We start from the raw sequence: 1,108,272 nt of genomic DNA on the forward strand, positions 1-1,108,272 counted from the left end.
CTTAGTTATTGTTTCTAAGGGTGTAAAAGAGCGGGTAACCTCCTATTCTGCCATTTTGTTAATATCACTTTCTTAAAGTTTAAATAACATGAGAAAATACTAAATTTATACAAAGTTAAATTAAAAAAAGAATTGTAGTTACAAATATGTTCTTAAAAAACATGAAAAATGGTTTGAGAAGATGGCGGAGAAGTAGCAGGCTGAGACTACTTCAGGTAGTGGGAGATCAGCTAAATAGCTTATCTAAAGATTGTAAACACCTATAAATCCAACGGGAGATTGAAGAGAAGAAGAACAGCAATTCCAGAAACAGAAAATCAACCACTTTCTGCAAGGTAGGACTGGCGGAGAAGTGAATCCAAAGCGACTAGAGATAGACCGCGGGGGGAGGGACCGGCTCCTGGCGAGCGGCGGAGCAACGGAGCACAAAATCAGGACTTTTAAAAGTCTGTTCCACTGAGGGACATCGCTCCAGAAGCTTAACTGGGGTGAAGCCCAGGCGGGGTCAGTGCGGCCTCAGGTCCCACAGGGTCACAGAAGGATCGGGGGTGTCTGAGTGTCGCAGAGCTTACCGGTATTAGAACAGGGAAGCCGGCTACAGAGACAGAGCCAAGGAGTGAGCTCTAAACACGGGGTTACCTTGAACCGGTCGCAGGATCGGTCAGCTCGGAGCGCGGCCGGAGGCCAGGGTGACGGGAGTCATTGGGCGCTGTTTTCTGAGGGCGCACTGAGGAGTGGGGCCCCGGGTTCTCGGGTCCTCTGGGCCGGAGACCGGGAGGCCGCATTCTTCACTCCCGTCTTCCGGAACTCTACGGAAAGTGCTCAGGGAACAAAAGCTCCCGAAAGCAAACCCAGCAAACCCGAGCGGATTACTCAGCCCGGCCCCGGGTAAGGGCGGTGCAACTCCGCCTGGGGCAAAGACGCTTGAGAATCACTACAACAGGCCCCTCCCCCAGAAGATCAACGAGAAACCCAGCCAGGACCAAGTTCACCTACGAAGGAGTGCAGTTTCAATACCAAGGAGAGCGGCGGAATTCCAGAGGAGAAGAAAGCAAAGCATGGAACTCATGGCTTTCTCCCCATGATTCTTTAGCCTTGCAGTTAATTTAATTTTTTTTTCTCTTTTTCAATTTTTTTTCTCTTCTTCTGCTAAATTTTTTTAACTTTTACTGTTTTCTTTTTTTAACGTTTTTTAAATAGTTTAATATATATATATTTTTTTCCTGTTAATATTTTTTATCGGCTTTCTTTTTTTAATAGTTTCTTTTTTTTTTCTTCTGAACCCCTTTTTATCCCCTTTCTCCCACCTTACGATTTGGGATCTCTTCTGATTTGGCTAAAGCATATTTTCCTGGGGTTGTTGCCACCCTTTTAGTATTTTACTTGCTCCTTCATATACTCTTATCTGGACAAAATGACAAGGCAGAAAAATTCACAACAACAAAAAAAAAAAGAACAAGAAGCAGTACCAAAGGCTAGGGACCTAATCAATACAGACATTGGTAATATGTCAGATATAGAGTTCAGAATGATGATTCTCAAGGTTCTAGCCAGGCTTGAAAAAGGCATGGAAGATATTAAAGCAACCCTCTTGGGAGATATAAAAGCCCTTTCTGGAGAAATAAAAGAACTAAAATCTAACCAAGTTGAAATCAAAAAAGCTATTAATGAGGTGCAATAAAAAATGGAGGCTCTCACTGCTAGGATAAATGAGGCAGAAGAAAGAATTAGCGATATAGAAGACCAAATGACAGAGAATAAAGAAGCTGAGCAAAAGAGGGACAAACAGCTACTGGACCACGAGGGGAGAATTCGAGAGATAAGTGACACCATAAGACGAAACAACATTAGAATAATTGGGATTCCAGAAGAAGAGGAAACAGAGAGGGGAGCAGAAGGTATATTGGAGAGAATTATTAGAGAGAATTTCCCCAATATGGCAAAGGGAACAAGCATCAAAATCCAGGAGGTTCAGAGAACCCCCCTCAAAATCAATAAGAATAGGTCCACACCCCGTCACCTAATAGTAAAATTTACAAGTCTTAGTGACAAAGAAAAGATCCTGAAAGCAGCCCGGGAAAAGAAGTCTGTAACGTACAATGGTAAAAATATTAGATTGGCAGCAGACTTATCCACAGAGACCTGGCAGGCCAGAAAGAGCTGGCATGATATATTCAGAGTACTAAATGAGAAAAACATGCAGCCAAGAATACTATATCCAGCTAGGCTATCATTGAAAATAGACGGAGAGATTAAAAGCTTCCAGGACAAACAAAAACTGAAAGAATTTGCAAACACCAAACCAGCTCTACAGGTAATATTGAAAGGGGCCCTCTAAGCAAAGAGAGACCCTCAAAGTAGTAGATCAGAAAGAAACAGAGACAATATACAATAACAGTCACCTTACAGACAATACAATGGCACTAAATTCATATTTCTCAATACTTACCCTGAATGTTAATGGGCTAAATGCCCCAATCAAAAGACACAGGGTATCAGAATGGATAAAAAAACAAAACCCGGGGCGCCTGGGTGGCTCAGTGGGTTAAGCCGCTGCCTTCGGCTCAGGTCATGATCTTAGAGTCCTGGGATCGAGCCCCGCATCGGGCTCTCTGCTTGGCAGGGAGCCTGCTTCCTCCTCTCTCTCTGCCTGCCTCTCTGCCTACTTGTGATCTCTCTGTCAAATAAATAAATAAAAATATTTAAAAAAAAAAAACCCATCTATATGTTGCCTACAAGAAACTCATCTTAAACCCAAACACCTCCAGGTTTAAAGTGAGGGGGTGGAAAAGAATTTACCATGCTAATGGGCATCAGAAGAAAGCAGGAGTGGCAATCCTTATATCAGATCAATTAGATTTTAAGCCAAAGACTATAATAAGAGATGAGGAAGGACACTATATCATACTCAAAGGAACTGTCCAACAAGAAGATCTAACAATTTTAAATATCTATGCCCCTAACGTGGGAGCAGCCAACTATATAAACCAATTAATAACAAAATCAAAGAAACACATCAACAAGAATACAATAATAGTAGGGGATTTTAACACTCCCCTCACTGAAATGGACAGATCATCCAAGCAAAAGATCAACAAGGAAATCAAGGCCTTAAATGACACACTGGACCAGATGGACATCACAGATATATGCAGAACATTTCATCCCAAAGCAACAGAATACACATTCTTCTCTAGTGCACATGGAACATTCTCCAGAATAGATCACATCCTGGGTCATAAATCAGGTCTCAACCGGTATCAAAAGATTGGGATCATTCCCTGCATATTTTCAGACCACAATGCTCTAAAGCTAGAACTCAATCACAAGAGGAAATTTGGAAAGAACCCAAATACATGGAGACTAAACAGCATCCTTCTAAAGAATGAATGGGTCAATCAGGAAATTAAAGAAGAATTGAAAAAATTTATGGAAACAAATGATAATGAAAACACAACGGTTCAGAATCTGTGGGACACAACAAAGGCAGTCCTGAGAGGAAAATATATAGCGGTACAAGCCTTTCTCAAGAAACAAGAAAGGTCTCAGGTACACAACCTAACCCTACACCTAAAGGAGCTGGAGAAAGAACAAGAAAGAAACCCTAAACCCAGCAGGAGAAGAGAAATCATAAAGATCAGAGCAGAAATCAAAGAAATAGAAACCAAAAAAACAATAGAACAAATCAACGAAACTAGGAGCTGGTTCTTTGAAAGAATTAATAAGATTGATAAACCCCTGGCCAGACTTATCAAAAAGAAAAGAGAAAGGACCCAAATAAATAAAATCATGAATGAAAGAGGAGAGATCACAACGAACACCAAAGAAATACAGACAATTATAAGAACATACTATGAGCAACTCTACACCAACAAATTTGACAATCTGGAAGAAATGGATGCATTCCTAGAGACATATAAACTACCACAACTGAACCAGGAAGAAATGGAAAGCCTGAACAGACCCATAACCAGTAAGGAGATTGAAACAGTCATCAAAAATCTCCAAACAAACAAAAGCCCAGGGCCAGATGGCTTCCCGGGGGAATTCTACCAAACATTTAAAGAAGAACTAATTCCTATTCTCCTGAAACTGTTCCAAAAAATAGAAATGGAAGGAAAACTTCCAAACTCATTTTATGAGGCCAGCATCACCTTGATCCCAAAACCAGACAAAGATCCCATCAAAAAAGAGAACTACAGACCAACATCCTTGATGAACACAGATGCAAAATTTCTCGCCAAAATCCTAGCCAATAGGATTCAACAGTACATTAAAAGGATTATTCACCACGACCAAGTGGGATTTATTCCAGGGCTGCAAGGTTGGTTCAACATCTGCAAATCAATCAATGTGATACAACACATTAATAAAAGAAAGAACAAGAATCATATGATACTCTCCATAGATGCTGAAAAAGCATTTGACAAAGTACAGCATCCCTTCCTGATCAAAACTCTTCAAAGTGTAGGGATAGACGGCACATACCTCAATATTATCAAAGCCATCTATGAAAAACCCACCGCAAATATCATTCTCAATGGAGAAAAACTGAAAGCTTTTCCGCTAAAGTCAGGAACACAGCAGGGATGTCCGTTATCACCACTGTTATTCAACATAGTACTAGAAGTCCTAGCCTCAGCAATCAGACAACAAAAGGAAATTAAAGGCATCCAAATCGGCAAAGAAGAAGTCAAACTATCACTGTTTGCAGATGACATGATACTACATGTGGAAAACCCAAAAGACTCCACTCCAAAACTGCTAGAACTTGTACAGGAATTCAGTAAAGTGTCAGGATATAAAATCAATGCACAGAAATCAGTTGCATTTCTCTACACCAACAACAAGACAGAAGAAAGAGAAATTAAGGAGTCCATCCCATTTACAATTGCACCCAAAACTATAAGATACCTAGGAATAAACCTAACCAAAGAGACTAAGAATCTATACACAGAAAACTATAAAATACTCATGAAAGAAATTGAGGAAGACACAAAGAAATGGAAAAATGTTCCATGCTCCTGGATTGGAAGAATAAATATTGTGAAAATGTCTATGCTACCTAAAGCAATCCACACATTTAATGCAATTCCTATCAAAGTACCATCCATTTTTTTTTCAAAGAAATGGAACAAATAATCCTAAAATTCATATGGAACCAGAAAAGACCTCGAATACCCAAAGGAATATTGAAAAAGAAAGCCAAAGTTGGTGGCATCACAATTCCGGACTTCAGACTCTATTACAAAGCTGTCATCATCAAGACAGCATGGTACTGGCACAAAAACAGACACATAGATCAATGGAACAGAATAGAGAGCCCAGAAATAGACCCTCAACTCTATGGTCAACTCATCTTCAACAAAGCAGGAAAGAATGTCCAATGGAAAAAAGACAGCCTCTTCAATAAATGGTGCTGGGAAAATTGGACAGCCACATGCAGAAAAATGAAATTGGATCATTTCCTTACACCACACACGAAAATAGACTCAAAATGGATGAAGGATCTCAATGTGAGAAAGGAATCCATCAAAATCCTTGAGGAGAACACAGGCAGCAACCTCGTTGACGTCAGCCGCAGCAACATCTTCCTAGGAACATCACCAAAGGCAAGGGAAGCAAGGGCAAAAATGAACTTTTGGGATTTTATCAAGATCAAAAGCTTTTGCACAGCAAAGGAAACAGTTAACAAAACCAAAAGACAACTGACAGAATGGGAGAAGATATTTGCAAAGGACATATCAGATAAAGGGCTAGTGTCCAAAATCTATAAAGAACTTAGCAAACTCAACTCAACACCCAAAGAACAAATAATCCAATCAAGAAATGGGCAGAGGACATGAACAGACATTTCTGCAAAGAAGACATCCAGATGGCCAACAGACACATGAAAAAGTGCTCCATATCACTCGGCATCAGGGAAATACAAATCAAAACCACCATGAGATATCACCTCACACCAGTCAGAATGGCTAAAATTAACAAGTCAGGAAATGACAGATGCTGGCGAGGATGCGGAGAAAGGGGAACCCTCCTACACTGTTGGTGGGAATGCAAGCTGGTGCAACCACTCTGGAAAACAGCATGGAGGTTCCTCAAAATGTTGAAAATAGAACTACCCTATGACCCAGCAATTGCACTGCTGGGTATTTACCCTAAAGATACAAACGTAGTGATCTGAAGGGGCACATGCACCCGAATGTTTATAGCAGCAATGTCTACAATAGCCAAACTATGGAAAGAACCTAGATGTCCATCTACAGACGAATGGATAAAGAAGAAGTGGTATATATACACAATGGAATACTATGCAGCCATCAAAAGAAATGAAATCTTGCCATTTGCGATGACGTGGATGGAACTAGAGGGTATCATGCTTAGCGAAATAAGTCAATCGGAGAAAGACAACTATCATATGATCTCCCTGATATGAGGGAGAGGAGATGCAACATGGGGGGTTGAGGGGGTAGGAGAAGAGTAAATGAAACAAGATGGGATTGGGAGGGAGACAAACCATAAGTGACTCTTAATCTCACAAAACAAACTGAGGGTTGATGGCGGGAGGGGGTTGGGAGAGGGGGTGGGGTTATGGATATTGGGGTGGGTATGTGCTATGGTGAGTGCTGTGAAGTGTGTAAACCTGGCGATTCACAGACCTGTACCCCTGGGGATAAAAATATATGTTTATAAAAAATAAAATTAAAAAAAAACATGAAAAATTTTGAATTTCTTATTTGTTGTTTTCAATGGGGATATATTAACAATATAATATGGGGATATATTACCGATATAATATGTTTAAGTTATGAACATAGAAAAAGAGCATTTCCTTATAAAGTTTTACAGCACACAAAATAAAGTCCTAATGATAGAGGGCTTCCAAGCAAAGGTGGGAATTAAATGCATACATTTATTTTTCTCCTTCCCCAAATCCCAGCAAAGCAAGTAAGGGGAACTGTATAAAGGCATAAACCTACAGAGACAAAAAAGATGTTGGAAGGGGAGATACAAAGTGGTAACTGCCAACTGTGAGGAAAGACCTCTCTCCCAACTCAGGACATTGGAAGCCAGGCCTAGGCCTCCCAGACAAGAAATTGAAAAATTCACTTAGATGAAGGAAACTTGCTACCAGTCCCAGAATACCTTTCAGAATCCCTTCCAATGTCTACCTGCTCCTTCATCACCTAGAAGTAAACACTATGTTGATTTTTAAGGTAAGCATTTCCTTGATTTTCTTCCTAGTTTTACTACCTCAGCATGCATCTCTAAACATTACTGTATAGTTTTGCCTGATTTTTTTTAGATTTTATATAAATAAAATCATATAGTATATACAACATACAGCTTCTTATACTCAAAATCATATTTGTGGAACTCATCCACATTTTTGCATTTTGCTATGGTTCATTTATTTTTGTTATAGAACAGTAGTTCTCCAACTTGATAGTATATTAGAATCACCCCAAGGTTTGTTAAAACACAGATTTATAGGCCCATATCCCCATGGTTTGTGATTTGGTAGGTCTAAGATGAGGTTTAAGAATTTGAATTTCTAACTGCTTTCCAGATGTGGCTGAGGCTGCTGGTCCAGAAACCCCACTTTTAGAATAATTACTGTATAATATTCTAGTTATGACTTTGTTATGATTTAATTATTCATTCTACTATTAATAGATATTTGGCTTTTTTCCAATTTGGAACTATTTAGATAATACTGCTATAAATAGTCTTGTGTATTTCTTCATGCACATATGCATACATATCTACTAGGTAAATACTTTTGCTAGTTGTAGAGTAAGGATATTTTTTAGTTAATGGATAGAGCCAAATAGTTTTGCAAAGTGGTTGTACCAATATATACTTCCCTTAGCACTGAGAGTTTTGGTTGGTCCATACTCTTGCCAAGACTTGGTATGATTCATTTTATTTGATCAAATATATTATCACATGGTGGTTTTCAGTTACTTTTTCCACATAACTAAGGAGACTGAGCAACTTTTCATATGTTTATTCATCATTTGGATGTCCTCTTTTTGGAAGTGCATGTTCATGCTCATTTTTCTATAGATTTGTAGGCATTCTGGTTACGGGTTCTTTGTCAAATAGATATTTAGCAAATGTGTTCTATAGCATCACTTTTCCCTTTCTGGACACTTTGCTGAATAGATGTTCTGAATTTTATGTTATCAATTTTTTTTCCTTTTAGTACTTTTCTTAATCATGTTTAAGAAATATTTCCCTACTCTAAGATCACAAAAATATTTTCTTATATTATCTTCAAGCTCTATTACTTTGCCTTTCACATGTAGACCTGTACCCCTGGTGAAATTAATTTTTTATGTAAGGTATAAAATAAGAATAAAATTTCATTTTTTCTTCTAAATTGTCATCTAATTGTCCTTGAGCTATTTATTGAAATAAAAGCCCTTAACTCTACAAATATTACTTCCATCCTATTCTCTCTTTCATTCTGAAATTGCAGTTACATATGTTGGAACTTCTCCATGCATTCTCTATGGTTACATGCTCATTGCTATTTACCTTTTGCTCATACTTCATTCTGGCTATTTTCTTCTAACCTTTCAGTTCACCAAATTACTCTTCTGTTAGGTTTAGCCTGATGTTAAAACACATCCACCATTTTTTTAAAAGATTTATTTATTTATTTACTTATTTAAGAGAGTGAGAACTCAGTGGTGGCAGGGCAAAGGGAGAGAATCTTTTTTTTTTAAGATTTTATTTATTTATTTGACACACAGAGATCACAAGTAGGCAGAGAGGCAGTCCGAGAGAGAGAGGGAAGCAGGCTCCCTGCTGAGCAGAGAGCCCAATGCAGGGCTTGATCTCAGGACCCTGGGATCATGACCCGAGCCGAAGGCAGAGGCTTAACCCACTAAGCCACCCAGGCACCCCGACTTATTTGTTTTATAACTGGAAGTTTGTACCTCTTAATTCTCTTTACCTATTTCACCATTTCTCCACCCTTTTCCCCTATAGCAACCACCAGTTTGTTCTATTTGTGAGTCTGTCTCTGTTTTTTGTTTGTTTATCCATTTGTTTTGGTTTTTAGATTCCACATATAAGTGAAATTACATGGTTTCTATCTTTCTCTGGTCGACTTATTTCACTTAGCATAATACCCTCTAAGTCTATCCATGTTGTTACAAATGGGAAGATCTCATTCTTTTTCACGCATAATATGCATACATACCATATTTTCTTTATACATTCATCTATTGATGGACACTTAAGCTGCTGTGATATCTTGGCAATTGTAAATAATGTTGCAATATTCACATTTTTTGTCTTGTGATTTTAGTGTATATTTTAAATTATTTAGTGTATATTAAATTATAGTGTATATTAAATTATTAGTGTATATTTTAATTATAAGTGTTTATAGAAATAATTTGAAATTTAGAATGATATTATCTTCAGAGAAAATTTACACTAACTTCTGCCAAGCACCTATGGAAAATAACAATATGGAATCACTATATTATCATTTCAGGGACTTGAAGATATGATTTGAAGATGAGCTCTAATCCCTGTCAAAGTTAATCTTGTTTAAGGTTACCCTTACTTCTATGGTAGAGCCTCATACACAAAACATGGAATTACCCATGCCTTCTGCCTCTTAGCAGGCTTTGAATTCTTTTTCCCCTCTAGACTTTGTATCTTTGCCATGTCTTGTGGAATTGGCAACATCCAAGGGGAACGGCAACCCCAAACAGCAGCTTGTATTTCTGGATTTCTATCTTTTTCTATCTAATTCCAGTGTTTCTTCACCATCTTTTTTATTCTCTAGTCCACTGATGATTTTAGGAAATGCCTTTTTTTGTGGTTGCTCTCAGTGAAAGAATTAATCTAATTTACCAAATCTGTAATTACAAGAAGTAGAAGTCCCAATCAGCCTTTTAGTTCCACAACGTTTAAAATGAGCCAACAACCAATAATAACCTGATAACCTTTTTTTATGAAGTCAGCAACCAAAAGAAATAGAAGAGATCAACTTGGAATAAACAGACTATGCAGTGTATTAGATAAACTATAGATTCAACTTCATGTAAATAATGTGTTACCTTCCTCTCCCTACCCCACCCTCAAAGCAACAAAATGGTGGAATGGAGACAAGATAAAATACAATAAAACTTCCACTGAAGCAAAATAAGAATGAAAACATGTGGTAATCACTGCCCAGTAGCATTTATCAAATTCTGGTAAGCATGATTGAGATGATTCCCTCCCTACCTTAGAAGTTAAGGAGTTTACCCTTTGGAAGTCTCTAGTTCTGCTCTATGGTGACAATTCTCTTATCTATTTCCCTCATATTCCCCTGGCCTGTACTCTCATGATTCTTCCTTGCCTATTTTCTTCTATGGGTATATAGGAGGGTCTTAGATAAATAGTATGCTCTTCTTTGGCAGCTGGGAGAACAATGGGAGTGCAGGAGTGAGGCTAAAGAGTTAAATACAGGATACTTTTAGCTTCATTTCTCCCTGACATTTTTTATTGTGGAATAGTTTACAAACAGTAGAATTTACTCATTTTGTTGAACACTTATATATGGTTTTAAAAATGCATGCAGCTGTGTAACCACTACCACAATCTAGTCTTATGGTGTTCTTCTGTAGTAAGACCCTCTCTCCAATCCCAGACCCTGAAAACTCCTGATTTGTTACCTGACCTTAATGCTTTGCCCTTTCCAGGATTCATATCAGTGGAATTATGCTATATGTAGACTTTGAGTCTGGTTTTGTTCACTTAGCATAGTGAATTCATGCTCTTATTTACATCAACAATTCATTTTCTCTTACTGTTGAGCTATTTTCTATTGTATAGATAAAGCAATGGGTTTTTTTCCCTTTACTCACCAATTTAAGGACATTTGTATTTTTCCAGTTTGGGGTAATCATGAAAAATAAACTGCTATGAACATTCACATGCAAATTTTTGTGTGAACGTAAGTTTTAATTCCTGCATCAAAATACGTATGAGTGGACAGAAATCAGTTGCATTTCTTTACACCAATAAGAAGACAGAAGAAAGAGAAATTAAGGAGTCAATCCCATTTATAATTGCACCAAAACCATAAGATACCTAGGAATAAATCTAACCAAAGAGGTAAAAGATCTGTACTCTGAAAACTATAAAACACTGATGAAAAACATTGAAGATGACACAAAGAAATCCAAAAACATTCCATGTTCATGGATTGGGAGAACAAATATTGTTTAAATGTGTATATTACCTAAGGCATTTTCCACATTTAATGCAGTCACTATCAAAATACCACCAGCATTTTTCACAGAGATAGAACAAACAATCCTAAAATTTGTATGGAGCCTCAAAAAACCCTGAATAGCTAGAGAAATGATGAAAAAGAAAACCAAAGCTAGTGACATCACAATGCCAGACTTCAAGTTATATTACAAAGCTGTAATCATCAAGACAGTATGGTACTGGCACAAAAACAGACACAGAGATTAATGGAACAGAACAGAAAACCCAGAAATGGGCCTACAACTATATAGTCAACTAAACTAACTATATAGTCAACTAATCTTTGATAAAACAGGAAAGAATATCCAGTGGAAAAAAGACAGTCTCTTCAACAAATGGTGTTGGGAAAACTGGAGAGCAACATGCAAAAGAATGAAACTGGGCCACTTTCTTACATCACAGACAAAATTAAATTCAAGAAGAATTGAAGACCTAAATGTGAGACAGGAAACCATTAAAATCCTCGAGAACACTGGCAGTGATCTCTTTGACATTGGCCATAGCAACTTCTTACTACAAGGGAAACAAAAGCAAAAATAAACTATTGGGACTTCATCAAAATGAAAAGCTTCTACACAGTGAAGGAAACAATCAACAAAACTAAAAAAGCAATCTATGGAATAGGAGAAGATATTTGCAAATGTCATAACTGATAAAGGGTTAGCAGCCAAAATACATAAAGAATTTACCAAACTCGACACCCAAATAACAAGTAATCCAGTTAAATGGGCAGATGACGTGGATAAACATTTTTCCAAAGAAGACACACAAATGGCTAAAAGACACATGAAAAGATGCACAACATCACTCATCAAGAAAATACAAATCAAAACTACAATGACATATCACCAGTCAGAATGGCTAAAATTAACAACAATGAAACAACAGGTGTTGATGAGGATGCCAAGAAAGAGGACTCCTCTTACACTTTTGGTAGGATTGCAAACTGGTGCAGCCACTCCAGAAAATAGTATGGAGACTCCTCAAAGAGTTAAAAATATAAGTAGCCTATGATACAGCAAGGAATATAAAAATACTAATTCAAAGTGATATATGCACCCCAATATTTATAGCATCATTATCTACAATAGCCAGATTATGGAAATAGCCCAAATGTCCATTGACTGATGAGTGGGTAAAGAAGATGTTACACACACACACACACACACACATGAAATCTTGCCTTTTACAATGATTTAGATGGAACTAGAGAGTATTATGCTAAGTGAAATAAGTCGGTCAGAGAAAGGCAAAAACCATATAATTTCACACATATGTGGAATATAAGAAACAAAATATAAGAACATAGGGGCAAAGTAAAGAGAGAAAGAGAGAGAGAGAGAAACCAAGAAACACACTTCTAACCACAGAGAATAAACTGATGGTTACCAGAGGGAAGGAGTGTGGGGGAGTGTTAAATAGTTGATGGGTATTAAGGTGATGGGTATTAAGGAGGGCACTTGTTGTGATGAGCACCAGGTGTTGTATGTAAGTGATGAATCACTAAATACTATACCTGAAACTAATATTACACTGCATGTTAACTGGAAGTCAAATAAAAACTTGGATAAAAAACATAAAAGTACAATTAGATTTTGGACCAAAAAAACCCAATAAGGAACAATTCAATATCTATATAAAGAGTATTTAGAGAGCCAAATCCCCTCTTTGCTTCAGCTCAGTAGATGGCTGCCATGCCTATGCTCACCCTGCAGAAGGCTGGGGTTTAATTTTCTTGAGAGTTTTCTAAAATGCATAACACCAGGCACATACCATAACCCTAACCTAACACTAAACTAAACTGTAACCTGTAACCCTTAACATCTAACCCCTAACTTCTACCCCAACATTAACCCTAAGCCTAACACTCTGGGGAAGTTTCTGAACTGCAGGATACCAAGCACATATCCTCACCCTGGTCCTAAATGTAACCTTCCCTTGTCCCTAACCTAACACTGGCCCTGATCCACCCTAACCCTAGATGTGAGAAAAAAAGGAAGAGGTGATATAAATAAATAAATAAATAAATAAAGGACTATTATATTGGAATATATATATAATATATATATATATAATGGAGTATTATAATGGAATATATATATTATATATAATATATGTATAATGGAATATTACCCAGCCATAAAAAATATGAAATCTTGCTATTTGCAATGACATATGGAGCTAGAGAGTATTGTGCTAGGTGAAATAGTCCAGAGAAGGACAAATACCATATGATTGCACTCATATACAGAAATTAAGAAACAAGTGAACAAAGGGACAAAAAAGAAAGCTAGGCAAACCATGAAATACACTCTTAATGGTAAAGAACAACCTGACAATTACCAGAGGGGAGGGGTGTGGGAGGATGGGTGAACTAGGTGATGGGGATTAAGGAGAGCACTTGTGGTGATGAGCACTGGGTGATGTATGGAACTGCTGAATCACTATATTGTATATCTGAAACTAATATTACACTGTATGTTAACTAGAATTTGAATAAAACCTCAAAAAAATACCTGTGAGTGGGATCACTGGGTTGTATAGTTAGTGTATGCTTAACTTTGTAAGAAATTTAAAAAGCTGTTTCCAAATTGCCTATGCGATTTTGCATTTTACAGACAATGCATGAGTTTTCCAGCTGCACTTCATCTTCGCCAGCACATTGTATGCCAGTATTTTATTTTAGCCAATATGACAAGTGTGCAATGGTATCTCACTGTGGTTTAAAACTGTATTTCACTAATGACTAAGATGCTGAGCAGTTTTTCATGTGTTTTTTTGTCATTTGTTTATCTTCTTTGGTGAAGTATCTGTCCAAATTTTTTACCTCATTTATATTTGAATTGTTTTTTACTGAGTTTTGAGAATTTTTTAGACATTCTGGACACAGGTGCTTGATCAAGCATAAGCTTTCAAATATTTTCTCCCATTCTGTAGCTTGCCATTTTGTTAATGAAGTCAGATTTATCGCATTTTCCTTTACCAATTGTGTACATGGCATCATATCTAAGAAATTTTTGTCTAACTGAAGGTTAACAGATTTTCTTCTATGTTTTCTTTTAGAAATCTTACAGTTTTCAGTTTTACATTTAGATCATAGATCCATTTTGAGTTAATTTTATATAGAATGCAAGGTATGGGTCGAGGGTCATAGCTTTTTTTTTCCTTTTCTTTTTTTGCACATGGACATCCAGTATTTCCAGCACCATTTGTTGAAAGGGTTATACTCTTTCTCCTTTGCACCTCTGTCTTTGATCCCATTAATCCATAGTCTGTCTTTTCAGAAAAACCACACTGCCTTGATTTCTGTACCTTTATAGTAAATTCTGAATTTAGGATGTGTGAGTACTCCTACTTTATGTTTTTCAAACTTTTTTGGCTATTCTAATTCTTTTGCTATATAAATTCCAGAATTGGCTTACTGATAAGTACAAAAAAGTCCTGCTTGGATTTTAACTGAGATTGCACTGAATCTAAGGATCAGTTTAGGGAGTATTGACATATTAAGAATATTGAGTCTTACATGAAAAATTGCTCAACATCACTCAGCGTCAGGGAAATACAAATCAAAACCACAGTGAGATACCACCTCACACCTGTCAGAACAGCTAAAATTTTTTTTTTAAAGATTTTATTTATTTGACAGAGAGAAATCACAAGTAAGCAGAGAGGCAGGCAGAGAGAGAGGAGGAAGCAGGCTCCCCGCCGAGCAGAAAGCCCGATGCAGGGCTCGAACCCAGGACCTGGGATCATGACCTGAGCCGAAGGCAGCAGCTTAACCCACTGAGCCACCCAGGCGCCCCAGAACAGCTAAAATTAACCAGTCAGGAAATGACAGATGCTGGCGAGGATGCGGAGAAAGGGGAACCTTCCTACACTGTTGCTGGGAATGCAAGCTGGTGTAGGAGAAACAGTAAACAGATTGGAGGTTTGGAAAACAGTATGGAGGTTCCTCAAAAAGTTGAAAATAGAGCTACTCTACAACCCGGCAATCGCACTACTGGGTATTTACCCTAAAGTAACAAATGTAGTGGTCCGAAGGGGCACGTGCACCAGAATCTTTATACCAGCAATGTCCACAATAGCCAAACTATGGAAAGAACCTAGATGTCCATCAACAGATGAATGGATAAGGAAGATGTGGTATGTATATACAATGGAATACTACGCAGCCATCGAAAAAAAGAAATCTTACCATTTGCAATGACATGGATGGAACTAGAGGGTATTATGCTAAGCAACATAAGTCAGTCAGAGAAATAAAATTATCATATGATCTCTCTGATATGAGGAATTTGAGACAAAACGGGGGCTTATGGGGGGAAGAGAGGGGAAAAATGAAACAAGATGGGACCAGGAAGGGAGAAAAACTATAAGAGACTCTTACTCTCAGGAAACAAACTGAAGGCTGCTGGAGGCAGGGTGGTTAGGGTGGTTGGGTGATGGACACTGGGGAGGGTATGTGCTATGGTGAGTGCTGTGAGTTCTGTAATACTGATGATTCACAGACCTGTACCCCGAAACAAATAATATATGTTAATAAAAAAATTTTTTAAAAATAAAGAGCAGTTTCACAGCAAAAAAATAAAAAAGACTACTGAGTCTTCCAATCTATGAATACAGCATATTTCTTCATTTAAGTCTTTATCATTTTTGTGGTTTTTAAGATACAGATTCTGAACATATTTTATTAAATTTATAACTAGTATTGCATGGTGTTTTTTGTATCACATGCTTCTGAAGCCTTGGTTTGTTGGGTTGTTTTGTTTTGTTATTGTTGTTTTTCAATTCACTACCATCAAAAACTTACAAGCTTTTACAGAAATAAACTGCCACATACACAGTCAATTAATATTTGACAAGGGAGCCAAGAATGCACAAGAATACACAATAAAAGGTGTTGGGAAAACTGGATAAACACATGCAGAAAAATGAAATTGGATTCCTATCTTACACTGCTCACAAAAATTAACTAGAAATGGATTAAAGATTTAAACATAAGTCCTGAAACCATAAAACTATTAGAGAAAACATAGGGAAAAATACTCTGTGACATTGGTCTTGGGTGACTCTAAAAATACAACAAAAGCAAAAAAATAAAATCAGTAAGTGGGACTATATCAAACTAAAAGCTTCTGAACAGCAAAAAAAGAAAATCAACAAAATGAAATGACAACTTAACAGAATGGGAGAAAATATGGGGTTTTGCAAATCACATATCTGCGAAGGGGTTAATATACAAAGAACACAAGAAACTCATAGATCTTAATAAAAAAAAAAACAGGGGCGCCTGGGTGGCTCAGTGGGTTAAGCCGCTGCCTTCGGCTCAGGTCATGATCTCAGGGTCCTGGGATCGAGTCCCACATCGGGCTCTCTGCTCAGCAGGGAGCCTGCTTCCCTCTCTCTCTCTCTCTGCCTGCCTCTCCATCTACTTGTGATCTCTCTCTGTCAAATAAATAAATAAAATCTTTTAAAAAAATAAAATAAAATAAAAATAAAAATAAAAATAAAAAACAATCTGATTTTTAAAATAGAGGAATTGAGTGGACAATTTTTCCCAAAAAAGCCCATACAAATGGACACCAGTTACATGAAACATGCTTGACATCACTAATTATCAGGTTGTTGCAAATTAAAACCACAATGACAGGATCGCACCCCTCTCAAGAGCAATATGAGAGACCTAATACTGCAGAGAGGGAAACAAAATAGACTTCACTAATATATTTCAACTGATTACTAAGCAAATAAGCAAATAAGAAACAAAAATAGGTCCAGAAAGGGTGGGGGGTGGGGGCAGGATAGTACTTAGAGCTGATTATTATCTACAATGCCTAGTTTCTAGAAAAATGTTACAAGAAAAGTAAAACCAGGTAGTTGTGACCCACCCATGCTAAAAAAAAAACCAAAAACAGGTAAAATAAACTGGGAATAAAAGCAGTCAATATTAGATTAGACAAAGAATTTAATGTAGAAATAACAGCTACTTGTTTATTTTTATTTTTTTTCTTAACACATTTTTTTATTAACATATAATGTATTATTAGCCCCAGGGGTACAGGTCTGTGAATCACCAGATTTACACACTTCACAGCATTCACCATAGCACATACCCTCCCCAGTGTCCCTAACCCCACCACCATCTCCCTACCCCCCTTCCCCTGGCAACCCTCAGTTTGTTTTGTGAGATTAAGAGTTTCTTATGGTTTGTCTTCCTCCCAATCCCATCTTGTTTCATTTATTCTTTTCCTACCCCTTAAGTCCCCCACGTTTCATCTCCACTTCCTCATATCAGGGAGATCATATGATAGTTGTCTTTCTCTGATTGACTTATTTCGCTAAGCATAATACCCTCTAGTTCCATCCACATCATCGCAAATGGCAAGATTTCATTTCTTTTGATGGCTGCATAGTATTCCATTGTATATATACCACATCTTCTTTACCACATTGTATATACACCACATCTTCTTTAATAACAGCTACTTTTTAAAAGTAGAAGAAATTATGATTAAATAAGCAAAGGGAGGATGACAATGTCATATCAAATAGAGACCATTAATACAAATATAGAAATTATTTTAAGAAGAACCTATAGGAAATTCTGGAATAAAAATGTACAACTAAAAAAAATATTTAATAAAGAAGCTCAACACTTAAAAAAATTTTAAAAATAATAAAACCACAATGAGCTATCACCTCAAACTTGTTAGAATCACTGTCATCAAAAAGACAAGAGCTAAATGTTGGTGAGGATGTAAAGAAAAAGGAACGCTTGTGTACTGTTGATGAGAATGTAAATTCTTACAGCCATTATGGAAAATAGTGTGACAGTTACTTGAAAAATTAAAAATAGACTTACCATATGATTCATCAATCCCACTTCTGGATGTATGTCCAGAATATATAAATGCATTTTTAATGTAGAAATTATTATGTATTTTATATATATTATTATTATATACATTATATATATCAACAAAATGTAAATGAAAACAGGATGGAGAAGAGATGCATGCATTCCCACGTTCACTGCAGCATCAAAATAGCCAACATATGGAAACAACATGAGTATCCATCAACAGATGAATAGACAAAGATGTCTATATAAATATATATACATTCAATAGAGTATTATTCAGCTTTGAGAAAGAAGGAAATTCTGCCATTTGAGACAACACAAATGGACCTTGAGGGCATGTGCTTAGTGAAATAAGTCAGGCAAAGAAAGACAAACACTGTACAATCTCACTCATACAAGAAATCTATAAAAACCAAACTCACAGAAACAGAATAGAGTGGTGGTTACCAGGGACTGGGGGAGATGGTGTTAGTCAAATGGTACAAAATTCCAGTTGGGAGATGAGTAAGTTCTGGGGTCTAATATACAGCAGATGAATATAGTTAACAATACTGTATTATATAAGAAAAGCTGGTAAGAGAGTAGATCTTAAGTGTTCTCACCACGAAAAAGAAATGGAATTATGTAACTCTAAAGGAGGTGAAAGCTACCACCACTGTGGTAATCCTATTGCAAAATGTAAATGTATCAAATCAACACATTTCACACTTTATATGTACACAGTGTTATATGTCAACTGTTTCTCCATAAAACTGGAATACAAGTAAACATCAACAATAAAAAACTTCTAGGCTTCTCTCATTACTTCCAGTCAGTTCCATGAGGGAGTAAGGACATACAAAGATCTTTTGTAGACTTAGTTTTTAATCCTGTCCTTGATATTTTATTTATTGGCCTCTGTTTTTTTGGCTTGACCCTATCACAATCCAATGGTAGACACCTGGAGGTTATTTAAAAATAGTCTTGAGTGGGAAGGAAATTCCCTTACTTCAATTTTTGTTGGAGTCCATTGGGAGGAAGAAAAAGTCTTAAACAGAGCCTCCTGAAAAATACTTGGAGGCAAAATTTTATCTCCTGCTAATCCTTTCTTATTGATTACCACTACTTTCTCTGGAATATTCATAGTGGCTGGCTTTTTTCAACCCTGAGAGTTCTGCAAATTATAGGCATCTTAGAAAAATTAGATTATAAACCACAAGCATAGCATGCCTCCCTTTGGCTATCTCTGGACAGCATTGTCTCCCTTGTAAAGCATATCAGTAGCTAAAAGCACAAAGCAAAAGACAAACCAATGTCCTGAATTTTTAAGACCATTTCCTGTAACATTGCAGTTTCAGTCAGTTGCAATTTGTCTGACTTCCACATATCTTAGGTGACTGTTTCACCTTAACAGAAGTCCACCAGCTTTCTAGTCTGGAAAATCTTCCCTTGCCACCTGCTGCCTAACCATTTCTATTTTTTGAAGATATTAGGAGGCAATGAATTTTCTCTGCACATGCAGAGTGAATGATTGTAACTACAATCAATATTCCCAGACACATTAGAGAAGACATCACAACTATGAAATAATATTAGGATGTTATTTTATTTTTTAATTTTTTTTTATTTTTTAATTTTTTAATAAACATATAATGTGTTTTTATCCCCAAGGGTACATGTCTATGACTCGCCAGGTTTACACATTTCACAGCACTCATCATAGCACATACCCTCCCCAGTGTCCATATCCCCACCACCCTCTCCCGTTCCCACTCCCCCCAGCAACCCTCAGTCTGTTTTTTGAGATTGAGTCATTTATGGTTTGTCTCCCTCCTGATCCCATCTTGTTTCATTTATTCTTCTCCTACCCCCCAAACCCCCCACGTTGCATCTCCACTTCCTCATATCAGGGAGATCATATGATAGTTGTCTTTCTCCGATTGACTTATTTCACTAAACATAATACCCTCTAGTTCCATCCACGTCGTCGCAAATGGCAAGATTTCATTTCTTTTGATGGCTGCATAGTATTCCATTGTATATATATACCACATCTTCTTTATCCATTCATCTGTTGATGGACATCTAGGTTTTTCCATAGTTTGGCTATTGTGGACATTGCTGCCATAAACATTCGGGTGCACGTGCCCCTTTGCAGCACCACGTTTGTATCTTTATGATATATACCCAGTAGTGCAATCGCTGGGTCACAGGGTAGCTCCATTTTCAGTTTTTTGAGGAACCTCCACGCTGTTTTCCAGAGTGGTTGCACCAGCTTGCACTCCTACCAACAGTGTAGGAGGGTTCCCCTTTCTCCGCATCCTTGCAACATCTGTTTCCTGACTGGTTAATTTTAGCCATTCTGACTGGTGTAAGGTGATATCTCATTGTGGTTTTGATTTTTATTTCCCTGATGCCTAGTGATGTGGAGCATTTTTTTCATGTGTCTGTTGGCCACCTGGATGTCTTCTTTGCAGAAAGGTCTGTTCATGTCCTCTGTCCATTTCTTGATTGGATTATTTGTTCTTTGGGTGTTGAGTTTGCTAAACTCTTTTAAAGATTTTGGATACTAGCCCTTTATCTGATATGTCCTTTGCAAATATCTTCTCCCATTCTGTCAGTTGTCTTTTAGTTTTGTTAACTGTTTCCTTTGCTGTGCAAAAGCTTATGATCTTGATGAAATCCCAATAGTTCATTTTTTCCCTTGCTTCCCTTGCCTTTGGCGATTTTCCTAGGAAGAAGGTGCTGTGGCTGAGGTAACGAAGAGGTTGCTGCGTGTGTTCTCCTCAAGAATTTTGATGGATTCCTTTCTCACATAGAGGTCCTTCATCCATTTTGAGTCTATTTTCATGTGTGGTGTAAGGAAATGGTCCAATTTCATTTTTCTGCATGTGGCTGTCCAATTTTCCCAATACCATTTGTTGAAGAGGCTGTCTTTTTTCCATTGGACATTCTTTCCTGCTTTGTCGAAGATGAGTTGACCATAGAGTTGAGGGTCTATTTCTGGGCTCTCTATTTTGTTCCATTGATCTATGTGTCTGTTTTTGTGCCAGTACCATGCTGTCTTGATGATGACAGCTTTGTAATAGAGCTTGAAGCCTGCAATTGTGGTGTCACCAATTTTGGCTTTCTTTTTCAATATTCCTTTGGGTATTCGAGGTCTTTTCTGGTTCCATATAAATTTTAAGATTATTTGTTCTATTTCTTTGAAAAAATAATGGGTGGGATTTTGGTAGGGATTGCATTAAATGTGTAGATTGCTTTAGGTAGCTTAGACATTTTCACAATATTTGTTCTTCCAAACCAGGAGCATGGAATATTTTCCCATTTCTTTGTGTCTTCCTCAATTTCTTTCATGAGTACTTTATAGTTTTCTGAGTACAGGCTCTTTGCCTCTTTCGTTAGATTTATTCCTAGGTATCTTATGGTTTTGGGTGCAATTGTGAAAGGGATTGACTCCTTAATTTCTCTTTCTTCTGTCTTGTTGTTGGTGTAGAGAAATGCAACTGATTTCTGTGCATTGACTTTATATCCTGACACTTTACTGAATTCCTGTACAAGTTCTAGCAGTTTTGGAGTGGAGTCTTTTGGGTTTTCCACATGTAGTATCATGTCATCTGCAAACAGTGATAGTTTGACTTCTTCTTTGCCGATTTGGATGCCTTTAATTTCCTTTTGTTGTCTGATTGCTGAGGCTAGGACTTCTAGTACTATGTTGAATAGCAGTGGTGATAACGGACATCCCTGCTGTGTTCCTGACCTTAGCGGAAAAGCTTTCAGTTTTTCTCCATTGAGAATGATATTTGCGGTGGGTTTTTCATAGATGGCTTTGATAATATTGAGGTATGTGCCCTCTATCCCTACACTTTGAAGAGTTTTAATCAAGAAGCGATGCTGCCCTTTGTCAAATGCTTTTTCAGCATCTATTGAGAGTATCATATGGTTCTTGTTCTATCTTTTATTAATGTATTGTATCACATTGATTGGTTTGCAGATGTTGAACCAACCTTGCAGCCCTGGGATAAATCCCACTTGGTCGTGGTGAATAATCCTTTTAATGTACTGTTGAATCCTATTGGCTAGGATTTTGGCGAGAAATTTTGCATCTGTGTTCATCAAGGATATTGGTCTGTAGTTCTCTTTTTTGGTGGGATCCTTGTCTGGTTTTGGGATCAAGGTGATGCTGGCCTCATAAAATGAGTTTGGAAGTTTTCCTTCCATTTCTATTTTTTGGAACAGTTTCAGGAGAATAGGAATTAATTCTTCTTTAAATGTTTGGTAGAATTCCCCTGGGAAGTCGTCTGGCCCTGGGCTTTTGTTTGTTTGGAGAGTTTTGATGACTGTTTCAATCTCCTTACTGGTTATGGGTCTGTTCGGGTTTTCTATTTCTTTCTGGTTCAGTTGTGGTAGTTGATATGTTTCTAGAAATGTATTCATTTCTTCCAGATTGTCGAATTTGTTGGCTTAGAGTTGCTCATAGTATGTTCTTACAATTGTTTGTATTTCTTTGGTGTTGGTTGTGATCTCTCCTCTTTCCTTCATGATTTTATTTATTTGGGTCCTTCCTCTTTTCTTTTTGATAAGTCTGGCCAGGGGTTTATCAATCTTATTAATTCTTTCAAAGAACAGCTCCTAGTTTCGTTGATTTGTTCTATTGTTTTTTGTTTGTTTGTTTGTTTGTTTTGGTTTCTATTTCATTGATTTGTGCTCTGATCTTTATGATTTCTCTTCTCCTGCTGGGTTTAGGCTTTCTTTGTTGTTCTTTCTCTAGCTCTTTTAGGTGTAGGGTTAGGTTGTGTATTTGAGACCTTTCTTGGTTCTTGAGAAAGGCTTGTATCGCTATATATTTTCCTCTCAGGACTGCTTTTGCAGTGTTCCACAGATTTTGAACCATTGTGTTTTCATTATCATTTGTTTCCATGAATTTTTTCAATTCTTCTTTAATTTCCTGGTTGACCCATTCATTCTTTAGAAGGATGTTGTTTAGTCTCCATGTATTTGGGTTCTTTCCAAATTTCCTCTTGTGATTGAGTTCTAGCTTCAGAGCATTGTGGTCTGAAAATATGCAGGGAATGATCCCAATCTTTTGATACTGGTTGAGACCTGATTTATGACCCAGGATGTGATCTATTCTGCAGAATGTTCCATGTGCACTAGAGAAGAATGTGTATTCTGTTGCTTTGGGATGGATTGTTCTGAATATATCTGTGATGCCCATCTGGTCTGTTGTGTCATTTAAGGCCTTGATTTCCTTGTTGATCTTTTGCTTGGATGATCTGTCCATTTCAGTGAGGGGAGTGTTAAAGTCCCCTACTATTATTGTATTCTTGTCGATGTGTTTCTTTGATTTTGTTATTAATTGGTTTATATAGTTGGCTGCTCCCATGTTAGGGGCATAGATATTTAAAATTGTTAGATCTTCTTGTTGGACAGACCCTTTGAATATGATATAGTGTCCTTCCTCATCTCTTATTGTAGTCTTTGGCTTAAAATCTAATTGATCTGATATAAGGATTGCCACCCCAGCTTTCCTTTGTTGTCCATTAGCATGGCACATCGTTTTCCACCCCCTCACTTTAAATCTGGGGGTGTCCTCGGGTCTAAAATGAGTTTCTTATAGGCAGCACATTGATGGGTTTTGTTTTTTTATCTAATCTGATACCCTGTGTCTTTTGATTGGGGCGTTTAGCCCATTAACATTCAGGGTAACTATTGAGAGAGATGAATTTAGTGCCATTGTATTGCCTGTAAGGTGACTGTTACTGTATATTGTCTCTGTTCCTTTCTGATCTACTACTTTTAGGCTCTCTCTTTGCTTAGAGGACCCTTTCAATATTTCCTGGAGAGCTGGTTTGGTGTTTGCAAATTCTTTCAGTTTTTGTTTGTCCTGGAAGCTTTTCATCTCTCTTTCTATTTTCAATGATAGCCTAGCTGGATATAGTATTCTTGGCTGCATGTTTTTCTCATTTAGTGCTCTGAATATATCATGCCAGCTCTTTCTGGCCTGCCAGGTCTCTGTGGATAAGTCTGCTGGCAATCTAATATTTTTACCCGTGTATGTTAAGACTTCTTTTCCTGGGCTGCTTTCAGGATTTTCTCTTTGTCGCTAATACTTGTAAATTTTACTATCAGGTGATGGGGTGTGGACCTATTTTTATTGATTTTGAGGGGCGTTCTTTGCATCTCCTGGATTTTGATGTTTGTTCCCTTTGCCATATTAGGGAAATTCTCTACAATAATTCTCTCCAATATACCTTCTGCTCCCCTCTCTCTTTCTTCGTCTTCTGGAATCCCAATTATTCTAATGTTGTGTTGTCTTTTGGTGTCACTTATCTCTCGAATTCTCTCCTCGTGGTCCAGTATTTGTTTGTCTCTCTTTTGCTCAGCTTCTTTATTCTCTGTCATTTGGTCTTCTATGTCACTAATTCTTTTTCTGCCTCATTTATACAAGCAGTAAGAGCCTCCATTTTTTATTGCACCTCATTAATAGCTTTTTTGATTTCAACTTCTTTTATTTCTCCAGAAAGGGCATTTATCTCTCCTGAAAGTGTTTCTCTAATATCTTCCATGGCTTTTTCGAGCCCAGCTAGAACCTTGAGAATCGTCATTCTGAACTCTAGATCTGTCATATTACCAATGCCCGTATTGATTAGGTCCCTAGCCTTTGGTACTGCCTCTTGTTCTTATTTTTGTGGTGAGTTTTTCTGCCTTGTCATTTTGTCCAAATAAGAATATATAAAGGAGCAAATAAAATGTTAAAAGGGTGGCAAAGACACCAGGTAAATGTGCTTTAACCAAATCAGAAGAGACCCCAAATTGTGGGAGGGAGAAAGGGGATAAACAAGAAAAGAAAAAAAAGAAAGAAAGAAAAGAAAAGAAAGGAAAACAAATAAGGAAAAAATATTTTAAAAAAGAAAATATATGCATATACAAAAATATAGTTAGATACAATGGAGGATAAAATATGACTATAATAATGAAAGTTCAAAAAAAGATTATTTTATATATACATATATATTTTTGTAAGGTATTAAGATAAACTAGTTTAAAAAAATTTAAAAGATGAAAGGGTAAAAGTTAAAAAAAGAATTTAGCAGAAGAAGAAAGAAAAAAAATATTAACTGCAAGACTAAAGAATCATGGGGAGAAAGCCATGAATTCCTTGCTTTGCTTTCTCCTCCTCTGGAATTCCGCTGTTCTCCTCGGTAAGTGAAGTTGGTCTTGGCTGGATTTCTTGTTGATCTTCTGGGGGAGGGGTCTGTTGTAGTGATTCTCAAGTGTCTTTGCCCGAGGTGGAATTGCCCCGCCCTTATCAGGAGCCTTGCTAAGTAATTCGCTCGGGTTCGCTTTTGGGAGCTTTTGTTCCCTGAACGCTTTCTATAGAGTTCCGGAGGGTGGGAATGATAATGGCGGCCTCCCAATCTCCGGGCCCAGAGGAGCCAAGAGCTCGGGGCCCCGCTCCTCAGTGCGCCCTCAGAGAAAAGCACCCAATTGCTCCTGTCTCCCTGGCTTCTGGTCACGTTTGGAGAAAAGTGCCCGGTCACTCGTGCTTGGAGAAAAATGCCCAGTCGCTTCTGTCTCCTTGGCCTCCAGCCACAGGCTTGGAGAAAAGTGCTCAATCACTCTCATCTCCCAGGCAGTGCTCTGAGCTCACCCAGCCTGTGCCCTGTTCAAGGTAACCCCGAGCTGAGAGCTCACTCTTTGACTTTGTCACTGTAGCGGGCTTCCCCGCTCTATTACCTGTGAGCTCTGCGACACTCAGACACCCCCAGTCCTTCCGTGACCCCGCAGGACCTGGGGTTATGCTGACCCCGCATGGGCTTCACCCCGATTTAGCCTCTGGAGCGAGGTCCCTCAGCTGAACAGACTTTTTAAAGTTCAGATTTTGTGCTCCGTTGCTCCACTGCTTGCAGGGAGCCGGCCCCTCCCCCCGCAGTCTATCTTCCCGTCGCTTTGGACTCACTTCTCCGCAGGTCCTACCTTTCAGAAAGTGATCAATTTCCTGTTTCTAGAATTGTTGCTCTTTTCTTCAATTTCCCATTGGATTTGTAGGTGTTTGCAATGTTTAGATAAGCTATCTAGCTGATCTCCTGCTATCTGATGTCGTCTCAGCCTGCTACTTCTCCGCCATCTTGACTCCTCTAAATTTTTATTTTTAATTGAAGTATAGCTTACATATATTAGTTTCAGGTGTACAACATTGTGTTTCAACAATTAAACTCTATGAAATTCTCACCATGACAAGTGTGATTAGGATGGTATTTTAGAAGGAACATTTAAGGAATGAAAAAAGAGCTCCTGGAAAAAAAAAATTTAACGAAAGGAGAAACAGAAAATTCAATAATACCAAAGAGTAAAAAATACGGAAAATGGGACAGTGAAGAAAATGCAAGGATTTCCTGTATCCAAATGAATTAAAAGCATATTTAGAAACTAGGTGGAAAATGTACGAATGAGCTTTTTTTTTTAGCTCATTGAATTTATTCATAAACTCATCATTGGCACTATATTACATCCAGGAGACATTAGCACATTCACCAGAAACCAATCAAAAAGAAAAAAAAAAGGCAATGGGAGAGAAAATGCCAATAACAGTCTGCTAATAACATGGAGAATTCAACAACAGAAACAATTACTAATTCCAAGGAAAGTACAAAGTTGTAGAAGATACTGAAAGTATTATACTAGCTGATTCACCTGTTAATTGCATTTACATAGTCAAAACACTGTAAACACAGTATACTTATAATGGGAAAATGAAGGAGTAGGAAGAGTGCATTGTGTGGTATGAGTACAAGTGTGTATGTGAAGAAAAGCAAAATCCTCATATGCCATGGTGAGAAGTCAACAGATGTCTAAAACTGAAAAAACAAGACTTAGCAATAGAGACATCTAGTTCCAAAACAAAGAGATAAGTATCAAAAGATAAAGATATAGGGATGGCTCAGTCCATCAGGCACCTTTTGATTTCAGCTCAGGTCATGATTTCAAGGTAATGAAATTGAATCCCATGTCAGACTCCAAGCTGGGCATGGAGCCTGCTTAAGATTCTCTCTCTCCCTCTGCCCCTCCTCCCACTTGCCACAACTATTCACCTGCATGCTGTCTCTCTCTATCTTGAAAGAAAGAAAGAAAGAAGAAAAAAAGAAAGAAAGAAAATGACACAAAGGTCAAATATGTTTACCTCTGGTGAGGAGTAAATGGGTGAAGAGGACTGCTGTGTTTCTAACAAGGTTTGTAGGGATATTTAAGTTTTTTAAACAACGTGCCCAAATGCAATGGTAGCAAGAACATACAGATAATCCTGCCAGGAGTCTATAACCTAAGAATAGTTTCAGATTAAACAGAAGCACTAGAATCTGGCCCTCCATCTTTTTCATGACTATCAATCACAGACCGCTATGGAGTGCCCGAAAGCCTTTTGGACTTTTTCATCAGTGCCTTCTATGAGTCCCACTTAACTTTAAATGACAAGATAAAATCTTGGCAAAGTAAATGAGGAGGATGGATGAAAGCAGACATAGTGATCTTCAGAGAGGAAATAATAAACCAAGAGAACAGAAGAAGCATTGCAAGGGCATTCTGAATTTAAGAAAAAAAATACACATACAATGTAGCATTCTTTGTTCAGCTGAAAAATAGCAGCAAAAGGCACATCAGTTTGGTTTATGGAACTATCAGAGAGTGAATGACTGGTTGCAGGATAACATCACTATACTCTGAAAAAAAATAGTTACCATAAAGCTGTCAACCATCTTCATATGTATACTGGATTTGTGCAACAGAGCCTTATAGTTTTAGCCAAACATGAAGGCAGCTACAGTTAATTCATATTAGGTGTGACAGCATTAGTCATAAAATGGCTTAATACTACATTTAAAACTAAATAGGACAAAACTTCCTCAATGCTTTCAGGTCTTCCATTATTAAAAATTAAAAATAAAAATAAAGCATTTATAATCAAATGATGTGGTTAGTTACCATGTAGGTAAAGGTGCCTAATAAATACTTGATAAAGGTGAAAAATGGGGCAAGCAATATAATATTGGTCCCCAAATTAATGTGGCAGTGTTTTTAAAAAAATCAATTTTAAGATTGGGGTGATAATAGGAATAATAACAGAGGAATGAAGAAGAATGATACAGTCTTGCTGAAAATGGTGAGGATTGAGGATTGTAGATTATGTTGATATATAGATGTATTTGTCTGAAATAATATTAATTTAAAAATAGCATCAAACAGGGGTCCATGAGTGGCTCAGTTGGTTGAGTGTCTGACTCTTGACTTTGGCTTGGGTCATGATCTCAGGGTCATGAGCTTGAGGTCATTGTCAGTCTCCACGCGGAGCATGGAGCATGCTTAAGATTCTCTCTCCCTCTGCCCCTCTGCCCTCTTTCTCTTTCCCTCTGCCCCTTCCCCCTTCTCTCCCTCTCTAAAAAATATAATCATAATAGCAAACAGTTCAAACATTCTGCTTCACTGATTATAGTTATACAAAATCATATAAGCCTATATTAAAAGATGGGAAAAGAAATGAAGTCATGTAGAGTTTAATGTTAAATGGGTTCTATTTTCTGTAAAAAATACTCGTCTATAACTCCACGAAGCTTATTCATGCCAACCATCCAGGAGTTATCTTTGATTCATCTCTGCCCCTCACACCCTAAATTCAATCCTGCAGCTTCTGTAGACTTTACCTCCAAATGATATTCCAACTTTGTCCTTGTATCTCCTATTCCACTGCTATCACTGGTGTCTAAGCCACCTTTATCTGGAGCACTAAAATATTCTCCTAGCTGTTCTCTCAGCTTCTACTTTTGGTCACCATCAATCCAAGTAACAGGGGAGTGTCCCCTTTAAAATGTAAACTGGATCATCTCTCTCTCCAGCTTAAACCTCTCCAATGGCTGTCCACTGCATCTAGAATAAACTCCACACTCCTTATGTTGACCTATAAACCCCTCCCTGATTGGCCCTTGACTCTCTGACCCCGCTATGCTCCAATATATTGCCTTCTTGTACTGTTCCTCCAACACTCCCAGCTCATGCCTGTTTTTATGCCTTGTACTTTCTGTCCCTCTACATGGCCTTCCTTCCTTTGATCTTTGCATGGTTACTACATCCTTGGTATTTGCATTTCAGCACAAATGTCCTCTCCTTTGAGAGCGACCTTCTCAGACCACCCAACACACATATTCTCTGTATCACTGAATTTCATTTTTTAAAACTAGATTTTCCACTACCTGATATTTTCTTATGCCTTTACTTATTTGGCTCCCCTCTACTAGAATGTAAACTCCACGAAAGTAAAGATATCATGTGTCCTATTCACTGTCATAGCTGCAGTACCAAAATCACTATCTGGAATATATCTGATTTGTGATAAATATTTTTTAAACATATAAATAAAAAAGGGAGAGTACCTGAGTGGCTCAGTCAGTTAAGCGTCTTCCTTTGGCTCAGATCATGATCTCAGGGTCCTGGAACCCAACCTCTTATAGGGCTCCCTGCTCAGAGGGGAATCCACTTCTCCCTCTCCCTCTACCCCTCTCTCTACTCATGCTCTCTCTTTTTCTCTCTCAAATAAATAAATAATCTTTAAAAAACCTAATATATGTGTGTATATATATATATATATATATATATATATATATGAATAAAAAAAGGGATGAAGGGGCACCTGGCTGGCTGTCAAAAGAGCATGGAACTCTTGATTTCAGAGTTGTGCGTTTGAGCCTCCCACCTTGGGTGTAGAGATTACATATATATATATATATATATATATATATATATATATATATATGCATACATACATAAATTTTTTTAAAGACTTCATTTATTTGACAGATCACAAGTAGGCAGAGAGGCAGGCAGAGAGAGAGGGGAAGCAGGCTCCCTGCTGAGCAGAGAGCCCTATGTGGGGCTCGATCCCAGGACCCTGAGATCATGACCTGAGCAGAAGGCAGAGGCTTTAACCCACTGAGCCACCCAGGGGCCCCACATAGAAATTTTTTTAAAGGGGGGATGAAAATAAATTTGTGTTTAATAATTTAAGGAGATGTTCAATTGCCAAGACATTTGTTCCAAAGGCACAATAGAGCTTTCTCTCTGTATATGGTTCAAAATAAGGTACAATCTGAGTATATAGAAACTGGAAGGTATATATTTGTTCTCTTTCTCCCTGTTTTAAAAACATTAGAAAACACTTGTCTGTAACCTCTCAGTTTTTTTTTAAGATTTTATTTATTTATTTGACAGAGAGAGAGATCACAAGTAGGCAGAGAGGCAGGCAGAGAGAGGGGGAAGCAGGCTCCCTGCTGAGCAGAGAGCCCGATGAGGGGCTCGATCCCAGGACCCTGAGATCATGACCTGAGCCGAAGTCAGAGGCTTAACCCACTGAGCCACCCAGGCGCCCCAACCTCTCAGTTTTTAAAAGGGTAAACAAAGATAGATAGGATTAAATAATCAGACAGGCCATAAGTGGCAGAAATGGGACTAGAACCCACCTCTCTGGAGTTCCAGTATGGTATTCTTTCCGTGCTTCTCCTACTACTAAAAATCAACATTTTGTTCATTATCAAATATTGGTTCTATTATGGCATAAAACAACTTAAAAGGCAATACTAATTATTGAGGAGGGTTGATGAATTAAAGAACGTTTTACTTCTGAGTATGTGGTTTGCTATGGGGGATTATTTGAAAATGTAAAACAAAGATAAATCACGGGGCGCCTGGGTGGCTCAGTGGGTTAAAGCCTCTGCCTTCGGCTCAGGTCATGGTTCCAGGGTTCTGGGATCGGCAGGCATCAGGCTCTCTGCTCAGCAGGGAGCCTGCTCCCGCCTCTCTCTGCCTGCCTCCTCTGCCTACTTGTGATCTCTGTCTGTCCAATAAATAAATAAAATCTTTTTTTAAAAAAAGATAAATCACATACATACAATTCTCATGAACTCCTAACAATGAACAGAAGCTGAATGGTGACATCTAGAAGTTAGAGGTGTATTGCAATACAGTTGCTAAAAATAATTTGTAACATTGCAAAATGTCACAGATGATGGTTAAATTTTAACATATTAGACTTCCAATTCACAGAAAGATTGTGTAGAGTAAAGCAGTATCAACTTCAAGTAACAGAAATTTAAAGAACCATTTCTCAACTATGGGGTCATGTTTTTGTTTCAGGCATAAACCTGTAGATCTAGTGAGTTGATAGAGCTTTTTTAAAAATTATTATTATGTTCAATTAGCCAACATATAGTACATCATTTGTTTTTGATGTAGTGTTCAACAATTCATTAGTTGCGTTTAACACTCAGTGCTCATCACAACACATGCCCTCCTTAATACACATAATCTGCTTTTTTTTTAAACTTACGATCACAATACCAAAAAGTCAAATTAACCTGGTGTCAGAAAACTTTTAAAATTTCTTTGTAGAATTAACAATATGCTAAAAGATTTTCAGACCACACCATGCCTTCACATTTATACTTCCGTCATTTCAATTTCACAAACACCTCAAAACTCACAACCAATAGTTATAATCGCCATTGCAATGCCTCCAGATCATACACACTACAAGAGAGAAGACCGTGAGCCTTAATATTCTCCAGCTTTCTTTTGGGTATAAAATAGATGAGACAAAGGAGTCACAAGCTATCAGAATGTGACATGTATGCATTTGCAAATCAAGCGAAAGTATTAGGTGACTAACACAGAGGAGGCCATGCAGGGAACATGAAAGACAACAGATTATCCCTGGCCTCGAGAAATTAACAATCTGGTTGATGAGAAACAAATTTACATGAAAAACCACAACTCTGGTACACACATACACACAGAAGGTGAAATTGTAGAAAACAGACTTATAGAGAAAAGTTAAGTCTTCCCTGTAAAGCAGTTTGTACTAATAGGTACTGTGAATAGAGTTTCTCAGCTTACAGGACTCACTTTTTGGAGTGCTCTTAGCTTTGATTCTCTAACACCTCAAAGATTCCAGAGAACTACTGAACCATGTGACAAAAGTCTTCAGGTGAACCTGGAAGCAATCTTTAAAGAAATCTCTTGAGGTAGGCAAAACATTTTCTTTTGCTTGGTTTTTGTTTTTTTAATTCTGAAAGCACCAATTTTATTTTCCAAGGGACACCTCTTTTCAGATGCAAATGTAACTGTTTCTTAAACACTCTATTCAAATGTTAACATTATTCCTTTCTGAATGCTAATTAACAAAAGGAAGGAATGATTTATATTTACTTGGTTCTAGATTTTGAATCAATGTGAAATACTGGTATGTTTCCCTCCTGGACATTTTTCTGTAAGGTATCTTTTATTGGCTTGGAAAATACATCAAATATCCAGATGAGTGTATAAAATACCTATGTGCAGTTTAAATAATAACTACGTACTGAACGCCCATGTAACATTCACTCAGGTTAAGAAATCAGATCCCAGGTGTTTTCAATGCATTATTACAGAAGGAGGGAGGAGTTTACTACTATGAGGCATGGTCTAAGTTTTCTTGTTTATTGATCAGAAATGAATGTTTTTCCTCTTCATTTCTCTTTCGACTCCTTGGTGATGAATTTGGAAAAGATCCCGAGGTAAATAAGCACAAACACCTTCCTTCCTCACTCCTAAACTCAAATTATTTGCATCATAGTTCATAATTCTCCCTGATGATGTATTTAGGAAGAGGGAACATGTAATTAATGAGAATAAAGTATTTTAAGCCTCTGCTGCTTCTTTTATAATTATGGTGTGCTGTCCTGGATTGTTGCTATTCTTAATAAACCCCCATGTGAAAGTTTGGCAGGAAGGAGTGATTACCAAGCCTAAACAAAATGTGGTTTCTAACAGGACTCTCAAGTGCAGTGGCCCTAAATACTGAAGAGTGCATTCAGTGACTGATGTCTCATCTTTTGCAAAATGTCATACATTGTCTTCTGGGCTTATCACCTTATGTAGTATTTTGCATTTAGGTAAAATCCTTCATTCAACAAGTAGCGCCTGGGTACAATGCAGTACTAGGCACCATGAAGGGATGAACAAAAGTGGAAAAACATAATCCCTGCCTTCAGGGGGGCTTACAAAACACTGGGGAAGATAAAGCAGCCACTAATGAGGCAACTGAAAAGTACTTACAATCCATAAACAATTGTCTGACAGTAAAGCACAGACTGAATGCAGAAACTCCCGAAACTAAAATGGCTCTATTTCAAAAGCAGTTTGGAAGGCGGCTGTTCTGAACTTTGAACACATTTTACCCACAGAAGCGCTGTTAAACAAATGTTGGCTGGATTTATAAGTTTGCCCAAAGAAACTCATTTAATAACTCATGACATATGGAAATTCTGTCTGTATATTGGCTATGGAAATAGAGTAGAAAGCAAAAGTGTTGTCTTACTAACCGTTAGATAAAAATTAGAAAATAAAAATAATTACAAAACAGGTTTATAAAACATATCAAGACATAGTTTGCAGGCTGATGCATAAGAAAGAACATGGCTAATTAAAGCAGGTAGATGCATAAACAATGAATTTTGGAACACTGAAAAAAGTTAAATTGAAAAAAATAAAGAAAGTAGATGAAGACTCCTTAGAGATTCTGAAAAGGATCCCTGCTGAGAGCATTTGTGGTCCCTGAGGTATCTTCCTTTTAATGTCAAAACATATTATTTTTCATCTTTATTCCCTCATTCAGGTATTTATTGAGGATATTTACTATGTGTTAGTCACTGTTCTAAGCACAGGGAATACGTGGAGAACACACAGGAACCCACGGAGCTGACATTCTAGTGTGGGGGGTAGTGGAGAAACATAATGGTGTCAAGAAATGGAAAGTGCTTTCCCTTGAGAGAGGTTTTATGATCACTAAGACTCTATGTTTATGACCAGCATTAATTGTATATACATCACCATACGTGATCGGGTGATATCTTTGTTCCCAACTGGAACTTAAAAAGGCGGGGTAGGGGGGATAGCATACAGACATTTTCTGAGGTTTCTGACAACCACTGCAAGATGGGGGAGGGATATGCATGGGGAAAAAATAGCTCAGCTATCATAAATGAGAGGGAAAAATGGGCATGATTCCTTTGAGGAGGAAGAGGTGTTACACCAGGTAGAAGCCACCAAGCCTTGCCATCATTAACTGAGAGCTTGGGTGCTGTTAGAGAAAAACAAAAACAAACAAAAAAAAAAAACAAGAAATGATAAATGTTGGCATGGACATGGAGAACAAGGAACTCTTGTGCCCTGCTAGTGGGAATGTAAATTGGTGCAGCCACTGTGAAAACAGTATGAAGATTCCTCAAAAAACTAAACATGGAAATACCACATGATCCAATAATTCCACTATTGGGTATTTACCCAAAGAAAACGAAAACATCAACTCGAAAAGACATATGCACCCCTATGTTCACTGCAGCATTAATTACAATAGCCAAGATATGAAGCAACCCAAGGGTCCATCAACAGATGAGTGGGTTAATAAGATGTGAGGTATATAACAGAATATTATGCAGCCATAGAAAGGGATGAGATCTTGCCATTTGTGAAAACATGGATGGACCTAAAGAGTAGTATGCTAAGTAAAATAGGTCAGACAAAGAAAGACAAATGTCATATTAGTTCACTTTATGTGGAATCTGAAAAACAAATGAATAAACAAATAAGAAGCAGAATCAGACTTATAGATACAGAGAACAAACTGATGGTTGCTAGAGGGGAGGGTGCAGGATGGGCAAAATGGGTAAAGGGGAGTTGGGGCATACAGTCTTTCAGTTACAGAATGAATGAGTCATCGGGATGAAAGACACGGCATGGGGAATATAGTCAATATAGCACTGTGTGGTGACAGATGGTAGCTGCACCTGTGAGCACAGCATAATGCATAGAGTTGTTGAATCACTATGTTGTACACCTGAAACTAATGTACCATTGTGTGTCAAATTTAAAAAACATCATCTGAAGGAGGAAGTAGTCTGCATTGGCCATGTAAAGCTATCTTAGACATCTCTCCTTTCCCTCCCTTCCTCCTTCCCTTCCACCATGCCTTCCTCCCCTCTCCTCCTTCTTCCCTTCCCTTCTTCTTTCCTTCCTTCTTTCCCTCCATCCCTTCCTCCTTCCTTTTATTCCTTTTCCTACTCTGGCTCTTTCCTTGAGGCAAACATCTATTGGTAATTTCCAGGCACCACACTAAGCATTAGGGATACAAAGATGAATATGGCACAGTCCCTGTCCTGGTCCTCAAGGAGTTTATTATAGTCTACAACAGTGTTCCTAAGTCAGGGATTAGTCATACCATGGAGGTAGTACTTTTAACTACTTAAGAGCCTGTGTATCATAAGCCTACCAATCAGAATGTCTGTCAGTCAAGGTTCTAGAGTAGGGTCCTGGGAATCCACTGTTGTACCAGTAGTTAACTGTGTAGTGGCTAGATACTGGAGACATGGGAATTCCTGAACGAAGGGCTGAAGGAGCCAGGACAATGGGCAGGTAAGAGCCCTTGGGGAGCAGAGGTAGTTCCGAGGGGAGCAGCTATGTACCAAGTCGGAGAAAATTATTAGTCATTGTAACAGTGACTGCCATTTACCAATGATATGACTCTATCAACAATACTAATGAAAACCTTAGCTCTACTCGATATCCGATGCTTAGGAAAATTGGGCACTGATTGTAGTAAAACTATGTGAGTGAGCGAAGCTTTCCTGAGTGAGTCTTGAGCTTAGTCTTGAGGAACGTGACTGGCATTCATTGGTAATTAGGAAGGGCAGGACATTAAGACATGAGAGATATCCTAACAGTGGAAAAGGATAAATCATATAAGGAATGCCATAAAGAGACCACCCTAACTGGTGGTGTGGGCAGTGAAAACATACTGTAGTAGGATGAGGAGTGACTTTGGAAGAATGGGTCACGTGGCCAAGGGACAAGATAGGGGGTCGGCTGTGGTGTCAGTTGGAAAGAGGGAAACTTTAGGTTAGGAGTTCAATTCTGACACAGCATAAGGAAAAAGGGGGGGGGTGTGCTATGTATACCCTTAAGCAAGGAATGGCGTGATGAAAGTGATGTATGATGGAAAATACTCTGTTGAGCATCTGGAGACTGAAGAAGGGTGAAGCTAGTTTAAGAAGAGGCTTCAGCAGTACCGGTAGAGTTGATTAGGGCCTGGACCAGGTCGCTGACTATGGAAACAAAAGGAAGGGTTCCATCTGGTAGATACTAAAGGCGCATGTGAGGAGTGGAGAAAGCAGAATCAAGGATGAGCATAATACATATGACATCTTAAATCAGACAAAAGTGGACAGGTAAACATCCAGAGGAAAAGGCAGGTCTCTAACACTAAGTCTTTTCAAAGAGCAAATTTAGCCAGGTGACAGTGCTCTTTAATTTATAAAATGAAGAACCTAACTTCTGAAGACCAGGCAGTATGAACAGACGATCTTGCTGACGCTAAGAACAAGGTTGCCGTAGGCTACCAAGGAGGGATAGCATTAAGTAAAATGTTTTATTGTCCATTTAGAGTTACATCAAAAGAAATGTATGTGGCGCGAAATAGTTGAAAGGTATGTGAAACGCCTGCTAGATTTCATGGTTCTGATGTTTATTTATTAAAAGTCATTTCCAAATGTGTTTTATCTTTCGAAGGTGGAGAGAACCGCTTGATTTTTAACTGCGTTAATATTCAGTTGACTCTTAAGATAACAGGGAGGCTTTAGGAGCCTAATTAACCATGTATTTGCTCTAATTACTTTAGCTGCAGAGCATGAGGAAACAAAAGCAGCGAACAGACCTGTACTGTGTGCAGCAGTCAGGCATTTGACAGTTGTTTGCTCCAGCAGATGTTCTGAATAGCATAGAAGTAAAGAAGCTGAAACCAAAGCCATCATCTGCAAGCGGTGGCCACAGCCGCAAATCAGGGGGCAGCCCTTCTCCCTGCGTAGTATAGAAAGCATCATTCATTGTGCATGGCTTCATTTATGTCCAAACACAGAGAAAGCAATCATCATCGCTAGCACCAGTTTTTAATAGCAAGGGTGGCCCCACATTTTTATCAACATAATTGGACATTAGCTCACAAAGACTTTGGAGTTAATACTTAGAGGAAAAAAAAATATATACATATATAGTGGGCAAGAATAATAGTGCTCTTATACTGGTTACTTTTTTCTCTTAGGCTTTCTTCTCTTGAACAGTGACCATATTTAATGCAACAGTTTAATTTTTAAGCTAAGTAAGTCCACATTTCTATTATCCATTTTGATTTTAGCACAAGTGGAGTTTAGAACACTGATGATCATGTATGTGAGGAAAAAGGCTGATGAGTTTTTATTGTAGCGATTACTCGATTCAAACCACTGCTTTTTAAAAACGGGTTTCACAGGAAATTTCTCCTAAAGGCAAACCCCATGAAAGGCATATTTCTTCATTAGAAACTGGTTTTAAAGGTACCATGGCTGTGTTTATCCATGTACCTTCCTATCTAGGTGTAAAATGCCTGCTGAAATGCTTGTGTTTCCCCGTCCCTCAGCTCAACTAGCAAACAAGAAATATTGGAGATTTTATTCCATCTTAATCTGTTGTTTAAAAAATCTACGTTTGAGGCTCTTGTTTCAGAGTCCAGCCTTTACAGAAACTGTACCTGGATATGGAAAACGATTTCTCTCTGGGGTAATTCATCATGCATATACAAAAAAATGCAACAACAACAAAGGAGAGACAGGAATATATTCCCAAAGAAGAGTGGAACATTAAAGCCACCCTCTGGTGAGTTCAAGCTGAATACAAGGTCCCTACTTTTTGCCTGAACCATCTAGATGTCTGTACCACCCCTCTGCTTTATTTTACCTATGGAAACCTGACCTAAACAACTATCCTGTATCATTAAGTTGTCCAGGAAGATGAAAGTTTAAATACATGTCAGACAAGCAGCAGCATCTGGTGCGATTCAGTAATGATAGTCTCCCCCAGAGAGCTTCAGTATTGGAACAACTTTTAGAACTGAGGAGATCTGGTTGACTTATGTAAAGAAAATAATGTTCTAGCCACACATTCTCCCTGTTCACAAGTACTAACATTTGCCCCATCTTCTCCCACTGTAGGAAACAGACAAAGTAAAATCCCTACCTGCAACATCTCGCTATATCTGTAATCACATTTGATGCAGCCAAATAATTGACTTTGGATACAAATGATCAGCCTTGGTAATCTTGCACTGTAATTGTTTTAAAAATGTTTTTCCATACTTCTTTCTAAATACATTGATTATTAGTCCTAGGGGTTTCCCCCAGAGAATAATGCCTGATAAAGAATTGTTTAAGAGGACCACATAAAATTTAACAAGTTTAGATGCTTTCCCCTACAGACTGTTAAGAGAACATATAAGCTTAGATAGATGAGATCATTTAAAAGAAGGAATGATCATGGTGATATTTGTGCGTGAATTGCTGTCTCCTACGCTGCACTACAAACGTCACTGTACCAAATTTACACACCACTCAACATAGAATAGAAATCAAGTTTAAATGCAATGTTTTTCATTAATAGACTGGGGGAAAAACTTGCAACAAATATGATGAAGTTTTAATATCTTTATTACGTAAACAAGTGGCGCAAGATAAATAAAAAATACTAAGAATCCAAGAGATAAAGCAAAGGGCATAAAAGGCACTTTACAGAAGATAATCTATTGTCAGCAAATACATGTAAAAGGGTTTTTTTTATCTCATTGGTAAATAAAAATGCAAATTACAGGCCAGTCCAATACCATTTCACCCATTTATCAGTGATTTTAAAAAATAAGAATGCCCAATTCTGCCAATTAGTATGGTGACATGATAAACTGATAAAATATTTTTGAAAAATAAAGCATTGCATGTTCATACCTTTCACCCAGTAATTCTACTCCTTGGTTTCCACCCTAAGGGACTGATTCTAAGCATTAAAAAAAAAAAAAGCTATAGGAACAAGATGTTTGTTGCAGCACTACCTATAATATTACAAAATAAAAACAGCCTAAACAGCCCAAAGCAGAGGGATTCTTAAGTACAGTAATACACAGCTGCCTAGAACCGTTTGCAGTTTTTTAAATGACGTTTAGGCTGATCCATAAGAATACAGGAACATGTTACTTTGTAGCGCTGAAAAGGACACGATACAAAATGATAAACACTATAAGCCTACTATTCTATGACAAAACCCTGTAACGACACGAGGAATTAAAAATCTCTTATTTTCAGCACTTTCCAGATTTTATTCAGGATGTCATTTAATGTTTTTCAATACATTTTAATATGTCATCCTTTTACTAGCACTTCCAAATGCATTGCCTTGTTTTCAAAACATTTCTGTCTAAAGCAAAACCCTATGTTTGCAAAGACTCATGAAACATCATAATACCTATCACGAAAATCTCAAATTATTTTATTCATCATCATTTGCGTTTGAGTATAGAAAATCTTCTATGTATGTGACCAGCCAGCTGAAACATGTAGGGAGCCCCTCCAGTCAGGGCTCTCTGAGCATCCACACTCATTCTGCTTCTGAGAGTCCTTTTCAGAAACGACGGCTGTGCCGAGCACCTGTTAATATGCTGTGCTTACAAGCCCGCGGCAGCAGAGGGAATGTTAATGTTTCTAATATTTTGGAGAGAACCAAAACCAATTTCTTTTTCCCCCAAGTGGGAGTGTCAAGAAGGAGCCCTTCACCCAAATATGATTATTCTGCTCCTAAGAGAGAACATATTCTTAAAAGGGCGGGGATGGTGTTTATTTTTATGATGTATACATTGCCTCCTTTACTGTTAGATTTTATAAATAATACCCTTTGCAGCATCCACCGCAGGGCAAAGGTGAACGACATTCCATTCTTTCAGAGAGAAATATCATTTGTCTCCCCCTACTTTTGCCCCCCAAATCCCTCTTTGCACTTGTGGTCACTCCTTTGACATTTGAATGTAATACTGACCCATCTCCACACTTAGGAAGCTGAAATCCTAGTAAAAGACTAACTGCGAAAGAGACGGAGAGAAGGGGGGAGAGAGAGGGGAGAGGGAGACTTAAAGCGGTTGCACTTACACTCCAGCAGTTTTTCCAGAAACAAGGGAGGCAGTAGTTCTTATGTTTGTGATGTCAAATTGCAGAATGAAATTCAGCAAAAACCTTTCCTTGACGCGAGAGATGTGAACTATATTCTAGGATATGTATTCGGTGTGATCCTTTGTTCTAGGTACCAGCATTTCTTTTTCTAAAATTTTTCGATCTCGCTCAAGAAAACGGAAACAATATTATTTTGAAAGTCCCTTAACGGCGCCTTCCGAAACATCTCTCTCGGGAAAATATCACGACAGCTCATCTCTGGCGTACTTCAGTTAAGAACCGAGTCCGAGTTGTTTCAACATGGCTGTATACTTTGCAGGCACCCAAATTCGTGCTTTCACAGACATCACTAATCAAATAGCCAGGAACCGTATCTTTAGCCAACCTGCGTTTCGTGGGCTAGAAATGCGCTCTTGTCAGAGATCGTGTTATTTTAAAGGCAGAGCTGTTATTCGGGGGGCCTGAGAGAGTCGCGGGCTTTTGTCAGGGCTGAAGCGGGCTCGGGAATGCCTGCAGCGCGGTGGAAGGCAGGTTTGAGGGCCCTGGTCGTTAACATGTTTCCAGGGGGTGCTCACACTTTCTCGCGGCGCCCGGCGGGAGCAAGGGGATCCGCCTGTGACAGGAATAGAGAATTTCTGTGAGGGACAGGAAGGGGGAAAAAAAAAAAAAGAGGGTGCCTGCCGCCAGTCCCCGGGTCACCGCGGCTCAGGGATCCGCACGAGTTTTAGCACTCCTATTAACAGCTACTTGCGGAGGGTTGTTTACCGCCCGCGAGCGCGACAAGCACAGAGCCGAGCCCACTCCCAGACCAAAGCCCCGCCCCCTCCCCTGACTCCCCTTTTGCCCCCCAAACTCATTAATTCAAAGCTGCCTCCCTGCCAGACACTCCCATTGGCTCCCAACCCGACCAATGAGAACCTTGCAACAGTTTCACCTGGTTCCCGCTTCCTAAATAAACAAACAAACCGTCCCGCGGCCGTGCTAGCTCTCCACCCCGGCACCGCCCAGGACACGCTGCGCTCCGCCCTCGCCACCACCTCTCGCCCCCTCCGGCCAGTGGGGCCAGGGCTGGGGCGCCCCCGCCCAAACCCAGATCGCGGGCCGCGCTCTCTTCCGCTCCTCCCCGCCTCCTCCCGCCCCCTCGTGCCTTCGTGGACTCCTCGGTAGGAACAGCGTGGCCGGGCAGCCCCGCCTCCTCCCGTTGATCCTCCAGAGGTTCGCCGAACTTCTAGGCCCGGAAGGAGGCGGGCCCGCTGCCCCCTCCCCTGCACACCTTGGCTGGAGGGGGCTCGCTCCCCTCCGCTGCACGGGTAGCTGGAGCCGCAGCGCCCGCCGCGTGAGGCAGCGGTCACGTGTTGTTTTGCCCGCCGCCGCGCGCTTTGAGTGGAGTGGGCGGGGGCGGGGCCGAGGCGGGAGGGGGCTAGGGCGGGCGTACCGGGGTAGACGGCCTCTTCCCCCAGCCCTCCCTTCCCCGAGCCCCCCCGCCTCCCCCTCGCTCCTTTTAAAACCACCGTGCATCACCATGGCGAGTGGCTCCTTCGCTCGCGACCAAGCGACAAGGAGACTGAGGGCTGCAGCAGCGGCAACGGCGGCGGCTCTCTCTGCGGTGGCGACCACCCCGCTCTCCTCGGGCACCCCTACCGCACTCATTGGGACCGGGTCGTCTTGTCCGGGAGCCATGTGGCCCTCCACGGCCACCAGCTCCCGGTCAGACTCGGAGTCCGATGAGGAGGACCTCCCCGTCGGGGACGAGGTCTGCAAACGCGGCTACCTTCGGAAGCAGAAGCACGGCCACAGGCGCTACTTCGTGCTCAAACTCGAGACAGCCGACGCCCCGGCTCGGCTGGAATACTATGAAAACGCCAGGAAGTTCCGGCACAGTGTCCGCGCCGCGGCGGCGGCGGCGGCGGCTGCCTCTGGCGCCGCGGTCCCCGCGCTCATCCCGCCGCGGCGTGTGATCATCCTGTATCAGTGCTTCTCCGTGAGCCAGCGAGCCGACGCCAAATACCGACACCTCATCGCCCTCTTCACCCAGGACGAGTACTTCGCCATGGTGGCCGAGAACGAGTCGGAGCAGGAGAGCTGGTACTTGCTGCTCAGCCGCCTCATCCTCGAGAGTAAGCGCCGCCGCTGCGGCACGCCGGGCGCGCTGCCGGATGGGGAGCCAGCCGGGCCGGCGGCTGCAGCGGCGGCGGCCGAGCCACCCTTCTACAAGGATGTGTGGCAGGTAATAGTCAAACCCAGGGGGCTGGGGCACAGAAAAGAGCTGAGCGGCGTGTTCCGGCTCTGTCTTACCGACGAAGAGGTGGTGTTCGTGAGGCTGAACACCGAAGTGGCCAGCGTGGTCGTCCAGCTCTTGAGCATCCGTCGCTGCGGGCACTCGGAGCAGTATTTCTTCTTGGAAGTCGGCAGATCCACGGTCATCGGCCCCGGGGAGCTCTGGATGCAGGTCGATGACTGTGTGGTGGCCCAAAACATGCACGAGCTGTTTCTGGAGAAGATGAGAGCCCTGTGTGCAGATGAGTACCGAGCCCGCTGCCGCAGCTACAGCATCAGCATCGGCGCCCACCTGTTAACCCTGCTGTCCGCTAGGAGGCACCTGGACACGCTGCCACGCGAGCCCGGCGGCTGGCTGAGAAGGTCCCGCTTTGAGCAGTTTTACCACCTCAGGGCCATTGGCGACGGGGAAGACAAGATGCCCCTCACCAGGCGCTACCTGACACCCAGCGAACCCGTGCCCACCTCCAGGCGAGCAAGGCTGCACCTGCCTAGAGCGCGCAGGTCCAGGAGAGCGATTTCAGCGCCTGCCGGCTATTTTCGCCGCCTCCCAACCAGCCCGGTACGTGTCCCACATCCTGCAGAAGTCCCGAACCACAGAGCTGGCCTGTCTCCTGAAGCCTCTGGATCTGGCAACTCTGGGGAAGAAGACAGTCCCCAAGGCCAAGAGACTCAGGAAGGAAACGGAGGTGACTACATGCCCATGAACAGATGGGGCTCAGGCAACGGCCGGGGTTCCGGAAGTGGCCAGGGCTCAAGTGGCCAAGGCTCCAGTAGCCAGGGTTCACGAGGTAGCCAGTGCTCCGGCGGGGGGCAGGGCTCCAGTGGTGGCCAGGGCTCCAGTGGTGGCCAGGGCTCCAGTGGTGGCCAGGGTGCAGGAGGAAACCAGCGGTCAGGAGATGGCCAGGGCACTGCAGGTGGGCAAGGCTCGGGCAGTGGCCAGGGAGCCAGCGGCGGTGGACATGGCTCTGGCGGTGGGCGGGCACCCGGAGATGGCCATGGCTCAGGCGGGGGTAAAAGCCATGGAGGGGGCAAAGGCTCAGGAAGTGGGAAAACCTCGGAGGGCAATGGTGAGCATGGAAAATCTCTGAAGAAAAGGTCCTACTTTGGCAAATTAACTCAAAGCAAGCAGCACGTGCCACCCCCTCCACCTCCACCCCCACCAGCTGGAGCAACTGGTGGCAAAGGGAAGTCTGGGGGAAGGTTCCGACTTTACTTTTGCGCTGACAGGGGAACCCCAAAAGAACGCAAAGAGGCCAAGGAGGTCAAAGACTTAGAGACACTGGAAGGTATAGCTCAGGGGCCCCACAGAGCCAGAGCTTTTGACGAAGATGAGGATGACCCTTACGTGCCAATGAGGCCGGGGGTGGCTGCCCCTCTCCCAAGCTCCAGTGATTATATGCCAATGGCTCCTCAAAACTTCGCTCCTTCAAAAATGCACCACTCTCGATCACCTTTTGAAGATTCAAGAGGGTACATGATGATGTTTCCCAGAGTGAGCTCACCACCTGCCCCAAGTCCCCCGAAAGAGGCAGATCCTGAAAAGGAGGATGAGTCAAAGGACAATGACAGTGAGAGTGACTATATGTTTATGGCTCCTGGAGCTGGTGCAATTCCAAAAAACCCCCCAAATCCTCAGGGTGGCTCTTCCTCTAAAAACTGGAGCTCTTACGTTTCCCTGCCAAACCCTTTTCAGGGCTCCGCATTGGGACAGAGTGACCACAGTGAGTATGTACCAATGTTACCTGGAAAGTTCCCAGGGAAGGGCCTAGACAAGGAAGCCTCATCCAGCGGGGGCCCCAAAGATGCAGTTTCAAAGCCTTCAGCTGAGGGGTCATTCTCAAAGCGTGGAGATGGGGCGTCACTGACAAAGCCTTCAGATGATGGCCCCCCCGAGAACAAGGCTAAGAGACCTAACAGCCTCTCTTTCATCACAAGAGGAAATAAAATCAAGCCAAAATCACAAAAACCCACTCGTGAGCAGAGAGGAGCTGACAGCTCTCACGACTACGTCAACATTGACTTCACTAAGAGAGAGAGCAATGTGCCTGCCCCCTTTATTCACGGACTGCCAGGTTCGTGGGGCATCATTGCTGGCCCCAGACCCTCAGCCTTTTCTAACTATGTGAACATTGAGTTCGGACTGCCATTTCCAAACCCAGCACACAGGCTCTCGAATCTTTTAAGAGCCATTCCAGGTGCCAACCCCCTTTATCTGGAAGGTGCTAGGTGGCCACTTGTGCCTCTTCCTCCCAACACTGCAGGTGGCAGTGCGAATGAGGAAGAGGGTGACTACATTGAAGTGATTTTCAATCCAGCAATGACACCGGCCTTGCCTTTTGGTGACAGGGCCATTCGCTATGATGCCGAAACAGGTCGCATCTATGTGGTCGACCCATTTTCAGAGTGCTGTATGGACATTTCGCTCTCCCCTGGCCGCTGTTCCGAGCCACCACCTGTAGCCAGGCTGCTGCAGGAAGAACAACAGCCAGAGCGAAGACGCCCGCAAAGCCGTTCGCAAAGTTTCTTTGGGTCGGCCAGGGCCGCGGTCTCGGCTTTCTCAACCGACAGCCTCGAGAGAGACCTCTCGAGCCCCTTGGCCGCGGCCGCTGCTGCTTCGGCAGCTGCACCCGCCTTAGCCTTGAGCCAGGCGTTTGCCGCCGCCTCTGCCCTCGTAGTGGCCCCGGGCATCGGGGCAGCCGCCAGGGGCTTGGAGGCCGCCGCAGGCTTTAACTCCGCCTCCGCCCGCTGGTTCCAACCTGTTGCTGGCGCCGCGGCCGCTGCCGAAGCGGTCAGGGGAGCCCCAAACGTGGCCGGTGGCTCGAACCTGGGAGCCCCCAACCCATCTGCAGACCCAGCTGGCGGTGAGAACGGGGCCGCAGCGGCCGCCCCCCGACCGCCGCCGCGCCGCCCGGTGCCGAGACCCCCGGGGCGAGAGGATCCTTACGACGACGACGACGACGACGACGACGACGACATCTACGTGAGAATGGACTTTGCCAGACCTGACAACAAGAAGTTCGACTCTCCCCGCAGAGGTGGGTAATTTGGGAATTCATTTCCCGAAGTTCATGGTTATTGCTTAGTGAATCGATGTCTACGGCATTAGGAAAAAGTGAGTTAATATTCCATTAACTGGTGCCTATTTAGCAAAAAAAAAGTAGAATTCAGTTTTCATTATGTGCAATACCTTGTGATCTTTGCAAAAACTTAAGTTTGGATCCAATCATACATTTATCTGGAAAAAAAACACGCTTATCATTTAAACATTGGTTCTACTTTTTAGGAGTAAAGTTTAAGAATGTATATATCTATCATGAGGATGCTTTCAAACATCCTTCCCTAACACTTAATGCCTTATGCAAACAGGACACCATAAATTGGATCCTATCAACTCCTTTTTAAATCAACAGGTAAAAGCTACTTTGCTACAAATACTCATATTTGGTTACAAGAATTTTAATAAGAGCACAGAATATTAAGCTGTAATCACGGACTGTAACTTTTGGGGGAGGTACACTTTCTCCTTCAAAAGTTACTTTTTAAAAAAAGCAGTCATTGTTAATTTTTAAAAAGCAGTCCATTGTTATGCTGGTTTGCTGGTGATTTATCAAGAAGGTTAAATCTCCATTGTTAGCCTGAATGTCTGGAGGGCACAAAACATAATCTGAAACAACAGGTGATTAAAAGAAGAGCATGTTTCCCTCCGAATGTGTTGTTGTGTTGATTTGTTTTGTTTTACACAGGATATGTTGCCAGAAACCTTGAGTGTTCCTTTCCTGTCACTAGTAGTGAAAGGGAGGTCACCTTCGCTGTGCCTCATTTTCTTCCTAAAACTCCCCCCAAAGAGGGAATGGTGACAACTTGATAATGGGTATGAATATTGTTTGAAAGGTTTAAAAAGCATTGAAAAGCATCTAATTGGTGTGTCTTCTGGGAAATCCAGTAAAGCAAGATAATATGGCTAGGGGAAGACCTGACCCCAGGGACAGCCTACCCTGGAACAGTGGAAGTGTTTTAAAGGGTTACTTTTCCAAAGGAAGAAATAAGGAAGAGTAGGAGCTGTCAGAATTGAAATGAGGACTTTGAGTAATTCTCTGTACTTTCTGCAATGTTATCAGTGCGTCTGCAGACATTCTCAAGAAATGATTTCTGAAGATGATGTCTCCGTAGTCTCTGCCTTCCCTCGTCAGTAAGAATGTGCTGCTCTCCCAGTGCAGGGAAGGGATGGACCCCAGGAGTTTTCATTCCAGTAGTCAGTTTAGTGAAGATTTTTGCTTTGCTTGCTTTGTGGAATGCTTTTGTGATTGGATCTCTGCCCACTGTGCTTGATCAGGCAGAACAAGTCGGGGACTGATCACAACAGTCACCTAACAAGCTCCCTATTTAGTGCAGGTGTAGCCTCCTCCCCTGCCCCCCTTCCCCGCTTTAGAAAACTTGCCATACAAAAACTCACATTTGCAGCACGGACACGTTAAAGAGCGATCATTAAGACGACAAAAGGCTGCTTTGGCTTGCCAGGGGATTCAATTCCGATCTCCTTTAAATTTTGAACCCCCCCATCCCCCGCCCAAAATACACGCACGTGCATGCACGCGCGTGCGTGCACACACACGATCACCACCACTGCCAGACCCATGTATTTAAAATATGTAATTCTGCTTTCAAGAAACTAACTCACAACCAGCTTTTCAGGAACAGATCTGTTTTAGTCTGTAAAGTACATTGAAAATTGGTCTCAAGCTTTTGCTCGAATCCAACTGCTGAAGTTACCATTTGTGATATTGATGTATGCGTGCCAAAGCTGCCTGTTTCCCTGTGGTTCTTTGTAAAGGACATGTTTTCCGGGACGTTTGTCTCTACTTTTCAATACTTTTTGTTTAAGCAGAGATTGCAATTAGCGAAATCTTGGTCCTGCAATAAATCCTGACTTCCCAAGGATTATCTAGATCCAATTATCATTATTTTAGCCTAAATTGCTGACTTATAAATAGCTTCAGATGACGTAGCTATTTGGGAGGTTTGGTGTTATCGAAATGTATTGCTCATTGAGGAAATTCCTGGCTTTATTGAGTAACTAGAGCAAGGAGGCTGCATCTGACAGGCAGGAAGGTGCTTAGGTTAAAATAAGAGAGTAAGTGTGAAAGCATTTGGGGACTTGAAAGCACTTTACAAAGATCTTTTTAATTTTGATTGGATTAACACCAAAGCGAAGAAGTTTCCACAGTTTAAATTGATGGTGGTTTAGTTTCTTGCAAAAGTGATTGGTCCTGAGGGTGACTCAGACACATAATTTGCTGAGCTATATATAAAGGAAAGATACCTAGAAAGAACCTATTGCGGGGAAATGGCATTTGTTTCCATTTTAATGTAAATTGATATAGTAGAATGTTGTCTGTGAAGTGCTAAGAACAGGACAGATAATTCTGATTAGTTTTTTTTTTTAACGATAAAGCTATAGAATAATTTTCACCCATTTTTGATCTCTCTTCACCTTCATATCCACATCAAATATGTGTGTATATATTTATCATATATGTGTCATGTTAGAAGAGAAAAAAATATGCTTTCACAGAGGAACAATGGCATAGCCTTTTTTTGGGAGTTATGTATCTCCAAGGGTAATTTTTTTTTTTAAGATTTTATTTATTTATGCGACAGAGATCACAAGTAGGCAGAGAGGCAGGCAGAGAGAGAGGAGGAAGTAGGCTCCCCGCTGAGCAGAGAGCCCGATGCGTGGGGGGGGGGGCTCGATCCCAGGACCCTGGGATCATGACCTTCCTGGGATCATGACCTGAGCTGAAGGCAGAGGCTTTAACCCACTGAGCCACCCAGGCGCCCCTCCAAGGGTAATTTTTATTTATGGCCAGCACTTAGAACAGTGCCTAGCACCTAGTAAGTGTTGTATAAAAATTATATAACCACCAATGTCATTGATGTTACTGTTATCATTACCTGTAGAGACACGAAATTCTCTGTCCTCAAATCCCACTTCTCAGTCTTTACTTTCATTTAAAATGGTTTACGTGGTTATTCAGGGTGGGGGTCTTTATAGTTGGGATCTGCTTAAAACGAGTAACATGAAGTGTGACTACAAAGCAGCAAGACGGCTTTGTTCATGTAACAAAAAATTAATAATAATCTCATTTACCTGCAATTACATTTCACATAAGTAAGTACTTAAGAGGCATTTGTTCAAGGCAATTCGAAACACCCAGAAATATAACCTGGACTTTACTTTTTTAATGTATTACATAATTTTTAAAGGGCAGAATCCACATTTTAAACACATGGGCTGTAAGCAGTAGCATTTAGGAGGAGAATGTAGTTTCCTATTTGGTTTAGTCTGACTCCTGACTCATGTATGCATTTTTGCCTCTTCTCCTGGGTTGGAGGTAGAATTCATAGTTTGAAGGGACTTAAAGTGAAAAATTCAGATTTTTCCATTCCAGAGATAGGAGGATAAGGACAGCTTCAGAAGGGACAAGAGAATTGATCAGCCAAAATTAGTCATATTGTGATAGCACTTGGTATTAGAAAGAAAAAAAAAATCCATAGTGACCACCTTTTGAAATGTTCAATACTGTTATTAACATGAAGACATGTAAGCTTCTTTTCAGTGTGCGACTGCCAAATCCTTTTGCTATAAATCACAGGGGCTAAAAGCAAATTGCTTTTGTTGTACTGGACTTAGTTATTATAAATTAATAGAATAAAATCTTCATATAGCAGAGATTTTTCCATCACCATTGATGGAACACTTATTTTAAGCAACATTTACCACCATCCCTGAAAAGAAAAGTTAGACAGTCATTTGGAGTAGAGGTAAGTGACCTCTAACAATTAAAGAGGACTTCATTCGATTAAAGTTAACTAAAGTCCTTGGCAGTCACTATGCATTTACATTCATCCTAACAGTGATGCTTCCAGGGCAAAAATCTCGGCCACTAGCAAAACGTTTTAAACAAGGACTAGGACTTTAACTGAGCATAGCAGAGTATCACACATGCATGAAGACACAAACAAGATGGCTTGCTTTCCCATTCTCTCCCAGATCACCAAAAATGAACCAAAATACTCTAGAGTCACTGGAAGGCAGCTGTTTAGGGGAACAAACTCGGGCTTCTTTAGAATGATACAAAAACCTTCATGTTGGAATAGGTGAGAGTAATCAGTACAGCGAGAAATCAATATTGTGTATGATTTGAAAAGGACTGTTGTTGAATTGTTAACTTGTTGCCTGAGGAAATGTTTAACAGTTGCATACTGCTGTGTAATCTGCAAAACACATTCACATTCATTATTTTACTGGGGGACAGTAGGTCCTGGAACTGAAGCTGCTGTTAAGAACTTTCCCATGGTCAAAGAGGTAAGTGACAGAGCTGAAAATCAAACCCATACATCTGATCTTGAGTCCAGCGCTCTTCCCAGCCCATCACACCGTCTCTCATCGGATGTTCAATCTGTTATTTTCCTATTGATAAAAGGTTATTATGTAGGCAAGGTTTGAAAAAAATTACAAGTTTTCTTGAATTTAATAGTAGCAATTGGGGGGCAGGTAGTAATTCATTCAGAGTGTTACAGCTGTGAACCATCTGCCAGAGCGTGGGTAATTTTCATCATGTTGAACTGTTTGCCATGGCTCCCAGATAAAAGAATTTGACCTGGACTGAAATTGAATGTTTTAAATCTGGTTTGGGGAGGAGTTTCCTGATCTTTACCTCTTCAACACAAATGGCATGTGTTGCTATTTGGGTCCCCCCGGAAACACTGCAAGGAATGGAAAGTGAGATGGAGGTGCCTTCCCTAAACTTCCATTAATGGTCATTTCCTTAACTGAAGTCAGAGAGCTTTGGTTTTCCTAATAATCCATTGCCATTTGCCGGCTACAGCCAAAAGTCTCTTAATTTCATTTTTCCATGTGTATCAAATCTGATATTCTAATTTAAAACATCACAGTGGGCACAACAGGATAGAGTGAGACAGGTGGAAGCCAAAGGGTGCTAGAAATAGATGCTCCTCATTTGTTTAAAAATCAAAGTTGCTCTTGGCAGTCAGGCAAATAGATTTTAGAAGCCTTGAAAATCAAATCCTCGGGACATAAAAATCCTTGTTTAAAAATAAATTCATTTTCTTTAGCACCTTTTTTTAAAATGTTTTAAGACTATGTAAAAATAGCCCAGACGTTTTATTGCCACTATTGGAAAAATCAGTTTTGTAAAATGCTTAATTAAAGCCTGCAGTATGGTTTGTCTAAGATGCCAGGCTCTCAGATGTTTAGAATCATTCACTGAAAAACGTTGCTTGGTCCTGAGTAAGAAATGAGAAATTAAAAGTGCTACCTTTTATAATAATGAAATGAATACATTGCAACACATTCAGTTTCTACCACGACTATCAGCTTGCTAATTTTAGAGCTATTGATAATATTGCCAAGATACTGTGCTTGCCATATGAACTTAAAATACATGCTCTAGCAATTCTGCCTTGGCTATTGGTCATATAGCATCAGGTCCTACATTTCCATATTCTTTTAGAAAAACAGAGTCGTCTTTTGAAAATGTGGGCTGAATGCTGGAGAAATAGGATCTTTTAAAGAGTTTTTTAAATGTAGACATCTATCCTGTTACAGGTGCGCATTCTTTTCCAGGACACCTTATAATTTCTTTTCCAGGACACCTAATAATTCATTTTTTAAAAATTTTGTTTATTTGAGAGAGAGAGAGAATCAGCATGGGGAGGGGGAGGGGCAGTGGGAGAAGCAGATTCCTCCAGCTGAGCGGGAAGCCCAAGGTGAGATTCCATCCCAGGACCCCCAGATCATGACCAGAGCTGAAAGCAGGCACAAAACCGACGGAGCCACCCGGGCGCTTCAAAAGGGTCCCATAAAATTTTCTGGTTGATTCCTTTTAGAACTAATGGAAAACATCTACTTAAATAGTTATTTAGTGAAACAAGAAAGTTACTCTTTCTCACTAGCTTCATAATACCCCTTCCTCATGGGCTAGGGTTGTACTGGTTATACCATGTGAGTCTTGCCCTCATGTGCCTTTTGCCAAAGGTGTGTCCCTGATTATAGGAAACCATATCTAATCTCCTGGTCTCTCCCTGGCTGAAACGGCGAGGACTGCTCTGGGAGGCGTGCGGGGCCCATGGAGGACTCATCCCCCAAAACTGCATGTTGCTTGTTCCTACACCACTGCCTGTAGGGGCTTAGCTTGTAGGAACAACCTTCCTTGAAGAGCTCCTTGTTTTGCAGGTCCCAGGCATGGCTGCCTGCTCTACTCTCACTTTTTGGCACAGAGGCTGCTGGGCCAGTGTTTAAAGCTATTTTCATGGTTGGATTGACCACAATATGTCTGATGCTAGCCAGACCTTCTGGATTTACTGAATATCCAATTCCCCCCTAAATTGTAGTGACTTTAGCTAGTTTTCATAATTTATATTAGCTGCCTATCTATAATTACTATAAGCCTGAACCTTAGGGAGACTATCAATGAAATCTACCTCTGAATGCATCTTGAATGTTATTCACACGTGTACCCATGGTGCCCTGGAAAGTTGGACCAATAAATGTTGTGCCTCCAGCCTCCCAGGCTTGCCAACACTGTCTTCCCCCTCTGAGCCACTTGGGGCTTAGGGGGACACTCTTCCTCTTGCCACAGTTTAAAAATATTTTCCTGGAGTCTTAAATTGAAGCTTCAAATACATCCTTCCACAGAAATGAGGTGTTGTAAGTGATGGTTGGGTATGGTCAAAGTAGCTCCTCTGTTTGTTTAAGAACTGCATAGGTTAATGTAGGCATGTGTTAGGTGAACCTATGAACCTATCCACCTTTTATTTATAACATTGCTTCTGCGGGATAATTTATTCCGAGTTTCAACCAAACAATGAGCCTGGGAATATGTCTCTTTTGTAAATTAGAGACCGCCTCTATGAGAATTCTAGTCACTTGCATTCTTTAAGTCCACAGTAACTAGGCAGCAAAGTGAAGTGGCCCAAGTGTGTGTTGGGAGGTAGTAGAGAAGTTGACCCCAAGATAAAAATCCCAGAGTAGTTTGTATCCAGATAATCAAGACTGGAATGAACATGCCTCTGTGCTCCAGGGCCCGCTAGTGAAGGGCAGGTGTATGACAATTGAAACTGTCCTTTGAGGAGATGGAGGTTTACAAGTGTCATCCATTTTCCTTAGAGATCCTTTTGACTATTCTGTAACACACCCGTTACCCCCATGGGGAGAAGCATCTACTCTTCTGGTCCGGGAAGGAGACAATAGTCTGGTATGATTGATGTAAAGACTAGCAACAGTTAGTGTCAGTTTCCACCCTTGAGGGACAGCACTTCGATTTTTTATCAGTTCCTAGAGAATCACCCTCCTGTATGTTCACAGGACACAGAAAGGTGTGATGATCCATTCTTATTGGGAAAAAGAGAGAGAGAGAGAGAGAACTATATTCTCTCTAAATAATATAGTTGTGTTATGGTACATTCATCTTTGGGGTCTCTGCTTCCATTCCTCTTCATTTCCTTTCATTTGTTTTTCTTTGATACTTTGCTTGGCTGCCCCCATTTGTGTGATCACCCGTTGATTTCAGGGAGACGGTGTTGACGAGTAAGTGTAATGAGGAATGTTCAGAAGAACTTGAGAAATAGTGTTGTGAGTTCTAGGCAAATAGGACTTGAAGAGATAACTAAGGCACTGAGATGGGAGAGAGTGGAAAGAGAAAGAATAACTGGATTCATTGTTATCATTTTGGCTCTCTCTGGGCAAGGGAACCATTGCAGCTTTGGCCTTCAAACTGTAATAGAGGCATGTTTATGATTCGTGTAAAGAGGTCTGGAATGCCCCGGAGGAACAGCTTTCTTGGCTCACCCTACAAATTTCCAGGGATATTGAAGTCGTGTGTGCTTTATTAGTATATTAAAGATTAATGCTGAGGTTTATAACATTATACAAATTGAAACAGAAAAGTTTACTTCACTTGTTTTTGAGAAGACAATAATACTTGCCAGGTTTGGGGGGCAGGAGTCAGAAAATGTGCTGACCCGTTGGAGTCCAATGAGATTTTTTTTCTCCCTTCCAGAGAAAAATTGCTTGGAGAATACAGCTCCCATTAAAAGGGGTGGAACTAACTCATCCTTAAAAATAAGAATATCCAATAAGGTCATCATTTGTAACCTGTCAGTATCGAGTGGCACGGCACAGCAAAAACATGCCACATTATTCAAAATGTCACCGTTTACTTTTCTGGTGGTGAAATGACCTCAAAATGAACAAGAGACAAAACAAAACAATGAACAAGAGATGGAACTAATATGTGATTATCAGCCCTTTGATACTCATTTAGCAGGGCATTTCTGGTGGAGTTTTAATCCTGAATTGCTTTCCTTTGCCACCCAGCAAGCTTCTGAGTTACTTCCTTCAGCTCTTCTTTGGAATGTGCTCAGGGAATGTAAACTCATTTTAATATTGGCCTCAGTGAAACAGGATTACCAAGGTAAATCTGTGACTCGAGTTCCCATAGTGCGTTTTGAAAGCAAATTAAATTATTTTTTGATTATCTTGTATAGGATAGCATTATTCATTTCTACTAGCATAGTTAATCAAGAGCTGACAAATATATTTCATAATGTAAACTTGAAGTCACACCATTATTTTCTCAGTTTTCAGTGTGTTATGAAACATTCAGTCAGCATTGGCAGAGGTGGTATTGGAAAGCAACTGAAATATGAATCAGTTTTTCAGTAAAGTCTCATTTAAACAAGAGTAAAGAAGAAAGTAAAACAACTCAAGTGGTAACAAATACCCTTAATTTAGGCTCAGCATAATTGTTGATGTGGTCGTCATATGAGGCTTAATTTGTATGTTTCTAGAAAAGATATGAAATGTGGGGCGCCTGGGTGGCTCAGTGGGTTAAGCCGCTGCCTTCGGCTCAGGTCATGATCTCAGGGTCCTGGGATCGAGTCCCGCATCGGGCTCTCTGCTCAGCAGGAAGCCTGCTTCCCTCTCTCTCTCTCTCTGCCTGCTTCTCTGACTACTTGTGATCTCTGTCTGTCAAATAAATAAATAAAATCTTTAAAAAAAAAAAGAAAAGATATGAAATGTGATGTGTAGGTCAGTCAGAAATCCCTTTTAAAGTACATTCAGTGTGCTATATAGGAACATGTTTTTATATCAAAACAAAGTAGCAAATGAAATTAGCTGAGGTAGCTTTCTAGCCTTAAATTTCTGTTAAAAGTATCTAGCTGAGAGTTTGTGCAAAAGTCAATGATGCTCATTTTGTAACAGGTAATCGCATTGCTCAGATGCACTCTTGTGGTGAACTCTTGGATACTTTTCATCCTGTGTAAACTTGATAGATCCACGGAACCTGAAATTCTCTAAACCCCACTGCTGACAGGAAAACTTAATATCTTTACTAATCTAGGGTGTTTTTTCTTTTAATGTGATGGAACCCCCCTATATAATGAGACTAATAGCCTCAAGTAGGTGGAAAGGGTGATGGACACATTTGATGACTTCATCCACCTGCAAGTTTGTTACATTTTTTAAAACCTCCAGTGCAAGAACAAAGTTGTAATGTATACTGCTGCTTTAAGACAAGATCTTGTACTTGAAGCCTCCTAGGGGCGGGGGAGGCTTTCCATGGATTTTTTGAGATTGATTGTAATGAGACAGAGTACGTGGTACTTTGATGGGACCTGATCTTAAAGGAACACTAGCATCCCATAATCCATTTACTAACCATTTATCCCCATCCATCCCCTCTCCAGCCCAGTGCCTTCTCCAATGTACAAGACCCCCATTCCTCTTGTCCCACTCCCTGTTATGCACCCTCTCAATAAGCAGAAGGCCAAGAGAATAATACCAGAGCTGCTTTTTATTAGACAGATGAGGATGTCAACCAAATCTCCTTTACAGGTATGACTTTGCTCTTTTAGAATAAATTCAGTGACCAAGGCTGGACTCTCTCGCCAAGGCTGTGCTCAGATCCTTTGACTCTGTGCCACAGAATCTGGTGAGGGCATAGTCAAGCGTGTAGGAGAAGACAGAAATTCTCTTTGTCTGCCCAATGCTTGGCTCACTTGGTGGCCCCACTCACTGGGAGGAAGTAGAACAGTGCATGCTCAAATGAAGTTGCCTTCCACCGGACATGTCAGAGTGACAGTCAGGGGGGCAAAAGAAGGAACTGCCCTTGAATTTTTGCCGGGCTGGTGCTAGTGTTTGTCACAGGTGGCTGACACATTTAGGCATGTCCACGCCAAGTCAGACTCCTCCGTATGGTTCTAAAAACCACTAGTTTGATTTCCTTTCATTTTAGAGGTGGGAGTTGGGGGATGGGGGTAGGGGGGAAGCACCTCGCACTTTAATTCCGAAAGTAACTTTTTGTTCTGTCGTCTTTTTTTTTTTCCTAGAGTGATTTCATTGCCACAAAAACACACTTTAGAAGACAAGTGATGCTTATGAAGTTTCATCTTTGTCCACTCCAGATCTGCCTAAAAGAAAGAAAATTCAGAGGCTTCTGAATAGAAAACAGCCTGAATTTCTAGAAGCTGAAAAACGGATGCTGGCAGGTGAATGATCCTAACATAGATCATTCGTCCTGCTGCTTTATGGATCAAGTAATTTTGAGTGGAGAAATTCACTCTGTACTTTGTTTTTATTTTCTGGTTCCCCCCCCCCCCCAAATCTCTTTGAAAGGAAACAAATATTACAAAAGCAAGGCTCTCATAACTCCTTTCTCCCTTTAAAAAAATGTTGTTTACATATGTATAAATGTGGCCAACACCAATTTCACTGATGTTTAACACTTAGATTTAGTTTTGAAGTTGAAAATCCTTTACACAAGAGCAGAAAAAGAAAAAAAAAGTTACGTTCATGAGAAGGTAGGTATAATCTGGAATCTTTTTCTTCTGAGTACATAAAACATACATAATACATTTCTTGATCAAGGTATTAAATGTCAACTAGACTTGATGGGACATATTCAGTATCTTAAAGACAGGACCAAAGGACAGACTACCGCAGTTTTTCCTCATTAACTGCAACATTCTGTCCACATTAAATGTCAACTGAACTTCTATCTTGAATGAGCACTTTCAACATTTTAAAGGCAGATCAGAGGAACAGATTATTTGTTCATATTCTGCGATGTTCTGCCTGCAAATCAATTGAGCATTTCCAAACCATTTTTTTTTTATTTTGAAACCTACATTTTCCCCTTTAAAGAAACAAAGTTATTCAAAGTCTCCTCACAGAGCCCCTCTCTGCCTCTCTGGGCCTGCCCCCGCCAACCCCCCATTCTCCCCCCCCCCCTCTGGCTCTCTGCTGGACACACACTTTCCCTCCCATGCCCAGGGCTCCTATTAAGAGATCAGTTTCCCGTATTCAAGAAATTGCTGTTGTATGCATCAATCAATATTCTGAAACTTAAGCCAAAAGGAACCTCTTATAAGGCCTGTTTTCCTTAAGGATAATGAGCCTGTATAAGATGTATCAAATTAAAAAATCAGAGCAAGCATCCTCCTCCTGTTTTTGCTTGCCTCTGATGGAAACTGAATTAAGATTTTAGGAACCTGGACCTTTGAGACATGACACTAACAGGTGGTGATCACAGAGGATAGGTACAAAGGTCTTGAAGCTTGCTTAGAGCTTTGTTTCGTGGCGGCACACAAATTAGAACTTGTGCCATCACTGGCAAACCTCATCGTATCACAGATGGGTGTGAGTGTCTGTGTAACTGTGAGTGCTAGTGTGTGTGCGTGCACACATATTTGTGTGTATGTACACCTTTGTGTACCTGTGTTCACGTGATTGTGGGTGTACCTATTGTGGAAACTCTGTTAAAAAAAAATTGCTTCGCATTTAACGTGCAACTTTGAAGTAGTGTACTATTTACCTGAAGTTTTTTGCCACTCGGTTTTGATGTCTTTGAACGTGTACTTCTATCTTCAAGCAGGCTTTCTAGTACATGTTGCTAAACTAACTTTTCCGAAGAGCCGAGTTGACTTTTGTTGTTTTTCCTTGCCTACCAACCAAAGGGATGGAGGGGGCTCTTTTTTTTTTTTCCCTCGTGAACGGGGTGGGGAGAGGATGTAACCGCAGTCCTAGTCACTCCTTCAGTGCCTGGTGATCGTGAGGGCAGTAGGTTTCGTCAGTTCCTTTAGACTCTTCTCTTTTCCCAACCTAATCAAATTGTGTGTTGTGGCTTTTGTTCAGTATGGTAACAGTGCACTCTCTAGGCAGCCTTTCTTTTTTAAGCCTTCTGTCACCATTTTTATTTTCAACTAAGTTTTAAGTCACAATCGTTCAGAATTGTGGAAAGCAAAGATGATTTGGGGGAAAATGCTCTGTTGCTTTATTTGTATATTAGGTTCAGGGGGCTGCTGGCAGACAGGGTAGAGCATTGAGTGTAACACTTACTGAATAAATAGATGGGAAACCCCATACACAATAGTACCTACAAACAGTCACAGATACAAGTAGTCACAGGTACGTAAAGTCACGGGTAGAGCATAACAAATATGCAGTCTTTCTGACACTACTTCTTACTTTACAGACACAACTGGTTTATTCAGTATTGTGCTGGAAGAATCCTTTTAGAATATGTGTGCCAGGATATCACTTACTTTCCAGCTACTGGTTTATGCTGCTGTTAAGAAAAAAACAGTGATGGAACGATTATTATTATTATTATTTAATTTTATTTTTGTTTTTTATTTTATTTTATTTTTTCTTGGTTTTGTGACCTCTACATTTAATTTGGTATCAGACACAGTCACTTGGTCAGTAAAAACTAAAACTTTACAGTTCCAGTGGTTCATCACATTTGCTCTTTCTGCTTCACAGATCTGCTTTGAGTTGCTCTGGCTTTGTCTTCCTTTGTAAATACTCTTGTTTCTTTGAAAACATCTCATTTGCTGTTTGGGGAGACAACCTTGCAACTTTGTATAGTGTTTATATATATATCTGACTTGCCTTTCCATAGAGCTACTCGCAATAAATGTGTTCACGAAAGTTCTTATGTGTGGAGACTCATTTTTCTTAATAGCGTCGTCCCTACTCCATTGTAAATATAGATACTTTTTCCGGCTCTGTGGAAGCACTTGACTGCATTTTTCAGAAAGAGCCGTTGGGATGAGTTAGGATTTGGGTAAAGTTTACTATGCTTAGAAACACAGGGCTTCTCAGTGCTGTTAATACGTTAACCCCCTAGTCTCCAAATGTGGAGCTGGTGCTAGTGTAGAGCTTTGCTGAGTTTCCTTGCAGGACTGTGATGTATGAATATATATAGAATCGACCACTCGGTGAGGGTAAGGTAATCATTTACAGTTTTCTTTCATCTCCCTCTTTTGCCACGTACTCTTGCCCTTTAATTGACTTCCTTTTCATTCACAGTTGACCCTTGAACAACACAGGGCTTACGGGCCCTGACCCCCGCATGGTCTGAAATCCACGTCTAACTTTTGATTTCCCGAAAGCTAACAACTAATAGCCCATTGCTGACTGGAAGCCTTACTGATAACAGAAACAGTCCATTAGCACATATTTCATGTGTTATTATGTATTACATACTGTATTCTTAAAAAAGAAAACATTAAGAAAATTGTGAAGAAGAGAAATTACATTTATGGTACTGTAGTGTATTTATTTTTTCAAAGAATCCATGTCTAAGTGGACCTGCACAGTTCAAACCTATGTTGTTCAAGGGTCAAATATGCTTATTTTCAACCACGGGGAAGGCAAATAGGAGTACATAGAAAATACACTGATGAACAGACAGAAAACAGTTCTGCATTGACGGAATATAGAAGGATGGATGCGTCAAATACCAAGAACATACTAGTAAATTATATTGCTAGACTTATGAAAAACCAAAGATTTAAAGGAACACTAGAAAAATAATTGTCTCCCTGACTCTTTCCTTTAACAAATGATCCTTGCCACACCAAAGGGCATTGAAAGTAAATAAGATTTGGGGACCAATGCTTGACCAAGGCTCAATGGGTGATGGGGGGGACCTGTAGAGTTAAATGGGGAACAGGGTAGGGAGTCGGTTCCCACATTATGTGCGTAATCCATAAGCTACATTGTATATTTGCAGACAATTGAGCTCATTGTGCAACTTGACCTTACTGATGTACTTGAGTTGTGCATAAAGAACATCACAATGGGAGGGTGTAATTAGACTGTCTTTGTTATCAGAAATTATCCACAACAGAGACCATCTTTAGAAACAGGTTATATATTGGGGTGCCTGGGTGGCTCAGTTGGTTGAGCATCAGACACTTGGTTTCAGCTCAGCTCAGCTCATGATCTCATGGGTGTGAGATCGAGCCTCCCAACAACATCATCAGGCTCTGTGATCAGCGGGGAGTCAGCTTGAAGATTCTCTTCCTCTGCCCGTCCCTGCCATACATGTGTGTGCATGTGCACACTCTCTCAAATAAAGAGATAAACCTAAAAAACATATGAATATATATTTATTCATCACACAATTTAATGTCACAGATTATATATGAACTTTAGCCCTAGTCCTCACTTTGAGAGAGGCAATCTATATCTGTCAGGACACAGCCCAAATGTATGTTATTCATCCCAAACAGACCCACAAAGACATGGGCACATCTGTGCTTACCAAGATCACACGATCTCTGTGTACTCATTTGGTGATTCACATCTTAATGGGACTAGAATTCCCAGAACAGTAGACATAGTGTGGCTGGCTTCAACAATCAGCAGAACTCATTAGCTGGAAAGATCTATATTGTATAGTGCCCGAACAGAACTTCAGCTGCTCCAGTCCCCTGGTTTCATACATAGTAACCACATGCTCACTATAGAATGTGAAGTGGTACTGTTTCTTTAAAGCATAAAATCTATTCAGAAGACTTATCAGGTAAAACATGCCTAAGTACACACTAGTTAAGCACCTCCAGTGACTGCTTTGAAAAATATTACTAGGTGCTAATTGAACCCAAAAGGCATCTTGGAAATGCACCTAAATGCTCTTTTTAATGTTTTGAAAGCAAAACTGCCCAAAGGCAGAACCTGGAAAATGTGAGTATGAGAATTTGTGTGGGTAAGCCAAATCAGGACTCCTAATTTATAAAATGTGCAAAAGAGAAATTATGCAAAATCAATGCACAGAACGAGGTTGAACTGTATTCTGTTTGAGAAAAACCAATTCATTTTCCCTCTAAGGCATGCATGTTAATGGTGCTGGTTTTCAGGCAGCTACCTTAAGTCCCAGTTTGCTGCTTAAGTGTACTTCAGAGATAAGAAATGCAACCGAGCTGTACGAAATGAGACAACTTTCCTCCTGTCTCTTGTGCATGATAAATGCTAAAGCAATTAGGAACCACTGTTGCATGTTACATTGGAATCTGTCAGTAACATCAGTGGTGTGCTATATAAATGGAAGAAACTTATTTAGAATAAAGTCCCCAGAACCAAAGAGGATACTACTGGTTTAACTTCATATTAAACATTTTGGTCTATAGAATTGAACTAAAAGCAATGCCTTCCTTAATTTTTCAATCTCAGAATATCCATTACAGTGTCTTCTATATGGCAATCATCTGAATTAGCATTTCAATAACAAAAGGAGCAAAGAAATATTGAAATGGAAAGTGGAATCTTAAATGTCTACAGAAAATGTAAGACTTACAGTTCATTCTGTAACTCCAAGAAGCTTTTCAACATTTTTGCACTTTCTGCATCATTTTCAGGGAATTGAATACATGTAGGTCGATATTCTTGCTCATATTTTTGTTAGTTTTATTTAACTTTCTCAGAAGCAGTTTAGGAACCATCTGTCTGACCTTGCCTTCTTATTTTTTTTTTCTTCTTCATGTTAGGATTCTGCTCATTCTAGAAAGACATGCAATATTGGTAGTGGTGTTTAGTGCTTAGAATTATAGTTAAATATAACACATTAATTACACAGTAGATATAATCTATGTAAGATGTCAATACTGCAAAAAAAATCTCTTTTGCAAGACTACTGTCTTTTTGTGAGGTTGTGACAATGATACTTGGTCAACATTGGAGTTGTCAGGTGCTCTAATCTGTTTCCTTAGCACCTTAGAAAACCATAGTTGACTCTTGGTTAGTATAGAGTTGACATTCCGGAATTAGGTTTAGAACTACAAGGGGTCTTAGACACGGTATAGACCAAGCCCTACCATCCTTTCAACTATTTATCTATTCACCCACTTCTCTCTTGGAGAAATTATTTTAATCACACTTCCTATCTATCAAAGTCCTGATAAGAAGTCTGGTTGGAGGATAGAATAAAATGAATGGAAATAATATCTAGTGTAGAGTTTATGACCCATGATTCTCCATGGAAAATGAGAGTTTGCCGCATCAGATTGGAAAAGAGGATTTTCTCTTCTCCCTTCCTGTCCAACTCTGCTAAGAAATTCTCATTACACCAAAGGTGCTCATAATATTTCACTTTGTGGATTCAGAAACTTAAACCAATTTTTCACTTTCCCCACTTATGATCCAGTAAAACTTTATCTTGGCAGAATTAATGAGAAAAAATCTTATCTGAAACTCCAATGGCTAAATCACAACTGAGGCAAAAAACCAGCCTATCCTAATACAAATAGTCATATTACAAAGGGCATTGAAATCCCTATGTACCACAGAATAAACAAAATCTTCTAGACTGATTTTGATGTCTTATTGTAATGAATTTATACCCTGAGCTAGCAACAAATCACTGAGAGAGAAGACTTCCGCATCTGGCCAAGATAGACCAGATTTATTCTCCCACCTGAACAAACACAAAATAAAAACCCTTCAAAATATGAAACAAGGGCATTCAAGACACCAAACATTAACTAATAAGGTCAGTGATACCTCAGAGGTAAGAAGCAAATTTGGTGGGCCCTACAACTGCCCTGTCTTACTAACTTGAGAGTAGTTTTAGACCATGGTGCAGGGGTAGGAAATCTAAGCCAACTCCTTGAATTGAAGAGATGGACCTCTAAGCACAAGGAGGCCGTTATGGCTAGAATTCATGAGATACAGTCCCATAGAGGAAGGATCTTCACAGAGAACTCCAGAGATGTGTAGAGGGTCCTCCTTGAATATTCAGCAGAATACTGATCACACTAGGCATGGGAGGAAATTATTTAAGGCCAGAGAAAGAATCACCTGAAAGGATTAGAGGTAATAGCGCTTGGTACACACCCAGGCATAGAAGTAGAACATGTCCTTATCAACCAGAATGGAAAAACCTCAAGACTTATGGGATATCGGTTAGAATACTCAGAAGGGTCTTTCCTCAGTATTGGGGAAAATTAGCCCTAAACTGAACAATGCTCCAGACTTACCTAGGGAATCTTACAAATAAGAACTGAAAGGAACAGCTTTTGAATAATTTAACTGTGTTCCAGGGAAAAAAGAACTAAAGAATATTTATAAGGTTATAAAATCCAACATTCAACAAGATATGGTCACAATGTCTGGTACCAAATAAAAAAATTAGTGGGCATGCAAAAACACAAAGAGAAATATGACCCATAATGAAGAGTAAAATTAATGGGAACCTATCCAGAAATGACACAGGTGATAGAATTAGTAGACATGGCCATTAAACGGTTTTTTATAACATATATTAAAACATTAACTAGCAAAAGGGAAGATATATAAATGACACAAATGGAACTGCTAAGGATAAAAACTATAATTTTGGAGACGAAAAAATAAACTAGATGGGATGAATGGCAAATAAGATATTGTAGAAGATTTTTCACTTGAAGTCATAGCCATAAAGTCAATTCAATATAAAATTCAAATCAATATAAAACGAAGAAAAAAGAGAAGTAATAAAAAAAAATTAACAGGGCATTAGTGAACTGGGACAATTCAAATGTGCTAGTATATGTGAGTGAATTCCAGGCAGGAGGAGGTGTTGGGGGGAGACCAGAAAAATATTTTAAGTAATAAGGGACAAAAATTTTTCCAAATTTGATAAAAACTATAAATTCATGGGTCTAAGATACATAATAAAAACATAACACAAGAAACACAAAGAAACTACACCCAAACACATTGTGATCACATTATGTGCTGAGGAACAAAGATAAAGATGAGAGCAACTTTCTCATTAGAAATTACACAAGTGAGAAGACACTAGAGCAACATCTTTAAAGTTCTGATAGGATTTTTTTAAAAGTCTACCTAGAATTCTATACCCGGTGAAAAGAGCTTTCAAACTCCATGGTGAAATAAAGACTTTTTTGGATATATAAAAGCTGAAGGAATCTGGCACCAGCAGACTGCTCTTAAAAGAAAGGAAGCTTCTAATGCTTGGAAAATTAAACAAGATGGAAATAGAGATCTTCACCAAAGAATGAAGTGACCGAAAATGGAAACTATATGGGTAAATTTATAAACTATTTTTCTTATTATTTAAATGTATTTAAAGGATGCTTGAGGACAATAGTGGGAAAATAAGGACCTCTGAAAATACTTCCCCAATAAAACCAAGGAGAAGACTGGCAAAAATTGTCAGAATCAACTTTTTTAGAACTCTGGAAGTTAACCAAAGACTTGCAGCAATCCAGGAACAGTTTACTCAAAAAACAAAACAAAACAAACGCCACAAAAACCAGTTGAATCTTAGTAAAAACACTGACCTTTGCGGCGTTTTCTCTTGCCCTATTCCCATCTCCCTATGCTCAGCTATGTGGTAGCCTAGAATACTAATAGCCCTCAAATCATTGTGAAAACCAACCACTTGGCAGCTACTGGAAGCGCAGAAAAGGGTAGGAGCTCCTTCAAAGCCTCATACCCAAACGACTGCCATTACTGACCTGTTTGGTAGTTCCCAGGATGAATGCATTCACGAAGCTTGTCCATATATGACCTAACACAGAGGTGTGCCAGTGCCAACGAACTTTTCCCTGGGAGCATCAGTATTAGCTGTTTAATATTGCAACTGCCTCAGACTATAGATAACAGTTGAGATAAACAGTAAGTTTACTACAAGTCTTAAAAGGAAAATCTTTGGAAAAGAACAGGTACTAAAGGGAGCATGCCCAGGGCTGTGTACATGCTCATGAGAGACCTGAGAAGACAAAAGCCTCACCACTGCCTAACCTGTAGAATTCTTTTTTTTTTTTAAGTTTTTATTTATTTGACACACAGAGAGAGAGCCCAAGTAGGTGGAGAGGCAGGCAGAGAGAGGGGGGGGAAGCAGGCTCCCTGCTGAGCAGAGAGCCTGATGTGGGGCTCAATCCTAACACCCTGAGATCATGACCTGAGCCAAAGGCAGAGGCTTAACCCACTGAGCCACCCAGGCACCCCTAACCTGTAGAATTCTATACCAGCAGGAAGAGAAGGCTAAAAGAGGATTGTGAACCGCCTGGCTGAGAGTTGAAGCTGTGCTCCAGTGAGCTCAGTCACTTGGCAATGGCTGGGAGATCATTGGTTCCAGGCATTTAAGGAAATCTCTGTAATTATCTGGATGCTAACCTAAGCGAGCAGAGACTTTAGTGGCCACACATGATAAACAAAAAACAAACAAAAAAATACAAACTTTGACAGAATTAGTACAGAAATGTCATTAAACAAACAAATAAGCAACAATGACAAATAGTTATACCAACAAAACTTTGAGGGGCATTTGATATGCAAAGTCCTCACATTATTATTATTTTAAATTTCCAATTTTCAAGAAAAAATTATAAGACATGCAAAAAGCTAAAAAGTATGGCTCATATATAGGCAAAGAAGTAGTTAACAGAAGCAATTCCTTGAGGAAGACTTGACTTTGGACTTAATTAGACAATCACTTTAAATCAGCAATATCAGTTTTTTTTAGAAGTAAAGGAAACCATGAGAATATGAGAACATGTCTCACTAAATAATGAATGTTAATACAAAGAGAGCAATTAGTTAAAAAGAACCAATAAGTGTGCTCACTTTGGTAGCACATATACCAAAATTGGAACAATACAGAGAAGATAAGCACGGCCCCTGTACAAGGATGACATGCAAATTCATAAGGAATTCCATATTTTTAACTTGAATTTAAATAAAACAAGAAAAAAGTAAATAAATACTTTAAAAATGAAAGAAGAACCAATAAGAAATTCTGGAGTTGAAAAGTACAAAAACTGAAATGAAAAATTCACTAGTGGGGCTCAACAGTATATCTGAACTTGCAGAAGAAAGAAGCTTTTGGCACACTTGAAGACTGGTCAAATGATATTATCCATTCTGAGGAATAGAAAGAAAAAAGAATGAAGAAAACAGAATAGAACCATCTGAGAACTATGGAGCACTGTCAAGTGAATCAACACCCCTAATAACAGGAGTCCTAGAGGGAAAAGGAAGAGACACAAGGGCAGAAAGAATATTTGAAGAAATGGTAACCAAAAGCTACCAAAATTTGATGAAATACATTAATCTGCACATCTAAAGAGTTCAATGAACTCCAAATAGAAATAGCTCAAAGAGAATCTCACCAAGATACATTAGAATCAAACTGTCAAAAGTCAAAGACAAAGAACCTTCAAAGCAGCATTGCAGAAGCAATTCATCATGTACAAGGGATCCTTCATAATATTACTAGGGAATTTCTCATCAGAAACCAAGGAGGCTAGAATTATTGGGACAGTATATTCAAAGTGTTAAAAGAAAAAAAACTATCAACAAAATATCCTATTATCATAGAACTATCCTTCAAAAATGAATGAGAGTGTAAGACATATTCAGATCAACAATCACTGAGAGAGTTCACCATACAGAAATAGAAAAAATATTTGTTTATATTTTATATTATATTTATATATATGAATATAAAAAATATAAGAAACAATAAAAGGTATATTTTTGGCTAAAATGAAAGGACACTAGACAGTAACTAGAATCCACATGGATTCTTATCTGTACTAGAATACTAGTACAGGTAACTGTATAGGTAAATACAAAAAAAAGAGGGGATATCTGGGTGGCTCAGTTGGTAAAGTGTCTATCTTCAGCTCATGTCATGACCCCAGGGTCCTGGGATCCAGTCCCACATCAGCTTTCCTGCTGAGCTTCTCCCTCTGCCAGGTGCTCCCCCAGCTTGTGCTTTCTCTCCCTCTCTCTGTGTGTATGTGTGTGTCTCATTCTGACAAATAAATTTAAAAATCTTTTAAAAAGAGTATATATGTATATTTTATTTTTAACTCTTTTTTCTCTGAATGTAAAGGACAGTTGCATAAAGCAATAATTATAAATCTGTACTGATGGGCATGCAATGTATAAAGATGTAATTTTTATTAAAATAAAAGCACAAAGAAGGACAGATAATGAAGCTATATGAAAGAAAACTTTTTATATACTATTGAAATTAAGTTGCCATTTAACTGAACTGGATGGTTATAACTTAAGATGTTAATTGTAATCCACACAGCAAACAAGAAGAAAATAACTCCAAATAAATAAAATTTAAAAAATGACAAGGGAATGAAAATGCTTTTTAATACAAAAGAAGGAAGTTATGGAGAAATGTAGAAACAAAAAATATATAGGATATAAAAAACAAGGAGCAACATAGCAGTCATAAGCCCTACGTTATCATTACTTACATTAAATGTGAATGGATTAAAGGACACCCAGGCAGCTCAGTTGGTTAAGCATCCAACTCTTGATTTTGGCTCAGGTCATGATCTCAGGGTCATGAGATCCAGCCCCACATCAGGTTCCATCCCAGGAGTGGAGCCTGCTTGGGATTCTCTCCCTCCCTCTCCGTCTGCCCCTACTTCAACTCTCTCCCTTTCAAAAAAAGGTGAATAGATTAAACAATACAACCAAAATAAAGAGATTGGCAGAATGGATATAAAAATCATGGTCTATCTTTGTGCTGACCACAAGAGACACACTTTAGATTCAAAGACACAAATAGATTGAAAGTAAAGGGATAGAAAAAAATACACCATGCCATGAGTAACAAAAAGAGATATGCACTGGCTATACTAATATCAAATAAAATAAACTTTTAAGAGAAAAGTTGTTACTAGAGAAAGACATTTTATAAAAATAAAAAGACATAAGAGTATATGGAAAATATCTATGTATCTCTATACCTGTATCTATATCTAGATATCTCAGAACAGAGTCCCAAAATATAGGAAGCAAAATCTGACAGAAATGATGAATAGACAATCTAACAATAATATTTGGATACTTGAATACCCTAATATCAATAATGGATAGAACAACGAGGCATAAGATCACCAATAAAATAGCAACTTTGAACAACACTATAAATCAACTACATCTAATAAACTTCTGTAGAATACTCCACCCAACACAGAATACACACTGTCTATAGAGCACATGGAACTTTATCCAGGATAGACCATATGTTAACTCATAAAAATGTCTTGATAAATTTTAAAGGACTGAAGTCATACAAAGTCTGTTCTCTGACAACATCAGAATGAAATTAGCTGTAGGAAATTGGGAAATTCACAAATATGTGGAATTAAATAACACATCCTTAAATACCTAATGGTTAAATGAAGACATAACAAAGTAAATTAGAAAATACTTGAAGTTGAATGAAAACGAAACTAAAACACTTTAAAACCTATGCGGTATGACTAAAGTGGTGATTAGAGAACAATTTATTACTGTAAATGCTTATATTTTAAAAAGACCCAAAAGATCTCAATTAATACCTGACCTACTACCTTGAAAGGTTACAGAAAGGGGTGCCTGGCTGGCCCAGTGGGCAGAGCATGTGACTCTTGGTCTCCAGGTCATGAGTTCAAGCCCCACCCTGGGTGTAGAGATTACTTAAAAAAAAAGTCTACACAAAGAATAAACTAAGTCAAAAGCAAGCAGAAGGAAAGAAACAGTAAATATTAGAATGGAAATCAATGAAGTTGAGAGTAGAAGAGCAATAGAAAAAAATCAACAAAACCAAAAGTTGCTTCATTGAGAAAAATTAATAAAATTGACAAACTTTTAGCTAAACAGACCAAGACAAAAAGAGAGAAGTCTCAAATTATTAAGATCAGGTATGAGAGAAGGAACATTACTACTGACATTACAGAAATAAAAATAACTATAAAAGAATACTATAACTATATAAAGAATAAAAATAACTGACATTACAGAATAAAATAACTATAAAATAATAAATAACTGTATGTAGACAAATTAGACACACTAGATAGAATAGACAAATCTCTAGAAGGACACAAACTACCAAAACTGACAAGAAGAAATGGAAAATCTGAAGAGATATAACAAATAAAGAGATTAAATAATTTAATTTCCCCACAAATAAAAGCCTAGGATCAGATAACTGATGAATTTTAGCAAGTGTTTAAAGAAGAACTAACACTAATTATTCACAAAATTTTCCAAAAAATGGAAGAGGAGGCAAAACTTCCCAACTCATTCAATGAGGCCAATACTTCATGGATACCAAAATCTTGTTACCAAAACCAGAGAAAGGCATTACAAGAAAAGTAAACTGCAGACCAGTATTCCTTACAAATATAGATGTAAAATCTTTAAAAAAAAAAAAAAAAACATAACAAATCACTAGCAAATCCAATTAAGCAAGTTATAAAAAGCACAGGACCAGATATCTTCACTGGTGAATTCTACCAAACATTTAAAGAAGAGTGAACATCAATACTGCTCAAACTCTTCCAAACAATCGAAGAGAAAGGAACACGTCCCAAGTCATTTTATGATGCCAGTGATATGCAGATAATAAAGTCAGACAAAGACACTATGAGAAAACTCCAGATCTGTATCTTCTATGAATATTGATGCAAAATATCCTCAACAAAATACTAGCAAAACACATTAAAAGGATTATATACCGAAATTAAGTGGGATTTATACCAGAATATGAGGTTCATTCAACATATTAAAATCAATCAGTGTAATACACCTAATTAATAGAATAAAGAAAAAATACCCATATGATTATCTTGATGCATTAAAAGAATCTGACAATACCCAACAATCCTCCATGATAAAAACACTCAACAACTAGCAGTAGAAGGAAAATGCCTCCATCTGATAAAGGGCAATTATGAAAAAACAAACAAACAAACAAACAAACAGCTAACATCATACTTATGGAGGAAAACATGAAACCTTACCCCTTGGATTAGAAACAAGAAAAAGATATCCATTCTCACCATTTCTATTAAATATTTAGCTAGGGTTTCTGTCCTGATCAATTAGGCAAATAAAAAAAGCATAAAGATTGGAAAGAATTAAAAGTATTTCTATTTGCAGATGACATGACTTTATATACAGAAAATCATAAGAATCCACTAGAAATTATTAGAGCTGACAAATGCATTCAGCATAGTTTTTTTATTATTCTATTCTTTTATAATATCTTGAAATGTTATACATTTCTACAATATCTATTTTATTTTATTATTTTTTAATTTAATTTTTTCAGTGTTCCAAGATTCATTGTTTATGGACTACACCCAGTGCTCCATGCAATACGTGCCCTCCTTAATACCCACCACTGGGCTCACCCAACCCCCCACCCTCCTCCCCTCCAAAACCCCAAGTTTGTTTCTCAGAGTCCACAGTCTCTCATGTTGATCTTATATCTTATAACTATGCATTCAGCATAGTTATAACATATATGTTATATTGCTATGAATTCAGCATAGTTATAACATATAAGATCAACATCCAAAAAATTATATTTGTATACATTAGCAATAAACAATTTGAAACAAGAATTAAGGTAATACTTCCATTTACAGTAGTATTAGAAAGAATGGAATACTTAGGAATAAATTAAACAAAAGAAGTACAAGACTTGTACACTGAAAACTATAACACAACAATGAAAAAATAAAAGAGACCTACATAAATGGAAAGACATCTAGTATTTATGGTTTGGAAGGCTTAATATTGTTAAAATACAATATTCCCCATGTGGTGCACAGATTCAATGCAATCTATCAAAGTCCCAGCTGACTACTTCTTTTTTTTTTTGAAGTAAGTGGCAACTGATCCTAAAATTCATATGGAATCAAAGAACCCTGAATAGCCAATCCCGGAAAAGAAGGACAAAGCTCAGAGACTCACTCTTGATGATTTCAAAACTTACAAAATGTTACAGTATTCAAGACTGTGTGGCACTGTCATAAAGACTGACATATAAATCAGTGGAATGGAATTTAGAGTCCAGAAATAAGTCTATACATCTATGGTCAATTGATTTTTCAAAGGATGCCAAGATATCAGTGGGGTGAAAGAATGGTCTTTTCAACAAATGGTTCTGGAACAATTGGACAGCCACATGCAAAAGAATGAAGTTGGACCCTTACCTTACACCATGTATAAAAATTAATTTGACTGAATTAAAGAATTAATTATAGAGCTACAACTATAAAGCTCTTAGAAGAAAACAGGGGCAAATCTTCATGAACTTGGTTGAGGCAATGGTTTCTTAGATATGATAGCAACAGCGAGAACAGTGAAAGGAAAAAGAGATAAATGGAATTCCACCAGAATTTAAAATCTTTTGTCCTTTAAAGGACACCATCAAGAAATTAATAAGACAACCCTCAGAATGGGAGAACATGTTTGGAAATCATATATCTGATAAGGGACTAATATTCAGAATATTTAAAGTACACTTACAGTTCAAAAATAAAGTGAAAAAATAACCCAGTTTAAAAATTGGCAAAATATCTGAATAGACATTTCTCTAAAGAAGATATATGAGTGACCAGCAAGCTCACAAAAAGATATTCAACATCATTAGTCATTAGGGAAATTAAAATCAAAACCACAATGAGACCACTTCACACACACTGGGTGGTTATAATTTAAAATTGGAAAAATACATTTTGGAAGGGATGTGGAAAAATTAGAACATCTGTACATTGCTGGTGAAAATGTAAATCGTGCATCTGCTATTAGAAAATAGTCTGATAAATTCTTCAAGAAATTAAACATAGACTTACTATATGACCAAGCAAATCTACTCCTTGGTACATACTCAAAAGAATTAAAAGCAGGTATTCAAACAAATACTTGAACATGAATATTCATAACAGCATGATTCACAATCACCAAAAGATAAAAACAACCCAAATGTCAATGTAGTAATAGATAAACAGAACATGCTATATTCATGAAATAAATTATTATTAAACATAAAAAAGACTGAAGTTCTCATATGGGGTATAATGTGGTTGAATCTTAAAAACACAGTGTCAAATGAAAGAAACCAAACCAAAAATGCCATACATATTGTATGATTCCATTTACATGAACATTCAGAATAAGAAAATCCATTGAGACAGAAAGTGGATTAGCGGCTGCCAGGGGCTTTGGGGAGTGGGAATTGACTGCTCGATGGTTATGAGGCTATCTTTGGGATGATGAACATGTTTTGGAACCAGATAGATGTGGTGGTTGCATACATTGTGAATGTATTAAATGCCACTTTGTTTGCTTTAAAATTATTAGCTTTATGTTATGTGAATTTCACCTCAACTAAAAAAAAAAAATGAAGGAATGAAGTATTGACGCAGGCTACAACATGAATGAGCTTTCAAAACATTATGGTAAGTGAAAAAAATCGGCACAAAAGGGCCATATATTACATGACTACATTTATATGAAATGTCCAAAGTAGGTAAATCTTTTATTTTACTTGCACTGAAGTGTAGTTGACATGCAACATTACATTAGTTTCAGGCAGACAACATAGTGACTCAACAACTCTGTATGTCACACTATGCTCACCACAAATGTGGCTACCATCTGTCACCACACAATGCTATTATAATACTATTGACTATATTCCCATGTTGTACCTTTTACTCCCATGACTTACTCATTCCATAACTGGAAGCCTGTACCTCCCACTCTTTTTCACCCATTTTCCTTTTCTCCCTCACCCCCTCCCTTCTGGCAACCACCAGTTTGTTCAGAGTAAGCAAATCCCTAGAGAGAGAAAGAAGACTGGTGGTTGCCTGGGGATAGAGAAGGAGGGAGAAATGGAGGTGGGGGGAGAATAGGGAGTCACTGCTAATGGGTATGGGTTTTTTTTTTCTTGAGGTGATGAAAATGTTCTGGAATTAGTGATGATTGCCCAGCTTTGTGAATATACTAAAAACTATTTAGTTATATACTTTAAGAGAGTGAATTTCATGGTATGTAAGTTATATCAAATAAAAAAGAGAACGAACTGTTTAAACAAAAATAATAAGGATGTAGTATGGGGTTTATAACATTCAAACTACCTTGTATGAAAATAATAGCACAAAGCTCAGGAGGGGAGAATTGAAAGTATACTATTGTAACATTCTTAAAGCATGTGTAAGGTGGTATTATATAACTGCCATGTAGATTGTGATAAGCAGTCAGTAAATTGAACAGAATGTTATAGTTAATATACCACAAAGAAGATAAAATGAAATCAGAAATAAACATTTCACTCATCCAAAACCAGGCATTAAAAAGTGAACAAAATACAAATGATACAAATAGAAAACAAATAGCAAGATGATGGATTTAAACCTAACCATTTCAATAACCACATTAAATGTGGTCTACTAAAGAACAAAGATTATTCGATGTATAAAAAAGCAAGATCCAACTATTAATTTGCTGCCTAAAAGAAATGTCCTTCAAATATATAGAGAGGGGAATGCCTGGGTGGCTCAGTCTGTTAAGTGGCTGCCTTGGGCTCAAGTCATGATCCCACAGTCCTGGGATGGAGTCCCACATCGGGCTCCTTGCTCAGTGGGAAGTCTGCTTCTTCCTCTACCTCTGCCTGCTCCTCCATTGCTTGAATTCTCTCTCTCTCTCCAACAAATAAATAAGTAAAATCTTTAAGAACATATATATATATAGAGAGAGAGAGAGAAAGAGAGAGAGAACAAGATTAAAAGTAAAGTGACTGGAAAAAGATAGACCATGCTAACACTAACACAAAGAAAGCTGGATGGCTACATTGTTATCAATGTAGATTTCAGAGCAAAGAGTATTAAGAGTATTATTTTCTTTACCATATTACCATTATCAAAATGATAAAGGGATCATTTCATCAACAGGATGAAACAATCATAAATATTTATGCACCTAGTAACAGATCTTCAAAATAGATGAAGCAAAATGACAGTCTTAAGGAAAAAAGGCATAACACATTGTCTTGTGCCCATGGCTGCTTCTGCTAGCTCAGAGAGGTCAGAAAAAATACACTGGTTTCTCAGACCAAAAGAAGGATGCGTTTATGAGAATGGCTTTAGGCTCTTATCTCTTTCCACTCCGTGGGGGGGAGTTCTGTGTGCTTCTACTGGCCTTAAGATGGGCAACAGTTGCACATCTGAAAGTACACAGTGAACTTTAAGAACATATTCAAACCTAGTAATCTCAAAGTCTGCCTTGCTACTCTACTGATTACTATAAACTAAGTAGGACCCTATTTTAGTCTAGATGTTTTCCAGCTTGTCTTTAACATTTGCCGCCTAATATGATAAATAACTACATACTGCTTGGCCCACTTGTCTCGATGTTTGTTCATCTGATTCCTAGCCTAAATTTCTGCTGAAGGGAGCCAAATAAGGAAAGCTACTACACATGAAACATGACCAATGGAGGTTATAGTTAGTGAACGCAAGTTGCTTCTCTGTGTGTTTAGTGTACATTAATGTAAATGAAAAATGACAAACTTTCCTGTTGGAACTATAAAGAAATTTTCCCCTCCACGGAGTGTGTTGTGCATTGTCTATAATAGAAGATAGATGGTATCTGCATAGTCTGAGGTCTACATAACAATCAAGACACATTGGTTCCTACTTGAATAGAAATAGTGCTGGGGAGTTCTCAGACTAGGGCATTCAAATTCCAGGAGTTTGTCTGGATTCAAGAGTCCCGAAGAAGCTCAAGTGAGGTAGGCACCAGGCCAGACTCACAAGGTTTTCTTTAGCTGCAGAGGCTTAGACCAGACCGACAAGAGTATCCTAAAATACAGTGAATTCACTGTAAGTCCCTTGTGTCCCAGGGCTAATTCTAAGGGACCTCAGTTGCTGTGAAAAACACTCATCCGTAACTGGGAACAGGTTCCCAAAGCATGTCGTTCATTACTTCTCATGCAACAGAGACCCCTGTAGTGCCAAGAGTCTCCATCACACAGGATTCTGATTTTTTTGATACAGGCATTTTCAGGACTAGAAGGTGATGATCAGGTTTTGAGTGAAAAAGAACTTAACTTGTTTGGTAACCTTGGGATAGTCACGTAACCTTTGTAAGGCTTGGCTTCTGCATCCGTAGATGGAGACTAATCCTTGCACTGTTTGAATACATCAGGGTTGCTGAGGCTCAGATGACATAATGTGTGGTGAATTACATTTTAATGAGAACTTATAAATGTAAGGTATTACTTATGTTGCTACTGAGGCATCAGGTATAGTCTTCCTTAGAGCCCAAGCAAGGGTCAAATTATTGTGTCAGAGAGGGACAAAGATCTGACAACTGGTTTACTGTTGTGGCTTGTGATAAACCAGCAATAGCAAGCACTTTACTGGCTTTGAGGAATCAACCAGAAAGCAATTTTACTTCAAAATTAAGTATGGTCTTTAAAAAGTCACCTCTTGGGGCGCCTGGGTGGCTCAGTGGGTTGAAGCCTCTGCCTTCGGCTCAGGTCATGATCCCAGGGTCCTGGGATCGAGCCCCGCATCGGGCTCTCTGCTCCGCGAAGAGCCTGCTTCCTCCTCTCTCTCTGCCTGCCTCCCTGCATACTTGTGATCTCAGTCTGTCAAATAAATACATAAAAATTTTAAAAAAAATCTTTAAAAAAAATAAAAAGTCACCTCTTGGTAGGCTCCATCTGGACCTGGTTGAAATTAGTGAGTAATCTGACTGCCTTTGGCTTTAGAGTTGGTCCCATCTTCTGTAATCTCCAGTCTAAGCATTCCTTCTTGTACACTTGATGAACAGAAGGGAAGTAGATCTGAAGTGCTTCTGTGGGCTCACCTGTCATAGAGGTTCTTGAGGCTAGAAACCACTTATTTTAGGTGGTTTAAATTGTTTATTTCTTGGCCTAGTAACACTTAGGGTTGCTTTTATTGACTGCAGACATGTAAAACTGGCTTGGCAAATTTCTCTGGTGGACATAGCACCACCAGGAATTTTCTTTTCTTTTTTTTTTTTTTTAAAGATTTTATTTATTTATTTGACAGAGAGAGATCACAAGTAGACGGAGAGGCAGGCAGAGAGAGAGGGAAGCAGGCTCCCCGCTGAGCAGAGAGCCCGATGCGGGACTCGATCCCAGGACCCTGAGATCATGACCTGAGCCGAAGGCAGCGGCTTAACCCACTGAGCCACCCAGGCGCCCCACCACCAGGAATTTTCTTTCTGGAGCTTTCAAAGATCAGTTAACAGTGCTTAGGATCTTGTCTGCCAGTTGGGCAACTAAGATTCTTCATATTGGAGTAGGATGGAGCAAGGCAAATAACCACCTAGGGGGAAGTTAAAATGTATGTTTTTTTTTTTAGAGATTCAGTGGATCAATATTTAGAAAAGTAACTAAATAATTTAGGGTCATAATGAACATATTTTGTCTCATTTCACCCTAATAACCTTGGAATGCAGCTTCCAATAAAGCTTGGTAAGCTAGGTCTTAGATTAAGTAATGTTAATTCACATTTCTGTTGGTCTATCTCTCAGTTCAAAGTGGAAGATGCTACTCATGCATGCCAGTTTTACCAATCCATCCTCATTTTCCCACATATAGAATAAAGCACCTCCACCAGATTTTAGAGAGTAGAAGCAGTTGTGCATTTGTCAGAGTATCAATAGCGAAAAGACAAGGCACTAAATTAGGATAATCTGAGGAGAGTTTAATTAGAAAGATACAGGTGAAAAAAAAAAGAAAGATAGAGGTGGTGTGTAGGAGAACCACAAAAGGTAATGCAGGAATCCAGGACTAGCAGCATAGCAGCCACAGACTTATCATAAATAGACCTGAAGAAATGAGAAGAAATTGGTGACTGGAACCAGAATGGTAAATAATTTCGAAGAGCAGATCATCTTGAGAGGAGCAGGGACATTCAACTGAAGAGCACAAGCCGACCTGAGGTCACTACATGTGCCCCATGAAAATAAATACCTAACATCAGTCTTGTCCTTTGCTCTTCTATCCTGCAGGGTATCCCATTGGTTGAACTCAACCAAAAGCTAGAGGGCACAGGAACCCTCTGGGCACAGAAAGTAGGGCAAAGAATGCCATGAGAATCTGGAAAAGGAAAACAAAAGAGAAAATGCCATAATGTCAACAATTTGTCATCTCATTAGATCATACGCTGGGCACACAATTCACTACATAGAGAAATAGAGTCAAGGTTACATACCTGTGATCTTAGCTTGTCCACGTGTTAGGGAATGGCTTGGTGAGCCAGCTTCCTCAGGATAGCTAGTGCTGGCAAAATGCCTTATGATCTATTCCAGTCTACCTTGGAATTAGTAAGATTTGGTAGTCAGATGGAAAAGCATACCTCTTCTTAGGAGTATATATTACAATGACTATCCTTCTGGTTGAGTTGATTTTGGATTGTTATCTGTCATGGTGCTATACAGCTAATAAATATCTAATGAACGTTTGTTGTCGTCGAACGTGGAAGACAGACCTATCTGGATTTATTATTTCAGTGTCCCAACTTATGAGTACTTCCACCACAGAAACCTTCCAAACATCCTGAATGTACTCCAGAAACCACTGCTTTAAAATAAATGATGTATGATTTATAAATATTATTCAGTTGATTTTGGAGCTGCCTAGGGATGAGGGTGCTTGTATAGTGCAGCATGAGAACAGAACTTCTCTGCTAAAGAAGCCAACTGAAGTGTTGGCCAAAAAAAGTGATTGCACTTTGCTTCTGTGTTGAGAGGTATGGGACGTACTACCAGAGCCAATTCCTAATCAGGCTCTTAAGAAAATCTTTCATAGCAAAGCTGTCCCTTCTTTTGGATGCAGACATTGGGAAACTGGGCCACCTCTTAAAATACTTGTTGATCTTTATAAGGAAGAAAGAATACATGAAGCTTAAAACAAGAATCTGGAGGGAGAGCTTCAAAGGACTTCACCATCACCATCAACAATGAGCTCAACAAATCATTACACTTTTTATAGGCAATAGTGCCCTCTTGTGATTAGCATATGAATAAACCTTCTGATGGCTTGGTCTAACCAGTGAGTTTTCAATTAACCATGCCAATTGAGGCAAAGAACTTAATAGACACAAGAAATAAAGGGTTCTTCAAATTTGGCCAAATGAGAAAATACACTGTACAATCACAGAATGTCCAATGGTACCTGTTTGGAAGCTTGGAAGTGATGAGTGTAACACCAACCATATGTGTATCACTCGGTTTGTAGATGTAGTAACTACTTGCATCTGGTTAAGGAAGAACAGCTTATCCGTTGCCTGCATATGTGGGAAAACCATTAGGCATGTACGACTATAAAAGTCACTATAGGTAACTACTAGAGCAGTTACATCAGAATGATCTTTCATTATTCAGTGGCAAGGGTCAACGATATTAAGGTCCTGGAATGGATTGAATTCATGTACTTTAAACAACAAAGCAGGACTGGGGATAGCTGGGGGGTTAAGAAACACATAGACTACATCACATGCAACCATTAAAATGGTAGGTTCTTTCTGAGGCAACGTTTTCAACCTGATAAAAATGAGAGGGAAAGCAACAAACAGCAAAAACTCTGAAATTAGTGCTTGCAACTGTAACCCAAGGAACAACCTTTAGGTGTATGCAATATCATGTTTTCATTTTAAATTACCCATTATTGTTTTCATTCACATGGTTATATGGAAAAATAAAGCTAGAATTTACATGTGGCTAGCCTTGAAATCAACAGTATTATTAAGTAGTTCCCATTCTTTAGAATCTAACTTCTATAACTATGGACTCTAAGCTTTAGCTTTTGCATGGGTTCATATTAGTGTCTCAAATTCTCAAAATTGTTTTGGTTGTTTCATATTTTAATTGAAATACAAATTTTATTATAGAGGCTTTTAATGCCTCTTACTTTTAGCAAGTTCTCAACTATAGAGCTACATGTGTACATTCTTATTCGTCAGCAATATTAACTCACTAATCTATTTTTAAACATAATTAATGAATTCTTCCCTAAATAGAAAGTAGTTCTTCCTTTCTCAGCCATCGCCATCAATATAATATTGTTAATACATTTTTATTGTAAAAGTACTTTCCAATAGGTTGTTATGTTTATTAGAAAAAGTTTACATTACTCCATGTCTTCTATCAGCTATGAGTGATCAAAATCTGCAGAAATCTCTTTGGAATTGCTCTAAATGATTTTCTGAGAAGGAATTATTTGTTGATGTGAAGATGTGTAATCCACCTGTAAATGAGCAGATTTTTACACATAGTCTGAAGAGATACACAACAATCCATTCTTACAACATAGGATATCTTTAATTAAATTGATATTGGTGAGTTAAAAAACATGAAGTGAAAAGAGGACAACTAGGGAAATAAGGTATTCTATGGCTATTTATAATAAAATGTTTTAAAATTTAAAAAGAGGAAGAAACATTAATTGGCTTTGTAACTGAAGAGAGAAGACTAACCAAGAGATCACAGGAAAATAGTTCTTACAGAAGAAGCACAGGGAACAAATCATCATATTTTGCATATTTTTGTTTCTCAAAATTATTTGGCAGGACTTTGCCTAATTAGGGATGAGCAAAAACAAGATGTAAGAGACATTTAAAAAGAGGGCATCTAGTATTAAGAATCTTGAAGAATACAGCAAAAGAGAAAATGTTCTATTAGATATTATAATTTGGTATGTAACATGAACATTTAAAATTCTGATTAAAGTGACTAAAATGACCTATATATATTTTTTAAGTCAAATAAGAATTTAGGGGATAGAACTCAAAATAAATTTACTCTCAGTAGTAATTTGATGTAAGAATATAAATTCTTTCAGTTTGGTAAACATGGATACAAAATCTTGTTGTCTGTATTCTACATTTGCATAGGTTGTCTATAAAGAGTGATACATGTCAGGTCACATCGAAATGAGTCAACACTTTGAGCTAAAAGGCTGTTTATACAATATACACATTCTTTACTTACAGAGCAAAATAAGCTTAACACTTTTATATTAAAAACCTGGGATACAGTAAGATTAGTAGCACCATGAAAAATAATTCTTCCCCCAAACTGCAGTCTTTTATTTTACTCAGTGTGATTCTTCTCTTTATTTAACTTTTAACATACTGTTTTAAGTTACTGGGCAAAATATATAATCTTCATCTTACAATCCTGGGGAAAGTCATTCTGGACCCAAGAAGTAAATTCCTTATTTCAGTCATAGAAAACTAATAGAGACCTTGCTCTGGCACATTGTTGAGGTACATCTGTATCTTCATGGTTACTAGTCAGCATGTTCTCTTGGTCATATATAGTAGCACCATTGGTGGCAGCAGTGGTAAAGTTGGGAGGAGTGAGACGTTGCATCCTGGGAATTTTATATATATATATATATATATATATATCACATTTAAAAACACACAAGGAATTCTTCAAAATGTTATGTCCTCTTCATGCACACTTGACATCGGCTAATACGTGTCCTCAAGTCTCCTGCTTTCAGTGTTTCTGACTGAGGTTTGCTAGGAGATAAGAAACAAGACAATCAAATTAGCCTTTTCTAGTTTTTCAATTCTATTATTGGTTCAGATTCATACCCAAACATCCTATTTTTGCTTAAGTAGCTCTCCTATGACTTAATCACTAACTTTTGAGCAATGTGATCTAGTGCAGTAACTGGTATGGCCGAGGAGCCATTAGTGGTCATAGTTATTTTTGTGACTCTTCTCTCTACCACTATTTCCTCTATTTTTCTCTCCCTCTTTATCTCTTATACATTTTTCTAAAAGTCCTAGAATGAGGGAGATCTGAGCAACTGATGATCAATAAATGATAAAACATATGCATATGAAATGCAAAAAGATAATTATAAGAAAAATATCAACTAATGATAACTCAAAAGAAGCGATATATAAAAATTAATTTAAATGAAAAAAAAATCTAATTTATAGGACCTACCAAGACTGAAGTATCCTGAAGTACATATACTATATGTGGTCTTACTCATTCAGACACTTGGATGAGAGCACTGAAAACATCCTGGGAAAGGGGCGCCTTCAGGACTCAGTTGGTTAAATGTCCAACTCTTGATTTCAGCTCAGGTCATGATTTTAAGGTTGTGAGATCAAGTCTTCATCAGGCTCCATGCTGGGCACGGAGCCTGCCTAAGATTCTCTCTCTCTCTCTCCCCCTTCTCCTCCCCACTCCTGTCTCATGCTCTCTCTCTCTCTCTCTATCTCTCAGAAGAAAAGAAAAGAATAGAATAGAAGAGAAAGGAAGAGAAAAGAATAGAAAAGAAAAGGAGAGAAGAGAAAAGATAAGATCCTGGGCAAAGAGATCACTGGACTGAGGCAGGGATCATAGATCATAGCTTCAATCTTCAATTCCTGGGTAGCTTCTGTCTAGTTGAGCAGCTCAATTATTGTTGAGCAGGTTTGAAAGGTTATAACCTTTCCTTGCTTTGTGTGTTTGCTATTGAAGGATTACTACTACCAAGCCATCTGAAAGCACACATACCTAACATTAGCCAAGTCTGTTTTTCTGTCCTGAGTCAGGTATATGAAAAGAACAAGCACAAATGAAAAACACAGTCCACTAAATCTTCAACATGTGTTGGTTATAAACAATCCATGAATTGCTTCTCTCTTCCCTAGTACTTTTGAAGGAAGTGCCTTACCTGAACATGTCTGACACATCTACAGTTGCTAGCCAAAAGCTGTAGGAATTGGCATAGTAGTTGCAGGTACCCCGCCCATGACATTCAATGAAGGGAGCTGAACGAAACTCTTCCAAGCAGGAACCGGGGGAGGCCAAGGCTTGACCTGAGCCCTCTGCTCCTGCGCTTGTGTGCTAGAAAAGATAAGGAAAAATGTGCCACTCATACCTTAGTGAATACCTAATGATATGTGCTAAATATGATCCCAAATTCAATTCCAGCGAAGGATCTAGGGCAAGAAATAATAGAATGGTATCGACACCAAAGGTACTCTACAGAAGCAACAGGCAGATTATGAAAATATATTCTAGAAAATATGTGAAGGGAAACACAATATTTGGACAGAAGTTATTTGAAGTTCAAGCTCTTTACTATGCAAATGGCAGGGATTCACTGTATTAGGAAGATAGATATGGTGGGCAGTTAGGTACAATGACAAAGGCAAGGAAGAGTATTCCATACCATCATGAAGGAGTAGCCAATCCAGAGAGAATCCCATCCCTGAGGACAATGGGGAATCTGGATGGTCTGACTGTGAACTGCAATCACCACGGCTGGAGCTTCACATACTGCACATCTGGTAAGGGAAAGGGAGGGGAACACAATCTGCACAGTAAGTATGTGGGAACTAGCAATCCCTTTCAAAGCTTTCTTGGTATAGATGCCCATTAAGGTGTCTTCTGTGCTCACAAAAGCAGGAGAAAAATGCACTTCAAGAGTTGCTTTTTCATAAGCCCTGTCTCCCAATATACTGAATAAATTTATAAATGATAACTGTAAGCCTTAATTAAAGAAACTCCACAACCACTGCTATAGCATTTGCATTTTCCATTCTGCCTTAAATTTGTATTCATACTTGCTATAGTCAATGTCATAATCGCTGTAAGAGTTTGGCTTCATGTACTGCACATACTACTTGCTGTCAAAATGCCTAACTGGATGGTAGACATTTAGTAATGCTGAAACTGTGGTAAGAACAATGTCTGGTGAACTGGAAAAGACAAGAAACAGACACTTTCTCAAACCCCACCCATTATTTTTGCTCCAAAGGATATTTATTAACCATTTGTCTATGTCTAGAGAAATACAGCATTTCCATAATGCTGGGCAGCTACCCAGGCACATGGAGATGCGGCTTAAATCTATAAAATTAAGTAAGGCAGCAACACAGTAAATATGTTGCCAAGTCTACCAAATCTTTAATAAATATCATGAAGGGACTTTCTGACATATGACTGAACCAATTTGGTGAGTTTTTCTACAAAAGAAAAATAATAAATAAAATATAAAATATAAAAATAAAATAATACCTTTAAAGGACCATTTACTCCCAAGAGTTAGGACTGACAAAAATCACAAAAAATAAATTCCCTCCAAATCTGGGCAAATGTACTAAAAAGGGCACCATGAATTTCCTACTAAGAGATACTGAACTAGGTTTAACCTTTATATTCAATGTCAAATAAACTAGACTTTCCAATGATTCATCCTTTATGGTTAGTAGACTCCTAAATCAATTGGGCCATGATCAGAATGAAAATGACAGTATCTCAAAGGCCTAGGAGATTGAGTTAGACTGGAGTTCTAATGTGGCAAAACTCTAGGAAGTCTATACTAATGGTACCTCTCTCCTGTTAGTTACTCATGCTCCAAACTTCAGCTATCACTCCCTCTGTCCCATAACTTATCAACAACCAAATCCTATCTATTGTATTAAAGTGATACATGTCCCCCACTGACAGTTCCAATCCATTCCTATCAGGACTACAGCAATACCTTCAATCTAACTGGTCTCTCTATTTTAGGACCATTTCCTCTATAATCTATGTTACATGTTGATGGTTCTGTAATTTTCCCTTAAGTAGAGCTCAAGCACTTTTCAAAGCTCACCATTATAAACCAGATTAATTCCAAAATAAAACCTTACACTGAAAGCCTTCTACAAACTGGGTCCAAGATAACTTTCTAAACTCTTCCCCCTATGCAACCTTTACAAGTTACATTCTAGACATATCAATCTACTACCCATTCCCATGTTCTCTGCCTAGTATGCCCTTCCCCTTTATAAGCACCTGTATCTCAAGTCCTTCCCATCCTTTAAGTACTAATCAGGTCAAAATACATTTCTTCCATATAGTTATCTCAAATTTATCCAATTAAAATTAAACATTCTTTTCCTCATGCTTTTATAACATTTTATTAGATCTATTGTAACATTTAGCCAAGAGTGATATATATTATATTAATTTACATATATTTGCATAATTATTCATCTGATTTCTTTGTACATTATACTAAGTCTATCACGGGGTCTGGTTAAAAGCAAATTCCCAACTAATATGGCTTAAACTAAATACTTTAGTTAAATACTAAACTTAAACTAAATACTTAACTGGATATTATAAAGTCACCTCTGTCCTACCTAACCTGAGAAGAACATGATCAAATTATTAGCTTTAGACTCCTTTCTGACTAGCTAAACTAATTGGGGATTGGTAAAAGTCAAAGCTAAACCAGTGTCTCACCGACTAATAAATGGCTGGATGTTCTGGCCCTTCAGGGGCTCCATGCTCATTGGCATGGGCTCTGGGGTGGACAGCCAGTAAGAATAGTCATTTCTTGAAGCAAAGTTGCAAACATTATTGATGTTGCAGAACATGAAAGGCATGGTACTGAAGCGACGAAGGCAGCTGCCAGCCGTCCCTAGGAAGAATTGGGGAGAAAAGGATGAAGGACTATATACGATGATGATACTTTAGTTTCTTTTGAAACCCTAACAAACAACCTGTCAAGGAGAAATTTACCCATGTTTCTTAGATAATAAATATACTTTGTTTTAGGTCTTCACTTATAAGATGCATGTTTACTTATTTTTTTAACATTTCTAAAATTGGGAAATATCTTGTAATTTATATAGACATTTATTGTTGCAGTTCATTATATATTCTCCAACATTGTTTTTACACTGGTGATGTACTTATAAATAATGGTGTCTTATGGAGAATATTGAGCAATTTATTATGAAAAAGTGAAGAACACACACAGAACTCTTATAATGTCTTGTTAGTACTTCCTTTCCAGGCTATCCTCTCTTCTTCTAAGACATCCTTAGTATGTATCTTGTTTGTTTTTGCAATCTCTTTAGGTCTAGGGACAATGGTAGGGCTGACCATAATGCACAGGAACCACGAACAGTTTTGGCCGTGAATAATAAAAAGGGAAAAAAAAAAACTAAGAGAGAAAGGAAGGATGCAAGGGGAAAAAAATTCAGAACTGGTAAGAGCAATAGAGGTTATCTATATCTCTACATATAACTCTAAAAGTTATCTCTTTTATTCTTTTTCTTTAAAGATTTTATTTATTTGACAGAGAGAGATCACAAGCAGGCAGAGAAAGAGGGGGAAGCAGGCTCCCTGCTGAGCAGAGAGCCTGATGTGGGGCTCGATCCCAGGACCCTGAGATCATGACCTGAGCCGAAGGCAGCAGCTTAACCCACTGAGCCACCCAGGCGCCCCCATCTCTTTTATTTTTATTCATTAAAGAATGATGAACAATGGTGTACCCCCTCACACATTTTTAAGTTTAGGTGTAAAACTTTTCATCAGAATTTCAAATTGATACTATGCCAGTTATTAAGGTATTGGTTATTGTCTCTTGGCTCCAAAGCTACCTTTCTATATTCCACTTTGTGATACTGGAGCCTGGGACTTTGCAAACTACATTTCAAATGTTACCAGCAGTCATGTCTAGTGTTTTGTGAATATATTTTATTTATTTATTTATTTATTTATTTATTTATTTATTTATTTATTTATTTTTATAGTATTAGAAGTCCTAGCAACAGCAATCAGACAACAAAGAGAAATAAAAGGTATCCAAATTGGCAATGAAGAAGTCAAACTCTCTCTCTTCGCAGATGACATGATTCTTTATATGGAAAACCCCAAGGACTCCACCCCCAAACTATTAGAACTCATACAGCAATTCAGCAACGTGGCAGGATACAAAGTCAATGTACAGAAGTCAGCGGCCTTCTTATACACTAACAATGAAAATACAGAAAGGGAAATTAGAGAATCAATTCCATTTACTATAGAACCAAGAACCATAAGATACCTGGGAATAAACCTAACCAAAGAGGTAAAGGATCTGTACTCGAGGAACTATAGAACACTCATGAAAGAAATATATTATATTTAAAAACAAACTTTCTCTCTCTCTTTTAAATATATCCAACATAATGATTTGAAACCTAACAATAAACATTTTTTAAGGTACATAAACTCATCTTTAACAAGTGGAAGTCATTCAATGCCCTTTGCATCTGGAAATTATGTCAATTCCACTGTTCTCACACAGTTTTTCCTAGTGTGTTTTTAAAGTTTTTTTCTTGATTATCCTATCATATTTCTCTTTGAAAAAACAATCTATAATAACATCAAAAAACTTTCTATGATCATAAGATTTTACATGTTAAATATTTTTTAAATTGTCATCATTATATTGGGAATTTATAAAAAATACAGGTATTATAAATTTTGATAATTACTAAACACAAAAAGTAAACTTGTTGGGAAATGCATTTTCTAATGAGATGGATTAGAGGGAATTATAGAGCCTCAGTTAATGGAGACTTTAATGGAACCATTATTTTGAGTTGTCCCTTTGAATTTGTCCCCAGAGGTTTTCACACTTCACGGCAATAGGCAATAGTATGATTCTTTCATAAAGTGGGAGATGGGTGATAGTGAAAGGGGATGTGGGAAACAGGATTATCCAAAGCATATACATAGGCAGTTCAACTTCAGGAGAAAGTACGTATGAAAGTTGAGGATTTGAAACTTGATTCCTTTAAAATTATGCCTAATTAGTTCTTGGAAATTCCTTATGTTTCCAAAGGAATATGTTTATCTCAGACTGAAGATGACTGATAGAAGACCAACAGTTCTTAAACCTAATGGGTCATCATCATCATTGGGAATTTTTATATAAGAGGTTTGGGATGTGTCTAGGAATCTTTTCAAAACTTATCCAGGTTGAAAATCATTGATTTAGCATAATTAATTCTTTTTTCAGAGGAAAAAACGTGGCTCAGAGAAAGGTGACTAACTCAAGGTCATGTGAGAGTGAATGACAAATTGGAATAACTGAAAATGGATGGATTTACTAGTGCAGCGACTCTGGAAAACAGCATGGAGTTTCCTCAAAAAGTTGAAAATAGAGCTACCCTATGACCCAGCAATTACACTACCAGGTATTTACCCTAAAGATATAAATGAAGTAATTCAAAGGGGCATGCGCGCCCCAATGTTTATAGAAGCAATGTCCACAATAGCCAAACTATGAAAAGAACCTAGATGTCCATCAACAGATGAATGGATAAAGAAGATCTAATATATAAATACAATGGAATACTATGCAGCCACCAAAACCCCAAAATCTTGCCAAATCTTGCAACAATGTGGATGGAACTAGAGGGTATTATGCTAAGTGAAATAAGTCAGTCAGAGAAAGACAATTATCATATGATCTCACTGATATGAGGAATTTGAGAAATAGGACAGAGGATCATAGGAGGGAAAAATGAAACAAGACAAAAACCAGAGAAGGAGACAAACCATAAGAGACTCAATCTCAGGAAACAAACTGAAGGTTGCTGGGGGAGTGTGTGGAGGGAAGGGATAGGGTGGTTGGGTGATGGACACTGGGGAGGGTATGTGCTATGGTGAGTGTTGTGAATTGTGTAAGACTGATGAATCACAGACCTGTACCCCTGAAACAAATAATACATTATATGTTAATAAAAAAAAAAGAGGGTGGCGGTAACAAATGGAATGCTAAAACTGTTCTGTATAGGCGCAAAAAAATATATTAAGAATCATTAGTGTATTAAAGCCTTATAGTTTTAGAAAATGAAAGGCATTGAGAATTCATGAGATTTTTCTTCAAAATTTTCTCTGAAAATTTGGAGACTATTCAGAATTCTGCTTCATTGTGTGCAACCTAAAGCATAGATGCAATCAAACACCCATCTTCTCATCATTATGGGCCTTCCATTTATGTACCTTTTCCTTTTCTTTCTGAGACCAAGGATATCTCCAGCCCTGTCCCCAATTAAGCAGTAATGTTTTATTTTTAATTTACTTTATAAATAAAAAGTACTTTGATTTCCATTCTCCAATTTGATTTCACACCTATGATCAAGAAAGATACAGGACCAATATTTTCTTATATTTTATACACAAAAAAGTGGCTAAGAGGTAGTGACTAACTCAAACCTGTGCATTCAGTGATGGAGATAAGAACTGAATCCAACACCTACCAGTGCTAAATCCATCCATTTTCTTTTTTTTAAATTAACACGTAATGCATTATTTGTTTCGGGGTACAGTTCTGTGATCCATCAGCCTTACACAATTCATAGCACTCACCATAGCACATACTCTCCCCAAGGTCCATCACCCCACCACTCCATCCCTCCCACCCCGCTCCACTCCAGCAACCCTCAGTTTGTTTCCTGAGATTGAGTCTCTTATGGTTTGTCTCCTTCTCTGGTTTTTGTCTTGTTTCATTTTTCCCTCCTATGATCCTCTGTCCTATTTCTCAAATTCCTCATATCAGTGAGATCATATGATAATTGTCTTTCTCTGACTGACTTATTTCACTTAGCATAATACCCTCTAGTTCCATCCACATTGTTGCAAGATTTGACAAGATTTTGGGGGTTTTGATGGCTGCATAGTATTCCATTGTATGTAGATATATATACCACAACTTTTTTTTTTAACTCTTTTCACATTTGAATTTTTAAAATTGTTTTTATTAACATATAATGTATTATTTGCCCCAGGGGTGCAGGTCTGTGAATCATCAGGCTTACACATTTCACAACACTCACTGTAGCACATACCCTCCCCAATGTCCATAATCCAACCACCCTATCCCTACGTCCCCACCCCCCAGGAACCCTCAGTTTGTTTTGTGAGATTTAGAGTCTCTTATGGTTTGTCTCCCTCCTGATCCCATCTTGTTTCATTTTTTCCTTCCCTACTCCCCACAACCCCCTGTCCTGCATCTCAAATTCCTCATATCAGAGAGATCATATGATAATTGCCTTTCTCTGATTGACTTATCTCGCTTAGCATAATACCCTCTAGTTCCATCCACGTTGTTGCAAATGACAAGATTTCATTTCTTTTGATGGCTGCATAGTATTCCACTGTATTTATATACCAGATCTTTTTTTATCCATTCATCTGTTGATGGACATCTAGGTTCTTTCCATAATTTGGCTATTGTGGACATTGCTGCTATAAACATATGGGTGCATGTGCCCCTTCGGATCACTACATTTGTATTTTTAGGTAGTGCCATTGCTGGGTTGTAGGGTAGCTCTATTTTCAACTTTCTGAGGAACCTCCATACTGTTTTCCAGAGTGGCTGCACCAGCTTGCATTCCCACCAACAGTGCAGAATGGTTCCCCTTTCTCTGTATCCTTGCCAACCCATCGTTTCCTGACTTGTTAATTTTAGCCATTCTGACTGGTGTGAGGTGGTATCTCACTATGGTTTTGATTTGTATTTCCCTGATGCTGACTGCTGTTGAGCACTTTTTCATGTGTCTGTTGGCCATCTGGATGTCTTCTTTGCAGAAATGTCTGTTCATGTCTTCTGCCCCTTTCTCAATTGGATTATTTGTTCTTTGGGTGTTGAGTTTGATAAGTTCTTTATAGATTTTAGATACTAGTCCTTTATCTGTTGTCATTTGCAAATATCTTCTCCCATTCTTTCAGTTGTCTTTGGTTTTGTTTTACACACCATAATCCTTCCAGTAATCCAACATAGACTGTATTTATTTGATCAGGTGATTGTTTCTTTAACATAAAAGTTATAGCTGTCTGTATTCTTTGCTTGGCCATCAAGCTCTCTCCAATTTGATCCCTGTGTGAGCCATAGGAGAGACTCTGCAACCTGGGATCACTCCTGGGATCTTAGGCCCCATATCATGGCCTTCCCATGTTTGAGGCCTATACTGTACCTGAATCAGGGCCAGTTTGTAGCCTCCAAATCTGAATGCATAGTATGACAGCCCTTGTTTGACCAAATACATGCATTTTGACAACTTACAGTGAGATACTGGATAGCAGATTCCATTTTCTCTTTGAATTAAATTTTTAAATTTTACGGTGCTCAAAAACTTCTAATGGTTCCCTAACTATTAAGTCAGGGATTTGAAGTTTATAAGCTTGATTATAGGTACAAGTTAAGATTCTGATAGTGAAGACAGAATGGTCTAAAAGGAGAAGAGTTTTATGGGAGGAAGACTAGAGGGATTTACGTAAAAGATAAGAATATTTTCACCGTGAAAATTTGTCAATTATAAAATTAGAAAAAGAAGATGCCACCTATGGAAAGTAAATGTGGGAAGGAAAAATAGCAGAGGAAAGATGAAAAAGAGACAAAGAAAAGCAGAAGTGGGAGAAGAAAGTTGGTGGGCAAACTCCTCCTTTATCTGACTTCATAAAATGACCCATGACTCTTGGCTTCCATGTTGGTGGAGATGCGTACTCCAGTAGGGCAGCACTCCCTGGCAGGTGTGGCCACATAACCGGAGAATAGAGTGAGCAGAGAAGACCTCTGGAGGTCTCTGTTGCTGAAGTATTTTCACAAAATAGCCTAGCTTAAAGAGACCTCAGGAGGCCTCTTACTATGGAGACCCCAGAAACTGGGAGCCCAGACTATCTTCTCAATTATTTTTATGGAGACAAAGGAGATAATGCTCCCTAAAATTGGCAGCCACAGGTCAATGGGGCTTTGAAATCCTAAGTCAAAAATTCCAGAAAAGGGGACGCCTGGGTGGCTCAGTTGGTTAAGCAGCTGCCTTCGGCTCAGGTCATGATCCCAGCGTCCTGGGATCGAGTCCCACATCGGGCTCCTTGCTTGGCGGGGAGCCTGCTTCTCCCTCTGCCTCTGCCTGCCATTCTGTCTGCCTGTGCTCGCTCGCTCTCCTCTCTCTCTCTGACAAATAAATAAAATCTTTAAAAAAAAAATTCCAGAAAAGGAAATGTTGAGCGTCATCCAGTCCAGTTTCATCCCATCAACAAATCTGCCCATCACAGTATAGAGATGACACACAGGAACACATTAAATGAAGTGTATTTTATACAGAAATATGGTGCTTTACATAGTTTTAATCTACTCTGTTAATACTTTATAAAGCTATGACACTTATTTTAGGAAATATAAACTAGCATAATTAAGAAATGACCCTAATTTCTTCGATTTAGAAATCAAGATTCTCTTCGGAACGTACCTTTCGACTTGATGAAGACCAGTGTCAGAGAAGAAAAAAACGATCTCCTATGAAAAAACACTGCCCACTCAAGCAACTATTATACCTACCATAGAGAGCCCAGGAATCTATTTTCTTAATAACTAAGCTAACATGTGGCCTTCCCCCAAATGTGCTGCTTCAGGCCAAGAATTGTATCTCACACTAGCTAACTAGTGCTTTTAGAGTAATGTATTACTTATTTAAAACTTATAGTGAATATATTTGGCTGCCCTTGACATAATCTGCAATTTGGAAGCCCCCCCAAATTAGGGAGATACACTTGTCCAAGGCTACTCCAGAACCCAACAGAATTTTCAAAACAAAATGAAACACATAAAAAAAGTAAGATGCCAGTTATCTCACCCAAGTCTTGACCATGAGCTCTTTTATTTCCTTGAACATACAGGAGAGAAAAGCCTTCATAAATCTGGACAGTTCCATGTGGGCATTGTGGTGCATCTGTTGTCTGGCTGTGACGTGTGATGAGGAATCCATGGGCGAAAGAAGAAGTTCCTGGAGGACCTGGGGGACCTTGCATACCATCTGGTCCAGGGGGACCATCCAAACCACGGGTACCTATTTCCATGGAATCATCAGTATACAAAATTTAAGTGAGCCCTGATCCTATATTTATGGCTACTGACAAAACATTATGATCTCATTTGATTTGTTAATTTAGTCAATATTTATAGAGTGCCTATTAAGGTATTGTCAGATATCACAGATTTAGAGATAAATAAAATATGGTTCCTGCCCTCAAAGAGATTTAAATATATATATTTTTTCTGATGGAATTGGTTGTCAACATTAGGCACTATATAATGAGTACTGGGTGATGGAACATTAGATGGGAAGAAATGATGCTTATTTGGGAAGTCTGTGTGTTATCTAGTCTCTTGCTCTATTAAAGGAGCCCAAAGCCCACGACGAAATTTCAGTCTGCTGTTTTGTTCATCAAGAAAGGAAGAGTCTGCCAGTTTCAGTGCTGAAAAACATTTTCCTTTGAATCTGTCTGGGGAATTATTCTCAGGTATACCTTTTTGTTTAGAGAATAGGCAGGGCACTACTAAAGCAGCCTTTTCAAAATGTCTATTTTCAATTTACCACCAGTTCCATTTCTCTGTTTAGTCCTTGATTTGAGCCTATTTTAAAATTATCTTTATATACACAGGCCTTTTGCCACTGTGTATATGTATTTTCACTTTGGGTAAACTTCACAGCAAAGCTCATATGTGATGAAGATGACACTAACTTGTTTTTTCTCTGATATACAGTTAATGAAGTGGCAGGGTATCAGTTCCAGGAAGGCCATAGGTATTACTAGTCTGCCTTGTTGCCACTGATATTTTTTGCCAATAAAAATTCTTTATGTTTATATTATTTAGAGTTATATTTATATTGTCTAGTGTTGCTAACACGTATTAAAAATCTAATGAGTTTATGATCTTTTATTTCTGCTAGCAATCTTACTTCAGTGTGTTTTTAAATTTTTAACTTTTATTTTGTTTATTGAAGTATAGTTAACAAACAGTATTATATTCATTTCAGTTATATGATACAGTGATTCGACAATCCTATACATTACTCAGTGCTCATTATGATAAATGAGTACTCTTAATTCCCTTTATCTATTTCATGCACCCCCACCACACCTCCCCCCTCTGGCACCCACCAGTTTGTTCTCTGTATTTAAGAGTCTGTTTTTTTATTTGTCTCTTTTTTCCTTTGTTTGTTTGTTTCTTAAATTCCACATATGAGTAAACTCATATGGTACTTAGCTTTCTCTCTCTGATTAATTTCACTTAGCATTATACCTTCTACATCCATCTATGTTGTTGTAAATGACAAGATCTCATTCTTTTTTATGGCTAAGTAATATTCGTGTGTGTGTGTGTGTTCCTTTTTTTCCACGTTCTTACCAACACTTATTTCTTTTTAATTCTAGCCATACTGATGTATATAAGGTGATATCCCATTGTTGTTTTGATTTGTATTTCTCCGATCGTTAGTGATGCTGGGCATCTTTTCATATGTCTGTTGCCATCTGTATGTCTTCTTTGGAAAATGTCTATTAAGCTCCTGTTATTTTTTATTGCAAGGTGATTCAAACTCTCTTTGGAAGTAGCTTTAGAACATACTGGAAATCTAGTGGATACCAGATTCAATATTATCAGGAGTACCTACTAATGAATGAACTAAAAACCTGAAAATCAATTTGTCATCTCAGTATAAGATACCACTCTGACTCTCAAAGCCCTATGGGGAACACTTAAAACTTTATAAACCTTACAACTATATTACTGAATTTTATGGGGGAAATAACACTCTGTTGTCATATTTTAAAATGTAGAAAGATTCGCAATAGTTTCAAGTTGGTCATGGGATTTAAATCAACATATTGAAAATTATCAGAACAGGTAAGTATAGTGAATACCTAGAAAAACCTCATTTTGAGGAAAAACTGTTTCTCAGTATTCTAAATACATAAATAAAAACAAGCTTTCTATGCTTTTCTAATACTGGGAATTTTCCTTGGATTTGCTGTCCTATTTTCCCCCAGCAACAGATTCACCAGCTAGCTATACTCCCCCAAGAAAAAACTCTCACAGCTCTAAGTGGACGTCTAGAGGTCTCTCAGACGAGACTACTATCAAAGGCAGTGTTTTACTTGTCTCACCTGGCTGGCCTGGCAGACCTGGATCTCCTTTGCGCCCTCCTGCACCATCAAAGCCAGGGAGTCCATTGTGTCCCGGATCTCCTGGAGGGCCAATTGGACCTATAGGGAAAAAAATAGGATCTTCAAATATGGGTATAATAATTCCATAACCAGACAGATCTAGGAAACCTAAGGTTGTTTAGTGTCACTAAATTCATAGTCCAGTCTTGTCTTTAATCCAGATACCCAAAGGAATATCTCAAGCCTGGGACAAAAGAAGCAGACAAGTATTTAGCTTCAGTTTTAAATAATAGATTTGTCTCTGCAGAGATTACCATAATATGGCACTTGTGTTCTCTTTGCCTCAGAACAAAATCGGAGTATAAGGCCCAACTTTTGTTATCTGTCCCACCATAGGTAAGGCTGTTACTGCCTGGTACACTTAGTTTATGGAAAGACTAACAACCTTAATAAGTGAGAAAGACTGAACTTAGTTTCTAGCTTTCTTATATAATCAAAATTGGCTACAAGCATAGAGTCAAATGGCCAACTAGACGGGAGTTAGTTTGAAAATCATGAGGCCTCACAGTGGGGAGCTGATGGCTGATCAAATTAGCTTCTATCCTTCTGGTGGTTGGGATAGAGAAAGCACCAGATCTTAAATGCGTATTAATTTCATTACAAAGTTTTTAATAACATTAACCTAGTCATTCAAGTTAGAATAGCTAGCGGAATTGGCTAGAAGAGATTAGACTGGGCTTAAAGGAAATTAGGACTTGAGAAATTAACACTTCAAAGAAAAAAGAAAATAGGATCTGTGGTGGTCTGGTATTCTACTAGTTGTTGAGACTCCTCTTCTCAAAGACAAACCATGACAAGTGAAAGGAGAACTAGTGAAATGCTCCCAAATAGATAAGGCTTAGAAAGATGATCTGCAAAGGTACCTGGTAGGCCTTGAGGTCCTGGTAGTCCAGGCAGACCTTTTAATCCAGGCTGGCCTGGGATCCCTGGTGGACCAACATCTCCTTTGATTATAATACTCTGTCCTGAAGGACCAGGTAATCCAGGGGGACCTAAGAGGCAAAACATACAAATTGGAAGGTAGGAAAGAGAAAGGCCAGAAGTGTCCTAAGATCAGAATAAAAATTGGTGCAAAAGAAACAAGTTAAATTTGTTGAAATGTGGCCATGTCCAATAGAAATCTGTTTAGGAAAGCCATCATCTTACCCAGAAGACTAAAAAAATAATTTCCTTTGAGTCAGTGGAAAAATTAGGCTTATTGTCCCTACTTTCAAGACTTGAAGCATGACTTGGTTACTAGAAAGTCTAATCCATTACAAATCTGTGAACACTGATGTCAGGGGAAGATAATTCTATTTCCTGAGAAGTCCATTCTGATTCTAACATCAGTTGCAGTTCTTGTTGTTATGCTTATCAAGTGTCCCACTGAACTAGTAAGGGAATTTAGCAGATGTCCTATTTCAGTTTATAGGAAACTTCTGTAAGTCTCCAGCAAAAAGAACTATTTTCATATTAAAAATATTTTCAATTAAAAATGACTTGCTCTTATAATCTGTTCAACCGAATATGGGAAAGTTAGTATAAAATCTAATAAAAATCTTAATAAGCATTCTTGTTAGTCCTGCATCCATCTTAAACTTAAAAGAACTGATCTCAGTATTTCCTTAGTAAAACAGAGAGGTTGAGAGACCAGTAAATAGAGGGAGAGTTTTGCCCACTTGCTCTCAGTTGTTGGGGATTGAGACTCTAAGAGTTTAGGTCAAAGACAGAATGCAAACTTTCAAGTTCTTCAATGTGTCCAAGAATCAGGTATAACTAGCTCCTGGAGTAATTCTTACCTGGGGGGCCAACAAGTCCTGGATCCCCCTCAGGGCCAGTTGAACCAGGTACTCCACTGGGTCCCTTCATGCCTGAAAAGAAGGTACATACAATGGCACTGCAAAGCAACAGGGCCATAGCATTTTCCCAGTCAAATCAGAAAATGGGTATCTTATCCCAAAGGAGTTTAATATAAAAACATCCCTTCAAATACCTGGAAATCCTGGAACACCAGGGAGACCAGGATCTCCTTTCATTCCATTGAGACCTGGTCGGCCAGGATTACCCTGAATAAATAAAATCATTAATTTTAGAAAAGAACTGAAGGGGGAGGGAGTGAGGTTATACAGTATTCATATTCACTGATAGTACTTGCTCTACGGTCAAACTTCTAGGATTCAAATCCCAGTTTTGCCCCTTACTAGCTTGTGTGACCTTGAGTTGATTATTTATCTTTGATATATAGTTTTCTCGCCTCTAGCATTAAGAAAATAATAGTATCTACGTCATGGTTTTTTTGTGTGAGATTAAATGAGTTAGCTCATATAAAGTACTTAAAAAACTGATTGGCATTTAGTGTGTACATAATAAATGGCAGCTATTATTTTATTATCATGAACAAAGGCACTTTTTTAAGTGTAGCACTAAAGTTATAAATGCTTGGGTGAGAATCACATATACAGGAATGATAAAGTCTGCGAGGCTTAGCAAAAAATATAGCAGGGCCTATTAATTAATTGGGTTTGAGGGCCAGGGAAACTATGGGAAAAAGAAGAGTTGAGAATAAGTCTAGAATGTACCTAAAGGAAGAATAAATGAGGGACAATGAAATTTTTATCAGCAGGACTGAAAAAGCGGCAAACCCGGAACATATTCCAACATGTAAGAAATGGCTAAAAAAGGAGGGCATGTTAGAAAGACCGGATCCAGCTTGAAGAAGTTTCCAAATCCATGATAATTAGAGCATCGGAATAGATGACAGTTTAAAAAATTATAAAGTCATTTAAAAAAGAGAATCTGAGTCCATACTAATAATAAATAGATAATACACAGAAGAGAAGGGAGGCTTTGCTTACCAAAGGGCTAACTGGCAAATGTGAACATAGTGCGAGAGTTCGAAAATCATCATTTGCCACTGTTCACTATATTCAACCATTATATTGATTGGCTGAGGCAAAAATCATAAATAGATATTAAATATATGGGGAAATCTTGATGAGTAGTATATTTGCATGATCTTAATGTGCCTTTCCATAGCTTTGCTTATTAGTTACAAGGGGGAAGAATAGTAACCATGCAGTGGAGAAACCAGGTAACAACTTGTTGGAATGATCAAAATTAAGATCACCAATGAGGGGCAGATGAACACTGTAGGCCTAAACATCTGATGGAGGACACAATATCATTCATATAGTGTGGGGATGCATAATTAGAATGAAGAAATAGCAGACAAAAGAAGGAACATTCTGTCTTAAAAAATGGTAGGCTAGGGCACCCAGGTGGCTCAGTCTGTTAAGCACCCAACTCTTGATTTTGGCTCAGATCATGATGTCAGGGTTGTGAGATGAATCCCATGTCAGGCTCCACACTCAACACAGAGTCTTCTTGGGATTCTCTCTCTCCCTTTGCCCCTCCCCCACCAAATAAATACATAAATCTTAAAAAAATAAAAATAAAATAAAAATGGGAAGGGGCTACATTTCTTCAACTATGTCAAGATTATGAAATTTAAAAAATTGCTTAGTAACTGATTCAGACTGAGAGAGCATAAAGAGCATAAATATGACAGTTAACTGCAATGCATAATTTGGTCTACACTGGAGGAAAACAATACTATCAAGGACAATTACTAGGTTAACCAATGCAATTAGAATATGGAAAGTAGAAATAGAAGTTTATGTTAATGTTCAGTTTCCTGAAGTTGATAACTGTTGTGTTATTATATAAAAGAATATCTTTAATTTTAGGAAATCTCATGCAGTGAAGTACTTAGTGCTAAAAAGGCATAATAGTTACAACTTATTCTTAAATGTTTCATATATATATTTTATATATATATATAATTATATATACACACATAACATATGGGGCAAAACATTAACAACTAGCCCATCTGGGTAAATGATACATGAAAGGTTTTGGGCTTTTTTTTTTTTTTTTACATTCTTGGAATTTTTCTATGTTTGTTATTTCCATTAAAAATGTGCAAATGTAAGAACTAACTTGCACAAAAGGAAATGAACAGAACTTGATAATACTAGATTTGCAAAATATTGCTATCAGGCAGTAGTCTTGAATCAGGCATAGAGACATATGAACTGGAAGCACCTGGGAAATGAATGAGGAGGGAGTAAATAGAGAATGAATAAAGAGAAGACTCGAATTTTAAGAGTATGTGTCTAGAATAATGATGACATGAGGAAAAAAAAGTTAGTTGTTGGAAAGCTTTAAGGACTACTGTTTTAGGTTTTTTTTTTCTTTTTTTTCTGCAATAAAGCAGTCATCAGAGTTAAAAGATTGAGACCAGGTTGTGTTGGTTGCAATATCTAACAACAATCTTCCTGAATGAATACAAGAAGTGTTAATGATCTATAAAGAAGCATGGGACTTTCTGGGTCACTCAAACCAATGTGGAAAGTACATGAATACAAATGTGGGGATACGTTATTCCATTTTTACAGGTGAAGACAGAAACCTAAACTGTCTATCTGTGTTCCTCATAGACACAAAAGTAGAAGTGTGCAGGGGAGCTGAAATTTGACCCTAACTCTATCTAATTTCAAAGTCTAAAACATCCCCACTCAACTATAATTACTTCCCTATGGTCTCATCCACATGTAATGTTCTGATATATGCATCTTCTTTTATGAATTTGCTTTCACTGAAATGAAGGGTTCTCAAACCTAAGTAACATACATATCAATGACTCCAGGTAAAATATCTTCTGAGGAACCCTTTAACTATAAAGCAGCTAAGTCCCTTCAGTTGAAAGAAGATAGAAAATTTGCCTTTCTTTTATTTTGTAATTCACTAGGAGGCATGCATAGAGCCTTGACCAGTAAATACTAATAAAAATAATGTAGCTTAGAATTCTCATTTTGAATGAAAATGCCCACACTCCTTTCTCATCAAATTTCTACTCCCATTTCCTACCTGGAGTCCTGGTGGTCCTTGGTCTCCTTTCAAACCAGGCAAACCAGGTTGCCCAGGTTGGCCTGGGTTTCCTCTCTCTCCCTTAATACCTCCATTTCCAGGGAGACCCCGGGGACCTTCTGGACCTGGTAGACCTTGACAGTGCACAACAAATGGCCATATTTCAGTATAGCATAAGAGTAGTATAAAAACCCTGGCTTCTAAAATATCAGTCTTCTAAATCCTATTAGTTTACAGGATAAAATCCAGAGTATATCAAAACATACAGACCTATTTTGACTCTCTAATATAAATTGCGATAGGTTCTTTTTGTTATCAACACTGGTCTGTAGTCCCTTTTAGTTTACATTTTATTATACATTAAATTGAATAAGCTCATATTTAAAGACAGAACTCAGGACATTAAAATAAAGACTGCTTCTGTGATCCCTAAAGGGTTTCGGTTACGTGAAAAGAAACAAACACTATACATAGGGCACTGTTCTCAAACTGATCAAAATCCCCCGGAGAGTTTGTTAAAACAGACTCCTGGGCTTACCCAGGAATTCTGGATTCAGAAAGGCTGGGAGGGGCCCACAAAAGTGCATTCTAATAAGTGCCCTGTAACTAAAGCTGCTGGTTCCAGATCACACCTTAAGAATCACTACTGTAGGGCAATCAGGGATTCAAGTCATTTGTCACACTGTGATTAACAGTAGATTGCTTTACTTATAAGTAATTATTTTGTAAGTAGTATTTGTAAGTAGTTTCATTCAGCTTTTATTACTACGCAATTAAGACAGTTACTTAAGCAAGCTGTTTAATTTCATTTTAGTGACATGCTTACTAATATATGGTAACATTTTAGTGTCAGAAATTTATTAATTCAATATAGTACTTTTGAATTTATTTTAAACATGTTTTCATATTCTTTGCATTTTAAATATTTCTGAAGAAAAATTCTGCATATGTCTTGGGAATAAATGAAATTATTTAAAATTGGTTTTGCTAAGCTCTTTTCCTTATACTGTTTTAACTTTTCATTCTAAATAAAGATATCAGGTCTATTAAATAACCAAAAAGATCTTATCAGTGGCCACATCTTTTGTCGCTAGGTGGGAAATAGCTGTTATTTGCTTGCTAAGCAGTAACTGAAGTTAAGACCAACTAGTTCTGCCTTAAGAAACTAAGTATGAAGCACTAAATGATGAACAGGCAACACTTAGCACCTATACATTTTCTTCTTTGGTAATCTTAGTTTTTTATTGGTTTCAACAAAAAAGGGAAGGTATGTAGTGATTACTTTTGAAGGAAATATCATAGGCAAATGAATTTAGAATACTTGAGTTCATGCTTACCTACGGACAGAGGGTCATTTTTCTGATCTGATAAAATTCAGACTTTAGTTCCCTTCCAATACTCTTAAGACTTGAATCAATGACTAATGCTAACAAGGCAGCATGGCATATGGATTAAGAATGCTGGACTCTGGAGCTGGAATGTTGGGTTAGAATCCCAGCTTCTATAATTATTAGTTGTTAGACCTAAGGAAGTTTAATAATCTCCTTGGCCTCAATTTCCTCTTCTTTAAAATGGAAATAAGAGGGGTGCCTGGGTGGCTCAGTCATTACACATGCATCTGCTTTGGTTCAGGTCATGATCCCAGAGTCCTGGGATAGAGCCCCACATCAGGCTCCCTGCTCTGCGGGAAGCCTTCTTCTCCCTCTCCCACTCCCCCTACTTGTGTCCCCTCTCTCGCTCTCTTTCTCTCTCTCTATATCAAATAAACAAATAAAATCTTTAAAAAAATAAAATGGAGATAAGAGTAGTACCTACTTCATCAGGTTGATCCAAGGATTAAATAAGATAGTATGTATAAATTACTTAAAATGGTGCCTGGTACACAGTAAGAATTATGTAAGAGGTTTTTACAAATTATTATTCCTACTATTACCTTCATTACTAGTAAAACTGAAAGTAAGAACATATCTTTAAAATATGAGCCCATTTTAAAACTTTCAGCTATTTCTATGTGATTTCATAATATAACACTATTCATCTGGCATATGAGAAAGAGGAAGCAGGTCCACAACAATACAACAATTGTTTTATCTTTAAACAGTTTAAATTATATAGCCACCCAGGGCCAGCAACCAGGCAGAAACACTTAGAAATTCCCTTTCCAATCACGAAGGGTTGGAGTACTTTGCACTAAAATAAACAAAGAAGAGCAACTGCTGGGTTCACACCCTCAGACAGGGTTTTCTAAGCAAAGTTATTAGTTTCATCGATAATGTATAATTTGGACTCAAAACCCGGTAGTAAACTGTCTTTCTGGGAAAAAAATTTAAACTACCTCTTAAGCAGCCTAACAATGAGGAAGTAGGATTAAGATCGGGGAAAAAGGAAATCTTTTATGATCCTCTTCCCCAGTCTGAAAAGTTATCAGAATATTTGAAAAACAAAAACAAAAACAAAAAACAATTAGGCATGTTATGGTCATTGCTCTTTCTGCAATTAAAAGAAAATACTGGATAATTTACATGTTATTAATTCAGACCTGCCATTCTGGAGTCCCTCAAATTTAATGTTTGTTAATTATATAAGGGACATATATATTTTATTTTTAATAGTACTCAATAGTAACCCTCTTTCATTTTTTAAAAGAGCCACATAGACACGTATCAGGAGCAACGTCATGCGACAAAAATCAGTATGTAGAGGTTACAGATACACCAGATGCCTGTCTAAAAATCTTAATGCAGTCTTAAAGATAATATAACTATTTAAAATTCACCATGTTTTCACATATGGATTACTGATTATAAAAAATTCAAACTACAAAGACCTAGTGTCATTTCAAACTTGATTATAAACAAGTCACATTACCTTCACCAATATGTTAAATACCAGAGCAGGTAGTATTTGAGGATAACAGCCCTCTTCAATGACTTCTGAGTTACAGCAAAAAAAAGTGCATTTCTCTTATCATACATATAAAACATTAAAAAAAAAAGAATTGACCAGTGAAGAGTCTAACCTTGAAAACCTGGGAAGATCAGAGTTCACCAAAGCCCAAAGATCGATGTTAGCAGTATCAGACATCACACAGTACAAAATAAGATTATGAGTTAGAAGTGGTTCACATTATAGCACAAGTTAAACAATAATCCTCTTTGCCAGCATTTCTCATACCTACAGCGTAATCAGTATGCAAACAGAACCATACAGAAGTATAGAGAGTCCAACATTTTCAAATAGAGCTTATTACAGGAAATAATCCAAAAAATGGAAAACACTACTAAAGATATCATGTTAACCCTGCTACTGTGGCTTTCCAAAAGTTAGCATTGCAAGCATTAAAGCTGGTAAGACAGTACCATTTCGCTGATTGCCTTCCATTCCCTTCACAAAGGGATAATTTTGGATAAATGCTTACATTTATCTTGGCCTCTGTCCTCCTTTAGTAAAAACCCAAGGTATAAATTTCTTGGTATGTTCAGACTGCCTCAAAAAGGTACACTTAACTTTAAAGGACTCGTTAGACAAAAATACAAAGATCACAGGTGACTAAATAGAGAAATTAAAATAAAAGTACGCAATGGCCATTACCAACTGTACTTTTATTTGCCTTCTTTAAAAATCATTCTATGAAGCCACATTCTGATTTTTTTTCATAATTCATCAAGAAGTTTTATTCTGTGAATTACTACTTACAACAAGTTATTTAAAGAGAAAGAGCCAATATGTATTCGTTCACCACTGAATGTTAAAATAAAGAGCCAAATTTTCCAAAATTGTGAAGACCATCAGTGAATGGGTACATTAAAAATATTTTGACATGCAATATCCTACCCCAAACCACAGAAAATATCACATTTACCTTATTCAATGCCCATATTAAATCAGGCTATTAACTATTAAAAGAAGGATCATTAAATAAAAAGATAAAAAGCCTATAAATAGGACAACTCTTGGTTAATGTTAATTAACTATAAACACAATTTCCTTTCCTTAGAAGTCTTGCTATGATTTATAAACACCGAGCTTAGCAGAGAGAATAAACTGTGCTAGAGCATTGAATCCTAGGAATTAGAAAACCTAGGGTCTGTTCTTGATTCTACTATTTACGTCTATGGGACTGAAGACAATACAGTCTCTCTGAGCTTGTTTTCTCACCCACATAATGGGAACAGTGTTATCTGCCATAACCTCCCTCACAGAGTTGTTTTAAAGATCAAATTCCATTTAAAAAATAAAGACCTGATATCGGCCATGTGCAAGGTGCTACAGGGAACACAAAGATTAGCTACACCCTAACTCTGCCTTCAAAGAGCTTTTAATAAAAGTACATTGTATGATGTAAATGGTGGCACATTACATAAATATAAAAGATTATTATCACTGCCAGGTAATAAAACTTTTACAGCATTTGATAATTTGAAATTCAGAAGGCTAAAAATCGGGTTCTGTTTGTTTAAATGGTTTCTAAACCACCTACAGCAAACTGACTCAAGACCACAGTTTGAGAGTCTGGCCACATAATTAAATAAAACAGAATTCCTACCTAAGATAATTCTGAATTTGATTAGACATTTTATATATGTATTTGCTATAGAAGGACCAATAACAAGAATGCTTAGAAAAATGTCACTGAAATATGTATTTTGGTCTGAGTAAGTAACAAAGAAAACTTCCGATCACATCATAGCAAAACTTCTAAGATCTTAATTTCTAAGAGATAAAATTTTAATGAGTTATATGCCAAGTCAATTTTGTACATGAAGCTCTTGATCTATTATTTCTCAAATGACCTAACAGAGTTTAACTGAAAAAAAAAAAAACCTAGTCTTATTCTTAAGTGGTAATAAATAAGATAAGCTGATGAACTGATCGGCAAATTTTATTTTATTAACTTACTTTTATTTAAATTCAATTAGTCAGCATATAGTACCATCATTAGTTTCCAATGTAGTGTTAAATGATTCATCATTTGTGTATAACACACAGAGCTCATCAATTTTAATTTTATTTTTTATAAACATATATTTTTATCCCCAGGGGTACAGGTCTGTGAATCGCCAGGTTTACACACTTCACAGCACTCACCATAGCACATACCCTCCCCAATATCCATAACCCCACCCCCCCTCTCCCAACCCCCTCCCCCCATCAACCCTCAGTTTGTTTTGTGAGATTAAGAGTCACTTATGGTTTGTCTCCCTCCCAATCCCATCTTGTTTCATTTACTCTTCTCCTACCCCCTTAACCCCCCATGTTGCATCTCCTCTACCTCATATCAGGGAGATCATATGATAGTTGTCTTTCTCCGATTGACTTATTTCGCTAAGCATGATACCCTCTAGTTCCATCAGAGCTCATCAATTTTAAATCCAGTTTCCACTGTTGTAAAGAGAACACTGTAGATACCAGTTTCCAATAACTATGTAATTTACAGTACATCTGGTAAATAAGAGGTCAAGTTGGTTTTAAAGTGATATGGCTACTTCCCTGTTTCTTCTTTGAATATATTCTAGTGCCTCAGAAGAAAGCAATCTTCTAGCCAACACTAAAATCTGGAAGTGATCAAAAGCAGACAACTTCTATGCAAGTCAGTCAGGGGAGTACTCAAAATTACTTCAATGTATGCCCTAAGTTTTCTTTTTATCATGGTGATAGTTAAATAGTATGCACTTGTCTTAATCTTTTTGATGACATCCATTTCGGAAAAACACAAGAAGCAGTTAATAGGGATTGATAGAACTTATGCGGTAACAGAAAACAAGAGTGGAGGCAAAGTCCAGTCTGCTATAACTAAGAATCTAATAAAATGGCAAAAGGAGCTCTGCTTCATCACTTATTATATTTATAACTAGAGTAAGAAGCCAGATCATAAGCATTGAGCCATACAACTGCCTTTGTTGGAGGATGATATATGCTACTAGCAAAACAGACATTTAACAGAGCACTGGCAAGCCCTAAGTCAGATTCCCAGCTATGCCAGTGACAAACAGTATGACCTTGGGCAAGCTTCTTAACATCTTTGGGCCTCAGTTTTCTCATATGCGATGCAGATTCTCTCCTTGACTAAACTTTAGGCAGGCTCTTCTGAGCCTTATTCTCAACCTTATTCTCCTCTGAGCCTTATTCTCATCCTTGGGCCCTATTACTTGGTATGCTGAAGTCTACTTTTAGCGAGAATCCTTTAGCAAGTCAGTTTATGGATAATCCCCCCCACTGCTGATACCTGATGAAGTCCCTTATCCCCCAATCTTGATGTCTAAGTCTTTGGCCTGACTTTAGCAAGAATTCTATTAGGCCAGTTTAGCAAGAACCTACCTACCCTTAACGTTTCATGTTAATAACTTTTGATCCCCTGACTCCCTCACTCTGCTGGTTGACTATAAATCCCCATTTATCCTTGTTTTATTCAGTTGAGCTCAGTTTCTTTTGCAACTGTCTCTCCCCTACTACAATAGTCTTAAATAAAACCTGTCTTGCCATCTTTAACAAGTGTCTGGTGAGTAATATATCTTAAGTATAAAACTTGGGTCTCTTCTAGATCAGATACTCTATGGCTCTATGAAATTATGCATTTGTGGAAGGATTGAAGTAGTAAGTAGGAGTAAGTAACTAGTGAATCTGTTCAGATAGAGATAGATGGCTTCCTAAAAAGAATCTTTAAAAATCATGAGCTTTAATTCATAAAAGAATATTTCCTGCCATTCTCTACAGTCAGAACTCAAGAATATACCTTTTTGCCATTTTAGTTCCTCCTTAGAAATTTGAAAAGATCTATTTATCTTGAAGTAATAAACACATTCAACTATTTGTGGTTCCCTTTACTCCTAATTAAGTTAACATCTTTCACTGTGAATCAGCAATTTTCCATTGGACAGCTCCTGGTAACTGTTCTTTGGTGTGTAATGTTTATATGCATACGATTCAAACAAGAGTAAAAGGCTTCTAATCTGTGTTGGTTGTATGGAATTTTTTTTTACTGTACCTATTACTTCATTTTCATAGCAGGGGAATTTAGAACTTTGTGACAACCCAAAATATGAAGATGGGATGGTCTGAAAAATTATAAGAGTTGTGGCAAGTCAAGAATTGCATATTTACAGGGTCTGATAATAGATATTATTATTTAAAAAAGAATGCCTTTTCAAGGATATTGAGAAAGGGGAACCCTCTCACACTGTTGGTGGGAATGCAAACTGGTGCAACCATTGTGGAAAAAAAACAGTACAGAGGTTCCTCAAAAATTAAAACTAGAACTATCCTATGATTCAGCAATTGCACTACTAGGTATTTACCTAAAGAATACAAAAATACTAATTCAAAGGAATACATGCACCTTGATGTTTATAGGAGCATTATCTACAGTAGCCAGATTATGGATAGAGCCCAAATGTCCACAGACTGATGTGTGGATAAAGAAGAGTAGTACACACACACACACACACACACACACACACACACACAATTACTGAGCCAAAGAAAAGAAGGAAATCTTGCCATTTGCAATGGTATGGATGGAACTACAGAGTATTATGCTAAGTGAAATAAGTCAGTGAGAGAAAGACAAATACCATATGACCTCTCTCGTATGTGGAATTTAAGAAACAAAACAAATGAGCACAGGGAAAAAAAGAGAGACAAACCAAGAGACAGACTCTTAATTATAGAGAACAAACTGATGTTTTGTGAAACAGTAGATAGGGATTAAAGAGTACACTTCTTGTGATTAGCACTGGCTATTATTTGTTAAGTGCTGAATCACTAAATTATAATTGAAACTAATTTACACTCTATGTTAACTAACTAGAATTTAAAGAAAAAGTTAAAAAAAGATTGCCTTTTTGAAGGATAGTTTGATTTCTTTTTTTTTTAGGATAGTTTGATTTCATTTACATTAATAGATATAAAACAAAAATAAGAAATATACTATACTCTGAAGGCAAAGCTAAAATATACAATACACTTTTGGGTACTATAAGTGTTTGACTAAAAATGACAAAAAATATGAATTTTAAAATGTTAAATTAGTTTTCCTAACTAGGTAATTTGGGGTTATTCCAATAGAAATATTGGGCTCTACAGTTTTTTCAACTTTCAGAGATAGACCAACATGTAAGAACTGAACTGGCATATATGCTCTTAAAATACAGGCAAGCACTTGAAAATATTGGTAGATATATATATATATGGAGAGAGAGAGGAATTACATACTGAATTACATACATATACCACATATACATATATGTATACATATCTATGTATATATGTATAACTATATATACACACATATACATACATATGTGTGTGTGTGTGTGTGTGTGTGTGTATACGTACATATATTTAAGAAAAGTTTTAAAGTTCATGCAGTTACTACTTTGGAGTTAAGGAGCTAACCTGGAGGACCTGGATAAGGGATCAAAGTTCACCAAGGCCCAATGTCATCATTAACAAAAAGGAAAAATATCAAAATTGTTAGCAATATCAAGAAACTAAAGCATTACTCTAACTTCTTTCAAGTTAAACTTTAATTCAATAAAAGAATACTCTGGAAGTTCACATTCATGCACCTGTAGATAAACCAAATTATTACCACTTAGCATCAGCACTAAAATAAAGATAGCACATGTGACATATTTGAAAGGCAAAAAAAAAAAAAGTTTTATAATAATCATTACCATGAGCTCAAAAATAATTAACTCTAAGATCAACTTGGTTTAAAACTACATTTTAATTTGTAGTTTATGAACAAACTGAGAAGTCACAAACTACTCATCAGGTAGATGTTCTTCTTCCTGCTATTTAGAAACAGTAAATTTTTTAAAAGCACCTTTGTGACTAATGACTTTATGTTGACAAATTTCACAAAAATGTTCTACAGTGAGCTCCATTACCAGTAAAGGACAAATAATCAGAGTGCCAAGTATAAAAAATGATAACAGTTTGGTTTATTTTGTAATTATTGCATGCATAACATTGCAAGCATAACATGCATAACAAATTATGTTTGCACGCATGCAAACATAACATGCATAACAAGCAAGACATTGGTGTCAATTCTTGACATGCAAGGGTTAATACGGCTGAGGTGGTTTTCACTGGTTTTCTTCAATAGTAAAACAAGGTAAAACTATGAACACCCTCTATAAACAGCCAACTCAGATAGGATAAAATCTGGTTTTGAAAATGATCCTCTGAACAAAGTATGTTATCCCATTTTATTTATGTTTTCAGAGCATATCTTATTAAAATTAACTCCAATCACTTCAGAGTTTATGGTAATTTAAATGGAGATTTTTATTTTTAAATACATTTTAAAAATGAGTCAGAGACTTTCAAAGGCTAAAAGGGTAAATGTTTTGTTTCTTTTTAAGTTTAGATTTCTCTTATTATTTTAAGTCAATGAGGGCCAAGTTTTTAATTTCTCAAAATATAAAAACTGAATATTAAGTCCCAAAAGTCTGTTAATAATCTGTCACCAGTGCTGGGCTCAGCAACATTAATCCCTGATGAAAACAAGCATTTCCAAACAGCAAAATGAAGTGACAAAGCACATACACAAAATGAAAAGTGAACACTGGATGCAAAATTGAGACTAAAAGAGCCGTTAACACAAGACAAATGAGGTAGAGACATGAAGCTGGTATGAAGAGATCGCTATTCAATTTAATCATGCTGTGATGTTGAAGATAAATTTGATTGCCTAGTTCCCAGAGAAGATAAAATTTTTTTTATTGTGTTTGGTGACATTTGCTGATCATATGACAGAACCATAGCAATACTTTTGGTATGGACCACAAGCATCTATGGGGTGATCACTAAAATGATTTCTGTGATGACATGCTGGGAAGCTCACATTAAAAATGCAGATGGCATTTTGCTGCCAGGTTATCAGTATAGTTTAATGTTTAATAAAAAGACTAATAAATCCACTATTTCCTTTTTTCCTCCAAGTGGTTTGTTTTAGCAACTTTAAGTAAATGATGAAATACATTACTGGAAAGAATTATTAGATGCCACAGAAATGGATGGAGCTAGGTATAAAATAAGTTATTTGTTAGTAAGGAGTTCTTATAGAGTCTAAAGTCCTAAAGACTGAATAACCTGCCAGCAAAATGAAATAAATTAACGAATATACAGACCATTACCCTACCACTCATGTACATACCTGGTCTCCCAGGAGGACCCTGGGGCCCAGAGTTGCCTTTAGGGCCTTCCAGAGCTGGACCTGGAGAACCAGGAGGGCCTGGGGGACCCTGCACACCAGGGAAACCCTGAAAGCCTGGTTCTCCCTTTGGACCAGGAAGGCCAGGGTTTCCTGGAATGCCAGGTAATCCTCCATCACCCTTTTGACCTATGAAAGCAAAGTGACATTAAGAAACACATTAAATGATACTGCCTGTAATAGGCTTGCCTGTGAGGCTAAATCTATTCATTCTTATTAGAACAAGTGATGGGATTTGCCAGGATCAGTTCTATCTCCCACCAAATCCCTCACCCGTCCAAAAAACCCATTTCTTTTATGAAATATATTCAACTGTTATCAGAAATATTTATTAGAGTATGTACAGAAATATAAAAACAATAATAGCTTGGATTCTGAAAGATATCCTTTGTATTAGGACACAGAGCAATGATCATGTGACTGATAGCTGCAAGAAAATAAAAAACAAAAAAATAGAAAGGTTTAAAGTATTGGCATGAACAGGTTAGAGATGGCTGGAGGAAATTCCTTAAACATATGTTTTGAGGCTAACTTTGAGACTAATGAAGATATGGATCTTCAATGGTTACTGTGTGTCCCTGAAGACAATTGTATTCAAGATTCAGAATCCTAACCCAAACTATTCTCAACATTTTTTCTATACCACCAACATGCCTGAAAGCAATGTAACAGTAGCACATTAAAGTAATGATTTTGACATTGGGATCTTGGGAAGGATATAGGAATTTCTAGGCAATATGTTTGTAGTTTGAAAAAAAACTTCCATAGAGTAGCTAATGGGCATTCCAGAACATAAACAAGCATATCTGTACACACATTTAGTCATTCAATTAATGCTCTGGTGCTTACAACGAAAGTTAGAACAAGAGATTGAACAAAGATGTGTATGAGCATATACCCACCCAAAACACAAGATGCATATTAATACAAAGTTTTCCATTTTTATTACTGGTACAGATTTCTATAGTGTTTCCTAGTATTACCTTGGTTTTGTTTCCATGAGGAGAAAAGAGTGTTTTGTTTTGTTTTGATTTGTTTTGTTTTCTGGCTGAAAGACTTAAAAACAATTAGTGAAATCTACAACTTTCTACAAATTTGCTTTCTTTATCATTTCCTCAGCATTTACTTATGAAATCAACGAAGGGACATTTATATGTAAATTTATTTAAGAATGCATTTTTATATAGCACAACTCTTTCTATTAAATTGTTAATTAAGAACTGCTTTAAGCTATAACTTTAGCTTTGAGTTTTCTGGGTTGTATGTGCATTTTGTAACAGTAAATGGTGGAGATGGAAAAATAAATGTACTGGAACACATACTCGTTATATGGACTGATCTAGTATGTTTTATTAAAGTTTACCAGAAAGTCCTGGGAGTCCAGGGGGTCCTGGGATTCCAAAGCCCGGCTGACCTGTCAGAGCATAAACCAAAAATCTCAAATAGATAATAATAAATGAAACAAGGACAAATTATTTTGGATCATTCAGTTGTTTACTGAGTGTTACAATGTTATACAAAAGATGCAGGAGATTTGTTTCCAACATGGAACCATAATTCTATCATGAGAAAACTATAAAAACATATTCTACTTGTGATAAGCATTAAATACATCTTTGTATAAATGGAATATAGATTTCATAGTGAAACAAAGTCATGTAGAAAAGATAAAAGCAGCTGGGTAACTTCACATGAAAAACTGGGCAAGAAAGGATATAGAGTTTTCTATAAGAAAGAGGTATCCTGATTGATAAACGTGAAGTAATATTCTTAGTATAGATTGCAAGAAGATACATAGGAAGGGAAAAGTGTGTAGTAGCTTAGAGGTTAAGAAGATGTAATTTCATTGTGGGTAAAAAAGGGCAAAAGTTAAAGAAGACAAGGAAGAAATTAGAAAATTAGGAACAATAAAAAAATAGAGCACCTGGTTCGCCCTTCTGTCCAGCTGGTCCAGGAATACCATCTTGACCTGGGTTGCCTTTTTCACCTGGAGGACCTGGTGGCCCAGGACGACCTCCACCACCTAAAAGCACAGGGTATAGAAGGTTATACCTATCCTCCCAATTCCCTTTCCTTCTATATTCCCCATTCTTTCCACACTAGCCTCAAATAGTTCTGTTCAAATGACACAAAGTACCTCTGAGACACCCCTTTAAATCACAAAATGAATGCTGAACACTGAAAAGAAATAAAATAAAATAAAATGGAAAAAATAAAACACAAAATCTTTTGAAAAAGAAGCACATAAGAAATAAAGGCTGATAAGAATAAGGAAGAAATTTATTATAAACTCAGTATCCAAAAACTTTCAGTTTCTCATTTTAATCTAGCTTTAGAGTATGAAGGACTGTAAGATGTGGAGGTGGAATGGGGTGCTATTACAGGCCTCATATATGGGGCCAGAGAAGTGACTTGCTTTAGAATTCAGTGAATTACTTTGCTATACTTTGCTATTCTGAAAAACACCAGACCTTCCACTAATTGCAGGATACTTGAAATAACTCTCCCTGGGAGGAACCCCCAAATAAGGCTCCAAAGTAATAATTTTAAGTAACTTTTATTAAGAGTTGTTCACTTCAGAGGCGCCTGGGTGGCTCAGTCGGTTGGGCATTTGTCTTCAGCTCAGGTCATGATCCCAGGGTGCTGGGGTTGAGCCCCATGTCAGTGGGCCCCTGCTCAGTGGAGAGTCTGCTTCTCCCTCTCCCACTCCCCCTGCTTGTGTTCTTGCTCTCACTATCTCTCTCTGTGTCAAATAAGTAAATAAAATCTTAAGGAAAAAAAAAAGAGTTGCTCACTTTGTACATAACAAGTAGAACTAAGTGAATGATCATCATGTTTCCTTGTCTTAAAAATGTTCACGGCTCCCAGAAATGATTTGACTTTCCCAAACTGAGTATGAGCCTTAGTTTTACAACTAATCCTTAGGTTTTATACTTACCTACAGGACCAGGTTCTCCTGGAAGGCCAGGGTTCCCAGGAGGACCATTAATACCTTTTGCTCCAGGAAGTCCTGGGGTTCCTAGAATAAAGAGTTCAATTTAATAATGAAATAAAAACTGCACTGTTTTAAGAATTACAACTCAAAATTACAATTTATAGTGTTAGCACAGAAACGGTGAAGAATGGGGGAAAAAGCAAGGAAGATACTGGTATTTGCTGAACATTTTTAAGGGTAATTTTAAGTTTAAAAGTGATTTATCCACAGGCTGGCATTATGATATATTCATAATAAAAATAATCACCACAATACTACACTGGTAGAACTGGTAGGATTCCATTGTGTGGATATACCAAGTTTTTAATTCATTCATCTATTGTCAGACATTTGAGTCACTGTCAGGTTTTAGATATTGTAAATATCTATTCTATTTATGGAAACCTGTTCTATTTTCAGTTTTTAGCTATTATGAGTAATGCTGTTATGAATATTTCTGCACCAGTATTTTTGTGGATATATGTATTAATTTATTCTGGATAAATACCTAGATAGGAATGGAACTGCTGAGACAGAATAGGCATATGGCGCACCTCATTAAAAAAAAAAAGTTGCCAAACCATTTGACATTCACAACAGTATTTAAGAATTCCATTTGCTCCAGATCCTTGTACAACATATGGTGATATCAGTTGTTTTAATAGTAACCATTCTGGTAGGAATATAGTGCTACTTCACTGTGGTTTTAATTTGTATTTCTCTGATAGCTAATAATATTGATCACCTTTTTATGTGCTTATTAGCCATCCATATATCTTCTTTTGTGAAATATCTGTTCAAAGTTTTCCCCACTTAAAAAAAGTGGATTGTATATCTTGTTATTATTGAATTGTAGAAGCTCTTTACATATCCCAGATATCAGTCATTTGTCAGATATATGTTTTGTAAGTATTTTCTCCTAGTCTGTGTCTTCCCTATTTATTTCCTTAACGGTGTCTTTTGATGAGCAGAAGAACAGAAGATCTCAGTTTCTTTAAAAGAAAAAAAAAAAAACAGTGTGGAGCAATTGAATATCTGTATTTAAAAAATGAACCTTGACCCCTAGTTCACACCATAAAAATATTTTTATTTGAACAAATCATAAACCTAAATATAAAAGCTTAAATATTAAATGTTACAGAAAAAATAGAAGAATATTTCCATAAACTTGAATAGGCAAATATTTTGTAATAGGAGACAAAAAGCACTATGAAAGAAAAGTAATAAACTGAACTTTATTAAAATTAACTTTTGAAAAAAATAACTTTTTTTTAAAAGATTTTATTTATTTATTTGACAGAGAGATCATGAGTAGGCAGAGAGGCAGGCAGAGAGAGAGGAGGAGGCAGGCAGAGAGAGAGGAGGAAGCAGGCTCCCCGCCGAGCCGAGAGCCCGACGCGGGGCTTGATCCCAGGACCCTGAGATCATGACCTGAGCGGAAGGCAGAGGCCCAACCTACTGAGCCACCCATGTGCCCCGAAAAAAATAACTTTTGATCGTCACACAACAGTATTAAGAAAATATCACACAACAGCATTAGGAATGAAAGGCAAATTTGAGACAGAAAGAATGTATTTGTAATACGTGTATCTGACAAGGGCTCATATTCAGAATATATAAAGAACTGTCCTATGTCAATAAGAAAAAAGGGTAAACAATCCAATAAATGTAAGAAAACATGGAGCAGGCATTTCAAAAAGATGCTATCCAAATGGCCAATAAGTATATGGAAAGGTGTTTAATATTGTCATTCATTTAAAAACGTAAAATAAAACTTCAGTATGACACTTCTATGTACCCACCAGAACAGCTAAAATTAAAAAGACTGACGATACCAAATGAGGTGAGGACATGGGAAACCGGACAACATTTCACAATACAAAGTACTAACCACAATATAATCACGACAAGACACCAGGAGCCACCCAGGAACATTTCATACATTGCATGTGAGACTGTAACTTATAAAATCACTTTGGAAAACCGGCACCATCTACTAAAGTTAAATGTATACCTACTCTATGATTCAGTAATAATACTATGAAGTTATTGTCTAAGAGAAATGAGTATGTATGTCCACAAAAAGACATGTTAAAGAATGTTAACAGCATCTTTTTTAATAATCTCAAACTAGAAACAACCCAGAAGTCCATCAACAGGTGAATGGGTAATTGATTTTATGTATTTCTTCAATGGAATATTATAGAGTAATTATAAAAAAAACCCAACCTACCGACACATGCAACAAGATAAATTAATCTCACAGACATGAGTGAAAGAAGCCAGACGGAAGGATATAACCTGTATGATTCCATTTATATTAATTTCAAAAATAGGTAAAATTACTTGATGATAATAGAAATCACAGTAGTGGTTACCTTGGGAGGTGGTTTCACTGTGAAGGGGCCTGGGTAAAACTTTATGAGGCAAAGGAACTATTTTATATCTTGATATGTGTGGTGGGTACACGAATATATATATGGGTGGAAACTCATCTATAGTCTTGTACATTTTACTCTACATTATACTTCAGTAAAATGTTAAGGAAAAGATAACCAAAGGCTCACTCTATCCATGCCACTGTGCAATCCAAAAGACAAACAAACAAATGAAATGCAAGCATAACCAGAGCAGATAGTATAGCAAGGTAGTTCAGGCTACCTACTTGACTATAATGCTAAGTCCCTTTGCTTGCATGACTCAGTTCTTATCATATAAATGAGCTGAAGAGTTGTCCTACCAACAGCCACCCCACTGTGTGCCTGAGCACAACTCTCTAAGAGAATCAGCGGCAGGCTAAAGCTTGGTAGTGTATGTTATCACCTACAAAAATAGTAAGGCCTCTTCATTGACTGGTGGCTAGCAGCAAAAGATTGAAAAATGCTCTACCAAATAGTTTTTGCCCACAGGATATTGTCCTGCTGAGCTGGTAATACTCATTCTCATTTTATACAGAAAGAAATTTGGGCAAAGAAAAGTTAAAAGAGCTGGTTCAAGATTATGTTGCTAGTCAGTATCTCATTGGGAAAGAGAACAGCAGTCTGCCAAATAAGAAGTTGCTCTGTGGCATGGGTTAGAATAGATAGGGAGGAGAGAAGGAAACATTTAAGAAAAGGAATATTACCAGGGAATCCAGGAAGGCCTGGTTGTCCTTTTGCTCCAGGGGTCCCTGGTAATCCAGGCAAACCAGTATCTCCCCTAGAACCTTTGATTCCAGGGTTTCCTGGGTATCCAGGCAGACCAGGTTCACCCTAAAATCATGAATAAGAAGATAAAACTACATGTTGTAGATTGTATAACAACATAACATTATTTATAGAGCTTTTATTTTATGTCAGGCACTCTGCTAAGTGTTGTACATAAAATGCTTTGTTTAATCACTTGCAGAAAATTAACTTGAAAATGCTTTGTTTAATCATCACAATAACTCTTTGAGTTAGGCTTTATCATCTCTACTTATCTCTACTTATAAATGAAAAAACTGAATCTTGGAGAATTCAAGTGCCTAATGGCACTAGCAAGTGGCAGAATTAGAATTTGAACCAAGGTCTGTCAGACTCCAGAGTTCACACTACTTCTACAATATGTAGATATATTACTCATTAGTCTTTAACACTTTAGTAAGAAACACACTATCCCATTTTAAAGTGTTGCAACTAATAAGTTATGGAGTCTGCATTTGGATCCAGATAGTCTGATTTGAACCTGTGATTGTTATCCCTAGTATGCTATAATGAAATTCAATGCTTACAATAATTATGTCAAATATTATTGACAAATTATGTCAAATAGTTACAGTAGGTTCTACTGTAAAAAGTAAATTTAATCTTAACATGTAGTGCTTATGCTTGTCTAGGTGAATAAGACCATCTACTTGTGACTTAAATGATTCTGCATTATGGCAAAAGCCTTTTCAACTAATTCCTTTTCTCCTTACATCCCACTGGGCTGGGAATATATGTATTTTGATCTGAACCCTTATAAATCAAACATCTAGCACATTTTTATACACATAATAGGTATACAGTTAAATTTTGGATTGAACTGGTTCCATCTTAGATATTTAAACAGAAAAGCTTTGAATAAACTATCATAATTCTTCTTATTATTCATGAACCAATGACATTTATATATCAAAATGAAAAACAAGAAGAAATTCCAATAGTCTGCTAATGGTAAATCTGAAAGGCAATAAACAAGCTCCTGGTGACTTATGATAAAGTATGTTAAGTTCTATAAACAACCACAATCTGTTAATTTCAACTAGCACTCAGTTCCCCACTACATTTCTCACCACTCTATGACCCTATTCTAAATTGCATAAAGAAAGTAAATATTTCACCAGGGCTTCTGAAAAGGACTAAAATTTGCTAGTTTAAGTTTTATCTAAGTTTTTATCATTCATACACTTTCAGAGAAAACAATGCACTTCCAAAAAGGTAAGCAAGAAGAAATTTTAAAGAAGAAGAAGAGGAGGAGGAGCATACTCAGAACATCGACAAACTGGCCAGAAATCTTATAAATCACTCTGAGAAAGGACAGTTCTATTTACAAAGCAAAAGCTTGACATGACCTGAATAGACTTAAGAAACAAATATCTACATTTCTTCAAATGTCATCCTTTGATAGAATTTTATTTAGATAACATTGACATATAACATTAGTTTCAGGTGTACAACACAATTTGATATTTGTATATACTGTAAAATGATCACACAATAAATCTAGTTAACATCCATCATCATATATAGTTACAAAATTTTTGGTTCTTGTGATAAAAACTTTCAGGATTTACTCTCTTAGCAACTTTCAATATACGATAGAGTATTAACTACAGTCACCATGCTGTACATTACATCCTGATCACTTTAGTTTATAGCTAAGTCTATACTTTTTAAACCTCTTCACCCATTTCACCCACCTTCCAATATTCCACCCCCATCTCTGGCAACCACAACTTTGTTCTCTGTATCTATTAGCTCATTCTTTAAATGTTTTTGTCTATTTATTTTTAGATTCCACATATAAATTAGATCATATGGTACTGGTCTTTATTTCACTTAGCATAATGCCCTCAAGGTCCATCCATGTTGTCACAAATGGCAAGATTTCATTCTTTTATATGGCTCAGTAATATCCCCCTGTATACATATCCCATATTTTCTTTATCTATTCATATACCAACAAACACTTAGGTTGCTTCCACATCTTGACTATTGTAAATAATGCTACAATATATATGGGGACGGGTATATCTTTTCAAGTTAGTGTTTTCATTTTCTTTAGTTAAATATCCAGAAGTGGAATTGATAGATCATATAACAGTTCTTTTTTTTAAAATTTTACTTAATTTTATTTTTTTCAGTGTTCCAAAATTCATTGTTTATGCACCACACCCAGTGTTCCATGCAATATGTGCCCTCCATAATACCCACCACCAGGTTCACCCAACCCTCCACCCTCCTCCCCTCCAAAACCCTCAGTTTGTTTCTCAGAGTCCACAGTCTCTCATGGTTAGTCTCCCCCTCCAATTTCCCCCAACTCACTTCTCCTCTCCATCTCCCAATGTCCTCCATGTTATTCCTTATGCTTCACATGTAACTGAAACCATATGATAATTGACTCTCTCTGCTTGACTTATTTCACTCAGCATAATCACTTCCAGTCCCATCCATGTTGATACAAAAGTTGGGTATTCATCCTTTCTGATGGAGGATATATATACTCCATTGTATATATGGACCATATCTTCTTTATCCATTCATCCAAGGAATCTAGAGAGACCTCGAGGTACTTGATTGTAAGACTGATGAATCATAAGTTTAGACAAGAGCTTTTGAGAGCAGCTAGAGGGAAGAGATTCCTTACGTACAGAGGAAGGTCCATCAAAATAATGTCAGACCTGTCCACAGAAACCTGGCAAGCCAGAAAGGGCTGGCAAGACATATTCAGGGCACTAAATGAAAAGAACATGCAGCCAAGAATACTTTATACAGCAAGACTGACATCCAAAATGCATGGAGAAATAAAGAGCTTCCAAGACTGGCAAGGTTTAAAAGAGTATGTGACCACCAAGACAGCACTATAAGAAATATTAAGGGGGATTCTATAAAAGAAGAAAGAACCCAGGAGTGTCATAAAACAGAAATTTACAGAGACAATCTATAGAAACAAGGACTTCACAGGCAACATGTCAATAAAAACATATATTTCAATAATCACTGTCAATGTTAATGGCCTAAATGCTCCCATAAAATGGCACAGAGTTGAAGACTGGATAAAACAACAGAACCGGTCCATATGTTGTCTACAAGAGACCCATTCTGAACCTAAGGATACATCTAGACTGAAAGTGAAGGGATGGAGAAGCATCTTTCATGTCAATGGGCCTGGGGTAGTGATTCTCATATCAGATAAATTAGATTTTAAACTAAAGACTGTAGTTAGAGATAAAGAAGGACACTACATCATTCTTAAAGGGTCTATCCACCAAGAAGATCTAACAAATGTAAATATTTATGCCCCCAATACGGGAGCAGCCAACTACATAAGACAACTGTTAATCAAGATAAACAGTCATATTGATATGAATACATTAACAGTAGGGGATCTTAACACGCCACTGTCAGTAATAGATCATTCAAGTAGAAAATCAATATGGAAATAAGAGCATTGATTGACACATTGGACCAGATGGACCTCATAGATATATACAGAACATTCCACCCTAAAACAACAGAATACTCATTCTTCTTGAGCGCACATGGAATTTTCTCCAGAATATTTTTATTTTTCTGAGGACCCTCCATGCTATTTTTCACAGTGGCTGTATTAATTTACATTCTCACCAACAGTGCACAAGGGTTTCCATTTCTCCCCATCTTTGCTAACACTTGCTAAAACTTCTTGTTTTGATAACAGCCATTTTAACAGGTGTGAAGTGATATCTCATTGTGTTTTTGATTTGCATTTCCCTGTCGATGAGTTGTCAAGTACCTTTTCATATACCTGTTGACCGTCAGTCAGTATGCATTCTTTGGAAAAATGTCTATTCAGTTGCTCTAGCCCATTTTTAATTAGATTCTTTATTTCATTTTTAATGGTTGTATAAGTTCTTTGCATATTTTGGATATCAAGTCCTTATCAGCATATGATTTGCCAATACTTTCTTACATTCAGTAGGTTGCCTTTTCACTTGGTAAATTCTCTGGCTGTGCAGATTAGTTTGGTGTAGTCTCTCTTGATTATTATGCTTTTATTGCCTTTGTTTCTGGAGACACATCCAGAAAAACATTGCCAAGATCAATGTCAAGGAGATTTCTGCCTGTTTTCTTCTAGGAGTTTTATGGTTTCAGGACTTACATTTAAATCTTTAATCCATTTTGAGTTAATTTTTGTGTTTAGTATAAGACAGTAGTCTAGTTTTATTCTTTTGTCTATGGCTGTAACTTTTCCCAATACCATTTATTAAAGCAACTGTGCTTTCCCCATTGTATATTCTTGCTTTGTCATAAATTAATTGACTATATTTGTGTGGGTTCATTCTGGGCTCTGTATTCTATTGCATCGATCTGCATGTTTGTTTTAATGCCAATACCATATTAGTTTGGTTACTATGGATAGCTAAGTAATACAGTTTGAAATACTGTATTATCTCCAGCTTTGTTTTTCTTTCTCAAGCTTGTTTTGGCTATTCAGTATCTTTTGTGGTTCCATAAAATTTTAGGGTTGTTTGGTTTATTTCTTTGAAAGGTACCATTAGGATTTTGATGAGGATTGCAGTGAATCAGTATATTGCTTTGGGTAATATGGACATTTTAACAATATTAATTCTTCCAATCCATGAGTATCTTCACACTTGTCTCTTCAATCTCTTTCGTCAGTATCATAGTTTTCTGAGTATAGGTCTTCCATCTCCTCAGTTAAATTTATTCCTAAGTATTTTATTCATTTTGATCCAATTGTAAATGGGAGTGTTTCTTTAATTTCTCTGATAGTTGGTATTATATAGTATATAGAATATATAGAAATGCAACAGATTTCTGAATGTTGATTATATACCCAGTGATTTTCCTGAATTTATTTATTAGCTCTAACAGTTTTTGGTGGAGCCTTTAGGGCTTTTTACAAATATAAGTATAGAGTATAAATATACATACACACATATACATATATTTATCTGCAAATAGTGACAGTTTTTACTCTTTCCTTTGCAATTTGGATGCCTTTCACTTCTTTTTCTTGCCTAATTGCTCTAGCTAGGATTTCCAATGCTATGTTGAATAAAAGTTGTAAAAACTGGCATCCTTGTTTTGTTTCTAATCTTAGAGGAAGAACTTTGAGCTTTTCACAACTGAGTATGATGTTAGCTGTGGGCTTCTCATATACGACCTTTATAATGTTGCAATATACTCCCTCTATACTCATTTTGTTGAGAGTTTTTATCCTTTATTTTATTAATGTGATGTATCATATTGATTGATTTGTAGATGTAGACCATTCATGCATCTCTGGAATAAATTTCATTTAATTGTGGCATATGATCCTTTTAGTTGTTACATTGTTTAATTTGGTTTCCTAATATTTTGTTGAGGATTTTGGCATCTATGTTCATTAGGGATACTGGACTGTAATTTTCTTTTTTTTTTTTTCCCCTGTGGTGTCCTTGACGTTTTGGTATCAGTGTAATGCTGGCCTCATAAAATGAGTTCAAAAGTGTTCTCTCATCTTCAGTGTTTTGGAAAAGTTTGAGAAGCATACATATTAAATCTTTAAATGTGTGGTAGAATTCACCAGTGAAGTCATCTAGGTCTAGACTTTTGTTCCTTGGGAGGTTTTCTGGATTACTGATTCAATCTGGATTGCTGTACTAGTAATCAGTCTATTCAGATTTTGTATTCCTTCATGATTCAGTCTTGGAAGGTTGTATGTTTCTAGGAATCTATTCATTGCTTCTTGGCTCTCCAATTTGTTGGCATATAATTATTTATAATAGCCTTTTATGATCTTTTATATTTCTGTGGTGTCAGCTGTAAATCCTTCCTTCATTTCTGATTTAATTTTTTATTTGAGACCTCTCTTGGTGAGTCTAGTTAAAGGTTTGTCAATTTTGCTTATCTTTTCAAAGAACCAGCTCTTAGTTTCACTGATCTTTTCTAATTTAAGTTGATAGCAACTTAAGTCTGAATACATTTGAAAACTACGTTTTTATTCCCCCCTCATTTTATGTTTTTTTTTTTTTTAAGATTTTATTTATTTATTTGACAGAGAGAGATCACAAGCAGGCAGAGAGGCAGGCAGAGAGACAGGAGGAAGCAGGCTCCCTGCTGAGCAGAGAGCCCGATGCGGGACTCGATCCCAGGACTCCGAGATCATGACCTGAGCCGAAGGCAGCGGCTTAACCCACTGAGCCACCCAGGTGCCCCAATCATTTTATGTTTTTGATGTCACATATTACATCTTCTCATTTTGTGCATCCCTTAGCTGATTATTGTACTTAGAGTTACTTTTACTTCTTTTGTCTCTTAATTTTCATACTAGATTTATAAGTGATTAATCCATTTTACTATATATTTTACTATATATTTACTTTTACCTTTGAGATTTATATATTCATATATTTTCTTGTCACTAATGCACTTTTCTTTTCAACTTAAAGAAGTCCCTTTTTAATATTTCCTGTAAGACCAGTTTAATGGTGATGAGCTCTTTTAGCTTTTGATTGATTGGAAATATCTTTATCTCTCTGTTAACTCTGAATGACAACTATGCTGGGGAGAGTATTCTTGTTTGGAAGTTTCTTCCTTTTAGGATTTTGAATATACTGTCCTATTCCTGTTTGGCCTACAAAATTTCTGCTGAAAAATCTGCTTATAGTCTTATTGGGGTTCCTTTGTACCTAACAAGGGGTTTTCCTCTTGCTGCTTTTGAGATTCTCTCTTTAACTTTTGACAGTTTACTTATAATGTGTCTTACTGTTGATCTTTTTGGGTTCATCTTACTCAGGTCTCTATGGTCTTCTTGATCTGAATGTTTCCTTCCTCAGATTAGGGAGGTTTTCAGCCATTATTTAAATAAATTTCCTTCTCCTTTATCTCTCTCTTCTCTTCCTGGGACCCCTTATAATGCAAATGTTATTGAGATTTAAGTTGTCTCACAGGTCCCTTAAGCTATCTTTACTTTTTACGTTTTTTTTTTTTTTCCTTTTTGATGTTCTATTTGGGTTTCATACTTGTCTTCTAGAGCACTTTCTTCTGCTTCATATAGTCTCTTTTTCAACACTCTCATGTACTTTTCAATTCAGTTATTGTATTCTTCAGCAAAACAGCTATTTCCCCCAGTCTTGAAGGAGTAGCCTTGTGTAAAAGATACAACTTATCCATCAACTTTAGACCTAAGTTCCTTGTTGTCTCTCAAACCTCTGTAATTGTCAAAGCAGCATAATTCATTCTTGATGTGTCCCAGTTGTTGAGGGTGTGCCAAGACCTGCCAGTGTTCTAAAGGGGGGACTCACAGTTAGCACCTAGTTTCAGGCTGATTGGAAGCTAGGTCCTCAGATAGCAATTTAAAGTATGCAATATATATGGTCCTGTGGTACCATAATAGTAAATCTTGCTGGCCTGCAAAGTAGATGGATCTGGAGGTGCTGGTAAAGTCAGGGCTTCAGACAAATTTATCAAATCCTTTCTGGGAGGTACCAGCAAGCTGTAGCAAGGCTGAGGAAGGATGCAAAGATGGAATCCTCCAGCCTACATTCCCTGAGAGCACCCCTGTAGCCTCTAGATGTATGCCAAACTTTAAGTCTGCCCCTCAGGCTGAAGCTCCAAGACACATAAATAGGCCTTTTTCACAGACAGACTGGGTATTTGTTTCAGTGCACTGTGTAGTGCTCTGGGTGGGGGGCGCTGAGCAGGTGGTAGCATGCCAATAACTGTCTCTCTAATTGTTATAGTCCTATGGGATTCAGGAATGCAAGCTCCTGGCCACCAGAGCCAGATGATTAAGGAGTGACTCCAGTATGGACTGCATACATCTGCTGGCTTTTGTGGGGGCCACTGAAGAGCACAGAACTGGTATGTGGCTCTTTTGCAGGGCCACAGGAGAATCCAGGGCTGGTGCTTGCCTGCCATCTTTAGTGGGGCAATGGGAGAGTGCAGGGCTGGCTACACTTGCCAGTACTATCAAGGTAAAGGGAGAGTACAAAAATGGTGCCTGCCAGCACTTACAACCACAAAGAGAGTTCCAACATACTCCTGCCTCTCTGGCAGATGGTTTAATATTAGCAAATGAATCTCCTTCATATATAGTACAGGCACTTTTCACACTGCTGCTTTTGCACTGGTTCCTGAGGTGGGTAAGTCTGCATGCAAGCCCTTTAAGAAATGCATCTCAGTTCCCCTATAGCCCTTTGGATATAAGCCCCTTTGGTTTTCAAAGTCAGATGTTTTGGAGAAAGGTCTCTCTGTTACAGGTCCCAGGGGTTAGGGTGCTTGATGTGGGGCATGAAACCCTAACTCCTCAGGGAGGCAGTCCAGATTTGTAAAATCCCTTCTGATTGTGGATCACCTTAGTGGGGGTAGGGTTTGGATGAGACCGTATCTCTGCCTCTGTTACCCATTGATGTGACACTTTTATTATTTGTTGTAAAGGAAGCTGTTCAGTTAGTTTTCAGTTCTTTTTCAGAGAGAATTAATTGTTCCCTATGTAGCTACAGATTTGCTGTGTCCATGGGAAGAGGTATATTCAGTACCTTCTTAGGCCACCCTCTTGTACTGCCCTACCAGTATCCTTGTTTTTAACAACTAATTATAGAATTTTTTCTTATGCTTGACATCCTCCAATCATACTATTGTGTCTCCTGAAACTTTAATTCTACTCTCTTTATAATATAGGCAGTCTCACTTTGCACAATAGTATGGAACTATTAAAATGAAGATGCAAGCTAAAACCATGTAAAAAAATATCTTAATAATGAGAAAAATATGATTGTTCCATGACCTTTAAAAGTTTTTTCCACAACTTTTTTATTTGAGATTATTTATTTATTTATTTATTTATTTGACAGACAGAGATCACAAGTAGTCAGAGAGGTAGGCAGAGAGAGAGAGGAGGAAGCGGGCTCCCCGCTGAACAGAGAACCCAATGCGGGGCTCGATCCCAGGACCCTGGGATCATGACCTGAGCCGAAAGCAGAGGCTTTAACGCACTGAGCCACCCCGGCGCCCCTTCCCACAACTTTAAAATCTCCCTTCACGTAAGTTACACATGTATAGAGGAAAGTCATATATTGCTAAGTTTGTTTTCACTAACTTCCTTGTCTGCATCTCTAAAGTCTCTCAATGGTGGCAGTGTCAACATTCCTATGGTTGGTTATTTTTCTGTAACCCTATTTATATTAGCTTTAAATGTCACTTCCAGTGTTATCACTTCCCATTTTTTCTGCACTTTCATCTTCATTGGTTAATTTACTCTTTTGAGTATCCATACTTTTAAAATTCCACATTGGCTTATCAATGAGAGACAAAGAGGCAACAAAACTACATGCTTTGTTATTAGGGCATTAAGCGAATAACATTTTCACAATGACTAATCACTGACAGAATCTGAAAGAAATGAAATAACCGTTCACTGAACATGATACACAAGTTATGTATATAGTGACTTATGGATTGAAGAGCTAACAGACCATGGTAACATAAGTTTGAACTATGTTGTTGTGGACTGATGTTATTTAACTATATTGTGTTAACAAATTTGTGCATATCAGAACTGTGCAAAGTAAGAACTGCACTATAAAATCTTATTTCTCTCAATGTGTCACCATTATATGATAAAACAATACCATCTGAAAGAAACAACAGACTATTTCAAATACAGGATTTCTTTGCTTTATCAACTCTGCAAGTATCTAAGTTTAGTGTGGACTTTGCTTACTGAAATATACGTGAAGGGTGCATAAAGAAAGAAACGAAGTTAACCTGTTGCTTAAAGAGTTGAATATACTGTGGATATTTGCCAATTGAAACATTTTTCTTTCTGCTGACATTCATTATAAATTCAGATATGAGTTATAGAATTTAGTTCCATTATATAAATGTTAACATTTGCTCAGCCCAGAAAAAAATATTTATGAAAAATTTAGAAAAAAATTTAAATGGAATTTCAAATCAATGAGTAAAGAATGGAGTCTATAACAGATGGGATTAGTTTATCTGGATATTTATTTTGAAAACATGAAGTTACTTCCTCACCTCACACAACATAGAGAAAGAAGCTCGTGGATTAAAGATGTGAATATAAAGAACAAAACATACAAGTGCTGGAAGAAAAGATATAGGTCTATTTTATAATATTATTTAAAAAACAGAAGTTTGTATAACAATCAGAAAATTATGCTTCTGATCTTTCCCACCAACTCTGCTTCCCCAAATCTCTCCTATCTCATTCTCATACTTGTTCAGGATAAAAACTTAGAGTCATCCTTATCTTTCCTCTCAGAGTCCATGATATCTCTCCTCTAATATTCCATAAAGTAAATCTTTCTGTCTTGACCTGGAAAATAATATTCAGATTCTGAATGTTTCCTATCATTTCCACTGCTACCACCCTATTCCACACTATCAAGATCTCTGGTCTGTATTATTTAAATAGTGTCATAAGCAGTCTCACTGTTTTCATCCTTATTTCTCTATGATCTAGTTCCAAAATAGGAGCTATGATATATTCCCAAATTCAAGTATAATCATTTTACTCCTTGCAGTCACTCCCCATTTCACTCAGGAGTAAAATCCCTTTCTATGATCTATAAGGCTCTAGATAATCTATCTCCCATTACTAACCTGATCTCATCTCTTACTTTGTTTCACCTAATTCTGCTTAATCCACACTAGCCACCTTTATGTTCTTCAGACATGTCAGGTATGCTCTCCCACCTCAGGGTGCTTGAATGACTCATTTCCTCACTGCATGTCACTAGATCAACTGTGTTCAGAACAGCTTTCTCTTACTACTCTATTTTAAAATTTAACAATTCTCAGCAATTCCTATCCCCAAGCCTCACTTAACTTTTGCCATACCTTCTAACACACTATAAACATATTTATTTTATTGACTAGATGCAAGCTCTGCACAGGCAGTAAGTTGGTTTCATTCATTTTCTATTTCTAGCACCTAAAACAGTACCTGGCACCTCACCTCACACACTTATTAGGTACACTTTGAATGAATGAATATGTAAAAATGTAAAAATTGCCCATGTAAAAATTTTGTACGCTACATGATAAGTGCACAGTAAACAGGGTTATAAGACAAACAAATGACTGACTGGGAGAAAACAACAGATATAATAGACAATAGATACATCTTTGTGAAGTACTTCTATAAATCGATAGGAAATACACTGGGTGTGGTCCATAAACAATGAATCTTGGAACACTAAAAAAATAAAATAAAATTGAGAAAGGAAAAAATAAAAAATTAAAAAAAAATTTTTAAAAATGATCAAAATGTAAGGTCTGATCCTACTAAGTTTTAACTGAGTAAACTTAGGCAAATTATTCAACTCTCTTTAAAAAAATTGGAAATACACAACCAAATCCCCTCCTAAAAATGAGGCAAGAGACTACTGGGTATTTACCCTAAAGATACAAACGTAGTGATCCGAAGGGGCACGTGCACCCAAATGTTTATAGCAGCAATGTCTACAATAGCCAAACTATGGAAAGAACCTAGATGTCCATCAACAGATGAATGGATAAAGAAGATGTGGTATATATACACAATGGAATACTATGCAGCCATCAAAAGAAATGAAATCTTGCCATTTGCGACGATGTGGATGGAACTAGAGGGTATCATGCTTAGTGAAATAAGTAAATTGGAGAAAGACAACTATCACATGATCTCCCTGATATGAGGAAGTAGAGATGCAACATGGTGGGGTTTGGGCCGTAGGAGAAGAATAAATGAAACAAGATGGGATCAGGAGGGAGACAAACCATAAGTGACTCTTAATCTCAGAAAACAAACTGAGGGTTGCTGGGGAGCGGGGGGGAGGGAGAGGGGGGTGGGGTTATCGACATTGGGGATGGTATGTGCTATGGTGAGTGCTGTGAAGTGTGTAAACCTGGCGATTCACAGACCTGTACCCCTGGGGATAAAAATACATTATATGTTTATAAAAAAATAATAATAAATAAATTTTTTTAAAAATGAGGCAAGAGTATAAACAGACAATTTGTAGAGGAGATATAAGCATAAGAAATCTCATTCTCAGGTTAGGAAATTACATTTAAACAATGATACTCTACTTTTTACCCATTAGACTGACAAAATTTGAATGGTTAATAATATCCAATATTTGTAAAATGAGGACAAAATAGAAAATTTCTAATACTGATCAAGATATTATGAAGCAGCAGAGATATTTAAGAGAAAAATTAGTAATTATCAATATTAAAAAGGTATATATATATACCAGGTTCCAGCAACTCTACTTAGAATTTATTCTATGGCAATATTAATATTAATAATCTTAAGATATGTATGTAAGATATGGGTAAGAATCTTCAGAGCAACATATGTTTGTAATCATGCAAATACAGAAACAACTCAGTGTTCATAATAGGTTAAACTATTTATGGTCAATCCATATACAAAATACTATATAATTATGAAAACGAATGAGGACTTAATTAATGTGCTGATAAAGAAAGTTTGCTAGGACTTCCTAAGTTATGATAGCTGGGTCCAGACCAGATATGTAGTATGATTTTTATGTGTAAATAAAAATATAAGATACCTACATTTGGTAGATGCAGCATCATTTTGTGAATTAGTAACTGAGGAAAAATGCTTCCATAGTTGTAAGATGCTTTCCATTCTAAGATGCACCTCAATATCAGAGATTTTGCATATAAAAAAACCTGAGTCTTAAAACTGATGAAATATCTAAAATATATTCATGTTTAAATACACATAAAATATCTTCTGTGGACAACTACTAAAAGTGGTTAGGGAAGAACTATGAATTTAAGGTATGTAAATGTGTGGAGAGAAGACTTCTCATTTTACCTTGTTTCATACTGATTTTTAAAACCAAGTTTATTGGTTACTATTAATATAAAAACTTTAAAAGACAAAAACCTAAATGAACTTACCTTTTGAGCTGGATATTTCACTTTTAGGAATCTATACAGAATAAATAATTATACATGTGTCCACAGATATGTCTAAGAATATTCATTATGATATTAATTACAACAGAATATCATGCAACTATTAAAAATAATGTACAGTGTTGTGATGAGCACTGGGTGTTATACCCAACTAATGAACTGTTGAGCACTACATCAAAAACTAACAGTGTACTATATGCTGGCTAACTGAACATAATAAAAAAAGTACAGTGACAAAGAAAATTGTCTAAGACATAGTAAAAAAGAAAGGTCAAAAAATATAAGCGATAAAGCAAATACAGAATAGTGTGTATTCTATGACTATACATATATAATACATGTAGAAAACCCAAAATTTTGTATATATACATTAAAATATGTATGGCAAGGGATTCAAATCTACACACTATTATCAGTGGATCTCTACAGGTAAGGGAATGGAATAAAGAAGATATGTTATTAAAGGGATTTTCACTTTTACCCTTGATATGTCTGTATTATCATTTTTTAATGTAGTCATGTACTACCGGTAAAATTTAAATAGAAGAAAAAATATTCAGCATCATTTCAATAGACTTTACACTGTTAATTTGCAGTTAATATGCAGAAATTTCTCTTGATTATCTCCTACTATAAGTTGATTGACTATGCAATCAAACTAAAATTTTTTGTATACTATTAAAAAGAAATTATCTTTAAGACATTCAAATTTCATGAGTTAAATCATTGAGCAACAACAAAAAAGATAGACAAAGCAAGAAAGAGACTCTTAACTATAGAGAACAACCTGATGGTTACCAGAGGAAAGGTGGGTGGAGGGATGGGTTAAATAGGTGATGGGGATCAAGGAGGGCACTTGCTGTGATGAGCAGCAGGTGGTATATGGAAGCACTGAATCACTAAATTGTACACCTGAAACTAATATAACATTATGTGTTAATTATACTGGAATTAACATTAGAATTTTTTTAAAAAAATTAAAAAGTTAAAAGGACAGGTTAAAAGGAAAAAAAACACATTATTCAGTACATTCTTATCTCAGTAGGAATTTTCATTAATTCCATGGAAGGCTAGTAACACCATTCTTTTTGTAATATTTCCTAGCTTTGTGGTCTGCCTGAATGATTAAATAGTATTGTGAGACAAATGATTAACCAGGAGAAAATATTTGTGATAAATATAACAGACAATGAATGAATCTTCGCTAAAGAGTACTTCCACAAATCAGTAGGAATTATTACCTTTTTACATTGAATTAAGGAGCTATCAAATATTCATTGAGTCTAATGATTCTAAGATATGTTCTAAATTTGATTGAGAAACACTACCAAAGTGTTCACGCTGACTAGGTGCGTGGAGGGACATGTAAAACTGTTTTAAGTGCACCTCTCATATGCCATTAGGAATACTACTGCATTTCATTAATTGCATGAGTTACTTTGTCTATAAGTTTCTTCATATTAGTTAATAATAATATTAGGATATAGATCAACATTTCCCCACTAAGATGGGAAAAGAAAACCAAAGCTAGTCAGGAATAAACCTTTGGTTTACCAAATTACATTCAGAGATTAAGATAGAGGGAAAACAAAGAAATCTTCCCCCACACACCTTTTTGGATTGGCTACAAACTCTAAAACATAACTTCTTACAATGTAAGAGAAAGCAGGAGGAATGAATTTTCAGAATATACCATGTCAACTGTGTAGTTTGTTTAATGAAGAATTAGGAATGAACACAGTATTTTTTAAAAAATAATATCTGCTCAGGTATATGCCTAGAGTAGAATTACCTTTGGGCCGGGAAGACCAGGAAGACCAATGCCTGAAACACCAGGATCACCTTTTTCTCCTTTCTGTCCAGGTAATCCTGGAGAGCCAGGTTGTCCAGGAACTCCAGGAAGTCCAGGAGACCCTTTCACACCCTGAGGGCCTGTTGAAAATATGTAATAAGCATCTTTTTTTTTTTACAAAATATGCTTTATTCATGGCATATCTATGACACTTATGACTAAGGGAAAAGTTTTTTTAAAAAGAACTCTGCAAATTCTGAATTATAAAATAATCTTTTACAACCAGGATTATTTAAAAGCCTATTTTTCAAGGAAGTTTAAGAGAAAGGGGTATAGTGAGAGAAAATACACATATTTGTGGATCCTTACTCTTAAGGTTTCTAAAACTCTGTCCCTTAAACCACATTTCAAATATTTGTGTGATGAGAAAACTCTATCCACTGATTATGTCTATTACTGTCTCAGTTTGATTCTATCAACACCAGTCTCTATTTTAATAACAAAGAGAATGAACCATCTGCCATTAATGGAATTAAATATTTGGGAGACTTTCATCACTCACCTGGAAAACCCATATCACCTATGCTTCCTTTAAGTCCAGGAGGTCCTGTAAGTCCTGGATTCCCAGGAAGACCAGGGTTACCTTTGGGACCTAGAAAAGTTAAATTGACTAAATTAAGACAAGTCAGCAATATTGAGGTTGCCTGGTTTCTTGGAGTGGGTTGTAATTATAATGTAAGCCTGGGATTAGATGGATGAAACCTTAATAAATGATTAAGTTCCACAGATCTAACTCAGCATAAAACAGGCAAGAGGTACTTAAGAAATCTCCTTAGGGACATATTACAATATAAACATAGTAACAGAGGTCTCCTAATACAAATCAGTTTTTAAAATGTGAAAATTTTACCAGGACACCTTGTTTCTTGCCCTAAAACAATTCCAATCACCTGAAGTCCTATTTGTATTATGTGCATACTACCCTTACTGTATTTACCACAGATAAATCCAATATAATGAGTCAGCTTTTAAAAGATTGAGAAGTGGCTTTCCCACATACGTCTGATTATGTGAAAGTGGTAAATGGAAAGTGGTATCCTATTATGATATACTCCCAGTACATTAGGCCAGGGATAGATAAAGGTTGATGGAGAGGTACTAACTCCCAACAGTCATGGCGGCTGTGTTCATACATTCTTCCTTGAGCTCAGGTGCCTGAGCTGCGGTGTCACATAGGGATTTTCTAAGGACCACAATGTTGCCTTAAACATTTTTTCTTTTATTTTTTCTTTCATACTGACTTTCAACTTGGGGAAGAGAATGCAGAAGATGTGAAGGATAGAAAGGAACTTATATATCAAGGCGATGTAGTACAGTCTAGAGCAGAATAACTGATCTGAAGGACTCCTATGAGGATGGAGACCAGCTGCTCTTTATTCCTTTGGGGCCCAACTAAAAGAAAATGGCTCAAGAAGCAGCAAGAGTTTTACTAGAAATAAGAAAAAAGTCCATGTTGACTCAAAGGGTGATTAATGCTGAAAAAGACTACCAAGGTATGTTGTGAAATTTTTGTCCCGAGAAACTTTAAAAAATATAATCAGCAGCCATCTTTACATGGTTTAGTGACTGACTTGTCTGAAGGCAGTAACTAAAAAAAGGTAAATTTTTTAGCACCTGCCAGATAACTGCCTCACTGATACATGTTGCTGTGTATATAAATAAACTACACCACCTTATTTGGATGTACTTCTCATTCGGTATACATCCTCACTGACCACAAAAAGAAGAAACTGAGCAAAGCAAAATATCTTACAAACTTTGTCAGTTGACACATGGGCCAAATGGCAACATTTTTGCTAAAAAAAGAGCTCCACATCTCAGTAGCTACTCAAGCATATTGTCATGATCCGATCCAAAACATCATCACACATGATAAATACATAATTACTTTCCTAGGATTTAGTTTTAAGCCATTCAATTGCTACAGGTGGTCTGTCATCCTTACCTGATGGTCCTGGCAATCCAGGTTGTCCACTCAGTCCAGGTTGCCCTGGGTCTCCAGGCAAACCCTGGTAACCTTTTGGCCCTGGAACTCCAGGAATACCTTCCAATGATGAATATAAGGAACACAAGTTAGGTTGATATCATTAATCCACTAAAAATAATTTGGGAAAGCAAGCAACCCAAATTCTGAACTATGAATGAAATACAGGAACCCATGATATTCTGACAGAGTAGGAGCCAATAGCACTGGACACATTAAACTCCTCCACTTCTTATTTAGCTACGATTAAGAAACTCAAATCACTCAGTAACTAAGTCATATTCCTCTTTGGGCCTCAGTTTTTTACACTGTAAAATGAAGGAACTGGGGCAGATTATCTTTAGGCTATCTTTTAGATTCTACAACTATCTTTAATAATCTTATTATAATATAGATTACTGCCTCTATTTTACAGAAGGCATAATTGAAAGAAAACACTTGTAAGGAATAATTCGAGAAAGATATCTCATTTTAACAATAATAATAAATTAGGTGGCCCTACCTCTTTTGTGATGACATACAAAACCACAGTCTTAAAGTCTTAAACTCTTTTTTGAGGAAAAATCCCACCAAATTCTGCTCATAGGTAAACATAGTATCTGTGTACACACATACACCCACAGATACTCACATGCACACATGAGCTGACAAAAAGAGCCACAAACTTTACTGTAAGCTGCAAATAAACATGGCTAATTTTAAAGTTCTATGTTGTCTGAAAGGCTATTCTATATAGACTGGATTGTAAGCACTTTATTTATTAATTTGTGCTTACCTACATTTTTGATGCCTTGTTATGTTATACTTTTATAAAAGAAAAAAGAATTTTTTTAATTTAAAAAGTCAGTGTAATACTCCATATCTTATTTGTTTCTAATAAAATAACTATAGTAACACAGTTGCTCCCTAAACCTACTTTCAGCAACCTCCCCCATGGCTGAGTTGGCCCAGCTGTTCTTAGTCCAATACTTGTTTATTCTGCCAAGGCAAATAACAATGAACTGGATTTAAAAGCCAAGTATGATACGTATATCAAAACACTGCAAGGCAACAATGTACTATTCATCCCCATCTGGTCTCAAGGGAAAAAAAAATTAAGGGACCAGCAGATTTCCCAAACATTGAAATCAATTTTTCAAGTGATTCTGGCTAAAGCCTGAAGGTGACTGCCTTAAGTCTATTTTAAGAATTCATAGTTTGTGACAAATTAAACTACAAAGAAAACACTTAAATAAAAGTTGATCACTGAAACAATACAAATCAGGTGAAAATTTTCATTACCAAAAATTTGATGTGCCTTTTGTTAGTGACTTCTACACTATAAATCACTTTTCGTGCTATTTAAAATGAAACTTGAGACATACCAGTAAATACATTCACAAATAAATGTATTACTCACCTGGTAAGCCAGGGTCCCCCTTCTCTCCTTTTGAGCCCAATAGATCTGGATCCACTGGTCCAGGAGGGCCTGGAAGGCCAGGCTCTCCTTTACCACCTTTTTCTCCTACAGGGCCAGGAGGTCCTGGCTGACCCTGCAAACCATCATCACCTAAAACCAACATGTGCGGAGAGGACACAACAGATTAGATTCGTCCTTCCAGGATTTATGCCTATAAAGATTATTATAATATTCTATATCTATCTATATCTATCTATCTATCTATCTATCTAATCTATAAAGATTATTCATATATTCTGTAATTTAGTAAGGCACTGACAATCCAAAACACTTATGCACTATGGTTATTGTCTGAGTAACTTGAACTCACATCACATTTTTCCACTCAAATAACACTCCCTCTATTGTCTGGGGTTCTTTGACAATAATAGAAACTGTAAAAAAATCAAAATTCAATCCCTATATTTTGTTATTTTGAGCTAAGCATTTGCAACGTTTCATGGTATCCAAACTGTGCATGCCACCAAATCGAAAATACAATGTACTTAAATGCCATGTCACATAAGTGATGAATCACTGAATTCTACTCCTGAAACCAATATTACACTCTATGTTAACTAACTAGAATTTAAATAAAAGCTTTTAGAAAATATCATGTCACAAAGAAACAAAATAAAAGTTAGCATTGCTCATTTTAAAGCACTCAAAAATATTCTATATTGACACAAAACAACGTTTAATTTTCTCTCTCACATGCATCTACCAGCCAATTCTGAATATTACCTTTGAGACCAGGAACACCACTCCTGCCAGGAATTCCCAAAGGTCCTGGTGGGCCTGGAGGTCCCATCATACCCATTTCACCTTTGGTACCTTTGAAGAATATCAAATAATTAACTTTTACCTTTCCTTGACCTTGGAAAAATAAAAGATAACTTTTAATATGTCAACTGGAAGACTACTGAGTGTTACTGGGCATTAAGTTTTACCCGTTTTCAACTGCTGTAACTTTAGCAACTACTACTGCTGATATGAATGAATAAAAAGACTCTGGGGCACCTGGGTGGCTCAGTCAGTTAAGCACCCGATTGTTGATTTCGGCTTAGGTCATCTCAGGATCCTGAGATTGAGCCCACAGTGGGCTCTGCACTGGGCGTGGAGCTTGCTTAAGATTCTCGTTCCCTCCTCTTCTGCCCCTCCCCAGTCCTGGGCTCACACTCTCTCTCTCAAAAAATAAAAATAAAAAGACTCATTGTGGTAGCTAATCTCCAAAGATTGCCTCACAATGCACCACACTTCCCAGTATACACAACCTTGTGTAGCCTTCTGTCCTTGAATTTGGGCTGACTCTGTGCCTTGCCCTTGACTAAGTGACACTGTATGACTCCCAAGGCTAGATCATAGGAAGCCTTGCAGCCTTCACCTGGGACTCTTAGAACATTTGCTTTTGGGTTTAGGGTTTCTCTCTTTTGGGAAGCCAGCTGCCTCTAGAAGGGGAGCAACTACCCTGAATTTACCAGAATGTAAGGATCCCAAGACATGTGAAGGAACATTATGGATAATGAGAGACCATTTGAAGAGGCCAAGGAACATGCAGTTGTCAGAGAAGTTCCATCCTGGAAGTAGATCCTTCATCCCAACCACTCCAGTTGGTGCCATGTAGATCAGAGATAAATGACCCTACCAAATCACGACTTAACTCCTGACCCACAAAATCTTGAACAAATAAAAAGGTTGAATTAAATCATTAAATTGTGGGATCATTTTTTATACAGCAATATGTGACCAGAAATCTCAGCCAAAAAATGTAATGAAAATAGCAAACTGAGTTTCCTGCAAAGACATTTAACACTTTTCCTTAAGGGACAGTGTCAATCCAGAAAAGTACAAGAGAATAATATATCAGAATCATATTAAATATGTTTTTTTTTTAAAGATTTTATTTATTTATTTGACAGAGAGGTCACAAGCAGGCAGAGAGGCAGGCAGAGAGAGAGGAGGAAGCAGGCTCCCTGCTGAGCAGAGAGCCCGATGCGGGGCTCGATCCCAGGACTCTGAGATCATGACCTGAGCCGAAGGCAGCGGCTTAACCCACTGAGCCACCCAGGCGCCCCCATATTAAATATGTTTTAACTTCCTGAATCCAAAACCAGAGAAAACTTTAAATGAAGTACCTGGAAATCCAGAGGCACCTGCTTTTCCTGGAAGCCCTGGTGCTCCTGGGGGTCCCATAGGACCAGGTGCTCCAGGAATTCCTGGACTGCCTCTCTCTCCAGGGGGTCCTGGAACATCAAACCCAGGAGGCCCTGGGTCTCCCTTCTCTCCTGGTATTCCATGCAGGCCTAGTTAATACAACACCAATATTAACAAGTTTTGAAGCAGTTTTAAGAGCTGTATCTGATTATTTTTCTAGCAAACAAGTGATAAGACTCCTGTGTATAACAAACCTAACAGTGATTCAGAGATACTTTTGGTTTCACACATATAAAATGACCTAACAATCAAACTTTAGGATTTTCAAGCATATTTCTCCATGAAAGTGCTTCTCAAATTATTTCCAGTGAAAAACCAACATTTTCTTAATTCCTGGTCCACCATGGACAAATATTTTCATAAAACACAATAAAAATTACTAAAAAATACTAAAATAAAAAGCCAAAGTCATACATGACTATCTTTTGGTTAGATACAAATACAATTACACTGTCAAATTACCATATAAGTTTCTAAATGCTTACTCTCAATTTCTTCTAATTCCAATGCAGACTGGTAACAAGCATTTTGTGATTTGACATTGGTCCATTGACTGCATTTGGATTTGCACACTCTAAGGTACTATGGATTATTGGGATATATTTCTATAATCCATAAAAATGATTCATTACTGAATAAGCCCATTACATGGACATTTTCAACTTTATTTTTGTTTCATTTTACATGTTATCTTGATAATACATTACACCATCAGTTTTTGTTGTTAAATTTTGTTTCTCAGTATTTCAACCAGGTTTCACAGAAAAAATATGACACTGCAAAAATATTTAACCTTAGTAAGTTTTGCAAGACTGAACTACTCCAAGAGACAAGATGATTAAAATTGATTATATATGCAGGGAAAAGAATTACTCTACCAACGTAAGACAAGTTTCCACTCCAGTTCCTATCAGGTATGTGACTTAGTGAGTCACATCGATAGGTGACTCACTATTGTTGACCTACAATATTGTTGACCTACAACTGTTAAATGGGGATACAACTGACTGGAAGCTGGAGGCTGAGCCAGGTGACCATTCCAAAGTGTCCCTTCAACAATAAGACCTAATTTTATTGTTGAAGATTCAGAGGTGATTATTTTTATAATAGAACAAGATGCTGGGATTTTATGATCTGTTTGATGTCATATACCAGCATGTCCTTAAACCAATAAAAATGACTTTGAAGATTAGAGAATTCCATTCAGTTTGCATATCATAATGGTTCCAATTCTGTCATTTCATTGAAAATACTACAGAAAGGGGAGAGATATTTTACATTACTATATTTGTGACATATGATGAGATACCTAATAATGAACGCTATTAGAACTCTATCTGAATCACTGCCTACTGTTATAGCCCAACTACTTTTTGAGAGCTGAGTTTTCAAGATAACTCATTTGTCCTTTGAAATATGCTCCACAAAGTAATGGAAAAAAACCAAAGACTTAAGCCTGGACAAATCTTGTTTGTTTCTCATGTTTAAAAAGCTTCACTTTAAGATGCAGCTTTTGAGAAAGAACTACAGTACCTGGTAGACCTGAAGTTCAAGAGGCAGGAGTTACAGTTCAGCAGCAAGATGAACCAGCCAAGCAGAAGCAAGTTGCAAAAAGATTGATTAGGTTAAGAAAAAAACTAAGCATGTAAAGATGAGAACAAAAAAGTCTACAAATAGAAGTTATTAGATACCGATTCACAACTACCATGTATTAGTAATAATGAGTAAAGAACTTATTTTAGGCATTCATTCAGATGCCCATATAGCAATATTCTATAAATGAAATATATATGTATATACATATATATATGTATATACATATAAAGAGACACAGTAAAATATTGACATTCACAAAAAGTAATGCTTTTTGATAAAGATCAGCTTTACACTCTTGTCCCTGATTCTTATATTGCTTTGAATAATCCTTTTGGAACGTAAGCTCCTAAAGATAAGTTAGAATTTAAAGCTAAATTTGATTTTATACTATAACAGCTTTGGTACAGAAAACTCAATAATTATTAGCAGATGAGTATGATTAAACAAACTGCATTACTAGCAAAGATTTTTGTTATTTGTAGAGTAACAGCTATTATGCTGTACTTCTCACAGCATAGATCTTTTCCATGAATACTGTCAGAAGTAGGCATCCTGTTAAGATCAAGAATGAAGACAGTCAACATAAATTCAAAATCTCTGCTGAATCTCCATATATAATAACAGGAATTATATGGCTATATATAGAGAAAGTAAGTACATTAGGGGCGTATAGATGCTCTACATTTATTGGCAGCCAAATGGGACCAGTTCGTGAAAAAAGGGGAAAATTCCAAAAACACATCTGTGAGAATTTTGCTTGTGTGTGCGCGTGAGCGCGTGTGCACGCACACTCCCCTACCCCCACTCCCCACCCCAAGGGCTTGATAGCTGAAAAAAGTTAGAAAACTTCATAGATGAAATGGGTTAGGAAACTTCCTCTATGAGATGACATGACTAATTCCTTGTTTCTTTGTTTTCACATTAGTGGGGATGAGGTTGAACTGATTGCACTTTTTCCTGAGACTGGGCAAGCATTACAATACATTTGGCTCAGGTTAAGATATGATCTGTGGACATGGAATTGAGTATATTTAACTGACCTCTTAGAGATTCACTAAAGCAGCAATCTTCTAGCTAATAGCCAGATCAAATAGCAAGAATCAACAATTTCCATTTCTGCCTGGATTAGTAGAGCATGGAATGAAAAGCATTTTGCTTCTTATCCTTTGGCATTTTTTCTTTTATTTCCCTGCTGTCAAATGAGGACCTGATATTCAACAGTTCCTTAATTTATAAACATGCATTAAACTGTGTATCTTGCCTTGGAAAAGAGAATGACAAATAGTAAAGCTTGATTAAGTTACAGCAGAAAACTGGAGCCAAAAAAGCTTGAAAAACATAATGCAAACATTTTATACTGGAGAGATGACAATACAGGATACTTTGCATTAAGTTTTCTATTGCAAAATGAAACACAACAAGTATATTGAACAAGCATATTAAAAAAAAATTGGTAGTTAGAATTTTAGCCATGCAGTCCAAGTCAGGTGTATCAAGGTATTAGTAACAGTCTTGCTGATCACCCTTTCATTGAGATGTATGAACAGAAATCACAATGTTTTTGAAATAGGCTAAGATAATATTCTGCTTTGGTGATATAAATAAATTTATATACAAAGTGAGTATATGTGGCTAGTATTAAATATAAAATGTGATCTATCCTGTAGTAAAAAAATTGTGATTTGATAACATATCTATCTATATTAATAAACATGCATTCACTACATTTTCATGCCAATTCCATGCCATATTAGTTAAGATAGTGAATTTTATGGCAAAATATATATTTACAGAAGAAAGAAATAAGATTAAATTCAACACCATTACTTTCCCCCTGTCCATCCTATCTAGACTTTATAAATTTATATACCTATATATCCATCAGTTAAAAAGACAGAGAATGTTAGATGAATGAAATATTTAGAGTATTAGCTAAATTTGAAAAAGCATAAAGTACAAATAAATGTATCCTTATTTTGTTCAGATTGGTGTTAACAGTAGTTTCTTTTCATTCCTTCTTAGCTATAATTTAAGAATTCAAAATGCTTCCAAAACCTCATGCAATTTTGGGAAATAAAAGAAATGACAAAACATAACAGGAATGATAAATTCATTTTAGCCATCTTTGTGGAACAGCAGGCCAGGACTATAATGACCAAACCTAAAAATTGTTTTTTCTCAAGATCTCTTTGCTATGCCAGTTGACCAGAATGGTTTTTTCATGAGTGTTGATGCAGCTACTTTTTAACAGCCTGGTTCAAAGCAACACATAAGTTTTCTCATTTTTAAATCAGTAGTGACATGTTAGGGGCCTTAAAGAAAAAAAGAACAATGGGCCATAACACAAAATTTTAAAGAACAACATAAGCAAAAATAACGTTTACTTTCCAGGCTTTTTATATTGTTAACGGATGTTTCCAGATTTTTAGCATAATAACTAACAAAATATTTATTGCTATTTAAGGTCAGAAAATATATTTCTACTGCTTCAAAATCAATGTATGTACATCTGAACTGTGTGTTTAAGTCATCTGACATATCCAGGTAAATTAAGGAATGATTAAGTTTTCCATATTTGTTTTAACTTTATGAATTATTACATTGCTTTGCAATAACACACTGGCCCAAGAGTGGCCCTTAGTGAGCATCACCAGATGGCTCAGAATCCACAAAACTCAATGAAGCTCCCAGACAAATGTAGAAAAATCATATGATTCTCTATAGGCCACAAGCTGACTAAACTTGTTTTGCATATCTTTTGCTTGTTTGTTTGCTTGTTTTTGTTTTGTATCGGTATAAAAAAGTTTAGAGTGTTTATGAATTGCAAAGTGACTGCTGACTTAAGGGTGAAAGAGGAGAAAATTCAACTTACTTGTTTTAGTAAAAAAAAAAAAAAAAAAGAAATGAGAATGCCTAAAATATACTTTTGACATAATGTTTTTAAGTCTAGTTCTCATGTGCCAAGAAATGTTAAGAGGTTTCAGAATGATGTCTATTAATTCTGTACAGCTACTCAGGTCTGAAATAATCAGCACTGGAAGTTCTTAGCTTTGTGATTCCAAGACTGTGACTAGCTCAATGATCATATGCTGAGGCAACATACTGCAATTATGAAATTGCATTATTTGTTAATAGATCAATTTTAAATGAACAGGGAGAGAAACTATCTGAGATTAAGTTAGTTCTTTTTTTATTAAGTTAGCTCTTACACCATGATCTGTATTTTTTCAGTTTTCAAAATTATACAAGGAGACATATTACCTCTCAAATCTGTTTTCTGGAAAACTGTTACATAGGTTGTAATGTACTAATGAACTAGCCAACTTTTATATAATGAATGCTACAAAAATGCACATTTATTCACTCCAATCTTACCAGGTTGGCCTACTGGTCCAGGAATCCCTGGTGGCCCTGGTGGTCCCTGAACACCTATTCCTGGAAGCCCAGGAGGTCCCATTGGCCCAGGTTGTCCATTTGGCCCAACATCACCTTTAAGAAATAAATATAGTTTAGATATTAAAAAACATAGCTGAGTCACTAGTCATTAGGAACCACAATACTTATGTGAAAAGGCACATAAAATTAAGCAGGGATCTTGAAAAACTATCTAATCACTGAGCAAGAGAAGTTATGCATAAGTACCCAGAACAGATTCAGGAAATGCATTAAAAGTTATAGAAAGTTATAGACTTTCTATAAAGTCTATGCTGAGCACTCAACTTCAGTACTTAAATCAAACTCACAAAATAGTATACAAGATTACAAACCACACATTTCATATACCTGCAAATCATCTTGGACAGTATCTCTCAGTTTAAAATATATTTTCAAAAAAAAAAGTAGATAACCTTTAATATCTTCCTATTTACTAACTTGGGCCCATGTCCTATAAACATGCTAAAGCCTCTCCTACCATCAGTAAAATGCCTTTTTGATCATAGAAACTTCACTGTCCCTCGATCTTTTATCTCTTATTTAAAAAATGTTTAAAAAATGTTAAAAAATTCTTTTTCTAATGTACTTTGATGAGTTTTGACAAATGCATATAGTCATATAATCACCACCAAATCAAGATATGTAAGATACATATATAGTTCAATCAAACCAAAAGGCTTCTTGCACCTGGTTGTAGTCAACCCCTTTCCAGACCCTAATTCCTTGTCAACTGCTTGATCTGTTTTATCCTACAGTTCTTCCTTTTCCAGAATGGCATATAAATACAATTATACAGTACATAGCCTTTTGAGTATGTCTCCTTTCCCCTAACATAATGCATTCAGATTCATCCAAGTTGCTGTAACACATATCAGTAGTTTGTTACTTTTTATTGATGAACAGTATTCCATTATACAAACATGTCATAATTTGTTCATCTATTCACCAGCTGAAGGACAAATGGACTATTTCCAATTCTTGGTGATTATGAACAAAGCTGCTATGAACATCGATCTACAGGTTTTTGTGTGAAGTTTCGTATTTTTCTTGGATAAGTAACTAGGGTCATGTGGTAAGGGTATGTTTCTAAGAAATTACCAAACTGTTTCTCTTTTGTTTTAAAGTCTTTATTTAAATTCCAGCTGGTTAACATACAGTGTAATATCAGTTTTGGGTGAGAATACAGCCATTCAACACTTCCATACAACATTTGGTTGAGCACTCCTTAAACCTAATCCCCTATTTCACCCATTCCCCTCATCCACCTGCCCTCCGGTAACCAGCAGTTTGTTCTCTATAGCTAAGAATTTGTTTCTTGATTTGCCTCTCTTTTTAATCCCCACTATGTTCCTTCGCTTTATTTCTTAAAGTCCACATATTAGTGGTAGTTGTCTTTCCCTGACAGACATATTTTGCTTAGCATAATACTCTCTAACTCCATCTATGCCATTGCAAATGGCAAGATTTCATTCTTTTTGATCGTTGAGTAATATTCCATCACATATATACCCCCCTTCTTTATCTATTCATCAGTCACTGGACACTTGGGCTGTTTCCATAATTTGGCTATTGTAGATAATGCTTCTATAAACATCAGGGTGCATGTATCACTTGGAATTAGTTATTTTTGTATTGTTTGGGTAAATACCTAGTATTGCAATTGCTGGATCATAGGGTAGTTCTATTATTAACCTTTTGAGGGACCTCCATACTGTTTTCCACAGTGGCTACACCAGTCTGCATTCCCATCAATACCTCTGTTGTTCCCTTTCTCCACATCCTTACCAATACCTGTTGTTTCCTGTATTATTGATTTTTGCCATTCCAACAGGTGTAAAGGTGATATATAGGTCATTGTAGTCTTGATCTGTACTTCCCTGATGATGAGTGATGTTGAGGACTTTTTCATGTGCTTGTTGGCCATGTACATGTCTTCTTTGGAAAAATGTGTCTATTTGTGTCTTCAGCCGAATTCTTAATTGGATCATTTATTTTTTGGGGTGTTGAGTTGTGTAAGTTCTTTATATATTTTGGATACTAACCTTTTATCAAATATGCCATTTGCAAACATTTTCTCCCAAACGCTTTTTCAAAGTGGCTCTACCATTTGAATACTAACGAGTAATATCTGAGAGTTCTGGTCACTCTGCATCTTTGGCAGCACTTGGTATTGCTCGTTTTCCTTCTTTTTCGAAGCCTATTCTGACAGGATAAGACATGCCATCTCATAGCTTTGACTTACATTTCCTAATGACTGATTATATTGAGAATCTTTACATGGACTTACTAGCTATTCAGGTATCTTCTCTGGTAAAGTATCTGTTCAGATCTTTTCCCTGTATTTCCAAATTTAAATCTGGTTGTTTCCTTCTTATTGACTTTTGAGAATTCTTTTTTGTTTTTTTTTTGAAGATCTTATTTATTTATTTGAGAGAGAGAGTGAGAGATTGGGAGAGGGAAAGAGAGAGGGAGAAGCAGGCTCTCCACTGAGCAGGGAACCTGATGCAGGGGCTTTATCCTAGGACCCTGAGATCATGACCTGAGCCCAAGGCAGACACTTAAATAACTAAGCCACCCAGGTGCCCCAAATTTTGAGAAGTCTTTACGTATTCTGACTATAAGTCCTTTTTGCCAGATAAATAATATGGAAGTAAGTTTCATGTTAATGAAGTCCAATTTATCAATTTTTAAATGTATTTTGCTATGGAGTTTTAAAGATTTTTTATTTTATTTATTTATTTGACAGAGAGATCACAAGCAGGCAGAGAGGCAGGCAGAGAGAGGAGGAAGCAGGCTCCCTGCTGAGCAGAGAGCCCGATGCGGGGCTCGATCCCAGGACTCTGAGATCATGACCTGAGCCGAGGGCAGCGGCTTAACCCACTGAGCCACCCAGGCGCCCCAACTATGGAGTTTTATATAACAACTCTGCCCAACCTACTATCACAAAGACTCTTCTATGCTTTCATCGAAAACAAGGGATAATTAAAGTACTACCCACAGGCTAAATCTGGACTACAGGCATGTTTTTGAGCTGCCTGTGAGCCAAGAATGGTTTCTATATTATTAAAGGTTATTAAGAAGAGAAAAAAAAAAGATTATATGACAGAAACCATAGCTGGCCCATAAAAACGAAAATATTTACTATTGGGCCCTTTATAGAACATGTTTGCTAGCCTCTGTTCCAAAACCTTATTTATTTTATCATTTTAGGTTATACATTTAGGTCTATGATGCATTCTAAGTTAATTTCTGTACAAGGTGTGAAGCTTGGTTTGGGGCTTGTCTTCTGTTTTATTTTACACACGGATGATCAACTAACTGTTTTAGTACCATTTGGTGAAAAGACTTATTCTTCTGTTGAAATTGCCTTTGCAACTTGGTCAAAAGTCAAATTGTATAGGTTTATTCTTGGGCTCCCTATTATGTTCCACTGATCTATATGTATCTATCACTCCATATATACCACACTATTTTTATCACTGTGGCTTTACATTACATTTGGAAATTAAGTACTATGAATCCTCCAACACTGTACACTTCCTCAGATTATTTTTGCTATTCTAGGTCCTTTCCCTTTCTAAATAAACTTTTGAATAAGAAAATACTGCAGAGTTTTGCTAGGGAACATGTTCAATCTATGAATAAACCTAGAGAAAACAGTTATCTTAACAATACTGAGCCTTCCAACTTATGATCACAAAATATCTTCCCATTTGTTTGGATGTTTGATTTCTGCATAAGGGTTTTATAGTTTTCCACATACAGATCCTGCACATATTTTGTTAGAACTATACCTAAGTACTTCATGTTATTTGATGCTATTTCAAATAATACTGTTTCTGTCTAATTTTCATTTCTAGTTGTTCACTGCTATCATATAGAAATACAATTTATTCTTGTATTTTTGCCTTGTATCCTATGACCCTACTAAATTCAATTCTTTGTTCTAGTTGTTCTTTTGCAGGTTTTTGATTTTCTATGTAGAAAATCAAGTCACCTATGCAGACAGTTTTATTTCTTCCTCTCCAATCTGTATGCCTTTCATTTCTTTTTTTTTGGGGGGGTAGGTATTTTCTGATGAGCTTTTTTTTATTTGAACACAGTCGACACACAATGTTATATTAGTTTCAGGTATACAACACAGTGATACAATTTCTCTATATGTTATGCTATGTTCACCACAAGTGCAGATACCATCTGTCATCGTATTATTTCTACTTCTTGCTTTACAGCATTTCATTGTTTAATACGACTTACAGTATGAAATGAAAAGCAATGGTAAGAAAAGAAATCTTTGTACTGTTTCATATATTCAGGGAACAGCAGTCAGTCTTTCAACACTAAATATAATGGATCAAGTTTTTTGTAAATGTTCTTTATCATGCTAGGGAAGTTCCCTTTTATTCCTAATTTTGTGAGAGCACTTTTTCAGAATAAATGTTGAATTCTGACAAATAATTCTCAGCATCTATTAAGATGTTAATAGTTTTTTTTTTCTTCAGACTGTTGATAAAGCAAATTACACTGATTTTCAAATCAGCCTTATAGTCTGAGGATAACCCCTGCTTGGTATAGCATATAACTTTTTTCCTATATTATTGGATTTGATTTGCTAATATTTTCTTGAGACTTTATTTATATATGTCCCTGAGAGTTACTGGTCTATAACTTTCTTTTGTTATAATGTCATTGCTTATTTTTTGTTTTGGCCTCATACAATTGTTGGGAAACAATCTATCCACTTCTGCTTTCAGAGAGAGATTGTGTGGGAATCTTGTTATGGCTTCTTTAAATGTTTGTTTGAATTTACCAATGATGCCATCTGACTCTGTAGTTTTTTGTTGTTGTTGTTGTTGTTTTTTGGTAGGATTTTAACTACATACTAAATTTCTTTTTTTTTTTAAGATTTTATTTATTTATTTGACAGGGAGATCACAAGTAGGCAGAGAGGCAGGCAGAGAGAGAGAGGGAAGCAGGCTCCCTGCTGAGCAGGGAGCCGGATGTGGGGCTCAATTCCAGGACCCTGAGATCATGACCTGAGCTGAAGGCAGAGGCTTAACCCACTGAGCCACCCAGGTGCCCCTACATACTAAATTTCTTTAATAAATACTGGATTATCTATTTCTTCTTCCATGAGCTTCAGTAGTTTCTATCTTTTTAGAAACTCATCCATTTCATCTAAGCTGTCAAATTTACAGGCATACAGCTGTTTGCATACTCCTTTGTTACTCTTTTAACATCTGTAGGATTTGTAATGATGGCCCCCCTTTCATTACTAATAACGGTAACATAGGTCTCTTCCCTTTTCTTGGCTGGCCTGGCTAGAGGTATAGCCATTTCACCAATCTTTTCAAAGAACTTCATTTGGTCTCATAAAATTTTTCCATTGATTTTCAGTTTTCAATATCATCGATATCTGGTCTTATTGTTATTTTCCTCTATCTTCTGATTGTCTTTTAATTTTACTTTCCTTGTCTAATTTCTTAAGGTGAAAAGTTAGATAATTGATTGTAATTGTTCTTTTTTTCTAATAAAGGCTTTTCACATATGAATTTTCTTCTAATCACTTCTTTATCTGCATTCTACAAATTTGATATGTTTTGTTTTCATTTTTATTAAATTCAAAATACTTTCTAGTTTTCCTGGTGATTTCCCTTTTGATTCATGGGTTATTTAAAGTATTTTGGTTATTTTCTGAATATGTCAGGATTTTCCCAGATAGTTTTCGATTACCAATTTCTTGTTAAATCCAGTATGGTAAAAGAATCTACTGTAGGATTTTAATATTTTTAATTTGCCAAAGTTTGTTTTAGGGCCTAGATTATGGTCTATCATGATGAATGTTCCATGTGTGCTTTATTTATTTTTTTTTAAAGATTTTATTTATTTATTTGACAGATCACAAGTAGGCAGAGAGGCAGGCAGAGAGAAAGGAAGGGAAGCAGGCTCCCCGCGGAGCAGAGAGCCCAATGTGGGGCTCGATCCTAGGACCCTGGGATCATGACCTGAGCCGAAGGCAGCGGCTTTAACCCACTGAGCCACCCAGGTGCCCCTCCATGTGTGCTTTAAAAGAATGTGTTTTCTGCTCTTATTTGGTGGAATGTTCTATAAATGTCAATATTGAGGAGTTATGTTAAAAAGAAACTCCTAACACTGCCTTGCTAGAACACTGTACATCCTATCCTTATTTATCCTATCCTTGTATCCTTCTACATGAAGCCAATGCAAAGTATGGCCCATGGTCATTGAGTGAGCATGACAAATCTAGCTGAACTGAAGACTACCTGTGTTGGGCATTACAGTATCTCAAATTCTATTTGGAATTTTTGTATTCTCTTTATTAAAGAAGCCTGCCAAAACTGTATAATCTTAAGGTGCTACAAAAATCTCTCTCTGTCTTCCACATCTTCTTGTAATATATATTTTTTAATTTTGACATTTTAAAAAAAGATTTCATTCATTTATTTGATAGAGAGAGAGAAAACACAAGCAGGAGTGATCAACAGAGGGAGAGGGAGAAGCAGGCTCTCCACTGAGAAGGGAGCCCAATGAGGGGCTGGATCCCAGAACCCTGAGATCATGACCTGAGCTGAAGGCAGTTGCTTAACTGACTGAGTCCCCCAGGCACCCTAAAATTTTACTTTTCATATTTATGATTTTAATTCCTTTTTAAAAAATACCATGCACCACAATGCTGTAATTACAAAGATACTGAAATATATTTTAGTGTATGTTTGGTAAATGTTAAGTTTCAGAATCAGTTGTGTCAAGTGCTTCCAAAAAACTACTTGAATTCTCATTGAAAATGCATTGTATTTAGGCAAGTTTGGAAAGAGCTGACATCATTCAGCCTTCCCATGTACACATATGATTGATCAACCAATTAATTTTACCTTTTTTCAATTGTTAATAATCAAGTTTCAATTTTTTCCACAAATACACTAGGCACAACTTTATTAATTTCTAGATAAAATAGATTTTTTGCAAATTATACTTTTTATTTCTTTCAATATTCCATTTCTGCTCCATTCTATGTGTCACAATACTTTTGCATGTTATTCCTGATTCCTGGAACATCCTTCTACAAAGATACAGCTCAAATGTCACCTCCTATATGAAACCTCCCAAGATACCTTAGATGAGGCCCTGAACAAAAGTGTGAGGCAAACTGAATGTTTCTGGTCACCTTTTTTCTTTTTTGTTTAATGTGATTCTAACATTGAGTCTTAAGCACATCTTCATCCTTATATCATTCTTTTCTGATGGGTATTGGCCTAATTAATTTATTATTGGTCACTATTTTGCTTTGAAAGTGCTCTATCAATCTCTCCTATTAGGAAAGATTACTACGTTCTAATGCCCAGCCACTGGTATAAGTGTGTCTGGTAGGTGAACTTTTATTGTGAGCTGTTTACTGAGTTCTGACTGTGGTGTAGTGACCCAAAAATGTTAGTGATACATTTTCATAAGAGTTCCAGGTGAAATAACCACTATCATAGAGAACAGACTCTATGCCTTTGTGTTCCTAGTGACTAAAACCGTACCTGGTACAGAATAAGAACATAATGTTTGAGGAATGAAGGAATTACATGCCAGGATATCCCAAGTTCTTTCCCTCCTACCACCTTAGGAACTGTACTGGGGCTTTAATATTTGAGAATGATTCTTACTAGGATATGGGGATCCTATACTTCCTTTCAAAGATTAGGAAAATAAATGCCTATTAAGACACTGATACTTAAAATAGGCTTCAGTGACACCTGGTAGCTCAGTTGGTTAGGTGTCTGCCTTTGGCTCAGGTTGTGATCCCCAGGGTCTGGGATCAAGTCCCTCATCAGACTCCTTGTTCAGCAGGGAGCCTGCTTCTCCTTCTGCCTGTGGCTCTCCCTGCTTGTATTGTACTCTCTCTGTCTCTCTCTCTCACTCCCTCTCTCTGACAAATAAATAAATAAAATATTTTACAAAATAAAATAGGCTTCAACCCATTTCTTCCTAACCCATATCAAGCACATTTTATTTTATTTTTTTAAAAGATTTTATTTATTTATTTAACAGAGAGAGAGGTCACAAGTAGGCAGAGAAGCAGGCAGAGAGAGAGGGGGAAGCAGGCTCCCTGCTGAGCAGAGAGCCCAATGTGGGGCTTGATCCCAGGACCCTGAGATCATGACCTGAGCCGGAGGCAGAGGCTTAACCCACTGAGGAACCCAGGCGCCCCTCAAGGACATTTTAATAAAGTATCATGAGTGAGCAATTTCCATATGGAGACCGTTTGCCACATAGCTTATCATGTGGAATGTCTCTATATGCAATTTTGGGGGGTCACATGTCTAAGCTGGGGTAGATCATTGGTGGAAAACACAATGTGTAACTTTTGAGTGTTACAGTTTACAGTGGGCCAGAACTGTTTACTTGAAGACAGATAAGTATTTTTAAAAGAGCTTATCTAAGAATTTGTATTGGGCTAGTTTGGGGCTTTTACTGGCAGACTCTAGGCTGGCTAAATTGGGCTATGATGTCATATTGCTTTAATGGGAATCCATCCTACATGCTTTAGTAGTAGAGAGCTTTTCAAATTCCTCTCTGGGGGTCAAAATATTGACCGGGAGAGTCCCATTCCTTACAAAGAAGTAAGGAAAAAACAATTGCCAAACCAGCTAAGCTAATTCTATTCCTATTTATAATTAGGGGGATCAGAATTAAGGAGGTAGAAGAAACCAATGGAGAAATGAGCAAAGGACATGAGCAGTTCACAAGAAAAATATGTCCCTTAAGCATAGAAAAAGTTCAATTTTATTCATAATAATGGAAATACAAATCTAAACTACCCTGAGAATAAAGGGATATAGGATATATCCTATATATAGGATATATATAGGATATATCTATATATATATAGATATAGGATATATATAGGGTATAGGATATTCAAAGAATTTTTTTTAAAAAGAACAAACTTGGAGGACTTACATTACCTGACATCAAGTCTTATTATAAAGCTACAGTAATAGAAACAGTTGGTACTGCCTTAAGGACAGTAAAATAGAGAAGTAGAATTGATAGCACAAAACAGACCTATACATATATAGCCATCTGATCTTTGACACAGATGCCAAAGTAATTCAATGGGGAGGGAACTATTTTGAACAAATAATGTTTAATAAAATTATTTGCAATGGATGATAGCTTTAAACATAAATGCTAAAATTATAAAATTTATGAAATAAAACAGAATATCTTTAGAACTTTGGGAAAGGTTTTTTATACATAACACAGAAAATAATTATATAAAGAACAGATAAATGAAACATCAATAACTAAAACTTTTATTCATTAAAATACACTGATAAAAAAGGTGAACAAGATAGGGATAAAATACTCATAAACATGTATTTCACAAAATACCAGTATGCAGAATATATAAAGATCACTTCCAGCTTAACAATTAAAACAGAAACAAACCCATATTTTAAAATGGGAAAAATATTCAAATGTGTAAATAATCCACTAGTACATGTAAAAGAGCTCAACATCATTAGTCATCAGGGAAATTAAAACTAAGACCAAAACATGTTAACAACACACCTACCAAAACTCAAAAATGAAAAGACTGATTAACACCAAGTGTTGGAGGGAATGTGGAACAACTGAAACTTTCATACCATACTGGTGTGAGTTTAAAATGGTATAACCAGTTTGGAAAAAGTTCTAGTAGCTTCTCATATAACTAGCATATACCTACTTTATGACTCAAGAATTCTACTCTTAAGTATTTCACCAAGCAAAATGAAAGCACATGTCCACAAAAAGATTTATAAAAGAATGTTCTTAACAGCTTCACTCATAATAGCCAAAAACTCAACATCGTTCAGGTGTCCATCAACAGAGAATGGATAAACAAACGTTGCTATATCTATACAATGAAATAATAATAAAAAAATAAAAACTCTTAATAAACACAACAACATTAATGGACCTCAGAAACATCCTGGATGAAAGAAGTCTTACAAAGAATGTGCCCACTGTGTGATTCCATGTGGAGTTTTAGAACAGGTAGAATGAATTTACAAGGAAATATCATAACTGTACAGTTGCCACTGTGGATGTCGTTATAGGGACTGAGAAAAGGGGCAAAAGGGAAATTTCTGGGATTATATCTTGATAGGGGTTTAGTTACACCAGTGCCTGCATTTGTCAAAATCAAGCAAATGTCTCTGTAAGATATGTGCATCTCGCTTAATATGAATTTTATGTCAAAAGGAAAAAAAAAAGCAGAGAATTATAGTTATAATATGCATGCTAATGTATTTAGGGAGAAGTGTACTGCTGTTACAATTTACTGTGAAATGTATCAAAATAAGTCAATTTTTTACAGAAAGGTATGAACTCATATGTGACAAATCATGTATAGTAAAATGTTGATAATAATAGAATATCAATAATAGGTATACAGCAGTCACTGAAAATTCTTTCTACTTTGCTGTTTATATGAAATGTAAAAAAAAACATTGGCAGAGGTAAAATGTTAATTGTGGAATCTTGATGGTAGATATAGAAATGTTCACTGCACAGTTTTTAATTTTCTGTGCATTTGAAAATTTTCACAATAAAATATTTAAAAAACTATACTGATACCTACTTCTATCAGATTGGCAAAAATTAAAGAGTTCGTCAACATACACACTTAGCAAGGCTGTAGAGAAACAAGTACACTGATTCATTGCTGGGGACTGTATGGTGCAAACAGAGGAATCTGACAATATCTAGAGAAGCATTTAGCCTTGAATTCAGAAAAAATCTATTTTCATTATTCTACTATTATATTCTACTATTATATACATATGAAATAACAGGCATGCAAGACAATTCAGTGTGACATCATTTCTAATAGGAAAAGATTGTCAAAAACCCAACAGAGCAACTAGCAGCTAGTAGAATAAGCTATGGTAAACCCAAGCAATTTAGTACTAGGTAGCTATTTTTTAAAAATCGAGATTTTGATGTACTGACATAAGGTGATCTCTAGGATATAAAATTAAGTAAAATAATGTGCAAAGAGTCAAAAGGTAGTATTGTATCTTTTCAGAAAGTTAGGAAATACAAATATATATATATTTTTTTAATTTTATTTTTTATAAACATATATTTTTATCCCCAGGGGTACAGGTCTGTGAATCACCAGGTTTACACACTTCACAGCACTCACCATAGCACATACCCTCCCCAATGTCCATAATCCCACCCCCCCTCCCAACTCCCCTCCCCCAATCAACCCTCAGTTTGTTTTGTGAGATTAAGAGTCACTTATGGTTTGTCTCCCTCCCAATCAAATATATATTCTTATTGGCTTATGTTTGTATGAAGGAATACTAGAAGGATAAATAACTCAAAAATTGGCTACATATGGGATGGAGAAAACAGAAGATGGAAGGGGGTAAAAGGAAGACTTCTCAGTGCTACTCTCTCTCTCTCTCTATATATATATATATACATACACATATATATATGAGATTGAATCATCTATTCAATGAAATAAAATATAAAAATATATCAATGGAAGATAAAAAAAAGTGACAGAGTAGGAGCATAGGCTTTCAGTTAATTGGACTTATCACCCATAAACTTTCTCAACAGTTTCAATTTTTATAAAAGTTATATTCAATTTTTATAAAAGCAAATTGAGAAGTATCAATAATTTCTATACCTTTTGGTCCAGGGAGCCCATCCAAGCCAGCGCGTCCTGGAAGACCTGGAGGTCCTGGGAAACCACGATCCCCTTTGGGACCAAGTGTTCCTTTGAAACCTGGGAGTCCTGGGGGTCCAGGTGGCCCAGGTAGCCCAAGTCCTGGTTCTCCCTTAAGCATACACATGAGAAAACACAACAAAACCTCCCATGATTTTCTTGGTGTTTATTGTTTATCATGGAGAATTTAAAGCAGAAATTACAAGGTAATACCTTTTTTCCCCTATGGGGGAAGGAATAGGATAACTAAATGAAAAATAATTGGCATACTGGAGAGAACATCTGGAAGGATGAGAAACAAATTAAAGGATTTGGTTTCAGCACAAGAAAGAGATAACTGAGAGAATATGAGATTAAAGAACCCAAGTGAGGAAATATGATTACAGACTGAGTATTAGATAATTATTTTAAATTTGATTAAATGTGATAATGACAATTTTTTTCTTGTATGAAATGTCCATTTACTTAGAGATTAACACTGAAGTACTTATAGGTGAAATAATATGATTTTGAGACCTGAGTTAAGATACTTTGGCAAAGAAAAAAGGAATAGATGAAGTAAATATGATGAAATCTTGATCATTTGGAATCTGAGTAATGGATATATGAAACTTCATTACATTATTCTTTTTACTTTTGTGTTCATTTGAAAGGTTCATAATAAAATAAGAACAATTAGACAATACAGAAGTGGTTTCTCATGAGAGCTGGGGTCATGGTCAATTGTTCTTCCCATGGAAGAAATAGCAATGATGAAAACACAAAAAAGTTTAAATTAATTAAATACAGAGAAAATACAGAAACAGGATAATTATACACAACTGTTTGCTGAAGGTTATTAAGGAAAATTTAAGATTAGCTAAGATATAATAAAAAGAGTGGAAAGTAACTCAAACATAGTATTTACTATTATTATTATTATTATTATTATTATTATATTACTGTTATTACTAAGTAACAGTGGCTTGCATTATATACGTAGGATGGAATTGGGACTGGAAAACAGTATGGGAAGTTCTTGACATGCTATCTACCAATCATCACACAGGCACGGACAGAGGTTAAAAGGTATGCTGATACTACAGAGAAGTACGGGGGAGCTGATGATTGTATTTTCTCATCTAATCTCATCTCATCAGATAAACTTTGACTCTAAAACAGTTCCAGAAACTTTGTTTGCTTCAAATATGACCTCTTGACAATGAAAGACTGTTTGGGGTTATACATGGGGCTTGAACTCATGATCTGAGATCAAGACCTGAGCTGAGATAAAGAGTTGGACGTTTAACTGACTGAGCCACCCAGGTGCCCCAGGTTAAATATTTTTAAGTGAAAATATAATAAGCGAACTTTATTTATAGAGTGAAGACTTGAGATAATAATGTCTACATCAAAGAAGAGAGCTAAGGGAATAGGAGAAATAGGAAAAGGGGAAAGAATAAAGTAAAATATCTCAGACCTTAGGTCCGGGAAAGCCTGGTGGCCCAGGAGGACCTTCTAGACCAATTCTTCCAGGTGTCCCAGGTGCTCCTGGAGGTCCTGGATTTCCAGGGAAACCTGTGCAGTGATTAGTCATTTTTAATCTCCAAAGGGAAGACACATTAAGAAAGATACCCAAACTCCCAAACTCACATTTTTACCCTGTCCAACCATGCTTAGTGACTACAGTGAGATGTGAAAAGTACACTGATATTTTAGCTGACTACTCAGGATCAACCCTTACAAATACCTGATATTCCCTCTCAATCATGTATGGTCCTGTCATTTTCATATAGAGTTAATGTGTGTGGAAGATATACTCTTCTAAAGGAAAATGAAAGTTATTACTAATGAGATAGAACTAAATATTAGGAATGACTCCCACACAAACATGCAGAAAATTTCTATTCTGCTTATATCTGGATATCGTATGATAAAAGGTCTACCATATAATTCTGGAAGTGAGCTAAAAACAACTGTAAATATTATTCACAAACATACACATAAAGTCAAATTTTACTCTTTGAAGTCATTTAGTATGAGTAAGGCCATTTTAACTACTGTTCTCAGACCAATGTGCATGCTTGCCATTCATGAAAATAAATTCTTGAGAAAAAAAGCAGAACTGAAGCAACAGCCCTATAAATCAAGAGAATATGATTTAGGATAAAACATTACTTGGATACATATGTGTAATAAATATGTTTTCTGCTTAATACAATCCATTCATTCAACAAGTATCTATTGAGTGCTTACTCTGTGCCAGGAACTTTTCTAAGCCCTGAAAATATAATGGTGAACACAAAAGACAATAATTCTGTAATTTTAAAAGCTTATACATCACTTTTGCATAACTAGAATTTAGATATTTTCTTGTCTGGACTGCTTCAGATAAAGACAGTAAATTTATAGTGTATACATATTGTGACTTTTCACTTACATTATCTACGGTACCGAGAAAAGAGGCACAGTTACCATATTTTATTTGTTGAGGGAACTATATCAAAGAATAATGTCATACTAACTAGTTAAACTAGCCTGCCTGCTGCCCAGTCCTACATACCTTTGGGACCAGGCGGTCCGGGAAGCCCAATTCCAGGGATACCTGGTTCTCCTTTACTACCGGGTATTCCTGGCAAGCCTGGCTGTCCGGGAAGTCCAGGATCACCTATGGAGATACACAGGTTTTTTTTTTTTTTTGAAAGGGATACTTTCAGAGAGAGAAGTCAGTAAGTGTTAAAGACATGGCCAAAAAAAATTCCTCACATACCTGGAAGACCTACTTCACCATCTCTGCCTGGGTTACCAGGCAGGCCAGGCTTCCCTGGCTGGGTTATGGTCTGACCTGGATCACCTTTAGGACCTACGAACAAGAGGGAATAAACAGTGAATGAGAAGTGTTCACTTGACTACAGATGTCTTTTTAATTAAAAGCAAAACAAGAAAGTATCTATAATCTTTTGAAAATGCACACGAACAAGAACCCACAAGAAAAATACCCCCGTATTATTTATCCAAGAAATATACCAAACAGAAGGATAAACTTTCAAAAAGAAAAAGTAGATGACAGTTCTAAGAGCTTCCAGGATTGAAGAGGCCATCTATAAAAATATTTTTAAATGTAGGTCAAAAGAGCCTAACAAAACTCAAACTGCAGTAAACAAGAAATATTTTTTTTGGTTAACTAATGGCACCTTAAGGTTTCATATATGCAAAGTCCAGATACACCTACTTCTCATTAATTGAAATAAGAACCTGAAATAGGCTCAGGACAAAAGTGGATCTCTAAAACCTGATATAAAAAAGCACTAACCACAAGAGAAAAGATTAATACATGTGACTACATTCAAATTAATTTCTGTTGATTAAAGACACCATATAGAGAATGAAAATGGCAAGCTGTAGTGAGTGAAAATTTTGCAGAATAGATAACAAACAATACACAGAATATATATATTTTAAAAATCCTAAATCAATAAGAAAAAGAAACAATCCCATAGAAAAATGGTCCAAAAAACCACTTGAATGGGAATTTCAGAATGGAAATCGAAACAGTCAACAAACATATGAAAAGGTGCTTCACTTTAATGTAATCAGGGGAATATAATAAAACTGTCATGAGTTACATCACACTCAGCAAACTGACAAGGATGTAAAAAGTCTGACAGTACAAAATGTTTATGAGGATGAAGAACAACAAGAAATCTCCAATACTGCTGATGAAACTGGTACAATTGCTTTGAACATTATCTAGTAAAGCTGAAGATGCATTTATTCTATGCTTTGGAATGCGCATCTTAAATATATACTCAGTCTGGAGATTGGCAAAGTTTTTCTGAGAAGGACCAGACAGTAAATACTTCAGGCTTTGTGGGCCATAAGGTCTCAGTAGCAAGTACTCAGGTCTACAAAATGTTGAGACTATGTGTAGGAGTGCAAAGGCAACCATAGACAATAGTAAATAAGTGCAGATGTGTTTAAACAAGTTTCATTTATGACAGTAAGTAGCAGGCCAGATTTGAATGCTGTGCTGTAGTTTGCTGATGTTTCCTCAGAAAAGTATGTACACATATACACCAGGATATATATATACGATGATGTACACAGAAGCATTATTCGTAATACACCTGAACTATAAATGACCCAATTGTCCATCAACAACAGAATGGATAAATCAAATGTCACACACACATGCACGCGTGCACACGTACACACACAATGGGATACTATACAGCAATGAAAATGAATGTACTATAGCTATACACAAAGTTAACATAAAGAATACTTACCCTATGATTCCATTATTATGAAGTTCAAAAAGAAGCATAATTAAAGTACTTTGTTTAGGGATCCATATTTAGGTGATAAAACTAGGGGGCAAATGGAAGGAAATTATGCAAAAGTCAGGACAGTGGTTACCTCTGGAGAAATGGAAGGGGATCATGATCAGAAAAGGACACAGAGAGGAAGATGGGGGTTTCTAGGACGATGGCAATCTTCCGTTTTTTGACATGTGTGGTAGGTACATGTGTGTTTCCATTATAGTTGTTAAACTTTATGTACCATGTACTTAAAAATAACAAACAACAAAAACAATGAAGACAATCAGAAGAAATTTAAAGAGGGAACCTCCCCCGCTTTAGAGAAAACACATACACTATGCTCCCTTGCTAAGGAGCTCTGAAAAGCCCAAATATAAATGGCCAGGGAAACATATCTCTCATGAAAAGAAGCCAAGAATTGCCAGAAGATAATACATTTCTACTTTCAAGCGCCAAATTAAAAACAAAACAATCATAGTAAACTCACCTGGTATTCCTGGCTGGCCTGGATTTCCTGCCACACCTTGTATGCCTTTTTCACCTACAGGGCCTGGAGGGCCAAAACCCACAGGGCCCATAGGCCCCCTATTCCCTGGGAGACCTGGAAGGCCTGGATTCCCAGGGGGACCTCTTTCACCCTTAAAAGCAATTCCACCCTGAAAACGGAAAAATTTAACGCAGAAACATATAGATATAAGTTGGTATATTGGTATTACTGAATATAACTAAAGAAATGATACACCTATAAATATTTTTTCTTAAAAGCTGTATTAGTGTATGTTATTTAGGATGGGATGTGTGATCATTCCATTTATTCATTAATTCCTTCAACAAATATTTTTTAGTTCCTATTATGGGTCAGGCGCTGATGATACAGCAAAGAACAAAAATAGGCAAAAATCTCTGCCTTCATAAAGCTTACACACTAGCAGTAAGTCAAGAAGTTTGTAGCTAACACATGGCCATCTACTCACACTAACCTCTAAGCTTACTATATATAGAACCAAATTAGACTTCTGTTCTCAGGTCCAAATAAACCCAAAGATATGTAGTATAAGAGAAGGGGAACCTCACACTGACCCATAAGCATCTTAACTTCCTGCCCACCTATTCCCAACCAATATTACTCAAATAGTAACAGGTTAAGAAGATAAAACAACTGAGAGAAAAAGGAGGTACAGAAACCCAACATAGTCAATAACAATGTATCATTACTACCTACAGTTACATTCTTTTAAGTACTAATTGGGCATTCATTATAGTACCAGACTCATCCTAGGAAATATCCCTAAGTAACAATTTGACATCACAAAACCAAGAATATCAAACCAACTCACAGGTTCTCCTTTGGGGCCAGGAAGCCCTGGCAATCCATCCTGTCCAGGGGTACCAGGTAAACCAGGAAGCCCAGGGGCTCCCGGGGAACCCAATTCTCCTTTGTCACCCTTCATTCCTGGCAAAGTGAGGATATCACCAGGTTCACCTTTAGATCCAGGAAAGCCTGGAGGACCTGGAGCTCCTGGTATGCCCTGAGGGAAGAAAAAGAAAGAAGGGAAAAAGAAGAAAAGAAAAAAATCAGTTTCTTTTTTTTCCAACATATTTTTCTCTCCAGTTTATCCTATCCACCCACCCAATGACATTTAGTGTACAAAGCTAAGAACAAAGTGAGGCATGTGAGTCAGGGAGAGTCAAGGAATCAAAAAGAACACAAATTAACAGAAGAACTAAATTTTTTTATTATATATATCCACAAGAGAAAACCAAAGGGTAAATGGATTTCTTCTAGGTTTTTGTGTGTGTGTGTGTGTGTGTGTGTGTGTGTGTGTGTGTGTGTGTGTGTTCTATAATATACTCAAAACTTACTGTTAATCCTTTGGGACCGGTTAGACCAGCATGTCCTTTTTCTCCCTTCTGTCCAGGGAAACCAAGAGATCCTAATACATGCACATACACACACACACACACACACACACACACACACAATAATGTGAACTTTGACCCTGAGCCCCTGACAAAGCTCATATAAAAATCATCACGTCAGGAAGTCAAGTTTTCAAATAAGAATCCCATTCTCAATAACATATAACAAGTCACATTTTTATTTTCCTATTTTATACTCTCAAAATGAGCAAATCATCCTTTCTTTTAGGTGAATCTCTACGATAGTGTATCCTTAAATGTTTCCAACTACAAAGCCTCTCAGAGCTCACAGCTACCAATTGCCAGGCACAGAGGTGTTAAGGTTCCTATACCCACCCTATTGCCAAGTGGAGAAAGATAAGGACACAGTTTGGAAATCTTTCTTCGTTCTGACCTAAACAAATTTCCCAAATCCCTACGAGTCCTTTCTTTGGTTCACCACTTCATAAAATTTGGTTTATGAGAAATATTTGGGGCTCAAAGACTAGAGGAAATATTACTAAAGAAGTGGTTTTCAAAATGGGTCCCTCCATCAGCTGTATCAGCATTACCTGGGTACTGGTTAGAAGGTTAGAAATGCTAATTCTTGGGCCCCCACCCCAGGTCTACTGAATCAGAAACTTTGGGGGTGGCACCACCAATATGGGTTTTTAACTAGTCTTCCAGGTAACTCTAATGTACTCCCAAGTTTGAAAACCACTAGACTGGAGGTACAAAGCTAGATTGTTAACTTCCAGTGGCAGCTATAAGACCATCCAAAAATGTATTTCCAAGTGCTAAATGAATTGGTTTCTTTGGCAGACATACTAGACAGAAAGGTAAGAGATATCCCTGACACAAACATAAAGTGTGATTTCAAGAGAATATAATATTGGGATATCCCAGAGGCAGTTGAGAGAGAGCTGTGGGTCTGATGGATATCAAATATAATTTTGATTGGAAACAGGGAAGGAGGAGTTATGTATAGAAAGAGAAATATGGGCAGTTGGTTGCCAAACTACAGTAGAAGCCCTGTCCCTTAATGACATGTGATACATCCCCAAAGACTAGAAGCTCTGCCACTGGAAACTACACTCAGGGGCCAGACATTATGAGCTTTTTCCCCAGCTTTTTGGAAGAAGTTTCACTCTATATAAGTTATTTTCCTCACCATATGGAAAACAGGGAAGATATTTTTCTTGGAATAGTATTGTCAAAAGACTTTAAGAGAAAATATTGGTAGCTTCAGGTATTAGAAACAAGAGCATAATCTATTTTGTAGCAGATAGAGGCATTTCATATTTAATTATTTATGAATATGAGAAACTGGCATCATTATAAAACTGAGCTCACTAATATTTAGCCAAGAAATATTTTTAAAAGGTTGCCCTGAGGCAGGATGTTTTACCTGGAGGACCTGGAAGACCTGGTAGACCAGGTTGACCTGGAGGCCCTGAAACACCAGTTCCAATACAGTTGAAGCAGGTGTCACCCTTGTCACCTAGAGAAAAGCATATTGAGAAACAAATTTTACTCAAAGGGGTATGTCTATCTCCTTTAGGTAGCTTCTAAAGAAGTTAGCATCAAGGAACAACATTCCAACCCAATAGTGTAGTATAGAGAAGCCTATATTAGAATCAATTCATTTGATAAATATTTGCCAAGTGTCTATTATTTGCCAAGTACTGGTTCCAGGTGTCTATGATATACTGGTAAACAAAACAGACAAAACAAAACAGGCAAAACAAACAAAACAGGCAAAAATCCATGCCTTCATGGTGTTTGCATCCTACCAGTGGAAAGGAATAATAAACAATGAAGGTAACAAATTATTAACATATATATATATCAAATATAATATATATGTATAATATAGATATAGATATAAATATATCAAAAGGTGTTATGTTTATAGAAAAAATACACCTGGGTAAATGTGATTGAACATGCTAGGGATGGGTGGCAGGTTACAATTTTAATAATATGGTGAAATGAGATGATGATATATGATAAAACAACTTAAAGGATATGACATGTGCCTAATGAATGTAGAGGTACTCTAGGAAGAAAGAATAGCCATGTTTGGCCTTTTCAAGAAACATCAAGGAGACCAGACTGCTGGAGTAGAGAGAGGCAAGGGAAGCACGTCAGACAGTTCACAGGTTATAATGAGTGGTATATCATAACACATTACATAGGCCACCATAAAGCCTCGCTTTTACAATGAGTGAAATGAGAATCCAGTAAAAAAGTGTAAACAGAAAGCAAGAAGATATGACTTAAGTTTAAAAGGATGTCTCTAGCTACTATATTGAGAACAGAAAGGATGTGCAATGATGGAAATAGGGTAACCATTTAAGTGGCTATTGCTGAAGTAATCTAGGAGAGATGAGGGCTCATCCCAGAGTGACAGCAATGAAGATGAGGAGAACCAGTTAGATTCTGGGTATATCTGAAAATAGAGCTCATGGGATTTTCTCATGGATCATACATGGAATACAAAAGAAGAGAATCAAAGATGACTCCAAGGTTTTTAGCCCAAGCAACCAAAAGGCTAGGGTGGCCTGCATTTTTTTTTTAATTTTATTTTTTATAAACATATATTTTTATCCCCAGGGGTACAGGTCTGCGAATCGCCAGGTTTACACACTTCACAGCACTCACCATAGCACATACCCTCCCCAATATCCATAACCCCACCCCCCCAACCCCCTCCCCCCATCAACCCTCAGTTTGTTTTGTGAGATTAAGAGTCACTTATGGTTTGTCTCCCTCCCAATCCCATCGTGCATTTTAAAAAGGGAAGATATAAGTGGTAAAATTATGAGGGAAGAGGCAACAGAGATCAGGACTTTAACTTGGTCAAATGTCAAGTTCAAAATGTTAAGTAGACAGCTGGATATACTAATCTAGAGGAAAAAAGTTATCTCTGGACAAGAGATATAAAATTCAAAGTCACTGGCAAATATGTAGTATTTAAAGTCAGGAGAGTGACTGAATGGGTTCAAATACAGAAGAGGGAAAAGGACTAAAATATTTGGGGCATTCCAAAATTATACATTGGATAGATAAATTTAAAATACATGCCAAAATGCAAATTAAGCCAAAACTTACTATAAAGCTACAATAATTTAGATAGTCTAGCATTGGTGGAAGGAGAAACAAATAGAACAATGAACAAAACAGAGAGGTCAGAAACAGACTCATACATATGGTATCATTAAGATTTACATTAAAAGTGCCAATGTGATTCATTGGAGAAATGATGGTCATTTGTACTACAATATTGAGCCAATTCAATATCCATATGGAAAAAGTACTTTGATGCCTGCTTCAAACACAAACATTACTTGAAGACAGATAAAAGATCAAAATGTAAAAGTCAAAATGATAAAGCTTTTAGAAGAAAACACATAGAAATATCACCTTGGGATAATATCTTGGGATAAGCAAAGATTTCTAAAATAGAACATAAACAACACTAACCATAAAAGAAGACATTAATGATTGGATTTCTTCTAATTAATAACTTATGCTAAAAAAAACCCAGGAGTAAAAAACCAAGTCACAGAATAGAAGAAGATAGTTGTGATACATATATCTAACAACCCAATTAAAAATAGGAAAAAGGCACTTGACAAAGAGAATATACGAACTATAAGAAAAGAGGTTTGGCATCAATAAGTCATCAGGTAACTAGAAACTAAAACCACTTTGGAAAAATGGTTTGGTGTTATCTATGGAATTCCATTCTCAGGTATATACACAATTCCAGCAATATACACAATTCTCAGCAATTCCATTCTCAGGTATATACACAAAAGAAATGAATGCTTATGTCGTACAAAATATATGTGTAAGAATGTTCATAGCAGCTTTACTTATAATAGCCCTAGACCAAATGTATGTTAACATTAGAATGAATATTCAGGTATATTCATACAAAGAACACCAAAGAGAAGTGAAAAATATTGCTAGAAACAAAAATATAGGTATCCTACAGACATAATATTGGACAAAAGAATCAGACACAAAAGAGCCCATATTGTATGAGTCCATTTATACAAAGTTCAAGATTAGGCAAACTAATGTATGATAGAAGATAAGCTAGTGGTTACCTTTGAGAGTGCTGACTAGGGGGCACAAGAGTCTTCTAGAGTCCTGGAAAAGTTCTGTATTTTTCATGGGAGATTATATAGATACACTGATATACATATAAAGAGATTGAGATAGACAACTATACAGAAAGGGATATATATAGACATATCTATCTCTATCACTACCTCTATATCTAATATATTAATAATCCAAGGAGGTATGAAGAAAATCAGGACAAGTGAGGAAAGTGTTTAGAAATGGAAAAAGAGTAAAAAAAGATATTTGGATTAGCGGGGTATAGGCTGCTGGTGACTTTGACAAAAACAGCATCTATGGAGTGGTGGATTAGGGGAGTAAAAACTTGATTGGAGTAAGAGTATCCAGAGATGGTAAGTAGAAAATTCTGGAGGAGTTTTGCTGCAATGGGAGCAAGGGAATAGAGCAGGATCTGGCAGGGAAAGTGGGATAAGGTATTTTTTAGTTGGGTGAAAAAAGGTATATTTCTATGCCGCCAGGAATGATCCAGTAAAAGGGAAAAACTGACAATGTGGGAGAGGCAGGAATTTCTGGAATGAAATCCTTGGGAACACAAGAGGGAATGGAATCTACTATACAAATAGAAGAACTGGCTTTAGATAAGAGCAGTGATAGTAATAGGCTGGAGTGCAGAATATATGTGCACAGATTCAAGTAGGTAGGTAAATGTGATAGTGGTAATCTGTGAAAATTCTCTTACTGCTTCAGTTGGTCAGTGGAAGTGGAAGTAGGTCAGAATCTTAACATGAGAATGGAAGAGGAAGTGTTAAAAATTTGAGGAGGGAAGAGAAGGTCTAGGCTCAGAAGATGTGATCATTTGGAATTACCAAAACTAGGCTTTTGTTCTAAGTGAGTTCATACAACCAAGTGAGAGAAGAGTGAAGGAGGCAAGGGTTTATACATGGGATTGTTTACAATGATTGATCCTGACATTTATAGGTTATGAGGGAAGAAAGAATATCAAAAGGTTGAGGGAAAGTCAAAATTGGTAGGTATCAGTGAGGCTGAAGTAATCTTGGAGTCAGGTTATTATAGGTAGTGAGGTAGAAAGGATACAGTGGTCAGAAAATGGAATTCATGAAATCAAGATTATGTAAGTGTGCACTACTGGTGATGAGATGGTCTTGGGAGTAAGACCATAACAGTGAGTGACTAAGGTAGAGTGGAGGATATAGGGCATTTGGCTGAAGATCTGAAAGAATGAAGGAATGACTATGGGGGTCAAACCTTTCACTCCTTGTTCTCCTTGGAGTCCTCTATCACCTGGCAATCCCGGAGGGCCTGGAGGGCCTGCTTCACATATCTCATCACCTGAGACAAGATAAAGGATAGCAAACTAATTGTTGCGAAATATCCAGAAGACTAAACAAAAAGAAAGCAGACTAGAAAAAAAAGATCTATTTTCAGTTACTTCTCTGCAGTAATATAACTACCTATAAGCAAAAGGAAGATATAATATTGGTGATAATTTCAAGAGAAAATTTAAACATCAAAGAATCACCAAAAATCAAAAGTAGAAAAAGCAGTAGAATAGTGCAAACCTTCAGCTGGATTCACCTACGAATGAAAACAAAACAAAACCCACAGAATTTAGGAGAAAAGTATAGCTTACTAGGAGGAATGTGAGGGCCAGGAGGGCCAGGAGGCCCTGGAAGTCCAGGAGCCCCAGGCTGTCCATCAAGTCCAGGAGATCCAGGAACAGAAATTCCAGGTGGACCTTCATCACCTTTCTGGCCCCTTTCTCCAGGAAAGCCGGGGGGGCCAGGAGGACCGGTAACTGCAGTCCCTAAGATTAAAAAAATAAAGTGATCGAAATAATCTTATTTTAGAGATACTACTTTAGTTCTCAATGAGAGGTAAATAATGATAAGATCTTCCTTTAATGTATAATGCCAGTTATGTTCTTATTTTTTTCTATAAGAATTGACATCTGGAAAAGCATGAAAAGTTTTAAATAATGTAACTACCAGTTTGAGTGTAAGAAAGAATAATTTAAGGTAGCTTTACTACTTTGGGAAATGTACTAACAACCCTCTATTTGCTCTTCTTCAATGCTACGATCTTTTAATCTAAGAAATACTAGAAAATATTAGGAAGAGAAAAAGAAGCATCTCAAAGTTTTCATGCAAACATGGCTCTATTTCTGGACATTCTTCTGCACTACCTATTCCTGTAACATGAACGCATCTTTTTATAATAATAAAAATAATCATTATAATTATAAATGATTTGAATAACGTTTTCAAAACTGCTAAGGAAAATATACACATCTTTGTTCTTTTTCAAAACCATCTTTATAATGATATACTATAAGTGGGCTAATTGAATTTAAATTAAAAAAAGAAAATGCTTTGGGAAAAATTCAGAAATAAAGTATTAATAGGATTAAAAAAAAGAAAATGATTCTATTTTCATGAAAGAAGATGTTAGCTGAAAAATGAATAAAAACCATCTTTACTAGACTTACAAATTTATCTTCTAAGTGCATTTTAAAATCAGTTTGTTAGTTTCATTTAAAAAATACTGGAATTTTAAATGAGATTTATTTGAATTTAAATATTAAATTTTGAGAGAATCATCTGTTTATAATATTGAGTTCTCATATCAAGAAATTAGGTCTCTCCATTATTTATTAATTTATATTATTTAATGATATCTTATAGAACTCTGAAAAAAGGTCTTTTGTTTGGTTTATTCATGGGTTAATTTGATTACTACTGTGAATTTTATTGCTATTACTATTGTTAACTGGATTGTTTTTCTTATACGTTTTAGTTTTTTACTGCTGGTAAAAAGAAAGACAAATTATTTAAGTATGCAACTATCATATCTGTCCACCTTGCAAACATACGAAGTTCTGGTAATGTGTCATTTGATTCTTTTAGGCCTTCTAGGTAGATGATAATAGGGCTTGTGAATAACTCAAATTTGGGGTTTTGTTCCATCCTTACACCTCTTTTTTCTCTACCCACTGAGCCACCCAGACGTCCCTAAACCTAGTCTGATAACGCTTTTACCTTTCAAAAATTGAATGAGCATTGAATTTTACTCTTTTCTTAGCAAATATTGGCCCATTCTCTTTTAATGTGTCAATATAGTCAATTACAATAATGTTGAACCATCCTTGAAATCTTAGGGTAAAATCTAGTTGGTCATATCATCATATTATTTCATGTTTTTCTGGATTTGCAAATATTTTATTTAGGATTGTTGTTTTTATATTCATAAATGAGAGTGAATTATAATTATTTCTAGTGCTATCTCCTTGGTGGTTTGGTGTCAATGTTATAAAATTAAATGTCCTTTTTAAAAAAAAGTTCTGAAAAAGTTTGTAAAATATCAGAATTACTCACCCAACAACTTAGTAGAATTTATCCACAAAACTATATAACCACCTATAAAATGTTTTTTTTATAGAAATCCTTAACATTTCTAAATCTTCCATGGTAATTAATCTACTAAGGTTTTTTTACTTTCTCAGGAAAATTTTAGTAATTTGTGTTTTTTGTTTCATGAGGAATGGATATTTCATTTAGAATTTCCAATATATTGATGGAGTTTTACAGTTTTCTTGTAATTTAAAAAAATTTAATTGTATTTATGGTAATAATACTTTATTGATATTATTTGTGCCTTCTCTTGTTTTTCTCTTGATCATATTTTTTTCTTATTTTTACCTTTATCAAGTTTTTCCTTCTATTTTGTTTATGCTTATTTCAGATCTTATTATTTTTTCAAATTAGTTCATTTATGTTTAGTATCATTAATTTTGTGATACATTAAGGTCACCACTTTGGCTATGTTTAATAAGTTTTGATATAAGGTTGTTTAGCATTTAGTCATTTCCCTTTATTTCTTGCTTACCTCCAAAGTTATTTACATATGTTCATTTTAATATACAAATGTAAAGATATTTGGTGCTTTCTGCTGTTAATTTCTAACTTCATTTCACTGTGGTCACAGAGCATAGCCTACAAAGAATTTTTTTAATTTTTTGAGAGGATTTAATCACCTTAATAACTATACACAGAGTAGCATAATAAGCCTGTTTTACAGATGAAGAAACTGAAACTCAGAGAGTGAATAACTTGGCTAAGATCTCCATGACAGGAAGTGGTTAAATCCAGGATATGAATGGAGATCAAGATCATGTAATTCCAGAGTCTTGGACCAAATGCTACGCCAGCTGGCCTTAGTACTAACCAGAAAAAAAATTCTGGATCAAGCTGATTGGATTTGCATGTTGACGCATGGCATACATACCAAAAAGTGTAAGGGTATACGGTTTAATACATTATCCAAAAGGAACACATCTGGTAACCAGTACCCCCAAGAACTAGAACATCACCAACTCTCCAGGAGCCCTTTCATCTACCCATCCCAAGTCACTGCCCTCTCTTTCCCAAGGATAACAAATATTCTAACTTCTGAATTAGTTTTGCTTGTTTTTGAACTTCATTGCAATGAAATCATACAGAATGTACTCCTTTATGTCAGGCTTCTTTCATTATGTTTGTAAAGTTCCAATATTTTTGAATGTGGCTATAAGTTCATTTTTATTTCTGTATAGCATCCCATTATTTAAAAATAATTTTAAAAGATTTTTTTCAGGAGGCACCTGTTTGGCTCAATCAGTTAAGTGTCCCACGCTTGGTTTTGGCTCAGGTTGTAATCTCATGGGTGGTGGGATCCAGGCACACACTGGGCTCAAGTTCAGTGGCACTTGCTCCAGTCTGCTCTAAGATTCTCTCCTGCCCCTCCCCAAACTTGCACCCCTGTGTGTCTGTGTGTGTGCAAACGTACACCTGCTCTCTCAATAATAAATAGATAAATCTTTTTAAAAATGAAAGATTTTTTCTGATCTAGGAGAGTAGATTTTTGTAAATGTTTCACATAAGTTTGAAAAGAATGTATATACTTTGCTGCACACAGCTTTTCTTTCTCCCACATATGCAGCTTGACAGTGTTGCTCAAATCATTTATATCCTGATTTATTTTTCACCTCCTTAATATGTTATCACTTGTAGTTTTTCAGTTTTTACTTTATATATTCAAAGCTGTATTTTTAGATGTATAAAGTTTCATGACATTTACATCATCGTGGTATAATCTGTCTATATCTATCCATATGAAATATCTCTCTTTTTAATGTACTTCTTGATTTGAATTCTATTTCATACTGTATTAGAATTGTTAAACCAGCTTTCTTTTAGATAGCACTTGCCTAATACCTTTCAACAGCTTTATTTTTAAAAATTATGTCCTTTTAACTTAAATGGGCCTATTATGCACAGTATATATTCGTATTTCAATTTTATTTTAGTTTTTGTCTTTTAATCAATGTTTAGTCCTTTCAAATTTATTGGAGTTGCTGATTTGTTTTTGACTTCTCGTCATCTTATATTTTATTTTCTATTTACCAACGTTTGTCTGTGTCTGTTTTGTCCCAATTCTAAATTATATTATGTAAATCCAGATTTTTGGTTATTCTCTTTTCTCAAAGGATGTATAAGTCATGCATTTTACTTATAGTCTTCTCTAGTGGTTACTACTAAAATTCTGACCTATGTACTTAAACTTACATTTTTCTAAAAACTGAGAATTAATAATATTAGTATTCTCTCTTGCTAATAAGACAAAAAAATCTTATGATTGATTTCCCCCTCTTCTCTCTGCATCACCTCATCCTATGGTAACAATGTGTATAATTATAGTTCCACAAAATATCTTTCCTAACCATTCATTCTTATATTTCACCCATTCCCACCCCCAAGTTCATCCTGAATTCATTTCCCTCTTCTTAGACTAAACCCTCCAGTAACTACTTTAGAGATGTTCTGGAGGTGGGAAATTTTCTAAGTATCCTATCTTCACACTACAATAACAGTTTGATGTAATAAAGAATCCCAAATTCATAATTATTTTTCTTTATTACTCTGAAAATGCTCCAATATCTTCCTCTGACTCTCATTGCTTTGTAGGTGGTCTGCCTTTTCCCTCAGAGAGTTTTTAAGAGTTTCTTTTTATCTTTAAATTCTAAAATGTCCCTACAATATGTCATTATGTATTTGTGTATTATTATCTTACTCTTGCTTGGTAATTCATACACTTTCATAGGGACTCGTGTTTTCTTTCAATAAATAGAAGTTCTCAGTCATTAATTTTGCAAATATTGTCTGTTGTCCCATTCTCTCCTCGTTGAACTCCTGCATGGTAAATTTTAGAACTTCTAGGTTTATCCCTTGTCTCTTAATTTTTCTTTCATATGACCTAATCCTATAACTTTTTTGTTGCATCCTGGAAGAATTCCTTATCTGAATTTTCTAGACATAGTATGTGTTTAGTCTGCTACCTTGAAATTAGAAATTCAAAGTGTATCCTTAGAAAGAAAAGAACCCACATTTATTCTTTCTCCTTGGGGGGATCACTGAGTATCACTCATCTCATCATGTTATTAATTCATTAGTCAAATTTTTGAAGGGTAGGAAACAATAATTTATTAAACATATATGTTTGCCAGGTGCTATGCCAGATGACTTTTCATATTTTACATAAATCCATATTATCTCTTCATTTTAGAGAACATCCAAATACATATGCTGGACAAGGGTGCTACTCAGTCTACGGCCAAATTAGAAATGCTCTACTGTATTATCTATCTCCAATAAGGGAATGATATAACACTCAGTGCTGAGCCCCCAAATTTTATTGCAGAGCAAAATCACTATAAGGATTTCTACATAGATATATTTTTGGAATTCTAAGTGGATAGTGTCAATTACAATTTTAATACAGGAAATATTATAAAACTAGGCATTATTAGAATAGCATTCCCTTCCATAGCAGAATGAAAAACGTAATGATTCATTTTGGATCACAGAAACACTGGGAGCAATTTATTAATAAAAGGTAGAAATTGTATTTTTGGGGTAAAAGGGAACTATCCAATGGATTTTTTTTTTAAGTACAGGTGAGAAATTTGGTGAGAAAGGCTATAGTACGAGTTGAGAAGTATCCGTCAATTAAAAAATACGCATGTCTTCTACTGCCCTGCTCATCCTGGAACTAGTATGATAATACCAGACATGTGGATTAGGAAAGATGCTACAAACACAAGAACATTAAGTACAGTCTCTTTTACCTGGAGGTCCAGGAAGGCCAGGCGGACCCTGTATTCCAGGAAGTCCTCGCTCTCCTTTTTCTCCAGGCAAGCCGGGTAATCCAATGTTTCCTTTTTCTCCTACAGTTACACCAGTCCCAGGCCTAGGAATTACCTTTATTATGAAAGAAAAAAATAAAGGAACTCAAAGGGGAAGTGATTTGTTCTAAAAATAACCTATCAGCTACACACAATTACAGTGTCATCATTTTCACAAAGCTCTGCATGCAATTATCATCAAGACAAGTACACATATTATGAGCCACATTCCATATCACTCCTATCCTGCAACTGATTAGAAACTGTTAAATACCAGTAATAATATTACCACCCTCAGAGCCCTAGGCTTTTGAGCTAGAACTTTTTTTTTGATGTCTCTTATCACATTCAGTTCATTCCAGTTACCTAAGCCTGATAATTCTTTACTGAAAATGTCTAATTCACCTCCTTCTTTCCTGTTGCTACAGCCACTATGCCCATCTTACACTTGGACTAACAGAAGCACCTCAGAGCTTCTTCCTTTCAATCCAATCTACTGCTAGGATATACTTCCTTAAAAATCAATTTCTCTGTGTTAGCTATCCTATTTAAGGACTCAAAATTGCTCACCACTTCTTACTATGTCTGATGCTACTTTTCACCATGGACTCTGTCAAATCTCTTCTCCTTTCCATACCTCTCTCACCTATTTCATCTCCTGTTATTTCTAGCAGTGAAGTTTTAGGAGAGTGAGGTCTATCTGGTTATAACCACTTCATGGATCTTGCACATTCCTGCCCTTTGCTTTGAATATGCCATTTCAAATATCTATAATGCCTTCTCCCAATCTTTCTCTTTATCAACCCACATTTCTTTCTTCCTCTAAAACAAAACGAAACAAACTCATCTCTTTTAGGAGGGATTTATTGATTAGAATCAACTGACTGATCACTCCTTTTCTCTTGGTCTTATTAGAATCTCACGGTCTAAAGAATTTCATGTTAAATAACTGAAATATAAAGAAATTAATCTCATAGAGCTATAATAATAATTAAGCTTTAGATTTAAGCAAAGGTTGAGCTGGCATACAAATCAACACCTATTGCCAAAGTACAATATTTCATCCTGATTCTATTGGATAGAACTATTCAGACAAAAAGAGACTGGAAGTTGTGCGACCTGGAATGGAGATGATAGTTCAAAAGGGAAAGTGAGCTGCTGGATAGGAATGTATTCACAGAATTTCCATTTTTGGGACAGCTGGGTGGCTCAGTTCGTTAAGCAGCTGCCTTCGGCTCAGGTTGTGACCCCAGGGTCCTGGGATCAAGTCCTACATCGGGCTCCTGGCTCAGCGGAGAGCCTGCTTCTCCCTCTCACTCTGCCTGCTGCTCTCCCTGCTTGTACTCTCCCTCTCTGCTAAATGAATAAATAAAATCTTTTTAAAAATTTCCATTTCTTCTGATATTTATCAAAATGTTATTATCTCAGGGGCACTTGGGGGGCTCAGTCAGATAAAGGCGTTGGCCTTTAGCTCAGGTCATGATCTCAGGGTTCTGCGACTGAGTCCCGCATTGGGCTTCCTGTTCAGCAGGGAGTCTGCTTCTCCCTCTTCCTCTGTCTCCCTTTCTCTCTCCGTCCCTCATGAATAAATAAGTAAAATCTTTAAAAATGTTATTATCTAATTTTATAAAGGAACTATTTCTCAGAGAACTAAAATTCTGATTTTAAAATGAAAGTGAATAAAAACTGTCTAAGATCTTTAAGTATATCCTCATTAGATTTGTTAAGTACTAAGTATCAATATCTGAGACTGACTATGGACAGCAAGAATTAATGTTACTCAAACATCTGAATATATAGATGTTATGACACCTGCACCTTTACAGATTCAAGGCAGTATAAAACCAAGAGTCTTACCAAATTTTAACCAAACGAAAGCCAATATGTCAAACTGTAGTAATGATAGTTTATTCATAATAAGATTGGAAATATATTTGACTTAAATTTCATGGTGAATGCAAACATGACAAAATCTGCAAACCCCCTAATTATTCTTTCATAGAGCAGTTTCCTACATATGATTAAGAGCCCCCAGAAAGCACATACCCAAGGAAGAAAGATGTGTGAATCAGTCAATCACTAACTGAGAAAACCTATTAAGACCAAATCCATCTTTCCAGAGCTCTGCAGGCAAAAGGGCCAATCCCTAGTTTCCCAAGTATCTTTTATTGAACCTTTATAAGCAACACTTGCACCACCTGCTGGTTACTTGAGAAATAATTTGGCATTCATGATGCAAAACAACCCAGTGCCATAATTTTGAACCTTTACTATGGAGAAGTAACATATAGGAAGAACAATACAAAGTCTTTGAGGTTAACATTACTGAAGTTTTTAGATGTAGACTTTTAAGCCAGTAGAAGTTACCAATGACTTGGAATTTTGTGTTCTATGAGGAAAAGGATAGGAATACTAAGGCACAAAAATAAGAATGCATTCATATAAATTTGCTAAATGAAGACTAAAAACAAAAACAAAAACAAAAAAAACACAAAACTTACAAGTCCAGGAGGCCCAGTTGGGCCAATGTCACCCTTTTGGCCCTGTTTAATATAAGTGTAAAGTAGATTAGTAAAAAAAAATCACATGAAAACACCAATTTCCTTAAAAACATAGCAGATAACTAAGTTTCAGAAAGACCCAGGAATCCATAACAAAATATCTCCAAGAGAAACACAACTTAAGGCAATGAGACAGTATTAAAATAAGTCTGGGAAGACCCATGATGTTGTCTCAGATATTTCAATTAGTGACAGATACTTTAGAGCTGATGGACTTAACTGTAATCAGCAACAACTAATTAATTATAATTGCTTTGTGAGTTTCCTCTTAGAAACTAATGAAAGACAAATTCAGAGACAAAACAGTTACTATAAACTAGTAGGTACAACAGCACGAAAAACACAGCATGCAACTGTTATTCTACTGGCTAAGACCCAAGGATAGATGTCTTTTCTCAACCCTGTTTTTGTTCTAGACTTGTTCATAGGAACTCTTCATCTATCTAAAAGCTTCATTTATTTAATTTAAAGAGTTATTCGGTCCTATCACTTTACTTACTACTTGAAAAAAAAATCTTGTTGTCTGAGTATTTATTATGTTCCTTTATTCTGGCTGTGCCTCCTAGTCCAACCTTGAAGTTGATCTAGTTTAGAGATAAATCACCATTAAAACATGCGCCCTCTGGGTACATTCAAGTTTGTAACACCTTTTATTCCTTGCTTGCAAAAAAATGCTTTTCAATATTGGTTTTCATATAAGGCAATTAGAGACCACAGATATTAGAAAACTTATATTTTGTGGTCTGCTATAAATAAGGGAAATGTGTGCTTTGTACATTTTTTCAAAGTCACTTTTAAAATAGATAACTAAATAAATGACTTCCAGTCAGGCTGTATAGCCAAATGAAAAAAAAAAAGTGACAAAGAATTAGCCACAGACTTTCAGACAATGACTGCAAAGAGAATGGAAATGTTTAGTGGAGACATTCTAAATTCACAGCTACAAGCCTTTTTAGTATGAGGACCTCACTAATACAGAGCTGAATCCACTTTCTAAAAAACAAAAGTTTTGCCGATTCATGCTCAAAATGAAGGCACCAACTTTTCACAATGGAAATGCTAAAGTTAAACAATTCTTCATGTATTCCATCACATGGATTGTGATTTAGGACAATGAATGAAAGTTTAGAGGAAATGATACAAAACACCAAAAAATGAATAAAGAAGGTATGTTTTGAATACAAAAGCTAGTTATTAAGAAATTTTTCATTTAGAACTCAACCTTGGGAGCACCTGGGTGGCTCAGTTGGTTAAGCAACTGCCTTCGGCTCCTTGAGTCACAGGATCGGATTGAGTCCCACATCAGGCTCCCTGCTCAGTGGGGAGTCTGCTTTTCCCTCTGACCACTACCCTCTCGTGCCCTCTCTCTCTCTCAAATAAATAAAATAAAATAAATCTTTAAAAAAAACCTTGGGGGGCGACTTGGTGGCTCAGTGGGTTAAGCCTCTGCCTTCGGCTCAGGTTGTGATCTCGGGGTCATGGGATCAAGCCCCCCATTGGGCTCTCTGCTCGGCAGGGAGCCTGCTTCCCCCTCTCTCTCTGCCTGACTCTCTGCCTACTTGTGATCTCTGTCTGTCAAATAAATACATAAAATCTTAAAAAAATTAAAAAATTAAAAAACCTTGGAAGAGAAAAGGATTATGTTAAGTAGAATAAAACCAGTCACTTCAAAGTATTAAAATTCTTACCTTTTCTCCATGCTTTCCTGGTTTACCGGGGTAACCAGGATCACCAGGCAAACCCTTTAAAATATAGAGATCAGGGTGACATCAGCAAAAATGGTAGAGTAAGCGCAATGATGGGTATTTAGGAGAGCATGTATTGTGTGGAGCACTGGGTGTTATATGCAAACAATGAATCATGAAACACTACATCAAAAATAATTGACGACTGTATGGTGACTAACATAACATAATAAAAAAAAAATGGTAGAGTCAAGATGTCCAAACGCCCTCTTCTCCATAAAAGCAACAAAGAACACTGGCAAAAAATGGTCAGAGTCAACTTTTTTAGAACACTAGAAATTAACCAAAGGCTTATAGCAATCCAGGAAGTATTTGTTGGGGAAAACAAAATGACTTAATCTTGGTAAGATCACAGAGCTTTGTGACATTTTAACTTGCTCTAGTTCCAACACCCTTACTCAGCCCCATGGTATCCTTGAAAACCAACAGCTCACAATCAAGGTGAAAACCAGCAGCGTAGCAGCAAATGGAAGGGAAAGAACTAGGATGGAGCTTCTTCAAGTACCTATTCCCAAAGAGTTGTCATTTTTTGACCTGTCTGGTGACTATCTTTATTTGACCTAACTTGAGTTTTCCCAGTGAAAACAGAGAACAGTCTTTTTCCTGAAGATATCTGTCAAAACCAATCAGAGGTAATTATTGATTATCATGGCAGCCTAAACCATGAAACAAAGACCAATCTGTCAGGAGCTAAGGCCCTGAATTTGCCTCCCCTTAAACCATTTTATGTTAAAGTAATTTGTGATTATAGAGTTTACAAATTGAGGACTGCCTATTTAGCAAAATCATCTGGAAACCAATTTATCTTATTTTAAGACTTCCAACTTCTAATCTTGTTAAGAATTACTGCTTTCCTTCAGAATGGTCTCCAAAATTTCATCAAATTTTCTGTTCTTGAAACCTTTTTTTTTATTATGTTATGTTAGTCACCGCAGAAAACCTCTTTTAACATCTATTGTGCATACTCTTGATACTAAGGCTGCTTGAAATAATATTCCTAGACTTGCATGTTTTTATTTTCTACTTTATTTTGTAGTAATTATCTGTCAAAACTTTTATTGAAAAAAAAACTTATGTTCATACAAAATACTGTATGTGAATGTTTTGAGCAGTTTCATTCATAATGGCCCAAACTGGAAACAACCAAAATATCCTCCCCTGGACAAATGGATAAACAAATCTTGATACATCCCTACAAACAAATACTTCTCAGCGATAAAAGGAATGAACTATTGATAAAGAGTACAATGTATTATGCTATGTGAAAGAATCCTGATTCAGAAAGCTATATACAATATGACTACACTTAAATGACAATCTGGAATAAGGAATATCATAGGGATAGAAAATACATCAAATGCTGCCAGGGGCTTTGGGTGGTAAGGGAGAAGATGACTACAAAAGAATGTTGGGGGAACTTTTGAAGGTTATGGAACTGTTTTTGATTTTAAAGCTGATTATACAACTGTATGTGTTTGCCAAAATACACAGAACTGTACACTGAAAATGGCTCATTTTACTGTATACATGCTATATCTCAATAAATCTGACTTAAAAATCTGAACTTCGTTTTTTAACAAAGAAATTTTAAGTTTGTATTCAAAAGAGAAGGTATAATTTTCAGTCATAATAACTATTTCCAAACCCAAGCCTGTTTGCCATCCTGCGTCTCTAGAACCACATACAAATGTTATTTTGGGGGGTGAGGTGAAGGGGACAGGCTTTATCTACTCACTGGAATTCCTGGTTGGCCATTCTCTCCATCTTTGCCGGGTTTACCCTATAAGATTAAAAGAAATGCAAGAATATAAATTTGTTATTTAGGAAGTATGAGATTAAAGAACATAACAAACTTTATCCCTGCCTTGGACTATTAAGTAAACTTTTCAGACTTTGCTATTACAATAAATAAATGAATATGATATTCTGAGACAAAGAAAATAGGAATTAAGAGGAAAGAATAAAATTACACACACACAAACACATATTTAAAATTTTTTCCATAGAGAATTAGTGGTCATAGTACTTACTCTTTTGCCAGGCTCTCCTTGCTCACCCTTCTCACCTTTCACACCACCTGGAGGCCCCTGTACACACAAAAGCGGTTTAACACTGGTTCATGGAGTGCTATGTATCAGTACCAATTTACATTAAATGACATTAAAGAATTTTAGGTGACTTACTGGAGGACCACGTATCCCTGGAGGTCCAGGAAGCCCTCGGTCACCAGGAAGTCCCTACGCAGTAGTAGGGGAAAGGAAAGCAACGTTAATATTAGAGCTAGCTAAGAATACTTTTAACAAACTGAACTATAGGCTCATGTAGTATAACCAAAGATAATAGGATGTTTCTAATTCAAAGTTGAAATCTGCTAGGCAAAAGAACCAAGAGCCATCTCTGGTTAATTCAGTTCATTTCTAATGTATGTACAAGCTGAGTTTGGAGGTAAATAAAAAGACAACACTTGAAATGAAATTATTAATGATACATTTTATGAAAAGCAAGAATACCTAAAACTAGGAGATATAGGGTCTATATAACACACATACATTTTGGCAGAGAATTAAATGACCCAATCCATATTGATGGTAGAGTTTCAGTACAATTTGTCCTTAATTCTTAACTTTATTATTAGCATTTAAGTGAAACAACAATGTACACACTTTGTTCAAGGGTGGGTCACTGTGCTATAAAAGATATGTATGATCTCATCTATTCTATAGAAGCAAGGTATCAGATAATTATTTCTAAACATGACAATGGTTTATAATAGCATCTTTCTCTTTGTATATCAGTGAAATATAGAGAAGATAGTCATCTAAGACAATGACCATCGACCTTACCATGACCTAATTTTGTACCTAATTTTGTACATGCATTATTCATAATAGCCAAAAATGCAAACAATACAAATGTTCATCAACTGATAAAGGGATAAATAATATGTGGAATAGTCACACAAGGGAACATTATTCAGCCATAAAAAGAAATGAAGTACTGATACATGCTACAATATGGAAGAACGTGAAAACATACTAAGTAGAAGAAGCCAGACACAGAAGACCATATACTGTATGATTCTATTTATGTGAAGTGATCAGAGTCAAGAAATCTACAGAGCCAAAAAGTAGATTAGTGGTTGCCTAGGGCTGAGAGTTTGGGGAGAAATGAAGAGTAACAACAAATATGTATGGGGTTTGGAGGGTGGCTGATGAGAATGTTCTAAAATTAGATTGTAGTCATGGTTTCACTACCCTGTGAATACACAAAAAAGAATGGAATTGTACACTTTAAATGGGTGAACTGTATGGTATGTAAATTATATTTCAATAAAGCTCTTTAAAAATTTAATTATCTCAAACTCTTGTTATTTTTAAAGTACCTTCCATATAATTATGTTCCAGCTTATAATGCATTTTAATGGAATGCTGCTTTTATAGCAAAATGTTCATTGATTTCCTCTCTACATACTCACCTGATCTCCTTTCTGAAACTCTACATCAGTTGGTCTTTTCTGCTCACTGATCTGCCCAGGTGGCCCAGGGGGGCCCTGAAGACCTTGCTCACCCTGTTTGTAAGATTTAATAAGAAAGTAATATTTCGTAATTTACACAGACAATAATATAAAATGTAAGCTAAGTCAATTGCAAAAAGACAAGCTCAAATCATGAGGAAAGGATAAAACTGAGGGCTGCATAATCAACATTTTTCTATACTCACCTTTTCACCCTTGGGTCCCTGGAAATTTAAGCCCATATTCCCCTGAAGAGAGAGGTTTTAGTTTAAAATCTCATTGACACTAACAGAAAGAATTCACACCAAATAAAATGCACATAAAAGAAAATTACCTTTGGTCCTGGAAGTCCTGGTGGACCAGGAGGGCCCTAAGAAGAGAAGACACAGGGGAAAAAGGGATATATTAATAAGTTTATTAAAAAAAAGTATTCAGTTTCAAAATCATTATTTGGTTTCATAAAAAAATGAGGACTGAAAAAGTCCTTCAAAATAATATTTTCCTGTTTTTTTCTCAGATTTAAATTGATTTTAACAAGCCAAATGAATGTGGAGACTTCCTGTGACAGCATACAAGTGGGTAAGGGAAGAAATACAAGGATATATAGAGGCAGGGAGGTAACACAAGTGCCAAAAATTAATACAAAAGTTAACTGCAACAAACATATCAAATTTCTCATATCAGAATTACAGGTAAATAAATTTGGTGTCTTAAGGAAATTAAATCTCTAGTTCTAAAAGCATCCATTTACTTTTTTAGTTCAGTTTTAATTTTATGTGGCCTTTGAAATGTTTCAAGGCTTGAAAAGTTAAACAGGCATTTGTTTGCCCTAGTATATCACCTCTTTGATCTCAATGGACCTATTCATTTACATACTGTACTCTGGTGGCATTTCTAAGACTTTGCTTCACCTGTTGAATCAGGGTTAATTGAAGGAACATTCAGGAATGCAGAGTGAATCAGTTATATAGCCACAAGAGTTGAGGAAATTCAAGATGTAACAACACACCCAGGGTATACTGATGTTGTAACAACAGAGTTAGGAAAAAGTGCCATAGTCCAGAGTCTCATGCTTTGCAAGATGTCTACCACCAAAACAGACTAAACAAAGGGGTTTTCTAATCCTCTCATAGATATTTCCAGGAAAGCAGAAATCAGTCTTTCTGGTAGATTCTTTTAGTATTTACCAAATGTTATTTCCTTCATTCAAGAATAGAGAACCAATTATCACAAGCAAAACTGTGCAATCTATAAAGGTATAATGAAAACTGTCACTTAAATATATGGTAGATGAGAGATGGAGTGGCACATGAAAAATTACTTTGACTGAAGTCCAATTTTCTTGCCCTTTTAAGAAGCAAAGTTCTAAGTCCAAAACATGACTTGAATGAAATCAAAGTATTTCAGGGGCAAAAATACTCAGAATTTAATTACAGTAGAAAGTATGAGTGACCACAGAAGTAGTAAAGAAAACTAGCTGCGTAGTCAAGCTCTTTAGACGTTTTTGCTTTTTTTCTAGAATACACAAATCCTTATCCCATTGCAGAGTGACTCATTACCCTCACCAATCCGACTGTTTTGTCACAGGCCCCTCAGAAATGAGAGCCAACTTTTTTTCCTGAATACCCATTTTTGTTCCTCTTAAACAGAAAACAGCAGTTTGAAGAAACACATTTCATCAAGTGACTAGAGAACTGCCCTAGAAGACTTAATGCAATGGCTAGAATCAGCTTCAACACTGACACATCAAGAGGTAACCAATGAAATATTTTATTTAAAATCTTTCCTTTTATGTACCTCATTTTTCCACATCTATAAAATGAAGCTATAACTTAGCATGTATATCGTTTACCATAGCATTTTAAAATATCCTATAAATTAAAAAAAGAAATGTTTAGTGGCACCTGGGTGGCTCAGTCCATTAAGCAACTGCCTTCGGCTCTAGTCATGATCTTGGACTCCCAGGATCGAGCCCCTTGTCGGCTCCCTGCTCAGGGGGAGGTTTGCTTCTCCTTCTGCCTCTCCCCCAGCTTGTGCGCTCTCTCTCTCTCTCTCTCTCAAGTAAATAAGTAATATTTAAAAATAAAAATAGGGTGTCTGGGTGGCTCAGTTGGTTAAATGTCTGCCTTTGGCTCAGGTCATGATCCCAGAGTTCTGGGATCAAGCCCCTCATCAGGCTTTCTGCCCAGTGGGGAGCCTGCTTCTCCCTCTCTCTCTGCCTGCTGCTCTTCCTACTTGTGCTCTCTTTCTATGTCAAATGGGTGAATAAAATCTTTAAGAAATAAAATAAAAAATATAGATTGTAAACATTGAAAATACATTATACTTTCAAGTAGTAGAAATAATATTACTATTCCTGAGAGAAATTTTTTTTAAAGTAGGAGAAATGAAATTACAGAAGCAAGCTTACCATCAAACCTGGTGGTCCTGGGGGACCAATTGGCCCTGGTAAACCAATGGGACCAGCTGGGCCCTGTTATAAAGGAAGTAAAGAAAAGGATGAAAAAAAAACCCTCTCACTGTATCAAGCAAAGAACTAAATGAATGAAATTTTAACTTAAGTAATTGTCAGAATTTGGTTATACAATTCTACAATTCTGCAGTATTATAAGCAGAATTTTAAAATGTATAAGAATAAAAGGATTAAGTAACTATAAAGAATTTCAACTAAAAAGAATGGCTACAGCTTTTACAAAAAGTTTTAGAAAACTTTTTACTTTTACAGTGGCAGATAACAAACAGAGGACAAACACATATAAGGAAGTTTTATAAAATAAAGTGATAAAGATGGGTGTTTAGTGGGCTTTTATGCCAGAAATGGGAAGAGAAGGACTACCAGTTTCCAGGTGGCTTTTCTATTTTAAAGTAAAAAATAACTATGTATTTACCCAAAGAAAATGAAAACACTAATTTGAAAATGTATATGCACCCCTATGTTTATTGCAGCATTATTTATAATAGCCAAGATATGGAAGTAACTCAAGTGTCCAACCATAGCTGAATGGATAAAGATGTGTTGTGTGCATCCATGCACACACGTGCGCACACACACTAGATTACTCAGGCATAAAAAAGAATGAAATCTTGCCATTTGCTGTAACAACATGGATAGATCTAGAGGGTATAGTGCTAAGTAAAATGAGTTAGAGAAAGATAAATACTACAGGATTTCAGTCATTATGTGGAATTCAAATTGAGAATTTAATCAAACAGAAAAATTAAAGAGACAATAAAAAAAGAACAGATTCTTAAAGAGAACAAACTGATGGTGCCAGAGAGGACACAGATGAGGGACTGGGTGAAATAAGTGAAACAGATGAAGAGTACACTTATTGTGATAAATACAGAATTGTGGAATCATTATATTGTACACCTGCAATGAATATAACATTGTATGTTAATAATACTAGAATAAAACTTTTTTTTAAATTTCAAAGGATGTAAAAAATTAATGAAATTAAATAAAAAATAAATAAGATTAAAGACAAGGAAGTGAGAATAACTGAGACAACAAATAAGGGAATGATGTAACTCTTGTGGAACACAATTTGGCGTCTTAAAAAGCTGAAAATTTGACTTCAGTGAAATCCAGCAATTCCATATCTAGATATAAATCCTGGATTATTTTGTAATTTTAAAAAATTCCTGAACAACCAAATATTTAATAATAGATCAGAGAAACAAACTGTAGTATGTTCACACAATGTTATGTCATATGGAAGTGAAACTGAAATAACTACAGTCACATACAATAATATGGATATATCTTAATATATCAGATTGGAGGGGGAGACGAACCATGAGAGACTATGGACTCTGGGAAACAAACTGAGGGTTTTGGAGGGGTGGGGGGTGGGGGATAGGTGAGCCTGGTGGTGGTTATTAAGGAGGGCACATATTTCATGGAGCACTGGGTATGGTGCATAAACAATGAATTCTGGAATACTGAAAAAATAAAGTTAAAAATATTTATATCAAATAGAAAAAGTTACAGAAAACTATATAAATTTTTATGTTATTTTAAAAGGAAAATCAAACACTCTAGAGATACATGTATTTATGACAAAACTATCTTTAAGAAACAACAGAAAACTCAAAATGGTACTTCTATCTTGGTAGAATGCAAAAGGCTGTGACTGTCAAGGAAACCCCAGGTTGATTCAAAATTATTTGAAATGTTCTCATTCTTAAATGTTATTTTGGATTCATAGATGTTCATTTGGCAGCTATGCTTCATAACATACATATATTTTGTATGTATTCTGCTACATTTTCAAATATTACATAACTAAAAATTATAAGGGATAAAGGGCAAGATTGAGACTACTTACGAGCACATGGATGGGTTTTGTCAAGCATGGAATGAGTTGGTAGTTAATGAAAAAATTCCCCAACACTGTATCTCACTAATCAAATATTAGAAAGTACTGATATTTTTTGGCAAAGGGATCAATCTTTGTGAAATATAAACCTCAAGAAAGTGACTACCTGATCTATAAATACTCAAAAGATGTTGCTCTCTTTATGCATGTTATCTATAGACTAACATAACTTTTTTTCTTAAGATTATACTTGATGGGGGTGCCTGGGTGGTTCAGTCGCTGAGCATCTGCCTTCAGCTCAGGTCATGATCCCAGTGTCCTGGGATCAAGCCGCAGGTCGGGCTCCCTGCTCCAGGGGAAGCTTGCTTCTCTCTCTCCTACTCCCCCTACTTCTGTTCCCTCTCTTGCTGTGTCTCTTTCTGTCAAATAAATAAATAAAATCTTTAAATAAAAGATTATACTTGATGTTCAGCATACATAAATTTTATTCCTTCAGCCTTCAAAATATGTTCATATGTTATACATAACTGTGTTACAAATGATGTCTTCTAATATCTTAAATGAGAGTCCTACAATTTTTATTTTTAATCAGACCATTTACAGTTATCAGGACTACTCCTACCACCTACTGATCCTCAGAGCAGAAGAAAAAGAATACGGAAGTGTCTTTCTGCTGCCAAACCCCAAAACAAAAATTTCCATGGAAACTGGATAGAAAGATAAAAGAACAAAGCAGTCCTTTATAAAATTCTCCCTGGTCCAGATTACTTTTATTTTCAGGTATGAGGTACATGCAATGTCTATCAAACTTCAGATAATTTCCGTAACTAAAATAGAGGGAACTAAAGACTGAAGGAAAAAAATGATACTGTGATCTGATTTAATTAATAAAGAAAAGAAGAAAATCACTGGATACTTACTTGTATTCCAGGAGGGCCTGGATATCCCGGATTACCCTTTGGTCCTGGCAGTGATGACATAATTATACTGCCTGGTTCTCCCTGAAAGAAATCATCAGTGGAAGTTGTAACAGTTATGACACATGAAAACGGGCAAGAGCACAAAAAAAAAATCTGAAAATTAAATCTGTCATATAAATGTTCTGAAGATTAGGCTATCTCAGTAATTAACATGAATAAATTTACCTTTTAAAGGGAAATGGGGAAGTGGCCAGAATACACTGAAGTATAACCGATTTATTAAAAAAGCCTGTGGTACCTTCAGTTACTCATTCATTAAAAAACATTTATTAATTATTACTATTTTCCAAGAACTGTTAGGCTCTGAATATTCAGTAGTGAAGGAGATAAACAAGACCTCTGTCCTCATGGTGATATCAATGTACTGGCTTTGAGATGCAGATCATAACATGTAAACAAGACGACAAAAGGTTCAGTTAAAGGCTATGGAGAAAAATAACATGGTACATGATAAAGAAATTGGAGAACTGAAAAGAAGTGATAATTATGTGACATGATAGAGGCACTAATTATTGTTATAATGGCAACCATAATATATAAATGTATCAAATTAACATGTTACATACCTTAAATTTATACAGTGTTACACATTAAATATATTTCATTTAAAAAAAGATATAGTGGAAAAATAAGTTTGGGTAGTCGAAAAAGGGCAATCCATGAAGGCAACATGGAGGCTGAGAACTAAAGGATAATCAGGAGTCAGCCAGGTAAAAATGGGTTAAGAGTATTAGATAGTTGAAGTAGCAACTACAAAGGTCCCAAAAAATGAAGAGCTTGGTACATTCAAATGACTTCATGCAGACCAGTGTGATCAGTGAGCCAAGGGAAAAGTGGTTTAAAGAGAAGTCTGGAAATGTAAGCAGGGTCCAGAACATGCAGGTCTTACAGGCCTTGAAAAAGAATATGGACTGTATCTCAGATGCAGTGGGAAGCCCTTGAAAGTTTATATGCAGTGAGATTAAATTACTGGTTTATGTTTTTAAAAGGTCATTCTTGAGTATTTAATCTAGAATAAGTCAAGCTGTGAGGTGAGGGATAGTAGTGGGAAAAAAAAAGACTAATTAAGAAGAAGCTATTATAATAGTCCAGATGAGACAATATGGTTAGTGTGGTGGCACTGGAGATGGAGACAAGTAGATGAATTTAAGATACATTTTATAGGCAAAATTAACAGTATTTAGTGATAGAATGGAATGAGGAGGTGTGTGAAGGAGTAGAAGATGTAAATACTAACTTTCAGGTTTCGGGGGTCTGGGTTAACTTTGAACATGTTAATTTGAATGTCTCAGAGATATCTGAGTAGAGACGTCAGGGAGGCAGTTTAATACATGCATCTAATGCATAAGAAAAGTCTAGAGATATAAATGTAGGTATTCAGTAGCTAGAGAGTAAACAATACCATGAGTTTTAACAATATTGCTAGGCAGAGAAGAGAAAAAGGGGTCAGAACTGTGTCCTGATACCTGCTACATAGAATAGAATGAGCTCCTATAGCAGACTGTGATGAACAAAGAGATACAGGAGAAAAATCATGAAAGGGTAGTGTCACAGAAGTCAGGGAAAAAGAGCATTTCTAGAGGGAGCAGATGGTCAACTGCACCAAAATGTGATAGGAACTGAAAGTATCAGAGAAGAAACTTGAGGGGCGCCTGGCTGGCTCAGTCAGTTAAGTGTCTGCCTTCAGCTCAGGTCATGATCCCAGGGTACTATGATCAAGCCTGGTGTCGGGCTCCCCGCTCAGGGGGGAGTCTGCTTTTCCCTTTCCCTCTGCCCCTACCCCCGCTCATGCTCCTTCTCTCTCTCAAATAAAATCTTTAAAAAAAAAGAAAAAGAAAAGAAGAAAAGAAAATTAAGTCTGATATACACATTTACAAGTGTATCAGCACACAGAAGATACTTCCATGGAACAAAGGAGATTACTTAAGGAGGGCTTATAGGTAACCACACAATTTGTAGAAACATCTATTTTAAGGCAAAAGTCAAGAGACATTATCTGATTGAAGCTGCAAGCTTTCTGAATATCTTATTCAAAATGTTACTTTCCTAGTATGAGATGCTTACCTTCATACCTGGGATCCCAGGAGGTCCCTATTATTAAAAAGAAAAGGATTATTTTATATATATGAGAGGGGTGCGAGCAAAAGAACACACTGCTTTCCAAATAGAGTCAATTAAATAGATTACTGTAGGGTCATTCTAAGTAAACAGTATCTTAGGATACATAAAGATGACATTTATATTAAATACAACAGAATCCTTGCTTTTATCCAGCACAGAGCTGTATTACCAACTTCTTTTAAAAAGAATCTTTTTATATTTTTCTAGTTTTCAATATACTACTTTGCTCCACACAAATGGACTGAGCTCACTTTCTACACTTCTGCTTCAGTCAATTCCTGTGTTCATTATAATCTCAAATTGTATAACTTACTGGAGGACCCTGTAAACCAGGAAAACCGGGACTGCCTGGAAATCCACGTTCTCCCTAGGAGTTAAAAATAAAAGAGTATGCAAGAACAAGAAACAAAGCATAACTATGCCAACAAACAATAAGTTGTTGAAAAGATTCCTGTAAGTCATTCTGAAACATGCCAGGTTGCCAAAAACTCATTATCCTTCCCTTTCCAATTACTTCAATATCAACTGTCCATATCAGTTCAGCTTTCTAAGATACTTTTATCCCTACTCATCAATCCTAATCAGAAATAAAGAAAAAATCTTCTACCCCAGTCATTTTCTTCTGACAAATCCATTTTGAGATGATCACACCAAAGACTCCTGGCCATCATCACATTTAATAGTTAATGATTTATCTCAATTTCCTGCCCATGCATTATATAGATTCTTATTTTAACTGCCCTATCGCATTTTTCTTTTATTGTAAGCTATTTCAAATTATTTTTGTAAAGAGGAAAAGATGGTAAGAAAGAATGCCATTAGTATCACCAAAAGGACAATAACAGCAATAGTTCTGGCAATTGCAGGTCATTATGTTTTCTAGGCACCCGATTTTTCTCACTCACTATTGTAAAGTACTAATATGGACACTTGGTTTAGAAAACAAAAGTAAAATTGCTGTAGAAGAACCCCAATGCAATCTCATTTCTAATGTCTACATGCTATAGTAATCCTAGACACATCCTTCTCAAAGGCTTAAAAGAGTAAGATTATTACAGCTGTGGGCCTTTGAATTACTTTGTCCAGTACTCCTCTCTCCATCACTTTTTACATATGTAAAAAACTGGCCCAGACACCTGTACATCAAGTTTAGAAGACAGAAAACAAAAGAACCCATGTATTCTGATTCCATCTCTAGGGCTCATTCTATTAGTTTCATAGTAAGAAATATTAAAAAATATTAATCTGAAAGTATACTTAATAAATTCCATTTAAAAATTTGTTGCTCACATAATGGGGGGCCTCACACATAAACTAATCATGAGATCTGCTAAGGTGCTGCTTTATAAAAAGAAAGAAAAGATCCCTTTCATCATATAGCAGACTATATGCATTGTGGATACATTGGTCTTCAAATTTAAAATTTTGGCTAGTGGTCTTTTTGTTGCTCAAGGCCTGCTGGCAAATAAACAAATAACCAGAATAGGCACAAGAATGTAGCCCACTTTAAAAGCAATGTTCCATGCAAACTACTCCACGTTAGTCCTGTCACTGTAAGGCTGCCCCAGCTGAAATGAAGAACTCATGTAAGCCTCACAAATCCCCATCCCCCAAAAATGTTGTTGTTGGCAAAGGTCACAGTGACCTGGAGCAATACTGGAGGTAAAAATAATTTTATTGCCTTCACGTATATATTGCAACAATTATCACAAAATACAGTCTTCATAATACAAAATAGTTTGTTCAAGTTATTTTAAATATGTACCCTAATACAACATCTGACACATGCCATTAAGTTAGAAGGATCAAAGATATTTCATGAACAATTCCACAGAATATCATGTGCAGAATGGAAAATGCCAAAAGGATATATAGAAAATAAAAACATTGCATTAATAGACAGGAAAATGAAAAAAGTGAGGGAATAAGAACAGAGGCTATAATAAACAATCTGTCAAAAAAGCAAATTTTTCTCATTTTTTATCCTTGCTATCATCTTATAATAAATTCAAACAGTTGAAAGGTAAGAAAAGTGGGTTGGAAAAATGTTTTTTCATATGTAAGGTTTTATTTTTCTTTTTAAATACTAAATTCTTCATTTTAGCTGATGGAGAAGAGTTTCCATTTTCATACTAATAGTTTATAGTAAAAGTTAATGTCCTGTATTACAGGTAGATTTTTAGGATTTTTCTTAAGTTATTAGGCAAGGTAAAAAAATTCAAAAACACGAATTTTTGAAATCTTACATTGTACCTAGTTTTAAAAAAGGCAAAGGTAATGAATGACATTCATTAAGTATTACTCTTAACAACTAACATAATATTTGAAACTTATATACCCTAATTCCTTTTTAACTCTCATCCTACTTTACACTAAAGTCAAAATAGGATTCAGTAAATAATCTTCAATCTAATGCAATATCTCAGCTGACTATCCATGTCTAAAGAATTATTGATCTTTCAATATATTGAAATTTTTTTTTTATTTATTTTTTATTTTTTTTTAAGATTTTTTATTTATTTATTTATTTGACAGAGAGAGATCACAAGTAGACGGAGAGGCAGGCAGAGAGAGAGAGAGAGGGAAGCAGGCTTCTTGCTGAGCAGAGAGCCCGATGTGGGACTCGATCCCAGGACCCTGAGATCATGACCTGAGCCGAAGGCAGCGGCTTAACCCACTGAGCCACCCAGGCGCCCTCAATATATTGAAAATTTTAACACAAAACATATCTTATATATGTCTTAGACGCAAAGCTAAAATATCTCTAATATTCTTCATACTGATTTCCTTAAACATTAAAATCTATTATTATCAAGCATATTGCCCAAGATTAAGGTGAAAAAAAAATCTCACCTTGGTTCCATTGCATCCAGGGATACCTTGAGGTCCTGGGGCCCCATCATGGCCTGGCATTCCCTTTGAAAAGGGTTATAACACATATATAATATTTCTTAGAATACTTTTGAAGGAATTTTCAATTAAAAAGCCAAATTCTACTTACAGGAAGACCTGGTGTCCCTGGAAATCCAGGAAGTCCAGGAGGACCCTATAATAAGAAAGAAATTCCTTGAACCAAACAACAATCAGTAAGAATAAAATTATATCCTACCTAAGGAAGTTACAAAAAGTACATTTAGAATAGCAATGGACAAATGTGTCTCATTGATAATTACCATTCGCTTTCTATAAAGAAAAAAAACCCTCCTACATGTATTTAAAAGTCTCTTCCTTGGAAACTATCGAAAAAACTCCTATTTGAGGGAGCACTGTCTTCATTGCACTTACTTAGCAGGAGTGGGCAAATTCATGGAATAAATGTCTTTCCTAAAAGATAAAGTGGTTGTCCCAGGTTTGTGATGAATACTGAATTTAGCAGGGGATGGGTAAGTGGCAAATATATCTGCTCCTGTGAACGTCAGTGTGATTGCTCCAAAAATTCTTCAAATTTCCCTGTCAGAATTGGCAAAAATACAAGTTTGACAATATTCTCTGTAGGTGAGACTCTGTGAAAGAGGTACTCTTACACACAGCTAATGGGATTCAAATATCATGGAGAGAAATTTGAAGTAGCTAGCAAAATTACACGGTTTTACCTTTTGAAGCAACCCACTTCTAAGAACCTATCCCAAAGCTACACTAGAAATTATGAAACAAAATCTGAATTTCAAGGTTACTGATTACAGAATTGTTACAACTAAAGTTTAGAAATACCACATAGGGGTGCCTGGGTGGCTCATTAGGTTGGGCATTTGCCTTTAGCTCAGGACATGATCCTCAAGTCCTGGGATTGAGCCCCACGTTGGGCTCCCTGCTCATTGGGGAGTCTGCTTCTCCTTCCCCCTGCTCATGGATGCACTCTCTGTCCCTCTTAGTCTCTCTCCCTCCCTCTCAAATAAATAAATAAATAAATCACATCTTAAAAAAAAAAAGAGAGAGAGAAATGGCTATGGTGAGTGTTGTGAAATGTATAAGCCTGATGATTCACAGACCTGTACCCCTGATGTACACAGCCTGTAACATATAATACATTATACATTAATAAAAATAATTAAAAGAAATCACCATATAACCATAATTATTGCTAAACACTAGAAACAATAGGGGCATGACTAAATAAATTATGGCACATCCACATAATGTAAACCTATACAGCCCTTAAAAAGAATGAGAAAGATTTCTGTGCACTGAAATATGTAGTAATCTCCAGGACACAATGTTAAGTAAAAGAAAGTGTAAGTAGCATATATAATATGCAATACTTTTATAAGAAGGGTGAAGACACTAAACAGTGAAAAGATAAACAAAAAATAATAAAAATAACCACATCTATCTTTGGGGTAAATACCCAATAGTGCAATGGCAGGGTCATAGGGAAGCTCTATTTTTAATTTCTTAAGGAATCTCCACACTGTTTTCCAAAGTGGCTGCACCAACTTGCATTCCCACCAACAGTGTAAGAGGGTTACCCTTTCTCCACATCCCCTCCAACACACGTAGTTTACTGTCTCCTTAATTTTGGCCATTCTAACTGGTGTAAAGTGGTATCTCAATGTGGTTTTGATTTGAATCTCCCTGATGGCTAGTGATGATGAACATTTTTTCATGTGTCTGATAGCCATCTGTATGTCTTTGGAGAAGTGTCTGTTCATGTCAAAGATACAGATGTAGTGAAAAGAAGGGCCATCTATACCCCAATGTTCATAGCAGCAATGGCCACGGTCACCAAACTGTGGAAAGAACCAAGATGCCCTTCAACAGATGAATGGATACGGAAGATGTGGTCCATATACACTATGGAGTATTATGCCTCTATCAGAAAGGATGAATACCTAACTTTTATATCAACATGGATGGGACTGGAAGAGATTATGCTGAGTGAAATAAGTCAAGCAGAGAAAGTCAATTAGCATATGGTTTCACTTATTTCTGGAGCATAAAAAATAACACGGAGGACATGGGGAGATGGAGAGGAGAAGGGAGTTGAGGGAAATTGGCGGGGAGATGAACCATGAGAGACTAACGGACTCTGAAAAATAATATGAGGGTTTTGAAGGGGGTGGGAAGGTAGGTAAGCCTGGTGTTGGGTATTATGGAGGGCACATATTGCATGGAGCACTGGGTGTGGTGCATAAACCATGAATTCTGTTACACTGAAAAGAAATTAAAAAAATAAAAAATTAAAAAAAATTACGTCTAATGAGAAAAAGGTAGAGGCAAGAGGAAAAACAATGGGGGAATGGCAAGAATGGGTAGGAAGCATCTCTGACTATACCATTATTAGAAAACAATGTAAATATTTTAAATAATTAAAACTAACAAGTAAGAAGAGGCAAAAAGAGAAAACTGTTAAAAATTGAAAACAAACTGGAACCAATGAACTTAATATATATCTGGTTGTTGACATAAACCATGCAAAGAAAAAAATTACTTCAAGTACCTTTAAAACAGATATTTCACCTGTACTTTATTAGTGAAACCAGTCAATTCAAAGAGGAAAAAAAGAACAGCAAAGAAATAATGGCACTTAAGAATTCTATCATTACTACTAAAATTGAAATCGTTATTTTGTTCACTTGCAAATTGTTATTTTGAAGCTATCATAGGTATATTGTAGGATAAAGAAAATAATAAATTATATTAATGTTATTAGGAATTGAGATTTTCACCAAAGGGAGGGGAAGGTGGCAGGGGAAAGAGAAAGTATACGAACTCTTTTCACTTTAAGTTTCAATTGGAAGTAATAATATAAACTCATGATATTTTTTCCCTTTAGAAAATACCTTTTTCTTAATTCTGTCAACTGAAAAGACACCAAAATAATTGACTACCAGTAGCAAAGAAAACCCCTAACATTAGATTATGGTATCTAAATCGTATTTTTTACTAAAAAGAGCCTAGAATCAGATACATGGCCAATTTCAGATCTGGAGAGGAAATGTACAAAATGAGCCTGAGGAGTCCTCTATCAAAACGCAAGGAAGTTATCAAAGATCAATATAGTTTTTTCAAAAAGACACAGGACAGGGGCCAACTTAAAGGGATTCCCACAAGCCAAAGATAGGATAATTTTGGCTTCAAAAAGAATAATGAGGGGCACCTGGGTGGCTCAGTGGGTTAAAGCCTCTGCCTTCGGCTCAGGTCATGGTCCCAGTGTCCTGGGATCGAGCCCCACATCGGGCTCTGTGCTCTGCAGGGAGCCTGCTTCCCCCTCTCTCTCTATCTGTCTGCCTCTGCCTACTTGTGATCTCTGTCTGTCAAATAAATAAATAAAATCTTTGAAAAAAAAAGAATAATGAGTATAAGTGACTGGTCCCATAAATTTCATGTGTTTATAATGATAACAAATTCTTAAAACCTTCCTGACCATCACTCAAAGTTGCTGGTGTATTATCTCACTTCCCTATTAGAATTCCAGCTGATAAATTAGAATTCTAGCTAATAAATAATTTATAGAATTTTAAAAATCACCATTCTGCAACTCTGAACAAAACATGGATCTAGGCAATGATCACCAATGAATACTAAACCATTAGATGAAAGTTGATGGGGAAATTCTGATGGCAAAATCAGGCTCATATACCTGAGACAACTGATCAAGCCTAACATCAAAAAAGTGGGATAACAGATGTTTGTACCATAAGATGTAATTCAATAGTAAGTATGCAGCACTATGTATATAGTATTCTTTTTCTATTTTCTTTCATATTTTGCAGTATAATTTATGTATAATATAATACACAAATCTTAAGTACACAGATCTTTCTATATCCCCAGAAAGTTCTCTAGTGCCTCTTATAAGGTAACCTCCAGTCTGCATGAAATATGGGGACAGACGAACAATTAAAATGACATCATGGGGGTGCCTGGGTGGCTCAGCCAGTTGCGCATCTGCCTTCGGCTCAAGTCATTATCCCAAAGTCCTGGAATCAAATCCAGCCTCCCCTTCCCTGCTCAGTGGGGAGTCTGCTTCTCCCTCTCCCTTTGCCCCTCCCCCACTCATGCACATGCGCTCTCTCTCTCTCACTCACTCTCAAATCTCTCAAATAAATACAATCTTAAAAATATATAAAAAGAAATAAATGACATCATGAAGAAACAGTCTTATCCAGAATGTAGAATGAAGTAAATACAAATGACCCAGTTTCTCCAATAACATAATAAAAGAGGCTTAAGAAACACAGCAACCAAATGCAATATGTGGAACTTGATTGGATCCTTGTTTGAACAAACCTACTATTAAAGGACATCTACCATAGAAATCTTAATAAGGACTGCGTTTTAAAGTATATTTGAAAAATTATTGCTACTTTTTTGAGGTGTCATAATTGTATACTGGTCATGTGGCTATCAGTAGACATCTTGAAGTATTCATTGGTGGAATGAATGATATGTGGGATTTACCTAAAAATACTCCCCCAAAATAGTGGTGGGGTATAGATGAAACAAACTTGTCAAAATGTTGCTAACTTTTAAAGCTGACTGATGGGCACATGGGGTTCACTGTACTATATTCTCTGTACATTTGGGTATGCTTAAAATTTTCCATAACAAGTCTTTTAAAATTTGGATGTCAAGATTGCCTATGGGCTGAGAGGCAAGGATGAGGAACTATCAGGCTACCTATTCCTATGTACTTCTGAAGTTCTAGTTGAAGGACATAGACTACTCAGGTACTTTCAAATAGGAATTGAAAGAATGGACAAGGTTTTGAGTTTCTTTCCTGTTTATCCAGTTCCCTAAAAAAAACCAGGCATGAGAAGTACAACAAACTATATGTTGTCAAGAAGTATACAGCAAACAGAATGTTTTTAATGTTTATGTAAAATTTGTACAGCTACTAAATTTCTGGAGATCAAGGGATCAGAATGTTTAACTGTCTTTGTCACATAAATAAATATGTTATGTCATCACCCATGTACTTTATACTTGTATTAAAGGGCTTTGTCAATCTATGAACACAGAATTTTGGAGCTAAAAAGCACCTTGGAGATTGTATTGTTTAACTCTCTAATTTAACAAATGAAGAAACTGAAGCTCAGAAGAGTTAAATACGATTTTCCAAAAGCCAGGACTATTTTTAAACTAGTTTCCCCCAATTCTGAAACACACTGAAAGATATATGTCAACCTAAAAGCTTTTCAGAAAAATTACTCTAAATATGCACTTCCATTTTGAGACAAATCCTGGCTTTCAGAACATTAACACGAAAAATTATACATCTTAGAATTGAGAAAATGTTGTGTACTTCCAAAGTAGTTACTTTTTAACACAGTGGTTTAAATTAGTGCTTCCCAAACTGACTCTCTTCAAGATAACAAAGAAAATTATAATATTTGTATATGGTACACGAGGAAGGGTACACAACCTGAGGTGATTGCCCCTCTGAACCCAGAGGACTAAGATCACATGGTTGGGAAGTTCTGGTTTAATGTATGATACATGTTTTTAATAAATTGATAAACTATTAGAATTTATCACTTTTGTATTTCTTATCAATAAACTAATTTAAAATCTTACATTAGTTTAAGCAGACATCTGGATACATAGCTAACTACCAAAATACTAAAGAAAGGTTAATTGTAGACATATACCAACTCTTACATTTAACTTTTTAAAGACTATATTTCTCTTTTTGCATTTTAATATGAGTCTTTTTCGGTTGTCTCACAATACTTCATTTGCTTTTTCTCTGTTTTGACCAACAAAACTTTTGATATACAGCAAATATCACTTACTCTGATTCCTTTTGGTCCCGGTGGCCCTGGAATTCCATCATCACCCTGAAAAACACAATATATTTAGTTCTTGTTCCTCCAAAAATAGCCCTCAAAAAACTAATTTTACATTATAACAATAAGAGACTTAAATTTTTGTGAATCTTTGTGAAAGTGAGAAACTTACATACCTAAGAAAGAAGCATTTATCATTGATACTGAAAGCACTGAGGTAAGTTATAAAAAAAAAAAAGAAGAAGAAGAAAGGTCTTCACTTTTTGAGAAGAAAACTGCTGACATGTAGCAGAAACTTTGTATCTGTAAAGTGAACCCTGAAAATCATACAAAACGAAGATGAAATAGTGGTACGGATACTCCTCAAATCATTCATGCATAACCCAAATACAAGCTGAAAATCTGGGCAGTTTCTATATTGTGTCGATCTGCTTGCCATGCTGGTAATAAAGAGTATCATTTCTTTTCTTTTTAAGTTTTTATTTATTTCCTTGACAGAGAGAGCACACACACAGCAGGGGGAGCACAGGCAGAGGGAGCGGAAGATGGAGAAGCAAGCTTGCGGAAGAGGGAGCCTGATGTGGGGCTTGATGCTAGGCTCAATCCCAGGACCCTGGGATCATGACCTGAGCCGAAGGCAGACACTTCATGACTGAGGCACCCAGGTGCCCCAAATAGCATCATTTCTGAGCTCAAATATGTGCTGCTCTTGAGTCTGCCGTTTTAAACCTTTGCTTTGTTTTATAAGGTACTTTCTACTGGCAGAGCTCAGGAAAGAAAGAACCATAGACTTTCTAAATTTCTTCTGTAGACTCCATGAAAAAGAGGTCTGCCCACCTCTGTGTTAATCTATGTACCCATTTCTAAATTACAATTGCATTGCTGAGAATTTTAAGTTTTGCCTCATTAAGTTTTTATTAACTAGTTTTTTTAATGGAATAAAGAAAACCTAATTCTACTCCAAAAGATGAAAATTTCAGTGGAGTATACAGCTAGTAGGCCACCACCTGAGGCTTTAGATAGGTTTTATTAACCTGGGACATCTTGCTTTACACAAGTGGTTTCTGAATTACACAACTCATAACCTTAGAGGTTCCACTGGAGGTTCCTTTAAGCCTATGTCACGGACCTCCTTCCAACAGTGCAGCTCTATTTCTATGTTTTATGTGGGGCTTCCATAAAAATTTTCATTTAGAACAAAGGTTATCTAGTGTTTTAGTTTCTTATGCTACTGTTATAAATTACTACAAACTTAGTGGCTTAAAACAATACAATCTTAGAGTTCTGGAAGTCAGAAGTATGGCAGTGGTCTCTGTGGCAGAACCCTGTTGTTTTTTGGAGGTTTTAGGAGGAGAATACATTTCCTTTTTTCCAGCTTCTAGAGCAGCCAGCATTCCTCAACTCATGGCCCTCTTCAATCTTCAAAGTCAGCAATGGTTGAATGAATCTTTCTAACATTGTATCAATCTGACACCGACTCTTCTGCCTCCCTCTTCCACATTTAAAGGACCCTTGTGATTATAGTGGCCCTACCTAGATAATCCAGAATAATCTCTTTACTTTAAGACCAGCTGAATAGGAAGTTTAATTCCATCTGCAATCTTAATTTTGCTTGTCTCTATAACCTAACATATTCACAAGTCCTGGGGATTACATCATGGACATCATTAGGGGGTAGATATTATTCTGCCTACTATACCTTGCTTTTTAGAAAGTTTAGTAATCAACTCTTTCCACAACAGATGTATCTCTAAGGAGATTAAAGTAAATCTAATTCTATTTTAAAACAACCAGAAGGCTGTTTGCTTAATGAATCTTTTTGCGTCTTTCCACTAAGGGCAGAAATAAGACAAGGATTCCTTAATACTGTGCTGGTTGTCCTAACCAACATGGTTAAATAAGAGGAAAACAGAGGTATAAAAATTGGAAAGGATGAGGCAAAACTACCACTATTTGCAAATAATATGATTGCATGCAAGGAAAGCAAAGAAAATTACATGAAAAACTACTATAATCAGTAAGGTAATTCAGAAAGATAACTGTGTAACTATATATAAAATTAATATGAGAAAACAAATAGCTTTCTTAAATATTAACTACCAGTTAGAAAACATAATGGAAGAAAATATGCAATTTACAATAGCAAAAAGAGGTAAAATATTTAGGAACAAACTTAATAAGAAATGTATAAGATTCACAAGAGGAAAAGCTTAAAGCATTTCTGAAGTTCAAAAAGGAAGATGAAAATAAATGGAAAGACATTCCATGTTCTTGGATAATAGGAGTCAACATTAAAAAATGGTCAATTCTCAACAAATTTAGTTAAAATTTGACACAATAAAAATAGAAATAACATGAGTTTTTTTTCAAACTGAATAAGGCAACTCTAAAGTTTATATGGAAAAATAAACAAGCAAGGACACTGAGGAACATTCTGGAAAAAAGAAAAAAACGAACAGTAAGGGGAAACTGGCCTTGTCAGATACAAAAATACAGCATAATACATCAATAATTAAAATAGTTTTGTTCTGATATTTGAAAAAGCATATCATTGAAAGAGTATGGAAGGTCTAAAAACAAGTCCATATATTCATGTGAATTTGGTTTATACTGAAAGCCACACGGCAAATCAATGGGGAAATTTACACTGAGATACATTTGTGAGGACATCTGGAAAAAAAATATAGGTGGAACCTATATAACAAACCACACACAAGAATGAATTAGAAATAGATATTTACATGAAGAAATGAAACTATTAAAATACTAGAAGAAAAAATGGGAAAATTATTTTATAATCTTTCAGTGGGAAAGGCATTTCCTACTCAAATCCAAAAGCCACAAAGGACCCCTGAGAAATGCACAGACACACATAAATACACACACACACATGCACAAACACGGGCACATACTCAGCAAAGATATGACAAAGTAGGGGAAATAACTGTAACTCACAACACAGACAAAAGGTAATCACCCTAGTATATAAATAGCTCATTAACACATAAATCCCCCAAGAATGCTATAGAAAAATGGGCAAATGAAAGTTCATAGAAGACAGTTCACAGAAAACACAACTGATTATTTGACCTATGAATAAAGCTTAATCTCACTTTTAATAAGAGAAATGCAAAAGCATTAAGAGACCATTCATTTTTAATCTGATTGACAAAAAGCTGAATTTCATGATACAGGTGGGTATAAGGTATAAGGTATAAGGAAATTGCTCTTCTTGTATATTGCTGAACCAAGGATAAATCCTACAACTTCTTGTGGGGCAATTTGGCAGTATCCATAAAAATACATAAAAACAAGTACCCTCTGAGCTAGCAATATAATTTCTAGTAAAGAGATAATCCCTCATGGGGGAAAGAAGTCTATTAAAATTGTACATCTTAGTAGCACTGTTTGTAGAAGAAAATACCTGAAAATTATGTAACTGATCATAAATAGCAGACTGGCTTAAAAAATTATGGTTTATATACACAACGGAATATAATGCAGTTATAAAAGATAATGGGAAGGTTCTGTGTATACTGATATGAGGTATCTACAATGTGTTTTACATGAAAAACAAAGGTCAAACATGTTGACTATGCTACCACTTTATAAACAAAGGGAGGTAAAAGTGTGTCTGTGTGTATATGAGCATGTGTGTGCATGTATATATTTGTATCTGTATGCATATCCATAAAAACCACTGAATATATTCACAAGAAAGTATTAGAAATTGGTACCTATTAGGGATATGTAAAACTCAGTGGCTAATGTTCATAGGTGGAAAAGAAATATTTTTCACTATGTACCTTCTTATATTATGTTAATTTATTTTCAATAAACTGAATATATTATCTATCAAAAATTAATTAAATTTTATTTTTAAGAATACAGAAATCCTTTGGAAAATTATATCTATACATTCCTATTTATGTATTTGTTTAATGTATCTTTACTTTCATATATAAGAATATAAAGATTAAAGAACAATCCTATGAAATTTTTGACTGGGCATATATGTTAATATATATATGCACATACTAGAACACTGAATCACATAACAAGTATAAATTCAGCTATGCTGGGAAGCATGAAGTCATAGTGGTGGTAGAGTCACAAAGTGTTTCAAATTTAGAATCCCAAAAGTTGGGGCGCCTGGATGGCTCAGTGGGTTAAGCCTCTGCATTCAGCTCAGGTCATGATCCCAGGGTCCTGGGATCGAGCCCCGCATCAGGCTCTCTGCACAGTGGGGAGCCTGCTTCCCTTCCTCTCTCTCTGCCTGCCTCTCTGCCTACTTGTGATCTCTCTGTCAAATAAATAAATACAATCTTTAAAAAAAAAAAGAATCCCAAAAGTTTAGAAAGCAGTATAGCCTTCTCATTATACAGATATTAAAATGGAATCACAGCAAAATATTGGGCTACTTTCTAAATCTAAAATGCATACCACCACACCTTTAAAAAATTATTGTACTATTGTACAATAGTTCTAGTTAATGCTACACTATTTCAAAGGGATTCGGATGTAGTTAACTTTTTTTAAGCTGCCACAAATCTTTATTAAAAGTGCTACCTCTCAATAAGCATGGTACACAAGAAACTTAGCCCCTATTCCTGGGCAAACTCAGGTGCAAGAAAAGTCACTTCATTTTCCTATGGTTCAGCTTAATTTCTATTTCAAAGCATGCACTTCACTAACATGACTGAAATTTAACCTCAGTTGATTGAAGTCCCCACCTCATTTTCGTAATGCTGTGCCTAAATTATGGAGAATGTAGGGAGCTCCAAGTTGTTGAAGGGTGGGACAATCCCCATCCAAGCTGGAATTACTGAGATGTCCCACACAGTAGTATGTATGGATTACTGCTGACTTGGTGCTCAGTTCCAACCACTTGACTCTTTCAGTTCTCTCTGCTATTTCTGTGCCACTCCTGGGTACACAGGAAACATTCTGCTGTTTTTACACTTCATTAGCCCTAAGAAATTCTGTTAAGTGTTCCATCTACTTAACTTCTATGCAGTCATTTAGAGTCTTGCTTTTTCCTTCACATACATAAAGTTCCACTCAGGAAATTCAGCACTGGTCCCTTCTGCTCTTGAATCTAACAAAACTACCATGATGTACTGTCACCTCCTCAGAGGTCATGCCCAAGCACACACCCCCAATCTACGCTCTGATATAGTTAAGTGTTTAAAAGTACTTATGGGGGCGCCTGGGTGGCTCAGTGGGTTAAGCCGCTGCCTTCGGCTCAGGTCATGATCTCAGAGTCCTGGGATTGAGCCCCGCATCGGGCTCTCTGCTCAGCAGGGAGCCTGCTTCCTCCTCTCTCTCTGCCTGCCTCTCTGCCTGCTTGTGATCTCTCTGTCAAATAAATAAATAAAATCTTTAAAAAAAAAAAAAGTACTTATGTATTTAAATTAATTTCCTCCTTTATTGGAAAGACTACCTGATGAGTATCCATTTCATCTCAATACTCTAGTAACATAATGTACCACTATTACGTGAAATAAGATTAGGGAAAAAAAAAGGCTTTTAGACTACTTTTCCTTTCTAGGCAAATGAACAGAACTGGCCCTTTCATTGTCAGTTCACCAGTGTACCTAATACAGAAGGTAAAGGAAAATCAACCGAAAGAAGTATTTTTAGAAAACCCAGGAACTTCTCCGAATCTTAATATTCACTATGCTCTCTTCCCATTCCCTATCTTAACATGCACATAAGATGCTATCCTCACTAATGGTAGAGGAGCGACTACCTGTGTTGCAGTCAGTGTGGATAGGACAACGGCACCTTTGGATCCATGAGCCTGGGTACAGGACAGAAAGGCTATATGGATCTATCCTCATATCTTTCTCTCCCACGGAATAGCCTATGTGACTTGTACCTCACCAAATTCACTGCTATACCTGTCCCAGGAAACTGCCACCAGTCTGAATTTGATAAACTGCTGAGTATGTCACCCACCATTCAATTCCATAGATAAATACCTTACTGCCGTGCCACTGAATATAACAAATGGACATTTCTCTCAACACTGAACTTTTTAGCACATCAGATACCCCAACCTTATTACACTGGACCTGATGTTCCCACAGTTGGACTCTGAGAGTACAGAAACAAAATGCCTCCTCACAAGTAATATTGCTGCTTTCTGAGATGGGATTCACTGAAGCATCTGGGAAAAAGGAAGAGGGATGTGCCGCTGGGCCTATTTTGACCTCAGTAGTGGCGGCCTCCTACTCCCCATAACTGTGCTCACCCTACACAAATTTTTCCAATTCTACTCAAGTACTCTACACACCAGAAGGGACTTCTGGCTCACTGACCCCTACTACCAAGCACTGTATATGTGTCTCCCCTGGGGTATTATTTCTTTTCTAAAAGTCAGGCCTTCAACATTCCTACCAATATAACATGTACACATGGGGCATTGGTAAGAGACTGTCACATATTCAAGACAGCCCCTCCTACTGAGCATATCAAACTAAAGAGAGAAAGAGGAGAATTCCAAAACCAGGTACTCTGGTTCCTGAGAACTGACATGTTGTATTAGCGATTATGCTCATGTGTCTTCTCCAGGCAACTTTTCCCACTCAGGATCATTCAATTCCAAAAATGTGTGTGCAACCTGTCTTTGACCTTTACTTAACTCATTAATGAAACTACTTCAGTTTTAGCAGCAGAACGGACTAGCCTCAATTCCTTGGCCCAAACGGTGTTAGATAACAGCACAGCCCTTAACTTCCTGCTGGCCAACAAAGACGAGGTCCTCACTGGTACTGTTTCAAGGGGAAAAATGGAACAGTGGGGAAGCTGGCGCTTTTGCTGGTTAAACATTTTGCTTATTACACTGCCACAGTAAAAGGCTTGATGGTTTCTTTCATTTTGGCTTGATTTCTTAATCAGCTACTCTGACACCTGGCAGTTTAGCTCTCCAAGTAAGCTGAGCTCCTGACAAAACTTAATTTTTGTTAAGGATCTCAATAACCACATCCAATTAACAGCATCTTCCAAAAACATCTGAATATGGCAGTAATATTCAGGTTTTTTAAACCAACAATAAAATACAGACTCTTAGTTATTCTATTGTTTTATTTAGACACTAATTTCTGGCTAAAATCCAGTAAGTTCTTAGTTGATTTGACACCTAGTCCCACATTAAAGGTGGCTTCATGCCTCTAGTATTACTGGTTGGCAACCTGACACATACCTTTTGTCCCCGAGGCCCTGGAGGCCCTTCAGGACCTGGAAATCCAGGCAAACCTGGATGGCCTTCCAAACCTGGAAATCCTCTCTCCCCCTGCAAATGAACAAAGTGAATATTATTTGTGATGAAGTTATTTGTGAATTTTCAAGCATGAGTATGGTTGAGATTAAAAAGAACCAAAAGACTAGAGAATGTTAATTTAATGATACTAAAATCATAATATCTACTAACATGGGAAAACCTACAAGATGTAAGTGGAAAACCATAAACCATTCTGAATTTATATCATATATTGTAATGTAGTCTCTTGCTTTCTTATAAAACTAAAAAGCATATCAGAGATGAGGTAAAGTTTAAATATATTGACATCAAGAGTTTAACAAGGAAGATAGCAATAAATCCAGGAAACTGGTCTGTAGGGGATTCATAAAATAAGTATGGTACAGGGATGAAGAAGTGTAAAAAAAAAAAACCATCTGAAAAGTTTTCAGATTTATTCCAGAGTAGGGCAGTTGCAGGATTATCCAGAATAGAAATTCATTAGCTGATGAGATAAATTAGTCAGAAAAGGGCTCTAGAACATTAAAAATTTTATATTTCTTCTAGTTGTAAAATTAATACAAAAAGGAATACATGGTCATTATAGAAGAACAAAAAACATATACCTGTTTTCCTCTACTCAGAATTACTAATTGAACTGAACTCAAGTCTCAGTTCTGACCACAGCACTTATCAACACCAGCACAGAAGGGCTCCCAACCTACTAGTGAGGTTTCCTACATTTGATCAGCATCTATACAGTGTTGCCTGATATGCATATCTGCACAGACAGGTAGGCATATAGAGCTGCCATCTATACTAATATATCATTATATCAACATATTACAGTTAGTTAACTTGCATATAGCCAATTATGGAAAGAGTGTGAGCCCTGAAACCCCTAGGAGATCCAACCATAGAAAGCAAACTCGTCACTATTAAGTTTAAGAACCCTGAGGGCTCACAGCTCCAAGGCTTGTGCTCCCAACTGCAGAGCTGCAAATAGTTCCTCTACTTTTCTAAGGCTTGAAGGCTGAGTCTCTGGCCAGGGGCTCTGGACCTCATTCTAGGAACCCTTTCACCAGATCCTATCCACAGTGACAGCCTAGACAGCTGTCTGAGAAAGAGAAAGCATCCATAAGGCAACTGACTAATGGACCATTGGAGGCACATACTCCTAGAGGTTAAGGTAGGGTAGATTTTTATTACACCCTCAGTGTGTGTGTGTGGGAGGGAATGTGTGTGTGGTAAGTACTAAGTTTAGTCTAGATAACTTAGATAATTTTGTATTAAATAGTTCTTTGTTATGCTGACTCACAATAAATATAAGTACTATGAAGAGGCTATTCTGGTCAGTTTCCACTCCCAGTGACAAAGGCAATGAAGCAAATGTTAGCCAATTAATGGTAGGTCTAAACATTCCTATAGTTTTGGCAATACTTACTATTGACATGTTAACATGTTTTCTCTCTCTTTATTTTCTATAAATATATTTGTTATTTTAATTAGCCATATAATTATGATAATTTAGTATTAATCAACCTCATCAATTATTTTGAGGGAAATAGAGCAAAAGGGAAAAAAAATAAAAGGTTCAAAATTTCTAGAGCTGGATTGTCTCAAATTGTTACATAGTCCATCTTTGGGAGAGTTGGTAGTAGAAATGCGATTGCAAGTGCAAGTCAGAAAGGAAGCTAAAAGGGAAAAAAAATCTAGTTCAAGTAGATTTCTGTAAGTGGAAAACATAGCTACATTCTGGGATCTCCACTAGTATTTAAAACATCTCTCTGCCAAAACTTGAGGATAATGCTTGAAGAGAGCTATTTTTTAAGAAGCAAAACTGCTATTTGGGCTATACACAAGAGAGGAATAAACCAGAAATTGAAAGTGGAGAGTGCTAAAAAGCTTGTGTGTGTATTAACATAACTATATACCCAAAATCTCCTGATACTACAGTTAAATAATGTTGTGTTCCTATCTAGCTGACTGAGCAGTATTATACCAAGGAAGAGAGAAGGGCACCTAATGTACAGTAGCAAAAAGAATTTCAAGAACAATCCCCAGCCTTAAAAAGGTAGAAAGTTTCCGGCAATAGAAGCTACAGAAGCCTGCCATGAGGTGGGGTGAGGGAGGGTCTTCTATCTAATTCCCACAGATGGTATGAAAGGTTCACATTTGCTATTTGCCTGCCTTTGCTACTGGTGGCAAGGCAATCATTCAGTCCTTAAAACTAATCTACAGTTTACTATAATTTGCTAACATTCACATAGAAAATGGCAATAGTACGTCTATTTGTGAAGGCCAAGCTTCTTTTAAAAAAAAAATTAGCTTATGCTGCCTGCCCATATTTAAATTAAAAACTACTCTTACTTTTCATTGTGGAGTAATCTCTCTCTGCCTATCCCTTATATATTGCTACTACTCTGGATTCCCTTTTTGACCCTTCTCTCTCTTTCCCCAGGAGATCTCAAATATCCACACATTTTTTTTCCCCTAAAAGTTAAGCTCACAGGGCCAACTGTTTTAAATATCTCCACTTGAATATCTCACAGGGACATAAAACTCAACAATAATGATAACAACATGTATCGAGCTATTCTAAAGTGTTCCCAGGTTTTATTTATTTAATTCTCCCAGTGAAAACATGAGGTAAATACCACCATTATTTCAATTCTACAGATGAAGAATTGGGACACAGAAAAATTGTGTAATTTTCCCAAGAGCAAATTTAATATAAAAAACACTGAGTTCATTATCTTTCTACCATCTTCCCTGTTCCAGGAAATAGCACAATGTTGACCACTAATTTGTAATAATCTTGACTCTACTCTTTCCATTACCCCTTCATCTAATTGATCATGCTATTTCCATCACTGCATTCTTTTTTTTTTTAAAGGATTATTTATTTATTTATTCGACAGACAGAGGTCACAAGTAGGCAAAGAGACAGGCAGAAAGAGAGGAGGAAGCAGGATATCTGCTGAGCAGAGAGCCCGATGCAGGGCTCTATCCCAGGACCCCCTGGGATCATGACCTGAGCCAAAGGCAGAGGCTTTAACCCACTGAGCCACCCAGGCGCCCCCCATCACTGCATTCTTAGTAACCAATAGAACAAATATCCAGAAAATATCCATTCTATGAATGAATTTCCTTAATGGATTATATAACACTTATGGGCAATGTTTTTGCCCCAAATACAGAAAAAGTATAAGCTAGGGTTAGGGGAAATTATACAAAGGATAACTTTTTGTGCTAAAGCTCTTTTATATACCACAAGCTAGTATTAAGAAGAATAACAAGCTGATTTACTTAGAAAGAAAATGTACTTTGTCAGTCAAAGGTGCCCATAAAAGTGTTTCAGTTTTACAGGAAGGGCACTTTATAATCACAATAAGAAATTTACCTGATCATGGAAATGAAAAAATATTTTTAAGAATGGTTTCTCAAGAAACATACAAAATTAACAGGAAAAACACTGGATTTCTGAAGATAGAAAAAATAAACAGGGGGACAAACTGCTATAATGACCATTGAAATTAAAATTGTTTTTGGATTATAATATTGCAAAATTGTAATACAAACATATGGGCAAGGCAATACCATTAATGGACAAATGAAAACAATTATTAACTAAAAAATGCAATTATGGGCCATTTTGTCTTCTTTTTGAGTAATTTCTATGTTTTTGTAATTATATAGTACAAAGAAATATTTGATGTATATAATCAGGAGAACAAGAATATTGACCTTTGACAAGTGCTAAATGATGATAATTTAGGTCAGATGATCTCAAACTTCAGCTTGCATCAAAACTGCTTGATCAACTCATTAAAACACAGATTACCTGGTTAGAGGTAGATTCAGTAGGTCTCCTATGGAGCCTAGGAAACCTGCATTTCTAACAAGCTCCCAATAGATGCTAATGCCACTGGTAGAGGAGAACACCTTGTTTAGGTAATGTTTGAGTGTGACATGAATTGTATTTTACTTCATAATTTCTATTGAAGTATAGTTGACATACAATGTTATACCATTTTCAGGTGTGCACAGTGATTTGACATTCTATACATTAAGCTATGTTCACCATGATAAGCATAGTTACTATCTATGTAACAGGAATTTTATAAGTTGTCAGCTGGTTATTTTCTTTTTTTAAATTTTTATTTAAATTCAATTAGCCAAAATATAGTGTGTCATTAGTTTCAAATGCAGTGTTCAGTAATTCACCAGTTGCATGTAACACCTGGTGCTCATAGTGTGGGTGTACATCACATGCCCTCTTTAACCCCCTCACCCAATTACCCCATCCCCCACCCACCTCCCCTCCAGCAACCCTCAGTTTGTTTCCTAGAGTTAAGAATATTTTGTGGTTTGTCTCCCTCTCTGAAGACTTTGCATTCAGTTTTTCCTCCCTTCCCCATGACCCTCTGCCCTGTTTCTTATATTCCACATGAGTGAAACCAAACCATATGATAATTGCCTTTCAATAATTGACTTTTCACTCAGCATAATACCCTCCAGTTCCATCCATGTCAATGGTAAGTATTCATCCTTTCTGATGGCTGAGTAATATTCCATTGTGTGTATATGTATATGAATGTGTGTGTGTGTGTGTGTGTGTGTGTGTGTGTCCCATCTTCTTTATTCATTCATCTGTTGATGGAAATCTAGGCTCTTTCCATAGTTTGGCTACTGTGGACATTGCTGCTATAAACATTGGGTTGCAGGTGCCCCTTTGGATCACTACATTCATATTATTGGGGTAAATAGCAGTGCAATTGTTGGGTCATAGGGTAGCTCAATTTTTAACTTCTTGAGGAATCTCCATACTGTTTTCCAGAGTGGCTGTACCCGCGTACATTCCCACCAACAGTGTAAGAGGGTTCCCTTTTCTCCACATCCTTGCCAAGGTTTGTTTCTTCCTGAGTTGTGAATTTTAGCCATTCTGACTGGTGTGAGGTGTGAGGTGCCATCTCATTGTGGTTCTGATTTGTACATCCCTGATGCTGAGTGATGTAGAGCATCTTTTCATGCATTGGTTGGCCATTTGGATGTCTTCTTTGGAAAAAAGTCTATTCATGTCTTCTGCCCATTTTCGTGACTGGATTATTTGTTTTTTGGGGGTGTTGAGTTTGAGAAGTTCTTTACAGATCTTGGATACTAGCCCTTTATCTGATATGTTTCTTGTCATCAGGAGTGTAGCAAGTTTTGTTTTTAGCAGTATGCACTTGGACACATTTCTTTGGCAGAATTGATATATTTTACTATTTGTATGTTAAACTTACTGTTCCAAAACAGTTTTATTGAGGTATAATTAACATACAATAAATATGACATATTTAAAGTATACAATTTGAAATTATTTTCACATATGTAACAATCAAAATAATGAACATATCCATCACTCACAAAAATTCCCTTATCTTTCCAACAAATGTTGCTCAACTAGACATCTATATGTTAAAAAAAAAAAGAATCTAGACAGAGACCTCACACTTCTCCTAAAAATCAACTCAAAATGGATCATAGACCTAAATACAAAACTATAAAACTCCTAGAAGACAGCACAGGAGAAAATTTAGATGACCTTGGGTATGGTGATAATTTTTCAGATACAGCAAAGACATAATCTATGAAAGAAATAACTGATTAAGTTGGACTTCATTAAAAGTAAAAACTTTTGCTCTGTTAAAGTGTAATTGGAATGAGGAGACAAGCTACAGACTGGGAGAAAATATTTGCAAAAGACACATCTGGTAAAGAACTATTATCTGAAATATACAAGGAACTCTTAAAACTCAACAATAAGAAAACAAACAACCTGATTTAAAAATGGGCCAAAGACTTTAACAGATACCTCACCAAAGAAGATATACAGATGGCAAATAAGCATATGAAAAGATGTTCCATCTAATATGTCATCAGGGAAATGCAAATTAAAACAATTACATACCACTACACATCCATTAGAATGGCCAAAATTTAAAACTCTGACAACACCAAATATAGGGCCAAAGATGTGGAGCAACAGGGACCCTCCTCGTTCATTGCCAGTAGGAAGGCAAAATGATACAGCTACTTTGGAAGACAATTTGGCGGTTTCTTACAAAACTAAATATACTCATATGATCCACCAATGTTTCTTGGTATTTACCCAAAGGAGTTTCAAACATATTCTCTCTCTCTCTCTCTGTCTCTCTCTCTCTCTCTCACACACACCCCACAAATGCATGCTTATAGCAGCTTTATTCAACATTACCAAAACTTGGAAGCAACTAACATGTCTTTTAGTAGATGAACAAGCAAACAAACTGGTACATCCAGACAATGGAATATCACTCAGCACTAAAAAGAAATGAACAATTAAGTAATGAAAAGACATGGAGGAACTTCAAATACATATTAGTAAGTGAAAAAAAATTCCATCTGAAAGGACTGCACACTCCAACTATATGATATTCTGGAAAAGACAAAATTTTGGAGACTGTAAAAAGATCAGTGGTTGCCAGGGATGAGAGTGACAGATGAACAGGTAGAGGACAAAAGATTTTTAGGGCAATGAAAATACTCATATGATAATATAATGATGAATACATGTCATTCATTATACATTTGCCAAAATCCACAGAATGTTCAACACCAAGAGTGAACTCTAAGCCAAATTACAAACTTTGGGTGATAATGATGCATCAATGTAGGTTCATCAATTGCAACAAACGTACCACTCTGGTGGGGATGTCGATAGTCAGGGAAGCTATGCATGTATGCATGTGTGGGGCTCGAGGTATATGCAAAATCTCTATATATTTCTTTCAACTTTGCTCTGAACCTAAAACCACTCTAAAAAATTAAGTCTTTAATTAAATATAATATTGAAATGAACATGAATATATATAAAATATTTAAAAAAATTTGTGTTCCCTTTTATAATATTTTCTTCATGCCTCCACTCATTCCCCCCAGGTGATGACTGACTTACTTTCTGTCACTATAAGTTAATTTTCTTTTTCTAGAATTTCATATACATGGACTTATATAGAATGTACTCTTCTAACTTTTCATTCAGCATAATTATTTCAGATTTAGACATGTTATGGTATATGTCAATAGCGCTTTCCTTTTTATTGCTGAGTAGTATTCACTGTATAAATGTATTATGATTTGTTGATTCACCCGCCTGTTAATAGTAATTGGGTTGTTTCCTGTTTCTGGTTATTACAAATAAAGCTACCATGAACTCATGTACTACTCATACACAGACATATGCTTTTAATTCTCATAGGTAAATGTCTAGGAAAGGACAGTCATCTGATAGGTTTACACTTACCTTTTAAAGAAACTGTCAAACTTTTCCTAAGGGTTTGCTTCATCTTCTATTTGCACCAGCAATCTATAAGAGTTCCAGTTGCTCACCATCCTCATCTATGCTTAGTATGGATATATTTTAATATTTAGCCATTCTAGTAGGTTTATAGCGGTATATTATTATGGTTTTATTATGCATTTCCCTAATTAATAATGCTGAGTAACTTTTCATGCATTTATTTGCCATCTACATATCTTAGTTTATGAAGTAACTTAAAATCTTTTGCTACTTTGTTTCTAATTTAATTTTATTTTGGGGGTTGTTTTATTAATGAGTTTTGAAATTCCTTTACATAATCTATATATAAGACTCTTTATGCGATATGTGATTTGCAAATATTTTTTTCCTAGACTGTGGGTTGTCTTTTCATTCTCTGAACAATGTCTTCAAAAAAGAATAATTTCTTAATTTTGATGAAATACAATTTACCAACTGTTTCTTTTTTTTTTTTAATTTTACTTTATCTTTTCAGTGTTCCAAGATATCAACCTTTTCCTTGATGGATTATGTTTTTGGTATCCTAAGAAATATCTGCCTAACCCAGATCATAAGGATTTTCTCCTATGTTTTCTTCTAAAATATGTCTAGATTTAGGAGTTTTGTTTTGTATTGTTTTGTTTAAAGATTTTATTTATTTATTTGACAGAGAGAGACACAGCGAGAGGGGAAACACAAGCAGGGGGAGTGGGAGAGGGAGAATCAGGCTTCCCACAGAGCAGAGAGCCCAATGTGGGGCTGGATCCCAGAACCCTGGGATCATGACGTGAGCCGAAGGCAGCTGCTTAATGACTGAGCCACCCAGGCACCCCCAGATTTAAGTTTTTCTACAATCCACTGTGAGTTAATTTTTATATATCGTGCAAGCAATGAGCCAAAGTCCATTTTTGTGCATATGCACGTCTAATTATTCCAGTACTATTTGTTGAAAGACTATCTTTTCTCTACCTAACTGCCTTTGCACTTTTGTAAAAAAAAAAAAAAAAAAAAAAAATCAATTCATTACATATCTGTGGGTCTATTTATGGAATTTTATTCTGTTCCATTCATCTATATGTCTCTTTCTTTGCTATTAACACACAATTATGTTTACTATAGTTTTATACTGTCTTAGAATTGTGTACTCTATTGTGTATTTCCTTCTTTTCCCTATTTTAAATTTGATTTACTTGTCCTTTTCCAGGTTCTTAAGTGGAAAATGTAGGTCAGTAATTTTAAAGCTTTCTTCTTTTCTAACATAGGTATTTAAAGTTATTTCCCACTAAGTCCTGCTTTAACTCCATCCTACAATTCTTAACACTGCAGTTTAATCATTATGCAACTTGATATATTTTCTAATTTTCCTTGTGATTTCTTCTTTGGTCTATCAGTTACTTAGAATAGTGTTTGCTAACTTCCAAATAGTAGGGAATTTTCTACGTATCTTATTATTATTGATTTCATATTCATTCCATGTAGTCAGAGAATATATACTTATGTTTTCAATCTTTTGGAATTAATAGGGCCTCATTTTATGGCACATCATATGGCCTATCATGGAGAAATTCCATCTGCCTTTGGGGAAAAAAAAAACATTCTATAATTGGATGTAGGACTTCATATATGTCAATTAGTTCTAGGTTGTTAATAATGGAATTCAAGTCGTCTATGCCTTTACTGATTTTTTTTCCTAGTTGTTCTGTCAATGACTAAGATAGGTGTATTAGGATCTATCAACTATGATTGTGGATTTGTCTATTTGTCCCTTTAATTCTGTCACTTTTGCTTCATGTATTTTGAAGCTCTCATGCTATGCTTTCGACAATCTTCTATCCATCACACAAGAGCCCAAATAGCCAAAGTAATCTTGAAAAAGAAAAAGCTGGAGGCATCACAATTCCAGACTTCAAATTATATTACAAAGCTACGTAGTCAAAACAGTACGATATTGGCACAAAAATAGACACATAAATCAATAGCACAGAACAGAAAACTCATAAATAAACCCACAACTATATGGCCAGTTAATCTTTAACAAAACAGTAAAGAATATCCAATTGGAAAAAGTCAATCTCTTCAACAAGTGGTGTTGGGGAAACGACAATGATGTGATGAAACTAGACCATTTTCTTATACCCTACACAAAAATAAATTCAAAATGGATGAAAGACCTAAATGTAAGAGAGGAAACCATCAAAATCGTAGAGGAAAAAACAGGCAGCAACTCTTTGACCATGGCTGCAGCAACATCTTACTAGGCACATCTCCAGAGGCAAGGGAAACAAAAGTGAAAATGAACTACTGGGATTTCATCAAGATAAAAAGCTTCTGTACATTGAAGGAAACAATCAATAAAACTAAAAGATAACTGGTGGATGGGAGAAGGTATGTGCAAATGACATGCAGGATAAAGGGCTAGAATCTAGAATCTGTAAAGAACACATCAAAATCAACATCCAAAAAATAAATAATACAGTTAAGAAATGGGCAGAAGACATGGATAGACATTTCTCCAAATATGACATACAAATTGCTAACAGACACATGTAAAAATGCTCAATATCACTCATCATCAGGGAAATACAAATCAAAACCACAATGACCGTCAGAATGGCTAAAATTAACAACTCAGGAAGCAACAGATGTTGGCAAGTATGCAGAGAAAGGGGAACCCTCTTACAATGTGGTGGGAACACAAGCTGGTGCAGCTACTCTGGAAAACAGTATGGAGGTTCCTCAAGAAGTTAAAAATAGAGCTACTCTATGACCCTGCAATTGCACTACTGGGTATTTACAGAAAGATACAAAAGTGCTGATTCGAAGGGGGCACACACCCCCCAATGTTTATAGCAATACTATCAACAACAGCAAAATTATGGAAAGAGCACAAATGTCCATCAACTGACGAATGGACAAAGAAGATGTGGCATATATACCATGGGATATCACTCAACCATCAAAAAGAATGAAATCTTGCTATTTGTAACAACCATGGATGGAACTAGAGAGTATAATGCCAAGTGAGGTAAGTCAGAGAAAGACAAATAAATATATTATTTCACTCATATGTGGAATTTAAGAAACAAAAGAGATGAATAGGGGAAGGGAAGGAAAAATAAAATGAGGAAAAAAAAACAGAGAGGGAGGCAAACCATAGGGACTGTACAGTTAAGAGAACAAACGAGAGTTGCTGGTGATAGGTATTAAAAAGGACTCTTGTGGGGATGAAAAAAATAAGATAAATAAAATTAGCTGATTTTTTTTAAATGGTTAGAAGACATGAACAGACTCTTCTCCAAAGACATCCAGATGGCCAAAAGACACATGAAAATATGTTCATCATTACTTACCATTGGAGAAATGCAAATCAAAACTACAATGAGCTATCATCTCACACCTATCAGAATGGTTAAAATCAACAGCACATGAAACAACAGGTATTGGCAAAGATGTGGAGAAAAAGGAACCCTCTTGCATTATTGGTGGGAATGTAAACTGGTGCAGCCACTCTGGAAAACAGTATGGAGGTTCCTCAAAAAGTTAAATATAGAGCTACCCTATGATCCAGCAATCACACTACTGAGTATTTACCAAAGGAATACAAAAATACTAATTCAAAGGGATACATGTACCCCTATGTTTATAGCAGCATAATTTACAATAGCTAAGATATGGAAGCAGCCCATGTGTCTACTTGTTGATGAATGAATAAAGAGGTGGTGTATGTATATATATAATAGAATATTACTCAGCCATGAAAAGAATGAAATCTTGCCATTTGCAATGACACAGATGATGCTGAATAGTATAATGCTAAGTGAAATAAGTCAGGGAAAGACAAATACCATGATTTCACTCATATGTCAACTTTAAGAAAAAAGACAAATGAACACAACGGAGAAAGAGAAAGAGAGAGAAATCAAGAAACAGACTCTTAACTACAGAGAACAAACTGACGGTTACCAGAAGGGAGGTATGTGGGGGGATGGGGTGAAATAGGTGATGGGGATTAAGGACTACAATCATCATGATGAGCACTGTGTGATGTATGGACATGTTATACACCAGAAACTAATATAACACTGTATGTTAACTAAATGGAATTAAAATAAAAACTTAAAAAATGAAATAAAATATTCAGTACAATTACTAAAAAAATTAAATGAATAGTCTTGTGTCTTGTAAATAAATTTAGAGAGGGGAAAAAGATATCATTTTTTATATTTACCCATATATACACCATTTCTAGTGCTTTCAATTCCTTCCCGGAAATCCACATTTCCCTTTAGCCTGAAGAAATTTCTTTATATTCGTTTAATGCAGATATGCTGATGAAGAATTACCTCATTTTATTAATGTCTTAAATTTGACTTTATTTTATTTTTAAAAATTATTATTGAAGTATAGTTGACATGCAATGCTATAGTAGTTTCAAATGTACAATATATTGATTCCACTATTCTACACGTTACTCGGTGTTCACCCTAAATGTATTCACCACCTGTCACCATGTAAGTTTATTACATTATTGTTGACTATGTTTCCTGTGCTGTACTTTTCATCTCCATGACTTGTTTATTTTATAACTGGAGATTTATACATCTTTACCTCCTTCACTTATTTAACCCATCCCCCAAAACCTCCCCTCTGGCACCCACCAGTTTGTTCTCTGTATTTAAGAGTCTGGTTTTTTGTTTGTCTTTATTTCTATTTTCATTGTATATAACAACTGTGTTTGCAGATTTTTCAACTCTCTATTGTTTTTATGTTATTGTACAGAATCCATTCTCTCAGATGAGAAGTCTGGCATCATTCATATCATAGTGCTCCTGTATGTAATGTGTATTTTTTCTCTAGCATCTTTCAAGATTTTCTTTAAATCTGTTTTTTCAGTTGATTCATTATGATGTGCCTAGGTATAGCTTCATTTTTATTGGGCTTGTGGTGTGCTAAATTTCTTATATCTATAAATTTATATTTTTTACCAAGTGTGAGAAATTCTTGTCATTACTACTGCCCCTTTAATTATTATTCCTTTTTCTCCCCTATTTTCTTCTCTCCCATTGTTACAGGACTCCATTTACATTTTGCATTAAACCCTGTAATACTGTCCCACAGGTCAGTGAGACCCTATGCTTTTGTTTTCTTTTTATTCTCTTTTTTCTTCAGATTATATCTTTCCTCAGATTCATCTTTAAATTTACTGACCCTTTCTTTCATCATCATGATTCTGCTGTTAAAAGTCTAACTGGTGAATTGTTCTTTCTCATATTTTGCTTTTCAAATCTAGAGTTCCCATTTTTTTAAGTTTCCAGTGCTCTGTTGTGACTCTCTATTTGTTCACTCATAGGAGCACATTTCCCTTTACATCAACAAATATATTTATCCTATTGGTTTAAATATCTGTCTATAAATTCTAACATCTGTGTTATTTCAGAGTTAGTTTTCATTCATGAGTCTTCTTCTTGACTATGGATCACTTTTACCTGTTACTTCTTAAACCTAGTAAGTTTTTTTTTTTTTAAAGATTTTATTTATTTGTCAGAGAGAGAATGAGCACAGGCAGACAGAATGGCAGGCAGAGGCTGAGGGAGAAGCAGGCTCCCCGCTGAGCAAGGAGCCCGATGTGGGACTCGATCCCAGGGCGCCGGGATCATGACCTGAGCTGAAGGCAGTTGCTTAACCAACTGAGCCACCCAGGCGTCCCTTAAACCTAGTAAGTTTTAATAGCAAATTAGACATTGTATATTATAGTCATCCTAGATTCTTTATCTTCCTCTGAAGTGTACTGAACTTATGTTTTTGGAAATAGTTAACTGATAAAACATTCAATGGACAGCAGTTAAATCTATGTTCAGTTATTGAAGACTTCCAGCTATTGTTTTTGGTGGGTTGAATGAATCCTCCCCTATACATACAAAGTTCAGGATTCAACCAAGAATTTTGGTGGAATTTACAGGTAAATTTTTGGGCTGTGCTCTCTGTGCCTCCTTCTATTGCAGCATATCTCTCATCACTTTACAGTCATTCTGGCATCCTCAACTCTGTCTTCTTAACTTCTTAAGCCAGTAAGACTGTGGCTTTTTGTCTGGGTTCTAGCCATCCTCTGCCATGCAGACTGAAGGATGCACTCAGGAGAAAAGTCCATAAATGCAAACTTGCCCAGTGGACTTCCTTTCTTTCTAGGGTAGAATCCTCTCTACTTTTTTCCCGCTTTTGGTCACTCTCCTGTGCCATTACATAGGTGTCAGTTTCATCTGCTTCTCCCTCTCCCTAACCCCCAACCCCTGGCTCATGCTAGCACGTGTGTTCTCTCTCTCTCTCACATGAATAAATAAAATCTTTTTTAAAGTTGCTCTACCAATATCAGAAATGAATCTCGTTTCGTCTTTTTACCACTACAGAAAACACACACTTACTATAAAACTACTCCCCTCAAACTAATGTCACTTAAATAGGTGTCCTATTTAACACTGGTCAATTATTATTAACAGGAGCTCTGTTAGGAAGAAGTGAGTCAAATGGAGCTTGGAAATACAGCACTGGAGAACAAATAGGTTTCTTTACTCTAGGACTTTTAAACATTTTTAATGTTAGTAGACCTTCTGTATCCGTAAATGGAATATGCTCTTGAAATACTATCCTAAACTTTATCATATAGAATTAGTAATATTCACTGATTCGTTCAAAAACATTTGAGCCCCAGAGAGTGGAGACTAGAGTACGAACCTCTTTCTCCTAGCACAATTCTCTGTAGGCCACAATTCGTTATACCTTCTTAATCTTTTAACTTCACTGTCAGTCACTGACTCAGAGTGGCTGGGTTTATGCTATTTAATTCTCACCAATACTTACTTTGTACTTACCACATGTACACAATAAGGGTGCTGATATGGAAAAAGTGTGATAAAAATAGAGATTCACCAATCATTAACTTACATGAACCAAATAAAAATATATGAAATTGTCTAGCATGATACCCAACACAGATTAGTAGCCTGATGCTAGGTTCCTTCTTAAGTGTTTTTCCCTTCTTCTGCATCTTAAGTCAGTGAGTTCAACAAGATTGATCATAGATAGGCAGACTGCAGCTCTCAGACCAAATGCAGTAAGAAGTCTGTTCTGTATAATCCAAGAACTAAGAAATTTTTTAACACCCTTAAGGGCTATTTTTAAAAATGAGAGAAAAATGTGTGACAGAAACCTTATGTGGCCCACAAAGCCTAAAATATTTACTCTGTGGTCTTTTACAGAAACTGTTTGCTAACCCCTGAGATATAATCTAATCCTTACAGCTATCTAAAATAAGCAGTATGGTAGAATTCATTTAATTTACTTAGATGCTGAGGTAGAGCCCTGTTTTCTTTTTTAAAAACACATTAAAACACTATTTTACTGGTTTTACTGAGTTTTCAAAGGTTCATTTCAAATCTTACCTTTTCTCCTTTTACACCACTACAGTCACATTTTGATCCTGGAGAACACCCATAGCAAACCTGTAAGGAAGAAAAAAAGGAATGAAAATTATTTAATATGAATCTGAAAACGAGTCTCTGACTTATCCCTCAACTAAATTTAGCAATCCAAACTTACAAACCAAATGGCAGAAAAATATCTGGAAGAATACATACCAAACTGCAAATAATGGTTTACCTCTGGGGAAGCTTTCACCTTTTATGGTACACACTTCCATTTGAATTTTCCACAATGACCATATGTTATAATTTTAAAGTGAAAAATATCTTGTTTAAAAGATATTAAAAATTAAAAAGAATTCAAACAACTTCACCTGTAATACGACTTGCCACTTGTCCAAGCTCTTAGGAACTCCTTGTTTTGTCCTAACATCACACAGAAGACATGACCTCTCAATCTATATTAGCAATGACCTTGGCAACTAGCCAAAGATGTCTGCTGGTTGAAGTTGCATGTATCTTGGCATTTATGAGCCATCGCAGAGCCTAAAATACATAATGCTATCTCTTACCAACTTTTTAAAATTTGCTCCCTCAGTCTCATCACTAGTAGCTCAGTCAAAATGACTCCAACAGTTTTACCACCAATGTTGCCACAGTCTAGATATTCTAAAGAGTCACTACTAGTAAGTTCATTAACTCATATTAAGAACTGAGTTCTTGAAGCCAGAAAAATATCCTCCTCTAAAATAAGAACCGGTAAGAGGGGTACCTGGCTGGCTCAGTTAGTTAGTAGAGCGACTCTTGATCTTGAGATTGTGAGTTTGAGCCCTACATTGGATGGAAGACAATAATCTTTAAAAAATAAAATAAAATATGGGTGCTTGGGTAGCTTAGTCATTAAGAATCTGCCTTTGGCTCAGGTCAAGGTCCCAGGGTCACGGGATCAAAGCCCAGCATTAGGCTCCTTGCTTGGCAGGAGGCCTGCTTTGCTCTCTCCCACTCCTTCTGCTTGTGTTCCCTCTCTCACTATATCTCTGTCTGTCAAATAAAATAAAAATAATAAATAAATAAAATAAAATAAGAACCCATAATAGAACAAGACAGTAGATGACTTCTGCCATCCAGATCTACCCTATACCCTGGCATAAAGCTGAACTTCCTAAATCATAATTAGTTAACATATGTAGATAGCTCACCATTTATGTACAATACAGTGGTATGCTTCTCATTAAATAACAGAAACTTTTATGTGATGTAAATACCAAGTAATGTGTATCAATGCTTAGTCTTGAAAGACCATGACTTAAAAATACCTTAGCCTCCTTCCTAACATTCCCTGTGTTCCTTTACTCCAACCACTACAAGCATATTTTCCCATTTCCTTATCAAACTACTGACCTCATCCTTCTACTCATAACTCCTAACCCACTCACACTCAGCTGTAATTAGAAGCCAGCCACACGTTCGAACTTCTTTTCCTGATAAAAGCAAACAACAATGGCTTGAGGTTGGGAATTAATCTCTTACACTGCAAGATGCTGTTCCAGTAAAAAATGCTCCTGACAGCTCTAATCTAAAGTCTGTTATGCAGCTATTATTTGTGATATATATGTGGTTAGGTTATACACTGGTTTTAGTATTATACATCAATGACATCACAAGGTAAATGGACTTATACAAACTTACTCATCAAACATGAATTGGGCATGATTAGAGGCCAGAAAACTTGTTAGGCACTGAAGACAGATAAGACACAGCTCCTTCCAACATATAAAACTAACTCAACAAATACTTGTTGATCACCCACTATGTTATGTTAGGTGCAGGTGGAAGATGCAAAGACAGTACATATTGCTCTCTGAATTCCATACAGAAAAATTACATTATAGCGTGTCAGGAATGGAGGTTAATTTAAGATATTTACTAGTTTTGGGCAAGCATGAATTCTAGATTTCAAAGTACAAACATACAAATTTTAGAAACTACTGATTCACAAGATAAAGACTGCCAATGGTCTCATATTCACTGAATTAGATTGTGCATATTATCAATACTCAGTGACATGCATTAATGGAGGAGTAAATGATAATCTAAAATGGTTATACATCTAAAAATAAGATTTGACTTTGGAATGTATGTCTCTACTCTAAATGTAAATATGTGATCATCATTTTCTGGTGTTACAAGTAAAAGACGGTGTAACTTTCTATTTTCATCTTTCACTAAAAAATCTTTCTTTTTAAAATATAAATTAAGCTCCTGAGAACAATGCAAAGCAATAGACAGAGGATTTTGTTAATATGGAGAAGATACTACGTGAATTTTCTTTACAATTGTATTTCTGGCTTCTCAATATCCTACAAAATCCTACAAATCCTAATATAATCTGTAAACAACCAATATAACTTTAAATATGTGTGCATGTTATTTTGGAAGTAATTTTATACAGTATATTTTTAAAAATTAATAATTTCATCTTTTTTCACTTCTTTATTGCTTAACATGTAGCTATACTTTAGAGAGGTCACTACTTAAAACATTTTATATTGGTTTGAATTCAATTTAAAAATTTATCTTATATTCTATCTATTCTACCTACATCATGATGAGACCGGAGCTGGGGGGCCAGGGGGTGGTGTGTTTAAAGGCATTGTAATACACACACCAACCACTAGATGCCACTTTCCATACAGTTTATAGCAGTGATGGCCACAAGGAACTAGCCCCAATCTGACGTGTGGTTAATGGAGCAACTTGTTTTTTACCAACAGCCGCTAATATTTACTAGGTATCCAATAAGTACAAAGCACAATTTTAGGGCTATTAGTGATACCAAAAAATGTGTAGACATGAACGCTGCCTTTAAGAAACTTCCAATCTAGTAAAACAAACAAACAAACAAACAAACACCTATGCCTACATAAATAAAAATTTAAATACAATGGAATAATGATGTAGGAGACAATGGTAATAGAATGAGTTCTAAAATATAAGAAATACATTCTGAGTTTACCTCAACAATTGAATCATTAGGAGACTATAAACAAGTCAATTCCCATACTCTAGAACTCAGTTTTTTCTCTTTGGTAAAATGACAAAGATGGATAATACAATCTCTTTCAGAAGCTTCCAGCTTTTACAGCCTGTGATTCAGTATGATTTACCAAGTAAAAATGAGTGGTATAGTCAATAATTGCTGTCAAAATTAAGAAAGGAAGTTCCCTTGAGCTTAGGAGTATTCGTAACAGCTCCTCAAAGAAAGAAAGTAAATAACTTGACTTCAATTTTGAAGGATGGACAGAAAGATATCTAGAGCAAAAATGGCCATGGCAAGTACTAAGATTAAAACACAAAATTTTTGTGGGCAAAGAGCCAGGTAAAATAAACATTAAATACCTTAGTCTAAGGACTTCTTAAATCCATATGAAAAAAGTATAGGAGGAGATAAGGCCAAAAAAAGAAAGTTCTTTTAAAAACTGGAAAAACTATTTAATTCTGCAGTCATTGAACATTCTTAAAGCAAGAACATAATGCGACTATAATAATGTTTTAAATGTTTTAAGGAGAAAATAATAAAAAGTGTGGAGGATTTTTTATTATCACATAGTAAAACACATCATGAAACTATAATAATTAAAACAGCATGGTATCATTCAAAGAATGGGCAGCTTGATGAGTCATAATACAAAGGCCAGAAACACACATACACACACACACATTTACTATATGATAAAAGTTGGCATATCAAATAAATGTGAAAATAATGGTTTGATGAACATATGGTGCTAGGACAAGTATAGAAAACAATAAATTCAGATCTCAGGCTCCTAGTAAAAAAATATATATATGAGAATTAAAAGTATGAATAAAAGTAAACTTCTATATGCATTATAATCACTTAAAGAACCTCACAAAAATTCAGGTACTAGGACCCCATCTTAGAGATGCTATTTCAATTAGTTTGAAATTGGCTACCAGATTCTGAAAGTTTAGTAAACATCTCTAGGTAATTCTGATTCAGTGATTCAAAATATATATATTACAAAATAATGGCATAGAAAAATAAGAAATATTCCAAGATGTGGCTAAGTATCCCGACTGATATGACTGCTTGAAAAAAAAAAAAAACTAAAAATGCTTTTAAAATGTAAAAATTTCTTAAAGCACCAAAAAGAAGCACAATAGGATTTATCAGGCCAAAATCTAGAGGAAAAAAAAAAAAACAGTAAATGAGCAATGAAACTACTTTTGCCCTGAGGGCATTGACCAAACTTGTGAGAATTTGAGATCCTTGTTTCACAACTTCTTCAGTAAAGGTGTTTCATACATTAAAAAAAAAAAAAAGTACCCCACAACTGCTTCCCCAGGAACTTTTAAGAAAGATATCTTGGCACTCAGCAGTGAGTACCGGAGGTTGGGGGGGACATATCTCTGAGAAAATATAACCACAAACTGGCCTACATACAGATTTACAATCCAAATTAGCATTTAGCTGGGTGGCCCAGTAACCTCCAACTGTGAAGGTGCTTAGAGCAGCCTCTAATTGCTTTGACCTCCCAGAGCCTGGGCAGAAATACACACAAAGCCTGTGTAGAAAAACATACCTTCAGAGTAAACTTCAAAGAATTCTAAAAAAAACTTTTTGAAAGGAAAATAAGATATCCTACTCAAAAATCATTAAGCATACAAGGAAGCAAAATATCATAAGCAAAACCAGGAGAAACTTCTGACAGCAGAAACTACTTGGCAAAAATGTCAGATATTAGAATTACTAGACATGAAATATGTAACTGTTTACAATTATGAAAGGTAGTCTTAAAATTGGAAAATAACAAATGAACCAAGAAATTGTAAACAAAAAAAGGTAACGTAACTGAATTGAAATAAAATACAAATTTTGTGAGTAAAAATTATGAAATTTAAAACTTAGTGGATGACCTTCAAAGCAGACTATATATAGCTAAAGAGAGTAAAATTTAAAACATGACAAAGTTAACACAAATTGTCTGTAATATATTACAGAGATAAAACATGGAAACTGTGAAATAATAGTTAAGCATGGAAGAAAAAGTGAAGAAGTGTATAGCATACAGGTAATTAGGTTTACAGAAGAAAAGGTGAAAGAGGGAACGTGGCAGGAACAACAGAGATAATGGCAAAGAGTTTTAAAAAAATAATGAGATCTGCAATTGAAGAAGTCTAGCAGATTCAATGGAAGAAAAATCAAACCCCAAAATAGACACAAAATAGTATAACCTCACAACATAAAAACAAAGACATGACCTTAAAAGTATCAAGAAAGACAAAAGAGATTGCCCTCAAAGGAGTGACAATTAATTTACAGATTAGTTCTCAGAAGTACAAAAGCCAGACTAGAATGACATTTTTAACACACTGAGAGAAAACTGTCAACTTATATTTTTTACCCAGTAAAAATACCTTTCAACAACAAGGTAAAAATACATTTTTAGACAAATAAAAACTGAGAAAGTATGTCCACAACAGGATGACACAATAAGAAATTCAAACCTTTTGAATATCTTCTGCCTTTATATGAAAGGAAATAAAATTGAAATGGAAGGTCTAAAATACAAAAACTAATGGAGAAAAAAAATGTGGTAAATTTGTGGGTGAATTTAAACAAATAGTAACTGTAAAACACAATTATAAAAAGAGATGCAGGGTTCAAAAATACAGAACTAAAAAGAAAAACAGTGATAATACAATGTAAGTCAGGGGAGGATGAGTGAAGTTAAAGTATTCTAAGGTCATTGTAATTGTGTGGAAAACAGGCATGGATGGGTATTGATTACTTTAGACTTTGATAAGGTAAGCATACAACTTAGGTATTCTAATTCCTAGGGTAAACCTTAAAAGAAGGTAAGCGAGGTGTTAATTCCAAAGGAGTGGAAGGGGACAATACTCAATAAATCCATAAAAAGGCAAAAGAGAGGAAGAAAGTGTTATCATAGAATAGAAAGGAAAAATAGAAATATAACAATAATTATGTCAATATAAGTACGTGTAAATGACATGATATAAGGAAATAATCAGACAAATGTGGAATGTGGTATATATGAAGGACAACTACCACAGACTCTCCAAAAAGTCAATGCCATGCCAGGCTTTGTGAATGACAGCTCGAGGACCTCTGAGGATCATCTCCCTTGCAAAACAATAGCTGGTGAAACCAAAACAAACAAACAAACAAAATTTATGTCTCTGGATATTGCCCTAAGAAGCTACATCAAATGAAGAAACGCCATTCAACAAAATTTACTAAATCTCAGTATGAACAGCAAGAATCTATGGCATTTTCTTTTCCTCTCTCCCTTTCCTGCTCAGCTTAACAAAAGCTCCAAAAGAGGTGGAAGTAGATATGAACCCAGAGCTCCTTCTCCCTCCAGCTTCCAGCTGAGCACTACAGCATCTCAATTCAACAGGTCATCGGAATTTCTCACTCTCCGCCTGCTCAGTTCCAAGTTGCACAAGCTCTATTCCAACCTAAAACAGCTGAGAATTCTAAGGCTTTTGTTTTCTACACAGCCTCAACTCATACACAAAAGCTCTATACTCCATGCATTGGCAGACTGACAGTACTGTACTCAACTGCCCCAACGACAGCTCATCCACAGAGTATAGGGTTGATGCTAGCAGAAGCAAGATGAGAAGACCAAATGGTCCTTCCCTGTACCCCCCTGCTCATAAAGCAGAGTGTCACTTCAAGAGAAGCAGGTCTCTCTTCCTGCCCCCCCCCCCCCAACTCTGGAACACTGCCATAGAAGTTTTCCCTGGGTGGTGGTGGATTGGGGAACCAAAGAGCTCTGAAGCTCTCCCTAAAGGAACAGAGTTTACTAGGGAAGTTCTAATTATAACAATGTATTTCTGAGTTGTAACATATATAGATGTAAGATGTATAACAATAACAACATAAAAAGGAGAGAAAGGGAATAGAGCTTCATAGGAGCAATATTTATCTTATTGGAATTACGTTGCTATAAATCTTCAGTAGATTCTGACAGATTATTTGTCCATGGTAAGTACTAGAGCAAACACTAGAAAACAACTCAAAAAATAGTGGAGGAAAATCATTAAAGGAATTACAATATTTAACTAGAAAATATTCACCTAAGAAAAAAGGAGACTGTCGAGGAGGAACAGAAGAAAAAAGAAAGCACAAGAAATACAGTAAACAAAAAAGGCAGACAGAAATCTAATGATATCAATCACAACAATATGACTGCATTAAACAAGCCAATCAAAATTCAGAAGTTCTCAGACTATATAAAAAAGCAAGATCAAATGATGTCTACAAGAAAACCCAATAGTTTAAATATACAAAAGCTTGAAAATAAATAAAGAATGGAAATAATACAATAGAATAAATAGACTAAATGTGGGATGCATAAGTATCCCTTACAGGAAATTTATAGTAGTAAATGTCTATGTTTAAAAAAGATGACAAGTCAATAACTAAACTTTTGGGGCACCTGGGAGGCTCAGTCTTAAGCATCTGCCTTCAGCTCAGGTCATGATCCCAGGGTCCTGGGATGGAGCCCCACATTAAGCTCCCTGCTCTATGGGAAGCCTGCTTTTCCCTCTCCCACTCTTCTGCTTGTGTTCCCTCTCTTGCTGTCTCTCTCTCTGTCAAATAAATAAATAAATCTTCAAAGAATAAACTAAACTTTAAACTTTAGACATTAGGAAAAAGAGACCAAACTAACCTAAAGCAAGTAGAAGGGAGAAAATAATACATATGTGGGTTGAAATTAGTTAAGTGGAGAATAGAAAAATAGAAAAAAAAATCAAAGAAACCAGAAGTTGCTTCTTTGAAAAGATTGACAAAATTGACAAGCCAACAAGAAAGAGACACTCAAGTAATGAGTTTTGTTGAAAGATTTTTTTTTAAAGATTTTATTTATTTATTTGACAGAGAGAGATCACAAGTAGGCAGAGAGGCAGGCAGAGAGAGAGGGAAGCAGGCTCCCCGCAGAGCAGAGAGCCTGATGCAGGGCTCGATCCCAGGACCCTGAGATCATGACCTGAGCCGAAGGCAGAGGCTTTAACCCACTGAGCCCCCAGGCGCCCCTGTTGAAAGATTTTTTGATTGAAAGACTCAAATTATTAAAATCAGGAATGAAAGAGGGGACATTACCACAAATATAGGTAGGAACAGCAGGGAACTTCCTCAGGCTAATAAAGGCATCTACAAAAAACCCTTGGTGAACATCATAATTACTGGTAAAAGACTAAATCCTTTCCCTACATATCAGGACAAGACAAGGATGTCTAGTCTGTTACTTCCTTTCAACATCATCCTACAGGTTCTAACCAGGGTAATTAGACGAGAAATGAGCCATTCATATTACAAAGGAAGAAGTAAAGCTATCTCTATCACATATAACACAGTTTATATAGAGAAAATCCTATTAAAGCTAATAAATAAGTTCACAATATGACAAGGCACAAAATCAATATACCAAAAAAACCCCTGTATTTCCATATACTAGCATGAAATTAAGTAAAAATCCATTTACAATGGTGTGAAGAAGAATACTCAGGAATATAAAGATAATTAAATATATATAAAATTGATATGGAATTTATATGAAATTGCAAGGTACCTCAAAAGTCAAAACAGATTTGAAAAAGAAAGTTGGAGAACTCAAACTTATCATTTTCTAAACTTACTACAAATCTACAGTAATCAAATTGTATCAGGACAGACCTACAAATCAATAGAATAGACATGAGACTCCAAAAATAAACCCATGCATCCATGATGCATTTGTTTTTATAAGGGGTCAAGAACATTTACTAAAGGAAAATAAGGTTTTTTCAGCAAATAGGGCTGAGACAATTGAATATACACATGCAAACCAATGAACGTGCATGTTCAGGTTCCTCACACCATACATAAAAATTAAATCAAAATGGATCATAAATTAATGCAAGAGATAAAACTATAAAAACCCTTAAATGAAAATGTAACTAAATCGGCAGTCCCGAGAGGAAAATATATGCGATACAAGCCTTTCTCAAGAAATGAGAAAGGTCTCAAATACACAACCTAACCCTACACCTAAGGAGCTAGAGAAAGAACAACAAAGAAAGCCTAAACCCAGCAGGAGAAGAGAAATAATAAATATCAGAGCAGAAATCAATGAAATAGAAACCAAAAAAACAACAGAACAAATCAACGAACTAGGAGCTGGTTCTCTGAAAGAATTAATAAGATTGAATAAACCACTGGCCAGACTATCAAAAGAAAAGAGAAAAGACCCAAATAAATAAAATCATGAATGAAAGAGGAGAGATCACAACCAACACCAAAGAAATACAAACAATTATAAGAACATATTATGAGCAACTCTACGCCAACAAATTTGACAATCTGGAAGAAATGGAGGCATTCCTAGAGACATAGAAACTACCACAACTGAACCAGGAAGAAATAGAAAACCTGAACAGACCCATAACAGTAAGGAGATTGAAACAGTCATCAAAATCTCCAAACAAACAAAGCCCAGGGCCCAGACGGCTTCCCGGGGCAATTCTACCAAACATTTAAAGAAGAACTAATTCCTATTCCCCCTGAAACTGTTCAAAAAAATTAGAATGGAAGGAAAACTTCCAAACTCATTTTATGGGTGCCAGCATCACCTTGATCCCAAAACCAGACAAGGATCCCACCAAAAAAGAGAATTCCAGACCAATATCCTTGATGAACACAGATATGAAAATTCTCACCAAAATACTAGCCAATAAGATCCAACAGTACATTAAAAGGATTATTCACCATGACCAAGTGGGCTTTATTCCAGGGCTGCAAGGTTGGTTCAACAGCCACAAATAAATGTGATACAACACATAACAAAAGAAAGAACAAGAACCATATGATACTCTCAATAGATGCTGAAACAGCTTTTGACAAAGTACAGCATCCCTTCCTGATCAAAACTCTTCAAAGTGTAGGGATAGAGGGCACATACCTCAATATTATCAAAGCCATCTATGAAAAACCCACCGCAATATCATTCTCAATGGAGAAAACTGAAAGCTTTTCCGCTAAGGTCAGGAACGTGGCAGGGATGTCCGTTATCACCACTGCTATTCAACATAGTACTAGAAGTCCTAGCCTCAGCAATCAGACAACAAAAGGAAATTAAGGCATCCAAATCGGCAAAGAAGAAGTCAAACTATCACTGTTTGCAGATGACATGATACTACATGTGGAAAACCCAAAGACTTCCCACTCCAAAACTGCTAGAACTTGTACAGGAATTCAGTAAAGTGTCCAGGATATAAGTCAATGCACAGAAATCAGTTGCATTTCTTTACACCAACAACAAGACAGAAGAAAGAGAATGAAGGAGTCAATTCTACTTACAATTGCACCCAAAACCGTAAGATACCTAGGAATAAACCTAACCAAAGAGGCAAAGAATCTATACTCAGAAAACTATAAAGTACTCATGAAAGAAATTGAGGAAGACACAAAGAAATGGAAAAATGTTCCATGCTCCTGGATTGGAAGAACAAATATTGTGAAAATGTCTAAGCTACCTAATGTAATCTACACATTTAATGCAATTCCTATCAAAATCCCATCCATTTTTTTTCAAAGAAATGGAACAAATAATCCTAAAATTTATATGGAACCAGAAAAGACCTTGAATAGCCAAAGGAATATTGAAAAAGAAAGTCAATGTTGGTGGCATCACAATTCCAGACTTCAAGCTCTATTACAAAGCTGTCATCATCAAGACAGTATGGTACTGGCACAAAAACAGGACACATAGATCAATGGAACAAAATAGAGAGCCCAGAATAGACCCTCAACTCTATGGTCAACTAATCTTTGACAAAGCAGGAAAGAATGTCCAATCTTCAACAAATGGTGTTGGGAAAATTGGACAGCCACATGCAGAAAAATGAAATTGGATCAATTTCCTTACACCACACATGAAAACAGACTCAAAACGGATGAATGACCTCAATGTGAGAAAGGAATCCATCAAAATCCTGGAGGAGAACACAGGCAGCAACCTCTTCAACCTTAGCCGCAGCAACTTCTTCCTGGGAACATCGCCAAAGGCAAGGGAAGCAAGGGCAAAAATGAACTATTGGAATTTCATCAAGATCAAAAGCTTCTGCCACAGCAAAGGAAACAGTTAACAAAACCAAAAGACAACTGACAGAATGGGAGAAGATATTTGCAAACGACATATCAGATAAGGGCTAGTATCCAAAACTATAAAGAGCTTAGCAAACTCAACACCCAAAGAACAAATAATCCAATCAAGAAATGGCAGAGGACATGAACAGACATTTCTGCAAAGAAGACATCTAGATGGCCAACAGACACATGAAAGAATGCTCCACATCACTCAGCATCAGGGAAATACAAATCAAAACCACAACGAGATATCACCTCACACAAGTCAGAATGGCTAAAATTAACAAGTCAGGAAATGACAGATGCTGGCGAGGATGCGGAGAAAGGGGAACCCTCCTACACTGTTGGTGGGAATGCAAGCTGGTGCAATCACTCTGGAAAATAGCATGGAGCTACTCTATGAAAATAGAGCTACTCTATGACCCTGCAATTGCACTACTGGGTATTTACCCTAAAGATACAAACGTAGTGGGGCACCTGGGTGGCTCAGTGGTTAAGCCTCTGCCTTCGGCTCAGGTCATGATCTCAGGGTCCTGGGATCGAGTCCCGCATCGGGCTTTCCCCTCTGCAGGGAGCCTGCTTCTTCCCCTCTCTCTCTCTGCTTGCCTCTCTGCCCGCTTGTGATCTCTCTCTGTCAAATAAATAAAATCTTAAAAAAAAAAAAAAAGATACAAACGTAGTGATCCGAAGGGGCACGTGCACCCGAATGTTTATAGCAGTAATGTCCACAAAAGCCAAACTATGGAAAGACCATAGATGTCCATCAACAGATGAATGGATAAAGAAGATGTGGTATATACGCAATGGAATACTATGCAGCCATCAAAAGAATGAAATCTTGCCATTTGCGACAACATGGATGGAACTAGAGGGTATTATGCTTAGCGAAATAAGTCAATCGGAGAAAGACAACTATCACATGATCTCCCTGATATGAGGAAGTGGAGATGCAACATGGGGGGTTGGGGGGGTAGGAGAAGAATAAATGAAACAAGATGGGATCAGGAGGGAGACAAACCACAAGAGACTCTTAATCTCACAGAACAAACTGAGGGTTGCTGGGGGGAGGGGGGGAAGGGAGGAAAAGTGGTGGGGTTATGGAAATTGGGGGCAGTGTGTGCTGTGGGTGAGTGCTGTGAGGTGTGTAAACCTGGTGATTCACAGACCTCCTGGGGCTAATAAAACACATTATATGTTTATAAAAAAATTGAAAAAATTAAAAAAGAAAATGTAACTAAATCTTCTGACCTTTGGTTAGTCAAAGCCTTTTTAACATATGTTATCAAAAGCAACAAACGATAAAAGAAAAAAGTAGGTATGTTTTAAATCTCATAAATATTTATTTTTTAAAATTTTAATCAAATTTTAATATTGTGCTTCAAAGAACACTATAAGGATAGTGAAAGACAACCTATGACGTGGAAAAAATGTTTGTAACTCATGTACATGATAAGGGGACTAATCCAGAATATTAAAGAACATTTATTAACTTACTAACAAATAACCCAATTTAAAAATGGGCAAAGGAAGCAACCAAAGAGCCCATCAATAGATGAATGGAAAAAGATGTAATATACACACAATGGAGTATGACCTCCACCATAAAAAAGAATGAGATCTGGCCATCTGCAATGACATGGATGGGCCTAGAGGGTATAATGCTAAGTCAAATAAATCAGAGAAAGGCAAACACTATATGATTTCACTCATATGGGGAATTTAAGAAACAAAACAAATGCACAAACAAAATACCAATAAATAAATAAATAAATCCCAGACTCTTAAATATGGAAACAAACAGGTGGTTGACAGAGGGAGATGGTTTGGGGCTTGTAAAATAGATAAAAGGGGATAAGAGGTACAAACTTTCAGTTACAAAATAAATAAGTCACAGAGATGAAAAGTACAGGCATAGTGAATATAGTCAATAATATTATATAACATTGTTTGGTGACAGATGTGACGACTCTAATGTGGGGAATACTATGCAATGTACAGAATTATTGAATCATTTCATTGTACACCTGAAATTGATACAACACTGTGTTAATTATACTTCTACCTAAACTAATAAACAGAGAGAACAGAAAAAATGAAAAAATAAAAAATGTTTGGAACTTACTGATAATTAAATCAATTCAATTTGAACTATTCTTAAGCAAATAAAGATGGCAAGATGAAAAAAACTAGTTATAGGGTACGAAAGACCAAGGCAATGTCATATGCTTGTCTTAGGAAAATGGATTTGTATATCTTTACGTGCAAAATATGGAACTATTTTAGTACTTATATCCAGCGAGGAGATTAATTAAGAAACTGGTAAAAAGTAGTGATGTGATGAAGAAGGTTTTTTTTACTGATAACAAGACAAATAAAGACAAAATCTTCAGAAAAAAATCTATATAAAAAGGTCATCGTCCAAATTGGAAACAAACCAAATGAATCTATAAGACTACATTTGACTATAATTCAAGATTCTTTTTTGAGCTCCACAGGTTTTGTGGCTTATAATTATAAATTTTTGTCTCTGCATCCAATCAAAATATCAAGTTCTAACTGTGACTGTACTTAGATAATTATATTAGTATCCATTTTTATCAAATTTTAGATTAACTCTGAAGGCAAATCCTAGGAGAATTAATTATCATGATATAACAGCACATAAGAGTTATACTCTCTGATAGCAAAATAATTACACAGCTGAGAGAATCTGGCAGAAGGAGAATGCAGGAGAGTAATACAGGAACCCTTTTACTATAAAAAATAAAATAAAAACGAAAATGGGCAAAGGAATATGAATTGACATTTCTCCAAAAAAGAAATCAAAGTGTCCATTAAACAATAAAAAGATGCTCAAGATCATTCAGCAATCAGGAAAATGCAGATCAAAACTACAATGAGCTATAACTTCACACACAGTAGGATAGCTATAATAAAAAATAGACAATATCAAGTGTTAACAAGGATACCAAAGCAATTAGAATCCTCATATATTGCTGATGAGGATGCAAATGGTACAACTGCTTTAGAAAATAATTTAGTAGTTTCTCAAGAATATGACCCAGCAACTCTACAATTCATACCTAATTATATATACATAAGCAAAACATAACATATATCCACACAAAAACATACACAGATGTTCAGAGTATTATCCAGAGTAGTCTAAAAAATATAAAACAACCCAAATGTCCAACAACTGATGGGCTGACAAACAAAATGTAGTATATGTATGCAATGAATATTATTCACCAATAAAGAGGAATGAAGTACTGATCACACTTATACCATGGATGAACCTTGAAAACATTATGCTAAGTGCTAAAAGCCCAGACATAAAATACAGGTTGAATGATTCCATTTACATGAATGTTTAGAATAGTCAAACTTATAGAGAAAGCAACTAGATTGGTGGTTGCCTAGGGCTAGGGTGTTGGGTAGACATAGGGAGTGACAGCTAAGGATTTCTTTTGGGGGTTAATTATAATGTTCAAAAATTGATATTGGTGATGGTCTCACAACTCCGCAAATAATCTAGAAAGTACTGAATTGTGAACTTCAAGTGGGTGAATTTTATGTAAATTATACTTTAATGAAGCTGTTTAAAAAATCAGTGTCATGAAAAAATGTGGGAAGACCATCCTGTCGAGAACATTCAGGGTTCTGAGATTTTTCCCTAGTTGGAAGCTAACAAGTTAGCCTGCCATAGTTTCATGGATGCTGGCAGAAAATACAAGATGTTTTGACCAGATAATAATTTATTATTCACAGCAATAGCCCTGGCTTCTCTGATCCAGTTTCCACAGGGTGACATGAAGCAGACAAGGTAATGCCTTCACATATACATTGTTGTTACAGTAGATAAACTAAATGTTTAGAAAACCCATATATTTTATAATGGGCAGTAAGCTTGCTTGACCTTTGCTCTGAGATGTTATCTTTATTATACTGGACAGTAAACAAACCTGGTTTTTCCTCTTTTCAAGCTGTTCACTACACAAATACCCTTTAAAAGATAGTCCGGACCAAAAGCCAGCTCCACTCCTCTCAAGATATACAGCAACATGAGAGACCTATAGTAAATTTTCTTCCAACACATTCCAGATTTTTAAAAATTCAAGGAAGCAAAACAAATGTAGTATATGAACAGCTATAAAAGACTTTTAAGGACCATTAGGGACATCTGAATATGACTTGAATATTAGATTATACCTTAAAATCATTGTTGTGGTGCTTGGGTGGCTCAATCAGTTAAGTGTCTGCCTTTAGGACCTAGGTCATGATCCTAGGGTACTGGGATCAAGCCCAGTTTTGGACTCCCCACTCAGCGGGGAGCCAGCTTCTCCCTCTCCTTCTGCCGCTCTCCCCACTTGTGTTTATTCATTGTTAATTTTTTCAAGTGTGATAATGATATGTTTACATAGTATAATGTCCTTTTCTTTTGGTGAGGCATGAAGCATCCTGAGGTATTTAGACATGTAACATACATGATGTTTGCAAATTTTAAATGGCCTTAGCAAAAAAGACAGAGTATATACACACACACAACATACTTACATAATCATTAAACTTGCACATACACAGACACTGGAGAGCAAAACACATAAAAATATAAAGCAAATATGGTAAAATGCAGCAAGTGTTGAATCCAGAGGGACAATACGTGGTATTCGTGATATCTTCTTTCAATTTTTTGAAATATTGTCACCAAAAAGTTAGGTGGTTAAGTACATTGATGAAAGTGTTTAAGAAGCAAATATCCTCAGACTGCAAAAAAAGGGTAAATTGCAACACGTCTGTTATTTACCAGAGACATCAAAAATAAAAGGTTACATGCAAAGGTTCAAATGAATGATGAAAACCGTTGTATCATACATGTAATAGAGAAAAACTGGTATCACTATATTAATTTAGATAAACAGACTTCAAGGCAAAAGCATCATGAAAGAAAATAGGGTCACTTCAAAATGATAAAAGGTTTGGTTCACAAGAAATACACTTTTTTTAAAAAGGTTCTATTTATTTGAGAGAGAGAGAGAGCGAGAGACAGAAATTGAACAGGGGCAGGGGCAGAAAGAGAGGGAGAAGCAGACTCCCCACTGAGCAGGGTAGCCTGAATGGGGCTCTATACTGGGACTCCAGGATCATGACCTGAGCCAAGGCAGACACTTAACCAACTCAGCCACCCAGGCACCCCAAGAAATACACCTTAAAACACCTAAATTTGGGACGCCTGGGTGGCTCAGTGGGTTAAAGCCTCTGCCTTTGGCCAGGTCATGATCTCGTCAGGGTCCTGGATCGAGCCCCTCATCAGGCTCCCTGCTCAGCGGGGAGCCTGCTTCCCCCTCTCTCTCTGCCTGCCTCTCTGCCTACTTGTGATCTCTCTCTGTGTGTCAAATAAATGAATAAAATCTTAAAAAATAAAAATAAGATAAATTTAAAAAACAAAGTGTATGAGAAATGCATGTTAAGAATAGGTGAAATGTAATTAGGGACTCTGGGGAAAGATCAACACCAAAAAAAAAAAAAAAAGAAAGAAAAGAATGTAATCATAGAGCTTTTATCTGGCTCTACAATCAGCAACATATCCATAATATTCACATTTTCCAAATACTATAAACATTGCTTACTGATTTAACTGAAAACAGCATGACATACTAAGAGAGGTAGGAGAGATAAGGGTGGTAGCAGGAAGAGCACTTCATCTGTCCTAACACAAAGTAAGCAGATCTTCTGTTGATAAGAAAAACTTATTTGCAAGTTTTGTTTTTTAAGAAACTGACCTAGGAAGTCAAAATGGATGAGGAAAGCAACAGTTTTTAACTATGAGCTGTACTTTTTAAACCATATGCACACATATAATACTATGTCATATTATTACACAACAGCTACTCTCATGAGTCTCATAAACCTCGGAAGATACTAATTTAAATTTACATTTCAAAACAGAAGTCATCTTTAACCTGCTAGCTCTTAACACAGAACCTCTGTTTGGAGGGCATGAATTCACCATCCTTAGTAGTCGAAGTCCAAAAATTTACATATCTTTTGCTTCATCCCTTTATTTGATATCCTACAACAATCCATAAACAGATATGCTCTCTCTTCCTAAAAAGTGCTAACAATAAAAGAATGTTAGCAGAGTTGAAAGAGGTCTTAGAAATTATCTATTGATTCCCTCATTTTAAACAAGAAATAGAGGCCAGTTGATGACAGAGCCAGAGCCAGAATGAGTTTCATGACTTTTCCAATACTTTAAACTAATTCCTGTTCACTTTCCAAATCTGAGCAAAAGCCAAGATATTTGCCAGATTCCTATGAGGAGAAAACATTTTCTTCTATCATAAAAGTATTTCTTAAAAAATCAAATTATAGAAGAATACATTAATCAGTACGAAAGCCTTGTAACCAAAGAAGTAGCTGCCACATTCTATAAACCCAGAACTTAAAATATGAGGAGACTCAATAAAATATGATGACTATAACATGTTATTATTTGCCAGTACTAACACTTAATGATTTTCCTTGATTAAAAACATAACAGTTATTAAAACAACTAAAGAATAAAGATACACTCATTTAGTTTTCAAGAACCCATTTTTTTTTCCAGTGGGGATAGTAGAAGGTTGGGGAAAGGAGGTGACAGATGTATGCTGGACTGTGAGTTCATGCTTATAAACTAACATTGCTCAAAATGAGCGCAAAGATTTAAAGTCATCAGTTATCAGACACTGGTATCTAATCTGTACAAATTACCAAACATGTCATTATCAGAAGTACTGTAACCTTAAAAATCCATAAAAATTAACTTAGATTAGCCCTAGTGATTTTACATTTAGGATAAGGAAGCAATGCTTATTTTGGGTAAATTCTTTATTTCTGAGTACTTTTGGATACCATTTGAAAATAAGTGAAATGGAGAGTTTTTAAATAATTGGTTTACTAGATGTTTTTGGCATTTGTGTAAATGGGATTTTTACATTAGAAAGTCACCCTAAGTCAGAATGGCATTTTTTAAGAGTAGTTTGTATGACTGGCAGATAAGAAGGAAACCAAGTATAAGCTACTCTAATTAGGAGAGATTTTTCCCCAATTTTAGGTGCCAGTAACTAAAAATTAAATTTGAGAAGTTTTTATTGAGTCTGGCTCTGTACATATGGAGGTTATTAAATTCTTATCTCCCTGAAAAATTTTATAACCTAAAAAGGGGAACTAGAGAACTAAGCAAATATTATTATTAGAAAAAATGAGATAAATGACATAAGAGGAACACAAAGTATTCAAAAGAGAAAGAAAATGTTTAAAAACTGGTAACAAACACAAAATGCATTTTTCACATGATACTCCATTAGATTATCCCTAGCAAGAATTCCCAAGGTTTTTAAGTAGAATAAGCAATATTTGAAGGAAACAAGTATATATACACATTAGTTATCTAAATTTGAAAATAAACGCAAGTAAGGATCACAATGTAGCAGAATAAGCTTTCCAGTTCTCAGCTCTACATGATCTATGTTATCTACTTAAGACATTTCTAGCAATCTAGTTTTACCTACTTTACACCTCTAGTGACGATGAACTCAAACAGCAGCCCCCGGTACTAAGATTTAAGACACTTTTGCAGTAAGAGTCAACTTGCTTATGTTCCTTACAAAGAAAATTCAACAATGGGAACTCAAGCAAGTAACAGATTGAAATCATCTTAAAAGGAGATCAACCCAATAAATCACTTAATATTGTTTCTTAGAAGATATAATATAACCAGCAGAAGAAACGTTTAATTTCTGTTAAATTGAAGGTAGTTATTTGCTTTGGGAGTATAGGGAGATGAGGGCTTTATACATAAATGGTTTCTGCGGTAATGATAGTTGTTTTTAATATGAACCTTTGGTAAGAAAATCTGGTGATACATACATTTTCATCTATAAAATTAATATACATTCCTAGGTGATACCATGATATCTATATCTAACCTGTGACTAAGGGATTATGTGTATGCCATAGATGTATTAAAGATTTGGGGTGAAAGGGCTGCAAAACAAGAAAAATGATGAATAGCATTTGTAGCTCTTTACAATTTACAAATGATAACATATATCATATTTGGTCCTCTCAGTAATAATTCTGTGATGTATGCAGGTATATTTAGAAACTGAGTTTTAGAGAGTTTAAATGATTTGAATTAGGACCACATAGTAAGCTAACACTTGAACTCAGATTTTTGTCTTTTGCCTCTAAATGCCATTCTTTCCACTACTAACTCCAGATGAAAAGCATACAAAACTTCCAACCAAAAATTAGTGGTTGAGAAAATGATGGGATAATAAACATGAGAAACGCAATAAAATCATTGGATTTCAAGTTATAATTTACTTCTGGTATTATGAAAACTTCCAATACCATTTAAAATGATTTATTTTTGGTCAAATGAGTTAACCATAGCTGTGGCTTCTCTGAGAAAAGAAAACTGAGAAGTAAGATAAACCTTGATTTTGTGGCAAGAAGGTGTTTACGGACTGGCTACTAACAGCACTTTGGCTTTCCATTCTACCAGGCCTGTACAGACATATCCTGAATTTCAACATCTTTCTTAGGATTACAGTAAAGCAGTTCCATAAATGTAAAGAGATTAGCACAAGTTGAACTTACCTGTAGTTATTTGTTTTAACTTGACCTTGGAAAAGTACTAACGTCACAGATAAAAGAAACAACAAAGAGACCATAGTACCATGATAGTAAGAATAAAAACTTAGAGTTGTGCTGAACATAATATGTCTGGAATGACTCCTTTATAAGCAGTCAAAACCTGTGTTCTAAGTGCATTTAAGACTCAGTGAGTTCACTCCAGGGCTTTGTGCCAGTGCAAAAAATGCACTAACATGCCCTAGGTCTCCCTGCTGCCTGCTGGCAGGAAGGTAAGAAGAAAAAAATTGTTTTTTGCTCTTACACTAAGTAGACCAACATTTCCTGTCATTTCTAACAGAATTACTGGCTGATCATCTCAGCAGCTGTTATTCATGGTAGGAGGAACTAATATGATCTTTATTTCACAGGCAGCAAAGCAGGAAACCTTGCTACCACCTTCAGTAAAGCCAAGTGTTCTGCATGAAAACCTCCATGGTATTTTCCAACATGGGCAGAAATCACGAAAACCCTAGTTTAGTACAATCACAAAAAGCAGGAATGCTTCAGTTCTGGCTGTTTCACTCATAAACAACAGAAAAAAAAAACCCACAATGTTTTCCTAATAATGTTCCTGAATTATGGGCCACTGATTACACAGAATCCCTTATCAAAGGTGGGAAATAGTAAACCATCACCACCACAGCCCCTCCCAAATCACAAGAGCTCCGGCTCCATGCAATAGTCTGGTAATTATGAAGCCAATATTTAGAAAAACTTATAACTTCCTCTAATATTAAAGCTGGAAGTACTTTTCAATATTTGTCACTCAAATAGAGCAGTTATTTCCAAAGCAGCTTCAATTTATATACTACTCAAAGTTTATTGTTACTTTATGCTTTTGTCATGACAAACATCTGTCCTTAGTTAGCCTCATCTTAGGGAGGCTATAGGTGAGAAAGAGAAGATTTAACAAACATATCTGGGAGATGAAGATAGAAAATCCCTTATAAGCAGAAACTGTGCACAATATATCTTACATACATAGAGTCCATCAACGAGATTTTATTTTAATAAAAATAGCAACAACCTGGCAATGTGTTACTTAATCAAGTTAACATGGGATTATACCTGAGTTCTATCGCCAGCCCATTTCTTTTTTTTTTTTTTTTAAAGATTTTATCTATTTGACAGAGATCACAAGCAGGCAGAGAGGCAAGCAGAGAGAGAGAAAGAGGAGGAAGCAGGCTCCCCGCAGACGGGAAAGCCCGATGCGGGACTCGATCCCAGGACCCTGAGATCATGACCTGAGCCGAAGGCAGAGGCTCAACCACTGAGCCACCCAGGTGCCCCGCCAGCCCATTTCTAATGAATGAATAGTACAGTGCCAGTGAAAAGCTTTAAGAAGCATACATAAGGGGCACCTGGGTGGCTCAGTGGTTGAAGCCTCTGCCTTCGGCTCAGGTCATGATCTCAGGGTCCTGGGATCGAGCCCCACATCGGGCTCTCTGCTCACAGCAGGGAGCCTGCCTCCTCCTCCTCTCTCTCTCTGCCTGCCTCTCTGCCTACTCATGATCTGTCTGTCAAATAAATTAAAAAAAAATCTTAAAAAAAAAAAAAAAAAAAAAAAGAAGCATACATAAACTAGCAAAAATCAAACACTACCACCAGGCTAGTCATCCAAACAAAATTCAATGCAGCACTGAATTTGAAACAAAAAGAATAAAATAAATACTATATACCAGAAAATCATAAAAGAACATTCAATGGTAGATCTGGTAGAATAAGAGCTACACATATGTGAGTAGATAAAATCGAACAGAATGTATGCTATCTTGATTTGTGCCTAGATTTTTAAAAATGAAATGTCTCCTTACTCTTGAGGGAATACTGACCACATTCCTAGTTACTAACCCTCTGCAGTATGTAGGCACATCAACAGATGGGTTGTATGCAACTCAATTCCGTAAACATTTCTTGCATGCTTTAATATTTCAAAAAGCCATGAGAACTACTGGGGATGGGGAAAGATGGCACAAAGATGAATACAGTACACAGAATCTGTTCTCAGAGACCCAGCAATTTACTCGGAAAAACACACAAAGCAAATCAATTATTATACTATAATAATAACAATAGGAAATGAAAATACTATGATGGAAGTATAAATAAAAATGCTATAAAAGATAAAGGATTAATTCTAATTAGGAGGAAATTATGACAAAAGAACAAATCAAAAGGCCTTTTCTATAGCAGACATTAAAGGAAAATAATACGAACAGTTATTTATTTGGACCTGCTCTGTCCAATGCAGTAGCCACTAGCCACATGTGCCTATTGAACACTTGAAATGTGGCTAGTCCGGGGCGCCTGGGTGGCTCAGTGGTTTAAGCCGCTGCCTTCGGCTCAGGTCATGATCCCAGGTCCTGGGTTCGAGCCCCACATCGGGCTTTCTGCTCAGCAGGGAGCCTGCTTCCTCCTCTCTCTCTGCCTGCCTCTCTGCCTACTTGTGATTTCTCTCTGTCAAATAAATAAATAAAATCTTTAAAAAAAAAAAAAAGAAATGTGGCTAGTCCAAATTGAGATGTTCTATACATGAAAAATACACACTATAAATGATGTGTATATATCATTATATAATGAACACTATAAAAGATGTTCTATACATAAAAATACACACTATACAATACAAATCCAAATAGTATAAAAATCTCATTAGTAAATTATGTGTTCATTATGTATAGCATGTTGAAATGATAACATTTTAGACACAGTGGATTAAATAACAGGTTACTAAAGTTCATTTCACCTGCTTTTTTATGCTTTCATGTTACTTCTAGAAAATTTAATGTGATATACATGACATGCTGTGCCATTTCTACTGACTAAAACCGATCTATGAAGCAAAAATAATGAGAGTTGTGATGGTTTCTTACAAAATGTATTGGGTCTATAAGTGCAAAGAGTTATTCGTCTAGAGAACAAAACATTCTTAGCCAAGATAGAGAACTAAGAAAAAAAGAATAACAAAGAGTGGGTGGAAAATCTATCTCATGATAAGAGAAGATATTAAGAAGGTGGTAATGAATAAACAAAAATACATCTTCTCATCACTTGGATAACAGAAAACTTCTGTACAGCTTGCTTTTCCATTACAACAGTAGTCCTAAATCTGACTGCCCTGTCCCCAACACAGACCAATTAAGTCTAATGTGCTCCCAGGGCTGAGAACCAGTGTGTTTAAAAAAATTGGGAAGACTCGGCCTTGAGAAGATGGTTGAAATCAGATTATTTCCAACAAACGCATTCTAGACTTTAAGTCTGAGGAGCAGAGTTGAACTGATTGACATTTGGCAGTAAAAGGAACCAAAGGATGAAAAACTGTAATGTCAGATTGGGGTTTTTAATAGTAAGGTAATAGAAAGCTGAGTATAGTCAACTGCATACCCTGTACACAAAAAGTCCATTTTGAAAGTTCAAAAATTACAACTACAATTTCATGACCAAAGATTCTAATAGGAGAGTGATTATGGGCAATTCTAACAAGTAAAATTCTATCAACGAAGCATGAGAACACAAGGAGAAAGAAAATAGAGATGTGTGAACAAACCAGAGGTACAACACGGGGAGCACTCCAACTAAGTCGAACTTTTAAAACATGTGAAAGATGAATAAAGGGGGAAACAAAATGAAGACAAGCATAAATGAACAATTTAAACATGTAAGAATAATCACAAGAAAACTAAAAACCTAAAAGGAACCAAAGCTCACGGGGAAAAAATGCTAAAAAAAAACAAAAGTAGCAGAGAAGTGGTCGGCCTAGTATTTGGGGAAACATCTGGCTTTCTTCACCTCCAACAAAACAGTGGTCTTCAAACTAGAAAGGAGTTGAAACCCTATTTAAGGGCAGGCAACATCATAACTGCTGAATATATTCATGTTTCCAGGGTCAAATAAATTATGCACTAAGTCAATGCAAACTTTCTCATAACCACCGCTAGGAAAAAATTTTAATGTATGGAAAGTACTTAAGATGTTTACATGACTCAAACTGGAAAATTTTCAGTATTGTTAAAAAGAGCAGAATTAAAGGAACTACAGAGAAGTTAATAGGACAAATGGATAAAAGAATAGTTTTTAGATAAGGGAAATGGAATAGCATAGTGACTTTAATTTCAGAATGGCAAACAGAATATACTCACAGATAAAATGGCAAAATACGCTCAGATGAAATTTGAATTGCGTCACATGGATTCCCTAAAGTCCTTTCCATAGACCACAATATCTGACTCCCCTCCTACCTTATTTCTTACACTGTCCTATTGCCTAACCTTATGTTTCTGCCTCAAACATGTCAAAGAGTGTTCATGTTCAAGCTTTGGGGCTTTTGCTCTTGTTGTTGCCTCTGGCTGGAATGCTCCAAATTCCATATATGCACACGCCTGGTTCACTCACTCACTCATTTCATTCAGGTATCAGCTCAAATATTATCTCTTCAGAGGATTCTGTTCTGATAATTCTATCTAAAAAAGCAAAGCCATCATTTCTATTTCCTATTCTTCTTCATAATACTTATTATCACTATGTGCTCTGTATGTGTACATGTGTGTACGTGTGTGTGTATCTGTGTGTGTGGAGGGGAGAGACCACGGTTCATCCAACTCATCTCTGTCTTCTAAGTTGCCCCTCAGGAATATAGGACCACAGGCACCATGCATTGACAAACTGCTCCCAAATCTGCATGAAGTGGATGTGTGCAACACATGGAAATGTGGGATCATAGTTGATATACACAGCACAAGAACATGCTCAGAACAAGGAAGGCCATGCTTCACCCAGACTGCTCCCAGACAACTGACTGAGCATAGCAGGAATTCTAGTACAGACCCATTCCTGTAGGACAAAGGACTCCAATAATAAGTGACTTTGGCTCAAGAACTCTCCATCAGCCTGGCTAAAATTTGTTAGAACTGCACTGCAGTCTGATATGCTTCCTACTCAGTCCTTTCTTACCCCTGTTCCTTTCACAGATGTCAGACCTTCAATGCAATCTGAAGTTGCCCCCCTGCCTTTTTTTTGCTTCTCTGTAGTTTATGATACCTCTTTTACCTAGCCACATTATTAAAACTGAGTTTCCTACTGGAAGCTCTAACATTCTCAGAAAACATGATGACAATTCTAAAATAAAATTATTAAAGATTGCTAGATAAAATCTGTAATGAAAACCATAAAAAATGGGAATCACCATTTCAAAGAGATTTTCATGATTTAGAGAAAATAAACCTACGTATATGTGAGTCAACTATTTTTTCACTCTAGTGCTATTGATCCACTTAATCCAGTCTAGTTTCTTGAATGCACACTTAATAAGATGGCTAGTTCCTTTAAATTATGTTTATATTTATCCTAATACAAGATCTGTTATTTATATCATCAAAATAATTACTATCAAAGAGTGTGAACTCTTCATTTTCATTGGTATTCAATTTAAGCAGCCAAATCATTACTGATGTACTGAAAACCAGCATGATGTTATCACCTGCAATGCTATCACTGAATATAACATTTGCAGTATACCTCCATGGGTACAGCCAACCTGCCAAAACACCCAATGAAGAGAAAAATAGGTATCAATAGTAATAAAAATAAGCAAATTTCTCTGCCTTTTTCCCACTTATATAATAGGAACAAATAACAGTTATAAATTTTGAACCTGTTAGGAAAAAGTCATAGTTTCTGATTGAGGTGATTATACAGATATTAACTCTTTCAGCATCGTTTAGTTATCAGAACATGAAAAAGAATTGGAAGAAATGGAGAAATAAAATATTTGTTAATGTATATACAAAACTGCACTTTATTCACTACATTAAACTTAACTAGACAAATGTTAGCAACCTCAAATATATATGTAGCTAAATAAATCTATCTTATACACAGGATTCCCAATGGTCAAATCAGAGCTCCAATAATTGGAGACAATTACTTAATTAAGACAATTGTTAATTGCTTCAAAGGCAAAAAATGTTCAAAGAATTATAAACATATAGTTTCTACTTTGGTACATAGCACAATACTTTTTTTTTTTCTTTACACCACCATAATTTATCAAAGTCCAAACTGCAAAAAGCAACATAACAACCTTGTATGCTGAATTTCAACTTTAGAGACTGTGGATGGAAGCAGCAAAGGTGTGAATGAAATGAGCTCTGGTCATCTTACATACATATCTGTTGGCCAGAGAAGTTCTAGTTCAATCTGCTTTATTTCTTTTCCTTTTAAAGTTTTTATTTATTTATTTGAAAGATAGAGAGAGGGAGAGCAAGCAGAAGCAGGGGGAGGAACATAGGGAGAAGCAGACTCCCTCTGCATTGAGCAGAGAGCCTCCCACGTGGGGCTGGATCAGAACCTGAGGATCAGGACCTGAGCAGAAAGCAGACTCTTCACTGACTGAGCCACCAACATGCCCCTATCTGCTTTATTTCTTCAACACTTTTAAAATAAATGATTGAAACTGACACTTCTAGTCTATCTAAAGGATACCAGACACGTGATGACCTACCATTTACACCACATATATTTCTTTTATCTCTTTTCCTCATCTTTCCTCTCTGTTCTAATCTTTCTCGTTTTTATTTACTTTTCTAACAATGCCAGTGTGAATGGTGCCCCTGGAGGTGAACAATGCAAAACTAGTGCAGTGGTTCTTGATACCTGAGTCCTACTAAGAGTTTCAGGAAAGGTTACTAATGCTAGTTTCAAATACTCCCAAAGATTATATCCCAAATTATACATATCACTAGAGTAGTTACTCCCTCTCCCTCTGCCCAACCCCACTGCTGTTCATCTGCTCTCTCTCTCTCTCAAATAAATAAAATCATATGATTTTTTAAAAAAATCATAGTGAGTGAAAGTCTTACACAAAATAGTACCTATGTGATGCCATATATATATATATATGGCGTAGTAAAACAGGCAAAATGATTTCTGTGGTAGAAAAAATCAGAACAAGGAACAGAGGATGCCTCTCGTAGGGTATAAGAGAAAATGGATTGGGAAGAAGACAGGAGGGAACTTTCTGGGGGTGATGTTAATATTCTATAACATGATAGAGGACTGGGTTACACAGGTGTATGCATCTGTCAAAACTCAGCAAATACACACTTAAGATTTATGCATTTCACTTTACATAATTTGATAATAAAAATCTGTAAACAAATACTGAATATATATTAATAATATATATTGAACTATTTAGAAGGCACAGTACTTATTTCTGCAATTTACTTATTTTTCTCTAACAGCTTATTGAGCGATAGTTTCTATATAGTTCAATGATTTTTAGTATATTCAGGGTTTTGCAACCATCAGCACAATTGATTTTAGAATATTTTCATCATCCCCAAAAGAAATCCTATATGCATTAATCACTCTTGGTTTTCTTCCAACCCCCTCCCAACCCTAGGCAACCACTAATCTACTTTCAGTCTATATCAATTCATTTATTCTCTACATTTCATATAAAACAACTTGAATTAAACTTTGTATATGATGGAAATAGGTTCCAACTTTCTTTTGCATGCTGACCCAACACCATTTGTTGAAAAGTCTATCTCCTTTCCTCCATCTAATTGTCTTGGCACTCCAGTCAAAAATCAATTGACTGTAAAAATGAGGGTTTATTTCTGGACCCTCAATTCTATTTCATTGCTCTGTATGTCTCTCCTTATGTCACTATCATATAGTCTTGATTACTGTAACTTAGGAAGTTTTGAAATTGGGAAGTGTGAGTCCTCCAAATTTGTTCTTCTTTTTCAAGATTTTTCTGGGTATTCTGGGTCTCTTGTATTTCCATACAAATTTTAGGTCAGCTTCTCAATTTCTGCAAAAAGCCAGCAGTGATTCTTATGGAGGCTGTACTGAATCTTTAGATCAACGTGGAGGGTACTGCCATCTTAACAATATTAATTTTTCTGATGTAACTCCACAATTTATAATTAAATAAGTCACATAATTAGTATGAGTTAATGAATTACTATGAATTAACAGGTAATGAAATTAATAAACTGACACAAAGATAAAACAATTATAGCAAAATTTAATGGCAAAATCTAGGTAGTGGTTACATGCAGTAGTCACTGTAAAACTCTTTCAACTTTACTCCAATCCCACTGCCAGACTTACCATGTTGACTTTGATCTTTGCACAATACCTCCTACCAGCTACCCTGGTTCTTGTATTCAGCTCACTTGTAAACATCACCTATCACACCCAACCATACTGTCTACACAAATAACTGGACTAACAAACTGCCTATTGCTAAAACCCACCTCCCCTCCTGGTTCTGGTCTATATTCTCTATGTCCTATCCATGTTCATCATGGATCTGGCTACAAAATAAAACAAAGGTGATACTTCAATTTGTCCCACCACAGTAGCTCCAGTTCCTTCTACTTTGGCCTCCTACCTCTCAAATAATCAAAGGGAAATATGGAAAAACAAATAACCCAAAAAGACGTGGTTCATTGCCTAATGCAAAAAAAAGAGAAGACAAATAGAATGCTTTCTATAAAATTTTCAAATGCTTTATATAAATTTTCAAACTACCAAATCCTCAAATTACAAAATGCACTAAGATATGTATTGGTCCAAACAAATTGTAGTAATATGCAACTGGAAATTCATTTATACAACTATGTCATGGCTAAAGGTAACTTTCTCATACTACTTCACTTCCATTATAAGCATTCTTAGATAACTTTCTGGTCAGGTTCATTCTGAGTAAAAATACATACATACATATATACAATTTATAACTTCACAACAAAAAGTGTACCTAATAATGAGCAGAAGAAATAAGCCACAAAGAGTATAGCTGTCCAGCAGGCAGTTGCCTAGGCTCACTCACAAACTAAGTGACCTGCCCTGTACTGGCTAAATGTGCACTACTCAATTTGGCACCTCCGTAAAACAGTGAACAGCTATAAGCAATGTACTTTTAGTTCAGTCTGAAAAAAGGAGTGATAAGACAAAACAATTTTGAAGTAAGTGACATCTATTCCAGATGAAGGAAATGATCCACATGTGTGTTTAAAGGGACAGGGTGATGGGTGTTTAAGGGGATGGGGTGATGGGGCAGAAAAAGAGGAGTTATGGATTAAGACAAGATGGGAACAAGTCAGCCTTATACACTAGATAGCAGTGCTTCTCAAACTTTCCTGTGCTGAGTCACCTGTGAAGCTTGTTAAAAATGCTAATCCTCAGAAATAACTTATGCTTGAAGTGAGGCTCGAGACACCACTAGATTCTATTTAGCTACCATCCCAAGTGATGCAACTGTGAGTAGTGCTCAGACTATACATTATGAAATACTGAGCTAGAGAAATAGGGAAAATAAGATTTTACTCTTATCCTTCATTCTTTGTTCATCTTTTTAAAGGCCTTATTATTTGTTCCTAGTGTCATTTAAACCTAGGCTGATCTAAAAATACCATATTTTAGGTATAGATACTGATCAGAACATCCTGAAATCATGCAACTTGGGAATTAAAACAAAACAAAACAAAACAAAACAAAAACTTCTCCACCCTATGCCCAATACCCATATGGATTTTTCTCTACTTTGATTCCAGTTTTTCTCTCAAACTCCCAATCAACTCTTATACTTCCTTGGTCCGCCGGTCCCATTCCTCCTGCTATACTCATCCTTATCCCTCAAGGTTACTCTGAAACAGCCTAAATAATCTTAGACTTCTGATGATTTTGTCTTTCTTGCCCCAGTTTTGTTGGGGGGTTAATACTTGATCTCTGCCTATATAAATAGATGTACCTTTTAAAAAGCCCTCTATTTTCCATTCTCTCAATGTTTCTTCTAAAACTTATAAGCTCTCACACACTAATCATTCTACAGGCACTTGATGAAGTAACCATGTTTTTTCCAGTATTTTTTAAGACTGAACAGTAACGTTTATTCCATCATTGTCCTGAAAAACTGTAGCAGTCACAATGAACTACATGTTCTAAAACTTTTACTTTATTCTATCACTGGTCACATTAAACCAACTGGCTGGGTAATTCTTCAAAGTAATTCCTTTATCTCCTTTCCCCTTCTCAAACAACTTTAAATACTTCAGACAAAATTCTTCTGGTGTCTCCTGATATTGGGTAGCCTTCTGTGCTATAAACCAAATGGTACAACAACGACAAAAAAAAAAAAAACCATTTGCTGTGAAGATTTTCATTTCTTTAAGACTTTGAAGAAGAAAAACTAAAGGCTGGACCTATTCCCAAAGAGCATAAGTGCCCTCTTAATGATTTGGCAATTCCCATGAAAGCCTGAAATACTACACTGACTCAGACATCATTTAACATTCTACTGTTGGGGAAAAAAAAATCTCAAATATGAACACTGCCAGAATTTTATTTACCATATAGTATTTTAGTAATTTCTCAACCTGTCTGTAATAGCTTTTAAAAAATCCCTTATTTTTTAATTCCTAAGAATAAAAACAGTCTAGTTTTTTTCTTTTCCTGCCTATTACAAAGTGACATTGTCAGTCTGGAAAAGATATATATATATAGAAATACTGAAAACTATGAAAAGAGCACCAAAAAATTCCTAAACTCCCAACATCTAAAGTTGGATTGTGTTAATGTACTGATGTATCTAACACCAGAGTCTGTCAATCTGCCCATCTCTCTCAGCATGTTTGTGTGTGCATTCATGTGTATGTTTTTTATACATACACATATACTTATTATGTACATAATGTATATAATATACTCTACAGTTTTATATGATATACAATTTAATACACATATTATATATAAATATTTGTACACGTAGATATATGTTTTAGAGGAAAGAGCATCATATTTATTTTTTTTAAAATATTTTATTTATTTGACAGTGAAAGACACAGCAAGAGAGGGAACATAAGCAAGAGACATGGGAGAGGGAGAAGCAGGCCTCCTGCCAAGCAGGGAGCCTGATGCAGGGCTTGATCCCAGCACCCTGAGATCATGACCTGAGCTGAAGGCAGATGCTTAACGACTGAGCCACCAGACACCCTAAGCATCATATTTTAATTGTTTTATTGTTTGGTAATAAGAGATCAATGAGGGAATATATTTAACAACCAAAATACCCAAATGCAGTTACATCTGTTACAGTATATTTATTCAAATAAATATTATACAACTGCAAAAAATCTTGTTTTTTGAAAAATATTTAATGAAAAAATGGAAGTTTTCATGATGTAATGTTAATTAAATAAGCACAATATAAAACTGTATTATATCACAAAAATATAGGCCCAGATGGCTTCATTAATTAATCTGATCAAACACTTAAGAAAAATAACACCAATGCTACAAATAGTTCCAGAAAATGTAATAAGAGAAACTACTTATTTAGAAGACCTCTATTACACCCTGATACAAAAACTAGACAAATTATTTACAAGAAAATATAACTGAAGACAAATATTACTTGAGAAAACAGATGTAAATATATTTAGTAAAATATTACCAAATCAAATATAATACTATATAAAAAGGATATTGCATTTTCTTCAAATAGGGCTTGATTCCCAAAATGAAAGATTGGCTTAGCAATCAAAAATCAATAAAAACAACCATATTCATTAACAGATTAAAGGACTAAAATTATATGGTTATTAGACAAAATTCAACACCATTTGTAATAAAAATGGTCTCCAAACTAAAAATATATGAGAACTTCCTCAACCAGATGATTTGCTTATAAAACTACATCTAACATTATAGTTAATAATGCAGTGTCAAAGATGTTTCTTCCAATGATTAGGAACAGATACAAATGTCTTCTCTCATCACTTATATTCAATATTGTGTCACTGTGCGTAGCCATGTAATAAGAAAAGAAATAAAAAAGCTAAGTGATAGAAAAGGGAAAAGCAGCACAGTTTTGATCTGAAGATAACATGACCGTTAAATGTAGAAAATTCCACGTCATCTGTTAAACAACTATAAAATCTAAGTAAGTGAATTTTGTTATAACATCACAGTATAAAAAGTAATTACACAAACATCAAATTAATATTAAGTCAATCATTATAAATGAAAAATTATTAGATAATATAATATCATTTACAATAAGTTTTAAAATCATAATTACTTAGAGATAAAGTTAATGAAAGATGTACAAGACCTGCACAAAAAAATAATAAAACACTGCTGAGAGAAATTATAGGGTCCTTAAATAAAGGGAAATATATGCTAGGTTCCTAGATTGGAGTCAAAATATTGTTATCAATTGTCTCAAAATTAATCCATAGATTCAACTCCACCCCCATCAAAATCCTAGGAGTCTTTGTCGTAAAAATGGGTAAACTAACTCTAAAACTTACATGGAAATGCAAAGGACATAAACTATCCAAAAAGATCTTGAAAAGAGGAAGAAAGTTTTAAAAATCACCCTACATAATTTTTAGACTCATTCACTATAATACTGCAGTAACCAAGACAGTACAGTGTTAGTGAGTGGATAGATAAGTGCAAAAAAATGAAGAACCCAAAATTAGACACACACACACACAAAGTAAAATGATTTCCAAAAATGGTACCAGAGAAGTTCAAGATCAATAATGCCCTTAGATATATATTATTTTAAGGCTTCTAGAAAGATATTGTAAATATCGTTGTGACCTCAGCATAGGAAAATATTTGTTAGACAAGATACAGAAGGTACAAACAAAAAAAGAAAAAATAGTAAGTTAGATATCATCAAAACTGAAAACTTCTGTTCATCAAAAAACACCATTGAGAAAATGAATAGGCAAGCAATAGACTAAAAGAAAACTTTTGCAAAACATACAGATAATAAAGGACTGGTATCTACAATATATAAAGAATAGCTAACACTCACCACTTAATAGAATTTTTAGCTTGGAGATATAGAGAACTAGAAAGACATTAGTCCTAAATTTGTAATAAGAAAAAAGATAAGTGACTTGTAGACTAAGTTCTTGGAACTATCACAGATAAGAGATCACAGGTCAAACAACAAGCCCAAACCTCTAGAAAGAAACAAGTTGAAAGCATTTGCTTAGGTGGGGAAGACAATACTGTATGCCATATAAGCAGGTAGGAGGATTAAATTAGAAATTTTAACTAAATGCTGAAGGCCAAGCATAGACTAGCCCAAGTATAAAAACTCTGGGAGCTAGCAAGAGGACTTCACACTCTCTAACAGCCTTCTCCAAGAACCCCACCAGACACTTGTTGGGAATGTAAAATGATACAGTCACTTTAGGAAATAGAATGTTAGTCCTCCAAATAATTAAACATTGAGTACCATATGACTTGGAAATTCCACTTCTAGGTGTATGTCAAAGATAAATGAAAACAGGAGCACCTGGGTGCTGCAGTTGGTTGAGCATCTGACTCTTGGTTTTGACTCAGTTCATGATCTCAGAGTCCTGAGACTGAGCCCCATGTTGGGCTCCACACTTAGCATGGAGTCTGCTTGAGATTCTCTCTCCCTCTCTTCCTGCTAGTATAATGCTTTCTCTCTCAAATAAATAAATAAATAAATCTTTTAAAAAGATAAACAAAAGCATATATCTACACAAAAACTTCTAAACAAATGTTGTTATCAGCATTATCTACAATAGGCAAAATGAGAAACAACCAAAGTGTCCATCAACTGATGAAATGATAAGCAAAATGAGGTGTATCCATATAAAGGAGTATGAAAATAAATGAAGTACTGATTTATGTTACAACATGGCTGAATCTTGTAAACATTCTGTTAACAAATCCAGTCACAAAACACTACATATTGCATAATTCCATTTATATGAAATACCTAGACTAGGCAAATCTATGGGTTAGAATTAGCTTAATGGTTGCCTAGATCTGGGGGATTAGTGGAGAAGAGAATTACTGCTAAGTGATATGGGGTTTCTTTATGGGGTAATGAAAACATTCCAAAATTAGATTATGGTTATAATTGTACAACATTCTATGAATACACTAAAAAGGATTCATTTTCATGTTCTAAGTAAGTGAATTACAGCTCAATAAAGTTTTTTTTTATTTTAAAAAAGGAATGACTGCATCAAAAAATAAAGTTTCAGTAGCAATATTAATTTTTGACATCATAGTCTCCAGGATAAGAGGTATTATCAGAGATAAAGAGAAACATTACATAATAATAATGGAATCAATTATCCAAGAGAACATAACAACATTTCAATGTGCACACAACTAACAATAGTGGTTCAAAACACATGAGGCAAAACTTGACAGATTTAAAAGGAAAAATGAGGAAATCCACAACTTTATTTTGAGACTTCAGTCCTCTCTCAGTAATTGACAGAACAAACATGAAGAAATCAAGTAAGGATATTTATAAACTTGATATTTAAAAAATATTTCAACAGCAGCAGGATACACATTCTTCTCAATTGTACACAGTACATTAACCAAGACAGAACCAACTCTGGGCCATTAAAAATTATATATTTAAAATAATAACAATCATACAAAGTTATCTGACCATAACACAATTAAATAAAAATCAGAAACAGAAAGATATTGACAAACTCCTCAAATATTTGGAATGAAACAAAACACTTCTAAATAACCTATGTGTCAAAGTAGAATTCTTGAAAAACGTAAAAAATATCTTGAATAAATGAAAAAAAAACACAACATGTCAAAAATGGGTTGTATATAGCTAAAACACTTCTTAGAGGGAAATTCATAGCATTAAATGCATGTATTAGTAAAAAAGGTTGTGGGGTACCTGGCTGGCTCAGTTGGAAGAGCACGCAACTCTTGATTTAGGGGTTGTGAGTTCAAGCCCCACGTCAGTTTTACCAATAACTAAAATAAATAAAATTCTTAAAAAAAAGAGAAAGCCTAGAGCAATCTATACTTTTAATGCCATTCCAATCAAAATTCCACTGGTATTCTTCAAAGAGCTGGAGCAAATAATCCAAAAATTTGTATGGAACCAGAAGACACCCCGAATCGCTAAGGAAATGTTGAAAAACAAAAAACTGGGGGCATCACGTTACCTGATTTCAAGCTTTACTACAAAGCTGTGATCACCAAGACAGCATGGTACTGGCATAAAAACAGACACATAGACCAGTGGAACAGAATAGAGAGCCCAGATATGAACCCTCAACTCTATGGTCAGTTAATCTTTGACAAAACAGAAAAAAAATATACAGTGGAAAAAAGACAGTCTCTTCAATAAATGGTGTTGGGAAAACTGGGCAGCTATATGTAGAAGAATGAAACTCGACCATTCTCTTACACCATATACAAAGATAAACTCAAAATGGATAAAAGACCTCAACGTGAGACAGGAATCCATCAGAATCCTAGAGGAGAACATAGGCAGTAATCTCTTCGATATCAGCCACAGCAACTTCTTTCAAGATATGTCTCCAAAGGCAAAGGAAACAAAAGCCAAAATAAACTTTTGGGACTTCATCAAAATCAAAAGCTTCTGCACAGCAAAGGAAACAGTCAACAAAACAAAGAGGCAACCTACGGAATGGGAGAAGATATTTGCAAATGACAGTACAGACAAAAGATTGATATCCAGGATCTATAAAGAACTCCTCAAACTCAACACACACAAAACAGATAATCATATCAAAAAATGGGCAGAAGATATGAACAGACACTTCTCCAACGAAGACATACAAATGGCTATCAGACACATGAAAAAGTGTACATCATCACTAGCCATCAGGGAGATTCAAATTAAAACCACATTGAGATATCACCTTACACCAGTTAGAATGGCCAAAATAGCAAGACAGGAAACAACATGTGTTGGAGGGGATGTGGAGAAAGGGGAACCCTCTTACACTGTTGGTGGAATGCAAGTTGGTGCAGCCTCTTTGAGAACAGTGTGGAGATTCCTTAAGAAATTAAAAATAGAACTTCCCTATGACCCTGCAATTGCACTATTGGGTATTTACCCCAAAGATACAGATGTAGTGAAAAGAAGGGCCATCTGTACCCCAATGTTTAGAGCAGCAATGGCCACGGTTGCCAAACTGTGGAAAGAACCAAAATGCCCTTGAACGGACGAATGGATAAGGAAGATGTGGTCCATATACACTATGGAGTATTATGCCTCCATCAGAAAGGATGAATACCCAACTTTTGTAGCAACATGGACGGGACTGGAAGAGATTATGCTGAGTGAAATAAGTCAAGCAGAGAGAGTCAATTATCATATGGTTTCACTTATTTGTGGAGCATAACAAATAGCATGGAGGACATGGGGAGTTAGGAGAAGGGAGTTGGGGAAAATTGGAAGGGGAGGTGAACAATGAGAGACTATGGACTCTGAAAAACAATCTGAAGGGTTTGAAGAGGTCGGGGGGTGGGAGGTTGGGGGAACCAGGTGGTGGGTATTAGAGAGGGCATGGATTGCATGGAGCACTGGGTGTGGTACAAAAACAATGAATACTGTTATGCTGAAAATAAATTTAAAAAATGATTTTAAAAAAGAGAAAACTTCTCAAATCAATAAAAATCTAAAATTATGACTTGACAAATTAAAAAGAAAATGCAAAATAAAAACCAAAGGAAGCAGAAAGAAAAGACTAAAGCAGAAATCAATGAAATTGAAAAGAGAAAAACAATAGAGAAAATCAATGAAAACAAATGCTGGTCCTTCGGAAACATCAATACAATGATAATCCTCTAGCCAAGGTGACTATAAAAAAGACACACCTAAATTATCAGTATCAGAAATAAAAGAGGAGACATCATTACAAATCCAAAAGACCTTAACATGATAGTAAGGGAACACTATGAACAACTCTATGCTCATAAATTTGACAATGTAGATGAAATGTAGGTGAAATGGAACCAATTCGTAAAAGTCTACAAATTACAAAACTCACCCCAAATGAAACAAATAACTTTAATTGTCCTATAACTATTAAAAGAAATTCAATTCATTGTTCAAACCTCCTGAAAAAAAAATCACTAAGCCCAGATAGTTCCATCGGCAAATTCTATAAACATTTGAAGAACTAATAATACCAATTCTATATAATCTCTTCTGGGAAACAGAAGACAGAACACAGCCCAGCTCATTTTGTGAGGCCAACATTAGGCTAACACCAAAGCCACACTAAGTACAAAAAAAGAAAACTACATCCCTCATGAAATAAATGCAAGAATCCCCAATAAGCTATTAGCAGGCTGAAGCTAGCAATATACATAAAGAATAATGTATCAGGACTAAATGGGATATGTCTTAGGAACGCATGACTAGTTCAATATGTGAAAATCAATCAATGTAATTCTAAAAATTAACTCTGAAGAATAAAAATATCACGTAGTAAAAGTATTTAACAAAATTCAATACTCATAATAAAAACAATGAGCCAGAAATATTAAAGTCTTTAACCTAATAAAAAGTACCTACAAAAATACCTATGTAGTGGAGAAGGACTGAATATTTTGGAAAGAAGAATCTCTCTCACTCAAGACTAAGCTGAAAGTCCTAGCCAGAGTAGCCAAAGTAGTTAGAGAAGAAAAATGAAATCCATATATATTGGAAAAGGAGAGATAATAATGTCTCAATTCACAGATTACACGATCTTCTATGTAAAAAATCCCAGGCAATCTATAAAACATCTCCTAGAATTAATAAGTGAATTTATCAAGTAGCAACATAAAATATTAACATACAAAAATCAATTTAAATCAAAAGTATTCTTATATGCTAACAAGGTACAATTGAAAACTGAAACTAAAAAAAGAAACATTAACAACAAATCTTAATAAAATATTTTAGTATAAATTTAACAAAATATGAGCAGTTTTATATGATTTTTAGCATTTTTACAATAAAATACTCATAGGGGAAATTGAAGACAATATAAATAGAGATGCATATTGTGTTTGTGGATTGAAAGATGCAACAGAGTAAGATGTCAATTCTACCCAAAATGATATATACATTTGATGTAATTCCATTCACAATCATAGTAGGAATTTTTGTAGACATAGAAAGGTTAGTATTAAAATTTATATGGAAAAACAAAATAAGTAGAATAGCTAAAATATTTTTAATACAATAAAGTGGAAGAAACTCATTAAAGGATTTCAAGACTTAATGACAAAGCTACAGCAATCAACACTTCTTTCACTGAACTGCATTTGTTTCTGTGTCAAAAATTAGCTGGGTGTGTTTATGTAGGTCTATTTTCTGATCCTCTTTTCTGTTTCATTAATTCATGTGTCCACCCTTCCACCATTACCACAGTTAGGTTTACTAACTGTAGCTATACAGCACGCTTAGTATCAGGTAGTGTGATTCTTCCACCTTTATTCTTTTTAAAGACTCACAACAGAGTTTTTAAGCATCTTGTTCTAACCCAAAGTCTGAAGACATCAACTGTATGTCTACATATGTATTCAACATCTAAGTACTCATTGCCAAAGACAAATTCAATCATGGCGGTAGACAGAAGGAGAGAATAGAAAAGCTTAATTTTATGTGAATTGTAACAAAATCAGCATTATTTCTGCAGTATAGAATCTGCCATGTACATATGTTAATACATATAAGTCATTTTGAAAACATGTGGGTGACTCATTGGATGAATATTTATAAAAACAATCATTTCCACATCAACCTTTCTCTACATTATCTATGCTATAAATGCATTGAACAACACATCTGAAAAAAAGTGTTTAATTTATAACGACAGACCAAAGTCCTTCTGAAAGTATATGCTTATCAAATGCTGAAACACAAATTAAGAAGATAGCATAAATGTACTGAAACTAGAATATTGTCTATAAAATATTTAGCATGTCAAAATAGAACCAAATGTCCTCTTACCTTCTGCCTGCTATACTAATTACAACTGATTACATCATTACTTATGGATCTTTCCTCCTATTTTGCCCTTCCTATCACCCATTTGCTGTAAGGATCCCTTATATAAAATGTTGACCTATAAGTAAATCCATGTATGAAAGTGAATTGTAGGGCACCTGGGTGGCTCAGTGGGTTAAAGCCTCTGCCTTCGGCTCAGATCATGATCTCAGGGTCCTGGGATCAAGCCCCGCATCGGGCTCTCTGCTCAGCAGGGAGCCTGCTTCCCCCTCTCCCTCTGCCTGCCTCTCTTCCTACTTGTGATCTCTGTCTGTCAAATAAATAAAATCTTAAAAAAAAAAGAAAGTGAATTGTTTTCTAGAATAACCATTTCAAGCAATTCAATAACAGGTCCTGTTATACCTTAAAGCAGCTTCCTTTATGCAGTCTCCATGTTACACCTGTTTGGATTTGCAGAGAAATTCTGTGAAACTACACAGAGAGTTCAGTATTATAATTGCTTCAGTCAAATACAGCTTTAAATATAAAACCTGTGCTTAAAATTAATTTATAAAAGCAATAAAGCAGGTATTATAGGCTTAAATAGTTGCAGTCTAATTTTCTTTTTGAGACTTTATTATTTTCTGAGTATCAGGCAATTATCAAAATAAATCACAATGTAAACAAGGCATCATTATCCTATTCCTGTCAAAATACTAATCTATCAAACAAAAGTGAAAATTGATTACAATATCAAAGAACATTTACATGATACTATTCTTTACATCAGTTCTTTTATGCTGGAGATATAAAGTAAACCATGTGTATGCTGGTTAATCCCCTATGCACTTGGGGAGCTCCCCCTAATGAAATATGGTACTTTATTTGATGGCTATATAGACCCAAGGATTAGGTCCCTTGGATAACAGAGAAACTACATTGTATACACATTCATTTTTTAAGAAAATCAGAACTGGAGTTAAACAACAGCATATCTATTGCCATATGATTTCTACTGATGACATCACTCACCAACATGAACTATGTAAATAAAAACAAACACAGAAGAACACTACATAAAAACAACCTAGTCACTAAACCCAACTCTTTCAAAGAAGGCTTAATTAAGAAAAAACTTTACCTCACCTATAGGCTATGCCAGTATATTTCCTAAATGCTCATTACTTGAGTTAGCAACTTATGAAGTAAAATTGTTACTCTCCTCTTTGACATCATTTTCCCTCTGAATTGACTCTACTCAAATTGCTTTATATGCATGAAGTACATTTTGTTAATAAAATCAAGAGTCTTTTCCCCTAGTGTTCTCTATTTTCTAATGAATAAGATATCTAAAATAAATGCACAGTTCACTTACTCAACTCCCATCTACCACTGCTTATAAAGATACCTTTTTAAAAATCCTCCATCTCATTGCTAAGTCTCAATAGCTATTCAATAGCTACTAAATGACCCATTGGAAATCTATTTTAAAATGCTGTCTCTATAAAAATAAAAGTGGTAGTCAACCATACTTAACATAATAAGAATGCTTATCAGAAGGTACAAGTGAAACAGTAAGGCTTTAAGAGTTGGGCTTGGGGGTGCCTGGATGGCTTAGTCAGTTAAGTGTCCAACTCTTGATTTCGGCTCAGGTCATGATCTCAGGGTCCTGTGATGGAGCCTGGCATGACAAGTTCAATGCTCAGCACGGAATCTGCTTAGGATTCTCTTTCTTCCTCTGCCCTTCCCCTTGCTCACTCTCTCTCTCTCTCTCTCTCTCTCAAATAAATAAATCTTTTTAAAAATGAGCTGGACTTGGAAGAAATAGAAATACTGCAGAATGAGGTGCTAGCTGGAAAGGAGTTTATACATACTATCCTATTCAGAGTCAAAGAACCACAAATCCTGTAAAGACTCAGTGATGTTCCATACTTATGCAAAACTCATCAATCCACTTGCTCGCAGGAAATAGCTTAGCTTCTATATATAATAAAAGAACAATAATTAAAATTTAGTTATAGGTTATAATGCAACAAAAATGGCCAGACACTTTCAAAATAGATTTCAATCTCTATAAAAGCGTATTTTACTAATAAACAGGAATTTTTCCAGTTGTATTAAATATTTTACTTATCTATTTTACTTGCCCAGTTAATAGCAGGTTAAATATAATATATAGCAGGTTAAATATAAATATAAATATATAAATAGCAGGTTAAATCTCTCCCACTCTACCATTTCCATCTTTCCTTTTCATCTTTATTGATGAATGCTATAATACATTTAAAAAAATAAAAACAACATCAAAATGGGACAAAGACCTAAACATAAGAGCTAAAACCCTAAAGACTCTTAGAAAAAAACATGAAAGAAAGTCTTCGTGAATTACATTGGATTTATCAATATTTCTTGGACATGACACCAAAAGCACAGGCAATAAAAGGAAAAATAGATAAACTGAACTGTATCAAATGTAAAAGCTTCTGTGCATTAAAGGACACAATCAACAAAGTGAAAAGGCAACCAAAATATGTGCACATCAAATCTGGTAAGAGACTAATATCCCGAATATATAAAGAACTTCTACAACTCAAAAACAAACAATAACAAACAACGCGATTAAAAACAAGACAAAAGATTTGAATAGATATTTCTCCAAAGGAGATATAGAAGAGGCCAAAAAGTACTCAAAAAGATTCTCAACGTCACTGATCATAAGGCAAATGCAAATTACAAACCACAATGAGACAACACCTCACACCAATTAGGATGAGTATTATGAAAAAAATAATATGTCTTGGTGGGGATGTGGAGAAACTGGAGCCCTTGAACACTGTTGGTGGAAATATAAAATGGTGTAGCTGCTATGGAAAACAGTATGGCAGTTCCTCAAAAAAATTAAAAATAGAATTATCATATGATCTAGCAATTTCAATTCTGAGTACTCAAAAGAATTAAAAGCAGGATCTCAAAGAGATATACACCAAAATATTTCCAGTTGACCTTATTGTTTATTTGTTATTACTTGCCATGGGAGGCAGTGGTTAATATATTTGCCTTTATGTTTTCCACAAGTGCCCCCCAAGTAGCTGTCTTGGCCTTGGGAGAGTTCTGAGTTAGGCAAAATAAGGGCAAGTCTTTTGACCTAGTCCTTCAGGGAGCCACCAAACTGGTCAAAATAAATGACCACAATTCTTTAAGAATGAGGCCACTTCAAAGCTTCTGCCAAACTATAGAGCAGGGCATGGAGACTAGGTAAATTAAACTGTCACAAAGCTCTCTTACTGAGATTCAACTGCTATTTCCTTGATTAAACATCTGCATGGTTGCTGTAAATTTTTTATTAGTTTTCAGATGCCAGTAAGTTGATTCTGAGAATATTTGCTAGTTTATTTGCTGTTTTTGTGAAAAGATGAATTTCTGGCATTCTCTACTCTGCCACGTTCATTGGAATCAAGCCTGATTACACCTAAACACATTTTCAATCCAAAAAATTAGCATAGCATTGAATAGGTAAAACGTGAAAAACAATTAATAGATGAAGTACCACACTTTGATACAGGCCAAGAGGGCCCCATAATTTAGCAGACCCCATGCTAGCCATTCTTCAGCGGCTCCCAGTTCTAGGAGAGAAGATTCTGCAGGGCCAAAGGGAAAGAAGAAGCCTGTGCCTCCCCCTTCTAGATCATAATTTGAGTACCCAAGATCCCAAAATTCCCTGCCCAAATATACAAGCCACTTTCATGAGCCCACACAGGACTCTTCTTCAGGTCTACTCTCCACCAGCCTTTCTCAGCCCACTAGCCTTTCTTAAACCCTAAAGAAAATTATTCATATAACCATTTTGCCCATTCTCTCAAATACAGTACATGACTGGTAGCATTTTATTATTTTTATCCAATGAATGCCTTGGGGTATAATGGTTTAATTCTCTCTCGGGACCCACTTTGAAGCATTGTTCTGGAGGGAGGATCTTGCTATCTATGTGCCTACTGTTAGGTCCAAAGGGTTGTCAAAGCAAGCTGATGATAGGGACCATGGACAGAGCTTCTATACATAGGCTGGAAGGAAATGTATATTAGAGTGAGGTCCCTCATGCAAGACAGAGTCAGATACCAAAAGAGGTGGCCAGAAAAGGACTAGGAGTCAAATTCCCCAAGGCAATCATATTCCAGTGTTAAATAGGAATTTGAGAATTCTAAACTTGATTCTAACCTTCCAGTTCATTATAAAGGCACAGGTCAAAATGTGGGACTACAACATTATATTATTTAATAGTTTGTTAACTTGGTTTAAAAATTTTTAAAGTTTTATACATATGATATGAACAGTTGCATTTGTATTTTTGGCTCAGTGTACACAAATGTTGACACAGGCCTGAATAGATAAACCAAACCAATTAGTTATCTCTATAAAGTTAATGAGGTTCAAACTGGATAATGAACTAATGGTAGTTATTAGTTCATTAGTTCAACAATTTACATTTTATTATATTTATATAATATATATGAATACAAAATAAAGATCTGAAATTTGTCTGCTTTTCTAAGAGTAACTTGTGTAATTTAAACTTTAGGGTATCAGCAACTTCCTAAAAACAGTAACTAAGACAACTCCAAATCAACATTTCACCCCAGATAACTATAATACAGTAATAGATAGTTTTCCTAAAAACTGTCTTTTAGGCCTAAATAAACCTACTTAAAAGTAGCATATTTTCATAAATTACCCTTTATTATTAATAAATAATACCCTATCATAAATTCATAAAATTCATAAATTCATACATAATTAATACCTTATCATAAATTTCATAAATTACCCTTTATTATTAATCATAGTAAAAACTAAAGTCCTTGCTAAATGAAATGGTCCTGCCCACTGTCCCTACACAAGGGCAGCCACAGGCAGTCATGTTTTATACTACATGATCCAGAATTCCCATGCATGACTGTAGGTAATTATAGAACAGGAAGGAGCAAGGTAATTCAAAAATAATCAATCCTTTGGTTGGTCAGTAGACTAGGAGGGGGCCAGCATGAAAAAATAAACATACCAAACAGACAGATTAGATTTCCTCCCCTGAATTTGAACTAGAAAACAGAAAGAGATTAACCTAGGTAGCAATAGGAATAAAGCCAAGAGGTCATGATATAGAATGGCCTCAAAGGCTATGTTGGCCACATGCAAGCCAATATTAAGAGGAAACAAAAAGTATGAGGATGAGAAAAAAAGAACAAAATAAGTACAAATAGATAATATGGAATCCTGAAGCTCAAAAAAAATTTATCTTCTCTTTGCTGCCTCACTTCTTGAATGCTCTATAGTTGCAGTCTACAATAACCAACCCATCCATATCTTGGAGTATTTTGGATATCTACATCTCATAACCAGAGTATCCCTATACTTTCCTAAAATGAACAGACTGTTTCTCCAATCAAGATTCAAACAAATCAGGGTGCCTGGGTGGCTCCCTGTTAAGTTTCTGACTTCAGCTTAGGTCATAACCTCAGGGTCCTGGGATTGAACCCAGGGCTCCCCGCTCAGTGGGGACTCTACTTGCCCCTCTCCCTCTGCTCCTCCCCTGGCTCACACTCTCTCTCCCTCTCTCAAATAAATAAATAAAATCTTTATTTAAAAAAAAAAGGTTCATGGAGTGCCTGGGTAGCTGTCATTAAACATCTACCTTCAGCTCAGGTCATGATCCCAGGGTCCTGGGATCAAGCCCAGCATCAGGCTCCCTGATTGGCAGGGAGACTGCTTCTCCCTATCCCTCAGCACCTCCCCCAACACATGCTCTCTGTTTCACTCTCTCTCTCTCTCTCAAATAAATAAAATCTTGAAAATAAAGATTCAAATCACACTGCATTCATTAATTTGAGCAAATTACAAATACTTAGGGGTGCCTAGGTGATTCAGTCAGTTAGGTGTCTGAATCTTGGTTTCAGCTCAGGTCATAATCTCAAGGTCAAGAGATTAAGCACCTCCCCTGCAGTTCTGCCACTCAGCACAAAGTCAACTTGAGATTCTTTCCCTCTCCCTTTGCCCCTCCCTACTCCCATGCTCTCATGTTGTCTCTCTAAAATAAAATAAGTAAAATATTTTTTGAATTAAAAAAAATTATTGATCTATTTGAGAGAGAAAAAGAGCGATAGTAAGAGAGAGCATGAGCAGTGGGGAGAAGAAGAAGCAGGCTCCCCGCTAAGCAGGGAGCCGAATGTGGGGCTCAATCCCAGGATCCTGGGATCATGACCTAAGGCAAAGGGAAACCGAATGAGCCACCCAGGTGCCCCAATAAGTAAAATAATTTTTTCAAAATAAAAAATAAAAGTGAAAAATAAATGGTTGTACTTTAACAAATGAAATGTACAAAGGAATCAATTGTTTGAAATATATGATCATTCCTAATATTCCTATTAACATGCCATTCAATCTAAAACATATTTTACAGTAGGTTTCAATTGTAACATGTCAGGAAGCATACTTATTTTGCTTTCCAGGATATCTATTTTATAAATATTTTATGTATTTGAGAGAGAGAGCACGAGAATAGGGGTCAGATGGAGAGAGAGAGGAGAGGGAGAAGGTGACTCTCCACTGAGCAGGGAGCCTGATGAAGATCACAACCTGAGCTAAAGGCAGCTACTTAACCAACTGAGCCATCCAGGCACTCCAGAGGGTATCTATTTTAATAGGAACTTTACACAGGCTTCTATAGAATCCTTGATGTCTTATGTCTTATGTCATATGTTTAACATTATCAGCCACTTATTTATGTCAGATTTCTCATACCAAAGATTGTGTATGCCTCTCCTTTTTTTTAATTAAAAGATTCATTTTTTTTTTTTGAGAGAGAGAGAATGAGCATGCATGGCTGGGAGAAGCAGAGGAAGAGAAATCTCAAGTAGACCCCCACTGAGCAGGGTGCCTGGCCTGGGGCTTAATCTTAGGACCCTAAGATCATGATCTGAGCTGAAATCAAGAGTCAGACACTTAACCAACAGAGCTATCCAAGCACCCCATGCTTTTCTTTTTGACATATATTGCCAAGTCATCAAATATATTTAAAATGCTGTGTATTAATGGCTCAGAAAATACCTATTTAAGTCATAATTAAATCATTTGCCAATCAAATCCATAACTTCAGATACATAGATTTCAAAACCTTAAAAAACAGTAAAATCAGAAATATCCCTGTAACTTGAAAACTGATATACAAGTTTGGTATTCCTTTTTGTACTGGCTACTAATATCTGTAAATAGATCTATTCAAATGAGTTTATCATGCCATTTACCTGCTGGAAAAAAATCTATAAATGCTGTTATTGCTATATTATATATCATATTACATTATAAATTCCATGAACTCAGGTATCCTACCTTTTTTTTCTTCTAAAACTGCTTTATTAATTTCATATTATGAAAATAATAGTTTTCCCCAAAACTGGGTGAAATTGTCCTACTGGACAGAAAGTTTTACACTGAAACAAAACAGTATTTAATTACAAACTTCTAAGTGGAAATACCAAAAAGGTTTTGGAGAAAGTTAATCACAAAACTACAAGTTTCTAGACCAGAGGCCACATTATTAACCTTGGGGAAAAATCTTAGGATTCAAGGTACAAGCAAAAGTCATAATGATTATCAGGTTCAGGAGTTTGGAAGCACTTACAGTGCCTCATTTGTTGCTCCTTAGTCTTTCTCCTGATTTCCATCATCTGCCCTATGAACTTTTCCACATCACCTCCCACTTCATTGTGGTCAATACGCCTGTTAGGTATAGCTCATTGAAAATTAGAGACAAGCTGTCTCATTCACCACAGCCTAACATTTCCTCCAGGCTTCTGGCCTTCACCCTCCTCTCCAACTGCACGATTCCTTAGCATTCTACATGGGACCCTGTTCTCTTTTGTTTTCCTGCTGGGCATTTTCCACATTGAGATTTTTCATTGCTTGTTTCTCTTTGGATGCCATGGCTCCTGGGCCTATCCTTGCATTCTCCCCCTCCCAAATCTCTACACGAGTGCACAGCCAAGACACTTAGACCTGCACACATGCTCTCCCTCCGACTCCTGTTCTTTGGGGCTGCCCCTGGCCCACATGCCTTCAGGACCACTGGGAGCAGGCACTGAGAAGGGAGCCAATGAATGCTGGATTATTGGATACTGTCTTTTTAACAGCTATATACTGACAGGTCCAGACAAAATGCAGAGAAAGTAGTAGGGGCTCTATAAATACTTGTTGAATGAACAATTAACTCAAGAAAACTCAAGTAAAATAGATACTCATATTTCAAGGAAGAGTTACAAACTTACCTAAATGTTTACATTACTCCATAAAAGGGTATCTCTCGGACAGCCCTTATATTTCTATTCTCTCCTAAATAATCACTTACTCATACCTCCCGAGTTGACTCGCTCCATACCCTCAATTTCTTTTGATTCTGGGGTTAAAACTACCAAATAAGAAAATTTTCAAAGAATACACTCTCCCTCTGATGAATCCTGTTCCTCTAGTAAGTAATCCCCTCCTCAGACCATATTTATTTTGGACCAGAGACAAAAATCTTTACAGTAAATATCATTACAAAAATTCCTTAGTCTATATTCATGTCCTTTCTTTAGTACAGTAAATTTCTCACTTATTCACAGGGTTATAACCTTTAAAATCAATATTAATACTGTAAACAAAATATTATCTCTTAATTGCAATGGAGCAAGATAAATATACCTTCATTGTGAATGAGCGCATGAATGAATAAGTAAATTAATAGTAAATGAATATTAGTGAGTTTAATCATTGTCAGCAAGCCTAAAAATTTGAAATCTAGGTTAATGTATGAACTTTCATCTGACATCAAAACAAGGAAAACACAAAAGAAATTTATTATGGGTAGAAAAAATCTAAATAATGGATTGTCATACAACGCTCATGGATTGGAAGACTCTATATACTAAATATGTCAGTTCTCCCAAATTGATCTGTAGGTTTGGTTCAATTCCAATTAAAATTCCAGCAAGGATTTATAGACACAAACTAATTATAAAATTTGTATAACACAGGCCCTAGGGTACCTAAAACTATCTTGAGGAAAAAGAATAAAGTGGGAGGAATCAGTCTACTTAGTATTAAGGCTTACTATATAGCTACAGTAATCAAGACAATATGTTAATGGTGAAAAAACAGACACCTAGGGGTGCCTGGATGGCTCAGTGTGTTAAGCCTCTGTCTTCAGCTCAGGTCATGGTGTCAGGGTCCTGGGAACCAGTCCTGCATTGGGCTCTCTGCTCAGCAGGGAGCCTGTTTCCCCTTCTCTCTGCCTGATTCTCTACCTACTTGTGATCTCTCTCTCTGTCAAATAAATAAATAAAATCTTTAAAAAATAAAAACCCACACCAAACACCTAGATCAATGGAACAGAGTAAAGAACTAAGGAATAGATAGATCCACACAAATAAACCCAGATTATTATTTTTTTTTTATGAAAGTATAAAGAGCACTTCAATGGAGAAAAGATGGCTTTTTCATCAAATGGTACTGGAGAAATTAAAAATGAATCATGGAACTAAATCTTAGAAATGAAACTATAAAACTTTCAAAAAAATCTTTAGTATCTAGAGCTAGGTGAAGAGCTCTTAGATGACACCATAAGCACAACACATAAAAAGAAGATATTGAATAATTGGACTTAATCAAATTTTAAATCTTTTGCTCTGCAAAAGATCCTGTTTAGAAGAAGGGCAAGGATTGCATGGAGCACTGGGTATTATATGCAAACAATGAATCATGGAACACTACATCAAAAACAAATGATGTACTGTACTAACATAACATAAGAAGATAAAATAATAATTAAAAAATGAAAAGACAAGCTACAGACTGGGAAAAAATATTTACAAACCACATATCCAACAAAGGACTAGAATCTAGAATATATAAAAAACTCAAAATCTCAACAGTAAGAAGAAGAAACAAACCAATTAGAAAATGGGCAAAAGGCAATGAAGAGCCATTTCACTGAAGAGGATACAAAGATGGCAACCAAGCACATCAAAAAATGCTTAACATCATTAGCCATTAAAGAATCACAAATTGAAAACAAACTGAGCTATCACTACACACCTATAAGAATACCAAAATAAAAAGTAGTGACAATAGCATATGCCAGTGAAGGCAAGAAAAAAAAGGATCACTCATTTAGGATAAGAATGCTACTCTGGGGGCGCCTGGGTGGCTCAGTCAGTGAAGTGTCTACCTTGGGCTCAGGTCATGATCCCAGGGTCCTGGGACTGAGTCCCACATCAGGCTCCCTGCTCAGCAGGGAGTCTGCTTCTCCCTCGGCTTGCCGCTCCCCCTGCTTGTGCTCTCTCTCTCTCTCTCTTCCTCTCAAATGAATAAATAAAGTCTTTTAAAAAAGAGAGAATGCTGGGCGCCTGGGTGGCTCAGTGGGTTAAAGCCTCTGCCTTCGGCTCAGGTCAAGATCCCAGGGTCCTGGGATTGAGCCCCACATCGGGCTCTCTGCTCAGTGGGGAGTCTGCTTCCTCCTCTCTCTCTCTGCCTTCTTCTCTGCCTGCTTGTGATCTCTGTCTGACAAATAAATAAATAAAATCTTTAAAAAAAAATAAAAAAGAGAGAATGCTACCCTGTAACAGTTTCACAATATCTTAGAAAAGCAAATACGCAACTACCATATGACACAGCATTTAGCCCAAAAAATTAAAATTTCTTTTTACACAAAAAGCTGTACAGTAATATTCATAGCAGCTGTATTTGTAATAGCCCCAAACTAGAATCAACCTAGATTTCCTTCAATACGTGATCGATTCAACAAACTCTAGTACATACATAACATGGAGTATTACTCAGTAATAAAAAGGAATAAACTTGATAATCAGAAGAACTTGGATATATCTCCAGGAAATTAGGCTGATCAAAATGCTACTCACATAAAGTTATATACTATATTATTATATTTATATAACATTTTTGAAAGGACAAAATTTTAGAAATAGAGAACAGATTATGGGTTGCCATGAGTTAGGAGAGTGGGGGTGGGGCATGGAGGTGTGTGTGGTTATAAAAGCGCAATACAGATATCCTTGTGGTGTTGGAACTGTGCAGTATTTTAACTGTGCTGGAGGACACATGAATCTGTATATGTAATAAAATTGTATAGAACTAACACACACACTAATGAACACAAGTAAATATGGTGAAATATGAACAGACTGGTATTTCATGTTAATATTAACATCCTGGTTATGATAGTATACAATAGTTTTGTAAGGTATCACCACTGGGAAGAAATAGGTAAAGTGTACAAAGGATCTCTCTATATTATTTCTTAGAACTGCATGTGAATCCACAATTATTTTAATAAAAATGTAAGTTAAAAAAGCCATTTGAAAAGTTCACTCTGTTATAGAACCTTCTAAATTACTTAATATTAGTAATGACCATAAATTTAATTTCACATTTCAAATTGTCTACATAAATTGAGAATCTTAGTGAGATCAATGCATATAACTTACTACAATGTTCAATCTACCCACCACTGTCCAGTAAATATTTAGAACTGCCTGTGGTTAGAATTAAATTAGAACTTTGTTGGAAGAAAATGAAGAACAGTAAGGAAATATGTACATTAAGAAAAAATCTACCTCTTCAATGCTATTATTAGAGAAGCACTTTGAGTAATTCATTTCAATACAAAGTCAATAATATTAGCAGAAAGGAAACTCGAGCAGCATTCGAATAAGACATTACATAAAGTTGAAATAAAAAAAATATGTGGAAAACTGTTTTTAAACATGCAACCTCAGAACACCAATGTAAATGTGATTCAATTCAATTCAACAAACATTTTATGAGTATGCAGTTTATGCAAAGCTCTAAGCTAGTGCTAAAGGGGAATACAAATTATATCCTTTAGAAGTTCACAATCTAGTGAGGAAGGCAGACACATAAATAACTAATGACGATACATGGCAGACATTGATAAGTGCTGTAATAGAAGTGATATACAGTTCCATAGACAAAGCTCCGAGAACAATCTGTTGTATGATATGAAAGAGTCCAGACCCCCTTATGAATCAGCCAACACATTTAAATATACCGTGAACTTCTAACCTTCCTACAATGTGTCTTAGGCATTGAGAAAGGAAACTGCAAACACATCTTTCAAATGAGAACATATCATAATTTTAAATAAGTCTATGTAAATTCTAATACATTGGTAAATTTCTAAGAATAATTCTATTTTTCTTAAGATATTAAAAAACTTTAAGTACAGTAAGTACTTAATACTAAGAAGTAACAAAATATTGACTTAAATTTCTTATGAGTAATTTAAATCATTTAAAATTATGAGGGGATGTTGGTTCAGTTGTTTGTCAACTATGATATGTTAGCTGTATAGTGAGTTAATTGTAAAAAGCTAGTGATTCTTTAAAACATGTAAAATGTTCTGGCTTAGAGTTTGACCTAAAGGTGCTCTTTGGAATTACCCTTGTTCTCTTATGTAAAAAAAAACATGCCCATAGGTATAAGTTAAGGAGAAAAGATATTGTGCCATCAATCCAGTAGCATCCCAACCATCATAAAAAGGGAATTATTTTTTATAAATATCACAGGTCTTAAATATATGAAAAGATGTTTAACCTTACTCAGAACATAATAAATGCAAATTAAAATCACAAAATCAACCTTACTCAGAACACAATAAATGCAAATTAAAATCACAACGAGATACCATTTTTCACCTATCATATTAGCAAAGATATAATGTTTGATAGCACAATGTGCTGGTGAGGGTTGGGGAAACAAGCACTTTTATCTCTTGCCAGTATAGGTATAAATTGGTACAACCTCTACGGAGAACAATTTGGCAATATCCATCAAAATGACAAAGGCACATACCACCCAACTCAGTAATTCCATTTCTAGAAATTTATCCTATAGATAGTACACATCTGAAATGACCTATTACAAGGTTATTTGTTGCAGAAATATAATAGCAAAAGCCAGGAAACAAGTTACATATTTCTCAATAGAGGATTGGTTAAATAATGGCAAATCCATACAATTGAATCAGACTACATAGCCATAGCTCTTTATGTACTAATATGTAATGATCTTAAGCAAAGTACAGAAAATGTGTAAAAATGAGGAAACATAATGTGTAAAAATAAGGAAACAAGTAAGTGCAAGTATGTTTGCAAGCGTCCATGCTTATATGCATGAAACAGCTCTAAAAGCAAAAACAAAAAAAGTTAACACAGGATGCCTCTGGAAAGGAGAACTATATGGCTGGGCACGAAGAGTGGGAAATTTTTAATTGGATAGGCTTTTATAACTACCAAAATTTGAACCACCTGAATGTATTACCTAATCAAAAATAAATGTAAGCAGAGCAGGAAGTGGGGAGGGGGAAGAAAAAGAAAAACAATCCAAAGTAGCACAGTACATCTTCTTAAGCAAATTATTACAGCTAATTTCTCCTGTCTAAAAAACACCTTGGGGCAGGATAAAAACCAAGGGAAACAACTTATTTCAGTTACAAAATCAGCAGTTGGTCAGGCTGATGTTTGTTTCATGGTATTGTAATTTTTCAAGTTATTGTAAGTATTGTTAAGTATTCTAAGTATTTCCCCACTGTTTCCTGATTAGCTATATGAGAGCTTTACCTTTAGCAGGTCTTCCAGATCCAAAAGAGAATACCTGGTCAGAGAATTGACAGTTTGGAATAAATAAATCAACACTGTATACATATGATGGAATCACATTACAGTACTGTGAGGGTGATTAGTTTCAAATTAGTGTATATGGAATAAACAACTTTGATTTACTTATTTTTCCTCTGAAAACTATCAGTTAACTCTTTATTCTTTCACCCTCTCTTTCTCCCTTCCTCCCCCCGTCTTACACACATACACAATTTTAGAACTCAATATAGGTATTTTATTCTGTGCCCCATGTACAATTCTACTATCGCACTCATCATGCCATATTGTAATTTGTCTCTCAAATGAACTGTGGGCTCTTTGAGGGTGCGGAGATTATGTACTAGTCAACCTGGGATATGTATTGGAATGCAAAAGTTTAATGACTGTCTCACAAGCCTCCTCCTCCAAACACTTTCTAATGTAATGATCATTTGCTTTATTCTGATAAATTTAAATTAGAAAAAGTAACAGTGATATCATATTTTCCACATTTTCTTGTTTTGAAAACTTTGGGAAATCCTATATGAATCTTGGACAGTCTATCTGAACATTTGCATATAGGACTATTTAGATTTGGCATTTAGACCAAAGGATAGTAAGATGAAAATATTTTTAAAGTATGTTTTTTGAAAGCATAAACAAAAAAATTTCTGGGGCACCTGGGTGGCTCAGTGGGTTAAAGCCTCTGTCTTTGGCTCAGGTCATGATTCCAGGGTCCTGGGATCGAGCCCCCGCATCGGGCTCTCTGCTCGGCGGGGAGCCCACTTCCCCTCCTCTCTCTCTGCCTGCCTCTCTGCCCACTTGTGATCTCTGTCTGTCAAATAAATAAATAAAATCTTTAAAAAAATTTTATTGGTGCAGCCAGTCTGGAGGTTCCTCAAAAAGTTAAAAATAGAACTACCTTATAATCTAGAAATTGCTCTATTAGGTATTCACTGAAAGGATACAAAAATACAGATTCAGGGAGAATGCAATAGCCAAACTATGAGGAGAGCCCAAATGTCCATCAACAGAAAAATGAATAAAGATGTGGTGTGTATATATATATATATGTTTGTGTGTGTGTGTGCATATATATATATATATATATACACACATATATATTTTATATATAGCTTTATATATATAGCTTTTATTTATATATTTATATCCAATGCAATATTACTCAGTAATATTTATATTATGTATAAATATATTTTATTTATATATAAAATATAGAGATATATATAGAGATATTTTATATATATATATATATATAAAGAATGAAATCTTGCCATTTGTAGTGATGTGGATGGAGCTACAGCATATTACACCAAGTGAAATAAGTCAGTCAGAGAAAGATAAATACCATATGATCTCACTCACATGTGGAATTCAAGGAAACAGATGAACATATGGTAAGGAGGGAAAAAAGGAGATAGGGAAACAGACCCTAAGAGACTCTTAATGATAAAGAACAAACTGAGGGGTGATGGAAAGAGGTGGGTGGGGGATGGTCCAGATGGGTGATGGGTATTAAAGAGGACACTTGTTGTGGGGCACCTGGGTAGCTCAGTCTGTTAAGCATCTGACTCCATTTCAGCTCAGGTCATGAGACTGAGCCTTGCATTGGGCTCGCGCTGGGCGTAAGATTCTTTCTCCCTCTGCCCCCACCTCAAAAAAAAGAGAGGGTACCTGTTGTGATGAGCACTGGGTATTGTATGTGATGAATCACTGAATAGTACTCCAGAAACCAATATTGCACTGTGTATTAACTAAGTAAAATTTAAATTAAAAAAATTTTTCTTATGCATGGTGTGCTGGTTTGAATAGTCCTCCCAAAATTCAGGTCTACCTCATGTCCTCAGAATGTGAGCTTATTTGGAAGTAGGGTCTTTGCAGATGTAATCAAGATAAAATGAAGTCATATTATATAGTATTTTCCAGCCCAACTGTAATGAGATAATCAACAAAGGCATAAAAATTATTTTCCACATTTCCCAATGTGAGACTCTTTGAGCCAGCTTAGTCACACAAATCCCAAAAAAATCAAGTGCATTTCCATGATCCAGATTTTGATGCAAGATGCAGATCCAGCTATCTATGAACCAGGAGGGGGGCCTTCACCAGACATTGATTCTGCCAGCACTCTGATATTGGATTTTCCAGCCTCCAAAACTGAGAAAAATAAATTTCTCCCCTCATCTATGATACTTTCTTACAACAACCTGAATGGACTAAGATAGTAATTATCTCTATAAATACAATAAAAGAAAAAATATTATATAATCATCTCTGTAGATGCAGAATTTTAGTAGCCATTTTTTATTAAATCTCTCACCTAACTAGAAATAAAAGGTAACTTCTTTAATCTGATAAAAGGCAACCCATAAAACCCACAACTAACAGAGTTTCTCAGCAGAGGCACTATTGACATTTTGGCCTGGATGATTCTTCGTCATGCAGATTATGTGGGTGGGGGTACTGTGCATTATGGGATATTAAGCAGCATCTCTGGCCTCTACCCAGTAGATGCCAATAACAGCCCCCAATCATAACAACCTAGAATGTCTCCAGACATTGCCAATTGTCCTCTGTGGGCAAATTTCCCCGCCCATTGAGAACCACTGAACTACCATGACATTTAATAGTAAAAAACTGAATGCTTTCCCTCTAACAAGTAAAACAAGGCAGAAATAACTATCTCACCACTTTGCTCTCCCTGCTTCCACTGAATATTGTACTGGAGGTCCTATCCTGAACAGGCCAAGTAAACAACTAATAGGCAGAGAAAATGGAAAGGGAAAAGTAAAACTCTTTTAAAAAATGGCATATAGGAAATTCTGAAGAATCTATAAAAAGTTACTACAAAAAATAATAAAACTGGTACACTGAAATGTATAAGTCATTGCCAAGAAAAATTAAAGAATACCTAAAAAATAAACATACCATAGACATGTAAAGAAAGATTCAGTATCATTGTCAATTAGTCTACAGATTAAACACAATCCAAACAACCTTGCTCTGCCTGATTTCAAGTCTTATAAGAAAGCTATAATAATCAAGACTAATCAATAATACTGATTGTGTAAGGATAGGCAAGTAGATTAATAAAACAGAGTAGAGGGTCCAGAAAATGAAAAGTAACTCAATAGGGAATGGATTGTGTTTCCCAAAAGTAGTGAGGGAATATATTAAAAAACTTTTTGGACATCAATAAAATGGTAGAGTAGGAAACTCTAATCACCTTTCCCTCTGCAGAAACATCAAAAAAATCAAGAAGAAACTGTCAAAACTAAATTTGTCAGAACTCCGGAAAATGATTCAAGTTTTACAATAACCAAACAAATGTTGAATTAAGAAATATACAAATTAAAAGTGGTAGAAAATGTCTGTGGTCCTTTGGCTTGTCCTTACCTAGCTGCCTCCCTGGCTCAGTGGCACTTTTCAAGAGGATAGCCACATTCACTGTGGGACCCTTATCCATGGTACCAGGGGCAGCAGAGCAGATTTCATTCATGAAGAATTGTTTGTCTGTTCTAACCTGTCAGGGAACCACCTGAAGGACTGATGCAAGGCATTTATCTTTGTTTCACATAACTTGGAAAAGACACAGGACAGTAGAGCTGTAGGCATCTTGAAAAAACACTGTAAGGTAAAGGAAAAACTCACAGTTGCCTGGGGCAAAAGACTGAAGGTGAGGAATGTGGATAAGGTACCAAAAGCCTGGGAGGAAAAGCAGTGGAGCGTTTTTGGAAAAAACAGGGCATTAAAAAATGCCCATGTATACTGAGCAATTTAATAAGCCGGGTATATAAGCCTAGAGGAAAACCCTAAGAAAAACTTAAGCTTTCACTCTAGCTGATCTCCAAGCACAATATAAGGAGGGAGTGAAAGCTAAGGCAGAGTTGCAAATGTCCTGGTTAAGTGTTAAAGGACTACCATAACACAGAGCCAATGCACAGAAACAGGAGATATTTTTTCTCCCTTCTCTTTTTCTCTTGTTCTCCTTTTCTCTCTCTCTTTTATTGGTTTCTGGCATTCAGAGAAATATGTATCAAAACACCATCTCAGCACAAGTTAAAGGAAAACAGATTTTAGTACCACACATGACAAGGGACAGAGGCTCTGCATTAATAGGTTGTAAAAGTCACTAAACAAATGAATAACGGCAGCCCTCAACAATAAAAACAAGGAAACTCTGGTGAAGGGCAAAGTCTGATTTCCAGCTACCACATTTAAAATAATCTAATTGTTTTCAACCAAATATTACAAAGTAAAAGAAAATGTAGTCTGTTTAAGAAAAAAAAAATTGACCGAAATTATCACTGAGAAAGTCCAGATGCTGATCATTAGACAAAGACTTTATTTTTATATATATCTTTCTCATTAAACTTTTGTTTTACTGGGTTTCAAAATTAAGTGGTCAAGTTGTTTGCATTAAAAAGTGCTGATTTTAAAAGCTAATAACTTAATGGGGCACCAGGGTGGCTCAGTGGGTTAAGCCTCTACCTTCAGTTCAGGTCATGATCTCAGGGTCCTGAGATGGAGCCCTGCATCAGCATCTCTGCTCAGCAGGGAACCTGCTTCCCTTCCTCTCTCTCTGCCTGCCTCTCTGTCTACTTTTGATCTCTGTCTGTCAAATTAAAAAAAAAAAAGATAAAAGCTAATAACTTAAAATTGCCCCCCCCACACAAAACAAATGGTCCACAAAAAATTCTCCTTTCCTTAAGAAGGTTTTATTTATTTATTTATTTTTAAAAGATTTTATTTATTTATTTGTCAGAGAGAGAGAGGGAGAGAGAGGGAGCACAGGCAGACAAAATGGCAGGCAGAGGCAGAGGGAGAAGCAGGTTCCCTGACGAGCAAGGAGCCCGATGTGGGACTCGATCCCAGGACGCTGGGATCTTGACCTGAGCCGAAGGCAGCTGCTTAACAACTGAGCCAGCCAGGCGTCCTGAGAAATTTTAAGAAGGTTTTATGATGCACTGCCTTCATTAACCAATCTTTTACCATTAACTTAAATGGCCCATTGACACAAAGAGTTCTGAGACTGTTCTCCCACCACTGATTAAGACTGGGGTGGCAGGTATTGGGGGTAATATTCAGTTAGCCTTCTGAGATTTCTGGGCAGACTTGGTGACCTTGCCTGCTCCAGCTGCCTTCTTGTCCACTGCCTTGATGACACCCACAGCCACTGTCTGTCTCATGTCACCAACAGTAATATACCCCAGAGGAGGATAATACCCCAGAGAAGTTCTTAACACACATAGGCTTGCCAGGAACCCTACTAACAATGGCAGCATCACTAGATTTCAAGAACTTGGGACCGTCTTCCAGCTTTTTTCCAGAGTAACAATCTTCCCCTTCAGCTTAGCAAACTTGTAAGCAACGTGAGCTGAGTGACAATCCAGCACAGGTACATATCCAGCACTGATTTGGCCTTGATGGTTCAGGATAACGAACATCTTTGACAGATACATTCTTGACACTGAAATTGTGCCCAGGAAGAGCCTCCCTCAGAGCTTTGTGGTGCATTTCAACAGACTTTACTTCAGTTTTAACATTTAGCATCAACTGGAGCAAAGGTGACTACCATGTCAGGTTTGAGGACACCAGTCTCCACTTGGGTCCACAGGGATAGTACTAATACCATCAATTCTGTAGATGTCCTGGAAGGGCAGACACAAGGGCTTGTCAGTTAGATGAGCTGGTGGCAGAATGCAATCCAGAGCTTCAAGCAATGTGGTTCCACAGGCATTGCCATCTTTACTAGTGACTTTCCATCCCTTGAACCAAGGCATATTAGCACTTGGCTCCAGCATGTTGTCACCATTCCAACCAGAAATTGGCACAAATGCTATTGTATCAGGATGGTAGCCAATTTTCCTAATGCGGGTGCTGACTTCCTTAACAACTTATTCATATTTCTTCTGGCTGTAGGGTGGCTCAGTAGAATCCATTTGTTAACACCAACAATTAACAATTAATCCAATTGTTAATATCAGTGTGTAAGCATACTTAGGGGTCTGCAGGTTCTTAGAGATACCTGCTTCAGATTCACTAACACCAGCAGCCACAATCAGGACAGCACAGGAAGCCTGAGATTTACCTATAATCATGTTTTTGATAAAGTCTCTGTGTCCTGGGGCATCAATGATGGTCACATAATACTTGTTGGTCTCAAATTTCCACAGGGAGATATCAATGGTGATATCACATTCATGTTCTGCTTTCAGTTTATCCAAGACCCAGGAATACTTAAAGGAGCCCTTGCCCATCTCAGCAACCTCCTTCTCAAATTTTTTGATAGTTCCTTTGCAATTCCATCACATTTGTAGATCAGATGACTAGTAACGGTAGACTTGTCCAAATCAACATCTCCAATGATGACAATGTTGATATGAGTCTTTTCCTTTCCCATTTTGGTTTAGGTTTAGTAGCAGTTTTTATGACACCTGTGTTCTAGTGGCAAACCCACTGTAAAAAAGCTAGACAAAGACTTCAAAACAACTGTTTTTTTTTTAAGTTTTTTTTTTTAAAAACTTTTTATTTATTTATTTGACAGAGAGAGACATAGTGAGAGAGGGAACACAAGCAGGGGGAGTGGGAGAAAGAGAAGCAGTCTTCCTGCTGAGCAGGGAGCCAGAAGTGGGGCTCAATCTCAGGACACTGGGATCGTGACCTGAGCTAAAGGCAGACACTTAACAACTGAGCCACCCAGGTGCCCCTAAAACAACTGTTTTAAACATACTCAAAAACCTAAAGAAAACCATGGACCAAGAACTAAATAAAACCAGAAAAACAACATATGAACAAAAGGTAAATATCAACAAAGACATGGAAGTACAAAGAGGAACCAGAAATTCTAGAGCTAAAAAGCACAATATTTGAAATGACAACTTCAGTAAATGTGTTGAACATCAGATATCAGGAGGCAGAAGAAAAAGATCAATAAACTTGAAGACACAACAATTGATATTATCCAGTCTGAGTGGCAGAAAGAAAGGAATGGAGATAAATGAGCAGAGCCAGAAGACCTATGGGACACCATCAAGCTGAACAAAATATACACTTTAGAAGTACCCAAGAAAACAAAAAAGAATATTCAAATATTCTTTTTTAAAAGTGTTTTTATTTATTTACTTATTTTGAGAAAGAGAGAGCACACATGAAGCAGCGTAGGAAGGGGCAGTGGAAGGGGGAGAGAGAGAATCTCAAGCAGGCTCCACACTCAGCACAGAGCCTGATGTGGGACTCAATCTCATGACCCTGAAATCATGACCTGAGCTGAAATCAAGACTCAGATGTTTAAGCAACTGAGCCATGCAGGTGCCCCTAAATATTCTTTCTAAGAATATTTTAAGAAATAGTAGCTGCAAACTTCCCAAGTTTGATTATGCATGAATCCACACATTCAAGAAGTTCAATGAACTCCAGGTAGGATAACTCAAAGAGATCCAAGACACATCCTAAACAAACTGTCAAAGACAAACACAAAGAGAATCTATAAAGCTGCAAAAGAGAAGCAACTCAACAGAAGAGATTTTTCAAAAGATTAACAGGTGATTTCTCATCAAAAACCATGTAAGCCTGAAGGCAGTGGAATGACATATTTAAGTACTAAATGTAAAGGAACACTGAAATTCAAGAATTGCTTATCATCCTTCAAAAATTAAGACATGCTTAGATAAATAAAACCTGAGGGTGTTCATTGCCAGTAGAACTGCCTTATAAGAAATGTTAAAGGAATTTCTTCAAGCTGAAATGAAATGACAGTAACTCAGAGCTTTATGAAGAAATAAAGATCTCTGGTAAAGGTAGTTATATCGGTAAATATAAAAGCCAGTATATTGTATTTTCAGTTTGTAACTCCTCTTCTTATTTCATATATAATTTAAAAACTAAATGCATAAAAAAGTAATTATAAATATATGTTACAGGGCACACAATGTATAAAGATGTAACTTGTGAGAAGATAATATATTAATTCAAATCAGATTGCTATAAATTTAGTAAACTAATTTAATTTTTTTTTTTTAAGAATTCATTTATGTGAGAGTGAGAGAGAGAGAGAGATAGCAAGGTACAGAGCATGAGCAGGGGAGAAAGTGAGAAGCATGCTCCCCACTGAACAAGGAGCCTGACACAGGGCTTGATCCCAGGACCCTGGGATCATGCCATAAGCCAAAGGCAGACACTTAACTGACTGAACCACCAGGCACCCCAGTACATTAATTTTAATCCCCAGGGTGACTACTAAGAATATATGTAAAATGAATAAATAAAAGGGAATGAAAAGAGAATAAAAATGGTACAATACAAAAAAATCTATTAAGCACAAAAGAAGAAATGAATGGAGAAAATGAAAGGCAAAAAGGGTATAAGACGTACAGAAAACAAACAGCAAACAGCAATAGTAAATCCCTTTTATAAGTAACTATCTAAAATGTAAATGGATTAAAATCTCCAATCAAAAGGCAGAGATTGGCAGAATGGATTGAAAGTTAAAAAAAGAAAAAAGATATTCCATGCAAATAATGACGGAGAGAGAGGGCGGCTGGCTATAATATCAAACAAACTGGAATTCAAGTCAAAACTTGTTACAAGACACAAAGAATGGCATTATATATACATATTTTAAGTTAATGCATCAATAATTTATAACAATTATAAACATACACAGCAAACAAAAGAGCCCCAAATATATAAAGCAAATACTGATAGACTTAAAGACAGAATTAGATAATTGTACAATAATAGTTGGGAGACTTCAATTACCAAGTTTCTAACATGGACAAAACATCTAGACAGAACATTAGTAAGAAAACAGAGGTCCTGAACAATACCTTAAACCTAGACCTAAAAGACAAATATAGGATAAGTCACTCTAGAGCAGAATACACATTCTTCTCAAGTGCACATGGAACATTCTTCAAGATAGAACCTATACAGGCCACAAAACCAGCCTCAATTAATATAAAAATACTGAAATCTTACAAAGTATATTCTCCAACCACAATGGAATGAAGCTAGATTTCAATAAAAAGGAGAAAAACTGGACATGAAAATTAAACAATGCACCCTTAAACAACCAAAGGTCAAAGAAATAAATCACAAAGGAAATTAGAAAACACTCAGAGAAGAACAAATATGAAAACACAACATACCACAACTTATGGAATGCAGTAAAGGGAGTGGTGACAGGGAAATTTATAGCAGTAAATGCAGTAAATGCCTACATTAAAAAGTAAGAAAGATCTTAATCAATCAGCAACCTACCTCTGCACCTTAGAAAAACCAGGAAAGAAGAGCAAACTAAACACAAAGCTAGGAGAAGGAAGTAAATTCTAAAAATTAAAGTGGAGATAAGTTATATAGAGAATAGAAAAACAATGGAGAAAATCAATGAAACCAAAACTGGTTCTTTGGAAAGATCCACAAAATCAACCAACCTTTATCTAGACTGAAAAATTAGGAAAGATGTAAATAACTGAAATAAATAATGAAAGATGTAACATTATTACCAACCTTACAGAAACAAAAAGGATTATAAGAGAAAACTGTAAATACTTGTATACTCAAAAAATTAGACAACTTAGATAAGCAAATTCTTAAAAACAGACTATCAAAAATAATTCAAGAAGAAATAGAGATGGAACTAGAGAGTACTACGCTAAGCAAAATAAGTCAGAGAAAGAAAAATACCATATGATTCACTCTTATGTGGAATTTAAGAAACAAAATAAGAAAACATGGCGGGGTGGGGAGAGAGAGAGGCAAGCCAAGGAACAGGCTCTTAACTATAGAGAACAAACTGATGGTCACCAGAGGAGAGGTGGATGAGGGGGTGGGTTACATAGGTGATAGAGATTAATGAGTACAGAGTATACTTGTTATGATGAGCACCAGGTGTTGTATAGAAGTGTTGAATCACTATATTGTATACCTGAAACTAACATTACACTGTATGCTAACTAATTGGAATTTAAATAAAAATTTTAAAAAATAGTTGAATGGATAAAGAAGTGGTATATAGAATGAAATATTATAAGCCATAATAAAGAATGAGATCTTGCCATTTGTGCCAGTGTGTATGGACCTAGAGGATATTATGCTAAGTGAAGTATGTCAGAGAAAGACAAATACCATATGATTTCACTTATATGTGGAATCTAAAAAACAAATCAAGTGATCAAATAAATAAAAGCACAAACAGACCCTTAAATACAGAGAACAAACTAGCAGTTACCAAAGGGGAGGTGAGGGGAATGGGCAAAATAGATAAAGGGGATTTAGGCATACAAACTTACAGTTATACATAAATCTCAGAGATGAAAATAAGCATTAGGAATATACAATAATACTGTAAGAATGTATGATGAGAGACAATGACTACACTTTCAGTTGTGACCATTGAATAATGTATAGAATTGTCAAATCACTATGTTGTACACCTGAAACGAAGATAACATCTTATGTGAATTATATTTCAATAATTAAAGTAAAAAGAAAAAAAGAAAAAGATAATCTGAACAAGCTTATAACAAGTAAAGACATTGAATCAGTAATTAAAAAAAAAACCTCACAACAAAGTAAAGTCCACAATCACATAGCTTCACTGGTGAGTTCTACCAAATATTTAAAGAAAATTTAATACCAATTATTCTCAAACTCTTCCAAAAGTAGAAGGGGAGGTAATACAATCTAGCTCATTTTATGAAGCCAATATTATCCTGATACCAAAGCCAGGCAAAGACACTAAAGAAAATTACAGACCAATATTCCCCATAAAAAACAGATGCAAAAATATCTAAACAAAATACTAGCAAACTTAATTCAATAGTATACAAAAAGGATTATACACCATGACCTGGTGAAATTTATCCCAGGAATGCAAGAGTGGCTCAACATAAGAAAATTAATTGATATAATAGGCCACATTACAGAACAAGGAGAAAAAAAAAACACATTAACAGAACAAGGAGGAAAAACCAAGTGATCATCTTGATACAGAAACTACATAGGACAAAGTCCAACACTCTTTTGTGATAAATGCACTCAGAAATTAGGAATAAATGGAAACTTTCTTAACATGAAAAAAAGTATTTATAAAAAACTCACAGCTATCTCAATACTCAACGGTGAAAGATTGAAAGTTTTTCCTCCAAGATCAGGAGTAAGACAAGAATGCTTGCTTTCATTATTTCTATTCAACATGGTACCAGAAGCCTTTGCCAGAGTAATTAGGTAAGGAAAAGAAATAAAATACATTCAAATTTGAAAGGAAGAAGTAAAACTATGTCTGTTTCAGATGACATGAGCCTTTCTAAAGTCTTGAAGAATCTACAAATTAAATATCAGAGCTAAAAAAATGAGTTCAGTGAAGTCTTAGGGTACAAGATGAACACAAAAAATCAATTTTCTTTCTATATAATTATAATGAAAAATCTGAAAAAGAAATTAACAATTCAATTTGCAATACCAGCCAAAAGAATAAAATATCTAGGAATAAATTTAACCAAGTAAAGGAAAGACATGTACAGAGAAAACACTAATGAAGGAAATTTGAAAAGACCCAAATAAGGGTGCCTGGCTGGCAGAGTAGAGCCTGGTTCAGTTGGTAGAGCATGCAACTCTTGATCTCAGGGTTGTGAGTTCAAGCCCCACACTGAGGGTAGAGTTTCCTTTTAAAAAAAGGAAAAAAAAAAGACCTAAGTAAATGGAAAGACAACTTGTGTTCCTGAATGGAACAATATTAAGATGGCAACGTCATTGAAAGCAATCTATAGATTCAGCGAAATCCTTATAAAAAATCCAAGAGCCTTTTGAGCATAAATGGAAAAGCTGATCCTCAAATTCATATGGAATTGCAAGGGGCCCCAAATAACCAAAATAATCTAGAAAAGGAAAAGAAAGTTGGAGGACTCACACACCCCAATATCGAAAGTTACTATAAAGCTATGGTTGGTACTGGCATAAGGACAAACAAATAGCTCGTGGAATAGAATTGAGAGTCCAGAAATAAGCCCATACATCTATGGTGAATTGGTTTTTGACAAGGGTTCCTAGACAATCCAGTGAGAAAAGAACAGTTTCTTCAACAAATAGTGCTGGGACAACTATATATTCACATGTAAAAAAATAAAGTTGGATCTCTACCTCATGTCATTTACAAAAACTAATTCAAAATGGATCAATGATCTAAATATAAAATCTAAAACCATAAAAATTTTGTAAGAAATCACAGAAGTAAATTTTTATGATGTTAGATTTGACAAAGAAATCTTAGATATGACACCACAAGATGAGCAAAGAAAGAAAAAGGATAGACAAATTGGACTTCATGAAAACTTAAAACTTCTGTGCATAATAGGATATTATTAAGAAAGTAAAAAGATGACCTCCAGAATGGGAGAACATATTTGCAAATCATGTATCTGTTAAGTATCCAGAATATATATAGAAGTCTTATAACTCAACAAGAATAAGACAAACAGTCCAATTAAAAAATAGGCAAAATCCTTGAATAGACATTTTTCCAAAGAAGATATACGAATAGGGAAAAAGCACATGAAAAGATACTCAACATCATTAGTCATTAAAAAATACAAATCAAAACCATAATAAAGTAGTACTTCATTAACAAACTAAGATGGCCATAATATAATAATAGTAATAACAATAAAACAAACTAAAAACTGTTGGAAGGAGGTGGGGAAATTGGGATGCTCATGCATTGCTGGTAGGAATTTAGAATGGGTCAGCCCCTGAAGAAAACAGGGTGGTGGCCCCTCAAAAAGACAGAATTACCATATGGCCCAGTAATTCTACTCCTAGGTATATATCCCAAAGTACTGAAAGCAGGTACTCAAATAAATATATATATGTATGTGTTCATAGCAGTGTTACTCACAATTGCTTAAAGGTAAACATCCCAAATGTCCGTCAATGGATGTGTGGATAATCAAAATGTAGTATATTCATAAAATGCAATATTATTCAACCATAAAAAGGAATGAGGTACTGATAGATGATAGGATGGGGATGAACCCCAAAAACATCATTCTAAGTGAAAGCAGCCAGCCACAAAAGGTCACATAATATATTATTCCATTTATATGAAATATCCAGAATAGGTTAAATCCACAGAGACAGGATGTAGATTGGCGGTTTCTGGGGGTTGGGGGAGGGGGCTGGAAATAGGGAGAAACTGCTTAAGTATAAGGTTCTACTTTGGAGCAATAAAACTGTTTGTATCTAGATAAAGGTGGGGTGATTGCATAACACGGTGAATGTACTAATTGTCACTGAATTACTCATGTTAAATGGTTAATTTTATATTATGTAAATTCCACAATAACTTTTTTAAAGAAATGAACCAGGATCCTTATGTACTGTACACAAAATAACTCTAAATGGTTCAAAAGTTAAAAGCATCAAATATATAGAAGAAAAACAGATAAAATTGAAAACTTTCATGTAGTTAAAGGCTTCTTATACATGACACAAAAAGCGATAATGATAAAAGAAAAAACTGATAAACTGGACCTCATCAAAGTTTCAAAAAATCTGGGGCACCTGGGTGGCTCAGTCGTTAAGTGTCTGCCTTCCTCTCAGGTCATGATCCCAGGGTCCTGGGATGGAGCCCCACATTGGGCTCACTGCTCTGCGGGAAGCCTGCTTCTCCCTCTCCTACTCTTCCTGCTTGTGTTCCCTCTCTTGCTGCATCTGTCTCTGTCAAATAAATAAAATCTTTAAAAAAATTTTTTTTAATCTAATTGAAACATACTGTTAAGGAAAAGAAAATACAACCCGCAGAATGGGAAAAATACTATGTGTGTGTGAGTGTACATATGACAAAGAGTTTGTATTCAGAAAATAAAAACCTTCAATTTAAGAAGATAAGCAATACAATTTTTTTAAATAGGTGAAGATTACAGAAGACACTTCATAATAGAAGACATCTGAATGGTCAGTAACTACATGAACATACGCTCAACATCAGGAAAATCAAAATAAAACAAGATACCTCCTTATATCCACTAGGATGGCTATAATTAAAAGGATCCCATACACTGCTGGTGGGAATGTAAAATAGTATAATCACTTTGACAAATATTTCAGCAGTTCCTTGTAAAGTTAAATACATTACACACTCCATTCCTTTGTATCTACCCAAAAGAAATGAAAAATATGTGTACAAAATGACTTGTACACAAACATTCACAGTGAAAGAGAGCAGATCAGTGGCCTCCAAAACAAAGGGTAAGATTTTAGTGGAAAGGGCTACAGGTGAACTTTTTGGGGTAATGAAACTATTCCATACCTTAATTACTGTGGCTATATACATTTGTCAAAATTCAGTAACTGTACAATTAAAATGGATGCAGTTTATTGTATGTGAACTATACTTCAAAAAAAGTTGATTTAAAACAAAATAGAAGGGAGAGGAGCCTGAATCCTGAATTGGGACTTGGACCTCTTCAGTAAGATTTCCACTGGCAACTCCCATGAGGGACGCTTCATTGAGGTCCCTGTCTGTGCCAAGGAATGCGGAGGCAAAACATTGTTGGAATAGCTAAGTTATTCACTTGTTCCCTTAAATTTACTAAATGGCATGTTGTATTTCCTGAAATATTCAAAGTATTTATTTAAATTTCCTTCGGGTAGAAAAGAACCTCTCAAATTAGTTTAGGAATAGTAAACTTACATATATGTAACAAAGATAGATAGAAAGATAGATAGATATACACACCAATATACATACCTATATTTTAGTTATCTAAATATTTAGTTTCAACCCAATAAATAACTTAATAATTAAAAATCTTAAGAAGCTTCCTGGAAATCAAATTTCTCTAAGTAGTTTTAACAGTTCTCCCCTATAGCTAAGATAAACCTACTTTCTTGTTGACACTTAGTTTTAATTTTCTCTTTACAACTACTTCCACTCCTCCATTTTCCTGTCTCTCTTTTGGTCCATTTCATCTCTAATCAGGTAACAATATTTGAGGAATTGTATTTGTTTTTTGAATATATCAAATATAGGTATATGCATTATTTAACTGACATGTCTAGCCAATACCTTTAGAAATAAAGTAAAAAAAAAAAAAAGTTCTTTTAAGTCATCTTTCCACTTTATGGTAAAGACCAAAGATAAAGAAAGATAATCAAAAAGGAAAAATACAAAATACAAAAATACAAAAATTACTATGCCTAAGGAAAGGCAATTAGATGTCACTGAATTATATTAAAAGAGACTACAGGTCCTATGGAAATTCAGTTATCACTTATTTAACACAATGTGGTACACATTAAGACACTTTAGGTTGGTATTAGCTTAATTAGTAGGTGGAAGAGTCATGACTTAAATTAAGCCTGATGCCAACAATCATGCTCTAAAACAAACCATTACACTATTCCAATATAGTAACTTTAGAACCAACTATTGCAGGGGCTCTGTACTCCCACAAAAAGAGAGGAATTTGTTCTTCTTACTGCAAACAACAAAATGCTAAAGCAGTCCATCATTCTAATTCCAGGTGTTCAGAATAAACTATTTCAGCATTCTCTCTACCCCAGTTCTCAAGTGTAACCTAACTTCCAAATCCTGCTCTTTCCATAGTTTCCAGTGATAAAGTGCTACATTAACGCAAGGAGAAAGCAAAATGTGCCTCCCAAACTACACTTTGACTACCTGAAAAAGGAATGACAGAGAAATGTGCAGAATTTTAAAGAAGATGGATAAAACATGCCTAATAGCATGCCACTCTCACTGTACACAGCTGCATTCACCTGTACCCTTTTCTGGACAAAATTAGAAAATCTACATCCTCTCAGCAGTACAAATCCTAAAAGTGTATCTTCCTTCCACAACACTGTCTCTTCAGGCTAGGTTGTGGAGTCAACTCTTAATGACTGAAGTTGACAATTTTCTTTCTTAGGGAAATTATAACTTGGGGACATGTATCGGGACAGCAACAGGAAATATGATTCAGTATTTCCAATCAATATTGGGAAAAAGCATAGTTAACTATTTAAAATTATTTTATAAAGGCTTTGGAATAAATTATAGAACTTACAAGTAATTAAAAACCAAGACACTTTTTTGAAATGTTTATTAAAGAGTTTCTAACATATTTTATAAATTCTAAATATTCCTAGGTCAACCACAAAATACTCAGTTAAAACATAAAGATCTGGAATTCTTTTTTTTTTTTTTTTAAGTAGGCTCCACCCCTAGTGTGGAGCCCAGTGCAGGGCTTGATCTTAGAATCCTGAGATCAAGACCTGAGCTGATATCAAGGTTGGATGCTCAACCAATTGAATTGCCCAGGCACCCCTGAAATTCTTTTTTTAACCAGGAAGGAATTTGTATTTTATAGAAATTTCTCTGTCAATTTATCTAAAGATTTTGGGTACATCCACAAAAACCTAAAATAAAAAATAGGTTTCATACATGTATTACATATTTTGCTTCAAATATAAGTGAAAGAGTTGGATCCAGCATTCAAAATATCATTTTTTTAATTTTATTTTTTCAGTGTTCCAGGATTCATTGTTTATGCACCACACCCAGTGCGCCATGCAATACATGCCTTCCTTAATGCCCACCACCAGGCTCACTTTTTTTTAGTACTGACAAACTAAAAGTGGAAAAGTATTTGTTACTCAGTGAAGGAAAAAGATAAGGAGAATAAGTGTACACTTTATATGAAAGAGTTCAAATTACAGATGACTCGGGGCGCCTGGGTGGCTCAGTGGGTTAAGCCGCTGCCTTCGGCTCAGGTCATGATCCCAGGTCCTGGGTTTGAGCCCCACATCGGGCTCTCTGCTCAGCAGGGAGCCTGCTTCCTCCTCTCTCTCTGCCTGCCTCTCTGCCTGCTTGTGATTTCTCTCTGTCAAATAAATAAATAAAATCTTTAAAAAAAAATTACAGATGACTCATCTTCATTGTATCCAATGACAGAGTTATTACTGGTATTAGGTTATTGTGTCAGCCTCTGGAATTTTTTACTATAAAAAAAGACCCACTGAAGTTCTATTTTAGAAAAGCAGATAAAGGAAAACTCTAAAATTGACCTGAAATGTTTATTGAAATTATAAAATCCTGTTTTAGTTTCTTTCATTAGTTACCTATATTTTTTTCCTTTAATAGTGATGGCATGAAAATAGTTACCTCTAAAAAGTTTTTCAACTGTTTAAATCCAAAAATGTTGAAATATACAGCTGTAAACTAATATTCAATATTTCTTAACATTTTTATTGCAAAAGTAAATATTTACTATAGATAAGTGAGGAAATATAGGTAAGGAAAAAAACTTAAAATTTCACTATCATCCTCTTAAGTCTTTTTTCTCCATTTAATTTTGAATAAACATTTATCATGGAGATGGAACATTAGGCCCTTGAGTATTCCACTCAAAATGAACCAAGTTAATGTCCCTATGAGTACACATTTCCATTAATTGTGATTTAAAGAGAACCTATGTCTATACTCTTGTTTTCTATAACAATTTACATTTCTACTAATGTTTACACCCAATAAAAGTCTTTACAGAATTTTTAAATACCATGAGGTAAGAATACCAATGAAAAACTAGACGTAAAAAAGACTGAGAAAAAGGTTATCATCTGAAATAATTTAGTCCCTTTTGCCTCTTGAATATTTTCAGTTTTGTTCAGATTAAATCAGGACCTGATTTTATTTTTTTTTAAAGATTTTATTTATTTATTTGACAGAGAGAGATCACAAGTAGATGGAGAGGCAGGCAGAGAGAGAGAGAGAGAGAGAGAGGAGGAAGCAGGCTCCCCGCTGAGCAGAGAGCCCGATGTGGGACTCGATCCCAGGACCCCGAGATCATGACCTGAGCCGAAGGCAGCGGCTTAACCCACTGAGCCACCCAGGTGCCCCTCAGGACCTGATTTTAAAACAAAGCCTGGGTATGCTAAGTGAAACAAGTTAGACAAAGCCAAGTTCTATATCATTTCACTTAAATCTGTTACCTCTAAAAAAAAAGGAATAAACAAACAAAAAGCAGAATCAGACCTATAAATACAAAGAACAAACTGACAGTTGCTAGAGGAAAAGACAGTGGGTGATGGCCAAAATAGGTGAAGGGAAGTGGGAGATATAGGCTTCCAGTTATGGAATGAATAGGTCATGGGAATAAAAGGTGCAGCATAGGAAATATAGTCAATGGTGTTGCAATAGCATTGCATGGTAACACATGGTAGCTATGCTTAGGAGCAAATCATAACCATTTAAGAGTTGCTGGATCAGTATGTTGTATAGCTGAAACAAATGTAACATTGTGTGTCAACTATATTCAAATAAAAACAAACAAAGCCTGGGTAAATAATACTTTTGATGCCTCTTGAAAATCAGAACTTAATTTTGAACTCAACTTTGTTTTTTTATCATATTGACAAATTCAAATTATAATTCTTTAACCATCTGGAGAAAAAAATTTTCCCTTTCCATATCTGTGTATCGTGGAATACAGGGAATAAAAATGAGAATATAGATGTGAAAATCTATTAGGAAACTGATAAGTTTATGAGCCCATGTTTTTAATATAAAGGTTGACAATCTGCAAATTCAAATGTGTCAGTCATATTAGTCAGAAAACAAATTCAAGCCCCTGAAGAGGAACCTCTTTTCCAGCCTCTAAGAAAGGTGACCTTTTTTCAGCTTAGTCTCATTTGTTATTTTACAACATTAGTCTGTGTTTTTTTTCCATTATACAGTATACACAAATGAAGGCAGTGATAAGGTCTAATGAGCTTGTGACATAACAAAAAGAAGTCTTTATTGCAACTGTGGAGAAAAATGAAATGCCCAAATGCTGTAAAAGATAAGCGAGCAAACAGAACTGAGAGAGGTGACAGCAAAAAATGAATTTATCCACTATTAACCAAATTACTATAAACTGAGTATACTCACTCTGAAGTAAAAGTATCTTTAAAAATTAAAAATCCAGGAACTGACCATAAGAACTAGAAAAAAAGCTGTTATTTTTCTTCTTCCAAAATGTATCCAGCATCTCCAGGGAGCAAGGGGAATGGGAGATGGGGAAATCCAAAACCTATGGAGATAAATTTTGCCAGACAGTGGAAACTTTCAACATACCACAAGCGGAAGAAAATGTATAGCTTATTTTACAAATCACAACATAATAAGAATTGACTCTTTCATTCTGAAAGAAAACAATGAAAATTAACATGACCTCAAAGCTAGGGCAAATTGTCTCATTAATCGCCAGCTAGGAAAACTACTCAGAAGAGATACTAAAGCTTAATAAATGCTTCACATTTCAAAAGACTTCCTGAAACTAAATTAACTCAAAATGGGTAAGGCAATTTCCTACAGGGTCATTGTTCAAGCATTTCTCCTTACAAAGTCAAAATGAAGGGGGCGCCTGGGTGGCTCAGTGGGTTAAGGCCTCTGCCTTAGGCTCAGGGCATGATCCCAGGGTCCTGGGACTGAACCCGCATTGAGCTCTCTGCTCCGTGGGGAGCCTTCTTCCTCCTCTCTCTCTGCCTGCCTCTCTGCCTACTTGTGATCTCTGTCAAATAAATAAATAAAATATTTTTAAAAATGAAGTAAGGTAGAAAAAGAGTCTTCCTCACTTCAAAATAAATGTATTTTTAAAATATTTTTATCAATGACCAAATCTAAGACCTTATTATAGCTGAATTCTTTCTTTCCTACATTATCAAAGAGAAATACAACAGTTAAATGACTAGAAAAACTATCATAATGATCCTAGTTTCTCTTCCCTTAAACTTCACAGGCAAGATCAGAAATATCTCTCCATCCTATGATTAAAAGGATATTCTGAGTATGAGAAAATTAATTAATCCTAAAACCTTTACTTTTCATTAATTATATGAAAGGCTTTCTGCCAGATGATGTGAAGTATAAAAGAAATAGAAAATGATCATTGCTCTTGAGGTAACTCTTATAATATAGGTTTAGACAGATATATGGATGGATAGATATGTAGGCAAAGAAATAAGTATATAGATGACAATATCTAATTTTAGAAGTCTTCGCAAAGAAAATAATCTGAAATACAAATAATTTTGTTTAAAAATGTTGACAGCAGTGTTAACAAAAAAAAATATAAGTAGGCTATGTTGGAACAATTGTTATTGGACTTGCCCTCTTGCCATAAACTACTGTAAAACTATAAAATATGTGAAATAAATATTTTCAGACATTGGGAACAGTTGGCAAAGACTGGTCTCAACACTTACTTTAAATATTCTCCTGAAGGAGAATATAAATATAAACAATAATATAAAGGGTAAAAAAGAGTGCAGAGTAGAATAAAAGAAGTAAATCTATCTTAATTCACAAAAGACATAATGACATTTGCAGATAATTCTAAGCAAACCATAAAAAAGCTATCAGACATAGTAAAATTATTTTTAGCAAGATCACAGCATACAAGTCAATAAAACATCAACTGTATTTCTATATACTAACAACAAACAACTAAAAACAGAAAATACAATACCATTAATAATACTATTCAAACACATGAACACTTAGGGATGAATTTAACAAAGTATGTATAAGACCTACACACTGAAAAGTACAAAACATTACTGAGAGAAATTGAAGACCTTAATAAACAAATGTATATCATGTTCATTCATCAGAACACTGAATACTATTAAGACATCAATTTTCCCACCAAATGATTTGTAGATTAAACACAATCCCATTAAAAATTCAGAGTTTTACTCCTTTGAGTTGAAAACCTAATTATAAAAGTTATATAGAAATGCAAAAGAGGATTAGGAGGAGAAGGAAGAGAGGAGGAGAGGAAGAGGAGGAGAAGAAAGAAGTGAACCAAAAATTTGAAAAAGAACAAATTTGGAAAATTTGCAAAACCTGATTTATTTTTAACTTTTTCAGTGTTCTGAGATTCACTGTTCATGCACCACACCCAGTGCTCCATGCAATAGGTGCTCTCCTTAATAACCACCAACATGCTCACCCATCCCCCACCTCCATCCCCCTCAAAACCCTCAGTTTGTTTCCCAGAGTCCACAGTCTCTCATGGTTCCTCTCCCTCTCTGATTTCTCCCAATTCACTTTTCCTTTCCTGCTCCTAATGTCCTCCATGTTATTCCTTATGCTCTATAAGTAAGTGAAACCATATGATAATTGACTTTCTCTGCTTCACTTATTTCACTCTGCACCACGTGATTTAAGTCCTTATTATAAAACTACAGTAATGACCACAGTGTGATATCAGCTTAAGAATATATATACAGGTTGAAAGAACAGATTAGAGTCCAAAAATAGACCCACACATACATGGTTAGTAGATTTTCAACAAAGGTACCAAGGTAATTCAATTGGGGAAGGGATCATCTTTTCAATAAATGGTGCTAGAACTAGTTAAACAAATGGGAAAAAAAGTGAAACAGTATTCTTACCAAATACCATACACCAAATAACTAAATGCTGAAACTATGCTGAAACAAATGCTGAAACTATAAAAGCAACTTTTAGAAGAAAACGTGAGAGAAAATCTTGATCGCTTTGGGGGTACTGAAAGATTTCTTATAAAGAACACAACCGTAACCATAAAAAGATGATAAACTGGGCTGTGCTAAAATTAAATGTTTACTCTCTGAAAACAGCAGTTACAAAATAGAAAAGGCAAGCTACCAAATGGAGAACATATCCACAAAACATGTATGTATTAGATTAGATAAGATGTTGTATCCAGAATATATAAAGAGCTCTTACTACTCGCACTTAAGTATATAAAAAAACAAAAAAGAAATGGCCTACTGAAGCACACAAGATAGATGAATCACAAATGTACAATGTTAGTGAGAAAAAGAGCTAGACTCAAAAGGTTACATACTGGATGATTCCATCTACAGGACATTATGAAAAAAGGTAAAATTATAGGAAAAGAAAATAAATGAGTGATTGCCAGGAACTGTGGGTAGGCTGTGGGGAGGGGGCTCATTACAAAAGGGGCAGCATGAGGCCATATTTTGAGGTGATGAAACTGTTCTGAATCTTGATGATGACTGGTTACAAGATTGTATGCTTTTATCAAAACTCATAAAATAGTACACCAAAGATAGTAAATTTTACTAAATATAAATAAAAAGAGAACTATAAGAAAACTACCAGGTGACTACAATACTCAGATACCAAAATGGTTAAAAATGAAGAGTAACTATAATAACAGCAAATGCAGGCAAGGAAGAGGAACAACTAGACCTTTCATACATTGGTGGAATGTACAATGGTAGAACCACTTTGGAAAACAATTTTTAATTTTCTTGCAAAATTAAAAATAGACTTATGATACAACCCAGAATTCCATTATGTCATTATTTATCCAAGAAAATGAAAGCAAATGTCCACACAAAGACCTGTTGCAATGTTCATAGCAGAGGAAGTGGGGGAAACCTTGAAGACATTTTTCTCCATTCTGACTCAGTACTCAGTACTTTTCCACTCTAATTCTTTCTCTTCTTCTGCCCCTGGGCCTCTAGGTCCATAAAACTGTGGGAGCTTTTTCTTTGAGGCTTCTTCATCAGTGAGATGACTAGACCCTCAAGTCTGTATTATCCACAGGACCTGAAGCCAATTCGTTGAGAAAAAAGTAAATGGGAGGCCAGGGGAGTAGGCATTTACCCTGGTTTAGTCTCTTCCTTAAACAATCATAGTAAGCAATTAAAGACTTGACTGTTACTTTCATTTTGTCTTGTTTTTGTTGGCTATTCAGACTTAAGAGCTCAGTTGAGCTTCTGACAATATAATCATATAAATTGGTGTAAATTATTTCTTGATGAAATTTAACATTTTTTTTAATCTCAGGAAATAAGAATGGAAAAGGACTTCCTCAATCTGTAATGATGAAAAACTTAAAGCTAAAATAAGAGTGAAATACTATCTTCCCCAAGACAGAGTGCAAAAATGGATGTCTTTTCTTACCACTCTATTAAACTTGTACTGGAGGTCCTAGCCAGTCCAATAAGGCAGCCAGCACAAAAAGGCACAGGAATTGAAAAGGAAAAAGTATAACTCTCTTTACTTGCCGATGATATAATTATGTACATGGAAAATACAAAGTAACTAATGGAACTAATGAATAAATTTAACAATGCTGTTCTATAACCTGATTATAGATTACACTTACACTATTGTATGGATCTATAAAAATTCACAGAACTGTGCATAAAATCAAACCCTAGAAAAGAAAGAAATGGGTAATATCTTAGGATAAAAAGTTCAATACAAAAGTGAATCATATTTCTGTAACTTAGCAACAAGCAATTGAAAATACAAGATCTAAGTGACAGCATTTACTGTAAAAACAATCATATGCATAGGAGGAAAGTGAGCAAATGCTGTGCATGGTTCTATGATGACCCAGTTAAAGAATATCTAGATTAATCAAGATGTACTGTGTTTATGGATTGAAAAAAATCAATAATTTTAAGACTTCAATCTTCCTATATTAATCCAAAGAATTGTTGCTATTCCTGTCAAAAATTCAGTTTTTTTAAGTAGGAATTGACAAGATGAATCTGAAATTTACATGAAATTAAGAAACAAAACAGATGAAGGGGGGAAAAAAGAAAGAGAAGCAAACCATAAAACAGACTCAACTACAGAGAACAAACTAAGGTTGCTGGACAGGAGGTGGGTGAGGGATGGGTTAAATGAGTGATGGGCACTTTTGATGAGCACTGGGTGTTAATCCCAAAACCAGACAAAGACCCCACCAAAAAGGAGAATTACAGACCAATATCCCTAATGAATATGGATGTAAAAATTCTCACCAAGATACTAGCCAATAAAATCTAAAAGCACATAAAAAGATTATTCACCATGACCAAGTAGGATTTATTCCTGAGCTGCAAGGGTGGTTCAACATTTGTAAATCAATGTGATACACTACATTAATAAAAGAAAGCACCAGAACCATATGATCCTCTCAGTTGATGCAGAAAAAGCATGTGACAAAATACAGCATTCTTTCTTGATTAAAACTCTCCACAGTGTAAGGATAGAGGGGACATACCTCAATACCATAAAAGCCATCTATGAAAAGCCCACAGCAAATATCATTCTCAATGGGAGAAAACCGAGAGCTTTCCCCCTAAGGTCAGGAACAGGACAGGGATGTCCATTCTCACCACTGTTGTTCAACACAGAACTAGAAGTCCTAGCCCCAGCAATCAGAAAACAGAAAGAAATAAAAGGCATTCAAATTGGCAAAGAAGAAGTCAAACCCCCACTCTTTGCAGATGACATGGTATTTTTATGTGGAAAACCCAAAAGACTCCACCCCAAAATTGCCAGAACTCCAACAGGAGTTCAGCAACATGGCAAGATATAAAATCAATGCACAGAAATCAGCTGCACTTCTATACATTAACAAGAGACAGAAGAAAGAGAAATTAAGGAATCAATCCCATTTACAATTGCACCCAAAACCTTAAGATACTTAGGTATAAACCTAACCAAAGAGGTAAAGGATCTGTACTCTAAAAACTACAGAACACTTAAGAAAGCAATTGACGAAGACATAACAAAATGGAAACACATTGCAAGCTCATGGATTGGAAGAATAAATATGGTTAAAAAGCCTATGCTACCCAGCACAATCTATACACTCAATGCAATCTATATCAAAATACCATTGACATTTTTCACAGAGCTGAAACAAATAATCTTAAAATTTGTATGGAACCAGAAAAGACACCAAATAGCCAGAGGAATGTTGAAAAAGAAAACCAAAGCTGGTGGCATCACAACAGTGGACTTCAAGCTATATTAAAAAGGCGTAATCATCAAGACAGTATGGTACTGGCACACACACACAAAAAAAAACAAACCAGACACATAAATCAATGGAACAGGAGAGAGAACCCAGAAATGGACCCTCAACACTATGGTCAACTAATCTTTGACAAAGCAGGAAAGAGTATCGAATGGAAAAAGGACAGTCTCTTCAATAAACTGTGGGAAATAAATTGCTGGGAGAATTGGATAGCCACATGTAGAAGAATGAAACTAGACCATTATCTTACACCATACACAAAGACAAACTTAAAATGGATGAAAGACCTAAACGTGAGACAGGAATATGTCCAAATCCTAGAGGAGAACACAGGCGGCAACCTCTTCAACCTCAGCCATGGCTACTTCTTGCTAGACATGTCTCCAAAGGCAAAGGAAGCAAAAGCAAAAATGAACTGTTGGAACTTCTTCAAATAAAAAGCTTCTGCACCAAAAAGGAAATAGTCAACAAAACTAAAAGGCAACCTACAGAATGGGAGAAGACATTTGCAAGTGACCTACCAGATAAAGGGCTAGTATCCAAGATTTATAAAGAATTTGTCAAACTCAACACCCGAAATATAAATGATCCAGTCTAGAAGTGGACAGAAGATATGAACAGACATTTCACCAATGAAGACATATAAATACCCAACAGACATGTGAAAAAATGATCCACATCACTCAGCATCAAGAAATACAAATCAAAACCACAATGAGATACCACCTCACACCAGTCAGAACAGCTAAAATTAACAAGACAGGACACAACAAATATTGGTGCAGATGTGGAGAAAGGGGAACCCTCTTACACTGTTGGTGGGAATGAAAGCTTGTACAGTCACTCTGGAAAACGGTATGAAGATACCTCAAAAAGTTAAAAATAGGGCGCCTGGGTGGCTCAGTGGGTTAAGCCGCTGCCTTCGGCTCAGGTCATGATCTCAGGGTCCTGGGATCGAGTCCCGCATCGGGCTCTCTGCTCAGCGGGGAGCCTGCTTCCCTCTCTCTCTCTCTGCCTGCCTCTCTGTCTACTTGTGATCTCTCTCTGTCAAATAAACAAATAAAATCTTTTAAAAAAAAGTTAAAAATAGAGTTACCCTATTACCCAGCAATTGCACTACTAGGTATTTACCCCAAAGATGAATGTAGTGATCCAAAGGGGCACCTGCACCCCAATGATTATAGCAGCAATGTCCACAACAGCCAAACTGTGGGAAGAGCCAAGATGTCCATCAACAGATGAATGGATAAAAATGTGCTATATATACACAATGGAATATTACTCAGCCATCAGAAAGGATGAATACTTACCATTAATATTGGCATGGATGGAACTGGAGGGTATTATGCCGAGTGAAATAAGCAGAGGAAGACAATTATCCTATGGTTTCATAGGAAATTTCATATGTGGAATTTAAGAAACAGGGCAGAAGATCATAGAGGAAGGGAAAGAAAACTGAATTAGAGGTCATCAGGGAGGGAGACAAACCATGAGAGACTCTTACCTATAGGAAACAAACTGAGGGTTGCAGAAGGGGAGGTGATTAGGGGGGTAGGGTAGCTGGGTGATGGGCATTAAGGAGGGCATGGGATGTGATGAGCACTGGATGTTCTACGCAATGCAACTGATGAAATATTGAATACTACATCTGAAACTAATCATGTACTATATACTGGCTAATTGAATCTAAATAATTTTTTTTAAAGATTTTATTTATTTATTTGACAGACAGAGATTACAAGCAGGCAGAGAGACAGTCAGAGAGAGGAGGAAGCAGGCTCCCTGCTGAGCAGAGAGCCCGATGTGGGGCTCGATCCCAGGACCCTGGGATCATGACCCGAGCCGAAGGCAGAGGCTTTAACCCACTGAGCCACCCAGGCGCCCCTAAATAATTTTTTTTAATGAGCACTGGGTGTTACAAGGAAGCGAGGAGTCTCTAAATTCTACTCCTGAAACGAATATTACACTATTTGCTATCTAACTGGAATTAAACTAAAAACTTGAAATAAAAAAAGGAAACTAAAAAAATAGTAATAAAAATTTAATATTAAAGATCAAAAAATTAAAAAACATATTAAAAATTTTTTTAAAAGATCAAAAAATAAAAATATATAATAATAGCCAAGACAATTGTCATGACAATCATGAAAGAATAAATTCAAAAGAGTCACACTACAAAACGTAAAGAGTTATTATAAGGGCGCCTGAGTGGCTCAGTAGGTTAAGCCTCTGTCTTTAACTCAGGTCATGATTTCAGGGTCCTGGGATCTAGCCTCACATCAGGCTCTCTGCTCAGCAGGGAGCCTACTCCCCCTCCCCCTCTCTGCCTGCCTCTCTGCCTACTTGTGATCTCTTTCAAAAAAAAAAGTAAAATCTTTAAAAAAATAAAAAATAAAGAGTTATTGTAACACCAAAATAATTAAGATAGTAGCATATTGGCATAAGGATATACAAAAAGATCAACAGAACAGACTAGTGAGTTCCATCCAAGACCTGTACGTACACATTCAACTCACTTTCAATAAAGCCATCAAAGCAAATCAATTAAAAAAGGAGCTTTTTTTTCAATACATGGTACTGAAATAACTGGTTATCTACATAGAAAAAATAATGGGCTTAAGGACAAAATCTGAAACTATAAAGATTCTAGAAGAAAACATATTATTGCAACCTTGGAGCTTAAGATATCTTAGAGAAGACACAAAAGACAAGGAAAGGGAAGGGGCATGAGGGAATTTGGGGTAGTAAAAAAGTTCTATATCCTGACTTGCTTATTGGTTACTGTGTATACAATTATTAAAAAAACAATTGAGCTGTTCACCTAAGATCACCTAAGATCAGTGCATATCTCTTTTTATAAATTATACTTCAATAAAATTATACTTTAATAAAATAACCGTTAAAATGAAAACATTAAAATGTTCATTGCAGCTTTACCTGTAAAAGCCACAAACTGGAAACAACCCAAATGTCCATTAACAGGTAAACAGAAAAATAAAGTGGCATATCCATAGGATAGAATTGTACATAGCAAGAAAATAATGACCTGTGGATACACACCACAACATGAATGACTCTCAAATGCTGACAGAAAGAAGAGAGAACAAGAAAGTGTACATACTACATGATTCCATCTATATAAACTCTAGGAAATGAAACAAATGTAAGAAAGATCAGTCGTTGGGGCACCTGGGTGGCTCAGTGGGTTAAGCCTCTGCCTTCGACTCAGGTCGTGATCTCGGGGTCCTGGGATGGAGCCCTGCATCAGGCTCTCTGCTCAGCAGGGAGCCTGCTTCCACCTCTCTACCTGCCTCTCTGCCTACTTGTGATCTCTCTCACTGTCAAATTAAAAAAAAAAGATCAGTGGTTACTTGGGGGTGAGGAATGAAAGTAGGAAGTAAGGGAGGGACTATAAAGAGGTATGGAAATATTTTCTGGTGATCCATATGTTCATTATTTTTAATGTATCAATGGTTTCACAGGAATTCACATAGGTCACAACTCCACAAATTGTATACTTTAAGTAAATGCATTTTACTGTATGTCAATTAGACCTCAATGTTGCTTAAAAACGATAGAGAACCAGATTTGAGCTCAGTAAGAAAGAATTTTCCTTCTAACAACCAGAACAATAGAATTTTGAATTAAAAGACACTTCCTGGGTATTGCTAACAAGGTAGCATATACTCCCTATTTGAGCACTTTCAAGAATGGGGCATTTCCATTACTAAATATCTTAATTGTTAGAATATCATTGATACCAAATGTTCCTGTAACTCATTCCATTGATTCTAGGTCTTGTCTCTGGTGCTATCCAAATCTACCTTCCCCCAAATTCAAAATTCATTCAACGATTAGCTACTGAGAACCAGCTATATGCAAGGAACCAGTCTATATACTATGGTGAATAAAAAAATATATAAGACAAGGATCCTGATGTCACGGGTTTCCCAATTTGTATCTAAAAATAACTTCAGCTTATTGTCTTTTTTCACTATTGTCTCCTCTGTTGTGGTTTATACTGTGAGAATGTTTCTGACTTGGCAATTGGACTGAAGATGGTAGGAAAGACACACAAGTACAATTAGTATCACCATTTTTATTTAGTAGTTGTGTCTACTAGGATGAATAAAATTACAAAATCATATTAACAGTTCACCAATCACTAAACCTCTTTAATGTCTGTCTTGATAGAAGACAGCTTCCTCATATCCGCTTCTGCATTCACTCTGTCGCAATATGTTGTTTTGGTTGAAATAGTTGGATCTTCCTATCTACTTTTGCATTCATTCTGTTGCAATATGTTGTTTTGATTGAAATATATGAAGACAATCTGGCTTCATAAAGTTATACATTTGGAAAATTGAGTACTTTAATAGCCTTTTATGATAATTATGGATATTTTTTATACTATTCGAAAGCTCTATAAGTGGTAGACTCTAAGGTTAGTTGAAACACAGAATCTGAAACCTCATCAATTAACTATTTGTACTCAATTACATTAAAACTCATTGAACTGTCTTGCCTCTGAATGGATCTTTTACCCATGCATGATATTGTAACATCATGCATTAGTCATTTGGAAAATATTAGTTCACTGAGATTTGCACAACTTCCAAATGTTAACACATTTCATTATACAATATCAAAAAATCATATACATTAATATAATTACCAATCTCTTTAGAAAAGACTAAGATCTAGGAAGCTGTCAAGCTCACAGTGGTAGATTCGAATTCTAGTTCTAATTCTTACTTGAAAAGTTCAAACTTGTTTATTGGCAACAAATACTGCCAGTAGTTTTCCTTTAAATAATAGAATCACTTTGCTCATTTTCAAGAAAATGCTTGCCAAATACCCAAGTCTGAATAACTACAGTTTGTCTCATTTGTTCTTTCAATAAAAGTGTGTTCCATACAAAGATCAGCTAGTCCAACCTACAACTCAATCACCTGCACACGTGCTTTTCCTGAAAACAAAGACCTTACTTCAATATACAGAAGTGTTTTGCATATACTTCCCATTTTGTCATACAGAATATGAAAAAGATGTGGACTCAAGGGACAAGAACTAATAAAATACTACACTGAGACCATTCTTAAGCAAAATTGGCTTTTTATCCCCTAAGTATATGAAGAATACAACTAGGACAATTTGGTACACTGTACTAGCAGTTTTCCCCACCATCAGTGCAAATCCCAACAAATGAAAAGGGCAAAATGTCTTCATACTCTTATTAAAATAGTCCATGTTCCTCCTCATAGGATCTTAGGAATCTCAGGGGTCCAGAGACCACACTTCGAAAACCACTTACTTAAAAGATCTTTAATGTCACTCTAGATCTAAAATGTCCATAATTATGTAAATACTCAATATCTTTCATTTGTACAACTCTACAAAACATTAGTTTCCTTATTAAGTAATACATCTTACATTTAATAAATACATGAATTTCTTAAAAATCTGTAATTCAACTAATCCTGGGGACAAGCTCATGAGGTCATGAAACAGGAACTATTTCTTCCTTCCTAAAAGAACGTTGCTTTTATACAGATTTTCTCGCCTGCCAACCTTTCCAGGAACCAACGTGCTTTGGAAACAGAGGTGCTGAATCACTGGTCTAGCTACTTTTATGGTCCTATTTCACTTGCCAATGTGCTTGTATAAATATATAGATACAACACAATTCTAACCAACGAGATATAAGGACTGTTTTCAGGGTGGTGGTATGGGACATCTTAAAAAGTTTTCATTGCTGATGAAAAAGGACACAAATGAACAAACAGTTCATACTCTTCTTTTACTAGTCAATGTGGTGTCTGCATGTGATCTCTGGAACTGCAACAGCCATCCCGCTAGTATGAAGGGCACTAATCTAAGAGTAAGTTGTTAAAGTATGACAGAACAGAAAGTAGAAGGAACCTAGGTCATTATTTGGCTGAAGTGATTAACCTTGGAGATACTCTACTTCAAAACTTCTCGTTAAGTGAGCTAAAATTTTCCTTTATTGTCAAGACAGCTGAATTAGTGTTTTCTACCACCTGTAACAGAAAAAAAACTTATCTGATATAAACAGGCACTATCACTATTATGCTTATCTTTCATATAGGAAATATTTTACTCCATCAAATAGATTATGAGATTATGGACAGAGAAGGACATTTCCTCCATGTGCAAAGTCCTAGAGAGCCCAAAATGCAGAATACACTAAATGGTGTTTCCCTAGTGTCCCACTCTTGGTATCATTTTCCTCCTCAAGTTCCAAGATCTCCTTCAGTATTCCATTAGTGTCATATATACTATAAGAAAATTTGGAAGCAATTCAGCCAGTTCTCATATAGGAGGAATGTTATTTGAATTATAAGATGATGGAAATGCCAACAGAATTTCTTACAGTCTTATTGTAGTAGTCACTGTCATAAAACCAATTCCATTAACCTGAGTAGCACTTGCTCATAAGCAGTGCTTATGAGTCTCCAAGTTAATAAGTAAATGTAATGTTTACATCGGATTCAGTAAAATTTAAAAAAAATTAAAAATTGAATTTTGCGAAAGCCTGTCTCATTGTAACATTTGCCTTTGGTTGTCCTTGGTTAGCAAATAGCAAGGGATTTAAGGTTCCCATTTCATCAGGGTAGCAAGTACCATCACAGACTACACTTTTGATTAAAGGCCAGCAGAAGCTGCTAAAGGAACAAAGGGCAGTTGGACCTGGATAGATTATGAAGGTAAATAAACTCAAGCATTGATGCATAAAATGAGAATCTGGCTTGTTAAAATTAAAGGAGCCTATGTATCAGAGATCACACTAAAGATGCCTCTCCAAAAATCCTCAACAATCACTGCTATTAAAAACAAATCTTTGTAATGAAGATTTAGTTAAGTGGCTGGGTGGTTCATTTATAATGTTAATTAGAGAGAATATATTTTCAAAAATTACTTCTGTTCCATGGTTGCTATTGTCAGAAGGGGATGAGATAATGGAATCATTACATTTTAAAAAGAAAATCATTAGAGGATAGGACCAAATCAACCAACCAACTGGCAATCAATTGGGCATCAATTCCATAGTCACTGTACTAGATAGAAAAAAAATTAAGGTTGTCTCATAGGCACTCTTATACACTACTGATAGGAGTATAATTGGTAAAACCATTCTGCAAAGTAATTTGGCAAGAGATCTCTATCATTCAGAAGCTTAAAGTTCAGCTATTCAAATACCACCTGGAAAAGCCATAATATGTAACAGTTTGTGATTTTACAGAGGAATACATTTGAACTGCACAAGCTACAAGGCTGGCATAAAGGCAATAAAGTCTCTTAGCTAGCGAAGAAACACAAGAAGGTAAAGTGGGAGTGGTACAAAATGGATGGGGGACCTCCGATTCCACATATACTTAAGAGTTTGTTTCTTAAAAGAGGAGATGCAGGCGACAGCATCACCCCAAAGTGAGAAAAATATATTAACAATTAATGGGGGGAAGGTCCTGGAGTAACAATAAGGGAAAGATGAAAGCAAGGAACAGCACTAGACAAAGACAGAGCCATTTAAGTGTAAGCATCATAGGCAGCTATGGGGTAGGGACTGGCGAAGAGGGTGAGAAGGGAGAGCAGATGCATTCCACAACTCTCCTAGGGAAGGGGGAATGTAAATGGATTTGGGGTATATTATATCCTTGCTATTGATAGGAGGAGGTTGGGGGTGGAAGGGGTGGTATTCCTGGAGGGCAGGCTCCGCCTTCTGTCCAGGGGAGAAATGCAGAGGAACACATGGTTTACCGAATTAAAATTAAAATTAGGCCCTTGAGGATGGATGGCCTAGACAATTACAATAAAGAGTTATTAAAGGATGGACCAGTCGTGAATGTATCTTTAAAATCAAGTCAAGGGACGCCTGGGTGGCTCAGTCCTTGGATGTCTGCCTTCTGCTCAAGTCATGATCCCAGGGTCCTGGGATCCAGTCCCACATCAGGTTCCCTGCTTGGTGGGAAGCCTGCTTCTTCCTCTCCCACTCCACCTGCTTGTATTCCCTCTCTCCTTGTGACTCTCTTTGTCAAATAAATAAACAAAATCTTTTTTAAAAAAGTAAAAAAAAAATGGGGCGCCTGGGTGGCTTAGTGGGTTAAAGACTCTGCCTTCGGCTCAGGTCATGATCCCAGGGTCCTGGGATCAAGCCCCGCTTAGGGCTCTCTGCTCAGCAGGGAGCCTGCTTCCCCTCTCTCTCTCTGCCTGCCTCTCTGCCTGCTTGTGATCTCTGTCTGTCAAATAAATAAATAAAATCTTTAAAAAAAAAAGTAAAAAAATAAAATAAAATAAAGTCAAGTGACCAGTCACAGGAAGGGGTTATGGACAGGGCAGTGGGAATTATTCAACTTTTCAACATGACTTTATTTTTCTGTATTATCTATCATGTATGAAAATATAGACTGGTGAAAAATAAAAAAAAGAAAATACAGACTGAGGAAAATCTCATGAGCAGGTTTTAGAGCCAGACCATTCTGATCCAAATCTTGGCCCAATTATTTACTAACTGCATGACTTCAGTCAAGTTATTTAACTACCTTGTAGGACTTAGATTCCTTATACATAAAAATGGGAATAATATTATCTACCTAACAGGTATAACATAGTAACCACTAAAAAAAAAAGTTAGCTATAAAAATTTATCTGTTGAGGCGCCTGGGTGGCTCAGTGGGTTAAAGCCTCTGCCTTCAGCTCAGGTCATGATCCCAGGGTCTTGGGATTGAGCCCCGCATCGGGCTCTCTACTTAGCGGGGAGCCTGCTTCCTCCTCTCTCTCTCTCTCTCTCTGCTTGCCTCTCTGCCTACTTGTGATCTCTGTCTGTCATATAAATAAATAAAATCTTTAAAAAAAATTTATCTGTTCATATCACCTTTCTAAATGTCAGGGTCTACTGCATGTACCAAAGACTCTGAAAATACTAATGGCTTTTAACCCACTAATTCCCCATAAAGGAAGCAGTACTAATAAAAGAATACAAAATATGGAATAAGAATTATTCATGGCAGTTTTTCTTACAATGGCTTTCAAAACTTGAAATTTAAAAATATATTCTATAGGGGCACCTGGCTAGCTCAGTCAGTACAGCATGTGATTCTTGATCTTGGGGTTGTGAGTTCAAGCCCCATAGGAGGCACAGAGATGGGATTGGGAGGGAGACAAACCATAAGTGACTCGTAATCTCACAAAACAAACTGAGGGTTGCTGGGGGGAGGGGGGTTGGGAGAAGGGGGGTGGGGTTATGGACACTGGGGAGGGTATGTGCTGTGGTGAGTGCTGTGAAGTATGTAAACCTGGCGATTCACAGACCTGTACCCCTGGGGATAAAAATATATGTTTATAAAAAATAAAAAAAATAATAATAGTAACTTAAAAAAATAAAAAATAAATTTCAAAAATCCTTTAAAAATATTCTATAAAAGTGAATAAGAGAAGGAAAACTAAAATAAGATAAAGAAAGAGGGGGAGGTAAACCATAGAGACTCTTAAATATAGGGAACAAACTGAGGGGATGTAGTAGAGGGATGGGGTAATTGGGTGATGGGTTTAGGAAGGGCACTTGATGTAATGAGCAGTGGATGTTATATGTAACTGATGAATCACTAAATTCTACCCCTGAAACTAATACTACACTACATATGAACTAATATGAATTTAAATAATTTTTTTAAAAAATATAAAAATGAATAGGTAATTTAATTGTGTGTATAAATTATATACAGTCATTTAAAACTAGTATGTTTGTTTTTTTAAGATTTATTTATTTATTTGAGAGAGAACATGAGCAGTAGGGGCAGAGGGAGGAGAGAGAATCTCAAGTTGAACACTTAACCGGCTGTACCAACCAGGTGCCCCTAAAACTAGTATCTTAAACAAAAAATTTTAATAACATGGGAAAATACTTAATAAGTAAAACAAGCATTAAGATATACAACTGTATATGAAGTAATCTCAACTTTTTAAAAATTTTAACCAATTTACTTCTTTTTTAAAAAGATTAGATACATAAAGAGGAAAATCATTAACAATAATTAGAGTTATTACTATGCTGTTGATAGAACCGTGGAAATGTTTTTATTTTCTTCTTTATAATTTTCTGCATTTTCAAGTTTCCAATACTGAGCATGTATTACTTTTGCTATTAGACAAAACCAACATGTAAATTGAAGAATACATGAAGAATACAAATACATAGTTCTTGCCTATAATCTAATAGGAAGACCAGATAAAATCCCAGGAAACAAAATGCCCCGGAAGACCAAATACATTTAGATACTAGACAGGAAGAGGATAAATATTACAAAATTTTCAAAGAAGAGTAAAATCAACCATTGATATGTAATAGTAAGGCAAAGTTTCACAAAGACTATTCTCAATAGCACGTAAACTCCATGGAGGCAAGAAACTTGTCTATCTTATATAATTTTATCCACAGTGTCTAACACAAAATGATTTTGTGAACAGTACACATCCAAGAGGGTAGAAATAAAACAACATATACAATTCTTAAATACTTATAAGTAGCTGAACAAATATATGCTGGATGAATATAAACATCACACTGAAACTAAGCAAAGATTTGGATCCATAGGTTTCCAATCAAAATGGAGAGGCAAGGGGCACTGGGTGGCTCAGTCAGTTAAGTATCTGCCTTTGTCTCAGGTCCTGGTCTCAGCATCCTGGGATGGAGCTCACATCATGCTCTCTGCTCAACAGGGGGCCCGTTTCTCCCTCTCCCTACTGCCTACTTGTGCTCTCTCTATCCAATAAATAAATAAAACCCCTTTAAAAAATGGAGAGGCAAAATACATATGTAGTGCTCAAGGTATTATATGAAAGCTCACCTAGACTAGAATGGAGACTGTATATTGTAAAAAGTAAAGAAAAACAAGGTCGGATGGAGGGAAAGATCAGTATAGACCTTGAAAATCAGGCAGAGAATTATGCATTATTATTAATGCATTATTAATGCATTAAGAAATGACAAGTCAATAACTTGTAATGACAGCAATGAAATCTTAAATTTATCCACAATTTGCCAAATACTATTCTAAATGCTTTACATAACTCTTCTCATTTTATCCTTAAAACAACCTGTGACATAGGTACCACCCATCCCCTTTTGCCAATAAGGTAATTAAAGCTTAGAGGTTACCACTTGGTTGAAGGTAACACATCTACCAGTCAGATTCCAGATCTGACTCCAGAGGCCAAGTTTTTAAAGATTCTGCATAAGACCTCTCCAAAGCCCACAAATCATGTCTGCAGAGGGACACCAGACTCTACAACATCAAAGATATATTTTTATTCTGTGGTCTTGGATTGGAAATCAGTGATATCAGTACAAATACATGGTTTTTAATACAAATACACACAGAGATTGAAAAAAGATAGATAAATACGTGGATTTACATCTGTGTATATATACATCTATTTCTTAGTTTTGTCTGCTGAGAAGGTATAGAACCAATGACACCTCAATAGCCATGAGCATACCAGGCACCCAGACCTTGACTTCTAAATACCATTATCCAATAAAAAGGATCAGGGCTCCCTAGAAAAATGGCTGATTCCAGGGTTGGGGCAGTGAAAGTAGAAAAAGTAGAAAAGTAGAAAGTAGAAAAAAGTAGAAAAAAAGTAGAAAAAAGTAGAAAAAATGAGGCTGGAACATCTTGTAGTACCAGAATGTAAGGGAATGCTCAAAAAACGGCAGGGTCACACTGAAAGGACACAGAAGCCAAGTGGAAGTACCTCCTGGGGTAATTTCAGCAAAAATAAAAGTAAAAATAGCAAAACTCATTATAACTCATAGAATAAAACAAATATCCATAACTCCATACTGCTATAAGTAACTGAAAGGATAATAAGTAAATAACAGAGGTGAAGTTCTTTGCTATATTAGATTTCAATTATTAAGTACAGAAAATGTTAAAAACTGAAAACCACTATTTGGCAAATATCACAGTAATAATTATTCAGGCCAGAATCCTCAATAGATGCTAATTTTAAGCAGGCAAAAATATGATGAAAAACAGGATATTTACATTGTCTCACAATATCGCCTCACACATCTTTATGAGATCAGCTCATTTTGTAATTACAAAAGGAAAAAAGCAGTGACTTTATGGCATATAAACCTGGTAGACACAACATGAATCAATTATCAAGGTTAACACAAGGTCAAGAGTCTAGTGTTGAACATATAGACATTAAAAGTAAAATAAAAACACAGAAAAAATGTATACACTCTTACACAAAGGATAAACTCATTTATAAATATATACACAAAACTAAAATTATCTAGATAGTTGAGTAAATAGAATTTGATACAATGGTTAGGTAAATTGGTAAAAAAAAAAACAGAAGTGAACTGGGCAATTTAAGCAGAGAGCCACCATATACACATACCCTGTTTAATCATAATAGACATGCTACTGAAAAGTTTAGCATATTTAAAATTATTAGGGAAACTGACAAATTAAAAGAAAAATAAAGCAAGACTTTCTTTAAAATAATCATGCACCACAAATAATAGTTGTTTTATAAATCTAACTTTTTATATGTGATAGTATAAAATCACACCTTCAACAAGTAATTGCTTTTAGATTGCTTTTAAATTATATCTCTATATGTAGACATATGTACAAAGATCAAACTGATCTCTATTATGATCTCTTATTGTAAGTCCAACGCTGTTTCCATTATAAGATGCTACTTCTCCTAACATCAGCAGGAAGAGATATAATCCCCATTATCATTTCCATTTCACGTCCTGTGTTTCCCCCACCAAAAAAAAAAAAAAGTAGCAGAGATCCAAACACTCAAAACAGCAAGTAAGTCTCTATAAACCACATGCAAAGGAGGTACTATAGTACAGTCATTGAGGGTAAAGAATTTGGAGTCAAAATGTCAAAATTTCCAGCCCCACAACTTAGTACCTATGTGATTTTTTGGGGGAACTTACCTAATCTACGATCCGTAGCTTCCTGATCTCTAAAGCAGGGACAACAATCGTATATATCTCCTAGGTCTGCTGTGAAGACTATATATGATAATGTACATTGCATGTTAGCACTATGCTTGGCCCGTAGTAAACACTCAAATATTTAAGTTATGATCACAGTGTCAACAATTCTTCCTACAGAGCAGTTAATTCATAGTATACTTCAAAGGAAAAACTGTTCCAGGTCACAAACGACAGACACCACTACCCTCAGTATGTCGTCACCACTGGTCACAAGAGAAATAGCATATTTAAATTAGAGAAACCTATCCACTCCACTGCCCCAAAACACTAACATTTGTATAGTAGGGGGTAGTACAATCTTACACACCATATCCATAAATCTAAGTGCATATCCTACTGATAGTAAGCATGGGTATGATCACCTTTACATAAAAATATGTTATTTCCACCACTAGAAATGACCTTTGCAACGTAAACCTGCCTTTTTCTTATATTGTTAACCTTTTCAGCATTAAGGTTACTCTTTTCCACCTAGTAATCACTCTGTCTAAAAAAAATCTTCCACGTATTTATGATATCCCCATTTGGCATGACTTCAGATATATATCATTTAACTATGAAAAATTAAAGCAGTTCTTGTATCAGTGTTCTTCCTGATATAAAAGTCCCAATACCAGACTACTTCAGTCAACAATCAGGCAACCCCACTACCATCCATTTTGCTCTGGAGAAGGTCACCAATATCCCCAGCACTAATATGGATAGAAGATACCATTCATATCTTTGAGATGATTAAAACATTTCACCTAACTAGGATATTGATGTGTGAAGTAGAAAAAAACAAACCCCTGGCTTTATTAGAGGCACAATGTCCTAACGATAGAGAAATATGATATAAAATGTTCTTTTAAAACTATATAGAAAGAAAAAGGAAAAAAAAACTGCATATCTTCTGTAACTACTTCATGAACCATCAATTAAGAGTCCAAGAAAACAAGCTTTCTCCCAAGTTTTGTCACCCATAAAAAGAAATCTCACTTTTAATATAATTGTTTTAATACAAATTGATGTATTGTTATACGTACCTGTATGACTAATATCGGGTGTACATTTACTAATAGCAACATCAAAGTAAAAAATTGAAATGTTTAATCAAACACCACAAAACCTTTGCCCCTGGGCCAAATGCCATAAGCTCCAAGATGTTTTTAAAAGTTTTTAAAAGTAACTATTTTCAACAACACAACTGTAGTTTTATCCAGGGGTCTATAAATACTGTTAAGTGGCAAAACCTTACCCCATTAAGATGCTCTGCATCAAAAAAGCAATTTCAAGTCATCTCTAATTTTTCGGAGGAACAATTACAAGTGTGGTTGATAGTCATGGTTTTTCAGAAGACTCGCTATCATAATTACATTGTGCTTAGAGTAATGTGAAAGTTAGTTTTCATACCCTGAGTACACATTTTCTGGAGGATAAAAGGACAATGTAATCTGAGGTATGCAGAGTGTATAGAGAAACCAGACAGCTAACTTAAACGTGGACCCAGATAAGCCATAACACAGCAGCTGCATATATAAAGAATTGATAAGTCACTCAACCACGGAAGGCCTAAGCCATGATCTCACATTAAAGTGTTTTTAAAACCACCCATTAAGATCACTCAAATGTAATTTTTAAATAATTTGCCGCATACTTAATTCTTTCAAGGTTAAGGGACTTGAAGGATGATGGGCTTCAGGCTGGAGAACATTTCCTTTAACAAAGCCATTCATTCCTTTACATCTGCCTCATCCCCAGAAAGACAGTGGGTGGGACTACCCAGAGATCCTTCTAGGAGATATACTGGGGTTTTAATTCTACATTCCTAAAACTGAGTGGAACTTTCTGCTCTGTCATTGCACAGGTGCATCCTCCTCTGTCCTTTAAACCGGAATACTCACTCTCCTTTGAAAAAAGAATTCTTTTCCTTTAAATAGGTGACGGGCGTATTTTCGATTTGTTTAGGTGCCTCAGTAAGACTTTTTTTTAAAGTAAACAAGCAAAAACCCAGAACTTAAAAACAAACAAACAAACAAAAACACAACTCAGAGAAGACCCAAAGCCTGAAGCCATCCATCTTTACCTCCTTCTTCTTTGGTGTGTTACCTGCGCGTTTGCCATAAGGACGTCAAAAGGGGGACACGGTCTCTACAAGGGCTTTAGTGGCCAGAGGTGAGGGCAGGTTCGTGTGGCCTAAGGAAGGGGCAAAAGGGAAGCACTTCCTGGGCGCGCCCAGCACTTTGATGGAAGCTGGATATAGAAAAGGCAAAATATTCAACTACAGACCAGGTTTTAAAAGAGTGCGTGGGCTGTGTGCGACTAGTGTAAAGGTTAGCGGGCAGGAAAGGGAAACAACCCGAGGGCGGAGGGTGGGGAGGAAAAGTTTCAAAGACCCTCCAGAGCCTAGTGAGCTATTAACGTGCGTCCCCCACCCGGGCTCCACTCTGCGCGCACACACACACACACACACACCCATCCACCCACTAAGAGCAGCTAGCTGTAGGGAAGCCAGCGGCCCTATTTTTAAACATAAACCTCTCCCCTGGGCTGGAGAAGGCTTGAGTTACCAGCGTTGTAAATAATGTTTCTTCCTAAGCAAGTGAGGGCAGATTGGAATGCCCTTAGCCAAGGCCGAGGAGAAAGGAAGGTAAAGGGACAAAAAAGTAATTTCTGCCCGAGAGTGAGATGACTGGTGTTGGGGGGGGAGGAGTGTGGGGGTAGAAGGAAGGACTTACCGCAGCCTCTGCAGGCTGCCCCCAAAGACTCAGGGCCAGTAAGAACAAGCCGGCAGCCAGGGTGACTCCACGCAGTTTCATTCTTCTCCGGCTCCCGCAGCTCCTTCAACACCCGCACGAAATCCCTGGCTAGTTCTCATCAACTGACATAATCTTGAGTTTATGGGGAGAGAGCTAGAGGCGGAGAAGGACAGCGAGGGAGTCCCAAGTGTGCCCGTCAGCTTAGGTAAGGAGGAAGCTTTTTAAAAGTGGAGGGGGTGGGAAAAAAGAGAGAGAGAGAGAGAGAACTCTTCTTCCCTCCCCCCTCCCCTCCCCAAAGCCCGTCTCTCGGGAGCACTTTTCCCTTCTGTCTGGACTTGCAAACTTTTTCCTCATGCAAGTCCCACGGCTCAACTTTCCTCCCTGCCTCCTCCCGCACCGCCCCCTCCCCGCCAGCACTGGGGAATTTGAAGATCACTCCGCCACCGCTTCAGACTGCACCAGCAACCTGCGAGGGAGTGACGCTCAGTTATTTGGGGGAGGGAAACTTCCAGACCAGTTGGCTGGGCACCATGAGCCCAACCGGGAAGCTTTTCTATTCGTTCACTTGCACCTTCCGTTGGTATTACTCTTCCCTGACCAGTTCCACTCTCATTGGCGAGAGCACCAAAGCCAACTACAAATAGACCTGATCTGGGACTACTTTTTTAGCGGATGGATCTTAGAGGAAACTGAGATTTTTATTGTTAATGGTTAGAAACAAATTTTGGTCGCTGCTCCCTGGGCAGCTGGAGTTGTTTGCCTTCCACCTGCTCGCAGGAAAGTGTCTACATTCAATAAAATATGTGAAAAATATTAGAACTGTGTGTGTATATATATATATATATATATATATATTACATAAATATATATATTTATATAATTAAATAAATTCTTACAACCAAAGAATTAGGAAAATGAACCTACTTACATGAAGCTTTTATGCGTGTTTAAACATCTAAGAGGAGCATTCAGTAGGTATTAGTAATTATTATATGGTTGAATGTTATTGTAATACAGTCATCTTTTTATTATAACATTGCTAAATGCTATAACTTTTACCTTTTATATTGAATAATATAAAAGGCATTGAAACTCATTGCGGTTGTGTTTCCGAAGGATTCAATACAGGAAATTAAATAACTTTCGTGCTATTTTCTTTAAAACTAACACAAACACCTAATTGGAAACATTGATGTAGAGTTAATGGCAGTAGAATTGATGTTTCCGAAATAAAGTAGACTTGAGCATTGCTTTGGTAATCCTGATCTGCAGATTTGTTAAGTAACCAACAGGCCCAGAAAATACTTTGTGTGGACTCCTTGGAGGGTCTTTTGGGGATTTGCTGAACATTTCTGTTATCTCAGACCCTAGAATTTGCCACTCGAGAGTCTTGCAAGGCTTTGGACCTATTCATGGGGGCCCACTCATCCTTAGGTTCTACTCAGTTTTGGGTAGATTTACAACTCCAGAAACAACCACCCCCCCCAAGAGTTTAGTAGACAAACAGAATGAGTGTTATATGCACTTGGGCGAGTGTGCAAGGGCACTTCGGGGCGAATCTTTAGGAGTCCTGTGCCCTAAATGTATTTATGTGTAAGAGTTCACAGTGGTTTATGGAAGTGTACGCTGCATAGTTGCTTAGATCTTAGTGTATAGGTCTCTATGACCCTGAGCGTGAAGCTATGGAGATGCGTGGGAATGTTATGTGCAGAGGTGTCTGAAAGTGAGAAAGACGCCTGGCTGCCCAAGGTAGGGGGGATGATTGACAGCAGGCAGCCCCGCCCCTTTCCCCTCCATTCCTTCCTCTCCTGTTGTATGGAACTATCTTTTTTGAGTGCTGCAAGTTGTAGCGGGCACCGCTGACTGTTTCCCTTTGGGGCACTTCTTATCTAGAAGCTGAGTTTAGTTTCTTCTGAAGTTAGCTACTTCGCCCCCCTACCCGTCCTCCTGATTAAGGAAGCAGCCGCCAAGCATCAGCGTAGCCCTGATGAGCCCGGGCTGTGGAGCCGCTTAGCTGTCTCCCGGGACCCAGCTCTGGAGAAGCCGCAAGCATGCACCCTGGGTGAGCTGTTGCTGCCCTGAGCTCCCCTCCTTCTTTCTACTTTGAGCTACTTTGCAGGACTGGGACTATACTTGTACTTATGTCATTGTAGAGGAAGGGGTGGGGGGCAGGCAGCCAAAAGGGGTCGGGGATTGTGGCCAGACGTAGGACCCCGGAGCCTTGAGAGCCCATGTTACTCACACTTCCTCCTGTTTTCAGGTTGTGGCTGCTCCTGGTTACGTTGTGCCTGACCGAGGAACTGGTAGGAGCTGTGAGTCTCTCCCCCCGCCACCCCCTCACCCTTTTCTCTCCTCCTCCTTTGACCCCTTCCCATTCCACCTCTAGTGTTTGTGTAAGGGGGTTACAGAAGGTTGCACTGGGAAACAGTTCACATCACTCTCCTTTCTAGTGGGAGTTAATGGGGTTCTTAGGAATAGCACAGCGTCAGGCTTATGCCTTTAGGACTCAGGCATCTTTCCGTCCCAAAACTTCCTAACGGGATGGGAAAATAAAAGTAGAAGACACAAGAGGTACACATTTCTGAGCCTCTTCCCAGAGGATTTTAAGATGACTGACATCTGATGCTTTTCTATGCATCTACCTTTAAGACAGAAGAAATGTAATTTCCCCCGTTCTACAAGAACACGAATTGGCACACAAATTTGAGAGTGGGAGGAGAGCCTTAGGAGTGGGACTTGAAAGTGCCGTGAAAGTTATGGAAGTTAAACTTCAGTATTTGCTTGTGATCCTTTGACAGTACCAGATGACAACATCTGGACTCTTTAACTACCTGAACTGAACTAATAACACTAGATGATGTTCAGTTTCTGTCTGATGTTTCCTTTCACTGGTTTTCTGTGTCATCAGAAAGTTTAGAATAGAAAAAAAAAAAAAAAGCTGCTGGCAGAAATAAAGTTAGCTGCTGAGTTCACATATGAAGTTGTTTGACTATTGAATACTATTTCACTGCTCTATTTAATGAACTGTTAATAGCCAAAATCACACACTGTGTAGATGATAGATATTTAACGTGTGGATTTGACAATTTAAAATAATTGGCCATATTTGTAATACTTGAAATATTTGTAAATACTACATTTATAGAACCATATTTAATTCAATGCAATAAAATCAGCTAATATGTTTATGGGGAGAGGGAGGATTACTTTATTCTGGTATGTATCTTTAAGAAAATATCAGAATAAAGTGAAATGATTTCTCTTAAGAAAAGAGAATGATGCCAGAATACTTGACATCTTGTACCACCCGCCCAACTCAGAACATCAGCTCTTATGTAAGTAAATTCTAGACTTTGTAAACAGGAGTATTGATCTACAATTCTGTGTACTTCTCCATCGGATTCCCCCAGTACATAAGTTTAGTTATATGTTACCTTGAGGCTCAATACTACATTTATTCAAAATGCCAGGTTTTGATTAGTTAACAATTTGTCCGGGAATCTTGCCACTTATAAAAATGTTATGGTTGGGCAGCATACCCTCCAGCTAAAACTTTATTTTCAGATTCTAGCTGATTGTATTCAGTGTACTTTTGGGGAAAAGCATTAACAAATCATTCTAGATAGCTGGAAACTTCCCAAACACTGCATCTTATCTCTCGATATCCGTAAAAGTCACTGGAGGATTATGCTTTAATTCTTAGAAGTATTGAAATGTGTCTCCAAAATCAAGCTCTGCTTTGATATATGGATTTCAGATTCTGTCTCATTGTTTTACAATGTCACCTGCTATGTCAGTGTGTGTGACCCTGGTAAGACTAAAATAAACCTTGAGATACACTGACAATATTTTTTTTTACCTTATTTACATCCAGAGCTGCTCCTTCACTGCTGTTTATTTCTGCATCATATCTTTGGCAGTGTAAAGCTAGGAGAGTTGCTGGATAAGTTCTCAAAAGGTGACTTTTTTCTGAGGGGAGGTTTTTTGTTTGTTTTCCTTCTTTGTAGTAGATTCTCCTGTATATTGGGAAGTTCTCATCTCCTCTCAATTCCAGTTTATCCTCTGGGTTTGTAATATCTTTCACTTTTCAAATGGCTTTAGCTCTTTGAATTCTCTGTACCTTGACTAATATTAATGAAAAAAATAACTTTTAAATGGATTGACAAGGAACTAGGTTGTACTTTTCTATAAGAAAGTGAGTTCACTGTGAAAGTTAAGTTGCCAATAACAGAATCTTGGTGAGCATTTGAGATAGGGTCCTTTAGGTACTTTTGATTTCTCTTTGTGAGTTTATAAAGCAGTGCCATTTAAAGGATGGAAAGCTAAACGTTAAAACCTGGGATTAAAGAATGAGTTTCCATTAAATTTCTTTTAAAAGAGTGATGATCTTCAGTGAGGTGAAATACTTGCACAATTTATCTGAATGAGACAGAGCCTGGGATTTCAGAATATCCATAATCATTTTTGGTTATTAAGTACTTGAGGTATAGCACACAAAGATTTATTTAAACATAGTCTCTAACTTGCTAGGATTTTACTTTCTCAGACAATGCTGGTCATTATGTTTCTTAAAAGATAAGATACCTAATGATAAATTATTATCTGCATGTACCTGCATTATGTTAAAGAAAAGACTAGAAAGATTCATATCTCACCATAGGCCAACACGTCTAGCAGTTAAAGTATGCAACCAAAGTAGTCAAGGTCCTTATTTTTTCTTCCCAGTTTGCCTCAAATCTCCTTCGGTAAAAGCTCTAATACAACCAAGCATATTTAAAGTCAAAGCCAAGGGACTGTTATCTGGGTAGAGAAAAGGCAAAAGGGGGAGAAAACATATGTCTGTTTGTCCCCTTCTGCAAAGAGCATAGGTAAATCAAGGTCTGATTGAAATACAAACTTCTTTCCTTAAACTTGTGACTTGGCCAAGTTGGTCCTTTCCACTGTGATGTTCAGCCCTAATTACAGCCATCAAAATATGAATAGAGGGTTAGGGATTTTCAGAGACAGAAAAAGTTTCTTCCTACTCTGAGGATCCAGAGGAATATTTACCTTATTTGAGGTTGTGTCTCTAAGAATTCTTTCTTCAAAAGAAACCAACCTTACTGAGATACAATTTAAATAACATAAATTCACCCATTTTATGTATACAATTCAATGATTTTTAGTAAATTTGCCAAGTTGTGCAACTACCGCTATATCCAGTTTTAGAAGATTTTCATCATCCCAGTAAGATCCTTCATATCCAGTCACAGTTAATCCTCATTCCTACCTCTAACTCCAAGAGAACATGAATCTACTTTTCTACCTCTATAGATTTGTCTTTTCCAGGCATTTCATATAAAGAGAAAAGAATCATATAATGTGTGATCTTTTGTGTTTGGCATCTTTCCCTTAGCATGATGTTTTTTACCAGTATTTTACTCTATTGGCCTTTGCATTTAATATTGGTATTCCATTATGGATATACCTCATCTTGTTTATGCATTCACCAGTTGATGGACATTGGGCTCTTTCTACTTTTGGGTTATTATGAATAATGCCGTTATGAACATTATCATCCAAATCTTTGTGTGGACATTCAATTTGCATTTCTTGAGTAGTTATGTAGGAATGGAATTGCTAGGTCATATGAAACATTTATATTTATGTTTATTTAAATATTTTGCCCATTTTAAGATTCAGATGTCTTATTGTTGAGTTTAAGAGTTCTTTGTATATTCTGGTTACAAGTCCTTACATTACAACTTGCAAATATTTTCTCCCAATCTGTGGCTGATGGCTGGTCTTTTCATTTTCTTAATATGAAATTTTTTAAAGTAGTCTTCTGCTTTGCCTTCCAGCAAATATCCTATATCAGCTAGCTGTGAATAATCACAATATATAACATATATATGTGTGTATATATGTACATAGAATATGTATCTTGGGTTGACTAAAGATACTGAAACATACATATGAGCACATCATCAAAGGAATCTTCAAATGACTACATAAATGGTTAACACATAGATGATAATGTAGCTACACTATTGATAGGTCAAATACAAACATATTTTAAGACAAGGGAGGAGGGGAAATAGATATTATTTAATGTGCTACTAAAGAAGCAGATATATAATTCTATATCACAAATTTGTTTTGTTATGTTTTGATTATTATATTTCAATATGATTGGTTTCCACTGTAATCCCATGTATTTTACTGAATACATTTAAAAAATTATTCTGAAAAAGAGTCCATAGCCTTCACTAGCCTGCCAAAGTAATCTATGACATGAAAAAAACCCTAGTTATGCAACTGGTTTTTTAGAGTAAACAAATTGTCACTTTCTAAGGCTTGTTCAGGAATGAGGGCATTTGCATTTTCTTTTTTTTTTTAAATTTTTAATTTATTTTCAGCATAACAGTATTCATTGTTTTTTGCACCACACCCAGTGCTCAATGCAATCCGTGCCCTCTCCAATACCCACTACGCATACCAATAATCTGTTTGATTTTACAGAGTCTCCAGTAAATACACCCCTGGTACTGTAATCTTATAATCAAACCATATCACAGGAGCAAAGTATACTGTTTCCCTAATGACTTCATTAATATAAGAATGAAACAATTCAACATCGTATGGTTAGTCCTAGCCAGAGCAATTAGACAAGGAAAGAAATAAAGGCATCCAAATTGGACAGGAAGAAGTAAAACTGTCACTATTTGTAGATGACATATTATATAGAGAAAACCCTAAAGACTCCATCAAAAAACCATTAGAACTAATAAATTCAGTAAAGTTTCAGGATACAAAATTAATACACAAAAGTGTATCGTATTTCTTTACACTATGAATGAACTATCAGAAAGAGAAATAAAGAAAACAATCCCATATACAAGTGCATCAAAAAGAGTAAAATACCATCGAATAAGTTTAACCAAGAGGGTGAAAGACCTGTCATTGAGAACAAGACATTAATGAAAGAAATTGAAGAAGACACAAACAAATGGAAACGTATTCAATGTTCATGGGTTGAAAATAATTAATATTGTTAGAATTTCCATACTACCCAAGCAATATATAGTCTCAGTGCAATCCTTATTAAAATTCCAGTGTTATTTTTCACAAAAATATTACAAACAATTCTAAAATTCATATGGAACCACAAAAGACCTCGAATAGTCAAAGTAGTCTTAAGAAAGTAGAACAAAACTGAGCCATCACATGCCCTGATTTCAAACTATATTACAGAACTATAGTAATTAAAATAATATGGTGTTGTCATTAAAAAAAAAACCTAGGTCAATGGAACAGAACACAGAGTCCAGAAATAAACTCATGCATATATGTTCAATTAATCTCTCACAAAGGAGCTAAGAATATACAATGGAGAAAGGACAGTCTTCAATAAATGGTGTTGAAAAAATTGGACAGCTACATGCAAAAGGATGAAACTGGATCAGTATCTTAGATCATACCCTAAAATTAGTCCAAAATGGATCAAACACTTAAATAGAAGACCTGAGACCATGAAACTCCTAGAAGAAAACATAGGCAGTAAACTCCTTAACATAGGTCTTAGAGATGATTGTTTGAATCTGACATTAAAAGAAACAAGTGAGACTCCATGAAACAAAAAAGCTTCTGCACAGCAAAAGAAATCAGTGAAATGAAGATGCAACCTACTGAATGGGAGAAAATCACTCCAAGTCATATATCCGATAAGAGGCTAATACTCAAAAAATACAAAGTACTCATACAACTCAATAGCAAAAACACAAGCAGTCCTATATAAAAAATGGGCACAGGATCTGAATAGACATTTTCCCAAAGAAGACATACAGATGACCAACAAGTACATAAAAGGGTGCTCAATATCATGAATCATCAGAGAAATGCAAATCAAAACCACAAAGAAATATCACTGCACACCTGTTAGGATGGCTAGTACCAAAAAGACAAGAGATGGGGTACCTGGGTGGCTCAGTTGGGTGGGTGCATCTGCTTCAGCTCAGATCATGATCCCAGGGTCCTGGGATCAAGTCCTTCATCAGGCTCCTTGCTCATCGGGGAGCCTGCTTCTCCCTCTCCCTCTGCCTGACACTCCCCCTGCTTGTGCTTTCTCTCTTTCTGTCAAATAAATAAGTAAAATATTTTTTTAAAAGAGACAAGAGATAACAAGTGTTGGCGAAGCTATGGAGAAAAGAAAACCCTTGTACGCTGTTAGTAGGAATGTGAATTGGTGTGACCACTATGGAAAGCAGTAATGAAGTTCCTCAGAAATTAAAAATAGAACTACCATGTGATCCAGGAATTCTACTTCTGGGTATTTACCCAAAAAAAATGGAAACACAAATTTGGAAATATACGTATACCCTCATGTTCATGGCAGCATTATGTACAATAGCGAAGAGGTGCAAATAACTTAATTATCCATTGACAGATGCTAAAGAATTTGGGAGTGCCTGGGTGACTCATTCATTAAGGGTCTGCCTTTAGCTCGGGTCATGGTCCCAACGTCCTGGGATGATGGAGCCCCGAGCCCTGCATTGGGCTCCCTGCTCAGGGTGAAGCCTGCTTTTCCCTCTCCCACTCCTCATGCTTGTATTCCCTCTCTCTCTCTCTCTCTCTCTCTCTCTCTGTCAAATAAATAAATAAAATCTTTAAAAAAGAAAAGAATTGTAGTGCACAATGGAATATTATTTGGTCAAAAAGAATGGAATTTTGCCATTTGCAACAACAGGATTGGCCTCAAGGACATTATGTTAAATGAAATAAGTCAGAGAGAGAGAGACAAATAACATATGATAAATCTTATATGTGAAATCTAGGAAAAGAAAAACGAAGCTCATAGATACTGAGAACAATGATTGGTGTTTGCAAGAGGCAGAGAGTAAGGGGTGGGAAAAATGGGTGAACTGAGGTTTTTTTATTTAAAAGAATGAAGCAAATAGATTGACATCAATTATCAACATGTATTGGTTTTTACTTGCCTCAGTTATGTGGATAGTTCCATAATTTCACCACCATTCTTGCAGGATGAACTTGTCCTATCCTCTATAGATGACAGATGTACACATATAGAAATAACATATTAGGAAAGTGCCATCCTGTATTAAACTATCTAGTCCTTTTAAGCTTACTAAATGTCCCAATGAGGGAGATCATAGGGCTCTAACTTGTTTTAAAATCTAATTAAATGCATATAAAAGACCCAATAAGCATGTTCAAAGGCAACTGGCCATGGGAAAATTAGCTAAGAACAATTAATTATCCACTCTCTTACCATCTTTAATCAATCTCTCTCCTAGGACTTCTCTGTTCTACAAACAATAGTCAAGTCTCTTCCATTATAAAAACAAATAATAATACAAAAAACATAGTTTTATTTTTCTCCGTAACTCTAACCTCCTCAATCCTATTACCACCAAATTCCCACTCATTGTCTACTCTTCTTCAACAACCACTTATCCCTAAGCCTATTACAGTCCGGACAGGCTACTCTCCAAAATTGCCCTCTTTCAAGTTACTATCGGGGTTTTTCCCCAGGTTTATTGAGAAATAACTGACATACATCACTGGATGGCTTACAGCATGATGATTTAATTTATATATGTTGTGAAATGATTACTGCGATAAGTTTGGCAAACATACATCTCATATAGATACAATAAGAAGAAAAGAAAGAAAAATGTTTTAAAAATGTCCCTTTGTGATGAGAACTCTTAGGACTTATTCTCAATACCTTTCCTATATGGCATACAGCAGTGTTAGCTAGAGTCATCATGTTGTACATTACATCCCTAGTACTGATTTACCTTGTAACTGAAAGTTCGTGCCTTTGGAACACCTTCCTCCAATTCTCCCTCCCCGCATCCTCTGCGTCTGGTAACCACAAGTCTGATCTCTCTACTGTAGTGCTTTGCATTTTCCAGTTATTCTGAAACTGCCTTTCCTTCTTTGACTTTCAAGACACTATGTCTCATTATTGCTCCTTGTACTTCTCTGATATTTTTATTATATTCATTCAACATTTATTTGTTGAGAAAGCACTGTATTCTGAAGAGTGTGCCAGGCTCTGATGACACAGTGGTGAACAAGTCAAGTGTATCTTTGCTGTCATGGAGTCTATAACCTTCATTACTCTCTGGTCCTAAAATGGGGCTTTTTTTTTTTTTTTTTTTTTTTTTTTTTTTTGTTCTCAGCATGTTATCCTTTGCCTTCTTGTTGCCCCAACAAGTTTAACTCTGACTTCTATACATTGATGACTATAAATTTATATTTCCAGCCCAGACAAGTCTTTTGAGCTCCAAATCTATATTTCCAATTACCTAGTCAGCTTAGATCTCAATTAGTTGATACATACAAAGCACTTAAAACAATACCTGGAGATGCCTGGATGGCCTCCTTTGGTTAAGTGTGTACTCTTGATTTTGGCTCAGGTCATGATATCAGGGTCTTGAGGTGGAGCCCTGCATCGGGCATGGCACTATGCATGGATCCTGCTTGGGATTCTCTTTCTTCCTCTCCCTCTGCCCCTCCCCTGGCACTCGCTCTCTCTCTTTCTCTCTCGAATTAATTAACTAATTAATTAAAAATTTATATAAAACAATGCCTGGAGCACTCAAGCAAAACCAGCTATTATTATTTTCTATTGTCCCAAATACAATGTGTCCAAAAATGAAACTGTTTCCCAATCCTTTCCATGACACTCCAACCTCCTGCTCTCATTTTTTAAATCTTTGTAAATATCACCATCTCCCCAGTTTCAAGCAAGAAACTATAGAATCAGCTACTAACTCTTACTATCTCCATCCTTCTCACCAAGCTCCGATAGTTTTACCAAGAATCTGCAGAATCTAGATTGGTTCCAAACCTCATCATCATATATCAACAGCCTCTTAACTACTTTTTCTAACTCCTGACTACATTCTAATCTCTACGTGGCCACCAGAGTATTTTACTAACAGTAAACCCAATTATGTTATCTCCAGATTTCAAACCTTTGTTGGTTTCTTGTTTCTTCCAGTATTAAAATGCATACTCCTTAGCTTGCCATAATATTTAAGGGCTTTCATGATCTGGCCTCAACTACCTTTCCAGCCTCGTGTCTGTGTGTTCTTTCCTGCCAACCCTCCTTCTCAGTGTGTTTTTTCCTGCCAACCTTCCTTCTCAAGCTCATAGTGTAATTTACACTTCATTCAGATTGAATGTCTCTCCATTTCCAAACTACCTTGTGTTCTTTCCTACATCTTTGCATTTGCATATGCTGTCCTCCTGATCTAGAATGTCTCTCTCCATTATTTACACTTTCTCCTCTACCTAGTGAACTCCTACTCAATCTTTAATACCCAGATAAAATGTTATTTCTTCTATGAAACCATCCCAGACCTCTTTAGAAAGAAGTCATTCTTCTTTCCCCTGGATTCTAAGGCTCTTTGGGCCTATTTGGTATCATCTGTCATGTAGTCATGATAGTTCTGTGCTTATATACCTGTGTTGCCCCCTTCAGCCTTGTATATACAATGTCCAGGATACAACCAAGCATTTAGTAGTGGATTGAAAGATGACTTTCAAATGAGTAAGCAGATTTATCCCTAGTGGCCTGCAACAACTGCATTTTCTTTGTCTGTCTTGGCAATTACTAATGTTAACTCTAATAACAATTGCTTCAATGGCAAAATAACCATTTTTCGATGGTATAATGTTTAAGAGAAAGGACTCTGGAATCAGACTTCTGTTTGAATACTGCCTCTGTCCACTGACACTTCCTACCTGTGTGACTTAGGGCAACTCATTTTACCTTTTGGAGATTCAATTTTCTCATCAGTAAAAATAGGACAATAGCACCTTCCTCCTGAGAGTAGTATGCGATTCAGAAGAAAAAAACATATATATGACATTACCATTCACAAGGTAGGTGCTAAATCCCTACTCTGCACCCCCCCCCCCGCAGGTATTCGTTACTTCTTTTATTGCTGATAGAAAATTTTAAAAAGATTCCTCGATTTTGGCAACTGATATATGATAAGTTGAGAAAAAGGAAGATGTCAGAGAAGACTCCCTCACCCATAGAATGTACATCTGGAAGGATGGCTATGTTTCTCAGTTGTCCCCCTTATCTCTCTTCCACCTCTTTAATAATGACATATAATTTCTTGTGCCTTAAGTTGGCAAAGTATTCTTCTCAGTTATATTATTAGCTGCTCAAAGCAACCCTTTGCCCTGTGAAATATTTGCCCTGTGAAATATTTGCCCTGTGAAATACACAGGGCAAATATTCTCAGCCCAGAGAGATGAACTGATTTACCCAAGAGCACAGATCCCTCCAATGGCAAAATTGGGGTTAAAACCGACTACTGTGCTGTCTATTGACTTCAGGCATTTTATCGTCTCTTACTTGGACTCCTACAACTGACCTGACTGTTCTGGTTTCAGTCTTCCGCTGCCTCCTACCTTTGTTCCCAATAGCCATCCTCTGCAAGTAAAGGACCTATTCTAAAACATAAATATGATCGTGCTGCTCCAATATTTGTGAAAGCTGACTGTACCCATCATCATTTGGGCCTGCCTACCCATCCCACTCCATCTGCTGTCTCTTTTCTCATACTGATGTTTAGATCACAGTTATACTTTTGGTGTTGGCTCAACATGCCATGCATCATCAGTCCTCCTGCTTTTCCTTCTGTTTGAAACACCCTTCTCTTCTCTTCTCCTGTTTTCCTTCTGTGTCTGCAGATGGACATATTATTCTTCCTTTCAGGCCCACTCCAGTGAATAATTTTCTGAAGTGTCTCCTTTCTATTCTTCTATCCCTCCTTGTGTTTTTCCTCCTTTCCTTCCTTCAAAAAATTGGTATTTCATGCCTGCCATGTGCCAAACACTGTGGTCATCCCTGTGGTTTGAAGGACTAGGTTATGTGACTAGGTGGCTAGAGCCTGGGGAGGGGGAAGCTCAGGGTGGTTGGCAGAGCATGGTGTAAGATTAGGCTGGAGGAATAGGAAAGAGCAAGACCTGCCCTGCACTCTTTTTGCTCCCTGACTCCCCAGAGCACATACCTAATGTCTGTAAGAAGATCTGTTTCTCTAGATGGAGGATGATAGGCATTAAGGTTATTATTGGTCACTGCGACTGCCTGTATACCAGAAATGAGTGGTGAGCCCATTTGGGGGACACATGAGAGCAAATTGCTAAATTATTTGTTGAATTTATTTTTCAAGCTTCCTAGGAGAGAAGGGTTAGAATTGTTACATTTGATCTAGTTTCCCCCAAAGCCACCTCTACCTCTGCTGTCCTACCTTTGTGACTCCTTGCGGAGACCAGGGTCCCAACTGGAGATTATGTCTGAAGGGATCTCCCCAGGCATCTTTGAAGTCCCAGTTCTCCTTTGTCTAGCAACAATAGGGCTAGTTTGCCAGTATCTTTCAACCTGGTTCACTTGTACCAGGCGGGAGTTGGTGCTCTCCAGTGGAAATTTCCCTGGCCAAAAAGCTCTACAAGATTTACCTCCTAGAGATCAGGCTTTCCCAGAAATGTCTGGGACTGCTGGTCAAGAGGCTGAATTGGTCCTTTGGGAGACAGATTTTCTGCTGAGAAGGGAATGAAAGTTAAGTGGGATTTCTCCTTATTCTCTAATCTTTGAGCGACCATTTTTCTTTATCCAGAGGGAAGAGGGTCGTCAGAGATAAATCTAATATGCCTAGAATCTAAACTCTGTGAATGTAGCAGATCCCTTAAAGATGAGGATTAACTTTAGACTTATGAGATTTATATGACCTTGCCTTGGAGATAAGATTAAGTTGCATAAATACTTACCAGCACCTAGCATGCAACTAGATATCCACAGCATGCACAGAGATAATAATGTTCATGTTGATGTTGATAATGATATAGAAAAAGAATTATTAGAGCATTCTTCAAAATTTCCAGCAGTAGACCCTTTTCTCCCCAAACAAAATTTCATATGATCCCCCGTATAGAATCCAAACCAAAATAGCTGTCTTGCCAGGAAGTCAAAGTTTTTTTAAACATTTATATATTTGTAAACTCAGTAAGAAGGAAGAGACTGAGAAAGAACAAAAACAAAAACATCTGAAATTGAGAGTATGAGCAATCTTCGTCTCCAGTTTGTGTTTTATTTTGGTTGTATAGTGTGGAGAAAATTGTGATGTACCCAAATAAATAGTGGACATCAGGAGATGAGGGCTTTTTTGTTTAATACTTGGTCTTGCTATGTCAAGCAACACTTGGTCCTGGTATGTTATGTTTAACACTTCAGTTAAACAGATTTAGCAAGAAAATCTATATTTTCAGGTCTACAGACACTACTTTCTTCTCTCTCTTCTCTCTCTCACACAGGCACATAAATACACAGTGTTAACTTGGCAAAACACAATAACATAAATGGTGGTTTCCGATGAGTAAATGTTTGGTATGCAACCCATTTGGATGCCGCATGCTGTGTTTTATTACAGTTTTTAAATGGTTTAAAATACATTTTTCACGTGAAATTAAAATCAGATGTTGTGGAGCTGTTGAGATACCACCATGATTTTAAAACACTGAATTATGTAATAATTGGGCATTAAACTTCATAGGACAGAATGAGGAGCCATAGAAGGTGAAAGAAGAAAGAGGTCCGTATGGGTTGTAATTGGGGAAGGTTTCATAGAAGTAGGATTTGTGCCAGGCCTTAAGGGACAAGTAGAAAATGAGTGATAAAGGCAGATACTGTATGTTCTCTGTGTTCCCGGACATCTCTGATTGCAAGCTTTCTTTAGGTCTTTAGAAATCTATTTGTCAGGAAACATGACTCAACTTTGATTTAAAAAGGTAGCCTGTTGAATCCTCAGAGAGACAAACTGATCAGAGCCTGAACAAAAATATGGAGGAGGTATCAGGGTGCAGCGTCTTTGAGGAAATTAGGAAAAGGCCCTTTCCTCTCAGCAGTCATAGCTCCCTGCCATATCTCACTCCTTGCTGAACAGTGAGCCATCTGGATTCCAGTTCCCACTTGTGCTCACAGTCAAGTTTCCTTTTGCAGGAGACCCCATAAACAAGCATACACCGTGGACCTAGCAGGAATGAATATGGTTAAGTGGGGGACAGGAGAAGAGCAGTGGAGGGAAATGACTATGGGTAGTTGGAGCAGGGTCAGGCCATGGAAGTCTAAAAAGCCAGGCAGAGAAAAGAATTGGGTGATAAAGCGCTGTCCTGAATTCTATGGTCAGTGGATCTTTTGCCCATTCTTACACCAGACAATTTGCCTGTACATATAACTCCCTATATAGTATATATCAAACATAAATACACATACCAAGAGTCTTCTTTTTTATTTACATTTTTGTTATAAAGACAAATACTAGCTTTAACCAGTTTTGTTTTGTTTTGTTTTTGTCTTTAGTTTTCTTCCTCTATGTTCTATGCTCCTAAATCACTACTTTTATCCTTCCCCTGCTTAAGAAGTTGTAACATCAGGACATCTGGGTGGCTCAGTGGGTTAAGCCTCTGCCTTCGGCTGAGGTCATAATCCTGGGGTCCCGAGATCAAGTCCTGTATCGGGCCCCTTGCTCAGTGGAAAGTCTCTTTCACCCTCTGCCACTCCTCCCACTCATTCTCTTTCACTCTCTTGCTCTATTGCTCGTTCTCTCTCTGTCAAATAAATAAATAAAATCTTTTTTAAAAAGTAGTTGTAACTTCATCTAGATGCCTCCTCAATTAAAAAATTCAGTTTCTCGGGGCACCTGGGTGGCTCAGTGGATCATGACCTGAGCCGAAGGCAGAGGCTTAACCCACTGAGCCACCCAGAAGCCCCTAAAAGTCACTCCTTAATCAGCAAAACTGAACTGCTTCCCTTGAGTTCTTCATGGAACTACCAGTAGCATCTTACCCTTGACTCACTTGTCCTTCTAGACTCTCTCCTTCTGCACTTTGTGGACATTCTTCTGTCTCCTCATTTGAAAAATATCAGAGCTACCTCTTATGGTGGTGAGGATTAGCTATAATGTTCATAAAGTGCCTCATCATTGTATGTGCTTCAGGAAATTGTAGCTACTATTGGCATTTCATTCTCATAGCACTGTGGTGCAGCTCATCATCTCCCAGCTCCCTGCCCCCCCCCCCGCAATTTAAGACATTGCTAATGGACAGAGGTCATGCCAAGAAGACAGCCTATAATTACCACCAGCTTCCTGCCGCTAGCCTTGTCGTAGCCCCTATACCTATTAATAGTCCTGGTTAGGGCAGGATCCATGATCTCTAGAATCTTAAGGAGAAAATAATTTAGATGGAGACCAGTGAGCCTTACATTACATACAGATATACTTTTAATTTCATCCCCCAACATTTGTGATACTCTTCTCAGCCTGGTCACCTTTAAGAGCCTCCAGTGGGGAAAAGGTAATTCTTCCTTCCTTGTTCATTCAGCTTTTTTGCCCACTCTGCTACTAAATAGACAGACGAAATGAAGGTGCCAGCTCTGTTACGGAGGACACCTGCTGGCTACAAACTGGCCCAGAGCCTGTTATTCTGGACAGGCCATTAAAGAGCCATATGACTTTCAGTCACTATTTACTTGGAGCAGAATGAGAGCAAAGATTTATATCAAGTTACCAGTCTCTTGAGCCTGCCCTGTCCCGAGTTGTCCTCTTTATTTTTCATGTCCACTATTAGCTGCCAGTAACAGTGACATACTTCTGTTCATATCCATAAAGGAACCTTATGATATTTCAGGACACAAAACTCTGAAAAGCACCAAGACCCTTAACTGGGACTCGTCTGATGAGAGAAAAGCCATCAAGCTCTTTTCCCCCCTCTCTGTTAGGAAGAGCATTTGACCTCATAACTGCCATCCCTCAGTCAGAATAAGACAGGTTATGTTGCTATAGCAAATGACTCCCAACATCACAGTGGCTTAAAATAACAAAGGTTTATTTTTTGTTTACACTGCATATCTATCATGGGTCAAATGGGGGACATGATGTGGTCCTCAACCTTGGACCAAAATGGAGCAGCCGTCATCTGGAACGTTGTTCATTGTGTGACAGAGGGAAAGAGAGCTCTGAACGTCTCACTGTGCCACCAATTAAATCTTATTTCTCCAGCAGACACATGTCATTTTTTTTTCATTTATCATTGGAGAGCTTTGATCAGGGGATCAATTGGATACCAGAAAGTGCAATCCTACCATGTCTGCTGAAGGTGGAGAGCTGAAAATAGTCAGTCACACTGTTACTTCATGTGCCCTGTGGGAAGACATCGCTGGTCTCACCAGCCCGGTCCCTTTCCCTGGGATCATCCTACTAAATCACTTCCTTTCGATTTCACTCATTCCTGTTTTCTTGCTTCTGCAGAAATCAAGCTACTTCTTATGAGTTTGATCATTATTGTTCAAACCATAGGCTGTGTAGTTTAATGCAAGTTGTTTTTTGCCCCCTTGATTTGAATCCCTTCTGCCTCTTTGGTGTCCCTGTAGTGCAGCACTGTATGCTGTAGTGGTATACAAAGGTGTTAACCCAGAATAATTTTATTTCAACAACATGCTCTTTTTAAATTTCTACTTAATTTTTAATTAACATTTAATATATTAGTGGTTTCAGAGGTACAGGTCGATGATTCATCAGTCTTATATAATACCCAGTGTTCATTATATCACAAGGCCTCCTTAATGTCCATCACCCAGTTACCCCATCCCTCCACCATCCACCCCTCCAGCAACCCTCAGTTTCTTTCATGAAAGTAAGAGTCTCTTATGGTTTGTCTCCCTCCTGATCCCATCTTGTTTCATTTTTTTCTTCCCTACTCCCCATAAGCCCCCACCCTGCCTCTCCAATTCCTCATATCAGAGAGATCATATGATAATTGTCTTTCTCTGATTGACTTATTTCACTTAGCATTATACCCCCTAGTTCCATCCTTGTTGTAGCAAATCACAAGATTTCATTTTTGATGGCTAAGTAATATTCCATTGCATGTATGTGTTTGTGTGTGTGTGTGTGTATACATATATATATATATATATATATATATATATATGTATATATATATATATCACATCTTCTTTATCCATTCATCTGTTGATGGACATCTAGGTTCTTTCCATAGTTTGGCTATTGTAGACTTTGCTGCTATAAACATTCAGGTGCACGTGCCCCTTTGGATCACTACATTTGTATCTTTAGGGTAAATACCCAGTAGTGCAATGGCTGGGTCATAGGGTACCTCTATGTCAACTTTCTGAGGAACCTCCATATTGTTTTCCAGAGTGGCTGAACCAGCTAGCATTCTCACCAGCAGTATAGGAGCGTTCGCCTTTCTCCACATCCTTGCCAACATCTGTTGTTTCCTGACTTGTTAATGTTTAAAATGCTCTCTTTTGGACTCTTCCTCACCTCTTGCTGTTTACTGTTAGAGTAACAGAAGAGCTATAATTCTGTGATCCTCTGACCATGGGATGGGGTTAAATGACTTGCCTAAGGGTAGGTACGTAGTTGGTATCAGAGGAGCCTGAACTAGAACTCAGGTTTTCTGACTCAGAGTCTGTTTTCTTTTTATTACACCAGGTCCTATTTTAAAGAAAGTTATATAACTGGGGGCTGTGTAATTTACTCCAGAGATGACTGGTAACAACAGAATCTGGTCTTTAGTCTTACACAGAAAAAATTTTCCATCGAAACATCTCCTTTTGAGTATTTTGATGTATCCCATGTCATAAAATCAGATTCCTGAGATTCCTATGCAAATACATTTGTATTCTTTCTTTAAGCAAACAAACTAGCCCTGAGTGAATCAATGACACGATCCTGATTATCTGTAAAACTCAAACAAATAAGGACTCTCAGCACCCCTGCTGCATCTCAGTCTAGAATAAGGCATTGCGTACATTGTGTTATTGCAGGTTTGTTTCTTACTAGTATTCAGAATGTGATACAATGTTCAAGGATTAAAACTACAAATAACATCAAAAGCCTAATGAGAGTACTATTGCATGTGCTGTGTCTGCCTGTCTCAATTTGGAGGTCATTTAAAAAAATTTTTTAGACTTCTTGAAGCTCTGTTTATTTTTTTTAAAGATTTAATTTATTATTTGTTAGAGAGAGAGAGCAAACACAAGCAGGGCGAGCAGCAGACAAAAGGGGAAGCAGACTCCCTACTGAGCAGGGAACCTGATGCAGGACTTGATCCCAGGACCCTGGGGTCATGACGTGAGCTGAGGCAGATGCCCAACTGACTGAGCCACCCAAGCGTCCCTTGGAGGTCATTTCCATGTGAACTGCTATGTATTTTTCTCATGTATAGTTTGCCATAAAGCTCTTCAATAATGTTTCTTATTTACTACTACCAAATTTACTATTGCTGATGGCTTTAGAAAAAGCCCTAGCCAACGAGGCTGTCACTAAAGATCATAGTTGATAAAGGAGACATCTTTAATATAAAGACAAATCTTAACACACATATACTGAGTTCTTGTCAAGCTATCAACCAAATATCACATGGGTGGTCTGCAGGTACCACAAGTATCTGCAGGTACCACAAAACTCAGGGCTTAGTAGAGGAATAGACCATTGAGTTTCTTTGCTTTTTAGTTTTTGGGGTTTTTTTTAATTAAATTCAATTAGCCAACATACAGTACATCATTAGTTTTTAGTGTAGTCCTCAGTGATTCATTCGTTTGTAATACCCAGTGCTCATCACATCATGTGCCACTGAGTTTTTATAGACATCTATTTAAAGAATGCCACACAGAACCTGTTAGAATGATATTTTGAATTGTTCTAATACTTTGTCTTCTGGCATCAGGTGATCTTGATTACTCTTCTGACACTAAAACCTGAGATTATTGTCATCTATAGAAGCACAAGGCAAGATATCTGAGGACAGTAGCTAGTGGTGCAAAGTCAAAGTCAATTTCATTCATGGTGTATCTGTATAGATAGAATATCTTCTGCACTATTTCTTCACAGTCTTTTGCTATAGTCATTTATCTAACAGGCCCATTGTTTTCCTTATTGAAAATGCCATAGCCAAACAAAGCACAGAGAACGGTATAATATGACTGAGTTTCTATCACTCACCTTCAACAGTTATCTCCTCATGGACAATCTACTATGAGACTGTGATGAGGATCATCATAACCATTTGCATTTCATGGCTGTGAACTGTTTCTTAAAGCCTTTTTACTTTTTATGGCAACTGTAAGTATAAATATTAGGTTTTTCCATAAAGAAAGAGAATTTATTCACTGCTAGAAAATGATATCCAAAATAATCATGTCACTAGAATAGCTCAACCACAGATGTTATCAACCAATTTCCTATAACTTTGTTATTAGTGTATAGAAATACAACAAATTCCTTTGTGTTACTTTTATGTCCTGCAACTTTACTGAACCCCTTTATTAGTTCTGGTAGTTTTTTGGAGCCTTTAGCATTTTCTGTATATAGTGTTATGTATCTGTAAGTAGTGAAAGTTTTACTTCTTCTTTACCAATTCCAATTACTTTTATTTCTTTTTCCTGTCTGGTTGCTGTGCATAAGACTTCCAGTACTATGTTGAATAAATGGATAATGAAGAAAATGTATATATACCCACACAGTATGGAATATTACTTAGCCACAAAAAAGAGTGAAATCTTGCCATTTGCAACAACATGGATAGATCTACAGGGTATAATGCTGAGTGAAATAAGTCAGTCCGAGGAAGACAAATACCTTATGATTTCACTCATATGTGGAATTAAAGAAACAATAAAAATGCACAAAATTTAAAAGAGGCAAACAAAAGAAAAAGAGTCTTAAATACAGAGAACAAGCTCATGGTTTCCAGAGGATGAGTTGGGGGATGGGTGAAATGTAAAAAGGGGATTAAGAGTACACTTACGTATTGTTAGGAGTTGGATAGGATTTTTAGGATTGTTGAGTCATTATAGTGTACACCTGAAACTAACATAACACTGTATGTTAATTATACTGGAATTATAAAAAGAGAAAGAAATTCTTGGACCTAGGATCTATCCATTATATCAAATTGCTTGAAAGCTGGAAAAGTACTGTTGCTTCTCATATTGTGTTCTAACAACCTTTGGGTGTCAGCAAAAGTATTCTTGGGGATCTACAAGTTCTTAAGATTAAGAAACATTCTTCTAATGTCAAAATGCTAATAATTCTTCTCAGTGTTCACTCTTGTAATCATGTTGCATTCATTTACCAGTACTTATCTTTTATATTATTTTTTAAAGAGTTATTTATCTATTTGAGAGAGAGAAAGGGAAAAAGAGAGAGAGAGAGTGCATGAGCAGGGATAGGGGCAGAAGGAAAAAATCTCAAGCAAACTTCTCACAGATGAGGGGCTCTCTCTCTCTCTCTCTCTCTCTCTCTCACAACCCTGAGATCATGACCTGAGCAGAAATAAGAGTTGGACACTTAACCAACAGAGCCATGTAGGCACCCCACCACTTGTCTTTTAACATGGGAATGCATTATCAGAAGGGTTTTTTTTTTTAATAAAATAAGATTTAACTCTCCTATGTCAGTGTTTCCCAAATAGATCCATGAATCCATTCTAGGGTTTCTTGCCGTTCTGAAGGATGAGAAATACCACTCTAAGGGAAGAACATGGAGTTTTATCAAACGTGTTGCCATGGAAACAAATACATAGGTCCTGAGGCTTATACTAGTTGTACCCTCAGTAAACAGAATGTGGACATTCTGGTGAAGCTAAAAGCTTTCCGAAGAATATGAGATTGTAAGTGGTGGTAAATAAAATTAGAAAGGTATAAAGGACTGGATTGTTTAAATCAAAACATGACATTTTACTGTAAGGTTGAGGAGTCTGCACTTTTGTATTTTCTGTCAGTGTGATATTGTTTTATGTGAGATTAGGGGTGTTGTAAATGTGGGTTCTATTAACGTGGTAGGTTTGGTAGGAGAATATTTTGGAAGTCATGTGCTACTCTGCATGTGCAGTGTAGAGGCATGCTTGAAAACCTAGGTAGGATTCTGTACTGGTTTTAATAATTGCATAGGTAAAATAACATTTGCTTTATTTTTGTCTCCATTAATAAAGAATTGAAATTGACAACAAAGAAGGATTTAGTCCTTTTTTGTCATCCAGAACTGACCATTATTTAAATTTTATGCCTATGTTACATGGAACAATAAATCAGCTAGAGGTTGGACTCCCCTCTGCTGACACACAGGTTACTTAATGGCAGTCAGAGGATTCCAAGTAGGCTTTGGAATGGAAACTTACTAGAGCTTTCATTTCTCACTACAGACCTCTTAAAAGCAAGACCATAGTTTAAACTGTTGTGTACAAATGCCTACTGCTACTGCTAATATGATAACAATAGCAAAATGAAGATGATGTATATGCCAGTCATTGTACTAAGAACCTTATTTATAATTTTATTTTATAATAAACCCAGGGGCAGTAGGGTGGTGGGACTTTCCTTCTTTGCCTGCTTGAGGTGCTGTTGGTATCAGATAATGTACATTAGTGGAAGCCCCTAGAGCTCATCTGTTTGTATTTCATTCTGGCTGTTTCCCCTTTCTCATCTACCAGTGTGGGGTGCTACTTCCATAATTCTCACTCCCATATCACAGAATGACCTTTTCATCAGCACCTAATATTCATATGCCGTTAACCAAATCTCTTTTATGGGTGCCATCTCATTTGACCCTGGCAAGAACACTATGAAATAGGAAAGAAAAATTTCATGGAGTATTACACTCATTTTGGATGAAGAAATGGAAGCTCAGGGACTTTTTATTTTTATTTGCTCAAAGTACAAGTCTTTATCACATTGCCTTCTCTTAACTGTTTTACTCAATCTTGACCCTTGACTCCTTTTGAATTGTTTAAAGTATATTCATCTCTCTCTCTCTCTCTTTTGCTTAAGAAGGAGAAAGAAGCTAATCTTCATTATCTATATCCTTCACCCAGCATGATGTCAGGCATACAACAGGCACTTACTAAATGCCTGTTGACTTGGCCTACTAGATTTTATATTTAAATGGAGAAGGGCCAGGAAAATAAAACAAACTTCAGGTAAGGCTTGCTGTTATTATGTGGCTGTTCATTAAGCTGAATAATCTCTAAATATTCCTAGGAACTCTCTACTATGCAAAGGTCCCAAGTATTTTACCTGCCACTTATTACACTCTGTCTAAAATTAGACTATTATAGATCCATTCCTTTGGTCTTTGATACTCCTAAACATTATCTTAATATATATCTAGAAAGTATAAGTCACATTTACACATTAGTACAAATTGGCTTAAATTTTTGCTGAGAATCTGGCTAGAGTTGCTTTGAAGGAGGTAGAGGGCCATTTTGGAGCATGGATCACTACTGGGGAGAGTTTTGAGAAGTATATTAAGAATTATTAAGTATATTAAGAAATTAAATTATATATATATATATAAATTAAATTATAAATAATTATAATTATAATAAACAAATGTTTATTATCTACTACGATGACAATTATCTGCTATAATAACTAATACTTGCTGAGAATAAACAGTGTGCCAGACTCTGCCTTCATTACTATTATTACCCCATTTTACAAATGAGATACCATGATTCAGAAAAGCTGAACAACTTGCTGAGGGTCACAAAACTAGTAAGGTGCAGAACTGGGATTTCACCGGAGGTCTGGCTAACCCACATCTGCATTCTTAATCATTAACTGTGCACTACCTAATCAGTGGGAGTGAAGAGAGGCAGGAAGAAGAATGGAAAAGGATATATATTGCTAGGAAGATACCCAAGCCAAACATTGACTGAAGTCACAATGGAGACTCCAAATCTGTGGACTTCTGTCCTGTGGCAGGTATCCTGGCCTGGATGCCTGTAGGTAATCACCTCTTTTGTTCAGCATTACAGGCTATGTTCCCTTTATTTCTGCTTTACCCTCTTTGGTCTTCACTATTGTTGTTTTTCAAGTAGAGCTGAACAATATAGTCAGATCTCCTTTGTATAAGTCTTATCTTCAATGTGCAGCTAAAAATGTGTTACTTATAAATTCTCATCATGGAGGCTACCAGGAGCTATGCATAACACATAATGAGGGTTGCTTTTTGCAACTGGTAAATCGAAAGATGGATTATTCTTTCAGAGGGAACTTTAAACAACCCATTCTTCACAGACCAGAGTGGTGAATAATAATAATGATGATGGCATTGCCTTTACAACCTCTGTTTAGGGCTTTCATATGTTATCTGATTTGAACCACTCACCAGTTATGTGAGATAAGTAGGGATTATTATACCCATTTTATAGATGGAAAGGACTGAGATTTATTGATTTTAAGTGGTCATCTGGCTGATAGGTAGAAAAGCCATTTACAGAGCCACAGCCTGAATCCATTGATCATCCAACAATTCCACATTTGCTTTTCTGCCCATCCTGTGACTTTGATACATCCCATTTCACAAAGAGATCTGCTATTTTATTGTAGGCCTCTCTTTGAACTAAATAAATGGTACAGGCATTTGAGTCCTAGAGTAGTCAGTTGGGGTAGTTGAGGGGAGAGGTCTTTGGGAAGAAGATAATCAGGAAAGTTTCATTGGAGGAAATGAAATTTGAGTTGTAGGATGGTTTATCAAGTTCTCTCCTTCTTTGATAAATTCTGTAGATGGGAAGGGGATAGGTTTTCCTGATTCTAAATTGATGGGGTATAGGAATGTGCTAATAGGAAAGGTTGCATGTGTGTGTGTGTGTGTGTGTGTGTGTGTGTGTGTGTGTGTTGGCAGTAATGTTTGTAGGTTTATGTGAAATGCAGTAGTTGGAGAGAAGAATCTTACTCATAGGACAAGATTCATTCGAATTGGATTACCTTGGCAAAGCATGCTATAACCATTCTTATATCTGAAATTCTCTAATAACTGAAGTCTAGACCAGAGGTTACAAACTAGTGACCCGTGGTTCAAATCTGGTTCAAAGACAGGTTTTGTTTTCACCAGCGCTTCTGTATGCTAGTTATAGGATTTTATTGGCTTTCTTGGAGAGGAGGGCAAACCTTTGAGACCACAGGTTTGCCACAACACCCCTTCAACAAGGCCCTCCAGATGCTCTGGTGTGATGAAATGCAACTATACCAGGATATTCAGATTTCAGCTATTTGTAGCTAAGGACTCGTGTGGTTCACTGAGCAAAATGACCCTCTTCTTCCTCAGCATCAATGTAGAATATACTTGGGAATGGTCTCAGCATTAGTGTCTTCCCAGTTGGAGAGAAAATAGAAAATGGCACCCAGCTTTCTGAGAGATTAGATCACTGTCCTATTATATTTCTTTCCGCCTCAGAGAATTTTCCACTGAAATTGATTAAAGTCTTGTAGTTAACAGGCAGATTGAATATAATCTTTTCCTCCTCAACCTATTAGTCACTGACTACTGAGCATAACTCTGAGAGGTTTCATTAGAGAGTTTTATGATTAAAAATCATCATACACTGCATTTTCCATGTCTCTACGAATTTCCCTTTGCTCAGTGCAGTGGCCATAGGCTTAACCCTCAACCCATGTACTTTGTAGCAAATGAGATGGGGAGAGAATGAAACCTTTAATTAGTGTCTCTTGATAACATGATGGTTCTGAACAGCTTTGCACAGATGAGAACCACTAGATACTATCCACAGTGTTCCTGAAAATCAGTAGTCACAGATGTTTAACTCCTACATTGCCTTCCATCTCTGTGAACCTCCAGAGGGCCCTGGACCTAGGCTGGAAAACCAGTTCTGACTGGACTATACAGAAACCAGGCAAAGCCAGTGCATCCTAATTCTAGCAAAGCAGTGGAAACTGCCTAAATGCCACTGGAAGCATGGCAGGTCAGATTATCCTGTTCCTTTGGGATTCTGCAGAACATGCTAATTCAGTTCAGATGGACTCATCCCCGTGTTATGATTAACTTTGTAAGCCAGGCAATCCAGTGACTCATTTCCTTCAAAGAGATCATTTTCCTTCTTTTAAAATGTGTTAATATTAAATCGATCATCTTCTTACACCTGAATTTTAACACTAATCCTTTCATTTGGAGATGCACATGATTGAGACGTGACGATCCCCAAATAAAACCCTTTCACCTTGGGTTACTCTAATGGATGCAGCCATCCTACTGTGTGCCTGCCATTGAGGCTACTGAACATTCCATGTATATAATCTACTCTCCTAAATTCCATAATAAGGTATTACCAACCTTCAGCTTTCCCCAAATAAGAGCTAACGGGTCAAATAATAGACCGCCCTGCCATGACTAATGAGACCTTTCAAAAAAAAGTTACTTTCTTCACTTTGCTTATTTGCCATGCCCACCCCGAATCAATTCCACAGCACTCCAGGCTGTGCTGATGTTTTAATCGTGCCAGAATTTTGTCAAATTAGCTGTAACATGAAATTTCCTGGATCCGGGAACTGCTGCTGTTGTGCGTGGTTGTTTGGCGAACAGGTGTGTACCCACTTGAATCATTATATGCTGCCTGCCAGAATTCCAGAAACTTTCCTATGTCAGCTGGGCTCCCTTTTCATTCAGTGGTCTATGTCCCAGAGGTGGTGGCGTGCTGGAGGCTCACAAGAAAGGCAAAGGCATGTCAGTGCTTTTGTTAACTTAGTGGGGGCAAGGGTGGGGTGGAGCGATCCCCTCCTCACAGATCTACAAACCAAAAATGGCCCCTCAAATGGCACGTGATGATGATGATGTTCCCTGACCTTTCACCTGTTCTTCCTCATTCCTTAAGAGTTTCTGGCAGTTTTGGATTCAGTAGAGTGCTCCTTCATACCCAAGCCTTAAGATATGTTAAGCAGTGAGAAACTCTGTGTTTTTGAATTTCCAGCGAGAGAGACAAAGAAACTCTGGCCAGTGGGTTGCAATGCATCTGATATTTCTGAGAGAACATAAATCTTTGTCCTATGTTGTGCCAGATCCTCTAACTAATATAATTAGAGTCAGTAGTAATAAACCAGTATTTACAATAGTTGTTTGGGGAAAGCTGGATAAGCCTACACATCTACTGACACCATCTCTCACTCCTTTTACTGGGCAGGCATTTTTGGATGGGCCCCAAAACACATTTCCTGCTTTTCTATTAAAACAAACACTAATGTTATTCCCCACGAGTCTTTTCTTTTTCCCTGATAAAGCTTATCTGTTGCTCCTCTTCATTAAGATCTAGGTATGCTTTTATGAAAATGCCTATTTTAGTATGTGAAACATCCCCCACCCAGCACAGCAGGCCCTCCTTATGGCCTCACTTGCATGGGCTCCTTAAGTCTCTCTCTTCCTTCCCTCTGATCCTGCCCCAGTCATCAACAGGGGGGCATTCCCTCCCTCCAAATAGCAGGGGGGGGGATGAAATTGAGGAGATACACTTGAAATGCCTGCAGCTTTTAAAATAAAAATGTTCTAAGCAGTCAGCTTTGGCATACCCAGGTGCCCTGGATGTACAGATCGCAGATACTTAACAGTACGAAGGCAGGCCAAACACACCTCACTCTGTTTCTCCTGCTGTTAAATTAGAATATCCTGGATAAATTAAATCCATGAGCAACCTAGTACCATTATCTAACCCATTGTTTTGAGGAAATAGGGGTAATGGAAACTCATTGGGTACCAGTTGGCAGACTTCTGGCCAGACCACTGTGGCCTTAGGCCATTCGCTTCAACTCTTCCTGAGTTGCTTCATTTGCAAAATGTTGATAACGTTATCTGTGTGCACACCTCACAAAGTTGTTGGCAAGTTCTCAGGTAATCATAGATATAGACACAAGGCTGCACAAAACTTTAAAGTTATATTATTTCAGACACCTCCCTTCCCTATCAGAGAGGAGACAAAATTGCCTACCGTTCCCGATCAGCTGGTAGCTGGAAGAAATTAGAGTAAACTTATTATAATCATCAATCTTTCCTGTAGCTTTATTATATTTTTAAGACCTCTCCACTTGCCAAGTTAAAGGAACCTCCTCAAAAAGACTTTATGATCCTGGTATGTAATTATGATTTACTGGCAAGATTTTTAAGAGAAGATATTTACTAGTGCCTGCCTTGGCCCACCGTTGGGTTTATCTTTCTTGCGCATTAATTACCATATTGAAGTGCAATTTATTTATTTTTCATCTACCTTTGCTGTGCCCAAATTCTTTATCTTTGCAGATGTTGATTGTTTTACCCTCTGACAGCTTTTTTTTTTCCTTTTTCAGTATGAGTTGATGTCTAGACAGATAACAGTTATTAAAAATTTGGGAAATGATTGTTGTCCTAGGTGGACTGGCATGTGGTTTGTTTAAGAGAAAACACTCTCTGTTTAAGCTTTATAAAAACACCTCTTATTTGTTATTCATACAAGATGGAAATTGAGTTCTTGGTGCAAATGTCACTTAAGAAATGAAAATGCAGGGTTGTAAAGTAACATGAATGGCTAGTGTCTTGCTGGGGAAGGTCCAAAGCAAGCTTTTGTTCACTCTAAAATGGTGATAACCAATTGTTGAAGAGATATTTATTGATCATCTTACTTATGCATGTATGCAGAACCTTCAGAGAACTGATCACTTCTGAAACACCCTCAGGCATGCTGTCTGACTTGAGAAACTCTTATTTTCAATGCCTCGCCTTCCCAAGGAGCTCTTTCCGGGATAATAAAAGGACGATCCTAGAGAAGACTTCCAGGGACCAGCCTGGAATAAGCTTCTGGAGATACACAGAAAGGTTGGTCATGCCCAACTTAGGAGAAATCTTGCTGGGGGCAATCTCATTAGCCATTCAGTGAAGAAATGAAGACCATTCTCCACCCTTGATCATATAGTGCCACTATTATCCTTGCAAAGGGCATAGCTTTCCACAAGAAATTTGGTATTCAACCTATTTTCTGTCTGATGCCATCTCTCCTACTACTTTTGAGGGGCTTAAAATAAAGAGAGCTGCATAGTAGAGTTTTTATATAGATAACTGGGGGCAGCGGGCTGTTGGCCATAGTAGGTTAAAAGCAGAGGGAGTAGTGCTGGACAGACCTGAGATCCATTCCAGCTTTTCCTCTTTATGGCAATGTGACCTTACACAAGTGATTTAGACCCTTCAAGCTTCCCCAAACCTGCATCTTTGCACTGGTAAACTAGAGATGATAATAGTACCCATGTACCAGGTTGTTCTGAAGAATAAATAAGATAATACATTTAAATTACTTAGCATAGTAATCACTTAATTACTGCTGGTAGTTGTTCCTGATATCATAGTTTCATTGTAATTATTATTATAATATAGAATGACTTCCTATCTTTGTGGCCATTATGGAGGGTCTCTAGGAAGCTCTGTTAGCCACAGCTTAAGAACAGCTTTCTAGATTCCTCCCCTCACATACTCTGGCCAGGTCACTTCGACCCAAGGAAATTATGTCTTTTCTATGAGTACAGGTTGCTTTAAAGTTAGGCATTGCAACCACAAAGTTCCCAACTATGGAAAACAAACGTCCTGAGCTTTTCAGTTAGGCTGCCATCCCTCCTTAATCCCCAAAGTCAAGTCCTTAAATGGTCCAGAACAGTGTTTTTCAAAGCTTTTGAACAAAAACTTCTTCCCTCTTTCTTCAAGTGAAATCATACAAAGAATCATAATATATAAAGCATAGAGAAGTGGTATATTCATATGAAATTTTTCATAGGTTCATTTATTTGGTATTTGTACAGTTAACTCTCGAATGACATGGAGGTTAGGGGTGCCGATCCCCTGCATGGTGAAAAATCCACATATAGCTCTTGACTCCCCCAAAACTTAACTACTAATAGCCTACTGCTGACCGGAAGCCTTACTAATAACATAAACAGTCGGTTAACACATATTTTGTATGTTGTATGTACTATGTACTGTATTCTTACAATACAGGAAACTAGAAAAAAAGGAAAATGTTATTGAGAAAACCATAAGGAAGAAAAGGAAATCATAAGGAGGAGAAAATCCATTTATAGAAGTGTCCTACACTTGTCAGGAGAACCAAAAAATTGTCTATTAGTGGACCCACGCAGTTCAAAACTGTGTTGTTCAAGGATCAACTGTATGACTTTCAGTGCACAAAATGAAACCAGTGCTACAGGTGACTGTCATAGTCTTTTATCAGTGTCTATAATACAATTTGTTTTTGCATTTTGTATTCTATACAGTAGTATTTAAAATGTACAATTCATACAGGTGTGGTAATTGCAGTGGCTATAAGGTTGATTGGTTTGTTTTAGTAACTGATCCAGAAACTTAAAAGGATATTAACAGAAAATATTTGTGTGGCCTTGTATAAGCTACTTAACTTCCCTGAGCCTTGGTTTCCTTACTTGTATAATAGTACCTATCTCAGAGGGTGATGCGGGTTAAGTAAGACATTGTATATAAAGTCTTTGCGGGATTTTGCAGGTTGTTCAGAATGCCTGGCACATAATTCGTAATCAGTAAATACTAACTGGCACTCTCATGATCACTACCATCACCACCACCAGCAGTGGCAACATCAGCTTGAATTCATGAAATCACACGGCGATAGAATTTAGTCAATAGATTCCTTGACTCTTTGCCGTCGGGTGGGAAACACTTTTTCACATGAATCTTACAACATTGTAAAATGCTTAACCTTAAATGCTCATCTCTGTCAGATACTAACTTTCGGTTCTGTTGTACACAATTTGGAAACCACTGGTGTAGATATCTGCCTCAGTTTCTGCAAAGTCTTTGGCTGGCAGATTATGAGCTCTTTGAGAGCAGGGTGTATATTTTATTTATTTGTATATTCTTTGCAATGCCTGGGACAGCAGATGTTCAAAAACTACTTCATGTATTATATTCAAGTTCTCTGGACTTTAAAGAAACCTCCCATCATCCATAATAAATTTGCTTCTTGGCCCCCCTCACTTTATTTTTCTAACATTGCTAATAAATTTTTGTTGTTGTTTCCCAAATTGAGGGTCTCAGCCTTTTAGTAGATAAAGAGTTCCTCAGTTTCTCAGCTCAAACCTCCATATTTTGAAGGCCTTAATATCCTTTAAATAAGGAAAATAAGGTACTCTTGCTCAACAGTGATTGAAAGATCACTGGCTCATCTTTTCAGATCGCAGTTTAAGGCCCATCAGAGAGGAGTTTGTCATTCAGCATTAATCGCTCATGGGAGAGGCAAAAACGTTTTATTTTCCACTTGCCAATTCCTAGTTATAAAAGACTCCTTCAGCAGTCATAGCAAAGCCATTTGATTACATATCATTTGCTCCCAGAATTGAGACTTCTAGTAGTGAAATCACAGATGCCATAAAACCTTGAGGGTTGTGTGTTAATAAAGACAACCTGTCCTTACGATCCAGCAGGCAAATTTAGATTGACATTGCTTAGAGTTAGAGAAATCCTGCCTTTCTGCCTTCCTTCCACAAACATTGTGTAAACACCACAATTACCACCACCATCAGTCCTTGCTCTAGGAGTAAAGAGTCCAGCGAGAGATGCAGATACACAAATAGATTTCCTTTATTTTATTGCACCCCATTCTAATTGAGATATGCAAAGGATGTTGTGAAAGCACACAGGAGGGAAGTATATATATATATTTTATTTTTCATTTATTTATTTGAGAGAGAAAGCCCTAGAGCAGGGAGGGTCAGAGGGAGATGCAGACTCCCCACCAAGCAGGGAGCCCAATACGGTACTCGATCCTGGGACTCTGGGATCATGACTTGAGCTGAAGGCATTTGCTCAACCAACTGGTGCCTCCAGGCACCCAGGAGGGAAGTATCTAAAGCATCATTGATAGGAGTTTCCCAGGGAAAGGAGTGAAGACTAAAGAAAGCCTATTTAAGGCAGAGGTTGCTGCATTGAGCATAAAACCAGTACAAGAACAACCATGGCGTGTTTGGAAAACTCCAAGATGTTAGAGAAGCATGATGTGCCAGGTAGGAATCAGTGCAAAACAGAGCTGAAATAAGTAGGCACAAGATCAAAAGGACCTTAGATAACATAAGCCTGGAATGCATCATGTAAATGATAGTGATCTACTAGAAGATTCTAGTTTGTTTGTTTGTTTGTTTGTTTTTCCAGATAACCCAGTGAGTCAGAGGCGATAAAGGCAGGAATTAGGGCAAGAATTGTAGAAGTGGAGGGGGAAAAAAACCAAATTCAAGAAATACTTAAGAGGTGTGATTGGCAGGATTCTGTGATTTAGTGCACATGGGGTCAGAAAAGAGGGAATTATTAAGGAAAACTCCTGTCCTAGGTATCAAGCTTGGGGATGATAATGACTGATATGGACAAAGTGATAAGAAGAGATTTAGGAGGAATTCAACCTGACATCAGTTTGGAAGTTTGAGATGCCCAGCCTCCCTCCCTTCGTCCACGCAACGGAGATAACCATAAGGCAGTTGGAAATACTAGTTTCTGGTAGAGGTTTGGGCTGGATATAGGTATAAGAAGGATGGATATTTTGATGGCAATTGAAACTACAGTGATAGATGAGCTCAGTCAAGGAGGACATGTGGAAGAAAAAAAACAGAAATCTAAGAATAGGGGGCACCTGGGTGGCTCAGTCATTAAGCATCTGCCTTCAGCTCAGGTCATGATCCCAGGGTCCTGGGGTAGAGCTCTGCATTGGGCCCCCTGGTCAGTGGGGAGCCTGCTTCTCCCTCTGCCTCTGCCTGCTGCTCCCCCTGCTGTGCTCTCTCTCAGTCAAATGAATAAATAAAATCTCAAAAAAAAAAAAAAAAAACACTGGGACGCCTGGGTGGCTCAGTTGGTTAAGCAGCTGCCTTCGGCTCAGGTCATGATCCCAGCGTCCTGGGATCGAGTCCCACATCAGGCTCCTTGTTTGGCGGGGAGCCTGCTTCTCCCTCTGCCTCTGCCTGCCATTCTGTCTGCCTGTGCTCGCTCGCTCTCCTCTCTCTCTGACAAATAAATAAAATCTTTAAAAAAAAAAAACACTAAGATTAGACTCCTGCCACCACACCAATATTTAGTAAATATTTCCTGTCTGTGCTAACTATAGAAGGAATGCCTGTGCTGAATAGAAAGTGCCCTAACTTCAAGCACTTTATAACCTAGTTAAAGATGATACTGAAGTTCAGACAGCTCCTCAAAGTACTGAGATCCTGTGGAGCTACCATCCAGGCAACTACATGGGACAAGAAAAAGGCAGAGCAGACCTCTGACTCATACTAGAACATTCTTCCTTAGAAGCATGCTCAAATTATGTGTGTATGTGTGTGTGTGTGTGTGTACACATGCACATGTGTGTGTACTTTTTTTTTTTTCATTGTAAGCTTGGCTTGGGTTAGGGGGAGGTGGGTGAGGAGAACCCTACTGTAAAAAAGGAGAAATTTGGCCACCAGCTCTCTAAAAGACTGGTTTAAATGTGATCAAAATCCAAAATATTGTGAAGTTCGAACTCTGCTTTTGGTGAAAAGGAAGGGATGATATCAATGTTGAAAAATAGCTAATGATGAATGGCTGATGCTCTGTTCTATTTTATTTACTTCAGTGTCATTAAATCATCACATATTGCTAACTGTGAGATAATGTATGGGAAGGTGGGATGCATATTTGTTAGGAGGTACCTGCCAGATGAGGTATAGGGTCCATGAGACAGACCACTATTGAATGTAGATATGATCAGATGAACAATTAGACGCTTTTGTTCTCTGATGGGATCCTGCCTTAGGTGTGTTTTAGAATGATCAGTTTAAGTTTTTCACTCACCACATATGACACATGAGGCAAATCAACAATTACCATTCCTAAATGATGAAACTTCCAGAAACTAAAACTTCTGCTGGAATGTTAGTCAATGTTTCTATTGAAAACCAAGGATGAACTGTATATGCAGGTGATAGTTTCTGTCTCCTCTTCATCCCACTGCAGTAATTAAGCAACAAGATGTGTATCAGGTTTATGATTTATCAGCAGAGGAAATAAATCTCTGGAAATCAAATATTTAATCAATGTTTTTTATTTTAGCCATTCTGACAGGTGCGAGATGCTATCTCATTGCAGTTTTGATTTGTATTGACCTGATGATGAGTGATGTTGAGCATTTTTTCATGTGTCTGTTAGCTATCTGTATGTCTTCTTCAGAGGAATGTCTGTTCATGTCTTCTGCCCATTTTTGTTTTTTATTTTTTTAAGATTTTGTTTATTTGAGAGAGAGAGAGAGAGAGCGGGAGAGCATGAGCATGGGGGAGAGGGAGAAGCAGGCTCTCCACTGAGCAAGGAGCCCAATGTGGGACTTGATCTCAGAACCCTGGAATCATGACCTGCATCGAAGGCAGATGCTTAGCCAATTGAGCTACCCAGACCCCCTCTTCTTTTTTTTTTAAATTGGACTATTTGTTTTGGGGAGGTCGAGTTTTATAAGTTCTTTATATATTTTGGATACTAGCCCTTTACTGGATGTGTCATTTGCAAATATATTCTTCCATTCTGTAAGTTGTCTTCTAGTTTTATAGTTCTTTGATAGGAATGGATTAATAAAGTTTGCATATGTAAAAAGTGAAAAATGAAATATTTATTGCCAAGCCTTTACTTTTGTTTATTAAAATGAGGTATAATTGATCCATTGAAAAACAAGCGTGCTTATTTATTACATTATTATCATGAAAGCTTCTAGGTTTCTCTCTGTTTGTGGAAAACCTGTATTCTAGTCAGTTTGATTGTGAAATGAAATTTCATAGATCAAACATTGCAGTGGGGGTGGAGGGAGAACTTGAAAATGGCCATAAGAAGGAGGGTGGTGAAAAGATCTGCTCTCAGCAACTGAAAAGGGAAACAACTTTTACTTGATTGGATTTGATAAGCTTAGAACAAATAACTTTTATATGACTCTCTGCCAAGTCAAACATTCAGGTAAGGCAGATGACATTTGTTGCTGAATTGTCAATTCTTTTAAGTTTAATTATTCACACTAGGTTAAGGGAAAACAGATTATGAATTTTAGAAGATTATTAGTGGTCCAGAATATAGTACTTTGTAGTAATTTATCTGAGCTTAAGAATGAAGGCTTTTGATGTAGTGATTGGGCATAAAAATTTACATTGCCTACACATTTCTTCTCTCAGCCATATGATATAATATATATACTGGGAGTATCCTCCAACCAAATAACAATAAGATCCTGGATAAAATATAGTTTGATGCATTTCTGGAGTCAGAGAAAGTAAATGGGGGATCCCAAGAACCACCTCAGTTCCCCAAATTGAAAAGAATAAACCACGAATTAAAAAAGAGCTGGAATAAGAGCAGTAAGAAAGCCAGACATAAGGAAATTGCCCTGAGTAAAAATATCTATAATAGTTCTGCTTTTGGTTCACTAAGACTTGGAAGAGCAGCAGTGTTAGGGGAAAGAGTAGGGGCTCTAAAGCTGAGATTCCCTCATTAAAGCAGGACACTTGAAAGGACCAACATGATCCCAGGTTTGTAGTGTCCTTCCTCCCTAGGAGAAGCAGGCAAGAATACCCTTTGAAAAAAATCCCCAGTTTAAGCCTCCAGTTCTACAACATGTTATAGACCAGCATAAATGAGTTCACAATAATCAAAGATCACCAGGCACCTGACAAAACCAGACACAATAAGGAAGAGTCATCAAAAACAATAATAAGCAGATTTATATTCCTAAGGACTGCAGATATTCAGAATCCTTATGTATGAAATTTTTTTTAAAAGATTTTTTTTATTTATTTATTTGACAGACAGAGATCACAAGTAGGCAGAGAGGCAGGTAGAGAGAGAGAGAGAGGGAAGCAGGCTCCCCGCTGAGCAGAGAACCCGATGCGGGGCTCGATCCCAGGACCCTGAGATCATGACCTGAGCTGAAGGCAGAGGCTTTAACCCACTGAGCCACCCAGGTGCCCCGAAATGTTTTTTTTTTTTATTTCTTTTCAGCATAACAGTATTCATTGTTTTTGCACCACACCCAATGCTCCATGCAATCCGTGCCCTCTCCAATACCCACCACCTGGATCCCCCAACCTCCCACCCCCTGCCCCTTCAAAACCCTCAGATTGTTTTTCAGAGTCCATAGTCTCTCATGGTTCACCTCCCCTTCCAATTTCCCTCAACTCCCTTCTCCTCTCCATCTCCCCTTGTCCTCCATGCTATTTTGAAATGTTTTTTAAAATTAAGGATATAGGGGCACATGCGTGGCTCAGTTGTTAAGCCTCTGCCTTCGGCTCAGGTCATGATCCCAGGGTCCTGGGATAGAGCCCCACATCAGGCTCCCTGCTCAGCAGGAAGCCTGCTTCTCTCTCTCCCACTTCCCCTGCTCGTGCTCCCTGTCTCGCTGACTCCCTGTCCAAGTTAATAAATAAAATCTTTAAAAAAAAATAAAAATTAAGGATATATCACAAAGATGAACAAGCAATGCAAGACTATTAGTAGTTACCAGGAAATTTTGAAAAACAATTAAATGGGGCTTTAAAAAATGAACAATGTATTTATTGACATAAGAAATACAGTGAATTGTTAAAACAATATCTCAGGCCATAGGTGAAGAGACGACTGCTGAACTAGAAGAAAAATCTAGAAGAATTATCTACAATGGAGACTAAAATGCAAGGAGTTAGAGTATTAAAAAGAGGGAGAGATGGAGTACAGAATGAGAACACTCATATCTGATTAGAGCCCCAGAAGAAGAGAATAGAGGGAATTGAAGAGAGGTGCTATTTGTAGACATAGTCACTGGGCATTTTCCAGAATTGATGAAATACGTGAATCCTCAAATTCAGGAAGTACAACATATACCAAACAGGATAGGTAGAGAGATAAAGAAATAGAGAGAGAGAATCCTAGCCTAGACACATGCAGTGAACTTTTAGGACGCTACCAACAATAACAAAAAATATCTTAAAAGCACAAAAGCATATAATTTACAAAGGAGCTACAGTTAGACTGATAGCAGACCCCTTACTAATCAAATGGGATGCAAAATTTAATGGTAATGTAGGAAGAAATTCACAAATTTAACATTTTAGAGGCAGATTTCAAAAATACTTCCCTAAATTATTGATACTTAAAGCAGATAAAAACTTAGCAAAGCTATAGAACAATTGAATAACCTAATTAACAAGCTTGATACAATGAATATTTATAGAACACTGTACCCAACAATTAGAGAATACACATTCTTCTCAGGCACACATGGAACATATGTAAAAACTGACCACATATTGTGCCCTAAAGTAAATTATAACAGAATTCAAAGAAATTCTTATCCACAGAACATGTTGTCTAGTTGCACTGAAATTTAGTTAGAAGCCAATAACAAAAAAATAATTTTGTAATCTTCATACATTCAGGCATTAAAGACACACATTATAAAAGGAAATGACAATGTAGAGTAAACAAGAGAATTGAATGATAGTGAGTATTCTACACATCAAAACTGTGAGATGTAGTGAGAGGTATACACATAAGGAAATCTATAGTAGCTAATGCTTACAATAAAAAAAAATGAGAGCCTGAACATTAATCATGTAGACATTCAGCTTAAGAAGTTAGAAAAAGAAATGTAGAGTACAACTTAAAGGTTGAAGAAAATAAAAGTAGGAAGAGAAATTAATGAAATAGAAAATAAACAGGCAGTGGAGAACATCATTAAAATCAAAAGTTGGTTCTTTGAAAGGAATAATAAAACTGAAAAGCCTCTGGCAAGGAGAAAAGGTCACAAATAATCAATATGAGTAAAAAGCTGATATAGCTACAGATGCACTAGATATTAAAAAATATAATAATAGGATATTATAAACAACTTTATGCCAATAAATTTTGACCCAAAATTGGTCAAATGGATGGGCTATGAAATGGATGAATTCCTAGAAGACTAATTATTTTAAAAATGAGTTCCCTAGTTAAAGTTTTACCAAATCATCATGAAAGTGATTATTCCAATCTTTATACAAATCCTTCCAGAGAACAGAAAAAAATTGGAGTATTCCCCCATACCCAACTCACTCCATGAGATCAGGATAAACTTTAGGGGGAGAAAAAGAGATAATAGCAATGAGAGAGGACAATTACTGGATAGTTTCTTTCATGGACATAGATGTAAATATCCTAAACAAAGTATCAGGAAATTAAATCCATCAGGATTTTAAAAAGAAAAACCTCACATGTTTGACTGATTCCAGTAATGCAATAGTATTCTTAACATTAGAATTTATATAAAGTAACTTACCACAATAATAGATTAAAGGAGAAGAAAAAAATTATCTGCTCCTTGCAGTAGATTTTCATATAATTATACTATAATTATACTAGCATAACTCCCTAACAATTCATTTGACCTTCACAGAACTTTAAACATTTTTAAAGCAACAAGCAATAAACTTCATGTCTCAAATTTCAGTTTGGTTACTCTCTGTCAACATGTAAATACTGCAAATTTTATTTTATTTGAAAATGAAAATTATAATTTCTTGCTTACAAAATAATTTGTCTTTGCTATGGAAAATAGGAAAATACCAAAAAGCACAAACAAGAAAAATGAAACCACCCAAAATTCCACAATCCGCACCATTTTAGTACATATCCTTCCAATAGTTTTTGTGTATGCGTGTGCATTTGTAATTTACATGAATATGATCTTAACTGTACATACTACTTTCTTATAACCTCTTATTTTCATTTACCAAATTTATGAATATTTTTCATATGATATCCCTAATGGCTTTATACCTACTCTTGTAATGACTATATTATATCATATCAAACGGCTCTACCATAATGTGTTCAGCTACTCTCCTAATTTTAGACATTTTAGAATGTTTTCAACATAAGTTCTCGTGGATAATGCTCTGATTAACATTCTCTATAGCAGAGGCTTTATACTTATCTATGATTTTCCATAGGATACATAACTGCAAGTAAAATTGCTAAGTCAAAGGATATGCACATTTCTAAAAACTCAAGAAATTACCAATTTCAGATACATATCCAAATACAGATATGAAGGTAACATCTCAAATCAGTTTTTTGGAGATAGTTGACTAGTAATTTTGAAAAAGTCAAATCTGTATTGTATACAGTGCACTTGGATATATGCCAGGTATAGTAAAGTTTTAAATGTAAGAGACAGGGAAACTGTGTGGCTCAGTCTGTTAAGTGTCTGCTTTCGGCTCAGGTGACGATCCCAGGGTCCTGGGATTGAGATCCGCACTGGGCTCCCTGCTCAGCAAAGAGTCTGTTTCTCCCTCTCCCTCTGCCTCTCCCCTTGCTTGTGATCTCTCTCTCTGTCAAATGAATAAATTAGATCTTTAAAAAGACATAAATGTAAGAGATAAAAACTGCAAAAATCCTAGAAGAGAATGTAGAGGAATGTTCCTATAAGTGTAAAGTAGGGGATAATTACTGTCATAAAGATCTGAATGCATAATGGAAAATATTGATATATTTGACCACCTCCTAAACTTTGTTTCACAAATATATCATGAAAAATTAGTAGACAAATGCCACATACCAGAATACATTTACATGTGCAAAGGAAAAGCTTAATTTTATCACTACGTAATGACCTGAAGGCTACCTATTGTTTATATGTTCGTGTGTGTGTTTATATTTACACACACACACACACACACACACATACACATACACACACATATACTTGTTTAGGTCTTTTCCAAGAAAGAGAAGTCTTTTTCAGGCTGGGAGCTGGAAAAGAGATTTTCCTGAGACCAAAATGGAAATTACAAAAGGTTTTTTACTCTGACATTCTGGTGAGGTTAGGAATAGCAGTTTCACCCTGCTATACTTGAAGCACAGGTAGAAGGCATATTCCTTTCATCACTGCTCCGAGATGCAGCTCCAGACATGAGCTAAGGGCAAAAATAAGTGGGCAAAAATAAGTGGGCTATGAAAATCTGGGAGTGACTATTTAAATGCTGATAATCAAATTAATCTACTCCTAGCTAAAATGAACAATGAGACACTACTGCGACTTTGTGATTTGTATGGCCAAAGTCTTCATACACTGTAAAAGAGAAGTCTTATATTTTAAGGCACTCCGAAGGAGAGAGGAGAAAGGAGAGGAGGAAAGGAGAGGAGAACTGAATCAGACTACAAACCTAAAGACTTTTTCCTAGGGGTAGTAACAGCAAAATATTAGCCAGGCAGTAAATATGGCCGAGAACCCATCTCTTACAAAATTGTCTTAAACACATTTTCTGGCAAATACCAATCTTTACTAACCTTCCACTTACCCAATCTGGATAGAATGTCTTATAGAAATCATAAAGCATGCCTTGACTGGTAGTAATGATGACAAAGATAGAATAGCTTTCAGGCACTCAAAGGAGCACAGTAAAATCCCTGAAATTAGCCATCTCCACTGACTTCCTCAGTGTGAAACTGACTACCCCTAACTTCCAACTCAGCACGACATCTATGTTACAGAAGTAGGAAAACAGAGTGGGCTGGGAAGTTTGGAAGCTTCTTGATTACCTGGGCTTATATACGTGGAGGGAGTTTTCCGCAACCCTTTTTCATTATCATACTTTCAAAATGGTTAATAATGAACGATGCCAGGGTGAATCATTGGGCTATTCAATGGTTATTGAAATCTGCTGCCTTCCCTGGATGTCTCATCTTCTATCCGGCCCTAGCATTTTGTGTGTCAAAAAGAACATTGCCTTAAGGGGAAACACTTGGACAAACAGTATGCTTGGAAATAATCCAACTAAAAACTTTGAGGCATGTTCCTGACCCAAATAGGAACATATCCTATTGTCTTTTGGCCCCAGTTTTGCTTGATTTGTAATATCTAAAGAGTTGAAGTTTTGAATAAATTGCAGTTTTACTTATACGAACCCAGAATGTAAATGTAATTTGACAATTTACAAATTAGCTCTAGTATATATGAAAGGCACAAAGCAGAGGATCTTAGAGACTATTTAAAACAAACCAGGACCGAATCTAGCATAGTACATTGAACCTATTAGGCATTTAGTAAACGTTTGCTATATTTAACTGAATGAAATCGTAAAACCACCTTCTCTCTTTATATCTTGCTAAAAAATCTTTAATGGTTTCCCATTAATAAGAAATCCAAGTTCAGGGGCTCCTGGGTGGCTCAGTCGGTTAAGCAGCTGCCTTCAGCTCAGGTCATGATCTCTGTCCTGAGACAGAGCCCCACATTGGGGGGTTGGTCCCTGTTCAGCAGTGAGTCTGCTTCTTCCTCTCCCTCTGCCTGTTTCCTGTTTGTATATTCTCTCTAGCTCGAAAGTACTTATTCCCACTCTTCTCTTTTGGCTTTCCCTCTCGTTTGACTCTTATCATGTGTACTTATTGGTTTCTTCAATATTCAGGTTTTCCAGGTTTTTTTCCTCCCTCAGCCAGATTATTAACTCTTAAAATTGAGGAGCTCCTATCTCATATCTTTTTATATACCCCACGTCTTTTTTCTGGGTTCTTAACCTAGAGGCTGTCTTAATAGTCTGTGGATAGAACTGTATTTCAGTGTGATAGATTTCTTTGTAATGCTGTATTATTTATTTCCAAACTCGTTCATGGATGTAGAACATGCATCCGTAAAAAATGCACAAACCATAAATGTACAGCTTGGTAATTTTTTTACAAGGTGGGTGTGACTGTGTAATTAGCATCCAGAACAAGAAACAAAAGTCTTGCCTGCACTCCAGAAGGGCCCCTCATGCCTGCTTCCAATAGGAACCCCCAAGGGTAAAACTTATACCAACTTTTGACACCATAAGTTAGTTTTGCCTGTTCTTGAATTTTAAATGATAGGAATCACTTTTATGTGTTTTAGTTTATGCACTGAAAAACATTATCCTGAGAAGGTTCCCAAAGCCTTTGCCAGACTGCCAAAAGAGACCGTGGTGCGCATGCATGCACACACGCACACACATGCACAATTGCAGAACCTCTGGACACACTTTTGGCCTTCCTAGCTCTAGAATTTCTGAGAGTCTGATATTTACATAAAATGAGGGAAAATTTGCAGAACTAATTGCAAAAATAAAGTGACTCAGAATCTGATAATACCTAAAATAGATGGGCAGGGCCTAAGGTCTGCAAAGATTGATTCATCGTTAAGTTAGTTCTTGCTGCAAGGGCAGGGTGGGGAGAGTACTTTTTGACTGAGCAAAATGAGCTTTATTTAACTATTTTATCATATATTGTTCATGGCTTTTTGTGTTTTTCTCTTTCAAAAGAATTTTAAGAATAGTCACCTGTTTTGTGGCTATTCCCTCTGAGCCCAGGGTCTTCCATGTAAAAGGAACTCAATAAATATCTGATTATTCATTTTGTGTTCCAGTTGGCCATCTTGAAACAAAATGTCAGCCAATTAAACTTTTCAAAAAGGTACAACTTGTCTAATTGGCAGGGTTTTTTTTTAATTCCTCAAAAATTTCATGATTTGACACAGAGAGCACAAGCAGGGGGAGCAGCAGAGGGAGAGGAAGAAGCAGGCTCTCTGCTGAGCAGGGAGCCTGATGCAGGGCTTGATCCCAGGACCCTAGGGTCATGACCTGAGCCCAAGGCAGCCGCTTAACCAAATGAGCCACCCAGGCATCCTGGCAATTTTTTGTTTTGGTTTTGGTTTAAAAAAAAAAAAAAACTTCAGTGAAATTTGTTTGTTTGGTGTCAGTTGTGGGGAAACACATTTGCACTGGGATGGACCTCCAAGTATTAGCAGAGACTGATTTACCTGATCAGGAAAAGCTGGAAATGAGCATCAGGTCCCTGCAATGTCTTTGCAACATGAATACATCATTGTACCTATCCATGTGTTTTTGCTTAAGGAGTTAGATGACTCCTATCTGCATATTCTTTTTGCCAAGCATTTTCATTGTCTTGAACATCTATGCACACAGCACTGCATTCAGGGGCTCCGGCAGATGAAACAGAAATAGAAGAGGCTGACCCCAATCATCCAGTAATTTAATAACTAGTTTGAGAAATAAGATATAATAAAAAAAAAGCTAAAGAAATGTACAAGGCTGACTACATTTAAGCACCAACAATAAATGACAAGAAAATGGTTGAATGTTAAGTAGGACCTCAAAGAAGAGATAATCACCACTGTGGCTGTTTCAGACCTTCTCTATAGGAGAGGTGGAGGGGCTAGCTGTTTGACTAGAAGGGAGGGCTAAAGGACTTGGACTGAAGCTCCGTTTACATTAGCAACCACATTATTCTTATGTGGACCATAGGTTTATTTGTGATAGACCTTGAAGAATAGATGGAGTCTGGCTTAGTGAAGGAGAGAGTCTCTTGGTTGAGGATTCAGAATCAGCTAGGTGTACAACTGCCTCTGTGGAAAATATAATGTAGAAAACAGTGTTTCTATTCTCAAGAAAGTTGCAACATTTATGAAGAGGCATGACATACATACATAGGAAGTCATCGAGAATAGAGGGAATTTTAAAATAAACGCCAAGTTCAGGCAATAAGTGATCAAAAGGGAAAGCCCCCAGCATTTGCCTTGCTGGTCAGGGAAGGCTTCCTGGATCCGGTGGAACTTGAGCTAGGCCTTGAAATAGACATGGAAATTGGATAGGCAGAAGAGGGAACCCAGGCCAAATTACCCTGATTGTCTTCTCTGACTTCTCAGTCAGCACTGAACTCTCTTCCCCGTGACTCACCTTCTGAATGACATCATTTTCTAAATCGTAAGTGAATAGTGCCTTGAATTGTTTTTGAAGCCTGAGCCTTATTGCCCCCAACCAGCTTGAATACTGATTTAGCATTGGGAGGTAGTGCTAGATCATACTTCTCTGTCCCGAAAGAGTTAACAGGGCTCCTATAGGTATCTCCCTGCCAGGAGTTCAGGCACTGGGCCACAGACTTTAGATAAGAGAAATGCTTTTGTGCTGGAGTGCACTTTACTAAGAGAGAGCACCTCTATCCCGACACATTTGATGAATTCACTCCATTTGGGAAAACCCAAGCCGGGGCACAGACATTAAGATGAGCAAAGAAAAAGCTCCGTTCACCTTCTTCATTCCAATGCTGTGAACTCATTCTTGGGAGGCCTTGAGAAGGGAGGGTGGAAAGAGGAGGAGGAGGAGGAGAGGTGGGGGATACAGAGATTCTGACCTGAATTCCACAACAGAGGAATGTGTGAACAGTGAGAGCACAGGTACAGGCTAGTGCGCTCACATACCTGGGGAAAGGAGTTTTTACCCAACTTCCATTACTCTGCAAGACAGTTGACAATTTGCTCTCAAGGATTAATACTGTTTTCTGCTTTTCCCCCAGAGTTTGGGGAACGAGTGAGGGGTGCTATGAAAAGGGAGGAGAGAGAAATAACATTTTTAAAAGATCTTATTTATTTATTTGAGAGAGAGAGAGAGAGCACGAGTTGGGGGGTGGAGGGGCAGAAGGAGAAGCAGACTCTCCCACTGAGCAAGAAGCACGGTGGTGTACTCGATCCCAGAGTCCTGCGATCATGACCTGAGCCAAAGACAGATGCTTAACCAGCTGAGCCACCCAGGCACTTGAGAAATAACATTTTAAAACAGTTATAAGTATCTCTAGAACGAAAATGTGAATGGTTTAAGGCTAGTTAAAGCTGTCCTGGATCCACCATGTTTAAATGAGGAATACAAGGCACACGGCTAGTGTCTGTTCTGATTCATCATAAAACCACAAGATGGTTAACTGGGAGAGAAAATGAGGTCAACCCTTCTTCTTATGAAATCCTATTTTGAACTGTCCCAGTGAGGGACTCTTGGGTCAGGAGTTAGGTTTAGAAAATGCCGAGTGTCTGCTGGTGCAAGCATAGTCCATTTGTTCATGTTGCCACGCAAACTGTAAGGGTAAATGCAAAATATAATTCAGGGCACATAAAAAAGGTAAAGGAAATGCACAAAGTGCTTAGTCAGACCAACAGGATGAACTGATGTCAATTCACTTCTATTTTATCAGATTGAGTGCTTTCTAGATATCGGGTTAAGGAAGAATCTGAGATACTTACAGTTATAGTACCTGCTGATTGTGATTTTTTCCCTTCCAGAGTATTTCTCTTCGTGGGTGAATACTGTCAGGGGGGCTTTTACTCCTCACATAAAGATTGATTCTTTTAGCTGAGGGGCCACATTTCCTAGTGCACACAGGATCTGCTGCCACAGAGAACAGTCTCCCTCATTCCAAAAGGATGTTCTTCCCACTTTGAATTGTGAGTCAAAATCTGATGTTCCAGATGTAGCATGTGGAAGGCCAGGCAGTAACACATGGTTAGACTTTGACGAAAGAGTTGTTTGTAAACTTTGCTAGTAAAGGGTACATTTGCCCTTAATTTTTTCCATAATGCATTAATAGACAAGCGATGATAAATTGGATGATGTTGAAGTGGGATGGTGATAATATTAATACAAAAAAAAAAATTCAGGGCGCCGGGCTGGTGCAGTCAGTTAAGTGTCTGACTCATGGTTTCAGTTCAGGTCATGATCTCAGGGTCCTGGGACCAAGCCCTGTGTTGGATTCCATGCTCAGCGTGGAGTCTGCTTGAGATTCTTTCTCCCTCTCCCTCTCCCTCTGCCCCTCCCACTCATGCACTCTCTTGCTCTCTCTACTATCTCATACTCACTGGAATGGCTGTAACCAAAAAGTCAAATAATAACAAGTGCTGACAAGGATGTGAGAATTGAAACCTTCAAAAATAAATCTTTTTTTTTAAGATTTTATTTATTTATTTGACAAAGATCACAAGTAGGCAGACAGGAAGGCAGAGAGAGAGGAGGAAGCAGGCTCCCTGCTGAGCAGAGAGCCCGATGTGGGGCTCGATCCCAGAACCCTGAGATCATGACCTAAGCCAAAGGCAGAGGCTTAACCTACACTGAGCCACCCAGGTGACCCCAAAATAAATATTTTTTAAAAACAAGTTTCACTCAATAATCTACATAAATATACCTTTCTAAATGAAACACTTTTTTAAAAGATTTTTATTTATTTATTTGACAGAGAGAGACACACAGTGAGAGAGGGAACACAAACAAGGGGAGTGGGAGAGGGAGAAGCAGGCTTCCCGCTGAGCAGGGAGCCTGATGCAGAGCTCAATCCCAGGACCCTGAGATCATGACCTGAGTTGAAGGCAGACGCTTAATGACTGAACCACCCAGGTGCCCCAAGAAAACACTTTTCTAAAGAAAGTGGTATTTAGCAACATAGAACCCCAGAACCTATATTCATATATGGATTATTTTTAGTGTCACTTTTTTAAGAAATAACACATTCAATAAAGTATAAAAACCTTAATTTTTCAGTTCAATATATAAAACAACCACCTAGATGAAAATATAGAACATTTCTAAAATTGCACAAGACTTGTTGCTATTTAACTGTTCTCAAATTTCATAAAAATGGAATCATACAGTGTGTACTCTTTTATGTCTTGCTTTTGGTCTCATCAGGTCTGTGAGATTCATTCATATTATTGTAAGTAACATTTACTACTAATTTTAATGCTCATCAATCAGTGAATAATTCAGTGATTTTACAAGTAGATAATGAATACCTTTTATATTCCAGGCATTATGCTAGATGCTAGAAATCCATAGCCCAGATATATGTGGTCCCTGCCTTTAAGGAACTCACAGTTTTAGTGGGTAAGATGGACAGTTTAAAAATGATAATATAGCCACACTGGCTTTCTTGTGATTAGTATTTGCAAGAGAGACCTTTCCCGTCCTTTTACTTTAAACTGACCTATGCCTTTATAGTTGGTTGGTAACAGTTTTATTGAGTTATGATTCACAAAAGAGCATTCTACTCACTTATTTAAAGTGTGCAATTAAGTGGTATTTAGTATATCCACAAATACATGCAACCACCACCACAGTCAAGTTTGAAACACCTTCATCTCAAAAAATAATCCTGTACCCATTAGGAAGCCCCCCCTTATAACCTCATCTGCCCAAATCCGAAGCAACTACTAAGCTACATTGTCTCTTGAAATTTGCCTATGCTGGACATTTCATATAAATGAAATCATACAGAATATGGTGTTTTTAATTAGTTCTTTACATTAGCATAACTATTTTCAAACTTCATTGATTTGTAGCATGAATTAGTACTTCATTTCTTTAAGGATTGAACAATATAACATCATGTAGATATACCACATTTTGGTGACCCATTTGTCAGTTTAAAGACATTTAGATTTTTTCCACTTTTTGACTATTATGAACAATGTTACTATGGACACTCACATATAAGTTTTTGTGGGGACATATGTTTGCCTATGTCTTGAGCATCTACATAGAAAGAGAATCAGTGGGTCAGATGATAACTCTATGTAAACTTTTTAAGGAAGTAGAAAGACTGTTTTCCAAAGTGGCCACACCATTTTACATTCCTGCCAGCAATATATGAAGGTTTCAATTCTCACATACTTGTCAGCACTTGTTATTATTAGACTTTTTGATTACAGCCATTCCAGTGAGTATGAGATAGTATCTCATTGTGGTTTTTATTTACATTTCCCTAATAGCAAATGACATTGAGCATATTTCTATGTGCTTATTGGCCATTTATATATTTCCTTTGGAGAAATGTCTATTCAGATTATTTGTCCATTTGTAATTGAGTTATTTATTTTCTTATTATTAAGTTGTAAGAGTTCTTTACATATTCTAGATACAGGGACCTTATTAGATATATGATTTGCAAATATTTTCTCCCATTATCTGGGTTGTCTTTTCAATTTCTTCAAATTGTCCTTTGAGGCACTGAAGTTTTTAATTTTGACAAAGTCCACTCTATTTTTTTTCCTTTGTTTCTTATTCTTTTGGAGTCATATATGAGGATCCACTGGCAAATCTGAAGATTTATCTGTTTTCCTCTGAGAGTTTTATAGTGTTAGCTCTTACAGTTAAGATTTTGATCCATTTACAGGTAAATTTTATATTTAGTGTGAGGTAAGGATCAAACTTAGTTCTTTTGCATGTGGATACCCAGTTGTCACAGCATCATTTGTTGAAAACACTTCCTTCTGCATTGAATGATCCCGACACCCTGTCAAAAATAGACTCAGATGAATAGGTTTGTTTCTGTAGTTTCAATTCTATTCCATTGATCTATATGTCTATCCTTATAACAATACTACACTGTCTTGATTACTGTTCTTTTGTGATAAGGTTTGAAATCACAAAGTATGAAACCTTCAACTTTGGTCTTATTTTTCAAAACTGTTTGGCTATTCTAAGATCCTTGCAATCCCATATGGATTTTAGAATCAGCTTGACATTTCTACAAAGAAGCCAGCTGTGGGGGGCACCTGGGTGGCTCAGTGAGTGGCTCAGTGTGTTAAAGCCTCTGGCTTCAGCTCAGGTTATGATCCCAGTGTCCTGGGATGGAGACACGCATCGGACTTTCTGCTCAGCAGGGAGCCTGCTTCCTCCTCTCTCTCTGCCTGCCTCGCTGCCTACTTGTGATCTCTGTCTCTCAAATAAAAATAAATAAATAAAATCTTAAAAAAAAAAAAAGAAGCCAGCTGGGATTCTGGTGGAAATTGAATTGACTCTGTATATCAGTTTGGGGAGTATTACTATCTTAAAATATTGTCTTCTGATCATTGAACATAGATGTTTTCCCACATATTTAAATTAAAAACTTTTTTCCAAATGTTTTATTGATTTCAGAGTATACATTTTATACTTTTTTTATAAAATTACTTCCTATGTATTTTATTCTTTTCGATACTATTAGAAATAGAATTTCTTAATTTCACTTTCCACTTATTCATTGCCAGTATATAGAAATATAATTGGTTTTTGTGTATTGATCTTGTATCCTGCAACCTTGTTGGATTCTGTTAATTCTAGTAGCTTCTCTTTTACCAGTTTTTTTTTTGTTGTTGTTGTTGTTGTTGCTTAGAAGTCAGCCCATCAGTGGCATTTTTTAATTTATTTTCAGCATAACAGTATCCATTGTTTTTGTACCACACCCAGTGCTCCATGCAATCCATGCCCTCTCTAATACCCACCACCTGGTTCCCCCAACCTCCCACCCCCCCACCTCTTCAAACCCTTCAGATTGTTTTTCAGAGTCCATAGTCTCTCATTGTTCACCTCCCCTTCCAATTTCCCCCAACTCCCTTCTCCTAACTCCCCATGTCCTCCATGCTATTTGTTATGCTCCACAAATAAGTGAAACCCTATGATAATTGACTCTCTCTGCTTGACTTATTTCACTCAGCATAATCTCTTCCAGTCCCATCCATGTTGCTACAAAAGTTGGGTATTCATCCTTTCTGATGGAGGCATAATACTCCGTAGTGTATATGGACCACATCTTCCTTATCCATTCGTCCGTTCAAGGGCATCTTGGTTCTTTCCACAGTTTGGCGACTGTGGCCATTGCTGCTATAAACATTGGGGTACAGATGGCCCTTCTTTTCACTACATCTGTATCTTTGGGGTAAATCCCCAGTAGTGCAATTGCAGGGTCATAGGGAAGCTCTATTTTTAATTTCTTGAGGAATCTCCACACTGTTCTCCAAAGAGGCTGCACCAACTTACATTCCCACCAACAGTGTAAGAGGGTTCCCCTTTCTCCACATCCCCTCTAACACATGTTGTTTCCTGTCTTGCTAATTTTGGCCATTCTAACTGGTGTAAGGTGATATCTCAATGTGTTTTTAATTTGAATCTCCCTGATGGCTAGTGATGATGAACATTTTTTCATGTGTCTGATAGCCATTTGTATGTCTTCGTTGGAGAAGTGTCTGTTCATATCTTCTGCCCATTTTTTGATATGATTATCTGTTTTGTGTGTGTTGAGTTTGAGGAGTTCTTTATAGATCCTGGATATCAATCTTTTGTCTGTACTGTCATTTGCAAATATCTTCTCCCATTCCGTGGGTTGCCTCTTTTTTTTTTTTTTTAAAGTAGCTTCTGTGGCGCCTGGGTGGCTCAGTGGGTTAGGCCACTGCCTTCAGCTCAGGTCATGATCCCAGGTCCTGGGTTCAAGCTCCGCATAGGGCTTTCTGCTCGGCAGGGAGCCTGCTTCCTCCTCTCTCTCTGCCTGCCTCTCTGCCTACTTGTGATTTCTCTCTGTCAAATAAATAAATAAAATCTTTAAAAAAAAAATAAAGTAGCTTCCACACCCAGTGTGGAGCCCAACATGAGGCTTGAACTCATGACCCTGAGATCAAGACCTGACCTGAGATCAAGACCTGAGCTTAGATCAAGAGTCAGACACAACCAACTGAGCCACCCAGATGCCCTTCTTTTTTTTTTTTTTTTTTTTTTTTTTTTTTTTACTAGTTCTAATGGATTACTTGGGCTTTTCTACATAAAAGATTATGTCATTTTTGAATAGAGATAATTTTCTTTTTTCTTTTCTAATGGGTATGACTTTGATTTCTTTTACTTACCTAATTGCTCTGGTTAGAATTTTCAGTACAGTGTTGTATAAAAGTGGTGAGAACAGACATCCTCGTCTTGCTCTTGATCTTAGGAGGAAATCCTTCAGTCTTTTCCCATTAAGTTTCATGTTAACTGTGTATTTTTTCCTAGATATCCTTCATTAGATTTAGAAAATTTTCTTTTATTCCCAGTTTGTTGAGTGTTTTTTATCATAAAAAGGTGTTGCATTTTATCAAATTCTTCTGGGTCTATTGAGATGATTGTGTGATATAGTATATTAGTTTGTTTTCAGTTTTGTTTGCTTTTCCTCTTCTCATTCCTTAAAATATAAATTGAGATTATAGATTTAAGATCTTTCTTCTATCTTAATGTAAGCATTTATAACTATTAATTTCTTTCTAAGCACTCTTTCAGCTGCATCCCATAAGTTTTGGTAAGTTTAGTCTTTATTTTCATTTATCTCAGAGTATTTTATGATCTCCCTTCTTATGTCTTCTTTGATCCATTGATTATTTAGGAGTGTGTGGTTCAATTTTCACATATTTGTGATTTTCCCAATTATTTTCCAGCTATTGTTTTCTAATTTCATTACATTGTAGTTGGAGAACATACACTGTATTATTTCTATTTAAAATTTACTAAGGTTTGTTTCATGGACTAACATATGGTATGTCCTGGAAAATGTTCCATGCACACTAAAGAAGAATGTATATTTTGCTGTGGTTCAAAGAGGTATTCTGTAGATCTCTGTTAGGTCTATTTGGCTTACAGTGCTGTTCAAGTTCTCTATTTTCTTTTTTTTTTTAAGTTCTCTATTTTCTTACTGATCTTCTGCCTACTTGTATCCATTATTTTTATTACTTTTTCATTATTTATTTATTTATTTATTTATTTGAGAGAAAGAGCAAGATTATGAGTGGGAGGAGCAGAGAGAGAGGGAGAGAGAATCCCAAACAGGCTCCAGGCTGAGCGAGGAGGCCAACACAGGGCTCAGTATCACAACCCTGAGATCATGGCCTTAGCCAAAACCAAGAGTCGGATGCTTAACTGACTGTGCCACCCAGGCACCCCTTGTATGCATTATTGGAAGTGATCAATTGAAGTCTGTAACTATTATTATTGAATTGTTTAATTCTCCATTTCTGTCAGGTTTTGCTTCATGTATTTTGGTGCTCTGTTAAAAGCATATATGTTTATAATTGTTATAGCTTCCTGAATGGTTGACCTTTTTATCATTATAAAATCCTCCCTCTTTACCTCTAGTAACACTGTTTGAGAGTCAATTTTATCTAATTTTCTTTTTATTTAAAGTATGGCTTTTTATACTAAAATTGTGACTCAGATGGGTCTTGCTTTTTATCCATTCTGACAATGTTTACCTTTAAATTGCAGTGTTTAGTACATTTACTTTGAATGTAATAATTGTTGTGGTTGAGTTTAAGTCTACTTGCTTGCTATTTGTTTTCTATTTTCTACCCCACGCCTGTTCTTTGTTCCTTTGTTTCTCTAGTCCTGTCTTCTGAATTAACCAAGAATGTTTTTAAAATTTTGTTTTGATTTCATTTTATCTCCTCACAATAGTCACTTCTTAGTTATGGGTCTTGGTTATTATGGTTTTTATTTTAATTTTTTAAAGATTTTATTTATTTATTTGACAGAGCGAGAGACCAGAAAAGAGGGAACACAAGCAGCTGGGGTATGAGAGGGAGAAGCAGGCTTCCCACTGAGTAGGGAGCAGAACACAGGGTCCGATCCCAGGACCCCAGGATCATGACCTGAGCTGAAGGCAAATGCTTAATGACTGAGCCACCCAGGCATCCCTGGTTATTATTGATTTTAAGGGGGAAGTTGTCTGTAGTACTTCTTTAGGGATTACAATTCATCACAATATACATTTTCATGAGTAAAGAGGTGTGGAATAATCTGGCATGTTTGGAAACTAAGATGTTCTTTGTAGCTGGATCTCAGAGATTAACATAGAGGTTAGCATAAACCATTAATCAGACTGGACTGATGATAATATTTCCATTTATCAAGTACTTATTATGTGCCAGGCACTGTGCTAACTGCTTTATACACATTAAATCAAACCATTTAATCCTGATGACCACCTAATGGAACATATATGAGAAAACTGAGGCTTGGTAACCTTCCAACATTCATATTGCAAGTAAGAGAAGGTTCTGGGATTAAAACCCTGATGGACTAGTGGAGATAAAAAAGTAGTTATATATTATTGTTGGTGTGCATTTGAAAATTTCTGAGCAGAGTCAAGATGTGAGCAGAACTGTATTTTTAAAAAGATTTTATTTATTTATTTATTTATTTGAGAGCGAAAGAGTGAGAGCATCAGCTGGGGTGAGCCCAACGTGGGGCTCAATCTCACAACACTGAGATCATGACCAGAGCTGAAATCAAGAGTCAGATCCTTAACCAACTGGGCCACCTAGGCATCCCCCAAATTGTATTTAAACAAAGTCACTCTGGCTGCTGATGGGAAATGGATTGAAGGATACCACACCTAGGGCTGAGAAACCGGCAAAGACACCACTGTTGCAACCTAGGTGGAAAATTATGAGGGCCTAAAATTAGAAAAATGGACGTGAAAAGGAAAATTCACATTCAAAAGAAAAGGAGAAATCTGTGCACTAGAATCAACATGAGCTGGTATTGCATTAGTCATAATGAGAGAGAGAGAAAAGAGTAAAATCGAGAATGAGAAGGCCTTATTTTGTGCCTAATACTGTGCTAAACTGAGGAATAAGAAGTAATAATATCAATTTTTAATTGCAATATGATCAATGGCATATGCTGACATATATATGTTAGACTATATACCAGTGCTGTTGACATTAATAACATTATTGTTACTGTTGTTAATGATACTCTTGTTACCAATAGTTTTTTAAATGAATACGATAATGGTTAACATTTCCTAAGTGCTACTAGTGAGCTAGGTACTATTCTAATGGTTTTCTTTACATCCATTACCTCATTCATCCCCGTAACAGTCTAAGAGTTAGGTACGGTATTCTCATTTTGCAGTCGTGGAAGCTGGGGTATAGGGAGGTTAAGTAATTACCTAAAGTCACACAAGCTAGTAAATAGCACAGCTGACTCTGGCCTGAAGGTGTAGCTATCTTTTATTTGGTCTGTACAAGTTTTTAAATTAATTTGTTTTTGACATGTAAATGGAAAGACAATTCACACTTTTTAGAGGTACAGATTGTTCAGCTTCTTTTTAAAAATATGCTAGAATCTAGCTACACTTGGCTTGCTTTCTCACACAGCAGCATTCAGCTGGACTTAATGAGCTCCCGCTTTAGACAAGGCATAAGATCTCATAGACCTCAATGCCCACCCAGCCTGCTTAACTCATTTATGTTACTTGACTCTTCCTCTGGGGAAATAAGTCATGAACCTTAAGGGGTAAGACCTCACCTACAGTTCTCAGGGAATTTTGGAGGTAGACAAACATGGATAAAACAAAAATTAAAAATACACTTTAAAATTTAATAATACACTCATGATTGAAGGTACAACATTTTAAAGGGATAGTGATGAAGTGGGCATTTTAATAGTAGATGGCTTAAGTTGAAGAGTGAGTGAAAATAGAATCATAGGTGGGATTGATCTATCTTATAGAAAGTATGTCCCAGATGTTGCAAGTAAGTGCTTTATATGCACATATCTCTTTGAATCCTTTCAACATCCCTATGAAGTAGATGATTATTATCCTCTTTATATAGAGGAGTAATGCCAGTTTGGTGATTTGTTCAAGGACACACAGTTACTTCGTGACTCAAGAACCCTGAATTCCTGACTTCTGGTTCAGTGTCCTTCACAGTATAGTTTCAGAAAGAGTTAAGAATCTAGACAGTTTCCCCATTCTCTAAGGACAATTTGTAAACTGAAGAGGTAGCAGTGTTGCAGAGAATTTGCAAGTAGGATTTGCCTCAGGTGTTCCAGATTGTCTCTAAATTTCTTTCTGGGAACTGTTGAATTAAAGATGAGACAGATCTGCAGTGGTTAAAGAGATCCCAAGAGTTAATCAATACCACAGATTGTTCTGGATTGAAATTGATGTTATTGCCTTGTGGAAAAGCTCCTAGGCCCAATGTAGATCCAATCCTCTGTCCATTATAAAGTGCAGTAAATAACCTGTGGGCCAGTGGAGACCTCGCTCTTCACTCTGGCCAGTGCATGATTGATGTCTCCAGCTCTGAAGAAATCCAGTTTCCAAAAAGTGATTCAGTTCAACTTTTTTTCTTAAATGGCAGTTCAGCTATTATGCACTAGTTTGCTGAGAGAATCTCCTTAAGCTGTGGCAAGCAATTTATATAGAAAGAATATCAACAGTGGTCTTGATTCACAGAAGTAAAAAATAGCCTTCTTAAATTTAATGTCTGTTAATTAAATATATTAAGATATCCATTAGCTTGTGTTCTGGAAACAGACTTGTAGCATTATCTGATTAACTGAGTGTGAAGCAGAAACTTGTCACTGAAAAATCTCAATAATGCATAAACCCAGGAGATTCCAAGTTGAATCTTTAGTGTGTTAGGTCAGTTAGTGGATTCTTGAGATCATTATCAAATATTGGTGGCAGAGGGATTTGTAGAACAGACCACCTGGTTAAGCCTTTTGAAGATCTCTGAAGAACACTTGTTATTGACATTAATGAAGAGAGAGGTCAGGAGGGAAGTTTGCAGGGTACATAGACTCTGGGGTCTCCAACTCCTGGTGTGATGTCTTTTTTCATATACCATCCAGCCTTGAGAGCTTTTTAAAAATATTAATTTACTGTAAATGGGATATGGAGACAACCCTAGTATTTTTTCACTTGTAAGTGCTATAATATTACTATTGTGTCTCCATCAGCTGTGGGGTGTACTTTAGTAACATACTAATAATAACATACTAAAATCTGTGATTTTCTAATAAACCAGACTCAAGGCTATCCCTTGTATCACTCAATATCTCAACAGAAAGCATACTCAGAAGTGTGGGCATTCACCCTGGGCAAAAAATGTAATAGAAAAAGCTAGAAAGTCTATATGGAGAACCTAGCAGGATATCCAGCACAACCCTTAACAATATAACAACAGTAAACAACAAAGTAACAACAACAACAGTTTTAGGGGCTTAACATAATAAAGGTCCATGGAGGAAACAAGTGCCTCTGTTCCAGGCAGTCATTCAGGGACCCAAGCACCTTTCATCATGTTTGTCCCATAGCCTAAAGCAGAGGTTCAGAAATCTTTTCTGTAAGGGACTACATAGTGAACACTTCAGGCTTGTAGGCCATTGAGTCACTGTCGTAAATACCCAGCTCTGCTGTTGTAACATGAAAGAAGCCATAGATAAGACTTAAATGAACAGGTGTGGCTGTGTTCCAAGAAAACCTGATTTACAATAATAGGCAGCAGTTGGACTTGACCCATGGACCACAGTTTGCCAAGCTCTTCCATGACAGTCTTCCTTGGAACCCTCTGTATCTGAGGACAAATAAGAAGAGAGTATGTGGGGAGGATTGCATGAGATGTTTTTGATTCACATTCAGAAGTGGCACATAAGAATTCTGTCCACATTCCATAAGGCTAGAACTCAGTCATGTGGCTGCACCTAACTTCAAGTGAGACTGGGGAATGTAATCTAACTATGTGTCTGGAAAGAAAAGGAAAAACTTTGGTAAACATCTAGCCAATCTCTACCACTTATGACTTCAAACATTGCTCTAAACCAATATTTCTCAAAGGGTATTCCATAAATGCAACACATATATTGGAGAATTTCTTAAGCAAAAAAAAAATGAGTCTGAGGCCATATGAGATTAGGAAATCTATTTACTGGGGCCTCCCCTGCATTGAGATTTACAATGCGTATTAATGTATCAAAGGCTCAGAAAAGCCCTGTAGAGTATCACGTTTTTAAAACTTCGGTAAGAGCTGCTTTATAATGCACACTCTCATTCTGAATGGGAGATGAAAAGAGTAGGGTTACAGGTAATGCTAGGGGAATTATTTGTAATCCTGAATATACTCATGGGGAATTCTTTATGCATGAAAACTTTAAAAATTAACTGTAGCCAGTACATGCATAGTTAAAAGTTAAAAGTTAATAGTTAAAAGATAAAAGTACCATTCTTTCTAATACTTCCCCACTGTCTGTGTCAATAACCCACTTACTTCAATTTCTGTGTATTGTGCTTGTATGCCTATAGCTGTGTTCTGCTTCATGCCTCTGGTGTGCTGTCATTCATGCCACCTTTACCTTCAGCTGTCCCACTGGAATATAAATTATGTGATTCCAAAGACATTTGTTTGTTTCATCTATCCCTGTGCTATCATCAATGCCTGCAGGACTGCCTGACACATAGTAGGTGTTCAGTAAATGTTGCATAAGTAAAATCTTGTACTGCCCAGTAGACTAGATTTCCTCTTGGTACCCACAGCTAGATAAAGCCATGTATTTTTTTTTTCTTTCTCTCTTTCCATCCAGTAGTCAATTCTAGTTTCAGGCATCCTCCAGTAAGGACAGGCCATTTAGGGTATCAAAGAAAATTTCTGTATTGCTCAGAGCAGTGACTCACAAACCTGGATGATTAAAAAAATTACCTGAGGAGGTTTTAGAAGAATGGAGATTTACAGGTCTCCAAAATCCACATTTCTAATGGTGGGATCAGGGACTTTGAAACTTAAAAAAAAAAAAACAAACTCAATTATTACACTTCCAAACACACAAATATTTAATTAAAGGTTATTGAGTACCAACAGGGGACAAAATAGACTAAGTTCTTATTCCATGGAGCTTGTATACCAGTGGGAGTGGAGGGAGTCAACAAGGAAAATAATTAACAAATAAATCTATAATGTGAGAATTGGCATTCAGACCTGTGAAGAAAAATAAAGAAGTCATGTGGTGTAGAACGGTGGGAATGCATATAAAATTTTAAGTGGGGTGGCCAGTGAAGGGTACTGGTTGTTTTCTGCTGTGCACCACCACTCCACACCACACCAGCTCATTCTTCACCCTTCTTTGTTTTGTCCTATGCCTATGGTAGCTAGTCTCTAAGAAGACACACAGTAAGTCTCAGCTCCTGCTATTCACAACCTTGTATGGTTATCTTTCACATTGACTCAGAATCTTTGTGATCAACAGAATATGGCAGAGGGGACAGTGTGTGATTTTTCCAGGCTAGGTTATAAAAGACATTGCAGCTTCCACCTTGACCTCTTGGATCCCTCACTCTGCGGGAATCCAGGTGCCATGTCACAAGGACAGTCAAGCAGTCCTGCCGAGAGGCCAGCATGGGGAAGAACTGAGGTCTCCTGCCATCAACCATCATCAGCAGATCAATGATGTGGGAGAGCCACTTTGAAAGTGGATCGTCCAGCTTTCAGATGACTGCAGCTCCAAGCTGACATCTTGCTGCAGTCTAGTGGGAGACCCAGGGCCTGAACCACCAAGATAAACTGTTCCCAAATTCCTGACTCACAGAAACTCTAAAAGAAGATAAATATTTATTGTTTGAAAACAAACTCAAGTGACTCTGATGCTTGGTTGGGTTTAGAAACCCCAGGATTTAAGCTTTCTTCTAAGTCATTTTTCTTCATAAGCCATGACATCCAGTGAAAATTCACATGCATGACATATAGAAATTTTTAACAGTGGCTAGTTCTGAGGAAGGTGACTGGAATGTGTCTGTGGGAAGGGTAGGAGATTTTATATATTTTTTATTATTTTTTTAAGTAATCTCTACTCCCAAGATGGGGCTTGAACTCAACCACCCCAATCAAGAATCACATATTCTACTAGCTGAGCCAGTCAGCTGCCTCTATATATTTTATATATGTATATAAAAATATGTATGTCTTTTATATATGTATATATGTACCCCAGGGTGCATGATTCCAACCCTACAAATATGATGGTACTAAATTAAGGATACTAGGAAACTCAGGCAACATGAACAATTCAGGGAGGGATGGAGGGATACAGTTTTCATTATCAGTAAGGCTACAAAGTGGTGATGGGATCTCTTCTGGACTTTCAGAGTACCCTGGGCATAACTTTAGCTCTGAACACATGCTGATATTACAAGATTACATTCTGAAACCTAACCAACATGAGCTGTCTCCAAGGCCCAACTAGAGTACCCAGCACATAATAGTTGCTAATTAAAGCTTGCTGAAGTGAACTGCATAGAAGAGCCATTGAATTATGAGGACCAGAATACCAAGTTAGGGTCAGACCCGCCATGATGGTGATGTTGCAGTGAGTGTTAAATTAGAGTTGAATTAGACCTCTTTAAATGTTCCCCCTCTCAACTATTATTTAGATTTATCTGAGGACTTGGAGCATAGTTGAGACTGCAGGTGGGAAGCAAATGGCCCCCAAAGTGAGGACTGAGAAGGCTAGAAACCAAGTAGGGGCCTGATTGGATAACAAAAGGTAGGGCTGGAGTAGGTAAGGGAATCTATTCTATACCAGCACATGAAGAAGGGTATTAAAAGCAAGTTGTTTAGGGCTGCCTGGGTGGCTCAGTGGGTTAGGCCTCTGCCTTCAGCTCAGGTCATGATCTCAGGCTCCTGGGATAGAGCCCCGCATCGCATCGGGCTCTCTGCTCAGTGGGGACCCTGCTTCCTCCTCTCTCTCTGCCTGTCTCTCTGCCTACTTGTGATCTCTCTCCGTCAAATAAATAAAAAAAAATCTTTAAAAAGCAAGTTGTTTGGGGCACCAGGGTGGCTCAGTCCATTGAGCATCAGACTCTTGATTTCAGCTTGGTTGTGATCTTGGGGTTATGAGATTGAGCCCTGTGTCAGGCTCTATGCTCAGTGCAACATCTGCTTGAGATTCTCTCTCTCTCTCTCTCCACCCAGTCTCTCAAATAAATAAATAAAATATTTGAAAATAATTTTAAAAAGCCCCAGGTGTCAGTACCATTTTCTAAGAATCCCACATAATCATGTGAAGTTTCTCAACTCTCACTGATTCTGATTTTAAAATGTCTCTTCCCCAGGTAGCTCAGGGGAAAAACAAACAAACCAACCTTTGAGGATAATACTATTTTCTTTCATCTTCCAGTCAGGTGAGTCCAGATTCTCGAGATCAGCAATTCGTAGTCCTTGAAATGTTAAGGAGAAGCTCACAAGGCATGTCAGAGTAGTGGTGCTTACCAAAGCTTGTAACATCCACCCACACAGATGAGCAGCTTTCATTAAATACCAAATTTGGAGGGGAGAAAAAAAAAAAGCTTAATTCCTGAGACAAGCACCATCAAAATGATTGAAAAAGCTACAGTCCCAATCACTCAATTCTTAATCCCTAGAGATGCTCTTCCCCTACAACCTAGCTGAGTAAAGAAGGCACTTCCCCTGGAGATGGCAATTAGATTAGAAAGCCTAGAGCCTCCCCCTTGATTACTTAAAATGATACTAAGTCCTTGAGCTAACGTAGATGGATGGTAATGGTTTCCAGGGGACAGACAACTCAGAAAAGACAACTTCATTGCACTTCCTTTCCAGTTTACTTACTTAAGAGCTTTGGAAATACTTCTGTAAATTTTATTAAAGAGGCTGCACGCCTTCTTAAAATGGATCAGAGAGCTCTCTCCTGATTTCAAATAGCAGAATGAAATTCTGCCGAGTGCTGATAATAACAATCTTTCTGTGTCATGGATGGTCCACCCTTACTCCCACCCTTATAGTGAGTATGAAGTTCTAATCAGTATAATAAATGAAGTAGTTATTAACGTCTCAAAAAAAAAAAAAAAACCGAAACTGCACTCTTTTGTGAATTATATTGGTAGATTCTAGCTTTTTTTTTTTTTTTTTTTTTTTGGTCAGACTGCTCGTCCAGGGACTTGTTGATTAAAAAGGCAGAAGGTTATTTAACAAATGGACAAATGAGGGGGTTGTTTCTTTACTAAAGAATTCACTTGACACTTGGAACATTTTCTCCTCATTGAAATTAGGATTTGATTTATACCCCTTGGAAAATTACCTTTGAAGGCTAAAATGTGAGGCACACCTGTATTTCAGGGTTAATCCCATTAGTGGTTTACAAAGAGCAAAACAAATGTGTAGAACAGCTGTTTCAGGTATGTATACCTTAGACAACTTTAGGCCCTTACAAATTACTTAGCCTGTCTTAACTGTCTCATTTTCCCTGTTGTCTAGGTGTGATAGCAACACTTTCCTACCTCAGAGAGGTGTTTTGAGAATTAAGCAGTGAGCTGCTTTAAAAATGAACTGCCATGTTTTTGTAATCTCTTTGCTTCTAGTCTGGCTCAGTTTGGACAACAGCTGAACATATATAATGTCGTAAATCTGCCATGTTGGGTTTCCATAGAATCCTACTCTCTTGAAAACAAACTTTGCTCAAAATATTTTCCCATTTCTCTGCCTTCGGTCTGTGTGGGGCTTGGGGTTAATTAGCATCCACAGGCTCTTATCTAAGCCTTTTCGGAAGGTTAATTAACTATTGTATACTTTGTCAAATTCTAATGAGAACCGATAAGGAGTCTCCTTACTCAGTTTTATTTTCTCTGGGGGAGGATATATTATTTTAGCGAATTTTTTTTTCTCAAAGAGACAATATTTGTTAATTTAACTAATGTTTACTAAGCACCTTGAAGGCCTCTGGGAGGAATACAAAAGAATAAAAAAAAGAAATTTTTAAAGGAGATGATGAATCTGAGGAGATTAAGCTGGTTACAAAATTAAAAAAAAACCCTGTAAGCCGCAAACATTATGCGTATGTGGGAAGGGACTCTCCAGCAAATGAGCGTTGAAGTGGGCTTAAGGTGACAGGCTTGACTGATGTAGAGGCCTTGCTTTGGATAGTAATGAACCAGATGAAATGCATGGGATGGACTTGGTGAGGGAGATATAATGGGCTTAATCAGGGAAAGAGAGCTTAATCAAAGAAGAGGGTGGGGAAGCAGGGAGAGGGAGGCTGTAGGGGAAACAAAGTGCTGGACTGGGATTCAGGAGACCAGAGTTGAGCCCTGATTTGAGCTTCACCATTCTGTAGCTCTTCGACCTTTGGCATGTCACTTCCCCTCCCAGAACTTTAGGTCAGTGCCGCCATAATACAGAGGTTGGAACTCCGTCAGGGACTCCCAACTAGGGCATTCAAGGATTTGAAAGCTTCCTCGAAAGAAGTGAGTTTTAAATTTTAAATCCAGTCAGGGGCTTGAGTTTGCAATAGGTCTCCATAGGTCTCACGGCTCAAGAGAGGCAAGATTACAGGTGGGATAAATGAACCTCCTGATGGCACCTCCATTAAAACCTAGGAGCAGAATAAGGAAAAGCCAGACACAGGCCAAAAACAAAACAAAACAAAACAAAACAAAACAAAAACAAAAACAAAAAACACATGAGGAGAAAATTTTGTATCGAATTTGTTCATCCAGTGGATTCTTTGCCAAGTAGTATCATGTAGTAGAAAGAACACAAACTTTGGAGTTGCATACATATGGCCAAGGTTTGAACCCCAATTTATCCACTTATTTGGGAATTCTGGCAAGTACCTTATACTCTCTAAGCCAGCGTTTTCTAGCCATTAAATCGGAATAAGAATACTATCTACTTGGGGCACCTGGGTGGCTCAGTGGGTTAAAGCCTCTGCCTTCTGCTCAGGTCATGATCCCAGGGCCCTGGGATGGAGACACGCATCGCATCGGACTCTCTGCTCAGCAGGGAGCCTGCTTCCCTCTCTCTCTCTCTGCCTACCTCTCTGCCTACTTGTGATCTCTCTGTCAAATAAATAAATAAAATCTTTTAAAAAAGCATACTATCTACTTAATAGGGTTGTTTTGAAAACTAAGTTAGTTAATCTGAGCAAAACATGTTGCACCCACCTTGCTTTGCCATCAGCACTCAATAAATGGCAGGCTTTTATAGCTCCCAATTACTGGAGCCCTGGTTTGTCTTGACTGTTTTGCTAAACAAGTTAGATTACATAAAGGGGCCTCTTGAGCTCCTTCTTAGCTCCTTCCTTAGAGCTTTTATCATCTTTAAATTGAGGGCCTCCGTGTCAGCTTACACAACAGCCCCCTCCCCCAACACTATTGGACTCCCTCAGCTCCCCTCCCAGAAAACAAGTTTTGAGGCAACTCTGCTATTGCCTGTTTGTTGGTATCTGGATCTGCCTGGTCCCAAATATAGATGTAGAGAGTTGGACTTGTATCCTTGTTCTCCAAATGCCTGTGGGTATATCTGATGGAATTCCTATCAACGTAAAGAGTTTTCCCAGAATCCTGAGGAAGCTGTTTCCCATAGCCAGACTGCCTGACCACCCTTCCTCTCATTCACAGGGGCTTACTGGGGGCCTCTGCTAGGGTAAAGACTTCGGCTCTGTTACTCAGATATGTCAGGCAAAGATCTGTTTGGCGATTAGTTTTGATTAGATAGGAGCTCCACACAAAAGAGGGCTTGTGTGCTTATTGTCGTTACCGAGATTAAGGGAGCCAGGTACTGCTGTGGGAAGCTGCCTTATTGAAAAGAGAGGGCATTCTTTGATGTTGAGAGGCCCAGCCTTCCCCAATGAGAAAAAAAAAATGACTATTAGTTTCCTTGATTTTGCAAAGCACTTGAAAAGCGATTTAACCAACTCCCTAGCTCGGATAATGCCTGTCTGAGGGTGGGGGTCTAAGTCTGTGCAGGGGAGGCGAAGTGGAGATTTAGCATTATTTAACACATTTCCCATGATCTCAGCAGCTGCTCAACTGACATTTTTTTCTCCCGCTTTTGTTCTCTCTCTCTCTCTCTCTTTCTTTTTTTTTCCATCTTTTACACTTAGTTGTAGGCTCTTTTTCCCTGCCTCCCATGCTGGCCTTTCCCCCTCTCCCCCAAGTAGCACCTATGTCATGGTCTGCATTGATCTAACCGGTTCCTCTCCATAAGCACTCTTTTTTTTTTTTTTTTTTTTTTGGCACACACAACTCCTGTCACTGTACACACCCCTTGCACTCCCCCAGCTCTTTTTCTTTATACACTTTGTTACTTCGGTGATTAGAAGAAGAGGAATTACGGGGCGGCTGGGTGGCTCAGTCAATTAGACATCTGCCTTCGGCTCATCTCATGATCCCAGGGTCCTGGAATCGAGTCCCAAGTCAGGCTCTCTCCTCGGCAGGCTAGTCTGCTTCTCCTTGTCCCTCTGCCTACCTCTTTGCCTCTCCCTCTACCTGCCTCTCTCTCTCTCTCTGCCAAATAAATAAATTTTTAAAAATCTTTTAAAAAAGAAGAGGAATTATTATATGTATCTTCCAAAAGTTATATAGGTTTGCCTTGGGGTGCTGTATTGTGCTTAATATCAGAACAGGAATGTGTCCGATCTGGAAACAGCCACCTAAATAAATTCAGAGGACATGCTATGAGGAAGACCTAAAAGCATGAACACCTGAAAAGTGGCTCACTTTGCCTTCTCCCTTTTTTGTTCTCTGTTCAGCGGCTCTGGATAGCGTCAGCCCTAAACTGACTCTAAAGACAGGCTTGAGCGATATGGAGCTGTTCTCTCTTTCTCCCCCCAGTCCTGTTCTTCTCCCTCTCATTTCATCATGCATGGAACAGGCTTGGCACTGCATCTGGCACATAGGAGGTTCTCAGCCAATGGTAGCTAAACCAAACCCCTCAGGATCCCCTCTCCCTGCTTTATTTTTCTTTATAACGCTAGTCACCATCTGCCATATGGTGTATTTTAGTTAGTTTCTTTATTGTCTGGGCCCTTTCCCCTCTCCCCACCCCATACACACACACACAATGTAGTCTGCACAGGGACAGGAATTCCAGAAGTTCACCGCGGTACCGGTACTCTTAGCTCTTGGGATTGTACCTGACACTTGGTAGTTGCTCAATAGCTATTTGTTGGATACGTTAAGTCACTTTTGTCTGTCGGCTGTTCTCTGAGATATTTGATTAAGTGGGGACTCTGTCGATGATTTCAATGAGCTCACTTCTTCCCAGGGAGGAACCGCACCAGGTATCTCATTGTTGGTGACAACCAGACCTACAAGAAGGTGAGGAATCACCCACCTCAAACCCCACAATTACAGTGACAATTCAAAGCTGTTGAGTCATCTAAAAGTGCATCGCATTGACCTCAAGTGCAGGTTTTTGTTATTGAGATGTCAAGCTCAATTGATAAAATGAGGGGGCACCTTGGTGGCTCAGTCAGTTAAGTGTCCAACTCTTGGTTTCTGGTCTGGTCATGGTCTCAGGGTCCTGAGACTGAGCTCTCTGTCGGACTCCATGCTGTGTGGAGCTTGCTTAAGATTCTGTCTCTCCCTCTGCCCCCTACCCTGCTCACATGAGAGCGTGCCCACCCCAAAATTGATAAGACAACGTTTCCCAAGAAAAGATAGATCTTTTCCCAGGGGATGCGTGATTTGGGACAGATTTGGGGCTGACGGAAACAATGGTCCAGAAATCCAAGAAGGCAATCACCTAAGCAAGGTCAGGAGAAGCTCAGAGAAAGCTGAACTCTTAATTCAAATATGAGTGATTTCAGCTGCTCCTGCGGAAGCAGGGAGTGTTTTTCTTGTATAGAATCTCTAATCCTGCATTTGGCCTTACTACTCTGTCTCACTGTGCTTTGGCTCAAAGATGCTGCTCTGAATGGAAAACTTTATCTTTGAACGGACTTTTACTTGAGAACTTCCGTTCTGGTGAGGCCAAATGTTGAAATTTCACAGGCTTTCAGAGTATCTCAAGGTTGAAAGTTTGCAAAACTATTTAGTGCAATGGTCTTCAAACTGTACTTCATGAATTTAAGTTAGGTACAATCTCTTTCTTTGGCAATTAAAATGTTGGCTATTGCCAAGCGTTGTTAAGAGTGTGGGAAAATGTTCACTCTCTTACCTTGCTGGTGGGAGTGGAAACTGTTGTAGCCTTTTTGTGAGGCAATTTGGCAACACATGTCAAAAATTTAAATTCATGGGGCGCCTGAGTGGCGCAGTCAGTTAAATATCTGACTCTTGGTTTTAGCTCAGGTCATGATCTCAGTGTCCTGAGATTGAGCCCTGCACTGGGCTCCGTGCTTAGCGGAGTCTGCTGGAGATTCTTACTCCCTCTCCCTCTGCCCCTGCTGCTTTTGTGTTTGCTTTCTCTCTCTCAGATAAACAAATCTTTAAAAAATATTTAAATTCACATACTCCTTGATTCGTCAATTCCACTCAGACTATTTCACAAATATATCATATTCATCAACTCCAAAATGCACACTTATTTTATTTTTCTAAAGGTTTTTTTTTTAAATATTTCATTTATTTATTTGTCAGAGAGAGAAAGAGAGAGCAAAAGCACACAAGCAGGGGGAGTGGCAGGGAGAGGGAGAAGCAGGCTTCCTTCTGAGCAGGTAGCCCAATGCAGGGTTCCATCCCAGGACTCTGGGATCATGACCTGAGCCGAAGGCAGACACTTAACAAACCGAGCCACCCAGGCACCCTTCCAAAATGCACATTTATCTTATAGATGTGGATTTCATGCACATTTTAATATCTCTGAAATTGGGGTGCATTTTTTAATTTAATATATTACTTTCCCATATTCACAAAAAGTTACTATATGGATTTTAATTGCAGTGTCACTTGTAATAGTAATATGGAGAAAATCATAAATGCCCACAGATAGGAGATGGTTCAGTAACTTGCATTCATCCCAAATAATACCCTATGGAGCTACATAGAAGAATGAAATTGATCTATCTGTGATAATTTATTAAAAATGTCTGAGATATATAATTAAGTACAAAAATTAAGTATAATTTAAATATATAATATTGGGTTGAGAAAAAGCTCTTGTGCAAAAAACCTACTTTAATAAGATCTGGTATATATATATACATATATGCATATATACATATGTATGTATATATAAGTTCTGAAAAATACAAATGTTTTTCTGGTAGGATATGTAAACAACTGTTATCAAAAATTTCTTGTTGGGGCATCTGGGTGGCTCAGTGGGTTAAAGCCTCTGCCTTCAGCTCAGGTCATGATCCCAGGGTCCTGGGATCGAGCCCCGCATCGGGCTCTCTGCTCCGAGGGGAGCCTGCTTCCTCCTCTCTCTCTGCCTGCCTCTCTGCCTATTTGTGATCTCTCTCTGTCAAATAAATAAACAAAATGTTTAAAAAAAATTCTTCTTAGGTGAGGCTTACTTTTCACTTTGTACTTTTTTGTACAGTTCAAATTTTCTTACCATGTTCATATATTGCTTTATTTTCTTAAAGACTAAATGAGGTTTCTGGGAGATGAATCATGGTCCTCTTTTTTTCCCTTTTTATACTTTTCTGTATTAAAAACACACAATAGATCTTATTTTACAAAGGAAACCAATAAGACAGTCCCTGTCTCAGTAGAGTTCATAGTGTGATAAACCAGAGAACAGATGCTTTACTAGTTCCAATAATAGAGATTTGAACAAAGTCCTGGGTGGGGGGAAGCATGGAAGGGAAACTGTGTGACTGTCTCAGTGTCTGGATTCAGCATCTCCAGAGGCATCAGGGAAGTGTCATAAAAGAGGTGATATTTAAGCCAAGGCTTAGTAGAGCAGAGGACATGTGGTGAGAAACATTCCAGAAAGAATAAGCAGCACATGTAAAGGCAAAGTGGTGTGGAAGGGCATTGCTCAGAGTGTGTCTGTGTGTAAGCCTCTGTTGGAAATTGATGAGTAACAAAAACAGATGAATGCATAATTCATTGCATTAATGCAGTGTCTAGGTGCTGGACACTGAGCTAAGCACATTCAGCTTTTTATCTCCAATCCTTAGAAGAGTGTTCAAGAATCTGTGGCCTTGAGAACAGAAGGAGTGGTAAAAACAGCCCAAGGTGGCAACATGGACCAAGCTGGGTTTCAATTTAAGCAATTTAGTCTATCTGGTTCTTTTGTTTTTTCTTTAGAGAGAAAGAGAGAGAGAGAGAGAGAGGAGGAGTGTATGCATGTGAGCTGGAGGGAGGGGCAGAGGGAGAGAGAGAATCTTAAGCAGGCTCAATGCCCAATGAAGAGCCAGATCCCACCACTGTGAGATCATGACCTGAGCTGAAATTGGTTAAGCCTCTGACCCTTGGTTTCAGCTCAGGTCATGATCTCAGGGTTGTGAGATTAAACCCCATGTCCAGCTCCATGCTCAGCACGGAGTCTGCTTGAGATTCTCTCTCTCCCTTAAAAAAAAAAAAGAGTTGGATCCTTAACCAATTGAGCCATCCAGGTGCCCCTGATTCTTCCTTAAAGAGTTGTAATGAGGTTTATAGAAGTTGTATATAATGTGCTTGGTGTATAGACAGAACATACATAAGTTAGCTGCTATTAATATTTTCATGCTTATCATTCCTTCCCTCCTACATCTAGCTTAGTGCTGCATATATACAGTTGGAACTCAATGAACCCCTTGCTACAGAATGATTTGTGAGAGAGCTGGGTAAGGTGGGGCATGATGACAGAGCTCTCCCTTCCTATTCCCCCCACATCCAGTCCTTGGTACCACAGAGGTCAGAACATTTTGCCAAAGAGAACTTGATATATATTCTCTCTGAATATGTAAGGAGGCAGAACTCTAGGAACTGGAACAAAACTGAGGGATTTGGGGCGCCTGGGTGGCTCAGCGGGTTGAGCCGCTGCCTTCGGCTCGGGTCATGATCTCAGGGTCCTGGGATCGAGCCCCGCATTGGGCTCTCTGCTCGGCGGAGAGCCTGCTTCCTCCTCTCTCTCTGCCTGCCTCTCTGCCTGCTTGTGATCTCTCTCTGTCAAATAAATAAATAAAAAATCTTTAAAAAAAAAATTAAAAACTGAGGGATTTGTCTTATCTCCCTGTGAAGCTGATTACTCCCAAGGCTTTTAGACTACATGGATGACAGAATAAAAGTAAAAGTGAAAAACTACCAACACAAATTAAATCTGAAGTAAAGTCCCTTAGTGTCAGTAAACAAAACAGTGTAGTACCAACCCCAGGACTAAAGCAGGCAGACCATCAAAGATGGTTGCCATGATGTTATGGGAATTGAAGGTTGAAATTCCACACTTGGTCATTTATTAGTGGTGTGACCTTGCACATGCCATTTCCCCTCAAGGGAAATAATCCTCTGTTCTCATCTATAAAATATATAGGAGTTGAGTTAGGGTTGGATTAGTTAGGTAAGGTCAACACACTGTAGCCAAATCCAGTCTGCCACCCATTTTTGTAAATAAAGTGTTATTGGAACACAGCTATACCTATTTGTGTTAAGTATTGTCTATGATTGGGTTTGCACTACAACAGAGTTGAGTATTTTTGACAGAGACTATAAGGGCATACAAAACCGAAAGCATTTGCTATTTGGCCCTTTGCAGAAAAAGTTTGCTTACCACTGACTAATGTGCAAGGTCTTTTCCACCTTTGACATTCTGTGATTATCTGTACTGCTAAAGGCTGGATGCATGAGACCATCCATGATCAGTAGTTTCACCTTGGGAGCCTTTATGAAATTCGGAAATGTTTCAGAGCTTCCATCTATACATTTATTATAAATGGAGCAAAAATTTTAAGCCATTTTCTGCTTCCTATGGACTGTGCTTGTTCTAGGGTGCAATGGGGAACTAAACCAGATATGATCCTGGCACTTGTGGAGCTTACAGTCTACTGAAGGAGATATTTTTTTAATAGAACCTCATCACCCCTTTCATTTCGGAAGGCAAAGTCATCTAATTATTTCATAGTAGGTTGATGGCTAAACAGGTTTACCTATGGGTTTATGAACACCTTTATTCATTCATTTATTAGTTTGCACATTCATTCATTCATCATATATTTATGAAGTTCTTACTATGTGCCCAGTGCTGGGCTGGGCTAGATGCTGAAATATACTAATGATGGACAGACGTACTTGTGGACTTTACATTCTATTGGGGAAGACCTGTATTCCTCCCCAAATCACAAATAAATAGTTAATTATCAACTGTAGTAACTTCTGAGGAAAAGGAACATGATCATACAGCAGCATATAACAAAGCAACATGCCCTCGACTGGAGAGATCAGAAAATGATTTCAGAGGAAACATTTTGGCTAAAATCTGAAGGATGAGTAGGGCCAATAATCTACATAGTACTAGTGAGAACTGTTTCTTCTCTTGATTGATAGAAATGGAGTTTAGGGGTATCTAAAGCAGTAGTTTTCCAACTGCAGGTTGAATGAAACCCATTGTTTTGTTTTGTTTTTTAAATCAATTTTATGGATCCTGACCAGCATTTGTTTCCCAATACAATAGAACAGAATGAACAAGACAGGAATAGAATAGGATAGAGTGAAAATTTCCAGTTGCATTACTGGAAATAATTGTTTTGTGAAACTATATAAAATGCATTTCCTTCTGTGAATCTCAGTCCAGAAAGTGATAATAACTGACACAAATGATCGGCCTTGGCCGTTTACATTTGACGCTTGAAAAACATGGGGTTGAACTGCATAGATGCACTTATATGCATTTTTTTTTTACAATACAGTACTGTAAGTGTATTTTCTCTTATGATTTTGCAATATTTTCCTTTGGTTAGCTTACTTAATTATAAGAATACAGTATATAATACATCTAACATACAAAGTATTTGTTGACTCTTCATGTTACTGGTAAGGCTTCATATTAGCAGTAGACTGTGATAGTTAAGTTTTGAGGGAGTCAAATTTATATGCAGATTTTCAATTTTGGCACCCCTAACTCCCCACATTGTTCAGTGGTCAACTGTACAATTACAATTTATCAGATAACACCTCTGTTCTCCAGTTTCCTGTCTTTAGAGACAGTGATATATGCTCTTTGGGTCTAAGTTTCCTTTCATATTCTTTTCAGACAAAGCATGAGTAAGTGGGAGATCACCAGCCACCATTTCCTAAGCACTTACTCTTCTTACTATGTGCTTGGTTGATGGACTGGGCTAGAGGCTGAAGTATATTAATGATGGATAGACGTACTCGTGGACTTTACATTCTATTGAGGACATATATATTCATCCACAAATCACAAATAAATAGATAACTATTAACTGTAATAACTTCTGAAGAAAAGGAACATGATCATACAGTAACATATAATGGCAATCCTACGAGAGGTAAGATTCATTGTCCCCTTTTGAGATAATGATATATTTGAGGCTCAGAGGAGTTAAGGACCTAGCCCAAAGTCATACAGCCAGTAGGGTCTTTTTTTGCATTAATAATTAGTAAGAAGACAAACACAAATAACTTCAATTTGGTAGTCTGAACATTCAAAACACATGTTAGAAAATTCATGTAATTTGAAACACTGTTTGAGAACCTGGTAGGTTTCTATCACCTGTTTGATAATACAAGTTCTGTAGCTCTTTCTTTCTTTTTTTTTTTTTTTAAGATTTTATTTATGTATTTGACAGAGAGAGATCACAAGTAGATGGAGAGGCAGGCAGAGAGAGAGAGAGAGGGAAGCAGGCTCCCTGCTGAGCAGAGAGCCTGATGCGGGCCTCGATCCCAGGACCCTGAGATCATGACCTGAGCCAAAGGCAGCGGCTTAACCCACTGAGCCACCCAGGCGCCCAAGTTCTGTAGCTCTTTCAATTGAAGTTGTCTTCTCTCTCCTCCTTTCCCAAAAAAAGTGTTTCATAATTTCCCGAGCCACTTACCTCGAATTTGGACCCGCTTAATTCCAATGTGACAAAACTCGGTTCTCTGCAAGTGAAAAGAAAGCATCAGAAAGTATGACAATGATGGGCATACTATCAGTCCCCTTACCCTGAAAATCTCCAAAACAGAATCTCTAAAGAAGGGAAATTTGGGAAATAGTAGATTCCAGTAGGATCATAACAGGCAACAACAGAGTGAACACATCTCCTGGCTGGGAAAAACAAACAAAAGATGCATGGCAAGTGAAACCACAAAAGCAATGCCTCTGGGAGGAGAAGCTGATCTTATTAAGAGACTCAGAGGGGTTTCTTTTAAATTTCTCAAACAAAATAGAGTAGCAGGTGCCTCTCCATATTTTTACCCGGATAATTTCATTCTTCTTTAACATACAATAAGAAATAGGCAGAGAGAAATCCTTCAAAGACTAAATAGAAGGAAATTAATAGCCTTTTGGGTCAGAGAATTATAATTCTGAATGCAGATTTCCCTTTGCTACATAATGAGCTACAGTTAAAGAGAAGATTGGAATAATGTGAAGATAATTTCACAAGTGCCCCTTTTAGAACCCTCTGGTTTAAAGTGGCAATCTGTCCCAAGATATGATGAAAAATTACTTCGGACTGAGAGTCCTGAAAAACTTGGTATGGATACTGTCTCTAATCCCAAGTTTGGGTAACCATGGGAAAGTGCCCTCACCTCCCTGAGCCTCTGTTTCCTCGTGCTATAAAGTGGGAATGAAAACAAGCCACCTGACCTAATGCTGTCGGGTGAGGATGTTGTTAGGATCAGATGATGACAACCCTTAGGAAAATGTGTTTTATGAAATGAACATGCCTACAACAATATACAGTGTGAAGATTGATACATCCAGTACTTGCTTAAGTATTTACAGTGGTGGGGGGGTGGCACCTGGGTGGCTCAGGTTAAGCATCTGCCTTCAGTTCCAGTCATGATCCCAGGGTCCTGGGATGGAGCCCCGTATCGGGCTCCCTGCTCAGCTGGGAGCCTGCTTTCTCCCCCTCTCTCTGACCCTCCTCCCAACTTGTGCTCTGTGTCTCAAATTAAAAAAAAAAGAATTTACAATGAGGGGCCCCTGGGTGGCTCAGTCAGGTAAGCCATCTGACTCTTGATTTCCGCTCAGGTCATGATCTCAGAGTCATGAGATGGAGCCCCGAGTCCGGCTCTACACTCACATGGAGCCTGCTTAAGATTCTCTCTCTCCCTCTCCCTCTGCCCCTCCCCACTTCTAAAACAAAAAGAACTTACAATGAAAACTCCAAACCCCTCAGAAGAGTCTTTGGTGTGGCCAATAATCTGGCCCTGCCTGATCTCTCCAACCTCATCACGAATCATGCCTTTATAAGACCTCTCTGCTCCATTTATATGGTTCCATTTACTCTCCTGCAAACAAACCATTCATTTTCTTACTTCACTTACTTTACTTTTCCCATTCTTCTTGCTTTCCCTCCTTTTTTTTAACCTAAAAAAAGCAAGTAGAAAACACAACTAGCTTAAGAAGCACCTCCTCCAAGAAAGCTTTCTCCATCCTCACTACTTCTCAAAGTCTGGTGCTCACACCCACAGGGTCGGCATCACCCAGGAGCCTGTGAGAAATGCAGATTTTCAGGCCCCTCCCGACCTGCTGAATCAGCTTTTGCATTTTCACAAATTCCCCACTGCACATCAGAGTTTGAGAAGTGCTATCCCACACAGCTCCAGCCTTCACTCCCTTCTCCCTTCCCTGAACCCCTAGAACACTTGGGCTTGTCTGCCTTGTTACTGAATTGCTTTCTAGTTAAACTGTTCAACTTTGACACTGTGAGTTCTTGGGGGACAGCTATATATTTCGTGATTTTGCATTTAGAAATCATTTGCTTTTCCTGCTTTTTTTTTAAGATTTTATTTATTTCTTTGACACAGAGAGAGACAGATCACAAGTAGGCAGAGAGGCAGGCAGAGAGAGAGGGAGAAGCAGGCTCCCTGCTGAGCAGAGAGCCTGATGTGGGGCTCGATCCCAGGACCCCGAGATCATGACCTGAGTTGAAGGCAGAGGCTTAAACCACTGAGCCACCCAGGCGCCCCAACTTTTCCTGCTTTTAATTGCACAGAAGTTTATTGTGTGTTTGCTTCATATAAGCCACTGTGGGTACAAAAATGAGTAAGATGTTACTTATCCCTACTCTGAAGGAGCTCAAGGGCTAGCAAAGGAAGGGTTGAGGTTAGCCAAGACAGAGCCTCTGCTTTTGAGCCCAGTGGAGATAGATATACATAAGCAAGTAACTTTAACAAACATTTGTTAATGGTCTAATAGCGTTGCCAGAAGAATGCAGTTGAGTGAGTAATTTGGGAATTGAGGAGGTAGGAAAGGCTACAGAAAGAAATTAGGATTAAATTCAGAAGTTAAGTTTGAGCTGCCAGTAACACAGGGGGTGCATTCTCCCCTAGCGAAGAAAGAAATGGGGTGCCTCGGTGACTCAGTTAAGCATCTGCCTTCGGCTCAGATTATGATGCCAGGGTCCTGGGATAGAGTGCCGCATTGGGCTCCCTGATCAGCGGGAAGCTTGCTTCTCCTTTTCCCACTTCTCCTGCTTGTGTTCCCTCTCTCCGTACTGTCATAGCATGAGTGAGTGCACCACACAAATGTGCGCACGCACGCACAGAGACACACACACACACACACAATTACGTGGTATGTTTAGGGAATAGCAAGTAGTCGGTTTTGGCTACATTATGTGGAAAATGTATGTGTGCTGGGGTGGGGGCAGAGAAGTCTGGATGGCTGGACACAAGGCTCAGAATGAGTCTGGAAGTCACAATACAAAAGTCCTATATTCACACTAAGGAACCTCAGGGTTTTTCTTACCCCTTTCATTATACAATGGTGATTTCTTAGTGATTTTCAGATATTATCTTGTAGCAAGTGCTCAATAAAACTTCCTTGAATTAATTGCAAAAGGAGAGAAAAGAGTCACTTCAGGGGTATAGGCAAAGTGTCCCTTAATTTGCTCTGGATTTTGCCATCTTGATAAGAATCCACAAGACGCTGGTGGGGAAAGAAAATGTGCCTGACTGAAGAGACCTCCCTATCGGAAGAGCAAAGTCAAAGCACAGATTGAAAAGAACAAATTGATCTGAATAAAATGTGGGTTATTATGTCACTCAAACCCAGACAGAATGTCTGATGTGACTGAAGAACGCTTCAAGGCCTCCTTTACAGGTAGCAGGCATGCAGGTGTCTGGAAAGTGAAGGTACAAGTATGTGAGCTTGGTATTGAGATAAGCTTGCAGCTGTGAAAAGAAAGACCAGTGGTTTGGAGTCTGTACACCCAGCTTCCAAGCCTGGCTCTCCAACTTACTACTGGTGATTTTGCCACAAGTCAAGCCTGTGCTTGGGGGCTGAAAGTCAGCCCCTGCTACTTTCTGTTTTTACAACCTTCTTCCCTATTTGGGAAAGAACTTCCTGGATAGAACCAGTGGGGGAGCTGAGGTGTTACACTACTAATGGGCCACTGACTTCCTTGCAGGAGGTTGCTTTACTGACTCAACTTCCGAGGCCCCTCTGAAGGTGCTCGGATCATCCCAGATGCAGAGATTTATGAAGGATTGCAGGATGTCAGTTGAGTCATGGAGTCAGACTTCTGAAGGTTAAAGGGAATGAAGAAAATATTGCCTTGGCCCACCAAACCCCCTCTACCATATGCCTACCAAGTAAGGATCTCAGTCTGTGCTTACCTTTTTCCAATAGACCCATGTCATCTCCAGCCACCATGCTCTCCTGGGCTACAGTAGTTCTCATCAGCCCTGCTGAGTTTGAGGAGGTTCACCCTCGTTTTGAGCTTCTGTAATATCACATTGTATAAGTAGAAATAAACGTGGAGTAGTCTCTAAACCAAGAGACTTGATGGCCTTGGATTCTTCTGCAAAGTTTGAGGGCAGTTCTGTGCTGTGAGGTTGAACACAGAAGTAAGGCAACTGATTTGGCACATAAAGATGCAGGTGAAGGAACTGGAGCTGCGGCAACTGGAGAAGAGAAGACTTCTGGGACAGGTTAGCTGTCTTTAAAAGATCTGGAAGGCTGTCACGGGGAAAGGGATTCACCTTTTTCTGTATTTCCCCAAGGACTAGAGCTAGGGTCAATAGGTCATAGCTCCAGGAAATAAATTGCAGCTCAATCTGAAGAAAAGCCATCTAACCATCCAAGTTCTCTAAAAGTCTAATAGGGCCACCTTAGGAGGGAAGGACTTAAAATTCATGGCAGTTATTGCAATATTGGCTGAATTTCAGAAATAGAAAGGACATTGTAGAGGACATTCCATCATTGCATTAGGCCCCCTTGGCAGACCCTGACATGCCCTCAAGGAACTTTGGTATTCCATGCAGTTATTTGAAAACCGTTGGTTCAGGTAGCCACTACAACCAGTTTATCCATGTGATGATACATCAGTATACCTGAGGATTTTACCCATTTGTCCAAGTTCTACCCTCTTCACAACCTACTCCTCTTTTTTTTTTTACTGATTTCTTTTTTTTTTTTAAGATTTTATTTATTTATTTGACAGAGAGATCACAAGCAGGCAGAGAGGCAGGCAGAGAGAGAGGAGGAAGCAGGCTCCCTGCTGAGCAGAGAGCCCGATGCGGGGCTCGATCCCAGGACTCTGAGATCATGACCTGAGCCGAAGGCAGCGGCTTAACCCACTGAGCCACCCAGGCGCCCCTTTTTTTTACTGATTTCTTAAATTTACTCTAAGTAGGGAGCTCCATGCTGTCTAGTAGATTGTATTTCTCAGGTTTCCAAATGGGGCCTTGAGCCAAATGACCTGTGACCACTCCACAAAAGCAGGTAAAGGAGTTACTAAAGTTATTGAAGTTATGTGGTACATCTCTCTTCCCCCACCCTGGCCCTACCTCCTCCTCCCCCTTTCTCTCTTTGTCACACACACACATACACACACACACACACACACACACACACACACACACACACACACACCCTAATTTGATGAAATTGAGAACCACAAATGCCAAATGACTTGTCCAAGGTCACATAGCTACTGAATGTTCATTAACATCCAAAAATGAAACCAGAACAACATGCTCTTAATTATTAACGGCGTGGCTTCAATTTCTGAAGAGATTTTAAACCCTTCTTCTCCTTTGGTGTACTCCTACTAAATATTTATTGAATTAATTATTTGGAAGTCTATGTCAGTAAAGCAAATCTGTGGTTTGAAAATACAAAACCATATCTGATGGTATTTTAGACTTCTTTTATCTCAAATCAGTGAGGCTTCCCTAGCCTCTGAAGCTGCCTGTTAATCCATGAGACTTAAGATGACTCTGGACATGCCTGTTGCTCCCAGACTCTCTCCTGTGAAAAGATTCTGGGATGTTCTTTATGCATGCTGTCCAGGTTTTATGACTTGGAAGTTCCATCGGGCTTCCTTTAAAATCCCTTGGCTAAAATCGAATGCTGTCCCAGGAATGACTTAGTGCCCTGATCCTGGGAGAGAGGGCTTCCTCTCTTGGATGGCTGAGTAGCTCCTTCAATCTATTTACCGCAAGTGTTCATTGCTCTGGGGCTCTGGGATTCTTCAGGATGAAAGCCCTCTATAAATATTTGTTATTGTTATGATAACCAGTATGGCTTCTTGAGTGAGATAAATTTGTCTTCCGGCTTCTGCTTCTCATAGCTTCCTTCCCTCTCCTTTTATTTCTCTGTCCAGATAATTTTTATGTTAGAGAAACAATCTATTTGTGCAGTTAATTAAGCTGAGTGCAGGGGGATAGGCATTAGTGACTTTTCAGGTTGTGAGTGCTAAGGGCCAGAGAAAGGCATTGAAGCCAGGGGCTTCGTACCATAAATATATTATTTTAATCAACCGGAAGGCGAAAAGATCTGAAAACAGAATTAAAAGTGATAGCAGAAAAATAATTAAATATTGCATGGAGAGGTCATGGGAACTACTTTCTACAAAATTAAAAATGGTAAATCAATGTTTTCAATATCCTATAGACTATCATCATAATAGTTCTGGCTTTTGGGTTCCTATAGGATGACAGCCAACCTGTTTGCTGGGGACACAAAACCTCCCTAGTCTGGCCTCAAACTAGTTTTCCAGGCACATCCATTCCTTCTCTCTCCAATGACTCATTCTCATCCCTCATTGGTTATAAAGACCTCCCCCATTTCTTAAATCATGACCTGTGGTTCCTCAAGAATTCAGGTGTCAACTGCTTCATGAAACTCTCCTGACTATTCTTACCCCAAAATATCCATCTCTCTGCCCTCTTTGATGAAATCCTACAGGACTGTCTGCATTCTCACCTAGCACATTAGTTTAAAGCAACAAATTCTAGTAATCTTGTATGTCCTTCTTGTCTCCCAAATATTAGTGGTTTGTAAACTGAGAGATGGAGCCCATTGCTGCCTTTTATGATATGTCCTTGTGTTCCCAACAGCACCATGTGCATGGTAGACACTAGATTAGTTACTTCACATTGAGGAGAGAGTCATAGTTGAACAGAATAGAAACGTGAGAGTCACAGTTGGATATTGGCATGAATGAAATGTTGTAGGGACCCTAGCAATTGAAATGAAAGAAAATGATAGATTTCTGGAGTTTGGGATTATTTAGCCATTGGGTAAGGGCATTCACTGGAGCCTTGACACTGACTGAAATATCTGGTTGCCTGAAACATGACTGACATAGCTGTTGGTGTGCTTAGAAATACTTCACTCTTGAAGTTAATGACTTTTGTCCAGCTGTGTCCAGTTTTCTAGCAGCTGCTCTGAATGTAGCAGTTCTGGATTTTATCTGTTGGCTCTACCCAAGTAAGATATGTATATGGGGCTTCTTTTTTTTTATTTCCTTAAGTACCAATATGTTATGCAGGTGGTATTTTCCTGAAACCTGGACTTCCCAAAGGCAAGCCTCTGTCCTTTAACTTTCTTGAATGTGTGAACATTTGAAATAAATACTGTATGTTTGCTCACTCTTACCTACTCCCTATTATCTTGCATTCCATATTTATACATTTCTCCCACTTTGAGCCAAGAGCTTGTATCAAGTTCTGAAACACAGGAATGGGCACCTAGGAGGCACTTAATAAATTTTTCCAGGTTTGGCTGATTGATTTAATTAAAGATCTGATAAATAGAGTCTAAAGGCTAAACCATCTGTGTTTAGTTTTAAGAAGAAATTCTCAGAGAGAGACATGATCATGAATCTCCTGGTACAAGGTAGAGTATTAACAGGATAAGGCAGGCAGTTGTCCTCCGTTACCTTGGAAGACAGGAAAGTAGGAACGAACCTGCAATTGCAACTGGCCTGAGTTAGATGCAAAGGCAAACATTTGCAGAGCGGTTAAAAACAAGGACTTTGGGATCAGACAGCTCTAGATTAGAAACCCAGATCTGGTCACTTGCTAGCTGTGTAGCATTGGGTAATTTACTTCATTCTCTGGCCCTCAATTTTCTCATTTGCAAAATGAGGATAGTGATATTCCCTACCTCATGGGGTTAGTTTGAGAATCAAATGAAATAATGCAGGAGATGTGCACATTTTGTAGGAGGTGGGGAAGAGCCTATAGAGAATGAGAGGCTGTGATATAGGAAAAGGAGGGAATTCCTGATGAGCAAGAACTTGGAGATAACACTATCTTTTGACTATAGTGGATAGATCTGCTTTCAGATGGTTTGGAGTTCTGTTCTGTCTTAAACCGTGTCAAACTATGTATCTCTAGCATGGATCCAATACCTAGGATTCTGAAGCTTTTTCCAGTTTGTGCCCTCTCCACATGCCTGTTCTAGAAACACCACCCTCTGGAAAGGATCTGGAGTCCCAGGTTTCCATTTCAGCTACTTAATTCCACCCATAGCTTACCTTATGCAGTGTTGCCAGCTCATAGAATTCAAAAGAAAGGGTTACTAAGGCAAGCCTTCTGCTCTGTTATGTCTGCAGCTCCCACATCAAAAAGAGTATTGATTAAGTTCTATGATAACCAGAGGAATGGAAGATGAGACAATTTCTTGAAAGTGATCATCCATCAAACTTAGGTCTGCTTGTCAGGTAAAATATGGTGGTGCCATATTGATCCTCAAAGGAATTTTTCCTGCTTTCTTTGTTACTTTACCTATAAATGCTTATGCTCCCATTCATCAAATGCCTACTCTATACCATGTGTAATAGAACTGAAAATACAGAAATGAATAATATATTGATTTGCTCTTGAGGAACTCATACTCTAGTAAGGGAGACAGACAAGAAAAGTGATGGTTTTAATGCAGAGTGCAAAGTGCTATGTATAGAGATGCTGTGGGAGTCTAGCCACCCTAAATTGTGTGGGAGGTATCAGGCAAAACTTCTTGGGGAACCTGAGTACCAGTGATATTATATGGGAATAACCTTGTATATGCTTTCAATCATTTGCAAACCTTGGGACTTTAGCAATTCTTTGTAACAAATTATTTGGATATAGCCTACAAATGATTTTAACAGACTGATATGTTATGATGATTAAAAGTATATAAGATACCTTTCTAGCTTTGGACCTTCCCAGTGCCTAGCTAAACCCTGTTCTGGACCTATCTATACTTCACCGCCATGGTGACTCTCTGAAAAGTTCCTGAAGAGAACTTGGCAAGTTGGAGTTACCAGGGGAAGGCAGAGAGGGGGAAAGAAAGAGAGGAAGAAGGAACACATTGCAAGGAGAAGTAAGAGTGTGTGCAAAAGGAATGGGATGAAAGAGGGCAATTTTTAGCATAAAACAAGGTTAGTGGACATGACCAGAGAAGGTGGTTGAGGCAGACATAGAGGACTTTGCATGCCATGGAATGAAGTTAGATTTCATCCTGTAATGAGAAACCACAGAAGTGGTTTCGCATGAGAGGGACCATCTATGGGTTGCCATTGTCCTATCTCAGTGGTTATTGAGTAGGAAAACAGGCAAGGCGTACAAGTGGAATTTTTACCAAATTCCAGGTTGGAATGACTTTTGAGAGCCAAAGTTGCTATGGAGTCAAGTCATTTTCTAATGTCTCTACTGAGAAGTCACCCAGCTCTGGGTGTTGAGTATATAGCAGCAAGTAGAGGAGGCCTCGCCTATCCATTGCAGGTTTTTTGATCTTGTCTAGTCCCATTTCCAATGTGTATCATGTTAAAACTATGCTGTATATCTTCTAGTTATTTTTTTAAAAGACTTTATTTATTTATTTGAGAGAGAGAACCATAAAGAAAGCATGAACAGAGGGGAGAAGCAAAGGCAGAAGGAGAAGCAGGCTCCCCACTAGACAGGGACCTCAATGTGATGCTTGATCCCAGGATCATGACCTGAGCCAAAGGCAAACGCTTAACTGACTGAGCCACCCAGGCATCCCAATGTCTTCTAGTTCTAATATTCCTTTGGTTCTTTTCCCAGTCCTATGTATTTGTGAGCTCTCTGCCCATTATTCACTGAATGAAGTATCTATACTTGTCTGTTTGTATATATGTATGTATGTCAAAAGATAATGCTAAAAACCACCTAAAAAGGAATAAAGGGCAGTCTAGAATGAGTGGTGTGGACAAAAAGTATTTAGAGTTTAGAATCCTTTTTTTTTTCTCCTTAAAGGGAATTGAAAAGACTTTTCTGCCCTTTACTGTTATATTATGAGGACAATGAGTCAATGTTTGCAGGCATTTTTCATTCCTTTTCCGATGAAAGGTGTTACTTCTGCTCTTATTATTTTAATAGATAAAGGGTTGCCGATGAAAAATTCCAGGGAAATGAAGAATGATAATTACACCCATGAACCAACTGTCTGTATTGATGACATGTTGCCAGCTTCTTCACACTTATCTCATTTAATCAGGCTGTTTTTCTTGGAGAGTTCTTTAGGTAGGTGATGGAAACTTGGATTTATGGTCATTGTTTATGAAGAGGTTGAATATTCCTACACCCTGGTATTTCCTGCCCTTTTTTCTGATGCTTCTGAACATTTTAGAGAAGTTTAAGTCTGGGTGCTGAGGCACAATTCCATAGATCAAAATTCCATGTTTCAAATCTGATTCAGTGTGGAACGTGTTCTGTCACTGTTCCCATCTACCTGCTTCCTCAGCACCCTACTACCAGGTTAGCTCCATAACCACGTAGCTTGCTTTGTAAGACTTTTCAGTGGGCCTTATGCAAATTACAACCCTTAAGGATAGATTTTTGTATTGCTTGAACACTTCCCTGCTCTGTGGTTAGGATACGGACTTTGCAGCAAGATTGTGCAGCAAGATTTCAATCCTAGACCTACCATTCACTAGCTATTAACTTTGACTTAGTCTTGCAACCTCTCTTTGTCTCAGTTTCTCCCTCTGAAAACTGGGGTTATTAATAATATGTACTTCTTGCAGTTGTGGTGAGAATGAAATGATTTTGATATGCAAAGCATTGAAACAGTGCCTGTCACATGGTTAACATTATTATTTGCTGTTGGAACTCTGAGTTTGCCGTTCCTTTTATCCATAACTTTCTTCCCTAAGAGATATGCAGGGCTGACTCTTCACCATCATGCCAATGTCTGCTCCAATGTCATCCCATGAGGATGTCCTCCCCGTGGGGCACCTGGGGGGCTCAGTCAGTTAAACGTCTGCCTTCAGCTGAGGTCATGATCCTGGAGCCCCAGGATTGAGCCCCACACCCTGCTCCTGGGTCAGCGGGGAGTCTGCTTCTTTCTCTCAAATAAATAAATATATATATTTTTTTAAAGAAAGGATGTCCTTCCCTGGCTACCTAAAGTAGATCCCTCCCTGCCTGCTGAATCACATCACCCTGTGGTTCCCTTCATTGTTTGTATCCAGTCTCTGAAATTATCTGCTTCCTTAATTTATGTATTGTCTGAGTACCCTTGCCAGAACATATGCTCCATGAGGCCAGGGACCTCGTCTACCTTGTTCACCAGTGTATCCATATAGTGATGCATAGCCCATGGGAGGGTTCAATTAATATGTGTTGAATGAATAAACAAACATAGTGATTCTATTTTCTGAACCAAAAACAGGGGCATCTCTTTTATCAGAGAACGTTTATATGTGTGAAGGTGTAAGAAATAGTATGAAGATACATACTTTGGATCCTAAAACAATGAAGTGTCTCGCACGTTTTTGATGGTTCAGGTAGGGCTAGGACAGAGAATATCGCTAGCACTGGTGTCGAAAATCCAAGCATATGATCTCTAGCAATGTTAGTATCTCCTACAGTCATCCTTGCAAAATGGGTACCTAATGATGTTGGTCACTTCCTCTTCTGTTCCTATGGGTCTCACTGGATAGGTCCTGACATCTCAAAGGGTATGACCTCGCCATTTTTATGATAGTATCTCTAGAGTATTTAGCATGAGATTTGCACACAGCAGGAGCTCAATAATTGACCCCTCTACTGATGAACGTTCACTTTTTCTTCTGCATCACAACTTTGCATGTCAATGCGGCATGGAAAGAAAAGAGACCACTTGTATAGGAATTTCAAGAGTTAGGGTTTAGAATTGTGGCTTACGAAGTGGTTACACTGACAATAGCCAACCTCTTTATAAAAGATTGTTTAACCCAGGCTCTAGAGACTTCTCAAAGAGACCATTGTTTGGTGATTTCAAGGTGGGCTCCCTCTCAGACTTTCAGGTTGCCATAGAGATGGCATGTTTTTCCTCCTAAATGATATTTGCTTGTAATCTCAGAAGTCTGTTTGGCAAATTAGCACAGGTGATTTGGGAGTTGGGGGAGAAGCTATGGCAGCTTTGAGGCCTTGCTACCCTATCAAAGGCCTAGTGTGTTAAATGAAGTGAGGAAAGAGAATCTGAAGACCATCTTATGAAAAAGGCTATTGTTGGAAAGCCCTTCTTTTCCCTTTTGGTGAATGAGGAAGGATGAACAAGGAGAAAGAAGGAGGGGTTCTAGGTCACAGGGTTCAACACTCAGGGCCCCAATGTGCCTGTGAGAGCTGTTGCCACAGAACATAGTATTTGGCGTGGGGGTGTTCAGAAGTTTTTCCAGTCAGTGTCCTATAATAAAGCATTTGTAGGACTCTGCTAGGCAGTGAAGAATCATTTCATGGTGTTCACTGGTTTTATCTGAGTATATGCTCAGAGTTTATCTGAGTATATTTGTTTGTTTTGTTTTTAGTATATGCTTCTTTTTTTAAAGATTTTATTTATTCATTTGACAGACAGAAATCACAAGTAGGCAGAGAGGCAGGCAGAGAGAGAGGAAGGGAAGCAGGCTCCCTGCTGAGCAGAGAGCCCGATGCGGGGCTCGATCCCAGGACCCTGGGATCATGACCTGAGCTGAAGGCAGAGGCTTAACCCACTGAGCCACCCAGGCGCCCCTAGTATTTGCTTCTTGAGGAAAGAGAATATCTTAACTCTTTTGGCATCCTTATTTTGTGTCCTCAGCAAGGTTTTCTCTCCTTTTCCAACTCCCTGGAATTGTCTTTCTAAATCACTTCTCCAATAGCATCACTTTCTATCAAAACATTTAATGGCCTTGCTCTGCCAATAAAATAAAACCAAACCCTTGAGTCTGACACTAAGACCCTTTGGAGATCTCTCTTTCCAGCTTACTTTCCCACCGCTTCCATAATATGCTGTAATCTCAGACATCCTGTAGTACTTACCTCACATTTCCTGGATATGCCCTGTGCTTTTTCAGTTGGATCTTTTCCACCGCCCCTTCCCCCACCACATGTTTGCTTATGCTGTTCCTTCCCTCTGGAATGCATCTCCCTAACCCTATAATCTCTAGCTAATGAAATTCTTCCCATCCTTTAAAGCTCATTTAAATGCCCCCTCAGTGGAAAGTGATCTTTTGGTCTTGTGCATTCTTCTAGCCTTTTTTCCTAATCTTCTTTTCATCCTCCTGAGGCTTAACACAAAGCCTCCATATAGGTACTCGAATATTCACGGAATCATACATGAACTGTAGGCTGATTCACATATATCCCAAAACCATAGAGGCAGAAACAGCAGCTGTCCAGCAAGGCTGGCCAAGAGGGATGCCATGTACTAAAGCCTGTTTTCTCATGGTCTCCCATGACAGAAAGAGGAGATGAAATTGGAGATTGTTTGGGAAGTGATAAGCAGACAAAGAGAAGTAGGCTCACTTGACTACAACTGGGAAGGACTTTCTGAGGAGACCTGGCTTGTCACTGCAGTGAGGAGTAAAACCCAGGCCTCAGGGGGAAGAGCACTGGGACCTAGAAACATTGAAGACTGTTGCCTTGTCTGGCCTTTCCTTTTTTTTTTTTAAAGATTATTTATTTATTTGACAGAGAGAGAGAGAGAGATCACAAGTAAGCAGAGAGGCAGGCAGAGAGAAAGGAGGAAGCAGGCTCCCTGCGGAGCAGAGAGCCCGATGCGGGGCTCCATCCCAGGACCCTGGGACCATGACCTGAGCTGAAGGCAGAGGCTTTAACCCACTGAGCCACCCAGGTGCCCCCCTTTTTTTTAATTTTAAAGATTTTTGTTTATTTATTTGACAGACAGAAATCACAAGTAGTCAGAGAGGGAGGCAGGGCGGGGCGGGGGTGGGGAGCAGGCTCCCCGCTCAGCAGGGAGCCTGATGCAGGGCTTGATCCCAGGACCCTGAGATTATGACCCGAGCCAAAGGCAGAGGCTTAACCCACTGAGCCACCCAGGTGCCCCTTGCCTGGCTTTTATTTCTTGCCCCCATCACCCTGTTGTAGCTCAGCCACCGTGTCAGAAAATTCAATGCCTTTACCATCACCTCTTCAACCAGTGGTGATGCCAAAGAGACTATATAATGGGATTCCAGAGGGATGGGATTGATAAGAGTAAAGAAAATTAATATGTTTCCCCTTAATTAAGACTTTCTCACAAGGAACCCCAAGTTCTAGGAAAGTCTTGGAAGATGGTAGGCAAGAGTTGCCTTGTTTTGAAGCAGCATAGCATAAGGTAAGGTCAGTGACAGAGAACGTAAGTGCAGACCCCTCAGGGACCCTGGAAATTTGACTCTCTTGCTTTATCTTAAAAATCAAGACCCATTTTGTAGCCTCATCCATAGTATAATTGGGTTTTCTGAGTACTTAAAATAATGTTTTGAATTGAAGCTGATCCTCCAAAGGTGTGTCCTAGGCTTATGCTGTGGTTTTTCAAGGACTACCCGGCCCACCACTGAAGATGACAGGATCTGGTCAACTCTTCTGTAGTGAGGAGTCAATGAGATAATGCATAGAAATCACAGGGCCTGCGTCTATAAGACGCAGAGCAAGTACTCCCCACATGAGCCCCATCTGAGGTTAATTCCTCTCACGGTACCATGTTTTGCTCATTACGCAATTAATATCTTCCTCAAAGGTTTGTGATAAGGGTTCTGTGGGGCATGTACACAAAGCACATTGACTCCTTGCTTCCTGGCGAAGCCAAAGCCCACTCCTGAGGGGAGGGCTTCGCTGTTTGCTCCTTCCTGAGTAAAATGGCGGGTTGTATTCACATTAAATACATGTTCAGCATCTGCTTCTTATGGGTCCAGTGTGTCCCTTCTTTTCTAGCTGGAGATAGAGGAAGGAAAACAGAGGCAAGAGCCAAGCGAGGAGCATGTGTTCATGAGCGTGCGTGTGCGCAAAGACACACACACCCTTCATAAGAGCCTCACAAAAACTCTTCCCAGTGCCTGTGTTTACCTAAGTGCAAAGCATGGACTGTAGGCCAGAGCGTTCTGACCAAGATTCTTATGTACCTTGCCACAATGACGGGAGAAAAAGAGGTCTTATAATAGCATGGCAATTATCCAGGCAATTTGCAGAGGACATTTTATCTGCCAGTATGCTCCCAGCCAGAAATGATGTCTGATTACAAGACTTCTGCGGCAACTTGTATAGATAGTTCGCTATCTTGCCTCCATGTGGGGGGGTGTGTGTTCGTGTGTGTATGTGTGTGTGTGTGTATAATTGATGTCATTTTTTCGCTGCCTGAAAAAATATAGCTTCAGTGGTTTTTCTTTGCACACAACATCACTATTTGTCCCAGTTGGAAATAACTTTATTTTGTTGTTCTTATTTTTCTCCCCTTCTTTCTGCCTCTCTCCAAGCAAAGCATCCTTTTGCATCCTGAAATTACCTCACTTTAAGTTTAAGATCTTATAGGAGTATTACCATCCGGCATCTGGCACCAAGACAGACAGGTGCTTTAAAAGTAAATCATAACCACAGGTTCTATTTGTTTGAGGGCTGGTTGTGAGAGTCTTCCTAGCCACTCTTCCAACACACACACACACACACACACATTCTCTCTCACACTCACACACAGTCACTGACTTTTTAAAAGACTGCTTCTTTTTTCTGTTGAAAACTTAAATTTTCAAAATCTAATTGTACTCATTGTAGTCATTTATTTCTAAATTTAAGAAAAACTGCAGATAAATATAAAGAAGAAAAGACTACCACCACCCACCCATCCCCACTGAAATAGTCACTGTTAACATTGACAACAGTGGCTATTATATCCTTCCAGAACACCAATTCGTGTAATTTCATTTTAGTAATGAAAAGCAAGCTGTTGATAGGGCACAGTTCTTTGGGGGGATGACAGTCATGGAACTTAGAGCGAGAATCAAAGACAGGGTGTTTAGATGTGCGCCTGAGAGTCCACTGGAACCCCTGAGGCTAACCTTGGCTCTAACAGAATTCACTGCAGATAAAACAGAATTTAGTGCCAGAACAGATACCAGTTCTGACGGATTGACTGTCCTTGCCGAGGCTCTGTAGTGTAAGCATAACTTTCCCTGCACATTGCTGGCTAAAACCCTGGGTCCTGGTTCTTGAGAAGGAAAGAGGTAGATTTTGACAGAAACAAAGTCAACACTAAGTACCAAGGTCCTTCGAACATCATTTGTTTTTCAGTAACCACTCTTACAGAAAACTCAATTACAGGTGCTTTGTGGGAGAGTTAGAATGTATGGCAAAAAGACCTGAAACTCCCTGTTCTGCAAGATTTAGTTGTTACTTTTAGAAAGATGAATGATTTAAATCTTTCTTAAAGTGGTAGCACTTTCAATATTCACTTAGATCATCACCACCTACAGCCATCCAAGGCAACATATTTATATGTAAAGATTTCATTAGAAAACTGAATCAAATTAACTTTTTCCCCATTTTTTCCGCTTACCCAAACAACTCTGGTTCTCAAACTGTAGCATGCCTCAAAATCACCTGGAAAGCTTGGGAGAAGCAGGGGTTTGGTAGGTTCCAACTTAGTATGTCTGGAGTGCGGGGGGGGGGGGGCTTAAAATTTGTATTCCTACAAGTTTCTAGGTGATGCCAATTTTGCTCATTTCAGGACCAGATTTTGAGGTCCACTGCCCTACAAGACTGTATAGGAAAGTCCCATCCCAAAGTATTTCAGAAAGATGAAACTGTGTAAAATTTCCAAACTATTATTCTCAATTTAGGCTGATTTTATCTAAAAAAAATTATTGGATTTAGCCACTATTATTCCACCACTCTATACCTATTGCTGATTTTATTTTTTAGATCTGTGATAACATTTTTGTTCCAGAGTTCCTTTTTTTAATCTACCCCTGTACCTTGTAATCAACAGAATTGTTTCAATGTTTGTGTGTCTGGAAAAAAATATAGTCTTCCAGTACCTTCAGGTGATACATGGGCTCATCTCTTTTGAAGAGGATTTCTGGCTCTGCCAATTATTAGCTGTCAATCCTTGAGCAAATTACCTAACATCTCAGAACCTCGGGTCCGCATCTGTAAAAAGGACAAAACCCAAAATAAACAGGACACCTGCTCCCACAGGAAGTATGAGCATTAGACAAGATAAAGTGTGTAAAAAACCTTGGATGGGGACAATGAACATTAGGCGTCCACCCCTTTTATTATCTGTATTTATGTTTTAAGTGATTCTCTATTGTGATTTCCAGTGAAGATTAATCTGTAACAGGTTATAAATATCTAATGGAGCCTGAGCAACATCTCAAAGATAATCATAGCAAATCAAGTTTTCTCTACAGTTTTAAGGTATTTTCATGTCAGGAACAAGCAAGAACAGGTTCGACGATAATAGCATCTATTAGTGCCTACTACTGTGATTGCTGAGAATGATCTCATCTAAACCTGGCAATAGCTTTGTAATGAAGGTATTATGATTATAATCATTATCTTACAGATGAGAAAATGGAGGCACAGAGAAGTTAGGGTAACTCACCTAGTTACCTGAGCCAAGATTTAAACCAAGGGCTGTCTTCTCTCCAAAGTCTGAACCTCTCACCACTGCCTCTTCAGCTCAGAATCATAAGTGGCCACTGTCTGGGAAAGGACCTTAGACATCATTGTCTAGCCCTCCTATTGTAGAGATGAAGGAACTGAGGCCCACGTTCCATGGTCCAGGGGGTGGCAAAAGGCACCTGCTGTTTATATAGTCAGGTCAAGAGCTAAATTTGGGTTGAATCCAACCCCTGCAGTCTTTACAGCAATGTGGTTTTGCTTTGGTACAAATAAAAGTTTTGCTCCCCCACTCAAGCATGGGACAAACAATGGCGCTGCTGAATTAGGAGGGGAAGTTAGATATTCCCATGTTTAACAGCCAGCTCCATGTGGGAGGAGGGGAAAGCTCTGATTTGTAGCATCTGCCAATTTCCATGGTATAAACCCTCCCACCAAGGCTGATTTCAAGCTGTCAGTATGATGTCACCAGGTGCGGTGCTGGGGAAGAGACTCACATGATCCTTGGATAAACAGATGTGAGCTGTCTCTAGCACACCCCGGCCTCCATCTTGGTAGAGAATGACAAAAACTCTGAGTGTTGTTCCAAGGTAAGATTCCAACAGTCAAGGAAGAAAAAAGAGTGTTTCTTATGTATGCCAGGATTCTGAAATTCAGTAGAATTGATATCCTAGCCAATTCTTCTTTTACAGTTTAGGACTGGCTCTCTTACTGATACTGAGCCCCTGCCAGGGGCCTCTTGTGACGTATTTATAGAATCTTTATTTTCCCAAAGGGTACATGAATATATTGTGTCACGCTCTATTTTTAGAAATGCAAATCCCTTTTCTCAAATAGTATCTTTGAGATGAAGGGCAAATAAAACTCTCATAAAAAGTTGTTTGTTTTATTGAAAACAACTCTCCAACCACCAAAGACCTTTCTTTTTAAACTTGCAAAATGACCTCAGGAATACAAGTTTCTTTTAGGAAATTTAGAAAATACCAGCAAACAAAAGAAAACAGGTAAAAAAAAAATCATCCATTACTCTGTGATCCAGAGATAGACATAAACATTTTAGGGTGGATACTTCTAATATTTTTCTCTTCTTACATGCAGATAATTTTTTTAATGGCTCTACTGTAAAGGAAATCCATTTACAAATGAAAAGATATCACAGATTATTATCCTCCTCATACAGGTCCTGCCACCCTTTGTATTCACGGAAATGGTGTGTTAGCTATATTTATGCTGATGTTCTACACGCATCTGAAGATAATACTACTAATGGGGATTGTTATCTGGGAGGACAGATGGGGCTAAAAAGACCAGGGTGACAGTCTCGGCCCTTTCCAGTCCGTAGCCCACAGTTCACACAAAGACGTTTTGAGTCACAACTGCAGCTGTGCTGATATGGCCCTTGATTGGGACTCTGCTTCAGAGGCCTGAGGTCATCCCAGAGCTCAGAAAACAACCCCCTCCTGCACTCCCTTATTGCTTATTTCCTGCTGCCTGTGGCTCGGCCCCATTGTTTGAAGTGGGGCCTCTGAGCCGCTTTAATGGGTTTTCTTCTGCCCTCCCTGCTCGGGGTTGCCTCACCGCAGCTCACCATACAACAGTCTGATCTGGTGTCCTGGGGCCATCCATCCTTCACACATGTCCAGCCCAGTGGGGCGCTGTTAGAAATGGAATTCTCTCATTCCCTCTACTCCATCTGGGTTTTAGCGAAACAATACCCTGGAAAAATTTAACCGTCAAGATCACAAGGCCAGATCCCTGATTCTGGGAGACACATGTTTCTTGCTGAAATAGATGCTCATTAATAAGTTGGGGAAGGGCAGTCAATGGGAGTGACCAGAAGGTAAGCTAAAGCAGCTTGACCTCTCTGGAATCTTCGCCTTGGGCTCCTGGGGCTCCTTGTCTCAAATGTGGATTTTCTTGACAGATCCTCTTCTGCTGTGTTTCCTGAGTGTGACTGACCCCTTGGAGGCTCAGGGTGAAAGATCAATAACCACAAAGTGTTTGGGGACATGGGAGTCTTTTTCTTTAATATTTTATTTATTTATTTCACAGCAACAGAGAGAGTGAGGGAGGGGACAGTGGGGGAGTGGGAGAGGGAGAAGCAGGATTCCTGTGGAGCAGGGAGCCTGATGCAGGGCTAGATCCCTTAATTAGGAGTGGCTTCAAGGGAAAGTAAGTTACGTAAATACAAATGGGCCCTATTGGGTGGCTGCAGGCTGACATTTTTATCCTTGTGCATCATGATTGGTGAGGGTAGACGGCCAGGCTCCCTCCTGAGAGAAGAAAGGTTTTTAGCTGTGAAAACCTGACAAAAGAGAACCCAGGCCTGTGGGCACCTCATGGAAGATCAATCATGTTTTTAGTTTCAGTCGTTAAGAGTTGCTCTGTGACCTTAGGAAAATCACTTCACCTGTCTGTGCCTTATTTTTTCTCCTCAGTAAAAGGCAATAAAAATAACATGTCCTGGGGTGCCTTGGTGGCTGTTGGTTAAGCGGCTGCCTTCAGCTCAGGTCATGATCTCAGAATCCTTGGTTCCATTTGGGAATGGGGGGGCTCCTTGCTCAGCGGGGAGCCTGCTTCTCCCTCTCCTGGTCCCCCTGTTTGTGCTCTCTCTCACACATAAATAAAATCCTTTTAAAAAAAAATGTCCCTCATAGGGATGTCATGAGGATTAAATGAGACACAGTGTGTGAAGCCCATTGAAGCTTGGCTCTTTTCTACAAGGGTGCAGGCACGGTCTTCAATCCCTGTCCCAAAGTGGGGAGTTCATTGTCGAAGCCGTGGGGTGCATGTCGCTGGTCCCCCCCCACCCCACCACTGTGTGGCTTGGAATCCTTGTGACTCACAACATTTAGACCTGTGGTTCTCAACCTTAGTTGAGCATTGGAATGACCCGAGGAGCTTTCAAAAAAAACTCAGACCCCTGGGAGCTACCTCCAGAATAGGGCCCTATACCTCCTTAGTTCATTTGTGGTGGAGCCTGGGTCATGAGGTTTTTCGAAACTCCCCTAGTGCTTCTAACGCACATCAGAAGTTGAGAACCACTTGATTTTTGGCAGATGCTACACATCTGTGGTAAAGATGATGCAAATTAACATCATGCTATTAAAGATAGCAGTGTGCCTCTACGGCCTCTACAGCCTTGAACGTGGATTTTCCCCAAATCTCTTGACCCAGGGCAATTATCACAAACGCACAAAATTCTCATTGGCCCCACCTGTAGTTACCAGATGTCACCTCCGTCCTTACTGTAACTACTCTCCATTTAATGTATCCAATTTGCATGGAAGGGGAGGATAAAAAGTTCACACCTGGCCTCATAAGTAAGTTAACTAAATGTATGATGGTAGTCTAAGAGTTAATCTCCTTAATGCCGTGCTCTAATGCTTGGGCTGTTAGCTATTGCTCAGCCTTTATTAATTTAGGCTTCAACATGTATCTGCCTTGTCCACAATTCCAGATGGTGCTATAACTCATACCCTTCTGTCAGTTCCAGAAGATGACTACATGTGTTTTATTTAGATAAACTGTAATTATGCCGACTTTCAACTGTTTCAGTAATTTTGGCCCATTTGTGGATGATAAGTGGTAAAATCCACCTTCATTATTCCGTACTAAAACTCACCTGAAAACAGATTTGTTTGGTTAATGAAGTCTTACGGGATGGGGGATGGAGGAGAGGGAACATCGTACTTGAGGCTTTAGTTAAGTATGGATTAGAAACAAGTAAGACAACTTTTGTTTGCTTGGAGGGCTCAAAGCCAGACAATAAAAACCTCCCTTGGGAGACCAGCAGTTAGGAACAGGTCCCCACCCTGTATGTCTATGATGTTTTTTACCTTAGTGTAGACACTTAATCCAGGGTGGGGCCTATTAGTAACAGAGGCACAATCATTTGCCCACTTACCCTCCATGGTTCGTATTCATCTGGGTAACCAGCTCTGCTTACAGATAATTTCGACGTAAAATGGAAATATAAATCATAACCACTCAAATACTGGATATTTTCCAGAGTCTCATTGCCCCTGCTGGGGGGAAATGGATATGGTTTTCACACAGGGACATGATTTATGAAACAACTCTCTGAACCCCAGAAAGCCTAGTTGCAGATAACTTTAGCAACTTGAAGTCAAAGGATCTTGCATCAGAAACAAATGATGGCTGATCACACAATACTTTATTAATTTTTAAAATTATTTTTATTAACATAATGTTATTTGCCCAGGGGTACAGGTCTGTGAATCATCAGTTTTACACAAGTCATAGCACTCACCATAGCACATACCCTCCCCAATGTCCATAACCCAACCACTCTCTTCCTAACCCCCACCCCCAATACTGTATTAATTTAAAGTCTCTTTCCTCATAAGCATTCACTGGAAATAAATTATCGATAATATGGGTTTTATGTTTTTGATAATATGGTTTTTAACTTGTGACTTCGGTTGCTAAAGAGAATTTAAAACTATCTTTTTGAAATATTAAAAAAAATGCCTTCTGGAAGGGCCTTAGTGCTGAGCCTCAGCAAAATTCAAGTTTTATCTTAAGCACAGATCTTTTATATTCCAAAATCTTCCCCCAAACTCTGAGATTCTGCCAAGTAGGATGAAGAAAGCAGAAGGGGAGGATAGTTGGGTTTGTTTTGTTTGCAAAGCTGTTCCCTTTTTCTTGTTTATTCTTGGTGGCCAGGAGAGAGGTCTTACGCTGCTTTGTTCTTTGGCTGGGATCACTGTTCTACCAAGCGAAGGCTTTTGACATCTTTCGTCTGCTCCCTTGAAGTGGAGAGGCAGAGGCAACTTTGCCTCTAAGTCGATTCTAAGTAGAAACCCATGTTTTGGGTGTTTTGAGGGGCTGATTGGAGACCCGGAGTCCCGCCTTGGAACTTTTCATGCAGATCTGAGACTTCAAGAAGCATTATATTTTGGAATGGAGTTGATTTTATTCTTGGAGTGGGATAAAAATGCACACAGTACTTACTAGCACAATTGGTAAAGTGGATCTTTACAGACAAAACATTCATGAAAAAGAAAACAAAAATCAAGCTATTGTATTTTACCCCTACCACTTAGTAAGAGGCGGTTAGGGTTGTCTAATCAATTTCACTGTTGCTGCTCTCTTCCTGCTGCCTGATAGGGACACCTTTGGTTGATTGCTAGATACGTTTAAAGGGCAAGCAACTTAAATCTCTCTCTAGTCCTCCCTCCAGCTCTCCACCTCCCTTCCCCGCACTGCACCCCCCCACCGCCATTTTGGCTTTCTGCCTTTGCAGCCAAAAACAACTGGTAAATTATGTTCATTTCATCCTAAATTGGAATGGAAGGATAAAACCAAAGTTTTATTGCAATGTCTTTGGTGCCTCTAACTTCTGGTGTCCAGTCACATTTATTGAGTGTATGGATAAGGAGTGCTCTGTTTTCTATTTCAACTAAGAGTTAATCTGTGAAGTCAAATCTCAGATTTTTTTTTAAAGATTATTTATTTATTTACTTGACAGAGAGAGAGATCGCAAGCAAGCAGAGAGAGGGGGGAGGAAGCAGGCTCCCTGCGGAGCAGAGAGCCCGATGTGGGGCTCGATCCCAGGACCCTGGGACCATGACCTGAGCCGAAGGCAGAGGCTTTAACCCACTGAGCCACCCAGGTGCCCCTCAAATCTCAGATTTAAGGCCCCTTCCAATCTCCAAATCTGGTTCATCTCTGATCCCAAACCTATAGGCCACTAAGGCTAGGAATGCTTATTCTTGTTAGGTAATGTTTGTTGTTGTTGTTATTTTCTTGAAAGGGGCTCTTTGAAAAGCAGTGACTTTTAGTGTGTGATTAGACATCCCATCCAACCAAAAATGAACCTTGAGAATTTAAACCAATTTTTTGCCACCCTAGACTGTTCTGTACATCCCAAATCCTGCCACACTGCTGTCCCCCTGGTTTTTATGGCATGAAGACAGGAGCCACATTTTGGTGGCTTCCACATACCAGATATTTGTTAAGTTGAATTTAGTCTACCTTGTGTTTGATGGGAACGTGGTCAACCCCCACTTTGCACATACATAGCAGGTGCTCAACAAACCTTGCTGAATTGAGATAATTCTGCATGTTTGAACTGGAATAGGGTAGGAATTAGATAATTACTTTGGTTGGAATATAATTATAAATAAGCCTATGTACTTACGAAGTATTATTTGGGTCATATACACTCTGCCAGAAAACCAGATTACTGCTAAATTATTCATAGTCCTCAATTTAAAAATATAGTGCAATTTAGACCAAAATATTCAATAACTTAAACATTTTTTCATATGTAAATATTTCAGTGTGGATCTCTAAAAGATAGCCCTTTTTATGTAACTACAGTAGTATTACCACAACTACAAAAATTAACAAGACATATATTTTAAAAGCTAGCTGTTCTTAACTATGTTCTCAACTATTTCTCAAAGTTCCCAGCTTCTCCCTCTATTTTGCTTCTTCTACTCTGTTCTTTTGCTTCCCCAGGAAAGAGCCTCTTGTGGGTTTTGGAAGAGTATGACCCATACTTCTCAATCACCCATTGTGGGGTCCTGGGCTTGGATATGTTTTTCAGGCAGATTTCTTGGGGAAGGGGAATATGAGATTTCTTATATGGATATTGGGCCAGGCATGTGAGTCTTTAATCCTCACGTTATCCCTGCAAAATAGGTTTTATCAACAAATACCTGATAGTTTTCTAAGTCACTTTTGGACACTGGATATGAGTCTATGCATGTGACCTGGACAAGCCAAAAAGAAGAGGAAAAGAAGCCAAAGAGCGTTTATTGATCATTTGTTATGAGCCATACCCTATGCTATGGGCTTTTTATGTATTTCATTTAACTCTCAAATAACCCTAGGGCATAATTATTCTAATTCCCAGTTTATAAATAAACTGAAATTCAAAGATATTAAACATTTTGCTTGTTTTTTTTTTTAAAGCTTTTATTTGAGAGAAAGAGAGAACATGAGAGGGTAGAAGGTCAGAAGGCTGGGAGCCCAATGCAAGAATCGATACAAGGACTCCGGGATCATGACCTGAGCTGAAGGCAGTTGCTTAACCAACTGAGCCACCCAGGCACCCCTATTTTACTTGTTTTTTAAGACCTTTATTTAAAAAAAAAAAAAAACGGGGCACCTGGGTGGCTCAGTGGGTTAAAGCCTCTGCTTTCGGCTCAGGTCATGATCCAGGGTCCTGGGATCGAGCCCCACATCGGGCTCTCTGCTCAGCAAGGAGCCTGCTTCCACATCTTTCTCTATCTGCCTGCCTCTCTGCCTACTTATGATCTCTGCCTGTCAAATAAATAAATAAAATCTTTTAAAAAAATAAAAAAGTAAAAAAATAAATCTGAAGATCCTAAAGGCAATGAGATATGGGTAGGATTGTTAAGAATGACAAAGGAACTAAATGTTCTAGCTCCTCCCCCTGCATGATTCTTCACATGGTTCTCACTAAAACCCTCTATGATATGTATCATTTATCCTCAATTTAAAGATTAGGCTCAGTAAAGTTAAATCACTTATCCAAGGCACAGCAGGTAATCCAGTAGCATAAGGGGAGCTGGAATCGGGGCCATCCCTAAAACTTGTGCTGGTCCCCTTGCACTGCACTGCTATTTCTCCAGTTACTGCTAACTCTGAACCCACAGACTTGTCTTTGCACCTTACTTTTAGTGTGTGTAATTAACATGTATCATCTCATGGTCTCGTATGTGTATTATGGCTGATTGTATCTTCAACTGAATGTAAACTCCATGAGGGCAGGGATCTGGGTCTACTTTGTTCATTGATAATATCCCCCAGGCCAAGAACAATGCTATTATATGCAGTAGGTGTTAAATAAGTAATTATTCCCAATGTATACACTTTTCAGGGGTAAGTAAATCTTGGCCATCTAAGCAACTAGAGCAGTGCCATGCATCTAATAAACAACCAATAAAAATGCCTTGACATTGGGCTTTATACTTACCAAAGTGTTATCATGTGTGTTAACATAAATGGAAAGCCCAAGGCCAAGATTTATAGGAGATGGCAGGAGTTGGCAAAAGGTGGTCCCCAGAAGAGGCTGTGAGGCTCTAAATGAGGGAAGGCAGAAAAGAGAAAAGTGCCAGGGAGAGAGAATGAGATTCTCTCCTGGGGAAACCAGGAAGGGTTAGCAACTTATAAGTCTTACACAGGCTTGCTTTGCACAGGCAAGGCTAGGGGGAGCCACCAATTCCTGTGGACCTATGGAAGCAGAGAGGGTCTGATCTCAGCCTGAGTGCCCATAACCTCACCCTGTATAGACTCTCATTCCTCCCTGACCCCCCATGATTTTGCCAGTGGCTGTGGAAAGGAAATAAATATTCTCTGCCCACTTCCAAGATTTGGTGGGTACTACAGGGGAGCTGGGGAAGTAATAAACTTCAATCCCATTTGGAGGTCCTTGGGGGAACCAGTCAGCTCTTTCAGGTCAATTCCAACTAGGTAGGCTCAGAAGCTGCTAGCAGAGAAGTTACCACCTCCTCACAGTCTCATGAGACAATACAGGGGAGAAACATCGTAGTCGGTGCATGGTAAGGGAATGGTGGGAGTGGGGCACTGTAAAGGATAATACTCCATGGGAATTCTCACGGTCCTGATGTGGATCCCTCACCTAACATTTGTGTGTGCTGTGTAATATTGTGTTAATTATGCCTCTTAGTGCAACTTGGTGGAAAAAACAAGTGTTTGTATTTCAGACATCCCCAGGAATGCTGAGAAAGGAAGGCCAGCCTAGACTGATCTGACTGTATTCCATGAAAGTCATGTCAAATTGCATGGATGCAAGAGCCAGATGCATTCATCATTAAACCTGATCTTCATGCTAATCCTGTGAACCAGAGCAGTTATTCTTATCCCTGTTTTCTAGATGGATAAGCTGGGCAACAAGGAGGGTAATTGGCTTACCTAGGAACACACCGTTATGCATTGGTAATTCTTCTGATTATAACTATTTTGTTCTTTCCCCCATCATTTCTCAGTAATATTGAATAATTTTTTTGTAGGAGTATTAAGCTGGTTTTGGTATAATGGATATAAAGGAAAAAAGAAGAGTTAGAGGGTGGGGTGTTATCACCAAGCTACTGAAAAGATCTAGGTAAGAGATAAGGAGCCTGCACTATCACCAAATAAGTTTTTCCCAAGCCCAATGGTAACTGCTGTCCCTCTAATTTTTTTTAAGATTTTATTTCTTTTAATGTAATCTCTACTCCCAAGGTGGGGCTCAAACTCACGACCCTGAGGTCTGGAGTCTGCATGCTCTGCCAAGTGAGCCAGCCAGGTGCTCCTCTCCCTCTGATTATTGGACCCCTCAGTAGTTCTCAACAAAGCTGCTTATTCTCTTCTTTCCTCTCTGGAAGTTCTTTCCTATTCTGCTTTAGTGGCTTAGTTGCCTCTGACCTCTAAATGCTGTAATCTCCCAGGGCTTGGCCCCAAGTCTTCCCTTTCCTTTGTGTCCTAGTCAACCTTAAGCATTTCCATGACTGGCATTAGTGATCTCATTAATGGTGATGACTTCCAAACTTATACCTCTACTCCAGAACATTGTTCCAAGTTCCAGATCCACTTTTGCATTCCTTCATTCATTCAGCAAATATTTATCAAGTGCCTGCTATGTACCAGGCACTGTTCTAGGCACCTTGGTTTCATTATTAAACAGAACTGGACACCAGCTCTTATTTCATTTACACTGAGGGAGAAAATTGACAATACATATAATAAGTTAGCTGTATAGCATGCCAGAATGTCATAGGTGCTATGGTAAAAAGGAACGGTAGAGTAGGGTAAAGGAGGTTGAAAGTGCTGAAAGAATGTAGCAATTTCAATAGGGTGATCAGGATAGGCTTCATTGAGAAAGTGCGATGTGAGCCAACACTTGAAGGAAATAAGAAAATTATCCATGTGGATCTCTTAGAGGAAAGGTGTCCCAAGCAAAAGGAAGAGTCAGTCAGTGCAAAGGCCCCCACAGTGGGAGTTTGATAAGGAGGCCAGCCTAAGTAGAATGAAGTGAATGGGAGTGAGAGTTGTAGATCAGGTTAGAGGATCTAAAAATAGTATGTAAATCATGCACAGTCTTGTACGCCATTGGAGGATTTCAGCTTTCACTCTGAGTACAATGGGGAGCCTTCGGAGAATTGGGGGCAGAGGGCAGACATTATTCACATGTTTTCAAAGGTTGAGTGTCTCCTATAGAGGGGCAAGACCAGATGGAGGAAGACAAGTTAAGAGATTACTGCAATCAAATTGTCTACTTGATAGCTCTTCTTGGATGTCTCAAAGGTATCTCAAACTTAACAAAAGACACCTGCCTCCACCATCCCCACAAAAACCCATCCTGGCTCTCCTCCATTGTTCTTTATCTTAGTGAATGGTTCTACAATCCACTTAGTTGCTCAAGGAGAAACCTGCTTATCATCCTTGACTCCTGCAGTCTCCCACACCCGCAAACCAGTTCTTCACAGAATCCTATTGATTTTTATCTCATATTACATTTCTCTAACCTGTCCTTGTCTCTTTGTCTATACTCATTTTTCAGGCCACCATCATCTCTAGCTTGAATTACTGCAACAGTCTCCCAGTGGTCTTCCTTAGCCACTGACGTCTTCTCATATATTCTCTACAGGGCAGTTAGAATGATCTTTTTAAAAGCAGATCTGCTCAAGTCAGTGTCATTGCTTAAAAGTCCTCACTTGCTTCCCACAATTCCCACAATTCTCAGGATGGCCCACAAGATTCTGTGTGGTCTGGCTCTGTTTCCATCTCCGGGCTCAACTCAGCTCATCCTTTTCCCTCACTTATTACATTCTAGCTATACTTTCATTTCCTCCACTGTACCAAATAACTTCCCAGTTCAGGACCTGCACATTGTTTATTCCCATTCTCTTGAATACTCTTTTTCCCATTTGTTCCTATGGCTTACTACCACCTCAAGGCTCAGCTTGACTGATACTACTCAGGGAGGCTGATCGTCCCAGAGTACTCATCTAATTTAAGCTCTGTCATTAATCCTCCTCGTAGCCCTCTTCCTTTTTCTCCACCATGTTTATTACAATTTCCAAGTGTATAGATTGATAGAAACCATGCATCTACATACATAGAACACTGATGCTTAGTACTTTTCTATATGTTTGGAGCATCTCTGTGGGTCATGTAAGTTCCATGAGAGTGAAAGCCACTTCTGTCTGGTTTTCCTATATCTTCAGTATATAACACAGGATTTGACAAATATCAGGCACTCTTAAATACCTTTGTGAATAAATGACCAAGTTCCCTTTCTTCTCCTTAAAACAACCCCATACAGCTGTCTAACTAAAACATTTAGAGGGCATGTAGAGTCAAAGTTTCATTCCTTAAGTATCCATTAGGGGCTTAACTAGTCAAGCACTGTGCTCTCTCCTGTTGCAAGCTCAAAGAATTTAGCAAAACCTACTGGCCCTTGAAAAGCTTATGTTTAAATAAAGATGCAAGGCACACCTACCCAGCAAGACTTCTGCCTGAAATTATCCAGAAAATGTGCCATTGCTTTTCCCACTCATGAACACAGTGTATTTTTTGTTCAGAAGGGGTGATTGCCCAGGAGCATTCTCAGGGAAAGGTTAAATGGCCTGTTGGGTCGCCTCTTACTTAGTTCCCCCCATTTCTGAATCTGGCTCTAAGTTTTGCCTACTTGGGAAATGAGTTTTGTCAACCCAGAAGGAGTATATCACCCACACTAGCCAGGTTCAGAAGAGGTGGATGCCTAAACTAGAATACTAATTTATTAATTTGGCATCAGCAAAAATAACTACTAAGAACAACCAGACAATCACAGGAATCACAGTCTTCAGCCTGTAGGAAAATCCATGTGGGAAGCCAACAGATAACAGGAAGGCTGCTTGGTGTGTTTGGCACCACAGTGAGGGGAGTTGGTTGTATAATCCCAGTATTTGCTGGGAGACAACTCAAATGGGCTGATCTATCCATTTTCAAGATGGGGATATGCTGACCTCAGTAAATGGAAAGTAGGTTTTTAAAAGATTTTTATTTATTTATTTGACAGAGAGAGAGATAGCAAAAAAGGGAAAACAAGCAGGGTAGTGGGAGAGGGAGAAGCAGGCTTCCCGCCAAGCAGAGAGCCCAAATCAGGACTCCATTCCAGTGACCCGAGCAAGTGGAAAACAGACGACCAGCGACCGAGCCACCCAGGTGCCCCAGAAAGTAGATTTCTTGAGCCAGAGGTTCTTCCTAGACTTGAATGTGCTGCAGTGCTGAGGATTTCCTTTTGAAAATCCCCATTTTCACTCTTTCCAACTGACCTTCTTCCTCCCAATGCACTCTTTCTTTAGCTATGATAATAACATTGTTTGGGTTACTGTCCGGACTGGCTTTCAGCTGGGAACCTCTGTGATTCCACTTAAGGTGACTTTGCATCTCACTGGTCTTATTTAATGTGCTTTAATTTCACTCCTCAGATTTTTCAAGTTTGGTGGGTAATCTCCGGATTCCTAATATAATTTAGTACAACTATCCTTTGGGAGGGCAAAATGCATTTCTGACCCAGGAGTCACTGGCATTTATTTTTCAGGTAGAAGAAAGATTATTAAATGGTAGGAGTAATTAATTTTGTCTTGGACAGTTAAGCAAAGCTTTCCAGAAGAGGTGACATGAGAAGCAACTCTCAGGTTAGAAGCTTTGAGGGTGGGGTGGAGCATATGGTAAGTTCAAGGTAGAGAGAAGGACTAATATCAATGTTCTATGTTATATATAATGTATATGAATGTAAAAATTATAGTTATTTCTGTAAATATACAAACATGACTTGTCCTCCTGTCCATTGCCCTACTAGAAGACGGTAAGTCCCAGAAGGAGGAAGAACTTTATTTTTTAATAAACTAGTTCAGATATTTGCCATTCTTACTTGTATCTTTCTACTTTTATGACATTCCTCAAAAATGTAGAGTATTGCTTGATGTGTTATAAACTTTATGTCAATGATGTAACACGGAACATTCTCCAGCTTTGTGTTTTCATTCAACATGATGTTTTAAGATTCATCTATGTTACAGTTCTCTCTCTTCCATTTTAACTGTGATATAGTATTCCATTGTGTGCATATAATCACAGTGTGTTTATTTTTTTTTTGTCTCTTGTTGGATATTTATTTTTCCATTTTTGGGGTGATACAGACAACCATTTTGGACCATGTTGGGCAATAGCTAGTAAAGCTGGAAAGGCAGATATTCTTCTATCCAAGCAAGTCCATTCCTAGATATATACACTAGGTCTACACTATGCAACATGAGAGCCATTAACCACCGGCAGTTGTTTAAATTTTAATTAACAGAAATTAAGGAAAATGTAAATATTAGTCCCTCCATTGAACTAGCCACATTTCAGGTGCTTACTAGCCCCAGGTGGCTGGTGGCAACTGAATTGAACAGTGCAGATACAGAGCATTTCTATCATTACAGAAAGTTCTATTGAACTCTGTAGTGTTGCCTCAGAGAATAACTTCATTTGCATATTTGCAGTATACCATGAATGCCAAAAGCACTTGTTATCTGTGGAATGAATTTGGATGTAAAAATATTGCCTCACGAGGCTGTATGTGATATATGTTGGTTGAGTTCCAGGTTAGAGGGGGTAGGATTCTAGCAGAGCTTCAGGGTCCTGTGCATGAGTTGGGAGAGTTGAGGAAGGTGTTTATCCATGGAAGTCAAGTGCAACATAGCAAGAAAAAGAGCTGGAATCATTATTGTGGAGGAAACCAGATAGCCCCCAAACCAAGAAACTGTAGCAAGAATCAGATCCAAGGCAAAGCTGTGAGTAGGGAAGATAAGTCATGGGGTCAGAAGGTCAGAAGAAAAGAGTAAAAGGAGGCCAAGACGTGAAGTCAAGGCAGGTCGGGGAGAGTAGTTTGGGACTGAAGCTGTGAAAATTGTGAAACTCTCTGAGGCCTGTGCTCCTGGCTTTGAGATCAAAATCTGTTCATTTCTGAAGCAGATTGCCATAACTCACGAGACGGGGAGCCCTGTCTACTTTTAGCAGAAGCTGTGGTGAGGAGAGGGTTGTCTGTAAGAATGTGGAGGAAGATTAGGATTTGGCTCCCACAACAAGGAGCCCTGAACATTTGGAAGGCTGAGGGTGGGGCCTGGAAGAGGCTTCTAAGGACAGGGAAGAGTAAGAGCCAAGGGAGGGAGGTAGGGAGTGGAGTAAAAGAACAGATTAAAAAGGACAGGGAGACCAAGGGGGCAAGGGTCAGATGAAGACAGAATGCAATGAGAGAGGACATTATATATGTCTTAATAATTGGTTTTCAGTTCACTGTAGAGTTCTTTCAATAAATTTTTAAAAAGAGCAGGAATGTGGTGTGGGGTTCAGAAGCCATGGGTCTAATTGAGTCAGAAAGTACAGTTCTAGCTCCAGGCTTTTGCCCAGCTCTGAAGCTAGTCTATAGCCCATTCCTGGATTTTCTGAAATCTTCTGTAGCCATCCCCTCCCCCACCCCAGTACCTCCCCTGCTCCCCTAACTTCTACAATTCAGAGGTAGTGATTTTTAAATTCTATTTTTTTGTTGTTGTTGTTGTTTTCTTTCTTTTCTTTTTTTTTTTGGCAGGCAGGGAGGGGACAGGTATGGGGCCACAGGGAAATCTGGGGATGAGTGGAGAATTAGAGCCGGCCACTGTAAAGTGCACCAATCAAGAAAGATATCCTCTGTCATTCTCTGATACCTTTTGAAGCTTAGCTTCACAATAAAAAATCCTCTCTCTTTCCTGGCCCCCTCATATAACAGATCATCCAAACTCAGTTATGATTCCAGTTACCACTTTCAAAACTCCATAATCAGATTTGGGCCTAACTTCAAGAGAAAGAAAACCCATTGGAGGACCAGACCAAATGAAGCTGTTTATTTGCTTGCTTACAAGAGAGCAGCCTTGTTTCTAACCACAACTTTTGAGAACCAAGGGCTAGAAGGGCTAGAGATAGTTCACCCGAAGGGACAAGCAAATATATCTGACCTTAGGAAAATAATCGTTCCAGTGGGGATCATGCATTATGAGAGTAGGCAACTGTCTACTAGAAAGCTTTTCCCAACGGCTTTCCATACCCTCTAGCGATACTGACAGGGGTTTGGATTCCCTAGCAAGGCCAGTCTGAGAGAGCTAATTCTTTACAAAGATTACAGCCCTTTACTTCCCAAGGCCATTTCTTGTTCTGACTCCCCCCCCTTCTTTCCAGCTCATGTCACTTCATTCTTCAGCCTCAAATTCCTGTGCCCAGGCATGAGCGAGTCTACTGATAAGTGGACAACTGTCTTGGCATGCACGGGCAATCAGATGTTTGAAGAAAACTGATGAATAACCATGAGTCCAAGAGATCCATAGGGCTTAGGGAATTAAAAGGCTTATTCTTGTGGTTAAACCCTGGGAATGCCATCTCATTCCCGTCCACTGATTTCTCTATTATCAGCTGGTAAGCCACAAGCAGATCCCTTGTTCATCTGCCAGGATGCAAACTAGCCCTTCTTTCAAGTCCCACTTTTGTTCTCAGGCTTAAGAACGCTGCAGTTATTCCAAAAGGAATCTGGCTGGCACAGTTAATTGGACTTATTAGGTCATAATTACAGTATCACAGCATCAGCCCGCATTTTCCTGGATTTAATTACTGAACCTTCCAAATATGTCCTTGGGTCCTGATGCCATTGGTTAGGACCCCATGGTTGAACCTAGCATTCTATAAATGACTAGGCTGAATGCTTCCCTGAGCTCTAGGTTGATGAATAAACGGTTTCCTTAGGAAGGAGGTTTAGGAAAGCAATTGATCATCACAAACACTGACGTATGTGGAGTCCTTGCCTTGTGTCTGGCACTGAGCTGCCATTATTTCATTTAATATTCATGCGACCAAACAAAGGCAGGTACCATTATTAATGTCTTGTGTTTACAGATGAGGAAACAGAGGGGTAAGTTACCTTGCCTAAGATTACATGTATGTTTACTCCCATGTCTGTTTTGTTTCAGAACAAATGCTCTTAATGACTACATCATTTTGCTTCTTGGAAAGTATCTGTCTGCTCCTTGCTTCACTAGTAAGAGCTCATCTGATTCTCATTTGGTAGAAACTGGAATACAAGAGAGTAAACAGATGTTTCCTCTCTGATGAAGTGATGGGTTCCACTGTCCTGTTGTTCATGTCAGCCATGGATTCAAGGCAGGTGCGAGAAACAGATATTACCATCAAGAAGCGAGTGTATTACCAGAGAAGTAGGGCTCACCCCCCAGGTCTCCTTCCAAACATATTTACATGCATATAAAGTAACATGCCAGCTCACGTGAAAACTGTAAGTGCTATGGGAGACAGTCAGGTGTTAATAGAAGGGATGCTGGCCTGAGAACCAAAAGGTGTTGTTTTAGGAAAGAGTTGTGTAACGGGAACTTTCAATGTTAGTTTAAAAAATAGGGCGCCTGGGTGGCTCAGTGGGTTAAGCCGCTGCCTTCAGCTCAGGTCATGATCCCAGGTCCTGGGTTCAAGCCCCACATCGGGCTTTCTGCTCAGCAGGGAGCCTGCTTCCTCCTCTCTCTCTGCCTGCCTCTCTGCCTACTTGTGATTTCTCTCTGTCAAATAAATAAATAAAATCTTTAAAAAAAAATAAATAAAGTGGACCTACCTCAGTTATTGTGGGTTTCTTGATTAGAAGCCAAAGAGAAGAAATAATCAGGGATGCACTCGTGGATGAGCTGGGCCATGAAGGATGGTTATAATTTGATGCGATAGGGAGGAAGAGACTCCACGTCCGAGAAAGACTAGGGAAGGGACAGTAGCGGTATGGCAGAGAGAGGGGGAAATGAGTCTAGAGTGTTTACAGGTCAGCCGAAAGGAAATGTTTATAAATGCTTTAAGGAGCAAACCCCACAAAGTCAAGCATAAGGAAAATCCAGGACCAATAGGCTGGTTCATTGTTGATTGATTGATTTTTATTGTGGTAAAATTCACATGACAAAGTGTATCATTTTCACCATTTGAAAGTGTACAATTCGGTGATATTACACTCGCAATGTTGCCCAACCATCCCTACTATCCAGTCACAGAGATTTTTCAACACACCCATGGGAACACCATACCCATCATTCCCCAGTCCCACTTCTCCCAGCCCCCTGGAAACCACACAACTCTTTTTACCTCTGTGGATTTGCCTGTTCTGAATATTTCATATAAACGGAATTAGACAATATGTGGCCTTCTGTGTCTGACACTTAGCATATATTTTAAAAATTCATCAAGTTTGTAATAGATATCAGAATTTCATTCCTGGGACACCTGGGTGGCTCAGTCAGTTAAGGTCTGCTCATGATCCCAGAGTCCTGGGATCGAGTTCCACATCGGGCTCCTTGCTCAGTAGGGAGCCTGCTTCTCCCTCTGCCTGTCACTCCCCTTGATTGTGAGCACTCTCTCTCTCTCTGAAAAATAAATAAATAAAATCTTAAAAAAATACATCATTCCTTTTTGTGGCTGAATAATATTTTGTGGTATGAATATACCACATTTTATTTACTCAGTCATCTGTTCGTAGACATTTGGGTTATTATCACATTTTGTCTGTTGTGACTAGAGCCTCTGTAAACATTAGTATGTAAGTTTAGGTTTGAACACTTATTTTCAGGTCTTTTGGGCAGATCACTAGCAGTGGAATTGCTAGATCATATGGTAGTTCTATATTAAATTTATTGAGACAAAACCATGCTTTTCTTGAAAATCTAGCATAGTGGTTAAAAACAAGGGCTTTGATGTTTGAGTTGAATCCTGGCTGTGCTACTTACTAGTTTATGACTTTGAGCAAGGGATATAATCTCTGAGCCTCAGTTTTCTCATCAGCCGAATAAAGTTGTTTTGGGGATTACTGGGCATAATGCATAAAGCATTTAGCACAGTGCTTGTCACATAGAAAGCACCAGATACTTCTTAGCTACTAAGGAATATCAGTCTCATGCTAAATGTGATGGAAAGTCAACATCACAGATAAATAGAGGCCTAGGCTTCTTACTGACTTCACTAACTACTCCTGCCCCACCTTGCAGAACTCAGGAAGTGATCTGAATTTCTAGAAAAATGAGCAACCCCCTTTCCTCAACCCCTCCATTTTTTAATTAAACTCTGTGCCTATGTGGGAGCATAGGTGCTCACACATACATGTACACACTAATTATTCTAGGGAAAAGGGTTCTTCAAAATGTCAAAAGCTTGTGTGTGGGGGGGGTGGGTGTGGGTGTGTGTGTTTTATAAAAGAGATACTTTCCACGAAGAGGCAATTCAATATAGTAGTTAAAAGCCTATGTTCTGGAGCGCCTGGGTGGCTCAGTGGGTTAAGCTGCTGCCTTCAGCTCAGGTCATGATCTCAGGGTCCTGGGATCGAGCCCCGCATCGGGCTCTCTGCTCAGTGGGGAGCCTGCTTCCTCCTCTCTCTCTGCCTGCCTCTCTGCCTGCTTGTGATCTCTGTCTGTCAAATAAATAAATAAAATCTTAAAAAAAAAAAGCCTATGTTCTTGGTCAAAGCAGACATGAGTAAATTCCAATTCTGTGTTTATGAGCTGTGTAGTCTTCAGAAAATTACCTCATCCCAGTGAGCCTCATTCTTTTCTGTAAACATGGCATATTAATAATAGTACCCACCCTTGTTGACTTATTGTATTAAATGAGATAAATGCAAGCTTGGTGCAAAGCATATAGCAAGCACTCAACCTTCTGCTGTTGAGGGGATACCCATAACTTTGAACTTCCTTGTTTTCCAGCATCCCCACAAAGCCATCAAAGTGGCCCATGGGAGTCAAAGAGCCAAGGGACTTTAGCCAGACCTGAAAGAATGCCAAATGGTTATAAATATTCCTTCCAAATGACATGAAATTCCACCATAACAAAAGCACCTCAAGACTCTGTAATCTCAATTGTTTCTTTTGAGTTTCCTGCTTATGATTTGTCTCTCTGTTGGAAGTTGTATTTTTCCAAGACAGATTAACTTTCCACCTACCCAAAACAGAATCATATAGCATTTGTGCTGAAAGGGGAAGGGGCGATGAAAGGAATTAACATCTATAGCACTTTGTGCACGCAATTTGTCTTATGTGATCTTCGAAAAAACCCTCTTGTGAGCTAAGTATCCGAATTTCCATCATGCAGCTGCAGAATTGGGCTCAAATGTCACTCATGCCGAACTAGTAGCTGTCAGAACCAAGGTTTGGACCCAGATTTTTTCAAAAGGCTCCAATTTATTGTACATTTGCTTTCAAGATATTGTACATTTGCTTTCAAGAATTTCTGGGATCTTGTTTTGCGGCTGGTGAAGCAGAAGCCTAGAAAGGTAAAATGAGTTGCCCAAGGTCACTTAGCCAGTTAATGATAAAACAGGGGCTAGAAACCATTTCCAAGCATGCCAGCTCATGTTGCTTTATTTTCTCTTAATGGATGAATAATGTGGTTTATCAGTTTAAAAAAGTTTCAAAGATTGGAACGAATTTGGAAATAAATTTCATCTGTACCTTAATTACTTCCAGTTCATGTTTCACAGGCGTAACTGAAAAACGTTTTCCTAGGGGCACCTGGGTGGCTCAACGGGTTAAGCCTCTGCCTTCAGCTCAGGTCATGATCTCAGGGTGCTGGGATCGAATCCCACATCGGGCTCTCTGCTCAGCAGGGAGCCTGCTTCCCTTCCTCTCTCTCTGCCTGCCTCTCTGCCTACTTGTGATCTCTCTGTCAAATAAATAAATAAAATCTTAAAAAAAGAAAAACGTTTTTCTAGTCAGAAATGAACCATGCCCTGGTGTTCCCTGATGTCTGTGTGTCCACTGTGTTTGCTGCTCGATGTTCAGAAGTAGTACATGAATATAGGCAGTGCACAGTTAATTGCAGTTCTTGGTTCTTATCAGATGTTAAAGACTATGAGGGCACCTGGGTGGCTCAACGGGTTAAGCCTCTGCCTTCAGCTCAGGTCATGATCTCAAGGTCCTGAGATCGAGTACCACATCAGGCTCCCTGTTCGATAGGGAATCTGCTTCTCTTTCTCCTACCTGCTCATTCTCTCTCTTGCTCTCAAATAAGGTCTTTTTTTTAAAAGATGTTAATTAATGTGGTTAATTTTATGTGTCAAGTTGGCTAGGGTCTGGTGCTCAGATGTTTGGTCAAATACCAGTTTAGGTGTTGCTGTGAAGGTATTTTTTACATGTGCTTAACATTTAGATCAGTAGACTTTGCATAAAGCAGAGTACCTTCTATAATGTGTGTGGGCCTTGTCTAATCAGTTGAAGACCTTATGAGAAAATAACTGAGGTCCACTGAGGAAGAAGAAATTCTGCCTGCAGACTGCCTTTGGGCTTGAGACTGCAACATCATCTTCTTCCTGGGTCTACAACCTCCAGCCTGCTCTGCAGATTTTGGACTTGCCAGCCCCCCATTGGGTGGGTCAGTTCAAATCAATCAATTAATCAAATAAGTGTACACACACACATACACATATCTTCTTAGCACCATTTGTCTGGAGAACCCTGACTAATACAACCACCTACTAATATACCAAGCACAGTGTTAAGCTCTGAGGATATAGAGAAGAGATCTCTGTTCAGAGATTTGTAGCAAAAAATGAGAAAGCACGTTGACAAAAGTAGAATAGGGTGGGAAACAAAGCCACAAGAAAAGCACTGAGGTATATTTCCTGATGCTCTTTACACTTGCTAATAATACTAATGATACTTAGGCTTTATCTGTAAGGGGACACTTGACTTAATTCTGAAGGAGAGACCTTGACATGAGGCAAAAATTGATTTCCCTCCTCTTAGACTATCCTGAGAGTTTAAATCTATTGATTAAATTTATTAATTCAGTCAACATTTATTGAATCATGGTTTCATGCATAGTGTGTAATAACAAAGTGGTAATGGTCCGAGGAACCTCAAAGTTACTAGGGCCCCTTCCTAATCTTGGCCTAATCTCTGGTACCCAGGCTAAGGATGGAGAAGTCCCTTGACGTAGCTATGGAGTGAAAACCAGGCACAAGTAAATTCCTGATCAGCCCATGTGTCTCCCTGGCAACTGGATTTGGGCCCAATTAGACAGTGCACCTACCTTCTGGTTTCTAGCACTGCCTCCTCAGTTTTCAGGCTTTATCAGTGCCTACTTTGTTGACCCTGGGTATTCTAGGGAAGGCTTATGCCTTTAACATGTGATATTCCACTCATTCCCTCAAACACCAACTCTTCTCTGACTTCCTGCACTGGAGTCACATACAGTCTTGTGAGAAAGAAGACTAGTTAATGCCCATAGAATACTTGGAGAACCAGGCAAGGTAGCATATGGATATTTTCAAAATGTTGTCTTCTTTGCCCAGTATCTGGGCTAGTACCAGGCCTATAAAGCTTACCTGAATGGGTCTCCCTGGCTAACATGTAGTCTCTGCAAAGGGAGAGTTTTTGTCCCATTCTGCTTTGTACCCCTGCAGTTTGGGGCTGCTTCCTCTGCTCACATCTTTAATATTCTTTAGTGTTCTTCAGCCCTCTATCCTAGGATCTCTTCCCTTTCCGTGCAGTGTCATTGATTCACAATTCTATGCTTCAGCCCAAATCTCCCTTCCAAGCTCCAAGTCCACACATAGCTAAATGCAGAGACGTATCTCCCTAGCTATTCACAGTACCTCCAGCTCAGTGTGTCCAAAACGGAATTCATTCTCCATAAACACACACACACACGTCCTAGTCTATGCCTCCCCATCTCAGTAAATGGTATTATCATTCTCCCTGTTGCTCCCTGTTTACTCCTTTCTCCTTCACCTTCCACATCTAATCATTGACCTTCATCCATTCATTCAGGTTTCTGAGTTCCTTTTCTATGATGATGTTTTCTAGAAAACTTCCAAATACAATAGTGCGATGAAACCCCTCCCATATACCCAATGCTCAGCTTCAAATTTACCAGTTAATAGAAAATCATGTTTCGTCTATTGCCACTTCTTCTCACCCTCAATTATTTTGAAATGAATCCAGAGATCATTTCATCTACATTTCATTATGCATCTCTTCAAAGTTACAAAAACATCAAGAATCCCATTACCACACCAAAACCAAAATTCACAATGATCAAATATCCAGTCAGTGTTCAGATTTCCTCATTGTTTTGTACAGGGCATTGCTTTCTTACACTTGAATAGCTGAAGTCCCCACATTGCAATCGGATAAGTCTCTTAAATCACTTTAATCTAGTTTCCCCCTTATTTGTGCCTTTTTCTCCCTGCCATCTTTTGCTAAAAAAAAAAACTGCATCATTTATGCTCTAAGAGTTTCCCATAGTTTTGATTGTTGATTGCTGTTCCCCTGGATTTACTATAACATTATTTTAAAGTATTGGTTGTTAGCTCTAGAGACTTGGTCATGTTCCAGTTCTCTTCCTCTGAGACTATTTATTTCATCAGGTGGCTTTATTCTTTCATGATGAGGCACAAAATGTCTGCAGTGTCTGCAGTGTCTGTGGTGTTAGCCACTAATATTCATCATCTCAGTCCCTTACTTCATAGGAGCTTACAAATATTGATTCTATAATTTTGTCTTTTCCTCTAGGAGAAACATCCTTTCATTGATTTCTATGGTTACCCTGAGTTCATTCAGGAAAGGCAGGATAAATGCTTAACTCCACCACTACTTCCTTTTTAAAAACGAATTTTTGAAATAGTTATTTCCCTAGTATCCTCCAAAGGTGACCAGTGAAGGGTTTTCATTGGAGGTGGGATGAGAGAGGGAGAGTTACTGTTAGGAACTCATGGAGCTTTAAATATTTAAAGCATCTCGTTTTTTTCCATTATCATTACTGATGATCAATCACCACTTACTTGGCGAGTGGCTGTTTAGTCCTTTCGAGTACCCTATTAGTTTTTTGTAATAGCTCTACTGAGGTATAATTGACATACAGTACACTGTGCATATTTAAAGTGTACAGTTTGGTAAATTTAGACATATGTATACAGTCATGATACCATCACCACAATCAAGATCATGAACATATCCATCACTCCCAAATGTTTCCTTACATCCTTCTGTAATCCTTCCCCTCACTTCTCCACCACTCCCCATCCCTGGGTAATAACAAATCTGCTTTCTGTCACTATAGGTTAAATTTCATTTCTCAGAGTGCTTTGTAAGTGGAAATATAGAATATATATATATATATATATGCTTTTATACAGACTTTATTTCTTAGAACTATTATTTTGATATTCATTCATGATACTGCCTCTATTAATAGTCCCTTATAAGATATGTGATTTGCAAATATTTTCTCCCAATCTTAGCTTGTCTTTACATTCTCTTAAAGTTAATCTTTCTAAAATTAGAAGGTTTTAATTTGGATGAAGTCCAATTTCTCAATGTTTTTCTTTTTTATATCTAGTTCTCGATGTCATACCTAAGAAATCTTTGCTTAATCAAAGGGCACAAAGATTTTTCTCCTGATTTTTCTACTGACACTTTTAAAGTTTTAGGCTTACATTTAGGTCTACAATCCATTTCCAGTTAACTTTCGTATACGGTGTGAAGTACAGATCAAAGTTCATTCTCTCTCTCACACACATATGGATGTCCATTTGTTCCAGCGTCATTTGTTGAAGACGTCCTTTCTCTGCTGAATTGCCTTTGCAACTTTGTTGAAAATCAGTTGACCATGTTTTTATGGGTCTATTTCTGAGCTCTCTATTCTGGTCTATTTATATATTTCTGCCTTTATACCAATAACACATTGTCTTATTAAGTCTTTGAAGTCAAGTCCTGTTAAGTCTTAAAGTTTGTTTTTCCATTTCAAAGTTGTTTTGGCTATTCTAGGGTCTTTTGAATTTCCATATGCATTTTAAAACTACATTGAATGTATGATGATCAATGGGGAAGAAACTGGTTTCAACAATAGCTTTCAATTTTTTAGGTTTTCTTTGATTTTCTCAGCAATTAAGTTTTCAGTGTACAGGCTTTGCACATGTTTTGTTAGATTTACCCCTAATTGTTTCATACATTTGATGCTATCATCATCATATTTTAATTTCAATTTCAATTGTTATTAATATATAGAAATATTATAATTTATTTTGTATATTGATCTTATATCATCAAACATTGCTATCCTTACTTATTGGTTCTAGTAGCTTTTTTGTAGATGTCATATATTTTTTACATTGTCATCTGTGAATTAAGAAAGTTTTACATCTTCCTTTCAGATTTGGACACCTTTCCCTCCCATGCTTTATCAGACTGGCTAGAACCAGCAGTACAATGTTGAATAGAACTATAAATGTGGGTATCTTTCCCCTGCTCCCAATCTTAGTGGGGAAAGCATTCAGACTTCTACCATAAGATATAATGTTACGTGTAAGATCTTTCAAAGATACTCTTTAGCAGATTGAAGATGTTCCCTTTATTTTTTTCTAGTTTGCTTTGAATTTTTATTAGGAATAGATGTTGAATTTTGTCAAATCATTTCTCTGCATCTATTGAGATAATCATGTTGCTTTTTTCTTTTTGATCTGTTGAAATGGTGAATTATACTGATTGATTTTTGAATGTTAAACTAACCTAACATTGCTGGGATAAATTGCACTCGGTCATAATGTACCATAGTTTTTTATATATCTTTGGATTCAATTTTCCTAAATTATTGTAAGAAAGTTTGTGTCTGTACTCCTGAAAGATATTCTGCAATGGTAATGTTTGACTCATAAAATGAGTTAGAGAAACTCATGAAAAGAGTTTCAATTTTCCTGAAGAATTTGTGTAGAACTGGTATTATTTATTCCTTAAACATTTGGTAGAAATCACCAGGGAGACTCTCTGGCCTAGGAATTTTCTTTGTGGGGAGATTTCTAACACAAATAAAATTTTATAAATGGAGATAGGACTAGTCAGATCATCTATTTCTTCTTCAGTGAGCTTTGATAGTTTGTATATTTCAAAGGAATTACCAAAAATGTGCTTGAGGCTTGGCCACAGATGAGCTTTCTAAAATCACTTTTTCACTTCATTTTGCCTAGAAACAAAAAGAAAAGTAGGTGAGTTTCAAAGCCATGAAACATAGAATTAAAGACAGAAACACTAGACCACTCCTTTGCTTATGGACTTTGGCTAAGGCCAAAAAGTTTGAACTGGAGTTTGAACTTCACTTGTGACATATACTGCTGTATTTTTTTTAAAGCATGATTCTTTTTAAAGTCTGTTCCCACCAACCAAGTAGACTACTTGGCTAGTTTCTATTTTCTGCATATGAGAAGGGATTAGGTCTGTTTCTCCTAATTTTAGAAATGCAGGCATACGTGACAAGTTGGTTTGTCTTGTTCACCCTGCAAGCAAAATTAAAATTAGCTTCTGAAAGGATTTATAGCTTAAAATTGCAGCCATAAAATTGGGTAAAAGTAACATGCTGTTCTTGGCAAATGAAGACAGAGATCCTGGTCTTCTGCTACTTACTGGGTTTGGGGGGAGGGGGTTTCCCTCTCATTTTCCTTCTAGTCATGAAGGATGGATTTGCTACAAGCCATTCTTTTTTGCTGGTTCAGATCCTCCTCCCCATGTCATCTTTCCTCATCTCTGAGCAAGGCAAAACATCTTTAGCCTCATCTACACCAGTGGGCCTTAGAGACATAAGTTAAATATCTAGCTACACATTATCTTTATGGAAAGAGCCTGTATTTATCTCCTATTCATAGTTCCTACTGCTGGTGAACACCACACAGACTTACTGTCGGTCTTAGCTGGGCATTTGTTAGACTCCCTTCCCCTAATACAAAATACAGAAATGGCAGTGTCCTTGATCATTTGGACTCTATAACAGATGAGTTGGTCTTTCAGACTATTTCCAACAAGATGCAGCCTCTGTCCTGAAAGGCCCAATCCTTCCTATTTCTGTAGGTTCGAATCTTAGAGAGCTTATCAATTCTTCTGTTCTAACTTAGGCTCCCAGTTAGAAACCCTAAAGCATTTTGTTTTCAAATCCTTGGAATGATTTTCCTAAAGACATATTACAAATGAATGATAAGGCTCTGGACCAAGCCACTAAAGCCCATGACACTGTATACCTAAAGTCTAATAGTAAGAGTAGGCTTACAAAAAGTAGGACATGCAGCCCCACCATGTATTGCACAGCCAAGGAAACAGGCTCAGCCTGCTGTTGAGTGCCTAACCATTCAAAATAATCTTTCATATTATTATTTAAAAAACTGTCATCACAATTTATCTGAAGTAGTCAAAAGGGAAAGCTCTTAGAGTGGGCAACGAATACCATACAAAATTGTGCTATTGTTGGAAATGAGAGAAGGTGACATTTAAGAAAGGATGTGTTACTGTATCATATATGAATTATATCTCAATAAAATTGTTACAAGAAAGAAGAAGAAAGGATATGACTAGAATTTCCAGATAAATGGATGGAATATGAAAAATAGTCCAAAGACATGGATCCTTTGATAAATAGACCTCTAGGAGTAGAATATTCGAGGTGATAGGTGGGTCTGCAGTGGTAGGTTGATTTAGAAGGGCCCTTAAAGGTCATACCTGGATTTTGAATTTCACAACTTTTCAGGTAAGAAGGAGTTACTGAAGTTTCTTGAGAGAATACAGAATATAACATAGCTTCTAAGTTCTAGAAAATATCTCTTTACCTTTTCCAATTATACTTCTCACTTTCTTCTTTTGATTACAGTTATCTCTGTCATTATGTTTTAAGTTCCTTGAGTACAGTAAATATTGCATTATTTTCTAAATATTTGTCTTTTTCCATAGCGTCTAACATGGTGCCTTGATTTACAGCAGATGTGCATTAAAGGTTGTCCTCAAATCAGTGAAGTGGATTTGGTGTAAGAAAGCCTTGGTTCTAGTCTTGTCCCTTTCTGGCCATGCCCCCCTATTTAATTATGTCTTAGATCCACTCACTCCTCCCCATCCAACCTCCATGACCCTTGTTCAGACCACCATCACTGCAACAGTCTCTTAATTGGTCTCCCACCCCACTACCCACCCTCATGTCCATTATCCTTTGTGCCATTAGAACATTTTTTTCTCAAATATCAATTTGATCAAGTTATTCTCTACTTAAAATTATTCAGTGACTTCTTACTGTTCTGAGGATAAAAAGCCAACCTCCCTAACATTACCAATGAGATTCTGCATGAGCAGGCATTTCCCTGCCTGTACACCATCATCTCATGTCACTGCCCCCTCTACGTTCTTGTTCCAGTCACTCTGGCTTTCTTTAAAGTCTCCCCTACGTGCCATGCTCTCTTTCACCACAGGGCGTGTGCCTATATTGTCTCCTCTGCCTGGAAGATTCTCTGCCTCACTCCTCTCCATTGACTTAGTTTATGCCACCTCATTCTTCAGACCCCAGTTAAACTATACTTCCTTAGATGAATGTTTGCTGATCCTACCAGGGAAGCCAAGTGCTTCTTTTACATGCCCTCATGTCCTTCTGTTGGTGTCCTTTGTATCATATGGCACAATTTTAATTAAAAGATTATCATTTACTCACCCAATGTTTGTCTCCTCTACAAGATTACACAACAAAGAAGCAAGTCTATTTTATTGAATGGTATACTCCCAGGGTATAATCCAGTGCCTGGCACAAAGTAGGCAGACATTCAGTAAGTCTTTGTTGAATGAAAGAATGATGTTTATGTCTTAATGATTTAAATATTGTAAAGTTTCCCAGTACTGTGTGTTTCTCTATCACACTTTTCACAATTATGATTCTTTAAATATTTGTATAATTGATCTGTATTCCATATGAGAATGTAAGCACCCTGATGGCAGGGACTATATTGATTTTTTAAACTGAATTATAGTTTACAAACAATGAAAGGTACAGATTATAATCATATACTTTCAGACACCTGGGTGGCTCTGTTGCTTAAACATCAGACTCTTGACTGTGGCTCAGATCGTGATCTCAGGGTTGTGAGATAGAGCCCCACATAGGGCTCCAGGCTCAGCAGGGAGTCTGCTGGAGATTCTCTTCATCTCCCTCTGCCCCTTACCCCTTGCTTGTGTGCCTGTGCATGCACACACTGTCTCTTTCTAAAAATAAATACATCTTTAAACATGTTTAAAAATATATACTTTCATGAGTTTTGACAAATGTGTACACTCATACACATCACTCCAAACAAAATATAGAACATTTCTGCCACCCCAGAAAGTACCCTTTTACCTTTGAGTCACCTTCCTACCCCCCTATACCACAAAGGTAACTGCTGTAATGATTTGGGTTTTCTTGGACTTACTTTGTGTTTTAGAGCTTTGTATAAGTGGACTTGTACTAAATGTGCTCTTATGTGTCTGGCTTCTCTAATGTCTGTGAGATTCATCCCTGCAGTTACGTGTATTGATAGTTGGTTCATTTTTTTCCCCCTGAATAGTGTCCCATTGTACAAATATACTACAGTTTGTTTATCCATTCACCCATTGGTGGATATTTGATCTCGTTCCACTTTGGGGTTATTATGAATAAAGCTCTATGAGCTTTCCCATACAAGTCATATTCAATGTTTTTATTATCATATCCCCCCACCTAGCACAGTGCCTGACACTCAATAAATATTCACTGAGCAAATGAATAAATCTAATCCTCACATTGTCAGTTATAACTCTACCTTTCCTTCCTAATTGGATATTAGGATGCAAATGAGGAAAAGTGACCCAATTACAGGAACTCAAATACCCTTTGAATTTTCTAAAAAGTAAGTTGCAGAGTTTGTACTTTAAATATTATTAATAGCAATTCCTTTAACACACCTCACAACCAAACTTGTCACACAAATATGTGATGTATGTGCCCCTGGTAGGATTTCCAGATTAAAAAATAGGACAGAGTTCAATTTAATTTTCAGATAAACAACAGTTGGGTTTTTCATATAAGGGTGTCCCAAATATTTTATGGAACATATTTATGCTAATTTGGGACACATTTATAAAAAGTGTTTCCTTGTTTTTCTGAAATTCAAATTTAATTCAGCTGCCTGCATTTTTGTTTGCTAAATCTAGTCACCCTCTGTGTGAACTGTGGAACTTCTCATCCTTAGGCCCTTTCCAGCCTTAAAGCTTAAAGATTCCTCACCTGCTCCCAGTGACTGGCCCTAGGAAATGCTGTTTTTTCATAGTTGCTCAGTAAGTACTTACTGGCAAGGGAGAGGGAGGCATCTACTTTAAGAATATTATGGGCAACATTTACTTCATCTAGTTGTGTGTTAAGCATTTGCTTAACAAATTCATTTTAAGGTCTCATTGAACAGTACGTACTCATGGGTCTTGGTTCATTCTGGCTGGCTAGGGCTTTTCCAAGTGAGATCTAGCATGGCTGTTCTCCTCCCCACCCCCTGTCCCCATCAGTTATGTTTGTGGATGTGTGTGAACACAGACAGATGTCAGAGGGAAATGCCTTCCTGAACTACTCAGTAATGTCTGGTATCAGCATCATCCTTAAAATAAAGTGTGGGTGACAAGTTCCACCTGGTAAGGAGCCAGCTCCCACAGATTACTTCCTTCTTTCTCCAGAGCCTTTCATTCATAAACTCAGAGGGAGCTGTTCTTAAAAAGCAAATGCACATTAAACATGGGACAAGACTCAGCTTGGTTTAATGTGCATATGTGCATAAATTTCAGTGAACAGGTTCTGTTTTAAAATTTCTCAAAGTAAAGTCAAACTCTCTGTATTATTAGCCTGAGGTTTGGAAACCTAGACTGATGCTTAAAGGGGCATGGCTTAGTGGAAAACGCTAGTCATTATCATGAATGTGGCCCCAGGAATATATCTGATCCAGCCAAAGAGGTCTCTCTGGATTTCTGGGCCCTGAACTGCTAAAATGGCACCTTGGTATCTTGTATCACTTTTCCCTTTTAGAAGTTTAGCTGTGCACTGAAAAGAGAAGCCCTGACGTTGAGTCTTTGCTTTGTAATTTAACCAACAAGAGATACCAGCTCTCTGAGATTCAGGTTTGTATGGGTTTTTTTCATCTGAAAAAATGGACATATAAAAATTCTTCTTTTGTATGTTCCAAAAAGATTAATGAGAATCATATATAAAATTTGTTTAGAAATTATAGAAATGGCACAAGTAATATTGTAAGTTAAGTAAACCAAAGTTGATTTAAAAAATGCAAAAGAAGAAAAAGGGCACCACTCTCTTGACCTTGATCTATCTTCTCCTGACTTCTCAATTTCAGGCTAATTCCTAGAACCAGTGGCAGTGGGTCTGATGGAAAACAAAAACAAAAACAAAAAAACAAGAGACAGAGAGTGAGGGTACCAGAGTTTTTAGCCCAACTCTGACACTGACCTTCCAATATGGAGAAAGTCACTAACAGCTGGGACTCCATTTTCTCATCTTGAAAATGAGGAAGTGTGGAAATGAGGAAATGAGGAAATGGGGGCCCACTCAAGCACTGAGTGGGCCCCTGTTAGGTCAGGTGGGCATAGTACTAAATATTGTAACTGTAAATAATACCAGCTAACATATGTTGAGTATACTAGATATGCCAGGCATTTTGCTAGGGACGTTATCTCTAAACTCATGAAACCCCACAAAGTAAAATTTTATCCCTATTTTATAGTTCACAACATCGAGGCTTAGAGGGTTGGTTTTAAATTGATTTGCCTTATGGTGAATAAACCAAAGTCTTCAATCTCCACAGAACTGTCTAGGAGGATAGTTGAAGATATAAAGAAATCATCGTAATATTGTGTATGGGTGTATGTTCCTACACATACACCATCTGAAATATCCATTTTAGACTCATGGTAGGAAATCAGATGAGATTGGGTGTGAAAGGTGTTTTGAAGAAACCTTAAGTTATCAAAGTGGAATAGTTCTCTTACATTGTATGAAATCAGGATTGAGCAACCATTTTGACCATTTACTGAGCTACTTCAAGGAAAATTTATTCTATTCCATTCTATCTCATTTTGTTCTATGTAGCATAGTAACAGGCCCCAGCCCCTCCATGTCATCACCTCTTCTTTCTTCCCAGATCTTGTCACAACTTGAAAGCCCACAAATTTCTTCAACTTCACCAGAATCCATCATCCATCGATTCTACTACCTTTTTCACTGCCTCTTACCCACTGCCTGCCTGTGTTCACTTCCATCCTTAGGAAGCCCAGATTCGATGGTCCACCATTATAATTTCTTTCTTCTGTACAATGCTGAATTTCTTGCCTTTCTTGTCCTTTATCGCTCTTACCTAACAGAACCCAACTGTGATTACACCTGATTCCTCTGCTAAACTGTATCTGTACCCACATGGCTGAACAAGGCTAAGGAAAACCTCACAGTGTTGATAACTGGTGTTAAGTTCATGACCGCTAATCTCAAGTGGGCCCTTAGAGCTGCCTTGCAGTTCTACCATGTTTCCTTGGTTCTCTTTCCTGAAATTGCTGTGGTCCAGATTACCACATTGTTAGATCTGTTGGTATGTTCTCATCCTGCATTTTACTTGACTTATCAACAATTTAGCACAGTTTGTCACTCTTTCCCTGCATTTTATCCCTTGGTAGAATCATCTAGTCTTGTGGCTTTATATAGATACCAACGGTGGCAGAGACAGTGCTCACCAGATAATCCCTGTTCTCTCCTACTTTCCATGCTCTTATCCACCATGTCTAGTTCTTGCAAACAGCAATATGAGCACAGTAGGAGAAACTCAGAGAAAGTATTAGCATCTGAGGAAATGGAGTTGCTTCACAGAAACAGCTTGAAAATCCAAGTCACTTCTGGAAAAAAAAAAAAGCCACTAAGGAGACCTGACTATCCCTCAATTGAATTGTGACATGAAAAAAAATAAATAAATAAACCTTAGCTGTTTTAAACCACTGAGATTTGGGGTTTGTTACTACAACAGAGTCAAGTCCGTACTGACCAAAGCACTACACATACAAGTTCAAGCTAGCCATTCTCCCTGGGACTCCAGATTACATAGCTAGCTGACCTATAGAATCTACTAGCTATCCAGTGCCTCTACTTAGATGTCTACTAGATACCTCAAAACCAGAATTCTCAAATTTTTTAATATTTTATTTGTCTGGGAGAAAGAGCACACAAATGGATGGGGGTGGGGAGCAAAGGGAGAAAGAGAAGCAGACTCCCCACTGAGCAGGGAGCCTGACTTGGGGCTTTATCCCAGGACCCTGAGATCATGACCTGAGCTGAAGTCAGATGCTTCACTGAGTTGTCCTGGTGCCCTAAAAACCAGAATTCTTGACTTTCCCCCTCAAAGCTCCTCCTCCAACAGGAGATGTCACTCCTTGTCTCAAAACCATTTTTAAAAGTTTTTCTTTATATTCCAGTTAGTGAATATACAGTGAAATATGAGTTTCAGGTGTACAGTATAGTACAACACTTCCATACATCACCCTGTGCTCATCAGGACAAATGCCCTCCTTAATCCCCATCACCTAGTTCCCCCATTCCCCCACCTACCTCCCCTCTGGTAACCACCAGTTTGTTCTCTAGAGTTAAGAGAAAGTCTCTTTCTTGATTTGTCTCCCTGCCTCTCTTTTTTTTCCCTTTGCTCATTTGTTTCCAAAGGTGAAGTTCTTACAGTGGCCTCTAAAATCTTTCACAATCTGGCTCCTGCTACATCTTGGACCTCATCATCATTTCTATTCCCTTTACTCTATCCCAGCACTCTGGCCTCCTTGATGCTCTACCAAAACATCAAGCATGTTCTCTCATCTCCTGCCTTTGTTCTTACTCTTCCCTTGGCCTGGAAAGCTCTTACCCCAGATTAACTGCTTAGCTCCCTCCCTCATTTTCTCTAGCAGGGGTCCTCAAACCTTTCCAGACAGAAGAATCACCCAAAGACAGATTGCTGGGCCCCACTCTGAAGTTTATGATTGGTTAGGTCTAGGAGGGGGCAGTAATTTACATTTCTAACAGGTTTCCAGAGCTAATGACACTGGCCCAAGGACCCTGATTGAAGAAACACTATTCTCTGCTCAGAAGTTACCAGATCAGAGCACCTGGGTGGCTCAGTCAGTTAAGCAGCTGACTTCGGCTCAGGTCATGATCTTGGGGTCCTGGGGTCCTGGGATCAATCCCCATGTTGGGCTCCCTGCTCAGTAGGGAGTCTGTTTCTCCCTCCAGCCCTCCCCCTGGCTCATGATCTCTGTCTCTCACTATCTCCCAAATTAAAAAAAAAATTTACTGTATGATCAAAGCCTTCCCTGACTTCCCTATATAAAGTGACAACCTGACTACAACACTTTGTGTCCTTACTCTGCTTTGTTTTCTCTTTGTTTTCCCCCCTGGATTGCAAACACCATGAGAGCAGGGATTTGGTTTCACTTGTGGCTGTATGATACGACCTCTAGCTCCCATGCCTAGCATGGTACCTAACACAGAGTAGATGCTTATTACATATTTGTTGACTGAATGGTCAGAATAAAATGTTGTACAGCCAGCTTTCTGTGATCTAAGCTCCTGGAGGAATTGCTCACAAAAATAACTCACTTTTGGGTGCCTGGGTGGCTCAGTTGGTTAAGCGTCTGCATTCAGCTCATGTCGTGATCTTGGGGTCCTGGGATCAAGCCCCACATCAGGCTCCTCACTCAGCAGGAAGCCTGCTTCTCCCTTTCCCTCTGCCTGCCACTCCCCCTGCTGGTGCTCTCTCTGTCAAATAAATAAATAAATAAATTTTAAAAATTAAAATAAAAAAATAAGAAAAAGAATAACTCACTTTTGCCAACTATTCATTCACTCCAGCTAAGCTGCTTTTCCATTCTTACATTACATCTCTTGCTTCCTGGGTTACCTTGTGTGTCATTTTCATACCTGCCACCACTCCTGACTGAAAGCACTGGCAATGCCAGGAAAAACCAACTGGCTTCTGGAAGGGACACTGGATGTATTTCAGGAAACCAAAGGGGAAGGAGAATCCCAAGCGGAGCCGGTCTAACACTGGGAACTCTGTTATCCTGAGAGAAATTATTTCACAACCCTTTACTGAGTACCAGCTTGTGCAAGGGCTACAGAGAAGAAGAAAACAGAGTTCTCTTTCCAGTCTGATGGCAGAACCAAACAGATTGAGTCAAATATGGCAAATCACCATTAGCAGAGAGGAGGGAGTAAGAACTTCTGCCCAAAATCGCTGAGAGGGAAAAATTGGTGCTGGGAGAGGGACGGGGTTGGGGGTGGGGACGGTTCTTCACCAAGACAATGGTGTTTGAGCTGGGTTTTGAAGAATCTGTAGAAGTTTGGTTTGTGATAAATGTGAAAACGGGGTAGGGAAGGCATTTTGGACACGGGAACCAGCATCAGCAAATGAATAGATGTGATACTGGTGATAGATAGATACTGATGCTATTAAAAATACTGTATGATCAGTTATATGCAGACATCAACAAATCCAAATGGATGTCCTAACCAAGTTGAGTGGATATCAGCCATAGACAAACTGGCATGGATATATCGTCCCATCCCACTTGACTCTCAGCTCCAGGAGAGGCCGGGGTGTTATGCCGAAGAATGTGGCATAGCTAATATCCACGTAATAATAATAGCTGACGCTAAATGCTAACCATGAGCCAGGCACTGTGCTTTGCATGCTTTATCTTACTTAATCTTGCAGTCAACCCCTAGACGGTAGATATTGTTGCCATTTCCATTTGACATTTTAAGTTGCTTGTCTCAGATTAGTCCCAACTATGCTGGGATTTAAACCTCTACAGATTGACTCTGGAATTTATATGCTTATCCAAGGCACACTGCCTCAAGTAATGGCTAGAACATAGGTCGTCCCTCTTAACGCTGTGGGAATATACAAAGAGGTAAAATAGATTGACCTTTCCTTATCAACATTATTGTTTGGTTGAGGAAACAAGACGCTCAACCATGCAACCTCGGAAACATTGCAAGTACTGTCACGAAGCGACATGTGACACTTGCCCAGTGGGTGGGCCTGCTGAGTCATTTTGCTGAGCTAGAGTGCCCATGGAAGAAATGGAACTTGAACTTGGCCTTGAGAGGTATGGAATAGCGGGAAGAATGTGGAGTTGGAAGTAAGTGGGAGGCTTCACTTGCTAACAGTGTGACCTGGACCAAAGTTCTTTCCTTCATGGTTCTTATCCGGAAAATTAGTGATGTGGATTAGACTTCTTACCCTACCCCTAGGAGGTATTTTGCAGATTGTGAGGTCAGTTTTGGTTGTGAAAATAATTGGGAGGTGGCTCTTAGGTAGGAGCCAGGAATGGCAGGTGTTCTGCACACTATGAAGAATTGTCTTGTATCTTGCCCAAACTTTAGAAGACCTCTAGACATTCATGTACGTGAGAACTCTGTTTATAATTACCTGAGCCTAGAACATAACCCCATTTTACATCTCGAGTTGAATTTTTTTTCATGGCTTCATTTTTACTGAGTAAAACTACCCAAAAAACAGAGGAGATATTGAGCTTTTTTTTTTTTTCCAGAACTTTACTATGCATTATTAACATGGTGATAGCAACTGCATTCATGGTACTTGAGTCACTGCTACCACATCCCAGGGTCATTCTACTTTAGCAGGCTATCCCATTCATGGTGATCCTGCACTGAGCTGCTAGCCTCTGACAACTTCACATTTTCTAACATAGTGATGTATGAGCATTTATAGATGAGAATACATATTGTTGCATTATAAATGCCTTTCGTTTCTGCTTTGCAAGACAGTTATGTCATAATATGTGCTTTTGAAAGTACTGTTTACATCTTTATTATCACTGATTCTGATGAATTTCTTTTCAGGATAGCAAGAAAGAACAATAAATACTTATAGTTTAAAAAAAAAGTTAGACTGAAGAAGGACTATATTGGATAACCTCTCAGTGCCTTTGCAGTTCAAATTTTCTGTGGATGTAGGGAAGGGGTTGGGTTTGGAGAGGAAGCAGAGAGCATTCCAGGATGGAAATGACATGAGGGATGTGACCTGGTGGAGCAGGGGTTGAAGGATCCCCAGACAAGCCAGGAGAAGGAAGAAACTTCCTTAGAGCCTGGTCCTGTCATGTTCCCTGGAAGCCACTCCTTTCATTCCTCCCGCCCTCACTGTAATTGAAGACTCCTGGGGGAACTGCCAGGGCCAGAATGGCAGGAAATTGCCTTGCGGCCAGTGGGGCTTCTCTGGTTACTTCCCTCTGTGACCGAGGGACGTGATGGCTTCCTGTCTGTTAGCTGGGTGTCTTTGCCTCCTTGTTCTGCCAAGTTCCCAAGAAACCTTAGCTTCTGTTCCTTCCACTTTTGCCCAGCTCCTTTGCATGGGATTTTATCCCCTGTCTTATCCAGCTCTCTTGCTCCATATGAGTGATCTGGAAATGTTGGGTTCGTGACCAACACATTTTGTAGGACACCCAAAACACATTGTTTGGAAGTAAGCCAGAGATACAAATGGATATCCAGACAGCTCTGGCCATGCCTGTTGTGTCCTCTCCCTTGAAGGGGGGTAACTTGTATCATTCAGTAACATAATTGTTTTTCTCATTACTAATTATATATGCTCGCTGAAGACAGTTCAGAAAATACAGAAATATGTGTAGAAGCAAGTCTGTCACCCCCAAGAAATATAGTACTTGGCAGGAGACAAGGGTGACAGCATGAGTGAAGGTTAAATTTGGTGCTGGCCTGTTGCCACCCCTTCCAACCACTTCTTCCTCCCACAGCACCTCTTGATCTCACCGTTGTGGAATTTGCCTGTCCTGTATACCATAAAATAGAAGGCAAACTGGAAAGTGTACAGTAACACTTACCATGTCAAAAGCATATAAGCGATAAAATATCTTATATCAAGAAGGTGTTTGAAATCTAAAACAGCAATATTTTGTCAGAGCTCTGCTACCACTACCTTATTTCTGAGGTGTTGTGGTGATAAAGTGTTGTGGGAATGTCTAAAGAGATAAGAGACCATCTGAGAAATTCACAGTGCTCCCTGGGAATTAGGAAAAGACTCACAGTACAAAGAGGCAAGAGTGTTTAAGTACAAAGCAGGGCTCATAAATATGCCTTTCTCTTTTGAGGAAAAAAAAAAGGAACAGCCAACATTAAACAAAAAATTGGGTGATACTAAATCCATCCCAGAGATCAAGTTCTTGTTATAGATAATAGTTGGAATTTATGTTTTGCTTCTCCTCCCCTCCCCAGGTAGATAGGGTCAGAATGGAGAGTCCTTATTTTTGAGCCCTTGCATTGAGATTCTGGGAGACAGAGGACTTAGAAAACTCTAAGGTATAAGTGTTAAGGTCAGGGCTTTGGAGTTAGTTAGACCTGGGTTCAAATCCCAGCTCCACTCAGATGGTCATCAAAACACTCTTTGTGCCATCTGCTGTCTTTGACATTGGGGATATAACATTGAACAATTTAGATAAGGCCACTACTTACATGGAGCTTACATTCTAGTGGTGGGGGGAAGAATGTTTAATGTTGAAAGGAGAACACAGTGATATGATTGGAAGTAACTGGGGACTGCCTTAGGTTGAGTAGTCAGGAAAGGTCTCTCTGAGACTAGACAATTGAACTATGACCTGGATGATAAAAAGAGGCCAGCAATAAAACAAAACAAAACAAAAACTTCTAGGGGAAGAACATTCCAGGCAGAAGTAACAGCAAGGGCAAAGGCCTTGAGGCAGGAACAAGCTTAAGTTTTTATACAACGAAATACCAGTGTGATTGAAGCAGAGTGAGCCAGGGAGAGAGGGAAGAGATGAGGTTAGAGAGGTCAATACAGGTCAGGTCACACAGGGGCTTTGTAAAAATTCAGCTAGTAATCATCGTCATCATCATCAAGCAGATAAGAAAAAAAAGAAGTTGACCAATTGAGGGTATATTGTTCAGTACCAACTGAGACATTTGAATCTGACTAACTAGGGCACAGGGGTGTTACTGTAAGGTTTGAATGATGTGTTGAAAGTGAGCCTGAGGAAAATAATTCTGAGAACAGGGTACAGGGTCGCCATTTTTTGTCTATCATCACGTTTCTAACACTTGAATTTCTCTCAAGTTCTCTACAGTTACTGCTTTCTCCGTGAACACCAAATACACAAGTTCAGTGTGACTCACGACACCATCAAATGAAGTGATTAAGCCACTCTGAACATATTTGTTAGGAGGAGTGTGGCTAAGGGTCAGGTTCCCTGGGGCTACATTGTTTCTTGGTGCGCCTGGCTTACTAATATTTTTTTTTCCTCTCTCTCTTTTTTTAAATAGGGAGAGAAGAAGTCCTATGGAAAGCCATGTGGGGGCCAAGACTGCAGCGGTGGCTGTAAATGCTTTCCTGAGAAAGGATCCAGAGTAAGTGGCTTCTTCCATTGCTGAAAGACACACAGTCAAGGGAGTTGTGATCTGACGTGTGTGTGTGTGTGTGTGTGTGCGCGTGTGTTTTCTTTAGACTTAAACTGCTTAGAATCCACTCTTGTGACTTCATGGAATAAGCCAAGTGGTGAGGACCAGCTGGAAGGACCTTTGCTAACCAGATGAGAGGCAGAACTAAATTGGTAAAGGTCTCTGCGAGAGCAGAAAGAGGTTTCCTTTGTTGACTTAATGCCAACCTTTCCTCAAGGTTTCATCTGGAGTACTTCCAAAAGCCAATTAGGTTGTGAAGAACCAGATTATGTTTGTAGATAGACATGCATTTTCATAGCTCCTCTTTAGCCACTCGGTTCTTCCCTCTGGGTAACAAGTGGTCCAGTTGTTATCTATTGGGATGGGACTGGTCAAAAGTCAAGAGTTTCCTTGGGATGCCTGGGTGGCTCAGTCTGTTAAGCATTTCCCTTCGGCTCAGGTATGACCTCAGGGTCCTGGGATCGAGTCCTACGTTGGGCTCCTTGCTCAGCAAGGGGCCTACTTCTCCCTCTGCCTGCCGCTCCCTGCTCATGCTTTCTCTCTCTCTCTATCTCTCTCTCCGACAAATAAAGAAATGAAAGCCTTGGGGCACCTGGGTGCCTCAGTTCATTGAGCATCTGCCTTCAGCTCGGGTCCTGGAATTGGGCCCCCTATAGGGCTCCCAGCTCCACAGGAGGCCTGCATCTCCCTCTCCCACTCCCCCTACTTGTGTTCCGTCTCTTGCTGTGTCTCTCTCTGTCAAGTAAATAAATAAAATCTTTAAAATTAAAAAATAAATAAATAAATGAAAGTCTTAGAAAAAGAGTTTCCAGGGTAGCCTTAAAGTCCAGAAATTTGGGTGACTGCCCATAAAGAATGATTTACAGATATTATGTTAAAACCTAGGATTTGTTTAAAAACATTATGGGAAATAATTCTGTGTTTTGGTCCTTATTGGTAAATCACAATGAGCACCATGTGTTAACAGAGCGTTTCCATCAGCCCTTGTATATGCATATGGGAAGCATTGCCCCAGCTGATTTATACCCCGGACTCTCACAAAATAAACTGACATCTTCAGTGTAACTCAGGGGAAAAAAAGGTATTCAAGGGGGTTCATTTTTACAAAATGAAATATAATCTATGTCCCTGGGATTTATGGCCACCCTGTGAATTCGGATCTTCTGACTTGCAGCTTTGTGTCTGCACTCTGATCACATTCAAACAAGCCTAAGAGCTTAGACTGTCAAAGGGAGGGAGCATAAATAGGTCAACTAGACCCTCAAAAACATGGCCAAACAGGGAACAGAGTGGCCACTCCACCTTCTCTTTCATTATCTTCCATTTAAGAGTAAAGTGAAATATCAAACTACGCCAGAATTTGAAGGAAGAGAAAAAGCCATCTCCTCATCAAAAGGGACCAGACCCATTATACATTAAAGGCATAGACTTAGAGAATCATAAAATATCAGAGACAATATCTTAGTGAGCTTCTCATCTTAACCACTGATTGTACAGAGAAAGCAGACTCTGAGAAGGAAAATGACTTCCTGGGGTCACACAGCAAATTGATGACAGTTCAGACTATTACCTGGGTCCTTTGATTTCTTGCCTATTTACTTTTACCCACTGTTGCCTCCCGGAGAAGTCATGTTCACCGTAGTCACCGAGGCACATGCCTCTGCCTCTAATCTTTAACCAGGAAACACTTTAGAAAAAAAGATGCTTCTATAACAAATATATGAATATATTCTTAAACAACATGGAAGTGATAGAGGTTAAGAAGTCTCCTTTGAGATTCCAGTCCCCCTGTTGTCTTTCCGGTCTTTTCTTGTACATTATCAGAGACCTGTAGAAATATGAGTAAAAAGTTACATTTTCTGTTTTTTTTCCCCAAAATACAATCATATATTGTGTCTTTTTCTGTTTTTGTTTTTTTAAGCCATTTAATATGTCCTTAAGATCTTTTTCTCTCCCCCATAGTTTAATCCATCCATTCGTTCCTCTTTTGATGAACATCTTAGGTTGTTTTCAAACGTTTGCTGTTTTAAAAAGTGGCAGTGCCCCAGTGGAAATCCTCAAACAGACCTTCTTGTGCATATAGGATCAGAATTTCCAGATACAAGGTAATAAAGATTTTTAATTCTCAAAGCTAGTGCGCACTTACCCCGCAAAATACTCCGATTTACACTTCCATCAGCCTCGTACAGGAGTGCCCACGTGTCTACACCCTTGCCAACATTTAATACTTTTGCTAATTTGGGTGGAAATCTTCCCAACTGCCAGACTACATGTGAGTACAAGTGTCTTTTCCCATATTCATGGAGCATGTGTATTTTTTCTGTGAATTTTCTGTACATGTCCTCTGTCCACTTTTATAATGAGTGATTCTGACCAGCTTATCTTTCCCCTACAAAGATACCATAAATAAAAATGGCCCAGGTGGAAACGTGTGAGATTTGCAGTTTGACCAAAAAAGCATTTCCTGGCAGGTTGTAGGTGATAGGAGGCATTGGTTAGACGCCGCCACCCGGGAACTCAGAAGTAGATCCAGGATGCTGGTTGGGGGTTTAGAGCCTTTAAAAGTAGGAAATCTTATTTATACATCTGAACAGACCTTAGTCCCACACCAGGCAAACATGCTGAAGGTGACCGCATTGTTTGACCTCTGGCTGAGATTTTGATCTTTGAAGATAGAAGCCAGTGGATTTCCTCAGTAAGGAGCTCTCATTTGGTTTCCAAACATATGGAGCCCTAGTCTGTTTTCTTCGTTGAAAACATGGGTGGTTGGGGCGCCTGGGTGGCTCAGTGGGTTAAAGCCTTTCTTCAGCTCAGGTCATGATCATGGCTCAGCTCATGGTCCTGGGATCAAGCCCCGCATCGGGCTCTCTGCTCAGCAGGGAGCCTGCTTCCTCCTCTCTCTCTGCCTGCTCCTCTGCCTACTTGTGATCTCTGCCTGTCAAATAAATAAATAAAATCTTTAAAAAAAAAAAAAGAAAACATGGGTGGTTGAAGGGCTGTGGGACTGAGAAAAATAGAGTATCACCGCACTGATTGTTTTTTTCTCAATATTTAAAAGGTTCAGAGCCCGCACAGCTAAACACAGTCCTGGAGCTTATTTGTGAGGTCTGTGGTTGCTGGGAACATTTGTCCAGGTTACTGATCCAGACCCAGCTGTAATTCGCAAGTCAAGACCAGGGATGTCCTATTTCCCATATAGACCAGGGGGCCGATGCATGTGGGGCAGACCTTATGAACACAGATGCTGGGTGCCGCCCGGGCCACCGAGTCCCTTTGAGTCACTCTCCCTACCCTCCTGAGTTCCCAGGGCCAAGCAGGATTGTTTAAACTGACTCCAGCTCTGTTGACCCTGCCGAGCAGCCCCTCAGTATCCCTTTTGTGCAGATGTCAGAAAGATTTGAGACTGTTTTCCTTAGCTGAGCAGCGGGCCCCATTTGGATTTCAAGCAGTTCCCTTTGAGCTCTGTGAGCTGGGAGGGGAATGGAACATCGGGTCACCCCGAGATATGCCGCAGCCATTGGTGGGGCTGCCTCCTGCCTTGGGGAAACATCTAGTACATAGTTTGCTGGGCAGTGTGTACTTTTCCTTTGCCAAAGTCCTCTTGAACTGACTAGGACATTTACAAAACACCTAATACTCCTGCACAATGGCAATCCAACCCTTTTCTGGTTTAAGCACTCTTGAACTGCTTTCTTGATGGTTTGCCCTGCCTGGTAAAAAGACTTTGCCTGGCATTGGTGTACTGCTTTGGTACTTTTCCAAAGCACTGTCTCCCAGGGTCTGTATTATCTGTATGCCACAAGGAAGTGTCTTGGCCAAGCTCACTAGCCTGTCCACAGTGAAACTTGCTTAGCCTTTTTTAGGCAAATGTCAACTTTAAAAGATAACATACCTGCTAATGTTAAAGAAAGGGTTTCTTTTTTTCCCTTGGACATTGAAATTTGGACTTACGATTTGACTTTCAGTTTTCTTTCAGGGCTGGGGGGATATTTTATTACCTGGGAAAACCATTCTTTGGAGTTTTTTTCTTCCCTGTATTTGCTTGGGGGAGTGGCAGCATTAGATCAAACAAAATATATCCACCTTTTCCCATCTTTCCCTACTGGATTTGCAGGTTGTCTCTGCATTGTACTGCATTGGTGTGTGCTTGAGCTGGGAGCTGGTGGGACTGTGTGTTTTATTCCGAGCCCGCTGTATTCCTTAATACGATTTCAGACTTTTCCCGCATTTTTGAGGTGTTCTGGCTGGTGTTTATATACAGCACTGTGAGCTCCTAATTATGCATGCCACCTAAAGGATTATCACAGGTAATCCCAAACCATGGGGGAATACTGGGATTCCCCTCCTCCCCCATTAAGGCTGTTTGTCCCTGTTTTACCTCTGTGTCCTAGCTAGAGAGTTTCACCTGAAACACCCCAGGTCTTTTATCTCCTCATCTGCTGCCTGCTTCCTGCTGCTTCTCTGTCAAAAACTGTGTGTTTCCCATGAATTCCAGGCCCAGATGCACTGACCACTAGTTTTGTTTTTTGGGTTTGATTTCCTTTGGTTTGGCTTTGTTTGACTCTCCTGCTGCAAACAGCTGGTGTTCCCCGTGTCAGAAGACTGGTGCCATAGCTACCCAGAGGTCTTTCCACTGGCTCCTGATTTGGGCCATTTTGGTGGACATCTTTCCCTTTTTCCCTGTGCACCCACCCACCCCCACAACCCTACCCTGACTGACCGCTACCATGCACACCCCAATGTCCTTACCCTCTGCCAAAGCTTATGTTGCACGTGAACTCCTTGGGTGGCCGGGCCTTGCTCCAGCTGCCTGTGAATGGGCAAGCCTCTTGCCTTCATTGCCCACTCACCCGTCGGCCCTCTGCAGGCTAGCCTTGCTGCGAGCACCAGTCCCCAGTAACCTGCTTGTCGCCAGATCCAATGGACATGTTTCATTCTTTACCTTCCGTTGCCTCTCTGCTGCACGAGACACCTCCTTCCTTCCTGAAATGCTCTGTTCTCTTGGATTTCATGATGTTCTCTCCTTGTGTTTCTCCTACTGTGATTAGGACTCCCCAGGGTTTTGTCCTCATCCTACTTCTCTGCTACATCTCCTCTCCCTAGAAGAGGGTGGTTTCATAGATGCCAGGAATTTCCGCTGCCACCGATACAATGATAAATATTAAATCTCTACCTTTAGCTCAGACCTTTTTCTTTAGCTTCAGGTCAGCTTAGTCAATTTCTTTATTATTATTATTATTTTAAAAGATTGTATTTATTTATTTGGCAGGGAGAGAGAGAGAGAGAAAGAATAAGCAGGCAGAGGGAGAGGGAGAAGCAGACCCCCTTGCTGAGCAGGGGGCCCGATGCAGGGCTTAATCCCAGGACCCTGAGATCATGACCTGAGCTGAAGGCAGATATTTAACCCACTGAGACACCCAGGCGCCCCTGGCATGGTCAATTTCTTATTGACCATCTCTGCTTGGATTTTACTGGCACCACAACCATGTCTCATACAGAATTCCACTATCACCTCCCACCAGATGTGTCCCTTCCTAAGTCTTAGCCATCTCCTCTATGTCAGCAAATGGCACCACTTTATTGCTCAAGCCAGAATCCTTTCTCCACCATCACCTCCAGGTCATCATCACATCCTGTCCGTTTCTCTTCTGAAACAAAGCCCAAATCCATCCACTCTTCTCCGTATCTATTTGTCCAATCCAGGCCCATATAATGTCTTGCCTGAATTACCGTCTGAGCTCCCAGACTGGTCCTCCAATTGCCAGTCTCAGTCTTGCCCAGCCGTGTGCCATTCTGCTGTCATAATTTTTCCAGAACATAAATATGATCCTAAAACTCTTGCTCAAAATCCTTCAGTGGCTCCCGGTAGATCTCACAATAAAATCTTAGCTCTAGTAGGCTTTGGAAGTCCTCTGTGTCCTAGGGCTTGACTGCCTCTCCCACAACAGCTCACCACCAGGAGCCTCCTCCTCCAGAAAACCAAACCAAACCAGACGCCTGAACTGAACTCCTTACAGTTCACAGAACCTGCTGTTATTTAGTAGGGCTCCAGGTTTTATACCGGCTGCTCCATTTCCCTGTACTCTCCTTCCACTGGCTCTACCCTCTCTCTGCTGGCTTGCTTCTGTTTACCCATCCTTTAAAACCAAACAAACACAGGTTTCACCTCCTTGTGGAGCTTTCTGTGATCTGCAAGGCTGAGCTTATCTCCTTGCTATTCCTCTCGTGCTGAATCATAGCAAGCTACAGACTTGTCCGCTCTCCACTAGCTTAGGAACTCCTAAGGGGCAGAGGCTGGGTCTTTTTAGATTCCGTGGGGGCAGTAGGCACTACCAACTGTTTTGTAAGGGACTGACCAACTGACCAACCAGTTGGGATGGGTAGGGGTCCAGCCCTACTCTCCACACCCTGGATTAGATGAGAGTCCACTGTCTTGGGGGGACTCTCTTCTGCTAAAAGAAGGCAAGGGCCGGGGTAGTCATTTCCAAATTAAAAGTCTCTGTGGAATTCAGTATACTATGATTATTTAAGTACAGGATAATTGGTGATAAGGTTAAAATTTAGTGTCTCTGCACCAAATCTGCTGTAAGCAACACCCCCCTACTTCCCCACACTCTGGTTCCTATAGCTATGAGTTCTTCCTCAAAGATGAGGCTGTTCTTGAAAAATTGTGAGTCAAAGGTAATCACAGGCTTTGTTTTTGACAGTGATTGCACTCTCCTCCCCACCAGGCCTTTTAGCTTTCTGAAAAGTTAATGGTCTTGAGTTTCCCTTGTTCCCCTCCCCTTATGGGAGGAAAGGAATAGCCTTTGAGCAGGGAAGTAGCCATCAGGTGGTCCTAAGGGAGAGAGGTTAAAAAAAAAGAAAAAAAATTAAAAGTCTCTGTGGAATTCAGTATACTATGATTATTTAAGTACAGGATAATTGGTGATAAGGTTAAAATTTAGTGTCTCTGCACCAAATCAAGGTGCACTCATAGCCCAGTAGATGTTTGTGGTGATCTTAATCCACTCTTTGATCGTTTGGGGGCAGAGTGGGGTTTATCCATACTAATGAGGGAGGCTTCTGTTAGGAGCCAAGAAGCCGGAGGAGGAGATAATACGCAGCAGTGACATCAAGAGTTCCACTTTAGATATCCACAGACCCAGGCAGCAGTCCAGAGTTTTGCTAACTGGATGACTTTGGACTGATGCTTTCCCCTCTCAGGGTAAAATGAGGTAAAATGAGGGTTTTGTGCTGGGTAATCTCAAATAGCCCACCAGCTCTGATCAACTAAGACACCATTATGATACTGCACCTTGACAGTCTCTTGCCCCCAGAGTGTCTTATGCTTTCTAGTGTTGCAGGGAGATATGGAAGGCAATGGCTGACAGTGTCTGACCCTTTGGAGTTGTTTCTGGGCAGTTGCCCCAGATGTAAATCAATTGCTGTGGCCTTTTACTGCCGATGCTGGGAGCTTCTCACAGCTGAGGCTGCCTTGCCCAGGAGTTCTTTCTTCCCGTAGTTCTGGCTTCACAGACCCACGCTTTAGGCTAAGCATTGTTTGAGCCTCCCGCTGCTTGAATACATTACATACACCATTCCGATGAAAGGAAACAGTTCCCCCCTACATCCCTGGGGAAGAGTTCTGTGCACAGATCTCTAGAGACCTCTTGGTTTTCCTGGGATTGGCCCGCTGACCCATATGTCAGAGACATTGGCTGTCAAGACATGGGTGAGTGTCCCGCATGCCGGTATGTGACATACTGTCTTCTCATAGAGTCTGCCATCATCTTCCCTTGCCAGCTGGTTACCCCTTTCCTAACTTCTTCCTTTGGCCATCCATTCTTCTCTCCCTCTTGCTCTGGCATTTCCAGCTCTCCATCCCTCCTTCCCACTGTTCCACCATGGCATCCTCACCCACTTCTTCCCCTCTGCTTTCAAGTTGCCTGGGATCACTTCCTGTGTCACTAGTCCATTTTTGGTCATCTATCAAAAGGCATGTTGTCATGCAGGATATTAAAACTTAGGATTTGTTTAAAAACATTATGGGATAGCATGCCTGGGTGGCTCAGTTGGTGAAGTGTCTGCCTTCAGCTCGGGTCATGATTCCAGAGTCCTGGGATCGAGTCCCACATTGGCTCCCTGCTCAGTGAGGAATCTGCTTCTCTGCCCTTCCCCTGGCTTGTTCTCTCTCTCTCTCTCTCTCTCAAGTAAATAAATAAAATCTTAAAAAAAATATGGGATATATTCAAAGTCTTGTTCCTTATTGGCAAATTGCAGTGAACACCGTGCATTGGCAGAGTGTTTCCATCAGCCTGCTGACATCCACCAGCAGCAGGATGTCAGAAAGAGTTGCTGGGATGTACTTTACAGTAGCGTACCCACTTATCCAGAGATTTGTACCCTCAGAGCCTAGATCAGTGGGCTCCAAAACTGGGGGGAGGAGGGAGCACCGCGCACACAAGTCAGTCTATTGGCAGTATTAAAAAAAAAAATACTACAATTCCCCAATTAAATTGAGAAAGTCTAGAAAACAATTCAGATTTGGATTGAATTATTTAACTTATGTAAAGTGCTTATGACTAAGTAAGTGAGCGTTAGCCATTATTACTGCTATTGTGGAGTCTGTCAAATGTGTGGTGCACATACTGTCCCGGGCACCCTCATCCAGTGGGTCTGTCTTTGGCTTTCCCGTTGCATATGCCCCATGAGGCATTCTGAGGGAAGAGTGGGAGCCCAAAGACAGGAAGGGTGATGCTGGGGTCTTCACATTTTCCCCCCATATCTATACCAGAGATGTCACTATTTCCTTGGGCCCAGTTAAGTGGATTTATGGATTATATTCTCTAGCTACAGTAACCCTCACAAAATGGATAAATGGCTTAAGAAGATTCCTACAAATAAACCATGTCTTGAAGATAAAACTCATAATGTGAGCATATGAAAATGGCAGCACTCACACTCCTAGACTGAGTTTTTCCATCAGCTTCATTATAAGGTAAAAAAACACAACAATCTACCCGACAAAGTGGCAAAAAAGTAATGCAAGAATAATCAAGAAGACTATATGAAATATGGATTTACACCCATTCTCAGTAATGAAAACTCTTGTCCTAAATGCATGTCCTAAATGTATATTGTGCCTTGAAATGTTCACTAATAATATAATTGAAGCCATCATGACAGGACATTTGACATGAGATACATGAGATTACTTCATCTTTTTACATTTTTTGTATCTTGTGTGTTTCATTATATATATGTAGAGTAGGACATGTATATAATTTCAATAATTATTAATGATATATCATATTGTGTGTATTACATATATAAAGAGAGAGACAGGGGCAGACTGAAAGAGAGGAAGCGTGCTCAAATTTTTTTTCCCTGAAAAAGGTAGGCAATCAGAAAGATTTGGAGGCCACTGACCCAGACCATACATAGAATAGATGGGGACCCACTAACAGAGCAAAAGAACTTCTTGAAATCTTTTGCTTTTTCCCTATAGAATGGCTATGCCATCAACTTTAGAGCTTCACCTTGGCAACTTTACATAAAACAAAGCAATGGGAATCTTAGGAGTTGGGAGAAGTGAGACAGTAAAGAAATGTAAAAATCATAAAATTTCAAGCCTAGAAGGTTGGATCTATGCCCCAAGTGGCTTATCATAGTTTATAAAAGGCTTTCCCAGCTTGCCTCTAAAAGCTCTTGCCCTCATTTTAAATAGGAAGACTTGTGGAAGAAAGAGCTTCGGAGAGGTTAAAAGACTTTCTTTCCCAAGGTCCCTTTTAAGTGACATCGCTGAGATTTGAAACAAGTATCCCACCCACCCCCTAGTATGTTTTCTGCTATGCCAAATGGCCTCTTCATCCCATGACCGTAACCAGATGAGCTCACTTGGGTTGTAACTGTTGTGATGGGAGGGACACTTGTGGGGGAGAAAATCATCTAAGATGTAAACCAGATACCAGTAAATTTATAGTCCTTCCCTTGCCTTGGTGAGAAGTAACTCCTGACTGCATGTATAGCTTCTGTTTAATCCTCGTCTGGTTTTTAAAATGTTTTCCTCATATTCCTGTCTTAAAAGCTACAGAAGGGATGCCTGGGTGGCTCAATCCATTAAGTGTCTGTGTTCAGTTCAGGTCATGATCTCAGGGTCCTGAGATCAAGCCCCACATCAATCCTGCTTCTCCCTCTGCCTGCCACTTCCCTGGCTTTTCTCTCTCTCTCTCTCTCACAAATAAATAAATAAAATCTTTTTAAGAATTAAAAAAAGTAAAATCTAAAGAACCCAGGAAAGCCTGGGTTTCATCTGTGACTACAGGTTTTGTGAGGATTCATGCCAGTTTTCATAGTTCTGGTGCAGGACTCTCCCTCTATGTAGACCACTCATTGTATGGCAGTTCACTGCAATGGAGTCAGAAATGTGTGTAGATGAAATTCCCAAGTATATGTCAGGGAAGTCATTTGGTGTCTATTCTGAGAAGACTTGCATTAATGGAAGCCTTCCCAGACTATTTAAGAAAATTAATTGCATGGCATCTCGCTTAAGCTATAGTAGAAGTTGATGGGGGATAAAAAATGTGCATTGCTTTGCAGAAATTTGCTTCACTGTCATCTCTTCAAAAGAGCTTTTCTTTTAACAAATGGGGCACATGGCCATTTATTTAATGGCCACCTTTATTTATAGAGATTGAGGTCCCAGACTATGTTCTGTATTTTGTTTTTCTCGTTGTGTTGTGTGAGGTTTGAGCCCATTAGACATGATTTAAGAAAGCACTCTTGGGGCTAAACATTGGTGCAGGCACCGTGGGGAATGCAAACATATTACAAGGACCAGAACTCTATTTGGAGAGACTACACACACACACACACACACACACACACACGTGCGCATGCGTGTGTGCACACACATGCACTCCAAGACACTGCATCCAATTGAAAGTCTGAAAGGCAGAGCACAAGTCCTCAAAAGGAGATATTGGTATGGACTAGAGTGATTAAACAAAATATTTTTTAAAATATTATGACAAAAAAAGTTTCTTTAGGAGCATTAGTTTGGTGGGGGTCGTACAGGGCAGATTGGAGTAGGAAGACATGAGAGACAGGTAGAATGCTCCCCATTTTTAGAGATTAAGTGGCATATCCCAGCTCCCTTGGCACCACAGAAAGGAAAGTGTGCATCCTTTTCTGCTGCTCAGATCCTATGTTTCTTTCATTGATTCTCTCCAGCCTTGAACACACACACACAGACACAAATCCACATTCACCTAAAACAGTGATTGGATAACGAGGGCCTCGTTTTAGATGAATGTATCACCTTTTCATTTTTTTTTAATGACCTGAAAGATGGGGCTAGCTCCTTTTCCCCTTATATTCCTCTAACTCCTTGGAAATGAGTATCTCCACTGGTGAGTCACTACTGATCCCAAATGAGGAAATTCGTCCCCAAACCAAGTGGAGTCCACAGCACTGAGGTGACCCTTGTCTTGATTACAGAGGAGACTGTGTGATGCTTTTCTCCATGGGATACTAAGAGCTCCTGCCGTCACTGCAGGGCCTAGGGAGAAAGGCCAACTCAGTGGGTTCTAAAAGAGCTTCTGTTTCCTACTTGACACATTTTGTTACAGGAGTTATGAGTGAAAGGTAGGACTTGGGAACCATGAAAGAAGGAAGCCATTGTTTCCCTTAAGACAAATTTGGAAGTGTGGTCAGCAGAGATATCTACAGAGTACCTTGGCATTGTGTCTTTATGCTGAATTACCAACTGTGAAAACGGCAGTCTCGTTCCGTGGACTTAACTGGGCCCTTGGCTCTGCTATGACAGCTTCTACACTTTTTAATCCTCAGTTTTACAAGCTTAGTCTTAGTCTTTAATTTTTGAGAACCCAAAGGTGGGGGGGAAGCTCATTCCTTTGGACCCCAGGGAAATTACTGTATATGTTCAGTTATTGTCCATATCAAAGAAACCATGATCTCTGTCCCCATGCATGTCTTTGCTAGTTTGAGTAATTGTAGCAACTTGGCATTCCACTGTTTTAGTTGGGCTCCCTCTTGGAGCTAACACCAGTCACTGATTGCTTCCCCCTTCACATGTTGCTGGGGGAATGCCAGTAAAGCTATGAGCAAAGGAGGGAGCAGGGGAGAAACATGCCGTGGGGCCCAGAATGGAATGAGGGGTAAGCAGGGTTCAGGAGCCAGGTTTCCCCAGAGAGAGACAAAAAGAAAGCAAACAAAAGGAAGAGACAGGTCTAAACAGGCTCCCCAGACAGGGCCCCTTTGCTATAAGAACAGAGCCTTAAACTTCACAAAGCTCAGGGAGGGAAGGGAGCCAGGGGTTAAACACAGCCTTTGCAATTCAGTTGAAGAATTATTAACTGAGTATACACAGAGAGAAAAGGCACACATGTTCACATAGAGCAACATTTATTTTTCTTAAAACCCATTCAGACCCTCCATGAACTCAGAAATGAACCTAAACCTGTATATCCACATAGATAGTGATCCCCCCAAATCTTAAAGGCAGCCACCCATAGAGACTTGGAAAGGCTCAGGAGGGCACCCAAGAAGACACCCGCAGCCCCATGGTGCCTAACACAGGCTGGTTTTTGAGACATGTGCTGGGGAGCTTAGTGACCTCATTAAATCCATTGTGCTAAGTGTGAGCCCATGGTTCCAGTGACTGACAACTGGGGTAAGGTGAACTAACTTCTGAGTTTTACCTTCCAAATTGCATCAAAACCTCACTAAAGCTTTGAGAGCAGGATGAAAACATATCTCCTTCCTCCCTTGTGGAGTGAGGAGCCAGGCTTGAAGGCCTCCAGGGTTCCTTGGAGGAACCAGAGCGTGGAGGGCCACAGAGGCCCCTGCCAGGGTATAAAGGAGCCTAAGGACAAAAGGTCCCCACTGTGACCAGCCCCCACAGGGCCTCCACCCGTCCCCGGGTTCCCAGATTCCTGAGGGGAACTTGATCTGGCCCAGGGGCCTGCATGGGTCTTCATGTCGTCCCCAGAAGGCCCCGCTCCTTGGGAGCCCCAAGCACGAGCTCACTCCTACACCACCCAGGCCCACAGAGACACGGGAGGCCAGGTCTCTGAGGGAACCTCTCCAGGCTCAGTCGCAAGGATGCCATCTGTGGGAGGGGGCCCTGCCTAGCCCAGCGGGAGCGACAGAACCTCTTCTGCAGCCCAAGGGGGAGGCGGCCGCCCCACTCGAAGCAGCTCGGGGTAACCATAGACCACTGCCCGCTGCCCCACCGTGCCTATGGCCCAAACCGAGTGGCCCTTGGCTCTTTGCAATGGGAGAAAAGAAAACAAACGCAACCTAGGAACTTCGGACCAGCCGCCAAACTGAAAGGTCCTCAAGTGTCCCTTGTCCCTCACCCCCCTTCACAAAAACCATTTACCTCATAAAAAAGGGAGGACATTTAGACTCACAGGACATCAGAGCCGGAAGGCACTTTAGGAATCATATAGTCCAACAACAATTTCATCTTACGTATGAGGGTCCAGAGTGGAGAAAAAATTGATTATGAAGGCCAGGTGTGTGTGTGTGTGTGTGTGTGTGTAGTGTGTTTGGCAATGAGAGAGAGTGAAAAAGAGAGAGTCAGATTCAGAGACTATATGCAAGCCCAAATCACGAAACTTGTGAGCAGGAAGTTACTTACTTACTCGGCCCAGTGGCCGGATACTCTTTGTCCTTCCCCAGAAATCCACAGGTACCCAGAAGAGGGTAGGAGAAATTTCTCATCTTCATGGGACAAATAAGTCCAGTGGCTGAGAGCACAGGTATTGGAGGCAGATAAACCAGTCTTTTAAACCTGGCTCTGTCATTTACAGATATGTGATCTTTATCCTGTGGTTCACAACCAAGGGTACTCTTGTCCCCCAGGGAATATTTGGCCAGGTCTGGAAAGTGTTTTGATTGCCATAGTTGGTGGGGTGCTACTGGCATCTAGTGGGTAGAAGACAAGGATGCTTGAAACATCCTCAATGCACCGGACCCTTCCCCCACAATGCGGAATTATCTGGCCCAACATGTCAAGATGTCAAGGTTGAGAAACCCTACATCAAGCAAATGACTTAACCATTCTGAGGTTCAGTTTCTTCATCTGTGACCTGGAGTAGCAGTAACTATCTCACAGGGTTGTTATGATCATTGCATGGGCCAACTCATACACATAAACCAATTGGTGTAGTACCTGACAACAAGTAAGTGCTCCATTAATTATTAGTTATTAGTATGATCAAACCCTCCCTTAACGTCATGTTCTCCTATAGTTGCCATCCCATTTCTCTGCTTCCCTTATAGCATTACACCTTGAAATAGCTGTTTATACTGAAAATCTTCACTTTTCCTGTTCTCTCTTGAATCCACGCTAATTAGGCTTTCATTGTCACCACTCCTTTCTTATAAAGATCACCAGTGACCTCCACATTATTAATTCCAATGATCATCTCTCAGTCTTCTTACTTGGCCTACCACCAGCATTTGAAATGGCTTTTCACTCTCTCTTGAAAAACATTCCTTGCTTGACATCCAAGATACCACACCTTTGATTCTCTTCCCACCTTGATGATGAAAGTTTCTCAGTCTTCTTTGCTCCAAGTGGAGAGGGACTTGGTCTGATTTGTTTTGTTCTGTTGAATGAAGGAACAAATAAGATTTATTGTGAGGATGGAATAAGATAATGTATGTAAAGAGCTTAGCACCCATTAAGCACTTAATAAATGGTCATCATCATCACCACTACTACAGCTGTTATCACTGATGTTATTGTGATTATATTATTATTATTATTATTCTCACCTGCTGGGCTTTAAGGTCCTTGAACATGGGATCAATGTTTAGTGTCTTAATATTCACTTATATAGAACTTAATTCAATGGAAAAGTATATATTCAAGCCTGGATATATATGCAGAAAACAGTTTTCCAGGGACAGGAAGAGTCGACGAGGGCATGAAACTTCAAGGGCGCAGGACCTTAGAGGAGAAACAGATTTGGAAGAGCTTGACCCATGTGTGGGGTGGGCACCTAGAGGCTCATGGGAATCCAGAGCAACAAGAAGGGAGTCACAGTCTAGCCACTTTAAGTCTCCTCTTCATAAATGATGGGACCATAAAACATAGGGAGTAGCAGTTCTCACCCATTAATCATCCCAATTCCTCCTCTCCCAGGTATGGGGGAGAAGTGGGACTGCGGCCAAATGTTAGCATGAACAGAGCTTATCTGTTGGGTTGGACAGAGTAAGCAACATAAATTCACTTTATTCACAGGACTGGTTAAACTTCATTTTCAGGTATCTTGACCTTTGAACAACTTCACACACTAATTGGCTTCTACCGCCATCTTTAAGAACTGGCAAGTGGCATTTATATTAGACTGAGAACTTGGTCCCTTAGGGGTAGCCATTAGAAAAAGCACACAACTGATATCTTATTAGGAAACTTGTGAACATTCAACATGACCATTAGGTGTTGCTGATCATTTTAATAACATAATTTAGCAACAGTTGGAGTGAAAATGGGGTAATAATCAAATAGGCTATTTGTATCAAGTTTCTTTTTTCCATTAAAAATAGAATGTCTGGTTTTTATGATACTCAGGCCATTGACTCCTGCTTACTGTGGCATTAAGTGACGGCTAGCCTTTCCTTTCTCTTTTACCCCCTTCTTCCAGCAAAATGTCCATAGCTTAGAACCTAAGAAATGCTATTAAATAATACCCACATGTTTCCAGTCCCTGGCCATCCAAAATCTACACTCCTGCTTACTTGCATTATAGCCCATACGCAGTAACCACCCTGCTTTGCAGATGGGTCGGCTTATCTAGCTTACGTAAAACTCCAAAGGACTTTTTTTAAACTTACAGACCCAAATCATTGACTTCAAAGGGAATTATGTTAATGCAACTTTACTCTCAAATCAGCATTTATTTTCATTGAGTTTGAACTTGCCATCAACTCAAAGTTCTTCCAAAAATTAACTTAGTTTTTTATTTTTTAAAACATTTTTTCTTGACAACAGTCTTATTTTTAAGCCTTTCAGTAGGTGCTTAATAAATACACGAGTCACATAAAGGTCATGATGATTTTCCAACTGACTGGGTTGATGGTGGCTTTTGGCAGTTCTATTATTATTTGTCAAAAATCCTCCAATATCCATCTGGGCCCACAGATAGCCAAGGCTCCTGAAAGAAGTGTTGATAGAGCCCAAGGGGGAAGTTGTAATTCATTCTGGAAAGGTGACCCAGCTGCCTGAGTCCCCTGGGCCTCCCATAGCTGCCAAATGAGCTCCTAGCCTCTCAGTCCCATCTGTGATCTAAATGTATCCAGAAACTACCCACTCATCTCCTCCTCTTGACTAATGTGCTCACAGAGATGTATTCTTCCCACTAAGCTATAGGGGTTGCCTTCAGAGCTATGAGATAGTGATTGTCATCTTTTTTGCCACCATCTTCATAAAAAGCAATAAGGATAGCACATAATAATGAGCAAATAATAGTTTTTACCATTTATAAAGTAATTACTCTGTGCCAGACTTTGTGCTAGGTATCTTACATATGTTGTATCCTTTAATATTTTTAATGAGATAGAAATGTCACACCATGAAGTCCACCATTTTACAGATGAGGAAACAAGGATTTAGTGAGGTTAAGTGATCTGCCAGTTTCCCACAGCACATAAGTAAGTGGTAGAGCTGAGAGTCAGAGGCAGATCTCACTGGTCCCCAAACCCGTGCATCCCTCTCAACCTCCGTGATGGTCCTTTATGTGTACTGTCCATTCACATTCTCACTAGTAGGGAAACCAAAGAAAAAATTGTAACTTTCTTGGTGCTCTCTTTCACTTCTTACTTCTTTGTCCCTCAAGGGATTGACAGCTTTGGTGTCCCTAGCTACCACCATCTTCCTGCCCATACCTCCTCCACACACAGACTAGTATACAGCACACAGTACCCCCGTCAAAATCTGCTCTCACCTACTGACATTAATTTGCACTGGAGGTCTAAAAGTCTTTTAGTTCCTTAATTTGTTGTTATACTATCTTTGGACTACTTTTGTTTAATAATAAGTCATTATTTAGCACAGTGATATGAACAAAATTTTGGCAGTAAGAATGGATTTTAAGTTCTGATCTTGTTTCCCCATGCTGAATGTGTTACTCTGGACAATAAACCTCGGTGAGCCTCGGTTTTCTCAGCTGTGAAATGGAAATAATAATAATCCATACATCATAGGACCCTTGCGAGGGCCACACTGAATATATATGCTAACTGTATTAATGCAATGCCTTGAAAACTTCAATTAAAAAAATTTTTACATGAAGAAGGGAATGATAGTATGCCAAGTAGTATACTAATCAAGTTAAATAGCTCTTGCACATTCTTGCCAGTTTAATCAGCTAAAAGCATAAAGATCACTTTTGGCATTAAATCTCTGCTGCCTTCCTCACAGCAATCACAGTGTTTCCCTTTTTAAGAAATGATAATGATTCTGTGTTGTCATCCAAAAAGCAAAACTTCACAGGACCTGTACGATATTGAGCTCATCCAGAAGCTGCCCAGTGTCAGGTTGGGTCTGACCTGCCTGAGATCACGTAGCCCCCACGCTGGACCTGTGTGGTTGGAGAGAGGCAAAAGGCACAAATAAAGTCAGCAGATTGAGATGAGGATCCGGAATCTAGATTTCAAACCAGGTTATCAGGTTAGGGCTTCAGTCAATGCCAACATCCTCTCCGAACTTAGGCAGGGTGAGCCAGCAATAGAGTTCCAAACAGCAGGATGCCCTTATGCAATCTAAGAGCAAACACCAGAGACTTGAACTTGGCTAATAATAGTAGTCACCATGAATTATTTACCATATACTGGACACTTTGCTAAGGGCTCTCCTCTGCATTCATTATCTCATTTAATTCTCATAATCTGTAATAAAGATAAGTAGTATTAGCCTCCCCATTTTAAAGATTGAGGAAACCAAGGATTGCAGAGCGGGAGAGTGGTGAGCCTGGGATGAGACACCAGATCCATCTGGTTCCAACCTACATACCCTCAACCGCTATACTATAATAATGCCTCCCACAATACCAGAGTACTGCTGGTAACCACAGGCCACACACTTGGAGACTTAGGCACAAGGATATGATGATCCCAGCAGTAAAGCTGATTTGCTGCTTAGCCAGACAATTCTTGAAGTGAGACTTATGGTATTTTTCTACTGTGTGGTGGCAAGAGTTGGCCAAGAGTCTGATACGTGGCTGAGACTATTAGGGAGTGGCTGAGAGAGATTCTGGGTTGGATTGAGGCAGGGTCTTGCAGGGATTCTTTCCGGGTTTTCTTTTTTTTTTTTAAATTTTTTTTTTTCAGCGTTCCAAAATTCATTGTTTATGTACCACACCCAGTGCTCCATGCAATATGCGCCTCCTTAATACCCGCCACCAGGCTCACCCAACAGCCTATCCGCCTCCCAAAACCCCCAGTTTGTTTCTCAGTCCACAGTCTCATGTTTGTTTGCTTTTCTCTTGCAGCTGTGCACAAGTTCCACAAGTTCACTTTGTCCTATAGACGGGCCCTGGGATGTTTGTCTTGAGTGCCTTGTATGTTCTCATTTTCAGTGGTCACAAATAGAATGATAGCTCCTATCACTCTACCTTTCCATTTCTCATCAGCTTCCCTTGATCTATAAAGAAAGAGCAACAAACAAGAGGAGATGGTTTCTTCCTTAAAGAGCTCTGTACTCTCTAACCTTCTGGGAAATATAATGATGCAGTTCTTCTAAGAGGTGGCCTTGATTTGCAAGTAGGGAGTCTGGGTCCTGCAGAAATAGCCTAAACAGGATTTCACTGAAGGTGACAGTGTTAAGCAGGTGGCCTCACTTGGAAACCATCTTGGTCCTTTTGGAGGATGGAGATAATGCTGTGAGCTACCTCTGAATGTTTTCTTCCCTCTCGTGGTCAGCGGGAGGAGGAGAGAATGATGGTATATACAGTCCCCACTATTTACTGTAAGTGCAATCCTAGAAGTAACATCCAAAGAAGATTGCTTCCTTAAGAACATATATTATAACTGGAGCTATATATCAGACCAAGGACACTGTACCAAATAAATTAAAAAATATGACCCACAGTTTATCATAGTAGCAAAGATATAATGACAGTAGTCCCGCAATAATTCTAAATAATCAAATTGAGGCAGATGTGTTGTAAGGGGCATAGAGACACTGTACATAACAATTCTAAAAGGGGCCTCTGCTGTATCATCTTCTTCACCTAAATATAAATGCCACCTGGGGCACCTGGGTGGCTCAGTGGGTTAAAGCCTCTGCCTTTGGCTCAGGTCATGATCCCAGGGTCCTGGGATCAAGCCCCGTATCAGGCTCTCTGCTCAGCAGGGAGCCTGCTTCCTCCTCTCTCTCTGCCTGCCTCTCTGCCTACCTGTGATCTCTGTCTGTCAAATAAATAAATAAAATCTTAAAAAAATAAATATAAATGCCACCTAAAATAAACAAGATGATACACATCGACTAAACATTTTATATACAAGTTTTTTTCACCTTTCTTAGATTTTAACTTGAAAGTGCTTTCCAAAGTAAGTTCTCCCCACAGAGCCATTTATAAAATGAAGCCTCACAGTGACCCAGATATTGTTCACACCATTTCCAAATATATCAGTAAAGTTAACCCTGGCAATTTCCCTTCCTGATCGATTTTCTCTGCATTTTGGCAACATGTATCAATAGGCTTGAAAACGTTCACAGCCTCTGACCCAGCAATTCCACTTTTATAAAGTTAATTGAGGGGAATAATCAAAGCATAACAGAAAGATTTATGAATGAAGATATTCCTCGGAGCCCTATTTATAACAGTGAAAAAAGATGGGAAAATACTGAATGTCATACAATAGAGGAATGGTTAAGTAAAGAAATAAATAAGGTATAGCCCTGATGGTGGAATATTCTATACTCATTAACATGAGGCTTTCTTGAAGAATGACTTGGAAAAATGCTTATGATAGAACGTTAAGTGAGAATTATGGGAAACAAGTATTTGTACTGTGTGATCACAAGTTTGTAATGAGAATAATTCTAATCCATACCCAACTTTTTAAAAAAGACTCAAAGAACATGAAAATTATAGGGGAAATGTTTGATAGGCAGCAAAAAGGAGCCCCCAAAAGAGTCTGAGAAAGTATACAGAGATAAAGTGTTAATGGGAGCTGAAGGAATGAGGTGGTAGCCAAGTAGGGTTTCTTGGCAAGAGGTCTGGGTCTATTCTGTGAATGAGAGGGAAAGTAGGGGGACCAGTCTTTCCGGATTACCCAAGACTAAGGAGTTTTCCAAGACATGGGACTTTAAGTTAAAACTGGGAAATTCCTGTGCAAACTGGAATGAATTGGTCACCCCAGACTCAAGAAAACATGCTGGTAGATGGGTACTGTCGTGATCTGAGTCACTCAGGAAGCAGAGCATCAGACAGGGAGTTCAAAGGGCTTAATTCTTCTCCCTGCTCTGTTGCCTCTTAGCAAGATACTGACATTGAAGCTTAGCTAAAGCTTTAAACACCTATCTCACTTGTTTAACATGTTGTTATGCAGACTAACTTCAATTATTCACAAATACAAGGGATTATCAGTAACAATAAACATGTACTAGGCACATACTACATTGCTTTGGGCACAGTTCTAAAATCAGGAAAATAATGATTCCAAATTTGTAGAATTGTGGTGAAGTAAGTCTAAGCAAGATTATATGTCTAAATATGTGAGTACAATGCTTATCTTCTAGTAAACATCTATTAAACACTAACTCTGATGGTTATGTGAGACTGACCACGTGTCTCCACTTGAAAATACAAATTATGGGAATCCCATAGCACCTAATAGCAGCTCCATGAGATAAGTGCTTCTGTTAAGGCCCCCATTTTACACATAACAAAATTGTAGCTTTGAGAGGTTAATAGTCTTTATCGAGTCAGTAAGTGACAGGGTTTTGTTCTCCTGGTCCAGCACTCTTTTCTACTTCACTAAACTGCCACATGGTGAGAAGCCATTTTGGATGAGGACAGAGCCAACTTCCTTTCATTTTTACTGTAGATTACCTTCTTCCTACCTACATCTTCAGTTTAGTCAAAGCCTACTCTTGGGCTACATAGAGGCCACCATTCTATGGGATATTTTGTTATCAATCCTCAGAGAACTTGAAGAACCTTCAGAAAGGCTGTAAACAATTAGAGGGTCTGCAGGACACTTCTCACAAAGTAAGGATTAACATCAGTAAGTGTTCTGGTAAATGTTTAACCACTGGCTCTGGAAGAGACAGTGGAGGCCATGTGCAGATATCCATGTGGTAAATATTTCCACTATAGCTGATTTCAAACTGCCAATGTGATTAGCTCCTGTGAACCAAGACTAACCAGTTTAAGCCAGGAAGGCCAGTTCCAGCACACCACTAGAAGCAGTATACTACCTTGGAGTCCATTGCTTTCCCAAGTTTATATAAATTCAGTGAGAATTAAAGTATGAGCATTATTCAAGGAGGCTGGTTTTCATATGTGAAAAAGGGAGGTGAAGGGAGTACAAGGTGATGGTTGGGATACTCCAGACGATGGGACAATTTGAGGGAAGGCCTAGAAGAACAGAGGAGCTTCTCATTACTCTCCAGGTCTGGTGACAAGTCCAAGTCTGGCCTCTCTTGAAACCTCTCAGCAAAGCCAAAGCTCATTCCTATCATAGGGATTAGAGAAACTTTTTTTCCTTTTACTTTCCTTTACTTGTCATGAGCTTTTTATTTCCCCTCCAACTTTCTATTTTGAACATTTTCAAGCCTTTGGAAAAGTTATGATAGAACAATGAACACTTGTGCATACATATACACTTCACCTAGATTGACCAATTCTTCCTATTTTTCTACATCAGTTTTTCCACTGTTTATTTTGATGAATCATTGGAGAGTGAGTTGCAGAAATCTTGTCTCTTCACGGTGCCTAAATACTTGAGCAATAATCTCCTAAAGGAAAAGGCACTCAGGAAGTATAACACTGACACAATCTAAAGGTTAAAAAGTCTGTATTCAAACTTCCCCAATTATCTTAATAATTTCCTTAGAGCTGTGTCTTTTTATTTAAAGATTTTATTTATGTATTTGGCAGAGAGAAACACAGTGAGAGAGGAACACAGGCAGGGGGAGTGGGAGAGGGTGAGGCAGGCTTCCTGCCAAGCAGGAGCCCGATCCCAGGAACCTTGAATCAGAACCTGAACTGAAGGCAGACACTTAACGACTAAGCCACCCAGGTGCCCCAGAGCCGTGTCTTCTTGATACAGAATCTAATACAATATTCTGCATTGCCTTTAGTTGTTGGTCTCTTTGGTTGGTCTCCTTTAATCTAGAACCCCAGACCCCATCTTTCTTTTTCTTTTGTTTTGGATGACATCAACATCTTTGAAGAGTCCAGGCCAGTTGCTTTGCAGAATTGTCTCTCAGTTGCAGTTGTCTGATTATTTCTCTTGAATACATTGAGGTTAAACCTTTTGTTTTCTGCGGCCTTATATCTCTCTCAGTGCCTTACAGTCAGAGGAACATGACGTCATTTCCCCATTGTTGTCAATGTTAAGCTGGATCATTTGGTTAGGCTGGTGTCCAGCCTGTTTCTCCACTGCCATAGTAGTAAAGCTTGGATTCTGTATGAATATCCCATTCCAGAAGAAGCTTCTTTCTGTGGAAAGTACAAATTATTTTATTACTGAAAACATAAATTACATGGTTCATTGCAGAACCATGGGTTGAGAAGGCATTTTCCCTAATTAAAAGAAAAAAAAATAGAAGATGAGATTTATTAAAAAAAAAAACTGGCACTAAGCCTCTTAGCCAAATTCATGAGCAATTCACATGACAAGGGATCTTATCTAAATAAGGGGTTCCTTATCTAAATTGTGAACTGCTGGTGGGGGCTTATGCCCCAGTCTGTACATACATCCCTAGAACTTAGCCTAGTTCCTAGGCTGCAGTAGATGTTCAAGAAACGTTTATTGAATACATTCCTCTCTGCTTGTACTATATCCATGAATGAGAAATTAATCACACTAAGCAAAAAAAAAAAAAAAAAGTCCTTTATTTTGTCAACTGGCACCAGCTGGAATTGATTTGGCTCCTTAAGCACCACTCTTCTCATGGGAAATGACAGAGCTTTCAGTTTTCATCCAGGTATTTGACCTTACTTAGGCATTATTCAAGTCTCTGGTTATTCTAAAAATCTTAGCTTCTCTATATTAAAGTCAGAAACTGTTCTAAATAAATCAAGGATCAGCCCTGCATTTGTTAGGATTAGACTTGGCTGCAAATGACAGAAAATCCAAAATAACAGGGGGTTAAACAATACAGCCATTTATTTGTCTCTGATGTAAAAGTCCCCAGTTCTGGCCAAGATGGAGTAACAGGAACAGGATTTACCCTCCCGCCGGAAACAAGTGGAAAACCAGACAAAATGAAAACAATAGTCTTCAGACATTAGACACCAGGCAACGAAGAACAGTGATTTCTGAGAGACAGGAAACAAACAACGTGAGCCCTATGATTGCCCCAGCTTACTGCCTGGAGAGAGTTTCCAGGCAGGGATGCAGGGAGAGGGAACCAAGGCAGGGCCATGTGGATGAGGAGACCCAGCTGGGAGTCAGGAAAACCAAGGCAGCTAGAATTTGGAGGACAGAGTATGGGAGAGGAGAGAGCTGTGTAGAAAGAAAACTCTGGAGATCTGAGAAGAGTTCCCCCTTGAATCTCTGACTACATACTGATCAACACACACATATAAGGCCAGGAAAAGAACCACCCAAAAGGAACAGAAAAAATAATCCTCAGAGATCCAAAGAACCAGGAATAGTGTCTGTCCCCACCAGCCAGAATGGGAAATCTCATAATTCATAGAACATCAGAAGACTCAAAAGGGTCTTGCCTCAGCCGTGGTGCCAAATTAGCCCTAGGCTCAAGGCTACTCTAGACTTGCCTAATGAAAACAAATCCTGAAAAGATCAAACTGTTTCCAAGTAACTTAACTGTGTTCCAGAACAAAGCTCGTGACTTTTTATAGAAATATAAAGTATCCAACGTCCAACAAGATAAAATTCACATGACAGCAAATCGAAAACTACCAGGCATTCAAAAGAAAAAGGAAAATATAACCCATAATAAGGAGACAAATCAATCAAAATTGTCTCAGAAATAACACAGATGATAGGATTAGTAGACAAAGACTTTTAAATAGTTATTATAACTCTTCTCCACTTGTTCAAGAGGCTAGGGGAAAGATTGAGCATGCTAAGTAAAAATATGGAGACATTCATAAGACCTAAATAGAACTGCTAGAGATGAAAAACTTAATGTCTGAGATGATATAAAAGTCTGTATAGGTAGTTGAGGGCTTGTATGGCACCTCCATGGTCACCAGGGACCCAGGCTCCTGTTTTGTTGCTCCACCATCCTCAGTTTATGGTTTCCATTTTATGATCCAAAAATGGCCTCTCTAGCTCCAACCATCATAGTCTGCATTCCAATCAGCAGGATGAGAGACTAGGTTGAAAAAGGGTATGCACCTCCACCCATTTAAAGACACTGAGAAATCACATGATGTCATTTTCCCTTCCATCACATTGGCCAGAACTTAGTCCCAGGGTCATACTCATCTGGAACTGAGAATAAGAATTATAGTCTTAAAAAAAATAATAAATATAGTCTTTATTCTGGGTGGCTTTGTGCCCAGCTACAATGTCAGAGCTCCACCACTTTGTGAAGAATGGGACAACCAAAATAAGGGGACAGCTATTCGACACTTTTCAAGTTCAGAGCCTTATCAGGGCAAGAGAGGTCCTGATTCAGTTTGAATAAAATCATGGCTCCTGGCTTAAAAATAATTTGAATGAGACAGCACCCAAGTGTTTTTGATACTTAAAAATTAAAAATCTGATTAATTTGCTTTGGGATTGTTTGACTTCCAGCCTCCATACCTCCATTTACTTTTGAGCTTATCGCAAACAAACTGCCAGAGTTGCTCCATTTCCCCAATCAGTGACACCAATCTAGAGGTGGAATGTAACAATTTGTTTGACTTATGCCTCTGTTTATCCTGGCCAAGAAATCAAGGTCATTCGGTCATTTTTTGCCCTAGTCCTGAAACAACTCAGTTTCTTTCTTTCCTAATAAAGTCACTAACACCTGCAGCTGAAACCAACTTTCACAGGGGCATCCATATTGCATGCCATGGGACCCCAGTGCCTTCTTCCTGATGGAGAAAAATTTGGTACATGATAGATACGATCTTTTCTATGGACCATACAACTTCTACCCAGATTTTCTTTTGGTTGGTCATATAATTATTCCTAAATCTCAAATAGCTTGGTCATTACAAGTCACTAATCCTTTTGAACAGCCTTCCAGTATTTCTGGGGGTATTATTGTTCTCTTAATGACAAAATGGATGCCATTCTTTTTAAGAGATGGTAGGTGGGCATGCAATTGATCTGTTTTTGTCAGGAAAGAAAGCCTTGCTGGAAAATGGCAGTTCTTTCAAGGTGTCATATGAACCAAGTATATGACCAGCTCACTGAGTGATCCTACAGAGTATTCTGCACTAGCTCTGTGTGCTATCTTGAGCAACTCAGATCAGAAAATCTGCAGGAAGTCGGGCCTGGGCACTTTCCAGTAGCTAATGGCTTTGATTGCATTAACAACCTTCTTCTCAAACATTGCAGTATGACATATTTTACTCCCCCCCCCCCACATAAGCTCTCTTCTCCCATAATCACAGTGCTTTTCTATTATCAGCATCACCACTGCCATTATTCTTTACATGAAATAATAGTGAATTTTGAGATAGAATATTGATAGGGGTTTCATATAGCAAACTAACAACCTAGAGAAATGGTTTGATCAAGAGGTTGGGATGGAACTTCCTGGGCTGATTTGGACCCAGGACTATGACCTCAGGGGAACACTCTTTTCCCCTGGGTTCTCCTATTGTGAACCTGTACACAAAGGTCACAATAGAGTAGATTCAGTAAACACACTCACGACCTTCTGTGCCTGTCCAATTTGATTTCTGATTTGGCATCCATTGGAGCCAGAAAATACTCTCTGGGCCACTTGGAAAAGAGCAGATGGTTTTTGACTGGACAAAAATGCTGTTTGCCAGGTATGGTTTTGTTTTTAGTAAAACCTTGCTGTTTGGATAAAATGAAGGATGAGTGAGGGTGGAGAGTTGACTTGAAGGGATGATAACTCATGGGATCAGGTGGGAGTTTACACCCAATAAAAAATGGATACAAAGAGGTTAAGTTGTTCTCCAGGTGAAGGTGAGAAGTAAAACTTTGTTAGGCATGGAAGCATGTTATGAGCTCCAAAAACTAGAACTTTGTTCCATTTTAACTAACCCCTCATTGACCAAGACTGTCAAAAGATTGAGATGAGTGCTTGAACAGTCAATGGCTTTTAACACCATAAATTGCAAAGACTTGCTAGCTGAGTGCCTGTTGTTCTGACCCCTCTTTTTTATTGATTTGGAAAACATAACATTCTTTGAACTGGTTGGCTCCAGATCTGCAAAGTGTTTGGATCTAAATAGTGGATTGTCCCAAATGAGGCAAATCAAAAACGTGTGTGCTTGCGTGTGTGTGTGTGTGTGTGTGTGTGTGTGTGTGTGTGTCTGCGTGTGTGTGTGTGTGTGTGTGTGTGTTGTGGTCTTTAAGGAAAAAAAAACTTGTTGAGAGTTTCACACAATAATACAAAAGGACACTTCAGGTTTAGGTCTCTGTACCTTTCTTTTCAGTGGATTAAACCTAAAGCATAAGGGTTGTCTGTCCTCTACTAGTCAGATAGGGCTATAGTGTAATGTTAACAAATCAATAAATAGAACACTAAATCTATTGAAGGTGTTACAATTCTTTCTGCCTCTGTGTGTGGGGCTTCTTCATCTTACTCACATTTCTCAAGTGTGGCCCTTCTTCAGATGTTGTCTCATGTTACCAGAACATCTTTTCAAACAGCAAATTAGTATCTAACAATCATCCTCCCACAGGACCCTCCATTAAAGCTCTACCTTCCTCCCAGGCACTCTTTTTTTCTTGGGAGCCCATGTCTAATACATTCTTCTCACTTTGTATGCCATTGTCATAGTAGATTTTAAAGGCTTTTAAAAAAGTGTCCCAGCTATAAAACACCATACCAAGCCAGTCTTGGAGACTGGCTTCCTTCTCAAAATTTTAGAGGACTACCCTATGGCCAAGAGGATGTTCATCTTTAGATACAGAAAACCCGGGGCGCCTGGGTGGCTCAGTGGGTTAAGCCGCTGCCTTCGGCTCAGGTCATGATCTCGGAGTCCTGGGATCGAGCCCCGCATCGGGCTCTCTGCTCTCTCGGGGAGCCTGCTTCCTCCTCTCTCTCTGCCTGCCTCTCTGCCTGCTTGTGATCTCTCTGTCAAAAAAAAAAAAAAAAAAAAACTTAGATACAGAAAACCCAGGGCAAACATTCTCTTTGAACCAATAGATATGTAGCAAGTATTTACTGAACACCTGTTAAGCATTACAGCATTAAGCTAGGTACAAGAGTAGAGACACAAGACAGTCATGGCATGGTCCTCATCTTGGATGATACTCTATTTTCAGCTTGGGGAAGGGAAAAATTCACTGCAAAATCTAAAGGTAGATCGTCCAGCTTATGAACCATTAGCTATCAGACCTTTAGCTTTCACCTAGTACTACTGTGTCTTCAAACCATGGACTCTCGAGCTGTAAGATTCACCAGAGTGCTTTCAAGTCTGCTTCTCTGCCCTTGTTGCCTCCACGCCTTTCAACCAGTCACGCTGCTTTAAATTTCTGTAAGATTTTGAGTAACAAATGTTCCATAGCTCTTAAAATCTTTCAAACCATAAGTCTAGTCCAACCCTCTCATGTTTCAGATGAGGAAATAAAGCCCCAGAAAGGGAAAAGAATTTGGTTGAGGGTCCATATCCTGTTAGAAGCTGCAACCCTCAGTATTCTGATTCTAGTGATCTGTTTCCCCATGCCATCTATCACCCTAGCAACAGACACTTCTAAATATCAGAGTGGCCTTCTAGTTTAGGAAGAGCCACTTGACACAGGAACTGGAAGAAGTTACTTTGGGGTATTCTGAGACAAGTGCTTAGATCCTGAGTTACTCTGGGAGGCCAGAGAAAGAAGAGATCAGAGAAGGATATTGTTCAGGCTCCCATTTTGGTGCACCCAAATGGCTTCTCAACCTTCACAAGAGAATATGAAGATTCACTGAGATCATGAATGCAAAGTATCTGGCACATGGTAGGTGTCAAACAAATGGTAAATTATAATAATACAGCTATTTCTTTGTAACATAAAGTGGCGCCTTTCACTGATGTGTCTCTCAATTATATAGGCACAGAAAATAAGGATTTATGAATCAGAATCCAGGTCCACAGTGAGTTAACCTTGTATACCAGATGAATGCCAATTTAATATATAATTTGGTAGAGTTGAAGTATAGGCTTCACTTTCCAGGGAGCCTGGCAGAGCTTGGCAATATTAGTGTGCCTCACTGTGCCAGTTCAGAGAGCTAAACATATGATGTGGTGCTCAGTTTCTTTTAAGCACAGGTCTGGAAAATATTGTTCTTTGCTTTGCCTCTCATAATCTGACTGGCATAAATGGAGGAGAAATTTGTTGGGACGGTTGTTTCTCTTGGATGAATTCAATTTCCAAAAAAAAAATCACAAATGAAATTTCCTTACTTGGAATTAACATACTCATACATCACTGCAAATAGGAAGAACTCTCTGTTTTGGAGAAATGGCCTGGGAGGCATCATTGATGACATTGCCTGGTTTCATGGAGCATTTGATTCCTATTTAGTGTCTGTGACTTTGGCTGGGGAGTTTTCCAAGGCAAAGGTTATGCTTTGGGCTTGAACTTCAAAGCTCCACTCATTTGCACCCCCATCCCAGTCTCAGTCCTACGCAGTTGATTTTCTTCTAAAGGCATAATGGTTTCCTTTGGGTTCCTGACTTAAATGTTTCAATTCCAGTGTTACCACTATGTTAGTTCCCTTTGGATTATGAATGAAAGCCTCTCCTCCCAGTTGCTTTATCTTGTCTGAGCAGTGGTCCTAACTTATTAAAAGTTAAGCAATTTACCCCTGATTGCTTAGCAAGAAAGTAGCAGGAGCCAAGAGTAGAAGCTAGGCAATATAACCTTAGAGTTTCAGAGCTTAAATCCTATGCTCTATTGCTCGTGGATTTCAAAAGCAAGAGGAAGTACCCATGACTGGTGGGATCAAGAATTAGTTTGCAGAGGCGATAGTAGTGGGCCTTAAGGGATGGATAGGGTTTTGACAGAAATAAAGCAGTGGAATGTGCCATACAGGTAGACAAGCATAGACTAAAATGTGAGCCAGGGTGCTTTGGCTTGAATACGGGATCATTTGAAGGGAGTATTGGAGGATGACTCCTTGAACAGACTTGGGATTATGTTATGGAGAACTTTTTTGGACAGAATGGATTTATACTTAGTTCAGTAAGCAACTGAAGATTCTTCCTTTATTCCATCTTCCCTTTTCCCTTCCTTCCTATTTTCCTTCCTTGACTCCTTAATAATATATGTTCTTTACAGAATAAAAATTTATCTAACAGAAGAGTACCACCAGAAAGCCCCTCAATAGAGATGATTCACATTAACATCTTCCAGACTTTTCTCCCATGCAAATATACACATATAAATAATTCCATACCTTGGGAGGCATAGTTCTAAGATTCCTGCTACTTGCCTGTATGTCCTATATAATCCCCTCCCCTTGAGAGTGGGCAGACATGTGAATATGATGTGATGTCACTCCCTTGATTAAGTTATGTTATTATGGAAAAGGTGATGAGATAGTCACGCCTGTAATTACACTGCATTATATAAGAATTTTCATCTGGCTTTAAAGAAGAATCTTGATGGTGTGAGAGAACCATTTGGCTAGGACCTGAGAGCAGCCTCTAGGAGCTGAGAGGACCCCCAACAGTCATCCAGCAAGATATTAGCGACCTCAGTCCTAAAACCACAAGGAACTCAATTCTGCCAATAAGCTGTGAGCTTGGGTCCACAGCACTGGCTGATACTGTGATTTCAACCTGGTGAGAGTACTAACTATATTTTCTTATTTTCTGCCTTCTTGATGCTCTGGCACCTGGAGCCTACTATCTGGGGGGAGATTGCGCCTCTAAGGTTTAGCCAGTTTTTAGAGATAGCAAATGACTTTTCCCAGGAGGGTACCTTTCATATGCAAACCAAGCAATCCAGACCCCATATCTGAACCACCTCCTCTGTCTGGCTCTTGCACTCTAGGAGATAATATTCCTCTGCCCTAACCATCTCAGAGCCAGATACCAGACAACCAATGAGAGCTCCTATAACCCAAAGCCCTCTGCAATTATTCAAACTACCTAATCCTAAACCTGCTTACCTTGCCTTGCCTTTTCCATGGAAACTGCAGTAAAGGCTCTTGCCTCTGTTTCTCCCTTACTCCTTCTACCTTCTGACCAACCCTAGTGCTTCTCTCTGTGGCCCTGTGAGACATGCTCTGCCCTCCTCTTGGCACCTGCAGTTACAAACTATCTTTTCAATTGCCGTCATTCTCTGATCTATTGGGTTCAATGCACCTGACTGACAATAAAACCTACATTTTAAAACAGTGAGAGACCCTTAGCAGAGGGGCTAGTTAAACCATGCTCAGACTCCTGGCTCATCGAAACTCTGACTTAATGAATTTGTGTTGTTTGAAGCTGCTAAGCTTAAACTGCTAAATTTATGGAAATTTGTTATGCAGCAATAGAAAACTAGTACACATGTAAATATGATATTTAAACATTTTGTAGTCTTCTCTAGTGTAGGTTCTAAATGAAAACTTTTTAAAATATGCATATGTAGGGGCACCTGGGTGGCTCAGTGGTTAAAGCCTCTGCCTTCAGCTCAGGTCATGATCTCAGGGTCCTGGGATCGAGTCCCGCATCGGGCTCTCTGCTCAGCAGGGAGCCTGCCTCCTCCTCCTCTCTCTCTGCCCGCCTCTCTGCCTACTCGTGGTCTGTCAAATAAATTAAAAAAAAAATCTTAAAAAAATGCATATGTGTTATACATGTTATTATAATATATATATTCATATATATATATATATATATATATATATATATATATGCCATTAAAAGATTTTGAGTAAGGGAATGAAACATTTGGAGCTAAGAATTTAAATAGCAGTGAAATGTGGGACAGTTGAGAGAAGCAAGAGGTGGAGAAAACCTGGCAGGAGATTATAGTGGTCATCTGTATTGGTGGTTCTCAACCTTGGTCTCCCCTAGAGCAATTTTCAAAATACTGATGGGGGTGGTGGTGGTGCTGCAGGGTGGCTCAGTTGGTTAAGCAACTGCCTTCAGCTCAGGTCATGATCACAGGGTCCTGGGATCGAGTCCTGAGTCAGGCTCGCAGAGAGCCTGCTTCTCCCTCTCCTTCTGCCTGCTACTCCACCTGCTTGTGCACTCTCTCTGTGTCAAATAAATAAATTTTAAAACTAACCTGAAATACTGATACGGGACACACCACTCCCAGCGATTTTGATCTAATGGTCTGGGGTACATCCTGGGTATTTAGTGTTTTAAAAGCGCCACAGATGATTTTATTACATAGCCAAAGTAGAAAACCATCAACAGATAAGGTAGAGAGTGCCATCTTGAATTTAAACGTCCTTGTTGAAATAGAAAAGGAAGGATGGGTAAAAAAGGCATTGCTGAGGAAGCCACCAATAACCCAGGAGCAAGAAGACTGGGAATCCTCGGTGCTCATCTTGGTTCTGTTGTTATTTAGCTTGTTTCTTTGTAATTAGATTTCCATTCATCTCAGTAGTATCATTAGAAGAATTTTCATGGGGAGATAGAAACTTGAGGCTGGCTCTGTATACATGGAGTGGTAGTACTGTTGAGGATGTCTTAAGGAACATTCCAGGCAAAGAGGATGTCTTGAAGAACATTCCAGGCAAAGGAAGTGGTTTGAGCAATGTCTCAAAGGTGGGAGCTAGTTTTCCAGGTATAGGCCTGAAGGTGGTTGACACAGAGAGTAAAGTTTGAGTGATGGGACTACCACACAGAGGCTTTGATACCATAAGAAACTAGAAGTCATTCTTGTTCTTGAAAAGAAAGGGAATGAACTATTTTTCACAATTTTCACAATTGTAGGTAAGGAAGATGACCTGAGTGGAACAGGAAGAAAAGTTAGAGAAAACCTAGAAGCCAGGGAGTTTACAGGCTGTTAGAGTAATCAAAGCACGAGGAAACAAACCTTGTTAGAGTAATCAAAGCACGAGGAAACAAACCTTATTATAGGAAAAAAGCAATGGAAGGAGAGAGGAGCAGGACAAACCAAGAGATGTTCCTGAAGAAAAGACAAATTTGAAGGACCTACTAGTTGTGGGAGTGAAGGACAAGGAAGCGTTGCAAGCTTTGGGCTTGGTAGGCTGGTAGTAACACATGTGATCAAAAAGTATCTGTTTGGGATACAATGTGGGGCGGAGTCAAGATGGCGGAGAAGTAGCAGGCTGAGACTACTTCAGGTAGCGGGAGATCAGCTAAAGAGCTTATCTAAAGATTGCAAACACCTACAAATCCAACGGGAGATTGAAGAGAAGAAGAACAGCAATTCTAGAAACAGAAAATCAACCACTATCTGAAAGGTAGGACTGGCGGAGAAGTGAATCCAAAGCGACGAGAAGATAGACCGCGGGGGGAGGGGCCGGCTCCTGGCGAGCGGCGGAGCAACGGAGCACAAAATCGGGACTTTTAAAAGTCTGTTCCGCTGAGGGACATCGCTCCAGAGGCTTAACTGGGGTGAAGCCCAGGCGGGGTCAGCGCGGCCTCAGGTCCCACAGGGTCGCAGAAGGATCGGGGGTGTCTGAGTGTCGCAGAGCTTACCGGTATCAGAACGGGAAAGCCGGCTACAGAGACAGAGCCGAGGAGTGACTCTCAGCTCAGGGTTGCCTTGAACCGGTCGCAGGCTCGGTCAGCTCGGAGCACGGCCGGAGGCCAGGGTGACGGGAGTCATTGGGCGCTGTTCTCTGAGGGTGCACTGAGGAGTGGGGCCCCGGGCTCTCGGCTCCTCCGGGCCGGAGACCGGGAGGCCGCCATCTTCATTCCCATCCTCCGGACCTCTACGGAAAGTGCTCAGGGAACAAAAGCTCCCGAAAGCAAACCCGAGCGGATTACTCAGCGCGGCCCCGGGTAAGGGCGGTGCAACTCCGCCTGGGGCAAAGACGCTTGAGAATCACTACAACGGGCCCCTCCCCCAGAAGATCAACGGGAAACCCGGCCAGGACCAAGTTCACCTACCAAGGACTGGAGTTTCAATACCAAGGAGAGCGGCAGAATTCCAGAGGAGAAGAAAGCAAAGCACGGAACTCATGGCTTTCTCCCCATGATTTTTTAGCCTTGCAGTTAATTTAATTTTTTTTTCTTTTTCAATTTTTTTTTTCTTTTTCTCTTCTTCTGCTAAATTTTTTTAACTTTTACCGTTTTCTTTTTTAACGTTTTTTAAATAGTTTATCTAATATATATATATTTTTTCCTCTTTTTATATTTTTTTCTTTATCGGCTTTCTTTTTTTAAATAGTTTCTTTTTTTTTTTTTCTTTTTGAACCCCTTTTTATCCCCTTTCTCCCCCCTCACAATTTGGGATCTCTTCTGATTTGGCTAAAGCATATTTTCCTGGGGTTGTTGCCACCCTTTTAGTATTTTACTTGCTCCTTCATAAACTCTTATCTGGACAAAATGACAAGGCGGAAAAATTCACAACAAAAAAAAGAACAAGAGGCAGTACCAAAGGCTAGGGACCTAATCAATACAGACATTGGTAATATGTCAGATATAGAGTTCAGAATGACAATTCTCAAGGTTCTAGCTGGGCTTGAAAAAGGCATGGAAGATATTAAAGCAACCCTCTCGGGAGATATAAAAGCCCTTTCTGGAGAAATAAAAGAACTAAAATCTAACCAAGTTGAAATCAAAAAAGCTATTAATGAGGTGCAATCAAAAATGGAGGCTCTCACTGCTAGGATAAATGAGGCAGAAGAAAGAATTAGCGATATAGAAGACCAAATGACAGAGAATAAAGAAGCTGAGCAAAAGAGGGACAAACAGCTACTGGACCACGAGGGGAGAATTCGAGAGATAAGTGACACCATAAGACGAAACAACATTAGAATAATTGGGATTCCAGAAGAAGAGGAAACAGAGAGGGGAGCAGAAGGTATATTGGAGAGAATTATTGGAGAGAATTTCCCCAATATGGCAAAGGGAACAAGCATCAAAATTCAGGAGGTTCAGAGAACCCCCCTCAAAACCAATAAGAATAGGTCCACACCCCGTCACCTAATAGTAAAATTTACAAGTCTTAGTGACAAAGAAAAGATCCTGAAAGCAGCCCGGGAAAAGAAGTCTGTAACGTACAATGGTAAAAATATTAGATTGGCAGCAGACTTATCCACAGAGACCTGGCAGGCCAGAACGAGCTGGCATGATATATTCAGAGTACTAAATGAGAAAAACATGCAGCCAAGAATACTATATCCAGCTAGGCTATCATTGAAAATAGAAGGAGAGATTAAAAGCTTCCAGGACAAACAAAAACTGAAAGAATTTGCAAATACCAAACCAGCTCTACAGGAAATATTGAAAGGGGTCCTCTAAGCAAAGAGAGACCCTAAAAGTAGTAGATCAGAAAGGAACAGAGACAATATACAATAACAGTCACCTTACAGGCAATACAATGGCACCAAATTCATATCTCTCAATACTTACCCTGAATGTTAATGGGCTAAATGCCCCAATCAAAAGACACAGGGTATCAAAATGGATAAAAAAACAAAACCCATCTATATGTTGCCTACAAGAAACTCATCTTAAACCCGAAGACACCTCCAGGTTTAAAGTGAGGGGGTGGAAAAGAATTTACCATGCTAATGGACATCAGAAGAAAGCAGGAGTGGCAATCCTTATATCAGATCAATTAGATTTTAAGCCAAAGACTATAATAAGAGATGAGGAAGGACACTATATCATACTCAAAGGAACTGTCCAACAAGAAGATCTAACAATTTTAAATATCTATTCCCCTAACGTGGGAGCAGCCAACTATATAAACCAATTAATAACAAAATCAAAGAAACATATCGACAAGAATACAATAATAGTAGGGGATTTTAACACTCCCCTCACTGAAATGGACAGATCATCCAAGCAAAAGATCAACAAGGAAATCAAGGCCTTAAATGACACACTGGACCAGATGGACATCACAGATATATTCAGAACATTTCATCCCAAAGCAACAGAATACACATTCTTCTCTAGTGCACATGGAACATTCTCCAGAATAGATCACATTCTTGGTCCTAAATCAGGTCTCAACCGGTATCAAAAGATTGGGTCATTCCCTGCATATTTTCAGACCACAATGCTCTAAAGCTAGAACTCAATAACAAGAGGAAATTTGGAAAGAACCCAAATACATGGAGACTAAACAGCATCCTTCTAAAGAATGAATGGGTCAACCAGGAAATTAAAGAAGAATTGAAAAAATTTATGGAAACAAATGATAATGAAAACACAATGGTTCAGAATCTGTGGGACACAACAAAGGCAGTCCTGAGAGGAAAATATATAGCGGTACAAGCCTTTCTCAAGAAACAAGAAAGGTCTCAGGTACGCAACCTAACCCTATACCTAAAGGAGCTGGAGAAAGAACAAGAAAGAAACCCTAAACCCAGCAGGAGAAGAGAAATCATAAAGATCAGAGCAGAAATCAATGAAATAGAAACCAAAAAAACAATAGAACAAATCAACGAAACTAGGAGCTGGTTCTTTGAAAGAATTAATAAGATTGATAAACCCCTGGCCAGACTTATCAAAAAGAAAAGAGAAAGGACCCAAATAAATAAAATCATGAATGAAAGAGGAGAGATCACAACGAACACCAAAGAAATACAGACAATTATAAGAACATACTATGAGCAACTCTACGCCAACAAATTTGACAATCTGGAAGAAATGGATGCATTCCTAGAGACATATAAACTACCACAACTGAACCAGGAAGAAATAGAAAGCCTGAACAGACCCATAACCAGCAAGGAGATTGAAACAGTCATCAAAGATCTCCAAACAAACAAAAGCCCAGGGCCAGACGGCTTCCCGGGGGAATTCTACCAAACATTTAAAGAAGAACTAATTCCTATTCTCCTGAAACTGTTCCAAAAAATAGAAATAGAAGGAAAACTTCCAAACTCATTTTATGAGGCCAGCATCACCTTGATCCCAAAACCAGACAAGGATCCCAACAAAAAAGAGAACTACAGACCAATATCCTTGATGAACACAGATGCAAAAATTCTCGCCAAAATACTAGCCAATAGGATTCAACAGTACATTAAAAGGATTATTCACCACGACCAAGTGGGATTTATTCCAGGGCTGCAAGGCTGGTTCAACATCCGCAAATCAATCAATGTGATAAAACACATTAATAAAAGAAAGAACAAGAACCATATGATACTCTCCATAGATGCTGAAAAGCATTTGACAAAGTACAGCATCCCTTCCTGATCAAAACTCTTCAAAGTGTAGGGATAGACGGCACATACCTCAATATTATCAAAGCCACCTATGAAAAACCCACCGCAAATATCATTCTCAATGGAGAAAAACTGAAAGCTTTTCCGCTAAGGTCAGGAACACAGCAGGGATGTCCGTTATCACCACTGCTATTCAACATAGTACTAGAAGTCCTAGCCTCAGCAATCAGACAACAAAAGGAAATTAAAGGCATCCAAATCGGCAAAGAAGAAGTCAAACTATCACTCTTTGCAGATGATATGATACTATATGTGGAAAACCCAAAAGACTCCACTCCAAAACTGCTAGAACTTGTACAGGACTTCAGTAAAGTGTCAGGATATAAAATCAATGCACAGAAATCAGTTGCATTTCTCTACACCAACAACAAGACAGAAGAAAGAGAAATTAAGGAGTCCATCCCATTTACAATTGCACCCAAAACTATAAGATACCTAGGAATAAACCTAACCAAAGAGACTAAGAATCTATACTCAGAAAACTATAAAGTACTCATGAAAGAAATTGAGGAAGACACAAAGAAATGGAAAAATGTTCCATGCTCCTGGATTGGAAGAATAAATATTGTGAAAATGTCTATGCTACCTAAAGCAATCTACACATTTAATGCAATTCCTATCAAAGTACCATCCATTTTTTTCAAAGAAATGGAACAAATAATCCTAAAATTTATATGGAATCAGAAAAGACCTCAAATAGCCAAAGGAATATTGAAAAAGAAAGCCAAAGTTGGTGGCATCACAATTCCGGACTTCAAGCTCTATTACAAAGCTGTCATCATCAAGACAGCATGGTACTGGCACAAAAACAGACACATAGATCAATGGAACAGAATAGAGCGCCCAGAAATGGACCCTCAACTCTATGGTCAACTCGTCTTCGACAAAGCAGGAAAGAATGTCCAATGGAACAAAGACAGCCTCTTCAATAAATGGTGTTGGGAAAATTGGACAGCCACATGCAGAAAAATGAAATTGGATCATTTCCTTACACCACACACGAAAATAGACTCAAAATGGATGAAGGATCTCAATGTGAGAAAGGAATCCATCAAAATCCTCGAGGAGAACACAGGCAGCAACCTCTTCGACCTCAGCTGCAGCAACATCTTCCTAGGAACATCACCAAAGGCAAGGGAAGCAAGGGCAAAAATGAACTATTGGGATTTTATCAAGATCAAAAGCTTTTGCACAGCAAAGGAAACAGTTAACAAAACCAAAAGACCACTGACAGAATGGGAGAAGATATTTGCAAATGACATATCAGATAAAGGGCTAGTGTCCAAAATCTATAAAGAACTTAGCAAACTCAACACCCAAAGAACAAATAATCCAATCAAGAAACGGGCAGAGGACATGAACAGACATTTCTGCAAAGAAGACATCCAGATGGCCAACAGACACATGAAAAAGTGCTCCATATCACTCGGCATCAGGGAAATACAAATCAAAACCACCATGAGATATCACCTCACACCAGTCAGAATGGCTAAAATTAACAAGTCAGGAAATGACAGATGCTGGCGAGGATGCGGAGAAAGGGGAACCCTCCTACACTGTTGGTGGTAATGCAAGCTGGTGCAACCACTCTGGAAAACAGCATGGATGTTCCTCAAAATGTTGAAAATAGAACTACCCTATGACCCTGCAATTGCACTGCTGGGTATTTACCCTAAAGATACAAACGTAGTGATCCGAAGGGGCACATGCACCCGAATGTTTATAGCAGCAATGTCTACAATAGCCAAACTATGGAAAGAACCTAGATGTCCATCTACAGATGAATGGATAAAGAAGAAGTGGTATATATACACAATGGAATACTATGCAGCCATCAAAAGAAATGAAATCTTGCCATTTGCGACGACGTGGATGGAACTAGAGGGTATCATGCTTAGCGAAATAAGTCAATCGGAGAAAGACAACTATCATATGATCTCCCTGGTATGAGGGAGAGGAGATGCAACATGGGGGGTTGAGGGGGTAGGAGAAGAGTAAATGAAACAAGATGGGATTGGGAGGGAGACAAACCATAAGTGACTCTTAATCTCACAAAACAAACTGAGGGTTGATGGGGGGAGGGGGTTGGGAGAGGGGGGTGGGGTTATGGATATTGGGGAGGGTATGTGCTATGGTGAGTGCTGTGAAGTGTGTAAACCTGGCGATTCGCAGACCTGTACCCCTGGGGATAAAAATATATGTTTATAAAGGTGTAAAAAAAAAAAGTATCTGTTTGGGCATTGTGGTTAACTAAAGGGTAAATTGGTTAATTAGGTGTTCTTGGGTATCCCTGGGTAACAAGGGAATTCATCCACTATAGACTCACCCTTGATCAGGGTGGGTGGATGAGGGATGGACTTCACAAGGGAAACATGGTACGAATAAAGTGGTTTAAAGTAGTCCGACTTCTTCTCACTCTGTATAAAGAAGAGAACTCCCTTTGGACAGTTACATAAAGGGAGAACTAGCGATCGTAGCTGCCAACAGAGAGAGTGAAGAGGTTTCTTTCCCCATTATAGACCCCTGAGGTGGAACTTGCTGGGGCTGTATTTGGTTGTGATTCATATCTTTGGCTGTGGGTCAAGCCTTGGCATGGGACATGGAAGCTGGTCACTTGTAGCTGGAGCAGCAGATGGTCCATTCCTCCCTCCCATAAATGGCTGAGTCTGCCCTGAATCCTTAGGAGTGTAAATAATTTACTCTCTATTCCACTGAGCCCAGTTAATATTACTTCTCCAAATACCCCTGCCTGTGCTCTTGTATTTACTTATGCTTTTCTTGCCAAGGCCTTCTAACTATTCCTTCTGATATTTATTTTATGTGTAGGAATACTGGCCTGACCCAAACTCTGAAATAAATTGTGAAGGATAGGAGCATCTTAGTCAGTCCAATGGGACTGTTAAGTACAACTCTCCCCCTCCCTTGAGGGAGTTTTGTACCAGAAACAACCATGTGAGATCCTGCTTTTCATCAAGGGTTTATTGGTTAATGAAGTCTGTGGCTGGTGTGGTTTTCCTGTGTTTAGCTTTTGAAACTCTCAGATACAGTTGCTTAGAATAGAGACCTGACAGAATTATTGCCCAGCAAGCCTGCCATAGCCCACAGCCTACAAGACTCCACCAACACTGTTGAATTTTATGGCAGATTCAATGAATAGTGCAAGTATTTGAGGAGGCAGAGTGAAGAGCTGTTGGCATCCTGTTTGGCTGTCTGAAGAAATCTAGGAGACTTCTCATTAAGCCATCCTTTTTTCTATCTCATTTTACTCTAGGCTTTGTTGTCCTTCCTTAAGTGCCTGAATAGGAATTCATGGGCAACTATGGCTTCAGGATGAGGTCACTGGAGTGGAATCTTGGGACTTTTCTCCCTCGTTTTCCTGCGGCAAAGGGGACCTTTTCCATTAAAACTTGCAGTAACAGAACATGACCAGACTCCACTTGGCCCTACCATTCTAGCCCTTCAAGCTACTTAGGTGCTCTTAGAACAGTCCATTACATTTGTATAATCCTTGGAAATTTTGGAAAAGTTCTCTCATATATTATCACAGTTGAGACTCAGATCGCCTCTAGAACTTTGCAAAACAATTAAGTGCCACTCTGTCACAAACTATCCCAAAACTCAGTGGCTTCAAACAACATTTATAATTTCTCACCAGTCTGTAGATTTTCTGGGCATTGGCTGGTCTTATTTAGGCTCAGTAATGAGTCTGGGACAACCTGGGAGTTACCTGGTCTAGGCTGGTAGTGGCTATGATTCCCACATTCCTCATCCTCCTCTTAAACCATGCGATAGCCTGAGTCTTCTATTTTCATGGTTAAGGCAGAGATGCAAGAGTGAGAAGAAACAATAATGCCTCTTAAGGCCTGGGCTCATAACTGGCTTGTTGTTACTTCCACATCAACCAATTTGCTAAACCCAGTTACATGATGGAAGCCAAAGTTGATAAATAGGAGGTATACTCCACATATTTTACAGAAGAAATGAGTCAAGTGGGCACAAGTAGAGAAAAGGCAAAGAATTGGGGTCAATAATGGAATCTTTCACTATTCCAGGTATGCAGGGCAGACATGACTGTTCTCATTTTGCACGTAAGAAATCTGAGACCCAGAAGGCTGAAATGATTTGCCCAAGGGCATACAGAAAAAGCTGGACACTGCTGGAATGCAAACTCAACTGTCATGGCTTCCAGTCCTCTCAGCTTTTTGTCACACTGAATTCCACGATTCCACAACATGTGCCCTATCAGTTAGTTAAAGTTCCATGACTCCTTTCTTTTAGGGAATTAATTCTTATGGCCCGGTCCTTTTTTGTTCTCCCTTTTGTCCCTGGGATTTGACCCATAGATGTCCTCCACAGTAATTACCATCTACCTTTCTATTTGGACCTACTCTTTGGGGTTGCAGGATAGATGAAATCTAGCCCCCACCCCTCACTCCCACTGAAACAGACACAAATTCTCCTGCCTCTGAAATAGACATATGAACTTCTGATCTTTAAAACAAGAATCTAAGCATCACATGATAGTTTGACCAACTTGACCTCAAACCCCACCATACTGTAGTTCTTTGAAAAATGGGAATATTATAATCACCTGCATTCTGTCAACATGCTTATTACAGACTCTGAGCTGTGTTTAGTTGTTAGTATGTCCAGACTCTAGTTTTCTCTTAGCTCTTTCCTGACTGCCTTTGTACAGAGTTCTTTTAGTGACATTCAAATCATGAATCTGCCCATTCATGCCCAGTCTGGGCTGGGTAGAATTTTACTTCAAGCTGTTGAAACCTAGCCTGAAGAAATTTGAGCTACTATCTCTGATAGAGCCTATGAGTTTTTTTCAGGTGTGGGTCTCCATGGCAACCCTGTGCTTCGGTCTTTCAATATACTAGCACTCCTAAATCTGGCTTCTAGCATCCTAAGGCACAAAAGTACCATCTGACTTTAAATTTTCCCCTGGGTTTCTGGCCAGCATGCACTGACAGTGTTTGCCTCATGTGAGTATTCTTGACAGAGGTCTCCATGACCCCAGTCTCCGTAAGCCCCTCCATTTCCCTCATAGTTTTCTTTCCTGATTTTTTTCTTTGGTGACATAATTTCTAGTAGCTGCTTGATATGGCTGTCTGGCTTTACCATTCAGGGTGACTCCATCTAATCTCTTGATTCTAAGAGCTAATGTGGCTTAGCCATAGCAAGGAAACTGAGTTTTTTTTTTTAAAGATTTTATTTATTTATTTGACAGAGAGAGATCACAAGTAGACGGAGAGGCAGGCAGAGAGAGAGAGAGAGGGAAGCAGGCTCCCTGCTGAGCAGAGAGCCCGATGCGGGCCTCGATCCCAGGACCCTGAGATCATGACCTGAGCTGAAGGCAGCGGCTTAACCCACTGAGCCACCCAGGCGCCCAGGAAACTGAGTTTTGATCTTTCTCCAAACTTCCATGGAAGACTGGAAGACAGATTACTTGCAGTGATTTCTGAAGGCAGGAGGTAAGTGAGTGACCTTTACGGTGGTAGAACCAAGAGGCAATGATGACTGTCCTTGAGGCTTCAGAGATGATAGCTAAATCCAGAGGGAAAGTAAGTAAGAACAAATGTGTAAAAAAAAAAAAAAAAAAAGTGCTGCTGGAAAGAAATAGCTGCTGCTGATAAAGAACTTCAATAAATTCAAGCAGTGTCTGCTTTTGGTTCTTGATTATCTTTCTGGCTCGGTTGCTAGAGAGAGAGAGCTGCATGGCTACCATGTCAGAGAAGATTAGGAAACAAAGAAGTCTGGTTAGGGACATTGCCATAGATATTTTGCCTTCTGCTTTGGAATGAGCTATCATTGGACTACAAAGAGGAAGGAAGCAAGGAGGCAGCTGGCAGTGTGGTACCACATATTGTGATTCCTGACTTGCTGGTCTGGTATTTGGCATAGTACATTAGCAGTAAGTATGGGCTCTGCAGGCAGAATGCTTGGACTTGGATGTCTTTTGATTCAGGACATTTGGCAACCCAAATTTTAGTTATCTCATCTACAAAATGGGCTTAGTGCATCCTACCTCAAAGGGTTGCTATGAGAATGAAATAAAAAGATGTTTATAAAGTGTGTGGCACAATGCTAGTCACATAATAAGCACTAAATAAATGCTAACTCTTGTTAATATTAGCTGACACAACTTTGTGGGGACTTTCAAGAAAAGCATATGGAAATTCTGTGGAATCTACTGATTGTTCCTTTTTTAGTAAACTCTAAAATATAGTAAAAGCTCTCCTCACTGACCTCCACTTAGCTGACTTGGTGGACTAACTTGATATTTTCCCTTCCTACTAAAATATATAATGACTGATGCTCAGGGCACGAGGGAGGCTCATGGACAGTAAGCTACACTGTGGTTGACCCTTACACTTCTGCTTCCATGTGTTGAGTTGACAGTTACCAAGAACTAGTTGTTTTCTTACCAAACCCGTTTATGCCAGTTGTACTTATTAATATAATTAGGTAAATTATTGTAAATTTATGAAATGTAAGTATAAAAGAGAAGGTATTGTTTGTCTGAAAATCAAAGTCAATGTTTTGGGAAGATCTGATAAAGAAAAGTTACTCTTAAAAGCAGCCCTATTGGGGCGCCTGGGTGGCTCAGTGGGTTAAGCCGCTGCCTTCGGCTCGGGTCATGATCTCAGGGTCCTGGGATCGAGTCCCACATCAGGCTCTCTGCTCAGCAGGGAGCCTGCTTCTCTCTCTCTCTCTCTCTCTGCCTGCCTCTCTGTCTACTTGTGATCTCTCTGTCAAATAAACAAATAAAATCTTTAAAAAAAAAAAAAAAGCAGCCCTATTGTTGGGGCACCTGGGTAGCCCAGTCAGTTGAGCATCCAACTCTTCATTTCAGCTTAGGTTGTGATCTCAGGGTCGTTAGATCAAGCCCCGCATCAACTCCACACTCAGCACATAGTCAGCTCGAGTTTCTCCCTCTTCCTCTACCCCTCCTGCTCATGCTCTTTAAATTAATTGATTAATTAAAAGCTGCTCTGATAATTAATTAATTAATTTTAAAAATGAAAGAACTGCTCTATTGTTAGGAAAAAACCCAACAACCTGACCTGGAAATCAAATGAGATACATTAGGGTTGTAACTTATTCAAAAAAGAGTCTGAAATCCCAGTCAGGGAACCCACACTCCAGCAAAGGCCTTGGTTTTATGTCACATCACCAGACTGGTGTATGAATGTACATTTGTAGGTTTTAAGTTGAAATAAAATGCTTAAGGACTGTATGTATTCTTTTATACAGCTCTTCACTTCAGCCAATCAATTATCTATGCTGATAGTGTTATACAAGAGAGTTTCTACTGTACAGTCAATGTACTGTGTTAAGTGATTTGCATGCTGTGGGCTTGCAAGAAGGGAACACTATCCAGTGGAGTATATTTACCAGTTTTATGGATGGAAGCTTGCAGTAAGCAGAGTAATGCCTCCCCAAGCCAAAGACGTTCACATTCTAATTCCTGGAACACATGAACATGCTACATCATATGTCAGGGAGGAATTAAGGTTGCAGATGGAAGTAAGGTTGCTAATCAGTTGATCTTGAGATGGAAAGAGTATTCTGGATTTTCCAGGTTGTCTCTGTATAATCACACAGGTCCTTATAAGTGGAAGAGGAAGGCTGCAGAGAGAGTGTCAGAGTGATGTGAGGTGAGAAAGACTTGGTCAATGTTGCTGGTTTTGAAGATGGAGGAAGGCACTATCAACCAGGAAATGGAGGCAGTCTTTAGAAACTAGAGAGGCAAAGAAATGGATTATCTCCTGGAGCCTTCAGAAAGAAATGCCATTCTACCAATATTTTTATTTTAGCCCAGCGAGACCCATTTCAGACTTGGGACCTATGAAAGAGGAAGATGATAAATTTGTGTTGTTAAGCTACTAGGTCCGTGGTCATTTGTTACAGCAGGAATGGTAAACTAATGTAGAGGTTGAGCCAAGTTGATGACAAACAACAAAACCTACCTTTTAACTACACCCACAAGTGTGCTTACGGGAAACCTAGGCCCTTCACACTTTCAGGGCCCCTAGACACAAGAATCACACATTTACCATCTGTCTCTGGTCTTAGAAGTACCATATTTACTCAGTTTCTACCATTTACCAGGCAGTACGTTAAATGTCAAGGAAACATTGGTGAACAGCACAGATATAGTCTTTCTTCAGGGAGCTCTCAAGCTATTTTCATGATCTTCTCCCATTTCAAAGCCTGTACTTTGTGGGAAGGAGATTCTCAACATCTTCCTGTTCCTGGATTGAGGAACATCTAGTTTTTTGCTCATTTGTAAAACAGAATATTTAAGCCATTACCAACTCCATTCTTCCTCTCACCATTTCCCCCAGATTGCTTTTGATTTGTGACTCTGGCGTTTCCATTGTCATCCATTCACCCATCTCACAAAGTGATTTTCCAGAATTCTATTATTATAATCTGCCAATATCAAAATACCAGCAACAAAACAGATATTTCCACCAAGAAAAAATAAGGCTGGTTCTCTCATGCTTCATCTTCCCACCTGGCCATGTTCACTTTAAGGTTTCCACTCCACTCAGGTGTTTTCCACCACCCAAAATGAACCACCGCATAATGCAAGTCTCCCTCACTTATCAGATCCAGGTCATGTCTGCTTTTGACAATGCCCTCCCCAACTGTAGTGGCTCACCTTTGCCTCTATCATACATATAGTTATTTCTGGGTCATGCCTTTGTGCTCCTTATCATTTATGTCATTTTGTTCTCTATTACTTGGGGAATCTGTGTTTTATCACTTCCCCAATTAGAAGCCCTTTTAACGGTTTCCCACTGCACTCAGAATAAAGTCCAAACTCTTCATCATAGCATTGTGGGCCATTATAACCTGGTGGCTCTGTCTTCCTCTCCACATTCTAGTGTCATTCTCCCCACCCCTCCATATGTTTTAGTTTGCCTGGGCTGCTATAGCCAAAATACCATAGACTGGTTTACTTATAAGCAACAGAAATTTATGACTCACAGTTCTGGAAGCTGGAAAGTCCAAGATCGAAGTGCTGACAAACCTGGTATCTGATGAGGGCATACTCCCTGGTACATAAATGGCCATCTTCTTGCTACGTCCTCACACAGTGGAAGGGGTGAGGCTGCTCTCTGGGACTTCTTTTAGAAGGGCACTAATCCCATTCATGAAGCCTCCACCCTCATGAGCTAATCACCTCCCAAAGGCCCCACCTCCAAATACCAGCACACTGGAGGAGTAGATTTCAACATACAAATTTGGCGGGAAAACAGATAATTTAGCCTATAGCACAGTCCCCTGCAGTCATTCCAGTATGCTGAAATGCACCATGTACTCTTCAACTTCTGGGTCTTCAACATGCTGCTTCTTTCTGAAATGCTTATCATCAACTGTTTCTTCTTTCACTCCTACTCCCATCCTGTTCACCTGGCTTACTCATCCTCTAGTTGACAACTCAAGTATCATTTCCTATAAAAAATCACCCCTGTATTAGACCTGCCTTGATAGTATCCTCCCTTAAACCCATAATCCCTTAGCACTACACATTTCTTTGTAGTCCCATGCATTTCTTTGTAACACTTATTGACTTATAATTACTTGGATTATTTTGTCTTCCTCCAGATATAAGCATCATGTTTGTTGAAAAAGAGAGTGAGAGGGTGAGTGAACTAAAGAATGAATGATTCTTTAGTCTCACCTTTTAAAATTGTTTACTATCTGTCTCTTCCAAATAGAATGTAAGCTTGCAAAGGCAAGAAACTTTTCTATCTTATTGACTGCTGCTGTGACTTATAATATATCCCCTCAAAATGCCAGTTAAAAATGATTTAGGCATCTTTGTCGAATTCAGTCAAAACATACTTTTGTTAATTTTTATGCCACTTAAGACACATAGAAAAGCAATGAAGGCAGAGAAAGTTTCATGTGTTTTCAGGACTCCCCCTGAACCTGAAATCCTGAAATTCGCTCCATTTCCTTTCCTGTCATCTAAATGATGTTACTTAATACCACCTATAAAGTGTGTAATGTTGTTTTCCTCAAGTATTTGTACACAATTTTCCCCATATGAATTAATTGTATTTTTTGTGAAACAATTATATAGATATATATATATATATCTAATAATAATATATATAATAATATATATATATATATATAGATCAGTGGTTCGTCCTTCCTTCCTTTCTTCCTCCCTTCCTTCCTTCCTTTCATTTAAATTCAATTTAGTTACCATATAGTATATTGTTATTTTCAGAGGTAGAATTTAGTGACTCATCAGTTGCATACAACACCCAGTGCTCATTACATGAAGTGTCTTCCTTAATGCCCATCACCCAGTTACCCCAACTCCCCCAACCGCCTCCCCTCTAACAACCCTCAGTGTGTTTCCTAAAGTTTTAGGAGTCTCTTATGGTTTGCCTCCCTTTCTGTTTGTATCTTAATTTTTTTTTCTTTTTTTTCCCCTATGTTTATCTGTTTTTCTTAATTCCACATATGAGTGAAATCATTTTTGTATTTGTCTTTCTCTGACTGAATGATTTCGCTTAGCATAATACCCTACTTATACATGAAGCAGAACCACCAGAGTATATGCTAAAATGGCTTATTCCTAAACCCAGGCCCAATTCTGAGTCTTTAGATCCAGAATATCGCCTAGGAATCTGCATTTTAGCAAGCCCTCCCAGGTCATGCTGGTGCTGATCATCTAGGAATAATCCCCTGAGATAGGCTAATATGGATTTTGAAGTGGTGTAGTGACCTGATCAAATAATATTAGCTACCCTTCATTGAGTGTTAGTGTTTGTCAGACACTGATCTATTCTAAGAGGCTTTATAGAAAGCTATCACTGTCTAATTTAATCTTTTCCATTAGCCTAAGAGGAAGGTATTATTATAATCCTCCATTCTGTAAGTAAGATAACTGAGGCTAAGAGAGGTTAAGTAATTTCCCCAGAGTCACACAGCTAATAAGTGGTAGAGACATTCGACATAGTCTCATTCCAAAGTGCCTTCTCTTTCCCTTAATTCCAGACTGCTTGCCTCCCACTGAGCTTTCCTCATTGGCAGATTTCTGGATCCTTGGCATGTTCAGTGTGACTTACTTCTTCAGTCTTAATCAGAATTAGGATCTGTGGCCTTTGAAGAGGTGCTTTATTGCAGGTTACCAAGGGGAAAAGCCCTGTGTCTTCCTGCAGTTCTTTGTTTTGTGTTTGTTGAAACAATTGGCCTCAGCAAAAGAGGCCCTTCTTTAGAAGAAATAAATATGTTCTTTCTGCCCTCCTCACATACCACATGAATTATCAGCTACAGGAAAAACTCCCAGAACTCCTGGCCTACTTCGCCCTTCTTCTCCAAAGCAGGAAGCAACACAGCAAGAAAAGAGTTTCATTCTGAACTTCAAGTGCTCTCCCACATACAGTAATCTGGGACAGAAGTTCAGCATGCTGGGTATGAGTCCTGTGATAAGACAACCAGTAATATGTGGAATGTTCATGGAAAGTGGATTGGAATGTACAAACAAGAACTCTCACCAGAGGTTCGAGGGAAATATTGAGTGAATTCCCTTTACACTTGGCCTTTCCTGTATACTTAATATTAGAAGGTCATGCAGAGACCCTTCATTAACCCAATATGAAGAGATAAATTACTCTGCATAAGGTTTTCTACTTATAGCAGAAGATGGAGTTGAAAGAGCTCTACTGGGTAGTAGGGGTAGCTAGATGATGGACCTCTCTACTGCAGTCACCTCTGGGTTTCTACCTTCTCCTGCTTTGAAACAACAATCTAGACACCTAAGTACTATACCTAGAAACAAAAGCCAGGAAGGGCTCTCCACAGGTTATTAGATTTTTGCCAGGCAAAATCTAAAATAAAGATGGCAAATAGTGACTGTATGCCCACTTTACGAACCATGTAGTGAGAAGAAGTATGAGGCCACCTGTGGGCAGGAAAGAGTGTCAGAATCTCAGTGATGTCTGCCATGGATAGAAAAATACAGAGGGCCAGCAAATGGGCTACTATTTTATTTTTCTTTGCCACCATTGTTCTAAGGTTTCTTAACCTGATTGCACACAAAATACTGGGAGCTTTAAAAAAAAATAACTGGTACCCCGGGTCCACCCAAGACCAATTAAATTAGAGTCTCTGGAAATGAGATTCAGGCATCTGAGCATCCAAGGTTGAGAGCTGAGGAGTTCTCAAATGTACTTCCTTCAACAAGAAACTGCGAGGCCAGCTACATAAGAATTATCTGGGGACCTTGTAAAATTATGGGTTCACGGGGCCAACTCTTAAAATTTCTAATTTGGAAGTATGCGGATAGGTCCCAAGAGTTTACTTTCTAAAAGGCCAAGGAGGATGCTGATGTGCAATCAGGTTTGAGAACCACTTTTATAAGCTATTCTTAATGCCTCAGGAGAATAAGAACTATGAACAGAACCTTTTGCTCTAGGACAGTGTTTATCAATCCTGAGGATCTCCTGGGAAACTTTTTAAGAACACCAGTACCTGGGTCCAAATCCAGATCAACTAAATTAGACTCTCTAGGGTGGAACTTGGATGATTCTAATGTGCAGCTACAACTGAGAATCACTGCTCTAAGAAGTAGGATGCAGGGATCTCATTTGAGAACCTAATCTCTCTTTTCTTACGGATTTAGTCACTGACCTAGTCTAGTGCTTTGGCGTGATCTTAGGTGGTGGAACTGCTTCTCTTTCCTAAATATTGTTTACCCACAAGAATATGTCATTTATGATGGTTGCAGTGGTCCTATGGGTCTTTCTGGACTTAGTAAACGTTGGCTGCAGCCACTTTTTTTTTTAAACAAATAACTACTGAATGTATCCATGTTTACAAAATGTAGTTTCCAATATCTTCTACCTCTGTAAACAAAGATTTTTGGTGACAGTTTATTTAAATTTTTTTCAGATACTCATATAAAAAATAGGGCAACTGATACTTCTAAGAGGCAGAGTCTTTGTAAAGACCAAGATGTATTTAAATATTTAAACCCAGAGGCATGCACATAGGCAGCCTAACTACCAAACCATGAATGCTTCTTGTAGGGAAGGAAACATTTTTCCTCAACCCTCTTGGGGTCCCTGTTTGGGTCTGAAAATTAAACTGACAGGGACAGATTAACAGGGGAAAGCATGCAAATGTATTTAGTGTAAGTTTTACATGGCAGGGGAGCCTTCATAAGGAAATGACGCAAAGAAATTGTTAGACTTGTATATTTTTATGCTAGGTTTGATGAAGAGTAGGCTGTTGTATAGAAATATGATAGATTAAGGAGTATGAGGTGGATGTAATAAACTGGCAGAAACTTAGCAAGGCCTGTCTGTTCAGATTCTTCTCAGTGTCCTTTTGTCTTTGGATATAAGAGTGCTTCTTTTCTCTGCGTATGGGGAGGGCACCTCGAATGTGAGGGTTTTATGACTTGTTTCAGGGGAGAAGGTTATGGGGCAGGTCAGAGTTAACCTTCCTGCTTCCGTTGTTTTCTCGGATTCCTCCAGCTTAAAAGAGTCAACATGCCAAGGTTCCATATTTGGGAGTAGCATATCCTATACCCTATCACCCTGCTAGTGCCCTTTGAAGCAAATGGAAGGGATATGATTCCTTCATTTTAGAATCTTTGCCTTTATATTTATCTGCCTCGCATGAGTAGTGTAAGACGGCTGGGCAACCACAGTCAGCTTTGCAGGGATGGTCACACAGCAGATGGTGAGATTTGCAGGGCGCAACAGGACTCCCCTTTATCCTCCAAATGCATATCAAAAATCACATCTATTTCCTCACTTGCACTTGAATTTCCACCATTAGTGATTAATGTATTTGATTTAAGCATTCCCTCTTTGGATCCTTGTTTTTAAATGTGAACAAAACCCACACAGTAAGTCCCGATACCTCCAATACACTCAGGAGGGGAGAACCATGACTGTCTTTGTGGAAAAAGGACACCAAAGGAGAGAAGAGAGCCTGAGGCTTAGAGAGCTGACTCCTTATTATCACAGATTACTTTGTTCTTGCACTTCCCATTTCAGGACTTCTTGGCAGAGGTAACCTGCTTTGAAAAGCAGTTCAAGTTCTGTAAGAAGTAGTGGTCTGGGGCCTAGCCATCTCTATAGGCCCAACAGCGGTTGGTGCTAGTCGAGGGAATGGCAGCCACTGAAACGTACCTGCCATGGGAGATTTGGGATCCAGTCGTAGACACATCCGATTGAGTCCCAACAGCCAAAACTCTGGAGGACAGCCTAATTGTCCTTGTAAACAAGATGATCGCCTTTCCCCTAACCCATGTAAAACAGGACCCAGAAAACCCCTCACTGATGCAACATCCCCATGCACATGCTCTGAGAATAGACCATTGTGTTTTTGCCAAGAGCGGGTATCAAGTGAATAATCTGTTCCTATACACCTCCACTCAGTGCAGAGCAGCCTAGGACATGTTTATACTTGAGAAAGGTTAGTATTAACATTGTGTCAGGGAACTAATCCATTTTAATTGTAAATGCCAAGAACAAACTCCCGTCTTTGGGGCCCAGATGTATGACTTTGGTTAAATATTTATAGATCAGTTGGAATGTTTACTCTCAATTCTGGAGCTAGGTATTTACTTGCATAATTGCACACTTTTCCCAACCTCCAGCCCCATTTAGTGTTCTCCTGATGTTTTCTCTCTAAAATATAAGTGGATGGGGCTGGGGGAGATGATGGGAACATCTGGCTGCTAGAGTAGAACTAGATATTGATGGGAGCTGACCCTGAACTGGTAGAATTACCAGGTTAATACTCTAGGTATATTAACAGGATCATGGAACGAGCAGGGGCCTCAGAATCAGAAAGCCTGGATTCTTGTCTCAGCTCTACTACACATTAGCTGTGTGATCTTCTCTGGCTCACAGTTTTCCTAATCTATAAAATAAAGGAGATTAATTTGAATTTTAAAACACTCCTTCCACTTCTGAATCTTCCTGGAAGCTTTCTCCTACCACTTCCAGATGTAATATACTTGGGTTCTCTGGAAGAGTACCATTCGTTAGAACTTTCTGCAGTGTTGGAAAAGTTCTATATCTGTGACGTCCAATAAAATAGCCTCTAGCCACTTATAACTATTGAGTCCTTGAAATGTGGTTAATGTGGCTGAGGAACTGGATCTTAAATTTTATTTTATTAATTAAAATGTAGTAGCCACTTGTGATTAGTAGCTGTCATATAGGGCAGCATAATGCTAGATGATTAGAAATAGTCTCGGCTACCTCCTACCAGAAGGCCATTATCTGGACTAGGGATGGCTTCTAATCTGGGGAAGATTAAAGAAGTGGTTGGTAAACACTGTTCAGTAAGAATGCTCTTTCTCTGATGTGGAAGGTAGGATACAATCAAATATTCTTGATGTGTTGAGGTTTCAAAATATACAACTCCTGAGTTCTTATTAGTTTCACTAAAAAGTGAAAGGGGGTGGCAAGCCATTGAACTAATTTCTTCTTTTGTTTCTGTCTGAAATTTTAATATGCTTTTAGCTGTATTATGTTAAACTGGGAAAACAGTGTTACTATAGGGCATTCTAAATTATACACAGCAGATTGCCCAGAATCAACTGCATCATTCCACATTAATTAAACATTTTTCATACAAAAAAGAGCTTGTTTACTTAATTTGCAAAATGTTTCTTTGCCATATAATAGTTTATTGATCTATATCCCATAGCATTGGCTGCAGAGAGTTATTAATCTGTCTGAATTAAAAACAGCGCAGGTCTTCGTTATACAACTCATTGAGTTGAAAATCAGTAATAGCTGTTCCTCGACTTGACTTTCCCACTTCCAAATTTACGATATTTGTCTCAATATAGTAAATAATATTAAATATTATTACTAGTTATTACCACCAGCAATCATATACTTAAATAATAATGAGAATTTATTCATCAAGGTATAGTTCTTAGCATATAGCACTCGTGATTAGTCTAAGACTATTTGAAAGCATCCCTAACTCAAGTTTCACGAACTGGTTAGAATGGAGGCTTCTAACTGGTATGATCCAATTCCCCAAGTGGTATTGTCTGTGTCTGGGATGGTAAATCCGTGGCATGAAAGCTGTCATTTCCCACCCATTGCTTTGTCTTTGGCCTTCTTTTATGAGCTTCAGAATTCTTCTCAACATGGTTTCTAGACAGCTAGGATTGAAATAGTTAAGACAGGGTGCCTGAGTGGCTCAGTTGGATTAGCAACTGACTCTTGATTTTGGCTTAGGTCATGATCTCAACGTCGTGAGCTTGAACCCCATGTCGGGCTCTGTGCTCAACAAGATACCTGCTTGAGGATTCTCTCTCTCCCTCTGCCCCTCCCCGTGCACTCTTTCTCTCTATCTCTGTCTCTCTAAAATAAATAAATAAATCTTTAAAAATAGTTAAGGCAATCATCTGACAACTTTTAGGATGAAACTTTTTTTCCCTCTCTAATTTTTGCCATGGGGACATCATCAATTTGTAAGGAGCAAAAATGAGAGCTTTAGAGCTGAAAGGAACCCTCAAGAGCACCCGCTCTACTCCCCTTATAGGAAGAAGAGAGGAGAGGTATGCAAGGTCACCAAGTCAGTTGGTGGCAAAAATGGGACCACACCCCATCCTCCTGACTCAGACTGGGCAAGACACCACCTCCAACTCACCATGTATGATGTTTGGTGCAAGATTATAACTGCTCTTGAGTTTACTGCAAATGATGTCTACTTGCCTGGACAGTTGAAGCTGGATAGCTCTAGCTAGTAAATAGGGTCAATCCATCGGTTTGGAAGATGGCTCCATCCAAGCATGTTATTTGGCACATTTTCCCATGAGTTGGCCTTACATGTTTTCCCGACATCTGTGTCCAATGCCACCTGACTGAAAGGAAGAAATAGCATCCCGTTAATTGCAAGGACCAAACCTAGCTCAGCATGACCTGCTGGAATATGTGGCACTGATTAACAGCTATGATCTTTATTGTTATCATTAGAAAATTCCTGGATGTTTGCCTTTTTTCATATGTTGCTATCCACCTAATAACTTGCTCCTCTTACTTATGCCCTGTGCCCTCCATAAGGGTTGTTCCTATGCAAAAATTGCTTATTAAATCTGACAACATTGATGTCATTGTCGGGCAGTATCTAAGAGTTGAGCCCTCACAGTTTCAATAGAGAGAAGCCTCAATTCTAATAAGAGGCAACAGCAGGAACCTGAAAGTCTTGGTTTTCAGTTCTTTGGACTGTCTTTATGACCTAAATGATTCTTTAGGTTGGAAATGTTAAAAGATTTGCAAACGATGAATCACAATTATTCATTTATTCAATGATATAATTACTATAAATTAACAATCAGGGAAAAGGTATAATTCTGGTTAATGGCATTATTTTTGGACTTCCAGGTGCATCTGTTTCTGACCAAACATTCAGTGCCTCTGTTTATAATGTGTTCATGTCCTAAAGCTTGCCTTGCAGTTAAACATTCCCACTACATAGCAAGTTATATTAGAGAAGTTTACTTTCCTTTCTTTTTTTTAAAACTCTTTATTGTGTCTTAAAGATCCCATTCTTGTTTTTGCAATGGGTTTTATATCATTCTCTAAGTAGATTAAATTTCAGTGTGTCTGAGGTGCTTAGCTACTATTCTGAAGGCATGAGTAGGAGGGGCTTAATCCCCAGTTTCCACAGGAAAACTCACCCTTCAGCTCATGACTTCTACTTGTAATTTCATTTACAAGACTGACTTTGTTCTTACCATAATCTAGGGTCTCGAAGAAGTGATTCAGTCACCCAGGGTTTTTTTTTTTTTAACAGAGAAGAGGGTCCAGGGCAAAAGTAGAAGAGGTAGAGTTGTAGATATTTGGGACTTTTTCCCCCCATAATATCTCAGTTCCTCTTTCAAGGAGACACCACAGCTCATCCCTAATGAATCTATTACAATTGTTTCACAGATTATGTCCTTCAAGGTGTGGGATCTTAAATTGTTACTTCTCCCAGGGATGTTTAGCCCCAGAGAGACCTCTCCCAAAGAGTGTAAGTAGTAGAATACACTTTTAGAAAAGGAAAGTGTAACTGCCAACATCACCTTCTTCAACTTCTGAAAAATCATTCTTTCTCAATCCTGCTATCACCACCATCCTCATTTTCACATGGAATCAGATACCTTACAGTCATTCAAGGGTAAAGGTAACTCACCCCACACTATGATCTTCCCAGATCATTGATTCCTTCCAAAGTACTAGGCTCAAGGACTTATGTCAAAGCTTTTCCTGTGGAAATCCAAGAATAGAGAATAAAACCAGTATAAAAGTGAGCTTTAGGGGTGCCTGGGTGGCTCAGTGGTTTAAGCTTCTGCCTTTGGCTCAGGTCATGATCTCAAGGTCCTGGGATCGAGCCCCACATTGGGCTCTCTGCTCAGCAGGGAGCCTGCTTCCCCCTCTCCCTCTGCTTGCCTCTCTGCCTACTTGTGATCTTTCTGTCAAGTAAGTTAATAAAATCTTTTTTTTTTAAGTGAGCTTTACAAACACAAACTTATAAGTGCCTGACATTTGTCTCTATATTACTGAGGGAATCTGAATGAAGTGGGTCCCCTCTTATAAAGGTCCAGGGTTAAGGTTATCAGAATCTTTACTTCTACTCCTCTTTACCTCTTCGCGTGTATGTTACTCCTAACCTGAAACCATCCAACCTCAAGATATTTTCAGAGCCCATATCATCACTCATCCAGAAATTCATGGCTAAGGAAGAATCCTCTTTTAGTTCAGGACCTCTATAAAGCAGGATCCAAGATACCACTTAGCCATACAAGAGATTTATTGAGGGATGCCTGGGTGGCTCGGTCGGTGAAGTGTCTGCTTTCAGCTGAGGTCATGATCCTGGGGTCCTGGGATCAAGCCCCACATTAGGCTCCCTGCTCAGTGGGAGCTCTGCTTCTCCCTCTCCCTTTGCTGGTCTCCCTGCTTGGGCTCTCGCTCATGCCTGCTCAGTCTCTCTCTCAAATAAACAAATAAATAAAATCTTTTAAAAAGAGAGAGATTTATTGAGTTAGGTGCCTGTGAGGCAAAAAGGGAAGGGATCCTAAGGAAGTAGGGGCTGCAGGTAACAGTGCAAGTCCAACTCTTGTGAAGGGGGAGAGGGAGAGGATTAGACAAGGAGAATCTCAGATTGCAACACAGTTCTAAAAAGGTTTCAGCCAAGCCATCAAGGAGTTTTCAAGCCAAAGTCACCCATCAGAGGAGTCCCTGTCTCAAGGGAATGGACCCTACATTATTCTTCCCACATTCAGTCATTGGCTAGGAACTGCCTGTTGGAAGAATATCTTCAACTCCAATGTAGTGATGGATCCAGAGGGCCAGCAGTAAGGCCATCTGTCAATTATGCTCCCCAAGCAAGGGATCTGAGTGGCACATTATCCTGGCTGCCACAAAACTCTCATAATCACTGGGCTTGGTTCATTGGAAAATCATCTCCAGCTGCTACTCTGACCTAATCACTGTAAGTAAATATTATTTCACCCATATCAATGTTGTGGCTCACAGCACTTTGAATCAATCACCTTTTTCCTTGATTAGTTCCCCTCCACCACCACTAAAAGCTATTTATCAATTTTTTTTTTTTTCTGGTCAGACAGGAAAGAAATCCAAAGTATCAGCTTCTTCTTCCTCCCTGGGTCCACCTCTGTCTTTTCCAGTCCTCTGAAAGATAGGCATCCTCATTGTCCTTTGTGACCCCAAGCTACTCTGCTTTCTTTATCTTCTCAGATAAAGAATCTGTAATCTTCTCTGTAATCTGGCTCTTTACCGTCTGCTATCGGACATATCCAAGTCTCTCCAGTCCTGCATTTACCTTCACTCTATCTCAATTTGCCATCCAAATCACTTTCCCATCAGTCCACACTTGTTGCCATTAGTTCATTACAGCATAGTACATGTTCAAATGTGAGTTGTGTCAGAAACACCTGTAGGGCTTAATAAAACACAGATTATTGGACTCTACTCTGAATTTCTGATTCAGTAGGCCTAGAATAGAGACCTGGTAATTTTAGTTTCTAACAAGCTCACAAGACGTATTGCTGGTCCAGGAACTGCACATTGAGAAGCACTGATATAGTAGTTAGTGTGTGGCTTCTGGATCCATTCTTCCCTAAGTTCAAATCCTAGCTCAGATTCTTAAATTGTGTCACATTAAACAAGTTCTTTGTCCCTTTATAACTGTTTCCTAATCTGTAACATAGAGATAATAATTAGTGGCTACCTTATAAGGTTGTTGTAAAATTACATGATTTAATATATACAATTCTTAGAACACTGGGATCTGCCTGGCACATAATCAATGCTGTAAAGTGTTAGTTATTATTGTTTAATTGACCCAGAATTCTAGAGACAGTAGGAATCATTTAGCCCATCCTTCACCAGATCCAAGTTAAAATTTTCATAATGCTTTCACTCTTGCTACATGTAGTACTTACTATTTTGCTAAATGCTTTTCTTTATGTTGGTTCATGCATTTACCTGGCCACATTTTTCTTAAAATAAAACTGTAGGTGGGAAACCAGTGTCTTCCAAATGTAAGATAGAATATATGTAATATTACTAGAATAAGGTTTATCTACATACCACCTCAAACCACCAGTGGGTTGGTTATCCCTCTTTAAAAGATTTAATTTACAAGCCTTCTTTTTCAAATAAGCAAACTGAGATCCAAAGAAAAGGAGCTACTCACTTAAGAGCACAGAGAGTTGATGGTAGAGCTGAGACTAAGTCTTCTATTTCCTGGCCAGGACACTTTCTTTACCACTTCTTAGAAGAAATGCCCCACTACTCCCTCCTCTTGCCTTATGAGGACTTTTAGCAACAGTGTCTCTAATACTGAAGATACCTCATTTTCTATGAAGACTTTGCCATTTAACCTAATCATCAAGGTTTTATGATGGCATCTACTATTATGTCATAGGGGTTCAGGCCATGGTTAAGTGTTGTCCTAAGAGCTTAGAGTTGGAAGAGAGGCCGAATGTGCTGACTGCCAGACACTTAGGAGGAATTGTGGAAAATAAACGTGGGTAAGAAAAGGAGTCAGGGTTTGCTAACAGGCAAAGGTTGGCAGACCAGTGTGACAAGAGAGAACTAAAAAACAGATCCAGGGTACACACAGAACTTGGATTTAATAAAGTTAGGGGAAAGAGGGGAGAAGAGCAGGAAAGAGCAAAGAGCCTCTGAATGTGGTATTGTTTGTGGTAGGCCTTGGGCAGGCTACCTAGTCTCTTTATTGAACCATCAGCACTTTCTCAAGTTCCCTCAACCCCTAAGGGTTTGAACCCCTAGCACGTTGACAAGCACTACTCAACATTTTAGAGTTACTAAAGTGTGGAATGCTAACACAGATTCTCCTAGACAACATAGACCCCCTCCTTGGTCCAATTCAAACAGCAACCCATCAGAGCAGAACTTTGCAGATAGCTCTCTTCGGGAAGTAGTCCCCCCTTCCTCCATTCTGGGGTGCCCTTTCATTTTCTTTTTCGCTGTGAGGCTCAGAGTGGCTTGAGCAATCAACAAAACCAACACTGGGGATTCTTTGTAAGTGCACTTTGAAGAGCAATAGAGGCTTCTTAAGGCTTCCAAATTTTGGAAGTCTTCCCTGACAGAACTAGGGAAGAGTTTATACAAAACTTGGCCAGGGTTTGCTTTTTCACTGAGGCACCATTTTCCATTGTTGCTTTTCTATCTCTGAAGTTAAGAAGTTGAAGATTTGCCCGGATAAGGTAAAGTGAACAAAAATGTTTTGCCCCACTGGTGGTTTCTTCAAAATTAACTTGCCTTCTCTCCAACCACTCCCATGCTTCCACCACAGACCCTGTGACCCTGGCATATACCCATCTCTGACCCCTTTCCCGTTCTGCACAATTCCCCATGATAAGCAATAATAGAGTGCCCACTGGCATGACGACATCTACCGATACAAAATTTGGAGAAGTGTGGGAGCTGTATAAAATGGACATTTCAGCCTCAAATCAGTGTGCATTTAACATGTGCCAATGGTAGATTTCACCTTGTTTTCTTCCCTAGGGAAGAACTAATTATCCCTTGGTGTCACATTCTTTGGTACTTGCAGTGTTTATCCAAACTAAATGATAGTATTCCCCTGATAACTTCAACTGTCCAGGCTTGCTTTTGTTGAAACCCTATTTCAGCCATTTTAGGAAGAAGATTGTAGAGTGAAAATCATTTCCCTTAAAGTAAGTGTGCCCACGGGATTACAGCTATCCCACAGAAATGTTCAGTAAAATCTTGATAAGCCAGAACCCTGCTATCTGGGATACCTGTGGATTCTTCTTTAGGAAGAATTGTATATGATAGGAAAATGACCTGAGAAGAAGTCAGGGATTTTTCCCAGAAAAATAAAGGAGCCTCTAAGTAGCATCCTGTGTTCTCTACTTATTTAGTCTGTGTCCTCCATCTCTAACAACTATAATTGCAGACAATGGAAAATGATCTACTGGAAAATAACTCAGAGCCCACCTAGTCCTCAAACAGCAAAGAAAGCTTTTCCATCATTTCCCCGTGACTCTAGCTTGTGAGGCAAGAATGTTGCCTCTGACAATTTAGAAAGATTGGCATCAATAAAGGTTTTCCCCTTAGGCCTCAGTGAACCAGACAATTCCATAAACTTTCGTAGTCCATACTCCAAGAATGCCCATTACATAAAAGATTTACTGTAATCTCTAATAGATGACCTAATAAATTAAGGAGTTCTCTGAAAGATGGGACCCACAGGAGCCCATCAATTCTAGAATAAAATTCCCAAGGGCTGAGGAAAGGCTTGTGGATCAGACAATGCTTTCTCCAGCTTGGGAAAGAAGAGGGGGTTCTAGTTCTGCCCTGGCCCGGCCGGAACTCCACAGAGCTAGATGCACCATCTGGTCTTACTTGGTTCCTGGTTTTAAAAATATCCAAATCATTCTGTGGTGTCAGGAACTATGACAGAGTCCAGGATTCTCATTTCAACAAAAACTTATGACCACCTCGCTGAATTCTAGGGATACAAAGATGAGTAAGATATCGTCCCTACCCTCAAGTGCCTCCCTACTCAAGGATAGAAGGAGCCCAAGAGATTAACAATCACAATTCAGAGAGATAAATATTATTATAGAAGTATAAACATGACACAAAATGAGTACTTTTTGTTATTTCACAGTGAAAAAAGCTATAAGGATGCTGTTTTCCTGTGCTGACAACCACTTTGTTATCATGAGTTCAGATCAGATTTATCTGACTAGAAAATGAGAAGAAACATAATTAGCTCATGACCATACATTATAGGAATATACACTGACCAGCGTACAACTTCTTGCAAATATTTCTTGGCATGAGAATTCATGTTTGGACCTTTATTTACTAGGTAACATAATCTTATTTTTATATATTTATTTCCTCTACTATAACAGGAGCTACCTGAAGGCATGGGATTTTTGTCTGTTTCATTCACTGTTGTAACTGCAGAACCTAGACCTGAGCCAATAAACATGTAACAAATATTCGTTGAGCCAATTAGCAAATACAGATCAGTAAAAATTATGACACGTACCGTGAAAAAAAAGGAACATGCATGGTTAGAGATGACAACAAGGGGATGGGGTATAGATCCGGGCCTCGAGATCGGTCTCTCTGAGCAAGAAACACTTGAGCAGAGACCTCAGGAGTATAATGAAGACAATGGCACTACCCTTCAGACACCAGACAGCACCCATCTGGCATACAAAAGGCCCTGGAAGTCTGAAGATGTCTGGGTTTTAAGTGATTCTCATTTGTAGGCTACTCAGCTGACTTGGTAAGGAGTAGGTTCGAAGTGGCAATCGTGGTGCGGGGCGGGGGGGGGGGGGTCTTATTTAAAAGACTCTCAGAGTCTCCCGGCTCTACCTAAATGCTTGGGTTGAAAGTCAAGGAAGCAGAGTTCGGACCCAAGTGTCCTCCTGCCTCAGTCCCTTGGGTGGGAACCTAGATGGACTTGGCTCTGTGCGTTTGGCCCCCTGAAATTCCCATAACCCCTCTGTAGCTGACACCACAGCTCAGGATGCTCTCCTTCCTTGGCTTGCCTGGCAAGAGATGGGTCTGCCATCTGGAGTCAGAGAAACAGCCTGCCAGCCCCCGAGCAGTTCAGCCTGGGCCCCGGACAATGAGAATCGGGCAATAGCCAATTCCTTGTCTGCAATTTGCTGATTATCACACCCCAGGGTGTGGGACTGTACAGCCAGAACCGCTTTGCTCTGCCTCTCATCAAGGCAAAATGAACACAGATCCTGACAGGTCAAATCTTCCCCCAGACCTCAGAGGTTGCTGTACAAAGGACCAGGCTTAATCTCTGGCCAAGTGTATAATTCATTTATCTGCTCGGTCATGAATTCTGGGCTCTCAGGGCAGGAAGCATGGGGCATTATGACTGGTTCTACAGGCCCAGGGAGTCACTTATGCCCTGATTGTATTGTGGAGGGAGGGATTTTGGAGACAAAGGCCTCTGTCCTTCAGAGATTGAACAGACGGGAAGGGGAGCCTATGCACACAAAGGAATGGCGCTTTAGGGAGAGGTTGACAGCCTTGTCATTAATGCCCATGAACTTCTCTAGATCATGTAAGTGATGAAAAGGGGGCTGGGATTAATTATTTCATAGACTTTAGCTGAGAGGAATTGAAATAGGTAAAGAGTTCATCTCAGGATGTTTGCCCGATGCACATCTGCCGCTTTGTAGCGGAGGGAAGCTTTGAACCCCAAGAGCCAGGTTTCCACATGCCCCCTTCTCAGGGAGTTGTTGGGTGGGGGGAGGTCTCAATTCTTGCCTCCGGCTGTCAGAGCTCTTTGACCACCACCTGAAAGACTTGAGGTAAAAGGTAGCGCTCTGTAGAGAGCTGGTACATTACAGCTGATTGGAAATTGTTTGGAAATTTATGTTTTCCTGGATCGGCCAGCTGGTTCCCTCTCTGAGCCTCTGGACTTCCTGCTGAACAGAGATGGGATGGGGATGCCATTCACTTTCATTTGCACAGCTTCACTGACCGAGGGAGAGTCTGACCCATTGTAATCAACGTAGCCTGAAATTTAGAGTGATTTGGATTCTGAAGTATTTCAAGCTCTGTGTCTCTCATGTCACTGCAACCTACACTGTGCAATGGAGGGCATTTTAATCACAAATTGTAAGATATATATAGATATAGGTATCTATATATAGGTATCTATATATAGGTATATATATAGATATAGGTATCTATATATATACTGCAGCCACCAGAGAAGGAAAAGGCAGATTGTCATGGAAGGTTCTCGTGCTTACTCTGATCTCACATAGGTACTTCACTTCACCTCTTTGTGTGGTGAAAAATCCTGATGTCCCATTTTTCCTTCCCCCCACCCCCTGCCTATTCATTTTTGGGGTGTCATGTGAAATCTCAAGCCCAGATCTTCCCAGCCAATCCTTTTAGTGCCTATAACTGACAGTCCATCACTCCAGCGAAGGTCTCTCAGTACCACCATTATGTAAGATGGGGGTCAGACATTAACTACATTATCAATCATTAATACTTTGCCCCTCAAATACATTTATCCAATCAGCCTCACCAGAAAATTGGGACCCCTGGGGGAAGGGACTGGAAGTATAAAGCTTTCTGGGGTGATTGGATGGATTTTGTTTCCTTAGGCTTTTTACTCTTTGACACCTGCTTTCTAGGTCATCCGCAGGTACGGAGAGTCCCTGCTTCATGTGAGTCTATTTCTCTGTCCACTAAGAGCATTCTCGCTGGTAAGACCACCAGAGGACTCTATCCTGGCAGTTTGTCACTTTGGCTCCATTCAGCAAGCCTCTGTTAAGCATTGGTTCTAGTACTGTACTAGGCCCTAACGAGAAGATGGAAAACATTTCCATAATCTTCCTTCAATGAACTTGCTTTCTGGTAGTTGGAGAGAAGTCAATAGAATGCACACATTTAAGAACCATCTGCTGGGGTGACATAATGAGCACTCTAGACAGTTTTGAAGTGATGGAGCAGATGGATTAGTCCGGATGGGCTTCTTAATGGAAGTGGGACTTTTCCTGGAGCCTCAAAAAAATGGATATAATTTTAATATGGGGAGGAGGATGAGGGCAGTCTGTACAAAGAGAAGCACATGAACCAAGGTCCAGAGGTGGGAAGGAGCCTATAATGGATGTGGAGGGGTCACAGAAAAGACACGAAGACAGAAAAAAAAACAGCTTCGGACCAGAGAGCAAAGAGCAGAGGAATTTCGATTTGATTCTTTAAAACAGGATCTTTAAAACTGCCTGGATCATACACTCCTATCAGAAAAATATATTAGCTATTTCCTGCCTGGAGCACCTGGGTGGCTCAGTGGGTTAAGTGTCTGCCTTTGGCTCAGGTCATGATCCCAGGGTCCTGGGATCAAGCCCCACATCAGGCTCCCTGTTCGGTGGGGAGCTTGCTTCTCCGTTTCCCACTCCCCCTGCTTGTGTTCCCTCTCCTGCTGTGTCTCTGTCAAATAAATAAATAAAATCTTAAAAAAAAGAAAAATACATTAGCATACCCCAATATATGTATATTTATTTATAAACCGTATACTTGTACTAATGTACTCATACATAATAAAGCCTACACAAAAATCACAAAGGATGATGTAATGAAAATGTCAGAGTTCTATTATTTCCATCTCACATGCCAAAGAAGCATCTTGTGCTCCCCCTGGAGGTGGGGAGCCTGTGTCCCCACCCTAGATACCATTGTCCTAGAACATCAGCTAACCATTTTGGGACCCCGGAGCCCTTGAAGAATCTGATGAAAGCTACGTTTCCTCTCCTTTCCCCAGAAACCTATGCGCAGAAGCTTTTTCAACTTTCTCATCCATATCATTTTAAGGAGGGTGGGGTCCCCTTTTCTGGATAAAGAAAAGCACTGAAGACTTTGGAGGAGCTTCTCGTTCCCTTGACTTTGTTCTTTTAGGAAGTTGAGTCTGCTCATTGTGCCTCAGATGGATGGGCTGGGGCCAGGGAGGGCTGGGGTGGGGCAGGTGGGAGAAGAGGGAGACAAGTTGATAGGCCATTTGAAAACCTTAGGCCTGAAATGCAAATGTCATGGCAATGGAAGAGAGAGAACAGAGCCAGGTGACATTTCAAAGGGAGCCTGGACGGGTGTCAGTGGTCAACAGAAGATGAAGGGGAGGAGGAAGGAATCTATGACAGCTCTGAGACCTCAAGTTTGGGTTGGTCAAGGAAAGGCAGTGGCTACTGGAAATCAGAAACTGGTTCGGATGACATCCCAGCATCTCAACAGAAATACTCTGAGGGCAATGTGAAATGGGGGGGAGGGATGTTGGAAAAGCTGAGGGAAGCAATCAGACAGAAGACACAGACTGTGGAGTTAAAACCTGGGAGGAGAACAACTATGAGAAGAGACTGAATAACAACAGTAGTCATTTATGTACCCGGCACCGTTATAAGCACTTTATTACCAAAGTTGATTTGATTAATCCTTATGATATCTGTGAAGCAAATGCTATTATTTTCATTATTCCACTCTTCATAAGTGCAAAACTGAACGATTTTATAGGTGGGGAAACTGTCCACAGGTCCCACAGCTAGGGAGTATCAGAATAAGGACTCCAACCCACGAGTGCAGGTTAGGGGGTGGGGGGAGTGAGTTACAGGAAATTCCACAAGGCAGAGGGGAAAAGGACGAGCAGAGGAAAGGCCTGGCACCCCCCCCGGGCGCCCACCTTGGAGCAAACATGGGGCCCACACCTGGTGATAACTCTAATAAGCAGCGGCAGCATAGTTGAAACCAGCAAGAGCTTTCAACGTGCAAGGCACCGGGCCAAGCACTTTATGGGGCAAAGTGAATATATGTCATTTTTCCATCACTCAGCACCCAAATGCCTTTTCTAGTTGGAAAGAACCCCTCATGTGTGAGTCTTGCTGTGGGCCAGGGCGGGCCTCTTACTGGGGAAAGACAAAGGAGACCAGACACTCTCTTTACCTGCTTACCTGCTCCTGGGCGGCTAGGGTGTGGGCACAGGACCCATGCTGGGCCAGTGGGATGCCTTCCCCAGCAACTCGCCATCTGCAACAACCAAAGGCTAAGACTGTGAGACGGAATTCAACCACGGTGGTCGTCAGTGGCTGTGTCCATGGCCCTCTGACCTGATTGCTCCTGTTTACCTCAGCTCCAAAGCCTCCTCCACCCTTCCGTTTATTCTAGAGCTCTCTCCATGTCACAGATGGGACAAACACAAAGGAAGCAAGATAGGGATTTACTGAAAGCAGAGAGAGCAGCATCGGGCAAACATTTTCCAGAAAGGGCCAGTAGGTAAATATTTTAGGTTTTGCGAGCAGCTGTAGACAACCTAAAATATGCTTTAACGTAATCAGGGTTGATTTCTTGTCCTTCACTGCCAAGTACTTTAACTGATACAAGTGAGTTATCTCATTTAATCCTTCTCGCAACCCAGACCGGTGGGGTCTATTGCTGACCTCCCATCGAAGCTAAGAAAATGGAGACCCAGAGAACATAAGTCCTGGGCCTGGAATCACAAAGATAGTTAAGTGCTGGTGAGTGACACAGCTAAAATGCCTCCCCAGAGCTCTCTGACCTCACACATGAAAGAGACCAAGAAAACACAGATGAAGTACTTACTGGTCTCAGAACCTCTTTGGGGATAACAAAAGAAAGAAAATTATTGCTCCCAGTTGTTCAGAGGCACCAAAGTGATCAGTGCCATGGAAACAGAAAGGAAAAAGGACTAGATATGCGCAGCAGCTGGGGTTTGATGTGTTTATCTCCCTCTTGGCTGCTTCTCTGTAGTCCATTAGAATACTGGTTTGAGCGTCTGTCGAAAGGTTACGCTGCCCTCTTAGTTCTTGGAGGGTCTGCCGGCCTTTTGCTTACTGAGAAATCTAGAATACATTTGAGTTGCAGCTCCGAACTAGACCAGACAGTGGAGGTTGAATATCCTCTCCCAGGTCACTGCGACCTGCTCAGGATCCAAGTTAATAGGAACTGAAGTACTGCACTATTATCTCTGCTAAGATGCGTTGGTTCTTGAGGATGAGTATAAATCTCGTTCACCTGCCGATTGAACTGTGTGGTCTGCCCCCCCCTCCACTTTTTTTCTTTCTTTCTTTTCAGCGTAACCGAATTCATTGTTTATGCACCACACCCAGTGCTCCATGCAATATGTGCCCTCCTTGATACCCACCACCTGGCTCCCTCAACCTCCCACCCCCCACCCCTGGAAAACCCTCAGATTGTTTTTCAGAGTCCATAGTCTCTCATGATTCATCTCCCCCTCCAATTTCCCCCAACTCCCTTCTCCTCTCTAACTCCCCATGTCCTCCGTGTTATATCTTATGCTCCACAAATAACTATTTCTTATGCTCCACAAAAAACTGAAACCATATGATAATTGACTCTCCCTGCTTGACTTATTTCACTCAGCATAATCTCTTCCAGTCCCGTCCATGTTGCTACAAAAGTTGGGTATTCCTCCTTTCTGATGGAGGCAAAATACTCCATAGTGTATATGGACCACATCTTCCTTATCCATTCATCCGTTGAAGGGCATCTTGGTTCTTTCCACAGTTTGGTGACCGTGGCCATTGCTGCTATAAACATTGGGGTACAGATGGCCCTTCTTTTCACTACATCTATATCTTTGGGGTAAATCCCCAGTAGTGCAATTGCAGGGTCATAGGGAAGCTCTATTTTTAATTTCTTGAGGAATCTCCACACTGTTCTCCAAAGTGGCTGCACCAACTTGCATTCCCACCAACAGTGTAAGAGGGTTCCCCTTTCTCCACATCCCCTCCAACACATGTTGTTTCCTGTCTTGCTAATTTTTGGGCCCCTTTTTTTTGGTCACGTGCAGGTGACCACCAAGCCTGATTTCACTGGCAACCTTCTGTCCTCTCCATGTGGCCAGGGCAGATGATCCCTTTCTTTTTTTTTTAAAGATTTTATTTATTTATTTATGAGAGAGAGAGAGAAAGAGGGAGAGAGAGAGATTGAGAGAGGCAGAGGGAGAAGCAGGCTCCCCACTGAGCAGGGAGCCTGATGGGGACTCCATCCTAGGACCCAGGGATCATGACCTGAGCAGAAGGCAGACGCCCAACCGTCTGAGCCACCAGATGCCCCGAATGATCCCAACCATCTGAGCCACCAGACGCCCCGAATGATGATCCCTTTCACACTTTGCTTTTTGCAAAAGTGCAGAAGACAGTGGCCCCAGAACCACAGTCTCTCAGGGGTGGGTGGGAGAAGTTTCGGGCACATGCAGCTTTTTTGTCTCACCCACTGGACCTGGAGTTCCTTCTGTGGGACCGCTGTGAACACTTAAAATAACATGGTGTTCCCTCTGCTCGGTGCACAATTTAATTGAGCTAATTAATGACAAGTAAACATCTCACAACAGTGAGCCTTCTGTTGGAAGAGTCAGAGGCAGGATCAAAATGCAGATTGGTGAAAGAGGCTGCTTGGACCAGGGCACTGCGAGTGTTACCGGTCTGACCTGTTCCTGAGTGTGCATGATTATGCATCCTTCTGGTAAAACTGTCTTTTTAAAAGCTCATTGGGAACGTTTGCAAGAGTATACTTCACTGTCTTGTCACGTGTCCTGATTGGGGTATTTTCCTCTGTGATTTTATGCCCAAACCTCTGTGACAGTTAAAGAAGAAAACTTTATTTCTGCCAAGCTGTGGGTTGGGAGAGAATTGGTGAGGGCCTGGTGTTTTTTGTTTGGTTTGTTTGTTTGTTTTTTGTAGCACATAACTGGTCCCCCCAGAATGTCTTCTTTTTACTCTCCAGTAATGTGGCCAGAGAACACTTGAAGGGTGTCAGAAAACAGACAGCTCTTCACTGTGGATCAAATCCAGCTCTGCTGGCTTTTTTTTTTTTTTTTTTTTTTTTTTTGGATAAGTGCCTGGAGCTAAGTAGCAAGGGTGAACTCAGGGAAACCATTAGAAATCCCTATTATTATTTTTAGATTATTCTGCATGTGGGAAAGGAATGGTGGTTAGGATACCTAAACCAGCCTACCTATAGTTTGCTCATCCCAACAGTTTCAGCATGAGCAAACATTCTAATGGCCTAATCACCACGCTGGGCTCATCGTATCTAGTACTGAATCCTTTTTTTTTTTTAAGATTTTATTTATTTATTTGACAGACAGAGATCACAAGTAGGCAGAGAGGCAGACAGAGAGAGAGAGAGAGAGAGAGAAAGAGGAGGAAGCAGGCTCCCTGCTGAGCAGAGAGCTGGATGCGGGGCTCGATCCCAGGACCCTGAGATCATGACCTGAGCTGAAGGCAGAGGCTTTAACCCACTGAGCCACCCCAGCGCCCCTACTGAATCCTTTTTCAAGGCACTTTCCCATTGAAGATTTTCATTTTACCCTCACAACAATCCAGGAACAGTTCCATGATTAGGGGTCACCTCCTGGATTGGTTGGTCAACAACCATGCCCTCTGGCAGGTCAAGGACTTAGGTGTGTTATTTCCTGGGTGCCCTGGGCCTGGAACTTGGGAAACCATGGTATCACTGGTCAGCCTAAAGAGAAGCAGAGCCTAAGCAAACCGAGCTCCCAGTTGCATGCCTTTTTTCTTGGTGACCGCCCCCCCCCCCGGCCGGGCACAGAAGATGACCGACAAAAGACTTTGATTCATCTCTCTGGGTCCTTTGATTTTGCTGCAAAGTTCTTTCAAATTAAATCTATTCTTTTCTGATCAAACTTGATGATTCTGAGCATTCTAACTCAGAAAATGTTGCTTAAAGGTGAGCACTAGATAACACATTACTCCAGCTCAAACTTACTTGGTACAATCAGAAGAGTGTTTGATAGCTCTCCTTTCATTCTCCTGTGAAATAAGCAAAAAAAAAAAAAAGAGGGGGGAGGCTGATGAACATAGCTGAAGAGCTCATTCTTCACAGAACTTTCCAGATGCCCACTCAGGTTAGAAAATCGTATGTCTTGGTTAAGGCCAGAAACAGAAAATACAAATCGTAATATTGTCTCCAGCCTCTCTCTTGAACAGCACTAAGAGAAAAATATGACAGTTATCATTTTGTTAAATGTCACATAAGCTGTCCCAACTGTTAAGCGGGGCACTCATGTCTTTGATGGGTATGACTAAACTGTTTGAGCAGGAGAGGGACGCGTGTCTGTGCTCTAATCAATCAGTGACATGGGCTGATAGTTCTTCAAGCATATGCAGGACACCTTTGTGTTCACACAGGTGCAAGGATGGTGCAATATGACATGCATTCACTTCAACTGCTATTTAGAGCAGAGGTTCTCAGCCTTGACTGCACATTAGTATCACCTGGGAGCTTCTTAAACCTTCCAGTGCTCAGCTCATGCCCTATCTCAGCCTGGGCTATTGGAAGAAAATATTATAGACCAAGTGGCTTGAAGACATCAGACATTTATCTTCTTACAGTTCTGGAAGCTGGAAGTCCAAGACCAGGGTGTCGCCATGGTTGGGTTCTGGAGAGAGCTCTCTTCCTGGCTTGCAAATGTCCACTTTCTTGCTGTGTCCCCACATGGTGTAGAGAACTCTGGTGTCTGGTCCTCTTCTTACAGGGCACCAATTCTCTCCAATCAGAACTTCACCTTTCTAATGATCTCCTTTAACCTTAATCACCTCATTATTTTATTTAAAAATTTTTAAGATTACTTTTATTATTATGTTCAGTTAGCCACTGCATAGTAGTACATCATTAGTTTTTGATGTAGTGTTCAGTTCGTTAGTTGCATATAACACCCAGTAGTTATCACAACACGTGCCCTCCTTAATAACCTTAGTCACCTCTTTAAAGACCCTTTCTCCATTACAGTTACATGGTAGGGGTGAAGGCTTCAGCATACGAACTTTAGGGGAATGTAATTCAGTCTACTGGATACCCTAAACTAATTCATCAAATCAGACTCTGGGAACGGTAGGGGATCAGTAGTTTTTGGAGCCCCTCAAGTGATTTCAACACGTGGCCAAGCTGAGAACTCCTAATTCAGAGCCTGGCTACTTGAAGGGCAGCCCACAGATTAGCAGCATCAGTATCACCTGGAAGCCCGTGAGAACTGCAGAACCTCAGGCCTCACCTCTGACTTGATGAATCAGAACCTGCATTCTAGTAAGATCCCCAGGTGATTGAGAGAATCTCACAAGTTCCTGCTTTAGGGCGTCTTCCTCCTGTGGTCAAATGCTTGCAATAACCATGGGAACTCTTGACATACTATAGTATTATCTCCGATTCCAGGTGCTTGACTGTGCAGCCTTCTGGCCATTGCTTGATGACACAGCGTCCATAAGGTGTGCGCTGGGACTTGATCACTTACTCAGGGGCCATGCACATTGTTGGGTAGCTGCCAGGCAATTTGTGAAGTGATTGGTTTTAGGTTCTCTTCTGAGGACGGGGGTACAGTTCCCCTTTTCTTCCTGGTGACTGATTTGCTTTGGGATTGGTTGCCCACAGTTACGGCCACTTGTTCAAGCTATGAGTTTCACTCCAGTGGGTTGCTTAGCTTTTTATTGCCAAAGTTTTGTGTATGAAGAGTGTTTACCACTATCCCCATCTGGATGTTTCCTAAACGTACTGCTTATACTTTGCTATTCCCGTGGTTTCCATGTAAATCAACCTCTCCGTCTGGTCTTGTTACAATGCAGTTGCTAGTTGCATGGTTGTATATGTTTCTCTCTGACTCCAGCTCCCCTGGGCTTTAGGCTTTCTTGGTAGTAAAAATACATTTTTCAAGTTCCAGTTGGGGAAGATGAAAAAGTTCTAGGGATGGATGGTCGTGACGGTCACACAACAATGTAAAGGTACTTAGTACCACATAATTATACACTTGAAATAAGTTAAAATGGTAAATGTAAGGTGTGCGTTTTCCCCACAGTTTTTTTTTAATGTAATGCACTCCTCTAAATGTGATGATGTATCCTGGTTTGACTCTTGGAACAGAAGAAGGGAATTCTTATAAAAACTAATGATCTCTAAAATATGGAGTTTTGTTGATAGTATCATACCAATGTTAATGTTTTAGTTTTGATAAATGTACAATAGTTATGTGAGGTGTTAATGTGAGGGGAAACGAGGTGATGGGTGTGTGGAGTATATGGGAACTCTGCTATCTTTGCAAGTTTTTTTTTTAATAAATCTAAGATTGTTCCAAAGTAAAAAGTTTATTAAAAAATAAAAAACCTGGGGGGTACCTGGTTGGCTTAGTTGGTAGAGCATGTGGCTCTTGATCTCAGGGTTGCAAGCTCAGGTCCCACATTGGGTGTAAAGCTTACTTAAAAAAAAAATTGGTGGGGCGTCTGGGTGGCTCAGTCAGTTAAATGTCTACCTTCAGCTCAGGTCATGGTCCCAGGGTCCTGGGATCGAGCCCCACATCAGGATCTCCTGCTCAGCGGAGAGTCTGCTTCTCCCTTTCCCTCTGCCTGCTGCTCCTCCTGCTTGTACTCTCCTTCTCTGTGTCAAATAAATAAACAAATAATATTTTAAAAGAAAATAGAAAAAATTGACTCTATTATGACCCATCATTTTGAAAAGGAGGTGGGAATGAGCAGTAGAAACAATCTGACAATGACAGCAAGAGCTAGAACCCTTTTCTTCTCCAGAGGTTGCTTTTTTTGGGGGGTTTCTAAGCTATGTGTGTGTGTGTGTGTAGATATATATGTATGTTTATGATATACTTTTAATATATTTTATATATTTATATATTTATTTATATATTATTTATATTTATTTACTTATTTATATATTTATATATTTTTCCATAATATATATTTGATTGTCTTTTATTTGGCTTATTTTTTTAAATATATAAAACATCACAATAACACTGTTTACTGAATGTCACTTCAGCATAGGGCTTAAGTGTGCAGAAACCTGGCTTTGAATAGACTTCTTCCATTTTTCAACTGTATGACTGTGGGTAGTAATTTAACTTCTCTTTGTCTCATTTTCCTTACCTATAAGTGTGGATGATAATGGTATCTCCTTTATATGCTTCTTCCCCGAGAATTAAGTGAGACCATCCTTAGGAGGTGCTTAGCACAAGCACAGCGTACAGTAAACACTCAATGTTATTATCGTGTACACTGTATTAAGTGTTTTGTATGCATTTGTATTATCCATGATTCTCCCATAAATGTAATTTTTTAATTTTTTTAACTTTTAAATTATATGTTATATATATGATATGCCCAAATCATAAGTGTACAGCAAAAGGAATTTTTACAATGTGAACACACCCATGAAGGCAACAACCAGATCAAAATATAGACCATTCTCACCACCCAGAAGTCTCCCATATGTCCCCCTCTCAGTTATTACCCACCATGATTAACTTCCATTTTGGGGAGTTTCTATTCAGTTTCAAAGATCCTTCCCCCTCCCCCTTTCATAGTTTAATTTAATTTGGGGGAATATATAAAACAGTAACATGGTTAAAAAGTCAAAACTATACATGAGTAGTAATCTGTTTTTCCTCCTACCCTCTCTTTCCTTCACCGTCTAATCTGAAGTAACATAGCGTTTAGTTTTAAATGAGAATCACATAGCATTTTTGTCAGAAAAATTACATGGATGGTAATTTCCAGAGCATTCTGAAGTACTTTGCAGTCTCCTCTATTCAGTTTAAATAACAATATTAAGTGAGCTCCTACTGTGGTGAAAGGTGAATCAAAGGCCCATCTTCAGATGCCCCAATTAGGGAAGGCCTTTGGACACAGACTTCAAGTTCAGTGCACACTCTAAATATGACAGACATACAAAATTCTGTATACAAAATCACCATTCACAATAACAATAACAACAAAAAACCTATAACATATCTTTTGTTTTTAGTAATTCATCTAATGGAAAGGATATTAGGCATGTTATACATAAAATTTTTAAATTCTATGAAAAGATATAAAAATCTCTGACCAAGTGGTTAGTAGACACCATACAGATGAATGGAGTGACTTATGGTGCAGTTGTCTAAATCAACCACTTCAAATCTACCACCTCAGGGCCCTTCCAACAAAAATTCCAGCAGGATGTTTTAAGGAACCTGAAAAAACTGATTCTAGAATGCATATAGAAGAATAAATGTCTATGATTATCCAAGTCTATTTTGAAAAATAGAGACTTGCCCTCCTACATTTTGAGACATGCTGCAAAGATATAATAGTAGTAGTAGTAGTAATAATAATAATAAATTACTGTAGGCCTTATATATTTGTAAAAGGCAAATAAAGCAAAGGGCCAGAATATAGAGCTCAGAAACATGACAATATCAATGCAATTTCACAACAAGGGAAGGATGGATTGTTTGGTATTAGAAAGAATGGATCCCCATGTGACAGAGCTTCTCAGTCAGTGTGTCACACTGAAAGCCACACATGGATTACAGGAATAAGAGCTATTATTGATCCCCTTGACCGTTGGGATAGCCAGGCAGGATCTAACATGGCCAGAGCTCCCAAGCTAGTAGGCTCCACCTCTGGCCATGAGTAGCCCCTTTAGTTTCCCACATTATGCCAAGAATATGCTATCATATTCTCTCTGTGCCATGACATGAAAGGATTGAGAGTCATTGCTATCTGGAGAAAAATAAAGTTGGATAGCTACCTCCATATAACACACAAAGGTGACTTCTGGGTAGATTAAAAGCCTAAATGTGAAAAATAAAACTACAAATGGAGGAGAATTTCATTATAGTTTAAGATGGTATAGGATTTCATTAATAAGACCCTGAAGTACAGAACATAAGGTAAAAGAGTCATGAATTTTACTACATCAAACTTGAGACTTTCAATTCAATCAAGGACATCCTAGCCAAAGTTGACAGACAGATGCTAGACTAGGAGAAGATATTTGTAATGTCTAAACCTGGCAAGGCATGGATATCTAGAATGTCCAAGGAACTCTGGTAAGTTAGCAAGAAAAAGGCAGAAAACACAACAGGAAAAAAAAGGGTGGGGGGCAAAACATATTCACAGAACGGACAGCTCGCAGAAGGGGAAACTGGATTGGCTAAAAAGCATATGAAGAGATGATAGATCTAGCTTGTATTCAGAGAAATACAAATCAAAATACCAACTTATACTCATTCAACCTGCAAAAATTAAAAAGATAAAAGCATTTATGAGCATGTGGGGAAAAAAGAATCTTCAGCATTGCTCATGGGAGTGTAAGCTGGTCTAGCTTTTTGGAGAGCAATGGGATGGCACGTATTGCTAGTAACAACGGATATGTTTCTACAACCCAGAAATCTCACTCCTGGGTATGTATCCTGGGGAACCTCTCCAGGGTTCTAAAATGGGATGCTTACAAGGATGTTTATCACAGAATCATTTGTGTAAGGGATTGGAGGCAAAGTAGGTGTCCATCATTGGGAAAATACACATGTAAAGTGTGGTGACTGCATACTAACAAGGATTAGAAGCCATAAAGTAGTTGTGCAAATACCAAAGAGATCTTGAAAAAGTTCTTATGAAAAGAAATAGAAGATCTATGGCCCAATAATATTTACATCCACACACACACCACCACCAACAACAACAACAGCAACAATAACAATGACGACAACATCTATCTATCTATCTATCTATCTATCTATCTATCTATCATCTATGTATCTATATCCTGGACTTACATCCAATGCATTATAGAATGTCCCTGTGAGGGGGCAAGAATGAGAATGGAGATTTGGGTGGAGGAAAGTAATAAATTAAAAGCAGGGACCTTATATGGACTAATGATAATATTTTGCCATCAACTGAGGGGTGTGATTAACTCAGCTCTCTAGAGCTGAGTTCGAAATAATACAGACACAAAATTTTTAATTGGAGTGCTATGAGGAGAGAGACAATAACTCCAACCAGGGAAATCTGAGAAGTCTTTTGAAAAGAGATCAGATTTGAGCTGATCTTTGAATGAGAGATAGAATCTTGGGAGAGAGTTGTGGAAAAGAGGGGTCTGTTTGGCAAGGAAATCAGTTGGTTGAAGCCAGGTGAGAAGTGAGTACAGGATGGATTTCAGTATCAGCGAGGAGACTCGTGCCTGGTATCTAGGGCAGCCAGGGGTGTTTAGTGGAAAATAAGCCTGCAAAGACAGGTGGGAGCTGAATGGTGAAAGGCTTTCAATGCCTGGTTAAGGAGTATGAATTTTTTTTGAAAGTAATAGGGAGTAATTTAGAGTTTTTGAGCAGAGCAATAAGATCAGATCTAGGAAGATTACAGTCCAGTGTGTTAGACTGGCAGCAGTGTTTTGATGCAGACAGAACTCCAGAGGCTGTTATTATCCAGGTAAGAGCTAATGAGGGACTGAGCTAGGCTTTTGTTATTGGTCCTTAAGGGGACCAGTAAGAGGAGTGTAGACATGGGCTTGAGAAATCGACAGGACCTGAGAAATAAATTAGAGTGGTGTCTCATCTTTATAGAGGAGATAGTAGACACTTGAAGAGGTGGATAGAATCACTGAGAGAGGAGCAAGAGCCTTGGGGCATAAGGGAAGGGGCCAGTGAAGAGGACTGAGATGATAAAAGACCGGATGACCCATAGTGTCGTGCAGGGAAAGCCAAGGAGATGGTTGCAGAGGGAAAAGAATGTTCTGCAAGGACAAGAGCCGCAAATAATGTCTATGGGATTCGAATTTACTTTCCAGTTTTCTGGTGACATTCTAGAGAATGCTTTCAAGAGGAAGGAGCTGGTAGGCTCAGATTGCCAGGAGTTGGGAAGAGTGATAAGAGTGGAAGTGGAGTCAGTGAGTGTTGTCTAGTCTATCAAGAATTGTGTTCTGGAAAGACACAGTGGTGGAGAGATGGCATTCGTCATGGGCTAGGAGGAAAGATTTTTGTTTTACTTTTTGACATCAGGCAGACCAGAGCATGTTTTGAAGACTGAAGGAAAGCAACCAGTCCAGAAGATATAAGGAAAAGGAAGGGTAGTTACTGAGTAGGGTCCTGAGGGATAGGGGGGCTCCCCTGAGCCCCGGTGTCGTCTACCTGACAATTGCTTATTGAAAGCAAGCTTTGCTCTCCACCTTGATTTAATCTTTCCCCTAGCCATGCCCCTTCACCCCTGGGAGATCTTCCTTCCACTACTATGGCCTTATTAGAGCTCTCCCGCATTTTGCCCCCTCGCTTTCTTTTCTTCTCCTGAGTTCCAGGGAATGGTTAAAATTGGACAAAACGAACCTCTCTTTGTCAGTCAGCAAGTCAAGAGAAGCAATTAGTTGCTGGGTTCTCAGCCAACGGACCTGAACCTCTCAAACCCTTGAAGGGGAAAGAAAGCACTTGAATGTTTGTTTACCACTCAGCTTTAGGGGACAATAGTCTCTACTCTTGGCTAGGACAGGCTTCACTGGGGACTTTATCCCTGCAGAATTCTCTGTTAGCTTTTTCTGTGACATTGCCGGCACCAGACCTAGAAACTTTTAAAAACCTCACAAAACCAGAGAAAGAAAAAAAAAGTGGTGATGGATGGAGAGGTAAGGGGAGCATGGGGCCTGTTACCCCATTAACCTCTCCAGGCCAGGCCCCTGGATTGGCCGGCAGCTTTTTTTTTTTTTTTTTTTTAGTTTTTTTTTTTTGTTTTTTTTTTTTTTTTATTTGACAGAGAGAAATCACAAGTAAGCAGAGAGGCAGGCAGAGAGAGAGGAGGAAGCAGGCTCCCTGCTGAGCAGAAAGCCCGATGCGGGGCTCGAACCCAGGACCTGGGATCATGACCTGAGCCGAAGGCAGCAGCTTAACCCACTGAGCCACTCAGGCGCCCCGGCCGGCAGCTTTTTAATCTATTTTTCTACCCCCCAAATCCTAGGGTTTGGCTAGTTTTGCTTCCCTCCCCAGTGTCCCACCTGGATTCTTCACAGACGAGTTTCCTGATTCATCTGGGAAATGAATCTGCTTTCTCTAGGAAGCAGATCATTGCTGCAAGTCATTGTTACTGTCCCTAAGGGAACAGTTGGACAGAACATGATGTGACAAAAATGCAAATGACATTCTAGAAGTGGGGAAGGTGGGGTGAGCTTTGAGCATGTGAGTTGCTGCTTCCCTCCTTACACATGGTATGGAATCTGCATCGGGTGAAGCCATCTCCCTTTGAGTTGGGCACTAGACCGAACTACAAGGTCTTCAGTCATCGGTACATGAGGCTTGGCATGGCTAACAGTGGATTTTTCTCCATGTGTGAATCTCTATTTTGTGCTCTCTGACTCCCAATTTGTCCAGACAGCACTCAAGTACTCAATGCTCTCCCTAATTCATAGGTACAGCTAGTTCAGACTTCTTGCTTTGAGCAAAGCCAACTTTTCTACTCAGTCATTTGTTAATCAGGAATTGCTAGCTCCCTTCCAGATCATTCTCTAGGCTGGACCCCAAGATCACATATGTCAACAAGGCTCTCATGTCCTCCTGTTGGACATATCCTTCTCCCTCACCCCCATCTTCCCCCCACCAGTACCTCTGATGTCTGTGCCAGAGCCCAACCCTGGAAAACCCCCACCACCTGCTTTGCCTGCTCCTGCTCTTGGGCTGCCCAAGTATTGTTTGAGGAAATCTTCCTTGACAAAAACATGTTCTCTAGTGTCAGCAGAGTTCCCAGGGCTGTTTGGCAGCCCTTCACACTTTTTCTAACATCTGACTTCCTGCCAAGTCCCCCATAACATCTCCTCCCAGCCCTCTCCAGCTGAACCTCAGCTACCCTCAGTTTTATGTAATCTTCACTTCTGACATTGATTGCAAAAATGGAGGCCCATTTGAAATGGACTTTCTCTGCTTCCTTCTCACTTACCAAAACTTGTCCTTGTTTTGTTTTGTTTTAAAATGCATCCTCCTCCACTCTCTCCTTTGGAGGAATAAAAGGCCCTCCTCTGTTTCTAAGACAAACTTATCAACATCATCTGGGTTCAGAGTCGTATCCGTCCTATCTTCCTCTGGCTTACAATATACTCATGTGTGTACATAGCTCATCTTGCTGAATCAGACTGACATCTCCAGGGCAAGATCCATGTAATATTTCACTCTGTGTTCCCAACATGTAGTCCATGGCTGACACATGGTAAGCACTCAACAAATGTTTACTAAATTGGTGAGTTATGAGGGGAGCAAGTAGATTGACTTGAGTTCTTTGTTCTTGGTGCATCTACTTAGTGTGTTACTAAGGGTGCCCCTGGACAGCAAGAATGATGAAGGGAAGAATCAAGAGGATTCGATAAGGTCCAGAGCCAGTGTTTTTGGTGGAGTTATGTGATGCGGTATTGGGATTTTTTTTTCTTTTTACCTAGAATTGACCTGTCACTTCATAAAGGGAGTTGGGGAAAGAGCACTAGACTGCGAATAAGCAGGTCTGGCTGTGCTGCTCATAAGCTCTGTGGCCATGGACAAGTTCATTAACCTCTGGGCCTCAATTACTTTCTCTAGTTCATTGAAGACAAGGTTTTTATGAACATTAACTGGAGTTGTGGATGTGCCAACACTTTGAAGTCTGACTCACCTCTCCAGTATAAGCTTATAGTACTTATTCTTTTTTTTTAAGATTTTATTTACTTGAGAGAGAGAGAGAAAAAGAACAAGTGGTAGGGAGGGGCAGAGGGAGAGAGAGAGAGAGAGAGAGAGAGAGAAGCAGACTCCACGCTGAGCAGGAAGCCTGATGTGGGGCTCAATCCCAGGACCCTGTGATCATGACCTAAGCTGAAAGCAGACGCTTAACCGACTGAGCCACCCAGGTGCCCCTTGTAGCTCTTTTTCTTGATGCCACTATGATTCTAGAGCTCCTACTTTTTATCTGTACCACAGCTGCCCTCACCACTGCAGCCCATCTTTCCTGTTGCACACAGAGCTAGATTTCACCTTAGCTTCTAATTATCCATCACATGAAAGGTAACAGGAAAAGGTATCAGGATTTTGAAACCTTGCTCTCCAGACACCCTTCCCATATCCTTTTTGGCCTATATGGATCTACATGGATGACTACTTCTCCTTAGGGACTACTGCTTAGGTGGGAAAGATGTTACTCATTCCAGCTTCTGGAATTCAAATCCATGGCTGGCTGAGATGTATATGGTGGACTATGCTGGAATACCAGCAAGCCCTGCCATTTAGCAGACTCCTGTGCCCACGGGTCTGTATATTTGGGTTGGAATGTGTATCTCTTTATCTGCATGGGTTTGGATATGAATACTCCTTTGGTTCCAAATGAATACAGGGGTGGGGGGTTGGGGAGAGAACCACACGGAGACTATGTGAGTAAGTTGTTCCTCTTCCTTCCATGCCCTTCCCTCCCCTCTCAGGGTTCCCTGAACTCATTGGCAAGGGTCCCAATAGGGAATTTCTTTGATCCTACCCTCCTTTTATTCTTCTTCTGTTTCAAAAGCAGTAGTTGGTTATTCCACATCCCTCCAACTCCCAAATCTTGATGGCTTCTCATCAGAGACTTGGGGAAGCCAGCATTGATCTAGAAGCAATCAGCTCACATCAGCTCAGTATTGGACCAAAGGTTGTGCAGTGTATCAATGATGGGTAATTTATTGTGTCAGAGGAAAAGGCCACCAGTATTCCTTGTCTAATGGAATAGATACATTGCAGGAAAAATTGCTATCAAGTGAGTTTCTGGCAAGTCCTGTTTCACTTTGATTTTTATAATAAAACCATGGCTATGTTTTGCTAGAAATGCTAAAAGAAAAGATCGGCTTTGGGTTGTAATTAAACCATGTATTTTAAACCATGTTTTTAAAAACTACAATAATAAGATGATAGTGCAGGCCCAATCATCTTTAAACTATAATTAGAATCCTGTGCTGGACGGTTAATTTGTCCCCACCTTTCTCACCTTTAAATTATGCTCTTCATTTGATTCAATTTTTTTTTTTTTCCTACTGAAACCTCCTCCTCATGAGCCCTTTATTGATTTCAGGGCTTCTTGCCTTATAATACTAGCAAATGGACGTTTTTGAAAATTGGAAGTTTAGTTGACAGAGTTCCCCCCACACACACACACCAAAAGCAAAGCTTTGTTGATAGAATGAACCCTCAGCCCCTCTCACATACATTGTCTCAACTGATGTGCAAAGCAACTCAAGAAATAGGTGGGGCATATAATAGCCCTATTTTGCTGATGAGAAAACTAAGACCTAGAGATGAATTGGCTTTCTCAATATCATCCAGCTAGAAAGTGAGAAGAGGGAACAGAACCAGAATCTTAAGATTCTGCTTTAAACAAGAGGTTTTTCTGGGAGGCAATGACACCATCAATCTGAGTTTACTAAAAGGCTTTCTTAAGAGGCCCAGGCCATCAAGTCATACACAAGTTGCCTTCTAAATTTGAAGAAGGAAAACAAAATTATGGCAAAGTAAAGATTTCAAGTTTTTTCAACTCACCTACTAGTTTAAGTGAAATTCGTCCCAAGAAGAGCCATATTTATTTTCTCAGGTGGTCCAGAAACTCTGTATATGCTTTGTAGTACACTGGGTCTCTTTGTATAGGTTGTGTGCCCATTTGAAGGGGTGTGGGGGACTCATTCAACTATCTGTAATGCTTACAGAAGTGGTTGTTTTGTTTTTATTTTGTACGGCCTGTTACTGGTCATAGTTATAGTTTTATTTGATTTTTGGTTCCTAGACTTCCCAATTACAATATTGACACAAAAGTCTGGTCTGGTTTCTGATGTCGTTTTATGAGACCTGAAAATTCTTCATCAACGTATTCACTTCTATCTAGCAGACATCTCTGCTTCATCTTATTTTAACAATTATTGGCATTCCTCAGGGGCAAGGGAAACTACAACACATCTAAAGAAAAAATTCCCTAATTTCTGCTCAGCACAATGATCATCAAATTAGTATCCTGTGCATCTATTCCCTTTTCTGCTCCTAATTTAATATGCTAGGAGTAGGGACTCATAGCACATCAGAATTTGTCTACATGAGCCTAGTAAACTGTCCATTACCCACGGAACAATTAGAGGCCATTTTAACTGTGGAACAATTAAAGAAGGAGGAGGAAGAAGAGGAGGGGGAGGGAAAGGAGGAGGGGGTGGAGAAGGGAAGAAATTAAACAAAAAACATATCTCCTCTTTTTAAATTTTTTTTTTTTTAAAGTTCTGGGGAGTGCTATTCCTTGAACTGCCTTTTAGGACTTAATTTCTTAATTCCAGTAAATGAGTTTCTGTTAAATATTACCCGTTCCAGTGAAAAGATTGGGCAAATAGAGATCAGTTGTTCTGCTATCAGTGAAAATGACAGTATTTTTCTGCCCAGAATAGTTCTCTTTGCTTCTTTCCAATTGGGCCGGGGATTCTATATTCAGAGCATTAGTCAATGCAGAGGGGCAATGTAGCTTGGTGGAAGAAGCAAAGGCTTTTATATCACCAAAATTAGCTTCAGCAGTTGCCTGATGGGTAACCTCAAGCAGGTTTCTTACCCTCTCTGAATCTGGATTTCAGTTTTCTCACCTGTAAAATGAGTCTAATACCCACCCATTGGGGCTATTAGAGAGAAGGATTACAGGAGATGGGACTTAGTAAGTGCTTGGTAGAAAGAAGGTCATTATTACATTTTAGAAGAGGTATGTTAGGGGTACCTGGCTGGTACCCCAGTTGGTAGAGCTAGCTACTATTGACAGTAGGATCATGAGTTCAAGCCCCACGTTGGGCATGGGGCCTACTTAAAATTTTTTTTTAATTAAAAAAAATAGAAGAGAAATGTGAATGAACAGGTAGAAGGGAGCGATGCAGAGTGTGGCCTAGCAAGAGTTAACTTTATCACTCTGGAAGGTGTCTTTCTAAAATATTCAACACATTTACAATAACCACGGGAATGGGTGTGTGTGTCTTTGCAAACAAAACATGTAGATGCATGTCTTCATGCCTGGGCTGGCTTCAAGCACTGATTACAGCTTAAGAACAAGAAAATAAATGTGATTTCATTTGGGTGTTGAGGGCAAACCTCTGATAGTGCTTTTTAGCTGTGGCAGACACTAATAATTTGGGAGGGTTCCCACTTTGCTAGACACCGATCACCATTTATGTATGTATGTATGTAGATGGGTAGGGTCAGTGTCCTTGCTGGCAAACTGTAGATGATACTATCAGCATCAAGCTGAACCGGGGCTTCCTTGGCCACAAAATGGGTCTGTCTGTCTATCTGTATGATATGAGTCTTGGTCATACACTAGACCTATTCTTCATCAACTGGTGTTTTTCTCCCTTATTTACTTCTGCCCACAACGCTAGCCCATTAGTGCTATTACTAAGAGAGTGGAGCATAGGGCTCTGTGGATGGCTGTCTCCATATGTTGCAACAGAAGGAGAACAGAGGTGATTGGGAGGCCCTGATACCAGTTCTGCCACTGACCAATGGTATGACATTAGCAAACCCAGTTGGCTAACTGCTTTGTAGCTTGATGCCCTCAGCCTACCACCCAGATGTATTGTGATCTTCCAAAGGAATGGTGAAAGGAAAAGTATCCTGAAGTGTCTTAAATACTCTGGTCTTGGGGGTGTTATCTTTAGGTTCTTTCTTACCGTATATTTCATGGCTAGGAGAGATACTCTAGCTATTCCAGCCAAAGTCTAATAAGTTCTTGCATTTCCTCTGTCCAGCCCTATGGCAAAGATGGGAATTCCAGTTGGAACATAAGGACAAAATGTAGAGTTCAAGCCATCTAGTTCCTAGGCTGGAGGTCAGGGATCTCTGCTTCATTTTCCCCAAAGGCCATTAGAGGTCTTTTCCAGGATAGCAACAAAGTCTTTTAATCTAATTTTTCCCCTAGCTAATGAGACTCAGAGGTGACCTTCTTGAAGATTCCCAAGTACACATTTAATTCTGTATTGTTGTTCATTCCACAGCACATCTCAGAATAGAATGTCCACTGCATACCAGACACGGCATCTCTGGAGATACCATGGTAAATGTGTCAACTGAGCACCCTGCCCTCTCAGACCTTCGGTCTAGTGAAGGCAACAGGTGCAGAATATCTCTCTACATGGTCCCCACATATCTTAATCCTCACTTCTCCAAAGGTGGACTCTTCATCTTCCACCCAAGACTCTTCTTCCCCTAGGCTTCCTTAAGTCAGTGAAGAGATCCACTCAGTTGTCCAGTCAAGAAACCTGGGAGTCATCCTTCAAACCTCCCTCTGCCTAACCCACCTATTCCAATCTAATACTATGCCAAATGGTTTTTACTCTCTGAAATCATTCTCAAATCTGTCTTCTCCCTGTCTTCACTGTCATGAACCTAGTCCAAGTCACCATTATTTCTCTCCAGGAAGTCACAGCCTCCTCACTGGGTTCTGTTTCTCTGGTCTTGCTGCCCCATCCTCTCCCTTCCTTTATGTGTAGAATCGATACTGTATGGATTTTGGTTAAGTTCCTTTCCCTTTCTGGGCATCAGCGTCTCCATACTGAATGGGATGAGATCCCAAGTCTTGTTCAGCTCTCTTTTTCTGCAGTTCCATGATCAGATGGTTCTTGATTGCACTCTGACATGGCTATCTAGACTTCCAGTGAAGGTATTGCTGTGCCTGACCACTGACTTCTCAGTGTGTATATTCATTCATTCATTTCTCCATTCATTCAGCATTTACTGAACTCCCATTATATACTCGGCACTGTACTTAAGTGCAGATGATTTGGTGGGGAATAAGACACAGGACTTGTCCTCAAGGAGCGCAATCTATTGAGGGGTATAGACACAAACAAGCAATCTAGCAGATTCTGTGAGGTGGGGGCAATCATGGAAGGCTCCCTTGAGGAGCTGACATCTTTATAAAACATTTTTTTAATTTTTTAAATTTTTTTTAAAGAGAGAGAGAGAGAGCATGTGTGAGTGAGCGAGTAAAAGGGGGGTGAGAGCTAGAGGAGAGGGAGAGAGAGAATCTTAAGCAGTCTCCACACCCAGTGTGGAGCCCAGTGTGGGGCTCAATGCAGGGCTTGATCTCATGACCCTGAGGTCATGAACTGAATTGAAATCAAGAGTCAGACACTTAACTGACTGAACCATCCAAGCATCCCTGGAGGAGCTGCTATCTTTATTGGATCCTGAATGATAAGTAGGAGCTAACCTGGAGATCAGAGACATGTACAAAGGCCCTGGGGCACGATGTTAAAAGAAAGTAAAGCAAGTTTGGAAGATGGTAGACCAATTGGGAGCCTGTGGCAACACTCTAGGGAGACATGAGGAAGACCTGGCTGAAGACCGTGAGGATAGAGAGAAATGAATAGGTTTGAGTTATATTTTGGAGGTGGAATTGACAGTCCTTGCTAGTGGATTGGATGTGGAAGATGAGGGAAGAGAGGTCGTGGAGAACGTTTGGGTTTCTGGTTCAGTCAACTTTGTGGATAGACTATGATTTGCTAAGTTAGTTCCATTAACTCAAGGGGAAGAAACTGGTTTTGGGAATAGGGTTGAGGAGAAGATGAAGGAGATGAGGAGAAGATAAAGGCCTCATCTTTAGTCTTGTTGAGTTTGGGATGGTATATCCAGATGGAGAGGCCTAGTCAGTCATTATTTATCAAGATCTGGCACATGAGAAGAGCAATCGGGGCTGGAGATTCAGACTGGAAAGTCATTAATATGTAGAGGAAGTTCCTTTAGGAGAATGAGCAGACGCTGAAGAGCTGAGTGCCCAGGAAAGCCAAGACACCAACGCTAAGTAAGGGCGGGGGGGCAATGCTCTCATAGATGTGGGTGCTGGCATACATGCTCATTCATTCCTGGGCACACATCCCTGCCCCAAAGAGAGTTTCTCAATGGTATCTGTGCATCTCCCCCTTAAACTTTGGAAAAGGAACATTAAAAGTACTCAATCATAACTTCTCCATTTTATCATAAATGATACGTAAAGAGGAATGGGAACGGATATTTTCATTCTACCTGCCAGGAGCTCATTAACTCACTTAAATTCCTACAATAACCCTCACGAGAGCTATTATTTCTCAGAGCTCTAGAGACTCAGCGGTTAAGTCACTTGTCCGAGGTCACCTAGCTATTATGTGGCAATAAGGAGATTGGACTCCAAATCTGTCGGGCTCCAGATCCAGCATTCTGATACCAGGAAAGTCTGCACATGTTCCCTTTATTCCTCTGCTTCATAGATACCATTTGCATCCCCTAGCATGATGCTTTGCTCTTCATTAAAATACAAATCCCCTTGGGTAGAAGTAAAGCTCTAAGTTGTTGTCAGTCATGTATGCCTCAGTGGCAGTGAGTTTCAGATTCTTCTGTAGGCATAAATTTTAATTTGATTGGAGAAGGACACTGGAAACTTCAGGGAGGGACAAAAAGACAGAAAGGGGGCTAGTAAGGAAAAGCCAGCCCCCTCTCCATGTCACACTCCTAACTAGTCTGAGGTGTGTGCTTTTAAGAGTCTTTGATGCTATTTTTGCGCATGTGTACCTCAGTAGTCTCCCCTTCTCTGCGGTTTTGCTTTCCATGGTTTCGGTAACCTGCGGTCAGCTATGGTACTGAAGCAGACGATCCCCCTAACGGCTACATCACAACGCCTCCATCTTTCCCCTCGTTTCACCTCATCGCGTAGGCATTGTATCATCTCACGTCATTTCAAGAAGGGGCAGTCCAGAACAGTAAGATATTTTGAGAGAGAGCCCCCATTCACATAACATTTTTTTTAAGAGCAAAGTGTTAATAGTTGTTCTATTTTATTATTATTGTCAATCTTGTGTTGTGGCTGGTTTACAAAGTAAACTGTATCCCAAGTATGTATGTATAGGAAAAACAATAGTGTATATATATGTATATAGGGTTTGGTACCATCTGTGGTTTCAAGCAACCACTTTGGACATCTTGGAACACATACCCATGAACAAGGAGGGACTACTGTCTTTTATATGCAGAGCCATTACTGGGTCTGTTACCCCAGTGATGTGGGGCCAGAGCTGTGGTTGTGGTCTGATCTAAGGTTACCCGAAACTGCATCCTAACCCCAATGCCGTGTGGTCAGCGGGAGGCAGCCAGCCCTGGTTCAGTAGGCCTCAGGCTCAAGTCCCAGCTCAGTCTCTTGAGAATTCCACCCTGCTGTGCATATTTAAAATCCCTAGCAGATGGAGGCAAGAGAGCTTGTTGGAAAGACTTGGAGGAGTCCCTTCTGCCCTGTCTGGGTCTATTTGCCAAAATAAATGACATGTATCAGGGCAGGGCATTGGTCCAAGCCCATTGAAATTCTGCTAGCAGTCCAAACAGTGCCGGTGTTTCAGATTGGTTCTGTGAAACGATCAGAGTTAGGAAGACAGAAATGATGTGTGAGCATCTGGCTGCTGCAGCCTACTGATGGGGATAGTCCCAGGGGCGGGCCTGGGGTAAGGGGGGCAGCCTCAAGGACCCCCTAGGACATCTGCCACTGGCGAGCCAGGAAAGAGCCACACACTGGCAGCCGGCAGTCTGGTTGGAGTCTCGTACTGTTTTCCTCACTAGCTCTGGGACCTGAACAAGTCCTTCCCCTTCTCTCAGCCTCTTCCCCCACCCCCCACCCCCATGTATAAAACAGAAACTAGATGAAATGGTCTCCAAGGGCCCTTTGTGCTCGAACATTCTGTGACTTCTCTGGCACTGGTTTGATTTCTTCTTATTTGTATTGAGAGAGAGGCCCACCCACCCACCTGCTTATCTGCAGCTGCTGTGTTCTTACACTGACCTCTGCTGGCCATTATGAAAAGTGCCACCGATCGCTACTTCGCAGCCCTCCCCCACCCCCTCAAAGCAGTTCATCATTTATTTAGGGTTAAGCTTCAGCAGTAGAGTGAGCACAGAGACAGGAACCCTGTGCCTTGGAGACGAGCGAGAAAGAACATGCATCTGGAAGCACAGAGCAAGCATATCTAGAGATGGCTGACAAAACATCCCAGAAAACAAACGTTGTCTCTCACTTCTTATAGCCGTCTTCATCTGTGCCCAGTGCTCTGAGCCACTGTAGGATGACACCGCAGTTGGGAGGAAGAGTCCTTGCCTCTTAGCCTATGACTGTAGGCTCCAGAAGGGCCTGGCACCCCACTGAGGAGGCAGTTCTAGGCTCCTGGTACCTCAGAGGCCTCGAGACATTCCGCATGCCCTGTTTCTGGCCCTTAGGTAGGCCTGAGAGCTTCCTAGCTGAGGCCAGCCCAGAAGCTCTACCTCAGAGGTAAGCATACCCCTGAGGGGGGCCATTTCAGAAACCCCTTTGGAAAAAGAATTAGAATCCAAAGAATCTACAAGTCCTTTCAGAGACTCACTTTAAGCTCTCTATGGCAAATTCAGCATGGCAGGTCCTCCAAGAGAAAGGGAGCCGGCCAGGGAATCCTGTCTTTTCTGGATGGAATCAGATTTCCTGTTGAGTCCAGTCCTAGAATCACCTCATTCCTACATCTCCTTAGTTACTCTTGCTGAGCGTGTGCTCACAGGGGCAAGAGACCAGAGTTGGAGCGTGCCAGCCAGGCCTTCCCTGCTTAGGCCCCAGTGATGCGAGCAAGATGGGAATTGGGCCACACCACAATCCACTCTCTCAGTGCAGTGGTTTATTGTGCTCTCCACCTCCCATCCCTTGATGTGAGAAAACTTTGGGCAGGCCTCAGATTTGGGTCAAGCTTTCAGTGCCCTGCCAGTCTTGTCTCTGCTAGTAATAACCTGACCTCAGCAAGCCCATCCTGGATCCCATCCTCCCACCAACCACTCCCCTCCTCCCCCAACAGCTGGTTCTTATCTGTCTCCCTTGTTCCAGCCTCAGGCAGGCTGCCCTGGCCTCCGGCTGACACACACTTGTTCTGAATGCTCACTGATGAGTTTCAGCCTCAAAATGCTGCCTTCCTCTCATCCATCCCCTATCTCCAAATCTCTGAGGGTTCCCTATGAGTTCCTCTATCAAGTCTTCAACTTTCCTTCCTTGCTTTCCAGGCCCACCTCAGTTGGGGGCCCCCTTTCTTTCCAACGTGGGCCATGACTCTCCCCAACCATGGACAGAACGTAAGCATTTCCCAGGCCTTCCATGGCCAACACTTTCTTTGCACTCCTGGACCACTTAGGCTCTGTTCCAGACTTGTACTGTTTGCTCTGGTTTTGTGGCTTACCTTTTAGACTTCTTCATTAACCTCAACACTCCAGCATTATATTTTTATAAGTATATAAAATATACAATATTTTATATAAAATACACTTATATTTTTATAATTGGTCTTCTTTTTAGTATTGGTATTGGTCTTTTTCTTCTTTTTTGGTCTTTTTCTTTTTCTCTTATCATATATGCAAGAGTAATAAATAACAGAATCATTACATAGAAAATTCCAGCAATGGGAGATAAAAGCATAAAAAGTGAAAGTTCTCTTCCTGCTCCATCATTCCCAGAAATAAGCCCATTAAGCACCCCACAGCCTAGCACCTTTTGAAAGTTATACTTTGGGTGCTGGAGAAGGTTGAGTGGTGCGTGGTCACCCCAGAAAATTGCATCTCCTTGGGAAGAACCTCTTTGTACTTCCTTAGATGAGTCGTCAGTCTTTGTGGGCCTGATTGACACCGGAAATTTTACTCTAAAGGCCCCACATAGCTGGCGGCCACTTGCATATCCAGTACGTGATTCTAACCACTGCCTAAAGCATCTGTCCTTTTTCCAGCTTTTAAAAAGTAACCTTTGCGGGTGAATATTAAGGAGCTTGTCTAATGGGCTTTTCTGAGTTTTTCACAGATCTGAGGAAATTGCAGATTTCAGTCTGGAAAAGGACCAAGAGGTGGAGATGGGAAGCGTTCATGAAAATAGGGTCTCTACCTGGTAGGGTGTTGTGTTCTCTGAGAGGTAATGCGCATTACTAATTTTTTTTCATCTTTCTGCCAAGAATATTCAGTACCTACTGGGATTTGTTCTAAATGATAGACTAGCCCACCTGTGTTGCACCCACTGTTGTTAATTCTATGTCTCGGTTAGCTTCAAAATGTCAGCCTGAACTCTCATGCTTAATCGTTACAGGCACTTCATAGCTAATGCATTCAAAATCCTCAAGGTGCTCCCTCTTGCTATCATAATTGATGTTTAATGCATAGTCTCAGGCTTCTTGAATTTTACACATTCAACACTCTACAGATGGTGGGTTGAAGGGAAAGAAGGAGAAATAGAGGAAAAATAAACAGTGTGTGTGTGTGTGTGTGTGTGTGTGTGTGTGTGTGTGTGTGTGTGTTCCCTGTAAGCATCTGTTTCCAGTTGCAGTGATGGGGTCCTGGGATCTGCATATGAAGATGAGCTTCTGCAGGTTGATCAGTCCAAAGATCCTCTCTCGATCTTTCTCCCCTCTCTGGATCCCCCGAGGCAATGTTCTTTAGGCCTAGCCATTTCCGGACTTCACAGCAAGTACGGGATTGGCCATTTGAATGTGAGTTATAAAATGTCACGATGCTCTCCAGTGTTCTGTTCTTTCACTATTTTGACAACCTGATGGATGACCTGGCACTAACCAGGAAGAGGACAATATTATCCTGCCTGAATAACTAATCTAAGAAGTACAAAGTTGAAGGATCTTGGTGCACATGAATCTTATTAAATGTGCTTATAAAATATGTTCTATCCAAATAAGCTTAGCAGCCCTGAAAATAGCCTTTTCTGATCCATGTCTGGAACTTTGGCATGCTTCACAGATCTCTAAGCCAAAATTATTTAGTGAAGTGATGACAGTGTTCTCTGTGCATGGGAAAATTGGAAGTGTTGATGTTGAGTCCCCTATTGGCTAACTGCACCCCTTCTCTCCATCATAGGGGCGACCAGGACCAATTGGAATTCAAGGTCCAGTGGGCCCTCAAGGATTTGCTGGCCCTAGTGGTTTAGCAGGATTGAAAGGAGAAAGGGGTTCCCCAGGCCCCCTGGGACCGTATGGACCAAAAGGAGATAAGGTAAAAACACCAGAGCTTGGTTTTTCTTTGACTATGGACTACATGTATGAAGGTAAAAGGTTCTAAATCTCAGTTTTATGGAAATAATACTAATCCCAAGGACCTTGGTGCCAGGCTACAGAATTTAATAGGAAACAGGCTGGGGCATACGCTGGGGATACCCATTTCTAGAGAGACCCTCATGGCAAGCAAGCCATAAAGTGTATGTGTTGGCTACTTACTAGAAAAGTGGGCTTGCTGGGCTGGGATTTCAGGTGGGTTCGATGTGGGCATGGGTCAGAAGTTCAGTCAGCTGGGCAGGAGACGACAGGAATCCGATCAAGGAGACTGGGAAGCAAAGCATCAGAATGCTGGGAAGAAATCTGGGCCACAGAGGTAGGGAAAGACACTCTAGAAAGGAGGTTGATCATGTCATGGTAGCTGGCTGAGTTTAGCAGCTTAGTTTATATTCCCTGCACCTCCTATTCACCCCACTGGTAAAGGAGGTATTCCCACCCTAGGGTTCTGGGGATGGCAGAAGATATGACCCCTGACGCCAGATGGAAGAGATTGACATGAGGTTTATTAATCACCTATATTCACAGTAAAGGGTAGAAGGACACCACATACCACACAGGACAACAAAATGGTGGGTGGAGGTGCACTCTAGAACAGAATAAACCAGAAGGGGCTGTGGGAGGCAACACTGAATAATTCACTGGGCCATCAGGGACTGAAACCCACGACTCAGGAATAAGCAGGAGCTGCACCTTCTCTGTTTCATAAGGAGGACCATTTGCCTAGGAGATCTTATCTGTGGGAGCAAAGGAGATAGGGGAACTTGGGACTAGGCCTTTAGAGGCCCTCCTGGTTTTCCCAGATGTCAAAACAGCACGTGATACTGAACCATTATTTTCAGTCTGGCACCATATTGCTTAAAATAAAAACTGGTCTCAGAACACAGACATATTTAAGACTTTGAGTTTAGGCAAGTGATTACCCAGACCTGGAGGAGGGAGCAAGGTGATGTAATGTGGAGAGGGAAGTGCACAACGCTTCTCAGCTTAGGTCATAAATCACATGGAAGAACACACTTAATCTAGTGGAGATCAATTAGAGTGTCTCTTACCTTCTTTTTCCCTCCTTGTTATAGGGTCCCATGGGAGTTCCTGGCTTTCTAGGCATCAATGGGATTCCAGTGAGTATGTGCACAGAGGCATTTTTTAATATCACTTCTAGGTCGCCTTGGCCTTCACCACATCCTGTTTCAAGTGTTGAGATGCACATGATCAGGTTTGAAGCAAAGTGTTTGCACACACTTTCCCAGGGATTGAGTTACAGGTAGCACTCAAGTCAGGTGGCTGGAAGACGCACAGGCATAACATTCAATATCTTAGCCAAGAAGAGTTAGGTCTTGTGGTTGAGGGGAGATTCAACCGGGGATGATATGTGGAAACACACATCAGAGCACATGCATACTCATTATAAGAAAATTAAGGGGGAAAAAAAAGAATACTAAGAGGATACATGAATTAGATAGAAAAATACTTGGTGGTATCTCGATACATTTCATTCCAGTAATTTGTTCTCTACAGCCTTTTCTCATTCCAGAGTGAATTTCCTTTTAGTTTTTGCAGAGTGGCTGTTCCAAAGATCATGCAGAGACAGCCTCTTCCCTTTATCCTGAGGACCTGGTTTTGCTGGGTATAAGTGAGGAATTTGGAGCTTACAGGCATCTCTTTTTCCCATTTTATCTGGTCCAGCCCCTTGGTGCTCCATTCACCCTGTATCCTTATTTATCCCACCACTGGAGAGTCCATGATTAACATTTTACCAGCCTTTAAAATACAGTATTTGCAACTTGCTGCTGTCACTTTTTAGTTCTGTTTTTTGTCACGTGTCAATATATATCAAATCTGTAGCCTGGGCTGTGTTCATCTATGGCAGTGGTTTTCAGCCTTGTTACGGAGAAGACCCAAAGGTTTGTGTGGAAGATCAGTGTATGGATCAGGGAAAAGTAGAGCTTCTTTGTTTGAGGGAGGTTTTAGAGCCTGTTTTTATCCTTCCAACAACCTCTAAGGCCTTTTTCTGAACCATATCTAAGCACAGTTTGGCAAATCCTGGACTTAACAGCTTCTAGAGTTATACTGCATTATCATCTAGTATCAAGGAAGGGGGCTTAAATCTCTTTGTGCCAATCTCTAGGTATTTCTTGTGCACCTGCTGGATGCTGTCATTCTACTACAGGGATACAGAAAAAGCATATGAATCTACCCTCAGATTTTCATTTGGGGTCCCTGGATAGCTTAATCGGTTAAGCATCTGCCTTTGGCTCAGGTCATTATCCCAGGGTCCTGGGATTGAGACCTGCATCAAGATCTCTGCTCGGCAGGGAGTTTGCTTCTCCCTTTCCCTCTGTTCCCTCCCTGCTTGTGTGCTCTCTCTCTCTCATGCTCTCTCTGTCTCAAATAAATAAACAAAATCTTAAAAAAAGATATTATCATTTGATCCATTTTCTTTCCAGATCTAGTATACAGTTGTGAAGCTGGAAGACAGAAGTCTCGTTTCCTTCCATTTGTTATCTGTTACCAACAAATCGGCCATCAGAATTCTGCATTTTATCCAACTGCAGAGTCTGCAATGGGCCAGCAGGGAAATAAGGGAAATAAGTATATGGGGTTGGCTGTTCTTTTATGACATCCTCTGGCATTTTACCCTGGCTGTGTTCCTATCGGCACTTTATCCAGGATCTCAGTTCAGATTGTGTGTCTTCTGGGAGCCAGGGGTAAGGAAAACGAGAAAGCTGGAGAGCACCTCTTCCATTCCTTTTGGGGAGCTGAGTGGGGGAGTTGGAGCCTGCAGCAGCACTGAGCCCTTCCTCCTGTAGTCTCTTTTTAATGGAGGCTGGAAGGAAGAGAATCCTGTGACACTGAGGCTGATTCCAATTCTGAAGTGGGACATGCCCCAGAGTCCAGCAGGACCCTTCTGCCTTCAGCGTGCGGCCAGGAGAGCCCTAGTGCTTGCAGGAATTGATCACTTCTCTCTGGGGCTTCACTGCTTGAGAGAATGAAGTACGGTGTCCAGATTCCTCCAAATAAATGTACTACCCCTGATGGAAGTTCCCACTCCCTGGGCCCTTCCCTTGACCAAAGATTGTCTATGTTTGTTTTTGACTATCAATTGCTTTATTATTCCCTCTCTTCCAGTGGTTCAAGATGTATTTGTTGGGCACCTTCTGTTTGCTGCTTACCTCTCCCTTCCATCTCCAATCTAGGAGTCCTTGGTATCTCCTTATTACATGTGGCCCATGGTATTTATTAGTTGTCTTGTGTGATGGTCTTATCTAGCTTTCTTGAAAATGCAGAGTACATCTCCTACTCTACTCGCAGGCCCCAGAGATCCTGGGGCTAAATTCACCACATGCTAGGAATGCTAGAAATATCTGTGGGACTGACTCCAACCTCTAGTGCCCACAAAAGCAACGGTTGTCAGACTGGCAGGACTCCCTCAGACACAGGAAGACTAATTATTTCGTTCTACTTTCGGCAGCTGAAACCAATAGCTTTCCCAACACATCTTACTAAACTGGATCACTGCACAAATCTGATTCCCCACTTAATGTTGGCTGATCGCTAACATATGTGTCACTGGTTTTGGTCCCAAAACTCCATCGTTGCTGCCATGTAGGTAGTTTCAACATGAGTGAGCAAATAATCATTTTATGATCATTCAAGTCGGTGCACCAAGGGGCACAGCAACCAGTTGGGAGAATGAACAAACAAGCATTCATCAAGATAGTCAACATTAGAATAATGTAGGCTCGGCAGTAGGCTTGTGGTTTTTCATGATATCACAGCTGTGCACTGGGGATGTGGGCACCCACAAGAAATGCATGTTTATCAACTGTTTTCGTTCCCATAAGTTGGAAGCAGAAGTTTTCAAGTTGTCCTTTGCAATGTATGTTTAGCTTTTCTCCTGGAGTTAATCTCAAATATTTCCCTTCCTAGAGACTCGTAAATGAACACACCAGATTTATATCTTCAAAGTCGACACTGACCACTCACCAAATGGAAAATTTTCCCTTTGAAATCTGGGTCCAGAGGAATGTTGCTTTTCTGGATTACAGCCCATCTTATTCTGTGTGTTTGGTGCCTTGTGGTTGTATAGAATCGTGGTGTCCTCCCTCAAAGAGCTACATTCTCATTGAGAGCTGGCCCACACATGTGTAAAATCATTAGCTAAAACCAGAAAGGGCCAAGTGCCTGAAATGCTGTGGTATTACTGAGAATTAAAAAAAGGAGCTAGGGGGCACCTGTGTGGCTCAGGGGTTAAGCCTCTGCCTTCGGCTCAGGTCATGATCTCAGGGTCCTGGGATCGAGCCCCACATCGGGCTCTCTGCTCAGTGGGGAGCCTGCTTACCCCCCTTCTCTCTCTCTGCCTGCTTCTCTGCCTACTTGTGATCTCTGTCTCTGCCAAATAAATAAATAAAATCTTTAAAAAAAAAGGAGCTAGAAGTTCAGCCCAGTGACATATCCTCGTTGACTTACCTGGGAGAAGAAGGCTTCCTTCACTGAGCTCCTACTTAGTAAACTTAGCCTCATTTAATTGTAATCATGAACTTTTCAGTTCATTTTGATGTTGACAACAACCCTAGCAGGTAGTATTACTCATCTCCATTTTTACGGATGAAGAAACTGAGACTCAAGATGGGGAGAGGCAAAGCTGGGATTGGAACACAAGTCTGGCTGACTCAGAGCATGCTTTAGCTGTCATCTCATGGTATCAGCTGGACAAGACGGGGCTGACAGGTCTAAGTCAAATGCCAGAGGTTAATTCCAGAGAATTCAGCTAAGGTAGGAAGGAATGAACAGGTACCCCCTGGAATAATGCAGGTGGAAGATATTAGGAATCCAGGCAAGGGGCTCCTGGGTGGCTCAGTCGGTTGAGTGTCTGAATCTTGATTTCAGCTCAGATCATGATCTTGGGGTGGTGAGATGGAGCCCCACATCGGGCTCGACACTCAGTGCAGAGCCTGCTTGAGATTCTCTCTCTCCCTCTGCCCCTCTCCCCACTCATGCTCTCTTTCTAAAATAAATAAATAAAATCTTTTTTTTAAAAAAGGAATTCAGGTAAGAAAACCACAGGGTTGGGGCCCAAGTTAAAAAAAAATGTGGATACCAACGGGTAAGAAGCCAGGTAGAGGTTTTGGTGTCAAACAGAACCAAGGCCCCCGGAGTGAGGCAGATGCCTAGTACTGAGCCAGTCTGTTGTCTTTTGTCTTAACTCATCCCTGTTACCCAGCTGAGTGATAACGCCTAGCACATTTGCCTGGGATATTTTAAAATGGTGATCAGGATTCCTGGAAGAAATAGACACTCTACCTGAAAGGGTTGACTAAACTGAGTGGCGTGAAGGATATATTTAAAGGATGTAAGCATGATTCAGAGGAACAGCAATGGATTGCCAAGCAACTAACACAAGAGCTTTGGCTGCCCCTAGGCCCAAAGGGGAAAGAAAGAATGGTGATACCGGAACTGGATACTGGTCAGATCTGGAGCCACGGAGTAGGGGCTGCTCAATGAAAACTTGTAGATAAATGTGGCCATTGTCAGAAATATGGCCAGGGAGGGATTGCATGGGGGAAATAAACAACCTGTGTTCTTTCTGCTCCTGTTCTTTGATCATCTGCCTGTGTCTCCCAGTAAGGAGACACAAGGAAAGGGAGCCTCAGCGACACTGTCCATAAAGGTCAGCCTCCGAAGGCACAGATCTGGGGGAGGTGGAGCGTAGATCTTCAGGGCAAACAAGAATAGCTGTTTCCTTCGGGAAGAAAATGTTGACGACTTAGTAAGCTGTTCCCAGTTTAGTTCACTCTAGACTTACACTTTTATATCAATAGACTATCTCCTACCACCACGATAAGAATGAAAACGCATCAAAATTCTATGGAGCATTTTCCTAATAAGAATTTGACAAAAGCTTATTTCCCCCAATAATGCGAAAGATTGAATTTCGAATGTGTGGCACGCTTTCCTCGAATTATTAAATATCCATGGCTGGCTTTAAAACATGCACGTGGGAAGGTAGGAGTCAACCTTGTATGGACCCGTCCAGATTTCTGGGCTTTCAGGTCATCTCTTTGCTCCATACCCAGCACATAACCCACTCTTGATGACAGATTTTAAGAGATCTGTTCCCACCGTAAAAGTGGACTCTGTGCACCGTGGAAGCTCAACTTCAATCGTGTGAATGATTGCTAATTCCCCTGGCAAAACAATGGTCTCAGTAGCAAGTATGGAGAAGAAGTGCAGACACAGGGGTGGTGCCGTGGAAACTGCTTCTGCTCTGTTGACCAATAGCCAGCATCCTTTCCTAGGCAGAGCCGTATTTTTAAAAAGCCCCAGGCTTTCCCAATACAGAGAGCCACACCAGGCTGCCCGGGTTCTGGTCTATTCTGAGGAAGTCCCAAGGCCTGGCATGATTCCCTGATGGTAACCCTTCAGCGGCCAGCCAGCTAAGTCCTATCTGAGTACATCTTTGTACCCTGGGAAGAGGAAGTTGCACCCCATTGTGTATCCCATCTCTTCAGGCTTGATCCCTTTAGTTTCAGCACGGGTCTGGTTAAAACATCGATCCTTCTGGGGGCGGTTGGGAGGGGGGTCCGCCTGCGCTGTCACCAGCTCCATACACCTGAGTGTGGAGGAAAGCTCTAAGAGAATGGTTCTCACAGGGCAAAGGGAGTGGACAAGGAGCCAGAGGTGGGCAGCATACTTAGTTTTTCTTCCTGGGGAGCTTGTCAGGGTAGGTCGGAGTCCTGTGGCTGATGTGATCCCTTCTTTTCTCTTGGAACAGGGCCAGCCCGGACAGCCAGGGCCCAGGGGCCCACCTGGCCTGGATGGCTGTAATGGCACTCAAGGAGCTATTGGATATCCAGGCCCTGAGGGCTATCCTGGGCTTCTCGGACCACCCGTATGTTGCTGAATCTTTGTCGGTTATTTCAAATGGTTTTCTTTGCCTTTCCCTGCTTTTATGGAGACCTCATTAAGCATCTGCATCTAAAGAGGTACACATGCTCCACTTCTCAGAGGGTTTTTTTTTCCTCTTCTTCAAATGATGCTTTTAGAGCTGGCAAGACTGTGAAGAGCCTCTAGTATATTTCAGAGCAAAGTACACACTTGGGCTATTTGATTTGTTCCCACATCAGATGACACTGGAAAATGCAGTATTTGGAAGGCTTATGTGAGATCATGGGAGCTCTGATAATGACCCAAAGGGCTTGGCAGGCTTGGTCTAAACCAGTGATTCTTGACCAGGGATGATTTCCCACCCCAAGGAACATTTGACAGTTACTAGTAACATTTTTGGTTGTCACCACTCAGAGTACACTACTAGCACAAGACAGCTTTCCTCCAACATCAAGGAGTCCTCTGTCCCAAAAGTGTCTGTAGTGAGAAAAAATTGAGAAATCCTACTCTACACTGACATAGTTTGCCCCCTTCCCCCTCCCCACCCAAGCCATAACCCTTTGTCCCAGGATTGATAGAGCATTTTTTTAGATCCTGCTGTCACCACTTTTATTTAATTCTATTCATCCAGATAGGGATCCAATATTTGGATCTAAAGGATCTCTAATAGATACGGTGCCCTTGCAAGGTTGTTTTTACAAACAACTGGGAAGAGGAAAATAACACATTCAAGCCCATTATCAACCTTACTTGAAATAATCTAAGCTACTAAGGGTACTCAGGTGATGGATTTAGCTAGAAATCATACTATTATACAGATTCTGTAGCTACATGAATTAATTGACTTTTTTTTTCAGTATGTCTTATTCCAGTGCTATCCCACATTCTTTTTTTTTGTTGTTATTATTAAAGTATAATTGACATATAACATTATATTAGTTTCAGGCATACAACATAATGATCTGATATTTGTATACATTGCAAAATGATCACCACACTAAGTCTAGTTACCATCTGTCACCATACAGAGGGACAAATTTTTTTTTTTATGGTGAGAACCTTCAAGGTCTCCTCTCTTAGCAACTTTCAGGTATGCAATACAATACTATTTACCCTACGGGTATCCAGCTGGCTCAGTCAGCAAAAAATGCAACTCAACTCATAATCTCACAGTTTGAGCCCCACATTAGGGTATAGATATTACATAAAAATGAAATCCTTAAAAATACATTATTTACTATAGTCACCGTGCTGTACATGGCATCCCCATGACTTCCTTATTTTGTAACTGGAAGTTTCTGCCTCTTGATTCCCTTCACCCATTTTGCCCATCCCCTTCCCAGTCTCCCCTCTGGCAACCACCAATCTGTTCTCTCTGTCCCCAAGATTTGTTTTGTTTTGCTTGTTCATTTATTTTGGTTTTACTTTTGATTCCATACATCAGTGAAATCATATAGTATTTTTCTTTCTCTGTCTGACTTATTTCACTAAGCACAATGCCCTCAAGCTCCATTCATGTTGTCGCAAATGGCAGGATTTCCTTCCTTTTTTTTTTGGCTTTCTTAAGGGCTGAGTAGTATTCCAGTGTGTGTGTGTGTGTGTGTGTGTGTGTGTGTGTGTGTGTGACATCATCTTTATCTATTCATCCATCAATAGACACTTAGGTTATTTCCATACCAGGATATTTATACCAAGAAAACAAAAACACTAATTCAAAAAGATATATGCCTCCTATGTTCATTGAAGCATTATTTAGTTAGTATTTTATTGGAAGAGCATCACCAGTGCCTTCAGTGACAAAGTTGTGGGTGTGGGTATCTGCATAAGAGAGACAGACAAAACACAGGTCTCATATCGGCATAAAGGACCTTGATATCTAAAGACCGAACCAAAATGCAGCGGGGGTGGGGGGGTGGAGAAAGACGTATTACCTACATAGTATGAGCTTGTTTGGGTCACAAAGGGCTCCAAATACTGCCATGGCAACAGAAGAGGAGAGCAAATCACATCTGTGTTAAGAGAATGGAAATCCAGCAAAGTGAGGAAATGCTGCCCCCAAGAGGGAGACAAGAAATCTTGAGGTAATAAACATTCCGACAGCATAAAGGACAAGGGTAAAACCTAATTCTGTCCCTAAGCCTCCCCTTAAGCCTAAATAGGAACTTGGGCGTAGATTTTATTAAGCTGAACCCTTACTAACCCTGCTGAATTGTGAGTGGATATTCTGTCAAGCTTCTTTGATGAAAGGAGCGGCCATAAGAATAAGGGGAAACAGGAAACGTTAGGAAAGAAGGTGCTTTGGGGACCCACTGATTCTTCCATCACACCTATGATCTGTGAATTCAAGGAATCCATAATTCAGCCAACTTCTTCAGTCCCCGAAGCTTACTCCTATCTCTCATACTAACCCTGACTTCCCCTTAGATATAGGGACATTGATTTTCCCCACGAGGACAAATTTTAGCAGATGTTAGCCAGCGTCTGCCACTGAGACGGTAAAGTCTGGTTTGGTAGTCAGGTTTGGTGTACTTTGACCTGTCTTCCATGTTAACACCTCTTAGGCCTTGAAGCTGAGGTTTTGTGGCAGAAGCACAGATGGAGATGGTTTTGTAGACATCTTTTAACCCGGAGGGTCACAAACTGGCCTGTGTGACCCATGACCGCGGCTTGGTTTGATATTTTTAAAGATTTGTGCGGAACAAGAGAAGCAGAATACAGGACAGAGCCCAGAGAAGGCCCACAAAGCTTAAATTCTTTACTATCTGCCTCTTTACCGAACTTCTTTAAGCTCAGTCGTAGCTGGGGGCCGTGTCACTGACATAGCTGTGAGGGGTGGAGCAGATGAGCGGGAGGCTTCCCAGTGACACGTGTGTTATATATGGATGTTCCAGTCAGTGTTCTGAACAGAGTCAAAGTCCCCTACTTCCTTTACAGACTCCTGACTTGGGAGTTGGGGAGACAGCCATATAATTTTGAGACTCAGCACCCATTTGGGGGATGTTCTTTTCCCCTTAGCACAGCCATAGAATAAACCACATGGTTCCAGGCTCTCAACATTGGGTCCTCTATGTGATCAGATCATACTGTTTAAAACTCTGTGTGTGTGCATGCATTTCTTCACAAGTGTTTCTTATTTTATTCAGGGGTTTCCTGGGCGGAAAGGCTCTAAAGGCGAACCTGTCTTTGACCAAAGTACTTTCAAGGGAATGAAGGTAAGAGCCTCTGAGGCAGGCAGCTAAGTAGGCTGGCTATAAGTTGAGTTCCCTGGGACTGGGCCCAGCTGCAACAAGACCGTTCTGAGAACTAGCATCTGTGTCTCTATTTAAGCAGCAGACCAAGCTAGATTTAAAAGGGATCTGGAGCTTTTTGGTGGTGGAAACACTGGCAGAAATGTTTGCAGCCATACTGTCAAAGAGATTTGCTTTATAGGATCTACACCCAAAATAAGAGACAGATTAGCAAACAAACAGTTTGCATGGGTATCATTTTCCTTGACAAGCCAAAACATTTCCTGAAGGCAGATACCTTTTGTTTACCCTACAATCCTTGATGTCTGCATACCTTGGTATGAAGCCATGTTATGTCTCTGCCCATCTCAACATGGCCACCGGCCCAGGATGCTGGCTCCGCCCTTTTCTGTACCTGTATGCCAACCCGTTACCCTCACCAGGCCCCTGACTGTCTGCAAAAATTGCCCATCAACTCTGCAGCTGGCTGGAAACCTCCATCTTTTCCTAGAATTGACCAGAACCTTCTGTATTCTTGTGACTGTACTCTTGGTGTATGCTACCTGGAAACTCTGGTGCCCAAATGATTGACCCCTTGCAGAGTGGGAGGTGAGCTTGGTATTATTCCCTTGGTAGCAGGTGGGAATCGATGTGCCCAGCATCTGAAGGAAAGGTGCACACACGTTCACTCAGCTGAGGTTGGCACCTTTCTGTCTTCCATCCATGCACAGAAACAGAAACACTACAAATCCATTTGGAAGGTGGTGATTGGGGCGGGTGGCTAAGAACTGGAGAAGTTACAGGGTTTGGGCTCTTGGCTTAGATGTCATGGCCAAAGGTCGAATGGTGGGCTTCGAAGGGAGCTCATGATTATCAGATTCGTGTTGCTCATTTTACAGGTAGAAAAACTGAGGTACACTGGGGCTATGTGACTTGCTTAGACTCACATAGCCCATTTACCAGAGAGCTAAAACCCAGGCAGTGCTCTTTCCATGCAGCAGAGAGCTGATTTTTTTTTTTTTTTTTTTTTTTTTGGACCATAAGCCAAACAGGATAAGACTAGCAGGTGTCAAAATATAGCCATTGTCACAGAAAGCTTTGATTAAATAGCTTTGCCAAAAATCACGGAGACCCTGGACCCTGTGGAACACAGCAATTTCCACAAGATGGTTACATTACAGATTCATACAGTGACTTAAGATGCTGCAAAGTAATTAAAACGTAATCAGAGACTGTATGCTCTGTTGATTCTCCCTTGAAATGTCTGATTTGCATTGTATACATATGGGAACAGATTCTCTGGGGATGAAGGCACACGGGAAGGTAGCTTTGCTCTCTTCCAAAAAGAGCACGAGAATCACCAGCCCACAGAAGCAGTTTCTAATTGATAAGTTCCTAGCAAAGGTGAAAATTAATTACTCCAAGTAAAATATAAAATCCTGTTCAACCAAGGCTATAATATGTGTCTTCTGGAGTCCGGATTTTTCTTAGGAAAAAAAAAAAGTAAGTGGTTGAATATGCCCAATTCATGCATTATTTAAAACACAAGACCTTGACAGAGGAGACCCGAGCCATCAGCAATGTATTTTTCTGCTCTTGAAGTATAGGTCCGTTATCTACAAAATAATAGTGCAGGCTTAATTAATCTCTTCAGTGTCCTGCCTTTGTCTGTTTCTCAGGGGGAGCCTGGGCTGCCTGGACTGGATGGAATCACTGTAAGTTGTCATTTCTGGGTGGAGTGCTCAATGTTTGGTCGGCAGTCACTGCGGGTCCCTTTGCATTCTTTTTTGCCATGGCATTCGAAGGTCTTTGTATCCAGACAGTTGAGGTAGAATGGGTCACGCGGTTTCCAGGTGATAAAGTTCTGAAAGAGTCGTCTGTCCGCTTCAAGTTACACAGGGAGCAGCCTTCCAGACCCTTAGGCCAGGGACCTGCATACTCCCAGTGATGCATTAAGAAAGAATTTCGCCTTTTGTTCAACAAGCATCTACTAACTGTTCTCTGTGTGTTCAGAATGCTGAGGGTTGAAACAAAAAAAGTGGAACACTCTTCTGTGAAGGCTATTCTGTCTAGAACTTCATTTTAGGAACTGTTAATAATTGGGAGTCCATGTGAGGCCATGAGTTGTATTAGTAAGAACTTTCTGGGGCACCTGAGTGGCTCAGTTGGTTAAGTGGCTACCTTCAGCACAGGTCATGATCCCAGGGTCCTGGGATCGAGCCCCGCATCAGGCTCTCTGCTCAGCGGGGAGCCTGCTTCCTTCTCTCTCTCTCTACCTGCCTCTCTGCCTATTTGTGATCTCTGTCAAATAAATAAATAAAATCTTTAAAAAAAATAAGAACTTTCTGTTTCCTTGAATTGCCACGTCATCATTACTTTCCTTTGAAGTGGCCTCGGAAAAGCCCTTTCTTTCTTTCTTCTTTGCTATGTCAGGGTTCCTGCCTTTCTTCTTTCATTCCAGAACCACCATTGAGCTCCTACTAGCCTCAAGGTGCTATGAGTGATCCCCAAGACAGTGCAGACAGGGTCTCTGCCCACCCCCAACCCCCTCCGAAACACACACCAAGATGTGAAAAACTAGTAGGACCGTGCATAAAAATTTCTCACCAGCTTGGAAGAAGAGATGCTGTCTGCCTAAAGGTACATCATGGGAGACTTTATATCTAAGATGGAGAAGGTAGCCTCTGAGAACTATGGGTGATGTTTGGACTGGCCCGCATTGGGAAGAAGTTTCTAAACAGAGAGAGCGGTGTGGGAAGATGTAGGCAAGAAACAGGACATGTGTAAACACGCTCACGAGCAGAGGTGAGTGAAGATTGAGGACATATGGGTCAAAGCAGGATTCTGTTTCCTTAGGACCCTCTGAACCCCTACTTTCTCATGACTTCGATTAGCCTCTCCATCACTTACCTATCACCTCATTACCACCCCTCCATTTTTATCGGGCCATCTATTTCCCCATACCGTCTTTCTCTTAGATTTTATCGTCTTGCTTGTAATACTGTCATTAACCACCCAGTTTCAGATAGTTTCTCATTTCCCATCTGCATTTCTCTTTGACCCACGGAAATGTGCGTTGTTTGATTTCCCGATATTTGGCAGCTTCCCAGCTATCTTTCTATGGTTGATTTCTACTTTGATCTCAGTGCAGTTTGAGTGAACACTCTGGAAAATTTCAATCCTTTTAAATCGGTTGAGGTTTGTCTCGTGGCTCAGCAAACGAAACTGTCTCATTGAGTGTGCCATATGTTCTTAAAGAGAATGTGTTCAGCTGCTCTGGGGTATAATGATCTAAAAAATGTCCATCGGTTCCGGGTAGTTGACAGTGTTGTTTATATCTTCTGTGTTCTTACTGATCTTTTAAATCTAGTTCTAGTAAATACTGAGGGAGGGATGTTAAAATTCTCCAAGTATACTTGCGGATTTGTTTCACTTCATCAGGTTGTGTTTCATGTCTAAGATTGTTACGTGTTCTTGATGAACTGACATAGTTTATCATGACAAAATTACCCCCTCTTCATTTCTGGTAATATTCTTTGTCCCAAGGTCTACTTTATTTGATGTTAATGTAAGTTTTTTTTTGCTTTCTTTTGAAGTTTTTGTTTTTTACATCACTTTAATGTAAAAAATGTTCAAATATAGAGCAACAGGGAGTGAATTTTGCTGCGAACACCCATACCATTAATGTTTTACTATACTTGCTTTATCCCACTTCTATCCATCTATCCGTCTCTATCCATCCATCAATCCATCTTATGGTTGATGCATTTCAAAGTAAATTACAGACAATAGTGCTCTTATCTCTAAATACTACAGCATGCCTATCATTAGCTAGACTTCAATATATCTTTGCAGTTTTTCTTTTTATGTCAAAGTTAAAATAAACAAATCCTAAATGGTACATTTGCTGAGTTTTGACAAAGACGTATGCCTGTGTAACCCAAACCCATCTTAAGGTATAGAACATTCTCTTCACCTCAGAAAGTTCCCTTCTGCCCCTTCCTAGTCAATCCCTGTCCCCACACAAAGGAAACCACTGTCCTGATTTCTCTCCATCATAGTTCAGTTTTTCCCATTCTAGAACTTTATATAAAGAAAATAGTATAGGGGCGCCTGGGTGGCTCAGTGAGTTAAAGCCGCTGCCTTCGGCTCAGGTCATGATCCCAGGGTCCTGGGATCGAGCCCCACATCGGGCTCTCTGCTCAGAGGGGAGCCTGCTTCCCTTCCTTTCTCTCTGCCTGCCTCTCTACCTACTTGTGATCTGCCTGTCAAATAAATAAATAAAATCTTTAAAAAAAAAAAAGAAAGAAAAACATTTAAAAAAAAAAAGAAAATAGTATAATATGTAGCCTTTGGGGGTCTGACTTCTTTTACTTAGCACAATGCTTTTGAGATTCACCCACACTGTAACATATCAGTAGGTTGTTACTTTTCATTGGTGAGTATTTATTCCACTGTATAGATGATTCGGTTATTTATCAGTCCTCACATCAATGGACACCTGGGACATTTCCACTTGTTTACTACTATGAATAAAATTGCTATGAACATTCTTGTGTAACTCTTGTAGATGCATATTTCCAATTTTCTTGAGAAACTGTCTTTTTTTTCTGACTTTCATAAAAACTTGCCTCTCTAGGGTCCACCAGGAACACCTGGTTCCCCAGGAGCTGTAGGACCCATGGGACCACCAGGATTGCAAGTAAGACCAATGTAAATCGACCATGTGATCACAGTATTCCCATGAATGCTTTCCCCACCAGGCCATGCATTAAATACAAGCCTGTGTAGGCTCTCATAGTGGAAAAAGGCAACCTCCATTCTTGGAGGATTCAAGTGAAGCATGCTCTTGTAAGGAATGGTTGTCTTTATCAGAGTCCTTCCGGCTCTGCACCCGGGGACGACAGCTGCCTGGCACACCTATTTCCACCTTCCACCCCCTCATCCATGACAGACCCTGCTAATTAATCACACCATCCCCACAATCACCCACCCTGAGCACAGAAGTAGCTTCGAAATCCTTCTCCACACCCCACCTTGGGCAGAGCTACCAAACCTATTTGCCCTCACCAGTATAGAAAGAACATAGCCAGTTATCCCCATGTGGTTTGGGGAGAGACCTGTTTCCAGAATGTTCTCTCTCCAGTGCATGAAATCTCACCACTGATTACTTTGGTTTAGCTTTCCCCAAGACCACTATTTTTTAAAATGTCTAGCCTACTGGGAGGAATGATGCACGAGTCTTCCCCACCTTAGCACAAATGTGGTTATCAGTGCAATGTGGGAGATTTCAAAGGAGATTTTTTTTAAAGGCGGGGGGCACCATGGGAGAGAGAGCTAGGATCTGCTGCGCTAAAGCCAGAATATATTGAGGGAGTGGGAGACTCATTTCCAGTGACTCTCCACATACCCAGGTTCTTTTTATCTGAAACTAACAAGTGCTCCTTCCTTTCATTTTTAATATAGGGTCCTCCAGGCCCCCCAGGCTTCCCTGGTCCTGATGTGAGTATACATTTTCTTGGGGCATGTGGCCTCCTACCACTAAGTGTTCTGGTTTCCCCAGAGAGACTCTGGTTTGCTTAAACACACTTTCTGGCAAAAGACTGCATTCTAATTTAAGTTCTTGGAGCTTGTTTAGTAATTGATTTTGTTTTTCCTCCCCGCAATGCTGTGCCCCAGGGGAATATGGGGTTAGGTTTCCAAGGAGAGAAAGGAGTCAAGGTAAATAGATTTTGGAAAATACAATCTGCATTCCATATGCTCCCAGTACCATCTCTAGCTACACACATGTGCCTGCTCGGTTTAAGGGGAATTGGATCTTTGCCTCGGGAAATGAGTACTTCCCATTCCATGTGGGTCCCAGAGTGGGATTCCAGGAGGGGCTGCGAGCACGCAGGGGTGCTTTTTTCTTCCTGGGGTCTTTTTTCTCCCAAATACTGTAGTCTCCCTGCTTCTGACCTGTGAAGTGTGCATGTCTTAGAAACGCACTCAGTTGAAATTGCTTCCCTCCTCCTTCCACCTGGGTATTACCCTGATGTTCTGTATATTGTGTCACCTTCCTTTTCCTTTTCTTTGCTTCTCCTCTTTCCTCCATCCTTCCTTTTCCTCCTCTTCCTTCTCCTCCTGTCTCTCTATGCCCTCTATCTCTTCCTCAACCTCTCACCATTCTTTTCTACATCCCTTCCCTCATTCCCCTGTTTCTGTCTGCATAAGCCATAGAGTGATTTTGGGAAGCTTGAGGGAGCCTGGGAGCTTGGCCTCTTCACCCCTCACGGCTGCCTTTTTTAGATCACACTGCCTCCAAGGAGCAAATCCAACCTCCAGTGTTCTAACTCAGACTTCACTGCCTCTGCTCATGCTCTTGGCAAGGACTGCACCAATTAGAGTCTGATCACCATTGCCAAGAGGTGGCCAATTTCCTTGCTCAAAGGCCTTTTTTTTTTCCTCTCTCTCTCTCTTCTAAATACCCTTTGATGCATGACCCTGGCAACCACGAACCTGTGGTTTCCCTTCACCCATCTGGCTTTTTCCCTCTGGTACAAAATGCATTTGGCCAGGCTTATAATTCTTCCTACCCCTTTGGTACCAAGAGTTTTGTTTCCTCGGTGAGGCAAGGGTGAGGGTAAAGAGAAAGGAATGGACAGTCTATTTGTGAATGACATCCAGAGGACAAACCTTTCTGCTTTGCTTAACATTCCCTTTGATCTTACAGGGGGATGTTGGCCTCCCAGGCCCTGCAGGACCCCCACCATCTACTGGGGAGCTGGAATTTATGGGATTTCCCAAAGGGAAAAAAGGATCCAAGGTAGTGAACATTTAAGCCTAGGAAATGCTAACCACCCTTTTCCTATTAATACCAAAGTTCAACTCTAATAACCAGACTCTACTGGAAGAAAAGAGGGTTCTGGGTCATGCTTTTTTGTTTGGAAGTGAGGGTAAAACCTTCTTTGTGTTATCCCCTGTGGAAAACTTTCTAAAAAGTCTGTGTTTGCATGTGTGGATATGAGTGTGCCTGGGCTTCTGAGCATTTGTTTAAGTCATATTTTCTGTGGTTTGGTTTCTCAGATTCAATTACCAAGATGCTAAATAACTTAAAACAAATGTTAAGTACTTGGGCTTTTTTTTTCCTCCTAACTCCCAACACTCTCAATACTTATCTTGTCCCCAAAGCGCTGTGACAGGACACATAGGGTATACTGGTTACTTTACCTTTTTAAAGAAGTTATTGCCTGTAAAACTTGACCCTACAAATCAGGTATACTGTCACCAAGTGGCAGTAGATTCCCTAATTCGCCTGATATGAACTACTGTGGCTGAAGCTGTGGACCTGTTTAACTGAGATACGTTATAATCTCTATTTTGTTGTGAGTGAGTGTAAATCTGGTAATTTTCAAATGCCTGTATGCTGTTAGGGTGATAGATACCTTTCAGTATCCTGCATTCCCTTCCATTGTAGGGTTCCCTTAAGTTTTGTGATTCTGTGCCTATGGTCAAGGGACCCAGGTGGGGGAAGGTGTTTACTCCCATTTCTTTAATTTTGTCTTTGTGAAAGCAATAGCTCCAGGCCCTCTTCAGGTTTACAGAAAGTAATCATTAATTTGGAAACAGTTTGGGAGCTTATGAAAGATTACCTGTCTCCCTGATCATTCCCAAGACCTTAAGGACCCCTTCCGTGACACAACTAGGTAAATTAGCATATTGGGGAAAGACAGATTACAGTGTTACGGGTTCCCATCCAAACTGTAATTGTTACTTTTTCCCCCAAACTGTTGCTTTCTTTGCAGCCTGGAATTTGCAACAGGGAATCAACTGAATGGCTCCTGTCTCTAGAAAGAGAGCAGATGATCATCTTTTCCATCTCCCAATTAGCTTCAACATTTGAGATTCTGTTTTAGACAGTTTTCATTCCCTGCTATGGGTCTTGGTCCTTCCCATACCACAGGGGCTCCTCAAACTGATATCCTGGTACAGCTATTAGTTGGGGATCCTGGGTAATTTATACTATCTGACACCCTCTTTGTTGCCCACTGCTGAGCCCAAGCAACTCATGGGATCCATATCCTTTATGTTCACTGTTTCCTGCTGCTACTCACTAATCTTTGGTTCATTTTCCAGGGTGAACCAGGGCTTCCAGGTTTCCCAGGAATAAGTGGCCCTCCGGGTCTCCCGGTAAGTCTCCCCATTTGGTCAACATGTATTCAAAGACCTGCTTGGATAAAAGCTATAGCAATAGAAAGCTAACAGGAAGCTAACCTCTTCCTGTGATTATTGGAGAGCATTCTACCATCTTCTTTATTAGAAGGCCTTTAAGGAAATGTTCTTGTTTCTCAAACCCATGGGGACATTAGCATGGTTCTCCACTAGGCTATATATCTTAGCAGTTATTAGCTCAAGTTGTAAATTGAAAACAGACCTAGGCTTGACTTCTGATTTCACCAATTTCTAGCTATGTGACCTTGGACAAGTTTCTCAACCTTCTTGAGTTCCAGCTTCCCTCAAAAAAAAAAAAGGAGGGGGGATGATAATGGCATAGTTATGAGGATTAAATGAGATAATATACATGGAAAGGACTTCATATGTGCCCAACATGTATCAGTTGTTCAGTAAATGGTAGTTAATCTTAGTAATCCTGTCTTCACTCTCCTATCTGCCCTTGTATCTTAGTGTCTTTCCCTCAACATGTACCTTTTGAGGGTGCCTAGGTCCCAGGCCGGTGCGTCTAGACATTCTGCTGCACCACAGTAAATAACAGTTAAAGAAGTAAAAGTTCTTCTCCTTGAAGAGCATTCATTCTAACGGGGGAGTGAGGCAAGTAGACACAATAAACAAGCAAACAAATGAATCAAGAACAGGTTCAAATTGTAAGAAGAGATACACAGAAAGTTAAAGAAAGACTAAAGTGATGGAGTGTGGAGTGAGAATGGGGGTGAGCTACTTTGGGCAGAGCAGTCACAAAGGGCCTCTCTAAGGAAGTGCACATTGAAGAAGCAAGTCCTGTGAGGATCAGGAAAAGCTTTTTTGGCCTAAGGAACACCAAGACCCTTTTGAGCAACCCAGCAAGAAAACAAGCAGGTGGAGCACGGCGAGCAAGGGCCAGATCATGGAGCCCTCTGTAGGTCAAATGTGGCTTTTATGTTAAATAGAATGGGAAGCTATCAGAAGGCTCTAGCTTGCATTTTTATTAAAGATTTATTTACTTATTTTAAAGAGAGAGAGCACGAGCGGGGACAGGGGCAGAGGGAGAGAGAGAATCTCAAGCAGACTCCCTGCTGAGTGTGCAGTCCAAAGTGGGGCTTGATCTCAAGACTCTGAGATCATGACCTGAGCCAAAATGAAGAGTCCGACGCCACACGGACTAAGCCACCCAGGGGCCCCTCTAACCTGCTTTTTTAAGATCACTCTGGCAGGGGTTGGAGGTGGGGTGTGGAGGATGAGAGGAGGCTGAGGCAGCAAACAGAAGCTACTACATCAGCCCCAGGGAGAGATGAAGCCAATTTGGACTATGGTGATAGCAGTGAAAATAAGAGAGAAGTGCATGGAGTGAAATGTAAAAAAAAAAAAAAAATGTATACTTGTTATTATGGAGCATTTTAAACAAATGCCAAGAAGAGAGAATGGCATAATGATCCTGCTGCGTATTCATCATTTAGCTTTGACATTTAGCAACTAAGGCAAGCTGAAGCAAATAACAGACTTATTTCAACATAGAGGAATTCAGTATTTCTAGGAGATAAGAACTTTTTTTTATTTTATTTATTTGACAGACAGAGATCATAAGTAGGCAGAGAGGCAGGCAGAGAGAGAGGAGGGGAAGTGGGCTCCCTGCTGAGCAGAGAGCCCGATGTGGGGCTCGATCCCAGCATCCTGGGATCATGACTTGAGCCCAAGGCAGAGGCTTAACCCACTGAGCCACCCAGGTGGCCCGGAGATAAGAACTTTTTAAAAGCATAGTTATGAGGTACCTGGGTGGCTCAGTTAAGTGTCTGATTCTTGGTTTCAGCTCAGGGTCAGATCTCAGGGTCGTGAGATTGAGCCCCATCCTTGCTCCCCCTTTCCCAGTTCGGGAAATTCCCTAGTTGTACAAGTGGGTCCAGCCATCTCCGCTGGCTCGGCTGAGGCCGTGGGGAGCCTGCTTGGGATCGGGGTGGGGGAGAAGCTTGGACAGAGGGCAGCTGCGTGGTGACCTGCCTCTCAGGCGGCCATGCCTCTGAGGACCCGTGCCCAAAGTGGCCATCCCTGGGCCACGGGGCTGACATCCCCAGGCTCCAGACTAGCATTCGCAGCATGCCTGCTCCTTGTACCACCTGCTTTACCCCTACCTCAGTGACTACGTCACCCCCCCATCCCCTTATTCCTGGCCACGTGACTGAAGTTGAATTTTTGCAGAGCCACTAATGTCCTTGAACCAAAAATAGCAGGAGACCAGGACCCTAGCCAACAGGCCTAGGAGCAGCTAAGCCAGTGCTCTAATGAGGCCATCCTGGACATGGGTAAGAAGGGGTTTGGGAGCAGTGGGCATAGGACCAACTGCTCCTGGCAAGGACTGACTGTGACACAGTGGGGTCCCAGGACATCTTGCTAGAACAACTTGGTCAGCAGGGCCCTGTACGGTGCCTCCCTGCACTGGTGGACAAGCTGCACCTACATACCAGTAACTTGCCCAGTCATGTCTGTCACATTGGCTTTAACCGCCCCCCCCCAACACACACATAAAGAAGTTTCTTTGATTTTTTTTTCCTTTTTAAACTTTTTAGTGTTTTATACACACACACACACACACACACACACACACACACACACACACACACACGGTAGCGAAAGCTCTCTGGGAAAGCAAGAGTCCAGAGACAGAAAGGTCTGCTTTTATTTATTTTTTAAATTTTTAAAAAAGATTTTATTTATTTATTTGCAAGTGAGAGAAAAAGAGAGAGAGTGTGTGTGCATGAGCAGGGGAGAGGCAGGCAGACGGAAAAGGAGAAACAGACTCTCCTGCTGAGCAGGGAGCCCACCCTGGGATGCAATCCCAGGACACCGGGATCAGGATCACGACTTGAGTCGAAGGCAGTCGCTTAATTGATTGAGCCACCCAGACAGTCCTCCCTACCCACGCCTTTCTGCTTTCTGAAGCAGGAGGACAAGGTCCTCTTGTCTTTGCAACTGTGGGCAAGACAGGTAGACAGCATGAGAGTTCCTGGACCTGTTTCACCTGTTGCTTTGTTCTCTAGGTCATTCTATTGAATTCAACAAGGATGTATGGAACGACCTTGTATATGTGTGGCATGCAGTAGCGTGTCTTAGAGGAGATGGAAGGGAGTGTGGTACAGACCTTCTGCTTACAGATTCCTACATAACCCATCTAAGTGCTGATAAGAGTCTGGGGCAATGTGGGCTGCCCCAGCTTCCATGGACAGGTCAGAGAAGGCCACACGGCACTTGGCTTTGGAGGCCCAGAGACGCATTCCACCAGATGGCAGCATGCCTTGGTTTACAATTTGAGATGCAGCACTGCGCTTTCAAATACGTTTGTGTTCAACTTGACCCATGGACCTTTCAAATAGAAATCCTATTCAGCATGAGGCCTGAGCCATAAGCCTTACAACTAGAGATGGAGGAAAAACAGAAAGACAAGTGGGAACCAAAGTCTGCTTTGAACTAGACCCTTTACAGATGCACTCTCCACCCTCTGCCCCACAATGGAAACGCTACACACACACATACACACACACACACACAGAGTGCCCTACATGAAAAAACAGTAACAATAGCTAAGAAAAAACCACTTGGGCCTAGAAAGCTAAGGGCTATTCAGCCAACTCCCAGTACCCATTGGAATGCTTTTAGTATATAAGAGGAAGAAAAAACAAGAAGCAGGATTCAGGCACTGGGTACACAGCCGGCTGAGCCACGAGACGTGCCAACAACATTTACTGTCTTCCACAAGCTTACATTCTAGAAAGTGTCGTGGCTCCTTCCACTCTCACAATAGGCCTAAATGTTGTTTGCCAAAACCTATGCTCCAGAAATTCCACATTTAAACAATAACAGCAAAATGGCCTCAGCAAAGTCTGCCGTGAAAGACATTATCTACTTTGGTAGTGAACTCTTCTGTACTTCAAGGGCCCAGAATATGCTTGCCTTGGACCCAGAGGGAAGGAAGCTTTCTCACTCACTCTGCTTTTTTTATTTCTGCTTGTCTCTAGAGAACCCCCAGGTCATGTTCTTGGCTGCAAGCCCTCACCTCCTGTGAGCAGGGCAAGAGGGGTTGAAGACCGTGTCATAGTGCCTTTTGGAGTGCTGCTAGGGCCCACAGGTGTCTAGACCACACCTAGATAGAAAGAATCCTTCCCACTGAAGAGGATGATGCAGCCATCATGCCTCCGAAGGACAAAGTGCTTCCCTCTGGCATTGACCCCCAAGGATGAACACAGTTCTCAGGCCCTATAAGGGGCATCATAGCTATGTGGACTAACAAATGGAGATAATTAGATATTTAATAATTTCTCTGCTGTTAGTCCATGTAGCTATGAAGACATGTAATCATGTTTAGGGGGACAAGACATTACTTCTAAAACCAAGAGGGAACTTTGAATGAGTGATCCAGACTCTTCCCCGGTCCTGTAGGGGGCTTCTCAGGCAGTGACAAGAGACTCAGTGTGGTAAGCCTCCCCAGTGGGAAGGGCACTGATTCAAAGTTAACCTCCCTGCTTTGGATGGAGCCAGGAGACCTCTGAGAAAATGGATATTTATAACTTGTGGTTTCTTTTTTTTTTCCTTTAGGGATTTGGAACTGCTGGAGAAAAAGGAGAAAAGGGAATCCCTGGCTTCCCGGGACTTAGGGTATGAACCTAGAATGTTGCTTGCCTGGGTCTGTCAGGTTATCCGGTCCATTGGGTCCATTTTTTTGTCCTGTTCGCATCTTTATGTTGTATAAATTGATAGCCACCGAAGTTTCTCTTATTTCTCTTCCTCAACTCTCCACTAGGCCCCTGAGACCCCTCCTTTCACTTTGCCCCCATTTCCTGGACTTAATGGCTCTCTTGAATAAGGAATTCAGCCAACTTCCTTTCCTTGCCATCATAGAGAATTGTCTTCTGGATTAATCATGGGGTGAACTTGTCCTGACTTCACTACTTTCTCTCCTGGGGGAATGTAGGCTAGGGTGCGGATGTTGTAGTAATGGAAGAGGGCTGAGTATAATCTTTAAAGGATAGAAACAAGCCTGGGATGGTCTATAACATAATGAGTGACATTTGCAGTCAATAATTTCCAGTAATAACCCCTCTTCAAGAGGAGGAAATAATTGTTAGCCTTTATGATTCTAAGTGCTTTAGGCACATAGCTATTCGGCTATAAGCAATTGGCCAGCCTTAGCCTTAAAGAGGTAACATTTAGAGAACTGTGATTTTGGCTTAATCATAAACCTCATTAAGAATCTTTTGAGTGTTCAGCAATGTTTGCCCTTTACCCTGCCATTTATTTCTCTACTTTTCTCTACTCCCTTTTCTTGAAAAGACATAATCACCAGCAAAGAATGCAGTTGGGGTGAGAGACAAGAGGCCCTCCCACAATCTGTTTAAAAATGTCATGACTTGGAACTAATGCAGACTAAGCATAATACCACCCAGTCTTTCTACCAAATTCCACCCAGCACTTAAAATGCTTCCATTTATTTTGCTCTTTAAAAATGCTCTGTATGGCTATTCAGTCTGATGGATTAGTGCTTAGAAGTCATTAAGCCAGGTCTAGGGACATTCTCATACCTGATTTTAGAAGCTGGCTAAGTCCTGAACTCAGTGGGAAAGCTTTGTTATGTAAGTCTACTGGCTTTTTCTAATGTGGGTTATTAATCTTTCTAAGGTGGATCCCTTCTCTTCACAGGGTCCCATGGGTTTGGAAGGATTCCAAGGCCCTCCAGGCAGTCAGGTATTTTGGTTATTATCACTAATCAAAAGGTCCCCTTGCTTTACTTAACATGGCCTCAGTCCAGAGGGAACTACTGCTTATGGTACAAATTGTCTACCTCCCTTTCATGGGTATAATCTCAGCTGCTCTCTTCTTTTGTCTTCATCCATGAGGCTGAATATCCAGGGTTGACCAATCCAGGGCCATTCCATGGTCCTACTGCTTCATTATGTTATCAGGGGCTAGCAAGGCCAGCCTGCTTGTATTGATCCTTAGCCTTGGGGCCCATATACCTCCTAACAGGCAAGTTGGCTACCTCAAGCCAAACTGCCTTTTGGAACATTCTACACCCTCCAGAGTTGGGTAGAATCCATGCATACCCTGAAAGGTCTGCCCTATGCTGTTTGCCCTGGCCTCATCCAAAGACCAGTCCCTCTTATGCTCTTAGACATTTGACTTAGTTCTGTGTTTCTGTCACAGGGCAAGAAGGGGGCCTCAGGTTTCCCTGGGCTTAATGGATTCCCAGGAATGAAGGTAATGTTGGGAAGTGAAAATCCAGGATAAGGGGCAGTGGAAGGGTGAAGAATTTCCATAATGCTGTTTAGTCCATTTGGCCATTCTAAGAAAGTTTCACAGATGGGGTGGCTTATAAAAAAAACAACAGAAAATTACTTATTCCTCGCTGGTCTGGAGGCCGGAAGGCCGAGATCAGGGTGCTAGCATGGTTGAGTGAGGGTCCCTTTCCGGTTACTGCTTCTCACTGTGTCCTCACATGGTGGAAGGGGCAAGCTAGCTCTCTCAGCCTGCTCTTCTAAAGGCACTAGTCCCAATTGTGGGGGCTCCACGCTCATGACCTGATCCCCTCCCAAAGGCCCCATCTCCTAATATCATCCCTTTGGGCATTTGGTTTTCAAAATGAATTGGGGGCAGGGGAGATACAAACACCTGGACCATAGCAAATGCCTACCTATGAGATGAAGTATTCTTTCCATATTTTAACTTCTTAAATCTTACTCTTTCATGTGAAGTGCATGAACCCTACTTTGAGCACACAAAACCAGTGAGCCTTCCTTGGATACTGCTTGATCAGAAGTAGACTAAGAGCGGGGCGGTGGGGTGGGTGGCACATGGGAGAGGGTGGCAGGAGCAAATCCATCTCTACAAGGAGGAATATTCTACTACTGACATTGCTTAGAATTGCCAAATTTTTGGTTTTATGATTGTTTTAAAAATTATCTACAGACAAGCATCCCCTTATCACCTGTACTGGGGGCAGGCAGCTCCCACCACCCCCACCAGATATGCTACTGTATCTGATTCTGATAACTGAGTCCCCTGGACTCAGGACTCCTTTGACTTCATCTGCCTGAAATCATCTGCTAACAAAGCTTATGACAGCAGCAAAGTCCTGGGCCTGCTTTGGGTGGGAAAAAAAGTTGAAACTGCCCCTTCCTTTAGACCTCTCTGGTGTGGCAACATTGTCTATTCTTGGGATCTGTGTCCCAGACCCAGAAGCAGATGACCCGGGAGTTGGGTTGCTGAATAAAATTGGGATTCCTTATTTTTGACAGGTGTGCAAACTGAGTGTCAGGCCCCTAGTGTCCTTTGCATTGCCTTCATCTGAAATTTACTGGACCTAGCTGGCCCCGGGAATCAGGAGTTGCAGAAGGAGAAAGCTTTCATTTTCCTGGGGGAATGGCTTTGAGGGCACATAGAGCTTGAGTGATAAGGTCATTGGAAGTTTGCGTTTAACCAATTGAATCTTTACAGGGTGAAAAGGGTGCCATTGGCTTGCCAGGCCCAGATGTTTTCATCGATACAGATGGTGCTGTGATCTCAGGTGCAACTTCTCATTGATTGGAGTGAAAAAGAAAGGACTAGGGGTTACATCTATATTCCCTATAATTGTTAAGAGGACACTTTTTCAGCCACTGTATCGCTGCTCAAGCCAATGCCCTCAAGGGCCCCTCATGGGTCCTGTACTTGGGGAATGAAGCTAACTCCAATGTATTTGGGCAAAGAAGCCAAGGCCTCTACTCCATGTTTGTATTGGGCCCACCAAGACTAACTAGGGTTTTGGTCAGACTGGGCCTGGACTTGCTGAAAGTTGTTCTCCTAATGATGCTAGGGAAGGATTGATATCCTCCCTGGCTAGGCTTACTTCAGCCTGATACAATGGGACACTTGGGATCTTATCTGCATGATCCCATGCCTGCTTGGGTTTGACAACTGCATAGGAAGTGGAAAAGTATCCAAATATCTAACAATGTTCCCATTGCCTTCTCCAAACATCTGTATGCCCACTGTCTCCTGCAACTTCTTGCTTAAGCAAAGTCTTCTATGACTGTACCTCTTTTGCCTCAGTCTCTGAAATTGTTTCTCCCCTCTCATCCTCTCTGGCCCATGCCCTGTCCAGTAAACTCATTGAAACTAAGGTTTTAATGGTTGATAGTAACTTCCTGGGAACCTATTGGCATAATGTGAATAGTAGACTTCAACACCCTCATCCAAATGGTAGACATTTGAGGCATGACAGAAGGTTGATAGTAGTAGAAGACCCTTCCTAGTTCTTAGCAGATCTTACCATGGAAGGTTAGCCCTAGCCGGACAGGTTCTGAACACTAGTGGAGCCTTAGCTCCTGCCGGCCCATGATTACATGAGACCGTTAGCATCTGGGAGACCTGTGAAGGGCGAGAAAGAGACTTCTACCTGAGGACATCTCCTTGCAACCCTTCTTAGGCATTATTCTGTGCCATTTGTGGGCCTCCTCTGGGTTTGCTTACTCCCTTTTTTTTTTTTTTTTTTTTTTCATCATGATGCCAGGTTATCCTGGAGACCCCGGTATGCCAGGCCTCCCAGGACTTAAAGGAGATGAAGGCATCCAGGGCCAGCCTGGCCCTTCTGGTGTCCCCGGCTTACCGGCTTTACCAGGTGAAACAAACTAACCCACCCCCTGCACAGACATGCTGGTGCCCAGCATCCCCTTCGGCATCCCCATCTGGTCTGGGTACATACCTAGCCAAAGTCAATGGAAAGGTAAACTGTAGTCACTAAGATCCCCACCACCAGCCCAAGGCTAATGTATAGGATAGGACCTGGCCAAGCAGCTTTCCTTTGGCCTGATGATGTGGTGTTGCTGGACAGGTAATCCTTTTGGGGTTTGCAGTAACTGCAGGGGACCGGTGTTCGACAGCTGGAACCCTGTCACTCTTCAGTGGATTTGCCATCCCAGCTGATGCTTGCCAGCAGGGGCTAACAAAAGCCAAGAGGAGTACAAAAGTATCCAGACCCTCATTCTGTGCTTAACTCAGACACTAAATAGCCCAGGAGCCTATGACTGAAGCCACCATTAGAGGAGCACACCCATACATCATTCTTTAGTAGTAAATAGAGAAATGCCATGCTAGATTCTCAGAGGCCATGATGAGGCAAATGTAAGTTCAGGCAGGACTTTGACAGGCAACAGTTTCAAAGTTCCTTGGGGATAGACATCTGTAAGGATGCCTGTGCTTTGAAAGCAACCACCACTGAGGTTGAAAAATCAAAAAGGAGGAGACTGGAGACCAGGCTTCCCGCTCAGGTTCACCACCAAAAAGCTCTGCACCCTTGACCATGTTCCCCCATGTCCTCTGCAGCTGCCCTCTGTCCAAGCTTCTCCCCCACCCCGATCCCAAGCAGGCTCCCCATGGCCTCAGCCGAGCCAGCGGAGATGGCTAGACCCACCTGTACAACTAGGGAATTTCCCGAACTGGGAAAGGGGGAGCAAGGCTACGTGGGAGTCTGGATGGGGCTCGATCTCACGACCCTGAGATTGCGACCCTGAGATCCTGACCCTGAGCTGAAACCAAGAGGTTGGCCTAGATGACTCCTAGGACCCTTCAAGCTCTGATGCAAAAGAAGGGCAAATGGTCTCCCCAATTCTTCCTTTGGAGGGAGTTCCCAGCATATGCTGCTGCTTGGAGCACCCCCAGAAGAATAGGATGACATGATTTGCATTACTTATTACATTATCATTACATTATTATTATAATTACATCATCATCATCATCATCATCATCATTATTATTATTACATTATTACATTACATGATTTGCATTGCTTATCCTTCCAGGTATCCCAGGTGCCCTAGGGCCCCAAGGAGTTCCAGGTCTGAAGGGGGACCAAGGAAACCGAGGCCGCACCACAGTTGGGACAGCTGGCCCCCCTGGCAGAGATGGTTTGCCAGGCCTGCCTGGCCTACCGGGCCCACCTGGTAAGTCCTTCATGTTTCTCTTTGGTCTTGAGACTCAGGTGTGATCGGAACTGCAGAACAGTCATGATTCTTGAGGGAGAGAGTATCTCATAGGAGAAATAGCCAGGACCTGTGGTGCTCCTGGGTCAGAGCTGCCACAGGCTAATGACCAGAGTGGTCAGAGCACTCACCCACAAGCAAGTAAGCTAAGGCCACCTCGAAGCCTGAAAGCTGCCTGATGCCTTCCAATCTGTGTAGTCATTTCATCCTACCCTCTGTTGTTCCCAGCCCCTCCATCTCTGGTCTCACAGCTCCTGAAGAAGCAACGCTGGCTCTCTCTCAAGCTTCCTCTGGTCCTCAGGGCTCCAGGGGGGCGGGGAGTGGCTGGGAGCCTGAGACATGGGAAGCCAAGCCTGGGTCCTCAAGACAGTTGCTCCAAGCCTCTACAGGGCTTATTCTTATGTCTTCTACTTGAGCATGGGTTCTAGATTCTAAGAGAAAGGGTGGACACAGGCCCAGCATGTTTTGTCATCATCTAAGCCCCATGACCATGTCATCTGAACCCTGGGAAGCTTGTACCCATTTCCTCTGTTGTCCCAAGAGCATTTTCTGGGGTAGACATTGGGACTGCTCATTTACTGAAGCTGTCTTGGTCATTCCTGTCCCCTCGGTGTCTAGTCTAGTGCCTGGAACATGGTAGTCCTTCTGTGTGAACCTCAAGGACACAGGCCTTAGCAACTGAGCTGCTGTGCTGAGTCATACATGATGCATCAATCTTTGTGTTTCCCTTTTCCTGAAGGTCCCACATTTGAGACTGGAACCCTACAGAATGCAGAGCCAGGCTTCCCTGGTCTCCGAGGAGAACAAGGTCCAAAAGGAAACCCTGGCCTCAAAGGAATGAAAGGTGACTTTTTGTTTTTGGTCCCCTTGGGTTTTTATGTTCCCCTAAAATCCTTGCAGAAGACTTTCTGGGGCATGAGCCGACTAACAGCTTTGGGAACCTGAACAGAAGTAGTTGGGGGGGTCTGATTGGGGATTTGATTATAGGATTGTTGGCAAAGCTCCATATTTTGGGCTCAGAGACTGAGGCTGGTAATCGAGGTCACAGGGGACAAAGTGGTTCCCGGGCTCTTCTTCCTCTTCCTCTTCCTACGCCATCTGCCAGCAGAAGCTGTGGCCGGTAGCCCCGGCTATCAGCCCGCACACGCTGCAGCCCTTCCCAGCGTGCAAGGCCAAAGGCCGGAAGTCACTTCTCATTAACTTCAGCCGGAAGGAAAGGACTCTGAACAGGTCAAGACCTGGGCCTCCAAAAAAGCCAACAGGCCCTAGGAAAACAACCACGGGTCCCCACTGAGGGGGAAGGGCTGATTGATTAACGCAGCCTTCGGCGGCACAGCTCTGTCCATCATCTTACGGCCTCTGGGTCATTCCTCTGTTGCACACTCTTGAGAGCCGGATGTTAAAGTGCAAAGCAATCAATTCATTTCAGTTGCGGCCCAGGCCAAGGTGGAAGAAGAGGTGAGACTGCAGGCCGAGGAGAGGTTTGGGGATGGCCGAGGGGTTTCAAGTACCTGAGATCTTTCCTCTTCTGTTGCAGAATGACCAGCTCACCTCAGCCTCAAGTAGAGCGGTCCTCGCTTCCTCTTCCCTGATCTCAGTGCCACCTCCTAGCATGTCACTACTTAATTAGATCCATCTTTGTTGTATAGCTCCAAGGAGGACTATTTGGAGGGAAAAGGAAGGGAATTGCAAGCTTTGACTTAGGATGTGAGCCTGGGCTCTTCCCTGACTCACCATAGAGTTGTTCAGGGTGCAGATCCCTGCATTCATATTATTCTTTTTTCTTGGAAAGGTTGTCCACTTTGTTTAACCATTGTCTTTTTTTTCCCCTAGGGGACTTGGGCTTCTGTGCCTGTGATGGTGGTATCCCTAACACTGGACCACCTGGGGATCCAGGCCTGCCTGGGCCCCCCGGCCTCATAGGCCTTCCAGGCATTAAAGGAATCAGAGGAGATCCAGGCTCTGGGGGTGCACAGGGCCCATCAGGGTCTCCAGTAAGTCTCACCCAACTTTTGCTGGGAGGGAGCACTGGGAGCTCTCCAGGGCCCCTTATTCTCACCCCATGTGCTTTCCTAAAACACAGGAGAGATGGGGATAAAACAAAGCTTCAGGATTTGGATCTGTAGTATGAAAAAGTCAGACCAGATGATGTGCAAAGTCCCCTTCTGCATCCTTCCCTCCGCTGTCCCTCCCTTCCTCAATTCTTCCCTTCCTTCCACAAAATCATTTGCGTTTGCCTAGCACGCTCCGGGGCCCTGAAGGTAAAAATCAAACTAAGACAAGGTTACCATCCTCAAAGATTTAAACTTTGAGAAAGGATAAGAAAATCGGTGGACAGTTGTGCTCCAAGATGATGGCATATTCAAGTGCCTAGAGTGGTGCCAAAAGGTACCTAAGGATCTGCTTCAGGTCAGACCTAGGCTGGGTGCCTGAGTCCTACCCTGTCTCCATCTCCTGATTCTGCCCTTTTGTCTCTTTATCAGGGTTTATTTGGGCCTCACGGTCCTGTGGGCCCCAAAGGAGAGAAAGGGGAACCGACTCTCAGTTCAGGATCAGGGGTGCCAGGGGAGCAAGGTGATCCTGGCCCCCAGGGGCTCCCTGGGGAGACCGGAGCCCCAGGCAAGGATGGAATACCCGGCTTACCAGGTCTGCCAGGACTCCCGGTAAGTTGATCATTACTGGGTGACGAGCTCTATAAATCCTCACATCTGACTTCAGTCAGCGGTGGGGGAGGGGGTGGGGGGGCAGTTCTGATGGCCACTAGACCATGAGACAGGGCAGAACAGAGTCCCCAGCATCTCTTCTGGCCTTGGCCACTAATGCTCTCTGCTCTGTGCTTCTCCTTTCAGTAATATGGGAACCTTTCTCTGGGCCTGGGTCACCTTCTCAGTTGATAAACCCCCGTAACCATTGACCCTATTGCTTAAAATGACAGTTACCCTGCTCCTGTTTCCTACCCCCTTCCCCACCACTGATCTAGGAGGTTTTGCGTGATCAGATCTCCGAGGGTTGACTAGCTTTGTTCCCATTAACCAAACCAGAGGAATTGATTGAGAAACTAGAGGGATCGAGGATTTTAGCCAAAAGTGAAGCATTGGCCACATTGGTTACCTCTTTCCTGTGGTCGGAAGCCTCTCCTGATCCATCTTTCAATTGGACTTTCATTCTTTCTTCTGTGTTATCTAGGGTGATGGTGGACAGGGCTTCCCAGGTGAAAAGGGCTTCCCAGGACTTCCTGGTGAAAAGGGCCACAGTGGTCCAATTGGCCCCCCAGGAATTGGGCTGCCGGGATCTCCTGGACCTCGAGGGCTTCCTGGAGATCAAGGAATCAATGGATTACCAGGTCAACAAGGCCTCCCTGGGCTTCCCGGTAAGTCATGGAATCAGATGGCCTGAGCCCTGAAAAACTGACCCCCGGTAGAGTATGGCTATGACCCAGGTGCATGAAATGTGTCAGATGAATAGACTTGGCTGATTGCAATTTCTAAGGGATTTCATGTGGAAAAGGATCGTAATTATGCCATGGTACACACTGCACAGAGCAATGTAGATTTCAGTCCTACTTAGTGAGAAAACTTCGTAACAGACCAGTCTGAAAAGGTAACAGAGCTGCCTCGGGAGCTTATGAGAGCACAGTCTCTGGGAAATTTCAAGCGGATGCCGGATGGCCATTTTGTTATAATTACCATCAAAGTAATGAGCTGGAGATGGGATAGGTATCCTCTAAATTAGATGGTAATGTCATCAGCGAGGAAGGACCTTTCCTTCATTCCTGAGGTCTCAGATTGACAAGAGACCCTACTCGTATCTAGTCTTATCACTATTTTCTACCTTAAATCTTTCCCACTTAAAGAGCTTCTTTTTGTCCCTAAATTGCCGGAATTCTAAGGAGTGACAGCCCTGCTTGTAGATGGCAAAGGGGCCATGCTAATAACTCGCCTTCTTCCAGAGCAGCTCTTCATTCCAACTTTGGCGTCCATTTGGGAACCACCCTACTTATGGTTATCTGAAGTTTGGAAACTTGAAATTCGTCTCTCATTCTTCATTTGCAGTGCTTCTTATGTTCTTTCCTTCCTTTTCTTGCTGTCGATCTCTTGTTATCTCATGCCCAGCTTATCAAATATACCTCCATGCCTGTTAGAATAAGTGGAGGGTTGAAAGGAAGGATGGGTGGTTGGATGGATGTGTGGGTGAATGGGTGAATGGCAACAACTTCCTATGTGGCTTCTCCTCTCCTACCTCCAGACTTTCGCCCACTCAATTCTGCTATGAACACTGCTGCCAGTATAATATTTGTAAATTATTGCTGTCACTGTGTTTTGCCCTGGTATGAAGCCACAAATGGTGGCCTTTTTCTGGAATGTTCTTCCTTGTTTTTCTATTTCTGAACTGTTCTTCCTCTTTTTTTTCTATGCAGCCAGGTTTTACCTGTCTTTCAGGGTACAAGCCCCACTTTTCCACTAAGCCTTCTCTTGACCTCCCCAGGATGTCACTGCCACTTCAATTATGTATTTTCTTCTGTTAATGTTTTTGCTTTTCCCAACTGCTTCGTAAGCATCTGGATGCTAAGGAGGCAATCCTTTTTGGCATGTCTCCATTTGCCTAGTACAGTGCAAATTCCTTAAGAGACTAACATACACTTGCAGAAAAAGGGAATTCTCAGTAACCAAAAGGCCATTTCTTAGACCCGTTTCTTCTCTTTCTACCTTGACACCTTGAAGAATTACCAAAAAAAAAAAAAAAAAAAAGAAGACAGAAACCAGAGTTTGTCAATTTTTATTTCTCATAAAATCTACTTGTGTATGTTGTTATCACAAGGATGATGGTACAGGTTAAGAATCAATGATTCAAGATTCTTAAAACCAAGTCAATATTTCAGCTTATAGATTCCTATGAAGGCCGTAAGGAATTTTTATTTATCAGACTCAATCACTCTGCCTTTTGCAAGTCCTGGTGTCAGCCACAGCTTTGCATCCAGCTCTGTTCCCAGGGACATTATTCCTGGTCATTCTGTTGCTCTTCTGCCAACTGGGTCTTTATTCTACACCAACCATTTGTGCAGACAACTGGGTTTTAAACTGAGCTATACTGGGACGGTGCATACATACTTACATGCATTCAAATCGGATATTATCAGCATTCCGATTGCTTGACAATAGGCTGAGTCAACAGAAAGAGGCCGATGGGACCATTCCTACCCTAAACGTCACTAGGTCCCAGACACAGAAAGCTCTTAGGAATATAGTCCTATAGTAAACTCTAGCCTGGGAGATGCCTTATGCAGAAAATGGTCTTGTTGCAGTAACAAGATTTTCCAAAAAATTACTTCAACTGAGAGCATCAGCTTTCTTTTTTCTCTCCATGGCAACCAAACATAACTCCTCAAAACAAGCAATTTTGTTCCACACATTTTTAAAGACACATAACCTGTGAGCTCTAGACATTGCATTTTGGCCATTACTTTTGCTATGAAAACCAAAGATGAGATTCTATTTTTTTTTTCTAAAGAGAGTGTACAGATGGCAGGGTGGGTGGGCAGGGGCAGAAGGAGAGAATCTGAAGCAGGCTGCCCCACGCCCTGCCCAGAGCCTGATGGAGGGCTCCATCTCACGACCCTGAGATCAGACCTGAGCCAAAATCAAGAGTCTGATACTTAACGAACTGAGCCACTCAGGTGCCCCCCGAAGATGCTGTTCTTAATGTACTCACTCCAACCAGCCGTGGCCCAGGCTAGGATGGCTGCACTGTCAGGAAAGGGAATGTAATCATTAGAAGCCTTTCACTCGAGTGGTGTGACTTATTACAAACCTTGGACAAGCAGACAACTGGCTGTTTCCAAAGAGGCTCTCAACCAGATGCTCACAGCAATCAGTCACCCGGGTTATTTCCGACCCAGCTACAGTGTCCTTGATCCCCATGTGCATGTCAGCGCTCTCCCTTCAATCCGGACAGGGAATGTGATATGTGGGCATCCCCAGACTGCAGCCCAGACTTAACCTAGGGCCTCAGGGAACTCCCATCCTGGTTTAATTTTCTTCTTTACTCAATTGGTCTAGGTGACTGCTGCTGCAGGGAGAACATTGGTAAAGGAGACTTAGTCACAGAGGGAGGTGAGCACTAGCTCAGTCTTGAAGTTCTCGAACACCAGTGTGGGCAAAAGCTCCTTTCCTTTTCGTTCACCTCTATCTCAGACGCTCATGATGGTCTGAGCACCACACTAGAGCCTCTGGTTGGTGGGGGGGGGGTTGTGATCCTAAGGCTGGGGCACAAAGGCTGGGGCACAAAGTAGGCACGCGGTCTCTGAGAGGGACTTGATTTCCTTCACCATGCATGTCAATGGCTTGGCTGATGTCTGCCTGGAGCCCCTTCATTTTGTGAACTTAACTGGGGCCATAACTTGCCTTGGGAGTTACCCGGAAGGATGTGTATGTGTCTGAGGTTCATTCAGGGGACCCGGAGTAAATCGAGATGTTAGAATCTCAAGAAACAGAGGTGCTTTTTATTCTGAAGATGCCTCTGGGCAGTAACAGGGACAATTTGGATTAATTAGCTCAAGCATTGCACTTGGGAAACAGAACTCAAGAGACAATTTCTGTTTTGTCGGGGGAGGAGGCTCTGAATTCAGGATAGAAAGTAGAAGACAGAGGTGTAAAGTGAAAGAGCCAGATGCCAGGGTGACTTGAAGTTCTTCCCTCCTGAGCATTTCGACCCCCCGCTTGCAATACACAAGCGTGCTGGGGTGCGCAGGTCTTTTCCAAATGCCGGTCCTTGGCCTCATCCTCTAAAGGTTTGTTTTTATCTGGCTATCACAAGGGAAAAGAATTTATGAAACTTATCTGATGACTGGAGTGAGGATGGATGTTCGTGTTTGCAGCCAGCATGGAGATATTTGGATTTTACCCTTTATTTTGTAAGATTGAAGGCCATGGATCTGCGTGTTTGTTTGGTGCGCTGGAGTCAAGAGGCTACTGAAATGGCGAGGACATGAGAACCTTCTGCAGGGTCCCTCTCACACTAGCATCCAGGGAGGCTGCTTTTCAGCCTAGTCCAAAGGACAGAGGCCCAAGCTGAGCACAGGATTGGCAGCCTTTACCCAGCCAAGCATCTTCTCATGATGAGCTTGCCCACCATGTCTAGTTCTACAGTATGGAGATGGCCCTCAGAAACAGCCCCACCATCCCAGAGCCTGGAAGGATGGAGTTGGGTGTGACCACCTACAGGGGAAGATCAGGCCGAAAGGTCCTCTCCCCAGCTGTAGAAGACTCTCAGAACCTGAGGTCTAGAAGGCAGATAGTGGTTCCCCAGGCTACAGACTAGTGTCGCTAACCAGACTAACGCAGAAACCAGGGGATGGCCTTGGAGGTGTCTTCTGAATACTCCTCCTTAAATAAGATGATTTTTAAAAATGCCCATTCACTGAGGAATGGCTGGGGAGGTGGGCACCAGGCAAAACACTGCTAGCGTCATGTTGTGTCTTCCTCACCGACAGCATAGGAGAAAATAGCTCCCATTTGATGCCTGAAGCTCAAAGAGGTTAAAGTATCTTTCCCCCATGACGAGTGAGTAGCAGAACTAGGATGTAAGCTCACGTCTCTCTGGCCTCAGAGCCCAACATCTTAACCAATACACTATACTGTTCAATTCCCCATTTTGCTTTCAGACTGGACCAAGTGGAGGAGGAATGGCAGGAAGTTGAGTATGCGAACTGAATCATAGCTTGTATACATATCTGTATGAAATGCAATTTGTGATTTCCTTTAAGTACAGGTGAAAGCTATAGCAGTTTACCGGGACTGTTGGCTCTGTGGCTTCAAGCAGGCCTTGGGGGATTGTTTTAATGAATAGGCAAGACTAATTTTAATTAGCGTAGCAATTGTTTGTAAATGGCACTTGAGGGAATCGACATGCAATTTGTTCATCAGCATTTTATTAAACGTCCCCTCGTGATCTTGTATAGACTCTTTATTTGCATTATGAATGAGCAAGGAGGAATTTGCTAGGGAAAGGGCTGGGCATGCCAATTTCAACGTCTCAAACACTGAAATTGACTACTGCTTCTCCCGAGTCACAGAGTTGACATTTTCAAAGGAGGAGCTGAGGGAAGGTTCACTGTTGGTCTGTCACGACCAAGAGCATGGCCTTCAGTGTTTGCCTAGTACAGAAATCCAGCTACCTCAGACCAGGGCCATCATCAGTAGGTTTCTGGAGATCTCAAATGAGGTGGGGCAAAAGAACACAATGGGTTGTTTCCATTTCAAGAAAAGGGCAGACATGTAAACTTGAGGGGTCTTGGCTGCAAGTCCTCCAGTCTAGTCACCTGGCCATAATGGATCCTCAGGATGAACCCCAAGCCCCCATTGTAGGGATGGGCTCCATATGAGGTTGGGACGAGTAGGCAGTTCCCCTTTGCTGCTGCTCCTACAGAGGTTATCTCTCAGAAATATTGTTAGGTGAAATCTGCTGGATAGGTGACTGCCTGCCCATTGGGCATTGATGATTTAGGAAGTGGCTTTCTGGCACTTGGCCCCTAGAGGTACCATTATCTACAAGCCACTGCACTAGGAGTAACTCCCAAGAGCTTCTGATGTCAGGATTCTTCTGCATGGGCTCCCAGCTGCTGGGTGGGAAGAACTTGGTTGTGCCATCCAAGGGGATGGGAATAAAGGAGCATGCTAGGGGGAAATCAGTTCTGACTCGGTGGGCTCACTGGATGCTTCCATGTCACCACTTACAGGGATCACCTTGCCGTGTATAATTCCTGGGTCCTATGGTCCATCAGGCTTACCAGGAGTTCCCGGATTCCCAGGTATGGCATGAGGCCAGAGAAAGCCACTGAGCACGCTCGTAAGGGCCATGAGCCCAAGGAAGTGGGCGACAGGTTGGCAGCATTTGGGGGGGAACCACATTCCTCCTGAGAGGGCGGCCTTGAACATTGAGGAAATAGAATGTCTCCTGGAGAAGTCTGAGCGGGGAGGTAAGGGTAGGGGCCCATCCCCCCACCCGAGGAACCAGGATTCTTGAGTGAACATCCCAAGAGTGGCCAGCCACCCTGACTTTCCTTTCCCCTCACCACTCATGTTTGGGTTCGCAGGCCCTAAAGGGGCCCGTGGCCTCCCTGGGACCCCAGGCCAGCCCGGACTGCGTGGGAATAAAGGAGAGCCTGGAAGTCCAGGATTGGCTCACCTTCCTGAATTGCCAGGTAAGGAATAAAGCTTTTCCTCACCTGCTTCTCCTCTGCTGGGACCATGGGCTTGAATCGTGGTACCCAGCCATCCACTGATCACGGGCAGTGCGGTCTGCACTCTGGTGTGCGTGGGGTGGTTTTGATTTCCTACTCAGGTGGCTCAGGGCTTCAAGCTTGGGTATGACAGTGAGTCAGAGCGCTCAGGGCCATCAGCCGGGACCAGCTGGAGCTCAGATGGAAAGTGCCTTTGCCTGAGGTTGCGAAGCCACTAGTGAGAGAGCTAGGATTCCGCCCCCTCCCCCTTAGCTGACTGCCAAGCCTCTGGCAAGTTCCAGGCTCCATTCCTTCCAGGTCAGACAAAGAGATTGAGATGAGTCAAAAGGAAGGGGTTCCTTTCTATCCCTTTGCTCACACCCTATTGCAAGCTTGTTCTCCATTGCACCAGGGGGTCTTAAACTCTGTTGCCAGATCTGCGGCCCCAGCATCACCTGGGAACCTATTAATAATGCAGAGTCTTGGCCCCTCGGCAGAGCTAGATCAGAAGCTAGTGTGGGGTAGGTTGGTAGTGCCCAGCCATGTGTGTATGGCCAAGCACCCCCTCCCCAGGTAGTTCTGACCCACACTCAGTTTGAGAACCACCCTGCTCTGTAGCATGGGGCTTCTCATGGGCCATGCCCTCCATGGTTTATTTACCTAGCTACAATCCCCTCCAACCACCCAGGAAGAGGGAGGCATGACACCCGGGGGGAGATGACTACAGAAGAAATTGGGCCTTTGACAGGGAGTCCTGGGTATATAACCTGTGCTCTTTGGCCTCTGAAACAGCCCTGAGAGTGGGTTACTGGGCTCAGCCCAAGGCCTTACTGAGCTAGAACCTTCTGCAGCTTGCATGGTGCATCCCTGCCTCTGGGCACATCCTCCCAGGACCAGGGGCCCCTGCCTTTCAAGAGAAGTGACATACATTATTGAAATGTTAGCTTTTGTAATAGAAAAACCAAAATCTGTCTCAGGGATCTCCACCCAGACCTATCCCTTCTAAACCTCCATGGCCTTTTTATTTTTTGCCTCTTTACATTTAGGATTTCCTGGACCTCGTGGGGAGAAGGGCTTGCCTGGGTTTCCTGGGCTCCCTGGAAAAGATGGCTTGCCCGGGAAACTTGGCAGTCCAGGTTTACCCGGTTCCAAGGGAGCACCCGGTGACATCTTTGGCGCTGAGGACGGTGCTCCAGGAGAGCAAGGCCTTCAGGGATTGCCAGGGGACAGAGGATTTCCTGGAGACTCTGGCCTTCCAGGACCCAAGGGTGACTCTTTTTGACTCACTTACATAACAATCTACAGAAAGTCTTTCAGTGACCAGTATATCCTTGCATGAATAGACAACTGAGTCTGGGGTGATGGACCCAGAGGGGGTGACACTGAAAAGCCATTTTGTCCTGTCTCTCACTTCGGGGGACTTTTTCTTAAATCCCTGGAGTCTGTTCTCCTTACTTCGTAAATCCCGAAGTAACTGTAACAGTGAGTCGGGTTTCTTTTACAGCCTCTGATTTGTCACTAGGGCAAGAGCAGCAGGGGCTGGAGCAGAGGAGGCCGCCACACCGGGGATGTACCCTGGGCCAAGGTCTTGTGCTGCAAGTTGTTTTGGTGACCAGTCCCTGCTGTCCATCCAGGCTGTTGATCATCTGTCCCTTCCTTTCATTAGGTTTGCTTGGGAAGTCAGGCCTGCTAGGCCCCAAAGGTGAGCGGGGCAGCCCCGGCATGCCCGGCCACGTGGGACAGCCAGGGCCCCCAGGGCCTCAGGGTCTGTTTGGCGTCAAGGGCAAACCCGGGCTCCCAGGTGCACCAGGCTTTCCTGGCCCTTCAGGTAGGTCCTTTGGAGGAGGAGCCCCAGCTTGACAGCCTTAAGCTGGGGCCCTGGGCCCTGTCGCCCTGAGGGGCAACCACAGCAGTGTGCCAGGGGCAGGGTCTAGAAGGATCCTCGACCTTCCCAACCTCTCACGGTTCCCAGTCTCAGGGGGCCCTGGCAGTGCCTAGCAGAAGAGATTTCTGTACTTTAGCTTCCAAAAGGGTAGTACATGTCCCTCCCTGTCCCTTCCCCATGGTCCTCTCCCCCTTTCCCAGTTCAGGAAGTGCCCTAGTTGTGCAGGTGGGTCTAGCCATCTCCACTGGCTTGGCTGGGACCGTGGGGAGCCTGCTTGGGATCAGGGTTGGAGTGGGGAAGCTTGGGCAGAGGGCAGCTGCATGGTGACTTGCCTCTCAGGCGACTATGCCTCTGAGGACCCACAGCTAAAGTGGCTGTCCCTGGGCCTCGGGGCTGACACCCACCCACTGGCTCCAGACTAGCGTTCGTGGTGCACCTGCTCCTCATACTACCCACCTCACCCCTACCTCAGTGACTACGTCACCCCCCTTCCCCTTATTCCTGGCCACATGACTGTAGTTGAGTTTCTGCAAAGCCACTAAAACCCTTTTTATCCCTTTTATCCTTCTGTGTTTCTGGGGTCTTCCCATGGGCTGTCCAGGTAAGAAAACAGTAGGCAAGCTCACAGGCTAACACCCCCACTGGCTTCCCTGCTCAAGGCATTCACAGACTATACACTAGAACCTGGCAAGGCCAGGGGTCCTCGGACTCATGCTGGGGCATTGGCCCCCATTGAATTTCCTTCCTTGTTATGGAATCCCCTTCCCTGCCCCCTCTACCCCCCCCCCCCCCCCCCATTAGAATCCTGGGGCTTGTGGCTACTGGATGCTTTTCAATTCGTGGAAAGCCAAGTCAGCCATTCATTGAGGTTCTTGGGGGCCCAAACACATCTGTAGTCACTGATTTAATCCTTTGGTTTTTTTAATTTCCTCGCTTTGTACCTGAGCATTCCACTTGGGCAGCAGCTCAGGAGGTTAATCCCATTGACCAACTTAAACCCTGGTGAAAGAAATCCCAGAATACCTAGGAGACCAAATGGGCCTTGGGGATTTCTACAGGACTTGGCACTAGGGGGTCTTTCAATCTTAAGGCCAAGGAACTGGCTGATTTAACTGCTTGCAAGAAGGATTAAAAGGGCAGTCCTGTCTCCATGGCTCCCTGGGAGGCTGAAACAATGGCTCGGCTTTAACCTCTACTTCGCCGGATTGGCTCAGGAAACAGCCATTGTGGCATGGTTCAGACAGTATGTACCAGGAAGCCAGGGTCCGGTTGCCTCCCTGGCTTCCCAGAGCCCCATTCACAGGCAAAGATGTGAACCCCATTCATAAAAGGGGGAAGAAGCTCTAATTGGAAGGGGTTTGCGTGCCCTGCCAGCCGCCATGCCACGCTGAGAGTGATAGCCATTGGCATGTGTGCTGCTCGGGGTGGTGAACGCTAAGGCTTCAGCCAGCCTCGAAGCCTGCCAGTTAGCCACCTGCATGGGGCCATTGTTAAGGGACCATTTCCAACACCCACCCACCTGGCCAGCCAACCAGAAGCCATGGGAATGGGCACCGGCCCAGATCTGGACACAGCCTCCCTTGACACTGTCCCGTGTTCTCTCTTATGCTAATTCAGGACGTCCTGGGAAGAAAGGTGTAAGAGGCGAGTCAGGTCCCCCCTCATCCTCTGGAAAGAGAGGCCTGCCAGGGCTGAAAGGCTTTCCAGGATCTCCAGGGCTGGTTGGCTTCTTGGGGAGCTCAGGCTTGCCAGGGAACACTGGGTTGCCAGGCCTGCCAGGTCCGAAGGGTAAGTGAAGCGGGTGGGATTTTCTGTGGTAAGAGGGTCGGGCAGGGCCAGTGTTAAGGGAAGGCTCCCACCTAAGCTGAGTCACCCTCGCTACTGGCTGGGTGGAGTGCTGGGCCGGATGACGCTGGCAGGAAGGCCCAGAACAGTGACCACCATGCTGGCTGTTCTCATTCACTCCACCCCTTCCATGGTGTCTGATGGCTCTCAGTTTCTACTAGCCCACCCGAGGTTGGATAGGAGATGTCTCCATTTTATATGGGGGCAAATGACAGGTCCAAGGTCACACAGCCAATTAGCAACAGCACCCAGCTAGGGCTCATCTCCCTGCCTCTTAGTCCTAGGCCTTTTTGTTTTTCCTGTGCCACCCAGGAGCTCTAACTTGGCCCATGGTAAGAAAGGCACCCACCTCCTCTTTCCCTCCTGTCGCTTTAGTGCCATGTCCCTGTTTAGAGAAGTAGTAGTATATGTAAGGATTAGCAGCTGGGACTTTGGAGTTAGAGAAACCTGGGTTGGAATCCCTTCTCTGCAGCTGCCAAGCTGTGTGATTTGGGGTAAGTTATTTAACCTCTCTGAGATTCCATTTCCTTGTATGTCCAATGGGGATAATAATAGAAGTTCTCGTTTCATAACAGGTGAGAAGGGGTCTGCCGGGCTGGCTGGCTTTCCGGGGATGCCTGGTCTCCCTGGTATTCCTGGCGCAAGTGGATTAAAGGGAATTTCTGGCTCTGCCGGAAGAGTGGGACCATCTGGACGGGCTGGTAGTGCTGGTAAAAAAGGTGAGCTGGGGAACTGAGTTCTGAACTCGCTAGCCATGCTTCCCAAGGTATGTTTTATTTGTCGACCTTGAGGCTGGTGTGGCTTGTACCCACCCTGTGTTAGATAATAAGACTGGGAGTTTCTGAGCCCCATCCCATGGCTTTTAAACCATAAGACCTAATGACTTCTGAGTTTTCCCCACATGTTAGAGGCTTCACTGCACGTTCTCTTGTTGCTCAGTGGTGGGGACTTTGCAGTAGGCTTCAGAGTTGCTGGCCGACTTTGGGCCTGTCAAAGGAGAGGGCATGAACGTAGGTGGGAAGTCAGGGGGCCAGGGCCAGCCAGGGAAGGGCCTGGAAAGGAGGCCTGTGGGTAGTGCAGGAGGAGCAGAGAGGAAAGGTCAGCTGGTGTCTGACCCTGTGTCTAAGCTTCCTCTCACAAGGGTCTCACGATCTCCACCCTCCTCCCCTGCAGGAGACCGAGGCGACCCGGGGCCAGTTGGAATACCCAGCCCAAGACCTCCCATGGTGAACCTCTGGTTCAAAGGAGACAAAGGCTCGAGAGGCTCAGCTGGATCGGATGGATTTCCTGGGCCCAGAGGTGCCGGGGTCAGGCAACGGGCAGGAGAAATGCTCATCCTCAACTTCCCTCCTGAGAAAAGGCCCCCATCACAAAGCCCCCCCAGAGTGGCGATGTGGGTGGCAGCAAGGGGTCCGAGGCTGCCTTCTCTGGGCTTGTGGGGCACCTGGACTTCCAGGCTGCCAGTGTTCATTGTCACTCTGGAACTAAAGTTTTTTGGTTTTTTTTTTCTAAAGATTTTATTTATTTATTTGACAGACGGAGATCACAAGTAGGCAGAGAGGCAGGCAGAGAGAGAGGGGGGGAAGCAGGCTCCCTGCTGAGCAGAGAGTCCGATGCGGGGCTCAATCCTAGGACCCTGAGATCATGACCTGAGCCCAAGGCAGAGGCTTTAACCCACTGAGCCACCCAGGCGCCCCTGGAACTGAAGTTTTGAATCACTGGCTATTGTACCCTCTGGAGGAGCCTAGCAGATGCTGGGACATGGGCACCGGCAGTGTTGCAGTGTTGAGCCGGAGTGGCCCTGACTGGTGCACCCTAAGGCTGGAGGCACCTCCCCCACTCCTACCTTCACAATCCCCTCCCCCACACTGAGCTAGCCATCCCCAAGTCCCCAAGACTGCACTTCATTTGCCTGTGATCCCGGGGTCCTACAACTTGGGGAGCAGGTTTGCTCCTGGCCAGAGTCTTTTTTTCTAAGCCCTTTTTTCTTTCCTAGGTGACAAAGGAGAGGCTGGCCTCCCCGGACCACCAGGCTTGCCTGGAGCTCCTGGCTTCCCTAGTACCATCAAGGGACTCACTGGGAGAGCTGGCATCCCTGGCTCCCCCGGACAATGGGGCTTACCCGGCTTGAAGGGGTCCCCTGGAATCACAGGTTTCCCAGGAATACCAGGGGAAAGCGTAAGTGTGCCCAGCTCCTGGTCTCTTCACGGGAGAAGGGCCTCTGTAGCAGGGGACATGCCCCTGGGCCCCATCTTTCTGGCCCCAGCCCACTTCCCGGCCTCTTTCCCTACCTCACCACAGACAAAGCCCTCTCCCTGAGTCTGGCAGGCCTTCCTCCACCCATTTCTGAAGGTTCCTTCCTCTGGGCCTTTGTTCATGCTCTTTCCGCCACAGAGCAGAGGCTTCTTCTTTGCAGCTAACTGGCTAGTGCCCACCCGTGCTTTGGGTCCCAGACCTGGGTGCCCACTACCCCAGGAGTCTCGGAGGTCCCACCCTGACGGCATGCTGCACTTCTCACTGCTTATGTGAATCCCAATTGGTTCTATGTGGGCTCGATTTCCTCAATGAGATTGTCAGGCCTTGAGAACAAGTCCTTACAAGCTCTTCTAGAAGTCTGCACCCCACTGCTGGCATCCCTCCCCCCCACGCCCCAACCTTGAGCTAGGAACATTGTAAGACTTTGGTACAGGGCTCTGGACATTGTGATTTTAGAAAGGTCATTGCTGACAAATGGCAAGTAATCAAATCAGCTTGTCTGAGCTCTTCAAAGGCGGGGGAATAGGGTAGGCATAGCCACAAGAGGGAGCTGGGTTCGAATTTCTGCTCCCCTGCTCATGAGCTCTGTGATTCTGTGCATGTTGCTTACCTTGCCTGAACCTTGCTTTTCTAATCTGCACAAAATGAAAACGATACTCAAACCTCCTTCGGATAGCAGTGAAAATTAAATGAGCTGATCCGAGTAAAGTGCTTATCTTGGTATGCAGCAAATGGTGGGCTCTCAATAAGTGGTAGCCATCATAGCAGCAGTACTGAAGGGACTAAATGAACTGGATTCCAGAACACCTGTGCTCCCTGCAGGCAAAATCCCATCCCTTTAAAAGCAGCAGGCCATGGGATGGAGAGAACACGCACACACACACACACACACACACACACACACACACACACACACACATCCCAGAAGCAACTGCAAAGGAAAACGTTCTTAGCTGGATGGTCCTTCCTGACTCCTCCTCCCCTTGGAGGGATGGAGTCAAAGTAGGAAAGCATTTCTATGAAAATGGTAACATTAACCCAAATGCAGACTCCAGGACCTACGCACATCCAGCCAGCTATGTGGTTCCTTGCAGGGACCCGAAGCTTGCACAACCTGCAGCTGAGGGCTGTCGCTTTCCCTATGAAGCAATCCTTTTCCTTATGCATCATGGCTCCAGAGCTTTGGCATGGGGAGCGATAGCCGACTGTCTGCAGGGGGCACCACCAAACATCTGGCTGGACAGTTATGTCCTGTATTTTCAAAGAGACTTGCTACAATAGCCACACCTTGATTTCCCAAGATTCTCCTTTTGATAGCCATTGGGAAGTTATGAACGACGGGACCAGGATTAATCTGCAGATAGTGTCCCTCCCCTAAAAACCCTGACTACACATTTCCACCCTTGGCTTATCACCTTCCCTTCTGCAGGATGCCCACCCCCCACCACAGCATACACAGTAGACCTTCCTTAGGCAGTGGTTTGGGGAGGATGAGGGGTGGGTGGGAGGCGAGAGTGTGGAAGGCCCCGAGCTCCAGGCAGAAATAATGATTTCCATATTACTTTGAAGGGTTCACAGGGCCTTAGTGGAGCTCCCGGACTCCCAGGAACATTTGGTCTCCCAGGTTCAAAAGGTGAGGAGCATAATCCCCTCCATTCCTGTCCATGTTGATGCAGATGGTGGGCCTTCCTCCTTTCTGATGGCTGAGTTATATTCCATTGTACATATGCTAAGTGAAATAAGCCAAAAAGAGAAAGACAATTATATGATTTCACTCATATGTGGAACATAAGGAACAGCATGGAGGACCGGGAGCAAGGGAGGGAAAACTAAATGGGAAGAAATCAGAGAGGGAGACAAACCATGAGAGACTTGGACTCCGGGAAACAAACTGAAGTTTACAGAAGGAAGGGGGTTGTGGGTAACCAGCGATGGGTATTAAGGAGGGTACGTGTGGTGATGAGCATTGGGTGTTACACGCAACTAATGAACCATGGAACACTGAATCAAAAACTTATGATGTACTATATGCTGGCTAACTGAACATAACAATAATTTTTTTAAAAAGTTGAGGAGCATTTTCTCTTTTAATGGGTGTTTCCAGAGTAAGGTGGATTTCTAGCAGGCTTGGGGTTCTTGGGGAAGGAAACTCAGTGTTCAAAGGGAAGTGAATTGATTTACCTTTTCTCTTTGGCCAAGCCCCCTTCTCAGACTTTGCTCCTCAAACATGTGTGACAAATAGTGGTTTGACCCACTTGCCTTCCAAACTCAGCAGCAGAGAAGGGCCTCAGCTCAAGACAGTCTTTTCCCCTGCTGAACCCAGCCCACAGGGCAGGAAAATTTCCCATACTTGCCATCATCATTGTTTCATTCTGGTGATGTTTTAGCACCCTTCCTCCCATCTTCTCTGCCCATACTGAACCTAGTTTTCCCAGTGGAGATATGCTTCACGTAACAGCATTTCTCACCAATAGCCTGATAGCATCCCAGCATTTTTTGGTGACTGGTCGCTTTTGCCCAATGCATACTTTTGTCAAAGATCACCTCTGGCTACATTGAATCTGAAAAGGTTTTGCCATCAAAAGATCTCTTTGCTGCAAAATGAGGTCTAGCTTCTCTTGACCACTTGGACAATATCTTCATATCTCCAGGAGATCAAGGTCAGACATTTGGAATTTCCGGTAGCCCAGGGCCCAAGGGACAACCTGGGGAGTCTGGTTTTAAAGGTAAGTCTTCTGTCCTTTTATCTCACGTGTCTCACAGACTCCTCAAAACTGAGGATCAGGAGGAATTAGGGAGGTCAACCCCCAAGTTCTGTAATTTCTATCCAGTGCAGAGAAATTTCTACCCTGACACATATCTACTCAAGGCAGCCCACAGTTTCCCCAAGCAAACCAGTTTACTTTTCCCTTGAGACTCATGGGGTAAGTCTAGTAAGACCATTGGGATAATGGCTTCCCTTCCTTGGTTTATAGTTATTTAAACTGGTTCTCAGACATTTCCACCCATTGCTGCTCCTTATGGGGGCACTCAGAACACTTTGACTTACCTTAGTGGGCAGCACCTTGCAAATGCAAAGACAGCTACCATTACCATCTTTTTCAGAGGCTTTTCACTGGACCTGACTCTCTTGAGATTTCAAGTAGATTTCCTTTCCTGCTGCCTCTCTCCCTGGGAGAAACATGGTGCCTGAAACAGGGCCTGACCACTCAGCATTTTTCTTGATTTTGTAGGCGTGAAAGGAACAGATGGAATCATTGGTGATGTGGGTTTCCCAGGAAGCAAAGGTGAAGATGGGAATGTTGGGATTTCTGGAGATGTTGGCCTTCCTGGCTCCCCAGGTACCGTGTCACCTGACGACTGTATTCTGAAAAACTGAAGGTTGGCTTGAAGCCATGGTCCAGTCTGAGCTCCTGTCTTGCTTTCTCTTTCAGGGCTCCCCGGGACTGCAGGCATGAGAGGAAATCCAGGGTTTCCAGGTTCTCCAGGCCATCCAGGGGCACCTGGGCCCCTGGGACCCTCTGGCCTAATGGGAACCAAAGGTATGTGTATTTGAGAGGAGGTCATGGGAAAAGGGGTTCTTCCCTCAGAAAAAGGACAGCAACTCCTTTATATTAGGAGACACTCTCTGGAGCCAAGCCATTTCCAGGGGAGTCACTGGCTGGGTTACATGATGATAATCGGAGGAGGAGAACATGGAATACATGGAGAGAAGAGTTAGCGAGGAAGGCTGTCATCCTGGCACACGTAGTCTTCCCGGCATCAGGGATGGGCAGCGAGTCTCTGGCTGCTGGCTCCTCTAGGTCTTGCCGTTGCCACACTGTGTTCTCAAAGAGACTGAATCATCTACCACCCTGCTCTTAAAGCTGTATGGGTCTCTAAGGAGAATCAGGAAGAGCTAGGGTGGAGTTTAGGGAACGGTCTGCTCTCCCTTAGAGCATTGAGTAATGCCTCCAGAAAGACCAGGACCTTTAAAATGAGGACTTCGCAAGGCCCTGGGGGGCAGGACCTTTGGCTGACCCTTCATGATTCAGAAGTTGCCAGAGCCATTTCTGATACTCGGTCTCCTCAGGTTTCCCTGGACTTCCTGGTTTACATGGACTGAATGGGCTACCAGGAACCAAGGGAACCCATGGAAATCCAGGTGAGGAAGACACTCAAGGGCAAGAAGGAGAGCATCAGCTCTTCCAGAAGGCTGGCGGGGGCTGGCCATGAGTTCTCAACTGTGGGGTATCCCATATCCTTCAGCTCATAGATCTCCTTGCCAGCCCCCTCCTGCCCCAGTCTGAGGTGCCTTGATTTGTGGAGGAAGGAGGAAGGGGGAAGAAGTTCATCCTTCTACCCAGAATGAGCTCTCCTTCTGGTTACTTAAGTACTCCTTTTCTGGCGTGTGTCACACAGTCCCTGAGCCTGTGAGCTAGGCATGAGGGCCTCAACTGCACTGAGTTCTGTCCCTCCTCTGTCTGCATCTCCTCCTAGGACCTAGTATAACCGGCGTGCCTGGGCCAGCTGGCCTGCCTGGTCCCAAAGGGGAAAGAGGTTCTCCAGGAACTGGCCTCGGAGCCCCGGGGAAGCCAGGCATGAAAGGACAAAAAGGTGGCCGAGGTAAGTGAGCCCAAGTCAGGCCTTGTAGAAGCTGAGTAAGGCCCGGCCAGGGAGCCAAGGTTGAGGCTCCTCAGGGCCACATGGCTCACAGGGTTGAGTTGTGCATATCTTCACATCCCTGGGGATCATGGAACTCAATGGAACTGACTGCTGAGCTGGGCCATGCTTAGGGCTTTTCCGGGAGGCATGTGAGGGAGAAGTCCAGTGAGCTCCCTTTAGCCTCCTTATTCCCTCCTGCTCTCCCTTATTAACCCCAGGGTCTCTCTTGCACCCTTGGCCAGGGCCTGACTTTAACGGTCTTGAGGGACAGGGCTTATCCACTTAGCAAGAGATTTGCCAGAAGTTCCTCAACATCCAGGGTGGATGGCGCTCTACTGCCAGGACCCTTAAAAGACAGCAAGGCTGCCGGAAGGAGCCCAAGACTAAGACGATAAATATCTCCATAGGATAGGCACTCAGGATCTGTGGGGTTTACTAGAAAGCAGTTTTTGCCCTCATCCCAGCCCCTGACTCATGGTGTCATCTGAAGTCTCCTTCTGAGCCTTCCCTTCCCTACCTCACAAATGGTGAAAATGAATTCTGATTCTCTCCTCCTTGGGAATGTTCTGAAGACCCAGATACAAGGCACTCGATGTAAGACAGGAAACAAATTTAGTGTAGCATCTTACCTAGGAGTATGGGCTCTGAAATCGGACTGCTGGATTCAAATTCCAGCTCTACCCCTCACTGGCTATATGACCTTGAACAAGGAAATGACTCACCCCTCAGTCCTCAATGGACTCTTCATTTTCCTTTTCTATAAAATGGGCATAATAAGAGAATAGACTACGCAGGTTTGGTGAGGAACCAATGAGGAGTGAGGTAATAGGTATGAAAGCACTTAGCACAGCATCTGGCACATAGTAGGTGCTAAAGAAATGTCTATTATATCATGATGTATTCCCTGGGCAATCCTATTTGCAAAATGTTCTGCACCTCCGTTTGCTCCAGGAGCTTGAGGGCCCCCTGCCTCTTATTTATGTGCATGTTTGTATAATGCGTGTCTGTTTTCCAGGAACTAATTCCTACATTAATTCATTTTCTGCTGAACTTTATATTGGTGCATCTGCTCTCTCTGTGTTTCCTCTTTCTTTTGGTCTGGACCAACATGTTCTTTCCTGAAAGCCAGCCACTTCTCCCGAGTGGGGGCTCCCACAGGGTCTGAGCCTATAGGCAGAGAGTGTGGCTTTTTTCACAGGAGGTAGAAAGAGGGGGCCCGGATAGAAGCAAAAACCAGATGGTTTCCCATCTTGACTATGGATGCCTAGTCATTAAATTATCCATTTCCTTTCACTCCCTGTGGTAATAAGAAAATCACAATGATAAATGTAGTAAAAAGCACATGTGAAGATGCCTACATTTCAGGAACACCATGTTGATTTAAAACAAACAAACAAACAAAGAAAAAAACAAATAAATAAACAAAATCCCAAGTTGCAGAGAAAGACGTTGGGTATGATTCCACTGATCAGAGTTTATAAATAAATGAAAACAAGCAATATATCTTTTAAGGACACAGATACGCATGTTCAAAGTGGGAATGCAGAGCACAAAATTCAGGAGTGGTTGCCCCTTGGAAGGGAGGGAAGGTAGTAGGGATCTGTGAAGGGCATGCAAGGAAATTCAAAGGTAATGCCCTCTTCTTTTTCTTAAATTGGGTGGTTGGAACAGAGATGCTCATTTTTATCTGGGTGATTTTTTACTTGTGATTTATAAATATTCTTCTGCTCCTCTCAATATCTAATTAAAACATGGTTTTAAAAGTATACAGCAAATATCTTCCCCCCATATCTCCCCCCCCATCTCTGTTATGATTGTAGAAATCAGTGTAAAATGAAGATTTACTCCAAAGCAAAGTTCCTAAACCAGTCCCTGTCCTAAAATACCTTTATCTAAATAACTTTGAATCCCACCATTCATTTTCTCATTTGTAATAAATATTTAGAGGCTGTATTTGTGTATCTAGGCTTAAATCTTGGACACTCCAATGAGTTGGAAAAACACGCCATCCGGTATTTTCACGTACTCCTTTAAAGTGCCTCATTCTTAAAGAAATACGTGAACTTTTTTTTTTTTTTTTTACTACTTGAGATCAGTAGAACCTGTATTTCAGTTTTAATGCTAAATTGGTGGAATTCGAAACTCAAGAAACAGGTAAAAAGAGAAGGCACCTCCAAAAACTACTATGGGAGCTTTTTATAGTCTGTGCGCTGCCCATAGTACCATCTGGTGTCTTTCTTATTGCTTTTTGCTTCATTTCACTATATATATATTTTATATCTATAAATATATGTATGTGTATATATAAAGCTATATTTTCAGGAAAAAACACAATATGTCTTTCTTTTCAGATGTTTACGTTTGTGACAAAGAAAAATACTTGAAAGGTTCATCGAGACCTAACTGACCATACTTATAAGTAGCACCACATGGCTTTACAACTGTTTTTTCTTGTTTTCTTTTGTCTTGTTTCCAGACCTATAATAATTGGAGCCTTTTCTTGAAATTTACTTTTTTATCCTTTATGTTCCATCTGCATTCAGTTCACTAATGAGCTGTAAAAACCACCGGAATTCACTAATCTGCCATCTTTCTTTATGCATTTTTATGGATTTACTCTTTCTCTAATGAAATACAAGAAGTTCTACCTTAGTATTTTTGGCTTTCTTCATCAGAAAAACAAAAATTCAACATTAGTATTTTTGGATTTTATTGTTACAAACAAAAATCATCTCAACCACCAGAATAGTTTATCAACCAGTGGGAATCTATTTCTCTTCCTTGGAATGTATTCTAGAATATGCCAAAATAATAAATACATTTCTTTTATGCTACAAGTTTAAGATGGACTTTGACATTTTACATATGGCTTTGATGCGGTTTCCGACCAAGATTCCATGTATGTCTTTGTGTGCATATTCAATAAATCTGTAATCCATTGAAATTTTCTGGTTTTGAGCATTATAATAGAAATCGTTGCACAAATGGAAAACACGTAAAAAATATCAGAGCAGATGAGTATTTTTGTATCTACTCTAATAAATGGCTTTTTTCTTTGATCTAAAGGGGGGAAAGGGATATGGCATAGAAAAATTAAGCAAGCATCCAGATGATATGAGTTGTCTGTAAAAGTATTTTCCAGTTTACCTAGAAGACCCAGAAATTAGCCCTAGAAGACACTGGTAGCTGCAGCCCTCTTGGGACCTCCACTCAGACCCAGCAGGCGGCTGTTTTGGCTAGAGCCCATGCCCCACCCCACCCCTTATACTTTCTCTGTACAGCCCCAGACATAACTGGCTAATTCAATGAAAATGTGCCACAGGGCCAGGAGGTTTAAAAACACTTCAGGAAACTTCAGTTCCAGGTGCTGTACTCATCATGCCTTCTCTTCTTCCCCATTTGAGGGAAATCTGCCTGAAATATTTCCATTTCCAGTGACACTGAGAGCTAGAACTTTCCAAAGCTCCATCCCGAGGAAGAACCGAGGCACCTGCTGGGGTGGGAGGTGTTGTGGAGGAGGGGGCATGGGGCAGGGGAGAACAGGGAATCACTGTGATCTTGTGTGTCTGCTGCCCTTTGCCGGTCTGGCCCCCACCTAACCCCTTCCATTTTCTCTGGGAAAACCTGACCATACCAAGCCCATAGTGGCCCCTTTCATTTATTCTTTGCAGGTTTCCCAGGTCTCCAGGGTCCTGCTGGTCTGCCCGGTGCCCCAGGCTTCTCCTTGCCCTCAGTCATAGTGGGACAGCCTGGCGACCCTGGGCGACCAGGCCTAGATGGAGAGCGAGGTAAAGACAGGAAGCCCCGAAGAGGTTTGGCCTTCACCTTTTGTCCAGATTTGGGAGAGGTCCTGATACAGTCCAGCCGCATTCCTACTGCTGGACATACATGGGCCTGCTTGGCCCCCACATCCCTCCCCCAGCAGGGACACAGGGGACTGGAACGGGCTGCATTTGCTTGGAGGGTTTGGGAAGGTCCAGGCACTGGGACCCCACACACAGCAAGGGAACATTCTCTGCCCCGGGAATGGGCTTTGGCTTCCTAGCAGCCCCAAGGCCTTTGGTGGTGGCCGCTTCCTGCTCATCTGCTCTCATTCCTCTTCTGATCTTATCCTTAGGCCGCCCCGGCTCCCCGGGGCCCCCAGGGCCCCCTGGGCCATCCTCTGATCAAGGAGACCCTGGAGACCCTGGCTTCCCTGGAGTTCCTGGCCCTCAAGGGCCCACGGGAGACCAAGGAATTCCAGGTTTCTCCGGCCTCCCTGGAGAGCTAGGACTGAAAGGTATGGCTGCCCAAACCCCACTGTCTCCCACCTGTACCACCGTGCCAGGCCCTAACTTGCTTTCCCTTGGACTTTGCCAGGCGTGAGAGGTGAGCCTGGCTTCATGGGGACTCCAGGCAAAGTTGGGCCACCTGGAGACCCAGGACTTCCTGGAATGAAGGGGAAGGCAGGGCCCAGAGGTGAGTTGAGAGCACATGCCTGGATGCTCCCGAGCTTGAGGGACCGGTCTGGGGGTCACAAACCTACAGGAGCCTACCTAAACTGCTCACCACACCAAGAAAGCCTGGATGTCTGAGGCAGCTGAATGAAGCTCCCCCAGGGAGGGTATTTCCCCAGCTTGGGGCATTGCTGCCTCCGGCCGCTTCTGGAACTGAAGGTCACTACCACCATGGGTCCGGCCGCTGATCTCCCCTCTGCACTCTTTCTGCCTCTGCGGGCACATTCGGTTTGGTTTGCACTCATCGCCACTTAGCCATGGGCTCAATTCTGGAAATGAAGGACTCTATCCATCCTTTACCACCATCCCCTCGTGCACACCCAAACTGTTAGCAAGCCCTGCGGGCTGCGTCCCCTCAATATGTGTGCATCTGCTCACCTCTCAGCCCCTCCCTGGCTGCCACCTGGGTCCAGGGCACAGCCAGTTCTCAAAGGAATCACTGCAGTGACTTGCTAACTGGCCTCTTGGCTTCCTCCCCTGTTGGGCAGCTCCCCCAACAATCATTTCTCCAGGAGGCAGTCAGAGAGATCTTGTAAGACATAAATCCTCCACTGGCTTCCCATAGCAGAGCAATGAACTGTGGTTCCCAAAGTCCCATGGGACGACTCCCTCTTCATACTCATCATCAGCCCTTCCTCTTTTCTGTTCCCCTTCTTTACCACACCAGCCTCTTTCATTTAGCCAACCCAGTTGACCCCTGGGCCTTTGCACAGGTGAGGTCTACTTCCTTGAGTCCTCTTGCCCTCCACTCTACCCCTGCTCCTTCTCATCTTTAATGGTCTCAGCTTAAATGTCCCTGCTTCTAAGAGGCCACTTGTTACTCTTTCTCAAGCAGATTCTCCACCCCAGGACCCCCTCAGCTCACCGTCACAGTCTGTGTCACTGTCACTGAGCTGTTCATTTCCTTTGTAGCGCTTCTCACAACTTGCAGGGAGATGAATGGTATTTGTCAGGTTATGCATCTCCCATCTTTCTCACCGGACTGTAATCTCCACAACGTTCTGTGCCTCAGTCTACAAGGGTGTGCCCCATAACAGGCACTTGAAAAATAGTTGGTCAATGAAATAGTAAGTGAATCAGCTCATGTGTCTCTTCATAAACTGGCAGGCCAGGCTCAGGGTCCTAGGCTGTGGTGCCAGCTGAATCTCTGAGGTTGGACTCCTCCCCTTGGCCTCCTTGGCCTTGTTCTCTGACCAGTGAGGGAGCAAACCAGCGACGCCAGCCCCAGACGAAAAAGCTCAGGCCACCTCATTGGCCACAAATGTGTCCTGACTTGCCTACCGTGTCCCAGGTCCTAGGAAACCATGTCCCAGACCCTGAGGAAACATGATGAATGTAACCCACTCCCTGCCTTCTAGAAGTTACCAGTTCACTGGGGAGTTAGGTGGGTAAAGAGGACATCATGTAAAGGGTGTGACAGTCTTTCTGGATGGATCCAGTGGGGACTGTGGGGGCAAACAGCAAAGGCAGAAGGGGGGCAATGGCCAGGTAGGAAAGCAAGCTTCTGGGGCCCTGTGCCAGCTGCCTCCTCTGCCTCCACCTGATATTTCCATCTCTCCCATTTGTCCCCAGGCTTTTCCGGACCCCAAGGTGCTCCTGGACAAACACCAATTACAGAAGCTGTTCAGGTTCCTCCTGGACCCATGGGTCTACCAGGCATCGATGGCATCCCTGGCCTCACGGGAGACCCTGGGGTTCAAGGCCCTATAGGCCTCCAAGGTAAGGAGAGCACCAGCGACAGGGGACTTCTCGGGGAGGGGAGTTAAGACGGCCTTGGCTGAGAGGCTGAAGCAACTGGCTGGGATCTCCGGCTCAGAGCATTTCCTCCATTCCTTCACAAAGCCCCCGAACTCCTTGTTGGGAAGCGGGGGCCAGCAAGGTCAGCAGAAGTACTTGGCTTTAGAAAATGTGTGGGCAGAACATAGCAACTACTCCGGGCAGGGCAGCGCTTCCCTTTCTAACGTGCTGCCAAGGGAAGGAGGAAGTGTGGTGGGAGGTCAAGAGCCATGGACAAAGCCCGAGGCTTGGTACGGGTTGGTGGTCAGGAAACCCAGCTTCCAATCCCAGCTTCAAATCCCAGCTGATGCACCAGCTCCGGTAAGTGAGCAGTCTCTCCGGGTGCAGGTGTTCTCATCTCTGACATGGGACTCTGACAGTTTCTGTGCATTCTGTGCATAGCTGGGAGGATGAGAGGAAGCGGGGAGTAGGTGTGAGGGGGCTCAGAAGGGCTGAGTGCAGAGCAGTGGTCCCAGGACGGAGAAGCCAGGCCAGGAAGCTAAGAACTAGCAGAGGTGGCTCAGCCCAGGAGTGCTCTAACATGATGGTCAGCACGCCCTCTCCTGGTCAGTTCTGGGCATAACACACAAGTCCTTTTTCCCAGGGGCCTGCTTTCAAGGACTTCCCCCACTGAGTCCCAGCTGCTGGCCTTCTCTCCTTGCAGGCTCCAAAGGTTTACCGGGCATCCCTGGCAAAGATGGCCTCAACGGACTTCCTGGCCCGCCTGGCGCTCTCGGTGACCCTGGTCTTCCTGGACTACAAGGCCCTCCAGGATTTGAAGGTGTGGTGATGTCAGCACAGGGGGCCGAGGGTTTCCATGAGGATAGGGGGATTTGGAGTGAGCCAGAATCTCAAATCTGAGAAACAGGAAATGGGGCAGTAAAGCCTGACACTGAAAGGAGCCTGGAAAACCAGACTGCATTTCATTCGCTCCCATCCACCTCTGAGCCTAGGAAGGATGGGAGCCCCACATTCTGGAAGGCAAAGGACTCCTTCCAAATCCTTCTCTGGGTTCTCTTCTCTGAGAGCTATGACTGTCCTCTAGCCTGGCCCCTGGCCCTGCACCTCCCCTCTTCTACCCTGGGATTCTGACATGGATGGGAAGGGGGTATTCAAGGCATAAGAAAGTCTGAGATGAAGAATGGCTGCTACTTACTTCCCATTTGGTAACCGGGATGGCAAATCAGTTGTCCTGCGCAGAGAACAGCTCTGAGACTCAGTGGAAAAAGGGGTACGATTAACTAGCCACGTCTTCCATGGGCAGGAGAACTAGGGGGATTTTTGCCCCGCTAGTCCCAATTCTGCTTTTGCTGCCTCTGATTCAGCAGGGGCCCGGTTATGTTCTGGGAGAGCCTGCAGGCTCCAAGGGGTCGCCCCCTCGGCCCCCTCCTGCCCTCATAGAGGACGGGAGGCCTGGCGGCTGTGGGAGGGGAGCTGGATAAGCACACTTTTTCAAATAGGGATTCTGCGGCTGGATACGCCTGAGCTGGCATTCCAGCTCCACGGGCTGGGGGACTTGTGAGCCTGTTCCATTGTCTACAAATTGGGGTAATCGGGTTGTCGTGAGGATCCAGTGAGCCCAGCTGGGTGCTCGGCCTGAGGTCAGTGACTGCCTTTATGAGCGGCTCACCCTCCCCCGCTTTCCTGCTGTCTCCCTCTCAGGCGCTCCAGGGAAGAAGGGTCCTTTCGGGAGGGCTGGAGTGCCTGGGCAGAGCGTGAGAGTGGGGTACACCTTGGTGAAGCACAGCCAGTCGGAACAGGTGCCCCTGTGCCCTGCCGGGATGAGCCAGCTGTGGGTAGGTTACAGCTTGCTGTTCGTGGAGGGACAGGAGAAAGCCCACAACCAGGACCTGGGTAAGTACCGGCTCTGACACCAGCCTTGGTCATCCCCCCCCCCACCACCACCACAGGGATCAAGAGCTCCCCTCTTCTGTCCTCTCAGCCTGGGGCGGGCCCACCATTGGGTAGTAGGATTCCAACAGTAGCTGTCGCGTCAGGCATATCTGGGTTTAAACCCTGGCGCTCCCACTTACTGGCTGGGAAACCCAAGATGAGTTCTTCCACCTCTCTGAACTGCCACTTCCTCCTTAAATGGAAACAAAGCTAAGGCTAGTACCTGTCTCAGAGGCTGCTATAAGGAGTACATGAATCACCCAATGGAAAACGCTTAGGACAATGTTCGGCATGTTAAGCAGGAGTAATAATAATAATAATAATTGCTGTGGGGCAATAGCAATTACCTGGGAATTAATTGTATTGTCTACAGGTGTGCCAACTCTGAACCACAGACTCACTCTATTCAATGCGGATTTGACACAGCAGATTAATTAGGGAGTCATTCCACAGCTTAGACAAAGATTCCTTTCATTCTCGAACTTCCCTGGTGTGTTGAGAATAGGATTTGACCAACAGATGCCAGCGGATGCATGATGTTCCAGGCCTGGAAGGAGGGCCGTCCCTGCTCTGGGACAAGTGGCTGGATGCCACCCGGGCCAGTCCAGACCTGGTGGCACTGGGCACGGTCCCAGCCCCACCTCTCGGCCCCACCTTACCTGCCTCTGCCCACCTGCTCTCCTCCCAGGCTTTGCTGGCTCCTGCCTGCCCCGCTTCAGCACCATGCCCTTCATCTACTGCAACATGGACGAAGTGTGCCACTACGCCGGGCGTAATGACAAATCCTACTGGCTCTCCACCACCGCCCCCATTCCCATGATGCCCGTGGGCCAGGCCCAGATCCCCCAGTACATCAGCCGCTGCTCTGTGTGCGAGGCACCCTCACAGGCCATCGCTGTGCACAGCCAGGATGTCACCATCCCGCGGTGCCCCCTGGGCTGGCGCAGCCTCTGGATCGGGTACTCCTTCCTCATGGTGAGGCCCTGCCTTGCCCCCTTCCCCAGTGTAGAGGCAGAGGGCGGCGGCGGGGGTGGGGTGGGGGGGACCCTGGGAGGGTCCCTCACGCAGGTTCGCAGGCTCAAGCGACATGATGTAGGAAGCACAGAATTTGAAATGAAGGAAGAGGCTTGGCCTGACCTTGGCCGAGTTCTGCATGAATGATGGGTGATTCTGAGAGTGAGTAGAAGGGAGCAGTTTGCACCTAGCCATCCAGGGTGAGAATATCTATGAATCACGGGAAAAGGCCCTGATGTCTCCATGCCTGCTTCAGGTACACCACAAGCGAGGGAGGGAGGTGACAGCCGATCCTGGTGGACAATGAGGGAGAGGCTGCCCCCCACCCTCAAGGCCGGGACACACTCTCATGGCCCAGGCTGGGCATGGCTGGTCCTCCTTTTCTGCCCACGGTCCCAGGCCCCTCCGGCTACCGCCATGTCCTCCTGAAAGGCTCAGATGAGGGTGTACTCTGTTTCTACATCCTTACTGAGGTTTTTGCTGCTTGCCCACTGTGGTGGGAGAGCTGTCTGTCTTGGTAAGAAAGAGCTGAGAACATCTGCAAGCCCAAGGAGGCATCAACTCCCTCACACGCCATTCTGTGTGAATACCCGGGGTCGGGGGTCGGACATTAAATAAGCAAAAGGCAGGTTTCGGGCCAGAATCGCTCCCAGGGAACACCAGGGTGGCCCCTGCTGAAGTACTCTGCCTCCCCAGAGCTTCCTTGCTAGATCGCCAGGGGTGAGATGACGAGAAATTGTCTTTGAAGAATTACCAAAGCCGTAGGCCTCCTCACGTTAGTGTGCCCACCTGGGATGAGGTACTTCCTTGTTTTGCTCTGTGTGAATTGGGCAGTTTATCCCCATGTGATACAGAGTCGCCTCACCTCTCCTTCTGTCCCATCCACCACCCAGATCAGGAAATAAGTCAAAAAGGCCCCTGAGTTTCCACAAGGAATAGTACAAAAGTTGTACAAAATCGCCTGTGTTTTGCTCCCGAGAGCACTCTTAAGTCCTTACTCAGAATCTCTTTACTCTTACTTTCCACAGAATTCTAACGTTCTAGAATATCCATATTTTCCTGAAAACCTGTAAGGGTGGGAATTTGGACTGCCTAGTACGGCATCTTGGGACCATAAGACATGCCTGCTAAGAAGGAGAAAAGAGGGAGAAAATGATTCAAAGGTGGCCTAACAACTCTGGGGACACAACTGTCCAATGCAAAAAGCAACATTCCCAACAACAAGCCTGAGTCCTGTGCCAAGTGTAAAATACACAGCGTCTGCCCAATTAGTAAGGCAGGGTAGTGTGTCCTTTGTTCCAGAACATGTTCCATCTGAGGATCAAAATGAGGAAAGCTTTGATGCTTCATGTATCAGGAAAATCCCTTCTAAGGAGACTAACCCTCCCGGAGCTGTGTAAAGCAAGCCATCCCTGAGCGTCCAACTTGGGCATCTGTCCCACTGGCCATTTGCTGACCCCGGGGGGGATGAAGCCCATTCTTCACCCACTGTGGTCCAGCTAATACCCCAGCTGACATGAAGGGAGAGGGGGTGGGGAGTGCAGCGACAGGGACTGCTATCTGTGGGTACAGTGACTGGCGACTATGGGCTAATGAATGGTACTGACTTTGGATGCTGAAGGGGCCCTGAATCGGGGGCCAGGACGCTAGGCCGCATACGAGGCCCACTTGTACTCAGCAAGCAGCAATGCTCTGTGTTGCCCTAAAGGGTGTGGTACAGATGGAAAACGTAAGAAGTTCTAAGGAAGCTAACTGCAGAGCCGACACTATTCATAGATGGGCTGGGGGAGGGGCTCAGGGTTTAGCCACTTGGTGGAGTACCACGCGCTCTTCTCGGGGTTCACCACCAAGGGCTTGGAGTAGACAAGGGTTTGGAGAAGCCCTGCATTCTAAAACCTACTGAATCTGCCTTCATTCAGCTTTTCTTAGACTTACTTGCCCGCGGGGATTGGCAAAGAGCCGCCAAACACACTTCGGAATTCAGTGGGATGTTGGGAGTTCGGTTGGGGAGGACACTGGCCAAGAGGTCCCCGCTGCCCAAGCACAGTGGGTTAGGAGGTCACTTGGGGAACATGGAGGGAATGCTCCTGGCCCTGAGGAGCTACAAGCTCAAGTGGTCCCGGGAGATTTGGGGGTGCAGGCTAGATGCTAGGGCTGAGCCAGGGGCCAGAGCTGTGGAAGGGCCCAGGGCTGAAGTGCTGACCCCATCTGTTGCAGCATACCGCGGCAGGCGCCGAGGGTGGCGGCCAGTCCCTGGTGTCCCCGGGCTCCTGCCTGGAGGATTTCCGAGCCACTCCTTTCATCGAGTGCAGCGGGGCCCGGGGCACCTGCCACTACTTTGCCAACAAGTACAGTTTCTGGCTGGCGACGGTGGAAGAGAGGCAGCAGTTTAGGGAGGAAGCGGCGTCTGAAGCACTCAAGGCCGGGCAGCTCCACACCCGCGCCAGCCGCTGCCAGGTGTGTATGAAAAGCCTGTAGAGGGGCAGCTGCCGCACCCCACCCCCTGCCCGCCCTCCCCCACACAACGGTCCCCTCACAGCTGAAGAAGGAAGGACCCCTGCCCTGTTGCCTCTCCGTCAAGTCGTACATCAGAGTCTCCTGAGGGCTGGACTACTGGACACTGGTCACCCTGACCGTCAGGCCCGATGGGTGAGCCCGCCCGACTGGGGTCTGCTGTCCCATTTCAACCTGGTGCTGTTGTTGGACGTGGACGGTTGCAGGCTTATTCACGGCTACCTCAGAAAGACCTGCTGGGTGACTGCTTTCTTAGACTCCTAGCTTTCCTCATTGTCTTGATCAGAAAGCCCTTCACCATAGCTGAGAAGTCACTTCTTTCTGTCCAGAGGTCACCACATTATTTGGCTTAAACCAGAAGCTGGTGTTTCCACATTCAGCCAGAAAATTCTCTGGCTAAGCATTCACAGGGTGACTTGAGCCTGCATGAGGCAAGCTCTTACTCATCCAGGGGACCCACTGTGTCTAGGCAGGCGGTGGACCTGGAATGAGTGGGGTGCTCACCAGCAGCCCGGGGTGCTCTTTGGTTCCTTCAAGGGTGAGCCAAGCTGGGCCCCAGAGTGCTTCAGGAGGGGGCTTAACTTCAGATGGTCCCCAATGAATTACTTCCTCCTTGCCAGCGCCCTCCCCAGCCAGAGACCTAGAACTTGGCCTAGTCCAGAGTAGAGAAGGGGAGGCACCAAGTGCAGCCAGGCCCAGAAAGGGAAATGAGAACCACACCCCTTTCTCCCAGGCCGGGACGGGGGGTCGGGGTGGGGGGGGTGGGGGCAGAGGTGGATGGGTAAGAAGGTGTGAATTTTGCTTTGGAATCCAGGAACAAAAAAAGACAAAGCCCTTGTCCCAGTTTCTCAGAGGTCCCTGTTTATTCCAAATGCCATCCAGATGTGTGCAGTGGGGCAAATCGAAGCCATGGTGTTTTGGGTCCTTTGCGTTCTGAGGCTGTTGTTAGAGACTTTCCATTAAAATGTCCATCCAATTGCTCTTTCACGGGTAGCTTGTTAAACTATTTTAATACATCGTTAAGTCTCATAGAAATCTAGCACACTCCTCTCCTTAGCAGTGGCAGACCTAAAACAAGCTGGAGTGGACTATAAAGTGTATGGCATTCTCTGCAGGGGGATGTGTTTTAACCAGTTCCTCTGATTATCAGTTTCCCAGAATACCTAGCTATGTTAACATGAGGCAATTCCTTCTGGGTGATTCTCTTTCCTTAAATATTATGTAAACCATGCCAACACAGAGAAAGCAAAATCAGTATAATCTGAATGAATTACTTTTACCTTCACCTCCTGAGTAATAAGCATGCTGTCAGCTTTGTGCATTGCAAATAAAAGGAATCACACATCAACGTTCGGCTCTTTGGATGTTTTCTCATGAAACTTTTCTAAAGTCCATCTCGCTATAATTCGTGAGTTCCCCTCAGAGCCTGATAACACAAGCTGAGCTTTACAACATAATACTGAGGTGGAAAAAATACAATTAAAGTCAAAGGGCAGAAGGCAACAAATCCACAACTTCTTTCAAAATACACCTACACCATCCATTCTAGAGTTCAAGAAATGGGTTTCCATACTTCTGGTGCCTCAGTATCCTTTACAGAGAAATCAGAAGTAGAGAAATAATTGGGGCACCTGGGTGGCACAGTCAGTTAAGCATCCAACTCTTGGTTTTGGCTCAAGTTGTGATCTCAGGGTCATGAGGCCAAGCCCCACATCAGGCTTCTCGCTCAGTGTGGAGTCTGCTTGAGACTCTCTCCCTCTCCCTCTGCCCCTCTACCCCCGCAACCTCACATGCACATGCTCGCTCTCTATCTCAAAAATAAATAAATAAAATGTAGAGACATGGTGAGGTTGTTAAAATAAAATCTGAGACATATATGCATATGCATATTTGTATATGCATAAAATATATCTTCTGGACTGATAAGAAAGCCATGATGCTGGGAGCATTCAGAGAAGGGAACCAATCCATGGGAGGGAGAGACATTTTCACTGTACATCACTTTGTACCTTTTGATTTTTGAACTACTGGAATATATTACCTGGGGAAAAAAAATGGAATTCAAGGAAACAAGTGTTCTAATATTTCTACATATACAGAAAACAAAACAAGACAAAACAAAACAAAACAAACTTTAGTTTGGTGCTGGCTTTCAAGCTAGTGGTTGCTGGCCTTCCTCAGGCCTTGGTAGAGAAAGGGGGTGAAATGCACCCAAGTTAAGAGGGAAGGAGAGAAACATGGGCTTGAGGTACAGCCACACAAAAGAGGGTTTAGCAAAGCCAATTTGATCAAAATGTGCTTGAAGATTTGCTATGTTGCTCATCCTGAAATGGTTCGGAATTGCATTTGCCGCATGGATTAAATGTCACCATGTGAATAATTTTTTCTCATTATAGCTGTCAACCAAAATGGAGTCGAAGTCAAAGGCCAATTTGGATTTCCCCCGAATCAACAATTTTAAGTCATTGATTGGCAAACTACAGCCTGCACACCAAATCTGCAGCTCGCCACCTGTTTTTGTAAATAAAGTTTTATTGGCTTCCAGCCAGGCTCGTTTGTGTGCACACCGGCAATGGCTGCTTTTGCTCTTTTGCACTTTGACCGTGGAGTTGAGTGGCTGTGGCAGAGACCATATGGCCTGCAAAACCAGAAGTGTTTACTATTTGGCCCTTGGCAGGAAAAGTTTGCGCACAGCTGACTTAAAGTGATCATGACTTGGGGCACTTGGGTGGCTCAGGCGGTTAGGCCTTTGGCTCAGGTCATGATCCCGGGGTCCCAGGATGGAGCCCTGAGTCTGGCTCCCAGCTCAGTGGGGAGTCTGCTTCTCCCTCTCCCTCTGCCTCTCCCTGCCGCTCATGCTCTCTCTCTCTTAAATAAATAAAATCTATTTAAAAATGAGTTTTTAAATAAATAAACAGATAAAGCGATCATGACTTGATTGAAGGGCTGGGTGACATCTGACAAAAACATCAGTAAGGATGGCGACACCCATCATCAGACAGCAAGTTGCCCTCAGCTAGGAAGGAAATCAACCAGGGCACATTTGATGTGATTTCTCAGGCAAATTTTTGATCTGAATTATAATCATTTAAAATACATATTCAAATAACTTAAAAAGACCTTTTTCTCCCTGATGCAATCACTTTATTATTAGAGCAAGAGAATAGATTGCTTCTTAGTATTTAGCCCAAAAGAGGTCACTCCTGAAGGGGTGAAGAAGCACAGGGAAACCATCTTTTCTCTGCTGGTGCTTGAAGCAAAGTGGGAGTTTCTGTCTGTCTTCCAGACATCCATCTCCTCGTTTCAGTAGCTGAAGACTCGCCGTGGCCAGGCAAGACAAGCCGGGAAGCAAGGGATAACTCCTAATCTTTCTGTTCCTATGTTCCATGATTGTTCTAGTTCGTTCTGGGGAAGGGTTATCATCGTTTGTTTTCTGAGAAACGGTAATTGGCTCAGTCATGATTGCTTTCAAGTTTGTATGCTGTTGGCATATCAGGCACTTGCTGACTAGAAAAGTCTCATGTAATGGGTTTGTGCTCTTCTCGTACCAGCTGGAAGACAGACCGCCAAGTCGCGTTTCTGCTATCCTAGACGCTCAGGATCTCGAAATCTTCCTCCAGGTCAAACTCCTCTAGTTGTTCAGTAGAGTCAATGAATTCTGTTTGGAGTATGGAAATGAGAAAGAAGAAAGCTTGACACTCTGGTTGAAATGGTCAGTACAGTTACTCAGTAGTTGAGGCTATTCATTTTTTAGTCGTTTTGCTAGAGAAACGTGGAGGAGACTCGCAGGTGGGACCGCAGACAAGTACTAGAGATTCTTTAGAAAGACCCACATTGAGGGCGCCTGGGTGGCTCAGTTGGTTAAGCCATTGCCTTCAGCTCAGGTCATGATCCCAGAGTCCTGGAATTGAGTCCCATATCAGGCTTCCCCTGCTCTGCAAGGAGCCTGTTTCTCCCTCTCCCTCTGCCTCTCCCCATGCTTGTGCACTCGCTCTCTCTCTCTGTCAAATAAATAAATAAAATCTTTAAAAAAAACTCATAAAAAATTTAAAAAAAAGAAAGAGCCACATTGAGATACCATCTTACATCAGTCAGAATGGCAAAAATTGACAAGGCAAGAAACAACAAATGTTGGAGAGGCTGTGGAGAAAGGGGAACCCTCTTACACTGTTGGTGGGAATCCAAGCTGGTGCAGCCTCTTTGGAGAACAGTGTGGAGGTCCCTCAAAAAGTTAAATATAGGGGCGCCTGGGTGGCTCAGTGGGTTAAAGCCTCTGCCTTCAGCTCAGGTCATGATCTCAGGGTCCTGGGATCGAGCCCCGCATCGGGCTCTCTGCTCAGCGGGGAGCCTGCTTCCTCCTCTCTCTCTGCCTGCCTCTCTGCCTACTTGTGATCTCTGTCTGTCAAATAAATAAAAATAAAATCTTAAAAAAAAAAGTTAAATATAGTACTACCCTATGACCCAGCCATTGCACAACTGGGTATTTACCCCAAAGGTACAGATGTAATGAAAAGAAGGGGCACGTGCACCCCAATGTTCATAGCAGCAATGTCCACAATAGCCAAACTGTGGAAAGAGCTGAGATGCCCTTCAACACACGAATGGATAAAGAAGATGTGGTCCATAAATACAATGGAATATTACTCAGCCATCAGAAAGGATGAATACCCACCATTTGCATTGTCATGGATGGGACTGGAAGAGATTATGCTGAGTGAAATAAGTCAAGCAGAGAAAGTCAATTATCAAATGGTTTCACTTATTTGTGGAACATAAGGAATAGCATGTAGGACATTAGGAGAAGAAAGGGGAAAATGAAGAGGGGGGGATATCAGAGGGGGAGATGAACCATGAAAGACTACAGACTCTGGGAAACCAACTGTGGGTAGAGGGAAGGGGGAGGTGAGCCCAGTGATGGGTATTAAGGAAGGCACAGATTGGAGCACTGGGTGTTAGACACAAACAATGGGTCATGGAACACTACATCAGAAACTAATGATGTCCTATATGGTGACTAACATAATTAAAAAAAAAAAAAAGAAAGCAAAATAGTTAAGTTCATTACACAGTCTTATTTCCAGGGATGAAGACAAGGCTCTGGGGTCTTTGAGGTACTTTTCAAACCACCCCTGGCCCCTGATTTGTTTTTTTGGACCAGACCATGAATATACGTTCTCGTCATTTTGATTTCGCATGGCCCTTTTGCACTGAGCTCATTTTCTTCAACTCTCAGGCTTTGAAACTGGTACAGATCAGTTCACTGGAAGATTAAAATCATCGAGGACACACTCCCTGCTCAACCCAGCTGAAGAGACACTGTACATTCTATGGAAAGTATGAGCCACAGTTGATTCAGTCTCATGAAACAACAGCCACCCAAGAACCCTGGAACAATGGCTTACCTGCCCCAGTGGTTGTCACTTCTGGCTTAGCTGGAGGAACAAAGGGAGGCCAGTGTGATGGATGTTTCTGAACTAATTCAAACATCCTTAAGTTTTCCTTTAGGATTTCCTGAGGACACACAGAAACGGCTGTAAACATTTCAGACTGACTACACATTTCAGGCTGGTTGTCCATCTGTGATCCCAAACCCTGTGAGAGTGGCCTGGTTGTTGAAAGGCGAGAACAAAGCCCTGGCCAGTGCGCCCATCCTCTCCTTGCTCCATCCGAGGACCCAGCCCCCTTCAGTGCTAGCGCTGTTAGCCCCGGAAGGAAGGACACTGGAGGGAGGAGCTGATGGAAAGCCAGACGCCCTGGCCTAACTCAGTTCAGTGCCGAGCTGTTCCTGATGTGTTGGCTCCAAAGAACTGTGTGTTCATTACGTGAAACCTGGCCCCAAAGGATCCGGGACAGCGTATTGGCAGGGTTTTGATTTTAGTCCAACACGTGTGGTGTATGTCCTAATTAAGATGGCACAGTCTTACCAGAGAACTTTCATTCAACCTTTACAGGGGGTGTGTCTAGAGTTGCGCTGCCTTCTGACAGGTTAAGAATTGCCTTTAGAAAATAATTTTCCGGATCGCCTGGGTGGCTCAGTGGGTTAAGCCTCTGCCTTCGGCTCAGGTCATGATCTCAGGGTCCTGGGATCAAGTCCCGCATCGGGCTCTCTGCTCAGCAGGGAGCCTGCTTCCCTCTCTCTCTCTCTCTCTCTCTCTGCCTGCCTCTCTGTCTACTTGTGATCTCTCTCTGTCAAATAAATAAATAAAATCTTTAAAAAAAAAAAAAAAGAAAGAAAATAATTTTCCATTGTGTCCCAGCCAATGTTTCACTAGGGTGGCAGAGTCAACTAGGGACATTAATGTCAATTATCTGTTGGCTTGTGAAGAAAAAAATCTGCCCTCCTCACAGGAGGCTCTGGGCTCCCATCTCCTGGCCTCTATTTTCTTTCTTTCTTCTTCTTTTTTTTTTTTTTTTTTTTTTTTTTTTTTGGCAGGTAGGAGAATAGCACGTCTCCTGCCATTCCATCTGGGGCACTTTTCAACTACTCCCTGTGATCGCCCTTCTTTAATAAGCATTTATCAATGTCTCCTACGTACTTGTGTTAGAAGTGAGGATGAGAAGGGCAGATACAAAGACTGGTGAGCCAGCAAAAACGGTGAGTACCCTTTAACACAAAATACTGAGAAGAGAACATATCTGGCTTTGCTGTTTACACAGATTCCTGCAAACTGTGTTTCGTTTAGCAGCAGCGTGCCGACCTTTAATAGAAACGAGATAGCTAAGAGAAAGACACACTCCCTAAACTACATCATGGACTATATGAAACTGTAAACAGACCACGAAACAAACAGAAAAGCAGTTTGGTTCCTTCAATCATCTTGGCGCTATGAAGGGCATGAGGAAGGATTTAGGCGGAACTCTGTGAAATTAGCATTAAGTGAAAACGGTGGAATATTCATTGAATATTTCATGTGACTTGTAGGCATAATCAGATGAGCTACATTACGTAGCTAAAAATATCATCCACTTGACATACTAAGCATATTTCAAACAAAGGTTTTGCTCTGGTTCCCCCCAGAATTATGCATAATTCCCCACATCTTAGTTTTTCTCTTGCAGTATAATCCCATCAGGCTAGATTCAAGTCACTACGTGGAGCAGTCTTGAAAAGGGATCCTATTGAATAACTTCTGCTTTTAAGACTAAGAAAAACATACATCGTTACCTTCTGTACAAGGCTACACCAGCTATCAAAGTCCTTTTCTTCTTTGCAGAAAAATCCCTTGGGGGGAAAAGCAAGAGAACAGAACTTAGAACTGGTCAGGGGCACAGAGTCAGGCCCTCTGTACTACAAGATGGCGCCCCTGGCCTGGAGCTAGGATGGGGGCCGCTCTCTTTAGATGCATCTTCTGGCAATAATGGAGCACATTGGCTGCATGGCTGCATCCTCTCCTGGGCCATTTACCTGGACACACACATTTACTCGTTCATTCCACCTCTCCCTCTCCATCCTACTCGCTCTCCCCCACCCCCTGTCCCTCTCCCCTCATACTGTGAGACACAGTAACTTGAAGGCCAATCTCCAAAGCATGGGGTTAATTCCATGACCCTCGGTGCGTAAATAGACACATCCATAAAGAACAGTTGATTAAACCAACCAACAAAAGCCAAATAGTACTTTTAGCTGGAGGTAGTACATGGTAAGATGGCTTTGACCTGAAGGAAATGATCTGTTAGAATAAAAAGAACCATCCACCTCCTTCCCCATCCTCAGAGCCATCCTACAGTAGTGAAAGAATGGTCCAAAACAAGAGGAGGGCTCTTGTCCACTCTCGATCTCTGGTGCTCTGCCAATTGGGTTAAACTGGAAGAGAGGATTCAGCCAGGCCTCAGAACCAACTGTAACTTTACAGGCAGCTGTCCGTTCAGCATATGAAGACAGTCGTCATACCTCCAGGGGGAAAACCCTGAGTGTCCAGGGAAATGAGTGCTATCTACCCGGAAGGTCTTGCCCTCTGATCCCTCCCTAACTATGTCCCACCTTATTCCCTGAGCCTGGGTAGCAATAATTAGGGGGCAAGAAGTAAAAGGGTAAAGACTGTAATGCTAATAATAACTAGCATTTACAGAATACTTACAAGGTGCCCAGCCCTGAGTTGAATGCCTTATGCCTCCCACAACCCTGAAGGAAGTATTGTTCTGCTCATTTTAGGGGTGAGAAGGCTGAGGCTCAAAAAAGTTCAAGGGCTCCTCCTAAGTCCATGGCTAGGAGGTGGCAGGGCCAGGATTCCAACTCTAGCAGTTTGCCTTCAGGGTCCATCCCTTCCCTACGATACTATGGTATAACTCACGGGGGAGGGGGGGTGGGGCATGGTGAGGGAACATACTCTCTCGCCTTCCTACCCAGCAAACCTAGAGAACTCCCCAGAAACCAATCTGTAACAGGGTGGCATCGTATCTCTTGGCCCACCCAACCTTCAGATACCCACCAGCGCTACGGAAGGATCCAAGTTCAAGATGTTCATTCGCTGCGGGGACTGTAGGCAATGGAAAGTCTGGTCGTCAACCGTTCCATTCTTTTCCGTATCAACAAAAGTCTGGGTTGTGTGAGGGTCCAAGAAAATGAGCTCATCACCTGTTTGGAATGAGACATGCTTAATCTAGAAAGAACTGCTGCCCCTGTCCCACTGCTGTCCCTCGGGGGGAGGAGGCGCTCTGGTTTTCTTAACCCCTCCCTTTGGTGACAATGGGAATGAGATGACAGAAAGCCTGAACTCAGGTGATCATGCTTGAAGGAAGCCAAATCCAATCACTCAACCAGAGGACTCGTCCTAGCAGATACATCTCCTCAAAGCCCAAGACCAAAAATGGAGAGGGACGGGTTTGAGCAAATGAGCGAATGAGAGACCAGAGATGATGTGGCAGGCTCTGTGAGCAGCAGTTAGCAAAGAGGTGGGAGGTACAACCACCAGGGCAGGAGCCCAGGTACCATTAGGGAGCTTCCTGCCTCTTTCCACATTGGGAAGCATCTTGCTCGCTCCATGCCATTGGTTCTCAGACTTGTGGTCAGAGAGCACATCTGGTAAGAAAGAAAAGGCCTTGGCCTTCCCAGAGAAATGGAAATGCTGACTCTGTTAATGATGGGCTCTGACTTCTGGTCTCAGTTAGCTAGCAAGTTAAGCAATTCCTAGTGGAAAGCTTTGATTCCACCACAGACACACCTCACCAAGGAAATTCACTTTGAGATGATCCGCCTGCACAAAGGAGAGAAGAGCCATGCTTTGTCAAGGTGGAAAAAGCCCAACCCAATAATGACCTGGGAGGAGTCTGAGATAATAAAACCTCTACTTTGATATTCAAAGGGTTGAGAGGCCCTCCAAGGCTCATCAGTGTCATGCTGAGTTGGCCAGAGTGGTACCCCATCCTCACTGGCCAGGCTTCAGGACCATCTGGGCCTCCGTGTTGTAGAAGGGGTTGGGCAACCAAAGAGAGATCTACCCAAGGCAGGAGAATGGGGTAGGAAGAGATGCCACCAAAGACCCTCCCTGGAGTGGCATCCAGGATGGCGTTGGGCCACATCTTAGAGTTTCTGTTGGCATACAACGTGTTTCTGACGCCTGATGAATAGCTTAACTTGTCTCTACCACAGACATATATATCCCCCTTAGACCACTGGGGGGTAGATCAGTTATACCTCAAAAGCTTCAAGTCACAAAGAAAAGCAATAACCAGGATGTTCAGAAGGAAGCCTACTTATGACCACAGAAAAGTAAGAAGGAAAGGAAGCTGTGCACAAGAAAATGGAAATCCAGAGCAAGCATTCTGCCAGTGTTTCAAGTTAAGGTGCTGGGAATAATTGGATAAATAAGAGCATCCTCTCTGATTCTGGCCCTTTCCAGGTACGTGCCTGCGTGTGTGTGTGTGTGTGTGTGTGTGTTTGTGTGCATGTGCACGTGTGTGTATGTGGAGTGGAGCTTTTCAGGTGCCGCTGTTTCTGAGAATGCTTAAAAGAGATACAGTAGAATCCCCCAAAAGTCCTAGAAGTGATGTGGGGTGGTGTGGGTGAGACCCAGGTCTCTAATTAGGCCTGAGAACAAGAGGCCATTTGGTCAGCCATCTGCAGACATGGGGCTCATGCTATGGATCCTTGGTGGCAACCTTCCCCGAAGTGCAGGGGACAAACATCTCCTGTCTAAGCAGGCAAAATCGGACAGACAGACTCTCATCCTGGACATAGGGTCACACACCGAGAGCTTTCCCCAGCTTCCCACTGGAAAAGAGGGCCCTCAGGAAGCAAGGTAGCATGGCAGGCAGAGATGGCCTCATTGGAACTGAATGCTGATTTGGCTACTTTCTAGCTGGGTGACTTTGAGGCAATCCCTCTAACTCTTAGTTTCACTATACTAAGCTTTAACTCACAGGAGTATCTAACTCTCTGTATCTAGATCTCTATATCGGACTATCTATCTATACCTGTATGTGTATGTATGTTCTCTATCTGTCTGGGGTGGGACTTGGCAGGTTCTCTGACATAAGAGAGCCATTCAGCAAATGGCAGTTCTCATCTGTTCCCTCCCTTCAGACATTTGACCATTCTGGAATCCCCAACCTAATACAGTAAGGGCGTAAGTTAGACAAGGGGATTTGGGAGGACTTTGGGGCCTCCAATAAAGGTGAAGCAAAGGATTTATGAAAGGCAATGGGCAAATGGGAATTGTGCACAACTCTGTCTGGGTTGCTGAGGATTGCCCACACCCCTTTAATGAGTAGTCAACCTCCACAAAAGTCACCTTGACCCAGCGGCCTCACGAAACAGGAGGGCTATGCCAGCTTGGCAAACTCTCTCTGGGTAACTTGGGGTAAGGGAAGTTCGGGCCCCCCAGGAATCCCATCCATTGTTCCTTGAGGTCCCTCCAAAATTATTTTCCAATCGGTTTCTGCCTTGGCCTCAAGCAAAGAAAAAGACAAAATTTATTTTTGCAACCTTTTCTTTGACAGGAACCCAAAAGTTTAGAAGTGGAAGGCATGTATAGGACTCCAAAGACTGTATTTTGTACTGAGAAAAAAAAAAAAAATGTCTCCTTGATTTGCAAAGCTGTAGTTCTCAGGCTTGACCAATAGATGGCAGCAATAGTGAGAGTTTAGGCCGCTCTGCAGAAACCCCACCTCAAAGAGAAGAAAGCAGGCAAAGGAAAGACCTGTGTTGGGGGTCAGGAAGGGTGGGGTCACCTTTCACTGGGTGTGCACTACATCCCTGGCTCTTGGCTGAGTGCTCTTCTGTGAGGTGACAACACAGCAAGGCAGGGGTGAGCCCTATGTTCTTTTTTGTTTTTTTTTAAAGTAAACTCTATGCCCAATGTCGGGCTCGAACTCAGGACCCCAAGAGCAAGAGTCACGTGCTCTACCCCCAGCTGAGCTGGCCAGGGGCCTCAGCCCTATTTTCCATAAGAAACTGAGATGAAAGAGTGGATATTCTTTTCCTGCTGTCACACGGCTGGCATGGGAGATAGCCAACAAGGCTGGGGATGTCAGTTTCCCATGCCACCTCAGCTCTCTGAAACTCTGAGGAGTGGGGCGGAGGGTGGCCAAGCCCACTGCACCCTCTCCCCTGCACATCCCTCATGCCACTCCCCATGCCTGCTCTGGCTCCTCTTGCCTATCCAAGACTCCCCCTTATAATCCAAGCTCATAGTCCCCAAGCCCCATTTTCAGGCCACACCACTCCCTTCCCTGTGCTCTTCAGCACCAACCAGGTGCCTGGGCCCTTGGTACACAACATGTGGTGTGTACACCAGCAGCATCGGGCCCACCTAGTTAAAAGTGCAGAATCTCAGGGCCCACCCCAGACCTGCTAAACCCGCATTTTAATCGCCTCTCAGGGTGATCTGTGTGCACACCAGAGTTTGAGAAGCACTGGGCTAGCTTTGCTTGGTGTGCCAAGGGCCTTAAATGACTCAGATCACAGCCAGTGTATAGGGTGGCTAGAGTTCCAGAGGCATCAGCTGAGGCAAGGGAATGCTGGGTTGCTTGTTAGGATCTGTGTTAGGAACATTAGGGTTTTTTTTTTTAAGATTTTATTTATTTATTTGACAGATCACAAGTAGGCAGAGAGGCAGGCAGAGAGAGAGAGGAGGAAGCAGGCTCCCTGCTGAGCAGAGAGCCCGACGAGGGGCTCGATCCCAGGACCCTGGGATCATGACCTGAGCCGAAGGCAGAGGCTTTAACCCACTGAGCCACCCAGGCACCCCAGGAACATTAGTGGTTTTAAGGCTTAGTCCCCGTTAGCAGAAAAAGGATAGCTCTGACTTTGTCTCCTCTCAATTCTTCCTGTTCATGGCTCCAAACAGTGAGGCAGCAGGCCCAGCTGCATGGGCCTGGGAAGCCAGAGGATGGGTCCTAAACCAGATGCCCAAGCCCCAAGAAGAGGGGGATCCATAATGCCAGGCGAGTGAAACCCTGCCACCCTGGGCCCCCACAAAAAGGAGAGGGAGATGCTAAAATGATGTCATGCCCTTGGGGTGGTCCCATGGGCACAGCTGTGGAACTATATTTCTGAGAGGCAAGGCAGTGGAGAGACTGAAGGGGGCACCAAGAAGTGTTACTCTCCACAGATCAGGCCAGAGACAAGATGAGCTGACCAGAGGCCATGGAAGCTCTGGGCAAGATGAGGGTCCCCTAACCAGAATTGCCTGGGCTCCCGTGCAAACTTTCTGCCCTCCTCCCACCCAGCCCGTGACAACTTACTTGTGAATCCTCTTTTCTTACCTAAGAATCCTATGAAATAATAGGCGTTATTTGGTTTTCCTCCTAATGCCCCTAAAGACTGTGGCATCTTAAAACACTCCTAGAGGGAAAGAGAATGCAAGATTCTCAACTCACTTGTGGACTGCTGCTCACGGATCTCCGTGCTCACATGGCGGTATGATGGGCAGGCGGCAATGGGCCCGGGAAAAGGACTGACTTACTTTGAACGCATCAACGTAGACAGGGTTGATTTGGTTTATGCCCAGGCGAAGGGGCACAATGAGCAGCAGGGGTTTCCAGGCTGGGCGGCCCGCAGGGGTGCCCTTACTCTGGTTCGACACGTTCAGAGTGTCAGGGGGACTCTCACCCACTGTATCGGCACTCAAAGGAAGGACACAGCACATTTTTTCTGGAAAGATAAGACAAGAGAACTGGGTCAAGGGGTATCCAGTCACCTGAGATAGGCCCAGGGTGAAACTAAGGGCCTCCTCATCTCCTGGCCTGGAGCCTCGCCCCCTCTGCCACCAGAGGCCAGCTTGCCTCACCTTGCATGGGAAGCCCAGGCTGCTCCTCCACAGCTCTTACTTCCTTCTGGCACCTGAGCACTCACCTCCTGCCAGATATTAGGGGCTCACTGAGAAAATCTTATTTCTCAACTAGTCCGCAAGGGCCTCTGAGACAGGGGCCGTATCTTTCGGTTTCTCTAACCCCACGGTGGAGAGCATAGGGCTGGGCAAATGGCGGCCTGGGCAGAAGACCTGTCAGTGGTTTAACTGATTATCCTCACTTTGAGTATCCTGCAGGGAAAGGGTCTGGGCCCTTCCAGGGAGAGAGGACCCTCCCATTGTTTTCTTCCTTTCAGAAAGTTGAAAGGGAAGAGAAGAAAAGGCACAGGGAATGATTAACCAGAGTCCTGTGCTCCCCTAAGTTTCCCTACTCTGGTGAAGCAGGCTGGAGGCAGTGTATGTCTGTCTGTCTGTTTCTGTCTCTCTCACACACACACGCGCACACTTTCTGAATGTTGAGGAAGGACCTCAACCACCCACCTCCCAGGAAGGTAAAGAAGCTAGGGACTCACTGATATCTTCAATGACTACTGTGTTATCCATGGAAACATAAACAGCCAAGGAATTCCATTCGTCAAATAAAGCAAGTTTTCTGCAAAGCAACACACAGTGAAGTCAAAATTGGGGAAGATGGCAACATCAGCAGAGAGCAGCACAATCTATGTCCTGTGTCCCTAAAGTCACTGAACACTGAGCCACAGAGAAGTTAGGGTTTGAGTCAAGCTCTGGCCCCCTGGACTGAGAGCTCTGGAACATCCCATGTCCAGGACCCTTGAGAATGCCACAGAGTCACTGTTTTCAAATCCTGAAAAAAAAAAAAACCCTGCTTTACATAATGGAAAAAATCTACCTCACGAGATGATGTCACTCCTGCTGGGTGAAAGAGAAAAGGTACCAACATTTCTGCCAAGAGATCTTGTTTTCTCTTCTCAAATAAAAGACAATCTGACTTACTAGGGTATTTTCCCCAAAAAAGGGAAACTGTCATGGAAAAAAAAAAAAAAACGTGTGTGTGTGTGTGTGTGTGTGTACACATGTGTGTGTGTGTACATATATACACACATACACACATATATACATATATACACACACAAGGTTGGGAGCATAGATAATACAGAGAATAAGGCCCAGGAAAATGTAGAAAAAGAGAGAGATCTCTTACATCCCTTCACACATGCAGTGCAAACGCTATTCGAGAAACTTCGGCTTTAGGTGGCCTTGGTGCAGCGCCTCGTTAGTCAACAGCTGAAGACAGAGAGCATGTGGAATTGTGTGACTTTGGAAGGGGTTAGAAATAAAACCCCTTTCATAGAGTGATCATCCGGGGTCTGAGTAAAGCAGCATGACCTCATCTCCCTTACATTTCTCTCTTGCCTGTCTGAAAGAAGGCCTGTTTAACCCGGGTACTTCCGGGATTCTTGGGTAAAGCCCAGTCTTACTGGACAAAAGAAAAAAAAATTTTCCTGACCAAGGTAGCTCCCAGGAAGAGGTTAATTACCATTACACTTTAATTTCATTCCGTTTGAGGTACGAACTTTCCCTGATATACTAATACTCTGTTGTTAATGGTAACAATCACAATGAATCCGGAACCACTTAAATTTTTTTAAAAAAATGTTTCCATTTGTCCGTTGTTGAGAACTTCAAAATTTAGACGAAAGAAGCAAATTCTGAGGGACGTCACATAAAAACCCAACTATTTCAGGCTGTGCCTGAGACCCGGCACGGCCCTTTTGATACATCTTCAACACGTTCTACCCTGGCTTCTTACACTGGTTCCCAAAATACTGTCAGATCTTTGCTCAGCAGAGTCAACCATGCCCCCTGAAGGAACTGTGGATTAAGGTAAGAAAGTACTCTCAGATGGGCTGTACCATTAGCAAGAAGTAAAGCCAAGATACAGATTTCACTTGGGTCCTCGGGAAATCCAGCCTACTTCCCTCATGAGCACGTTTCCAGAGTATCCTGATTCCATGAAGACTGGCTTATAACTGAAACAGTGCCCCCTCGGCACTTTTCATGGAGCAGGTCCCCCCATCATCCTCCAGAGAGCCCAGTAGTCAAAGAAGCAAGCTACACCCAAGGAGTCCAGATGGTTTCAACCTTCTGAGGGCCTAAATCCGGCCCCAGATTCTGGATGCCATCTTCATTCATCCTTCAAGTATGCATTTGAGCACTGTGTTTTATGTGCTAGCCTTACAGTAGTGAACGAGACAAATACAATCTCTGCCCTCACTGACTTTGCATTCGAAGGCAGGCGTCAGGAAGGAGAGGGACAACAGGCAAGGAGGCCTGCAGGTGCAGGGGCTGAAGCCACTCACCCTGTTCACTGCTAAAATGTCAGTCTTAGATTCTCCACCTTGCCTCTTGCCGTGGGAGGTGAATTCTGCAATTTAACAGGGCCATGGCAAAAGTACCCTGCTAGGGTATGTGGAGTCAGCTAAGAGATAAAGGACTGATCCCAAGCCTCCCTCGGGGTTGGACTCCTCCCATAGGTGGTGAGCTCCCTGAGGCAAGGACCGTGTCTAGTTTATTTCCGTATACCCAGCACTTAGCACGGTGGAGCCACTCAGTAAATACTGAATGAATGACTGAATGAATGAGGTCTTTTATACTCTATAGGGTAGGAGTCTGGGTCTTGCCTAGGTTGGCTCAGGCTTCCACCACTACTTAGTCTTAGCCCTTCAGCTTCAAAGTGACCTTCAGTCTGACAGTCCTCTGGAAGGTGAGCAGATGTCTGCACATGCCCATCTCAAAGAACCGCCTGAGCAAAATGGCCCAGATGCTTGGTAGCTCAGTGGCATGGCAAGAAGAGCTAGACGGATAGGAACGTGGAGTAGGCAGAAGAGGGAGGCATAGGAGACAGTACAGTAAGGCGGACACCAGACTCTCTTACTTACTTTAACACCTGTGCAACTGTATTTGGTCCAAACCATTCGCCAATTGACTTCCCTTCTCCTACACCCATTTGTGCTGTTTTTAATTGAGGGAGAAAGAAAAGACGTCAGCAAAAGTTCTTCCAGCACACCACAAGCTCCTAATTTCTTGCATAAATAATTAAGCAGACGGACAACTTCGCAGAACCACATATAAGGCAGGGGATGAAAGCAGTGGGTACAGACATTGTCTTAAAACCAGCGATGTGACCTCACCCATTTGATGGATAGAGTAGCAACAGTCCTTTCTATCTAAGAAGCACTGGAGGATCCGTTGGTATTCTTTGGGTTGTTCTTTTTGTTTCTCCCAGTTCCAGTCTTTGAAGGAAAAAAAATGAGTTAAAGTCATTTTTTTTTTTTAAGATTTTATTTATTTATTTGACAGAGAGAAATCACAAGTAGGCAGAGAGGCAGGCAGAGAGAGAGGAGGAAGCAGGCTCCCTGCTGAGCAGAAAGCCCGATGTGGGGCTCGAACCCAGGACCTGGGATCATGACCCGAGCCGAAGGCAGCGGCTTAACCCACTGAGCCACCCAGGCGCCCCTAAAGTCATTTTTATAACTGCTTATTACCTCTCTGCACTCTTGCCATAACTACGAGGTTAGAAGGAAAACAAAGGAGTTGCAGCTAGAAGGCAGGGGCCGTGGAGTTAGAACATTCCTAAGTAACTTCAATTTTGATGACAAAGACATCTGGAGATACTACTTTCAAAGTCTCAGTGGGTGTAAAGTAAAAGCAAAACAAAGAGTTGATCAAGGAATTGACTTAGCCCAAGGGCTGATGCTAGATAAATGTTACACGAAAACAAGGTCAGAAAAGGCTTTTCTGATCAGCTACTCCATGAGCAGGAGGTCGGCACAAAACCCGGAAGTGTATCCTTTTATCACCCTGACGCCAAACAGTCTCATCTCCACACAGACAACAACGGCTTTGACCGGTATATTTTGGCAGCATTGCCAAAAGTGTTTCATAGGGGAAGTACTATTCAGACACACAACAGTGCACTAAGGAAGCTCAAAAAAATTGGTATGCTGCCATTTTTACACAACCTTGAAAAAGTTCACATGGACTTTTGGCAAAACAAATACCTTTCCTATCAAGTGCTCAAAGTTTCTTTGTGACCAAAACCCAAATAATTACATCTACAGGAATCCCCTCTCTGCCTGAGGCATGGCCCCCCACATGCCCCAGAGTCTATTTATCCCAGGACTCTGGACAACAACAAAAATTCTCCATAATCACTACCATAGACAGGATGTGCTTCTCCCATTCCCTCTGCTCTAGAAACTCTGTCTCATGGGACAGCTCTCTGGGGTTTAGTTGGCTTCCGAGACACTAACTTCTCTCCTGAGGTTTTAGACAGAGTTTAACTTTACGACTAAAGTATTCTTGAAGTGGAAGGCCATTATCTCCAGTCTCTGATCTCTTTGCTTCTAATAGTTCTGAAACCAAAGTTTTAAACTTTGTAGGCAGCACCGTCTTCAGAGGGTGAACTCCATCCAACTTCTCTCTATCTTTTTTTTTTTTCATTTGCTACCGAATTGTCCAAGTCTGGGAAAGTCCTGATTAGCTGGCTGCTAAGTACCACTAAATATTGACCGATGACAGTGATAAGTGTGCACCCCGCCTTAATTATGAAGTAAGTGAATAGGAAGCACTCCAAAATACTTCTGTACAAAATTACATCTTTGAATTTATTTCAGCTGCAAGATCGATTTCCAAATTGTCCCTGCTGTTTGCTTTTCTGTTAAAACAACTGAGACTGCTGACTGTGGGGTTTTATGACTTCCTCATCTGCCTCCAACAAAATTCACTTCCAGGGGTGTCATCTTGCTATGTTTTATACATGGGAAGTTAAAGAGAGTGGATCTGCTCCAAGCTGGATGTGTACCGTAGAGACATCACTGGCCAAGGAGTCGGGAGACCTGCCTTCTTCTATTCCCCAATCCATGCTTTTTCTTGGCTGTTTGACCCTGGCCAAGTCACCGTACTTCTTGAGCCTCAGTTTCTTCATCTGTAAAACTGGAATTATGATACTCCTCAGGGGAAGCAGGTTCAGGTTATTCTAAACCCTGAAGAGAAGGCCTCAAAGCCCTAAAACCTCCCTAGACCCCCCCCCCCCGCCCACTGTCTGTTCTGTTGAGGTTGCACTGGGGGAGGAAAGAATCTCAGGGAGCCACAGCCAATGAGCTCAGCAGGTAAGATCTTGTCCAAGGAGTCCTTTTACTCCCTCATCCCCAGGCCAAACCCAGCTTTCACCCAAGTGCCTGCAGAGGCACCCAGTCAAGGTCATCCTCCAGATGCCCAAAGGGAAGCACGCACATGGCTTAAGAATGCGAGACTCAAGGGCTTCAGCAAAGATCACTGGAAAGTTCTTAATGAAGCGGCCTCCTGAGAAAGCTAATTTAAGGATCCCTTCATCACCAAATGGACATTCTCGGCAAACCCAAACGAAAATAGCGCCAGCTCCCTCATCAGGCACTTCCTTTGGGTCTTCCGTCCTTCACTGGGTGGACACTTTAAAGGAGGTCAAGAAACAGCCCACCTGCCACACCCTTCTTCCTGCTCCCTTTGTTATCTGACCCGTTTAAGGACTCTCTGGAACAATAGTGAAGATGGAAACTCTGAATGACACACCTGCCTCCCTGTTCAATTCTGTCCCAGGAAAATCACTCTTGGGCTTGGTGAGTCACAAGGAAATGCTGCCTGTTTCCTTCTTGTGGGAGGCTTTAGTGACCTGTCGGCCCCGCCACTGGGGCTTGCACAGAGCACTGGAGGACCTTCAGCTCTGTTGCTGACTGTTCCTGAACCTTGGCCCCACTGCTTAGCCTTAGCCACCAGCAGGCAGTGGTACTGTGGAGGCCTCCAAGGGGGGACCCATTTAACTCACCCCTTCCCAAGTGTCTGCAGATCAGGGCCTGAGCCAGCATCATTTGTCCACAGCGTAGCATACATCCCCAGCCAGCGTCTGATGAAGGGCCTGTCCCCCCTGTTGGCAAAACGGATGGGAATGACTGTGAGGTCCCTCAGATGCCTTCTCCTGAAACATCAGCATGCGTGGGAATCATATAAGACAGACAGACACACAGACTCTGAAAAGAGAGGCGAGAGAGACAGCCAGACAGCCAGCAGGGTTTGGTAGAGGGCAGGGGTTGGCAAAGGGGACGCGGAGTTAACCAAAACAGTTTCTATGGCCAAAGACAAAACCAACAAATGGACAAAACCTGCCCCTTACGTATTCTCCCCTGAGACGTCCCGTGCGGTGTGCCCACAGTTGTGGTAGATGACGGCCGGGTATGACTACCACCGCTAACCCAAGCCACATCATTATCTGCCTGACTAAACTTGGCTTTGCTCGGCTCCCTTCTCAGGGAATCCAGTCTTAACCTTAGTTAAGGAATCAGTGCTACCAAAAGGGAATCATCAGCTTGGTCAAAGAGATCTGGAAGGCTCTGGACTGTGAGAAACATACATTAGGAAGATCTGAGCAGCAAGAAGGACAATATAAAATAGAGGAAAGAGTCTTAGATTGGGCATTAGAAGGACTGTCTGTCTCTAGGTGCCTGATCCAAGTCTTGGATGTATACTGGGAACAACAACACATACCCCGCCTACCATTGGGCGATACTGTGAACACTAAAGGACAAAATATCTGTGAAAGTGTTCTATAATCCATTCAGGACATGGCCATCATTAAATATGCTACTAATAAATGAGAAATGGGTCACATCTTTAAAAGGCCTAAAACCAGTTAATAAATGAAGAAAATAGGTTCACTTTAAGGATGCTTGACGTAACGAAAATCCCACATAGGTGGCCAGCCTGAGCTCAATATCCTTTTTCTTTTCTTTTTTTTTTTAAAGATTTTATTTATTTATTTGAAAGAGAGACAGTGAGAGAGAGCATGAGCAAGGAGAAGGTCAGAGAGAGAAGCAGACTCCCCGTGGAGCTGGGAGCCCGATGCGGGACTTGATCCCGGGACTCCGGGATCATGACCTGAGCCGAAGGCAGCCCTCCAACCAACTGAGCCACCCAGGCGTCCTTCAATATCCTTTTTCAAGGTACCCGTGAAATCAGATAACTTGGAGGGCAGAGGAGACATCCTGCTTTCATTGTTTTCCATCCCCCTCCAACGTGGACGTGGAAAATGATGCTATGAGCACCACCTCACCAGACTGACTTTAAGAAGGGTCATCAGCCTCATAAGACAAGTGGGCCATAAAGGGACCACCCTTTTCCTATGGTTGTGGGGACTAAAGGAAAGTTGCTATAGCAAGATGGGGACGATTGAGCCAACCCGTCCACTGGAAGGGGAAGCCCTTTGGCTATTGCTAATGACGGGATTATAGGCCACGTTAGTACAGGAAGGACGCAGTGAGGCCCACATAAAGAGATCGCCAATTGGCAAAACTTTGTCAGAGTTGAACTGCAAATGTTCTCAAGCCTTGTGAAGATCTCTTCACCTAGAGAAAGTTAACAGTTCAAAACCACTGGGTACTAAAGATTGTTCTTTGGTTTGTTTTCCTGCTTGGAGTGCAGTGGAGTGCAAACACCATCCATGTGGACTTGGGTTTGGGGCACTTATTGGAAAAGAGGATTTCACTCCAGTTCCTAGGTCCAGGCCTGCCTCAAAATCAGTCAGATAGATTTTCTTTTAGGAAAATGCTTCTACGATTTGGATTTGATACTCTTTTCCTACAGGGTCATGATACCAGGAATAGGCCCCCCTACTCACAAACAGATTTTCTCTAAGGGGAGCTTATTCTCTCTTAGCTTATTGACCCATCCTGTTTTCCTAGACAGCAGGTAGTACTCTCACAGCCTATAATTAGTTCCAAGGAAATCTATAATAATTCATCTTGCAGGGGCAAGGTGCTTTCATTTCATACAGGGAAGAAAACAAAGGAATTCTTGTCTTTCTTTCAAGGTATAATTGTCTTTAATGATCGCATAGCTCTGCAGAGAAGTGGATTATAATTTAGCAAATATTATCCAAATTAGAGGTTTGACATTCTCCTTGTTCCTGGAAATAAAACAAGGAATGTAATCTGGTGCCTGAACTCTTGGAGCTGGACTCAAAGTATACTGGTGTTATATCTTAACACCAAGGAACCATACACAATGAGGCACTTTGGCAATGAAACTTCTGAATAATTCTGAATAAAGTTTAAGACTTAGCTATTCCCCTAAAGCCTGTCTTCACCACAGTGAGCTGTTAATTCTGAGATTTCTGTGAAGTGACTGATAATCTCAGGCAAGCTATCTACAAGGAAGAAAGCACAGCACAACAAACGATATACCTACCAATTGGTGAAAATTTCCTTCTGTATGTAAACCATAGGCGAGCACTTATATCAGACAACAGCTTAGATTTTTCTGTAATTAAATGTGAAATTACAATTAAATCACCATATCCCATCTAAAGATATCTGCTTTTGATTTCTGGGCCAGCAGCCAACTCATTTTCAAATAACCGACTGGTCAGTACTATTGTGAGGGGGCTAGGGAAGTTCAGAGGCAACCCAGTCTCATCTTAGCCAAGTAATTTCAGCATTCCTCCTCACCTAGGTTTTGACCAGAGCTACTGGCCCCAGGGGTGGTTCCTTGTCTCCTTCTAATAGAGCGACGTGGCCCTGGCAGGTACTAACACTGGGAGCACGGCCAAAAGACGAGGAATAGGAAAAGCAAGGATAACCCGCAAGCGAGGCAATCAGCCCCTGCCCGAATGATGACAGTTGGTTGGTTCTCTCACTGGTACCCGCTGTCCATTATCTAAAATGGTGGCAGGGGTGAGGAGGGATGAGAGGGGGGCGTGCGCATGTGTGTGTGCATGTACATGTGTTTACCTAAAAAGAAGAGATAACCGTTAAGCAAATTAAGTGTGTGAATTGTGTCCGTACTATCTACTACAACTGGCATTTGTAATCTAAATGGATACGAAACATCACAAGTGCTTTTGTGTGTTTCTTCAAAGCATTTCTTGCATTGTGATCAGCTCCTTCCTATCTCCTCCTCAATGCTAAGGCCTTCAAAGAGGGTCTCTCCTCAGATAAACAGAAAAAGCAGAGTTGACTCTCTCCAAGCACAGGCTTCAACTGGGTGCTGGGTTGTTAGCAGTGTTAGGGAAAAGGAATTCCCCAATCTGTAAGTATACAAGGCTAGGGAAGAAATATCCCAGCCTCCTTCCCACCTAGCTGCGGTGGCTAAAAGGTCTATACAAGGTCAGACTACACTGAGACGGTGCTGACCGTCAGTGAAGATCGACAGCTAGAAGAAGACTCCTTAGCGTGTGAGAGTTTCTGACAGCCATAGGCTGATAAGGAGTCCCCTAGGTGGCAGCATTTTGAATTGAGACAGAAAAGGACACAAGGGGAATGGGAAGTATGTAGTCCAGGCATTGCAGACTAAGTACTGGTCAGTGATACTAGGAGTGGGGGCATGGTTTATGAAACCCAAGGCTTACAGAAGTCAGTGGTTTTCCTTTAAGAAAATAATAAAAATATTTCTAACTTTTTTCAAATCGTACCAACACTCATGACCATGTGAACTCTCCCCGCCACCCCCGCCCACCCAGGGACTCTTGGGCCTTGGAAGGAACCTATGCAGGCAACGGGTTTGAGGCTTGAATTCCTCTGGCTGCAAGGTATATATATCCACCTAAGAGTGAATTAACAGTAACCAAAGTAACATTCCACCAACCCGATACGGAAAAATGAATGGGACCTTAACCTCGGGCACCCACCTCATTTGGGTTCTCACAGACAAATGCTACCAAACCTTACCCGTTTTGAGAAGATGCGGTTTCCCCAAGATCCATACCAGCTCATCTGTATCTGGAAATTCTTCTAAGTAGTCAGCAAAAATAGTAATCTGGTTTTCATACCTGGATAAAACTGAAAGAAGAGGAGAGAAACTTACAGCAAAATGTGACGGAGGGGGTTCGCTTCTGTGGCTTACTCATTATTCCCTCCATCCTGAAGGTGGAAGGTCATTGGCCTGAATCATGTGGAAGCAAATCCTTTTCTTTGAGGAACAAAGATACTCAGGAAGCCTCAAAATCCTCTAGTAGAGGGATTTCCTTTTGACCACCTATCTCTACCTTCCCTTTCTCATGGTCCCATTTGGTACCATCTCTGAATATTTAGTGATGGTCATTTCAGAACCTTTTTGTCATGGGGTCTTTTTTGTAAATTGCCACTTAACTAGCTTCTCCTAGCAAGAGTGTGTCAAGGTAATACGGTGATACCTAATGCTTTATCTTGCATCCTTTATCTCACCTAATGCTTGCATACCGAACTCCTGCCCACGTCACAGGGGACACTGTGAGGTTTCAAGTGGCCGGTGGCTTTGGAAAGGGCTATGACAAACATGGAAGATTACACAGCTCTGAAAATGTAAGATTCCAGCTCGAAGCCCAGATGTTTTCACAGTACTTTTTTTTTCTTTCATTCTTTTTTTTTTTCATTTTTAATAGACTTTATTTTTTAAATTCTTTTTTTAATTTAATTTCTTTTCAGTGTAACAGAATTCATTGTTTATGCACCACACCCAGTGTTCCATGCAATACGTGCCCTCCATAATACCCACCACCTGGCTTCCCCAACCTCCCACCCCCTGCCCCTTCAAAACGCTCAGGTTGTTTTTCAGAGTCCATAGTCTCTCATGGTTCATCTCCCCTTCCAATTTCCCTCAACTCCCTTCTCCTCTCCATCTCCCCATGTCCTCCATGTTATTTGTTATGCTCCACAAATAAGTGAAACCATATGATAATTGGCTCTCTCTGCTTGACTTATTTCACTCAGCATAATCTCCTCCAGTCCTGTCCATGTTGCTACAAAAGTTGGGTATTCATCCTTTCTGATGGAGGCATAATACTCCATAGTGTATATGGACCACATCTTCCTTATCCATTCGTTCGTTGAAGGGCATCTTGGTTCTTTCCACAGTTTGGTGACTGTGGCCATTGCTGCTATGAACATTGGGGTACAGATGGCCCTTCTTTTCACAGTACTTTTAGTTGCCATTTTATTCACATATGACTTCTGCAGAGAAGGATCTTTAAGTTGAAGATAAAAATAACTTGTTCTTGAGATTCACAGATGCCTGTGGTGATCTCTCATGATAAAGTAACTGAAAAGACATAATTAATCTTTGCAATTCACGGGCCAGACTCTCAGAACTTGGGACCACATAATGTGGGATGAGGTAAAATTCACTTTTGTATCTCCTGTGGGGAAGAGTCTGCTCAAAGAGTTAAGAATGACTTATGAAGGGGTCCTATCTCGAAAGTTCTCTTTAAGCAATTTTCTGAGAGAAAATAATATTGTAGGTGGTAAATAAGTTTCCAAGATAGCCCACAAAAACCTATTTTAACCTGTAACCAGAGAAATCAAATTGATAGTACATTTCATAGTTCATATTTCAACGCACTGAAAGTTCAAAGCTAAGACATCTAATACATGCCTTCTCCTCTGAGCTCTTGGAGGCTCCCTGACCCCTGTGGAGAAGGGAGTTCAGAGAGAGTAGGGGCCCTAGCTCCAAACAGCTGCAGGGACTCTCCCAAAGCAGTCCCTGTGAGCCCCAGGGGAACAGTTTTCCTGTAAAAATGACATTGCGAGATATGTTTAACCCACTTGAAAGGAAGAATTGTTTACTTTTGGCTTTGTTTTCTGAGGCAGGAGCATGCTGTTTTCATAGAAATAAATGTTCCTAAATATAAACGAGTCCCATATGATCATGAAAACAGGTTCACCTGCTCAAAATACTTGGTTGGAGGCTAAAGTTTTATTTTGTATAATTTGTGCAAACTGAAGTTACAGTCTAAAGTTATAATTTTAGAAAAACAGCTACCCAGGGATATCACCTTTCTTGAAACTTATTACAGAAGCCCAATCTTTCAGGGATTTAAGTAGCTTTTCTCCTCAGGATGTTTTAATCATTAAGATTAGAGTCTCAGACAGTATTTCAAACCAGAAGGGGTTAGAAATGAGGCAGCCATTTTGTTCCCCAGCGAACGCTCATCACTGCAGAATCTGCCAGGGAACCTGTGCCATCTTACCCTTTCTGCCACTGGCCTCGGCCCCTGGCCCAGGCCCAGGAAATACCAGGCTAAAAATGACCACCAGGTCAGGCCATCCCCAGGAGGTAGTGGACTGAGGTGGCGTAAGTCACACTGTGTACCTTCCCACCCTACTCTTTACCCCTCACAGGCAGGAGAAACCAGGTTAAAATGAACATCCAGTGTAGCCTAGAAACAGAGTCAGAAAATAAGGAGCTCAAGAGGAGTGCAGGAAAGGGGCAGCCTGTTTGGCATTCCTTTGGTAGGGGTGAGGAAGAGCAGCACTGGATGAATGTATAGCATGTATGCATATAAGCCTTGGGTCTTTTTTTAGTACTGGCCAGAAAAAAACAAAAACAAAAACAAAAACGTTTCTCTATCTCCAATCCTGTCTCAGTGAGTCATGGCCCAGCCATCTGGTCAAATTAGTACACCCCCTTAAAACCTGTAAGAACTGTGTTGCTTCATTTGGGACGGCCCTGACCAAAATGGTCACCAAAGAATTGTTCCCTTGCTATTCAGCCCTTCTTGGCCCAGCAAGAAGGTGATTACCATCTCTATTCTTCCCAATTCTCCCCTTAGAAGATGGACTCCCAGAATGCAGTGTGTCAGGCTATAGCAAGACCCAGATGGAGGTACATGGATGAAGCAAATGAAAGCCAGAACAGAAGGTGAGATAACAGGAGCAAAGAGCAGTAACATGGGGAGGGTATATTCAAGAGAGTCTGGTGAGGAAAGGGGAATAGGGTCGTCCACCTGGAGAACTCAGAGCAATGAAGAAGCAGGCCAAGACATCACTGAGGTGCAGAAGTGAAGTCGCATTTTCCAACAGAATCACTTCTGACTAACACAGTCCTTTAAATTTTTTTTTTCATAAACTACCTTTATCTTGCCTTAAAAACAACAAGGACATCATCCCCATATGATTTTCCTGTCCTTTCAGCCTGTTGAAAGAGATAGAAACTATACAGGCAGAGCTACAAAGACTGCAGTTGGGTGGACCAAGAATTTGCTTCTACAAGGTCTGATGAACAACAGGCTTCACTCTGTTCCATTTTACTTTGATAATGATTATTGCACTGAAGTCTCTGCTGGGTTGGCTTAGTGGTCAGCTAATAACTGAACCAAGATTGCCTTAAACTTCTGGAACCAGCAAGTCTCCCAGTCTTGGCCAAGAGGATCTGTGTACATGTTGGGACATGCCTTCAACATTCAGCCAGCCAGTGGATAACTCTGCCTTAGTCTTCCCTTGTGCAGAGCTTGGGACCAGCCAGAGTGAAAGCCTAGAGCCCCATCAGGTCTTTCCTCAGCATGCACATAACAATAGGAATGCACATAGCCCTGAGCATGCATATAGTCTTCTAGATTCCCAGGGGTATGCCCAAACTTTCCAAGCTCCAATGAACACGTTATTCCTTAGCTTTTTCTTTTATGCTTTTCAGTTATCTACTGCCTCAGCCAGCTATGAAGTTAATCAATGGCCTCTATAATGTTTTTTTCATTTGATCATTTTACTTTCAACTGAAATAGAGCTGACATACAATATTTTATTAGTTCTAGGTATACAACACAGAGATTTGACAATTTATATATTACTCAATGGTCACCACAATCAGTGTAGTCACCATCTGTCACCATATAAAATCATTACAATATTGTAATTGACTATTGACTATATTCCCTATGCTATACTTCCAGTCCCCATGACTTATTTATTTTATAACTGGAAGTTTATACCTCTTAATCCCCTTCACCTGTTTTCCCCATTCCCTCACCGTTTTCCCCTCTAGCAACCACCAGTTTTTTCTCTGTAATTATGAGTCTGTTCTTGGTTTGTTTGCTTATTTTGTTTTTTAGATTCCACATACAAGTGAAATTTTATCACATCTATCTTTCTCTGCCTGACTTATTTCATTTAACTTAACACGCTCTAGATCCATCCATGTTGTCACAAATGGCAAGATTTCATTTGTTTTTATGGTTGAGTAATATTCCATTACACACACACACACACACACACACACACACACACACACACACACAATCTTTATCCTTTCACCTACTGATGGACAGTGGGCTTCTTTCCATATCTTGGCTAGTGTAAATAATGCTATAACAAACACAGGGGTGCACATATCTTTTCTAATTAATGTTTTGTTTGTTTGTTTTTGTTTTGTTTTGTTTTTTGCTTCAGGTAAATACCCAGAAGTGGAATTACTGGATCATATGATATTTCTATTTTTAATTCTTTAGGAACCTCCATACTGTTTTCCATAGTGTCTGCACCTCTAATAGTTTAATTTAAAAAAAAAAAGCCCCTGCCATTCCAAGTAAGGGCAAATAAATACAGTCTTGCAAGTGGGGTCTTCCAAGGAACTATCAGGAAGATCAAATAATGACAATTCTCTGAAAATGAGGCTTGGACTGCCTGTGTGGCTCATTTGGTTAAGTATCTGCCTTTGGCTCAGGTCATGACCTTGGTGTCCTGGGATCAAGCCCCATGTCAGGCTCCCTGCTCAGCGGGGAGTCTGCTTCTCTTTCTCTCCCTGCCCCTTGCCCTGCTCCTGCTCTCTCTCTCTCTCTTTCTTTTTCTCTGAAATAAATCAACACAGTCTTTTTAAAAATAAAATAAAAATGTGGCTTTACAGGAACTCCAACTCCATTCTGTGTCCTACAATGGCTGTCAGGCTCCTGGCTTTCCCTGCAATTAGAAGCTCTAAATTCTCAAGACTCCTATAGGGCTGGAGAGCAAGGGATGGGCATAGGGCAAGTGAAAACACCACAAAGCTTATTATTCTTACCAAAATGCAGCTGCTTTTCTTGAATAAATACTACCCAGACTGTTGCAAGCCTTTGGAAAATGTCTACAGTCCAGAAAAGGTTGATTATGGCCATTTTTGCTATTTTTTTTTTCATTGCTATTATAGACAGAATTTTCAGAGGCCCTCACTCAGCCATTTCTGCTATGTCTTACTTTAATATGTTTTCTAGTCATTGACCAGATTTCTAAGGGTTATTTCACAAAATTGCAAGCAAATGAGAAAATGGCTTTGAACGATACATTTTCTGATAGAACTTCCCAAAGACACTTGTACGTGAGGGCTCCTAGATTCTGTGGAGCTTGTGTCCCATAAACAACACAAATTCTTGAAAGTGAAATCTCATGGTAACAGAATCTCAGGGCCAGAAGGCGCCTGAGATACTATGGCACATCTTCCTTATAGGCCACCTGATTTTAAAGGCATGCCAGGATACTGCTGATTCTAGAACAGCCTTCTCAGCAGTACATACATATTTAATATACTGTCAAGTAACAGCTTCAAAAACATAAGAAAATATCTAAGAAGATAGGTATGGTAAGGGTTGAATATTCATTAATATATTAATTCCATAAACTTTTACTGAGTACCTACCATGTGCACAGAGGCTAAAACATCACTGAGCCGTAGCACCCATCCTCCAAAAGCTTTTAATCTAGTGGAGAGGGTAGGTCTGGAAACAACTAATAACAATAAGTACTATAATAAAGGAAAGTGATATAGTATACAACATAGGGAATATAGTCAATAATATTGGGATAACTTTGTACAGTGACAGATGGTAATTAGCCCTATCGAGGTGATCGTTTCATAATATATCAAAACATCAAAAACATCAAAATACTAGGCTATACACCTGAAACTAACAGATTTATTGTGTGTCAAATATAATTCCATAAAGAAAGAAAGTGACATGGAAGGCAACAAATGATTAATTCCAACTGGGGGTGAGTGGGCCTTCTACAACCTAGAGAAGGTAGTATCTGAGCTGAGCCTTAATAGAAATGAGTTATAAGTGGGAAGGGGGAAGGGAAGAAATTCCTGGTTGAGGGAACATCAAAAAGATTGGCAAGCAACTGAAGGTGGGGTGGGGCTGGGGGGGAAGAGAGAGAGAAAGAGAGATACAGAGAGAGAGAGAGGGAGGGAGGGAGACAAAAATAACCTGCAATTTGGAAGTGTGGATGATTAAATTGGAGCAGAAAAACAAGATGTGGGGTAGGGAGATAAAGTGTGATCTAACCAGAACATGTAGGACTCATGGGTTTGGTTGATAGAAGAAGGACAGGGTTAAAAAAAAAGTGGAGGAAGTCAACCTGCACAGGGATTGTGAAGAGGGACATGGTAGACAGCAGGTGGATTAGCAGAGCCTCGGGAGGCAGGTGGAATTCAAAACAACAAAGCTCAGCCTAAAATGTGCCTTCACCCCCCTCCTCCTGGGTCCACTTAGTGTTCTGGTCTTGCCAGCCTCTGCCCACCCAGGCACAGGCCTTTCCCATCTGCATTTCTCTCCCTCCCACTGCCCTGCTTTCCTGACAACCAAGAACCTAGAAAATAGAGAACTGGACAACAATCCTCATCATTTCAGGAGGGACTACCATGTCCCAAAATGCAAGTTTTCTTGAATGTATTCAGCAAATCAAATCCTAGAGATGCTGAGTTGTCAAATAGTGCAGAAGACATAAGGATTTCTCTATAACACTATAAACTTTGGCACCCCAAGAAAACATTTATCATTTTAGACTTACAATACAGAATCTAAACCAAAGGGTTAGGCTTCAGTGGACTTTATGACTTAAGGAGATTCTATTTAACTGACTGGTGCTGGTGGTGGTGGAGAGCAGGAGGCTGTGCCTGACAAATTTCAGGGCAAGTCCACAAAGGGATAACCAGTCCAGTTGCCGAGGGACCATTGTTCAGTGACTGAGAAATGACAGTACCCTCTACAGCTAGAAAAACCAACTGGGCCATAAATAACTTGGCCCCACAAAATAGAACATTTCTTACAGATTTCGGTCAATTCATCCTACTGATAATGGTGGTAAGAATCAAATTAAATGCAAAATTGGACTCTCTGGTTTTCCTTTAAAGTGATTCTTTTGGGGGGTGCCTGGGTGGCTCAGTCAGTTAAGGGTCCGACTCTTGATTTCAGCTCATGTCATGAACTCAGGGTCATGAGATCGAGCCCTGCCTCTGGCTCTGCACTCAGCGGGGAGTCTGCTTGAGATTCTCTCTCTCCCTTTCCCTCTGCTCCTCCCCTGATGCTCTAAAATAAAAATAAATAAATCTTTAAAGTTATTTTTTTTTTAAAACTCATTGCCTCTTTAAGTATATTTTTGTTCTTCTCATTTCAGGACAAATTATTGTCTGTTTTCTGCTGACTGAAGCACATTTAGAAACACCCATGAAGAAATGGGATTCCATGCATGAACTGGTAAGAAATACACCTACCACTCAGATCACTGCCCCTCAAATTGCTGCCCCTTTTTGCTTTTGACAATGTAACTCTGCTCTTTTTGAAGATATTCCTTTTTTTTTTTTTCAGAAGAATAAAAAGATGCCATTTTGATAAGGCTTATCTTCATTGATAAGACAAAGAAGGCAGGACATTGGATGGATGGATGGATGGATGGATGGATGAATGGATGGACAAACAGACAAAAAGTATTTGATTGGCTTTATAATTCAAGACTTGAGGCAACTATCCCACAAACTGAGGTGAGAATTACCTTGATTATCAACAGGTTTTGTTGTTAAGACTCAATCTACTTAGTGCAAACCGTGGTTGTATTCCCAAGGAGTACAAGTTGCTGTCATGTAGTGGGTCCAAAAAAAGCCCCCATTGTATTGTATCTTTGATTTTGGACAATGTCCAAACCAAAAGAACAGGAATGCTCAAATATAGAGCTCATGATTCATGTGGGAATCAAGATATCATGAAAATGTTTTGCCAAAATGAAGAATGTATCAAACAGTATTTCTCTAACATAAAAAACTGGGGCCACCTGGGTAGCTCAGTCAGTTAAATGTCGGACTCTGGATTTCAGCTCAGGTCACAATCTCAGGGTCATGGGATCGAGTCTCAGGTCAGGCTCTGTGCTGGGCATGAAGCCTACTTAAGATTCTCTCTCTCCCTCTCCCTTTGCCCCCTCACCCCGCACGCGCACATGCGTGCGCTCTCTCTCTCTAAACAAAAACAAAAACAAATAAACAAAAACTAAAAACAAAAACAAAATGTGGTTTTTATGGCAGGTGAAGAAAAGGAGGAATCACCCCTCACCCCTCTCAAAAATAACTCTAGCCAAAAAACCCTAAAATTTAGGTTCTAGTCCTACCCTGCCACCAACTAGCTGTGTGACCTTGGAGAACTTACTGCAGTTCTTTGGGCCTTAGATTCTCCATCTATAAAATGAGCAGTGTGTTTTTCAAACAGCACATCATAACTCCTCAGCAGGCTATGAAATCTACACAATGGGTCACAACCAGCATTTAAAAAAAAATGACATTAAATACAACAGAAAAATATTAGAACATATCACATGTAATAAGGATTCGTACCATTTCATGAGACTCATTTGTGTGTAAATAAACTGGGTAGCAATACATAATGTATTTCCTATTGTACTGTTGGATCAAAAAAGTTAGAAAGCCAGTGGTCTAGACCTATACTGTCCATACAGTAGCCACTAGCTATACGCAGCTGCTCACATTTAAATTACCTAAAATTAAATACAACCAAAATGTAAGTTACTCAGTTGCACTAGCCCCATTTCAAGCACTCAACAGCCATGTGTGGCTATTGGCTACCATACTGGACAGCACAGCTATAACAAGTTCTACTGAGCAGGTTTATCCTAACAACCTATCTATGGAGGTAGAGGTAGTGTGGGTTTTTAGGAGGGGTACTTCAAACTCTGGGGAAAGAAGATGGGTTTACTTGTCTCTCTCTCTTAAGAGAGTCTGTATGTGAATTTCTAAATAAGTAAGCCAACAATTATTTACTAAGTTCTGTACTTGGTTCTGTGAGGGATATACAGGAAGTAGCTTCACAAATAGTCACTAAATTTAAATGAGCAATTGAAGGCATCATAAAAGTATAATATCTAAAGATATGAGCCTTACATCCATGAAAAATCTAATAATAAAAGGCACTGCATAAGCAAGTGTTGATAATAACTGAATGTGATCAAAATTCAGAAAAGGGGGAAATCAATGAGCATTAGAGCCATCAGAAATGATTTCAAAGAGGACATAGGATTTTAACTGGTGCTTAAATTATTGCTTCAAGTAGGATGAACAGAGATAAGACAGGAGAAAATTCCAGATTAGGGGAATGCTAGTAAGTATGTGTGTGTCAGAGAGGGGGCTAAGTTCTGGAGAATACTGGGCAATGAGATTAGCGACGTGACTCGAGACTGGATGGTAGAGGGTACGAAGCACGCTGGTAGAGTCCAAGTCTCAGTCAAGCTACTAACAGCTTTCAGAGCCCTCTCACGTGATGCTTGAGACAGACTCTTGAGGTATCCAGGGCAAAGATCATTACTTCCAGTTTAGAGTTGAAGGAACTGAGTCTCAGAGAGGTGAGCAGTCTTGCCCAGAGTCAGCGAGCTGTATAACCAGGATTCAAACCGACTTAACGTTACTCTCTGTCCAGTATTCTTCTCCTATACCTTGCTGCTACAATAAAAGCTGGTTCCAAGGCATTGGAGACAAGGGGCAGGAATGAGAAAGTTGTTGTAATAATGCAATAATGCAGACACAAAGCATTGAAGCCCTGGCCTAAGGTGGCAAGAAATCAGATCCTCTGGTCATATAACATACTATAAAACAAACTGACAATGCAGTCCCCACTGTTTATAGGGGAGAGTAAAAGTAGACTGCCCAAGGCGAGAAGAGTATAATTATTTTAAACTGGAAGTGATCTAAACTACCCCAAAGGAATAAATCTTAGCAATATTATTCATATACTTTGTCCAGATTTTTCCAGACAGCTGAAGGCAATGTTTTGGACACGGTTCCTAAGCAAACAACTCTTTATGTGTCTATGCATTTTTATGAGCCATTTCTGTCTTGCTAGTGTTTCCTTCCTCTGTCCATTTCAATGTTCATTTCTCAGAACTAATTGGTCATATGATCTCTTACTCATCTAGATTTCCAGTGAGAAAGGACTAGTGCAAAAAGGTCAAGGAGCTACAGGCCTTGAAGTTTTTCCATGCTATTTATTTAGTAAAAATAATTATTGGCAATTTAGTTAATAATAGTTTACTAAGAAAATATTAAAATACAGCATTATCAGACTAATCTTAGAGGATCTCTTCACCTGTGTCACTGAGCTGCTCAAAAGCTTCACCGGGCTTCCAAGATTGCTCCAACTGATAGGAGTCACATATGAACTCATCAGCCTGGAATTTAAGGCTCTCTCCTATATGGCCACCTCCTACATTTGTATTTGTTCCCCGCTGCTCATTACTCCTTCAGGAGATCTACTCTTTTCAGCCAAAAGAAACCATGTGATACATTGGAGGCTCTCTGCTCATTCATGTCCTACCTATACTTAAGTCCTACCTCAAATGCTACTTTCTCTATGAACACGTTTTCCTCAATTTTCCCACCAAGAAAATGGCTTCTTCTAAGCTGCTACAGTCCCTTATTTTTATCTCTTTTATGGCACCGGGCACTTTGTTCTCTAGAGTAGTGTGATTTTCAGGCATGTCATATCTCTGTTATTGGAACAAACTCCCACCTCAGTCCACGTAGTGCTTCTCTCCATATCCCCGAAAGCTCCAATCATAGGACCTTGAAATAAGTTGTCCCCTACGCCCCATCAAATGTTTATGGGATGAATGGGCACACTGACAAAAGTCGGCAAGCTGGTTCATATGTCTGTGCAAACATCCATTTAACAATCCTTTGTGGAGGACCTGCCATATGACTGACATTGTACAAGGCCTTGGGGAGGGTAAGACGTGTTAAGCAACTCCAAGTCTGATGGGAAGAGAGAAAGAAGGAGAGTTTGTTTTTATGCGGTATGGCCAGTGTTGGCAGGCGGAACTAAGGAAGCACAGCAGAGGACCATCTAAGCCAGCCTGGGCACAGAGAAGGCTTGAGGAAGAGAGGTGATGACAGGATTTAGCCTTAAATGATCAGAGTTTAGCAAATATGGTAGAAGGATGTTCCAGGCAGAAGAGCAGCTTGGACCCAAATGCCGAGGGCTGAGAGACTATGCAACAGTGAGGCCACATGGAAACTGTCAGGGGTTGAGGCTGGAGAAACAAACATGCCCAGGAGATGTTGGCCTTGGAAGCCTTGGTTAGGCTTCTGGACTTAACCCAGGCTTCCTGGAGCCCCTGAACACTTTCAAACACACTCAGGAGGAAGTCTGGGCATCTCCCCATGGGCAGAATAGAAACAGCGCAACAAGTAATTGCCTGTAATACCAATCTTAGTTGTTGGTTTTTAAACATTATCAAATTAGCTTCTGTTAAGAAAAAAAAAAAAAAAAGCCTAAAGTGACCATCTTTGTCAAGGAAGGGGAGAAGGTGGATCTCTGTCTTGGGGCACGCTCACTGGCACAGCACAAGGGCAAAAACTCTGGAGTCCTCCCCAGGAACAGTAACTCTCCACTTCATTTAGGGCACTTGCCCAGTTTTTCGCCTCTGTTTACAATCACCTCACCCACTTCCCAGACCACGGGAATTTTCTCCATACCCTTTCAACATCACACTTCATTAGGAAACACTGCCAGCAGGCATATGATGTTTAAAAATTCTTTACCTTTGATGTCATGTAAAACTATACTGCCAGAGTTCAGTTTTTGGATTGCATAAAATTATACATGTACCTTCACTTTCAAAACAAAAGATGTGTTCCAAGTTAACCCTCGGGTAAAGTTCTGTAAAGTGAACCTGATTTTCCAACACTATTTTGTCATTATTTGAGCCATGGTGCCCCAAGAAGAGACAACTGTATTTACTCCATCTCAAAAAGATGCAGCTTGGGTGCCTGGGTGGCTCAGTGGGTTAAGCCTTTTCCTTTGGCTCAGGTCATGATCTCAGGGTCCGGGGATCGAGTCCCGCATGCAGCTCTCTGCTCAGCAGGGAGCCTGCTTCCTTCTCTCTCTCTCTCTGCCTGCGTCTCTGCCTACTTATGATCTCTCTCTCTCTTTAATAAATAAAATCTTAAAAAAAAATAAAAAGATGCAGCTTGCTATAAAATGGCTCCTCATCCCTGTTGTGCACTCTGTATACCAGACACCAGGAAAATAAACATCTATCTGCTGAAAAGCAACCCACCAACCACAGCAAAAATGCTCTCTAATAGGGGCGCCTGGGTGGCTCAATGGGTTAAAGCCTCTGCCTTCAGCTCAAGTCATGATCCCAGGGTCCTGGGATCAAGCCCCACATTGGGCTCTCTGCTCAGCAGGGAGCCTGCTTCCCCCCCCGCCCCACCTCTCTCTGCCTGCCTTTCTACCTACTTGTGATCTTTCAAATAAATAAATAAATAAAATCTTAAAAAGAATACTCTCTAATATCTTCAGGCAGAAAATCTTGATCTGCTAAACAAACACAGATTCGTTTTTAACTCCAAAAGTGGCTCTTCATAAAGTAGGGCTGCTTATAAGATGCTCAGCCATCAGCTCTTTCATTAATACTGAGTTAACTTATTCTAAGTTAAAAATCTCTTTTGATTTACTCCACCTACCCTGAAGACTCCACTCCTAGATTTATGTCCAAGAAAAATGAGTGCATGTGTCCACTGAAAGATACGGTAAAAAATGTTCGTAGCAGCTTTATCCATAATATCCAAAGCCTAGAAGCAATCCAAGTGTCCATCAGTGGGATACACAGTGTTAGTGTTTGCCCCAAATACATAGGTTGAAGCACTAATCCCCAGTATGATGGCATTTGGAGGTGGGCCTTTTGGGAGGTAGTTAGGTCATGAGGATAGACTCCCTGTGAGTGGGATCAGTTCCTGTATAAGGAAAGATACCAGAGAGATGATCTGCCTCCCTCATGTGAAGACACAGCAAGAAGGTAGCCATTTGCAAGCCAGAAAGAGAGACCTCACCAGATACCCAGCCTGCAGGTGCCATGATCTTGGGCTTCCCAGCCTCTAGAACTGTGAGAATAAATGTTTGTGGCTTAAGCCATCTGGTCTATGAAGGTTTGTTACAGCAGCCTGAATGGACTAAGACAAGGTGCATGGATCAACTGTGGCAAACCATTCATAGCAATGGTACAGAGCAACAAAAAAGAACTAATATTAGGTACAAGACACAGATGAATCTCACAGATGCATTAAACAAAAGAAGTCAGACACAAAATAGTACATACAATATGATTCTGTTCATATGAAGTCTGAAATCGGGCAAAACTAATCTATGATAATAGCAGTCAGAATAGTTGTTACCTTTGGGAGGTGGTGTTGGCTGGTGGGAAGAGGCAAGATGGAAACTTTGGGGCAGCAGAGGTGAGGGAAGAAATGTTATCTTGATCTGGGTGGAGGTACACATATATAAAATTTCACTGAGCTGTAAGCTTAAGATCTGTGCACTTAGCTGTATGTAAAGAATACCTCAATTCAAGAAAAGAGAAAAAGGTAAGTCTCTATACTAGATTTATTTCTGGTACAGATTGGCAACATAGATCAAAATTATGCTAACAACAAAATATTTTTTATCAGGAGCAGAGATATAGCTCTAAGTTTCTCCCCCCCCTCAACACACACACATCAAAGCCAAGTCAAAGTATTTGGGTGCTCCAGATATTACTTAGATGTCAGGCTAATTTATTGGGTTTTCAACTTCTAGTATTCCAAAATGTTATCAATTTTGTAGGCTCACTTTGATTTGATTACAAATTCCCAAACTTACTAATTCTTCTTTTCTATTATAGCATTAGCTGATCTTCATCAGAGAAATATATTGAATTCCCCACACCCCCAAAATGTTAGTGGAAGAAAGTATAGTAGACTGAAGAGAACACTGGCTTATGAATTGGAAGAGCTAGGTTCTATTTCTGCTCTGTCTTTTGCTACATACGTTACCTTGGGCAACTCTTGTAAACTAAGATTCCCTTTCCTTATCCATAAAATGTAGATAGTATCTTCCCCACAGGGCTATAGTGAGGAGCAAATGAGAGAATGGATATAAACATGCTTTGTAAACTTTAAATGAGTGTTAATATCCCCAAAGCTAAGTGTTTCGTTAGAACTTGTGCCTGGTTGTGGCCAAGAGAAAATGTACTTAAATGTCAAAGCTTGTACTTCAGTTTCGCACATCTTACATTTCACCAGAGATTTAGGATCAGCAAGTGCACTCAAATTCTAACATCTCTGAAAAGTTGGAATGATTCCATGATAATGAATACTGAAAATAGACGTGTACAGGGAAGCAGGACGAAGAAATGTTTCTTTCCTTTTCCCAATTATGACTTTTAAGTCTATCTCTAGCGTATTCTCCATTATATTCAGTTCATACTTCTAGAACTTTGAACTGTTTCTGCAACACTCATGCCATGGTTCTCCCTCTCTGTTATGAATTTCACAATAACTATCCCGAAAGGCTGTTCCCATTTCTACTTTCTGCCCTCCATCATGACCATGATAGCAAAATTTAAAAATACTCCCCACCCCGAGCTCCTCGTCAGAGACCTGAGTAGTCCTGGTCAGAGAGCCCCAAATAGAAAATGCCGTTTCTTAAGTGTCACCTTTTGATGTTTGTTTCTCTGATGACGGGAAGTGATATAGGCCAGAGTTGCCTCAGACTGCTTCCTGTCACCAACTATCCTTTCCATCAGATCCAGCAAGAAATGTCTGATTGGAGAGTCATGCAAGTGTGAGAGGAGCTAGACAGAAGGAAAAACGAAGACTGATTTGGTTTCAATGTCCCCAGTGGTTCTTGTTCCTGCAGATTTTGTTCTTAGTCTCAGAGTTAAGTTTGCCAAACTAGAGCAAACCTACAGATAAACAAACAAAACAGACCAGAGAAGGTAAATCCTGAAGTTTTCAAGACCCTTGAGAAGCATTCCCTTCAGGCATTGAGTCCCAGTTTAGAGCTCTTCCGTGAACCTTCTGAACTAGGGGATAAAAACTAATTTTATAAAAGTAGATTGATAGCAGCAAAAAGGGCCAGCTGACAAGGAAACAGACAGGACATCATAAAAAAAACTAATATGGAGTCATATACTCACACACACATACAATGACTAAATGGTCTGGGACCATGCAGTGAAGGGACAACCATTAAATCACATTTCAACAGGCCTTAGAATACCATTGCATTATAGCATATAATAACTGATAGTCATAACAATGGTCCTCACTCAAAAAATTAGATTATGTCCATAAAAGCTGTATAAGAAATCAGAGGAGTAAATTGCTTCTTGGTTGTTTTTTTTTTCCCCTCTCTTTGGGGAATTCCATTCATGATAGTGAAAATGTTAAAAGCTTACAGTGCTTAGAGGGAATCATGAGCCATTTAGGAAATTGTTTATTCAAAATGTCTTTTCCCCAGAAAGAGTGAGGTAACTGAGGTTCTACTTTAGTTGGTAAGATGAGATGAATGCTGGTTGTATAACAGACACAAGTGTTATCAGGAGGTCAGGAAAAGGAGATGAGCCTGGGATAGCATAATCAGAGAAGGCTTCACTGAGGAGCCAGGGCTCAGCGCTGGGTTTACTTTGAAGTCTCTCTCCACCCAAAGCCTGGTTCTGCCTTCCTTTATTGCCATCCTTAAGCAGTCCTGCCAGGGTCTCAAGTTTAGAGTCACTAAACAAGACTAGTTTTAAGGGAAATGTAATGATAGTGAATAAAAAGAAAAATGGCAGGCAGACCCTGTACCATAAAGGAGATTGCTGATGCTTTAATGTCCGAATAAGCAGAGCCTCTGGTATGGGTGGCAATTGTGCCGAGCAGCAAATAATTTGTGGGAACCATGGATGGGGTACCATTCATACTCTGAAACTACTGGAAAAGCAAGATTTAACAAAGAATTTTTACTTGATAGTCTAATTTTATTTAGTGTATAGAAGTATACCAGTGGGAAACTACAAAACATTACTGAAAGAAATTAAAGATGACACAAACAAGTGGAAAGACATCTGTGTTCATGGATTGAAAGACTTAATATTGTTAAGATAGCCATATGACCTAAAACAACCTATAGATTCAACACAATTCCTTAAAATCTCTCTACCCACCTCCCCTCTGGTAACCATCAGTTTGTTCTCTATAGTTAAGAGTCTATTTCTTAGTTTCTCTCTCCCCATTTTTTTCCATTGCTCATTTGTTTTGTTTCTTAAATTCCACATATGAGTGAGATTATATGGGATTTCTTTCTCTGACTTATTTTGCTTAGCATGATACTATACTCTAGCTCCATCCAGATGTTGCAAATGGCAAGATTTCATTCTTTTTCATAGCTGAATAATATCCCATGATATATAATGTATTATATATACATGTTAATACATATATATGTATATCCATATACATACACACACACATATATATACAATTTCTTTATCCATCCATCTATTGATGGACCCTTGGGTTGCTTCCATATCATGGCTATTATAAATAACGTTACTATAAACATAAAGGTGCATGTATTCTTTTGAATTAGTGTTTTTGTATTTGGGGGGTAAATACACAGTAGTGCAGTTACTACATACGGTAATTCTAGTTTTGACTTTTTAAAAAGATTTTTTAAATTTATTTATTTTATAGAGAGAGTGGGAAAGTAGGGGGAGGGGTGCTGGGGAGGGAGAGGGAGGGAGAGGGAGAGAATCTCAAGCAAACTCCATGCTGAGTGCAGAGCCTGATACAGAGCTTGATCTCACAACCCTAAGATCATGATCTGAGCTGAAACTAAAGAGTCAGACATTTAACGGATTGAGCAACCCAGGCGACCCTCTGTTTTTAACTTTTTGAGGAAACTACATACCATTTGCAACAGTAGCTGCACCACTTTTCATTCCCACCAATGGTGCATGAGTGTTCCTTTTTCTCCACACCCTCACCAACACTTGTTGTTTCTTTTTATTTTAACCATTCTGACAGATATCTCACTGAAGTTTTGATTTGCATTTCCTTGATGATAAGCGATGCTAAATATCTTTCCATGCATCTGTTGGTCATCTAGATGTCTCTTCTTCTTTTTTTTTTTTAGAGTATTTATTTATTTATTTGACAGACAGAAATCACAAGTAGGCAGAGAGGCAGGCAGAGAGAGAGGAGGAAGCAGGCTCCCCACTGAGCAGAGAGCCCGATGTGGGGCTCAATCCCAGGACCCTGGGATCATGACCTGAGCTGAAGGCAGAGGCTTTAACCCACTGAGACACCCAGGTGCCCCTGGATGTCTCTTCTTTAGAGAAATGTCTGTTCATGTCTTCTGCCCATTTTTAATTACATTATTCATGTTTTAGGCATTTAGTTTTATAAGTTCTTTATATATTTTAGATACTAACCCATTATCAGAGATGTCATTTGAAAATATCTTCTCCCATTCAGTAGGTTTTTAGTTTTGTTGACTGTTTCCTTCACTGTGCAGAAGCTTTTTATTTTGATGTAGTCCCAATAGTTTATTTTTGCTTTTATTTCCCTTGTCGCAGTAGATAAATCTAGAAAAATGTTGCTATGGCCAATGTCAGAGATATTACTGCCTGTGCTCTCTAAAACATCTATGGTTTCAGGTCTTACATTTAGGTCTTTAATCCATTTTTGAGTTTATTTTTATGTATGGTGTAAGAAAGTGATCTAATTTCATTCTTTTGGATGTAGCACACCAGTTTTCCCAATACCATTTATTGAAGAGACTGTCTTTTTCCCATTGGATATTCTTTCCTGCTTTGTCAAAGATTAATTGATCATATAATTATGTGCTTATTTCTGGGTTTTCTATTCTTTGCGTTGATCTATGTGTCTATATTCATATCAGTACCAAACTGTCTTGATCACTACAGCTTTGTAATATAACCTGAAGTCCAGAATTGTGATGCCTTCAGCTGTCCTTTTCTTTTTCAAGGTTGTTTTCGGTTTTATCATGAATGGATGTTGCACTTTGTCAAATGTTTTTTCTGCATCTATTGAAATGATATATGGTTTTTATCCTTTCTTTTACTGAAGTGATGTATCACATTGATTGATTTATGAATATTGAACCACTCTTGCATCCCAGAAATAAAGCCCACTTGCTCATGGTAAATGATTTTTTTAATGTATTGTTGGATTCAGTTTATTAGTATCTTGTTGAGGATTTTTGCATCTATGTTCATCAGAAATACTGGCCTGTAGTTCTCTTTTTTTGTGTGGTTTCTTTATCTGGTTTTGGTATCAGGGCAATACTGACTTCACAGAATAAATTTGGAGCTTTTCCTTCTTCTTCTATATTTTAGACTGTTTGAGAAGTATGGGTATTCAATCTTTAAATGTCTGGTAGAATTTACCTGTGAAGCTGTTTGGTCCTGGACTTTTGTTTGTTGGGAGTTTTTTGATTACTGATTCAATCTCCTTGCTGGTAATTACCAAATTTTCTATTTCTTCGTGCTTCAGTTTTGCTAGGTTATATGTTTCTAGGAATTTATCCATTTCTTCTGGGTTATCTAATTTGTTGGCATATAGTTTTTCATAATATTCTTTTACAATTATTTGTGTTTCTGTGGTGTTGGTTGCTATTTCTTCTCTTTTGTTTGTGATTTTGTTTATTTGAGTCCCCCCCTTTTTATGATGAGTCTGGCTAGAAGTTTATCAATTACTAATTAGGTGGTTTTTAAAAAAATGTCAACAAAATTGACAACCTTTAGCTACATTAGCTAAGAAAATAGAATACCCAGATAAATAAAATCAGATATGAAAGAGCAAATATCATAAACAATGACACAGAAATTAAAAGGATTATCAGAAACTACTATGAACAATTATATGCCAACAAATTGGACAAACAAAAAGAAATGGTTAAATTCCTAAATGTATACAACTTATCAATACTAAATTGTGAAGAAACAGAAAATCTGAACAGAAGCATAGCTAGTAAGGAGATTGATTCAGCCATCAACAAACTCCAAACAAATAAAAACCTAGGCCCAGATGGATTCACTGGTGAATTCTATCAAACAGTAAAAGAAGAATTAACATCTTTTAAAATATTAACTTCATTAAGTTTAATTTTATTTATCTATTTATTTACTTATTTATTTAAAGAGAAAGAGTGTGCAAGCAGGGTGTGACGGGCAGAGGGAAAGGGAAAGACTCTTACACAGACTTTGAGCTCAGCACAGAGCCTGATGAGGGGCTCGATCTCATAACTGTGAGATCATGACCTGAGCCAAAATCAAGAGTCAGATTCCAAACCAATTGAGCCACCAGGTGCCCTGAAAGAATTGACTTTAAATTCACTCTTTAAGTTAAAAACCTTTATTCTTTTTAAAAAATAAGTTCTGAAGCCAATTTTTCTTAAACTCTTCCAAAAAACTGAAAAGGAAGGAACACTTCCAAACTCATTTTGTGAGGTCAGCCCTATCCTGATACCAAAACAAGAAAAAGACACTAGAGGAAATGAAAATTGCAGACCAATTTCTCTGATGAATATAGATGCAAAAATCTTCAAAAATATGAGCAAGCCAAATTCAATAACATATTTTTAAATATTATACACCACAACTAAGTAGGATTTCTCCCTGGGATGTTAGGATGACCCAACATATGCAAATCAATCAATGTGATACACCACATTAACAAATTGGGGGGAGGAATCACATGATCATCTCAACAGATTCAGATTAGGCATCTGACAAAATTCAACACCTTTTCATGTTGAAAAGTTGAGTATTTTATATTCAACAAACTAAGAATAAAAGTAAATTACCTCAAAATAATAAATGTCATGTATAAAAAGTCCACAGATAACATCATACTCAATGGTGAAAAACTGAAAGCTTTCCTCTAAGATCAGGAATGAGACAAGGATACCCAGTGTCACCATTTCTATTCAGTCTAGTTCTAAAAATCCTAGCCAGAGCAATTAGGCAAAATAAATAAATAACATTTAAATCAGAAAGAAAGGAAAATTAGCTTTTTTGTACATGATATAACCTTATATGTAAAAACCCTAAAGACTCCACAAAAATTGTTAGAGTAATTGAATTGAGCATGTACTCTAAATATTTTTATAGGATACAAAATCAACATACAAAAAAATCAGTCAGGGGCACCTGGGTGGCTCAGTGGGTTAAAGCCTCTGCCTTCGGCTCAGGTCATGATCCCGGGGTCCTGGGATCGAGCTCCGCATCGGGCTCTCTGCTTGGCCGGGAGCCTGCTTCCCTTCCTCTCTCTCTGCCTGTCTCTCTACCTACTTGTGATCTCTGTCTGTCAGATAAATAAATAAAATCTCATGAGAGATATCTCATGAGATAAATCTCATGGACTCTGAAAAACAATCTGAGGGGTTTGAAGGGGCGGGGGGTGGGAGGTTGGGGGAACCAGGTGGTGGGCATTGGAGACGGCACGGATTGCATGGTGCACTGGGTAAGGTGCAAAAACAATGAATACTGTTACGCTGAAAATAAATTTAAAAATCAGTCATATTTCCATCTAATAGCAATGAACTATCTGAAAAAAATATTTAGAAAATGATTCCATTAAAATGGAATGAAAATAATAAAAGTTACAAATAAATTTAACTAAGGAGGTGACCGACTTGTATACTATAAATTATACGAAGCATTCCTGAAAGGAATTTAAAGGCACAAATAAATTGCAAGACATCCCATGTTCACGGATTGGAAGACAATACTGTGCAAACATCCACACTACCCAAATCAATCTACACACTGAAAGTGATCCCTTTCAAAATCCTGGTGGCATTTTTATAGAAACAAACAAAAAAATTATCCTAAATTTCATATGAAACCACAAAGGATCTCAAATAGCCAAAAGAATTCTGAGAAAGAAAAACAAAGCTAGAGGCCACACATTTCCTAATTTCAAGACATATTACAAGGTTATAGCAATCAAAACAGTGTGGCACTGGCATAAAGATAGACACATGGGCCAATGGAATAGAACACAGTGCCCAGAAATAAACTAATACACATGTGGTCAAATTATCTTTGACAAGGGTGCCAAGAGTACACAATGAAGAAAGGATAGTCTTTTCAACAAATAGTGTTGGGGAAAGGACATCCACATGCAAAAGAAAAATGGGGCCCTTATTGTAGACCATATGCAAAAATCAGCTCAAAATTAAAGGTTTCAACGTAAGCTCTAAAACTATAAAATGCCTTGAAAAAAGCAGGGCAAAATCTTCATGACATTGGTTTTGGCAATGACTTCTTAAATATGACACTAAAAGCATAGGCAACCAAAGCATAAACAGACAGGTGGGACTACATCAAACTAAAAAGCTTCTGTTCAGCAAAGTTAACAACCAACAGAATGAAAAGACAATCTACAGAATAGAAGAAAATACTTTTAAACCATATATCTGATAAGGTGTTAATATCCAAAATATGTAAGGAACCCTTATAACTCAATAGCAAAAAAATTTTTTTTTAATAATAAATAAATAAATAACAAAATAACTTGACTTAAAACTGAGCAAAGGATTTGGAGAGACATTTTTCCAAAGAAGATATACAAATAGCCAACAGGTATATGAAAAGATGCTCAACATCACTAATTGTCAGGGAAATGCTAATCAAAACCACAATCAAGTATCACCTCACACTTATTAGGATGGCCATTACTTTAAAAAAAAAAGAAAGAACAAGTGTTGGTGAGCATATGGAGAAACTGGAAGCCTTGTACACTGTTGGTGGGAATGAGCAAATGGAAGAGCTGCTATGTAAAACACTATGGCAGTTCCTCAAAAAGTTAACAAAGAAACTACCATATGATCCAGCAATCCCATTTCTGGATATTTATCCAAAAGAACAAAGATCAGGACCTGGAAAAGATATTTGCACTGCCATGTTATTTGCAGCATTATCTACAATAGCCAAGAGGTAGAAATAATCTAAATGTCCAAAGATAGATGAATGGATAAAGAAAATGTGGTATATACATACATTAGAATATTAGTCTGCCATATAAATAGAAATCCTGTCACATTGCTACAACATGAATGAACCTTGAAGACATGCTGAGTGAAATGAGCTAGTCACAGAATAGCAAATACTGCCTCGTTCTGCTTACATGGGGTATCTGAAGTATTCAAACTCAAAGAAACAGAAATTAGAACAACAGAGGTTGCCAGGGGCTGGGCGGAGGGGGAATTAGGGTGCTACTGTTCAATGGGTATAGAGTTTCAGCCATACCAAGATGAGAAAGTTCTAGAAATCTGCCAGACAACTTCATGCCTATAGTTAATACTGTAATGTACACTTAAAAATGTGTTGACAGTGGATCTCATATTACATATTATTTACAGCAATAAAACATATGTGACATGCAGCTAAACCACTGCTGAGCAGGAAATTTATAGCACTAAGTATGTACCTTAGAAAGGAGGAAAAGGGGGCACCTGGGTGGCTCAGTGGGTTAAGCCTCTGCCTTCGGCTCAGGTCATGATCTCAGGGTCCTGGGATCGAGCCCCGCATCGGGCTCTCTGCTCAGCAGTGAGCCTGCTTCCTCCTCTCTCTGCCTGCCTCTCTGCCTACTTGTGATCTCTTTCTCTCTCTCTCTCTCTCTCTCTGTCAAATAAATAAATAAAATTAAAAAAAAAAGAAAGGAGGAAAAGTCTCAAATTAAAAAATCTAACTTCCCATTTTTTAAGAGAAATTTTTTTCCCTTAAAGAGCAAAATAAACCCAAAGGAAGCAAAAGGAAGGAAATAATAGGTAAGACCAGAAATCAACAAGATTGAAAATAAAAATCAATGAAATAAAGAGCTGATTCTTTGAAAAGGTCAATAAAATCAATAACTCTCTAGCAAGAGTGACAAACTGAAAAAAGAGAGAAGATATAAATTAATACCAGAATGAGATAGGGGATATAACTAGAGACTCCACAAACTCCAAAATGATAATAAGGGAATACTACGAACAAATGTACACATATAAATGTTACAATTTAGATAGACTGGACCACTTCCTTGAAAACTGTAAACATATACTCACTCAATATGAAGAAGATAATGTGAGTAGCCCTATGACTAACACAGGAAATTGAATCTCCAGGCCCAGATGGTCACACTGGAGAATTCTTCCAACCACTTGAAGAAGAATTAATAGTGATATTATGCAATCTTTTCCAGAAAATAGAAGAATAAATATTTCCCAACTCTTATAAGGCCAATATTTCCTTAAACTAAGATCAGACAGACTGTACAAAAAATCAGATAACAAGCCAATATCATTCATGAATACAGACACAAAAATCCTTAACAAAATATTAGCAAATTTAATTCTTCAATATATAAAGAAATTTATACACTACATGACCAAGTGGGTTTATTTGAGGGATGAAAGGCTGGTTCAGTATTTGACATTCAATCAATGTAATCCACCTTATTATGACAAAATGAGAAAACTAATATGGTCTAATATCAATTGATACAGAAAAAGCTATTTAACAAAATTCAACACTCATTCATGATAAAAATACTCAGAAAACTGGAAATTGAAAGGGAACTGCCTCAACTTTACTTTTTTAAAGATTTATTTATTTGAGAACAAGAGAGAGTGAGTGGGGAAGGGGCAGAAGGAGAGAATCTCAAGTAGACTCCCCACTGAGCACAGAGCCAGATACAGGGCTTGATCCCAGGACCCATGAGATCATGACCTGAGCCAAAATCAAGAGTTAGACGCTTTATTCACTGAGCCATCCAGTAGGCATTTACCTCAACTTTCAAAAGACGAAAGGAAAGAGGGGCACCTGGGTGGCTCAGTGGGTTAAGCCGCTGCCTTCGGCTCAGGTCATGATCTCAGGGTCCTGGGATCGAGCCCCGCATCGGGCTCTCTGCTCAGCGGGGAGCCTGCTTCCTCCTCTCTCTCTGCCTGCCTCTCTGCCTGCTTGTGATCTCTCTCTGTCAAATAAATAAATAAAATCTTTAAAAAAAAAAGAAGAAGAAAGGAAAGAAAAGAAAAGGAAAGGAAAGGAAGGAAGAAAGAGAAAAGGAAAGGAAGACAGACCTACAGCTAACATCATACTTAATGCTAAAAGACTGGCTGCTTCTTCCCTAAGATTGGGAACAAGGCAAGGGTTCAGCTCTCACCACTGCTATTCAAAATACTGAAAGTCCTAGACAGAACAATAAGGGAAGGAAAAAAAAATAAAATGCATATTGAGTAAAATGGAAGAAATATCATTGTCCCTATTTGCAGATGACAAGGCAGTCTACAAAGAAAATTGAAGCTATCAACCACAACAAACAAACAAACAAACACAAAACAACCTCTTACAACTTGGCAAATTCAGCAACATTGCAGGCTGCAAGATTATCATAAAAAATCATCTGCATTATTATATATTAGCAATGAACACATGGAAACCAAAATTAAAAATACAATACCATGAAGGGTCATTCAAATAAATGAAATATTTATAATTCTCAAAAAATACATACAAGACCTGTATGCTGAAAGTGACACAATGCCAAGAAAAGAAATAAAAGAAAATCTAAATAAATGGAGAGACACTCGCCATTCACGGATTGAAAACACTCAACTTAGTAAAGATACTGTTCTCCCCAAATTGATATACAGGTCTAATATAATGCCTATCAACATTCTGGCAATCTTTTTTAGATATAGGTTAGATTATTCTAAAACGTATAGGAAAAGGAAAAGAAAGAAACAATACTAAAAAAATAATAAAGTAGGAGGAATCACTCTACCCAATTTTTAAATTTATTATAGAGCTACAGTAAATAAGACCCTGGGGTGTGGCAGAGTGACAGACACATAGATAGACACATGAGTCAGAACAGAAAACCCAGAAATAGGCTCATACAAATTCAGTATACTCATTTTTTTTTTACCACAGTACACAAGCAATTCAATGAAGCTAAATCCATAGTTTAAAAAATTAATCTCAACTCAAACCTCACACTATATACAAAAATTACCTGAAAATGGATCATGGACTTAAATGTAAAATGTAACTAGAAAACTTTTGGAAACAATCTAGGAGAAAATCTTTGAGATCCAGGGCTTGAAGAAAAAGAGTTAGAGAGAATGACAAAAGCACAATCCAGAAATGAAAAAGCAAATTGACGAATTGGACATCATCAGAATTACGTTCTTACTATGTAAGAAATCCTATTCATGAGATGAAAAGACAAGCCATAGTCTACTAGAGAATACTTGCAAATTACACATATGACAAAGAACTTGTATCTAGACTATATAAAGAACTCCCAAAACTTGACAGTTAAAACAAACAAACCCAAATAATGCAATTAGAAAATGGGCAAGGTACATAAAGAAACATTTCACTGAAGAAGGTACAGGGATGGCAAATAAACACATAAAAATTTTGACTATGATTAGCCGTTAGAGAAATGCAAATAAAATCACAATACATTTATCAGTCACTATGCACCTATCAGAATGGCTCAACTAAAAACAATGACACTCCCAATAGCAGCAAAGGTGCAAAGAAGCTGGATCTCCCATACACGGCCTGTAGAAATGTACAATGGTATAGCCACTCTGGAAAAATTATCGGTTTCTTTAAAAACTAAACATACACTTTTCATAGGACCCAGCAATTGCCCTGTTGGGTGTTTATATCAGAGAAATAAAAATCTAGGTCTACACAAAATCCTATACTCAAATGTTCATAACAGTTTTATTTGTAATAGCCCCAAAGCAGAAATGACCAAAATGTTCCCTCAATACAAGAAGGAGTGAACCTGACCCTAATTTTAATATATCCAAGGCATGGAATACTTCTCAGCAATAAAAAAGAAGAAACTATTGTTACACTTATCAACTTGGATGGCTTTGAGGTAAAATTATGAAGTAAAAAAAATGGAAAAATCACATATTTTATGATTCTATTAATATAAAATTCTCAAAATTACAAAATTATAGAGAAGAACACATTAGTATTTGTCAGGGGTATGGATGATGGGAGTCAGTGGTAGGCGTGGCCTTAAAAGGTAGCTTTCTAGTGACAGAATATTTCTGTATCTTGATTGTCATGATGGTTACACAAATCTACTCATGTGACAAAGTGACAGAGAACTGTACACACACATCATTTCAACATCAATTTCCTGCTTTTCATATTGTATTATGACATAAGATGTAATGATTGGGACAAACTGGATGAAGACTATATGGAATTTTTTGTACTATTTTTGCAATGTGTATATCTTTTATTATTGACTTTCAGAAAGTTAAAAAAAGAAACCATAATAAAATAACTGAGAAACAAGAATGTGGAAGCTAAAACCCAAGGAAGAAGTAAATAAAACATTTTATTATGATAGTCGGTTGTACGAAGGGATCGATTTTAAATGGGGAAGGTGTACATAGGCCAGTGACATGCAATACCAAAGACATTTCTCTGTAACATCAAAACATGTGCTGAAAAAATATTACAGCCACAGATTAAAACATCTCCTCTAAAACCGGGCAACTGGCAATTGTGAAGTGTTTGCAATACGCCACATAAAGGAATTACATCTTCAAACAATGCATTATGAATGGCAAAGTGTCTTCAGGCCAGTTGTTCAAACTTTACCCAGTAAGTGGTAGGGATAGAGGAGTTTCATTCTGGACAACCCACAACCTATTCCTGGGACTGTTAACAGTTCACTGATTTGCATTCACCCTGTGTAAGGTGTCCTGAAGTATGTTTCACTAAAGAATACATTCGTTTCCAGTTGTGCTATGAAAAAAAAAAATATTTGCCTGAGTAAATATTTAATGATAATTAGGAAAGGGCACCCAGGGGGAAATTGCCTCTCTCTGCCCTGTCCAAAATGATAACCACTAGCCACATGAAGCTGTTCAAATTTAAAATAATTAAAATTAACTGAAATTTAAAATTTACTTCCTAGACACATTTCAAGTGCTCAATGTGACTAGCAGCTGTTGTGAAAATTAGTAAAGGAAAACATCAGTAAAATGGAGTCAAGAGGCCAGAAGCTGGAGCTCTCATACCCTATCACTGTCAATCGCAGATCCCCAACAGGAAGAGACCTATTTTGTATTCCCAACAGGAAGAAGCCTCACTTTCCTATCCCAGCAGGAGGAAGAGAGATTTTCTCCTTGGGTGCAAATGGCCCAGCCAATGAGAGACTGTCACAACTCAACCAGTAAAAGGCCAGTACACTTCAAACTCCCAGTTTACTCCAATGGTTTTTTTGTGTATAACAGTTCCTCTCAACTCCCCCACTTCCTGGATAAAACCACATTCCTCTTCCTTGTTCTCCAGATTTGCCTGTGGTTTTGCTGTAGCTTGTGCGTCCTGAACTGTGATTCTCTGCTATTCCTGAATAAACCCATTTTTGGTTAAAATAACTGGCAGTTTTATTTTTAAAGTAAACACTACCATACTAGAACAGCATAGATACAGAACTTTTCCATCATCACAAATAGCTCCATACAAGAGCACTGCTCTCGAGCATGAAAAACATGTCATTTTCTTTCCATCAGAGGTAGCCTTAATAACCCAAAAACCTATAGGAATTAGTGTTACATTATCTGAGGTTTTCATTTATACATGATTTGATTTTCAGCAATATTGAGCACTATGTTGTAGTGGTTAGGTGCTAGGGCATTAGGCCTGGATTTCAATTTTAGCTCCAACTTTGACTAAACTGTGTGGCCTTAGGCATGTTAGATTACTTCAATTCTCTGAACCTGCATTCTCATTTTTAAATAAATGAGGATTGGAGAAATAATAGTTCCCACATCCTAGGGCTGTTGTGAAGGATTAAATCAGATATAAGACCAGTATCTGACACATAAATGTTAGTTATTCTTAGCCTTATTATGTCCAGAAGATGAATCTGGCTTGTTCTAGGACCTACAATCTAGGTGACCATGTAGAAAAGGCAACAGGAAATAATCATACAAGCAGCAAGGGAGTCAGTCCCTAACAGGGGCCTCCTTTGACTCTTGATAGATAAACAGTCATCATCTTGTTCCTCTATAACTTGGGGCCAGAGACAAAAGAAACATTTTCCCTTATAGATCTGTCTTTCAACCTTCAAAAAGTCAAGAGTTACCTTACCCTTAGCCTCAAAGGACTCAGAACTGAAAGTTAACTCCATGTGGTATCAAAAGAAAAAATAAAATAAAAAAAATTAATTAATTAAATAAAATTAAAATAAAAGTACAAGACACCATCTATAAAAGAAGATAACCCAAACAAGTCACTCAGTAGGATTACTCAGAGTTGTTTTCCCAGCTGTTCTTAGCAATCAAATGGAATTCCTTGATGTATTATTAAGGTAAATTGTTACTATATTCAATCCTATGTGAATACCACAAACCAGCCTGCTGTATCTCTGTAATCAACAAGATATTTATTGAACACATACTATGAATATGACAATCACTCTACAACCCCCATCAGCAAACTGCATCTAGTAGGCTAAATTAAATCCACTCATGTTTTTCATCTGGGAAACTAAGAGGAATGATTTTTACATTTTTAAACTGTCAGACAAACTGCCTTCAGCCACTGTTATCAAACACTGAATGGCTCTGGAAATGAGCTTTCACTGCAGACTCGGTAATGTTTCTTAATTCAATCTAAAATAACAAGGCAAGGGGCACCTGGGTGGCTCAGTGGGTTAAGCCTCTGCCTTGGGCTCAGGTCATGATCTCAGGGTCCTGGGATCCAGCCCTGCATCAGGCTCTCTGCTCAGCAGGGAGCCTGCTTCCCCCCTCTCTCTGCCTGCCTCTCTGCCTATGTGGGATCTCTCCATCAAATAAATAAATAAATCTTTAGAGAAAATAAAATAACAAGGCAAAACGGCATTTCTTTGTGAAACTTACATTATAGGAAAGTCATCTCAACAACTACTACTGTTTGAACCAAAAGTAATGTCAACATGCTTTATATACTTCCCATAACAAGTCAAAACAAGAAAATCACAATGATACACCACTTCACACCCTCTAGAATGGCTATAATAAAAGAGACAGACATTTACAGTTCTGGTAAAGAGATGGAGAAATTGAAACCATCATACATTGCTGGTGGAAATGTAAAATGGTGCAGCTGTTGTAGAAAAGTTTGGCAGTTCTTCACAAAGTTAAACAGAGCTGCCCTGTGGCCTAGCAATTCAACTCCTAGATATGTAGCAAGAGAAATGAAAACACATGTCTGCACAGAAGCTTGCACACGAATGTTTATAGGAGCATTATTCATAACAGCCAAAAGGTGGAAACCACTCAAATTCCCATCAACTGATGAACCGAAAAATGAAATATTGTGTAGCCATACAATGGAATATTATTCAGCTATAAAAAGGAACAAAGTATTGATACATAGTAAAATTTGGATAAAGGTCAAAAACATGCTAAGTGAAAGAAGGCAGACCCAAAAGACCACATATCATGTCTTTCTGTTTGTATGAAAACTCAGAAAACAAAAATCCACAGAAACAGAAAATAGATTATTGGTTGGGAGTAGCAATGGGGAGTGACTGAAAACGGGCACAAGTTTTCTTTCGGGGGTGATGGAAATCTTTTAAATAAGATTGTGTTGATGGTAACACAACTCTAAAGTACATTAATAATAAACTGTACACTTTAAAACATGTAGAACACCAAAAGCGTGATTCACAAAAGAAAAAATTATGAATTGGACCTCATCAAAATTCAAAACCTTTGCACTTCAAAAGACACCATTAAGAAAATGAAAAGGTTGGGGCGCCTGGGTGGCTCAGTGGGTTAAGCCGCTGCCTTCGGCTCAGGTCATGATCTCAGGGTCCTGGGATCGAGTCCCACATCGGGCTCTCTGCTCAGCAGGAAGCCTGCTTCCCTCTCTCTCTCTCTGCCTTCCTCTCCGTCTACTTGTGATCTCTCTCTGTCAAATAAATAAAATCTTTAAAAAAAAAAAAGAAAATGAAAAGGCAAGCAACAGTCTAATAGAAAATATCCACATATCATATATCTGGCAAGGACTTGTATCTAGAATGTAAAAACAATTCTTACAACTGAACAATAAAAAGACGATAAAGATAATAATTCAAAAATGGGAAAAATATGTGAACAGACACCTCACCAAATAAGATACACAACTAGCTAATAAGCACACAAGACAATGCTCATCATCAATTGTCATTAAGGAAATACAAATTACAACCACAATGAGTTATCATTTCACACTCATTTAGAATGGCTATGATAAAAAGACAGACAATAACAAATGTTGGCAAGGATTTGGGGAAACAGAAACCCTCCTACATTGCTGGGGAAAAGCAAATAGTATGACCACTTTGGAAAACAGTTTTGCAGTTTCTTGAAAAGTTAAACATAAATTTGCCATATGTTCCAGTAATTCCACCCTTAGGTATCTACCAATAAGAAATGAAAATTGGGGAGGGTATGTGCTATGGTGAGTGCTGTGAAGTGTGTAAACCTGGTGATTCACAGACCTGTACCCCTGGGGATAAAAATATATTATATGTTTATAAAAAATAAAATTAATAAAAAAAAAGAAATGAAAACATAGGTCCACGGGAAATCTTGTGCACACATGTTCTTAGCAACTAATATTAGTAGTAATAGCCAACAACTGGAAACAACCTATCAACTAGGGAGTAGACAGGAAAAGTGTGTTATATCCACAAAATAGAATATTATTTGGCAATAAAAAATTAATGAGGTAAGGATACATGCTACAATATGGATGAACTTTAAAAATATCATGCTAAGTGAAAGAAGCCAGGCACGAAAGACCACATATTGTAAGATTTTATTTAGATGAAATGTCAAGAATAGGCAAATTTATAGAGACAGAAAGTAGATTAGTCGTTACCTGGGGATGGGAGAGGGAATAAGGATTAACTATAAATGAGCATGAAGGATCTTATTGGGGGAATGAAAATTTTCTAAAACTGTTTATGGGGATGGCTGCACCACTCAGAAAAGTTACTAAAAATCACTTAATTATACATTTGAACCGAGTGACTTTTATGGTATGTAAAATACATTTCAATAAAGCTGTTAAAAACAGGAAAAGAACAGTAGGGGAAACTGGATGAAGGGTACACAGGAAGTTTGTACTACCTTTGCGACTTTTCTGTAAAGCTAGAGCCATTCTGAAATTTTAAAAATTAAATAAAAATTAACAAGAATATGTTTGTGGGCCGATATAAGTATATGGCAGTACCTACCATTGTGAAGAGACATTTACAAAGATGAGATAAGAAAATTCCATTACAGAGCAGCATTAACAGATGAACACTTGATGTGATTATTAAGATGGGGAACCCTGACTGCGAGCCCCAATTAAACAAAATGTATTCCCCCCCCGCCAAAAAATTCCAATATTTCTATTAGTAGTCTTGTGTAACAAAAAACAGCACCCAACTATCGTTTTATTTTGGATTTCATCAGTAATCACTTGTTGAAATTTGTTTTCTCTCTTGTTATATAAGTGCATGCAAATTATCCACAATTTCACCTTTTGGACTGCAACGCCTAAAGTATTTACTATCTGCGCTTCACAGAAAGTTTGCCAAGCCCTGTTCTACACCATAACAGGATAAATATAAACATAATCAGTCTCTTTCTTGAGTGTATTCTTATCATTACCTAGTTTTGGCATAAGGCCCTCTTGGATATGTCCTATAAAGGATAAGCCTTGCATCTCTTCTGCTTATGGCAGTATTTGGGATTTCCATAAATAGAAACACTATTAGCTTAATATTTCTAGCAAAGCCTTGATGTCATTGTTATTATCATGACATTAAAGGGCCAACACCATACCACAGTATGAAGATGACTCTCATCAAGTTGTGATGTCACCAGGACATGGACTCACCGAGGTCAACTAGATATCAAGTGGCTCCCATGGCCTCACACCCTGCCTTTGGCATCACCCTGGCACATCACCTTACTACGGAGTCATATACTATCACTGCTGTGACAGAATTCTGCCCTGATGCCACTCTGCCGAGATGTCGGACTAATTAACCCCTACTTCTTTCCACTCCTTTGGCGGCGGCAGGGAGGGGGAGGGTAGCCACAGCCACCCGCACGAGCCCAGGAGGCAGTCCTCAGATCCTACCGTTGTCCCTTCCGCCTGCCACGGCAGGTCAGGGCCCCCGTGGGACAGGACCTTTCGGCTCCCATAACTCTCTTGCCAGGACCCCACACCCGTTTCTTGTGGCCGACTCAATGGCCCATTAGCGACCACCCACCCCGGTTCCACACGAAGCCGCTCCCCGTACCTGACTCCATTCTCCAGCTGTCATCCTGGGCCAATTCCACCGGCCACTTGACTACGGCGGCCGCAAAGGACCCTGGGACCTGTAGTTCCGCGCTGCTAGGGGCTGAGTCGGTGAGAGTGGCAAAGACGCCTCCCCGCCCGGAACTGCGCTCAAACTGCAACTCCCAGAGGCGCCCCGGGGTGGAAAAGAAGCAAAGGAACGAGGAAGACCAGTGATTGGTGGTACTCTGCCGGCTCTTTTGATTGGCAGTCGTAACTGGCGACGTGAGGCGGTCGTGGATCGCGCTTCACGGAGATCCTGGGAAAGAGACATGGAGGGGTGTGTGTCCAACCTAATGGTCTGCAACCTGGCCTACAGCGGAAAGCTGGAGGAGTTGAAGGAGAGGATCCTGGCGGATAAATCCCTGGCTACTAGGACTGACCAGGTAAAGCAGCGCAGAGGCCTCTCCGCATGTGGTGGCGTTGACGAGGCCCAACGTGGCTGCCTGGGCCAGCCCAAGGGAGGCCGGTTCCATAAGGACCAGATCCCCGCCTCCGCCGCCCCATCTTTAGACGGGGTCACCCTAGGACTCGGAATCGGGGCGGCAGGAGCGAATCCCGCAAACCTCAAATATTTTGGGGAGGAGGGCGGGTACTTAGCTCCCTGAATTTTGAATATTTCTAGAACGTTTACCGCGTTTCTCAGAAGTGCCCAATCTTTGAGCTGCCCGTGGAGGAAAGCTTTTTTTTTTTTTTTTTCCTTTAATGGGTTTCTTTACTTTTTACTAGTCGTTTTATTCCATGAAACACGTGTAACCAGACGCCAGTTCTGTGCCGGGCAGTTTACTAGGAGCTGGGGATACAGCCGAGTGGAAGAAGCAGACGTTAGTAACGTAACCCCAAATCGTACGTCCAGTAACAAATTGTAGTGACTGCTCTGGAGAGCAGTTTACGTGGTGCTTTCAGAACACAGAACGGCAGGACCTGACTTAATCTCCCTTAGAAGAGCGAATGTTGTGATAATTGAAAAGGTATTGCGAAGGAGGGAAGGTTAGTTAGATCTTGAAGGTTGAGTGGGATTCTCCTGGGGGAGTGAAGGGGCATTCCTAGGCAGAGGCAGACCAAAAGTGAATGAACTTTGGGAAGTGTTTCTGCTCTTCTGCTCAAAGGACCCTCGTGCTTTGACCCCAAGTTTCTAGAAAGATTCACGGTGACCTCAGCAAGCCAACAAATATTTATAGATTGCATTCTGTATGACAGGTACCATTCTAAGCACTTATCAATACAGTGTCAGGGATCTGCAAATCTCCATTTTGTGTCTTTCGGAAGAGCAGAAATCAGGAGACTGACTTCTGGAACTTCCCTTTATTGTGCAACCTGAAAATGGCTTTACCTTTACCTAATTTACCTTCGTGATGGTCTGATAATATTTAATACTTGAAATTTAAGTTAATAATGTCAAATTAAGATTTAGTAATCTGTTCTTCACTGAGTCAATGGAATAAAAAAGAGGAAAGCTATTCCAGGTCAGGAAACTTAAGAACCAAGGCTCATACGCAAATTACGGGCCTTGTGTGGAGCCTGATTGAAACAAGCCAGCTATTAAAAATCACTTGGAGGACAACTGGGGAAATCTGAATACTGACTGAGTTTTAGATTTTATAAAGGAGTTAGTATTAATTTTGATAGGTGTGATAATGGCCTCCTGGCTATCTATGTAGGACAGCATCCTTATTCTTTAGATACTGAAATATTTAGGGATGAAAAATCATGATATTTAGAATTTGTTTTTTAAAAATTACCTCATCAGGAAAAAAAAACCTGAAGAAATAAAGTAAGGCAAATATGGCAAAATATTAAATCTAGGTAATAGGCATATGGGTTTCTGTTACAGTATCTATTTTTATGTGTTTGAAATTCTTTTGTAATAAAATTTAAAATACCACTTTCTTTTCCATAGAGCTAAGAAGTACAGCTGTCACTGCAAAAAAACAAATTCCCGGGTCGCCTGGGTGGCTCCGTGGTTAAAGCCTCTGCCTTCCACTCAGGTCATGATCTCAGGGTCCTGGGATTGAGCCCCGCATCAGGCTCTCTGCTCAGCAGGGAGCCTGCTTCCCTCTCTCTCTGCCTGCCTCTCTGCCTACTTGTTATCTCTGTCTGTCAAATAAATAAATAAAATCTTTTAAAAAAATGAAAAAAAAACAACAACAAAAAAACCCCCAAATTCCCTTTGAGAAACACAACTAACTCCTGACTTATTTTTTTAAAAGTAATGTTGCTGTCTAATTTTGAGTGTGGTAATCTTTTTAAATATATAGATAATCTCAGCTAGTTTTATGATCATTTCTTTCCCATAAGATTCGTTCATTCTTTCCAGAGCATCTAGAAATACCAGCATCAGACAGAGGTTTGTGGACCGGCTTCACCATTTGCTAGCTATGTGACCTTGGATAAGTTGCCTACCCTGAGGAGTCTTAGTTTCCTCATCTGGAAAATGGGGATAATGTCCAATGTCTAGGATCCTGGACATTAAATGAGACGATGACTGCAGAACTCTCAGCAGAGTGCCTGGCATAACAGTACATAAATAATGTCATAGTAAATAGAGCTGTGTTCCTGCCATAGCGGCGAAATCAGTCTTGTGCTCGACTGCTTTCAAGACTGTGTTCTGCCCAGAATTAACATTCATCATTGGATTCTCCCCCATGTTACTGAAACCTTGTTCTCTCTTACGACACTAAGTAATATGGTATAAAGTTACCTACCCCAGGATCCTGTGCTCTCCATTTCTTATTTCCAAACTATAGGCTTGCTGGCCCCAGTGTTAATCTTTTTCTGCTTTCTTGCCTTCCTTCTTCTATTTCTCTTCAAGAATATCGATCGTCTTGCTTCTGTCTTTCCCATGCAGGACAGCAGAACCGCGTTGCACTGGGCATGCTCAGCCGGACATACAGAAATTGTGGAATTCTTGCTGCAACTTGGAGTGCCAGTGAACGATAAAGATGATGTGAGTCCTAGGCAGAGTTGATAAAGGCCTGGTTATCTTTAGACTCCAGACTGGTATTTACGGAGGACTGCCTATCAAGCTCACAGACAAAATTGTAACCTTTATGACTAGGCAGTTAGTTACAGCAGGGCCCCGGTGACCTCACACAAGTCTTTGGGTGCATTATTTTAGAATGTTGGTTCTGCCACTCAGACCCCATAAGTTAAGGTTAATGTGTAGATTAAGGCTACAAGACTACAGATCCTTTTTATTATGTTGGAAAGCTTTTTTGTGTGTGAGCATTGCCTGAATACTCAGGGCCTGAATATCCTTTTGTTGTTGTTATACAGAGATTTATTGTAATGGTATTGGTTATATTAGGATAAAACTTGGTGAAGAATAAGGATAGAAATGTTTTGTAGGCAAGTTCCTTTTCAAGGATGCTCCCTGAAGGAATATTTATAATAGCAAAGAAATAAAAACGGTTCAGTGTAGACCTGGTTGACTATAGTGGGAATAGCCATATTAATAAAACGGTATGCAACTAATAAAGTCAAGAATCCAAAGAAGGATGTAGAAAATTCTCATAAGACAAGAAGTGGACATTGTGGGAACTTTATATCCTATAATCCCAATTGGAAAACGCATTAGAATTACACCTGTATCATTCTTTCTGTGTTATAGGATTATGGGTGGTTTGGTGTCCCTTCTGTATACATCTGCTCTCCAAATTTTTCGCGGTGTTTAATGAGGGGAAAAGAAGGTCACTTTTTTTTTTTTTTTAACCATTCACACACAGCTCTTTGTAAACCGTACCTACATGTCAGCATTAATCCCTGTGCCTTTCCCCCCCTGGTTTTCGTACTGCCTACCTCTTTCATAGGCAGGCTGGTCTCCTCTTCATATTGCTGCTTCTGCTGGCCGTGATGAGATCGTAAAAGCCCTTCTGGGTAAAGGTGCTCAAGTGAATGCTGTCAACCAAAATGGCTGTACGCCCCTGCATTACGCAGCTTCCAAAAACAGGCATGAGGTAGGCCTCCGTTCCTTGCTGCTCCTCTTGAGCTCTGAACCTGTACATGAGCACAACTAGATGTCTGCATTGTTTTTTTCCCTTGGGGTTCCAGATCGCTGTCATGTTACTGGAAGGCGGGGCTAATCCAGATGCTAAGGACCATTATGAGGCCACAGCAATGCACCGGGCGGCAGCCAAGGGTAACTTGAAGATGATTCATATCCTTCTGTACTACAAAGCATCCACAAATATCCAAGACACTGAGGGTAACACTCCTCTGTAAGTGACAAGTAGCAGTCATCTGTCCTCTCCTTGACATTAGCCTGCTTGCACTAATTCTCACACATCGCTTCTTTTTTTATTCTGCTTATAATCATAATACATGTGTATGACAAAAAATTTGGAAATACACATAAGTATAAGGATAAAAGTTAAAATTACCTATGTACTTTTCATGTATTTCCTCCCATTCTTTGTATGCAAATGTGCATATTTAAAAAAATTTTTTTTGCAAAATTGGGATCATACTATGTATGTAATTACATTGTGTTCCTTTAACCTCAGTATATTGTGAGCGTTTTCCAATGTCATTAAATTTTTTTTATTTAATGTTTTTAAAACATTTTTGAATGGCTCTATACAGTTCCATTTTATGGATGTGCCAGAATTTAATCATTCCTCTGACTGTATGTTTAAGCTTTTTTGAGTTTTCCATGAATATAAATCATGCTACATTGATCAAGTTTATACAAAAATCTATGGCCATATTGTTGATGATTACCTTAGTATAGACTCCTAGAAGCAGGACTGCCGAGTCAACAAATAGACACATTTTGAAATTGTTGCTATGTATTGTCAGATTGCTTCCAGAGGAGTTGTGTCATGGTACCCACCCCCCAACAGCAGGTTTGAGAGTGCCTATTACCCCCTCACCAACACTGAGAATAACCTTCTGTTCTATCAGACGTGGTGTTTCAAAGTTGTCATTTGTGTTTTTATTATCAGCGAAGCGTAACATCTTTTAATGTTTCCACCTAATTGGATTTCTTCTCCAAATTAAAACCTTTCATGTGTCCCTTTCTCTGCTTTCGGGGAATTAATTTATTTCTTGTGATTTTTTTAAGTGCCCTCAACTTGATATACTAGAAATATTAACTTGCTATGTTAGTCGAAACTGTTTTTGCCAGTTTTTCTTTTCATGTTCATTTTTTTTTTTTTTTAAGAACAGAAGTTTTCAGCTTCTAAGTAGTCAGATCTGTTAATCTTCCCTCATGACTGGAAAGTCCTTTCTCACCCTGAAATTAAAGATTTACCTGTATTTTATTGGAGGCTTTAAAAAAATTGCATTGGTTTTGGTTGAGAGTTACCGTTCTTCATGTAACTCAGGTCCATCTGGAATTGATTCATGCGTATGACCTGAGGCCACCGTCTGCCTTGATATTTTTTTTTGGCAGTACGTGGCTACTTTTCTTCCTTAGTGAGTGGTGACTTTTTTGAACCAGAAATTCTGAGTCTCCTTTTTAATCTAAAATGAGATTCAGTCTTTTGCGAGTATGATTTTCTTAACTCTTCGTTTTAAAAAAATCTTTTCTCTGGTCCCGAGTGACTCTGTTTAGAAAGACTTGCACATTCTAGCTCTTTTCTCCGTAACAAGGAAGAAACCTAGGAGTCAGGCAGGACAGGGTCCCGGGAAAAGCCTAGGATTTAGGGAGAGCTAGATGCTGTTTACTCTATTCAAACTCAGCCATTTAATCAACTATGTTAAATACTTAACATTAAGTAACTTGGAAAAGTAACTTAACCTTCCTAAGCCTTAATTTCCACATCTGTAATATGAGGATTGTAATTCCTTCCTCACTAGATTGTTGTGCGGCTTAAATAACATGACAGGTAAAGCACCTGTTACCCTGCCTAATAAACCGTTAAGTGCCTACAAGGTTTCCCCTTCAGTTACCGCCCAGCCATGTCAACATAGGTAAGGACTTCAACCTCTGCCACAATTTCAGCTGTAAATTGAGGATGATTACCACCATGTTAACTTACAAGGTGGCCGTAAGGATCAAATGAGATAACACCTTTTAAACTGCTTTTTCAAAATTCCAACCACACAAATTGCTATTAGCAGATTATGAGCTGGGGCTTTTCTAAATCGTAGCCCTGAAGTATTGAGTGCCTTTGGGGCAAACTACTCTAATCTCCCTAAAATATGGATGCTGTTCTTAGGCTGGCATAGATCCCTTCTTCAACTGTCATGTGTCCAGAATTAGGATAAATGATTTGATACCATGAGGCCATTCCATGGAATTTTAGCTTACCAACAGTCTTTCCCATGCAAATCGATCTTCCTTTCCTGATTAAATATTCTAATATTATACCACCTAGTAATATGCCATTCATACCACCTCTCAGGAACTCCTCATGGTTACCTACAATCAGTAGGGAGTAATCAGTCTTTGTGGTCCTCAATTTCAGACACTTAGCCTGTGACGAGGAGAGAGTGGAAGAAGCGAAACTGCTGGTGTCCCAAGGAGCAAGTATTTACATTGAGAATAAAGAAGAAAAGACACCCCTGCAAGTGGCCAGAGGTGGTCTGGGTTTAATACTCAAGAGAATGGTGGAAGGTTAAGCAGCTTGGATGTATTATTCCTGTGTATGTTCTGTGATTGTCCTAGTGTCCTGGAAACTCATATCCTTGTGCACAAGCCATCATCTGTGAATGATGAAGTGTTTTCGTCTTCAAAGTCTTAAAACATGTTGAATATTGTTCCTGCTGAGGTCTTTGTTCTAAGCTTACAGCTAGCTTGCCCGACATTGAATAACTGTTGGGATTGTTCTACTCTTGTTGTACATTACTTTGTACCGAATTCGGGTTAATTTTGAGTTAGTTGGTTCTGTGGCTGTGATGAGTCTTCAGCACCCTCCCCTCTGAGGCAGAACAACTCCAATAGCACCAAGCCATTTGTTCTGTCACATGTTTCTAGGTAGGTTCTTGAATGTTCCACTGTCCAGTTGAAACACATCCTGACTTTTCTCTCAAGCTTACTCAGAGGCCTATACCAAAAATTTCTGTTTTTTCAACAATACACTCTAGTTTTATTTTTGTTATGGAACACGTATGTATTTTAAAGGACCAGATTTTCAGTTGGAGGGCATGCTATCCAAGTTCAGAATTCCTAAACACTAAAATAATGCAGAATAAGAGCCGGTGTACTCATGTATCTTTTTAATGAGCTTGTTCCCTCCAAAATAAAATGTATTTTTAAAACAGAAGTTTTAAAGTACCTGTATTAAGTTATCCTGTATTGGGAAGAAATGTCAAACCCGCTAATGTGATATGTAACAAAAATGTATTTTGATTTGTATTCCAGAAACAAAAAATAAAATGTTGAGAGAATCTCCCAGTTTCTCTTTCAAGTCAGTTAGACGTCCCATGTAAGCCTTAAAATCCTTCACAAAGACATTTTTCAGTTTTTGCTAGCTCTGAAGTCAATAAAATTAGTGAAGCTTGAGCTGCAGCTAAAATCTTTAAAAATAGTAATCTTCTGAATTGCTAATTAAGTGTGGACCAAAAGAAAGTAAGTGTGACCTTGATCTCAATTTAGGGAACCAGCGTAAATGATTGCTAGTCATAAAATCTAATGAACTCCAAGTGACTCTTCAAATTATTTTTTTAATTTGAATCTCATGCTGCAAATATTGCTTGAAATCAGTAATCCCGGTGAGCCCACAAACTTGCATTAATTGTGGGTCAGGCTTAACGGCCAGTAGTTGAAATGAGTTCTGTAAACATGAATGGTGTCATTGATAATGTAAAACCTGTACATAAATATTTTGAGCGCTGATCATTACAGATATTAATCAGGGAAGCATCTTATGCAATGAAATGTTTGTTTATTGAATGCCAGGGATAGAATTAATGACAGAGGAAATCATTTCTTTACAGTGGTTTTTAGTGGTAAAGAGAGAGTAAAGTTGTATTTAATTGAATTGGGCCTGTTAGGTCTGAAGGCATTTACTCTTTATAAACACTGACTTTATGTCTAAGGTAATCGGCTTTGTGGGTGTGAAAGAGAATGGATCTTAGTTCTTTAGTAAGACACAGATGGAACCAAGCCTCAGTTAATTTGTAGGCTACTGGAATTTTATAAATATAAACTAATAATTATAAGGATATTAATGGCCCTGGATATTGATCAGATTGTTATCTGTTCATATAGGAAACCCAACAGAGATGAATCTGATTCAAGGTCAGCAGGTTTTACAGTTGCTTCCAAATGAACCCCAGAAAGATGAGAATTTCAGTTGTAAAGCTTAACTGAATATAAGCTGAAAGGTGCAGGTAAATAGGAACAGTGGAAAAAAAGTGTATCTGTTGGAGGGAATCCACAATTTGAGGGAATTTCTATGATACTCAGGGTAAATCCGCATTTGCTTCATCATCTTTGACTTAGCGGTTTAACCACATGACCCCTGTGTTTTGATTTCTCCATTTCTTTTCTTTTCTTTTTTTTTTTTTTGGATTTTCTTTTTTGGATTTTTTTAATCATTTTTTTAAATTTATCTTCAGCATAACAGTATTCATTGTTTTTGTACCACACCCAGTGCTCCGTGCAGTCCGTGCCCTCTCTAATACCCACCACCTGGTTCCGCCAACCTCCCACCCCCTCACCTCTTCAAACCCTTCAGATTGTTTTTCAGAGTCCATAGTCTCTCATGGTTCACCTCCCCTTTCAATTTCTCCATTTCTTAACTGTATCAACTATAGTTAGGTCACGATGTGGCTGTGTCACACTATCGTGTCTGGGCCCTATCGTGTCACACTATCGAGCCCCCAGGTCAGTCTGTGGGCAAGTGTGATACGGTGGAGGGGCTCTTTACTTTGCGTTCTGTGGCCCCAGCGTCACAGTTCTGACTGCCTGAAATTGCAGAAATTTGTATGCACATTTTTCTGGGGAAGGGTTTTTTTCTGTAGCTTTCACCAGATTCTCAGAGGGATCTGTGACTGCCCAAAAGGGTAAGAATCTCTGGTCAAGAGAAAAAAAGAGGGGCGCCTGGGTGGCTCAGTGGGTTAAAGCCTCTGCCTTCAGCTCAGGTCATGATCCCAGAGTCCTGGGATCGAGCCCTGCATCGGGCTATCTGCTCAGCGGAGAGCCTGCTTCCCTTCCTCTCTCTCTGCCTGCCCCTCTGCCTAGTTGTGATCTGTGTCTGTCAAATAAATAAATAAAATATTTAAAAAAAAAAAAAAGAAAAAAAGAGTATTGAACCAATTATCTAACAATAGTATAGTTCTGCCACACTATATAGTTTATAAATACTTATAATCCATTCTCCATTGCAGCCTTCAAGAAGTCTAAAAACCATCTCCATTTTACAGTTGAGAAAATACCCAGAGCCAGAGGAATCTAGCTTTCCTGGGTCCTGGTCCATTTTCTGCCTGCCTCTAGTCAAAAACTGGACCAAATGGAAAGTACTGTGGCATTTTGATAATAACCTGGTAGTTGTAGCACCTTCCCCGCCCACCCGGACCTCAGGCCTCCCCCACCTGCTAGTCTTTACTTGGGTGGTTTGTTTTTAGTTTCCTGAAACCTTCCTTAACATCTCTAAGTCTTTGTTTTGTTTTGTCTTGTTGAAACCAAAGCTTCAAAGAGAAGATGATTGACTACTGATTGGTTTGAACCTTTCATGAGACCCTCTAACCTGTTTTCCAACACATAGACATTGCAAAACAATCTTTTATTACTACAACTTTGGGTTTGTTTCATTGAAATTAATTTGTTGCAGTTGAAGAGCATTACACTGGGATCTAGTGGATGCGGTATAATCTCGGGCAGATTATTTTCTCTCCTTACTCACAGAGTCTTCTCTCTGGGGATTGGTGGGGGATACATAGGAATGAGCCAACCTTTTTTTTAATTTAAATTTAAATTTTTTATTTTGTTTTTTCAGTGTTCTAAAATTCATTGTTTGTGTACCACACTCAGTGCTCCATGCAGTATGACCCAACTTTTTAAAACCACATTTACCCCTGCCTATCTCCCCAACTAAGAAGATAACTCTCTCATTATTTCCCCTCTCCACCCAATCACAGGCAGGGATAGGCCCTTGTGTGTGTTAAGACCCTCAGGTGTGCTGCAGTTGAAAAAGGTCGAGGGCTATTCTCCCAAAGCTCCCTCCTAGCTCTTCTACCTTTACTTACTCAAAGCTCATCAAGCCTAAGTTACCCAGAAGCCAGGGTAAGAGCTACAGATATTAACCCCACAGTGTGTATTGGGGATAGAGGTCACCTGATGCTCTGAAGCCCACTGGAGATACCAGCGTACATGATTTCTTAGCTATTGGTCAAGAATCTCTACGTGTTAGTCCCTTCTCCTCATAGAACCCTGTAATGTGGAGGCCCTCCCCCGTGCGGTACAAATGTCGGCCTTCCTTGCCTGCTCTCAACACGCTGTTGTTGACAAAATGCAAGAAATTGTCACAGTTAGCGAGGCTGTAAAACTCAGGGACAAGAGCTAGCTCATTCTTATCATGATATCACGGCCACAGTACCTGGTTCATAGAAGCTGTTCAATCCGTTCATACCCAGCAGATGACTGAATAAACAGATGAATTTGAGGAGAATAAGGACCTGCAGCCAAAAATCTGTTCTGTTGACTTTAGCATATCCTAGTTGCTAAGTGCAGAAACAGATGAAGTTCCTGGAGATCTTTTTGGGTAGCAAGAAGTGAATGGTTAAGAAACCTACAGCTGCTTTGGGATTTGGTTGGGACTACCCACTTAAATTTTAACTCTCTGTGGCAAAATAAATCCGGTAGTACACTCTCTGAATGAGAATTATGCTGGAGTAATTTTGAAGTTTAATCAGAATGTGTGGTAATGACCCATTCCATTTCTTATTTTCTGATCCACCTTTGCTTGGTTCCATTGTTGGAAAGCTCTTTCACATGAGCCAATTTTCCTGCCCAAGTAAACTTTAGCGAAAACTTTGTTACGATTTCATATTTTACAGGGTCTCAAGATTTATCACAGAACAAATACGTGGTGTATTATGGATATACTAATAGAAGACTGAGGAGACCGAGATGAAACTTGCACTCACCCCAAGTGGCCTTATAAGTAGGTAGAGTAGATGGTAACCCACATGGTTTGATGTGAGAAGTCTCCTTTTTCCAGAAATAGCTCCCCTCAGGATTGTTCCGGTGCTTGAAATTCTACCATTTAGACTCTGGATTAAGGAATCCCCTGTGTTCCAGAATCCCCTTTCCAAAGGTAAATACTTAAAAGAGAGCTAGCTCACTATCAATCCAAATGACATCACTGGATGATAAAAGATCATGGTCACTAGACAAAAACAGGTCACAGAACAGCTGCCTTTTAAAATCAGGTGCGGGGTGGGGTGGTTGGTTGGGGAGTGTTCCTGGAGGGCCCAGTCCGTTGAGCGTCCAACTCTTGATTTCAGCTCAGGTCATGAGCTCAGGGTCCTGAGATTGAGCCCCACATCCGGGCTCTGCGCTCAGCAGGGTGTCTGCTTGAAGATTCTCTCACTCTGCCCCTCCCTCCCTACTCACGTACATTCCCTCAAATAAATAAAGAAAATCCGTAAAAAAAAAAAAAAAGTAAATAAAGTGGTAGCAAGGGTAGAGGTAAATCCTGAGCAATGATTTCTGCCTGGGGGATGTAGAGCTGAGTGGGTCACTGAGCTAGTAGGTACGTGAGAATCCTGGGTGTTTGGAAACTAAGATGCCAGATGGCCAGGAAGGGCACTGAAAGGAGAGATCCCAAGATACCACTTTAGATTAACCCTACTTACTTCCCAGCCTTACCCAGCTAAGGTTTTCACATGGGCAGCATGTACTCTATATTTTTAAATCTGGGCTTTCCCCTCCATTCCTGTTTGATTTTAGCTCAGCTTCCAGGCTATTGAGATCATTTTGAGTCCTACAACCTAGTAATCATTCTCCTCAGGAGGAAGGCATCCACACATTTGTTAAGTGTCCCTTCTGTGTTTTTATCTAAGTCACTAGGTCTTAATCTTGGATTCAGGGAGTCTGTAATTTACCTAAAACTGTATAAGACACTTTGTGTATATAAGCGGTTTTCCTATGGAGAGGGGTCCAGAGTTTTCAACAGATTTTCAAGGTGATCCATGACCTTCAAAAAAGCTGAAAACCGCTAAATCCACTATTCATCAGTATTTTGACCAGAGCAATGTTGATAAGGACAGAGTTGTGTAAGATCACCAAGAGTGACTTCCTTCCTGCTCAGCACCAGTCCATCAGAAATTTGGGAGGTACAGCTATTGACTATTACATATTGGTCTCTTGTAATTTGCCTCTATTATAAAGGCAGAAGAGAAAAGTGAATTCTAGCTACTTTGGTGTTCTGGTAATGGAGATTTTTACACTGCTGGTGTTTAGTTTTTAATCTTTAAATATTAGATCATTCTCAAAACCTTCATCATTTTGCTTACTGGACCCATCAGACACTGTGTATCATAATATATTTAATGTGAATGGAATTATAGATGCTTCAAAAAATCCCTATGAATCGTTGAAAATTGACACATCAAAGAAAATACCTAAGTAAAAGCTTGTTACTTCTCTCCATGGCTCCAGATAAATGTAAATTAAATGTTAAGTTCACTCAAACCGATAAAGGTTCTACCTCAATTCCTGTGTAAGTATATTCTCTGTATAAAGGGCTTTGCAACTTAAGAAAATCCCCTACATGAAAATCGGGGTGTGGTAAGTTAGAGATTCATTACTTCATTCAAAAAGGATTCACCTTGGAAAGAAGCAGACACAACACAAGTACAGACTGTTTGATCGCATTTATACAAAGGTCAAGAAAAGGCAATGGCTGACTGAGCATAATTAAAAAATAATAATGAAAAGAGAAAGCAAAGCTAATCTCTAATGACGGAAAGCAAATCAGTGTTTGCCTGGGGCCGGGGTGATGGTGGGATGGCACAAAGTGGCATCAAAAACACTTTGGATCGGTGGAAATGCTCTATTTAAGCTGTGGTGGTTTCATGGGCGTATACATCTGTCAAAACTCATCAAATGATACACGTGAAATGGGTGTGCTTTATTGTACATGAAGTATATGTCGATAACATTAATCAAAGATTTACCTTAGGATCATTCAAATAAGATTTTATTGAGCCTCAAAATAAGATTTAAAATCTGATTACACAAATGAGAAAGTCTACCCATAAATTTCTTCAAGTGGAATGTGGGGAAAATATGATCAATGGAGAAAACATTTTAGCATGTTAGTTAATAGTTAGCATTTATACAAAAATGGTATCTATTAACGTGGAATATCCCAACAGTGAAACAGATTAAATAATTAGTTCAGATTTTCTAAAACAGATCTTAAGTGTTCATTTAGAACAGTTTCCTATTCTGGCCCTTCTAAAGTAGATAGGATCAGACAGAGTGATAACATCTCATTAGAAGCTAAATTGTACATCACCCATGATCCTAACATTTTGTGATCACCGACGAACACGTTATTTGGAATTGTTTGCCTGTACATCATCTTGCATTTAAAAATTAGGTTATTTAAAAATTTTGCTGTGCTCAAGATCTTGTATAGCAGGGTGGTTCCTTGGGAAATCTAATATGATAAATGAAGCACTGATTTTTAAGACCTCGTTTGAATAGGTACCCTTTACATATCCTCCTCTGGAATTTTTGAGGATTTCTCCCCGCTCCCATCTCTCTCAAAGAATGCTGGCAAATTCTTGTCTTTGTGGCCATTGTGAAAATGAATTAGGGAAGCCCTTACCAACTGATCCTAGGAATAGCATTGAATCCAGTTAATGCCACCTTGTCACGTGTGCATGCGGAATGTAACAGAGTAGCTGAAAATAGAGAAATGAGATTTTCCAAAGGACAATGTAGATATTGCTGCAAAATGCCTTCAACCGAATTAGAAAGTCACTTGCTTTGTCATTAGTTACACTTACATGTTAGAGTGTAAGTAACAGAGGAACCCTTGCATTTATCTTGACCTATTTATTCTGGATCAAAGGCAAGAGCACCTTGTTAGAAGAGGGCAGGTCAGAAGAGAGGGACGTGGTGGGAGACTGGTTAGGGCAACTCCAAATGCCAGTAATGGGTTCCCTACTGATGAACACTGTACTTGGCTACCAGCCTATGGCTTATTCACTCCCTTTTCCCTGTCGCACAAGGGCTCCGTTACAATCCCGGGCTCGGGATCAGACTCTGGCTCCGGCTCCAGCTCTGGCTCTGTCTCTGGCTCCAGCTCTGTATCCAGCTCAGGCACCGGGACAGGCTCCGGCTCCAGGAAAGGCTCCGACTCTGAGACAGGCTCTGGCTCTGGGACAGGCTCTTGCTCTGGGCCAGGCTGTGGGGCTGGCTCCCGGACAGACTCAGGCTCCGGCTCCGGGGTCGGCTCATGATCTGGACCCAGGGTGGTAGCGGGGTCATTCTCGTGGCCAGAAGGTGGCAGAGTCGCTTCGAGTTGGAGAGCATGTTCCCCTGCCATTGCCTCGAGCTCTGCACTTTGGTTTATCTTTGTCATTGGTCTGCAGGAAGAAGGCCCAGGGAAGAACGAGTTAGGGTTCATCATTTCACGTGGAGCCCTAGGCTCTAGCTTCAGTGACCACAGGTTCCAGTCTGCTCAGGGCCTCTGTGATGTCTGAGATTCTGACTCACTGTCACACTGCACGCTTGTCTTCTCTCCCAGCCAGAGAGGTTAGGTCTCAACAAGAGAATAAGAGTCCAAGAGAGAAAAACTAGGATCCCAGAGGTGGTTAAATGAGTTGATAGAGAGCTTAGAGCAGAGTCTGGCACACAGTTGTCAGGAACTGGTAGCTGCTGCCACCCTTCTTCTATAGAAGCAGTGAGGGGGAGCAGAAAGGCACCCCGGTATGTCGGTCTAAAGGGGGCGCCGAGGAAGTGCTGGCTGATAGTGCGACGCCCGACAAATATCAACGTTCAAGTAAAGGCAACAAAGTAAGATCTTACTCAAGTTCTGGGCTGGTTTTTGAATTTCTCTTCCTTTCCTTCCCCTTTGCCTTGGCCTTGGCCTTGCTCCTTGCGAAGCACACAACAGAGGTGATGATGGCAGCACCCAACAGGGTACCCACCAGCGCCCCAACGATGATTCCAACTTCCGGATCTGGAAGAAACAAGCACCTGGTTGGTAAAGTGGAACACGCTGTCTGCCTCCCACGTGCGCATTTGTGGCCCATGTGGACTATCCAGAGCCTTCATGTGGTGGGGAGCATGACTCGTAGAGGCTGGAAACCCCCAGAACTCTGCTCACCCTGGCTCCACTGTGGAGCTCACCCATTCACACGGATACACATAGACACATGTGCCAACCTGGGGGAGGGGGCACAGAGCTCACTTTCAAAATAGGGCTGAGGGAAGTGAGTCTTCAATGGCCATCTGCTTGATCTGTGGAAGACACAGCACGGAGCTACAATCTGGTAACTGGAGAAAGGACCCCTGTTACAGGCAGGGACACTTCACCAGGTTTATCCGGAGCATAGGGTAAGTAGGTCCCTAAAAAACTTCTCCCACGGATGCTGTGCTCACCAAGGAACCTCATGTGTTCTGGCCACTGGAAGAGGTATGCCCATTTCCATATACAGGCATCTGGTCTATCCGGTCAGTCTATGGAAAAAACTCAACGAAAGTGTGACCATCCAGATGTGAGCACCAGACCTTCCAATGTCCCTGGGAGACCTTGCCTGAGTTCCAGTGGGCCCATCCCCATCCACCTCCCTTCAAACAAGGCTGGACATCTTGTATTTTGAGATGAGAGGCTAGTTGAGTTGCCTGGTCATTCTTTCAACTTTTGATGATTAAAGGAATCTGTTGTGCACGATTTGGAAAGTCATGCAGTTCTACTAGACTTCAGGCAAGGAAGCAACAGTCCCCATCCCTGCTCCTCCCCATCTCTGTGTCCCATTCACTAGAAGCAACCACTCTTAATTCTTTTTCTTTCATCATCCGATATTTGCCCCCATGTTTCTATTGTGCTTGTTTTAACCTTCCGATTTTTGTCTTTTTTTTTTTTTTATGACTTCCTACCCTGGAACAGTGGAGATTATCTTCTCACTCCACTCCACTCACACATTCTCCAGATATAGCCAGAGCACAAATTGTAGTGACATCAAAGTTTACAGGATTATGACTATGTAAATATTGTTTCACAGCTGCAGAACATAATACATCCTATGATTCTTGGTTTTTAAGAAATTTTTTAGGGGTGCTCAATTTTTTAGGGTGGCTCAGTCGTTAAGTGTCTGCCTTCAGCTCAGGTCATGATCCAGGGTCTTGAGATCGAGCCCTGCATCGATCCTGCTTGCCAGGAAGCCTACTTCTCCCTCTCCCACCTCCCCGTCTGTGTTCCCTCTCTGGCTGTCTCTCTCTCCTTCAAATAAATAAACAAAATCTTAAAAAAAAAAAAAGAAAGAAAAATGTTTAAATAGTCTCCACGTGGAGCCCAGCTTGGGGCTTGAACTCACGTCCCTGAGATTGAGACCTGAACTGAGATCAAGAGTCAGACTCTTAACTGACTGAGCCACCTAGGCGCCCCCCTCATTATGTATGATTCCTGTACATTTAAATTGTTTCTTTGAGGTTAATAATTGTCTCATTTGGGGATTTTTTTTAATGTATTACTACTAATCCCCAAAATTTCCACTAAAACTGTTACAACTCATTTCAGTAGATTTAAACACATCCGATAATCTTTTGGTTTCTTAAGATTTTTTTCCCTTGGAGACATCTGTCCTGGAACCCTCCATCCTCCTCCCCCAGCAGGGACTGGTTGCCCTCCTAAGCCTGCTGCTGTAGTGCCATCATCCGTCAGCTGCCTTTCACCTTCATCCCTATTTTATAGATAAACGGGTTTTGCGAGTTCTTTCAAGAGCCAGCTCAAATAGCACTTTGTCAATACAGCTGGCTCTGGCTTTATAAGCATAATTAATTGTTTCTTCTTTAGGGTCCTAGAGGCCTTGTACAGATTGCTAGTCTAGCATTTAACACATTTTACTGTTCGTCCCTCTAGCTAAACTGTGCGTTCCTTGAGTGTAAGACATAGATCTTATTAATCTCTGTATCTGTACCACCTATGATAGTTCCTGGCATTTAGTAGATATCCAATTAAGGTTTGAAGGAGGGAGAGGAGGAGGCAGGTGGGAAGGGAGGGAGGAAGGCAGGTAGGCAGGCAAGCAAGCAGGCAACCAAATGCCAACATCATTTAAAAAGAGTATTTGAGCAGAAACAAGGCTCAAGTACAACTCCTGAGTGTCTACAGGTGCATTATGACTACTTCTGGAAAGGCAAAATGGGACTGGGGAAGATAATGGAGATCTATAACAGAAATGGTCCAGGGACTAGGGGGAGAATGAGACTGCAGATGAAGACCCGAAAGACCTATCTTCACCTTCGAATAGAAATTAGGTGAATGAAGAAGCAACCTGGAATTGGAAAATGTTTGATTCCAGACAAGTGAAAGGAAGAAAGCTTAGCTTCATAGGAGAGCGATGGTCCAAGGGAACTGGCCACGTGGATACGGTATGTATTAGTCACAGATTCAACGTGAGTTAGGAATAATGAATAGATGACATGATCCTAAGTGTTATTAAGTGATCATTCAAAGGTGTGGCAAGGGGCACCTGAGTGGCTCAGTTGGTTGAGTGTGTCTGCCTTCAGCTCAGGTCGTGATCCCGGGATTCCGGGATGGAGCCTCCCCTCCTGCTGAACAGGGAGCCTGCTTCTCTACCTCCCTATGCCCCCTCCCCTCCCCCACTCATGCTCGCTCTCTCCAATAAATAAAATCTTTAAAAAAAAAAAAAACAAAAAACAAAAAAGATGTGGCAAGGTATCCCTTGTAAGAGCTTGCCCCTGACTGGCCCAATTTGACAGCTCCAGGCCCTCAAGTCTATGCTTAGTAAACTGAGCACCTTTGAACTGGAAGGTTGTGATTTAAAGCATTCTGGCTGGATGCCTGGGTGGCTCCGTCAGTTAAGCAACTACCTTTGGCTCGGGTCATGATCCCAGGGGCCTGGGATTGAGCCCCACTCAGGCTCCCTGCTCAGCAGTGAGCCTGCTTCTCCCTCTGCCTGCTGCTTCCCCTGCTTGTGCTTTCTTCCCTCCCTCTCACTGACAAATAAAATCTTTAGAAAAAAAAAATAAAGGCATCCTCGCTCTGCCATTCACTAACTAGATGACCTTGGGCAAGTCACTTACCTCCTTGAGTTTCAATTTCCTTTTCAGTAAAATGAGGCTAACAATATACTGTGCCTCCATAAGGTGGTTAGAGGATTGAGTGAGATAAGGCTCACAACACCTAGCCATTATGTGCCTGGCACATAATTTGTGCTCCACAAATATCAGCTACTGGGACTGCATGTACAGGTGTTATTTTTACTGCTATTATTAGAGGCAGATCTTAGTGAATTATTGAAGAACCAGAAAGTTTGTGAGCTCCATGTCCAACACAGATTGCTGGTTTCCCCTGGATTCACCAACAGCATCACAAAGAAAATCCAGCCTGGTACTATCAGTGGGGCTGCTGTTTTATTTATTTGTTAGTAATACCTACTTTTTAGAAATTTTGTGAGGGTAAAACAAACTTTTTGTAAATGCTTTAGGGCAGTGTATGGCACATATTAAGTATGCAAACTTTAGATATTAGGATAGTAATAATTCAGCCTGTCAACCTATAAATAAACCACCAAAATCACCTGAGAGGCAGGAAGGACTAAGCAGGGATCCTAATTAATTCACTTAGTTGGCAGGCCCAGGATACTTGACTTAAGGAGAAAGTGCATTAAAGTTGGATGATCAACTCACGGGAAGAAGTTAGATCAATTTCGCAGGAACTGTTGCCAAGGTTGTTGCTAGCCGTGCACTGGTAATAACCTTGTTCAAAACTGGTCAGATTTCCAATAACCAAAGTCCCAGTGGCTGGGTCTGTCAAAAACAGGAAATAGACTTTTGAAATCTCTTACGGAGGGTACAGATCATGTCATGGTAGACAAATCACTCCTTGCCCACCCAATTCCTCACATTGCCTCCGCCCCTTCCTTGAGCTGTCCAGGGTCCCGCTAGACCCCTCGGGACTCTTACAAAGGTAGCCCACCTGGGACCATGCCTCTTCCCTCCATACCCACCACCTCTGAGTGAGCCAAACACAGGCTTGACCACTAGGGTTTGGGGAATAAGACCAGACCACAGTCATCTTGCTAGGAGATCTGCTTTTTCCTTCTCCTTTCCAGAAGACCGAGTTCTAAAGACTGAGCAACAAGCCACACACACATGCCATCAGCCATCCACACACACCAGGCCTTGCCAGGGGCCACGGAGGGCTGAACTTACTGAAGTTTTCTTTCACTGGGATGATGTCTCCACCTTCGAGTTTATACCAGTAATATACAGGGGACGGTGTCCCGAGCACAGAGAGGCAAGAAAGAGATATTGGATGGCCAGTTTCTGGTACTCCTTGGATGCTACAAAAGGGCTTCGAAGGTCTGACTGTAAGGCAATGACACAGAGTAAAAATGCTGCAGGGAGAGTTGCAATCTGTCACAATTGGAGGCCACTTCCAACTGTCATTTTGTAGACTACCGCACTGGGCGCTCAGTTTTGAAAGCTTTACAAACTTCATGCAACCATTTTCCAATTGTACCACCAGGTGGGAGTAGAACACTTCAGGTCCAAGGACCGGCCAGGCGCCAGGCCAATACAATTCTAGCAGCATCTTTTCCGTCTGCCTCCCTCCCCAGATTCATGACTGTGAATTTCCGCATTGTGTCTTAAAATATGCCTTTATCAAGACAGCCAAATGTAAGCAAACACTAAATGACTAGGGACACAGTTTACACTTTTGAAGCCCAGTTTTAAAGGAAAACAGAACCCTTAGCTACTTCGAAATTAAGTTATTATTTTTTTTTAACAACCTTTGTTTTATCAATGCTATATTTTTCCTTTCCTTTAGGAGTCACGGTTGGGCATTTAGTTCTCAAAATTAGTGGACGTTCTGAATTGGCCTGTATCCCTCATTGGTTGGGGAAGCCCATTTTGGACAGGGTGAGCTACACAAAGCTGAAATCTTTATTCATCTTTCATCCCTTCTGTGTGCCTGGCACTGGACTAGGCACTGGAAATGCCCCTGTAAGGTCTGAAGAGGGATGGGGGGGGTAGTGGGAGATGAGGCCAGAGAGCAGCAGAGGCTACAGTGTGGAAGGCTCTGTATTTCATATATTTTACATGGCGAGCAGGACAACCACAGAAGGAATTTAAGTAGGGAAAGGATGGTGGTCATTTTTAATGCGTTAGATGGTTTGCTCGCGTGCTGGGGGTGCCAGAACCAAGGGAGAGGCGGAGGCAGAGTTAAGAGGTCTCAAGGAAGTAAAATCGGTGGGACTTGGTGGCCAAACGAATGAGGCATGGGGAAGAGGCAGTGATGGCTCCCAGATTTCTGATTCGGACAGCTGGGTATGTGCCATCCCGAGATAAACACAGGAGGGGCAGGTTTTCTGGGATGGAGAGAGGAGGAAGAAGGGGTGACGATACCACCATCAGGGGACACACTGAGTCTCAGCTGTTTATGAAACATCTCCATGGAGGGGTCCTGTGGGCAACTGGGGATCTGAATTTCCTCATTTATCTTACTGCTCCCACCTTGCTCTAAGCCTTGTGTTCCATATAGGTAATAATCTGAATGTCCGTACTTAGCAACTCACCTTTGCTTATCGTAACTTAGGTACAAAACCTGCCGAAGACACAGGCTAGCTATGCCTTAAATGTTCTGGACTCTGCAGCCCTACAGCTCTTACCAGAGGGAGCAGTTAAATCCACATAGACCACCGTCTGCAGCTTCACTCTGGCTGTGTTTAGACAAGTAACCTCAGCTAACCAAACCTCAGCTGACTCCTCCGTGTAAGTGTGAACAAGAGACTGCCTGATCTCAGGCTAGTCCAAACATACCGAATTTCGATAAACGAAATGACGTCTACAGCACCTTGCATATGGAACTGCTGTTGGCCACGGGCAGAACTAATTTCTATCGCCACATTTTATAGTTTTCTACTGAAGTCCATCTTCCAGTCTCAGACTCTAACCGGCTGGACCCAGGAGCAAGAAGACAGAGATGGCTGGAAGTCTTTGGAATGCTTCTCCATTCCTATCTTTTAAAGAGGTGGTTTTAAATTTAAATAAGTATTTTTGGGGGCACCTGGGTGGCTCAATCGGTTAAGCATCTGCTTCAGCTCAGGTCATGATCCTTGGGTCCTGGGATCAAGCCCCACATTGGGCTCCCTGCTCAGCGGGGGGCCTGCTTCTCCTTCTCCTTCTTCGGCCCCTCCCCGCTGCTTGCGTGCTCTCTCTCTGTCTGACAAATAAATAAAATCTTTTAAAAATCAGTATTTTTCTATTTAGTTCTTTATTCTTTTTTCCTTACCGTTGATTTTCTCAGATGGGAACATCTCATTTGATTTGCTTCCCTGAAGCTAGCCTGTTTAACCGGAAGTCCATTGCAACCGTCACTAGATTTAGAGAATGCGTGTTTAAAACCATGATGACTCAATGGCCTTTACACAATTTTGAACAGAAAATTAAATGAGGGTGTTTCTGGAGCCCAGAATCAACACCAGATAGGCTTTTTTTTTTTCCTGAACATAATTTCCTCCCTTTATTTTTTATTAACAAAACACTTAGTGAATCACTTTGAGCCATATCCCAAACCTATATATTTTCTAAAACTACTGAATCAGGATTGAATTGACATTTCATCCAGCTAACGTCCCCGGTAGAATTTGGATGTTTTACTGGCAAAGCCATTGATCTACCATTTAGCATTATTGCTTTCAGCAAAATGAGGGTGGGAGGGAGAGGCTCACCTCAGAAAATCAATGAAAATGCTTCATTGCGTCCCCAAGCCTTCCCTAAATTCATCATTTTCTTTTTAGGTGCCAAATCACGGAAGGAATATGATGGTCATTCCAAATGCATATAAAATAATCACTCAAACATCAACCTGGATATTTTTTTTCAGAGACACATTTTCCGAGGCTATCATACCTAATGGAAGCCACTCAAATGAATGGTCATCCAAGCCACCTGGGCCTCTGCTCATTGTTGTTTCCTTTACCTAAGTCATGCCCTGCCCCCTCTTCTCAAAACTTTTAGAGGGCTGAAGCCCTATCTTTTACATCTTTCCATCTCCACTGCATAGCACAGTAATGAGACATGTGTTCAGGAGTTGCTGAAATGAATTTATGCATGGAGGAGTGAATGCATGGGACCTACGCCCATCACTGCGTCAGGGAATGTCTCTGGGAAATGCATTGCTGGGAAGTGTGGTTGCAAAGGAAGTATCAACACCTCTCCCCACAGCTGGCTCCCTGATCCCCCTGTCCCATCCATGCCCCACCCCTCAGTCAGGGCAAGCAGGACAGGCACTCAAAGGCTATGGAACTTCAGAAAGGTAAACAACCTCTGCAATTTTTAGAGAAAATTACCCGTCTCAAGATTTCCAGAAAGCATGTATTTGTACAAGACCTTGGTTCTTACCCCAATCAATAAAAATAGAATTCTTGAGAGTTCCCAAACAAGATAATCCACAGACTCTTCTACCTTTTACCTTGCCTGGATGCTGGATGCTTAAGGAAAAGTCATGACACAGTCATTGCGGGAACAACTGACCCAAAGATTCATGGGAAAACAACTCAAAGAGAAAATGACTCTCAACTTCTTTGACTAAGGATTCTCCGAGCTTTAAATTTAAGACTATTAACCTTCCTGGGGTGACTGGGTGGCTCAGTTGTTAAGTGTCTGCCTTCAGCTCAGGTCCCGCATGGGGTCCCTGTTCCGCAGGAAGCCAGCTTCACCCTCTCCCACTCCCCCGGCTTGTGTTCCCTCTCTCATGGTGTCTCTGTCAAATAAATAAATAAAATCTTTTTTAAAAAAGGGATATTAACCTTCCTGTCTAACTTTATCTCAGAGCTTTTTGCAAGCTCAGAGATAAAGAGGCTTGGCTTCCTTAGGTTGTTTCTGGTCAGAAGGACAACCCAGAGCTAGGGCGCAGCAGGAAACCATGAGAGGACGAATCCCTAAATGCTTCGAATGTGGAATCTCTAATCTATCATTTGACTCATAATAAACCTGTGAAGACAGGGCAGGAATTACAGCTCTATTTCAAAATGGCCAGAGAAATGTGGACTGATGTGCCCAAGGCCACTGAGTAGCCAAGTATAAACTAGAACCTAAGGCTTTGGACTCCTAGCATCTGTGCTGCCCTGTTTAGTTCCCAGGTAAATGACCAGTCTTCCAAACCGGAATATCAACTCTCCCAGGAAAAGGCTTGTGTGTAATTCTCTTGTCTTCCCCCTGTACCCCAATGCCTAGCATGGGGCTCAGCAAAATAAAGGCACGATTGAGCTACCCCACTCTTAAAACTCAGCTCCTGATGACCTTTCCCTCCTTTCCAGGTGGGCAGATGCAGTAGCACACCTCATCTGGGGCATCACCTGGGAGGCAAGCTCAGACAACTCTGGATGGTTCTCCTAGGTGTGCACCTTTTACCAACTGCTGCTTTTCCAAGCCAGTCAGTTATCAAGTCACTGGTTTGATCTAGTTCCTCCTTTCCTGTGATAGATATACACAGCTTGAAAGGAACAATGACTAGATCGGCACCATTTGGGATTACTTAGAAATGGGAGAGCCCTTAGCTCAACAGGTTAATCATTGAAGGTTGACAGCCCTTTTCTTTCTCCCTTCAGTACTTCTGCAGCCCTGCAGACAAGACCTTGCTAGGCCTCCAGACAGGAGCAAAACACCCACTGTTCTCTCTGAGATCGGAAGGAGTGCTAGACATCATCAAAAACTGTGAACTCTCCACGAGCTGAAACCATGCCTCCAGCATTTTAAACTTCATGGCTCCTGGCTCAAAACAGGAAGCACTCAGTAAATGCTGTAAAAATGAATCCCTCCAAGTGCATTTGAAAAGCAGATAGGACTTGCCAAATGTCACATCATGAATATCTGTGTATAAATAAATTCTCAATTCTGGCTTAACCTGTGGCCCTTTTTCCAGATAATGCTAACATTTTTAAAAGGGATCCTCCTGCCTTTACTCAAAAGAATGATTTCATGGTGGGAATAGCGGGATGGCTTAGGAGAGTTCATAAATGGACAGTTAGCTCCCCCAGGACTGGCTCTAATCCAAAGTTCCCTCCAAAGGAGTTGCTAGTGATCATTTAGTGGGAACAAGTGTGTCTTCCCATCTGTCCTCATTCCACCCTTCAGAGACCCAGATCCCCAGAGGTCGGGTCATCTTCTGCTATCTATCATTTGGCAATTATTTCAATATGTTTTGTGAGTGATTTCTTGGTTTTACTCTAAGGGTTGGGTTGGTGGTATGTCTCTATTTCCCCAACAAGAAAAGAAGCAGGGAGGATGGATATTTATCCCTGGGACTTAGCTAGTGCCATTGCTTACTTCCCTGGCTCACTCAAGGTCCTAAGTTGTTCCAAGAAGAGGGAAAAAAAAAAAAACAAAACAAAACAGAAAAAATTGCCCATACCTAACACATTGACTTGGAGGATGCCTTGATTATTTCCGGTGAAGTCAGGGGGGTTGTTAACATCGCAGACGTAGATACCACTATCTGCTGGCTGCATATGTGAAATGGTGATAGAGGCGTTATCTGGATCGTTGGACCCTACAAGTCGATCTTTAAATTGCCCGATGGCTACGGCTTGTCCACCTTCAGAATAGTAAATCTAGGACAGAAAAATGGCAGAAGTGAGAACTGCAGAGTGTCTAGCGCTAAGATAAGCTATCCGGAAGCACCCTCCATCTGACCTTGACCTTTGCTGGCAAGAGGCAACATTCCCACCCACCCTCTCCCACACAGTACAGATCCCATGGCAAACGGCGGTCTCAACTCAACGGGGCCCTTGTGGTTTTCTCAGGGCTGTGCACAACTTCCTCCTCAGGTGTGTGCACAGCCCTTCTGTGATGTCATCACAGCAGGGATATGTGCCAATCTTACAGATGATCAACAGCTGGAGCTGACAGGTTTCAACTGCTAAGCTTAGGCTAGATCAAGGTGCTCACCTGAGGAGCCTACCTGGAGGAAACTCACTGTATAGAACACAAATGCCTGGGGCACCTGGGTGGCTCAGTGGGTTAAGCCGCTGCCTTCGGCTCAGGTCATGATCTCAGGGTCCTGGGATCCGGCCCCGCATGGGGCTCCCTGCTCAGTAGGGAGCCTGCTTCTTCCTCTCTCTCTCTCTGCCTGCCTCTCTGCCTACTTGTGATCTCTCTCTGTCAAATAAATAAATAAAATCTTTAAAAAAAAAACACAAATGCCTGATGGGAAAGCAAAACCCATCATTTTCCCCCCACTTTATAATTTTTTCCTTATTATTTGATTTTACTTTACTCAGCGGGACTAGAGGACTCTCACGTTTCCCTAAGAGAATATTCGTACAACTTTCATACACACCTACTCCTCTGGATAAGCAAACTCGGGTTTATCCTGTTTGTTAGAAGAGTACCATTTCAGAGCAGAGGGGCCCCCAGGAAATCATCTGGTCCCATCCCCTCACAGTGACCTAGGAAGTGCTTCGTCAATGGCAGCTCCTCCCTTTCTCCCCATGTGGCAGGAGGCAGAACTGGAATTATTATTTCATTTAAACCGATAAGGGCCCTCAAATCCAGAAATATTAAATGCCTCATCCAAAGTCACAGGCTTCATTTATTACTACAATGATTTACCACACTCGAGGAAGATCTGGGTTCTAGTTCCATCTCTGGTAAAGATCATGAATAGTTAGATCATAATGGCAACCCTGGAAGCTGCACGGTGAGGTGGAAAGAGGCCTGGTCTAGGAGTCAGTTGACTTAGGGTTTAGCCCCAGCTCTGTGTCTGACTGTGACATAGGGAAGGTAGCCTCTGGTCATGCCTCCATGGCGACATGCTTTATGATGAGAAACAACATGATTTAATCTCTCCAGCCTTTCGTTTCCACATCTGAACAAGGAGTCCAAGGAATGCCCTCCAAATTATGAGATGTATTCCCCGGGTAAAAGCACATAAGCTGATTTTAGGTGGCACATAAATGAAAACTTATTAGAAAGACACATATCTCGCATATCACATCTGTGACTTCATGGGTATTATAGCTTAGGGTGACACAAAGGTAGATATTTTAAAAATTTTAAGAAAGCAAATCACTATAGAAAGTGACATTAAATAATACTGCTGGTATGCACAATTATGACAAAAATCATAAAGATAAGACATAAAGGACTGAAGCTTGGAAATCATTGGACTAGGTGATCCCTGAGGTTTCTTCATCAGACACACATATCCCAAACACTGTCAGTTTCATATAATGTGTGTCATTCAAGTGACGGCTTATTATTTAATAAAAAGGTATCACCTTCGTTCAGTGGAACTAATTGTTTTCATAAAATCTACTAAGAGGGCCTTATTCATTTAATTCACTCTCCTCACTTTCTAGAGGAAACTGAAGCTCAGAGAGGTAAAACACACACACACACACACACACACACACACACAGAGTTAACAGTGAGGAAAGGTCTAGAACCTGGTTCTTCTAACTCCTTGTCCAGTGCTCTTTACCTTAATTGGATAATGAGAGAGAAAAGGCAATCAGCAAATCAAAAGAGATGGTCAAGAAAAATTCAGATATATTCCCCCTTCAAATAGAAAGCCAATATAGTTTTAAACTAAATCAGAGAGGTTGATTCTGAGGGAAAATTCAAAGACCATATTTAAGGAGAAAAATATTTGTCTCTCTTCTCCAGTTGTCTAACATCAACTAGCTTTCATTCCTGCCTCAAATGAGTCATTTATAATTCAATTTGTCCATTCACACCTACTGAAATCACCAGTGTTTGCCCCAAAGGGGTCCTGTTGGGACTTATAAACTGGAAAGCCAACTTTAACTGAAGGTATTCAAAGGGTCCAGGAGGAGATTCAGCTCATCAGAGGTCTATCGCCTTCATCTGAGTTGACACCCAAGCTCTCAGGCTTTCCATTTCACTAGCCAGTGTTGGGCTTATTTACTTGCTAATCGACAATCTGAGGTCCTGTGGACTCGTACCTGGAACACAGCCTGCAGGCCATCCTGGAAGCCTTTTTTTAGGCTTATATTTGGATATCTGGCCGCTTCCCCTGCTCTCAGGAAGACTGGGGGTAAGTCAGCCTGTTTTATGCTGAGTCTTGGCGACATCACAATGAGATACAACATCAGTCCTGCCTACGGCCTACAGTGAATGTCAGAGGGTCTGGGAGAAAAGACCTTGTTTCCGCCCAGAGCAGAGAGCCAAGAGAGCATGTGTTTTAGGCCAGGACTAGAACATGCAAAGAAGCCACTGTGAAAGTCTCACCTTTGGTCATGAATCCAGGTGAAATGAGCAGATAAGTTATGAGGCCCTGGACTTGTAACTTCCCTCTAAAAAGGACCCTCCCCATCCTTTCTACCCTTGCTCCTAATACCATCCCCCCCTATATCCCACCCTCTCACAAATAATACTGAAGGGTGTCAGGGATAAGAATGGAGCTAAGGAGGGGTAACATAGGACACCTTAAAGGGGAGGGTCTTGGCCTGAGAAGGAAAGTCCCCACGGCTAACCGGTGGCCAGACTCACAGATGGAGGGACTTTCTGTTAGGGGAAGTCCAAGCTGTCACACTGTCCTTGTAAAGAAAAAAAGAAAGAAATGTTTTCCTGAAACTGCTTATCTAATCACACAGGAAGTACTGAAACATGGTGCCATTTTCCACAAAAGAATAACTCTTTGAAAAATCAAAGTGGAACAATGGCCAGGACTCAGCCCATGATCCCGTGAGGCTTGTACCTTTTCAAAGAAAGTATATTGTCAATTTAGAGATCAAAGCAAATGAGGTGAAGGAAAAACCATGGATGTTCGATGGGCCACACATCCTTTTGAGCGGGGGAGGGGGTGGCGAATCTGCTTAAAGAAAAATCCATCCAAGTGTTCCCTTAAGTGGTACTTGTTAATTTGTTGCCCACTTGTCCTTTGTGGCTGCCTTACTGTCCCCCACCCCCAGGCTCCTTCTGCTCCCCCATGATGTTAGAGGCTGGTATGTACAGTCGTAATGACACATCAGTTATAAGACCCCCTTTGAGATCACTTCATCCATGGCTTCTAAGGTTGATGACCCTTCAGGAGCCAGATGGATATTAGAAATATGGGAAATAGCTTGGAGGTGCTGGTGGGTGGTGGGAGGATCACAGAGGACAGTGGGGACCATGGTGAACGGCAAAGCCAATAGAAACAAGGCTTCCAAACTGTGGAAACAAACAAAGTACTGGGCTGGTCAGCCAACATGAATCCACCGGTCAAATCAGGCCCAGAGGCCACCAGTTTGCAACCTCCGATTCATCCTCTTTGATAACTGAAAAGGACACTGAGGCCCCAATAGAGGAAGTAATTTGTCCAAAGCCACGTAATTTATAATCAGACCTGGAAACCAGACCTTCTGATTCTCCCCCAAATATATGAAAATTGCACTTCTAGTCCTGCCTTTGGAGGGGAGAGATGATTCCTAGGAAATTTTTCCGTTAGGGCCCTTCCAACTCTCTTCTAGCCAATTGCTACTATTCATTGGCATGACACTGCCCATGCCGAGTGGGCCTGCCACCTGATGCCTTCGCTGTTTGCCAGCTGCAACAAGAGCCTTTCCCCTCCCACGGTGCCAAGTTCCTATTCACATGAGGCCATGCAGCTGGGAGCCAGATTTGTCCAAAAAGGTCTTTTCCCCCCTCAGGTTTGTGACACTGTTCTCTAACCAGAGGCTGGATTATAAACAAGAAGGGCTGAAAGAATTCAGTCTGCTTTCTGTTTGAGTCTGAGGTGGAATTAATAAACATATTTAGCCTTCCGAGCTGCTTTTGTGGGCTCCTTTTGGGAATGTGGAGGGTGTGGAAATGCACAGCAAAGCACCCATTCTTTCCCTTCAGCTTCTCGGTTTCCTGCAGTCCTCATAGAGGGGCTAGCCGTGGGAGAGGAGGAGCGGGGAGTGGCAATGGTCTCAAGGCCAGAATTTTTTCTGGATTTTCCTCAGTGGGCAGGGAGGGGGGAGCGGGGAGGAGGGGGTCTGAGACTGCACATGGAAGGGAATGAACACCAAAAGGAAGACATCCCTGTCTTCAAACCACTACCTTTCCAGCCTGCCATTTGCCCGAGAGCCCCCCACCACTTGAACTGCTTCTTTTGGGTGACGGTATGGCACAAGTCTACACTTAAAAGGATTTTTTTTTTTTTTTTGGAAGAGATAAACTATCATCACCACTCCCTAGCCCCTCCTCATTAGATTGATTTATCAGGTTTAGCAAGAATATACACCTGAGGCCAAGGGATACAGAGTAGATAAACTTTGGTTGGAAGGGGGCACCTGGGTGGCTCAGTCGTTAAGCATCTGCCTTTGGCCCTGGTCAGGATCCCAGGGTCCTGGGATGGAGCCCTGTATCGGGCTTCCTGCTCAGCGGGAAGCCTGCTTCTCCCTCTCCCACTCCCACTGCTTGTGTTCCCTCTCTCGCTGTGTCTATCTCTGTCAAATAAATAAATAAAATCTTTTAAAAAAGCTTTGATGGGAGGGGGTGGTGGGAAGGGAAGAACTTGGAGTGTTTCTCAATTCTTTCTCCTGTGGGTTTAGTCTATGTATTATTGTAAGACATCTAGCATCTCTAGCTACCACCCACTAACTGCCAGCAGTGACTCCCATTTATAATAATCACACCAACACCCCCCTCATTTTCAAACGCATATGAGGAGATGGTACACCCCTGTCCTGCCAATATTTGGAAAGCATTTGATAATAATACTCGGAGGAGGACAGGCCAGGTGGGGGAGAATCTGAATGGCCAGAGAATACGAAGACACTGGGCTCTGGAAGGAAGTTGTCCACATTAAATGTATGCTGGGGAGATGAAAAGGACAACGGGTTTCATCCACTACAGATGTTCTAGAAGAGTAAATATTGTCTGCGAGACCCATGCTAAGTAGGATCAATGCCTGTTCTGTTCATGGGCAGGTGAGGTCGCTTTAGTTCTACCAGTTACTGGCTGGGTGGAAGAGGAGAAAATTGGTGTGATCGGAGGGGCACAAAACCACCCAAAACTTCCATGCTAACCTGCATGTTCTGGGGCCTAGAGTCTTCAGCTGAGAGTCTATGCTGAGGGACTGATCATCTGAAGCTGTCCCTGTCTTCTGAGAGGAGGGCTTCTCTAAGAGGAGGACCATGTTAATAAATATCCTGGTCTTCCAGGTCAAAAGACTTATGAGGTATTTCTGCAGTCCCCATTCAGTAAAGGAACCCCTTGGAGGGGATAGTCAGTAAGGGATAACACCCTCCCTTAGGTATGGAGAAACACTATGCCTTGGAGTCAACTCTTCCTTTAACATAATGACGTGGGGATAGGAGAAGAATATGAGAATATGAGAGTATGACAAGAGCTGGGCCCTGCCCTACTTGAGGCAGCAATAAGTCCCTGAGCCCTTCGGGGGAGGCTGAAAACAATTCTAGACATGGTGTGAGAAGGCAAACTCAAGACTGTCCCAGTTTTGCTGATCTGGACTGTTACCAAACTTGGACCATTCCACCCCACTCCTAAAGGCTGGTGCCATTGCCCTAGATATTCCAAACAATAAAGGGGTCCAGTAGTACACCAATTGGTGTTCTTACCTGAGAGGTCCAGCTACATCTTCCCCGAGCGTCTCTTGCATGCGCCATATTTAGACACTGACTGACTGCCTTTTCCTCCATACCCTCAGTATTGAGGCACGGGCTGTGCTGTGTTTGAGCAGAAATGGGTGGGTCTGAGAGCTGAATGCTACATGATATACTGCCACATCAACCCAGGAGTTGAATTGAATCACTCAGTGATCAGTCTGGCAACATCATATGCCCGTAAATCAGAGAATTGTCTAATAGCATAGCAGTCTCTTTTTACCATCCCCAAAATGTTCACCAGCCATCCCTAGATTAGCATACAACATGCTCTACAGAATTCTGAATGCATGGAAGTACCCAAAGAAGAAACAAATTCGAAATAGAGGCCGAATCCCATTTTGAAAAATACCATCTCAACTGAAGATACCTACAACTTCTTTGTTGAGCAAATTTTCTGTTCAGGGAGAGGACCAGCCAGAAAAGGCTAACCCCTCCCTTCAGCCAGAGGAACCTGGCAGGCAGTGAAGCAGGAAACTAATCCTGGGCCAGGATTCCCCCAAGAACTCTGTCCCAGCTCTTCAGCTGTACTAAATGTCTTTGTTGGGCTGGATCCCTAGCGCCCATGATGTATGGATAGGATAGGGATTTTCAAAATCACTATTTGGTAAGTAATGATACTACTACTTGTAATAGCTCATGTTCATTGAATGGCTACTACGTGGAAGGCTTCCCAGTGCTTTACAAGCATAATCTCATTTAATCTTCACAGTAAACCTATGAGGTAGGTAAGCCCCATTACACAGAAGGGAAAACAGACCCTCTGAAAGGTCAACTGACTTGTCTAAGGTCATCCCGTCAGCAAATAAGTAGCAGAGCAAGGAGTAGAGCCAACATCCATCGGGAATTTTCCACTGGTGCTCCAAAACTACCCATCTGGAAAAGCAGAGAGAGGCACATGCCTGTAGGGTATGGGGAAAAATGTGAGAGCCCCCAGTTCTCTGGAGGTAGAGACCTAAGGATGGTTGAATTGGGGACTTTGCTGGAGCAAGCTGAAACAAGGTGGAAAGAGAGAAAGAAGAGAAAGCTTGACTTTGGGGAGGTGGTTTTCACTGTCTCTAAGCCAAGAGCTAAACCACCCTCCCCCAACCTGTCTCCTATGTGGCTAAAGCAGGAGCATAACAACAGGTCTCGTGCATTGGGGAAACTTCTAAAATATTTTAAGATCAAAAACCTCGTTCTCACTGAACCAGTGACTCAGTGTAGAGGAGCTCCTTTGATTTGGACATCCCAAAAGCCTAGATACCTTAAATTATTTGCCTTCCCTATACCTGACATTTTGAAGACTTAGGCAAATGACAAGTAAATATTTATTCAGTAAATGCATACTCGTTGGGGTGCCTGGGTAGCTCAGTCATTAAGCGTCTGGCTTTGGCTCAGGTCATGATCTCAGGGTCCTGGGATCAAGCCCCACCTTGGATTCCCTGCTCAACAGGAAGTATGCTTCTCCCTCTCTCTCTCTCCCTGCTTTATTCCCTCTCTCACTGTCTCTCTCTCTCTGTCAAATAAATAAAATCTTTAAAAAATAAATACATATTGTTAATAAAGTTTCTTTCCAAAATGCCTCTAACAGATGTCCCAAGCACACACTGCGCAATCACCTACACCTTCTGTGCATCTCCAGGTCTAGAAAAAACTCATTGCTGGTCACAAGATCCCTCTGCCCCGCATCTCCCAACTCTTAACTCCATGGTTCAACCAAGAAATGGCCTTGTAAATTCCAGTGTCAGAGATGGCGTAAAGAACCATTTGTATTTTTGAACTCACACTGGCCTGGCCTCACTTCCAGGCAGTTGAGGACATTTGGATTTGAGTACCACGCATAAAAATAATTCAAAATATATAGGGAAGGCCTCACTAATTTTAGCCCCTTCTGGCAAAATGTGAAGGGCTTCAAGCCTACAGATAAAGAAAAGACTATTCAGGAAACTGAACTTTAAAAAGGAAAAAGTTCATGTGATTATTGCCATCCATGGTCTAAGAGAGCAACCTGCAAAGGATGATTGCTTGTTTGGTTGCAATATGTGGGGCCTTGGGTAAGGACATCTGGGTGACAAAAAGAGGTACAATCACTGTTGTTTCTGCTACTACTGAAGATCATAAAGGGGATTACAAGGGAAAAATGTACAGTCTCTCTATTTTTCCCAAGCATTTTCTCCTGCAACATGTCAGCTGATTCCCAATGAGATATCTAGAAGAGGGTTAGCATTCCACCATGTTTTGAGGAGAGGCACAGAGTGATTTCAGATGCATATCTGAAGTAACCAGTGCTGAGCAAAAATGTTGAACATTGACTAGAGGGTGGCAGTAATGAAATCACCTCTTGAATGGTGTTTTCTGCTACAGAAATGTTCAGGACCTCTGGTAAAGAGAGGACCTAGCACCTCCAAGGGCCCAGAGATGGTTGAAGCCACACTGGCCAAGGCATGGCTCCTACAAGCTAGCCCGTCTTCTCTACCTCTGTCCTTCAACCTCCTCTAGCCGACTCAACACGCCCTCCATTTTCTACTAATCAAAACCCCAATTCAGCTATATCCAACTATTCCAAACCATACTGATTTGTTTCTTCTCTGAACTCCTTGTTTTGGATCATACATCCTTTTGGAAATCTGATAAAAGCTATAGACTTTTTCCTTTAAGGGGTATGTGTTGGCCGACATGTTGCACGCTCCTGCAGACCCTTGCATGCATTCTCTCTCTCTGTCTCTGTCTCTCTATCTCACACACACACGCGTGTGCACGTGCGCGCGCGCACACACACACACACACTTGGAGTACACAATTTCAGTCCTTGGGCTAATTTAAAAAGGAATTACCCTTAAGGCCAGATGAAGAAAACCTGAGACTAGACAAGCTTGCTTACAGGTTGAACACTCTCCTTTGACTTTCTAGCAACCTCTTACTCCTAACCTCAGCCTACTTGCCCTATCCTTTGCCCTCTAGCTTCTTATTGTCCTTGATTACCCAGGGTTCATCATTACCTTGGCCCTTCTCCACCCACCTGGGAGTCTCATTTCATCAGGACTCATCTGGCATAATGAGCTAGCTCACTTGGTGGGCAGACCCCAGATACTATATTTGACAAAGATTTGCAGATCAAGTAGGACATGTATTTGAACTGGGGTCTTCTGCAAATAATAGGGAGATTATTTGGAAAGAGGAGGAGCCCTTTCAGAACTACAGCTCATTTCACCTAGGACCATTCCTGTCTACTCTAGAACACACAATACTCCAGATGGTGACCTACTCAGTTAGGAGATAACAGTCCATAACTGCAGATGAAGAAAGGACAAAGGCCATGTCACATACATGATGGTCTTCCCTAAACAACTATCTTCATACTCTTTGTAACTGAGACTCTGCCACTGTTATCATTGGCTTACCACTCCTTCACACACTGATCCCAACAGTTTATGTTTGAACTACCATAGGGGAATAGTTGAGGTAAAAAGTCCTTACGGAAGCTGGTGGCAAGTCCTTCTTGTGAAAGAATGACCACAGGATGGAGAGCTTGTCCCGGGAGGCCACAGTGCTGGTGTAGGTGCAGACAAGTGTGACATCAGATCCAATAGTCACATTCACAACACTGTTTGGGATGGTTACCTGCACCATACTAACTTGACCTGAAAAAATAATCATCAAAAAGAAAATGATACACTTTCACATTCTGATGACACTTTTTCATTACAAAGCACTTTCATTGACATCTTATTGAAGGAATCCAGGGTGAGGAGGAAGAGGAGAATAAACTATGCAGGAAAGCTGAGCAAGCAACTGGCATGGAGATAGCAGAGTTTCTAACAAATTATGTTGTAATGAAACTCAGATACTATGTGATGGTGAGGCAATAACACCAAACTGGAAATTCTTCTGTATGAGGATTGTCTTAAACAGATGTTCTTAAAATATTGTCCAGGGACCAAAAAAGGTCCATGAATATGGGGAACAACTAATCCAGTTTGTCCAGGACTAACAGATTTCTTGGATGTGGAACTTACAGGTTTTTTTCTTCCAAGTTTTTATTTAAATTCAAGTTAGTTAACATATTGAGTAGTATTGGTTTCAGGAGTAGAATTTAGTGACTCATCACTTACGTGTAATACACAGAGCTCATCCCAGCAAGTGCCCTCTTTAATAACCATCACCCGTTCAACCCATCCCACCACCCACCTCCCCTCTAGCAACCCTCACTTTGTTCTCTATCATTAAGAGTCTTTTATGGTTTGCCTTCCTCTCTGTTTTTATCGTATTTTATTTTCCTTCCCTTCCTCTATGTTCATCTGCTTTGTTTCTTAAATTCCACATAAGATTGAAATTATATGGTATTTTTCTTTCTCTGACTGACGGATTAACATAATACCCTCTAGTTCCATTCACATTGCTGCAAATGGCAAAATTGCATTCTCTCTTTTTATGGGGGGGCTGAGTAATATTATATATTTATATATATAATATATTTATTTATATATACCTCAACCCCCGCGCCCGCGCTCGCTCTCTCTCTCTCTCTCTCTCTCTCTCTCTCTCTATATATATATATATATATATACACATATATACTCTTCTTTATCCACTTATCAGTTGATGGACATTTGGAGTCTTTCCATATTTTGGCTATTGTGGACATTCCTGCTATAAATATTGGGGTGCATGTGCCCCTTCGAATCAGTACTTTTGTATCCTTTGGATAAATATCTAGTAGTGCAATGGCTGGGTCATAGGGTAGCTCTATTTTTAACTTTCTGAGGAACCTCCATACTGTTTTCCAGAGTTGCTGCACCAGTTTGCCTTCCCACCAAAAGTGTAGGGGGGTTCCCCTCTCTCTGCATCCTCACCAACATCTATTGTTTCCTGACTTGTTTCTTTAGCCATTCTGACAGGTGCAAGGTGGTATCTCATTGTGGTTTTGATTTGTATTTCCCTGATGATGATTGACGTTGAGCATTTTTTTGTATATCTGTTGGCCATTTGTATGTTTTATTTGGAGGAACTTTCAGTTTTAAAACAGGGTTTCAGCAAACCATACTGCTTTTGTTAGGATGTCCAGTGCTTAAACCAGGAAAATCTCAGGAAACCCAGGATGAGTTGGTCACCTTATCCCTATGACCATTTTGAGAAACTTTAAGATCAAAATGATATTAATAATGATATCAAAAAGTTATTTTTCTTTTTCACTCTCATCCTTTCATGAGTGTACAGTGGGGTATTCCACTAGCTACTGATGATGGTGACGTCATTGCTTTTGCAGCTAATGGAATGTGTGCTTATATATTTTTGTTTAAATAATTTTTAGTTTTAATTTCTAATTCAATAAATATAGATAGAAATAAGTGACAGCAAAAATTCCTTGGGAATCCTCAGGTCCTTTCAATTTTTCATTGAAAATTTTATTGAGATAACAGTAGAATCACATGCAGTTCTAAGAAACAGCACAGATATTCCATGTACACTTTACCCAGCCCCCACAATGGTAACATTTTATAAAACTATACTGTAATATCACAGATAGGACACTGACATTGATCCACTGATCTTATTTGTATTTCTCCAGTTCTACTGGTACTCAAGTGTGTGTGTGTGTGTGTGTGTGTGCATTTAGTTTGTACACTTTTATCACATGTGTAAGTTTGTGTATCTACCATCACAATCAAGATACTGAACCGTTCCATCACCACAAAGATCCCTAATGTTGGCTTTTTATAATCACACTCACCACTCTCCTGCACCCCATCCCTGATTCTAAGCATTGGCAGCCACTAATCTATCTTTCATTTATAAAATTCTGTCATTTTGTAACCTTTTGGGATGGGCTTCTTTCACTTATCATAATTACCTAGGACTCTACCCAAGTTGCATCGGTAACTCACTGCCATTTGTTGCTTAGGAGTACTCAATCTGTTTAACAATTCGCCTATTTAGGAACATCTAGGTTGTTTCCAGGTTTGGACTGTTGAATAAAAGTCCAATGTACAGATTTTTGTGGGAACATAAATTTCTATTTCATTGGGATAAATTCACAAGAGTGCAATTGATGGGTCCGATGGTAGCGACAGGTTTAGGTTTATTAAATACAAAAACAGGGGTTCCTGGGTAGCTCAGTCAGTTGAGTGTCTGACTCTTGATCTCAGCTCAGGTCTTGATCTTGGGGTCATAGTTTCAAGCCCCATTGTGGGCTCTACACTGGGCATAAGACCTACTTAAACACACACACACACACACACACACACACAAGCATACTGAAAACCAGCCACATACTTTTCCAGAGTGGCTATACTAATAAACATTCTCACCAATAACATATGAGCAGTCCAGTCTCTCCACATCCTCCCCAGTCTCTAGTGTTGTCACTATTCTCTACTTCAACCATTATAATAAGAGGGTAGTAATATATCATTGTGATTTTAATTTACCTTTCCCTGATGCAATTTAATGATGCTAAACAACTTCTTATATGCTAATTTTCCATTTGTATATCTTCCTCAGTGAAAGGTCTGTTCATATTTTTAGCCCATTTTCTAATTGGATTATTTAATTTTCAACTGGTGAATTTTGAGAGTTCCCTGTGTAATCTAGATTCCAGTCTCTTCTTGGAGAGAGAGAGGTTTTTTTTTTTTTCTTCCTTTCCAATCCATATGCTTTTTACTACCTTATTGCAGTGACTATAACTTCCAGTACTTTACATGTACAACATGCACATAACATAATACAAAACATGTTAGCTGTTGGTTATTTGCAGACGTTTTTTAATCAAGTTGAGGTAATTCTCCTCTGTCATGGGTTGAATTGTGTACCACCAAAATATGTGTATAAGTTCTAATTCCTGATATCTGTGAATGTGACCTTATTTGGAAATAGGGTCTTTGCAATGTAATTAAGTTAAGGATCTTGAGATGAGATGATTCTGGATTTGGGGTGGGCTTTAAATCCAATGATTGTTGTCCCCCTAAGAAAAAGGAGAGGGAGATTTGACACAGATACACAACGAGAAAGTCCATATGAGGATAAATTCAAACACTGGAGCATTGTATATACACATGAAGGAACACCAAGAATTTCTAGAAGCCAAGTAGAAGAAAGACATGGCACAGAGAGAAACAATATTGCCAAAGCTTTACTTTCAGACTTTTGGCCTCCAGAACTGTGAGAGAATAAATTTCTCTTGTTTCATGCCACCCAGTTTCTGGCAAATTGTGACAGCTCTTCAAATGAACACAACTTTTATTGCTTAACTTGCTGAGCATCTTTATTATGAACTAGTATTGAATTTTGTCAGATGCTCTTTTTGTATCAATTGAAATAATCATTTTTTTTTCTTTAGCCAGTTGATAGGATATATTACACCAAATAACTCTGAGTGTTGAGCCAGCCTTACGTATTCAAAATAAATCCCACTTGGTCATGGTGTAAAATTATTTTCAAACAGAGTAGGATTCAATTTCCTAGTGTTTTCTCATGAGTTATTGAGTCAAAGTTCATGAAAAAATTTGGTCTATAGTTTTCTATTTCTGTACCATCTGTCTGGTTTTAGTATCAGGGTAATACTGGCCTCATAAAATGAGTTGAAAATGTTCCCTCTTCTATGTTTTGGAAAAGTCTGTGTAAAATTGTTGTTAATCATTTTTTAAATGTTTGGTAGACTTATCCAGTGAAAGTATCTAGGCCTGGGTATTTCTTTTTCAATAGCTTTTTAAATTGTGAATTCAATTTCTTTAAGAGTTTTGGGATATTCAGATTATCTACTTTGTATTGAGTGAGTTTTAGTAGTTTGTTGTTTTGGGGGAATTGGTTCAAAGAATCAGATTTTTATTCATTTGGTAATATTCTTATTTCAATTTCATTGACTTCAGCTCTTTATTATTTCCTTTCTTCTCTTTGCTTTGAGTTTATCTTACTCTTCTTCCAGTTTCTTGATGTAGAAACTTCAATTATTGACTTGACACTTTTCTTAATTTCAAATGGAAGCATTTAGTGCTATAATTTTCTCTCTCAGCACTGCTTTAGTTGCATATAACATATTTCCATATGTTTTCATTTTTATTCAGCTTTATATATATTCTTTAAATTTCCTTTGAGATTTCCTTTTTGGTCCATAGATTATTTAGAAGTGGGTAGTATAATTACCAAGAATTTAGGGACTTTCTTTTTATTTTTTAATTTATTTTTTAATTTTTTTATTTTTTTCAGCATAACAGTATTCATTATTTTTGCACCACACCCAGTGCTCCATGCAATCCGTGCCCTCTCTAATACCCACTACCTGGTTCCCCCAACCTCCCACCCCCCGCCCCTTCAAAACCCTCAGATTGTTTTTCAGAGTCCATAGTCTCTCATGGTTCATCTCCCCTTCCAATTTCCCTCAACTCTCTTCTCCTCTCCATCTCCCCTCGTCCTCCATGCTATTTGTTATGCTCCACAAATAAGTGAAACCATATGATCATTGACTCTCTCTGCTTGACTTATTTCACTCAGCATAATCTCTTCCAGTCCCGTCCATGTTGCTACAAAAGTTGGGTATTCATCCTTTCTGATGGAGGCATAATACTCCATAGTGTATAGGGACCACATCTTCCTTATCCATTCATCCGTTGAAGGGCATCTTGGTTCTTTCCACAGTTTGGCGACCATGGCCATTGCTGCTATAAACATTGGGGGTACAGATGGCCCTTCTTTTCACTACATCTGTATCTTTGGGGTAAATCCCCAGTAGTGCAATTGCAGGGTCATAGGGAAGCTCTATTTTTAATTTCTTGAGGAATCTCCACACTGTTTTCCAAAGTGGCTGCACCAACTTGCATTCCCACCAACAGTGTAAGAGGGTTCCCCTTTCTCCACATCCCCTCCAACACACGTTGTTTCCTGTCTTGCTAATTTTTGCCATTCTAACTGGTGTAAGGTGATATCTCAATGTGTTTTTAATTTGAATCTCCCTGATGGCTAGTGATGATGAACATTTTTTCATGTGTCTGATAGCCATTTGTATGTCTTCGTTGGAGAAGTGTCTGTTCATATCTTCTGCCCATTTTTTGATATGATTATCTGTTTTGGGTGTGTTGAGTTTGAGGAGTTCTTTATAGATCCTGGATCTCAACCTTTTGTCTGTACTGTCATTTGCAAATATCTTCTCCCATTCCGTGGGTTGCCTCTTTGTTTTGTTGACTGTTTCCTTTGCTGTGCAGAAGCTTTTGATCTTGATGAAGTCCCAAAAGTTCATCTTCGCTTTTGTTTCCTTTGCCTTTGGAGACATATCTTGAAAGAAGTTGCTGTGGCTGATATCGAAGAGGTTACTGCCTATGTTCTCCTCCAGGATTCTGATGGATTCCTGACTCAGATTGAGGTCTTTTATCCATTTTGCGTTTATCTTTGTGTACGGTGTAAGAGAATGGTCGAGTTTCATTCTTCTACATATAGCTGTCCAGTTTTCCCAGCACCATTTATTGAAGAGACGGTCTTTTTTCCACTGTATATTTTTTCCTGTTTTGTCGAAGATTATTTGCCCATAGAGTTGAGGGTACATATCTGGGCTCTCTACTCTGTTCCACTGGTCTATGTATCTGTTTTTATGCCAGTACCATGCTGTCTTGGTGATCATAGCTTTTTAGTAAAGCTTGAAATCAGGTAACGTGATGCCCCCAGTTTTATTTTTTCTCTTTCTGTTCTTGATTTCTAGTTTGATTCCATTGTGCTCAGAGAACAGATTCTGCATGATTTTAACTCTTTTATATTTGTGGAGGTTTTTTGTTTGCTTGTTTATTTTTAATGGACGAGCATGTACTCTATCTTGGTAAATATTCTGCAGGTACTCAGGGAAGCAAGTGCATTTTGCTATGGTTGGGTGAAGTGTTTTATACAAAGAGATATGTTTTAAAACATTATGGGGACGCCTGGGTAGTGCAGTCATTTAAGCGTCTGATTCTTGATTTTGTCTCAGGTCATGATCTCAGGGTGGTGGGATCAAGCCCCTTGTCAGGCTCCTTGTTCAAGATGGGGTCTGCTTAAAGATTCGCTCTCTCTCTCTCTCTCTGCCCTTCCCCCATCCCTCAAAAAATAAATAAATCTTTAAAAACTATGAATACTCACCAAGGAAGACCACATTATGGGCCTTAAAACAAATCTTAACACATTTAAAAAAAGAAATCACACAATATCTGCCCCCAGACCACAGTGGAATTAAAGCAGAAATAAATTAACAAAAAGATTACTGGGAAGTCCCAAAAATACATGGAGATTAAACAACACACTTCTAAAGAACACATGCATCAAATAAATCTCCAGCAAAATTTTAAAATATTTTTAACTAATGAAAATGAAAACACAACTTATAAGAATTTCTGGTATGCAACAAAAGCAGTGCTTACAGGGAAATTTGCAGCATTGAATGCATATATTAGAAAACAAGGAAGATCTAAAATCAATCATGTAAGCTTACACTTTAGGAAACCAGGAAAAATCATATCCAAAGCAGAAGAAAATGAATAATAAAAATTAGAGTAGAAATCAATGAAATTGAAAATACGGCATCAATACAGAAAACCAAAGAAACAAAAACTGGTTATTGGAAAAGACAGTAAAATTGAAAAGACTCTAACTTGGCTAAGAAAAAAAATAGAGTGAACACAAATTGTTAATATCAGAAATTGAAGGGGGCATGACTATAGATACCATGGACAGTAAAAGGATGATAAAAGAATACTAGGAACAACTTTATGCCTACAAATTTGATAACCTAGATAAAATGGACCAATTCCTTGAAAAACACAACCTACTAAAATTCACACAAGAAGTAGACAGTTTTGTCAGGCCTATATCTACTTTGTATCTACTAACGAAGTTGAATCAGTAATTAATAACCTCCCCAAACAGAAAGCACCAGGCCCCGGTGGGTTCACTGATGAATTCTACCAAACATTTAAGGAAGAAATTCTATCAATTTTCTACACTCTCTCTCAGAAGATAGAACAGAAGAAATATTTCCTAACTCATCCTATGATGTCAACATCACCCTAATACTAAAACCAGACAAAGACATCACAAGAAAACTATAGACCAATATCTCTAATGAACACAGATGCAAAAACCCTCAACAAAATACTAGTAAGTCAAATCCAACCATGCATAGAGAGATTTTACACCATGGCCAAGTGGGATTTGTCTCAGGTATGCAAGGCTGGCTCAAAATTTGAAAAAGAATTAATGCAACCTATCACATGAACAGGTTTTTAAAAATCACATGATCATATCAGTATATGCAGAAAAAGCATTTGCCAAAGTCTGACATCCATTTGACTCAACTAGGAATATAGGGGAACTTCCTCAACTTGATCAAGGACATCTACAAAAAAACCTGCCACTAACATCATCCTTAATGGTGAGAAATTAGTTTTCCTACTAAGAGTAGGACAAAGACAAGGGTGTTACCTGTCATCATTCCTTTTCAACCTCATTCTGAAAGTTCTACCTAATACAATAAGATACAAAAAGGAAACAAAAAGTATACAGATTGTGAAGGAAATAACAGATGACATGATTGCCTATGTAGAAAAATCCAAAAGAATCAACAACAACAAAAACAATGAAAACCTATGGAACTAATAGTGATTAAAGCCAGTTTTCAGGATATCAGATTAAGGCACAAAAGTTAATTGCTTTCCTATATACTGGCTATGAACATGTGGAATTTGAAATTAAAAACACAATACCAGGGGCGCCTGGGTGGCTCAGTGGGTTAAGCTGCTGCCTTCGGCTCAGGTCATGATCTCAGGATCCTGGGATCGAGTCCCGCATTGGGCTCTCTGCTCAGCAGGGAGCCTGCTTCCCTCTCTTTCTCTCTCTCTCTCTCTCTCTGCCTGCCTCTCTGTCTACTTGTGATCTCTCTCTGTCAAATAAATAAATAAAATCTTAAAAAAAAAACACAATACCATTTACATTAGCACCCCTAAAATGAAATATCTGAGTATAAATCTAACTAATCTAATATCTGTTCAAAACCCATATGAGGGGGACGCCCGGGTGGCTCAGTTGGTTAAGCAGCTGCCTTCGGCTCAGGTCATGATCCCAGCGTCCTGGGATCGAGTCCCACATCGGGCTCCTTGCTTGGCGGGGAGCCTGCTTCTCCCTCTGCCTCTGCCTGCCATTCTGTCCGCCTGTGCTAGCTCTCTCTCCCTCTCTCTCTGACAAATAAATAAAATCTTTAAAAAAAAAAAAACCCATATGAGGAAAACTAGAAAACTTTGATGAAACAAATTAAAAAAAATACAAATAAATGGAGAGGTAATCTATGTTCAATAGAATAGGAAGTCTCAATATTTCCAACTTGTCGGTTCTTCCGAACTTGATCTATCAAGTCAATGTTATTACAACCAAAATCCCAGGAAGTTATTTTGTGGATATTGACAAAGTTATTCTAAAGTTTGTATGGAGAAGTCAAAGACCCAGAATAGCCAATACAATATTGAAGAACAAATTTGGAGGACTGACACTACTTTAAGACTTTTTATAGAGGTATATAGTAATTAAGACTGTATAGTATTGGTGAAAAAAATAGACAAATAGATCAATGCAACACAATAGAGAGCCCTGAAAGAGACCCACATAAAGGAGTCAACTGATTTTTGACAAAGGAAGGAGCAAAGGTAATACAATGGAACAAAAATAATCTTTTCAACAAATGGGTGCTGGAATAACTGGATGCCTATGTACAAAAAAAAAATGAATCTAGCCACAAAAAATATCTCAAAATGGATCACAGATCTAAATGAAAAAGCAAAATATAAAACTCCTAGAATATAATATAGAAGAACATCTAGATGATCTTGGTATAGTAACGAATTTTTAGATAAAACACCAAAGGCACAATCCATGAAAGAAATAATTGATAAGCTGGACTTTATTAAAACTAAAATATTCTGCTCTGCAGAAGACACTGTCAAGATAATGAGAAGACTAAAGCCACAGACTAACAGAGACTATTTACAAAAGACATATTTGATAATGGTCTGCTATCCAAACTATACAAAGAACTCTTAAAACTTGTTAATAAGAAAACAAACAACCATATTAAAATGGATTAAAGAACTTAGCAGACACCTCACCAAAGATGATATACAGATGGCAAATAAGCATCTGCAAAGATGCTTCACATCCTATGTCATCAGGGGGATACAAATTAAGACAATGAGATACTATTTCACACCCATTAGAATGGCCAAAATACAGAACACTGACAACACCAAATGCTGGTGAAGATGTGGAACAACAGGAATTCTCGTTTATTCATGGTGGTGATGCAAGATGGTACAGACATTTTGAAGACAGCTTGGTGTTTATTTACAAAACTAAAACACTCTTAGCATACTGTCCAGCAATTATGCTCTTTGGTATTTACCCAAAAAAGCTGAAAATTTAATCCACACAAAAATCTGCACATGAATGTTTATAGTAGCCTTGTGTATAACTGCCCAAACTTGGAAGCAACCAAGGCGTCCTTCAGTAGGTGAATGGATTAGTGAACTGTGGTATATAGGGGTGCCTGGGTGGCTCAGCTGGTTGAGCGTCTGACTCTTGATTTCAGCTCAGATTATGATCTCAGGGTCCTGGGATGGAACCCCACATCGGGATCCCCACTCAGTGGGGAATCTGTTTGAGGATTCTCTCTCTTTCTCTCTCCCTCTGCCCCTCCCCCATGCACTCTCTTGCTCTCTCTCTCCCTCTAACTATAAATAAATAAATATTTTTAAAAATCCCTTTAAAAATAAATTTAAAAATATATAAACTGTGGTATGTGCAAACAATAGAGTATTATTCAGTGTTAAAAGTAGAGCTGTTAAGCCATGGAAAGATATGGAGTGACATTAAATGCATATTACTGGGTGAAAAAAGCCAATCTGGAAAGTCATCTTGAAATCCAGATGATTTCAATCCTGATATTCTGGAAAAAGCAAAACTATGGAGACAGTATAAATATCATTGGATTCAAGGGGTTAGTGGGGAGGAAGTCATGGATAGGTGGAGCAGAGAGGATTTTTAGGGCAGTGAATATATTCTATATGATAATATAATGGCAGATACATGTCATTATACACTTCTCCAAACCTGTAGACATTTTGCCTATCATGTTAGGAAACTCCCATTTAAATGTCATTTTGGCAGACAGTCTCTTTTCTTTGGTTTCATGTTTTACCCACAGGGCTCAGCCTACTTTTGTGGGCTGGGGTTCAAATGCTAGGGTTTTTAAAGATTTTATTCATTTATTTGACAGGGAAAGAGCACAAGCAGGGAGAGCAGACAGAGGAAGAGGGAGAAGCAGGCTTCCCGCTGAGCAGGCAGCCCAATGTGGGGCTCCATCCCAGGATCCTGGGATCTTGACCTGAGTGGAAGGCAGACACTTAACCGACTGAGCCACGCAGGTGCCCCTCTAATGCTAATTTCCAGAGTCTCTGCAGTGTTGTTTTGGTCTCTTTGGTTTATCTGCTATCACTAGGGCTTCTGTTTGTCTCTGATTCTCTTGCCTGAGTGGGTGGAAGGGTTTCCCCAGGTCAAGTTGCTGGGGGTCTCTCAGTAGGGGATCAGTATGGTGGGACACTCCTACTGGTAGCCCTGGCTACTCCTGTGTCTCGTGGGTGGGGGTGAGAGTCTGAGTCCCACACCAAGAGCCTTCCAGAACTGAACATTTGCTGTGACTTCATTCGTCTTGTCTGTTCTACCCTCCCACCTCAGTGTCTCTGATCAAAGTGAGGAGTCTCAGGCCCAGTGGGGAAAAAGAATGCTTCCTTTGTCTACTCTTGTTAGTGTGGCTTCTGATGACTCGCCCAGTAGTGGGTTCACTTGATGTCAGAGGGACTCTCATTAGATCTAGTGGAAGAATAAGCTTCCCTAGGCTACCCTCTGTTGCTAGGTTGGAATGCAGAAATGCCAGAACTGGCTACCCTCCTTCTTTGGGATGCAAAGAAATAAGACACCTTGCCACTGTGTTATTCTCAGGGTCCCAAACCACTTTACTTTTTCTTACCATCTTTTAGAGTTCTCCCTTGTTTGTCTCTTGCATTATTTCCAGGGAGGGTTTATACTTGTGCTTAGCAGAAAGAAGCAAGGACAAGCAGATCTATGCCTTTTTATCCAGGTCAGAAATTTTCCTCAAGTTTTAAGAGTATAAAAAGGGTCCTGAGACCACCGAATTTGAGAGCTGTTGGCTTTCCAAAAGGGTGAGCTGTCCCTATGAATTGGAGGAACAGCCCTCTACCCCAAAACCCAGCCTACCACTGTGCCTGAAATTCTCAGCACCACATAAGCATCTTTCAAAAAGGCTGTGATAGGGGACAATAGTTTGAGTAACACTATTGAGGCATTGGCTCATCTGATTAACTGGTTATTACCCATTGCAAACTCAGAGTATAGAAGATCTCCAAGATGGAACATAAGACCATCAGATAGGTATTAGAAGAAAAGGCCAAGTTTAAGAGATGCTCTCTGTGCTGCAGAGGAACCCGAGTGGGAGTTCTTGGGGCTTGCAGGGTTACAGACAAGGAGAAGAACGAGCATACAGAAATCATGGAAAGATCAGAGGAAATACTACAGAAAGACAAATCCTGGAGCCCTTCCCAATTCTGCACATCCCAAGACTCTTTTAATTAACTTTTTCTTACTTAACAACAAGCAAACATAAATCAGGGAATTGACATTTTGAAAAATTAGAAGAAAAAGCAAACTATGTACTGAGACCCCTGGTTTTACATATTCAATAGCTAAGTTCTCTGTCACAGGCAAGCCACCTGGTTCAGTTGCTTCTCTGCCAGAAGTTGACTGTTTATAGGGTAACCAATACCGTGATCAGCTGAGAAAAGTGATTTAGGATAGACCCCCATGCAGCACCTTCTGACTCTGCAGTTTCCCTCTTCCCAATGTTCTCTCCATGCTTTCCCATGTCCCATTATGCCTTTCCAAAAAAACAGAACTGACCTACAGAAAACAGCTACTTTTTCCAGTGGAAACTTTACTGGGGAAAGCTAAGTGGCTCTTTCCTGCCCTCAAAGACCCCATCTCATTCTTCCTGGAAGTTAGAGACATCTTTAGCTATGCTTAAATGATGATTTCCAAATGTCTTTAAAGCGTCCAAAATAAAAAGGACGGAATGGGGATTTGGTGGCCATTAAAGTTCCCAGAAACTTTCCCCTAAAAACAGAGATTTTGAAAGTAGTATTTGGTCATTGTTTTTGTTTTCTAGTTTAGGTCCCATTGTCTGCTATGGAGTTGGCTAATGGTGGGAGCCTATGACAAAGTAAGAACCCTGCCCTTGCCCCCAAAATACCTTTAAAGGCTGCTCTCTGAGAAAACGCTGGAAGGCAAAGTAAGCACAGCTCCCACACAAGGCAAGCCATGGAAGAGGCAGAGCTGTCTGTCAACAAATACCTATTGAGCACCTGTTTTGTGCCACACACAGTGCTAAACATGGGGAAACAGTAATAAGACAGACACAATCTCTGCTCATCCTATCAACACGGCAGGAAGCCATTTAGAGCACAGACCAGAATGAGGGCAAAGGAAAATTAAGGCTTTGGGAACTATAAATGTGATTAAGACATTTGCAACATTTTTAAAGATAGAAGACCTACAAATACATAAATCATTTGAGATCTGTATAAGCTTGACAATATCACCTTGGAATAAGGATAGTAACCACCAAGTCTACTGTGAGATGGCGTTTTTTAAGACGAGGACACATTGTCCTATAAATAGGTAACAGTTGGCAAGGCAGTATCTCTAGACCATTTTCTTGCCCAGATTCCTCATACCCACAGCACAACAATCAATCCTTAAATTCTGAAGAAAAGACAGTTTTCAGAAGTTGTCCCTCCCAGAGAGAGCAACATGCTTCAGAACCCAAAGCTACATATTTCCAGATGAATTTTTTTTAAATGTCGCCTGATCCCATTAGTGCACATTAATTAAGCCATGGAGATCAGCCTCTAGTCCATCCAAGAGGATTTCCTGTGATGGTGTAAATGTTGTATCTCAGTACTACCATCCGATTCAGTAAGTCACTACCCACACGTGTTTGCTGAGCACATGGAATTTTGCTAGTGTGACTGAGGAACTGAATTTCTCATTTCATTTCATTTGAATTAATTTAAATCGAGATAGTCATTGTGCAGAGAGTGAACAGCACGAATGTAGCCTTAAACTGAAAGTGATTCTGTGAGTTGCCGAGTCATTGTGCAGAGAGTGAACAGCATGAATGTAGCCTTAAACTGAAAGTGATTCTGTGAGTTGCTGGTTAAAAAAGAAAGAAAGAAAAGAAAGAAAGAAAGAAAGAAAGAAAGAAAGAAAGAAAGAAAGAAAGAAAGAAAGAAAGAAAGAAAGAAAAAAGAAAGAATGAGAGAGAGAGAGAGAGAAAGGAAGGAAGGAAGGAAGGAAGGAAGGATGGAAGGAAGGAAGAAAGAAAATTTCCCTCCCTTTGGATTAACTTACTTTAAATTGGGAAATTTCTTTAAAATTTAAAAAGTCAGAAAAATCTCTGGGTTAACAAGACAGTGAATGAATAACAACCTATAGATTAGCGCCTGATTTAAACAAAACTCAGAACTGCACTCTCCCTCAGTGTCCTGGCTGGATGAGAAAGCAAAACAAAACAACACATATGTGGTTGAAATAGGTGAGATTGTTTTTAAAAATCAGGGCTGATGATTAAAAGAAACTAATCCAAAGTGTATACATAAAGCAATCAACATTTTGCAAAGTTTTTTTTTTCCATGTTTTGGTAATGATTGTTCACTTGTGTACTTAATGCCTACAATATGGCAGACACTGTGCTTACGAGGGAATTATTATCTTAATACACCACAGCAAAAATCTTTATCAAATAACCATATTTAACATGATGCCTTCGAAGTGATTTAATTTCCAGCAATTTCACATATAATTGCTTCGTTTTTGACTTATAATATAACCAAATGATCACTTTTTGGATTTGACCATGAGACTAAAGTTCAAGGATATTACTGCTTTGAAATGCATAACACATAACTCCAGAAAATGAAAATAACATTAAAATATCATTTTAACAGGTGACTAATATATATTACAAGTATCCAAATGATATGTGTGAACATTTTGCCAAAGACATTTTTGATGGAAATAATTTTCCTGAAATGAAATGTAACCTAAGACTTCCTAAGTAGTCCTCAGAAAGATGATTTGATCATGTCAACTCTTACTGCAGTATAATTGACATATACAATTACACAGAAAGATTCTGATTAAAATCTGTCTTGCTTAATCGTACAGAAAATTGATTTGAAATATGCATGTGAAAATTATTTCTGAATGCTTGGGAAGGTAATTCATTCTTTTGTTTTTCCAGCTTTACAGACACATAATTGACAAAAAACAAAGTGTGAGTGTACAGTGTACAAGTGTTGATTTGATACACTTACATATTGTAAAATGACTACCACCAAAGTGTTAACTAACACCTCCATCACATCACATAATTACCATCTCTTTTTTGTGGTGAGAACACTTAAGTTCTACTCTCTGGCAACTTTCAGGTATATCAGTGTTATTAACTAGAGTCATGTATATGAGATCCCCAGAATTTGCTCATCTTCTAACTGGAAATCTATACCCTTTGTCTAACACCCCTCTCCACCCCCAAGCCCCTGCTCGCCATCATTCTTCTCTGTTTCTATGAGTTTGGCTTTTGTAGATTCCTCTTCTAAATGATATCCTACAGTATTCATCTTTCTCTGTCTGACTTATTTCACTTGGCATAACACCCTCAAGGTCCATCTATGCTGTTCCAAATGGCAGCATTTCAGAAGGTAATTCATTCTTTTGACAAACATTTACTATGAGCCTACAATGTGCCAGGCACTGTGCTTGACACCAAAAACATGACAGTCTTCCTGACAAGGGAGACAAGTCCAGGTAGCACATCAAATTATGCATTGGTAAAAACATTATCATTATTTCACAGATGTATCTGGATCACCTGAGGGACACTACCAATGCCAAGTATAGATTACTGAAATCTTCCTTTCTCCGACTTCCATATGTACGTAAGCAAGCCAACAATAATATATTACACCATATTTCCATTCTACCTGCTAGACTGACAATGCCATATTTTGCTATGGACCAGCTAGACTCTATAGATACAGAAATACAGTATAGTCTATATGCCAACAAAACCAGCCTTATAGTCATGGAAGAACAAAGGCTCTGAAGTATTTATTGGTCACTCCGATTGGGTCTTGTTCTAAAAGTCACAATCAAATAAGATCGTGACATTGTCTAAGTAATTTTTAAAACAATAGAAAACTGTACACACTGAGCGCCTGGGTGGCTCAGTGGGTTAAGCCGCTGCCTTCGGCTCGGGTCATGATCTCAGAGTCCTGGGATCGAGCCCCGCATTGGGCTCTCTGCTCGTCAGGGAGCCTGCTTCCTCCTCTCTCTTTTTGCCTGCCTCTCTGCCTACTTGTGATCTCTCTGTCAAATAAATAAGTAAAATCTTTAAAAAAAAAAAAAAAGAAAACTGTACACAAGGTAGAGACCCAATTTTGTCATGCTACACACACACACACACACACACACACACACACACGTGTGTGTGTGTGTATACATACTTGCAAAGGAAAAAAATATACGTAAGAAATTCACCCAATATCTCTGGGAGATAAGAGTGCTGGTGATTTTTATTTTATTTATATGTTTTCATATATTCAACTTGTGTACAATACCCATATACTACATTTGTAACCAGTAAAAATTAGTTATAGTTAAAAACCATTCTTATAACTATTCCAAAACTTGTGTCGAGCATAGGCCTGCATAAGGCCTCACGTAAGGAAATGGTTATTGACTACATGTGTGATTTTAGGGGGCTCGTGCAGAAGGCCCAGGGGCAACCAAATTAGCTAATGACTGCAAGATCTTTGAGAGGGAACACAGACTTGCACTGTCTAAAGTTAAAGTTTAAAATGAATATTCCTGGGGTGGGGGGAGGAAGAATCGTGACATGTTCCCACCAGGATAGAAGCTGAGAAAGGTGGCTTCTTCCTGTTCTAAGTCCTAGTTAAATCATAGAATAAATACAATATTGCCTTCTGGTGACTCCATAGAACATGTATGTTTAAACATGTAGAAATGAACATTTAGAGAACCATTACTGAATACCATGCCATTTTGAAAATTCACACTTTTTAATTATGAACATAGTATAATATTCTTTGTAGAAACTCCAGAAAATAAGGAAAAACTGGGGAATAAAAAAATCATCTAGATTCCCATCACCCAGAAGCAATCACCATGAGCGCTTTGGTATATAACCTTCCAGCAATTTATTTTAGTCAAATGTGTGTGTCTTCTTTTTCACTTAATATTTTATCTTGGACATTTTCTTCTGTCATTAAATACACTCAGTGACCCTCCCTCTAATGACTCCCTAATATTACTGATGGCTTAACGATATCAGAGTGACTGTAAACAATATTATTGTACCTACCATAGAGTTCATATTATAAAAACAGATTCAAATGGATTTGGTATTTGAAAAACCGAGCCAAGGGATTTTCTGAATTAGTGGTCTCTTCTGGGTCTTACCCACATCAGGACCTTGACTCTAAAAATGATTATGTTTTGCTCCAATTCCTGAAAACAGCCATATCGTGCACAACAATAAATCACTCACATATTTTCCAAAATACAGTCTTGATCTTCAGTTTGGAAAATTGCAGCTGCTACAGAAATGTTGCGGAGTAAATCATAGCAGGCCCTCCAAGCCGGGCTCTGCTTGTCATAGCAAAACAAGTGGATCATAGCAAGTTCCCTTAAAAGGAACACTAAAATGAATGAGAAAAAAACTATCCTCGGTGCAAAACTTCAGCTTCCTAGCAAATTAATCTGTTCACCTTCCAAATTTAAAAAAGAGAGAGAGAGAGAGAGAGAGAGAAAACTACTGTGATTTTCTGAGAAAATTTTAATTCAGAAGTTCCATAAAATTACACTTACAATGCGGCCTATATTTGCTAAACTAGAGGTCTGAAAATTACTTTATTCAGCAAAGTAATCATAATTCTTTTGAAGTAAGTGCAAGAGGAGAACATTCATGCAAAAATTTGCGATTTCGTCTTAAAAGAAAACTCCATCCCTAATCATCTGGAATGGTTTGGAGATCCTTTCCTTACCTGCAAGGCAGCTTAGGATCAGAAAGACCTTCCAAAATGCGAACACCATTGTGCTAGTGTTCCCGGAGCACAGCGGTAGGCTAGTCGCCTGCCTGGGCTAGGCTGAGTCTCAAACGCCTCCTTCAATCACACTGAGCTTTGCCAGGCTTATCTGCAGGCATCACGGAGCAAACAGCCTCTTCAGGCTTACTTATTGGGTACAGTCCTTTCTCAGAGCAGATTTGTGTTTCTTTTGAAACACTTTTCATGGGGCGTGTTTCCTTGATATATTTGCTACTGCGTTAATAATAAACCCATGCATTTAAATTCTTCAGGCTATTTGTACACAGATTCTCTGAGTTTTAGTGTTTAAAATCAATCTTACTAAAAAGTTAAACTTGGGGGGGTATACAGTGGGGAGTGAGCCTATACAAATAAAAGCCGACAAGCCTAATTAATTTCAAATATTTCCATCGAAGACTTCCAGCATGGATTCACTAACCTTCTTTTGCAAATTAGGTCAGTAAATTGGTGCTCTAAGATTTTCTCAGGAGACGGGTTCACAGGAAGGACACGGGGGTTAGGCAGCAAAAAGCATGTGTTTCTGTGTGAACAAACTCTGGACACGTCACACTTTCTTGAAGCCCTTGCAGTTCTCAACCACTTTGGCAATAGAACGAATAGCATGCTTTGGTTTTCCTGGTTAGAAACCCCATAGCATTTCCCCAACTGAACACTGCACCATCAGGTGAGTGAAGAAAATTTAAGATTTCCATTGGATGAGTCTGAATTTTTGCAGAATTAGGTTAATGAGTAGATGCAACAGGATTTCTTTGGAAAGAAGTTTCCCTAGGAGGAAATGGCAGGTTGCCTCAGTGAAAAGCCTTCGCTTACAAGAGTTCCTGTTGTGTTCAGGTTGAGAGGCATGAAGGCCTCCTCCGGCTCCTCCTAGGCAATCTCTAAGTCCTGCTGTTTTCGCCTGTGCAATGGCTCTCAGATCTATCCTTTCACCAATCTGCTGCTTCCACCCCAGGTTTTTCGTTCCAGTGTTCCAACCTTGACCAAGTATTTTGAGTTAACACCACTATGAACTCCTTCCAACAGGACTGGAATCCTTAATCTGGATTCCCAGGCTTCCAAGACCTGACCCTCCCCTCATCTGAACTTCACCCACTGAAAAGTGCTGTCACAATTTCCTGCCTCAGAGTGTTTGGTCACACGAAACATGGGCAAGCTGCAGTGATGTGTTTTAGGAACCTTTTTTTTTTTTTTTTTTTTTTTTTTTTTTTTAGTTTTCATTGATTTAAGTAATCTTTACACCCAACGGCAGTACTCAAACTCACGACCCTGAGATCAAGAGTCGCGTGCTCTTCCAGCCTAGCCAGCCAGGCTCTCCCCTCTTTTAGGAACTTTAATTTATAGGAAATGTCTGAGCCCCGCTTGCCTTAGCCAGCCAATTTCCCACTACTTCCTGGTTCTATCCCACAGCCTTTCCTGCCCATGCTCATGGCTGGTGCCAGACCCCAGCTCCAGGTGAATTCCAGCTCTGCTTAGAATGTTCGCCTCTATCCCCTTGCTGTCCAAGCATATTCTTAGGACAGATCAGTCATGGTGTCTTATATGAAAAGTTCTTTTTTTTTTTTTAATTTTTTAACGTTTACCACCCCTCTCTGGGCTCTACTTTGGATAGATTTGCATTGTACTTAGAACTAATACCCTACAATTGGCACTTGATTGCTCTCCAGTAGTTTCCTATTTATTAACAGGGTCTCCCCTAAATCCAATAGCTGTAAGCCCCTCCAGGACAAAGACAAAGTCTTGTAAGGCAGCCCCCAAGTTAGGAAAGGTTATATACCAAAATGTATTGGTAAGCCCTTTGACTGAATCCAAGAGCACACATTCCCGCCAAAGCATGATGCTTTAAATGGAAGTCTCATTCCCAGATTTAAAAGACACATAGTCTATCATAGGTGTGAATTCTGGGTGCTGGGACATACAGAGCAGGGGAAGAGGAAAAGGAGCAGCAGGTGGCCAAAAAAGAACATTCCTTTCCCTTCCTAAGTCATGTGTTGAGCACAAAGCAACATTCCCTCCCCCCAAATAACAGTTGTATGCTTTTGACACCCACCTTCCTTTCTGGCCCCAACTCTCATGGCCCCCAGGACCCTTGAGTTCCTTGCTTGCCTTTAAGGGAGGGTCTTACTCACCAGAGTAACTCATACTCCAAGACTACCTTTTCCTTTCTAAACTTATGCCTCCCAGAAACACTTCTCCTCTGTACAAGCAGATAATAGGCTCCATGTTAGGAAAGGAAAAAAAAAAAAAAAAAGAACAATTGCCATGAGCATTCCCCACCTGGTTTACACAATTGAAAATAGAATGCTTGCCTCCCCCACCCCAAATGACTCTCCCAACAGGAGTACCAGGCAATCCAATAAAGAGAAATGGTCTGAGAGAGGAGGATTTGCAGAGGAGGTCCACATCAACTCTTCTCGGCCTTGACCCTGCCTTGACCTCTGAATCCATTAAGTCTCCCAAAGATCCATGAAAGTAATACTGGCTTTTCCAGTGGTAAAGTGCTGGGACAGGAAAAGAAGTTTCTAAGTCTGGTGTTCATAAGCCAAGGGATTCCTGTGTCTCCTTCCATACCCCATAGGTGAACATATAATTTGTCATTAAACCTAGGACACTTTTGAGAATGAGTAGGCTGCTATTAGCATTACATGGGACAGATGGTATAAATCATAACAGTCCCAGGTGAACTTGGATGTCTGGTCACCTGCTCATGGTGGAATGCTAAGCACAAAGCAGGGGCTAAGTAAAAGCTTTCTAATTCATCTGCTACTGTGCAAGCTAGCTGGCCCTGAAATGGGTGCGGTGGAGAGTATGACTTAAGGCTATTGCCAAAACCCATCTACACCAGAATATCTCAGACAAACACAGAACTCTCTAGAACATTTAAGTAAAATGCCTACATTACTGCTTATGTAAGGCCCAATTGGGACAGGAAGAATTCTGTCAAAACAAACTCAAAGAGATCATCTAATTTCTCTTCTTTCTCTTCTTTCGATTCTTGGTATCGAATTTGGATGTTATTGACAAAGAAGTGGGTCATTAACTAGTGCATGAAGTATTGTTAAATATCCTTTGTATTTTTATATGGCTTTATGATTTTTAAGCTGCTTTTCCATTTTATCTTCACAACTGACTAAAATAAAGAGGAGAGGAATTATCTCCGTTCTCTGTATAAAAAAACAGAGGCTCAAAAACGTTGTGTCTCTCCCAAGGCTACTGCTTCCAAGATTCTTTGGGAACTTTCAAAAATCTGCAGCTTCTGACTTATTTCTCATTTTTGTTAACTTAAAAATTACAAAAATAACACATTTTGATTGTAACGGGGTTTCAAAGAAAAAAGAAGTATCGGGGAATAAAAAGAAAGTCTCCGTTCTCTCACCCATGGGTGTAATCACATACCATGTACACAAGCAATGGAAGTTTCATGCTTTTCTCAGAGCTTCTGCCAATTCACACACACACACACAGTGGTGGTTTTTTGAGTCATAAAGGTAATCATACTACACATACCATTCTTTAGTTTGTTTTCCCCTTGAAATAGCATTTTTAATTATCTCTTTGGGTCATCTATAGAGCTACCTTATCTGTTTGAAGGCTACTTGGTATTTCACTGTGCAGATGTACCGCAACTCCTTTAACCATTCTCTTGTTGGTCAAGTGTTGCATCACTTTCAGTTTTTAGCTATTATTAACAACGGTGAAATGGACATCCCTTTGTCTACATCTCCGCCCACTTGCATGAGTATTTCTGTAGAATAGGTACCTAGAAATGGAACTGCTGGATCAAAGGAGACAAATGCTTTAAATTTGGGGACAGTTTGCAGTGTTGACCACTGGAAATCCTTTACAAATGGACACCTCCATTAAGAATGTATAAGAGTGCCCATCTCTCCATAGCCTTGCCAACAATGAAAAGTATGCCATTTATTTTTACTAGTACCGTGGGTGAGAACTGGTGTCACATTGCTGTTTTAATTTCTAGTTCTCTAATGAAGCTGAGCCTTTTTTTATAGGTTTGCTGGCTTAATTGGTGTTCCCTTCCCTGTTAATTGCCTATTTATGGACTTAAAACATTTTTCCATTGAATTATCTGTCTTTTGGTGTCATTGAAGTGCTCTTTCTACCTTAGGAATATTAATTTCATATCCCACAGTTAGGGATTAATTCATGGACTGATAATCAAGAGTCGATTAAAATGGAATTAAGTATGGTATATATATTATAAGTATTTTCTTCCACTCTCTCTTCTTAAAAAATTTTACATCTTTGACCATCAAGAAGGTTTGCATTTTGTTGTAGTTAGTCTAGCATTTTTTTTCTCTGTAGCTTCTAAGTTTCATGTCTTCCTTAAGAAAGCCGTTCCCAATCAATCCAAGACTATAGAAATGTTATTATATTGTTATATAATATATGTAAATATATAATATTATACTTTCTCTTAATGCTTCTTTAATTTTGTTCTGCCTTTCAGTTATGGCAACTCTGTCCTTCCAGTTGTTCAAACCAAAAGCCTTGGTGTCATCCTTGATTCCTCTCCTCCCCTTAAGTACCACATCAAAACATCAGTGAATTCTTTTGGGTCCATGTACAAAATAGACCCAGACTCCGATGACTGTCCCCACCTTCACAGCTACTGCCCTGGTCTGAGCCACTACCGTCAATTACCTGGCTCACCGCAATGGCCTCCTGACTGGTGTCCCTGTTTCTTCATTGTCTCCTGACAGCCTATTCTCACCATGGCCACCGGAATGACCCTTTTATACGTTAAGTCAGATCACATCTCATTTTTGCTCAAGATCACCCTATTGTTCTCAGTTTCTCTCACAGCAAAAGCCAAAGTCCTTAAAGTAGCCTATGGGACGGACACCTGGGTGGCTCAGTCATCTGAGTGTTCAACTCTTGGTTTCTGCTCAGGTCATTATCTCAGGGTCCTGGGATCCAGCCCCATGTCAGGCTCCACATTCACCATAGAGTGTGCTAGAGAGTTTCTCTCTTCCACTCTGTCTGCCCCCTCTCCAATAAATAAATAAATAAATAAATCTTTAAAAAATTTTAAGTAGCTTAGAAGACCCTATACACTCCTTCTACCACGTGTCCAACCTGCCTCATCTCCTATCACTCCTTCCCTCTCACCCTGCTCCAGCCACACTGTATTTACTGACCCTTGAATAAATCAGGCACATTCCCACTTTTAAGGGCATTTACACGGGGGTTTCTTATGTCTGTGACCCTTTAAATCCAGGTGTCAGTAGGTCCAACTCACATCCTCTTCAAGTCTTTGCTCGAATGTCAGTTTTCAACAATGCCTCCCCTGATTACACAATTAAAAACTGCAGATTTCTCCACTCCAGCCCTCCCAATTCCCTTATGTAGCACTCATTACCTTCTAACATACTATGCAGTTTACTTGTGGTTAGTTTTTCCACCCAGCTAGAATATAAATTTCTCTTTTTTTAAGATTTGATTTACTTATTTGAGAGAGAGAGAAAGAGAGAGCAGAAGTGGGGGGAGGAGCAGAGGGAGAGGGAGAAGCAGACTCCCCAGTTGAGCAGGGAGCCTGACACTGGGCTCGATCCCAGGACCCTGGAATCATGCCTTGAGCAGAAAGCAGATGCTTAACAGACTGAGCCACACAGGTGCCCCTAGAATGTAAGTTTCAAGAGGGCAGGGATTTCTGTCTATTTCATTTACTATTTATTCCAAGGGCCTACAACAGCACCTTGTCCATAGTAGGTACTCAGTATTTGTTAAATGAATGCATTTGGGATTCTGAATTTAACCCATTCAGATTTGATTTTTGTGTATTGTGTGAGATGGGTAGAAATGTTTTTTAAAGGTTCTAGTGTCCTTAATAGGAGCAAATCATTACCCTTTGAGGGAATTTGGTCTTTGGAAATAGCTAGGTCATTTGAGACTAATTTTAATAAATAAGGTAGGTGATCAAGTTCATCAAAATGCTGTTTTGTGCCCAAGAAATGAAGTATAGGGCACCTGGGTGGCTCAGGCGGTTAAGCATCTGTCTTTGACTCAGGTCATGAGCTCGGAGTCCTGGAACTGAGTCCCACATCGGGCTCCCTGCTCAGTGGGGATCCTGCTTCTCCCTCTCCCTCTGCCTGCTGCTCTCCCTGCTTGTGCTCTTTCTCTCTCTCTCTCTCTCTCTCACTCTCTCTCTCTCTCTCTGTCAAATAAATAAATAAAATCTTTTAAAAAGAAACAGGGTATAACTATAAAGTAATGAGCCTGCTGTCCTTGTGGGGGTTGGGAACCGACTCAGATAGAAGGCAGTCTTGGGTTTTCAAAAGACAGACTGAAGCCATTCTTATTTATGGCACCAGTATGAGATAGAGACAGAGACACAGATTTGGGAGTAAAATTTCTCATATATATTTTTTGATCCCTGAAGTAGTCATCATGAGAAAATCAGAATTTATTGGACTTCCTCCTACATATTTTGTGGTTTTGTAAGGACTTTCAAAATTTTGAATTACATATAGAAGGGCATAATCTAGTCAGTGCTTAGAGTCTAAAGACTTTAATTCATTCCTGTTGGAATGGTTCCAAAGAAAATATTTCAAACATTCCTTGGGCAATCACAGCACTATTCAGTCTTCACTGCTTTTTCTGACTGTCTGCCAGGCAACTCCACTTCTGTGTCCCACTAGTGTCTCAAAGGTAATGTCACATGTCGTTCTCTGGTCACCAAGCCTGTGCCACTTTCCAACCACTGTTGCTGCACCCCCCTTAACTCTTCATCGGCATACGCTTTGACTCCTACTTTACTCACTCTGCATTCCAGGAGTACCAGATCCTACTGAGAACTACTCTTCAGCCCGTCTTCTCTTTCCAACTCCTGAGGCTTTGACCAACCACATCCATTTCCCAGCAGGGAACTGGTAAAGCAAGATTAAAATGGCTGCTCACTAGGGGCACCTGGGTGGTGCAGTCGGTTATGTATCTGATTCTTGGTTTTGGCTCAGACTGTGATCTCAAGGTTGTGATCTCAGGATTGTGAGATCAAGCCCCGTGTCGGGCTCCGTGCTTAGTGCAGGATATACTTGAGATTCTGTCTCTCTCTCCCTGTCTCTCCCACTTGTATGCTCTCTCTCTAAACTAATTAAATAAAAATGGCTGCTCACTAGATGTGTGCAATAAAGCATAGGGAGGGGAACAGGATCCAATAGCTACCACCCCATTCAGAGAACAGAAAACTGCCCAACTACATGTGAAATAGGATTCAGGTTATATGACAGGAAGAGTTGAGGTCAGCTGAGAGAGGTGAGAATGAATCCTGTCATCCTCTAATTCAATCCCCGTTAGCTCTCATTGAGATGATTGTGGGAGCCTCCTAGCCTATCTCCTGGCCTCTGATTTTCCTCCCTCTCCAGTCCATCCTAAACAATCCTGCCAGCTAAGTTTTCCTAAAGTCCAATCTAATCAGGTCATTCTCATACTCAGAAATCTTCCATGACTCCCATAGCCTTTTTGCCTAGACATAAGGATTTTTATCTAACATTCAGTTGGTGCCCAACCTATCTTTGATGCCTATTTTCTGAGGTTTGTAACACCAAAGAATGTCAGGGCTGGCCAAAGTCTTATAAGTGGTCTCCAAACAAAACTGAATACTTTCTGTTCCCTGAACATAAGCCCCACTCTCCCATCCCTGTGCCTCTACAAGGCTATTCTCTCCTCCCAGATGTACCACCCCACCAAACTGAATTGTCAAGAATCTACTCATCCTGTGAGCCTCGCCACAACTGTTAACTCCTCCAGACACTGATTCCTGATTCCCACAGGATGTGATCTCACCTTAAAAGCATGAATCAATACCTTTTGCACAGCACCTAGGGGATAGCAGGACTCTTCACGCATTGGTCTTCTTTATACCTCTAAGAATGCAAGCTCCTAAAGAGATAAGGACCTGGGGAGCCTGGATGGCTCAGTCCTTAAGCGTCTGCCTTCGGCTCAGGTCATGATCCCAGAGTCCTGGGATCAACCCCCATATAGGGCTCCCTGCTCAGCAGGGAGCTTGCTTCTCCCTCTCCTACTCCCCCTGCTTGTGTTCCCTCTCTCACTGTGTCTCTCTCCATAAAATAAATAAAAATCTTTAAAAAAAAGAGGATAAGGACTGTGTTTAGGTGATTTTATACACACACAGACACACACACGAGCTTGTTATTGGCCAGGCATCATGCTAAGTGCTTTATGTGCAATATCCTACTTAATCTTCTTCACAGCCTTATGAGGTAAGTAGGCATATTATCGCAGTGTTAGAGGTGAGGAAAGAGAAGCACAGGGAAATGAAGCAATTTACACAAATCTCATTTACAGCAACACCTAACCTCAGGACTCATTCTCACCTCTCTCAATGGATCTCAACTAATCCTGCTATATAACCCGCATCCTATTTCACATATAGTTGGTTCTGTTCTCTTCACTGAGCAGTACCTAGTGGCTCCTACTCTCCCTCCCCACCATTTATTACACACAGCTAGTGAGCAGTCATATTAATCTTGCTTTACCAGTTCCCTGTTGGGAAATGGCTGCCAATCATTCTCCTCGCAGGTAAGGCTGTTATTGGTCAAAGTGTCAGTCCCTGGTAAGCCCCTTAGTGCTAAAAATGAGGCTCAGGGAGAATTTTTTTGAAGACCACATAAAAGCCAGAGTCAGGGCCTCAGCTCAAGTCAGCCGGCTGCAGAATACGTGCTCGTGACTTACAGTATGTTGGGACGTTAGGGACCCAGAGTCATTATGTTTGGTGAACTCACTTTTTCAAGTGTATGATATGTCAGAGGGACTATTTGAAAGGGTAGCACTCATTTGGTTGTGCATGATCTGGTATATTTGTTGAAAAACAAACCTAAGATCACATAATTAGCATCAACAACAACACATTTCCTATTGTAGGTTGACACCTAGTTGCTTTGCAAACGGTAAAAAGAAGACATGGCACATAATTTTACAACTCTCCAAACCTCCAAGCTGGGAGTCCCAGACCATGGGCTCTCAAGGGAATCCTGTGATGGTGTTATGCAGTGAAAGAGTTTCCTCTCTCCCTTCCTTCCCTGGGTGTAAGGACTGGAATTTCTCTCAGTGGTTAACCTGGTGTAAACACACAGTCCCTAAATGTGCTCTCTGGATGCCTTACTGGGTGTCCTCCAGAGAACTGCCAGAAATGGCCCTTAATAAGTCTGTGAAACAAGAGTATATGTTGTATGTTGGACCATGGAGGTTCTAGTCTCTTAAATTTGGGAAATCTTTGTTTTCTTGTCCTGGAGGGAAAAATCCTGCAGAAAGTTCTCCTCTGGCAAGTCATGTTTTAACAGTAAGTATGAGTCAGCTTGTGTTGAGTAGCCTAGGATTGCTTACCTAGCGATAGTAGGGAGTCTGGAAAGGGTTAGTACCAGGAACTCTATGTTAACTGATAGTGTGACTCAACCTGCTGTGTACATTAAAGTGTTTGGGGAAGCCTACTCCTAGGCAATTTGTGTTGACGCACTATACAAACACATGTCATAGGCTCTGCTTTGAAAAGTTCACATGTCCGTGTAGGCGCAAGCATGCGCACATCTGCCCACACATGTACCCACCTATTCAATCCAAGGAGGTCCAAGAGTTTCCAGTTCCTTCTAATTGGGAAAGGTCAAGCTTGACTTCAACAACAACAACAACAACAACAAAAATTACATTCTAATTGTACAATTGTAGGGTCCTGGGTTGTTTTCTTTTTTTAATTCTTTTTTTCTTAATTTATTATTTTTGTTATTAACATATAATGTATTATTTGTTTCAGGGGTACAGGTCTGTGAATCAGCAGTCTTACACAATTCACAATACTCACCATAGCACATACCCTTCCCAATGTCCATAACCCAACCACCCCATCCCTCTAACCCCCTCCCCTCCAGCTACCTTCAGTTTGTTTCCTGAGATTGAGTCTCTTATGGTTTGTCTCCCTCTCTGGTTTTATTTTGTTTCATTTTTCCCTTCCTTCCCCTATGATCCAGTGTCTTGTTTCTCAAATTCCTCACATCAGTGAGATCATATGATAATTGTCTTTCTCTCACTGACTTATTTCACTTAGCATAATACCCTCTAGTTCCATCCACATCATTGCAAATGCAAGATTGGGGGGGGTTTGATTGCTGCATAATATTCCAGTGTTTGCATGTGCACACACGCACGCGTGTGTGTGTGTGTGTGTACATATATACATACACCCCACATCTTCTTTATCCATTCATCTGTTCATGTACATCTAGGTTTTTTGTTTGTTTGTTTGTTTGTTTGTTTGTTTGTTTTTTAGCCAATCCTTTTCAACACTTCCTAACAATACCTGAGTGACGTTAATCCTAAAAACCAGAGATCCTTTTGGAGTCCAGAGATTGAATACTTTCACAGCTGCCTGAGCTGATTAATGGTACCAGTGACATCGTAATAAGAGTTGTCAAATGCTAAGGCTTACTAGATGAGAGTCAGGCCCTGGGTTAAGAATTTCATATACATCATGTCTGATGATAATCTCCCAAAAGAGGTTCAGAGAGGTCAAATGAATCATCATTGGTCACACAGTTTGTAAGTGGCAAGGCCAAGGCTTGGATCCAAGGGAGAGTGCTCCAAAGCCCACACCTTTACCGATTATGTGATGCGACTTCTTGGCACTGAAAAAGGATGGTAGAATACATAGTCAACACATCCCCTGTGTTCCTGGCTTATACTCTTGCTAGAAAGACAAGACAAATATACAAAAAACAGGGATGAATTCTAAGAAGTATGTGACTATCGAAGACGTCATTATGCAACATAGAAACTACATGAATACAAGTACAGAAAGGGAAATGTGCACCACTGCAAGGGATGGTTGTGATTCCTTCAAATTTTCATCACAAAATGAGTTCATGGGATCCACCTCTACCTGGCAGGAGACAGGGATTCTGGAAGGAACTGAGTAGAATTTTCCAAGGTGAAGATCAAGAACGAACCGTGAAATGTGAGAGGCTGCATTTCAGAGAGCAGAATTGACAGGGCAAAGAGGCCATGTTGCTTTATGAAAGGGCTGAAAAGAAATCAGTGTTGGGAGTATCTAAAAAAGAGAGGTGTTAAGATGGGGGTCAGGCATGAGGAAGTTAACAAAGAAGACAGACGACAAAAGCAGAAGAAAATGGCAGAGGCGCCAAATTCCGTTGGATTTGGCTTAAAGCAGAGACAGCAAATGAAGGGCTTGTTTTTGCGTCTTCTCACCTGCTTGGTTTTTGTCCTGCTCGGTGTTTTGTGTTTGCTGGGTTTTATTTGCTCGTTTGCTGTTTTAATGAGGCAGCATAACAGAGCAACAAAGAGCACGGACTACAGAGTCAGGCAGCTTGGCTTTAAGCCTGGTTATCCACTTACCAGCTGAGGGATTGTCAGCAAGTTACTTAATTCCTTTGGGCCTTATTTTTCTCATCAATAAATGAGGTGGAGGAAGACATACCTCGTGAGTTTGTTATTTTTCTAAGAACTGGACAAGTTATTATTTGCAAAGTGCTTAGAACAGTGCCTGCATATAGTAAATGGTATTACACATGCCTGCTGTATTAATACCAATGTAATTCTTTTTTTAAAAAAGATTTATTCATTTATTTAAGAGAGAGAGAACAGGGGGAGGGGCAGAGGGAGAGAATTTCCAAGCAGACTCTCGGCTGAGTGCAGATCCTAACTTAGGGCTCGATCCCTGACCGAGGAGATCACGACCTGAGCTGAAACCAAGAGTCAGAAGCCCAACAGACGGAGCCAACCAGGAGCCCCATACAAATGCAACTCCTTATCAACACTGAAACATGTGGGAAATATCTAAAATCATTGTATTAAGAGCTTTCTTTTAAAAACAATTGGTAGGTTGGACCATCCAGGCAGATTTCAGCACAGCAACCAAGGACAGCTGATGAGTGACTGCTGTCTTCAGATGGGGCGCTACTAGTCCCCACCACCAACTGCTTATACCTGGCTCACTTCACATGATCTTGCAACTCCTGATTTAAAGTGAACAGAGATCTGGGCTCCTTATATGCCCCTATATTTACAAAGAGAGCTCATAGGGAAAACCTCTTGGCCAGGAACCCACGCCTGGCTGAGCTCATAGCACACTCTTACCCTTAGAGTCTCAGGGAAGTATCTGTTCTCCCCCAGCGGGCATCCCTCCCTGGCCCCAGGTGTTGGGTCCCTGAGCTGCAGCAGCACCTGTCTCCTCATAGCCTCCCCTACTGCTTTAAGCCTTCCTGTCTAGTTCGACACTTCTTCTTCTTCTTTTTTTTTAGGATTTGACAGAGAGTGCACACACTCATGCAGGTGCATAAGTTGGGGGGAGGGGCAGAAGGAGGGAGAGAAGCAGACTCCCTGCTGAACATAAAGCCCAACAATGTAAGGCTTAATCCCAGGACCCTGAGGTGATGACCTGAGCCCAAGACAGATGTTTAACCAGCTAAATCACCCAGGCGTTCCATAGTTCAGCATATCTGATGGGAAGGAGGACTTAGGGCTCCCACAATCCTTTGCAATAGCAACTCTGGGGAAAGCACAGGGCTGAAATCAGCAAAGCAGGAATATGCAAGCTTCCTCTGAGTTACCGGGCCTCAACAAATTGCGTTGTCCTCCTTATGCTCATTTAGGGGGTTAAACTGTGCCTCAAGGTCTGAAAACAACTTAGCTCAAGAAGAATTGACTCAGCAGTTAGCCCCAAACTAAGCTACAAGGGCAACCAATTTTTTTTTCAGAGCTACCATCTGTTACAGCATTCCCAGGTAGTGAGCTTCCTGTGGTCCCTTTTTCTTCCTGCTCAGGTTGCTGCTCAGAGCCACTCAGCCGGGAGCCTGGCCTGAGACTTTTCCAGTGGTTTTCCAACAGTCCTGGAGGCTTGTGTCTCTCCCTCAGAGGAGATGTCCTTTCTTTCTGCACGCCAAGAAGATGACTGAGTCCCGGTTGGGCAGGTTGGATGTACGGGCCTGTGGGCTCCCAGGAGTGCCCTCCTGTGAGGAATGACTAATGGTGAGAATGTCAGGGTGTGCAGGAGAGGAGAAGCTGTGGGAGATGTTTGGGAAAAGAGACCTTGGGGCTTCAGTCAAACCTCACCACTTACCACGGCTTTTGAATAGGCAGGACAGCTATGTTCATACCTGGGTGCAGCTACGAGAAGAGGCTATAGAAGACCCACTTCCAAGGCTAGAAATCAGGTGGCCCATCCTGCAGAAAGAGTCAAGACCCAGATGTGGCATACAGCACTAGAATATCAAGTCTCAGTCCTCCTTTTCACAGAGCACCAAGCCTGTCCTGGCTCTCACCACCCATTGTGGAGGTCAAGCAGGAAGTAGAACATAGGTCTCCTGACTCTTCTGGTATGACTTCCTAGGAGAGAGAAAGGTGTAGAAGTGGGAAACTCAGGACTTGTTCTAAACGGCAGTATATCTGATGAATAACAACTCTGGAGCCCTTTCCAACTGGGCGGAGGTGCACAGCCTGGTCCCAACCCCAACTAGCAGGAAATAACTTTGGCCAATCTCCACAGGTTCATTACCCTCCCAAGGCAAACAGTGCCAGTCTCAGGTGGGACCTGCATCTGAGAGCCTTGTGGTAAAGACTCTGGGTAGAGCGGGCACTATGAGAAACATATATCTGTGGGAAAAGCTGTTTGGACCTATGCACATCTCTCTGGCACTGCCACCACACATCCCATCAAGACTGACATTACTTACTCCATTATTCACCAAGGTTTGTGTTCAATAGGTGGTTGAGAGGGGTGATGATACGATGATCTAACCCTCTATTGCCTCTGTGACCTCACCTCCCACCACTCTTCCCCTTGCTCACTCCTCTGTAGCCACTTTGGCCTCCTTGTTATACCTCAAAAATGCTGATCATGCTCCCACCCCAGGGCCTTTGCACTTGTTGTTCCTTCATGCTCGTCTCCATCTATCTGTATGGTTTGCTTCCACCCTTCCCCAAAACTTTGCTCAAATGTCAGCTTCCCAGAGATCCTTTCTCTAGCTACCCTATTGGAAAGTATATCTGTCAGCCTCTAAGCTCTTACCCTGCTTTTATTTTCTTTCCTAGCATTATATTACATATTTTTGTTTAATATCTTCCCACACTAAAATATGAGATGTGTGAAGGCAGGGACTTTGTCTGGCATGTTCATTCTTATATCTCCATCACCTAGAACAGTCCCTGCCATATAACAAGAGCTCAATAAATGTTTGCTGGATAAATGGGTGAGTGGATAGAGAAGGGGACTTCTATATTTTTCTTGGTGCATGTTTACATATAGCGAATGACATTGCAGACATATATTCATTCCTCTTATTCATTTACCAAGCACCTATTTACCACATGCCCTTATGTCTCATGCATGATATATTCAGACTGGTGGATAAGACAGACAAGTGGAGAAAGAATGACAATAGAGTACGGCTAAGGTTTATCTAAGATTTGGGGAAGCACAAGGAAGGAGTGAGCGAAGGCTTCTCAAAGGAGATGGCTCTCAAAGAATAGGAGCTGTTAGGAGAAGAAAATTGAAGTGGGGATGTGGAAAAAAGTACTTCAACAACCTGTGCACCAACAGAGGTTCATCTGGACAACAGTTTTACTGTGTTGGCCTACAGAGTGTCAGGGAAGGAGATGTAGGGAAAAACAAGGCTGGAGATGAAACAGAGGTGCTAGCTGGGGGAGGGGAGAGCCTTACTTGCTCTACTAAGTATAGAGTTAAGCCTCTAAGACAGAGGGAACAAACTTGTCAACCATGAAGACAACCAGCCTACAGAAGTGTATAGTTTGACCTATAAATTAATTTTTTAAAAAATTTAATGGCCAGTATTTTTAAAAGAAAAGTATTTCACATGAAAATCCAGAATCCTAGTTTTCTTGAAATATCAGAATATCATGCCCAACTAGCCCACATGGCTATGACTACCAGCATCCAAGCAGGAGTTATCCTTGTTAAACAGGGCTTTTGCTCTCCAATTTGTCAGTCTCCATCATACCTGCTTCACTGGTTCTGTTACAGCTGATCCCAACCCCTGGTATAGCCAGGAAATAACAAGGGTTGGAGTTTGAGTCTTTGCCCTCAAAACCCACACTCTTGCCCAGAACATGATTAATACTGGCACAAAGAAAGCCCTCCATAATACTCTATTTGAAGAATGAACAAACTCATATCATCATCTTCTACTGGAAGGTGTTCCCCTCTGTCTCTACCCAGGCAGATCTTGTCCCATCACTCAAGGCCTAGCTGAGATACAACCTTCTCTGTGAAATCATCCGTGATTTCAGACTCCCCACCCAATAGATATGACATTTCTCATGGCTATGGGGTAAAGGACATGAAGGCAACAAAACCGGGGTGCAGGGGAGCATTGGGGAGGCACTGGGATGGTTAGAGCTAAGGGATAGAAAGAAGGAGAAATTGGAAGTTGGAACTTGAGAATTTGTGTACCTGAGCCAAGAGTATATATAACTGGTGGAAGCTGAGAGAACTATAAGCCAAATTAAAATGAACTCCAGTTTTTCCTGGCATATATACTATGGTGGGAAAAAAATAATAAATTTAAAAATAAAAAATAAAATAAAAATTAATTAATTAATTAATTTTTTAAAAGAATGTTATCTCTTCTATTTTTATTCCTCTTCTTGTTTTTTTTTTTCTTTTCTAGATCTCTGTCCTCTGTACCTCAACTGGCATTAGACGGTTAACAGACAACCCACAGGCCAACACAGATTGCTTTTGGAACTTTTCTGAGAGCAGCCAAAATGAGATTGCACCAACAATCCTGAGAGAGTTGTCATAAACTAGAACAATCTCCAACCATTTCAACTGCAAGTTGTGTGGCACTTAGAGATAAAGAAAACAGCATCCTGAGGTAAGACTACAGTCCTATATGCTTCTCTTCTCACCTTATGAAAACTCCAACCTATTTCAGCTCAGGGAATTACTGATGTCATGGTATTTCCAGATGTGCCACAACAGAGTAAAGTCTATAACCTCTACTTGAGGCACTTTAGCTATTTTTGTCTGTAATAGTCTGATGCTGTGACTCCAATTGGGTCTGGATAAGCCCCTAAACCTACTGAGATTTCAGACAAGAGCACAGTAAGTCAAGGAATCTCTTTCTCCTTTCTTGGAGTCCCCTGTTGGTTCAAATGGTAACTCCTGTTCCCACCCATGCATTCCAGTTCTTTGTGTAGCATGAAAATCACAGGCTTTCATTCTTTGAAAGGGTTAACCTATTGTCAGACTGAAATCACTGCCTCTATTTCTTTTTGTCTTTGGGAATTCTCTGGCCTTCTATGTTCTCTGGGAGCAGAGAATGAGATCCTAAGGTAGAATGTCTTTATCTCATCTATGTTGGATCTTTTATTATGGCCTAAGTGGAATGAATTTGAAGAAGGCAATTTTGAGTTGCAAGGGTCCATTTGGGATTCTGGGAACACATCAAGACTTGTGCTTTAGAACAAAAAGGAAAGAAAATCGCTAACTAACAATGAGCAGCTTTCTTTAACTGGAAAGGTGATGCTGGGAAAAGAAAAAGGTCAGAAAGATTCCAATCTATTGAGTCTTAAAACAATATCAGTCTTCACCCTCCCTATAGAACTCCTATTTAACTCTGTGTCTGCCCCCGATAACCCAACTCCCGCCTGAACTTTTATCTCTCCTGAGTTCTCGGTCCTTTGTTCTGTCCTCTTTCTCCTCCCCTTTCCCTTTTTCAGCTCCCTCTAACTTTTAAATCTCTACCTTCAGAACTCTCCAACCATGCAAAAACCACAGAGATAGAAAGCTGCATGGAGGAGGTATATCTGAGCTAGGTTTTCAGAAATGGGACAGGATCTGCCTGAGCAAAGACAGAGGGAGAGATCTTCCAGGCAATTCCTGAAGGTTTTCCCCTCTTTCATTGACTGAGGAAGAATCCAAACCTGTCAACAAGGGTGTGATGAGTCTGTGTCTAATTTTAGGGACCCATCACAAACCACATTTAAGGAATACTCAGAGCTGGGCATCAATGTTAACACTCTGACAGCAATCTGCACACCTTTTGTTAGTGGTCTTAAGCCTGAAATATCAAATGCTATTTGGAACCATAAAATAGGCTGGCAGACCACACCCATTCATGAGTTACAACACTTTGAGTCCAGCACTATTTAGTTCAGCATTTTGTGGGGAGCATAATGGGCAAAGAAAAAAACCACACTCCACAAATTTAGGTCATTGTAACTTAAATAGCTTAAGGGGAATAAAAATCCCTCCACAAATACAACACAGAGAGACATGGATACTTGCAGATTTGCAGAGAAAATGACAGGGGGCTTGCAACTGTCCTGCTTTGGCCAAGAAACAAAACACAACGAGGTTGACAGATTTTGAAAATAAAAATATAGGAAATTTTGTATTTCAGATGAATGACGAGTAATATATTAGCATGAGTATGTCTCATATCTGGGACATAGACTAAAAAATAATTCATTGCATCTGACATCTAAATTTAACTGGAGGGGCGCCTGGGTGGCTCAGTGGGTTAAGCCGCTGCCTTCGGCTCAGGTCATGATCTCAGGGTCCTGGGATCGAGCCCCGCATCGGGCTCTCTGCTCAGCGGGGAGCCTGCTTCCTCCTCTCTCTCTGCCTGTCTCTCTGCCTGCTTGTGATCTCTCTCTGTCAAATAAATGAATAAAAAAAAAATTCTTTAAATTTAACTGGATATCCTGTATTTTATCTGGCAACTCTACAAAGGTTGTTGAGTCATAAATACAGTGATTCTGGAGAGAGATGCTGGGAAGATGGCGGAGTAGGAGGATCCTAAGCTCATTTCATCCCATGCATACAATGAGATAGCGTTCACACCAGTGTAAATAAACCAAAATACAACCTGAAGACTGGCAGAACAAGCTCCACAACTCAATGTAGAGAAGAGACCACATCAAAGAGGGTAGGGAAGCTTGAGATTCAGTGGGGAACTAAACAGACACACTGGACTGTCTGTAGGAGGAAGGGAGCCATGGGCACTGACAGGGAGAGGAGGAGATGATCATACCAGGGAGTCTACACAGAGAAGACAAATCCCCATGACATTTGGCTTTGAAAACCAGAAGAACCAAATTGTGTGAATTCTTACCACCAGTAGGACTTAAAATCTAGATTTTAAAAATCAGTGAGCTCAGTTCTGGAAGAGCTGGGAGTATGAGGAGAAACTGAGTCCCCACCCTTAAAGAGACAGTACAACAAACAGCCCACGGAGATGCAGCAAAGAAGCAACTGTTTGAAAAAACAACTGGGTCATACAGGATGGCGAGTTACTAAATTTGGAGTGTATCCTAGGCGAACAGTGATCCTTGTAAAACTCCAGGAACAAAGGATCTGGCAGGCTCCATTTCCCTCGCCTGCAGCCACGCATAAACACACAACCATCTGCAGGAACCAGTGTGATGTCAACACTTGCTACCTAAATTGCTAACACCATGTACCCAGCATCTGCATGCTTGGTGGATCCACCCTCTCCAGCCAAACCTGTTGGAGTCCTGGTGCTGCAGGTCTCCTCCTCCAGAGAATTGGCACAAACCTTGCTAACACCACACCTCCATGATTTTCAGATCTCCCCCCTATAATCTGCCTGACATCAGTTCAGGTGGTGGTGGCAGGTGCCCTCTTACAAAGGTCCAGCATTCAAACCTTGCTAATGAAGTACTTACCCTCCCTTCACATTTTGCAGAGCTGCCCCTCCAATATGCTTTTGTCCAGAGCCCATCCAAAGTGGTACCACAAGCTTGGCAGTGTGCAAGCTGCCCTGACAGGGGCCAACACCACTTCAATCTGACTCCTGCCCTGGGAAGAGGGAAAGATACCACACACATCAGTAAGACTGCAGCCCCAAGAGTGGGGCTGGGGGCAGACAGTTGTTATGACTGCTGGCTCCATCCACCAATGAAAGTTTCTCAGGGAACAAATCAGAGAAAGCACCCTGTAGTTTGGTGCTACTGCATCTCTGGAAAAATGCCTGGTCTGACTCAATTTAACCTCAAGGAGGGCCAAATCTGGCCCACTAATACCACAGGAACCAAACACTGACCACAACAGAAAAAAAGAGGCACTGCAAACAACTGAACTAAAGGAAAAGACTGCTCAGCCACAACAGCAGGGCACATGCAACACACAAAGGAGATACCCTTGAAGCTCCAGATTCTGGTGAACAGGGGATATTACACCGCTGGGCACTACAGGACCTCATCCTCAAAAGGCCACTATTTTCAAGAGTAAGAGATGTAGCACACAGAAACAGACACAGAGAGGTGGGCAAAATGAGGAGACACAGTAATGTGTCCCAGATGAAAGAACAGGACAAAATCACAGCAAGAGACCTAGACAAAATTGAGATAAGTAATACGCCTGATAGAAAATTTAAAGTAATGATCATAAAGATACTCACTGAGCTTGAGAAAAGGGTGGAGGACATCAGTGAGACTTTTAACAAAGAGATTAAAAAAGAACCAGTTGGAGATGAAGAATGCAATACATGAAATTAAAAATACACTAGATGGAATTAATAACAAACTAAGGGGAACAAAAGAATGAATCAGTGATCTAGAGGACAAAGTAATAGAAAGTAATCAAGCTGAGCAGGTGAGAGAAAAAATATGCAAAATGAGAATAGGATTAGGGAATTCACCAACACCATCAAGCATAATAAAATTCACATGATAGGGATCCCAGAAGGTGAAGAGAGACAAAGGGAGGAAGAAGACTTATTTGAAGAAATAATAGCTGAAAACTTTCCTAATCTGGGAAAGGAAACAGAAATCCATGTCCAGGAAGCATAGAGATCCCCCAACAAAATCAACCCAAGGAGGTCCACAACAAGACACAGTAATTAAAATGGCAGAAAGTAGTGATAAAGGGAGAATTTTAAAAGCAGCAGATAAAAGAAAACAGTAACATACAAAGGCCATCAGTGAATTTTTCAGCAGAAACTTCGCAGGCCAGAAAAGAGTGCCATTATATATATTCAAAGTGCTGAAAGAGAAAAAAAAAATCTGCAACTAAGAATACTCTATCCACCAAGGCTATCATTCAGATTAGAAGAAGAGATACAGAGTTTCCCAGACAAACAAAAAAGCTAAAGGAATTGATGACCACTAAACCAGCATTACAAGAAATGTTAAAGGGGACTCTGAGTATAAAGGAAATACCGTAAGTAAAAGTAAGAAAAGTAGGAAGCACAAAAGCAGTAAAAATAAGTATATCTCTAAAATCTCTCAGTCAAGACACTCACAAAATAAAAGAATATTAAGGATGACACAAGGTACCTAAAACATGAAAAGAAGAAGGGTAAAGAATGGGTTCAAACTTAAGTGACCATCAACTTAGTATAGACTACTATATGCAGAAGATATTATATATAAACTGAATGGTAACCACAAATAAAAAATAAGTAATACGCATAAAATAAAAAGAAAGGAATCCAAGTATATCACTAAAGAAAGCCTAGTTCTAAAAGAAGAGAGCAAGGGAAGAACAGAACAGAGAAGAAATATAAAAACAACCATAAAACAAGTAAGAAACTGGCAATAAATACATACCTATCAATAAGTACTTTGACTGTAAGTAGACTAAATGCTCAAATCAAAAGACATAGGGTAGGGTGCCTAGATGGCTCAGTTGGTTAAGCATCCAATTCTTGATTTCTACTTAGGTCATGAACTCAGGGTTATGAGATCAAGGTGCACATTGGGTTCCAAGCTGGGCCTGGAGCCTGCTTAAGATTCCTTCTCTTGCTCTGCCTGCCCCTTTTTTCTCCTCCTCTCTAAAAAAAAATTAAAAATTAAAAAGACATAGGGTGATGGAATGGATTTTAAAAAGACCTGTCTATATGCTACCTACAAGAGATTTATTTCAGAGCTAAAGAATCATGCAGACTGAAAGTAAAAGGATGAAGAAACATTTATCATACAAATGGTTGTGAAAAGAAAGCTGGGATAGCAATACTTAACTCAGAAAAAAATGACCTCAAAACAAAGACTGTAACAAGACACAAAGAGGACACTGTGCAAAAAGGGAACAATCCAACAAGAAAATATAACAATTATAAATATCTATGTACCCAACATGGGACTGCCTAAATAAATAAAGTGATTAATACCAAACATAAAGGAACTAGTTGATAGTAATACAATAATGAAAGAAATCAAAGAGGAAATTGAAATATACATGGATACAGATGAAAATGAAAACACAATTGTCCCAAATCTTTGAGATGCAGGAAAAGCTGTTATAAGCATGAAGTTTAGACCAATACATACCTACCTCAAGAAGCAAGAAAAATCCAAATAAACAGCCCAAAGTTGTACTTAAAAGAGCTAGAAAAAGAACAAAGAAAATCCAAAACCAGTAGAAGGGAGGAAATAATAAAGATTAGAGCAGAAATAAATGAAAAAGAAACTTAAAAAAATAGATCAATGAAATCAGGAGCTGGTTCTATGAAAAGATCAAAAAAGTTAATAAACCTTTAGCCTGATTCATCAAGAAAGAGAGAGAGAAGAGAGAGGGAGAGAGAGGAGTCAAACAAACAAAAGTGGAAGTGAAAGAGGAGAAATAACAACTGACACTACAGGAATATAAAGGATTACAAGAGAATATTGTGAAAAATTACACACCAACAAGTTGGAAAATCTAGAAGAAATGGATAAATTCCTAGAAACATATAACCTCCCAAACTGAATGAGGAAGAAATAGAAAATTTGAACATACCTATTGCCAGGAATGAGATTGGATCTGTAATCAAAAAATTTCCAATAAACAAAGCCCAGGACCAGATGGCTTCACAAATGATTTCTACCAAACATTTAAAGAAGAGGAAGGAAAACTTCCAAATTCATTCTATGAGGACAGCATTATACTGATACCAAAACCAGATAAAGATACTATAAAAAAGAGAACTAGAGACCATTATCTCTGATGAACATAGGTGCAAAAATTCTCAGCAAAATATTACAAAACTGAATCCAGCAATACATTTAAAAAATTATTCACAACAATTAAGTGGGATTTATTCTTGGGATGCAAGAGTGGTTCAATGTTTGCAAATCAATGTGATACATTATATCAATGAGAGAAAGGATAAAAACCATATGATCATCTCAGTAGATGGAGAAAAGCACTTGACAAAGTACAACATCAATTCATGATAAAAACTCTCAACAAAGTCGGTTTAGAGGGAACATACCTCAACATAATAAAGGCCATACATGAAAAACCCACAGCTAACATCATACTCAATGGGGAAAAACTGGGAGCTTTCCCCCTAAAAATAGGAAAAAAACAAGGATATCCAGTCTCACATTTTTATTCAGCATAGTACTGGAAGTCCTAGCCATAACAATTAGACAACCAAAGGAATAAAAGACATTCAAATTGATAAGGAAGATGTAAAACTTTCACTATTTGCAGGTGACATAATATTATATATAGAAAATCCTAAAGACTCCACCAAAAAATTACTAGAACTTGTAAATGAATTCCGTAAGGTTGTAGCATACAAAAATCAATGTACATAAACCTGTTGAATTTCTAAACACTAATAATGAAGGAGCAGAAAGAAAAATTGAGAAAATAATCCCACTTACAGTTGCACCAAAAATAATACAACACCTAGAAATAAATTTAACTAAAGAAGTGAAAGCTCTATACTCTGAAAACTATAAAACACTGATTAAAAAATTGATGACACAAACAATTAGAAAGACATTCCATGCCCATAGATTGGAAGAACAAATGCTATTAAAATGTCCATACAACCCAAAACAATCTACAAATTTAATGCAATCCCCATTAATATACCAACAACATTTTTCACAGAACTAGAACAAACAATCCTAAAATTTGTATGGAACTACAAAAGACCCTGAGAAACCAAAGCAATCCTGAAAAAGAAAAACAAAGCTGGACACATCACAATTGTAGATTTAAAGTTATACTACAAAGCTCTAGTAATCAAAACACTAGGTTACTGGCACAAAAATAGACACACAGATCAATGTAACAGAATAGAGAACACAGAAATAAACCCACAGTTTTATGGTCAATTAATCTTCAACAAAGGAGGCAAGAATATGCAATGTGAAAAAGTCTATTCAACAAATGGTGTTGGGGAAACTCAACGCTACATGCAAAAGAATGACACTGGACTTTCTCTTACAACATACACAAAAATAAACTCAAAATGGATAAGAAATCTTGTCGTGGTGAGCACTGGATGATATATGGTATTGTTGAATCACTATATTGTGCACCTGAAACTAATATAACACTGTATGTTACCTATACTGGAATTAAAATTTTTAAAATGGATTAAGGACTTAAATGTGGGACCTGAAACTGTAAAAATTCTAGAAGAGAGCAGTATTTTCTCTGACATCAGCTGTAACAATATTTTTCTAAATGTCTCCTAAGGCAAGAGAAACAAAAGCAAAATAAACTATTGGGAGTACATCAAAATAAAAAGCTTCTGCACAGCAAGGGAAACAGTCAATAAAACTAAAAGGCAGCCTACTGAATGGGAGAAGATATTTGCAAATGCCACATCTGATGAAGGGTTAGTATTCAAAATATATAAAGAACTGATACAACTTGGGATGCCTAAGTGGCTCAGTCAGTTAAGCATCTGCCTTTGGCTCAGTCATGATACCAGGATCCTGGGACTGGGTCCTGTATCAGGCTCCTTGCTCAGTGGGGAGCCTGCTTCTCCCCTTGCCTGTGCTTTCTCTCACTCTCTGACAAACACATTTTTTTAAAAAATCTTTAAAAAAAGAAGGAACTGATGCAACTCAACCCCACCCCCCAATAATCCAATTAAAAAATGGGCAGAAGACATGAATAGACATTTCTCAAAAGACACACATATGGCCAATTGACGCATGAAAGATGCTCAAAATCACCATCATCAGCGAAATGCAAATCAAAACCACAATTAGAGGGGCGCCTGGGTGGCTCAGTGGGTTAAGCCGCTGCCTTCGGCTCAGGTCATGATCTCAGGGTCCTGGGATCAAGCCCCGCATCGGGCTCTCTGCTCAGCAGGGAGCCTGCTTCTCCCTCTCTCTCTGCCTCTCTGCCTACTTGTGGTCTCTGTCTGTCAAATAAATAAATAAATCTTTAAAAAAAAACCACAATTAGATATCACCTCACACCTGTCAGAATGGCTAACATCAAAAACTCAAGAAACAACAAACATTGGCAAGGTTGCAGAAAAAAGGAACGCTTGTGCACTGTTGGTAGGAATGCAAACTGATGCAGCCACTGTGGAAAACAGTATGGAGATTCTTCAAAAAAATTAAAAATAGAATTATCACATGATCCAGTAATCACACTACTCAGTATTTACCCGAAGAATGTGTAAACACTAATTTGAAAGGATATATCCACTCTTACAGTTATTGCAGCATTATTTAAATAGACAAATTATGGAAGCAGCTCAAGTGCCCATTGATAGATAGATGGATAAAGAAGTGGTATGTATGTATGTATGTATGTATGTATGTATGTATGTATTGAACCACAAAAATAATGAAATATTGCCATTTGCAACAACATGGATCAATTTAGAGAGTTCAATGCTAAGTGAGTCAGAAAAAGACAAATACCACATGATTTCACTCATATGTAGAATTTAAGAAGCTATAAAAATGAATGAAGGGGGTAAAAAGAGAAAAACCAAAAAACAGACTCTTAACTAAAGAGAACAAACTGATGGTCAGCAGAGGGGAGGTAGGGAGGGGCATGGGAGAAATAGGTGAAGGTGATTCACAGTACACTTACCTTGATGAGCACTGAGTAATATATGGAATTGTTGAATCAATATAGTGAATCTAATGAAACTGTTATTTAACTATAGTATAATTAAAATAAAATCAAAATTAAACATTTTTAAAAGAAACAAAGTGATTTCCCTCCCCAAAGAAAGGCACCCTCCACTTTTTCCAATTGCCTTTGGATCAGCAAAGAGAAATAACTTTATATATTCATAAATGATCATTCAATCTCATTTTTAGTAGACACTGGAGCCATACTCAATACCTTTAATTGCTTTTAGTTTCCCACTACCCTCTGCCAGGTTAATAAAAAAATCTCAGGTGGGCCATACCCATTGAACACATTTTCTCCTTCTCTTCTAACCATTTGCTTATCTCTTAGGGATGCTTAACTTCTCAATACGCCTTTTGCTGCAGTCCTTCTACCCTCCCCAACCTATTGAGAATGGATCTTTGGGCACAATGGGGAACTACTATTAGAAGTGTACCCAAAGGCCTTTTCTTGATCTCTTAGAGTCCGATAACTCAGCATGCCATCTTATGGTAGCTTCCGTCAACTACCTGAGTACCACTTAAAGCCTATTCCTGAGTCCTCTTAAAATTACTTCTGTTTTCTAATTTAATTTCTTCAGTACCCAATATCCTCTGGGTTCCCTCATCTACAGACATGGGAAAAATAAAGGACATAGATAGAACCTTTACAAATCAATATTGACCCCGCAATGTCTCTGGTGGAATTGGCCAGTATCCCCTAAAACCTAAAGCCCTAGAGGGAGAGTGACCATTGTGGCAGATTTTATTGTTAAAGGCTTAATCATTCTTTATGCTAGTGCCTGCAAAACTCCTAACCATCCAGTAAAAGACAGACTAATGGGCATAGGCACTGCTTTGTACAAGACATAAGGATTATAAATCATATAGTATTGCCCACATTTCCCTACAGTCCCCAACCCAAACACTGTCCTGGTTTCTATCCTTCAAATTAAACACACTTCAGAGTAGTAGATGTCTGTTTTGTTTTCTTTAGTTTCCTTTACATCCTGATTTCCAATACCCTTTCACCTTAATGTGGGAAAAACAGCAATACACCTGGATTCTGATGCCACAAGACCTCACTGAAGCCCCTTCATACTTATCTCAGGTTCTCAATCATAATCTCCAAGATTTACAATTTGTCTGTCCCTCTACCTTAATCCAACATGCAGTTGAGTTGCTCTTATTTCCACCTGATCTAATCTCTTCTCAGGAGGGCTCTCTTTATCTCTTAGGAATGTGGTCTATGAAAGGACATACAATTTGTAAAAATAAATTACAATTTTGTTAGACTCAGATTCACTGTCTAAGCCCTGATGTATCCTGGGAAGAAAAATCCCTCTGAGTAGAAAGAAATATAGCCATTCAAAACTGCCCTCATCCTGTTACCAAAAGAAAACTTAACAGATCTAGAGGATATTGCAGGTGGTGGATTCCCAACTTTTTGGAGTTAACTTCCACCTACTATGATATGACTAAAATTTGGCATCCCTGATCTCTGCCTTCAGAGTTCACTATAGAGTTAGCCTTTGATCAACTCAAAGTTACTATCCACAGCCCTATCATTCTGAGTCACCCTCAGATTATATTATTTTTTCCTGTTTATACATAAAAGAAACAGTTCTTGGAATTTTATCTTAGAAATATAAAGAAAGGGGCACCTGGGTGGCTCAGTGGGTTAAAGCCTCTGCCTTCGGCTCAGGTCATGATCCCAGGGTCCTGGGATCGAGCCCCATACCGGGCTCTTTCCTCAATGGGGAGCCTACTTCCCCCTCTCTCTCTGCCTGCCTCTCTGCCTGCTTGTGATCTCTCTCTGTCAAATAAATAAATAAAATCTTTTAAAATTTTTTTAAAAAGAAATATAAAGAAAATCAGAGATTCATTCTCTCTACTCAGTACTTAAACATATCTCTACCCAGTTAAACACATCTCTACCTTTCTCTCTACCCAGTAATTAAACATATCTCTCTTGTCTAAGGGCAGTAGCTGCAGCTACATTTGATCTTGGAGTCACCTTTCTACCTCATGGTACCTCATTCAATTCAAATTCTTTTCACCAAAGCACTCAACATTTCTTTCCTTTCAGACTCACTTCCTATTAACTGCTGCTTCTCTCCTCAGCATATATTACCATCTATAGGAGTCATACTCTTTTTTTTTTAAGATTTTATTTATTTATTTGACAGAGAGATCACAAGCAGGCAGAGAGGCAGGCAGAGAGAGAGGAGGAAGCAGGCTCCCTGATGAGCAGAGAGCCCGATGCGGGGCTCGATCCCAGGACTCTGAGATCATGACCTGAGCTGAAGGCAGCGGCTTAACCCACTGAGCCACCCAGGCGCCCAGGAGTCATACTCTTTTTAAAAATTGAGATACAATTGGGGTGCCTCAGTGGCTCAGTCAGTTAAGGGTCCAACTCCTGGTTTCAGCTCAGGTCATGATCTTGCAGTTGTGGGATTGGGCCCTGCAAAGGGCTTTGTGCTCAGTGCAGAGTCTGTTTCAGGTTCTTTCTCCCTCTCCCTCTAAAGCATTCTCCCTCTCTCTCTCAAATAAATAAACAAAATCTTTTTTAAAAAATGGGATACAATTCATATACCATAAAATTTATCCTTATTCAATGTATAATGCAGTGGTTTTTAGTATATTCACGAATTTGTTGCAACCATCACCACACCACTAATTCCCAAAGTTTTTCATGATCCCCAAAGCAGAGCCATACTCATTACCAGTCACTTTTTAGTCCCTCTTTCCCCTAACCATAGACAACCATTATTCTACCTTCCATATCTATGGATTTGTATATAATGGACTTTTCATGTCAATAGAATCAAACAATACGTGGGCTTTTGTGTCTGGCTTTTTTCACCTATTATGCTTTAAGGTCATTCATGTTGTAGTATGCATCAGTATTTCATCACTTTTCTTGCTAAAGAATATTCCATTGTATGCATATACCATGTTTTGTTTAACCATTCATCAGTTGATGGACATTTAGGTTGTTTCCACCTTTTGACTAATATTAATAATGTTACTGTAAACATTCATGCAGAAGGTTTTGTGTGGACATACATTTTTAATTCTCCTGGGTATACCCCTAGGACTGGAATTGCTAGATCATATAACTCTATATCTAACCTTTTGAGAAACTACCAAATTATTCCACAGTGACTATGCCATTTTACATTCTTACCAGCAGTGTATAGGGTTTCTATTTCCACATCCTCACACTTATCTTCTTTGATTATAGCTATCCTTGTGGATGTGAAGTAGTATCTCAATGTGGTTTTGATTTGAATTTCCCTTATGACTAATGTTGTTGAGTGTCTTCATGTGTTTATTGGCCACTTGTACATTTTGGTGTCATAACTTATTTCCTCTTCCAGAGAGGAGAGAACATCATGATTGTTTAAATTTAACCTAAGAACTTTACCTGTCTTTCTTTCTATCACTTTTTAAAATTTATTTGAGAAAGAGAGAGTACAAGTTGGGGGGGATGGAAGAGGGAGAGGGAGAAGCAGACTCCCCGATGTGTAGGGAACTTGACACAGGGCTTGATCCCAGGACCCAGGGATCATGACCTGAGCCAAAGGCACTTAACCAACTGAGCAACCCAACACCCCTGTCTATCTCTTATTTCCTTGAAACATCTCTACAAAACACAGACTAAGAATTCTTTATAGACAAGTCATATCTTGAGATTAACTAAGTATATTCTCAAGTTAGGTATGCTGTCACTACTTTCCAACAGCTTGTTGAATACAATTTCCTTCCTGGAGTCAAGTTAGCATAACTAGTAAACTTACAGCCTTCCAAATAGCAAGGAAAAAAGACTAACATATACACAAAAAAGAGATATGCCTTTGGTGTGGTTTGATATTTGGCATGCTATACAAGCAACAGGGTTTTCTAACAGTTGCTCCTCTCCATGGAAGTGGCTGTAATTAAAGTTGAAACATTCTAAGGATAAAATCCATGGAGGGTGCCTGGGTGGCTCAGTTGGTTAAGCGACTGCCTTCAGCTCAGGTCATGATCCTGGAGTCCCGGGATCGAGTCCCACATCAGGCTCCCAGCTCCACGGGGAGTCTGCTTCTCCCTCTGACCTTTTCCTCGCTCATGCTCTCTCTCACTGTCTCTCTCTCTCTCTCTCAAATAAATAAATAAAATATTTTTTTAAAAAATCCATGGAACAAAAGGAAATGCCTTGGCCAGCCAGAATGCTTAACAGAGTACTTTCACCCAAGTTTAATTGGTTCAACAAATTAAAGATTACCTGATTATTCCAGATGACCTCTATGAAACTTTGAGCAAAATGCAGTTAAAGTATTAGACTGTGAGGAAAAAAAAAAAAGGATAAGATAGTGAGAGAAATCTCAATGTTCCTACTATCAAATAGGCTACAGAGATACCAAGACTGTCCTTTGGTCTCTCCAGTCTTTCTGAAATAAAGCTCGATGAGAAAGTCGCAGGATATGAACCATCTATCAAACAAACTTGAAAACTACCGGGAAACAAACTGGGAAAACATTGTTGAGAAAATTTTAGTCAGACAACAGCTGATGTTGCCAGTGAATGCTTAATCTGCCAGATTCATAACTCTTGAAGAACTCTCAAGATGGGGCATGAACAGGAACCATAGACTTGGGGACCCTTTGAACATTTACACCTGAACTTTGTACAACTCCCTCAGGGGGAGGGAGGGATCATAGAGATTTAAATATGTACTTACTATTGTCAGCCTTCATTCTAGATAGCTAGAAGTTTTCCAGGCCTTGATTATTACAGATTAGAATGTTACTTGTGATCCCCAGGGCAACCTCCAAGAAAATATCTCAAAATATATATTAAAAGAAATGACTAGGGAATTAAAACGTTACACTAGAAAATAGCTAATAAACACAAAATAATTCAGTAATAAAGAAATTGATGAACAAAAACATTAATAGCAAAATGGCAGAAGGAAGTTCTTCATTATTGATAATTACAAATGCAAGTGGATTGAACTCTCAAAAAACAAAAATAACAGCATGGAAAGAAAAAAAAAACATGTTCCAGGTATGTGCTGCCTATAAGAGACTCATTAAAACCAAACACAAGTAGGTTGAATATAAAAGATGGGAAAAGATATTCATGCAAACAATAATCAAAAGGGAGCTAGAGTGGCTATTCTAATATCAAACAAGTCTTATCAAAGACAAAATTTTTTTAAGAGACAAAGAAGGATATATAATGATAAAAATGTAAAATTTTTGAAAATATAGAAGAATTATAAACATAACTTCCCCTAACAATAGAGTTTTGAAATATGTGAGGCAAAAGTTGACAGAACTGAAATGAGAAATAGTTCTACAATAATAGTTGAAAATTTCAATACCCCACTATTAGTAATGGAGAGAACAAATTAAGAGAAGATTGTCAAGAAAATAGAAGAACTGAAGAATACTATAAACCTTGAACAATACTATAAACTACATAAACTGTCCAATTTTTTGGTGTGCATTTGTTAATAGTATTCTCTCATAATCTTTTTTTAAAATTTCTGTAAACTTGGTAGAAATGGCTTGAGTTTGATTCCTGATTTTAGTAATTTGAGTCTTTTTTTCCCCTTGGTCAGTCTAGATAAAAGTTTGTCAATTTTGCTGTTCTTTTCAAAGAAAGAACTTTTGGTTTACTTGATTTTTCTCTATTATTTCCTTTTCTTTAATTCATTTATGTCCTAATCTTTATTATTACTTTTCTTCTGCTTCCTTTGGGGTTAGATTCCTCTTGTTTTTCTATTCTCTTAAGGTAGAAAATTAGGTTATTGATTTTAGACATTTCTTTTTTAATGTAGGTATTTTAATGCTGTAAACTTCCTTCTGAGCACTGCTTTTCCTGCATCCCATGTGTTTTCATCTTTTGTGTTTTCATTCGTCTCAGAGTACTTTCTAATTTACTTTGTGATTTCTTTGACTCATTAGCTACTGTGTTGTTTAGTTTCCACTTAATTGTGAATTTCCATATTTTATTCTATTATTGATTACTAATTTCATTCCATTATGGCAATAGAACATATTTTGTAAAATTTATTGAAATTTATTGCTTAATATGTGATCTATCCTGGAGAATGTTCTTTTTAAAGGGTTTTATTTGTTTATTTTGAAAGAAAGATAGAAAAAGAGCAGCAGCGGGGGAGGAGCAGAGGGAAAGGGAGAAGCAGACTCCCCACTGAGTAGGGAGCCTGGTGTGGGGCTAGATTCCAGGACCCTGCTATCATGACCTGAGCCAAAGGCTGATGCTTAACCAACTGAGCCACTCAGGTACCCCTATCCTGGAGAATGGTTTTTTTTTTAAAGATTTTATTTATTTATTTGACAGAGAGATCACAAGTAGTCAGAGAGGCAGGCAGAGAGAGAGAGAGAGGAGGAAGCAGGCTCCCTGCCGAGCAGAGAGCCTGATGCGGGACTCGATCCCAGGACCCTGAGATCATGACCTGAGCCGAAGGCAGAGGCTTAATCCACTGAGCCACCCGGGCGCCCCCTGGAGAATGTTTAATGTGCATTTAAGAAGAATATTTATTCTATTGTTGTTGGGTGGAGTGCTCTCTAGGTGTCTGTTAGATCTTATAGTATTGTTCAGGCCTTCTGTTATCTTGATGATCTTCCTTCTAGTTCTAACAGGCATCCCATGTTAATGAATTGGAAGAGTTAATACTCTCAAGATGGCAATACTCACTGGATTAATCTACAGACTCAATGTAGTCCTTATCAAAATTCCAAATGACTTTTCTGGAGAAATTGATAGTCTGCTGCTAAAATTCACATGGAAATGCAAGGAACCCAGAATAGCAAAAACAATCTTGAAAAGGAAGAAGAAAGCTGGGAACTAATACTTCCCAACTTCAAAACTTTCTACAAACCTAGAAGAATCAAAACAGTGGGATACTGTCTTAAGGACAGACCTGTAGATTGATGGAAAAAGTTTAGAGTCTAGAAATAAACTCATACATCTAGGGGCAGCTGATTTTTAACAAGGATCCAAAGACCATTCAATGGAAAAAGAACAGTTTTCAACAAATGGTACTGGAATAGATGAATATTCACATTCAAAAGAATGATAATTTGGACCCCTACCTGACATAATATGCAAAAATTAGTTCAAAGTTAATCAAAGACCTAAATGTAAGAAGTAACACTAAAAAGTTCTTAGAAGAAAGCATAGGTAATATATTTCCATACTTTGAATTAGGCAGTCATTTTGTAAATAAGATACCAAAAGGACAAGCAACTGAACAAAAAATAAACTGGACTCCATCAGTGAAATGAACCCACAACTATATGGTCAATTAATCTTTGACAAAGCAGGAAAGAATATGCAGTGGGAAAAAGACAGTCTCTTCAAAAAATGGTGTTGGGAAAATTAGACAGCAACATGCAAAAGAATGAAGCTGGATCACTTTCTTAAAAAAACACATTTATTTTTATTTATTTTAGAGACAGAAAGAGCAAGTGAGTGTTAGCAGGGAGAAGGGTAGAGGGAGAGAGAGGATTTCAAGCAGACTCTGCAATAAGTGTAGAGCCTGACACAGGCCTTGATCTCACAACCCTGAGATCATGACCTGAGCCAAAATCAAGAGTCAGACGTTCAACCAACTGAGCCATCCAGGTGCCCCAAAACTGGACCACTTTCTTATATCATACACAAAATAAATTCAAAATTGATTAAATATGTAAATATAAGACCTGAAACCGTAAAAATCCTAGAAGAGAACACAGGCAGTAACCTCTTTAACATTGGCCATAAGAACTTCTTTCTAGATATGTCTCCTGAGACAAGAGAAACAAAAACAAAAATAAACGATTGGGACTACGTCAAAATAAAAAGCTTCTGCACAGCAAAGGAAATAATCAATAAAACCAAAAGGCACTGTAGAGAATGGGAGAAGATATTTTCAAATGATATATCTGATAATGGGTTAGTATCCAAGATATATAAAGAACTTATAAAACTCAACACCCCAAAAATGAATAATCTAATCAAAAATGGGCAGAAGATATCAGTAGACATTTTTTCAAAGAAGATATACAGATGGCCAACAGACACATGAAAATATGCTCAACATCACTCTTCATCAGGGAAATACAAATCAGAACCATAAGGAGACATTACCTCACACCTGTTAGAATGGCCAAATCAACAACACAAGAAACAACAGGTGTTGGTGGGGATATGGAGAAGGGGAACATTCTTGCACTGTTTTTGGAAATGCAAGCTGATACAGCTACTCTGGAAAACATTATGCAGTTTTCTCAAAAATGTAAAAATAAAATTATCCTACCATACAGCCATTGCACTACTAGGTATTTTCTCAAAGAATATAAAAAGACTAATTCCAAGGAATACATATATCTCAGTGTTTATAACAACATTATCTACAATAGCCTAATTATGGCAACAACTCAAGTGTCCATCGACTGATGAATGGAGAAGGAAGATGTGTTATGTAGATACAATGGAATATTATTTAGCCATTAAAAAGAATGAAATCTTGCCATCTGCAATGACATGGATGGAGCTAGAGAGTACTATGCTCAGTGAAATAGGTCAGTGAGAGAAAGAAAAACACCACATGATTTCACTCATGCCTAATTTGAGAAACAAGACAAATGAACACAGGGAAGAGAGAGATAAAGAGAGGAATCAAGAAACAGACTCTTAACTACAGAGAACAAACTGACGGTAACAGAAGGGAGGTATGTGGGGGGATGGAGTGAAATAGGTGATGGGGATTAGGGAGTACAATTGTCATGATGAGCACCAGGTGTTGTATGGAAGTGTAGAATCACTATATTGTATGCCTGAAACTAATATTACACTGTAGTTAATTACATGGAATATGGATTTTTAAAAAGAGAGAAAAAAAACTTTTCTACATCAAAGGACACCGTCAAGGAAGTGAAAAGGCAACTCACTGGATTAGAGAAACTATTTACAAATCACATAGTCAGTAATGGTCTAGTATACAAAATATATTAGAACACTTGCCACTCAACAATAAAATGGCAAACAAACTAATTTCAAAATAGACAAAAAATTTGAAAAGGCACATCTCCAAAGATGATATACAAATGACCAGTAAACACATGCAAAGATCATTAGTTATTTGGAAAATGTGAATCAAGACCAAAATGAGATACATCCATTAGATTGGTTATAATAAAAGAAATGGAAAATACCAGTATATTGTCAGTGAGAATGTGGAAAATTAGAGCCCTCATACATTGCTGTTGGGAATGCAAAATGGTACAGCCACTATGGAAAAAACTTTGGCAGTTCTTCAAAAAGTTAAACATAGAGTTACCGTATGACACAGCAATTCCACTCCAAGGTATACACTTAAGAGAATTGAAAAGCCTATGCTCAGGAGCACCTGGTGCAGTTGATTAAGTGTCTGACTTGGTTTCGGCCCAGGTCATGATCCCAGCATCTGGTTCTGCCCTCAGCAAGGAGTCTGCTTGAGATTCTCTCTCCCTCTCCCTCTGCCCTTCCCACTCATGCTCAATAAATAAATAAATAATTTTTTTAAAAGATTTTATTTATTTATTTGGCAGACAGAGAACAGAAGTAGGTAGAGAGGCAGGCGGAGAGTGAGGAGGAAGAGGCTCCCTGCTGAGCAGAGAGCCCGATGTGGGGCTCGATCCCAGGACCCTGAGCCAAAGGCAGAGGCTTTAACCCACTGAGCCACCCAGGTGCCCCAATAAATAAATATTTTTAAAATGGTTAAAATAGTGAGATTTATCTCAAAAATTTTTAATTTGATCTTTAGAAAGAGAAAAACTGGCAAGAGTCCGCACATCAAGAAGCCAATGGAGATGTAACCAAGTAAGTTTTCTTTTAAGAGCAACCTTTATATACACCGGACTTCTAAAAAGGGACAGAAAATTCCCAGTATTGAACACTTCCTTTTGACCAAATGTGGGAGGTTATTTTACCCTTTCTCACTTCCATTATCGGGATTTTGTAGAATGAAGAGCACTCCTTGGGTTCTGACTCTTCCACTTATCTCATCAGGAGTCCATACTAACTCCTGTTCCAAGGCCTTTATCTGTTGTTGCCAGTGCCAGGTAGCATCTCATACAACTGGGAAAGAGGAGTCACACAGGATGCCCAGAACTCTGTGGGTCCATGATCTAAAGTTGAGGTGGCCTAGCTAGCATCCATGCGGACCAGACTTCTTGGGCCCTCATAGCTCCTCACAGCCCTTTTCACATCTGATCTACCACCATTCCTCCTGACCCACCAAGCCTGCACCCCAAAGGCACCATGTTCTTTGGTGGGCTGGGAGTCTGTCAGCTACAGGCATGGGCAAGTCCCACAGAAGCTGCTGCATCCATCAGACCACAGGAGTGGGAATGGATGGGGTCGCTACTGACTTGTGGCCAAGATCTGCAGTGACAAGGGTTCTACCTCACTGAAACCCAAATCACTGGCCATCCCACCCTACCTCCTATGCTTGGGCCTCCAGCTCACAGGCTAGCCTAAGTAGGATCTCCCTGGTGCTGGAACTCCAATTTCACCTGTTGTTGTTGTTGTTGTTGTTATAACTACTCAATCTATTTGGGTTTTAAAATTCAACTTCCTAAACTTTCTTAATACTTATAACTACCATGACCTAAAGTAGACTCATTGGCCCAAAGGAGCCCTTTCTGGTAAACATCAATTGTCACCCTTTGAATATATCACAGGCAGACCAGGGAGATTGGGCATTACACCCTGATTTTTGACTCCACTTTCCTGCAAGCAAATTATAAGCCGGTACTGGAGAACACTAATGAAATATACACAGACTTGTCACCAAGAGGTTGAAACTGCCTTTCTAGGCCAGATCCCCTGCTTTCTTTTTTTTTTTTCTTTTTGATAGATTTTTTTTTTATTTTTTATAAACATATAGTATATTTTCATCCCCAGGGGTACAGGTCTGTGAATCGCCAGGTTTACACACCTCACAGCACTCATCATAGCACATACCCTCCCCAATGTCCATAACCCCACCCCCCTCCCAATCCCCCTTCCCCCAGCAACCCTCAGTTTGTTTTGTGAGATTAAGAGTCACTTATGGTTTGTCTCCCTCCCAATCCCATCTTGTTTCATTTATTCTTCTCCTACCCCCTTAACCCCCCATGTTTTTAAACTTCCTCTCCACTTCCTCATATTAGGGAGATCATATGATAGTTGTCTTTCTCTGATTGACTTATTTCGCTAAGCATGATACCCTCTAGTTCCATCCACGTCATCGCAAATGGCAAGATTTCATTTCTTTTGATGGCTGCATAGTATTCCATTGTGTATATATACCACATCTTCTTTATCCATTCATCTGTTGATGGACATCTAGGTTCTTTCCATAGTTTGGCTATTGTAGACATTGCTGCTATAAACATTCGGGTGCACGTGCCCCTTCGGATCACTACGTTTGTATCTTTAGGGTAAATACCCAGTAGTGCAATTGCTGGGTCATAGGGTAGTTCTATTTTCAACATTTTGAGGAACCTCCATGCTCCTGGATTGGAAGAATAAATATTGTGAAAATGTCTATGCTACCTAAAGCAATCTACACATTTAATTCAATTCCTATCAAAATACCATCCATTTTCCCCCTGCTTTCATATGAAGATTTTCACCCCTAATTGTGTACCCTGGTGTTGAGACTCCTTATAAGGGTATAAACAGAATGACTTACTGTGACTTACTTCCCTGTGGGGCAAGTTTTAATATATGATCACTCTTGTCACAGTGTAATGATTAATAGTGCCACTTTTACAGCCCACCTTGGGACAACAAACTGTAGGGTTACCGTAACTACAAACCTTTTCACACCTAATACTGGTAGGATAGAGCAGAAAACTTCACAAACACATGCAGCCCCTGGTAACTGCATGACCACAGGCACTCCACCAGAAAAAGGAGACAACATGGCTGCCACAGGCTACTGCACATGTGCACAGAGGCGTGAGGGAGGGGGGGTGTTGTGGCAGCAACCTGTGCAAGTGGGCCCTGAGAGACATTTCCTGATCAGAGATTAGGGATGAGAGACTCAAAGTTTTCACCTGAGTTTGCATACTTCAGGTGAAGTTGCTACAGACAAATTCCAGAGTCACTAAAACAGGCCTCTGATTTTGGGGTGCAGGGATTGGACAGACTGTAAAGCAACATGGCTGCCCATTGTACAACTGTTTTTGTGCAGTGAGAGCAGGAATGGAAGCTAACTCTTTGGTCTGAGGAGAGTGGAAGGCTGCTGTAGGCAGTGAGGGAGGTGGGGTGGACGAGAGTACAACAAACAGGTCTTAGGAACCCAGGTCCCTCTGACTCCAAAGCCCATGTCCTTCTAACCAAATCCTTACTCTTAGAACCTAGCACATAGTAGTTTCCAGCTAAACACCATTTAAATAAATAAATTCACACCATGGCTTCTTTCTGCAAAATTCTTTCTCTTCACCTCTGGTGAAATTCTGCACTATTCCTCAAGGCCTAGCTCCAGTAGCCTCTACCATGAAGCGTTCCCTGATTTTACCCACTCTTAACCCCAACAGATGTGACCTCTCCTGCAGCTATGGAGTGGTGGGGGGATATGGGGAGACATTAGTGCTAGGAGTGCAGAAGTGTGTTGGGTCCTCTGGGATGGGACAGAGCTGGACTGGAAGGTTAATCCCGAGTTTTGCAGTTGGATTTTTGCACTTGAGTTTGTCTGTTGCAGGTACAGTTGACACAGGGGATTTTACTTATTTAAATCTATGACATAACAACCTTTGGAGACATGCCTAGAAATTTTTATTTTTAACGAGTAGTTCTGGTAATTGTTATAATCAGACATATTATGGAATCTGTTTTCATCTAACTCTATCAACTTGCCGATAAGGAAACTGAGGTCCAGAAAATGAAACTAAATTACCCAATGTCACATAGCCAGTTAATGACAGAACCAGGATAAAGTTTAATCAGTTATGTCTCCTAAAGCAGCCTTATATAGAGGCTGCTGGGTGCCTCAATCAGCTAAGCATCTGCCTTCAGCTCAGGTCATGATCTCAGGGTCCTGGAATTGAGCCCCGTGTCAGGCTCTCTGCTCAGCAGAGAGTCTGCTTCTTTCTCTTCCTCTGCCTCTCCCTGGCCCCCACTGTTACTCTTTCTCCCTCTGTCTCAAATAAATAAATAGAATATTTAATAAAATCACAAATAAATTAATTAAATAGCCTTATATTAATTCCTCAAAAACAGTGCTGTGTCTCAAACATACTAACTCACTTGACAAGTATATATTTGAATGAATATATAAGACCAGAACTTGCCATCTGCCAGGACTCCAGGAACTGGAATACTAGATGGGTAAATTTTGAAATACAGAAAAAAGTGAAAAATTGGCCTGGAACATGAGACAGTACACAGCTATGTAAGTAAAGCAGAGAGCATGGGGAATAACGTAACATATTCTCAAAATCCTCAAGCCTTGGATATAGGAAGAGGAATTATGTTCAGAAGGTATTCTGAATAATAGTATATAGATAGTTATGAGGTTCTATGAATCTGGACCTTGAGAGATCGAAGTCTGGTCTGGAAACAGAGACCTAAAAGTCAGCAGCTCATAGGTTGCAGTTGAAGCCATGGAACTAGTTGAGATCATGGAACTAAGGAGAGATGTTGAGAGGGGCAAAGATGAGGACAGAAGACTGAAGGGATGGATCTAAGGAATAGATACAAGAAGAAGAATTTACAAAGGAAGCAGGAGAAAAACAGCAAGAGGGGTGGAAGGCAAGCAAGCAATGAGGAGGATGGGATCAATGATCGCTCTGTCACTGAAACCCCTTGTAATCTTAATCATGCCACCTCTTTCTCTAGTCCCTGTTCATCATCACCTGAATTTCCTACAAAATGTCAGAACCGAGTTTTTAGAGGTTATTTTCGCCAGGGAACCTCAACCTTGACACTATTGACATTTGGGGCCAGGAAATTCTTTGTTGGGAGAGGCTGTCCTGTGTATTGTAGGATGTTTATCTGCATTCCCTGGCCTCTACATACTTGATTTCAATGGGAAACACACCCTCCACAAGACGACCAACCATGACCACTAAAAATGACTCCTAACAAAGCAGTCCTTGGTTGATATCCACTGATCTACACAATCCTCTCATCTCTAAAATTCTGGTAGGAGACATTCAAGTGGTGAACCAAAGGCAGATGGTTAGTAGAGTCTGGAACTCAGGAGAAAGGGCTGGATGAGTGTACAGATTTGACAGTTTATCAACGTATGGTAGTAGTTAAAGCCATGAGCATGGATGAGATCACCCAAGGACAGGGTTTAGCATCAGAAAAGAACAAATCCCAGGACAAAGCCCTAGAGAGCACTGACATTTAAAGGGGAACCTAGGAAGAAAATTCAGAGAAGTTAGAAGAAGAATAATTCTACTAATGCTACTATTATCACTTACTACCACTTGCCATGTACCTTGCTAACTGCTAACATGTTTCATCAGCATCAGCTCATTTAATCCTGAAAAAAACTTTATGAAATAGGTATTATCATGCCCCAAGAAGGAAACTGAGCCCAAGAGACCTTAAGTCCAAGTTTATGCTGCTAGTCACTGACAGAGCGAGGATTTAAACCCAGATTTGGCTGCCTCTTCAGTTCACACCCTTGCTGCCAGGAAACCTGGGAACAGTGTGATCCTGGGACCCAAGAGATGAAGGAGTGCAAAGAAGCACAGAGTAATCCATAATATAGTACCAACCAGGCCAACAACTTGGGTAGGTCAGATAAGTACAGAAAATATCCAGTAGGTTAGCAAAAAAGATGTCATGGGTGACCTTGGTGAGGAAGGTTTCAGTAGGTGGTGGGAATTCAGGCCATATTGCAAACGATTGAGGGACTGGAGTGGGAAGAAATGGAAACAGTGAGTAGAGACTATTCAAAAAGTTTAGATTTGAAGGAAAAAAGGAGAGATTAGTTGTAGCTACAGAGAGGGAATGATCTAGTGTTTTTTCCTTATTACAAAATTTACATGTTTAATGTAGAAGATTTAGAAAATACTGGTGAATCAAAGGTATCCCACAAACCAGAAATAATCATGGGTAACATTTTGGCATTTCTCTCTCTGGCCCATCACTGCCTTATACAACACACATACATGTGCATTTTTATAGAAATGTTATCAAACCATTCATATTGTTCTGTAATTTGTTTTTCAATTAAAATATGTTATAAACACGTTGCCATGATAATGAATGTGCTGTGCAAACATCATTCCAATAGCTGCTTGATATTCCTACAGGCTGTGTTGGAACATTATTTCCTATACTGTCGGAATCCTTTTCTCCTCTTTGCTTGTCTTCTTTTGTTTTCTTTTCTTGTCTTGTCTTCTCTTCTCCTTCCCTTCCATTCCTTTTCTTTTTATTAACTTCCTTTCTCTTCCTTCCTACCCACCTCCCCACAAGCTTTTGTGCAGTGGAAATGTAATTAATTCAGCTACAACAGACTTAATTTTGAATAAAATATCAGAAACATACATTTTCGACAAGAGAATTTGTTTTTTTAAAGATGAATGATACTTGATCTATTTATACCCAGCAGTGTATGTGTGTATGTGTGTGTGTATGTGTGTGTGTGTGTGTGTGTGTGTGTGTGTGTGTTTGAGACAAAGAGAAGCTAGTAGAGAAGGAGAGGTTGAAGATAGAGCTGGGGGACAGGAAGGGAGGGTTTTCAACAACTTCTTAAGAAGGAAGGATGATACAGAACATAGATGTCATGCTTAAAGTTAGACAGATGCCTGTAAGTCTAGGAGGGTTGTATCAGTTTGGACAGAAGGAAGTTGAGGTTATTTCTGGTCTCTTTATTTATAGTAAAGTGGAAGTCCAGGTTATCTTCTGGGAGACAGGAGGAAGGGGACTTAGGAAAACTGATGAAGACCCTTCTTGGGTGAATGGGAGAGAATGCTGATGAAGGGCCCAGAAAAGATCCATGGCAGTGTGAAAGCCCATCTGAGACCGAAGTCCATCTCCATGCATAGGAGGCAGACATTTTGGTTTGACTTAGGTTCAGGCTTCTGCTATTATAAAAGTACAATGGGTGAACTAGTGGCAAGGGAGGTTGAAAACATTAGTAAGATAGTTGTCTGGGGTGGAAATGAAGAAGACAGTGCTGATAGTTTGCATGGGAAATAATGAAAGGGCCAAAGGACTAAAGAGTTAATTGAGTTAGAAGAATAATTTTAGTGATGATAAAAACATAAAGACTAAAGAGATAGAAGGTGCTGGTCAGAAAAGTGGAATTCTAGCCACCAGGGATATCACAACTCCAGAACACAAGGATTGAGACCTGAAGCCACCTCATCTGGGACCAGTGACACTCCAGGCCATACCAATACAGAAACTATAACCTCTGGCTTTGCCACCGTATTAGTCCAAAGAGACAGAGACTATAGATGTTATGCTGAGGGAACTCTAGTTATTAGGCTTGATTTTTATTCTCCAAGATCTGCTCAGACTAAATCCATTAGGCCTTCACCCTGGTTATCCCTACTCTTCCTCCGCCAGTATCTATTCCACCACCATCCCCATAATGCCATGTACTTCCTTGCCCCTGGTTCAGTACTCCACTCCTCCACCCCCAGAAATTTTCCTCTGTACCCACAGATTGCCTCACCATATCCAATAAACCATCATATATACTCAGACTCTTCATTAAATCTGTTACATGGCCACTACTGCAGCCCTCTAGAGTAGGATTAATCTTCTCTGTCTTCAAAGCAAGATGAAGTGTGAAACTGGTGTTCTGCTTGCTTCCCATTTCTGCTTTCAGACCATTTCTTCCCTATGCTCCTGAAACAAACCCCAAACTACAAAAAGGCCACTTGAGGCCATTTAATTATATGCCTTCTTTCCTTCTTCACCACTCATTAATCCTTTGGGCCACTTCTTTTTATGTACTGATGAATTTGGTCCCTGATCCACAGCTTTTCTTCCCAATTTAAGCCCTAGCCCTATCCTGAGTGATTTCAGCATCTCCAAAACTAACCCAACTGACATCTCAGTTCCTTAATCTCTTCATCTCAAAAGACCTTCTCTTTCCCCTTAATCACACACACCCATAGCTACACTCCAGACCTTGTTATTACCTGAAATGGTGTCATTCCCAAAGTCATGGGTTCAAGCATCCCCATCTTCAGCAGCAACCTCCTATTCCCAGTATTTTCAATTAGCACTATGAGCACTCCTCAGTTCCTAAAGTCCATAGATCCATCTATTTCCTCCCAGTCTATCAGGGCTCTTTTTTACTTCCTTCATTACTTAGCTTAAATGCCATTGTTCATCATTTCAGTAACGTTCTTGGCAGTACTAAGCTTCCTCGCCTTAAACTTGTTTCGTAAAACCCCCACCCTAATAAATCCAATTCTGTTCTCTCTGTATCTTCACCTGAGCACAGTTAGAGAAGTTCACACAACAGGTTATACTGATTTATAAGAAATTCACGATCATCAATCCTAATTGCACCCGCTTCACTGCTAGATAATCCCAGTGAATTTCTTTGGTCAAATCATTCTCCAGAAAAAGTATTTCAGTTATTTTCCATCTCTTAAACCCCAGTATGTATGTGTATGTGTGTGTATGTATGTGTATATATATACACATACATACATATATATATACACACACATACATATATATATATACACATATATATACATATACATACATATATATATACACACACATACATATATATATATATATATATATATATCCCTTCACATCCACCCCTGTTCCCAGCAGTTCTTTCAGCATCACAGAGGAAATCATCTGCTTCCATATTATTCTCTTCTGTTACATTAGAAAAAGGTGATACCACTTCTCTCCAATGGCTATCCCTCTATGTATACTTTTGATCCCATTGTCTGCTCTCTTTCAAGAGCCTTGTGTTATTAATGATCCCTTCTCTTTCTTTCTTTTTTTTTTTTAAAGATTTTATTTATTTATTTGACAGAGAGAGATCACAAGCAGGCAGAGAGGCAGGCAGAGAGAGAGAGGAGGAAGCAGGCTCCCCGCGGAGCAGAGAGCCCGATGCGGAGCTCGATCCCAGGACCCTGGGATCATGACTTGAGCCGAAGTCAGAGGCCTTAACCCACTGAGCCACCCAGGCGCCCCTCCCTTCTCTTTCTTGTTTGTTCAATTTTTCCCTCTCCATTGGATCCTTCCCAACAGGTTTAAACATGTCCAATCTTTTCCATTTAAAAAAAAAAAAGAAAACAAAACAAAAAATTGCTTAACTCCACACTTGACTCAAGCTACCACCATTCCTTTCTCAGCCAAACTTCTTGAAAGAGTTGTCTCTTCTTACTGTCATTGTTTTCTTGCCTCCTATTTACACCTTGTCCCATTTCCATCTGGTTTCCAGCCCCTTTACTTATGGCAAAAGAGCTCCTGAGCAGGTCACAGTAACCTCCATATTGTCAAAACTGATGGGCATTTTTCATTTCTTATCTTTCTAGACTTCTTGGCAGCATTTGACCAGATAATCACTCCCTCCTTCTTGAAATGTTCACTTTCCTTGGTGTTTTAAAAATTGAACTTATTATGATTGTAGATTCATCTGTGGTTGTAAAACTAAGACTGAGATCTCACCCTTTACCCAGCTTTTCCCAGCAGTAACATCCTGCAAAACTGTATTGTAACATCCTAACCAGAATATTGACAATAACAGTCAGAATACAGAACAGTTCCGTTACTGAGAGGATCTCTTATGGTGGTTTTTATAGTCATAGCCACTTCTAAGTGCTCCCAGATCCTTGCTCTACCCCATCCCTGCCCTTAGCCACTAATATGTCCTCCATTTCTAAATTTTGTTGTTTTAAGAATGTTATATAAACAGAATCATAAAGTATGTAATCTTTTGAGATTTGTTTTTTTCCACTCACAATAGTTACCTGAAGATTCATCCAGGTCATAACATGTATCAATCAATATTTCTCTTTATTGTTGAGTAGTATTCCAGGGTATGGATGTACCATATTTTTAAAACCTATTTATCTCTTCTCTAGTCATCTGTTGAAGAACATTTGAGTGTTTTCCAGTAGGGAATTATTAGGAATAAAATTCCAATGAAGACCTCTGTATAGGTTTTTGTGGGAATGTAAATTCCCATTTCTCTGGGATAAATGCCCAGGAGTACAATTACTGGGTCATATAGTAGTTGTATGTTTAGTTTTATAAGAAACCAATAACCTGTTTTCTTCAGTGGCTATACCATTTTATATTTCTACCAGCAATGTATGAGTGACTGTTTCTCTGTATCATTATCAGCACTTAGTGTTATTACTGTTTTTATTTTTCCCATTTTGGTAGGTGAGTGGTGGTATTTTATTGTGGTTTTATTTGCATCTCTATAATGCTTAATAATGTTTAACATTGTTTCATGTGCTTATTTGACATCTGTATATCCTCTTCAGTAAAATGTCTGTTCATGTCTTTTGCTCATTTTCTAATTAAATTGTCTGATCTTTTTCTTTTGAGTTCTGAGAATTCTTTATACATTTTAGATATGAGTCCTTTGTTAGATACATAGTTTATAAACATTTTCTCCTGGTTTCTAGCTTGTCTTTTCATCTTCTTAACAGAATCTTTGGTGGAGCAAAAGTTTTTAATTAATTTTTAAGTTTATGTAGCGCTAGATTCAGAAGATTTTCTCCTATACATTTTCTAAAGATTTATCATTTTACACCTTATATTTACATCTGCAGTTCATCTTAATTTTTATATAAGGTGTGAAGTTTAGGCTGAGGTTCATATGTTCTTTTTTGTGTGTGCCTGTGAATATCGAATTGCTTATCAAATTTGCTGTTTGTTAAAAACACTATCATTCCTATATTGAACAGCTTTGTAAAACAAAAATTTTGAGCATATTTGTAGGTTTATTTCTAAGTTCTCTATTCTGTTTTAATGACCTATGTGTCTTTCCCTCTTCCAATGCCACACTGTCTTCATTACTATAGTTGTATAGTAAACCTTAATAAGCAATGCTTGTTTTGTTCACCATTGTATCCTCAGCCCCTTGAACAGTGCCTAGCAAATTGTAAATACACAATATTTTAAAATATTGTTGAGGTGGAGCTATTCTGGGTGAGAATGACATTATGAGTTATGTTATCTAATAGAACTTTCTCCAATGATAAAAATTTTCTCTATCTGCATTATCTAATATGGCAGCCACTAGCCATATGTGGCTATTGAGCCCTTGAAATGTGGCTAGTGTAACTGAGGAGCTGATTCGCAATTTTTATTTAATCTTAGTTCATTAAAATGTAAATAGCCATCTGTGGGTAGTGGTTACTGTTTGGGCTGCACAGGTCTAGAGGGTAGCCATGAAAGAGGGTAACTAAAATGGAGACATTAATAAATCATTAGGTTTTAAGAAGTCAAGAACTGTGAGGCCAAAGTTTTGGATGTGTCAGCCAAGTGAACAGTGACACTCCCAGGAAGACAACATGAATATTGGCAAGAAAGGTTATGCGTTAGGGAGCGCCTGGGTGGCTCAGTTGATTAAGTGTCTGCCTTTAGCAAGTCATGATCCCAGGATCCTGGAATCGAGCCCCACGTCAGGCTCCCTGCTCAGGGCAAGGCTCCATCTCCCTTCCCCTCTGTCCCCCTCCCTGCTCATGCTCTCTCTCTCTCTCTCTCTCTCTCTCTCTCTCTCTCAAAAAAAAAATAAATAAATAAAATATTTTTTTTAAAAGAAAGAAACGAAAAGCTATGTGTTAGAGGCTAAAAGGCAAGGATTACTTTGAGGGTATGACCAGTACCTAGGCAACAAAAACGAGGTATGGTAAGTGATTGATTTTGCTGGAAAGTGTCTTAGCATTGTATTTCCAGGAGGGCAGAGGAACAATGGCCTGGAAGCTTCCTCAGAAAAGCAGGAGGAGGGGCACCTGGGTCGCTCAGTAGATTAAGCCTCGGCTTTTGGCTCAGGTCACAATCTCAAGGTCCTGGGTTCGAGTTCTGCATGGGACTCTCAGATCAGCAGGTAGCCTGCTTCCCCCTCTCTGTCTGCCTCTCTGCCTACTTGTGATCTCTCTCTTTCTGTGTCAAATAATTTCTTTAAAAAAATAAAACAGGAGGATGCAAGTCCTTCTTTCAGTCCCTAGAGATGAATGTCCTTGGCAAAATTCCAGAGTCAACCAGGACAAGGAGGAGCAAGTAGCATTTGGTGAGCCGGAGGAGGAACACATAGGAGAGCTTCTTTCTCGTGTAACAAAGGATACGGTGGACACAATGGACATCTTTGGGAAGGAAGGGTGTCATGGGAAGAAAAGCTGGGGAGAAGTAGCACAAAGTAATATGAGAACATGAGAGGCGACTGCAGTAAAGTTGCCTGCCCTCCAAACTGCTGAGGAGGAGGCAGTTTTGGGAAAAGGCTCTGTTGCCCTGACTATGAACTGCATAATAGAGTATTTAGCTTTTGAACCTTTTTTGAAGAAAAGTGACTTTTTGTAATTGATGTATGTAACCATACATACATTGTATGTATACAATGTTTCATATATATGAATTAATCGTTAAACACTACATCAAAAACTAATGATGTACTATATGGTTGCTAACTGAACTGGATTTAAGAAAAAAAAAATTACCCTTCAAAAAAAAAAGTCAACATTTCATGTAATAGATTTTTTTTTTATTGTGGTAAAATAAACATAAGGTAAAATGTGCCATTTTAACCATTTGAAAGTGTACAGTTCAGGAGCACTTGGTACAATCATAATGAATAATATTATTTATTTATTTATGTATTTATTTTGCGTGATAAATTGGATATATGATCCATTTTTATTTTTGGTTTTTGATTTTTTTTTAATTTAAATTCAATTAGCCAAGGTACAGGGCATCATTAGCTTTTGATATAATGTTCAACAATTCATTAGTTGAGTATATCACAAAGTGTGCGTGATATGATGAATACATAATTTTAAACAAGAAAATGGGGGGGGGGGGTGCACCTATGATGATGGCCAGTAATGGGAACCTGGTGGCTTTCACTGTTCTCACAGTTCCAAATGCAGTGAAAGTATAGGGTCGGGCTGCTTCAGACTAGGTGCTGGCTGAGGTACATGTGATCTTGAAGCATCTGGTGGCTCTTGTTTGTAGGCTCTGAGTTGGGTGCCCATCCTTTTAGTTCACTTGAAGAGGAAGCATAAGTCAATGTTCAGTCTAGTTCCTTCCTTCTGCCTCTGAAGAGGCCAGTAACATACTATTCTGAGCCACAGAAGTTAATGCAGCCTCTACTAGCCTTGTTTTCCAAACTAGAAAATGAAGTAATAGTCCCAGAGTCATCATGAGGAATATATATATATATGTGAGGAACATATTTGCATACTGCCTGGCACATAGTATCCTCTCAATAATTGGTTGCAATTATCATTATTATGTATGGTCCTGATCCAACTATGCCTTCTATTAGATCTATTAGAATGGAGGATGTATCCCCTCTGTTCAATTGTAATCATGTTAAGTGCAAGGACTGTAGGTATTCATTTTTTTATACCCTATGGGTCCAGCACCTAATAGGAAGTGCATATGCATTTGTTGAACGAAATAATTGTTCTTTTATGTCTACTTCCTTCTTTCTCCAACCCTAGACTGAGTCTACATGAAGAAGTATGTTTGTTAACACAAGTTTTGGTGTCAGACAGGTTTGAATTTTGGCTCTGCATTTACTACCTCTGGGATCTTTAGCAAATTACTTAACACTCAGCATCTCATATATAACATGAAGAAAATAAATATCTACTTCATAGAATTAAACAAGAAAATATAATGCATAGAAAGCCCTAAATATTCCATCAGAAAACTATTTGAAGTAACAAGTTCAGTGAAGTTGCAGGATACAAAATTAATACGCAGAAATCTGTTGCATTACTATACTAATAACAAAGTGGGAAAATAAATTAAGAAAACAATCTACAGTTGCACCAAAATATTAAAACATCCAGGAATAAACTTAACCAAGAAGGTTAAAGACATGTATTCTGAAATCTATAAACATTGATGGAAGAAATTGGAGACAACACAAACAAATGGAAAAGCATACCATCCTCGTGGATTAAAAGAATTAAATTGTTAAAATGTCCACACTACCCAAAGTAATCTACAGATTCAAGGCAATCCTAATTAAAATAGCAATAGTATTTTTCACAGAACTAAAACAAATACTATTAAAATTTCTAGGAAAACACAAAAGACTCTAAATACCCAAAGCAATCTTGAGGAAGAACAAAGCTGGAAGTATCACAGACCCAGATATCAAACTATACTACAAAGCAATAGTAATCAAAAGTGTATGGTACTGGCACAAAAACAGACAACTGGATCAATGAAACAAAATCGATAGTCCAGAATAAACTCATGCCTAGATGGTCAACTAATCTATGACAAAGGAAGCAAGAATATACAATGGAAAAAAAAGACAGAATCTTCAATAAATGTCTTGGGAAAACTGGCAGCTATATGCAAAAGAAAGAAACAGGACCCCTTTCTTGCACCATACACAAAAATAAACTCAAAATGGATTATGGACCTAAAGGCTGAGATATGAATCATAAAAGTCATAAAAGAAAACATAGTAATCTGTTTGACTTCAGCCTTAGCAACATTTTCCTAGATAGGGAAAAAGGGAAAAAGAAGCGAAAATAAACTATTGGGGCTATACCAAAATAAAAAGCTTTGCACAGTGAAGGAAAGCATGAACAAAATGAAAAGGCAACCTACTGAATAGTAGAAGATATTTGCAAATGATAAGTCTGATAAGGAGTTAATATTCAAAATATACAAAGAACTTACACAACTGAACACACACAAAAAACAAATAATCTGATGAACAAATGGGCAGAGAAACTGAATAAACCTCTTTTCCAAAGAAGACGTGCAGATGGCCAATAGACACATGAATATATGCTCAACATCACTCATCATCAGGGAAATGCAAATCAAAACCACAAAGAGCGGGGTGCCTGGGTGGCTCAGGTCTGTTAAGCATCTGACTTCAGCTCAGGTCATGATCTTAGTGTCCTGGCATCTGGCCTGTGCTAGGCTCTACACTAAGCAGGGCGTCTGCTCATCCCTCTCCCTCTGTACCTCCCTCCACTTGTGCACATGCACTCTGTCTCTCAAATAAATAAATAAAATCTTTAAAAAAACTCACAATGTGATACCACCTTACACCTGTCAGAATGGCTAGGATCGAAAATATAAGAAATAACAAATGTTGACGAGGATGTGGAGAAAAAGGAACCCTTGTGCTCTACTGGGAGAATGTAAGTTGATACAGCCACTTTGGAAAACAGTATCAAGTTTCCTCAAAATATTAGAAATGGAACTATCACACAATCAAGTAATGCTACTACTGGATATTTATCCAAAGAAAACAAAAACCCTAATTTGAAAGATACATGCAGCCCTATATTTATTTCACCATTATTTACAATAGCCAAGATATGGAAGCAACCTAAAAGTCTGTCCATAGATAAGTGGATAAAGAAGATATGGTAATACACACACACACACACACACACACACACACACACACACACACAAAACTGACTATCACTAAACCATAAAAGAATGAGATCTTGCCATCTGCAAACAACATGGGTGAAACTAGAGGGTATTATGCTAGGTGAAATAAGTCATACAGAGAAAGACATACACTGTATGATTTCACTTATCTGTGAAATTTAAAAAACAAACAAAACTGGTGTAAGGTGATATCTCAATGTGGTTTTAATTTGAATCTCCCTGATGGCTAGTGATGAACATTTTTTCATGTGTCTGATAACCATTTGTATGACAGCAAGACAGGCAACAACATGGGTTGGAGGGGATGTGGAGAAAGGGGAACTCTCTTACACTGTTGGTGGGAATGCAAGTTGGTGCAGCCACTTTGGAAAACAGTGTGGAGATTCCTCAAGAAATTAAAAATTGAGCTTCCCTATGACCCTGCAATTGCACTACTGGGGATTTATCCCAAAGATACAGATGTAGTGAAAAGAAGGGCCATCTGTACCCCAATGTTTATAGCAGCAATGGCCACGGTCGCCAAACTGTGGAAAGAACCAAGATGCCCTTCAACGGATGAATGGATAAGGAAGATGTGGTCCCTATACACTATGGAGTATTATGCCTCCATCAGAAAGGATGAATACCCAACTTTTGTAGCAACATGGACGGGACTGGAAGAGATTATGCTGAGTGAAATAAGTCAAGCAGAGAGAGTCAATTATCATATGGTTTCACTTATTTGTGGAGCATAACAAATAGCATGGAGGACATGGGGAGTTAGGAGAAGGGAGTTGGGGGAAATTGGAAGGGGAGGTGAACCATGAGAGACTATGGACTCTGAAAAACAATCTGAGGGTTTTGAAGGGGCGGGGGGTGGGAGGTTGGGGGAACCAGGTGGTGGGTATTGGAGAGGGCATGGATTGCATGGAGCACTGGGTGTGGTGCAAAAACAATGAATACTGTTATGCTGAAAACAAAAACAAAAACATGCTCTTCCTCTTCCAGAAAAAAAAAAAAAAAGCAGAAACAGACCCATATATACAGAGAACAAACTGATGATTGCCAGAGGGCAGGGGGATGGGAAGGATGGAGAAAATGGGTTAAAGATAGTGGGAGGTACAAGCTGCCAGGTATGAAATGAATACGTCATTGGGATGAAAGATACAGCATGGGGAATCTTGTCAGTGGTGTTGTACTGGTGTCATATGATGGCAGGTGGTAGCTACATCTGTAAGCACAACATAAGATGGAGAGTTGTGGAGTCACCCTGAAACTAACGTAACATTTTGTGTCAACTCTATTTCCATAATAAAGAGTAAAGAGCAAAAGAAAATACAGTAAAACTCAATGCCTGTCACAACTAAGTGCTTGAACAGTAATAATTTCTACTACTACTATTATTACTATTATTAATTATTATCTGTTTCTTTTGGAAAAGGAGCCATACCTCCCTGACCCCTTCTGATGGTGATTACAGAATGGCTTGGTGAGGAGTGTGACATATTCACACAGGGAATGGGACTTTTTCAAGGAAGATTTCCAGGCGTTGGAAAAGCAAGAATGAGACAAGTGGGCAAAAGAAACTGAATCGACCTTAAATACAACTGGGAAGCATGTGACATTTGTTTGTGATGTTGACCTTCCTTGCCCAGGGTCATTACCACCAATTTAGGCTTTTACTGATATGCCAAGACCAGGGCTGGCATGTTGTTTGACAATGCTCCAGAACCTTCCCCTTTCCTTTTCTCACCACCAAAGCTCGCTTGCTCTGTATGTTCTAGACTCTGGGGAACCAATCAGAAACTAATTTACTAATCTGAGGTCAAATGTTAATAGGCTGCTTCTAAGTTCTTGTTTTTTCATGAAAGAGACTGACTTTGGTGAAAATTGCAGGTCTGCGGGGGGAGGTAGGGAAGGACTGGGCAGATCTTTAGTCAGAGAAAACTTTCCCATGCTGCATAGGACAACTGTCTGCTCAGCCCTTGGATGGAGTGAGCCTTGAACAGAAGAAAAGTAAAACCAAGTGGAATGGGCACATCCTTCCCAGTAAACTCCTTTGATGTCCTCAAAGGGCTAAGAAGCACTTCAAACACTTTGAAGTAAACACTTCAAAGTTGCAGCCATTCCCTTTAGCATTCACACCCATTATCACAGTCTTTTTTGACACCCTTCTGAGGCTTCTCCAACCCCTGCCTGCCTCAGATCCAGAGTCTGTTTCCACCTATAGTTGCCATCAGCTCGTAGACCAAACTCTAGAGCTCCCACCATCTTTTGGCCTCCATTTGAACTGTAGGCCTGCCTCTCTCCAGTCACCTACCACCAGTGGGCATTTCTCAATCACCTACTGTATAGATTTGTCATTCCTCCTAGCTACTATTGAGATTATGTAATGTGTGGGCCTTTATGCACTGTGCCACTAGTTATCTCACAGAAAGAGATCCATTTGGGCTACTTCCCCACAGAAAGAGATAGTTTTCAATTGATTTACACACCTGGTTCCTTTTTTTTTTATGTGCAAACACTAGAATGATCAACCATTCTGGCTTGCCCAGGACTGAGGAGTTCCCTGGGATGCTCAGGAATCAAAAGTATACACAAACTGGGATGGCTGATTACCCTTAAACATTTATTGCCTGCCCACAGTTTACCTAGAATGACCTTAGGCACTGATGGTTTGTCTTCTGGGTCAGCCTTAAATGAATTCCAGGGCAAGTAATGATTCAAGGCAGATAACTGCTGCTTAAATGTTTAACAACCTGATCTCTGGTGGGAGTGGGGAGATCTCTATATGTTTCATTTGCTGAGTTCTGTGGTATAAACACTGCCACCGTAGCCAATTTCAAGAAACAAAGGTGATGTTATTGAACATGTACTAGAGAAGAGAAGCAGAGTACAACACCATCATTTAACATTTCCACCACAAGCTTCTGAGGAGCAAGATGGCAGAGGAGTAGGAGACCTAAATATTCTCAGGTCCCAGGAATTTGGCTAGATAGTTATCAAACCATTCTGTACACTTACAAACTCAACAGGAGCTCAAAAGGAAGAAGACCCACAATTCTAGGAACAGAAAATTGACCACCAGAAGGTAGGACAGGCAGAGAAGTGAATCCGAGGTGATATATGGGAAGATAGACCGCTGGCTGGCTCCCAGCAAGCTGTAGAGCAGTGGAGCACAAAATCAGAACTTTTAGAAATCTGCTCCACTGAGGGACATCACTACAGAGGCTAAGCAGGGCATGGAGCCCTCCCAGAGACAGTGTGGTCTCAGGACCCATGGGGTCACAAAAAGATCAGGGGTGCCTGAGTGCAGCAGAGACCCCAGGTATCAGAGTGAGGAAACTAGCTGCAGAGATGGAGCTGAGGAGGGGCTCCCAGCTCGGGGTTACTTTAAACTGTGATCTGCGGCACAGTTGGGCCACTGCTTTTCGAGCAAGGACCCCACAAGCAGCAGATCTGGGGAGACTCATCTTCCTCCTCCAAAAGGAGTGGTGCAGGAGCATGGCATGAATCTGCTGGGTTTGGAGACTCCAAGTGGGGCTATGCATCAGAGATAGAAATGCTTGGTCACAGGCTGGGTGATCTCAGAGTGCAGCCGTAGACCAGGGAGAGAGGAGGGATTGACCACTTTCTCTGAGGGTGCGCTGAGGAGTGGGTCCCCAAGTTCTTGGCTTCTATGGGGCCGGAGATTGGGAGACTGTCATTTTCAATCCTGTCCTCCAAAGCTGTACAGAAAGCATTCAGGGAACAGAAGCTCCCAAGAGTGAACCCAAGTAAATTGCTTAGCCTGGCCCCTGGCAAGGGTGGTGCAATTCTGCCTCAGGCAAAGACATTTGAGAATCACTGCAACAGGCCCCTCCCCCAGAAGATCAGCAAGAACATCCAGCCAAGACCAAGTTCACCAATCAATGAGAACTGCAAAACCTCAGAAAAACGGGAATACAGCAATACAGTCAAATTTTTTAAATTTTATTTTTTTCTTACTCTATTTTTTTATTTTTCCTCTTTCCTATTTTAACCTTTTTAACTATTTTATCTTATCAATACCTTTTTAAAAATCTTTTTTAAATTTTTATTACTATACTCATACTCTATCTCTTCATTGTATTTAATCTTATTTTTTGTATACATATAGGTTTTTCTTTCTTTAAAATTTTGGGATACAGTTTCTTCTAGTAAATCAAAATATACCCGAAATCTAGCATATGGCTTTGTTCTAGTCTCCAGCCTGATCACATTCTTTCTTCTTTTTTTTCTTTTTTCAACCAACTTCTTATCAATTCCTTTTTTGGAATCTTACCCTTTATCGTGTTTACCCTTACTTGTGTGTGTATATATATATATATATATATTTTCTTTCTTTAAAATTTTGGGAGGTAGTTTCTTCTAATACACCAAAATACACCCAAAATCAAGTGTGTGGCTCTGTTCTATTCACCAGTCTAATATTTTTTTTTTCTTTTCCCCCTGGTTATAGGTTTCTTCTGATTTGGTTAGTGTATATTTTTCTGGGGTCATTTCTACCTTTTTTGTATTTCATTCTCTCATTCATCTATTCTTATCTGGATAAAATGACAAGGCAGGAAAACTCCCACAGAAAGAAGAACAAGAGGTAGTACCTATGGCTAGGAACCTAATCAATATGGACATTACTAATATGTCAGAACTACAGTTCAGAATGATGATTATCAAGGTGTTAGCTGGACTCAAAAAAAGCATGGAAGATAATAGAGAATCCCTTTCTGGAAAAATAAAATCCCTTTTTGGAGAAATAAAAGAACTAAAATCTAACAAAGATGAAATTTTTAAAAAGCTATTAATGAGGTGCAATTAAAAATGGAGGCTCTTACAAGAATAAATGAGGCAGAAAAAAGAATTAGTGATATAGAAGACCAAATGATGGAGAATAAAGAAGTTGAGAAAAAGAGAGATAAACAACTACTAGACCACAAGAGAAGAATTCAAGAGATAAGTGATACCATAAGACAAAACAACATTAGAATAATTGGCATCCCAGAAGAAGAAGAAAGAGAGAGGGGGGAGGAAGGTATATTGGAGAAAATTATAACAGAGAATTTCCCTAATTTGGCAAAGGGAACAAGCATAAAAATCCAGGAGTCACAGAGAACCACCCTCAAAATAAATAAAATAGGTCCACACCCTGTCATATAATAGTAAAACTTACAAGTCTCAGAGACAAAGAGAAAATCCTGAAAGTAGCTCAGGACAAGAGGTCTGTGACATACAATGGTAGAAATATTAGATTGGCAGCAGAACTATCCACAGAGACCTGGCAGGCCAGAAAGGACTGGTATGATATATTCAGAGCACTAAATGAGAAAAATATGCGGCCAAGAATATTACATCCAGCTAGGCTGTTCATTGAAAATAGAAGGAGAAATAAAAAACTTCCAGGACAAACAAAATTTAAAAGAATTTGTGGACACCAAACCAACTCTAAGGAAATATTGAAAGGGGACCTCTAGGCAAAGAGAGAGCCTAAAAGTAACAGACCAGAAAGGAACAGAGACAATATTCAGTAACAGTCACCTTACAGACAATACAATGACACTAAATTCATATCTTTCAATAGTTACCCTGAATGTAAATGGGCCAAATGCCCCAATCAAAAGACATAGGGTATCAGAATGGATAAAGAGACAAGACTCATGATATGCTGTCTGCAAGAAACTCATTTTAGACCAAAAGACACTTCCAGATTTAAAGTGAGAGGGTGAAAAACAATTTACCATGCTAATGGATATCAAAAGAAAGCTGGGGTGGCAATCCTTATATCAGATCAATTAGATTTTAAGCCAAAGACTATAATAAGAGATGAGGAAGAACACTATATCATACTCAAAGGGTCTGTCCAATAAGAAGATCTAAGAATTTTAAATATTTATGCCCCTAACATGGGAGCAGCCAATTATATAAACCAATTAATAACAAAATCATAGAAACACATTAACAACAATACAATAATAGTAGGGGACCTTAACACCCCCCTCACTGAAATGGACAGATCATCTAAGTAAAAGATTAACAAGGGAATAAAGGCTTTAAATGATACACTGGACCAGAGGGACATCACAATATATTTAGAACATTCCATCCAAAAGCAATAGAATACACATTCTTCTCTAGTGCACATGGAACAATCTCCAGAATAGATCACATCCTGAGTCACAAATCAGGTCTCAACTGGTACCAAAGGATTGGTAACATTCCCTGCATATTTTTAGACCACAATGCTTTGAAACTAGAACTCAACCACAAGAGGAAAATTGGAAAGAACTCAAATGAGCAGCATGGAGGCTAAAGAGCGTCCTATTAAGAATGAATGGGGCAACTAGGAAATTAAAGAAGAATTTTTAAAATTCATGGAAACAAATGAAAACGAAAACTCAACTGTTCAAAATCTTTGGGACACAGCAAAGGTGGTCTGGAGAGGAAAGTATATAGCAATACAAACCTTTCTCAAGAAACAAGAAAGGCCTCAAGTATACAGCTTAACCCTACACCTAAAGAAGTTGGAGAAAGAATAGCAAAGAAAGCCTAAACCCAACAGGAGAAGGGAAATAATAAAGATTAAAGCAGAAATCAATGAAATAGAAACCAAAAGAACAGTAGAAAAAATCCAAGAAACTAGGAGCTCGTTCTTGAAAGAATTAATAAGATTGATAAACTGCTGGCCAGACTTATCAAAAAGAAAAGAGAAAGGACCCAAATTAATAAAATCATGAATGAAAGAGGAGAGATCACAACCAACACACAAGAAATACAAACAATTATAAGAACATATTATGAGCAAGTATATACCAGCAAATTTGACAACCTGGAAGAAACAGATGCATTCCTAGAGACATATAAACTACCAAAACTGAACCAGGAAGAAATAGAAAACCTGAACAGACCCATAACTACTAAGGAGATTGAAGAAGTCATCGAAAATCTCCCAACAAACAAGAGCCCAGGGCCAGATGGCTTCCCAGGGGGATTCTACCAAACATTTAAAGAAGAATTAATACCTATTCTCCTGAAACTGTTCCAAAAAATAGAAATGGAAGGGAAACTTCCAAACTCATTTTATGAGGCCAGCATTACCTTGATCCTAAAACCACACGAAGACCCCATCAAAAAGGACAATCACAGACAAATATCCTTGAAGAACATGGATGCAAAAATTCTCACCAAAATACTAGCTAATAGGATCCACAGTACATTAAAAGGATTATTCACCACGACCAAGTGGGATTTATTCCTGGGCTGCAAGGTTGGTTCAACACCTACAAATCAATCAATGTGATGCATTAATAAAAGAAAGAACAAGAACCATATGATACTTTCAATAGATGCTGAAAAAGTATTTGACAAAGTACAGCATCCTTTCTTGATCAAAACTCTTCACAGTGTAGGGATAGCAGGAACATACCTCAGTATCATAAAAAGCCATCTATGAAAAACCCACACTGAATATCATTCTCAATGGGGAAAAACAGAGCTTTTCTCCTAAGGTCAGGAATACAGCAAGTATATCCACTATCACCACTGCTATTCCACATAGTACTAGAAGTCCTAGCCTCAGCAATCAGACAACAAAAAGAAATAAAAGCCATCCAAATCAGCAAAGAAGTCAAACTCTTTTTGCAGATGATATGATACTTTATGTGGAACACCCAAAAGACGCCACTCCAAAACTGCTAGAACTCATAAGGAATTCAGTAAAGTGTCAGGATATAAAATCAATGCACAGAAATCAGTTGTATTTCTATACACCAACAGCAAGACAGAAGAAAGAGAAATTAAGGAGTCAATCCATTTATAACTGCACCCAAAACCATAAGATACCTAGGAATAAACCTAACCAAAGAGGCAAAGAATCCATACTCAGAAAACTTAGAGTATTAATGAAAGAAATTGAGGAAGACACAAAGAAATGGAAAAATGTTCCATGCTCATGGATTGCAAGAACAAATATTGTGAAAATGTCTATGCTACTCAAAGCAATCTACACATTTAATGCAATCCCTATCAAAATACCACCAATTTTTTTCAAAGACATGGACTTTTCTTTTAGACTTACTCTCAAGCGATAGATTATTTAGAAATGTGTTATTTTTCAAATATTCAGAGAATTTTCCATATCTCTTTTACCAATTTTTAATTTAACACCATTGTGGTCAGAGAACACACTTCATATGACTTGAATCCTTTAACTTTATTGAGACTTGTTATACAGCAGAGATATTGTCTGTCTTGGTAAATGTTCAACGTGGGTTTGTAAAGAATATGTTTTCTGTTGTTGGTGGGCTGAGTGTTGTGTAGGTGTCAATTAGGTCAAATTTATTACTTGTGTTATTCAAATCATCTACATATTTTTGCTTATTTTCTGTCTCCTTGGTTTTTCAATTAGTGAGAAAGATGTTGAAGTCTCTAAAATTGTGGATTTGTCTGTTTTTCTTTGCTCAGTCAGTTTTTGCTTCATGTATTTTTAATGTGTTATTTAGGTTCATATATTTTGGGTTTGTCATAATTAACCACTTTATTGTTATAAAATAGCCCTCTGTATTTCTGATAATATTCTTTGCTGGCAACCTGCTTTATCTGATAATATAGTCACTCCAGCTTTTTAAAAATCAGAGTTAACATGGTGTATCTTTTCCCTACCTTTTCTGTTCATCCTATTTGTGTTTTTATTTAAAGTGGGTTTCCTATAGCCAGCATATGGTTGTGTTTTTTTAAATTTTGTATTCTACCAATCTCAGCCTTTTAATTGGGTTGCTGTGAGACCATTAACTTTAATATGTTTAAAACTACCATCTTGCTGTTTTTTATTTTTACCAACTCTGCTTGTTATCCAATATCTGAAAATGGCCATTTCATATATTTTGCCCATTTCTGAGTTGTTAATGTGGGAAGATGAGTCCATTCACTGTTACTTCATCATTGCTGGAAGTAGAAGTCCGTCATGTTTTGTTTTTCATAGATTTGTTATTTATATGGGTGCCAAATATGTTCTTCCGGCTAATCACTAGTCTTTTCATTTTATTTATGGATTTTTCTCGTAAAGATTTTTTTTTAAATTTTGATGTCAAATCTTGTATTCTTTTCCTTTAGGCTTCTGTCATGCTTATATAAGCCTGCCCTGTATTTTATTCTAAATTGTCACATTTTGAAAAGAAGAAAAATAATTCCTTGGGTCAGTTTTATTTTTAATATCAAGTTTATTAATTTTAAATTAATGCACGTACATGGTAAAAACATCAAGTAGAACAGAGGGTTATAAGTAAAAACAGAAATTCCTTTTCTCTCATTGCTCCTGCTCATCAAATTCCTCTTGACAGAGATAACTCTAGTTAGCAATTTCTTGCATACATTATTCTACATATATTCTGGACATATACATACACATGTATCTTTATCCTTTGGATACAAACAGGACACACACAAACATACACACGCACAGAGTTCTGCAATCTTTCATTCAATATTATATCCTTAAGTTCTTAATGTGACTGAATTTTATCAGATGTTTGTTTACTAGACTGATAGAGGGACCAGGGCAGTTAGAGAAGATGGCAGGGGATGTGCACAGGAAAAGGCATATTCGTCTCTGTAAAGCCAAGATTTAGCACAACACCTGGCACATAATAATTCTCAATAAATAAGTCTTAAATAACTAAAGGGAAAGAACTTAAACAAAGTCTTGACCATTCTTCTCAGGCCAGATGTGGTCTCCTGACTGAAAGTTATCATCTCCCAGGCTAGCCAGGAACAATATGTGATGATGGATGAGGACATGGAGCAGCTGGACCTCTCACTTCCAGTAACTCCTCACTACGTGTCCCTTCTCCTGTTAGCTTTACTATCTCTGGCACACACTCATTTCGTTCAAATGCACAGTTAACACTGACTACACAGCGAGAAAATCTGGGAGCTCAAAGACTACACAGCTGTTATATTGCATTTATACCCCCCTACAAATAGCCACCATTCCAGTACCTACTGTGCATGTGTTGGCACCATGTTGGGAACAACCGCCCTGCAAGGTTAATGTCAATTTACCCCCATTTTGCAGATGAGAAAATAGAAACTGTAAGAGTCTGTGTGACTTATTTAGGGTCTCAGCGCTAGTCAAGTAGCTTCCAGAGACAACTCTACACCTTAATCAAGTCAGCCTACCTTTCTGTCCAGCCCACACCACGTTCACCTATTTCGTGGACTTCGTGCTGTTTTCTTTGCCTGGCATTCCCTCCCTGCACTCATCTCATCTGGTGTTCTGTGGAAGCTAGGCAGAGAGAGAAGCATGGGGTCCTGTAGGAGTTGTGCTAGGCTATGTGATATGCTGCCAGGGGTGAGGAGGGAGTTGGCCATAGGAGTCCATGAACAAGAACAAACACATGGAGTAGGTATTAAAAGTTCAGAAAGGGAGCTGAGCCTGGGAACCGGAGAGCACCCTTAGGAGCCTAGGGCGCAGATACTGCTGCAGCTCAGAGAACCCTACTGCCAACATTTGTCTCTTGCTAAGCACTTTTAGTGAGCTGCTCACAAACATAGCCCTGTTGCCTGCAGTCTTACAGCCTCGAGTCAATCTATCTCCCCTGTCTCAGTTCTGCTCATTCTCAAGGCCCACATCAAGTTGCACTTCCAGGAAGCCTTTACCTATCAACCTGACTCATTCCTCTCTCTCTCTTTCATGAATTATAGTTTTACTTAAAATCAGCACCATAAGACAGAACATGTGTTCATGTACCCTCTTGCCCTTTAGTCATTTCAAGTATCTCGTTTCTTCAAGTTGACTCATTCACATCTTTTTTCCTATTGTTTCCCTGCCTGGTCTGGGTATTGTAAATCCTGGCTAGATTCCAGTCCCAGTTCTCTCACTAATGAGCGGTGTGACCTACAGCTAGTCACAACCCCTCTGAGCCTCATCTTCCTACCTTTGAGGATTTCTGTGGAGACACAGTAAACTTTATAACACAATATATGAATGTATTATTGCTGAAGACATTTGAACTAAAGTGCTTCTGCCTTTCACATCCTACTTAGTGGATGATTCTATGTAACAAATAGCTATCACTGCCACTTGCTTCACACTAGGGTCCTCAGCAAAGGTTAACAGGATTTGAACAAGAATATCACACAACTGTTAAAGATGGTGCCAGATTGGGGGGCGGGGGTCTATATGCAGCTGATTCAGGGGCTCTCCTTGGAAACTACCAGGTGATTCCAGGCTTATTCTTTTTTTAAAAAAGACTTTTGTTATTTACTTGACAAAGAGAGAGATCAAAAGTAGGCAGAAAAAAAAAAAAAAGTAGGCAGAGAGGCAGGGAGAGAGGGGGAAGCAGGCTCCCCGCCAAGCAGAGAGCCCAATGCGGGGCCCGATCCCAGGACCCTGAGATCATGTCCCGAGCCGAAGGCAGAGGCTTAACCCACTGAGCCACCCAGGCACCCCAGGCTTGTTCATCTTTAAAGCTTCCATCTTTCTGAATGTTTCTTCATGTAAACGATCTGTGTCAATGCTATGAAAAATGAAAAGTCTTGTGTCAAGTCAAGCCAACAGTTGCCTTCACTAGTTTTCCTGTCCTCGAGGATAAGATTCCCATTCTACTTGCTCCCAGCACCACTCAGTTACTTCACCCGCTCAGCCAGCTACCTCCTCCCTCAGCCTTGGCTGCTCTCCTTGAGAAAATGCTTCGCTTCCTCTTGGACTCTCACTCTCGTCCCACTCTGCCTTTGTCCAAGGCCCTCCTGCATTAGCCCATTAGTTCCTGCTCCTGTATATGTAACCTCTTCCTCTCTACTGGCTCCTTTCACTCAGCCTACAAATCTCCCTATCCTCGACAAAGCCAAGAAGGAAAAAGAACAATTCCCTCCTTCCTGCAGTTCCACAAGTCCTCCCAGCTATAGCCCCGCATCTCTCCTCCTTTTCACAAATTCATTTATTTGTTTGTTTGTCTATGAGAGCGAGTGAGCGAGCACAAGCAAGGGGAACAGACTTCCCACAGCAGGGAGCCTGATCCTGGGACCCTGAGCTCATGACCTAAGCCAAAGACAGACGTTCAGCCAACTGAGCCTCCCAGGTGTCCCCTTTTCACAAACTTCTAGTCTCTGCTCCTTCTCCCCTTCCTCATCTCCAGTCTCTTCAAGTCATGGTTTCCAGCAGTCTGGTTTCCAGCCCCACCACACCACTGAAACAGCCCTCGACAGAATCACCTATGGCCTCCTAATGACTAAATCCAATGGAAATGGGTTTCAGCACTCATCCTTTTGGCCCTCTCTGCTGCATTTGACACTGTTGAGCAATTCTTCATTGAAACTCTCTTTTCCCATAGCTTCCAGGACACCGTTTCTCTCCTGGTTTACTCCATGGACTTTCCTTTCCATACCCACCTCTTAAAAGTTGGTATTGCCCAAGGCTAATTCCCCAGAGATGTTCCTCAGAGGTTCTTCTCTTCTCACTCTCCCTAGAGGATCTCATTCATTGTCATGGCTTCAGCTATCATCTCCAGGGCAGGCTCCTATATCCAACTGCCCAGCTACTAGAAAACTTCCCACAGAGTCCAACAGGCACTTCAAGCTTCACATGTATTTCCACAGTTAAAACCCATTGACTACAAAAGAAGGTACAAGCTCTTTCAAGTGTGTAGTGAGACAAAGATTTTAGTTTTTAGTGCATAGAAGCTAATTTTTATCTAGCAAAGTAAAATGAGTAACCTTGGTAATTATAGAATTATAGGGTAAGTAGACATTTAATGTCATGGAAGTGTAACAAGATCTTGAGAATTTTTTTAAACATTTTTTTTAAAGATTTTATTTATTTGACAGAGAGAGAGATCACAAGTAGGCAGAGAGGCAGACAGAGAGAGAGAGAGGGAAGCAGGCTCCCCGCTGAGCAGAGAGCCCAATGTGGGGATCGATCCCAGGACCCTGAGATCATGACCTGAGCCGAAGGCAGCGGCTTAACCCACTGAGCCACCCAGGCGCCCTGAGAATTTTTTTTTTGAGTGATGTATCAAAAGCTGTCTTACCTCTTGATGTGCAAAGCTCACTGTTGGGAAGAGGTGAGTCAATATGCTTAGGAAGCCCAGAGGTCTTCTGGGAGTTAAGAGACCAATTACTCTCAAGCCTTTCTTTCCAAATTTAGAATTAGGAACATGCATCAAGGATGTTGATCCAAGGTCCAGTGCCTGGGAAAGGCAACAGGCCCATAAAATAAAATTATCTTGAAGAAAGAAAAAGAGCTTAAGTGGGGACCCTGACTCAACTCAGGGGCCTACCTACACCTTTGTGGGGCAAGGGCAGGTCTCCTATATATATACACCCGTGGCTGATTCCAGAAGCTCCTCTAGACCCAACCACCCTGACACATGCAATACTTTAGAGAACAATGGCTGCATGTTTGCATGTGGATTAAAAGATCTGTAATCTCAGAGCCCCAGTATGATGGCACTGAAGGGCTAGCAGGGATCCAGACCAGCCAGCATATCAGTGTCTAGTAACCAAATTTCTGTGGGACTGGTTAGGGTCAGTTCTTAACATCATCCCCCTGTGGCAGTGAGAAACAGAGAAGCAGGGGGCAAAACTGGCTCTATCATAGTGACCAGTTTTGAAAAGGTGAAGAGAGGCTTCAAAATGGATTACTACTAGAGTATGTGAGAGAAAGAGAGCAATGACTGAGTTTGCACTCAGAGCTCTGCTAACAGGCCTTACTAACCACAAATGGCATACAAGGCCTTGCCTACCCCACCCCCCAGTCTCACTTCTTGACACGTTCTGTCTTGTACTTTATGCTCCACCAAGAGCAAATTCCTTCCTATCCCTTTCCCCATCATTTATCATAAACCATGCAGTTTATTATCTGGCTACCTTGTTCAAGCTATCTCCTGAGCATGGGCTACCCTTCTTTATCCTTACCCCCATTTCTCCAGGCAATAGTCCTGAGACTTAACAGGTAGTCCTTCCTCCAAGAAGCTTTCCCTGACCCTCTTGGACTGGGTGAGTTGTCTCCTGCCCGGACTCTCTTAAGACCACATGATCACCCTATTATATTCTTCAGTTTAGGTGCCTGTCTCTACCACTAAGCCCCCTGGCCCCTGAAGAGCATAGATTATGTCTTGTGTCTTATTCACTCTTGTCTCCTAGCACCGGGCACATGTGCCTAGCACATAGCAGATATTTAGCAAGTACCTGTGGAATGAATGAAGATGAGCTCTGCCACTCTAAGGCCACAGCCTCTTTTGTTCCTTGACCTTCTGAATGTCTAGACACATAACCTTTATTGAACATGTCATGAACTGTCCCCTTTCCTTGCCTCCAGATGCTCTAAATTACTAACTGGTCTTCTATATGTATTTACTATATGCAAAGCTAAGCCAGGAACTTTATGGGTCAGGGGAGAATACAATGAGGAGTAAGATTCAGCCCCACACCCAAACAGCTCTTAGAAAATAACCTTCTTCCTCCAGTCTTTGTAATTTACAGCTGAGATTCCCCCTTTTAGAAGGCTCTCCTGGAATTATATCCCCTTTCAATCCCACCACAACATTAAATCATCCATAATTTCCTTTCACCTTGCTTGGTAAGTATATATTTCCATTAATTACAGTGTTGTTTATCTTATATATACTCTAAAAATCAAAATTGATTTGAGGTCAGTGAATGGTGTCTATTCTGTGAGTGTGTGTGCATGTATGTCCTTTGTTTTGTATTCTGAGCCATTACTGCACATTGTTACCAACCTGTCGGCTAACAAACTGTAAGGGTTTGAAGGGTGCCCCGAAAACAGAATGGAAGCACATTGGTTAAAAGGCAAAGAGCAAGAAATACAGGAAACAGTGTAATAATTTACAATAGAAAGCAAATAATGGCATCCCATCCCAAAATAATTTCTTGTCGCTGCCACTTAAGACCTTTGCTGAAGCATACACACTACGGAGTGCTACCACATTAAATTACTCAATACTTGAAGAAACATTAGGATTGTTCATTAAGCTTATTCTAACCTGTTGACAACATAGACTGCCGTCACCTCTTTTGAGAAAGACACCATGGAATGGAGGTCCCTAAATCTCTGAGGCTCATCATGTCGTGAATGATTCTCTCTTTCTGGGCAGTAATCACCGTGCTTTCAAGCCTTTGAAACTAACACACTTCACTTTGCTAGTAGAGAACCAGCTTCTCTTTCAGCCAAATTTGTAATCAGGCCTTTATGTTGTTTTCATTTACACTTCAATCCATCAAATTGGCTTTGAAATGTGGAATTTTTGCACTCGGCCTTTATTTTCCACTATGTGTTCCAGTTCTGAATACCAGAAATGAATGGCCATTTGGTCACTGGTTAGCTGCCAACACAGCATAGCTGTATCCTAATTAAGAGTGACTTTGTGTGTCATGCCAGCCTGCTGAGCTGGCAGATGGACATTTACCAGAAAGAGTCAAGACCTCCGCTTCCTATAACTGCATCATTACAGCTTCATTTCCTTGAGTCTTGAAGACTCTCAAATGTAAATATTTAAGATCCCTGGCAAGTATGAGAAGAGTAAAAGGGAAAGAATCTAACACTTATGGAGTACCACCTATGTGCCAATGGTTGTAATTGGTACATTTATAATTAACGTTTCACTTCATTTAAGCCCCCTGTTAACACCAGATAGCCGGGTACCAGTATTAGCTCCATTTTACAGACATGGATACTAAAGTTCAGGGAGGTAAAGTAAGCATGGTCATGTAGCTAGTGAATGCTAAACCCAGTATTTAAGCCAGACCTAACAGAATCTAGATCTGGTACTCTTTTTCCTATGCCATGCTGCTTCTCATAGCAGTGAGATCCAGTGCTGTCCAGTGCTGCCTGTTCTCTGCCTTGAGCCCTGTCCCTGTGTCCAAGGAGGAGGCCTACTGCTCATTTCACTTACTCTGATATTTTGCCTAGGCATGGCTTGCCCTCAGTTTTTCTTCTTTCCTCGCTTCGATGGGCTATGATCAAACCCAACATGTCTTTCTTGACCCCCTCCCTTCCACCTCCCTCCCACTTGCCATAGTAACTTACTAGAATGTCTGTAGTTTACATATTGGCTGAATCAGTGCATCACACAGCATTTGCATTCCAAAATCCTTAAGGTGGTTTCCACTTAGGTCTAGCAATGTTACGTTCTCATTTCTGTTGACAGAGCCAAGGGCTCCACAGCACATATCTGTGAGATGACAGTGTGCTAACCTATGAAGAATTGTGGATTCAAGAAAGAAATCAGTTTTACCCCGAGTTCCACAATGAACCCCCATTTCATATAGAGCTGGGAATGAGAGCCCGGGGAACAAAGAGTTGCTGTGCACTTACCACAAGGTCTGCAGTTTGCAGGAGGGGACTTTCAGCCCTTCACATCGCACCTGCATGCCCTCATCCCCTAAGGCATTATCACTGAGGTGAAGGTCTCTTAGGTACTCATTGGTGTAGAGCGCATTGCACAGATCCTGACAACACTCTCCAGTCAGGTGGCAGGTCCACAGTCTGCCAGGAAGTAAAGCAGAGAAGGCTGGCATCAGTTCATCTACACTGAGTTACTTTAGGAATTCTGTTTTCCTGCTAGAAAAACACAGTAGAAACTCAGAGTATCGTGTTTAAAAAAAAATCCCTTGGGCCAGGACCAAGCAGAGATTGTGGAGTGGGGAACATTTATTATTTGGTTCTTCATTTATTGCTTCCTTGGAGATTCAATCACCAGGCCAAAAAATACTCATTTAATTTTAAGAGTTGCTGAAACATCAGGAAATTCTGCCTGTGGCTATAGTCCATGATACTTACACCAGATCCTTTAACTGACAGTCAGGCTGTTTTAATCCTTTGCACAGCAATTTCAGTCCCAATTTTTCAATTTTGTTATTAATTAGAAGCAGCCTTGTCAGGCTCCAGGTGGAGCTCAGGACTTGGGTGAGGGACTCACAGCTAGCTGCAGAAAGGGAACATTCAGAAAGTCTGAAGGAATGGGGATACGAGGGTGGCTGTTAACCATAGAGTCCTACTGAACCTCAAGTGCCAAGGTCTGTGAGAACAAGGATAATCAGACACTTACACAAGATTCTGGAGAACAGCCTTTGCATGCTGCAGATCTTCACAGAGAGGCTATACTCCTGTGTCCCCTAGGGCATTGGCAAACACAAACAGCTCTTTTAAAGTCTGACTCACATGCAAGAAAGAAGAGAGCTCCATACAGCTAGCATCTGTTAGGTAACATGTGCTCAAGCTACCAAGAGAAAAAGAAGAAAAATCAGCCACTGCTGTCTCTAAGCTTTCTGTTTTCCTAGCCTTCCTTCAAGTTCCAGCTCCTGGCACACCTCCTTCACAAAGCCACCTCCTGAGGTCTCCAGCCCACAGTGGCCTCCTACCTTTTCCTGGGCTCATCTGGCATTTTTAAATGATTCCAGTGTTGGGAACTTCATTACACAATTGTACACAACATGAATTTAGAATTCTATCTCAGAGCTTCTTTCAAATCCCATGGGGGAAATGGTATAATATCTTTAATAAGCTTTATAGTCAAAAGATCTAAAAGTCCATTATTTATTAATTTTCCATCCTTAGAGACCCAGCCCACCATCATCAACCATGTAATATTCCTTCTTTGGGATGAAGAGTGGTTTTTTTTACCAACCTTCCTGTCTTCTCAATCTTTGTTTCTCCATATTAAATAACACAATTTCTTGAAACCCATCAACTTTTTTTTCCCATTACTTTCAGGAATTTCTATGATATATACTATAATCTTTGAGTCCTCAATTTTCTCTTGAGTTAACCAGGCTCCAACCTTAGCCTTCCAGAAGGCTCATAAGTACACATGTCTATATCTCCTCAATTTAGAAATTTTTAAAAGAGGTATTTTGGTGAGGAAAAAAAGGAGTTTCAAAGTAGATTTTAGAAAACTTTAATGTTAAAGAGCTTTTGCTTTTAAAAACCCACATATAGGGGTGCCTGGGTGGCTCAGTTGGTTAAGCATCTGACTCTTGATCTTAGTTCAGGTCTTGATCTCAGGGTCATGAGTTAAAAGCCTGCATTGCGCTCCACACTGGATATGAAGTCTACTTTTAAAAAAATAAATAAGCCCACATATATATTGATATGTTAGTGATAGTTAATTGTGTCACATTGGCTAGGTTATACATCTAGATATTTGGTCAAAATTATTCTAGATGTATCTGGGAAGGTACTTTTTAGATGAGAATAACATTTAAATCAGTAGACTTTGAGTAATTTACCCTCCATAACTTGGGTTGGCCTTGCCTAATCAGTTGAAAGGTTTTATAGAAACAGACTGACCGCCCTGGGGAAAAGGAAAGAATTCTCCCAGCAGAATGCCTTCAGACTTGAAATGCAATATGAGCTTTTCCCTGTGTCTCCAGCCTGTTGGCCTACCTTGCAAATATTGAACTTGACAGCCATCCTAATCCTTATAAGCCAATTCCTTAAAATAAATCTCAATACAGTTGGCCCCTGAACAACACAGGTTTGAACTCATGGGTTCACTTAAACACCAATTTTTTTATAAATATACTCCAGTGCTGTAAATGTATTTTCCCTTCCTCATGATTTTCTTAGTAACATCTTTTCTCCAGCTTACTTTCTTGTAACAATACATATATAAAACATACCACATACAGAGTATGTGTCAATCAACTGTTCATGTTACTAGTAAGGCTTCCAGTCAAGAGCAGGCTATTAGCAGTTAAGCTTTTGGAGGGTCAAAAGTTATAAGTGGGGGCGCCTGGGTGACTCAGTGGGTTAAAGCCTCTGCCTTCAGTTCAGGTCATGATCTCAGGGTACTGGGATCAAGCCCCACATCGGGCTCTCTGCTCAGTAGGGAGCCTGCTTCCTCCTCTCCCTCTGCCTACTTGTGATCTCTGTCAAATAAATAAATAAGATCTTAAAAAAAAGTTATAAGTGGATTTCTAACTGTGGGGGGTGGGGGCGCCCCACCCCCTATGTGGTTCAAGGGTCACCTGTATATTCAGATACATCTTATTTGTTCTGTTTCTCTGGAGAACCCTAATACTAAAATCTAAAAGTTTATAAGATAGGGCGCCTGGGTGTCTCAGTGGGCTAAGCCTCTGCCTTCAGCTCAGGTCATGGTCTTGGGGTCCTGGGATTGAGTCCCGCATCGGGCTCTCTGCTCAGCAGGGAACCTGATTCCCCCATCTCTCTCTGCCTGCCTCTCTGCCTACTTGTGATCATCTCTCTCTGTGTCAAATAAATAAATAAAATCTTTAAAAAAAAAGTTTATAAGATAAACTTTTTAATTAAAATCATTATCATGGACTTTGAAGTCAGATACATGAGGGTTCTGAACTGTGCCTTTGCCATGTTACTTGGTCTTATGACCTTGGGTCCCTATTTCCTCATTGCTAAAATGGAGATAATAATCTGAAACTTCTCAGAACTGTTGTACAATTAAAAGAAATCATAGATACAAAGCAGTCAGCACAATGCTTAGCACAAAGTGATTGTTCAGTAAGTGTGGGTTATTATTATAGCCATTGCTGTTATTGCCACTTACAATGAAAATTCTTTTCCTAAACTTCTTGCATAAGAACAATTTTAGGGACTGTCACTTTTATTCTTCCTCTCCATGATTCCTTGAAATGTGTTTTGATCACACAACATCCATCTTGAATTGCATATTTAAATTTTTTTTCTTGCAGCAAGGAAACTAATAGTTACAACTTACTTGAGCTTCCGTAATTTGCAGTTTGGATCTTTTAAGCCTTCACAAAGCAATTTCAAAGCTGAAGCTTCCAATTTGGTTTCACTAAATTCCAGATCAGTGTGCCACTGACTGGTACTGAGAATAGCTGCCAGTACCCCACAAGAAGCAGGAGAGATAGGCATCGGTACAACCTTCAGAGAAGAGAAGAATGACTTCATTATCATTATCATTATCATTGCTTTTTCCCCATGCAAACAGAAATTGACCAAAAATGATACGAACACAGACAACAAATTCTCCTGCTATCAGTTACCTCAATGTCCATAAGATACAGTTTGGCTGTTTTAATCCTTCACACAGAAGCTTCGTTCCTGAATCTTCCAGGGTATTTTTTTTTTTTTTTACAAACTCCAAATCTGTCAAATACTGGTTAGTTTCAAATACTGAAGAGCGATCCCTACCACAAGAAGCTGTGAAGTGGCAGAAATGAAAAAGACATTTTAGAGAAGAAAGAAAATAGGTATCTGTACCTTACTAATGTAGTGAATTCTTTCAGTCATTGGGTGCTTACCACTGTGCCAGATGCTGAAAACACAAAAATAATTAAGACCCAGACCTGGCCTTGAAAAGTACTGCAAGCGGAATGCACAAGGTATCATGGGGACACAGAAAGGTGGCACAATTCAGCTCAGCTTGGGGTGGGAGCTGGAGGACCAAGAAATACAAGAGAAAGAAATACTTGAGTGTCGTTGTGAAAGGGGAAGAGGGATTGAACAGGAGTTAAGTGGATGAAAAGAATGGGAGCAGGGATAACAGGAGGAGCACAGGGACAATCCACTTATGGAGCAGCCTGGGCAAAGGCCAGAAGACAAGTGAGAGGATTCTTCATTTGAGAAACTGCCAATTACAGCTGACCCTTGAACAACTCAGGGGGGTAGGGGTTCCGGCCTCCACACAGTTGAAAATCTGCCTATAACTTCTGATTTCCCCAAAACTTAACAACTAATAGCCTACTGTTGACCAGAAGCTTTAACAATAAAATAATCAACTAACACATATTTGTATGTTATCTGTATTACCTACTGTATCTTACAATAAAACAAGCTAGAGAAAAGAACATTTTTTAATTAAGAAAACTATAACGAAGAGAAAATATATTTATAGTACTGTACTGAATTTATTTTTAAAAAATCCACACAGTTCAAATCCTGTGTTGTTCAAGGGTCAACTGCATTTGCTATGGCCTATATTAAAAGACTAGAAGGAGAAATATATATATATATATATTTATATATATTAATATATATATCTCAAACTATTAATATTAGTTATCTTCTAGGTTATGGAACAGTGAGATTATAGGGACACATTCACATTATAGATATTTAAAAATTATTTACACTGATCACAAGTTATAAAAATAGTTTAAACTTTTTAAAAAAAACACATGATTATTATAAGTAATTTCTACAATAGAGAAAAATACAAAGTTTTTTAAAGTACTATATTCCTACCATCCCAAAATAACCACTGTTAACATTTTGGTATGTGACTTTCCAGATTTTTAATGCATGCATGCATATAGAAGTAAATGTTCTTCGTAACAAATGAAATCATAGAAAGATGTATTTTATTTTATTTTAAGATTTTATTTATTTATTTGAGAGAGAGAGACCGTGAGAGAGCATGAGAGGCGAGAAGGTCATAAGAAGAAGCAGACTCCCCATGGAGCTGGGAGCCCCATGCGGGACTCCATCCCAGGACTCCCGGATCATGACCTGAACTGAAAGCAGCTGCTTGACCAACTGAGCCACCCAGGCACCCTAGAAAGATGTATTTTTTTTTAAGATTTTATTTATTTATTTGACAGAGAGAAATCACAAGTAGGCAGAGAGGCAGACAGAGAGAGGAGGAAGCAGGTTCCCCGCTGAGCAGACAGCCCAATGCGGGGCTCGAACCCAGGACCTGGGATCATGACCTGAGCTGAAGGCAGCGGCTTAACCCACTGAGCCACCCAGGTGCCCCAGAAAGATGTATTTTAAAAAGAAAAATTTTTTCCAAACTCCTCTCCAATTCCACCTCCCAGAGATAACCAATGTAAAGAATCTAGTGTATACTCTCCCCCTCCTTGCTTCAAGAGCATAGAAACACACCCACCCACAGAGAATTTGTATTTTTTACAAAAATGCAATCATAGAAAACATTACATCAACTTTACATGCACTTTGTCATTCAGTCCTCATGGCAGGCCCATAGGTAGAAACTAATATTCAATTATATAGTAGAAGGTCATCTAGTAAGTGGCAAAGTAGGACTAAATCTTAAGTCTGTCTGGTTTTTCCAGTAGTCTTCAGAAAGCCATTGGAAGTTTAAACTGACATGTTCAGATCCCTCTGATGTTAGGGTAGGCAGGAGACAGACTAGGTTATCAGAAGGCTGCAGTGGTCCAGGGGATATATACGCCAGGGGGAGCTGGATTAGGATGGAGGGCGTGTGAAGGTGGACAGATTTGAGACATGCTTTCGGGGTAAAATGGCCAGAATTTAAGATTGTTTAGGGTGACTATAATATTCAGTGCTGAGCCAATGGGTGATGAAGCTGTTCCCAGGCTCCACCCACTTCCTCCGAGGGTTACGGAAAGCCAGTGAAGGATTGGAGCTGCTTCGAGTTCTAGAACAGTCCATCTCTAGGAGGCAAGGGCCCCCTGGCATGGGACAAACCATTATGGAGAGGGGCGGAACTTCCTGTACTTAATTATGAGTACTTCATGTTTCAGATTCTAAATCTTTTCTAACCACTGCTGTTGTTTCCCACCTTCAACGACTTCCAGCAATGTAGCAGGTTCTCTTTTGTCCTGGAGTTTGGGAGGAACCTTCCTCATAAATTCCCTCCCACCCCTACTATCTCCGGAAGTTGGAACAGTCCTAGAGTAAAAGCCTCGAGGGTTGGCCCCAAGACTTCCTTTTCTCCCCCCTGGAGTCTTTGGAGGGAATCCTGTGCTCTCACTTTGGGGTTAGTCGGTAGGCGTGGTTAGCCAGCACCCTCTCTGCCCCCCCACCCCCAACCCCCCCATCCCTACCTTAGAAGTGAGATTTGGTGGGAGGTGTACTAGGGTGGGGCAAGCCAATCAGGGGGCCTTTAAGAGGGTCTGAGGCCGGAGAGGAAAGGGCAGGGCAGCAGGTAGGAGGAGACTGGGGGCGGCCTGTTGGGAAGGGGACACGGGGTGGGGGGGAGGGCTGGGAAGGGCTGGAGGTGGGAAGGTGGGAGGGCAGGGGGGAAGCAGGAGGTGGGGGAAGCAGGGGGCAAGGGTGAGGGGGCAGGGGATGGTGGCGGGGCAGGGGGTAGGCGGCGAGCATGGGGGGAGATGGGGGCAGGGAGGCGGGAAGGCGTGAAGCATGGGGAGGGCCCCTGCAGAGTGGACAACTGGTTGATTCTTCCCACAGGGACAGCCAAATCCCTAAGGGGCTCAGTAGTCATGTCCTTGAAACCCGATGATGCCAGCAGTGGGTTCCAGCACAATAATGTGGTGGCCTTCATCAATGAGAAGATGGCCGGGCACACAAAAGGCCCTGAGTTCTATCTCGAGAATATAGCCCTGTCCTGGGAGGAGGTGGAGAACAAGCTCGGGGACATCCTAGAGGACAGCGCAGTGCCCAGGGAGGTCAAAGACGCCTGTGCCTGGAGCAGCCTTGCCCTGGGTGTGCGTTTCGCGCGCAGGCAGGGCCAGTTACACAAGCACAGGGTACAGTGGCTGCACGATTTTGCGAAACTGCATAAGTCCGCTGCACAGGCCTTGGCCTCAGACCTAAAGGAGCACACAGCGCGGCAGGAGATGGAGCGCAAGGAGGCAGCATTCCGGCTGCGGCAGACACAAGCAAACCTGGCAGAGATGCAGAAGGAACGGGACCTCCTGAAGTGGAAGCTCTTCCAGGTTGTAAGATTATCTCTACTTGGTCCCCACCCCATTGCCCTGCCCTCTCCCTGCTCAGACTGGGTCTCACCCCTGCCCTCTTCTCTCCAACAGCTGGGGTCTACCGGGGAGCAGGGCCAGGCCTCAGAGGGGCCAGGCCCGGCCACTGCCAGTGGGGCTGGGACAGAAGAAACACGCAAGGAGGTAAAGTCCCAAACTGCTCATGCTGGTGCCACAGGAAAAGGAAGAAGAAGACAGAAGTATGCATTGGGGGCTGAAGCCACAAAGGAGCTGGGCAGAGGCCTCCTGCACCTGGTCGGAGCCATGGAGCAGAAAAATTACACCACTGGTGGCCAGAGGGAGGGAGATCTCAGGTCAGTGGAAATCACCATGTTTTATTTCTCTGGGACCCTCAAGCCTGGGTCCATAGTCTCACCATCACCCCTTCCTGTCCAGCTCCCTGCCTCATTCACATACTCCTACTCATGCCCCTCATCCCCCTTCCCACCTGTGCCCACACCATCCCCACCAGAAGCAACATGCACAGCAGGAGCTCCATCTCCGACATCTCCCAACAGGAAGCCCTCTGATGTTAGCTTGTGTTCTGATGTGGGGTCCCAGGGAACAGACCCTCAAGAATCCCAAAGAGACAGGAGAGACTCCGAACCCCATCAGCAGAGAAGACCTCCCATATTTCGAAGGCCTGGGGATTGGGACTGCCCTTGGTGTAAAGCTGTGAATTTTTCACGGAGGGAAATTTGCTTCCGCTGTGGGAGGGGAATCTGGCTGCAAAGCCCTCAGTAAATTTAGAAATGTGAAATATAACAAAAACACAAACCAATGGGAAATCAATTTTCAAAGTGGGAGGGTAAGGGAGGGAACTGGGTAGAGTGGGGGGAGGGCATGAATGGGAAAATGGGGCTAAGGGAGTGGAAGGGAGGCGGGTAGGAACTGGAGGTGTTATAGATTGACAAGGAGAGACTTATTTTGATGACTCCCTTTGTATTCCAGAGCACTAGCATTCCACACCCCAGAAGCACCGTAGCTTCTTAGTATATGTCTCCCTCCCCAACCCTAGTATCTGGTGGGCCTGAGCAGCCATGTATATGGCAACATACCCCTGTTCCCACCTAGGCTGTATATGATTGGAGCAGGAGGGGACACCAGACCTATCCTGAGCCAAACAGGTTTTCACACTAGAGAATCTGAACTGAGAGGCAGATTCCATAGTCAGGGTGGTGTTGGGTAAGAAAACAGTGGGTTATTTGGAGTTGGGGCCAAGGCCACAGCCAAGCCCTGGTCCTGGTTGTCAGGGAGCAGAACTGTGTGCTTTATAGAAGCCAAGTGTCTTTTAGAGGATGCCAGAATGCGGTCCCAGGGATCAGACAAGCACAGAGAAGCAGCACAGGAGTTGAATCTACAACCCCAGAGGTGGAGAAAGTGGTGGCATGATTACTTTTCCACTCTCTGCAATTGTGCAATTGTGAAAATCCAATCTATACAGATCCCCATTTCTTTAAGCTAACTTGAGCGAGTTCCTGTTCTGGGCAAGCAGGTTATTTCCACGTCAGAAACTGACACCAGAAGAGCAGTTACAAACCACAGACTGTCAAAGAAAATGTCAGAACTTGGCTGGGGAAGAGTATCAGAGGGTTATGGGTAGTGAGGATTCCTGTATCCCAAGAGTCTCCAGGAATGAACTGGACAGCAAGCTTGCTCATGTTCTGATCAAGTTATAGTGTGAGACACGATCCAAACAGGCCTGTAGTTAACCCTGGGCTTACAACACAGCAGAGATTTGCCACCCCTAAGAAAATCCTTTAGGTCTGCAAACGGGACACCAGCACCAGTTGCAGACAAGGACTGCTATGACTGTCTAGATCCACAATAGAACACTCCCCAATCTCAGTGGCAGAACTGGAAACTCCTGCCACTGCCAAAGAGGTGAGTCAGCAACTGCTAGTGCCCAGAGGGTTTACTGGTTTAGACCACGGACCAAAGTGTGGTGCCATCTTGAAGGATTCTCTGTCCCAGCCCACCACCAGAATAATAGCGGGAGGGGGAATCTGGCTACAAAGGCCTCAGTGAATTTTCATGAATGTGAAATAAAACATATCCCAAAGGGAAATCAATTTCCAGAGGGAGGGGGTAAACTGGGAAAGGGGGAGGGGAAAAGATGGTCTGTGTCTCCTTTCTCATGACTGTGAGTGTTGTTGATGGAGACTAAACGTAAGGTTTAGCCCACGGATGGAAAGATGGTGAGGTGTCTCACCTGGACCATAGTAAGACAACCAGAGGAACCCTGGATATTACCCAGGGACTCTACTGACCTAGAGTCTGAAGCTGTCATGGCCCTGGGACATCTCTACAGCAGCTGGCTGTGACTCTGTGCTGTCCCCTTTTGGGGCAGGTGTGGACAACCATCACAGTTTGGGGCAAGATCCCTAACCTGCATTTTCAGAAATATCTCTGGGCTCGTTTATGTTTTTCTAGGGCACTCTTGACACCTGAGAGTGAATAATTCTTTGTTGTAGGAGGCTGTCCAGTACACTGTAGGATGTTTGGCAGAACCCCCGGCCTCTACCCCTTAGGTCCCTCACTCTACCCCCTAGCTGTGACAGCCGAAAATGTCTCCAGATATTGCCACACATCCACTGGAGAGCACAACTGCCACTGTTCGGGAACCATGGAGGCAAGGAGGTCCTTGGGAGTAGTCAGAATGGGGGGTAGGGGGGAGAGCAGCAAGGAGATCATACTCTGCAGTGTTCGGGGCTGCAGTAGAAGCCCTAAGATAGGAGGTAAAAAGTGCTCATTGGGTCTGGTATTCACTATTGATCTTTTTTTTTTTTTTTTAAGATTTTATTTATTTATTTGACAGAGAGAAATCACAAGTAGGCAGAGAGGCAGGCAGAGAGAGAGGAGGAAGCAGGCTCCCTGCTGAGCAGAAAGCCCGACGTGGGGCTTGAACCCAGGACCTGGGATCATGACCCGAGCCGAAGGCAGTGGCTTAACCCACTGAGCCACCCAGGCGCCCCCACTATTGATCTTTGAGCAGATCTGGGCTGGGGAAGAGCAGAAGCCAAACCACAAGGACTGGGGAGTAAATAGGAAACAAGGAAGTATGGGGGAGCTCTTCACTTCTGGCTGTGAAAGAAAGGAGTGGGGTAGGATACAGGGCTGAGAGAGAGGGTTCTTTGGAATATGGGAGAAACTTGAACCATGGGGAGGGAGACAGCTGAAGAAAGCTTGAAAATACAATGTGTAAATGGAGATAGACCCTGCATACTGTATTGGAAGCATGTCCACTGTACTATTCAATGAAATAAAATTGACAGCTGGTTTTTTGTGTGTGAAACAAACCCCCCAAAGTTCTAGAACTCTACATGTATATGATATGTATGTTACAGATTTATGTGTGCCTTACATTATAGATTGATGTTTGAAAAAGCATAGAAAAAGGTCTGGAAAGACATTTAGCAAACAAGGTATTACGTAGGGAGGGTAAGCTCAGGGTCAGAGCATGGTAAGGAGGAGGATGGGGTGCTGGGGATATAAACTGGGGTGGGGTCTGGGACAGTTGGGTGGAGGGAGTTTTAGATTGTTATGTACTTCTGTGTTGTGTAAAGTGAAATAATTAAATGATTACAAAAATTTTAAAAAGGAGTGAATTTACTGGCTCGGGTAGGATTGGAAAGGCTGCCTCGTCCTCTGAGGCATGAGGGAAGGAGAACAGACACGGATCTGTGCAGTGAGGAGTTTGGAAACAAAGGGGCTTGTGCCTTTGTGCTGCTGGTGTGGACTGACAAGACACTGTAGAGTGAGCAAGAAATAAAGTCAAGGGCTGGGGTGGGGAGCTTCTGAGCAATGGAACTTTAGGGAGTAGCTACAGCAGACAGGGTAGTGGGGAGACAAGGAGGGAGAGAAAAGGATCATTGAGCTGCACGGAGTAGGGTAGGATCCAACAAAGAAAACCAAGGAGGACGACTGAGAATCTGGAAGGAGAAGGGGGTAGGCCCAAGAGGGGCGCCAGACACAGACCTCTTAGATGTTTTAATCTGCCACCTACTCCTGCAGCAAAAATAGCATATCCGAAAGGGGAAGAGGCTGGAGGGGCTGGCAAGGATCTGTGCCTGACTCTCTACCCCTTCTAGGCTCGTAGGCCCTCTTATCATTTGCTATTCCGCTACGGAGAAGCTGAGCACTAGTTGCATCTTGTTTTCAGGTCCAATCAGTGCAATTTCTAGCAACCCCATCTTTACCTTGCAAATACCTAAGTGTTTAAAGCAAAGTTCAACTTACTTCAGGTCTTTGATTTTACAGTATGGATTATACAGTGCTTGGCAGAGCAATTGTAGACGAGACACTGGCAAACTGCACAGCTGGAAGGACCTAAAAGAGATGAAAAAGGAAAAATAATTTAAAACAAGATAGTTAAAAACAAAATTTTAAGTAAAAGGCTAATTTTGGCTTCCATCATCACACTAGTATTCATTTACCTCTTCCAAAAGCCTTAAGAAGTATTACCCCATTTTTCAGATAAGGAAATTAAGGCACAAAAAATTTAAGGTATTTGCCTAAGGTCACATAGGTAGGAACAGAACAGAGGCCAGCATTCAGGCCTGTCTGACTTTAAAGCCCAAGCCATGTTACTGTGTGCCAGGCACCAAGGTAAGCACTTTATGTATACAAATCATCTTATCTGGTCCTCAACACAATGATGGATATTTTAATCACCATTTTGCAGATGCTCAGAAGTCAAGTGACTTGCCCCAGCTATCTTTATGATATAACAATTTCTTGGTTGTCAGTACTAATAGAAGAATTAACAATAATTGAAAATGAGAAAAGTTCATATGGTACTTTTATTTTTAATTTTTTAATAAATAATTATTTTATTTATTTTAAATAAATAATTTTTAATAAATTTTTAAAAGATTTTATTTGACAGGAAAATAGCATAAGTAGGGGGAGCAGCAGGCAGAGGGAGAGGGAGAAGTAGGCTCCCCACTGAGTGGGGAGCCCGATGTGGGGCTCGATCCCAGGACCCTGGGATCATGACCTGAGCTAAAGGCAGAAGCTTAACGACTGAGCCACCCAGATGCCACCACGCTATTCCTTTTGTTCTACAAATAAGTAAAACTATATGATAATATTTCTAGTTTTTTTTTCAAGTATAATTAACATACAGTATTATATTAGTTTCAGGTGTACTGTATAGTAATTATACACATTTCTCAGTGCTTGTTAAGATAAATTTACTCTTAATCCCCTTTATCTATTTCACCCATCTCCTACCCACCTCCCCTCTGGCAACCACCAATTTGTTCCATTTAAGAGTCTGTTTTTGTTTTTGTTTCTCCATTTGTTTTATTTCTTTTTTTTTAAGATTTTATTTATTTATTTGACAGAGAGAGATCACAAGTAGGCAGAGAGGCAGGCAGAGAGAGAGAGGGAAGCAGGCTTCCTGCCGAGCAGAGAGCCCTATGTGGGACTCGATCCCAGGACCCTGAGATCATGACCTGAGCCGAAGGCAGCGGCTTAACCCACTGAGCCACCCAGGCGCCCCATTTGTTTTATTTCTTAAATTCCACATATGAGTGTAATTGTGTGGTATTTGTCTTTGACTGCTTTCACTTAGCATAATACCCTCTAGGTCTATCCATGTTGTTGAAAAATAGCAAGATTTCATTCTTTTTATGGCTGAGTAATATTCCATTGCATATATTTGCCACATCTTCTTTATCTATCCATCTATTGATGGACACTTGGGTTGCTTCCATAATATGGTTGTTGTTAATAATTGCTCTAAACATATGGGTGCATATATATTTTTGAGTTAGTGTTTTTGTTTTCTTCAGGTGTTCGTCAAAAAATTAAAAATAATAAGCCTGCTCCCCACCCTGCCTCTTTGCCTACTTGTGATCTCTCTCTCTCTCTGTCAAATAAATAAATAAAAATCTTAAAAAAAAAAAAAGGAATAGCGTGGAGGACATTAGGAGAAGGAAGGGAAAAATGAAGGGGGGGGAGATGAGGGGGAGACGAACGGTCAGAGACTATGAACTCTGAGAAACAAACTGAGGGTTTTAGAGGGGAGCGGGGTAAGGGAATGGGTGAGCCCAGTGATAGTATTAAGTAAGGCACGTACTGCATGGAGCACTTGATGTTATACGCTAACAAAGAATCATGGAACACTACATCAAAAATTCATGATATACTGTATGGTGACTAACATAACATAATAATTTTAAAAAAGGTCAATAGTAAACTCTCAGTCAGCACCTTTAGGAATATTTTGGGTTGGGGTGCCTGGGTGGCTCAGTGGGTTAAAGCCTCTGCCTTCGGCTCAGGTCATGATCCCAGGGTCCTGGGATGGAGTCCCGCATCAGGCAATCTGCTCAGCAGGGAGCCTGCTTCCCTCTCTCTCTCTGCCTGCCTCTCTGCCTACTTGTGATCTGTCTCTCTGTCAAATAAATAAATAAAATCTTTAAAAAGAGGAATATTTTGGGTTAAACTCTGAAGAAAGTTTAACCTTCTGATAAAGGCAATAGGGTCAAGATAGGAACTCCATTTAAGGCTGATTTTCTGAAAACCTAGAATGAACAAGAAGCCTCTCTTTGTTCCCATCCATGTTTAAAAATTCTCATTATATATGTCCATTATTTTACTTTACAATATACATCTGGATTGAAACTGTCATGAATTTGTCAAGACACTAGCCAAGGTCCTTGGTAATTCTAAGTCCATGTAACTTCTCCTACTCCTTCCACTCTAATCCCAAACACAACTTTTGCTGCACTTAGCTTCCCCTTCCCACCTCCCTCAAACACACATATCCCATACTCACTTCTATCTCCATGCTACTGCCCAATGAGGAAATACAATTATCAGAGAAAAGACTTGGATTAACTCACTCCCCAAGTACAGATTTCTGCCCACTCTCTTCTTCTCAAGGTCTCCTACCCATCAACTGGTCCCACAACTAAAGGATTACAATGTCCTTTTTTTATTTTTGAGAGAGAGAGATTAAAAAAACAAGGGGGGGGGGGGCAGAGGGAAAGAGAATCTTAAGCCGGCTCCACATTCAGCACAGATCCCGACATGGGGCTCGATCTCACAACCCTGAGATCATGACCTGAGTGGAAATCAAGAGTCAGACGCTTAACCAACTGAGTCACCCAGGCACCCCAGCTATGTCCATCTTAACTCAAGTATTGAAAACAGGCTTATAACCAGTGGCATTTTCTAGATAACACAAGTATAAATCTTCTTGGCTGCATTAGTCAATAAGTCAGTAGAACTCTGTTTTTAGTATACAGAATTTGTATTACTTAAATGGTTTACCTAAGCCTCTTTGAACTCTTTGTAAAGGTGCAAATCTCTGGACCCTCTGTGAAGGTGCAAGCCTGATGGAAAAAGTCCAGGCTTTACAGCAATATACACAGGAGTGCAGTTCTGCTCTTACCACCCTGGAGCTCTTTGAGGTGTCAATGATGAAGTATATGTAGAAGAGAGTGATGACCAATTCAATGTTAAGTTTACCACCTTTCTTTGAATAGTCATCAACACCAAATAGCAGAGTCCTCAATGGTAATCTTGATGACTTACATGCTCATAACACTTTATAACTAGAGAGCACATTCACAAAGTTACAGTGAAGACTAAAACACATACACACACTTGGAGTGGTTAGCACCACGCCTGGCACATAGTAAGCACTCAGAAATGTTAACTCTCCCTCATTGTCTACCTAGGCTAGCATTCAATATGTGATAGATATTCAATAAATCCTTATTGGGGTGACTGACATAAAATATGGGAAGTGGAGATGATTCACTTTATTTATTGATAACGCTAAAAAATGATGGTGTGCCTGAATACTTGAAAATAACAAGAATGCCCATTGTTTCTGAAGGCCAAAACATTGGAGAAAAGACATTAATATACTCACTGATGAAGTGTCAAGGCTAGTGGCATGAATGCGGAGGCTCACTCTTCCTCTTCAAATCAAAGTAGGTGCTGACACTTCAGAGACACTGACAGGTGACTGTGACTGCTTTTGACACAGAATGACATAGCCAGAATGTCCATTTTTGTATAGCTATTGAAGCAATATAATTGACTGTAAATCATCAGTTATCCTTTTATACATATTCTTCTTCCTGAATCTCATAGTGAAACAAGTCCTTTGGATCAATCTGTAACCTAGGAGATTTATCCTTTATTTCTTTCTCAGTCCACTTCAATAACTCCTCTTGAAGTCCTAGAGAGACTTTTCTTCCAAAAGTAGTTTCCATGGCCTTTCCCTTTCCTTTATGTAGGAGGCCAAATAAGAACTGTATTGTTAGTGATGAAAACCCATGTCCATATTGTTGGAATATTTCTTGCCATGTTTTCCCCACTTGATCAAAAAACATCCAGCTGCTGTCATTCTTCAGGTCATAGAACACAGCAGTCAAGAACTCTTGGAAACTGAAGTGAAGGAAAATGTAGATATTGACCGTCCCTTTGTTTTTTTTCAAAAAGTGATTTAGAAAAGTGCAATTGATATCATGTACTCCTATCCCATGTCTCCTGAGGTCACTGACTTCAAATAGGACCTGCTGGTTCTGCAATCCCTCTGCAGCCAAAGAGCAGAGGCCCCACAGGCAACTTTGTCCCTTCCATACTGAGATGCCTGCAAGGGTTTTGAGGCACTTGGAAAAGTAGAACAGATACACAGCAGTCATGGTCTGAAGTGACCTCATAAGAGTCCTGTCACCATCTCCCTGTGACTGCAGGACACTGCAGATCATCCAGGAGATGATGGGAAGAGAGGACATAATGTCAAGGCTTTCATTTTGTCACACCTCATAAAAAAGCCTCAGTGCTACATAAGCACCTGAAAGCTGACTCAAGAAATACGCACTCTTTTCAGCATCTGTAAACCATACAATCTCTACCTGGATGGGCTGTTTTAACAGAGTGTGGAACTTCCTCATGGTTGTAGACTGGGCAGTTATCAGCAGGGGAGATTCAGGGAACAGCTTTTTCTTCACAAAACCATATAAGAGGGTCTCTACTGTCTTCTTCTCCTGAAGATTAGCACTAAGATCCTCTTCCTGGTTACCTACAGGGTACTGAAGCTCAGGGAATCCATTGAGCATGAACAGAAGCTTCTCCAGACATACAAGAATAGCATCTAGGATTGGTTCATCTTTATCTTGAAAAGTGTTAAGGATCAGGTCAGCAGCACTGAGTTAGCATTAACTCATAACTGTCATTCTTCAGGTTAGCAATATGTTTATTATTAATATATTTATTATTATTAATATATTTAGCAATATGTTTATTGAAATTGTCAGGTTACCAATATGGTTTATTTCTCTGCAGTTTATATAGATGAGATAGTCACACCTGCCTGGAGTAACCATTCCTGCTGCCCAGTCAAACATGAACTTGTGCACAACAGCTGTTTTCCCAGTCCCTGCACATCCCTGGAGCACCACAGGTTCAGGGGGAGCTGTAGCCCTCTTCATCGCGATCAAATACATGTTCCATATCCATAAAACTATCTTGTTGAGGAATCCCGCACAGTGTCTCTTCTGATATACCATGTTCTTTTACAACAAGCATTCGTGATTCTATATGTTTGCCATGGTGGTAACATAAATGGACTCCTATGTTGAGGTATTTTTCTTTTAGATGTTTTCTAAATATTTCCTGGTAATCTAATGTGGTGACACCAAGAGTTAGTAATCACAGAATCTGAGACAATCTGTTACAAACAACTGTAACTCATACCACCCTTTCCACTTGGACGTCTTAGAGGGTCCTCCAATTTTATGTATCTAAACCTGAGCTCTTGATTTCTACATGGTTGCCCCCCTCAAAAAAAAAAAAAAAAGCCCTCCCCAGGTACCTCATCTCAGTTAAATGGTGCCACCAATTTGCCCAGAAAAATGTCAGGAGTCATTCATTCTTTTCCTCCTCTTGAATCGTCCACATTCAGTCAGTTAGCAAGGCCTATTATTTATACCTCCAAAATAAGCCTCCAGCTCATTTATTTATCACTACATCCTCAAATACCACCCATGTACAAGGCACTACCCACTCTTCTCTGGACTGCTAAAAAATACCAGTTACGTCATATGACTGCCGTGCCCAAAATCTTTCAAGAGCTTTTCATTGTACTTCATATGAAATCTAAAACTCTTAGCTTATCTCACAAGGTGTACCATGAATCACTCTTCTTCTCAGTCATTACACTCAAGCCACATTAGCCTGCTTTCGGTTTCTCACAAATGCCATGTTCTTCCCCACTTAAGGGTCTTTCCATTAGCTATTCTCTCTGCCTAGAATACTCTTCCTGCTCTTTCATGGAGAGCTTTTTCTCATCCTTCAGATCTCAACTTAAACATTACTTCCTCGAAGAGTACTTGCCTGACCACTCAATTTAAAGCAGATCTTCTCCATTATCTCCTTTCCCAGCATGCTGTTTTTCTCTTCATAGCTCTTATCACAATTTATAGTTGTCTTGTTTATATCACAATTTTATCACAATTTATAGTTGTCTTTCCCACTAAACAATAATAATCTACATGAAGACAGGGGCCTTATTTGTAATTCTTCACCATAATACCTTAAGTACCTAGCATAGGGCCTGGCACATAGTAGACACTCAACAAGTAATTATTAAACATGGCTATAAATGCTTTTGAATTAAAAACAAGTCACTGATTACTGCCTATTCTGTGCCAGGCACCTTACTAGGCTCTTTATATACATTTCTGATTTAATTCTTACCATAATCCCATGAAGTAGGTATTGTCCACATTTTATATTGAGAACACTGAAATTTATAACCAGGGTTATGAGTTCATGGGTGTACAATCTGTGCATGGGTCTCCTGCTCAGAAGGAGCCATTGGTGTATTGTTCTGCTGTTGCTATCTTGAAATTCTGAATACTTTTGAATAAGGGGTCCTGCCTTTTCATTTTGCACCACAGCCCACCAATTATGTAGCCAGTCCTGCTTATTGCTTTAGATAATTTGTTCAAGGTTTAACAGCTAGTAAATGGTAGAGACTAAATTAAGATTCAGGTTTGTCTAGGGGTGCCTGGGTGGCTTAGCCGGTTAAGATTCAGGTTTGTCTAAAGCCATGGTCTATATGCTTAAATACCATACTACATAGCTTTTCACTTTCTACAATTAGAAAAAAATAATCCGGGGCGCCTGGATGGCTCAGTGGGTTAAAGCCTCTGCCTTCGGTTCAGGTCATGATCCCAGGGTCCTGGGATCGAGCCCCGCATCGGGCTCTCTGCTCAGCAGGGAGCCTGCTTCTTCCTCTCTCTCTCTCTGCCTGCCTCTCTGCCAACTTGTGGTCTCTGTCTGTCAAATAAATAAATAAAATCTTTAAAAAAAAAAAGAAAAAAAGAAAAAAATAATCCAAGGAGTCAGTTATCAAGTTCAAACTTCTGTTAAGTGAATGTCTAAACTAGCATTTCCCAAATAACTGTTCCTTGGAACACTATTTTGCAAGCTATCAATAAGAGAGCTGTGGAAAAGATACCCAGTGGTCAAATAAGTTAAGGGGAATGCATGCTTTGTCTCCTTTTAGCTTCCCCATGCATGTTAGCATGTGAAAGGATCTGAAATGGCCTACAGTAAAGAAGGGGGGAAAAGGCTGTTTAACTTGGTTTAATCTAGCATTTTCTGGTCTTAAATGACTATAGAACCCTTTCCTAAGAGCGAAGTTATTATCTCCCAGAAAACAGTACTCTGTAGAACTGCTTGGGGAATGCTAATCCAGGTAAGTGCTGGCAAACTTCCTCTATAAAATTCTGTAAATAGTTTAGGCTTTTGGGTCTTTGTTGCAGTTATTCAACTCTGCCATCTTAGCTTGAAGGTAGCCATAGACAATATGTAAATAAGTGGGCATAGCTGGTTCTAGTAAAACTTTATTTCAAAAATGGCCCCTGGCTTGATTTGGCCCACTGGCTGTAACTTGTTGGCCTCAATTTAGATCACTCCAGAAGCAGACAGGTCTGTTCTAGCCATAAAGCTCTGGACATATGGTGCCTGACCACCATCAGTGGTCCTGCTAGTATATGATATATACTATTTGTTATGACAGCTTGGGACTTCATAGATATTACCAAAAAAGAAATCAATGGTTGCTATCCAGTGAATATGAGGGAAGAGATGGGAATGGAATGCAGATGAGAAGCCAGGCTTATAGGACGTACTTTTCATAAAACAAAAAGAGACTAGAAGAGAAAAAACATCTACCTGTGAGATCCTTCCATGAATATGGAGCCTGAGAATTTGAAGCAGCTGTGGGAGGAAAGAGTTAGGATTAAGAGTAGCACAAATAGGGGCGCCTGGGTGGCTCAGTGGGTTAAGCCGCTGCCTTCGGCTCAGGTCATGATCTCGGAGTCCTGGGATCGAGTCCCGCATCGGGCTCTCTGCTCAGCAGGGAGCCTGCTTCCTCCTGTCTCTCTGCCTGCCTCTCTGCCTGCTTGTGATCTCTGTCAAATAAATAAATAAAATCTTTTAAAAAAAAAAAGAGTAGCACAAATAGAACTTCATATCAAAACACAAAATATACAGATATTTAGTCACACTGTTATAGCCATTCATGCTGTTCCCCAGACAGAAATACAAGAAAGTTGCCTCACATCTATTCCAACTCACCCACAAAATTATTTTATAACTAATGTGAGACCTTCACACACACATATGTTTTGGGTGTAAACATTTACATTTATATGCTCTGTAAGGAAAAGTTGAGGCATTAACTTAAAGGGGCATACTTTTTTTAAGATTTTATTTATTTATTTGACATACGGAGATCACAAGTAGACAGAGAAGCAGGCAGAGAGGGAGGAGAAAGCAGGCTCCCTGCTGAGCAGAAAGCCTGACGCGGGGCTCGATCCCAGGACCCTGGGATCACGACCCGAGCCGAAGGCAGAGGCCTTAACCCACCCAGGCACCCCCGGGGCATACATTATTTGAAGTGACTGTTTCTGATATTTTGCTTTCCACTGAGCATTAGCCTATTGCTTCTGCTGGAGCTTTTGCTGAGCTTAACTTTTTAATGAGAAATAAGGCATTGCTGAGTTAGTGTGACAGGTGTAAACATGATCTACAATTTGAATACACATACACATACACTCAACCAAAACACTTACATATATAGGTATATAGACAGAAATACACAAATACAGGCACATGTGCATGCATACACACATGCATGCATGCACAGCCTCATTTTTACAGGTTTTTAGTACTTGCATACCTTTAAAAGCAAGAGTGAGACTTATACTTGGGAGAAGGTGTGGTTAGGTGGATAGGAGGAAGCAGAGTCTGGAAAGGCAGATATTAGAATGTCACAGAAATGGGCAGGCAAGTGAGTGGTCTGTTGAAGATAACCAGTTTCTATTCCCCACAACTAAAATATTCCTTGGAGCTCAGGAATCAGCCACAAGGGGAAGGACTCCAGCAATCTTCATTCTTTGCTCTTTTATGCTTTCTCCTGTGAAAATCTGTGGTTACACTGAAGGGAGAGACTTGAGTCTTTTAGGATTAGAAATGCTTTGGGGATTGTGGAAAACAGTAGAAATCACAGTTGCCTCTTCTCTTTTCTTTTTTCTCACGTTGTAAAACACAAAAATTGTGGAGATATTTTTAAGAGATTATTAATGGGTAAATACTGTATCCATGTAATATCTCAATATATATATACCTATACACATGCCAAACAATGTTAAAGATTCAAAATAAATTCCCAACGTCCATGTGGAGAAGTAGGAGAAAAAGAATCAGGATTATCTAGATTATACCCTCTCTTACCTCATTCAGTTACTCACCTTTCTGTTCAGACAATAAACTCCAAGTACAAGCAGGTTCCGTATCTTTTCTTTTCTTTCAACTGTTCATTCTGGCAAATCAGGAAGACTGTAATCCAAAACAGAAATGATGATTGAAAGGCCTAGAGGAAGCTCAAAGTAAAAGAATTCAAGAAAGACTACTCAAGGCATTACAGAGCTGGGGAAGAAAGAAGGCCCAATAAGCAAGTAGCTTGCTAGGGTGGGACTACGGGATCACATGAAAATAGATCAAACCCAACAGTCTTGGGGCGCCTGGGTGGCTCAGTGGGTTAAACCCTCTGCCTTCGGCTCAGGTCGTGATCTCGGGGTCCTGGGATCGAGCCCCACGTCAGGCTCTCTGCTCAGCAGGGAGCCTGCTTCCCTCTCTCTCTCTGCCTGCCTCTCTGTCTACCTGTGATCTCTGTCTAATAAATAAATAAAATCTTAAAAAAAAAAAACCAACAGTCTTTAACATGAAGAGGAGAAACACTAAAAGAGGGTAGAATGTCTGTAAACTTTTGAACAGTACAAATATGGGAAATGTGAAATTGGGTTCTGAATTGGGTTACTAAAGGAAGCACAGGATTTAGACGTACATCTCTAATGTCTATGGTCGAGATAAAAAAGAATGACTGTGTCTTTCCAGAACATATTTTTGGTGCCATTAGTAAGGAATTCTAAGACCATAGATTAGAATACTGTGGTATAAGAGAAACATTCTATAGTGTTAGGAGACAGGCCCTAGTTCCATTTCTATAGCTACGGTCTTATGGGCCTTGAGTAAGATTCTTCTACTTTCTGGGTCTGTTTTGTTGTTTTCCCAATGGCTGAGGGAATGTTAGCCCAGGCTTCTTTCCAAGTTGAACACTACAAGATCAGTGGTTCTCAGTCCCACCTGCACATTAAAATCACCTTCACATCACCCTCTAGAATTTTTTTCCCTATTACTTATCACTCTATAACACACTTGGTAATTTTCTTATGATTCCGCTTATTGTTCATTTTTATTCTTTCCCACCTAAATTGAATTATTGGCCCCAATTCTCAGCCTTTGCCATGAACTTTGCAAGTCCACACACCAGAAGTGAGGCTTTTCCCCCCACCTCTTGTCCTTGAGCTCAGTCTTCAGCCTTGCTTTGGCTAATGAAATATACACAGATGTGACTCAAGCAGGGGCTTGAAATACGCTTGCACAGTTGGACACATCCCCTCCTGATTCTACCACTGGTGTAAGATGAGGCATGAGAGACACAAGTGCCAGCTAGTCCAGTGGTCTAAGGAGAAATGCATGAAGCAGAGCCACACCAGTTTACTCACCATCCTGAAGCAATTAAAGTAGTCACTCCAGCCTAAATCAGTTGCCCAAAAAAGCTCTGCTTAATCAGTTGAATCCTGGCTGGGCTCCAGAAATGCGAGAATAAGTGCTTAATAAGTTCTCAATTTTTCATGCCACTAAGATTTTATAATTGTTGTTATGTATCATTGTGACAATAGCTAACTGATACATCTTGCTAGGAAGTAAATGCCTAGAAATTGTTTAGCATACAGGAGACATTAAATGTTTATTGAATAAGTTGGGTGAATGAATAAAAGCTTTTTTAAAAGAAATCCAAGGTGGGGCGCCTGGGTGGCTCAGTGGGTTAAAGCCTCTGCCTTTGGCTCAGGTCATGATCCCAGGGTCCTGGGATTGAGCCCCGCATCAGGCTCTCTGCTCTGCAGGGAGTCTGCTTCCTCCTCTCTCTCTGCCTGCCTCTCTACCTACTTGTGATCTCTGTCAAAAAAATAAATAAAATATTTTAAAAAAAGAAATCCAAGGCCTAGTCTGCATTCCTGATAAATTAAATCAGAATCTTTGATGATGAGGTTTGGCATCGATGTTTTTTTTAAAGCTCCCCAAGTGATTCTAACACTCAGCCAGGGAAGAGAGCCACTGTTCTAAGATTCAGTTATTTTTGATGGAGGACAGTGTATTCGTGATGCACACAGGCTTTGGAATCAAACAGAAGTGTTAAAGCCCTGACTCTACCACTTACTATGTGACAACCATTGAATTAACATCTCTAAACCTCAGACTCCTCAACTGTTAAATAGGAATAACAACAGTACTTTCCTTATAAGGTTATTATGAACATTAAATGAGATAATGCATATGAAGTCTTCAATACACTACGTGGTACACAGCAGAAGCTCAATAGTCCTAAACCATAGCTAATATTGGTATTGCTATATCATTTGATATGGAGTAGAAATGTCTTTGAACTCATGTAGACCATACTTAAATTCCATTTCCACTGCTTTCTAGCAATATGTTAAGTAAATTGCTTAAACTCTGAGACTACAGTAGCCCATCTGTAAAATATGGTGATAATAATAACTTCATTAATGTGTTGTGAGGATTAAATAAAATGACATACATAAAACATTTAGCAGAGGCCAAATGCAATATAAATAAATATGAGAGGGAAAATAAGCTGGCATTTATTATAACTGGCAGCAAGAAGTTACATTCCATTAAAATCTCCACATAACAGCTTCATTCTTACAAGATGGAATGTTCCCAGCACAGCGTTATAGTTCCATACCCTGGACTCTTTTCCCAATTACTAGGAATATCATGTCCTCCAAAACCAAGAAATAATCCTCTGGTTACAAACTGCTCCAAGAAGTGTTCTGGCCCTCAGATATGATGCTGGAGGGATGCATGGCCACTTACTCTCTTCCTAGGAAATTTGAACCATGCCCGTTATTTCAATCATCCTTACAACCTCTGATTATTTACCCCAGTCTAGCTCTCTACTCTGCAATCTACATTTATGCATCTGAAGGCTTATTCAACATCTCCACTTGGATATAGATGTCCATCTTCTTCTTACCTCCTTTGGTAGTTTTTATTTGGTTTGTCCAGCATTCGTCCACTGATCTGTGTTCTGAAAAGAAACCCTATCTCTCTTAGTGGAAAAATCAGATTCTCCGTCCCTGAATTTAAAAATCTGAGTGGAGACTTGTAAGGACTGAGGTTCTGCTACCCAAATACTCCAAGCTTCATTAGTTCTGGACCTCCCTGAGGCCTTGTTTTTCACCATTTCCTTTGGTTTTGATCAACTCCAATAGTCTTCCAAAAATCCATATTTTTGCCTAAGTTACTCAAAACCAAGTTCTATTGCCTGCAGCTAAAAAAACCCTGACATAGAAATTATACCAGAGAGTGAGCTATAGTCAACAGACATTGAATCTTACCTCCAGGCCTAAAATGAGTATTTGTGCTTTTTAAAATTGAGATTTAATTCACATATCATAAAATTCACCCTTTTAAAGTATACAATTCAATGATTTGTAGTATGTTCACAAAGTTTTGCAACCATCAGTATCTAATCCCAGAACATTTTCATCACCCCAAAAAGACACTGTGCCCATTAAGCAAACACTCCCCATTCTCCTCAACCCATGTTCCCCAGCAACCACAATTCTACTTCCTGTCTCTAAAGATTTGCCTATTCTGGACGTTTCATATAAACCTAATAATACAATAATGGTCTCTGGTGTCTGGCTTCTTTCACTTAGCATAATGTTTTCAAGATTCATCAATGTTACAGCATGTACCAGTACTTCATTTCTATTTATAACTGAATAATAATCTACTTCACATTCACTAGGATGGCTATAACTTTAGAAATGGAAAATGGTAAGGATGTGGAGAAACTGGAACCCTCATATATTGCTCATGGGAATATAAAATGGGCAGCCACTGTGGAAAAGTTTGGCAGGACCTCAATAAGTTAAATATTCGATTACCATATGACCTGGCAATTCCACTCCCAGGTATATATCCAAAAGAATTGAAAACAGGTATTTAAACAAAAATTTGCACAAGAATACTCATAGACGCACTATACACAACAGCAGAAAGGTGGAAACAACCCTAATACCATCAACTGATGAACCAATAAACAAAATGTGGTATATATTTACAATGAAATATTATTCAGCTCTAATAAGGAGAAAAGTATTGATATACAGTACAACATGGATGACCCTTGAAAACATTATGCTAAGTGAAAGAAGCCAGACATAAAAGGCCAACACACACTTATACTATGGCCCAGAAATTCCATTCCTAGATACTTACTGCTCCCTGCTGCAAGACAGCAATGCGGAATTACTTAACGAGTATAATACAAGTTTCAGTTTGGGGAAAATGAAAAAGTTGTGGAGATGGATAGGGGTGATTGTTGCATAAAAATGTGAATGTAGTTAATGCTGTACATTTGAACTGTACACTTAGAAATCACTAAAGTGATACATGTTGTTATGTATATTTTACCACAGTAAAAAAAATGGGCAAAATATTTGAATAGACTGTTTCCAAAGGAAGATATACAAGTGGCCAATAGCACATGAAAAGATGCTCAACATCATTAGTCATTAAGGAAATGCAAATAAAAACTACAGTGAGGTACCACTTCACACCCACCAGAATGGTTAACAATAAGACAGACCCCACCAAATGTCTATAAGGATGTTGGTGGGAGAGGAAAATGGTACAAAAATATGGCAGTTTCACATAAAACAAAACATATACCTATACTATGACCCAGAAATTCCATTCCTAGACATTTACCATTCCCTGCTGATAGATAGATCTCCGCATTCACATATACATATATATATATATACATATATATACACACATACATATATATTCAAAATATAATTATACAAGAATGTCTATAGCAGTTTTATTCATAATAACCTAAACTAGAAACGGCTCGGATATCTATCAACACAAAACTGTATAAACAAACTGTGGTCTATCCATACAAAGGAGTGTTACTCAGCAATAAAAAGGAATAAGGTATTGATACAAGCAACAGGATGAACCATGCAGAGAGAGCTTTATGTTAAAGAGAAAGTATTGTGTAATCTCATTTATATGAATTACTAAAATGTGCACAACTAATCTATCACAATAAATAAGAACAATGACAACTTCTTTTTTTTATTTCTTTTCAGTGTAACAGTATTCATTGTTTTTGCACCACACCCAGTGCTCCATGCAATACGTGCCCTCCCTAATACCCACCACCTTGTTCCCCCAACCTCCCACCCCCCAAGAACAGTGACAACTTCTGATGGGGATTAACTGCAAAGGGGAATTCTCTGATATGATAGAAACCTCTTGACAGAGGTTTTGGTTATGTCAGTTATCAAAACTCATCCAATGGAACACATGATTCTTATATTTCGTGTAAGTAAATTTTATCTTTAAAAAATCATAAAGAAATATTGAACTCTGATTCATGAAATGGATGCTAAATGGCACAGTGGTGAACTGAAGCATAACTTATTCTGAATGCATCAACAAATAAAATGAATTGACGAGTGGAGAGATATGTAATAAAGCAAACACAGCAAAATGTTAAAAATGTAAGAACCTAAGTGTTAGGTATCATGATAAGTGGAAAGTATCATAATAAAATTTGAGGTGAAAAATCCTGTGGGATATGGTAACAGAGAAGTTTATAGTCTTAACTGCATTTATTAGAAATCTATAAAAATGGAAAGAGTTTTCAAGTTAAAAAGCAAGATCAAAAGGAAATAAAAGTAATTAAGATAAAAATCAATCATTATCCCACAAGGAGAGGTCACCTCATACCTGTTAGAATGGCTGTTATCACAAAGACAAGAAATAAAAAGTGTTGGTGAAAATGTGGAGAAAAGGGAACCCCTGTGCATAGTTTGTGGGAATGGAAACTGGTACAGCTACTATGGAGAGTAATACTGAGGCTCCTTAAAAAATTAAAAATATAACTACCATATGATCCAACAATCCCAGTTCTATGTACTCATCTAATGAAAACAAAAACACTAGCTTGAAAGTATATATGCACCTAAATGTTCACTGCAGCATTATTTACAATAGCCAAGATAAGGAAACAAACTTGGTGCCCACTGATGGATGAACAGATAAAGAAAATGTGAGATAAATAGATAATGGAATATTATTCAGCAGAAAAAAAGAATGAAATCTTGCTGTTGGAGGAAGTTGTCAAGAGGATGTGTCCTCCAGCTGACCCATGAGTGGAACCTGGGCCCCTGGAGGCTCCTCACTCCCTCCCCCATCCTTAGAATGTGCAGTCCACTTGCCTCCCCCCTCCCAGAAGCTATTCCAAGGACATAGCCTTGAAGAGTAAGGTGTTGCTGAGACCGTCTGGATGGTATACATGACTAAATCCTTGAGGCCTCTATATAAACTTAAAATTCTCTTGGGCAGGTATGAAGATCTACTCCTCCTGCGGCTGCTCAAGACAAGTCTCATAGTAAATTCCATTGCTTATTAAAACTGCCACCCACAAATCTGAAGAAGTCTGCCTCTTCCTTCCGTCTCTCCCTGCCCTGCATGTATGGGGCCAATTTCATATTACAGTCAGTAAAGTTCCCAAGGTTGCAAACAAACACCCGCCATTTTCAGCAACATGGATGGAACTTGAGGGCATTATCCTAAGTGACACAAATCAGACAGGGAAAGATAAACCATATGATCTCACTTATATGTGGAATCTTGGGGAAAAAAAAACAAACTAGCCCAGAGATACAGAAACAGACTGGTGGTTGCTAGGGGCAGTGGGTAAGGTGTAGGTGAAATGGCTGAAGGGAGTCAAAAGGCACAGTCTTCCAGTTACAAATAAACAAGTCATGGGGATGTAATGTACAGCATGGTGGCTAAAGTCAATAATACTGAATTGCATATTTGGAAGTTGTTAAGAAAATAGGTCTTAAAAGTTCTCATCATCAGGTACCTGGGTGGCTCAAGTGGTTAAGCGTCTGCCCTCAGCTCAGATCATGATCCCTGAGTCTTGGGATCAAACTCCACAGCGGGCTCCCTGCTCAGCAGGGACCCTGCTTCTCCTTCTCCTGCCTGATGGTGTTCTCTCTCACTGTCTTTGTGTCTGTCTCTCAAATAAATAAATAAAATCTTTTTAAAAAATGAAAGTTCTCATCATAAGAAAAAAATTCTGTATGGTGATAGATATTAACTAGACTTATTGTGATCATTTCACAATATATACAAATATGAAATCATTATGTTGTACACCTGAAACTAATACCATGTTTGTTAATTACACCTCTACAAAAAAATCAATAATTACTGAAATAGAAAGCAAACAATAAGAAAACAATAGAGTGGATCATAAAAGGAAATGCTAGTTCTTTGAAAAGACTAATAAAGGGGTGCCTGGGTGGCTCAGTGGGTTAAGTACTGCCTTCAGCTCAGGTCATGACCCCAGGGTCCTGGTATGGAGCCCTGTGTCTGGCTCTGAGCTCAGTGCTGAATTTGCCTGTCCCTCTCCCTCTCCCTCTGCCCTTCACCCTGCTCATGCTCTCACTTGGGTGTATGCTCTCTCTTTCTCTCTCTCAAATAAATAAGTAAAATCTTTAAAAAAAAAAGACTATGGGGTGCCTGGGTGGCTCTGTCAGTTAAGTGTCTGCCTTTGGCTCAAGTCATGACCCCCTGGTCCTGGGATTGAGCCCCACATCTGCCTCCTGGCTCAACAGGGAGTCGGCTTCTCCCTCTCCCTCTGCTCCTCCCCCTCCCCACCCCCTGCTCATGCTCTCACTCTCAAATAAATAAAAATCTTTAAAAAATTAAAATTAAAAATGATAACAAGTAAGACTAATAAAATGGACAAATTTTTGCAAGTATTACTTTAAAAAGGCACAAATTAACATAAAAATAAAAGGGAGCCAAACTACAAAAACAGAGATTAAAAATGACTTTATTTTTTTTAAGATTTTATTTATTTATTTGACAGACAGAGATCACAAGTAGGCAGAGAGGCAGGCAGAGAGAGAGGAGGAAGCAGGCTCCCCGCAGAGCAGAGAACCCAATGCGGGGCTCGATCCCAGGACCCTGAGATCATGACCCGAGCTGAAGGCAGAGGCTTTAACCCACTGAGCCACCCAGGTGCCCCTAAAAATGATTTTAAAAAGTACTATGTGTAACTTTTATACCAACAACTTAAAAAATCTAGGTGAAATGGATAATTCCCAAGAAAATAAAGTTGGCCTAAGAAGTAGAAAACTTAAATAAGCCAATTAATCATAGAATAATATGAAATGATACTATGACCCAGCAATTGCACTGCTGGGTATTTACCCTAAAGATACAAATGTAGTGATCCGAAGGGGCACGTGCACCCGAATGTTTATAGCAGCAATGTCCACAATAGCCAAACTATGGAAAGAACCTAGATGTCCATCAACAGATGGATGGATAAAGAAGAAGTGGTATATATACACAATGGAATACTATGCAGCCATCAAAAGAAATGAAATCTTGCCATTTGTGACAACGTGGATGGAACTAGAGGGTATTATGCTTAGTGAAGTAAGTCAATCAGAGAAAGACAACTATCATATGATCTCCCTGATATGAGGAAGTGGAGATGCAATGTGGGGAGTTTGGGGGTAGGAAAAGAATAAATGAAACAAGATGGGATCGGGAGGGAGACAAATCATAAGAGACTCTTAATCTCACAGAACAAACTGAGGGTTGCCGGGGGTGAGTGGGGAGGGAGAGGGTGGTGTGGTTATGGGCATTGGGGAGAGTATGTGCTATGGTGAGTGCTGTGAAGTGTGTAAACCTGGCGATTCACAGAACTGTACCCCTGGGGCTAATAATACATTACATGCTTATAAAAATTTTTTAAAAATTATTTAAAAAAAGAAGAATATGAAATGATACTAATCTATTTCAAAAGTCACCAGCCCAAAAAAGCTAGGAACAGATTAATCAAACTTTATATAAATTTATATAAAATTTTCCATAGCAAAGTAAAAGAAGGGAAATGACACTACACAGTTATAAGGCTAGTATATCATCTTGATATCAAAACTGACAAGTAAAAGGAAAGAAATTACATACTCATCTCACTGATGAACTTAGATATAAAAAATACATAACCTTAATATCAAAATCAAACAAGCACAAGAAAACTATAGGCCATCATTTTTTACATGTGTGCTAATGGCATTTTTAGCATCCCTTGTCCTGATCTACTAAATACTAGTAGGACTCCTCACACAGAAATCCAAGAAACTGACAACTAAAGCACTTCCAAGTGTCCCGTAGAGGGGTAGTTCAACCCCAGGCTGAGAATCAGTGCTACAGGCAATCTCACTTATGAACACAGATATAAAACTGCTAAGTAAAATATTAGTCCCTCAAATTCCATCATACATTTAAAAAGATGTATCACTAATTATAAATTAATCCTAGAAACACAGGGAAGATTTAACATTTACAGATCCGTCAAAGGGAAACAAGACACCAACTCCTTACTTGGAAAATTGGCAATTACAGGGAAAGAGTTAAGCATTTATTCTGTCTTTCCTATAGGAACTATATTTTTGGGCTTATCAAATAGCTGTAGTAGATGAAGGATGGTTCTTAAAGAGTGGTATGCTAGCTAATAAATGCTGAAAGAATGATAGAATCATTACTTTGAAACCCTTAATGAAATAACTGATTCAGACAGTAGTTATCAAATAGATAGTAAAGCCATTAGATGGAATGATAATGGAGAACATTACACTGAAGTGATAAGACTATCACCATTTCAATTCTCTTTCAGTTATCACTAAAAGTAAGATGAGCCAACTATGTAAAAGGAAGTATATAGTATCAATCCCAAGATAGTCTCACCAAATAATAATAAAGAACCTGAATATAATCAAGTGTTTAGTTCTAACTTCCAGTAAATAGGAAATATAGGCAATACAAAAATAAGTAAAACAGCACCTCAAGGAAGTAATCAGCCAAATCCATATTGTGGGAGAGTCTACAGGACAAACGGAAATGTCTTCAACAAACCAATGGCACAGAAATAAAAAAGAGGAGGTATTGCTCTGTCTTCGCTTTTTAAAAAACTTGAAAGAAACTTAAAAGATATAACCTAATACAATAAGTTAACCTTGGTTGGATCCTAATTGGAACAAACCCCAATGGTAAAAACATATTTTAGGCAATCAGAAAAATCTTCTATATGCCGGGTATTCGTCTGATAATGGCATTATGATTATACGAGAAGATGTCCTTTGTGCTATAATTTTTGGGATGCATACCAAAATATTTAGGAGCGAAGTCAAATGATGTTCATGATTAGTCTAAAACATCCCAGCAGAAAAGAGGAAAGGGAGATAGCTGAACCAAGTACAGTAAATGTTGATGGCTATATAAGTTGAATTATGGGTATGTGGGGTTTATTTAACTCTCTACTGTAATTTATGTTTGAAAATTTTCATAACAGGAAGTTTTTAAATCAATGCAATTGATCAATGCATCAGTGCAATTCAATGCATTAACAATTTAAAGGAGAAAACCTATATGCCCAACTTATAGGTAAAAAAGCAAATGACAAAATTTCATACCCATTCATGCTTTTAAAAAGTAAGCCCCCAAAAAGTTAAGTATTAAAGAAAACTTATTTAATAAAGAGCAAGTACCAGAAACTCACTGTAAGCATCATGCTTAATAAAATTTTAGAAGCATTCCTATTTTTTAATTTAAATTTTGTTAGTTAACATATAGTGCCATATTGGTTTCTAGAGTAGAATTCAGTGATTTATCACTTACATACAACACCTAGTGCTCATCATAAGTGCTCTCTTTAATACCCCTCACTTATCTACCCCATTCCCCCCAAACTTCCTCCATCAACCCTCAATTTGTTCTCTGTCATTAAAAGTCACTTATGGCTTGGGACACCTGGGTGGCTCAGTCAGTTAAGTCGCTGTCTTCAGCTCAGGTCATGATCCCAGGGTTCTGGGATCGAGTCCCACATAGGGCTCCTTGCTCAGCAGGGAGCCTGCTTCTCTCTCCGCCTCTACCTGCTTGTGCGTGCTCTCTTTCTCTCTCTCTCTCTGACAAATAAATAAAATCTTAAAAAAAAGTTTATAAAAGTCACTTATGGCTTGTTTCCCTCTCTCCGTTTTTAATTTTCCCCTCCCCACATGTTCATCCATGTTCTTTCTTAAATTTAACATATGACTGAGATCATATGGTATTTGTCTTTCTCTAATTGATTTATTTCACTTAGAAGAATTCCTATTAAAGGGAGAGATAAGGATGTCTGATATTATTGCTACTATTAAATCTTATACAGGGTCCTGGCCAATGCATTCAGGCAAAAAAAATGCACATAGCATACAGGTTGAAGACAGAGACAAAACTATCAATATTTGCACATAATCTGTTTGTCTACCTAGAAAATCCAATAGAATCAATGAAAAAACTATTAGAAATTAAACATACTTCAGTAAAGTTGTTGGACACATATGATTTCATACAAAATCCAATAGTTTTCTTATAATAATAATAATTATAAAATGAAAGAAAAAAATCCTGTTAATAGTAGCAACAAACACTATAAAGTATCTAGAAATGACCAAAACAAGGTATTCTCAAGACATATTAGGGGGAAAATTATAAAACATTACTAAAGTGGGGCACCTGGGTGGCTCAGTGGGTTAAAGCCTCTGCCTTCGGCTCAGGTCATGATCCCGGGGTCCTGGGATCGAGCCCCACATTGGGCTCTCTGCTCAGCGGGGAGCCTGCTTCCTCCTCTCTCTCTCTCTCTCTCTCTCTGCTTGCCTCTCTGCCTACTTGTGATCTCTGTCAAATAAATAAATAAAATCTTTAAAAAAAAATTACTAAAGAACTTAAAATTTTGAATAAATGGAGAGCTGTGTTTATTCATAAAAAGGAAGACTCAGTGTAAAGATGCAAATTCTTCCCAGTTAAATCTGCAAACTCAATGCAATGTCAACAAAATTCCCAATAAGATTCTATATGGGTATGATGATCTCACTCTAATATCCTTATAAAAAAAAGTAAGCAGGCAAGAATAACAAAAAAAAAATAAAAATTGAAGAAAAAAGAAGGCTCTTTTCATGCCAGATATTAAACATGTTATAAAACTACAGAAAAGTAGAAAGGTGCTGTGAATGTAGGTATAAATAAATGAATCAGTAGAACTGACTAGAGAATCCTGAAATAAACCTAAGTATGCATAAAAATCTAGTATTGACTAAAGATAGCATTTATAAGTCAGTAGAGAGGATGCCTGGGTGGCTCAGTTGGTTAAGTGACTGCCTTCATCTCAGGTCATGAACCCAGAGTCCCAGGACCGAGTCCCGCATCAGGCTCCCAGCTCCATGGGGAGTCTGCTTCTCCCTCTGACCTTCTCCCCTCTCGTGCTCTCTTGCCCTCTCTCTCTCAAATAAATAAAGAAAATCTTAAAAAAAAAAAAAGAAGTCAGTAGAGAAAGGAAAGAGAGAGGCATGTACAAGGACTTACATTGCACCACATTTTATATTAGCAAAAAAGTTGGAAATGACCATGTCAGTGGGGAAATTGCCACACAAATTATAGCCTACCTATTCTGTAGAATACTATGCAACAGTGAAAAAGAGTAAATTAGATTTATAATGTACTAATATGAAAATTTCTCAAACATAATGAGTGAAAGCAAGTAGCAAAGCAATACATATAGGCATGATACAATTTATAGTTTTTAAAAACACTAAATAATACCATACATTCCGTGTGTATGAGAAAGAGAGTGAGAGAGACAGAGAGATGGAGGGAGGAAGGTAGGGAAAGAAAATGTTTGCAAATTAACAGAAAAAGGTCTAAGAGAAAATAAGCCAAACAGTGAATACGGAGGAGGAAGGCCAGGGAGGAAATCAATGACAGAAGCTTTTAGCCTTCCCTTTAAAATTCTAATCCTTTACAAGAAAAATGTACATGTTCATGCATCATGTGGGAATTAAGTCAATAAATAAGAAATTTAAAAGCAGCATAACCATATGCTTGACTCAGTTATATAAAAAAAATTCTATATGTGTATAAGTACTTCTCTTATAATATAAATGCATGGAAAGGATACCATAAGGATACTCACCAAACTGTTGATGGTTTTGTTTTGTTTTGTTTTGTTTTGTTTTGTTTTGTTTTGGTTTTTGGTGGGATAGCAAATAGGGAGGGAGCAGGAAAGGCAAGTTTCAAAATTTATTCTCTCTATACCTGTGTATTGTTATGATATTTTACCATGAAAACGTACTTATATATTACTGAATAATTAAAAAATAAAGACATGGAAAAAGTCAAAGACACACTGTTAAGTGGAAGAAGCCGATTGCTCTATTTTGTATATATAATATAATTATATTGTATACAAACCCAACAATGTATACATGTATTATATGTGTGTATATATACATACATATATTCTAATGTACACACAAAGTACAAACTAGACTTTCACAATTTATTTCTGTGTTAGATTATTTTTTATAATGAGCAACAGTTTTGCATTAAGAAATATTGTAGGGACGCCTGGGTGGCTCAGTTGGTTAAGCAGCTGCCTTCCGCTCAGGTCATGATCCCAGCGTCCTGGGATCGAGTCCCACATCGGGCTCCTTGCTTGGCGGGGAGCCTGCTTCTCCCTCTGCCTCTGCCTGCCATTCTGTCTGCCTGTGCTTGCTCGCTCTCCTCTCTCTCTGACAAATAAATAAAATCTTAAAAAAAAAAAAAGAAATATTGTAATAATTTTCCAATATATACATATATCAAATTACTACATTCTACACCTTAAGCTTAAACAATGTTATATCTCAATAAAAGTGGGGAGGGAAGAATTAACAAACAAATAGAGAAATCTGATTATGTCATTCACCTAATCAAAACTTTTTTTTTTTAAAGATTTTATTTATTTATTTGACAGAGAGAGATCACAAGTAGACAGAGAGGCAGGCAGAGAGAGGGAGGGAAGCAGGCTCCCTGCTGAGCAGAGAGCCCGATGTGGGACTCGATCCCAGGATCCTGAGATCATGACCTGAACTGAAGGCAGCGGCTTAAACCACTGAGCCACCCAGGCGCCCCTAATCAAAACTTTTTAATAGGAGCATTCCCATTGCTCCTAGAGTAAAACCTAAAATAATTAAGGAGTCCTGCCATTCAGCCTCAGTTCTCCCCCTTGCTTAATATGCCCTAGTCATAGATGACTATCAGTTCAAGTCCCTTATACATGTTCTACTTTCAGGTCTCCACAAATGTTACTTATTTCCTGTACCTGAGACACTTTCTCCACGCACCCCTCATCCTCCTCTATCTACCCCAATTGTTCCTTCATTTCTCATCACTTCCTCAGGGAAGCCTTCCCTGACATTTCGTACAAGGTCAGGTCCTCCTGCTGTAAGCCCCTATAGAACCCCCCCTTTTTCCCCCTTCATAGCTCTTCTCACAGTCTGCAGTCTTCTTTTTATAGGGTGGGATTATTAATCCCAATTATCACTCCACCTAGGCTGGAAGCTCCATGAGACCAGGCCTTTTGTCTGTCTTGTTATATCCTGATATCTAGTAAGAGCTCAGTAAATATTTGAGAAATAAATGACTGTTCCCCATTCATTAGGATGGATCGTGGCTTTGGTACTAGCTCCATTTTCCTCTCATTCAAACCCCTGCCATCATATAAATGACCTCAATGACTATGGATGACTCACCCAACAGTCAAGCCTCACTGCCCCTTGATCTCTACTTCTACAAGCCCTGATCACATATCACTTCCCCTGCCATTTCTAGCCATTAGTATTCCTGACCACCTGCTAAATATGGGACTGTTCCTCTTCAGAATTCCTGAACTCCACTTTCTCAATCTCTGGCTACAAGCTCTCATCCTTGTTACTTCTGGGTGCTCAAAATACCCACTCCTCATTTTCATCACGATCTCCCATCATTTGACTTCTCCCATTTGCAGCTCATTCCCACCTCATCCCTTTACTCTGTAGTCAGTCTAGACTCAGTGGTACACCACAGCAACCACTCTCTCATTAGCAGCCTCCCTGCTCTTACCATTTTTAATCTGCCATTTTGCTGAGCAGTTACTATGGGCCACTCTCTGTGCATTATCTCTGTAACTTCTCACAACCCCTAAATGAGGTAAAGACCACCACTGTCCCCTTTACAGATAAAGGAAAGGATTTTTTTTAAGGGAACAGATTCTTAAAGAGGTGAAATGATTTGTCCAAGATCACACAACCAGAAGGTGGTGGAGCAGGGTAGAGCTGAGATGTGAACAAGATCTGTCAGACATCAAGGTCAGTGCTCTGAACCAGTAGGTTGTTTATTCACTCAAAGGGAAAGGTAACTGTGATTGCAACAGATGGGAGGGAGGAGGACTCTGTGAAGGCTTCAACCCCAACGGAGCCATCCAGGTGAGAGCTGATAGTGGGCTTATCATTATCTACCTGAACATTGCAAAGAATTCGAATGATAAAGTCCCACTTACTTCAGGAGTGTGACTTTGGGGAATGGGCTTGGTGGGCTTTGTATGAAGGCACAGCTTAGTGCGCCTAGAAGAGACCAAAGAAAAGCATCAGTTTAATACACTCTTCCAGAATAAAATGTTTACTTTAACTTCTCTGGAAATCTATATATTTCTACTTTTGCTGCCATTTATTAAATACCTTCGTGTGCTGGGAACTTATTGTAATCTTGGTTACACTTACAACAACCCCGTGAGCTACTCCCTCGTTTTATAAATGAGGAAAGTGACACCCGGGAAGATGAGGACAACTGCTTCGGGTCCCACGGTTAGTTAATGTCAAAGAAGGGATCAGAACCCAAGCCCGTCGGTCTTCTAGCCTCTTTCCCCGCAGAGCGCCAACTTCAGAGTCCTCCTTCCAACACTGTGTCCACACAGGCTGGCGAGACCCTGGGTGGGGCTCAAAGAGGGGCGTGCTCCCAGTCGCTGCGCTGCAACCTTAGCAAGGTGCTCACCAGCAGGCCTGAGGCTGATGAGCTCGCCCCCCACCTCCCGCGCCCCAGCTTTAGGGGATGGCCATGAGATCCCCGCCTGCAGTTGTTCATGAGGCGGGAAGGGGGTGATCCCGCCGTGTCACCCCTCTCTGAGGGCACCAAGACCCAGGGCACAGCAAAGCCAGCCGCGAAGCCACCCCGAGTCCGAGGCGGCCCCGCAGAGAGAACGGGCAACAGCTCAGTCACCTGTTCCATTCCTCCTCTCACACAATCCAAAGACACGATGGTAGATCCTAAGGTGACCTATATGAGCTTTCTCCCCACTTGAAGCCATGATCTGGGGGCCACGGATGGCCATCCACGGGCCCAGGAGCCCTCGCTGCTTGCATGCAAACCATGCAAACCGTGTGCTGCTGCTGCTTTTTTTTTTTTTTCCTCCAGGTAACCGTCAACAGTTTTCCCGGATTTCCAAAGGGGTCATGTCTTCTCTCCCTCTCCACCTCAGAAAATTAAAGTTAAGAGTCATGACTTTAGGCTCTGTCAGCTCCAGCTGACCTGATAGCCTTACCTCAGTCCCACAGGCACGCAGAGTCAGTCCCGCCCCCTCCGTCAGTCTGCGGTCCTTTCCGCTCTCCCCTCCCCCTGACGCACGCCTACACGAAAGCACCCTCCACGTACGTAACCCCCCACGCACGCGCCCCACACACGCGCCCCACGCACGCGCTGCCAGTCTCCACGCATACCTCCACACACGGCCCTGTAAGTGGCTGCACGCGCGCGTGTCCTCCACGTGCCTCCACACCCACTCGTTCCCGCACAGAGGCGCTTCCCCGCGTAGGCACCTCTGCGCCCCGCTCCACACCCGCGCATCTCCAGTTTACACCTCGGGATCCTGAGGGGCGGGCGGGGCCGGACCTCCCCTGCTGCCCAACTTCTCCCGCAGCGAGTTCCCGCCCCGGCACGTTCCGCTCAGCCCGCGGCACCTCCGCCGGCTAGTCTGGACTGAGCCGCCACCTCCCCTCACATCCCAGGAGACACCGGGAGGGGTGTGGCACCTCCCACGCTCGGCCACCACGGCTTTCAGGCGACAGGGAAGCCAGTCGCCGGGGCTTCAGCAACTCGCTCGATTTCCGGCCCGTCCGAATTGGCGAGTGGGGCGACCTTTCTGATCCGCTGGGAAGTGTTCACCTGGTTCTCAAAGCTAGTTGGCCCTTCCTCAATTTCCTGCCAGAGGGAAGGGCTACGGGAGAGGGAGCCAAGGTCTTTGGGGCGGGGAAGGGGAAATGACTCAGAGAAGAAGCGGCTCAGAGGGAGGGGCCGGCCTGGAAAGGGGGGGCACTGGCGGGGTGGGAGGGAAAGGGGAGAAAAAAGAGAATGGGAAATCCGTGGCGGGGGTGGTTTTGAGGGTGTCTAGCAGAGTCCTGGGAATGCTTCCTGGTCAACCCCAAATTCTGGTGCCACTGGCCCGGATCGTTTCTGAGGTGCTGGGCCTCAAACTCGATTACCCCAGTGCCAGAGGCAGCTAAGGCTGGGAACCTTACTAGCTGCTCACCAGGCACCACGGAATCTACTGGTCTGGACAAGGGCACAGGGATTAACTCTTCGTGTTCTGTGGAGCCAGTAATAGTCTTTAGCTCCTAGGGTTGCTGGAAGGATTAAATTAGTTACTACATTTCAAGTGCCTACAGTAGTGTCAGAGACTATAAGCAATCAGTGATAGCTCCTATAATTACAAAGGTTCATTCATCGGTAGTCTGTCTCCCCTCTAGATTATTGTGAGTCTCAGGAGGGCAGAGATGATGTATTTCAGTCAGCACTGAACTCCAGCACCTGACACAAAGATCCTATCAATAAACTACTTGTTCAGTGAATGATTAAGCAAGTAATTGCATGATAAGTGTCAAGACCCTCTCTCTTTCCTGTAAAGTATGTTTGTGGAAGTTTAAGGAAGAATGGCTGTGATTGGGGAAGGTGGCACATAGGACCCCTGTTGGTTTCTGTATCCATCCAGTGCCCTGTTCTGCCCTTAGAAAGTGGAATGTCTTTGGCAATTTCCTACATGGACACATGGAAAACTGTTCCACAGCTAACCTGAAATTTGAAACTGAGACATGACTAGAGCAGGATCTGCATTTTGTACAGTTAGTGAATAAATCAAGGGAAGAGGGCTGAAGTGGAAAACTCAAAAATAATGGTGTCAAATGTATGTGGAGGAGTCTAGCATGGGAGCTCTGAGTGAAAAGAAGTGTGTGAAGAGGAGTACAATCACCTCAAAAGGGAGTCTGATGAAGGTCCCAAAGTAATAGCAATGTTACCCACTTTTCTCTTCTAGTTTTAGGGGTCCTGATGATCTGCCCTGGTGTCCCAACATTCTTGGGATAGGTATGCAGATTTGACTTCTACCACTACATTCAGGAAATTTGCATTTATGGGAAAGCCTACTGTTAGAGCTAAAAGGGACCTTAGAAATTACTCATACATTTCAATTTATAGTTAAAAAACTGAGCCAGAGAGGACTTGGGTTTTGGGATTCTCTGGCCTTGGTACTGAATTTTGCTGGGTCTGATATTGGTTGTGTGTCCCAGTTATTCCTTTAATCCCTGCCTCTACCCCATCCCCACCCCAAAGACACTGAGCAGAGTGAAAGGACATGAATGGAAGGTCAGCAAAAGGGGGGGGGAGTTCCTCAACAGACCCTGACTTTGCTTCCTTTGGCTTCCCCCCGGGAAGGTACGTGAGCGTTCAGCTAGCTGCTATAGGAGAATAACTGCTCTATGACACCCAGGCAATCTCACACGATCTACATTCCTCCTTCAGGCAAAGGCTTGAACCTTGAATCTGAGTCTTGGCAGAATGCGTGATCCTCCCAGGGCACTAGAGGATGGGAGGCCTACAAGGAGCTGCTTCAAGACCACGGCTACTTATCTCCCACTACCTCCTTATCCCCCCCCCCTCTCCCCTGGAAGGCTGTCAAGAGGTTTTCATCTTCTCCCACCTCCTGGGATCTGATGAGATAAGAAACTTCCTGACTCATCCCTCTCAGAATAAAGCTACATACTATAAAGCCACTTAGCTGCAGTATAAAATTGGCTTCTTAGCAAAGGGATATCCCACAACTACCACTGCAGTCCTCTGGCCCCTTTTTCAGTGTCATCCTTTTTGGTGTTTGGGACAAGGACCACTCGGAGTGGGAACCTTTGACTACTTTTTCTTTCATTGTGTAAATAATAAACTTAGAATTTTTTTTAAAAAAGTGATCCATTGTACCTGCTGAATAAGTCAGGCCTTGGATTTGTGTGCTTGACAGCTGCTTGCTATGAATTTCACATTTCTGGCATATCACAACACCCTCCCTTATCACCAAGGGAGTTAAGCTGGGCAAAAAAAATGTGTAGATCATAATGGCTTTTTCCTGCCACTGGACATGAAAGAGAAACCAGCCCAAATTCAATTTTCTGGGACTCTAATCTGGCTGGAGAAGTGGCAGATCCTCTGCATCCTGTGGACAAGGCTAACCCAACAGGAAGTAAGCATCTATATTCCATTATTTTAAAGACACCTCTTGACCCCAAATATGTCCCAAACAAGCCTGCCAGAGCATTGCTGGCTGACCTTTTCAAACCTGTTAAGTCTATAGCTTGCCCCCCCAACTTGTCAAACCCCCAGATTGGACAACTAAAGTACTGTCTCTAGGAGGTTATTGTTCACATTTTCTTGTTTTCTGAGAAGGAAGGAAGAGGTAGAGTGAGGAGCTAGAAGAGGTTTGAATTTTCCCCATCCTCCTCCATTAGCACATTATCGATGGCTAATCTATTAATTATTCTAATTATTCCCTTTGAAGAAGACCAGCCTTAAAGAACAGTTGCCTGTTACAAAGAGGCAGTTGTGGGAAAGCTTGACCAGAGATATGTGCCTGAGAGGGATTACTCTCTCTCAGGTGGTGCTGTTAAGTTCATCTAAGACAAAATTACAGTGTACAAGGTGGCCTGCTTGTCATTCTGTTTATCAGGTTCTATTTCTATTCAATCAGCATTTACTGTGTATGTCCTATGTCCAAGTCTGGTAAGAGCTTCTATTCTCACCCCTGTGTCTTCTGTAAAGGCTTTCTTTTTTTAGCTACCTGAGTACTCTGAGTTTAGAGGTTAAAAACTATCTGGGATGAATTATTGAATTGGATGCCCGACTAGATTATAAATATTAGGAATACGATTTTCATCTTAGTATGTCCCCCAGAGAAATGAGAGGAATACTGGGAACACAATGAATGCCTCGTGAATGACCCGTCCAGGCCAGTCATAATTGTAATTTGCATATTGTGCCCAACAGTTACAGGAAGTCCACCTTGATCCTCCACCCCTGGAAATTCACAGTGGAGGAGAGTCATTCTCATTAGCTATCATGCTGTATACACTTCCATTGTCCATGTAACAACCCACTTGGCGGACTCTGTTACTCCTAATCTTTATAAACCTCACCCCCAGTTACAGGCTCACTTTCATTGAGACTCCAGGAGCAACCCTACTCCCAGGTAGGGGAACATGAAGAACCCTTATCTTCTCTGGCCTGGCCTATCAAATAGAGTCAGACATTCCAAATGTCACATCCCAAAACACACACAATCTTACCTGTGGGTAATAGCCCCATATTTGGCCTTTGCCTAGGTTGCTCTCCAGGTAGACCAGTAAGCCCCTGATATTCCAAATTTTTGTCTCTCTTATATTTTAATCTTCTTGTGTTGTGGCCATCATTTCTATAGGCCCTTGGTCTGACAATCTGTTTCAAGTCACTTCTGGCCCTACTCTGACCTTAACCAATAAGTTCCAGCAATGGGATTTTCTTTGTTCTTCCTTAATTCCCACCTTCTGCCTCAATCCCTGAAACATAATGTGCATGTCTTCTTGGGTCTTACACCCTCATTTCTTTAGTCTTCCTGACGATTGCCTGCTCCTGAAACCAGTCTTTGTTATTGGATCCCGATTTCTAGACTCCCTGGATCTTCTCTGCCCAAATCTCTACCTTTTAAATGATAACTGATTTCCCCCAAGTCATTTAGACAATTCCGGTAACCTACAGCCATCTTCCTTTTCAGCTTCCCCCAATTTAAACTCCAGTGAGAGACAATCGAGAACTCATGAATACATATATATTTATTTAATTCATAATATAGCATTTTGGATGGCTGGGATATTTTAGAAGGATGAGGCTGTGTAATCCACAGATGCTCAGATTTCTGTCACGAGGAGAGACACTATTGGTCCAGAGCTCCCAGTACAAACAAGTCTGGGATAAAATATTTGATAAAAAATAGTCCGACAATAGTCTAATAAATATTCTAGCCAACAACAATAACACAGTATATGTCTGAAGCTGGCAGACCAGACCGTAAAAGGCAGTTTTACCTGCCCTGATGGCAGTCAACCCGGCCAACCTGTAATACGCAGCCAAATACAGCCAATGGCTCCAAGGCTACAATTGGCTTCAGGAATGGAAATAAGCATGGGAGTGGTTCTTATCTGTCAGCCTCACATTCTCCATTCTGTAGAGGAAAGGGTATCAAATATTTGAGCTTATCAAAAAGTCCATCCATGGATTGCTCCATCCAGGTAGTCATATATAAATATGTAAACCATGGAAGCTTAGAAAATTCACCTAGTGTATTTAAGCTGAAAAGAACACATAAGTGATGTTGCTGAAATCTGAATTTCACTGCATCCAAAGTTACACAATGGAATTACATGATAAAAACACATACAGATGCAGCAATTCTTACTTACAAGTAGTCACAACTCTGACGTGGCATTAAAATTTCTTTCATATTCTCAAAACAGGTTTAACTCTATTTTGATTAGTTTTGTGCTTTCTTCAATAAGACAATATAAAAAAGTGGAAACAAGCATAAATTGCAGACAGAATAATTTGCTAGCAGAAAGGATTGTAGGAGAATAGATTGAGTAGGGCAACAACAATGAAAACTGAGGGCGTCGCCTTCCTTGAAGATGTTAAATACAGGTCTTATTCCCTTTGTCCAACTGGGTTTATCTAGCTAGAGCCAGTCAATGGCTTCTCTTAAGGTCTCTGGCATTGCCACTATCGAGGAAAGCCTTGAAGTCTCCGGGACTCACCACACCCCCACAGGAGAGTACTTTGCCACCATGTTGTTTCGTGGAAACCTCTTTTCATTATTTGGCTGAGAGATGTCACTGTTTACCCCAAACCCAATTTAATTTCCTACATTATTCAGTAGGTTAAACTATGAGCAATTTTTGGCTGTAGCCCAAACTTAAATTCACCTTCAGAGGACGAAGTTTGAAAAGATTGGGAAGTTCTTGAAAAGAATAGTGCCACATGTTCTAGACAGTTCCCCAAGTTAACTTCCAAAGAGCTTCTGAGGCAGACAATAGTCATTTATATGTATGAGTCCTGGGACATCTGCAAAATAATATCAACACAGCCCAAATGAAGAAGTAACCAAGCTTTCCTGCCCAGAAAATAACAAACACCGGTATGGATATCAGAGTACAACAGGGAAACTTTGCTTATTCATTCATTCATTCGTACGTCCATTCAATAAACATTAGTCAGGCAACTACTCTGTTCCACGCACCATGCCAAGTATTAAAAAGTACAACAACAAAAGACACAGTCCCTGCCCTCAAGGTATTCACAGTCTAGTAGGGAAGATGATTATTATACATTAAACTTTTGTGTGCATCAGAATTACCTGGGAACTTGTTCAAAATGTAAAATTCCACTTATGTGCCCAGATAGTCCAATTAAGTAGATCAGGAGTGGGGTCTAAGATCATTGTTTTTACAAACACCAAAGGTGACTCTACCAGGTGGTCTGAGGACCACACTTTGAAAACACTGCTATATAAGGTGATTATTGCTAAGAAGGGGGTGGGGGGAACTCTCAGGGTGCCATGAGAGCTCAGAAGAGAACATACCCCAGTCTAGGGGGTGGTCAGGAGTTAATCTGGTTGAGAGGGTTGGGGTGGGGAAAGGTAGTCTAGGCTAGGGTCAAATGTAAGGTGGGGAAATTGAAGCTTTGTCCCAGGCCACTGAAAGGTAAAGGGCAGAAAAAAATGAATAGCTGCGGAGACCCAAAGATAAGGTAAAAGGAATTGGACTGGGGTGGAGGGGGCATGTTCTGCATTTATAGCATTTTCACACTATTCCCTCAATGCAAGAACAATTCCTGTCCCCTCTGGGCATCAGAACTGTTAGTAGTGTCTCTATTCCAGGCCCAGAGAACAATTTGTATGAAGAGTTGACCTTGTCTCACGTAACAAGTGGAAGGAGGAAAGTGGCAAAGGCTGAAGCTGGGAAAGCTAACAAGGGACCTGAAAAGCCAAACCCGAAGTAAATGGGACCTTCTACTGAACGCTATGGGAGCCAGTGAGAGGTTTTCTGAAGGGGAAGTGGGGAAATATTTTTTTTTTAAACTGAGGGCCGACCCCTCGAGGAGAGACCAGAGTAACTAAGAAATGAAAGGCATCCATTTTAAAGCACCGCTACACTGTACTGGGGCTGGGGCTGGGAGGAGGGGGTAAATGTTTCTTGTGCACTTCACTACGTGCCAGGTGCTGTGCTAGGCAGTTTACATGTGCTATCTTTTGAAATCTTTGCAACAGCCTTGTGAGGTAGGTATTATTTTACAGAAGAGGAAACAGAGGCTCAGAGAAGTGAAGTGCTTACTCTAGGTCACACCGCTAGGAAATGGCAGAAGAACTAGGATTATTTTAGTCCAAAGACTACGAGCTGTCCATGGCAGCAAGCTAGCTCCCCGCACTGCTCGATCTGACTGAGGTTGCTCCTTTCCTAATTAGCAGAAATGACATACGGTTTATTTCAACCAAAAAGCTGATGTTGCTGCTAGATAAGTAAGTTTGAGCCTGCCATCTGTATGCGCATCAGTCCTGCTTTCCCTGTTAAGTGAATAAACAATACAAAGCTGTTATTTAGGGGATTTTTATAGCTACTTTGTCTCTCCTACAGAATAGTAAGGCATTTGACAGCAAGGGACTGTGTTTTTATCAATACATCAGCAGCAGAATGGTACCCAGCATCTAGTAGTTTGTTGAATGAATGAATGAATGAATGAACGAATGAACATACGTCCACCGAGGCTGTTAGAAGGAAGAAGGGAGACATTTTGGCATTGTTCCAAGGCTCCAGTCTGGTGGCTTGTAACAGCTACCGCTTTGTACAGAAATAGTATTTTCGCAACTCCCAAGAAGTAGAGTCCTCGAGGCTGACTTATCTCCTGGGAAGGAGAAAGCTCTGGTTCTGACATCCCCAGTCCCTGCAGCGGGACTGACAAAAATCACAGACCGTAAAACTTGATGCCCTTCAACAACAGTGAGGAAGACTGGGATGAAAGTTACATTTGCACTTGCCACGGAAGGGTCCGATAAGCAGATGACTAGTGTAAACAAGATCGCAAGAGGAACAATTCTTTAACCTGTTTAGGCAAACAGACTGTTATCCAGCACTCTGAAGCACTTCAGAAGTGTTTTATCTGAAAATACAAGTACATTTATATGCAAATTGTTGTTGCATCTAGAAAACTCCATTCTTACCAATTAAGTAAATAAAGTTCCTAAAGAACATCCATTATGCAACTCTTTTTTTTTCTTTTCTTTTTTTTTTAAGCCTAATTCTGGTAACTGTACGTACTTGAGAGTAATGAAACGGTATTTCTTTGGGACATTCCGTGACGGAATTTTTAACAATTCAAATGAACCTCCTCCATTAGGCAGCCTCAGTGAAACTGTGCTTCTACTTGGATCAATTTTCTATCCGGCAATAGCATCTCTTGTGCAATCTTGTCCCCCAATCTCTCCTAATCCAATTTAGAGCTCTTCCCAGCATCTATGTCATTATTGCACATGTACCTGTGTGTGTGACAGGAGGGAGAATGGGAGGGATGAGTGGAGTGGGGGAGGAAATGTTGCCTGATTTTGATGATGTTCCCTTTAGGGGACAAAAATGGATGATATAACTCATTTTCCCTTCCAGTATATTTCTCACTCAAATGAGCAAATCAAAAAATTTATTATGTATATATAATTATAAAATGAATATATAACATATATTATTTATTCATTTTATATATATATTATATATACACATACATGTTCTTTGTATAATAAATCCTCGATTGTAGGCTTTTTATCAAAAACTACATATAATATGTGATCCTTTGACTCCTCAAAATTCTACTTGGCCAAACTGGCCAGTGCTAGGAAAGGCTGACACCCCCACCCACGCACACCTTTCCGGCTGGCTAGCCCCTTGTTCAGAGCATCTTTCTACATTATTTACTTAGAATTATCCTAATTCCTCCCAATATCATTTATACTCCTAAATCACTGGGAATTTTTAATTCTCCAATGATAAGAGAGGTATTCTCTAAATTTCTCCTCCAATGGCTTGAACCCAGACTACTCAGATAATTCATTCTGAGAGACTCAATACATTAATTCAAATACAAGCGTTAATGCACAGAAATTAAATCTATAGTATCTAGTTATTTTGGATGCTTCAGATGAACTTTATTTTGTATTTTGTATATTGGACACTAACTGAGGTTTAGGAGGGGAAGACCTGCTGGACTGGAGAGCCAGTGAATTATTGGCTCTCTGAAAACTTAATGGCAAGCTTTCATCCCAGAAACATAAGGGGATTCTTGAGGCCTGCAGTTGCATTCCTGCCGCTCAGGGTAATCAATAAAATCTGGGGCAGGCAAGCCAGACAGGATCATTAGGGATTTGTTCCAGATTGTGAATGTTGGACAAACTGGAAGAATGAAGGTCACGTCAAAAGTATGAAGATGGAGAGAGTTAGCTGGGTCATAGAAAGATAGCATGTTGTTGTCATAATCCAGAAGGACACCCAGACGTTTCAACTGTGGGGGCACATCCACCAGCATTTCCTTGTTGTTATGTCTCACTACAAAGTTACTATTGCATCGAGAGAAGACCCATGAGGAGGCATTCTTGCCAATCCATTCATTCTTGGGCGCTGATTTGTAAGCGATACCAATTGCATACCTGTGAGACCGTGGAAAGGAGAGAGAAATAAACATGCATTAATGATCTCAGTGGTGCTAGGCACCATATGGGATATATAAGAAATCTAAAGCATGCTTTTTCCTTTACTAAATAGTTTACATTTATACCCATAATGTTAATAGCACAAGAGTTTTAGGAAGTCAGCAATTAGAGTGCTGCAGTAATTTCCAACCCCTAGCTCAGTGTATTTCCCAAGATTTTATATTTTTGCTTTTGTAAAAGCTTGCCAATTTTTCTAGGAGTGGTTTTCCTCACATGCCTTTTAACCTTGACCTACTGGTACTATGTTCATGCTACGGAACTGAATCTTGCAGGAAAAAAGGAAGAGAAAAACTACAAGTGGGATCCACTCACCAGGTGGAGGAACCCATGACCACTTCCCAGTAGTGGCAGCCACTGTCAATGAATATATTCCCTGCTGCCCCGTAGCACCCGGCGCCGCTAAACCTCTCCGGGGTATGGCTCTTCTTCAGAGAGCTTTCATCCTTCTCCATCTGCAACCCGTCATTGGAGATCTTCAACTTCTTGTGAGTCATTTTGGGATCCAGTTTAAAGGGTTGGCCTGAAAAAAAAAAAAGAAAGAAAAAACAAAACGCATGGTAAAGTATTTAAGAATGCCATCCCTGTCCTCCGGGACTATCGCTACCAGGGGACTCCTCATAGGATGATCATTCTTGGGCCAGTGCAAGTTGGCTGCTATTTGGATTATATTAAGAAAGTAGGGCCTGAAGCCACCATTTTCAATAAAAGAAGAAGAAGCTGCCCCCCTGGATAGGTTATCAAATTAAAAGGAGGCTCTCAGGCTCTCATGCTCTCAAATACGATTTGTACTCTGCTTTATTTCAGTGGGTAGCTTGGGATTTGAGTAGGTCCTAGGGGAAGGAGTGTTTGAGGTGAGACAAAGTGAGGGGAGCTGATGAGGTAATTGCTGGTTGGTGGCAGAACAAAAAAAAATGTAAAAAGAACTCAGTGAAGACCATCTTTCTACCCTCTTACTACGGGGATATAAATAACATCTGATTAGGTACATTCATTAGAGTGACTGATGCATCAGGAATGATCAGAGATGGAATTTGTTGTGTAGGACCATTCACAACCTAGAATTTCTTATAAACATATGATAAAACAAATGACTAAAAGCCAATTGCTGGGTGCGGCAGGAGCTGTGTTATACAAAATGGGTCTGTGACAGACGCTGTTGGCAAACATAACCCCCTTTCCCTACTTTTTTCTCTTTTCCCCACTTTCACCATAGAGGACAGAAGAGCTAAATATTCCAGCTCCAAGCCTCTCTTGCTGCTAGGGGTGGCTAATAAGATGGAAGTAGATGGAAACAGAAGTCAGACAGGGTTGGGGACACTTCTAGAAACGTGCCAGGCTTTCTCAATAGAAGAGACAGCCATCCTATGCACTGACTCTCTCCCCCTCTTCCTATCTTAAAAAAGGAAATATGACATCTGGAGGCCGCAAGGGCCATATTGTGGCCATATGACAATAAGTCACTATGCAAAGGGAGAAGGAGCTTAGGTCTTTTACAACATCACAGAACTAGCTGTTGCACTAGCCCTAGCCCGAACTGCCTACCTTCAATCTTCGTGCTATGGGAGACAAAGAAAAAACTGTTTGTTTTAGCTACTCACAAATACTATTTGTTAAGCTGAGTTCGTTGGAAGTCTGGGAAGTCCCCTTAGGTCAGAAGCATTCCTAAAAGGTATGGCTTCTCTGCAGAAGGATTCTACCAGATTATCCCAAATAGTCCTGTCTTACAAAACCGTTCCCCTAGCATGGGATGGGGTGCAGAGAAAAACCCTTTACTAACACCCTCCCCAAACACCAGCTACTACTACCTGCACTTTGCATGTATCTCTGGGTTCGTGTATTTTCCAAAGGCACCAGCAAACCCTGTGCGCAAAGCATAAACTATTAAAGCTATATAAAACTATTAAAGCCCCTCTCCTCAGTGCCTCCACTATGTTGCACTTCCATGGTTCCCCGCTCAGGCTAAAGGTACTCCGTGGAACAGAGGGGAACGTGGAGCTCGCCTTTTGGAATCACCACAACGTACTATTTGTTTTTAGTCGGGTGGGTTCACTGTTCCGACTGCCGGCCTGGTTTATGGCTTTAACAATGAAGATGTAGCGGGTCCCGCTCTGAAGTCCGTGCACTGTGTAGTGGTTCTGTTTAATGTTGGGCACAATCATCCAGCTATCCACTGAATTGTACAGGCCTGTAAGGGGGGGAAAGAAAGGACATTAACCAGCAGGTCATAGAAATAGGATGAGAAGCACACTGAAAAATCATCAAAAGCTCACCCCTCCCCCAACCTGCTACCACCAAAAAAACAAAAACAAAAACAAAACAAAAAAAAAAAAAAAAAACGAATTTCATTTTGCTTTCTTTTGAGTCCCAGGAGACAGAGTGAGATATCTTCTGTCTCTTTTCTCCCATGGAGCTAGGCTCATGCTAGGCTCCTTATGGCCACTCTACAAAAGTCACAGAATCATCACTATTTTATGGAGTCCCTGGATCTTGACACCCAAGACCCAGTCCTCTGACAGCAGAGCCTGGCCTGGTATGGATGGAGTGGCACTGGGAAGAGCACAGGAACATGGAATCTCAGAGCAAACAGGACACCCACACACCCTATTTCCCTCATTTTACAAATGGGAAACTAAGACTGAGAGAAAAAAAAAGTGACTTGCCCAAGGCCACAGACAGATGGTGATGTGCTGAGTGTAACCCTCGTCTCTCACCCTAGTCCTGTTCTCTCCACTATGTGACAATGCATGAGGTGGACAGCAATGTCCCTGTAAGGTAGCGAAGCTGTCAGGGCTAATGGCTCATCTCTCCCACCCCCTCCCCACCCTTCCTCCCAAAACTAACTGTGCTCCGAGGTAGCATATAGGGAAGCCAAGGAGATGGCATGCAAATCAAAGCAAACATTACCATCTCCTCACTTGACACTACCCATGTTTTGCTCCTTCCCTGTTCTAATACCCATTTGAGGTTGGGTGGTCCAGGAACACATTGTGGCCTGGAACCTTCTTCCCTCCCAAGCTCAGAGATCTAGGTTTTTGCTTTTGAAACTCTTTGGATCATAAACACTGACTTAAACAGAGAAAAATGTGCATAATTAAAAACATGTATTTGGCTAACTGTGAGTAAAAGAGGGATTGACGTTCTGGTTTGTGAATTATCGAGGCTCCTCTCTTCTGTTATCTATTTCTCAATCAGTTTACTGCTTTTTATCCACCATTCTACCAAAGCGTGCGAAGGAATGGGCAAGGAAAAGGAGCAGTGAATGTAGTCCCTTCTATGTAGCACTCGTAAAGGATTTAGTGAGACTGAAAATTAAAAATAATCATGAGTGTTTTAGAAAAAAAAAATCATGAGTGTTTTGAAAAAGATCTGATCATGAGGGATTTATAATGAATTTGGTAGGAAGTTGAAAAAGTCTCAAATAAAACCAGAAAAAGAAGCACAATGGAGGTCAAACAGAGATGTTCGAGAAAGAGTAACTGGTGAAGGTGCTCAGTCGTGCTCATGATAAGAGAAGAAGGATAAGGGCCAGGAATAATGTGGGAGGGCTTGGTTATCCATGTACCAATTCACAGTATGAATCATAAATTGCACTTTGAATTTTAATACAAAGAGGGAAATAAACAGTCTTCCAGATATTCTTCTAACAATACAAAACAAAAAAACTGAACTTCATAATGAAGTACTATGTAGCTATGAAAAAGAATGAAGAAGATCCCTATTAACCGATATGGAGTGATTCCCAGGGTATACTGTTAGTTGAAAAAAGCAAATTGCAGAAGAGCATGGATAATATGCTAACTTTTTTTTGCAAGAAATAAAGGCAGATAAGAGAACAATACATATGTTTGAAGTTGGCAGGTAAAGGGATAGGGATAGGATTAAAAAAGGGATAGGGATAGGCATGGGATTAAAAAGACATGGGAAAGAAAGACACTTCTCTGAATACACCTTTTTTGTCTTGTTTTTCCTTTTGGAAACACATTGTCTTAGAAATTCAGAAAAGCACAATTAAATCCATACGAATGGGAAGAGTGGGGACAAAAACTGAAGACAAGCTGAAACAAATGAACCCTACTACATTTCAGATGAAAAACAACCACACCAAAGGGAAGGGGGCAGGAGGAGGACTGAAAACAAATCCTGAACTATTTTTTGTTTCTGTCATAGTGCGGGCAAAGCGCTTCTGAAACCGTTAGATACATTACAGGATTAAGCAAATGAGCACATGTGTTGATGTCATTGGGAGCCAGGGTTCTCACTATGGAAGTTGGAACATACGAATATGGAGTGGGGGAAGGCAAGAAAGAACCTGTGGGGATGGACTGGGATTGGAGGTACTGGTATGAACTCGTGATTTCTATACGTGTGTGTGTGTGTGTGTGTGTGTGTGTGCGTGTGCGTGTGCACGCACACACACGTGCGCCCATATACACACGTATATTAGGTATGTGTCTCTGTATATTATGCGTGTGCATAGGTATATGTACATGGGCATATGGGTATGTTCCTAATACCCAGATCTTGTTCTCTAATAACATCCTCCGATTAAAACGAACCAGGATTCCTTAGAAAAATGACTGATTTCAAGGCTGGGGCAGGATAAGATCATTATGAGCCTAGAATCTTCTGTTCTGCTAGAAGTAAAGAAGTGCTCAAGAAAATGATGGGAAAATGTAAGGACCCAGGAGTCAGCTTAAATGGCCCTTACTGGCTAAATCTGGACAATCTGAGCATCAAAATAAGCAAGGGCAGTGAAGAATTATAAACCACTGAAGAAAGAGAATTCACGAGTCTATACTGAAAAGTAGATAAATAAACAGATGGTGGGGCTTTTGCTTATAGTAGAATGCAGAGTGCCAACTAGTAAATGGGGGAGGGAGTGCTCATTTGGAAAATCATCATTTTGCAATCATCAGGGTAAAGACTGGAACACGCAAGAATTTTTGACTGATGCTAAAACAGGAGTGGGGTGTGATGAGTTTGATGAGGAAGCAGGACATTTTCATTGTCTCAAAGTATCACCACAGGGATTGCTTATTAGTTGCAAGAAGAAAAACAGTAACTATGTGGTGAAGAAATCCACCAATGTCTTTGACCAGCTGAACAAAATTAGTGTCACCAACAAAGGCAAGTGGACATCACATGCCTCCAATGCAGTATTCCAGCCATAAATGCATAATCTGAATATAAATTGTGAGGAAACATCAGAGGAACCCACAAATAAGGGACGGTATAATAAAGAAATAAAGGGGCATTTTTAAAAAGAGGTCAATGTCGTTAAAGACAAAGAAAGGCTGAGGAAGTGTTCTAGATTAAAGGGGACTAGGGATAATGACAATTGAATGCAATACCTGATCCTCGACTCTAACGGACAATATCGGATCCTTTATATGTTAGAAAGGGGGTTATTGGGTCAACTGTCAAAATTGGAATATGAATGGTGGGATCAGAAAAAAAGTATTGTATTAAATCTCTTCAAGTTGATACCACACTGTCGTTATCTAAGAGTTTCCTTATTAGAAAACCTACGTTGAAGAATTTAGCGGTCAGAGGTGATGATGTATGCAATTTACTCTCAAATGGTTCAGAAATAGATGGGGAATGCTAGCAAATGATAAAGGAAATGGGACAAAATATTAACAACAGATGAATCTGGGTAAAGAGTACACAGACATTCTTGTGTTACTCTTACAACTTTTCTGTGACTTTGAAACCATTTCTAAATTTTGAAAAGGCAAATATAGAATTCTCTAGGTGTCACTGAGACTTGGCGAAATAGGGTTAACGAGTGAATTCTGGTAATGGAACTATACACCTGGCTCAAATGGGAAAGACCACAATATGGAAATCCATGAACCTGAGTGTAAATGTGTGGTGGAGAACATTTACATGGAAATGAAAAGGAGAGGAAACATAAGTTTTATGTTTGTGGCAGTATGTTATAGTAGGCCTGCTCAGGCAGAAGGTATGGCCAGTGCTTGCATAATGCAAAACACAAAATTGAAATAGACTAAAAATAGACAGTAATGGGGAAGACAATTGGCCAAACATCTGTTTGAATCCAGCTAATAGCATCATCGGAAACATTATTGGCTTGTGACCATTTCAAATCTTAGATGAGGTGGGGAGATAGTTACAGATGAAGAAAAGAAAAGGGAAAAGGAAAAGGAAAAGAGAGAAAGAAAGAAAAGCAAAAAGAAGAATAAGGGGAACTACTTCTCCAGACAAAATTCTAGCCCACAAGAAAGAAATTGCCAGTTAAAGAAAATGTGGAGTTTCATTATTTTAAGATTCCTCATATAAATGGTATCAGGTCCTATTTGTCCTTCTGTGTCTGGCTTATTTCACTAAGCATAATACCCTCCAGGTTCATCCATGTTGTCACAAATAGCAGATAATTTCCTTCTTTTTTAAGGCTGAATTATATTTTATTGTATGGGCATACCATATTTTCTTTATCCATTGATCTGTTGATGGACAACTTTTTGAATGTCGATTAAATCTCAACAAAGTGGTTTAAGAAGAGAAAATGTGGAAAAACCTCAAAGGAAAGCAACTCTCAGAGCCAAGGTTCAATCAACAGTGGCAGAACAGAGGTAGGCCAGACCAATGAAAAGATTAGGCCCTTGAATTTTCATGAATATGTATTCCCAATAAAATAGTTTCATCTTTTTCAAGATTTTATTTATTTATTTACTGAGGGGGAGATGTGGGACAAACAGATTCCCTGCTGAGGGGAGAGCCCAACATGGGACTCGATCCCAGGACCCTGAGATCATGATGTGAGCCACAGTCAAAGGTTGGAGGCTCAATCTACTGAGCCACCCAGGTGCCCCCTAAAATATTTTCATCTCATCTGCCCATTGCCAGGCAGAATTTTGCTCAGGGCTCTGCCTTGTCACTGTTCTATTCCACTAGACTGGAAGATGACATCGAAGACAGGCTGAGAGGACAGAAACTGGATTTGAAAGGATTTTGGCAAGCTAGAATGTGAAGTCAAAGCTAACCAGACAAAATGGAAGAGGGATGAATTCAAGGTGTTGCATTTCAGTTTAAACAATCAAGAATTTGAAAGACCTAGGGATTTCAAGTGACTACATGCTCAGTAATCAACACTCAGTCAGTGTGACTACTGGAATAAAGAGGTTCAGGGCTAGGGTGGTCAGACCACTTTTGGAGTACTGTATTCACTTTTTTGAAAGCAAGTTTTTTAAAAGATTTTATGCATTCATTATATAGAGAGAGTAAGCACAAGCGGGAGAGGGTGAGACACTCTCAGACTCCATGATGAGTGCAGAGCCCGATACAGGACTCGATCCCAGGCCCCTGAGATCATGACCTGAGCCATAACCAAGAGTCGGGTATTTAACCAACTAAGCCACCCAGGCGCCCCTAGACAGTGCATTTCATAAAGCACTTTGACACACAGCAATGTGTTCCTGAAAAGGATACCATGACAGTAAGGGGCCTGAAACCATCTCACATGAGGAGCAATTCAAAGAATTAAGGGTGTTTAGCCTAGAAAAGAGAAAATTTAGAAGGGACGTACGTGAGAGCTACCTAAAGTTATTTGAAGAACTGTCATGGGAGAGATGGATCAGGTTTGTTAGTGAGGTACAAAAGGCCAGGACTAGGACTAATCAGTAGCTGTGGGTTTCATTCAAGAAACATTAGACTTGAAGTCTGACAGGCTTGTGTTCAAACCTTGACTCCATCAGTTTGTAGCTCTGTGACCTTGGGCAACTCATTTCACGTGAACCTCAGCTTCTTTATCCATAAAACAGAATTAGTATCATCTATGCCATAAGGCTAGGGAAGAAGCCATGAGGACTCAGCACGATGATCTATGTGGGAGCGTTTATAAATGACAAAGCAGAATGCACGTTATCAATTCTTATCATCATTGTTATTTACTAGGAGGAAGGGTTAGGCCCTCCGTATGGAAGCCCTGACAATTATTTACAACAACACAACAACAGAATGAGTTATTTTGTTAGAAGTGAGCTATCACCAGAACAGGAAATGTTCCGGTAGAGGCAGGACAGTCATCCACTGGGTGTCTAGTAGAAGGGAAGAAGATTAGCCTAAAGGATTTCTAAGGTTCCTTCCAATCCAAAGGCGCTATGATCCTATCACCATTAAGAATCATCCTTTAAGTTCTTCTTTACAAAGGGCTATATATCTTTGAAAATGGAGAGCAGAGCCTTCAGATCTTTGTCGCTTGGACTTACGGCTCAGCTCCCAGCAGACCACTGCTCTACCCCTCTCAGGAAGGAGAAGCTCAGTTGCTGGCTGTAAGACTCACCAGAGCAAGGGAGAGAGAGAGAAAAGTGCAGGAAAGCATGTCAGGGAGGCCTCAGGGTTTGTGACTCCTCAAGTTGAATAAAACACCTAGGAGCACAGCTACCCAGGCCAGGTGGCTTAGGTGGGAGCTGCACGAGGCAAGTGTTTTTCAAGTGTGACCCGCAATGTCCTGTCACCTCCCAGCCCACCATGTGGCCCAGCATGGGCACCAAACAGGAAAAGGAAGCCTATTGGGCTGGTGTCATGGGGAAAATTCCTCTCATGTGGGCCTGTGTGCGAAGTGAGACACAGATGCACACACACGTACAAAGGTAAAAGAAAATACTAATTTGCAGCTCCGCGGACTAGGGCGAGAGTCCTAGGGTGAACCTTAGGGTGGGGATCAGTTCTGGTCTTGAATCCAGTTTTAATTCTGCTTTCCAGTTCTCCCCGGCACAGGGAGGGGAACTCGCAACTGGGTCTCTTTCATCTGGCCATCGATGAGTCAAGTTTCTTATTCTGCCTGGTCTTGCTCTAATTCACAAGAAGGTGAAACCATAACATGTGAGCTCAGTGACTGCTTTTTAAACAGCTTTCATTTCATGGCCCACTGCCACATTTTTGTATTTGGTGTCATTCTCAGAGGAGGGGGAGAAGAGGGACAGTGACAGAGGCAGAAGGCTTATCACTACCATCTCAGACACAAATAGGTCTGGGAAAGGAAGCAGTTGTCCTCCAACGTGATGTATTTTATCATGTTAATGAAGTGGAAGAAGAGCAGAGGAGAGGGATGTTCACACACACAGAATCAGCAATGACAGTGGCGTGGCTACCCAGGAATGAATTCTGCGCTGGGTTCTGACTCAGGATGAGCAGAGTGACATGGATTAACTGAGGAAAGGCTAGGGATTACAAAAACAAATGGGAGTGGCCACCGTGACTCCCCCAGCAAGGAAATACACACCTTGCTTGTCCACCCAGCAATACGGTCTTTGCAATGCCCTGGGGGAGCTTACACTGTCTACGAGAAACACTATACTCAACAACCTAACATGTCTTACAAACACTTGCCTCGTGGCGCCCCGGCCAATCTTGAGCAGCTTACTGCTTCCTTACATTTCCTTATCTCTGGCCACAGGCCCCAACTACACCATGACTTACTGATGAAGTTAGCCTGGCCAGTGAATATGGTGTACTGAAGCTCATAGGAGCTGATGCTGAACTCATCATCTGAGATCCAGTGGACTGTAATGGTGTCGTGGGAGGCAGTACAGAGCTCCTCTCGGATAGATGGTGGGTTTGGGGCTGTAAGGAACGGTAGAAAAGAAGGTGAGGAAGGCACACTCTCTCTGTTCTGGAATTTTAACAGTTGTCACTCTTGCTTCCCAACTCAACACCTCTTGGCGAGGAGGTTCTCTTCATCAACGAGATGCATTCGATGGAAGCCAAGTGCCGAGACCTCCAGTGGTCATGTAGTTTTCTTATTGCATGACCTTCAACCTGTTTCTTTTTATTTTAAAATAAGTTTTATCATATATTCTGGGCAGGATAGCCAAGAGCCAATTATACGAGTTCTCTTATCTGTGAAATAAGGGATGACCATTACCTGACAGATTTGTGGTAGATACTTACACTACAAAATGAGTACACAGTGTCTGGCATAAAGTAGTTGTTCAGTAAATGACAGTTATTTTAATATGTTAACAAAAATAATGACCAATGCCAAATTATTGTACGTGTGTATTTTTCTCGGGAAGTGGCCATTCAATAATCCTGAAGGTAACAAGAATTTTTCACAGGCTAGTTGCATCCCTCATTTCCTAAAATTGTCTGCAAGCCAGACAGTTCTTACATTTTTTCATCCTAATCTGCTAGTTTCTCAAATTCCCTTAAAACCATTTGAACAGTACACGTATCTAAGCAGGACATGCTTTAATATTCCATAATCGCCACCTGAGTTCTAACCCCTTCAACAACAAGCAACAATATATTACTGATAGGCTCATAAGGAGAAATCCATCAGCAATGTCTTCTTTTTTCTTGACCTTTAGGTATGATGGTACTCCTGTCTGCCCCCAGAAATATCTGACACATCATCTTTGTTTTCTGATACATGAGCTAAAGTATATTCTATCTAAAAAGAGACATGTATTATCTTAAAAGTTATAAAAGCATTTTCATTACAAATATGGTCCTTTTCTGATTACCTTAAAGTAAGAGAATACCAAAAGACAAGCATTAAAATGGGAAGGAAACCACAGTATTTTCACACCTGTTAAATAATCTAGCCCCTCCAGCAGTTTCTTTTCTCTGGAAAAATCTAAAGCAAAGTTTTCAAAGGCATCATTAAAATTGATGTCTGGAATCAGAACTTGAGAAGATGCTGTTGCCATAGCGACCCTGGGAAAGAGAAAAAGTGCATCAATATACATCAAAATCAGTTTGCAACTTTTATCCAATGTTTGATTCCTGGTTCAACAAGGCAAAAATATATATGACTTGGGGGGCTTGATTCATTAAATGGAAAATATCGTATCTGTGATTTTCCAATGGAAACCAGTTAAAATTTAATCATCAGGAACAAATTAAGAGATATACCATATTTATTCACATATGTTCACCCCACAAACACACTCCCCCATCCTGTCTTAATTTTGAGAAGTAAATACAGGATTTTTTCCCCTCTGCATCATTTTCCATCTGGCAGGCAGCATCAAAACTAGACCTCTGAAGGCTTGGTTAGAACAGTTTGAGAGATTTTTTTTCTTCCCCTCGATTTTTTTATGCTAACCAACAAGCCAGCATGCTGGGGCTGAGCTGAGTTCAAGCCTTCACCTAAATACTGTACTTGATTTGTTCTTTTATAACATTTGCATTTAATTTTATTACTATTTACTATGATTATATAATGCTCTGCTACTTTTACCTCCCCAGTTAGTTCTAAGCGTCTCAAGAGCAGGGTTTGTATTTTGTACCTCTCATAGCTTCCATGGTCAGTAACACAGTGTTGGACACATGGTGAATAAACAATTGTTAAATGAATAATGAATGACTAGCAACAACACAGCTGCTAACATTTATTGAGCATTTAGTAGACAGAAGAGACCATGCATGCACTTTACATACATTATTTAATTTACCTCTTGCCATAATCCTGTGTAGTATATGTTATTTCCATTTTGTAAATGACAGTAAGATATAACATAAATAAAAAATGATACATAGAAAGCTTAAGTAACTTGCCTAAGGTCACACAACCAGTAAGGGTCAGAAAAAAAAAGAAATATAACTGAATCTATGTTCATTGGATTCTAAGCTCTATACCCTGAACCAATTTAGGTAGCTCTTTAAAAAAAATTAAGGTAAATTCTTCTGTGCTTCAGCAATTCTTAACCATGATAACACATCAGAATTCTCTTGGGCAGTTTTGACCAAAGCACACATGTTGAGGCCCTATGACAGACCTTCTGAATCACAGCCAATGAAGATCCTTGAACATGCAAATGACAGAATGGAAAAAAAAAATTAATCTGGCAACAATATGCAGGTGGAATAATGGGAAGAAGCACTGAATGTAGAAGACCAGAGAGGAAACTTCTAAGGTGAATTAGTTGTAAGGGGTTGAGAAGTTAAACAAACATTCACGCACAGCTACACATCTACCAACAAGAGCTCTTGGTTGTTTGTGAAAATAGAGATGACTTAGGAATAAGCTGTAGGCCAGGATAAACATATGAAAGACTAACACTATAATCTTCAGGTCTTACATAGAATGGCCAGTCTTCAGGATTCAATGAGTAAGAAGACAACAACCCCTATAGGGCAAGAGTTAAGGCAGAAAATTGGCTCATAAAATTTCTTCCTGGCCTCCCCAATCTTCTTTCTTCCATTCATCCACCCATCTGTCCATCAGTCCATCCATCCACCCATCCATCTATCCATCCATCCACCCATCCACCCATCCAATACTCACTGAGCACAAATAATGTGCCAGGCACTGTGCCAGGCACACTGGAGACACACAGTTGTGGTCTTTGCCCTCACGAAATTCAGTTTGTGGAGGAGAAAGATATTAAATAGGCAATAAAAACGCCACTACAAAGGGACTGTACCATACACAAGACTCCCCTGGCAGGGACTTGGGCACTAAGGGAAATCTCCCGGGAGGAAGTTCATTTTACGCAGTGACCTACACAATGCGTAGGGGTTAGGCAAGCCGAGACTATGTGGCTCTGTGTTCTCTCTAGCCTGAAGGTTGCAGAATTAGCAAAATCACACAGGGCCTTGTGGGCCACGTTACAAGGTTTGCACTTTATCCAAAGAGCAGTGAGGGCCACTGAACCACTTTCAGCCAAGGAGTGATGCTCAAATTTATGTTTTAGGAAGCATGTTCTGTCTGTACGGATGGGCTGGAAGGGGTCAAAATTGGAGGCAAAACGGATTTTAAGGTGTCTACAAATGAGCAAAAAGGAAAGTAGTGACAGGAACATAGACAAATAAAACAGAAAGCTAATTCACACAACATGAAAACAAATAGGCAACAAATACATTTCAAAGCCCAGGACGCCTGGGTGGCTCAGTCAGTAAAGCATCTGCCTTTGGCTCAGGTCATGATCCCAGCATCCTGGCATCAGGATCCCTATTCAGCAGGGAGCCTGCTTCTCTCTCTCTCTCTCTCTCTCTCTCTCTCTCCCTCTGCCTCTCCCCGGGCTTGTGCTCTCTCTCTCTCTCACTCTCACTCACTCTCTCTCTCAAATAAATAATAAAATATTAAAAAATATATTTAAAAGCCGACTATATGAGGAATCAAATAAATGTAAATTAAAGTGAGATTGCATTGAAGATTATAAATAATGACAATTATAGGAGCTTTTTATGCCCGTATGAGATAATGTCTACATATTTTATTAGGACTGAAACTGATAACGAATTTTGGGGATAAGTTTGGGATTAAATACCAACATAGATTAAAATGCAAATATTCTTTGACATCACAGTTCTACTTCATAAATTTATTGCTAAGGAAACAACTGAGGTGTAAGGGCATTCAACATACCATATGTACCCTAACTCTCTAACCATGGGGACTGAGCTAAGTAAATGTAATACATCAAAAGATGAAATATTACAAGGCCACTGAAAATCAGTTCAATGACAGGGACAAGTTCATGATATATTGCTAAGTTTCAAACATAGGGTATAATGAAGTATATACAGCATGACCCTCTGTTTGTGAAATATTTATTAAATCTAGGGGCGCCTGGGCAGCTGAGTCAGCTAAGCATCTGACTCTTGGTTTCAGCTCAGGTCATGATCTCACGGTCGTGGGATCGAGCCCCACCGTGGGCTCCATGCTCAATGGTGAGTCTGCTTGAGATTCCTTCTCCTTTCCCCTCTGCCCCTCTCCAGTCACACACTGTCTTTCTCTCTCTTAAATAAATAAAGATCTTATAAAAAATAAAAATCTAAATATTGGGATACTATACTCCCAAATGTTAGCAGTGGCTGAAAGTTAAGGATGAGTAAAAATGGCATTGGGGTATATGTAAGAGTGTGTGTGTGTGTGTGTGTCTGTGTGTGTCTGTGTCTATGTTTAATATGTTTAAGCAAAACAACATTAGTTATCTCTCAAGGACGATATGATAAGTGTCATTTGTAAGCGGGGAAGGAATACTCTCCCAGCTGGAATTTCATTTTAACCAAGGTCTTGGCCCAAAATAGATTATTACAATTATTATTGGTGGGGAAGAATTTCAGACCCTGTGAGAAACCACTGATGAAGATATTGAGGTTGGGCAGATGATTCTCAAGAGAAAAGAGAATAGCCTAAAACACAATCATAAAGACAACAGCTTTAAAGGAATAGGTCAAAGGCAATGTGCTCCCAAAGGCAAAAAGAAACTCAGTAGGTAGGGAGAAAAGCAGAAGTGTTCACCAAAGCTAAGGGCAGAGAAATTTCAAGTACGAATCATTGTCAGTAGGAACAAAGGTTATTGAGTGATTTTTTTAAAAGATTTTGTTTATTTATTTATTTGACAGAGACACAGCAAGAGAGGGAACACAGCAGAGGGAGTAGGAGAGGGAGAAGCAGGCTCTCCTCGAAGGAGGGAGCATAATGTGGGGCTCGATCCCAGGACGCTGGGATCATGACCTGAGCGGAAGGCAGACGCTTAAGGACTGAGCCACCCAGGCGCCCCTATTGAGTGATTAAGGAAGACGAAACAGTAAGATAAAACAAAGGAACATCTATTAGATTTAGCAACAGGGTATCCATTTGGTGACCTCAGAAAGAACACTCGGAATAGTGTGGTAGTGGCAGAAGACATTTCAGAGTCTTGAAGAGTGAGTAGGGATGATTGAATAATGTGGTTTAAATTTATGTTTTATCTCTGCTCTCATGAAATACCACTGAAATGACAGTCAAAGAATAAAATGTCATAAACCCACAAAGACAAAGAGAATGGAAAAAGACATGCCAGCAAGTAAGAGATTGTCAGCAAATGTTTGGAAGCTAGAAAGGGATGCATAAGCGGTAACCAACAACAGACCAGAGAAAGCTGGGTCAGGAAGCCAACAACGTCAAGCTGATTTTGTGCCGCCGACAGTTGAAAGTTTATAGGAAGAACAGCTAGACCCCAGATCCACTCGACCAGAGACTACTCCTCCCTCGTCCTGGCAAGAGATGTGAGGTTCAGTTTCTGCAGAGCTTTGACGCTGCATCAAAAGCAGTCTTAAAACCCTCAGCCACCTTTTCTTGCTTGGTTCCCAGAATCGTGGCAGCCAGCCTAGTCTCCCTCATCCCCCATCAGAAGCAGGAGATTGGTAGATTCCTTCTAGGGGAAACTGACTGAAGAGAAAACACCTACAGAACTGACATTTGGGTCCCCTCAGTAAAAATCTGGCATTCCACCTTATCCTATAGTGACATTCACCGAGGAACAAACTGTTCCCATCCCCTCAGATCTTCCAGTCACCCTCTAGTGCGTCAATTCAAACAGGCAGCCGAAAGCTTGCCAAACATGTAGGGAAAGACAGCAACTTAAACAAACAAATAGAGAAAAGGAACTTGGAGGAGACCAAAACAATGCAGAGCTTAGAAGTTTTTAAATGATCGTCCAGATCTTCAAGAAGATAAACAAATAGTTTGTATCGACAAAACAAGGACAGAATGCTAAAAAAAGTAAAAGCAAAGATCAAGAAAGAGCTCTTATAAATAAAAATAAGAATGCTGAAATTAAAATTTTAATAGAAGGACTGGATAAAAACTTAAGGAAACATCTCAGATAATAGAGTAAGAAGACAGTGTCGTGAAAACTAAGAAATGAAAGATTTTAAACATCAGAGAGAAAATCTAGAATGTTCAACCTCTGACTAATTAGAGTCCTGGATAGAGAGAAGAGAGGAAATAAATGGGAGGAAATTGTTAGTGAAAAATATAAGAGAACTTCCCAGAATGAAAAGTTACTAGCCTCCAGATCGGAAAGACCTACTTAGTGCCCAACAAAAAAGAATGATAAAAGACCCATACCAAGGCATATCTTGGAAAAATTTAAGAAAAACAGGATTAAAGATAAGACCTTAAAACCGTCAAATGTTAAAATATAGGTCACATCTAAAAGATCAGGGATCAAAATAGCAGTGGGTTTCTCAGCCCAACACTAGAAGTTAGGAGACAATAGAGCCATGCTTTCAAAATTGTAAGGGAAATCTATTTCCAACTTACCAAATGTGAAAATAAATTTCAAATATTTTTTAAACAAAAAGTTTTTGAAAATTTACTTCCCATGTATTCTTTCTTGGAAGACTACGGGAAAAATTGTTCCAACAAAATTAAGAGAGTAAAATAGTACATGAAGGGGAAATCAGGCAGATCTTGATGATGTCTCTAATTAAGAACGCTGAGACTCTAAGAGACTAAGTTGGCTGGAGTTCACAGGGCAGAGTACCAGAGAGAAGGCTGCACAGAGAGAATTCTGGAGACCTCCGGAAGGTTCCCCTCTAAGTATTCAACAAAATACTGATCAATACATACTGCCCAAGGCCAAGAAAAGAGCTCCCTTAAAAGATGAGAGGAAAGTGTGCGTGGGTGGCTCAGTTAGTGGAATGTCTGCCTTAGGCTCAGGTCATGACCCCAGGGTCCTGGGATCAAGCCCCACGCCAGGCTCCCTGCTCAGCAGTGGAGTCTGCTTCTTGCTTTTCCCTCTCCCTTTGGCCCTCTCCCACTGCATGTGCTCTCACTCTCTTTCAAATCAATAAATTTTAAAAAGTTTTTTAAAAAAGGTTGAGAGGGAAAAAATCCCTGGTCTTCACAAAGGGCCAGGAATAGAGTCTGTTCCCAAAAGCCAGACTGGAAAATCTCATGATGCATGGAGCACCTCGGAGAGTACTCAGAAATGTCTTGCCTCGCTAGTACAGAAAATGTGACTCAGACTAAACACTGCTCTGATTCCACCTAACAAGTCTTAAAAACAAGACCCAAAAGGATCAAGTTATTTTCAAGAAACTTAACTATGTCCTAGAACAAAGCTTAAGAATATTTATAGAAATACAAAAATATACAGCACCCAATAAGATAAATTTCATTATATCTGACATCCAGAAAAAAAAAAAGATCAGATATGCAAAGAAGGAAAAAAACACAACCCATAATGAGGAGAAAAAGCAATCAATTAAAACTGACCCAGAACTGACACAGATGTTAGAATTAGACATTCTGACAATTATGATAACTGTATTCCATGCTCTGTCCATGTTTTGATTTTAATTTTCTTTTGAGTATAGTTGACACACAATGTTACATGAGTTTGAGGTATACAACACAATGATTCCACAAGTCTATATGTTATGCTCTGCTCACCACATGTGTAGCTACCATCTGCCACCATTCAACCCGATTACACTATCATTGACTATATTCCCTATACTGTATCTATTATTCCCACGACTTATTCATTCCATATCTGGAAGCCTGTATTTCCCTCTGCCCATCACCCACCCACTTGCCCTTGGCAACCATCAGTGTGTTCTCCATATTTGTAGGTCTGATTCTGCTTTTTGTTTGTTCATTTGTTTTGGTTTTGTTCGTTTTGTTTTGTTTTAGATTCCATATGAGTGAAATCATACAGTATTTGTCTTTCTCAGTCTGCCTTATTTCACTTTGCAAAGTCCATCCATGGTGTTGCAAATGGCAAGATCGCATCCTTTTTTATGGCTGTGTAATATTCGTGTGTGTGTGTGTGTGTGTGTGTGTGTGTGTGTGAGACATCTTCTTTATCCATTCATCTATCCGTGGACATGTAGGTTTCTTGGCTATTATAAATAATGCAATAAAAATAGGGGTACATACATCTTTTTTGAATTAGTGTTGTGTGCCATATATTCAAAAGCTAGAGGAAAGGCTAAATATGTTTAAATAGAAATATGGATATTATAGAAATAACTAAGCTGAACTTCTAGAGATGAAAACTACAATGTCTGAGATGAAAAATACACTGGAGAGATTAATGGCAGAGTAGGCATTACAGAAGAAAAGGTTAGTGAATGCCAAGATATATTAGAAACTATCAAAATGAGGGGCAGGTGAGTGATTCAGTCTTTTAAGCATCTGCCTTTGGCTCAGATCAAGATCTCTGAGTCCTGGGATGGAGCTCGGGGTCAGGCTCCCTGCTCAGTGGGGAGTCTGCTTCTCCCTCTGCCCCTCCCCCCTCTCTCTTTCTCTCTCTCTCTCAAATAAAGACTGTAGTCAGAGATACAGAAGGACACTACATAATTCTTAAAGGGACTATCCACCAAGATGATCTAACAATTGTAAATATCTATGCCCCCAATATGGGAGCAGCCAATTACATAAGAAAACTGTTAATCAAGATAAAGAGTCATATTGATATGAATACATTAATAGTAGGAGAACTTAACATGCCTCTCTCAGAAATAGACAGATCATCGAAGCAGAAAATCAATAAAGAAACAAGAGCATTGAATGACACATTGGACCAGATGGACCTCATAGATATATACAGAACATTCTACCCTAAAACAACAGACTACTCATTCTTCTCAAGTGCACATGGAACCTTCTCCAGAATAGACCACGTACTGGGTCACAAATCAGGACTCAACCGATACCAAAAGACTGAGATTATTCCTGCATATTCTCAGATCACAATGCTTTGAAACTGGAGCTCAATCACAAGGAAAAGTTCGGAAGGAACTCAAACACCTGGAAGCTAAAGACCACCTTGCTTAAGAATGCTTCGATCAACCAGGAGATCAAAGAAGAACTGAAACAATTCATGGAAACCAATGAGAATGAAGACACTTCAGTCCAAAACCTATGGGATACAGCAAAGGCGGTCCTAAGGGGCAAATACATAGCCATCCAAGCCTCCATCAAAAAAAATTGAAAAATCCAGAACACACCAGCTGTCTCTACACCTTAAAGAACTGGAGAATCAACAACAAATCAAACCAACTCCACACATAAGAAGGGAAATAATCAAGATTAGAGCAGAGATCAATGAGGTAGAAACCAGAGATACAGTAGAACGTTTCAATGAAACTAGAAGCTGGTTTTTTGAAAGAATCAATAAGATCGATAAACCATTGGCCACACTAATCCAAAAGAAAAGAGAGAAAGACCAAATTCATAAAATTATGAATGAAAAGGGAGAGATCACAACTAACACCAAGGAAGTAGAAACAATCATCAGAAGTTATTATCAACAGTTATATGCCAATAAACTAAGCAACCCATATGAAATGGATGCATTCCTGGAAAACTATAAACTCCCAAAATTGAACCAGGAAGAAATTGACAACCTGAATAGACTGATATCTAGTAACGAGATTGAAGCACTGATCAAAAACCTTCCAAAAAAACAAGAGCCCAGGACCTGATGGATTCCCTGGGGAATTCTACCAAACTTTCAAAGAAGAAATAACACCTATTCTCCTGAAGCTGTTTCAAAAAATTGAAGCAGAAGGAAAACTTCCAGACTCTTTCTATGAAGCCAGCATTACCCTGATCCCCAAACCAGGCAAAGACCCTACCAAAAAGGAGAATTTCAGACCAATATCACTGATAAATATGGTTGCTAAGATTCTCAACAAGATCCTAGCAAACAGGATCCAACAGCACATTAAAAAGATTATCCACCATGACCAGGTGGGATTCATCCCTGGGCTACAAGGATGGTTCAACATTCTCGAATCAATCAATGTGATAGAACAAATTAATAAGAGAAGAGAGAAGAAACACATGGTCCTCTCAATTGATGCAGAAAAAGCATTTGACAAAATCCAGCATCCGTTCCTGATTAAAACGCTTCAAAGTATAGGGATAGAGGGAACATTCCTGAACTTCATAAAATCTATCTATGAAAGACCCACAGCAAATATCATCCTCAATGGGAAAAAGCTTGCAGCCTTCCCGTTGAGATCAGGAACACGACAAGGATGCCCACTCTCACCACTCTTGTTCAACATAGTATTAGAAGTCCTAGCAACAGCAATCAGACAACAAAGAGAAATAAAAGGTATCCAAATTGGCAATGAAGAAGTCAAACTCTCTCTCTTCGCAGATGACATGATTCTTTATATGGAAAGCCCAAAAGACTCCACCCCGAAACTACTAGAACTCATACAACAATTCAGCAACGTGGCAGGAAATAAATAAAATCTTTTAAAAAAAGAAAAGAATATTATGGCTCCATCAGGAAGGATGAATACCCAACTTTTCATCAACATGGAAGGGACTGGAGGAGATTATGCTGAGTGAAATAAGTGAAGCAGAGAGAGTCAATTATCATATGGTTTCACTTACTTGTGGAGCATAAGGAATAACACAGAGAACATTGGGATTTGGAGAAGAGAAGTGAGTTGGGGGAAATCGGAGGGGGGGGACGAACCATGAGAGACTGTGGACTCTGAGAAACAAACTGAGGGTTTTGGAGGGGAGGAAGGTGGGGGGTTGAGTGAACCTGGTGGTAGGTATTAAGGAGGGCACGTAGTGCATGGGCCACTGGGTGTGGTGCATAAATGAGTCTTGGAACATTGAAAAAAATTAAATTTAAAAAACATACCATTTTATGTGTCAATTATATCTCATAAAGATAATTTTTTAAAAAAAGAAAAAAAAAAAGAAACTACCGAAATGAAACACAGAGAGAAAAAATAGCTAAAAAAGGAACAGAGCATCGGTGAGTTGAGACAAACTTCAATGAGCCTAACATACATGTAATGTTAGGCTCTGCATAAGAAGGGAAGGGGGTGGCGTAAAGAATACTCAAGGGGGCGGGTGGCTCAGTCAATTAAGCATCCAACTCTTGGTTTCAGCTCAGATCAGGATTTCAGGGTGGTGAGATCAAGCTCAGCATCAGGCTCGGTGCTCAGTGCACAGTCTGCTTGAGATTCTCTCCTTCCCTCTGCCCCTCACCCTGCATGCGTGCTCTCTTGCTCTCTCTCTCTCTCTCTCTAAAATAAAGAAAAAAATCTTCTAAAAACTATTTGAGGAAATGATGGCTGAAAAATTTCCAGGTTTGCAGAAGTCAATTGTTAATGTCTAAAATGGGGGGGATAGCAATATAAGGATGTTATTTAGAAATGTAAAGGCCATGCCAACAGAAATACCTAACAGAGCTGAAACTTCTTGGCTTTGCTGGGAAGGTGTATACTGTGGCACTAAACTCCCTAGGTTTGATTTCTGCCTCTATCCTTTACTAGTTGGGTCATGTTAGGCAAGTCACATAACCTCTCTGAGCCTCATTCTCTCACTTGTAAAATGGGGATAATAATAGCATCTATCTCATAAGGGTTTTTTTTTTTGTGAGGATTAAATGTGTTAACACTTGCAGGGGCTTAGACTAATGCTCAACACAGAATCAATGCTCAATATTATTCTTATTGGAGAACAGAAATCAGCAGTGAGGAGATTGCTCTTTCTTGCAATATGACTATTAGTAATATTTGATCTTTTAAATTATGCACAAGTATTACTTTAATATAAATAACTTCTAATGTTGAAGAAGAGTAAGTCAGAGGTGAGGACATGGCACTGTCTTTGAAAAAGTTTGCTATGCGGGAAAGAGATGGATACAGCAATAGCTAGAGGGGGTATAAGGGAAGAGAAAGTTGTGGGTGTTCTATTTTTTAGATAGGAGAGACATGAGTGGGTTTAAAGGTGGATATGAAGTCAACTAGAGAAATGGGAAAACTGAAGCTATGGGAAAAAAGGGAAGCATGTGGCCAAAACACAAATAATACAATATAATCAAAAGGGAGGGGTGCCTAGGTGGCTCAGTCAGTTAATCGTCAGACTCTTGATTTCAGCAGGTCTTGATCTCAGGATTGTGAGTTCAAGCCCCACATTGGGCTCCACACTGGGCATGGAGCCCACTTAAAAAAACAAAAAAGGGAGTGGGGAGGCAAAAGTCATGGATGTGGATGTAGATATGCCCAGCAGTTTGGTTTGAGAAGCTGAGAACTTTGTCCTTTGTCCTTTCATACCTGCCACTCTTTAAAATAGGATGTGAAGTCATTTGCTGAGCATGAGAGGGAAGGTGGCAGGGTTGGAATTTTTGAGTTGAATACAGAACACTTGAAATAGTCATTAGGGAGACAAAGCAAAAAGAAAGCTGATCAGGCGACACAGAAGGATTTCGGGGCCCCAGTGAGATTAGAAGCCATAAATGTGTGGTGTGATAATACCAACCTCTTTGGTTATGTGGTTTTCTCTAGCTGGGTTCTGCAACTCAAATACAGACATGGAAAATGTGGGAAGAGGGGGACCTGGGTGGCTCAGCCAGTTAAGCGTCTGTCTTCAGCTTAGGTCATGATTCCCGGGTCCTGGGATTGAGTCCTGCATTGAGCTCCCTGCTCAGTGGGAAGCCCCTCTCCTCCCTGCTCATGCTCTCTCTCACTATCTGTGTCTCCCAAATAAATAAATAAAATATTTTTAAAAAGAAAACAGAAAGAGCTGGGCTGGTTCAGGGTTGGGGATTCGATCAGGTTGGTGTGATAAAAAGACCAGGGAAGTGGGTACATTGCAACAAGAGTGAGCAGCTGACGTGAGAAATCACAGAGCCTCAACAGACCAAAGAAAGAAGTAAAGACAGTAGGTAGCTGGTAGGTAGCAGTCGGGTCTTAGGGATCCTGATGAAGTTCAAGAATAGAGACTCTGGAAGAAAACCAATCAACTTTAAGTACAGAGGTTGTAGCTAGAACACAGGGTGGGTGTTAATTTATGATTTCAGTGTAATTCTGACTGGTGGAAAGGTTCAGCATGGGAGCCATAGAAGCAGGTAGATGAAGGGGAGCAGAGGTGAGGGTCACTGGAGGAGGGGATGGCAAGGAGCCCATTAGATGGGGTCAGCCATGTGGAAGCCAGGGTCACCCAGAATGATGGCAGAAGCAGTAAGAAGGAATACTGTGTACGTGGAGCCAAAGCCTTAGTAAATGAGAGACAGAGAAGGAGGCCAAATTTGCCTAATACGTTTCTGTAGCCCCTTAAAGTCTCGGTGACTCTACTGAGCAATGTTCCACTTTAGACTAAGGATTCTTTGCACATGGCGTCTAGATGGACTTCGAAGGACCCATGAGTCCTCTGGAATCACATGCAAAATTCTACGTGTATGTATCTAACATGCATTCCCCCCTCAGGAGAGGGCTCAGGACATTCATCACATTTTCAAGGGGATGACTGATTAAAAACAAAAGCCTAAGAATTACTGCTCTATCCATCTGTGTGAGAGATAACTAAATGAAAGGAATAAAAATTGCACAAAGACTCAGAGAGGGCACACACCTATCCCTGTGGCCAAAAGTCTCTCTGCCCCTATGCTAACACCAACCTAGACCTAACACCAACTCCAACACATTGGGACACCTGGGTGGCTCAGTCAGTTGGGCATCTGCCTTTGGCTCAGGTCATGATCCCAGGGTCCTGGAATCGAGCTCTGCATGGGCTCCCTGCTCAGCGGGGAGTCTGCTTCTCCCCCTGCCTCTTCCCCTGCCTGTGTTCCCTCCCCCCTCTCTCTGACAAGGAGATAAAATCTTAAAAAAAAAAAAAAAAGAAAAAGAAAACTCCAACACTGAATGGGCAGCAGAGAGCTGGGGCAGAGCCCTAGCTAGTTCCCTAGTTCCCTAGGGAATGTGGCTGGCTGTGCACTGGAAGAAGGGGTGAAGCTACGCAGAGGCTACCACTAAGGCTTTAGTAAAAGTATCTGGTAAGATCTTCGGGCAGCAGCTGCTATGTAGGTGCCCAAACAGAATTCAGTGACTTCCAGCTGCACCCTTTTCCTAAGAGCAGGCCTAGAGAAAAGAAGAGAAGGAGCTCACCTCTCGGCAATATTTTTTGCAGACTGGAGAAACCGGGCCTGGTCATTTTCTTTCAGGATATGTTCAGCCTGGTTGATGAGGACTGTTGAGCGCTCAAGACACTGGCGGCAATTAGCAACCTGCTGTGCCAACTTTCTCAGTTTCATAACCTTAAAGGAATGAGCAGAAGAAAAATGAGCTTCAACATCCAGGGCTTAATTAAAAACGATAAAACAACACGAAGAAGATCTGCTGCAGCGATGCTAAAAATAAGGCCTATTAATATCCCATGGTTCCTGTACTAACCACTCACCTTCTCACCCCACCGTCTATGTCTTGCCAGCCCCTCCTCCCACCTACAGCCCGCTTACTTAGGCTGCAACACACTCAGTCATACACTCTCGGTCATCTGCCTCTTTTTCATGGACAAAAACGTTAATTTTTCTGATTAGAACAAGAGTGCATGCTCACAGTTGAGTATTTAGAAAATAAAAAGTATCAAAGGAAGCCCTGCCACCCAGGGATCTCCATCAACCCATTTTATGGTCGATATAGTTTCACAGCTGTGTTTAATAAAAAGTACTTCCTTGTTCTTTATGGCACTCTACCTTCCAAAGAATATCTTTCTCTCCGTATTATGAGCACCTGCGCATTCACAGATCTGTGTTCTCAGGAATTTCAGTTCCTGCGTTGGCTGGAACCACCCAGCATGGCACAAAGTATTGATCATCACCTCAGACTCTCATAATCCTCACACTGTATATCCGGCATGAGCTTATAATCACTACGCTGACCGGCAGACCAATATGCCTACAACCATATGGATGCATGGAGGCTCACACCTGTCCTTGACCCTGCTTCTTCAGTTCCTAGGCTAAAAACCTGGAAGTCTTCTCTTTCCCTTCATCTTTTACAGTGGAGCAGTCGAGGATTCCCATCATTTCCTTTCTAGTAATTCCTGTTCTGCCCTTTCCTTCCACTTGTGCTGACATTTCCCCCGTGTAGGTTTTCATCGACTTTTATCAAGAATCTTTCCATAAGCCTCTTAGATTGCTTCCCCGACTTCAGTGTCATCCTGTTCGGATCCACCCTGGTTACTTCTGCCATATCGATCACTGTCTCCCTTCCTAAGAAACTAGGATGGCTTCCCAATGCCTTTGCGGATAAGCCCAAAGTCCTTGTAATAGCACGCATGGTCCTTCCATAATTCTGGCCCACATTTCTACCATCGCTTTTTTTCTTTTTGGATTGACCTATAACATACCTACAGTAAAGCACCCACCTCTGGGTGGATAACTCAATGACTTTTTTTTTTTTTTTTTTGCATATACATACACCCATGTAACCATCAACCAGGTCAAGGTATAGAGCATTTCCAATACCCCAGAACTCATCATTTTTACCAGGTTTATAGCACTATAACATCGCTTCTTCTTTGCCTCCCTCCCTCTAACCCCATTTCTTCTTACTTTCACGATCCAAGTTCAAACTGGAATCATCGGGATGAAACTCTGACATTTGTAAAGTCAACTCTGCCTTGGCCTCACCAAAGAAGCTCCATGCTTTACCTTTGTCTCTTTGATTTTGACAGCGATCATTTGCTTCCTCTGCTGGATGATCTCTACCAGCTCGTCACATTCTTCCATGAGTTTTGCCTCATGCATAGCAGTATTCACCTGCCAAGAAAGTCCAGAATATTACACAGTGATTGCTGCCTTTGTCCCTTGCTGGTTCTCAAAGGTTCGGATTGCCGCTAAGCATGCAGAACTTCTTCCATACCTCCCTCATAAGATCCACTCCTAGAAGAAGGGTAGAGATGATGATATTAATGATGCAAGGGCATTGAAGCACCACAGACAGGAAGCTCTCCGGCCTCTGGTAGATCATGATGGTTAATGGAAGGCTGGGCAGAAGGACAGATGAGATGGGGGCATGTTATTCCCACTGTACAATTCCCTTTACTCCAGCACCCTTTCCTCCTGTTGTTCTTTTGAAAAGAGAGTAAGGAGAATTAAGTATGTCAGGAAAAGAGGATCCCTCTCCACAGGCACAACAACATTAAGGTAACGTTACAACAATCTATTTCTACCATCCTAAAAACGAAATGTTTTCAATTTTCCTTGTTCCCGTCTCATCCTAAAACATACAAATGCACAGCCATGAGTTCAGAGTAAATATACGCATGTGTATTTCGTAGAGTTGTCACGATGTCTTAGCAGATACTTCTCACCTTCGGCCATCCAGAATCTGAATACCTTTCCCATTTGGGAATACTGGCTACATCAAAATATCTCTACCACAAAGTCAGATTTGGGGGGACAAGGGTTGAAAAAAGAGCCACCATTTTTCACCATTTTTCCATATACTGATTCCTCCTTCTTCCCATCTCTACTACTCTGGACATTAGATGGGAGGAAGCCCTTAGAAGGGCTAAAATGAGAGCAGGGATCTTTGGGTGGCCTAAGTATAAAGGCAAAGGAAGGGAGATGAACTTACATCTCTTAAGCACTCAGTGTTCCAAGCGCTTTCTAGATAAATTCTTTCATGTAATTACCATAAACCCTTCATAATAGAGGAGCCATTTTTGTTCCTGTTTCACAGATGGAGAAACTGAAGCTCAGACAATTTGAGTGACTCACTCAAGATCACACAGCTATTGGTGGTAAGCCCAGCATTCACACTCGGTTCTGTCAAGTGAAACCCCAGGGCCGGCTGGGTGGGTGGACAAGGTTCAGTTCCATTTTGCAGTCACACAGGGAAGTACAATCATTCCAAGAGTCTATTCCAGGAGTGCTGGAGCAGAGCTCTAGAAAGCCGAGGAATAGACAATGAGTTCCTTGAGAGCATCCGAACTCCTGGGGCGAGATAGGCTTCATTACCAAGGTAGGGCTGCATTTCCGATTGCTAGCCCCCTTCAGAGGATTCCTTTACATAATCTGAGCCAAGCAAAGTACTCATCACTGGACCCTGCTGCCTGTTCACTCATGCTCTGCTGGCCAATTTTCTGTTTCTTACTCAACTGAAATAAAATACGTGTGTGGTGTCACTGCCTGATTTTGTTTTATTTCCACTTGCTAGAGGGAATACCATAATGAGAGCTCCCATTTATTGTGAGTCAACAGTCCCACTCTGGCCATTCGAGTTTTCCCCCACTCAGGCTGTTCACACTTTTCCTAAATTGGATCTACATTTCCAAAGCAGAGAACCTCACCCTCTCAAGAAACTCCCACTCCTGTGAGAAGAGATTCACCTAGTGTTCCCTGGTTGTGTGCTTAGAGTATCTGGAGACTTAGTTCCCGTAGTTTCCTTTCGAAGCTGCGGAAGGTGTAGTACACAATGGTGTAGTGGTCTGTTTCTTGCTATTTCGCCCTTGGGCTGACCTTTACATATCCTCACTATATGCCAGGCAGGACCCTAATCAGTTTACACATACTAGCCCTCTCAACCATCAAAGCAATCCTACGAGGCAGGTACCATCCCATTTTACAGATGGGAAAACTGAGCACAGAGGGACTAAAGGATTCACTCAAGGTCACAGAACTATTAAGTGGCAGAGATGGGATTTTGACCCAGGGAGTCTGACACTGGAGTCTACGCCTCTAACCATTGCACTAGACTGCCTCCACAGGCTAGTGTAACAAAGTTCCTCCAGTCTCTGACACCAGTTACTTCTTTTGCTCCATCCATCTTTATTCTGTCATCCCATTCTCTTTAGTCATTTCAAATCACTAGAATGCCCCACACTTCTGTGACCTGTGCCTTGGCTTGAGACTTCTTTCACTTGGAAAGCCATTTCCCTATTTGTTTATTGAACAAACGTCTACTTTTTCTTTCCAGGCCTTGCTCAAAACTCGTCACTTCTGTAACTTTTACTCATCCACTTGGATGCAATTTGTCCCCTTTCATAGCACTTTCATAGCACTTTCAATTTCATATTCAATTTCATATTTCAATTATACCATTTACTACCTTATGCCAGAGGAATTTACTAGTCTGTCTTCCCCACTCAAACATGACTTCTGGAGGCCAGGGTTTGTGTCTTCTTTGACTGTCTCTCCAACATGGCGACTGGCATATGGCAGATGTTCAATAAATATTTGTTGCATGGAACTGAATAGAGGTAGGGAGTATCTCACTGCTTGCTAGACATGTCCACTTGGTTACTCAAGTTACCCTAAACTCAGTATGTCTGAAAACAAACTCACCAGGCACCTGGGTGGCTCAGAGAGTTAAGTGCCTGCCTTTGGCTCAGGTCATGATCCCAGGGTCTTGGGATGGAATCCTGCATTGGGCTCTGCGCTCTGTGGGGAGCCTCCTTCTCCCTCTGCCTGCCGCTCCCCCTGCTTGTGCTTGTTCTGTGTGTGTGTGTGTGTGTGTGTGTGTATGTGTGAGAGAGAGAGAGAGATACAAATAAAAATCTTTTTAAAAATTTAAATCATCGGGGCACCTGGGTGGCTCAGTGGGTTAAGCCGCTGCCTTCGGCTCAGGTCATGATCCCAGGTCCTGGGTTCGAGCCCCGCATCGGGCTTTCTGCTCAGCAGGGAGCCTGCTTCCTCCTCTCTCTCTGCCTGCCTCTCTGCTTACTTGTGATTTCTCTCTGTCAAATGGATAAAATCTTTAAAAAAAAAATTTTAATCATCTCACCTCTAAATCTGGCTTCCACCTCTGATTTCCTTTTTCTTTCTTTCTTTCTTTTTCTCTTTCTTTCTTTCTTTTTTGTTTTGTTTTGGCTAATGCTACTATCATTATTGAAGTTACTCAGGTTCAGTTACTTCTGATTTCTACCTTTCTCTCATTCTCCACATAAATTCACAGCAGTCCCAAAGTCCTGCCCCTCCTTTTCTTTTCAAACTCACTAAAATTCTGGCAATACAACAAGGCTCCCAGCCAAGGAATCAGTAAGTTGAAGTTCTTATCCCTTTTGGACTGTGACTGTAAAAGCCTTATTAATTCATTCCCCTCCCTCCAGAATCTTTCCTTAGCCACTCACCCTTAGAACCCATCCTATACATACCCTGAAATCAGGAAAAATCATCCCCGTCTTCATCATCAAACATGTATTAAGCATCTTTTGTGTATAATGCATTATGTTCAGGCCCTGCTCTCCATAAATCTGCAATCTGAATGGGGAAAAGCCACATGCATACAAAACAAACTAGTCAAGGCAGCATACCAATGAGTGATGTAGAACATAATCTCCAGAAATTGAAGGGAGAGATCACTCTCGGTGGGGAAGTGGAGAAAAGATGCCTGAATGAAGTGGGCCTTGAGCCATAAAGATGGGTAGGACTTTGATTTTAACGGTAAAAGGGAGGGAAATTTTGAACCAAGCCAACGAAATTGAGCTTTATTTATTAGGCAATATGGCATCTTGGAAATATTTTTTTGGAGAGTAGGATGGTGAGAGAATGAATTTTTAAAAAATATATATTTTTTTATTTGAGTATAGCTGACACACAATGTTGCATTAGTTTGAGGTGTACAATGCAATGGTTCAACAATTTTATGCTGTGCTCACAAGTGTAGCTACCGTCTGTCACCACTCAATGCTGTTACAATGCCACTGACTATATTCCCTATCCTGTACCCCTCATTCCCTGTGACTTATCCATTCTACAACTGGAAGTCTGTACCTCCCATTCCCTTTCACCCATGTACTCATTCTCCCACCCCCTCCCCCCATGTTCTGGCAACCATCAAGTTAACTTCATTTTTTTAGAGTTGAACTGGGATTGATTTGACTGGGGATAATGGTAAGCTGGGGGGGGGTGGCTATGATTTAGGAAACTCTCGTGATGTCAACAGGACCTAGCCAAGAGAGTAACAGGAATCCAATGGAAAGGTCAAATATGAGATACACTTCCTGGCTGGAAAATCTTCAATTCACAGCAAGGTCCTTGAAGAAAGTTTTTATGTCACTTTGTTTCTCCTGCTGTAACAGGCACAATGCCTTACACACAACAAATATTTACTGATTGATTTAGTAAAATGAAAAAGCACAAAAAGAATGACAAACATTAGAAAACGGACTATAGTAAAGGCATTTTGTGGAGAAAATGTAGACGGAAGTGAGGGAGCTAGGGAGGGGTTTGGACAGTGAAATCAAACAGCCAGGCACAAGTAGTAGAGCAGAAACTTGGCTGAAGAGGCAAAATCCCAAACTAAAGGTAAAGCAGTGACATTAAAATGTTTCCATGTCAAGAAGCAGCCCAAAAGAGCAGGTTCCTTGAGTAGTTTCTGAAAAGGAAATACTCCAGGGTAAAACTGTCTTCATGATGTGAATAAAACATCTCAAGTTGCTTGGAAGGTACTTGAAAGCCCTGGTATTTTCCTTTTCTGCAGTTTTCCTTGAAAATGCACTGGCGTATTTCACTTGCTTATTAACCCTTAGTTGAAAACAACTGGGCTTATCTTGATAAGCATTTTTGGTTGGTTGGTTAGTTGGTTGGTTGGCGAAAGATTCCAGATCTTTATTCGGCCTTTGCTCTTTGGTTTGGGCTGGTGGGTTTGACAAGAAGGAAAAAAATCATCTGTGGAAAAATCTACCCTCTCCAAAAATTACCAGTAGAGTAATCTTGGCAGCCTACTTGTATAAATCTCTCTATCCCCTAAAAAGGGCAATTTTTGCACGGGCGGGAAGCAGTTTCTGATGTCAAAGACTGAGTCTCAGCACAAGGTTTCCAAGGCCTAAGCACTAGGGAGCCTCTCTTGTCAGGTCTCCAGGTCCTCTGCTCTGCTCTGTGCTCTTTTCTTTCTTCCCAAAGGCAGCAAGAATTTGACTTGCACGTTTTTCTCGAACCGCCCACCCTACCATTTCCCAAAGTTCCTTCCGACCTCCCAGCCCAAAGATTAAACCTACAGTCAGACCTATTCTTCCCCTAATTTCCTCCCTTCCCTGACACTGACACACACGTCCCATTAGAAGGATTTTACTGATGGTTTTTAACAAGGAAATAAATATGTGGGAGTTCACAAAAGCCACAAGTTGCAAAGGCTTAAGAGGCCACAAAAAAAGTAGTATTTAGGTAATTGTTTCTATTCTCTATTGAAATGTAAATGGACCAGACCTTTTTACCCTCAGCTGCCTTTGGAGAGCTTATTTGATAGTTTCTTGGGGGATCTCCCACATGCCCATTCTATAGGTCTTTTATTCCTGGGTTCAAAGTGCATCAGTCTTCCTTCCAACTCAACCACATGAGAAACTTCCTCACTCATACCCTCCTCTTGGCTCAGTCACATCCATCAGCCCTTCGGAGCACTGCCCAGGAGTTCAGAAGGACCTGAGATCTCCTCGTCAGGTGGGATAATATGGATGAAGTTGTGGATGAGCTCTACAGCCAGAGTCAGGTGACATTCATTTATGTGGTAATGGACAGAACACTTCGTAGGCATCTCCATCTCGGTGTCCTCCACTATATGGTCAATGCCAGCCTAGCTCATTTCCAGAGATCTTCTGTCTGAAGATCTCCTCCCCTGCCACAGAAGATTTTGAAATGCCAGCATTAAAGATCATTTGGGGGAGTTGTTATCAGCAAGCATTGATCGAGGGCCTACCCTATGTACTACTAGGGTCTATGGGGGTTCACTGTGTGGGAGAGAATGATGAAAAAGGCTTAGCTTCTGCTTTTGAGGCACTTAGTCTAGTGGAGGAGATGAGTGTGACCCTAATTACAATTCACGGTAGAGCAGAACAAGCAATGTAACAGAACACAAACAAAGCTCCATGAGGGCACAGAGAAGAGAAAACTAATTTTGCCTGTGGCATAGGGCAGTCAGGGGATCAGGGAAGGTTTCAGGTGGTGGAGCTGGTCTTCAAAGATGAGCAAGACTTGGGCACACAGAAATGGGGTTTAAAGGGAGAGAATTCTAGGCAGAGAGAATGCTGTGAAGAGCATGAACTAACGCACAGCCAGGAAAGTAGAGGATGTTTGGGTAAAGCAGATCAGCCCGACAGGTGCAAGGGAGGGAAATAAGGCTAGAAACAGAGGTTGCAGATACATTACGGAGAGCTGAGCTGTCATTTTGAGACTTTGCGTGTACCTAGATAAAATGTCAGGATCTTAAAACTAGAGTAACACCTTAACCATTGTTAGTTAACACCCTGGTTGAGAACAAGGGGGAGAGGAAAAGCCAGCACAGTACTCAAAGAAGTGGGAAAATCATTCTCTGTGCAAAGGAGATGAGAAGGGAAAGTGGGAGGTAAATTGGACATCTGATGGATTATCAACGAGTTGTTATGAACAGCTTTGTCACCTTACAATGCTGCAAAGAATTCATTACTCCCTTAAAACGATGCGTTCAAGAAAATGCAATGTTCTCTCTGTTTCCATGAGTTCAGCTTTGATAGATTCCTTGATTATGGTTAACAAGACTGTGTTGTATACTTGAAAATTGCTAAGAGAGAGGTGCTAAATGTTCTCACTACACAGACCTAAAAGGTAACTATGTGAGATGGTGAAAATGTTAACTAACCTTATCGTGGTAATCATTTTGTAATATACATGTAGATCAAAGCATCGCACTGTGCACCTTAACTTATGCCACGTTATATGTCAATTACATCTCAATAAGCCTGGGGGGAAAACTAAGAATCCACAATGTTTATGAAGCCGATGTAGCACCGACTACAGCAGCGTCTAAGCTAAGGTATTCATCCAGATCACACTAGGGGGATATCACACACACTCACACACACATACAGAAACACAAATACACCCACACACAAGCTACCATCACCAGCACCACAGCCGTTTGTAGGAGGAAGGTTCAAATGTATGAAAGGAAGAGAAAGATGAGACAATCTTCTTTTTTTCATTTTCTAAAGCAAAACAATGTAACATTTCAAAGATGTTCCTGCCAGCTTTACATAATAGCTAAATGAAGGGGGGTGCTGTTTTTCAAATGGATTTTATCTGTTTCTTTAGATTTGGGAAGACGATGATCACTTAAAGGTCTAGCTGATATGCAAAATTATTTTTTTCTCTCTTTTTATTTAATTCAATTTATGCAAAATTATTAATAGGATTTTTAGTTCCCTGGACTGGAGTAACTACAGCTTAGGGGGCAAAAGAAATTACTGAGGCAGAGTTAAGCAAGCTACTGCCTTAGTGCCTGAGTTAATTTTTTTTTGGCAGAGGAGTGGGTGAGGGGTACTAGCAGGTAGAGGTGGGTGGGGAATGGGACTGTGGCAGCTGGAAAAGCCCTGTGGATGGGGTGGTGGCAGCCGGGCCATCTCAAGAAGTGACAGACACAGACATCGACTGACAGACACACTTCCCGCAATGCAGTAGGAACTGTTCAAATTGCTTCATATATTTTAACTCATTTACATCTTATTAACCCTCTGAAGTTGGCGCTATTAATATCATTGCCATCCCACAGAGGAAACTGAGAGACACAGAGGTTATGTCACCTGCCCAAAATCATATAACCAGTACCTGGCAGAGTCAGGATTCGCATCCAGGCTGTCTGGCTCTTGTTCCATGATTTTAACCAGTGTGCGTGTGTGTGTGTGTGTGTGTGTGAGAGAGAGAGAGAGAGAGAGAGAAAGAGAGAGAGAGAAGCAGAAAGATAGACTATGCTCACATACGTGCTTCTCTGACTCTCAGAATTGCCTCTCAAGATAATCACGTCCCTCAGACTTAACCATTGCAAATATTTTGTGTAATTACCTCCTGACTTTTGAAAAAAATATACAATATAAAAATGCATATATTGTAACATTTACAAAATATACATAATGCACATATATATATATGGACCACACACACACACACACACATATTCCATGTTTATTTTACCCTGAGTCTAACTAATAAAAGTACTGGCAACAGAGAGAGGACAATTTGCTCCATATATATTACTTAGGAATGACCCTGTGCCATGTGGCAATTCTATGTAAGTTCAAAGGGAGAGAAGGCAAAAGACTTGAATAGGCATTTAGAGTCCTTTCTCCTCAGGGCTCAGACTTCCAAGCTTTTGTCGCATTAAGATTAGTTACTTTTATCCCTATATTCTCTTTCCGCACAAGGTAACTATTTAGAACATGCTAGAAAAAACTGGGAGAGGTATAATCTAGGCTTGTAGCTGGTATTCTATGTGTATGGCTATAAATCCCATATGAAATGAGGTAGAAACCTCCTTTCTTTCTCTTCAGAACCACAGAACTGTTAGATGTAGAAAATACTAAAGAAGAGCACCTGGGGGGAGGTGCTCAGTTGGCTCTTGATTTCCGTTCAGGTCATGATCTCAAGGTCATGAGATTGAGCCCCATGTTGGGCTCTATGCTGGGTGTGGAGACTGATTACGATTCTCTATCTCCCTCTCCCTCTCCCTTTGCCCCTCTACCCTATCTCCCACTCAAAGAAAGAAAGAAAGAAAGAGACTAAAGAAATCATAGTTTCCTAGCCTCTCATTTTACAGATAGAAATTGAGTCCTAGAGAGAAGGGCTTACCTAACATCATACTACTGATCAATGACAAAGCAAGGCTGAAGCCGTATCTTTTGTGTTCCCTCCACTCTACTGCTCATTTTGTGAAACACAACACTTGCTTATAAACCCCTCTAAAGACATAAGACTCTAGGGCCACCTGGGTGGCTCAGACGGTTGGGCGACTGCATTCAACTCAGGTCATGATCCTGCAGTCCCAAGATCGAGTCCCACATTGGGCTTCCTGCTCGGCAGGGAGTCTGCTTCTCCCTCTGGTCCTCCCCACTCTCATGCTCCCCCTCTCTTTCTCTCTCTCAAATAACTAAATAAAACCTTTAAGAAAAAAAAATAAGACTCCAGATTTCACCACAGAAATATGAACATTCATGTCTACACAAAAAAACATACATGAATGTTCACAACACCTTTACGTGTATTAGGCAAGAACTGGAAAAAGCTGAAATGCTCTTCAGTGGGGGCATGGATACACAAATTGTGCAACATCAGCAATAAAAAAATTAAAAAACTATTGATAAATACAACAGTGTGAATGCATCTCGGGGCGTTCTGATGAGCGACACAAGCAAATTATAATATGTCAATCATAATATGCTACATACTGTATGTTTCCATGTACATAACACTCCAGAAATTATAAAATTATCAGTGATGAAAAACAGATCAGTGGTTGCCAGGGGGGCAGATGTGACCATACAGAGGTAGCAAAAATGAGTTTCTTGGGAGTGATGAAGTTGTATTGTTCTAATTAAGATGGTGATTACACACATCTATACATGCAACAAAACTAATGGAATGATGGAACCTCCCCTGTCCCCAAAAAGTTAAGGGCATGTGACAACTGGTGGAATTTGAATGAGGTCTATAGTTTGCTTAGTAGAATATTCTACCGGTGATAATTTCCTGGTTGTGGTAGTTGTGTCATTATGTAAGATGTTAACACTGGGGATGAGTAGGTGAATCACACATGGGAACTCTCTCTGTGTTATTTTAGCAACTTCTACGTCAAATTAAACTTCTTTCAAAATCTAAAAGAAAAAAAAGAAAGAAAATTCCAAAAGTCCCGTGGTGTTTTGGGCAGGTCTGGTGAACCAACATTTATATAGTTCTCTGAAGTTATAACTAATATGTATTTAGGCCTTTGCTCAAGTGGTGTCTCATCTCACACTCTATTCTGTACCTTAGTTTATTTTTCCCAATTTTATTGAGAAATAATTGACAGACATCACTGTGAAAGTTTAAGGCATACAAGCATGACATTCTGGTTTACATATATTGTGAAATATATGTAATTGCCTCAACAGTTTCAGCCAATATCCATCTTCTCATTTAGGTAGAATAACAAGAAAAGAAAAAAGGGAAAAAAAAAAAACCTTTTTCTTTGTGATGAAAACTCATAGGATTTACTCTATTTTCCTATGCATCATACAGCAACATCAGCTCTAGTTATCACAATGCACATTATATCCCTAGTATTATTTATCATGTAACTGGAAGTTTGTACTTTTTCTTTTTTTTCTCCTTAAACTTATTTTTTAAATATTTTATTTATTTGACAGAGAGAAATCACAACTAGGCAGAAAGGCAGGAGGAAGTAGGCTCCCCACGGAGCAGAGAGCCTGACATGGGGCTTGATCCCAGGACCCTGGGATCATGACCTGAGCCGAAGGCAGAGGCCCCAACCCACTGAGCCACCCAGGCGCCCCTTAAACTTTTGTTTTAATGGGTCTCAAAATTCTGTGACAGATTTTTGGTCAAGTTGTTTGCATTAAAAAGTACTGATTTTAAAAACTAATAACTTAAAACTGCCACATACACACAAAAACAAATAGTCCACAAATCATTCTCCTTTCCTTCTGAGGGTTTTAAGATGCATTGTTACCATTAGCTAGTCTTTTACTATTACACTTAAATGGCCTAATTGACACAAACAGTTCAAGTTTGTACTTTTTGACCACCTTCCTCCAATTTCCCCTGCCCCCATCCCCTGGCTCTGGTAAGCACAATTTGGATCTCTTTTTCAATGAGTTTGGGGGTTTGGGGGGGATTCCATGTATAAGTGAGATTATATAGTGTTTCTTTTTCTCTGACTTACTTCACTTAGCATAATGCCTTCAAGGTCCATCTGTGTTGTCAAGAATAATAGGATTTCCTTGTTTTTTTTTTTAATGGCTGAATAATATTCTATTGCATTATATACCACAACTTTTCTACCCATTCATCCATTGATGGGCTCTTAAGTTGTTTCCATGTCTTGGCTGTTGTAAATAGCGCTCTTATGAACATGGGGGTGCAGATCTCTTTTTGAGCTAGGGTTTTCATTCCCTTTGGATATATTTCCAGAATATATCTGAATCATATGGTAGCTAATTCTACTTTTAATTTTTTGAGGATCCTCCATACTGTCTTCCAAAGTGGCTGTACCAATTTATAATCCCACCAACAGCACACAGAGGGCTCCCTTATCTCCACATCCACACCAGCATTTGCTACCTCGTCTTTTTGATGATGGTTATTCTAATAGTCATGAGGTGATATCTCATTGTGGTTTTAATTTATATTCCCCTAGTGAGTGGTGATGCAGAGCATCTTTTCACGTAGTAGCTGGCCTTTTGTTCATCTTCTTTGGGGAAATGTCTATTCAGGTCCTTTGCCCACTTTCTAATTAGGTTATTTGGTTTTCTGCTAACGGAGTTGGATGAGTTCTTTATATATTTTGGATATTAACACCTTACCAGATACATGTTTTGCAATTTTTTTTCCCATTCTGTAGGTGGTTTTTCACTTTGCTGATGGTTTATTTTGTTATGTAGAACATTTTAGTTTGATGCAGTCCCACTTGTTTATTTATTTATTTATTTTGCTTGTGCTTTAGATGTCATATCCAAAAAAAGTCGCAAATCTACATATCAAGGGGGTTCCTGGGTGGCTCAGTCATTAAGTGTCTGCCTTCGGCTTGGATCATGTTCCCAGGGTCCTGGGATCCAGCCCTGCATCTGGTTCCCTGCTCAGTGGGAAGCCTGCTTCTCCCTCTCCCTCTGCCTGCTGCTCCCCCTGCTTGTGCTCTCTTCACTGTGTATCTCTCTGTCAAATAAATAAATAAAATCTTTTTTAAAGTCACACATAAACATATCAAGGACTTTTATTCCTGTGTTTTCTTCCAGGAGTTTTATGCTTTTAGGTCTTATGTTTAAGTCTTTAATCTATTTGGAGGTATTTTTTCTTAGAGAGGGAGGGGAGAGGGACAGAAGAAGAGGGAGAGAGAGAATCTTAAGCAGGGTCCAAGCGCAGCATGAAGCTGGACATGGGACTTGATCTCACAACCCTGAGATCATGACTTGATCTGATCAAGAGTCGGACGCTTAACCGACTGAGCCCTCCCAGGTGCCCCTATTCAGAGTTAATTTTTATGAGTGATAGAAGATAGGATCCACTTCCATTCTTTTACATTTGAATATCCAATTATCTTAGCACCATTTATTGAAAACACTATCTTTCCTCCATTGAGTATTCTTGGCTCTCGCCAAGTATTAGCTGACTGTATATGCTTGGGTTTATATCTAGGCTCTCAAGTCTGTTCCATCGGTCTATTTGTCTGTTTTTATGCCAGTACCATACTGCTTTGATGACTATGACTTCATAATTTAGCTTCAAATCAGGACGTGTGATGCCTCCTATTTTGTTCTTTCTCAGAATTTCTTTGGCTTTTTGGGGTCTCTTGTAATTCCATATAAATTTTAGGAGCGTTTTTCTCTACTTTGGTAAAAAATGCCATTGGAATCTTTTTTTTAAGATTTTATTTATTTATTTGACAGAGACCACAAGTAGGCAGAGAGGCAGAGAGAGAGGAGGAAGCAGGCTCCCTGCTGAGCAGAGAGCCTGATGCGGGGCTCGATCCCAGGACCCTGAGATCATGACCTGAGCTGAAGGCAGAGGCTTAACCCACTGAGCCACCCAGGCGCCCCAATGCCATTGGAATCTTGATAGGAATTGCATTGAATCTATATATGGCTTTTGGTATATTGACATTTTAACAACATTAATTCTTCCAATCCATGAAATGTGGGATACTTTTTAATTTATTTGTTTTCTTATATTTCTTTCATCAATGTCTTACAGTTTTCAGAGTGGAGATCTTTTTCCTTAGTTAAATTTATTCATAAGTATTTTATTGTTTTTGATGCTATTATAAATGGCATCAACTTATTTCTTTTTCAGAAAATTCACTATTAATGTATAGAAATGCTCCTACAATTTATATGTTAATTTTATATCCTGTAACTTTACTGAATCCATTAATTAGATCCAACAGTTTTTTTGGCTAAGACTTTAGGATTTTCTATATATGAACTCACGTCATCTGCAAATACAATTTTACTTCCTTTCCAATTATGATACATTTCCTTTTTCTTGCCTGATTGCTCTAGCTAGGACTTCTAGTAATATGTTGCATAGGAGAGCTAAGAGTGGGCACCCTTGTCTTAGCCCTGATCTTAAAGGAAAAGCTTTCAAATATTCACCACTGGATGTGATGTTAGCTGTGGTCTGGTCATATATAGCCTTTATTATTTTGAGATATGTTCCTTCTATATATATCATTGACTGATCTGCAAATGTTGAACTATCCTTACATCCTGGGATAAATCCCAATTGATCATGGTGTATGATCCTTTTAATATGCGCTGAATTTGGTGTGCTAGTACTTTATTGAGAATTTTTGCATCTATATTCATCAAGGATATTGGCCTGTAGTTTTCCTTTCTGGTTTTGGTAGCTGGATAATGCCTGCCTTGTAAAATAATTTTGGAAGTATTCCCTCCTCTTGAAATTTTTAGAAGAATTTGAGAATAAGCACTAATTCTTCTTTAAATATTTAGTAAAATTCACCAGTGAAGCCATCTGGTCCTGAGTTTTCTTTGTTAGGAGATTTTAAATTATTGATTCAATCTCCTTACTAGTAATTGGTCTGTTCAGATTTCTTTCCGATTCAGTCTAGGTAAATTGTATGTCTCTAAAATTTTCTTTATCTCTTCCACGTTGTCCAGTTTCTTGGCATATAGTTGCTCACAGTAGGCTCCTGGGATCCTTCAAATTTCTGTAGTATCAGTTGTAATGTCTCCTTTTTCATTTATACTTTTGTTGATTTGGGCCCTTTCTCTTTTTTCCTTGTTTAGTCTAGCTAAAGGTTTATTAGTTTCGTTTATCCTTTCAAAGAACAAATGCTTAGTTTGGTTAATCTTTTCTATTGTTTTTCTGTTCTCTATTTCATTGATTTCTGCACCAATATTTATTATTTCCTTTCTTCTGCTAACTCTGGGCTCAATTTGTCCTTTTTTTTTTCTAGTTATTTAAGGTGCAGAGTCAGGTTCTTTTTTTTTTTTAAGATTTTACTTATTTATTTATTTGACAGAGATCACAAATAAGCAGAGAGGCAGGCAGAGGGCAGGGGTGAAGCAGGCTCTCTGCTGAGCAGAGAAACTGATGCTGGGTTTGATCCCAGGACACTGAGATCATGACCTGAGCTGAAGGCAGAGGCTTAACCCACTGAGCCACCCAGGCACCAAGAGTGAGGTTCTTTATTTGGGATCTTTTTTGCTTCTTAAATGTAGACATTTAATGCTCTGAACTTCCCCCTTAGAACTGTTTTTATTTTATCCTACACATTTTGGTATGTTTTATTTCCATTTTGCTTGGCTCAAGCAACTTTTATTTTCCCTTTTAATTTCTTCTTTGGTCCACTGGTTGTTCAGGAGAGCATTGTTTAATTTCCATGTGCTCATGAATTTTCCAGTTTTCCTCTTTTTGTTGATTTTTAGTTTCATTCCATCATGGTTAGAGAAGATACCTGGTATGATTTCAGTCTTCTTGAATTTTCTAAGACTTGTTTTGTGGCCTAACATATGGTCTATCCAAAAAAAATGTTCCCTGTGCACTTGAGAAGAATGCATATTCTGCTGCTGTGGATAGAGTGTTCTGTGTATGTCTATTAGGTCCATTTGGTCTATAATCTTGTTCAAATCTGCTGTTTCTTTATTGATTCTCTGTCTGAATGATCTATCCTTTGTTGAGAGAGGGGAATTAGAGTCCCCAACTATTATTGTATTACCGTTCATTTCTCCCTTTAGCTCTGTCAGTTTTTGCTGTATATGTTTATGTGCTCTGATGTTGAGCACATAAAAATATTTCTAAGTATTATAACTTCTTTATATAGTGATCATTATATAATGACCTTCTTTGTCTCTTTTTACCATTTTTAGTTCAAAGTCTATATTGTCTGATATAATTACAGCTACACTTGCTTTTTTTGGGAATGTGTTTTTCCATCTCTTCACTCTCACTCTATGTGTGTCTTTAAGGCTAAAGTGAGTCTTTCTTATAGGAAGATGTTTTTTAATTTTTTTAAATCCATTCAGCTAATTTTGTCTTTTAACTGAAGAATTGAATCCATTTGTATTTCAAGTAATTATTTACAGGTAAGGGCTTACTATTGCACAGGTAAGGGCTTACTATTGCCATTTTAAAAAATTATTTTCTGGTTGTTTCACAGATCACCTTTCCTTTGTTTCTTATCCTGCTGTCTTTCTGTGTGTTTTGATGTCTTTTAGGTATCAGTATGATTTGACTTCTCTATAGTGTACTTTTGTTTAATTACTACAGGATTTTCCCTTGTGGTTAACATGAGGCTAACATAAAATATCTTAAATTTATAATACTTGTAAACTGATAAAATCTTAACTTCAATAGAAGTTGTAAGCTTTATACTTTTACCTCTCCTCACGTCACATTTTAGGTTACTAATGTTACAATTTACATTTTTTTAATATTGTGTAACTAATAACAGATTATTGTAGTTATGGTTATTTTTACTATGTTCTTGTTTTAAACTTTTAAATTAGAGTTGTAAGTATTATTATATACTACTATTATTATGTAAGTATTGCACATACCTAAGTCCTATGTAAGTATTATTATACACCACAGTTAAACATTGCTATTACCATATTGCAGAATCTAACATGATGCTATATCTACCATCACTAGTGAGAATTATGGTAACTTTTTATGTTTTTATTATGTTAATTAGCATAGCTTGACTTCCAGTCAAAGAACTCCCTTTAGCATTTTCTGTGAGGCAGGTCTGTGGTAATTAACTCCCTCACTTTTGTTTGTTTGAGAAAGTCTTTATCTTGTCTTTTTTTCTGAAGAACAACAGCTTTGCTGGGTTTGGGATTCTTGGTTGAGAGTTATTTTTTTCCATTATTTTGAATATGTTACTCCATTCTCTCCTGGCCTGAAAAGTTTCTGTTGAAAATCAACCAATCTGGGACGCCTGGGTGGCTCAGTTGGTTAAGCAGCTGCCTTCGGCTCAGGTCATGATCCCAGCGTCCTGGGATCAAGTCCCACATCGGGCTCCTTGCTCGGCGGGGAGCCTGCTTCTCTCTCTGCCTCTGCCTGCCATTCTGTCTGCCTGTGCTCGCTCGCTCTCCCTCTCTCTCTGACAAACAAATAAAATCTTTAAAAAAAAAAAATCAACCAATCTTATGGAGGGCTCAGTCATTGTAGTGTCTCTCTTTTTTCTCACTGTTTTTAAAATTCTTTCTTTTGACTTTTTACAATTTAATCATGTGTCTTTGTGTAGTCCTATTTGGATTCAACCTATTTGGGATCCTTTGAGCCTCATTCTGTATGTCCATTTCTTCCCGGGTTTGGGAAATTTTCAGCCATTATTGCTTTAAATATACTTTCTTTCCTTTCTTTCTTTTCTCCTCCTGGAATTCCCATAATGTGAATATTGTTTCTTTTCATATTATCTCATAATTCACCATAATGTGACAATTGTTTCTTTTCGTTTTGTCCCATAATTCCCATAGGTTTTCCTCACTTTCTCTTATTTTTTTTCTCTCCTCTGACTGGGAAATTTACAATGTCCTATCCTCTAAGTCACTGACTATTTCCTCTATATGGTCAAGCCGACTTTTGAAACTCTCTATTGGATTCTTAGGTTTAGTTATGACATTTTTCAACTCTAACATTTCTGTTTGTTTGGGGGTTTTTTGATGATTGCTATTTCTTCATCAAAATTCTCATTTTGTTCATGCATTCTTTTTCTAATTTCATTTAGTTGTCTGTGTTTCCTTGTAGTTGTTCACTAAGCTTCCTTAATAGGATTATTCTGAATGTGTTGCCCGATAGTTCATAATCTCCACTTTTTAGGGTCAGTAATTACTGCTTTATTAGTTTCCTTTGGTAATGTCGTATTGACCTATTTTTTCACGATCCCTGATATGTTACATTTGTATCTGTGCATTTAAGTAATTGAGCTTCTCTTCCAAACTTTACAGATTTGCTTTGGCAGAGATAGTTATTCACCAGTCAGCTCACTTCAGGTTTTCTGGGCATCTGCTGTTAATGTCCTTGGGCAGAAGGGATTGCTATTATGGATTATTTTTGGATGAGGCAATAGCGTGAGCTCCAAGGATAGGAAGGGCGGGGGGTGCCACTGGCTGGGAATAGCTAGATAGAACTGCTGGTTTCGTTCCCTACCCAAGTGAGGCTAAAGAGTGGGTTCCACTGTCGCCTGGATTATCTGGTCAGAATTACTAGATGGTTGGGACTGGGTACTATATTCACTAGTGGATGTGGATATGAATTAGCTTCCCTTCCCTGACAAGGAAGCAGCCCAGGGCCCAGGATCTGTACAGCTTATTGTTTGGGGGCCAGAATCAGGCATGAGTGTGCACTGGATTCCCTTGTCAGGTGAGGCCCTGGTTTTGCTCTGCAGAAGGGGAAACTCAACAGCTGTGCTCTCTATTTAAGTGCCACTGTATAGAGAGCTGTTGAATGGACTATGCAGCTTCCCATGTCCTCTGGTTAGGTTCCCTGGCCAGACAATCTGAAGGTTTTATTCAGTGATGAACAGGGCTATGAGTTAGATTCCCTCACTGGGCACAGCAGGAGAAGCAGCTCTAAAGCCAGGAAAGCTCTTTGTTGTTTTTAACTCAAGCCAACCCACACCCCAACTTCCCTGACTAAACAGGGCCACCGGCTTTATTCAGAAAATGACCAGTTCCGCTCACTTGCCTTTCTGCTTGAGTGCTGCTGGACTGCACAGCTTTCAGGAGTTGCCTCCAGCACTTCTGGCTAGAAAGGGCCAGAGGATGCTCTTCATGGTGGGTGGGGCTATGTCTCAGCTCCCTTGCCTGGGAGAGAGTGGGAGAGGCTGTTCCAAGTCACTCTCAATTTCCCCATCTCTCCCATTGGGTGAACCAGGAGCTACCCTCAGCCTTAGCTATGAATTAATCCCCCTGCCCTTACATACAGAATGCTTTGTGTCCAGGACTAGTTTTGTCCTGGGGGTGATCAGTTCTGCCTGCTCGCCTCTCTGCTCAAGTGTCACTGGGCTGCGCTGCTTCCAGGCACTGTCACCAGCCCTTCTTGTCAGATGGGGCTGGAAAACACTCTACACAGCGCATGGGACTGTGATTCAGCTCCTTGCTTGCGCATGGACAAACTGGGCTCTAGGGCTGTCAAAATTCCTTGTTTGAGGATCCAAATCTAGATCTGCACCTGACAATGTACTTTGGTTATTAGAATGTTTCTCCAACTTGATTCTGTAGATCAGCAGTGCTGCTCTTGGGATTACTATCTGGGCCAAGATCCATACGTGCTAGTTGTTGCAATCCATTCCATCATCTCCATCATTGTCAGATCCCCAGTGATTGAGGCCCAAAGATACTCCTGCAATCCCCATGGTGTGAAATCAGAGTAGGGGTTCTCACAAAGTGAACCACAATGTCAGGGGGAGATGGGCATCCCCACTGGGTTTTTTTTCCCCACTGGAGGAACTGGAGGCTCAGGGGAGACCTCTGCATAGTGCTGCACTAGGGCTGAAGGAGGCACAATGTGGTCAATGTGTAGCCACTTCTCGCCCTTCTAATGCAGTCTATCTGGATCTCTGTGGAGCAAAAGTGTGCTTAAGCTTCTCCCCCATATTCTAGGATTGTCTCAATGGAGTCCTGTTCATGAATTGATGTTAGTTGTTTGTGAGGGGAAGATTGCAAGGGGAAGCAAAGTCAGGAGCAACCTAGGTCGCCATCTTTCTCCTAGTTTATCTTTCTCCACAGAACATATAACCCTTAATAAAAATATATTTGCTGGGTTCCTGGGTGGCTCAGTTGGTTAAGCAACTGCCTTCAGCTCAGGTCATGATCACAGAGTCCCAGGATTGAGTCCCACATCGGGCTCCCAGCTCCATGGGGAGTCTGCTTCTTCCTCTGACCTTCTCCCTTCTCATGCTCTCTCTCACTCTCTCTCTCTCAAATAAATACATAAAACCATATATATATATATATATACACACACACACACACACTATTGTGTGCCTCCCCCAGCCAAAATGTAAGCTTAAGGTTAAGGACTTAGTTTCATTCACTACTCTATCCCCAACACCTAGAATAGTGCCTGGCACCATACAGGTACTCAACAAATGTTTATTAACTGAATGAGTGAATGTGAGTGTGTGGGCCCTGAAATAAAAGTATAACACAAAATTATAGAGCAGGTTACATTTCTTCATTGCATGAGACAAATTTCCCTTATATTTTCTTCTTACCCAATTACTCAAAATGGTCATTTTGTTCCATCATTTACATATTATTTGCTGCATCATGAAAGACTTAGAAGACGTTGGGACAACAACCTAGGTCCTAGGAGACCACACATTCTAAAATAGTTACTCACCTAATCTTAAAAGACAGAAAAACTGACCTCTTTTGGGTAATTGCCTGTGGTCTACCCATTTGTATAATGCATAAAAGGTGGTACTTATAACAGCTAGCCACCAGAGGGTACTGTTTATTCATTTATCTCTTCTCAATCTCTACTGTGTTTCAAGCCATGTGCTGGGTATAAAAAAGTGGACAGGACAGAGTTTCCACTCTCAGAGTTTACAATCTGGTAGTGAGACCAATTGGTACACAGAAGTGCTATGACGGAAGTGTGCATAGGGCACTCCAGGTACACAAGGGAGAAACACCTGAACCCGATTAGGGAGCTAGGGAGAAAGGTATAGGACATGAGTGATTGCTTTCTAGAGAAGGTGATGCCTGAAGTGAGTCTTAAAGGACAAGCAGCAGTCAGCCAGCAGGAGAGAGGAGTGTAAGTCCTGTTAGGACAGGTGCCATGTTTACACTGTGCCCCCAATGCTTGGTCCAAGGCAGAAATACACTTAAGTGTTTGTGGAATGAACACAGGATAAAGGGCAGGTGGTAAAAGGGCATGCCAGAGACACAGGCAAGGTCCAGATCATGATGGGTCTTCTTTATCTTAATGGTGATGAGGAACAACTGAAGGGTTTATGGTGGGTGGGGGGTGACATGCGGGCTTTGTATTTTAGAAAGCTCATGCTCACAGCAGTGTGGAAAATGGGTTAGAAGGGGCCAGAATAGGTCAGGGAGACTAGTTAGGACCTGCAGTTTCTGTAATGAATGTGGCACGGTCATGGCCATTGCCTTCAAGAAGCCAAGAGGCCAACAAGGAAATAAGCTGTCATCAGGTCACTGCAATACAGCAGAGTAGGCTGTGTAAGGGGTATGTGCAGGTTGCTCTGCCCAAGTTCATGTAGCTACTGGGTGCCAGAGTCAGTAGTGGAACCCAGGCTTCCTCATTTCTAGTCCAGGGCTTTCCCCCAAGCCCTCCTTTTCACGGCCTTTCACCACTACAGAATTATGTAAGGGAAGGAGAACAGGGCCAAGCCATTGAAAGATTATGTCTTCTCTAGTCCCAGACTAGACTGTGGGGAGCATTTTACACCTCTTTGTACTCAAGTGTGACATAAGCATCCCTCCCCAAGACCTCTGTTTCTGGGAGATGGCGTCAGCACCCTGATACTCCCTGTATACACAGAACCGAGAATCTCTAACCCAGAGGGCCAGGGACATGCACACTCTGACAGCTAAGGTCCAGGAGGGCATATTCGGAGAAAGAAATCATTCTGAGACAGGGGACTTTGGATGACAAAAGGAAAGAAAAAAAAAAAAAAACCTGGCTCCATGTTCAGAAAAGGCGGATGGTCACTAGAAGAAGCAAGGGCCTGAGTGGAAGAGTACAAGTAACTCAAGCAAGGCCTATATTGCTTTCAAGCTGAAAGGGAAAAGTGAAGTAGAAGAGTGGGGGATAGAGGAAAAAGATGGAGAAAAACCAGGAACGAGCCCCAAGACAAGAAGGAGGTCTCTGCACAATACTCAACTCCATGACTAGGTAACAAAGATGTCTTGAGGACATATGTCCAGTGGTCCCAAGTACTTCATGAGTCAGGACAGAGACTAGAGCTTTTCACCATATGGTGAAAAGCCCAAGGGGCCCAGGGATCCTGAGGAGAGCTCTTGGTTAGGTTATCCTGGAAGGGATGGGAAGAGAGAGAGAGAGAAAGAGAAAAAGAGACAAAATGGAGGGATAGGGGTTCTCTGGGAAGGGTCCCTGGGAGTCCTGGGGTGGGGGGTTATCTCTACTGAACCAAAACCCAAAATTAGAACTGGCGATCATTAGAAGAATGGGCTTTCAAGTCAGACAGCCTAACATTAGCCTCTTGGCTCTGCTGCTTTACCAGCCACCTGTTTGGTCTTGAGTGGGTGGGCCAAGTTTCCCCTTCTGTGACCGAGGACAGTACTAGCAATAGCCTCAAAGGGTTTTGCATATGCTTATTAAATGAAATCACAGATGTCAAGCACCGAATACATTTTCTGATACGTGATAGCTAGTCGAATAGTCGTTTCTGTTTGGTTCAGTTTTTACAACTATGATCGCGATGACGACGACTGGGACCGCTCTTGCTATAACAACTACAGCTTCTGGGGTTTTCTGCAGAATGAACAGGTTGGCACTGTTTCACCATCTGGTTTATTTTTATCCCATTTCTGTGTCTACTTTTGCTTTCTGGAACATACTAGGTCACTATTTGCTTGTCCCTGAGATTGCCATGTCCCTTTTCCTATTCTCCTCACACTTTAAGCACCCAGACCTCATCCCCAAATGCAGTTCCCTCCACACTGCTGGACAGGGTCTGCCCAGTCTCAGAAGGTAATATGGTCTTTCTTCCTTCCAGGAGCCAGACCATCATCTACTCCCTCTGTTCAGAGCAGGGGCTGATGCCAGGAAGGTCAAATGTTGATTTCTGACAAAGCACCAATTACATTTCACACCCTTGGCTGGGAAGAAATTTGGCTGCCCCCTGCTTGTTATTCTCTGTTTTTCTGCTCTGGGTTCCCCCATAATTAATACAATGCCCCAAGCTCAGAGCCCAAAAGATATTAGGTTGAGTCGAGAAGAAATAGGTATGTAAGCAAGAAAGCTACCTAACACATTCCCTCATGTATAAAAATATAATGCTGTAATTACGTTCCATTTTAGTCTCCTCTGCGGTGCTCCCTGAAGGAGAGAAACCCATGGCGTCCTGCACTCTCAGCTCCAAGCACAGTACAGCTCGACACTTTGGGGGCTCATTAAAATGCTTGTTATTGCATTGATGACTAGGAACCTTCCCACATCCAATCCCTGCTCTCCAGAGCAGGGAACCCACCAGTCAACCTGCCTGTGTATTGACGAGGAACGATGAGAGGCAGTTGTCAAAACTATGAACAGAGCGTGGCACTGTGAAAGTATATGGCCCTAAGCTCCACTGGCCCATCCAGGGATCCCAGCCTGATGGATGCTGTCTTATGGTGAGAAGTCCAGAGGCCTCTCTCTCTCTATCTGTGTGTGTGTGTGTGTGTGTGTGTGTGTGTGTGTGTACATGTTTCTGTGTATATAATGCCTATAATTCACAATCTCTCTTCACCGCCACTAGGACAAAGCAGACAGATCTGTGTGCCCATCATCACACTTGCTCAGACAAAAGGCTACACTCACCTATATATAAATGGTGAGGGTCTAGGGGGGCACAGAGTGCAATTTACTCTGGGTCTCTACTTTCTCCCTAGGGCTCCGGGCTCAGTTCCTCACTTGGGGAAATCCAGCAGCTTCTAGAGAAAATACAAAGCAAAGGACAAGGAACCTCAACTTGCTGGGAAATTCCAAAGAGCTTAATCCGTTGTTACTGCTAATCAAAGAAATCAGTAACTACAAGTAGTGGAGTTGTTACAGCTGTGCAGGTTGTTGTGGTTTAGCCTAGAGAAGCTTTCCGATAGTTCTGATCTCTGTATTCGATCTCTGTAACAACCTTATGAGATAGATAGGACAGGCATTACTGTCTGCAGGTTATGAATGAGGAAACCAAGACCCAGAGAGGTAAAAGTAAATTATCAAAGTCATAAAAGCTAGCAAGTAATGGAGTTACAACCCAAACCAGTTTTTCTAATCCCAAGGCCAGGGCTCCTTCAGATTCCCTGTTCCATTCTAACCATCAAAGCTAGCCTGCCCTTTGATCACTCTTTTTTGTAACTGTAACTGGTTTTTTGTGGGGTTTTTTTTTTTTTTTTTTGAGGGGGGGAAAGAAAACCACCTTTCTTTTTTTTCTTTTTGAGGATTTTCGTGTTCTAAGTTTCCATTTCTTCGCAGCACCTTTTTCTCCCAGAAGGCAGCAAAGTAGAGTGGAAAGCTCTGGATTTGAATTCAAGCAGACCTGAGTCTGAATTCCAGCTTTGAGACTTACAAGCTGAGTGACCTCAAACAAGTCAATGACATCTCTGAGCCGCCCCCACTTCTGATGAGTGATACAGAAATAATTATTACCCATTTCGCAGGTTGTTGTAAGAATCAAATAGAAAATAGAGATAAAGGTCTTAGCACGAACCTGGACCATAGTTAGTAGTTAAGTAATATGAATGCCCTTCCTCACTCTACCCACCTCAACTTGCTGCTCTAGTCTGGAAATACGCAGTTCTTCTTTGCCAGAAAGCTGAGGCTCAGGCTTTGATTTATGTGTGCATTTACTTCTCTGACTGTAAAATAGGTTGGCTGGCATTTCAACTCTTGATGATTTACTGTTTACAACAGAAATTTCCATAATCATTTATCGGTTAATTGAGACAGTTTGGGAACTTGTGACTTGTAAGCGTGTGTGCACACACGACTCTAAGTCACGTGAAGGCTGAAGTTATTACTCAGAAATTATTTCTATTCTATAAATCATTCTTCTTCATCTCATCTAGAACCAAAAGGGCTGGGGTGGCCTTACTTGACTAGCGAGCTAATTTCATCTACCCTGTTCTGAACGTGAATATTCTGCAGGGATTCGGGCTTATGATCTCTTCGATTTCAGATCGCACATCGCCAGCACCAGATTCCAAATGCATTTTCTAAGGAAGGATGGGTTGATCAGCAGCCAATTTCCTGTGCCTTTGGACAGTAGTGTGGTTTCGTTCTCACACCTGGCTCTTTCCCTGTCATCACATTTTCTTCCCCAAGGAGCTTCAAACAATGTGACTTTGAGAGAAATGGATTTGGTAGACAAAAAATAAGCCAGGCCATACACAATTTTGATGGAGAGAGGATAGGGAAAACTTAAAGATGTTTTCTTTATACATTTTAGCATTTTTTTTTTACTGGCTGTGGTGATGCTGTTGTTATCATTTTAAACATTTTTATTATGAAATTTTCTAGGCATATTCAAAACCAGAGAATATGAGGAAATGCCTTGTAGCCACCCCCGCCTTGTTTTGCTGGAGTATTTTAAGGCAAATGCAAAACACTGTATATCATTTCACCCCTAAATACTTCAGTTTATGCCTCAAAATAAAAGGATGTTTTGTTGCATAATCACAGTGAATAAATAATTCCTTAATAACATTCATCTAAGGCTTGCCCCATATTTAAATTTTCTGAATTATATTTAAAAATGTGCTTTTACAGTTGACTTGTTTGACTCAGATACTTTATGAAGAGAAATTTAATACTGAGTTTTCAAAGGCCATGCATATTTCTAAAGAATAATTAAATACCGCTGTTATACAATGGGAAAAAAAGAAGACTCCATCAGTACCACGCACTGCCTCCACTCAAATTTTTGACCCTTAAAATTCTACTGTCAGAATGTATGTCCTTTGTGAAAATACAGATCTCTGTACAGAAGTTTTCCTTCATTCGTGAAGCATTAGAAATTTCAGTGTCCAAGAAAACAAGTTTTAAAAGAAATATTAGAAAAATCAGTCAGGGCCCCTGGGTGGCTCAGTCAGTTACGCATCTGCCTTTGGCCAGGCCATGATCCCAGGGTCCTGGGATCTAGACCCGCACCCAGTTCCCTTCTCAGCGGGGAGTCGACTTCTCCCTCTCCCTCTGCCTGCTGCTCCCCTGCTCCTGAGCTCTTGTTCACTCTCTCTCTGACAAATAAATAAATAAAATCTTTAAAAAAAAAAAAGAAGAAGAAGAACAGGGCGCCTGGGTGGCTCAGTGGGTTAAGCCTCTGCCTTCAGCTCAGGTCATGATCTCAGGGTCCTGGAATAGAGCCCCACATCGGGCTCTCTGCTCAGCAGGGAGCCTGCTTCTCTCTCTCTCTGCCTGCCTCTCTGCCTACTTGTGATCTCTGTCTGTCAAATAAATAAATAAAATATTTTTTAGAAAAAAGAAGAAGAAGAAGAAGTCAGTTATTGGACAGGACAAAGACAGTCAGAGTGTCAGGGATTCAGGTGTGAGGGCAGCAGGAACTATAGAGGGAGCTACTTAAAGACCAACATGAGGCTATTTATTTTTTAAAGATTTTATTTATTTATTTATTTGAGAGAGAGAGAGAGAGCATGAGCACTGGGAGGGGCAGAGGGAGAAGCAGACTCCCCACTGAGCAGGGAGCCAGACATGGAACTCTATCCCAGGACCCTGGGATCGTGACCTGAGCCGATGGCAGATGCTTCACTGACTGAGCCACCCAGGCGCCCCCAACATGGAGATATTTAATTGCTTAATCAAAACCACTGATTTCTCTGACCTCTTTCTGTATTGAGGCAACCCGAACCCTAAAAGACTCAATGGTTTTATTTGCTATAGGAATACAAGGTCTACCAGATGACATCCATGAGTTCTGTTGACCCTAACCCTAATCCAGTGGGAGCTCCAGCTCTCAACTACTGCCTGGCATCCAAGAATTTTTCTCTTAGAGAGAGGACAAAAAAAAAAGAAGGCAAATGTAGGTGACTGAATTTAGTAGCATTCCTCAACAGCATGGCAGAGGAAAACTTAGGAAAGCCCCATCTGCTCCCTTGTACATTTCTAGTGGGAGTATAAATTGCCTTGGCAAGCAGAGATTGTTGACAATATGTATTAATAACTTTAAAAATGTGCCTTTGCTTTAAACTGTCAGTCGTACTTCTAGGAAACAAATATTCTTAAAAATAGAGAAATGGTAAGACAAAAAAATACAGTGTGAAATCAACAGATGAAGCAAGTAGGTTTCACACTGAAAAAATAAGCAAGGATAGAGAGGATTTTTTTTTTTAATCTGCAAATAAAACAATGTAAAAGTCATCTAGAACTTTGTATCCTGTAGAAAATATACCTTATTCTCTTCTATTCATGGAAATTTGACCACTGATCATGTACTTAGCCACAAAGAACAATATAACACAGATTTTTAAAAGTAGAGATTTTATAGTCTACCTTCTCTGATCAGAATCTTGTAAAATAAGAAAATAACAAAAATAATAGACCCTTAAATCCTTAATCACTGGGAAATTAAGACACACACCCCTATGTAATTTTAGAATCAAAGAGGAAATCAAACCTGAAATTCTTTATTTTATAGAAAATAATGAAAAAAACACACTTAATAAGATATTGACAGGATACAGTTAAAGCTCTACTCAGGAAAATGTATAAAGATTGAAAATAAATGAGTTAATTTTTCAACTTAAGAGAAACTTGAAAATAATGAAATAAATGAAAAGAAATAAAAAGAGAGGATTTCATTTTTAAAAAGCTGAAATTAATAGAATCAAATTGAAACTATCATACAAAGAATAATTAAAATCAAGAGCAGTTTCTTTGAAAATCCTGATTATGGGAAAAGAGAAAGGAAAACAAAACAAAAAACACAGTACTGACAATGGAAAGGGGATATACTCATAGACAACAGTGTGCTGGTAAACATTTAATAATTCACTCTCAAAAAAAGCCACTATTTGTAGTGCTTGCTGATTTCCATGGTGCAAAGACTCCCACCATGGTGACTTTTAAGCAGCCAACCCAAATAAAAACTCTACCTAAATCATAACTTTTAAATATGCTAAAAAATACCAAAACATCATACTAGGTGGGGAAAATGCTAAAGTCCTTCCCAGATCATGAATAAGGCAAGGATGCTGAAATTACCACTATCATTCGGCAGTGTTTTAATGTTTCAGCTGAGGCAAAAGAAAATGAGAAAATTAAATAATTGGTATAAATATTGGCCTAAGAGACTCTAGGTTTGTTTGGTGTTTTTTTTGTTGTTGTTTTGTTTTGTTTTGGGCGGGGGGTTTGGTTGGTTTGTTTGTTTGTTTTTTGTTAAGAGACTTAATTTGGTAAGATTGTTGTATACAAAAAAATACATAAAATCAAGAGCTTTTCTCCATATGCTGTTTTAAATGGAAATAGAAAAGCAACCCATTCACAACAGGAACAAAAGTCAATCAGAGAAAGACAATTATCTTATGATCTCTCTGATATGAGGAATTTGAGAGGCAAGGCGGGGGGGGGGGGGCCTCCTAGGGTGAAAGGAGGGAGATAAACCATAAGAGACTCTTAATTTCAGGAAACAAACTGAGGGTTGCTGGGGAGTTGGGGGGAATAGGAAGTCGGGGTGATGGACATTGGGAAGGGTATGTGCTATGGGGAGTGCTGTGAATTGTGTAAGACTGATGATTCACAGACCTGTACCCCTGAAACAAATAATACATTATATGTTAATTTTTTTAAAAGATCATAAAATGCCTAAGGATCAATTTAGTAAGAAAGCTATTATACCTATTTGAGGAAAACAATAAATTATTCAAGAGAAGTTCCCCAAAATAAAACTTACAAAAAATGCAGAGATATACCATGATTCTGATTGGGAAAATTTATCATCATTTCTTCCTAAACTTAATAACTGTAATACAGTGATAATCACAATCCAAATTGAGTATATTTTGTAGCTGGATAAAATTATTTTAAAGTTCATGCAGAGAATGAGAACAAAATATCCAAGAATAGCAAGAAAATTATGACAAAGAAGTAGTGGATATCACCAAATATTAGAAGTTACCATAAATCCACTATAATGAAAATAGAAGGTATTGGCATATGAACATCAAATTAAATGAGTGGAACAGAGTAGAATCTAGAATAGGTCCAAGTACATATGGAAACCCAACATAAGGCAATGGTGGCAAATCCATTGAATGGGATAAGGACTGTCATATGAATAAATGGTCTTGGTATAGTAGCTATTTATCTGGAGGAAAACAAAACTCAATATCCTACAATAAGCTGCAAAACCTTATATCCTAAAATAAACTCCAGATCTATTAAAGACTTGAAATACAAAAAAAAAAAAAGAAAGAAAGTCACTAAAAATATGAAAAGAAATTTAGGGAGGGGAGACCTTCCTACACAAGCCAGAAGAAAAAAAAATACAAAAGCTATACAAGCAAATAAATGGCAAACAAAAAAAAATCACAACACAGTGACATAAAAGGTTTATATCACTAATATAATGATACATTAGATAGATGATAGATAGATAGATAGATAGACCAACCTCTATCGATCTCTAGTCGCCCCTCACCTAAGCAGCATACTCTCCCTGGGCATTTTCATTTTCATGGTTTCAAGTGTGAACTATATGCTGATCACACAAGCATAGACTGATTCCCCTTTAAATTCACAGTGCCCAGGGGCACCTGAGGGGCTCAGTCAGTTAAGCACCCAACCTTTGATTTAGGCTCAGGTCATGACCTCAGGGTCATGAGCTCAAGCCCCGCATCGGGCTCTGTGCTGGGTATGGAGCCTGCTTAAGATTCTCCCTCTCCCTCTGCTCCTCCCCCCTCCCGCCCCCCATTCATGCTCTTTCTCAAAAAATATATAAAACAAGCAAACAAATAAATCAGTTCATAGTGTTCAGCTTCACATGGGCTCCCAATGTTTCCTACTGATCCTATTATTTCTCTTAACAGCTCTCTCTTGATCCATGCAGTGGATTCGACTCTTAGTCCTCCAAGTTCCATCCTCACCATCTCCTTTCTCACTTATAGTAAAAACACAGCAAATGATTTTACATTTTTCTTCACAAAGAAAAAAGAATTCACCCTAGAGAATTCCCTCCAATTCTCACAACAAACCAATAAACAAACATATCCGCTTCCTAAACCATCCTTCCCTCCTGTCTGTTACAAAGAAGCGAGATCTCTCATCCCCTACTAGAAAGTTCATTCCTCTGCCTGTGCTCTGCCTCCCATCCTCTCCCGGTCCTTGCTTGATTCATCTTCCCCTCTCTTTCCTCCATTCAAGTTCTCCCTGTCAAGTGGCTCCTTCCCACTGGCAGTTAAAGGTATTTATGTCTCTCCTCTCATTAAAACAAAAAAGATCATTCATTTACTTCTTCTGTAAATACTATACTCTCTTCCCTCAGGTTCCATGGCCCTAATTCTGTTAGTTGTCCTCTGGTCACTCCAGCTCTTTTGCCTGTGCTTTAAGATGCCAGTATTCTGAGAGTTCTAATACACAACTCTCTTATGGGATCTCACCCACTCTCTTATGGGATCTCACCCACTCTCTTACGGGATCTCACCCACTTCTAAGGCTTCAATACCATCTATATGACAGTGCCTTGTTTATCTTTTATTTTTTTTAATTTTTAACTATCCAGCTATCTAGATAGTTAACTATCCATCCACCCAACAAATGTGCACCGAGCCCCTACTATATATACACCAGGCACTGTGCTATGACAGCCACCTACCTGGTCCCTCCATCTTCGAACTTGAATCTTCTCAATGTGGTCTTAACCCAGCGGCCAGGCATCATAATCTCTTTAAAGACACGCTATTCCCATGCTTGAAATGGCTTCACACTAACTTTTAATTGGCTTTCCTCTGACCTTGGGATGAATTCCAAACTTCTTAACAGGAGCCTTAAGGTCTTTTGTGATCAGGTCTCTTCCTGCCTCTCTAAATCTCATGTGCCATCACATCCATTGCATAAGTCACTTAGTTATCTGCATTTCCTCATCTGAAATAAATGGGGATAATGACAGTGCCTATCTCAGAGGTAGCTGAGAGGATGAAATGAGATAATGTCTGTGAAGCACATAGCACAAGAGCACATACTATGCATCAGGGAATGGTGGCTACTGATGATATAGGGACTATCATGTTGCATTCTTCAGCCTCCCGCTCCTCTGAACACTTTTTTTTCAGATTATTTATTTCTTTATTTGACAGAGAGAGAGAGAGAGAGATCACAAGTAGGCAGAGAGGCAAGCAGAGAGAGAGGGGGAAGCAGGCTCCCCACTGAGCAGAGAGTCCAATGCAGGGCTCAATCCCAGGACCCCAGGATCATGACCTGAGCCGAAGGCAGAGGCTCAACCCACTGAGCCACCCAGGCGCCCCTCCTCTGAAATCTTAACAGCACGTGCAGTTAGTATCACACAATTTCACACTCGATAATGTCCTTGAAGACAAAGACAGTGACTTACGTACCTGCTCTAAGTCCCCAGAGCACTTCAAACTAACTAAGCACGCAGTGGAGTTTAATAAATACCTTCTGATTGGGACGCCTGGGTGGCTCAGTTGGTTGGGCGGCTGCCTTCGGCTCAGGTCATGATCCCAGCGTCCTGGGATGGAGTCCCACATCTGGCTCCTTGCTCAGCGGGGAGCCTGCTTCTCCCTCTGCCTCTGCCTGCCACTCTGTCTGCCTGTGCTCATGCTCGCTCCCTCTCTCTCTCTTTCTAACAAATAAATAAAATAAAATCTTTAAAAAAAAATAAAATAAAAATAAATAAATACCTTCTGATCAAGGTTCACAGAGGAAAAAGTGATGTAGGGCTTACTGACTCTCTATAAGGGTAGCTGCTATTTAAAAGACCATAAATAATAAACACCAAAACCCAGGGAAGGGGGGCACCTGGGTGGCTCAGTGGGTTAAAGCCTCTGCCTTCAGCTCAGGTCATGATCCCAGGGTCCTGGGATCAAGCCCCCCATCGAGCTCTCTGCTCAGCGGGGAGCCTGCTTCCTCCTCTCTCTCTCTCTGCCTGCCTCTCTGCCTACTTATAATCTCCACCTGTCAAACAAATAAATAAAATCTTAAAAAAAAAACAGGGAAGGTCATTTGCTTTCACCTACTGAGCTAATGACACATTACTGGGTTAGCAGGTTAGCAGCTGTACAGTGTGTTAGCATTAAACATGGATTTACTGGAGGTCAGTGGTTTTCTTCACATGGGTTTGCTACCAATACCCTGTTTTTGACAGAAATCGAGTATAAAAGCATGAAGATGTTTAATTCTACTCCCTGGTGTGCAGACAATATGCAATTTGCCTACTCATGTGTGGGATCAGATTTTTTTTCTTTTTTGCTTCTTAAATATAAATGTTCTCTCTGTGCTACCAATATAACATAGAACCCATTTCATTCGAAAGCCAATGGAATCCTCTTAAAATAGTTTGTATTCCTTGGCTGATGACTGGGTGGCAATCAGAATCCCAGAATAGCCCCAGGAAGCTAGAAAATTCAGAGCTCTTCGGATGCTAGAACACCCCACAAATTTGGCAAGAATTCCATTGTGTGTGCACTCGGTAGTAAACTGGCACACTGTGATTGTTTTCCCCTTCGTTTTCACATACTTTCTGACTACCTCCCATTTGTGATCCTCTCCTGCCTTGTCCTCTCACCTCTCTCTAATCGTCCTCGTGTCCTGTGACTGCCTCTCCACCTGACATGTTTCTAGAAAGACATCTTTGTGAGCTCCTCTGCCCGCTGATCTGTGCCAGTGCGCAATTACCCGGATATAGAGTGGGCGTGGAGGAGCTAAAGGTGGAACTCTGGGGCTCTATAGGACATGGACTCCCATTGGTCCAACGCAATTTTGTAGCTAAAGCTTTACTGGTTTAGAAATTATTCCAAAGCCAGTGATTGTCTCGTGCCTTTGATGTTGCTAAGGAGAAGCTGGAAACCGGCATGGGATATAAAGGAAATGAGAAGAGAAACCTGCTCTGAACACAAGAGACAACACTTCCAATTGGGGGAAACAAAAGGCAGTCTCCTCCTGTTGTGTCCAGGTTTCTCCTTCTTTATGTGGAAAATACCAAGGGTTTGTGAAGAACCCTCTGAGGGAAAAAACGACAACAACCACCAGAGGTCAAAGAGGACCTCATGGCCCAGTTTAAAAATTAATTTTCTCACTGGACATACATTCTTCTTTCCACATATGCCCTCTTAACAATATCATCCCAAAACACACACACACACACACACACAGAGACATGAGACAAACACCAGGCTGCCATCTACAGAACAGACAGATGCATATAGCAAGTGCAAAGGCATATAAGATCATGGGCATGCTCTATGAAAGCGTATCACCACAAAGAAAGGCACGCCCAGGGCGCCTGGGTGGCTTAGTTAAGCAGGATCCCAGGGTTCTGGGATCGTGCCCTGCATCGGGCTCCTAGTTCAGTGGGAAGCCTGTTTTTCCCTCTGCTTCTGCCCTCCCCCCACTCATACACTCTCTCTCTCTCTCTCTCTCCCTCTCAAATAAATAAATAATTTTTTTAAAAGGCACACTCACATATTGCTCCAGATACACACCAGGCCATTCCCACATGGACCCACACTCACATAACACACCAAGGCTGGTTATGCAGATAGACATCTATCCTTACCCTGAGCTTAAGCACAATAATCAGCAACGTGCAAAAGGCGGTACATAGAGCCACTGACTGACGAATCTTGTCAGCTTTTTCGCTTCACTTTCAATACAGCATGTGGTTATAAGAGCGGGGACTCCAGAGTCTGGCTGGATGCCAACCCTCCCTCTGCCACTTATCCATGACTTTCTGCAAATTAGTTACCTGCCCCGTGTCTCAGTTTGCCCAGCTGCAAACTGAGAATCGTAACGGTACTTCCCACACCAGGTTATTGTGAGGATTAAATGAGCTAATGCACACCAAGCCCTTGGCAGGAATGAGAGCTTCCAGAACTGCCTGAGAATGGGGTACACTTGGATGGGAGATACAATCTGAGAGGAGTAGTGGGCAGGGGCTGAGGTGTGGAGCAAAGAGCAGATTCCCTGGGCATACGTGCACTTCTCAATAATTTCTACCAAAGGACAGGGGTCCACCATTATAAGTGACAATGGACCCACTCTTTTATCTGAGGAAATCTGTGTATTTGCAGGTTTGGGGTATTGTACTTATGCGTTGGCTGTTTCAATGTGATAACACTGAGTCCGCTTTTGAGAGTACATCTTTGCTGTCGACCTCTCCTGTAACTATTAAGGGGAACATGTGTGGTGTGGAGACCGCTTCCATCTGGCAACACGCTCATGCACGAGCCTTGAAGGAGGACCCCACCGAGCCATCTCGGGAAGGAAGTGCATGTCCCACAGTAAACTGCCCGTGTGACTCGGAGCTATGTCAGTAACCTAGAGCTGCCCGCTCTATTTTCAGCCCTCACTTGGGTCTCACAGCACAAAAATAATCAGAGCAAGTACAAGTGCTTTGACAGTGGATGGTCCTGCTTCCTTCCGCCAACTCCAGAGGCAATCCTCCCTCTGCTTCCCTGTGAAGGGCTGTGAGGACAGAGCTGCTCCGGACTCTCAGAGATCTGTCCCTGAGAGGCTTGCCATGGACCAAGCCTCCAAAGAGAGCAGTGATGCCTCTACAGCTGTTTAATGAAGGGAAAAAAAATTTTTTTATCTTCTTGCATCCTTGGGTTCGTCATCTGTAAAACAAGAGTGCCACCAGTGGTACCACAGGGTTGTGGAATCAGGGACAAGAATGCCTCTAGTATGGAGCATTAGGATGCTTTCCCACTCCCAAACCCTGCTCACCCTTATCACACAGCTAGACTTCTCTAGACAGGCGGGGGCAGAAAGAGCATTTCTTTTTTTTTTTTTTTTTTAAGATTTTATTTATTACAGAAAGAGAGCATACACGAGTAGTGGGGAGGGGCAGAAGCAGAGGGAGAAGCAGGCTCCCCGCTAGGCATGAAGCCCAACTTGGAGCTCGATCCCAGGACCCTGAGATCCTGGCCTAAGCAGAAGGCAGATGCCCAACCGACTGAGCCACCCAGGCACCCCCGGAAAGGGTATCTCAATGGCTATGTTCATGTCTGTTGTCACGGTGGTGGCTTTTTGTCTTTGTTCTGGTTTGGTTTGGTTTTGAAGGGGTTACATTGAGGCAAGAAAGACTGGAGGTAGGTAGGGGTAGAACTGGAAACATTTAAAGGTACAGAGTGGGCTTGACAGGACTTTCTCTTGAATTACTAGAATTCCACCAACTTTCCAAGGGCATGCTGGAAATGGGGAACCTGGGTGGGCTGGGCAAAGAGCGGAGCCAAGAGGGGATCCAAAATGAGGCAGGTGTTCTGGTCATTCGGTGAGTAACCTGGAATTTGCACACTGAGAAACGGGAACTGGAGGAGGAAGCAGCAGATGGGAAATGGGGCTATAAAATGAGCTCCACTGCACCAAAGAAAGTGCAAAAACAGAACGAGAGTGCATGCCTCTATGAACTGTTTTGACTATGAAAACATGACTCCACCAGACAGCTTATATGTCCTACAGATGTGGGGCAGGAGAAGAGGAAAAACAATATTAAACTAACCCATTTTAGCCTTACAACCTGCCATGTGTCCATACTCTCCAAATGTTTCAAATGCAGCAGTTCACGTCCTTGAATTTTTTATTCTGCTGGAATTTAGCAAGAATTGTCAAAGAGTATGTTTGAAAAAGAATGGAACGCTTTAGATGACTGAAAAATTATAAAGTGCTGGCTTTCCTAGTATAAAAATAGGCTCTGCCCACACCTTGGATTCCGCAGTTGATTTAAGTTTTTCATCTATATTAAATGTCAATTACCATATACTTAATAGGATTCAACATAATACACTGAATTAATCATTTCAGTGGTATAAATGAATGGACTGACTAGGTCACTATGCACTTATTTTTCATTGTTCGTGGAAATCATTTTTTCCATCTATAATTCCACATTGGTTTCAAAATAGCTATTTTATTCTCACCAGGTGCTAGTAGCCCAAATCTTCCTCGGGAGCTGTTAAGTAGGCTCCACTTGCTCTGTGATCTCTCACAAAAATCCAGAACATTTTGGCTACTAAACCTTTTTAAAATCCCAAAGAACTCTCTTGTTTTAAAACCACGAGAAATGAAAGTATGTGTCCCCTCCCTAAAACTTTTTTTTTTTTCTTTTTGTCTTTGCTTAGAGGCAGTAATCAAGAGGGATCTGGGCAGGATAATAGGTGAGTTTACTTAAGTATCAAATTAAAGACTCCCTTCAATATTCTTGCAGAAGGGCAGGGGACTTTTTCCCCACTAGGTAAAACTTAATTTGGTAACTGAAAACGAGCAGCTATGGAGCGCAAGACCCCTTTCTACTGGGCCACATTTGCGGAGATGCAGGTGGGTTATTGAATAGGGTCATATGGCTGATATCTCCGACATTTTTAGTGCTGCAATTTGCTACACCGCCCTTCCTGAGGAGTGTTCTAGTTCATGTACATTAAATTTGAAATTGATGGTGAGCATTCGGGAATCACTGTCCTCCTCACCCTCAGAAATAAAGATAAATACCTCTAGAAGTCTGGAGGTCTGGGAGAGGAATCTCTGGCAAAGGAGTGGTGCCCAGAAATACCACTCAGTACTACAACAGCTGACAGCTGCTCCGACTATTCTACTCCTCTCACCACAACAGGAATTACTACGACCATTTATTGAGCCTTGACTATGCCAGGTACCGTGGCAAGGGCTTTGCATGAGGTACATTTCCCTTTAAGGTAGGATTAGTCTAGGTTCTACAGATGATGAAACCGAACACGGAGTAGTTACACGCCCAAGGTTACAACAGAGAGCAGGACCCCATTCGTCCAGTTCCAAAGCTACCAGGGCACGCTGCATCCAAGAACCAACGTACCATTTCTGGAAGGACAGAATTGTAGAAACTGGGGCTTTGGAGCTAGGCAAGAGGGCCCTGGGTTGGAAAGGTGGCTGGAAGCCAAGTGAGAAAGGGAAATGAGGCACGTGTGGTGTGAGTCAGAGTAGACCTGGTGACTCCTGCTAGCAGCTACCCGGTCACAGAATAAACGACTAGAGCTTACATGTGTGTTTGTGAGTCAGATCGTCCTGCACTTCAAAAGGTTGATAACCACCACTCTACTTCTCTTTTTCACCTTCGTCATCAAACTCCTGGTGGTCTGCATTTCCTTACAACTTAACTTTCTCCTTGACCTCTCGGAGTCTGTCTTCCATCCTCGCCTTTCCACTGAGCCTTCTCTCTTAGAGGTCACTAATGGTATCTTCCCATATGATGTTGCCACTACTGCAAGGGCCTCTATCAAACCTTCCACACCTTGAAGGCTTCTATTCCTTTGCTGTTTTGATCCTCTGTTTTGCCAGTGCTCCTCCTCCCTTCTGTTTTTCATTTCTCCTTTGCTCTCCTCTGGTGTTCCCATACCTCACTCGCACCCCTTACTCACTCCAAACCATCCTCACGATGGGCCAGGAACCACTGGGGATGGACAAGAAACATCAAGCAGTGTGTGCCTTGGCTTTGTCAAAGGAAGCACAGTGGGGTGGTCAGGGACCCAGGCTCTGGAGCTAAAGCACCTGGATTCAAACCCCCACTCGGTTACCTCCTAGCAGCATGACCTTGCTAAATCACTTCAATCCCCCTATATCTCAATGTTTTACCTGTAAAGCAGGAGTAATAATAGTGTTTACCTCATCGAGTTGTTGGAAGGATGAAATAAGTTTCCATATATGAAGCGCTTACTTGGAACATTGAAAATCTTCATTAAGTGTTATTTATTATAGTCTGTACAAAGGCAATTTCTAAAATGTTGATTATTGGGGCGCCTGGGTGGCTCAGTGGGTTAAGCCGCTGCCTTTGGCTCAGGTCATGATCTCAGGGTCCTGGGATCGAGTCCCGCATCGGGCTCTCTGCTCAGCAGAGAACCTGCTTCCTCCTCTCTCTCTCTCTCTCTCTCTCTCTGCCTGCCTCTCTGCCTATTTGTGATCTCTCTGTGTGAAATAAATAAATAAAATCTTTAAAAAAAAAATTTAAAAAAAAAAAAAAATAAAATGTTGATTATTTCCACAAATGAATTATTTACTTCTGATATTTAAATTTTTTTAAAGATTTTCTTTATTTGAGAGAGAGACAGAGAGAGTGAGCACGAGCATGAGACTAGCAGAAGGGCAGAAGGAGAGGGAGAAGCAGACTCCCCATTGAGCAGGGAGCCTGATGTGAGGATTCCATCCCAGGACCCCAGGATCATGACCTGAGCTGAAGGCAGACGCTAAGCCAACTGAGCCTCAGGTGACCCTTAAATTTTTTTTTAAGATTTAGTTATTTTGAAAAAGGGAGAGCACACAGGTGGGAGGGGCAGAGGGAGAGGGAGAGGGAAACTCAAGCAGATTCCTTGCTGAATGTAGAGCCCGGCACGGGGCTTGATCTCATGACCCTGATATCACAACCTAAGCCAAAACCAGGAGTCAGATATATAACCAATTGAGCCACCCAACTGCCCCTCTGATATTTTAATTTTTAAAAGGTACACCATTCATCAGTAATCTCATAAAAAGTTCCACACTCTCCACTTATCTCGGGAAGGTCAGCTTGTTGTTGAGCTGATCTGTCCTGGGTCTCCTTGTTCTCAACTTTCTCCATGGCTTTATGTGCCACTTAAGTTCTGATGAATCCTAAGTCTTTCTCACTTCCCCAGACCTCTCTCCTGACCTCCAGATCCAGCCAGCCAGCTGCCTACTGGGCATTTCTTACCTATCCGGCTCACAGTGCGACAAACCTCTTGTGTCTAAGAAGACCTCCAATTGTATTTCCTGACTTACTTAGAAGGCCACACATCCATTCAGCGACCCAAGCCAGAAACCTGGGGATCAGCCTACTATTCTCTCACCCTTTCACCCATCACATCTAACTGATCGCCAAGTAATACTGATACAGGAGTGTTTTAAATGTATCCCCTCCTCCCTAACGCTACTACCACACTACCTTAGGTTGGGCCTCGGTCCCTCCCTGCATCAGTAAAAGCCACGTAACTGGTCACTTTGCCATCACTTTTGATATTTGGCCCCTGTTCCACTGGGGAGCTGGTGCTCCAGCCAGAGCAATCCTGAAATGCAGGTCTTATCCGGTTATTCCCCTGCTTTAAATCCCTCCCTGGCTCCCCAGAGTCTTCAGGACCAAGTTCAAATACCTACACAAAGCCAACAAGACCCTTCATTATCTAGGCCCTAGCTACTTCTTCACCTCTTGCAATGAATGAGTCTCCCCTGTCACATTCTAGCTTCACCAAGATGTGCCCTACACAGCTCTGTGCTCTTGACCCTTCCATGTGCTTCCATGGGGTCCCCTTCACCACCTAACCTCACTCTCGTTGGCAAAATTCTACCCTTATTTTTTTTTAATTTCCATTCTGCTGTCTTTCCTAAGTCCCTCGGGCAGACTTGGGTGTTTCTTTCTCCACGCTAGCCTGTCATCTCGCACTTACCTTCGTTGCAATAATTACCACTTCACATCGTATTTGACACTTTATCTGTCAGGTAAGTTCCCTCGAGTTGAAGACAGGGACTGTTTCCTATTTATCTCTACCACCCAGTGTCCGCCCAGGGCACAGCATACCATTTTGCCCAGACGACAGGCTCTTTTATACCTCTCTGCTCTCTGTCTCCGTGGAGGGAGTCATTTATCTTTCCTCCCTAAACATTTGGCTAAAATGCATTTTATCTGTGAGATTTTTCCCTGAGTACACTGACTTCCCTCTCCTCACTCCTTCATTTCATCATGTCCTCAGGGCTTGGAGAAGACTCTTCCAACAAACAGGTTTGTGCTTTAATGCTTTCGATTCGATTCTTGCTCCTAGCTCAACCACTCTAAAACGTTTAGGGATCATCTGCTGAAATCATCCGCAGAAGTGTGGTTTTAAAAATTCATTTCCGTTCAAACCCATATTTTTTTTTAATGCTTGGAGAAGCAGTCAGGCTTCTTGCCCTTCCCAAACCAAATACCCTGTCAGTGTGCGATATGGACAGAAAGAACGGAGAACACCGAGTCATCTACAGTGAGACTTCTGAAAGCAAATGAGGCGACGACTGAACTAAGGGAAGCCACCCAGCTCCTTAAAAGGCTTCAGAAGGACCAGAAAGAAATCAATCTGCCCATGGGACTTCGAGAATGGACTAACCCGTTGGACTGCTGAAAACAGATGCCACACAAAATATCCAAGGAGATGCTTTCGTCAGCTCGGTGCCCTGAAACTTACCCAGGAGACTAAAGAAGTAAAAATGGAAAGGCTACACTCCCTACACTGCGCGCTGCTTCCTAAATACTCCTCTCTTTTACTAGAAACTGTATTTTCCCGAGCTAGACTCAAAAGATCTTGGAGGCCAGTAACAGCATATGTTTCTTTTATAGTTCCCAAGTTGCCCACCCCACTAAGTACGTAGTGTTGGCTCAAGAAATGCTTTGTTGTCCACTGACCCATCCCCAAGTACTTAACTATTTTTCTTCCCCTCGATATTTTCAGGAATGCTTGTTATTCACAAAAGAGTGCAGTCTTGGAGGCCAAGAGGAAATATTCATCTGTTGGTATACATTTTCCCTTGGCTATGCATTAAACAGAGATTTCCTTTGGAAATGTAAACAAAGGATGCCTGATGAGAAAGGACAAAGAACTATATATAGAGATCAAGTGGCCAGAGTGTGGGGGGAGGGGGTCAAAGCATGGCCCTCCCTTAACCAATTTAAGGGAGTCTTCCTTCGGTTCCTGCCTCCTTCCCATGCTCTCTAGCCCCAACCAAAAAATAGTTTCCAACTGCCTATCCCCTGAATTCTGGAAGCTGGGCAGCAACTGGAACAGGCTGATTTACTAAGGAATTCAGCTAAAAAATCTGTAGTGATCCTAATCTCTGTTTCTGTAATAATAGGAAGACTGCAGCTTTGTTTACTTTCTGGGGAGAATAGAGAACAAGAAGAAAGAACCAGGAGAGAGGCAGTATTTACAGCCCCTTTATGAAAAGTCAATCTAAGACAAAAACATTCGCAGACAATAAGGAAGGGGAACAGGTTTGGCAGGAAAATAGTCTATTCCAGTTTTCTCAGAAGTGCCTTAGCTGGTCTCCTCCACCCCCGCCCAACGTGAAAGGCCTGGTTCACACTGTGAATAGAGTCTTTCCCTATAGACAAAGCTGGATTCGATAGAACGCCAAACACACAAACGCACGCGCGCGCGCGCGCGCGCGCACACACACGACACACAAATTCACATCACCCTTTAGTGTCTGGTTCTCATGACAGCCAGTCTCCTACTATTTATTTCATTGTGTAAAGTATTTAGAAGCATTTATGAGGTCTCAATTCCCTTCTTTAACTGCATTTTTAATCCCGGGGCTTGTTCCAAAGCCTTCTGGACACACAGGCTCTGTGCTGAATGAGTATAATAAGTACCCTGGACTCACCCTATTATTATGGGGAAGTTTAGGGCACATCCCTAACCTTTCAGAAGGGATGATGTCATAGAACACAGCCATGCTCTTGAATCCTAAACTGGAGGGCCTATGGAGTTAACTCCCCAAATACTCTCACCCTTGATGTGTAACATCGGATCTCGTGGTTCTTTGGCAACCGTCGGTTACCAATTTTATGCCACTGTCTCTATTGCCCGCACGTGTATATCCGTAGCGGGGTGGATTTGTGCAGCGTATAAGCCATCCGAAGGCAGATATCGTGCCCGCCCGTGCTGTTTTCTTTGTACCTGGTACAAAGCCGTGCATAAGCAAGTATTGGCAAAAGGTGACCTTTTGTGTGGCAGAGGAGACAGCGGCCTACGCAATGGATTTAACAAGCATCTCTAAGGGAGCCTCTTAAGCCCCTCTTTGGCTGGTTCATCGCAGGACGGCTCTTCCCTCCCATTTGGTTTGTACCTGGCAACACTGCTGTCATCTCCTGCAAAGCTCCAGCCAGAGGACCGACTTCAGAAAGGTACTGTTAAGACATCGCCTGTTACCTAGAGGGCCAGAATGAGTCCTCCTCTATTAACACAAGGATGCATTGTTTTATGAGACTAGCTCCTCCTTGCTGCTTGAAAAGAGTGGGGCCCTGAATACAAAGGTCTGGCGGGAGCAGTGGGCAGGAAAGGGCTGGAATCGGGCTCTGTCTGGATGAGGCTGGTCAGAGTGATCAACTTCCCAGGGGTGGGATGATAAGATGTCAGAGAGGTCTCAGGGCAAATAAGCAATGAAAACAAACTGCTTACTTTGCTAATTTGACTACGACTTACACTATACTTAATAGTCTTTTTGATGAGAATGAGGAAGGTGATAATTATAATTTCTAACAACGTTTTATTCACTATTAGCTGTTACCCCACCCTCAGCCATGAGAATTCTAAGCCAAGGGATCCCTTATCTTGTCTCCTGCTTACAATACTTCCTTGTCTCTCCACCAGTGTGGGTTTCTTATACTGTAATCTGACAGCATAATCAGAAGCTTTGATAGAGTGGAACAGAGAGGGAGTCTGAGTAGCTAAAAAGCACTTTAAAATGCCTTCTGTTTTGTTTCTCCCCACGCAGTAAAGGATAAAATCAAAGACCAAAGAAGAGAATAAAAAATGTAGCTCGCAGAATCATGACCCGTGAAATCTGGAAGACACATAGAAGGTCAGGGAGTCAGTTGAATCCCTTATTTTCACAGGTAAGGACCCTGAAGCAGAGTTGCTGGGTGACTTACTCAAATTCATATCAGCGGTTAATGGCAGTGTCAAGACTGGAACCGTATTTTGTAACTTACATTCCAGGGTTCTTTCTTTCCATTCCTTGGGCTTCTTCCTAACTGTCCTGCTACATTTCCACAATCTCGCCCCTGAGTTAGCAGTGTCCTCTACCCCCTCCATATAGCACCACTCTCCTCCACAAACAGAGTGCCCAGCAGGGATTAAATTGTTATGGTACGCTCATCATCCAAGTACACCCTCCTTTAAGAAATGCAAGACCTGGGTATTGCACTGAGGAGGGCACGTGCTCTGATACGCACTGGGTATTATACTTAACTAATGAATCATTGAACACTGCATCAAGTACTAATTATGTACTATACAGTGGCTAACTGAGCATAATTTTAAAAAATTAAAATTAATTAATTAATTTTAAAAAAAGAAATGCAAGACCTGAAGACATCCAATTAGGAGTGCTTACTTGTATAAGACAATTCTTTTTCTTACTAGAAGATTCTCACATTCCCTTAAGTAGAAATCCCTAGGTAGGTTTTACCTTGAACCACCACATTTATCTGTCATACAAGGAAGCTTAGAACTAGACCATGAGGTTGTAAATAGAATTAGAAACCTTTTCATCCAATCACTGCCCAGGAAGAATGCTATAACATTTTATCTGACCGGCTTTAGACTTGAAGCCTTACGGTTACCTCTTTAACAAAACCAACACAAAACCAAATGCTATAGCTGAGGTCCCGTGCTCTTGAGAAAGAGAGAGAAATAACATCTTTCTTTCATTACATCCACTGAACTGATGAAAAGACTGACTCCTCTTGTAAGCTCTGCTCTTTGATGTGCCCTGACGTAGGTGACAGGCTTCGAAAACCTTAGACTGGTATGACACTTTACAATTCACAGACAATTTGAACAGAGAGAACATTTGTTGATGACAAGAGCAAGTGGGATGGTGATGAGTGAGTACCAAGTGAGGTGCATGGGGACAAAGGGAGGAGAGGCTAGGAACAGGAGAAGCAGTCCTGATAAGTACTCTCACAGACACGATACTGCCCGGAACGAACCTCGCCCTACTCCAAGGACTCCGGATTCCCAGCTGCCCCTGTGAAACCTCAGTGATCTCTTTAGGGAGCTAAGATGTCCAGTTTGATGAGAGAAGAAACACACTGCATGTTAGATTCTCATATTGCCTGCCGCTTAGAAAGGAGAACGGATTACCCCCTGGACTGCTGTCTCCCCAGTTCATCGCCCCCACCCATCTATTTCCGTTTAAACAATAGCCATCTGCCATTTTTCTTGGAACAAGCATCCTAAGGGAATGAGACTTCCCAGAACTATCACTGAGCCCTTCACTCCAAATGGCTGAGCTACACTCTTGACAAAACTCAAGTATACCCCCAAGGATCACCTGATCCGGTCCCCTGAAAGAATCACAAAAGTTTCCATTACATACCTCAACTTGCTGGCAGATCTGTATTAGTTTGGCCATTTGATTTTCTAGTTCACTGTTGCGTTTAACCAGGTTGGTGAGGTTCATCTCCAGAGTTTGCTGCCATCGATGAGAGTAGGAAGCCAGAGGGAAACAGGGAAGAGGGGAAAAAATAAGAAACGTTCAGTGAGCTTGAGAACCCATATTAATGTGGAGATCATTCAGTCAGTTGACAAAGAGTCAACCGACTCATTTCAAAGAGACACTGAGCACTTGCTGTGTGGGCCAAGCACTCTCCTAGGTGCTAATTCATAACACTGTGCATTTGCTCCAGGCTCTCGTTATTGCAGGAAAGATGACATTGATGACTTCGTGGATGTAGGAATTTAATGATATTAAGACAACTTTATGTTTTCTACAAGATTTTTAACTTTTTAAAGTATTTCATAGTATTTAATTTTGCCTTCACAGTAACCCAGGGACACAAGGAGAAGAGGTATTATCCTCTCTTTTACAGATGAGGAGACTAAGGGAACTCTGTTGAACAAACAGTACTTGCAGACACTATGCTAGGCAATTTCATCTAATAACCATAACAGTCCATGAGGTAGGCTACATCAGCATTGAGGACTGAGCTTCAGAATGGGGGCAGTGTTCTTTGCTGTCCTGTAATTAGTAGATGACAAAGCTGGGACTAGAACCCAGTTCTCTAGCCTTGGTCACAGCTTTGTCCCAGTATTCATGACTTTTTTCTTATTTTTTTTTTCTTGGAAACATTTGAGATTTATCAGTAGGTTCCTTCAGGGAAAAAAAAAAGATGGTATTTTAACTGTGAGATTCATCAAAATCGAACATTGTATCTCACAGCTTCCCTCCTTTGGCTCTAAGGAATAGTCCCTGGAGATGACAGACTTCAAAACTTGATGCCTGGTGTATCAAGGTAGGATGCCCATTGCTTAGGATTGCTTACTGGGACATAGATCCTTTCACTACATTACAAGCACTTTGCAAATCTCTTTAAAATAACAGAAGTACAACAGTACTCAGAACTCTCAGTGTATTTTCCATTGAGCAAGCTACTCCCTCCCATTCCTTATGTGGAAAAAAAAAAAACAGAATGTTAGTCACTCTAGGTTGATAATGGGCTTTTATATTCCTTCCCATTCCCAAGTCTTCTGCTCTGGTGGCTGCTTCTCCTCTAGAACCAGTCCCCAAATCCACTTCTTTCTTACTCTCCACCCCAATACCCCCACAAAGTCTGTTCCAAATGTAATACCCCATCTTCTTGGCCCTTATTCTGCGAACATTCCATCCCTTGGTTGTGTACACTGCTTTGTCGCTGTCTCCGTAACGCAAAGTCCATGTTTTTTGATAGGAGGGAATGGGGGGGGGCAAAAGGAAGTGGGGGAACAGGGAGAGGACTCATGTACTTGGCCCCTTTCTTGTCCACTAAGAGCTGTGTGTGGCTCCTTAGTATTCTTGGCACTGGCCCATGAGTCCATCCCAGACAATGTATTCCCATAGACATATGTATTTCTAGGATGAGCGGTCTGATCTCCCTTGTTCTCAAACTGGATTATGAGAACCAGCTTAATCTTTGCTTCCCTTCTTGCCAGATCTCCCTTGGTTTCTTTGGCTTTATTTCCATGGAAGTGATTTTTCCCCATCTATTCCACTGTTCTTGGCTTGGGCACAGGGTCTCCCCTGGCTTCTTTAACTCCCCAACCATCTCCATCGTGGCCTTCTCCTTAGCAAGGTTAAGCCAAGTGAAGAAGGGAGAAAGAAGGGCAGCAATTGTTGATTTGGACACGCTCTCTAAGCTAAGTAGATGTCATGAGATAAAAAAAAGAAATGGCAGAAGTTCAGAGATTGAATACAACAAAAGGTAATGAGCACCTGCTCTGGTGAGGGGGCAGTGAATTCCAAGAGAAAGAGGAGGGGAAGCAAAGGTGGGTCTTGAAGGACAAGGGGGATTTTAACAAACAGAGATAGAAGAGGACAGGATGTTCTATGCACAAGTAATAACCTGAGTGAAAGGGAATAAAGTATAAAGACGGGCTCAGGGAAGAGAGGTTGAATTTGGCTATAACAGAGGGTACAAGCGAGGGGGGGGCAAGGTTGGAAATGCAGCTGGAGGTTCTGTTTTGAAGGTCTCAAATGCCTAGGTAGGGAGTTTATACCTATTTTTATTTTCTAGCAGTGGGGACTTGCCAAAGCCTTTGGAGCAAGACAATGACATAATCTGGGCCACATTTATGAACTCAACCTACCAGCAATAATGTGTGGCCAGACTGAAAAAGGAGAGCCTAGGGGCAGGGACACTGGCTAAGAGGAAGCTGTCATGTTCAAGGCAGTTGGTACTGCAGGTCTGGGCCAAGCTGAGAGGATAATCGAGAGAAACACGTTTCGAGAAAGGACTTGTCACTGTCCACTACGCAGAGACGACAAGAAATAGGAGGACTAAGTAAAAGCAGTTGGATTTGGTAATTACAAGTCACCAGTGACCCCTGAAAAAGGCATTTCAGTGGGGTTTGGAAGCAAATGCGAAAAGGAACAGAGGCAGGGAGTCCCTCAGTAGTGACAACGTGGAGGTGGCAAGTGTGGACCCCTCTTCAAAAATCTGGCTGGGGGGGCACCTGGGTGGCTCAGTGGGTTAAAGCCTCTGCCTTCAGCTCAGGTCATGGTCTCGGGGTCCTGGGATTGGGCCCCACATCGGGCTCTCTGCTCGGCGGGGAGCCTGCTTCCCCTTCTCTCTCTCTGCCTGCCTCTCTGCCTACTTGTGATCTCTTTGTCAAAATAGATAAATAAAATTTAAAAAAAAATCTGGCTGGGGCTGGGTGGGGTGTTAAGACAGAACTATGGTTCAATGAAACGATCCAGCTTGGGATAGACAATGAGCATTGGCAATGGGCCCCATGAGTTTAAGACTTCTACTAGCACAAAGGTCCAGATTCCCAGATCAATGGAAACCCCATGTCTCACCATTGACGATAAGGACTGAGAAGGTAGAGAGGTGATGTAGGCTGATAAACTCTGAGTAGACACAGCGTTAGAAATCTGCGTTTCAAACTGTAATGCATTTCCATTCAAGCACAGGATTCCATGGGGAAAATGTTTTCTAACAAGTCCCTGCAACCTGTTGCAACACTTGTCGTGAAACTAATAGCCTATACATAATTCATAGCGCTGAGCAGGACTAAGGGTCCCTGCCGTGTGTTCCTCATTTATGGCCCAGCACAAAAACTCGCAGCTTCTGTAAAGCCACCGAAAACGAAAATTAGGGCTGAACCCATAATTTGGGGTCTGGTTTGACTATGGACCTTGGGGTTACCGTCACAATATGGCAAATGCTTCTTTTGCTCTGGCTCCCTAGCAATTTGCAGAAAGCCAGCCCATTTTAACACCGCAGAATGAGAACTGACAAGATGACTCTAATTTCAACCTTACTTCATTAATATGAAAATGCTTGGAAAAATAAATCTTTGGCTAATGAAAACACCATCTGTTGATGGCTTTTTGCCACTGTTTTCTTACATTATGAGACATAATTTGAGGAAAACCCCGAACATTTACTTACTCACTTCCTCTTCATTTGCAAGGAATGAAAGCCTCCTCTCAAACTGGAATTGATTCTCAATAATGAACATATGCAAAGGGAAGCGGAGAATTGCTGCAATTATGCATTCCGTTTCCTCACTCTTCCTTATCATGCCTGGCACTGGCAAAATCATTTAGAACTAGAAATTCAGGGCCACTCTAGGCTCAAACGATTGCATTGATTTGGCCAAGTAATTCTCTTGCCTGTGCTCTGGCTAAGGAGACCAAGAGAACACATGTACGTATGAGTCTGTGTGTCAATGTGTGTGTGTGTGTGTGTGTGTGTGTGTGTGTGTGTGTGTGTGTGTGTGTGTGTACACAGTCTGCTTATGGAAAATTAAACACATCTTTTTGTTGTTGTGTTGAAACACGGGTTTGTTTTGTTCTTCTCTTGCGTCGTCCAGTGAATCCCTGGGCCCGGCTCCCTCTGTCCAAGCCTCATTAGCGTAGCTTTCTCAGAACAGCTGAAACACGACAAAGAGACAGCTAGAGTGGCAGGGGAGATTGGAATAGAGATATGTGCCCGGAGGAAACAGGGAGGAGGGGGAGGGGGGTGAGGGTGGGGGAATGGGAGGTTGGCAGGGAAGCAGGATGAAGCTCCCATTTCCTGCCACAAGAGGTTACCTCTGGGTCCTTCTGTGCTTCCCCTGTGTGAGGGTCAGAGAAGCCATTTGCACCGCGACACTGAGACCCTAGTCACCTCCAGATGACGACACCATTACAGCTTCCATGGAATTGTACACGGGTCTTAGCAACGTAACCAAGGTTTTAAAAGGCCCAAGAGAGCTAAACTGACGGTCCACACCCATTCCGGTTTTTCATCCGAGTTCCGCTGCAGTTGTATCATGTAGCTTGGCCTGTTTGGGCTCAGTTCTACCCTTCAAAAAAAGGAGAATGCTGGCCATTTCTGAGATACCAGGCACGGCCTAGTCTTCCAGACAGCATCCCATAAAAAGAAATGGTTCCTTTAACCCTCTCAAATAATTGCTGGCGTGTTTGTTTTTTAAGATTTTTTAATTTATCTGAGAGAGAGAGAAAGAGAGAGAGCGCAAGAGCACAAGCATGGGGGAGGGGCCAAGGGAGAAGCAGATTCCCCGCTGAGCAGGGAGCCTAATGCAGGGGTTAATCCCCAGACCCCGGGGATAGTGACCTGAGCAGAAGGCAGAGGCTTCGCCAACTGAGCCGCCCAGGCGCCCCAATTGCTGGTTTTTATTATTTTTTTCCATGTCTCTAGACACAGGTGGTTTCAGATAACTTTCTCACTGGCTCCCTCAAGAAACCAAGCTATCCGTCAAAACATTGCCTCGTCATTAAAGCTAGGGGTTCCCCTGACGGCACACGCTCTCGACCACTATTGCCACCTGTCATGCTCCATGAAGGCACGTGTATTCACACATAGGTGAGCACACTGACACACCCCTACCTGACAACACTCGTCTTGAAGCCTAAAAAGGGGTGACGCCTGCCTGTACTATTTAAACCTGTCGAAGTGCCACCGAGTGCCTGAAAACTCTTTTGCTTTCTAAAAGGCAGGAGAGAACAGTATTTAAATCTACACAAGATCCCAATTGTTTTGATGTGGGAATTGACCTTTGGGGGATGCAGGAAGAAAAGGGAAGGGAAGAAAGGCCAATATACCCCAAACCTGGAGCCTTCCCAACTCACAGAAGACAGCTTCTTCTTTAAAAATGATCTGAGCCAGTGACCCCATTACTATTTCTCGACATGCTCTTTTTTTCTGACATGCTGTCTGCTCACTGGTGTTCCTAGCTCTTCCAAAAGCCAGTAACCAAAAATCTTAGCACACTTTTGGGGTCACATTCTGCTTTCCTTTTTTAACTGCTTCTCTTAAAATACTTACTTTGCTTTTGCTTCAGTCTGTCACTTTATGTATCAATTACATATGGCCTTTCAACAGCAGAACATACCATCTGGTCTACCAACTGAAGCCCACACCCTTCTGCCAGAGTGTGTTCCTTCCCCAAACATTTATTTGCTGTTGTGTAGACACGGGCTATGTCCCAAAATGAGATACAGGTGATATACTGGATCCACAAGGTCTATGCTACTTGAAGTTCGTTAGAGAATAGCCAGACTGGTCCTCAAGCCAGGTGAACCAGGTGGCCATCTCTCTTCTTTCCAGAATGTTCTGACACCATTCTGCAAACACCCATGCCTCCCCTAGTGCCCTTATCAGGAATGCTACACAAACCATCCTGCGTTTTTTGTGTGTGTTTTTGTTTTCCCCTCTCCTTGGGGCATTGCATGGTTAAATCTCTAGCTTAAATGTGTAAATTTTTATTTGGACCTTCTAAAAGAAAACCTGTATTAAAAACCTAAATCCAGTTGTATTATTTGGGTAACAGAATAGTGAGCCAAAGCCGACTCTCCTTTCCTGGAGTCCTCAATGTTGTATTTTACTTGAGCTATTCCTCTTCAGTTCCTGCCTCTTGTGCACACCCTCTCCTTCCTCCTTCACACACTCTTCCTTCGTGTCTCCATTCTAGACCCTGAGTGTGCCACAAGGCTCACTCCTGGGCCTTCACTCAGCTCACCACTGAATGACTCTGCCTCCACGCTGAAGGCACTCAGTCTACATCACTAGGCCTGATCTTTCAACCACCACAAAGGCCTGAATTTCAACTCCTTCTGGAACATTTGCCCTTGCAGTTCTGAGAGTACCATGTTTTCCCTCCTCCAGATATTTGAGCAAACTATTTTCTTTCTGCTAGAGCACTTCCTGCCCCTTACTCCATCCCCATTCCCCAACTGGGCATCCAAAAACCCACCCAAAGCCTCTTCTGACAGATGTCCCTCCCATGCTCTCCCTCAATCCCTTGTGCTTCCATTGTCATAGAACTCACCACAGTGTCTTGTAACTATGTCCTTGACTATCATTCTCCCCACACTGAGCTGAAAACTCCAGCAGGGTTGGGACTGAGCTCTTTTATCAATGTAACCCCAACATCCCTTCTGGTACTTGGCATCTAATAGGTGTTCAGTAAACGTTTGATGAATGAGTGAATGCTGAATGACCCATGATTATAACAAACTCAAGGCTAAAGTCAAATCATCCCACCCAAACTGTTAGCCCCTTCCAAATTTCCCTACTTCTATCCCCAGTTCCACTGTTCTTCAAGTCATCTCCTACTCCAAAATCATTTTTAACTCTTTCTCTCCAACATCTGTAACCATACAGTCAGCCATTCACCAAGTCCCGTCCATCATTCTTCACAGTCTCCAGTTTGACCCTTCTTTCCAACAAATTCATTCATGATTCCCTGCTTTGAGCTCCATGACTCCCTTTCCCTGAGTGTTCCTTTGTGCTTCCTACCATCCTGCACACACCTCTGTCATGGCACTTACCGTACTGCTTTGGAATGTTTGATATACTTATCTGTCTCTCTTACCAAGTTCAAAACTCTGCAGGGCAGTGACTGTGCCTGATTTCCTGTGTCCCCAGCTCCTACCGCTATGACTTGAACAGTGTTCAGTAAACAAAGTGAGTGCTCATGAATTGTTTGTTAAATGAATGAATGAATCCTTGGCCTTGATCCCTGGTGCTACAGTTTAAGTTACTATCTGTCCTGTCTTCAGGGAAGATAAAGAACAAGACATTACCTCATTACATCAACCATTTGAGAACTTGCGTGTCATTATCACATTTTTACCCCTTTCAACTTTGCTTCTTTGGGCTTAATAATTCTTTCCATCATCCTTCCTCACCTATATTATAATTCTGGAATATGTTTCTTTTCCCAATAAGAATAGACAGGATTTTCATCCACCCAGGAAGCAATCTCTGAGTCAACATTTTGTAAATTGTGCTCAGACTGACAACTGTTAGCTCCTTACAGATGTTGGTGAGGAGAAGACTTGGAACAAGAGAAATGACAAAAACAGAGAGATGGCAGCACAGATAATAGGAGTATCCACTTGCTAAGCCTGCTCTCAAACCAATTAAAAAAAACAATAGAAAACATCTTCTGACACATTAATACTATGTGAGAATACAGCCAGAGACTCCATATAATTATTAGATGGAAAAAAAAACAGGAGTTCAGATAAGTCTTAGCACTCAGTTCAAGCAGAGATGGAATAAAAAGCATTTTATCTCCCACCCCCACAAAATGAGTAGAGACTTGATACATATTAAAGTAGTGGGGAGCACGTTGTGGAAAGAGCACAGAGAAGCCAGATCCATAAGCAAGACTGATCTTATGATCATGAGCTGAAGGCTAGTTTAGCTAGTTTAGAAACTCCATGCCAGATATTAATTACCCTCAACCCCATACTTATGTGTCCACCGCCATATCATAGAGAGTGCCAATCTGGACCCAAACACTTCGTTTATATGATATTTTGCTACTGTGGTTCAATACCTAAGTGGGTGAAATGGAGAAGTAACTTTTTCTGCTCCCTCACCTACAGTAACCCAGCCTGGCTTCACTGAAGCTTCTTATCATGAGAATTTATGACATGGCTCATTTATTAGGGAGATCCTTATTCTCAGGATAGACTCTACTGAGGTCATGACCCTTCTTAGGGGGACCATGCTCATGGCCTTATGCTCATGGCATCCTCATACCCAACCTCTCTATAGATACGCCCACAGAAGATGAACACAGACGCTCTCTCCTCCTCACACACAGTAGAATACATAGACAAACAAACAGAGGCATTCTCAGCCGCTTAGCCACGCAGAAATACACACACTCATATATGGTGACACATACATATGTATGCAAATATACTTCCTCTCAACCCAGGCTTTCATAAAGATATTTCTTTCTTTCTCTTATATTAATAGTCATGCTCGTTCTGAAACAGTCAAATGCCCAGTGGTAGATAAGTTGAGAGGGTATCTGTCTTGGCAGACAGAAGTGGGTGTCTAGTGGGTGAGCAGACAAATGACTGGGAGAAGGTGGTGGCTGAGTGAGAATGGGTGGGTGGATGACAGAGTGACTGAGTAGGAAGAAAGGCAAGTAATCAACTCTGATAAGATTCTAGAATATCATATTTTCCAACCTTTTAACTCTCGTTGTGACTTTCCTTTGAACATTCTCCAAGTCTCATATCTCCCTTCTCTTTGTCTAGCAATCTTTAGCTCTCTCCGTCTCAGCCTCTCTTTCCGTGTGTGTGGGGGGGTGAGTGTGTGTGTGTGTGTGTGTACACGCGCGTGCACACTTTACTTTCCCATAACAAAAAGCTTACTCTGGTGCCAAGTAATATTTTATAACAACAAGATCCCTGATATGTAAATGTAACTGCATTTAAGAATTATTTGTAGTAATGAATTTGTGGAAATGTAATGAAAAAAAGAAAATGTGCTTGTTTATTCCTTTCAGGAAATTCCTCTATTCCCTCTGGTTTTCATCAGCTATATTTTTGGCAGGCTATGGACATGGAAATGTGAAGACATCACTCTCAAAGAGAATTATAATAATCGCATCTGATTTATACAGATGTCACCATAGGGCTAGGCAGTTGGAAAATCCAGCAATCCAAATGAATAGGCACTTAAAATAAGGACATGCCATACTTCGCAAGCACTCAGTTTTTTAACATTATCAGTAGTCCATGGGAGATTTTTTTTTTTTTCAGACCTCTGAAGTAGCCACAATGGTAAGACAGATTGATATCTTACAAGATGAGAGCTAAAGCAAGCTATAGACGCCGGTGGTATACTTCCCGCAGATCTGTTATAAAGATTCCATTCACTTGGATGTCTTGAGCATATACTGTGTATGCAAGGCACGAAGGAGGATACTGAAGAAATAAAAGACATTGTGCCTGGCCTCAAAGAATTCATGGGATAGTTGGGGTGTTTTAGAGTGGACCTTATGGGGTTTTAGCTGGGGACTAAAAAATGAGTAGGACTCCTAAGCGGGTCAAGAAAAGAGCACGGGTCAAAGTTAGGAGTCACCCAAAAGAAGGAGTGGTGTGTTTAGGAGACAGTTAGGAGGCTAGTCTGGGCAGATGAAGGTAGCATGTCTGAGAGTGGTAGCGGGGTAAGACAGATGGGCAGCACACGAATCAAGTCATACAGGATTTAGAATGTGGAGTTGAGATCTGTCATCAACATAGACCATTGAAATGTGACCTCTTTTTATAAAGCCAACATTTATTAATGCAATAGTATCAATCTCTTTGAAGGAGAGAAACTCATGGGCCGATGAAAACTCTTTAACATGTGAAGCATTTTTATAGAAATGCAGCACAATATCACAAGTTAAGAATATATATTGGGATTGGGGCGCCTGGGTGGCTCAGTGGGTTAAGCCTCTGCTTTCGGCTCAGGTCAGATCTCAGGGTCATGGGACCGAGCCCCGGATCGGGCTCTCTGCTCGGCAGGGAGCCTGCTTCCCCCTCTCTCTCTCTGCCTGCCTTTCTGCCTACTTGTGCTCTCTTTCTGTCAAATAAATAAATAAAATCTTTAAAAAAAAGAATATATATTGGGACTAGCACATAGAAAGAGAAGGGATGGAGGAAATAATGACTCTAATAGACCTTTCGACTGTGAAGAAAATTATTCTTTGGAATTGAAGAATTAATTGAACCACTAGTGGCCTTCGGAAGGACATGTAGTTAGAATGGACAACTAAATAAGGATAATAAACCATAGTAAGTATCCCGAACCCTGTCATCCAGTTTGAGCACATGTTAAGAAGACAGGCTGGCTTCTGGTTATTCTGACCTTTCATCTTATAACACACCAGTGTGTTTATTCTTTATTGAACAAATAAATACTAGAAACCACTAATCCTACTCAGGGAGGTTAGTACAGAAAGGGTAGTTATAAAGGTCAACGGGGAAGCTCCAGAACCGAAAAGAACAAATAAACACCATTTCACTTACTGGTCAGAAAGTAAAACCCGTAGGTATATGTAGTATCCTCCTTCCCCTTCTCCTGTAGGACTGCCATGCTCCTCTCAGGGCCAGTGGAGTGAGCTCCAGGCCATCTCCCCCATAGCTTCTGACAATCAGTTTTCCCCTTTCTCCCTGGGGAAGAATCTGGCAGGTTAAGGGGATGATCCTAAATGCTTTTAAATTAAAATGAACCCAAAGAAGTGAGAATACGGAGACACTAAAAGTCAGACCTCCTCTCTGCCTCATGTGGAGAACTCACAGCCTTTACATTTGGAAACCAAACCGAAGTGATCCCCACACATCCAACACACACACGCGCGCGCGCACACATACACTCACACACACTTTCTCCCGCCCCAAAGTCCAAGATGTTCCAGACAACATAACAAACCACGCGGTTGGGAATGATTCATATGTTTCCACTCTCGGTCCAAAAATGAGCCAAAAAAAAAGTTTCCACTTAATTTATAATCAGAATTTTCTGCACGTTTCCTAAAAAATTTAAAGGGGAACAATTCAAAAATCTGGCCTTTCTTTCTCCAAAGATTACTGATTAGTTACAGACCAAAGTATCTTTTGGTAAAATACTTTTGTGTTCCATCCAGCCCCGGAGACTAGGGCTATGGCTGTGTGGTGCCAAATAGCTAATCAATCATCCAGTGTTTTCATGTTTTCGGATGTTTTCAAAAAGCTGGTGTTCTGCAGATACAGGCTTAGTCTATCCAGTCTTTTGTTATCTCCATTGTACATATGGATACAGAGTTTTCTGTTTGGAGTGTTTCTCAAGGCCAATGCCTTATTATAGTTCCAACACCTGCAAATATTTGGCAGAAACTGCTCCATCCTCTCCATATCCCCCCTTTCCTGCAGCCCCACCCCCACCTCTTGCCATTACGAAGCTGTACGTTTCTACAGTATGTCCTTTCCTTGATGCTCTTAATCGTTTATCTGTGACCCAAGGAATGTGCAATTGCCGGAGCATAAAGTTAAGTTGCAAATCACATTTCATGGGCAAAACTTAGGTCCAAAACAAAGCAGCGGCAGGCCACGGCAGAAAGGATACTTAACGTGGAGTCTAGAAGCCGAGTTCCCATTCCAATTCTGTGACTCTGACTGAATCACTTAACCTCGCCAGGTCTTAGTTTATACCACGTTACAGTGTGAGGCTTCAGCTAGAACAAGTGCAGGGCCTAGCGTCTTAGGCATCTAAGAACTGAAATCAATGAGCTTATTCCTCGCTATAGTTTTGAAGGGAATGAGAATATCACCTTGAGTGAAATCCACAGATAAATGCTGAATTTCATACAAATTTGTAAATATTAGGTATAAATAAAAATCGAAGACGGCACAAACCATTGTCAGTGTGACTACTTCTCAATACTGCTTGCAACAAATTACAGGAAAGGAAAATATATCCTATTCAGAGTATTGCTACCATCGCCAACCATGAAACTTTTAGGTAGGTTACCAGGACTTGTTCAGGGCATGGCAAAAGGAAAATCCCCGCTTCCTTCTTGCCCTCCTCCCACCCTATCTGGGTCTTCCTTCCAGCTTGGCTTCTATATCCAGTCCCTGTTGGGGGTGGTCATCTTGTTAGTCATTTAAACATTTATTTTTCCTGGAATTTCTTCTAAATAGCTCCCTTCATAAGAGCAGTTAAGCCACACAGCGGGCAGGCAACGGGAAGAAAACAATTTGCAGGAGCTGACATTTGTTAACATCAAAGTGAGGGAATAGGGTTTTATAAAATAGGCACTTAGTCTTGTGCATAAATACTATGTGGCATGACAACTTTGGAAAACTCTGTCCACGGAACACAAATTAAAGACTGGGAACTTCCAAGGCAGGGACTGCAACCAAGGGCTTCAGTCTGCAACCCACAGAAACGAGCACAGGCACAAAATCGGATACTGGATTCAAGATTTATTGCCTTCGGTTTAAAGCTTTAGTTCAGACATTGGATTATCCCTCCTGACTTCTGGTAAACTAAAATTCCTTTTTTTAATTTTTGGTCTGCTGTTCTGCTCTGGGTTTGGGTTTTTTTTGTTTGTTTGTTTGGTTTTGTTTTTTAAGGCAGGCTTAGTGAGCTCCGCGTTAAGGGCTTGAGGGCAATTAGTAGCAGGCAGCCAATGCCAGGCCTTTGTTTCTTTAGCGTACTGAGCGGGCTAACACAGACGCTACTGTCCTCCACACAAATCTCCCGCCTACGTAGAGACACACTCAGACACCTCCACAGAGACACGCCCAGCTTTCCCATTGCTCTCCCCATAGCTGTGCATATCAGCACATATGCTAATTATAGTACACCTACACAGGTACTCACATACTTAAAAGAAGAGGTGGAAAGATCATGACAAAGATATGTAGTGTGCGATATGTCACTGACAGAGGAGAGAGGGACTCGTTTCCCTGGATGGGCTACTGGAGTGGTGCGCAGGGCCAAGGGCTTAACTCATCCAGACCAGAACTGGCCAGAGGTGAAGAAATGAAAGCAGGTTTATGCAACTGACGAAACAGGTTCCAGTGAGAGCTTGCAAGTGGGTAGGCTATTCCTCACAAGGGCACCTTGGGAGTTAATGGACTTGTCACCTAGGCAAGGTGGCCCTAGCTTTGTTAGAGAACTCGCTAACTGTACGGCTACGTATAAAAGAGACCAAGCTGTGTAAGGGATATTTCCCAGATCCCTTACCTTGAGTTTCTCAAATCGGTCATTCAGGGACGCGACCTGATGGTCTCGGTGACGTCCCACCAGTTTGCATAAGGCACAAATCAATTGGTCATCGGACACACAATACATGTTCACTTTCTCATTCTCATGGTCCAGGCAGGTGATCCCTCGGAGATGCGTGTCGGGCACTGGTTCCACCAGGCGGTGGCTGGTGAAAGGTTTCTTGTTGGGGTGTGTGGCCCGCAGGCAACGGTCACAGTAGGAGACCTCACAGGTGATGCATGTTTTCACTGCATCCCTTGGCGGGTCCTGCTCGCAGAACTGGCAAGCAATTCGCTCACTCGACATGGCCGTGCTGGGCCTATAAGTCCTCTCCCGGCGGCTCTCACTTGGGGAATTGGGCCCACTGACGGAAGCCTTCTGGAAGCGATCGATGATGTTCTGCAAAGTCACATTCCTCTTGAGGCCATCCAGGCCCCGGTGGTTCAGCGAGATAACATACCTGCACGTAGGACACTGGAAAGCGGTAATGGGTTCAATGGATTCACCAGAGCTGCAGCTCGAGACCAGGATGCGGTGGGCACAGCTGAAGCAGAGGCTGTGGGCACAGGGGAGCAGCAGGGGGTCCTCGAACAACTCCAGGCAGATTGGACAGGTCAATTCGGACTCCAGTGTTTCCATCTTTAGTGAAAATAATCCTGCTGGGGCATTAAGAACCACAGAGGCTGGGCTTTCACCTGCAAGGAATACAAAGCAGGAGTCACTAAGCGTCTCCAAAGGAAACGTGGATAGAGCGTTGCTTCCACGCTCACCAGTGGAGACTCGGCGCGCTGGATTCCCCGAGCGACGCTGGAGCAAGAGGAAAGCCAGCTGGAAATTAATCAAAAAGCCTTTTGCCCCCTGCTTCAAGCCTTGCTTTCGACAAATGCCCGAGTTTAGGCTCCTGTGCTAATAAATAGAACTGTGTGGCCACCTCTGAATCCTGGTTAACTGGTTAAGACTACTTTCCAGCTCACAATACCGGCGCGGGGCCATCCCTCACATATCATCCACTGGCATCTCTGGTCCTGGACTATGATGAGCCTGAGGCCCTGCAAAATTCTCCATCCCCATTTTCCAGTACCATTCTGTATTTTATGTCAAGCAAGCTTTGCACCTCGTCAAGCTCAATGAGAAGGGACTGTGACTTTGCAACTTACTCATCAGTAGCTGCGGATCAATAATGAAGATGCATTATCTTGTGGTTTCGGCTGGGTTTTATTAGTACACACCTACTGAGCAGGCACAGGCCTGCTACAAAGCGCACCTCCCCATGTGTGTTTTCGGCCGTCCTAAAACATAACAAGATGCAAACCAACACCCAGATACAAATTAGCAAGGCGAGGGGCCAGAAATTTTCAGATCTGGTAACTTTCATTTCGGTAGGTACCATCAGAGAGTAAAAGAAGTCACCCGATTAACACGAAACTGATCTCTTGGTCAATCTCTCTCTTCTTCTGCAGACATTCCTGAGCTGAACATAATAGATACTGCCAGGGATCCTCCGTTAATTAAAATCAACACACAGAAATGTTCTAAGCTAGACCTAACTGAGGAAAAATATGTCTTATAAACAGAAAATGTTAATCCTATTTATAGAAAAGAGAAAAAGCCATCTTTGGCTTTTGAATAACTTTTGTTCATCAGCTCACTATCATTGGAGACCCTCGCCAAGGCCTAAAATTTCAATTCTGCCACTAAGTATAACAGATGCATCTTTAAAAGCTGCTTCTAAATCAAACCTTTAAGTGTGCACTAAACTAACTAGCTATCTAATGGAAATCTATAGGAAAGCAGGTTATAAAAGTAAAGAGTCTTTTTTGTAAAACAGCCACTCTCGGTTTGGTAAGTTCAGATGTTTGTATGACCACTTTCGTTCAAACATGAGATGCGTGGTCAGTCTTTGTTTATGATTTACAAATGCTTCTAAATTGTTGGCTGGCCGCATGTGGCTTATAGTCTCTATCAGCACTCACCTACAGAGAGGAAAAGGTAAAACAACTACAATGTGCATATATCACAGAATCCTAAAATTGGAAGAGACTCTGGAGATGATGGATTCCAACTTTTGCTCCAGGCAGGAATATACCCTTTGATAGCTCCGCTGCTCAAATTCAACATGTCCATAAATGGACTTGCTATTTACGCCACCCCTTCACCCACCCCCCCATCCCCACCACAAAAACCCCAAACACCTGCTTTTCTTCCAGTCTTCCCTATCAGGTGAATATCAGCATCCATGCCTACAAACCCAGGAGTTCGCACATTGAGATGTTTATCGCCACAGCCACTGATGGCTTCCAGAACATTCTCTTTTATTTCCTTTACAGATCTGTGTCTCCAGCTAACTCTCCCTGCTCCTTGAGGGCATCAACTATTTCATATTTTTATTCTGAGCATGGTGCCTCAGACATACATAGGTATTCAGTAATTATTAAACAAAGGATCCCTTAAAGTAGAAGTCGGAAGAAGGGACCTAGCATTTATTGAGCACCTCCGGTATTCTGAGTACTGTTAAGCCCTTTACACACATCACTTCAATAAATTCTGTCAGGAAGCCTGTGAGGAAGGAACTACCATACCCATATTACAGTTAGGAAATTGGGGCTCAGGATTGCTAAGTAAGTCAACCAGGGACATACATACCCAGCACACTGGGTCAGTCTGATGCCAGTGCCTGTGCTCTTTCCCCTACACCTTTCTTTCAACCATCTCACCTCCTTCACTGAAGTTCATCTTGACTATTTGCAAGTGGGTTTCTAAACAGCATGTCTCCGCTTCTACTTTTGTCTTTCTGTGTCCTCCTGAGTTTCTCTGAGAACTCCTCTCATTCCAAGTCCCTTCCAGAATCCTATCTTTTTCTTCTAGGCCCAACTCCACCTCACACTGCATTTATTTACTCTCTCTTCCAGAACTAGAAGTCTGCATTCTTCAATGTCTGTGTTGGGAGCTACCTGGGAGAGCTGAGGAAGGTTTCCCTCCAAAATGACAGATGGTCAGGAGCATTGCTGAAAGACCTCTACGTGCTAAAACCTGTAGAAAAACAATTAGAGCATTTGTGGTACTCTTCTAAATCTTAGGAGGGCGCCATACAAATTCTTCCATACAAGAGGAAAAGCTCTCCTGAGTTTCCCTGAAACCGTAAATACTGTTCTGCAGTAACTGGGACACTTGAACCTCGCTATGAAATTAAGCTCGGCAAAGTTTGCTATGGGTCAGCATTGCCTCGAATAAGGTCAAGATAGGACTTTTAACCAGGGATTTCTGAACCTCCTAGAACTGTCTGAAGAATGTCGTGTGTTTGTCATATATGCATTCTCATGGGAAGAGGGTTGTCCACAGCATTCAAAATGTTCTCAGAAGAGTCCTTGACAGAAAAAAGTCAAACACCAGTGCTCTGAAATAATCCACCTTAACTGATTTCAGCTCTATAAAGAATAATATAAGATGGTTACAATCTGTTGCTCATGGTAAGTCACTTTTCTATACTATTTCTATTCCGTTCTGTTTCATCATCATCTAGCAATGGCAGTAGCCGAGACTGGGGAACTGAATATTTTTTTTTCAACTTCTTCAAACATCTGTTCATCTCATCTCTCATTTATGAGGCCACCTTGTTCTGGCCACTCCTAATATTTCAACATCCTTTCAACTATTTCCCTTTTACACTACTTCCCTGATTATTGAAGCACCTTTCCCCCTTCAAATTTATCTGACATGTACTCTGTGCCAGGCCCTAAATAATACCCTTTACGGGCATTATCTCATTTCATTTTCACAACGACCCTTTAAAAGGTAGGTAGTATATTTACCCCCCGCCCCAAAATAATAATAACCTGTCCCAGATCACATTTATTTGCAAGGAGCAGAGCTAAGATTCAAACCCAGAATAAGACTGAGAGTCCAGAAATAAACTGATATACACATATGTTTATGGGCAAGTAAGTTTTGACAAGGATTCCAAGTCCACTCTGTGAGGAAAGAACAATCTTTTCAACAAATGGTATTACAACTGCATATCTACATGTAAAAAAAAAAAAAGAAAGAAAGAAAAAGGTGATGAAGTTAGACCCCCCCCCCACATACCATATACAAAAAATTGTCTCAAAATAAATCAACAACTTAAGTGAAAGTGCAAAAACTACAAAATCTTGGAAGGGAACATAGGTGTAAATCTTTGTGAATTTAGATTAGACAAGGGTTTCTTTTCCTTTTTTTTTTAAAAGAACACAAGCAGGGGGAGTGGGATAGGGAAAAGCAGGCTTCCTGCTGAGCAGGGAACCCGATGCAGGGCTTGATCCCAGGACCCTGGGATCATGACCCAAGCCGAAGGCAGACTTAACGACTGAGCCACCCAGGTGCCTGTAGGCAAGGGTTTCTTACATTACACTAAATGCACAAGCAACCAAAGAAAAAAATAGATAAACTGGACTTTATCAAAATTTAAAACTTCTGTGCTGCAAATGAATCAAAAAAGTGAAAAGACTACTCATAGAATGGGAAAAAATAATTTCAAGTCACAGATGTGATACGGGTCCAGTATCTAGAAATACACAGAACTCTTAAAACTCCACAGTAAAAAAGACCCCCCCCCCAAAAATGGGCAAAGGATCTGAAGAGACATTTCTCCAAAGATGATATACAAATAAAGAATCAGTAAGCATATGAAAAGATACACAATATCATTAGCCATTAAGGAAAGCCAAATCAAAACCACACTGAAACACCACTTCGTACTCACTGGGATGGCTATATTACTACTTCACACCCACTAGGATGACTGTAATTTTAAAAAATAGCAAATATCAGCCAGGATCTGGAAAAACTGGAACCCTCAGACATTGCTGGTGGGATAATGTAACATGGTGCATTTGCTTTAGGAAATAGTTTGGCAATTCCTCGGATGGCTAAATGTGGAGTTAGCATATGATCCAGAAGAACTGAAGATGTGCTCACTCAAAAACTTGTACACAGATGTTCATAGCAGCATCATTCATAATAGCCAAATGGTAGGAATAACCCAAATGTCTGTCAATTGATGGATAAACAAATATGGTACATCCATCCAATGGAATATTATTCATCAAGAAAAACTAATAAAGTATTGATCCATACCACAACATGGAAGGAGCCAGTCACAGAAGGCCAAAAGTTGTATGATTCTTTTAATATGAAATGCTCAGAATAGGCAAAACCATAAGAACAGAAAGTAGATTAGTGGTTGCCAAGGGTTGGGGAGAGGGAGGGAAAGGTGGTGACTGCTAATGGGTACAGAGTTTCTTTGGGGGATGACAAAGAAAATGTTCAGGAATCAGTGTGATTGTTGCACAGCTTTGTGAATATACTAAAATCCACCAAATTGTACACTTTAAAACAGTGAATATTATGATACATGAATTACATCTGAATTTAAAAAAAAAAAAGACTCAAACCCAGGTCTGACCCTGGAGTGTAAACAGTTCACCACTATACTATACTGCCATCTATGTAACGATGTAGTCATTCTAAACCCTACTGGATTACTTCTTTCTATTGTTTTTCTAGGTCAGTGAGTCCCTGTCTAGGTTTTCCAACACCCTAGAATACCTCTAATGATCAATGGTTGTTCAGAAAGTTCTCAGTTGCCAATTTGTATTCATTTAAAAACCACAAAGCTTGCCTGGGTGGCTCAATCAGTTGGGCATCTGACTCTTGGTTTCAGCTTGGGTCATGATCTCAGGGTCCTGGCCTCCAGCCCCTGGTCGGGCTCCGCTCTTGGTGCAGAGTCTGCTTGGGATTCTCTCTCTCTCTCTCTCCCTCTCCCTCTGCCCCTTCCCTTGATATCTCTCTCTCTCTCTCTCTCTAAAACAAATAAAATCTCTAAAAGTGAAATAAAATAAAAAACACAAGACTCCTTTAAAAAAATGCCTGGCTCCTATATCACTAAATACTTTTAGGAAAGACAGAGGGAAGCAGTATGACAAAAATGAAACAGTGGCAAAGTGTCGCAACTTCCAGAAGTCTGTGAATCACTGATCTCTGCAGAATTAGAGTGTGCTAAAGATAAAGACACGATGTGAGCCCGATAGAGTGCCACCTGATAACAGGTAATCAGGAAACTTTTGCCAGAAAACACTATGGTTTGTCACAAAAATGCACTGATGAAACGCCTGAGAGGGCAGACCAATTGCCATGTTAAGAAACAAATGCCCACATCCGAAATGCCCACACTGATTTGTTCCCTTCTCTATCATTTAGTATGTTTATGCATTTGCCCTTGCTGGACTTTATAACTGTTTCTGCCTGCCTTATCTTCACTTTGCACCCCCTTCAGGTGGAGACCCCTAAAAAACAGAGGTCGACGAGACAGAACGATAAGAAGGTATCAGAAGGCTGTGTGAGTGAGTGAGTGGAAATACAAAAGAGGAGCTTCTGTGCAGGTGGTTAAGATAAAAATAATGCATTCTACACCTACAAAATGAAAGATTGATTTCGGCATTGCCCTCCAAATCCAGCATGCCGTCAACTCCGATCACCGAGAAAGGCTGTGATCTGCACTTGCCAGAATTCTATTATTTCAAATGTTATTTGAACATAATTAAATGCTCCTGTATTTCAGCAGTTTAGATTCGGTCTAGTTTTCATCTCCCAGGTCTGCAGAGCGTGGCCCTCGGCTCTCACTACCTCCCTAAGAGCCATGGTTCCCTCCCACCCCACAAACACACATCCCCTTCTTCTTCACAGAAAAACCCGAGAGTGTGAAACCAAGCCTGACCTCTGGGCTGTAGAATGAGAATTGAGCTGAGCTGCAGGACTTGTTTTAAAAACAAATTAATGGAAAATAAACATTCTTCAGGATATTAACATGAATGTCCCATGAGCTTTTCCTTAAAACACTACAAACCCATCTCCCTGCCTTGGGGGATGAGAGAATGAGTCCCAGCTTAATCCGATGTTTCCCTAACTGTAAATGTCATACAAGTTGAACTAGAATCACCACACAATCTCTTTAAGATGCTTTCCAGTTCTGATATCCGATTATTACAGAGCTCTTGCTCTCTGTTCCCACATAGGAAAGACATGGAGGCTTTATTGAAAACTAGCTGCTCAAAACACAAATCTTATTTATTGGTGTGACAAGAAAGGCTGACCAGTGAAGGGCATCATCGTGAAAGGAACAAAATGCTTTACTTTCCTGTGGCTACACCAAGATGCTGAAGGACAGCAGCTGGTTTTGCCTGTTGTGCCTCAAGGAACATATAATGGGTGTTCCTAGAGGACAACAGAGGGGGAGAGGAGTACAGGGGTGGGGGGAGGGGTACAAACTAACGAGAACACCTTTTGGAACTGAAGAGGAAGACAACCAAATCCTGGAATGCTCTTAGTAGGAAAGGACCCCCCTGAAGCTGGGGGGGGGGGAGATCATTTGGGATCACAAAAGGCAACAAATGCATAGAATTCTCACCCTAAAAGGACACGGACTAAAAACAGAAACCCAGGAAAAAAGAGCCTAGGTGGTCAGTAAGCATAACTAATAATAGCCATCTTACATTTGTGTACCATGTGATAGTTTCAAAATGGTTCCAAAGCCATTATCTCACTGGATCCTCAAAACAGGGCCTGGTTATAGCCTGACTCTAAGCTGAATTAGCTGAGTGATCCTAGGTAATACATTTAAAGTGTCTGGGCCACAGCCTCCTTATCTGTAGATTGAAAAACACTGGCCCTACCCCAGCTCACGGGCTCTTATGAGGAGCGCATGAAGATAAAATAAAATTATTACCTTGCTTTACAAATAGGGAGACATTCTCATCATTCACTCACAGACGGACAGATACAAAGTGAGTCATTGAGGAAAGCAGTAAATGTTTGGAAATTCGTTCCCAAACGTTTGGAAATTTGTTCCCAAACATGCGGTTGGTATGACGGAGAACAGTCAAACTGCCCGCAAGTTTTCTGGAGGACCATGTGTCTGTGGTCTTTCTCATGCTCATATGTCTCCTCTGTTAGACTGGAGTCTCCCCAAAAGGAAGAACTGTCTCTCTTTTTTTCAGTTTTTATCATGCACAAGGAGAGCTGAGAACTGGAGGTTGATGACTGACTGACAGAGAGCATCAGTGCCAGTTTCTGTCTAAAAGATCATTAAAGCCTACTTAATATTTTATAGCATGTGGATTTAAAGATGTTTTCTTTACAATAATTAGCTCCTAAAGCCAACCATTGGCCATTTTATATAACAGAGTCACCATAAACATTACAGTGAATATCACAATAGCAGAACTGAAAAGTCCCACGTTGGCTACAAAGGCAAAAGACTAATCTCAGGAACCAAGAGGAGGATTTGCCAAGGTAACCCAGGAAAACTGACAGGAGTCCTAAGTACAATTCATAACACCTTTATCTTCATGCAGAACACACCAGCAGTCACAACGTTGAACAAATGGAGAACCAACTTAATCTACCTCATGCTAGCAGTCCAGCTTTCCATCTGTTCTAGGACTGCTTTTCCCAAGCTCTCTTACCCTGAGCAATGTTTGTAAATGTTTAAATGTTCAGGGACACACCTGGACGGGCAGCCCTCCCCACTCCTACAGAATAAAACTGGCAATATGTGTATGTAGGGCATACTGTTGAATGTTAGGCTGAGAGCACCCCAAGTTCAGGTCAGAGACAAGGGACAGAGAACAGAAGCCTATTTGAAATCAAGCTTCTGCTCCCTGGGGAATCACATGGAGCCTAGCAACACCAAACAAAGGGCTATAGACAAAGCAATTGAGGATTCTGGATCGTAAACCATTTTTCTATCTCTAGGCTGTATACATTCACACATGTCACCATCCTACATTAGCATCGTCTCCCAGGCCAGATGTTATGCTCCTAACCGGGCGAATTGTAAATCCTGCGATTTTGGGTTTCAGGAGGATTTGAGTTTACATAATGAGTTTGTTATCAGATCATTTGGTCTCTGTTAGAGAAAAGATCCAAAGACTGGAGATGCTGTTCATCAACCAGAGGAGTCTGACCTGCAGGAAAGAGGCTGAGACAAAGCCCGAGGTCAAGCAGTCAGAGCTCTGCAGGGAGACAAGAACCCAGGTAGGACAAGTCTTACTAATGATACTTCGCTAACCCACTTAGACTGAACCAACACCCTAGCGTGCACTCAAGTGAACCCCGCGTGAAGAAGGGAGTGGCGGGGTGTTGGAACATTGCTCAAAACTCCTCCACCACCCACACTGTGACCCATCTAGCAGCCTGAGTAGCTCACGGGATTTCTAAGGGAAATGCAGGAGCTGGGAGATGGACTATCGAAAAGATTATGTCTGCCTATGGTCATGGAGAAGGGAAAGATGGAAAAAGAGAAACAGTGGGAAAAGCCACCGACCTCTGGGGCCGACAAGACTTTGAGCAGAGTTTTCATTCATGGAAATGGAAAAACATATCGATCCTTGGGAGAGAGGAGAAATGAAAAGGGGACCAGCAAGCAGTCTGCACAGGGAGGATAACAGGAGCTGGAATTTCTCGTCTCAACACCACTCATCCAGTCTTCTCACTTGTTAGCACGATCCATTGTGCCAGCTGAGAAATACTTTTCTAGTCTCTGCTCTACACTGCGTGGTGATGAACCCAGTGGTTTTTGAGAGACCTGAAGTACAGAGATTACAGTAATGCCACCTGGGTACCAGTGTTGCAGTCATCAAAAATTGGACAACGGGCAACTCTCCTGAACTGTCATACATCCAGGATCGACCTGTTCCACATCCTATTTTGACGATGCAATGCTCTAAGTCAAGATCGCCAGCTGAAGTAAGGAGGCATTTCACAAACACAGTGCCTCGTTTTCCCCTTTGCACAGAAGACCAAAACAAACAAACAAACGCTGAATGGAAATGGAGCACCCCCTGGCCTCTTCTAGCAGTGGAGTCACATAGCCTAACAGCTAGGGAGTTGCCAAGATCCATAAAGACTGTATGACAGATACGCAAGAGGCCAAGCAGGTGCCTCTGGAAATGGCCATTCAAGACACATTCTGTGCCTCAGCCCTGCCTCACATCCTGTTTAGGGCTCTGTACCCTGGCTGGGAAAGAGAGAATCTGAATGCTAAGAGATAGAGTGCGAAGAGGACATTCTCTCCTCTTCATCAAGCCAATGAGGTTTGCTGAGTGGTAAAGACCTACTCCTTCTGCAGTTTTCTTCTCAACTGTCATGGCGTCAGCAGGTTTTATGGGAGGAGGGATGAGGGAACAGACGGGCACACTACCCAGAGCAATTTTTGGATGCAATTATGAGACTCCAGTGGCTTTAGGATCTGCAAGTTGGAGCAAGTTGCCCTGCACTTAGAGGAGGGATTAACTAAACCAATTTCATCTAAATCAATTTGCACTGTTCAGATGATATATTCATGAAGCAAACCAGTCACCCTGATTTGTGGCAGTGCTTCCCAAGGGTGGCCTTGCAAGGTAGAACATGCTAGATGACAAGTTTAGTGGTCATGAAAGAGGGAGGGAAACAATCGCCCCCTTCAAATGAGTCTGACTCAGACTGTTAGGTTGGAGTACATTAGATATGATTCGAGTCTCAATTTAAAATAATCACCATTACTCTGCATGCCTAGTTTTATGCATGTTTTCATTCAGTTGTACAGGCATTAGGAGCACCGACAACAAAAAAGGAGTCCTGAGTACGGTGACAGATTTGGCTCCCGGGGGGCGCTAATAATGGAAAGTTAAGTTTTCCAGTAAACTAGGGTTCCTCCTTACATCCAGTCAATCTATTATCCCAATAAAAGGTAAATGAAGTACTTTATTTGAAAAGCGTAATGCTGAGGGTTTATAGAACCCTTTCATCTTCAAAGGACCAAGCTGAGACTCACAATACCCAGCACACAATATTATGCCTTTTACACAAGTGCATCAACTATGAAAGAAAGGTCATAGGGATGTCCTAAGGCCATAAAGCCAATGTAACATCAGATTTGGGATAAACTCTCTTATTGTCCTCACTCCTAGACCTGTATTTCAACCACATAAATCAAGTTGTGAGGAACAATCAGGAAAAATCTAATTCACATTATATATCTGTATTAAGTTAATTGATTGGGCAGGAATATATAAAAATAGCCAAAACTGTCTCCCCCTTAGGGCAATTATATGAGTGGAAAGGGGTGAAATGGGGGACCTGAGGATTGGGGTAATCAGCTGGGGTTAAGCCAGAAGGAGGGGAGGGAAGCTCCCTATTCCGCATTACCCTTCTATTGGAACATGGCCAGAGAAGTGATTACAGTACTGGGAGGGAACAGAATAGGGTTAAAGGCAGTCCTTTATGGCCCAACTCCAGAACCCAAGGAATCAACCCACACACATTACTTGTCTATTTACACAGTCTCCATATATTCCTGTATAGGGCTCCTCCTCACCGACACACAACCATCACTATCCACTAGCCCCACACTCAGAAATCGTCAAAAAGGCAAACGGGTTGAGAAGCAAGAGGCTGCAGGGCTGGGGCGGCAGGCAGAGTGCGGGGCTGTATGTTCTGGTGGGACATCTGGGTGGGCAGGTAGGTGTGTGACGACTCAGGAAGAAGGCAAGTGAGCTGAGCGCGAAGGCGGATAGGGAGTGTGCAAGAGAGAAAGTGAAGAAACTAAGGACACCAGGATCCCAATTTCCTGCTCTGCGAAACCAAAACACACACACACACAACAACAACAACAACAACAACAACAACAACAACAACGCCTCTAAGAAATAACGCCCGACAAAGTACTAAGTAACCTAAACCTTATCGTCGCTAAAAATGTTTCTGTAAATCCACTCCGCCGTTATTTACTTAATTCTTACGAGCCAGGAATGGAAAAACCCCACCTCTGCCCTGTTCAGTCGCAGTCTGTCCTCCGGACATATGTAAGTTTTCCCTCTCCCCCACCGGGCTGCTTTCACAGCTAGGCCAGAAATAAGGAACCACCCAGACCGAGACTGGAGGATCGCTTCCCTGGCAGAAAAGGGATTAAGTTTTTCCGGGCCTCCCCGCTGGCAGGGTGTCCGCAGCATCTCCCGGCTGCTGCAGCGGCCGCCGCGGGGCGGAGGGCCGGCCGAGGGGCACCGCCCGGGCCGCGGAGGCTGCGGGCCGCCGGAGCGTGGGAAGGCGGCGGTGCCCTTTCCCAGACTCGCGCCCCGGCGCCGGGGGAGCGGCCCCACTGCCCTGCGCCGGGCCGGTCGGGGAGCTGGAGGCCTCGGGCCGCCCCCGCCCCGCACCCCGGAGTGCAAACTCTGTCCCAAGAGGGCAGCGACGGGCGCCCGGGCCAGGCCAGGGATGGCCCCCGCGGCCCCCGCCCTGCCGCCGCCGCCGCCGCCACCTGGAGCCTCGCGGGCCCCGTCACCCCGCCCCTCCGAGCCCCGGAGCCCTTGGCCCGCGCCGGGCCCCGGCGGCACCTGAGAGGCGGCCAGAGCCGAAGCCGGAGCCCGGGCCGTGCCACACGCGGGCAGCGGTGCTCTGCTCCCGCGGCCGCGGCGAGGGGGCGCGTTTTACCCATAGCGTTCTGGGGTGCCAGCCATCTCCTCGGCGCGCCCGAGGGCGCCCGGCGTTCGCCTGCCTCCGCCGGGAGCTGGCTCCGGCTCCGGCGCCAGCTCCTGGGGCCGCCGCGCCGCCGCCGCTGCTGCTCTAGGCCGCCGCCCGCCTTCGCCGCCGCCGCCGCCGCCGCCGCGCAGCAGCCGGGATCCGCCCGCCCGCGCGCCCCGCCAGGGACAGCACCGCGGCTGCGACGCTACCGCAGCTGGGTCTCCAGAGCCAAACTTAAGAGTTTTCGCCCTTTAGTCCAGGGGCAGCACCATGACACCGCGGCAGCACCACACTGTCATTTCCGCCGCCGCAGAGGAAAAAAAAAAAAAAAAAAGGCGATCCCTACGAAAAGGGGGGTGGGGGGCAAACAGGGCTGGAGCTGGCGCCCCGAGGGACCACTGGGAAGGGTCCCCGGCAACAGGGGCGCTCGGCCACCTTCCCGGGCTCACCTTCCGCCGCCCCCGCGGCTCCCAGCTCCCCCAGCCCCTCCCGCGGAGGCGCGTTTACATGTTTTCTCCCTTGGCTGGAGTGACCGGAGAAACCTGAGCAAGCAAAGGCAGCGGGTGGGTGGGGTTCGGGTTACTACTGTACCTACCAGCTGATTCCAGCAGCCTTTTCTCCAGCGCCCTGTCATCTTGAAGGAAGACACGCCGAGAGGGGCCCGAGCGGGCGTGTGTGTGTGTGTGCGCGCGCAAAAGAGAGAGAGAGAGAGAGCGCAGAATGTGTGTGAAATGCTGAAGGAAGACTATGGCCAAACTCTTCTCCCACCCGCCAGCCCCCTGGTCCCACAAGCCACCAGGTTAGAACAAGGAAAAGGCCATTGCAACTGGCAATGAGAAGAGAGTGCCTGGGTCCACCGCACTGGTCCTCAGATGAAGCTTCTTTAATGCAAAGTTAACTACAGAGTAAAACAAAAATAGTGGAGGAGACAGAAAAGGGCAGACAATTGAAGGAAACCCAACCCCTCTTTCTTTTTACAAAGGGAGAATGCCTGTGCTTTATTGGCCTTGGGCAGAAGTTGTGGGGATGGATTAAAGCCACCAACATTTAAAAAAAAAAAAAAAAAAAACGAAACACAAGAAAGTAGTGTTTCGTTTGCATATTCAAATCCTTAATAGGCAAAACAAGAGGGTGCTTAAAGAGGACAATGGGGCAGAGGCCAGGTGTCCAGGTATGATGTCCCTAATAAGCTAATTGGTCCATCAGGAACCCAGAAGCCTCATTGGTCTGGAGTCAGCCTGTCAGCTGACCTGTCATTGGCTCAGAGACCACCACCCCACTCACAAAGAGGATGGGAGAGGAAAGAAGGACGATGCCCCCGAGGAGATTCTGCACCTAACATGGGATAAAAGGGGGAGATGAAGGGGGAAAACGAGAGAAAATGAAGGAAACACCTCCCCCCACCACCACACACACACATAAGCCTCCCATTACTGTGCATGGGAAGGAGTCCAAAAAAATTAAGGTAGCTCTGGGAGTATCCCATCAGGGAACCAATAGTAATTAGCCAACACCCCTGTTAAACAATGTGCTAGAGAGCACTGAGGTGGAAACAAAGACAAAAATCACAACCAGGCTATCCTGATGAAAATCTGACCCTAAAAGAAATAAAAGTTAATGAGTCACACGAAAACACAGGCAAATGAAAGCAGAAATAGACAAGTAGGACTACATCAGACTTAAAAATTTCTGCATGGCAGAAGAATTAACCATGAAAAGATGCAAATGGGGAGAAACTGTTGGCAAACCATATGTCTGATAAGGGGTTAGTATCCAAAATATATAAAGAGCTCCCACAACCCAATAACAAAACAAATAACCCAACTAAAAAACAGGCAAAGGGCTTGAATAGACATTTCTTCCAAGGAGATAGACAAATGGCCAAGCATTTGAAAAGATGCAAAATATCACTAATCATCAGCAAATTGCCAATCAGAACCACAATGAGGTATCGCCTCACACCAGTTAGGATGGCTATTATTTTAAAAACAACCCAACAAACAGAAAGTAAAAAGTGTTGGCGAGGATCTAGAGAAACTGGAGCCCTTGTACACTGTTGCTGGGAGTGTGAAATGGTACAACTGCTCCGGAAAACAGTATGGAAGTTCCTCAAAAAATTAAAAATAGACCTACCATATGATCCAGCAATCCCTCTTCTGGAACTATAGCCAAAAGAGTTGAAAGCAAAATCTCAAAGACAGATTTGCACCTTCACCTTCATTGCAGCACTACTAACACAAGACACAAGGTCGGAGCAACCTACATGCCCGGGGGCAGATTAAAGGATAGAGAAAATGTGGCATATACATCCAGTACAAAGAGGCATGTACATGTCAGCCTTGGAAAAGGAAGGAAATCTTGGCATATTCTAGGACATGGATGAACCTCGAGGATCATATGCCGAGTGAAACAAGCCAGTCACAGGAGGACAAATACTGCATGATTCCACTTATAGGAGGTATCTAAAATAGTCGAACTCATAGACACAGAAAGTCGAATGGTGGGTGCAGTGGGGAGGTGTTGTTCTATGGATGTGGAGTTTCCGTCATGTAGGACTGGGGTGTATGTGTGGTGGAGCGGGATGGGGGTAGATTTCCGGGGAATCCATTGCACAACAATGTGCATGTGGCTGACAGTATTGCACTGTACACTAAGAAACAGTGGAGAGGGTGAATTTTATGTCATGTGGTTTTTTGCCACAAGAAAAAAATTAATTTTTCAAAAGCTGAGTCAGAAGGAAACTGATCTTAGCATAACAGAGAAGTGGATAAAGACAAATTATATATGTGTCTTATACCTATCTCTCCCAAGGGTTGTTAAATGAAAACAGCAAGTGGTGTATGGTTTGCTACAACTGTGAAAAGCTGATTACATTAGTTGCCTGAGGGTCAAGCATAGGAGGAAGTATTTAACATCGTATACACCCTTCTGTACTGTTTGCATTTTTTATAATGTCCCTGTATTACATTTCAAAAACAATTTTAAAAGAACAAGGAGCATAGAGACAGAAAATAGAACAGAGGATACCAGGGACTGAAGGGAGGGGAGAATAAGGGGTTAACTGTTCAGTGGCTACAGAGTTTCTGTTTGGAATGATGACAAAGTGCTAGAACTAGATAGTGGTGGGACTTACGCAACCTTGTGAATATACTGATTGCCACTCAAAAATGGTTAGAATGGCAAATTTGATGCGATGTCTATTTTACCATAATAAAATTTCTTTTTAAATTAAAGGAACAAGGACATATACAGAACAGGTAGAGATCGTTGTATTTGTGTAAGAAAAGAAATATACAGTTGACCTTGAACCACGTGGGTCCCCTTATGCACAGATATTTTTTATAGTACAGTACTGTAACATATTTTCCTCATGATTTCCTTAATTACATTTTCTTTTCTCTAGCTTACTCTAAGAATACAGCTATATTGTCAGAGTGCCTGACATATATTGTCAACTCAGTTGGTTGAGTGTCAGGCTCTTGATTTCTGCTTGGGTCATGATCTCAGCATCATGAGATCGAGCCCCATGACTGGGCTCTGTGCTCAGTGGGGAGTCTGCTTGAGATTCTTTCCCTTTCCCTCCGCTCCTCCCACCTCCACTAGTGCTCTTATCTCTCAAATAAATACTCTTTAAGAAATCCAGCTTTATTGTACACCTGAAACTAATATAACACTGTTAACTATACTGGAATTAAAAGAAAAAACTTAATAAAAATGTAGAACAAAAACAAGAATATGGTATATAATGCATATAACATACAAAATACATGTTAATCAACTGTGTTATCAGTAAGACTTCTGGTCAATGGTAGGCTATTAGTTACATTTTGGGGGAGTCAGAATTTATACATGGATTTTCAAGTGCACAGGGGTCTGGACCTCTAACCTCTGTGTTGTTCAACCATTGACCTATGTAAATGCACAGAAAAGAATGTGGGAGCACATCAAAAAATAGTGGGAGCCTGGAATTATGGTGGGTATTGAGAGGATTTTTTGGGTTTGAGTCTATATATTTTATAATTGTTTGAATATACTGCAATGAGAATTTCTTTTGTAGTTAAACATTGTTTTAAGTTATGTCTCAAAAAAAAAAAAACCAAGTTGAGTCAGAAGTCAATTGATCCCTTAGAATTCTTTAACTTCACTGGATATGATCTCTGCAGAGAGCTGGAGAATTTTCTAAAACATGAAGAAGTGACCACTTTGGTCACAGACACCCGAGCCAAGCTCGCTAGCTCTTGGCCGTACAGTCCTTTAGAGGACATTTGCTTTTAAAGGCCTTTACCATCCTTCAGAAACCACCCTCTCCTTCACTTTTTAGCAGTCTCCCCTCCACCTGAGTTTTTAAAAAAGATTTTATTTATCAGAGAGAGAGAGAGAGGCAGGCAGAGGCAGAAGCAGATTCCCCACTGAGCAGGGAGACTCCATCCTAGAACTCTGGGATCATGACCTGAGCCGAAGGCAGACACTCAACCAACTGAGCCATCCAGGCATCCCTATCCTCCACCTGAGTTTCCAGTGCTTTCAAGCTGTCCCTGGCCAGAGTCCTGTGCAGAGTGCTGGAACCCCACCTTCCCTCCCCAGGTACCAGCCCATATTCAGGACCTTTCCTTTCCCTCAACAAAACTTAAAACCGCTTTTGGGTCCGTTTCACAAAAGACCTTACTAATTAAGGATTTCAGTCAACTAATTTGAGCAAAATGTTAATAGCTCCATTTGTCTCTTTATTAGTAGATAATGTTTTAATTTTAACAAAGGCCTTCAATGTATTAACTCAAAGGAATGACTAATAGTGTGTGTGGGTGGGGATTGGCGGGGTGGGGGAGATTTTGCTGATCACATCACATAAGCAGCGGCTTTGAAAATATCCTCATGTTCAGTGGTTTTATGCAAATTATCGCTGTAAATGTATGAAAGTAAATGTTTCATATCTGGCAAGAGATGCAAAATGGACTGGGAGTATGTGATGAAATTATTTGTTTATAATTAGTTAATGGTTACCTTTGTATAGAACATGTGTTGATCCTATTATTAAAATAAAATCAGATCCATGGGGGAAAAAAGATGTTTGACACATTCTGCTTGAGGTGTTGAATTGAATTAATCCGAAGCCGACTCACCACACCACCGTCATACCACCGTCCTAGAGCATGAAAGGGATAGCTCATGGGCTCTTTTTTTTTCCAGCTAAGAATTGGAGAGGAGGAGAGGGGGAATGACTCCAGATACTTTCTACAGAGAGAAGCACAGAGCCCCGTCTGTTTCAGAAGAAAAAAATCACAGAAGGGAGATTTTGTTGCAAAGAGAATTGTCGCTTCTGCAGAAGGGAACCTTCATACTGCTCTCAAAAGAAACAGCTAGTTGTCTGAAATCCAGAGGTTTGCCAAAGGCTTTTCTAACCAGGGGGCTCTTAACAGGATGGTGAGAAGAAAGGTACTTTGGCATGGGCTCATCAATAGGACATTGTTCTAAATCTACTTATGAACCAGCCATTTCATGGCTTAAGAGACAGTGGTTCAAAATAAATATGTTCCCAGTATGGAGAAATGGCACGTTCCTGATATTTTCTTATCCTCCTTTGATCTATATTTTGGTACTGCTTTTTATTAATTTTGTAATTTATCCGAATTGTTGTTTGTTACAAGGCCTGCATATTCTTTGATATTTATATTACATCGGTAAATAGTTTCCTGGAATTTTTTAAAGAGTATTTATTTATTTGAGAGAGAGAGAGAGCACTCAGGAGCAGGAGGGAAAGGCAAAAGCAGACTCCCTGCTGAGCAGGGAGCCAGAGGTGGGGCTTGATCCCGTGACACTGGGATCATGACCTGAGCCTAAGGGAGACACTTAACCGACTGGGCCACCCAGATGCCACTTTCCTGGAGTTCTAATTAGTCTTCAGGCCTGAGCCTAAACGTTCCTACTGGCCATGCCTTCTTAACCAGTGCCCCAGGTCACTTAGCTTCTGACCTCTGATACCACATTCTCCATAGTTTTTCTACCATCTCGCTGCCTGTTCCTCAGGTGCTGTTTTTTCCTCCTCCTGCTCTTCTGTCTCCAAAGGTTGGTGTGCCCCAAGACTCAGTCTTTGGCTCTGTTCTCCATCTCCACTCACTCCTTCCCTGGGTGACCTTCTCTGCTCCCACGGCTTTAAGTACAATCTCCATTTTATCCCTCCAGCTCAGATCTCTCCCCTGAGATCCTATGTGCATAGCCACCTGGCTATTTTATATTTCCATCTGGAAGCCTCACAGACGGCTGTAACTTAATGTGACTGAAGGAGAGCTCTTGGTTTCCACTCTTCCCCATCTCATTAAACGGCACCACCTGGCTATTCAAAACAGGCACCGGGATGTCATCCTTGCCACCCTCTCCTCTCCCATCGAGTCTTGTTTGGGTCTTCCTGCTTCCACTCTTGACCCTCTGTAGTCAGTACTGTGGCCAGAGCAATCTTTTTATTTATTTTTATGTATATATTTTTTGGAGAGAGAGAGAGATAGAAAGAGCACATGAGCAAGCGGGAGGGGCAGAGGGAGAGGGAGAAAGAGAATCTGAAGTAGGCTCCACACTCAGCTCAGAGCCTGAGGTGGGGCTCAATCTCACCACCCTGAGATCATGCCCTGAGCTGAAATCAAGAGTCAGATGCTTAACCAACTGAGCCCCCCAGGGACCCCCAAAGTGATCTTTTTAAAATGGAAATCTGATATTTTACTCCTTCTTCTCACTGCCATTAGCATCAAGTTCAAATTGCTTAATGCGCTCTATTAAGACATGGTATTAGCTGGCCCCTGCCTACCTCTCCAACCTTACCCTGATCTGCTTTCGCTCTTATTCACTGCAATCCAAACACAGTGGCCTTCTGACATGCCTTGAACCACAAGCTTTTGGCGACCACAGGGACTTTGCATGTTCCCTTCTGTCTGCTAGATACTCCTTCTACTCACCACATGGCTGTCTAGATCCTTCTCTTAGGTCCTTAGAGAAGCCTTCCCTGACTACTTTATCTAAAGTAACCCTTTCACATTATTCTCTAACACAACACACTATTTCTTTCCTTCAGGGCACTTATCATTAGCTAAAATTACTGTCTGTGTCGATTATATGTCCTCCTCCATACACGAACACACGAGCACATATTTTCCACAAGAACAAGAACCTTGTCTGTCTCTATCACTCGTGTGGTATCTCCAACCCCTGGAACAGAAGCTGGCTCATGGTAAGTACTAATGTTTGCTGGATGAATGGCAGTAACCAGGAAAGATGGTGCTCCGGAGACCACCCTTACATGCCCAATACAGATTTACCCCAGTCTTCAATCTGCAGTGAGAATATCACACATGGAAAGACCTTTTGGCAGAACTAGTGCATTTGTAGCAGATTCATGCTGGGAGGCCAGACACATTACTCAGGGCCTCGACTACCTACTCGCCAGTAATTTTCAAACTGACTCAAGAAACACTAGTGCCCCTCAAGATATTAACTGGCATTCTAAGAAAAAAAAAATTGAACAAAGAAGTTTAAGAAATCCTCCAGCAGTGAACAGCACCCATTAGCCTATCAAGGCTTTAAGAATTCCTTCCAGACATAAAACCTATCTTAGCTTTATTTAGCATTTCCCAAATATGTTTGACCATGGAACTTTTATTAATATCTCATAGGACCATAACATCTCTCAAAATGTGGTTTTGGAAATATCATCGGTGTAGATATATAGGCATTGATATTTGGTCCATAGATATGTACAGGTATCCCCTGTTCCCCTAAAGCACAGCACTCCTATAAAACCTTTCTTAACCCGAAATGGCAATGGCAAACAAGGGGCAATGGCAAAGAAACAATGACCACAAAATTATATGGAAAATTTTTAGAGGCCCCCAAAATAACCTCTCTTAGGCGTTTCTGATACCCTAGGACACATGTTGCTAACAGACACACAAAATAAGTCAAGATAAATCACAGATGTTCACTGACATGGTTCAAAGTTATGGTGGCTTGGCGCTAAGATGCTGAGGGTTGGTCCAGGGGAAGGAGCTGGGCGGTGTCCCTCTTGCTGTGTGGGATGTGTGCTGCCTCTATAAGGGCTCGTTTTGAAACACTGAGCACTATTTTCTTTTTTTTAAGATTGTATTGATTTATTTGACAGAAAGAGCACAAACAGGGGGAGCAGCAAACAGAGGGAGAGGGAGAAGCAGGCTCCCTGTCGAGCAAGGAGCCCCATGCAGGGCTTGATTCCAGGATCCTGGGATCATGACCTGAGCCGAAGGCCGACACCCAACTGACTGAGCCACCTAGGTGCCCAGAGCACTATTTTTGATTTTCATCTCTTCAGGTTTGTTTGTTTTTGGTTTTGTTTTGCTTTGTTTTGTTTTGTTTTGTTTTTGGCTAGTGAAAACAGAGGCTAATGTAGGTCTTTCATGAATGCAAAATGGGGTACTTTCAAAAACCAGGAATAACCTGTATAATAGACATGAATGAGAGTTCACTTAAGACACATGACCATAAATTCCAACTCAAAGATATCCATGAAATGAGGTTGAGTGAGATTCAAATTTTATTTTTATTTTTTCAAAGACTATTTATTTGAGAGAGAGAGCACAAGCAGGGAAGAGAGGGAGAAGCAGGCTCCCTGTTCAGCAGGAAGCCCAACATGGGGCTAGATCCCAGGACCCTGGGATCATGACCTGAGCCTGAGGTGGACGCTTAACCAACTGAGCCACCCAGGTGCTCCTGGGATTCAAATTTTAAACAAGGCATTGATGGGGGTAGTGCCTTCTGTTGATATAGACCTATTAGGAAGGCACTGGCCTGTGAGGGGTTAAGAGTGCTGCTCTAAAGTAGTTCGAACATTCTGGCCTGACTAACTCCCTGAGGCTACTGAGAACTTGCAACTAAGATCAATGAACTACTGTCACCCAGAAATCATCGGACACACAGGAGAAGTGCCAGTACCAGATCCTCCAAGACTAGAGATGAACTACTTACAAATGGAGCAAGAAAGTAGATTTTGCAAATTACAGACAAGATTCATATCACTCTTCTTCCTCTTACCTGTTTCTTCTCACCTATGCATCTTTCTGTCTACGGCTTTTGCATTGGCTGTTTCCTCTGCCTAAAAAGCACGGGTGGGCAAACTTTTTCTGAAGAGACAAATACTAAATATTTTAGGCTTTGTCTGGCCATCTGGTCTCTGTCACAACGGCTCAGCTCCCTGCAAAAGCAGCCATAGGCAATGCATAAACAGTAAAACTTTATTTACAAAAACAGGCTGTGGGCCGGATTTGGCCCAAGGGCCACAGGTGGTCAACGTGGAGTGTATTTTGCCAGGACTGTTAACATAGCTAATACAGAATTCAGCTCAGATATCATTGTCTCCCAGTAAGTGATTCAAATCAAAGTAACTTGCTTTCAAATTGCCCTATTTTAATTCTTTCCATTGCACTTATCACTAACATACTTTCTTGTGTTGACTTGTCTCCCCGCACCTACACAGACCAGGATAATAACAGACACTTTCTTTTGAGCTCTTACTCTGCACCTGACACTGTTCAAAGCATTTTACATGTATTAGCTCTTTTAATTTTAATAATAACCTCCTGACAATAATCCTTCATGTCCCCATTTTATAGATGAAGAAACTAAGGCTGAAATTAAGTAATTTGCCCAGGTGGTCACATTGTTTAGCAGGTAGTGATTCCAGGATCTAGAACCAGCTCATAAGCATTATGTTATTGGGATACTGGGATTTAATATAAGAAATAAATATTTGGTCTTTGTCCCCATGTCCAGCACAGAGCTTCTAAAACTGTTTGGAATTTCCGAAGTGATGGGAGCAGGAAAATATGTCTTTTGTTATGTTAATGAGATGACTTTTGGACCACACCTAAAGATGGGGGCTACTTGCCAAGAGAGCCAGCCCTGTGATTAGAGGGCTGGAACTTTCAGTTCCTCCTCCCCAAACCCTGACCTCCTGGGAGGGAAAGGGCTGGAGGTTGAATCAATCAGCAACGGGCAGTTATTTAATCAATCATGGCTATGTACGAAGGCAAAAGGACCAGGTTGGAGAGCTTCCAGGCTGGTGATCACATGCTGATGCTGGGAGATTGGGCTATGGGAGAGGGCATAGAAATTCTGTGCTGCTTCCCCTGTACTTTGTCCTAAGCTTCTCTTCCATCTAGCTATTCCTAAATTGTATCTTCTTTAAAAAGATTTATTATTGGGACGCCTGGGTGGCTCAGTTGGTTGGACGACTGCCTTCGGCTCAGGTCATGATCCTGGAGTCCCGGGATCGAGTCCCGCATTGGGCTCCCAGCTCCACGGGGAGTCTGCTTCTCTCTCTGACCTTCTCCTAGCTCATGCTCTCTCTCACTGTCTCTCTCTCAAATAAATAAATAAAATCTTTAAAAAAAAAGATTTATTATTTATTTTAGGGAGAGAGAGAGTGCATGCACAAATGTGAGCAGGAGGAGGGGCAGAGGCAGACTCCATGCTGAGCACAGAACCCAACGCGGGGCTCAATCCCACGACCCCAAGATCGTGAACTGAGCCGAAATCAAGAGTCATATGCTTAACTGACTGGGTCATCTAGTCATTCCCCCCCAAATTATATATTTTTATAATAAACTGGTAATCTAGTAAGTAAAATGTTTCTCTGAGTTCTGAGCAAATGAACCAAAGAAGGGGGGTTCCTGGAACCCTCCATCTCCATCTCTAGCCATGGGTCAGAAGCAAAGGAGACAACCTGGACTTGTGATTGGCATCTGAAGTGCAGAAGAGGGCAGTCTTGTAGGACTGATCCCTTAACCAGTAGATTCTGACACTATGTCCAGGTAAACAGTGTCAGAATTGCGTTGAATTGTAGGATACACAGCTAATGTCAAAGAATCGCTTGGTGGTGTGGGGGAAAACTGCCACCCATTGGAACTGGAGTCAGAATCATAGCTATGGTGCACCTCAATTATAAGCTCCATGAGAGCAGCAATTTTTGTCTGTCTCGTTTACCAATGATAAACCTAGAACAGAATCTAGAACAATGCCTGGTGTACAGCAAGTGCTCCGTAAGTATTTGCTTAATGAACATTCTGGAATGCTCAGATTATTAAAGGGAGGCAGTTGTCACTAAGAATGAGTCAACTAAACCTGATTTCCTTCTTTGATGAGGCTAATCAGTAGAGAGAACAAGGAAATGGGAATAGAACTTTGCATTTCTTTCATTTTTAGAAAAGCATTAAACAAGGTCTTTCCTGGAACCCTTACTTTACTCAATCCTTTAGTGTCATTTAACACTGCTGCTCTCTTCTTTCTTTTTTGGGTTTCCACGACACCACACTTTCCTAGTTCCCTTCACACCTCTATAACTATTCTTACTTTGTCCTTGGCGTGATCCTCCTTCTCCATCAACATGTAGGTGTTGACCAGTATCTCATTCTCGGTCCTTGGTTCTTCCCACTTTCCAGTTTCTCCCTGATGGCCCCATCCATTCCCATTGTTTCTATTTTTACCTTTGTTCTGATGACACCCAAATCTACATCTCCAGGATAGAACTTACCCTGAGCCTTAAAAATATCCTACAGGTACCTCAAGTTTAACATGTCCAAAACCAGACTCAGTATCTCTTCTTCAAGCCTTGTCAGTGTTTTATATTCCCTGTATCGAATGATGGCAAAGGGGAGTCACCCCCATGCCAGAGACCTCAAAGTCATTTCTACTTCTTCACTCTCTCTCTCACTCTCCGCAGAGCTAAACTCTGACCCAATCTTGACAGTTTAACTTCTCAAATATTTCTCAACTCATCACACACCTCGTAGCTGTCACAAACTCACAGCTAGTCTCCCTGCCTCTAGTTTTAACCATATCCACATCGCCACACAGCCACCGGAATTAGCTTCAAGTGCAAATACTATCATGTAACACTCCATTGCCTACAAGATGGAGTCCAAGCTACTTCTGGACCACTCAAATCTCCTCAAACTTGCCAGCTATCCCCCACTACATCTCATGCACAGCTTATGTTTCAACAATACCAAACAGCTTGCAACCTTGACATTCTCCAAATACTTCTATGCCTTTGACCACATGGCAGCCTCTGCTTTGATGACCATTCCCACTGATGCTCCCCCTGTTTGCCTGGCAGACTCCTTGTCATCCCCTCAGATGTCCCCAAGGAAAGCTTCCCTTAACATGCCCCACCCTGGGCTGGACTAGAAGTATCTTTCCTGCTTTCAAAGAGTCCTGAACTGGTCTCTGTTGCAACTCTTGTCCCAACATGTCTGTTCCCAGGTTTGTATCCCTCCCTAGCCTGTGAGCTTCCCGAGGGCAAAGACCATGCTTTATTCAAAATTGTATCCATCACACCATTACAGTGTCTGGCACATAGTAAAATCTCAATTAATGTTTGACAAATCAGCTATTTTATGACCATAACACGCTGTTGATGCATAAAGTTGACTTACAACACCCTTAACACTTCTTCACGCAAATAACTGTCATGTAGTGCGGTAAGTGCAAAGAACAGAAGGGGGACACTTAATATGGTCTGAGATGGGGGAGGGGGATGTACTAATTCAAACCTAGGCTGCAGTGATAGAAATAGAGTACATGGAGCCAGCAAAGAGAGAGTGCAGGCCTATTCAGCATAGTCAAACTATGCCCCAACAACATTTCAATCTGTGAGCCAAATCGGATAATTCAATAAATGCCAGTGGTTTGGAAAGAATAAAGCCAAACCTCGGGAAGGATTGAAGGACTGGGGAGATGTAACCTCAATTAAGGGAAAACTATCAGGGAGTTGATGGTTTTCTTCAAATATTGGAAATGCTCTGTTATGGATTGAATTGTGTCCCCCCAAAAAAAGGTTCGTTGAAGTCCTAACCCCTGGGATGTCAGAATGTAGCCTTATTTTCAAATGGAGTCTTTGCAGATGCTACTAGCTCAGATGAGGTCATATTGGCATGGGGTGGGTTGCTTAGTCCAATCCAACAGATGTCCTTATAAGAAGAGGGAAATCTGGCCATGGACACAGAGGGAAGATGGCCCTGTGAAGACGGAGCTAGAGATTAGAGTTGCACTGGCACAGGCCAAAGAACAGGAGCCCCCAGAAGCTGGAAGAGACCAGGAAGGATTCCACGTCAGAGTCTTCAAAGAAAACAGTCCCACCAACACCTTGATTTCAGACGTCAAGTCTCCAGAATAGAGTCAATAAATTTCTGTTGTTTAAAGCTACTCGGTTTGTGGTATTTGTTCACATCAGCCATAGGTAATTAATACAGGCTGTCAGAGGGAATAGACTTGTCCTGTGGGGTGCCTGGGTGGCTCAATCGGTTAAGCAGCTGCCTTCAGCTCAAGTCATAATCCCAGGGTCCTGGGATCGAGCCCCACATCAGGCTCCCTGCAGAGATTCTCCCTCTCCCTCTGCCTGCCACTCTGCCTACTTGTGCTCTCTATCTGTCAAATAAATAAATAAAATCTTAAAAAAAAAAAAAAGATTTGTCCTTCATAAGACCCAGTGGATGGAAGATACGGGGAGACAGAAATTCTTCCTTATATTGAATGGAAACCTTGTAGTTATGCTATCCAAAGATGAAATGAGCTGCCGTGGGAGCTGATAAGCTCCCCATCACTGGGAGTGGGGTGTCCAGGATGGATATTTGTGTGATAGAAATAATGATACTAGAAATGATACTAACAACAATACAACATCCATTCATATCCTGATTTGAACAAGCCAACTTCAAAGAGATGCTTATGGGATAAGTGGAGCTATTTGAATGTTGAGTGGATATTTGATTATATTAAGGATTTCATGTTAAAGTGTTAGGTGAAAATAGTGGCATAATGGTCATAATGAGAGAGAGAAGGAGGTCTTATCTTTTGGCGATACATACTGAATTGTTTATGGAGGAAATGACACCGGTGTCTAGGATTTGCTTTAAAATAATCCAGGAGGGGTGCCTGGGTGGCTCAGTTGGTAGACCATCTGACTCTTGGTTTTGGCTCGGGTCATGATATCTGGGTCCTGGGATCCAGGCCTGGGTCAGGCTCCACAATCAGCGTAATCTGCTTGTCCTTCTCCCTCTCCCTCTGTTCCTCCCCCTGCTCGCATTCTCTCTCTCTCTCTCTCTCTCTCTCTCAAATAAATAAATAAATAAAATCTTTAAAATAAAATAAAGTAAAATAAAATAACATAATCCAGGAGGAAGAGATGAGTTTGTGTATACATAAAACATGATTGGCCACACGTTGATAATTGTTGGAACCGGGTGATGGATACATGGAGGTTCATTAATATTATCATCTCTACTTTGTATGTGCTTGAAGTTTTCCATAAGCAAATGTTAAAAAAAAAAAAAAAACTACCAGTCACCAAGTATTGAGCACTTACAACATCCAGGAACCATGCTAAGTGTTTTTAAAGCATTATCTCATTTAATGTCTCATAACACATAAAAAAAGACCTAAATAGGGGCGCCTGGGTGGCTCAGTGGGTTAAGCCGCTACCTTTGGCTCGGGTCATGATCTCAGGGTGCTGGGATCGAGTCCCGCATCGGGCTCTCTGCTCAGCAGGGAGCCTGCTTCCCTCTCTCTCTCTCTCTGCCTGCCTCTCTGTCTACTTGTGATCTCTCTCTGTCAAATAAATAAATAAAATCTTTAAAAAAAATAAAATAAATAAATAAAAAGACCTAAATAAAAAGTGACATATTCTTGTATAGGAAGGCACAGTACCATTAAAGATGGTCTCTCCGAATCAGTCTGCATAATCAAGATGAAGAGAAAGCTCAATTTGTTTAGATTGCTTGAATTTTCAAAAGAATCTATCTGTGTCAATCTGTACACATAAAAAAAATCTCCACAACAGCTCAATGAGGCCTTATTGTATCAATTTTCTAAATGAGGAAACTGAAGATTGGGAAAGTGAAGCAAAGGGCCCAAAGTTGCCTAACAACTTAGTGGCAAAAGTAGGATTTGAACCCAGGTTTCTTTGACTCCACCCTTCTGTGCTTTTAATACCCTTGCTATTCAGTGTGGACCAAGGGTCAGCAGTATAGTATTACAGGAAAGTTTCCTAGACAAGCAGAACCTCAGGACCCCTACCCAGACCCACCAAGTAACATTCCACATTCAAGTTTAGGAAGAATGGCAGAGTGATTAGACCCCATCAAGAGTTCTATACCCATTTCAGATTATACGGTATTGTACCTCTGGAGTGGGACCTGCCAATCTGTATATTTACAGGAGCCCTTGGATGAGTTATCAGGGATGGGAAGCACTGGAAAATGAAACCTCTAAAAATCTTCTTTGGCTCTCAGATTCTCCAATTCCTGATAAGTTTGCAGGAGAGAATGAAGAGCTCAGTTATGTGCAACTGTGGAAAATTACTTGCCTATTCATTGAAGATAGTCATTTGAAAGGGACTTGACATTTTCTTCTGAGGAAATGTAGGCTTCAGGGAATGAAAATGAAGTCCTGATGGACAGAGTGAGAGGATTAGCAACTACACAAAAATGCATGACAATTAATATATAAATCTTATGTTTTATTTCAAAGAATTGTCAATGTATTCATATATGATAAAATAAGATACAAGCCTGGGACCACAAAGCAATTTGCTTGGTTTCCATTGTTGTCATATGTAAGTCAAATCATTACACTAGAGTCTGTTTTTTCCTTTATTTTTGAAGTATAATTAATATACAATGTGATGTTAGTTTCAAGAGTACAATGTATTGATTCCACAATTCTGTCTATTACTTGGTAGTCACCGTGGTCAAGTGTAATCACCATCTGTCACCATAAACATTATTACAATATTATTGACTGTATTCCCTATGCTGTACTTTTCATCTCCATGACTTATTTATTTTAGAACTGGAAATCTGTACCTCTTAATCACCTTCATCTATTTTGCCCATCCCCCTACCCACCTCCCTTCTGGCAACCACCAGTCTATTCCCTGTACCTAAGAGTCTGTTTTGTTCGTCTGTTTGCCCATTTTCCTTGTTTTTAAGATTCCATATGTAAGTGAGAGCATATGATAGTTGTCTTTCTCTCTCACTTATTTCACTTAGCATAATGTCCTCTAGGTCCATCCATGTTGTCACAAATGGCAAGATTTCATTTTTATGGCTGATAGTTTAGTAAGATTTATTTAATTGTTTGAGAGAGAGAACAAGAGTGGGAGAGGGACGGAGGGAGAGGGAAAGAATCTCAAGCAGACTCTGCTGAGCATGGAGCCCAACGTGGGGCTCGATTCCAAAACCCTGAGATCAAAACTTGAGCTCAAACCAAGAGTCAGACGCTTAACTGACTGAGTCACTCAGGCACCCCAAGAGTTTATTTTTTGATGTATACCGAGTCCTTGTCCTCAAGGAGTCCACAGTCTAATAGGGGAAATACAGGTGAGCAAACAATTATGATAAAGTGTCACAAAGCCTTGAGATGTGATCAATACAAGCTGCTACAAAGCATGTAGGATGGGATCCTAATGGGCAGTAGAAGTGGGAGGAGGGTAGTCAGGGAAAGATGAGTCTTGAAAGCAGTGTAGAAGGTATTTGGGGGACAAAGGGCATTTCAGAAAGGTGGCACGGCCCACACAATGGCACAGAAGCCAAAGAGAATATGGTAATGGCAATGAATGGATAATACTGTAGGCAGAAATGTTGAGTGTAGAGTCGAATAAAGAGAGGCTGATGAAATTATCCAAGAATGGATCACAAAGTACTCTATGTGACATTCTGAAGAACATGGACATTATCCAGAAGCTGTGAGCCATCTCAGAGTGGTTGGAAATAGGGGAATGCCATGATGAAATTTGTATTTTAGAGAAGTTAGTCAGGTAGCTATGAGAAGGATGGATTTGAGGGGTTGGAGTGAGGCAGAACAGCTGTTGGGAAACAACTGCAGTATATTAAGAAAGATAAAGAGAATACAAATAGGGGCACCTGGGAGGCTCAGTTGTTCAGTGTCTGCCTTCAGCTCAGGACTTGACCACAGGGTCCTGGAATCGAGACCAACATCGGGCTCCCTGCTCAGCAGGAAGGCTGCTCTACCTCTCCCACTCCCCCTGCTTGTGTTCCTGCTCTCATTGTGTCTCTCTCTGCCAAAAAAATGAATAAAATCTTTTTAAAAAGGAGAGAACACAAACATAAAAGAGATTGAGAACTTCAAATAGAACTTTGTGACCAAATAAGGAAAGAGAAAGGATGTGTTAGGTCAATCTGATGGGGTACTTGGGGATGGTGGTGCCACTATATGGGGTAGGGGATGTAGAAAAAGGAGCAGACTTTTGGGAGAAATGAAGATGGGGTGATATGGGGGAAGAATAATGAGATCAGTCTGGGACATGCTGAGTTTTGAGGAGTCTATAGAATAATGAAGCAGAATACTTGAGGAGACAAATGGATGTGTGGATGAGGAGCTCAGAAGAGAGGTAAGGACTGAAGACACAGATGTGGAAATCATGAGCATGTGCAGTGGAAGAGAGGCCAAGTAAGATGACAGACGGACTGAGGACAGCAGAGCCCTGGGGGTCGGGGACATCAACGATTAAGGGGTGGCAGAGGAAGAGGAACCCTGGAAGGAGCCCAGGAAGAAGGGAAGAGGAGCAACTAGAGAAGCAGGAAAATCAGGACAGCATAGTGTTGTGGAGCTAAGTGTATTAGTTTTCTATTGCTGTTGTGTGGTACGGGAGTCCTCCCTGATTCATAGTTTTGCTTTCCACCATTTCAGTTACCCACTGTCCACTGCAGTCCAGAAGCAGATGATCCCCCTTCTGACATACAGTGAGAAGGTCATTAGTAACCTAATGCTATGTCACAAAGCTTCTGTCATTCCCCTCACTTGATCACATCACGTAGGTATTTTATCATCTCACATCATCACAAGACAAGGTTGCATACAGAACACTAAGATAGGGGCGCCTGGGTGGTTTAGTCAGTTAAGCATCTGCCTTCGGCTCAGGTCACGATCCTGGAGTCCCAGAATTAAGCCCCACCTCGGGCTCCCTGCTCATCAAGGAGTCTGCTTCTCTCTCTCCCTGTGCTGCTCCCCCTGTTTTTATTCTCTCTCTGACAAATAAAACCTTAAAAAAGAAAGAACACTAAGATATTTTGAGAGACCACATTCCCGTAATTTTTATTAGAGTATATTGCTATAATTGTTCTGTTTCATTATTATTGTCGTAGCTCTCACTGTGCCTCATTTATAAATTAAACCTTACCCTAGGGATGTGGGTATAGGAAAAAAAAAACAGTATATGTAAGATTCAGTACTATCTATCTGTGATTTCAGGCATCCACTGGGAGTCCTGGAACATATCCCCTGCAGATAAGGAGGGACTACTGTATTTCTATTTTTATTCTATTAGTTATCAAACTACCACAAACTTTGTGCCTTTGAACAACACATATTTATTACCTTATATTCCTGGAGGTTTGAAATAAAAAAGCGGTCTCACTGGCTAAAGTCAAGGTGTCCACAGGGCTGGTTCTTTCTGGAGACTCTAGGGAATAATCTCTTTGCTTGCCTTTGCCAACTTCTAGAGCTCACCATCATTTCCATCTTCAAAGCCAGTAGCATAGTATTGTCACATGTCCTTTACTGCCTCTGCCTCTGTCATCACATCGTCTTTTCTTTTCTTTTTAAGATTTTTTTTATTTATTTATTTGAAAGACAGATCACAAGTAGGCAGAGAGGCAGGCAGAGAGAGAGAGAGGAGGAGGAAGCAGGCTCCCCACTCAGCAGAGAGCCCGCACATCGTCTTTTCTAATGGCTCTCCTTCTTCCCTCTCCTTCTTCCCTCTTATGAAGGTTACATTGGGAATTACATTCCTTCTTTCTGCTTACATTGGGTCCACCGAAACAATCAGGATAATCTCCCCACCTCAAGATCCTTAACTCAATCACACCTACAAAGCCCTTTTCCCCATATTCGGCAACATATTCATAAATTCTAGGAACTGGAACTTGGACATCCTTGGTGGGCCATTATTTTACCTACTGCACTAAGGAAGTGGAGAGATTCAAGAAGGAGGACTTTCAATGGAGTCAGACACAGAGGAGAGACCAAGGAAGATCAGGGCCAGAGTGAAAATACTGAGGAGTCTTGTGAGATCTTATGGCCCTGTGGGAATGCAGTGACTTAAGGGCTTTGGTTTTGGTTTTTGGTTTTTGGTTTTAACATACAGTGATGTATTAGTTTCAGGTGTACAGTGTAGAGATTCAACACTTCCATACATCACCCTGGGCTCATCATGAGTGCACTCCTTAATCCCCATCACTTAGTTCACCCATCCCCCACCCATCTTTCCTCTGGTAACTGTCAGTTTGTTCTCTATAGTTAAGAGTCTGTTTCTTGCTTTGTCTCTCGGTCTCACTTATTTTTTCCCTTGGCTTATTTATTTTGTTTCTTAAATTCCACATATGAGTGAAATCATGTCTTTCTCTGACTGACTTATTTCACTTAGCATTATACTCTCTAACTCCATCCATGTCATTGCAAAATGGCAAGATTTCATTCCTTTCTATGGTTGAATAAATTTATATTTATATATATAATGGAATATACATATACATACATATACATACATATATATGCATGCCATCTCTTCTTTATTCATCAGTCGATGGACACTTGGGCTCCTTCCATATCTTGTCTATAATAAATAATGCTGTTATAAACATAGGGGTATGTGTATCCCTTTGAATTAGTGTTCTTGTATTCTTGGTGAAAATACCCAAATTGCTGGAACATGAGATAGTTCTATTTTTAACTTTTTACTCAACACTCAAAAAACAAATAATCCAATTAAAAATGGGCAGAAGATGTGAATAGACATTTCTCCAAAGAAGACAAACAGATGGCCAACAGACACATGAAAAGATGCTCATCATCACTTATCATTATGGGCTTTGGTTTTGATGATTCAACACACTCGCCAGCTCAGCAGGCACTCAGGCCCACATAGGATGACAACTCTCAAGCAAACAGGCCCCATGCCAACCAGCCCTCCTCCAGGAAGCTTCTAGGTCCAGGAAGCTTCTAGCTTAAAACTGAGAGGAGACTTAGCAACACTTCAAACCACAGAGTCTCCCAAGTTCTGGCCTAGTCCTGATATAACCCTGAAGCCTTGAGACCGAAAAGTAATGGGATGCCCATGAGCGGAGTTTCCCATAACATGGACTGTGCATCTTATAGTCCTAGAACCTTTTCCCCAATACTATAAATACAACTACTATCCTTGGGTTTTCCACACTCCAAAATTTGGGGGAATCAGGATTATCTGAATTACTCACAAATTCAAGTGGTGGCTTTATCAAGTTCATAGCCTTTCCCCAATTCTGTGCACATTGGCTCTGTGGGAAGAAGGGATATAAATGTATACTTATATGTTCTAGATATATATTCTATCAAAAAATAAAAGAAATAAAAGAACACAACACAGAAAAAAAAAGGAGCAGTTTCAACAGTCAGACACAGAGGAGAGGTCAAGGAATATTAGGACCAGAGTGACCTTTGAATTCAGCAATTGCAAAAATTTGTGCCCTTGGCAAGAATCATTCTGGTGAGTTGGTAGAACCAAAGTCCAAGTATAGTAGGTAAAGAAGTGATTATAATATATTGTGGATAATGGGAGTCAGATAGCTTACTGTTGGTGAAGAAAATTAAAATATGGAAAAGGAGGACAGAATGACTCTGTAGTGTTGAATTGGAATTGGACAATCAGTGTGATTTCATTGTTTTTAATACAGAGATAGATGCTGAAAGAGACATGTGTCTCTCTCAGGTGTTCATTTCTGCAGGTATACGCATATATGCATATGAGTATAGGTGTGTGTAAACACATCTATTTCATAGTTCTGTCCACTGTGAAGCTCTACAGGCAAGAAACACAATCCGCACTCACACCTCGGTTCCTCAGTGACATTCTTCACCAAAAGGAACAGGACTCCTTGGAGAAATGACTGATTTCAGGCCTAGGGCAAGGAAAGTATGGGATGAGCCTGGAATATCTTGTTTCTGCAAGAAAGTAACAAACTACTTCAGAAATGTGAGGAGCGGGTCAAGTTCATACTAGAGCTAGCATGAAGAGACTTCTGCTGGCCAAATCTGGAAAGTGTGAGCATTAAAGTATCGTCATAAAAGATAACCCTTTGAAAAATATAGGAATCTGTAAGTTCACACAGATAGAAATGAACACGTGGAAAAGAAGGGAAAGCTCATCTTCACAGCAATAAAAAAGTGCAGGAGAACTGGTAACATTGACCGGGGGGAAGCATTTGGCCACCACTTGGCAAGAATCATCAGTGGATTCCAAAACTAGTGGAAGAAAGTTTGAGCAGAAAGATATTTCTCTAGTCTTGAAGTGTCTCCCTGATAGATATCTATTAGTACAAGAGGAAAAAATAATAACTTTATAGTGGAGAAACCTAGCACGTGGAGTTTTAACCAAGAGATCAAAGTTAATGTGGCCAGTAATGGGACAAATCCACATCATGTGCCTACTGAGGACACGACACTTTTGTGATGTTCCTTCCACAAGCACATAATCTGAATCCTCCCACAAAAAAAAAACACAGATATATTCCCACTCTGCAAAATAGCTGGTCCGTACTCTTCAAAACTGACAATACCATGAAACACAGGATTCTAGAACTATTTCAGATGAAAAGAGGCATGAAAGCTGAGAGCTACTTGTGAATCGAGATGTTCTGCTACAGAGGACAGGATTGGGTCAACACATTCAGTGAAATCTGAATTAGGAATCAAATCTGTACATTAGTAAATATTGTATCAATGTTAATTTCCTGGTTTCGATCATTGTGTGACTGGGTTATGTAAGACAGTGTCCTTATTATTGGGAAATATACTCTGAAGTATCAAAGGGTAAATGGCATCATGTCTGCAACTTACGCTCAAGTAGTTCAGAAAAAAAAGAGGGTGTGTGCGTGGGGAGGGTGAGACTTGGGGGAGGAAGGGGGAGAAGATAGGAGGATGTGGGGGTGGGAGAAAAGGATGAAGCAAATGTGGTAAAATGTTAACATTTGGGGAATCTGAGTAAAAGGCAAAACGGGCTTTTCTTTAAATCTTATTGCAAGTTTTCTGTAAGTCTGAAATTCCGTCAAAATGAAAAATTAAAAGACAAAGAAGTGATTCTGAGATGAAGAAGTGGAGGCAACCATGTCTTCTCCGCTAGTTTCACTTTACTTTCAACATGTCTGCTTGTGAAGGCAAGCCCAAGGGAAGGACATGGTGGACATAGTGGCAGCCGCTGCTCTGGTACAGCTGGGACAGATGTGTGCCAGTTTAGAGCCTCAGGGGAAACGTCGAGTAGAAATAAAGATACAGAAGAGGGGGGGTGTTGCCACTATGGGGCACATTGGCGGAGCTCCACACTGATGGGGCATTAGCCTTAGAAGAACGGATAGTCCCACTTAAGGAGGAAACCATGAAACTGTGTGTATGTAAGTAAGTTTGTATAGAAGGAGTTAGCATGAGAGATATCCCTCCTGATGGCCTATTGTCTACAAGAGTAGGAAGCAAACGCATGTACAAAGTGTGAGGAGAGAGGTACATAATTCGGAAAGTAGTATATGGTCAAAAGAGCTGTTCTGAGGAATGACAGCTAATTAGGGAGCTAATTAGGGAATTGGCGAATTCTCCAGTATCTCTGCGGGCCCAGCTGAGGTTAGAACCCAACCACAAAAACTGGCTTCTTTGTGGGGCGCCTGGGTGGCTCAGTGGGTTAAAGCCTCTGCCTTCGGCTCAGGTCATGATCTCGGGGTCCTGGGATTGAGCCCTGCATTGGGTTCTCCATTCGGCGGGGAGCCTACTTCCCCCTATCTCTCTGTCTGCCTCTCTGCCTACTTGTGATCTCTGTCTGTCAAATAAATAAATAAAATCTTTTTTTAAAAACTGGCTTCTTTGCAAAAGAGTGAACACACTGATTGACTCCCACTGTATAGACGATGTTGCCTCCTACTCCACAAAGTTAGGGCTTCAGCTTTCACATGGATGAACCACCAGATTCTCAGTGCCTTGACCTATCCATCTCCCATGGTCTTTTTCATCACTCCAACTCAGCCACCTACTCCCATGGCTACACCTGGACATTACCATCTCTAAAATTCTATCACCTCTCCCATTTTTATCTGAAACATCCCACTCCTCTGCCGCCCACCCTTACTGCCAACACACACACACACACACACACACACACACACACACACACACACACACACCACACACACACAGCCTCTCCAAGCCCTCCAATCTGTTGGCCATCACTCTTCTCAATATCCAACAGCCTCCATTCTGACTTTATTCCATTCCTTAGCCAGTCCTGAATCGATATTTCATACTTGCTAATACAGTCAGTTCCCTTGGCCCTCTCTCCCTCTGTTGACTCTACTGGCAAAACTCCAATCCCAAATGAACTCTGCCATCTGCCTTCTTGGAGCCTTCACCCAAGTAGGCAGCTGCATAGTGTAGGGGGTATCAAATAACTAAGTTGATTGGTTTCACTTTAAGTTCATAAAATTAAACCTCAAGAGGGCACTCAGTCCCTCCATTGTGCTCTGAACCCTATTCCTTTTCTTTACCTCAAGGAATCTTCTCCAGTTGTCTCCTTTCTCTTCTGCAACATCAATCCTTCCCTCTCCTTTGGATCATTTCCATCAGAGCTCAAGCATGCTCTGATTGGTTTTCCTCCTAACTTCTTAGTCACTACTCCTTCCCTTTTGCTATCTGCTCTTCCCTTAGCTAATTTTAAGTATTGGTATTCTTTAGTGATCTGTCCTATACCCTCTTCCCATTTCATTTCTATATTCTTTCATTGGCTAATCTCAGCCATTCCCATAAATTTAAGTGCCATTTTTCCTGCTGCCCCCCCCAATAAATCTCCCAGAGCTCTCTTCTGAGTTCCAGTTGTCCACTCGATACCTATATAGAGAGATCACACACATATATCATGATTCACATATCCAAAACTGAAGTCTGGATTCCCCGAATCATTTTCCTTACTTTCAGCAGAGAACACCACCATCAATCTTATTGCCTAAGCCAGAAATCTATGTCATCTTTGATTTTTCCTTTTCCCTTATCCTGTTCTTCACATCGCACTCATCAAGCAGGCTGTATCTTCAAAACATACGTTAAAGCTAGGCACACTTCTCCATCTTCATCTCTATGACCTGGCTACTTTTAACTTTAGCCTAGATTGCAATGTGACCTGATTTCTCCACTTGCATTCCCCCCCACCAATCCTTTCTCCCACAGCAGCAAAAATGACCCTTTCAAAATGAAAGATCATGTCACTCCATTGTTTAAAACCCTTCAGTGCACCCAGGAAAAAAATAAAATTTCTTTACGACCAGCTAGGCCTTGTGGAATCTAGTCTCTGTCCACTTCTCTAGCTTCATCTTCCTTGTTTCAGCTTCCCTGGATTTCTCTAAGTGTTTGAAACACACTAAGCTCTCCCCTGAGTCAAAGTCTTTACACTCGCTTTTCCTTCTGCCTAGTACACTCTTACCACTCTTCCTCTGTGTCTTTTAAGTCTGAACTCAAATGTCAACTTCTTAGAGACGACTTCCCTGGCCAGTGCATCTAAACTAGGCTCCCTCCCTGTGTTATTCTTCTTAGCCTTTTGTTTGTTTCCCTTGTAGAATCTACTGTAATTTCTAATTATTCTATAGATTTCACTTTTTTTGCCTAATTCCTCTTCTGGCAGAATTCAGTAGGGAAGTCTCATTTTTGTTCCACGTGGTGTCAGATTGGACAGCTTGACTGGGTCTGAAGGATCCAAGATGGCCCCACTCACATGACTCACATGACTGGAGCCTCGCTGCTGGCTGCCAACTGGGACAACTTAATTCTTTCCCTCATGCTCTCTTTTTCCAGCCGGAGAGTCTGGACTTCTCTAAATAGCAACCATGTTCTAAGAAGTTAACTGGGAAAACAAAAGCTGCAGGATCTCTTAAGGCCCAGCATTGACAGTTTTAAAAATCATTCCTATTCCATTCTATTAGTCACAGCAACTTACAGCCCAGATTTGAAAAGAAAGGGGGAAGCCACCACTTCTTGATTGGAGGAGTAGCAAAGTCACATTATAAAAAGAATACGCTGGGGGCACCTGCATGGCTGAGTCAGTTAAGTGCCCGACTCTTGGTTTCAGCTCAGGTCCTGATCTCAGTGTCGCGAGATCGAGCCCCACATTGAGTCCCATGTCAGCTCTGCATTCGGTGCAGAGTCTGCTTGAGTTTCTCTCTCCTTCTGCATCTGCTCCACGCACCCCCACCCCGCAAACGCTTGCTTGCTCTCCCACACTCTTTCCCAATCTCTCTCTCTCTGAAATAACTAAATGAATAACTTACTAAATAAATAAATAAATAAATAAATAAATAAATAAATAAAACTGTCTTTAAAAAAATGAATGTAGCATTACATATCTGTTCCAGTTTTTCCTGGATTTAGATCAGAAATTGGTCTGGTGCCTTGTCCTTACTCAGACAGATAGTTCCTCTAGGACAGAATACAGCAAAGGATCCAAATAGCAGACTGACTATGCATTCCGTCTCCCCACAAAAGGAAGTGTTGGTGGCACTAGTGCCATGGGAAAACCCATCAAGGAATGTGATTTGAATGAAAATGAGTTGGCAAAAGTAGCATTGTAGGGAAGACAAGTGTTCTGTAAGAAGTTTTAATCGAGGAAAGCGTTCGATCTTACCAGAAGAGACACAGAAAGAATAGCCTGCCTCTTCCTTTCTCTGCTGACCTGCAATAAGTTTTTTTGTTCAGCGTGATTTTTAACAGCCTTATTGAGATATGTCACATACCATACAATTGGTTCATTTAAAGCTTTTCATATAGGGGCGCCTGGGTGGCTCAGTGGGTTAAAGCCTCTGCCTTCGGCTCAGGTCATGATCCCAGGGTCCTGGGATAGAGCCCCGCGTTGGGCTCCCTGCTCTGTGGGTTGAAACCTCTGCCTTCGGCTCAAGTCATGATCCCAGGGTTCTTGGATCAAGCCCCACATCGGGCTCTCTGCTCAGCGGGGAGCCTGTTCCCTCCTCTCTCTCTCTGCCTGCCTCTCTGCCTACTTGTGATCTCCGTCTGTCAAATACATAAATAAAATCTTTTAAAAAATAAAGCTTTTCGTATATTCACAGAGTTGTGCAACCATGACTACAATCAATTTTAAAACATTTTTGCCACCCCAGAATGAAACCTCATACCCATTAGCAATCACTTTGCCCACCTCTCCCCAGAACCTGGTATTAACCGACTTTCTGTCTTTATGGATTCACCTACTGCAGACATTTTACATCAATGAAATAATACAATCTGTGGTCCTTTTTGACTGGTTTCTTTCACTTAGCATACCGTTTTCAAAGCTCATTCGGATGGGAGCATGTGTCAGGTCCTCATTCTTTTTAATGGCCAAATGATATTCCATTGTATGGATATACCACTTTTTTTATACATTCATCAGCAGATGGACTTTGGGTTGGGTTCCACATTTCAGCAATTATAATGTATGGTGTTATGAACACTCGTGTACAAGTTTCTGTGTGAACATATGTTTTCATTTCTTTCGGGCATATACTTAGGGGGAGAATTGCTGGGTCATATGCCAACTCTATGTTTAACATCTCAAGGAACTCTTTCCAAAGCAGCCATACCACTTTACATTCCTATCAGCAATGTATGAAGTTTTCAATGTTTTTGTGTTCTTTTTTTTAAAGATTTTTATTTATTTATTTGACAGAGATCACAAGTAGGCAGAGAGGCAGGCAGAGAGAGAGGAGGAAGCAGGCACCCCGCTGAGCAGAGAGCCCGATGCGGGGCTCTATCCCAGAACCCTGGGATCATGACCTGAGCCGAAGGCAGAGGTTTTAACCCACTGAGCCACCCAGGCGCCCCTGTTTCTGTGTTCTTACCAATGCTTGTTATTGTCTGACTTTTTGGTTATAGCTGCCCTAGTGTTTGGGAAGTAGCATCACATTGTGGTTTTGTTTTGCTCCCTGATGGCTACTGATGCTAAGCATCTTTTCGTGTGCTTATTGGCTATGTATATTTCTTCTCTAGAGAAACATTTATTTAGATCTTTTGCACATTTGTAAGTTGGGTCATTTGTCTATTATTGTTCACCATAAGACTTTTTTTTTAAAGATTTTATTTATTTATTTGACAGACAAAGATAACAAGTAAGCAGAGAGAGAGAGGAGGAAGCAGGCTCCCCGCCGAGCAGAGAGCCCGATGCGGGGCTTGATCCCAGGACCCTGGGATCATGACCTGAGCTGAAGGCAGAGGCTTTAACCCACTGAGCCACCCAGGCGCCCCAGACTTTTTTTTAATTAAATATTTTATTTACTCATTAGACAATGAGAGTACACAAGCAGGGGGAGAGGCAGAGGGAGAGGGAGAAGCAGACTCCCCGCTGAGCTGGGAGCCTAACGTGGGGCTCCATCCCAGGACCTGGAGATAATTACCTGAGCTGAAGGCAGCTGCTTAACCATCTGAGCCACCCAGATGCCCCAATCATTAAGACGTCTTTATAATTTCTAGGTACAAGTCCCTTATCAGACATATAATTTGCAAAATGTTTCCCCCATTATTTGTATTGTCTTTCTACTTTCTTGTTGGTGTCCTCTGAAGTACAAAAGTCCTTAATTTTGATGATATCCAAGTTATCTACTTTTCCTTTGGCTATTCATGCTTTTTGGTGTCATGTCTAAGAAACCACTGTCTAACCCAAGGTCTTGAAGATTTATATCTATGTTTTCTTCTAAGATTTTTATTGTTTTAGCTCTTTAAGTCTTCGATCTATTTTAAGTTGATTTTTGTATATGGTGTGTGGTAAGGGTTCACCTTCATTCTTTTTCATGTGGATATCCAGGCATCCCAGCATCATTTGTTTAAAAAGCTAATCTTTGTGTAAATACCCCATAGTGCAATTGCTGGATCATAGAGTATTTCTATTTTTAACTTTTTAAGGAAACTCCATACTGCTTTTCAGAGTGGCTGTACCAGTTTGCATTCCTAACAGCAGTGCAGGAAGGTTCCCCATTCTCCACATCCTTGCCAACACTTGTTGTTTCTTATGTTGATTTTAGCCATTTTGATGGGTGTGATGCGGTATCTCATCATGGTTTTGATTTGTATTTTCCTGATGATCAGTGATGTTGAACATCTTTTCATGTGTCTGTTGGCCATCTGGATGTCTTCTCCCTCCTCACCTCCACCCTGAGAACCATCAGTTTATTCTCTATAGTTAAGAGTCTGTTTCTTGTTTGCCTCTCTTTTTTCCCTTTGCTCATTTGTTTTGTTTCTTAAGTTCCACATATGAGTGAAATCATATGGTGTTTGTCTTTCTCTGACTGGCCTATTTTGCTTAGCATAATACTCTCTAGTTTCATCCATGTCATTGCAAGTGACAAGATTTCATTCTTTTTGATGGCTGAGTAATATTCCTATATATATATAGATAGATATAGATATATAGATATATAGATATATAGATATATAGATATCACATCTTCTTTATCCATTCATCAGTGAATGGACATTTGGGCCATTTCCATAATTTAGCTTCTGTAGATAATGTTATAAACACTGGGGTGCACGTATTGCTTTGAATTAGTATTTCTGTATTTTTTTTTAAAGATTTTATTTATTTATTTGACAGAGAGAGATCACAAGTAGACAGAGAGGCAGGAAGAGAGAGAGAGAGAGAGGGAAGCAGACTTCCCGCCGAGCAGAGAGCCCGATGTGGGACTCGATCCCAGGACCCTGAGATCATGACCTGAGCCGAAGGCAGCGGCTTAACCCACTGAGCCACCCAGGCGCCCAGTATTTCTGTATTTTTTGAGTAAATACTTAGTAGTGCAAAAACTGATTGTTACCAGAGGGGAGGTGAGGGGGGATGGATTAAATAAGTGATGGGCATTAAGGAGAGTACTTTTGATGAGCACCAGTTGCTCTATGAAGGGCCAAATCACTATATTGTGCACCTGAAATTAATATTATGGTGTATGTTAACTAACTGGAATTTTAATAAAAACTGAAAAAAATAAAAGGTTATTCTTTCTTCATTGAATTGTCTTGGTACCCTTGTCAAAAATCATTTGACTGTAAATGTAAGCATTTACTTCTGTACTCTCAGTTCTATTCCACTGATGTATGTCTATCCTTATGCCAGTACAACAAATACAACACTGTCTTTTTTTAAAAAGATTTTTATTTATTTAGTCATGAGAGACAGACAGAGAGAGAGAGAGAGAAGCAGGCCCCTCAAGGAGCAGGGAGCCCAATATGGGACTCCATCCCAGGACCCTGGGATCATGATCTGAGCCAAAGGCACACGCCCAACAAACTGAGCCACCCAAGTGCCCAACACTGTCTTATTTATTATGTGTATATATATACTTTGTAGTGTATATATATACTTTGTAGTAACTTTTGAAATCAGGAAATGTGAGTTTTCCAACTTTTTTCCTCTGTTTTAAAAATTGGTTTGGCTATTTTATTACATTTCCATATGAATCTGGGGTCAGTTCCTTGACTTCTATAAAAAAAAAGGCTTCGATTTTTAAAAGAATTGCATTGAATCTATAGATCAATTTGGGAGTTATTTCCATCTTACCAATATTAATAAGTCTTCCAATCCATGAACCACTGGATATCTTCCCATTTATTTCCTTTCATATCTTTCCATTTATTTAATTTCTTTCAACAATTTTTTGTAGTTTTCAGAGTATAATTTTAGCACTTTTTGTCATATTTTCCCCTAAATATTGTCTTCTTTTTGATGCTCTTGTAAATGAAATTGTCTTGTTAATTTCATTTTGGGTTTTTATTTATTTTTTATTTATTTTAATATTTTCTTTACTTGTCTGAGAGAGAGAGAACGTGTAAGCAGTGGGGAGCAGCAGGCAGAGGGAGAAGTAGGCTCCCCGATGAGCAAGGAGCCTGACATGGGACTCAAATCCCACACTGGGATCATGACCTGAGCTGAAGCCAGACAGTTAACCAACTGAACCACACAGGTATCCCTTATTTTGAATTTTTTAACTGATGGTTCATAGAAGTGCAATTGATTTTTCTATATTGATTTTTGTATCCTGAAACTTTACTGAACTATTAGCCCTAATAGTCCTTTATCATGGACTCCTTCTGATTCTCTTTATACAAGATCATATCACCTATAAATATAAAAATATTTTTAAGTATTCCTTTCCAATCTAGATGCCCTTTATTTTATTTTCCTGCCTAATTGCCCTAGCTTAAAACCTCCAGTACAATATGGAATGAAAGTGTCTTGTTCCTGATCTTAGGGGTAAAGCTTTCAGTCTTTCAACACTGAGTACGATGTCAGCCTGTGGAGTTTTCATAGATGTCCTTTATCAGAGTGAGGAAGCTCTGTTCTATTCCTAGTTTGTTGAGCATTTTTATCATGAAAAGGGTATTGAATTTTTTCAAATGCTTTTTCTATGCCTACTGAGATGATCATGTGATTTCCATCCTTTGTTCTATTGATATATTCAGCGTGATTTTGAAGAACATGATATATTATTGTAGGATCTACTGGAGGATACTTCTAACCATACAGTATGAGAGTTTCTTTACTTAACCAAAAGCATCTTCACAAGACATTATTAAATGCTTTTTCTGAGCCTAGGAAAAGAAATTTTGGGGAGCAGTCCAAGTGGGAAGCCACTAGGAGGAGTGGTTGAGATATATGCCAAAATACTCCTCCAGAAACATTTCGTAATTAAAATCTAATTTTTAATCCCATGACTTTAAACATACCTTCTTCTCTTTTAGGGAAGTTGCAAGGGGGGAGATCCTAAAAAGTTAGTAAACTCCATTACTGTACGCAGAGTAATCTAAATTGGCCAGAAATGCATGTCAGATGTTCTCTTTTCTCCCAGGGAGTAAAGATACGTATGGCTGGGTGGTATTAGTGTTGAGCCTGAGTGATATTGATGTCAGGGCAGAAAGAACAATGCACTGCAGAAGCTTGCTTGGGGCGGGGCGGGTGGAGCTCAGGTGCAATGTAGCCGGTGGGATAATTTCCAGAGAAAAAGGAACCTCAAAGAGAGGTTTGGACCTAGTGACCTGACTGAAGGTAAGGGAAAGAGACAAAAGAGTACACTGATTAAGGGCACCAGCTTTGACACAGATTCCCTTCCTTTGAACCCCAGCTCTGCCACCTACCATTTGGTGACCTTACTTCCCTGATCATCAGTATCCTCACCTATGTCACAGGTACAGAGCTGTTCAAAGTAAATGAGATTGTGCTTTAAGGCTTCTAGCAAAGAGCCCAGCACATAACAGTCATTCTATAAAAATCGGCATCCCCTTTCCTCTCTTATTCAGGAAAGAATGTTACCAACCAGAGAAGATGACCTCAGGTCAGAGAGTGAAGGAGTCAGGAGTAAGAAGCTGATTTTTATCTAACTTCCCAGATGTAAGGTCACGAACCCTGGAGATATATGTTTGGGCTCACAAGAGAGCAACTTAAATCATTTACACAAGAATATAATTAAGAAAAAGTATTTGGTGGGACGCCTGGATGGCTCCGTTGGTTAAGTGTCAGACTCTTGATTTCCGCCTAGGTCACGATCTTGGGGTCGTGAGACTGAGTCATGCATCCGCTCTTAGTGCCCAGAGTGGAACCTGCTTAACATACACTCTCTCTCTGACTCCCTCAGCCACCGCCCCCAACCCAGCCTCCACTGCACAGGTGCACTTGTGTGTGCGCTCTCACTCTCCCTCACTCTAAAAAAAAAGAAAGAGAAATTATTTGGTGTCAGAGTGCTTTCGGGTACATGTTAACAAGCTGGCTTACACAATAAAATAATGTCTTATCTCACACAATAGGACTCTGAAACAGTGTGTGGCAAGGTTAGTGGATTTCAGCAGCTGTGTAATTTCGAGAAGGCCGTAGTTTCTTTGCCCGCTCCTTTCAGCATTTAAAGTGTCCGATTCATCCTAGGGCTGGTTTCACCTGTGATGGTAAGGAAGGCTTCTTGTAGCAATCATTATATACATCCTATTCACAACCACTAGGAAAAGACATAAACTAAAAATCCTTCATTTCAGTCTTGCTGGGGTCCCCATTGGTCATCGTCTGCCCCTGAACTTATTAATAGGGTTTGTCAGTCTCTGATCAGCTTAAGTTTGGATTCCTAAACCAATCGCCAGCAAGACAGAGGTTAATTGCCATAACTGATTTACACTAATGACAGGGACTATACACCTTCTGGGCCCTAGAAAGAGGATGATCACTGAGGTGTGGAGCAGAACTCCCCCCACCCAGGCAATTGGCAATGGAAATGCAGTATGAGGATCAGACTATAGTGATTGTAAGCAACTAAAAGTTTTCTGGATTGTTTGTTACTAATTTAGGTAACAATAGAAAAAGTAAATAAAGTGCTATTAACTATATTGAGAGGATGGAGAGAAGTGAAAATGTGGGTGTTAAGTGAACTAAATCCAAAAGCAGGAAGTCAGTTTGATGATGTTTAAAATGAAAATAAACAGTATATGCAGTCATGTTATTTAGAAATATGAAGGAAACTACCAGGAAAGAAACCGCCCCCCCCCCCCCCCCCGCCAAAAAAAAACCTTGCCAAAAAATTAAGGAGCTCCTGGCTGGTTCAGTCAGAAGAGCATGAGACTCTTGATCTCGTGGTTGTGAGTTCGAGTCCCACGTTGCATGTAGAGATGACTTAAAAATAAAATGTTAAGGGGCTCCTGGGTGGCTCAGTGGGTTAAGCATCTGCCTTTGGCTCAGGTCATGATCCCAGGGTTCTGGGATGGAGCCCCATTTGGGTCTCCCTGCTCAGTGGGGAGCCTGTTTCTCCTTATCCCTCTGCCACTTCCCCTGCTTGTGTACTCTCTCTGTGTCAAGTAAAGGAAATCTTAAAAACATAAAAATAAAAATAAAGTCTTTAAAAAATTAAAAGTTATTGCCAAGGGAGTAGGCCTGGGGTAAGAATTGGTGTGGCAAGAGAATTTTTGTTTCATTATAAACTCTCCCAGATTTTTTAATGTTTTTTATGCTAAAATAATGTGCCTTTATTCCTTTGATAATTCTTCTAAATTTCCATTGATTTGACTTTATTTTACACAAGCTCTTTAAAAAATCATTTCAGGCCCTGGAAACATGACTATAAAATCTTCCTGAAATGGTAGTTGTGCTTTGGTTGACTCGGATACCTAATTTATACCTAATTTATTCCTAACATCACTTTTGACCACCAGGCAGTCAAACTGGAAATCCGACAACCTGCTTCAAAATTAAGACAAGAGCAAAAGGATGTTTTTGTTTGTGCCATTTAATAACATTTCAGAGAGGAAAAATACAACCAAAGGGTCTCTGCTCAGCACATAAAGTAATTTCAACTTGTTACAAAATGGATTATTTGCTGGCCTGGTGTTGTTCCTTAATAGACTTTTCCAGGGGCCAGAGCTGCAGGTTTTTCACTAATGGATTCCTCTTCGATCACAGCCCTGAGCCTGTTTTCCAGAGCGACCCCTACCAACATCAAAATCTTCATGCAAGTCATCTCTTACCTGGCCCCCAGGTCGGCGGCGGCCATATTGCCTGCCCTCTCTAAAGCCCAGATCCCAATCTGTGTGGATAATATGATCATCTAGGCAGGTCCCATTTAGGAACCACATGGCATTTTCAGCATCAAGTCTGTTATAGTATTCTACAAAACAGAAGCCACATGCCTTTTTCTTAATTTTATCCAGGCCCATAAATACATGCTTGACATCACCACATCTACTAAAGAGCTCATATATTTGCTCTTCGGTGGTTTGAAAGGAAAGATTCTCCACGTAGAGAGTGGAGCTCTCCTTCAGTAGTTTCTCCTGTTCATCATTATCACCACTGAGCTGCTGGTCCCTGTACTCGCTCAGCTCCAGGGAGGAATCACCTTGCAGAATTCTCAGATCGTTGGACACGGTGCCCAGTGGACGCCGTGAGGGCAACTGCTGGCGATCCATCTTAGCAGCAGTGACACCGCCAACAAAACCCTAAATTAAATTTAAAATAATAATAATAAAGTTACAGGGAAGGAAGCAGAAACACAAAGTTGTGTATATTTAAGAAGTTTGTGCCCTGATGCATGGACACCTCAGCTCTTGACTATGAGGATCACATCAAGGCAAACCCAAAATGGAAACTTCCAGGCCCCAGGAACATGGTCATAAAATGCAGCTTCATGAGTCTTCTTGCAAGGGAAACTACACTGTATTCGGTTGACTCAGCTCTTACATACCTAATCTATTACCAAAGAGCACATTTAATGACAGAATGCTCTTGGAAAATATGGCATAAAACAGTAAAATGGATCAAATTTTCATGGAGAATGAGTACTATCATCATTCCTGATCGAGGATTAAGCATCTAATAAATCAGATATCTATAATCAGGGTCAAAACACAAATACAGTTAACCTCTCATGGCTTAAAATAACAAATTCATGATTCAAGTCTATAATATGGAAATCAATATATTGTACTGTTAGGTTAGACAAAATGTCCCTATATATACACTGTAAGTGTACATGTAGCTCTATAAAAACTAAAACTTTCTGGCATCATAAATTTGACCTAAATTAAGATAAGATTTTACTAGTAATAAATCCACTTTTCATCTTAGACTTAGAAGGCCCTATATGTGATTACTCGAATATTCCATCTATTTAAAAATCTCCCCAGAGAATTTTAACTAATGCCCTTTCCCCCTTGACTAAATTTTCCTGCTGCCATCAGAGACATTAAAAATGACCCAATCAATTTTAGCTATACTTTTCAAAAACAGGCATTAGTTCCACACACACACACACACCCATTTAGCAACAGTTTCCAAGTTTTAGTGTGCAAGAAATACCTGCAGAACTGGATGGAAATGCAAATTTTTGCAGCCCGCCCTTCAAAGATTCTGACTCAGTAGATCTAGGGCAAGATCCAGGAACTGATGTTCAACAACTAACCTGCACCCCAGCAGGAACCCTGCTGAGGAAATGTTTTCTCCTAAACACTTCATGAACACTCTTTTCTTGCCAGGCACTATGCAAGGTGCTACAAACCCAAGAACGAAAAAGACATGGCAAAAGTACGACATTCAGAAATTATTTGTATCCCCGGCACTAGGCATGAACAATGATCTGCACAGACACAGGAGACATGCAATAAATATCTGTCAAATGAATGCGTGCATGAGTTCAGAATTGAGCGATGAAGCCAGACAAGTAAACAAGAAAATACAAAATGGCATGATCGACACTGGTATAGAGCTATACAAGGGGGAAAGGGAAGAAGGCAATGAACATTTACTGGGGATCTACTCTGTGATGGGCACTGTGGTCACTTTCCACTGTATCACACAGGAGGAGGAGAAGCAGTTACCCAGCGTGGGGGCATCAGAGAAGGCTTCCAGAAGGAGAGGCTGCAATGCACTGACTCTCAACAGACAAGGAGGGTGAATGTGTGTGTGTGTGTGTGTGTGTGTGTGCGCACGCACACACACGCCAGCACCCATGCACACACATATGTGTTTGGAAGGAAGATGTAGAAATTTCAGGAATGAACTAGACACAGAAAACATGTGCAAGGACAGAGCACAGTCAAAGAAAAATAAAATAGAAAACTGAAATAGAAGCCTAAATAAAACCAGGTGCAAACAACAGAGCTGTGCAATTCAAAGCAATGAAAATGGGGGGGGGGGTGCTGCCTATTTAGATGTCATTTGAAGAGCAGTAGGAAGCCCACTGCCCAAAAACCATCTTCCTGACAGCCTGTCGATGATGGCTGAAAGTGTGCCGCTAGAAACTCATTACTCTGAGTCATTGACAAATTGCCCCGCTAAAAAACAAATATCCCTCCCAGACTTCATTTCCTTTTTTTTTTTTTTTAAATCTGGTTACTAGATTGGCAGATTGGAGAATGTGATAGCTAGAGTGGATTTCATTTCATCCAGACATTGTACAAAGTTTCCTATAATTTTCTTGTAGACAAGATGGCAACGTATAGGCTGGACACTCCAGCTGTTTGTTGAGAAGAGTCTGCAACTAGTTGAATAAATGGAATGGTTTGGTGTCAGACCAGAAGGGAAGTTCTAGCAATGAGCCAAAAGGCTCTATTCTTGGCTGTGTCTTGTTCAGCTCATTTATAATTTTGGCTTTCTGCAAATAAAAGCTTTCAAAATGGTCAGAACTGCCTAAGATGGAATGGCTGCCTTGGGGAGCAGGGAGCACCAGGCACGGGGGATTTCAAGTCAGCCTTGGAGAATCCCTTGCAGAACACTCAAAGCAATGGAGAGGTCCTCTTTCTGTCGGTGTGGCATATGAATCAAGCATGAATTTCGAAGTCAAAAGACCTCAGTTCAAATCTCAGCTTCACCACTTACTAGAAATGTGACCCTGGGCAAAGTGCTTAACCATACTGGTTTCAATTTCCACGTCTGTAAACTGGGGATCAAAACATCTGCCTTGCAGCAAATGCTGTGACAGTGTCATGTGCAAAAAAAAAAAAAAAGCACCTAGCACAATGCTTAACATGGTGTAGGTGTTCAATCAACGGCAGGTATTAGACACATTATTCCATTCTGTGATTCAGTGACTCAGAATAAGACATATAAATACCTGTCAACTCTTCCAGTGACTCAAGGTACTTTGAACGGATCTGGGCAGCGTTGGATTATGTTAAATCCAAACTGACAAGATGATGGCTAATACTTAATAAATGCCAATTATGACTTTTAGATTTGACACACAGCAAAGGGACAGAGGGAGATCTGAAAAGAGCACAGTCTTGGGAGCCCTGTTTTATCATTGGGGCATCCCATACTGCATTTTTTTCACCCATTTCTTCATTGGATAAACATTCGTGGAGTACTGTGCCAGATCCTGGGGAAATAACAAAAGATAAGATATGTTTCTGCCCTCAAGAAGCTCACAGTTTGGGGAGCTAGACAGCTTAAAAGAGAAATAACAACAAATGTGATTATTTTGCTTATAGGAGGCCCAGAGGTAGCACAAAGAAGGGGGTGGACTACAGAGGGAAAGAATGCGGGGGGGGGGGTAACTTTCTAGAAGACATGATCCCTAAGTCTTTTTTTTTTAAATGATCACATTGTACTTATATTTCAAGTAACCAATTCAGATGTCTGGCACAAAGTACAAAACGTACCAAAGGATGCGAAATGCAAGTGGCAAGCTGGCCTCCCACCTCTGCCCCAGCCCCCCAGCTCTCTGCAGAGGCAAATCACTGTTACTAGTTTCTGGTGTAACTCTCCTGACCTGCTCCAAGCTCAATTTTGGAAGTTGAATAAGAGTTTGGCTGGAGGACAAGGGGTCATTCTAGGCAGAGAGAACAGTGTGTCCAAAGGCATGGAAGCAGTGTGGGCTGCTTGGTTTGCTATTCCCTGGGCACAAGGATAAGGAAAGCATTATAGGTCATAAGGAGGAGATAAGACTTGGAGGGTAGGCAGGCCCAGGTTGTGAAAGTCCTTGTAAGGGATGAAGAGCAGCTTGGACTCTACCAGGAAACAGTGGGGAGTCATGTAAAGCTTGAAGCAGAGAGGAGTGATGTGATGTGATTTGAATTTCAGAAAACTAATTCTAGCCCCAGTGTGGAGAACAGATTAAAGGGGAGTAGGCTAAGAGGCAGGAGACTAGTTGAGAAGCTATTTAAATAGTTTAAAGAAAGAAGATGGAGAGTCTGGATTAGCATGCTGTAGTAACATAAAGAAAAGAAATACCAGGGATTCCTGGGTGGCTCAGTCAGTGAAGTGTCTTGCCTTTGGGCTCAGGTCACAATCCCAGGGTCCCGGGATCCAGCCCCATGTTGGGCTCCCTGCTCAGTGGGGAGCCTGCTTCTCCTTCTCCACCCTGCTTATGCTCCTTCTTGTGCACTCTCTCTCTCTCTCTCTCAAAAATAAATAAATAAATAAATAATCTTTAAAAAAGAAAAACAAGACAAGACATACCAGAGACTTAGAAGATAGACTTAATGGGTGCCTGAGTAGCACAGTTGGTTAAGCAACTGCCTTTGGCTTGGGTCATGATCCTGGAGTTCGGGGATCGAGTCCCACATCTGGCTCCCTGCTCAGCAGAGAGTCTGTTTCTCCTTCTGACCACTCCCCTCTCATGCATTCTCTCTCTCTCAAATAAATTTTAAAAATCCTTTTTAAAAAATAAGATAGACTTAACAAGCCTTGGCAACTGCTTGAATGAAGAGTATTGGATGACTCTTGAGATTCAGGCCTGGACAACTGTGTGGACAGAGGTCTGGATCACCAAAATGGTGGTAGTGGGGTAGAGAGAGGATGGGGGGCAGATTTGAGTAAGGAAGATGAATTTTTGACACACGGAGCTTGGTTTTGAGGTACCCATGGGACATACCATGTCCCACATGTTTAGTCACAATTGAGTAATCAGGTTTGGAGCTCACAATAGAGGGCTGAGGCTATAACCATGGTGCAGGGAGTCATCAGCATGGTAGGTAGATAAAACCATGGGGATGGATACTATGATCTAGGGGAAAGGTATAGAATGAGAAAAATGCTGGCAAAGACCAGCACTGAAAGGGTGGCAGAGGAAGAGTCTGCAAAAGGGCACAGGAAGGAGTAACCAAGAGGAATGAGGAGAATCATGAGAGGAAGAGCACGACCAAAGCCAAGGAGTAGGCACTTTCAAGAGAGGCATGAGGGCAGAAGTGGAGTGAGGGCAATCATTTATGTTATCTGCAGCAGAGAGAGTTCCAGGAAAATCAAGACTTCAGATTGCTCGTTGGGTTCAGCACTCAGGATGTCATTGGTTTCCTTAACAAGAGCAGTTAACAGTGGTGTTCTGGGGTCAGAAAAGCCAGACTGGGTGGTGGAAAGGGCAGGGCTGAGTTTTGAATGGGAGGTGAGGAAATGGAGGCAGCAAGTGTAGACTGTTCACTTTTGAAAAGCTTCCTTGATGATGGAAGGCAAGAAATAGGGTGAGCGCCAACTGGGAACAGTCGAAGAAGAGTTTTTGTTTGTTTGTTTAGTGGGAGAAAGTGGAGCAGATCTAAATGCTCACTGGAAGCAGTCAATAAAAAAAGAAAGAGTGGTTGAGGATACGAATGAGAAGGGGGATAACAATGGAGAAAAGTTCCCAAGAGGCAGGAGAGAATGGACTCTGAGGCATAAATAGATGCATTAGCCTTGAACTGGACAAGCTATGTCTATTCCTATAAGAAGAAAGAAAGAAAGAAAGAAAGAAAGAAAGAAAGAAAGAAAGAAAGAAAGAAAGAGGGGGGGGGAGGGAGGGAGGGAAGGAGGAATGGAGGACGGAAGGAAGGAAGAGAAAGAAAAGAAAAAGGATATTAGGACCTGTAGGGCCATAGCTATGTGGCAGGGTGGGGTAAGGGCAGGAAAATGAAAGTGAGCATCTGATGGCCTTGATTTGCATAAGGGAATATGTGATGAGATTATCTGTTGAAAACAAAGTAGATGATGGGAATGGGTTGGTGAAGTGGGCTGGAGATGAAGAGGACTGAAAGGAGTAAGCTTGCGGATCATCAAAATCACTCAGGATGGTAGCCAGAGTTGGGGAGACCATAACTGAGGTGCTGAGGTCCTCACTAAGTGAAAGACCTGGAGGACAGTAGATAACAGGAAGTATGGGAAGAGGGTAGCTATAGCATCTCCTGGCCCCATGGGGTCAGGGAGAATAGAGACCCTCAACTGCCAAACCTTTGGAGAGGTTGCTTAGTAGATCTTAGGTACTGTATCTGACCCAAAGTAGGTGCTCAATACACCTGAAGAGAGGACTTCCTTTTTTTTTAAGTCAACAGAATCATAAAATCATATTAGAAGATCATAGGAAGGAAGGGTCCTAATGTGCTCAGCACGGGTCAAACCACACAGGAAACAGTATGTCCATTTCCAGGTGCCTGATTTTAAGATGAGGGTCAAGAAACCACTGTAGACTGAGGGCACCTGGGTGACTCAGTTGGTTAAGTGACTCTTGGTTTCAGCTCAGGTCATAATCTCACAGTCAGGAGGTCAAGACCCATGTCAGGCTCCATGCTCAGCAAGGAGTCTGCTTGAGATTCTCTCTCCCTCTCCCCCTCCCCCTCAACCCCCGCCCTCATGCCACACTATCTCTCAAAAATAAATAAATAAATCATTAAAAATTACTGAGGGACCTGTGTGGCTCAGTCAGTTAAGTGTCTGCCTGCAGCTCAGGTCATGATCCCAGGGTCCTGAGATCGAGCCCTGCATCAGGCTCCCTGCATCAGGCTCCCTGCTCGGCAAGGAACCTGGTTCTCCCTCTCCCTCTGTTGCTCCCGTTGCTTGTGCTCTCTCACTCTCACTCTCTCTCTCAGTTAAATAAATAAATAAATAAATAAATAAATAAAATCTTAAGAAAGAAAGAAAACGAAACAAAATACTGCAGACTGATTGAGAACTGGGCGTGTTTAGTCTCACAAAGAGACGGTTAAAGAAGATACAAGAGCCCTCATGAAACATTCAAGGGATTCTTTCTGCTCCATATGGTAAAAGTAAGATTAATGGATAAGGAGTCACAAGGGAAGATGGCAAGTCCTTTTCAGTACAGTTTTTCATTTATCCAATCAAGAGATGTGAACTTATCCAGTGTATTTGAGGGGAGGCTGGACGAACACCTACTTGCAACAGGAGTTAGAAAGGCCACAGTTAGAGAGAAAGAGAAGATGGCAAAGCAATCCAGTCATTGTGTGCCACAGACCATCAAGTTGATTTGTAGACACTGTGAGAGACTATTTCCTACTTTAGAAAGTAGAGCTTGGCTAGAATAGAAGGCCCTCCCTGACTTTTGCTATTGGGGAAGAATGAGTCAGAGACTCTAAAAATAGAAGAAAAACTTGAAGAATGGCTCAAAATGATCACGATCAAAATCCTCGGAGGAGTAGGGTTGGGGAGAGGAGAGAGGAGAGGAGAGGAGGCGGCAAGGTAAAGCAAACAACCTTCCAGGAAACAAATTTTACTGGCCTTCTGGAATTGGCAGGAGGACCCCGTGAACAGCCTTTCCAATAGCTGCCTTAAACCAATGCTTGGTATCATTTCAACTATGCCAAAGAAATAAGCCAGGCTGTTTCCTGCTGCAGATGAAGACAGCAGCTCTGAGAAAGGAAATTCGAAAGAGCTGGGACGTCAGTGTTACATGCTTTACCTTTATACAACTGTTCCTGGTGGTAGAGAGCTGGGAGCAGCAGCTGAGGCCTGGAACCCCCATGGCCTGAGATCTAGCTTGTGCCAGGAGACACTTGGGTCAGGAGCCTGATTCAGGCTGCTTAGAGCTCAGAGTGGCAGAAGATGCTCATATGTCTTTAACACCTGTTTCTCAAAGAGCAGTTGAGAGGCCCCTACATGGTGTGGTCAGTTTAGCAACCGATTCTTGGTTTTGGCTCAGGTCCTGATCTCAGGGTGGAGAGATTGAGCCCTACATTGGGTTCTAGGCTCAGCACAGAGTCTAAGTTTCTCTCTCCCTCTCCCTCTCCCTCTGCCCCTCCCTTCTGCGCTCTCTCTCTCTCAAATAAAATACATCAATCTTTTAAAAATATAAATATAAACAAACAAACAAACAGTTGAGCATATGCTAAAACAGGCAGATCGAAAGCAGAGACAATGGCCTGGGCCGCCTACAGGAGAAAAGGGAATCATAAATTGAAGTTCAGTGTTGAAACTGACCCTGATAAAATTAAAAATGGGGTATTAATTGACGTTTGATTGTTTCGTTTATCGACTGCACCCTGTGGCCTTGCTCCTCAGTGCTGCCCGGGGCCCACAGGAGCAGCATCACCTGGGAGCCTGGGAAAAAGCAGGAGGCTCAGGGCCTCCTCCCCAGGCCTGCTGAAGAGACATCAGCTTCAGGGGCTTCGGATGATTTGTATGCATAGTTAACAGTTTGAGAAGCATTTGTCTGTACCGGGTTCTTAGCTGAACTTGTGCCTAGCAAAATATTCCCCTTCCTCCCTCCCTTCACCTCTCTAGATTGCTCCATTCTTTGTGAGCTTACTGATAACTCTAATCCTGGGTGCTAGCCCTCGGTGTTGGTGATATACCTCCTGATAAGGGAAAGAAAAGGCTGGCTGAGTACAGACTGTAAAAGCCTGGGTCTGGGGAGTGGGAAACCACTGACCTGCTCTCCAACTGTACCCAGGAACTTTCGTCAAGCTCACTGACCTTCCCGAAACTCTGTCTCCCGGTCTATAGAATAAAGGTCATTACAGCGTTTACTTGCGAGTGCTTTTGTGAGGCTGAAATGAGGAGCAGGTTGGTGAATCGACATAGAAGAGGAGCCCAGGATATGGTAGTCATAATTACTGAAAGCTGTCAGTTTTGAAGCAAAATTAGAAAGAAAAAAGAACTAGTAGTGTGACGGCCTGCAGCCTCGCAAAGTCATCAGAGGCTGTCCGAGGAGCCTCCATGAAAGCCTCATTCTACCTCACCCAGCTCGACTTCCTTGACTCCTGCTCCAGCCAGCCGCCCAGGCTAAAGCATGACTTATTCCCTTGGATTGTCTTCCTGTTTTGGCTGAATGACCAAGATTTTCAACCTTTTCCTTGCAAATGGCCCACACTTCTAGTACATTAAAGTGTGTGTGTGTTAGAGTGGTGGGCTGGCCTGGAAATATAACTACCATTTATAACAATATTTTCTTCTCTTTCTTTTAAAAAATTGTATCTATTTGTGGGGGGGGGGGAGTACAGAGAGAGAGGGAGACTCCCCACCGGGCAGAGAGCCCTACATGGGCCTCGATCCCAGGACCCTGAGATGAGGACCTGAGCTGAAGGCAGCAGCCCAACTGACTGAGCCACCCAGGTGCCCCGACGGTATTTTCTTCTATGGGAGAATTCCTGCCACCTTGCAAACAATTGACTTCAGAATGAACTTTGAGATCTCAGCCTCTGTACAAGTTAGAGGCTACCTTTAGATCAACATATGGAGTGGGGACAAAGGACTGGATAAACCAGGTCCAGAATTCCAGAGGTGACTGGAAGGTAAATGAGAATGCCAAGGAGTGGAAAGTAGGGCCAAGAGATCAATCTGAGTGCACAGTATCAGGATTCAGAAAGCTAATACAGGAAGGGAGATACATGTCAGGAAGGATATTAAAAACCAGCACCAACAACACAAACCATTTTTCTACTATATTAGGTCAGGGGCCCCTAATCAGTAGCTTGGGATCTACAAACGACGTCAAAGCCTTACAAGTTATCTCCGCAAGATAGTTACCCTCCTCCTGCCCTGCTCTCTGCAATGCACCTGGCTTCTCAGCTCAGAGAGGAAGACAGCAGCCTCCCGCCCCTCCAGCCCTCTTCATCCCCACACCCTGACAGGCATCCCCAGGTTCATTCATCTTCCCTCTATCCTTAACCTCCCTCTTGCCAGAGGAGATCGAAAGCTATAGGAAAGTGTAACACAGCTTTTTCTTACAAAGAGGCAGAGGAGTCCTGGATTGAGTTAAAACGAGATGCTAAAAACAGGCTCCCCAGGCTGGAGGGGTGGAAAGCTAGTCATAAAGGAAAAGGCAAATGACTTGGGGTGCCTGGGTGGCTTAGTCGGTTAAGTGTCTGACTCGTGATTTTGGCTCAGGTCATGATCTCAGGGTCACGAGATCTGGACCCCTGCTTCCTCCTTCTCACTCTCCCTCTGCTACCCCCCTCCCACTGGCGCATGCTCTCTCTCTCTCTCTCAAATAAATCAATAAATCGTTTTTTAAAAGAAAAAGCAAAGGACTTTTGTGCCTTCTAACTGAAGTCTTCAGGAAGAAGATTGATTATATCTGGGGCACTCGGGGTTAACAGGGCAGCAAGCTAGCAGCCTCTGATACCCACCAGTTACAAATGCCCATTAGAATATTCATAAAGCTCTGCAAAAACTGGAAGACTTGCCCTGCTAGGGAAACCAGAGAAAAAGCCAGCCCCAACTTCTGGAGAAAAAGGAGTTGCTCTTGGCTTTTGTGGGGAGATGGGGCTGGACTGTGGAGCAGATTTGTGGCCTACGTACACTCTATTCTCTGATCCAGAACAATGAGCATGCCCAAAAAAAGATGGGGAAGGCTTTCGATTCATGTCTACCAGCTGGCTTCAGCAATCCAGGGGCCGTATTGATCAGAAAACCAGAGACTATCTCTTTACCACACAGAAAATACTTTCTGAGGCAACCAGGAGGCAACTACTTTTTCTACTATCAGCTCCACTGTGCTCTATATGCTTCTGGAGACTACGTGAGCACAGCACATGGCTGCGCCAGTGTTTTGTTTTTTTTTTTTCTTTTAATATTTTATTTATTTATTTGAGACAGAGAGAGAGCACAAGTGGGGGGGTGGGCAAAAGGAGAGGGAGAAGCAGACTCCCTGCTGAGCAGGGAGCCTGAGGCAGGGCTTAATCCCTGGACTCAGATATCTTGATCTGAGCCCAAGGCAGATGCTTAACCGACTGAGCCACACAGGTGCCCCGAGCTGGTAGTTGTTATGAGGAAAAGCTTCCAGTGAAACACTCCCAACATAAGCATGCTTGGAGACATCATATCTGAAGCAATTTAACAGGACAAACTGCACAGTCAGACAACACAGAAGATAGGAGACAGAAGATTCCGTCTCAGTCCAGTAGAACCCCCAAATAATAAAACCACGACCACAACACTATCAACCCCCACCTGTATGGGGCACTTACTAGGTGCCTGGCACCATCTTTAGTACTCTATGTGCATATCTCAGTTCTTCCTCATAGTGGAGGAATTTATTATTTATTATTTATTTTTAAATAATTTATTTTTATTTATTTTATTATGTTTGTTTATTCATTTATTTATTATTTATTCCTCAAATTTGTTGAAAGGGTCAGGTAATGATACCTACTATTTATTGAGCTTTTACTATGTGCTAGGCACTAAATCTTTAAGTCCACTATCACATTAGGCAAGTGTTTATGAGGCACTAGAAAATGGGCTCAGCCTGCCCAATTCATTTTTTTAAGATTTTATTTATTTATTTATTTATTTATTTTATTTTATTTTATTTTTTATAAACATATAATATATTTTTATCCCCAGGGGTACAGGTCTGTGAATCGCCAGGTTTACACACTTCACAGCACTCACCATAGCACATACCCTCCTCAATGTCCCAATTCATTTTTAAGGCTCAATTCAGGCATCACCTCTTCCAGGAAGCCTTCCTTGATCTTTCCAATCTGTCTTACATGTGCCCACACTGTGTTACTTCCATCACCGCCCTGTGCTGCCATCTATTACACCTTTTTTAAGATTTATTTATTTATTTATTTGACAGAGAGAGAGAGAGAGACATCACAGGTAGGCAGAGAGAGAGGAGGAAGCAGGCTCTCTGCTGAGCAGAGAGCCGATGCAGGGCTCTATCCCAGGACCCTGAGATCATGAAACTGAGCCGAAGCAGAGGCTTAACCCACTGAGCCACCCAGGTGCACCCCCATCTATCACACATTTTATCTCATAACTTACTTACTCTCTCTCCCTCCCTCCCTCACTTCCTTTAACCACCCTCTCTCTGAGCCCAGAAGAAAATACTGCAGATATTAGGATGCATACATATCTGATCTCCATGAAATGGTTCTATCAAGAGGGACGCTAAGATAAAAGTGTTCTCGGCTGGCCAGAATAGTGGCTGAATTTTGATGCTTCTCCATACCATCTGTTTTCTAAATACTTCTATTACTTTATAAACAATTATTTAACTTATTACTAACAATGTACTAATTTTTTGGCAAATGATAACACTAGAAGGTCCCTCTCCTTTACCTCCTCCCCCCCCCAACACTCAATCCCACCCCCTCCTTCAAGGTCACCACCATCAACAGTTTAGCTAGAATTTCTTCCATAGGGGGGATATATTTTATTTTCAGCAAGACAAAAAATGTGTCTATTCTGAACAGAGCAAATCCCAGTTGTATAGAGGGATGGAAAACAAGCTATAGTCAACTAAATCAGAATTTAAAGAAATTTAGAATAACTAGAGATTCTGAGTACCAGGGCTTTATATTACTGCGCTGCTACTACTACTACTACTACTACTACTACTACTACTACTACCACTACTTTTTGAAGTTCTTACTACTACTACTACTACCACTACTTTTTGAAGTTCTTAAATGGTAACCATTTGTTGAGCTCCTCTGGTGGATGAGTAAAGTGACCCTCAAGGGAGATTAAGAAACTGATATACCCTGAAAACAAATAATCCTGTTATATGTTGATAAAAAATAAATTCAAGGGGCACCTGGGTGGCTCAGTGGGTTAAAGCCTCTGCCTTCGGCTCAGGTCGTGATCCCAGGGTCATGGGATCGAGCCCCGTATTAGGCTCTCTGCTCAGTGGGGAGCCTGCTTCCTTCTCTCTCTCTCTGCCTGCCTCTCTGCTTACCTGTGATTTCCGTCTTTCAAATAAATAAATAAAATTTTAAAAAATAAATTCAATTAAATTTAAAAAAAAAAAGAAACCTGATATAATGGGGTGCCTGGGTGGCTCAGTCGGTGAAGCATCTGCCTTCAGCTCAGGTTATAATCCCAGGGTCCTGGGATTGAACCCTGCATCAGGCTCTCTGCTCAGCGGGAGTCTGTTCCCTCTCACTCTCTCTGTTCTCTCCCTCTCTTTCTCAAATAAATAAATAAAATCTTTTAAAATTTTTTTAAAAAAGAAACCTGATCCAAGTACCCATTCACACACCCTTCTATCCAAATCCTTCTCACTCATATACAGCTGTATTCTAACACCCTCCACATGCATGCACACGCATGTATCCACAATAGGCAAAGCCCCAGATAGAAATATGCAATCACAAAGACTCAAATGGCCTACATATGTAGGATCTTACTTTTGTTTTCTTGTTAACTCTATCCAATTCACATCAGTTCTCAGTTCACGTTCTCTTAACACTTGCATATAAATTTGCACCTCATCCTTTTTGTGTAAAAAAAAAAACTAGAAGAAGGGATGGACATTGAGTTCATAGGATCCAGCTCCCTATCTGCAAACAGAGGTGTCTATTTGAAACATCTAACTATCTAACTTCTACTTAACGATCCTTAACGACACTTTAAAATTGCCCCCACTTGCTCATCTCCATATTTTATTTCCTCTTGGTCAATCAACAAATATATATTGAACATCAACCATGCCCAAGCATTGTGCTAAGAAAGTTTGTGGTTAGGAACATAATAGCCCCTAAACCTGGCTGCCTGTAAAAATCACCCTGGGTTGGGGGGGTGCGCCTGGGAGGCTCAGTTAGCCATCAGACTCTTGATTTCGGGTCAGGTCATGATCTCAGGGTTGTGAGATCGAGCCCTGCCATGGGCTCTGTTCTGGGCAGGGAGCCTGCTTAAGATTCTTTCTCCCTCTGTCCCTCCCCCTGCAAAAAACAAAATAAAACATCTGGGGACATTTAAAATTATAAATCCCTGGTCCCCACTCCAGACCTACTGAATCTGGATCCTTGTGGTCGGGGTCTGTAATGGGCTATACTGTGTCCTCTCCCAATCCCGTATGTTGAAGTCCTAAACCCCCAGTGATTCAGAATGTGACCATATTTGGCGATGGGGGTCTTTGAAGAGGTAATTAAGCTAAAATGAGTTCATTAAGGTAAGCCCTAGTCCAGGATGACTGCTTCCTTATAAGACAAGGAAATTTGGATACAGAAACACACAGAGGAAAGACCATGCAAAGACAGAGGGAGAAGACGGCCATGTACAAGGCAAGGAGAGAGGCCTCACAATGCCTTGATCTCAGACTTCTAGCTTCCGGAACTGTGAGAAAATACATTTCTGTCATTCTCTTCCACTTGCCAGCTGTGTAACCTTGGAAAATTAATTTCATTTCTCTCAGAGCTATAAAACAAGGCTACCTCATAGGCTTGCTATGAGGGATGAATGGCAAATGGCTGTTAAGACCCAGCACAGTAGCTCACATGTAGTCAAGGCTCATTCGTGTTAGCTATTGTTTTAATATTATAAGGTGGTTGGTCTAGAGCAAGGATTCTTAAAAATCCAGAGGATAAATAAACTTCAGTGGAAAATGTTACATCTCCATTTTCTGCAACCTCTAACTGAAATTCAGATTTCCTTCAGTTACAAATGCAGAGAACAGACCACAGTAGTATTAGCAGCACCTGTGACTTTGTTGCTGGTGGCAATCACAGTTTTAGGTCACGTTACTGTTATTACAAGTGTTCTTAAATACTTTTTACACTCATTACTTTGAAGTTACCATGGTTATCATAGCTGCGTCTAGATCTTGGCATTTACTACATGAATAACAAGCATTTATGTTATGTAACTATATCACAGCTTCCTATTTTTGATCTTTGGATAACGGCATAACAATGTAAGATTTTATTTATTTATTTATTAGAGAGAGAGAGCACTAGCAGAGTAAGGGGTAAGGGGAGAAGCAGACTCCCCAATGAGCAGGGAGCCCGATGCGATGCGGGGCTCGATCCCAGAACTCTGGGATCATGACCTGAGCGGATGGCAGATGCTTCACCGACTGAGCCACCCAGGCGCCCTGGATAATGGCATAAGGATGTAATTGATTTCCTTTGTAATCCTACACATTCTATTTTACATATCTAAAGACTCTGTTCTAAGAAGGGGTCCACAGGCTTCACTGTACAATCAAAGGGTACCTTGGCACAAATACATTTAAGAACCTGATTCAGGTTTTAAAACGCACGCTGGCTATGACAATCTACAAATCTGTAATGAACAATTGCGAACAGTTTCAGGAAGGATAATCTGCTTTCTCCAGCAAAGAAAGGTGAACACAATAATTTTGAGGGTAGGGAAACAGGATTGCCTGAAAATCACTGTTTGTGTGCCTTCACTTGAACCTAGCTAGACTGCAAATGCCTAGATATGCTGGATAATCTCTCTGTGCCTCAGTTTCCCTGTCTCTTACATGAGAATGATGGTAGTATCTAATTCGTTTTTTTGGTCCAATCTTCTTAAAAAAAACTGTTATATTTTGTAAATGTTTGATAAACCCATCATTACAAAGTCACCTAATTATTTTTTTTAATTTTTTTATTAAAGACTTTATTTATTTATTTGACACACAGAGAGAGATCACAAGTAAGCAGAGCAGCAGGCAGAGAGAGAGGGGGAAGCAGGCTCCCCACCGAGCAGGGAGCCCATGTGGGGCTCAATCCCAGGACGCTGAGATCGTGACCTGTGACCTGAGTCAAAGGCAGAGGCTTAACCCACTGAGCCACCCAGACACCCCACAAAGTCATCTAATTATTAAAGGCACAAGCTTCCAAGTCAGAAAGCTGTGGCCGGGTTCAAATTCAAATGCCTAGCTTATGATGTATGTGACCTGAAAGCTTTTTTAACTTCCCCAAGCCCATTTCATCACTGGAATTTAGTACCTGCTTCACAGGGTTGTCCTGAGGCTTAAATGAGATATTATATGTAAAATGTCTAGCCTGGGACGCCTGGGTGATTCAGTGCATTGAGCTTCTGCCTTCAGCTCAGGTTATGATCTTGGGATCATGAGAAGGAGCCCCACGTGGGGCAGACTCCTTGCTCAGCAGTGAGCCTGCTTCTCCCTCCACCTGCTGTTCTCCCTACTTGTGCATGCTCTCTCTCTCTGATAAATAAACAATCTTTTAAAAAAAAATAGAAAAAGCTTTAAAAAATAAAAAAAAATAAAGTGCCTGGCACATAGCAGGGGCTCAATAAATGATATGTATCCTTTTTAAAAAAGATTTTATTGGGGCGCCTGGGTGGCTCAGTGGGTTAAGCTGCTGCCTTCGGCTCAGGTCATGATCTCAGGGTCCTGGGATCGAGTCCCACATCGGGCTCTCTGCTCGGCAGGGAGCCTGCTTCCCTCTCTCTCTCTGCCTGCCTCTCTGTCTACTTGTGATCTCTGTCTGTCAAATAAATAAATAAAATCTTTTAAAAAAAAAGATTTTATTTATTTATCTGAGAGAGAGAGAGGGCAAGCAGGGGAGGAGCAGAGGAGGAGAAGCAGCAGAGGGAGAGGAGGAGCAGAGCGGGTAAGGAGAGGGAAAGAATCTCCAGAGGACTCTGCTGAGCATGGAACCCGCCCCAGGAGAGCAGGAGGGGCTCCTTCTCATGACCCTAAGATCATGACCTGAGCTGAAACCAAGAATCAGACACTTAACCCTTAACTGACTGAGCTGCCCAGGTGCCCCCTATCCTTTTTCTTAAGAGTTGCGAAATGCATGGACAAACTGGTGAAGTGAGAGGATCCCCCACACGTTTCCCACAAGCCCCTCGAAGACCTGGTCCCTCCTCTTTTTCCAGCCTTGCTTCTCACTATTCCATCTCTCATCTTGTTCTCCTAGGACACCAACTTGCTTTGTAATGACTCTGCACCGCCCCCCAGCATATCTGATGCCCTCACGGGCCCCCCACCCCCCCCTCACCCCGCCCCCGCCCCCCCCACCCCTGCCTCTGTTCTCTGCTCTCTCCACCTGGATTGTCCCTCCCTCCTTCCAGAACTGACACCTTCTCCAGGTTCCCATGGGACTTGTTTCCACCACACACCAGGCATCCATCATTATGGCCCATTTGTACTGTTTCGTCTGTTGATGTATCTGTTTTGCCAGCAAGGCCATGAGTTCTTTGAGGGCCTGGGCTATGTCTTATTTACCTCGGAATCTCCACTAACACTGTACCTGGCATGGGTAAAGTGCATAGCAAGTGACCCTTAGATGACCCCATCTGAGAAAGAGATGCCTCTTGTCTTCCCTTTCTGCTCCACCCAGAAATCCACCACCAGCTCCCTGTAGAAGTGCCCCCCCACCTCTGGTTGCTGGGTTCATGCAAGAGCATTTTGCTGCTCTGAATATCTCCACCGAACACAATGTATGTGAGCAAAGGGAGGTGTCACAGACAGGAGCCAATGGGGGGGCTGCCCAGTCAGCCTTCCTCTGGAGGTATACTATGTGTCACTACAAGCTGGACTTGTATGCAAATACACGGTAGCTTTCTGACCCTCTCTCTGAACTATCCAGATTTTTCTATATCTAAGTTATATTTACTCTTGATCAGCCTGGATATAGTATGCAAAGCTGCACTGAATTATTAACAACACCGCTCGAGAGCAAGGACTACAACAAGGGAAATGTCAAGGGGACAAAATCTTGAGTTTAATGGTGCCAAATGCCAAGAAGGAAATACTTCCACCAGGACCTCGTCCCAAGGTTATGCACAAAGATAAGAGGACTCAGGCAAGCAGAGAAGCAAAAAGGCCCCAGCAGTTCTCAAAACACCACTTAAGCAACATTTATGGAGCTAATATATTTTGTTATAATGTTTAACATAAAATAATTATAAACAAGAGGGAAAATCATAAACACTGTAATTAAAAAACAATTCAGTAGGTTATAAGTCTGCACAATGCCTGTGAAATTTCATATTCTACTACCTCCTCTGGCTTTTACCCAAGAACATTAAAAAAAAAATAGACAGGGAAGAAGAAGAAAAGGGGGGGAAATTAACGCATCTAAAGGATTGGCTTTGCTCTCATAATCACTCTCATATTATGAAAGGACTGGCTTTTGGGAGACCAAACTGAATCCTCAGCAGGCTGTGAGAGCATAGGGACCATGCTCCCAGTTCTGCGGGTCTGGTCAGTGACCTCCAAAAGCCACTTTCATCTCTGATCCTGGGATCTTGTTGGGAGCTAGGGATACAGCTTGTTTCTGGTTTTCTGGCCCCTAAGGCAGAGAGAGCACTGCCCTCCCTCCCTCCCTCCCACCATTTCCGCAAGTTGTGGGGCCCCCATACAAGACCCACAGGGCCCTGGGAACGGGGAGTTCTTTGGCTGCCCTTTGCTCCTAGTCACAGGGCTGCTCCTTGTTGCACCCAGAGGGAATTTCAAATGTAGGGAAAGCCCAATCTGCAGGGACTCGGGCAAATGAAGCTCCACCAGAAAGAGGGGGGCCCTGGCCCTGACTGGTGTCCGGGTGTTCAGCCTGGTCATGGGGGCCCATTTTCACGTAAAATCTGTCTCCGTTTTCCTCCCGCTCTCGGAACCAATGCAGTGAGGATTCCACTAGGCGGCACCTCTGTGGTCTCCCGGGAGTTTGAACTCTGTGACCGACGCAGGGAATGTTTCAGGTCTGAAACACAAGATGGCAGTATACGCTACCCTACTGCGAGGGCCACGGGCTTAGGGTGGTAAAAGCGAGCCCGCGGGGGGTGGGGAGCGCGGACTGAAACTGAAATCCATTTGAGTTTTACGTGCAGACTGAACATCATGAATATCTGGAATTTTTTTCAGGAGCAATATTATTGAATCCTCCACATTTCAGAGCAGTCCAATTCCCCAAGCCTGAGCCACCCTGAAAGCCTGTACTTGCCCACCCAGCCCTTCCCCACATCTCGAAAAGCCCAAGGGGTATGTGACCCAAGCAATCAGCCTGCCTCGCTCTCCACGGATTTGACCTTTCACCTATCCTCAGCCCCAGAAGCACCCTCTCCTCGGAGCCAAGAACTCCTCGGCTCGCAGTTTCACGCCACCCCCGTGCCCATGGGCATTTCCTCAGCAAAGCTCTCGAAAGGGTGAGGACAGAGACCCAACTAAGGTGGCAGACGGGGATCAGAAAAGGCGGGGTAGCAAGCTTGGAAAAGTAGGGGAAGATAAGTGAAGTGAGGAGAAAGGGACAGACCCGAGGAGAAAGCGTGGGTTGCTGAGGCGAGGGACACGCGGGGAAAATCGAATGGGGGAAATGAAGGGGACAGAAAGAAAAAGACGGAGAAGACGGAGAATGGGGGTGTGGGGTGGGGAATGGGGAAGACGACGGGGAATGGGGGAGAAGACGGGGAATGGGGGAAGATGGGGAATAGGGGAGAAGGGAGAACTGAGGAAATGCTGAGGAGAAAAAAAAAAGAAAGAAGGAGGGGGGGGCAAGAAAGAAAAGGAAGAGGAGCGGAAACGGTAAAGAAGAAATACGGAGAAGAAAGAAAATGAAAGAAAGGGGAAAGAGTGGAGAAGAAGTGCGGAGAGACGGAAGGGCAAACGGAGACGCGAGCCCAGGGAGGGAGAAGGGCAGGCAGCGAGAAGCCACCGGGGAGCTGGCATTCCCGGAAGCCCGGGCACAGATGGCCTCAGATGGGGTTCAGGGAGAGAGGAGAGCGCGCGTGGGGGAAAGAGGGGAACATCGGTTAGAAGAAGGGGTCAGAAACCGAGGCGAGTTTGAGCGTGCTTCCGTGAGTTTCGTTTAAGGCATTCCCTTGGGCACCGCGAGAGCGTGCGGGGCGCTCTCAGACTCCCCGCGGGGGCAGCCGTTCCTCTCTGCAGACCCCCCAAATAAGGCTGGTGGCGGAGCGGAGGGTAAGGCAGCGACGAGACGGGCTCGCGCGGGCGGTGTCTCTCCTGCAGGGGGACCCGTCCTCGGCGGGACGCCGAACATCTGCCCTCCCGCGGAGCTCGAGACCGGGTTGGCGCGGCGTCCGTGGCCGACCGCGAGTAGATTTCTGACGGTGGATGCGCCCTGAGCGGCCAGAGCGGCCAGAGAGCCCGAGCGGCGGCGGCGCCAGGCGCGCGGACTGGGGGAGAGCGGGGCCGGGTTCCCGGGAGCGCGGGCCAGGGTGCTAGCGGCCGTGTGGGTGCGAGGGCACGAGGGTGCGGGGCGGCGGAGTGGGGGGAGGGGGGCGGGAGCTTGGGGGGCAGGACCCAGGCGGCCGCCAGGGAAGCGGCGAGGAGCGCTCACCGCCGGCCCCCCTGGGGTAATTTACATGCTGTCACAGCCCCGTGCTGACTCTGGGCGTGCAGCTCGCTCACTCGCTCACTGGCTCCCTCGCTCACTCGCTCTCCGATCCTGCCACCGCTCAGCCGGCACAGCCCAGGGGAGCCCGAGAGCGGGAGAGCCAGCGAGCCGGGGAGGGAGGGAGCAAAGAAGGGAGGGAACGAGGGCGCGCCTTGGCTCTCCCTCTGCCCTGCTGCCCGCCCTTCCTGCTGCCACAGGTCCGCCGAGCCCCGCTCACACTTGGGAAACTTAGGACTGCGCTAGAGCCGCGTGTGGCACCTGGGGAGGGGGGGGCGGGCAGCCCCAGCCTCTAGAGGAGGGGGAGGAGGAAGAGGAGGGAAGTGAGCCCGAAGGATCCGCTCGGAGCTGTTTGTCCAGCTGTTTTCTATTCGCACCCAGGGCAGCACAGCCAGGAGGGGGCCGAGCCGAGGGTGGCTGGCTTTAGGGCGCTAATTTCCAACTCCTCTCGCAGCTTGTGTTTTTCCAGACACCCTGGAGTCCCCTCAGGCTAGCCCGGCGGGCGCACACCTGCCAGCCGACCCTGACCTCGAGGGCCAAGCGGCCCCCAAGCCTGAGAAGATGGCCCAGCCCAAGACCGACTGCCGCTCACCTGTCGGTCTCGACTGCTGCAACTGCTGCCATGGACCTGGCCCACCGGAGCGGGCTCCAGCGCGACAGCAGCGGAGAAAACAGCAATCCGGGCAGCCCTACCGTGAGCAACTTTCGGCAGCTGCAGGAGAAGCTAATCTTCGAGAACCTCAATACGACAAACTCAACAGCATAATGCGCAGGATTCGCTAGAGCCCGTGCTGCGGGACCCCGTGCTACCTGATCAACGAGGGCATCTGCAACCGCAACATCGACCAGACCATGCTCTCCATCCTGCTCTTCTTCCACAGGTGGGTGCCTGGGCAGACGGGTGGGCACGAGGTCCAGGCTGGCGCCGGCCTTTACCGGACCCTCACCTCTGACGGAAGGGGTGACCGAGTTGTTCACGCGGTGGGGTGGAGGGAGCACTGGGGAGGCGGGGCTCCCGGTGGCGGAGACCTGACTCGGACCCTTATGCTCCTCGGAGGCCGGCAGGGCAGAGGGGAGGCCCGGCAGGTGGGAGCCTTATTTTGAAGGGAATTTGAGACTTGCCTAGGGAAATGCTGGAGTCCAGGAGGTGGGCAGAGCCCTAGATCGGTTTAGGGGTAGCCGGCGGCACCCCCTCCTGAAATGCGCACGTTTCCGCTGCCGTTTGGAGATTCTGACATGGGATGCTCCTGGGAATCCGAGTTCCACCTTTCTCAGAAGCCCATTTCTAAATATGCAAACTCGGGTTGCAATTGCAAGAGCTTTTAAATTACCGAGTGGCCCTGACTGACAGCGAGGGCAAGCAAAATTGTCAGGACAAATTAAGCTGCTGCTGGCATGGGGGGAGGGTGAAGAATAAGAAAAATTAGACGTGTGTGAGAATTTTTTGAGACTCTGGATGGTATTTTTTGAGACTCCATGGATCACGGCCTTCAATTTCCAGTGGCGGCTAAAAGCAGCCCCTGAGAGAGCATCCTGGGATGGGTGGGTGGATGAACCCCTGTCTCCGCAGGCCTGTGTTGGAGTGCAGGTCAGACTTTCTAGAAATCCTACTGAAGGGCAAGGAAGGGAGGGAGAGGGGGGAAAACACAGTGGGAAGACCCAAGGTGGCTGCTGTCCTCCAGTCTGAGACATTCTGGTAAGAGCCAGTCTTGGTAGCAGAGACAACTGAGGCAGTTTTGAGGCAGGGGAGGCAGGAAACCCAGCCCTGGGTTTGGTGTCTTAGAACCATCAGGACAGGACACTGGGTGCGCGCGTGCACGTCTGTGCTTGTGTGTGTGTGTGTGTGTGTGTGTGTGTAAGCACACATGTATAGGGGTGGATCTTATTATCTCTCAACAACAAAGGTTATGTAAGAGAAGGAGAACCCCGCTGTGGGAGACCAGGGTTGTGGTACAAGTTATGGCTCTACCTCCACGTGTGAACCTAAGTTCCCTGATCTTTCTGGTCTCTTAAGACTCCTAGTTCTGAGGGGCGCCTGGGTGGCTCAGTGGGTTAAAGCCTCTGCCCTCTGCTCAGGTCATGATCTCAGGGTCCTGGGATCCAGCCCCGTGGGCTCTCTGCTCAGCAGGGAGCCTGCTTCCCTTCCTCTCTCTCTGCCTGCCTCTCTGCCTACTTGTGATCTCTGTCAAATGAATAGATAAAATCTTTAAAAACAAAAACAAAAACAAACAGACTCCAAGTTCTGAGATTCCAGGGTGGGGGGGGGGGCAGGTGGTGTGTTGAGCCAAAGTAATAGGAAATTTTCAGCACCCACAGACTATTGAATCATTGGGTGGCTTTGTGAAGCCCACATGGGAAATTTTCAAAGCGATCCCATTAGCAAGAACTGCCCTCACTTGGTACTAAGAGCAGGTTTGCCTCCGCAGCCCCACAAGCAGGGCTGCCAACTTCTTTGGCACTATCATAACAAGTTGTATTTCTCAGGCATTTTACAGGCCATCAAAGCCCTTTCTCATTTATTGTTTCACACGAGGCAGCAATTGTCTCAAAGAAACCAGGCCGCATATGGAACAGGTTTCTAGGGAATCTTCGTTTCTGGTGAAAGATTACTACAAGTGTATTCACACCACAGACACCCGCAGCCCCTGCCCAGCTAAAGCCCAAACAGGCTCCTAATAATCCTGCTCCACACCACAGGAGAGTGGCGGTGGGGGAGGAGTGGCAGAAACACCAGAAAGATCGTCTGCAGCATTTGTACTCTTTCTGGGGGGGAGAGAAACTGCCCTAAATGGCCTTGCTAAAGTGTAAGAGGGGACACTTCCTCTGCTCTGGTTTCTAGGTTCAGGACCTAGGAGGGTAGGACCTAGGTGAGTGAGGGATGAGGCTAAGAGCCCAAGATCAGTGTTGGTTTGTGCCACACCTAGAGATGCTTTCTGGTTGTCTGTGTTTCTTGAATGGAAAAACCTCCTTCGACACCTACTCCCATGGACACCTGCCTGTTGACACTTGTTTCTTGGCAAAGCCTGGAAATACTATGGGTTGGGGTGGGGGCGCTGAGGGCATTGGTCAAGGGAGCAGGGTGAATGGTTGAAAAGGTGTACCTGAGTCCCGTGCCTCTGGGAATCAGAGCAATTCGGTGTCCCAAACAGTTGAGCAGCAAACCAGTAAGCCCTCAGGCTTCCGTGAGGCAGGGGAATGACCGAGTCCTGTGGTAACAGCCGTAGAGTTCTAGAAGGATGAAGCATTGTCTCCGTTTCCTTGACCTTTCTGGGACCTTAGAGATTAGACATTCTGAATGTGGATTAGGTTTTGCCCAGAGTGACATCCTCCTTAGCAAAGTAGGAGACCATTATTGCTGGTCATGGGACTTCTTCTGGTCTCTGAGCTGGACAGCCTTCTCCAAAGTGAAAATTTCCTCTTTCTTACTTCATTTATTCCCTGGGTGGGCATCTGTCTTCAAAACTCAGCCATCCCTTTTACTTCGGTTCCATTTAATGATTTGATATTCAAATTCCCACCTGGGTATACTTTTCCTTTAATTTGTCGACTTGAAGGCTGTCTCTTCTAGAAAAGCCACTCACCCCGCCTCTTCTCCTGCAGCCACTCACCTGCGGCCAGGGCTCCTGTATTCCAGGGAGAAGGGCAGGGTGGGGCACATTCTTCATTTCTATCTGGTTTGTCTACTTTGACCTGTCCCTGGCTCCTGGCTTAGTTCTTGGAATCCTTGGAACACAAGAGTGTAACCAATCTGAGGGCAGGACTGTGTTTTACACTCACTTGGTTCTCCCTCAGCTACTTGTTAGACAGCCGGTACTCAGTCACTGGTTTGTTGTTTTTTTTTTAACCAGATGACTGCTAATTATTGGTGTGGTCCTCTGTAAAGATTTTACAACTTTAAACTAGTCTTGGAAAATCCTTATTAATATTTAAGTGTGATCTCTGTTGTTTGAACCACGTGCATTTATTCTTAGCCTTGTAGAAGTCCCTATGGACATGCAACTTGTTCATATATAAGGGTGCCTCTAAAATACTGGGTGGGAGGAAGATGTGTTTTGTTTTTTTTAAAAGATTGTATTTATTTGAGATTGAGAGAGAGAGAGCACAAACAGGAAGGAGGGGCAGAGAGAGAAGCAGACTCCCCACTGAGCAGGAGCCCAAACGGGGCTGGATCCCAGGACCCTGAGATCATGACCTGAACTGATGGCAGATGCATAACTGACTGAGCCACCCAGGCGCCCCAGGGGAAAATGTGTTTTAAATACCATCCCTTAGGGCTCAGGTCATGATCTCAGGGTCCTGGGATGTAGCCCCACGTCCTCAGGGTTCCCTGCTCAGCGGGGAGCCTGCTTCTCCCTCTCCTTCTGCTCCTCCTCCCCCACTCATGTGCAAGCACATAAGCACATACTCTCTTTCACTCTCTCTCTCTCTCTCAAATACATAAATAAAATCTTTAAAATAAATAAATAAATACCATCCCTTTGATCTTGTGTTCGGTAACTAACAACAATAATAGATTAATAGTTAACATTTACTGAGTGTTTAAAATATGTACTAAGCCTCCTGTCTGCATAATCTCACTGATACCAGCCCAAAGGAAGGGGTACTGTTGTCACCCTTCTTTATTTTATAATGAAGGAAACTGAGGCTTGGGAAAATTTAGAAACTTGCCTGATACCTCCCAACAAAGAGCAAAGCCAAAACTCCACCTAAGATCAATCAGACACTAAAGAATTGTCTGTGAAGAAAGAGTTGTTAAGCTGAGGTAAATATTAGCCCAGAAAACTAATCAAGTGGTTAAAATGTCCTTACTCGGTAGGGTGACCAACCCTCCAGTCTGGGGAAACAAGACTTCCAATGTTCAAACCAGGACAGTCCCAGGGAAACTGGGATGATTGGTCACCCTTCTATTCAGGGACTCTGCCTTATCATTTGAATATGCTTCTAAAACTGGAAAACTTAGGAGGCAGATAGAATACTGGGCAAACAGCTAACATTTCCAATTTAAATGTAGCACCTGGCTGGCTCAGCTGGTAGAACATGCGACTCTTGATCTCAGGGTCGTGAGTTCAAGCCCCACTTTGGGCCTGGAGCCTACTTTAAAAAATTATAAAAAATAAAATAAAATAAAATATGGGGCACCCAAGCAGCTCAGTCAGTTAAGCGTCCAACTGATCTCAGGGTCCTGAGATGGAGCTCCATGTCAGGGTCCGAGCTGGGCATATACAGCCTGCCTTAGTTTCTCTCTCTGTCTCCCTCCACCCCTCCGTGTGCCCGTGCTCTCCCCTCCCATAAATAAATAAATCTTTTAAAAAATTAAAATAAAATAAAAGTAGCCTATGAAAAAAACTTGCAAAGTTGACATTTGAGGGACCTTAATTCTCTGATCAGTAAGGTGTAGCGAGCTGGAACAAGAGCCTTTGCCATAGTCTATTATTGTCACTGATGTTGTAACCTCAAATTTATTTCTTAGATTTTATCCAAAGCATCTCAGTCAGCTCTGTTCTGCCTGTGTCCCCCAAGCGCATCTGCCCAATGTGGCCTGAGACACTGGGAATCGGAATTTGCTTCCAGCTCTAAAAGCCCTCGTTGTCCACCTTTAAGTTTCTGGCTGGCAACAACGGGTTCCCATACTTAGATGCTCAGAAAATAACAGTAGCAGGGTCGTCACCTGGTTGGCTCAGATGGTTAAGTGTCTGCCTTTGGCTCAGGTCATGATCTCCAGGTTCTGGCATCGAGCCCCACATTGGGCTCCCAGCTCAGCAGAGAGTCTGCTTCTCGCTCTGCCTCTCCCCCTGCTTGTGCTCTCTGTCTCTCTCTCTTAAATTAATAAATAAAATCTTGAAAAAAAAAGAAAGAAAGAAAATAGGGCACCTGGGTGGCTTAGTCGTTAAGCGTCTGCCTTCAGCTCAGATCATGATCCCAGGGTCCTAGGATCCAGCCCCACATCGAGCTCCCTGCTCAGTGCCAACCCTGCTTCTCCCTCTCCCACTCCCCCTGCTTGTGTTCCCTCTCTCGCTGTCTCTCTCTCTGTCAAATAAATAAATAAAATCTTTTTTAAAAAATAATAACATAAATGTCAAATTGCTTTGCCTGTGCTAATTCCTTTAACTTTCCCTATTGAGTTGGTACATAGCAGCAAGGGGAAAGATAGAGATTCAGAGATCAGGTTTCCAAGAAAAATTCACATACAAATTATTTGGGCTTCTGTAAGTGAATCTTTGAACTAATGGTTTTATATGTGTATGTTCCTGAATTTGACCTCTGAGGGCGTAGCCACTTACATGGCATGATTTGAAGCGCAAAACGACTCTCTTACCTGCCTGCTGTGGTGTCTAAATTCACACTCTAAGATCCACTTCGACATCTGTGTACCATCTAAAACCCCTCTTCCATGGCACCAGTGGTATGCAGACCACACCGTGAGAAACCCCGAATTCGAGATTGCAACGCTTTGTCAACTAATTTGCCAGTTGATTTTGAGGATGGAGGGGTTTTTTGTTTTGTTTTTTTTTTTTTTTTTTTTTTCTGTAGTGAGGTTTTGGGTTTCTGTGTGCCCAAGCCTGTCATTCTTTGCCTTTGTGATTTTTTTCACTTTTGGTATCAAGCTTCGAAAGTCCTTCCCTCACCCAAGGTAATTTAAAATAACTATTTCCTGAGTACCTAGTGGTCTAACAAAGAATAGACACTCTTGGATTAAGGCACATTCCCTGCTAACAACACAAATGCATCTGCAAACTTAACAGTCATGAGGTGGATGTTTCATGAGAATCTCAACATGTAAGAAGTTGTCTTTCTCTTGAGGCTCAGATGTGAATTCCATGTGCAAAGAGGCTTTCGCTGGTGTATGTATATGATATACATACATCATATATATATGATAAATATGTGTTTTATGTATGTATATGAAGTATATAAGTAATATGTACACATTAGCTGTAAAATGTATATAACATAAAATTTGCCGTTCTAACCATTTTGAAGTAGCCAATTCAGCGGTATCGGGGATCTCTGCGAGCCTGTACAACCATCACCACCATCTGTCATTGCCCCAACAGAAACTCTGCACCTGTTAAACACTGACTCCTCGTCCTCCCCTCCCCCTCAGCCCCTGGCCACCTCTCTTCTACTTCCTATCTCTCTGAATTTGCCAGCTCTAGGGATTTTATGTAAGTGGAACCATACATTACGTGTCCTTTTGGGTCTGGCCTCTTTGAGCATTAGGTTTTCAAGGTTCACTCATGCTGTGGCATGCGACAGTACTTCGTTCTTTCTTAATGACTGGATAGTATTCTGTTGTGTGGATCAACACGTTTTGTCAAGCCACTCATCAGTCCACTGACACATGGGTCACCCTCCACCAGTTGGCTGTGATGGAAGATGCTGCCGTGCACGCTAGCGTACAGGCATCTTTTTGAGCCCCTGGATCTTTGGGCAGAATACCCTCTCCCTGGGTCAGCTGCTAGGGCTGGTGATTCCAATGAAAAGAAAGCTGAAAAGTTTAATGAAGTGATGGAAATGGAAGTTTTGTAGGGGAAATGATGGTCTTTGGGGATGCTCATGAAGCAGAGGCTGGCAAAGGTTTTAGGGTGCCCCTTTCATGAGTGGCCAGGGGCTACCATACCTTTCAGCCACATGTGACATCATTACTTGTCATTGACTACTTTGTGTGGATTTATTTATCTGACCTCCTGCCAAGCAGGCCACTCACTGGGAGTAGGATTCTGTGGGAGTGACACGTAGGAAACCCAAGTTTGGAGGAGAGGTAGAGAGGCAAGGCTGGTGGCCATGGAAGGCCCACTGCATCATGGGGACTGGAGAGGTATAGCTGGAGGGTTTGTGTTCTTAACGAAAAATGGTAGGTGGGGGGACGCCTGAGGGGCTCAGTCATTAAGCATCTGCCTTCAGCTTAGGTCATGATCTCAGGGTCCTGGGATCGAGCCCCGCCACGGGCTCCCTTCTCGGTAGGGAGTCTGCTTCTCCCTCTCTCTCTTCCCAGTCCCCTTTGCTTGTGTGCTTGCTCTCTCTCTCTCTCTCTGATAAATAAATAAGATATATTTTTTTTTAAATGGTAAGAACAGAGCATGAATTTCACCCACTGCTCCAATTTGCCAGGAATGGACTCATGGGAACCCACACCTCAGAAAAGAATTCTTTCCAGGGTGACCTTATTTTCCCTCCCTGCCTTAAGAGAAGGTTAACACTCCTGCTCGTGTTTGCACTTCCAGATAAACTAACAAGCTGTCAATTCCAGGTAGAGCGTTGGCTCCTTTCCAGGACAGGTCCTAAAGGCCAGGGAGTCTGGGTAAATGGAGACAGATGTGTCTGGCCAAGGCTGCCAGGGTCTCCTGTCCTCTGAGTGATGGAGCCCAGCACAGCACTTGTCCCCACCCTGTGGGCCACTGGAGGGGAGCGAGGCCAACCCTGTCTGTCTGCACCTGGTGGTGGCCGTTGCGCTGTGTTTGCTCATTGCGATGCTGCTCCTACCTGAACTTTCTCCTCTTATGTAAGGCATCCCTCAAGATAACTACAAAGCCATAATCTGCATGGCTGGCTGGGTTACATAATAAATTGGTTGGTGTCATGCATTCGCCTCTCGAGCCCCAGAGAAGCCAACGTGCTGAGCAGGACTTAAGCTTGGGCCTATTTTGTGGAGCACTCTGTGTGCTCTGTGCACTCAAGGGAAGGCATTCCAAGACCACAGGGGTCAAAAAGATGAAATTTCCCTTTTAGATGAAGACAGCAATAATGGCCCAGGACATACTGTGCTGTTCCAATGCCTGCAATAATGGGACAAGGGTGAGGGCTTCACTGTAAGACCACAGCTTTGGCAGGGCAGACCTTCCATAGAGCCCTGTGGGCTAATGGAAGCCACATGAGGTCCAGAAGGCTAGATCCCAGCCTCAAAGCAGGTTTCATGAGGAGTCGTGGCAGGGGCTCAGGGCAGCCACTGTCTACCATGCTGACATTCAGCTGGGTGAAGGAATTGGACTGGGAATAAGACAGGGGTCTGGGAGAGTAGAAAGCAAGCTTCCCCAAATGCTAATCAGGGCAGGAGGGAATCTTATCAGTGAGCAAGGCAAATTCACTTGTACGTTCTAGCAGGTGATCCCTGACCCAAAGTGGCTGTTGCCCGTTTGGTGACAGTATAAGTGGGGAGAGATCCCAGCCAGCACAGGAGACCAAATGGGAAGCTTCCTGTGGCACAGACACTAGCCTGAGGAGAAACAAGAGCTGGAAGGAGGTTTGGTCAGTGATGCCCCAGGCACACTGTCAGCCTTCCTCTCCTGGGAGCCACTTTCCTCAAATAGGCCCAGCCTGAAATCAGGGCCCTGCCTATGGACAGAGCCCCACAGGGACCTTCCCATCCTTCCTCGAAGGAAGAATTTACTCACGAAATAGCCTTGAGTATTCGACCCACTTCCTCTTGTCTTCTCTTCAGGCAAGACGGAGGGCAGCTGCTCACAGCCTAGGGGTCTGGTTGGGATTCCCGTCAGAGTGGTCTAGGCCATCGGTTGGCTACGCCTGCTATCCCTGAGGAAGAAGGGAGTGAGAAGAAGGGAAGTGGTTCCAGGAGCTCCTTCCTGGCTTACCCACCAGCCCCCCTCCTGCCCTCTGTCACCTTGCTTAGCTTCACTTCCAGACTAGGCTGGGCCTAGGCCAGCCTGAGGGCCCTGACTCATTATCGAGCATGGTGCCTTATGTAACCAAGCCAGGTTACTGAGGCCTCAAGCTTCTGCTTAATGTGATTTGGGGCATTTGGTGGGGGCGGGGTGGGGGGGGGCAGGGAAGGCGACTTCTTCTATCACCCGATCCTACACTACTAAAAAGACAGCCTGGCGCTTCTGGAGGGACCCCAGGACAGGTCTTAGAAGCCCCTCTTCCTTTTGTATCTGCGTGTTGGTTCGGGGACTGCGTGGGACCCCAAGCAGAAAGGTTTGCTACAGGCTAGAGGAGCCTTTTAAAAGAAGGCCAATTCCCAGTCCATTCTCCGTGAAGTCCCCAGGCTGGCCGGAACAATAACTCTTAGCTTTCCTCCTGGCTTATTCAGAAAATTACACTACCTGGCTTTGGTGAGCCCCCAGCAAAGTCAGGCTCACTGGATTCTCTGACCTAGTTCTCTAATTAAAGTTCATCTGACTACCTATAACACAGAACAGGCCAACCAATCTAATATTCCCTTGCCTCCAAGTTTGTGACTAAACCAAGAGTTCCTCTTCTTCTCTTCCCTTGTCTTTGCCTGAGCCCATCCCAGTGGGCTGCCAGTGAGTAAATGGCTCTCAGGCTGAGGGTAGTTGGGGACACTGCTTTCTGGTTAGAGAAAAAGAGGAAGAAACAGGGAAATAAAGTAAAAAGAAAAGTGGTATGGAAATTACCAGCAGACACGGTCATATCCAAAGCTCAGACTCAAGAATCCTCAGATAGGCTCAAGACCATCATTTCAGGGCTCAGGAGAGCTGGGGCCTGGAAGTCCCCCAGATCTTAGCCAGAATCCAGTCAATATCGGTGAGTCTGAGGTGAAGGTGCAGAATTTCCCTTTCTTGAGACCCCCTCGTGGACTTTGAGCCCCTCGCTTCTCCCTAACCCCCTTCCCTGCAGTTCAGAGTCCATTGCTATAAAAAGAAGAAGAAAGAAGAAGAAGAAGAAGAAGAAGAAGAAGAAGAAGAAAAAGAAAGAAAGAAAGAAAGAAAGGAAGAAAGAAAGAAAGAAAGAAGAAAGAAGAAAAAGAAAGGAAGAAAGACTAAGAGAAAGCCCTGCTCTGTCTGAAGGCAACATACTCTGCCTGACCAGGTGCACAGAGAAATGAATGATGGCAGCCCTTCATTCGGCCTTGGACAGAGTGACCAAGCGCTTCAGTCATTCAAACCATCATTTACTGATAAAGGCCCACTGTTGATCGAGCCCCTACTGTGATTTATTGAGTACCTACCCTGATTAGCACTGAAGAAGACAGGCAAGGTGGCAGAGGCTGGGATGGGGCCTGGGGAACTAAGAGTGTAGCTGGAGGGGTGGAGAAGCTGTCACGAAGGCCATCGGAGAACAAAGCAGTTCCACTAAGGCAACTGTAGGCCCAGGAGGGACTCCTGCTACTTGCGGGAGAGGCCTGGAGCTTGCTGCACTCTGGGTCCTCAGGTCTGGAGCTTGGGCGGTGCCAAAGCAAACTAGGAAGGGAGAGTCTCTCCATGGCTGTGGCTTCCAGCAGGGCTGTTAAGAATGGGTTGGCTTTGGCATGGTGGGAAGCAGCTGCAGGGCTCTCTGGTTGGGACAGGGGAGGGGATCCTTGCCAGTTGAGAAGGGATCATGGGTAGGAAGGGGCCGGCCTAGAGTGGGGACAGCAGCCAAGAACACTTTCTATTCTTCCTGGACTGAAACCTGGAGTCACCAAGATTCAGGAACTAGAGGAGAGCCTCTGGCCCTCCTCTCATTGCTCCTCTTAGACTCTGGGCGAGCTGTCCCCTAGTACCCTCTCCTTGGAGACCTGGGCTAGCCAAGGTAGATGAAGGCCTTTGGGGCCTGAGAGCAGGAAGGCACCTCTCTTTTCTGCCTGGAGAAAGCTTATGGGAACCAAGGGGTTTGAGCTTGGGAGGGCAGTCGAGGGTGGGAACCAGAGGAGCCTTGCGGGGCGGGTGGCTTTGTATCTCAGCACCCCTGGCCTTGATCTCCACTGGGCCCCTTGTGGAGGGTCACAGAACCAGGGACAAATCAAGGTGCTGCCTTAAGAATATATACACAATTCGCCCAATTGTTTTTGGATAAAAGTTGCTGGCAGCCTGCAGGAGGCCATTTTAGCTTTGTCTGCACCTTGCTCAAATCCTTCTTTCCCACGTGCCCTACTAGTGGAGGCCCCAGAGTAAGAGGAAGAAAGGAGGGAAGCCTCCAGCTGATAGGAGAGGGAGCTGCGGTAGCAAAAAGAGCCAGCCTCAAGTCACCTGGGGAAGGAAGTCACCTGACCACAGCAGTACTCCACCCTTGCTTTCTGGGACCCTCTCCCCCAGCCAGTGTGCTGGGCACTCACACTCATACCCTTTCCCACCAGTGCTCTGGAGAATTCACACTTACACTCATGAACAGATTCAGTCAAAAAAACCTATTTCATGCACACCTTCCCTATGCCAGGCTCAGTGTTAGGCACTGGCAATAGAATGGGAAAAATCACAAGAGCCATGGTCCCAGCCATCATGGAACAATCAGCAGAGTGGGAGAGATAGACAGGCATTAACCAATCAGTCAGACTAATGAAGGTATAATTACAAACTGACTAAGTGCCATGAGGGAGAAGGAATAAGCTCCCGTCAGAGAGTTTAACAAAGAATCAGACACGGTGACCTGAGGAAGCGATACTTGAGCTAAAGAAATGCATCTCTAATACTGAAATCATTAGCCCTGGTCTCATTCTAATCAGCAGACCCAGGCCAAAGGAGACATTTTGAGGCGGAGCACTTGCTAAGGAGCCCCTGGAGTTGTACCATTAGGTAACTCGTCACACCCTTGGAAATGTCTCTAGGCTGTGAGTGGCTGTCAGGTCCAAAAGAGGAGGACTAACAGCATTCTGACAAGAGGAAGAGATGAGTTTGAAGCCCACGGGGCGACTAGTACTTAATGTCATCCTTTGCTAAAAATAGTCCATGACAGTATGGAAATGTGTAAGGGCTGGTCCTGGGGACCGGTGATAAAGTGGGTATAGCCTGTGGGGAGGAAAATTTGGTTTTGTCAATTATTTACTGTAAAGAAAAAAGAAAGGGGAGGGTCGTCTGGGTTTTCCTTTCTCTTTGTGGGCCTCCTTCTGAGTTATGAATGCTTCTCATTGTACAGAGGCAGGGACATAGAGCTTCAGGCTGAACTCCTTTCTGGAGCCAGAGGTGTAAATTTTCTGGGCTGCAAATGTCAGATATTCATCCAGGCTGAAAAACAACCTGAATGCAGAAGGAAAGGGAGGTTACACCTTGGAAAGGGGCAAAGAAGTTAATTGAGGGGCTCCAAGGAGCTTACATTTGAGAGCAGCTAGTCCCCACCATAATGGCAAGGCAGGTGACAGCTGAGAGCTCGGCCTGATCCAAGGGATTCTAACTGTGAAGGGTCCAGATAAGGCCAGTAAGACTAACTTAGCCAGCAGGAGATAAACCTGGGGCTTCAGGGGGTTGTGGGGCCAGGCTAAAAGAACGAAGATGATTGATCTAAGAGGAGTTTAAGGGTAGAGTGGAGGGTGATGAAGAGAGAGAAGAGAGGTTGATCTTCAAACATAAGAAAAGTCACAACTCAGAGATGGTGACTAGCTGCTTCCAAACCACATCAGGAACAGAACAAGAGGAAACAGGCCTCTACTGTAGCATGAAGAACTGAGATTAGATAATAGGAAGAACTTCCTGACAACAAGCTTTCAGAGAAGCTAAAGGAAAGTACCGTGGCATGTTCTAATACTGTGCAAACATGGGGAAGGTGGTGACCGTAGAAATAAAGAACTGGGTGAAGGTGTAAGAGGACCGGTTATAAGGACCAGGGACAGGAGGGGACAGACAAAGGAGCCAGAAACAAGTGTGCTCCTGAGTCAGAATGAAGTGAGTGTGCGGTATATGGAAGTGTTTTCATGAAAATACTTTCATAACAAAAATGTCTGTGAAATTTCCACTGAAGGTCAGTCATTAGAGCTAGCATGTACTCTTTTGGGCCTAGAAGGGGGGGGGGGTTGGACTCAAGAGCTGTTAGGGTACCTTCCCACGTCCTGCAGGCTTCTCAAATTAGCCTCAGTGGGACACCCATCTTCCACAGGCTAACAATTTGGGGGAGCACTCCTGTGTTAGGGGCATCGGAGGAAGACTGCCCACCCCAGCGACTTGTGGTAGAAGAGGATTCCTCCTTCCACACACCCAGGGAAGATTAGACACAAGGGATACAGCAGCAACCAACAAACCAGCAGGATCCCTGCAGCAGGAAACTTACATTCTAGTGGCAGAAACAGACATTAAATAATAATTACATCAATAACTATACCATTATAATTGATTGTAACAAAGGAAAGGTGCAGCAAGCCATGAGAACACAAGCTAAGGGGGATCCCCCTAGGATTAGGAGATCTGCAAAAAGAAGTCACCTTGCTAAAACCGTGGGCACTGCATGTACCCCTCAGTGAGCCATTCTTACCCCAAGTCAGTAGCGATGAAAGGCAGAATGGCCCCACTGACTAAGATGCCCTAAGATACGGATTGTGGAGTTCCTCCAGCTCCCTGAGGCCCTCGTGTAGAAGCAAACCCCCAAAGACATGTTCTCACTGCCGAGATCAGGCAGCCTTGATTTAGGTAGAGTGATTCTCTAAGGGCCATAATAGTCTATCAGCTGAAAATCAGGATCAGGAAGGCTTTGAAGAGCTCACTTGCCAGATGAACAGGATGAAGGTCAGTGAAGAGAATAAAGAACTAATGCACTGAAAATGGTACTTGAAATTGGCCCCCGGAAATACCAGGTCAAAATGTTGTGTCCTTACTCTCCTATTCAAATGTGGGAGACTTTGCTAGTCTATTCTAGTATTCTGCTGCGAGGTGTTTGGGATAGGGGGCCGTAGAGTATCCGGGAGCAAGAAGCAGAGAAAGACATTAGCCCCTGTGTGCTCATGACGCACAGGGGCTTCCCATCTGATAAGCTACCATTGACAGACTCTGACTTTTACAAGTGACTTCCCTGGACCTCAGTTTTCTCATCTAAAGAATGGGGCGAGTGTGACTGGAAAGGTTAAATGAGAGGATGCTCCTAGGAAGCTTTCAGTAAAGTAATGCCTTCATTACTTTAGGCATTACTTCAGAACCAGAACACCTTGTCTGCCTTGCCTTGCCTTTCCCTCTCACTAGTCCCCTCACGGACCCCTTTCTTGCTCCATCAGTCCCACAGCCTCTCCTGCCCAGAGCTGGCTAACACCAGCAACCCAGTCTGACAGGCTGTCTCCCAGTCAAGGCTTATTCTCTGAACCTTCTTCATTCACACTCAGGTATAAATGACTGAGAAGGCTTTTGGCTTTCCTCCTTCGGAGGGAGGGGAGGGTGCGGGTGGGTAGGGCAAGCTGCCGGGAGGTTTGAAATTTGTACCAGAGATCAAAGCCTACGGAAGCATGAGGGCACTCTAAGGGCATTGCGAACAAATGAAGAAGGATTTCAGAAGGCAGTGAAGCTAGGGACTGCCTCTTCGACACCCCGAGCCTCCCTCTTCCCAGGGTCGGGGGCCAGCACCTTCTGCTTCACCACACATCTTAGACAGAGACCTGGAGGCTCAGAAGGAGCAGGGATTTTACAGCCCATAGGTCCGATCCCCTCCCATTACAGGTGAGGAAACTGAGGCCCAGGAGAGGCTGTGTACCTGCCCCCAAACAAACAGCCAATTAGTGACCAGCTGAACAGAGAAACCATGTCTCCTGATTCTCTGACCCAATGGTCTTCCGACTTCTCATCTCTAGACGCCTGTGCACATCCCATCCCAGTAGGTACACAATATCTTCATGCCAGGAGACCAGCTTTGGGTCCACCTGATGCCAGAACCGGTGGTTTCTTATTTGATTTTATTTAACAGAATTGACCAGTGGTTTGGGTGTTATGGAGGCCCAGCCCTGGAATCCTGCTTCTGCTCAGGCTGGGGCTGCATGCCACAGCCACAGTCATACAAGGGGGACAGAAAGGCCTGCTGTTCGGCTTGGAAAAGAAATCAGTTGCTGAAACATTGGTCTTTTGAAAGTTCCAACCACAGGGGCTGGCTGGCAGAGCCGCTGTCTGGGCTCCCCCCCCCCTCCAAGGATCCGGCCCTCCCCTTCAGTCTGGGAGTTAGTTTAGGAAGCTGGCCCGGCCCCTGCAGAAGATCCGGAGGGCAGCGCTCGCCGCAGGAGCTCCAGCCTTCCCTCAGAGCCTTGGAGCCCCCAAGGCACTCAGGGCCAGGAACTTCCCCCTGCCTCCACAGCCCAGCCAGCCCGGCTGGCCCTGAGGCTCACAGAGCACTTTTCTCTTGAGCCTGAGGGAGAGTTTCCAGTTGCTTCTGCCCCTAGCCCTGCAGCTACAGAGACAGCAATTGAGAGAGATAGGGAAGGAAAGGGAGGGAGGGGGAGAGAGAAGAGGAACCAACCCCAGCCAGGCAATTGAGGCTTTCCGCTGAGATGAAGGGGGAAAGGCTAGAGGAGCCCCAGCTCGTGGAGGAGCCCCAGCTTGGGGAGGACCCTGAACTCGTGGACGAGGCACAGTTCCTGGAGGAGCTACAGCTCGAGGTGGTGGAAAGTGGGTCAGACTTCGATCCAGAAGATCTGGGTTCCAGTCCCGACTTTGCCACTAATCTGATGCTTGAGCTTGAGTAAGTAACTCCCTGCCCTTCTGTGGGCTGCTTTCCCTACAACGAACGAAGGGGGGAGGGGAGAGCCAAGCCGGTCTCTAGAGCGTCTCCCAACTGAGATATTCAGGAATAATGCCTAGAAAATCCCGATGTGTGTGGATGGGATGCACAGACACTTCGGGTAAGTCCCTGGACTCCTGAAGGTTAGAATGCTGGGGTCAGGGAGAAGGAGTTCACATGAATGAGAAAAGGGAAGGAGAAAGTGGTAAATGTGTAAAGAGTCATGAGCTCAAGAGGGGGTCCAGACTGAATAGAAGATTGGGGTTGATTTTCAAAACTGAAAGGATGATGGGCTCGGAATGAGCTCCTAAGGAGAACTAGGATTTGGGGGGTGTGGTCAATGCATGGTTGCTAATGAGCCGCTCCGCTAAATGTCTCCAGGGGCCCCTTAAGCCCCAAAACTCAAGTACTCAACCCACAATGCGTTTCTTATGTTCTCCATATGTGTCTTTGTGGAAATTCTCAGTTGAATTAGGAGTATTTTCAGGTCTTGGGTGTTCACATCCAGCTCTAAAAGAGAGCCTAAGAAGAGAGACTAGACTGAACTGACCCCTTACCTTAGAAACCTGCTTTTTTTGGTAAATCTCCCACTTTCACTAGACCCCCTGCTGCAGGTCCCTTTGAGAATTTGACAGTCACTGTATATAGCTACTCTCTCCCCACTGATGCACAGATGAGCTACCAGCAACCCATCTGCTAGGTGAGTGTTAGTGTTTGGTACATTGCTCTGTATTCAGATTCCTTTAGAATCGCTCACCCCTCCCATATGGAGACTGTCTGGAGAGTGTGTAAGCCAGGGTGGGCGACACTAACCAGAGAGCTCCCCGTGGGGCCCGGCATGAGAGCACAGGGCTCCCTAGAGGGCAGGTCATCTCCAACATCCTCTACCTGCTGTGCCCCATCAGCACGTCCACTGCCTGCCAGGAAGGCTGCAATAGGGACAGTGAGTAGAGGAGGAACACCCCCCAGCACCAGCACCTGTCCAGACACCTGCTCACTGCCCTAGCACCCGTATCCACGCCACCACAGGCTCTGCTCCCACACAACTAGCCCTCGTCCTTCTTAGCTCAGTACTTTCAACAATCATTTCTTGCCACTCAGTTAATCAATCATAGATTCCTAAGGTTGGAAGGGATCTTGGAACTTCTGCAGGAAATAGTGCTGCACTATTTAGACCCCTGTGGTCTTCCTTGGCGCCTTAGGGGCTGCCCCAGGGGGAGAAGGAAGAAAGGGAAGAGAGAGTTGAGGGGAAGGGAGGAGAGGCCAGGTAGATGGTGAATTTGAAGGAGGGAAGGGGAGGAGGAGAGAGTTCAGAGGACCAAAAGAAAGAGGGGAGGTAGATTGTGCCACCGTCTGACCAAATAGAGGTTAACACGTCTAAACAAACAAGGTCACAAAAATCTTACGGTGTCCTTCAAAGCTGTAGGGTTTGGGTCCTCATCTGGCTTGCTTTTCCTCACTACAGGGTTTTCAAGCTGGGCTCCCCCGACCTAGAAGGCGCCTCTCGGGTGGTGGAAGTTAGGAGGCCCTGAGTGCCCCCCCCCACCCTCCACAGGCAGCCCCGGGGGCGGAGCTTCCAGCCTGGGGGCTGTGGTGCTATTCTAAGGACTTTGTGTCCAGAGACCCTGCGGGCCAGGTTTGATTGAGGGTGGGAGTGGCAGGGGTTGGGGGATGATTATCTGTTTTATTTGTTTAACAACAACAACAAAAGTTGTAAGTCGCTGAAGGACCTGAGCGCTCCCGGCTGAAACAGCAATGTCTTGTGAAGCATCCCCGGTGTGGGATGGACACCCTGCCCTGGCTGGGAGGCCTCTCAGCTCTGATTGTTAGAAAGTGCTCAGGTTGAGCTAATAGCGTCCGCGCATCTCTTTCTGGCCTGCAGAACGCTTTGGTCCCTCCTCTCCTGTTCCTGCTGTGGGCCTGCTTTGTCTCCCGCCGACCACCCAAGGAGCAGGCTCTGGAGAGGGCAGGCCGCTGGCTTCCCAGGGAAGACAGCTCCGGGCACCACCTGCTCCCCGGGTGGCCAGCCCCAGCCGCAGGTCGCCCGGACCTGTGGGCGGGCTACTGATGTGGGCTTGGGACACTCCCGCTGATGCAGCCCCTGGGGCCAAGGCTAAAGAAGTCCAGTCCAGAGAGGACACTGTCCGAGCTAAGTGAGGTCTAGCGGGGAATTCTCAGCAGAGGAAGTAGCCAGAGGGAAGGAACACTTGACTGAGAATAAGGGCTCTGTGTTTTGGTGCAAACTCCAGCCTGGGCTGCGGCTGGCACCTGAAAGGAGAAAAATAGGAAGGGCCCGGGCCCTCGCCCTGAGAGGAAGGCACGAGGGAGGTGGGTGCAGGAACGGTATCCCGGGCCAGGCGGGCATTCTCCTGTGCCGCTGGCTTTACGTTGGAGAAGGATATAAAGACTCGCTTGTTGGCGGTGGGGACCATCTGCGCACACTATAGAGAGAGTACTGTTCCCCCAGGCGTGGTAAACATATGCTGGAGCGTGCAAGATGATTTTAGGGGCTACGTGGACTAACTTTGTTTTTCTCTTTTTTTACGGCTATTTATTTATTTGACAGGTAGTAGGAGGGAGAGTGTGTCTAACGCGTACACCCTGTGATTTCAAAAATATTCCTAAGGTGGGGGGCATTTTTAAGAAGTGAATCTGCTTTTAAGTTACTTTTGTTTTGTTTTGTTTAAAGATTTATGTATTTGAGAGAAAAAGAGAGAGCACCGTAGGGAGAGACAGAGGGAGAGGGAGAGAGAGAGCGCCCCAAGCGGACTCCGTGCTGAGGGCCTGACCCAAGGTGGGGCTCCATCTCACTAGCCTGAACTGAGGTCATGACCTGAGCCAAAACCAGGAGTCCTTTGCTTAGCTGACTGCACCACCCAGGCGCCCCTAAGGATAATACTGGTACTCAGATGTGGCTAATGTCTTGACGGTGGTAAGTGAATCACTGCATTTGGGGCCCCACTACCATACGACGTTAGCAGAGGCGGGCGAGAGGCGCCAGAGGATAGTAGGGGACATCCAGTGTGGTTTGAGATCATCTCGTCCATGTACACCTAGCTCAAAGGCCTCCTCTGACAGCCCTAGTCCCAAGTGTAAGAACACCCTGCTATTTTTATATCCCTGGTGTCCTGCTCTGCCCCATGACACTCAACACTCCAGATTACCGACAGGCCTTTCCCTTGCTCTGGGGCACTGTCTCTACCACACTCCAGAACACAAAGAGGGGGATGGTCGGCGTGGGGTGGGGTGGCAGAAAGCTTTGGAAAAGTTGGTGGGGCTGTCCTCACCAGCTTCCACTGATTTCTTCTCAGCATTGTTCATGGGCAGACTCAACTCAGATGTAAGGAGGTATTTCCAGGAAGCATGTCAAAGAGGTTACGATCTTTCTCTGAATTCACAAAGCCACAGTAAGACAGGAAGTATGTGACCGTGGCAATTTACATGGACTGGAGCCGATTTCCAGACAGATTTGGACAAGATTCGGTGGGAAGTTTGTAGAAAATCAAACTGGAGAAGAGGGTTCCCATTTCTGCTGGGAGTCTGTGATGAGCTCTGTCCATGTAAATAAGTTTGGTCCACTTCCTCCTTGGGGTGCCCTGAGGTGGGGAATGTGATTATCAGCCCTGCTTCCTCCCAGGGCTCACCTTGCAGATTATGGGGATGAACCCCGGGAAGGAAGCAGAAAGGTGATAAAGTTATGGGGTCTGGTCTCCTTCCTTCCAGCTGGGTTGCATCCTTGCCTTGCATCTCTTTCCTATGTTGTCTCGTCCCTGGAACCGTCTTTAGCAAAAGGCCCAGGCAGAGACAGTTGAGCAGCAAACCCCTCGTGAAAAGGGAATATCACAATATCCTTTAGTGGTACATTCCAGTGTTTCACAACCTTTGCTCTCTGAGACCTTTCCTCTTAGATTCTGTCCTTCAGCTTTCTTACACACCACTTAATATGCTTAAGTGGTAGTTGTTACGTCCCTTGTCAGCCCCCTTTGCCAGATTAGCTGTATCTATTTAAACACACACACACACACACACACACACACACACACACACACTTTGAACCAGCTTGTACTTCTCCATCCTCTAGACACTGTCCAAATTCTCCACCTGAGATTTCATTCTGTCCTCTGTAACAGCTGAGAATGTAGGAGGAGGCACACCTTTGCCTTTAGCCAACTACCCGCCCCCTATCTCTCCTCTGACCACTGACACACATTTGGAAGATGACAAGGTAGGAAAGGAACAAAATTAACTGGATCTTGAAGGGCCCAACCGCCTGCCCTAACCCCGTGAGCTAGCTGTCCAACAGGAGACAGGGAGCAGTGTAGAGTTTCATTAGTGGCCGATGGCCATGGAATAGAGAAGGAAGATGACCTCATAGTTCCTACATGTTTCTTTCCTATTTAGAGCATCCAGGATCGTGCTTGTTCCTTAATGCTACTAAATTGTGTGCTAACGATTCATTGCAGCCTCCACCTTTAGCCGCCCTACTCATATAGCCCCATTCTTTTACCTGGGTAGAGTCACATTTTCATGATTCCTATATTCATTATCCACTTTGTGGAATATCCATGGTAGTCACTGAATCTCACATTGCCCCCAGGCCCCCTCCCCCGACTTCTAGCCAGTCTCTGCATACTGAGGCATGCCGGGTCACTTTGACACCAGTCTAAGTTGAGCATAAATAAAGAAGGCCCTCACGAAAATAAGTTATCCACTCATATGTGGATTCCACGTGAATTTCACGTGACTGGAACGTGGCAATGGATAATCCAAAATAAAAGGTAATCTGGTAAAAAAAAAATATCACGTATATCTCGCTTTGAAATCGCACTGTGGGTCTCATTTTTTTTTTTTTCAGTAGTTCTGCCTTCCTCTTTATTTGGGCTGTTATGAAAATGAACTTGCATCTCTGGAGTCTACAGAAACCAGGAGGAGAAAGTGGGTGTAGGGGGAAGCTAAGCCGAGACCAGGTATTGCCATGGACATTTTGCAAAGTGGAAGAAAGTCCCCAGAAATACTTGGGAGTTGGCTTCCAGTCAGACAGCAGTCTTCTGTGTGTCTTTGGAATGTGTCGTATGGTTGTTTATGCCGTCAGTTTGTCCAGGAAGTTCCAAGGGTCCTGTCCACTGGTACCTGGTTTGAGCTAGGGAGATACGGGGCCAGGTTGCTGATCGGAAATCATAGCCCCCTTGTCCCCTCTCCACCATAGCCCGATGGCTGTATCACTGTGTGTCTGGTCTGGTTGTCTGACCCCTGCAAGTCTGAAGGAGGTGGTGTAATTCATCTGAGGAAAATCACGTCTGAGACAGGAAGGGGCATGGCAGCCTCTTCAGCAAAGGATTTATGTATCTGTCACAGGAGGGAAGTGTGAGCTGAGAAATGACTCCCAGAAGTGCTAGAATTGGAAGAGGCAGCGCTGCTACCTTTCCCAGTCTGTAGAGCATTCATTCGGAATCTCTGGTAATCTCTGCCACCTCAGGAGGCCGGCATCCCGGCCCTTCCTCCTTCAAGCCAGTCCAGGCTTCCCTTCCTTGTTGCTCTCTGGCTCAGCACACACTTAAGAAAACAGAGCAGAGCTAGCCAGGTGTGCCCTGCCAGGGGCGGAGCTGGAGGTAAAGAACAAAGAGCAGAGGCTGGTGCTGCTTTTGGTGTGGCAGTGACAGGCCAAGACCCTGAACCAGCCACAACAGCATGCAGCGGCTGCCATGTGGCCGTGGCCGGTCCTGTGACAATGTGGGTGGATGGGGTTCCTCCGGTCCCTGCAGCCCACAGAGGCCCAGGTGGGGGTGCAGGGACGAGAGGGACTCACTCCGTTGGGCTGTCTTTGCGAATTGATTTTTGCATTTTTGCCTGCCCTGCATATCTTGGCTCTGGGCCCCTGTTAAGCCCGGGACTGCGTCTTTGCTCCTCATCCTGTCCCCTGATGCGAGGCTGCCAGACCCACTCCTTTGGCAACCTCATTAGGCTCCTGTGGTGTCTCTGGGGAACCTAAGTTGGGCACGGGTGCTCCATCTTGAGGGCTCTAGTTGTCCAGATGGCTTCTAATCTCTCCAATGCAAGGGGACACCAGCAAATTCCAGCCCAGCTGTCTTTGGAAGCACCCACTCCGCTCAGGTCTGTGCCTGACACTAGTGGAGATAGACCCCAGGCCTCCTGGTGCTTCGTGCATTCCTTCCTTATTCTTTGTCTCTGAGGCCAGGGGCTTGGCCGAGAGAGCACGTATGCCCCTCCCCCCCCCACCCGGCCATGGCAAAGAACCAGTGATGTTTTCATGCTCCTCAGGAAGCAAGGGGTGCCTCATGCCAGACTTTGAAGCCCAGTAGGGACAGCGAATGGCACCCCGGCTCCAGACCTCACCAGCGCCTGGTCCCTGCATTTAGGGGGCAGAGATGAGTATGAATCCTGGGGAAATGCCTCAGTCTGGAGAGGAGATGGTGTCTCCTTTGTTGTAAGCCTAGCTGCCCAAACCTGAAACATTTTCGGCCGGGGTAGAGGAAGCAGGCCCATCTTTTGGGAAAATGGGGAACTGGGTAGGATTTGTCTTTGACACTCTCTTTTCTTCCCCAGTCTCCCTTCTAGCACAGGCTCCCTCGAACTACCCTCAGCTGCTCAGGGCACTCAACTACATCTTCCAGAACTTTCCTGACCTCCTGACCTCCTGACCAGCCCACACCTGCCTCCAATCCATCCCCCTGGGGGAGACCTGTTTTCTGCTACCGCTAATGGGAATCAATGAATCCTGCTAAGGTATAAACAGCTGGCAGTAACTTTCCCCTCCCAAGTCACAATTCTGTGTAAACCTGGGCCTTCCAAAGGAGTAAGCAAAGTGAGAACTGCAGGCTCAGCTGTGGGCTGGTGGAGCTGACCTTTCTGGGCAAGATTGTTATGACCTTTAACCCCTCAAATCATACTAAGCAGGCAACCACCCTCTCTACCCATGTGTCAGGCTGTCTCTGGGGACAAGGCTGCCTTTCATAGAAGTAACTGAGAGAGTTCTGGCTGTGTCCCCACCCCACCGCCCCCCCCAGAGAAGCCCACACACAAGGGGCTGGGTATCAGGGTGAAGGCTCCGGCTTAGCCTGAAGATGGGGGGAGGTTGCTTAATTGGGCCTACTAGGCCTCTGTGCCCTCCCCACACCCAGCCAGGCATAGGCTTTTGAAAGGTGCAGGGAAGAAACTGGAAAGCCCGACTGCATGTGTACCTGACTCAGTTGACTTTTTAAACATCTGAGGGAGCAGGAGTGAGGCAATTCCTTGTTATAGCAAAACCATTCTCGCTTGAAGGGAGGAGCTCGAACCACTTATGGAGCAAGGGTTACAGTCCTTCAGAGGGGTCTGTTGCAAAGCTATTTTTGGCTCACTTGCTCTTCTTTCCTCCTGGAGTTCTTTTCCTCTCCAAGCCCCTCAGGAGCCCCCCTCTCCACCTCCTTCCCCGTGTCTGTGCTCACACAGGCTTATGCAGGGGAAGTAACCCCTCACCAAGTGATTCTCTCATTCAACACATTTTCTGAGATGGTCCCACTGCTCCCTTCCAGAAGAGCAGGGACAAAGACTGTCTGGACCGATGTAACAACCTCTTCCCCTCCGTCCAAGCACACCGGAATTCCAAATGTTCTCGTTTCCTTCAAGCACAAATGGCTTTTGCTGCTGATCCTCTGCTCTGGGTTACCCATTTCCTGCTCGGCCCTGGCACAGCGAACGCATCTCTGCAGCAGCTACCTCAGGGTAATTTGAGAAGGAGCTCTAGGCCACCACATGTGGAAAAGGAATCAGGGGAAGACACATGTGGAATAAGAATCTCTTAGAGGAAAGATGCTGGGCTTTTGCAAAGGGCCTGAATAATATAGAAATAGCGGCACCGGATGTTTCTAGGATGCCAGTGTCATTTACTCTCAGGTGATATTATTATTATTATTATTATTATTATTATATCCTCCCCCATTGCAGGGACTTTAATGAAATCCCTGACACTGTTCCATCTGCCTCCGGGTCAGCAACCACCCATGGCCTGCCTGTGTGGAAATCCTGGGCACACTTACCCTACCCCTACCCGGCCTGGATCCTTCAGCTTGTACCTGCAGTATCTGATTGGTTTCTGCCTTGTCAGTCGGCTGTGCCCTGTTGCAGAGCCTGTTTGGGTGGGGAGGGTGGGAAAATGGAGCAAGTGCTCCAGAAGGGAACTGTTCTCTATTTTCCCGCCCCCCGATTCCCCAGCTCCCTCTCCTTGTTCTGTGACTCCGCTTCTGGGCTCCAGTCCTGATCAGGGCCAAGACCCCCCACCTGGATTGCTGGGACTGTCCTGAGTTGTCCTCGCCAGCACTTCCCACACTCCTCCTCTGCTCCTGTCCTGGGTTGGTGGCAGGTTTCTCTCTGCCTGGCTGGCTCCTGACCCCACCTCAAGATGCCTGGCCTGTTCCTTCCGGCCTTTTCCTCCACCCCATGCCAGGGACTCTCGCTTGTTCATGGCGAGGCCACAGGTTAGAAGGAGCCACTTCAGTGGACTCACCCTCGGGAGCAGCTCCTTTCCCCTCAAAGCTAAATGGGAGAGCAGGAACACTGTTCACCTTCATTTCGCCTGGGCCTTTGTTTTACCTGTTTCTAGATCCACGTTTTTCATAGGCCCTGTCCACACTGATTGCCAAAGCTCCAGCCCCATTCTAGGGTACACGGAGAACACAGGCCTGGGGCCCTAGACAAGACTGCTAAGTAGACAAAAAGCATTGCACCCAACTCTGTCTGCCTTTCTCTAGCATTCTCTAACCCCCCCTTCTCTGTGCTCTATCTCCCTATCCCTCCAGTGCCTGGGCAGTAACCGTCCTCTGGATGCTCAGAACACTGAGGGCCAGGCATAAGCTCCCGATCTACACTTTCAGTTTTCCAGTGTGTTCCTTAGGAGCCCTAGGGACCCATCAGGGTGATCTTTTTTTTTCCTTAAAGATTTTATTTATTTATTTATTTGACACACACACACACAGAGAGAGAGAGAGAGAGAGAGATCACAAGTAGGCAGAGAGGCAGGCAGAGAGAGGGGGGAAGCAGGCTCCCTGCTGAGCAGAGAGCCTGATGGGGGACTCGATCCCAGGACCCTGAGATCATGACCTGAGCCGAAGGCAGAGGCTTAGCCCACTGAGCCACCCAGGCGCCCCACCATCAGGGTGATCTTAAGTGCCAGTGGAGTGTCCAGCCAGTGGGGCTCCATGCCCCTCACCCCAATGTCAACCTCTCAACTACGTCAGCAGCTCTGCTTTCTTTGGTTTCATAAACTGGGCTTTCTTCTCATAAACTGGGCTTTCCCTTGAGACTCTGTTTGAAGGAAAGGGTCTACTTTAAATCCTTTTTAGATTTTGAGGCACTCTTGGTCTTTCTCTTCTCCCTGTGCCAAATTAGCCTACTCCTTCCTTGTCCTTTCTCCTCTGGTCCTCAGCTCTGCTAGGGGAAAATGGGGGGTAACACCAGTTATAACGCCATCCTTTGCTGATGCGTTGGCTGGTCACCGGCTGGCTGGCAGTGCCAGCCTTCACCCAGCGAAGACGGTGAAGAGAGCGGGTAAGTTGGCGCGCTGCTCCTTACATCCCTTGGTTGTCTACCCACCCATCGTTAATAATAATAATCCTTCACATTTGCATAGCACTCGACAATTTCCAAATCGCTTTCACAGACTTTATCTTATTTGATCCTTTGGAAAGCCCACAGAAGCCTCCAGGGCAGGGGCTGTTACTTACATTTTGCAGACTTGGGAGACCCTGGAGACCATTTAACCGTTGGGCTCTCTGAAGGGGTTGCTAAAGGGAACTAGTCGCCCTGAGCGAAGGGCGGGTTAAAATGAAGGAGAGCTGGAACAGTGGCCCTATAAAGGCTTGACCTGGGAAAGAGATGAGACAGAAGCGAACGGCAGAGCCCACACCTGCCTCCAATCCAGCAGCGTTTTTTTCTGAACCTGTAGGAGGTATTGTGGTCTTTTGCGCAGGGCTGACCCGAGGAAGTCCCCTTCTCTGTGATGGGCTCCAGAGCCAGCCGCTACCGCTACAAACCTGACCTGATCACACAGCTGCTCTGAAGCTCTGGAAACAGAATGTTAAGTCCAAGAGCTAGAAACGTCATAGAGATCTAGTCCCACTCTCATTTTATAAGCAAGGAAGCAGAAGCCCAGCAACAGGAAGAGCGTTGCCCAAGGTCACACAGAGAAGAGGAGGCAGAGCTAATTGACACCAAGATCTCCTGACTTGTGGTTCAGAGTGCTTTCTACTATACCCACTGCTGCCAGTGTGTGTGTGTGTGTGTGTGTGTGTGTGTGTGTGTGTGTAGGGAAATGTGTATAGAGATGTGAAGGAAGACTGTGTGCGGTGCCTGAATGCCTGTCTGGTGAACTTCTGTGGCCCAGACTTTGTACCCATGTGCAATGACTGGGGGTGAAAGCCATTTATGGGGCCTGGGGTATGATAGGGTGTGAGAAAGACAGGGTTTAGGGTTTCTCTCCCAAGGGGATTCACCCATATAAACTGCTCCAGGTAATTAAGATCCCAAAAGAATTGGCAGCTGCTTGCTGAACAAATTAGACTCTGCCTTTATGGGCATGTTCTGTGCTGGAGATCAGAGGGCCCTCCCTGATGTTTGGTTCATTAGTCATTGTTCCTTGTCAGAGCAAGCACTCAGAAAATTGGATGTCTGGCAACAGCCTGTATTCAGAAATTCAATAGCAGGAGCAGAGACAGCAAGAGCTGAGTGTCTGGGACAGTGCTCCATGCACAGTAGGTGCTTAGAAAATGCTTGTTAGCTAACTAATGAACTAAGTAAAGAAAGCCTTTAGTCCTCCATGCTATTCAGAATGAAACAGTGTCAATAACAGATCTGATTGCTTTTTAGCTGAGCCACATTTGAACTTTTTAATGGGCAGGCTGGAAAGACTTAAATAAAAATTCACTGGACCCTAGATTTCTGATGCAGAAGGCCCTACGTAGGTCACGGAGCCTAGCACTTGTATCTTAGGTCTAATAGACTCCCTCTAAGTCTTTGCCCATGACCTCCTTCTAGTCAAATCCAAAAGCCTTTTCCAAGTTCTGGTCTTCTGTGGCATGTTAGAACAGAGTGAGCCTGGCAGGGGACAAGATGAAGACCCAGGACCGGTTGGCTTCAGAATGAACTTTTCCTTTTTTGCCATCTTGCCGTAGGCCAGGCCTGCCAGGTGAATTTGGACAGACACTTTGGTATTGTTCTTAAATGTCAGGGAAATATTGTGTTTTTGTTTTGTTTTGTTTTATGTCTTCTACTGAATGTCCCTAGTTCAAAATACCCAAGATTCTTTGCAAAGGTCAGCTAGCATAGCAGGACTAAGAGAGTCTTAGAAGCTTTTGGCAGTCTTTAAAGGTTACCGCTGGTGTCTTGTCTATAGGCCAAGGCAGTGAACTCTGTGATTTCAAATGTCCTTGATGGACTTTTCCACCATACTAAGAGCCATTAGAATAAGTACTTTTCAAATTCACCTAGCTGTCCAGGCCCTCCCTCAGATCCCCTCTACCAAGGAGGAAAGCACGAGGTTTTACTGAACACAGACTCCTTTGCCTTTGTTGGGAAGGAGGATGTGTGTGTGTGTGTGTGTGTGTGTGTGTCTGTGTGTGTGTGTGTGTGTCTGTGTGTGTAACTATGTATGTGTGTCAGGACTTAAGTGTGTGGAAGGGATTTGGGTAGTAATGTGAATATGCATAAAAAACAGGTTTCAAATGTATGCAAAAAAGGTATGAAAAAATAGGTGGTAAATATATGTGTGGGGGGGAGGGGGACACCTGTGTTTGTGAAGAGATAGCTGGAAGGATAGCATCTGGGAGGGTTGGTGTTCTTGTATGTGTGACATATGTATGTAACTTCATCTGAGTCTATTCCTGTGTATGGAACTTGAGAGTCATGGTGAGGAAGTGTATGGGAAAGAGGTATCTGTGTCTGTGTGTGTCTGGCGAGGGTTTGTGAGGGTATGTATGTCTAGACTGTCCTCAAGTCTTAGGCTTGCTTGGGAGAACCATCTCAGCCTCTATTCCCTATTCTTCACTCCAGTCCTCCTTGAATTCTCTGCCTCTGCGTCCTCCTCCTTAGGGAGATAGTTTCCACCATGAATCCCTCCACATCCTTGCATCATGGTCTCTAGCACTGCCCCCCTTTCTGTCCCCTCTCCCTGGCCGCCTGCAGTTTCTACCAACAAAGTAGGGGTGACTCTGCAGTTGAGAAGGGCAGGGTTTAATGACTGGGAAACAATCTCTGAGCCAATGAAATGTCTGCCTAAAGATTGTTCTTGGATCAATGGGAATCCTGTGGGTCACCCTTGGACAGATTAACATCATTAAGAAATGTAATATAGATATCCAATCCTAGAATTTGGTGAATTAATTAAAGCCTTGTTTTTAGTTCTGTTGAGAAGGAAAATCATTTATTATCTTTAGTCTGACCCTGTGCCTTCAAGAGAACTCTTATTCTGTGAAAATAAGGGCTGAGGTAGGCAATTCACACATACTTGTGAAATCTAAGCAGATTATCTCACCAGTGGCTATAACTGTAATAAACTAAAGTGACCTCGGTTTAAACAAACAGATGTTTGGAGCTGACGATTGAAGTGCAAACATGACCCTAATTAATGACTTAGTTAATAGTAAGTAGTTCACTCTTTAGAGATATTAGCTAAATTCTCAGTCTTAGCTGTAACAGAGGTCTCTGGACAACCTTTATATTCTTCCTGTTAGAAAAGAGAGATTCCTAGCTACTTAGTCTAGGAGGCCACTTGCAAAATAGGAGAGAAGGAAAACCCAGAGACAGTTCTGATTGGGATGAGTATTTTAGAAAAACTATCCATAAATATGGAGGGTTCCCATCCATAGATGTGTCCCCCCCATCAAAAACCAGTTCCCTATATCTTGCCCTAGGTAAACACATAAAGTATACATGAATACCCATAAATGAGCAAACATCTTCTCTAATTTCAATAATTTCCTATCAGTAACTCACTCTGGATACGATGTAGTCATGCGGCTAGATTCAGGGAGACCGCCACTTCTGAAGATGAACCTAGAAAGCAGCCTAACACCCTGTTGCCCAAGAGATGGATGAAACAGAGTAGAGGATGCTGGGAAGTAGAATGTCCAGCTTCTGGGCTTAATGGCCACTCGGGGCAAAGCACCCCACCCTTCTCCCAACTGCTTATGTATTATTTCATGAAGATGGCACGGGGAGGAGGTGGTTAAGTCAACTGACATGTTGGCTTTGGGTGGCCCTCCCTTCAAGAATAGCTCTTTCTTTGCTGCAATGGATACATCCAGCTGCAGATTTCCATCATCACTGAATACAGATGAATTCAGAAATTATACTGGCCTCCTCCATTGTTGCCACTGAGTTGAACAAGCACTATTGAAACAATCCTCTTGGCCACACCACTGTCCCTATTGCCACAGGGGGAGGGAGGAAGACAGGAAAAAATCCCCCAAGACCTGCTTCTCACACTTCAGTAGCTTTGGGTCAAGTTGGGGAGGGTAGAATATGTGCAGATAAATAACTAAAGAACCATCCTAAAGATATATGTCCACAGATCCAAAAGAGCACATACCAAAACGTCTTATAAAACAATGGGCTCTTTCCAACGGTAGGTAGAATGAAGTGGCGGCTGCAACTTTCTGGAATCTTGGAGCAGAACCTCATGAGCGGGAAGTCAAGAAGGACCTTGTTGTGTTGCTTGTACACCACGGCCCTCAGAAAGAACAAGGGAAGTGGAAGTGGTTAGAGTAGCTTCCAAAGTGTGTGTTCAAGTATTGAAAGTAGTAGGCATGATTGTCTTCCGTGCTGAGCTCTTTGTTTTAATGGAATTGCTCCCAGATATCCAGGTCACCTTGTCTCAGAAAACAGCATGTGTTATTTCCACACTAGCCATAGTAGAGGGTTAGCAGCTTCTAGTACTGCAGGGCCGGCTGTGTCAGAGAGGGCAGGGCCGGCTCCACTTCTACCCCAGCCCATGGCCTAAGCACAGACCCAATCGATTTCATTTTGGCCTGAGCGCACGACAGTGAGCCTTGTGGACTTTGACCTTTGCCTGTAGTCTGGCCCCAGAGCTTGCTCAAAGTTGAGGAGGCTGTCCATGGTTTCTCTCTTTCTAAAAGCTGTAGGTACTCCCACCCATCCGCTTCTGGGCTAGGAAGGAGCTGGTGGGCTTTGCATCCCCAAGGACTGGTAAAGGCCATATATCTGGGTTCCCCCCCACCACCACCAGTGGAAAATTTAGGGCTGGGCTTCCACCCAGACCTTGAAACCTCAGTATAAAAAATATTCTAGAAAGGGTAGGGATGTCTGGGTGGCTCAGTCAGTTAAGTGCCTGCCTTTGGCTCAGGTCATGACCCCAGGGTCCTGGGATCGAGTCCTGTGTCAGGTTCCCTGCTCAGTGGGAAGCCTGCTTCTCCTTCTGCCTGCCACTCCCCCTGTTTGTGCTGTCTCTCTCTCTCTCTCTGACAAATAAAATATTTAAAAAATATATTCTCGAAAGAGTAAAGGCAAGGAAGAGCAGGGGTTCCCCACCCAACTCAGGATTGACATTGAACCCCAGATATGATGGCCACCTAGCCCAGCAGTGTTAGCAGGCATGACTCTTGACAGGTGAAAGGGACATAGAGTGCTCACAGCACCACACCACGCTCATGGCCACCCTCAGCTTATCAGGATACACTGTCCACTTCGAGATGGCCTATAGTGTCTGGGTCCCAAAATCACTGCTTGGGCCTCAGGTTGGTAGATCTTCTTTCAACTGTGGCCAGGACCCAGAAGTCTTTGGGATAGTGCCCTGACTTCCAGTGCCAGTTGTTCTGCTAACCAGCAGAGGTCTCTGCCTCATTCTGGGCCTCAGTTTCCCCCTATGTAAGATGAAGTGGTTGGACTATATGATTCCTAAAGTGCCTTCCGGCTCTGATGTCCTGTGAGTCTAAATGTCCTCCCTTTTTTCATGAGGTAAATGGTTTTTGTGGAGGGGAGTGAGGGACAAGGGACACTTGAGGACCTTTCAGTTTGGCAGCTGGTCCGAAGTTCCCAGGTTGCATTTGTTTTCTTTTCTCCCATTGCAAAGAGCCAAGGGCCACCCAGTTTGGGACACAGGCACGGTGGGGCAGCGGGCAGTGGTCTATGGTCACTCCAAGCTGCTTCGAGTGGGGCGGCCGCCTCCCCCTTGGGCTGCAGAAGAGGTTCTGTCGCTCCCGCTGGGCTAGGCAGGGCCCCCTCCCACGGATGGCAGCCTTGCGACTGAGCCCCGAGAGGTTCCCTCAGAGACCTGGCCTCCTGTGCCTCCGTGGGGCTGGGTGGTGTGGGAGTGAGCTCATGCTTGGGCCTCCCAAGGAGCAGAGCCTTCTAGGGACGACATGAAGAGCCCGTGCAGGCCCCTGGGCCAGATCAAGTTCCCCTCAGGAATCTGGGAACCCAGGGACCGGTGGAGGCCCTGTGGGGGCAGGTCACAGTGGGGACCTTTTGTCATTAGGCTCCTTTATACCCTGGCAGGGGCCTCTGTGACCCTCCACGCTCTGGTTCCTCCAAGGAACCCTGGAGGCCTTCAAGCCCGGCTCCTCACTCCACAAGGGAGGAAGGAGACAGGCTTCCACGAAACCACAGGACAAGGGACTGGAGGGAGGGCTTGTTGTGCTGCGTGATCACATGACCCTGGGACTTCCCCTATTTCCCAGTCCTTTCCGGGGAGACCTCAGGGAGCTGGAACGAGCCTAGGCGGGGAGAACAGTGATGATGTGCCACAGAGAAGGCAGTGTCGGCCACAACAAACACGCACAGCCTCTCAGACAAACACAAACACACACGGTCTTTCCCTCCCTCCATCTCTCTCTATCTCCCTCTCTCTCTCTCTCTGTCACACAGGCACACAGGCACATGCACACCGGGGCCTCACTGCACACCCATCTAAGGCCCTCAAGTGTGGCTCCATGGTACTGGCTTTCTGTGAAGACACACCAGTGACCCAGCCCACATCACCTGTTGGTACAACTTCACTTTGCCTGGGTGTGGGGAGGGGTGAGGTTCCTTGGAAGGGGAGGGGCATTTTGCAGAGCTTAAAAAAAAGAAAGAAAAAAAGAAAACAAAGCAAGGCTGAAGTCCTCCCACAGGCAGGCTCGTGCTCCGGGTGTGCTTTTGCAGGCCAGAAACTACAGAACTGGGAGTACTGCCAAGTGCTTTATCAAAGGAAACAGCCCGCCCAACAGCTGGAGATGGGCTCCTGCCAGCTGTGTGTGTCTCTCCATCGTCTCTCCTTCTCCTTTTCTCTCCCTTTCTCCTGTCTCCATCCATCCATCTCCCGCAGCCTTGCACTTTGCGTCGGGAGAGCCCACAGATGGACCACAGGGTACCCTTGATGCTGAGTAAATGAGCAGATTGCCACCCCAGCTGGAGGGGGGAGGCTGTCCTTGCACGGGGATGGGTTGCCCTGAAGCGGGTCTCTCAGCATTGGGCATGGGCCTGCTGGGTGGCAGGCACGGCTGCTGCAGCTGGAGCCTTGGTGAGACTGAGTCAAGTAGTCCCTCTGTAGCCTCCTCTTTGCCCACGGTGGGAGGCGGGGGCCTGGCTGGGCTGTGTTGGCGGCAACAGCGTGTTTTCCAGCAACCTCAGCAACTTTGCTGTCCATATTCATTAATTAGTTAATTACTTGGATTCATGTCTCTAAGCCTTGGGCTTCCCAGGGCGGGAGGAGACCATGCACGGGTTTGGAAGAGCTCCGAAGAAGGGTGCTCGCCCCTTCCTGGTGGTGGGGGGTCTGCTGGCAGACGCTAGGGAGAGCGAGCGAGGGTGAGGATAACCTCCTGTGGTTTCACTCCTTCTCCCAGCCCTCACCCATTTCAGGCTCTCTGTTTTGCCAATTAAAGCGGGCCACACTGTCCTAAAAAGACTGCTCTAAGCTGCCTTCGCAGAAGCACCCCGATGAAGAATGGTTCCAGTGGGGGCTGCCTCGCTCTGACAGTGGAGCTGAAGGCAACAGCCCCATCCCTGGAGAGGCCCAGGGGCTTAGCTCTGTGCCCTGACTGTGCACAGCCTGTCCCCCTCACCTCAGTTGACCCCTCGCGGTGGTTCAAGGCAAATTGAACATCTCCCCCCAGCCAGCCTGGCCATGTATCAAGACTAGGGTCCCCACTGTGTTCGTCTCTTTATTCCCAAAGCCTGCCACATGCTGGGGGCTTAAGTAATGTCTGGTGACCCAGCCTCTGGGGAAGCCATTTTAAAGCATGGGTCTTGGGGATGCCTGGGTGGCTCAGTCAATGAAGCTTCTGCCTTCAGCTCAGGTCATGATCTCAGGGTCCTGGGATCGAGCCCCACGTCAGGCTCCCTGCTCAGTGGGGAGTCTGCTTCTCCTCCCTCTGCCCCCCCCTTCTCATGCTCTTTCTCTCCTCTCTCTCCCTCTCAAATAAATAAATAATATCTTTTTAAAAAAAGAGCTTGGGTCTTACCAAATGGAAGGCAGCAACCCAGTCAGTACACATTCCCCAAGGTTGCCAAGTTTGGGCTTATTTGTCCTTTGGCGGTTTTACTGAGTACCAGTGTCATGGGTGGCACTGTGCAGGGGGCTGTGGGGGCCACCAAGAGGCTGCAGACTCAGATGATCTTAGCTCTGGAGTCTGGTGGGCATTCCATGGCCTAGCCTCCCTCTTTCATACCATCTCCCCCATCATTATGGTTCTCTTCCCAAGGCCAAGCTCTTGGATCTTCCCTCTGACCCTTCTCTTTTTCCCCGAGGCTTTTTGTACAAACGGACAAGTAGGCTTAGTCACAAGGGCCCTGGAGTGTAATGATCACAGGCTTTGATTTGAGTCCTCATGGAGCCACTCACTCTACCTGGTGGGACTTGGAGTAAGTCGTTTCGCCCTGCCTGAGCCTCAGACTCCCCCTCTGTATATGGAGAATGAGTCAAATACTATCGACCCTATAGGATTTGGGGAGGGTTAATTGAGACAGTGGTCATACTGTATAGGAAGTGCTTTGAACTATGGTGCAAAGTAGGCACTCAATGAATGTTTGCGGCTGGTATTCATTACTGTTGCAGTGTGTGTGTGTGTGTGTGTGTGTGTGTGTGTGTGTGTGTGTGTGTGTGTGTAAAGTGTCTGTCACGCATAGCTGGGCTGCTAGGGCTATCTACTTGCTAAACCATTGACAAACCAGAGGCCCTGATGCTCAGAAGATCAGTTGGTTTGTCCAGCTCTGCCAACCACAAGCCTGGGTGGAAGTCAAGAGCCTGAGGCAGAGTTCAACCCCTTATCTTTGATCCTGTCCCTCACAAGTAGGGCTTCCCCTCAGGCCATAGGCCACACTAGATTGGCTGCTTGCCATGGATGGAGCCAAATTGTTCTGGAAAGTTCCACCTTCCCCACAACTTCTCTGGACTCTGGCTTCCCGGCTTCCTTCATTTGGGATCTTGTCTCACCTGCCCACCCCTCCCTGCGCTCTTAACACACATGCCTTTACTACATTTTCCCCAGCCTGGTATCAATCCTGAGGATACCTGAAAGGACCAAGCCAGGACTCAAAAGAACCATGTTTATCATGGCCTGTTGATGGCCATCTCCCTGAGGGTATGAGTGTAGTGTGTGTGTGTGTGCGTGTGTGTGTAGAGTCTGCAGACTTGGGGTACCGGTTTAGACCTTGTGTAGACCTTGAGTCTGCATGTTTAGACCTTGTGGCATCAGGATCTCTCCTTCCTAGTCCAAGTACGGACTGCCTGACCTTCCAGCAGCAGCCTCGGGCAGCTGGGCAGGCAGAAGGGTACTGACGTGGGCATGCACACGATCTGTGATCTAGGTCTTCACGAATGGGGGTTTGTGGGGCCTGGCCCCTCCAGTTCCTTCACAGGGGCACTTCCGATGGTTGGCACCAGCCGCACGTCAGCTGCAGGGAGCAAATGGTATGAGGGAAGAGATTCCAGGTCTTCTTTGGCTACGGCTGATTCCTTATTTCCTCTCCTTTCCCAGTTTGGGAGCATTTGTTGCTGTCTGAAGGGCCGGGCAGTGCCAAGACCACAATAAACAGCTTGTCCAGTACACACAAGCTCTTTGGACCCTGAAATGTCAGCTGGCCAACTGGCTCACAGCTCAACCCTGCTGCGTGCCGTTTGCATCCGGCCCCTACAATGCCGCTCAGCACTTGTAGAACCATGTGTCATAGCAACAAGCCTGGGAGTGGGGGCCCCACAGTGACCTGGTCCTAGCTCCGGGAAGCCAAAGTTAGGGTAGGGCTGCACTTAGGGTCCCTGATTTAAAAAAAAAAATGAGTGGCTTAGGGACCCAGCTCTGCAGATCTCAGACCAGCAAAGTGGCCTGTCCTTCCCTCCCTACCAGGCCTGGCCCCAGTGGCAGTGGACCGCCAGATTCCCTCTGCCCCATATGACCGGACTGCTGAGTGGTGTTGGGCAGAAACGTCTTACCCAGTGAACGCTAGTGGGGGTGCAGGGCGCATGCCTCCAGAGGGTGCGGACAGAGCCTGAAGGGCAAGAGATGAGAGGGAGAGGTTGTGGGGTCTGGTTGCAGAAAAGTGCCAGGCCAGGATCCAGGAAAGCTGGGCTCTGCTCCCAACCCCTGCCACCAACTCTCTTGGCATCCTTGAGCAAGATCACCCAGAGGGCAGGGTTGGGGGAGCAGGCACAGGGCCAAGGCCTTGCCTAGGAGAAGGTGAGCTGTGGTTCATGCATTGGGTGGTTGGAGGTGGGGTGTTTAATCAAGAAAACTTTCCTTTGAAAGAGGTACTTAGTTGTCTTTAATTTTCTATTTTTTTTTAAGATTTTATTTATCCATTTGATAGAGCACAAATAGGCAGAGCTGGAGGCAGAGGGAGAGGGAGAAGCAGGCTCCCCGTGGAGCAAGGAGCCCGATGCGGGGCTCCATCCCAGGATGCTGGGATCATGACCGGAGCTGAAGGCAGATGCTTAATGACTGAGCCACCCAGGCAGCCCCCTAGTAGTCTTTAAATGCCTTGGGTACATCTTGACCAACAAAAGAGCCCAACATAGTGCCCCGAGGACATATCAGAAAAGAAAGAACCACTTCTTCCAAAATGTCTTGTTCTTTGCCTGGCTTGGGAAGTCAACAGGCAAGGAGGAGCCCAGGTGTGGGGACTGAAGGCAGAAGGCATGGTTGTGCTGTGTGATCATCCTTTCATCTGCCTCTTGCGGCCACCCAGGACAACTTCTCTGGGGTGTGTCTGGCCCCTGTCCTCCAAGTTTGTATGGAAGAGGCATCTCCCACTTCACCACCCTAGGTACCCATGCATCGATGTCCCCAGTGTCCAGAAATCCATGCCCTGGCACACACTTACTCTTGAGACCCGCCTTCATATCTCATCCCCAAGCTTCCTTCATCTGGAAGCAAAAAATGTGCTATCTCTTCTGGCCCTCCATGCTCAAAGGGAACTCGTGAGGCAAAACCTTCTTCAGTAGTACAAAACACAATTGCTAGAAGCTACCAGGGTCTGACACAGACCAGGTGCTCGGTAACTATTTGTCAGACGAATCCAGGTTGGAATAAACTCACAATACTTCCATATAAAAGACTGCATTTGACAGTAGGAACTTGAGGCTCTGTGGTAGGACCAGTTTAGGGACAGGAGGAAGAGGTCTGTTTGTGACCATGCAAATAACAGCACAGGGTTCTGCCACCCTCTGTGTGCATGGATGGACGGTAGGGTACACCCACTGGAGGCGGGGGAAGGATGTCTGGGAAAAGAGCCAACATCCACTCCAGTCTGAGGGCCGCAGACACTTCCCAGTGTAGGAAGGCCCCATGGTGTTGTCTAATTGGCTTTCTAGTTGTTCTTTTCTTTAGTGAAGGCCCAGTGTGGTAAAGCTAAGGTAGGGCTGAGCTTCCAGAATCTCTACTGGAGCTCTGAGTAGCTTCTGGTTATTCCCAACCAGGAGCCAGTTGCCAGGGAGGGCCTTGGATACGGTGAACATCTCCTAAGGGAGCCAGGAGGGCCTTGAATGGGGAGGGGGGGGTGTCTTCACAAGCTATTCAGACCTCAACATGCCCCCTCTCTCCCTGAGGTTCAGGGGCTCTGGGAGGTGGGAGCTGGCCTTCAGAGATTCCTGGCTTCACTTGGCAGATTCCTTTGTCGTCTATGCCTCACAGCAGGGTGGGTGAGAAAGAGCAGCTCAGGAGGAAAAAACAAACAGAGGAAAGGTCTCCGGGTCTGTTGACGTTATAAGTGCTATTGATTTTACAAGATTTTTCCATTGGAAGGACAGTGAACTGACCTCGTTTTGCAGCCGGCTCGGGCTTTGACGCCACCGTCTAGGCCATGAACCGAGAATCCGAGAGGCTATGGCTTTATGTCAACACATACTTGATAGTCACCACTCTCCGCAAGGCCAGGCGGGGGCCTCCTGGGGTGGGATGTGGGAGCATGGGAGTGGTTCCTGGCCTCTGTTCCTTCCACCTTTCACCAGGGACGCTGTAGGACCCTGGGCCCAAGCACTCTCAGACCCTGGGCCCAAGCACTCTCAGACCCTGGGCCCAAGCACTCTCAGATCTTGCTGGACCTGGAGGGCAGGGGCCGGGGATGAATCTTCAAGGAAGAAGGACTCTAGACAATCAAGCTCAGAAGGGAAGAGGGTGGTTGTCAGAGCACTGCACTTGGAGTTGGGGACCTGGGCCTGCCCCCAGCTGAGTCACTAATTGGCTGTCTAATTTCAAGCCAATGACTTCCCATCTTCTGTTGTCAGTCCTCTCCGCTGTTAAGTGATGGGTGGAACTAAATGATCCCCGAGGTCCATTCTGGCTCTGAAATCCTGCAGGTTTGTAAAAAGGCTGAGGTTGGGAAAGAGGAGGAGATAAGAGAGGAAGAGGCAAGAATGAAACATTTCAGTAGCAGCCAGAAGGGGGAAAATGGGAGAGCAACAGAGGTGCATTATGATGTATAGAAATGGCCCTGAGTGGAGACTAGGAGGCCCAGATCCTGGTCCTAGGTCTACCGCTAATGAGCTGTATGCCCTTAGGCAGGTCATTTCCCTGCTTTGTCCCTCATTCAAGTACAAGGAGTTAGTTGGCTTCCTGCCCCTCTAGACTACTTTTCTGTTGGGAAACCTAGATATACACATGGAAAGCAATCAGGAGTGGTGTGACATTTAGAGATGGAGAGGGAAGTGGTGGTTGGTGGGCTGGTGGGCCAAGGCCTTACCTAAAGGGCAAGGAGAGTGAGAGTAGTGGCCCCCAAATCAGACAGATGAAGTATTGGCTCTGCCTCTTACCTAGCTGTATCACCCTGGGCAAGTCATTTGCTCTATCCAAATTTCACAGTCCTCCCCCATAAAAGTGGGAATGGAACTAACTGGTCCTCAAGGCTCCTTCCATCTCTCTGAATATGTAAGAAAACAAAACACAACAAAAAGAGTCCAGAAGATGCCAAGTAGGCCAAAGGGGAGGATTGCGCATTCAAGGAGGAAGCCAGCTGGTGTGCATCAGATGTATTTGCCAGGAAGAAAGAAGGATGGAGTTCCCAGAGCAGTAGTGGGGATGGGTGGGAAGGAGAGGAAGAAGAGGAGGAAAAAGCAAGTCAAGGTTATCTCAAAGTAGTGATAGGAAGGGATGCCGATGTATGTTCAGGTAAAGAGAGCTTGGTGGGTAAGGAGTCATCTCCTGGCATGGAGGTATGAGTGGCTCCGGAACCCATGTTCAGGGTACCACAGGGTAAGCCCTGAGTGGACAGTGGGGGAGTTGGAACACTTTCAGACCAGCAGGACTTCTTCCATGGAGGACAGGGCGGTTAGGGGCCCAGCCCGAAGAATTTGATACCCTTTAGATTTTACGCATGACTGATCTCTGCCTGGGAACAGAGATAAAGTCTGAGCAGGTATGGAAACTAGGGGCCTAAAAGAGGATTCAACCTGCCTGGGGCCATGTGACAGTTTGTTTCATGGCAGAGCCCAGAGCATAAGTTGGTCTCTTTCCCGATTCAGAACACTGTCCTCTTGTGTGACCCCTGTCCCATCCATTGAATGCTCTTAAATGAATCCCTGCTTGAAATTATTAGTCTCTTGGAGAGGAAAAAGTGGGGTGAAGAAAAGCCAGTTCCAGGAAACCGAGGATTTCAGGGCGTTGGGAAGCCCAACCACACTGGAGAGTACCTGGTGGGCCCTTTGCCCAGCAGGCCCAGGCTTGGGGCAGGAGCAGTGAGGGCTGGCTCAGGGGTGAAGAGTGTGGGTTCCAAAGTCAACGAGATCCTTAGATCCCAGCTCTAGGTGTGTGACACTGAGCTGGTCAAAACCTCTCTGAGCTGCTATTCCCTCTGTGTCATCTGTTAAAAAAAAAAAAAAAAAACATAGCAAGAAATAAATGAAATAATGCATGAAATGTGCCTGGCACAGTGCCTGGTACATAATAAACTCTCAATAAGCATACCTATTAGCATCATTATTCTTTCCATCATTGGTTTAATAAATGTGAAGATTCGTGATCTTTCTTACTGGTCTTCCACCGCCACCAAAGACCTCGACTCTGCTCTGGGGGACTCCCCTCTTCCTTCATTTACCTCAGAGGCCTGCCCTGCTTCAGCTGCTTCACCTTTGGGCCTCTGAGACGCACCCCCTCACCATCCTTGCTATAGGACCAGCCTTCTCAGTGGCCTCCAGAGAGTCCCACCTCCCCTGGACTTGCCTTCCAATGCCAGGGGCCCAGCAGCAGGCCGAGGGAGGGAGGCGGGTGGCGAGGGCCAACAGAAGGAAGCCATGCCTTGCCAGCCTGTCATCAGTCCCTGGCAAGGCCTGGCAAGGTCACCTTTTGCTTCTGATTTCCTCTTTTGGGGAAGGGTGGGTTGAAATGAAGACCTGAGGGGGAATTTAGGGGGAAAGCGAGGGCTTTGCCCCCACAACCTGGGGAGAAACCTCCTTTCTGGTATTTGCCAGACCGAGGGACATTCTAGCCCAGGGGACTGCTATGGCCAAGTACAGGAGCAAAGCTACTACATCTGTGGTGGGCGTCACTCTCTAGGCTCTAGGAAAGGCTCTGGGGCCCCTCATCCTGGGAAGGGAAACCCAGATTTTCTCAGGTAAAGAGACTCATGGGTGAGGTCCTTCAGAGGGAACGGATTGCTTATGCTGGGGAATTCAGAGGGTGCCCAAAACCGCTCCCAGCCTCTTGTCCCTGGGAGAAAGGTGGGGTCACCAGAGAAGCTCTGTGGCATGAGGCCAGGGAGGCCCAAGATCACATTCAAGTGTGCAGGTCCTGGAGATAAAAGAGCCCAGCCCATGGTCGGGGTTGAGAAGTGAAGGGGAAGGTGGGCGGGAAGAGCAGGTGGGCAGGGCCTGGCGAACTAGAGGTGGAGCAACAGTTGCCTAGCTGCATGATTTCAGGGGTCCCAGAGCAGACTCCACCCCCAAATCTCCCCCGCCCCCCGCCCAACACACACATGTAACCGAACAATGGTTTGTTTCTTGAGCAGATGCTGGATGTTCTGCACTGTGTTCGCCCCCTGTAGCAAACTGTCAAGTTCAATCACTATCACCCCAACCCCCCACCCCCGAGTCCTTCCTCTTCAAAGCTTTTGATGGGGATGGCCTGAGGTCAGGGCTGAAAGAGCGGTCATTCAGCACACCAATGGCCATGACCTGACCCGAGAGGGAGAGAGAATGGCTAGAGACTCTTGGATGGTAAACAAAGGCCTGTGGATAATATGATGGGTGGTGAAGGGGACAGGGGCAGGGCAGGAGATGTTCTCAAAGCAGAGTGGAGGTGCACAGGAGACCAGCCCTGGCTAAGGGCCAAAGCCTGGAGGAGAGACAGGACAGGAGAAAGGGAAAGGTGCCGGAGGCACACTGGCGTTTTTTTGTAAGGAGGACACTACCGTGCAACCTGTATGTGTCCTTCAAGCACAGCCGAAGGGAGACATAATAATTCCTGATATTTATCCAGGACCTTGCCATTTAAAAAGCTCACTCTCTTTCTCTCTCTTTCCCTCCTCATACTCTCTCCCCCCCCCTTTCATTTTCATAACAGCTTTGGCAAGGAGGGTAGGGCATGGGGTAATGACTTCCATTTGACAGATGAAGAAACCAAGAATCAAGAGAGATTACCCGACTTGCCCAAGGTCACACAGACAGTTTTAACAGCAGTGATGGAACCAGAACTTCCATCTCCCAACTCCTTGGGAAAGCAAGGCCAAAATTGGCCTAATGAGCATTCAGAGCTGAGTGTGGAGGTAACCACCTCCTTAGCATTATCTCAGGAATTCTGGGAAGGGCCCCCTGCCCCATAAATACCTCTTACTCTGCTCGCTAGTACCTGAAACGTCACTCTTAACGATTCATTCTGTTGGATTGAAACTGTGGCCCCTGTTAAAATGTGAAGGGCGCTGGAGGACAGGGTGGGGCCATAGGAGAAAATCTCAATGCCTCTGAATTATGCCTGAGTGTTCCTGGGAGAGGGACCTGGTCATGGAGTGGAGGGGTGGAAGCAGGGGGTATGTTCGAAAGGGAGGGGAGGGAAGGCTATGCTGGCAAAGCTCCCCTTTTTGCGTAAGGGGAGGAGTTGCGTCAGAGTGTGAATGCTTGCAACCTTGAGAAGGGGAGGCAGGTCTGCCCAGAAGTGGGCCTCTGAAAGCTCTGATGGGTGACTGCCCTGGAGTCCTTAGAGGGAGGCTGGGGGAGGATTCCATGTGGCCCTGGGGGAGGGGGAGGGCAGCAGGCAGCTGGACAAGGAAGCAGGTTGGCTTCAGAAGCTGGAATTATGGAGGGGCGGGTTGGGGGGGAACTATTCAGGGACCTGGCCTGGAGCCAGGGGCAGTCCCATGGGGGTGAGCGGAGGCCTGAGAGCTCCGGGCCCCATTCCAGCTCCTGACCTTGAGTCACCATGCAACTCGGCACTTTTCCTACCTCAGCCCAGACACCCAACAGGTCTCTGTTATCACAGCTTCCCGTTTTACAGAAAACTGTGTAAAAGTTACTCTCCTAACTCCTCCTGACCGACCCTGCCCTTCCTATAGCCCTTACGGCCCTCCCATCCAGCATCCTGGACGCCTCCTCGGCTTCCTCAGCCTCAGGGAAGCTCTTGCCTGCTACCTATGGTCCCAGAGGCTGCCCCTGCACCCCATGGTCGGGAGCACAAGGGCCTGAAGGCTTCACCCAGCCTTTGGCCTGGGCCTCTCCATCCAGAGGCATAGCTGCATCTGTTGAGGTCAAGGCTGAGGGACTATTCGAACTGGCAGCAACCTCAGAAGGCACTTTTGCCATTCATTCATTCAGTTCTTTCCTTCCTTCCTTCCTTCCTTCCATCACTGCACTTGTTGAGCATTACTATGGGCCAGACACTGTTACAGACTGTTGACCTATGGCTTCATGGAGCTCCCAGTCTAAATAGGGGTATCATTCACCAAATAAGCACCGGAGTAAATATCAATTTGCAGCCCCGATCCTCTCATTTTATGTGTGGGGAAACTGGGGCCCTGAATGGTTACAGGACTTTTCCAAGGTTGTTCTGGTAGCCAGGGGCAAAACTGATCCAGGACCCAGGTCTCCTGATTACTATTCCATGCTCTCTCCACCACGTTCTGGAAAGAATACAGCACGAGTTTAAAGACACGGTATTTATCCTCCTCTGTAGAGCCAACCTTACCTATAGTCAGAGTAGCATGTGGCCTACTTGGCAAGACTTGAAGAGCCCTGAAAAACAATCTCCCCCTTCCCACGGCCGTCCCCCCCACAGCTCGTTATCTCCCCACCCTCACACCACACCCATGCCTAAAATACTACTTACCAAAATCTGTGGGTTAAAGCCCCTGTGATCTGACTGAGGGAAACCTGTTAGGCCATTACCTGCCATTGACACAAATACATTTCTCTGATTTGTCCTCTAGGATTGGTCCCCAAACCAGGTACATTGGATTTGGGGGAGGGGAGACTGAGAGTCTCCCTTAAAGTGGGCACTGCTAGGGAGGGCAGGGCACCCCAGATGGTAGTAATGGGCCCCACGAAAATCCCAGCAGTGCCCCAGGAGGGCACAGGTCGCCTGAGGGGACAGGCAGGAGGAGAAAGGTACCTGAAAAAGGAAGTAGGAAGTTTCTGGAGGCAGACTCCTACTTCACAGTTGGGCCCTGGGGGCCAGCCTTGCATGGACAGCATGATCCATGACATTTTGTTTCAAAATACATGTTTACATTTGCTCTTTCCTTGTACTAGATTATACTAAGTCTTTTGTCCCTTCCCCAGCCGGGTGTCTGAACAATTTGGACTTTGTCGCAGTTTCTGAGGGGTCTTCCCTGAGACCAGTCAAGCGGTTGCCCTTAAACAGTCTGCCAGTCCCTGAGTTGAAAGGTGCATCTCTCCCATCCTGACATGCTGGGGGGGGCGGTAATACCCCTCCCAGGGGACTGCAGTGGGGAACCTTTAATCTGTGGAAAGGACCAGCCCCCACCCTAGGGCTCCCCATCCTGACCCCAATAAGGTTTCCAGTTCCCCTGCAGCTGTGATGCAGGGGGTTCACTGGGAAGGAATATTTCATGCCTAGAAGGCAGCTCAGCCTGAAAAATCTCAAAACAAAGCAAAATGCCTAGCTCGAGAGGGCCTGAAACTTTAGAATCACACACCAGGGGTTCACATTGGCCTCTGCCGCTTACTAGCTGGGTAACCCTGGGCAAGTTATGGAACATCCCTGGGCCTCTGTTTCTTCATCCACAGAATGGGCCTAATGATAATATGATACCTATCCCCTCCTGTCAAGGATCCCAACTGTTGACAAGGTTCCAAAGGCTAATGTATGTATAATGCTCTTCGCACAGAGCCTTGCGAAGCTGTCAGTACACGGGAGCTACTGTTGTTCTTATTTGGACCAGATGTGGCTTTGAGATCTCCCGGTGATAGGTCAAGACCTAACAGCTGTCCATCGCTGCCCCCCCCTTGTTGAGTCAAGGCTTTGCCATGTCAGGTTTCCTTAAAGCGAGGCCCACCTGCAGGGCATTCCCCGCGCTGGTGATTCATGGGTGGGATGCATTCCACCCACCTATTTTAAGCCGTTCTACATTTTCTTCCCCCTGACATGGACGTGTTTACACAGGGGAGGACAGTCCCAGTCAAAACAAGATGAAAATACACTGCTGGCTGGGAGCCCTGGGCTAACTGGTTTCAGGTCCTCTCCCAGCTGTCAGCGCCTCACAACAAGGCCACGGGGGGTGGTAGGGGGCTGCCTGGCCCTACTCCCCGGCCTCCCTCCTATGGGCCCGGCTCTGCCTGGTGTGAGGCAGTTGGCCATCACCTGGTCACGCTAGAGCGGGGTTGCAGCGCTAAGGTTTTGCCAGGGTTTTACAAGAGCAAGAAAGAGGTGTCCTGAGGGGTGAGGGCCGCCCTGGAGAGCCCTGGTGTAAGGGCTGTGCCTGCCGCCAGAGCCAGCAGACGGTGGTGGAAAATGACCAAGGAGAGCTCCCCCAGCACCTTGCCTTTCTGCCTGGCTCATCCCCCGCTGGACTCATTCCTCTGGGTTAATGGGAGGCCCTCGGTAAAAAGAAATTACCCCAGGGGAGGGGGAACCCAGCAACCCCTTAGCAGCCACAGGGCCTTCCTGGGAGTCCATTTGTCGCCTCTGCCAACTTATAAATGAGTAAGTCGAACTTGAGGAGGGTAGGCCCAGGGAGGCTTTGCTGAGCAAGCCAACGAGATCCCCAGGATGGGAGCACTGAAGATAAATGTCCCCCGTGAGGCCCTGCTCCTCACAGCTTCTTCTTTTTTTTTTTTTTTTAAAGATTTTATTTATTTATTTGACAGAGAGAGATCACAAGTAGATGGAGAGGCAGGCAGAGAGAGAGAGAGAGGGAAGCAGGCTCCCTGCTGAGCAGAGAGCCCGATGCGGGCCTCGATCCCAGGACCCTGAGATCATGACCTGAGCCGAAGGCAGCGGCTTAACCCACTGAGCCACCCAGGCGCCCCTCACAGCTTCTTGAGAGCTGGTTCCTGAGAAGAGCAGGAGAAAACCATCTCCTAAACTCTAAAACTCTAAAACCATCTCCTAAACTCTGCTGCTCTTAGAGCTGCCTGCTCAGGCACTTTGGTCACTTGACAGCAAGCCCAGGAATATGTGGGCACATTTGCCTATCCCCCCCGCCGAGAGCCCAAGGCCACCAGCAAGCCGAGACCCATGGTGAGGCCCCTGCCTAGGCATCACCCCACCTGTCTCTACTGAGCCAGCCTGGGGTAGGTCTCCCAGGAGCCCCCCACTATCTGGACCATGCTAGGCAGGCCATCGTGTTCCTGCCCTGAGAAAAACTGAACAGTTCTTCTTCTGAGGGAGACTTTTCATTTTAACAGGGATCCTCAACCCTTTACACCCAATGGTGACATGAACAGTGAGAATTTGCTTTATCTTGATGGGTATCGGGATGTTTTTGGTCAGGATGGGTTTTGGGGTTTTTTTGGTCTCCCCCGCCACACACACAGTGTTCCAGTTATATGCCTGTCACTGGCTCAGAATCAGGTCTGCTAGCCCCAAATCCCTCTTTGATGTTGCTTCCAACTGAGACCTGGCTGCCCCGCTCCCAGGTTTCATAACCCTCGACTGCTCCCTGTGGGTGCCCTGTTCCTAGCCGACCCAGCCCCTCCAGCTAAAGATGAAACGGACCAAAGGCCCAGCGTTATTGGAGAACCAGGAGCACACACACGGGTGAATTATCCCTCTTATTGAAGAGGTCGAGCCTTGGTTCCAGGTCATTAGTGGCCACTTACTCAATTAAATTGTGTTTGCGTTGGGTTTCCCAAGTATGTTTGATTTTCACTAGTCTTTTCATGTTTTTAACTGCAGAATGACTCTCAGTGATTGTCCCCAAATTCAAGTGTTTACAGAAGGCAAATTCGTGAGTTTGTCCTTATAGTTCTTCCCCACAGGGGCCATTATCAAAGTTCGTTTTTTTTTTTAATTTTTAAATTTAAATTCAGTTAATTAACAGATAGTGTATTATTGGTTTCAGAGGTAGAGGTCAGTGATTCATCAGTCTTATAAAATACCCTGTGCTCATTACATCACGCTCCCTCCTTAATGTCCATCACCCTGTTACCCAATCCCTCCACTTCCCTTCCCTCTAGCAACCCTCGTTTTTTTCCCTGAGGTTAAGAGTCTCTTATGGTTTGTCCCCCTCTCTGACTTTATCTTGTTGTATTTTTTCCTCTCTTACCCTATGATCCTGTTTTGTTTCTTAAATTCTATGCATAAGTGAGATCATATGATAATTGTCATTGTCTAATTGACTTATTTCACTTAGCATAATATCCTGTAGTTCCACCCACGTCGTTGCAAATGCGAGATTTCATTTTTTGATGGCTGCATAGTATTCCCTTGTATATATACCACATCTATTTTATCCATTCATCTGTTGATAGACATCTCATTTCTTTCCACAGTTTGGCTCTTGTGGACATTGCTGCTTATAAACATTTGGGTGCAGGTGCCCCTTCGGATCACTACATTTGTATCCTAGTATTATAATTGCTGGGTCATAAGGTAGCTCTATTTTTAACTTTTTGAGGAACCTCCATACTGTTTTCCAGAGTGGCTGCTCCCATTTGCATTCCCACCAACAATGCAAGAGGGTTCTCCGTCCTCCCTGTTGGCAAAGTTCTAACCCTTGCCCAAACCTTTTACTTATTTATTAAGCACATATTTACCATATTGAGACTGTGTGGCAGGCACGGGTTCAGACTATGGGGGTACAGTGGTGAATAAGATAAGCCCCTATACCCGCAGAGCTCGTATTCTAGTCTAGGAAGCCAATCCATGCTCACTGGGGAACTTGTGCATTGCCCACTTCCGGTCATGATCTTATCTGGCTGTGCTTTCAGTCCCGCTTGAAAGACTAGAGGTCCTGCTGATTACTAACTGTGCTTGTGCCATCAAAGAGGCCCTCGAGGCCAGAATGTTCCGGAGTACAGGGACGTCCTGAGTACAGGGACGGATGGCTAAAGACCTTCAAGAGAATGAATTTATTTTTTTATATTTTATTTATTTGTTTGAGATAGAAAGAGAGAGAGAGAGAGTGCATGAGCGGGGGATAGGGGAGAGGCAGAGGGAGAAGCAGGTTCTCTACTGAGCAGGGAGCCTGATGTGGAACTGGATCCCAGGACACTGGGATCATGGCTCCAGCCAAAGGCAGATGCTTAACAGACTGAGCCCCTCAGGTGCCCCAAGAGGCTGAATTTAAGTGTTGATTCTGCTTTCACATCAGTCCCTCACGCTATCCCCATCCCCATAAGTAGTACCAGTGACTTGTGACACTGTGGAAACAAAACTTGCAACCAAACAAAAAGTTCGAAATGCCAGACTTGGAAATAGCATTGATAGGACTGCTCACCCAGTGAGCCGTTGTGCCAGCAGTGTTTGGGGACCGGGACCCTTACTCATCATGGAGCATGTCACATTCACATGGCCCTTCTTACTTCCCAAAGAACACAGCTGTGCCACCTACAGGATGTCCACCAAGTCTGGAACCATAGCAAGTATATGTACATATTGTAGTCAAGACATCATCAGTCTGCAAAAAGTAATACGATGATATTGTCTCTGGTTCCAGACTTCGGGATGTCTGTCCACATAGCCACCTTGTGTGGCATATATGTTAGGGAGGGAAGCATCACGCCCATTTCATGAATAAGGAGCTGGCAGCAGGGCGGGGGGGGGGGGGGGGGGACGGGGGGACGGGGTTAGAGCTCCTGAGAACTCTGCCAGCTGGCTAGTGGCCCAGGTGGAAAAAGCTCTGGCCTCCTGATGTAGTTTTTTCCTGCTTGACCAAGTTCATTTCAAATGGGTGCTAAAGCTGTGTTTCTCGAAGAGCACCTCCCCTGGCGTGTGCACTAGGGCAGTCCCTCTCAGTTCTTACCATTATTCTCCATCTAAGCGCTCAGGAGCCAACTCCATGGGCCAAGCCCATTATCGCAGCAGCCTACTGTTGGAAAGAAATCACCCGGTGATGTCACCGATGCCTCCAGATTATCTCCCAACCGTGCTTGGGCCCCAGTGCCCCAAGATGCCCAAGGACTCTCCTGCAAAACTCCCTTCTCAGCTGCTGAGCTAGTAACCGTCCATACTTGGCCATTCCTCAGTTTCCATATTTACTTTAGCTCTTCTGCAAGTCTGTCAACAAACTTCACAGTATTATTAGTTTTAGCAAATAACAGGATGTCAGAACTGTTGACCAGGATTCGTTACTTTGCTGTGAGAGCTCTAGCCCAGGACATAGGGGCCAGTGTTCCTCTTATTTTTTAAGGTGTATGAGCTTTGGCAGGGAGCCTTTCCTCAGGCAGGCCCGCTGCACTCTGCCCAGTCCACGGGCGCGTAGAGCTGCTCCACCCACAAAGACCTGGGCCCTTCTGTCTTGGCTTGGTGGTACAGAGACGTCCGAAGGTAGATTATTTTTTCCCCCCAAAATCAATACAAATACTCTGAATTTTCCATTTTTGTGCTTTACCCTTAACATTGCTGCCGTGGCCTTTAAAAACAAGTCTGTACTTGGTAAGGTGGCTTCGGGACTGAACATTCATGTTGTTGAGAAGGGCCGGGGTGGGGGTGGTATTTTAAACTGGCACTAAGCATTTCCAGGCTTTGGACCCAAAATATCTTTCTCTTCCAACCCCACCCCCCTGCCCTGCCCATCTCAAGGAGCAAGAGAAGAGGTTAAAAGGGTCATTCCATTGCTGACCGGGACCAGGAAGTCCAGGCCTTTGTTTATTTAAGCCCCAAACCTAGCAGGCAGTGTAAATGAAACATAAAAATAAAATAAAATACCAAAACACAGGCCGGATGCGTGCTGCAGAGAGCATCGAATTCCCCTTCTGCCCTCCCTTGGGAGAGGGTAGTCAGCGGGCAGTGGGGGCAGCCTTCTTGCCAGGGAGGAGCTCGAAAGCCATAGGAGGGGTGAGGACGGCAGGGGCAGGGGAGCTGAGGTTGGGATCAGGGTGGGGATGAGCATGTTTGCAGAGATCCCGGTGACTCTGTAGTCAGCCCCAGCAGGCTCCTGAGGGGGGCGATGAGTCACACTCCTCCAGCCAACCTGGGAACGAATGGACCCACATTTGACCTAGTGGTGACAACCACAAGGCAGGCAGGGAGCTGGCTTTTGTAGAGGGGAGGCAGGGCGGGGCTAATTGACCGAACTGTGCTGTTGGAGAAACATCAGCCCTTCCCTCTTCTCTCCTTCTCCCCGGGGTTCTTCTCCCCGCCCTGGGATGCCCACCCTCCGCACCCCCAGCCTCTGAGGCTCACAGTTCCCACCAACAGCCGTGAAGGGTCTCAGAAGCAATCTGTTCCTCCTCACAGACAGAATTTACCAGAGATTGGTTTACAAATCAGAGCACGTTCGGGTTAGCCTAGCAGCCCTCATCTGTGTTCTGATCAAGTTTTCAGGAGTGAAAGGCCAACAGACACGCGGCCTGGAATATGCCGAACCCCATCACGGTGTTTCACCCAAAGTAGGTCTTGGTGACCCTGACACTCTGGGGACTCTTTGGGTAGACCCTGTCTTAGCTGTCACCTTTAGGCCAGTGGTTCCCAAAAGCAATTCCAGGGACCAGGGACAGAAGAGCTGCTTCCAACCCATCTGAAAACACCCTCCCCACGCCACACAGCTTCCCACTGGGTGTTCCAGGGCTGGAGCCCAGGACATCCGGATTCTTCACAAGCTGCCCCAGGCGATCCTGATGTTGAGAACCTCATGGGGACCCATTTCTTTCCCTCTGAAACCCACCAGCAAGGTCTCCCTGCTGTGTGCCCACTGGCCTTCTGGTGCTGGTCTGCCACTGACCACTCTGTTGAAAGTAATATGAAAATTGAGTTCCTCCTTGAGTGTTAGTGATAGTGGCAGACAGTGGCCTTTTCCTAGGACTTTGGCATGGAGGGGAAAAAACGTTCCTAATTCCTCAAATTATAAAGAGGTTCCGGGATGATCGTTAGAACACTCAGGAGTCTAACTAGGACGGTGACGTTTGTAGGCACTACAGTAGTCCGGCCAGGCAAACAGCTTGTACTGAGAGGACTTTTTCTCAGTGCCCTTCAAATCCCACTTCTCGGGTAGCCAGTCCTACAAGGCATCTAGGCCAGGGCTGGCTCTAGTTAAAACTGCCCTCCTGGGGAGCCCATGAGAGCCGTTTCTTAGGTGCTCATATGCTTGTGTACACGTAGTGCTTGATTTTTTAAATTTCTCTTTTATTTTCATGTGTGATTGACATCTGTGAAACCCGTGGGCCCAGCGGCACCAGGGCTTCCTTTCCTGTTCCTGGTGTGCAGTGTGAGGCTGGAACTCGTCCCCCACCCCGCACCTATGACGCCCAGCTCTGGATGGCGGAGAGAACCAGGGCTATGTCTTTTATCCTCTGGCTTGGTCTAGAGTGTCCTGCCTTGCCATCTTGCCATGTTCTGTTGCCTTTCTACTTCTTTCTGGTCAGGAAGAAGCTGGCAACAGTGAAAGAGACGTGGAGACAGGGAGGCAAAGAGGGAGGATAGGCGAGATGCTCTGCTCCCGCCTGTCTGTGAATGGGACATGGTGAGAAGCTGAGAAAGTTTGCATACACGTGTGTGTGCGCCTGTGCTTCTCTTTCCTCTCAAGGAGGTGTGTGTATTCCTTGTCAGCAACTCTCAGACCGGGGCAGGAGGCTTTCCTGGATGCTCCCAAGAATCCTCTGAGTTCCCTGACACTGTTCCCATGGCTGGGGGCGGTGGCGGGGGAGGCTGCCCAGGGAGGAGCTTGCCTCGTGTCTCTTCTTCTTTTCTGTTCGGCCCAGTAGTGTGTCCCCTGTGTCCTCCCGCCCCTGCCCTCACCCCAGCTAGGCTGCCTTCTTTCCACCCAGGAAGCTCCGGGATGGGGGTGGGAGGTGGCTGGAGAGCGGGAGGCCCTTTGCAATCAGCAGAGCCCCTCTTGGCCAGTCAGAGAGGCCCACCACAGAGGATCAAGGAGCTACCTCAAGTGAGCCCTTGGTGAATAGCTCTGCTGTGAGGTAAGCGAGGGCCTGGGGCATACAATTCCGAGAGGCCAGGGGCTTATAATGAGCCCAAGCTCCTAAAGAGGCTGGCATTATTACTGCCCTGTTGTTCCCCAGGAAACCTGTACCACTACAAAGGTCACCCATTCTCTAGCAGGGCCCGCAGTGGAGCCGGGTGCTCCACCTTGGCCTCTTCATGGGCCTCTTGTCTGCTGGCCCCACAGCCCCAACAAGATCCTCCTGGTTCTTGTCTTCTAAGCATTGCCAATAGCCCCAAGTCCTTCACATACCACTCGAAGTAACCCTGGCAACTGCCAGGGGAAAAAAATGGCTTGGAATTTTAGCTCTTGGGGCTGCTCCACAGAACAGAAGGGATGCGGAGAGGCCCTGCCAGTTCTCCCTGGCTCAGCTGGGCTGGTGGAGGGCTAGTGCACACAGGAAGAGTGGCCATGTTCTTGCGGCGTGCTTTCCCTGCCCCTGGGCAGGCTGCTGCCATGGGCTGGGATTCCCAGAGGGTGGGAACATGACCGTTCTTGGGCCAGGGGAGGCCGTTGGCCTGCCTGAAGATGGTGCAGGTCTGGGAGGGTGAAGTGGAACGAAGGTTAAGACCAGGAGGAGCCAGCCAAGGAAGGAAGGCAGAGAGGCTGGCAGGTAGAGGTGACCCCCACCCAAAACACGGACATCCCTCTCAGAGAGTGAAGATCTATGCTTTGTTTACAAACAAGGTTTACAAACCCCTCAGTTCACAAACCCTGAGCGTTTAGGAAGAGGATCAGAGGGAGACTGCTTGTTGGCCACAATGTCAGAGGAGTCTCCGGTCCCACAGAACTCCATAGAAACTCCAAGCTTTGTGGCTTCTGTGTTATCCCCATCGAGATGAGCACGGGCCAAAGGCCAGGGTAGGGAGATAAAAAGCAGAGCCAATTCTGAGGAATGACGGGATGCCCAGGGATGGCAGGGGTGCCACCATCCCGAACCCCGAGCTACCCTTCCCCTCCCCCCTCCCCGAGCCCTGGGCTTTTTCCCCCCGAAGCAAATATTTCACTGAGGTCAAACCCTGAATATTCTGGAAGGAAGCACAATTTTTTACTTGTACTACCAGTTGGTTTGTTTGCTTGGTTCAATTTCCCCGAAACGGGCCTTGCACTTTGAATAGGCATTCAGTCAATCTTGAACTGAATCGAGTTGAACCAATGTGAATGATCAGGGCGATGTAGAGAGGCAGGAGGAGGAGGAGGTGATCCCATTCACCGAGGTGAATTTTGCAGTCTCTTCTTCAGATATATCTGTTTCTGGCCAGAAGTTGGGTAGTGGGGAGGATGGAAAATGAGAAGTGAGCTGGGAAAAAGTCTGGAGGTGAACTTTCCCAGTTGCAAGGCATAAGGCGAAGGGAGACAGGCATAAATACTGACACAAGGTTCATGAGATTTAAGAGCCACTGAACTAAACAGCATTCATGGGTCATGTTGCCAAGACTTCCAGTTCTCGCTGAGACACCAGGACAAACGGCCTCCCCTTCACGGTTCGCCACCAAAGCTGGGGTGACAAAGATGGTTGGGACAAGAGCACTTTTGAACCTCTCTGAATGAGGGGGAGGGGACGGACTGCCCTGTCAGAATGGGGTTTGGTTCTGCCTGTCATCCCTTGCATCACTCGGAGATTGTTTGTGAAGGCTCACATGGGACCCTGTCGGCGAGAGAGCTGAAAGGCACGATTCATTGCTCCTGTCATCATTTGGTGTGAGGGTTTGGCCCAAATTGGTTGTTGGAGCTGCTTCTCCAAGACAGCGGCCGTCTCCATGGGGGTTCTCCTCGGGGTCCCTCCCACCATCGCCTTCCGCATCTGTGTCCACATCCTCCTCCCCATTTTCCTGCCCCCCAGAGTTGGGGGTTCTGGGCCTTGGCCATGCGGGGCAGTTCACATGACCCACAGAGGACAAGGCACTTTCTCTGTCACCGTCTTTCCTTCTTGCTTCCCTCCTTCTGGACTTTGGGGATTTTCCATGAAGCCAGAGTAACGATGTAAGTGGCAGTGGCCTTCCTGTCTCTGGTCTTCCACACTGGAGGGGAACCAGAGGGGAAGAGAGAAGATAAGACAGAAGCAAGGACAAATTAAGCGATGGCATTTCAGCCTCCTTATTCCCCCAGCCTCTTCAGAAAAAGGGACAAGTAAGTAATTAGAGGTAGACAGAGCTTCAGCCGGAAGGGGGCCGGGGTGGAGGAGTCATTGGGGAGGGCTGTTTTCAGCCGTCCCATTAACTGTGCTAACGCTCCAGTGCTTAATACCCTTTTTGATGTCCTCTTGCAGCTCCTACCCCTGTGCTTGCTTTGTGGCTTGTCCTGCACGTCTCACACCGTGTCTTTTTCCGCTTCTCCTGACACAAGACCCTGTGTTTCGCTGGCAACGTCGGCAAAATCTTTGGGCGGAACATTCCCCGTAGAAAATAAGGAAGACTTGCCTATAAAGAGTTTCCTTTGGGCTGCGTGGTACACAATGCTTCAAGTGTGACAAAAAGGGAAGTGAGATGTTCCCCCTCACCACCACCCCCCAGCCCTACCGCACGCACCCACCCCTAGTCTGCTCCCCACCTCTCAATGGGGTGCTGAGATCGGGCCCACGAGTTCTGCTGCCCAGACTGCCCGGTCTCTGTCCCGCCGTCCCGTGGGAACCCCGAGTAGGAAGCACTCTTGTCCTAGAGAGTCTGGCTTTTTGAGCAGGAACAGACCAGACCTGTAAGAATGCTGAGACACTTCTTCCAGCTCAAGCAAGTCCGCGTCCAGGTCCTCCTAAAACGGAGGAAGGTGGCCCTGTCCTCGTGATGGCCACCTGCATCTAGAAGGTCGCCCCTGAGAGAGGGTGTGGTGGCCGTGTCTGTTTCATTGCAGCATCCCGTGGCCGGAGGGCCAGACCTGAGGGCCAGCGAACGACCTGGCTCGTCAGCCCTGGGTGCTGTGGCTAGGCTAGCTCTGGGTCCAGCCCAGGATGTTGGGTGTAGGGTGGAAGAGAGGCAATCGGGAAGCATTCACACAGGGCTGCTGGGCTGTCGAATCCCTAGCCCACTGTTTCCCGCATGGGGCTCACCTCCACAGGACATAGGGACACAGAGAGCCCCGTGGATCCGCACTTCACTCACAAAAGTTAGATCAGAACATAGATATCTTGTACAGCACTAACTTGCACTCGCCTGCTGCAAGGTTTGGCGCAGATTTTCTGGGCAGAGGAATTTTCTAGTGTGCCAGGGGTTAAGCAGAAAACCTTTCAGATTCCTCCTCCTCCTTCTTCCTCTCTCCCCCTCCTCCCAGCCCTTGTTTGAAAAATCCCTCTACAGGGACTTCTAGGTGCATTGTCTTGCCTTAGCGAGCTCTGGGATCCAGCCATCATTTCGTTTGCTAATGGTGGATCCTAAGGCTTCAAGGTGATCACGTCTCGCTTTGTTGGCGGCTGGCAAACTTGAGGTGTAGAGAGAATGAGAGATCGACTGAGTGTGGGCTGAACCTGGGACATCCCTTGCCGAAGCTGTGTTTTAAACTACATCCCCGAAAGGAGCTTGTTTTCTTGCGGTTGCTTCATTCTCCTAAATGCTGAACACAGCAGGAATACGCGGGGTGCGGGGGGAGGGATTAAGGATGCCAGTTAGTGGGGCCCTAGGAACAGGAGGTTTGACTGGACTATGATTATTATTCTCAGACTACTTCCCTTATTTGGGATCTCGTCTACCCCAGGGCTACATATTTCCATTGTGAGAGCCACCCGGTTGGATTAATAGCTCCTATTTCCTAGACAGAGCGAGCTTTCTTTGAGGACTGTGGGGCTGCCTTTTGAAATGATGTGGGCGAGCCTAGCCCCCCTATAAGGTTCACTCAGACACTTTGGATATGCTTCTGGTCCCTGATGCTGCTCTCCCCTGCCACGAGTGTCAGAAAAGCTGGCTGTGCTGACCCAACTTAGAACCACCCTCTGGACCACTTGTCCTGCCCTTCATCCTTGCTTACTCCTCCTCCTCACACCTCCAACCCAGCCCCCCCCCCCACTGCATTATTTTACTTAATCAACACGCCTAACCCCTACCCCACTACTAAGTGTGGTAGGAACAAACTTGGTCTCTGGATTGGAGTCCCAGCTCTATAATGTATTAGCTGTGCTTCCTTGGGCAAGTTAGCCTCTCAGACCCTTGGTTTCTTCATCTGTAAAATGATGGTGACGGTGCCTACACCACAGGCTTTGTGCTGTGGCTGGCACAAATGTCTGATCTATAGCTGACACTCACTTACTGGTAGCCATGACTGTCAGTGGCTCTCAAACTCAGCTTTTTTTTAGAAAAAATATTTTATTTATTTTTAGAGAGAGTGTGTGCATACATGAATGGGTGGGGGGACAGAGGAGGAGGGAGAGAAGCTCCGGCAGACTCTGCACTTAGTGCAATGGAGCCCGTGGGGCTCTACGTGGAGCTCAGTGTCACGACCCTGGGATCAGGACCTGAGCTGAAACCAAGAGTCACAAGTTTAACCGACCAAACCACCCAGGTGCTCCTTCATACACTTATTTGGAATTGAAGTATCATTAAGTTACAATTCAAACACAGCCTTGCTTGCAAACTTGACTTCTTTTCCTTTTCCTTCCCAAGCTACCTTGATTTCTCTGCCTCTGCCTCCATATAAGGGAGTCCCCCTGGAAGGAGCTATGCTTTCTTCTGTCCTACGCCCTGTCTCCCTGGGGGGTGGTTTTTCTTCCACCAACCCAGCTTATTCATCTCCCTCTTTTTCTTTTCATCATCTCCCTTGGAATCTTGGGGGTGGGGAGCAATAGTTAGTTTAAGACAGATTTACAAGCCAGTGGCAAGTCTGAGAGACTCTTCCCGGGGCCAAGAAAGCTGTGTGGCACAGAGGGCAGATTACTTTATCAGGGAATTCCAGTATCAATTAAGCTGCTGATTTAAGAAAGCTTCCCCCCCCCAGCTAATATTCTTGATGACCTATAAATAGAGTCTGCCCTTTGTTCTGCCTACTACACACAGCTGTGTGCAAATAAACACCTTGTTGGGAAAACTTGTGACCCAAAGGCAACATAATATCCTGAGATTGGGAGGGTCTCCTACCTCACCAAGGGTGAAGAAAAACACCAGCCTGGGCTCCTGAGATAGGTTTGCTTGGCTCTGCCCAGAGACTGGCCCCGTGCATTTGTTACCACCTGTGCGACCCAGTGGGAGCCCCGCATCATGGTGGCTCATATGGGCTGTTCCTTGGCATAAGTGCACTGGCAGCCTGGAGAAAAGCAAGGCCTTAAGACTGGGCCTAACTGGGGCCTCGGCCAGGGTGTCGGTGCCAGGCACCTGGTTAGGAGAAATATCCTGAGGCAAATAACAATTACCTTCTTTGCTGATAAGAGGTCCTAGTACTTTTCCAGTAGCATGATTGCATGAGGGAATTTCTTTGGACCACAGCCTGAATCACAGACTGATTCATGGGCACTGGCCCTAGCTTCATCCAGACTATTGTATGTGTGGTGGAACCCAATGTTCTCCTTATGGTCCTGAGTTGGTGTAAATAATACTTGCGGTTGCATCATCACCTGTCCCTTCTTCAGGCTGCGCCGCTCCCTCTGGCTGCAATGCCGCCTCTGTCCACCAGGTGGCCTCACTTAGGACCGAGTAGGAGCAAAGCACCTCAAGCCTCTGCCGCCTTTTATTTTTTAAGCTCCAGGCTCAAAAGAAGTAAAATGTATTTTGATGGAAACATACGTAACTCTGAGTAGGCCACAATCATCTCATTTTCCTTGTAACCCGGAATCGTGTGCTCCTGAAGTAGCCTCTTAACCCTACCAATGGCTGGACCCTTCACCAAGGAAATGTTTTCCTGGGATGATTTGTAAGTGGCCTTGTTTTGTAGTTTTGTTTTCATTTGCTCTGTATAGGAAAGTGACAAGATCTTGTTTTTAACAATACGGACATGAAATTCGGGATAATCTTCAATGTATTTTCTCTGCAGAGTAGGGTGTGGAGACTAAAGGAAAGGGGGCTGGTGTCTTGTGGTCATTCCAGCACTCATTCCCTGCTGCCCCCCCACCTCCTCTGTCTCCCACCTGGCCCCCAGCTTCCCCCGTGTACATGTTTCCCACTCATCTGAGTTCTTGGGACACTCTCTTGTCCCGGCCATGTCACAGATGTATGCATGTGTCAGCATACAGATGGGTACATCCAAAGGAGGGGGTCAGTGCATAGTTTCTGGGTTTGGGGCACACCAGCGGACCAGCTGGCTGGGTGATGGGACGTGCAGGAGACAAAGTATGTTTGCAGAAGAGAAGGCTGAGAAGGCAGGCTGCGGGAAGGAGGTGAGCCTCCTGACGGTGCGGGTGGGTATCCAGGGCGTATGGTGTGCAGTTGGCATTGCAAAGCCATCGGGGGGTATGCCGGCTGACACCTGAAGAAGAGCTTTGAAAACCAGTGCCCCCCTTTGCTGAACGTTCTCTGCTCTGGTTAGGGCACCCGTACTTACTTCTAGAAGAATCCGTTCCAGTTTGGTTTTTACCAATCTCCAGAGCCCTCTTTGGAGATGCCAGTTGGCACAGGAAAGTGCTGAACTGTTTACAGTCCTAGCCTAAGGTTCAGGGAGGGGATGTGGTTTAACTGGACCGCAAAGCCCGGTACAGGACTCATTTGCATGGCCCCTGACGCCATGTGACGCAGCCGGCTCCTCCTATATAAAGAAGCAGGCTCCGAAATATCTCCGAGTCTGGGTTGGACTGGCGGCTGTGGAGTTTGTGACACACTAGGTGACACCCCTCGAGTCACTTCCCTTCAACTCTGAAGCGTCTGCCTGGCTTCGGGTCCGATCGGCAGCCTTCGCCCCCCACGTAGTCCCCAGGCTCGCCTCGCAGAGCCCAGCCCCGTGCAGCGCGCCCGCAGCCGGCAGCCGCCCAGCCCGCCCAGCCCGCTCAGCCCGGCCAGAGCTCCGCAGCCGCCCGAGCCATGAATGCCGAAATGTATCAGACCCCCATGGAGGTGGCGGTCTATCAGCTGCACAATTTCAACATCTCCTTCTTCTCTTCCCTGCTTGGAGGGGATGTGGTTTCCGTTAAGCTGGATAACAGGTAAACCACTGGCCAGGGCTCCCCCGGAGCCGAGGCGCCGGCGGGGGCTGGGCTGCGAGCGGGATCTCCGAGCGAGCCCTGCGCCGCCGATCCCCGTTCCCTGCGGTGCAGCATCCTGGGAAGGGGCGGGGGTAGGGGACGCAAGGGGGGGGCGGTCACCGCCGCGCTGGGAGCCGCCGTCGGAGCGTCCCTGCGGCCGCTGCGCCTTGAGAAGGAGCTGCCGCAGCCCGAGGCAGAGGCAGCGGCAGGCAGAGGGGCGGCGGGGCCGGGCTGGGCAGGGGGCTGGCCGCGCGCCTTGCGCCGCCGGGGAGCAGGCCGGAAGCTTCCGAGCCGAGAAGGAATTGCTAGCTAGCTTCGGGGCGCGGTAGGTCCGCCTTGGGACCCTTCTGGGCCGGCGCCGGAATGGGCCGCCAGCGGGGATGGGGGGGGCCTCCCTGCGCCGCGCGCCCCCATTGTTTGCCTGTCGCTCCGGCCGGCCAAGCAGGCCCCGTTCGCCCGTGCGCCCCGGGACCCGCGCGCGGCTCCACGCGGAGCTCTGGGCGGCTGCGGCGGGGAGCCAGCCCGGTTGGAGAGGTGCCGCTTCCCCCGGGGTCCTGGGGGACAAAGTGCCCGGGACTCCGGGCCAAGGAGGCAGGGAGGCGGGAGAGAGGAAGAACCGGGGCAGATGGAGGACTTTGGTCACAGCTGCCAGGTGCTCAGAGTGAAACCAAGTGGGTAACGCGGTCGCTTTGCTTTTTGTCTCGGCAGTGCCTCTGGAGCCAGCGTGGTGGCCATAGACAACAAGATCGAGCAGGCCATGGTGAGTGGCATCCCTGCGTCATTCCCATCCCCGGACCTCGCTGCTGCTTATGTAACTCGGGGCAGGACTGAGGGGGTGGGTGCAAAAGCCGTTTGCCAAGAGCCTGAGGAAGGCAACAGCCTGCTTCCCCTCTCTTTGGAGGCCCCAGGTAGCCCCCGTCAGAGGGGCACCTTTTTAGGGCATTTGCAGTCTGCCCTGGCTGGACTGTCTCCTCTCTTCCTCCTGGTGTTTGCTGCAGGCTCTGACTCGCCCCAGGCAGGCCGCAGGGCAGGGAGCTGAGACACTTGAATTTTGTCTGCAGCCCGCATTTGGCGCGGGCCAGAGCTCATTGGATGCAAGCGCACTGCAGTGCCTCTGCAGAGCGGGGCTGGGGTCAGGAGTCAGGAGGAAACAGGAAGCAAAGCACCCACCCCTTCTCCCTCTCCTCACCAGGTAGAGGTCAGACTCCACCGGGCAGCCTACAGGGCTGCAGGGGCTTGGGGCATCCGGCCCTTAGTAACTGCTTCTCCAGGGACACAGCTCCCTGCCCCTGGCGCGGTCCTCAGATCCAGAGCAGATGTGCCGGTCCTGGCACCTTCCCCCGGGGGCCAGCATCCTGTTGCGACAGACTGCACCGCAGGTGCCACCCCAGCTCTGTATGCTGGGTCACCCCGAAGAGGCAGTTCGGCTCTCCTGGGGAGAGGTACACAGCGGACAGATGATGCGGTGGCCCGCAGGTCCTCCCTGCGTGGTGTACTGGCGACAGGACCTTAGGTGGCAGTGGGGCTAGAGCTAACCACCAGCAGCCAACCTACAGAGGCCTCCTCTAAGCAGCCAGCTTTGGAAGTCCCTAGAAACTTGCAGAAGGGGATCCTGTGCAGCTCAAAGCTGGGCTCCCAGCTCAGGCATGGCCCAGTCGTGCAGCTCTCCTGGGGGTGGCCAAAGCGCTTCAGGGGACCAGCATGCTGAGGGGAGGCCGGGGTGCAGTGGCCCAGGGGACACCCAGGTGGCTGGATGACGGTGCCACAGAGGGCCTGCGACGGCTAGTGGACGGCTTTGTTGTGATTCCCTCCTGGTGGCAGGATCTGGTGAAGAATCATCTGATGTATGCTGTCAGAGAGGAGGTGGAGATCCTGAAGGAGCAGATCCGAGAGCTGGTGGAGAAGAACTCCCAGCTGGAGCGCGAGAATACCCTCTTGAAGACCCTGGCGAGCCCAGAGCAGCTGGAGAAGTTCCAGTCTCGTCTGAGCCCCGAGGAGCCGGTTCCCGACACCCCGCAGGCGCCCGAGGCCCCCGGTGGTTCTGCGGTGTAAGTGGCTCTGTCCTTAGGGTGGGCAGAGCCACTAAACTTGTTCTACCTAGTTCTTTCCAGTTTGTTTTTGGTTCCCCAAGCGTCATCTCACGTGGAGAACTTTACACCTAGCATAGCTGGTGCCAAGAGATGTCCTGAGGACATGGCCACCTGGGTCCACTCCAGTGACAGACCCCTGACAAAGAGCAGGTCTCTGGAGGCTGAGTTGCATGGGGCCTCGTCACCCCCCGCCAGTGAGCCTCTCCTGCCACCGTGCCCTGGGGGCTCCCAGGGCCTGGGCAACTTAGCTGCAACTGGCGAAGGAGAAATGTGGTGTGAGATGTGACGCCAGTTTACTCCAGAAAGCATAAGGGGTCTGTTTTTGTTGTTGTTGCTTTTTGTTTTTCATTTCCATGGACATCTTCAGCAGCTTCACCTGACAACGACTGTTCCTATGAAGAAGCCACTTGTGTTTTGAGCAGAGGCAACCTCTCTCTTCTCCCCTGCCTGGCCAGGGCAGGGCCACAGATAGGAGAGATTGAGCCAAGTCAGCCTTCTGTTGGTTAATATGGTCTAATGCATGGCTTTGTGCACAGCCCAGTGTGGGATTACGGCTTTGGGATGACTGCTTACAAAGTTCTGTTTGGTTAGTGTTGGCATAGATTTCTATATAGCCATACATGCATATATAAACCCATAGGGCTAGATCTCTATCTTAGTGTAGCGATGTATACGTACACATACACACACTTGTGTGCTGAAGGGCCTAACCGGCTTTGGGGTATCAACTGGTCCCTTATCTCTTCAGGCTAATCCTTTGACTGTGTTCATTTACCAAGTTGGTCCGGTTTGTCCTTTATGTTACGTAAGACTACAGAGTAGAGGCGGGGAGGGGGCCGGCCTCTGAATGCGGCCACAGATGCCTCGCCGCTTCAGCCCTTGCCCCATCTGTCCCCGGAAGACACAGGAGGGGACAGCCTCTGCCTCATCTGTCCCCTGAAGACACGGGAGGTCCCCTCTCAAATGCCAAACCCACCATTCACTGGTGCTGACTACACAGAATGGGGTTGAGAGAAGACCAGCCAGGGCCTTCACATTGTCATGCAAAAACTTTTGTTCTTTAACGTTTGTGGAAAACTCTAGAGTGAACCGAAGGATTGGCTTGCTAGCGTCCCCTTGGGGACAAGGCATGGACCAGGGGATGGCTTTGACCCAACTGGTGCCTGGGTGATGTGCTCAGGGAGCTTGTGTCGAGGGAGGGGGGTTCTGCGGCAGTGAACACTTTCCACTTTCCGACACCTTATCCTGATGTTATGTCTCCAGGATTTGGATTTTGATTTTTCAAATGTAGCTTGAAATTTCAATAAACTTTGCTCTTTTTTTTTCTAAAAATAAACCTGGCGTCCGAGTATAAATAGAGTGAGTGGCCGGGGGCGCTGTTTGTCCGATTCCCTGAACATTAGTGAGCACCCCCTAAGTGGCAGGCCAGCCCTTATTGCCTTGATCCGGCCTGTCAAAATACCCACACTGTATGGGTGAGGAGACTGAGGCTCGGCCTGTGTAAGTGACTTGCCCAGAGTCACATGGCTGTCAGGCAAATTGGGACTCTACCCCACATCTGTCCCTGTGTTCTCCTGCTTTCGTAAGACCGCTTTGGAGTGAGTGGTGAGGTGGCCCCATGACACATAACCTCAGCTTGAGGGGCCGATTTGGGAGGAAGGAGGCCCAGAAGAAAAGGGCACGGTATCCATGTGAGGGGACCAAATAGATACGCCTGGGCCTCTTCCCTCTTCTGAAAACGTCGTGGTCACTTTGTGTATCTTCCTTATACCTCCACATGACACCCTTGACTTTGGCAAAGGAACTAAGAGGACCCTTGTGAGAAGAGGACACAGAATGTATGCGGTGCCCAAACCGAATCCCCCCCCCACAGGAAAGATGCCCTGGATCCCTGCTGGTATACTTGTCCCAGCTGAGAGTTGGCTCTCAAACCCCACCAGCTAGCTGTGTGCGCATGGCCGGGTCTAAGGACGATCCTGACTCCACTTCCTTCCTCTGGCTCCCTGTGGGGTCCGTTCTCACCCATCACCCTTTCCCTGGCCTCAAGTCTGGCCCCTGGAGTCCTGCCGTTTCTCACCATACCCTCACCTAGAGCCACCTCAGACCCTGTGCTGTGTACTGAGCCCTGCCACGCTCCCTGGGGAATGACCCCCTTCCATCTCAGCCTCCTGTAACATCTGTGCCTGTCCCTTTGCCACTTGAAATGGAGCAGAACTCCTGGATTTTCAAACCTCAAGGACCAAGAGGTCTCAGCCCCCTCCCCTGTGCCAATGGGCACCCAGATACATTCAAAATACCATGCTTCCTCCTCTGGAGAGGTCAGACGTGGTGGCCTATTCTTTTCCAGGCACCAGAACTCTCCAGAACATGACAAACCCCAGCTTGCTGGCCTTTCAAACCCAGTGGCCCCACCTGTTCCTAATCTCTCTATTCCTGATGCCAAGGTCATTGTCCAGGGCAGCTGATTTGACCAAGGAATGAGCATTTCACAGCTGCCTGCACCAGCTTTGGACTGGGCAGCCGCCCCGACCCACACAGGGCTCTCCCCAGTTCCCGAGCCCCTCCCCCTTTCACGAAGTGCCAAGGGACTTTTTGACTCTCCAGTTCGTCTGGAAACTTCCCACACCCACTTTGCAGCCAAACAAGAACCCACAGTTACCAAAAAAAAAAAAAAAAAAAAAAAAAAAAGAAAAAGAAAAAAGAAAAAGAAAAGAAAAAAAACAAAAACAAAAAACAAACCCAGAAGATGGCTCAGCAAACCCACGGCCCTCTCTGGTCATCCTGCCCTTCCCTAAGAGAAAGGGGAAAAAACTGGCCTGCAGTCTCATAGTGGGAAAGAGAGAACAGCTTTGTTTCCTAGGCAACCGAGACTAAACAGAGACAAACACTACAGCTTCTGAGGCCACAGCGGTTGCTCGACTAGATAAGAGGAACTTTGTGGCTGTTAAGTCACATCCAGGAGCAGCGCCGTGTTGTTGTTCCACAGAAGACCAAGGAGGGGTGGGGAACGGCAAAAAGAACACGCTGCTCCTGGAAGGACCTTCACGGGCTTTGGGGTTCTGGGCTCAGCTGGTCCAGCTGGACCCAGAACAAGGAAAAGAACCAGAGGAACAGCAGTGCTAACGCTCCCCTGCCTGGGCATGCCTCCTCTTCCAGAACCTTCCTATCTCTTATCTGATCCCCACGCCCGCGGCCCTCCCCGCGCCGGTCCATGCCCCTCCTTGTGAACGCGGAACATTCTGTTTCTTGACCTTAGAAAAAGAGGCAGTTACAATTTACGTCCATTTGACAGACGGGGAAACTGAGCCAGAGAGCTTAGTCTTACTCCCACCATGGAGCAGTGGTTCCCAGCCTCCATGACAGCAAGGGACCCTAGGAAAATGTCAAAAATGTGCTCAGACTTCCCCCAACCCTAGTTGAACTTTGAGTGTTCAGTGGGGGCGGGGAGGGGAACACATAGTAACAAACAGTGACTGAATTCAGTGGTGCTTTTAAAGGAATTCATTGAATTTGCCCACAAAAGCAGAGAGGTGGATCTGAAAAGTAGAACAGAAATGTGGGCGGTAGATTATTTACAGACAAGGACTACTGGGGAACAAGGTGCAAAGTTCTCGGGCTGGGAACTACCACAGAGAGAGGCTTTCCTGATTGGGCTCCAAGAGGGAACCCAGGGGAGCAAGCAGATCAGGAAGCTGGGCGGTTGGAACTACAGTAGAGGGAGGAGGATTCTAGAAAGATCATAGGAAAGAACGCCCACAGCCCGCTGTCCCTTTAGGCTATTTTGAAATGGCCCTAACATCATCGTCCATATTCTGGAAAAATCTCTTGCTTTCAAATCTCACCCCCTCTCCTCCTAGTCAGTTAGAAATTAATGAATGTAATTAGAGCTTTGTAGACAGCCCCGTTCCTCAGGTTGTCTCATGCAGAGAAGCACACTGGAATCCAAATGCTTAATATTTAACCACCTCTGCTAGATCAGGCAAGGCTTGACAGGGAACTCCTTCAGGTAGCTATTCTGAGCAGAAGTGGTTTCCAGGGAGAAGCTGGCTGGAAGGGGCCATAATCCCAATAATTAGTAATAATAGCAAACACTTCCATGGCCCGCACTTTGGGCCAGACACCATTCTAAGCCTTTTTACGTGTTTTGCCCCTTTGAGTCCTTTCCACAGACCTGTGAGAATGTACCAGTAAAATCCCCCCATCTTGCAGATGGGAAAATGAAAACACTAAGGCAGGAAAAGGGGAAGCGACTTGCCTGATGACCTCACAGAGCCAGTGGTGGCAGAGCCAGGATCGGTGAGGAGGGGAGACAGATACATTGAGAAAGGGGCCAGAGAATCCTCACAATTGTCAGAATTCCTTCTGTGTAAGCAGAAGTGTTTCGGGGATGGGTAGAAAGGAGACCACCTCAAACTAGCGGAGGGGCTGACGTGAGGTTAAACATGAGCATCAGGCCTCCGTGGAGGGATGGGAGCAGACAGGGAAGGGGTAAGAGGGAAGATGGGAGGCCAGCTTGGCTGGCTCCCAGCCAAATGAATTGAGATAGAATCTACTAGGTCTGAGGGAGCCATGGTAGGCTTCTAAACAGGGCGGTGATGTGATGCCAAAGATATTTGCAGAAGATGGGTGCTGGCAGCTGGAGATGCTGGAGCGGAGAAAGGCTAGCCGAAGACAGGCCAGCTGTTGCTGTAATCCAGGTGTGAGGTGATGAGGGCCAGCCAGGGGCAGGGACAGGGGTCCTGGAAAGGAGACAAAGGGACAAAACCAAGAGACACTGAAAGAGGTCGTTTCTCTAAGTGTGGTCTGCAATCCATATGCTTGAGGTAGGAGGGGAAGTTCTTTTAAATGCAGATTCTAGGCCCCACTCCCAGACTAAAGAGGGGAGAGGGGTTCCAGCACTGATCACTCTTTCGGTGATGCTGGAGGATACGAATATCTGAAGCGCGAACTGAAAAATCAGCGTGACGTTGTCACAGAGCGAGTCCAGGAGGAGAGAGGGAAGGAGCCACAAGTCAAGGATCACTCAGGAGGCGGTTTGGTTTGGTTCTGTAGTTTTTAATCCTGGCACCACCATCCATCTCCAGAACATTTTCAGCTTCCCAGACTGGAACTCTGGACCCATTAGACACTGAGTCCCCATTCCCCTGCCCTCCCACCCCAGCCTCTGGTGATCTGTCAGATCTGAGTCCAGAGGACCGAGAGTCTCCGGATTCACCGAAGGAAACGGGGTGTCAGAAGAGGGCTGCAGGTTTTCAGAGGGAAGATGAATGCCAGATTTGATTTGCAGCCGAGCTCAACATATTTACATATGGAAATAGCCTAGAACCAGCTGTGGAACAGAACGCCAAGTCCAGGGCTGGACGGCCAGCCATGGGTGTGACTGCGGGTCACAGGAGCTGCAGTGGTGATGTGAGTGGGCCTGAGCCCCTGGAAGTGGGTGCAGAGGAGGCCAAGCAGAGGCCCTGAGCCACTCCTCGGAGGCCACCCCCAAAAAGCACACCCGCCTTGAAGGAGGAGGAAGGACTAGTGTGGATGGTATCAGAGAAAGAGACAGGAACCGCCCCCCGCCCGACACACACACACAGGGAACACTGAGGTCTGTGAGAGCTCCGTTTTTATCCTTTGGTCCATTTTTTTTTTTTTTTTAACATTTCCTCTTCAGTCCTTATCAAGGCCCCACCAACTATCAAAATAAACTAGTCCAGAAAGGTCTCCTTGGGGTAGATGAGGTATTCTAAGAAGAGGAGTCAGGAGTACTGGGGTATAGTCCTAGTCTTCAGCCAACAAGCTATGTGACCTTGGGCAAGTCATTGGTGTTGCAAGACCTGTTTTCACACACACAGAACAAAATGATTACTCCGGATCATTTCTAAGCCCGATGCTTAGTAAGTATCCAGGCCAGGAAGGGCCAGCATGTTAACCATGAGACTTCTACACATTCCCTCTTTGCTCTAGGTCTCAGTTTCCCTTCCAGCCCCCAGATTCTGTTCATTCTCATATTGAATTCTGATCAGGCTGCTGAAGAAATAGCCACCTTTAAGAATCAACCCATGGCATAGCACCCCAATACCCCATGTAATTTAATAGAGCCAGGAGTCCCCTACAGCGTTGTCCCAGCCTTTCTCATTTCACAAAGTCCTTCTGATTGTCCATATTGTGACAACACACAAGCTCTGAGTCACCAAACTCAAATGGGAGAGGGTGGGTGAGTTGCACGGGAGGACATCTTTTTTTTTTTTTTTTAGATTTTTATTTATTTATTTGACAGACAGAGATCACAAGTAGGCAGAGAGGCAGGCAGAGAGAGAGGAAGGGAAACAGGCTCCCCGCTGAGCAGAGAGCCCGATGCGGGGCTCGATCCCAGGACTCCGAGAACATGACCCGAGCCGAAGGCAGAGGCTTAACCCACTGAGCCACTCAGGCGACGGGAGGACATCTTTGGATCAGCAGAGGAACAGGGTCTCCTCTGTAAGGCTTGTGCCTGTTGCAGATAACTGGAGCGGGCAGGAAGGGAAGGAAAAAGAGATAAGTCGGAGGGGGTGGGCAAAAGAAAACAAGAACTAGAAGAGGAGGACTGTGAATAAACAAGAAGGCTGGCCCCAGCCCCTTGGATCTTCCTCTGCTATTTTGTTCTTGTACCCCTGAGCTTTCTGCCACCACCAACTAAGAGAGAACAGAACAAATTCTCTTCTGAAGACTGGCTCTGTGGGTCCTGAACAGTCCCAGACATCTCAGCTTGGCTGCCTACTGCCATCCAGGACCCAGTCATTTCAGGCACAATAAGCCATGTCCTTAGCGAATTCAGTAACACCTGGGATAAGAGAGTAGAGTGATATACCGTTAGAACTGGGGGGGGGGAGGTCTGTCCCAACATCCTCACCCCCCGAGGAGACCTGGAAGCCCATAGAGAGAAACAGCCTTGTCGCAGCAATTCACACGGTCGGCAACAGGGCCAGAATGAGGCCCCTGGTGTTACAGATGGACCCTCTCACTCTGGGCCTCAGTGTCCCCATTTGTAAAATGAGAAATTGGACCAGAACAATAGTTCTTTTTTTTTTTTTTTTAGGATGTACTTATTTTATTTTAGGGAGAGAGCATGAGCAGGAGCAGCAGAGGGAGAGGGGGAGAGAGTATCAAGCAGACTCCCTGCTGAGCTCAGAGCCCGATCTGGGGTTCAATCCCACGAGATCCCACAACTGAGAGATTATGACCTGAGCCAAAACCAAGAGTTGGACTCATAACCCACTGAGCCACCCAGGCGCCCCATCAGAGCAATAGTTCTTAACCTTGACTGTACACTGGAGTTACCTGGCAGGAGTTTAATGCAACCTGATGTCTCAGCGTCATCACCAGAATGTCGAGAAAATCAGTCTGGGATTAGAATTTGTGCATAGGCAGTTTAAAGCTCCCCAGGTGATTCTTGGATGATCGATGAAGACTGTTTCAGTCTGGACATCTGGATCCATTCATTCAACAAGCATTGGTACCTACTGTGTGCCAGGTTCTCTGCTAGGCACAGACCAGATCAGACATGGAGCTCATTTCATGTTTCCCTACAGAGACAGCCAGTGAAGCAGGCTGCTTCATGCTTAATAAGGGCGATATTCTTCTCTCCTGTCTGACTTATGCATGTGTGTCTCTCTTGACTGATTCTGATTGCAGGCAGAAGAGAAGGGGTGCTATTCACCAGCCTCCTCAAACTCAAACATTCTGTTGGGGAGGACAGGCAGTGTACAGATAATTCTACCATCCCTTCTCATTGACCTCTGCCAAGCCTCTTGTCTTGCTGCTGGAGTGCCTCTGGGCTCCGCTCTGCCCCCTTTGCACTCCTTCTATGGTCGGGACCACCCACTCCCAAGGTTTTAAGCACCATCACCACCCTAATGACTCCCAAATTTACACTTCCAGTCCTAAGCATTTCCCAGGCTCCAGCCTCCAATATCCAGCTGTCTCCTGCACAGCTCCGTTTGTATGTTTCATGAGTATATCAAGATCCACCTGATCCAAATGAAAGCCTGAACTCCCAACTCTCCTAGTGCATCCTTCCTCAGTGTAAGGCACCATCATCCACACAGCTGTGCAAATCAGAACCCTAGATTCCTCCCTCTCCCTCACCTCCCGCATCCAGTCCATTGCCCATTTGGTCTGCTCGACCGTCAACAGTTGCACCCCCAAATCCCTCTATTTCTTTCCAGCGTCTTTGCCACTACCCGGTCTAAGCCACCCTCATCTTTTACATGGGCTCCCCGTCTCATATGGGCAAAAGTCTCACCCACTGGGCTCCCTGCTTGCCCAGTGGACCTTGTCCAATTCCACCCAACAGCCAGAGTGACTTTCTTAATGCAAAATCAGATCCTGGTGTTCCCTTGCTTGAAGCTTATCAAAGGCTTATCGAGGCACTTAGGATAAAGTCCAAACGTCCAAACTCCCTCCCATGGCCGGCAAGTGCCTACGTGATCTGGCCTCTACTGACCTCTCCCGCCTTTTTCTGTGTCACTCCCCTGGTCTGGCGAAGTTCCAGCTCCACCGAGCTTCTTTTATTCCTTAAATACCCCTTGGAACTTTTGTACATGTAGCTCCCTCAGTCCAGAATGCTCTCGCTAGCACCGCCACCCCACTCCCGGCACTGCCAAGTTTGTTCCTATCTGCTTTTGCCCACAACCCTGTCTAAAGACGTTTCCCTCGTTACTGTTTTTTTCACTGCGTTTATCCCAGATTGTAATGACTAATTCACATTATTTTTGTGTGTTGCTTCTACCTCCCTACCCTGGAAGTTCCCGGAGGGCAGGACCCACACCTATTTTGCTCACCGCTACACCCCCAGGATGGAACACAGTGCCTGACGCAGACTGATTAATAGATAAGTCTATATGAGTTCCCGATATTGTGGCGGGTGATGGTGGGTTGGGGAAGAAATTTGTGAATGGCGATGAGGAGTGGGGGAGCTTTCCCAAAGTCCTTCAAATCACCCAAGTAAATGGCCTGTTGATTATGTCAATTATGAAAATGATGAACTGTTTATTCTTTCAATAATTTTGTAATTGAACCTGTCCCATGGGTCAGGCACTGGGCTAAGCACTGAGAATACTGGGGCAAATCTGAGAGATGTGATGTGGGTTCTCATGGGACTTATTGTGCAGGGAAACTGCATACAGCCCGGTGGTGTTACCATGCTTCTTGACTAAGAAAATACCCACTGTTGGGGCACCTGGATGGCTAAGCCAGTTAAGCGACTGACTCTTGATTTCGACTCAGTTCATGATCTCAGGGTTGTGAGAAGGAGCCCCCCATTGGGAGTCTGCTTGAGATTCTTTCTCTCTCTCCCTCTGCTCCTCCCCACCGCTCCAAGCTCTCTAAATAAATAAATAAATAAATAAATAAATAAATAAAAGAAAATTCCTACTGTTTTCCTTTAAGGTATTCTACATGCTCACTTTTCTCCATATCCATATTTTAACCCATAAAACTCCACCCCACTATCTGGAATGACTTGTCAAATTACAGTCTCATTTTAGGGAGTGGGTACAGTGTTAGTTAGGATTAGCTCTGATTCCCATAACAGAAAAAATACTAACAGTTGCTTTAAAAAGATAGAAGTTTATGTCTCCTATAAGAGAAGTCTGAAGGCAGGCAGTTCAGGGTTGACAAGTTGACTCTGTAAAGTCACCAGAGACCTAAACTGGTCCACCCTCTTTAGCATGTTTCCTCATTGCCTGTGAGGGCTGCTCAACCTCCAGCCATTGTATCCACAATCCAGACAGCCGAAAGGAGGAAGGGGAAGAAAAATCACTCCTTCATTTTGAGGAAGTTTCTGAGAAATACTACACAATACTTCTGCTTAACATCTCCTTGGCCAAAACTTAGTCTGGTCACTCCTCCTGAGGCAGGCTTTCTTTAACTGGCTACATTGCCATCCCCAAACAAATCTAAGTTTCTGTTTTTAGGGAAGAGAAGAACAGATGTGGGAGTAAGCTACCAGCAGTTTCTTCCTTAGGAGTTCAGATGTATTGAGAGATGAGAAGGATGGAGAAGAAAAGAGAAGGAGGGCATAGAAAAGACATCATAGAAGGGTCTGTCACTGCTGACTTCCACGAAGGGGGGTGTGCCTACTGCTGTGGGCCAGAGCTGGCTGGCAGGTATTCCCTAGGTTGGGTGGGGGTGGTTGGGAGGATCTCTGCTGCTGCAGAACCACTTTCCCAGAATTGCTCATCCAAGGGGCCTGGAGCTGACCCAAGAGCCCTCTCACCAGAGATATCCCAGACACTGGGAGCCTGGACTAACCTCTTAAATGTCTTTATGGAGTCAATAGGGATAGTGAGCCCTAAAATGGCAGCCACAGGTAAAAATCCGGGGCTCTGACATCCAAAGTCAAAATTTCAGAGACTCCCCTCTCCGATTTTGGTGGCTGCAAAAGCGACATCCAAGTGGAACTGTCAAATCTCGGGGCCAGAAGAGGCCTTGCAAAGCCCCCAGTCCCGCCTCATCCCACCAATTGTCACTGTCCCCCGCCTTTCCACCTCACACTCAAGACAGGCTGCACTGAGATGTTAATTTGAAGGGATTCTTTTCTATGGGAATGCAGCTTTTCACAGACCTAAAAGATCTTTGTGGGTAAGAATTACCCAATTATACCCAGTTCTCCAAACCTGGGAATACAGGATCTGTTCCAATAGTCTTCAAACTTGCTGGAGAACAGTCGCTAGACTTAGGAAGAATGAGACGGACAACTAAGTGTCACCTGAAGGACAGATTGTTTGCTGCAAGTCCCTTCTTCTCACCCCAAAGGCATCCATAACATATCAGCAGCTTGGGCCTTGCAGAGCGGAGCGTCAAGGAATGGGTTTCTCTTGGCAAGGATCTTTTAGAACTTGGGTCCTAGGGGCTCCCAGTTGAATTCTTCAACAAGAGTTTTCTTAGAAGGTCCTACAGCTTCATTGTCTTCAATCTCCCCCCTCAAGTGTGTGAAATGGGAGAGCAGGGCATTGTTCCAAATTGCTGAGGGAAACTAAGACTCATAAAACATTTTTCCTGACACTGGGCAGGGCCCATTCTGGTGACGGGCCGAGCTCTGAAAGTCTGTCACCTGACCCTGCCCGACCAGTAAGCAAGAATTCCTCAAGCAGAACACAACTCCTGCCCCTCCCACAAATGCTGAACATTCTGTTTTTTGCCCTTAGGAAGAAACTGGTACATAACTGCCTTCTCTTCCCCATTACACACCCCCTTCTTTGCCAAACCGAGGAACTGGGTCACATTACCTAAGTCTGTGTGGCTTTTGGAGAGTTCAGCATGTGGTCAGACACACATGTTGGAGCACAGCCTGTGTCCTTCTGGGTGACACAAAGGAAAGCCGCTGTGTTCCAAAGTTTGGCAAGTCGTTTTTCCATACACTTCTGATCATCTTAACCCATGTGACCTGTTTTCGTTTCTTTCCTAGAGAGCCCTTAAGCTCTCTCCGGAATACCTAAAACTAGCCCAGGCAGGCACCCCATTAGGTTCCCAGAAATCCCTACCATCGAAGTACCAAAGCAAACCCCCTTCAGTTATCCCTTTGTTCATTCAACAAACAATCAAGAATCTATTGAGTGCTGGGTTCTCTGACAAAGGTTGTTGATCTCATGGAGTCTGCATTCTGCAGGGGGTGGGGAGGCAATAAAGAAACAAACAAGAACTGGGGCACCTGGGTGGCTCAGTCGGTTAAGCAGCTGACTCTTGATCTCAGCTCAGGTCTTGATCTCAGGGGTGTGAGTTCAAGCCCCACGCTGGGTGTGGAGCTGACTTAAAAGAAAAACAAGACAAACCAAAACCAAACCAAACCAAAACAAAACAAAACAAAAAAACAAACCCAAAAAACAAAAAGAAAACAAACCCAGAACAGCATCAGATAGAGAGGAAGCTGAGACTGGGAGAAAGGAAGGAACTTGCCCAAGATCACACAACCTGGGTCTTCTGGCTCCCTGTCCTTCATTTTTGCATCGAACATGCATGGTGCGCAGAGCACCTATCCTGTGCCAGGCACCGTGCTAGGCACTGAAGATAAAAGATGAAGAAGACAGACAGGGTTCCTCAACTGATAGAGCTTATAGTAGATGTAGGGAGACAAAACAAGAATGAACACACACAGAAAAACCACAGGCAGTTCTGGTTTCCGGTCCAGTACATAAGGAGCTTAGAAGCAACCATCAAATAATAAGTAAAAAGCTTAGACCCATAAGAGAGGTGAGGTCATCGGGCAAACTTCTCTCTCTGCAGCTGGGGAGACAGGGAGATACAAAGAATCACAACCTAAAGGCATAAGCAAGCCCAGAGGCAGAAACCTCCTTGGGAACACGTGCTGGGGTAGGAAAACCCAGACTCTAACTGAACAATTGCTGGTGGCTCAGAGTAAACAAGCCTTAGATTTAAAATAATAATAATTTTAAAAAAATCTGAGCTTCCAGTTTAGGAAACTAGAAAAAGAAGAGCAAATTACATATAAAGTATGCAGAATAAAATGAGCAACAACAACAACAAAAAAAGAGCAGAAATTAATGAAATTGAAAACAGGAAATCACAGAGATAATCAACAAAACCGAGAGATGGTTCTTTGAAAAGATCATTAAAGGGGCACCTGGGTGGCTCAGTCAGTGAAGCATCTGCCTTTGGCTCAGGTCATGATCTCAGGGTCCTGGGATCCAGCCCCACCTTGGGCTCCCTGCTCAGCTGGGAGCCTTCTTCTGCTCCCTCTGCTCCTTCCCCCACTTGTTCTCTTTCTCTCAAATAAATAAATAAAATCTTTAAAAAAAAAAAAAGGAAAGATCATTAAAATCTCTAAGTCTCTAGCCAAGCTAAGAAAAAAAAAGACATAAATTACTAATATCAGAAATGAAGGAGGAGCCACCCCTACAGATCCCATGGACATTACAAAGATATTATCGCAATATTATGAGCAATTTTCTGACCGAAAATGGGATGACCTAGATAAATACACAAATTCCTAAAAAGACAATCTTCCAAAATTCACACAAGCTGAAATCAACAATGTGAATAGGCCTATAGCTATTAAAGAAATTGAATCAATAATTAATAGCCTTCCAAAACCAGAAAGCACCAGGCCCAGATGGGCTCACTGGTGAAACATTTATGGAAGAAATAACTGATATGCTGAACTTCATTAAAATTAAAAACTACTGAAAAAAATTTAAAACTTCCATTCTATGAAAGACACTGTCAAGATAATGAGAAGCTAAGCCACAAATTGGGAGAAAATATTTGCAAAAGACACATCTGATAAAGGATAGTTACCTAAAATACACAAAGCACTCTTAAAACTTAACAATAAGAAAATGAAAAAGCTGATCTTAAAATGGGCAAAAGACCGGAACAGACAACATACAGATGGCAGGTGAGCATAGGAAAAAATGGTCAAGATCATATGTCATCAGGGAAACCCAAGTGGAAACAACAATGGGATCCTACTACATAGTTTCTAGAATAGCCAAAATTGAGGTGCGCCTGGGTGGCTCAGTCATTAAGCATCTGCCTTTGACTCAGGTCATGATCCCCTGGGATCAAGCCACATGTCAGGTTCCCTGCTTCTTCCTCTCCCACTCCCCCGGCTTGTGTTCACTCTCTCTCTCTGTCAAATAAATAAATAAAATCTTAAAAAAAAAAAAAAAAAGAATGGCTAAAGTTGAAAACTCTGACAACACCAAATGTTGGTGAGGATGTGAAGCTACGGGAATACTCATTCCTTGCCGGTGGGAATGTAAATTGTTACAGCTGCCTCAGAAAACAGTTTGGCAGTTTTGTATAAAACTGAACATATACTGGGCGCCTGGGTGGCTCAGTGGGTTAAAGCCTCTGCTTTCGGTTCAGGTCATGATCTCAGGGTCCATCCTTGGGCTCTCTGCTCAGTAGGGAGCCTGCTTCCCTTCCTCTCTCTCTCCCTGCCTCTCTGCCTGCTTGTGATCTCTGTCTGTCAAATAAATAAAATCTTAAAAAAAAAAACCTGAACATACACTTACCACACAATCTAGCAATCATGCTTCATGGTACTTCCCCAAATGAGATGAATTCTTATGTCCACGTAAAAATTTTGCACATGGATTTTTTAAAAAGATTTTATTTATTTGACAGAGAGATCACAAGTAAGCAGGGAGGCAGGCAGAGAGAGAGGGGAAAGAAGGCTCCCCGCCGAGCAGAGAGCCTGATGTGGGGCTCGATCCCAGGACCCTGAGATCATGACCTGAGCCAAAGGCAGAGGCTTAAACCACTGAGCCACCCAGGTGCCCCACACAAGGATGTTTACAGCAGCTTTATTCATAAATGCTCAAACTTGGAAGCAACCAAGATGTCCTTCAGTAGGTAAGTGGGTAAATAAACCACATCTATTGGTATACTCTAGTGGTCCATCTAGACAATGGGAGATGGTTCAGCTCTAAAAGGAAATGTGCTAGCGAGCCACGAAAATACACGGAGGGATCTTAGATGCATATTACTAAGTGAAAGAAGCCAATCTGAAAAGGTTACATAACTGTATGAGTCCAGTTATATGACATTCTGGAAAAGGCAAAACTATGGAGACAGTAACAAGGTCAGTGGTTGTTAGTAGCTGAGGGGAGGGAGGGATGAATCGGTGGAGTCCCGAGGACTTTAAGGGTAGCGGAACTATTCTCTGTGATACTTGGACGGCGGACGCGAGTAATGATATATTTGTCAAAACCCATAAAACGTGCAACCCGGTGGACTTTGGGTGATTATGATCTGTCAACATAGATTCATCGATCATAACAAGTGTCCCACTGGCGGAAGATGTCCCTAGGGAAGGAGGTCAGGCGTGAAGAGGGAAAGGGGATGTATGGGAGCTCTTTGTACTTTCTGCTCAATTTCACGTGAGCCTAAAACTGCTCTGAAAAAGAAAGTTGATTTATCCAAAAAAAAAAAAAAAAAGAATGTGGGTGGGGGGTGGAGTAGTTCCCTTAAAGATCCCCTATTAGTTCCACTTATTTGGCAGATGGACTGGCTGAGGCCCTGGGAGCGGAAGGTCCCTCCTAAAGTCACACAGCAAGCTTGGAGCCAGAGCTCGAGCCCAAATCAAATGTTTTGTCTCCCTGTCCAGTGTATCTCACGCAAGGGTCAGCACGATGTTTTTTCAGTGAGACAATGACTTGCATGAGCTTTTCCGAAGCAGCTTAGAGGCTCTATTGTCTGCAAAGGGACAGAACATCTTAGCCCGAAGTCCTTTGCCCTCGGAGCACACTCAGTGACCGATGGGCCCCTGGTTCGTGAAAGATCAGCGCTGACGTCACGTCCAGGCCTCCCTGTGTCCCCAGGTTCTGCTGAACCTTCAGGGCCACGGGGTGACCTCAGAGTTGTGAATCAGGAAAGGAGCCGGGGACCTTCCTCTCCATCCTGTTCTCAGCCCTCCGGCTTTTGGCCGAAGTCCAGAGCAGGAAAGAACAATTGGCAAACCCATTAATTAGGTCCTATTTATTCATGGCCGAGCCTTATTCCGTTTTAAGGGAGACTTTTTACCTTGATTATTATCGTAGGCCCTCGTGCGTATAGGCAACTGTGTTTGCGTCTGAAGCGTGTACTGTTTGCAATTCATAGAGGGCCACCAGCCGCCACATACACACACACACCCCACCCACCCCCCACCCCCGTCAGCACCATCTCCTCCAGATGCCGAGGACCAAAACCCAGGACCCTGTTTGAGCTAACACAGAGTTATGCTGGCGCTCTGCAAGTTTGCAAAGAGCCCCAGTTCATGCACGGATAATTTGATCTTTGCTGCTTCCTTCACATTAAAAATGATTTCATGAGGGGCGCCTGGGTGGCTCAGTCAGTTAAAGCATCTGCCTTTGGCTCCGGTCATGATCCCAGGGTCCTGGGATCGAGCCCTGTGTCAGGGTCCTTGCTCAGCGGAGAGCCAGCTTCTCCCTGTGCCTGTTGCTCCCCCTGTTTGTGCTCTCTCTCTGACAAATACATAAAGCTTTACAATATGATTTCATGAAAACTAAACCTTCATACAGAGAGGTCTCCCTCCTCCTCTACCCTAACCCCTCTCCTGGGGCTCTCTAGGCCATCTTGCCCCCACCAACTCCTGCCCCACCTGCCCCACTGGATAGTTCCTTTCTCTTCTGGGTTTTCAGTCTTGGGTGTCTACTAACCCCCTATAGCTCCAGTGGACTCACTTGCCTGTTCTCCAACCCTTCACCCTGCCCTTCCTCAACTGCCCTCCTACTTCCCTCCTTCCCTTCACAGTCGAAGGTCCTGGAAGAAGAGCCCGCCCCCCTTCACTGACTGCACTTCCTCACTTCTCCCACGCTCACCTTAGGCCTTGCAGTTTGGTTCCGACCCTGCCAAAAACCATCTGCCCAAAGATTAGAAGTCAGTGGCCAGACCCAGTGGCCACTTTGCTACCCCAGGCCCCGCTGAGTACATTCCCTTGGCAACTGTCTTCTCCTGGGCCTTGGTGGCCCTCAGCTCTCCTAATTCTTCTGCTTCTTTAAATTATATCTAAAATCATTTAAGTAACGTGGAATGTATCATTAGTTTCCGAGGTAGAGTTTAGTGATTCATCAGTTGCGTATCACACCCAGTGCTCATTCCATCACGTGCCCTCCTTCATGCCCATCACCCAAGTATCCCATCCCTCACCCACCAGCCTTCCAGCGACCCTCGGTTTGTTTCCTATGATTAAGAGTCTCTTATGGTTTGTCTTCTGTTTCTATTAACCCTCCTTTTAGCTACCTTTGCGGGGTCTTCCTCATCTACCCATTTCATGTCAGCATTCCCTAGGACTCTGTCCTTGGATCCCTTCTCGTCTCACTGTAGTGCATACACTGTCCCGTGTTGGTCTCATCTTTTCCACCTCCATGTATATGGTCCTGCACTTATGTTCTAGGCCTAGACCTCTCCTCTGAGCCCCACACCCATACACCCAACTTCTGGGTGCCCCACGGACACCTTCCACTTGACACATCCAAGATAACATACCACCTTTCCCCACAAATTCTGCCCGATCTCCTGTGCCCCCCCCCATCTTGCAGGAGGGCACCATCAAACACCCAGTGGCTTAGGCCAGACATCTGCGAACTATCCTAGACTCCTTCCTCTTTCTGCTTCATCCCCAATCCACCAATTTGTCCACCAGCTGGACGTTCAAAATAATCCAGAGCAGGACCCATCCTTTCTACCTCTAGTACTACTGGATTCCTTGCTTCCTCTCTTTCCCCTTCTGTCCATCCCCCACACTGTAGCAGAGGGACTGATGCAGCATCAACTGGCCCAGATCATTCCTTGGCTCAAAATATTCTAGTGGCTTCTTGTCACTTGGAATAACATTCAAACTACCTACCACTGCACAAAAGGAGATTCACGTTCTGGTTCCTGCCTGACCTACACGGCCTTCTCTCTCAGTTGTCATTCCTGCCCCCTGACCCCCAACACACACACCTTACACCTTATTATTTTTTTAAAGATTTTATTTATTTATTCATCAGAGAGAGAGAGAGAGCCCAAGCAGAGGGAGTGGCAGACAGAGGGGGAAGCAGGCACCCCATGGAGCAAAGAGCCCCATGCAGGTCTCGATCCCAGGACCCTGGGATCATTACCTGAGCCAAAGGCAGATGCTTAACTGACTGAGCCACCCAGGCATCCCACACTTTTTACTTTAAATACCAGGCTGTCTCCCCTTTCTGGATCTTTGTTCCTTTGCTCAGACCCATCCCCTCTACCTGGAACAGTCTCCCAGCCAATCTCATCAGCCAACCAGGTGACCATATACTCACCTTTCAAGACAGCAGTAGACCTTTCCTACCACTCCAGGCTGAATCTACCATTCCTTTCACTGTGTCCTCTATGTCACCCGTAAGCCATTGTCAGAAAATGCCTAGGAAGCACTTGTTACCTTACGCTGTTCCCACCCAGTCTCGTAGGGACAAACAAACTCTTGTATGTTTCTGGTTTATTCCTCTTGTGTTTCTTTCTGTACATGTCAACAGGTGCATCTGTATTTTCTTACCTCCCCTTTTTCTTACACGGAAGGAAGCATACTACAGATACGTTGTTTTTTCATTTTGCTTTTTTCCACCCTCCCCCTCCAACATTTCCTAGAAATCACTCCCTATCAGTTCATAGAGAGCATCCTGATTCTTTTTTACAGAGGCTTAGGACTCCATTCCGTGACTATACCAAAGTCTACTCAAGCACTCCGTTATGGATGGACACTTGGGTACGTTCTAAACATTTCGCAATTATGAACAACGTTGTAATGAATAACCTTGTGCATATGCAGGGCCATGTTGTTGAAGGTGTATCGTCAGGATAAGTCCCTAAAAATGGGATTGGCGAGTCAAAGGATAAAGGCATTATATAATTTTGTGAGATATGATCAAACTCCCCTCCAAAGGGCTGTGCCAATTTCCTTGTCTACCTGTAGCATATGAGAGTCACCCCGAGCATTTTAGAAGAGAGTTTTCTCAGGACGTGAGCTCCATTTTCCAGCTGACCCATGTTTGCCACTGACCCACCCTGATGGGCATGAAGGCGTCTCAGCCACTGAGCACATAACACTTCCTTCCCCTTGAAAGTTCCCGTCCTGGGTGGTACAAGGGACAAACCCAAGCCCCCCACTGCTGGAAATGCTCCTTCTTGGTCTTCTGCCTCTCACAGCCATTGTTGAGGAGAAACAATCCACATCTTGTCCTGGCTTCGAGTGCACAAAGTGACAGGCCCATCAGAAGGTTCTTAATCAAGTGTTAATTAGCAGGAGCAACACAAGAGGTAGTACAAGGAAAGTTTAGTACTTTTCCAGGCTCAACAAGTACCAGTTTGGTTCATTCAAAGATCCTTAATGAGGACCAGCATCCATCCTGCAAATAAATAAACCATCCTATTGAGAAAAAATAATAATAAAAATAACTTACTGTGCTTCAAGGATCACAAAGTGCTTTCTCACGCACACACACACACACACACACACACACACTATCTCATTTGATCCTTCCAATAGAAGCATCCACGCTAGAACAATTGCTTGCTTCCTTGACCAATCTTTGATGTACTTTAAGTGGTTCGTGGACTTTAACTGTGATTTATCCACCCAGACTTCAAAGGGTTAATGAGAGCTGAACTCTGAACAACCTGAACTTATTAAAGACATAGGATTGGAGGAAGCCTGGGAGCAGGAAGTGGTCAGGAAGCCGAGTCAGCCCCAGGCTCGAATTTCCCTGACTGAGAGCCTCCAATGAATTATGGTGGAAAACCCCCAGCTGCACTGTATCCTCTCCCTTTAATTTAGGCATTTAATAAACAGATCGCATCGTTCCTCCAGAAATGGGGAAGGTTAATAATTTCCTTGGGCGGAGGGTTCCAAGCAGCCCTGGCGGCTTTGTGTGGACCTTCAAAAGAACTTCTGCAGACAGAGTCTGTGAAACTTTTTATTACTGGTCTATTAAATTTTCACTAGGCTCCCCTGCCCTCATTAATATCATTAGCGTATAGGCCCGAGAACTTGTCCAGTATCAGACATCCCACAACCCAAGGGATGGGTCCGACGCCATAAAGCAGGTGATATGCCCCCATGAGGCATTTCTCTTGTCAACTTTCCTAACTGGCAGTGCCCTGTTGCTCTTCCGAATGCCCAGGACCCCCCACTGTGGCACCATAGTGAGGAATGAAGCCAAAGAGGCCTTCTCTCAATGCCTCAGCTCTGCTTCTACCAACACGTGTAAAATGGGGAGGCAAAATCATTTTCTCTCTCAGGGATCCCATTCCTAGCTTGTCAGGACTTCAAGGGCAATTCACACTGTGCTGAGCCAGAGAAGTTGCTGCTTAAGGAAGCAGTTAGGAGTGCAGGGTGTGGGGGTGAGACAGACTTGAATTTTGATCCTGGCTGTGTGTTCTCGGGTAAGTCACATAACCTCTCTGAGCCTCATTTTCCTTACCTGTTAAGTGTATCTACTTCACAGGAGTTCTTGTGGGGATTCAATGAGATGAGGAATGTGAAACTCTTTGCCTGGCATCTGGTACATAACAGCTATTAGACTCCTGACATATCACATCTAGAAGTGCTTTCATTTTTTACTTTTTTAAAGTTTTTTTTTAAAAGCTTTTATTTTGGGGCACCTGGGTGGCTCAGTTGGTTAAACAACTGCCTTCACCTCAGGTCATGATCCCAGAGTCTGGGGATGGAGTCCCGCATTGGGCTCCCAGCTCCATAGGGAGTGTGCTTCTCCCTCTGACCTTCTCCCCTCTCATGCCCTCTCTCACTGTCTCTCTCTCAAATAAATAAATAAAATCTTTTTTTAAAAAAGCTTTTATTTTTTTTTATTTGACAGAGAGAGAGAGAGAGTGTACGCGCACAAGCAGGAGCAACAGCAGGCAGAGGGAGAAGCAGACTCCCCTCCAAGCAGGGAGTTCAATATGGGACTCTATCCCAGGACCCTGAGAACATAACTCGAGCCAAAGGCAGACCCTTAACCTATTGAGCCACCCAGGCACCTCTGAAAGTGCTTTTAAAGAGCATTTGCTCAGGGGCACGGCCGGTGGCTCAGTGGATTAAGCCTCTGCCTTCAGCTTAGGTCATGATCTCAGGGTCCTGGGATATAGCCTCACACTGGGCTCTCTGCTCTGCTGGGAGCCTGCTTCCCCCTCTCTCTCTGCCTACCTCTCTGCCTCCTTGTGATCTCTCTCTCTCTCTCTCTGTCAAATAAATAAATAAAATCTTAAAAAAAAAAAAGAGAGCATTTGCTCAGACCCCTCATATTCTAGATGGGGGAATTCTAGAGGGAGGTTATCTAACTCATTAAAGAAAGAACCAAGATTAGAAAAGTTTTCCCGACCCTCTTCAATCCACTTGGCACTTCTCTTGCCCTAAGAAGGGCACGCCCAAAGCAGATGGGGAGGTGGCGAAGGGAGACCTGACCTGATGGGGCCCAAGTGGATGGCAAATGTCATTTGGGCTGGGGCCATGTTCAGTGGACACCAATGCCGACTAGCAAGTGAGGACTTGGGAGATTTTCCCAGCCTAGGATTATTTTCATGATTATCTACACTCAAGGCTATTCCAACAAAGCCTTGCTTGACCATCCCTATGGTGTCATTTCTCCCTAACTGGTCTTCAACAACGTCCTCCCCCAAAGGCAAACATTTCCCCTTGGCCAGCAGAGCATTCATCCTCCTTGGGCTGTGAACAAGGGGCCTCTCTCCAAGGCCTTTCAGGCCGGGTGTGGAGCAAGGGAGGAAAGGACTTCTCTCCCCAGCTCACTTTGCTGGGCGGGAAGTTCTGTGGCTTTCACCAGGACAAGTTGGGGGGTGGGGGGAGGAGCAAGGGTGCTGTGGCTCTTGTGATTGGCCATCCACGAAAGTGGTGTGTCAAAGAACAGCCAATTCCACGCGAGCTCCGGCGGCAGGCCCCGCCCCCCCGACCTCACGTGGCCCCGCCCCCCCGACCTCACGTGGCCCCTCATGAGGTTGCTACTTGCCTATTCAGAGACCGAGGAGCACTGGGAGTTCTGCCCAGCTCAGCACTTCGTTATACTGTGGAAGCAGGAAGGAACTGGCCAGTAAGTACTCAGCTCCTGGCTGAGCAACTGCTAGACTAAACAGGGCTGGGATATGCAAGCTAAGGCTCCACCCACCCCCAGGCCCTGGGGCTACAGAGCCTGGCAGTAATGGGATCCTGGGGTGGGCACTTCATTTCCTTCCCACTCCGAGCCTCTGCATCGGCTTCCAGAAACCCAGATGTGCCACGAGGCATCAGTGAATGCATCCAACCCGAATCCACTTAGCCTTCCCTCTTTCGTTTTCTGTCAGCCTCCTTCTTGTGGGGAAATGGGACCAGGAAGCAAGGTGACCTTGGGAAAGTCATCCCTCTTCTCTGGGCCTCAGTTTCCTAATCTGAAAAATGTGTGGGCTGAACATGTACACTCAAGTCTCCACAGATGCCTCCCAAGGGCAGCTCGCCATCCTAACTTCTTGATGTATCTCTCTGCTTCCACTCGTGACCCCCTTCAAACCATTACCAATGCAGCAACCAGGGGACCCCAGATCTCCTGGGGTTGAAACCCTCCCATCCCACTTCAAATAAAATTCAGATCCCTTACTGTGATGCCAAAGGCCCCCATCTAGCTGCCTGGTCTCAGCTCCTGCCTTTCCCACCCCTCACTCCCTCTGTTCCAGCCACACCAGCTTTCTTGCATGTTCCATAAACATGCCAAGCTTGTACCTACCTCAGGTCCTACCCTCCTGCCCGAGATGCTTTCCCCCAGCTTTTTGCCTGCTTAAAGTCCTGGTTCTACCTGCGGTCCTGGCTCAGGGTCACTTCCTTGGGTATAAGCCCCTCCTTGAACAGGGTTCCCCCATCCATTCCTGTGATGCTAATTCAAGTTCTGTTGCTATATACACTTTCATTTCTTTTTTTTTTCATAGCACTTCTCAGAACTATAATTATTTAATGTCTGCTTTCCCCCCTGAAATGTAAGCTCTGTGAGGGCGGGAGCCTTGTCTGTCCTGTTCACCATTTTCTTTTGGGGAACTTGTGTAGTGCCTGAAACATGGGAAGAGCTCATTAAAAATCATTGGGTGAGGGTGCCTGGGTGGCTCAGGCGGTTAAGCATCTGCCTTTGGCTCAGGTCATGATCCCAGGGTCCTGGGATGGAGTCCCACATCAGTCACATCAGTTGCTTGGGCATCAGACTCTTGATCTCATCTCAGGTCTTGATCTCAGGTTCCTGAGTTCAGGCCCCTCATTGGGCTCCATGCTGGCGTGGAGCCTACTTAAAAAAATTGGTTGGTTGAATAGTGACTAACTGACTGACTGACTGACTGACTGACTGAATGAATGAATGAATGAATAAAGGTCCTTGCCATCTCTGCAGCTCTTTAGCCTGTCACTGTGTTCCTGCCGTCTGTGGGGCTCTAGTAGTGGTGTTGACCTAGTGACGTCACTGTTAGGCAAGCCAGGAGGGCAAATCTGTGTCTGGAAGACTCAGAATGTGGTCACTCATGAAGCCTAACGCAAGACTCGCATTTTTGTTATTCATGACTCTGGTCCCCTTCATTAGTGATTCAGTGCTCCGAGGAGCTACTGGGCACCAGCTGTATACCTGGCCCTATCCTAGATGCTGCTGGTCAAGGTGGTCATCTGCCTAGACTTTGTCTGGGTTCCTTAAGAGCTTGCCTGTAAACAACCAATTCTCATGCGCGTGTCAGCGGGCCAGCCAGCCCGAGCTCAGTGCCTGGGAGGACAGAGGAAAGAGCAATTGAGCACTGATTATCCTGTGGAAATTTAGTGGGGGGAAAAGGGAGGAGGAGCAGATTGTGCAAGAGGGTAATCCGATTAGCGGTGGTGCTGGAGTCCCTTTCCTGATGGAAGGATGAATATCAGGGAAGGCCACCTATGTCATGGGGAGCACTTGGGGGAGGGTTCTCTGTCCATCAGGTGGCCGCAGGGGGAGGGCGGGGGGCTGCTTCTTGCCAGGGTGGCAGGCTCACGAACACCCGTAATCCACTTTCCACCACAGTAGCTGTCACGTTCTCAGGTCTCCGAACCACCCGGGGTCCTTCTGAAACAGGCAGAACCTCCTTCCTCCTACCGAGCCCTGTAGATTCGGACGGAGTGGGTCAGGTGTGGGGTCTGGCCATCCGCATGTTTAATAAACACCCCTCACCCACGTCATTCTGAGGCAGGCATTCCCAAAAGAACACTCGGAGGGACGCTGGTCCAGTGGACTGACAGGCGGCTGGTGCAAATGGGAACTTAGGTGGAAGTGACCCACAAGGGCATCCCAAGGATTCGGGATGCATCACTGACTGGGGGAGGGAGCGGCTTTGTAGGTGAGTAGCAGAGTCCAGGTAAGAGTGGGCGTTCTCCGTGTGAGAGAGGAGTCCTAAGCTCATGACAGGGCCCTGGTGGCCATCTATTCCCAAGTGTTCCCCTCCCCACCCCAGACCAGAGGTCTCTTGTGTGCCCAGATGGTTTCTGGGCCATAGAGAAGAAACCAGAAGGGGTTTTCCTACAGGTGCATCCGGGAACAGCAAAATCCCCAGGTCGCTCCTTGCCTCCAAACAGGCAGTGCTGGAAATAAGCATCCTGGGGGCCAGAGGACTAGCCTATGGGTAAGAGGGAATCCCAGAAGGACAGGGGATGACACTAATACACGAAGAGCTTCGTTTCTTTATTCCCCAAACATGCACTGAGGGTCAGGCACCAACTAAGTGCTGCGAGGTTTGCTGGTGCCACCATCTGCCGGGCTGTCAAGACCAGAAGCCAGAGTGTCATCCTAGACTCTTCCCTCTCTTACTTATGCCCTCCAGGCAATCTGATTCCCGGAACCTCACTGATTCCACCTCCTGCCTGTCTGTTGACTCCTGCCCTCCTCCCAGGCCTCTCTGCCTGCTGCCTCAGCGCCTGAGCTCACCGCTCCGTCCACACCTGGACTTGCCTCACTCCCATCCGTTTCTCACGCTGCGGCCAGACTGACGATGGCCTCTTATTTTTAAACAGCTTTATCATGGTATAGTTTGCGTAACACAAAACTCACCTATTTTAAGTCTACAATTCAGTGATTTTTTTAATATTCATGGAGTTGTGTAACCGTTACCACGATCCAATTTTAGAACCTTTCCATCACCCTGAAAAGGTCCCTCGTGCCCATTAGCAATCACTTCCTGTTCCCACCCCCAGCCTCTGACAACCACTAATCTACTTTCTGTCTCTATGGATTTGCCTTTTCTGGGCATTTCACAGAAATGGAATCACGCAATGTGTGGTCTCTTATGTTTGGCTTTCATCGCCTCTCTTAACACACGTGTCTGCTCGGTTAAGACCCTTGCATGCGATGGTAAATGGCTAATGGATGTGTCAGCTCACCTTTCTCTGGTCCTCATTTCACAGTATATATGTGTATCAGATTATCACACCGGGTACCTTCAATGCACACAACGTTGTATGTCAGCGTTCTCTGTCGAACCCTCTTGAAGGGGTTCTGGTCAGTCATCCACCATCCAAATATTTGTGACTGTTTCAGGTCCTTCTTGACGGACCCTGCTTTGGAACGTCCTATGGTTCCTGAAGACACACCATGGCCTTTCTTGCCTTCACGCCTGTGTACCTGTGGTTTCCCTGCCAGGAATGCCCTCTGCCTCCCCCAGAAGGAGGCATACATAACCTCTGCTATAATGTATCCAACATCCCATTTCCCAAATTCTTCTTCTAAAGATTTTATTCATTTATTTGAGAGAGAAAGAGAGCCAGGGGGAGAGGCAGAGGGAGAGGGAGAAGCCAACTCCCCGCTGAGCAGGGACACTGATGTGGGGCTCAATCCCTGGATCATGACCTGAGCGGAAGGCAGATGCTTAACCCACTGAGCCACCCAGGCGCCGCCCCACAATTTCCCAAATTCTGTTCATCCCTTCCACTCTGTAAGCACGTCACACCCCGTATGTGCTTTATTCATTGCACAACTTGCACTGCGGTGTAAGTACCCATACATACCCTAGCTAGACTGTGGGTTCCATCAGGGCATTGGAAACAGATATGCTTACGTTAGAAGCAGATCCTGGTTCAGAATGGCCACTCAATAAATGTGTGTTCAACCAAACAGAACTATGCGCGGTACAGGCCCAAAACTGCCCTTCAGGAGCTCCCAGTCTGGTGAGAGAGTAAATGAACCATTTATGGGCCAACTACATTGACTGAGGGCCCATGACCCAATGGTAGGAGGTAGAAGGGAACGAAAAGGATGAGGCATCCTGCCTCGTGGGACAGTCGAGAAGACATGCTGTCCACAGATCAGCAGGTTGTCCTATGAAACATGACACCCCCAAATGTTAGGTGGTGGGATGCTGGGATATGTCATGAGCCCAGAAGAGAGGCAAGTGACTGCTGTTGGGACACTGAGAGAAAGCATCATGGAGGAAATGGAGGGCAGGTAAGGATTGGAACAGAGGTGGAAAATGTAAATCCCATTTTGGATTTTTTGTTTTGTTTGTTTTTTTAAGTAGGCTCTCCATGCTCAGTTCATGGCCCTGAGATCAAGACCTGAGCTGAGATCGAGAGTCAGAAGCTAAACCGACTGAGCCACCCAGGCGCCCCTAGGAATAGCATTACTGGATGGCAGTGAGAGAATGGCCTGGCAACATCTTTTTTTTTTTTTTTAAGATTTTATTTATTTATTTGACAGAGATCACAAGTAGGCAGAGAGAGAGAGAGAGGAGGAAGCAGGCTCCCTGCTGAGCAGAGAGCCCGATGTGGGGCTCGATCCCAGGACTCTGGGATCATGACCCGAGCCGAAGGCAGAGGCTTTAACCCACTGAGCCACCCAGGCGCCCCTGGCCTGGCAACATCTTGGGGCAGAGGGGTGGATGGTTTGGAAGAGGGAGGCCCGGGGATGGGGGAACAAAGGACGTAGGAGATGGTAAGGACCTGAAGTACAGCTATTATCAGGAAGAATGGCCACACAGCTGGAGTAGCATTTTTAGATTTAGCAAACAAAAATTCAGGGCACAGTGCAAGAGACATACATAAACTAAACTATTACTTGTTGGATATCTGAAGTTTGCATTTAGCTGGGCATCCCTGCATTTTCTCTGCTATCCGTACCCTGGTGGAGAACAAGTTCGAGCCCAACCACGAAGGCCTTGAATGCCGTGCCAAAATGTTTACCCTCTGCCCTGAGAGTTGATGAGGAGCCACTGAAGGGGTTTAACTTGAGGACTGACATAATCACTTATGCCTTTTAGAAAGATGGCTCAGGTTGTGGTAAGGAGAGTGGACGGTGGTGGGCGGGCAGGGGTTGGGGCAGCTAGAGACTGTGACAGCAATTCAGGGGACAGAGGATCAAGGCTTGAGTCAGGGTAGAGGTGGTGAGCATAGAGAAGAGGGTAGAGTCCGGAAGCAACCCAGCTCCAATCAGATGATGCTACATTAATTCTAAGTACACATGGAGAGGTAAGGCACAGGGGTTGCAACCAAAACATCCAGGGCCAGTGGAGAAGCAGCCTCCAAGTGGGGGGCAGGGCAGAGCATCCTGTGATCTCTCCCACTGCCACCCAAGGCAAGAAAGTAGGGATGTGCTGGTGAAGCTTAGTTGGAGAGCTTGATCAGCTGCCATGGGAGAGAGCCCTCCCAGTCTCTCCCTGGCTGGTGAGTCCTGTACACTTCCCTTTCCCCTTGGGCTCCGGCACCGGTCCAGAGCACACAGTGTTCTCCCAAACAGATGCATGCATTCTGCTCTGGGTGATTCACTGTCCCTGGCTAGAGGGGCCTGACTGCTGGGGCAGGGACCAGGCAACCCCTAAGAACATTCCAAATGGCCCCCTGTGCAAACTCTCACAGAAAAGTTCACACGGGGGGCTAACAACAGGTGTCTAAACAGTGCTGTCTTTTCTGGGGCGACTTTTGGCACAGCTGATGAAAGAGATACCCCACCTTAGCTCTCCTGGCCAGAACATCTAGAACACTCTCCTAGCTCAAGCCTAGTGCTCCTTGGGGATTCAAGAGTGGAGAAGGCAGAGCCTGCTTCTGTGTGCTGATTCGTTCCCCTCTAACCCAGACACTTGTGCCAACAGCAAGTCCCACCCCTATCCCATGAGCCTCATGGCTGCACGTGGATGTGCACGTGGCTCAAGCGGGGACCAGAGGCTGACAGCAGGGAAAGGCTTTTTGCCACAGGCTGCAGAGTTGGGCACAGAGGATGGGGTGAGAATTTTCCCGAGATCCCTGCTGTCTTTCCCAGGTTTTGCGGAATGCAGTGGTCCCTTTGGGTGGAGTTGCCAGAACCTTCCTTGGTAACATCTGAGGCCTTCATGCTGTCCATGGGGAGGCTGCCTAGCTAAGGGCAGTGGCTCCAAACTCTGATGGAGCTGAGTGCTTGGCCTCACTCCCCCTTACTCGCTGTGGACCTTGGACAAGTGACTTGAGTTCTCTGAGCCTGAATTTCCATTCCCAGTGAGTAAAATGGTGGTAATTAGGGCACTTAAGAGAGCTAAATGAGATTATCTATGTAAAGCATTTAGCCTTGTGTCTGGCAGTTAGAAACCATTCAATACATGTTAACTTGTATAATTATGCCCCTTTGATTACTCGCCCTCTCACAGTTCTCCCTGGCCCCTCATCAGATTCTTTTCCCCAAGGTCACAGCTCAGGACCATCCCCTTCAGGCCACCATTGCCTGGTGAAAACTACCCCCTGCCCCACCAACCAAGGATCCTTCTCTGAGGAACTCAGCCCTTGCTCCACAGATGGTGGTTCTCCCAGGGCCTCTCATCCTAATTCAGAGCCACTTGCCCTCTATACCTCAGCCTTTTATCTCCTGTGTCATTGTTGAAGGAGCCAGAGCCAGAGGGCAAAGGGCAGGGGCAGAGAGCAGGCTGTCTAGGCCTGGTGGGGCAGAGGAGATGCTGAGAATCTGTCCTGTCAGTGCTTTTTCTGTGTGGGGAGGCAGGCACCGCCAAGGGACTGAGCTTTCTGAGAATATCCAGCTCGGCTCAGTCCAAAGCTGGCCTGCCCTGGGGCCACAGCCACAGCCCGCCCCCAGCAGGTTCTCTGATCTCTTGGGTAGAAGGAAGGCACAGGAGCCTCAAAGAGCTCAAAAGATCACCTCCTACACGGTCTTGCCTGCGGCCCTTCAGCCCAGCTCAGGGCTGTCATCCTCCATGCTCTCTTGCAGGCACCCATGTGCCCCAATTCACACCATATGCAGAAAAGGCAAGGGGACCAAGCCAGTCTTGAAAGGAGAAAGGGCCCCGGAGAGCCGAGCAGCGAGGTGTTTGTTCTCCAAACTACAAGAGGCCCCCAAAGGCTCTTAGGCGCCCTGGAGCCTCCAAGGAATTATCAAGAGCGAGTGAGAAAGTGTCCACAGTGCTAGATCAATTAGGAGAGCCGCAGCAATCAATCAAGAGAGCCTTTAACACCAGCTTTCCCCCAGCTTTTACTGCACCTTCTAGGTAGAATCTCATTAAACCCTCTCCAATCTCTAGGGAAAAAAAAAAAAAAAGAGGCAAGCAAGCCCTTGAGGAAAAAAAGGACACGAATAGGCACATTCAAGCCGACTGCAGAAAGCAAGTAAGTAGCGGGGGTGGGGGGCGGCGGGGAGGGGGAATAGAGAAGTTATACTTAAAACATCTGGGAAGTGGTATCAGTCCTGTAAAAGCAAGGCTGGCTGGGGGGAGCTTTCCAGTGGCCTTGCCCAGCTGTCCTCCTCCCACTTAGAACGAAATGTTCTGTCTTTCTGCGGTTATAACCTCTTTTCACTTGGAACGACTTGCACACGTCTGGACCTTGCTCCGGGCGGCCGCTCAGCGCGGCTCGCACGCCAGCGCGGATTACCCAGGGAGCCCCGGGGGAAGGGCTCCGCCCCGCGCCCGCCCACCTTCTGCCCCGCCCCCGCCCCGATCCTCCGCCCACTGCTGGGGGAGGGCGGCCGCCGCGGGCTCTCAGGCTACTCTCCAGCCCTGGCAGTGCGGCCGCGCGCGCCTCTGCTCACCCTCCCCTACGAGCACATGTCTTCCCACGCGCTGCTGCCGGGGGAAGCGGGGAGCGGACGGGCATGTGGGCTGCCATGCGGCCGCCAGACAAGGGCGTGGCGGGGAGGCCAGCCCTGGCGGCGGCGGCTGCTGGGCAGTTCTACCTGGGTTCCCGGGGAGTCCCGGCTTGCTTACCAGAGGCCCCTGGGAGGATTAGAGTTCTTTAGATTTTCCAAAAGCCTCCGACAAATGCCCTCACCCTAGTTCGCCCCGGGAAATAGAACCACAGCCACCGGCTGGGGACCTGGGGTGGGGGGCGGAGGAGGCTTCCGAAACCCAGAGCTCTGATAGGGATTGAGTCCGGGGGTGGGGGGCGGTTCGGAGCCGAGCCCCGGTCAGACGCCACCGGCGCACCCAGTCAGCTAACAGGAAAGGGGAAAGTGGCCGGGGTGTAAGACAGCTGATTCTCAGATTTGGCTGCCAAGTAGAGTCACCGGGGAACTGCAAAAATTCTGTTGCCCAGGGCCTCATCCCGTATTCATATTATCAGAATCGGGGGTAGGGGTGGGGCTGGGATCCAGACAAGGGTAGTTTTTAAAACGCCCCGGGTGGTTCCAGTGTGCAGCAGAGGTTGCGAACCAGCGGTTGCACGGGTGACACAGAGCTGGTCCCAGGACCAGCAAGAGTGGCGCGAACCCGGGTGCCTGTTAGAAATGCAGACTCTCCAGCCCCACCTCAGCCCTAGGGAATCAGTATCTCCATTTTTAAAGGAACAGCTTTCTTAAGATGCAATTCACACAGCTCAGAATTCACCCTCTTGAAGCGTACGACTCCGTGGTTTTTACAATTTTGTGCAATTCCCACCTCTATCTCCCTGGTTGCATTTCCATCACCCCCAAAAGAAACCCCATGCTCATTAGCAGTATGAGTCTGCATTCCCTCCTCCATCCAGCCATGGGCAACCACTATTTCTATCTCCCCAGATTTGCCCACTCTGGATATTAGGATCTGCCTTGGAACAGATTTCTTCAGCACCTGACAGTTCGAGGAGCGCCAGTGTTAGAGACCTTCTAAGAGAAGCAGCCTTCACTCCCCTCCCACACTTGTTGTCATCCAGACCTGTGGGTCCAGAGTTGCTAGATTTTTCTTTTTCAAGAAACGCCCAGAACTCTGGGTTTTTATGTGAAATCTTGCACTTTTAAAAAAGGTTGGCAACTAATTCAGAATTTTGGAAAACACTGTTAGGGCCAAACAAATTCTGTCTGAGGGCTAGATTCAGCCTGTCGGCTGCCACTTTCGCCACTTCTCATGGTCACCAGGTTCTTACCCACCCCCACCTAAATCCTTCCTACTCCAGCCACAGTCCATTTCACCTTGTTCCATTTTCCATGGAGCAACCATTTAGTGGCCTCATAAAATCTTCTCACATAAGTCTTACCTTTCTGCAAACGGACAACTACGCATTTATTGGGGGCCTACTATGTGTTTGGTGCTTTACACTTCTGGAATCATTTAAATCTTCACAACAGTCTTTTTTATTTTTTAAGTAGGCTCCACGCCCAGCACAGAGCCCAACACGGGGCTCGAACTCACGACACTGAGATCAAGACCCAAGCTGAGATCAGGAGTCAGCCGCCTAACTGACTAAGCCACCCAGGTGCCCCCTTCACAACAGTCTTTATGGCAGATGTTATTATCCTGGTTTTAAAGACCAGGAAACTAGAGCTCAGAGAGGTTATGTAGCTTTCCTGATGCTGCAGCTGTCATGCAGGGTCCAGCTGCTGGGCGTTGGTACCTGAGCTGTGTCTACCTCCTCCTGCTGCCTCTGCTTTCCCAACATTGGCCCCCATTTTTCCTCTCTTTCTTCCTCTTCTGAATCTTCTCCATTAGTCCCCAATCCTGGACACAGCTCTCTGAGGACGACTAGATTAAAGAGAGCACAGTTTCAGTGAGCCTAGGACCTTGGTCTGCTGGGGAGAGTCTCAGCTGCAAATACTCAGGCTTGTTTCCCCATGAGTACACTCATTCTTGTCAGATTGGTGCCCTGATCTTTGGTTTGGAAAATGTGGCCAACATAAGTGAGCCATGCTCTATTTTGAGGCTGATTCATATTCAACTTGTGGTCAACTCCCTCCTTGACTTGGTGTTTGTCTTGTTTATTTGTGTTGCCCTAAATTATGCTGTTAGGTTTTGTCACTAACAGCCCCCTTGCACTTGTCACCCGTGAATTTCATCCTGATTTCGCAGGAGCTTCTTCCCCCAACCCGTCTGACTGGAAGTCCTTCCCTGGCCTGCTGTAGGTTTGGCCCCCTCCCAATTTTTCATTTACAAGTCACTCCAAATGTCCCATCGGCCTCGCTCCCTTCACTGCTCTGAAAGTCCTAGGTAGGCCTTCTGCAGGGGCCGGGGGGAATGGTGCACACAGATCGGGGGAGGCAGAATCCACCCCCAAAATTGGTTGAGGGGGGAGGGTAGGAGGGTCCCGCTCATGGTGGCCTTAGGCCAGAAGCTCTAGCCTATGTCAGCTCCAGACCTAATCTGGCACCAGGACTGGGGGAGGGGCAGGGATCCCTGGACCTCTCTTCAGATCAGAGATGCCCTGGGTCCTGGGAGCCCCTCTGGCAACAGTCAATCCTGGCCCCTTGGGACATCCCATTGTCTTGAGTGCAGTGGAACCCCAGGCCAGTTGCTAGGCACAGGGTGCACTCAAACAATGTAGTGTGACAATTCCCCAGCCGCCCCAGGGGCCTCCCCCGGCCACAAGGGTGTGGTTTGCAGTCTGGGTACATTCTGTACCCTCAGTCCGGGGGCGGGTTTGTGGTTCCTGGTGCTGCAAAGCAGGGCCCGCCCAGGCCTTTCCTCTCCAGCTACAAAAACAAAGCTTAGACCATAAGAGGGGAGGAATTGAAACAGAGGCCGGCACTGTATAGCTGGTCCGGTAGATGCCGGGGAGGACCTGCCCCCTGCCCCTTCCCTGAAGGAGTCCCACGCATGGAAGGCCAACTACCACTGGTTCCTTGCTTCCCTCCACATATGCCTCACTGAATGGCTGCCTGAGATACTGAACAGCAGTCTGGGGGGTCGGGGGGGGGGGTGCAGGACAGAGCTCTCTTGGCCTGGCTGCCACTGCCTTCCCCAGGGACCCCAAACCATGGCTTTCTTTTCTCTGGCAAGGTTCCGCGTCTCCACATTCCTCTGACTGCTGAGGGTCCCGGGTCTTTGGTAGTATCATCATGATTACTATTACTATAATTATCAGCTAGCACCACTCACAGGCCTGTGTGGTCCTGGTGCTTTCAAAATCCTCCAAGTAATTAATCATCGCAGCCCTTGTATGAGAGAATAGGAGCTGATACCTCTTCCCCACTCACTGTGCAAGCACTCCACACATCTCATTTAATCCCCAGGGTGCGATGCCTGGGTGGCTCAGTCGGTGAGCGTCTGCCTTTGGCTCAGATCATGATCTCAGGGTCTTGAGATCCAGTCCCCCATTGGGCTCCCTGCTCAGTGAGGAGTCTGCTTTTCCTTCTGGATCTGCTTGCCGTTCCCCCGCTGCCCCCCCACCCTTGTGCTCTCTCTCCTCTCTATGACAAATAAATAAACGAAGTCTTTAAAAAAATATCCCTATATTAAGTCCCCTTGCTATTGTTAATCACATTTTAAAGATAAGGGAACCGAGGCCCAGAGAGGTCCAATACTGCGTCCAAAAGTAGAATGGGGATTGGAGCGCAAGCCTGCGGGGCTCTGGAGTCCCCTGATCCTTCCTCCAGCCTGAGCTGCCTCTTCCCCTGCCCCCGACGGACAATTCTGAAGACTGGATAAGAAGCACCTCTTACGTGTCTCTCCACTGGAGAATCAACTAGCTCTAGGTCCCCAGAGCGGGGGGAGTGTTCCCTGGAGAAGCTGAGCGAGGCAGGTGTGACCTTTGCTCAGTCTTAGGGATTCCCCAGGACTACCTGGGAGTCAGGCCACACCCACCTCCTGCTTCTGCTGGTGGAGTAGGCTCTGGAGTAGGGGAGAGAGAGAGAGAGAGAGAGAGAGAGAGAGTGTGTGTGTGTGCGCGCGCGCGCACACACACGCAGATGGGAGTTGGGGGTGGGGCGGGACGGGAGCGGGGGTGGGGGTGGGGAAGGAGGTGACTGAGGAAACTCACCATCCCAGAGCTCTCTGGCTCCCTCTTCAGGCAATGCGCGCTCACTGCCGCTCCTCTCGGGGTGACCAGTTTCTGCCACCCTGAGGCTCTCTGTTCAGGGATCTCAAAACCCACCACCCTTCCCTGTGAGCTGCAAGTTCTGTGGACCAGGCCACTGCCGAGTCTGTTTTCATTTTATTATTCTATTTTTTTTTTTACCTTCTTATCTGTTTTCAAGCGTACAGCTCAGTGGTGGGAAGTACATAGGCATTCCTGTGCGGCTATTGGCACTGTCCGTCTCTAGAACTTGTCCTTCATCCAAAACTGAGACTCTGTACCCAGTAAACAGGGACTCCCCATTCCTTCCTGCCCTCAGCGCCTGGTAAGCACTGTGTTACTTTCTGTCTCTAGGAATTTGACTCTTCTCGGTACTTCACGTACATGGAATCTTCCAGTATTCGTCCTTTTTGTCTGGCTTCTTCCACCCAGTGTAATGTCATCAGAGTTCAACCATGTTGTGGCATTCTATTTATTTATATGGGCTACCCCATCTCCCTACCCACCTCCCTTTCCGTAACTCTCAGTTTGTTTCCCAGAGTCAACAGTCTCTCATGGTTTGTCTCCCTCTCTGAATTCTCAGAATTCCATTCTTTTTTAAGGCTGGGTGAAACTCCACTTTATGTGTCCACCACATTTTGTTTATCCATTCATTCTTTGAGAGACATTTGGATTTCCACCTTTTCGGGCGTTGTGAATAATGCGGTGAACATGGGTGTGTATAAGAATCTGTCTCAGTGCACGGGTCAGCACCTCTAGGGAAAGTCCTTCACTTGCCCCAACTCTGTGGCCAACGGTCCCCAGCACCAATTCTGACGAACCTCTCCGGGCTTTATTTCCTATTTCTGCCATGTGTAGTTATGGTCATCTTCTCCCTCCTTGAGGGCATTGTGTGAGTCTCTGGCGACCATCTTTGTCAGCTTCCCAAGGAACGGGACCACAGCTGCAATTGCCTTTGTACAACTAATGGGGGGCAGTGTCGTGCAGTGGTTAAAGGCATGGGCTCTGAAACAAGACTGAATCCTGGCTTGCTCCTGTTAACCTCACGCAATCTACTTGGCCTTACCATGCCTCAGTCTCTCCATCTGCAAAACTGGAGTGGTGATAGTGGTATCCATCTCAAGAGATTATGAGGAACTAAATGATACCATATACAGGGACGCCTGGGTGGCTCAAGTTGGTTAACCATCCGACTCTTGATTGTAACTGATCAGCTCAGTTACACTCTCAGAGTCACGGGATCAAGCCCTGCTCAGCGCAGAGTCTGTTTGTCCCTCTCCCTCTACTCCTCCCCCTGCCTGTGTTCTTTCTCTCTCTCTCAAATAAATTAAATCCTTAAAAAAAAATAAATGATACCCTATACAGAAAATCATCAGTACAATCCCTGATACACAGTAAATGCTAAATAAATAGGAGCTGTTACTTTTAAGTCCCCTTTCTCCCCATCACGACCTTTTCATAAACAAAACAAAACAAAACATCAAGGAGCTTAGTGGGAGCCATCTCAGTCTGTTTTCCAGGGAGGGCTGGTTGTTGAACTTACAGACTTCCCGCTCCACCATCGCCCGCCCTTTCCCTGTGTTGATAGTCAGCTCCGGCTGGCTTCCCTCCACTGGTGTGAAATGCTTTTGTGAAGTTAGTGTAAATAATACAGAGACTATAGAAATTGTTCCCTTCACTCCAGCAGCCCAGCACATTGTAGCCATTGTGCGCTCGATAACCTGGAGTTCCTGTGAGGCCCCCACTCAGGCCAGATATGGCTCAGGAAAGCTGCCAACTGCAGCTGGCTTTCAGAAACCACTTTCCCCCCTCTGGAACCTATGACAGAGGGGACACATTGTTTATGGTTTCCAGGCTAGGAGAGAAGAAATGAAGCCACCAGGCTCAGTTTATTTCGTGCTTATCAGTAAAGATAGCCCTATCTAGTGAGTCTCGTTGCTTAAAGCGACATATTAATAGGGTCTATTAATAGAGTCCAAACCATCACTTGAGTCTACCCGGCCATTCTCCAAACATTGATTGGGCACCTGTTACAAGCCAGGCACTGTGGCATCCAGAGATAAGCAGAGTTGAGATCCCTGCCCTTGAGGCCCCCAGGCCAAGAGCCTGCAACTCTCAGACTGCTCTGACAGAGTTTGAAGAAGGACCCCTGCTACGGCCTCCTGGAGGAGTCGGGCCAGACTTCACAGAGGCACTGCTGACTTTTGCATTGACTCTTGGAAAGTGAGTTTGTCCGACTGAGAGGCAGGGCCCAGAGGCTAACACGTTCCCCCAGGGGACATGACATCTGTGCTCCGAGGGCTGAAACTGCTGCGGGGGCCGAAGGACAGGCTGCCGGTGGGCTGTGGCCAAGCATAGAGACCAAGGTAGGGCCGTCAGACCTGAGACAGACAGGGAGCAGGGCCCACAGCACAGAGAGGTACTGTCTTATTGCTGGTGTTTTCTCTGTGCTGTAAGAGTGTGTACTTGATCCTGCAGGTTTTCCAGCTGTGTTTCCTGGTGTACTAAAGTTCCACAGAGTGGCCTCTGTGGGGCTAAGCGAGTGGCTGCTGGTGGGGAGAAGGGAGGAAGGGGGAGAGGGATGCCGGTTGGACAGAGCTGTAGGAGCTCTGCTCTCTCCAACTTGAGTCGCTCCACATTGACTTGGGTTATAAAGTTTGGTTTGGGGGCGCTTGGGTGGCTCAGTCAGTTAAGTGGTTGACTTTGGCTCAGGTCATGATCCCAGAGTCCTGGGATCGGGTGGTGTGTCAGGCTCCTTACTCACAGGGAGCCGGCTTCTCCCTCTGCCCACTGCTCCCCCTGCTTTTGGTCTCTCTCTCTCTCTCTCTGACAAATAAATAAAATTTTAAAAAAATTTTAAAAAGTTTGGTCCGTTGGTTTCAAAAATGATTTTTAAAGTGCCACTTATTTATTTATTTTTAATTTTTTAAAAGAGTGGGGAGGGGAAGGGCAGAGGGAGAGACAGCATCTTTTTTAAAAGATTTTATTTATTTATTTGAAGACAGAGATCACAAGTAGGCAGAGAGGCAGGCAGAGAGAGAGAGACAGGGAAGCAGGCTCCCTACTGAGCAGAGAACCCAATGCGGGGCTCGATTCCAGGACCCTGGAATCATGACCCGAGCTGAAGACAGAGGCTTTAACCCACTGAGCCTCCCAGGCATCATAAGCAGGCTCCAACCCCAATGTGGAGCTCGATGCACAGCTTGACATCATGACCCTGAGATCATGACTCGAGCCAAAATGAAGAGTCAGATGCTTAATGGACTGAGCCACCCGGGTGCCCCAAAGTGCCACTGTTTTTTAAAAAAATACCATCTACACAGAACTTTGTAAACTACTGCTGTGGATAGAATGGGCAGATATCAAAAGATTTGGAGTAGAAGAGCTGATCTATTTGATTTATCATATATATCTGTATTTGATATACCACATATATTTATCACATATATAAGCCCTGAGCACTCCCAATATTTTGAGATCACAAAGATGAGAAGGACCGTGCAAAGCAGACTGAGAAGGAGCAACCTGTGAAGTAGGAAAAAACAAGAAAGTGTGCAGGAGTCCCAAAAAAGATGTAAGAAAGATCACTTCAAGGAGTGAGTGATCAAGGTGACAATCGGTGTTGAGAGGCCTAGCAGGTCAAGGACAGATAATTGACCATTGGCGTTGGTAACTCAGAGGGAACCAGGGACCTGGACAAGAACAATTTTGGTAAGTTGCCGGTGGGCCTCACAGTCAGCTGGGCCGGGGGCCACCCTCTCCCAATAGCACACCAGGCCAGCAGCTGTTGTGACAGGGGCTTGCAGCCCACCAGGCCAAGGGCTGGTGCTGCCCACCAGTGTACTTAAAGCAATCACAGCCCCACCACCAAAGGATAGTGAATTCAGTGCACAGAGGGGATACCCTTGCAACAGCTGCCTCTGGTGGTCAGGGGAGTATTGTGCTTCTGGGCCTCAAAAGGACATCTCCTATGTCTAAGGCTACCCCCTTCAAGACTAGGAGACCTAGCTGAACTACCTAATACATAGAAACAAACACAGAGAGTTAGGTAGAATGAGAAGACAGCTGAACATGTTCCAAATGAAATAACAAGACAAAACATCAGGCAATGAACTAAACGAAACAGAGATAAGCAATCAATCTATCTGATTGAGAGTTCAAAGTAATGGTCATAAAGATGATTGCGGAACTCAGGAGAAGAATGCGTGAACACAGAGAGCACTTCAATCAAGAGAGTAGTGAACAGAGCTAAAGAATACAATGACCAAAATGAAAAAAATATATACACTAGGGGGAATAAATAGCAGATTATATGATACAGATGAATGGATCAGCAATCTGGAACACAGGGTGGTGGAGATCACCTGAACTGAAGAGCAAACAGAAAAAAGAATGTTTATATGAGGCTAGTTTAAGGGACCTCTGGGACAACATCAAGCATATTAGCATATTAGCACTTGCATTGAAGGGGTCCCAGAAGGAGAAGAGACAGAGAAAGGGTGCAGAAAACTGATTTGAAGAAGTAACTTCTGAAAACTTCCCTAACCTGGAGGAGAAAACACACATCCAGGTCCGGCAATCACAGAGAGTGCCAAACAAGACAAACCCAAAGAGATCTACACAATAACATATTATAATTAAAATGTCAAAAATTAAAGATAAAGAGGGAATCTTAAAATCCGAGAGAGAAAAGTAATTATTTACACATGAGGGAGACCCATAAAACATTCAGCAGATTTGTCAGCAGAAATTTTGCAGGCTGGAAGAAAGTAGCATGATATAATCAAAGTGCTGAAAAGAAGAAACTTACAACCAAGAATATTTTACCTGGCAAGGTAATCATTCACAATTAAAAGAAAGATAGTTTCCCAGACAGGCAAAAGCTAAAGGAGTTCATCACCACTAAACTGGCTTTATAAAAAATATTAAAGAGACTTCTTTAACTAGAAAAGAAAAGGCCAAAGCCAGAAATAGGAAAATATATCAAAGGAAAAAATCTCACGGGTAAAGGTGAATATATAGTAAAGGTAGTAGACCAAGCACTTATAAAGTTAATCTGAAGGTTAAAAGACAAAAGTTTTTAAAATCAACCATGTCTACAATAACTTGTTAAAGGATACACACACCTACAAAAAAAGATGTAAAATATGACATCAAAAGCATCAAATGTGCGGAAGGGGAGTAAAAGTTTAGTGCTTTTAGAATGTGCTCACACTTAGGGGCACCTGGGTGGCTCAGCCGGTTAAATGTCTGCCTTTGGCTTAGGTGACAATCTCAAGGTCCTGGAATGGAGCCCCAAATCCTGAGTCCCTCTTTGGGATCCCCGCTCAGCAGGGAGTGGGCTTTTCCCTCTCCTTCTGTCCCCACCCCCGATCATGCTCTCTCTCTCTCACTCACTCCCTCTCTCAAATAAAAATAAATAAATCTTGGGGCACCTGGGTGGCTCAGTGGATTAAGCCTCTGCTTTCGGCTCAGATCATGGTCTCAGGGTCCTGGGATAGAGCCCCGCATCGGGCTCTCTGCAGAGAGCCTGCTTCCCCCTCTCCCTCTGCTTGCCTTTCTGCCTACTTGTGATCTCTCTTTCTCTGTCAAATAAATAAATAAAATCCTTTAAAATTAAAAAAAAATCTTTAAAAAAGGAGTGTTCAAACTTAAGTGACAACCAACTTTAAATAGACACACACACACACATATATAGATAGATAGATATGTCTATCTACATATGTATGTTGCTATATATGAACTTCACGATAACCACACGCCAACAACCTATAAATAGATACACAAGAAATAAAGGGAAAGGGATCCAAACATAACACTAAAGAAAGTCATCAAATTTCAAGGGAAGAGAGCAAGAAAAGCACTCCAAAAACCACCAGAAAACAGTTAACAAAATGGCAATAATTATTTAAAATGTAAATGGACTAACTGCTCCAGTCAAAAGACATAGGGTGACTGAATGGATTAAAAACCAAACAAACACATAAGATCCATTTATATGCTGCTTACAAGAGATTCACTTCAAATCTAAGACATGCACAAACTGAAAGTGAATGGATGGAAAAAGATACTCCATGCAAACGGCCACGGAATGGTGGGGTAGTGTTACTTGTAACTGACCAGAATGACTTTAAATCACAGTGGTGACAAGAGACGAAGAAGGGCATTACATAATGATAAAGGGATCAATCCCACAAGAAGATAGAACGCTTGTAGATATTTATATACCCAACGTAAGAGCACCTAAATATGTAAAACCAATATTAATAGACATAAAGGGAGAAATGGACAGTAATACAGGAAAAGCAGGGGCCTTTAATACTCCCACTTACATCAATAGATAGATCACTGAGACAGAAAATGAATAAGGAAACATTCCCTTAAACAATATATTAGAGCAGATGGACTTAATAGATATATGCAGAATATTTCATTTAAAAACAGCAGAGGACATATGATTTCACGCATATGTGGAATTTAAGAAACAAAACCTATGAACAAAGGAAAAAAGAGACAAACTAAGAAACAGATTTTTTTCTTTTTCCTTTTTTTGAATTTTATTTTATTTTTTTTCAGTGTTCCAAAATCCATTGTTTGAACAGATTCTTAACTCTAGAGAACAAACTGATGGTTACCGGAGGGGAGGTAGGTGGAGGGATGGGTGAAAAAGGTGATGGGGATTAAGGAGGGCACTTTTTTTTTTTTTAAAGATTTTGTTTATTTATTTGACAGAGAGACACACACAGAGAGAGACGGCACAAGCAGGAGGAGTGGCAGAGGGAGACAGAGAAGCAGACTCCCCACTGAGCAGGGAGGCTGATGTGGGGTTCGATTCCAGGACCCTTGGATCATGACCTGAGCCAAAGGCAGATGCTTAACTGACTGTTTTTTTCCAACCTGGAAAAAAACAAAATCGGAGACTAAACAATATGCTTCTAAATAACCAATGAGCCAATGAAGAAATTAAAGAGGAAATGAAGAGTGCCTAGGGACCTCTGACTGTTCGTTTTGGCTCAGGTCCTGGGATCAAGTTCTGCTTCCGGCTCCAAGCTCAGCAGGGAGTCTGCTTGGGCTTCTCTCTCTCCTCTCCCTCTGCCCCTCCCCCATCCACTCTCTTCCTCTCTCAAATAAATAAATAAACCTTAAAAAAGAGTTTGACAAAAGCCAACATCCCCTCATGATAACAACCCTCAAGAAAGTGGGTATACAAGGGAACATACATCAACATAATAAAGACATTGTCTGAGAAACCCACAGCTAACATCATACTCGATGATGAAAAAGCTCAAAGCTTTTTTTCTACAATTAGGAACAAGACAAGGATGCCCATCCTTGCCATTTTTATTCACCATAGTATTGGAAGTCCTAGCCACAGCAAGAAGGCAAGGAAAAGATATAAAAGACGTCCACATTGGTAAAGAACAAGTCAAACTTTCACTATTTACAGGCGATATGACACTGTATATAGCAAAACTAAGATTCTGCCAAAAAACTATTAGACCTGATGAATGAATTCAGTAAGGACAAAATCAATATACAGAAATCCCTTGCATTCCTATACGCTAATAATGAAGAAGCAGAAGGAGAAATTAAGAAAACAATTCCGTTTACAATTGCGTCAAAAAGAATAAAATACCCAAGAATAAATTTAACCAACGAGGTGAAAGACCTGTCTTTTGAAAACTGTGACATGTTGATGAAAGAAATTGAAGACGACAAAATAAATGGGAAGATACAACATGCTCATGGATTGGAAAAATGAATCCTGTTAAAATGCCCGTCCTGCTCAAAGCAATCTATAGATTCAATGCAATCCTTATCAAAATACCAATGCCATTCTTTCTAGGACTAGAACAAATAATCTTAAAACTTGTATGAAACCACAAAGACCCTGAACAGCCAAAGCAAGCTTGAGGAAAAAAAACAGAAAGAAAAACAAAAACAAAACAACAACAACAAAAAGACAAAAAAACAAAGCTGGAGGTACACGCTCTCAGATTTCAAACTATACTACAAAGCCATAGTGATCAAAGTAGTATGTATGGTACTGGCACAAAAACAGACACATAGATCAATGGAACAGAATAGAAAACACAGACATAAACCCACACTTACAGGGTCAATTAATCTATGATGAAAGGGACAAGACTTATACACAAGGGGGAAAATAGAGTCTTCTCAATAAATGGTGTTGGGAACACTGGACAGCTACACGCAAAAGAATGAAACTGGACCACTTTCTTACACCATATGTAAAAATAAACTCAAAATAGATTAAAGACCTAGATGTGAGACATGAAATTGTAAAAATCCTAGGAGAAAACATAGGCAGTAAGATCTTTGATGTTGGTTACAGTGATATTTTTTGAATCTGTCTCCTCAGGCAAGAACAAGACAAGCAAAAATAAATGAGACTGAATGGAACTAAAAAGCTTTTGTGGGGCACCTGGGTGGCTCAGTCAGCTAAGTGTCTGACTTCAGCTCAAGTCATGATCTCAGGGTCCTGGGATTGAGCTCTGCTTCTTGGCTCTGTGCTTACTGGGGAGTGTCACCTTCTACCTCTGCCCCTCCCCTCTCTCAAATAAAAAAATAAAATCTGTAAAAAAAAATATATGGCGCCTGGGTGGCTTTGTTGGTCCAGCAACTGCCTTTGGCTCAGATCACGGTCCTAGAGTCCCGGAATCGAATCCCGTGCCCGGCTCCCTGCTCAGCAGGGAGTCTGCTTCTCCCTTTGACCTGCCCCCTCTTGTGCTCTCTCTGTCTCATTCTCAAATAAATAAATAAAATCTTTAGAAATAAATAAATAAATAAATAAATAAAAAGCTTTTGCATAGTGAAGGAAACCATCAACAAAATGAGAAAACAACATACTGAATGGGAGAGTATATTTGCAAATAATATATTTGACAAGGGTTTAACACCCGAAATGTATAAAGAACTCCTACAACTAATATAAAAAAAAACAACAACAAAGTCCAATTAAAAAATGGACAGAGTGGGATGCCTCGGTGGCTCAGTGACTTGAATGAACAGGACTTGAACAGACATTTTTCCAAAGACGACATCCAGATGGCCAACAAACACATGAAAAGATGCTCAATATCACTCATCAGTAGGAAAATGCCAATCAAAACCATGAACTATCACTTCATACATTGAAATGACTATTATCAAAAAGACAAGAAATCACAAATGTTGGCCAGGATGTGGAAACAAGAGAACTCTTAAACAGCGTTGGTGGGGATGTAAATTGGTGCAGCTATAACAGAAAATAATATGAAGATTCCTCCAAAAATTAGAAGTAGAAGTACCATAAGATTTGACAATTCCACTTTAGGTGTTTATCTCAAGAAAACAAAAACACGAATTCAGAAACATGTGTGCATTCTTATGTTCAGCACAGCTATTTACAATAGCCAAGATATGGAAGCAACCGAAATGTCCATCGACAGATAAAAGGATGAAGAGGTTGTGGTAAATAAATTCAATGGAATATTACTCGACCATAAAAAAATGAAATCTTGATCTCTGCCACAACACGGATAGACCTGGAGGTTATTATGCTAAGTGATATAAACCAGACAGGAAAAGACAAATACCACAGGATTTCAGTTATATGTGGAATCTAAAAAACAAAACAAATTGAACAAACAAAACAGATGTAGATACAAAGAACAAACTGGAGGTTGCCAGAGAAGAAGAGGGTGGAGAGAGAGGTGAAAACTAGGAACTAAAACTGTATGTCGGGGTGCCTGGGTGGCTCAGTCATTAAGTGTCAGCCTTCAGCTCAAGTCATGATCCCAGGGTCCTGGGATCGAGCCCGAATCAGGCACCCTGCTTGGCAGGGAGTCTGCTTCTCCCTCTCCCCCCTCCTTGCTGCTTTGCATACTTGTGCTCTCTCTCTATCTCTCTGTCACATAAATAAATAAATAAATCTTAAAAAATAAAAAAAAATGTCAATTTTTCTTCACTTTTGAAAAAAGTTTTTAAAAAAGAACGCTTTTGGTAAAGAGGTAAGAATGGAAACTAGATGGGAATGGGTTCAGGAATGAATGGATTCAAAAAACATGAGTGGGTGAGAAGGGAGACGTCAAAACCATGAGCATAGACACTTTTAAGAGTCATGTTTTGTTTTAGAGAGGAAGGTGGAAATGTGTACAGTCTGATGCAGGTTGAACCTGAGGTGCCTGTAAGACATCCAGGCAAGAGTGTCCAGTTAGGACAAGGACATAGGAGCCTGGAGATCAGGAGGAGAAAAGTCTGGCTGTAGATATATATTTGCTTGTCAACCACTCCACAGGTAATTACTGAAGCTCCAGGGACTGATGAAATTGATTGGAAGACCTCTCCAAGCCCAAGGCTGTGAGGGAATTAGGAACCCTATGGTGAAGGAAAGTCTTGATAGGCCCTAACTGCTGATGTTGTAGCATCTGGAAGCTGCATGATCAAAAGCCATCCACTATAGCAACAAAATTAACCACTCAGATTTCAAAAGGAAATGTACAGGGGTGCCTGGGTGGCTCAGTTGGTTGAGTGTCTACTTTTGGCTTGGGTCATGATCCCAGGGTCCTGGGATCAAGTCCCACATTGGGCTCCTTGCTCAGCGGTGAGCTCTCCCTCTGGTGTTCCCCGTGCTTGTGCTCTTCCTTTCTCTCTCAAATAAATAAATAAGTAAAATCTTTTAAAAAAGAGTAATTAAAAAAAGGAAATATATATGATGACACCATTTATGGAAAATTAAAAAACAAACATTCATGTTATATACTGCGTAGGGATATAAAAGTAAAAGCACGAAGACATAAAGCTGACACACCCTCGCCAACCACCAACTTTAGAAGATGGCAGCCAATAGGGAGTGTTGGCTGTTTCGGTGATGTTTGAATTTTTTCAAAGGATCTAAGGTAAAAATGGCAAAAGGTGAATATTTGCTAACTTCGAGTTGTGACTACATAGGTGTTCATTACAATGGTCCCAACTGGGGCACCTGGGTGGATCAGTTAAGTGTCTGCCTTCAGCTCCCATCACAATCCCAGGGTCCAGGGATCGAGCCCTGCATTGTGCTCCCTGCTTGGCAGGAAGCCTGCTTCTCCCTCCCCCCCCCCCCCCGCTCCTGTTCCCTCTCTCGCTGTCTCTCTCTCTGTCAAATAAATAAATAAACTCTTGAAAAAAATTAATGGTCCCAACTTCACTGGGTTTTTACAGAGAATGAGTTCCTTCATTGAACGTGTTTTGAATAGGACTGGCATCTGACTGCACTCAAGAACGAACTTTGAGAGTCAGCTATTGTCTCTGTACGTTTTAATGGTCTCTAAATTGTAAAAATGTATATTTAAGAAAAATAACCACTCCGTGGGAAGGGGCACCTAGGAACTTCTCTGAGCATTGTCCGCTCTGATGGGAATATTGTATGAATCAGGAGCACAGCGAATGGCATCCATTATGGTCCCGACCAGCCACTAGCTGCAGTGCTGCTAGTGAGAAAAGGACCCTCCCACATGTGCATCAGTGGAAAATCAACTAGCTAAGCAGCGGATTTGTCAGACCTTCTTGCTGGCTTTCCCTTGAATGTCTTGCTGTGTTGCATTCACATTCAGGCTACCATAGTCAACAGGGGCATCTCTACCAGTTTAGGAGATTGGTAATTACAGGACCCTCCCTTCTATGGCCGAGGACTGGAAATGTCTTATTACAGAGCCCGGTCTAGGCAGATCTGCTGCAGCAAGGGATGAGCACATCGGAGGAGATCACTGGGAAATGCCTGGGACGAGAGGGAGTAGTTAGAGGTCATGGAAAGTGTGGGCAGAAGCATGTACCCAAGAACTGCCAAAGCTGGAAAGGCCCTTAAATATCCTCTAATCTTTCTTTTAAAAATTTTTATTTATTTGAGAGAGAAAGCATACACACAAGAGAGCAGGAGTAGGGGAAGGGGCAGAGGGAGAGGGGGATGCGGCTCCCCACTGAGCAGGGAGCCCAATGTGGGGCTCGATCCCAGGACTCTGGAATCATGACCTGAGCCGAAGGCAGAGGGTTAGCCACCTGAGCCACTCAGGCGCCCCTAAGATCGTCTAATCTTTCTACCTTTAGGGATTAGAAAACTAGGGTCCAGAGAGGGGACGGGCCTGGTCCAACATTGACCAGCCACTCAAGTAGCGGGTCTAGGAACAGTACTTGGGGCTCCCAAGTTTTCTGTAGGGTCTTCATGCTCTTTTCTAGAGATCATTCTGCCTTTCTGGTCATTTAAACACTTTGCCTGGGAATCAAGTTTAGCCAGGTTGCAGCTCCCAGCAAAAAGAATTCATCTCTTCTGTGGAATCTTCTCTTGTTCCCCAGAGGTAACGTGGGCCGGGGATGGCCCTGTTCTTATGGCACATGATACTGGCATTACCAAACGGCCGGCATGGCTGGAATCGGGGATGGATGGAGACTGGTTCTAATGTGTGGCCGGGTGCCAGAGTCTTCAGTTTTAGAATGATTAAATCAAGCCTTGAAAGGCTGCCCACAATGCGTATGGAGGTGAGGACAGTGGCGATGGGTGGGGATAGAGGCAATGACAAGCAAGAGAGGCTCCCATGCCCCCCAGTCAAGGCCCAAGAGCGAAGGAGGCAGGCTGGGATAGAAGGTTGCAGGGCAGAGTCATTGCTATGCAGACCATGGGGGGAGCGCTGGGAAGTGGCTGGGAGGATACGATGGGGGATAGTGGCGGAGTAGGTGAGGACCTGTACAGAAGAGAGTGAGTAAAGCCAGGCGGTTATTTAATTATTCCAACTTCACCTTTTCTCAAAAAAAGAGATCCAGTCCGCTTACAAGGACACACAAGGTAAGTCAGGGCAGCATAAATTAAAGCTAGCAAAACAAGGGCAGGCAGAAAGTGGAGCCAAGAATAAGGGTAGAAGTGCATACCGTAAAAGCCTCTGCTCCCAGGAGGGGTGGGCCCCAACATTGGCTCTAAGCTTTCCAGCAGCCAACAGGAAAGGGGAAACCTTGTCGTTACACAATTCACAATGTCCAGGAGATAAAAACAAACTCATTGCTCAGAAGGGCAACTGTTCTTAGTACTACGATCAGACAGGAATTCCCCCCGGGGGTCCTCGGAGAGGATGCTGTGGGATACAATGAACGACATCCTTGACAACATCCTTACAATAGCGGTAGCAACGAGTTTCAAAGGACTGTTTTTCATGAGGACCCTCAGGATCAACCCGCCTGGATCCCACTGCAGCCAGGCAATTAGGAGCTAAAAATAGCACGTGAAGGTGCACAACAGTACATCCAGTATGTTCACACTGGTGGGAAAAAAGACGGTTATATATAGGCATGCATATGCATGGAGCTCTTCTGGAAGGATACATTGGTAACAGGGGTTGCCCCTGGGGAGAGGAAGTGGAGGCCTGCGGGCCAGGACAGGAGAGAAATTTCCTTTTCATCTGAATACCATTTTGTACCGCCTGGATTTGTGTTAACCATGTCTTATCTTTTTAAATAAAATTTGAATTACTGAATTTTAGTTCCTATTTTAATTACTGAAATAATAATGACATTCAGCCCCCAGAGGGTCAGCTGGGTTTTATCTCAGAGCCACAGCCAGGCTGGGGATGTCCGAAAGTTCTTGATGTTTCAGGACAGGAGGAAAGTAACATTTTTGGAGTAGCTCCTGGGTGGGAAGGGCTTTCGTTTCCATGAGTTCATTTAATCCACATAATAGTCCTGGGAGAGAAATCTACCTCATGGACAGTCAACTCCGTTTTCTTGGAGGGGACGCATGAGTTAAATTGCTTATTTTTCTTCCCGCTGTTGATTTGTAGGAGAAATTAAAAAAAAACTGGTAAGAAAGCGGGGACTATGGGGAATTTCAGATAGCTGCTGCATGGGACACAATTTTACACTTTCAGATTAGTCCTTGTTTATCTGAAATTCAAATTTAGCTGTGCACCCAGAATGTTTTTTGACTTTTCAAAAATTGAGATATAATCGGCATCTCACATTCCAGTAGGTTTCAGGGGTACAACATTATGATTCAATATGTGTGTATATGCGGCATAGTGGTCACCACACTAAGTCTGGTTAATACCAATCTGGTATTTCACCATGTTTCAAAAAATTAGAAGATTTTTAAGACTTATGATTATTATTTTTAAAGATTTTATTTGGGGGGGGCTTGGGTGGCTCAGTTGGTTAAGCATCTGCTCGGGTTCTGGGATCGAGCCCCATGTCAGGCTCCCTGTTAGGTGGGGGGCCTGCTTCTCCCTCTCCCTCTGCTGCTCCCCCTGCTTGTGCTTGCTTGCTCTCTCCCTCAAATAAATAAATACAATCTTTAAAAACAAACAAGCAAACATAAATAAAAGATTTTATTTTTAAGTGATCTCCATGCCCAACTTGGGGCTCAAAGTCACAGCCCGAGATCCGGAGTCACGTGCTCCACTGACTGAGCCAGCCAGGCATCCCCAGGTGATTTTTTTTAAATTAAATCAATTTGACATATAATTTCCATGTTTTTTGAATCCACAATGCCCATCTAAGGCTTTTAATTGGTATATTTAGACCAGATACATCAAATGTAATTATTTGCTAGCTATCCTGGAAATCAAGACCACCATCTTCTTGTTGGTTTCCTGTTTGTTCTATTTTTGTTTCTTTTCCCTAACTGCCTGTGTTGCTTTTACCATTTTTAGAATTCTATTTTAATTACAGGCATATGTCAGAGGTATTGTGGGTTCAGTTCCAGACCACCACAAATAAAACAACTATCACAATAACGTGAGTCAAATTAATTTTTTTGGCTTCCTAGTGCATATAAAAGTTATGTTTACACTATACTGTCATCTATTAAGTGTGCGATAGCATTATACCTTTAAAAATATGCACCTTGGGACGCCTGGGTGGCTCAGTTAGTTAAGCGGCTGCCTTCGGCTCAGGTCATGATCCCAGCGTCCTGGAATGGAGTCCCACATCGGGCTCCTTGATCGGCAGGGAGCCTGCTTCTCCCTCTGCCTCTGCCTGCCGCTCTGTCTGCTTGTGCTCGTTTGCTCTCTCTCCCTCTCTCTCTCTCTCTCTCTGACAAATAAATAAAGAAAATCTTTAAAAAAAAATGCACCTTAATTTAAAAATACTTTATTGCTAAAAAGGATAACCACCTTTCAGTGAGTCATCATCACTGATTACAAATCACCATAACAAATAATAATGGAAAGGTTTGAAATATTACAGGAGTTACCAAAATGTGACACACAGACAAGAAATGACCAAATGCTGTTGGGAAAATGTCCCCGATAGACTTGCTTCAGGCAGAGTCTCCAGAAACCTTCAATATCCACAAAGCTGGGGCGCCAGTGGATTAAACATCTGCCTTCAGGGGGCGCCTGGGTGGCTCAGTGGGTTAAAGCCTCTGCCTTCGGCTCAGGTCATGATCCCAGGGTCCTGGGATCGAGCCCCACATCGGGCTCTCTGCTCTGCAGGGAGCCTGCTTCCTCCTCTCTCTCTCTCTGCCTGCCTCTCTGCCTACTTGTGATCTCTGTCTGTCAAATAAATAAATAAAATCTTAAAAAAGAAAAAATCTGCCTTCGGCTTGGGTCCTGATTCCAGGGTCCTGGGATAGAGCCCCACAACGGCCTACCTACTCAGTGGGGAGTCTGCTTCTCCCTCTCCTTCTACCCCTGCTCCTGCTCATTGTATCTCTCAAATAAATAAATAAAATATTTTTAAAAATCTGTAAAGCACAATAAAGCAAGATATGCCAGTATCTATAGTGCTTTGGGCTACACCTCTTTCTATAACTTTTTAAACATTTTTTTTTATTTGACAGATCACAAGTAGGCAGAGAGGCAGGCAGAGAGAGACAGGAGGAGGCAGGCTCCCTGCTGAGCAGAGAGCCCGATGCGGGACTTGATCCCAGGACCCTGAGATCATGACCTGAGCCGAAGGCAGAGGCCTTAACCACTCAGCCACCCAGGCACCCTCTGTAACTTTTTAAATAACTGCTCTGAACATGATATAAAATATACATAATTGATCACGGACTACTAACATCTCCATCTTACCATTTTGAGTGAAACATAGAAATCTTACCTCCCTTTACGTCCTTTTACTCTCCCTCATTCATAGCTGTCTTTTATCCTATCCATTAATTTTTTTCTTGCTTTATTGAAGTAAAATCAACCAGCATATAATTGTCTTAAATATTCTACGTACGTTGAGAACCATGTCATACAGGATTATAAGTTTGGCTTCAACCATCAAACCTGATTTAGAAAACTCAGGCAGAGGGGAAGGATTTCTCTTGTATTTACCCATATTTTGGCTTACTGTGTTTTCTTCTTTCGTGATGTTCCAAGAGTCGATTCCTGTTTCTGTCAGTTCCTTTCTGTTCAGAGAATTGCCCTTAGCCAGTCCTTCAGATTAGGTCTGATGATGACACCTTGTTCTTCGCTTTCCTTCATCTGAAGAATGACTTGATTCCTCCCCTTTGTTCCTGAAGGTTATTTGCATTGGATTCTGGGTTGATAGTTTTTGGTTAGAACTTCCTTCTCATCCCCTGGTTTCTGATGAGAAATCTGCTGTTATTTGAATTTTTTCCCCTACAGGTAAAGTATCATTTCTCTCTCCCTACTTTTGGGATCTTTTTTCCTTTGTCTTTGGGTTTTGGAAGCTTGACCGTGATGTGTTTCAGTGTGGATTATATTTGGGTTTATCCTGTTTGGGGCTCCCTCAGCTTCTTCAATCTGTTGGTGTATGGTTTTTTGTGTTTGGGGTTTTGTTTTTGTTTTGCTGAATTTAGGAAATTTTCAGCCATTATTGCTTCTAGTACCTTTTAAGCCACACACTCCCTTAAAAAAAAAAAAAGATTATTTATTTATTTATTTATTTATTTCACAGAGAGAGAGAGAGAGAGAGACAGTGAGAGAGGAAACACAAGCAGGGGGAGTGGGAGAGGGAGAAGCGGGCCTCCAGCCAAGCAGGGGCTCAATCCCAGGACCCCAGGATCACAACCTGAGAGGAAGTCAGATGCTCAATGACTGAGCCACCCAGGCGACCGTAGCCACACCATTTTCACCTCTCCTTCTAGAACTCTGAGGTAGTGAATGTTAGATTTTTTTTGGTTAGAGTCATAAAAGTCCCCAAGTTTTGTTCTTTTTCCTTTCCATCTCTTTTCTCTCTGGTGTTCAGAATGAGTTACCTCTGTTGTTCTATCTTCAAGTTCACTCACTGATACTTTCCTCTGGTCCCTCCATTCTGCTGTTAAGCCTAGCCATTGGGTTTTTGTCTCTGGCTTTTTGTTTTGTTTTGTTTTGTATTTTTCAGTTCTGAAATCTCCAATTGTCCTTTTATATCTCTATTTCTTTGCTGAGACGGTCTGTTATTTTTACTGGTTTCAAGCGTGTTCGTATTTGTTCATTGAAGCATTTTTTATGACAGCTCCTTTAAAATCTTTGTCAAATGATTCTAACATTTCTGTCATCTTGGGGCTGGTATCTATTGATTGCCTTTTCTCAGTGAGCCTGAGATCCTCCTGGTTCGTGAAAATATGAATCATTTTTTATAGCTGTTTGGACATATGGGATGTTATGAGACTCTGGATCTTGTTTAAAGCTTCTATTTCAGCTAGCTGCCTCAGACCCATGCTGGGGAGAGAAGAGAGACGTGGTCTCATAATGAGTCAGGTGAGATGGAAGTCCAGGGTTTCCATTCAGCCTCCAGTAACACCCAGAGGCTGAATGGGAGTGGGAGTTGAGGATCCCCACGAGGCCCCTCTTTGAGGGGCAGGAGTACCCCCACTGACAATATGGGGTGAGAGACCTCGTTATGGCCCCATGCCAAGAGCACAGGGGGTGAGGGGGACCCATGTTAGACCTTCCTGAAACGGCCCTGGTGGGAGGTTAGGGACACTGCCTTACAGCCTAGTGAGGGTGGAAATCTTGGCTTCCCCCTGGGTCTTTGCTGGCTTGGGGCAGGTAGAGCTGGTTTTCTTTGTGGTATCCAGTTGCCCTTGAGTGGTTGTTGTGTGTAAGTTTTCTTTCTTGTTAGACTGTCTGTTTTCCTGTTCTTTTGCCTAGAAAGAGGCAGATTTTGTTAGGGCTTTTTTGGTCTCAGCCCCTTGGCGTTTCTGGGTTGCCTGTGTCTCCAGTGCCCAGTCCTGGATATGCAAGGCAAAAAGAAAATCCAGAAGACTCCCCAGTTATGCTGTTGCTCAGGTTATGAGGACCCTAGCTACTCTGCTTTCTCACTCTGCCTTTCAGAGTCTCCTCTTTTTATTTTTAAGATTTTTACTTATTTATTTGATAGAGAGAGAAAGTGAGAGACAGAGCATGAGTGGGGGTGGGGGTGGGGGAGGTGTTCAGAGGGAGAGGGACAAGCAGACTCCCTGTGGAGCAGGAAGCCCAACTGGAGGAGGGAGCTCGATCCCAGGACCCCGAGATCATGACCTGAGCCGAAGGCAGATGCTTAACTGACTGAGCCATCCTAGGCACCCTCAGAGTCTTATTTCTTGCTCAGGTCATGATCCCAGGGTCCTGGGATCGAGCCCCACATCGGGCTCTTTCCTTGGTGGGGAGCCTGCTTCCTCCTCTCTCTCTCTGCCTGCCTCTCTGCCTACTTGTGATCTCTCTCTGTCCAATAAATAAATAAAATCTTTAAAAAAAAATACAGAATGGTGAATACGGGACATTATATAGTGGTATTTCTTAAACTATATAATGTCCCGTATTCACCATTCTGTATTTTTTTTTAAAGATTTTATTTATTTATTGGACAGAGAGAGATCACAAGTAGGCAGAGAGGCAGGCAGAGAGAGAGAGGAGGAAGCAGGCTCCCCACCAAGGAAAGAGCCCGATGTGGGGCTCGATCCCAGGACCCTGGGATCATGACCTGAGCCGAAGGCAGAGGCTTTAACACTCTGAGCCACCCAGGCGCCCCACCATTCTGTATTTTTATTCTCAAAAGCAGGCAACCCTACCCAGGATCCCTATGACTAGTTGAGGCCGTAAAGACAATATGGGAATTTTGCATGCCTTTTCAACTACAAGGAGTGGAACGATAAGGTTTTCTCAGCCCCTATTAGCTCATAAAATTCTTTTTTTGAGAGAGAGTATTCAGCTGAACAGCCAATTTTCTTGCACATTTCTGTTAATCAAAGTTTTACTGTGCTTCTAGAACCTTGGCAAACCACCCTTCCCATCGATTTGCCAGGGACATTGAGTTTGTGCTAATGATGCCCTCTGCTGTCTGCAGAGAGAAAGGCAACGCCATAAATCTGGAGGCTGTGGCAAATTTCTCATTTCTCTGCAGCGGTACAAGGTGGATCAGGAGTTCATAAATTACACTCATGTATTAGCATAGCCGATCCCCCAAACTTTGGGGAGCTGGAACACCCTAGCTCTGTTTAACTTCAGCATACCGTTTCTTTCTCTCCTCACAGAGAGGTGTAGTGGCACAGTTTAAATATGAAGTTCAGGTCAAACAGCACTTTGGACTTTTAGTGCCAACCGCTCCCATTAACACTCAAATTGGGGAACTGAGAGCCACCTTGGGCCCTCCCCAAGGCAGGCCTGGGCACGGCAGCCCGTACTATCTGCCAGAGAGAGGAAAGGACTCACAGATACACAAGCCAGGATGTGGGGTTGTGCTAGTCTGGAAACTTCCAGAACCTTTATTCTGCCAGACTAAGAAGGAAGTAGAACAGTGTTAGAACGAGGGAAGCAGGCAGGCCTCAACATACGGAAATAGGCTGGCTTTCCTTCCCCATTGCTTTCTACTCCATCCAGGCCTTTGCGGACAGACTCCTAAGTAGGGGCATGAAGAGAGGCAGTGGGAGTTAACCCTGTTCCTCAGCAGGGGAAGGAAGTTTGTCAAAAGGAAGCATGTTGCATATTCTCAGGAGGGCCCCCCCTCTCCCCAGAAGGACAGCACAACACAGCTACTCTCCCCCTCCTTGGAAGTTTTTCCTTCCCTCTCTCCCTCCCTCCAACCCATGGGAACAAAGTTACAGTTGGTACTAACTCCTTGCTGCTCCCTGCAGGGAAGAAGGAGGCGAACTCAGGCCTACTGAGTGCTAGGAGCAGCCTGAGTGCCAGGGACGGTATTAGGTGCTTGCTAGAATTTGTGTCAATATTCACAACCGTCCTACTGCGTATAATGGTAATACTGCCGCTGACTGAGTGTTGGGTTTTGCGGCAAGCACCGTTCTAAGCACTTTGCATGAGTCATTTAATTTCATCCTCATGCCACAGCCTCAAGGTCTGTGTTATCACTGCCCCTTTCTTTTTTCTTTTTTTTTTTTAAAGATTTTATTTATTTATTTGACAGAGAGAGAGATCACAAGTAAGCAGAGCAGCAGGCAGAGAGAGAGGGGAAGCAGGCTCCCCGCTGAGCAGCGAGCCCGATGTGGGGCTCGAAGCCAGGACCCTGAGATCATGACTTGAGTCGAAGGCAGAGGCTTAACCCTCTGAGCCACCCAGGCACCCCATCACTGCCCCTTTCTTAACCACACAGCTGAGGAGCGGCAGAGCTGGGATTTGAACTCAGGTTCAACTTTGAAGCCCAAACTCTTAGTCACTCTTAGTAAGTAATGGAACTCAGATCTGAATCTAGGTCTGTGAAGAACTTTCAAATCCCCAAATGTAGGCAAGGAGTCAGATGGGTAAAAGCTGTGTGCCCGAACTCACAAGCCTACACGCAAGAGGCCCTGTCTCTCTCTCTCTCTCTTTTTTTCTCTCTCTCTCTCACACACACACAGGAGAACTGAAGGGGGTCAGAGTGCACCTCAAGCTTTTGACGCGCTTCAGCTGGGGCAGCCACGTAAGGACCAGAGGTAGCAGCTACTCTAGTGTGGACAGTGGTGCTGGAAGGAGTCACGAGGGTGCTGGTCAGGTTCTGTTCTGTTTGTTTGTTTGTTTTTAAGATTTTATTTATTTATTTCAGAGAGAGTGTGCACGTGTACGCACATGCACGAGCGGGTGGAAGGGCAGAGGGAGATGGACAATCTCAAGCAGACCCCCCACTGAGTGTGGAGCCCCACGTGGGGCTGGATCTCACGACCCGGAGAGCACGACCTGAGCCGAAACCAAGAGTCAGATGCTCAACCAACTGAGCCATCCAGGCGCCCCACGTCCTGTCTTTTGATCTGGGTTCTGGGTATGTTTAGTGTGTGAAAATTCAGTGAGCAATAAACTTGGGAATTGTCAACTTCTCTATATATTATGTGACAAAAACTTTTTATTTCTTCGGAGACATACAAAGGTCTGAGAAGACCAAGTAGACATACTTTTTCTTTTCCTTCTGGTAAGTCCAGCTGAAAGCTCTGGACACTAGCTATGAAGCAACCACAGAAGACTTCTGGGAGGTGGACACAAGGCAGAGCAGGGTAGGGGTCCCTGAGTCAAGGAACAACACGGTCGTGAGTTCCCTGGGTTTTCCTTTTGCCTCATATATTCCAGACTTGAAGCTGAAGAAGCCGACTGGGCAATGCCAATGGGCATAGGCAAAGAACCCCAGCAAAGGCATCTCTCTCAAGGAAAGGGACAGCCTAAGAAAACAGACAATGTTAGATATCAATCTCTCTACTGTAGCCAGACAGCACAGGAAGAACTGTGGCCCCACCCCCACCAGCCAAGGCCACACAGGGAGCAGAGACTTGGACTTCAGGCTGTAAAGAGCACCCCAAGCCCTCGCCTGCACCCCCTACCAGGGGGTGTCAGAGAAGGCTGAGCGAGTAGAGAGGCGGGACTTTCATCTGGTTGAATGATAATGAAGGTCTAGCTAGCGGTATCTGTGGAGACCATGCGGGGCGGCCCGACTTCCATCCCCACTCGGCAATATTAACTACCCTTCCTGCTGGGTAATATCAGATCTGGTGGAGACTTTAAGGTTTTCACCATCACCCAGCCGTAGTGAGACCACATTCCTCCAACCTTGTGGTGTCAGTGGAGGTCGTGTGGGGAGCAGCTTCAAGGAAGTCCTACCCCTCTCAGCCAGGAGGTATATCAGTGGAAGCCTGGCAGAAGCTGCTACTCCCAATCGCACCTGCAGGAACAAGGAGGCTCCCCGCTTGGTTGTCAGCAGATGCTGAGTGGGACCTGCACTTCAACCCCCAGCTGGCAATCCCGAGATGATGCCAATTTCCCCTTCCAGGGCTGAAACAGTGTCAGAGGGAGCCAGCTAAAAGAGAGAGCTTTGAAAGACTTGCTGGGAGCAAAGAGGGTAGAAGGATGGCAAATAAACACGTGAAAAGATGTAAAACACCATTAGCCGCTAGGGAAATGAAAATGAGAGCCACCATAAGCCCTCACTACACACTTATCAGAGTAGCTAAAATTAAAAAAAAAAAATAGTGAGGGTGCCTGGGTGGCTCAGTTGGTTAAGTGGCTGCCTTCAGTTCAGGTCATGATCCTGGAGTCCAGAGATGGAGTCCCGCATTGGGCTCCCTGCTAGGTGGGGAGTCTGCTTCTCCCTCTGACCCTCTCCCTTCTCATACTCTCTTTCTCTCTCTCATTCTCTCTCTCTCAAATAAATAAATAAAATCTTTTAAAAATAGTGACAACATTGAATGCTGGTGAGCAGAAAAACTCTTGTGGAAAACTGATCTCTGGGCTCTGGACATGAAATAGAACACAAAGACAGAATTTGTGGGTAAAGAGGAATGATAGGAGTGCCTGGGTGGCTGGGCATCCAACTCTTGATTTTGGCTGGGTTGCTGATCTCAGGGTCGTGGGATCCGGCTCTAAGTCATAAGATTCTCTCTCTTTCCCTCTGCTCTTCCACCCCTGTTTGCTCACTTGCTCTCTCTCTCTCAAAAAATTAAATAAATTAAGAGGAGCACTCTATTTTTATTACTTTGCCAGGGAAAGGAGGCTGCAGCAGGCTAATGTTTTCAAAACTGCAGACCCACCCAGGGAGGAAAAGGCTGAAGGTTTTATAGGAAAAATGCAGATTCTGGGTGGTTTTGATAGGAATCTGGTACATGCTGTGAGCCACGTTGGATCATGTCTCCAAGGTAGTCTCATGACTAGACTAGCACAAGTGCCGGACCATCCCAGTCTCGTTACTAAGTATACATTGAGGTCAGTGAGATGTCAATATCAATAGAGCTCCTAGAACAAAGGTTTCTACAGAAAAACAAGCGAAGGGGAGAGGGAGGCTTCAAGAATGAGGAAGAGAAAAATCCGTTCAGCTCAAAGTCAAGCCTTACTGAAGCATTAGTATGTCCATCTTAATTTTCATCCATCTTTATGTTTCTATAGTAGTTTGGAAACTGGATCACTCATTCATTGCTGGTAGGAATGCAAAATGGCATGACCGCTCTGGAAACCTGTTTGGGGGTGTCTTAAAAAAACAAAAACAACTTAACATGCAAATACCATACAACTCAGCAACTGCATTTCTGGGTGTTTATCCCAGAGAAGTAAAAACAGGTTCGCACAGCATCCTATACGTGAATGTCAACAGTGGTTTTATTCTCAGCCAAAACTCAGAAACACAAATGTCCTTCACTGGGTAAATGGTTAAACAAATTGGTCCATGTATACCATGGAATTCTACTGGTACTAAAAAGGAACAAACTATTGAAACATACAACTTGGATGAACCTCCAGAAAATAAGGCTGTAGCTTAAAGAAAAAGGCAAAAGTTTACATGTTGTCAGATTCTATTTTTACAACATTCTTGAAATGACAAGATCTTGGAAATGGAGCACAGGTGTGTTAATTGCCAAGGTTTCATGGGGGGGGGTCCCCTCGGTGGGAAGGAAGTGGTCGTGGTTATTCAAGGCAGTGGCCCACTCCTTCTGGTGATGGCCCTGTTTTTATCTTCTTTGTATCAATAAATCACTTTCAATTGTATATTAAACTACAGTTCTGCAAGATATTACACTGGGAGAAACTGGGTGAAGGGCATATGGGATCTCTATTATTTTTTACAACTGCATGTGAATCTGTAATTATCTCAGAATAAGCATTTTAATGAAAAAAAAAAAAGGCGAAGGGACTTTGTTCAGCACCGGCACAAGGCTCTGGAGACTTCACCCCGCCCCCCCCTTTCCATGAGTCTCTGATTGCCATTCCCTATCTGGGTTGCTGAGGTAGCCTTCGAAGTCTGGCCTTGGACTTATTAAACTGTTATTGTAATCTTCCTCAGGTAACCTGCTGCTGCTGCTCCTGCTTCACTCAGCCATACCTTCACTTCTGCTTGCCCTTTGGATTCAACCACCCAGAATATTCAAGCCTGGCCTAGTTTGCAGCCCCACCACTCCGGGACTATCTGGAGAGGGCATTTGGGCCCACGCGGATGGATGGCCACCTCTCCACTGGCTGCAGTGCCTGCCCCTTGAGCCCTCCTGGCCAGGTGCCCCCGGGCAGGGTACCTTGGACTGAGCAGCCCCTCAGCTGAACTTCAGCCTCATCCCCCATACTCCACGGTACCAGCGTCTACCAGGCACTCAGGCCAGAAAGACGGAAGTTGTCCTGGACTCCTTCTCCCTCAGTTCCAACGTCAAAACGTCACCAGGTTCTGCAGCATTTTCCTCCGGGATCCACTGTAAAAGGGTCTTCTCTCATCCTCTCCCCTGAGACGACTGCACGGCTGTCTACCTGGCCTCCCTCTTTCACTCTTACCATACCCCACCCAATCTGGTCTTCACATCAGTGCCACTGTAACTGAGTGACTCCCATCCCACCAGCATCCGCATCCTGCTTAAACCCCTTGGTGGCTCCTCTTTGCTCCCTGGATAAAGTTCAAACGCCACAGTATGTCTTACGTGAGTAGGGCAACCACAGAATAGGCTTACACTCTTATCCTAACCAGGGCGCTTTTGAGAGCGAAAGGTGGTGCCGTCAATAAATACACTGGGACAACAGGTGTGTGGTCACTCTACTTCGAAGATCCTTCATGATCTGGTCTCAGCAGCACCATCCCTCCTCACCACTCCCCACCAAACCCTGAAACACAGGCATACATAGGCACACATGCGCGCGCGTGCGCGCGCACACACACACACACACACACCACTCTTTAGGGTGCCCACGTAAGTACATGCTATTCTGTCTGCCTGAAAGATCCTTCTCCCCATTCTCCCTTTGGCGAATTTCTAACCAACTGTTTCCAAAGTCAAAATAATTTTCTCCAGGATGCCTTCCTGACTCCCAGCACTGGCTGAGATGTCCCCGCTCCCGGCCCCCGCCCCCGCCTGCCCCGTGCTCACATTGCATCTTGTTCTTCCCTCTTCACAGTGCTAATCACACCCAACTGTAAAGCTGTTTTCCTCTCTGGACCAGAGCTCCTGGGGGAGGGGGCCCTTGTTGGATTCGTTTCTGTGCCCCTAGCATCTAACAGCGCTTGGCTTGCAAAAAGGCACTGGGCTGCACACTGAAACTTTGCGCACCTTCCTGTCTGCTGAATGAATGGGAATCAGGCACCGTGTTGTCTCCCTGGCTGCTGGGGTGTTTAGGGGAAGAGCGGACCTGGAGGACCCGCAGGTGCCTCTCAAGGCTGGAGCTATTTCCCTCCATCCTCTGCTTGGTTCCCCCTAGTGGCAGCTGGGCAGCAGTGACCGATCCCGTGGGCCACGTTGGCCCAGGCAGGAAAGGGACGGGCAGGGGAAGCGTCCTCAGCCAGGCTTCAACTCCTGCTGGGCAGCCCTACCCTGCCTGGCTGCAGCCACAGAGTCCCCATCCATGGGGCCACCAGAGGTCCTACCCCACGAGCTTTGAGGGTGAGGACTGAAGTCGGGTAGTGTGGCTCCAGGCTAACTTCCATGCTGGAGGTAGAAAACTGCTGTTCCGTGTATTGCCCTTGCAAAATGGATTAGTCAAGCCTGGCTGCCCTCTTTTGTCTTATATTCAAACCCTGGATCCAAGCCACAAAATGTGAGTGAGCTCAGGGCAACACTGTGGATGAAACGACAAGACCCAGCTGCGACATGAGTGGATGCGCTGAGTGTGGCCGTGGGGACTTGGAAAATCTAAGAATGGAGTCAGTTGAAAACACAAAACGGGGTGGAAGGGGATGGGATAAAGGCCCGTTGGTTTGATTTTGCTGCAAAATGAGCTTTCCCTTCCCCCATTTGGAATTTCATAGCTGAGCTACTGGAGGAAGGCCTTGGGGAAGAAAGGTGGGCGGGGAGGGGAAGGGAAAGATGGGAGAAGGGTCTCACTCTGGTGGCTTAGGGCAGGCGTAGGAACAGTAGCCTGTCACTGAGGGGCATCCAACAGGCCAGCGACAAAGAGGATCACACTCGCACAGACTCAGGCTGGAGCAAGGAATCAGCCAGTTTTCTGAGTCTCGGGGGAGCTGGTGAGGTGACCAAGGGCTGCAATGGAAAAAGCTACCTTGCCCCTTGGTCTCTCCTTTCCCTTCACTCACAAGCAAAAACACAAGAGAACATCCTCAAAAAAAGACAAGTGGGCCTAAGAAGCTTCATGGCAAGACTACTAAGGAACCTCAGAGGCCAAGGGCATTTAGGTGTGCGGGCAGGAGAGCGAGGCGGAGAGGGGAATGGAAGATGGTGATCAGGAAGAAGTGTCTGCTTTCTTGGAGCCCTTGGTGCTGAGACACAAAGTGATCTCTGGAAGGGTGAGGTCGTAGGAATCAGTCCAGCCACCACAAGCCCTTTCCCTTTGCAATCACTTGGGGCCATGGAGAGCAGAACTAGATAATCATTACCATGGGTGTTCTGGGTCTGAATATACCTGTGGCTATCTTAGCTCCACCACAGTTGTCCCACAAATACCTAGACTTTGAAAAAGGGGACTTAGAAGACACATGTTATCAATGATTCTGTGGAACACTGCACTTTATCCATCAGGATTTGGGGCAGAATTTCCTTTACTCCTAAACAGGGAGTCTCATAGTAGAAAAAAAGGTCTGCAGGAGAAAGACTGGCCTCAAAACTTGGCCGGAATAAAGGAGGAGGGGGGAATCCTGAGCTGTAGCATTCTTGCCTTTAAACCATGACCTGACGTCATGATAGGAGCCACCTGTTCCAAGCAGCTGTAGGGTGGGCGGTGGCGGGGGGGGGGGGGGGTTGAGGGGAGATACCCCCGGTGTGTTCTTTTGGATAAAAGCCTTTGCAAAAGGCTGAGCCTGTAAGAACAGCCTTCTGGGAGAGCCAGCAGTTGGCAAAAAGGCAGCAAATGACTAACAGGCACAAGGTCAATCCTTGGCCTGAAAATGAGGTGTCAGTTAACTTCCAGTATGTTCCTGCCCCATGGTTGTATTAATTCTAATCCTCCCTTCTCCCATTTGCAGCTATTGAGGGCAGTATAGAGGACTCTGGTAAGCTGTTACCATGTGATGGGCGGAGGTGGGTGGTGCTTTGGCTTCGCTGGAGGACGCACCTGGCGGGAGGCTAGAGGTGTCCACTGAAAGGTAGGAGGCTGCCTCCCCTTCCTAACCGAATGTAATGGCTCTTCTCACCACTAGGGCATTTATTCCTTCAGTGGTCCTTAGTCTGCATGGGGGGCCCAAAAGCAGGGCAGAACCTTCTTCCTTCATCCTTACTTCTGAAGTTCTTTCTGGGGGTGTGCCTCCAATACCCAGATCGCTTTCCAGAAGCCTCTTCCCCACTCCACAACCAGAGCTAGTAAGAGACTACCAGGCAAGATCGCGAAGAGGGGCAGGTCTTTCTTCTTTAAATAATTTGACAGAGAGAGACACTGTGAGAAGGAATACAAATGGGGAGTGGGAGAGGGAGAAGCAGGCTTACCGCCGAGCAGAGAGCCCGATGTGGGGGCTTGATCCCAGGACCCTGGGATCATGACCTGAGCAGAAAACAGAGGCTTAACGACTGAGCCACCCTGGCGCCCTAGGTTTTTCTTTTTTTAACTGCAGGCTTTCTCCATGATCCTAATAACCCTCAGGCCAAGGGCTACATGCTATTAACAGTCCAATTAAATAAACCCTCTAGCAGAAAACGCTTCTATTCCCAATCTGGCAGGGAGATTGGTAGCCCCAATTTGCAATGAAATCTCTTATAAAGGCATTAGCTTGGGGACTCCGTTGAGGTGAGGTTTCTGTTGTCCCAAGGCCTCTCCCTTCCTCTGGCTCAGAGGGCGGAAGGTGAGGAATGTGGAGAAGCTGGGGATGCCTTTCGCTCAGCAGCAGGCATCGGGCCCTTACAGGTGCAGGCTGATCCTGGCTTTGGTGCCTCCCCTCTCACCCGCCACCTCTGTTCCTGCCGCCGTTCCCTAGTCGAGATCCACTTTTCCAGGGTACTTGGGGGGCTCTCCCACTTAGAGGAGCTTGTGGCACTTGGCTGGGTGCCATAGGGGACTGAATACCGACCCTCTCCCAGGCAGAGGGGCCAAAGGTGGGGACCAAGGGCCTGAGTGACCTTAAAACCTCATCCTAGGAACTGAGTGACCCAAGGGGGCCCACAGTAGAGTTGAAATGTTTGGACACAGCAAGCCCTGACCCACTGACCCAGTACTTCAGGAAGCTGCATGATGGGCAGGTTAGGGCACTGATGCTTCACGTCAGTGGCTCCTGGAGCAGCAGCCCGACCAGGTGAATGTGGACTAGTGGGTCAGAGGCATACTTCAGAGCCCACCTCAGTCCCTTTGGAATCACCACCCCCCTTTTTTTCCCAAAAGACTCACTGTAAAGTTGAGACCCCAGTATTCAACGTAAAGTGCAACCAAGGCAAACAAAAGCAGAACCAGGCTTCAAAGATAAAGGGGCGCTGAGCTCTGCAGAAAGCTCTGGAAGCACATGGCTTCTCCCGAAGAAAAAGGGCACCCTTATTTGATGAGGCACCAAAAACAAAAACAAAACCAAAACAAAAAAACCCCACTGAGCATTCTGGAATGCATTATAATTCATTCAATTGTACACATTTATCTTCCCTGGTTTTTAATTAGGAGGCCTGATACGAAATGCCACATGTGTGTCTACTACCGATGGAGGGAAATTTTGCATTTGGCAAAATTGGTTCCAAATGAATAAATGATAGAAACTACACTCTTCCTATGAGAAAGTACTGAAATGTCCAGCCGTGGGGAGTACCAGAGATCCAGCAGGCCTGACATGCAATGTACCCTCTGGTATATAAGGCACAGAATTAAACCATATGTAGTTCTCAGTAAACCCCAGACTTCTTAAGGTCTTACTGTTGAACAGAACCGTGGCCAAGGTCTTCTCTTGGCTGAACCATGCAGCTAACAGTCTAGAGACGCGGAAGAGCTATCATTGGGCAGCAAGACCCCCTTAGACCAAATCTGCAACAGAAAGATCGGTACAGACACGATACGGACCCACAAATCACACACAGACACTTTATTAGTTTCCTCTACAAGAGACAATAACATCAGTCTTTAACAGAAATCTCAGGTCACTGGAGAGACCAAAGAGATGGAAGGAAGATGAAATATTTAAATTAATCAAAAGGCACTACAACCCCACCTAAAACTTACTACCATGGTGGTAGCGGGCTATGGAAGATTACTCTATGGCAAAAATAATCCCGTGTCAATGTCAGAGATTACACAGCAGGAAGCGACTTTGCTTTCCAGAAGACTGGTACGGGGAACACTTGCGCCCAGAGGACATCTGGCCAGGGGAAGGGCAAGATGGCTGAAGGTCAAGCCAAATGGAAAGGAATGGCCACAAAGGAGAATCCAGGCGACACAATCCCCGAGCAGGGGATGAAGGATCAGGCTTTTTCCTCCCAAGAAGCAGTCATTGCCCTGTGTGCTGCCTCCCCAACCAACCCGGGGCACCCCCACCCCCTCCAAGAGAGTGGCCTTACAGGACTCAGAGGCCCAAGCTGGGGCTGCCTAGGGCTCTTGCTGTCATTTCACAGAGACTTTTGAGAGCCTGTCACAGGCTGGGGGTGGAGGGGGGAACCGGGGTGGCTCTATTGCCAGGAGTTCTGAACCAAGGAAACCCTGAAGTATTCACATGCAAAGTAGTCTGTGCTTCCCCCCTCCTCCCCGGGCCACATTCAAATACCCCTGCACAGCGCCCTCCAGAGCCTGAAATCTCGCTGCTGGGCTACAGGTAAAGCTACAAGGCTCAAAGCAGCGTCAAGCCAGAATGAGACAATGCAGGCGGCGGGGGGGTGGGGGGGTGGAAATCACAGCAGTTTGTCTCAATCTGTCTTTCTCTACATTTAGGAGAAATGCTAATACACCCGATGAGGGGTTTAGAAAGCCGGGCCTTCTGTGGAATTTGTCATCAAATACCAAGGGAAAACAAGGGGGTGGGGTTCACTTTGTAAAAAGCCTCAGCGGTTACTCTATTATAAAGGGACGTGGCTGAACAGGTAGGAAACGGATTCCCCGTTGTGAGTTCTCCTGATGGCTTCTGCCAGGATCATGGAGATGTCGATCACCTACGGGAGCCGAGAGGAGCATCAGGTTAGTGGCACACAGATGACTGACCCGTTGGCCGACACTGGTGAGCAGCGTCACACGGGCCTTCCCCTTCAGACTGCAGCACAGGGCTGTGTCCCCTCGTGAGCCACCCCAGCTATATTCTGCATAGTATTTCTCCATATGAAGTTCAGAGACTCAAGGGATTCGTGTACACACTTTTAATGAAGCAAGGCCTTGTTCTTTCAGTCTAACAGCTCTTAAATAATTACTTGGGGGAATTAAAGGAATGGTCCCAGGACCTCCTGGTTTTGTGGGTCTCAAATGGAGCCAAGGAATCTGCGTTTTAACAAGAACCCTAGGTAATTAACTTAGGCTGTTTCCATAGCAGGCTCTGAGACACTGAAGTTCTGAGGGGTGTACCCCCCGTTCACAGGTTTCCCACTGTGTCTGCAGGGGCCAACAGCTAAGAGTGACACACGCACAGTGTAAAGCATGGACTTGCAAAGTGGAGTGTGTATCACCATCACTGAGAGAGTCCTCTGACCTCCAGAGGTTCGCCTTGCATCTGAACTTTTAAGCCTGATTTTTTTTTCTTTGGGGTCACAGGTCCTGATGAGAGACTCAGCCCTTAAGGACAAAGGAGGACATCTTCAGAATCCAGACCCCCAACTCATCACAGGCAACCGCCTCCTGAAAATACCTCACAGAGACTTCTTTTGCAAAAGTCCCCTCCTCACCTGTATTTTGGAGCAATGCTTCATCTTATCCTCCTGAGGTATGGTATTGGTGACAACTACTGCTTCAAAGCATGCGTTGTTAATGCGAGAAATGGCTGGGCCAGAAAAGATTCCGTGAGTCAAAATTGCATAAACTCTGGTGGCTCCAGCTGAGAGAAGTCTAGAGGAAAAAGCAGAGTTGCTCTGGATTACTCACTTGTCTCACTTGTCACTAAAGGGCCTGAGTTAGTGGGGAGGGGATTTTATCAGTCAGCTTGGATGCCTTAAAAAAACAGATCTTGGGGCGCCTGGGTGGCTCAGTGGGTTAAAGCCTCTGCCTTCGGAGCAGGTCCTGATCCCGGGGTCCAGGGATTGAGCCCCATATCGGGCTCTCTGCTTGGCAGGGAGCCTGCTTCCTCCTCTCTCTCTCTGCCTGCCTCTCTGCCTACTTGTGAGCTCTGTCTGTCAAATAAATATATAAAATCTTTAAAAAAAACCAGATCTTGCTCTCAGTTCTAGAGATCAAGATCAAGATGGTGACAAGGTAGCTGTCACCCTGAGGCCTCTTCTCTTGGCTTGCTGGCAGCTGCCATCTCTCACTGTGTGCACCTACGCATGGGGGATCCAGCTCTCGGGAGTCTCTTTTTACAAAGGCACTAATCCCATCATAAGGTTCCCCTGCCATGGCCTCATCTAAACCTAGTTACCTCTCCCAAGGGCCCCATCTCCAAATACCATCACTGGAAGCTTAGGACTTCCAGTGTATGAAGTTTAGGGGGACATGATTCAGTTCATAGTTCATAGCAAAGAGAAATAACTGGACTAAGAACTTACCTGAACTGGTTCGGATTAACGAATTAAGACTGGAAAAGACTGCTAGGCTCAACAAAATCCATTGCCTTTTTATCCTGGGCACACAGATGGACTACATTTCCCAGCCTCCCTTGCAAAGTTAGGAGTGGCCCTGTGACTTAATTCTAGCTATCAGAATGTGGGCAGATGCAATGTATACCACTGGCTGGCCTTAGAAGAATCTTCCATGGTGATTCTCCATGCTCTTGTTTTCTCTTTCTGGCTGGCCAAACTGGAAATGACTTCCAAGGTAATCTTGGAAGCCGTATATTAAAGATGCAGCACCACAAAACCGAAAGAGGGATACTTACCTGCACCAGAGTAAGCCAGGAACAAGAAACTATCATGGTTATGAACAGACATTTCAGGGAGCTGATCTGTTACAGGCATTAGGGTCACCTTAATCATACAAGGACGATATGAGTTTTATCAATGTGTACTCCAGGATCCCAATCAGGAATTGCTCAGCCCACAAACACTTTCTTAGCCCCTCTTATATGCCAGGCCCTGGGCATGGCACAGATATCCCGAGGTTAAGAAAAAATTAGGAGAAACAAGGCTCTCCACAGTCGTGTGGATTATAAGCAATGGGGAGCCACTTAAGGTTTTTATGGAGAGGAGTGATGGGTTCTAGCCTTAGTTTCAGATAGATTAGCTAGCGGTGAGGCAATGAGAGAGATGGACTGGGGAGGTAAGAGACTGGTGGCTAGCAGCAGAGCGAACAGAGTGAAGGCACAGCTTGGAACAGTGCAGACAAGGGATACCTGGGTGGCTCAGTTGGTGAACTGTCTCCCTTCGGCTCAGGTCATGATCTCAGGGTCCTAGGATTGAGCCCCACATCGGGCTCCCTGCCCAGCAGGGAGTTCTGCTTCACCCTCTCTCTCTGCCTGCCACTCCCCCACTTGTGCTCGCTCTCTCTCAAATAAATAAATAAAATCTTAAAAAAAGAAAATCACAAGGAAAATACATTTATAGTACCGCACTGTATTTATAAAAACAAAATGCATAAACGGACTCACACAATTCAAATCTGTACGAAGGGCCAATTCCTATCTTTTCAAGCCCATACATATCTACTTAATTTGTTTTTAAAAACTACTAAACAGGGGCGCCTGGGTGGCTCAGTGTGTTAAAGCCTCTGCCTTCGGCTCAGGTCATGATCTCAGGGTCCTGGGATCGAGCCCCACATCGGGCTCTCTGCTCAGCGGGGAGCCTGCTTCCTCTTCTCCCACTCCCCTGCTTGTGCTCCTGCTCTCACTGTCTCTCTCTGTCAAATAAATAAAAATAAAATCTTTAAAACAAACAAACAAAAAGTCGAGTATTCAGAGTGGTCAAAACATTTTGCAAATAAAGTGGTGACAGTCGCACGACACTGCCGATGTAACTAATGGCCCTGAATTGTACACCTAATGTTCAAAATGGCCAATTTTATACTCTGTATGGTTTAGCATAATAAAGTCAGGAGATATGAGGGGGGATATTCATCAACGTATGCACACTGCAACTCAAGCCTCAGGTGAGAAATCTCCCAAAGCTAGTTACCATCCCCCTCGACTCACTTCCATGAGAATCCGCTGGCGTAAGGCACTGAGATGGCAGCGGGCTATGTGTTCCCTTTCTGACCACTGGCCCCACCTCTCCTCACTCACTTGTCAGCAGCATGGCAGATTGTGCCACAGGTGTCAGCCATGTCATCCACTAGGATGGCCACCCGGTCCTTCACGTCTCCCACCAGCACCATGCGGTCTACTTCGTTAGCCTTCTTCCGTTCTTTGTGAATCAGAGCGAAGTCCACGTTCAACCGGTCTGCAATGGAGGTCACTCTGCAAAACAGGGTGTTCAAAGTTAAACCTAAGGACGAAAGACAGGGACTAAATGACGGGCTTGTTTTCCGGCGGGGAGGTGCGGGGGGAGGGAGGGAACACTCTTTGAAACCAAACTGTTCCCAGGGCTGGAAGAAAAGAGCTCTCATTGATTGACTTCTCAGAGGCCAAAGGCACAAAGTGGGTTTTATAGACTAAAGCCTCCATATCCTGAGAGCAGTTTATGAGCGTATTAGTCAGACTTCGATTATAATTAATTCTGGTTTACAGCGAGCGGGGGATAGCCAGATGCCTCACCAGTCCCAGGAAGCAGTAGGATGCGAAGGCACGTTCATTTAATAGATTGGCAGCAGAAGGGGGAGAGAGAGAAGACGTCATTAACTAAGGCCGCGAGTGCACAGATTGGCCCAATTTGACATGCGGATGTTGTGAGAAGTGAACCTGAACCTGGCAGGAGAGGAGTCAGAATGCCTGTGCTCTCACCACACTCCCCTCAGTGCTCCACCAACTGTCAATGTCAACTGTACCTGGACACCAAGCTTGGAAGTTCCTTTTAGGAGCGCTAGAAAGAAAGTTATACCAATTAACCAGGAAAACTGGACATCTGGCCGCACAGCCCGAAGTATCTCCAAGTCAAAACGTCAGTCTCATTTTGCTATTACACAATAATACAAACCGAACTAGAGGGTGGGACGGGAAGACCGATCTCTAATGACCAAGTCCCGTATAATAATTCACTCAACCAGAAATCAATTCAGCGTAAATGACAGAGAGCTGCTCAGTGTAAATGGCGTGCAGGCCCGTGGTCTGCTGTGCCATCCTCCCCCCGTCCATGAAGAAGCCTGTGCCTTGGGTCTTTTTTTTTTTTAATGCAGCACTGATCCAACCAAAGCATTATGCCCGGTTTCTGCTGTGACTATGGTCACGTGACTGGTGTTGTGCTGGATAGCGGAGAATGCATGACCCTGTCACAGAGAACACAGAAGATCCGAACCACAATTTGGATGGCATCTGTACCCTGACCTAGGGACCACAGCCTGTGCTCTCCGTGACTACTGGGTGGGCAAGAGGAACATCAAGAATAACCCATCTGCTTGGAACATTTATTATCCAAGACAAATGCATGATCAAATTAGCTCAAGTGTCCCCGACCGTCCAGACTCGATGGCCAACAAACTCAATGACCGACAAAGCAGAAGGGCTGGAAAAGTCATTCCCTATACCCCTGAGGGGAGAAACTGCAAGTCACCAGCACACGGGGATCTCCACCTACTCCGAAAACCCTGCCAAGGCAGAAGTGATAACAGCCACTCACTCTGAAAACACTCCACTGCTGTAAGAACATTATCAACACACACACAAGAGTCACCTACTGAAGGCAGTTTTCCTGTACCCAACTTTGGAAAGAAAAGCTTGCCTGATTATTTATTTAAATCAAACATGACTATTTTCTAAGTCCCATGGCAAGATGGGAAAATACTGGCCAACAAGTTAAGACAAGTTTGACAACTACCAGTAGGGGGATGCTTCTTAGGCGCACCGCTTTTACAGATGGTAACTAGCAATTATGTGGGACTCATGAAGCCATGCCTCTGGCTGAATAACGGAACCCAAGTTCTCAGTTTGGTGGCTCTGCTGAAGTTAGTGAAATAATAAGGTTATTGAGAAACAGTCACTGAAAATCTGAGTGGCTTCAGAAGGATCTGAATTAGCTTTTCCTAATCATCTGTGTTTTGTAGCTTCTTCATTCTATTTCCACCAACAAGAAGAACACGTGTTATCCTTTTGAATGCATTACTAGTGAGTGATACACCAAGGAAATCAAGAGCTCTTAGTCTGCACCAGGTGAACTGTAAAGCCCCCAAACTGGTAATCCTTGGCAATCAGTTTGCTTAAAATGTTAAGGTCTTGTTTTTCAATAAAGTTACTCCACTTTATTTTCCTTCCTGCTTAATATCTTCATGCCAGAATGAAAATGGCCTAACCACCGGCATCATCAGGCACGGAAAACGCCTACTTGTCCACTAATAGCACGTAGTTTGAAAGCAGGTGCCATTCATTAGAAATCCCAATTTCCCACCGTTCTGGATCGCTTCCCAGTGGTGTGGCTAGCTCTGCAGTGCCAAGCTGACTCATGGGTTTCAGTCAAGCCTACAACATGGTAACTACTTAAGGGCCCTCTTTGTGCTGCCCTGCCTTTCAGGCAGTGACTCAGGCCAGTAAAAGAGGGTTAGTAAAACTATGCCCAGCCTGTGCCCCAGCTCCACCCACTCTGAAGTAGAGCTGACCCTTGAAAGACATGGGTTTGACCTGTGCAGGTGCACTTAAGAGCCGATTTCTGTCGGTGCAGTGGAGTACTGAAAACGTATTTTCTCAGTAACATTTTCTTATCTCTTGCTTGCTTTCTTGTAATGTACTATGTAATTCACATAAAATACAACAGGGTTAATCAGCTGTTTATGTTACTGGGAATGCTTCCAGATAATAGTTGGCTGTCAGGAGTGGAGTTTTGGGGTGGTCAAAAGTTCTATGTGGATTTTTGATCGCATGGGGAGGGGGGAGGACGATACCCCGAACCCCCATGTCGTTCAAGGGTCAATTGTACTTAAAAACTGTCACCTGCTAGAAAAGTATCACTTTCTGGGGCACCTGCAGGGCGGAGGGGGAGGCAGTTAGTTAAGACCTGCCTTCGGCTCAGGTCATGATTCCAGGGTCCTGGGATGGAGCCCCCAGCCAGGCTCTCTGCTCAGCAGGGAGCCTGCTTCTCGCTCTCTCCCCAACCCATATGCTCCCTCTCGCTATCTCTCTCTCTCAAATAAATAAAATCTTTACAAAAAAGAAAGAAAAATACCAGTTTCTGACACAACTGTCTGAACGACTTCCCCAGTACTTTGAGAATAATATGCATTCCGGCCATACCTCTTTGCTCCACCAGCATCGGGTGAGACAATAGTACAGTTCCTCCACTCAGAGATGTTCTCCCTTATCCATTTCAGGACAGCCGGCTCTGCATACAAATTGTCCACGGGGATATCAAAAAAGCCCTGTAGAAAGAAGCTGAGTCACGTTTGCTTTGTTTTTCTGCACTTCCATTTATAAATGACCAATACAAAGAGGTTAATAATAATCTGCCCAACGAATATCTTTCTGTAACGTTCAGACTGATTGGAAGGCATGCCTGGTGGAGGAGACTAAAATGGCTTCCTCAAACCTGGGCGGCACAAGAGAGTCCAGCCAAGATGGGCAAGGCCTGCCCTCAGTTAACCCACAACTGAGGAAGGGGACATGAGTGAGCCCTTGGGAAGAATGGCCAAGTTCAGCCGATACCAGAACAGCCCAATCAATGTGTATACTCGTGAGGTCATACTGCCTTATGCCACTAAATGCTGGACTGGTTTGTTAGGGAGCAAGAGCTAACTGCTAAACCAGTTAGAGAAGCTAGTGGAATGTATTTATAATAATAAATGGTCACACAGAGTAACTCTAATACTAGCTGCTATTAATTAGTTGTGTTTCTCAACAAATCTGTTCCTCTTCTACGAAATGGGTAGAATCACCTACTCCGGTGCCTCACTGGGTTGCCACAAGCCTCCAAGGAGGATCCGAAAGTCCCTTTAAATAGTACAAAACAGAAGGTAGTATCCCACTCCCCTCTCTCTGGAAGTAGGTTCCGATAGCTGCGGCTCTCAATTTAATGATGACAGTAACAGTTCCTATTTATTGAGCACCTGTCCTGGGCCACGCGTTCCACCATAAATTTCACACTCACAGTAACAACGCAGCGTGTGTTCAGAGGAGTTAAAATAACCTGCCCAAGGCTACAAAGCCGCCGACTGTCAGAGCCAATATTCAAACCAGGTCTGAACCCAAACCCAATGCTCTTTCTCCGAATTCCAGCCAGCCCCCCCTACCCATCCACCCCAGAGACTAAGGTCAGGAAGTACGCTGAAGGGGAGCGTGCTTGCAGCAGTGTCAGTGTACTGGTTAATCTGAGCGGCACTTGGGCAGGTTTTTGCTTCTCTGCGGTCTCCAGCATTATCAGCTCTCTCCTCCCCAACCCCCTTTCTGCTGCCCACTATTTCGCTTCCAGATACCTGAATCTGAGAAGCATGCAGGTCCATGGTGATAATATGATCCGCGCCTGCTACAGACAGCATATTTGCCACCAGCTTGGCTGAGATTGGAGCCCGGCTCTAAACGGAGGCGGAGGAAAGAAGAACAAAAAAACCAAAAAAGCCTTTTTGAGAAACAATTCATTTGCTGGAGAAGCATCCCTTTAATGTGCATTTACTAGGTTCAAGGCACTGTGCTGCCAGGAAATTCATAGAAAGTGCCGTGGCCACTGACTTCATGAGTCGATCACAGTCCAGCATCAATAGTAAGCGGAGTATCACTTTTCCAAATCAGGATAGGTTTTCCAAAAAGAAAAATACCTTCCTACCTTTTGTTTTCTTAACTCAATGTGCATAGTTTCAGCCTATCGAGTGTTGCAATGCTCAATTATTTAAACCAGGCAGACTTAAAAAAGAACAGGCAAGTACACCTGCTGCACTATAAAACAGCAAAGGCCTTGCGCTTTACTCTGTGGGAGCACTATACTCTCTCAGAATAAAAATATCTGGCCTTCTCCCAGTCATTGTATGCAAAATCTAAGCACTGATTATTACAACAGTCCTGGCAAAGTTTTATGTGTATTACCTTAGCCTCTAATACAGCAGACAAATGAGGTGAGATGTGTATGTGTGTAATGAGACTAAGCATTCGTGTAACCGACTTCCAAGTTTGCTGAGGAGGTCACAGCTGGAACCCTGAGAGGGTCCCAGAGATGCTACTAGAGTTTAAAAAATAATTCTCCTCCATGGTAGCTGGTGCTTAGTCCTACTGACATAATGAAAAAGTCGCAGTGAGCTAACTGGAAGTCACATAGGAATAGGTGGAACAAACACAGACTATGAATGTGTTGATTTATATAAACCAACCCCACGTCAATTGTTTCTGAACACTGGGTGATACCTATGAGGATGTGATAAAAAAGTAATATACCTTCCACATATGGGTCTGAGGATTAAAGAGTTTTTGTGACTTTGGGCAAGTGCTTCTTATGATAAAAAAACAAAAAAAGGGTTTTTTTTCTTAAAGGAGATTCTGCTCCCACCTTATCCTTTTTATCCTGTCGGGCATAAGGGAAGCATGGGATGACTGCAGTAACCCGGCTGGCTGAGGCAATCTTGCAGGCATTAATCATGATCAAAAGCTCCATTAGATTGTCATTGATTTCACCACAACCACTCTGAACAATGTAGACATCCTCTCCACGTACGCTTTCTCCAATCTCCACACTACAACGAGAAAGGAAGGAAAGCAAAAACAAGGAAGATATTTTATTTAAAAAAATTTTTAAAAGATTTTATTTATTTATTTGAGAGCAAGAAAGTGAGAGAGAGAGAGAGAGAGAGAGCATGGCGGGGGGAGGGTCAGAGGGAGAAGCTGACTCTCCGCTTAGCGGGGAGCCTGATATGGGACTTGATTCCAGACTCCAGCACTGTGACTGGAGCCAAAGGCAGAGGCTTAACCACTGAGCCACCCAGGGGCCACAAAAAACAAGATATTTTAAAGCACTATACTACACTTCTATGGACGGCAAGGTCTAAAAAGTACACCTTCCCTACTACTGTGCTGTTCATGGGTTACAGCCCAGTGGGGGTCATGTGGACACGGTCATATGGACACATTCCCTCACTTTGGGAGAGCCCCTGGAGGAGCCCCTGTACCGGAAACAGTCTACTGCCTCAGTTTACTCCAGTATGCCATACAAATAGCTACTTTTACATGTGATGTGGCAAGAAGATTGGCTAAAGCACACACAAGTACTTGGAACGTAATTTCAGTGAACTGCCTGTATCTCATTATAGAGAGGAACAGGACATGTGAATGCAAATTTGACACAAAATCTGTGACTATCACAATCCACCCAGAACAAAAGCAGAAGGATCACGTAAGGAGTGAGTCACTACTGTTCTATAATGATGCCTTCTACAGAAGCCAATACATCTACCACACTGGCACTTCACTCAACTAATAGTCCATGTTCATATGCCAGTCACTGTGCTAAGTGCCAAAGACACGTGGAGAACAAAACAGATGTGGCCCTTGCCTCCATTTTATGCTAACTGTATTCTGTCCAATTAGTAAGTCTTGTTTAAAAAACATTCCACAGGAATTATGGAGTAGGGCTATACTTTACCATAAAAAGAAAGTTTTAACAGCCACGCTTGGATCCTTACCAAGAATAACTTAGGATTAAAAAATCATAACCTCCGTGACACCTCATAGCAACACCACTTCCCGAATTAAACCTGCAGGGGCGGCGGGGGTTATTTGCGGATGTGTGTGTATAGTATGTAGTGTGTATCAATCAGGACTAGGCCAGAGAGCTGATGACTTCTAGCGATCAAGAGCAAAACTTCAACGGGAGGTAATTCCATTGCCAGAAGCAGCTGATACAGAAGAGAATTATTTAATATTTATTCCTTTCCAATCCGTGCGACAGTTGATTTTAAAAAGAATGGGATTAGTTTATATTACAAAGCAAGAAAAATAAGCGCTAATGGTAAAAATCAAGCCAGAAATCAATGAGAACAGGGAGGCTGAGATTCCTGGTAGCCAGAACAAAGAGGAAAACACATTGGTCTGGAGTTATCTGGAGATAAACCTTCAGGCACTGAATTCAAGAAGTATTTTTTACTAGGGATCCTCACATTAAAAGTGCATTATTTTCTCAATAATCAATATCAATAAGGCAAATCTGGGTGACTCAGGTAAGTGTCTGCTTTTGGCTCAGGTCATGGCTCAGGGTCCAGGGATCAAGCCCCACGTGGGGCTTCCTGCTCAGCAGGGAGTCTGCTCCTCCCTCTCCCTCTTGCTCATGACTCTCTAGCTCAAATAAATAACCTTTAAAAAAGCAAAAAAAAAAAAAAATCAGTATCAATAATCTTAGTTCCCATACTGATAAAGTAGAAAATGGGCAAAATAAACCCGAAGTAAGCAGAAGAAAATAACCGTAAGAGCGAAGTCAGTGAAACTGAAAACAGGAAAACAATAGCGAGAAACCAGTGAAACACAAAGCTGGCTCTTGGGGGAAGGGGAATTAAAAAACTGGTAAGCCTCGGGGCACCTGGCTGGCTCAGTGGTTCTTGATCTTGGAGTCGTGGGTTTGAGCCCAATGTTGGGTACAGAATTTAGTTAAATAAACTTCAAAAAATTTTGAAAAAAGAAAAAAAAAAGATAAACCTCTAGCAAGACTAACCAGAAAACAGCTTCACTGGAGAGCTCTATCAAACATTTGAAGAATGAACACAAATTGTGCACCATCTTTTCCAGAACACAGACAAGGCGGGAATATTTCCAACGCATTTTACATTTTAAGAGGCCAGTATCAGCGAGACACCCAAAGCAGACAAAAGCAAGCCAAGGAAACTACACAGAGGGAGAAGTGTGGGTGTGGTTACAACAGGAAGGAGCCTTGCGGTGACAGGATGGTTTTGTATCTTGACTGCCTCAAGGGCAGTATCATGCCTCTCACATTAACACTATAGTTTGCCAAAAAACTATAGTTTGGAAGAACTCTGGTTGGGAGACTTGGGAAAACTGGGAAATGGGTACACAGGATTTCTCGGTATCATCTCCTACAATTACATGTGAATCTGCGACTGCTGTGAAATTTGGTTTTAACAACAAAGGGCATTATGCCCCTCTCGTCCAGTTGGATTACGGTCTGAGAAACTACGTTAATATGGTGAGGGAATCTGGAAAACTCAGTTTTCTGATTTGATAAATAGCTCTTCTCCAAATATCTTCTCCCTAGTTTACTATGCGGCAGTCACATGGTCTGTCTTCCTCTAAGTTCCCTGCATCCATCCCTCCTCACGTCAGTGCCCTGCACTTCATCCCACTACCTGGAATGGTCTTTCTGTGAGCAGCTCATTTATTTCTCAGGTCTTCAATCAAAGTGTGTCCTCTGACTATCTTAATTAAAAAAAAAGTGACCTCCCTGAGGACCAAAAGATTAAAAGTGACTTAAAAAAAAAATCAACAGGGGTGCCTGGGTGGCTCAGTTGGTTAAGCATCTGCCTTCAGCTCAGGTCATGATCCAGGGGTCCTGGGACTGCACCGAGCACTGTCTGGCTCCCTGCTCAGTGGGGAGTCTGCTTCTCCCTCCTCCCCACTGCTCGTGCTCTTACTTGCTCTCTCAAATGAATAAATAAAAAATCTTAATAAAATCAACCAATTGTGCCATATGAGCTTCATTTGCATGCCGATTCAAGAAAGCAAGCCCCCCCCCCCCCGATTATGAAACAGGGTAATTTGAAACCCTAGTGCTCTTTTAGGCAAGAAAATGGTATCGTAGTTACTGAAATACATATGGGTGTTAGGATAGAACATCCATGTTTGTTTCAAAATAATTGTGGGGAGGTGTGTGGGAGGGGAGATTGACAGATGAAACAAGATTAAAGTCAGTAATTGATAACCTTTGATCTAGGTGGGTGATGTGTACACTGGAGGAGACCATTATACTATTCTGCTTCTGTTTGTTTGAAATGTTCCCTAACAAAGTGACCCTCCCCAATTACTACCTTCACAACTTACTACTTATCATGACTTGTTACCGCTTTATTTTTTACCCACTTGTTAATAGTCATCTGTTCCCTTGGACTGCAAGCTCCGTGAGGGCAGGGACCAGATCTGTTGTGCTCTTCTGGACACAGTGAATTAGTAAGCACCCCCTCAGGATTAGGCTGCCCCGTGAGAGCCACTCACTTGAGTCAGAATGCAAACCTTCTGCAGGTGCGCTACTGAGAAGATTCAGAAGCCTGGCTTCCGATCATCCCTCACGAAGTAACTCACTTCACACTAGAGGCAAGTGGGTCCAACCTGTTTCTTTAGGATTTTGATAAATCTGCTCATACCCTTTCCACAGATAGATACCCAGCTGGCAGAGATTTTGTTTTGGGTAGAACCACAACCTGTTGGGCCCACCAGAGTGGGGAGAGTTACGAAGAATTTTATGGCAGGATCCTGCAATCTTGATACAAGAGGCAACCTAATGAACAATATGGCAATTTTGTGGACCCTGGTTTAGCTTAACCAACTGCTAGTTGTTTTTTTTTTAAAGATCTTATTTATTTGAGAAAGACAGAAAGAGAGAGAACGAGTCGGGGGGGGGGAGGAGCAGAGGGAGAAGCAAGACTCCCCCCTGAGCAGGGAGCCCCATGTGGGACTGGATCCCTGGAGCCGAGATCATGACCTGAGCCGAAGGCAGATGCTTCACCGACTGACCAACCCAGATGCCCTGTGAACTGCCATCTATTAATCACCAGGATCAGCCTTAAAAAGCAATAGACTCTGTCGGTAATGTTAACTATGCCAATGCCAAAACTGCTTTCTGAAGACACTCTTCAAAAATTCAAATGAACAGGGGCGCCTGGGTGGCTCAGTGGGTTAAGCCTCTGCCTTCAGCTCAGGTCATGATCTCAGGGTTCTGGGATCGAGCCCCGCATCGGGCTCTCTGCTCAGCAGGGAGCCTGCTTCTCCTCTCTGCCTGCCTGTCTGCCTACTTGTGATTTCTATCTGTCAAATAAATAAATAAAATCTTAAAAAAAAATTCAAATGGACAAGGAGGAGGGAGCCAGGAAGGGCTTTCTGGGAGAGCAACTTCCACGTTTCCAAAGTGTAGGTCCTAGAATGGCACCGTTCAATCTGGGAGGCACTGGACTTGTGTGGTTACCAAGCACTTGAAATGTGACTAGTGTGAGGAACTGAACTGAAATGTGCTAGAAAATACACACTCTATTGTGAGGATGGTATAAATAAAAGGAAAAACGTATCTCAATTTTAATGTCACTTAAGTGTTAAAACTACCCTATTTTGGGATATGCTGGGATAAATAAAAAAGAGTATTAAAAAATTACAAACCACAAGCAGACAAGGCTGAATAACACCTCCCAGAGGAGACCATGTGCTGGTCTCCTGTAACAGGCAGTAGTGTTTAAAGAGACTTCTCACAATTCCTTTACTCACACTGCCCACCCTGTGAGAAGTTCCAGGCTACAAGAGCTCCTTCTACGTTTTATGGTGCACAATTCCGGGGTCTTGACCTGGTACTTCAAATATCTGAGCAACTTCAAAACTCAAAATTCTTATGGTGAGAGCCCCATACCGCATCACCTCCTTGACTAAGATCTTCATTTCCCAGGAGTCAGGCACAGTGATTTCCAATAAAGTCAACGGTAGTCTCTACATCTGATATGGGAGGCCTACGGCTCTTATTTCAGTCAAGAACACAGAATATCATCCGTGGTCCAGATGTTCACTCAACCAGAACCAGGTTGTTTGATGAGAAGCTAGGGGAACAGTAGTTTAACAAGTGGTCCAAGAGAGCATTAAGAGAAAGGCTAAGTCTCTATTTCAAAGGTTTCTTATTTTCAAGTAAGACCAGAAAGCAATATCTGTAGACCATGATGCCGTCTCTCTTCAAAAATGCCTCAATTACCGGGGTCAATATAAAAAATACCTAAAAGGAGCGCCTGGGTGGCTCAGTTGGTTAAGCCTCGGACTCTTGACTTCAGCTCTGGTTGCGGATCTTGGGGCCCTGGGATTGAGCCCCGTGCTGGGCTCCATGCTAAGCAGGGAGTCTGCTCAAGATTCTTTCTCCCCCTGCCACCTCTTCTCCCCTACCCCCACTGGCTCTCTTGGCACTTTCTCTCTCTCTCTCTGGAATAAGTAAATACATCTTTTTAAAAAATACCCACAAAATTGCTTACATTGTTCCTTCTGTTACTCAATATCATTATTTAAGGATCCCATCCATAAAATTCCTAAAATTTTGTGCTTGGAGGTGTCTAAAGTATCTTACGAAAATAAGAACTACATGATCCACTGCATATGTCTTTATCCCTTTGGCTGCCAGGAGGCCAAGGGATACAGTTAAATTAACACTGAACTTCAGTAATCACTTTATGCCAAATTCTTGGCATGATTACGATAGTCCTTTGTTCTAGAGGGCTTCTAATGCATCTATTTAGTGAAACTTTTGTACGTGTGACACACGTGACATGTGACACATCATGAAACATGCTTCAAATCCTTTTTTGAAAGCAGATAAGGTATGAACTATAAAATTAAATTATCGCTGCCAACTTACACATCAGGACCATTTGCTGCATATAATACTTTGGTAGAGGTGATTCTTTTAGAAATTATATTCTAACATCAGAGGTTTGAAAAATAATTTTTATAAAAACACCAGCTCACTACCCTGCACAATCGCTGGGAACACTTCTGTGTTATTGTATCACCCAGCCGTTCAGCCGTTCAGCCACTTCCCAAAGCCAAATTCAGGACTAAAACTTACCCTCAAGCACAGACAGGTGTTATGACCAGGAATGTATCCAGTAACTTGGAAATTCTCTTTATTAAACAATATTCAAAATAAAGTGGTGCAGGGGTGCCTGGCTCAGGTGGTTGAGCTTTACACTCTTTGTTTCGGCTCAAGTCATGATCTCATGGGTTGTGAGATGGAGCTCCATCAGGGCTCCACACTCTGTGAGGAATCTGCTAGAAGAATTCTCTCCCTCTCCCCACTCATGCACTCTCTTTTTTTTTTTTAAAGATTTTATTTATTTATTTGACAGAGAGAGATCACAAGTAGACGGAGAGGCAGGCAGAGAGAGAGGGGGGGGGGGAAGCAGGCTCCCTGCTGAGCAGAGAGCCCGATGCGGGACTCGATCCCAGGACCCTGAGATCATGACCTGAGCCGAAGGCAGTGGCTTAACCCACTGAGCCACCCAGGTGCCCCCCACTCATGCACTCTTGTGAGCCCGCTCAAAGAAATAAATAAATCAAAATGAAGTGGTGCAAGTAAAGTAGGATGTTGCCTTATTTTACTGTGCATAACTGATCTCGCGAATTAAGATTGATCCCTCCCTCCAGTAGTACTGTAGTGTACATTTTTATAAAGCCTAAAAAGCCTATAACCGACACTCAGATTATACAGCTCGGTCAAGAAACAGTCCAAGGAATCCTCAAAAAAAGTATTTTTCTTATGGCTTCCTCTAAGTCAAAGAGATGATAAATTAGGCAGTGACTGATGATAGAACAGCTGTGCCTAAAACCTGTTTGCTCTTAATATACTCTATCAGGTGGAAAAACCTGGTTTAGCAATTTAAAGGGTAACACCCCGTGTTCTCTCCCTCTAGCTAATGGCGTGTTTTCCAAGTGGCTTTGGGCCAATCATTCTCCCAATCTCCTAGTGAGGCCAGACTGGCTATGTCCATCCAATGAGAAAACTAGCTTCTAGCTTCTCCTTTACTTTTCCTTTAGCATCAGGCATAAGTGCATCCAACTAGCACGGAAGGCTACACAGAAGGAAAGCAACTGAAATCTAGAAAGCAACTAGTAGTCTTAAGAAAATCTCAAGAATTCAGACGGAGACACTGGCATGTGCAAAATGCAAGGGATTAACTAACCAGGGGATATGGTTCTTAGGAAAATCCTAGGCAACCGAAGTTAGTCTTCCCCCTCTCAGCCTATCCAGAGTAACGAAATAAACCAAAGGTCCTTATCACTATTGAAGAGAGTAAAAAAACAAACAAACAAACAAACAAAAACTTTTGAATATACTAAAATTTTAAAAGCCAGATGAGATAATTTATCAGCAAAAATTTAAACAGTAATACCTAGAGTTGGGCAAATTAACCTCTGAATCTTAGTTCTTTCATCCATAAAATGGGGATAGTAACTTCTCAGCAGGGTTGAGGGGATTAAAATGGATAAAGCACAGGTGCCTGGGTGGCTCAGTGGGTTAAGCCTCTGCCTTCGGCTCAGGTCGTGGTCCAGGGGTTCTGGGATCGAGCCCCGCATCGGGCTCTTTGCTCCGCGGGGAGCCTGCTTTCCCCCCTCACTCTGCCTACTTGTGATCTCTCTCTCTCTCTCTCGGTCAAATAAATTAGTAAAATCTTAAAAAAAAAAGAAATGGACAAAGATTTATGTTCAAAGGTTTTCATATAAAAGCATTAATAAAAAATGGGAAATAACTACTAGCAGGGACTTGGTTATCTAAAATAATGGTAAAACCATAAGACAAAACTCTACAGCTATTTTAAACCATGTGGACTAAATATTAAGGGGAGAAATTATTCAAAAAATATTGCTACATGATGAAAGCTAGAACACCTCAATTTTTTTTTTAGAGATTTCTTTTATTTATTTGAGACAGAGAGAGAATGAGTGAGAGGGAAAGAAAATCTGAAGCAGACTCCACACTGACCACAGAGCCCAGTGCAGGGCTTGATCAAGCAACCGTGAGATCATGACCTTAGCCGAAAAACCAAGAGTCAGACGGTTAACTGACTGAGCTACCCAGGTGCCCCAAACATCTTACATTTTTGAAAAAGTACTTAAACACACAAACATCTGGAAGGTCATAGATGAAAATGTGAACAGGTGATCGTGGGTGCTAGGATTATTTGGGATGTCTTTTTTCCCTTTGTCCTCTTCTGTATTTTCCACATTTTCTGCATATAATCACTTCCACTTCTTATCAACATTCACTGTGCATTTATTGTGTGGGACAGTGTTTTCCTTTACTCCTATCTCATTTAATCTTCACAATAATTCCATGGGTAGATATTACTTTACAGATGACATTACTGGGGCAAAGAAAAGCAAAGATTTCAAATGCTGGTTCTCTGATTCCAGAGCATGAACTTCTAATCCCTCCTATCTACCTGTGTGTGTGTGAGACACCCACCTACTACATGTATGTATGTATGTATGTATGCATGTTTCCTTATAACTGGATAGCAATGGATGATCTTAAAGACTCGAGAAAAGCCACTCTGCTCAAAAGAGCACCACCCCTGATATTCTGCCAAATTGTACAGACAGTAAAACTGGCTCATTTGAGGCTGGGCTCTGCAGTTCCCCTCTCTGATGACCCAGAGTACCCACTGAGCTGCTCTGTCCATGTCCTTTAGAGCCCAGGAGTCCTGCAGAAGAGCCAAAGGTTGGAGGGGGGGATGGAGAGGGGGAAGCTCCATAGGTAACATAGTCCATTATGTTCAATGAAGATTTTAGACCATCTAAGGAACCAAAAAGCTAATGATTAAGCCTGAAACAGGGAAACCAAACCAGTCAGCAATTTTCCATGTTGGGCTTAATCTTAGCCAGGATTTTCAAGCATGCTATTGTTCAGCTGTTTAAAAATGAAACCAGCCTGATCTCCAAAGTAGATTGGGATTGCTGATGAATTCAGATGAGTCAGAACACTAAATTGTTCTCACCCTCCCTGTCTCCCAGTACAGCTTCAGGTTCTAGGATATTGCATTAGGCAGAGGGTGAAGGGTTAACACAAAGAAAAATAAAAGTCTTTGTATTTTTCCTAGAAGGGTAGGAAAAGAATTTAACAACCAGAGTTAAGGGGGCCAGAAAAACCCCTCTAAATGAAAATCATTCTTGGCCCCTACCTATACTGCCACTGGCAAAGTCTGATCCTGTAATGTCTTCTTATTATGGTGTCATAATGGTGTGGTCACAGCCAAAGACAGCAGCTTGGCCAGCCTCTTCTGACTAAGCTATTGCCTGGTTACAGACTGTGTCAGTGTTTGCACTATCATCTGCATCACAACCAGCGGCACAGTAAGTATCCAGAAGGAAGCTGTCCACTACACATGAATGCTTTTATCAGCAGGTCTAGGAAGGATAAGGGAGGTACACTAGGGTAGTAAGTTTAAAGAAAGGAAAAAGGAAAGGCATCTAGGAATAAATGTTACAAGCAACCTTAACTAATTTAACTGATTCTTGGGTTTGGAGTAAACTTTCCCCTGAACAGATGACCGAGCCCATGAGATTGTGGGCACTGTTCTGATTTGATCAACAGGGCAAAGGAACACAAAGTATGAATATCAGAACCAGAAGATTCTACCTTCTGGTGGAAGGATCAGGTAATTAAGTTTATCTCTAAGATGGCCCCCAAGGTGCAGGAGGAAGTTGAAAGTGGGGGGAGGGAGCAAGTTTAATTAGCAAGGCAATGAAAAAAATTCAAGCTGCAATGCACTATGCAATTTCGGTCTTCCACTCCATTATCTTTCCTCCATTATCTTAACACTCAGGGATAAAAAAACTGTTTCCGAAATTCTCTACGGGGGCCAAGGGAAGTGGACAAGTTCAGGATAGAGTCTGCTAACTGAAAAATAGGTTTCTGTATGTATCATCTGTACCAGTAGCTGCACTGGGGAAGGTCAAGGATTCCAGAACTAAGGTTCCCTACCTAACATTTTCTGGATGGCTCAAGCTGAGATGCTGGCAATCAGGATGCAGAGTTGATGCACCACTTTAACTGAGCAGCTAGATTTAACTTCAATAGAGCTCCACTTCTCAAGATGTGATGCTAAAGATGTGAAAAGCTAAAGCCTGCCAATCTAGCGGAAGTCCTTAGTAATAATTTTGGCGCCCTCGGTACCTAATGTCAATTTCCCTCACTACAAAACCCGACCTACACCATTTCAAATTGAAAAGCTGCTTCGTAGACTCTAAGAAAAACACCGGGAGGACTCAGTACGCAGTAAGGTTCTCCCAAGCAAGCTGGTCCAAGAGTTAAAGTGAACCCAGTCCTGTCTGGATGGCTCAATAGCGAAGCGACAAAGCCACGTGTCCCCTTGGCTGAGGCTAAGCGTCTTTCCCTTTCCGTCGCTCTAGGCAGCCGCTGTCCCCACCTTGGGTCCTCCAACCCTTGCCTTCAAACCCAGCAGCTTTGCCTCACTCTCCATCTTGACTCCACCCCACGGCACGGTGAGAATGAACGTGACCCTCCCGCGAGAGGTAACATAACGGAAACAACCCGCGGGGCACGCTTGCCACGGAGCTGCCCCTTCCCCTACCCCAGCCCCCCACCCGGGTCGCACAGAACTCCCGCGGCGGCCCCATTCCCCCTACCCTCTGTCCCCCCGGCGTCAACCCCGCCGCCCCGGCAGGTGAGGCCGGTCGGGGTCCCAACTTCGCCCTTACCAGGTCTCTTGATTACTGAATTTCTTAGTCACCACCTTGCCTAGTTCCAGGCCCAGGCGGTCAGCAATTTTCTGGGATAAGTCCTGGTGGGAGCTGCCGCTGAAGATTTTAATATTCGGCATCTTGGCTCACTACCCTAGGCACTCTCCGCTCAGCGATCACTGCTGCTGCTGAGACGGGACCCGAAGTCGGCCAAGAGACTCAGTGCTAACCGCTTCGCGTTGCTACTCCGCCATCTTACATTCCCGCCCGGCGCGCGGCTCTAAATTGCCCAGCGCCGGAGAGGCGGGGTCAGCGGGGAGGTCCCCACCCCGCCGCCCCGATTAGCTGAGCGGGAGCAAGGGGCGGGTTTCTCGCGGCAGCTCTGCCTGCCTCCAGTTGGCTGGAGGCCATGAAAAGGGCGAGGCTAAGGCACGGCCCCGCCCCCTGCAGCTTGGCTGTCGGGGAGCGCTGGCTCCCGAGCGCCAAGTCGAACCACGCTTGATTGGGGGGTGGAGGGATGTTGGTGACGCGTCGTGCCAGCTCTTGCTCGCAAGCGGGAATTCAGGCACGCTTATTTATCCCCTTTGGCAGCAGGGAGTAAGTCTGGCTCTGGTTTGCAGTTCCGTTTAAGAAAATCTGTTGATCGGGATGGCAGCCAGTTTTGTCAGAACGAAGGGGAGATTTCTGAGCAGAAGTTTGCCTGTTTCTGAACGTGATTTTTATCTCTTTATAAGGGCAGGGGTGATATAAAACACGTCGACAGCACCGAGAGACACCCGTGGCACAGGTGCATCCAAAGGGCGTGTTTGCCCTTTGCAACTATGCTGTTTTGCCTTTGCCTGGGAGGCAAGTCTCAAGGTTTGGAAAGTGGCTGAACGTACGCCACCTCCATCATCCAGAACCACGGCTAGAGAAAGTTGTGTTTTGTTTTGGGCGATGGGACCAAGTGTGTTCAAACAAGTGAAGGGGTGTGGATTTTCCAAAATACCCTGGCGATAAAGGTCTAATTCAGCTAACCCTTGGAAAGGAGAGAAAATATATGTATATATGTATGGGACTTGAGATAAGGAGCCCAGAAGGAATCAGAAAACCTAGTTTTTGGTCTTCTGCCTCATGTGAGCCTCAGCGTCATATCTGCATGTTGCTAATGTGGCCTTTTACAACGTATTTTATTATTTTTATAATGATACATGCACTAATGGAATCAAAGAGAGCCTTCATCCCTACACCACATTTTCATTCAGCATATTCGAAGCACAGGTTAGAAGAGAAAAATCATACAATTTTAGAATCATACAATTTTAGTCATGAGCACCATAACTACAAGCTGTAAAAATAGAAGGGACTTCAGAAATCATCTAGTCTCCTAGCTTTATCTTACATATGGTGAAACTAAATCCCAGAGATGGGAAGGGATTTGTCTAAGTGGCAAAGGCAGAAAATACTCAAAGCAGCATCCTGTGTTTCTCTTATTGCCATGTTCAAAACAGCAGTGTCCATGGAGGACCTCTCCTTCTGACCTCTTGCTATACTTTAATGAGTGCAGAAATTTAATGTAGGCCCAGGTGTCGAGGGGTACTTGGAGAAGGCAGCAGATAACAAGGCAGAATGTTAGTAGTCTTCCATCATAGTTGATTCCTCAAATATTTACTGAGTGCTTTATTGCATACAAGGAAGTGTGGGAGTGCCTGGGTGGCTCAGTCAGTTAAGCGGCCGACTCTTGGTTTCACCTCAGGTCATGATCTCATGGGCCCTAGGATCCAGCCCCCAGTTGGATTCTGCATTAAACAGGGAGTCTGCTTAAAGATTCTCTCCCTCTGGCCCTCCCCCCACTCACTCTCTGTCTCTCAAAAATAAATAAATAAATCTTTTTTAAAAAGGCAGCATGCTAGGCAGAAAGTATTTGCACCCAAGGGATTTGTTCATTTAAAAAACATTTATTGAATACTTTTAACTACCTGTTCCGGGCACTGAGAATATGATAGTAAACAGTTCAAAGCCCCTGCTCTCATGAGGTTATGTTCTCAAACAAGAAATATTTATTTATTTATAAATAAAGGCGATATATAATACGTCAAATGGTGGTAAGTACTGTAGAGGAAAATGAGGCAAGGAAGCGGGATAATGTGCCAGGATGGTAGTAGGGGAGAGGGAGGTTTAAGTGGAGTAGTCAGAGAAAGCCAACCTGGGAAGGCAACATTTGAACAAAGACCTGAAGGAGATAAAGGAAGGAGCCATGTTCCTATGTGGGACAAGCAGAGGGAACAGCAGGTGCAAGAACCCCGAGGCAGGAGAGTGTCTAACTTGTTTGCAGAATGGTACAATGGTCAGTGTGTCTGGTGTGGAGTGAGTGTTGGGGCAGTGGGAGTGGAGCATACCTGTAAGAGAAAATAAGGAAAATAAGGTCAGTGAGGTAAGAGCAATTGGTGGGAGGCTGCCGACCATGGACCTTGTAAGACCTTGTGGGCCATTTGAAGGATTTCTGCTTTTACCCAGTCAAGTGGTTTTTTGTTGTTGTTGTTTTAAGCAAAGCATGACATGATCTGACTTCGCTTTTAAAAGGATCATCTCAAGGGCGCCTGGGCAGCTGGGTTGTTTAAGTGTCTGCCTTCGGCTCAGGTCATGATCTCAGGGTCTTGGGATCGAGCCCCTAGTGGGCTCCTTGCTCAGCGGGGAGCCTGCTTCTTCCTCTCACTCTGCCCCTCCCCCCTGCTCATGCTCTCTCCCATCTCAAATAAATAAATAAAAAGTATTAAAAAAAAAGATCATCTCAGCTGAGAATAGAGTGTAGGGGTCATAACAGAAAGCAGGGAGACCAATAAAGTGTTGGCTTCTCAGTAGAGAAAATGAGACACTTATAAGCCATAGAACGATTTAATACACTAGCGCAGAGGAGCCCCTCAAAAGCAGCAGCTCAAGTAAGACGGATGATTTCTCTCTGACATCACATGCTGGCCAGCCTAGCCCAGTGGGACAGTTCTGCTCCATGCAAGGACATGAGTGCATCCACAATTCTAGCTCATGGGAAGGAAGAAAGAGGTCCAGCAAAGGGCCCTCCTCGGAAGCGAGTCAGGTGGAATTTGTTCATTTCATTTTCCGTCATATCCCTTTGGCAAGAGCTCTGTCACACGGCAAGAGCTTAGTTGCAAGTCACACCTAGCCACAAGCAAGACTAGGAAACACCTTGGGAGGTGGCCCTGTGCCCAGGCAGGAAAGGAAAATTGATTTTGGGGGTATAACTAGACATTGGCCACAAGATCCAAACAAAGCAATACGCAGGCTCTGTGGTAAGAGGTGTCACCTCTGAGCTGCACAACCTGGGAGGTATTTTTGGAGGTCGAAGTACATGAGTTAGGTTGAAGAATGAGTAGGGTTTGACCAGGCAATGACTGGGAGGAGGTGGGTCTCCCTGGGCTTGAAGCAAAGGTAGTAGACGGGGTTTTAAGAGGGAGTAGAGAGGGGTTTTCAGGAAAGAGAAGTAGTCTACCTTGGCTGGAGTATCAGGTACTATGTTGAGAAGTTATTCTGCAAGTGATGGGAAGCCATTGTTCTGGAGAAAGGGAAGGACATGATCATAATTGTGCTTTGGGCAAATTTATCTGTAGAGGATGGATAATAGAGATTGGAGGCAGGTGACCCAGGTTGCCCCAACTGGGCCACTAGTTAGAGGGTTTAACAAGCGGGTCGGGAAGAATGTGATTTGTGAGTCTCAATGTTTTGGAGATCACGGCTGCCTTCGAGAATTCTGTGAACACCGTGGATCATCTACCTCTCCAGATAACTGATCTTGGGACTGTGGACTCATCCAATTAAAGCTCGGGACCACTGGGAGAATTTTGTAAACACCCTCTTCCTTGGAAGGGCTCCCTCCCTTTCCAGAGGTTTTCTCATTTTAATGATGAGGAATGATAGTGGGAAGAATGGCCTGCAAGGACAAGGGTTCTTTCCCTAAGAGGAAACCACCCTTAAAAGGATTTTACACCCCTTTGGAAGGAGCCCTACACCCTTTCCCAGGCGATAGGTAGATGACAAAAGCCTGATTCCTGATTGGCTGACAAGTGTGTGGAGGATTAATCGGATTAAAAACAGCCCTCCAACAAGCCCAAAAAATCCCGTAGACTCAGAAACTCCTGTAGCAACCCTCTCGGGTCCCCTCCCTCTTCCAGAACTTCATACCATCGCTCAGTAAACTTTGCTTTGCTGCCCACCACCCTTCATCTGGTCTACCTCTTCATTCTTGGAAGCTGGATGACCAAGAACCATGGGCACCCACCGAGGGGAAAGAAATCCTGCAACCATTTCTGTCTTCTCTGTTCTGTTTCTTTTCCCCTGTAGGCCAGCATGACCTGTCCTCATGATTCATATTGTTCGGTGGCGGCAGGTGGGCATCTTGCGTGTAAGTACAGCGGAGGGCTTTCAGAGGCCGCAGCAAAGCGCATCACAACTGGAGAGAGTTCCCCACGTGCTGTCACCCCCCTGAGCTCACCAGCTGTCAGCAGCTGGCCCTTCCATTGGGTCCTGAACTCCTCGTCTCACGTTCTGTGTCTTCAGGGAGCATGCAAACTCTTTGAGGGCAGAGACCATGTTCTCCCATAGCCCCTAGCACAGACCCCTGGAGTGGGGGAGATAGCTGAGGAGGTGAGTATTTGGGGCTTTTTCTAAAAGATTCCATGTAGGAGTCCTTTGAAAGAGCAAAGGACATATACGTAAATCATGGCTTTTATTAACAAAGTCTATCTTAAAACTACTCCCATCCCAGAAGCTTTATCTCACAAAGCCAAGTTTGCTGTTTTGCCTTAAGTAGGATCTGGCCGTACCCTTCAGATGCATTCTCTCCTAGGGTTCTCATAAGTTGGTTTCCTGTGATTGTGGGCTTGATTATACAAGGTCCGTGTCCCAGGAATCTAGAATCATCTAGAGATTTAAAGAGATGGGAGACTTCAGCACCCCCTGGGCAGATTAGCACTGGATAAAAAAAACCCTGCAGGGACAAGTGGGCTCTGTAGTTTGCTCTGGTGTTTGACTTTTATGAGCTTTGGAGTCCTCCCAGTTTAATGACTGATTTGGGGAGTGTTTGGGTGATGCTGGAAGTACTTGCCTTTGTTTTAAAAATGCTTGAATCAAAGAATGTCGAAAAATGTGCCCTTTAAAAGCTAATAGGCCCTCCAGTTCAACCTACTCATTTTACTTAGAGAGAAACCTGATACCCAGCGAGAGAAAGTGAATGCCCAAGGTCACACAGCTAGTTCTTGGAAGAGCTTTGAGTAGAACAAAAGTCTCCTGGCTCCTGGTGTATGGCTCCTGCTTGCAGCTCTGTTACAGAGCCAAGCAAGCACCGAGAATTGAGCATCGAGCATCGAGCATCGTGGGCTTGGGGCTGCAGAACTGGCAATTCAAATCAGTTTTTTCCTAATGCTTGGGGCAGGGGGCGGGGGACTGTCCACCTTCTACTTGGTTCTTTTGAATTTCTTTTCAGGTCCCTGGGGGACATTGTACGAATATCCCTGCCATGCCAAGTTAGGAAAGAGACAAGTCTGTCCTTGCTCACACTTTTCCTACTGATTCCTCTGTCCTTGATGGCCAAGAGTCCTGCCATTGTCATCAAACACTGTTTTGCCTATAAGTGATACTAGGAAGCAGGAATGACAGCTACTCCCAAGAAACTGCAAACCTGCTTGGCCATCCTGCAGCTTTAGCCTCAAATGTAGATGAGGCAGGGAGAAGCAGATGGGCTCCTGAGTTTACAAGTGGGCAGGCTGAAGTACCAAGTGATTAGGGTTCTAGAAAAGTCAAAGAGAACGTGTTACCTCAGTGGCTTGGCCACTCCCCATGGTCAAAATCCCATAATGAGAGGAGGGATTTCCAACAGCCATGTTACCAACCAAGGCTACGCAGCATGCCTACCAATTAAAAGAGCAGTTCACCGCATCCCTATTGGATATGACGATATCTAACATTGCAGGAAGCCCTTAAGGCACAACAAAAATTGCTTTATTTGTTAATCAGATGGCTTAAAACCGAACATATGATCATAATACCGGTTTCTGCTGGGGGAGAGGAAGAAGAAGAAGAGGTCTTTTAGAAGGGAGGCCAGGCCTAGCGGGTGGTCAGCATGTAGATCAATGAGAAGCCAGAGGAACACGTGAGGACCCAGGATGTCCTGATGAGAAAGGGGTAGGGAGGGCCACCAGCGGGTGGGAAACAAGACCACCTTGGCCTCCTAAGCCATTTTGCCATGATCCTGGGAGCTGAACTCTCCCCCTCCCCCGCAGGTCTTTGAAATTCGTTTCTCTCTCTGCCCTCCGCAGGACACCATAGGTTGGCACATGGCTAGGGTGGTGGTGGGACCTCCTCCACCCCCAGAACTAAACACTGGGCATAGCAGCTAGACCTTGCAGCTGCCTCTGGAAAACTGGCTAAGGGTTTGGGGTTGAAAGCCCTCTCCTATGAGCGAAGCCTAAACATTGATGAAAAATTACAAGTTCGAGCCTCCTTCAATTATAGCTGCTTCTAGCGAGGAGCAGAATGCACAGAGGACAGGAGGATGTCAGGGAGACAAGCCAGGGCACCGTCCAAAGGCCAAGAAGAGCCTCGGGTCTGCCTGAACGTGTCCACCACAGAACAAGTGTTCTCCACTGAGGTGCCCAATGTCAAAAGAAAGGCCCAAGGGGGCCAGGGGTCCTGCATATCCCTTTTGAGGGGAATGGACCGGCTGATGGCTTTGACTGAGGATGACAGGGATTTGAAAGAAACAGGCCCCTGGGTTTCTAGTCGCAGGCTCTTGGTGCAAGCTTAGTTTCCGGACCAGTTGCAAAGGGGGGGACGTTGCACTTGTTAAGCTCCAACAGCTTGAACAGGGGATTTTTATAGCTGCTTTTCAGCCCTCTGAGCCACCAAGAGAGGCTGAAGACCCAGTCATCTTTGTTTTAGAGAAGAGGCACAAAGAGGTAAAATGACTTTTACCCCCATCATATATAGTAAGTCAGCAACTGTGCCGAAAATAGCACGGAGCCCTTATTCTGGGGAACCGCTCAACTTAGCCCACACGGCCTTGCTCATTGCAGGTGCAAAATTCTCCAGCTTGGAGGGAATCCGGCTCTCTGTCTATTCTTGGGGCCGACCCTCTGCTACAGTGTGTAATAGGCAACATGGGAGGCAGGGGCTGGGAGGGAGGGAGGGAGGCTGACCCCACTTTTTCCCGGCACCGTGTCATGCCAGGTGTCTTATTCCTGAAAGAGTGTCTGACCTCTGCTGTGTGCCCAGATTCACGGACATAGGCCAGTCCTTGATGTCCTACCATGCCAGCCATCAGCTCACCTGATGGGCCTGGAGCGTGCCCAGTATTTCCACCAAAGCGTATCTAGTAGTAGAGGATAGCGAACACTAGGTAGGTGGGCATGGGGATGAAGCTGGAAGTGTCAGACATGAGTCTCAAGTGTCTGAAATGGTATGTATTCTTTTTTCTTTTTTAAGATCTTATTTATTTATTTATTTATTTGAGAGCGAAAGAGAGAGAGCATGAACAGTGGGGAGGGGCAGAAGGAGAAAGAGAAGCAGGCTCCACGCTGAGCAGGAAGCCCAATGCGGGGCTCGATCCCAGGACCCCAAGATTATGACCTGAGCCGAAGGCAGAGGCTTAACCGACTGAGCCACCCCGGCGCCCCAAAATGATACGTATTCTTTACAAGGCATGCAACTCGTGCATTCCTTGCTGTATTTTTCCACAAAAAATATTTAATGTATCACTCACACGATATCCTCCTCCCAAATCTTTGAGAAAAATGCAAATGCATAAGGAGTGTGGACTCAGACTCTGGTTTGGAGCATGGAGTGGGGGTGGTGTTCCATAATTCTGATGGTGGCCTTTTGGACACACTGTTCCACCCACAAACTTGAATGCACAGATACTACTCCACCCTGGGGTTCCAAGGGGCATGTGGCACTGGGGCAGCCTGATGAAGAGAGGTGGGGGGGCGGGGGGGCTTGCAGCATCCCGCACTTCATACCCCAATGTTGCCAGCCAGTTGTTGGTTACCCACTTGCTGCCTGGATCTGCAACACTGATGGGCCATCTTCTGATGAGTGTGGCTGCACCTGTGCCTCTGTTTCTAGGGGAACTGCCTCAAAGGTGGGGCTGGACTGAGTCGGGGGGGTCAGCCATTGAAAGCCTGGGTAGGTTTGAACACTGGCTGGCTTACCACTTATCGGCTGTGTGACCTTGGGCTAGGGATTGAACCTCTTTCGACCTCAGTTTTCTCCTCTGAGAAATGAATATTTTGTTTTTAGATTTTTATTTATTTACTTGACAGTGAGAGAGAGAGAGAGTAAGCACAAGTAGGGGGAGGAGGAGACGGGAAAGCAGGCTCCTGGCCAAGCAGAGAGCCCAATGTGGGGCTTGATCCCAGGACCCTGGGATCATGACCCAAGCCAAAAGCAGACACCCAATCAACTGAGCCACACAGGTGCCCCTGAGAAATGAATATGATCATAGTCTCTCTCACTTTAGCTTAAAAAAAAAAAACCATATATATATATATATATATATGGCCTGAATTCCAGTGTCCCATTATTTTATATACATATAAAATAATGATATATATAATTATTTTATTTTATATTTATAAATTTTATTTTATTTTATTATTTTATATTTATAATTTGATTTATATTATTTTATTATTTATTATTATTTTTAAGTAAGCTCTTTGCCAACTGTGGGGCTTGAACTCATGACCCTGAAATCAAAGTTGCATGCGCTCTCTCTCTCAAAGGGTTGCTAGGAAAATTAAATGAGATCATGCGTGTAAAGTACTTAGCACAGTGCCTGACATATGGCAAGTGACCACATAGTTGTTTTTGCATATTTAAGGGCAGGGATCAACTTTTTTGCATTGTAGAAGGCTCTCTCATATTCCTTTTAGCCCAAGCCATGAAAATAAGAACGAGGTGTCACCACCCAGAGGGAAAGACAGACATCACAGACAGGAGGGCTGGGGCTCTTTCCTAAGTGGTGGGCCCAGAACCTACAGCTGGAAATGTCTGAGAGGGTGCCAGAATATGCCTCAGTAATACTGGGAGTGTGGAAAGCACCTAAGGGCTTGGTGGCCTGGGTGAGAAGTTGCTAGAAGCACTTAAGTGATTCAAGAGCTTCTTCCCTGTGAGAAGGCTGGCCTCCATAATTCTTCTCACAGTGGCTTCTAGCAGCTCAGGCCACTGGAACTAAGTGACCCTCCTGGAATTCAGGCCAGTTTTCCAGGGCCTAGGACTGACCCTCAGTGGTTATTTTCTCTGACTGCATGGAGGACTCCTCTTCGCTCCAGATGCACACCCAGAGTCTGGCCTCCAGCCCACAGGATGGGGAATGGGATGCGGTTCTCACTCTCATCCTAGCAGCTGTTGGGAGGAATTCAATCCTAAGGTATATACATCGATGCCCCTTCCCAGTGCTGGCAGCTGATCTTCCCTTGCCCCTTTTGGCAAAGGAGAGTTCTGGCTGAGGCAATTCCTTTCAATTCATTTCTGATGAAATTGCCTATTATCCACAGTGCCTTGACAACAGCTTGACAAAAATGTGACTCTGCCAGCACCATGGGCTTCCTGGGTCTATGCCAACTGCACGAACCCATTTTCTCATAATTGGCTGCAGCCAGAAAGTGGCAGTCAAGCTCTGGGGACTCAGGTCTGGTAGGGGGCAGCTGAAAAGCCTCCGCCTCGGGCTCTGGTTCAGGCCGAAGATGGCGGGATAGATACTTGGTGGGAAGATGGAGTCCCCCAGTGCTTGGGGATACCACACAGTGGTCCTGGTTCCACAGAAAAGGAGACCATCGGTCATCTCTTGAGAGCTTCTGAAGCTTTGGGAAAGTAGTGTGTGGAAGTCTGCTGAGTGAATGGGACACTGGACGATGGACCTGACTTCTCATTCTTTGACAGGAGGAGGCCAGGCTGCCTGGCTTCGTCCAACTGCGCTGCCTTGGGTTAGCCATTCCCAGGGCAGTGAGGGCCCTTCGCATGAGGTACAGAGGTCTGGGAGGGCTCTCTTGTGACAGTCATCTCATCCAACACTCATTCATTCCACAAATATTTCTTGAAGACCTACTACACGCAGGGTCCTGTGTGGATGGGTAGGTACCCAGGGTCTAGAACCGAGTAAGAACGCTGACTGGAGGGAGCCACCCATGGGCTAGAGGGCCCCAAATTTCTGGACTGCCCAGTTGGTTCTCTTAAGTGGTTGACAGGTCTCACTTTACATTGGCACTGCCTTCCCCTGAGTCCCAGCCTTGGGGTTGTGGGACAGTATCCCCAGTGGGCAGCCCCCAGAAGAGCTCTGCGGTAGGGGCCAGGCCTGTTACCCTGTGACCTCCTGCACGCAGAGGGGGTCTCTGACTATGCTGTTTCTGCCTCCTCTGTGCCCTGCTCCCAAACCACTTTAGCCAGGACCTCTGCAGACGGGAGAAGAGAATCTGTTTCTGGTCTCTGGGAGGAAGTGATTCATCAGGGCGAAGGTACATGGTTGTCTTGTTTGCCTACTGGGCCAGCAAGGCCGGGGGAGGCTAGATGGAGCTGAAGCCTTCATGTGCCCATGGGTGCCCAGGTGTCACCCCGAGGATGATTTTCTTTCTAATTCATCACAGGGAGTGTGTGTGGCAGGGAGAATATTTATCTAGTTGGCATGGGGGTGCCTCATATGCTCCTGGGGACCTGTGATTACCGGAAGAAAATAAGAGGATGGGAGAAACGAAATCATTTCTCTCCATTAGCTGTAAACTCTGAAAAGCCAGAGAGGTCAGCCCTGCTTAGGGTCCTGCTGCTCCTATCCTTTTGAAACACCGACCCCCCCCCCAAAAAAAATTACCAGAGGGCATTGTAGGGGATTTGTGCCAGCCAAGCTATACTCCGAGGCAACTGGGCATGTTTCAGAGGGAGAGTACCCATTTCCCAGCTCCACCCAGAGAGCTGCCCCAACCCTGTTCATCCCCTACCTCCTGGGCCCTTTAATCCCCACCCTCTGCTCCCTTCAGCTCTGAGGTCACAGTCAGGCTCAAGAGAAAGGAGTAGACCATATTCAATTCCCGTGATTACAACCCACAGGAGGCTTCTAAGAGGAGCGAAGGGGAGGCAGCATGAGCAGGGTCCTAAGCTCTTGTCACTCGCTGGGGCCCAGGTAGATGGGAGTAGAAGCTAGGGAGAGCAGTTGGGGATGGAAGTGGGGGCCCACCACCAACCAGCGATTCAAGGACACAAGGACACCCACAAAGAGGCACTGCAAAGACATATTGGGAGAGTAAGATGAATAGATTTAATCATTCTTGTTTGAAAAACAAGACATAAATTAGTATATATATATATAATTTATATATTTTATGTAGTATATATACTATATACAGACATTAGAAAATGTGTCCTCTCCATGAGGCTGAGGGAGAGGTGAAGGATGGTGGTGGAATGACGCGGATGGTGGGCTGAGTGGCGAAGGTGCAGGATCAAGAAGTTGGGAGAAGAGGAAGACCACGACAGCCCTGGGGCTTGCAGTGGTCACGGGGGAAAGGGTTCCCCACTGGCTGCATCTCTGGCCCATTGAACGACTTGGTCCTAGGGGGGAGGAGAAGCAAGGAAATGGGGGGCTGGCTTCTGCAGAAGGGGCCCTGATCCTTGCCGGCAGAAATCACCACTCGGGGAGGTGGGGGGGAATTTATTGCGCTGGGGGGGTACCAAGGATGGGCGGGGGTTAAGCACAGTGTACATCTTTATAAAACTCACATAAGAACAAGAGATTTCCCACAGACCTCTCACATAATGGTGAAAGAGAGGCAGACACAGGGCGTGAGCATGTGGCAAACGGTGGGGCAGGTATGGAGAGGTGGACAAGAAGCAATCTATACAGAAGAAACATTGGCTTTCTTTGTT

At 41.6% G+C, this 1,108,272-nt stretch overlaps 11 protein-coding genes, 1 long non-coding RNA gene, 1 other non-coding gene and 1 pseudogene across 32 annotated transcripts; 6 read left to right on the plus strand and 8 right to left on the minus strand.

The window, feature by feature from the left end:
• The first annotated feature begins 41,743 nt into the window (after nt 1-41,743).
• On the plus strand, nt 41,744-58,467 carry IRS4 (insulin receptor substrate 4). Its single transcript, XM_047716945.1, has 2 exons — nt 41,744-45,536; nt 55,915-58,467. The coding sequence occupies exons 1-2, from the start codon at nt 41,744-41,746 to the stop codon at nt 55,917-55,919; spliced, it is 3,798 nt and encodes a 1,265-aa protein (XP_047572901.1). The 3' UTR covers nt 55,920-58,467.
• Nucleotides 58,468-65,435: 6,968 nt separating this feature from the next.
• Nucleotides 65,436-65,542, plus strand: LOC125092484 (U6 spliceosomal RNA). Its single transcript, XR_007124946.1, has one exon. It is a non-coding gene; the product is annotated as a U6 spliceosomal RNA (small nuclear RNA).
• Nucleotides 65,543-77,574: 12,032 nt separating this feature from the next.
• On the minus strand, nt 77,575-308,888 carry COL4A5 (collagen type IV alpha 5 chain). Of its 4 annotated transcripts, XM_047715735.1 has the most exons (53): nt 308,464-308,888; nt 215,521-215,580; nt 200,707-200,796; nt 193,506-193,550; nt 187,772-187,816; nt 187,624-187,686; nt 185,084-185,137; nt 184,714-184,740; nt 182,590-182,670; nt 179,758-179,820; nt 177,682-177,717; nt 177,554-177,595; nt 177,309-177,401; nt 176,017-176,070; nt 175,864-175,920; nt 175,569-175,613; nt 173,777-173,830; nt 172,029-172,070; nt 169,471-169,603; nt 163,942-164,115; nt 163,557-163,640; nt 159,604-159,696; nt 158,160-158,230; nt 157,634-157,825; nt 156,784-156,952; nt 154,745-154,837; nt 154,538-154,642; nt 153,455-153,552; nt 151,957-152,107; nt 140,196-140,309; nt 135,146-135,313; nt 133,755-133,844; nt 132,972-133,121; nt 131,534-131,632; nt 130,091-130,180; nt 129,529-129,668; nt 114,686-114,812; nt 111,526-111,606; nt 110,512-110,610; nt 109,951-110,001; nt 108,531-108,716; nt 106,760-106,768; nt 101,385-101,393; nt 98,366-98,499; nt 95,427-95,499; nt 95,233-95,304; nt 94,318-94,446; nt 93,395-93,493; nt 91,081-91,293; nt 83,909-84,086; nt 81,846-81,960; nt 81,345-81,517; nt 77,576-80,190 (listed from the first exon to the last, which is right to left on the minus strand). In XM_047715735.1, the coding sequence occupies exons 1-53, from the start codon at nt 308,542-308,544 to the stop codon at nt 80,109-80,111; spliced, it is 5,076 nt and encodes a 1,691-aa protein (XP_047571691.1). In that variant the 5' UTR covers nt 308,545-308,888; the 3' UTR covers nt 77,576-80,108. The 4 variants fall into 4 exon arrangements, with proteins under 4 accessions (XP_047571692.1, XP_047571695.1, XP_047571691.1 ...); XM_047715736.1 differs by lacking the exons at nt 101,385-101,393; nt 106,760-106,768 and having other exon boundaries at nt 77,575-80,190; nt 98,366-98,506; nt 108,529-108,716; XM_047715737.1 differs by lacking the exons at nt 101,385-101,393; nt 106,760-106,768 and having other exon boundaries at nt 77,577-80,190.
• LOC125092169 (protein BEX4-like) lies at nt 261,764-262,222 on the minus strand (annotated as a pseudogene).
• A 1,427-nt stretch (nt 308,889-310,315) lies between the features above and the next one.
• Nucleotides 310,316-584,776, plus strand: COL4A6 (collagen type IV alpha 6 chain). Of its 4 annotated transcripts, none has more exons than XM_047715185.1 (46): nt 310,316-310,546; nt 310,745-310,796; nt 434,853-434,936; nt 524,383-524,517; nt 525,650-525,694; nt 531,349-531,465; nt 534,605-534,673; nt 536,368-536,403; nt 539,328-539,390; nt 540,155-540,190; nt 540,368-540,409; nt 541,401-541,493; nt 542,804-542,857; nt 547,466-547,525; nt 548,567-548,611; nt 549,071-549,124; nt 550,361-550,430; nt 551,415-551,522; nt 552,703-552,843; nt 553,622-553,726; nt 554,716-554,876; nt 555,366-555,545; nt 556,069-556,252; nt 558,939-558,992; nt 561,617-561,688; nt 561,974-562,081; nt 563,146-563,367; nt 563,766-563,927; nt 565,602-565,772; nt 566,405-566,548; nt 567,003-567,128; nt 567,826-568,007; nt 569,655-569,718; nt 570,737-570,811; nt 571,319-571,426; nt 571,520-571,627; nt 572,158-572,229; nt 572,565-572,690; nt 576,401-576,517; nt 576,847-577,008; nt 577,089-577,187; nt 578,798-578,944; nt 579,666-579,782; nt 580,664-580,855; nt 581,583-581,869; nt 584,126-584,776. In XM_047715185.1, the coding sequence occupies exons 1-46, from the start codon at nt 310,536-310,538 to the stop codon at nt 584,384-584,386; spliced, it is 5,121 nt and encodes a 1,706-aa protein (XP_047571141.1). In that variant the 5' UTR covers nt 310,316-310,535; the 3' UTR covers nt 584,387-584,776. The 4 variants fall into 4 exon arrangements, with proteins under 4 accessions (XP_047571141.1, XP_047571142.1, XP_047571143.1 ...); XM_047715186.1 differs by having other exon boundaries at nt 310,745-310,787; XM_047715187.1 differs by lacking the exon at nt 558,939-558,992.
• A 3,190-nt stretch (nt 584,777-587,966) lies between these two features.
• Nucleotides 587,967-639,982, minus strand: ATG4A (autophagy related 4A cysteine peptidase). Its single transcript, XM_047715191.1, has 13 exons — nt 639,841-639,982; nt 607,389-607,499; nt 605,911-605,982; nt 603,497-603,595; nt 600,825-600,926; nt 600,573-600,645; nt 598,185-598,264; nt 597,328-597,515; nt 597,128-597,206; nt 592,852-592,997; nt 591,588-591,644; nt 589,825-589,933; nt 587,967-588,080 (listed from the first exon to the last, which is right to left on the minus strand). Exons 1-13 carry the CDS (start codon nt 639,848-639,850, stop codon nt 588,010-588,012), a joined length of 1,197 nt encoding a protein of 398 aa, XP_047571147.1. The 5' UTR covers nt 639,851-639,982; the 3' UTR covers nt 587,967-588,009.
• Nucleotides 639,983-640,092: 110 nt separating this feature from the next.
• PSMD10 (proteasome 26S subunit, non-ATPase 10) lies at nt 640,093-647,212 on the plus strand. 2 transcript variants are annotated; one of them, XM_047715197.1, is made up of 5 exons: nt 640,093-640,264; nt 642,727-642,825; nt 643,688-643,834; nt 643,929-644,016; nt 646,289-646,431. In XM_047715197.1, the coding sequence occupies exons 1-5, from the start codon at nt 640,151-640,153 to the stop codon at nt 646,294-646,296; spliced, it is 456 nt and encodes a 151-aa protein (XP_047571153.1). In that variant the 5' UTR covers nt 640,093-640,150; the 3' UTR covers nt 646,297-646,431. The 2 variants fall into 2 exon arrangements, with proteins under 2 accessions (XP_047571153.1, XP_047571152.1); XM_047715196.1 differs by having other exon boundaries at nt 640,094-640,264; nt 643,929-644,095; nt 646,289-647,212.
• A 5,582-nt stretch (nt 647,213-652,794) lies between these two features.
• VSIG1 (V-set and immunoglobulin domain containing 1) lies at nt 652,795-691,848 on the minus strand. 2 transcript variants are annotated; one of them, XM_047715189.1, is made up of 8 exons: nt 691,769-691,848; nt 674,052-674,215; nt 670,548-670,655; nt 664,388-664,586; nt 659,182-659,337; nt 658,657-658,776; nt 654,811-654,964; nt 652,795-654,368 (listed from the first exon to the last, which is right to left on the minus strand). In XM_047715189.1, exons 1-8 carry the CDS (start codon nt 691,815-691,817, stop codon nt 653,975-653,977), a joined length of 1,344 nt encoding a protein of 447 aa, XP_047571145.1. In that variant the 5' UTR covers nt 691,818-691,848; the 3' UTR covers nt 652,795-653,974. The 2 variants fall into 2 exon arrangements, with proteins under 2 accessions (XP_047571145.1, XP_047571146.1); XM_047715190.1 differs by lacking the exon at nt 670,548-670,655.
• A 72,061-nt stretch (nt 691,849-763,909) lies between these two features.
• Nucleotides 763,910-767,657, plus strand: LOC125091573 (testis-expressed protein 13A-like). 4 transcript variants are annotated; one of them, XM_047715195.1, is made up of 4 exons: nt 763,910-764,009; nt 764,367-764,854; nt 764,948-765,207; nt 765,412-767,657. In XM_047715195.1, the coding sequence occupies exons 2-4, from the start codon at nt 764,399-764,401 to the stop codon at nt 765,635-765,637; spliced, it is 942 nt and encodes a 313-aa protein (XP_047571151.1). In that variant the 5' UTR covers nt 763,910-764,009; nt 764,367-764,398; the 3' UTR covers nt 765,638-767,657. The 4 variants fall into 4 exon arrangements, with proteins under 4 accessions (XP_047571151.1, XP_047571150.1, XP_047571148.1 ...); XM_047715194.1 differs by having other exon boundaries at nt 763,910-764,103; nt 764,948-767,657; XM_047715192.1 differs by having other exon boundaries at nt 764,948-767,657.
• Nucleotides 767,658-801,939: 34,282 nt separating this feature from the next.
• MID2 (midline 2) lies at nt 801,940-899,587 on the minus strand. 7 transcript variants are annotated; one of them, XM_047715913.1, is made up of 11 exons: nt 898,686-899,141; nt 889,136-889,214; nt 886,164-886,879; nt 873,032-873,127; nt 829,778-829,885; nt 828,231-828,379; nt 815,170-815,297; nt 813,969-814,202; nt 806,638-806,799; nt 804,927-805,134; nt 801,940-804,551 (listed from the first exon to the last, which is right to left on the minus strand). In XM_047715913.1, exons 2-11 carry the CDS (start codon nt 889,185-889,187, stop codon nt 804,149-804,151), a joined length of 2,256 nt encoding a protein of 751 aa, XP_047571869.1. In that variant the 5' UTR covers nt 889,188-889,214; nt 898,686-899,141; the 3' UTR covers nt 801,940-804,148. The 7 variants fall into 7 exon arrangements, with proteins under 7 accessions (XP_047571869.1, XP_047571871.1, XP_047571872.1 ...); XM_047715915.1 differs by lacking the exons at nt 889,136-889,214; nt 898,686-899,141 and adding an exon at nt 899,311-899,587; XM_047715916.1 differs by lacking the exons at nt 889,136-889,214; nt 898,686-899,141 and adding an exon at nt 899,165-899,243.
• A 32,456-nt stretch (nt 899,588-932,043) lies between these two features.
• Nucleotides 932,044-982,394, minus strand: NCBP2L (nuclear cap binding protein subunit 2 like). Of its 2 annotated transcripts, XM_047715376.1 has the most exons (4): nt 981,843-982,394; nt 961,898-962,036; nt 955,607-955,733; nt 932,044-932,750 (listed from the first exon to the last, which is right to left on the minus strand). In XM_047715376.1, the coding sequence occupies exon 4, from the start codon at nt 932,718-932,720 to the stop codon at nt 932,193-932,195; it is 528 nt and encodes a 175-aa protein (XP_047571332.1). In that variant the 5' UTR covers nt 932,721-932,750; nt 955,607-955,733; nt 961,898-962,036; nt 981,843-982,394; the 3' UTR covers nt 932,044-932,192. The 2 variants fall into 2 exon arrangements, with proteins under 2 accessions (XP_047571332.1, XP_047571333.1); XM_047715377.1 differs by lacking the exons at nt 955,607-955,733; nt 961,898-962,036; nt 981,843-982,394 and adding an exon at nt 953,628-953,770.
• Nucleotides 982,395-1,004,768: 22,374 nt separating this feature from the next.
• LOC125091648 (uncharacterized) lies at nt 1,004,769-1,010,370 on the minus strand. Of its 2 annotated transcripts, none has more exons than XR_007124727.1 (3): nt 1,010,271-1,010,370; nt 1,009,348-1,009,479; nt 1,004,769-1,005,838 (listed from the first exon to the last, which is right to left on the minus strand). It is a non-coding gene; the product is annotated as an uncharacterized LOC125091648 (long non-coding RNA). The 2 variants fall into 2 exon arrangements; XR_007124726.1 differs by lacking the exon at nt 1,004,769-1,005,838 and adding an exon at nt 1,006,370-1,007,228.
• Nucleotides 1,010,371-1,010,837: 467 nt separating this feature from the next.
• LOC125091453 (TSC22 domain family protein 4-like) lies at nt 1,010,838-1,014,319 on the plus strand. The gene is made up of 3 exons (XM_047715102.1): nt 1,010,838-1,011,229; nt 1,011,613-1,011,664; nt 1,012,726-1,014,319. Exons 1-3 carry the CDS (start codon nt 1,010,838-1,010,840, stop codon nt 1,012,954-1,012,956), a joined length of 675 nt encoding a protein of 224 aa, XP_047571058.1. The 3' UTR covers nt 1,012,957-1,014,319.
• Nucleotides 1,014,320-1,075,878: 61,559 nt separating this feature from the next.
• On the minus strand, nt 1,075,879-1,096,650 carry PRPS1 (phosphoribosyl pyrophosphate synthetase 1). The gene is made up of 7 exons (XM_047716246.1): nt 1,096,387-1,096,650; nt 1,085,480-1,085,663; nt 1,084,419-1,084,517; nt 1,083,244-1,083,368; nt 1,080,151-1,080,324; nt 1,077,671-1,077,830; nt 1,075,879-1,076,950 (listed from the first exon to the last, which is right to left on the minus strand). Exons 1-7 carry the CDS (start codon nt 1,096,506-1,096,508, stop codon nt 1,076,858-1,076,860), a joined length of 957 nt encoding a protein of 318 aa, XP_047572202.1. The 5' UTR covers nt 1,096,509-1,096,650; the 3' UTR covers nt 1,075,879-1,076,857.
• Nucleotides 1,096,651-1,108,272: the final 11,622 nt, after the last annotated feature.

Source organism: Lutra lutra, chromosome X (genome assembly GCF_902655055.1).
Source record: "Lutra lutra chromosome X, mLutLut1.2, whole genome shotgun sequence".
NCBI classification, from domain to species: domain Eukaryota; kingdom Metazoa; phylum Chordata; class Mammalia; order Carnivora; family Mustelidae; genus Lutra; species Lutra lutra.

What these genes read in the sequence shown, in the direction of transcription:
- IRS4 (XM_047716945.1), top strand. Translation starts at nt 41,744, where the DNA reads ATGGCGAGTGGCTCCTTCGCTCGCGACCAAGCGACAAGGAGACTGAGG.
- COL4A5 (XM_047715735.1), bottom strand. Translation starts at nt 308,544, where the DNA reads ATGAAACTGCGTGGAGTCACCCTGGCTGCCGGCTTGTTCTTACTGGCC. An exon ending in AGGCCAGCCAGGAATACCAG is followed by an intron (nt 154,838 to 156,783) that starts GTGAGTTTACTA and finishes TCTTGTTCGTAG; the next exon opens with GTCCTAAAGGTGATCCAGGT. An exon ending in ATCCAGCCATTTATTAGTCG is followed by an intron (nt 81,961 to 83,908) that starts GTGAGACACTGG and finishes TTCCCTTACCAG; the next exon opens with ATGTGCAGTATGTGAAGCTC.
- COL4A6 (XM_047715185.1), top strand. An exon ending in TGGGACCACCAGGATTGCAA is followed by an intron (nt 539,391 to 540,154) that starts GTAAGACCAATG and finishes TTTTTAATATAG; the next exon opens with GGTCCTCCAGGCCCCCCAGG. An exon ending in TGGATTTCCTGGGCCCAGAG is followed by an intron (nt 567,129 to 567,825) that starts GTGCCGGGGTCA and finishes TTTCTTTCCTAG; the next exon opens with GTGACAAAGGAGAGGCTGGC.
- ATG4A (XM_047715191.1), bottom strand. An exon ending in AGTAGTCATTGAAGATATCA is followed by an intron (nt 597,516 to 598,184) that starts GTGAGTCCCTAG and finishes TTATCTTTCCAG; the next exon opens with AAAAAATGTGCTGTGTCCTT. An exon ending in TCTACGTTGATGCGTTCAAA is followed by an intron (nt 597,207 to 597,327) that starts GTAAGTCAGTCC and finishes CTTTCCCTCTAG; the next exon opens with GAGTGTTTTAAGATGCCACA.
- PSMD10 (XM_047715196.1), top strand. Translation starts at nt 640,151, where the DNA reads ATGGAGGGGTGTGTGTCCAACCTAATGGTCTGCAACCTGGCCTACAGC. An exon ending in TGGCTACTAGGACTGACCAG is followed by an intron (nt 640,265 to 642,726) that starts GTAAAGCAGCGC and finishes TTTCCCATGCAG; the next exon opens with GACAGCAGAACCGCGTTGCA. An exon ending in CAGTGAACGATAAAGATGAT is followed by an intron (nt 642,826 to 643,687) that starts GTGAGTCCTAGG and finishes CCTCTTTCATAG; the next exon opens with GCAGGCTGGTCTCCTCTTCA.
- VSIG1 (XM_047715189.1), bottom strand. Translation starts at nt 691,817, where the DNA reads ATGGTGTTCGCATTTTGGAAGGTCTTTCTGATCCTAAGCTGCCTTGCA. An exon ending in GATCCTAAGCTGCCTTGCAG is followed by an intron (nt 674,216 to 691,768) that starts GTAAGGAAAGGA and finishes TTATTTTTTCAG; the next exon opens with GTCAAGTTAGTATGGTGCAG. An exon ending in AAAACCAGCCCAGAACTTGA is followed by an intron (nt 654,369 to 654,810) that starts GTAAGATCTTAC and finishes TTCTTCCTGCAG; the next exon opens with ACCAATGACAAAGATAAACC.
- LOC125091573 (XM_047715194.1), top strand. Translation starts at nt 764,399, where the DNA reads ATGTCCTTGAAACCCGATGATGCCAGCAGTGGGTTCCAGCACAATAAT. An exon ending in TGAAGTGGAAGCTCTTCCAG is followed by an intron (nt 764,855 to 764,947) that starts GTTGTAAGATTA and finishes TCTCTCCAACAG; the next exon opens with CTGGGGTCTACCGGGGAGCA.
- MID2 (XM_047715913.1), bottom strand. Translation starts at nt 889,187, where the DNA reads ATGCTCCTGACCATCTGTCATTTTGGAGGGAAACCTTCCTCAGCTCTC. An exon ending in GGGGCTAGATTATTTAACAG is followed by an intron (nt 814,203 to 815,169) that starts GTGTGAAAATAC and finishes CGTTCCTTACAG; the next exon opens with CCCCAAACCCACCATCTATC. An exon ending in ATTGGCCGGGGCGCCACGAG is followed by an intron (nt 806,800 to 813,968) that starts GCAAGTGTTTGT and finishes CCCCCCTTACAG; the next exon opens with GCCTGTACAATTCAGTGGAT.
- NCBP2L (XM_047715376.1), bottom strand. Translation starts at nt 932,720, where the DNA reads ATGGATCGCCAGCAGTTGCCCTCACGGCGTCCACTGGGCACCGTGTCC.
- LOC125091453 (XM_047715102.1), top strand. Translation starts at nt 1,010,838, where the DNA reads ATGTGGTTTCCGTTAAGCTGGATAACAGGTAAACCACTGGCCAGGGCT. An exon ending in CTAGCTAGCTTCGGGGCGCG is followed by an intron (nt 1,011,230 to 1,011,612) that starts GTAGGTCCGCCT and finishes TTGTCTCGGCAG; the next exon opens with TGCCTCTGGAGCCAGCGTGG. An exon ending in ACAAGATCGAGCAGGCCATG is followed by an intron (nt 1,011,665 to 1,012,725) that starts GTGAGTGGCATC and finishes TCCTGGTGGCAG; the next exon opens with GATCTGGTGAAGAATCATCT.
- PRPS1 (XM_047716246.1), bottom strand. Translation starts at nt 1,096,508, where the DNA reads ATGCCGAATATTAAAATCTTCAGCGGCAGCTCCCACCAGGACTTATCC. An exon ending in GACAGGATAAAAAGGATAAG is followed by an intron (nt 1,084,518 to 1,085,479) that starts GTGGGAGCAGAA and finishes GCCTCCGTTTAG; the next exon opens with AGCCGGGCTCCAATCTCAGC. An exon ending in TGCATGCTTCTCAGATTCAG is followed by an intron (nt 1,083,369 to 1,084,418) that starts GTATCTGGAAGC and finishes TTCTTTCTACAG; the next exon opens with GGCTTTTTTGATATCCCCGT.